At 40.7% G+C, this 943,622-nt stretch overlaps 10 protein-coding genes and 4 long non-coding RNA genes across 70 annotated transcripts; 6 read left to right on the top strand and 8 right to left on the bottom strand.

The window, feature by feature from the left end:
- Nucleotides 1–554: 554 nt before the first annotated feature.
- Nucleotides 555–44,861, bottom strand: LOC122461223. Its single transcript, XR_006283056.1, has 3 exons — nt 44,730–44,861; nt 6,573–6,726; nt 555–2,310 (listed from the first exon to the last, which is right to left on the bottom strand). It is a non-coding gene; the product is annotated as an uncharacterized LOC122461223 (long non-coding RNA).
- CCDC66 (coiled-coil domain containing 66) lies at nt 44,700–142,657 on the top strand. Of its 7 annotated transcripts, none has more exons than XM_043520023.1 (19): nt 44,700–44,832; nt 46,594–46,659; nt 46,940–47,004; nt 51,395–51,420; nt 53,437–53,881; nt 57,079–57,247; nt 57,432–57,535; nt 59,040–59,173; nt 61,214–61,467; nt 62,893–62,977; nt 68,527–68,688; nt 72,108–72,270; nt 72,787–72,909; nt 83,447–83,946; nt 86,186–86,223; nt 87,268–87,554; nt 90,103–90,230; nt 101,034–101,122; nt 139,663–142,657. In XM_043520023.1, exons 1-18 carry the CDS (start codon nt 44,822–44,824, stop codon nt 101,115–101,117), a joined length of 2,844 nt encoding a protein of 947 aa, XP_043375958.1. In that variant the 5' UTR covers nt 44,700–44,821; the 3' UTR covers nt 101,118–101,122; nt 139,663–142,657. The 7 variants fall into 7 exon arrangements, 5 of the variants coding, with proteins under 5 accessions (XP_043375958.1, XP_038265123.1, XP_043375957.1 ...); XR_006283052.1 differs by lacking the exon at nt 44,700–44,832 and having other exon boundaries at nt 139,663–139,776; nt 140,262–142,657; XR_006283053.1 differs by lacking the exons at nt 44,700–44,832; nt 139,663–142,657 and adding exons at nt 111,065–111,146; nt 115,735–116,700.
- On the bottom strand, nt 104,697–160,219 carry TASOR (transcription activation suppressor). 13 transcript variants are annotated; one of them, XR_005293902.2, is made up of 25 exons: nt 159,612–160,215; nt 150,593–150,738; nt 148,203–148,295; nt 146,782–146,854; nt 145,477–145,568; nt 144,900–145,058; nt 139,065–139,192; nt 136,612–136,643; nt 134,963–135,068; nt 134,399–134,502; nt 134,207–134,310; nt 133,896–133,968; nt 133,716–133,790; nt 128,829–129,545; nt 127,227–127,666; nt 123,053–123,197; nt 121,469–121,525; nt 116,448–117,400; nt 115,075–115,197; nt 110,710–110,869; nt 109,812–109,920; nt 108,883–109,061; nt 108,635–108,793; nt 108,026–108,231; nt 104,697–105,779 (listed from the first exon to the last, which is right to left on the bottom strand). XR_005293902.2 is itself a non-coding variant. In XM_038409189.2 (24 exons), exons 1-24 carry the CDS (start codon nt 159,982–159,984, stop codon nt 107,399–107,401), a joined length of 5,034 nt encoding a protein of 1,677 aa, XP_038265117.1. In that variant the 5' UTR covers nt 159,985–160,219; the 3' UTR covers nt 104,697–107,398. The 13 variants fall into 13 exon arrangements, 12 of the variants coding, with proteins under 12 accessions (XP_038265117.1, XP_038265118.1, XP_043375954.1 ...); XM_038409189.2 differs by lacking the exon at nt 108,026–108,231 and having other exon boundaries at nt 104,697–107,955; nt 116,448–117,277; nt 159,612–160,219; XM_038409190.2 differs by lacking the exon at nt 108,026–108,231.
- On the top strand, nt 150,738–154,990 carry LOC122461221. The gene is made up of 2 exons (XR_006283054.1): nt 150,738–151,582; nt 153,400–154,990. It is a non-coding gene; the product is annotated as an uncharacterized LOC122461221 (long non-coding RNA).
- LOC119858388 lies at nt 160,192–190,752 on the top strand. Its single transcript, XR_005293874.2, has 4 exons — nt 160,192–168,365; nt 183,720–183,801; nt 188,863–188,967; nt 189,314–190,752. It is a non-coding gene; the product is annotated as an uncharacterized LOC119858388 (long non-coding RNA).
- Nucleotides 190,746–489,430, bottom strand: ARHGEF3 (Rho guanine nucleotide exchange factor 3). Of its 8 annotated transcripts, none has more exons than XM_038408884.2 (14): nt 489,067–489,401; nt 485,246–485,353; nt 472,613–472,708; nt 429,326–429,392; nt 357,858–357,920; nt 249,285–249,392; nt 235,921–236,091; nt 227,499–227,561; nt 227,072–227,168; nt 226,905–226,981; nt 217,731–217,988; nt 212,731–212,901; nt 194,323–194,509; nt 190,746–193,199 (listed from the first exon to the last, which is right to left on the bottom strand). In XM_038408884.2, exons 3-14 carry the CDS (start codon nt 472,699–472,701, stop codon nt 192,853–192,855), a joined length of 1,698 nt encoding a protein of 565 aa, XP_038264812.1. In that variant the 5' UTR covers nt 472,702–472,708; nt 485,246–485,353; nt 489,067–489,401; the 3' UTR covers nt 190,746–192,852. The 8 variants fall into 8 exon arrangements, with proteins under 8 accessions (XP_038264812.1, XP_038264814.1, XP_038264811.1 ...); XM_038408886.2 differs by having other exon boundaries at nt 489,074–489,401; XM_038408883.2 differs by lacking the exon at nt 485,246–485,353 and having other exon boundaries at nt 489,067–489,430.
- On the top strand, nt 201,501–202,680 carry LOC122461222. Its single transcript, XR_006283055.1, has 2 exons — nt 201,501–202,212; nt 202,308–202,680. It is a non-coding gene; the product is annotated as an uncharacterized LOC122461222 (long non-coding RNA).
- An 11,701-nt stretch (nt 489,431–501,131) lies between the features above and the next one.
- IL17RD (interleukin 17 receptor D) lies at nt 501,132–620,581 on the bottom strand. Of its 2 annotated transcripts, XM_038410994.2 has the most exons (15): nt 619,575–620,581; nt 617,128–617,388; nt 601,638–601,801; nt 538,991–539,048; nt 533,831–533,956; nt 528,478–528,596; nt 527,862–527,982; nt 526,092–526,136; nt 525,841–525,992; nt 523,996–524,061; nt 521,908–521,962; nt 520,780–520,890; nt 519,146–519,330; nt 508,429–509,365; nt 501,132–504,750 (listed from the first exon to the last, which is right to left on the bottom strand). In XM_038410994.2, the coding sequence occupies exons 2-15, from the start codon at nt 617,147–617,149 to the stop codon at nt 504,635–504,637; spliced, it is 2,277 nt and encodes a 758-aa protein (XP_038266922.1). In that variant the 5' UTR covers nt 617,150–617,388; nt 619,575–620,581; the 3' UTR covers nt 501,132–504,634. The 2 variants fall into 2 exon arrangements, with proteins under 2 accessions (XP_038266922.1, XP_043375941.1); XM_043520006.1 differs by lacking the exons at nt 617,128–617,388; nt 619,575–620,581 and having other exon boundaries at nt 519,146–519,309; nt 601,638–604,438.
- A 7,806-nt stretch (nt 620,582–628,387) lies between these two features.
- On the bottom strand, nt 628,388–637,710 carry HESX1 (HESX homeobox 1). Of its 5 annotated transcripts, none has more exons than XM_043520010.1 (5): nt 637,630–637,710; nt 631,253–631,511; nt 630,826–631,025; nt 630,394–630,495; nt 628,388–629,214 (listed from the first exon to the last, which is right to left on the bottom strand). In XM_043520010.1, exons 2-5 carry the CDS (start codon nt 631,443–631,445, stop codon nt 629,116–629,118), a joined length of 594 nt encoding a protein of 197 aa, XP_043375945.1. In that variant the 5' UTR covers nt 631,446–631,511; nt 637,630–637,710; the 3' UTR covers nt 628,388–629,115. The 5 variants fall into 5 exon arrangements, with proteins under 5 accessions (XP_043375945.1, XP_038266925.1, XP_043375948.1 ...); XM_038410997.2 differs by lacking the exon at nt 637,630–637,710 and adding an exon at nt 632,699–634,168; XM_043520013.1 differs by lacking the exon at nt 637,630–637,710 and adding an exon at nt 632,699–634,168 and having other exon boundaries at nt 631,253–631,335.
- Nucleotides 637,697–694,245, top strand: APPL1 (adaptor protein, phosphotyrosine interacting with PH domain and leucine zipper 1). Of its 4 annotated transcripts, none has more exons than XM_038408670.2 (22): nt 637,697–638,177; nt 644,756–644,854; nt 645,841–645,900; nt 650,749–650,820; nt 656,010–656,097; nt 657,334–657,375; nt 665,429–665,487; nt 665,969–666,115; nt 668,339–668,421; nt 668,553–668,711; nt 670,356–670,544; nt 672,668–672,710; nt 676,668–676,724; nt 678,472–678,563; nt 679,128–679,307; nt 681,747–681,796; nt 682,317–682,491; nt 682,606–682,642; nt 688,836–688,982; nt 689,260–689,310; nt 689,727–689,816; nt 692,188–694,245. In XM_038408670.2, the coding sequence occupies exons 1-22, from the start codon at nt 638,124–638,126 to the stop codon at nt 692,335–692,337; spliced, it is 2,124 nt and encodes a 707-aa protein (XP_038264598.1). In that variant the 5' UTR covers nt 637,697–638,123; the 3' UTR covers nt 692,338–694,245. The 4 variants fall into 4 exon arrangements, with proteins under 4 accessions (XP_038264598.1, XP_043375943.1, XP_038264599.1 ...); XM_043520008.1 differs by lacking the exon at nt 692,188–694,245 and adding an exon at nt 690,323–690,481; XM_038408671.2 differs by lacking the exon at nt 645,841–645,900 and having other exon boundaries at nt 638,024–638,177.
- Nucleotides 694,246–698,091: 3,846 nt separating this feature from the next.
- Nucleotides 698,092–724,983, bottom strand: ASB14 (ankyrin repeat and SOCS box containing 14). Of its 3 annotated transcripts, XM_043520005.1 has the most exons (9): nt 724,859–724,983; nt 723,930–723,980; nt 723,048–723,184; nt 722,789–722,947; nt 720,598–720,843; nt 717,718–717,889; nt 710,655–711,198; nt 702,497–702,650; nt 698,092–701,407 (listed from the first exon to the last, which is right to left on the bottom strand). In XM_043520005.1, exons 1-9 carry the CDS (start codon nt 724,981–724,983, stop codon nt 701,229–701,231), a joined length of 1,767 nt encoding a protein of 588 aa, XP_043375940.1. In that variant the 3' UTR covers nt 698,092–701,228. The 3 variants fall into 3 exon arrangements, with proteins under 3 accessions (XP_043375940.1, XP_038264604.2, XP_038264605.1); XM_038408676.2 differs by lacking the exons at nt 722,789–722,947; nt 723,930–723,980; nt 724,859–724,983 and having other exon boundaries at nt 723,048–723,243; XM_038408677.2 differs by lacking the exons at nt 722,789–722,947; nt 723,048–723,184; nt 723,930–723,980; nt 724,859–724,983 and adding an exon at nt 722,482–722,625.
- A 1,686-nt stretch (nt 724,984–726,669) lies between these two features.
- On the bottom strand, nt 726,670–904,836 carry DNAH12 (dynein axonemal heavy chain 12). 22 transcript variants are annotated; one of them, XM_038408654.2, is made up of 74 exons: nt 903,976–904,836; nt 895,118–895,287; nt 890,855–890,945; nt 890,494–890,520; nt 888,498–888,687; nt 886,736–886,811; nt 885,459–885,617; nt 884,311–884,506; nt 883,184–883,372; nt 877,356–877,512; nt 877,144–877,235; nt 876,700–876,878; nt 875,607–875,742; nt 873,844–873,969; nt 871,165–871,299; nt 869,897–870,090; nt 867,590–867,833; nt 865,212–865,397; nt 864,582–864,782; nt 863,263–863,457; nt 862,899–863,020; nt 862,497–862,779; nt 861,676–861,795; nt 858,312–858,468; nt 857,886–858,058; nt 855,905–856,057; nt 855,215–855,454; nt 853,062–853,307; nt 849,261–849,380; nt 847,130–847,239; nt 845,794–845,977; nt 843,259–843,399; nt 838,829–838,912; nt 838,535–838,723; nt 837,813–837,932; nt 836,122–836,310; nt 830,575–830,729; nt 822,489–822,627; nt 820,270–820,436; nt 816,901–817,156; nt 808,004–808,303; nt 805,072–805,250; nt 803,445–803,637; nt 801,965–802,126; nt 796,503–796,697; nt 795,468–795,601; nt 794,917–795,079; nt 786,677–786,757; nt 783,105–783,281; nt 781,534–781,665; nt 776,116–776,205; nt 774,796–774,936; nt 773,340–773,581; nt 772,841–772,988; nt 771,050–771,195; nt 769,444–769,658; nt 766,889–767,081; nt 765,508–765,700; nt 760,776–760,948; nt 759,854–759,994; nt 758,553–758,711; nt 757,226–757,370; nt 747,366–747,516; nt 746,744–746,997; nt 745,404–745,544; nt 740,252–740,389; nt 739,013–739,246; nt 737,469–737,657; nt 736,203–736,306; nt 733,592–733,796; nt 733,235–733,372; nt 732,660–732,751; nt 730,659–730,726; nt 726,670–729,245 (listed from the first exon to the last, which is right to left on the bottom strand). In XM_038408654.2, the coding sequence occupies exons 2-74, from the start codon at nt 895,285–895,287 to the stop codon at nt 729,055–729,057; spliced, it is 11,898 nt and encodes a 3,965-aa protein (XP_038264582.1). In that variant the 5' UTR covers nt 903,976–904,836; the 3' UTR covers nt 726,670–729,054. The 22 variants fall into 22 exon arrangements, 18 of the variants coding, with proteins under 18 accessions (XP_038264582.1, XP_038264583.1, XP_038264579.1 ...); XM_038408655.2 differs by having other exon boundaries at nt 904,443–904,836; XM_038408651.2 differs by having other exon boundaries at nt 904,447–904,836.
- Nucleotides 904,837–905,009: 173 nt separating this feature from the next.
- On the top strand, nt 905,010–913,081 carry PDE12 (phosphodiesterase 12). The gene is made up of 3 exons (XM_038408673.2): nt 905,010–906,338; nt 908,432–908,510; nt 909,872–913,081. Exons 1-3 carry the CDS (start codon nt 905,010–905,012, stop codon nt 910,312–910,314), a joined length of 1,851 nt encoding a protein of 616 aa, XP_038264601.1. The 3' UTR covers nt 910,315–913,081.
- Nucleotides 913,082–922,120: 9,039 nt separating this feature from the next.
- Nucleotides 922,121–938,710, bottom strand: ARF4 (ADP ribosylation factor 4). Its single transcript, XM_038410533.2, has 6 exons — nt 938,227–938,710; nt 927,448–927,528; nt 926,933–927,042; nt 924,649–924,720; nt 924,001–924,126; nt 922,121–923,073 (listed from the first exon to the last, which is right to left on the bottom strand). The coding sequence occupies exons 1-6, from the start codon at nt 938,291–938,293 to the stop codon at nt 922,987–922,989; spliced, it is 543 nt and encodes a 180-aa protein (XP_038266461.1). The 5' UTR covers nt 938,294–938,710; the 3' UTR covers nt 922,121–922,986.
- Nucleotides 938,711–943,622: the final 4,912 nt, after the last annotated feature.

Raw genomic sequence — 943,622 nt, 5'->3', positions numbered from 1 at the left:
AGGAGTGGATAGAAACTCCTGTAAATTCTCACCTTGCTTTCCAAACTCCAGGGCCTTCTCTTCTAGCCCTGCCCGTCAACCATGCTGGGTTCACATAGCTAGCAGAAATTACTTAAAAATGAACTCAAGCTGAGTGTACCATGAGGGGAGACAGAGCACTCCCTCCCAGGTCTAAGGAGCAGGAATGTTTAAAATAAAAATCCTCACCTCAAAGAGGGCGTGGAGATACCAAGCTGTGGCTGGAGGGCCTCTCCACCCCCCTTCCATCTCAATCTCATCGTACAGAGTTTGCCCAAATTAGAGTGGCAGACTCCCACTCTTCTTCCAATAGCTTATGTTTTAGTAGGCACAGGGTGGGAAGTAATTTTTCAGACCAGTTAGTCTCTCTCTCTCCTCCTCCCGGACTAGAAGACAGTTTTTAAAGACCTGAATTTTATCCCATCTGTTAGCCCGAGACAGTTAAGACTGTTTTATTTCACAGAAGATGGGCTATCTGCAGTATTCTACCCACCTCCGCATCTATCTAGTGTAGTTAAGACACAGGCAGGTTAAGGTTGCAAACAATATAATGGTGTTTATTGAGATACACAAAAACAAACTAGGACTCCCTACAACTAAGATAACACAAAGAATAACTGCTCGGTTGTTAACACAAATGGTATAATGGGGGGATGAACGCCAGAGCCCAAACCCTTACACAGTGGGGTTTACAAAAATGATAGAGACGGACTCTACCATGTCTTGCAGACACTGGACAGGAGAACAGGAACACAGACGGGAACCAGGACCTCATGGAAGGATCAGGAGCACAACAGGAATCAGAGTTCAGGAAACTCTGTGACAGGTAAGTACATCTTTGGCATGATGTCCTCAGACTTCTACTCTTGACCTCGATGTCCTGTGTGCTGAATGCGGACACTACACTGTGTGGTGATTTAATAGGTGAGTGAGGGTAAGTCCAAAGGAACCTTATTAGGTGATACTGGTCCACCTTAAGTCTTATTCCCTCAGGGCTCTAGCTCCCAGAAAGGCCAGTGCTGTGGGAGGGATTCTATACCTCACTGGGATGACCTGCTTTCACAGCATCCAGAGACACAGAAAGAACCCCCGTCAGAGTTTGAACACACCCTTATATACGTTCCCTGTTGCTAGGCGGATTTCACGATCATGTGATACTATCTTTCCTGCCTTTCCCTCTGCTTTAGCACCAAACTTGGAGAGGGGAAAAAAAAAAAAAAAGTGCCAAGAGCTGAAGGAGAAGGGGTGCCAAGATGGAGGACTGGCTGTCCTTTTATCAATCCAAAATGGCAGCTATGTACATTTAATAAATTGAACTTTTTCTACCCAACACATCCACAGATACCATGGTGAAAGGTGACCTTATACAAACCTAGATAGAGCAAGGTATAAAGGTTATGAAAGTCAATGGGACTCTTACATTCAATCACACCCTTGCTTAGTCTGTTCTAGGAAAATCCCATTAGCGAATCAGCCCTCTGGCCAGGTGATGTTTTCAAGTCCTCCCCTTGCAGGGTATATATATATGGAGTCCAATACTGGGAAGTCTTCTGGATTAAGCAAGGGAATTGGGGCTTCTTCCTTGGGTCAGGATGTCACGGTTAACACCCTTGTATTTTCAGGATCTTCCCCTGACCCAGTTCCCCATCAAAGGATTGACTTCCATATTTGTACCTCTTTAGAGGTTGGTAGAAAAGCCTGGGCTCACCCTCTCCACCAGGCTCCAATCCAGGGTGCAATGGTAGGCAACTAAGTCCTGCACTCTTAGGTGCTATATGGCTGTGTCCTTGGATCACTTCCTACCAGTCCCCTCTTTATCCCATGGGTAAAAAAGAACTAAACAAAAAATGAATCTCTGAAATTTACAGAATCACAAGTCCCTTTTTTGTAGGCTTGGTCAGGTCAATATAGACAAGCCTCAGACAGCAGGAGCTCAGAGTGTAGGTCAGCTCTCCTCCACTGTCTCCTACCACTGAGCTCCCCTGCTCCCCTTTTTGAGTTCCTCTAGCCTGTGCAGGTAGAGTGGGGCATGTCTACCTGGGCCCAGAGTAGCTCTTTAACCCATTCATTTCCAGTGTGCAGTTTGTGCACTCCTTCAGTCACTTACTAGGTTAATAGGAGTTGAATGATTGAATTTTACTACAGCTAGTTGAGAATATATGTGGTAGCTGAATGCACTGAAGTGACAATACATTCCTTAGCGACTGATTCTTTGAAGAATTTCTGTTGTGATGGCTTCCCACTCATTTAAAATGTTTCCAAGTGACCTCTTTTTCTAAGGCTTGATGGCTCCTAAAATAGAAAAAGTGAAAGAGACTCATTAGTAAGAAAGAGAATAGATATGCACAATCGTACTCTTTCCACAAATGCAGCGTGTGTGTTACTCGGGATATTTTGAGATTTCCTGTTAATTTCAAATAAATAACATCCATATTCACAATCTGTTCTCTATTTATAACTTGCTTAAGCAGGTATATTTGCAAATTAATGAATACAATATATGTTTATATTATTGTTACTTTTCCCTAAAGAGATATAAATTTTAGTCTGAAGTGCTGCCACATTTGGCACACAGCTAAATACACTGTTCCAGACTTATGACTTTTTAAAATCTAAAATACATTTGAGTAACTTTTGTAAGAACTCCTTGGGTCTGCAGAAAAAATATTTCCCAGAAAGGCAAGAGCCTTGATCTTAACTGACCTTTTTTCTACCATACAAGACAATCTTTGATAGAAAAATGGAGGTGGGAGTTTTTGAATAATTTTTCATTTTCTTGTCATACATCGCAGAAATGATATGTGAAGACTAAAATCTCATCAAAACCTATGAGGCATGTAGAATACATCAGAGGTTCAGGGGTTCTCAAACTGGGGGGCCAGAATGTATTCGGGGGGGGGGAACAAACAACAAAACTTACTGCCCATATTTTATCCACAGCAATGAACAACTTACAAAACTGATTCCTCCAGACATATCAGGTCACCAGATGGAGCTGTGCATTTTGATGGATTTCTGTTAAGCTTGCATAGCATTATACAAAGTCATTGTCATCTGTACATTAATCTGTTTGCTATGACACAGTGTGCACATTTAATTGAAGGAAGATGGGGGATCTCCAGATAGTTGTCTCAAGCATCCAACCCAAAAGGGAATTGCTCTGTTTAAAAAAAAAAAAAAAAAAAAGCAAACCCATCCCACTATTAACAAACAGTGTGATGCAATTAAGCAGCATCTCACTTAAAATTTATATTACTATATACTTCAATTGGATCTGTTTAAATCAATGCCTTAGTTGTTTTAATATTTAGTGAACTGCATGTTTTAAAATCAATATATGTACTTGTGTGGTGGGAGGAGGGGATATAACCTACTTCAGACACAAAGAAGGGGGGCAGGATCAAATAAGTTTGAGAACCACTGGAATACACAGACCTTCCAGCAATTCAGTAACAATGCTTGGACAAATAATGACAACTAGATATTTTGGTTTCTTCATTTCACAAAACCTTAAAAACTATTATGCTAGTTAGTGATTAGTGATTAGCATGATTCTATTTCATGCCTCATATTATCAGAATTTGGGGCTTTTTGTTCCTCGGATATCTTTGTTCAGCCAGCTGTACTTCAGCAAAGGAATAACTATTACCAGAAAGAAAGTAAAAAAGAAAAGGAGTACTTGTGGCACCTTAGAGACTAACAAATTTATTAGAGCATCTAAGTCTCTAAGGTGCCACAAGTACTCCTTTTCTTTTTGCAAATACAAACTAACACGGCTGCTACTCTGAAACCTGTCAGAAAGAAAGTGTATGTCATTCTGTTCATCCATATGTCAAGCCTGGGGGGGGGGGGGAACTTTCTGAATGATCTATCATTATCCTCAAAGCAAGGTGAATCTTCAGGACAGCAAATAGGTCAGCATTTCTTGTGAACTCTTTTTTTTGTTTGTTTGGAGGTAACACACCATATTGATCCAACAGAGATTTGCGCGGAACTATGTCAAATTAAATTACTCAGATGCATTTATTTAAAAAAGAAAAAAGCCACAAACAACAGTGAGGATCAGAAAGTAAGATACAATAACATCTTATCTCTTAAGGTCAGGCAAGAACTGAACATAACAATAAGTCAACTTTTTGTTGCCATACAGAGATGAAAATGTGAATCCAGTCTCAGGCCCAATGCTCATCCACATGATGCTAGGGGACTGGGAGTATTGTGAAAGTAGGACACCTAGTTTGAGGGAAGAGAGGCAAACAGTACAGGCTCCTTGATGGTTGACCATAGATTGTAATTATAATTTCAAAAGTAGCAATCTACTCTGGAAGTCTCAGTACAGTGATACAGCAGACATGTGGGAAGCATGGCCACAAGGAATGACGTACTGAGTGAAAATTTGTGCTTTAATCATACTAAACTGCTACCCAAGTCTCTTTCCCATGGATCCGAGTGCCTTGGGAAATATTTCCTTATCACAATCTCCCACTCTATAAAAAGAAACTAAAAAATTGAAATGGCAAACAATATTATGGAAAGTTCATTTCCCCATCTCCTGTGAAAGCACTAACATTAGTTCACTTAGGATTGTAGTTACTGGTTCTATACTTGTATGCTAATTTATTTTGATTGACATCGGTTATTACATAGAAAAGTAAGAGGAGAAAAATCCCTTTCCAAATAGCTTTTGTGCCAAGCTCCAGTGCCTCAACTGCTTGAGTTCCTTACTTCATTTTTGAAGAAGAAAAAAAAAAAATTGATACTGGCCCAGCCAGGCAAGCAGCTAACCTTTCCTATGTACATTTATTTGGACGACATTGCTTTTTCCCCCCTGAGGAAAAGTTACTTCTTTACCTTGATATAATAAATGAGACCATGGTTTTATCATGATCATTTTCAGAGAGTTATGTAGGACATATAAAGTCAAGTTACATTCCTTCATCATAAGAGTAACCCGTATTCTTCTGTTTTTAGTAGAAACAAGAATGGTGTACAAGCGGCTCCCAGTATACATCTGTCGTTTTGCATATCCGTCACTCATCAATGGGGGAGTGTGTTCAGATTCACGTCGGTTCTGATCCACATATCAGTTGTCGGCAGCCAGCGCCCTTCCTCCCCCCCCGCAGCACCTCCCGTCTGCCAGCAGCCCCGTGGGCAACTGATCAACTCCTCCTCCCTCCCAGCACCTCCTGCACGCCCTGATCAGCTGTTCAGCAGTGTGCAGGAGGCGCTGAGAGGGAGAAGGAGAAGCGGGGACAGGGTGTGCTCGGAGGAGGGGAGTGGAAAGTATCCGTCCCTGGTATCCGTCGTTTTGTTATCTGTTGCCCTTTTCAAGAACACAACCAGACATATACTGGGAGCCCCTGGTATATGCTATATTCTGAGAGAGCCAGGAGCAGTTTTTGAACATATTCTATACCCCTTCTTCACCTACACTCAATCATTTAAAAAATATATATATATCGAGGGCCATAAATGCAAAACAGCTTTTAGACAACAACCATTCCCTCTCCCTATTTCAGATATTCTGCTTAAAATAATATTAGACAGACCTGAGCAATGGCATTGCTCCTTAATACCTACAAAATTACTTAGAATATTTTTTATGTCTTCATGCGCGTCTCTGTAAATGGACTATTGTACCTTGTGATTGGCAGATACAGAGTTTAAACACTGTTCCTGAACAGAAAAGCAGCCACTTATTTTGTCTAGATATCTTAGGTAGTTACATGGCCCCCATTACTGTAGTACCTGAGCACCTCACAATCTTTAATGCATTTATCCTCATCACATCCCTGTGAGATAGAGCAGTACTGTTAACCCATTTTACAGATGGGGTACTTAGACAAAGAGAGACTAAGGCCCAGATCCTCAAAGTTATTGCAATGGGAATTGGGTGCCTAAATATCTTTGAGGATCTAGGGCCAAGTGACTTATCTGACATCACACAGGAAGTCTGCATCAGATCAGGGAATTAAACCTGGGTCTTCTAAGTCCCAGGCTAGTACCATAACCACTGGATAATCTGTCCCCTCTTCTAGAGCCTCAGGGGAACCCCACCACATGGGGAAAATAGGGCTGGCTGACCTGCAAATTATTTTTAAAGAAAACTAAACTTTGTAGAAAATGTGTACACATTTCTGTAAGGATCTGTTCCTCAAAAAAAAAAAAAAAAAAAAATCAGAAAAAGAGGACATGCAAACCTGAACAGTCACATGATCATATTTTGCCATAACCCTGATATGCCCTTCCCCACAGAATAGGCACAGTGAAAACCTTTCTGCTCACCCTTCACAATGTACCTCAGCTTTCCTCTACAGAAAATCCATCTATAGGTGTGAGAGAACTCTTTCAATCTTTGACTTCCTCCATCAAGACTAAAAACAAAAATTTCCCTTCAATGTGAAAACAGGTCCTTTTTTGTTACGGGATGACTGTCTATTAGGAACTCGAGTGAGACAGCGTGCAAATGGTAGCATCATGATTAACCTTGGACTGGATTTGAGCCTACTAAAACCTAAATGCTAAAAGCACTTTGTACTAATTACCCAAGTTACCTAGTCCAAACAGGTGGTTTCTTTTCGGTTACAGCAATTGGTCCGGAAGCATGTCCATCTAATTCCAGATGCAGCCTGACAGTATGTTGGCCAAGCTCTTAAAGGCAACCTTTATCCTATAATTATTTTGGTTTGGGTTCTGACTCCTTCAGCCCTGAGAAAAAAAAAAGATATTTTTCCAATAATATATCCTAAGTATATTTCTCTGAGATGATACATTGCACTAAGGCATCATTCACAACATAATTTCAGTCTGATAATGTGTTATTTAAAAGATGTCAGCATTATGGAGAGGAAAAATTTTGGAGGCGATTAACTCAGTTTAGGTATGGGACAAATATGTCATCTTACCACTCCTTGGCAGAAGTTTCATCACCATAGAAATACAAAATATTTGTCCCTTGTTTCTTGTGACATATCTATGTTTAAATGTATGGCTCAATTATAATTGCAAGTTGCTGGAGCTCTGACCAACTAAGACATTGATTAAATTGAGGTCTATCCAGTATGCAAATATTATTATAGTTATTGCATACATGGCATTGATCCAGCAGGAAAAAATGTCAGCACTTTCAGCATTCTGAAAATGATTGACTTTGCAGATGAGTCTAAGAGATTGCTATGGAAATTCTACCCTGCAATCCTCAGCCCTTACCCAAAAAATATAAATAATTGCCACAAGATCTTTATCCACCATTTGCAGAGTGTTATGGGATTGTGGGAGTGAGGAGGTTTATCCCTTACTCTGTATAATTTTGTCACTTGACTCCAGAAGACAAACATTACTCACTGGAATAAAATAATATTCCACTCTCTTCCCATTTGTTTTATATGCCAAAATTTGCCAGATAGTCAAAACTCTTCTACTATTTGACTCCATTCCCAGCTTTTAATTTGCCTAACATCTACATTCGTACCATTCCCCACTTTAAAGGGATTTAGTCCCTGTGAAGAGGGCCAGCAAAGATGCTATCTGCTCCTAGTAGTTGCCCAAGCCCCCAGTGAGACACCTGATAAATTGGAGAGATTTAGAAATTAGTCAGTCAATCTCTACACAGTAAACATGATATGCACCTTATAGCTTCCTCATATGTCAAAAATACATAGAAAATTTATTAAAATAAGTAAGGTCTAGATTGTCACAGACCTTAAACCCCTACGCATCTGAGTAAGGGGAAATAAGATAACTTCCTTCCCTCTTAGTTCTCTGCTCAGACTGACTTCAGGCATGGGGATGAGCTAGTTGCCCAATACTGCCTCTTGTGAGCAAGTGGGCAGAGATGGGCAAGGAGTGGAAGAAACCCTCGCCCTTCTGTCCACAGCTCTTCCCAGTCCCTGCCTCTATAAACCCACTAGCTCAGAGGGAGAGTATTGAGCAAGTGGTTATAAGAAAAGGAGTTACTTCCCATAAAAAGGGAGGAAGCAATGGACTCTAACAATTCATTCTCTGGTTTGCTCACATGGTGGTATAACTGCACACTGCCTTTTACTCAAGGCAGACTGTAAATCTTCAATTTAGTCCTAAAAAGTTAGGGACACCAGAACAGTAAATATGCACTGTGCGCTAATTCTCTTACTGGGCTGATACATAAAACAGGTATGGGAGATTTTTAAATAAACCACCTAAGTTATATTATAAGAAAAAAATATTGTTAAAACAATTTTCTAAGGGGAAAAAGAATTTTTTCTTCTAAGTTCCATAACTAACAACAACTTGCTAACCTAAGATCAGTCAGCGAGCCCAAATACATTCTCTAGTCTAAGAGTAAGCATGTGAAATTTCAGGGTGAATTTTTTTCAAATGACTATTAGAGGCAGGGTCAGAATCATCCTTAACAATCTAGATTCTGTAACCATTACTTATGCTTTACCTTACTGTTCACTTAGATCCATTGGTTTCAATGGGACAACTCTGAGTAAGGTACTATCCAGCACGAGTAAGACTATTAGTAACTGGCTCGTACTCGTCATCATAGCACCATAATAAACACTTCTGATATAATAATTTATTGTAAAATCAGGCTTCTTTAACATAAGAGCTAGTGTGACATATAAAGTTATAGAAAACCTTTTCAGAAACTCCACTAATTTTGGACAACCTGCAAAGATTTACATCGTTATAGAGGCAATACCCTGCAGATATTTGTATAATTTTTTGCAAAATGCAGTTGCCCCAGAGTATTAAAAAAACAACAACACTATTAGACAGATGCAGGGATTGAGGTAGTATGGGAAATCATCACAGGAGAAAAAAAGTGGACTGCCTAGCTTGTGCCACAGCAGGCAATGTGATGATTTGTTGTCACGCTTGTCATCACAAGTTCAGTCTCATCTTGTAGTCAGCCAGATAAATGCATTTTTCTTTTGATGCCTACAACAACATTTCTGAAAGCTATGGCACAACATTTTTATCACCTTTCCTTAATAAAGCTTCTTTGCCCGTTCAAAAGAACTATCCTAACTTACTAGCGTCCCAGTAGGTTTCCATTCAAGCTTATCTAATTCAACAGCACCAAGCTTTCAGAACAAACAGGGAAAAAAAATAGCTTTCATTGTAGAAACAAAACAGATGAAGCTTTTTCATTCGGCAGGAGCGACTCTTAACCCACACTGAGATTTAGGCTATTTTCCTAATTTCCTGCAAAACAATCACCAGATATAATGAATCCCCCTTCCATAGAGACAGTTTGATAAGGATTATTTCTTAAATGAATTTTCATCTTTGAAAATTCTAAAAGCACAGATAAAAACACTTACATGCAGCATAGAGCATTTGCTGAGCTCTTCTTGTTAAATTTATCTCAAAAATAAATCTTAAATCCAAAACCAAACTGGATTAAAAAAGCAAGTTACAGCTAAAGAGCTTTGCTCATAAAATTTGACAAAAGCAGAGATTTATGTGAAAGAGTGGAGAAAGCATTACATTTACATAGACCATCATTTTCCTGTTTGCTAAAACTCCATCTGTTATGCTGAAATTTCTTTGCATCAACTATGCTCCAGGGCTGGACAGGTTAAAAAGGCGGCAGATAAGGATAAAAGCAGGAAATTTCTAGTTGCAATAGCCTGGTTTTGGAAAGAAGATTTCAGTCTAGTAGATGGACCTCTACCCATATTAATTTCTGCAAATACCTTTACTCAATCAAGAGCTGAACTCTGATGCTACTGCTTTAGGGCTTTAATCCTGCACCACTGAAGTCAGCAGAAGGGTTTGCCAAAGATTGCAGCAGGATTAAGCTCAGACACTTACTGAGCTGCATATAAGTAGCGACAAACCCTAGAACCTTCTGGAACATGAAACTGCAAGGACAGCAGCAGGTACATCTTTGAAGTCAATGGAATATCACATGCCTACTAGGCTAAATTCAGGCCTCAGTTACCCTCTTCAATAGGTTTCAGAGTAGCAGCCGTGTTAGTCTGTATTCGCAAAAAGAAAAGAAGTACCGGTGGCACCTTAGAGACTAACAAATTTATTAGAGCATAAGCTTTCGTGAGCTACAGCTCACTTCATCGGATGCATTTGGTGGAAAAAACAGAGGAGAGATTTATATACACACACACAGAGAACATGAAACAATGGGTTTATCATACACACTGTAAGGAGAGTGATCACTTAAGATAAGCCATCACCAGCTGCAGGGGGGGGAAAGGAGGAAAACCTTTCATGGTGACAAGCAAGGTAGGCTAATTCCAGCAGTTAACAAGAATATCAGAGGAACAGTGGGGGTGGGGTGGGAGGGAGAAATACCATGGGGAAATAGTTTTACTTTGTGTAATGACAAATGTCATCCATTCCCAGTCTCTATTCAAGCCTAAGTTAATTGTATCCAGTTTGCAAATTAATTCCAATTCAGCAGTCTCTCCTTGGAGTCTGTTTTTGAAGCTTTTTTGTTGAAGTATAGCCACTCTAAGATCTGTGATCGAGTGACCAGAGAGATTGAAGTGTTCTCCAACTGGTTTTTGAATGTTATAATTCTTGACGTCTGATTTATGTCCATTCATTCTTTTACGTAGAGACTGTCCAGTTTGGCCAATGTACATGGCAGAGGGGCATTGCTGGCACATGATGGCATATATCACATTGGTAGATGCGCAGGTGAACGAGCCTCTGATAGTGTGGCTGATGTGATTAGGCCCTATGATGGTATCCCCTGAATAGATATGTGGACAGAGTTGGCAACGGGCTTTGTTGCAAGGATAGGTTCCTGGGTTAGTGGTTCTGTTGTGTGGTGTGTGGTTGCTGGTGAGTATTTGCTTCAGATTGGGGGGCTGTCTGTAAGCAAGGACTGGTCTGTCTCCCAAGATCTGTGAGAGTGATGGCTCGTCCTTCAGGATAGGTTGTAGATCCTTGATGATGCGTTGGAGAGGTTTTAGTTGGGGGCTGAAGGTGATGGCTAGTGGCGTTCTGTTGTTTTCTTTGTTGGGCCTGTCCTGTAGTAGGTGACTTCTGGGTACTCTTCTGGCTCTGTCAATCTGTTTCTTCACTTCAGCAGGTGGGTATTGTAGTTGTAGGAATGCATGATAGAGATCTTGTAGGTGTTTGTCTCTGTCTGAGGGGTTGGAGCAAATGCGGTTATATCGTAGCGCTTGGCTGTAGACAACGGATCGAGTGGTATGATCTGGATGAAAGCTAGAGGCATGTAGGTAGGAATAGCGGTCAGTAGGTTTCCGATATAGGGTGGTGGTTATGTGACCATCGCTTATTAGCACCGTAGTGTCCAGGAAGTGGATCTCTTGTGTGGACTGGTCCAGGCTGAGGTTGATGGTGGGATGGAAATTGTTGAAATCATGGTGGAATTCCTCAAGAGCTTCTTTTCCATGGGTCCAGATGATGAAGATGTCATCAATGTAGCGCAAGTAGAGTAGGGGCATTAGGGGACGAGAGCTGAGGAAGCGTTGTTCTAAGTCAGCCATAAAAATGTTGGCATACTGTGGGGCCATGCGGGTACCCATCGCAGTGCCGCTGATTTGAAGGTATACATTGTCACCAAATGTGAAATAGTTATGGGTCAGGACAAAGTCACAAAGTTCTGCCACCAGGTTAGCCGTGACAGTATCGGGGACACTGTTCCTGACGGCTCGTAGTCCATCTTTGTGTGGAATGTTGGTGTAGAGGGCTTCTACATCCATAGTGGCCAGGATGGTGTTTTTAGGAAGATCACCAATGGACTGTAGTTTCCTCAGGAAATCGGTGGTGTCTCGAAGATAGCTGGGAGTGCTGGTAACGTAGGGCCTGAGGAGGAAGTCTACATAGCCAGACAATCCTGCTATCAGGGTGCCAATGATGGGCTGAGATGATGGGGCGTCCAGGATTTCCAGGTTTATGGATCTTGGGTAGCAGATAGAATACCCCAGGTCGGGGCTCCAGGGGTGTGTCTGTGCGGATTTGTTCTTGTGCTTTTTCAGGGAGTTTCTTGAGCAAATGCTGTAGTTTCTTTTGGTAACTCTCAGTGGGATCAGAGGGTAATGGCTTGTAGAAAATGGTGTTGGAGAGCTGCCTAGTAGCCTCTTGTTTATACTCCGACCTATTCATGATGACGACAGCACCTCCTTTGTCAGCCTTTTTGATTATGATGTCAGAGTTGTTTCTGAGGCTGTGGATGGCACTGTGTTCTGCATGGCTGAGGTTATGGGGTAAGCGATGCTGCTTTTCCACAATTTCAGCTTATGCACGTCGGCGGAAGCAGTCTATGTAGAAATCCAGGCTGCTGTTTCGACCTTCAGGAGGAGTCCACCCAGAATCCTTCTTTTTGTAGTGTTGGCAGGAAGGTCTCTGTGGGTTAATATGTTGGTCAGAGGTGTGTTGGAAATATTCCTTGAGTCTGAGACGTCGAAAATAGGATTCTAGGTCACCACAGAACTGTATCATGTTCGTGGGGGTGGAGGGGCAAAAGGAGAGGCCCCGAGATAGGACAGATTCTTCTGCTGGGCTAAGAGTATAGTTGGATAGATTAGCAATATTGCTGGGTGGGTTACGGGAACCATTGTTGTGGCCCCTTGTGGCATATAGTAGTTTAGATAGCTTAGTGTCCTTTTTCTTTTGTAGAGAAGCAAAGTGTGTTTTGTAAATGGCTTGTCTAGTTTTTGTAAAGTCCAGCCACGAGGAAGTTTGTGTGGAAGGTTGGTTCTTTATGAGAGTATCCAGTTTTGAGAGCTCATTCTTAATCTTTCCCTGTTTGCTGTAGAGGATGTTGATCAGGTGGTTCCGCAGTTTCTTTGAGAGTGTGTGGCACAAGCTGTCAGCATAGTCTGTGTGGTATGTAGATTGTAATGGATTTTTTACCTTCAGTCCTTTCGGTATGATGTCCATCTGTTTGCATTTGGAGAGGAAGATGATGTCTGTCTGTATCTGTGCGAGTTTTTTCATGAAGTTGACAGATTTCCACTCTATACGGCTAAATTCAGTGCCTTGCATAATGACAGGTTTCAGAGTAGCAGCCGTGTTAGTCTGTATTCGCAAAAAGAAAAGGAGTACTTGTGGCACCTTAGAGACTAACAAATTTATTAGAGCATAAGCTTTCGTGAGCTACAGCTCACTTCATCGGATGCATTTGGTGGAAAATACAGAAGGGAGATTGATATACACACACAGAGAACATGAAACAATGGGTTTATCATACACACTGTAAGGAGAGTGATCACTTAAGATAAGCCATCACCAGCAGCGGGGGGGGGGGGGGAAAAGGAGGAAAACCTTTCATGGTGACAAGCAAGGTAGGCTAATTCCAGCAGTTAACAAGAATATCAGAGGAACAGTCTTAGAACAACGCTTCCTCAGCTCTCGTCCCCTAATGCCCCTACTCTACTTGCGCTACATTGATGACATCTTCATCATCTGGACCCATGGAAAAGAAGCTCTTGAGGAATTCCACCATGATTTCCATCCCACCATCAACCTCAGCCTGGACCAGTCCACACAAGAGATCCACTTCCTGGACACTACGGTGCTAATAAGCGATGGTCACATAAACACCACCCTATATCGGAAACCTACTGACCGCTATTCCAACCTACATGCCTCTAGCTTTCATCCAGATCATACCACTCGATCCATTGTCTACAGCCAAGCGCTACGATATAACCGCATTTGCTCCAACCCCTCAGACAGAGACAAACACCTACAAGATCTCTATCATGCATTCCTACAACTACAATACCCACCTGCTGAAGTGAAGAAACAGATTGACAGAGCCAGAAGAGTACCCAGAAGTCACCTACTACAGGACAGGCCCAACTAAGAAAACAACAGAACGCCACTAGCCATCACCTTCAGCCCCCAACTAAAACCTCTCCAACGCATCATCAAGGATCTACAACCTATCCTGAAGGACGAGCCATCACTCTCACAGATCTTGGGAGACAGACCAGTCCTTGCTTACAGACAGCCCCCCAATCTGAAGCTAATACTCACCAGCAACCACACACCACACAACAGAACCACTAACCCAGGAACCTATCCTTGCAACAAAGCCCGTTGCCAACTCTGTCCACATATCTATTCAGGGAATACCATCATAGGGCCTAATCACATCAGCCACACTATCAGAGGCTCGTTCACCTGCGCATCTACCAATGTGATATATGCCATCATGTGCCAGCAATGCCCCTCTGCCATGTACATTGGCCAAACTGGACAGTCTCTACGTAAAAGAATGAATGGACACAAATCAGACGTCAAGAATTATAACATTCAAAAACCAGTTGGAGAACACTTCAATCTCTCTGGTCACTCGATCACAGACCTAAGAGTGGCTATCCTTCAACAAAAAAAGCTTCAAAAACAGACTCCAAGGAGAGATTGCTGAATTGGAATTAATTTGCAAACTGGATACAATTAACTTAGGCTTGAATAGAGACTGGGAATGGAAGAGTCATTACACAAAGTAAAACTATTTCCCCATGGTATTTCTCCCTCCCACCCCACCCCCCACTGTTCCTCTGATATTCTTGTTAACTGCTGGAATTAGCCTACCTTGCTTGTCACCATGAAAGGTTTTCCTCCTTTCCCCCCCCTGCTGCTGGTGATGGCTTATCTTAAGTGATCACTCTCCTTACAGTGTGTATGATAAACCCATTGTTTCATGTTCTCTCTGTGTGTGTGTGTATATAAATCTCTCCTCTGTTTTTTCCACCAAATGCATCCGATGAAGTGAGCTGTAGCTCACGAAAGCTTATGCTCTAATAAATTTGTTAGTCTGTAAGGTGCCACCGGTACTCCTTTTCCTCTTCAATAGGGTTGCACAAGTGTAATTGATGGCAAATTAGGGCCAATATATAAACAAACTTTTTAATGGTCACTTAGTTGTGAGGTTTAAGCAGTTAGGGGCTGATTCTCCATTACCATGAACTTTGTGTTGTAATTTATACTTGTGCAAAATGGGTGCAAAATGCTACTATTCTGATCTGGTTCCTTTGCACAGGTGTAAATGACCACAAAACATAGCAAGGCAGAGGAGAATCACGCCTACTTTTGTAAAGGACACTGTGCTTGATGGCAGTGGGACTCTGAGGTGTGTGTTTGGTCCATTTATGGTTGGTTGTTCTCTGTGTACAGACTGCTAGTAAGCAGCTGAGACAGGTCTGTTTGGTGCCTTAGTGAGGGCCCCGAGGCTCTGATCCTTGCAGCTTTGATCAGCCCTGCTGTTTGAAGTCTGAGTGGTTATTCACTCCCTGGTGGTGAGAGGCAGAGCCAAGCTGAGCTAAGCATGTCATGCCTGACCAACCCGATTGCATTCTATGATGAGATAACTGGCTCTGTGGATATGGGGAAGAGCAATGGGTGTGATGTACCTTGACTTTAGCAAAGCTTTTGATACAGTCTCCCACAGCATTCTTGCCAGCAAGTTAAAGTAGTATGGATTGGATGAATAGACTATAAGATGGATAGAAAGATGGCTAAATCGTTGGGCTCAACGGGTAGTGATCAATGGCTCAATGTCTAGTTGGCAGGCAGTATCAAGCGGAGTGCCCCAGGAGTCAGTCCTTGGACCAGTTTTGTTCAACATCTTCATTAATGATCTGGAGGATGGGATGGATTGCACCTTCAGCAAGTTCGTGAATGACACGAAGCTGTGGGGAGAGGTAGATATACTGGAGGGTAGTGGTAGGGTCCAGAGTGACCTAGACAAACTGGAAGAGATTGGACCAAAAGAAATCTGATGAGGTTCAACAAAGGACAAGTACAGTGTCCTGCGCTTAGGATGGAAGAATCCCATGCACTGCTACAGGCTGGGGACTGACAGGCTAAGCAGCAGTTCTGCAGAAAAGGACCTGGGGATTACAGTGGCTGAGAAGTTGGATATGAGTCAATAGTGTGCTCTTGTTGCCAAGAAGGCCAACAGCATATTGGGCTGCATTAGTAGGAGTGTTGCCAGCAGATCAAGGGAAGTGATTATTCCCCTCTATTCGGCAATGGTGAGGCCACATCTGGAGTTCTGCGTCCAGTTTTGGGACCCCTGCTACAGAAACGATGTGGACAAATTGGAGAGAGAGGCCAGCAGAGGGCAATGAAAATTATTAGGGGGCTGGGACACATGACTTCTGAGGAGAGGCTGAGGGCTGGGCTTATTTAGTCTGCAGAAGAGAAGAGTGAGGGAAGGATTTGATAGCAGCCTTCAACTGCCTGAAGGGGGGTTCCAATGAGGATGGAGCTCAGCTGTTCTCAGTGGTGGCAGATGACAGAACAAGGAGCAATGATCTCAAGTTACAGTGTGGGAGGTCTAGGTTGGATATTAGGAAACACTATTTCACTAGGAGGGTGGTGAAGCACTAGAATGGGTTACCTAGGGAGGTGGTGGAATCTCCATCCTGAGAGATTTTTAAGGCCCGGCTTGACAAAGCCATGGTTGGAATGATTTAGTTGGTGTTGGTCCCGCTTTGAGCAGGGGGTTGGACAAGATGACCTCCCGAGGTCTCTTCCAACCCTAATCTTCTATTATGCTAAGATAAGCAGGGAGACTTGGTATAAAAAGTCATTTGCTAGGCAAACTCAAGAGCTGAGAGCAGAGGCAGCTAATGGGAGAGTTTCTGAGGGAATTCAGAGAGGGAGTGTCAGAGGCTTTCCTTCCAGGGTCAGCTCTAAGTAAGCTTTCATGAAGGCCACCAAGAGAACAGTGTTAGTGACCTATAACGGATGTGCCCACAGAGAGTTCTCCAACCATCCAAGGAAGACAGACCATCCTTGCTAAGAATTCAATACTCAGAATTTAAAAAAAAGTTCTGCAAGGGACAAGCAGACAAAACGATGGTATGCGTCTTTCTGGAGCCAAGACATGAGCTGTCACTCAAAGATTGGATAGGCTTCTGAAGTCAGTGGCCAAGGATCCATTGCTGATTATTCATATCAGCACTAATGAAACTGCATCACAGGAGATCGCACAGATAATAGGGAACTTCAGGAAACTCTGACTTGTGCTGAAGATGAATGTCCAAATAATCTTTGCTGAAATCTTTCCCATCTCACAAGCAATGGAAGACAGAAGGTATAAGAGTTTGGAAATGAACCACTGGCTGGGTAAGTGGTGTTGGATGGAGGGTTTGGGTTTTGTGGAACATTGGTCCACTTCTATGTGGAGAGGGAGTTGTGTAGTTTGGATGGCCTCTACCTCAGTAGAAGGGGAACCAGTCTCCTCAGGGACAGGCTGGCTAGAGTACTCAGCGAGGTATTAAACTTAATTAATTAAAAAAGGGAGGGTTGAAAGGAGGGAAGATTTAGCACAGAATCAAGATGTTGAAACAAATTTAATTAAGGAATCAAAGGACATGAAGGAAATAAATTCTTTAATTGCCTAGACATCAATGTTCTAGGAGCCTGGGCAACAAACAAGATGAACTGGAATTGCTCATTTAGTATATGAGCCATCACCAATAGATCCTTGTCAGTGTCATTATGAACCATTTATGAGCATAATTTCAATCTAGCTGGCATTACTGGAACATGGTAGGATGATTCCCACAACTGGAATATTAAAATCAATGGTTGGTTATAACCTATTTAGGAAAGATTAAGTAGGGAAAAGGGGCGGGGGAGTGGCACTCTATGTCAAAAGACACATTACTTGTTTCCATGTCACTGATAGCTCAAAAGAAAGGTGTGTAAAGAGCTGGTCATCCTATCTATAATGTGTAAGGAAAAAACTGTTGCATGATCATGGGGGAATCACTTAAGGGACATATGCTGGAAATCTCATGCTGCCAAAACTAAAACATCCTTGGAATTTCTAAATATTATAGATGACCATTTCCTGATTCAAAAGTGTTGCAGCCAACACAGAGCAGTTCTATATTAAACCTCATCTTGACAAATAAAGGGGAACTGATCTCAGAACTAAAAGTTAATGGTAGCGTAGGAACAAGTGATCATGATTTGATCACATTTATAATGTGCAATTAGAATTAAGTCCAAGACAGTGATATTGATATGATATTGGTGCTTTAGAAGGGCCAATTTTATAAATGTTGAACAGCAGCTACTAAACTTCGACATTTTTTACATCAGCAGGTCCACATAGCTTGCATCTAAGAGTTTTACAAGTGATGGCTGAGGAGCTCACTGGACTGTTAATGCTGATTTTCAATAAATTCTAGAGCACTGAGGATGTTCCAGAAGACGTGAAGAAAGCTAACATTGTTCCAATATTTAAAAAAGGGTAAATGGGATGATCTGGGTAATTATAGGCCTGTCAATCTGACATCAACCCCAGGCAAGATCATGGAGCAGCTGATCTTGGATTCAATTAATAAAAATAAAATAAATATAAAATTCATGCCAATCAATCATTTTGTAAAGAAGACAACATTTTTCTTAATTTTTACATATTAAACATTTCCCCCCCAATTTCCAACCGACTTTAATTGTTCTCCTTCCCCCCACCCCTAAACACTTGATGAAAAGATACGCTCTACGTTAATAGTTGCAACAAGATTTTTAAAAATATTATATTATACCTCTATGCCCCCATTATACTTTGCCTCTGAATATCTTTTTGTCCCGCTCTTGGTTTACAATTAATGGAGATACACAACTTTAAAAGAAAGAAAGCAAAATGACATGTTTGTATTTCCTCATGTTTATATTTCCATTAGTGCCTTTGATAGTAAAAGCCACCCACTCTCACAGCTGACTTCCCACAACCAGAGAGATTCTAACTAACATCACTTTTCAGGATTTATTAAATTTACTTACTGTGTTACTTTGCAGCTCTTATAGGGTCTGGTCCTGCAATGTTCTAAGTGCCTCCTGCAAAGACCTGTGCACCCTCATCGCCCATCGAGTTGAGGGAGCCGAGTAATTACCAAGAGGCACTCAGTACCCCTCATACAGGGCTACCCATTTCTCCCTCATTTTGAAGACCCTAACCCTAAAGACTGAGGATAGTGTAGAAGAGTGAATACTCTGAGTATACTAGAGGATGCTATGATGGCTATTCAGAGAACTGTCCTCAGGTTTCCTTAAAATATTTACCAGACTGACATTAAAAAAAATAAAAATAAAATAAAAAAAAATCTCTTCAGAAATCTTTGTGCTTTTTGTTTACTTTATCTCTTTCTCTGCTGCTAATGTAGGTGAAATAATTGTTAGTCTTTGCATACGCACACTTTTTTCCCCTGGCCAATTTACACTGTGGCCACCTCTCTCAACATGACAAGGCTCATACATGGGACTCAGTGTGTGACACAGACCCAAAATGAGGAACATGCACACAAACACCCACAGGAAACTTAAAATGATTAACCAATTTTAAGGCCAGAAAAGACCATTATGATTATTTACACTAGTAAATTGCAGGGTCCCCAAGTATTTGTACTGGGACCTATTCTGTTCAACATACTCATAAATGATCTGGAAAAGGGGGTGAACAGTGAGGTGGCAAAGTTTGTAGATGATACAGAATTACTCAAAATAGTTAAATCAAAATTTGACTGCAAAGAGTTACAAAGGGATCTCAAACTGGGTGATTGGGCAACACAATAGCAGATTAAATTCAATGTTGGTGAACGCAAAGTAATGCGCATTGGAAAACATAATCCCAACTATACATACAAAATGATGGGGTCTGAATTAGCTGTTGGCCTCAAGAAAGATCTTGGTGTCACTGTGGATAGTTCTCTAAAAACATCTGCTCAATGTGCAGCAGCAGGCAAAAAAAGGCTAATGGAATGTTAGGAACCATTAGAAAAGAGATAGATATAAAACAGCAAATATCATAATGCCACTATATAATTCCACACATTGCATACTGCACACAGTTCTGGTTGCCCCATCTCAAAAAAAAGATACATTAGCATTAGAAAAGATACAGAGAAGGGCAACAAAATGATTAGAAGTATAGAATAGCTTCCATATAAGGAGATTAAAAAGACTGGGACCATTCATCTTAGAAAAGATATGGCTAAGGGAGGGAGGGGGGATATGATAGAGGTCTATAAAATCATGACCAGTTTGGAGAAAGTGAATAGGAAAATGTTATTTATGCCTTCACATAACACAAGAACCAAAGATCAGCTGATGAAATTAATAGGTGGTAGGTTTAAAACAAGCATACAGAAATACTTCACACAATGCACAGTGACCCTTTGGCATTCCTTGCCATGGGATGTTGGGAAGGCCAAAAGTACAACTTGGTTCAAAAAAGAATTAGTAAGTTCACGGATGATAAGTCCATCAATGAGTATTAGCCAGGATGGTCAGGGACACAACCCATGCTCTGGATGTCCCTAAACCTGTAACTGCCATAAGCTGGGACTGGATGACAAGGAACAGACCACTTGAGAATTGCCCTGTTCTGTTCATTCCCTTTGAAGCATCTGGCACTGTCTACTATCAGAAGACAAGATACTGGACTAGATGGACCATTGGTCTGATCCAGCATGGCTATTCATAGGACCTTCTGCATAACACAGAACAGAAACCCTCACCCAGTAATTTTTGCATCAAGCCCATAAATTCCGTTTGAGCTAATGATATGGAATTCATTCGTTAAGAATAAACAACCCTTTCCAAAGATTCATACTTATTTTAATGTAAACAATTTTCAATAATAAAAGTGAAGGGACACCAGATTCATGCAGATAACCGTGGGACGGAAATGGGTGATGTTCCTGAAAATGTGGGACATCTGATGTAGCATCTCTAAGGATATCTTTCCCTCAACATTTAACTTCTAAATTTTCAGGGTAAAAGTAAGGGATTCAGCATAAATATTACCTAAAAAGTTCCTATAGCTCTCTTTTAATCTTAAAACACTAGAGTGAGAAGTTCCAGAAACAGAAAAATGCCTTTTAGCTGGATGCCTTTTAGATCAGGTATCCTTAGTTTTTCTTTTCCCCATGGATTTTTAAACATAGTCCATCAGCATGAGACCTAGAAGCTTATGTAATTCAGATGCTGAATAAGTTTAGTTTTATCTCAAGAAGCTAAAACCCAATATACTAGGGAGTGATGGAAATATAATTACTAGCATTCATTTGCTAAAGCTATCATTTTCTATTATATCTATGCAGCTGGTTTAAATCTGATTACTTTCTCCTAGCACATCGTCTGCATTATAATTTCTCAGAGTTTTCTGAACATAGGTGGTTGCCTGCTGCTTTTAGTGGGGGAAAAAATACTAAAAGGAAAAATGTTAACATACATGTAGTTTTGTAGCAATCTTTGAAAAATGTCTCCTTAAGAGAAGTTACACTTAGTGTAGGAGTGGTGGGGGGGGGAAGGAGAGGTGTTATAGCATTCCCCTCAACGCTAATGGACCAGTAGCATTCCAGAGGGATCTAACACTGGCCTTGACCCCATGAGGGTGATTCCAGGGAGCAGAAAGGGTAGTATTGACCTCCTTCTCCCTATTGCTTGACCAGCTGCCACTCTACGGATAGTATTTTTTTAAGTTTAAGAACTTTGGAGTGAGCCTTTGGCTTTTGTGGAATTTTCAGAACTTTGTATCTGTATTTTACTTAATTAGTATCCAATCTTTGCTAATTGGCCTTCACATTAAATGGGAGATCAACAAATACCATGAATGGTTCTAATATTGGGTTAATATTTTCAGTACACGGTATTGGCGGGTCAGCTTCCCCCCTGCACATGTTTAAGATGTGGTACCAAATAATATATTGCTTATTTCTGAGTTTTTGTGGGGACACTTTCTGCTTTTTCCCCCCACTATTAGCTTGTCTTCTGTATCATGCAGAAGTATAATGGTGAAACATCAGTAGACATTAGTTAATTATAATAAATACTGTTGTAACTCAAAAGGGACCTGGAATGATTTTCTCTTTTCTCACAGTCCCCATTATGCTCACTTTTGTCAGTTACTGTACAGTATATGAAGCTGTTGAATTAGCTGATGAGATCCCCAGTGCCAATTTTCTGATATCTACATCCACTTCTAAAACAAAAAAGGAAGAAGAAAATAATCACTTTCAAGATTTTTAGTCCCAAAGGAAGCATAAAAGTCTGATTTGATTCCTCAGCAAAATTACTACACATATTATCTGAAAAGGTGTTACACCTAGAGAGAAAATTCTTAAATAGGTGGTGGGGGGTGAAATCAGATATTTAATAAATATTTAAAGCTTCAGGCCAATCCTGAGCAATATGGACATACATGATGCATATGGTCTCCACAAGCCCTCTACACTGGAGTGAATTTCTTTCTAGGAATATAGAAGTGTTTGGAATTCTCTGCAGCTTGCAAATCATACTGAAGAGTTGTCAGATTTGTGCATAATGCATTTCAGTCAGGCCTTGAGGAGTAAGAGACTCATTTGTAACCATTTTGCAGAAGATGAGATGCTTTCCTGACAAGAATGGAGTGCTAAATGGAAATCTTTGCTTTTATGGTGTTATATTAAAACTCATGAAAACACACGTGTGTCTTTTCTAAAAGTAAAGATGTATCCTTCAGAAAAAAAAAAGTGTTGGCTAATCTAAAGACTTTGGTGTCACTGATCATTCACTGTTAGCAATTTCATTCTACAAAACATCCAAACAAACTTGACCCTACATGTTCCCCATTATATAGCCGATATTGAGACTTCGCACTTCAGTAAAATTAAGCATTGAGCGGTGCTTAAGTCCCACCACCCCTCTCCCTGCAAAGTATAGTGGAAACATACACTATATAGGCAACAAGCACTATAATTTCACCTGGGTTGCTATTTCTGTTCCAGACAACCATTGTGTTTTATAATGTAGTACAAGACACTGCATTTTTATTTCTTTTCTAACGTGAATGTAGAAAGAAATGTAATAAACATGGACATACAACGATACTTACCTTTGACCATAATCCATTTGGCACTTGATAACAGTCTCAATCTCTCTATTGCCTTTCCTCATTTCCTACAAAATATTTCCACCTTCACCCCGTTTAGCCTGGATGATCCCGATAAAAGGATTTGTGTAGTTACTTTTATTAATTTGAATGTTCAAATTCACAACAAAACAGGGATTTTTAATTGGCTTCTATTTGGTAACACTGCCACGAAGAGATAGCAGAATAAGTTAGAATGGGTAAATAATAAGAGAGAAAAACAGTATGGAACTTCAAAGTACCCAATACATGTACAGCCAATAAATATACAGTGAGTACACTCTTCTTTTTGAAGCAAAACTCACAGAAGGCACATGCTAGGGGTGCTGGCGTTCTAGGGGCATCTAAAAGTGGGTTAAGGGTTTCATTTTTTATGGAAGACACAAATGGAGTTGTGACAGGTTTTGCCATCCATTAATATGTCCCCAAGGTAATTAATTTGATCGTAAAAAAAAAAAAATCAAGGAAAAATCAGAGTGGGAAGAGATGGTCCCCCTTCACATACTTGCTAATAAAGATTCTATATTTACATAAATTCAGGTAAAAATCACCTTAAAGGGGTGTTTTTGCATTTAAAAATTGTACTATAATGAACCTCAGTGCGCGAGGACCACTGCATGTTTTTTGGTGTGACTAGAGTTTTTATTGGGTGCCATATTTATTCGTGTCTGGATTCTTGTGACATAGTACAAATTTTTGGAAGCCTTCTTGATCCATTGCTATTTTCACACACTCAGCAGTTGGCTTCTCAATGATCTGCCACATACCATCTCCTTGCTGGTCATCCCCTACTACGAGGGCCTGCCACCATTACTTCTACAATAATTTTCTCAAGATTATTCCCATCTCTGCATTTGCCATGACCAAAGTACATATCTTTGTGCCTGTTTATTTCTGAGAACAGAATTTGCTTCTCTCCAATAATATTTCTAAGCCTTCATCTTCTTTTCCATCCAAGAGATATGCAAGATGCTTCACCAGCATTATCTCTCAAAGACTTTAATTACATACAGTAGATGGCAATTAAAGAAATACAAGTTTTCCATGCCATGAATGCTTTTATGATGACAAGCTTTAACAGGTTGGAGTGGGGAGGAGAGCCTGTTAATACTACCTCTATCTTAACTATCACTTAGCCCCAAAAATATCAGCAGGAAATGCTGGAAGTCATGTACTGAGATTAAAAGGATGATGAGTGCACATGTTTTGGCAACAGAACTACCAACCAAATGTCAAGAAACATGCATCACTTCATAAAAGAATATTGTAAGTATTTTAGTGTGTAGATATAGTAGTCTCAGAAACTGACTACTATGCCATGAACTCATATGCTGTCTAATCAGAATGTGAAGTCCTACACAAACTATACTGCCAATCAATATCACTGCTTTTCTTGAAAGAGATTTTTTGCTTGATTTCAGCAATAAATTTAGTTGACGTACAGCTCATATATTCACTTCATTAATACACTCATGCTGGCATTTGATTGCAGAAAGTTGATTATTATATTTTTAGTGGAAAGCAATTAAGTAAACAAGTATAAAAATTTACATTTACATTCCCTGAGGTATAATGCAAGCTAGTACCAAAAAAATGCTTTATAATTTCACAGTTAAGTTACGAAGAGCTAAAAACTGAATAAGAATTTGAGCCTGCCCAATGACACATAATAAGGCAATATGTTGCCTTAAGAAAGGTCCTGGGTTTACAATAGCCTATAGCTGCAGTCTTAAACTGTGGTCTGTAGTTCATTGGCAGTCTGTGATGCACTTGCTGCTGGTTACATGGAGAAGATACCATTTCCTTGTTTCCAACTGCTAAACTCCACTAAAGAGACAAGGTGGGTGAGTTAATATCTTTTATTGGACCAACTTCTGTTGGTGAAAAAGACAAGCTTTTAAGTTATACAGAGCTCTTCTTCAGATAGAAGGTATTACCTTGCCCACCTTGTCTCACTAATATCCTGGGACCAACACAGCTGGACCAACACTGCAAATGCCATTAAAGGCACTAAAAATACATCATCACCTCCTAATTTTACTTTTCTATGTCAGCTGGTTGTTGTAATCCCCAGAGGATGTTTGTAATTACAAGTAGAAGGAGATAAGTCTGTGTGATCCTGAGTGAGAGGAAAGATGTCCACAAGACACACTTTCTGTAAAAATCACGGCCCACACTATGCAAAGTTTGAGAAACTCTTGACTATGGAAACCTATTTCCCAGGCTAATAGAACCCAACAGGATTTATGCAGTGCTCAATTCAGCTTTAAAAAATATAAATATCTCCAGCCAGATTCTACTCCCACAGAAGCTTATTCCTGGAGCACTCCTCAGTTTTGTATGGCACAGAGCCAGCTGGGATTTTCTCTATGCCCCTCCAAAATGAGGCCCTTAGTCATCACTGGGGGAAGAGTACAAATCAGTTTGTTTTCCCAACACTTCCTGCCAGTTGAGAGACACTAACCACCTGGAAGGGATGAGCACTGAATCCTTCTAGCAAGAGAAAGGGTTCTCACATTATACAAGAAAAGGAGCACAATATACTACTTTAGAAATGTGGTATGATGGGGAAGGAAGTAGACCCCTCAAATGAAAAGAGCAAGAGCTCAAGTGCATTAGGTCACACAGTGCCAGTGATTTTTTTAAAGGGATAGTTCTCACATTTAGAGCACTGTGTTCCATATTCCACATCCTTTGTTAGATTAGATGTCATGGCCAGTTTCAGCTGCATTTCTTTGCAAATAATCAATCGTTGGCTTTTAAGAAGTATTTTATAAGATATACCTTAAAATTGTGATGTGAATGGAGCTATTGGTTTAGTTTTAAAATTCTGATTCTGTCACTTTCTACTAGTTTGTACACTAAAATATTAGACAAAGCAGTTACAGAAAGTTACCATTCTAGGATGGAAAGGTAATTCCTCTTTCTTACCTTAGAAAAGTGGTGCCTGATCCCAGATCATATTTATCATTGTATGTCATTCCACATGTTTGCTTTTTGACTGTGGCACTGTAGGCATTCCATGTCTCAGTTTCCCACCCCAAGGTGGATTTCCTTGGCTTTCCACACACAGATCCATGCTGCAGACATAGCTTAAGCCTCCAACCAAATTGCAAACAAAACTTCCGAGCCCAACAAACAAAAGGTTTTTCTGCCCTTTGGGAACTTCTCTTCAGCCTATCTTTAAAAGTCTTTCTGGCTCTAGGATAGAGCATACAGCGCTCAGGCTCATTCCCCTAGAGTACTGATCTCAGCACCTGCTGGGCTCCATTCTTTGCATCTTTCCTTCCCTGGTCCAGTACAGAGATTTGGGCCTCAAGGCTGGTTCCACTAGAGTATCTGACCTCCTGCAGTTGCTGCCTCAAAGGCTTCCACAGGCATCTGCCCACTTCCTGTGATTTCATTACTGCTCTTCCAAAGCCTAGTTTAGAGCCTTCTACAGAAGCCTGCCAGCCTGCCCACTCCCTGTTTTTCCACTTTTTTCCAGACTGATCTCTCTCAGCCTTTTTATGAGGTCCAGGTGTCTATTAAACTATCTACTGAGGCTCACAAGCAGCTACTTAATTATGGCACAGCTGTGGCTGGCCATTATGTCCCCTTAAAGGAGCCAGTCACTGTGATACTTTGCACCACACTTGACTTACATATTTGTTCACTTGTTGTACAAATTAGAGACTAAAGTCCTTAGTTCCACAAAAACTTAGTAAGATATTCTTATGGACTGCACTTTGCTTTAATTAATGAAAATTAAAAGGTAGAAATATTTTAATATAGACCGTCTAGGACAACTACTGTGGGTAATTGCAGTTGTAGCAGATATAGTTATCAACTAGCCTGTACACACATAGCACGAGTGTTAAAACAAACTCTAGCTACAAAAGCAGTGCTCTACCACCTGAGACATTCGCTGTAGTAGCATTAAGAAAAGGAGTACTTGTGGCACCTTAGAAACTAACCAAATTATTAGAGCATAAGCTTTCGTGAGCTACAGCTCACTTCATCGGATGCATAGTAGCATTGGAGTTGATATCATCTTTCCAGGCCAGCCACAAAATGCTAGTAAAATCACAAATGCCTGCACAACTGACATCACATCCAGCATGACTCCTTTCCTTCCACATGGTGAAATCTTGATCCTATTCCAGTGGTCCCCAAACTTTTTACCTCAGCCCCGCCCACGGAGCCAGGGCCAGGAGCGGGGCCCCGGCTCTGGGAGGGGATGGATGTGGACAGAGGGCTGAGGCTGGAGCCACAGCTGGGATCAGGGCCAGAAGCAGAGCCTCAGCTGGGAGCCTGGGCATGGAACTGGCAGCTGGAGCTGGAAGCAGAGCTGGGTGGTGCTCCCTCTCTGCCCCCTGTGGGGGCTGTTCTGGGACCCAGCCATGTCCCCTGAACGTTCCTCCGTGCCCCCGTAGGGGGTATGTCCCACAGTTTAGGGACCTCTGTCCTATTCAAATCAGTGGCAAAGCTCCTATTGATTTTAATAGGACCAGAATTTCACCCAGAGTAAAACTGGGCCAGCTGCTTCAAGAACATAGTTCTTCTGGAAATGAAAATGGAAGGCCAAATCCTGAATCCTCTACTCAAGTTTTACTTAGTCATTAGGCAAAAATATTGTCTGAAGTTACTACGGAACCAAATAAAACTGAGTGAGGACTTCCAAATCTGACCCAATGAATCAACAAATGAACATTTCAAGGGATGTTTCTTCATTCCTGGATATGCCACCTGCAGAGATGCTGTTTCCTAAGAATGCTGTGAAAAAACAGGCTTAGGCCATCTGCCTGTGGGTAACAGTACAGTTAGCAAAATCCTGCCCTTCTATTTACTAATTTACTCCATTTCTGAAACAGAGAAACTTTTCATCAATTAAGTCAACATTTTGTAGCAGTGAAACACATTTCACCTTTGTTTCTCTAAAACACACAGAGTAATGGTTCTATTTTAAAATATATTTTAAAGTTGTGGCCATGGCACCTACAACATAAAAATAGGTACTATTTATTTATTTATTTATTACAATTTGTATTGCAGTAATGCTTATGAGCTCCACTCATGATAGGACCTGACAGTGCTTGTTTTAAGAAGTCAAAATAAATATGTAACATTGCTTGGGTATTTAGCATTGTCACTAATGCTGCTGCATCTAACCATTGCACTTGGGAGCTATTTATCCATCTAGAAAGTGAATAACAGTTTTGAGTGGGATTTTCAAAAAAGCGTCTAAATGACTCAGGAACACATGCCATTGATTTTCAATTGGACTTGTGCTCCTAAATCACTTGGAGCCAGATTCTTAAAAGTATTTTGGCACCTAAATATTCATATAGGCACCTACTGGGATTTTCACAAGTGTGTAGGTGCCTAATTCCCATTGAAATCTCAGACTCGCCTCTTACCTATTTTGTATGGGGTATTGGAAAGCTTGATTACCCTATGAGTCAGGTGCTTTCAAGATCATCAGAAGAAAAGAAACATATAATTTGAAAATACTATTAGTCACTAATTTTTTTTCACATATTGCAAATCCTCCTGCATACAAAATTCAATAATGTTGGTGATTAATTTATCATGAAATGAAGTAGGGCCTGGTATTCTTTTCCTGCAAGTATTCCAATAATCCTTACATTATCGGAGCAAATATTAGCTGCTCTACTCTAGTTTCCAGAAGTCAATTTATTTTTATCAGTTTTTTTGGGCAAGCAGTAGTTTGAGGTATCATGTTTAGATTTTTGCAAATACATTTTTCTCATCACTCCAGTCAGGGTCAGTTCCTTGGATTCTACTATCCACATTAAATTCTGCAGTTGAAAAAAAAAAAATCAGTAACTAAGCAGAGGATTTGCTAATAATACATAATAAAATTAATTCATACTGAAGAAGTGAACCTAACTACAATGCAGAACACAAAATGAGACATAATTACTCTATTTCTTTGGCCAAATAAATTTATGAATGGGTATACAGCACATGCAGAGAAGAGAGGGTCTCTAGTCCGCAATATAGGGGAGGTTCTCAAACTGTGGTCCGTGGATCACCAATGGTCCGCGAGCTCCATTCAGGTGATCCGCGGATAGTTCCCTCTAAGGCGCGCACCTGGGCGGCTGCACACAAGAGAATGGGGGTCCACCCACCTAATTAGTGGAGTTGTGCAGAAATGGCTCCACTAATTAGGTGCATAGTCCCTGAGAAGACACACATGTAAGGTGAGGTGGTGGCCTTGGGGGAACAGGAGGTAGGTGGGAGAGGGCAGTGGGGTGAAAAGAGGGGGTGGGGGGAATTTGGTACATGCAGGGCTGCAGTGGCCAGAGAAAGAGGTGACTTTCCCCATCTTCAGGGCTCTAGCTGCCGGGGAGAGACCCCCCTCCTTCCCAGCCCTAGCTCGGGGGTTGCTGTGGCAGGGGAGAGAGGGTACATCCATCACATTAGAAAGATAAGACTACTGATGTTAAAATCTGAGTTGTGTACTTTTATTTGTAGAACAAAAACAAAAAAACCCCACACAATTATTATTAAGGTTGGTTTTTTTGTTTTTTGGTTTTTGTTTTTTAATAGAGAGCTTTTATCCAAAACGTTTACAATAGTTAGCTAATGGTACAAACAACATTTGGAAAGATCATTAAGTGGTCCGCCGAGACCCTCAGCAATTTTCAAGTTGTCCACAAAAAGAAAAGTTTGAGACCCACTGCCCTAGCGTTCTCTTAATTCACCATTTTTATACTAAATGTAGGGTCTTTAGGCACATACTCCATAAAAGTACATTAACTGGGGTTAATCATTTTTATATTAGTTGAAGAGACTGGTGATAATGAGCTAAGTAAACTGTAATTCAAACTCCACGACTGCATTGTCTATTGCAATCCGTGTTAAAGATCACTGACTAAAACAACATGATTAACTGTATTGACCCCTCCCCAAAATTTAAGGAAGTAGGAGCAACTATAGAAATTTGAGTTAAGTAGATCTTGTTTGAAACATATTCTATAGCAGGGTTTATTCTTTGAAGGGTTATGTATTGTGACAATAAAGCTGTAATAGTTAATTTACAGCATGTATATAAAGGTACAATTAAATTTCCTAACTTGTTTGAGACGGTATCTCAGTTTAAAGGCTGGACACAATTAGATGCTTTATAATTCCTATTATCAGCACTAATGCACTATGCATCTCTCTGAGTACTGGTTAGATAATTGCACTGCCATAATAGCTGAATAGAATGGTTCTCATTCCCCACTTTGATAGATGAATATTTTGGGAACATCTTTCCTACAAGAAAGAATCACTACATATCATCTTCTATGAAACAGATGTTCAGTTAAGGAAATTGGATACTTTGACATTACCATAGGAACGATGCATGATACTTAGTAGGATTTCTCCAGGGTATTTTAAAAAATGACCTGGCCTTCATACTAATATCAAAAAATGTTTGTATTAAGGGAAGTGTTAACCTTTTTTTTTAAAAAATGCAGAAAGTCCATTTTTATAAGTTATAGTCTGCATATTTGGAAGAGACATTTTTAAATAATGTCATGTAAAAGTATATTAATTTATTTAATAATATACTTACACTAATTAGAAGATACAAAGCAAAATATGATCCATGAAAAATGTATATGGAAATCTTTATATTGGTTGTTAAAGCAATGTACAAAATTAAACTCACTGGGCCAAATTCATCCTTGATATAACCATTCAAGTTAATGGATACATTTGATCCATAGCGTTTCATGTACAAATCAAACCATTTCAGATGCAGATTTTTAAAATGTGTGTTTAAGAGTTTTATTTACAACTTTTGTTGGTGATGCAAACCTTGCAGACAGTAATTTTTCTCCATTGTGATGAATAATTCTATTACGAAGGTCTTACATTTGTTTTGAATTATGTGTTTTGCTTGTGACAAACTATGAACCCTATGTGAGATTTTTCTCTTCAAAAAACCTCATATGTAGAAATGTATGAGAATATAGATGAGGTAAACTAGTTAACTATATCTGTTGGCACATTACAACAAATTGTGAATATTAACGAATAGTTTGGTAAAACGTAAATGGGCCTTTTTAATTTTGTAATATAGTTTATATTGAATCTCTTGAAATGTGCATGCTGAAAGATCCCAATTTTAAACAGATGGCACTTTTCAAAGAAGGAAGTTATATGCCTTGAATGACCCATATTTTAATTTTCTTCCATTAACCACATTTCATTGATAACTCACAGGTAACAGAGTCATCCAATGGAATTATGTTTAGATCAAGATGCCAAGCACTAGAATTTTGAAATTGAAACTTCATTTCCACATTTCCCATTAAAATGCAACATTTGATCACACCTTTTCCCTTTAGAATTACAGGTTTTTTTAAGTTTCAGAGTAGCAGCCATGTTAGTCTGTATTCGCAAAAAGAAAAGGAGTACTTGTGGCACCTTAGAGACTAACAAATTTATTAGAGCATAAGCTTTCGTGAGCTCACGAAAGCTTATGCTCTAATAAATTTGTTAGTCTCTAAGGTGCCACAAGTACTCCTTTTCTTTTTAGGTTTTTTTAAAATACATATTATATAAAAACCCATTAAAAATTCTTAGACAAATTATAAATATTATCTTTTGATGAGCAACCACCAAGGACTACATCCTATGTTTATGAAGGAAAAAAAAAAAAACCACACCACAACAAACAATTATTAGTCTTTTCTGCTCTCTTGAGAAGGCAGGAGAACTAATGACTCCATGAAGTCTACTGGGAACCTTATTATGACAGTTTAATTTTCCTTGGAGGGGCTCGTATATCATAGTGATGGGTAGCAGTACAAAGCCCTAAGATAGATAAATCTTCTCAGGAGAGGTCAGGCATATATTATTATCCATGATACGGGATAGGAAAGTCCATCAAATATAAAACTCTGAACCTCTCCTACAAGTGCAGATACAGTCCCCTGGCATTTTACTAAGTTAACTATAAATGTCTATCAGGAAGAGAATCACTTGTCTATGTTGTTTTCAAAACATGCATATAGATCCATATTTTTATAGATCATAGGACACAGTGGTATGCAAGGCCAGGTGTACTTCATAGCACAACAACATTTTCTCACTTATTCAACTAAAAATTGCTACTAAAACATTTTAAAAAACCCTGATACAGGATTTCCAAATGGCAGCCTTGATTGCCTCCTGGCACACATTTCTTAACTGGATTCTAAATCTGTCATTGGGAAGAGATGTAAACACATAATCCTGCCCATCTTGAAGTCCTCCGAGAGGAATGGTAACAGGAAGGGAATGCAAGCCTAGTGGCGTTTTTCTGGCAGAGAAGCTGCAGAGGAACCAGTGAGACAGCAGGAATTGTCTGGGTCTTTCAGGTTGGGAAATATCAGTACATGGGTGCCAGGAGGATAAGAGAGCCTGTTATGGACAGAAGTTGTAAAGGCAGTGGGAGCCATTTCTGGCTGAGTGGAATGGAGGCAGCATTAGGGATATGGAGGCTGATGAAACACCTTCTTCCTTCCTCTCAACATGCAAAGATTAATCTCTTAACTTCGATAACAGTGTAGTGGAGCTTCCCCCCCCCCCCGCCCTCCTCATTCATGACTTGAAAACACACAATAATTTGAATTGTTCTAGAGTTTTATAACTGTTCTGTAGTTAAGAGCAGAAAGAATTGGGCATATGAAAAACAAGTATGAAATAAGGGGAAAATCCTTGATTAAATCTACATAGTTCCTGGTGTTTACTTATGATAAATATTGCCCACTACATCTCAACAGCAATAACTCACATTTTACCTGTTTAAAAAAAAAAAAGGGACTAAACCCAATAGCAAAAGAAGAAAAATTGATGTTTAAGTACTTTATGGAATGAATACATTATGAGACCACAAGTCAAATTCAGAGCTGGTGTAAACAAGTGAAACTCTATTGACTTTGACTATACCAACTTATTCCAGTTCTAAATTTTTCCATTAGAATCTCAGTCGAGAGAGTATGGGAGAGGAAATAGAGGACAAATTCTGCTCTTGGATGTGAGCACATAACTCCTGTTTATTTTAGTCAGAGATGTGTGCAACCCAGGTAGAATTTAGATACAAGGGAATAAATGTCCAGTGAAAGATATATTCTTATATATGAAAATTATGCTGTTTTCTTACTGATAGGTATATTGTTAGAAAGCGTCAAATGAAGGAATTGTTTAGGTCAGGGCTGGACAAATTACGGCCCACAGGCCAGATCTGGCCCATCATCCGTTTTAATCTGGCCCTTGAGCTCCTATGGGGAGCGGGGTCTGGGGCTTGCCCAGCTCCGGCACTCAAGCCAGGAAGCAGGATCGGGGCCACCCCACACAGCTCCTTGAAGCAGTGGCATGGCCCCCCTATAGTTCCCATGCATAGGGGCAGCCAGGGGGCTCTGCTCTGCACGCCGTCCCTGCCCCAAGCACTGCCCCCGCAGCTCCCATTGGCCAGGAACCGCAGCCAATGGAAGCTGCAGGGCGGTACCTATAGATGGGGCAGCACGCAGAGCCACCTGGCCGCACTGCCGCATAGGAGCTAGAGAGGGAACATACCGCTGCTTCTGGGAGCCACTTGAGGTAAGCGTCGCCCAGAGCACACATCCCTGAGCCCCTCCCTGCATCCCACTCCCCTGCCCCAGCCCTGATCCCCCTCCGAATCCCTCAGTCCAAGCCCAGAGCACCCTCCTACACCCCAAACTCCTCATCCCCAACCCCACCCCAGAGCCCCCACCTGGAGCCTGCACCCTGAATTCCTCATTTCTGGCCCCACCCCAGAGCCTGCATCCCCAACCAGAGCCCTCACCCCCTCCTGCACCCCAACCCCTATTTTGTGAGCATTCATGGCCTGCCATACAATTCCTATCCCCAGATGTGGCCCTCAGGCCAAAAAGTTTTCCCACCCCTGGTTTAGGTAGTCACTATTACAGAATAATCCCCCTAGGCTTATTGTTATCCTTATTCAAATATTTTAATCTTAAAGACAGCATGAAACAATTCCTTCATTTGACTCACTAGGAAATGGTTTAAAGTTTTAAAGAAGTTTGATTGTTCAGATACAATAGGGCAAGTATTTTGATTTTTCCTCTCATCTCAGAGCTGGTGGTCATTCTTAATAGTACCCCAGTACTGACATGGAGACAAGCATTGTCAGAGCAATGAATGGGATCATGACAGTCCTGGAGCAGCTTGTCATGACAGAAGTTAAAGTGGATATTTGGGACGTGGGATAGGTTCAGGGAGAGGAGACAGGTAACTTAGTTTTGGCTTCTATGATTCTCACAACCACTTTCTCAGTCTCTTGGGTAAATGTGTAATCAGACAGTTTTGCCAAAAGCATAATTAAGGGGAAAAAAACGTGCAGAACCAGGGTTTATTATGGAAGTGATGACATGCTCTAATGATGATGTAATCATTACATTTCTCTGCAACTATCAAATTTGCAGACAGTCTTCTCCCAGGGCTGAACACATTTCCAAATATTCTTGTAACATAAAACAGACAATACAATATTACAGCCTACCCATACTATATATTTTCTGAGCATCTCATGTGTATGTGCAGTAGCACTTAGAGACAGTGGCAGATATATAGCTTGATCAGTGAGAACCCTTCATCCATGGCTTCATATGTAAAGGTTTTGAATATACTTTTCTATTTACCAACCACAGGCTACAATGAAAAAAGTGATTTTGGAAGGAAGAGTTGTTCTCCAGCAGGAATTTTAGGATTCTTTTCAGATTCATTCTGAAGGAACTGTTAAGTTAATGGATTCTGCCTTTGACATTTACCCCATTCTGGGACCTTCAGTTCCCCTCTGTACAGTATACATTTCCTAGATTGTCTCAAGATTATTTTTTTAAATCCTAAAACCATGGCCATGTATATTATAAGGCCTACTTTATCTTGAGTGTGCAACAAGGCCCTTCTCTATGGCAGACTGGGAATTGTACAACAAAAATAATGAGCCATCTTTCCCTGTCAAAGACAGTGCTGCCTGTCCCCTATTTCCGAGACAAGATCTGATGGGGCAGCTTGCTCATCTTTGGTGTCCTGAAATACAAAGTATCTACCTCTTGCTGCCTCCTGCTCTGTCCTGTTGTCAGCAGCAGGCACTAAGACCCACTGAACTCGCTTTGGTGGGGAAACAGAAGTAGTAGAGATGGAGTATGAGCACAAAACAGCAGATAGATCTTCTGGCTTTTTAGTTGGTCCACCTATAACTTTTATACTGACACCCATCACCAGAGTATCTGGCAGGGGGAAAAAAAAAAAAAAAACAAAAAAACAAAAACAAAAAACGGTTACTCACTTTCTCTATTGTTCTTCGAGATGTGTTGTTCATGTCCATTACAATCAGGTGTGTGCGCGCACACGTGCACAGTAGCTGGAAAATTTTTCCTTTAGCAGCATCCGTGGGTCAGCCTGGGCACCCCCTGAAGTCGCACCTTCATGGCGCTCAATATAGAGCCCTGCCAACCCACCTCCCACTCAGTTCCTTCTTCCCAGCTACTCTGACAGAGGGGTAGGAGGGTGGGTATTGGAATGGACATGCACAACACATCTCGAAGAACAGTAACCATTTTCTCTTCTATGAGTACTTGTTCATGTCAATTCCAATCAGGTGACTCAGAGGCCTAAGTTCAGGAGGCAGGGTCAGTTTGCCACCGATTGGAGCACCGCTTGTCCGAAGGCCACATTACTCAGCAGGCCAGAGACAAATCACACAGTGCGTGGTGAAAGTGTAGACACAGGACCACATCACTGCTCTGCAGATTTCCTGAGGGGGCACTTGCGCCAGGCAGCCTGCGCCCTGGTAGTGTGTGCAATGATTGGGGGTGTGGGAACCCCCACCAGGTTGTAGTGCTCACGAATGCAGGAAGTGATCCATGAGTAAATGCATTGTGACGACACAGGCAGACCTTCAATTCTGTCCGCCCCTGCCATGAATAACTGGACCAATTTTCTGAATGATTTTGTTCTCTTGATGTAAAAGGCTAGCGCCCTGCAGACCATCCAGTGAGTGGAGTCTCTGGTCCCTGCCGCTGGAGTGTGGCTTAGGGTAGAACAGGAGAAAGATGTCCTGCTTGATGTGAAACTGTGACACAGCCTTCGGGAGGAAAGCAAGGTGAGGCCTGAGTAGAACCGTGTCCTTATAGAACACGGCATAAGGAGGCTCTGATGTTAGGGCCTTGAGCTCAGACCCTCCTGGCCAAGGTTATAGCTACCAGGAACGCCACTTGTAAGAGAGGTAGAGCAGGGAGCATGTCGCCAAGGGTTCAAAGGGCGGTCCCATGACTCAGGACAGGAGCAGGTCGAGGTCCCAGGCTGGGACAGGCTGACGGACGTGACAGTATAGTCCAGGGGCGGGCAAACTTTTTGGCGTGAGGGCCGCATCGGGTTTCTGAAATTGTATGGAGGGCTGGTTGGGGAGGCTGTGCCTCCCCAAACAACCAGGCATGGCCTGGCCCCTGTCCCTAGCTGACCCCACTTCTCACTCCTAATGGCCCCCTGGGGACCCCTGCCCCATCCACCCCCCCTGCTCTTGGTCCCCAGACTGCCCCCAGACCTCCCGCCCCTAACTGCCTCCCACCAGCCCATCCAACCCCTCCCCTTCCTGACTGCCCCCCCGGGACCTCTGCCCCATCCAACCACCCCTTCTCCCTGACCACCCCTGGACTCCCAGCCCCCAACTGCCCCATCCAACCCCCCCCCTTCCTGACTGCCCCCCCAGGACCCCTGCCTCATTCACCCCCCGCTCCTTGCCCTCTGACCACCCGACCCCATCCACCCTACCGCTCTCTGCCCCCCTACTGTGCTGCCTGGAGCACTGGTGGCTGGCAGTGCGGCTGCACCAGGACAGGCAGCTGTGCCACACAGCACAGACCACTGGGTCAGGCCGGGCTCTGCAGCCACACAACCCAGACCATTGCACTGGCGGCGCGGGCGAGGTAAGGCTGTGGGGGAAAGGGATCCCAGGCCAGGAGCTCAGGGGCTGGGGAGGACGGTCCCGTGGGCTGGATGTGGCCCATAGTTTGTCCATCTCTGGTATAGCCTGTCGAGCCCTTTTAAAAACCAGCTAACCATGGGATTAGCAAACACTGAGCAGCCCTCCTGAGTTGGGTGGAAGGCCAAGATGGCCGCTAAGTGCACCCTTATTGATGACATTCTGCAATCCAGAATGAGCAGTACTGAGGCAAGTATCAAGGACAAAAGGCACTGCATCAACCAAATTGAAAGTCTCTTCCACTTGGCAAGGTAGATAGCTCTCAGAGGATTTTCTGCTGCCAAGGAGGACCTGTCTAACCTGGTCTGAACAGGAAAGCTTCATTGGGTTCAACCATGGAGCTTCCATGCCGTGAGGTGAAGTAACTTGAAGCTTGGATGTTGAAGATGACAGAGATCTTTTGTCAGAAGATCCAGAAAGAGTGGCATGGTGACTGGGGCTTCCACGGATACGTCTAGGAGAGATGTGTACCAGTGCTGGCAGGCCAGGTTGAAGCTATCAGTATGACCTGAGCTTGTTCCCTCCTGATCTTGAGGAGCACCTGGTGAATGAGCAGTCTGGGAGGAAATGCGTATAGGCAACCACCTCCCCAATGGAGGAAGAACCCACCCGCTCTGAAACCTGGCTGTAATTTTGGAAGAAGCAGAACTGCTGGCACTGCCTTTTGTATCAAGTGGTGAATAGGTCTATCTAGGGAAGGCTCCACTTCTGGAAGATTAAGTTTGTGACATCTGGGCGAAGGGACCACTTGTGGCTGTGAAACGACCTGCTGAGATGGTCCGCCAGCTCGTTCTATACCCCAGGGAGGTACAACTCTTGCAGGTGTATTGAATATTCTACACAGAAGTCCCACAGCATGAGGGCTGCCTGGCACAGGGGAGAGGAGCGTGCACCCCTGGTTGTTGATATAGAACACTGCTGTTATGTTGTCCATCAGGATTGATACACACTATCCCGTTAAGTATGCCCAGAATGTCTGGCATGCTAGGCACACCGCCCTCAACTCTCTGACGTTGATGTAGAGAGCCAGATCCTCCTGGGACCAGAGACCTTGAGTCCTGCGGCGTCCTATGTGTGCTCCCTAGCCCAAGTCCGATGCATCCGTCACTAGCGAAAGAGACTGTTGTGGACTGGCAAAGGTGACCCCTGAGCATATCTCCTGAGCCACCACTGGAGGGAGTCGAGGACCGGGTGAGGCAGTGTCACTAGCCTGTCCAGGCGAGGCACGACTGAAGAGGTCGAAGCCGGAGTCTGGCATGCTGTACCACATAGGTATAGGTACGGGCAGCCATATGTCCCAGAAGCTTCAGGCAGTTTCTTGCTGTGGAGGTGGGAAACTGTCTGAGGCCTCAAACGTCAGCCAAGGCCTGAAACTTCGCTTCCAGCAGGTATGCCCTAACTTGGGTAGAGTCCAGTACTGCCACTATAAACTATCCTCTGGACAGTGGACAGTTGATTTTGCTTTGTTTAGAAAGAGATGCAAGCTGCTGAAGGTGGCTCTGATGAATTTGACACGAGTTTCCACTTGGGTCCTGGAGTGGCCCTTGATTAGCCATTCGTCAAGGTACAGAAACACCTGTACCTGGGGCCTGCGCAGGAACGCGGCAACGACTGCCATGCACTTGGTGAAGACTCGAGGTGCTGCTGACAGGCCAAACAGAAGGACAGTGAATTGGTAGTGGGTATTGTTCATTACAAACCTGAGATACTTTCTGTGGGGCTGAGGGATTGAGATATGAAAATACGCATCCTTCAAGTCGAAGGTGGCAAACCAGTCTGCTGGATCCAGTGAGGGGATGATCAGGCCAATGGGACCATGTGGAACTTGAGTTTCTTCATGATCTTGTTGAGATCTCACAGGTCCAAGATGGGCCTGAGGCCACCTTTGGCTTTTGGTATTATGAAATACTGGAAACAGAAGCCCTTGTCCTTCTAGAAGAACTACTATACTATACTAACTAAACTGGAAAATAACCTTATAGAGCGTAAGTAAAGAACTGCTAAACTGCTTGCCAAAGCAAGAGCAAGGGGAAGTTCCAGTTACCGTCACTAGTGGTAAGAAGGAGTTGAGGGGGTGGCAAGTCGGCAGGGCACTATATTGAGTGATATGAAGGTGCAACTCCAAGGGGTGCCCAGGCCAACCCATGGACACTGCTAAAGGAAAAATTATCCGGCTATTGTGCACGTGTGCACACACACACCTACCTGTTTGGAATGGAATGAACAGGCACTTGAAGAACTGACATGCATCCGATGAAGTGAGCTGTAGCTCACGAAAGCTTATGCTCTAATATATTTGTTAGTCTCTAAGGTGCCACAAGTACTCCTTTGACATTATTGTGGAACCAAAGGAAAAAATAAATACAATAAAGAGTGGCATCTTGGCAAAAGGATAGCAATTTGTGCAGGTGTATAATCGCAATACATGGGACTCTGCCTAAAACAGAACAGCAGCACTAGATCAACATTATTTATGAGAATAGGATTAAAATTCAAAATGATCTGGACAAACCGGAGAAATGGTCTGAAGTAAATAGGATGAAATTCAATAAGGACAAATGCAAAGAACTCCACTTAGGAAGGAACAATTAGTTGCACACATACAAAATGGGAAATGACTACCTAGGAAGGAGTACTGCAGAAAGGGATCTGGGGGTCATAGTGGATCACAAGCTAAATAGGAGTCAATTGTGTAACACTGTTGTGCAAAAAAACAAAAAAAAAACAAAAAGCAAATATTCTGGGATGTATTAGCAGGAGTATTGTAAGCATGACACAAGAAGTAATTCTTCCGCTCTACTTCACCTGATTATGCCTCAGCTGGAATATTGTGTCCGGCTATGTGTGCCACATTTCAGGAAAGATGTGGACAAACTGGAGACAGTCCAGAGAAGAGTAACAAAAATGATTAAAGGTCTAGAAAACATGACCTATGAGGGAAGATTGAAAAAATTGGGTTTGTTTAGTCTGGAAAAGAGAAGACTGAAAGGGGATAACAGTTTTCAAGTACATAAAAGGTTGTTTACAAGGAGGAGGGAGAAAAATTGTTCTTCTTAACCTCTGAGGATAGGACAAGAAGCAATGGGCTTAAACTGCAGCAAGGGCAGTTTAGGTTGGACATTAGGAAAAACTTCCGGTCAGAATGGTTAAGCACTGGAATAAATTGCCAAGGGAGGCTGTGAAATCCCCATCATGGGGGATTTTTAAAAGCAGGTTGGACAAACACCTGTCAGGGATGGTCTAGATGATACTTAGTCCTGCCTTGAGTGCAGGGGACTAGATGACCTCTCGAGGTCGCTTCCAGTTCTATGATTTAGATGATAATCTCTTTTTAGATTGTAAGATCTTTGAAGCAGGAACCTTACCTTCAAACTTGTCTGAAAAAAAGTCTAGGAAACTGCTGGTGCTTTCTGGAAAAAAAAATTGATAATATAGTCTGGAGATAATGAAAAATCTGTTGTTGTTTCAGGAAACTTTTAAAAATGATTTTGCAGACTGCCTAAAATAAATTTTCCTCCATGAGAAAGTCAAGCTTTTGCCTGATATGCTTGAAACTATACTGCTACCTGCTGGCTTAAATGGAGACTGGAAATGATGCTACATTCTATTTTGATACATTGTTTAAAAAAAAAATGAAACTTTGCTGTGGGAACACTATTTGAAGTTCTAAAGAAAGAATATAGTTTGAAAACATACAAAGCATTTAGGACCAGATCTCCTTCCCCTACTGCCCCCTGAAGACTACTTCTCCTCCTGTGGCCATGCAAGAACCAAAGAGAAGACAGTGGAAGGGGGAAAAAAAGGAAAATAGCTCTTGAAAAACTGCCTTGAGAACCTCCACACTCCTGCCACCATAGAGCAATGGTCTGTGGTGCAGTGTGCAGGCATGTGGGGAAATGGGATGTGGCCAGGTTAGGGGATCCAGGACTATATAAAACCACTAGCTAAAGTAATCTCTTCAGGATGTAGTGGGTTGAAAGATGCTGTCGTAGAGGCTCTGGATGTAATAGTGTTGCAACCCCTGCCATTGGCTAAAAGGGGAAGAGTCTTTTCAGCTTCCCATATCTCCTCTGATCAAACTTTTGTTTGGACTTTGTGCAGCAAATCAATATTTGGTCCCCATATACAGTAATGGTACACCTCAATGCATTGAGCTAGGGGGATGTATTCATTGTGGTGCTGAGGAGACTGGGGATAGGGCCAGTCTTAGTCATCTGAAAGATAGGCAAACAGAATGTAAATTAATTTGCATATAATGGAAGTGAGTTATGAACATCAGTGAGGGCGGGGGGGGGGGGGAAAGAGATATAAAATGTACCTATGAAGGTTAGAAATATGAGCAGGAACAAAAAAGAGAGCCAACCTGCACAAAAATTATCTGAAACACAGCTATTTGATTGAAGGAAGGTGGAAGTTTTAAAGTAGTAATTCTGACACAGACTTGCTAATAATTGTGTAAAGAAAAATATTATATTGATAATTGTAAGAGTGCTTGGCACTGGGCAAGATGTGGAGAAAGACAAAGTCCTTGTCCCAAATATTTTACAATCTAAATTTGACAGACAATACAGTTCACAAATACAATATATTCTCTGAACAGATGAAGGTCAAACCTCAAAGTGGCACAGAATTTTGTTTTAAATACTTATTTTGGTAGATCATCATCTTTGAAAGGAAGAAGTCTAATTTTCCCCAGCATTTTGTTTTCGGATATTCTTCAGACATTGAGACACTGCGATGATCATGAAAATACATCAGCTAGATAACTAAAATAAATTCAGCCAGCTACAGCTGGTGTCTCTGGCATATCTGAGTGAAATGCAGAGCTGAAGGAAAGGGGCTAGAACAGAGGAGCCAGCAAAAACAAAAACAAAAAAACCTAAATTGTATCCTGTAATCAAATATAGCATTTCCTCTATTCACAGAACTTAAATTCAATTTTAGCAGCTTACTGAGAAGTTTTCCCTGTGTTGATTCTTTTCTCCTTCCTTATTCTGGTCCTTAAATGGAGGCCTCAGACCAAAGGAGTTAGGAACCTTTGAGGATCTGGTCCAAAGTGTCTAAGATTCATTGTTGGTCTTTTTTAGTCACCAGAACAACAATAGCACACTACTATGTGGGAAGTCGCATTTGGATGGAAACAGGCGAAAGTCTGTTAAATATGAGATGAGTTAGTATGGCACAGTCATTATCCAAAGTAATTTCAAATAGCATCATTGGGTTTTGTGTACACATCAAATCCAGCTTCATTATCCATCATTATCCAACTGCCACTTACTTGTATCAAGCTAAATGTTGTCGTCCTTTTTCAGGCAAAATTCCTGTTGATTTCAGTGGAAGTTTTGAGTAAGAACTCCAATATATGATCCATTATATTCAGTCTGGTGCCAAATACTTACTTCCCGATTCAGGAAAGCATCGCTATTCAGGACAGTATTGGAATATGTGCTTAACTTCCTTTGAAATCAAGAGGATATAAGCACATTTAATTTTACGTATGAGTTTAAGTGTTGCCTTGATGGACGTAGGGATGGACATAAGTAGATGCTTAAATGCTTTCCTGAATCAGATTCAAATCCCCTGTGATAAATAAAGGGAGGAATAGCTCCCTTTGATGGACACCCAGTCAGCCAGTTAGCTGTAAAATCCCTCTTGGTAGCTGTTCTTTACTTGCTTTACCTGTAAAGGGTTAAAAAGTCCCCCAGGTAAAGAAAAAAAGTGGGCACCTGACCAGAAGAACCAATGGAAAGGTAGAACTTTTAAAAATTGTGAAAGAAACTAACTTTCCCTTTGACTTTTGTTCTCTGGGCTGGAGGAACAGAACAGCCATGCTATAAGCAACTAAAGACAGGTATGATCAGATAAGTAGTTCTAGGCATGATCTGATGATTTATGAACTCCAAAAGGTGTTAAGTAGATCAGAATGTTTAGCTAGACACGATTAGGGTTATTTCTTATTGCCTTGTGGACTCCTCTGTGCGAACCCCAGATGCTTTTGTTTGCTTGTAACCTTTAAGCTGAACCCCCAAGAAAGCTATTTTGGTTGCTTGATTTTTGGAATGGATCTTTTAAAAATCTAGCAAAAGCCCAAGTTCCAGATATATTTTCTTTCCTTTTTTAAGAACAGGATTGAACTTTTGGTGTTCTAAGAGGTTTGTGCATGCTGTTTGATTAGATGGTAGCCATAGCTAATTTCCTTTGTTTTTTTTCCTTAGCTCTTTCCCGGAGCAGGGATTAAAGGGCTTGAGGGTACCCCACAGGGAGGAATTCTCAAGTGCTCCTTCCTGGGTTCAAAAGGAGTTTTGTTGCATTTGGGTGGTGGCAGCATTTACCAAGCCAAGGTCAGAGAAAAGCTGTAACCTTGGGAGTTTAATAGAAGCCTGGAGTGGCCAGTATTAATTTTTATAATCCTTGCAGGCCCCACTTCTGCACTCGGATTGACAGAGCTGGGATTCAGTCTGGGCATCCCCCCATGAAGTCATAAGTAATTCTCCCTGAAAAAGTAATAAAAACTTCAGGATTGCAATTAAAAAATAATTAAGATTGCAATTAAAAAAAATTAGTGTTTTTTCATATGCTGTTATTAAAGAAACTATGTCAAGGAAGCAGTGGGTTACAGAGTGCTGTTTCCCATAAAGCATCATTGATGGCAATACAATGGTAGGGAGCTGCAATTATAGCTATTCAATAGGAGACAAGGAAAGAGGATGGGAAGAGAGGGCCAAGGAGGACGAAGTCAGCTGAAGCCTATGCACTAAGGAACTGATCCTCAAGGCATTAAGAAGCCACTTTCAAAACATTGGCCCTTATTTGACCACTTTTAAACACCTAACCCAAGATTTTCAAACCTGACTGACTAGAGCTCATCATCCAACCCATAAGACACATCTAAATGAGTAGCTTGATTTTCAACAGTAGCAAGCAACCACAGCTCCCCATCTATTCCTCTAGCAAAACAAATAATACTTTTGTAACAAGAAAACCCCATACCAAGTATAATGTTGATACTAGTGAAAGTTACTCACGTGTAACTGCACAATTGGGCCCTTAGTGGTCTATTTTAACATTTGTTAGTCTCTAAGGTGCCACAAGTACTCCTTTTCTTTTTGCAAATACAGACTAACACGGCTGCTACTCTGAAACCTATTTTAACATAGTATTAATAATTTGGTATAGGCCCCCCAATTTTTAGTAAGTTGGGGAGTGACAGATTCCCAACCAGTTTGAATACACTTGTATCCCCAATGAACTATTGTGTGCATTTACCCCACCTCCCAAATATTCTTAAATACTTTTGTACCTACTCCACTTTTCTCCCCAAACAAAATTAATAATAAAACAACAGAATAATGATGATGATCTGGGCGTCAATCCAGCACTGAAATCCACACGAGGCTTTATCCATGCAAAGCTCATTGCACAATTGGGGGGTCTGTATGTCCCCGTTAATATTTTACGCAGGATAGAAAACAATACGAATAGTTTTGCATCTACCCCTCCCCCACTCCAATATATCTTAACACGGTTATGTCCGACTCCCCCTCCGCCGCCAAGCCGCTCTACTAGCAGATCTGTATCGAGGCCAACCCCATGTGCGCGCGCTTCCCCGGAGGCAGCGGTTGGAAGCGCCCTGTCAGGCCTTACGTCACCCGCTCAGCAGCGCGCGGCTGGGGAGGAGGGAGCGAGGCTCCGGACTCCAGCCCCCACAATGCCTCGCACGCAGGCGAAGCCCCTCCCTTAGTGTAAGGGGAGCTCATTGGCAGGAGGGCCCGAGCCTTGGGGGAGCCTATCACCTCCCGTCTCATTGTGCGGTGGCAGTAACCAACGTACACACACCCGGACTCCAGGCGGCAGCGCCGGTCTCCCTCCAGCCGCGCTGTTTCCTCGGGTGGTTCGCCGCATCCCGCGGGTGTAGACGGGGAAGGGCTATGAACCTGGGGTAAGCAGGGCAGTGCCCGGCTTTTGACTCCTCTGCGCTGGGCGCGTGTGTCCCCGTGGCCTGGTTCTCCATAATGACCCGCTCCCCAGAGCTGGGGAGGGCTCTGCCTCGCCCCGCGTGCGGCTAACGGGCTTCCACGGTCAGGGCCAGGGCCTGCAGCACGTTACAACGTAAAATGTGCGACGTGACGTGTCGGCACCTGGGTTTGTGCGGGCAGGTGACGTCTCAGATGCCGCGGCAGCGTGTCATGCGCCCACCTCCCCCCACGAGTCCGTGTTTTGTTTACTCTTTGTTCAGGGTGTTCAGTGGGTTGCTCTGGGTACTTTATTCTGTGCCTCACGACTCGGTGTGGACAGTCCCTCCCTAGAACTGCTGCTAGCGTAGGCCCGTTGCGTGTTATAACAAGTAGTGACTATTGGAAGTAAAACATGCTCCCTGTGCATTCCGCTAGGTAAGGGAAGGATTCTGACTTCTAGCTGTCAGCCTTTACTCCCAGTTCTTCCAACTAGGATTTTCACAGGTGTTCCGCCTCCCTCCTCCCCCCCATTAGTGATGCTTCAATGGCAATTTATGCATACTCTAATAATTTCACTTTACCTTGTTTCAGTATTAGTGGCTCCAAGAGTTCAAAAATCATGATTCAGGCCTCAAATATCATGATCTTAGCGTAAAAACAATGAAGTTTAAAAAAATGCTTTTTTTATTTACCTTGTAGTGTTCGAGCATTTAGGGTTCATGTTTTAGGCATTTCTATGCAACTATGAGGGCTAGAAAGCTAAATTATTATTTTTTTTAAATGAAAGCTAAAATTCAGAGATTATCTGATTCTAACAGCCAAGAAAAATACCATGAATCAAAAGAGCTGACAACACTTATAGATTCATAGATACTAAGGTCAGAAGGGACCATTCTGATCATCTAGTCTGACCTCCTGCACAGCGCAGGCCACAGAATCTCACCCACCCACTCCTATGAAAAACCTCACCCATGTCTGAGCTATTGAAGTCCTTAAATCATGGTTCAAAGACTTCAAGGAGCAGAGAAGCCTCCCTCAAGTCAACCATGCCCCATGCTACAGCGGAAGGCGAAAAACCTCCAGGGCCTCTCCAATCTGCCCTGGAGGAAAATTCCTTCCCGACCCCAAATATGGCAATCAGCTAAACCCTGAGCATATGGGCAAGATTCACCGGCCAGATACTACAGAAAATTCTTTCCTGGGTAACTCAGATCCCATCCATCTAATATCCCATCTCAGGGGATTTGGCCTATTTACCCTGAATATTTAAAGATCAGTTACTTACCAAAATCCCATTATCCCATCATACCATCTCCTCCATAAACTTATCAAGTAGAATCTTAAAACCAGATAGATCTTTTGCCCCCACTGCTTCTTCCTTAATATTAGGATTAATATCTCAAACTATTTTTGTTTTTCGTTTTCAGTAAGAACTAGGATTTTGGTAAAATAAAGTTCAGACACTTACATTTAAGATTTAAAGAAAAATTTTTAATGCTTTAACATTGATTTTCATTCCCTGGAGGTCTACCCAGTGTTTTTCTTTTTTTTTTTTGTTGTTGAAGAATTCTCTCTCACAACAGTATGGGGTGTATTAGAATATGAAGAAAATTTAAATTTTTATTTAAAGGACAGCAAAGTACTGTTTTTAAAATGTTTTCCTCCCTCCCAGTTGTTGCCATCTCTCAGGCTTCTTGGGTGCTGAAATTAACATGGTTTATATTGTTTAACATACCTTTCTTTAGTTCACCACTTTATCAGTTATCCCATTACCCATCTCTTGGACCAGGTCAGAAATCAGACATGACAAGGTATGAATATATTGAAAGATGTCAGCCCAACTTAGATATATATTGAGATGTACAGGCTTAAAAGCACCAGCACTTGAATAGCATGGCTATCTCACAATAGCTGCGTATTTATTAGAAGGAATTGTTTAAGTTTGTATTTAATATAAACATAGGTCATATCACCTTTTCATATTCTAAGTGTCTTGAGACCACCTCTCTCCTTGTGCTGTAATCTCACATACTTTGCTGATGATGATTTCAGGTTCAGAAGACTTTAGCTGTTTTTGTTACTGTTTTACAGAGATGGATTAAAACTTGAAACTGAAATTTTGAATGGAAAACCTAGGCTAATTTTGGCTTCATATGGTATGATTTTTATTATGTATAATCGTTAAGTTCAGTAGTCTCTAATACACTTTACATCTTCTTGAAGATATCTTGTTATAAAGGGTACGATTAATTTAAGTATTAATGTTTTGTATAGTGATGTGAAAGAACTATTCAAGGTTTTGATGAAATATTCTGTACATTGTTATTTATGGGTCCTAATATTCACCAAAATGGTACTGGCGTGGGTTTGTATTTGACTTTCCATAAATCATGCATTGCCAGCTATATGTACTGTCTGACAATAATAGTTATGATCATCACAAATATTGATCAATTGGCAAAGTCTAAGGTAGTCTCAGCTCAGCTCTCAGCAGTCTTTTGGCTCTTCTTGTGCATCCAGAGATAAATTGACCATTCTATATAGATTGACCTGATTTGAGGAATACTTCCATATCTTTACAATGCTGTATTTAAACAGAGGGAGCATGTTAAAAAAAATGTTTTTGTAAATGTAGTTCCTTCTAAGTTGCAAGGCACTGCAGCTTTCTCTGAGGTTTGGAATGAGTTACTAACTACTGGACAAAACTTTGTGAACATTTTTACTTTTAAAAACCAATATATTTAGGCCACCTCTCATTCTTGCTGCTGAGATGCAAAAATCTCTTTATTATTAAATTGTCATTATTAAATGGCTTGAATGGAAAGCATTGCTTTTACTGTAATAACCCAGCATCAAAGTATATGGTTGTATTTGTGTTAAGCAGGCATCTAGGAACGATTCTGATTTCTTGATGGGTCAGCTAGTATTAGTCAAAAAAATATAAATGCAGGATGTCATAAGTGGAGTGGACAGTAGCACAAGTAAACTCAATAAATTGTGTAAGTCATTCATAAATAAACCCTCAATCTGATGTTCAGAATAAAACACTGCTATTTTATATCTAAGTATAAAATCTTTCCCAAAATCTCCCAGGGTTCACTACACAGCTGCCAGAAGCCTGACGATCTCTGCCTTTTCTCCTCTCTTTAAAGCCATCTTTCATCTTCCAGATTCTGCATTTACCATATTTTTGTCCAGGGAAGACTTTATGGGATTACTTTCTGAGCCAATCAATGCCAGTCAGTCTGCTATAGACATGGTTAACCACTTTAGCATACTTCCCTCCTCTTCTTTCTTTTTCCTTCTGGATTGTAGATGCTACATCTGGCAATCTCCTCACCTTTATGGGCCTCAGTAATGGATTGGAACCAGTAGTCACCCCAGAATGCTCTCACAAAGCAAGATAGAATGCTACCCTTTAGCCACTGGACTGGCATTAAATTAAAAAATTAAAAAAATAAAATACAAAATCTTGTCCAAAAAAACTATTTTTATAAAGTTCATGAGACTGATGTAAAAACAGCAGTGATATTCAGCTGAATTGTATCAGGTTACATTTATGAATTTGTTTTCTATACAATATTAAAATTTCCAAACAGCAGTGAGACTTTAATCAGGAACATCTTGTGGTGGCTTAAGACACCCAGTTTCAAAGAAATTGTGTCTTTTACACAGTAACGGTGGAGAGAATAAACCATTTAAATGAAAAAGAAAATGAGATTATTGAGTCAGAAATAGAGGCAGGGAGATTCAACGTCAGGCATACTGGCTAAAGCTACTTTGAATTCATTATTTTTAAACTGACTAGATTTCAAGATACTGTAATGGTTCCCCTAAACAGAGGATCTTTACTTATCCCTCATATAGATGCAAGCTGTACTGCAGTTTCTCTTGCTATCTGAGTAATCCTCTATCCAAACCATAGATTCCAAACTTTCACAGTAAAAGGAAGTCCACAGTAAAACAAATAATTACCAAAGGGGTATTGCAAGGGGATGTTTCAGCTCCTCACTGGAGAGATACTGTTAGCAGCCCTACTCTGTACAGGTCTCCCTCTTATGAAGCAGAACAGCATCACAAAAAATCCTACTCCCTTCAGTTTCTCACTTTTATGAAGGCAGGAACCTTATACTCCTGCCTCCTCTCCCAGCATTCCTTGCTATATAGCCTGTTATTCCTGTAGACTCTCTGAGAACTGAAGTTCCTGCTTATTTGGTTCTGGGTTGGTGAGCAGAGCCCACCAGGACACCAAACTCCCTCTTTCCCCGCCTCTCCCCCCTCTCAAGTAAGGGAAGAGGCCACAGAGCCTACTGGGAACTATGATCCCAAAATACCTTCAGTGCTGAACTTGGGGCCTATCCTTAAGGGACAGCATACCTGATTACAGGGCCTTAGGAGCATAAACATTAATGTAAATACAAATGTAAGGATATTTATCTAAAATGGGAAATCATTATCAATGAAGTTGATTCCACTGGGGTCCCACAAAGATCTGTCCTTGACCTAGTGCTATAAACTATCTTTATCAAGGATCTGGAAGAAAATATAAAGTCATTGCTGGTAATATTTACACATGAGTAGAGCCCTACCAAATTCACAGCCATGAAAAATGTGCCACAGACTGAGAAATCTGGTCTTTTGTGTACTTTTACTCTATACTATACAGATTTCATGGGGGAGACCTACGTTTCTCAAATGGGGGTCTTGACCCAAAATGGAGTTGCAGGGTGGTCATAAGGTTATTTTAGGGGGGTTGCAGTATTACCACACTTACTTCTGTGCTGCCTTCAGAGCTGGGCAGCCAGAGAGTGGTGGCTCATGGCTGGGTGCCCACCTCTGAAGGCAGCGCCCAGCCAGCAGCATCGGAGAAGTAAGGGTGGCAATACCATACCATGCCATCCTTACTTCTGCTCTGGTGCTGGCGGTGGCTCTACCTTCAGAGCAGGGCTCTCAGCCTGCAGCCACCACACTCCAGCAGCATAATAACCTTGCAATGCCCTCCCAACTCCTTTTTAAATCAGGACCCCTACAATTACAACACCAGAATATTTCAGATATAAATAGCTGAAATCATGAAATTTATGATTTTTAAAATCCTGTGACTGTGAAATTGGTAGGGCCCTACACATGAGACAAAAATTACGGGAGTGGTAAATAGTGATGGCGACAGGTCAGTTATACAGACAGCCCTGGATTGCTTGACAAAATGGACTCATTTATTCATATTTTTTAAAGACATTACAAATGCAAGGTCACGCGTCTAAGAACAAAGAATGTAGGTCTTACATACAAGCTAGAGGCCTGTATCCTGGAATGCCGTGACACCGAGAAGAACTGTAGGGGTAATAGTAGTAGATAATCAGTTGAACGTGGGATGCCGTAGCTAAGAGGACGAACACCATCCATGGATATATAAACAATGGAATTTCAAGTAGGAATGGGGACATGATATTGCATCTGTATACAGCATTAGTGAAACCATTACGTATTCATTTCTGGTGTCAGCACTTCAAAAAGTATGTTGAAAAATTGGAAAGAGTTCAGAAAAGGCTACTAGAATATTTCAAGGTCTGGAAAACATGCTTTATAGTAAGAGACTAAAGAAGATCAATCTGTTTAGTTTATCCAAGAGTTGGTTAAAAGATGACTTGAATACAGTCTACAAGTATCTACATAGAAAAGAGATTTCTGATAAGTAGGTGGTTCTTTAAATCATTAAAAGGGCAACTTAGTATGTGGCAAGCCAGGGTATGAATATACAACACACTAGCCTATCACATACTAAGGGCTTGTCTACAGGGTGTGGAAAAAGTGCTCTAGAGGTATGCAATTTGTAGAATGCTCTAATGTGTTGCGTTCTAACTGCCCTGAGTAGATCCTGCACAGAACTATGCTTTCACAAACTAGGTACCTTTTAGAATGGGCCAGCAGGGTCTGTGAGGGCAGTTAGTGCTCTACAAATCATACCCCTCTAGAGTGCTTTGCCATGCTGGGTAGGCAAGCCCTAAGTGGACCCTGCTGCTGCACACTAAGGACAAAGCGTATTTTGGAACTTTTAGTGCACTGTAGTAGTACAGCGAGTCACTGTACAGCAAGTTAGTGCGCCGTACATTCATGCCATGGCTTGTTGCACACCAAGTCTTTGTGTGGACAAGCCCAAAGGTATAATGAGATCCTGTGTTTAGAAGCTGAAGCTACATAATTCAGACTAGAAATAACATACACATTTTTTTTAAGAAAGAGGGTAATTAACCATTGGAACAGCTTACCTAGGTTTGTAATTAATTTCCCCTCAGTTGAAGTCTTTAAATAAAGACTGGATATATTTCTAAAAGTTTATTGCATCTAACAAGTTTTTGATGCAGAAATTACAGGAAGGTTCTTTGGACTGCATTAGGCAGGAGGTGAGACTAGATAACTATAATAGAATAAAAGATTTTAAGGCTAGGTGGGACCATGAATTTCTCAGGATGTGGTTTTCAAGAAAATAATTGTTGATTATTGAATGCTTTTCTCATGTGTATATTTTTTTTATTTGTTTTACAGTGGGTAAATCAAAATCCACAGTTAAGGTAAGTGGAGTAATGATTCCATGATTTTTAGATAACCAAAAATACAATAGTTAATATCTTTTCAAAATGTGTTTAAATAACGATTTCTGATGTGTCTAAATATCTGTGGTCAATGTTAACTATGAAAGAATGAAGTGGTAGCTGACAAAGTAGGTAGGATTAATATGACTTGAACCCCTCTATCCCTGGAAAATACTCTGCATGCAATATGCCTAAAACTTAGTTAACTAAGACAAATTCTCAGAACAGAGATTGAAAAAAAGACAGTAGTACAATGAACCACATAGGATAACGTTCTGATGATTAAGTGATTAGTTGGAAGCCACAGACACTCTGGCATCAAAGCTGGGTACTGAAACCAGATTTTCTTGAGTCTCATTCCAGTATCTTAACCACAAGGCCATCCTTACTTTTTGGATGAACTAGAAGGGAGCAAGATTTGAGATGGAAAGGCCAGAGGAGAAGATGTTTCAGTAGTTAAGGCAAGAGAGAACCAAAGCATAGATAAGTAATACAGCTGAAGGGAAAATGCGAGAGAGAAATTTATATAGTACAGAACAAAATAAGGTTTGGCAACATACTTATTTGTGGGGAGAAGAGGGGAAAAATATGCCTGGTTCCAGCCGCCAAGCTTTAGAAATTTTTAGCCATGTTGAATTTGAAGAAAAGCAATATGACTTTCAGGAAGAGATAGAGTTGTCAGCCTGAATAGAGGTGGAGAGGTCAGATGTGAATGGACAGTCATCATCAGCATAGAAATGTTAAGCAAGATCATGGGAGTAGATGAAGTCACCCAAGAACATACATAAGATACAGGGGGAGAAAGAGAGAGCGAGAATCAAGGGAGATCTCTGGGGAACTCCAGCGGAGAGGTGGAGAAGAAGATCAAAGGAACTCCTATGCAGTTAATACATATCAGCAGACATTGTAATGAATTAGCTGCCTTGCCTTTTGTCATTCTGAAACCTTACTTAGAAACAAATTGTGCCTTCAGATGCTTGCATACAACTCCTGTTCATATCTAAGAGTTGCACATGAATCTTTTGAGGGATGAATTTGCCACTTACTGTGAACCATAATAGTTCAGCCTGAGATGACTTGTTCTGATTTCTGTGGGTTCAAGGTTGCCTTGGGGATGGGATAGGATGGAGAAGGTGAGGAGAAACCATTTTTACTATCCACATTACTTCCTACAATTACAGGTCTGTTAGATAATACGGGTTTCAGAGTACAGATAATACTGTGGTTTTCCTTCAGTTTGCAGAAGATAGTAGTTTATCTTGGGTAAATGTGTTTTTAAAGAATACTTACCTGAAAACTGTCTCTTTCCCCAGCACCCACATCTGCCTGAGCCCCTCATACCTGATCAGATAAATGTGACTTTTAACAAGTCTAGTGCCCTTGCATTTTATGATGCTTACCCAGCTGGAAGACATTCATACAACTATCCTATGACATTATATTGAAATCATTGGGCCCACTATTTGAAAGGAGACTAGTTTAGGCCTGGCATGCAAGAGGTTAAAGGAAAATTTTCCTGTTTTGGTCACCAAAGGGTTTGAAATCTGACAGTTGAATGCAAATACATTTTAAATTAGTGCTTCTGATCAGAACCAGATTATTAAAATTTTATTTTGATTTTTCGCTAACAGCAACCATAATGCAGAAGAGGGATTATTATCTCTAATACCAGCAGTATGGGACAAGTGACCATACTGTAAAACTAATTTCCATACTATTGCTTTAGACATTCATATTCAAATTAAAAAATTAACAGTAATGCATACTTTGGAGTCAGATCCTCTTCTCAGTTATATTAGTATTCATCTCGAGTTATTCCATTTAGTGAACTAGAGTTTCTGCTAATGTAACGGAGAACAGAATTGGCTTTTACCATTTAGACATGACAGATAGAATACATATGCTTTTACTGCCTGAAGGAAGGAAAAGACGACGGGCACATAGTTTTATCTTTCATAGGATATTAAAGTAAATAAACTGTTATTGTTTTAACAGATGGGTAATAAAGCTAAAATCCTCAAACATTCATTGAGAACAACACAGTCTGGACATGTTCTGAAATCAACACAAAATTCCTGTGTCAAGCATGAACATATTTTAGCAAAACCCAGAAGTGGCTCAAGATGGTCAGCAATAAAAGGTGAAAAAACCTGTGTGACTTTGTCATCATCTAAAGATTCATCAAAGGAATTCTTAAATAAAAACCATGCTTTGATTATCCAAAAAGACAACACAACTGGAATGCCGGATTTACAGAACCCTAATAAAATTGCTGTTAAAAAGCCCAAAGAGAAGTCTCAAAAACCTCATATCTCAGGTGAAGATCTAAGGAACAGTTTGGTGTGTTTAACACAAGAGCAACTTGAACAGATTCTGATAACTGTAAAACAAGGAACCAAAATTGAGTCCCAGGCCCAGGAGGAAAAGCAAGAAGAAACAAGTAAGATATATATCCGGCAGCAAAAATGAAATTTTCTCTTACTGGTAGTTCTTAGAAGGTTTGTATTATGGAAATTAATCGCAGATTTTTGAAATAAAAATGAAATGCTTTAACTTTGCATTTAAAATTTCGGGGAGTCTGTTGAGTAATTAAATGTACAGTTTCCAAAAAAAAGTTATTTTATATTTATTAAATGTCAAAGGCACTTTGAGTAAAAATCAAATATTTCAACTTATTTTTAAAAGGAACATTTTCCATTATAAATTAAAAACTACAAAGTCATCTCCAAGTTATTACTGTGAATTTACATACTTATTACGATTATCTTCTGATATATATTGTCTTCAGTTATGTAAAGAGTCACTCGGACGTTTTTGTTGGGAAACTAATTTCTCCCAGGTCTGTTTTATCTAAATGTATAAAGATTTACAAGTTGTTCCTCTAAACAAGAGGCTATCTCTAGACATGGAATATGGTATTTAGACATGATCCTAAAATACATAATTGAAAATCCTCTCTCAAGCACATCATTCAAGGAAAGTAAATAGGAAAAGATCACAAGTGAGTAGGGATTAAAACCTCCCTCCCAGAGGATCCAATATAGAACTGTTTTGGAGCAGACTTGTTTGGGAGGGTGAGCAGAGGTAAGTGCTATATTAGGCCCTGATCTTGAAAATGTGCACCCATTTAACCTTTTGCACAAGGAGCTGATCTGGTCCACTACAGAATTCATTAGGATGCTTCATTAAGTGAGTGTTGTGGAGTCTGGGCCTTTGACAGTTGTATACATTTGAAGATTTTCTTTTTCGTGTGTGAGTGAGAGAGAAATATTTGGAAGTCTGTGGGCCCAATTAAAAAGACCTGACTTATTTCACCACAAAGTCAGTTTAATGCTCCAGCAGATTGTGTGGTGGGTGTAATATAGTACATACTGGAACATATAATGAAGGTGCAGCTCTGTTGGCTTCAGTAGAGCAACATCAGTTTTCTAGCATTTGGTCCTAAGTATGTCTGTTGAAAGTCTTAACTAACATGCCAAATATGATTATGTTCCGTGAGGAGGCCACAAGTTCACTAGAAACTAGACTGAGGCCACCAGCTCATCTCAGTTGCTATGAATGTGTTCCTGGTTCCAACTAATGATGTAGATGAGTTAGATTATTTTAAAATAAAGCTAGATTTGACACTGACAGTCTTCCCACAAGGAAGAGATACCATCACTTTAGGATCTGTTCTTACTTTACTGAGAGAAGAGGTTCATATAGCCTATCCAAGTGTGAGACACTGAGAGAATCTGAGTGAAACGATCATATTTATAGGCCAAAATTAGCCAGAACAAACTGATTTTCCCTTAGACCTGTAGAAAACATTAGATAATATTAAGACTATTGGGAAAATTGATTACATGTCATCAAGAGGAAGAAGAAAGCAATTTTCTTGGTTCATTCAGACATTTCCTGAGTACCTGCTACATTAATCAGAATTATACTTGCAAGTCATAAATCCAATTTGACCATGCAGGATATGAATAACTCCCATTAATGCCAATGAAAGTTATTCTTAACGTGCATGTGGGGGGATGGGTGAGTGTGTGTGTGTGCCCGCGCACAAGAGAATCCCATCTTTTAAATTTAGGTCCTGTCCTATAAGCCCTTTGTATGCTGAACTCCCCTAAAGTTCCAACTGTGGATTGCTGCAGGATCAGCTCCTTAATTTTGTAGCCATAGTTGCTTTTTCAAAATGTATGTTAAATTGAAGTTTATGAAAAAATTGATCTAATGGTTTATCAGAGGAAATATAAAAGCCAAGGTTTTTTTTATTCCTTTTTGAAATGAACACAGTATCTATATTTCACACTGCATTGTTACATATGGGATTGTAGTTTGATTTCAATTAGAGCTATAGTTATATTATTAATAGCTAATCTCACATCTGGATCAATATTTTCAAATGTGTCATTAGGAACTCTTGATTATGTTAAGCAATGGTATGTAAAAAATTCTAGTTTCAGTTTAGCTGTGAAATGGAGCAGCTGGCAAATCAGTTCAAACCAATATTATTGCATACTGATGTATTTTCTATTTTAAATATTGTCTTCAATATTTTTGTACATTTAAGGTTCGTTTTTTTTTAATCCTAAAACCCTTGCCTATATTTCTGGGGAAAAAAGCACCCAAACATGTTGTGTATTCTCTCTTTTCTAAAGATGATTATTTTTTAGAAGTCTATTTTTGGGGTTAGAGTAAACTTCTTTTAAAGCTATTGGAAGTTGTTTAATCCCCTGTGTGCCCCTGCAAGAACAGACATCTTTCATCTGTTTTCCCTAAAAACAGCATCCACCATTGATTTTAGTTTCTATAATTATTTGAAATACAAGTTTAGAGTCTCCTTGCATGCATGTTAAGAGTGGTTTTCGGATAGTTTTAATGACACCTTGTTATTAATATTATGCATATCACAGTAGTACCGTGAGGTCCCAGCCAATATCAGCGTCATTGTAATAGATGCTGTGCATATACATATTAAGAAACAGTTCCTACCCATATAGCTTACAGGTTTAAGAAAGGAAAAAAAGTGTTTGGGAGAAAGGAAGCAATAATTATCCGGCTTTACAGTTGTAGAACAGTCACAGAGGGATTAAGGGACTTGTCCAAAGTCACAAAGTAATTTGTAGGACAACTGAACCAAGGTCTCCTCAGTTCTAGTCCAATTCCTTAACCACAATGCCATTTGTCCTATCATATTCCCTTATGCACAAGATAACATCTTACTGCAAATACATTTACCAGAGAATTTGTGCCCTTAAAATAACTAGGTTATTTAAGAATATTCTAAGTAGACTCTTGGAAAGCAAAATTGCAAGCAACTCTATCAACATTTAGTGCAGAATTGAATCATTTTAGGCATTGCACTGTGTTGAAGTTATGTGGCATGCCAGCAGGAGTCCTATAAATCATTGTACCTCAAGGAGAGGTAATACCCTACCAGTGCTCGGGGAAGTGCTTCCATTGCTTAATGTCACTCCCCTGTATGTACACCCCTTCTGAGGTGTGCTACGTAGTAGTTCTAGTGTTCATGTGAGCTTCAGCTTCACTAATTTGAATTAGCCAGGTTGTACGGTTAATATAAACTATTGTACACAATGTGGAGTGACAATCTAGTGCAATATTTATTAACATGAACATTTTACTTTGTAGGCAAAAACAAACACTCAAATATTAGCACTGCTGCTAATCAGGCCCCACAAGAGGAGAACATAATGGGATTACTCCAAAAAGCTGATGAAGTTTCATCTGTCCCAAATGAAAATAATTATGCCTCAAGCAGAAAACAAGCAGCATCTGAGCAGGCTGAACAGAAAGTTATGTATGTAGATCTGTTAATTAATCATCCAAAATACCTTTTTTATTCTGGTTTCCTATATTAAACTTTTAATATGAATACATTAGTAATGAAATGGAACCTGAGTAGTTCCAATGTAAATTAATTGCTAATTTAAAATTAGGCACTTTGGCTTTTAAAAATAAATTAATTTTGTTTTTTTCTGCAGTAAGAATTCATGGAAACCAGCTGACATATTTAGTACCCTAGGTGAAAGAGAAGGGGATAAAATTTTGTTAGAAGCAAAGAAGTCCCAGTGGAAGAAGGAACTAGGTATGCATTAAAATATAATTTGCCATATTTATATTAAGCAGTGTATTATGTTGTAGCATTGGTCACTTAATATAGTCAAAGCTTCAATTTTTTTCTAGTTATAAAGGTTTAAATCTATTGATATGACTAGAGTTTAAAAGTGTTTTAAATATTCTCTATCAGTTTGTGTTTTTTCTATTTGTAAAAAACATTTGCTTGAGCTTCTAATTAGACTTGGCTAAAATAGCTTTTTATTTTTAAAACCTTTCCTTGTTTTGTTTCAGACAGAATTTACATGCCTGTAGATAAAGATGTATTCATCCTTGCGCTGGTGCCTATGCCAGGGCAGGAATTGACAGGAGTCAGTTTATGACTTGTCTTCCCTATGCAGCATATACATGGCTAGTGGAGCCCTTGGAGCAGGCTAGGGCATTCCAGAGAGCAGCCATAACGTTCTCTCCTGTTGCAATAGTTTTTGTGGGCCATGGTATGGTCACAGAATGATCAGGGTACTGGTCCTTCCCAATCATTCCTCTTGTCCTTAATACACCTCCTTCCTCCTCTAGTCTGGTCCTACCTGAAGAATGCTTCTTGGATCTGGACCTCCAGCAATAACAGCACTTAGGCTCTCTGTGCTGCAGATATTCTTCTGAGGCCTGATGTCTACCCTTTCGCCCTTTTGCTGCAGCCTCACTGGCTCAAAGGGGCATAGCATAGCACTGAATCTGATCCACAGGTTTCAATTACTACTGTAGAGTCAGCAGGTAGAAAGCAAACACTGTTTTGGTAGGGAGAGGGAAAGATGTAGAAAGGGATATGAATTTGGTCCCTTCCCGCATTTTAAATAGACTTGTAGGAATCTATACTCAGTCCTGGCATCCAAATTCTGAACACCATTGTGGTATAAGCTTTTTTTAAACATAACTATTGATATTTGTCTTTTGAATCAATGTTTTCAGGAGAATAGGATTTTCTAAGGTTACTGGAAATTCCTAATGGAATAATGAAGCCATTAATTTCTATAGAGCAGATTTTGTTTAACTTGGATGTAAACTGTCTGGACAAAAAACCCTCCAAAATCTTCCACCATATTTCTGGGTTTGATTCTGCATGGTGATACACCAGTTCTAACCTGGTGTAACTTACTTGGTTTCAGTACAGTTGTACTGGCACAAAACTAACAATGAATGAGGAGAATTCAAGGCCTCTGCTATTTCTTAAGCAATACATGCAATATTTTTGATAAATATTTTCCTGAGTCACTGATAGTCCTTCACAGTTTTATCCTCTCCCAATAAAGATTTCCAATTGCCTCCTGTTTCCACATCCTCTGCAGCCATCTTTCTCACAGGCAGAGCCTTTCAACACTTAGAACAAATATCTGGTTAGAAAGACTAATCAGGCAAAGGCCAGTTACCCATCTTAAGCTGCTTACACTGTTTTTTATATTACCACACTGCATATTACTCTTTTTTGAAATTGCAATTATTTATATTTACTTATTCTGAAAAAAATTGTTTTAAAGACGAACAGATAGCTTTAAAGAAGAAATTAAAAGAAACTTTGGAGCGACAGACAAAATACTACCATTGGGAGAAAACGGATGGTGATGGTGATAAAACCCATTTGGAAAAACTGGAGACAGTTAATCAAGCTAAAGTAAGGCTAGCAAGGAACCATTCAATAAAACCAATGTATGTCTTAGAGAACAAATTAATTTAGTTATTTTATAGTGCTGTATTTTGTTCATATTTCAGAATTGCTCTATAAGAGCTCGTTTTCAATTTGTATCCACTGATTACTTGTAAAATCTGCATTTAGGGATAAATCCCAGCACACAGGTCATGTTACTAGGCTGTGCACTTGTAGATTCCATTTCCTCTCCCTGGTAGAAAAACAGTAGCAGAGATCTTTGTATGTCCTAACAGAGCCCTGAAGGACCCTGTATGAAGCCCTTATTGTGTGGGGGGTGGGGAAGTGGCCAGTGATCCCATGTCTACTCTCTCCTGCCTGTCTTGCATCAGACCCCCTCAGTGTTGCCACAGAAAGCCTATGGAGAGCTTCTTGTCAAGTGAAATCAGCCTCAAGTGAAATCAGCCTCTTAACCTCATACTTTGCCTATAATTTGTGACTTTGTTCATACTGTAGCTATCATTTAATTCCTACCTCTGTACTTTAATTCTCGTGTTTCTTAGTAACCTTTATTCTTAATTTGTTGACTTTTTCCTCTTTCATTGTTCTGTGGTTTGAGAAGAATAAAACAGTATAGTTATGATCAGTCAAGCAATACTTAGGTTGTTCATTAATTTTGCTGTTTAACACATTTTCCCTCTTGTGCAAATACAGTTTGTAGAACCAGTTAGATTAAAGGCAAGTTCAACTATAAGAATCTACATATCTAAACCAATATTTAGTTTGCATGTCTGAGTAGGATGTATCCTCTACTAATAGAAAGGAAAACAAGTTCAGTCACTCTATCTTAATCTTATCCAAGGATTTGGTACCTAATATGTCTTGACTTAGGAAGCAAGACTCTTTTTTGGAGGTTTAAAAATATAATTGCACCCTGATAAATAGGTGATAATGGCAGCCTTTGGGGAACATAACCAGGATGGACTGGGTTTAACTCTATCCATTTCATTGGACACTGCCAATGAATTCTCCAGGTTGTAGCATCTATTAGCATTATGGCACAAGTAGGCTATTATCATAGAATCATAGAATATTAGGGTTGGAGGAGACCTCAGGAGGTCATCTAGTCCAATCCCCTGCTCAAAGCAGGACCAACACCAACTAAATCATCCCAGCCAGGGCTTTGTCAAGCCAGGCCTTAAAAACCTCTAAGGATGGAGATTCCACCACCTCCCTAGGTAACCCATTCCAGTGCTTCACAATCCTCCTAGTGAAATAGTGTTTCCTAATATCCAACCTAGACCTCCCCCACGGCAGCTTAAGACCATTGCTTCTTCTGTCATCTGCCACCACTGAGAACAGTCTAGCTCCATCCTCCTTGGAACCCCCCTTCAGATAATCGAAGGCTGCTATCAGATTCCCCTCCACTCTTCTCTTCTGCAGACTAAATAACCCCAGTTCCCTCAGCCTCTCCTCGTAATTATTTTCATTGCCCTCCGCTGGACTCTCTCCAATTTGTCCACATCCCTTCTGTAGTTGGGGGACCAAAACTGGATGCAATACTCCAGGTGTGGCCTCACCAGTGTCGAATAGTGGGGAATAATCACTTCCCTTAAACTGCTGGCAGGACTAATGGAGACAGTATGAACAATAATATACATCAAGATAAGGTTGCAGAGAAAGAGGTATGGAAAACGCTGTGTTAGTATTAACTTATTTTATACAAGACTGAAAGATTCTTGACAAATTTAACTTTTTCACTTCCTAGTTTTTGAGTCTTGCTATTGCAAGTAGCAATGCATTGTAAGTGATTTTTCACCAAAAAGATTTGGTTTCAATTTTGATCAGGTTCAGGTCAGATCACTTTCATATGAACCAGTTTTCCTATTGGTAGAATTAACTACTCTATGTGGCACAGCACCATATTAGAGCTTTAAAAACGCAAATCCTGCTGTTTAGCTTTTATCAAAATAGAAATAAACTTTCAAAATATTTAGTTTAAAATACTTTATATGACAGTGTAACTGAGCATATTTCCATTTTCTTTATTGCTTCATATCCGTTTAGGCTGAGGAGCATGAGAGATGGGCAGTGCATTTTGATTCTTTAAAGAACTACCCTCGTGCTAATCCACAACACCCCATTAATGGAACATACACCAAGCAGCCTGAAAATCTTTGCCTGTCCCCTGAATCTCAGGCCCTGACTGCTGTTATTCATCCTTTTACACCTCCAGCTTTAGGCCACCTCATACATTCAAAGGTGGAGAATGTACAAAAAACCGTTGAGAACACTACTACGGAACAAAGTCAAAAAGCCAGGTGAGTGCATGCCTCAATTACAGTAGTCTTCCCAATCAGTTCATTTCTGGAATGTCTTTAGAAGTTAGTAAGTCTCTGAAGTAGTATTAATTTGGTATTTGCTTCTCTCTTGGGGAATTTTTATGGTTCCCTACTGAAAAAGATATGTATTTCAATTATTCACTAGTAAAGTTTACCGTAAATAACATTATGTTCAATTTCAGTACAGTAACTTCTTGCTTAACGTTGTAGATATGTTCCTGAAAAATGCTACTTTAAGCAAATGCAATTTCCCCATAAGAATTAATGTAAAAGGGGGGGGAGAGAATTAGGTTCCAGGGAAATTTTTTTCACCAGACAAAAGACTTACACACAGTATAAGTTTTAAACAAACAATTTAATTCTGTACACAGCAATGATGATTGTGATGCTTGGTTGAGGTGGTGGAGTCAGAGGGTGGAAGAGAGTGGGATATTTCTCAGGGAATGCCTTGCTGCTAAATGATGAACTAACACTTGGCTGAGCCCTGAAGTGTTAACACGTTGTTAATGTAGCCTCGCACTCTACGAGGCAGCATAAATGGAGGGAGGAGATCCTGTAGACGCATGGCAGTGGCTGTAAACATTCCCTGCGGAAACTGAATGTGATAATGACCCCATGCTATCCCACTGGAGTGCACCACTCCCTCCAATTTTCGAAGTACTGGGGGTGCGTGTGTGTGTGTGTGTGTGTGTGTGTGTGTGTGTGTGTGTGTGTGTGTGTGAGAGAGAGACACATATTGCCCCTTTAAGTACCCTAACCCCACTCTAAGTACATTGTCTTTTTAAGTAGATCAGCAAGTTGAGACAGCAGCTGCTGCCAGCAAACTCCCTCCCTAGCCCTGTGGCGTCCTCCCTTGCTCTGTGGAGATGATACAGGAGCAGGGGAAGGGGGGCACCCTGACATCAGCACCCCGCTTCCCACCCCTGCACAGCAAGCTGGAGGCTTCCGGGAGAAGCTCCAAGGCAGAGGGCAGAAGCAGCACACAGCAGTGGGGGGAGGGACACCTGAACTGATTGTCATTTGATAGCCTGCGGGGTGGTTACCACACAGGAAACTTAGGGGGGCTGCTGGCCCACGCGGGTTCCAGGCCCCCACCACCTAGCTCCAACGGGCTGTTCTTCGTGCAAGCAGGCAGCTGCCAAACAATGCTGTAAGAAAGCATTGTGCAGCTTTAAATGAGCATGTTCCGTAATAGATGAGCAACGTAACAACAAAACAATGTTAACCGGGACAACATTAAGTGAGGAGTTACTGTATTTATTATAGTGCAAACCTATGACAATGAATGAAAGGTACATATTTTGATACAAAAGTCTTACATTTAAATCTTGCTGATATTTCAGATTAAATAAAACTCTGAAATTTTTTTTTAATTGAAAAATATTTAAATGATTCTCTTCATAGTTTTCTCCGGTCAATGACCGCTCTCTTGGATCCTGCACAAATTGAGGAAAGAGACAGGAGGCGGCAGAAACAGTTAGAACATCAGGTACAATCATGTTTTAATCTGACACAGCCTAAATGGGAAGAATGAATGAGGGTAGGTGTGGTGATGTGACTAGGGAAGGAGCCAGGGTGGCAGTACACATTGCTCAAGGGAATAGAAACTGTGACTTCTCCTTCACCAGATTACCTTGGTTACCCAGATGTGTCTCACAGCAATAGTGGGTAAGGCATAATTAATGTTTGTAAAGTGCTTTATGAGCCTCTATTATTAAACTAAAAAGAAAAGGAGTACTTGTGGCACCTTAGAGACTAACAAATTTATTAGAGCATAAGCTTTCGTGAGCTACAGCTCACTTCATCGGATGCATTTGGTGGAAAAAAACAGAGGAGAGATTTATATACACACACACACACAGAACATGAAACAATGGGTTTATCATACACACTGTAAGGAGAGTGATCACTTAAGATAAGCCATCACCAGCTGCAGGGGGGGGGAAGGAGGAAAACCTTTCATGGTGACAAGCAGGTAGGCTAATTCCAGCAGTTAACAAGAATATCAGAGGAACAGTGGGGGGTGGGGTGGGAGGGAGAAATACCATGGGGAAATAGTTTTACTTTGTGTAATGACTCATCCATTCCCAGTCTCTATTCAAGCCTAAGTTAATTGTATCCAGTTTGCAAATTAATTCCAATTCAGCAGTCTCTCGTTGGAGTCTGTTTTTGAAGCTTTTTTGTTGAAGTATAGCCACTCTTAGGTCTGTGATCGAGTGACCAGAGAGATTGAAGTGTTCTCCACCTGGTTTTTGAATGTTATAATTCTTGACGTCTGATTTGTGTCCATTCATTCTTTTACGTAGAGACTGTCCAGTTTGGCCAATGTACATGGCAGAGGGGCATTGCTGGCACATGATGGCATATATCACATTGGTAGATGCGCAGGTGAACGAGCCTCTGATAGTGTGGCTGATGTGATTAGGCCCTATGATGGTATCCCCTGAATAGATATGTGGACAGAGTTGGCAACGGGCTTTGTTGCAAGGATAGGTTCCTGGGTTAGTGGTTCTGTTGTGTGGTGTGTGGTTGCTGGTGAGTATTTGCTTCAGATTGGGGGGCTGTCTGTAAGCAAGGACTGGTCTGTCTCCCAAGATCTGAGAGAGCGATGGCTCGTCCTTCAGCATAGGTTGTAGATCCTTGATGATGCGTTGGAGAGGTTTTAGTTGGGGGCTGAAGGTGATGGCTAGTGGCGTTCTGTTGTTTTCTTTGTTGGGCCTGTCCTGTAGTAGGTGACTTCTGGGTACTCTTCTGGCTCTGTCAATCTGTTTCTTCACTTCAGCAGGTGGGTATTGTAGTTGTAGGAATGCATGATAGAGATCTTGTAGGTGTTTGTCTCTGTCTGAGGGGTTGGAGCAAATGCGGTTATATCGTAGCGCTTGGCTGTAGACAATGGATCGAGTGGTATGATCTGGATGAAAGCTAGAGGCATGTAGGTAGGAATAGCGGTCAGTAGGTTTCCGATATAGGGTGGTGGTTATGTGACCATCGCTTATTAGCACCATAGTGTCCAGGAAGTGGATCTCTTGTGTGGACTGGTCCAGGCTGAGGTTGATGGTGGGATGGAAATTGTTGAAATCATGGTGGAATTCCTCAAGAGCTTCTTTTCCATGGGTCCAGATGATGAAGATGTCATCAATGTAGCGCAAGTAGAGTAGGGGCATTAGGGGACGAGAGCTGAGGAAGCGTTGTTCTAAGTCAGCCATAAAAATGTTGGCATACTCTGGGGCCATGCGGGTACCCATCGCAGTGCCGCTGATTTGAAGGTATACATTGTCACCAAATGTGAAATAGTTATGGGTCAGGACAAAGTCACAAAGTTCTGCCACCAGGTTAGCCGTGACAGTATCGGGGATACTGTTCCTGACGGCTTGTAGTCCATCTTTGTGTGGAATGTTGGTGTAGAGGGCTTCTACATCCATAGTGGCTAGGATGGTGTTTTTAGGAAGATCACCAATGGACTGTAGTTTCCTCAGGAAATCGGTGGTGTCTCGAAGATAGCTGGGAGTGCTGGTAACGAAGGGCCTGAGGAGGGAGTCTACATAGCCAGACAATCCTGCTGTCAGGGTGCCAATGCCTGAGATGATGGGGCGTCCAGGATTTCCAGGTTTATGGATCTTGGGTAGCAGATAGAATACCCCAGGTCGGGGTTCTAGGGGTGTGTCTGTGCGGATTTGTTCTTGTGCTTTTTCAGGGAGTTTCTTGAGCAAATGCTGTAGTTTCTTTTGGTAACTCTCAGTGGGATCAGAGGGTAATGGCTTGTAGAAAGCGGTGTTGGAGAGCTGCCTAGTAGCCTCTTGTTCATACTTCGACCTATTCATGATGACGACAGCACCTCCTTTGTCAGCCTTTTTGATTATGATGTCAGAGTTGTTTCTGAGGCTGTGGATGGCACTGTGTTCTGCATGGCTGAGGTTATGGGGTAAGCGATGCTGCTTTTCCACAATTTCAGCTCGTGCACGTCGGCGGAAGCAGTCTATGTAGAAATCCAGGCTGCTGTTTCGACCTTCAGGAGGAGTCCACCCAGAATCCTTCTTTTTGTAGTGTTGGCAGGAAGGTCTCTGTGGGTTAATATGTTGGAAAAGCAGCATCGCTTACCCCATAACCTCAGCCATGCAGAACACAGTGCCATCCACAGCCTCAGAAACAACTCTGACATCATAATCAAAAAGGCTGACAAAGGAGGTGCTGTCGTCATCATGAATAGGTCGGAGTATGAACAAGAGGCTACTAGGCAGCTCTCCAACACCGCTTTCTACAAGCCATTACCCTCTGATCCCACTGAGAGTTACCAAAAGAAACTACAGCATTTGCTCAAGAAACTCCCTGAAAAAGCACAAGAACAAATCCGCACAGACACACCCCTAGAACCCCGACCTGGGGTATTCTATCTGCTACCCAAGATCCATAAACCTGGAAATCCTGGACGCCCCATCATCTCAGGCATTGGCACCCTGACAGCAGGATTGTCTGGCTATGTAGACTCCCTCCTCAGGCCCTTCGTTACCAGCACTCCCAGCTATCTTCGAGACACCACCGATTTCCTGAGGAAACTACAGTCCATTGGTGATCTTCCTAAAAACACCATCCTAGCCACTATGGATGTAGAAGCCCTCTACACCAACATTCCACACAAAGATGGACTACAAGCCGTCAGGAACAGTATCCCCGATACTGTCACGGCTAACCTGGTGGCAGAACTTTGTGACTTTGTCCTGACCCATAACTATTTCACATTTGGTGACAATGTATACCTTCAAATCAGCGGCACTGCGATGGGTACCCGCATGGCCCCAGAGTATGCCAACATTTTTATGGCTGACTTAGAACAACGCTTCCTCAGCTCTCGTCCCCTAATGCCCCTACTCTACTTGCGCTACATTGATGACATCTTCATCATCTGGACCCATGGAAAAGAAGCTCTTGAGGAATTCCACCATGATTTCAACAATTTCCATCCCACCATCAACCTCAGCCTGGACCAGTCCACACAAGAGATCCACTTCCTGGACACTATGGTGCTAATAAGCGATGGTCACATAAACACCACCCTATATCGGAAACCTACTGACCGCTATTCCTACCTACATGCCTCTAGCTTTCATCCAGATCATACCACTCGATCCATTGTCTACAGCCAAGCGCTACGATATAACCGCATTTGCTCCAACCCCTCAGACAGAGACAAACACCTACAAGATCTCTATCATGCATTCCTACAACTACAATACCCACCTGCTGAAGTGAAGAAACAGATTGACAGAGCCAGAAGAGTACCCAGAAGTCACCTACTACAGGACAGGCCCAACAAAGAAAACAACAGAACGCCACTAGCCATCACCTTCAGCCCCCAACTAAAACCTCTCCAACGCATCATCAAGGATCTACAACCTATGCTGAAGGACGAGCCATCGCTCTCTCAGATCTTGGGAGACAGACCAGTCCTTGCTTACAGACAGCCCCCCAATCTGAAGCAAATACTCACCAGCAACCACACACCACACAACAGAACCACTAACCCAGGAACCTATCCTTGCAACAAAGCCCGTTGCCAACTCTGTCCACATATCTATTCAGGGGATACCATCATAGGGCCTAATCACATCAGCCACACTATCAGAGGCTCGTTCACCTGCGCATCTACCAATGTGATATATGCCATCATGTGCCAGCAATGCCCCTCTGCCATGTACATTGGCCAAACTGGACAGTCTCTACGTAAAAGAATGAATGGACACAAATCAGACGTCAAGAATTATAACATTCAAAAACCAGTTGGAGAACACTTCAATCTCTCTGGTCACTCGATCACAGACCTAAGAGTGGCTATACTTCAACAAAAAAGCTTCAAAAACAGACTCCAACGAGAGACTGCTGAATTGGAATTAATTTGCAAACTGGATACAATTAACTTAGGCTTGAATAGAGACTGGGAATGGATGAGTCATTACACAAAGTAAAACTATTTCCCCATGGTATTTCTCCCTCCCACCCCACCCCCCACTGTTCCTCTGATATTCTTTACTTGGAACTGCTTTAGAAGATCTTTTGCTAATAGCTGCAGCTTTGCTTTGTATGGTGTTCTTGTTAACTGCTGGAATTAGCCTACCTGCTTGTCACCATGAAAGGTTTTCCTCCTTCCCTCCCCCTGCTGTTGGTGATGGCTTATCTTAAGTGATCACTCTCCTTACAGTGTGTATGATAAACCCATTGTTTCATGTTCTCTGTGTGTGTGTGTGTGTATATAAATCTCTCCTCTGTTTTTTCCACCAAATGCATCCGATGAAGTGAGCTGTAGCTCACGAAAGCTTATGCTCTAATAAATTTGTTAGTCTCTAAGGTGCCACAAGTACTCCTTTTCTTTTTGCGAATACAGACTAACACGGCTGCTACTCTGAAACCTATTATTAAACTGATGCCTCAAAAAAATAACTCACAGCATATCTTAGCTGTACTGATATTGTAGTTCCTAGTCAGCAGATGTTTAAAACAGTATGGTCCTTATTCTCATTTATACTAAGCCCCCTAATTATATTTACATCTACTGCCAGAGCAGTATGGTTTATTGTGGCTGACTGGAGTCATAAAATACTGTATAATAGCATTCTGTATAACACCTTCCAGGCCAAACAGATGGATCAAAGTACACCAGATGCGTTATTTTCCCCCAGGGAAACTGAAGCCTATAAAAAATAATGAATGCGATACAATTCAGGGACATGTGCGTACACCCTTCCACACCCTGTGAGACTTTTTAAAAATTATATTTTTCTTTGGCATGCTTTCTGCTGAATAGGTTTACCTGCGAGAGGGCTAAGTTTCATTTATTTTGTGTGGCACAGAAAATAATATCTTTCTTATTGAACTGAATTTTTATGGAATCAGAATACAAATTACATATTACATTTACATACAATTACATACAAATTAAATGTAATATTTTATATAGGAGACATGAAATTATATAATACATTTTATATTATACATACTACTAAGGGTTAATTTTACTAAATTTTATTATGATTTTGACATCACTAGAAAGCTATAATGGCTCAAGTAGAGGAAAAGCGAAGGAAGAAGCAGCTGGAGGAAGAGCAAAGAAAATGGGAAGAACAAGAAGAAGAACACCGCTTAGCACGAGAACGAGAACTGATGCAAAAACAGTTTGAAGAGGATATGTTCAAACAGAAACAAAAGGAAGTGGGTGTTAAACCTTTACTTTTTGCGTGTAAATGACAGTGTTTAATAGAACTGCCAATGTCTAATAGATTTAGAAATAAATAGTAAATACTATTATTATCTAATGTCTGAGGCAAGAGTAGTGTTGAAATTTCATTTGTGACTATAGTTAAGGTCGAAAATCTTGATTTTTGAAGCAGTGTAGGGGATTTTGCCACACTTCTGTTAACATAAATTAATATTTAATATTTGAATGAAAGAAGTGACAGAACCCATGGATTGATTCAAAAATGTTACCCACCATTTTTGATTAAACTAGAAAGCTTAGAAAATTAAGTTAGCACTAATACCACCCTATTGTGAGGGGAAAGTATTGCCTTACTCCCCTCAACACAATCTCAAGCTTTTTTCACTTTAGAAAGGACATTGTCCACCTATTTTTCCATAATAAAAAAGATGAACTTAACGTCACATGAATTAAATTGAAATCTCTCTCCTCACCAACATAATTCATTTTGTGTACTCACTAGTTTGACAGATTTCAGAGTAGCAGCTGTGTTAGTCTGTATTCGCAAAAAGAAAAGGAGTACTTGTGGCACCTTAGAGACTAACAAATTTATTAGAGCATAAGCTTTCGTGAGCTACAGCTCACTTCATCGGATGCATTCCTCAACAATGCTTCCTCAGCTCTCGTCCTCTAATGCCCCTACTCTACTTGCGCTACATTGATGACATCTTCATCATCTGGACCCATGGAAAAGAAGCCCTTGAGGAATTCCACCATGCTTTCAACAATTTCCATCCCACCATCAACCTCAGCCTAGACCAGTCCACACAAGAGATCCACCTCCTGGACACTACGGTGCTAATAAGTGATGGTCACAGAATCACCACCCTATACCGGAAACCTATTGACTGCTGTTCCTACCTACATGCCTTCAGCTTTCACCCAGATCACACCACACAATCCATTGTTTACAGCCAAGCTCTACGATATAACCGCATTTGCTCCAACCCCTCAGACAGAGACAAACACCTACAAGATCTCTATCATGCATTCTTACAACTACACTACCCACCTGCTGAAGTGAAGAAACAGATTGACAGAGCCAGAAGAGTACCCAGAAGTCATCTACTACAGGACAGGGCCAACAAAGAAAATAACAGAACTCCACTAGCCATCACCTTCAGCCCTCAACTAAAACCTCTCCAACGCATCATCAAGGATTTACAACCTATCCTGAAGGATGACCCATCACTCTCACAGATCTTGGGAGACAGGCCAGTCCTTGCTTACAGAAGCAAATACTGAATACCAACCTGAAGCAAATACTCACCAGCAACCACACACCACACAACAGAACCACTAACCCAGGAACCTATCCTCGCAACAAAGCCTGTTGCCAACTGTGTCCACATATCTATTCAGGGGACACCATCATAGGGCCTAATCACATCAGCCACACTATCAGAGGCTCGTTCACCTGCGCATCTACCATTGTGATATATGCCATCATGTGCCAGCAATGCCCCTCTGCCATGTACATTGGTCAAACTGGACAGTCTCTACGTAAAAGAATAAATGGACACAAATCAGATGTCAAGAATTATAACATTCAAAAACCAATCGGAGAACACTTCAATCTCTCCTGTCACTCAATTATGGACCTGAGAGTGGTTATCCTTCAACCAAAAAACTTCAAAAACAGACTCTAAGGAGAGACTGCTGAATTGGAATTAATTTGCAAACTGGAGACAATTAACGTAGGCTTGAATAGAGACTGGGAGTGGATGGGTCATTACACAAAGTAAAACTATTTCCCCATGTTATTTCTCCCCCCCACTCTACCCCCCTCCGTTCCTCAGACGTTCTTGTCAACTTCTGAAAATGGCCCACCTTGATTATCAGTACAAAAGGTTTTCTTCTTCCTCCCTCCCCCCCCCGCTCTCCTGCTGGTAATAGCTCATCTTAAGTGATCACTCTTCTTACAGTGTGTATGATAAAATCCATTGTTTCATGTTCTGTGTGTGTATATAAATCTGCTCACTGTATTTTCCACTGAATGCATCCGATGAAGTGAGCTGTAGCTCATGAAAGCTTATGCTCAAATAAATTTGTTAGTCTCTAAGGTGCCACAAGTACTCCGTTTCTTTTCGCTTGTTTGAGGGGTTGGTTGTGGGTTTTTTTGGTGGGTGGGGGTGGTTTGAGGTCCAGGCAATTTTCACAAAAAGACACCAAGATGGACAAAAACCTCAAATAGTTTTAAATAAAGCTGTGGAAGATAGTCTTAGGCAATGTTTTGTACCCAAAATAGCATTTTTAAAATTTTTAGTTAAAACAGCAAAAATTGCTTTGAACCCCAATACCGTCTGAGAATACCTAACCTGGAGTATTGGTCTGTAGCTTGATGCTTCTGAGAGACCCCACAAATGTCATGTAATGCACTTGACTAGATGTGTCCTGTCAGGGCTGAAGTTTTTTTCCCCCCAGAATAAATTTTATGTCATGTCAAAAAATCAGTGACACATTCTGGAGGTACTAGAATATTTTTTGTGAACACCACCCAATACTCCATATAAATTTTGTTTCAATCTTCTGGTGGCAGAAGCCTTCTGACAGCTTGGTGGATTCAAACTTTGTGTTCTAGAGGCCCCATCCTTACCCACTATGGACAAATGTATGGAAGGAATAAAATTAAGATAAATGATTTAGCTGATGTTTTGAGCCACATAACTTGAGTTATTCTCTTCTTTGGAAGAGATGTTGTGGGGTTCAAGGAAGGCATCGTGCAGGTATATCTCAAGCCACATAAGGCTCCAGATTCTGCAGGGAAATCAGAGGCACCCCTATAGGTCTTGGGGAGTGAGATCCTGTACAGAAGACCTGCCTCACTGCATTGTGTTACTGGACTCACCTCCCTCAAGCAGCACAGCTCCTTCGGGAAACTTATTACCATCAGATGCTCCCCTCGCTTTACCAACATGCACTAAGAGCCACAGAGGAGATCAGAACTCTGGCACTTCTTTCCACTCTGAAGTATGTAATGTGTTGAAAGGAGCTGTTACTTGGCTTCATTTCCTGCACCTTTAACCCACAGAGCCTTAAAGAAGAAGCATCTCTGCTTGGGGATGACTTGCTGTTTCTCTTCCATAAGTTTAGGGTGCACAGTTTTCTAATACCTGCTTTTTTGCTTCCCTGCAAGTCTCATGATACAGGGGATCACAACATAGTCTAGCTCTTTATGCTGCTACAGTGCTGGCATTAAGCTCTCCGTTAGCCTTGCATAATGATCTTTGCATCTCTATTTCTTTTGCTCACTTAAAAAAATACCCAAATAGAAAAAATCATGAATAGATTTAAACTTATAAGATTATGCAGCCCTGTTTATTTTATTCTCCGACTAAATGATCTCATGCATTTGTCTCCCTTTTTATGATAGGAAATCATGACTCTTAAAACAAATGAGCTCTATCAGACAATGCAGAGAGCACAAGAACAGGCACAGAGATTAAAACAGGAACAACGTATTCGAGAGTTGGCTCAAAAAGGACATGACATTTCAAAACTGCAAAAGAATCTTGGTGGTGGCGGCGGCGGCAGCGGCAAGTACCAACTTTAATATATTTCATTTTATTTTTGGAGGGTTTGCATGAGCTGTGGATCCTATTTTTGAGAAAAAACATCCTGTCAGTCTAGACATTGCTCTTTGGCTTCAGAAACTGAACAAAACTTCTATCCTTTTAAACTTCTTTTAGTCAAGTATCTCAAAAAGTTAAACATATATAATGTTAATCAAGCCTCAAACACCAAGCAGCAATATCCACCTTTTATAATGGAAGAAAGACACAGGTGGAGATTTTCAGGAGCACTGAGGAGCACAAGTACAACTGTTTTGGCTTTCAGAGGGACTTGCACTCCTAAATCATGTAATTTCTTTAGAAGATCTTCCCCAGAAAGGCTAAGAGATGTGGCCAAGGTCACACTGTGAGTCAATTGCAGCATCAGGACTAGAACCCAGAAGGTCTAATTATTAAACTACAGGGATAGGGTTAACTTGATAGTGTGATTTATATAGACATTAATAGAAAATTGTTTATCACTGGTTTCTTACTTTTTAGGTGATAAAATATGTGACCTTTCAAATGTAAATCATGATCATTGTTCTGATGAAGTGAGCAGTAAGATGCATCAAGATGTAAAAACCGAAACCTCTCCTCGGAAAGATACTGCTGTGCAGACAGGTATACATTCCAAAAAATAATATGATTTAGTAGGGTATCATGTTCTATAAGAAAAAAAAATAGTGGAATAGCTCCTTCATTAGCTCAGGCTATCAGTAGAGGCAAATCTTGTTTATACAGCACCAAGTAAAACTAGAAGTGACTGCTTAGACAGATTAGAGTATCAAGAGTAAATAAAATAGCAGCAATAGGGAAACTAAGGCCTTGTCTACATTAGAGAGTTTTGTCAGCGCAAGTTATGATGACATACAGCCACTGCAGTATTAAACTGCTGTTGCATGTCCACACTATGGTCCTTGTGTCGGTGAAGCATATCCACAATAGCAGCTCTTGCATTGACAGAGAGAGTAGTTCACTGTGGGTAGCTATCCCACTGTGCAACTATAGCCGCAGGGTGCTTTGGCAAGGGTTTGCAGTGCTTCGTAGGTAGGCCCCTACCAAATTCACAGCCATGAAAAATGTGTCACAAACCATGGAATCTGGTCTTGTGTATGCTTTTACCCTGTACTACCCAGATTTCACGGGGGGGGGGGGGAGGGGGGAACTAGCGTTTCTCAAATTGGGGGTCCTGACCCAAAAGGGAGTTGGGAGGTGTCACAAGGTTATTTTAAGGGGGGTCATGGTATTGCCACTCTTGCTTCTGCACTGCCTTCAGAGCTGGGCAGCTGGAGACTGGCAGCTGTTAGCTGGGCACCCGGATCTGAAGGCAGTGTTCTGCCAGCAGCAGTGCAGAAGTAAGGGTGGCAATACCATACCATGCCACCCTTACTTCTGCGCTGCTGCCTTCAGAGCTGGGTGGCTGGAAAGTGGCAGCTGCCGACAGAGGGCCCACCTCTGCAGGCAACAGCACAGAAGTAAGGGTGGCAATACCATGCCATGCCATCCTTCTGCACTGCTGCTGGTGGTGGCTGTGCCTTCAGAACTTGGCTCATAGCCAACAGCTGCCGTTCTCCAGCTGCCCAGCTCTGAAGGCAGCACTGTCACTAGCAGCAGCACAGAAGTAAGGGTAGCAGTACTGCAACCTCCCTTACAATAACCATGCGACTCCCCCAAATCCTTTTTGGATCAGGATCCCTACAATTACAACACTGACACTTCAGATTTAAATATCATAAATTGCATGATTTCAGGTTTTTAAAATCCTATAACTATGAAATTGACCAAAATGGACCATGAATTTGGTGGGGCCCTACTCATGGGGGCAGATACAGTGTCATATGAGGAAGGTTTCTCAATCCCATTGTTCCATGAGCATCCTACACGATTGCCAGATGCTTTTCAGGATGGATTTGATTTAAAATCATTAGTCAGGAAGACTCTGTTTAATCATGGATTTCTACATAAAAGTGCATTCTTGTTGGTTGTTATAACCTTAATATATATTCTTCACAACTCGGAGATAGATGTAGGTTTCACATTTAGAAGGTATACACTCTACATTTTTAAAGTGATTTATTTTGAAATTTTTCAGATTAGTTTTACATCTATATAAAAAAATGAATGATTGGTTATTTCATTTACCTTTGGTAAATGAAGCAGATAGTTCACCTCCCAGTGACTTCATAAATATCTCTAATTCAACAGGTTAATCATTAATATTTGGAGGATTTTCTTGCCATGCTGTATTAGGAGGACAACATTACCAGACAGACATTTAAATTGGTTTTATTTAACTAAAACAACAACGTTATGTATTCTGGATTTTTTTCTTCAATAGCAAACATAATATTTTAACAAAACAAGCACATGAATTTTGAATTTAGTTAAACATTCAAGTTTTTTTAAATCAGGTTTGTATTTGTTTAACTATTTTAGTTAACAATTTTAATGAAATTAAAAAAAAAATTAAACCAACTATGTCAGCCAGGTCAACATGAGAAACTTTAAATATTGGCTTCTGCAGCTCAGTTGTTTTCACCTTCATTTTCCTGTTTGTTCATAATCTGGAGAAGAAAAATGAGCTTTGCTGCTTTTTCAGGTCCCAAATGATTTCTCAATTTGGAATGAATTAGTCCAAAGAAAGAAAAAAAAAATTCTTTCTACACCAACAGAAGAAGCTATTTCTGTTAAAAGTGAGATTCACTTCAACAGTCTCTGAATCTAAGTGCTTTAAGTGACTTCCACCAGTTCACTGGTGTGACTTTCTTTAAAACATCATCAGCAAACATATTTCTTGAATGGTTCACCCTAAGCTCTGAAGTTTATTATAGTTGGCGTTATGGAGGGCTGATTCCTGGATGTCTATGTCATAGCCAACTTCTCTTCTTCAGCAGTTAAGGTTTGATCCTAGTATCGAGTATTGAGAATATTTGCAAGAAAATGAGCTGGAGATAGTGCTTGTCCCATTCTTTTTTTTAAATGGTTGTAATTTAACTCTGTCATTACATATTTCTCTTTTTAAGATCTCACTCAGTTCCTTCCACATTTCAACAGGTCAGCAATAAAACAGATATTTCCCTGCATTTTGTTCAAGGCTACAGAAATAGGCTTTAGGGTACTCAGCATATGTTCAACATTTCTCTTAAGCCCAATGTTGAGAACTTTGGCTGTGACAGTGCAATCTGTTTTTTCATGATTTTGTTCACAAACTGTCATCAGATTAGGCCAGTTCTTGATATAGTGGGGGCAGAGTGTTGTTCCGCCCCCAACAATCTTTTATTCATTGAACTTTTTGAAACTTTGCACGTTTAGAGAGAGGTAAGGGATTGACTCTGTGTACACAAATTTGCAGAGGGACAATAGGGTTGAGGTCTGTTATTTCTCACCTGTCTATTTATTTAAAATAAGCTTGTTTACAGCAAAAATTATCTCTGGAGACACAAATCCACAGTTTGAGGACTGCAAAACTAAGCATCTGATGGTATATTCTAGACTGAGCATGGTGTCCCATTGGGTAGATAAAAAGATTAACCTAAATCATCTATAGAGTAACCCCATAAAATTGGGTCTCTAATCCAGGGGTGGGCAAACTTTTTGGGCTGAGGGGCACATCTGGGTGGGGAAATTGTATGCAGGGCTGGGCCAGGGGGTTGGGGTGCGGGAGGGAGTGCGGTGTGCAGGAACGGGCTCAGGGCAACGGATTGGGGCAGAGGAGGGGTGCGGGGGTGTATTAGGGGGTTGGGGTGCAGGAGGGAGCTCAGGGCAGGGAATTGGGGTGCAGGAGGGGTTTGAGATGCAGGCAGGGGGTTGGGGTGCGCAGTGCAGCAGGGGGCTCAGGGCAGGGGGTTGGGGGGTGGGGTGCAGGAGGAGTTCAAGCTCTGGCCTGGTGCTGCTTACCTAAAGCGGCTCCGGGTGGCAGCAGCGCACACCGTGGCCAGAGCAGACTCCCTGCCTGCCTGTCCAGGCCCTGCATCGCAAAGTGGCCCTTGCCACGCCTCTAGATACCTCCCCCGAAGCTGCCATTGGCTGCGGTTCCCCGTTCCCAGCCAATGGGAGCTGTGGGGGGCGGTGCCTGGAGCCAAGGGCAATGCATGAAGCCCTCTGCCCCCTCGCACCCCCCCCCCCCCCGAGGCCTCATGGACATAGTGCCGGCCTCTTCTGAGAGCGGTGCAGGGCCTGTGGCACCATGGGGGGGCAGTCCTGCGGGCCGGATCCAAAGCCCTGAGGAGCCAGAACTGGCTTGTGGGCCGTAGATTTCCCACCCCTGCTGTAATCTATGAACTATTGGAACTCATTTACAAAACTATTCTTAAACGTTACATGAATATATTGTCTCATACTATAGAATTAGAATTTATAATCCCTATTCCTTGATGATATCTTTGAGTTGTAATGTATCTTAATTAAAGCTATCTTTAGATAGTTTGATAAAAATGCATTTGGAGGGAAAAAACCTCTCTAATTTAAATTTAAAAAAATCATTGATTTTTAATCCACCCTGCTGCTTTTCAACTGCCCTTGCAACCCAGCCACCTCTATCAGAAAGTATGGATATGCTCTTCAGTATTGTGCTGTGCATTAGGATCACAAGGCTAGAAGAGGAGCCCAACAAAGGGCTACTTGGCTGTGGGGATGCGTTGAAGGAGCATATTAACACTGAGCCACGGTAATGTGTGTTGCTGAAGTGTGCTGAGCCTGGCATTGTTTGCACTGTGCTGTGAACCTTGTAATGATTACTGTGTGTGCATGAAAAGTAACACATTTAAAATCACGTTTTAAAGTAGCACTCTGACATTGCTGAACACTTTAAACCCACAGAAGCAACCACACAGGTGGTGTCTCCCCAGCCCAGCTCAGCAGAGACTAGTACGCTGGCAGTGGGGAAGGGGATACTTGGACATTTGCTCCTGCCTCCCTCCCCTGTACAGCAGTATCTCCCCTTCTTGCCCCTCCCTTCCCCTCCCCCCCAGCAGGAGCTGCCATTCCAGTGCCAGGGCAAGCAGGATTCCAAGTTAATATTTTAATTCCATGATTTCCTCAGAGTTCTCCCCCAGCCTTCTCTCTCCACAGACCTAGGAGATCCACCAGTAGTCCAGGCAGGATTGTGTTTGCTGCTGGAGCTGGCATGCTCAGCTGGGCAGTAGCGATATGAGCTCTCCATACTGAGCAGTTTCAAAACTTCCTGGGCTTAGAAGGGGGAGGGGTGCATGCCTGTGTAGCTGGATGCAGGGCTCTGGAGTTCAAAACAGTGAGCAGAGCGGTCATGGAGGGCATCGGGGATACCTCCTGGAGGCCAGTTATAGCAACATAACAAATACAGTGTCTATATGGATGCTTTGTCTATCTAACTTTGCCACAAAAAGCTATACACTTCTCAGCGAGAGAGTTTTGTTTTGTTGACAAAGCAGGAGAGTTTGCTGACAAGAGGAGCATTATAGTGCTTGCACCTCCACTGTTTTGTCGACAAAACTGTGTAGTGTAGACAAGGCCTAACACTGGATGAGATGCGATAGTCCTAAGAAAGGAAGGCATGCTTAGATTTGTGAAACATGAAGGCACATAAGTACTGCATAAGAGTATTTTCAGCCTGTTGCCCAAATTAACTATTACTGGGTTTGAATACATACGGTGCTTGGCATAGTCCGTTAGTTATCTTATAACAAATTCATATGGGTCTGACTGTAGTGTCAGGCATTAACTCAGGGTCATGAGAGTAAACAAAATAGGATACAGTTCAGCAAGGTACTTAAACATATACCTCACTTTAAACACATGAGTATTCCCATTAACTTCAGTGGAATTACACTCATGCTTAAAAAGAAAAGGAGTACTTGTGGCACCTTAGAGACTAACAAATTTATTAGAGCATAAGCTTTCGTGAGCTACAGCTCACTTCATCGGATGCATTTGGTGGAAAAAACAGAGGAGAGATTTATATACACACGCACACAGAGAACATGAAACAATGGGTTTATCATACACACTGTAAGGAGAGTGATCACTTAAGATAAGCCATCACTAGCAGCGGGGGGGGGGGGGGGGGGGGGGGGGAAAGGAGGAAAACCTTTCATGGTGACAAGCAAGGTAGGCTAATTCCAGCAGTTAACAAGAATATCAGAGGAACAGTAGGGGGTGGGGTGGGAGGGAGAAATACCATGGGGAAATAGTTTTACTTTGTGTAATGACTCATCCATTCCCAGTCTCTATTCAAGCCTAAGTTAATTGTATCCAGTTTGCAAATTAATTCCAATTCAGCAGTCTCTCGTTGGAGTCTGTTTTTGAAGCTTTTTTGTTGAAGGATAGCCACTCTTAGGTCTGTGATCGAGTGACCAGAGAGATTGAAGTGTTCTCCAACTGGTTTTTGAATGTTATAATTCTTGATGTCTGATTTGTGTCCATTCATTCTTTTACGTAGAGACTGTCCAGTTTGACCAATGTACATGGCAGAGGGGCATTGCTGGCACATGATGGCATATATCACATTGGTAGATGCGCAGGTGGCAGGTGAACTGTAGCTCACGAAAGCTTATGCTCTAATAAATTTGTTAGTCTCTAAGGTGCCACAAGTACTCCTTTTCTTTTTGCGAATACAGACTAACACGGCTGCTACTCTGAAACCTGTGACTCATGCTTAAGTACGTGCCTAGTATCCTATAAATTGGGGCCCTAAAGAGGTAGTGAAGATGCTAGAAAATTTCTGCTAGTGATTTTGGAGTTAGGGTACAAAAGCATTTTGTTTAACAATTGGCAAAGCCTTCCACAATTTCTCCTTGCAAAACATGCATAAAAGTAGTTGGTGTATCCAAATCTCACACTGTGAAGGTGCTTAGGTAGTCAGATACTTCATCACTTCATGCCCTTAGTGTGGAGTAGTCTTGTCTGTCCTTGCTATGTTTTAGCTCTCTGAAACAAATAGCCTTTGGCTCCACAAGCACTTACTTCCAGGTCTCTGCAGACCTCCTCTCTGTGCAGGTTAGTGCTAAGTATACACCAATCCCTTAATCCTCAGAATGTTCCCTATAGTGTCCAGCCCCTGTCACTGGACATTCACTGTAATTACTAGGTTCACTATCCCCAAAGGAGCCATATACACACACCTTGACTGATATAACTCAAAATCAGGTCCTTTATAACACCACAGCAGTGAAATGTATTTATAATGAAAAATCAAACTTATGATAAAATAGAGAGAGATACTGAGTAAGGCTAATGGGTGGAAACAGAACTAGTAACACTTATTAATCTACTTTATAAAATGGGATCTATAACCATTTTCTCCCAGGGATTCAGTTTTAGACAGAGCTGCTGGTTTTCAGACAAAAAGCAGGATCCAGATTTTCATGAATACCCCTACCCCGTTCAAAGGGTTTCCTCAGACAGTGGATAACTAAATGGCTTTTTGCTTCTCCTTATATTAACCAACACTCATTGTGTTGACCCCAGAGTTAAGATGTCTTGAAATGCAAGTGTAGCTCCCATTGTGTTTTGCTTACAATGCTTAAACTACCTATGAACCTACGTAGCCATGTGCCTATACATCCCTTTGTCTGACAAAACTGGTTTTTCACCTCTGCTGGGGAGGAACACCTTGAAACAAAACTATAGGGACATACTTTTAATATACATAACTTTAAATATAAATCAGTACATACATTTCACAATGATATTAAGGACTAGTATGATCCTGGCTTTCATTTAAGAACTCGCATGGTATTCTTTATAGATAAATACTATAACAGCAACGTGTTAGGTGTAGTGATTTTGTCAGGTCTGACAGGAACCTTTGCCAGTTGATATTGAGAGGTCCTTAGGCTAACACATGCCTAGACCTTCCAATTTGTTCCCAGATGTCAGACATTATTACTTGAAATGAAGATAAAGGATGCTTTACATTTCTTAGCATTATAGTTGAGGCAAAAATTATATTTAGTAAAACTATACAGCCATTGTGTGCCTTTTAGTTTAAATAGATGTTTCTTTATTGCAACAAATACCTAACCTCCAGCCCTCAAATGGGTTGGGAAATTCCATTGAAATATTTTTTGTTTCTTTAAACTAGAAATTTATATTTTGGGCTTGGCAGCAAGTATAGAAAGATCAATAGAGATTTGCAAATTCTCAGGAATTAAGAAGTATTTGGGGTATGCCTAATGTATTGTATGAAGGGGACTGGTAGGGTGGGAAGGTGGTTTATTTATTTGTTTTAAACACTGAAACAAAGTTTTCCCTTTTAGAAGGAGAGGGTGTCATGGGGCGGTCCCCGTGAGTCTCTTCTCTTTGGTACAGACCACTCTCACTCAGGCCACCATCACCTCTAGAACTATATATGTAAGGTGGTCCAGTCAGCTCCCTTCTTACTTCTGGGGGAAAAAGATCAGCCCTTCCTTTTCTTCAGGTTCTGCATTCCCCACCCCTCTTTCCAGGTTTTCCTTCCTCTCTATTTATCTCCTCCTAGCTGCTGGGGTTGCTTCTCTCCTCTGATTAGCCCTTCAGCTGTGGCCCTACTTGTTAATGGGTCTTCCACTTAGATCCCAATTGACCTATATTGGTGGGGATTGGAGTGACAGATTACTGAGTCAGCTCCTGACTCAAATCCCCTGTCACATGCCTTCCTACCTTCTTTCAAATGCTCTTTTCTTTTGGGCTGAGCTTGCCTTTATCACCATTTTCTGATTTTTGTGGGACCCCATCTTTGGGGTTATTCCCAGCTCCTCAGTGGCTGTCTTCTGTTTTCCACCCACCCACAAAAAACCCAACTGTGGGTGGGGATTGTCCCCACAATTCATTCTCTGCCTGTCAGTAGAGTGCTCTTGGAATGAAGACAATCTGACCTTCCCTCTAATTAGTTGCTACTGTACCTCTAATTCTAGGCTTTCACCACTCTCCATGACACTTTGTTCTGCCCCTGACATCTCATTCTTGCTCTGGTCCATTCCTGGGACTCCCCGGTAAACCCTTGTTTTATTAGCTATATCCCTATGGGTCTCAGTCATCAGCCTCTGTTATACCTCTGTTTTCCTTCCTCCTCTACCAAACTCTTCTCTCTTGTTGACCTTCCTGACTTGTATCTTCCTGTCTGGGTTTTTTTTAATTTCTGTCTGACAGCCCCCTTCTTCTAGCTCCTTTTCCACATTCCATAACTGAGCCTGCGATCTCCTTGGAATTTCCCCTCTCTCTCTCTCTCACTGGGAAGGGTTTCCGGTTCAGACCCAACACAACTGGATGGGGTAAAGGCTCCACCACCCACACTTTCCATATAAACACTCTTTTGACCTCCAAAAGGAATGTCTCCTTTCCCCATGTACACATTCTAACCTTACTGCCCTCCCTGCTAATATCTGCTGGAGTTTCATCACGTCTCACAGAACAAAACCCCACCAACTTGCAGTCCTTACACGAACGCTCTTGAGTCCTGGCCACCGACACTGGTAACACACCATCCCTCTCTGGCAGAGTATGAGGGCCCTTTGGACTTCTCTCTCCTTTTCTCAGTCCCTTTTCCTGGCTGAGCATCTACCAACTTCTTTCTCACCTCCTGTCCCAGCAAGAGATGGACTGTCTTTCTGGGTAGCTTGGCCTCTAAGAATTTCAGTCAGCTTCCCCACACTGTCCGATGTCGAGGATTGGTGCCATGCACCCATATACTCCCCACCGCAGGAAGACCTTGCAAGAACTATTCTACGATCAGACATCCATCACTTCCTCCACCCCCTGGCTCTCTGGGGGTAACAACCAGCTAGTAGCCCAGTCTTGACAGCCTCTTTGCTTTTTGCCATCCTAAATTTCTGTTGGGATCTTTCTCACAACAGAACCATCCTATCTGCAATGGCATGTTCTTCACTTAGGGATGCTTGGGCTTTGCAAGGAGCCACTTGCAAAGCTCATGATGCCTTATCCCAACGAGAACTTAAAGCCACCCTCTCAAAAGTTTGATTAAAGGCCTCAAAGTCATTTTTTGGAGCCACTTCACAATGTCCAGTTCCCTGGGCTCTATTGTTAACCCCGGTCACGGGACTCACCAGATTCTGCAGTATCCCGTGCTGTACGGCCATCTGTTCCTTGATAAAGTCCTGGAGAACTTTCTATTGGTCTGCCTGCCACACCATCTGGGCCTGCTGCTCTGGTTGCTAGGACAGTTGAAAAACTGTATGGATTACTGCAGTTCCTTTTTCTATTCCATGATCCATTTCAGGATTTCTTCCATTTCCCAGACCATTGACCCTTGCGCCGGCTCCCTCTTTGGGTTCAGGCACAGATGAGGGATATGGGTCCTGGAGAAGCCCCCAAGTATGTTGCAGGGTGGTCCCCTGGGAATCTCTTGCCTTAGGTACAGACCAGACTCACTGCAGCCACCTTCCCCACCACTGTTCTTTAATATAGTGTTCTATCAGGCCACTACCTGTAGTACTATTTGCATATGTACAAGTCCTAGTCAGCTCCCCTCTTACTGCTAAAGGAAAAGGAAGTAGTGCTAAGAACAACTAGCTCTGTCTTCCTGCAAGTTCTGCATCTCCATCTTTTCCAGGGTTTCCTTCCTCTCTATGTATCTGCTCTCAGCTGCTAGGATTGCTTTTCCCCTCTAATTAGCCCTTCAGCTGTGACTCTTTGTTAATTGGTCTTCCACTTAGATCCCAATTAACCTATATTGGTGGGGATCCAAGTGATAGATTACTGAGTCAGCTCCTAATTCAGAACCTCTGTCAGAGAAGAGAAAAAAGAAACCAGATGGGGAATGCCTGTTACACTCAGTAGCACTTAAAATGGTAAAAGATCTGACAAACTATGAACAAGATGCACCTTAAATATTCATATAAAAGCTTCATGTTGTTGTTCATCACTGGTTTATCACAACACAAGATGAATCTATATATCAAGACAATGTAGTTTCATTTCATATATATTTTATTTTAAGTTTTCTTACATTTTGTTCCCCATGTTTTTAAACATGGACTGAGTTTATCTGGTCACTATATTGGTTCTCCCCTGTGCAGTTTACTCTGAAACATCAGAAGCAATAAAAAAGTATGCCAATATTGTAGCAATCAATGTTTTGAATGAAGTAAGTAGTAATGCATTTATAGTCTAAATACTGAAATATAAATCAAAGAAGACACGTGGCCTGCTTAGAAAAATGTAAAAGAGATACTTTTGTTTTTAGATGACTTTGACACCAGAGCGTACATCAGAACTGAAACATGTACTGAGCCAGTTGTAGAAAGAAGAACTGTGGACTGTACATCTCCAGATATGTCCATAGAATATAAAGAGAAATTTAACATCAAAAAATGCAAGAAAGAAATGCAGTATCCAGATAAAAAGAAAATATCAGAAAAAGAGAATAATGGCAGTTACACTGATTTATATAATCAATTTGCAAGAAAAGAGAAACAAACAAAACCTATGGAAAAATATGGAAAGAGACCTGACTGGAACATAAACAAACCTGGGAAAAGGTATATTCCAGCATCAGAAAGATACCCTAGACGGCTACAGAAGCAAAGGGAGGAAAAGAAAGTAAGACGACAGATAGAGCTGCTTCAATTGGTAGAAAGAAATACTCCTGGCAAACTCTGTCAAAAGAAAGAAGTCTCTCCAGAAAGGTCTCCTTCATCTCACCAGGAAACTAATACAAAGAATAAGGGACATGCAGTAACAAAGGTAATGATTTGGTGTTTAACAGCAAAAATTTATCATAACCTTGGCTCACTTAATATCTCATTTGTGTCTGGGCTAGATCATTGGTGCAACTCCAGCACTTAGTTCAGTAATGTAAGTATTCTAGTGACATAATATATTCAGATTTCACTCATCTGGATTTTGATGTCACCATAACCCTCTTCTGTTTATTTATTCCGTTATTTAGTTGTCATTTATTCTTAGTGTAAAGAGGGAATCTGATTGGCAGCAAGATACAAGCCTGCGTATCATTGTATTCTTGGAGATAGAAATTATGAAACTGACTTGACCCTCTTTGTCCATCAAAGGCAGGAAAACATACAGGAGGACAATGTTAATTTTCACAAACAACCAAAAAAGCCATTGTTGACTTGTCAGAGAATTTATGACAGCAAAGTACATACTTCATAATTGCACTTTTTCTTCCTTCTTCCATTCCACTAAACACACATCATCAGTAGCCCATGGCTGAAAAAAATCATATCTTTCCACACTTTAAAGAAAATACTGCTGATACCGCTCACCTCCCAGCACTGACATTGTGCCTCATTCCTTGCCTTCACACCAGGTCTACTTTCCAGTGAAAAATGTATCCAGAGATAAAGTGACCTCTGTAATTCTATGTAGCCAGCCAAGAAGCCATTTATTTGTTTGGCTGAAAATGAATGCTACAAATGCACTACTTCAAAGGCTGTGGGCACAATAAGTAATCTGTGAATTCCGTACGTATTCATGTATGTGTCTTAAATGAATGGAGGATAGAATTGTGAAACTGAAGACAGTCTTTCACTTACGTTAGTCAACAATGACAGTTATGAAAATACAAGATAAAGTAAGGTATAAATTGCTTGTTCAAATAAATTGTATATAAATTAATATTTTTCATTTATAAGAAAAAACTGTTTTCCCTTGTGTCTGGAAAAAGGGACCTACATTTAATAATAGTGCTCAGCCTGAAGCTTTGGGTAGTATGGATCCATCCATAAAAGGTACTGCATCAAGTCCTATACCCTGGTGTTTCTGATTGTTCCAGTAACCTGTAGGTACTTTTCCACCTATATATATAATATATATAAAAAATGTGTATGTGTGTGTATTTACATAATCCTGTTTTATACCATGGAGAATTGTTCATTTTTACACCCTTTTCCTCCCCTAGAGATTTTATTTTTGTGTTTCCCTGTTAGGACGCCAACCCTTTTTCTGAGTTGCTGATTAGGTGTTATGTCTCACTTGCTTTGATGCAACAGTGTTAGCAGAGATCTCAGCTGCTTCCTTGGCTTCACAAGATTTGAGGAAGGAATTCTTGCCTAATCACTCTTCCAGGGTACCACTCCTATGGACACCCCCACTAGACTCAAACTGATTCTGAGGCTTGAAATTTTAACCCTTAATTTCTCTAGGAGTATCTGTTAGTAGTACCTCTAGTGCTGTGGTGGGCAATCTGTGGGCCGCATGTGGCCCATCAGGGTAATCTGATTATGGGCCTCGAAACATTTTGCTGACATTGACCGTCCGCTGGCACGGCCCCCTGCATCTCCCACTGGCCACGATTTGCCATTCCTGGCCAATGGGAGCTGTGGGAAGCGGCGGCCAGCACATCCCTGTGGCCCACCCCTTCCTGCAGATCCCATTGGCCAGGAATGGCAAACAGCGGCCACAGGGAGCTGTGCGGGGGAGAGAGGCGTGCTTGCAGCTGGTCAATATCAACAAAATGTCTCCCGACTCTCAATCAGATTATCCCGATGGGCCTCAGGTTGCCCACCACTGTTCTAGTGGCCAGAACATGTCCTTTTCTGAGTTAGTAAGGTTTCCCCTAATGGCAGAATTTGTTCAGGGAGTGTCATGATCTCAAGGGTGGCCCCTTGAGTCACAAAAAACCTGTACACATCCTGCCTCCAATCATTACTAGCATTACAAACCTTAATGTTCCTAGTTCTTCTTACCTTTTGCATCAGCTCTGGAAATCCGAAACTTACTCTGCACACTTAACTTCATGGAGGTGTAAGTTGTCTTCAGAGAATTACATCAGCAATGAATTTGGTCTGCAATGTTTATAATAGTATCTGTTTGAGTAAAGGCTTAGATAAGTATATTTCACCTGAATTCAGGTCTAACACTGCTTTAGGAACTTTAGAAGGAAAAAAATCATTTTGTCTTAGAAAATAAAATATATATTATAAAAAATTCAGATTTTTTTTTACTTTTGATCTTATTCTAGGAAGAACAATCTCAGTGGAGTCATTTGAATGAAGAAAGGTAGGTCTGTATTCTGTATCAGTTATTACAAGAAATTAAGAATGAGAAATTAGATATGTTAGTGCAATTTTTACTCTTTACTAAAAATATACAATTTTTTAAATAAAAGTTTATATATATATTTCATTCTCAAGTAAAAAACATTTCAGAGAGTACTGTACTTGGGAAAACTATGCTGGACATTTAAGGCATATATTAGACAGAAGAATCTGTCCCAAAATGAGGGCAAGTTTAGTTATTTAAGTACAGGACCTACTCTTTTCCTTTCTGTCACTTGGGCAGGGAACATAACCTGTATATATTTTTTGCAGTATATATATTTTGCAGTATATATATTTTTGCCTCGCACATTCATTTGCATTTGCCTTCATAAAAAAAAGTGTTTAGAATGCATTTTATCCTTAAAAGAACTAGCACAGATTTAAATAATATGAATTGCTTATATAAATGGCATAGAGCTTGTTTTCAGGTACAGAGAGAATGATGAGCAAATGGCTAATTCTAGAAAACAGATATTTTTGTTAAATGTTTAAAATAAGTGTCAAATACTATAAAAGGAAAATTATAGGATGCTAGTCAGTCTAGGAAAGAAGAGCCCACAATTGTCTGCAAGCTAATAGAAATAGAATATTCATGGCCTGATTCTCAGGTCTTGCCATGCCTTCAGACTACTCTTTGGTCCCAAGTGACCATTTTGGCAGGAGGGAATAACCAGAGCTGTGCAGATTCTCCCTTTCATTAACCCATGCAGCCTATCCTAGAGTGACAAGAGAAGTAGCACAGAGTCATTGTGCTGATTCTTTGTCATCTGGGAATTCCTAATTAGCAAGATCCATTGAGTTTCTGGCCACTTTGCGCAAAAAGAGTGAATCAGAGGGCCCACTAAATGTTTCTAGTGCACATTAAGCACATAGGGGAGGGAAAACATAATTTTAGATTTTGTTAAAAGATATATTAAACAATATTTCATTAGTTTTTAGGAGTATTAATAAAATGAAGCATATTGCTTGAAAATTTTAGTCTAACTAAAATTATTTTGCACAGATCTGAATCACCACCTGTTCCAGCAGTTAAAAACAGATTACACCAAGTACAACAAAGGCAGATAAATACTTCTAATTTCCCAATTCAGAATGGCAATAGTGGAAGAGGGAAAAATATCAACACAGACATGCAACAGAGGAAATCATCTTCTCCAGTTATTGAACCTGAACGGCCACCCTCTTCTCATTTTATTCCCTATGTGCGAACAAATGAAATTTATTACCTTGATCCAGATGCACCAATGACTAGACCTTCAACACATGATCCACAGTATCGACAGTTTAATGGTACTGCAACATATTGTAAACTGATAGTAAGATGGCAGGAGGGAGGGGTTATAGTGATTTAGTTTTAAGAGTTATGTGAATACCTGATGTAAATAGTAGACTGAAGTCTGACATTTGTCCTTATAAATGCCTGAGACTAATCAGTTGTGGCGCAGTATTACACAGAGAGCTTGTACTTGGTAGGCCACTAATCGACAGCGTTTAAGAAAATAAAGTTAACTTGTTCTTTTTATTAGCAATATATTGTGATGAAGCATCACTGTACTTTATTAGGTAATACATATGTATATAAATATATTGGAATTTTTTTAGGAACTGAAATACGGTTTCACTTGTGAAATAGTTTTAGTGATGAAAAAATCTGGCAGGGAAGGAAAATTCTTTTTACAAGCTATAAAGATAGGCTTGGCAGGATTAGATTTTTGGTAAATATCCATTAACATCAATTTCACCACCCACACAAACCAGTGAAAAAGTATTTCCATCAGTAGTAACTAGGGCTGTCAATCGCAGTTAACTCAAGTGATTAACTCAAAAAAATTAACTGATTAAAAAAAATCATGATTAATTGCACTCTGAAACAATAGAGTACCAATTGAAATTTATTAAATATTTTTGGATGTTTTTCTACATTTTCAAATATATTTATTTCTATTACAACACAGACTACAAAGTTTACAGTGCTCACTTAATTTTTTTTTAAATATTTGCACTGTAAAAATGATAAGAAATCATATTTTTCAATTCACTGCATACAAGTACTGTAGTGGAATCTCTTTATCATGAAAGTGCAATTTATAAAGGTAGATTTTTGTTATTGTTACATAACTGCACTCAAAAACAAAACAAAAACTTTAGAGCCTACAAGTCTACTCAGTCCTACTTGTTGTTCAGCAAATTACTAAGACAAACAAGTTTGTTTACTTTTATGGGACATACTGCTGCCTGCTTCTTATTTACGTCACCTGAAAGTAAGAACAGGCGTTAGCATGGCACTTTTGTAGCTGGCGTTACAAGGTATTTGTGTGCCAGATATGCTCAACATTTGTATGCCCCTTCATGCTTCAGCCACCATTCCAGAGGACATGCTTCCATGCTGATGATGTTCATTAAAAAAATAGTCTGTTAATTAAATTTGTGACTGAACTCCTTCGGGGGAGAATTGTATGTCCCCTGCTCTGTTTTACCTGCATTCTGCCATATATTTCATGTTGCAGCAGTTTAGGATGATGACCCAGCACATGTTGTTAGATTTACGAACACTGTCACTACAGATTTGACAAAAGGCAAAGAAGGTTCCAATGTGAGATTTCTAAAAATAGCTACAGCACTCGACCTAAGGTTTAAGAATCTAAAGTGCCGTCCAAAATCGGAGAGGGACGAGGTGTGGAGCATGCTTTTAGAACTCTTAAAAGAGCATCACTCAGAAGCGGAAACTACAGAACCCAAACCACCAACACAGAAAATCAACCTTCTGCTGGTGGCATCTGACTCAGATGGTGAAAATGAATATGCATCGATCCACTCTGCTTTGAATAGTTATCGAGCAGAACCCATCATCAGCATGGATGCATATCCTCTGGAATGGTGATTGAAGTATGAAGGGGCATATGAATCTTTAGCGCATCTGGCACGTAAATATCTTGCAACGCTGGATACAACAGTACCATGTGAATGCCTGTTCTCACTTTCAGGTGACATAAACAAGAAGCAGGCAGCTTTATCTCCTGCAAATGTAAGCAAATTTGTTTGTCTGAGCGATTGGCTGAAATAGGACTGAGTGGACTTGAAGGCTCTAAAGTTTTACATTGTTTTATTTTTGAATGTGTTTTTTTGGTACATAATTTGACACTTGTAAATTCAACTTTCATGATAAAGAGATTGCACTACAGTATTTAGATTAGATGAATTGAATATGCTATTCTTTTTGTTTTTTACAGTGCAAGTATTTGTAAATCGAAAATAAATATAAAGTGAGCACTGTACACTTTGTATTCTGTGTTGTAATTGAAATCAGTATATTTGAAAATGTAGAAAACATCCAAAAATATTTTAAAAATGTATTCTATTATTGTTTAACAGTGCGATTAATCACCTAATTAATTGTGATTAATTCTTTTTATCACTTGACAGCCCTAATGGTACCAAAATTTACAGATAGGCAAAGTTTTAAATAAATAAATAACTAAAATGCTTCTTAAGGACTTAGTTTGTTTTAAGGATATTTACTTTGTAAATTTTGACATGTAATATTGACAATTTGTGTTTTAATGGTTATGCATTTAACTTTTTTGAATCTCAGTGTCTATTGGCATTAACAATTATGGTCTAACCCCTAGTTGTCGGATCTCCCCATAATTTCCTGCAACTACGAAGAGCTAAAGCTATAGAAATAGAAAAAAACATGCTTAAAAATAAACATTGATATTTTCTGTTAATTATTTTAAAAAAAAATCTGCAAAGCCTATATAAAGATTACTTGGAAGAAATTAAAGTAAAACTGAAACAATTACTTAGTATAATTAATTTGATTTATACTTATCTTTAGATTCTTGCCATACACCACGACAGATTTTTAGCTCTGATCATGTGAGAGATCCACTTCTTAATCCTAATGTGGTGAAAAACAGAGACCGACAACAGGCAATCCTCAAAGGACTATCAGAATTACGCCAGGTACAGTATGAGCTAAATCTGTAATGAACATTTTAAAGTTTTGTATTTTCATAATCATTTCCCATCCTTTTAGCCCTATTCTCGATTCTATCCCTTTCTTTCATCCTACTTTTTTGCCCTGGTGTTTCTTACATTACTCCCATCTTTAGCCTCTTTCTTTTCCTAGCATTGAGATAGTTGAGCATCTAAGAAAGTGGTCTTCCTGGGGAAGGAGGGTGATTCAGCTCTGGGATAAAAGTGGAATAATTTTTTCACAGCACATCAGGACCCTATCTTAAGGGAATCAACTGGTGGTGAGCTTGTCAAGATGTAGCTATCCACTCACAGCAAAAGACTTAACAGGGCTGGCAATCATATAGCAGCTATGAAAAATATTTTACTTTGTTAATTTGAAGTATGAATTGTTATAAAACACCTTCCCTAAATTAGGTTTTCTTTTGTCAACATTGAAGTCTGTTTTTGGATTCCCAGTGTATCTATAAAAATAAGTGGCGGCTTAACAGGATATTATATAAGTTTAAATTGTTCAAAAGAAAAGCATGTGCACATTTGTATAAGGTATGTAGTGTTTGCTCTGTTACCTCTAGTAAATTAATGGTAATGACATATCTCCACAAGATTTAGTAAAAACAATTTGAATGAGATCTGTTTCTTTTTAGTGAAAAGTTTAAAATATTTAATAGTACTGACACTGCACATAAAACATCAACTGATGACTCTGCAGGCTACATATTTTTTTGGTTAGGGATCAAGATACTACTGAGATGATGTTGCTATGCATCTAGTTAGTAAAACAGGAGTGATTTAGTGGATAATGGAATGTGATTCAAAGCAAATATGCTCACTGCAGCTGGATACAGTGAGACCTTGTCTGGCTACAGAAATAAAGACTTTTGGGGTTCTTTAAGGAGCAGTCAAAGGAATTGTGAGGAAAGGGGAACTCATCTGAACAGAGACAAGAAGAAAAGGGAAGCAGCAAGACCAGGTATTGGAAACACTGGCACAACATGTGCCCAGGAGGTTGGGGTATTTGTGCATCTCAGTGAGAACACTTTCTCTACTTAGTCTTTCTGTGTGGCCAGGCCAATTGAGGTAGTAGACTTGGATGACCAGCACAAATGCTTCACGGTTTTCCTCTGCTAAATGACCTGGCATGTGTGGGTGGGACTGCAAAGTGCATATTATAACAAAACTCCTAAAATAGCTCACATTTTAATACCCTACAAGTTTGCATATCTTTCACACAGAACATTTTTGGTGTGACAGTAAGGAGCCATTCATAGGCATAGCATTAAAGCCTTTCATTCTGAACTTTAAACATCAGTTTGAACTACTAAACTACTAGAAAACTGGCCTTTGCAAACAGTGTTGGTGTCACTTTATTTCATTCAGTATCAGGTTGTTTTCAGATTGCACTCCCATTCTGCCATTAAAAATTAATTCATGCTATGAAAGCAGGAACAATTACTAGTGGAACTTCAACTCTCTGACCTGGTTTGCATTATTTTCCTAATGAGAATATTTCCTAATGTAGTGTCATATTGTTTGGTGCAGCAGTGGTCTAACCAAAAGATAAGCAGGTTCTACCAGTAATTTATTGGCAGAAGTAATTAATTTGCAGTTTTGACTAACGCCACTTCTTTCACCAAAGCATTACAGCTATAGAAGAAAAGGAGTACTTGTGGCACCTTAGAGACTAACAAAGTTATTTGAGCATAAGCTTCGTGAGCTACAGCTCACTTCATTGGATGCATTCAGTGGAAATGCAGTGGGGAGATTTATGTACACAGAGAACATGAAACAATGGGTGTTACCATACACACTGTAAGGAGAGTGATCACTTAAGATGAGCTATTACCAGTGGGAGATGAACATGATACAGTTCTGTGGTGACCTAGAATCCTATTTTCAACATCTCCAACTCAAGGAATATTTTCAACACACCTCTGAACATACTAACTCACAGAGACCTTCCTACCAACACTACAAAAAGAAGGATTCTAGGTGGACTCCTTTTGAAGGTCGAAACAACAGACTGAACTTCTACATAGAGTGCTTCTGCTGATGTGCACGGGCTGAAATTGTGGAAAAGCAGCATCACTTGCCCCATAACCTCAGCCATGCAGAACGCAATGCCATCCACAGCCTCAGAAACAACTCTGACATCATAATCAAAAAGGCTGACAAAGGAGTTGCTGTTGCCATCATGAATAGGTCGGAATATGAACAAGAGGCTACTAGGCAGATCTCCAGCACCACTTTCTACAAGCCATTACCCTTTGATCCCACTGAGGGTTACCAAAAGAAACTAAAGCATTTGCTCAAAAAACTCCCTGAAAAAGCACAAGAACAAATCCGCACAAACACACCCCTAGAACCCCGACCTGGGGTATTCTATCTGCTACCCAAGATCCATAAACCTGGAAATCCTGGATGCCCCATCATCTCAGGCATTGGCACCCTGACAGCAGGATTGTCTGGCTATGTAGACTCCCTCCTCAGGCCCTACACTACCAGCACTCCCAGCTATCTTAGAGACACCACTGACTTCCTGAGGAAACTTCAGTCCATCGGTGATCTTCCTGAAAACACCATCCTGGCCACTATGGATGTAGAAGCCCTCTACACCAACATTCCACACAAAGATGGGCTACAAGCCGTCAGGAACAGTATCTCTGATAACATCACGGCTAACCTGGTGGCTGAACTTAGTGACTTTGTCCTCACCCATAACTATTTCACATTTGGGGACAATGTATACCTTCAAATCAGCGGCACTGTGATGGGTTCTCGCATGGCCCCACAATATGCCAACATTTTTATGGCTGACTTAGAACAACACTTCCTCAGCTCTCGTCCCCTAATGCCCCTACTCTACTTGCACTACATTGATGACATTTTCATCATCTGGACCCATGGAAAAGAAGCCCTTGAGGAATTCCACCATGCTTTCAACAATTTCCATCCCACCATCAACCGCAGCCTGGACCAGTCCACACAAGAGATCCACTTCCTGGACACTACAGTGCTAATAAGTGATGGTCACAGAATCACCACCCTATACTGGAAACCTACTGACCGTTGTTCCTACCTACATGCCTTCAGCTTTCACCCAGATCACACCACACAATCCATTGTTTACAGCCAAGCTCTACGATACAACCACATTTGCTCCAACCCCTCAGGCAGAGACGAACACCTACAAGATCTCTATCAAGCATTCTTACAACTATAATACCCACCTGCTGAAGTGAAGAAACAGATTGACAGAGCCAGAAGATTACCCAGAAGTCACCTACTACAGGACAGCCCAACAAAGAAAATAACAGAACGCCACTAGCCTTCACCTTCAGCCCCCAACTAAAACCTCTCCAACGCATCATCAAGGATCTACAACCTATCCTGAAGGACGACCCATCACTCTCTCAGATCTTGGGAGACAGGCCAGTCCTTGCTTACAGACAGCCCCCCAACCTGAAGCAAATACTCACCAGCAACCACACACCACACAACAGAACCACTAACCCAGGAACCTATCCTTGCAACAAAGCCCATTGCCAACTGTGTCCACGTATCTATTCAGGGGACACCATCATAGGGCCTAATCACATCAGCCACACTATCAGAGGCTCGTTCACCTGCGCATCTACCAATGTGATATATGCCATCATGTGCCAGTAATGCCCCTCTGCCATGTACATTGGTCAAACTGGACAGTCTCTATGTAAAAGAATGAATGGACACAAATCAGATGTCAAGAATTATAACATTCAAAAACCAGTTGGAGAACACTTCAGTCTCTCCGGTCACTCGATTACAGACCTAAGAGTGGCTATTCAACAAAAAAAACTTCAAAAACAGACTCCAAGGAGAGACTGCTGAATTGGAATTAATTTGCAAACTGGATACAATTAATTTAGGCTTGAATAGAGACTGGGAGTGGATGGGTCATTACACAAAGTAAAACTATTTCCCCATGTTTCCCCCCCTCCCCCATTGTTCCTCAGGTGTTCTTGTCAACTGCTGGAAATGGACCACCTTGATTATCACTGCAAAACATTTTCTCCCCCACCCCTTGCTCTCCTGCTTGTAATAACTTACCTTAAGTGATCACTCTCCTTACAGTGTGTATGGTAACACTCATTGTTTCATTTCTCTTTGTATATAAATCTCCCCGCTGTATTTTCCACTGAATGCATCCGATGAAGTGAGCTGTAGCTCATGAAAGCTTCTGTTCAAATAAATGTGTTAGTCTCTAAGGTGCCACAAGTACTCCTTTCTTTTTGCGAATACAGACTAACACGGCTGCTACTCTGAAACCAGCTATAGAAGCAAGACAGATATCTTGGGTAAAGCAGCTAGAGGGAGAAAGTCTGCAAGCATTCCAGCAGAACTATAAACAGTTACTATGTCTTATAATTACTGTGCTTCTAGAGATACCTGCTTCTGCCCCTGCACATTTGGTATACCAGTACCAGATATACCTCCTTCCCCGCACAATGCCCCTGCAAAATATGAGGAAGACAAAGGTGGCAGTCGTCCTTATTGTCCAATTCTTAATGAGCTAGCTGGGATTTCAAAATCACCAGTCCTTAGGTGGAATGTACACTTGGGAGATTGTAAATAGAAACTGTCTATATAGCTGGACCCATTACATTGCCCACTTCCATTTGGCTGGGCTTCTCTAGCTCATGGAAATGCTTGCCAAAGATCCACCACTTTTGAATATTTCTCTAGCTACACCATATTTGCAAAATGGTGTTCAAGTTTGGAGACTGAAGCTGAGCATTCTTGCAGTTTGTTCTAGGTGAGCTTAGCAAAGAAGTTTGGTGTTAGTGCTTTACAGTGGTGATATCAGTGATTTCAGGTTTAGCATAGAGGGGTGAAATGGAGATGTTTTTCTACCTGCTGAATATCATCTGTTTCTGCTGGCAAAGACAAAAGATTGATTAAAAGGTTTTTCTTTCACTAAACCTTAGTTCGATCAAAGAATGGACTTTTGGAATCTTTCGGTGAGTCATCCTGAAAGGTGGTGGGAGCTGAGTGGTTTGAGCATTGGCCTGCTAAACCCAGGGTTCTGAATTCAATCCTTGAGGGGACCATTTAGGGATCTGGGGCAAAAATTGGGGATTGGTCCTGCTTTGAGCAGGGGGTTGGACTAGATGACCTCCTGAGGTCCCTTCCAACCCTGATATTCTATGATTCTATAATCCCAGCAGCCACTTACAGCATTTAGGACATTTAACTGTTGGATAATTTCTACTGTCCTCCTGCCCAGAGCAATTGTTTGCATCTGGCTTTTATATGCACCATTCAGATCTGAGAAACTCCTTGTTTAACTACTTTTGGCTCTAATCGTATTCCTGTAGTTCAGAGGATAATTTAGGCTGTGTCTACACTGGAGAGTTTATAGCAGCACAGCTGTACCAGTGCAGCTGTGCCGCTGTAAGATCTCTTGTGTAGCTGCTCTGTGCTGATACTGTCTGTGTGTGTGTGCTGTGTGTCTCCCATCGACATAATTAAACCACCCCCAATGAGCAGTGGTAGCTATGTGGACAGAAGACTTCTCCTGCCAACATAAAGCTGTCCACACTGGTGCTTATGTGAGTGTAACTTACGTCACTCAGGGTTGTGTTTGTTTCCCCACACCCCTGAGCGACATAAGTTATACTGACATAAGTGGTAGTATAGACATAGCCTTATTTTTGTCACCAAGAAAAAAAATATTTATTTAAATCAAACTAAAATTTTCTAGTACTTTAAAGAATTTTTAAAAGTGAGGATTTGGCTGAGGGTCAGACAGGTGCTTTTTGCTGTCCACGAAAATCCAACCCAATTTCACTGCATGTTTAGCTTCTGAAAACTGCAATTTGCACATGGGCAGTAGAACTCATGAGATGCTTGCTGCTAAATTTGCTTTATGTGCCATCTGCGACAAGCATACTGGAGTTCCACAAAACACCCACCAAACATGCTCCCAGACCCAGAGTTTGAGATCCCGAGGGCAGGGAATAATACAGCAGCAGTGGTATCCTTGGCCTAGGAAAGGCAGGAATTTAAAAAAAAAAAAAACGGGAGAGGGGTGAATAGGGGAATGAGCACAGCCTCCTCCCCAAAAGCAGAGATACCTTCCCCTTCTCTTCTAACTATGATGAAGCAGTGCTCCATTTTCTCCATCACAGGTGTAGCAAGATCTGACACCCATGTTTCACTCAAATTTAATCACCAGGGAGAGGTGTTGTAGGCAGGCAGCAAAACAAACAAAAAAACCCCACTGAGTTCTAGTCACCTCCTTTCCAATCCAGTGCCTGACAGTAAGTCTGTACCTTAGCCCCTTTTTCTGAGCAAGATCTCAAAAATATGTTTTAGGAAGACTGCAATTATCTTTCTTTCCCTCTTACTGAGAGGTTGCACAGGGTCATTTCTTGCAAATATAAGAACAGAACTGAGGGACCAGCTGTTCTGCAAAGTCTCAATGGTCACAGCATGCAAGGTGCAGCCCTGGTGTAAGGAGTGAGGGGCAAAAGAGCCTTTCCACTTTCTGAGCTCCTTTCAGGGTCTGTGCAACCTCTAATGTAAGTTCTGGCAACCTTGAGGCTACTGCAACACTATCAATGTTTATTATTTTTACTCTACTAAAATTTTCACAGTAGTGCAAATTTGTGGGTTTTAAGCATTTTTAAAATCACAGTTGTGGGATATTGGGGGGGCAGGACTCGTACAATTAATGATAGACAGTGAGCTTCAAAAAGTTAAAGCTTTTTAACGTAACACACAAATTGTCAACATTATATGTCAAAACATGCAAAATAAAAATAAAATAAATCTTCAAATCAAACTGAGTCCTTAAGCAGCATTTTTCTTTGTCTGTAATTGTTATACCAATAAAATAAAAACCAGCAGGATCTTATTAAAGGGGAAAAGGCAAAATACCACATTTATTGTGAATACAGAAAGAATCATAGTAAGCAGTTATAGCTATAACATTCCATTCAATCTCATATTTATTCACACACACGCACACACACACAGGTTCTGCAAGGTTGTTATCATAGTTACCAGCCTTAGAGTTGCTCATGTCAAGCCACTGGCCAGGTGGCCTGGACATGAGGAGGCAGCAGGGCCTGGTCCTTGTCCTTGTCCTTGTCCACTTAGTTTGCAGAATCAGACCCCAAAGTTCTCACTTTCTAGAGTCCATTTTTATAGGAATTTCTTCCTATGCCAGTCTTTGGGAATTGCTTCATCATGCTGTTGCTGAATCAATCAGCAGATGGCACATCCCTGATGGCTCCATGCTGCCAGATGATATCTTGTTTTTTGGTTCTCCCATTCTTGAGGCTGTTGGGTGGATTCCAGTTTGCCCTCCGGGGGTCCTCTGGTTATTTCCACTTGACGCCTTCTTCAGCCGATGGACACCAGATTCTTAGGCTGGCACCTCCCTGATCATTCAGTTATTATCCACACCAAGCATCCATCCACATATATCCTCTATCTCTATTTTAATCACAATTGTTAACAAAGCGAGATGAATACAACAAAAGGGCGGGGAGTCTCTGGGTGCTGTTTCTGTTGTTAGAGTATTGCTCTGAGTCTCTCTGTGTGTGAGTAGTTGTTGTTACAAAGAATTGCTTTGAGAACAGACTCTGTCTTAGAATGTACTAACACAATTAGCAGCTTGCAAGTTTCACACATAGAGGGAGAGAAACAGTACCAAAAACCAAGAGACCTCTTAATTAGTAATACCCTGGAATTTAAACTATGGAGAATCAAACTCATTTGTGATTTTAATACAGAACTACTTTAATATGATCCAACATAATGTGTTACTACTGATGGAAATATTTTTTCATCAGTTTGTGCGTGTATGGCAAAACCAACATTTTACCAATAAAAATCTAATCATAGATACTACAGTCAGAAGGGACCATTCTGATCATATAGTCTGACTTCCTGCACAATGCAGGCCACAGAATCTCACCCACCCACTCCTACGAAAAACCTCACCTATGTCTGAACTATTGAAGTCCTCAAATCGTGGTTTAAAGACTTTAAAGGAGCAGAGAATCCTTCCTCAAGTGACCCGTGCCCCATGCTACAGAGGAAGGCGAAAAACCTCCAGGGCCTCTTCCAATCTGTCCTGGAGGAAAATTCCTTCCCGACCCCAAATATGGCGATCAGCTAAACCCTGAGCATATGGGCAAGATTCACCAGCCAGATACTACAGAAAATTCTTTCTTGGGTAACTCAGATCCCACCCATCTAATATCCCATCTCAGGGGATTAGGCCTATTTACCATGAATATTTAAAGATAAATTTATTACCAAAAATCACATTATCCCATCATACCATCTCCTCCATAAACTTATCAAGTTTAATCTTAAAGCCAGATAGATCTTCTGCCCCCACTGCTTCCCTTGGAAGGCTATTCCAAAACTTCACTCCTCTGACGGTTAGAAACCTTCGTCTAATTTCAAGTCTAAACTTCCTGGTGGCCAGTTTATACCCCTTTGTTCTTGTGTCCACATTGGTACTGAGCTAAATAATTCCTCTCCCTCTCCTGTATTTATCCCTCTGATATATTTATAGAGAGCAATCATATCTCCCCTCAACCTTCTTTTAGTTAAGCTAAACAAGCCAAGCTTCTTAAGTCTCCTTTCATAAGACAAGTTTTCCATTCCTCGGATCATCCTAGTAGCCGTTCTCTGTACCTGCTCCAGTTTGAATTCATCCTTTTTAAACATGGGAGACCAGAACTGCACACAGTATTCTAGGTGAGGTCTCACCAGTGCCTTGTATAACGGTACTAAAACCTCCTTATCCCTACTGGAAATGCCTCTCCTGATGCATCCCAAAACCGCATTAGCTTTTTTCACAGCCATATCACATTGGCAGCTCATAGTCATCCTATGATCAACCAATACTCCAAGGTCCTTCTCTTCCGTTACTTCTAATTGATGCGTCCCCAGCTTATAACTAAAATTCTTGTTATTAATCCCTAAATGCATAACTTACACTTCTCACTATTAAATTTCATCCTATTACTATTACTCCAGTTTACAAGGTCATCCAGATCCTCCTGTCTGATATCCCGCTCCTTCTCTGAATTGGCAATACCTCCCAGCTTTGTATCATCTGCAAACTTTATTAGCACACTCCCACTTTTTGTGCCAAGGTCAGTAATAAAAAGATTAAATAAGATTGGTCCCAAAACTGATCCCTGAGGAACTCCGCTAGTAATCTCCCTTCAGCCTGACAGTTCACCTTTCAGTAGGACCCGTTGTAGTCTCCCCTTTAACCAATTCCTTATCTACCTTTTGATGTTCATATTGATCCCCATCTTTTCCAATTTAACTAATAATTGCCCATGTGGCACAGTATCAAACACCTTACTGAAATCTAGGTAAATTAGATCCACTGCGTTTCCTTTGTCTAAAAAAAAATCTTTCCATGCCTAAATATACAGTCTAACATCATACCTATGTGCCTTGCTGCACCTTGGAATTGCCAAGCACAGGCACATTTTGCCGCTTCCATTCCTGCCTCCAGCCTACCTCTATGTTAGGGCTTATGGTGAGGTTGTACAGGAGCAAAAGGCTTACATAATAAGGTCTTTGAGCACAGGGACCATCTTTTTGTTCAGCAGCTAGTCCCATGGGGTCCTGGTCCACCACTAGGGCCCCTGGCCACTTCAGTACTACAAAATGTTAGCCGTACACTGCCCTTCCCCTGGGGAGTAGCTCGAGGGACCACACCAGCCGCAAGTGCAGCTGGAGCCATATAAAGGAGCCGTAGCAAGGGCTAGAATCTCCACATTTTTAGTAAAAAGAAAAGGAGTACTTATGGCACCTTAGAGACTAACATTTATTAGAGCATAAGCTTTCGTGAGATACAGCTCACTTCATCAGATGCATCGGATGAAGTGAGCTGTAGCTCACGAAAGCTTATGCTCTAATAAATTTGTTAGTCTCTAAGGTGCCACAAGTACTCCTTTTCTTTTTGCGAATACAGACTAACACGGCCACATTTTTAGTGTTACTGCCTCAACTTGTGCTGCTTTACCTGCATCACTCTTTAGAATCAGCATTTCAAATCTTTAACTGTGCTCACTTTAGATATTAGAGCTCACATGCCCCTCCAGAGGCAGGAATAGATCCTAAGAGTTTTGATTTCCAATTCTTCCTGTTGTCTTGCACATTAAGCCAAGGATAACATATGTATGTGTGCCTCATCATCTTCCAAGGAATGATGCACAGAGAAAAAAATAGCCTATTATTCCTATCAATTATTGGTATAGTTCAAATGTTCTGGGATCCAACTTTACTTAAAACCCATGCTAAAATGTGCTTTTTCTGTTTTTTAAAGCCATAGGAAATTACAAACCAAAAATTTGTTAGAACAGCTGCAGTATTTAATAACAATCATGTACTGTTTGTGCTGTAGGATTCCTACCTCATTCAGATAGACTGTGAAGTTGAGTTCAAAGAACAGAGGACATTTCTTTTGTTTGAGGCACTGTTCTGGAAGTCAGAGCTAGGTTCCACTCCTTGCTCTGCCACAGACTTCCTACAGATGGAAGGCAAGACTCTCACGTTCCATGTGCAAAAGTAAAACAGCACTTGCAATCTTAGTGGGACATTTTTTCCTACTTCGAGTTCTTGACTTATTGTGTCTTTTTTTTATAACTACATTTTTTAAAATGGTTAAAGAGCCTTAAAAGTATGAATAAGAAATAAAATAGAGTCTTGCCACTGTTCCTATTTTGTAGAGAAGGAAGAGCATTTACTTTGTACTCATTATTTCAGGGTCTCCTCCAGAAGCAGAAGGAATTGGAGACTGGTCTAGTTCCAACCATAAATCAAGAAGAAAGCTTTATTTCACCATTTTAAAAAAGGTACACAAGTATACAAAAAACTTCAGCTTTAAAAATGTCAGGCACAGCACTTTATATTTGCTACTGTAATTTACTAACTGCATCTAAATCTTTTTTAACCAAGGTCTAATCTCCTACATGAATGTGACAGGTTATGTGGTTTCGTTCCTTTTCTTCTTTCCCCCATGTGGTTGTTTGAAGATGCTTGAATCTAATATATAATGCATTTATTTGCTATTTAGAATGGTCTTCTGCTTTGAAGATTTCTTAAGATTATGTAGTAAGAAAACAGCGGTATAGAAAGTTTTTGTTTACATTAACTTTTTGTAGAATTTATAATACATGTATTTTTGATATAAATAAATGTATGAAATATTTAATGACATACCAATTTTTGCCTCACACTAAAAAAGAAAAAAAAAGTGCCAAATCTCTTCCCCTTTCAGTGTTGCCAGGCCCAAAAAGCTGTCTGATCACTTAAATAATTTGTGTTCTAGTGAGTAACCTAGCACTCAAAAAAACCGTGTATGTATTGAATAAGCTAGCTAAAACTGAATGGTAGTGCTTATTGTCCAGCTACGCCAAAAAGAGGACAAGAGACGCAGTGTGGTTTAGTTAGGCCACAACTTCTTTCTTAAAAGTCTGGGAGTACCTGGCTGATAGAAGTGTACAGTGCGGATAATTCCATGTTCATTTCAATATATAGCTGGGGGCTTTTGTCAGCTCTCCCCCTTACCTACCCTGGTCCCCAGCCAACCCACAGCAGAGACCTCACCCTTCCCCCTCCTCAAATGCGAGTTAAGGGAGACTATAAAGAAGGGTGAGGGCTGGTTCCCAGCTATACCAGTCATAGGAGCCTCAAACCCCCCTCATTCCCCCCTTCCTTTAAATCCTTTACCAATGCATTTTATCTGATCACTGTAGCTCTTTCCCATGGAATACCTGCAGTGGGTATCTGCTAGGAGAGGCACCAGCAATTAGCTTGGCTGCCCCCCCATAGTTAACCAGGTGCCCAGACATCTCCTAATGCCCCCTTTAATATCAGCCAAAAACTTCTCAGCTCAAGTCTGACAGGTGGACCCCATCCTCCCTGAATAATTCTGGTGCCCCATAGACTATGCCTGGATGCAAAAAGACTGACCCTCCTATGACATCCATGAATTTGGCCACCTGCCTTTCAGGGGCTTCACAGCTCCCTGCCACGCCCTGCATTGCAGCATATCTGAGCATACAGTTTTTACTTCTGGGAAAAGTTCCAGGATCAGCCCCCAAGTCCCTCTTAACTCTGACCATTAAGTATACCTGTTCACACAGTCCCACATTATCTTCCTCAAGGTGAGCCACAATTATATCTGATGCCTGCTCACAGGACCCCATAGTGTACAGAAGGGGCATTAGCTGGTCCTATAACATGCCCCTCCTCCCATGCCAGCTCAGGACTGCTTCACCATTGAGGCCTAGCTGCAAGCCTCCAGCCAAGCTGGAAGCCCACCTATGCACCCAGTAAATAATACTGGGCCTGCAGAGCCACATCACTGTCTGCCAGCATCTGGAATGAAAATACAAAGGAAGATTAACACTGATTTTCCCCCCATTCTGCATGTTTCAGAATAGCAATGCCCAATTGCCTGAATTGTCCTAACTCCCATTCCCAGCTGGGCCACTGCTGTTGCCGACCAGATCCTGGATGAATGGGAACCAAAATTCATAAGCTGGGCATCCCAACTTTGTCAGGCCCTATCTTGAAACTGTAGCAAACTGGTATGATGTGAGGGAACTTCCATAAACAGTGAATAAAGGTGGTCCTATCCCTCCCTGGTCTTTAGGCTTGTATGCCCTCACAGTCTCCACAGGGAAGATTGCAGGCTTGCCAACCTCCTGAAGAATAATGGATTCACCCCAGCCTCCTGTCTTTCACTTCCTCCTGGTTAATATAACTAAATTGCCTCTCCCACTCTATATCCCTCAGTTCAAAGCCCTTTCTGGAAGAATCCCTACAGGAGCCAGGTACTAGCACACTGATCCTAAAAGCTTTTTAAAAAAAAAAAAAAAAAAAAAACGCAACTACCAGAAATGCTGCCTTGACCAAGTCCACCTTGTTTCAGGTAAAACAGGGCTTTCAGGGCTTTTCTTCCACTTAACATGGATCTAGAGTCCTTCCTCTCTTCCAGTCACCTGGGGTGTGGGTGGGAAATGACCTGGTCTGCAACTGCAGCATCAAGTTGGTTCCTGACTCTCTAGCCCTTAAAGGGGCACGTCTTTTCCAACAAGCCAGACGACAGCCCCCACTGCTTAATGTGCAATGAGCTGAGTCTGTCAAATAAAAGTAAAGTGAGTTAGTTCCTGCTCTCAGGACAGCAGAATCTTGTTTAAAAAAAATAAGTTCAAAACTAGGTTTGTATATTTGATTAACCCAAAACTGTATTCAAAATTGGTTTGAACTTCTGTTTCTGAAGTTGAGAGTCAAAACAGCATCTGGGCTTAACTCTCTAACTGCATTTAAGCCAATTCAGGGCAAAACTCTTTCAGCCAGAAGGGATACCTGTAGAGAGGAATTGCAGCTTTAACTCATGCCAGGGGTTCTTGCCCAATGTTTTTTCAAAATTGCCTCAGGAGGCTATATTATTTACAGATCAAATGAGACGTCTCTCCCGAGACAGTTTGTTGTAAGAAGCTTGAATTTGAAGATAACTGCCTTAAATCCATATCAAAGAGCATTTGTTTAATTTACAGGTGAGAAACATTTGGCCAGTTGTTAAGCAAGTTTGGATAAATTCTTTCATTATATACATGAGAAAAAACATGTCTGAATGTGTGCTTTGTCATACAGTTGTTTCTATATGGTAAGCTCACTTTCTAAAGTTTAATGAAGAAATGAAATTGAGTATTTTTCTTCAGAAGAATCGCCCCTGCATGACGACTTGACATGTGCCATATAGTAGCTTAGTTCTTCACTAAACAGTTTGATATTCTGGAAGGAATAGCTTTTTGTAACTATACTAGATACAGTAAAATAGTGAAGGAGTTTTTCTTCTATTTTTAGAAGTCATCTTTTTATAGAAGTGTTTTACTTAAGATTCATTAAATGAGTATTTTAAAAATGAACACCAGCTTGAAATTAGTTTTTAAAAAAAATATAGTTTTAGCTACTATAAGTAATGAGTGCACTTGTCATTTGTGGCTTAATCACATTTTGCCTTTAAAAAATTTGTCCCTTGGCTGTACTAAAACCTAAACTGACTGCAACAGAAATAAACGGTCTTGAAGGAGGGAAAAAAAAAAAAAAAAAACACCCCCTCTCCCCCCAAAAAACCTAAGTTTTCTTATATTACACTTAAGTGGTAGTGGACTTCAACACTAAATTAAAAAAAAAACAAAAAACCACACAACACGTAGTAGTATGCCAGAGTTTGTTTTACCGTCCATATAGTATTTTCTGGAAATCTTCACGAGACTATGCACAAGGAAAGTTGATACATTTGTGCTTCAGTAATTGAGTTACTGAACATAACTTGTACAGAACAATGTTCTGGGGTGGGGAGAATACCTATAATTGTCTGGCTATGCCAAAAGAATGACAGGAGACATTAGATATGGGTTTAATCAGGCTGCAACTTTATTATTAGGTGTCTAGGACTAACCCGGTGGATAAAATGTGCAGTGCAGGTGAAACTCCCATAATTAACCCGGGGAGGCAGGGGGAAGTGCTTTTACCATTCATGTCCCTCCAGCAGATCCACTGCCAGGAACCTCCAATTCCAGCCAATTCTGGAGGGGCTTCCACCAGCTCCCTCCCCCCATCCAGGTCTCTCCAGCAATTCCCTTGCCAGGACCTTACTGACTACCTCCCTGTAGGAGTGGTTAAGATGGACTATAACAATGGCGGGGGGACAGCGTTGGCTGCCTGCTATACCAAACCAATCAGAGGAGTTCCTAATTGCCTCCAACTTGCTCAGTTACCAAGCCCCTCTCCTTAATTCCTTTTCCAAGCCATTTAGCCATTCTTTTGTGCCTTAATTTATGGAGTACCTGCACTGAACATCCACCACAAGGAGGCACCAGCCATTAGTTTGGCTGCCTCCTCCCCACATTCAGCTGGGTTCCCAGACATCTCCCAATGCCCTCTTTTATATCAGCCAAAAATATGTCAGCACCTGAGCCTGACAAGTGCACCCCATCCTCCCGAAATAACTCTGGGTGCCCCATAGACTATGCCAGGATGTGAAATTACTCTTCCCCTCAAGGGCAGTAAGAGTTTGGCCACTTCCCTGTTCACATATTTCCTTGTTTTGTCCACCCTGGCAGGGTTCATGGCTCCCAGCCAGACCCTTCACTGAAGCATATTTGATCAGACGTTAACGCCTGGAAAAACTCCCAGGATCTGCGCCCGGTCCCTCCTCATTCAAAGCATTAACTCCACCCCTTTAAGTGTTCCCAGATCATTTTCTCCCAGGTATATCACCAATATATCCGGTGGCTGCTGATGTGCCCGCACAGCATACAACAGCGGTATCAGTTGATCCCATAACATGCCCCTCCGTGCGTGCCAAGTGAGTAATGCTTCACCACCGAATCCCAGCTGGGAGCCCTCGGGCAACCTGGATGCGTGCCTATGCACCCAAAACAATACTGTGCCCACAGATCCACACCCGTGTGTGTATAGCTGGCTGTCCCATATCTGAAATGAGAACACAACTGATTAATGTTGATTTTCCATCTGCGGTCTTACACATGTTCGGCTTGCATTAGACTGCCAGCACCCGATTGCCTGAATAGCCTCTGTTTCCATATATTTCTGCGCTGCTGCCCTATTCTGAATGAGCAGGAGCTTTTCTTCTATTTGTAAAAGTCATCTTTTTGTAAAAGTGTTTACTTAAGATGCATTAAGTGAGTATTTTAAAAATGAGTACCAGCTTGAAATTCGCTTTAAAAAAAAAATAGTTTAAGTAGCGAGTGCACTTGTCATTTGTGGCTTAATCACCACATTTTGCCTTTAAAACAAAAACAAAAAACAACCAACTGTCCCTTGCCTATACTAAAACCTAAACTGACTGCAACAAAAATAAACTGTCTTGAACAAAAACAAACCAACCAACCCCTCCTACCCCCCAAAAGCCTTAGTTTTCTTATACTACCCTTTAGTGTTAAAGTCCACTGCCACCTAATTAAAACAAAAACACACACAAAATGGTAGTACGCCAGTTTGTGTTTTACCATCCATATAGTATTTTCTGGAAATCTTCTCTATAGTATTCACAAGACTGCACAAGGAAAGCATTGACATTTGTGCGTCAATAATTGAGTTACTACAGAAAAATGTTCCAGGGAGGAAAAAGACAAAAATCTAGTACAATTTTAAAAGGAAAGGGTGAGAACAGTAAACAAACTCTCATGGAGGATATTCATTTTAGTGGCATTGCCACATTTAGCAGAAGTTCAGGGCCTAAAAGTACTGTTAGTGTCTACCCGTTAACACTACTATAGGTAGTTTGAGTTAAGACAAAACAAAATCAGCTGTCTGCCATCTGTACATTTATAAGAAGATACCGAACTTTAAAACTGTAGGGCTATTTCTATGCAGTTGTGATAAGCAAAAGGTACTAAACAGATTAGATGCACACAAAAATGGTAATGAAATAAATTTTGCAGCATCAGTTTTCTATATTTTAGAAACAGGATATAAAAACAAATCAAGTTGCTACTAAATCCCATGTGCATGAAAAGTTTATTTTTTTTAAATGGAACTGCACCATCGGTTGATCTAATTGAGGTATTTAGCCAAAATCCAGTATTATATATATTTTTTCATTAAAATAACTACACTGCCTTATCCCTATGTAAAAACATTTTGTACAAAATTTGCGTCCAATGTCAATCAAATACATACATAACAGTTTTTATATTCATTTAAAGACAGGTGGCTTGGATACTCTATTACAGTTTACTTAAAAATTAAGCTTTGCTATTTCACATGCTTTAGGCAAACATTCAGTTTTACATTAAAACAGACTTCAAACTGAAGTCTACGTACAGGTCAAATACAAATGTAAAAACTTAAAAGTGCCAACAAAACAAGATAATTCAAATACAATAAATGTTAAAAAATATATATTTATTTCAATTTTCAGATGCTTCAACTAGTACAGGCCATCATGATTTAAATAAGACAGGGAAACATTTGAGTTAAACGACAAACATTTTGTTCAGAGAATAAAATAGAAACTGTTAATTCACTTTTTTAGAAACAGAAAGAAGTCCACAACAAACCTATAAAAAGTTTTAGTTTTGTGTTTATTTCTATTTTGAATATGGCCTGGAAGATTCACAATTTACATCCCAATTACTAGGAGAAGTTGACTTGTCTGTATCCATGCTCTGACTGTAAGCAGACAGAAAATAATTCCCACCTTCTTGGTTTTGACTTGTGGAAATTGGGTATGTTGTTCCCAGAAAAGTCTGATGAGTGAGAACATTAAAATGACTGAACTGATGGGACATACTTAATTGTCTACTGTAAACTTGAAAGTTGTTGAAAGGAACTTGTTCTACTGAATTGTTTTTGTCTCCTTCAGCAGAGCATGTGGTAGAAACAGGAGTTATTGGCTGTATCTCCTCCAAATCAAGTTTAGAAGTTTTTTCCATCATCAACCCGATTTGTCCTTCAGAAGACAGCTGCATATCGGTTAGAGAGTTTTCTTTTGAATCTGTTCCATGTGAGCCTTTGGTCTCTGTCTGCAAAGCTTCTGAATGAGAATCATACTTTGAGGCATCACTGCAGATTTCTATTTGTGATGTTTCATCCCCTGAATCCAAAGACATGTCTTCCTCGTCCTTTTCATCGCTTTCTACAAAAACTATATTAAGAAAGAGAAGTCCTACTCTATTGAAATATACGATTTTTAAAAAAAGCTATACACTACTCACAGAGTGTTATGCTTCGGGTCTGTAAATCCAATATCACTTAAGGCTTGGTCTTCTGCCACTCTTGTTCACTTACTCAACACACACACTTAACCCTTTGTGTGAATGTCCAGATATTCCGATGCTAAAAGCTTCTGCGCATTGTGGTCATGTTTAGTGTTGGGAAATCCCAACTCCCAGCTCCAAAGGGGTTAATGTCAAAACAGCATCTAAAGTTATACAGTAGGTCAGTATTTGATCAGACAATTACAGAATACAATTACTGACATCCAAGTTCATTTTGTTACCATTTCTAAATCTGTCATTAAACTTATCCTTCCCCCAGAACAGAAGGGAAATGCCATTTGGCTTACTCATTACTCTACCCTCTTCATCATCATCAGGCTTTCTTGGATACTGAATTAGTCAGTAATTCTGTATTTAAGATATCTTAACGTATTCAATCCCAGCTTCCCTTTCCCATTGCTTAAAAATACAGAGTACTTGAGAGTTGGGATTTCCTCACAAATCTACAGAGTTTGTTTTGTAAGAGAATAGACACACTACACTTAAAGGACCTCCACCCCACTCCTCCGATTATCTGGAAAGAGTATAAAATATGCTGAATATTACCTGATTGTCTTTCAGGAACACCAGGTGAAGGAAGGTTGTTTTCTTCAGTAATTGAATTGTGGTAGCCAACGAGGTTTTTGAAGTTTTGCATAAAGTCATCAACTGTAGCAACTACTATTCCATTATCAGCATAATTTGAAAATGTTTTGACATTCTTCTCTAAAATTTACAAAAAAAGAGAAAGGAGTGACTTAGTAACATAATAATATCAAACTTAAGAAAAAGACATCTGCAAGTTCTGGTTTTACCTGTTAAGAAGACAACATGTCTTTGTTGTATATTCTGAGCCTGAAGTCTGATAAGACAGTCTAATTCTGGAGCATTTCGCGTTTGAGAGTCACAGTTATGATATGACAGAATCTCAACCATGTGTTTCTTCTGATAGGTATTCAGAAGTGTCAGTAGACTCAAGGCTTTAGCATTCATTCTATTTAAAAGAGGATTAGAGGTTTACATTTAGATCAATATTCAAATTACATAATGTATCACATGATGAAAACTCCCTTCAAATATATTTTCTTGATTTAAGATTTTATATTTTTGAGAGCACTATTTTTCTAACAGAGAGGTGGGCCACATCCGGCCCATGGGACCCTCCTGCCCAGCCCCTCAGTTCCTGGCCCGGCAGGCTAGTACCCAGCCCCTCCCCTGATGTTCCCCCTCCCCTGCAACCTCAGTGCAACGTTCTGGGAAGCGCAGTTGCAGAGCTGTGGCCTAACCCAGTGCTCTGGGCAGTGCTGCCAGCCGGCAGTGATCCAGGCAACGGGTTGGGGGGGTTGGATAGAGAACAAGGGAGTTGGGGGAGGGGGGAGATGATGGTCAAGGCTACGGATAGGGGTTGGGGCAGTCAGAAGGTGGGGAACAGGGGCATTGGATGGGGCAGAGGTCCCAGGGGGGCAGTCAAGAATGCGGGGGGTGAGTGGGGCAGCAGGGGGTAGTCTGGGGTGGCAGGTCCGGGGATGGTGCAGGAGTCCCAGGGGAGCTGTCAGGAGGCAAGAAGCGGGGGTGGGGGGGTCGGATAGGAGGTGGGGGCAGGACCATACCTGGCTATTTGGGGAGACCCAAATTTCCTCCATACAAATTTTAGAAACCCGATGTGGCCCTCAGGCCAAAAAGTTTGCCTGCCCCTTTTCTAACATGTCATTTCAACACTTTATATTTAGAGTACACTGCTTACCTCCCAAGCTCCTTGAGTTTTTTTTGTATTTTACAGTGGACTTTCCACTGCCATTTCCCATCTGGTGTATTGAGGTCCTCAAGGAACTTCAGGAAATTTTTAAGTTTATCTATTTTTGAGACAAATAATGTGTTATATAATTTTAAAACTACAATTTAAAATGTAAGCTAAACCCAAACACTATTGTGTCTTCCATTTTACAGATCTTTGGTTAACAGCTGAAAACATAACCCTAGTACTGAGCTTTGTAAGAATTAAAAAAAAAAAAAAAAAAAAAAAAAATTCTATTTCTCATGGATTACAGTTTGCGGTCAGTGGCTCAGGTCCACTAAAGTTGTGTAAGCTTACACATGGGCTAAAATTTGACCCTAAGTAACTTACTGCCATTGAGAGAGATCCATTAAAAACAAATTCATTTAAGTTTTGTTTCTGGGGGTTTTTTTTGTGGGGGGAGGAGGGGGAGAGAACAGAGACATATGCAGTCTTAAATAAAGGCTACACTTATAAAAACTGTATAATTCTTTGGGGACTGGAATATTAATGGTTTGGTAGCATCATACAAAATTTTTCATGTTGAGGCAGCTATTCAGTCTAGTCTAGTCTCTCAGCCTGGGTCAGACTTATACATCAGCAGCCTATGAAATTTTAGTTGGTGGCTCCAATCCAGTTGGTTGTAGACAGCTAATCTCCAGAAAGGCTAATAATAAAGTGCATACGAGAATGAACTGCTTTAACCCTCTTTGAGGTGGTCCATTCCAACAAGCTTGATACATATGACTGCAAGAAGTTTGCATTGCCTCTCTTCTGTAGTTAAATGGAGGATTTCATTCTCAAGTGCTGTCGATAAGACATCTTTCTCCTGTACTAAAAATTCATGATTTTTAACTAAAATTCTTACCAACTGTGACAGACTCTGGATTAAGAACAGATTCATCAGACACAACAAAGCCACCAGACACAAACAATTCATTGTAAGTGTGGTTTTTCACATCATCCAAGCTATCAACACCAGCAAAGCTGACACATGAAAGCCTCTTCAGAGTTACTAAACCAGGTATCTGTTTAAAAAGAGAAATACAATATTAGAATTAGAGGTGTACAAGTATGATGCAAGCAGACAAGGGAAGAAAGGTGTTTCAAATCAACCAAAGAAAAAGAAAACCAAGGATTACTTTCCACTTCTATCCATAATGCTAACTTGTGGGTTCTGAGACAAACTTTTCCAGAAGTGACTAGCGTACTTATTTCTGTAGGACATGATCTCACAATGAAGTCATTACAGACATTTAGGCAGAATGAAGGTGGGGAGGTTGGAAGCGATGACAGTACAAAAAGGTGAATATTCAACAAAATACCTCTGATTGCTGCCCCATCCCAATTAAGTTTTTATACATGGCCATCAACATAATTCAAGTGCACACAGTGAACTGACAAAGTTCCCTTCACCCTTCCCTAGTGCATCATGAAACTGTACATAGAACAGTATTAATGAAACCTCCATGGAGTTTAATACATATTAAGAATGATGAGCATTGACAAAACTGTATGAGGAAGCTTGCAGTCTCTGTTCACAGCATGTCCAGGACTAAAGACCAAATGGTACTATTACATCTATATTTCCAAACAAAAATTACATTAAAAATGGAATTAAGGTTGACAGGACTTCCAAACAGCCTTAACTCTGCCCTGTAGTGACACCACGACACATGATTAAAGCATTTATGTTCCCAGATCAGAAGAAATTATAAAAATATATTCCATTTCTCTCTTCTGCCCCCTCACTGTGTCAATACAGCGAGGAGGTGTCTTACCTTTATATTTCCTTATCTTAACATTTTGGATTTGTTTTGCATTTAACTGAACTTGGAATATCCTGCCTTTATAATGCTTGTTTCTGGGATAGCTGAAACATCCTTGTGTTTTACCCTAAATTACTAATACATACTCTCAACCTTAACCCCATTTTAACAGGTTTTGTCAAGGAACTCTTCAAAATTTAAAATATTCATACAAGAACAAAAAGTCAAGAAACCAAAACCAAATGTTATCTGAAGTTAGAAATATTACATGGTATGAAATATCAAAAAAAAAACCCTTAAATCACTAACAGTTCTATTTCATCATCATTGCCAGATTCACTCGTATGTTCTGGTGACTGTCATTCCGACACTGTCCAAAGCAGGAAGACTGTACTAACCCACTCTTTCTCCTTCCTGTACTGCAAAATCCCCCCTACCTCTTGCATCTCCCTCCTCTGCGTGCACACATATTTTTCCCCTTCTTCCCCTACATGCCCTCCACTTCCCTTTCCTAATCTTTTTGTTGAATAGATATGATGCAATAGGTAGCTTGTGTCCAAAAAAAATGTAGGCTTAATGGTAGTTTTTCCATAATAGAACATAAGAGCTGCCACACTGGGTCACACCAACAGTCCATCTAGGTCAGTATCCTGTTTCCAACAGTGATCAATACCAGAGCTTTAGGGTGAGTGTCCCAAACAGGGCAATTTTAGAGCAAGCCACAGCTGTCTTCCCTGCCGGCTTCAGGTAGTCAGGTTGCATCCCCAACCACCATGGCTAATAGCCACTGATGGACCTAAACTCCATGAATTTATGGAATTCTTTTTTTAACTCAGTTATACTTTTGGCCATCAAAACATCCCATGGTAATGAGTTCCACAGGCTGACACAGCATGTGTGAAAAAGTATTTCCTCTTGTTTGCATTAAACCTACTGTCTCTTAATTTCTTAATAGGTGACCCCTACCCCTTGTATTGGAGGAAAGGACAAACCACACTTCCTTATTCACTTTTTTCCTACCAATCATGATTTTTAGACTTTATCATATTGCCGCTTAGTCTCCTCTTTTCTAAGATAAACATTCCCAAGTCTTTTTAATCTATCCTCATATGGAAACCACTCCACACTCATCTTTGTTGCCCTTCTCTGAACCTTTTCCAGTTCCACTATTGCTTTTTGAGATAGGGTAACCAGAACTGCATGCAGTATTCGAGGTGTGGGCACACCATGTATTTATATAGTAGCATTATATTTGTTGTATTACTTATCCCTTTTCTAAGGGTTTCTAACATAGTCTTAGTCTTTTTGACCACTGCTGTGCATTGAGCTGAAGTTTTCAGAGAACTGCCCACAGTTACTCCAAGATCTCTTTGAGTGGTAACAACTAATTTAAACCGCATTATTACATATGTACAGGTGGGATTACTTTTTCCAAATTGCATAACTTTGCACTTACTAATATTCAATTTCATCTGCCATTTCATTACCCAGTCACCCTGTTGCGCGAGATCCCTCTGTAAATCTTTGTGATCAGCTTTTGACTTAAAACTATTTTGACTAACTTTGTTTCATCTGCAAACTCTGTCACTTCACTGTTCATTCCTTCTTCTAGATCATTAGTGAGTATGTTGAACAACAAAAGTTTTCCTAAGGGGACCCCCCTGCTTATCTCTCTCCATTGTGAAAACTGACCCATTTATTCTCATCTTTTGTTTGCTATTTTTCAACCAGTTACTGATCCAGGAAAGGACCTTCACTGTTCTCCCATGACTACTTAGTTTCCTTAAGAGCTTTTGGTGAGGTACCTTGTTAAAGGTTTTCTGAAAATCCAAGTATTCTATCAGCTGGATCCCCATTATCCACATGCTTGTTGGCATACTCAAAGAATTCAAATACATTGGTGAAGCACAATTTCCATTTATAAAAGCTGTGCTGACCCTTCCCCAACATACTGGGTTTCTTTACATGTCTGATAACTCTGTTCTTCATTGTAGTTTCAACCTATTAGCACAGTACTGAATTAAAGCACAGCACCCTGTAATTTACACGATTGCCTCTGGAGCCCTTTTCAAAAATTGGTGTTACATTAGCTACCTTCTGACATCAGTGAGGGACAGTATTTCAAATTTGTTTCCCAAAAAGAATAATCTACATCAGAGCTATCTCCTGCACATCTCTCTGCAATGAAGACTGAGCAAAGAATTCATTTAGCTTCTCTGCAATGGTCTTGTCTTCCCTGACTGCTCCTTTTAAGACCTTTGTCCCCGGGGTGGTCCCAATGCCTATTTGGGCAGGTTTCCTGCATCTGATGTACTTACATTCCTTACTGTTAGTTTGTGTCTTTATCAAGTTGCTTCTTAGATTCTCTTGGCCAGCCTTATGTACTTTTACATGCGACTTGCCAGAGTTTGTGCTCCTTCCTATTAGCCTCACTAAAATAGGACTTCCAAATTTAAAAAAAAAAAAAAAGTCTTTTTTGCCTCTAACTGCCTTCATTACTCTGCTGCTTAGCCATGGCAGCATTCTCTTATTGTCTTTTCTGATATGGGGTATACATTTAGTGTCAGCCTCTATTATGGTTTATCTGTCAGTAGAGGCTGGTGCATAACATTCTTCATAAATCTCTTCAAATAAATGCCTTTCAAAAGAGCTGCCATCTCCCTCTTTTCAGTGGGACATAGGCCACAGCTGCTCTCAGTTAAGGTGTCCCTTTTCTATACAGCTATCGACTTATATTATTTCCAGTTAAAGTAAAGCCAACAGCCCTGTGTTGAGAGTGCACTGGGTGGCCTCAGTTTCCTTGATAATTGGAGATAGGTGGCCATTTTTGAGAAAGGCCTCCAACATTAGGTAAGTTGATTTTAGTTCCATTTTGAAAGACTGTTTATATATGGAATTCTCTTTAGAACAATAGTCGCTGCTGAAAGAAACTTTCACTGTTAAAAATAATGGAAAACAATCCTTAAAAAAAATAAAAATAAAAAAGGTTCAGGTATACAGTGCCCAAGATGTCAGTGAGTTTTATAGTTAAAGACTTTGTCCAGAATAATCTTAACTGAGCAAATTGCTTCAAAATTCCCTAACACTTGGTGTTAAATTTCTTAATTTTAAACTCAGACTAACTAACCAATTTACTTCCAAGATCAGAATATTACTCAACAACTACTACAACAAAATGATTAAATCCCTGCTTTAGGAGCAAACTCAACTCAGCCTTGGCTATTGAATTATAAGCAGTGCTTACATTTTGTCTAATATAAATTAAAAGGAAAAAAGATATATGTGGTCATAAGTAGTTGTGCAAGAGTTACAAGACTGGATACGTCAAAACAAGTTTAATCCATTCTAGTCAAGATGCACATTACAATGAAACATTTTAAATGCAAGTGACTAACTTAAGCTTCTTTGAGTCAACTTTCTATATTTCACAGTTAAACTAGTACTATTAAATGTATTTAATGTACCTTATGGATGAGGCCAGCAATATCTTCATTTTGAATAATTATCAATAGTTTGTCTAAAGTAGCTTTTCTTTTCAAGAATTGTTCTGGGTGGCATTCTGTATTACCCAATTTTGTAAGGTATTCCTACCCCACAAAAAAAAAAAAAAAAAAAAAAAAAAAAAAAGAGAAAAAACAATTAGTTAAACCAGTGCAATTCCAAAGCTCAACATATAGAGTTTACTATTCAAGCAAGCACAGAGGCATTTTTAAATCGAATATTTGTAGGTTCCCCCCCCCCCCCCCCACACACACACACACACTTTTACTCAAGAGCACTAGCTAAAAAGATATAGAAACACATGAACTAGATTCATTTTGTAAAAGCTATTTCTGTAATTATTTTTGTGGAACTCCATTTAAGCGGCTGACCACCTTAGTCTCTGCTGAAAAATGCACTTTTCACTAAAAGCCAAAAACATTTTACTTTCAACTCCATGATATTTAATATTAAACACAGAAGTGCAATTTCTCAACATTATCTGGAATTTCAAGAAGCAAAAATTATAGGAATTTTGTAGGAATCTCATTTCCTGACCATCCCTTAATAAAATTTTCCACTTCAAGCAGAACGGAGAATATGCTTTTGATCATGTTTCTCTTTTTATTCCTGAAACCTCACAGAAGCTGCCCTACAGTGCTACTTTCAAAAACAACAAAACAAGGTCTTCTCCAACTAATCCCACTATCCAGCTAGAAAGAGGTTTATACCTTTCCTAGACAAGAGGAAGACTTAAATTGAGTGCAAATATGCCACAGGCGAGCCTTCATTGACTTATGAAAAAGTAACACCAAATTTCAAAGCTCAAATGCATGTATACCTTACTGATGTGTTTGCAAGTCAGGTTTATTTATCCCAGACTGAATGGCTCCAATTAACACCATTTTTAAAATGTAGAAATATTTGGCCAAGCTTTCAAGGCCTTACACTCAACTTGATGGCATCTCTCCGTTTGGATGTAGTGAAATTTTTGACCACCGCTATTTCAGCATCAATGAGCAAAATCTTGTTGATTTTGGGGAATAACTGAAAGACAGGGAGGAGGAAAATGGGGGAATACAGCCTGTGCCAGCTGATTAACAGAGCCACAGCTCTGAGCACCTCTGCAACTGTTTATAAATCAAAAGGACTGATTGATGGGAGTTCCCGAAACAGAAGGGGATGGGAGCAAGGCACAAAGTGAGCTTCTGTGGTCTTGAAGTGGGGGGGAAAAAGGGAAATGAAGGAATACAAGAAGCCCCTGATGTGTGCAATTTGCTCAGCCTACAGAAGCTATGAAGCATGTGAAACCCTAGCTCTATGCTAAGGATAGGTCCCAAAGGAAAAACCTATTTACCTGTATTTCTTTGCAGAGAATACTTTCCTCCTCTTCATGAATGTAAAATTTCACAGTGTTTTTCTGTACATCTTTAATGATTTTGACCAAGCTGTTGAATACTTCAGGTTTTAACTGGCTTATAAAATCAGAGAGTGCTGGTTGGGTTGAAATGTTCAAGTTTTCTGGTGATTTCTGAGTCTTTTCTGGTGGCTCCAGTGGATCGTCACTGGAAGTGTTCTTATCAGATGTCAGTAAAACCTCTGTGATGGCAGTAACATGGTCCATTTCCTCTTTCACTATGGTTAAGTTCATTGATGAATGCTGCTCATTACAGTTTGGCTCCTCCACAATACTGTTACACAGTGGTTCTGATAACAGCGCAGTATCAAAGTCACTTGAAACAGATACACCCTGTTCTGGTAGAGGATTCAACTGAGCCTCAGTTACAGCATCTCCTGCTGGATCAGGACTAGAATTAAGAGGTGGAGTATGCCTACCACATGAAAATGACAGAGCAACACTATTCAGCTTTTCACTCAGCCTCTCTATATACTCTTGGACAGAGATTTCTGATGCCTGTAAATGTATGTATTGAGAAAGTCTCATTACCCTCTCCTGGGCTGAAAAGACAGGAGTGGACATTCCACTCACATATGCAATATTCTTCTGCTGCAAAATCTCCTGAACCTTTCTTGCAAAGAGATTGTATTCTTCCAATAATGTAGACTCTATTATTCCACTTATGGAGTGCTTAGATGCAAGAGGGTGCTCCGTTAGTGCACGCTGATCTTCATTTTTCTCCATGTGACTTGTATACAATCCATCTTCTTTTGTCCCCTTTTGTATGTCTGAAAATGGAGAGTATGGAAACTGGTAATCAGAACTTCTTTGTCTATTTATTACCCGGGGGTCATTAGGAAGGGCATCCTTTGGTGGTAAATACACCAGTTGTTCTTCTGGTGATTTCAGACCTATACAGGAAGAGTTGTTTATTATAAATCTAATGTTTAGAAATTCAACAAAAATACACACTTGTTGTTTTAAAATTATTACAAACTTCATCAACTTCTACCTAACAAATTAACTCTGCATTTGAGGCATTAATGCCAAGTGCGAGTACAGAAGCACTCAGTTTAACCTTTCTTAGGTTCGGGTTGGGGAGTGTTGGGGGGGAAGAAGAAAAACAGAATATTTTAGGATTTCATTACTCTCACTTAGGAACGAAAATCATAAGCAAGTCATTTTGTCCGACAGCAATATCCGATTAGCACTATTGAACAACGGGAAGCAACAGAACCTTCACAAGATTTAAGCAGACTGAAGTGGGTAGGTGACCAATTAAATCATTGACATTTTCTTCCTATCTAGCTTCTAAGTAGAAGTCACATACTATGGTGTAGAGCAGTGGTTCTCAAAGCCAGTCTGTTGCTTGTTCAGGGAAAGCCCCTGGTGGGCTGGGCCGGTTTGTTTACCTGCGACATCCGCAGGTTCGGCTGACTGCAGCTCCCACTGGCCGCGGTTCGCTGCTCCAGGCCAACGGGGGCTGCAGAAAGTGGCGTGGGGCAAGGGATGTGCTGGCTGCCCTTCCCACAGCCCCCATTGGCCTGTAGTGGCAAACCACGGCCAACGGGAGCCGCGATCAGCCAAACCTCCGGACGCAGCAGTAAACAAACTGGCCCGGCCTGCCAAGGGCTTTCCCTGAACAAGTGGCGGACTGGCTTTGAGAACCACTGGTGTAGAGTTTAAATTGTATGCATGTAAAATGAGGAGCTGGATGGCGAGCCATTTTTGCAAGCATTGTTGGCATGCAATTATGAAAATCCGAGTTCAGCGAGTGACTCCCTCATAATCCCAGGTCTCTCTACAACCTTGCTGTTAAGCACGTTTCTTTCAATACTCATAAAATATAAGATTAATAGCAGTAACAGAAGCCCTCCATTTATTTACAGACCTGATAACACTATATAGATGTGGAAAAGTTTCACTGCATTATTCCAAGCCTGACACAGATCATTTCTAGATATGGTTAGTTCCGTCCCCAAGCACATTCAATCCATTGCCTCTTTGCCAAATCTGCAAACAAAGGTTTTTACTTTGTGTAGTAGTACCTGGGAAAAAACTGAAATTTCTATCAAAGTGCTGTCAAAAGCACAGTTTCCTCTTTGGTTTGTGTGGGACTTTCTAACAGCACCATGAAAGAAAAACCATTTAAAAAAAAAAAAATGTGTGGGGGGGAGAAATGAGATTGTAAAATCACTAAATCTGGTTTGGAGATGGGGGAAGAAACACCATCATCTCTGGAGGAGAAATGGTATCCAAAATTATGTAAGAATGTCTTAAATTCGTATCCCTTTGAAGTGCAATTATACTTTTACTAGTAAGTACAAAAAATAAAATATACCCTTTTGTGTGCTTAAAAGGATACCAATCTAATTTAGTGACAAAAATATGATTTGTTTTCAGATTTTAAAATCCTGTTATCGCTGCAAAGCCAGGCAGAAGTAAACAGATTCTATTCCTTTGTGCCAGACTTATTTTTTCCTCGTCTCAAATTAAGTTCCAAGCAATTACAACTGAAGGCAACTGGGTTGTCTAGTTGCAACTGAGGGTCTAAAAATGACCTATAAAATCTTTATTTTGGGGATTATGCAAAAAGAAGAGAACAGAGCTTGACTCTCAGAGCCAATGATGTGTTTTGCAGGGCTCAAAGTTGGGATATATTATTTTTTACACCGGTCTGCAGAGTGCATTTGAATCTAGAAGTCCCTGCTACACTAATATTTTTAAGAGTCATTTTAAAAATATACTCCCTTCCCCTCCCCCTCCGAAGACTTTTCCAGCAGCAAAAAATTACCAGAATGTAGCAGCACTGTAGCTATGTTCCCTACACAAGGTTAGCATTTTAAACCTACTTTGCCCTAGTGTGAATTGCAGGCAATATGTTCTTAGTTGTGCATTTCATTTGTGTCAAGCTGCTTATCAAAAATGGCATTTTCACAAAACTTCTATTTTATCTTTGTACCCAGAAATATATGGGTACTATAATCCTTTCATATACTTCTGAATCACACTAAACAATACTATAAATTTTACCACTTTCTAAATTTTCAATAAGACATATTACTATTCAGTTACATCCTTAAAGACAGATTATTAGGAACAAAATTTTTATGATGGACTCCCCCATGCTTCACTATGTAGAACATGGTGAAGTTTCCAAATCCAAAAATATGAAAATCATTGAGAGAGATACTACAAGATTTATCACTAATTTGAGACATCACAACCACCTGAAAGATCAACTTAATTGTTTTGCAAGAGAAAAATTTAGTGCATTTAAAAAATAAAAAAAACCCCATACATGACAGCTCCTGCCTTTCAACATAAGGCTATCTGAACATGTAGAACTTTAAGTTGCTATTCAAGTTTGTTGACGAGAAACTATTTACAAAAAACCCCAAAACCTGATAGTATTCCTTATGTAACAAAGAAGAGCCTCATTGCTTGCAAAGGCTTGTTAACAACTACAGCAGGAATGCAAACTACAATGCAAAGGTAAGCTTTGGGGTCAGAATTTTAAACTCAAAGCATTTTCAGTCATTTTACGGGGGGGGGGAGACATTACTTTTAATGAGCACTCTCTGAAGGTGGCATCCTTCACATATCAACACCATTGGGTCACAAGTACTCAGGAGAAACTAACTGTGTAGGCACGAGCAGAAATTGTCAAACAGGTATACTGAGTAAACAACTTCCAGCATTTGTTCCTGTTCAAATATCTAACTTCCTACTTCAATTTGGTCTGTCCAGTTAGTTTGTAGAAAAAACGGCTGCCTGAAAAATACCAGCTTAAAAAAAAAAAAAAATCTAGCTATTCTTGTTGCTTTGCAGCAAGATTCTGCCATCCTGCAGAAATATGTCATTCTAGAACAAAAGGAAGAGAGACTATGTTTTTGATGAGTTTCTTTCAAAAAAATATCAGCAGTTCAAGTAGTGCATGCTAAAGGAAAAAATCCCATTTAATAGCTATGGTGCGAGATGAATAGCATTAAAAGCTATCATTTTTAAGATCCCACTAGCCTTCTTGTACAAGGTAACAGGGAAAAGCAAGCAAGAAGCAAGTTGGATGAATTTCTGGAGTCAGAGACCAGCCCCAGATTCAAGATGAACTTTTAATTTAAATAAAACTAGGTTCTGGTTAGGACAAAGTGATCATAAGCAAGAAAGCTGATTGCTAAAACTGAAACCCAGGTTTATTTCCAGCCTATTGTGGAGTTTGGATTATGTAGCAATTAAGAAATAGCTTACCCGGTGCTCAGCAACACAAGATATCCATGTAAGTTAAGTAACTAAAGGCAAGTTTTCCCTCAATAGTAAGTTTTTTCAGTGACAAGGACTGGAAAGCATCGTGCAACAAAAAGCAAAGAATTTACTACTTTAAAAAAAAAATCAGGACTTTATCATTCCTCACAACCATGATAGAGGATTGAAAATGAAAAGTAGTAATTTTCAATTTTGAATTTTTTTACCTTACTATTTATAAACTGATAGCAAGAGATCAATCACTAATTTATCTCCTTACAATTGAAAAAAAATAGTGAAAAACTGAAGTTGCTTTCCCTGGGGCCTATGCTTCCCTTCCACAACCATCTCTCCACCTCAGAAATAAAGAAACCCACAAACCATCAGATGCAGTCTATTATATAGAGGCAGAGAAGCTTATTGTATGTGATGCTATTTAAAAGATCTTAAATCCGTAAAAGGAAATTCAAAGGCTCCTTTACGCTATTACATTTTCAGAAAGGTATGCTTGATAGAATCAAACAACTGACAGAAAAGCGTGAAGTCTTAAGACTGTTCTAATTCTCCTTTAACATTCTTGGGTCACTCCAGTGAACCAATTCCATTAATTGAATGGCAGACTACTGATCCATTCCCCAGTTTCCTGATGAAAATTCAATACTAGAAGAAACTATAAAAGTTGGGAAGTAGTGGCATATGGGGAAAGAGGAAAAAAAAAAAGCAGCCATCCTTCTCACCTGTTTGGTTATCTCCATGTTTTTCCAGTTGATCCTCTGGATCTCTTCCTGCCCCTCCTGAGGGAGAGCAGCAGTTAGCATTTGTAGTTTCTCAATAGATACTTATCTAGCACTTCTCAAAACTAATTGTGTTATAGAACTAAATCAGTATATAAATACAGTAAGAGTTAACTTGAAAGTTAACCCCCTAGAGTTGGTAACACTGGTGACATCTATTAATTTAAACACACCACCTCCTTCATCTCCGATGATCAGGGATTTTCCTTCTCTTTTTAGCCAAGAGAATACTTCAGAGAATTGCATGGTTCAGATAAAAAAAACAAAAAACACTTGGCATAATACTGAAACCTAGTAGACTACTATACACTGTGTAACAGCTAACTGGCAAATCCTCATAAGAATGCCCACATCCAGCATTTATGATAAACTATAGTTTGAGCTGCCTAATCATGTTCCTTACCATTGCTACTTCCACAGCCATGTGGTATCAGCACACATAGTAATTGTTTCCCGGCAAAGCACTGAATGGGTATTGATGTCCTTTGGGTCTTAAACTGCGAAAGGTCAGATATCCAAGCTATCCTCTCTCATTGAAAAGCTTATGAAGAAGTTTGTGGAAATAAAAACCAAGAAGATGGTATTAAAATGGTCTTGGTGCCCTTTGGTAAGGCCAATCCAGTTCCACCTATAGCCATCACTCCAGGATTCTTAGAAGATGAGCAGGAACCAATAGTTTTTACTCGTGGGGTATGACAGTTAATCCATCCTATTTGGGTCAGTCACAAGGGAAACGGGGGGGGGGGGTGCACACATGGAGAAGGGACTCAGTGCCCAGCCTCAAATGCATTTATGGCTCGACTTCTCACCTCTTCTATCCCACCACCCACACCCCTCAAGCCAACACTCTTAAGTTTCTCAGGGACTTAATACTGTCGACTCAGTCATCAAGAGGTAGGATGAGAAGGTTCTTTAAAGAAGATTCTCTGAGAAAAATGGGTTTCATTCTTATGGTCAAAGATGAAAAAAGACTTTGAAGTACTTTTAGTAGGATAGCTTGATTTGGTGAAAAGGGACTCTTCTTCCAGTAAGGTCAACTGTAACCTTAAAGGATTTCTATGTTGAACCCCACTGTAGTATCAGCCGGTTTAATTTTGCAACTATAAAGTGTGCTATCATTACCAAAAAGTGACAACTTCACTTTTTTTTAGTCAGATACATCTTGTGAGATACAAATTAAAGCAAATGACTGAATAAGACAGACCACAATTCTAGACAGCTACACTATGTATCAGTATACTACCAAAGCTATTCCTATTTATTCGTCACATCCAAGAGGTTAAAATCTGGTCTCTGTTACAGCTAAGCATGCCCAATAAAGAGAATGGGATGTTTCATGGGTATAAACATAGCAGAATTTGATCCCTGTGATCTTATAGTTCAGCCTTTCAGTAATAATCAAATATTAAAAACAAAACTCTACATACAGTGTGACCCAAGAGTGGGATCTATGAAAGATGAGACCTTTAGAAAACTGGTTCTTTTACATTTTAGGGAAGCATAAAAAAAGTTAGTAGTATGTCTTACCTGTAATTGGAATCAGCTTCCAGTGTATTCCAACCTCTCCTATGTTATTTGAACTAGAATGTTGCCTGCGATAAGCATGTTCAATAGGAGTGCTAGGACATGGGCTGTAGTCATCAAAGCTACTAACACTTCCAGTACTTGGTTCCTTACAAAAATAAAAATAAAATAAAATAAAATAAATAAATCTCAGTTCAAGACTATGATGTATCCTTAACATAGTATTAAGCTTTGCCATCTCAACAGTAGGAATGTAGATAAGATCATCAATCTAATCTAATTTTTGCATTTAAGTTAATCAAATCTGAACACAGGCAGAAATATTTCACTGTAAGCATTTCTATCCTTGGATGAAAAATCAAAGTTTCTGAATTGACAAAAACAGTGTCTTTCCCATAGGAATTCAAAACGCCATTTTAGGTGCATTTGCTAGATGGTCTTTTCCCCTGCTCCTGTTTCAAGCATTCGGAACTATCTGTAAGTGGATTGCTCTCTTCCTTTCCTTAAGCAGGTAGCTTCAGACAGCTGACAGCCAAGGCAGAAGAGGCACACCTCCCTCAACCAGTTGATAACTTTCAGAATTTAACTCCAATTTATAGAATCAGTAGGATTCCTAGCTAGATTCCAGATTGAGACAAGCTGGGTGAATTCATTCAAGAGAGAGTAGTGATTTGGTTTCACCAACACAGTTGTTGTTGGGGCATTTGATGTACAGAATAAGATACACCACATGTTGCGATAGGCATATGCATCTGGAAAGGTGTGTTCTGTGGGGTTCACTCTTAATGAGCCCTACACAGAAAAAATGATTTAAAAGTCAGTCAAAACCACACAATCTTATCGCCTGTGACCAACATTTTTCACAAAGTTATCCCACCCTATTTGATCAGTATACATCCTCAAAAGAAATCTGCACAACACCTTCAAAAGACAAGCCTGCAAACTGAAATTCATAACTCTGCTAGACATGAAGGCTATGTCTACACTACACAACTTTTAGCTACACAGCTGTGTTGCTACAGCTGTGCTGCTAAAAGGCACGTAGTGTAGCCACTGTTTGTCAGCTCTCCTGCCAAAAAAACAAAAAAACAAAACAAAACAAAAAAAAAACCACACTTCCACCCCACAATGAGCAGAATTAGCTGTGCAAAGGGTTCACACTAGTGCTTGTTGTCTGCAAAACTTTTGTCTTTTGATTTGTGTGTAGGTAATACCCCTGAAAGACAAAAAGTTGTGTAGTTCAGTTGCTAATGTAGACATCGCCTAAAAATCATGGTCTCTATAGAGACTATTTTTGTGCTCATTACACAAATTTGTAACCCACTAACCCTCCTCCTTTGTTCTACAGCTTCAGAGGTTTTAACTGCCCACTTCATTTTAAGTTGCACAGTTTTAAACCCTTATGCTTAACAATGTTTCCCACCTTGCATTTAACTGACACACTGGTTTCCTTTTGCAGACCTGAAGATGAAGCTTGAAAGCTTGTTGTCTCTTCCACCAACTGAAGTTGATCTAGTAGAATATATTACCTCACCCACGTCTCTCATATATCCTGGGACCCACACAGCTACAACCCCATTGCAAACAGATTCCAGATTGTCATAAGTACTTACATAAGTGTTATTTACAAATAGGACCAAAATTTGTTTTTCTACTCAGGGAGCTCCATTACCTAGACCAGGGGTTCTCAAACTGGGGGTCAGGACCCCTCAAGGGATCACGAGGTTATTATATGGGGGGTCACGAGTTGTCAACCTCCACCCCAAACCCCGCTTTGCCTCCAGTATTTATAATAGTGTTAAATATATTTAAAAAGTGTGTTTTTCATTTATAAAGGAGGTGGTTGCACTGAGAGACTTGCTATGAGAAAGGGGTCACCAGTACAAAAGTTTGAGAGCTACTGACCTAGACCATAGAAGAATTCATCTGGGAAACCTAACTAGAAGATCCTTGGACTGGAGCTCTCAGGACCCTACAGTCAAAAGCTGTACAGAGAGGAAACTCCAACATTCATACAATAATGGTGAAGGGAAGTATGTATGGGCCACTTACAGGCTGCTCAGATTCTCTTCCCCCAAAAATATGACCACCTGGGCCTAGAGAGTTCTAGGATGAGATTTTCAAGTGCTTAGCACTGGCCTAACTCTGCCCCACTGAAATCAATGGCAGTTTTTCCCCCCACATAGAGTTCAATGGTGGCAGAGCCAGGCCAAACGCCAAACTGTTTTGAAAAATGCCATGCTTAATCACAATAAGATGGAAATCCATCCACTATACATGCTTCCTTAATATATACTTGAATCCCTCTAGCACAGTGGTTCTCAAACTTTTGTACTGGTGACCCCTTTCATATAAAAAGCCTCAGAGTGTGACCCCCCTTATAAATATATTTAAAAGTGTTTTTAATTTAACACCATTATAAATGCAGGAGGCAAAGCGGGATTTGGGGTGGAGGCTGAGAGCTTGCAATCCCCCATGTAATAACCTTGTGACCCTGAATGGTCTCAACCCCCCAGTCTGAGAACCCATGCTCTAGCAATAACCAAATAGGAAGTGGACAACTCTTTTCAGAGGTCACAATATAATACAGATGAGGAAACTGAGGGAAGGTCTACCCTTGAAGTGGTGCAGCGCAGCTGCAGTGTTTTAGAAAAGATGACACTAGGCCAACAGGAGAGCTTCTCCCATCAGCATAGTTAATTCACCTCCACAAAAGGCGGAAACTATGTTGACAGGAGAAGCCCTCCCACTGACACAATGCTGTCTGTACCAGGGATCTAGTCAGTATAACTGTGTCGCTAACACCTCTGAGCAATGTAGTTACCCAGATATAAATTTATAGTGTAGATCTGACCTGATTTAACTGGGACTTGGTCCTGCTTTGAGCAGGGGGTTGGACTAGATGACCTTCTGGGGTCCCTTCCAACCCTGATATTCTATGATTCTATGATTCTATGACCTCAGATCCTGAATTTCTCACATCCCTGAAGTCTTATCTCCATACATCTTATTTCCAGTTTGAATGTGTTCAACTTCCAGCCATGGGATAGTGTTATACCTGTCTCCGCTAGACTGAAGAGCCCATTATCAAATCTTTATTCCCCATGTAGGTACTTAGACTAGACTAATAAAGTCAACCTTTCATGTTCTCTTTGTTAAGATAACTAGACTGAGCTCCTTGAGTCTATCACTACAAGGCATGTTTTCTAATCTTTTAATCAATCTCATGGCTCTTCTCTGAACCCTCTCATTGAGCTGTGGATACTAGAACTGGATACATCTGACTGGGGAGCACATTAACCTGCCCATAGAAAACTGACTGCAGGAGTAAACCAGGACAAGAAAGATCCTTTGTGCTTAGCATTTTGGAAGGCAGCAGTTAAGGACTGCACAATACCCTTCCCAGCTGGATCTAGGAACTTGGGCTCCCAGCCTCTCCTTACTGTGCTTCCAAGTGTAGCGGGCCTCATCCCAGCAGGATCCAATGCCATCCCAAGGGGATGGTAGTAGAGGGTTGACCACAGTGGATCTCTCCATTCTCTGGAGAGAAAAGAGGTGACTAAGCAGGAGGGGCACATGGGGCCCATTATATAATCATTACCATGCCTGCTCCCATAAAATACAACCCCGGATACTGCACAGAGAAGCCACACCACCATGAATCATCTAAGAGGCTGAATAAAAATGTCTGATCCCTGCAAGAGGTGGAAAGGAGGATGGTTAGTGATGGCGGTTCCTACCTAGGGTGAAAAAGATACCAAAAAGTCTATAAATTTAACAGGCAGCTACCTGCTTAAGCAAGGAACAGCAGCAATTTTATTGTATATTATTGGAGCTCCCCTACAAGCAAGTTGAAAAGCTCTGCCAGAACAGATTTAGACTACAGGTAGGTCTCATTTTCAAGGTTCTCTTTAGTTATTTTTTGAAAGGAGAGGAATGGGCCCAATAGCCGGGAGCAAGTATTTAAAAAAAAAAAAAAAAAAAAAAAAAAAAAGTGTACAGAGAACTTGACTTTTCAGTATGGCTCCTGGGAAATATAAAAGCTCCAAGATGTGGAGAAACAAATGCCTAAGAACAGAAGTCTTGCATACAATTTATAGGAATTAAATGATTAAGAAATTTTCACAACTTAATAGGCATCCTAGTAATACTGGATTTTTCCCTTGAAGATACTTACTTTTATACGCAGCGTATGGTCAATGCCTACTTCACTAGCAGAAAGCCTTAGGTCAACATCTGTAGGATAGGCTAAACATGTTGCTTCCGTTTCCAACATCACTGGGCTATGTGGATCCTTAAAGTTTACATTTTCAGCTTGTGCAATATTAGAAAGCACATGTTCTTCCTTATCCTGTGCTGGAATTGATTCATATTCATGTTTTTGCCTTAAATTCTCCATTTCATCAGTGTCCAATCCTAAAGCTTGGTTAACAGACCGTGCCAATGACGAATCCAAGTGTCCTGCACTAGCTAGTGTTTCTAAGAGCAACTTAATGAGACCATGTGTGTCTGTAACTGCAGGGTCTGATACATCTTGTTGTCTCAAGTCAGTGTCATGTCCACCAAGACCGGTAATTATTGAGAAAACAGACTGTGGCGATTCTGAGGTTCTTCCTCCTTTAGAGAGAGAGAGAGAGAGAGAGAGAGAGGGAATGGGAAGGGAAAAAGAGCCATTCAATACCAATTAATCTTTCTAAACATCCTCCCAGGCTCCAGAGTAAAGTCACATAGTTCACATGCAGAGAAAATTTGGACTAAACTGGGGGGGATAAGGCAGCAATTTCCTAGGGCTGCAAGTCTGCCCCCAGATCTGATCAGCCCTATTTCAGTGAGCTACTTGCTGGCAACACCAGGAACTTCAATTGCTGTAGAAAGTGCATGTGCGCACAGCAGGCCAAGAGGTGCTTTTTTTCAATTTAAGAAAAAGGTAAAAATAAGACGTTCTCCAGGAATCAAAACCTTTTTAGCAAAACTGTGATCTATTATCTTGTGCCGAGGCGGTAAAAGGTGCAGAGAAAAGTGCCCTATGCTCATTTTTTGTTTTAGGTGTGTGGGGACAACAATAAAAACAGAACCTATGAATGTAATAATTTCAAGCTTATTTCTGGTTAACATTCTTTCAAGAAATGCAACATTCACCAACACTGGATAAGAGCATTAGTTAAGCTTCTGCCAAGATAAATTAAATAGTTAGCAGTGCTGGTGTCAGTTATGTTGAACTTCAGTGTTTTAAACACCATCAAGAGGCATGACAGCAGTGCATGCCTCTCCAAGTTACTCTTTCACTTTGTCTGCACATTCAGGTAGACTGCTACACCACACTGGAACCATAAAGGGCTACACACATTTAAAATATTAAATTCTACAGAAAAATATTAGGATACCCAAAAATCTGTATAAAGACCCTAAATGCACAGAACATGTGGGTATCTACAGCCTCCAAAATATATCCTTTTATAAGCAAACCACTGGTCTTCTTTCTAGACATGCAGATCAGCAGCAGCTTCTGTGGAAATCAATGGGAGTTGCTGGTGCTCATGGCTGCTGGAAGGAGGTTATATATATTTATAAAGGTGTCCAATGACAATCATGCCTTTATTTATGAATCTGTCACACTACTCATTTATGAATGAAGGAACTGTGCAGAAACAGAACAGCACTAAGCAACGAAGTTATTCCAATGGTCTTAAGCACTGAAGGCCTAAAGCACTTCCATTTCAAGTTTTCAATATAATTTTACTATTTAAAAAGTGAGTTCTAGATTAATTACGTTTCTTACCTTCATACTGGCAACTAATTTCTGAAGATTCACTCATTTTTAAATGCTTCCGCAGATTTTCAGAATGACTGTGTAGTCTTCGTTTCAGTCCACTTTTGTTTCTAGTGTCTTCTGTATCAGATTCTCCACCAACATTTTTTTTCTTGCACTGAATTAAATTAATTAGCTCTTTGAGTCTATCAGGATCATAGTCCCCAGGATGAGGGGGTTTTTGCTTGGCAGCAGCACCATCACATTTAGAACCATTTCTTTTCCCAGTTTTTGCATTTGCAAAGTCAGTTTCTTCTTCTGGGGCTTCATAATCTGAAATGGGACTGAACTGCTGAACTTTCTGATTTCCCTCCATCAATTCTTTTGCTTTAGAAACAGGCAGTTGATAGGCTTCAGCACCAAAGATGTAATTACGCAAGCAGCTGTCAATATGGGATTTGTTTTTTGGAGCAGGATACAAAAATTTTCTGTCATCCAGCCGTGATTCATAAGGGTATAATACAAACTCCCTATATTTGCTAGACCCACTAATGCTTCGCTTCAAATATTCGTTTATATGCTTTTCCACAACAGTATTGAAGTCTGCAGTAGTGTCTTTACGAGACTGAATTAAAGCGAAGTGTAGTGACTGAATGAACTTCATGAGCTTTGGCATAATCTCACGGTTTTCCTGCTGTACTGATGTAGCTGAACTTTTCTGTGCTGTGAAGGGAACATTTTTTTGTGCTGCAATGGAAGGAAAGAGAGCCCATGATTAAAACAAGTCATTAAGAAAGCGGTGACAAAAATATATAGCTGCTAAACTATTACACTTTCAATTTTTCTGGCAATTATACCTATGGCAAGATTATCTAAATCCAGTCTTTAGATTACCCTCAGGAAAAATCAAGTTACCCCAAAAAAAAAAAAAAAAAAAGCAGCTACAGACATTTATCAAACATGATTAGATCATACTGTTCACTACAGAAAGATAGCAAAGACTTCCCCCCCACCTCCCCTAATTTTTCACTCCTGAAAATAAAAATAAATGAAGATGGACTGTCTGATTAACATGATCAGACTAAAGGCCTTCACCACCACTTGTTGCCTTTCTACGTATACTTTCATACTGCTCTCATCACCCTTGCAATGAAGGTGTTCCTCCCTTCTCCATCTATTCAAGCAATGCCCCAATCCTTTGGAAGTTAAAATCCATAAGGTCAGCCAGCCGTTAGTTTTGTGTTTGGTTTGTTCTCAGAGCAAGTCTTAGAAATGTTCAAAGAAGCCAGGACACAAATGAAGAGGGAAAAAAAAGAAAAAAAAAAAAAAGTGACAGGTTTTCACAGTAAATGGCACACAGTTTGGATGCCAGCACCTGCTATACTAACTTATTTCAGCCTGTCTGCCACTGATTAATCACTTCAGAGAATTTTTTCGCAAAGCTGTTGATTTAGTATCTCATACTCTTACAGCTTCCCACACCCATAGCTCCTGTGCTCACAAGTTCCTTTTTGAGAGTAAAAGTTGCCAAACCATCAGTTAAGACTAGTCCTAATTAAGATTTCTAAATTAGAAACAAAGTGGAGACTTCACCCACCAGGTCAAACTCTTTGACAAGTCAAAGACGACAAAAACTAAGGCATGAGAGTAGAGATGGGCACAAAAATCTAAACCCTGGATTCAAACATTCCCTAGCTCTGTTTGAAATCCAGCCCTTTCTTAGTCCATTATCATGGAATTTGTCTCTTCTTTGTCAGTTTAATTTTCAACCCCACCTAATTTCTGTAAAAAGATCTGATCTTCCTTAGGTTTCTGGATAGAGCCCTGACAGATACATTTCTCCCCTCCGGAAAGAGATGAACAATTCCAAGTTAGTATTCTGAAAAATTGTCTGCAATTCACTTATTGAACAATATTCTAATGCTTTTTGGAGCTAATCCATCTCTAATAAAGCTTTATCTATTGTGTGGTGTGCAGCAATTATTGCTTATTACTTTAATTACAGTTACAAAAAAGGTAGAAGGGAGGTCAATATCTACCTGTTGTGTCTCAACATTTATTGTATTTATACTCTGTCTTAATCATACACATGCACAGTGCATCTATCTAGCCCAATGGACCTTTGGTCCCCAGCTGGTAATGGGATAGTACAATATAAATATTAACAGGTGATGGGTCCTGGGGAGGGAGGGAAAGTCAGAGAGCCTAAAATTTTCCCCCCTTAAAAACAGTAATAAATCACTACCAGATGGTATTTACTCAAGAGTTCTGAAGGAACTCAGACATGAAATTGCAGAACTACTAGCTGTGGTATGTAATTTATCACTTAAAAAGTCAGCTGTACCAGATGAGTGGAGAATGTGACACCATTTTTTAAAAAAAAGCTTCCAGCAGTGATACTGGCATTATAGGCTGGTAAGCGCAACTTCAGTACTAGGCAAATTGGTTGAATCTATAGTAAAGAACAGAATTATCAGACACATAGATGAACACAATTTATTGGGGAAGAGTCAACACTGCTTTTGTGAAGGGAAAAGCTGCTTCACCAAAATTATTAGAATTCTGTGAGGGAAGTCAAACAAACATGTGGACAAGGGTAATCCAGTGGATATAGTACACTTAAAATTTCAAAAATACTTTGAGTATGTCCCTCACCAAATTGAACAGTCATGGGATAAGAGGAAGATCCTCTCATGGATCAGTAACTGGTTAAAAGACAGGAAACAAAAGATAGGAATAAATGGTCCATTTTCAGAATGGAGAGAGGTAAACAGCGGGGTCCCCCAAAGATCTGTATGGGGACCTGTACTGTTCAACATAATCATAAACAGCGAGGTGGCAAAGTTTGCAAAGGATAAAAAATTTCCTCAAGATATGCAAGTTGAAAGCAGACTGCTAAAAGTTACAACGGGAATTCACTAAACTGGGTGGCTGGGTAACAAAATGACAGATAAAATTCAATGTTGATAAATGCAAAGTAATGCATATCAGAAAACAATCCGAGCTACACAGGCAAAATGATGGGGTCTAAATTAGCTTTACGACTCAAGAAACATCTTGGGAGTAACTGTGGATAGTTCTCTGAAAACATCCGCTCAACGTGTAAGCAGCAGTCAAAAGAGCTAAAAGAATGTTGGGAACCATTAGGAAAGAGATAGATAAGACAGTAAATATCATTAATGCCACTACAGAAATCCATGGTACGTCCACACCTGGAATACTGCATGCAGTTCTGGCCACCCCATCTCAAAAAAGATACATCAGAAATGGAAAAAAGATACAGAGAAGGGCAACAAAAAATGATTAAGGATATAGAACCGCTTCCGTACAAAGGGGGGGGGGGGGGGAGGTAGAGTTGACTAAGGGGGAATATGATCAAGGTCTATAAAAATCATGAATGGTGTGGAGAAAAGTGAATTAAAGTGTTGTTTACCCATTCATATAACACAAGAACTAGGGGTCACCCAATGAAATTAATAGTCAACAGGTTTAAAACAAAACAAAACAAAAACGACACAAACAAAAAGGAAGTACTTCTTCACACAACATATAGGTTCACTATGGAACTTGCTGCAAAGGGATGTTGTGAAGACCAAAACTATAACTGGGTTCAAAAAATAACTATACAAGTTCACAGAGGATAGGTTCTTCAATGGCTATTTACCATAATGGTCAGGGATGCAAGCCTATGACATGGGTGTCCCTGAGCCTCTTCACTGCCAGATGCAGGACTGAATGATAGGGGATGGATCACTTGGCAATTGTCCTGTTCTGTTCATTCCCTTTGAAGCATCTGGCATTGTGCAGAAGTCAGGATACTGAGCTAGATGGACCACTGGTCTGACCCAGTATGGCCATTCTTATGTTGGGTTATGAAATACCACTTTTTATTAAAGGATCCATTTCTAGTAGTTATTTTGACCCACATGTATGTTTTTGGAGGCAATATAAAATCAATTTGAATAACTATGAAAAATATTATATGGTAGTAGAGAACTAACTAGATCCCTTAGTGCAGCAGGCTGGTAGCGTCCTCCTGTGACCCCACTGTGTTTAGTTGTGGTATATTCCTAGCTGAAAGATATAAGCAAGTCATTCATCTCCCTGATATTTACATGGGCTACTCTAGAATGTGAAGGGATCTGAGGCGTAGGTGAGGTAGGAACCCTGGTTTGAGATGAACCATGTAATTTGATTATTAATTCCTTTGTTAAAGTAAAATGCAGGGAAAGGCTGGATTTTGACTACATTAATGTGTGGACTATTTCAAATCAAGTTGTGTACATCATGTACATGCTCAATCAGTAATACTAGAAGCAGAAAAGTTTCAACTCTGAATGGTGGATTCAAGTTACATTCCAGATGTATCTATTAAAGTTCTATTAAGTTCAGTTCCTTTTAGTGGTATTAGTGGTAACTGATTATCCTAGGCTTATCTCTGCACATTTTGTTTGCTCAGTTATTGAGTTGAGAACATGATTTGTGTCCTAGTGCACAACTTCAAGAAACCAAATTAATGGTGTTACATAAGGGACAAAATATAGCTGTAGGGCATTCCGTGTCAAAACTAATTGATGATTTAAGTGTGTAGCTGTAATGATACATCATAATAAAAAGGTGCTCTTCAAGGACAGATGGATAGCTAGTTCTACTGGAACTTAGTGAAATAAATATTGCTCCCTTTCATAAAGGTAAACAGAAAAAACTGAACTATTGTACTAAGTAACAAAAGAGTCAAAAGGCTTTTTTGATAGTGCTAGCCCTGCAAACACCGATATCTAAATCGATCTATGATCTTTCATGCTCATGCATTATGAACAGCAACCCTGACCTAAAACTAAGCTCTGTAGAGGAGCACCTCAACTGCATATTAACTATATCTAACCAAAGAAGGCAATCAGAAGTCAATGGACTTACTTGAAGTCACTATACCTCTAGGTTCCTGAAATAGAAACAATGCCTGTAGAATGCGGGACCTTCCAGTTTGGTGCTCTACAAAAAAAAAAAAAATAAAAAAAAAATAGAATTATGTAATTTATTAAGAGGAAGCCAGTTATATTTCAAAAGACCATTAAGTATTTTAAAAAAATTACATACCATATGGGGAGGTCATTTGCCAAGGAGAAAGAAGAAAAAGATATCCTCTGTCCCCAAGTGGTTTAACAAGAACCTGTGTTTTCAAGAAAAAAGTATATCTAGTATGAAGTATGCACCAAAGATTAGGAGATTGGTTTGCTAACAGTAACAACTGTTAACTGCTAACAAGCTCCAATGTATCACTAGCACTGAAAAACAATCCTTTTACATCTGATGTATTGCTAGCAAGAAGAGAGATGCTCTCCATTTTCTTGAAATATTACAGAATTCCCCCCGCCCCCCGAAAGAGAGTCAAAACATGTTCTACTTACTAATTTCTCTTTCTCTAGTTTTTGAAGTAAGCCTTCCAAGTTACTTCCAGACCTGGTCTTTTCCACAACTTCATAAAGGCTACAGTACATTCCACTCTTACACACTAATTAGAGGGGATGAAAAAAAAAAGTGGTCTTAAATTCACGTTTATATACAGAAGTTATTTTTAGTTCAAAAAGACAAGTGTTTACCTTCTTTTGCCCCTAGATAAGTTTCTTTATAAAACAATGCTGGTGCAATTTTCTTCTTTAGGTGATCAATGCTCATAACAGTTTCAATATTAAGCTTCTCAGGACTGAAATCAAAGAGAAAAGGAAAAAAAAAAATCAACTTCTCTTTAACCCCATGGTCCTAGTCTCATTGATGAAATAAAAACTGAAAGGTGTTTGGTTTTGTTTTTAAACTACACTCATTTGAAAATTAATTCCTTGAAACAAAAAGGAGTCAGGGAAGTTTTCTACCAGTGAAACAGGAATTGCAGAGAAAGCCTGTTGGTCATTTAAAAAAAAAAAAAAAAAAAAAAAAAAGTTTGTTTAAACCAAATGCATGTGTCAATTGACACTATTTTCCAGAGTGCTTAAATAACTTAGAAACCCAAGTTGGACTTGTGTTCCTAAGTAACTTGAAAATTTTATCTAGTAAATTTAGATTAAATTTTAAAAATTAAACAAACTGGCCAGAGTTCACCAGATTCTGCTAAAAAAAGTTTTTAAACACCAATATTTTTCAACCTTGTTTTCAAATCAAATACTTACAGTTTACATGGAAGGAAAGGACGTGTTGCAGATTTCAAAGCAGCATGGCATAAAAGCTTCCCTTTATTCAAAAGCTGACCTCTCCATAAGGTGTAATTAGTCTTATCTAAGATAAGAGTGAGGGAAGGGGGAAAGAAAAAAAGAAAAATGAAAAACAAGTGAAGATACACTGTAAGAGACTGAAGGGAGAGAGGGTCAAAAGAAAGTGTAGAGGCAGCCTGCCTAAGTTTTGGGAAGTTTTCTACTGCTGGTGGCAATGAAAAGAACAAGTAGCCAAGGCACAGGCAATTTTTACCACCACATTGTCTTACTTGCTCAGACTAGATCTAGACAATATGATGGGAAAAGTTAGCTTTGTCCTGTTTACACAGTGCTTCCACTAGCAGAGATGCAAGCAAACAACCAAACCAAACCAAACCAGTGTGGACAAGACTGAAGAGAAAAACGCAAAGATAGGAGAGCGTGAAGTCTCTGCACAGAAGTAGCAGAGAAATAAAAACTTGTCACTTGGGCAGAATAGCAAGGAGAAATCCCTGGATATTGTTCCAGTTGTTCCCTAGTGAAAGAAGATACAGCCTTCTACAATGCCCAGAAAACACAACTGCTGGGGTTTAGGGAGGCATTATCCTTTTTCACCTAGGAATGATGGCATTTAGCCACATAGACCTGACTCCAAACAGTTAAACTCTGACTTTGTTAAAGCTGTCAATTGCACTGAGGATAGAGGAATGGGAGTGCCAAGGGATACAGACAGTACCTCACAAACCCACTAGATCTTCTCCACCCTTCTCCATTTTCATTCCTAGATTTTTTTGCTGAACTGGATAGCAGAGGAAGTACTAGGTACAGTGATACATGTTCTTCATGGTTAGGCATCAGAGTGGACTCTCCATTGAAATAAATGGGGACTGTTCAGACTTTAAAGCGGTTTCCTGTTCTCTACAAACTCCAGAAAGCAGCACTGCTCCAGATCACAGACCCAAAAGTTTCTTTCTAAAACCATAAAGGGCTACATTTTTTAAAAATGAAAACTGAAATTCTGCTGTAATTGTGGTGCTACTGGATAGTCACTGCAGTATTAGAATATTGTAGCTCTTCGTCTATTTACATATATTTTAAAGATACTGTAAAACAAATGTGCTTTGTCAAGTGACAGAAAAATCAATTGTTAGTTATGGAAGTCAGGAGGCTGTATTTCATTAGTACGACAGAAAAGAACTTTTTGTATCAATTGTCAAAGAACTTTAGCTAATAAGAGCAGGAAAATTGCCTCAGACAACACAATCCCACCACAGGTATGGTTAGTGATCTTTTGCAGTTTTTATACAATACAGGAAGGCAGCATGTTTTCTTGCATTACTGTTTTGAGCGTCAAGTGTAATATGAAATAGGAAAAACTACCCCTTGGGTTCCAACTGCTTCCCAAACCACTTTAACTGGCCACACCATAATGTTATCAACACTGATCAATTTGTGTTTTACTCTTAGATCAATTACACCAAAGGCAATATCTACTCTTGATTCTCTAACTACAATGACTCAAAACAGGTTATCCAAATAGAGCACAAGTAAAGCTAATAGAGCAAGTGACAAAAAGTATGCCATGCATTAATTATAAAGCCAAGCATTATAGTACAACTTATCCTTACCTGTGCTTCTGTCTGTATTAAAGCTGTTTGACCTAACATAAAACAAGACAAAGTTAAACAGAAGCTTCTCTCTATACACAATTAACCCTGCCGCACACCCACCAAACACACAACCACCTTCAGATTTAGGATGTTTTATTAGTTGGCAAGTCTCTCAGGACAGCAACACTGCAATCACGTATCCTCCAATTCTACGTTAGCAGAGTTCCTGGGGCAACACACACATACATGGGGGTGGGGGGGAGGGGAGGAGAAGAGTGAACAAGCAAAGGTTTTGCCTACAAACAGTGTTTGTACTGCTTTATCCATATCAGTTTTTATGCCAATATCGTTAAAACAGTACAAACGACCCCCCAGTGCGTATGCTATTATACCAGTATAGCTTCAGTGTGTAACTTATAGGAATAAGCTATCCCAATTAAGCACTTTTTGTAACCGTATAACTGCATCCACACTAGGGAGTTGTACTGTTTTAACCATATCTTTCAGAGCAGCTTCACATATACAGTTAAAAGCAATACAGAAGTTACAGTTAGAGTAGTCCAAAGAGAATATTTTAGTAGCCAACGTATTTCAGGAGCAGTAGAGAAGCTGGATGCTCTCTTCACAACAATACTACCCCTAAAGAAAGGCTACTGTACTTCTGATAAAGGTTTGGAGGAGCATACAACCAAGTGAGAAGGTGGACATTCCATGACAGAGTGGGATTAGACCAGGGTGGGCAAGCTTTTTGGCCTGAGGCCGCATCGGGTTTCTGAAATTGTAGGGAGAGCTGGTTAGGGGAGACTGTGCCTCCCCAAACAGCCAGGAATGGCCTGGCCCCTGCCCCCATCCGACCTCCCTGCTTCTTGCCCCTTGACAGCCCCCCTACCCCCAGGACTCCTGCCCCATCCAACCCCCACAGTTCCCTGACAGTCCCCCGGGGACCCCTGCCCCATCCACCCCACCCGGACTCCCCACCCGTAACTGCCCCATCACCCCATCCAACCCCCCCTTCTCCCTGACCACCCCCAGACCCCTCACCCCTAACTGCCCCCCACTACCCTCATTCAATCCCCCTCTCCTTTCTGACCACCCCCCTGGACCACTGCCCCATCCACCCCCACTGCTCCCTGTCCCGACCACCCCCCGCTGCCCCATCCAACCCCTCCTCTCCTTCCTGACTGCCCCTCCCGTGACCCCTGCACCCATTCAACCCCCCCGTTCCCTATCCACACCCTTGCCCTCTATCCAACACCCCCCCCCCCCCCCGCTCCCTGGAGCACGGGTGGCTGGCAGCACAGAGCATCAGGTCAGGCCGGGCTCTGCAGCCCTGCCACTCAGAGCATTGCACCGCTGCAGGGGACGGGGGACAGCCTCCCAGGCCAGGAGCTCAGGGGCTGGGCAGGATGGTCCTGTGGGCCAGATATGGCCCGCAGGCTGTAGTTTGCCCACCTCTGGATTAGACAAACCCCTTTCTCCATGCCAGGTTGGGAGAGAGAGAGTTCCAGTTTGACTAATGCTCTATGACAACTATTTTAATCACCCAACAGCAATCTTCCATAACGAAAAAAATGCACCCCATTTCATCTCACTGGATAAGTTACTATAAAACAGATTTTGTAGGTGGAAAAATGAAATTAAAGCTGGGATTTTTAGAAGCATCTGAAAACCATGTCCTATGTGAATCTTTTAAGTCGCAGGGGGCAATTTCAAATTTTGGCAGATCAAATACAGAAATGCCTTTGCTGGGAATAAGTCAATCTTTCTGCCTCCTGTCTCCACAGAATTACCAAATTCTTAAGTAATTTGCACAAATATACATACAGTACTTTAAAAAGGGACACTACTACTGAAGCTGGTCAGATGCTTTAAGCCTACTTCTGTTACAAAAGCCACAAAAAGATTACTATAATTGAAAAATCCATTTTTCAGTTTACTTTGTACACATTTTGTACATAGTCTGTTTCCTGCGTACAATAGGAGATTTTCCCTATTTGTGTGGCTCATTCAGACAAGATTTTTCATTATTACAAGAGTGGAACAACATATTTTAAGAACACGAACATTGGTGTGGGACTTGCTGTCAGACAGAATACATGAAACTACTTTTAAATTTATTTTTATACGAAGACTAGATTTCAAATTGATTTTAAATATTTTGTAAAATTTAGAAGGAGTTTTTACAGAAACTAAACACCCCTCTGGTTGGGCAGCATAATTTTGAGGAGGGGAAGAAAAGCAACAGAATTATGTGCTGTACAGGTCACCGTGCTGCACAAACCAAAACTCACCACCTCTCATAGTGGGCTTGAAGGCTCTGAACAGTGAGCCCTCAATTTCCGCAATGTTAAATATGCATGCAGCACCACTGTTTGGGGACAGTAATGCTAAACTGAGTACGTTAGGGATTACAAGTGTTCAACACTGACTTTTTTTTTTTTTTTTTTAATAAAACATGCATCCTATCTTACCTTGATGGGGGCAAAAACTTTGGTACTTGTACCATTTCATCCTTATAAGCAAATGAAACAACAGCATATGGACACACATGTCTTGGTCTTCGTCTTATTTCATCAAAGCCATATTCATAAAAGTAGTACTAATAAAAGAAGCAAAAGCACAAATGTTAACTAAATTAGAAATCTGTTCAACTTGTATTTTGCAACGTTACCAATAGCTGATAGTTTCCAGTTTAAGAAAGTGTGCCACTAGTTTCACAGCCATCCCTCAGAAGTCCTGTATCTTTATTAGCCAAAACAGTTTTAAATAATCCAGAAATGAATGCTTTTAAAGTATTAAATTATGCCAAAAAATGAACAGCATAGTACATTTTAAAAACCATAAGCTAATTTTACTAATTGGAAGAAATATTTTCTATGAAGCCTAGAGTCTATAGCACAGACAAAAATGCAAATTCATACACATTTTTCAATCGAAATTATACATTAAAAACACCTACTTCAAACAGAATATTAAGGTTTCAAAGTCAAGCACTCAAACCTTAATTCAGCTGCTATACACATCTATTATATCACTCTTCAATTACATTATATACTATTTTTCCTATAGGCACAAAGCTTTATTCAGTGCACAGAATGGACCTGCTATAGGGATCAACCAAGGTTGTGTACTACAGGAGACTTAGCTGCAGGAATCAGCTTCCTTTGTTGCAGAAATCTGAAGGTGTGTACTGAATGAGGCAAGGCACTACAAGAAGAGAAAGTATTGTGTTTAAGGGAGTTGACTACTTGCCAGAGAATTGGATTCTATCCCTTCCTCTGCCACAGAGTTCCTACATAAGGCTACACAAGTCATTTACAGGAAAGGTCATTCATCCTGTGTAATAACTGTAGTTCTTCAAGATGTGTCCCCCACAGTGCTCAAATGCCCATGTGCCTTCAACTGGTGATTTCATTAGCAGTGCTTGTTTAATCTATGCATCTGCCCTATGCATCCTTGTGCCCCACACCTAGACTATATAGGGCTGTATGAGTGAACCACCCCTTAGTTCCTGCTCTACTGCAAAGTCCCACAAAGAAAACTCCAAAGCAGAGAAGGGAGGAGGACAGGTAGTAGAGCACCGGGGGGGGGGGAAGGGGGGAAAGAAGAGACACATATTGAAGAATTACAGTCACTGCACAGAGTAAAAAGTTTCCTTCTTTGAGAAGTGTCCTAAGGGTACTCCAATTCAGGTAACTTTGAGCAGCATCCCCAGGAAGAGAGTGCTTTGGATAAGAATCTAGTACAGATGACAGAACTACACTGCCACATCAGTTCTAGAGGCATGGACCAAGAGGCACAGTGTTTGGAGAAAGCATGTATTGAAGACCACATACCAGTCCTACAGACTTCAAGTACTGGAACATCCTTAAGGAAGGCCATCGATGTTGATTGAGACCTAGTGGGAGTAGGCTAGAACCTTAGCAGGAGGCTGGACATTAGCAACCTCATCGCACACAATAATATAGATCCCAAAATCCACCTTGACAGTCTCTGGGTGCAAACACTGGAACCTTTAGATCTGTTGGCAATGGAGACAAATGGTCGAGGAGACTTCTGAAATGGTTTGGTCCTATTGAGATAAAAAGCCAGTTCTCTTCTGGAGATCAGAGGTATGCAGAAAAAGCTTCCTGACCAGAGTTTGGGGGCTGGGGGTGGAGGGTGTAAAATGTATGGTTTGGTTCAGATGAAACTCCGATAATACCTTAGGAAGGAATTTGGGCTGTACAAGTTCAGAAACTCCTTGAAAATACTGTAAAGGGAGGATGCACTATGAAGGCCTCAAAATTTCCCAATTCTTCAAGCCAATATAAAGAATCTTTAGGTTGGGATACAATTTGCATCTTAAGAGAAGCAAAGCATGGAAGATTACTGAACAAGGAGACAATTAAAAACAGGTAATGTTGTTTTATACCATGCTTGTCTTGGCCACATAGTTATCCTGATAGCCTATCATTTGTCCTGCCTGATCTTGTTCTTCACCTTTAGAATCCGAAGTGTTGAGAAAAATATGGAAATTACATGCCCCTTTGTCTAAGGAAGGAGAAAGGCATCTGCCAAAGGCCACCTCCCCCAAACAGAGCAGACAACACTTCCTATTTGTGGAAGAGGCAAAGAAAGCCACCTCCAGGCAGCTCCACATTCAGAATATAGCGTCCAGGATCAATGGTCTCGCTCTCTTTCAGAGTCCTGGAAGAGGCCTCTGCTGAGAGCATGGGCCATGATGTTTTGTATTCCAGGAAGTTGCACTGTTGAAATGTGAATATGATGGGCTATACCTCAATTCCATAACTTTTTTATTTCAGTACAGAGAGATATGCATCTCGCTCTGCTCCACGGGTTAATATGAAACATGCAAGCCTCATTGTCCATCAAGATTTTGATCTACCTCTGAGGGAAGTGCAAGGCGGAGACAGACATTTCTGACTGCCTGTAGTTCCACCAAGTTGATGTGGAGACTGGTCTCCTGAGGTGATAATGTCCCCTGGACTGTATGAACACAGATATGCACTCCATCCAAATAGCAATGCATTCCATAGTATGGTGGCCATCAGTACTGGCCCAAGAAATGTCGGTCCCGACATTGTGGTGATTCTGCTACCAGTCTAGGGAATCTTTCACCTGTCATGGAACAGAAATTTGTTTAAATCGAAGCTGGGTCTCATGAGCTATCCTGAGCCACCCGTAACATTGCATGACGAAGGTGCAAGCTGCCATGTGAGCTGGAAGCTGCATTTCTCTTTAGTAGGAGTAATTAACTCACAGAGTGAGTTAATGTAGAACCACGACAGACAACTGCTCCTAAGCAAAGGAGGGATTTTATTTCCTTTCTTAGTAGGAACTCATGAAACGGGTCCCTGAAGAGGAATGGGGGCTGTGAAGTGGATGACACAGACCAACATAATCATTTCCAAAACCCATCTGTCTGTGGTAATCCAGTCCCATGCATGTTAGAAATGGGAGAGCTGGCTTCCAAATGGGGGGAGGCAGGCAGGCAAACTGTTGTAGCTGGCAGGCTAGAGTGAAGAGGCTTCACACCCTCAACCAGCAAACAAAACTGATGCTTTGATAATGAAGCTAGTTGTGTACTTGAACCAGGTAAGTTTATGGTTCTCTTCCTTTGGAACCCGAGCTTCTTTCTTGGTGGTTCAGTGGGTCTCTAGAACCTGGAGAAATGTATCTGATGGGATCACTAGGCAGTGTGTGATCTACCACTAAGCTCTCTCTCTTGATTGCAGGGGTATAAATTCTCAGCAACCGCAGACTGGCTCTGGAGTCTTTCAGAGTATGGAGGGACTTATTTGTGTTCTCTGAAAACAACTTAACCCCACCTAAGGGAAAGTTCTTCACCATACTTTTGGTCTTTTTGGGAAACCAGACAGCTGAAGCCATGATGCCCTGTGCATGACTGCTATCAGAAAGATGAAATGGGCAACACAGTGTCTACAGCATCCAAGGACACTTGGAAAGATGTCTGGGCTGATAATTGTCCTTCGGCAGTGAAAGCTTAAAATTACTCTTTGTTCCAAAGGGAGGTTCTCAATAAATGCTTACACTTTGTGTAGTTCATGCAATTGGCCTGGTAATTAGTGATCTGAAGTCAGAGTGTTGCCAATAAATAAGACTTTCACTCAAAAAGTTAGAGATGCTTCTGGTCCTTGGCATGATGCAGTTTTCCCTGGTCCTTTACTGCCTCCACTACCTGCAAATTAGAAGAGGGATGAAAAACAAAAATTTTGAGTCCTTTATCAGACCTTTTGCAAGTTGGTGGCACTGTTGCTGGAATCCATCAAACTGTCCTCATGGGATCCAGTATCGCCTCATTGATCAGAAGGTCAGTGTTGTAAGCCGGAAAATACAAAAGTTATTGGGTGACTCCTTGACCTCTGTGAATGGCATCTGAAAAAATGAGTCTGCCATGCACCTGATGATGTCTTGGAATTGCTTAAAGTCAGCCATAGATGGTGGAGGGGCATTACAGCTTTATCAGCTAAAGATGAGGAGATAGTGGTTTGAGGAGTAGCCTCCTCATCTGCTCTAGCTTCTTGTTCCTCAAACATCTCCCCTGCTGAGGAAATGCTCTGAGGTAGTAGAGCGATTGTCTCTCCCTCATCCCAGCATCCTAGGCTCAGAGCCCTAGAAACTGTTGACTGTAAGCATCCCAGAAATCCCAGCATGACCACGGGGAGTGGGGGGGATTAGAGGGTGTCCATACAGGAAAGCAGGGTGGCATCCAGTGTTTCTTCCACCACATTTCATGTCTTGTCCTAGATTCCTCCCTATTTCTGTGGCCTGCAGAGAATGGGTAGGAGACCCTGAACTGAGACTGAAGAGGCTGAATAGATGGAATTAAAGTCCCCTTCATCCTCCTCCTTATAGAGCAGTGGAGGAGCCATAAATGAAAATGGTGATGAATCATGTAGGTTATAAATGGGTGTCCAGTCAGAGACTGGACTCGTCTCGGTACCAAGGGATCCGCTGTACCCATGATTAACAGAGACTGTAGTTTCTCCACTACAGTTAAGTTCTTCGAATACCTAAATTCTTGCAGTACCAAATAGAACATCGGTAATGATGTGATGGTCTCCCTGGAAGTAGATTGTAGTGAGGGTTTAGAACGTTCTGATGGGGTGCCAAGATATAAGCTCCTATCTATATGGTACTAACGGATCCGCAAAGGAGTCACAGCAGCTCCTCTCAGTGCCATATTTTAACACCAGGGATCCAGGTACCAGTTTCAGTGTTAATGTTGAGGTCTGCTTTAGTGCAAGGGCATCAGAGCCATGTCGATGCCTGGTCTTTTCTTGGTGCAGTCTTCTCCACAATGGTCTTGGTCATCACTTGTCTGTTCAATGCGGCAATGACTTGGCAAGCAAAACTCAGGAGCTTGTCTCTTAGTGGTCCGAGGAGACCTTTGTAAACTGTTCAAGACAATGCAAATCACAAAGCTGAAGTAGTTCATTCTAGCAGACAATGACAAGCATATGAAATGTGAGATCCTGACCCCACCCCCAAAAAAGAGGGGGGAATATTACACACACACACCCCTCCTGTGTCCATTGTTCAGGGGGATTACTCCATCACAGGATGGATAAGACTTGAAGTTGGCAGATTTACTGTCTACCACATTATGGAGCCCTGTACGAGATGCTTGGGGGGGGGGGGGGGGGAGAAGGGCGCGCTGGTTTCACTAGTAGAGAATTTGAATCAGTCCTTGGAAGTCAAAATATAGGAAAATGAGAAGTAGTAGAAGACTTGAAAAGTTTTAGCCTGAGCCAACAAGCAGCTGTAGGGTCAGACACTCACCAAATTCCATCTCACTGCTATGGGTGGTTAGAGGAAATTGAGGGAGGAGGCGGGCATGCCCTGTACAGGAGTATGAAGAGACAGGGTATGTACACTGATCAAGGCACTATTTTAAAAAAAAAAAAAAAAAAAAAAAAAAAAAAAAAAAAAAAACACCCACACACCACACCACTCTGTTCTTATACATGTAAGGGTATGCTCACCTACAGTGGGATCCATGCTGACATATACTCAAAGATAATATTTTAGAGAGAGAAATTTATTGTGAGCTTAGCAAAGTGATACAGGACCACTTACAATGTTTTCATTACAACAGAATGAAAAACTATGGAGGTATATGTAAGGTTTTAGAACAGGTCAATATCTTACCTGTACAGTAAGGTAATCAGGTAATCCACATCTGACTCCTTGTCTGAAGTGTTTAAATCTAACCACTACTACACCATGCTTTCTTTTCACAGATACAAATATACAAGATATAAATGAAGCTGTTCTCCTACCTGAGTAAGCTCATATGCTCTATAAGCCAACAAGGAATTTACTTTATTAGCATTCTTTGAAACATGGCACTCATGCTTTGGTGTTGGATCTAATGCACTTTTAACAGTTGATTCCATTGTTTTCACACCCATGTGGTCATATATGCTTTTCATTTTTCCCTACAGAGCAAAAAAGAAGAATTGCAGGGTTATATTCTTAACTATATCAGTTATTAGAGCAGCTACAAATTAAGAACAGCAGCACTGTAAGAATGAGGTAACTGACAATTAGTTACAAGTATTTATAAAAGTCATTCTCATTCCATCTTTTTGGAGAAAAACCAAAAAGTTGAAGGAACAACAAAAACAAACCAATTAAATCTGCAGGGAAAAAGCTAAGCTGTGGTTTACTAAAGTCCATGTATGCTTTTAAATAAAAATGGTTACACATTTTCTTCCTACTACAGAGCCTTGTATACTCAGATTCTCTCCAAAAACAAACAAGTAGCAGAATTCTATAACAAGCCACCAAAAGAAAGAAAGCTTCAGTAGTAAGAAATGCAGCCTTTGAAGATAAAAAGCTAAGAGTAGAAGTTACCTTTATTATTTTAAAAATAATCACATCACCAGTTGCTCCAGCTTCCAGGGGATTAGCCTGTAATAAATCAGCATATCTGGAGAGATATACACCTGATGAGGAAGGTAAAATACAAAGTTAAGAAAACAAAGGTTCTGAACATTAAAATGCTACACTTAGGAAATTAATTTGCAAGACAAAAGTTATAGCCATTTCTATAATAAGACAAATATTAGTTTAGTAAAATTGTAGCAATACTGTAGCTACATGGATGGGCAAAACAGACTAAATGCTTGATGAGAAGCACAGCAGTGTGTTCAGCCACCTTTCATTCCACCGTTAGGCTTACCAGAATTAGATTTTTTCTTTGAACCAATTTTTATTTTTACAGCTGTAGGGTTGGGATTAGGGCAGAGCTGACAGTGTTGCTGCAGGGGGCTCCCTGTGCTGCCAAGAAGCTCAAAACATCAGGGCACAAGGCATGCCAGTGGCTGCAGTCATCCTGGCCCAGCAGAACAGAGGTCCCCAGCCAGGACTGCAAGGACGACGACAAGCCCCAGCTGTGGAGGAGGCCACCGTACTGCTAAAATGTTTCCTGCCCAGGGATGGCTGTCACACACTGTAGCTGGTAAGGGACTGAGCAAGGCCATGACAGTGAAACCGTAGAGAGAGTTCCCCACATGGCCATGGTCCTGGGACACCTGATCCCTGACAAGCTATAGGGAAGGCTGGGTCCTGGTGGGGCACAGTACAGACTCCTGGCCAGAGCTGTGTCTTTTAGCCCTCTGCAGCTCCTTCACCCTTTCCCCCCATTGTTTGCCTCCTTGTAGAGTTTCAGCTGAGTTGGGGGGGTATAGTTATGCTGGAAGGTGTTAAATGGGTGCCATCAACCAGTTCTTTGATCTACAGACAACTGCAGGAGTGCAGAACTACAACTTCAAGCTAAACAGATCACAGGGGCTTCCCTCAATCTGGTTTTCCAATTGTCCCCAAAAATGACTAGAATTCTGCCTAAGGATGCCTAGAACATTACCTGAAATTCTGTAATTGGGTAATTCATTTTTACTTCTGTGAAAGCCATTTTTAAGACAAGCTTAATTTTGTTTCTTAATTCATGCATTTGTGAACTGGACTGCTCCTGAATCAAAGGTCATTACCTCAAGCCAGCTGGGTGGGATTTTTCCTGAAGTGCAAGTGTGAATTTTGGGAAATTCTATAGCAAGGACAATCGGTTTAAAGTAATACACATTATTCAGATAGTTTAAAAAAAAAAAAATCACGCTGATGTAAATATATAGAAAGAAAAAGAGACAAAGATATAGTTACCCATGGAAGGACTGCCAAGAATTGTTATTTTGGAATGGCCCGCTTGTAGCCCTTTTTCACATATATTTTGCACCTGAATTGAACAAATATATCTAATTTTAGATGCATACATATTTGCAAAGTAAAGTTAGTATACGAGTGGAACAGGCAACAGTTTAATAAACCTCTCCTTTAAGACTGCATACTCTAAATTATATTTCTATGCCAAATACTGAATACAAAATTAGCATAATCTCAATTATAGTTGTACTTTGTGTTACTGTACAACTCTTATGGCAGTAGTTCTCAAATTTTGTACTGGAGACCCCTTTTACAGAGCAAGCCTCCGAGTGCAACCTCCCTTAAATATATATTAAAAAGTATTTATAATTTGTACCACCATTATAAATGCTGGATGCAAAGCGGGGTTTGGGGTGGAAGCTGACAGCTTGCGACTCCCCATGTAATAATCTTGCAATTCCCTGTTTAAGAACCCCATCTTAGGGCATAAACTTTAATGCATGCCAAATGTTGATAGTTATGTTTGATGTAGAGGCAATATGTTTATTGGTATAGATCTATACAACTTAGCCATAGCCATCTGAAAAATAAGACGTGCTTGATCAACAGCCACACACTTCAAAAAGTAGTAATTACAAATTTAAGACTTCTCTTCATATCATAAAGGTAAAGAGAAGACGGAATCTTTTCTTCCTCCACTCTACATTCATCAAAAGGTGGCAAGAGAAGGGCCCCATCCAATATGGTGCCTTTCCTATAGCATCGTGGTTGCAAATATGGCATATTATGTAGGGCTCTTGCGGACGGACAGACACAGTGTCTGATCACAGAGGACATACATCCCAGAAAGCAGCATGAAGATATCTTATTTTTACTCTCCCTACTTTTACATCCAAAAGAAGGGACTCATTGCAATAGTTCCAACTTGCCAACAAATCACACAATTTTCAGGGGGGTCTCCCTTGTGTTCATGTCAAGAGAAAAACAGTACAAGTTGCCCAGGGATCCCCCCAAAAAGTTTCAAAATCAAGCAGGCAATACCCCTTTCTGAGGTGTTCGACCATGTATATTTAAAAAAAGCCAAAGATTTAAACACACTATAGGTAAAAAACTTCAAATGCACATTTTTTTTTGGTAATAAACATTAGTCTAAGAGGTATGATCCCAAAAGGTAAAGAAAAACAAAACATTTGTAACTGGGGCCCTATTAATTCCACAGCATAATAAGTCAGTTCTGTGACAAGATTCCTCTCTTCTGTAATTACTATGGCTCCCTTGTGTGGAATTCTGCAGATGCAGAAAACATATCAGTAGTTAGTGAATCCTAAAGTCATCAATGAACATTTCTGTTTGAAAGACCATCCCAACGGAGTAACAAGAAAAATGAAAAAAGTTATTTTATAAAACTTGTCTCTTCTCACCTGAGGTCGATCAACCATCAGAAACGCATAGGATTCAACAAGCTCTTTTTCTAGGCGACCATCACATTTCAGTTCTCTGCGTTTTTCTGTGAACTATTATCAAACAAAAGTCTCAATACGTGCAATGAAGAAACTAGTATTGGCATGATCAAGTGCCACCTGGCTTCCAAGAAGCCTAATTTGGCCGAGTTTGTCTACATTGGCAGATCCAGGTGCAAATAATCAAAAGACCAATTTGAATGGAGATTAATGTTTCAGCAGTTTCCAATAAACAATTTCAGAAGAGTCTGTATCCTTTCACCTAGGGTATGGGAGGGGGCAGCATTCAGCTTAAGATCAAAACGATATGAGAACTTGCAACTGGAATGCAAGTCTCATGGTTCAGAAGTTGATCACCACTTCTGATCCCCTGATTTCTGTTGTACAAAAGCCAAGTCCAAATTTCATACTTTGTTAGTCTTGCCTCACTGCTATCCATTTGTTTTCTTCAGTTACAAAAAGCTGATACAGTTACCAGCAAGTTTGCATTGGACCCATGTTATTTTAACAGAATAAAAAGGAAAAAAAAAAAAAAAGTTGCCCTTTAACTAGTGCTTTCATTTTCAAAAAAGGAGAAGCACATTAACAAGGCTATATTCTTCTCCCCATGCTTGAAAACTCTGTAGTATTCAGCCAAATTACGTAGTCTAAAAACACTCAAGAAATCAACAGTTTGTGAATTGGCTGAAAACAAGACAATACACAAGCTAGTAAAATGTGACTTTATACAACAGACCCTCGCTAGAACGCGCGTCTATATAGCGTGAATTTGCATAACGCAGTCGCAGCCATGGATCCCAAATTTAATTACTTTAATTGCAATTCATTTTTAACATGGTCCCCGCATTAATGCAGTACCGCGCATGGATCCCAAATCCCGTGTTCTAGCGAGGGTCCGGTGGCATTATAGAATGCAGTGAGGTTTTTTTGGTGTGGCAGCGAGGAGACAAATCAGTTTTTTCTTCAAGAGGGTTCAGCACAGTACTTTTATGACCACTTGTTAGTTTTAAACCAAGTCACACTGCTTGGATTTTCTAATTCAACTATTGAACTTGTTTTGCCACTGCTTCTGAGAGAACTATAAATCTAGAAAAGATTATATGATTTAGTGCGAGAGCAATATTTAAAAGTTAAATAGACAATTACCCCACATATTAAAGGCATTAAACCTGTATTGGAAGATACCGCCATTAATTTACAATCATTAATTATGCACCTCAAAATTGAAAGAAACAGGAAGCACAAAGAAGCTCAGCTCTCAAAACAGTAGTACTGGCACTAGCTCCTCCTCACATTTTTCCCTCACTTCATTTCACTCAATTCAGGATACAAGAGTTTCATCCACCATAAAACTCTTAAGATATTCCTGACATCGAACCAGCAGCATGAAATTTCTAAGCATAGTCAGTAGTAAAATTGCTGGAACAGTAGCAGTCTGGACATTTTGGGCCAGATTCTGCAACTGGATACCAGACTTCTGAAGCAGCACAGTCTTGGTTACTGGCTCGGCTATGACCAAAACGAGATTTAAATGTTGCAGGCTGTTTTCTGCACTGCAATCTTCTGAGGTCTCTCTTGGAAAGACTTAAAAAAAATTTCCATTAACACTAAGTTTAAATCTAGACTGGGGGAGGGAAGGGGGGGGTGGAAGAGAAGAGAAAAATCATAGTAGGTCTCCTATCAGTAACTTCCTATATATAGTGTTATTAAATTTTGTGTTTACCTTATTTCAAATGATATTCACAGCAACCAGTCTGTTTTATTCAGAAGCCAGGCAGGTCAGTCAAGTGGAGAAGCCTCCGTAATAGAAATGGTAGGGTACACAGAAGTGTGACACTCAACCCATTTCCCTCATTTTGGAGGTAGCAAGATCAAATTAGCAAGCCCCCCCCTTTTTTTTATTTGGCAGGGAACAAAGAAGAGGGCACCAGTAACCCTCTCCCAAAAGATTTCTGCTGTTTTCATCTATTGCAAATCTGGTTAGCTCTGCTAGAAATGAGAACTTCCAAGAGAAAGGACTAATAATATGGTTTGTAAACAGTATTTCTTTATATTTCACATTGTGTATTAGTAAGAATCATGTTATGTTTTGAAAGATCCCTAATTTAGTTATCTTGAATGTAAAAGCTTATTGGATTATTTCTGTAGCGCTGTCCATTTAAGTATAGCAAACTCATTCAAATACAGGCAGCCACATATAGTGTCCTCAAGAACCCCGCATAGAGCAACACTACAAGGATCCAACACTTAAGTATATGAAACCGTTTGGCTTCAAGTAAATGGAGTTGGGCAAAACCACTGAAGTTTATAGCTTACACACAGTTTCATAAAGGGGAAACTCTGGTACTCACCTCCTTTTCCAACAGCTCACTATGGATTAAGCTGGCTCTTTTGTAATTGAAATTGGTCACCGAACCTGACTCCAAATAAGATGAATGCAAAATTTTCACAACATCTTCAAACTCTCGAGAGCCCATAGCTACTGGCTGAAAGAGTGCTATTCAGAGAGAAAAAAGTTAGTATCAATACACATTTGAAAGCTTCCCAGTACATTTTCATTTCACTAACAGTTTTATAAAAATTAAGATAAAAATCCTATTTAGTTTAATGGATTTATTCATTTTAGATATTTTGTATTAAAAACTGTCTCACAAAAGGTAGACTTTAGACTTGTCAGTATCACAGCCAGGCATGTCATTATTTCTCCATCCCATACCAGTATTTAATTTTGAGCAAGTTGTCACCTTAGTTTACAAGAGCTTTCCAAGGGAAGTATAGTAATGTAATTTCAACATACTCCCAAGAAAGTAGTAGACATACACTGCAAAAAGCTGTAATGTGCAGTTAGACAGAACAATGTGTTATTGTAAGAATGCAGTAGTTTCAGGTTGTAGCCTGTTTCACAGACACACACACACACACTCTCTCTCCACAGTGTCTGGTCAATACATAGGCTACTTACCTTAACAATAAATGGTTATTGTAGAGGGGACTATATAGATTCAGCTATGGTTGCTCACACTCTAGTTTAAGAAATCCCCCAAGATAACACGGGTCTGCTGTATAACATAATTATGCATTCACAGAGAGGGCCAATTCAAATTTACTTTTTTTGCTAAACTATTGCCTAAATCTGCATAGCAGTCTCCTTGGTTTGGGTTTATCTTTCAGCCCCTCATCTCCATCCCTACCCACCATTTTAGCTGCACTGCATAAGGGTCAAATGACCAGCTGGGACTGTAGAGCATGGAGCAGTAAAAGAACTGAAGCACTGACTTAGAGAGAGAAGCCCCAGAGAAATGGAGCTGTATTCCTAAGACATCTTAAGCATCATGTACCAGGTATTTTCCCTACACAACTTTAAGATGTACAGAAATAGATTTATCCTGACAGGGTACAGGAGTTCTAGTTTGTAAACAGTTCTGCTACATACCTTCAAAATAGTGCTTTTGCCCTTCTATTACTGCCTGCCTCCTGCTCTAAAAGCGCAGGAAGCACAGAAATTCTAGAAGAATTACAAAAAAAATGTGGATAATAGTACAGAACATTTACCAAAATCGTAATAAATGATTTAGCCTGGGTGTCAAGGATTACGCAAGACTGGGCCATGGTGTGTGTACGTGCGCGGTTTTTAAAAGGGGTGCGAAAATTATACAGGACGATTATAGAGGCTCCAAGTCACAAGACAAGCTTGACCAACAGCTGGTAAAAGCTTGTCAGTTACTGCCAATTAGAAGAAAAGGACAGCATCTATTGCTATATTTATGGTCATTCAATTGGGTCCATCTTAATGGAAAGCGAAAACAGTAAGGGCTGCATATTTTACTTATCTTACAAGAATGAGACTTAAAGATACAGAGTGGAAAAAGACAAATGAGCACGCAGTTTGCTTGCCAGTGGCATCCAGTCAGTCATCAGACCCTTCTAGGAAGAAATTACTAGACGCAGGAGTCATGATTTGTTTCTTTATGCAGTATTAAGCCACTGCCATGGTTATTTAAAGGGCAGCTGAGCCATACACTAACCTTCTTGCAGAGACAAAATTTCACAGACATTAAAAAATAAAATCAGTAAAAACAGGATCAATTTGTTACTGAAATAAGTCATCTTTCAAAAAGAGGTAGAAGGCTTAGTTCTTGCGGCTGTGTATATATATCTCATACAGTTGTACTTTAAAGATTTAATGCCATAGTAAGCATTAACACAAAAGCTACTTGTTATACATACACAATTATGCATGTGAACCCTATTAATGACAGTTTGGCTAGAGTGTGCATTATACATATTACAGTAGAGTCTGAAGGCAGCCACCAACTCATGACCCTATTTTACTAGGTATCATACTGACAAACAATAAAATGGTCCCTAACCCAAACAGCTCACAATCTTAGTTCACGATGGGGGGGGGGGGGAAAGACACCCAACCAAGCACAGCGAAGGAACAGATAGGAAAGTCAAGATAAAAGTTTTCCTCCATTAATGAAAATAAATTACAGCAGTAGACTTGTGTTTTTGTTTTTGCGCTAAAAATCGGATTATCTTGGCTGCATCTTGATTTCTCCAGATCTAAAGAACATGTGCTTTGTTGTTTACTATATTAGCGCTCTTCTTATAGGATTAAGAAAGGTTACATCTAAGTATTGGAAAACTTCCACATTACCTACAAATAAATCTGTCAAAGTTTTTAAGAAGTCACTTGAGTAACAAATCTGATTTAAGACTGCAGTAATTCTGCATTATACAGTATCTACGTGCACTCCATTCAATAAATTATGCTGGAAACAGTTTCACAGATTGTATCGCATTTTGATCACTCAGGGGATTTCTATTTAAGCATCTAAAAAGAAATTTTCTTCAAATGTTTTGTAGTAAAAATAGAAGTGGTTTGAAGTGGTTGTCCAGTTATGTTACTATGGCTGTTGCTGAATTCCTATAAGCCTGATAAACAAAACTGTCCTAGCTGCTCAATATTATGTATACAGTTCACGAGACTTGCAATATTATATACACAAGAGTGGCCACATATTACAGAAGCATATTGTCTACTTCCTCAATGCAAGCCTGTGAAAGGCACATTACTGCCTATGGGGAGGTCCTGCCCACTGTTAAAATTCTGTTTGGACATTATTAATGATATTACCCATTTGTGTTTTCTTAGATCTGGCACTCGGATGAATGATTTTTATGGAGATCAGCAGTCCTCCAAAATGTAGTTTTTTCACAAGTCTAATCTTCATTTTCTTCTATGATGAATAACGTGTTATGGACAACTACAGATCAAACAGTTTTACATATGACAAGTCACATGAACGAGGGGAATGTACGTAGTCCACAGCTCTGGTAATAACAAAGGTTTTTTAATTTCTTGGGAATGAAGTTTAATATGCAGGGAAAGACATGCATAGCTGTTGCTCAAGAATAGGTTTTGAAAGTGTATTATGTAATTTTTTTTACATTAGATGAAATTTTATTTACTTATGTCTATCATAAGAACTACAGTTAGGCTGAGAATTGATGCCATCTCTGAACTAAATATAGATCCACGAACAATATATCAATTTGAGATCCCTTAAAGCACCTTGGATTTTCAGAAAGTGTTGAACATTCAATCACTGGAAAAGTCAGGCCTCTTTAAAAAAAAAGTCAAACTAGACACCCAAAAGTCACTCTTAATTTTCGAATATCTGGGCCCTAAAGTTCTGAGCTGAAGGTACTTTAAGCCTGAAATATGCATTTCACTCGAAGGGAAAAAAGGTTTAAATGAAGTATCTCATATATTCTGTATATGATTTGATTTAATCAAGTCAAGTAAGAGGCAAGCCTTTATGATGCGTCTTTTGGGGATACCGTCTAAAAAATCCACAAGTTTCATTATAGAGCAAGTTCTGCCTGTTTGCATGTAAATCACAGCAAAAAATAAAAATAAAGGTAAATTGTTTGTGTTAATGTTTAAGGTACTGTAAAAGATTTAATGATCAACCTTTCATTTCCATCTTAAAAAAAAAAAAAAGAAAAAACAGACTATTTTCTGTTAGAGTTGGTTTATCGAGGCTTAAGGAAATATCACCTGATTGGAAAAGCAATCTTCTCAAAGCATAAAGCAGGTCTCTTACATCCCTACCACCTCAGCTGCCAAATTGTAGTTAAATTGAACTGTTTAGATGGAATGTAGGGGTTTAAAAAAAAAAAAAAAGTAATTTTATTGGGGTGGTGGATGGGGAAGTCATTCAACCCTGAACTTCAGCCAGCAAAAACCCAGCCATCAAAGTTTTAAACACAATCTAGGTTTCAGGGGTTTGGTTTTGGGGTTTTTTTGTGTGTGTTTAGTTTTTTATTAAAGGAAGGGAGCATTTGGGGTAGGTCAGGGAACATTTTTCTGTACATATCACCTGTTACTTAGGTCTTAAACCTAAGCCAGGGAAGGTATTTTAATACAACTCAGGAGGCACATAGCCCCAGTACCACCAGTTGAATGTATGGTTCCTGTACAGACTATGTCATGTCAAGTTTTCTGTTCCAATCAAGTACTAACTGTAACTACAGAAGTGCCATTCCAGATCATATTGTCTGTATTACTATGCCTAGAAGATAAACACACAAGTATTAGTTCTTTATAACCATCACCACGCCCTGTGATGTGCACATGGTTTAGATTTTAATGGTATTCATAAGCTTATTTCTGGTCTTACTCTTAGAGGAGTTCAGGAAGGAAGTACAGTTACTAGGGCCCTACCAAATTCAGTCATGAACACACACCATGGACCGTGAAATCTGGTCTTTTGTGTACTTTTACCCTATATTGTACAGGCTTTTCATGAGGGAGACCAGTGTTTCTCAAACTGGGGGGTCCCAACCCAAAAGGGGATTGTGGGGGGATCAAAGTTATTGTAGAGGGAGGTCACAGTATTGCCACCCTTACTTCTGAATTGCCTTCAGAACTGGGTGGCCAGAGTGTAGCAATGGCTGGCCAAGGGCTCAGCTCTGAAGGCAGTGCAGAAGTAGGTGTTGTGGTACTGCCACCCTCCCACAATAACTTTGTGGGAAATACAACCTGCTTTTGGGTCAGAACCCCTACTGCTACAACACCATGAAATTTCAGATTTAAATATCTGAAATCATGAAATTTACAATTTTTAAAATCTTATGACCATGACATTGACCAAAATGGACTGTGAATTTGGTAGGGTCCTAACAATGACCTGGAAAGAGATACCTGGATTAGAAAAATACCTGACCTGTTTATACCGGCCATTTTCCAATTTTTGTAAAGTTAACCAATTTATAGCATCCTTATGCCATAGGAACTATGCCCAATGGTTTGTAATATTTTGTTTGAAGTACAAAAGAGATTTCACTACACTTGCACAGAAGCTAGACCAGTATTATAAACAGTCATTCTGTTAGAAAGAAAAGAGACACACAGAGGGACAATGTCACTTCAATGTTTGAAATCAGATATTAGTGCTTGACTGTCTAGACTGTACAGCTATGCGTTGTCTTCAATGCCAAGACACCACCATTAGTCAACTTCCATATACGACTCTCAGTAAGCAATATATCAATTCATTCAAATTATCAGATGAAATTTGCAGATTTCTTTTGGTTTTTTTTTTTTTTTTTTTTTTTTTTTTTTTAAAGACTGATACTCGCAACTACGCCAGGAAAATAATCTTGCTTTCTTGGGGAATACTAGCTGTCTTCACCTGACACTTCAGGTTTCCAGGAATACAAAGCATTTTCCTTCTTATCAAATCAGTAAAAATAGCAGCATGATATTGCTCTTTAGAAATGAAATGTTTCTGCCACCAAGTACCATTTTCTTGAAGTCATTGTTTTCTAGTGCATTAAGACAGATATGCACCGATAAAACAGGACATCACAATGGTTAATATAAGCCTTGAGCTTGTATTATTGTAGCGTCTTTCACCCTAAAAGGTCCATAAGCAGTTTACAAATTCAGGGAAATCACTTAATCCCCTAGGGTGGAAACTGTGGATGGTGAACAGCATGTAACCATCCTTCCCAAAAGTTTAGGAAAAATAATGGAAAATACACATCTAATGAAATGTAAGATAATATAGGTCGGCAAAAGAACACCCTCAAACGAACTAGAGTTTGGCCAACAACCCAGCACTTACAAGTGCCCTGGAGTCTTTAATGACAAGCAAGACCTTGATTTTGCATCTAGACAGAGAAAGGAGGAGGAGTGACACCCTAACTTAAGTGCCAATTTAGGAAGGTACTCAAGCATGTGCCTATCTTTAAGCATAGGAGCAGCAGTGGGACTACACAAGCACATATTTAACTGCCTTTCTGAAATCAGAGGCATAATGCGGATGAGTTAGTCCAACAGGGAGTCCAAAGGAAGACTGTACCAGCACTATTTCTTGTGCACTTGCCCTTCCCTGTCACAATTGGGTGAAAGGCCTCTCAAAGCAATGGGCCAGCTTGCAAGATATGGCTTTAAAAAAAAAATCATATGAAATGGTAGTAGACCACATGGTTTATGAACAAAACAGGAAACTGTACTATTGCAATTAGTGCCCTGTGTGACTAGATACCATAAAGTAGACCAAATCCTCAAGCCCAAATAAACAATGTTTCCTGCTTATAAATATGTTTAAAGGTCATTCTTCCTGAATGGTCCCTATGGAAAAGGGAGAGCAAATAAATTTAAAAAAAAAAAAAAAAAAAAAAAAAAAAAGCCTCCTGAAATTTAATGGAAGTTTATAAGAGTTCCCCCCAGAAGTTAGAGTCCAATAAAGAATCAATAGAAAGAGCCTCATTATATAATTTGTCATTTAGTTAAAACATATTTTCTGTAAGTCTCTAGATGGTAGGCCTAGCCTTGATATCGTGCGTTCATTTGTTTCTAGTCATCATTCAAGAAACACCTATTCCTGCTTCAGAAACTGAAGAAGCTGGTAGACTGAGGATTTACCTGTGTTTTCTGATTTTGCAAATTCCATGTACAGTTTTTAAATTGCCTCACATAGCTATTTAAAAAAAAGTCCACTAAGTATAATAGGTTTTAGTGTCCTTTTTAAAATGTAATGTAAGAGAAAATGTAGTTATGACTTACACTGATATAGTGCTTTCATCATGGAGGAGCGCAAAGAACTTTTATAGGTCATATATTATAGGGATCAGCTTCCCACAACTAAAAAACAGTCACCTCATGGGTAGAGCACAGCAGCCATTCTGCATCAGCAATGCTACAACATAATTTTAGAGAAGAGGTCAAGAATAACTTCCACTAGAAGTTATAGAAGAATTGGGGGAGGGGGGCACAATGTTGCTTCGTGGTCCCAAGTTTGGAATTTGGGCAGGGCAGCAATATCAACATCCCTACCTTTCCAAGGAAAGTCATGTCATCTTTATTAGCTATTAAGTGCTTGGTGGAAGAATGGGGTGATCTTGGTTTCAGAACTCACCCAGAAGACCAAAGAGCCAGCAGTGCATTGTCACTCTGCCATTAAATTGGGACACGGGTGTAGTACTGATTTAGTACCACAACTTCCCAATTTATCATCAACACTTCCTGAAACATCCAAGTTCTCTCTAGAAGCTTTCCATCCAATTACTGATCTGGCCCAATTTTGTGATGACTTCTGATAAGCGATGATGATATGGCACATTATACTATGGTATGGTTATAGCAACAGCCAAGTACCCATAAACAATCAATCAACCAACATATGTATATGATGGAAGGGAAAAAATGTTTCAAGTGTCCAAAATTTTTAACTAGCAAGTATTATTAAAAACAGAAGCCTCTTTGGACAATATTTTAAAGAAGAAATCCAGATACACCAAAAGATGAAATCCATAAGACCATGCCAAATAAAATCTTGATGTTAGCAACTCAGTTGGAACCACTTAGATTAGACTAGTCTCTCCCTCCATCCCAAAGGAAGTGACAGAAGAAGCCCTAAACTCAAGATACTTAAAATGCTTGACTGGTCAGAAGCATACACTGCAGGAAACAATCCTGCACAGAGAGGTGATGTACTAGATAACCTAGAAGGTTTTTTCCAGACCTAGTTTATATATTTCAGGTTTATCCAAATTCACAATGGAACCAAGTGCTCGACAGGTACTTTTAAAAAAAATTAAAAACCAAAAAACCAAAAACTATGTAATACACTGAATGCCTCCGAGATTGTTTTAATCACAAAGTTATAGAACCAATCACACTTGGTCTTGGGGAATCTGAAACAAGAGGAGCCATTTTTTAAATCCAGGCATTTTTCTATCAGATGACCATCAAGGAGAACAGGACATCATTACTTTTAAGTCAATCTGCTCCTTTTACATTAGCCTCTGCTAGCTTCATATGCACATTTGTGCTCCTGAGAGAATTACTGCCATCTTCAAAATGGGAAGGAGAAATGGAAAAAAAAAACAAAAACAAAAACCTACCTTCACTTCCTCCTAACAGACAAAATTTTAAAGAAAGTTACAAAAAAAGTTAAACAGCCTGTTTGAAAGATGAAAACCCTATATGAAAATGTTTTGCAATGGTAACTGTTATTCAGCCCTTATTGCATTACTGGGGAAGGGCAAGAAAGGGGAAACTTTGAGGGGTGGGGAAAGAGGAGAACCAAAAGTAAGTAAATCTTCTTGGCAAATTAACAAAATAAAAGCAAGCAGAAATGAACAGTCTCCCAGAAAATGAGAGAGAGAGCACTGGCTTTCAGAGAAAGTTCCATTAAAAAAAAAAAAATAGTAGCCTCAAACAAGTAGCATTTCCAATGTGGGGCACATGAATGTGGGATGCACACTTCTTTCCTGCAAACAGATGGAGACACAAGCAAGCTTTCCATGGGTAAGGAAAGAAGGGCTATCTTCTCTGCATGTGTCTCTGAAGTAGAAACGTACATAAAATGTTTACCACCAGCTCAATCTAAATATAGACGTACTTGTCTCCTGCAGAGCGGGGAAAAAGGGGGAAAGATAGAGAAAGAACCATCTTCTCTGTATATCCGTGTGTGTGTCCCACAGAGAAGCATCTTCTGTGTGTGTGTGTATATGTATATATAGATGTGTGCGCACCTCAGAAGTGGGGCTGCGATAAACCGTTTCCAAGCCCACCCTGATCAACTCCAGCCTTTTTCATTTTTAAGCCACCATCTCAAATTCAAGCTCCGACTTTTTTTTTTTCCTCCTTACACAAAAAAGAGGAGGATTTAAAATGCCTCTAACACTAAAATCTCATCCCCAGAAGCCTCTCTAATAAGAGCCATGCCACAGCCTCCTCCACACCCGCAGGATTTTGCATGCAGCTGTGAGAAGTGTATAAAGAGCCTCCCTAATGAATAAGATGAAGAGGAGGTGAGGGGGAGAAGAAGGGGGGAGGAAGGGAACAACCTTTCTTTTCTCTGCTCTTCCTGGGGATCTGAAAATTCCTCCTAATAGGCAGATCTTCAGGGGGCTTGGGGAGAGAGGGAGGACCCCCCAACACGTCGCTGGGTTGTTGTAGCGGCTGCTGTTCATGGGCCGTGGAGACGCTGCTCTTCCTCTGGCTACTGCTGAGATTTGGGGGGGCTTTCTCTTCTGTAGCAGCCACCAGCAGCGCCTCCTCAGCGGTACTATCAGAGCGGCCGCCATTTTGTGTGTTGTCCTCAGCTGCTGCTGTTGCGCCGCTGCTCTCCACGCCGAGGAGGCCCCGGTCGTTCTTCTCCGTCCGCTGAAGCTGCTCCGGCTCTATCTCGCCACCGCCAGTAACCCCAGCATCCGCCATTGAACTCTATGGCGAGGAAACAACTGAGCGCCAACGACTGTTTCTTCTCTTCTTCTCCCACGGAGCCGCCCCTTCCCAAGCGCCATGCACCACCCACCCCTAGCCTCTACCGCGCTGCTCCGCTCTACCACTCCGGTCGCTCACTTTATGGCAACAACTCCGCCTCTCCTCCCCCCCCCAACATGGCGGCGGCGCCGCAGCTGGGAAAGGGGCGTGGCCAGCGTCCGGCCAGCGGCGGCCAATCAATGCGTGGGGCAGGTTATAAATAGGGGAGGAGGTGCGCGCCGCGCAAGTGGCGCAGTAAGGTGAGAACGTCTCGAGCCGGCAGAAATGGCACGGCACCTCGTTTGGCGCGCCTCTGCCTCAGATCCATCCTTCCTGCTCCTAGACTCCTTGTGGTGGCTGGTTCCCATCCCTATTGGGCCGTGGCAGCAAGCTAAGGGAGAGTGCATACCGATCTTGTTGATTTTTCCTCTCAGGCAGCACAGCAGCCACAAAAGGGTGGCCTGGCACCGTTCACCCTTGTTGCACTGCCCAGGCAGTTGAAGCACCCACCATGGGTCACACTCCAGTTGCGAGAGGGAGTGTTTGTACCACGTAGAGGTCAACAAGCTTTTGTACCAGCTCTTGATCCTGTGCTGCAAGGTTGGAATCTGTAGGACCAGCCGCTGCCTGTCCTGCAGCTTGTCCAAGCATGCTTGATCCATTAAGGTACCACTTGGCCTTTGGTAATGGCCTGAATGGGACGAGAGAAGGAGGCATCATTGCAACCTCACCGCTTGTTATGTTACATCACCAGAACCAGAGGAGAAGGCCCGGGACCAGTTTCCTGTCCTCCTTAACATTTTGGACGAAAAAGAAAGTAGCAACATAAGCCATTGACCTTCCAGGAGTAGGAGTGGAGAAGACGACACAGGTGTAGTAGTCTGCTTTGTAGAGAAACAGGAACAAAGAAGAAGGTATCAGTCTGATCCCCACCCTTTTTCATGATTGGGAACAGAGATGAAAGTGTGGGCCTAGTTTCCAACCTTATTTCTGCAGAATGGGAGAAAAAGGCAGAGGTCTAGTCCCCACTCTGCCTCTTGAAGTAGCATCAGAGAATTTATGGGTCCTTATCCTTGCTTGAACGTTTACAAGGTATAGATGGGATTTGTGTTTTTAAGGTCTCATCGAAAGATCTCCTACACCATAAACTGAATGGAATTCAGTTTATCTTTTTCAGAAAGATAAGGACTGATTCAGTGTTGTCAGAGTTTTAAATGTGTGGTTCCTGTTTAGCTTGGTAATGTGGGTGTCCCATTTAGCTATGTGCTTGTGTCTGAACATTTATAGTTCTTCAGTAACTATTATTAATAACAAAAACTGAAAATAAGAGCTACTGTGAAGAGTTTGTCACCAATTTTATGCTGACTACTGGATATTTCACTTAAGGAGAGTATTCTTAAATGGTTAAGTCCACTATTACATCACTTAGAGATGTCACTCATTTCCTCCCAGTATTTACATTCCACACAAATTTGGTCTGCTCACCTCTGTTTGAATAACTTGCATCAGAAATAATTAATCATGAAACTGAGATTATTGATATTTACACCAAGAGAATTAATCCTACATCATCAGCATCTGCAAACAATGTGTTTTACCTCCTACAGTTCATTGAGACTTTCCTGGTAGACAATGACCTAGGCTTGGAAATAACACTTCTGTATTCTCCTGACAACACAACAGCAATGCAGTCTACCTACACACCCTCATCAATCCTCTGGAAACTCCCAAGTACAGAATGCAGCAGCACATCTCAGCAACGAGGTCTGCAATTAATATATCAAACCTGTCCACTCTTCACTATACTTATTTCCCATCAAATATGTTAGATTCAAGGTCTCCATCCTTACTTCCAAGATATTGAACATGGTGACCCTAAAGGTCACTTAAAGTTCTAGGATGAGGACTGTGTTCAACAGCTCCAGACCTCTGGCACAATGGAATTCTCTACCAGAAGAACAAAGCTTGTTTATGCAGGAGACAGCTTTCTCACATGCCTGCGCAAAACAGGAATAAACTCAGAATCTAAATCCCGTACTCCCATTAAACTTACTGTTTTCTGATCCAAGTGCAAAACCCACTTTGGTCTTACATTTTAATATAAACACACAGCACAGTATACTGGTACAAATGGTTAAAAGCAAAATAGCTCATAATTTTTCCTTCTGGGAACAAGATGAGAGAGAGAGAAAGAAAGAACCATACATGGTAGATATGTTAATTAATGCACTTTTGTAAGGTGCATAGGTACTGCAATACAGAAGGCAATGTAAGATCTTGAATAGAAATAGAATAATCATTTTAAATTTTCTGCATGAATAATTTTCTGTCTCCTTCGTATTGGGTCCCATATTTGTGCCTTGGAAAGTTGAAAGGTATGCTGTGTGGCATTTTCAGAACCTGCCCTCTCTTCAGAATGTATGTCCTTGCTCCAGGAATAGTTCTAAAAAAGCAACTCTGGCTCTGGGTAATAGCTTTAGATATGAAAGAAATATGCTGTAGGTGACTGAAGATATTTCTTTGACTGAATCCATTAAATACTTTAAAAAGTGGGACAAAATTATTTCCTGCATAACATTTGTGATCTGAAGAGCTACCAGCATGGTAACATGGTTTGAGTTCTTTGCTGCTGATTCACTTTTGTTTGTTCTACATAAAATTTCTTCAACTGTGTTAGCTGCTTAAGTGGAGAATGTGGGGTAAGTACATTTCTTTTTGTTGTCTGTCTCTTGTTCTGAACAGTTGACATCAAGCCTTCAGAGAAAAAGATGCCAGAAAATTTTATTCAGTCACAGCAGAGAGGAATAGCCCATTTTCTATGGTCTGCTACTAGTGTTTTTAAGCGAGGAAGTTTAGAATTAGCAGTTCACAAATGTGGTTGGTTGTGCCTCCTCATGCTCTGTTGTGGAATTGGACACTGCACAGGAAACACCTAATCATGCAAAGACTTGCACAGTTAGTTAACTTTATGTATTTTGAAGTCAATGGAACTATTCACAAGTATGTACAGTTAAGCATGTGTGTAAATCGTTGTAAGATCAGCGCTAAAGGAGTTATTTTTACATGAAGGATATTGAAGTGATTATTGGTACCTTTGCTCCATGACTTGTACTAGAAATTTCAAATGAGGTTTATCAAGAAAAACTACAAATTGTGAGTAACCAACCACTTTTAAAAAAAAAAAATCAAATGGAGAGTAGGAAATAAGGTCATCCATTTCTGTGTACCTCTAATGTATGTAACTTCAGGAAATACTCCAACCCATTGTTAAAATTCTTTCAGCTGGGTCTAGAAAAAGGTTCAGATTAAACCTAACTGTTTTAAAATTTAGGTTTATGACAAAACTAAGCTAGTTGTTGGATTTTTTTTTTTGCTATAACAAAACTGTTGCTATAACTCTTCTTTCCTCCTTTAAAAATATTTTAAGCATTTGTTTCCTGTTATAAACTAGAGAAGATAAAAGATGCAAGAATGAAAAAATACTATAAGATGATTCAATATTTAAAAAAACAACAACAGACGTCAGGTTGTTCCTTCAAAAGTGTTGGTCATAGGATTGCGAAGAAGTTTTAGAATTGCTCCATAGAAAATCTGAGCATCTTCAGTCTACGCCATGGAATTTTTAGAAGTAGTAGTTTGGAAATTTTGTTGCAAAGATTAATGATTTCATGCCTCTGTGACTAAGCAAAATACACCATGTGTAGAATAGTTAGAGAGACAGTAAAAAAAAAGTCTCTAAAATGTCTCATACAGAACCTCTTAATGAACAAAACATCATATATGACAAAGAGTATAAAGACAAATTGGTCAAGGCAAGAAAATCCATATAATCTAGGTACCAGGGAGTACAGGTGTTTGGAAGAATTATTTGGTGCTACTGAGGCTAAATAAACACAGAAGAGAAACTGAATTGCATGGAAATGTGCCAACCAGGGAATCAAAGGAATGAGGTGCTGCAGCATGGAGTGTGGGGATAGCTATAATTGATATTTTGTCTGACTATAGAGATAAAAGAATTTTAAGCAATTGTAAAAATGGATGGTTAGAGCTACACTACAAAGTTAGGTTGACATAAGTCCACTTGTGTTGACTTAGTTATGCATGTGTCCTCACTTGTATTTGTCTTCTGCTGACTTAAGTGGCCTCTTCCAGTGATACAGTAACAGCTCCTCCCTGAGCGGTACAGAGCCATAGTCAAACTACTGAGGTCAATGCAGTGCAAATATAGACACTGCATTAGTTGTGTCAACCTTAACAGTGCTCCAGCACCCGTCCAACAATGCCTCTGTCCTTGTAACAGTGACTGTTCTGGTCAAAGTTTGAATTCCCCAGCCCAAGGGTCACAGAGATTGGAATCCCCCCAACACCTTTTAAACCCCTCCATGTTTTTGAAATTCCTTTTCCTGATTGCCCACCTTGGTGAGCACACTTAGCACACCTTTTTTGTGTGTAGCCAACTGACCATGCCAGTTCCACACACACAGAAAGCTACTAAAGGCGCTCCAGCCTGAGACGTATTGGAAGTATTGGATCTCCTTGGTCTGTAGAAAGAAGACTATGCAAGCATGGCTCTGGACCACCCATAGAAACATGGACATCTATGGGCTGATTGCACAAGGAATGCTGGCAAAAGGGCATGACAGAAATCAGCAGCAGTGTCACATGAAAGTGAAGGAACTACCCCAGGCATATTACAAGCAAGGAGGGCAAAAAACACATTTTGTGCTGCCCACAGACCTGCCACTTTTACAACAGATTGCATGCCACAATTGGCAGTGACCCAACCTGAACCCTACAGTCAGCTGTGGACACCTCAGAGAAGACTGAGATGGAGATCCCTGCCATGAACCATGAGGAGGAAGCAGGAGCGGGAGAGAGACAGCAGGGCACTAAAACTATGCCATGAACTAGGAACTGTTTGAAACTCTGCAGCAGTCTAGCCAGGTGGGTCACCGATGAAAGGGAAGAGAGCTTGGGTAACTGCATATATGCATTATTCCTTGCCATTTTTTTCCTTTTCCTTTCCCTTATACCTCATCTCCCTTATCCCACCTCACGATCTTTGTTCTCCATTGAAAAATGGCTTCAGCCCATTAACAGATTAAGGCACAAGGATCAACTTTTCATTGCTGTACGGGTATAATGTTAGAAAGCAAAAGGTTAGGGAATTCATTTATACAGTCTGGTTACACAATCCAGTTACGCAGCCCACGTCACATCTGTGTCTTGTGCTCAGGTAGAGGTAGATCAAACGGAGTTAGTATTGACATCTGGCTCACTGGGCTAGGGGGAGTACTCTGTTTATCAGAATAGGGATGTGTCTCATTGTCTTGAGAGAGCTCAACGAAACTTGAAAGCTACACTGCAATCCTCTCCCAAAATTTTTTAGTGATTGCAGCCTTGTTTCTTCCATTGCAATAGGACACGATTGTGCTGAGCTCTGCAGCTCCATGCTTCTGTTAGAGTGAAGATGTGTGCCAAGAAGTGCTACAGAGGACTGTGATCGTTTTGAAAAAGACGTAAAAATTATGGGTTGTGAAAAGTAGTATGGGATGTTGAGCATGGCATAGTAGGAACTTGACCCCTAGCTTCCAGAACTCCCTGGGTGATTTGTTATAATCCCGCAAAGTTCTGTGGAAATGTCTCAAAAAATATTGCACTGGATGGCAGGGCAGGCTTACCTACTCCTCTTTACATTGACATTATGATGATAGAAGCAGTCCTGGTTAGTACACACAGCACTGATGCAAGCAGTCAAGTGTTCAAATACAGACTGATAATTCAAACTTCAGTCGATGTATGCAACGTAACTTGTGTCAACCAAACTTTGTAGTGTAGAAGTAGATGTTGTTGTCTACAAAGAAAATAAAATCTGATATGGCAACTATTTCCAGTCTTAATCCTAGCAATTCAAGTATATTGGAAAGTGCTAATAGAAATAAAGTTTTTTTTATCAACAAGGTCATCATTAAATCTAGATTCTGTTCCGTAAAATTACAAATGATAGAAAAGGAGAAAAAGTCTACTCTTTGTGCTCATAGAGGTGAATTGGCTTCCAAGGAAAATCAAAGCTTTGAATGTAATGCTGATGATTGATATTTCAGTGTGTTACATCTGAAAAAATGAATGGGTGGACTAAAAAATTTTAATATGCTTATTAATATTTGTTGGCTATTCCATGGTAAGTCTTGACTTTGGCAATTATAACACTCTTGCTGTGTAGGTAAAATGCATTTTTTATTGAGGCCTCTTCATGCTTTCTTAGGGAGAAGCTGCAGTGTGGGGTATGCACACACAAAGTCACTCTTGAGCTAACTAATGATAAGCAGGAAAATTGATATATAATATTTTTGTATGTATAGAAATATCATTGGGGGATCTTTAGTAATCATTCTAATGAATGATAATTGAACAAGCACTTTTTTCTTTGTGTTCTTGTAAGATGCATCAAACATTAATCATCAGGAAAGATTTTGGAGTACAATGGAAAGATCCATTTGGCCTTCTACCATTGTGATATAGTCGATAAATCATTTCTGAGCAATGAAGAATATCGGTCAGATTTAGAATTGCTATCTCACTTTCTCAAATGTTTCTATTCTAGGCTGAGCTTTAAGAAAAACTGGTGATTTAGCTAGTTAAGCTAATTGCTTACCAAATAAGAAATATATAATTATTTTTGGAACAGTTTTGGAAATGCTTGTTATGTTTGAGTATTTTTATAATGAATGATTATCTGTCAGAGATGCCATTTTACTTACACTTTTTAGTGGGAAGTACAGGTGGATGATGAAATTGTTTGAAATACAATGCACCTTTTCTCCTGAAAGCAAGAAAAAAATGGGAGCTTTTCAAACTTGTAAAATAAGCGTTGATACACATTTGAAACTAAGGGTTAATTTAGCAGCAGGATAATATAATCAAATCTGAATGTTCTAGTCAGTTTATTGGATTTATGTTAAAGTCCTCCTGGAACTTTCTGTACAGCTGGCATTTAAAAAACAACTCTTTGAAATGTGTTAGTTTACATATTAGTAATTATGCTTAGACTTATTTTTTTAATTAAAGTGAAGATGTCAAGTGTGTAAGTCCTCTTCTCCCTCTCCAACACAAATGTATGTACTTCTGTCTGATTGATAAGTTATGTTGCATTGTACTTTGTTCTGTACTTTTCTTAATAATTATGTGCTCTTTGGCCATGTCTAGACAGGGACGCTCAGGCAAGTTAAGGCACATAAGTTATAGAACGTTAGATCTGCATGTCTAATTCAGTCCTTATTTTGTTGTAGCTTAATCCTCCTCTGAGGATGTTTACTCCTGAATGAGAGCATCCACATTGTGGTTTAGTGGGCTTTAATTTATGCGCATTAACTTCACACATTTCATTGATTCACCTTAACTTTCCTGAGTGTCTCCATGTAGATAAGCCCTTACTTATCAGTAGTTCCTGCATAAGTCTTAAATGGTGGAAGAAAGAAAAGACCATATGGATTATGGGACTGAAGACGTGTATGTACGCCTTGTTGATGAATCTCTGTCAGAATCTGAGGTTGGAAAAAATGTTGCTATGGATGTTTTTTGTAGAACCACTGTAATGTTTGGCATCTGTCTAATGTGTCATTGTTTCCTCACTCATGTGGATCCAAAATTCATAGTATCTTTCAACATTCATTATATTTTATATAGATAATTTGGAGGAAATTCAGAAAAGGGAGTTGAAGGATTTGAGTTCAGTTGGGGGAGTGAGAAACCTACATCTGAGAAATTGATGTACAGGTACAGATACTGTTACTTTCCAGAGGTTTGGGAAAAGATTCTGGCATTTCAGTTGAGACCAGGAAGGAATGTGCAGCCAGGAAGGAGGTAAAGATAAGAGAGATCCTATAATGGTTTGGTTGATGAGACAAAAATGCTGCTCAAGTAAACATTTCTATAATTTCTTTTCTTGATATTTTCAGAACATTGATATATTACCAGTTATATTTTTCAAACAAAATTACAAATAAAGTGGATAAAAATATGGTTGATACTTTGTCTAGAAAAAACTCCTCAATGTCTTGATTCTACTGCTAATGCTTTTTTTTTTTAATAGATTTTTACCTTTACCATCTCTTCTACAACTTCTCAGTTACAGAGCTGGTTGTGTCTGCTGAGAAAAAATGGGGGCTGTGTATCACTGGCAGATGGATGGCACTAGAGCTATTTCATGTCACAGTTTCATCAAATGTTCTGATATAAATGTTGAACGCAGAAGAAATGCCCTGGTGATAGGCACTATATGAAATCCTAAAACAGAGCTAAATAGAGCATTGCTATCTTTACCCTAGTTTTTTAAGGTCAGTAACAACCATTCCGGTATGTTAATAATTAAAAGGAAATCTAATAGTCAAATCTGTTTGCATTTTCAAAACAACTGAATTAGCCTGAGTTGTTATCTCAACAGATGTCATAAGATAAAAAAGATCTGGCCAGTATGTGATAGTTCATTTCCTGGGAAAAACCTTAATTCCATCCTAACTAAGTCTTGTCTGGAAATTTCCGTAAGTTTTGGAATAGGCTGTGTAGGATGTTAATGCCAGTGATGTTTTGTCCATTGTGTGTTTCTATAAGAACATGCTGTGTCCAGTAAATCTTAGGTGCACCTAAGGAATGGGGCCAATAATTTTATCAATTAATAAAGTAAAATAGAATGAATTAAAAAGAGAAGCTTTGTTGTGAAATTCTGTTGCCTACAGAAGAGGACATCCATAGATGCACATGGCAGCTTTAGCTTTAGGCTGCCATTCTGGCTGGTCTGGCATTCTACTAGGTATGTATTTCATGGTGCATAGATATCACTACAGATGCCAAATGTAGATATAGCTCCAACCATAAGTTAATGAATGTATGTCTTTCTGAAAAGAATGCTCTGCTCATTACTGCAAACAAAAGTATTTTTTCCACAGCTCAGATCCAAAGAAAGTTTTGATGCTTGACCAATGGATACAGTTATTGGGCTATTGGACTTAAAGTTAGAGAATATTTATTCAGAAGAGCATTCATTTTGGGAGCATTTGCACAGCCATTGAAAAGCCTTTTGTATGTTTGGGAGTCATACAGTCATGGAGGAAAAACAATACCAACTTAAGTGATCATGCAACAAAAGTAAAGTATCAATTGTGAAAGCAATATGTACAGAAAATAGTTGACCAGCAATCAGTTTGATAAATATGGTTGCACAAACCTTGAATCAAATAAGTAACTCTGTAAAAATCAGAGTGCTTACCGATATATGAACAAATAGAAAAATGACTATGTTCATTCAGTTGTCCTCTGAGTATAATCCACCCAGCTCTAGCTAAGTGATATGGTGTGACACTGTCCAGAATTACTCAGGTTTGAAAGGTTTCAGAGTAGCAGCCATGTTACTCTGTATCCGCAAAAAGAAGAGGGGTACCTGTGGCACCTTGGAGACTAACAAATTTATTTAAGCATAAGCTTTCGTGAGCTACATCTCACTTCATCAGATGCATGCAGTGGAAACTATAGTGGGGAGATTTTATATACACAGATGGGTATAATATTATATATATAAACAGTGTGTGTTACCAAACACACTGTAACCAGAGTGATCAGGTAAGGTGAGTTATTACCAGCGGGGAGGAGAGGGAGAAACTTTTGTAGTGGTAATCAAGGTGGGCAGTTGACAAGAACGTGTGAGGAACAGTGAGGGGGAGGAATAAACACAGGGAAATAGTTTTACTTTGTGTAATGACACATCCACTCCCAGTCTTTATTCAAGCCTAAGTTAATTGTATCCAGTTTGCAAATTAATTCCAATTCAGCAGTCTCTTGTTGGAGTCTGTTTTTGAAGTTTTTCTGTTGAAGAATTGATACTTTTAGTTCTGTAATCAAGTGACCAAAAAGATTGAAGTGTTCTCCGACTGGTTTTTGAATGTTATAATTCTTAACGTCTGATTTATGTCCATTTATTCTTTTACATATGAACTGTCCAGTTTGACCAATGTACATGGCAGAGGGGCATTGCTGGCACATGATGGTATATATCACAGCGGTAGATGTGCAGGTGAACTAGCCTCTGATAGTGTGGCTGATGTGATTAGGCCCTATGATGGTGTTCCCTGAATAGATATGTGGACACAGTTGGCAATGGGCTTTGTTGCAAGGATAGGTTCCTGGGTTAGTGTTTTTGTTGTGTGGCGTGTGGTTGCTGGTGAGTACTTGCTTCAGGTTGGGGGGCTGTCTGTAAGCAAGGACTGGCCTGTCTCCCAAAATCTGTGGGTCTTCCTTCAGGATAGGTTGTAGATCCTTGATGATGCGTTGGAGAGGTGTTAGTTGGGGGCTGAAGGTGATGGCTTCTGGTGTTCTGTTATTTTCTTTGTTGGGCCTGTTCTGTAGTAGGTAACTTCTGGGTACTCTTCTGGCTCTGTAAGTCTGTTTCTTCACTTCAGCAGGTGGGTATTGTAGTTGTAAGAACCCAGCTGTGAAATGTTCACTGCAGAGTTAGGTTGTGATGGACACCCAGGTCTGAGCACACGTGGGTTACCCTAGCCGACGTGTGAGAAATTACTTGAATAGCCCTACCAAAGTTACTGTGTCCTCACTGGAGCTGTACTCACCCAGTGTGTTGCTAGGACTTCTGGGGGCATATCCTATGATTCTTTTGTGATGCAATATATGAGCCATTCTAACTCTTTTCCCACTCAGGGAAAACATGTCTGTCCTTCTGGGAACCCACTGAGAATTGTGGAAAGACATTGGAGGACTATGAGCCTCACTGCAAAATGGGTGGATTACCAGCCCAAGTGAAAGCAGAACTAGGCTCTTAACCCAGTCATGACAGTTAGCCCACATTGAAAGCCCACCTTATTTCGGGTGAGAAGACTTTGTGTTTGGATAGAAGTGGGATGTGGAGCAACACCTGAATAAGAGTCTGGGCTAACTCTCCAGTGAAGACATAAACCCAGATGCAGTGTTTACCTGCTGGGGAAATGTAACTGTCACTTCCATTATCGTATAGTTTTTTTTCTTCTTCCAAGCAGACAATGAGTCTACAACTACATTTCATTGAATCTTCCCCTTCAGGGCATTTGGGTTGTTTTTAAAGAGTACTCTGATTCCATTCCTGCCACTGACTCCTGTAACTGTACATTCAAAACAAAACAAAAAAAGTACTTTGGACCCAGGGGAAATTTTTTCTTCATAGATTTTCTATCTTCAGTTAATTTCTTTTGGGGTAGAGGAGGGAAAGTGAAACAGGTGGGATTTCTTGTTTTTGCGTTGCGGATAGCTATTTTCAGAAATGTTGATACTGCATATTGTTTTTATTTTCAGAATGTTGACATTGGAGAAGTGTCCCCTTAGTGGAGTCAAATGTTTCTCTGTTGCAAAAAGGCTATCTCCAATAGACTATGGGCCAAATACTCTGGTGACATAACTTCATCGATGTCAGTGGAATTATTCCAGCAGAGAATGTGGCCCATGACAATATATGCAGGAGTTGCTAGGTCATTTTAATCTATTTAAGACTGGGGGAATGCCTCAACTTGCTCCTGGCTTATCCAAAAGTTCCCATACACAAATGTTGATGTTTGAAGGGGGGAGTGAAGGCCTCATCCAAGATCCTGAAATCTCCAGGGTAGATCCTTGAACCTTATAGATACAACTGCATCCATCAATAATATCTTGGACTTTATGATAAAGTACATATTGTTTACATCCTAATTTCCTCTCCCTGAATCCTTTGGTATGCAACCAGGTATTTCACTCTACTGTGTGGGTTGATGGTGAAGGATATTATAGCCAGATCTGGTATAAAAAGGTGCACAGTAGCATGTGCCTAATATGACTAAAAATATAGATGGTAGATCAAAAGGTTTATTTTTCTTTTCACTTCAGAAATTATTGCACACACATAGTTGTCATCCCTTTAAGAAAACATTGAATACATTGGGTGTAAGTATTCCTTGGCAACAAGAATAGCTATTTTGATGGATTTTTTTTACACATTTGTTTATTTTTTTATGAGAAGATGAAGGCAACAAAGACAACACTACCACTGTTAATTGCCTGCCCATTTTCTTCTAATCTTCAACTTCACTGGCATCTGTATAAACCACCCAAAAGGGAAAGAAAACACTTAAAAAGCTGGGCTCCATCAGGAATGATAGATTCAGGTATTCTCAGAACTAGCAATGGACTGTTAGGCTTCATATTTGGAGATATGAATATTTTAAGCCCTGTAACTCAAAATTCTTACATATTTTTAAAAAATGTTTACTACATCAGAGGTTCTCAACCTGTGCTCCACGGATCTCTGGAGGCTCACAGACTATGTCTAAGGGGTCCACAAAAGGTTGTCATTACCATAGAACCGTGGTTTTCAACCTGTGGTCCAGACACTGGGGATCTGCAGACTGCCTGAGATTTCCAAAGAGGTCCTCACCTCCATTAGAAAAATTTTAGGGGTCTGCAAATGAAAAATGGTTGAGAATCACTGGACTACAGGACTCATCTACCAGTACTTCATTCTTAGGACCTGCAGATGGAAGAAAAGTTTAAAAACTTCCTATTCCCAATGGCCAGTAATCTTCTCAGCCACATGACTGCTCTAACATTATTCAGCATTACAAAATAAGATTGGAGAAATCTTCAAAATTGTGTTTGTGTGAAGTGCTCTTGAATTTAGAAACATCAAGGAGATCTGTTTCTGGAAGTCCACTCTGTTAAGAGACTGTTGAAACTGATAGATCATAAAAGCAGAGTCTCATACATTTTCATGGAGAATGCATGTATTTAATTAAAAACTAAATGAAAAAAAATTTGGAGGTCAGTAGTGTGGCAACAGTCTCATACTTTGCTGAAACTTCGACTCTTCTTCCTTTACAACTACTGTAGCAGACAGGAAATTAAATGACCCAAAACAAAAAATAAAGAAACAGAGTTTCCTTAATGTTGGAAGCCTCAGTATCAATAAAAAGGAAATTAAGATGAGACAAATTAATGTATCATATGCCTTGAAATTCCCATGCATAGATGTTTAACCACCTTAAGTCTTCCTTTTGAAATTATGCATTGAAGGCAATATGGGCAATTTAAGCTGCAACATTGAATTCTTGCTTTTGTGGATGTAATTGAGGCCATAGTTTCTCCATGTTGGGGTCAAAAATGTGTCCTGTTTTTGCTGTTGTAACATAGGTTCTTCTTCAAGTGCTGTCCCTGTGGGTGCTCCACTTCAGGTGTCTGTGTATCCCGGCACTGCTGACCGGATATTTTTGGTAGCAGTGCCTGGTCGGGAAGCACATGCACAGTAGCTGTCTTGTGTCTTGCCGTTGGTGATTGAACTAGCACCTGCGCATCCCGACCCCCTTAGTTCTTTCTCAACCATCCTCGGCTGCAGATGGCACTCCAATGGCAGTATGACTTTCAATACAGAGTACTGCCATTCGGACTGTCAACAGCTCCACGAGTCTTTACCAAAATCCTTGCGGTGATAGATGCTCATCTGTACAGACAGGGAATATTGATATTCCCATACTTAGACAATTGCCTACTAAAAGGCCCTATCAGGACAGAAACATGACACATCACTCGACAAACCATCTTTGTTTCATTCCTTAGGGCTACAAATCAACAAAAAGAAATCTACCCTAACTCCAGTACAACTGGACTTCATAGGAGCCCAGGTGGACTCTGTAGAGGCCAAAGCTTTGCTACCGATGCCCCCATTCACAGCAGTGACCTCCCTCATCTTGGTGATCGCAGCCCATGGGTGTCTGCATGAACCTGCGAACAACTCTTGGGACACAGTGTGGCCACCACTTTTGTTGTAAAACACGCCAGACGACACTTCTGCTGTTTTCAAGGATGGCTGAACTCTGTGTATATTCCACAAAAGCACAGCCTACACAAAAGACTCATGCTGACCACAGAGGTCCTACATTCACTACGATGGTGGACAAACCCAGCAAACGTGTGCTCAGGCATCCCGTTTCAACAAGATCCGCCATCCATACAAATCACAACAGATGCCTCACTTATCAGATGGGGTGCTCACCTAAACCAATATACAACCCAAGGCAATTGGTCCCCCATGGAAACACACTTACACATAAACCTGCTCGAATTACACATGGTCCGCTATGCGTGCCTACATTTCCTCCCTATTATACTAGGTAAAACTATAAGGATCCTGACGGGACAACATCACGTGTATGTTCTATATAAACGGTCAGGATGGGGCACGTTCCCAGTTCTTATGCATGGAGGCCTTAAAACTATATAACTGGTGTATAAAACACAACATCTCTGTTACAGCAGCATACCTCCCAGGCCGAGTGAACATGATGGCAGACACTTTAAGCAAACAGTTTTCCTAGAAGCATAAATGGGAAATGAACAATGAAATAACACAACATGTATTTCACATGTGGGGATCACCACACACAGATCTGTTCGTGACATCAGTAAACAAGGAATGTACAAAGTTTTGCTCATGAGCAGGACTCAGAACACGATCCATGAGAGACGCTTTTCTCATCAAATGGAACGCTCCTCTCCTATACACATTCCCACTGATACCTCTGATTTCCAGAGTGATACACAAAATACAAACCGACAGTGCCAAAATAATACTCATAGTACCAACATGGCTCAAACAGACTTGGTTCCCTTACCTGACACGCATGGCAATCTGCATACACTCAGGACGATAGTCAAATCCTCCACCCGGATGTGGAGAGACTTCATCTGAAGGCATGGCTCCACCCGGACGAACTAGCCTGCTCAGAACAGGTAAAACAAGTGTTAATAAACAGTAGGAAGCACAACACACATACTACCCATCTCCAAAAATGGAAAAGATTCTTCCTGTGGTGCCAAAACAAGAAAATATCTGCAGGCCGGACACCTCTTCCACTAATCATGGATTATTTATTATCCCTAAAGAACTCAGGACTCACTATGAGTTTGCTTAGAGTTCACCTTGTGGCCATAATGTCCTTCCATCAACAGGTAGACGGGAGGTCGGTACTCACCCACCTGATTACCAAGTGATGTTGAATCATATTAAAGAAGTTCTGTATTAAAATCACAAATGACTTTGATTCCCCATAGTTTAAATTCCAGGGTATTACTAATTAAGAGGTCTCTTGTTTTTTGGTACTGTTTCTCTCCCTCTCTATGTGAAACTTGCAAGCTGCTAATTGTGTTAGTACATTCTAAGACAGAGTCTGTTCTCAAAGCAATTCTTTGTAACAACAACTACTCACAGAGAGAGGGAGAGACAAAGCAATACTCTGGAACAACAGAAACAGCACCTAGAGACTCCCCGCCTTTTGTTGTATTCATCTCACTTTGTTAACAATTGTAATTAAAATAGAGATAGAGGATGTATGTGGATGAATGGTTGGTGTGATAATAACTGAATGATCAGGGAAGTGCCAGCCTAAGAATCCAGTGTCCATCGGCTGAAGAAGGCATCAAGTGGAAATAACCAGAGAACCCCCGGAGGGCAGACTGGAATCCACCCAACAGCCTCAAGGATGGGAGAACCAAAGAACAAGATAACATCTGGCAGCACAGAGCCATCAGGAATGTGCCATAGACATCTGAGAACCTATGCCTGCATGGGAATTAAATCTGTTCCTTAAAAGTCCCTTTTGAACCCTTAGCCACATGGTCATTACTTCACTTATCTATGAAAGTGGCATTCCTGGTCGCCATTATATTGGCACGAAGAGTCAGTGAGATAGGGGCTCTCATGGCTCACCCACCATGCACAATATTCTTTGACACTTAGAACACATCCTAAGTTTATGCCCAAAATATCTTCATTCCACCTCAACCAACCAATTCACTTACCTACATTCCACTATCCATCCTTCTCCCCTCTACTTTGGAGTTTGCAATAAAGACTCTATGGTAGAGAAGGAACTGAGGGGGTCGAGACTCACGGATGCCAGTTGAATCACCAATGGCACCACAAGACGGCTTCTGCGCACGCGCATCTTGACCAGCCACTGAAAATCTCTGATTAGCGACACGGGGACGCACCGACACCTGAAGTGGAGCACCCACAGGGACACACATCTCAAAGAACCTCAGTTACTGCACAAGGTGAGTAACCTTCTCATGGTAGTATGGAAAAGGCTGAGAACTGCAGAGTTTAGATGAGATTTTCAAAAGTGCTCAGTAGTGGCCTAAATCCATAGTCATTTTAGTATGCGATCATGTAAAGACAGTAGCAGAATACATATAAACAAGGGGGACACTTGCTAACTTATTGAGTGCTTAACTTTTCAACCTTAGCATTCTTATAACATTTTTGTTTGTGTATATTAATACACAAAGATGATACACACACTTTTCATTTCTGTGTTTGTGTGAAATATGTTAGTCACTTAACAGTAAATATCTTCCACTCACAGGCACGCTCTTAACTACATCACAGCCTTTAATTCTGCCTCCCCAACATTCCCTTCTGCATATGCCCTTTCACATACTACCCTCTCCCAAAGTAACAGTTATGGATATGTAATGTAGTTGAGAAGGGGGTGGTGTAGTAAAGGGAATAATAGAAGATTAGTCCTCCTAGAAGAGCAAAGTAAAATATGGTAGTTGTGGAAAAGATAAGTGTCTGTGGGGGGAGAAATATACAGTATGTACTGTTAGGTGATTTTAATTTTTCAGTTTTCTGTTTTCATATTAGGTATGTTGCATGGAGCAGCCTTAACTGTTTCACAGTTACTTTTTGTATTATGTTGCTAGTTATCTTTTAATGTTGAGGCAAGCAAGAGGGGAAGGACAGGACAGCTATGTGGGGATAGAAGTGAAGCTGCTGACAGATTTTATCCATCAGTAGCCACACATAAAACCTTCTTCACTGTAAGAAATTTTGACAGAAGTATAGCTTCTGACAAAGATTTTATGTGCTTACACACACAACTTATCTGTCAGCAAATTGCTGGTGCATAAATTTTCAGTTATGACAAGTAAAAATGAATGAAAACCTAAATTTAAAAAAAAATCAAAATATTTGCTGCACTATATCTATTCAACATTCTCCCTTCCATCAGATTTTTTTTTATTTTTTTATTTTTTTTTTTGGAAAGGCAATGTGTTTTAACGGTATCAGTGAACAAAGAAAAATTGGGCTGCCATGGTCAAACCTCAGCCAGAGCCCAGTTTAAAACACTTCCTATTAAAATATTTTTTAAACTTGTATAGAAAATTCAAAAGACAGAGAAACTATTGCTGAAAAATTTCACACCAAAAGGCCCACCTACTTTTAATGAAAAACATGAATTTGTCACATTTTAGAAGGCAATCTTAATTATGGAACTACAACCAGCACCTCCACAAAAATATACGAATATAAATCTTTTTAGTAAAGGTTTTATATAAAAGCAGCATATATTTTATAAAATACCTATGCCAAGAAGAAAAAATACACATATTTTGTTGTTGCAACAAAAACATTTTTGTGGAACTCTACACATAGTCTTGGTAACAGCTCTGCAGCTGTTATGAATCACTTTTTACCAATTGAGAATCTGCCCCACACACCATACAAAATGGACTGCCATATGACAGAGATTTCAAAGACTTTCCAGACTAAACGTAGTGATTATGGATACCATATTTTCACTATATTTCTAATCATTCTCTCTTTATATGGACCAATTCTGCAAATATAAATAAAATAAAATAAGCTTGCTAAGTAATACACAAACCTCAGCACGAAAAGATAGAGTGAGGAAATGAGTAACTACAGCCCTCCTTCTGCCACTATCTAAAGTATACTTTCTATCACCTGCCTACTGGCATACTCACTAACTGTAGAAATATACACAATACTATAAATGTGTATCACAGCAAAGCCCAAACAAAAAAACTTGCAGAGATGATTTCAGGCTACCACACATTTAAAAAAAAGATATTCTCACTACTTCTCTTCGATCAGAATTAGTTTGTATATAAACTAGCAAAAAACAACCTGCCAGATTTTGCATTTGTGAGAACTGCACAGCAAAATACTAAGGGATTTTCTACACTACCGCTTAAGTCAAAGTTACATAGACTTAAAGGGGTGTCTACACTGCGCTGTGATGCTCTCCAGCCGACATAGCTTCCACTTCTCATTGAGGTGGAGTATTATGCCAATGGGAGAGTGCTCTCCCATTGGCATAGCGCATCTTTACCAGACATGTTAGGGTGGTGCAGCTGCATCAATGTAGTGCGGTAGTGTAGACTAGCCCTAAGTAGTGTTGAGAAAAAGGATACAACAGATCTAGATCAAAAAGAACAAGGAGTACTTGTGGCACCTTAGAGACTAACAAATTTATTTGGGCATAAGCTTTCGTGGGCTAAAACCCACTTAATCAGATGCATGGAGTGAAAAATACAGTAGGAAGATTATATATATATATATATATATATATATATATATATATATATATATATACATACATACATACAGAGAACATGAAAAGATGGGGGTTGCCATACCAACTCTAACAAGACAAATTAATGAAGGTGGGCTATTATCAGCAGGAGAAAAAAAAAACTTTTGTAGTGATAATCAGGATGGCCCATTTCAAACAGTTGAGAAGAAGGTGTGAGTAACAGTAGGGGAGAAAATTAGCATGGGGAAATAGTTTTTAGTTTGTGTAATGACCCATCCACTCCCAGTCTTTATTCAAGCCTAATTTGATGGTGTCCAGTTTGCAAATTAATTCCAGTTCTGTAGTTTCTCGTTGGAGTCTGTTTTAGAAGTTTTTTTTATTGAAGAATTGCAACTTTTAGGTCTGTCATTGAATGTCCAGGGAGGTTGAAGTGTTCTATGACTGGTTTTTGAATGTTATAATTCTTGACATCTGATTAGTGTCCATTTATTCTTTTGCATGGAGACAGTCCAGTTTGGCCAATGTACATGGCAAAGGGGCATTGCTGGTACATGATAGCATATATCACATTGGTAGATGTGCAGGTGAACAAGCCCCTTATGGTGTGGCTGAGGTATTAGGTCCTATGATGGTGTCCCTTGAATAGATATGTGGACAGAGTTAGCGTTGTGTTCTGCTGAAGTTATGGGGCAAGTGATGCTGCTTTTCCACAATTTCAGCCCGTGCACGTTGACAGAAGCAATCTATGTAGAAGTCTAGTCTGTTGTTTTGACCTTCAGGAGGAATCCACGCAGAATCCTTTTTTGTAGTGTTGGTAGGAAGGTTTCTGTGGGTTAGCATGCTGTTCAGAGGTGTGTTGGAAATATTCCTTGAGTCGGAGACGTCTAAAGTAGAATTCTAAATCAGCACAGAAACGTATCATGTTCGTGGGGGTGGAGGGGCAGAAGGAGAGGCCCTGAAATCGGCAGAAGAATCTGTCCTGGTTAAGAGCATAGCTGGATAGATTAACAATATTGTTGGGTGGGTTAAGGGAACCACAACTCACCTCTGAGCATGTGCACGGCTTGAAATTGTGGAAAAGCAGTATCATTTGGCCCATAACCTCAGCCATGCAGAACACAATGCTATCCACAGTCTCAGGAACAACTCTGACATCATAGTCAAAAAGGCTGACAAAGGAGTTGCTGTCATCACCATGAATAGGTCAGAAGATGAACAAGAGGCTGCTAGGCAGCTCTCTAACACCACATTCTACAGGCCATTACCCTCTGATCCCACTGAGGGTTACCAAAAGAAACTAAAAAAGAAAAGGAGTACTTGTGGCACCTTAGAGACTAACAAATTTATTAGAGCATAAGCTTTCGTGAGCTACGTCTCACTTCATCGGATGCATTTGGATGCATTCGGATTCATCGGATGCATCAGATGCATTCGGATGAAGTGAGCTGTAGCTCACGAAAGCTTATGCTCTAATAAATTTGTTAGTCTCTAAGGTGCCACAAGTACTCCTTTTCTTTTTTCGAATACAGACTAACACGGCTGCTACTCTGAAACCTGTCAAAAGAAACTACACCATCTGCTCAAGAAACTCCCTGACAAAGCACAGGAACAAATCTGCACAGACACACGCCTAGAACCCCAACCAGGGGTATTCTGTCTGCTACCCAAGATCCATAAACCTGAAAATCCTGGATGCCCCATCATTTCAGGCATTGGCATCCTGGCAGCAGGATTGTCTGGCTATGTAAACTCTCTCCTCAGGCCCTATGCTACCAGCACTCCCAGCTATCTTCGAGACACCACTGACTTCCTGAGGAAACTACAATCCATTGGTGATCTTCCAGAAAACACCGTCCTAGGCACTATGGATGTAGAAGCCCTCTACACCAACATTCCACACACAGATGGACTACAAGCCGCCAGGAACAGTATCGCCGATAATGTCATGGCAAACCTGTTAGCTAAACTTTGTGACTTTGTCCTCTCCCACAACTATTTCACATTTGGGGACAATGTATGCCTTCAAGTCAGCAGCACTGCTATGGGTACCCGCATGGCCCCACAGTATGCCAACATTTTTATGACTGACTTAGAACAGCGTTTCCTCAGCTTTCGTCCCCTAACGTCCCTACTCTACTTACGCTACATTGATGACATCTTCATCATCTGGACCATGGAAAAGAAGCCCTTGAGGAATTCCACCATGATTTCAACAATTTCCATCCCACCATCAACTTCAGCCTGGACCAGTCTACACAAGAGATTCACTTCCTGGACACTACAGTGCTAATAAGTGATGGTCATATACACACCATCCTATACCTGAAACCTACTGACCTCTATACTTACCTACATGCATCCAGCTTTCATCCAGACCACATCACACGATCCATTGTCTGCAGCCAAGCTCTAAGATAAAACTGCATTTTTTCCAATCCCTCAGACAGAGATAAATACCTACAGGATCTCTGTCAAGTGTTCTTAAAACGACAATACCCACCTGGTGAAGTGAAGAAACAGATTGACAGAGCCAGAAGAGTACCCAGAAATCACCGACTACAGGAGAAGCCCAACAAAGACAGTAACAGAACGCTACTAGCAGTCACCTTCAGCACCCATCTAAAACCTCTCCAATGCATCATCAAGCATCTACACTGTATCCTGAAGGACGAGCCCTCACTCTCACAGACCCTGGGAGACAGGCCAGTCAACATGGTTTCTGAAAAGGGAGATCATGTCTTACTAATCTATTACAGTTCTTTGAGGGGGTCAACAAACATGTGGATGGGGGGATCCAGTGGACATAGTGTACTTAGATTTCCAGAAAGCCTTTGACAAGGTCCCTCACCAAAGGCTCTTACATAAATTAAGTTGTCATGGGATAAGAGGGAATATCCTTTCATGGATTGAGAACTGCTTAAAAGACAGGGAATAAACAGTAGGTAAATTTTCAGAATGGAGAGTGGTAACTAGTGGTGTTCCCCCAAGGGTCAGTCCTAGGACCAACCGATTCAACTTATTTATAAATGATCTTGAGAAAGGGGTAAACAGTGAGGTGGCAAACTGCTTAAGATAGTCAAGACCAAAGCAGTCTGCGAAGAACTTCAAAAAGATCTCACAAAACAATGGCAAATGAAATTTAATGTGGATTAATGTAAAGTAATGCACGTAGGGAAAAAATAACCCCAACGACACACACAACATGATAGGAGTTAATTTAGCTACAACTAATCAGGAGAAAGATCTTGGAGTCATCATGGATAGTTCTCTGAAGATGTCCACGCAGTGTGCAGCGGCAATCAAAAAAGCAAATGGAATGTTAGGAATCATTAAAAAAGGGACAGAGAATAAGACAGAGAATATTTTACTGCCCTTATATAAATCCATGGTATGCCCACATCTTGAATACTGCATACAGATGTGGTCCCCTCATCTCAAAAAAGATATACTGGCATTAGAAAAGGTTCAGAAAAGGGCAACTAAAATGATTAGCAGTTTGGAACAGGTCCCATATGAGGAGAGATTAAAGAGGCTAGGACTTTTCATCTTGGAAAAGAGCAGATTAAGGGGGGGATATGATAGAGGTATATAAAATCATGAGTGGTGCGGAGAAAGTGAATAAGTAAAAGTTATTTACTTGTTCCCATAATATAAGAACTAGGGGCCACCAAATGAAATTGATGGGTAGCAGGTTTAAAACAAATAAAAGGAAGTTCTTCTTCACTCAGCGCACAGTCAACCTGGGGAACTCCTTGCCTGAGGAGGTTGTGAAGGCTAGGACTATAACAGGTTTTAAAAGAGAACTGTATAAATTCATGGAGGTTAAGTCCATTAATGGCTATTAGCCAGAATGGGCAAGGAATGGTGTCTGTAGCCTCTGTTTGTCAGAGAGTGGAGATGGATGGCAGGAGAAAGAACACTTGATCATTACCTGTTAGGTTCACGCCCTCTGGGGCACCTGGCATTGGCTCCTGTCGGTAGACAGGATATTGGACTGGATGGATCTTTGATCTGACCCAGTATGGCTATTCTTATGTCTTCGCTTACAGACAGCCCCCCAACCTGAAGGAAATACTCACAGCAACCACATACCACACAACAAAAACACTAACCCAGGAACCTATCCTTACAACAAACCATTTTGCCAACTCTGTCCACATATCTATTCAAGGGACACCATCATAGGACCAAATCACATCAGCCACACGTTCACCTGCACATCTACTAAATGTGATATATGCCATCATGTGCCAGCAATGTCCCTCTGCCATGTATATTGGCCAAACCGGACAGTCTCTACGCAAAAGAATAAATGGACACAAATCCGACGTCAAGAATTATAACATTCAAAAATCAGTCAGAGGACATTTCAACCTCCCTGGACGCTCAATGACAGAAAGCCTAAAAGTGGCAATTCTTCAACAAAAAAGCTTCAAAAACAGACTCCAACAAACTGCAGAACTGGAAACTGCAGAACTGGAATTAATTTGCAAACTGGACACCATCAAATTAGGCTTGAATAAAGACTGGGAGTGGATGGGTCATTACACAAACTAGAAACTATTTCCCCATGCTAATTTTCCCCCCTACTGTTATTCACACCTTCTTGTCAACTGTTTGAAATGGGCCATCCTGATTATCACTACAAAAGTTTTTTTTTCTCCTGCTGATAATAGCCCACCTTCATTTATTTGTCTTGTTAGAGTTGGTATGGCAACCCCCATCTTTTCATGTTCTCTGTATATATGCATATATATAATCTTCCTACTGTATTTTTCACTCCATGCATCTGATTAAGTGGATTTTAGCCCACGAAAGCTTATGCCCAAATAAATTTGTTAGTCTTTAAGGTGCAACAAGTACTCCTTGTTCGTTTTTGCTGATACAGACTAACACGGCTACCACTCTGAGATCTAGATCAATTTTCCAGTATGAATTCGACATCCTGAGGCTGGTTGACAAGACAATAAAACTTTATTCCATTGAAAAATTGCTCTCACAAGAGAAGAGCAGTTTAACACTAACTGAAATAAAAACAACTGAAAACACAGTATACAAGTTCAGGTCAGAGTAATAACACAAAATATATGGCAAACAGAGGTTTCACTCAGGTGAAAAACTACAAAAGACTCCATACCCAACGAACAAAGGTGAACCATAAAAGCAAATAGTGTTGTTGATATATATATATATAGAGAGAGAGAGAGTCCTGTATTGTTGCTTTGACATATAAAATCTGTTACAAAACAAGTTTCCAAATTAATTTTTTTTCTCTGATTTTTCTAGGCATATTGGGTCCTCATTGCATAAATTGCTTCGGTATTCTCCGATGAAAGCAACTACAGAAATGGAAAGTGTTATTTATTCAGTAAGTATAGATATATTATGACAATTTAAATGCAATATCTAAAAATAATTGATTCTTCACAGCAGTGAATTCTTGGTGGTGCACAGTAGATATACAGCAGTGATTTCTTATCAGAAAACTGTAAAAGATTCAGTGTTGTAATGTAATTTATATAATTCTATAAAGGAGTTAAGTAATTGTAAAACTAACTTCCTTCTCTCTTATCTATTACTTACAATTATCAAACTTTTTAAAATTTCCTTTTATCAAAACTTTCTGAGTCATAAGCAACTTTATAGTAGTGGTACATTTCAGAAAAGTATATCATCATTTACTTTGACAGAACAACAGAACAAAAGGAAGAGTAGGCAAGATTGACAGATTGACAGAACAAAAGGAAGAGTAGGCAAAAATACCACTTAATACAGAGACATCTATTCAGACCACCAGTCAACAAAAGAATTATCTAAACAAGCTAAAGTCTCTATGAGCCATTCAAGAATTATTGTTGATGTTACTGATGCTGAGGACATGAGTCTTATGAACTTCTGTACCTTTACCAATGTTACACAGGCTCTCCTTTCCATTTTACCTTCTAAAGTGACTATTTAATCTTTCTTTTTAAATAAACTTTAAAACCCTTCCTTTCATTTAAAAAACAAACCAACCTCCACCACCACCACCACCACAAAAAAACACATATGCACAACCTAGCAGTTTTCCCTAATAGATTTGTAGCATCAAAGGCTAAAATTTGAAATTGCTTCTATTGAAATATTTTGCGCTTGTTTTCTTAAATATTGTGTATAAAATGTTTTAAATAATCAAATCAGCTCTAAAAGAAATGTCCAGCAGATGGCAGCAACATACTGTTCAAGAATTTAAAATATATTCATTTGTAAAATACTTTACTCTGATTATGCATTAACCAGACTGCTCTAGATTTTACAGATTGCATTTGTAGAGAATAATAATAATCTTCTATTTAGATAGCACTGTTCATCTTCGAGGATCCCAAAGTGTTTTACAAACCATATACAGACAAAATTACATCTTATGCTGAAAGGAGCTGTGCTTTGGGATCAAATGTAGTGACTGCTTTAGGATCGGAAATAGGGCTGATAAGTGATTAAAAAAATCATTGTGATTAATCACGATTAAAAATATTTTTTGTGATTATTGGCGCTATTAAACAATAGAATACCATTTTTTAATTTTAGATGTTTACTACATTTTCAAATATATTGATTTCAATTACAACACAGAATAAAGTGTACAGTGCTTGCTTTTTGATTACAAATATTTGCGCTGTAAAAAAACCAAAATAAATAGTATTTTTCAATTCACCTAATACAAATACTGTAGTGCATTCTCTTTATCGTGGCAGTTGAATTTACAAATGTAGAATTATGTACAAAAAAATAACTGCATTCAAAAATAAAACAAGGTAAAACTTTAAGGCCTACAAGTCCACTCAGTCCTGCTTCTTGTTCAGCCAATTGCTCAAATGAACAAATTTTTTTTTACAATTGCAGGTGATAATGCTACCCGCTTCTTGTTTACAATGTCACCTGAAACTGAGAACTGGCATTTGCATGGCATTGGAGCCAACGTCGCAAGATTTTTACATGCCAGATGTGCTAAAGATTATGTCCCTTCATGCTTCAAATGTTATAACAATAAAATAAAAACCAGCAGGATCTTATTAAAGGGGAAAAGGCAAAATACCACATTTATTGTGAATACAGAAAGAATCATAGTAAGCAGTTAGTTATAACTATAACATTTCATTCAATCTCATATTTATTCACACATTCATTCACACACACACAGGTTCTGCAAGGTTGTTATCATAGTTACTAGCCTTAGAGTTACTCATGCCAACCCACTGGCCAGATGGCCTAGACATGAGGAGGGAGCAGGGCCTTGTCAGATGCACATCTGATGCTCCTGGAAGTTGGTTTGCAGAATCAGACCCAAAGTTCTCACTTTCTAGAGTCCATTTTTATAGGAATTTCTTCCTGTGCCATTCTATGGGAATTGCTTCATCATGCTGTTGCTGAATCAATCAGCAGATGGCACATTTCTGACGGCTCAGTGCTGCCAGATGTTATCTTGTTCTTTGGTTCTCCCATTCTTGGCTATTGGGTGGATTCCAGTCTGCCCTTCGGGGGTCCTCTGGTTATTTCCACTTGATGCCTTCTTCAGCCAATGGACACTGGATTCTTAGGCTGGCACCTCCCTGATCATTGTTATTATCCACACCAAGCATCCATCCACATACATTCTCTATCTCTATTTTAATCACAATTGTTAACAAAGCTAGATGAATACAACAAAAGGGCGGGGAGTCTCTGGGTGCTGTTTCTATTGTTACGGAGTCTTTGCTTTGAGTCTCTGTGTGAGTAGTTGTTATTACAAAGAATTGTTGTACTAACATAATTAGCAGCGTGCAAGTTTCACACATAGAGGGAGAGAAACAGTACCAAAACCCAAGAAACTTCTTAATTAGTAATACCCTGGAATTTAAACTATGGAGAATCAAAGTCATTTGTGATTTTAATACAGAACTACTTTAATATGATTCAACGTAATCACCATTCCAGAGGACATGCATCCATGCTGATGACGGATTCCGCTCAATAATGATCCAAAGCAGTGCGGTCCGATGCCTGTTCATTTTCATTATCCGAGTCAGATGCCACCAGCAGAAGGTTGATTTTTCTTTTATGATGGTTCGGATTCTGTAGTTTCTGCATCAGAGTGTTGCTCTTTTAAGACTTCTGAAAGCATGCTCCATACCTCGTCCAAAGCAGATTTTGGAAAGCATTCAGAATCTTAACCTTGGGTCGAGTGCTGTAGCTATCTTTGGAAATCTGATATTGGAACCTTTGTGTTTTGTCATATCTGCAGTGAAAGTGTTCTTAAATCAAACAACATATGCTGGGTCATCATCCAAGACTACTATAACACACTGTATATGGCAGAATACAGGTAAAACCGTGGAGCAGGACACATAGGATTCTCCTCCAAGGAGTTCAGTCACAAATTTAATTAACACATTTTTTAAAACATGCATGGAAGCATGTCCTCTGGAATGGTGGTCAAAGCATAAAGAGGCATGTGAATATGTAGCATATCTGGCATGTAAATACCTTGCAACGCTGGTTACAAAAGTGCCATGCAAACGCCTGTTCTCACTTTCAGGTGACATTGTAAATAAGAAGCGGGCAGCATTATCTCCCGTAAATATAAACAACTTGTTTGTCTTAGCAATTGGCTGACCAAGGAGTAGGACTGAGTGGACTTGTAGGCTCTAAGGTTTTACATTGTTTTGTTATGGAGTGCGGTTATGAAACAAATATTTACATTTGTAAGTTGCATTTTCATTATAGAGATTGCATTACAGTACTTGTATGAGGTGAATTGAAAAATACTATTTCTTTTGTTTGTCATTTTTACAGTGCAAATATTTGTAATTAAAAGTAATATAAAGTGAGCACTGCACACTTTGTAATCTGTATTGTAATTGAAATCAATATATTTGAAAATGTAGAAAAACATCCAAAAATACTTAATACATTTCTATTGGTATTCTATTGTTTAACAATGCAATTAACATTGCAATTAGAGTTTTTTTTAGTTAATCATGCGAGTTAACTGCAATTAATCCACAGCCCTAATTGGAAGCGAAGAATGGTTTATTTGATTGAAAATGCTGAGTAAATATAGATAGGCGTAAAACACTTTAAAAATTTTGCCTAAGGTGTTGTGGTTAACCTTTTTGAATGTAAGAGCTTACAAAGATCTCATTGTCATTTACTTGATTTCTCCATGCTGATGTCACTCATTATTCAATATGGAACACATTAACAAATGTGGATCGCATTAGTGTATTTCATTTATTTTAATAAAGGCTCTGATCCTTCGAGCCCTCCTGGACTCTAAGCAGTCCCTTTGTTCTCCCCTTGTTAGCAAGGGCCACTGCACACCATCCCTAGATGGTAGCATAAAAAAAAAAGTCTCCATTGTCCCCTTAGTAGCAGAAGTTGCTGCACTCCACAGGATAGCAGCATAGGAGGAGCCCATGTTTGCCATATGCTGTGCGTCCGAGTACTAGGAATCCTAAATAACCAAGCTGTCAGTAGTGAATCCACCTCCCCAGAAGCAATCTAGGTTGAAGGAAAAATTCTTCTGTTAACCTAGCACTGTCTAGCACAGGGGCTAGGTTGACATACCTATGTCTCTCAGGGGTGTGGATTTTTCACACTCCTGAGTGAAGTAACTATGCCAATATAAATTTTCAGTGGAGACCAGCCTTTTATCACCTGACACTGTCCCTTAGCTTGATCCCCCCGGAGGAGGAGATAAGTGTTGCACACGTTTTTCCCCTTAAAGCAGGCACTCTCAAACTGGGGGTCGGGACCCCTCAGGGGATCATGAGGGGTCACAAGCTATCAGCCTCCACCCCAAACCCTGCTTTGCCTCCAGCATTTATAATGGGGTTAAATATATTTAAAAGTATTTTTCATTTATAAGGGGGGTTGCATTCAGAGGCTTGGTATCTGAAAGGGGTGACCAGTACAAAGGTCTGAGAACCACAGCCTTAAAGGGCCAGCTAACCATGTGTCATCTTGGCTAATTAAAACTAACCTATTAGCACTATCTTGTGTAATAGTCCTCTCTTAAAACGGTACTGAAGGTCTTGTGTTACTCATCGCTTTCCTGGCAAGTTGTTGTTCCCACTCTTTTCTGATAAAATAAACTCTTAAGTAGAGAACTGTACACTTCCTGGGACTTCTCTACACATCAGAGTTGCGCCACTTTACAGCTTTAACTATGTTAGTGTAGCTATAGTTCCCCTTGTGCGGACACAGTGATATTGGTATAAAAGATGTTTTATACCACTATGGCAGCATCCTCACTAATGCGTTGTACCAATATAAATATCTGTTTAAAAAAAAAAAAAAAAACCATAGCCCTACCAAAATAGTTATACTAGTAAACAAAAAAATCTTTGTAGAACAGCCCTAGATTGCCATATCAGTTAGGCTAACTTACACATTTTTATTTGCATTGCAGAAATGGCTGATGGCCCCAATCAGAATCAGGGGACACAATTATGCTAGTGGCTGCAAAATTATGAAGGAAAGGACATATCTCTGTCTTTACATGCTTACAGTCCAAGTAAGTAAAACACAGGGTGGGGAACAGTAATACATAAAAGCAAACCTTGACTGATGTATTTGTCTCCATATTATTTTAAATCAATGTGGTCTAGTACAGCGGTTCAAAACCTGTGGTCCACTGACTGTGTGTAAGGGGTTTGCAAAAGACAGACTGAAAACTGAACGAACAGAATTCAACTATACATACACAGACAATAGCTTTCCAAAGGGGTCTGCACCTCCATTTGAAATTTCCCAAGGGGTCTGCAAAGGAAAAAGGGTTGAGAATCACTGGTCTAGTAAATTTAGCACATAGCCTGGAATTCTTGAGTTTAATCCAGGCTCTACCATTTCTCATTTTGTAGATTTGGACAAGTCAAACTTCTCTGGGTCTCACTTTCCCTATAAAATTGGGGATAAGACTTACTTACCGGATACTGGCATTATTCAAGGTAAATTCATGTTTGTGATGTGTTTTGAAACAATGAGCACTATGGCCAGATTCAACAAAGCACTGAAGCATGAGCTCAACTTCAGCTTTCATCCAGTTATTCCAGAATATCTCTACCTTCATAACTATTATGAGCACGTGTATTCTCCTCCCCCAAGGGGGGGCGGGGTCCAGATTAAACTTCTAGCTCTTATCCACCTTCTTTTGTGGTCAGAGGTGGTGGTGACAACGTCTGGGAGTCTTGAATTTCTATTACAGTACAACCTCAGAGTTACAAACTGACCAGTCAACCCCACACACCTCATTTGGAATCGGAAGTATGTAATCAGGCAATAGCAGAGCCTAGACCCACCCCCCCCCAAAAAAAGGGGGGGAGAGAATACACAGTACTGTACTGTGTTAAATATACACTACTAAAGGGAAAGTTTTAAAACAAATTGACAAGGAAACTTTTTATGCTCTTTTCACTTAAATTAAGATGGTTAAAAGCAGCATTTTTCTTCTGTATAGTAAAGTTTCAAAGCTGTATACTATTAAGTCAATGTTCAGTTGTAACCTTTTGAAAGTACCATAACATTTTGTTCAGAGTTATAAACATTTCAGCGTTTCAAACAGCCTCCATCCCAAGGTGTTCATAACTCTCAAGTTCTTCTGAACTTGAAGTGGGATAGTATATACCTATCTCAGCTATTGGTTCAGGCTGCATGCAGATTCAGGCAGAGAACTATATACTCTTCATGTTTGAAAGGTTGCCCTCAGAACAGTTCCATGGCCATAGTGAACAGTGCCTTGCTGTACTATAAACAGTTTTCTAAATGATGCAACATGCCCCATCTACATAAAGCTTTTCCATGTTTTGAAGAAGAGTATATAGGCATCCTCAGTTATGGCTGAAGTTTGTTGGAATATGGTTTGGATGGCCAAAGCATAGAGTTGACTCTGAAATCGGATGCACTAGTGTGTACTCTAGTGGAGCTCTATGCCACTGCATGGATTTATGCGAGTGCAGGCAATGGCAGGACTGTGGCCCAAATTACTTTATACAAAGCTGTTGTACGATGGGTCTCTACAGGAACTAAAACTTTCTTTTTTTTTTAAACTGATAAATTTTTTTCCTCACTCACATTGAATGTCCAACCTGTATAAATTGTGCTGGTCAAAAAAAAAATTGTGAAAGTTTTTCCATCAAAATTATGAAATTAGAAAAATTTTGTCTAGCCCTGGGTCTATGACCCACTTCAGCCAGAAGCAAAATATAAACATTGCTTAAGTATGTTAAATACTGTTGAAAGCCCTATGTAGATTCAGCCATAGTGGGCTCCTTGGATAATAAGCAATCAAAACAATTAAAAACCAAAACAGTTTAATGTAATGTATTTAAAATGCTTCCATAAAAGTTTAAGGCCATTATACACAAATATTTCATCAACACATACATTCTCTCCTCTTTTCCATCAATACTTTACATGCTTTTTGCTAACAGTTTGGCCAACAGTTGTCATACCAAAAGTTCATAGCCTAATATATTTTCTATTTTTTTCCCCCATCAATAACATGTTCCCTTGTCCTATTCTTTACTGGCATGCTCAAACATTCTACTCTAAAAATGAAGCAGTTTAAATAAATTACAAGCCTGCAATAGAAAAAAAATTCACAATAGTTTAAAAACTATAAATACAGAAATAAGGTCTACAGGGTAAAACTGACAACGGTATTTTTTTTTTAAAAAGTAATATACCTTGTTTTTATATTGATTATCTTGCCACACTGATTCCTTTAATGCACTTCATGACATATGTACAAGGTAAGTGACATTTTATTTCCTGCTTTCTTTCTGTAAACTTGTAAACACACATGGAACAAATTTTTGGCAATAATTTAGCAGTTTTACTACTTGTGCTGATGTGTCTCTAATTTGCAAAGGTCATCCTGAATTTTTACAATATCAAGGATCATGTCAATTAGTAAGTACACGAATTTTGAGGTCTACTTCAGTAGATTTCTGCATTGAGAAATAAAAGATGAACCAAGAATTCCTAAAATAGACAGGCTGTTGCACAGTGTTTTAGGCTGTATTTTAAATTGGCTGATATGCCTCTCATCATAATGAGTCAGGCCAATAATAGACTTAATTAAATCAGCCACCAGAAAACACAGCAGTAGTTCCAATTACAGCATGAGGTTTAGATGCAGAAAAATTAAAAAAAAAACCTAACTTGACAAAAATATAAAGGATGTGATATTTCCTAAAGGAAAATAAATTCCCTTTTTTATTTAAACTTTCTCTGTCCCCTAAGGGGTGTTTGTACAGCACCATTGATACAAGATTGTGTCTCAGTCTTAAAAAACAACTACATGTAATTGTAAACAGAGTCATTTACACAAGATCTTGGGATGTTTTAACTTTAGTTTAGTGGTAATGGTTCGTCACATCAGTGGAGTGCAAAATGCTGGAGGGCCTATTCATTGATCTAATGCTTTTCTAGATTCTTCCTGTCTTAATCAGGATAATATAGAGTTATACATGGCACTGTAAGCAAACTACCAACTTTTTATTTACATATACCCAACATTCCCGGCATTTAATCTGAAGATTCAGTATTAGCAGTAGACTTCTCTTTCAATTGATTTTAGTATTATGTGCTCCGATAAGTAAACCATGAACACTACACTGACCCTTCTAATTGACCAGATTACTATGTTGGTTTGCGGGATTTTCATACAGTGCTTCATACTTTCTAAAATTAATCCCTAAGAGTCACTGTTGACATAGCCTACTCTTTACATTTCCTGTCGATTTACCACCACAGTAGCTAACTTACCTTATTCCAAGATGTTATTTTTGTAGACATTTGCCTTTCTGAAAATTTTGAATGCCATTCCTAATTAAATGCAGACTTCGATACCCCTTTAAAGACCCACTACAAAGTTTGTCTTTAGGTGCCACGTTAGAGGTCAAACACTGTAAAAACCAGAGAGACACTCTCACATAATATACATATAAACAGTAGTTTAGACAGAGGAGACGTGTTGGGGAGATACACGGGGTCCAGTGCCCTCTGCAGATTTCTGCCAGGGTTTATATGTCCTGTCCTGAACCCTGCTGAATACCACCAGAACCTTTAAATTGTGCCTCCCTATTACCAACAGTTATGCATCATCTCTGAGTTTAGAAATTCTTTCTACCAGCAGGACAATGAAAATAACTGGTCAAGTACCACTTTCATCCACCCAGATGTTTATGGAAATATCACAGGATAGGAGTTGTAACAGATTCCAGTTTACATAGATTGGCAGTTACAGTACTACACTCAAAGGTACAAATACAAGGAAGATTGTGTTGACATTGTCACAAAAAAGTGTTAAAAGTGCTTTTCCAAACTGCTCCATTTATGGAATGCAAATACTGTACAGGTAAGACACAGGTTTACTTCCATGAACTGTAAGTTTCTGTCAAATGTTGGTTTCTATCTGTTTGTCATTCTCACAAGAGTTAGTCTGTTCCATGCGTTCACAATCAATGTTGACTTCACTAGTGTCCATGCTACAGTCTGACTCATTGTCTGATTGGTCCATTTGCTCAAGCCTGCTTTTTCCCTGTGGTACCCTACTCCCATTTGGGGATATTAGGAAATGTCCTTCTGAATCCAGTGTTCCAGCCTCTACGTCACACACAACTGTTTCTTTGGCCTGTCGGATACAGTTAAGCCACTGTTGTTTGTTGAAGGAGTCATTGGCTTGCAGCGAGTGGGACTGGCTTTGCGATCCACTTTTGAAGCTGATTCTAAAGAAGTTTTTAACTGAAAAACAAAATATGTCCGTTGATTGCTTCGGGTGTCTGCATTTTTAATAAGTGAGTACATTAAAATAATAAAACACTATCAAATTCTTAGGTTTACTGGGTTGCTTCCCCAGGGTTAAGTTAGAAACCCATAGAATATATAGGAGCAGAGGGAAAACCAAGGACCTTGTGTCGCTCCTACCTCTGTAGGGCAGTGGGGCATCTCCAGATACTACTGGAGTTGCTAAAAGTTAATTGCTTGCTAGGTTAATTAGTTTAGAATTCAGCCGGTATAGTGATGCTATACATGCACAAAACCAACCACGAATGCCTAAACTGGCTGACTTCTATGCCAGTTTACCGTTTCAAGCTTGGAACCTTAAGCAGCTCAGTAGAGTTGGTGCTACCCCCAGAACCTTGTGGAGCCTCTCTGGCTATAACAGCCCTACAGAGTTGTGAAATTTCACTTTTGCTCCCTATGGAACAGCCAGGACTACTTGTTCCTGTGGCAGCTTAGGCCCTCTCTTACCTGTAACCCACAACATAAATCAGTCACAAAAAAAACTTTCAAAATTATTTCTCAGAAAAGGTTAAAAGATGGTTTATAATGGAAAACTGGTTAATTCATAGGCAGTCTACAAACACTTAACATGCTTAACGTTAATAATATGAGTAGTCCAGTTGACTTTAAAAGGATGACTCGGATGCTTAACATTAAACACATGCGTAAGTATTTGCAGGAGCACAGCCTTAACTGTAGAGTAGCAGCCAATATCTGCATAACAAGATGAAAAATCACAATAAATCTTGGCATAAGGTTTCTAAATAAGCTACAAAATTTAAAAATATACTCTGGGGAAGAATGTTTTTTATTTCTTGTTGTGCTGCTACATTCTACTCCCTTTTCCACTTCCCAGTGCCGTAAAGGGGTGTGTCTGTGTGTTTTGGGTGGGGAGGGGGAGAGAATCACATTATTGATATGATGGATTTTTAAAGCAGACATTTAGAGTCTTGCATAATAACAGTTGGAAAGAAAGGTCAAATTTTTGACCTATGTTATTTTAAGTGAAGGGAGATTGCAAAGTTACATGTATTTCCTATGAACTAATGATAAAGTATTCAAATCAAAAGTGTATTCATACTTCTCTCATTGTTGCTAAATGCACCACGTATGGATCCACCCAGTCGCACCTCTCCATCCTGCAAATCTTCCAGAACAAGATCCTTTACTGGGATGGGCTGCCGGTATAGTTGGTAGCAGAGCTGTTCATTATGGGTAATAGCTCGGGTAATCACCAGCACTTCTTGGAACAAGAAGACATGCAGTTTCTGTTCAAAAGCATAAAAGGAAAATAAATTCATTATTCCTTTTAAAAATTCACTGAACAAAGTTTATTTCAACTGTAATATACTCCATCTATGTTCTTTTAACAGTATATATTAGCTTTTAGTTCCCCTTGCTTAGACATAAATAAACAAACATAAATTTGTTCACCACAGCCATCACTGGGTTTCTCTTCCCTCCCATTATAATACTGTTGGTAGCCTAATATAGTATAAATATTCATACCCACTTGTAACTTATGTAAACTAAGGAGAAAACAAAAAATGTTTTCTATCCCCATACCCTTTGTGTTTAGGCAGTGATCCTAGAACATCTTGCACAATGTGGGCCTTATTCATAACAGAAATGAAATGTTATGTTTGAGGTTCCATAACTTTCTCAGTTGCAGAAATGAGTTAGCATGAATCTGTCTATCCACACGTGAAAATCACATCTCCCAGCTGCTGTGCAGAAGTACAATCAGTGTTTCACTGAGATACTGTGTCCAGGTCTACACTATAAAATTAGGTTGACATATGCCGCGTTAGGTCAAGTTAATAATGTATGTGTCTGTATTACTGAGTCCCTTCCGCCGACCTAAAGGGCTTTTAAAGTCTACTTCTGTACTCCACCTCCGCGAGAGGCGTACTGCTTCAATAGACATCCATGCATGAATATGGGGATAGTGTAGACACTGCACTGTGTAATTTGAATGAATTGGCCTCCAGGAGTTGTCCCACAGTGCTCCACTGTGATGGCTCTGGAGAGCACTTGCAACTCCACTGCACTTCAGCCAGGTACATAGGGCACAGCCCCCCATTAAGGCCCTGGGAACTTTTGAATTCTCATTTCCTGTTTGATCGGCATGGAGAGCTCATCAGCCCAGCTGACCATGGATGCTCAAGGCTGTAAACTTGCTCTAGTATGAAGCACGCAGGAGGTAGTGGATCTTATTGCTGTGTGGGGAGAAGAATCTGTGCAGGCAGAGCTCCAAATCAGCAGAAGAAACTAGGGCTTTGGAGCAGAGCTCGGAGCTGGAGTGTGGAGCAGTGGAACTGCAGGTTTTTGTTTGGAGCTGGAACTGAGCCAGAGCACAGAAAATCTTGACTGCTCCATTGCTCCCGTTTTTTCTTTATTTTCTACCCAAAATTAATGATATTTAGCAAGAAAGTCCTAAAGGTGCCAAAAAGTTTGATTGTATAGCAACTGATATTAACATCTACTTTACCACTTTATGTAATATGTCAGTTATTCTCACTTCAGCCAAAATCAAGATTTAATGTACAGATACAAAATTAAAGATTTTTGGTGATATGTTTTATTAAAGAATCAAATAATCATCAGACATCCAACAACACTGCAGACTGCTCCCACCTTTGTGGCAAGGTTAGGCGAGTACATACTCGTGTAGATTAGTTAGATAGATTAGTATGTGTTTATTTCTTTTGTAAGGGTTGATCAACGAGATGCGCTGAGTGCTGCGATTACGGAAAAGTGTGACGCAAGATGCAACATTTAAGATATCACGAACAGGTATATTGCAAAAGAATAATGTTTTTGTTTATTGATATATTAAGATATCGCAAGAGATATTAACCACTTAAGTTCATTTCTCGCACGGGCTCCCATTACTGGTATATTTGTTCATTTGTACATGCTCCCATATCACTCTAGCAGACTTATTTTATATGTCATATGTTCAACAGTCTTTTTGTAGTGTTGTTTGAAATTTTAAATTTACTGAAAAAGTCACGTGCAGCAGGTATATAAATATACAGTAAACATTTTTGCATAAATTAGGAGTGATTTTTGTGATATATCCAGAGTGACTGGAAAATGTCCAACACAACTTTGGGGATGAATCCTTAGGTCATTTTAAGAAAAAAAGTTTGTGAACGCGTGTCCTAAAATTCTTCCAAAGGGAGCTACAGTCCTTTCAAGGAGGTGAAGAAAAGTTAATTTCTGATTAATATCTCAAAAACGCTTTAATATAAACTAATGAAATTATGTCTGTGTCTTAGCGTTAGTTACATTATCCAAAATTATTTAAACCATAGGCATCCCAAACTGGTGCTTGGTCATTTTTATTTCATATTTCAAGAAAGGCTTGTTGTCGACTGCCCCGGCTACGAGCGGTAATATGTGCCATAATAAGTTAATAATTTTTGGTTATGTTTCAAATTTATGGTTCCTTAAGTTGAAAAATAAGTAAGTAAAATTGGATTATTCTAAGCAGATTAAAATTTTTAAAAACAGGTTTTCTTGGAAATGGTTAATTATACCAAATAAATTAAGAGTACCATTTTAATGCATGTTTTAGCATTAAATCATATTCCAGGGTTGTATCTGTTAAATAGTTGAAGATTTAAAAAATATTAAATAAAATTGGCTCAGCCCCCCCACCCCCAGTTCATGACGCCTGTAGTTTAAATAATTTTATTTGAATGATGTTGTATGACAATGTTGGAAATCAACTTTAACAGGAAAGCAGATTCAAATTGCAAGCACAGTCCTTTTAGTAAAGAGAGCAAGTGTTCAGAAATATGTTTTTGCTTCATCAGCCTGAATAGATTATACAAGATAGAGCAAATAACAGGTTCTATTTTATATAATCTATTCAGGCTGATGAAGCAAAAACATATTTCTGAACATTTGCTCTCTTTACTAAAAGGACTGTGCTTGCAATTTAAATACGCTTTCCTGTTAAAGTTGATTTTCAATCTTGTAACATGTAGCCTCGTTAGGTCCCAACAGTTAATGTTGTAGAAGAGCGATTGCACGTACTAACGCTACGGCACATACCAAATTTAATTGATATATCTATATTAAAGCATTTTTGAGATATTAAAAACTTGGAAAATATTTCAAATATTTTACTGCAAAATTTAATAAAAATTAACTTGCAATTTATAAATAAATTTATATTAATTATGTATATTAAAAATTCTTACTTCATTAAAACTGCAAGAAACATGTTAAAATATAAAAAATATACTTTAATAATAATTTTGTGTAAAAAGAAAATGATCATTTTTGTCCAGAAAATCCAAAATAAATTCAAAATACCTTAAGTGGTTAAGATATCACAAGCGGGTACATTACAAAAAAATGTAATATTTTTGTTCATTGCTTTTTGAAGATCATAAGAAACATTGGGATGCAGTCGCAGCACAAGAAGATTTGGCCATGGCTTCAACAAAAAAATAAAAAAAAATAAATCTGCCCCCCATGATTGATAGCCGATTTACGGAAAAGGATCTCAACTGCGTCTTTACTTTTGAATTTGGAAAGCCCAAATTTGGGCTTTTGGGAAAAGCAAAGAAGAAATCGGCAACATGCAAGGTGGAAAAGGAAGTGAATGGTGAGCTCAAACCATGTAGCTTCAAGACAAGCGAAGCAAGTGGCATGAAAAGTTTCAACCTTTGGCAGCACGTAAAATGTAACCATCCTGAAAACTATGTGACTCTGGTTACAAAAAAAGACCAGGAAGATGAGGCAAAACAAAGCTGATGCAGCTAAATGACATTCATCTGGCTTTTTGAAAACTCTTGGAGAAAAGATTTTTTGCAGAGCTTCATCTGAAAAGAAACCCAAAATTGAGCAAACAAAACTTGACTCATATTTGAAGTCCTCAAAGGTTACAGTCACCTTGGATGGCAATACTTTCCATGAAGGGCTAATAGAAATGGTTTGCTTGAGGTAAACACCGCTCACTACCTTCAGGCTAAAGAACAAAGGATTCCAAAAAATTGCAGGTGAAATGGGTCAGCAGCTTGGCATTTTGATGGGGCACAATGCGGTTTGTCATTTAGTTGTTAGCACAACTGAGTCTGGTCGCGAAGAGCTCAAGAAAGCTTTGGAGCAAAAATTGTGCTGCCTGTGGAAACAAATTTCCTTGCAATCAATGCTCAGTACTACGAAGAAGGAAAAGATAAAGCTATGGTGAAAACCTTGGACAAAAATGAACCCGATAATGCGTCACAATTCTTTGTATGTGAAGTCAAGTAAAAGCTATTTTAGAAAAATTTGAAATGCAAGTGCTGAGCATCTGTGTTGACAATGCAACAAACATGACTTGTGCCATCAAAAATTTCAGCAAGGACAATGAAACCATTTCCACTTCTGAGAAGAAGGATGTGGACAGAACAAACTATTTTGCCTGATGAAGGAACTAAAGGAATGGATGAAATCGAACTCAACATGGATGCTGCTGCGCAATGGGTTAATGACCCTAGCCTCATACTTCCAACATGGCTTCATGAGGATGACTCAAAAGTCAGCTGATGAGATGTGGTATTCACACTCTTCAATTAGCAATCTGGGATGGACTGAACAAAGAACATGAAGAAATTTCTGGCAAAAATTCGACAAGTCATTGTCAAACTACAAACCCCAAGTATTGGAAGTGTTCTTCTTGATCTAGATGGGGTAACTCAATCATTGGATACTGTGACTCGCTGGGGTTCAACATTTGCGATGATTGATCGGCTTCTTGTTTTTCAATCTTACTATGAACAAGTGGCTGCTGGAACAAGAGAACTCAGTTAACAAAAGCTGAATGGGACAAAGTGAAGAACCTGCGAGACCTCTTGGCAAAACCAAACCAAACAACTGTGAATCTTCAAGCTGTCGATGTAACCCTGGGGGTTTTAATGAAGGAATGGCGAAAACTGTCAAAATTCTTGCAAGAAAATGGACAAATTGCAGAAGAAATTTTATCCTCCATGCAGAAATGCAAAGAGAAGCTTTTTGACAATATTATTTTCCTTGCTGGAGTTTATGTTGACCCACGGTATCCGATTCTTCTTACCTCAAGGGAAATACCAAAGGCAAAGGAAGGGCTCCTTGATACTGCTCGACGACTCGAAAAACAAAATCTATTGCTACATTTGAACTCGGCGAAAGAGATTGAAGAAAATGAAACAACAAAAGGAGTCATCAACACTCAAATTCACATCCTTCAGAAATAGCATGCTGTTCTCAACTTGTTCGAGCGTCCACCCCTGAGATGTCTTCAGCTATCACATGGAAATGGAGATAATTCAACCACCAATTCTTCAGAAGATGACGCCTTCGAAAAGGAATTGAATAAACAAGAAAGATGCCGGCAAGTTTCTGTGATTCATAATTGTAATGAAGCATTATTTGAGAGAAACTTTCTGGAAGATTGTGAGGCAATGGAGTCTATTGGTAGGCTAAAAGTTAAGTCTGTTTTTGAGGCCATTCACAGCTACCCACACCGCATTCAGGCTGCCTGTAGAATTGCTTCGAGCATGCCAACAACTCAAGCTAGTGTTGAGCGACTGTTTTTGGCTTTAAAGTTAATTTTAAATGATTTGCGGCAGGCTATGAAAGACTACTTGATTGCTGCAATAATTTTTTACAGAATGAATTCTAGTTTGTATCATTGTTGATGACATTTAAATTGTTTTATAGGTCTGAATAAAAATGTTCTCTCAAAATTACAGTATGCACTTTTTTATTTAGTTAAAAGTTAATTTGGAGTGGAGCTGGAGCAGTCACGATTGGTGCTGGAGCGGAGCAATTCAAAAATTTGATTGCTCTAAATCCCTGGAAGAAATGCTAACATCTATACCAAAATTGCACAGGTTATGGGGGGAGAAGTGCTACACCAGGGACACACAGCAGTTCTGCATGAAAATAAAGGAGCTTTGGCAAGCGTACCAGAAGACAAGGGAGGCGAACAGTAGATCTGGTTCTGAGTCACAAACATGCCACTTCTATGAGGAGCTGCAATGCAATTCTAGGTGGTTACCCCACCACTATCCCAAAACGCTCCATGGATACCTCCCAGGGACCCTGGGTGACCTCAGGCAACAATGAGGGAGACACTGTTGACCAAGAAGAGGAGGAGGAGAATGCAAGGCAGGCAAGCGGGGGGGATCCATTCTCCCCAACAGCCAAGAATTTTTTTTTTTTAAACTCTGGAGCCCATCACTTCACAGGACTAATTGTCAGCAGAGCGTGATGTCGAGGAAGGCAGCTCTGGTGAGTACACATTTTCAATCAAATTGTAGGGGTTACATGCTATTATTTTTAATATTGAATCTGAATAAAAAAAATTGAGATTGTGGTTATCAGTGGCCACTCCAGCTACACAGAGGGTGCGCTCAAAAAAAAGATTATTTATGTGCTTGGGATGGCCCGGGAATCCTCCAGGGAGATCTCTAGGAAGCTTTCGTGCAAGTACTCTGCAATTCTTTGCAGAAAGTTTCTGGGAAGGGTTGCTTTATTTCATCCACCACTGTAGATACTTTCCCATGCCACTCCAGTATTAAATCTTCTGGAATCAATGTGGCGCAAAGCATTGCAACATAAGGACCAAGTCTGTAGCCAGACGCTTGAGACATCTGCTCCCTTTCTGCCTCTGTTACCCTCAGGAGAATGATATTGCATATGGTCACCTAGGGGAAACGGGAAGTTTTAAATGCTAGCCCTTAAACTGCAAGCAATTCAATAAGTAATCCATCCCGGTTTGGTAAATTCTGGGTCACACAACCATGCTTTCCAGAGCGTGCCCTGGTTATGGTTGGAAAGGATGACCCCATATTGCAGCCAGCATTTAAATTGGGGGAGGGGGGCGCAACGCTTCCTGGTAGTCTCCCTTCCACCCAGAGGTGAAAGTAAGCCAGTATGCCCTGGTATGGCGTACTGGCAAGAGCCGGTGCACCGTACCAGGATGGATCAGCTTCCCCAAGTGCAATTTAAAGGGCCTGCGGCTCCCAGCGGCTGGAGCCCCCGGCCCTTTAAATTGCTGCCAGAGCCCCGCTGCCAGAGCCCTGGGTAGCAGTGGCAGGACTGGGGCAGTGATTTAAAGGGCCCAATGCAGTAGGAGCAGCCAAGCCCCGGGCCCTTTAAATCATCCCCGGAGCCCTGCCAACAATTTAAAGGGCCCAGGGTGATAGTGGCGGCCGGAGCCCTGCTGCCAGAGCCCTGGGGAAGTGGCAGGGGGCTCCAGGGACCTTTAAAGGGCCCAGGGCTCCGGCCACCGCTACCGCCTAGGGCCCTTTAAACCCCTGCCAGACGCCCTGGCTGCTGCTGTTACCCCGGGGAGAGGGAAGGAGGCACTTGCCGGTACAGAGTGGGCTGGAGCTGGCTCTGACCTCCCCCAGCCCCGCCCCTTCCACCCAAGGCCCTGGCCCTTCCAGGAGCCAGAGCCAACCCCAGCCCAGCCCCGTACTGATAAGTCCCAAGACTTGCTTTCACCCCACTTCCACCCTAACCCGGTGCCACTTTTGTAACAAACTGTTTGCAGGGCTTTACGCTGGTGCCTGTCCTCAAGCACCATCCAGGTTGCTATGGGTTGGAACCACTGATACAAAAGAATGTCTTAAAAGCTGCAGCACAAGACCTATTGCCTATGCCTTGTGGCCTTGCTTACCATGGCTGTAGCAGCAAACTGATTCTTGCAGTAGCCAGTGGTGGTTCTTACATTGTGGATTGCATGGAAGTACATTGAGGGATATTTCTTTTATAAAAAGATTTAATCTTGCACCAGAAACAATGTATGCACTCTCAATGCTACTCCTGTGGTTTGTATTCTTTGCAGCTGAAACCTTGTCCACAGGTGCATCCTCCATACAGGGATAGAGACTTTCCCAGATTAGAAGGTGGAAAAAGACGACTTGGGAGAACATGCTCAAGAGTTAATGCACGCCTCAGAATGACAAGATGGAGCTCAGTGCATGTAGGACTGCACGGTCGGAGAGCCTGCACAGTAACTGTGAGGACATGACAGCATGCAGGGAACACAAGCATGACACGCAGGACAAGATGGTGCAGATTTTGAGGGAGCAAATGGACATGTTAAGGCGTTTGAGGTTCAAGAAAGGCAACTGGATGCTAGAGTCCCACTGCAGCCTATGCTGAACCTTCTGCCATCATCGCCAAGTTCCACATCCTTCTCTCCTAGGATTTTTGGGGGGGCGGGGAGGGGAAGTCGGGTTTCCATTGCACTCAACTCCAGGCGAGGGTACAAGGACCAGAAGGCACCCATTCCCATGCCTTTGATTGTTACTGCAGTGCAATTGCAAGCAAGCTGACCTTGTTGTCCCTCCTCCCCCCCCATGTTATCAGCCCCTTAGCCTCAGGTTCTTACTTTTCTTTACAGTCAGTGTTTGTGAGCATAATAAAAATTAATGGATTGAGGAGAAAAGACTCTATTCATTCAGCACACTGTGGTTAGGGGGGGCTGTAGTTTACAGGGGAGTATATGCAATGAAGGGGACAGCCTGGTAAGGAACAACACACAAAAGAGTCACATTAATGTGGGTCATTGATTAAACTAGTTTTCAAAACCTCACAGAAACTCGTTGCACCTCGATGTGTTGTTCTTATTGTCCTGGTGTCTGGCTGCTCAAAATTGACCGCCAGGCCATCTGCCAGAACCCCCACCCCGCCGCAAACTTTTCTCCCTTTGATTCACAGATATTACGGAGCACACACTATGCAGCAACAAGAATGGAGATATTGCTTTCACTGAGGTCTAACCTAGTAAGCAAACTATGCTGCTCCGTACTGCTGTCCAGGCTGTGTGCAGCTTCATGAGCCATGGGAGCAAGTAGTAGGCTGGGTCTCAAAAGATCACGATTGGCATTTCAACATCAACAACTGTTATTTTGCAGTCTGGAAAGGAAGTTCTTGCTTGCAGCTTTCTGAACAGACCCGAGTTCCTAAAGATGTGCACATCATACACCTTTCCTGACCATTCCATGTTGATGTCAGTAAAACAGCCTCTGTGATCCACCAGCGCTTGCAACACCCTTGAGAAGTACCTCTTTCAGTTTGTTCTCTTTGGCAAGGTGGTCTGGTGCCAAAATAGGGGATACACGTTCCGTCGATCACCCCATCTCAGCTAGGGAATCCCATCACGGCAAAACCATCCATTATGTCCTGCATGTTTCCCAGAGTCACTACCCTTCTTAGAAGAAGTCTATCAAGTGCCGTGGGAACTTGAATCACAGCAGACCCTACAGTAGATTTACTCACTCCTGATTCCTCAGTGATGGGTAGCAGTCTGGTGTTGCAAGCTTCCAAAGAGCTATTGCCACTCGCATCTCAACTGTCAGAGCAGCTCTCATTTTAGTATTGCAGCATGTCAGGGCTGCGGAAAGCTCTTTGTGCAGTTCCATGAAGGTGGCCTTACGTATTCGGAAGTTCTTCAGCCACTGCTCATCATCCCAGAGGTCCATGCTTGCCTTGCTATGGCATCTGCATGGGTAACCCAGGCTTAAGGCGCCAAAAAGGCTTGGTTTGTTTGCCACTGTTTTCAGGGAGGGAGGGAGATAAGTGCATCATGGGAGGCTAATACCATGTTCCCATAATCACTTGTGCAAATGTTTTTGTCCCATGAGGCATTGCAAGCCCAACCCAACATTCCACTCGGCTCCATGCACTGTGGGATAGCTACCCACAGTGCAGCACTCTGTGAGTCGATGCAAGCCCTGCTAGTAAGGATGCGCTCTGCCAACACACTGAGCATAGTGGGGACATGCACAGTCGACTTGCTTAAATCAGAGGCTCAATGTCAACTTAAATAAAATCAAAACACTTTTTGTTTGGTCCTTCTTCTGCTGTTACGTTAGCATTTGCATCCACAGTTCCTCCTTGCATAGTGTGTGGAAAAGCTTATCTTTTTCCTTTTGAGATGTGGCAGTTTCAAAAGCTGGGAAGACTTACTTGACCATGATTGTGTTTTGCAAATACCCTCTTTCAGAGGAATTAATAACGGGTAGATAGGAAATCCGTGTAGGACTAAGTCTCAGGTAATGATAAACACAGTTGTGTGTGTTAAGAAGGGTGATTATTTTCTAATTTTTTGGCTAACCATTCCAATTTATATAGTTTAAAAATACTAGAATAGTATATTTGTTTTGAAATTTGGTCACTTACAATCTCATGAAATTCAAACTGTGTTCTTCATTCTTTGTATTATGGTTTCAGTATGTGACACTATTAACATTTATTTTATCTTAGAAACAATGAAGTGGTCAATTTTGAGACCCTTCTAAGTTCCTAGTCATGTTTCAACCAGTCTATTTGGTCTGATTTTCAGAGATGCCAAACACTCATAGGTCTGGCTGAATACAAAAGTAACTACAAAGAGCCCATCACCATTTAAATGAGTTTCATATTTAGTGAAAAAGTCAATAAGCTGTATCATGGGATGGCAAAACACTAATTTTCACATTTAGATACTAAATGACAAACATTAAGTTATGAATGGCTAGATGGGATTCTTCAAAAGAAAAATCTCAAATTTTATTAATTAAATTTGCATTTTGCAAGAGTGAAAAATAATGCAATATCTAGCACTATTTTATTATTCTAATTAAGTTAATTCATGGGAATTATACACTGGCACCTACATATTAAAAAAAAATAACCCAGAGTAAACAACAGTATGAAAAATGATCAATGACTTCCTCTTGGCTCCCTTCATGGTAACTGTATACCTAAAATTATAACAAACCTGGAAGAACAAAGCCTCTGACATCTTTACTGCTTCATCCCAGTTTCCAAGAAGTGCTATTCAATCTGTGTCACTAGAAATACTTCTCATGGTTAGAAAACCTTTTATAACTTTATTTGCATAAATTAGGTTAAGGGAAAGGAAACACCTTGATTTTCATAGTGCTCCAGGAGGAGGATTATTTTTATTTGTAAATTGGAAGCTTTGTTTATCCTATTTTTGTTAAACTAAACATTTTTTCCTCTATAAAATGATTAAGACCAAGTGTACCAACTACTTCTTAGGTTTCAGAGTAGCAGCCGTGTTAGTCTGTATTTGCAAAAAGAAAAGGAGTACTTGTGGCACCTTAGAGACTAATAAATTTGTTAGTCTCTAAGGTGCCACAAGTACTCTTTTCTTTTTGCGAACTACTTCTTAATGTACTTTTTTTTGAAAATTGTAAGCTTAACTCATGAAAGTTAAAGATATTGCAAAGTACTAGAGATTGTGCATACTATGAATTCCAGCCAAACTTCTGCTTAGAATACTCAGTCTGTACCAGGCATGAGTAATTAAACAAACTTTTATAAAAATCACAGAGTTTGGGCAATTTAGAAATATACACAAACAATGTATCTTACAAGTTAAAGCTGTTAAAATCGGGGTTGAAATATTACTGCTGCTTACTCCAAATTCCCGAGAAAAGCCTGCATTTGGAATCAACTTACTAGATATTAAGACTGTCGAGCAATTAAAAAAATGAATGGCGATTAATTGCACTGTTAAACAATAATAGAATACCACTTATTTAAATATTTTGGATGTTTTCTACATTTTGAAATATATTGATTTAAATTACAACACAGAATATGAAGTGTACAGTGCTCACTGATTTTTTTTAATTAAATATTTTCACTGTAAAAAAGCAATAATATTTTCAATTCACCTAATACAAGTACTATAGTACAATCTCTTTATCACAAATGTTGAACTTACAAACATAGAATTATGTACAAAAAAACTTGCATTCAAAAATAAAACAATGTAAAACTTTAGAACCTACAAGTCCACTCAGTTTTACTTCAGCCAATTGCTCAGACAAACAAGTTTGGTTACTTTTGTAGGAGACAATGCTGCCCACTTCTTGTGTACAATGTCACCGGAAATGAGAACATGTGTTTGCATGGCACTGTTGTAGCCAGCATTGCAAGATATTTATGTGCCAGGTGTGCTAAAGATTCATATGTCCCTCCATGCCTCAACCACCATTCCAGAGGACATGTATCCATGCTGATGACAGGTTCTGCTTGATAACAATCCAAAGGAGAGCAGACTGATATACATTCATTTTTATCATCCAAGTCAGATGCCACCAGCAGAAGGTTGATTTTCTTTTTTGGTGGTTCGGGTTATGTAGTTTCTGCATCTTTTAAGAGTTCTGAAAGCATGCTCCACACCTCGTTCCCCACTTATGGGCTGGTATAACGGGTGCCATTGGCCATGTACCCGCTCAGTTCCTTCTTGCCGGTTAATTCCAACAGAAGAGTAGGAGGGTGGGTCCTGTGGAATGGACATGAGTAACATCTCAAAAAACGACAGTTATGAAAGGTTAGTAACCATTTTTGAGTGCTTGCTCATGTCTATTTCATGTTACGTATCTCACAAGCAGCATCCCAGGAGGTGGGCTTAGAGTTCATGGACACGCTGACTGTAACATTGCTCTTCTAAAACAGATGTCATCTCAGGCCTGTTGGATGATGGCGTAATGTCAGTGCATACCCTTCGTATCCCAAACAGGTTGTGACTCTGCAGATGTCCTGGATTGACACCTGCATGAGAAATACTGCTGACGAAGCCTGGGCTCTTGTGGAGTGAGCAGTTGAGATGGCTAGAGGCAGGACATTCACTTGCTCATTGCAAGCTCAAATATAGGCAGTTACCCAGGCTGAGACCATCTGGGCTGACACAGGAAGCACTCTCGTTCTTTCTGCTATTGCTACAAAGAGTTGTGTGGGCTTGCAGAAGGGTTTAGTCCCCTCAAAATAAAAAGGGAGGGTACAGCTAACTTCTGAGGAACAGCAGCTTCACTCCTTAGAGTTCTTGTGAGGATTTGGGAAGACGACAGGTAGGAAAATGGCTTGGTTGTTATGGAAATGTAACACCACCTTTGGTACGAAGGCTGGATGGTGGCACGTTTGGATCTTGTCCTTAAAGAACACCATGTAAGGCAGTTCTTCATTTCAGAGACCCTTCTGGCCAAGGTGATCAGCACTAGAAAGTCGACCTTCCAAGAGAGAAATAGCAGGAGAACATGATGCTAATGGCTTGAAGGGGACCCATGAATAGGGGTGACCAGATGTCCTGATTTTATAGGGACAGTCCCGATTTTGGGGTCTCTTTCTCCTATTACCCCCCACTCCCTGTCCCGATTTTTCACATTTGCTGTGGGGTCATCCTACCCATGACTCTTGACCAAACCAAGTTTAAGTCCCAAGGGGTGGGGTTGGCTTGTGGACTTAAGGACAGAGCCCCACCAGCCCCTTGAGAAATTGTATTGTCATCTTGTGGGAGAACACTGACTTGTCGTTCACTGGAAGGTGGAAGGCTGAGATAGCTGCTAAGAGCACTTCAATAGAGGAGAGGGCCACGCCTTGCTGCTTTAAGTGGAGCAAATAGTGCAAGATAGACTAAAAGGGAAGATGGAGATGGAGAGAGAGCACATTCAGAAGCCTTGTAAGAGAAACTCTTCCATTTGGCCACGTAGATAGTTCTTTCTACTGCCTAGCAAGATTTGCTGAACCTGTTCCTAGCAAGCTTGTTCAGGTTCAGCCATGCAGTTAGGTGCAGGGAGGTGGGGTTTGGGTGAAACAGCTGGCTGTGGTCTTATGAAATCAGGTCCTGACTGAGTGGGAGTGAGAATGGGGTTGTCACAGAGAGCCAGGAGCATGCTGAACCAATGCTGGTGTGGCCATGCCGTGGCTATCAGAATAGTTCTTGCCTTGTCCCATTTGATTTTTAGGAGAACCTTATGAACCACGGGCACTGGGGGAAAGGCATAAAGTAGGAGATGTGTCCATGGGAGCAGGAAAGCATCAGAGATGGAGCCTGGGCTGTATCCACGCAGTGAACAAAAATGATAGCATTTCCTGTTGTTTCCTTTTAGCCAACTGGGGAGGCCCCCACCTTTGAAAGATGAATCTGGTGACCTTTGGGTGAAGGGACCACTTGTGGCAAGAGGAAAAAAATCTGGTGAGGTGATCTGCCAGTACATTCCAGGCTCCTGAGAGATGCAACACCTTGAGATGAACCGAGTGCTTTGCGCAGAAGTTCCACAGACAGATGGCCTCCTGCCACAAGGCTGAAGGTCAAACCCCTCCCTGCTTGTTAATATAAAACGTGACCACAGAATTGTCTGTCAGGACTTGTACCACCTCACCTGAGATCTGGGGAAGGAACACTTGGCATGCTAAGCGTACTGCCATGAGCTCCCTGACGTTTATGGAGACCAGGAAAACCATGCAGAACCTCAGTGTCCTGAGATATCTGTTGAGACAAGACAGGTCCAAGATGGGTTGGAGGCCCCCTTTGGGATTAGGAAATACCATGAGTAAAACCTCTTCCCTCTCAAGTCTTGAGGAACCTCCTCCACAGTCCTCATACGTAGGAAGGATTGCACCTCCTGGACGAGGAGTTGTTCATGAGAAGGGTCCCTGAAGAGAGATGGGAATGCAGGAGGAAGGGGTTGATAAAAACTGAAGGATATATCCAACTGTCACTATATTCAGGACCCAATGGTCTGATGTTATGTATGACCATGCTGGGCTGAAGAGCGACAGAGGTTCCAAAAATAAAAGGGGTGGTGGATCTGAAATGGTGACTGGTACAATGTCGTCAGGCGCACCTTCAAAAGGCCTGCTTGGGCCGCCGAAGTATCTTTGAGACCTCAACTGGGAAGCTGAAGTCGTCGGGAGTGGTTGGCTCCATTTTATAACCTCTCCCTTTTCTTTTGTCCGGTTCCTGTCTTGGAGGCACCAAGAACCAAGCAGGTGCTGGGGCCAGAAGTGCTTCCTAGACGCTGATTGAGCAGAGAGGCCTAAAGATCTTAGGGAGGCCTTTGAGTCCTTCAGGCCATGAAGTTTCATGTCCATCTGCTCTGAGAACAGAGAGGAGCCTTCGAAGGGGAGGTCTTGGATAGACTGTTGGACCTTGTGAGGAAGGCTGGATGATTGGAGCCAAGAACACCACCTCATGGTGACAGCAAGGCCATTGTCCTGGCTGCTGAGTTGGCAGCGTCCAGACCACCTGGAGAGAGATCCTGGCCACATTCTTACCTCCTCCAAGACAGCAGCATGCCTTGAATCTTGGGGGCAGGGAGTCTTTAAATTTAGTCAAGGAGTCCTACCAATGAAAGTCCTATCTGCCCAGCAGAGCTTGCTGGTTGGAGATACATACTTGAAGGCTACCCATCAAATAACCCTTCTGTAATTATCTAGTCTCTTGGCATGTTTTTAACTTTGGGATAGCACTCGACAGGTCCTCCCTGTCCCTTTTGTTTGCTGCAGATACCACCAGTGACCCCCCCAGGGGGAGGGGTGTCTGCACACAAGTACAGGTGTTCGAACCCACTTGCTGGCACATAATACTTCTCAACCCTCTGAGGTTGGGGGGCAGAGAAGAAGTTTGCCACAGGGCCTTGAGAGGTCCGATCACCACCTCATTCATGGGCTAAGTCACCTTTGAGGGAGCTGCTGCAGCCACGATATCTATAAGGCTGTGTGATGTCTCTTTGAGCTCCTCAATTTCCAGACCCAGGTACACAGCGACTGGCTTCAGAAGGTCCTGATGGGCCCTGCAGTCATCCTGCGGAAACAGGGTACAGGGTCCTGTGACAGCCTCGTCTGGGGAGGAGGCAGCGGCAGAGTGCCTTCCTCTGCCTCAGCCACATCTGCTGGAGCCATCTCCTGGATATTGGAACCAGAGCCGGGTCCGGTGCTGAGTGGGAAGGAGTGGTAACCTGTCTCTCAGAAACCATTGAGTAGGAGTGATAGGAGGGAGAACCCAGTACCTGGGGAAACCCCTAGGGGTTTCAGTAAGGCCACTGCATTGGCCAGAGACCTGCTGGCCAGGTGCTGGCAGGAAGACCGGCACCGAAGTCCAGTGGCACATAAGCTCTGTACCACTGGTAGGCTTTAGGTGACACATTAGATTCCCCTTTGGACTCAGAAGTCTTCTCTCGGAAACCATGGCAGAGCAGTACCTGCGTCTGTCTCCATATGTGCAAGAAGCGTTGTTCCAGCAACTGTCACAGGTGACAAAAAGGAACTGAGAGGCTGCATGGCTAGCGGCACCCCTTATGCCAGCGCATAAGCGTGCAGCTCTAGAGGGTGCTCGAGCTGGCCCAACTGATACCATTGGGGAAAAAATTTCCAGCAACGGAGAGCACAAATACCTAACATAGAATGGACATAAGCAAGCACTCGAAGAACAACAAACTGTGTGTTTGGTTAAACAGTTGCTAAACAGTTTGCACTAGTTAAACCCATTTTTAGGCTCAAACAAATTAACCTCTACACCCTACTGAAATGTGCCAGAGCAGGGGATTCAGGCCTCCTGGCTTTCTGTGTGGGTTCTACCAAGGATGAGTAGCTTTACAATCTAGGAATGATACCACTAGAGTTGAGCTGGTTGAGGCCTCTAATCAATCTCTTGTCCCATCTGACCCTACCCCAAGCTCCAGTTCACCCCATCCATTCTGTGGGCTGTACTGAATGGCTATGAGCCTCCAGCAAAGGGCCTCCTGACTGGGTGTTGGAGAGCTTGCACCAGGGAGCCTCATTCTGAAGCGGACTTTCCACTGTCAAGATGAAGCTCTGTGGGGCAGGGATTGGCTTTGTTATTTATCTATAGTGTCTAGCACAATAGGGTTCTGATCCCTTATTGACATTACTTGGTGCTACCATAAGAAAACTGCCACCATGGGGGAGCTTATAGCAGGTATTCTTTTGGCTTCCTGGGAAATGAATAAGGCCCCATAGATACACATAGTGGGACATGTTCATTAGTGACAAATAGTAATGAAAATTATGTTAGGTGTTAACCAGTCAAAAGAATATACATAAGCAGTAAAGTAATGCAGCTTGTACTAATGTGGCATTCTGTGACATAAGAACAGAAGAGAGGTAAGTTTATAAGATAAAACTGGTCCCTTCTGCTTCATCTTAATACCCTTTTATTAATTGCTGTTCCTGCCACACATGCACAGTCTGCCTCTTCAGTATGTCAGTTAAACTTACATAATGACACCCACTAAATTTCAACAGTTTAATAAATGACTGGCAATATATTGACTTGAACAACATTAATTTTGGGCATTTTTGAATGACCAGCCAAGGACTTGCATATGAAGACTTAATTTGAAGATGTAAATACATGAGGGTGAATTATGCCCCCAAGAGCAGAATCTAGTACATAATTATACTAACTCCTGCCCCCCTATTAAAACCTGCATATTTTAGACTACCAGTCAAATGCATGCACATAAAGACAGATTAATCTAAATTTGAGGCAGAATTCACCCCCCACCCCATATCAATTTAGACATATTTATAGGTACAATATACTCCAGGAGAGGCACATACACAGTATAAATTTTCCCTGTGCATGCATTTGGCAGTAATCTAATGTGTATGTTGTAATGGTTAATATTTATCAAATCGGTATATTTTCAGTTGCACATGTTTATTAGATTTACAAGTTTCTTTCTATGACAATCAATTTAGAAAGGCTTCTGCATAGACACAAACTAAACCATGTTACTTGTGACAGATTAAAGTGACCATGTCTCTAACTGGTTATAAAGTCATGGTGAAAAACTGTAGTTTAGACAGAGCCTCAGAGTTAATGCTTCCTCTGTTACATCTTAACTCACATTTTGGGAGTTGTAATTTCCAGATTGCTTGGATGGAGAAGGTAAACTATAACTTACAAAAAAGAACGTGATCATGTGCTCCTATGTAGTGAGCTAAGTGCTGCGTGCACTATAACTGCTGCGGCTGCGTAGGGATGTCTGAGCCCCTGACTGGGAAGGCAGTGCTGCACTTGAGGGCCTAGGATTGTAGCCTCTCTGCCTGGAGCATAGCCCTGAATCACTGGTGCACAGTGACCTGTGGAGGTGTTAATAGAGACCTGCAAATCACGGATATCCACATCCATGGATAATTTTTGCGGATCAGACTATCCATGCAGCGCTCTGGTAAGTAGTGCATATCTTTTCTACAGTAGGTATAAAAAGGTACCTGCAATTTCCCCTTTCTTTTAAAGAAAAGCAGTTATCCCCAGCCAATCAAGTGGCAATTCTCAGTGCAAAACACAAATGGTCCACATGAGCTGGGACCACCATTTCATATTTCCATGTCTAGGGCTTGATCCTTCTCTCATTAACTATAGTGAAAGTGGGATCAAGTCTAATCTCTCTTACAAATAGATGCAACTGTAGCAGTCCAGAAGATGAGTGAGCCATTTTCTAGGGATTTAAATAGTGTGACACTGTGGAATTCACCCGTGTTCCTAAAGGCCACGATGGAGGGATAGAATCCCATAGAATAGGATCCTGCATAACACAATGGTCCCAACAACCTCTCTCTCTCTCTCAGAATTGAACTAATGCTATATCCTCTCTACCCCAACTTGTAACACCATAGCACCGAAGATACCTTATCTTCAAGTATATAGTGATAAAAAAAATTTACTCCTTACCGCTCCCCTGTTGTTCTTTAGTTCACCGTGACAACATACCACACGTGCGTTATCGATCAGTGCGTCCTTTTGGCCTTCTTCAAGATAAATGAGCCTCTCTTTGTAATATTGGCACTCAGATTCACCCGTCTTTATGTTGATTTCTGCAACTATACCCTGAATTATATTTATCTATGGAAAAAGAACAAAGAGGAATGAAAATACCTGAACTTCCATCAGATGGGCCTTTCACACTCATTCTTAATTGTAAGAAGGTGATAAGAGGAAAAGAGTCACTTTACTTGACAAAGCATTTCATATTTCTTAGTCAGTCTTATAGTGATCTTGTTTGAAAGGTTTCAAGTGTAAGGTATGAATGTGAGAGCAAGAATGGAGCAGACGACAGTGTGTTTGTTTCTAACACTTTGCCTCTTTGAAATCTGAAGCTTGCTTCTTGGTATCAGCCCTAAATGTTTAGAATGAAGGTAAACGGATTTAACTGTGAAACCAAATGCATTTTTTATTCAACTAAAATTTGTTTACAGTAGAATCTCAGAGTTACAAATGCCTCGGGAATGGAAGTTGTTTTTATTGGAAATGTTCGTAACTGTGAACAAAACATTTTGGTTGTTCTTTCAAAAGTTTACAACTGAACATTGACTTAATACAGCTTTGAAACTTTTACTATGCAGAAGAAAATGCTGTTTTTAACCATGTTAATTTGAAGCACACAAAGAAACAGTTTCCTTACTTTGTCAAAAAAATTTAAACTTTCCTTTTATTTTTTTGGAAGTTTACGTTTAACGTAGTACTGTATTTGCTTTTTTGGTCTCTGCTGCTGCCTGACTGCATACTTTGGATTCCAAATGAGGTGTATGGTTGACCAGTTAGTTCGTAACTGAGGTTCTACCGTATATGTATGCACACGTACACACACACACACACACACACTATGTACATGCCTGCTTGTACCAAATAAACAGCCTATATGTTTATTTAAATATAAAAATCACATTCATAATCTTCTATATTGTACCAAACAATGTACATCAGAAAAAATTAAGGCCTTAATCCTGCAACATTTTATGCATAACTTTACTCACATGAGTATTTGTATTGGCTTAAATGAGACTATTTACACGAATAACGTTATACTTGAGCATATATTTTTGGAGGATCAGGATTATGAGTAATTTTTCTGTTACTTTGTGGGCAGTATAATAAAAACTATTTATTATTCCCATATTACAAATGGAGAACTGAGTACAGAAAGGCTGTGTTTTACCCAAGGTCACATAAGAGATTAGCAGTTAGGAATAAATTCATTTCTCCTCACTCAACATCATTTCTAGGTGCTAAGACCAGGTGACTAAGTACTGTAGTACTATTAGTAAAATATTAGACTGGCTTTTCTCACTGAATTTGTGCCAGTTATGTAAATTACACTTGTTAAGGGAATAAAGGCAAATTAATTGTAATTTTTGTTCTGATACTTGCATGTTCTATCAGTTAAAAGTCTAATTTCAATTATTGTGTCTATGCTTGTGGGAATTGAAAAGTACTAGGTAGACAAAGATCCCAAGGAAGCCATAAACAACTAATCAAATTTGTGTTGAGACTCAAAACAACCTATAGCAATATCATATCAGGCAGTTTCAGATACGTTATCGTTTAGAACTTTTGAGAACAGCAGCCATCAGCACCCTTGTACAACTTGACCTTTGTGAAATACAAAGGCTAGTAAAGTTAATATGCAATGTCAGTAACTACAATATCAAATGAAATATGAAAAAGGTGCTGGGTAGGCTCTCTGGACTTTACTGGATTTGACTTTTGCTATGCTAAAGAAACTGCTTCATCATCTCCAAATGAAATCCTGTCTGCTGAAATCTAACCTTTGAACTTTCATGTTAAATAAGAAATTTTACAGGGAGATTAGGTTTTTGTTACTGCCTCATAACTGCTACCTCAGAATCACTACACTTCTGTTCAGCAAAAGGACCTTCTACAAATTTTGTTACAATCCTAATTTCAAGTACATTAAGATAAGGGCTCACACAGCCCATAATTTTCTCTCTCCATAATTGCCATCGGTTGTCACAATAATGCAATACAACACTCATTTACTAGTGTGTTGTTTGCATTGGGTGAGAGGTAAAGTACATTATGCCACCTTCATAAAGTTTGAGGTTATTGTCTTCAGAAATGACAAAAATAGTATCTTCCACAACACCATAGTAAATCTCCCTACAAATACCATTTTGCAATTATGGATTTATTATGTCTTTGGCTTGCAGTCTGGTTCTGTCCTTTTCCCAATTAACAGCTTCAAGGTGCTTCTATTTTATAAGGTAATAACCATGTCCACCCTGGCTAAATAAACTCTGCGGTCAAATCTGAGGAGTTCATTAACACAGGATATGATTATTATCTAGATAAAAGGATACGTTTATATTTAAATGCGTTCCCTTTTTCCCTCACTTTTTCCTGTGTTCTGCATTCTCCAGGGATTAGCTATTGTCTTGAGAACTTCTCAGCCATATGCTCAAAACAAAACATGTTTATTTGGCTACCTAAATTTCTGATGCAATCCTCACCCAGTCACCCACCCCATCCAAAATCTTTTCAATTTCTCTCTTCACTGCTTGAAGATTAGATTTTTCTCCACTACCCCACTAAGAGCAATCCCTTTTAAAATTTAATTGTATTCACTATCTGGTGTTATATGTGATGACAGCGTGGGAAGGGCATTAGAAGTCCAGGTGGCCATGATTCTTTTAGGTAGAAATTAGCTAATAATGAAGAAAATTTTGAGGAAATATTCACTTAAATTAGAAAATAAATTTTTAGACTGTATTCACAATCATCTGCATTTTCTGCAAACATTCAAGCACAAGTATCACTAGCCTGACTACTTGCAAAAACCAAATTTTAAACTCAAATACTTGAATGTCAAACAATTTCAGTTTACTAAAAATTCACACTATGTTAGCGAATTTCATTCAACCAGAGACAGAAATTTTATCAACACAATGCAAATATTGAAGTGCAACTATTCACAACATGTGGAGAAAGTGTTTCTTGAGGTAATGCACTAATAAATTTGAGGCACCTTAGAGACCAACAAATTTATTAGAGCGTAAGCTCTCGTGGGCTACAGCCCACTTTGAGTATTTAGAAAGCAGCTTGTAAACAGTTCTTAAATAGAAGATACAATATTCAGTAAGTAAATTTGTTACTAATTGATTCTTCCTGCTTGAGTTATGGGCATGCAAACAGGGAGAGCTAAGAGCTGTAGCCAACTGGAATTTTACCACTCATTCCAGGGTCACTGGTAAATAATCATACAATTATGTAAATCCCTTTGAACAGATTGGCTGAAAGAGATATGCAGCCATTCAGAATCTGTAGAATGTGCATAATGTATGGTTCTTTTTCAAGATTCTTTCCCAAATTAATTCTGTCAATTCCAATAGAAATATACCAGGGATTAACTGGCAGAGCATATTTCCAGATGGGAGCACAAATTTATCTTATAAACTTAACTGTTTTAGGAGAGAACATTTAGTAATTATTTGTCCTGAATTTAACTTGGCAACTGAACCGTATGTGACATACATCATTTCAAAGATGAACACTCCTCTGATTAAACAGATTACTGCAAAACTATATGAAATTACTGTAATACCAAGAAAAATTATCCTGATTATATACTGTTAAAACAGCTACCAAATAGATCATTCCTGGAAAGGAAGCATTTTGAAATGAGAAGATATTTTACCAGACATTGGCTAGAGACAAAACAAAAACTTGAAATAAAGAATCAGAACTGTTTAATTAAGTTTTCTAATAGTTTTTGATTTAAAGAGAAATTTATAGGGAAAAAAAGCACACATTGTAAAGCATGTAGATTAAAATTTAAATCTGCATGAAAACTCCACATATTGAGGCTCTAAATTTTGCATCATAGCTGATCAGTTTTACATTGACTAGAGCTCAGCAAGGCATTTGGGTAACGAGTAGCATAGTGATAGCAGATGTGTATTCTGTGGTGTCTTATGAAATATTACATTGTCAAAAAAATAGCCCCTGAATTTTTCAGCAAGTAACTATTAAAATCTACAAGCTCTACTTACAACTAAGGCTAATAACGAATTCTGATGATAGAACTTTTAATTAAATGTAGTTCCATTTAATTTGTAATAATTATGCCTGGGATGTATAAAAAAACCTGCAAAGGATGTAAAATGGTTTATTTCAAACAAATTTGTTGCATAATACATCTTACTAGCTATGTTGTGACATTCATGCCATACTCCCAAAGAAAGGGCAAAGGGGAGGGAAGTCTGTCAACATGTCAATCAGGCCCTTTCCTTTAAAAAGATATGCTTTGAATTCACCTCACTTCATCTGTTTTTATTTCATACCACATACACTGATTAGAATAAAACATATGATTTGAGCTGGCCTCTATTCCATCTTTTTCAATACAATTTCTACGGGTGAAATTCACCCGAGTATGGAGACTGTTCAGGTAATCAATCAATCTGGCTGAACAGGAGTGCTTCTACAACCCCCTAAAAGCTGGGAATAAGGAGGTAGTTAAGAGGGAGTCTCCACGTTGGGCCTCTGTAAACCTGCATAGAAGGCCACATTAAGAAAAGATGATCAAGAGATGTCCAGAGAATGGGCTGCATGTCAGCAGTTAGAGCTTAATCCAAAGTCCACTTAAGTTCCTCGGAGTCTTTCCATTGATTTCAGAGTCCTCTGGATTAGGCCCTTACATTGATGCAGTGGCTCCAACACCCGAGTACAACTGGTATGGAAAAGCTGAAGCTGTTATTCCAGGGAGAAAATGATCTACCCTTTCTGGATGTCACTTTAACAGCCATATGGCCTAATTACATTTTCAGAAAAATCTACATATTTAGACACTCCATTCATTAGTTTAGAATTAGTTTTATGGAACACCCTTCAGAGTTGAGGCTAAAATGCTATAAAATTTGTAACAAAAAACTTACTGCTTCTTCAAGGTGCTGCTGATCTGGATGATCGTTTGGAGTATGCCTCAAAATTTCTCTGAGCAGCAGTGGGTATTTCACTAGGCGACTTCTTGGGATGTCAAGGAAATTCCAGAGGTCCAGTTTGCGGCTGAAAGGAGACTCTAAGCAGCGTTGTAGGAAGTCTTGCACCCTGTGATCCTGTTTCTTGTGGTCCAATAAGGCTTTGGCTGCTACTTGATTACTGCAGTAGCTATCATATGAGTTTAGGCAAGGCAACTGAGGAAAGAGAAAAATAGATTTTGAAACTATAAGCTGTAAAACTGAAAGCAGAAGGGCTGTGTGCTATACAAAAATCACTCTCTGCTTCAGGTATTTTAAAGTTAATTTAGAGGTCTCTGTCCTTGGTGTTGAACCATAGCTCATTAGTAATAATGGGAGTTAGATAAGGTTTACAAGGTATATCTTCCCCGATTACTAAATTTCCCCTGCAGCAAGATAAATCATTCTACAGTTATTCCTGTAAATCATTAGATAAGGCAGAAATTAAAGTACCTGGAGTTTGGATTTGGCTATGATACTGTGCTAACTCCTAATTTGCAAATTCTTTTGTACATAGTCCTCAGCATTGTTCCTTCATCACCCCTTAAGTATTAATTCAGCAGGTTCCTGTTGGGGAGTCTCCCCAATGAAAAGGAGAGTAGCAGGTGGGAAGAGGCTCTGTGGAGACACTACTAGTCAATCAGAGAGAACCAGGAGATAGTGAGGAGGCTCAGTGCTTTTGCACGGATGACCTAGCCTCTGGGCTTTTCAATCCTGTGGATTCCCTCTCAGTCATCCCAAGTAGTCCTTTCAATCTGGACTTTACGTACTGAACCATTTCCCACACCACCTGGACTACTGTTGGAGGTTTCCCCAGCAAACTACTGACCAGACTTCATCATAAAGAACAAGATCACTGCCAAATGTGACTGGTTGTGAAGATGTGAACAACAAAAAATAAATGGTGGTAGTCCTTTGTACATTTTTGTAGCATTTCCATAGGAAGCAAGGAATTGGCACACTGGATCAGACTGTGGTCCATCGAAGTCCAGTATCTTGTCTCTGACAGCAGCCACCACAGACGCTTCAGAAGAAGATACAAGATACCCCACAAAAGGTAGGTGTGGTAGAATCTACCTCACCATGAAAGTCTCATCTGAATCTCTATTAGAGATTGGCATAAAGGATTAGGTTTTCTATCACTTTAAGAAAATCTTTTAGAATTAACTATATTAAATGTTGATATTGTTATCTATATAAATGCCCAATTCTGCTTTGAATGTTGCTCAATTCTTGGTTCAGTGGCATCCTGTGGCAATAAATTTCACAGTCTGATTAGGAGTTGTGAGAAAAAATATTTATTTTTTATTAGTTTTGAATTTGCTGGTTTTCAATTTAATTAAATGTCCTCTTGTTCTTTTGTTAGGAGACCAGAACAATTGAATCTCCCGATCTACCTCATTTATATCATCCATTATTATGTGTTATTGTTTCCCCCACCCCATTAGTCTCTAGTCTTTCGTTACTCTTTTTAAACTCTACTCAAGAGAGTTTTTCCATATTCCTAATAATTGTTATTGCCTTCCTCTATATCTCCTCTAATTGTGCAATAACCTTTTTGAAATGGGGTGACCAATACTGCACATGTTATTCAAGGTGGTGAATCATTGCATTTATATTTAAATTATATTTTCCATATTATTCTACATGCTCTTCCTTATGTATCCTAACTTTTTGACCACGGTTGCAAACTGAGAAGAGATGTTTAATTGAGCTGTCCACAACAATGCCCAGGTCCTTGTCCCGAGTTGATACTGTTGAATTTAGAAACATGTAAAGTATAGGAGTAGTTCATTTTTCCCCTCCAATGTGCATTGCTTTGCATTTATCAACACTTAAATTTCATCTACCATTGGGCTGTGCATTCACCTGGCTTGGTTAGTGCCCTCTGAATTTCCACACATTTCAAGTCTTTTGTGGACTTGACTAACCTAAATGTGCAACATCTGCAGCTTTTGGCACCTGATTGTGCAATCCCTTTTCCGGATCATTAGTATATCAAGCAATGCTAGTTCTAATATAGAACCATGAAGCACACCAGTGTTAAACTTTTGCTATGTGAAAAGTGACTCTTAATTCCTACTCTGTCTTTTCTAACACAGTTTTTGATCTATGATAGTACTTACTCTCTCCCCATGATAGCTTTTTTGATAGTCTCTCATGAGGGACCTTGTTAAAGGTTTGTGGAAATTCTAACTAAATTATGCCAACTAGTTCTCCTTTATCCACTACTTTGAAACATTCAAAGAATTGTAATAGATTAGCGAGGTATGGTTTTCCTTTGGAGAAACCATGCTGCCCATATCAGAATTTTCCAAGTATTTTCATTTTCTTTTATTTTTTAATTTAATTATATTTTTGACCAATTTACCAAGTACATACGTGAAGCTTACTGGTTGTAATTCCCTGGATCACCCCCTAGAACCACTTTCAAATACAAGAAGATCTCCTGCTCTCAAATACTCTGTATAGTAGCTGTTTCGTTTTTTAATTAGAAAAAGGCAGATTTGTTGTTAGCTGCTCAGTGACTTCACTCTTAAGCTCCATCAAAACTCTTGGCTGTATAACATTTGGGTCTGGCAACTCATTGCTTTTTAAATTTATCATTTTGTCCTAGCACCTCCTCTTCCGAAGTTTATTGTTCAGAACTGGATGCATCTTGGACCCTGCTTAGTCTCTAAGTGCAACCCCTCGGGGTGAGAAGCCCAAGGCTGGGGTGGAATCCTTCCATTCTCCTACCTCTTCAGACTGGGTTCCCGGGGTGCAACAACACATCTATCAACCATGATTACTCAACAGGCCTGATTTGATTTGGCTGCCAAATTTGTGCTTTAAGTACAAAAAAACCCCCAAAACCTGCCGGTAATATTTTTTCCATTCCCTTTGTTTTCCTCCAAGCCAAAGGATAGTGTTCCCTGACAAGTTCTATCAGTTACATTCTTTACAAACAAGATCACTGACATTAAATTTAAGCCCTATTAGTTCTTTTCCTTCTTGTCTCAGGTGATGTTAGCATAAACTCTACAAATAAAATGGTGTTTTCAACTTTGAGAACTAATAAATTAACAAAAGTTCCAAAATTAACTCCATCCTAATTTGTGTGCATTTAAAAAAAAAAATCTCTAAATACTCCACCCTTTCTGCACATTGATGACCAAAAATGATTCACTATGTATCAGATAGGTTAGATTTTACATGTAATAGAAAAAGCTACTCAGTGTACAATAAAATCATAATTGTACTTCTAATATTTTAACATTGCTTTGATATTTTACTTTTCATGATTCTCATTGAAAATGGGCATAGTGAAGCAGCTGAAAGCAAAACTGAAACAACAACTTGTTTATATTTTTATACTTTTTACTTTGAAAACCAATGAAGGCATTTTTACAGTTCCTAAAGAAAGTCATGCTAAAATGTATTTTGAAAGTTCAAAAAAAGCTATCATTTTCTTCATGTTAATATTAAGTACTGTAAACAATAGTCATTTGAAAATGTTATTGGCTAATTTATACCTTGACTCAAAGTATATAAGCAAATGCCTAACTTTAAACCTGTGAGTAGTCCTTTAGAAGTCAGTAGGACTATTCACATACTTAAAGATAGGCATGTACTTAAGAACCTTGCTGAACAGCGACCTGAAGTAGGATCCAGTTAAATCACTAATCTCTCAGTAGGAGAAAACGAAATAGCTTTATAAAATATGTTAGACTTAATCCTTAAAGAAAATCCTGGTTCAGCTTTTCAAAGTTTACTTTACATTTGTTACCATGCTGCCTGACCACCAGTGTAACCAACAACTCCTATAATCCTGTTTTCACACTAGATAAATTTTCTTGTTCCCTCTACATACTCTGAATAGCTCTCCGTTTCTTCAAGCTGAACCTACTCTGATGGTGCAAAATCAAAATAATCTGTCGAGCAAAAGCTACTTTTTACAAGACAATAACACTAAAGCATATATTATAGAGCATGAAAATAATAAAGAGTAGTTCTCCAAAATATTGTAGTAAATGAAATGTATACAAAAGACAAATAAATTTGTATATGCCTGTTTAAGGCAAAGAAACTTTTATGAGGTAAAAAGCAAAAGTCAGTGTACAAACTAATTGTTGGTCTGTGGTGCCTTTTTTATTTTTTTAAATAAATGTTTTGTCCATTATTTAGAGAACCAGGAAAATGTGATAGTCTTCCTCCTGTATAAATATGGACTATAATTACAGAAATTATACAAAACAAAATGATGCAACATCAGAAAAGGAAAAATTATATTTTGAGGCATGATTCTCATAACTGTCTGGGCTAGTTATGCACACGTAAAATGTGCATTTCATTATAATGGAGTGTCGAGAGAATGTATGTGCTCAGTCTCGGAAACTTCAATTTTTGGTTGCATATCTGAACACCCCACCTATACAGATGAATAACAAACCCATGAGTGTGCTATAGACCTCCGGGATCTAATTTGGATATGGATAGAGCCCTTTTTAATGTTTTTAGTAAAGTAAATACTAATGGAAACTGCATGACCATGGGAGACTTTAACTTCCCAGATATAGACTGGAGGACCAGTGCTAGTAATAATAATAGGGCTCAGATTTTCATAGATGCGATAGCTGATGGATTCCTTCATCAAGTAGTTGCTGAACCGACTAGAGGGGATGCCATTTTAGATTTAATTTTGGTGAGTAGCGAGGACCTCAGAAGAAATGGTTGTAGGGGACAATCTTGGCTCAAGTGATCATGAGCTAATTCAGTTCAGACTAAATGGAAGGATTAACAAAAATAAATCTGCAACTAGGGTTTTTGATTTCAAAAGGGCTGACTTTCAAAAATTAAGGAAATTAGTTAGGGAAGTGGATTGGACTGAAGAACTTATGGATCTAAAGGCAGAGGAGGCCTGGGATTACTTCAAGTCAAAGCTGCAGAAGCTATCGGAAGCCTGCATCCCAAGAAAGGGGAAAAAATTCATAGGCAGCAGTTGTAGACCAAGCTGGATGAGCAAGCATCTTAGAGAGGTGATTAAGAAGAAGCAGAAAGCATACAGGGAGTGGAAGATGGGAGGGATCAGCAAGGAAAGCTACCTAATTGAGGTCAGAACATGTAGGGATAAAGTGAGAGAGGCTAAAAGTCGAGTAGAGTTGGACCTTGCAAAGGGAATTAAAACCAATAGTTAAAGGTTCTATAGCCATATAAATAAGAAGAAAACTAAGAAAGAAGAAGTGGGGCCGCTAAACACTGAGAATGGAGTGGAGGTTAAAGATAATCTAGGCATGGTCCAATATCTAAACAAATACTTTGCCTCAGTCTTTAATAAGGCTAAAGAGGACTTAGGGATAATGGTAGCATGACAAATGGGAATGAGGATATGGAAGTAGATATTACCATATCTGAGGTAGAAGCGAAACTCAAACAGCTTAATGGGACTAAATCGGGGGGCCCAGATAATCTTCATCCAAGATTATTAAAGGAATTGGAACCTGAAATTGCAAGCCCATTAGCAAGAATTTTTAATGAATCTGTAAACTCAGGAGTAGTACCGAATGATTGGAGAATTGCTAATATAGTTCCTATTTTTAAGAAAGGAAAAAAAAGTGATCCGGGTAACTACAGGCCAGTTAGTTTGACATCTGTAGTATGCAAGGTCCTGGAAAAAATTTTGAAGGAGAAATTAGTTAAGGACATTGAAGTCAATGGTAAATGGGACAAAATACAACATGGTTTTACAAAAGGTAGATCGTGCCAAACCAACCTAATCTCCTTTTTTGAAAAAGTAACAGATTTTTTAGATAAAGGAAATGCAGTGGATCTAATTTACCTACATTTCAGTAAGGCATTTGATACCGTGCCACATGGGGAATTATTAGTTAAATTGGAGAAGATGGGGATCAATATGAACATCAAAAGGTGGATAAGGAATTGGTTAAAGGGGAGACTGCAACGGGTCCTACTGAAAGGCAAACTGTCAGGTTGGAGGGAGGTTACCAGTGGAGTTCCTCAGGGTTTTGGGACCAATCTTATTTAATCTTTTTATTACTGACCTCGGCACAAAAAGTGGGAGTGTGCTAATAAAGTTTGTAGATGATACAAAGCTGGGAGGTACTGCCAATTCAGAGAAGGAGCGGGATATTATACAGGAGGATCTGGATGACCTTGTAAACTGGAGTAATAGTAATAGGATGAAATTTAATAGTGAGAAGTGTAAGGTTATGCATTTAGGGATTAATAACAAAAATTTTAGTTATAAATTGGGGATGCATCAATTAGAAGTAACGGAAGAGGAGAAGGACCTTGGAGTATTAGTCATCCTATGATCAACCATGAGCTGCCAATGTGATATGGCTGTGAAAAAAGCTAATGCGGTTTTGGGATGCATCAGGAGAGGCATTTCCAGTAGGGATAAGGAGGTTTTAGTACCATTATACAAGGCACTAGTGAGACCTCACCTAGAATACTGTGTGCAGTTCTGGTCTCCCATGTTTAAAAAGGATGAATTCAAACTGGAGCAGGTACAGAGAAGGGCTACTAGGATGATCCGAGGAATGGAAAACTTGTCTTATGAAAGGAGACTTAAGGAGCTTGGCTTGTTTAGCCTAACTAAAAGAAGGTTGAGGGGAGATAGGATTGCTCTCTATAAATATATCAGAGGGATAAATAAAGGAGAGGGAGAGGAATTATTTCAGCTCAGCACCAATGTGGACACAAGAACAAAGGGGTATAAACTGGCCACCAGGAAGTTTAGACTTGAAATCAGGCGAAGATTTCTAACCATCAGAGGAGTGAAGTTTTGGAATAGCCTTCCAAGGGAAGCAGTGTGGGCAAAAGATCTATCTGGTTTTAAGATTCTACTCGATAAATTTATAGAGGAGATGGTATAATGGGATTTTGGTAAGTAATTGATCTTTAAATATTCAGGGTAAATAGGACTAATCCCCTGAGATGGGATATTAGATGGATAGGATCTGAGTTACCCAGGAAAGAATTTTCTGTAGTATCTGGCTGGTGAATCTTGCCCATATGCTCAGGGTTTAGCTAACTGCCATATTTGGGGTCGGGAAGGAATTTTCCTCTAGAGCAGATTGGAGAGGCCCTGGAGGTTTTTCGCCTTCCTCTGTAGCATGGGGCATGGGTGACTTGAGGGAGGCTTCTCTGCTCCTTGAAGTCTTTAAACCATGATTTAAGGACTTCAATAGCTCAGACATAGGTGAGGTTTTTTGTAGGAGTGGGTGGGTGAGATTCTGTGGCCTGCGCTGTGCAGGAGGTCGGACTAGATGATCAGAATGGTCCCTTCTGACCTTAGTATCTATGAATCTATGAATTGTTGGTTCCACCTGTATAAAATACAATCTCAGTTATATAAAGTCTTTTCAGGTGGGTAGGGAGGGAAGCACCTGAAACCTTTGACTAATCAAGGATTTGATAACCAGGGCAACTAGTTCAGCTTTGAAGGAAAGCACAGAAGACCTTCAGAGTCTGCTGAGCTGGATCCCCCAGTTACAGAGAGCTGAGAGGCTCAATAAGGTACCACAGGATTAGGGTGCTTAGGTGTGGATCCACAGAGGAACAACACTGCAATCCACAAAGCCTGAGTTAGGCACCCAGACTTCCTATAAAATGAATGGGGAGAAATAGGTACCCTAACCACCAAACTATGGGATATTCACATGTGGGGCACCCTCATTTGTCATATTGAAGCTATTTCACAGTATATAAAAAGAGAGTTATTGTAGCAGGGGGACTGGATCCTGAATCTCCCACAACCCAGGTGGTTGCCCTAACTACTGAATTAGAGTCACTCTCTTTCTCTGGCCCAGTGACTAAATATTTATAAAGAGTGGAACAGCTTCAAGAGGAGAGACTGAGGGAGCTCCACATCAGAATATTCCATAGCTCAGTGGTTAGAGCACACCATTGGGGATCTCCTACCTCTCATTCATATCCTCTTCCTCTCCCGCCCCCCTCTCCAGGCAGAGGGGAGAATTGAACCTGGGTCTTCAACAATCCAGGTGAATACATGGGCAGCACCTCCTCCCTGCCTTTTGATTGGGATACAATCTAGTTGGCAGCCTGTAAGTAGTGCCAGATTGGGGAAAGATAGGAAGAAGAGCACCTGTTTGTTTATCACATTGGGGATTAGGTGGGAGATAGGCATCCCGACACCTAAAAGGCATCAGCAGCAGTGTGCATCCCCAGAGGCAAGAATTTAGGTGTCGAGAGAACTTTTACCCTGAAAATTTAGGCACTGAGTTAGTTTAGAAAATGACCGAGGTAGCATCCCAGCAGGGATTTTGTGATCACAATCAGCCTAAAACTGCGACCTAGGTGCCTAAACCTTTGTCGATCTGGGCCTTTGGCACTTTAGTGGTAACTCAGCTAAAGAGCTTTATTTTTATACATGAATATACATAAAATCTTCTAAATTCAAATGACCTCTAACCATATTTGGACAAGCTGAAGTTTAAATACAAAACAAACAAATTTCATAATTATTTTACTCCAAGAAAACCAGAGTACATTTTTGTCACTCACCAAGTTATTAACTATTTTCATTACACACACAGACGCACAAATTTCTGACTCTTAGTAGCCCAGTGTTTTGAAAAGAGCTGCCAAATATCTTCCACTGGCTATTGCCTTGAAAACTGCAAAACCTATTTTCTGCTGATTATAAATCACTTTCTTTATACTATAAAATAAACTGTCCATCTAAACCCTTACAAAAGAAAGGTTCTGTATCTTTCCATATAAACATGGGGTCATGTCAGATCCTCAGATGGCATAAATCAGTGTAGCTCTACTCTGGAACATGATTTTTACTTAAAGTGCTTTTAACACTGCTAATCACTAAAACAACTAAGGCTTTGAAACACATCCTTTTCTAAATTTGAAATGACAAGTCAGATAATTTAGGGGAAATGTTCCTAATTAGATTGTATTGCCATTCTTATTAGCCAACTGTCTCTTTAAAAATTAAGACTTGAAATATACTTTTGAAGAGATAATCAATATAAAAGATAAATGGTCTGATAAAAGATACAAACCAATGAAACAGTTACAAATTAACTTCAAATTTGATTAGAAAATCAGCTTTACCCAGGCCACAAGGATATGACCAACATGCTCAGTAGATCCATCAGGTTTCCTGACCTCCTGAAGCCGCCTAAGGAGATCTGATCAAAATAAAATAAAAAAAAATTCACTTGCTGAACATGCTAGGTATAAATGAGCGTAGAATCATAATTCATTGAACGAAATTATACCTTCATGTAGCGGGATTAGAGAGTCCAGTGTTCCAAAAATTTGGTTTAATTCTTGCTCTGTCATTATGGAGAGTTTAAGCATAGGGTCATGATAAGCCTGCAAAAACAAGCAAACTTTAGCATATATTTGATATCTAAGAAATTAGAGATAGCTCTTAAATCCTCCCATAACTCTAAAGTGGCTGATAGTATTTTAGTCAAATTTTCACAAGCACACTTTGTGTTAGATACCAATTAAAAAAAACGCAGTCAAAAATTTGAATGTTTCAGAATGTTAAGAGTGTAAAAACAGGGATTGTACTAGTTTTTCAACCTTAACTAGATGGCAGTTGCTACTTTGGAATCTACTATAAAAAAAGTGTGGGGGGGCGCTAGAGGGGGGTTAAAGGCAAAAAACAATTTTTGAATCATTTATGTATATAAATACCTTTTTTGCTAACTTTAAGTCTTCTATCAAGTCTTCTTCTCCCTGGGAAAGTTCAAAGATAGCCTGTAAAAAAAAGACATACAATAAATTTCTTATTTAAATTGTACTCAACTTTAAAAGTTGCTGTTATATTTTGAACAGCTGTATTAGTGCAGAGGTACATTTTCTTCCTAAATCTAGTTGAAGAAATAAATCTATAAAAATCAACCATTTGCTAAGCATTACTTTTAAATACATGTTCTTGCAAGACTTCTCATGAAACATTTCTTGTTTGAAAAAGTACAGTTTTTGGTTTGACATGTTTCCAATCCAGGAGGCCATTTTATATGTTATGATATTTTGATGTAACTAAACTATATCAACTATTGTTGGTAAAATAATTGCTGATTATACAGCTAATTATGAGAGAGTTTTGTGTTTGGGTTTTTTAAAAAACATAGTTGGCAAAAGGTTTCAAACTGTCTAATGGAACAAATGTTGGGGTTCCTTTAAATGTATAGGTGGTATTAAAAGTACTATTAATTTGGCATAGTATTTTTTCCTTGAAGGAAAAACAGCTCTGTGGGACTTTCTCCTCATACTAGCCACTTCTTATCAAGTGAGTTTTGCATTTTATTATTAGAAATAAATAGCAATTTAATGTTATGCACACTTCCAGTGCAGTATCTTACCAATGACAGTATCCAATTCTAACCAAGCATAGTAAAAGTTAAGTTATATGATTCAGATATTCTGGGGATAGAGCATTAGTGCAAAAATATTAATGTGAACAATTCTGTTCACTAAACAAGTTTGTCAACTATTAACACACAAACATCAGGATTTAAAAAATATTTTAGAAGTTTTGTATTTTATAGACCATGATGGCAGATCCTTTGCAGATAGAAATTGTCACAGCTCAACAATTTTAACCATCTGATGATCTGCCCCAACTTGGTTAACTGGCATTTGTCACAGAAGGATCACTGCAGCCATGAAGCTGCAGCAGCTTCTGCAGAGCAGCTCCATTTCTATTCCACAGCTTGAAAGAAAGCATTTCTTTCCTATACAAATGTACTTTCTTCCATTTCTGGTTAGGCCAGGGGACTGTCCCTCTTCCTGGTAAAAACAAAAACAAAAAAAACACACCACACCTAACCTATGTTACTTACACCTTTGTAACCTTCCAGGTGCACCATAGCAATATGGTATTCCTAGGCATAAAGCTTTCAGTACATAGGAAACTCCAACTGGTACATAATGCTGCAGCATGTTTCCTCAGCAACAATGACTACAGCAACACATCAAACCTGTCCTCTGCTCCCAATGCTTGCTTCTCTCAGAATACTAGATGAAGTTCAAGTTTAATGGCCTGGGCCAAGCGAATGTAAAAGAGAAAGTTAAGTTCTAGGATGAAGACTGTGGTGAAAACTTGGCTCCTCTGGCACAAGAGAACTTTTTACAATAAAAGGATAAAGCTCATCTGTGTAGGAGACAAAGCTTTTTCAGGCACCAGCCCAAAACCGTGGGATGAACTCCCACAGGAACTAATGACTATCATCATAAGCCACACCATCTTCTGCTTGAAGTGCAAGGTACATTTCTTTGATCTTTCCTAACCAATACATAGCAACGTGTTATTTAAAAAATCCAAAAAAAATACTTCAGTGAATGTACTTTTCCCTCTGGAGAGAGGATGAGAAAACCAACTCATGACAAATGTTAGTCACATTGCTTAATACGCTACTGCAAGGAACTTGGATACCACGGTGATGAGTACAATCTAAGAACCTGTTTAGAAAAGAACAGAACACCCCTTTGAAATTCCCCAGATATTTATTTGGGCTGAAAGCAGGATTGAGGATTCTGCCCTAAGACGAGACAAAATGTTTATCCTATGCAAACAAGTTCATTACTCTCTTTTTCAATGTGTCCTTCAACTTCTCAATTTTTAAAAGGTATTTCCTATGAATTCTTGCACTTTGTTAAAACCTGCAAGAGAGACTGTCTGAGGTTACTGTTTGTTTTATGACTCAAGTGTTCTGGGAAAGTTTATATTATAAACTTGAATGTTACAGCTGAAAGTATTTGTAGAATTGAAAAATCCTTGATATCTACATTTGCTGGAGTTTAGGGGCAATTGGCCTAACACAAATGATTATATATACCTTGGAAATGGAGTACTAGAGTTATTTATAGGTAAAGCAATCTGTAATCAGAGTATAAATTTGGTTTTAAAACATTTTCCTTTTTCCACCTTTCATTTGAATACCTCACATGGACTAAATATTTCCTTCAATAGAAAGCTAATTAACTCAGAAATCCAACAGTCATGCTAAATTAGATCCTGCTTCTGCTCCCCTTGAGTCAATTCGAATTTAGCCATTGACTTCAATAGGAGTTACTCAGAATGCATCTTGCACACCACATACAGCAAAACATAACATGTCCTGCAAGTTCTTAGCATGTGTAGGATACAACTTTCTGATTCAGAAAGTGGAGGAAACAACTCAGAGCAATAGTAGGCAAAGTCCCATGGAGAGATTAATTAAAAACAAAAGGCGTCAAATGGCAGTTCCTAAAAGATGTAATACTAGAGCATGGGTGGGCAAACATTTTGGCCCGAGGGCCACATCGGGGTGTGAAACTGTATGGAGGGCCGGGTAGGGAAGGCTGTGCCTCTCCAAACAGCCTGGCTCCCACCACCTATCTGCCCCACCTGCCCCCTCAGAACCGCCAACCCATCCGACCCCCCTGTTCCTTGTCCCCTGACCACCCCCTCCCGGGACCCCACCCCTATCTAACCCTCCCCATTCCCCATCCCCTGCCCCCCCCAGAACCTCCACCCTATCTAACTGCCCCCTCAGGATCCCCGCCCCTTATCCAACCCCAGCCCCCTTACCATGCTGCTCAGAGCAGCATGTCTGGGAGCCGCGCCGCCCGGCCAGAGCTACACACACTGCTGCTCTGCTCTGCAGGAGCACACAGCCCCACTCCCGAGAGCGCTGCCTGCGCAGCAGCATGGCTGCGGGGGAGGGGGGACAGCAGGGGAGAGGCTGGGGGCTAGCCTCCCCAGCCAGGAGCTCAGGGGCTGGGTAGGACAGTCCCACGGGCCACAGTTTGACCACCTCTATACTAGAGGCTCAATTTAAAGCTATTCCAATGGAGACCAATGTGGCTGCACAAGGAGTTTTTAGTTCTTTAAAAATCAAAAGGGATATACAGGAAATGGAAGGAGGGGCATCACCAAGGCAGTATATATGGGAATAGCTCAAGAGTGCAGGGACAAATCAGGAGTCAGAGCAAGGAACGAGCTACAACTGGCAACAAACAGAGACATACAAATATGTCAGATTAAAAGAAAAACAAAAAACAAAAACCAAACACCAGGGATGGTGTGGGTCCACTGCTTAATTAAGGTGGTGAGTTGGTGATGGATGATAAGAAGGCAGATCTGTTCAATGCTTACTTTGCTTCAGTCTTCACACAAAAAACAACATGTGACCAGATCACTAGCAAAGTTATCATAGACAATAAAAGGGAAGGGACGCAGATCAGGATAGGTAAAGAATGTTAGAGATTTTTCTAACTAATTGAAGAAATTCAAGTCAGTGGGCCCTGATGCTATTCACCCCAGGGTGCTGAAGGAATTAGCAGAAGAAATTTCAGAACCATTGGGAATAGTATGAGCAAGCTCCTGGATGACAGGAGAAGTCCTAATATAGTGCCCATCTTTAAAGCGGGGTGGGGAGGAGGAGCTAGGGAACTGTAGACCAGTCAGCCTGACCTCAATACCTGGGAAGCTATTAGAGCAATGAATAAAACATTCAATTTGCAAATACCTTGAGATGAATGGGTGATCACTAGCAACCAGCATGGATTTACTAAAAACAAATCATACCAAACTTGATTTCCTTCTTTGACAAGGTAACAGGTTTGGTGCACAGGAGGAATGCAATGAACACAATATACCTGGACTTACGAATGGTTTTGACACAGTCCCACATGACAGTCTCATAAATAAGCTGGAGAAATGTGGGCTCGGTAGAACTACCATTAAGTGGATACATAACTGGTTAAGCAACTGCAAAGAAAGAGTAACTATTAATAGAATGATGTCAGATTGACAGGAGTTCCACAGGGATCTGTTTTGGGCCCAGTGTTATTTAACATCTTTATTAATGATCTGGATATAGAAAGAGAGCATACCGATCAAATCTGCAGATGAAAGAGTTGGGAATGCGTGGGCAGTTGCAAACACTTTGGAGGATAAAGCAAAAATTCAAAGGGATCTTGATAAATTGGAGAACTGGGCTATAGACAATAAAATGAAATTTAACAAAGAAATGTAAGGTGCTACACTTAGGGAAGAAAAACCAAATGCACCAATACAGAATGGAGGATAACTGGCTTAGCAGCAGCACTGTTCAGAAGGATCTGGGAGTAGTGGCGGATCACAACCTCAACACGAGTCAACAATGTGATGCTGCCACAAAAAAAGCAAATGCAATTTTGGTTTGCGTTAACAGAGGCATAGCATGCAAGTCACAGGAGGCGATAGTACTGCTCTACTTGGCACTGGTTAGGCCTCAGCTGCAATATGGTGTCCAATTTTGATCACCATTATATAGAAAGGATGTAGAGAAACTGGAAAGGATCCAGAAGCAAGTGACAAAGATAATCAAAGGGATGGAATACAAGCCATACGAGCAAAGGCTGAAGGAACTGGGTATGTTTAGTTTGGAAAAGAGGAGATTGGGGTGGGGGGGCATGACAGAGGTATTCAAATACTTGAAAAGCTGCCATAACAATGATGGAGAAAAATTTTTCTCTCTTGCCACGGAGGGCAGGACAAGAGGCAATGGGTTAAAACTACAGCATAGCTGATTTAGGAAGTTTTGCCTGAGATTTAATCTAACTGTAAGAATAGTAGGACAATGGAACAAACTGCCTAGGGAAATCATGAAAGCTCCTTCACTGGAGGTTTTTAAAAAGCAGTTGGATAGCCATCTGTCTTTGATGGTTTAGACACACAAGTCCTGCATCGTGGCAGCAGGAGAGATTAGATGACCCCTATGGTTCTATGAATTCTGGAGGTTCCAGAGTTTGAAAATCATGTCTGCATTTAACCACAATGGGCAAAATCAGTATTGTAACAGTTATCTAAGTGCCATTCCCTTCATTTCTTCATGGTCCCTTCAGACAGTGCCTCATTTGTAAATATTTGCAGAGGGCACCTAGTAGAAACCTATAATTGGACCTCCACACCCGCAAGAAGTTTATATTCTCCTAAACCTCTGATGCTCTGGTTTAACCAGTCTGACACGTGACAATTACCTTCTTGACCCTAGGAGAAGAGCAGAAATGTACACCTACACTGTTGACTAGAGAGGCCAACTTTCATTTCTGGGAAGGGTGGCATAAGAGCACAGCCAACATAGGCTGTGCCGAGTGACATCCTTGAATCAGCATTTTCCCTGGGTGTCCTGGCAACATTTCCCTCTCCAGACTGCCATGCCCACTTTGGGGTTGTTCCTCTCTGGCTGCAGGTCATCAGTGGAGTCTGTGGGTGCATTACACTGAAGAGTCTCTTCTACATTACCATCAGAGGAGTTTCTACAATTGAGGGCCCTGTGCCAAGGTCTGCACCCAGCGGAGACCAATGTAGATCCTTGGTCAATTGTTTAACATTATAAATATCAGGGGGTAGCCATGTTAGTCTGTATCCACAAAAACAACAAGGAGTCCGGTGGCACCTTAAAGACTAACAGATTTATTTGAGCATAAGCTTTTGTGAGTAAAAACCTCACTTCTTCAGATGCATGGAGTGAAAGTTACAGATGCAATCATAAATATACTGACACATGAAGAGAAGGGAGTTACCTCAAAAAGTAGAGAACCAGTGTTGACAGGGCCAATTCGTTCAGGGTGGATGTAGTCCACTCCCAACAATAGATGAGGAGGTGTCAATTCCAGGAGAGGCAAAGCTGCTTCTGTAATGAGCCAGCCACTCCCAGTCCGTTTTCAAGCCCAAATTAATGATGTTAAATTTGAAAACAAATTTTAGTTCTGCTGTTTCTCTTTGAAGTCTATTTCTAAAGTTTTTTTTGTTCAAGTATAGCTACTTTCAAATCTGTTATAGAATGTCCAGGAAGATTGAAGTGTTCTCCTACTGGCTTTTGTATGTTACCATTCCTGATGTCCAATTTGTGTCCATTTATTCTTTTATGTAGGGACTGTCCGGTTTGGCCAATGTACATGGCTGAGAGGCATTGCTGGCACATGAGGGCATATAGAACATTAGTAAATGTGCAGCTGAATAAGCCTTTGATGGTGTGGCTGATGTAATTGGGTCCTCTGATGGTGTCGCTAGAGTAGATATGGGGACAGAGTAGGCAATGAGGTTTGCTACAGGGATTGGTTTCTGGGTTAGTGTTTTTGTGGTGTGGTGTGTAGTTGCTGGTGAGTATTTGCTTTAGGTTGAGGGGCTGTCTGTAAGTGAGGACTGGCCTGCCTCCCAAGCTCTCTGAGAGTGAGGGATTGTTTTCCAGGATAGGTTGTAGATCGTTGATAAAGTGCTGGAGAGGTTTTAGCTGGGGCTGTCCGTGATGGCCAGTGGTGTTCTGTTATTTTCTTTGTGGGGCCTGTCCTGTAGTAGGTGATTTCTGGATACCCGTCTCGCTCTTTCAGTCTGTTTCATCATCTCCCCAGGTGGGTACTGTAGTGCCAAGAATGCTTGATAAAGATCTTGTAGTGTTTGTCTCTGTCTGAGGGATTGGAGCAAATTCGGTTCTATCTTAGGGCTTGGCTGTGGACAATGAATTGTGTGATGTGTCGTGGATGGAAGCTGGAGGATGTAGGTAAGTATAGTGGTCAGTAGGTTTCCGGAAATGGGTGGTGTTTATGTGACCATCACTTATTTGCACTGTAGTGTCCAGGAAGTGGATCTCTTGTGTGGACTGGTCCAGGCTGAGGTTGATGGTGGGATGGAAATTGTTGAAATCCAGGTGGCCTCCTTCCCATGGGTCCATATGATAAAGATGTCATCAATGCAGTGCAAGTAAAGGAGGGGCGCTAGGGGACGAGAGCTGAGGAAGCGTTGCTCTAAGTCAGCCATAAAGATGTTGGCATACTGTGGGGCCATGCGGGTATCCATCGCAGTACCACTGACTTGAAGGTATAAGTTGTCCCCAAATCTGAATTGGTTGTGGTTGAGGACAAAGTCAAAAAGCTCAGCCACCAGGCGTGCCGTGGCCTCATCAGGGATACTGTTCTTGACAGCCTGTAGTCCATCCTCATGTGGAATATTGGTATAAAGAGCTTCTACGTCCATGGTGGCCAGGATGGTGTTTTCAGGAAGATCATCAATGCATTGTAGTTTCCTCAGAAAGTCGGTGGTGTCTCGAAGATAGCTAGGAGTGCTGGTAGCATAGGATTTGATCTGTATATTATTTGTATCGTAAATTCCTTCTACTGAAAGTTCCCTGGTAGAGAGATTGTGCTTTCCTGTGTGCACACAGTACCTAGCGTGTAAGTTATTCTGACTGTAGTATGTGGGTACTATGGTAGTACAGATAAAACCACCACCACCTCCATCCAAACATGCACACCTACACAAACAATTTTAATTTCAAATATCTATGTTATTATACAGGAATTATTGCAACTTTGTTCTTTAAAAAACAAACAAAAAAACAAAAACAAACACCACACACCTATAGTTTCATTATAAAGACCATAGGTAGAATCCTGTTCCATTGAGTTCAATGGAAAAATTCTCATCGACTGCAGTAGAGCCAGGATTTTACCCTGTAATTCAGTGCTGAGCTAATGTTTACTAATTTACTATCATCCTTGAATTCCATGCTTTAGACCAGTGTTTCCCAAATGATGGGTCCCAACCCATCAATGGGTCACAGAAAGGTTCTAGATGGGTTGTCAAATCCAGGGATATATTTTCCTGGCAAAAACAAACATACAGGGGAGCTCTCAGAGGGAGGGATGTTGGAGAGTGAGGCCACCCCACACCATAGTGGTGGCTCAGATCCTACCAGGCTGGAGCTGGGGCGTTCAGAGCTGCAGCGCTGCACAGTACTCCATCATGATGGAGGGGCAGCCAGACCAAACCTGAATGGCATTGCAACCCCATGTGCAAACTCACAACTCCCAAAGTGGGGAGCTGTGCCAAGCCCTGCAGGAGAGGAGCCGCCACTGTAGGCAAGTGTGGACTGGGCTTGTTCTCCAACCCCCCAGCCTCCAGGCCTCCCCTAAACACCGGGCCAGGATGGGATGAGGGTTGTGATGTTGAAGCAGAGGGTGCATATATGTAATGGAGGGTTGCAAAGAGACAAAATGCAGTTGGTGAACTGCCTTAGTAAAGAGTTTGAGAACCACTGCTTTAGACAAAATTGTCAAACGTTTAGAAGGATAGAAATAATAATACCTCTTGACGCTTGATTTCTTTGGATGTAAGCATCTGATTGACACAAACATCAAAGGTCTCACTCCACAGCTTGCTGTCCCTCCTTTTTGTGCTAGCAGGGGGTACATTTCGAGACCACGGTCGTGGGGTAAACAGATCAGGGCGACTGTCACTACGGAAACTGATAGAACGCTAACAAGAAAAGACAAATGTTAGAGAGATCAGTTTGCTCACATTTCATTTCAGATTCCCCAAAGAAATATATTTATAAGAAAAAGTTGCATATTTTTGCAATCAAATGGTTTACATAAACTATTAATTCCAATTTTTCGAGGATATTGGCACTACAACCTTTTAATTTTAGTACTAGGAACATAAGAAATGGCATGTGAAAGCATGTTTCTGGCCCATCTATAGTTCAATAACCTCCTTCCTGCAGTGGCATACATCTGTTCTCTATCCTCAGTGTGTATAGGACTAATGTGTACATTCTATGTAGAGCATTCATACACATTGCAGTCAATAAGAACAGCCATACTATATCAGACCAATTGTCCATCTAGTCCAGTATTCTGTCTTCTGACATTTGCCAAAGCCAGATGCTTCAGGGGAATGGACAGAACAGGCAACCATCAAGTGATCCATCCCGTCAACCACTCCCAATCAGAAGCTAGGGACACCCAGAGCATGGGGTTGCATCCCTGACCATCTTGGTTAATAGCCACTAAACTCCATGAACCTAATTCTTTTTTAAACTTTTAGTTTTGGCATTCATAACATCCCGACAATAAGTTCCACAGGTTGTGTGAAGAAAACTTCCTTTTGTTTGTTTTAAACCTACTGCTTATTAATTGCATTGGGTGACCGCTAGTTCTTGTGTTATGTGAAAGAACACACATCACTCCTTACTCACTTTCTCCACACCAGTCACGATTTTATAGACCTCTATCATATTCCCCTTTTAGTTGTCTGTTTTCAAAGCTGAAAAGTCTGAATCGTTTTCTCTCTCCTCCTAGGGAGCTGTTCCATACCGTTAATCTTGGGGTTTTTTCCAACCTTCTCCGTACTTTTTTCAATTCTAATCCATCTTTTTTGAGATGGGGTGACCAGAACTGCACACAGTATTCAAGGTATAGCCATACCATGGATTTATATAGTAGCATTATAATATTTACTGTCTTATTACCTATCCCTTTCCTAATGGTTCCTAACATTGTTAGCTTTTTTGATTGCTGCTTCATATTAAACAGATGTTTTCAGAGAACTATCCACAATGATTCCAAGATCTCTCTCGAGTTGCAACAGCTAATTTAGATCCTATCATTTCGTATGTAAAGTTGGGATGATTTCCAATATGCATTACTTTGCATTTATCAACATGAAATTTCATCTGCCATTTTGTTGCCCAGTCACCCTCTTTAGTGAGATCCCCTGTAACTGTTCGCAGTCTTCTTTGGACTTAACTATCTTGAGTAATTTTGTATCATCTCCAGATTTTGCCACCTTTCTCCAGATCATTTCCAGTCAAAATGAACTGCTGCAGTAGTGGCATATTGGTACAATATATCAATGTAACTTGTAAGTAAAAATAGATCAAGTTCCTAAAGAAATAAAATGAGATATCTATTCAATAAATACCTAAAGAGTTGTAATTGAGCCATATCCATCAGCCCAGATCTGCGTACCCATGCAATAATTTTAGATACCGATTCAGCAGTTGTAGGGCAGGCCAAATCTCTAATATTTTTATTAGGTTGAATAATTCTATAACTTCATTTTATGCAAATGACATTTTTTCTAAATTGCAGGAGTCTGTCTTTCCTCCTCACTTCCAAGACAGTATTTTGTTCATTTTTGTGATTAAAGTAATTAACTGGTATTGAATACAAAAGGGCTAGGCTCAGATTTGATACACTGGGGTAAATCTGGCAACTAGTGTAACTTGGATACTATCTTATACAAGGTAGTAAAGTACAATATTTGCTAAATAAATTGTTCAGTTATATTTAGTTTATCGTTTTAAAGATTTAGAGATGAAATCATTCTACATATTATTTTGGAAGAAAAATTCAGGTATTACAATATGAATACATGGTCAGGGTATCAACATGAAGTGGATAAATTCATCTTTCACTGTTTTATATCTTCTTTAAATCCAGCCTGTAGTCCTCAGCATGATGAATCTATTGGTTAAAATCCATCCTATTCAACAGCACAAGTTTCTTTCTGCTCAAGGAAAGTGCAGTTCTGAGATGCAATAATTTAACAGACACTCAGGCAACTAGAGGGAATAAAGCCTGAGAAAATGCCACAGTACAACAGACTAAACTTTAGTTGCCCAGGGAAAGATGTCCTCAATCCTAGTTTATTTGCCCTGTTCATTTGCCTGTTATTTGCCCTGACCTACACAGAACAGATTATGGAGGAGTCTGCACACTAGTTGTCTGCACTATTCTAGGTATATCCATAAACAGGATTCAATGCTTAAAAAAAAAAAATCACACCCACACAAAATAAACTTTAAATGAATACATTGGTCTGGAGTTAGAATTTCACAACACTAATAACCACTGTACATTCATCATCACATAGCAATGAGAGGCAGTAAGGTGATTAAAACATGAAGTAGAGTTATTAATAAGATAACGTATTTACAGCTTGCATATTTTAAATTAGTTACAAGAGTGCCAAAAAGGAAAATTACTGAAAAATTCATTCAAATTCGGGCTGTCGATTAATCGCAGTAAACTCGCATGATTAACTCAAAAATTAATCGCGATTAAAAAAAATCACAATCACAGTTTTAATCACACTGTTAAATAGAATACTAATTGAAATTTATTAAATATTTTGGATGTTTTTCTACTTTTCATATATATTTTATTCTGTATTGTAATTGAAAGTGTATATTCTTTTATTACAAATACTTGCCCTGTAAAAATGGTAAATAGTAATTTTTCAATTCACCTCATACAAGTACTGCAGAGCAATCTTTGTTGTGAAAGTGCAACTTACAAATGTAAATTTTTTTTGTAACGTAGCTGCACTTAAAAACAAAACAAACGTAAAATTTCAGAGCCCACAAGTCCACTCAGTCCTACTTCTTGTTCAGCCAATCGTGAAGACAAACAAGTTTGTTTACATTTGCAGGAGATAATTCTGCCCTCTTCTCATTTACAATGTCACCAGAAAGTGAGAACAGGCATTTGCATGACACTTTTGTAGCCAGCATTGCAAGGTATTTACATGCCAATTATGCTAAACATTCGTGTGCCCCTTCATGCTTCGGCCACCATTCCAGAGGACATGCTTCCATGCTGATGATGCTTGTTAAAAAAATAATGCATTAATTAAATTTGTGACTGAACTCCTTGGAGGAGAATTGCACGTCTCCTGCTCTGTTTTACCCGCATTCTGCCATGTATTTCATGTTATAGCAGTCTCAGATGATGACCCAGCACGTGTTCATTTTAAGAACACTTTCACTGCAGATCTGACAAAACGCAAAAGACAGCTATAGCACTAGACCCAAGGTTTAAGAATCTGAAGTGCCTTCCAAAATCTAAGAGGGATGAGGCGTTGAGCATGCTTTCAGAACTCTTAAAAGAGCAACACTCTGATGCGGAAACTACAGAACCCGAACCACCATAGAAGAAAATCAACCTTCTGCTAGGGGCAACTGAGTCAGATAATGAAAATGAACATGCGTCGGTGTGCACTGCTTTGGATTGTTATCGAGCAGAACCCGTCATCAGGATGCATGTCCCCTGGAATGGTGGTTGAAGCATGAAGAGACACATTAATCTTTAGCACATCTGGCATGTAAATATCTTGCAAAGCCAGCTACAAAGTGTCATGCAAACACCTGTTCTCACTTTCTGGTGACACTGTAAAAAAGAAGCGGGCAGCATTATCTCCTGCAAATATAAACAAGCTTGTTTGTCTTCGCGATTGGCTGAACAAGAAGTGGGACTGAGTGGACTTGGAGGCTCTGAAATTTTACATTGTTTTGTTATTGAGTGCAGGCTTTTGTTTTTTTACATAATTCTGCATTTGTAAATTCAACTTTCATGATTAAGAGATTGCACTATGGTACTTGTATTAGATGAATTGAAAATACTATTCCTTTTGTTTTTTTTATAGTGCAAATACTTTTAATAAAAAATAAATGCACTGTACGCTTTGTATTCTGTGTTGTAATTGAAATCAGTATATTTGAAAATGTAAAAGACATCCAAAATATTTAAAAATAGTATTCTCTTACTGTTTAACAGTGCAATTAATCATGGTTAATTTTTTTTAATTGCTTGACAGCTCTAATTCAAATGAAACTAATGGTTGTGGCTTCCATTTGATAGAATTAATAACCATCCTACCCAAAGGCATTTTCATACACAAAGAAGCCCTTCAGTTGGTGCGCACAATGTTTTTTTCAATTATATCTTTAGAGATAGGAAGCCCCTATGAAGTCACAAACAGAAGTGTGTGAAATGGATGTACACCTGAAAAAAAGGAAATGTGTTAATAGTTGGGATGATAGGGGGAGCAATGTAATCATCAACAAAGTTTAGCTTAAGGTTCATATCCTTTAAGTATTTGTGATGGGTCATTCTTTCCAAACCTTTTGCACTGCCTTACTTCTTAGCATTTAAATGTAACATGTTAAACCCAACCTGTGTTAGCCTGTTGTCATATCAAGGAATGTTATCTTTCAAATTTTATATAATTTACCATATGCTATTTTTGGAACAACCAAGTCTAGATGATGTGTGACTGCTATCTCTGTATCAGTGGAATAGCTGACCCTAAACCTCAGAGCAACCACCAAAGAATCTGCCTGAAGTCACACTTGAAAGTTAAATGTTCCATTTGCCTGATTTTTTTAATGAAACGTTTTGACAAAATGCAAAACAAGTTTCACTTTTTCAACAAGAGTCCAAACTAAAAGTTGATATCTTGAGTCCTTAACATTGCTTATTTTCAACAGACCCTTTATTAATATCACTACAACAATGACAATTCTATGGATTTTCTTTTTCATATCCTTCCTCTAGGGTGCCTGAAATACTCCAGGTTATTTAAAGACTATATCTTTTTCTTGTGGTTTTAAGCACTATTTTATATAGTATAATCACCTTTCTTTTGCCTTGAGTAAGGGCAGTTTTAACCATAAATGTTACTCTTGTTTCTCAGTTGAAGGAAGCACATTCAATGGTTAGCTGAATTTCAATAGCTGAATTTCCCCTCAGCAAGACCTCAGTAAAGTATATAACAGTCAATGCCTTCCTTAACATTGGTAAATACAATATAATTTTTCCAAGTGTCAGAGGACATATTGTGGAAATAGAGGTCTTGTCTTTACAATTAACTCTGGTTCCTGTATAAAAAATAAGCAAAAATAATCCCATGAGATCTTTTTGTGAAAAAAGACTGAGTTTTAATTGGATTATTAAAAAAATATTTACATCCGTGTTGCAAAACTTTGAAGATCAGGTGCTAGGCTTTCTTTATTTAAAAATTCAAATATATTGCATGCCTAATTTGTACTTGCAATAATTGAGACTGTGCATGCAAATTAGATATTTGCAAATGCAAATTGCCTGGTCAAAGGAGAAACAGAGGTAGGGCTATTCGATCCACAATTCACCAACCATCAGGTCTACAGCAGCCTGGAAGAGTGGCTTTACTGCCATTCCATAATGCAGAGTAGTATATTTCTTCCATCCATTCCTCTCCCAGAGCACAGCTCCTTTACTCAGGCTGTGTGCTAAAGAAAGGATTTATCCTCATAGTGAAAAGTGTAAAGATTCATATAATCAATTCATAACATTATTTATACCTGTGCAGAAATAGTTTAAAAACAAGCTAAGCACTGGGATGCAGAGGGTAATCCACCTTTACACTAACTAGTAGTAGTGATGTAAATTTCAGTAGAATGTTAGAATTTTTCAAGCTTTTTCTGTGGGCCTCTGTTGTCTAGTGTGGGGAGGAACAGTAGACACTGTAGGGGGAACTAGCAGTCCTGAAGACCTGCTACTCTGTTCCAAAACCACAGTGGCTAACTGAAACCAGTAAGAACCAAATTTAAGTATTCAACTGGTATCTCCACTAGGGAGTGATAGCTCTGGAGATTTCAGTGCAAAGTCCAATTAGTTTCATATTAATAATAAGTAAGGCTACAATTATGTCACGGAGGTCATGAAATCCGTGACTTCCATTGAACTCCATGGCATTTTCTGCCCTGGGGCTAGAGCTCCCAACCAGCCTTGCCCTTGCAGCTCCCAGCCCCAACCTGGCAAGGAGACCCACCGCAGCTGCCCAGCCGCAGCTGCAGCCACAGCCAGGCAACCCTGCAGCTACCAACTGCCCGCAGGCCCCGCAGCAGCCCAGCCACAAGGGCAGGGGAACCCCAGAGCTCCCACGCACCTCATGGTGGGGTACCTGGGAGCCCCAGCAGCAGTGGATGCTGAACCTACATTTTGTCAGGGATATTTTTAGTGAAAGTCAAGGACAGGTCCCAGGCTGTCGAGAATTTTTGTTTATTTCCAGTGACCTGTCCGTGACTTTTACTAAAAATATCTGTGACAAACAGCCTTAATAATAAGGAATTGGTGTTTTTACTAAAGCTAATCCTAGATTTCTGTTGACCCTACTTATGTGACTGGAGCAACTCTCTCAGGCAAAATGTCTATGAGCTTTAAAAGAGTTTAATAGAAGTGCTGATGTTAGATATTGAAACTGAATCTATGATCTGAATTTATCATACAGTAAATGGTTTTCTGCACTCTCTAGATCAAAATGCCAACATTGGGATCTTTAAAAAAAAAAAGAAGAGATTTCCCTTCAGGCATCTTGAGGAACTGTCTTGGTGTCTCAAGATATATAAGAATCATTCAGAGTCCCTATTTAGCTTCATAATTTTACATGCATATTGAATCAGGATATATTGATCCTGGATAGATATAAACTGTTCAGGAAGAATAGGCAGGGCAGAAAAGGTGGGGGAGTTGCATTGTGTGTAAGAGAGCAGTATGACTTCTCAGAACTCCAGTATGAAACTGCAGAAAAACCTGAGTGTCTCTGGATTAAGTTTAGAAGTGGGAGCAATAAGGGTGATGTCGTGATGGGAGTCTGCTATAGACCACCAGACCGGGGGATGAGGTGGACGAGGCTTTCTTTAGGCAACTAACAGAAGTTACTAGATCACAGGCCCTGGTTCTCATGGGGGACTTAAATCACTCCAATATATGCTGGAAGAGCAATACAGCAGTGCACAGACAATCCATAAAGTTTTTGGAAAGTGGAGGGGACAATTTCCTGGTGCAAGTGCTCAAGGAACCAACTAGGGGCAGAGCTCTCCTTGACCTGCTGCTCACAAACAGGGAAGAATTAGCAGGGGAAGCAAAAAGTGGATCGGAATCTGGGAGGCTGTGACCATGAGACGGTTGAGTTCAGGATCCTGATATCTGATTTGTATGCACAGTAAGATGCACAGGAAGAAAGGAGAGCAGCAGAATATGGATCCTGTACTTCAGAAAAGCAGACTTTGACTGCCTCAGGGAACTGATGGGTAGGATCCCCTAGGAGAACAACATGAGGGGGAAAGGAGTCCAGGAGAGCTGGCACTATTTTAAAAGAATCCTTATTGAGGTTGCAGGAACAAACCATCCCGATGTGCAGAAAGAATAGTAAATATGGCAGGCGACCAGCTTGGCTGAACAGTGAAATCCTTGCTGATCTTAAACACAAAAAAGAAGCTTACAAGAAATGGAAGCTTGGACAAATGAACAGGGAGGAGTATAAAAATATTGCTCAGGCATGCAGGAGTGAAATCAGGAAGGCCAAATCACAACTGGAGTTGCAACTAGCAAGGGATGTTAAGAGTAACAAGAAAGGTTTCTACAGGTATGTTAGCAACAAGAAGAGAGTCAATGAAAGTGTGGGCCCCTTATTGAATGAGGGAGGCAACCTAGTGACAGAGGATGTGGAAAAAACTAATGTACTCAATGCTTTTTTTGCCTTAGTCTTCATGAACAAGGTCAGCTCCCAGACTACTACACTGAGCACTGGAGAGGAGGTGACCAGCCCTCTTTGGAGAAAGAAGTGGTTCAGGACTATTTAGAAAAGCTGGATGAGCACAAGTCCATGGTGCCGGGTGCACTGCATCCGAGGGTGCTAAAGGAGTTGATGGATGTGATTGCAGAGCCATTGACCATTATCTTTGAAAACTCATGGCAATCGGGGGAGATCCCAGAAGACTGGAAAAAGGCTAATGTAGTGCCCATCTTTAAAAAAAGGAAGGAGGAGGATCCAGGGAACTACAGGCCAGTCAGCCTCACCTCAGTCCCTGGAAAAGTCATGGAGCAGGTCCTCAAGGAATCCATTTTGAAGCACTTGGAGGAGAGGAAAGTGATCAGGAACAGTCAGCATGGATTCTCCAAGAGCAAGTCATGCTTGACTAACCCAATTTCCTTTTCTGATGAGATAACTGGCTATGTGGATGAGGGGAAAGCAGTGGACATGTTATTCCTTGACTTTAGCAAAGCTTTTGATATGGTCTCCCACAGTATTCTTGCCAGCAAATTAAAGTAGTATGGGCTGGATGAGTGGACTATAAGGTGGATAGAAAGTTGGCTAGATCATCAGGCTTAACGGGTAGTGATCAACGGGGGTGGCTCCTGGTATCTAGCTGGCTGCTGGTATCAAGGCAAGTGCCCCAAGGGTCGGTCCTGGGACCGGTTTTGTTCAATATCTTCATTATTGATCTGGAGGATGGTGTGGATTGCACCCTCAGCAAGTTTGCAGAGGACACTAAACTGGAGGAATGGTAGATACCCTGGAAAGTAGGGATAAGATAGAGAGGGACCTAGACAAATCAGAGGATTGGGCCAAAAGAGGTTCAACAAGGACAAGTGCAGAATCCTGCACTTAGGACGGAAGAATCCCATGCACCGCTACAGACTAGGGACTGAATGGCTAGGCAGCAGATCTGCAGAAAAGGACTAAGGGGTTATAGTGGACAAGAAGCTGGATACGAGTCAACAGTGTGCCCTTGTTGCCAAGAAGGCTAACAGCATTTTGAGCTGTATAAGTAGGAGCATTGCCAGCAGACTGAGGGACGTGATCGTTCCCCTCTATTCGACATTGGTGAGGCCTCATCTGGAGTACTGTGTCCAGTTTTGGTCCCTAGACTACAAGAAGGATGTGGAAAAATTGGAAAGAGTCCAGCAGAGGGCAACAAAAATGATTAGGGGACTGGAGCACATGACTTATAAGGAGAGGATGAGGGAACTGGGATTACTTAGTCTGCAGAAGAGAAGAATGAGGAGGGATTTGATAGCCGCTTTCAACTACTTGAAAGGGGGTTCCAAAGAGGATGGATCTAGACTGTTCTCAGTGGTAGCAGATGACAGAACAAGGAGTAATGGTCTCAAGTTGCAGTGGGGGAGGTTTAGGTTGGATATTAGGAAAAACCTTTTCACTAGGAGCGTGGTGAAGCACTGGAATAGGTTACCTAGGGAGGTGGTGGAATCTCCTTCCTTAGAGGTTATTAAGGTCAGGCTTGACAAAGCCCTGGCTGGGATGATTTAGTTGGTGTTGGTCCTGCTTTGAGCAAGGGATTGGACTAGATGACCTCCTGAGGTCCCCTCCAACCCTGATATTCTATGATTCAATGATTGATAAAGTAACAAGTTGCAGTGGAAGCGAGACAGAGTTAACCTCTATCCTCAGTGCTAGTTAGTTATGTTTGAGTACTATTTGATCTCTTTCCCAGTTTGTAAAGTGAAGGACAAAGCTGTGAATGGGATTAAAAGGTGGTGAAATAAATAAATCTCTGTAGTCATTGTAGTTAGTCTAGATTGATAAATCAGATTGAAGGGATAAAGATTTGTGTCAAATGGATAAATGGATACCAGTAGATGGATAAAATGTACCAGCTCAGTACTGAGTACTCTGCTGGTGTACAAAAATGGTACCTAGTATGGTAAAAATGAAACCAATGCTGTATTTTTATCATCATCCAGTCTACTCTGCTATAGGAAGCAGAAACGCATCAGATATGAGTAGTCAGGAAAAAGAATTAAACTAATTACTACAAGCTTCCTTTGTGGAAAATGCTGATAAACCATTTGCAAAATAATAATATTGAGAAATAAACAATCAAATCTCTCTATTAAAAATACCAAAAATTTCTGGAGTAGCTAAGAATACATCTAAAAAGAAGCACTATACTGTCCTCAGACTTAGAGCATGTTCTCCCTGAATCTGCATGTGGAATATCCATTAATATAAATGGAAATTTCACATGTGGCGCTAGGGGAAGTCATACCCTATGGATTCTCTCTCCTTTTACATATTTCTTCCTTTCAAAAAGGATTGTATATGACGCTTTTGTTAAACATTTACATAGGAAATTCAACATTTTTCTAAACTTTTATAGCAAAGTTGCAGTGGTTTGTGTTTTCAGACTTCTTTGTTGATGGTGGTTTTCATCACGTTATTGAAGCAAAGAATCCATTGTTAACTTGTGCAAAAAAAAAAATCTTTCTGGACTGAGAGCTACAATATATTGATGCTACTGCCATGTGGAAAACCTCAACATCTTGAATACACCCTAATGGTGTACTTAAACACTCAAGGACTAGAAATAAAAAAAAAATACAGTGAAGAGACTATCGCTCTAGAGTGGAGTGGCAGTCACTTCACTTCACATATGGGCATCAGAGGATTTGGGTGTTGTTTTTAATTGACAATCCTAGAGATTAACAATATCCCATATGGTTGAACAGAACATGTATAGCAATGGCAGTGCAAGTTTCCTGACATCAATTCACCGATGTGCCTCTAAACAGTTTCCTAAGGGACCACCTTGGAGTGTGAGAAAGTAGTCTTCTTGCTCATTCTGTTGTTAGCCTCACCTGAAACTGCTAATAAAGAGGCTTTTAGGACCAACTGTGGAAGGTGGCATCCATGCAAAACCACTATCACTAGGAAATGGATTTAGTAATTTCAGCTCTTTTTGTGAGAAATAGTGCTCAGCCAAATAATTAATATATATTCCAGATACAATGACCTGAGATGGACTTAGATCTATTGCCTGGAAAATAAAAAGGTCCATGCCCCTTTACAGATCCTTCAAACCACGTAGTTCCCTAGGGAAAGTGGTATGAATAACCGCATCCCTCAATCTTCTTATATTGTAATCTACTGCCAAGTTATTTTTTTAAAACCAATGTAAAATAAATAAAGATTTTTTTTCCCCCAGAGGTAAGACCATAACACAAAAACCTGTACAGCTGTCAAAATCTGTCGTCAAATACATGCACACAACTCAAACTAAAATCAATTAAAGCTGCATATATATTCATGAAAACAAAATTTTTCTTTTGAAGTCTGTATTATATACCACAAGTCTGTCTCAAATACAGCCCCCATGGAACTGATCATATGAGTACTTAAATGAGCACAACAGCTGTTAAAGTCTCTGAAAAGGGAAGTGTCAGGCTCAGAAATAAAATCTTGCCAAAATCTAATTCACTTTCCATGCTCTTGATAACTGGAACTAATGTAGCCCTTCTTTCAGAATCAGACCAAGTTTTTCTTAGAAGCAGCCTGTGGAAGAGATTTATATGTCCAACAAGGGACTACAGGCATCTCTGCTCTAGTCACACTACAGTATATCTACTGGATCAAACACACTGAGGTGATTTAAAACATCTTGCCTTTCCCCCCATGTCCATAAAGGTTGCCTCTGTATGCAGAGGTATGCACTTTCAACAACATATTTAAGGAATACCAGAGGTACATTGCTAACCAAATGCTGGCATGTCTGCTTTCTACATAAAACTATTACTGCAGAAAAAATATATTTTTCATGGGTTTTTATTCTGTTTAAGTATTTGTCAAAGAGCCTCCAGTGAAGAAATAAAATAAATAATTTTGGAAAGGAAAAATAAAAACTAACTCATAGCTGCAATAGAGTCATGATTAAGTTACCTTTTTGAACAGATATTATTTCTTACTAAAACAGAGATATTTTATTCATTCCCACTCTTCAGAGAGCTTAACCTTGTTCTATAAAGCTCACTGTAGATTTTAAGTGTACTTTCTCAAACACCTACTATTTTAGTGGGGGGAAATGGCACAATCCTGCAAAGCACTGAATGCCCACTATGAGGTACTCAATTGCCTCAGCTCCTCCTGAAGTCACCAAGAATTAAAGTACTCAGCCTCTTGCAGGAGACATACAATATTTTGTAGGATCCAGTCCTACACGAGTCTCCAAGTATCTCATATTCTATATAGTGCACATGTAAGTTTGAGAGACCTACAAACAAAGCAGAATATCTTCAGAATAAAATGTAAATTTGAATTGCATTATTTGATTGCTTTTTAATTAATTATTTAAAATCATAGTCAGCTTTGACATATCTTTGAATGTTGTCTTAAGGCTCCATTTTCCATCTGATTGCCAGACTTTTTGTCCATTGGAGGTCAAAGTTCACTCTTAATAGTGAGGATTCAGCAGTATTATATGCAGATGGACTTTAAAAAAACCAACAAAACACACCCACCCACCCAGTACACACACCGCAAATGAATTAATGGAAAATTTATCTTTCATTAAAATTCCAAACTCAATTTTTTCCTACCAGCTCTAATAGATATTCGATAGGTTTGGTTGGGGTTTTGTTTGTTTTTGCATTTAAGCTAAAAATACTAATACTCTATGGCAAAGCTTATCTTTTTTTCCCCAGTCATTTCAATATGATGAAAAGCTACAAGGGTGGAGAGTTGTCTTGAGAGGGAGGGATTTGAGTTTTTGAGTTTCCTGGCTTATTGGTCATGGATTATCTTAAACTCTACTGTTCCACTTTAAAATGTCATTTTAAAAGTATGTCACAGGTGCCTGAGCATATGGCACCCTTTTAAACATATCCATAAAACTCACACCTTCAAAAATCAAAGATATATTAAACATACCTTCTCAGGCAACTGAGCTATGCACATATTTTTATACTGGTTTCCTTATCTCTGTCATAAAATCAAGAATGGATGGATAGTTTCAGTTCGTTTCTTAAAGATTTCACAAGAAACATAAGCATTCTATGACAGAAAGATTATTATGATGGTGAATGACAGTGTAACAGCACCAGAGCACTTTCACTTGCCACTACTGTCCATTACAACTTCACCTTTTATGCTGGGAGCAAAAAGGTTTTTCATTTTTTCCTTGAAGATATGTGAGATATTCAGATATGTATACATATACAAAATAAATTTTGAAAAGCACAACCTCTAAAAGCATGTGATAGCATACCTGTGCTTCTCTTATTGAAATGCAGATCTGAACATTAAACACAGAAATATATCATCATCTTTACCTGAAGAGTTTGACTGAACCGCTTTAACGGGGTTGCCCGTACAGGAGGAATGAGGCTTGCTAGTGATGTAACTCTAGAAAGAGGCTTGACCCGTTTGTTACTAGGCTCCTGTAGTTTAAAGAGGAAAAAAAAAGGGGGGGGGGGGGAAGATATGAAAGTCATCAGAAAAACATTTATGATAGTTTTGTTAATTTTCTAATGTGAGCAATATAGACAAATAATTCCAGTGTATAATGCTGGCAATGACAGATTACCCTTGCTTGGTGCATACAGATCTGAGCAATGGCTGAAATATCATGTAGTAAACAGAAGTAGTGGCATGAGTGGGAAAGACAAAAAGGCACAAAAAAAGTTCTCTCCATATATAGCATCTTTCTAAAATGGTTTGTTTGCGGGGAGTGCCCCTCAAACTGAAAAGTGCTCTGCAGTTAATGCATATTATGATGACCTTGTCACTGAAGGGAACATATACAAATACAAAAAATTCCAACCCCATTGTTTTTGCTCTGTCATTGCAAGTATGTAGTTCTGCATTTGATTAACGTTTTATTTGAAAAAGTACAAATTAAATAAACAGTGTCATGTGTTCATATTTACATGTAAATATACATATAGATGTGTACACACAGTATATATTTAAATGAAATAAACTTTTCAACAAAAAACTATTGTAAAAACGAATACTTTTCTTCTCTCACACACTTTTTTACGTCTAGAATGCCTGCTTTTTGTGAAGTATAATATTCCATTTGTTTTGCATACAAAAATATAAACAATAAGTGCAATACAAGGAAAGATTACAAGTATGTAAAAACAGAAGTTACCCTTGGCTTGCTAACCTCCATCTGACATTTAATGGATCTTGAACAGCACATGCAAAAGGCTACTTTTGACAGAGAAAGAGCCAAACCTTCCAAGTGAAGTTAAAAAACCCATCTGACATCATATTTTAAGTACATCCTATAGCAGTTCATCTTTCTTTTTCAGCCATGTTTATAAAGTTTATGTAGGCATCCTCCACCTCCAGTTTTCTAGACAAATCCTTAGGAGAATGTACCATGTCATACTATTCTTTTGCAGAGAGGTACGAATCCTTTTAGAGATGGGGATTTCCCATCCTTCCTGGTATTTAGAAAAATCCCAGATTTTCATTACTGGTCAGCAATATTCTGTTTCATTAGCACAGCTACTGAGAAGAAAGATGAGAACCAGCAAATAATTTATTTCTCAGCAGATAGAGCTGTAACTCCATAAGCATCTCGTGAAACGCAGGACCAGAACGTTAACCTTCCCCCACCACAAAAAATAATCAATTTCCCCACACATGGAATGTGGTGCTACAGTCATTTCAGCATCAAAAAAAAAAAAATCAGCCTGCATTCTTATCTTCATCATGAAGGTGCCATTCAGATTCTTTCCTTTCCAGCAACCATCTCTTTGACACAGCTTTTTTGAAGGAGCATTTTTTTTACGTCACTGCAGCACGACTGGCATACTGAATACTCTACAGAGTCTTTCAGCTTTGACTATAATTCTCGTCTGACTGGCACCTCCGTCATCATCTGTTTTGTTTATTTTTTAAATTAATAATGCCAATCCACTAGCTTCCCATCGTAAAGACTGCTTGTCATTAATCATACTGCACTGCAGTGAGAGGATACTGAAGTCCCAAGGCAAAGCGAGTGCTACTGTATACCTAGCAGCAGAAATTACTTGGGCACGCATTATCTCTAATGCTACTAGAATCTGGCATTTAGAACTATGCAGACTGAGGAATCAGGACAGCTAAAAAGGCAAATATATCTTCCCAGAAAATAGGCAAAGGGGACTCGAGAGAGGCTTCTCCTCTGCCGTATTGCTGTACCATTTTCCACAAGGTTTGCCATCTTTGCTGATCTGTATGTAGTCTTTGGTCAAACTGGAGTTATGTTTCTGATATAATGGTCCAAAGTCAGCTCTGGTGTAAAGAGATGTAATTTGGCCCTACATTATATCACAGTGTAACCTGCTTGAAAGTTAGAAAAATCAAATTCCAATTAAAAATCTGTTAGAACTGTCTATTAATCTTTGTCCATATTAATAAAATCTCACAAACACACTTTCAATCTCAAATCTAAATGTAACAAATAATGAATAGGTTTCAGAGTAGCAGCCGTGTTAGTCTGTATTCGCAAAAAGAAAAGGAGTACTTGTGGCACCTTAGAGACTAACAAATTTATTAGAGCATAAGCTTTTGTGAGCTACAGCTCACTTCATCGGTTGCATTTGGTGGAAAATACAGAGGGGAGATTGATATACACACACAGAGAACATGAAACAATGGGTTTATCATACACACTGTAAGGAGAGTGATCACTTAAGATAAGCCATCACCAGCAGCGGGGGGGGGTGGGGGGAGGAGGAAAACCTTTCATGGTGACAAGCAAGGTAGGCTATTTCCAGCAATTAACAAGAATATCTGAGGAACAGTGGTGGGGGGGGGAGAAATAACATGGGAAAATAGTTTTACTTTGTGTAATGACTCATCCATTCCCAGTCTCTATTCAAGGCTAAGTTAATTGTATCCAGTTTGCAAATTAATTCCAATTCAGCAGTCTCTCATTGGAGTCTGTTTTTGAAGCTTTTTTGTTGAAGTATAGCCACTCTTAGGTCTGTGATCGAGTGACCAGAGAGATTGAAGTGTTCTCCAACTGGTTTTTGAATGTTATAATTCTTGACGTCTGATTTGTGTCCATTCATTCTTTTACGTAGAGACTGTCCAGTTTGGCCAATGTACATGGCAGAGGGGCATTGATGGCACATATCACATTGGTAGATGCGCAGGTGAACGAGCCTCTGATAGTGTGGCTGATGTGATTAGGCCCTATGATGGTATTCCCTGAATAGATATGTGGACAGAGTTGGCAACGGGCTTTGTTGCAAGGATAGGTTCCTGGGTTAGTGGTTCTGTTGTGTGGTATGTGGTTGCTGGTGAGTATTTGCTTCAGATTGGGGGGCTGTCTGTAAGCAAGGACTGGCCTGTCTCCCAAGATCTGTGAGAGTGATGGTTCGTCCTTCAGGATAGGTTGTAGATCCTTGATGATGCGTTGGAGAGGTGTTAGTTGGGGACTGAAGGTGATGGCTAGTGGCGTTCTGTTATTTTCTTTGTTGGGCCTGCCTGTAGTAGGTGACTTCTGGGTATTCTTCTGGCTCTGTCAATCTGTTTCCCCATGTTATTTCTCCCCCTCACCCCATCCCACCCCCCCACTGTTCCTCAGATATTCTTGTTAACTGCTGGAAATAGCCTACCTTGCTTGTCACCATGAAAGGTTTTCCTCCTTCCCCCCCCCCGCTGCTGGTGATGGCTTATCTTAAGTGATCACTCTCCTTACAGTGTGTATGATAAACCCATTGTTTCATGTTCTCTGTGTGTGTGTATATAAATCTCTCCTCTGTTTTTTCCACCAAATGCATCCGATGAAGTGAGCTGTAGCTCACAAAAGCTTATGCTCTAATAAATTTGTTAGTCTCTAAGGTGCCACAAGTACTCCTTTTCTTTTTGCAAATAATGAATACTAACATTTTAGCAATGATATTGTGACGCCCATTGAGAATCCCTAAGGAGGGTAAATTTTGTTACAAAGCAAGTAAATTCATATTTCACTGTGTCTCTTAAGTGTCTTGTTCAGGACTACTGCGAGTGAAACTTGAATTACCCTCCTTGAGCAATGTCTGAGACTAGTTGATAAAGAGAAAAAAAAAAGTCTTGGTCACAGAAACCCCCTTGGGACTGCCACCTGATGTGCTCAGACTACCTCTAAGCCTGTTTTCCCTAGCAGCTTGGGACTTCGGTGCCCTGCCTGGTTGTGCCAGATACACTAGCCTGCTACAAACACAGACCCAGGTCTGAACCACATCCCCCAAAAGCTGCAGGCTTAACTGAAAATAGCTTAAGAAGTACTCCTGTCTCCAACACCCAGATACCCAGTTCCCAATAGGATCCAAACACCAAATAAATCTGTTTTACTCTGTACAAAGCTTATGCAGGGCAAACTCAAATTGTTCACCCTCTATAACACTGATAGAGAGATATGCACAGCTGTCTCCTCCCCCAGGTATTAATACTTGCTCTGGATTAATTAAGTAAAAAGTGATTTTATTAAATATAAAAAGTAGGATTTAAGTGGTTCCAAGTAATGACAGAACAAAGTAAATTACCAAACAAAATAAAACAAAACCACGCAAGTCTAAGCCTAATACAATAGGAAACTAAATGCAGGTAAATCTCACCCTCAGAGATGTCCCAATAAGCTTATTTGACAGACTAGACTCTCTCAGTCTGGGTCCAGCAATCACTCACACCCCTGTAGTTACTGTCCTTTGTCCCAGTTTCTTTCAGGCATCTCTTTGGGGTGGAGAGACTATCTTCTGAGCCCGATGAAGACAAAATGGAGGGGTTTCCAGGGACTTGTATAGTTTTTCTTTTGTGGGTGGAAACCCCTCTCCAAGATGGAGTTTTGCAGTCACCTGGGCAAGTCACATGTCCATGCATGACTCAGTTTTTTACAGGCTGATGCCATTGTTTACATGTTAATTTGAACATTCCCAGGAAAGCTCAGATGTGGATTCTTGTCTTCCAAAGTTCATTGTTAGTTAAATACTCCCAATTACTTGAATAGCTCCTTCACACTATGTTGACCAAATCTGCCTTATGTGCTGTCTACAGCAGACACTTTAAAATACAAGCATAGAGCCAATTTTCATAACTTCAGATATAAAAATGATAAATGCATACAAATAGGATGAATATATTCAGTAGATCATAACCTTTGCAAAGATATGTTACATGGCATATCTAGCATAAAACATATCCCAGTTATGTCATATTTACACCTGTAAGCATATTTCTATAAAGCATTATGAGGTACAATGTCACACCCACTTGGAATTTTTCATATACTCAGTGTTTGTCTGCATCTGCAGTTTATTAATGGCTACAGAAAGCCTGCAGGTGAAGGGCTCAATCTTGTACCTAATTTTCCCAACTGTCTGGGGTTCATAACCTCAAACAGCCATGTAAATTGATACACAGCAGCAACTAACCCTGGAGATTATCATCCTGTGAGAAAGAAGGGAAACCACCAAACCTTTTCGAAGACAGCGAAAAAGGAAGAAGAGAAAAGGTGTAAATGAATTCACTCAACCCCTGGCTCCATCCCTGAACAGCCCTATCCCTATCTGAACACTTCTTTTTGCCACATGGGGTTGCTGGAGTTATTTTACGGTTCCAGCAAGAGGAGAGGGAAGAACTAAAAATAGGTTCCTTAACCCTTTAAAAATAAACTATTTCACTATTCTGCAGGGGATTGTGAGGTTTGCTTTGTGGCAATCTTCATTCTTATACCCAAACTGCTCAGGGAGACAAAATATTTTAAATTAGTCTCTGTACTGCAGAGCCTACCTACCTGTAGAAGTAGACATTAAGGAAAAGAAATCAACCTAGCTGCCTCCACTAGGGGCTGCTGCAACCACAAGGAGGATAGGATATGACTACAGCTGCTAACTGTAAAAGAGCCAGAAATCATTGTCAGAACCTGTAACAGTAGCCACTGGAGTCACAATAAGATGACTAGGTCACATATATGTGGCATTGTTCTTTGAGGTCTTATTCCTCCCATCACACTGATACATTTTACCTACTGCACTTAGTTCATTTAGTTCTGATAGCAAAGGGGGTTAAACTAAATAGGTTGTACAGATTTTTATCAAAATCTAAATTACTAGAATCCGTAGAACAAATTGAAAGGGCTCATACAATAAAATCAAATTAAAAACATATGCAGTGTTTGCAGGACTCACTCCAAGATAGTAATTCAAGATAACATTGCAGGGTCAGAGACTTTGGAAAATAAATTCAGGGTCTCCATCTCCAAACTATGTTTAAAGAAGGAATTTGAAGTAGATAATCTTATTGCTTTGAACCTTCTTTAAACAAGAAAATATGTTTTTTGCGACATGTGACAATGTGACAGTTTGGGACTATGCCTGGGTCAAATTGTGAATGCCATGTTTTGAGAATGCCATTTTGTGACTATAAATTTCATTGCGACTTTCACTTTGCAGAGTAACCTCCATGCTGGTTCAAGACACGCAGATGATAGTGAAAACTAGACTAAGCTAGACATGGTCAGTAAATTCTGGACAGTGTATGCTCATACTATGGAGTCACATCATGAGATACCACATCATATTGCGAGGAAGAAAGAAACAAGCTGGAAGAGAAGAGATGAGTACTCTAGAAATATAAAACTATGCTTCTTCACTGTAAGGCCCAAATGGTACTTATGTGTCATACCTCATAGTTTTTGTTTTAATATGACTCATTCCTCTAAAAATAAACCTTGATTTACTAAAACCCAGGGTAGTTTTAAGACTGCTGTACAGAAAGGGGAAGTACTAGCCATAAGAGCGCTTATACCTCATAAGATCAGCATTCTGCTTTTGCGTGTCCAGGGAATGCACCCATCATGCAGATTCACTCATGTGGAGCCTTGGAGCCCCAGATGGTAGCCACCTATTCATGCAGCCCTTCTGTCAGCTTTCTCCCAAATTGCATTTTAGTTCTTTCTGCTCTTTGTTCCACTGCATCATAAGCTGGAAAATGGTCATTTTAAAATTATCTTTTTGTTAAAATGCCACATAAGTTAGACATCTATTTTTGAAGCTGCATAATCATATTATACACAGGCCCCTGCTTAAAAACCCCAAGACTTAATATCTAGCACCCTATCCTGTGGTGTGCTGAGCACCCAGTTCGTACTGAAGCCAATTAAAGTTGAGGATGCTTGCACCTTGGAGAATAGTGCTCTTACATTCTTGCAATTTATGAGTACTAAGCTGATATTGTTTGCTCTTCACTCAACAAATAAGCATGCAGTAGTAGGACATGTGGGTAGAAAAGTCTCAGGCAGGCCAAGAGCCCTTGCTGTCCTTCAGCTTAACCACAATGCAAACTGACTCTCTTATTAGTTTATTTAAAGAACGGGATTTCCCCAAAGTTCAAAGTGAAAGCCTGCTGGTCAAATTGTGTTCAATCTATTTCATAATACTGGTTAGTTTTCTATACTGTCTCATTAAACCAGGCACCCCATAACCTCCTAATTTCCACACACCGTTCGGTAAAGCACTCTAGTAAGGTCAGTTTTAAGTTTTCTTAGCAGAACCCTGCTCAACCTCCCACATTTACCTTATATTGTCTGTAGAATGGCAGAAGCAATGACCTGGATAACATATGCTAGAAAACTCATATAGTAGACGACCAGCTGCCATACAATAGAGCTCTGTTTGGCTTGGTACCTAATGTTGAAATTTATTTTGATGTGCTCTTTTAGGCAGTGTAATAATTTTTTTACCTCCTAACAATTAAAGTCTGAGTGTATATGAGCTGCTCACATAATTGTTTTTCCACTCGACTCCCTGCACCCCTTATCAGCAACTTCAACAAAGGGACTGAGTGTTACACGACTGGTGTTGAATTTGACAACAAGCGCAAACGATCCCCTGAGGAGTCATTATACCTTTGTCTACACCAGCAACATGCGACACTATCACCACCACATTGTATAAATTTGTCTCATTATTTAGCATGTTTTCTTTATAAATTCAAAAAAAGCTTCAATTCAGCCTCCAAAACAACAGTGGTAATTGAAACCTTCTAAAGAAACTCAGCATTTTAAAATATAAACATTATCCCAAAACCTTCATCAGAAGAGGTTGCAAATGAAGCTCTCAATTTAGCAAACAAAATTAATGAAATTGGCGTGGATTCATTAACTATGCTTCGTATCCTATACACCATGGGAAAGTAGAATTATTAGTATTGACATGTTAGTGTCCAGAATACTTTTGAATCAATCAGTCAATCTTTGAAATAAAAAGGGTTTCAGAGTAGCAGCCGTGTTAGTCTGTATTTGCAAAAAAGAAAAGGAGTACTTGTGACACCTTAGAGACTAACAAATTTATTTGAGTATAGCTTTCGTGAGCTACATATCCGAAGAAATAAAAAGGAAATTCTGTACAAACCCAGATCGTTTGTTGTGTTTTTCTTGTCACACGATCAAAAATACTCTAGTTACCTTCCTTTTTATCCTACACCCTTTATCTGTGTAAATCTAGTAAAGTAGGTGTTCAAAGTATTAACTCCTTTACAGTGGAGCATTCATTAATAGTTAAGGGTTTCATTCAGGAAAACAAATTAGCCTCAAAAGAGTTAACTGTGTTTCTAAAAGCTGAAACAGTGCAGCGTCTTTGTTTCAAACATAATCCACAAGCATTGCCAGTAAAATAAAACAGGACCAATCTGTTTCAGACACTATATTTCTGGCAAGGTTTCCATACTCATTTACTTTAAAAGTTATTAGTTTTTAGTCAACATTATAAGAGTATGTCAACATTTGTCATGGCAGAAAGCCCCAAATTATTTTTATTAGTCGGCTACTGGTTAAATTGGCCCAGGATTAAAAAGTTCTAATAAATATTCCCAAATGTTGGAGTTCAGCAGAAAACCACATTCAAGTTCTGTTCCATAGGATATTACAAATACTAAACCTTCAGCAAAATTAAACACACAAGGTACAATAGGTTCTCTCTCAGTACAGCAAATATTTCACCTAACAGTAAATTAAGTCATGCCTAGGCAGTGTTTATGCTGGTTTAGAAAGAGAGGAATTTAAAAGTAGCTGTTCCTTGTGAAAACAGAATTAACTCTTCAATCAGTAAGAGCAGATGAGCTAACTCTCTAGGGCCTTATCATCTACAATGCAGTTAATCAGCCCCTTAGCCCAAGCCCCTTAGCTTGAGTTAGCTGGCATGGGCCACAGCCCTGGGTTTTTAATTGCAATGTAGACATACCCAATGAGATCAACAGCAGAAACACTGATTGATTGGATGTTCTAACCCGTACAATTCTCAGGGCTGGTCTACACTACAAAGTTAGGTTGACCTAGATAAGTTGCTCTGGTGAGTGAAAAAATTTACACCCCCGAGACACATAGTTAAACTAAGCCCTGGTGTAGACACCACTAGGTTGACAGAAGAATTCTGCGTCAACATAGGTACCCACTTCTCAGAGAGGCACATGTACTACAGCAACAAAAGAACCCCTCCTGTCACAAGCATCTACACTACAGCATTTCTAGTGTGGATGTACCCGCAGTAACAAGTGGGAATCCTTGGATCAAGCATAAAACTCTCAGTGGTTGCCTGAGCCTTGAGGGCCCACTTTTGGTGTATTTTTATTAGCTGCAGAAGATTTACCTTTGCCTCCCGATAGCTTAGAAATGCTCCAAATTTAAAGTAGTATTCACTCTTGTAGAGCTGCAGGAAGTGGGGAGGGGATGTACTATAAATGCAGCCTGAGCTATTGTTACAGCTATTAGGAACCTATCCTTAATTGCCTACAAAAATCCATCCCAAATCACAGGAAATACATCAACCTGCAAGCACTGCCAGGAAGAGGAGAGGGAGACGAAGAGGAAAGATTGAACTCAAAATGACAGGTTTCAGAGTAGCAGCCGTGTTAGTCTGTATTCGCAAAAAGAAAAGCAGTACTTGTGGCACCTTAGAGACTAACAAATTTATTAGAGCATAGTGAGCTGTAGCTCACAAAAGCTTATGCTCTAATAAATTTGTTGAACTCAAAATGTAATTAATCCATATGATGCACAGACACCGATGCCTTGATTATCAGCTAAATTGCACCCATGGAGCATTTCTGATAGAACTCTGGATCTTTCCTACAAAACCACCAGTTAGCACCACTTGAACCCCCCCATGCCCACCACCACAATTTGTGGTAGTAGTAGGTCTATTATCCTTGTAAGAAGATAGAAACGGCCATACTGGGTCAGACCAATGGGTCATCTAGCTCAGAATCCTGTCACTGACAGTGGCCAGATGCTGCAGTGGGAATCAACACAATAGGACAATTTGGAGTGATCCATCTGCTGTTATGCAGTCTCAGCTTATGGCAGTTGGAGGTTTAAGGACACCTGGAGCATGGGATTGCATCCCTGACCATCTGCGCTAATAGCTATTGATGGACCTTTCCTTCATGAATTTATCTAATTCTTTTTTTAACCTAGTTATACTTTTGGCTTTCAGAGCATCCCATGGAAAGGAGTTTGACGGTTGGTTGTGCATTCTGTGAAGAAATATTTCCTTGTTTGCTTTAAACCTGCTACCTATTAGCGCCAATGTTCACATATAATGAACTAGTACATTACAATAATCCAGAGTCAATTGAACTTGAGTAATGTGTTATAAATCAGGGGTTCTCAACGTTTTTCTTTCTGAGGCTCCCCCTGCCCCCATACGTTATTAAAAACTCCACGGCCCCACTGTGCCACAAATACTGTTTTTCTGCATATAAAAATCCAGGGACGACGTTAGGGAATAGCAAGCAGGGCAATTGCCTGGTGCTCCACACCACGGGGGTGGCCTGCAAAGCTAAGTTGTTCAGGCTTCGGCTTCAGCGCCTGGTGACAGGGCTTGGGACTCTGGGTTTCAGCCCAGCATGACGGGGCTTCGGCTTTCTGCCCTGGGCTAACACTGTCCCTGCTCGGTGGGCCCCCTGAAACCTGCTTGCAGCCCCCCAGGAGGCCCCAGACTCCTTGTTCAGAACCGCTGCTATAAAGGATGGTGTGGGGAGCTACATAGGAAGGTTGGTTGGCCAGGTAAAAGAGGAGGTGGAACAACTTTAGCAGAAGAAAACAAATCAGTGGCAGGGCAGAGGCTAAAACACATCATTCCTCTACCACCAGGGACCAGGCCCCATCCTATAGGAGCTGTTGCCTCATCAGCATCTCGAAAATCATGGATCTGGAATCCTTAAAGGAGGCAGCAGTTATAAAAGATCCTGAATACAAAACCATTAAAGTATTTCAGCATCACAAGGCTAAGCTGAAACAACTTTCTTTGAGCTGCCTTTCACTTCTGCAATTGAGAGCATATCTGGCCTTAACATGAGCAGAGACATCAATAGATTCACTTGCAACTAGGAAATGGAAGAGAGTTTGCAGAAAAAACAAAACATCAAGGTGAATTAAAATGAGTAACAGAAAATTTTAAACTCACACATAAACGTAGAGCTGATTGAATTACAAAACTTCCAAATGCAGTTTCTCTAGTGAAGAGCTGCTTGTAAAGGCCACCGGAGAAAGGCCTTTTCCATACTGAAACAAATTAGATGTGAAGCTGGAATGTCAGCTCACAAACATTATAAGATGAGCTACTAAAATGGGAATATAAAAAAAAAGCTGTTTGTTTCAAACTGGCAATAGGTAGAATAGATCAGCAATTCTAAGTGTGATGAGAGTTTTTAGTTTACAGCAATTGCTGTTCAGACTGGGACTACAGTTATCTAAAAATCTATTCAAAATAGTACTGCTGATATTTCACAAGGAAGTATGGAAGAGAAAAATAATTCTTTCATCTAGATCATGTTTCCCCTGTGAGCAGATGTCCTAAATTTACCAGAATTGTCCCAGTTTGGTGGGGAATCTCGTGTCTCAGGCAGCTGCCCCCAGATTTTATTCCTGTTTTATGAAGGTCAGCCTGCTAGCAATATAGCATCTTCTTCCAATCTCCCCCAGCTCTGCAACTCCTCACAAATACTCCTGGCTCCTCTCTCTCTGGCTTTCTACTCACTTACTACCTTAACACTGTGTGTTGACCCAGAGAAGCTGGGGTGCCGGAATAGAGGGAGCCAGGGGCCATGGTTGCCAATTTTGCTCAAACACATTCCTGGAGGTTTTCTCACATGACATAATCTTTAAATGAAAGTTGAGACTTCAGGCCAATCCTGGAGGTTTGGCATTCCTATGCCATGGCCCTCCCGCTTTTCTGCAGGGGCCCCGCCCCCCAGCTGTGGAGAGCCTAGGTAGGAGAGGCTTGGCAGCTGTGGAGCATCATGCCGCAGACCCTCCACCTGCCAGGGTAGGGGAGTCGAAAGCAGCCCTGGGCCCATGCTCCCCTCCCCTAGGGCAGGAGGGTCTGCGGCTCCCCACATGTGGCTCTGGCTCTGGGGATGCAGCCCAGCCACGATAAGAGCCATGTGAGCAGCTGTGGGGACCCGGGGACCCTCCACCTGCCATGGGCGGGGGACCCCGCAGGGCAGAGACACAGACAGGGACTGCTCTCGACTCCCCACCCTGGGCAGGTGGAGGGTCTGCAGCTCCTGGCCCACTTCAGCTTCCGGCTTCAGGTAGAGGAGGAGGGGTGGGGAGGCCTGGCCCCCCCACTTTTGGGCACGCTCTGCTACCCCTGCCCAGAGACCTCTGTGCTGGGCCTCACATGTATTGCCCATCAATCTACCACTTTCTCACTGAATCAAGCACGAGCAATCGAGTGTGAGGTGTCCCAAACTGTATTGTAGTACACAATAGCATAGAGGGACAAAAGACAGCACATTTGGGCCCAGTATCAGGATATCTGGGTCTAAGAATATTGTTACAGGACAGAAAGTACAAGGGCTTGCATAGGAAGCTAGAAAACCCTGGAAGAGGAGGAAAGTAATTGGGTGGGGAGAGAATAAGCATCACTCATGCCAACAGGTCTCTCCAAAAGCTATTTCAGTCTCTTACTGTAGTAATGAGCCTCAGATTGACCCACCCACCACCTCTGAGCCTAAACTCTGCCCATGAATCTCCCTCCCATAAGAAAGTTGTACACTCTCTTTAGAAAGAGTTATTTTATAAATTGTCCAAATAAACTTCATCTAATTTCAATTAAAACAAATCTTAAATGGGGGGCAGAGTAGTGTCATGGATTAAGTTTGAGGGTTGCAGCCAGGAATTCCTGTGTTCCAGTTCTGGCTTTGCCATTTACTTGCTTTGTGCTCAGATACACATCATTTAACCTTGGTTTCCCCATCTGTAAGATAGGGATAATAGTACTCCCTTACCTCACAGGAAGTATTGTGTAGATTAATTCATACATGTCCAGTGCCTTGAAGATCAACTGTGCTACATTAAGTACTAAACAAATATTTTGGTTTGCTTTTGAAAAAAATACAACCACAGCTTACTTTTGTTAAAGTTTTGTGAAGCTGTTACAAACAGTGGTAAAGAAAGCCAATAAAAGATTCCAGAGAAGACAAGAATCGTGTTTGTAACAAGATGAAAGAAAAAAAAAATCTGCTTACTCCTGAGCTAAACTATTTATATTACAAAAGAACAAAGAGGCACATTTGTTTTCTAGAATAAAACAGCCTAGTAACTTCACTGAGGCTCTTCTCTACATAGAGTAGTACTCTTACCGCATAATATGGTAAGCAATTTCAATGGGGCTAATGAAAATGTTTTTATAAAGCCTTCATATAGTCAAAATTTGCTTGTGGCACCGTTTAGAAGCTGGTTGGAAGACTTGCAGTTTAATCCTCATTCTAGGTGAGCGCTGCCATGTCCAATGCTACACATGGACTCCATTTTATTTATAAATTAGTCATTTGAAATTTGTGCACATTCACTAGTGCGCTGCCTCTGCTTAAAATAGTCTCATGATTTTCAAAGTGGGCCTGCTCTCTCATATACAAAAGTGATCATTATGGGCCTGATCCAAAGCGCACTGAAGTCAATAGATGTCTTTACACTGAATTCAGCAGGCTCTGGCCCTACACAGCAGCTGCACTTAAGAGATAAGTGTCTTCCACTGTTAAAAGGTCCAATACTGAACAAAAGGGCTGCCAGTCACTATAGGAAATCTTGCCCCTCAGAAATTATAAAAGCATATGCCATGGCATGCATGGGATATGCAAGCTACATCAGGATTGATTGGTGACACAGTCAGCTGCCTTCAAAATGCTAACAAGCATTTCTCTCCTCTCGGGTGTCCCAAAAGGGTCAGTTCAGTGATAGACTGAAGGAGGCTAGCCCATGGAGGATTCTAAGTGACCCACATTAAAATTCTGCTACCAAATTGAATGGCAGGTTAGAGTGATTTCTCTCTCTCTTCACTGGACTTAACCCTAACTCTGCAAACTGCTAGATCTGACAAAGAAGTAAGTATTATTACTAATTGTATTATGGTAGTACATGGGGACACCAATCAGGACAGGTGTCCCATTGTCTTAGGTGCTGTACAAACAAAGTAGGGGGAGAGTCACCTTCCCTGAATGGCTCACCTTCTGACTCACTGGGCTTGGAAGTTAACACATTTTTTAAATATTTATTTTTTGCCTTTGCAATGCAGAAGACGATACCTAGTACCTAAGACTTAAAATATTTCCAGTGGGAGAAAACTCCCAAACTGCATTATAGAGTCTCAGTCCTTACCTTCTTTTAGAGTTCACAGGCTAAACAATGCAATATGCACAGTAAGCGTTTAGGAACAAAGTATAAACATTTATGAAAAAGTACACCTAATACGAGTTGGACGGTCGAGCAATGTGGTGTCCTGATTTGTGGCTGAGAAAGCATTTTTGTGTAAATGAAACAGCTAATACCAATTCCTTACCCTTCTTCTTTGTGAGCACATGAGCCCCTAGGGTATAGATTTATCACAAAGTAAGGGGGACATTTTTGTGGGAGCCCTTTGTTAAAATATTGGCACCATGAAACTGGTTTGGTCCTTGACCTTTTACCCTTTCTTGTTGACTCTACTTCTGTCTTGAACCTCAGCCACCCCATTCACTCTGATGTTGCTCAGTCTACTCAAAGGACTTTAATGGGAGTTTTGTCTGCGTAAGCAGTGTAGAATGGTGCTCCTAGCATTTAATTTGCTTTATTTAATACATCAAGTCCTCACTTTATATAAATGTACAGTCCCAAGCAAGCTGAAGGTTTCTCAACAAACAATAAAAAGTTATTTTTATGGACAACTGCAGCAGAGCCCCCTTGGCTTCTGCTTCTGCTAGATTCAAAAAGTCACTCCGAGATCCTGAGTTTTGTAACCACTGGTGCACTTTATTCTTCAGCTTGCTCCCACCACTTTTCACCATGTACAGGTAACCCTTCACCATCTACAGGCAGGAGGGAGGAGAGAGCTACCTCCCTACTTCCATTCCCTGCCTTTTTCCCTTTCCTCCTGCTCTCACCTGGCTTCCTTCCCCTTAGGCTTTTATACAACCCCAGGCTAATTAAGTAGCAGCTATCTCCTCTTCCCCAATTAGGGCCAGGTTACCTCCAGCCTGCTCTGATTTGTTCCCCTAACGAGGAGCGGGCATGACAGAGGACTGGATCTGCAACCCTTTGCCCAGCTCCCTTTCACAACAAATTTATAATTTTTACCATTTGTTGAAAGAATAGAAGAGCTGCAGATTAAGCTAGGAATCAATGATGAAAAGAATCCCTATATTTTAAGGATTGCTCTTTTTTAAATTAAATTGCTGAATTTTATGTCTTCAAAAGAGAAGTGACGGGAAAAAGGTTAAAAAACATGTTCAAAAGCATCATTTTGCAGAAAGTCTTACATAATTTGAGCACAATTTGTGCAAAAAGCCTGGACGTTTATTTCAATACTTATGGATTTTCTTACCACAACCCCAAGACAAAAGGATCTTCCTTTGTTCTCTCTAGAATGCTGTTAGTAATCTCATTCAGGCATATCTCATGTATTTTAACTGTTGAGTCAAGAAAGTTAATGCAAGACAGAGGTCAACGGAGCTAAGAAAAAACAACCCCGATTCATTTTGAAGTTAGAGTAAAAAAATGATGAAATGCTTTTACAGTTTACTGGCCAGATCCTAAAACCAGTCAGCTCGTGATAAGGTCCAGCAAATCCACCATGTCCAGGAAGAACTCAAGCAACTCCCGGCAGAGGCAAAGGAGGCCTACAAACAACGTGCGGACCGCAAAAGACAGAAGGGGCTGGAATTCAACACAGGCCAGGTGGTTTGGCTAACAACCAAACATCTCCTCACCAGTAGATCCCATAAACTAGAGCACCAATATTTCATACAGTTTCAAATTTGCCAGCTAATTAGCACTGTCCCCATTAAATTCTGTTTGCACAGGTCACTCAAAATACACCGCATTTTCCACATCTCCCAACAGAAGCCCTTCATAGAAAACACATTTCCAGGCCAAATGCAACCACTTTATGACCCCTGCCAAGGTCCAGGTCCATGAAGACCCCATGATCAAGCAGGTAAATTATATACTTCGAGTGATTACACATGTGCATGCTACTGTAGGAAATTTTTTCCCTCAATGGTACCCATCAGGGCAGCTCAAGAGCTCTCTGGCGTCACGCGCTCATAGCACTGATATAAAGGGCCCAGACGACCCTGCACCCCCGCAGTTCCTTCTTACCGCCCATGACAGTTGCTGGAACTCTTCTCCTTGCTTCAGCAAGTTTTCTCAGTGATCTTCACTTTCCTATAATTGTATATAGTTGTAAATAGTCAGTTTAGTGTAGTTTGTGTATGTCCATTAGTTAGGGGAGTTTTGGCTATTACCCCATGCCGAGGCATGTCTCGGTCACCAGCTTTCAAGCCCTGTACTTCCTGCAACAAGGCTATGCCCCTGAGCAACCTGCACTGTAGCTGCCTGAAGTGCTTGGCAGAGGCTCAGGTCAAGGACAGCTGCCAGAGCTGCATGAAAAAGGTCCAGGAGGCCAGGCTGAAGTTTTTATTTATAGAGGCAGCACTGAGACCTTCCTCCGAGCCAAGCTGGTCGGACTTGGGAACCAAGAACCTCAGCATCCTGGAGAACAGTCCTGGGAACTGACAAACCACTTACACGCCCCTGATCTAATAGAGGCTTTCCACAAAAGCAACTCAAAAAAGACTTGCCTGGAAATACCATAGGGTCACAAATGCGGGAAATAGGGGGTGACCTAAGGAGCAGCAGGTCTAAAATCTGCATTTGCAGATTCCCCAGATACGGACAGCCTCCACCTAGTAGGTCTGGCTGTGGAAATACTCAGCAGGTCATGAGCCTCATGAGCCCATACACACGCAACCTGCCACTCATGGAGGGCCTGATTGGCAGGACCTTTGCAATTCCTTATTCCTCTGGACGTATTACTTAAGCATCTGGGCAACTAGGGAGAACCCCAGCTAGCTGCTGCTATAGACCCCGCTTTCTCATCCTGCTTCTGATCCCTGGTTCCAGACCTTGGCTTTACCCTCCTGGCACTGACTTCCTGCTCCTGACTTGACCTAGAATCCAATCCCTGACTCTAGCCACTAGGCTATTCACCCATGACCAGCCCATAGAGCAATCCACCAAGTTCCCCCACATAATTGGATGGAAGAAGCACCACAGAGCACAGCTGGAATCCCCACACAGGCTCTCCACATTCCTGCCATTTTCTGCCCAAACCTGCATTCATTTTGTCTGACCTCATATGGAGGGGAGCACAATTTATCCTCAAGGGAAAAAAAGTCACCAGTAATTTCCAAATCACTGGTGTGTAAGTTATGTTCTTTTATCAAGGTTAAACCAAATACATACGGAAATCATATCATGCATCTATGCCAGTTACATTATTTCTTACAGATCAGTACTACTGCTAGGATATAGTGCCAGTATCTGTATAAGTATTTTGAAGACAAACTTTTATAGTTGTTGGGACATGCTAGCTGCACTCTCAAAGTCCTCTTGTAGATCTGCTTGCAAAACTCTTGATAAACTGCCATGTAGTCATGTCCTCAAATAACACTGTTCATACTGAACAACTATATTGTTCAGGCATTGCTGTTAATAAAAACTCTTCATCAGCCATCACCTGCCATAACATTATATTATTCTCTGACAGGCAGATTATGCTTCTTTGGGCAAACTACTGTATTTTTTACAAGGGTAATTGGTGCTGCTGTATCAAAGGGCTTGACATTGGGCACACTTAGTTTAACATCTGCCTTTGGGCCCAGTCATTTATAGGCATGATATTGGATTTCCCATCTATGTGAAGAACAGAGATTTGTTTATTATTTAAGACCACAGATCCTAAGTAGGTTAATTTTGTATTGACAAAATGCCTTGCAGACACCAGCATGGCTGATTTAGTTGTCTTCAACTACATTTAGCTAAAACAGAGTTAGTTCTGACCGACTTTTCTTTTGGCTCTATGCCTCAATTCCTGATAAAAATACACTCAGTTAATGATTTCCATGAAGGGAAAGTGCTGTCTTTGATTCTGAGCTGTCCTTTGAACACAATACTCACCACATTATTAAGATTTGAAAAACCACTGCACCATGTTTATGCTTGTTAGGATCCAAAAACATTGTTCAGTCTTATCTTTTCCAGACCAGACTTTGCAATGCATTACTTGCCTATTTATCAAGTAGATGGATTAACAAGGTTCAGCTTGTACTGAACTGATTTGCCAGTGTACTGTACTACATGGAAAATAATCAGGAATATATATTCTTGTTCTTGACCCTTCTGCACTATTTATTCATAAAATAAAATGACTTTTAAAGATGCTGCTGTTAAACTACACCACTCTATATGGCCACGGTCAAGTTCCAGTCACAAAGAGGCAAATGCTGATTTCGCGGTTGATGGAGCATTTTGTCAATTGTCTCCAAATTATGTAACAAGCAACTACAGTATTTTAAATCTATAGGATATTGCAGTTTCCCTGTTTATAAATAGAAAGAAAAACAAAACATTTGCTTTCTGCTGATTTTTCTTAAGAATCCTTACCATTTAAGTCTCTTAATATATTCCGCCAATAATTACAATTCTTAAGTTTTTGGTTGTCACTTAAATCTGAAGTCAACATGGCTTGAAAGAAACAGCAGCAGTAAAATTCGTTTCTGACAAGAAAGCTTTGTCCCAGATCTTATCCTCTCTTCCTCCTTCTCAGAAGGTCAAATATAACTTAATATTCTAGCCTATAACTGGAAAACAAATAGCTTACTGGTATCATTTAGATTTCTTTTAAAATTCTGTTTATTACAACTCTGCTTTTGTTTTCAGTACATGAAAACAAAGTTAAGATATGATTTACACACAAAGAGATGGTGCCTCGAGAAGCACCTTTACCACCTATTGAAATTACCAACACTGTTGTGCCTAAAAACATGGATCTTGCATGATCGCTGATTAGGATATGAACAGTTTCAGCTAGCAGTCTCTGTGAAATTAACATACAGACAGGCGATACTCTCTTCTTCAACAGCATTCATTAATGACATGATAGCAAAGAGCAAGCCTTGACAAAGTGGACACCTAATACCATCTCACTCGGAAAGTAGATCGCTTCCAGAGATGGCATGCAGCCACACCAGTATACCAAAGTGAGATTAGCTGCACAAACATACACATAGAAACTAAAGCCTATTGTACTATAGACTGGATATAAAAGTGTGAATGAGGTCTTTAGCCACAACAGAGATAGCATTCATATTTGCAAGAAGCAAGCACAACTTTGGTTTTCTGCTTATGCAGGTTCTAAACTGCCAGAAGAGTGGAAGTATTTTCTCTCTGACCAGGATCTGTTTCAGAAAGTTAGAGACTAAGACACTGGACCAATAGGTGCTGGTTGGTTTGTTTGTTCTGGTGAGTCAAAACGGTAGCATCAAAATCTCAGGAACGGTGATATTAAACGCTGAGCCTACTGTGAGCTCTGAAATGTATGGTCTCCATGCAGCCCCTTGTCTTACTTGTGCTTAAGATCAACTTCCAGAATAGGGAGTGAAACAGCAGCGACATTCATATTTTCCAGTTAGAGTCTTCATTAACTCCAATAATGATCATTCCATTGATGTGTGTACGCTCATATAACATAGTATTACAGCATTATGAAAGTATATTAGAATTAATTAAATTGTTCTTGGATCCTTAGCCCTTATTCTGTTATCTAGTTTAAAGTTCTTAGTTTTACTCATAGCTGGAAATGGATTTGAGGTTATGACTGGTTTTGTTACCTTGTTATCCCCCTTCCTTTGTCTAATTATTCCCCTCATGTTCCCTTCCACATCCATAACCAGGAGAGACTGTTGTGCCCATGGGACCAGGATAGAAGGCACACAAGGGAAAAGTACTACTTCCTTGGCATGCTCTCCTCTTTCCCCATTTCCCTATGGGACTCCAGCTCCACAGCTAGGGTGGGGAAAGGGTCCTAGAGATTGCTCTCAATTTATTTTCTTGAAGAGCAAGTAGCAAACAGAGAAAAGGAAGAAGAAAGGAAAAGCCAGCTAGGGGATATAAAAATACTTTAATTTTATTCATTGTTATCTTGCTGGTCTGTGCCTGAGAAAGGGAAGACTCTGTAACTTGTGTGGGAGCAGACCAAATACAAAAAGAATGTTGGATAGTAGTTATGCCAGATCAGACTAGTGGTCCATTTACTCCAGTATCATGTCTCTGAGAGTAAACAGTACAGATGATTAAGAGAAAGGTGCAAGAAACCCTGCAGTTGGTAGTTATGGTATAACCTGTTCACAGGAAAATGTTTCCTCCTAATTCCTATTAAATAAAGGTTGGTTTATTCCCTGAAAAATGTCAGTTGATATTCCTTCTAAAACTCATTCTCACACTCTTAATCCTTGTTTTGTGATTATAGATGATCCCATTATCCATATAAATGTTGACTTTTTTTTAAAATCCTGCTTATCTCTGGGCCTTAGTGATATCTTGTAGCAGTGAGTTCCATAAGCAAATTGTGCATTATGTTGAAAGCCAATAAAAGGAAACACTTTTTCAACTACCTGCTTTTCAGTTCCATTGACTGTCCCTTTGTCCTTGTATTATGAGAAAGCGTTGAGAGAAGTGCCTGACCTAACTTATCTATGCTACTCATTTTGTATATTTATCATGTCTTTCCATATCCATCTTCTCTCTAAAATTAACAGATCCAATCTTTTCAGTCTTTCTACAAACAGAAGCTCTTCCATTTCTCTAGCTGCTCTTGTTGCCAATCTCTGAATCCATTTTTTTCTGTAGATGAAGTAGTGTTCAATTCTAGTCACTCTGTGTGGGGGGTTGCCATTAACATATGTATTTTTTCTATATTATTCTCCATCCTACTCCTTAGTCATACTAACATTTTGTTTGCTTTACAAGAGATTTAATAGCTGTAACAACTCCACTTGATAGAAATTGATAAACTGTCCTCAGAATCCCCAAATTTTTATTTTTCACCTACATCTTCTGTTTGTCCGCTATCACATAGCAAGTCAGTGGCAAAGTTACTTAACCTGTCTAAGAACACAAAAGAAAAATTAAATTTATTCCAGAAAATGCCAATATTAAGCAGCTATTTTCTCTGTATACTGTAACTCCAAGGTAAAAAGCTACGTATCACAAAGAACAAGTTTCACCATCTTAATGATTACTTAAGAAAAGAGGAAAGTGCTTACCATTAGGGTAAAACACTTGGGGGGATGGGGTGTCGTAAATGAGTTTGAGATAGTATCTTTATCTTTAGAGCAGACAGCATAGAGGGTAAAAGCTGTTTTATATGCATCTTTTACACTTCAATTCATACAGTAAGTACATTTTTGACTAATTAGAGTGACAGGTAAAATATTACATACAGACTTTAAATATATTCACTGCACTAAAATACATACTTATTTTACACATATACACAAAACCGTATACCTGCACACACGGAGCCATACAGCACTTATTGGTATTTTTTTTTACATGTTCACAAAAAGCGTTAAAAGAATGTTATTCAGATTGGGGGGATAATGTTTACATGAACATATGAATTCTGACTTTAAAAACACCTGCATCAAAAAACCTATTCTAACTTCACAGATTTTAGTTCAGAAGGCAAACTTTATGCAAGTGTTGGGTGACAAATAAGCTTCATGTCAGCGACTCACATCAAGCAATAGCTTTTCAAGGCTAAGCATACAGCTAGCTGCTTTGCTAATGCAGTAATACAAAATAATGGCAGAAGGCGCCCAATAGCCTTGGTTAGATTCACTGTAAACGCTATGAGAGACAACAACCACAGAGTTAGCGAACAAGAGAATTTGCTCCATGTTGAAAAACTTTAAAGGAATGGGCTGCATATGTCTATTCCTGTAAATGCTTTCCCCAAAATGTGTGTTTTCTTTGTTATTTTTACCCACCCTTATGACTAGGGAGGGAGAAGGAGAGGGGAGGGAAGAGAGAGATTTTCTCAATATTGTATAGCTGGAACAACAAAGGGGTGTTCAACAAATGCTGCTTTATTTTTTCCCCCACAATGCTGCAAGTCTGCTATAGTCTAAGCAAACAGCATTTTTCAGACTGGCAGTATAAGAAGCATTTTCTTGTTTATATAAAAAAGTTAAATGGAAGAATATAAATCCAGGACAATTGACCTGATTAAAGCTATTGCATTTCATAATCTTAATTAGTCACATCTATTGAAAGATATATCCCTATGCTTTAGGCTTTTGTTTGAATATACAGTAGTTGAGATTTTACTTTCTTTGAAATTTGATAGGTTTGCCTATGGTAAAGATTATATACCACCTGTTAAAAAGCAGGTTCCAACTTTTATTTTAAATGAATATTTGACAATTTTGTTCCTTTATACAAAACTGCACATTCCCACAATAAAAAAAACTTAAGATAGATTTACTTAGTATTAGTTAGTAAATGGGCTCTGAATTAATGCAAAAACTTTTGCAATATGGCTGACAATGGGGATTATGAGATTTCATGGTCCATAAATAATTAAAACAGCACTACATAAAAAACAAGCAAGGATTTCCTATACTCAGGGTTTCTGGACTTGGTTAATTTGATCACAATAGAAAATATTATTCTATCGTGTGTATATGTTCTAAAAGGCCCCTAAATATCACAACTGTAATAATGTCAAATACTCTCACACATATAAAAGTACACTGACAAGTAAAAGTAAAGTATGTTCTTATTGGCTCTTAACCTACACCAACTGTTTAAACAAGGTGACATGGCTGATTCAGTTAGGATCAGTTTAACTGACTATTGGAAACGATCATCTTTGATGCATTCATACTAACCATGCACAATTTAGCAATCTGCCTTCAAATTACTATGCAAACAGACCTAATGAAAATGCGTATATTAAGTGATAAGAGTCCCAAAGACAAGTTTTTCTTCCCCTTCCTCCAGCTGCACCTAATCCTTAAAAGCACTATGTCTTTGCCAAAAAGGCACACAAAGACTAAACATTTATCTAGAGTATAAAATATTGGAGTATTAAATGAACACTACCTGTGTTAAATTCAAACCTTTTGCAACACTTTGCAAACAATAAACTATGTAAGAAAAAAAATGACTAATCCCACATTAAAAAATATCCCTCATTTTAGAAGCATTCATTTTTCATTGATTAGAGGGTCAGATTAATTAATTTGACACAGTTAATATTAACCCTAATATGTTAATTAACAGATTAAGTTTTATGATTTACTTATAAAGATGCACTTAGCCTGATTTCCTCCCCACACCTGATCAGCTACAATTCTAAATTTAGTAAATAAAAATAACTGACATTAGGCATTGGAATATACAAACCATATATTAAGAAAGGAAATTTCTCAACTATTAGTTGCAAATATTAATCTTATTATACAAAAAACAGCTGATAATAAAGAGGGTTTGCCTCACTCCAGAATGAAAATATACATTCTAGAGAGCAGTGCAGGATGCACAAGATAAATCAAATAAATAGCTATACTTGGCAATTTATATTCAAAGAGTAATCCAGTTTTCCCCAAATATGCAGACTGTTTGGATGATAAAAGCTGCAGAGAAAAAGAGAGAGAACACAGAAAAAGAGAAAACATATCAGCAGACTGCACCTCAGTCTCTTTAGCTGGGCTAGTCACCGTCTGTACTTCCAAGGAGCAGTTTGCTCTCTTGACCGCGAAGTAAAAGGGGTAATCCTTAGCCACCATTGTGGCTGCAGGAGCAACAGTTTCGGATGTCACAGCTGATTCTATCCGAGTGCAAAATTCAAAGAAAGCTGAGTCTCCCCTCTACAGTGCCCAACAGTTTAGTAATTGAAAGACCCTGCACTAGGCTTCTGAAAGCACAGCCTAACCTGTGCAACTCTTGGTCTCGAATAAGGCAGGAAAAAGACAAGCTCCCAGTGTCAGTCAAGAGTAACGCAACACAGCTCATTACTAAACTAAAACCCGCCCACTGGCCCAGGATGGGGGAGGGGAGTGGGGAGAAATACTCAGCTGAATCAGTGGAAAAAAGCAAAAATTATTGCAACTCACACAGTTAGCTACCAGTGGAAAACACTTAGAGAAAATTATGCTATTTTCAGCAGAACATTACTCCTCTTCTCTCCTACACCTTTACTCACCGCTGGCTATGCGTCATCAACGTTAAATGACACAAATATGAATTTTAACTTGACATTATCCCAGCTTGTTCCTTGCAGGATAACTTGCAATTTAATTAGTATCTATTTGTTGGGTCCTCCAGACGGTATAGTATTAACCATCGAATGCAGAGATTTATAGCAAGTAACCATAATAATGATTAACGAGTTTATTATTGTCCCAAATAAAATCCTAGTTTTATTGATTCCCTATGGATTATGTCAATTGAATTTATTTTATGTGTTGGGTAAAGGCACTAATTCCAGTCTAGCAGAACGGATGGGATTAAAAAGTATCATAACATAGCCTCACAGCATGTGATTTTTTTAGTTATTAGTCCACATTGTTGCTTTTTCCCGTTTGGCAGGGAGTAGGTTTGTTTTCTTTCTAATTATGCTCTGCATCAATTGTTTAGGAGAGAACTCCCTCCCCCCATTGTAGTGGACTGGGGAAGTGGAAAAGTACCTTTGCCTGATTTGTTATACAATAGGATTCAGTGTATAGGCAGCCAAGTGATTCTGTTTGATCTTTACTACAGTACAAAGGTAGTGAAAATTGCCTGAAAAGAGAAACAGGTTTCAGAGTAGCAGCCGTGTTAGTCTGTATTCGCAAAAAGAAAAGGAGTACTTGTGGCACCTTAGAGACTAACAAATTTATTAGAGCATAAGCTTTCGTGAGCTACAGCTCACTTCATCGGATGCATTTGGTGGAAAAAACAGAGGAGAGATTTATATACACACACACAGAGAACATGAAACAATGGGTTTATCATACACACTGTAAGGAGAGCGATCACTTAAGATAAGCCATCACCAGCAAGGGGGGGGGGAGGAGGAAAACCTTTCATGGTGACAAGCAAGGTAGGTAATTCCAGCAGTTAACAAGAATATCAGAGGAACAGTGGGGGGTGGGGTGGGAGGGAGAAATACCATGGGGAAATAGTTTTACTTTGTGTAATGACTCATCCATTCCCAGTCTCTATTCAAGCCTAAGTTAATTGTATCCAGTTTGCAAATTAATTCCAATTCAGCAGTCTCTAGTTGGAGTCTGTTTTTGAAGCTTTTTTGTTGAAGGATAGCCACTCTTAGGTCTGTGATCGAGTGACCAGAGAGATTGAAGTGTTCTCCAACTGGTTTTTGAATGTTATAATTCTTGACGTCTGATTTGTGTCCATTCATTCTTTTACGTAGAGACTGTCCAGTTTGGCCAATGTACATGGCAGAGGGGCATTGATGGCACATGATGGCATATATCACATTGGTAGATGCGCAGGTGAACGAGCCTCTGATAGTGTGGCTGATGTGATTAGGCCCTATGATGGTATCCCCTGAATAGATATGTGGACAGAGTTGGCAACGGGCTTTGTTGCAAGGATAGGTTCCTGGGTTAGTGGTTCTGTTGTGTGGTGTGTGGTTGCTGGTGAGTATTTGCTTCAGATTGGGGGGCTGTCTGTAAGCAAGGACCTTTCCCCCCCCTGCTGCTGGTGATGGCTTATCTTAAGTGATCACTCTCCTTACAGTGTGTATGATAAACCCATTGTTTCATGTTCTCTGTGTGTGTGTATATAAATCTCTCCTCTGTTTTTTCCACCAAATGCATCCGATGAAGTGAGCTGTAGCTCACAAAAGCTTATGCTCTAATAAATTTGTTAGTCTCTAAGGTGCCACAAGTACTCCTTTTCTTTTTGAAAAGAGAAAGGAAGTGTCAGTGGCCCTCTTGTTACAAGAGGAGTATAGGATCTGTCTGACAAAGGAGACAAGGAAAAGAATGCTGAGAATAGGAAGTTGTGGGAGGAAGAGAACACTGAAGCACAGTTTCAGACAAGGAGGAGGAATGCAATAACTTTATTAGTTATAGAGATACATGCGAATACTGTAATTATTTTCTCCAAAGCTTGATAACAGGTATTTGTGCCTTCAGAATGTAAGCTGTTTGTAGGAGTTACTCTTATTTGTTCAGCACATATTACCCACTATAGAGTGCTGTGTACAGCTATGGGGCTTTATAAATAAATAGTAAAAATAATAAGTAACAGAGAGGTTGTGGTCATAGTGTTAACCTGAGAAATTTAGCATTGTGCTAAGGGACCATATGCACATCCAGAAGTGGGAATTTGGTAGGGTGACCAGATGTCCCATTTTTATAGGCACAGAGCCATTTTTTGGGACTTTCTTTTATAGGCGCCTATTAAACCCCACCCCCATCCCATTTTTTCTCCACAGTTGCGATCTGGTCACCCTAGAATTTGGAGTTGTTAATTACTAGTACTCAACTAGGGCTTATTAGGACTACTAGGACATAGTGAGGGCCATTAGCTCATTTAACAAAGAAGCATGTGTAACATTGGAAGGAAAAGGAAAGAGTGATCAGCATAAGATAAGGTTACACCCTAGTAGTATGCTTAATCTATAATATGAACCAAAGGCACAGAATACAATGTGTAGGTCATGCAGAAAGCAGAGGACTAGTGTAGTTTATTCAGAAGATTATTGCAGAAGAGAACAGGCAGTTTTTGTCTATAAAATGTCATACACGCAGTTAGTGTTCTATAAATAATAATCTGATATATTATAACCCAAATAATTTACAATTCTAGACTGTAGAAGACAAAGTTGTAAAGTCCTCAGCAGTACTTTTATATGAAACACTATAAAAATATTTTAGTTTATGTAGAGACTCCATGTGTTACTTGCTCCCCAAATTACAGGTCATGATTTTTTCCTCTATGATAGTGTTATTTTACTTTTCAATAATTTGCGTTTACTGGGCCTCAGTGACATGTTTGGGTGATATACACCTCTTCTAATAACAGTTGATACAGTGTGAGCACTTTGTTCCTTAGAAATCAAGTATATCATAACCTCAAAATATGCAGTTTTATGCCAGTCTAAGAAGTAGAAGTCCAGAGAGTACTGCAGCTGTTGTGCTATCCGGTATCAGGCCTTAGAGGCCTTGATTTTAAATAATGCCTGTGTGTTTGTTTATGGGCTTGTGTGCTAACAATCAGCTTCACTTAAATCAATAAGACAAAGTGCCTTTCAGGAGTTGCCCTAAAAGACTCAGAGTTCTAATCCTATAAAATGTTTCACAACATAAGCAGTGTTTCATATAGGACAACAGTCTACTGGTTCAGGGATTGAAATAATGAACTCTGGTTTACATTTCCAGGAAATATGCCAGTACAAGGATTCTGCTTTTCCTCTACTGATCAGATTAGTGCACTGCAGTTTAAATAGCCTTTCATGAGAAGAGACCATTTCAGCAGGGATCCAGTATACCTACTGGTACAGGAAAGGGAGACTCCTATTAGTGTTTCAGAGCAGCCTTTTCATGGAAGGCTAGATAATTATTATCTGTCAAAATCCAGAAGAGGATTTTTCAGACCTCTCAGATCTTTGGCTATTCTGGCAGATATAGTAAAGTTTCTATATAAAAACTGAAATCTGGACCTATAGTCTATGAATAGCACAATATTTTATAAATTAAATCTACCAAGTCAACATCATGATGCTACAATTCCAAGCAATTCCCAGTGAGGGAGAGAATATGTACAGCAAAGGCTTGGAAAACTTTGTGGGTATTACTGACCTGGTAGCCAGTCAGACTATTTCAGTTTTCTGTGTGGTCCAACATACATTTAATTATATAAGCTACTACTAAATGGTCAATCACATCACAAGCCCACTTTATTTTATGGGCTTGTTGCTTCTCTTCCAAAAAGGAGGAGGACACAACAAAGTGTCTGTATGTTCCTCAATCTACTCTTGTTTGATCTAGGAAAGATATGCATTTTAAATATCTAGTTCACCCACTTGTTTAATCTTTTCAAACCCAAAGAATGTACTTATATTTGTATTTTTAACAGTATGTGCCCATTGTCTAGGGGCCATTGGACACATCCACATCAATTAAAACAATGTAAGCTAATAATGGCATTTCCAGTAGCCAGGCAACATTGTAAACACACTTCAAATCAACTGAAACCTGCCATAATGTCACTACAATACTGTATTCGCAAAAAGAAAAGGAGTACTTGTGGCACCTTAGAGACTAACAAATTTATTAGAGCATAAGCTTTCGTGAGCTACAGCTCACTTCATCGGATGCCGTGAGCTGTAGCTCACGAAAGCTTATGCTCTAATAAATTTGTTAGTCTCTAAGGTGCCACAAGTACTCCTTTTCTTTTTGCGAATACAGACTAACACGGCTGCTACTCTGAAACCTACAATACTGTATGTAATTCCTTTAAACACAAGTCTCCTTAGGCAAGAGCCTGAGTAAACAGAAGAGCATCACATTATCCCCTGAAAGTTAATTAACTTGGGTTCTGGTGAACCAACAAGGGAAACAAGCTCAAGGCTTGTAGATCCTCCACTGAGAATGAGGACTGTAATAGGAATAGGCCAAATCCCCTGAGATGGGATATTAGATGGATGGGATCTGAGTTACTATAGAAAATTCTTTCCTGGGTATCTGGCTGGTGAATCTTGCCCATATGCTCAGGGTTTAGCTGATTGCCGTATTTGGGGTCGGGAAGGAATTTTCCTCCAGGGCAGATTGGAGAGGCCCTGGAGGTTTTTCGCCTTCCTCTGTAGTATGGGGCATGGTTGACTTGAGGGAGGCTTCTCTGCTCCTTGAAGTATTTGAACCATGATTTAAGGACTTCAATAGCTCAGACATGGGTGAGGTTTTTCATAGGAGTGGGTGGGTGAGATTCTGTGGCTTGCGCTGTGCAGGAGGTCGGACTAGATGATCAGAATGGTCCCTTCTGACCTTAGTATCTATTAATCTATGTAGATAGAGCAAATATTTGAATTTAGGGAGCATTATGTAATACAACTACTGAACTAAAACAATAGGAGGGTACACAGGAAGACCGTGGCAGACCCTTAGGTAGCTAGGACCTAGACCACACAAGGTTTTATCCATTAAACATCAATATCGGAACAGCATTTGGAACCATGCAGAACACAGATACAATATTCTCAGTAATGCTCATGGAGCTGCAGAGACCCTTACTTTGTACACTAACTGAAATTGAAAGGTTGTCAAGAGTAGCTGTGAAAAATGAAATTTGAAGTCCATCTTGTACAGCAGAGCTATTCCTCAGTATCATTTGGACTGTTTTCAGAGATCAGCCAAATCACAGTTGACCATATCTATGTAATTCTCAATGGCTTGCACAAATTTCAACAACAAATGTGTAATATAGGGAGAAGCCAGAATCAATTAATGTATGCTCTAGTCTAAAATGTTCATTTTTGAGTCAACAAGTGGCGGACTAAGGTGGTTTTTTTTGTTTTCTTTTTGAGAAATCTTCTATATGAACTATAATATCAGGCTAAATTTCATGAAGCCATGAAGATAAAATAATCTGCATAAAATATTTAACTTTATTCCTTTATAAAGATTATATTAAAAAGTGAGAGATGTTAAATAATTTCCAAGGAGTGTAAAAGCTGATGTGTCTGACATTAACACAGCTACCAAAAATCACAAAGAACATTGATTTTGACTTTAATTGTGTACTATACATAACTCCTCAAAGCGTATAACATACCATTATTGTGATGTAAGAACATTCCTTAGGCCCCTATCCTATAAGCGATCTCTGTGGGTAGCTGCTTACACAGTCAGAAGGTTCCACCTGCACAGATCCCTATGGAGGATCAGAACCTTAGATTGTGAATCCTTGCATCAGGAACCAGTCCTATTTCATTAATCTGTAAAGTGCCATGTGCACCTCTGGTGCCACAGAAATTGTCATCATACCAAACTGCTATTTCTTAATACAGAAACTAGGAGTAGTGCTATGCATCAATCAATACACCATACTACAGTCACCCTAAAAGATCTCCAAAAACACCTTACAAACCATTTAATATACAGAACCACTTGAACGAAGTCAAGGCTGAGGTGGGGAGTAGTTTCCCACTAAACCACAGTATATGATGTCAATGGATATTTAACATCTAGGCAAAACAAGCCTTGAGTTTTAGGTCTGTATCTGAAAGATACTGAGATCTGAAACATACCAGAGCAAATGGTTCCAGAGAGATTAGCCATTCCACAACATATGCTTAGACCCCTAACCAATATGATTTCTACAAAAATTACATAGATATTGCATGTCACTTTTACATTTTTTAACCAAAAAAAGATAAGGTGATTAGATGGCACACATTAGGTTGGTGCACCTAGTCTTACACTTTTGGCGCATGGAATCCCATTTTTTCTAAACCAAAAATGAAGTTGAGTTTGGTGGTTTTATGCTACTCCATATTTATCGGCCAAACATAGGTACTAAATTATTTGTCAAAACAATAAGTCTCTGCTCAAGAGAAGTGTCCCTGTTTCCCTGTTTTATTCCTGTGGTTCAGGAATAAAAGTTACTTGTCAGAGCGTTGTAGGAAAGACTTACTGTGTTTGGCTCATGCAAGTGACACATGCTTTGGGGTTCAACCTAGACCAGTCACTGCCTGTCCTGTAATCCTAGGTGCTTCTGTGTTGTGCTGCTTTGGCTGAGCGCTCTGATGGCAGCAGCCTGTTTACACCCCGGATTGCACAAAACAGGTTACTCCTTGAAGGGGGACCTCAACAACCTTTCCAGGCTTGAGTTCTCACCAAAAATGTCTCTCTCTGGCATATTCAACCCCTCTGATTGTAGGGCCCATAAAACCTTATCAAGTTAGCGTCTCTTTTAAAGAGACATTACACAGCAGTTTAACAACTTAGCTAGGGTTGAAAAACCCTCCATTTCAATTAAACCACTGAGCTGGTTTATGGTAAAAGTAAAACAAGCTTATTAACAAAAGGACATAGGTTTAAGTGATATTATGTAGAAAGAATAAAGGTAGAAATGGCTAAAACAAACAAACAAAAGTAAAACATGCTTCTAAGACTCTTTGTTAAGTCAGATTTTAGTCTTTTGTTCAAAGAAAATTTTCTCACCGAAGTCTCTTCTTCCAGTATGGCTGGCCAGTTGTCAGCCAGGATCATAAACAGAGCTCAAAGCACCTGGTTAGCTTAGGTGCTCTCTGCCCCTCTTTACACTCCAGCAAACCTTGGAAACATATTCTTCAAAAGTGTATCCCCAGATAAAGTTTGTTTACTGTGCTGGGTGTAGACACCATGCTGACTGGTGTAAATGCCAAGATGGCTTCTCCCCCACTTGTGACTTTTTACAATGCAAATGATTTTCATGTAATCTCTGATACAGATGAATAGCCCACTGTTTTTGGCCACAACTGGCTTAAGATGATGGCTCCTTTCCTTAGCCTGGAAAAACTTGTTTATCAACTTTCTCGGATATGCCTGGTTTAAAACACATTTTAGTCAGATATTTCAAGCACATCTGTATAATTCTTTGTAAGTTAACTGTACATACATGACTCAAGAATATAGATGATCAATGAGTTATTAGTTTTCCTGTGATGTAGTGCATGCCACCTTTTATACAGAGATGGCCACACAGTGTGTGAGGTGCACTGAGTATGCTAGGTCTGACAACAGTGGCTGACAAAGAATAGTGAAACACCCAGAGGACTCCATGCCCCCCAGTGCTATCAGTCACTCAATTTCACAAGTATTAAATTAATCCATAATACTTGCAAAAAATAAATTAATATTACACATTGTTCTAAACATGTAGTAGTGTAATGGGGTCAGCACCCACCTCTCCCAAGCACCCGCCCCCCTTTCCGGTCAGGTGTGAGCCTGCTTTTCTTTCAGTTTGTACAACAGATGGCACCCACCTCTTGTAAGTGCCCCCTGAATGATAGTTCTTTCAGTGAGTCTTCAGTGATTCTGCCCTCTGTTTGAGTCATAATGTCTGTAGATGGAACAAACAAACCCTTTCCAGGGTATACAATTTTTACCTTCCCACCAAGGCTTCCTCCCTGGAGACACTGCCCTCCTGTAACAGTCCAACAGTCCAACCCATCGTAGTACCCTCAGTTAGCATGTCCTTTTTGGCCTCCCTCCCTGGACTCAGTCTTTAACCAGACTAGCAGGCCCGTCACTGTACCCTTGCCTGATCTGGCTAGGTTCCAGGCTCAGGCCTTGCTTAATCCCCTTAGCTATCCAGGAGCTCCTCCTTAGCTCCACGGTCTTCAGCATCCCACCCTGGACTCAGTCTTGCCCATATTGAGCTGCCTGCCATCCTGCTACTCTTCCAGCCAGCCAGGAGCCCAGTTTTCCCTATTCCAGCTCCAGGCTGCAACTGACTGTACTATCTCTGCTACTCCTTTTCATGGGGCCCTTCTGGCCACTGATTGGCTACTCCAGCAACCCCTCCGATTGGCTACATTTCCTGCACCCACTTTAGGCTGCCTGGAGGACTTCTCCTCTGCTCTTTTCTGGGAAGGGGTGGCCTCCAGCAGGGGGCTTCCAGACCTTCTCCACCCCATCGCAAGTAGGAAGAGATGATTTTGTCATCTTGTGCTAATAAAAAGCATTTAAGAAGCCAGGATATTGAGCAATGACACAGAGATCTGAAAACTGAACCTAAATACTTAAATCTGGAAAGCACAAAGGGAGGGAGAATCTTCAAGCTATATAAACAATTTTTTGGTTTTTGGTTTTTTAAAGTACAGTTGACAAGGAAAAAAAAAAACCCAGTAAAAGCTGAATTCAGCCGGAGGAAAAAAAACTGGAAAATAGAGTGTTGAAGATTTCTCTCTTTTTTTTTTTTTTACCTGATCTTTGCCAACACATTCCGGTTGCCTTTAGGCAGAAATGCAGAATATGTGATTAAACAAATATTTTGAAAAGTCTACACCCAGAAGTTGATTTACTGTCTTCCTGACACGCTGGTATTCTGACTGCTTAGCACATTAAAATCCAAAATCTGCTTTGTATAGCTGTTTTTGAAAGATTAAATGAACAACAAGAAATCTGTGTATATTACTAATGCTTAATTCTTCTCTTTATTAGAAATAGTACCTCTCTAAGGACAATCGGGGCTGTGTAAAGGACACTTGATTTCATTTTACAGTAGCAAGACCTAAATCAACAATTCTCTACTTGGTTTTGGTCTATCTTTTGGCTGTGTTGCACAATAACTAGCCAAGCACTAGTAGCAAAGATTCAGTCTCTCTCTCATAATCTTTCTTGGATTGCTGCTGGCAGAACAAAATTAAATGCTAATTTGCCTGGATGAATTTCATTCTCAAGTGATTCAAGTTTGGGTCAGTTTTTCATTTTAATCTGTTTCTTCCTCCCCTGTCCTCTGCCTTATAGAGCAGAATCAATCAAATCTAGACTATAAGCTTCCTGATTAAAGTCTGAGAGAAAATATCTAGTAGGGTGGTGGTGTTTTTTATCTTGTTTTTTCTTTCATGTTCCTAATTTATAGGAAAAAAATAACCAAAACATATATGTTACTGTGAAGGTATTCATATGATATGAATTCCAAGCGACTAACCACAAAGCTATTAAAAGGTAGACTATACAGAAACAGTTACAAAACTGCATTATTGTTTTTAGATAGACACTATTGTTCCAAAAAAATAAAGGGCACACAGGAAAGAAACATGATAACTGTAAACAATAGGGTTGCTTTGTTTATTTTTTAAAAAGACCATGTCGTTATTTAACACACCTTGGTTCTCATCCTGATCTCACTTACACTAGCGTAACTCCATTGGCTTCAATGAAGTTATTCCAGATTTACACTGGCAGCAGAATCTAGAACAAAATCTTTCTTTAATATAACAAGTGGCTCAGAGCAGCAGCATCTCCATATAGCTCTGGGTAATGTTCTAGGCTATTAGTATATTATGTTCACTGGAAAAGCTGCTAAGGAATACAAATACTTATGTAAGTTACAATGCACAGAAGTTCTCAGAAAAAGACTGAACAAGTTAAAATCCCTGGTAGCAACATAAGGAATGTGTATCACAAAAAGCAGCATAGTTTGGTAGGAAATGGGACCCACTTACTTAGCAAACAAATTACTCTTCTGAAAACGTTCATCAGAGTAAGTTACCATTCCAAAATTACTAGTATAAATTAATCTAACTAAAGATGCATGCATATATCCTCCACCACATATATATAGAAGCATTATCTTTTGACTACATCAGTTTCCCTCTGCCCATTATAACTCCTCCCTGGAGTAATCTTAAGGTAATTACACCTTTGGAAAAGGAAAGAAAGTTTCCCTCCAGCAGGTCAGTTTAAACACAATTGTGGCCATTTGAAGCTGCTCAGAGTTTGGAATGTAGAAAAAAGTCCTGTCAGTGATGTTAGTAGGTAGAAAGCAGATAGATTACAAGATAAAATTTAGAATTCTAAATATAATAGTTCACATTTTAAACTACTGAGCGCTTGATTAAAAGCATTGGTGGTTTAGAAACAGGAATAAAATATGATTAAAGGATAAATAGTTAAAATCACATTACCATTTAAAAAACAAAACAAAAAGGTGTCTTAAAATTTCATGGGCTGAGGCTATTTCTAGTTAGGCCCTAATCCTGCAAAGGACAAGCACAGAGCAATGGAACTCTGCATGGGAGTAACTACGTATCTATTTTTGACAATGTGCAAGATCAGGACCTAAATTTTGATCATTCAGACAATTTTCTAAAGACTGGCTTTGAAATGACTTTCATCTGTATAGCTTATGTAGGGATAAAAATATTGCTCATTTGCCCTCATGGCCATTACTAAAACTGGCTGAAACTGATGGAAATTTCTCTTGAACCAGAAATCCTGAAAAAAAATATTTTTCAAACACAGACGCATCAAGTATGCTCCAGCAACATGCAACTGTGAAACCAACAAGAATATCTGTTTCAGTCATCAGCTGCTGGGACTTCCAGAGTTTGCGGCTCCAGGGCAACACTGTTATATGGACTACACCAGAGCTTCCAGACTATGGGCTAGCTGGCTCCCTGGACTGCTTGACTCCTGAGTGGGCAACATGACAATAGGCATGCCTAGGGAGCCAGGTGAACTTGGAGTCTGGAAGCCATGGGGTCCCCACCCTGGGGCAGTCTCCATGGTGGGGCACATGCTCCCACAGCAAGATGAATGCATCTGTCTACTTGGGTTGAGGAACATACTCCCAAATACAGTGTAGACATACCCCTGTCAGGGCTTCCAGGACTGCTAGGCTCCCAGTTCTGCAGCTGGGAGCTTGAAAGTCTCGTGGGCTTTCAGGGTCCCAGCTCCACTGTAGGGAGTCTGGAAATCCTGGAAACCTGGCATGTTGGAGCTTACCCAGAGACAGAAAACCTGGACTCCCAAACAGTCCACCAGGCGAGCTGGTCGAGAACCAAGTGGCTTTCCACTGCCTGCAATTCAATGAGAATTCTTCAAACCAGACTCATTTTCATGAGACATTTTGGGTTTAACAAACCAGCATTTCCCAACACTGGAAAATTTCCAATCAGCTCTAACAATTACTTGGTTTTTGTAGCAAAAGATGCCCTGACCCAAACCAAGTTTAAATAGGAGTCTCCACTGGCTTCCAAGCTCTTCCGTGCTTACTATTCCAAAGTGCTACATTCTTACCTAGAAGTGCATTTCAGTTGTGCTGGAATGGGGGAGGCAAATCCTCTATATACATACTGCTGTATAAACATATATGCATTTAATAAAGCACTTTGGAATGAAAGATGTTTCTTTTTAATTTGAATATACTCTGTGGAACAATCCTGCACTGGGAGGGAAAAGGACAAGATGACCTAATGGGTCTTTTCCATCTAACTGCTCTGATTATAGTGAAAAGTCCTGAGAAGTTAAAGGACAGCTGAACCTGACAGCATTTACAGAGAACTGTGCATACACACAGAATTTATCCCTGCAAAGATAATAGAAGGCTATTTGTAAAAATGGCCAGATTTCATACATTGAAACTCCTTTCAGGTTTGACCTCCTGCAGCTCAAGACTAATGATGGCCCACTGAGAAAATTACTAAGAGTTTCATGCTTCTCCACCCTTCTCACACACTCAACAATGCAAACTAATTACTAACCATGGTGGTCCCTCACTAGGGAATGTAGAGGGTGTGGTAAGGCAGGATAAAATGGCCCCTTTCACAAGCTACATTTATAATAAAGAAGTTGGCTGAGTTGACTTAATATACATATTTTGGGAGTATGTTCGTGGGGTAGGGGGATTGGCTTGATTTATTAATTTAGCTTTTAAACTGTTTCAGAGTAGCAGCCGTGTTAGTCTGTATTCGCAAAAAGAAAAGGAGTACTTGTGGCACCTTAGAGACTAACAAATTTATTTGAGCATAAGCTTTCGTGAGCTACAACTCACTTCATCGGATGAAGAGAGACTCCATTTCTTTTAAACTGAGTGTGTCACGTTCTGTTCTGATTCTGTTCCAGATCATGACGATGAACACAAATACAACTGCCCTTTGCTTCGTTTTTAAATTAAAAGTTTGACTTCATAGAGAGGGAATGAATGGGACCTGCCTGTATGATATTTAAGAGAGATTAAGTGTTTGTAATTTAGACAGTTATGTTAAATTATAGACTCAGGTATCTAGTCTTTATGGGAGGAGACAGAGAAGGAGCAGGCAGAAGCTCCCTGTTGTCTGAGCCCTTAAACAGTGTTATTATTTTCTCTGCAGGAAATCCCTGCATCTAGCCCAGTGGCTCTCAACCTTTCCAAACTACGGTATCCCTTTCAAGAGTGATTTATCTTGGGTACCCCCAAGTTTCACCTCACTTAAAAACTTACAAATCAGATATAAAAATACAAAAGTGTCACAGCACACTACTACTGAAAAATTGCTTACTTTCTCATTTTTACCACATAATTATAAAACAATAAATCAATTGGAATATAAATATTGTACTTACATTTCAGTGTATAGTACACAGAGCAGTATAAAAAAATCATTATCTGTTTGTATTGACTTTGCCAGTGCTTTTTATGTAGCTTGTTGTAAAACTGGGAAAATATCTAGATGAGTTTATGTTCCCTCTGGAAGACCTTTGGGTAACCCCAGTGTTACAAGTACCTCTGGTTGGAACCACGTCTCTAGCCCAAGGTGTTTATATTAAGATACCAGAATAGTGATCCTCAGAGACTTTGCTACTATATGTAAAAAGAAAAGGAGTACCCGTGGCACCTTAGAGACTAACAAATTTATTAGAGCATAAGCTTTCGTGAGCTGTAGCTCACGAAAGCTTATGCTCTAATAAATTTGTTAGTCTCTAAGGTGCCACGGGTACTCCTTTTCTTTTTGCGAATACAGACTAACACGGCTGCTACTCTGAAACCTGCTTCTATATGTGAATGTATGGGCTTTGGTGTGTCTGGGCAAGGGGCAAATGAAGAAGGGATTAAAAAAATCAGGAGAAGAAATCACTATCCATTAGTCCATATTATTTGTTAATGTTTTTCAGAAAGAAAGTTAAATGTAAGAGGGAGCATGATCTAGTGGATAGGACACAGGACTAGGATTCTGAAGTGGGCTCTGTTCTGAGCTTTGCTACTGTTCTGTTGTGTAACACTGCCAAGTCACTTCCTCACTCTGAGCCTCTGTTCCCCCTTTCATCCTTTGCCTGTCTTGTCCAGTACATTGCCTCTTTGGGGCAGGAACTTTTGTTTTCTATGGGTCTGTACAGTGCCTAGCACAATAGGGCCCAAATTTCTGTTAGGGCCTCTAAGTACTACTTAATATAAATAACAATAGCAATAGCAGATGTTGAGTTATGGTAAGGACAGTAGGGACACTGCGCCTGATCCTGCTTCCATTGAAATTAATGGCAGGACTCCTGTTCCCTTCATTATTGCAGGATCACATCCCTAAAAAATATTTTATTTGCTTAACTGCACTAATTATAAAGCATGTTATAGCTTTCAGTGTTCAGAGATTCAGTTGACTTCTGCTGCTCTACTAATCTTTGCCTCTTAGTGCAATCCTCTCTTAGTCTTGTGAAGTTCTCACGAATTACTGAAGTGCAACCAACCTTTCATAAAAAAACTTTATTATTTTTACAAACTTTATTTTACAGTGTGTTATTACCTTGTACTCCAGGCAGCTGGTATACTCAAAATGCAAATAAAATAAAATATTCTAAAACTCCTAAAATATAGCATCAGCTTTTTGCTTAGTTTCCAGATCAGAAGTTAAAAAAAGAAAGCCCAACCCATGAATTATTTCATAACAATAGTCCACTATTATTTCTTTTAATAAATACTTTTGTTGCCAATCTGAAATTAGGTATACAAAGAACATCCAAGTTTCCTGAGTTTAACTACATTGAATACAAGCCCAAACGTTAACTTTATTTTTTTATATTTTTCTGAGCCTGGCCTTTCCTTTGCCAGATTACAGCCAAAGCAGATGCCAGCAGTATTTCCCCACCCTGAGTTAATAACGCAAGTTATTTTGGCCTAGTTTGAGCAAGGATTATAAAATGTTCACGTCCCTTTTCAATGTGGACCATCTTTTTCCTCATATAACCTTTTTATACACACCTAAGTGTAGAGGTATGGTGTGTATGTTTTGTTTCTTTATCTTTTTTTATTGGAGAAACTTGTATAAAATAGGAACACAAGTAACACACTCATAAGGATGAAATATAAAGTAATTCACATCAATGTATTTTCTCATTAAGGACTTGATTCAAAAGCCCATTCAAGTCCATGGAAAAATTTCCCATTTACTTTAATGGGCTCAAGGTCACAACCCATACTAAACCGATTCACACTATATATTTCCACTATGAGCAAAAATCTCAAACTACAACTTGGTCCACAACCAGACACAAATGAGGGCAATCTGAGATGTAAGCCTCCAACCATGAGCACTCATGTAACAAAGGCTATGGCTACACTACAGCTTAAGATGACATAAATTGTGTTGCTCTTGGGTGTGAATTAGCCACCCTGAGCGACATAATTTATGCCAATTTAAGCCCCAGTGTGGACAGCACTATGTCAGTGGGAGAGCTTCTCCTGCCAACATAGCTACTGCCACTCGCACACCAATGCAGCTGTGCCGCTGTAAACTCTCTAGTGTAGCCGCTCTAAGCCATCAAGAGAGAACTCTCCCATCGGCTTAATTACTCTAGCCACCACAAGTTGTGGTAATTATGACATAGCGCTGTCCACACCAGTGCTTAAGTCGGCATAACTTATGTCGCTCAGGGGGATGGCTAATTCACATCCCCGAGCAACATAATTTATATCAACTTAAGCTGTAGTGTAGCCATAGCCTAAGTACTTTTCTTGTAACCAGCAATACTCCCATAGCTCTGATAATCTGGGATGGGAGAGCCCCATGCTTGCTCTTGAACACAGGTTTCCATGAGGCAAAGTAGTGCCTTCCCATTTGAATCATCATGAAATGAGCATTTGGTATGGACTATTTTGTTTGTGATGGTCAATTAACCCACTTTAAAAAAAATTTACTATCTCCATGAGATCTGAGCTAATAAAAAGCAGATAAAAATCAAGAAGAAAATACCAACCAAGCAATCTCTTATATTTTACTGGAGATGGAGCTAAAAATAATACTTGTAAATTTGGCATCACATCAAGTAATAGACGTTTCCTTGTGAAGATCAGATAATGTATCAACAATGATAGAACTCTTGTACTGCCAGTTCCCATTGTTTTAGCTTTCTATGATCATGGAAATGAGCTTGATTGTAAAAGTTTTCTAAAAGCTTAACAATAGGACAGAATTATATCTTCTTTTATGTTCAATAATATATTTCCTTTATTCCTTAACATTCAGCAACAAAACAAACACTACAAATTAAAAATGGGAGATGATAGTGAAACTAACACCACCATCAACTCTCATCTCCTTCTTGATCTTTCAACTTCTACCCTTGTATTTGCCCATCACAGCTTGATGGCAATACAATTTATTGGAATAGGCCAATTTATGCTCCTTGACCAAGAATTAGGAGGGATGGGGAAGTAGGTTTCAGAAATTCTTTATCTTTCAGCACCAATCCTTAGAAGTTATGAGGTTTGCTTCTTTTTGAGGGCAAATTGCATAGAAATTACCCATAGAACAGTAATTTTAATACAAGATTAAATAAAGAGAGAGAAGATTGTATTAAAATAAAATAAATGGTTTGCTTAACATGTAAATTTATGCTTCTCATAAGCTAAACTAGATAAGGCATTCTCAGCTTAGTTACAGACAAAAAAGGTAAAGTGAATAGCTTGTAAGAAAAGGAGTACTTGTGGCACCTTAGAGACTAACAAATTTATTAGAGCATAAGCTTTCATGAGCTACAGCTCACTTCATTGGATGCATCTGATGAAGTGAACTGTAGCTCACGAAAGCTTATGCTCTAATAAATTTGTTAGTCTCTAAGGTGCCACAAGTACTCCTTTTCTTTTTGCGAATACAGACTAACACGGCTGCTACTCTGAAACCTGAATAGCTTGTATCTCCCGAAAGCAATCCCCTATATGATCCCTGTGATCATCCTGTCAGCACTATTCTGCTGTCTAAAAAGAGATGAAATGTCTTCTTTCCTCACTTAATATCCTTATAAGCCCTCAGTACTGATCCAGAAGAACTAGCCCCACTTTCCAAACCAGTTCTTTCCAGTTACCTATGCACACAGAAGGGTTTGGTAGCCATTTTCAGAGTTCACTTTCCGGGAGATGTTCCACTGAACATGATTAGTGGCCATCTTTCAAAGGCTTAACAACCTGCTTCACTTTTTATCTTTCAGACTTCCTTTAAACAATTATTTCCATTGCCAAGAAATACAGATTGTGAGCAGGTCCTCAAACCTTCCATCATAGATAGCGTAGTTTCTTAATAGCATAGATGGCAATTAAGCAAAACTGCCATTAAGGTAACATTTCAAATAGATTACATAAAACAAAAATCACTCAAAACATTACTTAACCTTAAAACGATAATAATAAGCACATCACCACCACATTGACACACATAAAAATGAGCTGTTCTACATATACTTACGAATTCAGTTATTGAATTCCTGCCACAAAGTTTGACAATAAAGTATGAGTTTAAAACTACTGATTAAGCTAGAAAATATCACTACTTTTGTTTGCCAATCAAGTTCTGGGAAGGGTGGGGGCACATCTTGGCTTCAGGATAAGGAAATTGAGAGGAAATGTGAGGTTTATCACTAGAATAATCTGTCACACAATTTAATCTCCCTCTAAAAGATTATAACTATATTTTAAATGATCATATGGTAATATTATGCTATTTTTTACAATATTTACAATGATGTTAAATGGTTTGTTTTTGACAAAATGTGCCAACTTTAATATGGTTCTAATTTTTCAGCTACCTCCGTAACTTAGTACACCCAATTTACAACTGATTTTTTAAGTCAAACCTTTTTATTACCAAAATACACTTCATTTATTCTTAGTATTCCACATATGGATTTTTCACCTTGAGATATAACATCAAGACAAGATTCTTCAGACAAATATTTTGGCACACATTCTAACTTCATTATATAGACTTACAATTCAGTGTTTTTTGCTGATGAAAAATAGTAATAAAGCTTGGCATACACAGTTTGAATCTTCAAAGCTCTGTACACACAAGCTTATTAATCCTCACAAAACCACTATAATGTAGGTAAGTAAGCATAATGCAGGGTAGAGTGAAAGAAATGGAAAAAACTTAAAAATGAACCAAAAGCCATGAATTCTCTTGTTTTCATGATGAATGTTAAACAGTAGGCATGTCGTAGTAGCAGAATACCTTGATTTATGGAAACAGTTAGAATCACTTTCTCACTTGGTTAAAAAAGTCCTTTTCATTCCAACAATACAGCCATAGAATTCTTGAAAATATGCTATTCTAGTGTTAGGTAAATTCTTATGCCTGAATTTTGCATGTCATAACACATCTTTGGTAAAAGATGGCCAGATTCATTTCCATTCTGAAAACAAATATGCTCCAAATATTCCACTATTAAATTATCATATACCTTGCCAGAGCACTACAGAATGGAACAGAGACAATACCATGAATTATCATACCATATTCTTTAGAAATGTCTCTAAAAAAATGTCTGCCTGATGTGTGCTAGTCAGCATGGCTTTTGAGCACCTTAATGAGGGAAATTATCAAAGGGCTCATAATGCTTCAAAGGAATTACACAAACTAAAATAAGAGCTGATTATTCAATTGGACTTAAATACTAATGACATGGCCAAAAATAATGCAGAGCCATGATGTATCCTTCAGATTTTATGGATTACATAACACGCAAAAAGCGAATGTGCCACTTGAATTACGTTTAAAAGGCATTTTTAACATATAAAAAATGTGGTTAATTGGCAGGAGTGCAGATAGTTAGCAAGCAAAATCCTTTCAGGGGTGATTTCGATTAGTAAATAATATGTTAAGCTGTCTTGTGATATTTCCTATACTATCTGGCATTATTTAATTCAGTCACTGTCCAAATACTTTCTTGAAGTATTTCCATTTCCAGTACAGGATAAAATTAGGATTTAAGCTTTGTCTAAAATGTGAATTTCAGCCATAAGCTCAGCTACACTTTGTATGGCTGCAATCGTACAAACATCTGTACTGAAATCTTGGCCTCCCTGAAGTCAATGAAAATTTTCCCATTAACTTCAGTGAGACCAGGATTATACCTCTAGTAGAGATGAGTTGCACCAGCGTTAACTGTGATTTGAACTGTTCCAATGTACCCCAGTTTCAGGTGGTTGGTACCAGGAAAAGTTAAGGACTTAATCAACTCCCTCCCACTGATGTCAAGTGAAGCCTTTCCATCATTTCATTCCTATCTAGAACTGCTGCTATAGGATGAAGGAGAAAAGTCCCTATCATACACAGAAGCATGAGGCAGAGAGAGGGAGATAAAAGGAGAAGCAAGAAAGAAAATATGATGTTTCTTTGGCTGCAGGTTACAGTTTCCTGATAATAATGACATTACCTTTATTTGTACCTGCAGTGATACTTATTGGGTGGAAGTTTGATGCTACTAAGATGCTCATAATATACTTGTAGCATTCCACATATCATGAGGAAAAAGTAAGCAGAGTGTTAAACAAGAAAAGGAAGGAGAGAGCACAAGGGAGAGCATGTGCACACAAGCATGCATGGCAATGTGTAAGCATGATCACTAACCTTTCCACTGAATGCATCTGATGAAGTGAGCTGTAGCTCATGAAAGCTTATGCTCAAATCAATTTGTTAGTCTCTAAGGTGCCACAAGTACTCCTTTTCTTTTCACTAACCTTTAGGAACTCTTTAGAACTGATTGTCTGACATAAATCACAGGTTTCAGAGTAGCAGCCGTGTTAGTCTGTATTCGCAAAAAGAAAAGGAGTACTTGTGGCACCTTAGAGACTAACAAATTTATTAGAGCATAAGCTTTCGTGAGCTACAGCTCACTTCATCGGATGCATTTGGTGGAAAAAACAGAGGAGAGATTTATATACACACACACAGAGAACATGAAACAATGGTTTTATCATACACACTGTAAGGAGAGTGATCACTTAAGATAAGCCATCACCAACAGCGGGGGGGGGGGGGGGGGGGGGGGGGGAAAGGAGGAAAACCTTTCATGGTGACAAGCAGGTAGGCTAATTCCAGCAGTTAACAAGAATATCAGAGGAACAGTGGGGGGTGGGGTGGGAGGGAGAAATACCATGGGGAAATAGTTTTACTTTGTGTAATGACTCATCCATTCCCAGTCTCTATTCAAGCCTAAGTTAACAGACATCATCTTCCTCTCCAAATGCAAACAGATGGACATCATACCGAAAGGACTGAAGGTAAAAAATCCATTACAATCTACATACCACACAGACTATGCTGACAGCTTGTGCCACACACTCTCAAGGAAACTGCGGAACCACCTGATCAACATCCTCTACAGCAAACAGGGAAAGATTAAGAATGAGCTCTCAAAACTGGATACTCTCATAAAGAACCAACCTTCCACACAAACTTCCTCGTGGCTGGACTTTACAAAAACTAGACAAGCCATTTACAAAACACACTTTGATTCTCTACAAAAGAAAAAGGACACTAAGCTATCTAAACTACTATATGCCACAAGGGGCCACAACAATGGTTCCCGTAACCCACCCAGCAATATTGTTAATCTATCCAACTATACTCTTAGCCCAGCGGAAGAATCTGTCCTATCTCGGGGCCTCTCCTTTTGCCCCTCCACCCCCACGAACATGATACAGTTCTGTGGTGACCTAGAATCCTATTTTCGACGTCTCAGACTCAAGGAATATTTCCAACACACCTCTGACCAACATATTAACCCACAGAGACCTTCCTGCCAACACTACAAAAAGAAGGATTCTGGGTGGACTCCTCCTGAAGGTCGAAACAGCAGCCTGGATTTCTACATAGACTGCTTCCGCCGACGTGCACGAGCTGAAATTGTGGAAAAGCAGCATCGCTTACCCCATAATCTCAGCCATGCAGAACACAGTGCCATCCACAGCCTCAGAAACAACTCTGACATCATAATCAAAAAGGCTGACAAAGGAGGTGCTGTCGTCATCATGAATAGGTCGGAGTATGAACAAGAGGCTACTAGGCAGCTCTCCAACACCACTTTCTACAAGCCATTATCCTCTGATCCCACTGAGAGTTACCAAAAGAAACTACAGCATTTGCTCAAGAAACTCCCTGAAAAAGCACAAGAACAAATCCGCACAGACACACCCCTGGAGCCCCGACCTGGGGTATTCTATCTGCTACCCAAGATCCATAAACCTGGAAATCCTGGACGCCCCATCATCTCAGGCATTGGCACCCTGACAGCAGGATTGTCTGGCTATGTAGACTCCCTCCTCAGGCCCTTCGTTACCAGCACTCCCAGCTATCTTCGAGACACCACCGATTTCCTGAGGAAACTACAGTCCATTGGTGATCTTCCTAAAAACACCATCCTAGCCACTATGGATGTAGAAGCCCTCTACACCAACATTCCACACAAAGATGGACTACAAGCCGTCAGGAACAGTATCCCCGATACTGTCACGGCTAACCTGGTGGCAGAACTTTGTGACTTTGTCCTGACCCATAACTATTTCACATTTGGTGACAATGTATACCTTCAAATCAGCGGCACCGCGATGGGTACCCGCATGGCCCCACAGTATGCCAACATTTTTATGGCTGACTTAGAACAACGCTTCCTCAGCTCTCGTCCCCTAATGCCCGTACTCTACTTGTGCTACATTGATGACATCTTCATCATCTGGACCCATGGAAAAGAAGCTCTTGAGGAATTCCACCATGATTTCAACAATTTCCATCCCACCATCAACCTCAGCCTGGACCAGTCCACACAAGAGATCCACTTCCTGGACACTACGGTGCTAATAAGCGATGGTCACATAAACACCACCCTATATTGGAAACCTACTGACCGCTATTCCTACCTACATGCCTCTAGCTTTCATCCAGATCATACCACTCGATCCATTGTCTACAGCCAAGCGCTACGATATAACCGCATTTGCTCCAACCCCTCAGACAGAGACAAACACCTACAAGATCTCTATCATGCATTCCTACATCTACAATACCCACCTGCTGAAGTGAAGAAACAGATTGACAGAGCCAGAAGAGTACCCAGAAGTCACCTACTACAGGACAGGCCCAACAAAGAAAACAACAGAACGCCACTAGCCATCACCTTCAGCCCCCAACTAAAACCTCTCCAACGCATCATCAAGGATCTACAACCTATCCTGAAGGACGACCCATCGCTCTCTCAGATCTTGGGAGACAGACCAGTCCTTGCTTACAGACAGCCCCCCAATCTGAAGCTAATACTCACCAGCAACCACACACCACACAACAGAACCACTAACCCAGGAACCTATCCTTGCAACAAAGCCCGTTGCCAACTCTGTTCACATATCTATTCAGGGGATACCATCATAGGGCCTAATCACATCAGCCACACTATCAGAGGCTCGTTCACTTGCGCATCTACCAATGTGATCTATGAGATCATGTGCCAGCAATGCCCCTCTGCCATGTACATTGGCCAAACTGGACAGTCTCTACGTAAAAGAATGAATGGACACAAATCAGACGTCAAGAATTATAACATTCAAAAACCAGTTGGAGAACACTTCAATCTCTCTGGTCACTCGATCACAGACCTAAGAGTGGCTATACTTCAACAAAAAAGCTTCAAAAACAGACTCCAACGAGAGACTGCTGAATTAGAATTAATTTGCAAACTGGATACAATTAACTTAGGCTTGAATAGAGACTGGGAATGGATGAGTCATTACACAAAGTAAAACTATTTCCCCATGGTATTTCTCCCTCCCACCCCACCCCCCACTGTTCCTCTGATATTCTTGTTAACTGCTGGAATTAGCCTACCTGCTTGTCACCATGAAAGGTTTTCCTCCTTTCCCCCCCCTGCTGTTGGTGATGGCTTATCTTAAGTGATCACTCTCCTTACAGTGTGTATGATAAACCCATTGTTTCATGTTCTCTGTGTGTGTGTATATAAATCTCTCCTCTGTTTTTTCCACCAAATGCATCCGATGAAGTGAGCTATAGCTCACGAAAGCTTATGCTCTAATAAATTTGTTAGTCTCTAAGGTGCCACAAGTACTCCTTTTCTTCTGACATAAATGTTTTCAGACTTATCTGTGAACTCTGTGAAATCAATTTACAATCTTCATAGCACCTTAAATTATAACATAACATGGATTGAAGCATGTAGTCTGGAATTTCCAAAGGGGCCTAAGGGAGTTAGACACCTCATTGCCACTGAAAGGCAATGAGAATTGGGTATATAATCCCCCTAGACCTCTTTGAAAATCCCAGTCGTAGTGTTCATGGATAAGAGGTGCATGGCTGAAGGACAGCTTTATAGTGGAGAATGAAATCTACTTAAAGTCTGGAAGAGAAATGCAGGTATCTTGTTACACAGCGCTCACAGAAATCTGGTAACTTTGTTTTAGTACAAATGTGTAAAGACTGGTTGCTTCTGATCATTATTGCTTTCTCTTTAATGAACAAAATCTGGCACTCAGCCACCTCTGTCAGAACTAAAGAAATGTACCCCCCAAAATTCTCCCTAACTTACCCTGCTAAGAACTCGTCTGCTTTGTTAGCTCAGGAAGCTACATTTATTTTACTGTGTGTTATGTAACAACAGATGTGCATTAAAATGTTACATTGCGGGATATATTAACCACATCACAGGAACAAGTCAAACAGCTGAAATAAGAAGTTACAAAGGCCTTTGTGAACATGAGCAGTCCCCCTGATCTCTATGAAACTAAATCACCTGTCTGATATTACTAGCACATATGGAAAAAATGATCACTAGGCAACAGATCCACTTATAATCTTACGCCTTCCAGCAGTACAGTGCAGTCATTTCACCCTACTGTATTTAGCATAACCTTTGCATTCTTTTCATTGTTGTTCATTTAAATATTTACATTATAAATATGTCTAAATATATATGCTGCCTTATACACCATTTCCCCAAGATTGTTTCCAAAATGAATGTAAATATTTGTACAACTACTTAAATTAAAAGCAAATCCATACTTTTTCTATACAGCTTATTTTATGATGACTTTTTTCCATCTCTCTCAACAACACTGACATCAATGCAAATTCTTCTAACTAAATCAATCTATCTCCTAACATATTTCAATTAGAGATATACTGAAGGCCCATCATAAGATAAAATGTAATCAATAAATCATGTGTCAGTTTTGGGTATTACTTCTATATTTCAGTGTCCAGACTGTTATAAAGTGTGTATGTGGGAGGGGGTTGTTGTTGCACTATTTCCCTTCCATAGTGCTGATTGATCTGAGTTGTTTTTTTTCTTTTCACAGTAATTGTGAGAAACGCAGTTTGCGATTAACTGTGAGAAAGGCATATTCCCACCAAAAGGAGAACATCAGAACAGGGAAAACAACAGAACCCATTTCCCCACCCCCTGCAGTTAAATACCACCTGATGCCACTTATGACATGTAGAGATCAACAGCTTTAAATTAGTGGGTCACATCCAGGTCATTTCAGTAGAAACTGTATGTTTTCAATGATCCACCCAAAAGACAAGTATTTCATAAAAATTAGCAACATCCAGGAATTTGAAAAGAGGAAGCAAAAATCCTAGCTAATTGTGACAAAAACAGTATTGGATATATTATGTGATCTTTTAATATTTACCTGCTAAAACCTAAGGCTGAAGTCCAAACTGAAAAATTTCAGTGTGATTTTCTGATCCTGGCCATAATATGTATTCATTGCTATAAATACCTCTGCTAATACCTCATTTTAAATGACCAATATACAAGTTTAGAGGTCAAAAGTCTTTGCAAGTTAAAGGTAACTATAGAAAACTCATTTAGACTTCATACTATTCCATATTTCTTCTAGTCATCAACGAACAGCATGCATGCCTGGTGGCTAGTACCAGTGGAAATAATTTAACTAACTGATAGATCTGAAATAAAACAAAAAATCTTACCATTATTTATGGAGTTGATTAGAATATTCAAAATAATAGAGAGATACTTTCCCATGAAAAAATATATATTTATTTGCTTTTTAGTATTTAAGATTCCTGGTTTGACTTTTGTGAAATATTTATATTTTTCTTAAGATTACATTCTGTGTAGATATACCCATTGTTTCTTATATCATGCACTCATCTCCTTAAAGGGTACAGAGTTCTTTGCCTTCCTCACTGGAAGTTTTAATATTGTCTTTCAGGAAGCATACATCTGTTTTTTAAAACAGCTCCTCCCTAAACCTGCTAAAGTTGGCCCCTAAAATATACCAGGAAATAACTGGAAAAGGAAGGAAAAGAGATAATTTAAGATAGCTTGTTTAATTAAACTGAAAACTGTTACTTCTTCCTCTCAATCTAAGTCATGTACATACAGTTAGCTCATTCACACCTGGCGAAAAAGGCGGTTCTGTGTCAATGCAGGAATTGTGTTTGTATTTAACTCCTTCCTCTAAGTGGTAATTTGAACACAGTGGCTATAAAACAGATTCAAGAAAATATAAAAATTAGATCTCTGTAGCAAAACAAGATGCGACTCCAACAAAGGAGTGATGCCAGTAGTGATGGTCCCTCAATCACCTTGGGTTTCTCGGTCTCAATGAGCCATCCCCTGAGCAGACAGATGTAATAAAAAATATGCATCCCGTCTGATCAGGATTTGCTTTTGGGCATTATCAGACATTTTTGGTTTACATTCATTTTCAATAGTCTGTGAAAAGCCTTGTGATTCATGCATATGTTCCTAACAGTCTGAGCTTGAATCACTCAGTATACAGAATCAACATTTCAACTACTAATTCAGCTGGAATGTCAGGGTCATGAATCCAGTCAAGTCTATGTACTCAGTGACTCATCATAGTAGTCTCATTTCTACTGCCTTTTTTCTTCATCAGCTTTTAGTAGTAAGCACCAGTCACATTCTCATAGATGAGACCAGGTACATAACTGTCATATTTTGAAGAATGATACTTTCCGTCATGCCGGATTTCCACACCCCATGCACCATTCCTTAACTCTCTTAACATAACTAATATTTTGCTGGAAAAGATTATATCAAGTATCTTTGGAAGAAGAAATGAAGGATGGACTAATTAATTTGACTGATAATTCTTTTGTTTGGAATGATTCATTAAAACAGAATTCTGGAGAGGAAGTTGTTCTTTCTTAGTGACACACTGTTTTTCTTTTTATTCACAATAGAAAGACAAATATCAAATATTGAAATCTACAGTGAGGATATTAAATAGTACAACAACTGTTACATTACTGTGTTTTAAATTAAATTCCATCATTCTTGTTGTACATGCTGGAGCGGTGACAAGCTGCAAGCTCAGAGTTCTGCTCATTTTAGTATAATTTCTTCTGTTGGACAGTTCTTGCACTACTGGTATAGGCTAAAAAGACATCCTGTAATGTCCTATTTCTGGAACATTTCCTTCAAGTTTTTTTTCAACAGTCTCAGCTCTCACAAGACTATTTCTAAAATCCTGGAAACTGCAGACATTTATTTCAAGATTCTCAATGTGACTTACACATCTCTGCTGTTTTAATAGATCTGGTCTTTAGCCTTAGGATGGTTTACATCATTTCACTTGAGGCGAGCCTCCCTTTCAGCTTCTTCAGGAGAATTTTTAACAAAATAATTTTAGTCTTCAAAGCTTTTTACAAATATTAATTCTCATAACACCCATTTAAGGAGACAAGCAGTATGTCCATTTTACGGAAAGGGAAACTGAAAGCAGGTTAAAAGTAACTAGCTCAAAGTTATGGAGGAAACCACTATCAGAGCTAAGATTGTAACTTGGGAGTTCTTGGCTCTTAGTCCTATGTTAACCACTAGACAAGCATCTCTCGTCCTAGAAAACTCAGTGAGCCCCCCCCCCCCTTTGAGTAGACCAATATCACAGCTGTTTCAGTCTTCTAAAAATTGCAGATATTGGCCCATGCTCTCCACTGTAACATGAGTACATATTACTCCATATCCTGGAGCATTGAAGCATGCTCAGAAGACATATGCATATATAAAAAACAACCCAAACATAACAAACACCTATGGGCAAGGTAGTCCTTACATCTTCTGCACTTCCCCCACCACCAACCATCACCCAACAGAAGGTGTGCTTCTTTGAACTCAATAACATTTGTGAGGACCTCAAGGTCCAACATGGTACCAAGACAATAATTTTCCACAGACCTTGCACTCTGTTACATGTGTGCTCTAAGGAAAAACCAGGAAAAATCCTGAGTCATTTCAGGTTTGCCGGAGATGAATTTGTGTAAGCAACTTCCAGCATAATGCTGGAATTTCCTATCTAGAGAGTATCACGTTACTCAGAAGGCTGAGGAAATTGTATTCTGAAAGCTTCAGGTTACTTAAGACAGTTTTTCTTCCATTTAGACAGGGGAGCATTTAGGCAGATTGACTGAGAATTGCAGTACACCAATACAGAAGTTTCTTTTACAAGCTCGATGGTCAAATGATACAGTTTTGGTAACTCGTAACAGCTTATTCTAAGGAAGCCAAAAATATATTTAGCCCTTGTATCAGAAAAAGAAACTGACAAACAAACTTACCACAGCTTATCCAAGTTAGTATAGTAAAAGAAAGTGAAAGGGTCTTTTCTTCAGCGTAAACTTACATTTTGTCCTTATTTGAGACTGGTTAGGATAAGTAATGAATTCTACACCTGGCATTGTTGTTGTAGCCACGTTGGTCCCAGGATATGAGAAAGACAAGGTGGGTGAGGTAATATCTTTTATTGGACCAACTTCTGTTGGTGGAAGGTATAAACTTTTGAGCTACACAGAGCTCTTCTTCAGTCACTCTGCTTCCTTCCCCAGAACTGAAGAAGAGCTCTGTGTAGCTCAAAAGCTTGTACCTTCCTCCAACAAAAGTTGGTCCAATAAACGATATTATCTCACCTACCTTGTCTCTAAAAAAAAAAAAAAAAAAAAAAAGTCTCAAATCCTGAAGGTTTAAGACTCTAGTTCAGCAAAGTACGTAAGCAATTAAGTAACTTTAAAAATGGGAGTAGTCCTAATGATGTACTTAAATTTATACATGTGCTTAAGTCGCTTGCTAAATTGGGGCCTAACCAACTACATGGATTCGTAACTGTTCCCAAAGATGGGGTACTATTTATTTAGTTATTTTTGAAGAATCCTTGCTCTTAATATGTTTATAGTATATGTAAGATAAATGTTATCAGCAAGGTGTACTCAAGAATATTAGTGAAAAGTATAGTGAGTTGGGGCACTGTGGCACAAGATAATGATATTTGCCCCAGAAAGCTAGTTTTCATTCACTGCCACAAACTAAAAGAGAAATTCACAAAGAATGGAACTGGAGGCTAATTCTAGTCTAGTCTGCGTAATGTAGACCCTGTGAACCAGAGATAGAGGAATTTGTAAGATTAGAAAGAAATTTGTGAAACCAAGGAATAATTCATTAGATGTCACTGCCTTACACCAACATATGTAACAATCAAATTAGTTCAGTTAGTTTAAACATTATAGCAATAAAGGCACAAACAAATGTTATGCGCTTGAGTCTCAGAAAGCTCAACCCTGAGGTTTGTGTATATTTTTGCACAGGAATATTCCAGCTTATTTTGGGCAACAAGTAAAATACCCCATTTGTGCACATTCACAGACAGTGTGTCTGTCTGTCACATGACCAATTTAGAAAACAAGTACCGTATCTGAAGTAGCACATGAAGTTTAAATATGCTCATGGATCTCAGACCTTGACCTTCTCATAATAAAACCTATCTTTTGTCCTAATATATGTCTTGTACCTTGTAATTTTTTCTCTTTAATCCTGATGTATCTGTTTGAACACAAAACTTGTAAGGCTTTGTGTTTAGAAAAGTATCTTTTTTTTCAGATTATTAAACAGTAAATATCCATAATCTTCATCGAAAGTCTCACTTAAATCCCTGAATGATTGGTAGTTTTAGAGTGATCCTCTGATTCTAATTTACTGTTGGACCTGCACTGAAGGCTCATATATAATGTATCTGTTTTGCTTCTTTTTGTCCAAGTTCTTTTTTCTTGATTTAGCTTCCCCACCCTCTCCCCCAACTGATCTTTGTGTAACCAAGAACTCCCACATTTAACGATTAAGATATCATTTAGCCACTTGGACTGATTAATACCACACACAAACAAAGTGCTGAGTGACCTGGAGTGTGGCTTGGTAACATTTTCTGCTTTGATTATTTATGTACTCTAGAGTACATACAGTAGATTATGTGTGTGCGTGTTAAATACTTGCTTAAATCTACTTCTGCCTGTGATAACATTTAAAGTTAACTAGACTACAGTGTTTAGTATATCAGCCATATTTTTATATTTATTTATAACTATCTAGGCACTTATATGGACTTGATAATCGCATTATTATTAATTTGTATTACAGCACTGCCTAGAAGTCACAACCAATTTAACATCTTATTGTGTGAGGCACTCTATAAATGTGCAATGAGAGTCAGCTTCCCGAAGAGCTTACAATCTAAATGACAAGACAGACAAAAGATGGGGGGAAAAAAGCATTATCCTCACTGTGCAGACAAAGAACAGAAACAGAGGTTAAAGTAATTTTCCCAAGATTACACAGGCAGTTTGTGCAAAGCTAGGAATTGAACCCACATCTTCCACGTTCCAGACTACTGCCTTATTTACAAGGCCACTATTCCACTTCTTTGTAGTTTACAATCAGAATGTCAGTAACTAAAGTGTCCCTACTGATTTAATGGATGGGAAACACAGTTGGATCTGCAAAATGCTTGACAGATTTAGGTATGGTCAGGAATAGCTCTGTGTAGCTCAAAAACTTGTCTCTCTCACCAACAGAAATTGGTTCATTAAAAAATATCTCACCCACCTTGTCACTCTTACTACAGACAGAGATTTCCTTGATATGCACTCTAAAATAACTCATATTCTACATTAAAACACGCAAAGGTAAATATCACCATCAAGTGTTCAATTTTTATGTCAGGGATTCACAGGTGTAACAGCCACTCACCAGTAACTAATATATGTTAGAATAATAGATGCAACAATAGAAAATGGAAGAACTCTGCCATGTCAGATCCCTACTGGCCTGGGATGCCACATTGCCCCCACACGCCGGGGTGGAAAGGGAGGCTGACACAGGAGATAGTAGAGCCCCTCTGCCAACTTTCCATCAGCAAAGAGTTCCCCTGCACAGCAGACTTCTCCACTGGTCTGGCTTTAAGTCCATTTTATGTCATTTATGCAGCACAAAGTGGATTTAGTTGACCAGAGAATCTGGGCTTTTCAGAATATTTCTATTTTAGCATTATAAGCCACAATCCTGCACTTTCCAGCAAAAATGTTCAAACCAACTTGAAGTCCTATATAAAAGGAGGCTGGTGCCCTCAACCCTGTGTTAAATGGACAGCAGATCACAATTCATATAATTTGGCACATTTCTGCACAATTGATAACATTCTGCACAGCTGAGTGTCTATTCATGAGAAGCTCAGAAATGAGCTGGTATAGAGAACTAACTACACCAGGGGGATAGTCTTGCCAAGTTAATACAGAGATCATTAAAAGAGCAGGATGAAGACACACACTCTATTGCTGCTACTCTGGGCTTGGTCTATTGATTTTTTTTAAAAGGAATTCTTTTGTCACTGCTGTCAATCACCAGACACCACAAATACAAACATTCAGTATGATTTTCAAAAAGTAGTACCCAAATATACTGTTGATGAATGTACACCAGAGGCGCAGCACTGTCTAGTGCACTGATCACAAGAAATCCTGAATTCTAAACTTGGTTCTGCCACTGGTTTGCCTTGTAGCCTTAGGTGAGTTTTTCCACATCTATAAAACGTGGAAAACTACTCTACATAACAGGGATATTTTGAGGAACTAGTTACTGTTCACACAGCCTTTTGGAGATGCAAAGTGCTATAAATACTAAATATTATATTATTATTTTGTGTATTTCTCTCATTAGCACTTCGTAGAGTAGATATCATGTTGTTTCAACTCAACTTAAATAGTTCTTGACAATATTTTCCTCCCAGGAAAAAAAGAAGCCCTTTTAATGCATGTCAGCTTCTGCTGCTCTAACCTGCAAATGCAAGTTTCATTGGCTTATGCCAACTTTCCTTTCTAATAGTAAATAGACAAAATTTTAGCTGTAAATTCAGAACAAAAAATTGGTTCCTACACCAGTTTTCAAATAACCTGGGTTAAATGCTTATAAGATTAATGTGTCAATCACTAGGGCCAAGGAATGGTTTGTGTGACAGTCCTTTTACAAGAGAAACTCTAATATTGCTATGAGTAAGTGATCTCTTCCACACTCCCATTTCTTACTCTCCAGCCCAATCATAGATCTTAACCAGAATTTATTTGAATGAATTTTAACAAGTGAGAAGCCTTATGTAAAATGGTATGCAAACCCCTATAAAGAGAATGGCATCATTTTGGTGTCTGCATAGTAATAGCAGAAGATGCCACATGAGAAACTCTACAACTAGTTATGTTTAGAAATGTTTCTTGAGATGACCTCATTCTTCAGATTAAAAGCATTAACTAATCATTACTGAATATAGCATTTCTCTGATTCATGTACCATGGTCATTAAGAGGAAACTGGGGAATGCAAGTTTTATCAGTAAGTCCATCCATTGTGTATTAAAAGCTTGCTGTATGTTTAATGTTGAGTTACTTTTTAAGATTACCTCACATGCCCTCTCCTATTCCTAGAAGTTTCTTTAACTACTAAAAATTGAATATTGTGAAGAGGAAGTGATTGATTGATTTTTAAATAGTACTACAAGTAGTATGTATTATTTAATATGAATAATTCAAACTTTTCACAAACTGGCACATGGGTTCGCTGCACAATTGATGGATAAAAATTTAATAAAGAGTCCTACCAATTTACTATTTGTGCTTTTCTTGCTAACCCAGACACAATAAGAGAAAAGTAGAAAATCACAGAAGGGATTGAAGTCTACCAATGATACCTGACCCTACAATTGAGGAAATTAATTGTGAGACATACAGCTCACCTAATCCTAGTGGATAACTCTTGCTCGGGGGAAAATATCTTTAAAAAAAATTATTTAGACAAAATTACAACATTAACATACTACATCATATATTACTTATTCAGGATCAGGTTAACAGTCAAAGAACCTGGCTAAAGATTCTGGCTTGCTGGCTGGGGAGGACTTCTCCTCCTCCGAGGACACTAAAAAATGGTAACCAAATTTCTAAAATATCTGGCCTCTTCTGGGCACTTCTCTTGCATACTTAATGCAAAAGCTTTTCCATTACAAGGACAGTTCATATTGTACTGTTATCACAATTCTATAGGAGCAATGACATTTTTTCCTCAACAACATGCAATACAAAATTACACTGCTAAGCACAAGTGATGTGTGGCAGGGGCATATGGGGTCATGGACTGAGCATGCTCAGTTACGCCGCTGAAGCCAGCTGTCCTAACTCTGCCCCCCTCCCCCCAAAATATCAGCAGGCACAGTTCCTCTCTCTGCTGCTAAAAATAAAAAATATGTTAATTTGTTATTCTGTTAGAAGTATAGATCCTTTACTGGAACAGGAAAATACATTTCTGACTGTGTATTTTATAATCAGCGTAACTTTCTGGGCACATGGGCAAGGATCGCCAGTAACATATCTAATCCCATTTATATCCCAAGATATTGGTGCCCAAATTCTTATTCCATTTTCTTCTTGATTCAAAATGTATCAGTCACTTTCATGTAATTTAGTTCTTTTAAATGCCTCACCTGGTAGACTTTATATTAACTAGGAGCTGAAGGCTTGCATAATTTTTTGTTGTTTTTTTATATGCCTGTAAAAAAACGCAGATAGAAAATGAATGATATATTATGCAATTTATGTATACTTGGCATCTGGATAGTGTCACACATGAACAGTTTCTTTTCATACATCAGTATATTCTCTGAACTCACCAGGAGAGAAAAAAAAGAGGCAAATTGTTAAAACCAACTGCTCTTACTGACACACTTACCTTTCTGCTTTGGCACTTAAACAACCACTACAGCAGAAAGGAGGCATCACCTATGGCCTGATTGTTTCATGACAGTAAACGATAATAGGAAAAACTAGATCTGCCATAACACAGTAGTCAGGGTATTAGATAATGCCAGAGAAGTCCCATTGATAATCAACAATGTTAGAAAGCTGAGATCATGTTACACAGATCTGTAGAAGTAACAAATAGCTTTTAAAACAAGACTGAAATTTAAACAGAGATGACTCAAACCAAAGACTCCTGAACTTTAGGACATTCAGATCCAAAATTCATGGCTCACCCAGCATTATTTTTAAGCGTGATACAGCAACAATTATTAATATATGTTAAATTATTATTATTTACGTAAGGTTTTAGCATTCTAAGTAAAGCAAAATTGGTGCCGTTGCTGCTGGACCAAAAGGGCTCTGTGAACCTCTGGGTCTATGCAGCTGAAGAGGCTCAAGGGGAAGCAAGAAGAATGTGGCTGTCCAAGCCTGCGTTCTTTTCCATATAGAATTATGTGCCAGAGTTCTGTCTTATGATATGCCTCTGGTCAGTTAAAACCGATCTGAAGTTACTCTTTTCTCTCTCCCTCCCCACTCCTCCATTTTATTTGTTGTTTGATTGGTTGGTTTTTGTTTTTAAATAGGCTAAAGGTTACATTTTCAAAAGTGATGTGGGTATTTAGGATCCTAAGAATGAATTTTTCAGAAGTGCCTAAGACTGAGGAACCTAAGTCACTTTTTCAAAAGTGACTGAGGTACTTAATTTCAATGGGAATTAGGCACCTAAACACCTTTGAGGACCTGGGGTTTGGAGCCTATGACACTTTTGAAAATGTGACTTAGGTACTTTTAAACATTGTACTCTAAAGCTCATTGAAAGTCACTCTTGAAACTTTTACATTCATATATTAAGGTTAAACAATTTGATTTATGTTTACTATTAAAGCAGACTGAGAAAAGAACAATCTGGAATATTTAGTCCACATTTCTGGTTCCACAATGCGTCATTCATAGAACTATTATATAAATGACAACAAAAAATACAAAATCTCCAGTTATCTGTATTCCCACCATTTTAAATTTAAGGGAAAAAGAAATGAGAATGGTCGATTATATTAAAAATCTTAAACCCAAGAATTTTGTCAACTAAATTTTTTCACCAGAACTAATAGCATAATCTTCTAAATCAGATGTTCCAAAGTTTTATAGTCTAATTGCAGGATATGTCCTAGTCTTTGCCACTACAAAGAATATTTTATTAGAAAAATTCCTGACTGTTTTTTTCCATTTCTAAATGACAGAAGGATCAGAGGTTTCACTTTGTGATTTACGCTTTGTAATTAGATTCCGAGAATCAGTATATAATGCAACAAAACCTTTATTGCACTATAAATCAAAATGAGAGCTGGGTAGGAGTTAGATGGTTTGATTTAGTTGCCAATTTTGACATTTGGCTGTATATCTGTGCACCTAGATATTAAAATAGTAGGTGAAATAGAACATTAAAAATAAAATTAAACTAGAGATCTTCATACAAGGGGGTAGGAAGAATGAGTTAGAATGCATGTGAAAGTGGACACATACGACTTGGTTTTATTTTTAATGTAGAAAGCGTGAATTTCAAGCCCTATGGTTATGGTCCAGTTGTTAAATTATATTTTTACCTTCTGCACAAGTGTTTTGCATAGCACCAAACAGCAACACTTTAAATAAGAGAGCAACAAGTACAGTTTTTACTGCTTATCTTTTGTTAAACAAAAGGGAATTAGGAATTTATGCTATTCAGATTTAGCATATGAAAGAGAGAAAACAGGCTTTTGCATATTAGTCTTACCAGTATTGCTCAATCTACTAAAGATGCACATCATTCCCATCTTTAAAAATGATCATTAGAGCAATCATAAGTGACAATTTTCATAAAGGTTTGAAAATATTACTATTCAGTAACTCATATCTTTAAGCAATATCAATGAATGTATTTAGAGAACTTCTGCAAAAATAAATATCCTCTTCCTGTTTAACATTTAATTTTTAAATATTCAACAACTGAAGTCAGAATTGATCCAAATATTGAGTAGCAAGAAAATTTACTGATAGATTGAAATCAGCTTTCATTACTAGTGCAACATTGCAGGATCCTTCTGATCATGTTTTATAACTGTACAATGGAGAACTTCATTGCATAGACTATACAGTAAACTGTTTTGTAACTTAGTAGTTCACTCAGCACATTTGTAAGTTCATGGCTTTACTACTGCTCAGTGCAGAGAATTATACCTTACATTTAACCTTACTTATGCCACTTATGCCTACATTTGTATTTGATATTCACTGTAAGGACCTGAAAAATGATTACTGCTTAACATGGATGGCAATTCAGCTTAATAGGGAAGCCTTCAAATCACACAAGAGCAAAGAAACAGGACCATTCTGACATTAAAAACATAAGAACGGCCATACTGGGTCAGACCAAAGGTCCATCTAGCCCAGTATCCTGTCGTCCGATAGTGGCCAATGCCAGGTGCCCCAGAGGGAATGAACAGAACAGGTAATCACCAAGTGATCCATCCCCTGTTGCCCATTCCCAGCTTCTGGCAAACAGAGGTTAGGAACACCATCTCTGCCCATCCTAGCTAATAGCCATTGATGGACACATCCTCCATGAACTTATCTAGTTCTTTTTTGAACCCTGTTATAGTCTTGGCCTTCACAACATCCTCTGGCAAGGAGTTCCACAGGTTGACGGTGCGTGGTGTGAAAAATGCACATTAAAACATAGAAGGAACCTGTCTCAAGAATATTAACAAAAAGTCTCTATTTTCTGTGCTACATGAGAAAACATATGAACTACTTTACCATAGTCTTATTCTGGTTTTAGTTTGCCTCTTTTACATCAGCAACACATGGTGAACCACCATACCAAATCTTTCCATTGCCACAGCTGCTGGCACTGGGCAGGTGAAGCAAACTCAGTCCCTATTCCATACTAAATGTAACAATAAATAATACTTTGCATTTTCATAACACCCTCCATAAGAAGATCCCAAAGCTCTTGAACATTAAGTGAAGGTATTCTCTCAATAGTCTTGAGAGGAAATAAGTATTATCCTCATTTTCCAGCTGGGAGAACCAAGGCACAGGAGGGATAACTCATTTGTCCGAGGTCACATAGGAAATCTGTGACATATGCATCCGATGAAGTGAGCTGTAGCTCACGAAAGCTTAAGCTCTAATAAATTTGTTAGTCTCTAAGGTGCCACAAGTATTCCTTTTCTTTTTGCGAATACAGACTAACACGGCTGCTAATCTGAAATAGTCAGGAATATAACCGGACTTCACACTGCTAGACTTCAAACTGACCTTCAAGGGTAGTTTTGAGGTTAAGTGCCTCCTCCCTATTCTTTGGGCCTATTCAGGAACTTGATGGTCTCAGCAAACTGCATTGTTAGTATTAAAATAAAGTCTGCGGTTATAATTGTCAATCAATTGATTTAATAGGGAGAAAAGGGAATCCATCTAGGTAACTCTGTTAAGAAGATTCTAGTGTAGTAATGAAAATATTTCAGAACATCACATTACAATGTACCTACATGAGCTGTCCAAAATCAAAGCAAATTTAATCCAATATACAGTAAATCACTGTATTACTCTATGTACTCATGAGAGAACAAAGTAAAGTACAGTCACACACGGAATTCAGTGAACATCTTTCAGACGCGTAGGCAGGAAATAATGGGATGTGTCAAACAGAAGCCCATCAAGCCGATAAAGGATTACATTTTGCTTTGTCTACTGCCACATGTATCAGTGCTCACAGAGCCTTGTTTTAATGACTCAGGACTGACTGGTCTGATTTAGATATCAAGCAACTACAGAACTTTTGAAAAACAAAGATAACAGGAGGAAATGATTCTGACTACACTGCCTTATTTACAAATATTTTCTTTCTTATTTCAGAGTTCCTTTTGCAGTTTACAAACATCAACATTTACGGTCAGTGACAAGCACTCACTGTACTGCTGATAATAGTACTTAGGGTTTATATCATTCTTTATATTTTCAAAGTACCATACAAACAACAGCTAGTCACAATATACAATTTACATTTATAATGGAAAGGATTAAAATGCAATGTTTATCAATATTTACAAATATTTCTTGATTTTTTTGAGTTCTGTGTCAAATTCTTGAGGGTTTGCTGCCATAGATCATCTGCAGTCCTCAACTGGAACCTGTTTGGGGTCCTGTAACAGAGTGGCTTCCCCTTTAATGGCTGGAAGGCTTGGGACTAGCAACTCCTGATTACTAAAGAGGCACACCTGGGTTGGGTCAGGTAATTCCCTGGGTGGCTGCAGTGAAGAGGGAAGCGCAGGAAGCTGTGGCAAAGTCTGCGGAGAGTGAGGTAAGGCTCCTGCAGGGAAGACCATGAGACCAGAGTCATTGCCCCAGACAGGGAGGCCTGGAAGCAGAGGCACCAACTTTCTAATTGTGCTGTGGGGGGTGCTTGGCCCCGGGCTCTGCCCCATGCCCTGCTCCTACTTCTTCCCCAAAGCCCCATCCCTACCCTGCTGCTTCTCTCCACTCCACCCCACCCTGTTTCTTCCCTCCCCCGCTCTGCCTCTTCCCGCCCCTGCTCCCGAGTACCCTGCCCTTGCTCCTGCCCCTCCCCCCCCCAGTGCCTCCTGCATGCTGCGGAACAGCTGATTGCGATGGGTGGGAGGTGCTGGGATGGGGAGGCGCTGACCGGTGGGGCCACTGGCAGGCGGGAGGCGTTAGGAAGGAGCTGGAGGAGCTGATCAGGGGGACTGCCGGTGGGTGCTCAGCATCCACTGTTTTTTTTCCTGCGGGTCTCCAGCCCCTGGAGCACCCACGGAGTCAGCGCCTATGCCTGAAAGTGACCCTGATCAGGCAGGCAAAGGACTATAGAGGCCCAAAGCAGGAAGACCTGCGAGGAGGAAAAGAAACTTTGTGCTGTGTGGACAAATGGACTTTCTTTGGGATACTGAGTTTTATCTGAAGTTTATTTTATATTTATAAAACCAGTCTCCAAGTTGAAGTATTTTTACCAAGAAATTAAATGTTTTATTTGAACAGTCCAAGAGGGGAAACTGAGACAGGCTGTCTGTCGCATGTAACCAGAGACCTCAATAGGCCATGAAGGTAGTGCACAGTAGTTAGCCCGCACCAGTTACAGGACCTTTATAAGCATTATTTAAATAAAACAAATTCAGTCAACTGCATCAAAAAGAGATTAAGATTAGAATCTGGTGGATTTTACTACAGAATACAAAATAATAGTTATGGGAAAACCATGGTGTATTTCTTGTAAAAATTGCCACAGATTGGGGCGTGGGTGATCAGGCCTACTGGCCTGAGCCAGAGTCAGGAGCTAAGCAGGGGAGCAAGGCTGGAGTGGATTGGAGCTCAGCAAGAACAGAGTTAGAGCAAGGCTGGGAATAGGGTTAGAGCAAGGCTGGGAACAAGGCAGGTGCAGGACTGGAACAAAGTTGGAAACAAGGCAGGCACAAGAGCAATTGCAGCTACGGGAGTAAGCATTAAGCAGCCCTCCCTGCTGCGGCTGCTAGCTTTAAGAGCAGGCCTGCTGGTTCCTTTGAGCTAATCAAGCACAACAGCTAATCAGGCAGCTCTGTTGCCACTCACCTGTGTTCATGAGTTTGCCTGAAAACTGAGCAAGATAGTCCCAGGTTCAGCTGAAGACCTTCATTCCTGATAATGTGTGCCTCATGCATGCTACCTCTAAATGTACAAATAGACATTATTATAGAGCTTTTGTGTTGAATTAAACAGTTGAATTAAAATAGTAAGTCATTTATAACTTCCTAAATTCCACTGAACTTGACATTCATGTCTTTGGAGCCTCATTAAATATTGGAAGAAAACACAAAAAATAGCATAGGTCAAACCCTGTAAAAGGAGGAAATCAGTTGCTTTAACTTCAAGTACTTCAGTGTAATAGGTATGAACTTTTTCTTCAAACAGCTTTATAGTAGTATTAAGAATCTTTTCTGTAGACTTTTGCCCAAAAATAATCCTGCTGTACTGATATAAAAAGATGGAGCTCAATTAATAATGAACTTTTCTCAGAGCAAAGAGCAAAGATACTGGAAGTCTGGTGGGTTTAATCACTGGATTTCAATACATAACAGAAGTTTAATACATAGAATAGACTGGGTCAAATATTTTCCATAAAAACTGTTTTTTTCAATGTAAAATCTTTTTTTCAACTACAATTATTTTTGGTAAAATGCATTTGCTTTCTACTTAAAATTTCAGAATTTTGTCTGAAAATTAAAAATGCTGAAAACCTGAATGTAAATGCTTACTGGCTGAAAATGAAATAGTTGCTTTTTTTCTTTTTTGTTCAGTCAAACAAACATTTTACCAACAGCTCTACTATACAGTCTCACTTTTCTAAAAACCGTGATTTCTACTACCTCAATAATAAAACTTCAACCATTTCAATGTATGATATGAAATGATTTCTCACCGTGTTGAACACTGATTAATTATATTCAGCATGATTCTTTTCCTGCATTTAGCAACCACACTGAAACAGTTTTATTTTTAGCAGAATCACTCTAAAGCATTCCTCTATACCCTATTGGCATCCTGGGCAACTTGTAGTGATGATCCTGTCATCTCAGCATTGTATATTTACAAGATGAGGTCTTTATGGTTTTGAAAATAGTTTACCATAATGCAATTTAGTTTATTTATCTTATATGTTTTGCAGGATTTTGTAAGTTCTCTCAACTTAAGAAAAAGCTAATTGCACTGTCCTGTGATATTACGTGTCATATTGAAAAACAAATTTTCTGAATTGCAGAAATTTATCTTCTGTCCTCATTAATTGATTGCCATTGCTTTTTTAACAGCTTCTACCATGTTCTCTACAACTACACACTATACCTCCAGCCTGAATATAAAGGACAATGAGCCCCTATGCGCCCCAATTGTAGAAATCAAGCTGAAATATGGCAGAGTAGTATGCACAATGGTGAGTTGCAACTACATGACAGAGTACCACCTCCAGGTAGCTACTGGCAGTCCCTCTAGGCTGGGGCAGGCAAACTTTTTGATCTGAGGGCCACATCTAGGTATGGAAATTGTATGGTGGGCCATGAGTGCTCACGAAATTGGAGATTGGGGTGTGGGGGGGTGAGGGCTCCAGCTGGGGGTGCAGTCTCTGGGGTGGGGCCAGAAATTAGGAGTTCAGGGTGCAGGAGGAGGCTCCGGGCTGGAGCAGAAGGTTGGGGTGCAGGCTCTGGGTGGGGCTGGGGATGAGAGGTTGGGGTTGCAGGAGGGTGCTTCTGAGCTGGGTTGGAGTATGGGAGGGGGATCAGGGCTGCAGGCTCCAGGTGGCACTTACCTCAAACAGCTCCCGGAAACGGCGGCATGTCCCTTCTCCAGCTCCTACGCGGAGGCGCGGCCAGGCAGCTCTGCACACTGCCCCATCCGCAGACACTGCCCCTGCAGCTCCTATTGGCCACAGTTTGGAGGCAGCGCTTGGGGTGGGGCAGCATGCGGAGCCCCCTGGCTGCCCCATGTGTAGAAGGTGGAGGGGGAATATGCTGCTGCTTCCAGAAGCCGTGCGGTGCAGGGCAAGCCCCTGACTCCACTCCCCAGCTGGAGCGCCGGAGCAGAGAAAGCCCTAGACCCTGCTCCACAACAGGAGCTCGATGGCCAGATTAAAACGTTTGAAGGGCTGGATGCGGCCCCCTGGGCTGTAGTTTGCCCATCTCTGCTCTATGCCAAAACATGCTTTTATAGCTAAATATAAATGGGGAGTATGTGCAGATGGAAGGGTGAGTGTCAGTGAGAAACTTCTTAACAGAGATGTTCTCCCATCAAACTATTGTACATGATGCTGGGAAGCACTATAGAAGTTTATGATGCTGCTTTTCAGTCTCTACCACCTTCAGAAAGAAAGGTACTATGCCTGGGGAGGCAATGACAGCTTGTCTCATAAGTGAGTTCTGTGTCCTAAACTGGTGATTGGAAAAGATCACACAGTAAGTCTGTGTCAGAACTAAGAATTAGCCTCCCGAATATAGATGCCCTGACTCCCAGTCCAGTACTTAAAATACTGCACCGTATGTCCTATCAGTAAGGCACCAGATCCTGCAATGTGCCAAGAAGCTCTTTGAAGAATCAGATACTTAATGATCTTACTTTTCACTGGAACTGCTACTTCCTCTAGCAGAGAATATTTGGTCATTGACTGTACATTTTTTTTTATGGTGTGCAAATCTACAAGGCCTCAAAATTCAGGAAGTAAATAACTTAAAACTAGGAAGATCTGCAAAGAACAACAAGATGTTCATCAGGTTAAAACTTTCGCACCTATGAATTTTGGGTGAAGTGAATAGATTTTTTTCCACAATAAGAGGGAGTACAGGGTAAATTTTGCAAAGTCTGGAATGTGTCTGAAATCCGTTACCTTTTAGGGATTGACTGAGCCAAAATTCACAATGGCTTCTGACACATGGAGCTCTTAAAGTTTCTTGGGCTATACAGCAATGAAGGCTTCACCTAATTTTGAGGGAGAAATCTCCCTTATCCTGTGGCTGAAGAATACAAATTAAATCACCCTCTTTCTAATGGTATAGACTCTGACTGCTCATCTTAATTCACTTATATGGTAGTTGGACTCTTGGGAAAGAGTGGAACTTCACTGAGCATATTCAAGGAATCCCGTGATGTTCTAACATGTAGGAAGTGGTGGGGCCAACTTTGCTTTACGGAAAGGAAAAAATTAAACATCTATAGCTTGCCCAAATGATGACTAAGGCAGGCATACTAAGCATCTACAAATAGCTGAGGAATGTAAACAGCCCAGAGACAGAAATAAAGATTTAAAGTTTAATTGGACAAATTATTGACAATACACTGTAAGAAACAATGTTGACTTAAGACTTGATAGATCTTTTCTTCTTACAATTCTGTGAATCAGTCTTCTGTATCAAATTCCATACGAGTTAAATTTGCTTACATCCCTGAAGAGGGCAGATCCACTGGGAAGTTTTTTCAAAATTCATCACTCAGACTTCTTTTTCTCTTAATAAACTTGGGCTTTTTGACCAAACTCTAATCTAATACAACTATCTAACCTTGTAATCTGACAAGATATAAACAGAGACAAAGCAGGTGAGATAATATCTTTTATTGGACCAACTTCTGTTGGGGAGAGAGACAAGCTTTTGAGATACATAGAGCTCTCCTTCAGGTCTGGGAGAGGTACTAGGGATATGTCTACACTGCAATAAAAAACCCGTGGCTGGCCATGCCAGCTGACTCGGGCTCACGGGACTCGGGCTAAGGGGCTGTTTACTTGCGGCGCGGTCAGGCTTCTGCTGGAGCCCGGGCTCTAGGACCCTGCAAAGTAGGAGGATCCCAGAGCTGGGCTGCAGCCTGTGCCCAAAAGTCTACATCACAATTAAACAGTCCCTTAGCCCGAGCCCCACAAGCCGCACTCAGCTGGCATGGACCCCTGCAGGTTTTTAGTTGCAGTGTAGACATACACTTAGGGATCATTCAAGGTGAAGTGTCCTGTTAACACTCCGGTAGTCATAGGACAAAAAGGCGGGAAGAGAGGGAGTGGCTACAGATTGTTGTAATAAGTCATAAATCTAGTGTCTTTATTAAAACCATGATTTTTAGTGTCTAGCAAAGTTATCAATTTAAGCTCCCAGGCTCATCTGTTAAAAGTGTTGACCCACAGGGGATGTGGTGTTTTTCTCTTATTTTCATGTGTCACTTCATTTGAGAATGTAGTGATTGTCTGGTTTCACCCACATAGTTGTTGTTGTGGCATTAGTGCATTGGATGAGGTAGACCATGTGTTGTGATAGGCATGTGTAGGACCCAGGGATCTTGAAAAGTGTGTTGTTGGGGGTGTGGATCATTGTAACCACCAAAATAGGTCTGCAGGTTTTGCATCTGTTGTTCTGGCAGGATCTGGTGCTGCTTTGAGTTGGTCTGTGTCTGGTCTGTGGGGAGCTTGCTTCTGATGATGAGCTTGGAGAGGCTGGGAGATTGTTTCAAGGCCAAAAGAAGGGGTTCAAGATTTCTTTCAGGATGGATTGTAGTTGCTTGATGATACCCTGTATTAGTTGCAGTGTGGGGTGGTAGGTGACAACAAGGTGTGCAGAGTGTTTAAAAAAAACAAAAAAAAAACAAAAAACTTTCACCAATATAAATTGTAATCGATTCACCTCCACACTTTTGATCTCATGCCAAAATGCTTTAGAATAAAACTGGACAAAACCCATGAGGATTTTATTTATTTATTTTTAAAGAAAAATAAGAATCTAAACAACCCAGTGCAAACTGCTAAGTAGTTTAGGGTCAAGACTAACCTACTAAAAACTCATTATAATCTGCTAAATTTGAAACTGAATTCTAAATATGCACTTTAAAATAAATCTACTACTTTGAATTGAATTAACACAACTGAAAACACACACACAACTGCCAGAGAGGTTGACATCATTGATGCTACTGTTGAATTAACGTGTAAGTAAACAAAATGAGACTGGATCATTTTAGCTCAATTGGAAGCATGGACAAAAATCACCAATGCTTGTCAACTGAAGCAAGACAAAGAAACTAGGAAGGAAAGAAAACTTTTAGAAATATAAAGATGGTGTTATGAACGCTGGAGAAGTAAAAAATAAGTAGCTGGAATTTTATGGTTATAACTGATTCAAAATGTTTATTTTTAACTGTGTAACATTTTAGTACAAATATTTGCTAAACAAAAACAAAACAAATGACATCAAAAAGAGGAAATTTTCAGTTTATGTTAATAAGAGTGGAAGAAAGATGACAGACAAACGTCATCCTTGAATCTGTAGTTGGACATTTTCTTGGTCTTTTGCGGGGTGGAGGCAAGGTGCTGTTTTTTTTGCTACTTTATGATTTTTCTAATTTCTTTTAATTTTGTTTCTTCTTTCCTTCAGAGCTAGGTCTGCCTTCTGACATTGCATGAGCCAGGCAATCTGACCATGCACAACAACCCTGGACTGATAAATTCTAATAAATAAAAGGGGGTAGTCATGTTTTTGCAATTTTGTTACTATGTAAAATGTGATTTTAACATAGGAAGCTTTTTTAAAATATACCAGGTAGATTCTTATGATAACAGAACTATAACAAAAATAGAAAAAAGTTACAATAAAAAAACCTAAAATATGAATTAAAGATCAACTACTGAGAAAATATTTGTTAGAGAAGCTAAACAAATGTTTGACAAGCAGCTCTTGAGTGAAATTAAACTTCTTATAACATGTAGTATATATATACACACACACACCTGAAAAGCCATTGTCAGGAAAGTAGCTGTAGGGTAGAACTGCTACACCCATCTTAACTTAAAGTTCACAAGAGGTAAACCCTTTACAAGCTCTGTATAGGAGTCTCTGTGAACTGAATGGTGGAAGAGCATCCAGGCACCCATTTAGGTGATGTGGGGCCATTTGTTATATTAACAAAAACCAAACCCATCCCCCAATCCATACACTCATGATCACTATACACCTTCTGTAGATCAGATTACTCATGCTCTTATCACAAGTTGTCTGTGCAGCTGACCAGACTGGGAGTTAATGCCAACAAGGATAAAGATGCAAACCAAGGTACATCTGCGGCATTAGTTATCCCTTTTTTGGGAATGAGTAAACGTGAAGAAAGCCAGAATTTGGCCTATGGGCACACTGGAGTTGCATTTATATCCTGCTAAAAATTCTAGTACAATATTAACACACTGAGCAAAATAAGATTTTCCCCCTCATTGATTCTATTGCACAAGCAAATAGTGTAAACTTATTAAATCATATAGCAGTCCTAACACATTAAGGACCCTAACTCTTAGAAGGAAATCCTGACTCTATTGAAATCAAAGGAATAACTTTTATTCAATCCAGCGAGGCCAGAATTTCACACTAAGGTGTGTGAGGTCTACACTTAAAACACTGCACCAGTACAGCAGCGTCACTGTAGTGCTTCAGTGAAGATGCTACTATGCCAACAGGAAAGCTTCTCCTGTCGGTGTAGTTAATCCATCTCCACAAGAGGTGGTAGCTATGTCGATGGGCGAAACCCTCCCATTGACATAGTGCTGTCTATACAGGGGGTTAGGTCAGTATAACAGGAATGTGAATTTCATACTTGTGAGTGACGTAGTTTACGTGTGTAAGTTTACAGCATAGACCTGGTCTTAATCTTTTTTCCAGCTGTGGTGGGTTTTGTACCTCGTCAACCCCTTTGGTTCGTGGGGGGAGGGGAAGGGGTAACCCCGCCTCTCTGCATCTATATCAGTTCTACTACCCCTCTGGTAGTCAGTACCTAATGGCCAGAGTCCCTCTCAATTCTCTTCCCCTAGTGGGATAGCTTGGCCAAGCGGCCGGAGTCCATATACTATCTCCTTTGGTGTAAGAGAGGGATCAAGTGACTATGTCGTTGCAAAAAGGGGAGGGGGGCTAGTGACCCCTGGTGGTGGAGCCTGGGCCCACCCGCCTTCACCAGGCTCCGATCCAGGGCCCTGTCAGTGGCGGGAATGGATCCGCCACTGGGTCAGCAGGGAATCCTACTGAAACATGCTGACCTCACAGTGGTGGGAGATACCACTCCCTTACCTTCCCTGGGTCACCTCCCACCAGTCTTCCAGTCACCATAGTCCCTGTGGCATCTGGGTCCTCAACATCCGACATTCCCTGGGGTTCCAATAGCTGTGAGTCTCTGGTCCTGGTTTCTGGCTCCTCAGCTCTCCCCAGTAAGGGTTGTACTGCTCCTGGACTGGAGCCTCCACTGAGCATCCTTCCTCCTCGGCTGCCAGCCCTGACTGAGTAGCTCTGCAGGCTTTTATACCTGACTTCTGGTTGGAGCATGCCCAACAGAGCCTTAGGGGCGTGGCTTTCTCTGCTAAGAGGGAAGGGTTAACCCTCTCAGTCCTAGTGCAGGGCCGGTCCGCACCGTCACACCAGCCAAGGAGATTTTTTTTTTAAAAAATCATGCTTCCAGAATGCTTGAGTAAACACTTCAGTGCTTTTCAAAAGTGTTAGTAGAGGAACAAGGACTGCCCTATAGACACTAAACTCTCCTTAAAACACATCCTGAGGCTCCTCACATAGGTAACATATTCAAAGCTCAAATGCATGTCTTTGTGGGTCACATCATTCAAAATGAGAAAGTATAGATACAGAGAAATGAAACCTTAATCCCTGTTTAAGGAGGATGCATTTGTGAAAAACATATTCAGAATATTTATATTTCAATAAAGAATTATGATTCTATACAGAAGTGCAAACAACATGATTAACGAACTATGTCCCGATGAAGTGAGCTGTAGCTCATGAAACCTTATGCTCAAATAAATTTGTTAGTCTCTAAGGTGCCACAAGTACTCCTTTTCTTTTTGCGAATACAGACTAACACGGCTGCTACTCTGAAACTTGGAAAGGCTTGTAAATTGTACTTCTAGATTTAATGTTACAGGTGTTCTTAATCCTAACTCAGGGCATCTACATAGTTCACATCTATATCTACTACAAGAATGAATCCAATTTTATTTTATTTACAATGAAAACTGAACCTTTGTCAATTTCTTCACCAATCATAACAGCTAATCATTGTAGTTTGCCTGGGCATTTAAAGAAAATATGAATAATATGGAATACACCATATATTCAAAACAATGCTTCATTGTTTTATCCAGAAAACCTTGTTCAGGTAAACAAATAAAGTCATCAGACTATCATCTGAATAAGTCTTTACAAGTTCAGGCCCTTATGTATATCAAGACCAAACTTGTTTTTATCATGCACAAACAGCATATTTAAACTTCTTAAAGTATAAGAAGATAATTTTGGTCTCAGAAATTCTATTCCCATTGTAATATTATAGTTTTGTTAAGGACTTAACAGAGAGGAAAAAGTCAGTCAAATAGCAAATACCCATAAAAATATTTTGCTTTTACTTAGCAACTTTTTAAATAAAGCAGACTAATATAGAAAAATTAATAAAAGGAAATACTATATTGCATATTTTCTGTCAACTTCTGGATTAGATTTTTTTTTTCAAAAAAAAATTGTAATAAAGGCACAAGGTAAATGATCCTAATGGATTAAATTTTAGCAGTATACTGCACATCAGGCCAGATTTTAAGAAGTATTTAGATGCTTAAAGGTGCAGGTATTGCCTACTGATATTTTCAAAAGCACATAGGTGTCTAACTCCCATCAAGGTGCTTAAGTGCTTTTGAAAATCCTACTAGGTGCCTATCTGGCTCAGAAAAAAAAAATTAGACTGCTGAACTAGTTACACTTCCAGGAACACAAGCATTAAAAAGATTGTGGTTCTGTTACCAACTCCATCCAGGATCCACTAAAGGAGTGGTTTCAGAGTAGCAGCCATGTTAGTCTGTATTTGCAAAAAAGAAAAGTAGTACTTGTGGCACCTTAGAGACTAACAAATTTATTTGAGCATAAGCTTTCGTGAGCTACAGCTCACAGTGTCTTAAGATAAGTGAAGAAAGGAAGTTCCCTTCAGAGCAGGGATCTCTAAATTTTATGAGACAAGGGCTATATTAGATTTTTGAAGGGACTTCGCGGGCCGAAGCAACTGTGAAAGAAATTAAATATATGCAAAATATATGCAAAATCGTTAAAAAAAACAAAACTACTCTACTGTGTGAGTGTTGCATTAAATTCTAAATCAAGTATAAAAGTTAATTGATGCAGGTACTGTGAAATCACACAAAATATTTGCCAATACATTAAAAATCATTTCACTTTTTTTTTTATTTTATTTCTAAAAACTCACACATTTGTATCATATAAATACACTGGCTCCCAGAGACACTCACCCCTCTGCACAGCTCAGCTGCGCTGCCGCCTCGCGTGAGCTGCTGCCGGTGGCCCCTCCCCCTGCCTGCTCCACATGCCTACTCAGCTGTTCACTTCTCCCCTGTTGGTTGGAGGGCCGGACAAATGGAAGTCCCAGGCCAGATCCGGCCTGTAGTTTGGAGACCCCTGCTTTAGAGGGATAAAGCCACAGGTGGAGAGAAATCCAAAGAGTGATCTTATTTGCTCATGCAAGGTAAAATTAAAACAACGGTAGCTGAGGGTGATCATCACCTCATAAGAGGCAATCAGAACTTTGCAGTATTGTTCCCATTGTGAATGATGGCTAACACTATTGTACACTGTTATAGAATTGTAGCCTTCACTTACCAGATCAAGTGAAAGAACAGGTCTTATTACCAAGTAACAATTCATTTAGAAGTTAATGAGACAGGAGAAAATATAGAGGAAAGTTAATAAGAGCAAAAGATAGTTATTTTACTCTGTAATAACTTTGGGCCTGCAAACCCTCATGCATGTGAGACGTTTTCATCCCCACTGAATGTAATGGGACTTCCCAAGGCTTTATAGGATCAGGCCAGAATTATTAAACATTCAAATGATTGTATCAGTTGCTCTAATTAATTTACACAAAATGAAAAAGCAAAAGTTCTCGTAGAGACCTAAAAACAAAAGGTTCAACTGCAGGTATTCTTTCCTGGTTAAAGCAGAACTGAAATGTATTGTTGTCTAATACCTAGAGAACAGTCAGTCAAATCAAACATTGTTTTTTTAAATATACAGACTTGTATGATCTTGTAGTCTCAATTGCACTCTAGGTCCACTGCACCTTAGATTTATGGATAAAGGTGAATAAATTAGCTTGGTATTGAACTCAATTAACACCCTGGACTTGTTGGGGGAGTTCTCCATCAACCTTCACAGTACCTACACACACACACACACACACACACACACACACACAGAGTTAGTCTGCATTTCTGTTGTTAAATGCAATAGGTATACTCCTAATATCTTATGCAAAACAGGTCTCCATCACTTGTAAGCAACGATATATTTGAAAAACTGTATTGGAGCATTTCCAAACATTTGTTTGGGATTTTACTCGCCCACCTGCACCCCCCCACACACACTGTAGCTAAGGAAATGAGATTCAGTTATATAACCAAATGAGTCAGCAGCTGTAAGTAGATATTTTTTCAGCTGTCGAGATTACACACTACAATAATGAAGGAATGATAGAAGCAATCAGAACATGAATTTTTCTTCTTTTCACAAGATAAAAGCCACTGAAAGCTACCAAATAAATTGGAAAATTGCTGCCAGTGGGAGATAATATTCTGAGCAGCTTTAACTTACTATAGTACAAAATGAGACCCACGGGAAAACAAAATACATTAAAATGCTTATGAAAAATGGAAGGTATACTGTACTTTAGAATTCCCTAGTTTAGTTTTTAAGGTATTTTGTACTGACCTTTAAGATTCACAGTTATTATTCATTAATGTCTTGTTATACAATAGCTGGACTAAAAAGACTGTTCCTTAATAGTTTGCCATGTTTATTGCTTCTGAACATTATAATTAACAATAACAGTGCATAGCACTTATATAGAACTTTTCATTCATAGATTTCACTTTAGAAGTGTTTGTCAGCCTTATTATCCCCACTTTACAGATCAGGAAACTGAGACACAGAGGTTAAGTGGCATGTCCAAGATCACATAGTAAATCTATGGCACACAATGTAATAGAACCCAGGTCTCCTTGCTATACGCCCACTGGATCATGCAATGTCACACATTCACATGAAACCTAAAACATCTCTAGTAGACCAGATTAAAGTGATTGTTCCAGTCCCACCATCTGTTGCAGATAGGTTTATACAGTAATCATTGCCTAGTAATGCTAATATTGACACAACATACTGCTAACAGCCCTACTTTTATTTTTCTTTCTATATAGTTCTCCTATAATAGAATTTATTCAGCACTGATTTCTCTGCTAAGATGCATTGACTGTGAAAAACCCATCAAGATAATGTTTCCTAAAGAAGAACTAGAGAACATTGCAGCCAGACATTTTTCAGTAACACGGACAAGATTCAGGCCAAGAAAGACCGATAAAATATATTGACCTTAAATCTCCCTTTGCCTAGGGCTAATGGTGCTGAGTCATCTCTTGTCTATCACAGCAAAACATCAACTACTTTATGTTGCATTTCCTGGAAGATCAAGAACGCAGTTCATTAAAGAAAAAGGCCTCATCTGAAGCAGCTTGAGCCATCAAAAGTTTCTGGCCAGAATGGATCTTTTGGTTTATACCAGGGGTCAGCAACCTATGGCATGCGTGCCAAGGACGGCACGTGAGCCAATTTTTAATGGCATGCTGCTGCCTGCCAGGTCCCAGCTGCCAGCCCCACTCAGCCCGCTGCCGAACCATGGCCGGGACCCCGGCAGTCAGCAGCATGCCATTAAAAATCCTGCCCGCCCCAGCCCGCTCTTTTCCATCCCCCGCGGGGACAGGGTGAAGAAGTTTCGTCCTGCCGGCTGCTGCTGCAGGGCAGGCAAGATCCCCCCTCCCCCGCCTCTTCCCCAGAGTGCTGGGTTCCTGCCCCTCCTCCTCTCCCTCCCTGCTGCCGATCAGCTGATGGCCCTTGCGAGGAAGGGGAGAAGCGGAGCTGTAGCGCCCGTTCTGCTCCGGGGAGGAGGCAGAGAAGAGGTGGGGATGGGGCCTTGGGGAAGGGGGGTGGAATCAGGGCATATCCCCCCAGCTCCCCGCCATGAGCCACTCTGGACAGGGAGCTGGGAGCACCCCCACGACCCCAGCCCTCTGTCCTGACCCCTGAATCCCCCACGACCCCAGCCCTCTGCCCTGACTCCTGCACCCCCCACACATACCAAGCCCCCCACACCTCATGCCCTGCACTCCTGCACCCCCCTCACATACCCCCAGTCCTCTGCCCTGAATCCTGCACCCCTCCACACCCTGACTCTTGCACCCTCCACATTCCCACCCCTACCCTGAGCACCAAACGGGAGCTCCTGCACACACACTCCCACATTCCCACCTGCACCCCTTGCACCAAATGAGAGCTGCCAGGTAAGCACTCCATAGTCAAACCTCCTGCCCCAACCCTGAGCCCCCTCCCTCATTCTAGCTCTTGGCCAGGCCCTACACCCCAACCCCCAGCCTACTCCTTCACCCCCAGTCCTGTGCTCAGTGCACTCCCACCCTAGTGCAGAGAGAGAGGAAGAGAATGGGCTAGAACCAGGGAGAAGGTAGGTACCCACTCTATGTGGGCAGGGCCAGGATCCCAGATCAGCAGCTGGCTGAGTGGCAGTGTGCTGAGCTGCTCAGCCCGCTGCCGGTCTGGGGTTCTGGCTGCTTGCCCCTTGCCAGCCGGGCTCCCGGCCACAGGCCCCGCTCAGCCTGCAGCCGGCCTAGGTGAACGGAACCCCAGGCTGGCAGTGGGCTGAGCAGGCCAGTGGCATAAGATCAGCATTTTAATTTAATTTTAAATGAAGCTTCTTAAACATTTTGAAAACCTTGTTTACTTTACATATGACAATAGTTTAGTTACATAATATATAGACTTACAGAGAGAGACCTTCTAAAAAATGTAAAAATGTATTAGTGGCACCGGAAACCTTAAATAAAAGTGAATAAATGAAAACTTGGCACACCACTTCTGAAAGGTTGCCGACCCCAGTTTATATAGTACATGAAAGAGAGCCTATTCAGGCATTCCTCATCCATAACATGGGATCTCCAGCTCAAGATTCCTCCTTGAGCTCATCTTTCACGTGGGGAAAGAAGTGACCTCTCAAACTGGCAGGTCTCAGATCATTTAGAAAAGAAATACCATCTTAATTAAATAAATTGCATCCAGAAACCAAACAGGCAGCTAGTACAGATCAGAGAACACGGATTTCATGTGCTGAAGATGAGAAAATCCACTTAATTCTTGCTGCTGTACTCATTATCTTTAGTTTCCAAACTGATTTAAAAGTACAGCCCAAAGTAGAGCATATACAGTAATCTAATCCTGAGGTGCCAACAATGGCTAGGATTTTCAAAGAGGCCAAAGGGAGTCAGGCACCTAAATCCCAATGAATTTTAATTGGACTGGGGGCATTTAACTCCCTGAGGTCCTCTTCAATATCTCAATCAGCATGGACGACAGTAGCAGAGGTCACATCTGAAAGAAATGGTCACAGCTTCCTTCCCAGAGAGGTATACGGAAGATTTTTATCCATCTCCATGAGATTTATCTGTCAAAGTAACCAGAGCAGTCTCTGTGGCATGACCAGGTCTGTACCCACATTCAAAAGGGACAAAGAGATCTGAGGCAGCTAGATACTTGGAACTGTCTTGCAAAAACCTTCTCAATAATTTTAGATGTTCTGTTTTAGCGTTGGGATTTAGAGACACAGATTTACAAAGAATGGTTTATACTTCCAAATAATATTAATAAATACATATTTTCTATTAGAACTGGTTGAAATCTTTCCATTATAGAAAAGATTAAATAAAATGGTGAAAAAACTATTTTTTTTTTAACTCCATTAAATTTTGTACAGGATTTTGAACCAAGTTTACTTTGTATGCATACAGCACTTCTCATCTGTATGTCTCTAAGAACTTTATGAAGGAAAATCTTTGTCCATTGTGCTTCATAATTCCTTCTGTGTTGGCATAAATTTTTTTTAGCATTTAATTTTTCAAATCCATAATGACACAGACTTCCTATTTAAACTGGTTATTTTATCATAACTCTAACCAGCTAACTATACACAGGATGAGAGATTGAAAAATCTTCTTAACAAATGTTCTAATACCAAATACTAAAATGTGGCATTACCACTGAGATGAAGAACAACCAGGATGATTAGCAATCTTGTATTTAGTTATAAATAAACTATCACAGAGAACTTCTTAAGATAAAGACATGGGGGGAGAGTGAGACTGATTCAGCCATATAAACTTATTTCCATGTCACACTTGAAATCCTATTTTTGATTTTTCCATAAAGTATCCTCTCATTCACCTTTCTATTAAAATCAGTGGCATAGATTCTGATTTCAACTTAAACACCACAACCATAAATTTAATGAGAGTTACAAACACATCAAGAAGAGATGATAACCTTTGTCTTTTGTTGTGGCTGTTGCCAATCAATTTTAAGAAAGATAAGCAAGATATTTTCTTCAGCCCCGTCACTCAATTCTGTTGCTGTCATGTGCTTATTCTATACTTTTTCAACTGTGCAATATTAAGACAAATATATGAGCTTTAAATTTCAAGTAGAAAGTGCCATACTTTTTTATTTGTATGTTCTTTTGAATTAGGCTGTCTCAATTATGCTCATCTATCTGAAAACCTCTGCTAATTTGCATTTCCTGCAGTTATAGTGGAAAGGGCAGAACTGATAAATTGTCACTACTTGGGCCAGCAAACTATAGTTCTGCTTTCTTAAGTCAGTCAGTGTAAATATTATTGATGCTCTCCCATTGGAAAACGTTTGCATGGCTGAAATCCTAAACATGCTCGACATTACTGTTGACAAAGGATTCACAAGACCAGTGATATAGGAAATTAAATGAACATTGGAACAAAGCTTCAAATGAGTGTTTGACATTTTTTTATCAGTGTATTCTTTAGGTGGATAGTTACTTTGGCTGTTTGTCATAAACATGTTATTTAAAAAATGATTTTGTTTTCTTGTTTGATTTCCAAATGCATTACAATTTTTTAAAAACCTTTGCTTTTCCCTGTTATATGGTAATCTTATATTGATACTAATAATATCAGTTACTGTATTGTGTCATTGTACCATAAAGCCATAAAAAACTCCAGAGGTGAAAGAACAGTGATATATCTATGCACCATATTACTTAGGTCCCTTCTCTCTGGGCTGAGGTTTAAAAGAGCCTAGATAAAACTGCAATCATCATTGGAAAAACTCATGGACTTGCAAAACATACATACTGCCATTAATTTACTACAGACATTCAGGTAATGGGAGCCTTTCTAATGACTTCAATAGACATTTGATCAAGTCAGACATTTAAAAAATTTCCAGCACTTATTTGGAGGAAGACGACCCATTTCTTGATGCATTGTCTATTTTATCCTCCGACGGAGTAGTTTTGGATATGTGTTTTAATAACAAGAGGTTAATATGTGAGTTTGGGGATACATATGAGCTTGCGAATACCCTCAATTGGGTAAGTGAAGTGGCTATTCAGTATATTGCTATTTACAGAGACAGGCTTTTATTTGTCTGTCATTTTAAATTCTATCTGTATGACCCATTACATCAAACTACAAAATAAAATTACCTAAATGACAATGTATGAACACCCTTTGTATGTTGCACAGTATTCGTTTTTTATACACACAGATCTAATATCTGTCCTTGTCCTAAATGACGAATAAATCAGCTACCAAAATCCAATTTTGTTTTTTTCTTGTTTCAGTTTTCCTATGAAAATGTAAACCAGTCTCTCATTCCGCAGGTTTGTACCATCAAGATAATAGCCTCACATGCAATCCACTTTTTACATAAGTAATTTCATGGTTGTCAATAGCAGCTGGCTAATTTTTACTTTCAAGTGCTTTTGATTTTTCCATGTAGAAAGCAAACATGTCAGGTCTGGTTCTGCAATGACAATAATTTAAATTGAATTTCAAACTTAAAATTGACGGTTGCCATTACAGCAAACATCACCCAGAAAAACAATCCATTTATAGAATTACTATGCTGCGTTGTCATATAGCTACGCTCACTAGAAAGATGAAAAATATTGCAGTGCCGAAAACACCACATGTATACAAGTTTAGTGTATTAGAAGACCCATAGAATATGCCAAATATTAAAAGAGTAAATGCATTAAGAACCCACTCTCATCACACTGTATACAGTCTCAGTAGCTCACGAACTACCTGTGCTTGATCTAGAGTCACTTGTGGAGGCTCCACAAATAGTTGTTTGTATATTTTATTTAGAAACTTTATATTCTCTGGCTTTTTCATATTTTGTTAATATCCTGTTAATAACTATTAATATCCTGATATAAGTTCTGTTAAACTCTCTGAAGAATCCTTAGAAATTCCTGTTATACTGCCTAATAATATTAATACTTAGCTCCTAAACACATACAGTTCATTTGTAGATCTCAGAGCACTTTACAAAGGAAGATAAAGATCTTTATCCCCATTTTACAGATGGGGAAAACTGAGATGTGTAATACAAAATGTTAGTGGCAAAGCTACGAAAAGAACTGAGGTCTCTTGACTCCCAGTCTAGTCCCCTACCCAGTGGACCATATTATCTCCCCATATGTATATAACATCCCTCTGGCTTGCCTACTGTTTGCCTTTTTTTTATACTAATTGGTTACTTATTTGTTTTACATAATTCTTTTCCCTAAGTTTTCAATAAAATTAACTGCATTCATTTTAAATGTATTTAAACAAGATAATTTTGCAATATTTAATTGCTTTCTAAAGAGGGTGATAAAATGCAAAACAGGAATTTAAAGGTAATGTAAAAGTTCTTTTCATTCCTCACTACAGTGTTCTGGGAACTTCTGCATTTTTTGTATGCGTGGAAATAACAAGCTGTTCACATAAGTGACTTTTTATCAACTTATGTTGATAAAATATACTGCGATAATTGATATACTTGATATATACTGTGATAATGGATATTATAACACACCTTATGCCAAATTTCAACTCATGGCCTCTGTACATACACACAATCACTTGTGTAAGAAAAATTAATGAATAATTATTTGCATATTTTCAAAAAACGTTTACAAAATGCCATCTCTCTGCATAAATTCAATCATTCTGTATATAGTGGAGGATGAGTTATGGGCCCTAAGTTAATGACCATGTACACTCTATTTTTGACTTCCTTTCTGCCATTTGAGAGTTGCAAGGTCGTCTTGACTCAAACATAAAAGTGCACTGCAAAGCCCATCATGACATAGGATGAAATCATGGTTTCATTGAATCAATGGGAGTTTTGCCATTGACTTCAATGGAGCCAGAATGTCACCCGTAGTCTCTGCTTCATTTGAACCGTTATACATTCAGCATCTAATTATATATTTAAAAATATTTTATTTATCCTAGTGATATTCCCTCAAAAAGGACAAAGTATATCTCTTGTCATTTGAGAAATATACATATCTCTTGTATAAATCAGTGTATTATAGTTATTTTACTCATAAAGACAATGTAACAAGCCTCTCAAACCCTCCCTACATTTTATACTTATTGATATTACAAAATAACGTTGCTCCTAAAATTGCAAAGCACTCAACTTCATTAAACTGGATATGTGTATTAATGCCTTCTATTTTCATTTGCTGTAGTGACCATTTCACTTACCACTGCCTCATGTAGTAAAACATGGTATCTTTTGTTTTTTATTCTGATGGGCAGAAACTATCATATGACCATAATTGTGCAGTAATGTTTTGGGCGGTTGGGATGAAGCAGGCATTAGATTACAGTTCACATTCAGATGTACTCTGCTATTAACAAAAAAGTGAGATCAGTCAGAGGAATGCAGACTATATATTCTGTTTGAGCTTGTCTACACTACCCGCCAGATCGGCGGGCAGTGATCAATCCAGCAGGGGTCAATTTATTGTGTCTCATATAGATGTGATAAATCGACTGCTGAGTGCTCTCCCGTCAACTCTGCCAGAACGAGGAGTGCAAGCAAAGTCGACGGAAGAGCGTCAGCTGTTGACTTATGGGAGTGAAGACACCACGGTAAGTAGATCTAAGTACATCAACTTCAGCTACACTATTCACGTAGCTGAAGTTGCGTATTTAGATCGACCCTGTGTGGTAGTGTAGAAGTCACAAAAATATTAGGATAATATTTAAAATCTGAAGATATTGAATTAAATGTACAGTATCAAACTATAATTGTTTTATATTTATGTATTACATTCTATTTATTACATTCCAAATATAGTTTCCACTTCTTATATTGGATTCAAACATGCAGTTTGCTTCACAAATGTAATACAATTCCAATTCTAATATAGGGGAGCCCAGGTTACCCCTTTCAACCCAAGCAATTAGCCAGTGGTGTTTCTCTTCCTCATATACAGATCCATTAAAAAATACCAATCCCCTTGTGTGACGCATGCCCAGAAAGGGTTAAGCATCCTGCAGGATAAATGACTCAAATTCAATCTTAAAAACATACGGGGAAATAATGTTTGCAGTGGTGGATTTAGAGTTAGTGGGCCCTGTGTGCAGCTTCATTTTTGCCCACCCCGCGGGACCCAGCCAAGAAAAATAATATTCTCTCTGATCTCTCCCCTGTTTTTCATTCTTTTTTTTCTTCATCCTCCTCCTATAAGTAATGGGAAGAAAATGAAAATAAAGTGAGGTATCTTGATTGGGGCAGGGAGTTGGGGTGTATGATAAATGAAGGGGGGGTAGCTCCCTGTTATGGACACCCAGCCAGCCAGTAGCTATAAAATCCCTCTTAGTAGCTGTTCTCTAATTGCTCTACTTGTAAAGGGTTAAAAGTCTCACTGCTATGCATAGGTAAAAGGAGGTAAGTGGGCACCTGGCCAAAAGAGCCAATGGGAAGGCTAGAACTTTTTAAAATTGAAAAAAGACTCCTCTTTTGTCTGTCTGTTGTTGTTCTCCCTGGGAGAGGTGGACAGGGAAGCTGCTATGCTGTAAGAAGCTTGGGCCAGGTATGAAAAAATCATCAGTATTATATCTAGAAACTACTCATTTAAAACCCCAGATATGCAAGTAGATCAGGAAATGTCCAGGAAGACATGATTAGCTTTATCCCTTTTATTTCATTATGGCTTGTGGATTCCTCTGTGCTCACCCCAGGTGCTTTTGTTTTGTTTGTAACCTTTAAGATGGACCTTAAGAAAGCTATTCTTGGTGCTTAATCCTTGTAGTTGCTCTTTTAAAATCTAGCAGTAGCCTGAGTTCCCAGATGTATTTTCTTTCTTTTTGTTATTAATAAAATTTACCTTGTTTAAAAGAACAGAATTTGATTTTTGTGCCTTAAGAGGTTTGTGCACGTTTAATTAGCTGGTGGCAACAGCTGATTTCCCTTTTTTTTTCCCCCCCTCAGCTCTTTTCCAGAGGGGGAGTGAAAGGGCTTGAGGATACCACACAGGAAAGAATTCCCAAGTGCACCTTCCTGGGCACTCAAAGGGGTTCTGCACTTGGGTGGTGGAAGCATCTACCAATCCCAGGTCAGAAAAAAGCTGTAACCTTGGGAGTTTAACACAAGCCTGGAGTGGTCAGTATTAATTTTTAGAATCCTTGCAGGCCTTCATCTTCTGCACTTGAAGTGCCAGAGTGGGGAATTAGCCTTGACAGGGTGTAGGAGGGGATGAGGGGATCAGGCTGTGGGAGGGAGTTTGTGTGCTGGGTGCGGGCTCTCGGCTGGAGCAGGGCTCTGGGAGGGAGTTTGGGTGCTGGGTGAAGGCTCTGGGCTGGGACTGGGGATTGGGGTGCAGAAGGTGGTGAGGGGTGTGGGCTCTGGGCTGGGGCAGGGAGGTTGGGTGCAGCAGGGGTGAGGGGTTGGGCTCGGAGGAAGTTGGGGTGCGGGCTCTGGGCTGGGGTAGGGGTGGCACGCTATGCCTGCCTCTTGGGCTGCCAGTGTTTGAATAGCATGTGCACAGCCCAGGCTCCTCAGTTCCTTGTCTTCAACAGAGTGCGTTACGAATTCCGAAGTAGAGGGGAGGAGGGCAGGTAGTGGAGCACCCACTGGGACACTCATCTCAAAGGACATCAGTTACTGCACAGGCTGAGTAACCTCCTCTTCTTCTTCTTTGAGAGATGTCCCTGTGGGTGCTCCACTTCAGGTGACTGAAAAGCAGTATCCCTTAGGGTGGTTGGGACTTCGGATGAGGCAAGAAGGCTGTTGACAAGACAGTTCTACCCAATCTGGTGTCAGACGCTGCAGTGTGGATGAGAGTGTAGTGATTGGCGAAGGAAAGGTTCGATGCTCAGGTAGCTGCTTTTCATATGTCAGACACTGGGACATTATGGAGAAAGGCCATGGAAGTGCAGACTGCTCTGGTAGAGTGTGTCCTAATTGATGTAGGAGGATGTATTTGCCTGAGTTGGTAACAAAGGCGTATGCAGTCAGCAATCCATTTGGAAAGTCTCTGTGTGGAGCTAACATTTCACTGTGAGCGCTGAGTAGTAGAGACAAAAAGTCTGGGGGTTTTCTAAACGGTTTTGTTCTATCCAGGTAAAAGGATAATGCTCTGTGCACATCAAGAGCGTGCACTGTTGTTTCAAGGCATTAGCGTGAGGTTTTGGATAAGATAACGGGCAGTTCCAGAACAAACAGGAACTTGCTGGAACCAATTAAGGCAGGCAGGCTAATTAGGGCCCCTGGAGCCAATTAAGAAGAAACTGCTAGAATCAATTAGGACAGGCTAATCAGGGCATCCGAGTTTAAAAAGGACCTCACTTCAATTTGTGGCAGGCATATGAGGAGCTGGGAGCAAGAGGCGCTAGGAGCTGAGAGCGAGAAGGCGTACTACTGAAGGATTGAGGAGTACAAGCATTATCAGACACCAGGAGAAAGGTCCTGTGGTGAGGATAAAGAAGGTGTTGGGAGGAGGCCATGGGGAAGTAGCCCAGGGAGTTTTAGCTGTCGCGCAGCTGTTCCAGGAGGCACTCTAGACAGCTGCAGTCCACAGAGCCCTGGGCTAGAACCCGGAGTCGAGGATGGGCCTGGGTTCCCTCCAAACCTCCCAACTCCTGATCAGACACAGGAGGAATTGACCTGGACTGTGGGTTCCACCAGAGGGGAAGGTCTCTGGGCCATTCCCCTACCCACATGGTGGGTCAGCATAGACTGCGAGGATTGTTCTCCTTCCGTTTCCCCATGCTGGCCGGTGATGAGGTTATCTGAGTAAAACAGCAGATTTGAGCCACGAAAGTGGCCAAACTGAGGGCTGCCGTGAATTTCTGAAGTGAGCAAATCTGCCAATGAGTGCAGTACCCACCAAGGTAGAGGAGGAACTTTGTCACAATAGGTTCATTGAAGTGAAAAGAAGAGTATCTTAGGTAAGAACTTTGGATGCGTGCGGAGTGTGACCTTATCACAGAAGAATGTGGTATACAGAGGGTCTGCCATTGGCGCCCCCATTTCTCCTACTCGTCTGGCAGACGTGATTGCTATGAGGAAGGCAGTCTTCATGGATCGGTGGAGAAGAGAGCAGGTAGCCATCGGTTCAAAGGGTTTATCAATCAGGGCTTTGAGGACTAGGTGTAAATCCCAAGGTACAGCAGGTGGTTTCATGTCTGGGTATAAAGTATGGATACCCTTCAGGAACCTTTTGGTGATTGGATGGGCAAAGACCGTAATGTTGTCAATCTTATGGTGGAAGGCAGTGATTGCCGTGAGGTGGAACTACATTGATGACATCTTCATCATCTGGACCTATGGAAAAGAAGCCCTTGAGGAATTCCACCATGCTTTCAACAATTTCCATCCCACCATCAACCTCAGCCTGGACCAGTCCACACAAGAGATCCACTTCCTGGACACTACGATGCTAATAAGCGATGGTCAAATAAACACCACTGTATACCGGAAACCTACTGAGCGCTATACTTACCTACATGCCTCCAGCTTTCATCCAGACCACACCACACGATCCTTTGTCTATAGCCAAGCTCTAGGATACAACCACATTTGCTCCAACCCCTCAGACAGAGACAAACACCTACAAGATCTCTATCAATCATTCTTACAATTACAATACCCACCTGCTGAAGTGAAAAGCCAGAAGAGTACCCAGAAGTACCCTACTACAGAACAGGCCAAACAAAGAAAATAACAGAACGCCATTAGCCATCACCTTCAGCCCCCAACTAAAACCTCTCCAACGCATCATCCAGGATCTACAACCTATCCTGAAGGACGACCCATCACTCTCACAGATCTTGGGAGACAGGCCAGTCCTTGCTTACAGACAGCCCCCCAACCTGAAGCAAATACTCACCAGCCACCACATAACAAAAACACTAAACCAGGAACCTATCCTTGCAAAAAGCCCGTTGCCAACTGTGTCCACATATCTATTCAGGGGACACCATCATAGGGCCTAATCACATCAGCCACACTATCAGAGGCTCGTTCACCTGCACATCTACCAATGTGATATATGCCATCATGTGCCAGCAATGCCCCTCTGCCATGTACATTGGCCAAACTGGACAGTCTCTACGTAAAAGAATAAATGGACACAAATCAGACATCAAGAATTACAACATTCAAAAACCAGTCAGAGAACACTTCAATCTCTTTGGTCACTCGATTACAGACCTAAAAGTGGCAATTCTTCAACAAAAATCTTCAAAAAAAGACTCCAACAAGAGACTGCTGAATTGGAATTAATTTGCAAACTGGATGCAATTAACTTAGGCTTGAATAAAGGCTGGGAGTGGATGTATCATTACCCAAAGTAAAACTATTACCCTTTGTTTATTTCCCCTCCTACTGTTCTTGTAAAGTGCTGGAAATGGCCCACCTTGATCATCACTACAAAAGGTCCCCCCCCTTCCACCTGCTCTCCTGTTGGTAATAGCTCACCTTTCCTGATCACTCTTGTTACAGTCTGTATGGTAACACCCATAGTTTCATGTTCTCTGTGTATATAAAATCTCCCCACTATATTTTCCACTGTATGCATCCGATGAAGTGAGCTGTAGCTCAGGAAAGCTTATGCTCTAATAAATTTGTTAGTCTCTAAGGTGCCACAACTACTCCTTTTCTTTTTACAGATACAGACTAACACGGCTGCTACTCTGAAATCCGGGGAGAGTATTGAGAGGAAAACATCTGGTCATTGTATTCCTCTTCCTCGTCCTCTTCCTCCCACACTTCATTTGAGGGGCTTGAAGTTGTAGGGGATACTGAAGGTAGGGTGCTAAAGGTCTCGGTGATAGACTGGTGACGAGAAGAGGAGACTCAGGGGCATGGGACACCCTTAATTCCTCTGACTGTAAAAACTGAGGTGGAGCTGAATGAGGAGGAGTTGGTGCCGGTGTAGCTGATGGACGCAGAGTCTGCTGGGGCATCGGCTGATGCACCGAATGGTGTCCCGAGGGTGCAAGCTGGCTCCATGGAGTAGGTGCCCCTGGGACAGGCACTTCAATAGAGGCTGGAGACCTCAGGGGGCTTGGTGCCAAGAGCAGCATCTACAAAAGCGGTGCCGCAAGATCAAAGGATGGTGCCACAGCCGCTGCTTGTATTGCCGGCACCGTAGCAGCTCCTGCCATCATACTGACAGAGGTGGCCGAGGGAGAGCTGAAAGAGGCAGGCAACTGAAAGCCCTGAGCCTTGGCACTGTGGAGATGAAGCCGACTCACAGTCAATGCCTGAGGTGCCTGCTGTGTGAAAGGTGCTGAGCCGCAGAGCAGGAATTACCGGTTTTAACTCCCCCCCGCCCCCGAGCAACAGCTCCTGGCGGGGGAGGAAGCTGGCCATTTTTTTGCTTTTGCTTTGCCTCTGGAGGGCGTCACAGAGGTTTGCTGGCCAGGGTCAGACGCAGGTCTGAGAGAGTTTTCCAGGAGCAGCATTTTAAGCCTGAGCTCCCTGTCCTTGTGGGTCCGCGCTTTCAATTTGGTACTGTGGACGCATTTTTGGGGTACATGAGACTCCCCCAAACAGCGTAGGCACTGTGAATGCCCGTCCAAGATGGGGATGGCATCTTTAGAGGAGGCGCATCTCTGGAAGCCTGGGGAAGCCAGGCATGTCCGTAACCATGGAGGCTTCCCTCCCCCCCCCCCACAAAATAAATGTTACAGTTAATGTAACTTATCTCAATAGTAACTCTAATGACTAAAAACTACCTAACTAAACTGAGAAACAAACTAACCTGCTAATCTCAAAGCGCACGGCTGAACTCCGTCTCTAGCCGGGGACAGTAGAGAAGGAACTGAGGAGCCCGGGCTGTGCACGCGCTATTCAAATACCGACAGCTCGAGAGGCAGGCACAGCCCATCGGGTACTGCTGTAGAAATTCTAATCAAAGGCACTGGGATGCACCTTGACCTGAAGTGGAGCACTCACAGGGACATCTCTCCAAGAAGAACAGGCAATTGCCTTATGTTAATTCCTGTAGCTAAGTACCGGTTATGGACCTACTTCAAAGTCGCCCTGATTACCTATTGTAAGCCAAGGACCCTGAATGAAGGGAGGCTGTCCTGCCTACCAACTTCAATGAGGTTTCACCCAACTTCTGGCATAACACCACAGATTTTCTCAGTATCATGATATCAAAGTTCTATGGAAATAGGAGTATCAAAAAAGCACACATATTAAAGACATCTTTATGATGAAATTCTGATTTTGGCCAAACCTTTCATCAGCTCCCCTTCTACTGTCATTAGTGCACAGAGATAGCCGCAAAAGGCATATGTGAATGTTGGCTGGTTTTAACCAGCAGGCATTAGGCTTGTAACAAAAGTTCTTTGCTGCTTCTAAGGTCATGTTTTTCCATTACATTTGTTAAAACATGACTAAAACAATAGAGTGGCAAAAGAATAGTCGGTGGCTTTACAATGTTTGAGAAGCTCCTTTTGGTTCCTTTCTAGGACTCCAAAAATACATGGTTTTGCTCTTGGGATGTATCATAAATATGCCTATTTTCAGTACAGGAACTGCAATACTATGCATATTTCACCAGAGAAACTATTCACATTATAAAAGTTGTTTTCTCTGAACCAGCAACTATTTTCCACAAAAATGTGTTATTTTATTATCCCCCAGAGAGAGTCCTGTGAATATCCAATTTGTATGCCAAGAAATGCACACTCACAATAACCAACGCAACTTCAAAGCAGAAGGGAAAGGCGTGCACGGTAACTGAAATTTGTTATTTTTGTCCATTCATACAGCTTTATTTTTTTTATTGCTTTGATTGCATCTTTATACATACAAACATATTGTTCACATTTTGCATACATGCTTCTGTGACCATTTCGTATTTTCCTCCTCTGCTACAATAGTCAGACTAACTCTGCTTTTTATTCAAGGTCATAAATAGCAAATGGGCAACATATTGTCTCCTTTGGTTCTTGTCTTCAAATACCGATCCTAGTAATCACTCCCTGATCTTTCAAATATTTTATAAAATACGAGGAATGAGAGCATGGTAAATCCACTTGTAAGTTGTCATCAATTTTTGGAGAAAAACAACAACTCCAAAACTAAGCTTTTGTTTCTGGTGAGGTTGTACTGTTCACTCTGAATTCTGAAGCACTCCAACTCCTAGAGTCCCAAAGATCATTTGATTTGAAACAATCCAGAATTCATAGCATGCAGTACATTTGCACTCTACTGAGAGCAGCCAGCTGGCAACAAACTAGAGAGCCTAGCAAGTAACTCAGATTCAGCTGATCCCTGTATCCTCTTTTAATGGTGGAGCTCACCGGTGGGCAGCAGTTGCTCTACCCACCTGCGCACTTAAGCTATAGTTTCTGTCAGAGTGTGCCTCATTTTGCCACTATATGCAGGACTGTTGCCCTACCTGACTGCCTATATGCCTACCCACAATGCCATGTCTACTTTGAGTTTACAGTAGGTCTCCATTCAGGTAAAGAGCTGTGAAATACACAGTTGTTTCAGCTGCAGATTGATTATTATCACTCCCAATAAAAAGAGTTATTCAGGAGCATTTATATAAAGTACAATACTTGTCAGCACCACTTTTCCTACTAGTGCATTGTTATTTACATTAGTACTTTCCTTTTTATACAACATCACTGTTCACTGATCTGTTCATGAAAAGTCTGACTATTTAAAAAAAACTTCAAACAGCAATGTTCATACATAATATCATGCAAAAAAGTGTAGTGATTATATATTTATGGATGTAATTCACAAAGTATTGAAGTGAACAGGCTGAAACAACTTCTGTTTCACTGGAAAATTATACTTAATTCATAGACAATTTTTAATTGTACCTACTGCATAGACTCAATCAGTCAAAAATTTCAGATGTTTAACATCTGTGACATTCTATTCTATAAAGATGTATACAGCAGCTGCAGACAAAGCTTAACTGCTATATATTCATTATGCTTAATCTTGTGCTCTACTATTGTACTGGCTTAACACTACAACCCTTTTTCATCCTTTTTTGTTGTTGTATGCTCTGATCATAATTAGGCATAGCATCTGAGACATGTACTACACATAACTGCTTACAGGAATATGATAATGGTTTCAGTATTATTTTGCTAACATACCACCATACATTCTGTCTAACCAGCTTAATACTCTATAGAAAGCTTTTTACATATTTTACAGGTTTCATAGTCATCAGAGGGACTTAAGGTAAAAGTAAAAAAAACAAAAATTAATTGATAATGTTGTGAACATGCTGATACAAATGAATGTAACACATGCAAACATTATTATAACATAAATTATAAAGATTAGTTACCCCAGCATAATGGCTATTGCATTTATTTTCCTAAACATTTATTAATCTGCTGAAGATATAATTACACTGTAGCATAATTCCCTAAATTTTCTTTTTTGCAGAGAGTTGGACACCGTGACCAGAAAGTACTAGGCATAAATGGTCCTGCGTGCTGGAAAGCTTCTATGGTAGGAGTAAGTATTCATAGTTATGGAATGTCAGATTGTAATAAACAAATTCCCCCAAAGCTGGTATTTCCCCCAGCTTCATTTTTCTCTTTAGTCAGAACAGAAGTTTAGACAAGGATTGACAAAGCTACAATAGTACCAGGGGAACAAAAACACCACCCCCTCCCCACCAAATTACAATTAAAACACTTTAGATGGTAATCATTTCTATCATTTCAAGCATTATAATGCTGCTCAAATATCAGTGTCAAAAAGTGAATCAGTAGTATTATGTTCACCGAAAGATTCCAGGAGTTACCCCAGTTAAAGAGTAAAATGCAACTCTTTATCAATGCATCAAATCAACAATGCTATTGAATGCAGCAAGTTCCATTATAGACACATTGTTATTAGCTTCTAAAACTAACAGCCTCAGTTTTCAGAAGTGACTACTGATTTGGGTCCCTTAATTATTATTAATGTAAAAATATTTACCAACAATGTGGAAAAAAATGTTTGGCCTAGTCTCATTGTGAAATATAGAATGTGAAAATCATTCTCATCATTTAATTGCCACACCGTCAGCAGAACAAACAATATTTTTAAAGGTGATATGAGACTGGTATTCTGTCTGTCAAACAACTCAACCCTTAATATAAACAAACTTTATGGAGCACATTATAAGTGATCTGCAAAGCATTTGTAAACTTTTTTTTAAAAATAGCTTAAAGATCCCAAATCAAACTAAGACTAAAATCAATAATAATGAAAAAACAAATGCTGCCATCTGATACATGCATTCTGCTCTCCTTGGGGCTAAATTTCACATTCTTTATTCAAATTTCCCATTGAAGTCAAAGAACATTTTGACTGAGTAAGGAATGCCTTTATTTGGGTCAGAGACAGATCTCATCTTATAGGAAACTTACCAGAAATGAAGAAATCTGAATACAGTTGATTATTAAGGAAATCACTTTTGTAATCTTTAAAAACAGAAAAGGCCACTTAAGGATCATAACGGTCATGGTGAACTTGCTAAATATACTAAATATACTCCCTCTATGTTCATGTTTAATTTGAATGAGAAAAATAAAAGAGAAAGGACATTTGCCTTCAAGACTGTTTCTTCATTACATGTAGTTTGTGCTGGTATGTTCAGCCTATGCTATGTACATATGTGCTGCTATATTGAATAAACATAGATAATAAAGGAAATGTTAGTCCTCCATACTCCAGTAAGATACTATTCAGAAACAGACTGAAATCATACAAGAGTAAAAAGCGAAGAGACATGGGGACATAGCCAGCATTGTATAAATTCTTTCAATACAGTGCTCCTGGGTTTTATTTATTTAGGAATAAAGAGAATAATGTAACATAGCCCTGAGAGAAATAACACATGCCACTACTCCAAATAATACCAGAGTCAAGCATCTGTCTGTCCTAAAACAATCATACGATGGATTAATAATGGATTAAGGACAGTCACTTTATAATAAAATCTGAATCCAGATGGGGCACTGACCTCCAGTATGATAAGGGAATTATTACGAAGTCATGCATAATTCAAGCATATTGCATATACCCTACTGGCCAATGCTAACAGTATCTCTAACATTAGCAGGTAACAGAAGTGAATTTAATAGAACAAAAAAGGCAGAAACAATATATATTTTAATTATCTCAACTCTGATAAGCAGAGATAAAAGTAATCCCCTTTAAGCTTTTAAGTCTGGCTTGCCATACCTTAGCAATCAAATACTAACTTTATTATTAGGTTTAATTAGGTCAAATACGTTTTAAATTATATTGACTTAAATATGTAATATGCATTCTCAATGAGCACTAAAAGCAATCAAAATTAAAGAACTCCAATAGGATGCATGTAAATTACATATAAACCTGGATAACTTTCTGTTCATATTTCATAATGGGACATATTTTATTAACATTCAAATATAAAATAAAACTTCTAAACAGATCCATAGATATGAAGTCTTCTCTAGTTCAGAACCTGCTAAAACACTACTTTCTTTTTAAGGTTATTATCAGCAATGATAACTATTATATGTTACCCAAAGAACAAACAAGTAACTTCTCTAATGCACAATAACTACCTTTCATAGGGAATTTTACTATGATTTTGACATTATGAAGTACAATAAAATTCATGCTATTAGTATCCATTCACTATAACCATACACAACTTCAAAGACAGCTTTATGGCAATACTCATGATGTATATGAGGGAAAATTTTCAGAAGAATTTTGCTCCCATTTAGGCGTGAGGATAAGTAGCCAGATTTGCAAAAGAGCTCAGCATATTGGATCCTGACCTATTCTGAAAATCTGGTGTCAAATGTGGAGCTGGTCTGTAACACTCGCTGTGGGAGCCAAGCATAGTGCTACAAGCACTTTCCAAAAATATCAGTTTTCCCATTTTACAGAGGACATAAGTGAGGCATAGAGAGGTTATGTGGCTTGCCTGCGGTCACCCAGTAGGCCAGTAACTGACCTAGGAAAAACAACCCATGTCTCCAGAATCTCATTTCAGTGCTCTATCCATGAGGCCACAGTACTCTGAAGAGAAACATTGCACTGTGAATTTAAGAATGCACAATATTCAGTGTGCATTGTTTTTGATACATAGTCATTGCATCATCCATCACTGTAGTATGGGAGCTTATCAGGAAGTTAAGGATAACTAACTAATAAATTGCTTTGCTGATAGATTCCATGCAGGTTTACAGCACAAGCTAGGTCCAACAAGATTCAAATGCTCAAAAGCACCTTGATATAGCAATAGTGGACAGAAATGTGGACAGGAACAGGACACCAGAAGACTAGTAAGAGACACTTTAGGGCATACTTATAGAATAGAGGCACAAATAACTGCACAAACAAAAAACATTTAGGACAGATGGAAGAATCATGAGGACAGGCCCTTACTATAATGGATGAAATTGATCCATTCCAAGCCTAGGATCATAAGACTATTATAGCCACTTAGCCCTGATGATCCATTCCAAATGGTGAATTAAAATGCTTTCCATTTTCTTTCTTATTCTTATAGGACAAAAAGGGGAGAAGCAAATGATAAACTGAGACAAACTGGGCTGTTTGGATTTAATGAGCTCTCTGATTTTGTTAATTGTATTTCACATACAGCTTGAAATATTCCTTCATCCCTCCAGAAATACCTACTAGTCAAAGGTAGCAGCAATATCCATGAGTTACAGCAGATCGTGGTTACTATTGCTAGCAGTGAAGGGCAGAATACTCATTGCTCTTTTTTAGGCTGAAAAGGGTCAATATCAGTGTTATCCAACATCCATCGGCATGCTGCTCTTGTATCTTTATAGCAAAAGAGTAAATTTCAAGAGACTTTTAAATTACTGAGGGCTTGTATACACTACCACACAGGGTCAATTTAAGATACACAACTTCAGCTACATGAATAGCGTAGCTGAAGTCGACGTACTTAGGTCTACTTACAGCGGTGTCTTCACTGTGGTAAGTCGACAGCTGATACTCTCCCATTGACTCTGCTTGTGCTTCTCTGGTGGAGTACCGGAGTCGATGGGAGAGCGTTCAGCGGTCGATTTATCGCGTCTAAACTAGTAAAATTGACCCCCGCTGGATCGATCACTGCCCGTCAATCCAGTGGGTAATGTAGACAATCCCTCAGAAGCCAAAGATCCTTAAATATCAGGCACATTGTACCATCTGTCACCATAACAAGACGCCCAACTACCATTCACAGTTCCCCCTTTTACAATAGTAATTGGGCTCACATTCCCTAGCTTCATCTGTTCCACACTCAGATCATTAGATTACAGTTCCCACCACTGTCTGGCTTAGTACTGTACAGCCAAACTGAAGCGTGCAACACTGTCTGAGATTGTACTCACAAAGACTGTTCTTCCCAGCGAGACTATTGAAAAAGTAGCCCTGCGCCCATATGTGTATGTGATGAAGTTTGAGAAGTCGTTTGCTGATCTTATTTGTGAGTGACAAAGGTGACTGAATTTAGATGGGTAGATTCACACATCTAGCAAAAGAATGGGTTTGGGGGAGGAATATTCAGGATACAGTAGGGGTGGTGGATTGAAAGCTGGGGTGAATGCCAACAGCAATAGTGGACAGAAATGTGGAAAGAAACAGGACACCAGAGGACTGCTGAGAGACACTATATGCCACAGATAGCATGAAGAGGCATAATAACTGCACAAACAGAAATACAGAATGCAGAGGATTGAGGAGAGGCACCACCTAATGGTCTGAACACAGAATGGAAATAGAGAACTCCTAAATTTTCAACCTAGCTCCACCACTGGCTCATTATATGACCTTGGAAGATTGAGTTAGCTCTCTGCTTCAGTTCCCTCATTCATAAAAAGAATTCTCTCTCTCAGGTTTTTATGAGCCAGTTTAGTTAGATAATGTTTATAAAATACTTAGAATATGTAAATCATTATGTAAACCTTATTATTATACAATCAATTAAATGAGCAGAGCTATGCCTATGTACAGGTATGGTTCCAGGATCCATGCACAAACAAGTTAAGGCCTTCCTGTACACAGTTGTGATTTGTTGAGATAGAAGCAGGTTGGATAATTCCCACATTTCTTCATATGCAGATATCTGAGTGTAATAGCCTTATACATGTATGTATCCACTCACAGAATTTTGTTGTTACAGCCTGCTGGCCACATGTATCACAGGTATATCTAACTACATGACATCAGGGGCTAATACTCCTAAAGCTGGCAATAAAATGTGCCATGAGTGCCCGCCTGCATGAGTTACTACTCCAGGTTACCAATCCATGGAGCACGCCTATCCTAATCCACTCCATCAAGCAAGTACAAAAGGTGTTTAAAAAACAACAACAATATGATTTGGCCACAATCCTCCTTGTGACAAATCAGCAGAGTTTCAAGCAATGCTTCCTGTGAGAATGAAAGGAAGCTCTGCCTTCATGACTGATTATTCAGTGGGAGACAGGTGGTCTGGCACTGGTAAGAGGCATTAAAAAATTAAAAACCTATTTTTATAAAGGGATACTGCTAGTGGACTGATAAAGATGTAAGCTGGCAAGAGACCCAGCCATCTGCAGCACAGATTCTGCTATCCACTTTATGGAACAGGAGTGACTCTAGGCTTTTAAGAAGTTTTACACCCCTATTTAGATACGTTTTTTTCCTGGATAGATTTAGACTTAGGAAATAGCATCATCTAGTTTGGAGACTGAGAGAAAAAACAAGATAACTTCAGTGTAAGGAGTAAAAATGCTTGGAAAATAGAGGTGGATCAGTGAGAACAGCTGAACATAAACCTAGCCAGCCTATCAGTTATTGCAACCTGTAGCTTATGGAACTTGGGTATAACAACAGCTAAGTGTTCAGCAGGCAGAACCTCATGTAAATTGCTCCATAATTCTGTGTAGCGGGAATAGTGCTGCACAGGAAAGTTTAATATGTTTAATTATTAAATGCACATCCAGTTAATAAGCAAGATAATGAATCATATTACAGAATGCGAGATTTACTTTCTGTAGAACTGTAAAAATAATAGATAATTACAACATTTAGAATCTAAACTAATAATAGGCATTACTTGTATTCAGTTTCTATATCCCTAGTCCTGGGGTGTAACTGTTCTATTACCCTGGCAGTGGGTGATCTCACTGCGGCCATATCCATCTGATATATGGCATATCACCACACTGGCATAATATAATATACTTGGCATACAACAGGCAGCTAGTCACTTACTATTTATTTGCATTGGGTTAGTGCTCAGAGGCTACAACCTGGATTTGGGCCCCACTGTGGTAAGGAAACACAAAAATGATCATTGCTTTGAAGCGTTTATAATATAAACAAAAATAGAAATAGATTTATTAGAGTAATAGATATCAAGTCAGCCTCTAAAGCAACGTATTTACAGTCAGGTTTTCACTGAAGTTGCGGGGACAGAATTAACAATTGTGTACGGATCAGTTGTAAAATGTAATCGCAGAACATAAAAAAACTACTATTTCATAACAGCATAAATCCTATTAGGCTATTAGCAATTGAAATTAACTGTTCCCCCTATCATAGCTTCTTACCAATGTGTCTTTATCATTAATTTTGGCAACACACTGACCCTTTAGACTAGTAACTAACCAGTACAGAAATTAAATAATTTGTAGTATGTTGCTACCATAGCAACCATCAACTGCAAATACATGTATTAAATAGTTACAAAATTATATATTTTTAGATTTACAAAACATTGTCCTTTGCCTACAGTATCAAATATATTTCTACCTAAAATATATATTTTAGTTTACCAGTTAATATGATTTTTGTACTGAAAAACAAGTAAAACAAATTGAAAACAAGTAACTATGACTATCAAGGAAGATGTTTTTATACGTTAATTTATTTGAAGTAAAATTGTAATGACGCCAAACTATTGAGGAGGGAGCTGGGATATGTAGTGGGGTAGAAGGACAATTTAAACTGAACCTCTATTCAAATTATGTTTTTCCTTGGTTTAGAATGCAGGTTTGCCATTAGAAGAATTTTATACATTGCCATTATAAACCAATATTAGCACAATATATTAGCAAAATAATAAATAACAACCTATTCATAAAATTTTAAATCACAAAGGAGTATAAGAAAATGTGCATCTTGTGAGACAATTGCCCAAAATTATTTCCTGTGTCACATTCTTCGATAACTCCATAGAATTTGTTCACTTTTTTCCATATTAAGTAGTAGTTGCCACTGTGATGTAGTATCCCACCAGACATTCCTTCATTACACCCTCTGTTCAACCCATGAAAGGCCCGGGCTGTACCACTATCTAACACCAAAGGATAATCTGCAGGGACAACATAAATGCTTCTTTGCAGTATCTCGAGAACTTGAGGGCAGCTAATTACTTTCTTACCTAAAGGACTGGAAGTGGCTCCTATTTGACTGGCAGGACAAGTCATTAGAAAGTGCATAGGAATCTTTCCCAATTTGTTGCGAGCATGAAAAGCTAACAATACAGGACCCTGTTCTAGACCCTTATGTGACAACCATAGACCAAACCCTTACCCAAGCCTAAAAGTGGGGTTTCAGGCTTGAGATTGCCTATCAGCCCAAAAAGAAAAGGAGTACTTGTGGCACCTTAGAGACTAACAAATTTATTAGAGCATAAGCTTTCGTGAGCTACAGCTCACTTCATCGGATGCATCCGATGAAGTGAGCTGTAGCTCACGAAAGCTTATGCTCTAATAAATTTGTTAGTCTCTAAGGTGCCACAAGTACTCCTTTTCTTTTTGCGAATACAGACTAACACGGCTGCTACTCTGAAACCTATCAGCCCAGTTTACCATAGATTACTGCCATGACTGGAACAGCTGGAATCAACAGGACTCATGTTTGATTCTGAAACACAACTCTCAGAGCCAGAACCAAACAAACCTTGAGACAAATTATAACTGATGAAGGCAAGTGGTCAATAGCTGAGTAGATAGCTGTAGCTCACGAAAGCTTATGCTCTAATAAATTTGTTAGTCTCTAAGGTGCCACAAGTACTCCTTTTCTTTTTACCCTGGTTTAGTGAAGGACAGTGCAGAGAGAAGAATTTAAAGGGTCATTGGACAGCAAATACGTTTTTAAATCTTGTTTTAATGTACCATAATGGCATTTAACCACAGCAATGAATTGAGGTAGTAGAGGAATGGGGTGACAAGCTTAATGCTATGCCAAGTAAAAAGAAAAAAAAAGTAGATGACTGGAGACCCTGTCCCTTCTCCAAGACAGATTTGGGATCACTGTCCACTATATCCTCATGGGACAGTCACTAGCTGACATGCAAATGTTCTATGATAGACTCATACTGAGGTGATTACATCTTTGTCACACAGCAGCCCTGCAAGAAAAATTACCTCTAACTGTACTGAATTCTTGCAAAAGTGACACTTCCTCTCTACCCCTGCAAAAGTAGAAATAGATTTAGCAATGCAGTCTGCAATTCTCTACAGGATGTCCTTTGGCCATCTGCAGTACAGGTCATAAATCACAAGCAAGTAAACGTAAGAAAAAGTCACCCTATGTTACTCCCCACTGATATCAACCTTGATGATATGTTAGGAGGTAGTGTGAATTTACTAATTCCTTAGGAAATGTTTTCTGTCCATGATTTCTGCAAGGTATCTTTCCCATATAGATTGGATAAACAATTTGCAGTCTATTATTTGTGAACTAAACAATAATTCTGTTGGCTATATGGAGTGTGCGATTGATCACGAACAAGGTGCCAGGCTCAAGGATTCTGCAAAGGAATGCAGGTGTGCTATGCTGAGCTACTTTGATACCAGACTTGAATCTTGCAGGTATGTACAATATAATTACTCTAAACCTTAGTAGGTGGATTTAATTAGTTTCAGTTAGAAAAGGAACAGAAAACTAGGGTCTGTGACAGTGAGGTCCTCTATGGAAAACTAGAACAGCCAGTCTTGGAGAGAAAATTCAGGCTGAAGTTTATGTTTCATGGTTATTTTTTAAGTTAGCAATAAAGCCTAACTGGACAAAAGGGGTTTTGTCTCTCTGTGGTGTATGTATCCTTTGTTCTGGGGAGGGTGGGAACTTCACCTACTTTAAGTTACCTGGAATTTTACTGCTCCCTGGCTGGATAACAGAAGCTCGCTTTTTTTTTTTTAAATTTTTTTTTATTTTTTTTTTTTAAATATCAGAGAATAAATAGACACCAAATAGCAAGAAACAAAAAAATCTCGTTTGTGCAGCAATATTCTTGTTGATATATAAATATGGCTACTGATGCAAAGCCACTCACCAAAGCTCAGTGTGAACAAAATGTCTTTGCATGAATGTCTGCAAATAGCAAACAACAAGGGTGTATGAATATTATTCAACTGAACATCAATCAGAACTTGAAAAGATTCACAAATACTGATCTGCAGTCTTAGGCCAGCCTTGTTACAGAGACTTGTTTTAAAATCCTTTCATAAACATGAAAGACTATTCCCAAAAGGGGAGAGTTTCAGCTGTCTCCAAAAACACACTTTTTTATTTAAAAAGGCAATGACATTAATAGTGGGCTAATTAATGGTGACTGAGGAATGAGGGTACACAACAGGTTAAAATGGCACTGAAGGAACACAGATTTTCTCCACAACTGCACACTGAAAAGTTCTGAACAAAACAGTCAATGGTAGTGCCAATCTTGAGCCAGCAAACAGGGTCCCAGAATATCTTCTTTAGGCATAAAATTCTTGTTTAAGAGCAGCTAACTCCCTCACAACTGCAGAAACGAGGAAGCAATGAATGAGAAATTGGTCAAGAGCGGCTCCAGCGTGAGACGGATGTCACTATGGTGAACCAGCAATGCCACTGATTACCAAGATGAGTTAGCAAAATAGCATATTTTTATACAGTCCTACAACCTACGTGAAAGAAGGCTGGTTTGCGGGAAAAAGTACGATGATCTTTTTTCAGTGTATAAACATCCAACAACTCCTGGGGGGCTTCACTGCTTCCAATCCCTCATTCTTCTTTCCTATCTTCTTTTCTCCAGGCTCTTAACTCCCAGCCACTTGAATAACAATTAATAATACTTTGTATTTCTATGGAGTTTTTCATAGGAGAATCTCAGAGCTCTCTATTCATAATGGCTGTTCATATCACTTGTCTGAGATACAGAATTGTCCTCATTTTTCAGATAGAGAAAACTATATCACAAAGAGGTTAAGTGACCATAGTCATTGGCAGGACTGGGAACAGAAACAAAGGGCATGTCTACACTGGCAGAGTTACAGCGCCGGGAGTTACAGTGCTGCTCAGAGAGTGCTAAAGGGAAACTGCTGTTGTGTGTTCACACAGTCAGCGTCCTGCGCAATAATATGTTCACACCTGTGGCAGTTGCAGTGGTATTCAGAGCGTTGCACTCTGTGGAGCTATCCCACAAATCATTTCTTCCTCTTCTGCTGCTAAGAGTTGTGGGAAGATGGAGGAGGGTCATGGGTCATCCTGGGTCTTGACCAAATGTCCCGTGATGCATTCCTTTGCATCGCAGCAATCCCTGTGCTTCCGTCCACATTTGGTGCCATCTTTCAGTGGTTTGTGTACTGCGTGCTGATAGACTGGTGCCGAGAAGGGGAGACTCAGGAGCATGGGACACCCTTAATTTCTCTGGCTGTAAAAACTGGAGGTGGAGCTGATTAACCAGGAGTCGGTGCTGGTGTAGCTGGTGGAGGCAGAGTCTGCTGGGGAATCTGCTGATGCACCAAAGGGTGTCCCTGGGGTGCAGGATGGCTCAGCAGAGCTGGTGCCCCTGAGGTAGGCACTGTCAAGGAGGCTAGAGACCACAGGAGGCTCAGTGCCGAGAATGTTGGCTGCAAAAGTGATGCCACATGATCAAAGGGTGGTACCGTAATCTCAGCACCATAGGAGCTCTCGGCAGCGCAGTGATCGAGGTGGCCAAGGGAGAGCTAAAAGAGATGGGCAACTGAAAGCCCTGAGCCTCAGTACCATGTATGGGGGCAGCTGACTCACAGTCGGTGCCTGGGGTGCCTGCCAAGTGAAAGGTACTGAGCCGCGAAGCAGCAGTTACTGGAGACACGAGAGCCAGTTTTAACTTCTTCCCCGAGGAACGGCTCCTAAGGAAGGAGGAAGCTGGCTGTTTTTTTGGTTTGGCTTTGCATCTGAAGGGTGTTACAGAGGTCTGCTGTCCAGCGTCAGACGCAGGTCTGAGAGAGTTTCCCAGGAGCAGCATTCTAAGTCTGAGTTCCCTGTCCTTGCGGGTCCGTGCTTTCAGTTTGGAAGAGTGGATGCATTTTTGGGGTACATGAGACTCCCCCAAACAGCGTACACACTGTGAATGCCTGTCCGAGATGGGAATGGCCTCATTACAGGAGGCACATTTCTTGAAGTCTGGAGAACCAGGCATGTCTGTAACCCCAGAAGTGGGGTGGGTTTTTTTGTTTGTTTGTTTTTTGTTTTTTAAAGAAATAAATGTAACAGTTAATGTATCTTAACTAAATAGTAACTCTAATGACTAAAAACTATCTAACTAAACTGAGAAACAAACTAACTAACTAATCTCAAAAAGCACTGCTGAACTCCGTCTCTAGCCGGGGACGGTAGAGAAGGAACTGAGGAACCCGGGCTGTGCACATGCTATTAGAACACTGACAGCTCAAGAGGCATGCACAGCCCATAGGAGTACTGCTGTAGAAATCTCCGATCGACGGCGCCGGGATACACCTTGACCTGAAGTGAAGCATCCACAGGGACATCTCTCGAAGAAGAATATTTGTTGCTATGCTCGGGAGTGCAGTGTTTTTAATGCTAGGAGGTGATTGTGATTGGTGCAGACAATGCAATATGAAGGTTAAAGATAATTGTCTGCTGCTTTGCAGGACTCTGTTTGCTTTCAATTAATAGAATAAAGATTACTTTCAAACCAACACAATTCTTCTTTAAAAAAACAACAACCGGAGGAGGGAGTCAAACAAACAAACAAAAAAAAAAACATCAGCAGTGATGGGATGGAGGAAGGGAAGGCTCCAGGAGGAGGTGGGGTCCCGGGATGACGGAAGATTTGTGTATGTCCAGGGATCATATCCCACCTTCTCCTTTGCAGTACAATGCAGCGAGTACTGTACTTCAGCAGGGCCAAACTGCAGAGGGATGGGTGTTGAGTGCAGTGGGTGGGAGTCCACAGTGCTGAACTGTGATGGGGGAGGACTGGAATGCCACAGGTATAGACTGGAGCCAGGAGGTTCATATGAGTGTGTTGGTGGTGTCTGGGGAGCATGGGAAAGAGTTTTGCAACAGTGGCTGCAGGGGAGGGTGGGCGTGAAGCTGCTCGGTTTGCAGATCTAGTATCGCCTGGAGCATGTCTGGCACTTCATAACATTTAAGAGCTGCTTCGTGGCTTCATTCTGGCATGCTGCATTCTCCTTTCGGTCCCTCTTCTCGCTGTCCCACCACTCCTTCAATTCCTGTTCCTCAGCGGTGGAGTGCATCATAACATCACGCAGAAAGTCCTCCTTAGTTCTTATTGGAAGCTTTCTAATTCTGCACAGCTGTTCAACTGCCGATAAAGAAGAGGGAGGTTGGGCTTCCACAGTCATCTCTGTGAAGTTTAAATGCAACATTTTACAGAAGCAGTATTGTTTGCAACACAGAGAACACTGATTAAGTGATTTAAAACACAGCCAGTACTCTCACACCTGTCACTAACTGGCTGACCCCAAGCAAACACACATGAGCCACAAGACCCCCAAAATGGTGAGTAGCCACAGGGGCAGGGTAAATCACTCTTCCTGGACCCTGCTGTACATGAGGCACATGGCTTTTGGGGAGAGCCAGCACTGTAGGGGTGGCCTGATAATCATTCCTGTCCCCACACTTTCCACAGGATATAATCATTATGGAAGATATCTTGCTGCTGAGGGTGAGCAGAAAATCAAGGGAGGGTCTTCTCCAAGACTGCAGCTTCTGCCCTGGCCCCATGCAGCTCACCTGTAGCAAGAAACAAAGGAGCTCTGCCAAAGAACCTGCAGCAGCAGATTGCCCAGTATCTCCATGAGAATTTCCTCAAGATCTCTGAGGCAGATTCCCATGAAGTGAAGGAGTCAATCAACAGCCTTTTCTGACACTCAGACTAGGCATGCGGTGGGAGACAAGCCTGCTTTCTGTTACTCTCCTGCCCACAACAACTCGCTTCAGCAATTCCCAAAATCAAATCCACTTACCAAGGGTCTCCACTTCTGTTTACTCTTTGCCAAGATACAACTGCTGTTACTGGCTAGCCTTCTCCGGGGTAGAAAAGAGCTCCTGGCTGCATGCCTCTGTGACCTCCAAGTCATGCCTCTGGGTCCCCCTTCCATTCCAAATCCTCATCCAAGATTTCCTCCTCCTGGCTCGGTCCACTCTTGACTGTCACGCAAGCCACCAAAGTATCCACAGTGGTCTTTGCAGTGGAGGTGGGGTCATTGCTGAGTATCATGTCCAGCTCTTTGTAGAACCAGCAGCTCGTGGGCACAGCACCGGAGCGGCGGTTTGCCTCCAGGGCCTTGTGGTAGGTGTTCTGCAGCTCCTTCACTTTGACCCTGAACTGCAGTGTGTCCCAGTTGTGGTCCCTTTCTGTCACACATAGTGAAATCTATCCAGAGGTATCATAATTCCTATGGCTGGAGTGCAGCTGGGACTGGACAGCCTCCTCTCCCCAAATGCTGATTAGGTCCAGCAGCTCAGCATTGCTCCAAGTGGGGGATCACCTGGTGCATGGAGCAGGCATGGCTACCTGGAAAGATGTGAGAGCACTGAGCAAACAGGAAGGGGACTTTTAAAATTCCAAAGGAATTTACGGGGTGGGGATGATGGTTGGTCACCTGAGGGTAGGGCAGCAGAGTTCAAACTGATGACCAGAGAGGCAAGAACAGGCATTGTGGGACTCCTCCCAGAGGCCAATCGCAGTGCTGTAATCGACCCCAGAGTCTACACTGGCACCACAGTGCTGTAGCCCCGCCGCAGAAAGCTCTATGCCTCTCGTTGGAGTGGTTTTTTTAAAGCACTGCAACTGTGCAGTTTCTGCGAACTAAGTGGCTTGGCAGTGTGTACTCCTCAGGATTTACAGCGTAGAAAGCGGCTTTACAGCGCAGAAACTTGCCAGTGTAGACAGGGCCTTAATCTCTTAACTCCAAGCACTGGGCCACATTCCCATCCTTTGCACATAAGCAAAACAATCCTGTCATTGGGCATTACACCTTCACACGCCCGAGGTGTGGTCTTATTTAACAGTGTTACAACACCTTTTCAGTAACATTTAATTTACAAAGGCCATTCTGGAAACACATACTGTACAAAAAAAAAAAGAGAACATTACTTTTGTTCTACATGCAAAGCACCTGTTAGTAGAAGGTATTCTGGGAATTATATCAATTACTTTACATTCACATAAATACCGTTTCTTCAATGGCATACAATATTGTTAAAGATCTAGTGTAAAACTATTGTCAAGATGAAAGTTATGGTAAGTCAAAGTTCCTGAAGCTAGTCAGATAACTGGCAAAAAGAAACATCAACTTTTAATTCACAGCTAGTATCCAAGGGGAAAAAATGCCCTCTCTTTTCAAAACTTTACCTTGGTATATACAGCTAAGTGCAAATGGTTCATTCCCCAACTACCCTTAATTAGCCCATCTCTAGCATCAGTGCCTTTTGAAATAAAATGTTAGAACCAGCTAAAATTCTCCCCCACTGGGAAAACTGGTTTATACTCATGAAAGAATTAAAAAAAAAAAAAGTGTTCACATTTTTCACAGCCACTTATTCAGTGACATTTAGAGAGTCTACAATACTTGATGAGAAAGCAATTTCATTATACTGTAAAGAAAGCTTTAACTCAAAGCTAACAAAAATCTTAGAAACTTTCAGAATGTCTCATTTAACACTTTGAGAAAGCCATTTACAAACCTATGCACTCCTGAAAACTTATCCAACAAGGTATCCCATTAAGGGGTTGAAAAAAGGCATCTCTACAAATAATTTTCAAGTCTACAGATGTGGAAAGCCTGCATCCTGCTGATAACACTGAAAAGCATTTTCATTTGCCAGTAAGACCAAAAACTGCATGGTTATGTCATGTTCAACAAAGCAGGTAACTATCTTTTGTAGTTTGAGAATAAGAAACTGTACTTGACCACAGTTTATTATGAAATACATGACATGGTATGTCATGACATGACAAAGTCCATTGACTTGAGTTGGAATTAAGGATACTCTCAGCCTCACAGGAGGCACTGGGCACCCTGCTGGATCAGGCCAATGATTATGAATTATGGAGACAAAAGTTATACGAAAGAGCTAGGGTTGGGGATGCTTTACTAGTTTTTGTATTTGGATGAATTAAATAAATTGTTTAATGCTCATGAACATGAGGAAAAAGAGCAACAGTCAGATTAGGCCCTTCAAATGGATTTTCACATATAATTCTTCAAATCTTCTTCAGTCTTGATCTAAGTGACATCTATAATACTGGACCAAAAACCAAAGGTGAGTCTAAACAAATCTGAAACAGTCTAGAAGGAATCTACATTGTAACTCAGACTTTCTTTAGGTCCCTTCAATGTATATATTACACTAACAGACTCTACAGCAAGAATTCACAATTACTTTTATAACAAGGACCACAATTTAGCAGAGGTTGTCTCACAGACCAACTACCTAACCATTTACAGTTACATGGACCACCTCCCCTCCAATTCATATTTATATACTATGCCTGTGGCAATGATAGCAATTGTTTACATGGGAAAGAAATATTAAGAAAATGTGTGAAGGTATTTTTGAATAGGATTTGGCAACTAGAAATGAAAAAGAGCTAGTGCCATCTGATCAGCCAGCATTCTGCAAATGACCAGTGATCCATGGACCACAGCTGGATAGCTACTCCTCTAGTCTCTCTCTAGATTTAAACTCCTTTGGCAAATTCAGAGGTGATGTATTGTGTACATTAGATCACCAAGCACTAAGGCCTTGCCCAAACACAGAAACTGTACTACTTTAACTACAGTTAAACCCCTCTAGTGAGCACACAGCTATAATGGTATAAAAATGCTTATATATTGGTATAGTTTATTCCCATACAACAAAGAGAATAAACTAGAGTGTCCTAAACACTTTTATAGTGGTATAACTACAACCCCACTGTAAATTGAACAAGTTTTTATTTCAGTAAAAGACACTCCCCACATCTGAAATTCACCATTACAAAATGTGTGTAGACCAGGCCAAGGGCCATCTTACGGTAAGCTAAAGTGGTTGAAGACTTGGAATTTCCATTTTGAAATTTCGTTTCATCCTGAATCAGAACAAAAAGTCAAAAATTTGAAATTTCCCACAAAAATGGAACTTCTGAAAAATTTTATTTCAGAAATATCAAAATGACCTTATCAAAGTGCTTTGTTTTGACAAGGTCAGAGTGCTTCATTTTGAATATATTATTACTATACCAAAAAAGCACTGCAATAATTTCTCATAGAAAACGTTGATGAAAGTGATGCATGTCTATGAAATGAATCAGCATTTTCCAATGGAAACCCATTGGCTGGAAAATGTTCAACAAGCTCTACAGTAATTTAGTGCCTTGCATAATGACAGGTTTCAGAGTAGCAGCCGTGTTAGTCTGTATTCGCAAAAAGAAAAGGAGTACTTGTGGCACCTTAGAGACTAATAAATTTAATTGAGCATAAGGTTTCGTGGGCTACAGCTCACTTCATCGGATGCTCAATTAAATTTGTTAGTCTCTAAGGTGCCACAAGTATTCCTTTTCTTTTTACAATAATTTAGACACTGTTAGAAATACTTACACCTACACTGTTTATGTCTAAGGGAGTATAAGGAGGATGGAGGCGTATTTTAAATTACACTGTCTTACAGAACTTTGGGTGCAAGGTACACTTAAACTCTCCTGTACTCAGACAGCCTTGGAACAAATTGTAGCCACTCTATGGAAGACTAAGTTAGGGAAAGGAGTTCTAAGTTATACATCCTTGTTGAATTTGACCCATAGCGTTCTTCTAACAAAATTCTGTAAAAATCCTAAATTACATTTAAAAGGTGATAATTATCAGTGTGTTCGCTTTTAAACATAATTGTTCTTTCAAACATAAATGATAATTATATATAACAGTGAGCAAGTCTGAAGATTTTTCTTTTTGAAGATGGTCCTTATGTGTAGATCCAAAATCAGCACCAGATGAAAACCTCTAAGGACAATTTATCCCAAAAGAGCCACACATACTTATCTTCTAAAGATGACTTAAGTGAGGTCTATTTATAAGCCAATAACTCCTAAATGTGCTCCTGATCTACTGTGTTTCAAATGCTAGAGCTCTTAAATGGTCATTTTTAGCATAATACATCATATTCAATTTCTACTGTCTGAAAAAGCACTTAACTAAATGTCCATTTCAGTAGTGCAAGTTACTCTTGAGTATAAGTAAAATAACTCATATCCAGTAACTTTCCCTGACGCAAAGCCAATACAGAGCCACCTGGTGACACATGTTTATATAAATATACCTGCTACTTTACAAGTGTCAGTGAAAAATCTCTGGAAACAAGATCACTTTGAGAATTTGGGACAGTATCTAAATGATTTTGGTAGCATTGAAGACACTCACAATGCTGACTTGATTAAGATGGCCAAATACTTGTAGACGGTGATATTTATAACCATGTGTGACCAAGACAGTTTCAAGTGTTTTACATCTTTACAATGACACAGCAGCCCAAGAACTGAACATTTCTCTTAATGGACATCGCTTGAAATACAGATCCCCAAACAGTCTACCTCAGAGTAACCCTAGATATAATATTTCTCACATATCTTAGCCACCTGAGGAAAACTCTGGCTAAAATAAAAAGAAAAGGAGTACTTGTGGCACCTTAGAGACTAACGAATTTATTTGAGCATAAGTTTTCATGAGCTACAGCTAACACGGCTGTTACTCTGAAACCTGTGGCTAAAATGAGGTCATGTAATAACCTTCTAAGCAAATTGGCTGGCACATCATGGGGAGAATGAAGCACTCATGAAATTTGATTCATCTGACATAGGATATTTTGCGTGCTGTATTTATATAATGGAATAACCCATTTTAGAATAATAATTTGAATTATTTTCTTGTACCCTGATATTGCAGGAGAAATACAAATATGATTCAGATAAATGTATTTTCAGTTAGACCCATTCTATGCCTGAAAACAACAGAAAGGCACAATGAAAAAACCCTCTGGTTAGCTGTAGTTCTGGCTAAAGTGAGAACTACTGAATAAACAGAATTTATATACATCTGGGGTGTGAGTCTATGAGAGTGCCTCTTAGTCAGATACTCATAAGGAACAAATACACATTTCTGACAGTGAGAAATTGGATAAAAAGTTGTATAGCCCTCACCTGCCACTGAATATTAGCAGTAAAGAGGCACCACCAACTTGAAAGCTAATCCATAATTTAGAAAAATGAAAGTAAAGTTGTTTCAGGTACCACACCTGGTCTTGAAAAATCCTGCCATGTTATGTGGTGGTACAACCCAAATTTTCTATTTTTTAAAATGACTTTCTCCTCACCATACAGTGTGAAATATCTGCAGCAAAAGGAGAAACTGACTAAATGAGTACAGGAGAAAACAGTGAAAATGATTAAACACAAAACAAACACACTGAGAAGGAAAAAAATCTCCCTCTAATTCAGTTGCAGAAATATTAAATGTTATTTTCAGAGAGAAGTGTGATTTTTAATCTGATAATGTCTCTTAAAGTGTAAGAATCTCCTCATGTTAGAATTATAACCTTTGCATGAAAAATAACAGGCATTTCAATTTACTCTGTACTTGTCCTCACTAAAATCCTGATCCAACAGTCATTGAAGTCAAAGGGAATCTTTCAGCTCCTGAAGCTAAATAGTGTTTTAAAGTAAGCAGACACCAATCAGTGCAGTAAAATCATCATTTATATAAAGATGAAATCAGTGTTACCAAATAAGGCTACTGGATATCTCAAATTTATTTACAGAAACAATTTTGGGGTTGGGGTTTTTGGGGGTAGCCCTAGGAAGGAGACAGGAAGAACAGAGGAGAATCAGCCAATTAGAAACAGTTTATCTGAACAAAAAAACTGTATACATTTAAAAACTGCATCCTTTATATAAAAGCTGGCTTCTAGATGTCAGAAATATTCCACAGAACAATCACAATACTGGTCTTCACTAACGATGCACTTAGCTCTCACTATTGCACTAATACAAGGTTATACACTTTGAAAGTATTAACATAATATATCATTTGATATAATTGAAATAAAATCAATGTAATACAATGATGCAATGGAATAAATTCACATCTGGTTTAGCGTTTTGGCTTCACACTGAGTTTTTGTCTTGATAGTTATCTAGCGACTGGGGATCCATTACTTTCTAACAACAGTCTATTCTACTGACATTATTATCCTCCAATTATTACACTATAGGATCAGGACATTTTCACTCTAGTTGGCAGTGATATATGTTAAATTTAAGTAGTATGCAAAACTACAGTTATTTCAGGCCATGAATGAACAGACTGCAGCTGAAATGTACCTTTGTTTCAGAAAACAACAGGATATCTGCATTTTAGTCCAAGACAAAAAAAAAAAACACTGAAGAAATTACTCACTCTTGCATCAAGGCTGCAGATACTGATTGCATCTTCATCTTGGGTACTCTGTTTCCGTTTCGTCTGTAAAATAAAATGGAAAGAAAAGCTTAGACATTAGTAAAGATTTCAAGTTGCCAGCAAGAAGATCTTGAAACAGATAAGTAAGCATGTAATAGATACCACAAAATAATACTTTAATCATTTGTTCTTTCTTTATGCATATTAATAGTTCAAGAGGATAACAGCTATATGTGACTATTAGTTCTATATTCACTTGTTTGTGCACTGTTTTCTTATTGGCATATTCTATCTAGCTACTATATATTAGGGTCTGCTTCCTCTTTCTATCCTCCCACTTCCTCATATCACCTCACAGTAATCCAAATTATAAACCCCAATTTTAGGCATAATTCAGAGATAGTATAATAATTAGCTGCATGAATCAAACTTGCCATGGGTATTTGTTTATAAAAGGATACAGGATCTTCAACTTCCATGTAGGCACCCACCAGACACCTATTTTAACCTGACAGAGGGGGATGGTAGCTCTGTCAGAGCTGCATACCCTCTCTAGTAGTCATTTTAACACAAAACATCTTAATAAGAAGTTAGTGAGAACTTTTTGACTGAAATTTATTGCTCAGATACTAAGCAGTCATTTAAAGACAGGTGCACTCTACTATTATGTTTAAATAAAACTTTCCTACTTTCTAGAAATAAATTAAAATATTGGGAAATATTTTTAAAAAATTAATAGAACAAAGCTTATTTTTATAGCTAATTTTTCATGCAATTCACTCTGGACCATACAAGGCCTGTCCACCACATAAGCCATTAAAATGGTGCTTAAGTGGGACCTTAAGAGATATGTAAGTCTAGAGTGGGATCTCTGCATAAGGGGTTAGTTTCATCCTTTGTGAAACATCAGACAAGGCTTTGGGGTGGTTTTATTATTATTATTAAGAAGAAGAGTATCTGTACAAAAAGGTCAAGCCTAGTAGTTTCAAAGGGCTCTTGAATATTTCTTTTGCACAATGTTTCAATTTAAATGTGACTCTAAATCATTTTTCAGAGAGTATAAAACTGAGCCAGTGTGCACTCTGTCATCTTTATTAATTACTTAGATTGATCCAAGCCACTATTTTACACCAGCACAGCAAATTGTAAGTCATTTTCAAATGACTCATGTCAATTTTTTTGCACTGTTTCCTGGGAAATAATGGCATACAAAAATCTATAGACTTGGAGGTATCAAAAACATCAAGACTCATTTCAGAAAGTATCAGGGGGTAGTCATGTTAGTCTTTAAGGTGCCGCCGGACTCCACATTGTTTTTGTGAATACAGACTAAGGGTATGTCTACACTACGAATTAGGTCGAATTTACGGAAGTCAGTTTTATAGAAAGCGTTTTTATACAGTCGAGTGCATATGTCCCCACACAAATGCTCTAAGTGCATGTAGTTGGCGGACTGTGTCCACACTACCGAGGCAACCGTCGACTTCCGGACCTTTGCATTGTGGGTAGCTATCCCACAGTTCCCGCAGTCTCCACCGCCCATTTGAATTCTGGGTAGAAATCCCAGTGCCTGATGGGGCTAAAACATTGTCGCGGGTGGTTCTGGGTACATGTCGTCAGGCCCCCATTCCCTCCCTCCATAAAAGCAAGGGCAGACAATCATTTTGCCTTTTTTCTTGAGTTACCTGTGCAGATGCCATACCACGGCAAGCATGGAGCCCGCTCAGCTAACCATTACCATATGTCTCCTGGGTGCTGGCGGACGTGATACTACATTGCTACACAGCAGCAGTTTATTGCCTTTTGGAGTATGACTGGTAGCTGTCGTCGACGTAGTCCTGGGTGCTCTTTTAACCGGGTGCCTGGACAAACATGGGAGTGACTCAGCCAGATCATTTCCCTTTTTTGTCTCATGGCAATTGAGTCCTACTGGCAGTGCACTGTCTTTTAATCTGCAGCTAGCAGAAGACGATGGCCAGCAGTCATACTGCGCCGTCTTCTGCCGAGCACCCAGGAGGTGACGATGGCTAGTGGTCATACTGCACAGTCTGCTGCCAGCAAGATGTATAAAGATAGATGAAGTGGCTCAAAACACGAAATAGACCAGATTTGTTTTGTATTCATTTTCTCCTCCCTCCCTCCCTCCCTCTGTGAAATCAACGGCCTGCTAAACCCAGTTTTGAGTTCTATCCTTGAGGTTTTGAGTTCTATCCTTGAGGCGGCCATTCAATTTCTCGCAAAGCCACCCCCTTTGTTGATTTTAATTCACTGTAAGCCAACCCTGTAAGCCATGTCGTCAGTCACCCCTCCCTCCGTCAGGGCAACAGCAGACAATCGTTCTGCGCCTTTTTTCTGTGCAGATGCCATAACACGGCAAGCATGGAGCCCGCTTAGATCACTGTGGCAATTAGGAGCACATTAAACACCACAAGCATTATCCAACAGTATATGCAGCACCAGAACCTGGCAAAGCGAAACCGGGCGAGTAGGCAACATCAGCGCGGTGACGAGAGTGATGAGGACATGGACACAGACATGGACACAGACTTCTCTCAAAGCATGTGCCCTGGCAATGGGCATCATGGTGCTAATGGGGCAGGCTCATGCGGTGGAACGCCGATTCTGGGACCAGGAAACAAGCACAGACTGGTGGGACCGCATAGTGTTGCGGGTCTGGGACGATTCCCAGTGGCTGCAAAACTTTCGCATGCGTAAGGGCACTTTCATGGATCTTTGTGACTTGCTTTCCCCTGCCCTGAAGCGCAAGAATACCAAGATGAGAGCAGCCCTCACAGTTGAAAAGCAAGCGGCAATAGCCCTGTGGAAGCTTGCAACGCCAGACAGCTACCGATCAGTCGGGAATCAATTTGGAGTGGGCAAATCTACTGGGGGGGCTGCTGTGATGCAAGTAGCCAATGCAATCAAAGATCTGCTGATATCAAGGGTAGTGACCCTGGGAAATGCGCAGGTCATAGTGGATGGCTTTGCTGCAATGGGATTCCCTAACTGTGGTGAGGCTATCGACGGAACCCATATCCCTATCTTGACACCGGAGCACCAAGCAAGCAAGTACATAAACTGCAAGGGGTACTTTTCAATAGTGCTGCAAGCACTGGTGGATCATAAGGGATGTTTCACCAACATCAATGTGGGATGGCCGGGAAAGGTACATGACGCTTGCATCTTCAGGAACTCTGGTCTGTTTCAAAAGCTGCAGGAAGGGACTTTCTTCCCAGACCAGAAAATAACCGTTGGGGATGTTGAAATGCCTATAGTTATCCTTGGGGAACTAGCCTACCCCTTAATGCCATGGCTCATGAAGCCATACATAGGCAGCCTGGAAAGTAGTCAGGAGCTGTTCAACTACAGGCTGAGCAAGTGCAGAATGGTGGTAGAATATGCATTTCGACGTTTAAAAGCATGCTGGTACAGTTTACTGGCTCGGTTAGACCTCAGCGAAACCAATATTCCCACTGTTATTACTGCTTGCTGTGCGCTCCACAATATCTGTGAGAGTAAGGGGGAGACGTTTATGGCAGGGTGGGAGGTTGAGACAAATCGCCTGGCTGCTGGTTACACACAGCCAGACACCAGGGCAGTTAGAAGAGCACAGGAGGGTGTGGTGCGCATTAGAGAAGCTTTGAAAACCAGTTTCATGACTGGCCAGGCTACGGTGTGAAAGTTCTGTTTGTTTCTCCTTGATGAAACCCCCGCCCCTTGGTTCACTCTACTTCCCTGTAAGCTAACCACTCTCCCCACCTCCCTTCGATCACCGCTTGCAGAGGCAATAAAGTCATTGTTGCTTCACATTCATGCATTCTTTATTAATTCATCACACAAATAGGGGGATAATTACCAAGGTAGCCCAGAAGGGGTGGTGGAGGAGGGAAGGACAAGGCCACACAGCACTTTAAAAGTTTAAAACTTATTGAATGCCAGCCTTCTGTTACTTGGGCAATCCTCTGGGGTGGAGTGGCTGGGTGGCCGGAGGCCCCCTGCACCACGTTCTTGGGCATCTGGGTGAGGAGGCTATGGAACTTGGGGAGGAGGGTGGTTGGTTACACAGGGGCTGTAGCGGTGGTCTGTGCTCCTGCTGCCTTTTCTGCAGCTCAACCATATGCTGGAGCATATTAGTTTGATCCTCCAGCAGCCTCAGCATTGAATCCTGCCTCCTCTCAGCACGCTGCCGCCACCTTTGAGCTTCAGCCCTCTCTTCAGACCGCCACTTACTCTCTTTAGCCCGCCACCTCTCCTCCCGGTCATTTTGTGCTTTCCTGCACTCTGACATTGTCTGCCTCCATGCATTCGTCTGTGCTCTGTCAGTGTGGGAGGACAGCATGAGCTCAGAGAACATTTCATCGTGAGTGCGGTTTTTTGCCTTCTAATCTTCGCTAGCCTCTGGGAAGGAGAAAATCCTGTGATCCTTGAAACACATGCAGCTGGTGAAGAAAAAAAAAAGGGACAGTGGTATTTGAAAAGACACATTTTATAGAACAATGGGTACACTCTTTCATGGTAAACCTTGCTGTTAACATTACATACATAGCACATGTGCTTTCGTTACAAGGTCGCATTTTGCCTCCCCCTACCGTGTGGCTAACAGCGGGGAACATTTCTGTTCAGCCATAGGCAAACAGCCCAGCAGGAACAGGCACCTCTGAATGTCCCCTTAAGAAAAGCACCCTATTTCAACCAGGTGACCATGAATGATATCACTCTCCTGAGGATAATACAGAGAGATAAAGAACGGATGTTGTTTGAACGCCAGCAAACATACACTGCAATGCTTTTTTCTACAATGATTCCCGAGTATGTGCTACTAGCCTGGAGTGGTAAAGTGTCCTACCATGGTGGATGGAATAAGGCTCCCCTCCCCAGAAATCTTTTGCAAAGGCTTTCGGAGTATAATCCAGGAGAGCCATGAATGCCAGGGCAAATTAATCATTAAACATGCTGGCTTTTAAACCTTGTACAGTATTTTAAAATGTACACTCACCAGAAGTCTCCGCCTGGTGGGTCCGGGAGGCAGCCTTTGGTGGGTTCGGGGGCTACTGGTTCCAGGTCCAGGGTGAGAAACAGTTCCTGGCTGTCGGGAAAGCCAGTTTCTCCGCTTGGTCACTGTGAGCTATCTACAACCTCATCATCATCGTCTTCCTCGTCCCCAAAACCTGCTTCCGTGTTGCCTCCATTTCCATTGAAGGAGTCAAACAACATGGCTGGGGTAGTGGTGGCTGAACCCCCTAAAATGGTATGCAGCTCATCTTTGAAGCGGCATGTTTGGGGCTCTGACCCGGAGCGGCCGTTCGCCTCTCTGGTTTTCTGATAGGCTTGCCTCAGCTCCTTAAGTTTCAAGCGGCACTGCTTTGGGTCCCTGTTATGGCCTCTGTCCTTCATGCCCTGGGAGATTTTCACAAATGTTTTGGCATTTCAAAAACTGGAATGTAGTTCTGATAGCACGGATTCCTCTCCCCATACAGCGATTAGATCCCGTACCTCCCGTTCGGGCTATGCTGGAGCTCTTTTAAAATTCTGGGACTCCATTATGGTCACCTCTGCTGATGAGCTCAGCATGGTCACCTCTGATGATGAGCTCTGCATGGTCACCTGCAGCTTGCCACACTGGCCAAACAGGAAATTGAAATTCCAAAGTTCGCGGGCCTTTTCCTGTCTACCTGGTCAGTGCATCTGAGTTGAGAGTGCTGTCCAGAGCGGTCACAATGGAGCACTCTGGGATAGTTCCCGGAGGCCAATACCATCTAATTGCATCCACAGTACCCCAAATTCGACCCAGCAAAACCGATTTCAGCGCTAATCCCCGTGTCGGGGGTGGAGTAAGGAAATCAATTTTAAGAGCCCTTTAAGTCGAAAAACAGGGCTTCATCATGTGGACGTGTACAGAGTTAAATCCATTTCATGCTGCTAAATTCGTCCTCAACGCCTAATGTAGACCAGGGCTAACAGATTTATTTGGGCATAAGCTTTCATGAGTAAAAAACCCACTTCTTCAGATATATGGCTTATGCCCAAATAAATCTGTTAGTTTTTAAGGTGCCACCAGACTCCTTGTTATGATTTCAGAAGGGTGTTTCAAAGAAGAATTGAACTCCTGACCAAAAGAAGTGCTTCAGCCACCACAACCTAATGGGAATGTTCTGTTCTCTTACTACTATCATGCTTCAGCAAAGCAGAAGCCAAAACCTACCAGCCCAAATCCAACAGTTTCACTTCAAGCATAGTTACTGTTGCCCAGAATCAAATTACTCTGCGCAGAAGCAAATATTCTTGTAGTGTATTTGTTTGCCTGATTGGGTCCTTATGTAATTTTCAAATGCCCTGTGCTTATTTCATTTCTGAATGTGATCAGTTTCACAAGGTTGCTATTACTTTCCACTTACAAGTCTTCCCTAATGATGGTTGAGACTGTGTTTGATTTTTCCTTTTATGAATTGTTAGAACACTATGCAGTCCATGAAACACACACAAAATCCCTGCATATTACTATAGTTTAATTAATTATGCCACATATACGCTAATAGTTGTACTACTGGTAAAGACAATGGGTAAAATTTTCAAAAATGCCTAAGTCATTTTGAAAATGAGTTTAGGCTCCTAAGTCACAAGGGCTCTTTATATTATATTGTTATATTAAAAATATTTTACTTCTAAACAAACCATGCGAGAAACACTTACACATTGTGTATTGCATGCAGTTTGACAAGACAATATGAATGTTTTATATTAAAACTACTTAAAATACAGAAATAAAAGTTTATTGTGTTAGCGTGTGCACACACAGTTGACATTAGGTCTTTCCAATATATAAATTTCAATAAACAAATGCTATCTCCAAATAGCCAATATGGCAAAGTTTGAAAAACAAGTGAATTTATACCACAAGAATTATATTAAAATATATTTGGCTTTTTGGTGAATAGGTCAGTGATCCCATTCTGTCACATGTTCACTTTTTTGTTTTGTGACATGACAGATAGGCTTCTGATGTTTTCACACAAGTTCATCACAAGAGAATTCTCTATGCCCAGTGAAAAACAAATAGTATGAAAAAACATTTAACAGAGCTCTGCATTTTCTATTGCACCAAACTGATTTAGGAAACAAGAGAAGTCAGTGCATTTGATCCTTATTTATCCAGCTGTGTTGTCTTCCTTGTCAAACAGAGATAAGTGTTTGAGATAACAGAAGACTTATTTCCCAGTCAGTGAATTCTATGTGTGGTAAAGAAAGTGAGCAAAAACATATAGATGATACATTGGGCCCTGGTTTTATGGCAAGGCCCAAATTTAAGTAAAATTCAGGATTGTTTTACTTCTCACTGAAGTATCTGAATATTACACATCTTTAAAGAAAGCCCCTCAAAGCAATGACAGTCTATATTCTTATAGGTCTGCACACTCTTACAGCAACATATAGAAATAATTATAATTCACCTGTACGGCTTAATAGTGGTAAAACAATAAGGTAGCTTGACCCCTGTAGTCAATATCGCTAATTCCTACCTTACAGTCAGAGATAAAGCAATAAAAGAACAGCTGCTTTGGAAAAGATACAAGATGACGCGAGACAAAAAACAAAGCTGAAAAATGCAGTGTAGCTGTAGCAGTGTCAGTCCCAGGATATTAGAGAGAAAAGGTGTGTGAGGTAATATCTTTTATTGGACCTTCTGTTGGTGAGAGAAACAAGCTTTCAAGCTTACTCTGTGCTCTTCTTCAGGTCCTGGAAAGGTACTCCCAGCATCAACTGCAAAATGCAAGGTGGAATAGATTATTTAACATAAGTTGTTAGCATATATTGTAACCACTGAAGGTAGAGTGGCCCACTAACACCTCTGCATAGGACAAAAAGAGGGGGTTAGTGATTTACAGATTGTTGAATTAAACTATCAATCCAATGTTTAACCGCCTCTTTTTGTCCTGTGACTCTACCTTGAATGGTCCCTTACAATATGTGCCAACTACTTATGCTACACAATCTGTTCCATCTTGCCTTTTACTGTGACGCTCAGAGTTCCTTTCCCAAACCTGAAGAAGAGCTCTGTGTATGCTCAAAAACTGGTTTCTCTCACCAACAGAAGTTGGTCCAATAAAAGATATAACCTCACACACCCTGTTGTTTGTCAAAAGCTGAAGAAGTCAGCCTTGTAGTTACCTCCACATTTTAATAACTGTAGATGACCGTCAGTACTCATAAAACTGAGGAACTGGTGCCAATGACTACACCTGGAAATAGTATGGACAAGTGTTGCATAAATGTATATGTGTTAATATTAAGGCACCTCACTTCTGACTTGTGACATCTCCGCTTTTTCAAATTGTGGGCCTCTCTGTGCAGACTGTAAATCATGCAGAATCATGTCAAAGCTGGCACTGTTTTTTGTGACCTGGACAACAGATTCTAGACTGAGCAACTGTTTTTGTGATCTGTGATTTTAAGTGCATGCAATATTGCCAGTCCCAAGCATTCGAAAATCATGAGTTGAACCCCATAAAATTATGAGATTGGCTTAAAAATCATGATTTTTTTAAAAAAAATATAATAAATGTTGGGTGCTATTTATTTACCTTTTGGATTTTCAGCCCCCACTATATACTTGGTGAACATTTTCATGCTTTTCTCCACAACCATGAAACTTTTTTTAATCAAAAATTGATATTGTCACACAATCACTTGACTCACGGAGCTTGGGCTTGCAGAAAAACATCAATTATCACGAGACTCACAAGAGTTGACAACACTGTTAATGTCTTGTACTTTAACTATTCCACCTCACTATCCTAATTTTGATCTTTTCTGATCTTCCCTTTACAAGAGAAAAAGGAGTAACATGACTCCTCATTTAAAATGACTTGATGTCAGCATACTCTTCCCTACAATTTGGTGGCATCATTAAACTAGGTGCACAAATAGAGTTTATGCAAACTAAAAGGATAGAAAGCAGGAGGAGGGGGAAATGGCATATTTAGAAGGTATATTTTGAAATCTTGGAGGAAAAAAATTATAGCAGCTTCCAAGTTCAAATAGCAGACTTTGACTCCCTCAGGGAACAGATGGCCAGGATCCCCTGGGGGACTAACATGAAAGGGAAGGGAGTCCAGGAGAGCTGGCTGTATTTCAAGGAATCCCTGTTGAGGTTACAGGGACAAACCATCCCGATGAGTCGAAAGAATAGTAAATATGGCAGGCGACCAGCTTGGCTTAATGGTGAAATCCTAGCGGATCTTAAACATAAAAAAGAAGCTTACAAGAAGTGGAAGGTTGGACATATGACCAGGGAAGAGTATAAAAATATTGCTCGGGCATGTAGGAAAGATATCAGGAGGGCCAAATCGTACCTGGAGCTGCAGCTAGCAAGAGATGTCAAGAGTAACAAGAAGGGTTTCTTCAGGTATGTTGGCAACAAGAAGAAAGCCAAGGAAAGTGTGGGCCCCTTACTGAATGAGGGAGGCAAGCTAGTGACAGAGGATGTGGAAAAAGCTAATGTACTCAATGCTTTTTTTGCCTCTGTTTTCACTAACAAGGTCAGCTCCCAGACTGCTGTGCTGGGCATCACAAAATGGGGAAGAGATGGCCAGCCCTCTGTAGAGATAGAGGTGGTTAGGGACTATTTAGAAAAGCTGGACGTGCACAAGTCCATGGGGCCGGACGAATTGCATCCGAGAGTGCTGAGGGAATTGGCGGCTGTGATTGCAGAGCCCTTGGCCATTATCTTTGAAAACTCGTGGCGAACGGGGGAAGTCCCGGATGACTGGAAAAAGGCTAATGTAGTGCCCATCTTTAAAAAAGGGAAGAAGGAGGATCCTGGGAACTACAGGCCGGTCAGCCTCACCTCAGTCCCTGGAAAAATCATGGAGCAGGTCCTCAAAGAATCAATCCTGAAGCACTTAGAGGAGAGGAAAGTGATCAGGAACAGTCAGCATGGATTCACCAAGGGAAGGTCATGCTGACTAATCTAATCGCCTTTTATGATGAGATTACTGGTTCTGTGGATGAAGGGAAAGCAGTGGATGTATTGTTCCTTGACTTTAGCAAAGCTTTTGACACGGTCTCCCACAGCATTCTTGTCAGCAAGTTAAGGAAGTATGGGCCGGATGAATGCACTATAAGGTGGGTAGAAAGCTGGCTAGATTGTCGGGCTCAACGGGTAGTGATCAATGGCTCCATGTCTAGTTGGCAGCCGGTGTCAAGTGGAGTGCCCCAGGGGTCGGTCCTGGGGCCCGTTTTGTTCAATATCTTCATAAATGATCTGGAGGATGGTGTGGATTGCACTCTCAGCAAATTTGCGGATGATACTAAACTGGGAGGAGTGGTAGATACGCTGGAGGGGAGGGATAGGATACAGAAGGACCTAGACAAATTGGAAGATTGGGCCAAAAGAAATCTAATGAGGTTCAATAAGGATAAGTGCAGGGTCCTGCACTTAGGATGGAAGAATCCAATGCACCGCTACAGACTAGGGACCGAATGGCTCGGCAGCAGTTCTGCGGAAAAGGACCTAGGGGTGACAGTGGACGAGAAGCTGGATATGAGTCAGCAGTGTGCCCTTGTTGCCAAGAAGGCCAATGGCATTTTGGGATGTATAAGTAGGGGCATAGCGAGCAGATCGAGGGACGTGATCGTTCCCCTCTATTCGACACTGGTGAGGCCTCATCTGGAGTACTGTGTCCAGTTTTGGGCCCCACACTACAAGAAGGATGTGGATAAATTGGAAAGAGTACAGCGAAGGGCAACAAAAATGATTAGGGGTCTAGAGCACATGACTTACGAGGAGAGGCTGAGGGAGCTGGGATTGTTTAGTCTGCAGAAGAGAAGAATGAGGGGGGATTTGATAGCTGCTTTCAACTACCTGAAAGGGGGTTTCAAAGAGGATGGCTCTAGACTGTTCTCAATGGTAGCAGATGACAGAACGAGGAGTAATGGTCTCAAGTTGCAATGGGGGAGGTTTAGATTGGATATTAGGAAAAACTTTTTCACTAAGAGGGTGGTGAAACACTGGAATGCGTTACCTAGGAAGGTGGTAGAATCTCCTTCCTTAGAGGTTTTTAAGGTCAGGCTTGACAAAGCCCTGGCTAGGATGATTTAACTGGGACTTGGTCCTGCTTTGAGCAGGGGGTTGGACTAGATGACCTTCTGGGGTCCCTTCCAACCCTGATATTCTATGATTCTATGATTCTATGATCCCACAGAAAATCACCCCACGGGTTCTCACACTGTTTTGGTAGATAGCGTCTCCCTCATGGACTCCTCCCCTCTCATTCATGAGTGCATGAACCACCTTTACTATCATTTGCAATCATAATGACATCCCTGTGGCTACTACAGCAATTGTTGACATGAAAAAAGTAATACTTTTAACTTCTTTTAATATGTGCTTTAGCAGATGAGAGCAAGGACCACCAGCAAGTATTTTAAGAACCACAGTTAATGATACTCATTCCACAAATGAGCATCAGTGGCCAATACAGTAAGTTTCACTAACTTTGGGAGTATTACAGAGCATGTACTTTCACAAGAAATAACCATTTTTCAGGAAAAATTACTAACAGTAACAGTAGAAACAACAGGTTTCAGAGTAGCAGCCATGTTAGTCTGTATTCGCAAAAAGAAAAGGAGTACCCGTGGCACCTTAGAGACTAACAAATTTATTAGAGCATAAGCTTTCGTGAGCTACAGCTCACTTCATCGGATGCATTTGGTGGAAAAAGCAGAGGAGAGATTTATATACACACACACACAGAGAACATGAAACAATGGGTTTATCATACACACTGTAAGGAGAGTGATCACTTAAGATAAGCCATCACCAGCAGCAGGGGGGGGAAAGGAGGAAAACCTTTCATGGTGACAAGCAAGGTAGGCTAATTCAAGCAGTTAACAAGAATATCAGAGGAACAGTGGGGGGGGTGGGGGTGGGAGGGAGAAATACCATGGGGAAATAGTTTTACTTTGTGTAATGACTCATCCATTCCCAGTCTCTATTCAAGCCTAAGTTAATTGTATCCAGTTTGCAAATTAATTCCAATTCAGCAGTCTCTCGTTGAAGTCTGTTTTTGAAGCTTTTTTGTTGAAGTATAGCCACTCTTAGGTCTGTGATCGAGTGACCAGAGAGATTGAAGTGTTCTCCAACTGGTTTTTGAATGTTATAATTCTTGACGTCTGATTTGTGTCCATTCATTCTTTTACGTAGAGACTGTCCAGTTTGGCCAATGTACATGGCAGAGGGGCATTGCTGGCACATGATGGCATATATCACATTGGTAGATGCGCAGGTGAACGAGCCTCTGATAGTGTGGCTGATGTGATTAGGCCCTATGATGGTATCCCCTGAATAGATATGTGGACAGAGTTGGCAACGGGCTTTGTTGCAAGGATAGGTTCCTGGGTTAGTGGTTCTGTTGTGTGGTTGCTGATGAGTATTTGCTTCAGATTGGAGGGCTGTCTGTAAGCAAGGACTGGTCTGTCTCCCAAGATCTGTGAGAGTGATGGGTCGTCCTTCAGGATAGGTTGTAGATCCTTGATGATGCGTTGGAGAGGTTTTAGTTGGGGGCTGAAGGTGATGGCTAGTGGCGTTCTGTTGTTTACTTTGTTGGGCCTGTCCTGTAGTAGGTGACTTCTGGGTACTCTTCTGGCTCTGTCAATCTGTTTCTTCACTTCAGCAGGTGGGTATTGTAGTTGTAGGAATGCATGATAGAGATCTTGTAGGTTTTTGTCTCTGTCTGAGGGGTTGGAGCAAATGCGGTTATATCGTAGCGCTTGGCTGTAGACAATGGATCGAGTGGTATGATCTGGATGAAAGCTAGAGGCATGTAGGTAGGAATAGCGGTCAGTAGGTTTCCGATATAGGGTGGTGTTTATGTGACCATCGCTTATTAGCACCGTAGTGTCCAGGAAGTGAATCTCTTGTGTGGACTGGTCCAGGCTGAGGTTGATGGTGGGATGGAAATTGTTGAAATCATGGTGGAATTCCTCAAGAGCTTCTTTTCCATGGGTCCAGATGATGAAGATGTCATCAATGTAGCGCAAATAGAGTAGGGGCATTAGGGGACGAGAGCTGAGGAAGCGTTGTTCTAAGTCAGCCATAAAAATGTTGGCATACTGTGGGGCCATGCGGGTACCCATCGCAGTGCCGCTGATTTGAAGGTATACATTGTCACCAAATGTGAAATAGTTATGTGTCAGGACAAAGTCACAAAGTTCAGCCACCAGGGAAACAACTTGTCTTCTACACCCTCCTCTCCCACAGTTGTTAAGCACAGTGTTCTTCTTTTTTCACCTATTACTAACACAACCAACATATTTATTAAGGCCAGTGCATGGCTTGTGAGATCCAGTAAGATCATTTGCCAAGGTGGTATTTTCTCTTTGATGAAAGAGAAGAGAGAATATCATAAAAGTCAAATATTTTACTGGACGTGATGTTAATATTTAAGCAGAGCTGCTGACATGCATAATATATCATTACTAAACCTAAATACATCTATGAATTGCCTAATCATATTAATATGCAATTATGCTATCTCTGAATCTCTTCCAGGGAATTAAAAAAAAGAAAAAGAAAAAGCCCAGAATCTCATCCTCAAAATTAGCCAAGATTTTTTATAAAAGTGAGAGAAAAAAGTAGAGGACTATTTTAAAACTATAACAGTTGCATTTTAGCATTTTTTAATTTAGAAGCCGAACCAGATTGTGAATTCTCTTATGAAGACACAATGGAAATGCTCAATTGAAACACATTCTCCCCTTTTACAGTGTACATAATTGAATACCTCTTGCTGTTATGATCCAGGGCAAAACATTATCAGCAACAAGTTAAGGACAGAATGGAATGCCAGAGGAACTCTGGTCTAGACAGCCAAACAGCAGATGTATAAATTGGAGGCAACACTCAGTACATTTTACTTTACAGAATAAACTAATCCACATTATTAAATTAGGACAAGCATGATGAATTAATGATGAAAGACACATAATAAAAAGTCAGTGATAGAGCACTACAGAATGTACTTTGTTCACATGGTAATGTTTCATAAGGTACTAATAAATGAACTGTAGACTATTCTGTATACCCCATAAAAACTCGACACATGTAATTGCCCAAATCCTTTCCGTTTACTCCAACAGGTTTAAGTACCATTGTATTTGGGTGTGCTTTGCTTCTTCAGTCTCTGCTTTGCAAGCAAGAACTGTGGAAGTATTCTTCTTTTAGGCCAGGTCTACATACAAAATTTGTATTGCTTTACTATTCCAATATAGTTAAAGCAGTACAACCCTCCTAGAATGGACACAATTATATGTGTATGAAGGCACTTGTATCAGGAGAGCTTATTCCGTGAGGGCATGGAGAATAAACTATGCTGGTATAAGGCATCTTTACACTGGTATAACTGCACCCATACCATATGGTATAACTGCATCCATAATGGTTGCATCATGTACCATCAGTAAGAAAAGCAAAAATAAAAAACCACAACCCATGGCCGCAACTGACATAATTATACCAGTAAAAAAACTGTGCGTAGACCAGGCCTCAGTATGTAAACCTTAAAAATCCAAAATATTCCAAAAGAATCAACATTCTAACATAACACAAAGTTGGCTACTCTATCACTTCAAAGGAAAAGAATGCAGCTGAGGTCTATACAGTACCCAGGGAGGCTACATCCTTCTTTTTAAAAGAAGAAATCACAGAAAGATAGGAAGTACCTTGTGTATTTTAAAAGAGCATATGCTTCAAATTCTAGAAGCAATGAAGCATTATTCCCCTTTTTAAAATAAATATTTAGAATTTTGGTGAATTATTACATATTTATAAATCATATAAGGTTAATCATTCAACTTGGAAACAACAATTCAACTCTGAAGCTATAATAAATATTCTCTGCAATTACACAGAAATAAGGCAAAGGATAAACCTAACAACATTAACACTGAAGGACAGTAACAAATGACAGCACATAAAACAAGATGATAGCTCCTTTGCTTAAGAATTCATTAAATGAATCTTACTCATGATTACGTGGCCACGGATTAACAAACAACGTGACATTTCCAGCTGCAGCAAAGTTCTACCTAAAGCTAATTAAGAAAATTAAATAAGAAACACAAGCAAATTAGCAAGGCTGAAGGATTAGAATGAATTTGAAAAAAGAAAAGGAGTACTTGTGGCACCTTAGAGACTAACAAATTTATTAGAGCATAAGTTTTCGTGAGTTACAGCTCACTTCATTGGATGCATACAGTGGAAAATATAGTGGGGAGATTTTATATACACAGAGAACATGAAACAATGGATGTTACCATACAGACTGTAACTTCTGTAGTGATAATCAAGGTGGGCCATTTCCAGCACTTTACAAGAACAGTAGGAGGGGAAATAAACAAGGGGAAATAGTCTGCTACCCAAGATCCATAAACCTGGAAATTCTGGATGCCCATCATCTCAGGCATTGGCAACCTAACTGCAGGATTGTCTGGCTATGTGGACTCTCTCCTCAGGCCCTACGCTACCAGCACTCCCAGCTATCTTCGAGACACCACTGATTTCCTGAGGAAACTACAATCCATCTTCCTGAAAACACCATCCTAGCCACTATGGATATAGGAGCCCTCTACACCAACATTCCACACAAAGATGGACTACAAGCCGTCAGGAACAGTATACCCGATAACGTCATGGCAAACCCGGTGGCTGAACTTTGTGACTTTGTCCTCACCCATAACTATTTCACATTTGTGGACAATGTATACCTTCAAATCAGCAGCATGCTATGGGTACCCGCATGGCCCCACAGTATGCCAACATTTTTATGGCTGATTTAGAACAACGCTTCCTCAGCTCTCGTCCCCTAATGCCCCTGCTCTACTTGTGCTACACTGAGGACATCTTCATCATCTGGACCCATGGTAAAGAAGCCGTTGAGGAATTCCACCATGCTTTCAACAATTTCCATCCCACCATCAACCTCAGCCTGGACCAGTCCACACAAGAGATCCACCTCCTGGACACTACTGTGCTAATAAGCGATGGTCACATAAACACCACCCTATACCGGAAACCATCTGAGTACTATACTTACCTACATGCCTCCAGCTTTCATCCAGACTACACCACACGATCCTTTGTCTACGGCCAAGCTTTATGATACAACCACATTTGCTCTAACTCCTCAGACAGAGACAAATACCTACAAGATCTCTATCAACCGTTCTTACAACTACAATACCCACCTGCTGAAGTGAAGAAACAGATTGACAGAGCCAGAAGAGTACCCAGAAGTTACCTACTACAGGACAGGCCCAAGAAAGAAAATAACAGAATGCCACTAGCCATCACCTTCAGCCCCCAACTAAAACCTCTCCAATGCATCATCAAGGATCTACAACTTATCCTGAAGGACGACCCATCACTCTCACAGATCTTAGGAGACAGGCCAGTCCTTGCTTACAGACAGCCCCCCAATCTGAAGCAAATACTCACCAGCAATCACATAACAAAAACACTAACCCAGGAACCTATCCTTGCAACAAAGCCCGTTGCCAGCTCTGTCCATATATCTATTCAGGGGACACTATCATAGGGCCTAATCACATCAGCCACACTATCAGAGGCTCGTTCACCTGCGCATCTACCAATGTGATATATGCCATCATGTGCCAGCAATGCCCCTCTGCCATGTACATTGGCCAAACTGGACAGTGTCTATGTAAAAGAATAAATGGACACAAATCAGACATCAAGAATTATAACATTCAAAAAACCAGTCGGAGAACACTTCAGTCTCTTTGGTCACTCGATTACAGACCTAAAAGTGGCAATTCTTCAACAAAAAAACTTCAGAAACAGACTCCAAGGAGAGACTGCTGAATTGAAATTAATTTGCACACTGGATGCAATTAACTTAGGCTTGCATAGAGACTGGGAGTGGATGTATCATTACACAAAGTAAAACTATTTCCCCTTGTTTATTTCCCCTCCTACTGTTCTTGTAATGTGCTGGAAATGGCCCACCTTGATTATCACTACAAAAGGTTTCCCCCTCTCTCCCCTGCTCTCCTGCTGGTAATAGCTCACCTTTCCCGATCACTCTTGTTACAGTCTGTATAGTAACACCCATAGTTTCATGTTCTCTGTGTATATAAAATCTCCCCACTATATTTTCAACTGTATGCATCCAATGAAGTGAGCTGTGGCTTATGAAAGCTTATGCTCAAATAAATTTGTTAGTCTTTAAGGTGCCACAAGTACTGCTTTTCTTTTTATGGATACAGACTAACATGGCTGCTACTCTGAAACCAATGAATTTGAAGACAGGACAAACCGTTGTAGCTGCAGAGTTATCCAAGAGCAACTATATTTAGGCTTTTGGCCATTATTTTAGAAAGAGCATGTGTGATTGACCCTTGAATCATCTGCCAAAATGTGTTCAATATGATTCATTCTCCATTCCACCCTCCTTAGTTCTGCCTAACCCTCACTGCTACAGAAAATTCTTGGGTTTAGTGCCTGCTTCCATTCTCACATACACAGCCACTTCTTGAGTCCCTATTCAAATGTTTAAAGAGTGTTTTTAGTAAAACCCTTTTCAGTCTGAGTTGAACAATTATAAACAGATTACAGCAGATAGAAACCAGCAGATTAAAGTTGTAGCAGACAGTCACAGAGCCTTAAAAATGTGACTGCCCTTCATGGTTTTTATATTCCTAAAAATGATTGTCAAATTTGACAATTTTATTAATTATTTTCATTATATGTATGCATTCATTACTATTTTTTCTGGTGTCAATTATTTTTAATCTGGACAAGGATGTTTATTCTTTGATGTCTTTTTGTTAAAAAGTATAGAGGGAACAAATAACTGATTACCTCCATGCTGGATTTGTATCTATCTTTTTATTTCTCTTTTGGAACATGAAGCACAGTTTATCATTCACAAATAAAATGTATTTCTTCCAAATACTACTAGGAACCATTTCTGTTTCCCCCTCCCACCCCGTATATTAATGAAGTACCATATTTTCAAACACCGGCCTCCATCTCTTCAGGCACAAAACTCTGTGGGTAAAATTGTCAAAAGCACTTAAGTGACTTACAAGACTAAATATCACCGAAAGTCACCCAAATGCTTTTTGAAATTTTATCCTGGGCTTGCAAAAACTGAGGCTTCCCCACTCCAAAAATAACGAGAATGAAAACCTGGCCTTAAAAGCGTAAGTAACAGTAAAGCCGTCAGCAACTGTATGTTTTCTGATTAACATGTTTCTAGAAATACATTCAAAATACCACAAATGAATTAATAGCCCTCGAGTAAAAAATGACTTCATTGATTCTAAAAGTATATTTGTATGATTATGCATTAGCTGATTTTCACTGCCATACAGTATTACAGACACACTGTGCAACCAAATGTCTAATTCTATGAATTTAAAATCCAAATGTTGAATACAGTCAAGCTGTATAATAACAAAATCCTGAGCTTCCTAAGGTAATTTAAGTAGTAAGTAATCCGTGTCCCTACCACACTAAAATATTGATTATGTGCATTGCTTGAATAACAAACACACAAAGAAAAATTCTAGTTGTATCATATCACATTATGTATTAGGTTATCCTCTTATCTTAAATCATGTAGTATTATATAAATCCAAGGTAACATGATATGACAACTAAAGCAAATATGCTGATAAGGGTAGGATAACACTAGAATGGAAAGACTGAATTTTTATACCATGCACAGAGAGCATGCCCAGTTCCGATTAATATTACCTAGAATTCAGCATGTTCTGTAACACTGACATATTACAATGAAAATAAGTAACAGGAGTTATAGATTCCTACGGATAGGAAAGGGAGTGTGACAGACAGATCACAAGCCCAGACAACAGAATGTGCTGTATAAACAAGCATGGATCATTCCATCAGCATGCCAAGAAAGGGACACTCATGGGACGTGATTGAAGATTTGAACACAAACACGTCATGGAATGGATAAGTTAAGGTCCTTATGGAAACTCAAGATTGCCTGCATTGCACATGTATAATACTTTTGATTACAAGTTAGGATACTAAATCTTTACCACACATTATCCGTATATACACATGTACTCCATATAAGCCATCTGGACAAGTTAATATTACTATAAGGACCTTACATTCTGAGATTGTATCAACTTTCTTCTGGATTAAACCCCAAGAAGAAACCCCAATATGGTTCCAAAGATCTATGAGAAACAGACTCAGAAATTAACTTATAAAATACATGAAACTGTAGCTCACGAAAGCTTATGCTCAAATAAATTTGTTAGTCTCTAAGGTGCCATAAGTACTCCTTTTCTTTTTATGAAAATTAGTGTTTCCCACTGAGATAAATCAATACTATTTAGGATCTTCTCTCCATATTGGGGAAATATCCAAAATCTGAATACCCCTGAAATTTGCGGTATTTAAAATCTGGATCTGACTTTTCTGACTTGAGCCTATCTCTACTTTAAATTCTAAGAAACTAAGAAAGACAGTATTATAGTCAATATCCTGTCCTTGTCCAATATGGGGATTATTTGTTTGAAAAATCTGTGAGATAATGAGAGAGTAATCCCCATTCATTTTAAATGTCTTTGATTTAGTTGGTTAGTGTCATAACTGAAACATTATTTAATCACAGTATTTTCTATTTAATCATAAGTTTTCCAGAACAGCATAATGCATCCATGGTCAAGTAGCATCTATCTCACTACAGATTTGTTCTTTATTATTTGTAGTCTAATCATTAAATTAAAAACAGGTCTGGAACAGTTTTGATTTATACCGTCACTGGGAAATGGTTTGGACGTTTTTAAGTCCTTGATGCCTCCTCTTTCATCTGTGCCTCAATTGCAGATATTAGCAATGGGGGTGTGTGTATCTGCACATGTGAGTGAACATTCATGCCTGTCCCATTGTGACTTCTCTGCACACAAAAATGTGTGCACCAGCTACTCATATATACACAGTGTACACATTTCAAGTGTATACCTCTAGACTTAAGGACATTTTTTTCTCTTTGTGCCCAATGGACAATTAAAATAATAAATTTTTAAACCAAGCCAAAGCACTAGTTCTCAGTTAATACTGTTTCCATGATAAGTGTCAACCTTTAGCTGTTTTCACTGGACTGTTGGTTAAAAGAATCTGTTTTCCCCCCTATACTCTTGCCAACCTCAAAAATAGCCAAAGGGAAAAATTTCTTTCCACAAAAACAAACAAACAACAGAACAACAATAGAAATCCCAACAGGTAGAAATCTCCCCTACCTTTGGCCAATGACTGTTTTGGAGAGCTATGACTGTGTTTTAGAACACGTGCTGTTAGCAATTTTAAGTATATAGCAGGTGCTACTAAGTGCCCCTCTTTCACACCATGTGAGTCAACATCACTGGCAGGTTAAAAGCCGAATGCTTCCTGGTCTCAATATATCAGGATAGAATTGTTCTTCTCAGTAATTATCTCACAGGAGATGAGAGAGTAAGATATCTAATTATATAAAAAAGCAATGATTTAATTACAGGAATTAGAGTAATGAGACATTGTTAGAGGAAGCATAGATTGGCATCCTCTCTTCATCACCAGGTTTATTTTATCGATACCGGAGATTTATATACTACCACCTGGGAGAGGAAATACAAGATGTATGAAAATAACTAGATAAAAAATATCCTGTGATGGGGAAGGAAGCGGCTGCCAGTAACAAATCTACTTTAGCCACTTTTGTTCCAGAATACAAGAGTGTCTCACATAGAATAGCACCAAAATAACTACGTTTTAGAAAACCAGTCTGCTCCTATTGCTATAGCATGCCCTTCACATAAATCAGGATTTATCCCTACTAGGTCAAAAAAGGGACTGCAACACTTCTCCCCTTCTTTATTTTAAATCACTTGAAAAACTGAAAGTCCTAGAAGACTGCTGCTGGACTACTCTCCAGCATTGTTATTGGGGAAAAAAGATCTGTGTAAGAAACTGGGTTTTGCATCATATTCTAAAATGTGATTATATTTTGCCAAACAAAAGTATGTCAAGATGCGCTATATTATAGTGGGCTGTGAATATACTGTTCTGTGACTTCTGTTTTTTAATTAACAGACATCTCAATCATAGTGCACATTATTGTATAGTCAAACAGTCATGTTTGCAACATGAAGAAACAGAATCTTCCACATGAAAACAGTTCAAAATTACTCAGGGAGCTAAAATCAAATTAACCTATAATACTGTTTTTGGAAAGCTCAATAGATGAACAACTGTGAACTCTCAGTTTTAAAGCTCACAACAGAACAATAACACATATTGTATAAGCTGCATGTCTTTGATAAGAATATCTGGAAAGATGTAAAGTACTATTAAATTCACTTTTTTGCTCAGCAAAAAATATATATCTATATAAAAAGTTAATTGCACAGCTGATCAGTGACCATATTATAAGAAATGAAAAATGGAACCTCCCCATTACTTTTAAAGTATTTGGAGACATCCCATTTGTTGGGTCTTTTACTGGCTCAAGTTTTAAGTTTAACAAAACATCCAAAGCTTGACATACAAGCTTGAGAAGGAATAGTCAGTCAGCAACTGATTCAGAAGCCTAACCTAGTGGTAGTAGTAGCCCTGCAACCTACTGTGTACAAGAGTATACATGATATGGTGGTGGAAGTAAACTAGTGCCAAAGGTGAACAGAAACAGAAGGAGCAAAGCAACACAGGCTGCAGAGAGAAGTAAAAAAGCAACAAAGATTGCAGGATCTCATCAACATGCCATTCTTCAATGCCCCTGAAAACTTCAGTTTTGACAAACCTTCAGAATGGATAGACTGGAAACACCATTTTTGCAAGATTTCACATTGCAACCAAACTCCACAGGGAAACTAGAGACATCCAGATATGCTCTTGAATTTATGCTATGGGGAAACAAGCAGAACATATCTTTAAATTCTTTGACTTTACTGAAGACAGTCATGAGGATGACTATGAAATGGTTCTGATTATGTTCGATACATACTTTATACTTCAGTGAAATGTTGTTTATGAAAGATAAAGTTTTCACCAGAGAATTCAGGAACTAAGAAAAAAGTTGAATCTTTTATAAGGCCCCAGCCTTGTCGCTCAGAGGAGAGGGATTGGGGGAAGGGATCCCCCTCCACTAACTGGCAGAAGTGAAGCAGCCTGGCCCCAGAGTGGCCCGGGGAATTAGTGGGGGGCCAGGAGCAGCCCACTCTGCTTCCCTCACCCCGGCCCCAGCCATGTCGCTCAGCGAGGGGGATTGGGGAAAGGATGCCCCCCGCACTTACCAGCAGAAGGAAGTGGAGCGCCGCGGCTGGGAGCTGGCAGAGTGGAGCGGGCTGGGACCAGGCTCCTCCACTTCCGGTGAGTGCAGGGAGGTTGGGGAAAGGACGCCCCATGTACTCACCAGCGGTGGGAAGTGGAGTGATGCAGCCCCAGGACGGGGAGCATCCTTTCCCCAACCTCCCCACACTCACCAGTGGCGGGAAGCAGATAGGGTCGCACTGTGTGCATAGGGGTTGGAGCAGTGAGGGGACAGGGAGCAGGGGGGTTGGGTAGGGATGGGGTGGGTCTCTGGAGGGGGTGGTCAGGGAACAAGGAACAGAGGGGGCCAAAGCAAGTTCGATATAACGCAGTCTCACCTATAATGCGGTGAGATTTTTTGTCTCCCGAGGACCACATTATATTGCGGTAGAGGTGTATATAGAAATAATATATTTGAAAGACATAATTTGTTGCAGTGTTATCAAGAAACTGGAGTGTACTTTTGCTCCTTTGGGTATTCCAGAACTAGTGACAGACAATGGACCACAATTTACTGCATGAGAATTTAACTCATTTTGAACAAAATATGATTTTGACCATATTATTAGCAGCCCACATTACCCACAAGCTGGGGCTGGCTAAGAGAGCAGTACAGAAGCCAAAAAAATCCTACAGCAGGAAGATCCATTCCTTGTTCTTTTGAGGTCCCAGAAATTGGGCTCCAGACCAAGACCAAATGCCTACACCCCAATTTTACAGCCCCACTGCCTGATCCAACAGACACAGGCCAGCCATAGGTGTTTAACTGCAAGTGTAGACACGCCTAAAGATTCCAAACTGACCATAGAATTATAGAATATTAGGATTGGAAGAGACCTCAGGAGATCAACTAAATCTTCCCAGCCAGGGCTTTGTCAAGCCACGCCATAAAAACCTCTAAGGATGGAGATTCCACCACCTCCCTAGTGCTTCCATTCCAATGCTTCACCACCCTCCTAGTGAAATAATGGTTTCCTAATATCCAACCTAGACCTCCCTCACTGCAACTTGACACCATTGCTTCTTGTTCTGTCATCTGCCACCACTGAGAACAGCTGAACTCCATCATCTTTGGAACCCCCCTTCAGGGATTTGAAGGTTGCTATCAAATCCCCCCTCACTCTTCTCTTCTGTAGACTAAATAACCCGAGTTCCCTCAGCCTCTCCTCATAAGTCATGTTCCCCAGCCCCCTAATCATTTTCGTTGCCCTCCACTGGACTCTCTCCAATTTGTCCACATCCCTTCTGTAGTGGGGGGACCAAAACTGGACACAATACTCCAGGTGTGCCCTCACCAGTGCTGAATAGAGAGCAATAATCACTTCCCTCGATCTGCTGGCAATGCTCCTATTAATACAGCCCAATATGCCGTTGGCCTTCTTGGCAACAAGGGCACACTGCTGACTCATATCCAGCTTCTCGTCCACTGTAATCCCCAGGTCCTTTGCTGCAGAACTGCCACTTAGCCTGTCGTTCCCCAGCCTGTAAAGTGCATGGGATTCTTCCCTCCTAAGTGCAGGACTCTGCACTTGTCCTTGTTGAACCTCATCAGATTTCTTTTGGCCCAATTCGTCTAGGTCACTCTGGACCCTATCCCTACCCTCAAGCGTATCTACCTCTCACCCTAGCTTAGAATTATCTGCAAACTTGCTGAAGGTACAATCCATCCCATCATCCAGATCATTAATAAAGATGTTGAACAAAACTGGCCCCAGGACCGACACCTGAGGCACTCCACTTGATACTCGCTGCCAACTAGACATCGAGCCATTGATCACCACCCATTGAGCCTGACAATCTAGCCAGCTTTCTATCCACCTTATAGTCCATTCATCCAATCCATACTTCTTTAACTTGCTGGCAAGAATACTGTGGGAGACTATATCAAAAGCTTTGCTAAAGTCACAATATATCACATCCACCGCTTTCCCTGTATTCACAGAGCCAGTTATCTCATCATAGAAGGCAATCAGGTTGGTTAGGCATGACTTGCCCTTGGCGAATCCAGGTTGACTTTCCTGATCACCTTCCTCTCCTCCAAGTGCTTCAAGACCACAGCCAGTTGTTATAACTAATCGACAGCTAGATGACCAAATTGTGACATATTCAGGTCATGCAATTAGAAAACCAGTATGATTCAGAAACCCTTAGACTGATCCATAGTGAACTTCAAGACAGCGTAAATTTTGTAAATGGTAGAAATGTAGAACTTAAAGGGGGAGATGTAATGGAACGCTAAACTGTATTATACTGTTCAGCCACTAGGTATAGCTGTGCATAACAAACCTTACTTAAGCTAACCTCAGTCATACCTGGAAGAACATTAAAGGATCTTATGGAAGACATTTCTGGTGTATCTCTCTGAGAAAAAAGCTCTTTAGTCAGCCTGACTTTCTAGTAGCAGCCTTGCAACTTACCACCTACAAGGTGTAGGTGATAGAGAGAGATATCTAGAACAGAACGGGATGCTTGAAAGAGGCTTCCATTCCCAAGTCTATGAGGTGCATTCTGAATGAAATTCACTTCACCTGCATAAAGTCGGGTGAGGGTGGAACCCTGTACATCTGTACTCCACTTATATAGGGTCAAATAGCAGTTGAACCTGCCAGTTGTGCTGGTCACGGTGCTGAATCCATCTGCATAAACTTGCATCCATGGCCCATCCCCAGCCCTCCAGTAATATGGGTTTCCACACCAAACTGACATAAATTAACATGAAAACTAGTTATTTGCCATTCTTCTTTACAGGCTGCCAGTAGCTGCTCGGCCAGCTGATCACCAGAACAGCCCCTAAGCACCGCTAAAGTCATGAGAAAGGCTGACCCTCTGCACCACAAATTAATTTCACCCTCTAAGGAGTGAGAGGTGGGTAGAACTGCTGAAACATATTGCTACAATACTTTGCTTCTGCAGGAGGCAGCAGAGCAGAGCAAAAATCCAGGTTTTCATTTGACATTTCAAATAAATGGATATGCTCTTTTCCAGACTTTTCAAAACAGCCTAACACTCCTTCAAAAAAATCCAGTGTGGCCCAAAAATTATTTTGACGCATAAAACACTTCTTTAGCAAGACACAGGTACATACACACTGGAATATACTAAAGATATAAGCAAAATAACTTGTTCATTCTTAAATGTTTCCGTGAAATGTACATAAAGGTATGTACTTCAAGAAACTATTGAAATGTGTTCAGTACCATTCTGGCTCTAGAGGGATTATAAATACATTAATTTCAGATAGTCATTAGAAGTCTCACGGATGATATAGCTCCAAAATAAAGTAAAATCATCATTAAGTTAGAAACCTATAAGTTTATATTTTGGGTAGGTTGGTCTCCTCAGTATAACAATGAGCTATACTGACCCAAACTACCGAGGTGTTTTATACATGTGGTTCTCAATTAACCAAAAAAATGTTTTGGATCCAATTTAAGCTGGGTATAAAATTACCTGACCAAAAGATTAATCTTCTTCTATTATAAGGTTAGCTGAATAATTACTAATTTAACATTTCCTGCCACAGATGGTAGGATATAACATCACAAAGCAGACTTTAGAAATTAACCACAACAGGCAGCAGTGGTGTCTTATTACTCAGCTTAATGCCAGCTTGCTTTGTGGTATTAGAACTAGACTAAGGGGTCGTGTAAGAATAGCAGTTTTCCATCTTATCATATTACTTCTGTACTGGTATTCAAGATTCTATGATGAAATCAAAGTTACAGATACCAAAAGGAATTTTATATTATCTGATACAATACAAAGCTCTTAATAGCAGATCTTTATCTGTGTGAGGGGAGGAGGGGGATGAACAGACCATGTCACACTAATCCTATGAGCCTACCTTCCTACAATGGCTAACAAAAAGCCTATGATTTTCCCTTTGGATGACCACCTCCCTCCATTCCAAGGTTTCTCGTTGATAACTGAATAAAATCTAACAAATAGCGTTCTTTTAAAATGAGAAAAAATAACATGCCCCCCACTTCAAGTGAATCCAAATACAAGTGAGTCTCAGAACAGTCTTCTTTGAAGCCTGCATGGACAGGACCCATCTCTTTATTCCTCCTCTTTTGCATTTTAGCGGTACTTTCATGGTTATACCAGTGAAAATCCTGAGATTTTGAAGGCAGTCCTGAGGGCACGGGAAACCCCACAGGATCCTGAAGTAGATTTGCTCACAGCACAATGTCTCTTTGTAGGTTGAATGATGCAAAATACATGCCCACAAGTCCTTAATTTTATAGGCTAATACCAGATTCTAATACAGAATGAAGAAAAGCATAAAAACAATTTACCCAATCTTCTAACCTGTAATATATCAGTTGTTTATGTAATATTGGTGCAAATAATTTGCTTAAGCTCTAAACAGAACCAAAACCCTTTAAAAATTTGTAATACATTAGCTTCTGTGTATGTTTCTACTGCCCTCTACTATTTGGAATATGCAAGACCTGATCAAGTCTCTGACACGGCAGTTCTGTTCCCTGATGCAGGACCTGAAAATTTAATTTAAGTCCTACTCCTATTGATAACTAATGGAGTCTCCCCCCTATGGTCCAAGAATAGACGCCAAGTATTTTTAACAGAGATTTGCAAGTTCTATTACTATCCCATATGCATGCAGTTAGCTGACCACCATGGTGTCCGTATATTGGTATGTACGTAGCCAAGAACTGTTAGAGGATTCAGCTAAAAGCTACACAAGGTTTTATATCAACTACTAGAAACATACATTTGGCTGTGTTTTGATTTTATTGAAAATCTAATGGATGCTATTACAGGCCCTTATGAAAACGGGGTCCAAATCTCTTAGTAATTCTAAGATGGCTACCTAAAATCACAACCTTGCCAGGAAAACAGCAGCAGGAGAGAGAGCAAAGAGAGCATCCTCTGCCATCCAACTTTGAACATGAAAAGTGAGATTTATTCTTTTGTCTTTGTAATGTGAGATGGATTTGAGATTTTGCCATCAAAGTAACAAAGTGAACAATGAAAATCTCATTCGCTGTATGTAACTAACAGGAAATAGGCGTGCACATATGGGATGCTGGAAGGACAAGAAGCAGCAAAGCTTTGTTGGAGGACTGGTATTGATTCCCTTTTTATTTAACCTTCTTCCGTCCCTTTTTGGGAAGGCAAGGGAGAGTACAAATTAGAGTCTAACTGAGAGCTAAATATGTTTAAATCCATTTTATGGTTTGCTATAGACTCCTCAAGCCAAATTCAGAGATAATTAGGGCCTCTAGACACTTCTGCAACACAAACAATGCTTAAGAGTTAACAACTGAGAATACACACACTCTAAGGAATTCTAAATTGGTCTTATACACCGAGGAGAGAGAAACTGTAAATTAAAGTAGTCCCAAACATACTTAAATTTATATCTTTTGGTACTCTTTTCCCAGATAAGACCTTCTTTTCAAGCACTATTTGGATCAGATCAATTCTTTGGGTGCTGAGCTCCCAAGTAATTCAACCAGTGAATGTGCAAATAATTGTTCCATAGCCCTGGATTCCACTGTCTCAGGAAATCTGACCTAGAAGAGGTTGTAGATTCTAGTCCTGTCTATTCAGGGAGAAGGAATTTATTATAGAGCCATGTTAGCGGGGCTCCTGGGGAAGCCAGAGGGCCCTGCACCCCAACTTGGCAGGCAGACATGACTCTCAGCCAGCCAGTAAAACAGAAGATTTATTAGTCAACAAGAACGCAGCGTAGAACAGAGCTTGCTATTACAGACATCAGTGACTTTCAGCCAAGTCCATCTTGGGAACCCTGGGCCTCATGCCCTGGATTCCCCCTCTTCCAGTCCCCCCATGCAGACTGCCAGCCTTCAGCCACCCGACCTCCGACCTCCGACAACCCTCTTAATGCCCCTCCTCCTTCTCTTTATCTCGCTTCCCCGACCACAGGTGTCATCTGGTTGCACCCCCCTCCTGGGTCTCAGGTTACATATGTGCAAATAGTTGGACAGCCTCACCTGCCCTGAGGGTCTCAGAAAAAATCACACACCTAATTCCCACCACCAAAGTATTGGTGCAGTACACTGGGAAATTAAGGTACACACAGTATTAGTATAGGGCAGTAAGACTCATATGCAGCATAACAAGATGAATAAAACCCCACTTTGTCACATCCTAGCTCTATCTCAAACAGGAAAAGTATTCAGTAGTCTTGACCAGTGCTCTTCCTGTATCTACAAACTACGTCAAGTTATGTTTGAGCCCTTGATGATACCATAAACACCTTTTGCTCTATCTGGGTATCCGTGAACTTTACTGGCTGCTTTTAACCATTTATTTGAAGTTCGAGCCTGGTTCATTCAGCTAGGTAACATGGAGCAAGTCACACATGGTATTTCACATGTGACCCTTATTGGCCAAGCTTATCCCATCTGATTAAGGGGATCAGCTGATGCCATTTCTACTTGGTTCCTGAGTAAGAGGGGCTGCAGTTTAGCTGTACTCTGGCTCAGCTGCAAAAGTGATGAAACAAAAAAAATCTCTTAAGTAATGAGTATGTGAGTGTGAGTATGTGAAACTATGCCACTAGCTTTCTCAGTAAGAGGGATCTATCTGAGTTATTTCATTATATAACAACTTTTACACATGGGGTTGTTGTTTTTTTTTGACTGATTCAAGAGAACCTTTTCAAGCATTGAGAATCCCCTGCAGGATTCTCATCACTAGAGAGATTGCACATGTTGCTGTACTTGCTCATCATACTAGCAGAATTTATATCAGAATTAAATAATTTCTCTAAACTAGGCGTGTATGTGAGATTCAACTAGACTTATATTTTAGTCAGCTGCAGTCATCCATTATTGGTAGAGCCCTACCAGATTCATGGTCCATTTTGGTCAATTTCATGGTCATAAGATTTAAAAAAATCATAAATTTCATGAGTTCAGCTATTTAAAACTGAAATTTCACAGCGTTGTAATTGTAAGGGTCCTGACCCAAAACAGAGTGGGGGGGGGGGAAAAACCAGATTTCATGATGCTTCATGGCCATGAATTTAGTAGTACCCTAATTATTGGTCTAGAATTTTGCTTTGTTTCTGCTATCTTGATATTCTGCATTCAACATGGCTGTGCTGATATATTTAAAACCACAGACAGTTCCTGTAGTTAGTCTTTGATTTAACTACTTCATGTAACTTTTGTCAAAGAGGTATGTGCAAGCTATAACATTGCTACACTGAAGATACAGGTTATAACTTCCAGAAAAACAATTTAGCTTTCTCTGTAGTGACTCACTGCAATGTCTATTCTGAATTAAATTTTCTTTTATTTCCCCCCTTGTTACAGCCAAGTTTTTCAAGGAAGGCACACAAAATTGTTCATGTAACTGCAGATACCCAATGCAATGCACAGACTGAGTAGTTATATGCATAGGGGGACCAGATAGCAACTGTGAACAAACAGGACAAGGGGTGAGGGGGAGAGGTAATAGGCATCTATATAAGAAAAAGTCCCAAAAAATGGGACTGTCCCTATAAAAACGGGACATCTGGTCACCCTATTTATGCATCCACATATGCATGACAGACAACCACAATCATACAACACTGTATACAGCATTATTAAGTGTTATATTTATTTATTTTCACAGAACTCCTAGCTATTTAATAAAATATGAAGGTTTTTACCTTTCCATGTGTATTTTGTTAAATCAGCAACAGTGAATGCACATAGGAGACATGATGAGTTATTTTACAAGACTCTGGCAATGTGTAATCACATAAGTGAAAAACCCCCAGCTCTTGTCTCCTACTAATAAATTTAAGGCAGGCCCTGAAAAATGGTAAATTCAGTCAAAAAAACCCATGTAATACTTCCAAAAGCTCAACTGTGGATTTATTCCTATGAGTTAAAGTTTCAGAAAAGCATTGTAAGTAACATTTACTGCTAACAAAACATAGGATCCTAACTGAATAGGCATCACTTCAATATTGTTAATATTTGTAGGAGAAGCCCAATCCAAACATTTCATTATCATGTAGTGTAGTTGCTTAATTATTTCTATGTTGGACCTGAAAGAGCCTTCTGAACAATTATGTAGGCTAACTGACTCATCCTGCTTCATACTATCGACCTGATTCTGCCACCAATATACCTGGACTAGTACTGTGGCTACTTCACAGAGTTCGGTGCTTGGCAACATGAGTAAGCTTGGCAGAAACAAGCCCTAAACTTCCACTATCTTCCTTGAATGTGACAGATTTTAGCATTTTTTTTGCTGTACATTTATAATAAACAAAGAACAAACATGTTCCCATCTAATGTAATAGTCACATTGTAAAATACTAATGACAGGTTTCAGAGTAGCAGCCGTGTTAGTCTGTATTTGCAAAAAGAGAAGGAGTACTTGTGGCACCTTAGAGACTAACAAATTTATTAGAGCATTCCGATGAAGTGAGCTGTAGCTCACGAAAGCTTATGCTCTAATAAATTTGTTAGTCTCTAAGGTGCCACAAGTACTCCTTTTCTTTTTATAAAATACTAGCTGCAGTATTGCAGTTCAGCCAGCACAAATACAGACAGTGAACCCAACAGAAGGTAATTCATGTGTTCTCTATACTGCATATATATGGTAAAACACAGAGGATAAATTAAACCCATGAAGGATACATTGACAAGACCTGACAAATGATAAAGAATACCACATGCTTCAACTTTTATATAAATATTGAATGTGCAAATATCCTACCAGGAATTAAATCAGCTTTAATAAAAGCAAAACATGTAAGTAATTTGAAGATAGCCTCATTTAATAAGAAGTTCTCTAGTCATCCAAATGGAGAGATCGTATTAGAGGTTCTGGAATTAGACCAATAAATTAAAAGTTAAACTTTACCCACTTCAGACTTGATCAGGCAACTCTTACTCATGATAAGTAGCATTTAACCAAGTAGTCATATTGAAATCAATAGAAATAGTCACATGGTTAAAAGCTATCTAATGCAAGTAAGTGTAACCACTGCTCCATATGTATTATGTACCTTCCTCTGTGCTCAATCTGGAAAGTATGAATCTGTTACAACTCCCCACTTCAGAATCTAACTCTTTACTCAGTTCAGTCCCCACTGCTTGACAAAATGGTGGTCCTCACATAAGGGTTGCAGAAGCAGGCCCTTCAGTATTTTTTTTAATCACATCTTCTCTCATTTTACAGCAGAACTACAAAAAATAAATAAAATTAAAAATCCTCTTTCTATAGGCAGTATTATAGCATGTTACATATTTATGTTTTTAAGTACATCCTTCCTTTACATAAATAAATACACTCGCTAAACAACCCCTGGGTTGCATGTCTATCTGACTTCAAATCCTGCCATGCATTTAAGTAAACAAAAATCTGTGAAATTTTTGTGCACAAAAGACTGACACACACACACACACACAGTAAAGTAGCATAGCCCCCGACATACCTGATGATGCACAAAAAAGCAACACCACACCATGAGGTACTTTGTAATTGTACTGTACTCAGATTTCAAGAGGTTTCTTAATCCTCAGTATAATAGAGTGGTCCCTTTTTCTCCTCTCCACTTTTCTGCAGGACCTCCTCAACATGCAGCCACAATGCATGACAGGAAGCAACAGCAAGCTATATATTACAAGTCTCAGAAATTGAGAGATGCACACTAGCCCTACAACCTATATCTTGTGGGTTTTTTGTTGGTTTGGGTTTTTTTTTTTGTAAGTCATTCATCTTTGAATAATACTTTGCAGTTAATATATGTAAACAGGTAGAGTAGCTATTTAAGAAAAAGTGCTACCAAGTGTGAACAAAACTGTTTTGCTGCTATAATCAATGTGATTAAGATAATCACTAGTAAATTTTACTAGAATGGGCAAGACTATTGTGGCTATGAGGTTCCCTAGTTATAGGAGAAAATGCACACTACATGTGGAAGAGCGATGATTGTAGACTTTTGACAATGATATTGTGCTTTTTCTTTTGTCTTCCAAAATGTCTTGATTAGTGCCAAATGTACATGCTTCGGTCAAGAAAACAAAGCAGACTGTAGCTATTTATTGGGGGGCTTTTAAAATATATGTATTTCGTTGTAAACCTTGATTAACAAAGGTTTTGAAAGGTCCTCATAAAAGAGTAAGGGTAGTTAACTGGGAACGCCTAAGCCAGCAGAAATTGAGCAATAATAGTGGGTAAAGATCCTGAGAGTATAGAAGCGCTGATGAAGTGAGGCCTCAAAATAAGATTTTGAAAAGGGCCCAAGTTCTGTAGGAAAGAAACTGTGCAGGAACTTCACATGAGCTTACTTTTAGCCATTTTGAACTCACTAGTTCTACAGAACTGAAGCTAGCAGCTTCATTCCTGCTGATCTTAGTTGACCCACAGGAATGGAACTTTGGTCAGTTCCTTTGGGAACTAGACAACCTTCACTTGACTGGAATTTGGAAAATAGTGATTGCACTGTATTAAGAAAACATTGTGTTATGCTACTGCTGCTTTTAATGTATCAGATAACACACCCAGGCTACCTCAGTGACACAGAATTGCATACTGAATAGCAGTCTTGAAATTTCAGACTTGTGACCCTCATCCAGCAAGATCTCTATGTGCACGTTCACCCCTCCCCCACATTGAGATCAATAGAAGCTCTGCTTTTGAAGGACTCATGAGATTAGGTCCCAGTCTAATGATCAGGTCAGCAGACTATCTCCTTGAGAGTTTTTCCATCTGGATGCTAACAAATTTCTTCTCAGGTGGGAAGAAAGACTGTTTAAAAAACAATTCTCATCAATAAATCTCCAGGCTATCCCAGCTCATATACTATTATTTTATAAAATATTCTAATATTTGCATAAAATTAAAACGCATTGTCCCTCATTAACATTTAGAACATTGTCTCATTGTCTATCATTTAAAATCATATATTCTTTAAGCGTACAACAGATAAATCCCCTGAGGACTTTTTTTGCCAAGTTATCAAAACACAGTCCCTAATTTTGCTCAGTATCATTTGTATATGTATTTCTGTGTGCTTTCTTTAGGTCACACAACCGATTAAATGCACATATGCAATGGACATCTGCATGTAATTTATGTGAACAAATTTGGATCCACAATCCACTGATCCTGCTGTTTTAATGCCTCATCAAAAGGGAGGGAAAAGATCATATCTTCTGGAAAAACACATTTAATGTGAAATATTTTCTTGTTTTATATTCAAAGGCTAACTCAAAATCAAAAACATGAAGCTATCAGAAGTGAGTCAATGAACCCGTCTATAGCAGCTGAGGATTTGGATCATTATATTTTTAAGATTTTTATATTCTGATGAATATGACTTATGTAATTTGGAGTTGTTCTAAAGCATAGTAACATTAATATCCCAACTCTACAAATGTCTAAAATAAGGAGAACAGTGTGAGAACTTGGTTATGGCTAAACATAATTAAATTTGCAGGAGTCAGATACATTGAATGTGGCTGAGCAAAAGTTAAAAGTGTTTTTAAAAGGTAGGCTCTTTGAACCGTACTGTTTCTACTGATCATTTGATGAACAATAGGGAAATCATTTGACAAACAATATTTTGTTATCTCTGAGAAACATCTTCTTTTACAATAAATTACTTTTAACAATTGATATATTGCTTATTTCCCATGGCCCCCCCATCTTCACTCCACTGATTTTAATTTCTTCTTATTTGTTTAGAACATCAAATACAGGCTTGTTTTTCAGAGCTTTATATACTTCTAACAGACAGAAATGTCAAAAAGAATGTGAGTTGGCCAGAAAGCTCAGGACTATTAAACTTTATTTCACATTTTAAGAAGACAAAAACTGACACATATGGGTAAGAGCACTTCAGTTAACTGTAAGACCTTGATCTTTTATCAGCTTAAATGATGGGCTTCTGCTGAATGCACAGGAAGGAGACAGGCTGTGAAACTGCTAAATTGATATCAATCAGCAAAGAAGTCATTTGAAAATGAGAATCACCGCTTCATTTTCCTTTTGATGTACAGATGGATAAAAAATTGAAAGGTTAAAAAAATGCCATAGGAAGTTTTCTGACACTTAGGCCAAGACTTTTAAAAATGACTAGTGATTTTAGTCACTTCAGTTCTGGAGTATCCAATTTGAAACATCTCAAAGGGGCCTTATTTCCAGGGAGTGATGTTCAGTACTTTATGAAAAATCAGGTCCCCTTGAGGTGTCTCAAATTGGCCATCTAGAAATCGAGACACCCAAAATCACTGATCACTTTTGCACAGCCTGACCTTAATTTTAAGAAAAATGTTTTTGAACAGACCTATATATATGAAGGCTAAAAATAGGAAACACAACATCATCTGCAAAATGGATTGTCAAGAATAATTATTTACAGGAGCATGAACTATTGTAGCATTTTGCACACTAAAATGCAAGTTACTAACTGCAAAATTTCTTCCCCCCCCCATTACCTTCTAAAAAACTTTTGACATTGTTAACAAGAATTCCCTCAACAGAAATCTTTAGGAACATGCAAATATTTCAAAATTTTAAGTAAATCCTCCATGTGAACTTCATCTCAACAATTTTTTATCTTTGGGGTATAGTTTCATACATTATTGAACCAAAAGAAATACCAGTAGATTAAATTGCTTCTAGCACACAAATGAACTCTTGTGCTTGCTACACATCCCCTCAAGAATGATGCCTGATGTGTAGTCTCAGCCAAATCACAGTTACCCTGTTTGTTATTTGAACCAATGAACTGGTGCAAGAAGAACTCTGTTCTGTGAAGTGAAGTTCTACACTAGATCAGTGAACTGTAGATTTGTTCCCACTGAATAGTTCTGGCTAAAGATCAAACATCTTAAGGGTCTAATGTTGCAAAATGAAAGATTATAATAAGAGGTCTAGATGCGTGCACAAATCAGATTAACGCAGACAAAAGCAACCAAGATAGGCAGACTCCAGAAACAGGACAGAACGAGACTTCCCTGACTGCAGTAGTATGGCAAAGTAACCTTAAAACACTATTAAATTTAATGTATTCTTCTTATTTTAAATTCTTATAATCATTACCAGCTTTTCCTTACAACAGATAGGCTGAAGTAACTAAGTAAAATCAACAGAGAAGTTAATTTTAAAATATTTCTGTGATCCTCAAAAGAACAAACCTTTTTAAAGTCTTATGAATTTTAGAGGAGTTAAATTGCAAGAAAGCTGAAGTAGGCAGGGACTATAAAATTATTTCCTGGTAACACTCAGATTTCCTTATACCACTTCCTGGCGACCACAACATGTAAACACTTAACCTTGCGATATCTGTGCTCCTTTATGTATTGATATACTACAAAAAAGATGAATATACGTATACTACAAGGCCAAACAGTAAATCTGAAATTTTGCTGCATATACAGCCAGCAGAAAATTAAAATGAGAACATGTAATTTAGACAGTTGAATAACCTAGTTATGCTATGGATTGTGGTTTTGTAGTATTGTTATTATCGCATTATTATCTGAATTATATGCCAGTTCTTAAATATTTCATATGAAGTTCCAATACATGTCTTATGAAATTCAGTGTTACATTTCCAAAAAGTATTGAAAGAGTTATTCTGGATTTTTTAGCAATATAATTTTTTACATTACATGGAACAAATCCTGCCTGAAAAAACAAACAAACAAAACACATTTATAATTTCCAATGCAATTCTGTCATAGACTGATAGTATATGTCCCAGTGTTTGTACACTGAAATTTTGTAGGATAAGCTATTGAAGCCAAAAATGCATTTGTAGAACGTAGTTAAAGTCTCGATTTTTCTTTAAGACACCTGATGCATAATGATGTGTACACTGACAAATTAGCTACAGCAGCACATAAGTACATGCACATGCATATCAAAAGTTGAGAGGTCCCAATCCATCGGAAAATAGATTCCAAGACATTTGACTCAGCTCAAGGTAACTGCACAGCAGTGAAAAATACTTCTAAAAAAGAATGCATGGCTGTGTAATTGCAAGTAAAGCTTTTCACCACTACCCCCTTTCAAACAGTGAGGTTGTCCTTGGCCCAACCCACTCACTGAACACTGCAGAAGAGTAAAAGAAAGGAGGCTTCAGAAAGATATATTAAACTATTATATCTTCAGTGCAAATGAAAAGTGTTGGATTAACAGTGCTGGATACTGTGAGCTCTTCTACAAAGTCTCTCAGCCTGACATGGACCGATCATCTCTAGGGATAAAAGGGTAGTTCAGCCTCCACAGCCATACAATCTTCAGCAACTGTGATTGGCAGATTCAACAAAAAGGCCAATGTGTGTCTCTTCCAATGGTGGTTTTTGTTATACAGACATTTGTCCATTGGGAATTGGGTTGAAATGACCCAATTGTTTCACATAGGTACTTTTAAAACAGACTGCCTCCATTCATTAGTTTCTGAATCAATACAGGCTGACAACACAGAACAAACTGCTATTTACCTACTCTACAAAAGTCAATATAAGTCACCGCTCTCACATGTTTTCTGCAGCTACTCAGCAAATGGCTCACTATCTGTCAACCTGACATCTCTGCATGTCATCAATGTCAATGAGCTCCAACAGCATCCACTTGACATTCAAGTTAGTCATTTTCCATGGGGACATCTTCCATATGTACTGCAGCAATGAAGGAAAATATGGCTTGAACTCCCACATTTATACAAATGTGTACACGTATCAAAGAAGAGGGGAACAAAAGAACAGAATCAAATTTCAAGGAGCTAACACCACAAAAGTTTGAACTCAAGAAATCACAAATAGATAAAATCAAGATACACAAACTTATGAAGATTGCTGTCTCATCACCTGTGGAGCTAGAATTGCTGATGAGTGGAATACAGCACTAGAACATTAGTTTTCTTTTTATAAAACTAGTTAACACCAGCATTCCATGACAAATTCTCAGAAACATCCTGCCCAAATAGCAGGCAAAAGTAGTTAATACACCACTGTCATGTTTAGTTGTGTGTTAGGGCTTGGCTACACTTGCAAGTTAGAGCACATTAAATCAGCCCCAGGTGCCCTAACTCCTGAGGTGTCCACACTGGCAAGGCACTTAGAGCGCCTGGACTCTGCAGCTGGAGCGCTCCTAGTAATCCATCTCCATGAGAAGCATAAAGCTTGCTGTGACCTGGCTAAAACACCCGGGTGTCAGTGTGAATGATGTGTTGTATTACTGCGCTGTGACTGGCCTCTGGAAATGTCCCATAATCCCCTGAAGTCAAGTGGCCCCTCTAGTCATTGTTTTGAACTTGACTGCAGGCATGCGGATATCCCCTTTCAAAGCTCCGTTTCTGACAGCCTGCATGCTTATCTGCTGTGGGACAAAACAAACCATTACTGTTGAATGCTGCTGCGGCAGGTGTGTGTGTGTGAGAGAGAGGGCGGAGGGGGTCTGCTGCTGTCTGAACTTACAAGACAGCATGCTGACACACTCTCTGCCCCCCAGAACACACTCTCTCCCCTCACATACACACAACACACTCCCTGTCACACTCCACCACCACTCCCATTTGAAAAGCACGCTGCAGTCACTTGCACACTGGGATAGCTACCAAAATGCACTGCTCTCTGTGGCGTTGCAAGAGCTGCTAATGTGGCTACGCCACTGCGCTTGCAGCTGACAGTGTAAACACACACAGCAGCGCTTTCCCTGCTGCGGTCTCCGAAGGCTGGTTTAACTTCCAGTGCTCTACATCTGCAAACGTAGCCAAGCCCTTAGAGAGAGACAGTGATCAAAATCCCTCTGAAGGATTGGGCAAGATACTAAATTTCTGTGTCTTAGTTTCCTCACTTGTAAAAAGAGGATAATACTTCCACAGACACACAGGTGTGGTGTCTGTAAAGTGCTTTGGTTGCTTGCTATATCTCTATTTTAGGCAGTCTACTGTCAGCTTGTGTACATCTGGTGCTACTCAGACTTTCCCAAACTGCAGAAGAGTGAGACTAAAGACACTCTATCCCAGTGGTTCTCAAAGCTGGTCTGCCGCTTGTTCAGGGAAAGCCCTTGGCAGGCTGGGCCAGTTTGTTTACCTACCACGTCCACAGGTTCGGCTGATCATGGTTCCCACCGGCCACAGTTCGCCGTTCCAGGCCAATGGGGGCTGCGGGAAGGGCAGCCAGCACATCCCTCGGCCTGTGCCACTTCCCCCAGACCCCATTGGCCTGGAGCGGTGAACCGCAGCCAGTGGGAGCCGCAATCAGCCGAACCTGTGGATGTGACAGGTAAACAAACTGGCCCGGCCTGCTAGGGGCTTTCCCTGAACAAGAGGCAGACCGGCTTTGAGAACCATTACTCTAGCCTGTTCCACTGGAGCTATTCAGAATCCTGCAGCAAAGTGCAGAAACTGAAAAGAATCATGTCTGTTTCAGGTTTCAGAGTAGCAACCGTGTTAGTCTGTATCTGCAAAATAATCAAAAAACAAAAACAAAAAACCAGGAGTATTTGTGGCACCTTAGAGACTAACAAATTTATTAGAGTGTAAGCTTTCGTGGTCTACAGCCCACTTCATTGGATGCATTGAATAGAACATATAGGAAGTATATATATATACATACATACATATACACACACACACATATATACAGAGAAGGTGGAATTTGCCATACAAACTGTAAGAGGCTAATTAATTGAGATGAGCTATTATCAGCAGGAGAAAAAAAACTTTTGTAGTGTTAATCAAAATGGCCCATTTAGACAGTTGACAAGAAGGTGTGAGGATACTTAACATGTGGAAATAGATTCAATATGTGTAATGACCCAGCCACTCCCAGTCTCTATTCAAACCCAAGTTAATGGCCTCTAGTTTGCATATCAATTCAAGCTCAGCAGTTTTTCATTGGAGTCGTTTTTGAAGCTTTTCTGTTGCAGAATTGCCACCCTTAAGTCTTTTACTGAGTGGCCAGAGAGGTTGAAGTGTTCTCCTACTGGTTTTCGAATGTTATGATTCCTGATGTCAGATTTGTGTCCATTTATTCTTTTGCGTAGGGACTGTCCAGTTTGGCCAATGTACATGGGAGAGGGGCATTGCTGGCACATGATGGCATATATCACATTGGTAGATGCGCAGGTCAACGAGCCCCTGATGGTGTGGCTAATGTGATTAGGTCCTATGATGGTGGCACTTGAATAAATATGTGGACAGAGTTGGCATCGGGCTTTGATGCAAGGATAGGTTCCTGGGTTAGTGTTTTTGTTGTGCGGTTGCTGGAGAGTATTTGCTTCAGGTTGGGGGGTTATCTGTAAGCAAGGATTCGTCTGTCTCCCAAAATCTGTGAGAGCGAGGGATCATTTTTCAGGATAGTCTGATGATGCACTGGAGAGGTTTTAGAAGGCGGCTGAAGGTGACTGCTAGTGGTATTCTGTTATTTTCTTTGTTGGGCCTGTCCTGTAGTTGATGACTTCTGGGTACTCTTCTGGCTCTGTCAATTAGTTCTTTCTCTTCAGCAGATGGGTATTATATTTTTAAGAATGCTTGATAGAGATCTTATGGGTGTTTGTCTCTGTCTGAGGGGTTGGAGCAAATGCAATTGTATCGTAGAGCTTGGCTGTAGACAATGGATCGTGTGGTGTCTCCTGGATGGAAGCTAGAGGCACGTAGGGAAGTATAGCGGTCAGTAGGTTTCTGGTATAGGGTAGTGTTTATGTGACCATCGCTTATTAGCACAGTAGTGTCCAGGAAATGGACCGCTTGTGTGGATTGGTCTAGGCTGAGGTTGATGGTGGGATGGAAATTGTTGAAATCATGATGGAATTCCTGAAGGGCTTCTTTTCCATGGGTCCAGATGATGAAGATGTCATCAATGTAGCACAAATAGAGTAGGGGTGTTAGGAAACGAGAGCTAAGCACTGATCTAAGTCAGCCATAAAAATGTTGGCATACTGTGGGGCCACACGGGTACCCATAGCAGTGCTGCTGACTTGAAGGTATATATTGTCTCCAAATGTGAAATAGTTGTGGTTGAGGACAAAGTCACTTTTTAAATTTAAAAGGTCAGCCACCAGGTTTGCTATGACATTATCGGGGATACTGCTCCTGAGGGCTTGTAGTCCTTCTTTGTGTGGAATGTTGGTGTAGAGGGCTTCTACATCGATAGTGGCCAAGATAGTGTTTTCTGAAAGATCACTGATGGATTGTAGTTTCCTCAGGAAATCAGTGGTGTCTCAAAGATAGCTCGGAGTGCTGGTAGCATAGGTCCAGAGGAGAGAGTCTACATAGCCAGGCAATCCTGCTGTTAGGGTGCCAATGCCTGAGATGATGGGGCGTCCACGATTTCCAGGTTTATGGATCTTGGGTAGCAAACAGAATACCCCTGGTCGGGGTTCTAGGCATGTGTCTGCACAGATCTGCTCCTGTGCTTTTTCAAGGAGTTTCTTGAGCAGATGGTGTCATTTCTTTTGGTAATCCTCAGTGGTATCAGACGATAATGGCCTGTAGAATGTGGAGTTAGAGAGCTGCCTAGCAGCCTCTTGTTCATATTCAAACTTATTCATGATGATGACAGCACCTCCTTTATCAGCCTTTTTGATTATGATGTCAGAGTTGTTCCCGAGGTTGTTGATGGCGTTGTGTTCAGCACGGCTGAGGTTATGGGGCAAGTGATACTGCTTTTCAACAATTTCAGCCTGTGCACATTGACAGAAGCAATCTATGTAGAAGTCCAGTCTGTTGTTTCGACCTTCAGGAGGAGCCCATGCAGAATCCTTCTTTTTGTAGTGTTGGTAGGAAGGATTCTGTGGGTTAGTATGTTGTTCAGAGGTGTGTTGGAAATATTCTTTGAGTCAGAGACGTCAAAAGTAAGATTCTAGGTCACAACAGAACTGTATCATGTTCGTGGGCCTGGAGGGACAAAAGGAGAGGCCCCAAGACAGGACAGACTCTTCTGCCAGGCTAAGAGTATAACTGGAATGATTAACAATTTTCTTGGGTGGGTTAAGAGAGTTATTGTGGGTTATTGTTGTGGCTCCTTGTGACATGTAGCAGTTTAGATAGTTTAGTGTCCTTTTTCCTTTGTAGAGAAGCAAAGAAAGCGGATACAGAAATGATACATGTATATAAATAGGATAATAGCATTCAGTAAATCATAACCATCCAATGATATCTCATATGAGCCATCTTGCATATATCTCAGTTATGTCATATTCATATCATAAGCATATATTCATAAATCATATGGAATGACATCATAATTAGGTTCATACAGTGCCTAACACAATGAGGCACAAGCCTCTAGATGCTACCACAATACAAATGAATAAATATTATTATTAATAATAAATAATAATAATAATGATTTTGCTGTTAAATCTTTTAAGGGGAACAGTTAACTGGATTTAGGCAGGAGCTCACATTTTCATGCTGTGTGTTCCCTAATCCACAGAAGAATATTTTCCTCATTGTGCTTTCTTGGGATGAGAGTTAAGCCCATCTAAAACATGGTATATTCTCATACTGGGATGTCTGAGAATGGGCCCCGATTCAAGGATGTCTTATGCTTAGGATGAATAAGAGGCATGAAACAAAGCATCAGCAAACTCCACAAAACACTTTCAGCCACTGAAATTCTCAGGGAAAGACTACATTTTATCTGCCCTCCCCTGTCAGCTTTACGAGCACCTGCTGAGAGTTCCTTTGGACTTTCTTTTCTGTTCTGGTCCTTACAACATTATGCCGAGCATTCTGTCACTGTAAGATCTGTCTTCCTAAATATGGAACCTGTGGAACTTCCCACTGAGAGGCAGTGGAGATAACACACAGGCATTTGCAACACAGAAACGCTTCTGAAGTTTTCTGCAAATGGTGCACTTGCAGCCTTTTAAAAGTATATTATCTATGCTCAATAAAGTTTTCCCCCAATTCATTTTGATTAAAAATTCACTATGTAGTCATAGCGTTAAACAGGAGCCACCAAGTCTGAAACTGGCCTGACAGAGGAAGAAACAATTGAACTAGAGAATGGAAGAGGCAGTTGGAGAAGGAAAGAGACAAACTTTGGAAGTGCCTAAATTGTGATTGGCCAGTGACATCAATAGATTGGGTGGGTCCTATTTATAATGGTTGCACTGGCAACCGAGTCATCAAACTTTTTCAATTATTTGGTAAGAAAGGCAAGGTGGGTGTTAATATTGCATCTTTGAACAGGCTCCAGTAACACCAGTGTTCCTCTGACACATCCCTGACTACCAGTTCTTCTAATACATAATTATCAGTCTAAAAATAGCTTAGTAACAATGTGTTATAACCTAAACCATTAGATAGTTTAAATTTGCAAACCAAGAAGAATCAAGTTCAACTTTTAAATGACCCGTATTTGAGTCATTTCATTAGTTTTAACCATTACAATGCAAGTTCCTGAACAAAGTCACAGGGGTGGCATTAGTCGTGACAATGTCTTCCCACACAATGTTCTCAAAGAGTAGCCACCAGAGGGAAAAAACCAAACACACACCAAGAAATGGACAGAGTTCAGTTTGAATTAAACTGAAGAGAGGTCAAGTTCATCTGCTATTGAACAAAGAAAATAGCAGTAATAACAGTGGGAGCACTAGGTAACACCCTATCTATAATTAAAGACAGGAAATCTGTTATATAACAGAACATAGCACTTAAATTGGGAGGGTGTCTAGCTCTATCTGCTGTATCACATGTTGCTTCAAAAAGTTAGTATCCTTTGTATGTGCAAAACAGAGGGGGTGACAGGTTTATAGCACATACAGAACATTTTTACTATAAATAACAAGCCACACCCAAGACAAAAGTAAACCTAATTACAAAGCATTTTAAAAGCTTTTAAAAAGGTTCATGAGATAGTTACATGCAATTTCTGTGAAAGAAAAAACTGCACACCCAAAATAGATAATGCAACATACCAAGACAACCTTTTTAAAGGGATAGAAGACAATGCTTTTTTCTTTATTAACAGAACTAAAAGAAAAACATTACATCAAGTAACTGAGTATCAATAAACAAGAGGTTATCCCTCTGTTTTCATATGAAGTTTATATTCATATTTGTATAACAGTAGCTCTATGGACCCCAATTATATCAGGACTCCATTATGCTAGGCACTGTACACACATAACAAAAGATAATTCTGGCTCTGAGGTGCTTACAGTCTAAAAGGCCTTTTATACGTATAAAAGAACTCAGATGTAATTAATGAACATCTGTAATTAGATCAACATGATTTGATGGGGAAGAGTCAACATAGTTTTTGTAAAGGGAAATCATGCCTCACTAATCTCCTAGAATTTTTTGAGGGGGTCACCAACCATGTGGGCAAGGGTGAGCCAATAGTTATAGTGTACTTAAATTTTCAGAAAGCCTTAGACAAAGTCCATCACCAAAGGCTCTTAACCAAAGTAAGCTAGCATGGGATAAGAGGGAAGGTCCTCTTATGGATCAGTAACTGGTTAAAAGACAGGAAACAAAGGGTAGAAATAAATGGTCAGTTTTCAAAATGGGGAGAGGTAAACAGTGGTGTACCCCAGGGGTTTTTACTGGGACTAGTCCTATTCATCATATTCATAAATGATCTGGAAAAAGGAGTAAACAGTGAGATAGCAAAATTTGCAGATGCTACTCAAGAGAGTTAAGTGCAAAGCAGATTGTAAAGAGTTAGAAAGAGATCTCATAAAACTGGGTGACTGGGCAACAAAATGGCAGATGAAATTCGATGTTGGTAATGCACATTGGAAAACATAATCCCACCTATACATATAAAATGTTGGGGTCTAAATTAGCTGTTACCACTCAAGAAAAAGATGTAGGAGTCATTCTGGATAGTTCTCTGAAAACATCCACTCAGTATGCAGCGGCAGTCAAAAAGGGAATAGAATGTTAGGAATCGTTAAGAAAGGGATAGATAGTAAGACAGAAAATATCATGTTGCCTCTATATAAATCCCTGGTACGCTCACATCTTGAATACTGTGTGCAGATGTGGTCGCCCCATCTCAAAAAAGATATACTGGAATTGGAAAAAGTTCAGAAAAGGGCAACAAAAATTATTAGGGCTATGAAACGGCTTCCATATGAGGAGAGATTAATAAGACTGGGCCTTTTCAGCTTGGAAAAAAGATGACAAAGGGGAGTTATGATAAAGGTTTATAAAATCATAACTGGTGTGGAGAAAGTAAATAAGGAAGTGTTATTTATTTCTTCTGGTAATACAAGAACTAGGGGTCACCCAATGAAATTAACAGGCACCAGGTCTAAAACAAACAAAAGAAAGTATTTCTTCACACAACACACAGTCAACCTCTGGAATTCTTCACCCAGAGGATGTTGTGAAGGCCAAGAATATAATCTGGTTCAAAAAAGAACTGGATAAATTCATGGAGGATAGGCTTGCTTATCAATGGTTATTAGGCAGGATAGGCAGAGATGCAAAACCATGCTCTGAAGTGTCCCTAGCCAGGGACGGCGAGTTATATGGGCCTGTGGTGCCCGTGCTCCAATATTCAGGTCCCAGGGCCCACGCTCCACCAACATTTGGGGCTGGGTCTCTCCCCCAGCCCTGCCTGCTGCCCCCACGTGCCCCCCCCCGGAGCATCCCTGCCTGTGCCCTAGGCAGCATGCTGTTGCCCTGCCGCTCCGAACTGCACTCCCTCGCCAGCTGCTGGCTACAACAAAGGGAGCGGCGACAGCGGTGGCTGATGAGCCTGCGGAGGGAAGAGGGGATGGGACTTGGACCCATTCTGGTCACCACCAAAAATTATACAAACCTGCTGCCCCATCCCTAGCCTCTGTTTGCCAGAAACTGGGAATGGATGACAGGGGATGAATCACTTGATGATTATCTGTTCTGTTCATTCCCTCTGAAACACCTGGTCTTAGCCTGGTATCGGAAGACAAGATACTGGGCTAGATGGACCATTGGTCTGACCCAGTATGGCCGGTTTTATGTTCTTAACCTGGAAACAATACTTTTACTGGGCTATGGAGTAAATTTGTGTGCTTAATTCTTAGATGCATTAAGATGCCGTTTAAAAAACCCTCCATAAACAAACATTGCCATGCAGCATTCTCTAATAATAACAGACACCTCAAGACTGTAGAACTCTTTAGTTATCAGTAACAATTACAATCAATTTTATGTGCCATTTTGGCTATTAGATGCATAATAAACTACTGTAAGACAAAAGGTTTAAAGATTATTCTTTATCTCAATAGACCAAAGCATTCACAAAGATTTTATGAAAGGAAAAAGGATCTCACTGGCTGATTAATCATAGACTTGAACAATAAATGTGTTTGCAAACAAACAATGTTCTGCTCAGACTTAAAACAATGTCCTGGCTGGAAGTAATTATTCATATTATACTTTGTTGGGTACAGTGGGATTATCATGGTAACTAAAATGCGTTGAATCAACACAACAGTTTAGAATTATGCATTATTAATTTCAACATTGTCTGTAATTTGTCATGGTGAATGCTTTTTTTTCCAGTTCAGTGTATATATTAAAAAGTACAGCTAATCTAATGTGTGTTTTGGAACTGTAGTTGGAATTGACTTTGCTATCCAGTTACGCAAATGCCACACAATGAATTTCTGATAGCATCTCCTTTCGTTTGCCAACATAAACCTTGCTGTTTCAGTAGAAATTAGTGTAGTGAGTAATCAACAATAAGTCTATTAGATTGTTCAACAACAAAAACCAACAACAAATAAAAAAATTAAAACTCATTCCATAGATTAAGAAGGCAGACATCAAGACCAGTACTTTTCTAAATAAAAACTCGTGTCTAGTTTATCTATGTACTGCAATCACAGCTCTAATCACAAGGTCTGTAAACAGTTTGTTGTGCAAGGTGTTGTGAATTATACCTGATAGGTCACGCGCAGTTCGAGTCTAGGCTGAGGCACACGAACAAAGTCCACAACTGCAGAGTTCCCAAAGATATTACGTTTATTATGCTCGAGCATGGTGCCCCCCTCCTAGTCAGAAGGGGATCCCGAATGCAGGTTATACAAAGATTATATATTTTTTTAGCAAAGCGTGTTGCCCTTGTGCATTGGAAACCTTGGACAATAGACAAACCCTTTCCTTATCTACCACCTATCCCTGCTAAGTACATTCCCCGTGCTAAACTATTACTTCAACTACACAACATGGTCCTAAAGCAATGCATCAGTAACCTTTTTTATCAGGATGGGAGGCCCACATCACAAGGCCAGGAGGCAGGGAGTTAGGAACAGACAAACAACAGAAACCGGGAGTTGAGACAGGCTGGAAACAAGGGGGAGGGTTTTCACAGGAATGCAGTATCTAAGGAACACTCCTCCTGGTGCAAGATGTGCTTGCTTTTAGACAATGGTGGGCCCCGAACCAAAATGGAGTCACATATACTAACTTTTCCTTAACAGTCCCCCCTTTTCTTTTGTACATCAGTAAGCTATATCGGGGCTGAGTAACCGCAATGCAGGATTAGTGATTGCCAACAGCACATACTACAACACTGTAGGCATATAAAAAATAACACAAAAGCAATAACAACCAAAAGAATTAAATACAAAATACGCCGTCCCCAAGCACTCACATCCAGTAGCCATGAGGTTAGCCAGTTCCAGACCTCCTGGAATCCAGCGCTGGTATTGTCGAGGCTGACGTGGTGGAATAGGGCTGTCTGCTGCATGAGGATGTGGATGTCAGTTTCCACCCTGTGGTGCTGATTTACAAATACACAACAGAGCACAAACCCCGCCCTGGTTTGCAAGGATATAGTCCAGTGCTAGGCGGTTTTGCAATGTAGTTTGGGATAACTGAGTTACTTCAATTTGAAGGGCAGATAAGGCGTCTGCAGTAGCATTTGCCATTAATTCCAAAGCAGCTGAAATGTTAACTATAGCTTTTTCTAGCTCGCTTACTCCTAACCATGGCAGAAACCAACGCACAAAGGAGTGAAAGCCTGTGGGCCATTGTGAAAGAGGGTTCAAAGGAATACTTTGGCAGTTTCTCCATACTAGATTGCAGATCTCATCCTGGGTCAGGGTCTGGTGTACTGTCACGGCGGGTACTATAGCCCCTAAGGTACATGTACCATACCATCCTGCCGGGAGAACCTTATAGGCTGTGTGATTTCATAACCAATACCAGCCAGACCCCTCAGGGACAGGCACCGGGGCCCCGGAGTAGGTGGAGGGGCCTGTCGCACCAGAGTTGATCTGGGTGGTATCCTTGCACCCCACAAAATTCCCCACAAAAACTCTATTTTCCATGCCCTTACGTCGTGACATAAAGCATAATTATCCTGGGCAACCATATCAATAGACCATCTTTGGATCGTAACATTCCAGTTAAATGTAGTGTTTGCCCATAGCTTAGCTTGAAGTGTTCGATTAAGAGAGATAGGTACCCCGACCAACGGGACCCCCTGACCCAAATATGTGGGGGGAAAAGAATACAAATCCAACACTGCGTTCGATTCACACCCTGTTTTATAGCACGGGTTAAATTCAAGAAGCTATTGCCCTCCCATCCTTGTACTGGACTTGGGAATAGGGAGCAGACCCCCCAGACAAACCATACCAATGTCGGCATCCTCCTCTGTATCATAAAAAAACACCACCACCAATGCAAGTCCACTAAACAGTAATACAAGAAGTCCTGGTGGGTTGTAAAGGTCCCAATAGGTGGAAAACTCAGTCCATGGTTGGTAGTGGCGTTCATTCGTGAAGTGGCTCGTCCGATGGCTTGTCAGGGTCAGGTGGGGGTCCCAGCACCAACTTAACGTAGCTATGATGGATCCAGCAACTTTTAAAGCAGAATAAGTACAGAACCTGGTATGGCCCCTCCCACCAGGGTTTCAAGGGGTCGGTGCAGGGCATCTTTTTTACCATTACCCAGTCCCCTGGGTTAAAAGAATGAACCTGTAACCCTAAGGGTGTGGTTTGAAACAACTGAGCTTCAGAGTGGTTGTCAGTCAGCTCCTTTTGCAGTCTGGCAACATATCTGGCCAAAGTTTCATCTCCATCCAAGAGGCTAGCATGTGCAGGAACATAAGTTCCCGGGACTAAAACTGGTCTTCCAAACACCACCTCAAACGGGGACACGTCTAGGGGCATGCGTGGGGTTCGTCTTATGTGCCATAAGAATATAGGCAAGGCATCTGGCCTCTTAAGTCCGGTCTCCTTACAGAACTTCGCTACCATTGTCTTTATTGTTCGGTTCATGCGTTCCACCTGACCTGCAGACTGGGGGTGGTACGGAGTATGTAATTGTCGGATAATCCCCAAGCACTGGTACAATTCCTCCAAAATCTTTGCAGTAAAATGTGAGCCCCAATCTGAATCGATGACTTCAGGAACACCAAACCTGGGTACAATGTCTTTCATTAAAAACTTTACTACAGATCTTGTGTCTGCCTTTCTGGTTGGTATTGCTTCAGGCCATCGGGAAAGTTGATCCACTATGACAAGGAGGTGGTGAAACCCTGAGCTTTTAGGCATTTCTGCATAGTCCATCTGCAAGCGTTGAAATGGGAAAGTTGCCCAGGGTCTCCACCCCTTCGAGTCGGCATCGAGCCGAGTCTTAGCAGAGAAGGCCAGGCAAGTAGGGCAGGAGCCGAGAGCCCGCTTCACCACCAGATAAACATGGGGCGCCGCCCAAGATTTTAGTATAGCAGCCGCTGTGCCCTGGATATCTGCGTGATGCCAGGAATGAAAATAATAAGCAGCTGGGAGTAGATAATGCGGGAGAATAGGTTTGTTCCCAATTCGCCAAAACTTATCGGGGCCCTCAGATCCCTCCCAGCATTTCCAGTCTCGAAGCTCCTCCGAGGATACATCAGCATACAACAGCATCCAGTCAGCAGGCGGGAAGGGCGTATCCAGGGGGAGGGAAGCCAAAACCAGGAGGGGCTGTAAAGCTGTAGCCTTCGCGGCTGAGTCAGCTAATGCGTTGCCCTCCGATACAAAAGTGTTAGGCTGCCTATGCGCATAACAGTGAACCACCGTCACCTGGAGAGGGGCCTGAATGGCATCCAAAAGGGCAGAAATTAGAGGGCCATTAGTGATTTTTGTGCCTGAGGAGGTTAAAAATCCTCGTTTTTCCAGAGGTGGCCCGTAGCATGACAAACACCAAAAGCATACTTAGAATCTGTGTAAATAGTAACAGTCCTTCCCGAAGACAACAAACAAGCCCTGGTAAGCACGTATAACTCTGCACCCTGGGTGCTGAAGGAAGGTGGTAGGGAGGCAGCCTCGATAACGTCTGCCTGAGAGGTAACCGAATAGCCCGAGAGCAGGTGGCCATCTAAATAGTACGAGGACCCATCGGTGAAAAGGAGCAAATCGGGCTTAGTTAACGGGGAGTCAGCTAAATCTGGGCAAGGCTTACCATCCTGTGCGACGACATCCATACATACATGGTGAGGGGTACCGTCCTCCAGGAGGGGTAGCATCGTGGCTGGATTGAGGACGTTGCAGCGGCGTAAAGTAACGTTGTCAGCAGCCACCAGGATTAGTTCATATTTATGAGCCCGCTGTGGAGACAATGCCTGTGTAGAATGTTGTTTTAAGAGAACCTGAACTTCGTGAGGGACCCAGACAGTCAGAGGGTGCCCAAAACAATAGGTCGTGACCGTTCAACCATGACGACAGCAGCAGCAGCAGCAATGGATCGTACACAGGAGACAGAGCCCCGAATGACAGGGTCCAGCTGCACTGAGTAACAGGCTATGGGTTCGCAAAAAGAAAAGGAGTACTTGTGGCACCTTAGAGACTAACAAATTTATTAGAGCATAAGCTTTCGTGAGCTGGTGAGCTGTAGCTCACGAAAGCTTATGCTCTAATAAATTTGTTAGTCTCTAAGGTGCCACAAGTACTCCTTTTCTTTTTGCGAATACAGACTAACACGGCTGCTACTCTGAAGGCTATGGGTTGTGGGCGATCCCCCATGTATTGCAAAAGGACGCCGCTGGCCACCTCCTAGTGTTCGTGAGTGAAAAGAGAAAATGGTTTACCATAATCCGGGAATCCCAAGGGGGGCGCAGAGATCAGAGCCTTCTTGGTGGATTCAAAAGTGGCTTCCATTTCCGGGGTCCAGGAGACAGGATCGGGGGTCGATGTTGTGGTGGCCTGGACTAGGGATTTGACCAGTACCACAAAGGCCACTATCCAGGGTCAACAGAACCCCACAGCCCCCAGGAAAGCCAATAACTTGCTTTTTTGTAACCGGGCACAGGCAATCCCGAATTGCCTGCACCCCGTCAGGAGAGAGCAAACGCTCTCCGGGCCGAATCACAAAGCCTAAATAAATTACCTGATCTTCGCACAGCTGCAATTTGGATGGAGATGCACGATGACCCTTATTGACTAGGGCAGTAAGCAAAACAACAGAGTCAATTAAACATGCATTATAATCAGAGCAGCAATTAACAAATCATCCACATATCGAACTAGGACAGACAAACTAGGCAAGACAATATCTTTTAAATCCTCAGTGAGAATCCGGGAAAAAATAGTGGGGGATCCTGAAAACCCTTGGGGAAGACGCGTCCATGTTAGCTGCTGGCCCTTCCAGGTGAACGCGAACAAATATTGAGAATTGGGGTGCAAAGGGATACTGAAAAATGCCGCACACAAATCTACGACAGTAAAACAAGTGGCCGACTGAGGAATCAGTGTTAGAATGGTGATCAGATCAGGGACAACTGGATGGGTGGCTATAACATAACCATTTATAACCCGTAAATCCTGAACAAACTGATAGACTGGACGCCTGTCCAGTCCTGGTTTAGGCTTCCTTACAGGAAGAAAGGGCGAACCGCAGGGGACTAGAACCCCCTGAGTCAAATAGCTGTCAATAAGAAGTGAAATGCCCTCTTCCGTCTCCCTCGGCAAGGGGTATTGTTTTACAGAGGGAGGCGGTCCATCCCTTGTTTCCAGACTAACTGGAACGGATGATTTAAGAAGGCCTACATCGGTAGAAGTCGTGCTCCACAAACTGTGTGGAACACTGGACAATTCAGAGGGGACATCAGGAACAGGGGTAACCGATGCTATAAGAGAAGCAACAGCCGAGTCCGGGACGGACATCCTGAGCCCCTTGGGGGCGCAATACATGTGTGCCCCCAGTTTGCTCAGCATATCCCGCCCGGGAAGGTTCGCGGGGCCCTCTGGCATTACAACAAATCTATGTGACAACTTTAAAGAACCAAGCTTAACAGGGACAGGGTAGGATAGGGGAGCAGGGCACGGATTGCCCTCTATATCCTGCACCCAAACTTTGGTATCGGAAAGAGAGCCCTGAACAAAAAAGTTAAAGTGGAGAGGGTGGCACCGGTATCTACTAAAAAAGACACAAGCTGTTTCCCAATTTTTAGATAAATTTGCGACTATAACCCCAAATCCCATTCCAACTCTCCCAAGGTTCCCAAAATCTCCGCCTCTAGTCACTGGGGGTCAACATGATCCTGGGGAGCGTTAGTTAGGGGGAAAGGAAGAATAAGTCTCCACCTGACTTTTCCAAGTAGCCCCTCGGGGGACCAGGGGGCACTCTCTTTTCCAATGTCCCGGTTGTTTGCAGTAGTTGCAGTTCCCATTCCTTCCCCCGTTCCATGCTCCTCCCCGACCCGTTCCTCACCCACGACCCCTCCCTCCTGAACCGTCCCGACCTTGCCTGGGCTGGTTGCCAAAGGGTACCTGCAATGCTGCTGCCAGCATACTAACCCCTTCCTTCTTCTGTTTACGCTTTTCTTTTGCCTTTTCCTCATCTCTACTATTGAACACAAAAGTGGCCAGGCACACTACTTCATGTAAGGGCTTTCCTGGCCAATCAGGAACATGTTTAGAGAAATACTTTTTTATATCTGATGTTGCTTGATCGACATAAAAGGAAACCATCATAGGACTGTTTTCCTCCGCCTCAGGGTTTATACCGCCCCCATATATGTGAACCAATCGGGATCAGTCAGGGGCCAAGAAGTCCAGGTATTATCCTCCCCTGCCCAGCTATATCCTCCCCTCCCTAGCCGATCGGTATCCAGAATGGAATATTTCTCGTCAGGGGTGAAAAGTGTGTCCAGCATTACCTGAACATCTCCCCATGTAGGACTGAACGCAGTAAATACAGACCGAATGGTTTGCAGAACCTTCTCTGGATTGTCACACAGGTGGGGCATCTGCTGTTGCCATATTACTAAATCGCCTGGGCCAAAGGGGGGGGGGGTGAACATGGGGGAAGACTATCTGTTCACCGCTGTCTGTACCATGGCTAACAAGGTGTTGTTGAACGAGGGGAGTTTGCAGAGCAACCAGCGGGTCAATAGTGGGCCTGTATGGGTTGGGGGGTGGCAAGCAAGCCGAGGGTAAGCCGGAGGAGGGGCAGAAGCAGACCCTAGCACAGAGCGGGGCTGGAGACCCCTGAGATAAATAAGAAAACAAGGAGGAAAGAGGACGTCCTTTCGCACATGCATAAGCCCAGTTGTTCCATACATACCAATAATCCATCTGAGCTGGAGCTTTGTCCTCCAGCCTTTTCCTAAGTGCTGTTAATTTTTCCCCAGCAAAGGACCCATCCGGTGGCCATTTGAAAGGTGTTTGAGTTGTTAGTGCTGGCCACTCAACCTTGCACAAGGTTACACTTTCTTTTTACCTAACCCATGGGTACCAGAAATATTCCTCCAATTCTCGAGAATTTCAGCCAAAGGGGTCCCCTTACTTACACTCTGCCCAGAACCCATAATGGGCTACCGAAAAGGACACCAAATGTGCCACCTTATTGCCTAAGTAAAGGCTCACACTCCCGCTCCTTGGAATTCTCAAAGGTGAACTCATCCTGTACTGGCTGGAGGTGTCTGAGAGGAGAAGTGCGGTCTCTAGGCTCAGGGCGAGCCTAGAGTCCCTTCGTGGTCGCCAAGAACTGTTGCAAATTATACCTGATGGGTCACGCACAGTTCGAGTCTAGGCCGAGGCACACGAACAAAGTCCACAACTGCAGAGTTCCCAAAGATATTACGTTTATTACGCTTGAGCATGGTGCCCCCCTGCTAGTCAGAAGGGGATCCCAAATGCAGGTTATACAAAGATTATATACTTTTTAGCAAAACGTGTTGCTCTCATGCATTGGAAACTTAGCCAATAGACAAACCCTTTCCTTATCTACCACCTATCCCTGCTAAGTACATTCCCCGTGCTAAACTATTACTTCAACTACACAACATGGTCCTAAAGCAATGCATCAGTAACCTTTTTTATCAGGATGGGAGAAACATCACAAGGCCAGGAGGCAGGAAGTTAGGAACAGACAAAGAATAGAAACCGGGAGTCGAGACAGGCTGTAAACAAGGGGGAGGGTTTTCACAGGAATGCACTATATAAGGAACACTCCTCCTGGTGCACGATGTGCTTGCTTTTAGACAATGGTGGGCCCCAAACCAAAATGGAGTCACATATACTAACTTTTCCTTAACAAAGGCAGATTTGTAACCATCATCTCTATTACAGTTACCTTGTAAACACATGCAGGCAGTGACCCATTTGTTCTGCCCAAAGGGAAATTCAGGTTATCAGAAATAAGGAAGAGAACAGAAGTACTTCTGGCAGTACTCCTTTTCTTTTTGCAGATATAGACTAAAACGGCTGCTACTCTGAAGAAAGAGAACATTGTTCTCCTTCCCAAACAGCCTAGCGCTCTTTAAAATGTTTCCTCAGTTGCATTTAACAGTTACGTGATGCACCTAATTAGCACAGGTGGGTGATAGAGGGCAAAAGAGTTTGTTTGGCTTCTTCCATCACGAGAGCAAAGGACCATGTGCATTCTGTCTGCTAGCAAAAATGAAAAACAATCCTCCAGGTCCCACTGAACTGTCTCTTTCAATAATCACTGATGAAGCTTCTCCAAACTACATAATACTTTGGGGAAACTCCATCTCTGTGCTGGGCCCTAAGTGCAGAGCTTGTCTCCCCAGGAGTGCTTAAATGTCAGTGCAGCAGGTCTTATTTTATGCCTGCACTGTAAAAAAAAAAAAAAAAAAAAAAGTGTGTTCATAACTCAAGTTAGCTAACCAGGATTAAAATAGAAACAAAGAACCAGCAACTCATCTTTTAACTTGAGTTAGCAGCTCAAGTTAAAGCTTATAGGGGAGCTGTTAATTATTAATTATTCCACTATAGTTATGTTGGTCAATTTCCCTGTGTAGACAAATCCTAAAGGATCCCCTGCTAAGGCCCCTAGAAAGACAGGACCCTAGAAAGACAGTGTAACCCATACACCTCCTGGGTGTGGTGTTCTGTCCCATCTAGTGGCACCGAGACCACTTAGAGAGAGATTAATGAGTCTGCTCTACAGCCTTAACTAAGGGCTATGTGGCTTTTAGCTCATGTAGTAGAGGTTCATGCATTTAGCTCCATAAAAACATAAGAAAGGCCATACTGGGTCAGACCAAAGGTCCATCTATCCCAGTATCCTGTCTTCTCGCAGTAATCAATGCCAGATGCCCCAGAGGGAATGAACAGGTAATCGTCAAGTGATCCATCCCCTGTCACTCATTCCCAGCTTCTGGCAAACAGAAGCTAGGGATATCGTCCCTGCCCATCCTGGCTAATTGCCATTAATGGATCTATCTTCCATGAATTTATTTAGTTCTTTTTTGAACCTTGTTTATAGTCTTGGCCTTCACAACATCCTCTGGCAAAGAGTTCCACAGTTTGACTGTGCGTTGTGTGAAGAAATACTTCCTTTTGTTTGTTTTAAACCTGCTCCCTGTTAATTTCATTGGGTGCCCCCAAGTTCTTGTGCTATGAGGAGGAGTAAATAACACTTCCTTGTTTACTTTCTCCACACCAGTCATGATTTTATAGACCTCTAGCATATCCCCCCTTAATCGTCTTTTTTCCAAGCTGAAAAGTCCCAGTCTTATTAATCTCTCCTCATATGAAAGCCGTTCCATACCCCTAATAATTTTTGTTGCTCTTTTCTGAACCTTTTCCAATTCCAGTATATCTTTTTTGAGATGGGGCAACCACATCTGTACGTAGCATTCAAGATGCGGATATACCAGAGGTAATATGATATTTTCCTGTCTTATTACCTATCCCTTTCTTAATGACTTCCAACATTCTATTCGCTTTTTTGACTGCCGGTACACATTAAGTGGATGTTTTCAGAGAACTATCCACAATGACCCCAAGATCTTTTTCTTGAGTAGTAACAGCTAATTTAGACCCCATCATTTTATATGTATAGTTACGATTATGTTTTCCAATGTGCATTACTTTGCATTTATCAACATTGAATTTCATCTGCCATTTTGTTGCCCAGTCACCCAGTTTTATGAGATCCTTTTGTAGCTCTTTGCTGTCTGCCATTGACTTATCTATTTTGACTAGTTTTGTATCATCTGCAAATTTTGCCACCTTATTGTTTACCCCTTTTTCCAGATCATTTACGAATATGTTGAATAGGACTGGTCTCAGTACAGACCCCTGGGGACAGCACTATTTACCTCTCTCCATTCTGAAAACTGACCATTTATTCCTACCCTTTGTTTCCTATCTTTTAGGCAGTTACCAATCCATGAGAGGACCTTCCCTCTTATCCCATGACAGCTTACTTTGGTTAAGAGCCTTTGATGAGGGATCTTGTCAAAGGCTTTCTGAAAATCTAAGTATACTATATCCACTGGATATAGTTTCAGAGGTCCCAGGTTCAATCCTGCCTGCCACAGACTAGGGTCTGTGGTGGCTCGTCCAGGATTTCAACTGGGAATTCTCTGAAGCTCGGGATGCACTTCCTCAGCTAGGGGAAGTATGTATTGCAGTACTGGTTGATCACAGGATGACTATGAGCCGCCAATGTGATATGGCCATGAAAAAAGCTAATGCGGTCTTGGGATGCATCAGGTGAAGTATTTCCAGTAGAGATAAGGAGGTATTAGTACCATTATACAAGGCACTGGTGAGACCTCATCTGGAATACTGTGTGCAGTTCTGGTCTCCCATCCTTAAGAAGGATGAAATCGAACTTGAACAGATACAGAGAAGGGCTACTAGGATGATCCGAGGAATGGAAAACTTGTCTTATGAAAGGAGACTCAAGGAACTTGGCTTGTTTAGCTTAATCAAAAAAAAGGCTGAGGGGAGATATGATTGCTCTTTATAAATATATCAGAAGGATAAATACCATGGAGGGAGAGAAATTATTTAAGCTCAGTACCAATGTGGACACAAGAACAAATGGGTATAAACTGGCCATCAGGAAGTTTAGACTTGAAATTAGACAAAGGTTTCTAACCATCAGAGGAGTGAAGTTCTGGAACAGCCTTCCAAGGCAAGCAGTGGGGGGCAAAAGACCTATCTGGCTTCAAGATTAAGCTTGATAAATTTTTGGAGGAGATGGTATGATGGGATAATATGATTTTGGCAATTAATTGATCTTTGACTATTCATGGTAAATAGGCCCAATGGCTTGTGATGGGATGGGATCTGAGTTACTACAGAGAATTCTTTCCTGGTGAATCTTGCCCACATGCTCAGGGTTCAGCTGATCGCTATATTTGGGGTTGGGAAGGAATTTTCCTCCAGGGCAGATTGGAAGAGGTCCTGGGGCGTTTTCACCTTCCTCTGCAGCATGAGGCAGGGCTCACTTGCTGGAGGATTCTCTGCACCTTGAGGTCTTTAAACCATGATTTGAGGACTTCAATAGCTCAGACATAGGTGAGAGGTTTATTGCAGGAGGGGATGGGTGAGATTCTGTGGGCTGCGTTGAGCAGGAGGTCAAACTAGATGATCAAAATGGTCCCTTCTGACCTTAAAGTCTGTGAGTCTATGTAAACCACACACCTCTTGGGTGTGGTGCTCTATCCCAGTTAGTGGCACCAAGACCACTTATATGGGTATGTCGACTAATCGATCCCTGAGCGCTCTCCCGTCGACTCCTGTACTCCAGTACCTCGAGAGGCACAAGTGGAGTTGATGGGGGAGCAGCAGCAGTCGACTCACCGCAGTGGAGACACCCGGTAAGTCAATCTAAGTACATCGACTTCAGCTACATTATTCACGTAGCTGAAGTTGCGTAAATTAGATCGATCCCCCCCAGCCCCCAGTGTAGACCAGGGCTTAGAGAGAGATTAATGAGTCTGCTCTACAGCCTTAACTAAGAGCCATATGGCTTTTGGCTCATGAACTAAGCTCCAGAGGTCCCAGGTTCAATCCCACCGGCTGACAACCAGGGTCTGTCGGTGTTACAACAGCATACTAAAACCATGCACACAAAATACACATAAATACAAAAAAGAGTAACGGAAAGATTTTTCAAGCATTTTAGTTTATACTGTACTTTATAACAAAAAGTCTTGTTGATGTTTGCCATATTCCAATACTCTTCCTTGTAACAGTGGAATAACAGGGCATTGTAGCACTATCAAATTGGAATCTCCAGCATATAATTTTACTTCAATTTATCTCAAGTGAGACCAGTCTGACATCACTTGAATTATGCCCATATTAATAGTCTTATTCTTGTTGTTTAGCCAAAGAGATAAAAACCAATAGATAAATGCATTGAATGCAATCAAGTGTTAAATTGCTATAGGAATCTTGGAGCATAGGAGGTAGGTGGCTGCTTTTTTGCTAAAAAGTTCTTTTATGTAACTAACCTGCCAGTCAGCTAAGAAAAACTTTTCTTTCTTTCTTACTAACTTTTACCCTGCTTAGATTTGTTTCATTATAGGAATAATTGAAGTCAGCCAACTTGCACAAAATACATGTATGCTTTTTGTAAATATGTCTGGAACTTGAATTTATCCCATTCGGCATGCAAGCTACCTTTCCCCCCCACAGACTTGAAATCAGGCTAGCAGAGAAACTGCTTATGCATCAAAAACTTACCTTAGTATGTTTAGCACATTTTTATGTCAGCATCTAATAAATTATACCAGCTTTGCTCACAGGTGGCAGCATCTGCAGCTTGGTTAGCTAAATACTTTTGTAAAACTAAAAAGGAAATGGAACAAAGAGGAGGAAATAAAGAGAAACTGTGCTGCAGTAAATTATCTACAATCTTCAGGCAAGTGCACACCAAACACATGCCTCTAAAAATATTTCAAGCAGAAATGTTGGCTTAGATTTCACTATACATTTTTTTATTTAATTTTAGCAGTGAGGTTTTTCAGCTAATTTGGGTGAGTAGGGAAAGGAAGAGAGAAAACCAACATAATGTAATATTCCAGATGTTTGTTTCAAAAATGCAGAAGATTGTATTCATTTTTTGTTGAACAGAATAGACATACCTTTCGCAGTGATAAGCAGGGGTGACATGATGGTCCTTTCCAATCATTCCCACAAACCCACCATTCCTCACTGACCAGGACATTTTTTTTCCTTGGTCTTCTAGTAACTTCTCCATATCAAATCCATTTGTTACAAATCTAGTTGAGCTCCCCATCTTGGACATTCAAATTGCTGTGAGGGATTCAACTGCTGACTCAGTGTGCTTTGAGCCTTCAGAGTCTGAACCAAGTCCAGGCACTGCTTTTGGCTTGGGTTCTTTAAGCACACTCTTGAACTGCAGATCCTCTGTCTAGGACCCCCTGCCAAGAGCTAAGACCTCACAGTCCAATTGCCCAACCCCTGGAACTAGAGCTGACCCCTGTACTCCTCTCCCCACTCCCACCATTGTACCTGGTCTGGAAAGTACATGACAAAAACAGCCCATATCAGCAAGGATGAAATCCACTACAGGTATTCAAAAAAATACATCAACTTCAGAACAACAGCTTCATACTATCAACCAAAATGGATAAGTTGTTCAGAAAGATTCACGAAATCATCACAATGTCTAAAAAAACCAGTACAACCAAAAAACCAATATAAATGACTACATTATTCAAATAATCATCCAGAGTCTAGTCTACAGTCTATACTCTCCATTTTAAATCAGTTGTGGACCCCCCTCACAGCTTCCCCCACCATTTCCTCATCCCTTTGGTCTCTGCTGCTTCTGTCTACCCCTACTTTTTCCTCCTCTCCCTCCAGGTCCACACTTCCACTTCCCTCTAATATTTTTTTGACTTTCACCAAAATAAATAGGGTTCAGCCCACGGATGCCTAGAACATTCCCTGAAGTTTTGGAACTGATTGGGTGCAGTGTTCTAAAGTTATTGCATTACAGGATAGACAGAAATGCCATCAGGTTCAGTGCAAAGCACCAGCTACTTTTAGCCACTTACACACACAGCATCACTAAGTTTAGTAGTACTGTATGACTGTTTTAGTCACGGGACTTCCCATTAAGAAACAAAAATATGAAGATTTGTTGGTCTCTATATACACGGCTCAAATTGATTGCTATCAGCATAGGGGGGGAAAAAAGTTTCCCCTGATAAAATAAATTAATGTAAAGTGAAGAGGAGTTTCCCTTGGTAAATGGTTAACATCCGGGCCCTCCTTATCTCACTTTGAGGTTTGTAAAAAGAAAAGGAGTACTTGTGGCACCTTAGAGACTAACAAATTTATTAGAGCATAAGCTTTCGTGAGCTACAGCTCACTTCATAGCTTATGCTCAAATAAATTTGTTAGTCTCTAAGGTGCCACAAGTACTCCTTTTCTTTTTGCGAATACAGATTAACACGGCTGCTACTCTGAAACCTGTCATTATTTGAGGTTTGTGTTGGTGTATGCCAATTGATGCTTTAAAAACAGACCCATTTTTCTCAACACTAGATAGAGACATTTTAAACTATCAAACTGACTGTCAAATGAAGATTGGAAAGTAAGCACAATGTTTTCATTTCATGCCTTTGCCACTTTTGGTTGTTCTCATGGCTTTGGGGCTGTTGAAATAATCTTGTATGCTATTTCTAGATGACATGCTACCTAAGTTTTCAACAAATCATCAGCAGTGAACAAATTTCAAGAACTCCTTAGAGATCTGTTTGTCATGCCCAAGTGTGACAGCACCAAACTCACTGTTCTGTCATCAACATTAATTGAACTCTTCTTTTTATCCCGTTAGAATTGTACTCCTGTTTGAAAAGATATCAACATTTCTTTTTATTATTCACCATCTGTATCAAAACCTTAGTGACCTGAAGTCAGCTCACTACGTTTTTCAGAACACACTTTTTCCATTCATCAAAGCAAAGCTAATGCCGAAGAGTTGCAAATGCTGAATGAAACTTGGCTCTCTAGTCCAGTGCTCACTTGTCTGTGCATTTCAGTGTCCAGACAAGTCAGGTGGACTATTGATGCAGGTTCTTCCTTGACCCTTTAAGGTATTTGGTACAAACTTTCCCAAGGAATTAATATTTGGTTCTGTAACTGCAATCTTGTATAAGTTTTGTGGAAAATGACCACTACAAATGCTTGAGGTTTCTTGCTGCCAGTACTAAAACATCCTTGAAATGTCTAAATATCATAGATGACAATTTTCTAACTCAAAAAGTGTTGCATCCAACATAGAGCAATTCCATATTAGACCTCATCTTGACAGATAAAGAAGAACTGATCACAGAACTAAAAACTAGTGGTAGCTTAGGTACAAGTGATCATTACTTGATCACATTTGTTATGTGCAAACAGAATAAAATTCAGTTCAGTAATGTATATACTAGGTTCCTTTAAAGGGTCAATTTCACAAAGCTGACAATTGTGAATTAAATCAGCAGTGAGGGAAAATTTTAACAGAAAATATGTGAATGCTAATTGGAACTTGTTTAAAAACACTGGATGCTCAGAAATATCCCCAAAGCCACAATCCCACAAATCAAGAAAGAAGGCCTTCTTGGTTAAAAAACCAACCTGGCCTAGAGGGGGCAGTAAAGGTATATTTTTTATATATTTTACACAGTTACACACAGATATAGATATATAACAAATGGAAGAAATGGGAAGTTGTTAGTAATGAATATAAATCAAAAGTTAGGAATTGTATAAAATTGATAAAGGAAGCAAAAGGACAGAATAAGAAATCTATGGCCAGCAGAGTTAAGGACAATAAGGAGTTTTTTAAAGAATATTAGGGAGAAAAAGAATCCTAACAATAATATAGGTCCATTAGTAGATGGAGGTGGTAGAATCATCAACAAAAATACCAAAAAGACAGAAGTAGAATCATAGAAATGTAGAGGTTTGAAGAGACCTGAAGAGGATATCAAGTCCAGCCTGCTGCACTGAGGCAGGACCAAATCAACTTAAACCATCCCATCCAATCTGTTCTTAAAAACCTCCAGTGATGCCTATTCCAGAGCTTAACTATCCTTACAATTAGAAAGTTTTTCCTAATATCCAAGCTAAATCTCCCTTGCTGCAGATTAAACCCATTACTTCTTATCCCTCCTTCAATGAACATGGAGAACAATTGATCACCATTTTCTTTGTAATAGTCCTTAACGTAAATAAAAACTTACCATGTCTCTTCTCAATCCTCTTTTGTCAAGAGTAAAAATGCCCAGTTTTTTTAACCTTTCCTCATAGGTCAAATTTTCTAAACCTTTTAACATTTTTCAGAGTAGCAGCCGTGTTAGTCTGTATTCGCAAAAAGAAAAGGAGTGCTTGTGGCACCTTAGAGACTAACAAATTTATTTGAGCATAAGCTTTCGTGAGCTACAGCACCGAATGCATCCGATGAAGTTAGCTGTAGCTCATAAAAGCTTATGCTCAAATAAATTTGTTAGTCTCTACGGTGCCACAAGTACTCCTTTTCTTTTACATTTTTGTTGCTCTTCTCTGGACTCTCTCCAATTTGTGCTCATCTTTCCTAAAGTGTGGTGCACAGAACTGGACACAGTACTCCAGCTGAGGCCTCACCAGTGCTGAGTGGAGTGGGACAATTACCTTCCACGTCTTACATACAACACTCTTGTTAATACATCCCAGAATGATATTAGCATTTTTTGCAAGTGCATCACATTGTTGACTCATTCATTTGTGATCCACTATAACCCCCCGATTCTTTTCAGAACTATTAACCCCAAGCTTGTTGTTCCCCATTTTGTAGTTATGCATTTGATTTTTCTTTCCTATGTAAAGTATGTGGCCCTTGTCTTTACTGAGTTTCATCTTAATGATTTCAGACCACTTCTCTAATTTATCAAGGTCATTTTAAATTCTAATTCTGTCCTCCAAAGCACTTGCAACTCTTCCCATCTTGCTATCATCTGCAAATTTTATAAGCATACTCTCCACTCCATTATCCAAGTAATTAATGAAAATATTGAGTAGTAACAGACCCATGACTGACCGCTGCAGGACCCTACTACATACACCTTCCCAGTTTGACAATGAACCATTGATAACTACTCTGAGTATGGTCTTTCAACCAGTTGTACACCCACTTACAGTAATTTCATCTAAACCACATTTTCCTAGCTTGTTTAAGAGAATGTTCGGAGGGTATTACTAAAATCAACATACATCACATCTACTGCTTCTGGGACCTCACCCATTGTCCATGAAATTCTTGAAGATAATTGCTAATGGTTCCAAGATTGCTTCAGATAGTTCCTTAAATACCCTAGGATGAATTTCATCAGGCCCTGCTGACTTGAGTACATCCAACTTCCATCAATATTCTTTACCCTGTTATTTCCCTAATTTGGCTTGCATTTTTCCCCGTGTTGTTAATATCGTGCCACCCCACCCACCTCCACCCCACTGTGCTGGACACAGGTGCTGATAGATGCCCCACAGTAGCGTGCTTGCACATATTCTTCTCTGGGTCAGGCATTTGCCCCCTTTTCTCATGTGGGTCTGGAAACTCCTGATACAAAACCCAGTTACATGCAGAGAGGTGTTCAAAGCATTTATATAAAACAATATTAGGCAGAAGAATGGGGACAGCCCAATGGGCCAAAATGGAAATGGATGGGAAAAAAATGGTTACCCACCTTTGTAACTGTTGTTCTTCAAGATGTGTTGCTCATATCCATTCCAATTAGGCGTGTGCATGGCCGTCAGAAAGTCTCCCCTAGTGGCATCCATCGGGTCAGCTGTGGAGCCCCCTGGAGTGGTGCCTTCATGGCACTCAATATATACCCCAGCCAACCCAGTATCCCCTCAGTTCCTTCTTGCCAGCTACTCCAACAGAGGAGAAGGGGGGCACGTTTGGAATGCATATGAGGAACACATCTCAAAAAACAACAGTTACAAAGGTGAGTAACTGTTTTTTCTTCTTAGAGTGCTTGCTCATGTCAATTCCAACTAGGCAACTCCCAAGCCTTACCTAGGCGGTGGCGTTGAAGTGAAGTAATGTTAACTGCAGTACCACGCGTCGTCCCTGGCATGCCGGGCTTAGTGCACTCGATGTAGAAGGCAAGGGTCCTGTGGACATCCAGGGAATGCAGCTGCTGCTCCCGTGCACCAGCGTGAGGTTTAGGATAAAAAACAGGCAGGAAAATATCCTGTCTGGTGTGAAAAGCTGACATCACCTTGGGGAGAAAGGCCGGGTGAGGCCTGAGCTGCATCTTATCCATGGAAGACTGTGTAAGGCAGTTCCAAGGTAAGAGCTTTAGCTCAGAGACGCGTCTCACCGATGTAATGGCAACAAGGAAAGCCATCTTCCAGGAGAGATACAGGAGGAAGCATGTGGCCATCGGTTCGAACGGGGGCCCCTGAGCCTGGAAAGGACCAGGTCCAAGCCCTTAAGAAAGCAAGCAACCATCGGGTTGGTGAAGACAGAGCAGCAAGACATGCCCGGGTGGAAAGCCGAGATAGCAGCAAGATGAACCTTCATGGAGGACGTCGCCAGGCCTTGCTGCTTCAGGTGTAGAAGGTACTCTAAAATAAGGGGCACCGACACGCAGAGGGGGGATGTGATGGCGCTGGTTACACCAACACAAGAACTGTTTCCACTTCGCCAGATACGTGGCTCGAGTGGAGGGCTTCCTGCTGCCCAGCAGTACTTGTTGTATGGGGTCCAAACACAGAAGCTCCGTAGCCATGCAGCATCCATGCTGTGAGGTGGAGAGACCACAGGTCAGGATGACAGAGGCAACCATGGTCCTGGGTGAGCAGGTCGGGAAGAAGAGGCAATGGGACTGGAACGTTCACTGACAGCTCCAACAGCGTGGTGTACCAATGCTGCCAGGACCACGCCAGAACTACCAGAATCACACTCGCCCTGTTTCTGCAGATCTTGAGCAGGACCTTGTGCACAAGAGGGAACAGAGGGAAGGCGTAAAGCAGGTGAGCCAACCAGGGAAGCAGGAATGTGTCCGTGAGAGCTCGGGCAGTAACCTTGGAAGAAGCAGAACGCTAGGCACTTCCTGTTGCCGCAGGTGGCAAAAAGGTCGACCTGGGCAAACCCCCACCTTTGGAAGATGGGGTGGACAACATCCAGCCGGCTGGACCCCTCATGAGAGTGGAAGGACCTGCTGAGGCGATCCACCAGCGTGTTCTGGATCCCAGGAAGGAAGGACGCCACCAGGTGAATGGAGCAGGCTATACAGAACTCCCAAAGTGAATGGCTTCCTGGCAGGGGAGGGGGGAGGAGTGGGCCCCCCTTGATTGTTGATGTAGAACACGGCCATGGTGTTGTCCATGAGAACCGCCACAGAACAGCCCCGCAAGTGCTCCTAGAAGGTTTGACAAGCAAGCTGCACCATCATCATCTCCTGGACATTGATATTGAGGGAGAACATGGACTGAGACCACAGGCCCTAGGTCCAAAGGTTTCCGAGATGAGTGCCCCACCCCAGGGCTGACGTATCCGTGACCAGGGACAAGGAAGGGGACCCTTTCACACACCACCCTGGGATCTAGCCACCAGCGGGGGGAGGCAAGGACCCACTCTGGAACGGAGACCACCAAGTTCAGTCTGTGGTTATTTCCATGGAAATGGGACAAACGATTCAAAAAAAGGGTAGGATCCTGGGGGAAGTCTGGTACGCTGTCCTCGGGTGTCCCTTCAAGAGGCCTGCTTGGAGCCCATTGATGGCTTTTGGGGTGCTGGCCTTGTCCAGACTGGGGGTTGGAGGGCTTCCTCCTGCTATTACATCGCCACCATCTGTAAAAATCCTGCCTCAGCTGAGAAAGATAGGAGCGCTGCTGTGACTGCTGAGGTTTGAAGTGCTTCCACTGGTTTGCCAGAGTGTGCATACTGTGGCAAATTGCCGGCACTACTATGATGGGTCTCACGCTTTCTCTTCTTGGCGGGGTTCAGGGAACCATTTCTTGCCCCTGAACTGGGGTATTAACTGCCTCACTAGTGTCTTAGAGGAGGGAAGTGGAGAGGGAGGGACCTGGGCCCGCCCTCTACTCTGGGTCCCAGCCCAGGGGCCCTAGGGATAGCGGTAAACCACTAGAACTAGCAGTTCCTTCCCCTGGGCTACTTCCCTCTCCCGCCCTTCAGCTTGTGGGGCTTCCTGCCCTCCCGCTGCACAAACCAGGTGTCCCTTTACATAAGATCTTGGTCTTCTTAGCCCACGGCAGCACTTCTCCAAACTCTCCTCTGCTTCCCTCCAAACTGCTCTCTGCTCTAACACCAATCCACTCTGCTTCAACTCCTCCTCTTGTCTAATTGAAACAGGGGGGTTTTATCATGTGACTGACTTCAGGTGCTCAAATTAATTTATAGCAAACTTTCTACTCTCTACAGGGAATAAGGCTCCCTTCTAAAACTCTCCTGCTGCCCTCTGGCCATGCTGTATCACAATACCCAGGGATTTCATGGTCGTCCTCGAGCTTTAAGGCTATGCAGCCTAGAGTCGGTCTGTTCTGAGAACAGATCACCCCTGTCAAAGGGTAGGTCCTGCAGCATTTGCTGAACCTCCGGGGGCAGGCCAGAGGCGTGCCTCATGGCAATCCTGGAAGACAACATGAGTGCAGCCGAGTCTTCAGCATCCAGCGAGGCATGCAAAGAGGTCCGTGCCACTGTTTTGTCCTCTTCAATCAGGGCCCCAAACTCCTCTCTGGACTCAAGAGGCACAAGCTCCTTGAACTTCAGCATGGAATTCCAGAAGTTAAAATTGTAATGACTCAGGTGCGCCTGCTGATTGGTAATCTGGAGCTGAAGCCCCCCACATGGAGTAAACTTTGCAGCCAAACAAGTTGAGGCACTTGGCGTCTTTCTACTTGGACGCAGGGGCCAGCTGACCATGCCGCTCCTTCTTGTTCACAGCCACCACCATGAGCAAGCAGGGCTGCGGGTGAGTGAACCAGTAATCATTCCCCTTCGAGGGGTCAAAGTATTTGTACTCCACCCCCTTAGCTGCAGGGGTATGGAGGCTGGGGTCTGCCAGATGGTTTTGGCATTAGTCTGGATGGTCCTGATGAGGGGAAGGGTCACCCTGGATGGGCCTTCCGGGGCCAGAAGTCCACCACCGGATCCTCTGGTTCCACTACCTCCTCTGCCTGAAGGTTCGTATTACGTGCAACCCTCTGCAGGCAGTCCTGGTGGGCACAGATGTCAATCGGCAGTGACCCGGAGATCGAGCTGCTGCCACAGCCTTGTCAGGGGAGAAGAGAGAGGAGGCCACAGGGGGAAGAGGGTCAACTTGCCCCCCTGGGTTGCGGGGGCTCGATGTCCTGCATCACCAACCGAAGAGTACAGCTTAGAGACTGGGGTCGGAGGGGGTACCGAAGTGGGAAGAGTGCGTACAAGAGCTAGTCGGAGAGTCCAGAGGTACTGGACTTACGGATGCCCCCGTAGGGCCAGAGTCCACGGTGCCAGGGTTATGGACTTTGTTCCTGGGCGCTCCCCTCCGGGATGCTCCCCTTTGGCTGGCTCCAGGGAAGAGGGTCTCTGTGCAGGAGAGGTACCCTTTTCTTGCTTCTGGTGCCACTTCTGACCAGGATAATGGGAGGGGTGCTGAGCTGATGTCACCGGTTGCAGTGCCGGAGAGCAGAACTGGTGCGGGTCTCGGTCAGAGTCCAACCACGGTGCCACCTCCACTACTGCCACTGGGGCAGTGCGCACTGAAGCGCTCGGTGCCAGATCCTGGCATGCCGAAGGAGGGTGGGGGCTAAGTGCCACCTCCATAAGGAGCTGCTTCAAGTGAAAGTCCCACTCCTTTTTAGTCCAAGGATGCAGATCCTGCACTTTTCATCTTCATCAGCCTCCCCCAGACACTTCAGGCAAGAGTCATGGAGTCACCTGTTGGCATGGGCTTAGAGCAGGACCTGCAGGGCTTGAACCCCAGGGATTTGGGCATGGAGCCTGGAGAAGAAGAATTGGGGTGGAGGGGAAACCTCCCAACCTGACTAGCACTATCTAAAAACCAAAAACAAGAACTACAAACCAAACTAAGAATAACTATCTATAGAGCTAAGGAAATGTGGAGATCATGCGAGCAAGACGCCACAGTTCCAACGACCATCACAGGTGCTAAGAAGGAACTGATGGGGCACTGGGTTGGCTGGGTATATATTGAGTGCCATGAAAGTGCCACTCCAGGGGGCTCCACAGCCAACCCGATGGATGTTGCTAGGGGAAAAACTTTCCGACAGCAATGCACCCGGCTCGCACACACCTAATTGGAATCGATATGAGCAAACACCTGAAGAAGAATTTAAGGGAATTCAACAACAGTGAAACAGGAGCACATTCAGATGTGCCAAAAACCATCACTCCCCACCCAAGGCCTCTAATCCCACTAGTGCTGCACATAAAACTGAGATGCTAGCTTCGTGGGTTGCATTGCTCAGTTTGGGCCTCCAGCCTATTGGAATTAGGGTTACCATCTTTGAAATGCAAAAAAACCACAGCAACCCCTGCCCCCGCCATCACAAGGCAAGCTGGCCCCAAACCCAAACCCCAGGCAACTCTGCAACTGCCCCCTTCAACAGCCATTAACAGTATCTAGAGAGAGTACTCATATACATAAAATTTATACCATCATTGACCACAAATGGGCATTTGATTTAAGAGCTTTATCATTTATTACTTGTTAGCCAGTCTCAAATGTAGTTTCATTTAGCCAGTTGTCATTGAATGTGCTGTTTCTGATTCAAACTTTATTGCGGGGGTGTAGTAGGATCACTCACACCATCGCCCTGATCTTCCATTATTTAATATGCCTCACACACCTCCTCACTCTTGCATGACTCATACCCTCTCTCACACACACAGGCGTGGTGCACTTGTGTGTTGGTGGGCAGACAGCTGCTGTATTTTCAACAGTTTTGATCTGTTATAGCTTAAACTGCAGAAGTCGGAACACTGCAGCGTCTTTAGCTGGACACAGACACTTTTAATATTAGATATCCCAGTGTATTGTGATAATAATGGAAATCTTTAGACCCACGTAAAAAAATCCAGCAGATTAAATTATTTTTCTGACAACTGGCAAATCCATTAAAAAAAACAAACAAACAGCGAGACTGGTCAAATACGGGGCAGGTGGTAAGCCTAGGTGGAATGCTGCTCCTTGGTTACCCAGCCTTCACATTCCCTCAGGACACCTGGGAGTTTAAGTCCAAAAGTGCTGACAAGTCAAAGTCTGGTAGTGTCTGTCACAACTCCTATTCCCCTGGCTTATGCACACCCACTCCCAAAGCAACACAGTCCTTCTTCCTTCCACACAGCACCCTCTGCCCCCCCCTCCCCTGACGCTACCGCCAAGATGGCACTTGCCCTCAAGCTCCTCCAATCTGCCATGGAATCCTCTGTCATCTTGCCCTTTCAAGCTGTTGATCCTCCAGGACCTGACTGCCCTTAGGTGCCATCTGCTGGCTTATTACAATATTAATTGTGTTGAGTATCTGGCCACCATTGATCTTTTTAGTGAAGACTAAAGCAAAGTAGGCCTTAGACAACTCAGCCTTCTTTATGTCATCACGTATTAGCTACCCTTCCCCACTAAATAGAGGACCTATACTTACCTTCATCTTTCTCTTGCTCCGAGTTTATTTAAAGAACTTCTTATTGACTTTTATGTTCCTTGCTAGGCATAACTCATTTTGTGCTTTAGCCTTTCTGATTTTGTCCCTACATACTTGTGCTATACTTTTGAATTTCTCCTTAGCAAATTGTCCAGGATTCCATTTTTTGTAGGATTCCTTTTTGAATTTCACGTGATTGAAGAGCTCCTGATGGAGCCATATGGGCCTCTTATGAGTCTTTCTGTCTTTCCTTCACATCAAGATAGTTGGCAGTTGGGCCTTTAATTTTGTCTCCTTGAGAAATTACCAGCTCTCATGAACTTCTTTATTCCTTACATTTTCTTCCCCTGGGACATTACCTACCATTTCTCTGAGATTGTTGGTCTGCTTTTCTGAAGTCTATTGTCCTTATTCCGCTGCTCTCACTTCCTCCTTTCCTTAGGATCATTAAATCTATCATTTCACAATCATTTCCAGCAAAATTCCTGAGTAGTCAATAAATATTACTGGTTTGTATTTGGGAAAAAGCACACGATGTAGTCATAGAGAATGATGATAATGCAATACTTTCCATTCCAAAAGTATCTTGGGAGGATGTTGAACATTGTCCCAAGATGACTGATCATAGCACCTGGTCTGTGCGGGATCTGCAACATCTGTGACAGCAGATGGCCGACTCCACATCCACTAAGGCTTTCCATGATTCAAGAATTTCATATCAACCAGAATTCGTAAGTTGTTCATAGACAGATTCCCCAAATTGTTACAGTCCCAAATTTATGAATAAGTTTTATTTTATTTGGTAGAAATAGTTCCACATTTTTACTTGTGTGGGGAAGTTTTATTTAAGAGAATAACATTCCTCTGCAACATTTGTAACCCCAATATTGCAGCATCCTGTTAATATGTCAGAGCCAAATTATGAAAATACAAAATTGGCTACAAACAAGAGTGAAACTGACTAGTCTATGTACAGCGTCCAAATTTAATATAATGCAAAAGTAAACAGACAGTATAAATGATGGAAAACGAGGAAGACTTTTACCAAATTATTTTAGTTTTAATTATTTTATATATATATAATTATATAAAGATAAAATACACACCTTAATCTGCCAGTATCCAATCCCTACTTATAAAACATTTAAACACATACACGTCCTTCAGTGCTTTGCTGAATAGGGATAAAATATGTGCTTAAATACTTTGTTGAACTGGGATCTAAATTCATAAAATACTGTATGTAACAGACAGATCTTTCTACCCAACCTTCCATTAAGCTACTATAAATACACACACACACAAGTCTGTCCAGGATCATCACCATAACCACAACAAATCTGTATCTTTTTTGAATTTAATCAAATCACTTTAAAGCATTTGTAGGCAAAACAATTAAATTGCATCCTTTGGAGAAAGTGACATGCTGCAAATCTGTGAGAGCTACTGCAGACATTAATACACAGTTTCTGCTGCCTCAGAAAATATTAACCTTTGAGTTTACTTTACAGGATCCTTTTTGGCTGGATTATTATGTGGGACTACTGGTGCTTAAAGAAAAAAGAACCCAGGCCGGTTTTCCAACCAAAAGTCAAGGGAAGATAAAAAGAGTGTGACCTCCTCTCAGAGAGCGATGCAATCTTAGATATAACTCATAAAGGAATAGATGAAAGGATCAATAAACTCTAGTAATACATGGTTTGCAGGAAAAAGAGCAGAGAATTGTATGACTTGTATTTATCTTCCTAAATATTTATTGTTTTCCCCCATTTTACAAAGGAGAAACTGAGACTTGGAAGTTAAGTGACTCACTCAGGCCAATCACCGACAGAACAACAACAGAATTTAGGATCTCCTGGCTCCCAACCTTGTGCATAATCCATTAGACCATGTGTTTTTTGTTATCGTTGTCCAACCGTACTTATGTGAAATTCACATGTGCAAATTTTCAATAAAAACCTGGCTTCAGGTGGCTTTTTTTTTTTTTTTGTAAATTCCCATGTAGTGAAAAATGCAATTAAAAATAAATGTGGTTGCTTCAATTTCACCAAAATTTTTGACACATGAAAATAGCCAAATTTCACAAGAAAATCCCATTAATATGAATACGTCACTCAGCTCTCATTGCCATAAACACCTGACCACTGACACTGCAATTTGCACAAATGAAAGTTGTATTTGCGGATGTCTTTAATGGCTTGCAAACTTAAAAGCTCCTCTCTATAATTACTTTACCATCAATCTAATACCAACTCCTCACATTTTTGAATTACAAAGTGAATTGTGGTGGGGGTTAGCAGCACTATATGAGGGGGAGAACAAACAATAAATAAAAACCCAAACTTACCCCTCTGAAATTCCAGCCTTTCGTGGAAGGAAACAGGGAAAAGTTGTTCTGATGTTGCCGTTTAGGCCTGCAAGATGAGACAAGGATAGCATTTACTGGTTGCATTTTTAGCCTAGGACTCTCCAGATCAATACTGGGCGAGAGAGGGAGTGGGAGGGAAATAGCAACCTAAGTGCTAAACAGACACCTTAGATTTCTTACTGTTTTGTTTGAACTGGATATATTCCTGACAAATTTCTCTTTTCATTTTAGGCATATTTCGGAAAACAACCTGTTTTCATATGGTTTGAAAGCCAAAATAAAGAGGCAGCCTTACAAATCTAATGAGACATGTGGAATTGATTTTCAGCACTGACCACCCATAGCTTCCAGTGGCTTCAACACTACTAAAAAATCAGGCCAGCTGTGCCTTCTTCAGACCACGTCTAAAATTATACCAGGAAGAAGATAAAGGCAACTTAACAAAGTTTTGCCATCAGTTGACATACAAATCCAAAATGCATTTAAACCAGGCAACATTTACAGTTTCAGTTTATTCTGAAACTCCTCTCCTACAATACATTACAATTACATATATGCAGTTCTCTCTGTAAAGTCATCATCACAACCACCACTTTATACTTATATAGTGCCTTTTATCAGCAAATCTCAAATCATTTTACAAAGTTGGACAAATATTATCGAGATTTTACCAATGAGGAAACTAAAACAAAAGTTAAGTCAGCTGCTGAAGTGTAGCAAATCAACAAATGGCTAGAAAACTAAATCCACGTGTTACTCACATCATTAAGAATACTGCTAGCTGCCATTTACATTTATAATTTTAAAAGTACACTCCAAGATAGATCCTGCTGTCTGGATCACTCAGTGCATTTTGGCTCTGCCTATAATATAAACAAACAACAGTGACAGGGCACTTGTTTCAAATATTGTTGACTTGTGTAGGGTGGGTATGACCTAATCATGTTGTGATTGACTTTTAACCTGGCTACACATGATCACCACAGGGCTTCCAACCACATCACAAATGTTAACTACTGTAACTGGGTCAGGGGACCACCAGATTCTAAACATATCTGACAGTTACATTTTTACATTTACAGTTAGGTTTTGGGGAGGCAGATTGTTTGTTTTGGGATTATTTTGGAAACCACCACCTTTCAATCATGAAGAACAGATTATTCGAATAAATAACCACTTACCTACAGGAAAGTAAAGAATCTGAATTATTTATTCCATTTATTAAAGCTCTCTCCAAACTTAAAGACAGTACACATATTATAAAAAAAAGCACATGAACAAACTCCAGGTATAAAGTTTTGTCCCCTAAGAATCAATAACTCCTCCCAATCTACCCAGATATTCTCTCCTGCCCAATTTACTCTGACCCTAATGAATATATCCTGCAGGGAAAGCCTGACGGAATACATTGATATTGCAGTATGCCCTCAAAGTCAACAAATCCAGATTCTGCTGGACCAAGATAAAAGGATTTCTCTTTCTAGATGTCTAATTAGCCATCAAGACCTTTTATACAAAGGGGGCGGGGGGGAACAAGCAACAAGAAAACAAAAAAACTCAAAATCAGCACAGTAGAAGGCTGCACATTAAAACTGCCATCCATCCAAGAGAGGAAGGTTGTTCTTGTAGTCAAGGAACTGAACTGAGACTTGAAAGATTTAGGAACAATTCCTGGCTCTGGCACAGAGTTCCTTTATGACCCTAGGTAAGTCAATCTCTCTGTGCATTAACTTCCTCTCTCTCTCTAAAGTGGGATAATATTCCTTTCTTGTCTGTCCTGTCTAGAATGTGAGACACAAGCTGGGTGAGGTAATATCTTCTATTGGATCAACTTCTGTTGGAGAGAGAGAGACAAGCTTTCCAAACACACAGAGCAATTCTTCAGGTCTGGGAAAGATACTCCCAGAATTATGGCAAAATGCAAGGTGATCTGGCAAAACCTGCAGACATTATCTCCATGGCTACAATGATCAACATACCCATCCCCCAACACACCTTTCAAAATCCATGGGTCCTATAAAATGCCTATCACAACATGTCATGTACATCACCCAATGCACTAAGTGGCCCAGTAACAACTATTTGGGCATGGGCGGTGGGTGAACCTCCACTTTGGGGAGGCTAGCCCACCGGACCTGCCCCTTCTGCCTGAGGCCCCACCCCCCACATGCCAGAGCCCTGAAACCCATCCCCCATAACAGGAAGAGCCCTGAAGCACCCCCTCATGACTAGAGGAGCCCCGGCTAACCCACCCCAGCCCCCGCAGGCCAGCCCCCTCAGCCCCAGCACCTAACCAGGCCACTCCCCCCGCACTGGGCTAGGCTGGCCCAAGCACTCGGCCAGGCTGCTTCCCTCCACAACCCCTGAACACTGGGCTGGGCCGAGCCACTCCCACCCAAGCACGGGGGCAAGTGGCTGCCCCCCATTCCCCCAACTGAGTACTGAGCCACTACCCCCCCACACACCCAAGCGCAGGGCTGAGCCATTCCCTGCCAGAGGGCCTGGAAGAACCGGTGCCCGCCACCCTATCCCCCACTGCGAGCCAGCAGCTCCAGTGCCCAGCTGAGATGCCTCACTCCCCTCCCACCACTTGCTTGCAGCATTCCTCCTCACTCCACCGCCCCTGAGGAGAAGCGACGCAGCTCAGGGATCAGGGGGAGTGTAGGTAGGCAGCAGAAGCAGCAGCAGGCGGTTGGTGGGGGGGCCCCGGGAAAGTGGCAGGGCTACCATGGCCCAGGTATCCCTCGGGGACAGCTGTGCCCCTGCCCATGTATTTGGGTGAAACCAGACAATCACTACACTCTCGAATGAACTCACACAGGAAAATGATAAAAGACAAAAACACCCTATCATCTATGGGTGAATGCTTTTCACAAAGCTATCACTCTATATTTGAGTGATATAATCCTCTTCCTCAAAGGAAGCCTGCATAACACTTTCAACAGACAAGCCTGGGAGCTTAAATTTATTACTCTGCTGGACACTAAAAATCATGGTCTAAACAGACACTCCGAATTTATGGCTTATTACAACATTAACCCCCTCTTTTTGTCCTATAACTGCAGAGGTGTTAAGGGGGCACTCTACCTTGAATGGTCCCTTATAATACGTGTTAACTGCTTATGCTAAACAATCTGTTCCTCTTTGCCTTTTGCTGTAACCTTGGGAGTACCTTTCCCCAGACCTGAAGAAGAGCTCTGTGTAAGCTTGAAAGCTTGTATCTTTCACAAACACAAACTGGTCCAATATAAGGTATTACCTCACGCACTTTATCTCCCCAATATCCTGGGACTGACAGAGCTACAACAACACTTCTCACTGTCTAGAATGTGAACTGACTCTTACCATGAGTATTTACAGCATACATGGAACCCTGATCTCAGTACATCACCCAGGCTTCTTGTTGCTACCATAATACAAATAATAAATAATAATGATCGTCCCATCTTTTGTTCAGTTCCCTCTTCAAATTTTGACATTTAATTTTGATATTTAATTTCCCAGTTGTGAACTCTGTCAGCCCAGAGAGTTCCAGAACTTCAAGTACACAGATAGAGTCAATACAGCTCACAAGGTTATACACACCGTGAAATCTAGAATCAAAGTCCTGGCTCTGAAAAAGCCCTTTTGCCATATCTTTTCCATAGTGGCCGTTAAGGTGAAATTTTCAACTCAAGAGCCTCAGCTGGATTGCGACTGACACATCACATCACACAAGGAGAGAGGCCTGTGATCATCAATAACTACTTTAAAAAGTTAGTTATTTGTCCAGAAAGTGTTTCACATTCTTCTCTAGGAAATGGCATACACAGCTGATCCCACAGTAGGAATCCAGGGTGGGATTTTGAAAACTACCAATGGACTTTCAACGGGACTTGTGCTCCTAAATCACTTAGACACTTCTCAAAATTCCACCCTTACTTCATATTACTACACTTTTCTTCAACATTTTAATGCTACTATCCCATACGTTTTCCCTTTTCTCTTGCCTTGCTTATCACAAAGCACAGACCATTCGTTCTATTTTAATTCAGTATGTGGAAAACAAAAGACACTTCATCTTAAGCAAGTATGGCATGATTTATATAGTTAAGACAATAATTACAAGGAAAAAGAAAAACTTAACAATAAGAACAAGTCATTTATATCCATCCCTGCAATCATCACTGTAACAAGAGCTTGAAACTCTGCAACGAGTGATATAAATTTGACATGCCTAATCATCTACTAGGGACTCTGAACTGAAGACCATCCATTAGTGCAATTCTGATGACTCAATTTATCACTGTCAAACTGTTATCGGACTGTAACTTTCAACTAAGTTGAAAGTATCCAACACCATATGGACAACAGCCAGAAAAGTTTTTATAGAACAGACTTGATACTTAATTGGTTTTGCCAATTTTCACCCCTCCCCACTTCTGCACCCTTACTGGCTTACAAATCAGCACATTAGTTTGTTTTGGTTAGAATGAGCCACTCTAATATACGTTCATAATGGAATCCCTGTTCCTTTCTTTCTCCACAATCATGCTGTTATCAGAGAGCCCTAATAGAACAGCTCACTGAAAGAAAACAGTTTTACCAAAAGGAGCTTTAAATTAAAGTAATGAAACATGTCAAGACACGGTTTGTTCTTCTGACACCGAAGTAATTACTAATTTTTTTATGGTCTGGTAAACACTGAGGGTGTAACAACATTCCCTACAAACTGTTTTTCCTCCAATTTGTGCTCTTATAAGCAGCAGAAATCAAATGGAGGTAATTACACTGAAAGCCTACAGTTATCAGTTTAAGATCAAGCTTCCTTAACCAACTCCCTCCAGGACTGACCCTTCCACTGTTATAGAACTGACTTTCCCATTTTCTGTTCCATTTATAGTATATAATACCAGATTAATCAGCATTATGTGGCTTATTATTTCAAAAGGCTGACTGTTCTATATATAGAAACCACTTTCAGTGATGCAGAAAGTAGCCAAACTCTACTTATAGTAGAGATAAGACCAAATCAAACCCCAGATCATAACTCTGGGGAGGTAAGAGAAGGAAGAGGTATCAAAATCCAAGATTAAATTTGAGTTTCACAAGTGGTTGTTTTGTTATAATGAGCCAAACTAAACCTGAATTACAAAATGTCTAAAATTTAAAACTGAAATCAAATTTTTCAGCTTTAGCCTATTCCTAAATTATAGTGAAGCAGAATGCACATCCCAGATTGTTTCAATCCATCTCCAGTCAGAAAATGCAATTCTCAAGAGCAAAGTCCTGTTTGCAGCCTTCAAACTGGGCCATTAGTGTCTTGGAGTCACTTCAATTCTGCAATTCCTCTATCCATGTCATAATTTTAGCTGGAGTTTGCCTAAACAAATACTGCAGAGTGCAAGAGAGTTTTAAAATCCATCTAATTAAAGTATAATGATCTGGTCTATATTCCCCAGGATAGGTCTATCAACGCCATTCACTCATGAGACCAAAAGAAAGACCTACATTAAAAGGCACGTACAGTGGAAAATATATGATTTAAAAAGAGATAGAGATTGAATGAAGCTGAAACAGATATTATAGAAAGGGTTTTCCAGGTGGCAAGAACAAGAGAGGGGAAGGTTCCTGCATTATATGTGATGAAACTGACACCCTACGAACATCTAAAATAGATTATGGAATGTGACAAAGGGGAAGAATACTTCAGACAGGAACTCTGCCCCAACGTTTCTTACAACAGAAATTCCCTCCAGGTTATAAAACTTAGAATACAAAGTATTTGCTGGAAATGGAATTTTAAAAAGTACTTTTGGTATTCATTTAAAAAACTGCTTCTAAAGCAAAATATCCTTTAAGTGCAATTTTCTAAACTATACTTTTCTTTTAAATGTTTGTATGACTAACTCAGGAAAGAAAACCTAAGCATAATATAATTAGAAATTACATCCTTGTGTGCATTTGCAATTGTGATTTTGAAATCCATGAAAGAATTTTTGTTCTCTTCAGTGCACTCTTTTGCACTCAAAGGATGGACAGTCACATTTTGCTCCAACAACACCTACAAACACAATTTATTTCCAGCAGGGTTTTCACAAGCCTAACAGAGCAGAATATGGCCCATAAAATTTAGGTCTCTGTCCTACAGACCTGAATTCCCTCAACTCCCATAAGAGTTAGTGTGAGTTGTGGGTACTCAGCACTTCATAAGAGTCCACTCAGTATAGCAAGATTCTTAAAAAGAAACAAAATTATTCACTGAGAGTGAGTGAAGGATTTTTAGCAGCATATGCTGACGTACCAAATATGAATATAACATTTTTAGACTGCAGTGTCAGAAAACATTAAGCAGGAAATTAAATAAGAAAACAGCCTCTAAGAATGTGGATCTATGCAAATGAAAAGCTGAATCCGATGAAGTGAGCTGTAGCTCACGAAAGCTTCTGCTCAAATAAATTTGTTAGTCTCTAAGGTGCCACAAGTCCTCCTTTTCTTTTTGCGAATACAGACTAACATGGCTGCTACTCTGGAACCAGATACAGTCAACAGTGAAACAAGTCTTACAAACATACTGTTGTCCCACGCTTTCTTCACAATATACTTATTTACATCATGACTCAATGAATAGCACTGTAAAATACCCTGACTCCAGATTACCAAAGAAACCACATCTTTTTTAATTTTTGCATTTGATTATTGCTTGTAAAAATAGAGTATTTTCAAAATGTTGTCTTCTGAAGGGAACACTTTTGAAGATCAAAAGGGAGATTTAAGTTTTTATGTAAAAATTGTCAAAGCCCCCTATTGATATACCATTTCAGTTGTTGAAGAAATATGGGCCTGATTTAAAGTTTTAAGGTATTTTTATTTTGAAGTTTTAACTACTGCAAATTAGTGTGGTAAATTACAGTTGATATAGAACAAATCTACAGAAAAGCATGTCTGTGATAAATGTATATAAGCCCCTATCCAAAACTGAAATACAGATTTCACGGCTGCTAGTCAACAGAAGTCAACAAGCCTCACTAGGTACACTGCCATAGAAGTCAAGCTTTGGTCCCAAGTGCTATCCCCGGGTATGTCTACAATATGAAATTAGTTTGAATTTATAGAAGTCAAATTTTTAGAAAGCAATTTTATACAGTCGATTGTGTGTGTCCCCACTTAAGACCATTAAGTTGGCGGAGTGCATCCACAGTACCGAGTTCTAGCGTCGACTTCCGGAGTGTTGCACTGTGAGTAGCTATCCTACAGTTCCCGCAGTCTCCGTCGCCCATTGGAATTCTGGGTTGAGATCCCAGTGCCTGATGGAGCAAAAAACATTGTCGCAGGTGGTTCTGGGTATATGTCGTCATCAGGCCCCCATTCCCTCCCTCCCTCCGTGAAAGCAATGGCAGACAATCGTTTCGCGCCTTTTTTCATGGGTTACCCGTGCAGATGCCATACCACGGCAAGCATGGAGCCCACTCAGCTCACCGTCACCATATGTCTCCTGGGTGCTGGCAGACGTGGGACTGCATTGTTACACAGCAGCCTCTCATTGCTTTGTGGCAGCAGATAGTGCAGTGCAACTGGTAGCCTTCCTAGTCGTCTCCTAGCTGCTCTGGCTGGCCTTGGTCAGGTCAGTTGGGGCACCTAGGCGGACATGAGTGCTCCTGGCAGACCTCAATAAAGTCTGTCAGGGGTGCGTGCACATAAATGGGAGTGACTCAGGTCATTCTCTTCTTTACGTTTTGTCTAATGGAGATTCAGTCCTGCCTGGAATACTGGCAGAGGGATTCCTCTCCCCGCCAGCAGCACCATCTGCTGCCAGCCTACCCCTCCCTCTCTCCGTGAAAGTGACGGTGACAATCGTTTCGTGCCGTTTTCCGTGCAGGCGCCACATGGCTGTCAGCATCGTCATCCACCCGCTGCTTCCACTACCACTCTGCTCTCCTGCTCACACCATACCACGGCAAGCATGGAGCCCATTCAGATCACCGCGGCAGTTGTGACTACTCTAAACACCAAGCGCATCATCATGCAGTATATGCAGAACCAGAACCTGCAAAGCAGGCAAGGAGGCAACAGCAGCATGATGAGGAGACTGATGAGGATATGGACACAGACTTCTCTCAAAGTACGGGCCCTGGCAATTTGGCCATCCTGTGGCAATGGGGCAGGCTCATGACGTAGAACGCTGACTCTGGGCCCAGGAAACAAGCACAGACTGGTGGGACCGCATAGTGTTGCAGGTCTGGGACGATTCCCAATGGCTGCAAAACTTTCATATGCGTACGGGCACTTTCATGGAACTTTGTGACTTGCTTTCCCCTACCCTGAAGTGCAAGAATACCAAGATGAGAGCAGCCCTCACAGTTCACAAGCGAGTGGCGATAGCCCTCTGGAAGCATGCAACACCAGACAGCTACCGGTCAATCGGGAATCAATTTGGAGTGGGCAAATCTACTGTGGGGGCTGCTGTGATGCAAGTAGCCAATGCTATCACTGAGTTGCTGCTATCAAGGGTAGTGACTCTGAGAAATGTGCAGGTCATAGGGAATGGCTTTGTTGCAATGGGAACGCATATCCCTATCTTGGGACTGGACCACCAAGGCAGCCAGTACATAAACCAAAAGAGGTACTTTTCAGTGGTGCTGCAAGCACTAGTGAATCACAAGGGACATTTCACCAACATCAACATGGGATGGCCGGGAAAGGTACATGACACTCGCATCTTCAGGAACTCTGGTCTATATGAACACCTGCAGCAAGGGACTTTCTTCCCAGACCAGAAAATAACCATTGGGGATGTTGAAATGCCTATAGTTATCCTTGGGGAACCAGCCTACCCCTTAATGCTATGGCTCATGAAGCTGTACACAGGCACCCTGGACAGTAATCAGGAGCTGTTTAACTATAGGCTGAGCAAGTGCAGAATGGTGGTAGAATGTGCATTTGGACATTTAAAAGCGCGCTGGTGCAGTGTACTGGCTCAGTTAGATCTCAGCGAAACCAATATTCCCATTGTTATTCCTGCTTGCTCTGTGCTCCACAGTATCTGTGAGAGTAAGGGGGAGATCTTTATGGCGGGGTGGGAAGCTGAGGCAAATCGCTTGGCCGCTGATTACGCACAGCCAGACACGAGGGTGGTTAGAAGAATACAGGAAGGCACGCTGCGCATCAGAGAAGCTTTGAAAACCAGTTTCATGGCTGACCAGGCTATGGTGTGATAGTTCTGTTTGTTTCTCCTTGATGAAAACCCACCCCCTTAGTTCACTCTACTTCCCTGTAAGCCAACCGCCCTTCCCTTCCCCCTTTGATCACCGCTTGCAGAGGCAATAAAGTCATTGTTGTTTCAAATTCATGCATTCTTTATTAATTTGTCACACAAATGGGGGGATAACTGCCAAGGTAGCCCAGGAAGTGTGGGGGAGGAGGGAAGCACCGGGTGGGGAGGGGGAGGAAGGGAGAATGGAAGGACAAGGCCACACTGCACTTCAAAACTTATTGAATGCCAGCTTTCTGTTGCTTGGGCAGTCCTCTGGGGTGGAGTGGTTGGGTGCCCAGAGGCCCCTCCACTGCGTTCTTGGGTGTCTGGATGAGGAGGCTATGGAACTTGGGGAGGAGGGCGGTTGGTTACACAGGGGTCACAGGAGCGGTCTATGCTCCTGCTGCCTTTCCTGCACCTCAACCATACGCTGGAGCAAATCAATTTGATCCTCCAGTAGCCTCAGCATTGCATCCTGCCTCCTCTCATCACACTGATGCCACCTCCCTCAACGCATTGTGCTGGGCTCTTTCAGTGTGGGAGGCCTGCATGAGCTCAGAGAACATTTCATCACAAATGTGTTTTTTTCGGCTTCTAATCTTTGATAGCCTCTGGGATGGAGATGATAGTGGGAGCATTGAAACATTTGCAGCTGTGGGAGGGAAAAAAGGGAGATTAGTATTTAAAAAGAGACATTTTAGAGAACAATGGGTAGACTCTTTCATGGTGAACCAAGCTGTTAACATTACATAGCATGTGTGGTTTCTTTACAAGATCGCATTTTGCCTCTTATATCGAGGGCCTGCTGGTATGGGAGAGATCTCACACGCAGGGCCAACGGGCAACAGAATTCGGCTTGCAGGCAGACATGGTAAGCCACAGTCTTTTGGCTTCTTTAACCTTCCTAACATGTGGGAATGGTTTCAAACAGCAGCACCCTCATTTCACATACCAAGCACCTGTTGGCTTAGCCCTTTAAAATGGGTTGGCCACTTAAAAGGAGGGGCTGCGGTTTTCAGGTTAACGTGAAGCACAAACCCAATTAACCTCCACACACACACACACACACACGTCTGGGATGATCGCTTCACTCCTCCACCCTCCGTGTGGGTAACAGCGCGGATGATTTCTGTTCAGTCACAGGCAAACAGCCCAGAAGGAACGACCACTTCGGAATGTCCCCTTAATTAAATTCCCCTATTTCAATCAGGTGACCATGAATGATGTCACTCTCCTGAGGATAACACAGAGAGATAAAGAATGGATGTTGCTTGAATGCCAGCAAACAATGGGACCAAACGCTGCCATGCTTTGTTATGCAATGATTCCAGACTACGTGCTGCTGGCCTGCCATGGTAAAGTGTCCTACCATGGAGGACGGAATAAGGCTGCCCTCCCCAGAAACCTTTCGCAAAGCCTTTGGGAGTACATCCAGGAGAGCTTCATGGAGATGTCCCTGCAGGATTTCTGCTCCATCCCCATACACATTAACAGACTTTTCCAGTAGCGGTACTGGCCGCGAATGCATCCCAAGTCTTCAGGGCAAATCAATCATTAAACACGCTTTCTTTTAAATCATTAAACACGCTTGCTTTTGTATTATATTTACAAAGGTACACTCACTAGAGCTGCCTTCTCCTCCTTCAAGGTCCGGGAGCCCGGGTTGGGAAGGTATTGGCTCCAAGGTAATAAACAGTTCCTGGCTGTCGGGGAGAACGGTTTCTTCACTTGCCTGGTGTGGGCTATCTTCCTCATCCCCAAAATCCTCATCTCTGTTGCGTGAGACTCTCCACTTGCAAGAGTCCACGTACAGGGGTGGGGCAATGGTAGGGGTACCCCCTAGAATTGCATGCAGCTCATCATAGAAGCAGCATATCTGGGGCTCTGACCCCGAGCGGGCATTTGCCTCTTAGGTTTTTTGGAAGGCTTGCATAAGCTCCTTAAATTTCACTCGGCACTGCTGCGGGTCTCTGTGATAGCCTCTGTCCTTCATGCCCTTGAAGATTTTTTTAAAATAGTTTGGCATTTCATCTTTTGGAACGAGTTCTGATAGCACAGATTCGTGTTCCCATACAGCGATCAGATCCAGTATCTCCTGTTTGGTCCACGCTGGAGCTCTTTTGCGATTCTCGGACTCTGTGGTCACCTCTGCTGATGAGCTCACCACACTGGCCAAACAGGAAATTAAATTCAAAAGTTCACGGGGCTTTTCCTGTCTACCTGGCCAGTGCATCTGAGTAGAGAGTGCTGTCCAGAGCAGTCACAATGGAGAATTCCGAGATAGCTCCAGGAAGCCAATACCGTTGAATTGCATCCACACTACCCCAAATTCAATCCACCAAGGTCAATTTCAGTGCTAATCCACTCATCAGGGAGGAGTACAGAAACTGGTTTTAAGAGCCCTTAAAGTTAGAAAAAATAGCTTAAAAGGTCTGGGAAAGGTACTCCTAGTGTCACAGCCCATGAAACTAGTATCTCATCTCTTAGATCAGGGGTGGGCAAACTTTTTGGCTTGAGGGCCACATTGGGGGATAGAAATTGTATGGTGGGCCACAAATGCTCACAAAATTGGGGTTGGGCTGTGGGAGGGGCAAGGACTCTGGTTGGGAGTGCGGGCTTAGGGATGGGGCTGGGGATGAGGAGTTTGGGTGTAGGAGGGCAATCAGGGCTGGAGCAAGGGTACAGAAAGGGGTGCAGGTTCTGGCTGGGGGGGGTGGGCTCTTGGGTGGGCCTGGAAATGAGAGGTTTGGGCTGCAGGAGGGTGCTCCGGGCTGGGATCTAGGGGTTTGGAGAGTGGGAGGAGGATCAGGGCTGGGGCACAAGGTTGGGGCATGGGGAGAGACTCAGGAGTGCAGGCTCCAAGCGGCGCTTACCTCAAGTGGCTCCCGGAAGCAGTGGTATGTCCCTTCTTCAGCTCCTACGTGGAGGCGCGGCCAGGCGTCTCTGCACGCTGCCCCATCCGGAGGCACCGCCCCTGCAGCTCCCATTGGAGCACATATGAGCTGGAGCAGGGCCATGCTGCGGCTTCTGGGAGCCATGTGGTGTGGCCCCCGACCCTACACCCTGGCTGGAGCGGGGGCCGAGCTGCATGGTGTGGCCACCCACCCAGCACCCCGATTGGAGCTGGGCCAAGCTGTGTTGCGGCCTGCACCCCAGTGCCCCGGCCGGAGCAGCTCCCAACCCAGTGCCCTGGCTGGAGTGCTGGAGCAGGGCAAGCCCCAGACCCCGCTCCCCAGTAGGAGCTTGCGGGACAGCTTAAAACAGCTCGTGGGCCGCAGTTTGCCCACCCCTGTTGTAGATGATCTCTTGGTCTCTGATCCGGTATGGCATTTCCCACTTTTGCAGTGCAGTTTATTAAACTTTTTTTAAAAGTTTAAAATGATCTGAGACTGTTTCAAGAGCCAGGATCCAACCTCACACCTCCAAACTCAAAATATTTTGTCCCTGATCCAAAGGTGTGTATTTTAGAGCCATCACTAGTGTTAATGCAATATTATTTTGTGAATACACTACAGTATAGCCTTAACTAAATTCTTGTTGGCAATGTATTCTTACATGCTTTTTAGAGTTGATGTTAGTATGAAATAAATATAATAGGCTGTAATGTAACTGGAAAATTTATATAAGAGATTGTAAAACACAACTTGGTAATGGTGGAGGCTAGGTAACTACATGTTTTCTGATCGTGAATTGATATTCTGAATGGAGCTTTCATGGGAGCTTTAGTTTCATCAGGTTTTACTCCACTGCATTCAGAGGTTTCTATAGTAATTGCTATGGTAACATTGATGCAAGAAATGTTCCCACAGGCGCCCAGCTGTGAACAATGGCAGATTACTGAAAACATTTTGCTGCAACTCGATTAAATTATTGAAAATATCCCTTCAAAGATAATGATGTAAATAGTCAAAAATTACTTATTTACTAGGCAACATGGTCATTCTCCTGATAAAGATCTAAATGCTCTTATTAAAGCATATTTGGTTACAGAATACTGTGACAAAGCTCCGTCCTTGCCTCTGTGAGTCCTGCTATTCCTGGCGGATTTCGCTAACCTCAGAGGCTCACTGTGACCCTCCATGTAGTCCTTCTTTCTCTAGAGACAAGGGTCACAGTCTACTGAGCCATTTTCATCATAAGTCAGCGAGGGAGGTGAGGAGAAGTTATCCTTCCTTGCATAGTCTCTGTTGTCTCCCAATCTCAGTGATTAATCAGCAGGTAAAGGTGGGGGGGGGAGCCCGGGCCCACCCTCTACTCCAGTCTCCAGCCCAGGGACCCTAATAGTATCAGCTATAGTAGCTGACCTTTTAGAAACATGACATGTACAATTCCCTGGGCTTCCCCCACAGCAGCCCTCACTTCCTCAAGCTCCACTTCACCCTTACCTCAGGGCCTCCTTCCTAATGCCTGATATGGTGTGTACTACTCAGCCTCTCCAACAGCGCAACTTCCTCCCACAGCTCCTGACATGCACACCCACCTGACTAACTGGGTGGTTTTTAACTAGGTTCAACCAATCAACCTAGCCTTCTCCCTGCCTTCTGGAACGTTGTTAAATGGCCCCAGGTGTCTTAATTGACCTAGAGCAGCTGCCATTTCACTTATCCTGGTACCAGGGATTTGTTTAGCCTGGAGCTAACATATCTATCTCCCACTATTTTTCTATAGCCATAAGGCCTTGCCCCGTCACGTATCCCCCCCTCTGCTCAACACCATAGAGTTGGGTGACTTGGGACGCCAGGCAGTATGCTCATGACAGACCATCAGCTTTGCCGTGGTGGCATCCAACCCTGTGCCGAATGCGGAACTGGAATGGTTGGAAGGATAAGAACCACCTGGTGACCCTTGCATTCTTTTCCTTATTCCGCTGCATCCACTGGAGGGGTGCATGGTCCATCACAAGAGTAAATCGCCGGCCTAAGAGGTAATAACGCAGTGTCTCCATAGCCCATTTGACAGCAAGGCATTCTCTCGTCTACTGCATATTTCTGTTCTCTTGGGAGAAGCTTTCTGCTTTGGTAGAGGATCGGGTGTTCCTCTTCTCCCACCATTTGCAACAGAACTGCCCCCAACCCCACCTCGGAACCATCTGTTTGTAAAATAAATCCCCTGTTAAAGTCCGGAGCTATGGGTACGGGGTCATTACAGAGGGCCATCCGAAGGTCTGTAAATGCCCCCTCTGCTGCGTCAGTCCACTTTACCATGTCTGGACCTCGGAGCTTGCCCTAGTGGCGAAGTGGGGAATCAAACATCGGTAGTAGCCTACCACGCCTAGAAATGCATGGACCTGCTCCTTTCGGGTCGGCCGGACAACGTCTCACATCCCTAATGACTATGCTCTGACCAGATTTGATGGTAGCCTGAAGGCTCTGAACTTCACTGATGAGCCTGCTGCAAACTGGTTTGCAAGCTCCGCATCCAATAAGATGACTCAATACCAAGAATGTTTTTGGAGCCAGGACCATCTGCATCATCAGGGTCAGTGCTGGAGTCATTGTCACAAGGCTTCTTGGCACCAACTGTGCTGATATTGGTACCAAGAGATCAATACTGGGTGAACTGTGTACCACTGTCTCAAGCCACATCATGGTTACTAAATGACGAGACTGTGCTGAGGCATCAGAGAAATGTATTTGGGTCCACAAAATGCCTTCTGACTAAGCAACCGAAAGAGATTTCACAGAGATGGTGACTTAGCCCTGCACTTACTGTAGGAATGACCTCCTTGCCCATTACTGGGTGAAGGTGGTCTTGGCTGTTCTGCTGGATTTGGTTGTTGAAAGATTTGTTCTCATTGAAAGCTCCATGAGAAAAAGGTTGAACTTGAGACAGGCCCCTCTTGCTTTCAGGGTCTTCTTGGAGAAGGAGCAAACGATTGAGCATTTATCAGGGATGTGATCCTCTCTAAGGCAATAAAAAAAGCATCTTGTAGGTCCATCACTGAGCAGATTAATCACATCACAGGACAGACAAGTTGTGAATCCGAAGGATTCTGTTTCAGCCATAACAGCTAAATCCCAGCTTGTCTCCATCTCTAACAGAGAAAGTTGTTTGTTTAAAGGCCAACAGGTAAATAAGAGAAAGAGCTACATCCACTATACTAACTAAATAATATAGACAAATTAAGAAAAATCCCTCAGTGCATACAGTAAACAGCCACTTTAGGGATTCTGTCTCACTGTCACTGGCAGTAAGAAGGAACAGAGATAGTTAGGCCCCCTATCTCCTTTATGCTCTCAGATGAGGGATATGGGGGCATGCAGAGTGAGGCAGAGTGCAAGCATAACCCCCAATGAACACTGCTGGCCAAAAGAATCTGATATAACAAGCGCAAGGCACATACACATCAAAAGAGTAATCTATGAAAACATCAATGAAGAAAAAGAAATACTGTTTCAGACCCCACGTGTGAAGCATCCTGGTTCCTGAAACAAACAAAAATCCAACAACAATTGAACAATATGGTAATTGGGCCTCGACACCATCAGGGAAGTTGGGGGCTTTCTTAAACCCGGTGTCCCCGAAAGAAGGGACAACAGATTGACAAACAGAAGAATCTGGAATGGCTAGGAGAATGTGAATTGGTTCTGTTTTTGTAATTTAAAATGGAAGTCTATTCTACTTATCTTGTAGTGAAGCACAAGATTAGAGAAGTCTAAATACTCATGTAGGCAGTTTGTTGTTTTAAAATCCCTTTTTTCTTTAATACTTTGTTCAATCTACTAAATAAAAATACTTTGTTTTAAGAAGGCTTCTGGTCAGTATCACTGGTCACAGGTCCTGAAGGGAAGAAACACAGGTGCCTGGATTCCAGTCACCCCTGCAAGATGATATGTGGTTGGTAGACACAGGGTGGTACACCTGCAGCCCAGTCTAAGAGAAATGGAATCACAAGATTCCACTTTCAGACAGATAAGGGCAAGAGGCTGAACACCTGAAGTGGGTGTACCTGAAGCATGTGAGACTAGAAGGGAGGCAGAGGTACAGATAGCCTTGTAACTAGGACAGGAGTATTATAACGGTCCTTAATAACTAGACAAGGTACATAAATATGCTATGATTACTACTTTTAAGGGAGAACAATTTCCTATATCTTTTTAAAGAAAATGAGAGAAAAACCTTTAAAAACAAGTCTATTCCTTTTTATTGGTACACATTCTTTAGAAGTTATCTGCACAACTTGGTGTGTTTATTTTTTACCATAAGGGAATATTTGTTAGAGAGAAGGCAAGGGAAAGAAAACAATATATTCTCACATTCTTAGTAAATACAGCCCTCTGCTGCCCAAAGTTGTAAAATCCCCAACATTGGTCATGTTCACCTGTCTAGTACTGTTATGTACAATTGTACTTGTTCTGCTAAATTACTTTTAATTTTAAAATCAGAATTTTAGAGCAAGGGATAACAAAAGGACTTAAGTTGCCAGGAAATTGCCAGTAGACCGGGACATTGAAAATGAAAAGAGTCTAGATGGATGGATATTACGGAGCCCATCCATTGTTGTACTTATGAGAACCTCACCAAAAATCTCTGTGTTTAATAATCATCATTTATTTTTTTAAATCAAACACTTAGACAAGATGATCATACACATATAAAAAGTCCTCCAAATATAATGCAGTGCAAAACAAAAAGAAAAAAAAGACACGTTCCATTTGAACTCTCCCTTGAAATGAAACACAGAGATAAGAATCCATTAAGGAGTAATTGTCTTCTCATGTAATTTTGATAAAAACTAACATTGGCTTGTGCCAGCACTGGTGATGGGTTACAGCTTAAAATGTAAGCAAATATAACAAATATCAAGAAGATAAAAATTAATTGGAATAAGATAATATGAAGACAATAAAAAAGAAATTATATTTAATCTGTGAATCCAACACATGGTACCCTTCAGGTATTAAATAAGGTTAACAACACAGATTGAAGCTTACATCAGAAAAGACTAGAAAAATGCATTCATTTATCAGCTATATCACTGCCAGATTTGATCATATTCTGCAGTTACAATGTTTAAATCTGTTATTCATTTTTTTTTTAATTAATTTCTCTATTTTGGAAACACCACATTGGGATATTTTCAAGTGCCAATCAGTAACGTAAACAAATTTAAATATCTAATTTTATACCAAATTACACAGAATCAGTCCTGATGAGCAAACCAGGTCTTCAGAGTTTCCTCTGATACAGTGAATTCTCTTATTGCCTCTTTTTCATTTGTGCTGGAGGCTTCACACATCTTTCCCTTCCATTATGTAAGGCCCCAATCTGAGATGGCATGTGTGAGAGGGAGGAGAGTACCAAAGCCAATCCTATGGGTTGGATAGGAGAAGAAGAGCATCCTCTGTTAGCCTGTGATAAAGGTGCACTGTTTCTAAAACTATGGTAAATAGGTTAGAAGAAACACCATACTGCAGACTGCAGTAATGAGGGTCCCCTTCTTGTCCTCCCGTCTCTCTTCCAGTTTACTATTTGTTATATCGCTGTTGCATCTTGTCTTAAATTGAATTGTAAGCTGGGATGTGGGGGCCAGGCTAGTGCATCTGCACAGCACCCAGCAGAACCAGGCCCCAGTCCTGACTGAAGCCTTTAGCTGCTACTGCAATAAAAAGAACACATGGGGTATAAACAATTTGTGTCTTGTTTAAATACATGTTTCAATTTACAGACAACAAATTCAGATAGATAAGCAAGCAGCTTAAGCATTACAGACATTACAGGCAAGAAAGTGTGATTCTTGTCTGGAAGGTGGGATTTGTAGCTTTTTGTACATGCTGCACAAATTGCCCATATTATATGCTATAAAACAACATAATGAAAATAACCATCAGAAAGGGCACTTGTTTATCACCCCCATTTATTACAGTCATCATCAGTTATAACAAATTTTTTTTAAAATTGGTTCAATCTAGTACTCTGACCTTATGCTTATCCCCCGGCATCCGTGTTAGCTGGATGTCTGCCTAATCATATGAAAACATTATGCTCCTACTGAGACAATCCCAACTTTTTTCATCACATCCAACAAGTTTCCCCTTCACTGACTTATTCCCCACTAAAAGTCACACAGAGACAAATTAGAATGTAGTGTTTTAAATATCCCTTTATTCATCCAACATGTATTTAAAAGCTTATATATCCAAATGTTTCTAATGTGCAGTTCATCCAATAAAAGGCAGAGAATGACATTAAAGCAGTGCTAACAAAGATGTACTGAAATTTAAGACAGAGGCAGCCAGACAAAGAGAAGAGAATTCAAGTTTTCTAATTAAGTGCTAGCAGCATGATTTTCAGAAGTGCTAAAGCACATACAAATCCCATTGAGATATAGATGCTCAATGCCTTTCAAATAAGGTTCTGGGTATCTAAAGCTGCCACACTGGGGGAAAAATGTGCACCTTATAATTTAATTTCTTGGACAAAAAGAGTAGTGTAATATTTACTCCATTGATCAGACCCACAGTGATAATCTAATTCAATTTTCTGGAAATAGAGAAAGCTAACTTATTTGTTTTGAATTATAAAAAACAAAATAAAAGGAAACTCAACATCGGGAATACTGCCTTGCTGTTTGTGACCAATTAAGCAAAAATGACAAAGATGGCATTTATATATATATTTTTAAACTTGACTTTTAACAAGTGTGTTTCTCAGGTTTTGTTAATGTACATCTTCCCTCTCTTTTTCTTCAGTTTAGCAGTGACCCACAACAAGACCATTTTATAGAAAATCATCAGGAATATTCCCACATTTTCAGAAACAGATCTTTTAATAAAAGGCGATATACATGTGAGAAATGTAATGAATGGATCTTTATTTCTTGGTCTCAGTTACTCAATACAGGTAAGCATTCCAAAAAATTAATATCCCACTCATATGGCAGGAATCATAATCCATTGATTTACAGATCTCTGTGGTTTTTAATATTAGGCCTATTACACTGATATCTAAGTGCAAATCTTGGAGCAAGATTATGCTTCTAGTACTCTTAAATGGAAAATTAATAGAATCTTAAGTAATTGGATCTCTTGATCCAATCCAGGATTAAATCACCCATAAAAGACGGTCACCTTTCGTAACTGTTGTTCTTCGAGATGTGTTGCTCATGTCCATTCTATTGTAGGTGTGTGTGCTTGCCACATGCACCAGTGCCCAAAGTTTTTCCCTCGGTGGTATCGATAGGGGACTGGCTCTAGTGCCCCTTTGGAGCGGCACATATATGCGCCAGTATAAGGGGCGCTGTCGGCTCCCCCCCCCCCCGTTCCTTCTTGCCTGAACTCCGACAGAGTCATGTCATGGAATGGACATGAGCAACACATCTCGAAGAACAACAGTTATGAAAGGTAACCATCTTTTCTCTGAGTGCTTGTTCATGAACATTCCATTGTAGATGACTCCCAAGCAATACCATTGGAGGCAGGTAGGAGTTCATGGACATGTCGATTGCAACACAGCTCTGCCAAACCCAGCATCATCTCTGGCTTGCTGGGTGATGACATAATGCATCGTGAACGTGTGTACTGAAGACCACGTCACAGCCCTGCAGATATCCTGGATAGGGATATGTGCAAGGAAGTCAGCCAAAGACGCCTGAGCCTCTAGTCGGGTGAGCCTTCACTATTGGTGGGGGCACAGTCTGCACCAGCTGATAACAAGTACGGATGCAGGTGGTGATCCCATTCAAAATTCTCTGAGAGGATACCGGAAGGCCCCTCATCCTGTCCACTACTGTGATAAAGAGTTGGGTCGATCTGTGGAAGGGCTTAGTGCGCTCCAGCTAGAAAACCAGGGTGCAACTGACATTTAGAGCGTGCAGCTGCCTCTCCTCATAGGTCATGTGAGGCTTTGGACAGAACACCAGGAGGAAGATATCCTGGTTGACATGGAAGCGCAACACCACCTTTGTCAGGAAAGCCGGATGGGGCTGCAGCTGGACCTTGTCCTTGTAGAATACAATAACTCCTCACTTAGCACTGTAGTTATGTTCCTGAAAAATGATACTTTCAGTGAAATGATGTTAAGCTAATCCAATTTCCCCATAAGAATTAAAGTAAATAGGGAGGTTAGGTTTCAGGGAATTTTTTTCACCAGACAAAAAGATATATAGACACACACACACACACACACACCCCCCGTATAAGTTTTAAACGAACAAATTAATACTGTACACAGCAATGATGACTGAAGTGTGGTTGAGGTGGCAAAGTCAGAGTGTGGGATATTTTCCAGGGAATGCCTTACTGCTAAATGATGAACGAGCACTGGGCTGAGCCCTCAAAGATTAACATGTTGTTAATGTAGCCTCACACTCTACAAGGCAGCACGAATGGAAGGAGGGGAGACAGCATGGCAGAGAGAGACACACCCTGTGTGTGTGTGGGTGAGAGAGAGAGATGTGCATTGCCCCTTTAAATACAGTGATCTCACTATAAGTAGATCAATAAGTTCAGACAGCAGCTGCTGCCAGCAAGCTCCCTCCGTCCTGAGCCCTGTCTTGTCCCCCCCACCCCCTTCGCTCTATGGAGATGGGGTACAGGAGCGGGGAGGGAGGGGGACACCCTGACATTAGCCCCACTCTTCCATCCCCTGCACAGCAAGCAGGAGGTGCCTGGGAGCAGCTCTAAGGCAGAGGGCAGGAGCAGCACACAGCATTGGGGTGAGGGACAGCTGAACTGCCCAGCAACTGATAGCCTGTTGGGCAGCTGCCGCACATGGAACTTAGGGGAGTGCGAAGCTGATATGGGGGCTGCCAGTCCACAGTTTCCAAGCCCCCACCAGCTAGCTCCAACGGACTGCTCTTCCTGCAAGAAGTGAACAAAGCAGGCAGCTGCCAAACGACGCTATAAGGGAGCATTGCGCAACTTTAAATGAGCATGTTCTCGAATTGATCAGCAACATAACAACGGAACAACGCTAACCAGGACGACTTTAATTGAGGAGTTCCGGTACCATATACGGGGGCTCAAAAGTGAGGGCTTTAATCTCAGAGACGTGCCTTGCCGAGGTAATAGCTACAAAGAATGTAACCTTCCACGACAAGGGAAAGGGAACAAGAAGCCATAGACTGAAAGGGTGGACCCATGAATCTGGAGAGGATCAGGTTGAGGAAACCATTGGGGAAACCAGTCCCAGACCTGCAGAAAGAGTCTTTCAAGGCCTTCCAGGAACCTGATCAACACCTCATGCAAGAACACAGATCTACCCTGGATGCAAGGATGGAAGGATGATATGGCTGCCAAGTGCACCTTGATTGAAGAGGAGGCAAGATCTTGGTGCTTTAAGTGAAACAGGTAATCCAGGATGGACTGCAGAGATGACTTCGGGTTGGGGAGATATTCCACTCCGACGCCCAGAAGAAGAAATGCTTCCACTTTGCCAGGTAAATTGCTCTTCACCCTTAGATTCAGAGAGATTATGCAAAGTGCTACACGTGGCTATGACCATGGGAATATTCTCCTCATTAAGGTCTAATTTGCCATAAAGGCAACGCAGTGCACCTTTAATCTGCCAAAGGCACATTCAGCGGTCATCTGGCACTACTCAGCCTGTTGTTGTAAATACTCCTTACTGCTGTCCAGGTGTCCCATGTAAGGTTTCATGAGCCAGGGCTGTAAGGGGTAAGCCAGGTCTCTCAGGATCACTATGGGCATTTCCACATCCCCCACTGTAATCTTGTGGTCTGGAAAGAAAGTCCCCACTTGCAACTTTCTGTACAGGCCAGCATTCCTGAAGATGCATGCATCATGCACCTTTCCAGATCACCCTGCGTTGTTGTCTGTGAAATGCCCATGGTAATTAACAAGCACCTGCAAAACCATGGAGAAGTACCCCTTCCTATTGATGTACTCTGTTGCAAGGTGGTCTGGTGCTAAAATTGGAGTGTGTGCGCCATCTGTCGCTCCTCCACAATTAGGAAAACCCATCTCTGCAAAGCCATCCACTATTTCACGCATGTTTCCCAGAGTCATGGTCCTTTGTAGCAGGATGTGATTTATTGCTCTGCACACTTGCATTAATGCAGCCCCAACCGTCGACTTCCCCATTCCTAATTGATTTGCGACTGACCGGTAGCAGTCTGAAGTTGCTAGCTTCCAGACACCGATTGCCACATGGTTCTCTACCCAGAGGGCTGCTCTCATTCTGGTGTCCTTGTGCCACAGGTCTGGGGCCAGCTCAGTACACAGTTCCAGGAAGGTGGCTTTATACATCCAGAAGTTCTTTAGCCACTGCTCTTCATCCCACACCTGCATGCCAATGCAATCCCACCATTCAATGCTAGTTTCCCTAGGCCAAAAGCGATGGTCTACCCGACGCAGCTGCTCTGTGAATGCCCAAAGCAACGTAAAGTTGCTGCTATCCATATCATGCAGAATGTTGGGCGCCTGCGAGTCTTCCTCTGTCAGTAATTTCACGATTAACTGCACTGCCATGCATGTTGTCCTCATGACACTCAACAGAGCATAGGAGTGAAATGCAGGATCCCTCCCTTCTCACTACAGATGCTGGGATGCACAGCAAAGAATGGCCGTTGAAAAAAATGGAGCGAAATGGAGGGCTGGGACACAAAGCAATGCATGTCAGGACATTTAGCACAGTCCCAAGATGTGCCGCAATCTGCTCCGCCTTTCCACAACACCTAGCAACAGAAGGTGTTGCCATGCACTGTGGGATACATACCCACAGTGCATTACTCACGCTGTCGATGGTGCCCCCAATGTGGACATGAGCTGTCGCCAGAGGGGGGTTGTGAACAAGCTTTTCAGATTTTTATTAAGTCAACTTTTGGGTGTCGATACAAGTGTAGTCGACAAAACTTGACAGCATAGACAAAGCCTTAATCTCTTTGCTTCTTGGCCTCTAGTGGGGCAAGATTTCTAGCCATAGGCAAGGAATCCACAGTACTTAGCCTGGGTTAGTCCTAAAGGATATATAGAGTTTGCTTAGCATAGAAGTTTATAGAAGCTTAAGAATGGAACTCATTTGTATGTTTATCTGTTTACCTGCTTTTACCTTGTAAATAATTCTCTTATTTCCTCTTTTTTTGTTTATAAATCTTTAGACAGTTTATTATAAGATTGACTACAAGTGTTGTGTCTTTTCTGTGAGATCTAAGGTGCAATTGACTGGTCCTTTGGGGCTGATAGTAACCTGAATATTGCTGTGCTCTTTGGTGTCAGGGACCACCTATCACAAAGGTATGCTCACCTGGGTAGCAAAATAGATCAGAGTACCTAAGTATCCAAAAGGGCTGTTTTGACTCCATGTTAAGGCTGTTACAGTGCTTGAGGAGTTTACACTTGATAATTGGTTGGTGAAATCTAAGCACAGAGCTAACAACCATTTTGGGGTTTGTGCCCTGCTTTTAACAGTCTGCCCTGAGGTTGGTACTGACACTCTTGAGCCACTGCAGGACAGCTTGAAATACCCTTTTTACATTAAAAGCCATGGGAAGGTACTTTTTGCTAGGAAACCTTCCCCTCCATGGAGGTGATGATGGGGGGTAGCCCACCTCATAAGAGGGTGATCACCGTTAAAGCTTGAAGGAACTACAAGGAGGCCAGAAACTCTGTGCTCCCATAGTACCTGTTCCCTGTGACTCCCACCCACAGTATGTCCCAGGACCCAAGGAGGTATACATTAGAATGTTAATGCAGCCTGGCACTACAGTCAGTTAATCCATTCCCAAATAATCAGTATTTAAAATCTGAAACCAAAAAGGCATAACTTTAAAGAGTCTACAATTTCAATTAATCAAATGGATCATGAGGCCACACAAGCTACAAATGGCGGCTAATTCTCTCATTTTGTACAACTCTTACTAGCATTAATTGGGACTTATGCAGATTCAACAATGTGAAATATGTCCCTCCTGGTCCAATCCTGCAAATACTTTATCACAGCACAATCACAGAACCCTCTGGCCCCAATCCTACAAGCTTGCACAAGAAAAATGCTGAATTGGAAGAGTTATCTGCACAAGGGCTAGGAAAATCATCATGTTAAAAGGGATTTAAAAAGGGAAAGCATCATGTTAAAAACCTTTTAAAAAGAAAAATTTCCTCACTTTTAATATAACCATGTTAGTTTACTTGATTAGTTTACATGTTAATTTACTAGATTTAAAAAAAAAAACTCCTTATGTTAGGTGAGCTTGGGCGGCAACAACAACAAAACTCAGACTGATTAGTTTCACTTTTTTTTCTGTTGCAAACACTGTAGAGGAATATTTGTTTTTAAAAAATAATGGCAGTTATTTCTACAGGATTTTGTGTTTTGTAAAAGTCAGGAACATTGTACATAAGTTAAATTTGCAGAATGTACTTTATAGTGTCTCCCTTTAAATCATGTTTCCAAACTGGAATATCAAGCCAAAAGAAGCAGAAACACTCATTTTCGATCTCTGGTCAGTCTTTCCCACTCACTCGCATACCATTCCTCCTTTTGTTATGGTTATAAAGTTTTAAATTAGTTTAACATGTACAGTTCTATATGAAACATTTCCAATATTAGACATTTTAAAAATCTAGAGCTTTTACTGACTAGATTTATACAGATGTTTATTAGTGTTGAACAGAAGTCACAAAAACAACTGCTGCCAAGAGTAGTAAAAGAACTCTCTGAATTAAACTCAGAAGTAACAACCAAGTCCCCATATCAGAACATTTGTGACCCTGGAGCCAAAAATTGCTGCCAGCCTTACCAATAAATCACGTCAGCCCAAATCAGCATTGACTGATACTTGTTGCCATCTGACTGAACTGCTTATATATTCAGGTTCAGTTTATCCTTATCCTATTTACATGCAGTTGAAAGGTAACAATGTACAGGGAGTTTTTCTTTATCATGCTCCAACTTTCCTCACCAGAGAGAAATATAAATCAAAATCAGTCATTTCCTCCCTAACTTTTGTTTCCATGCACTGCATTGTATAACTGTATCCAGAGAGTGTGTGTGTTTTGTTTTCCTGGCAAACACATCTACCAGCTCCTTCTGCGGTAAGGTAAGCAATTGAAACAGATTAATACTGAATCTATGCCTAAAAACTAGTACTTTGCAGTGTAGGAATGCTGGTATAGGATACCAGCAAAGCACTCCTAGTATGCTGTATCACAATAGTACTAGCAAAGCTGTGATTTGTGCTAGTATAATAAAGCCACCCACTGATGAACAAAAAACTCAGCTGGTAAAAGCTCAGAAACAATACTAGGGAATGAAGAAGAGAAAAGGAGACAGGAAACACATGATTGCAGGAGGACAGAAGCAGGGTAAGGAGACAGGAAACACACGGTTGCTGGAGGACAGAAGCAGGATAAGGAGACAGGAAACTCAAGGTTTCTGCTGATGGGTCACGGAGGGTTTTTTTTTTTTTAAAAAACGTTTTAAAACCCCCAACAGATCAGGTTTCTCTCTCTCTCTCTCTAACACACACACACACACACACACACAGTCTAAAACTACATCAGTTCCAAGTTAGTTTAGTTGGGAGAAAGATTATTATATTATGCTACACACCTTTACACTTCAGGTGACTTACAGTTCTTTCCTTCCCTAATATAGCTAGAAAGTTGGACCCTGTCCTTAAGGGGTCAAACTGTGAACGTACACATTTTATAAAACACAGCAGTGGTTGAGTCAACAAAACACAGGATTTAAGTATATTTTAAATCTGTAAGTGGAAAGGCAGAAGGCTCTTTTTTACTTTATTCTTATTAATCCCCTCTCTCATCCCATGTTCTATATGTAACAGGACAAGTGAATTGACCATTCAGTGTTCTTGAGAATGAACTTCCAAAATAAGCAACTACAGCAACATCTGAACAGGGCTTATCCAATGTCAAATTTGAGGGCACACAGTAAGCATTTGGCACATGGAACCTCTTTGTATTGACTTTTCAAGGTGGCAGTGCAAGTCTTAGCACTGAATAAGTACTTTTATTAATGGAAAATTACAATAAAAGTAACTTTTATTCAGCTAGGAAGAGGGAATCTCCATCGATTCGTACTACAAGTGAACTTTGTGTTTCTCTGAAAATAAAGCCAAAAGATGGTTAAGCTGATCTTCCTGATGCCACTTCTGATAACATCTCAAAACTGCACCTATCTCCAAGGGGAAGTCTGAGGCATTTTAGGCCACAACCTGGGTGGCAGAACTTGTTCTGTTCCCACTGCGAGAAAACCCTTGTAGATCTATGAAAATAGGAAACAGCAGGTTTCCCTGTCAGCTCCTCCAAGGAGATCAGATTGCAGAGAGGGGGAAGAATAATGAACAAAGAATAACCAGCTCACTATGGTACCTTCCTGAATTCTTTAGGTGAGGGTAGGAAGTTGTAGACCACCCCAGCAAAGGACCCCTAAGTTGAGGGGGGAAAGAATAGTGGATTATAAAATTCTATGGTTTTGTTACCATACCAGCAAATTTTGCAAGGGTCATGTGAAGTTCATTTGGAGTTTTCAGGAGTTCATGAACTTGCAATAGAGTTCAACACCGGGTGCGATCTCTGGTGAAACATGCCAATTTTAGTTCACTGCCTCTAAAAGTGGCAGTGGGTTTCACACATCCCTATTTATTAATTACTGAGTTAATACACTGAGAAACTATGACCATACTGAATACTCATTTTAAGTTATTTTTCCTTGCCAGGAGGTGGCCTTGTTGTACGGTAAATGCTGAAGGTGAGCAGTTTGTTTGCTTTTAAGAAGGAAACCCCTACAATCCCATGATTGCTGGCTGATGTCAGGTTAATTCAAAACTAAATGCTATATTCACTTATTTGCCTTCTCCAGTCTCATAGTTTAACATTCGTTTAATAACTGTGATAGGTGATTTACAATTGTGTTCCCAAAAGGAGCTTTGATGAGAATATTTATGATAGATTACTCTCTGTTTATTTCAAATTTGTCCTTGAAAACAGTCAGTATACTTATTGCTATCAGGAACTTGAGCATAATCCTTGAAACAGAATAAGAGACATTATGCTATTAAATGCATATTGAGCCAAATTAAATAACTGGAATTGCCATATGGGATCAGATCAGTGATTCATATAGTCTACTACCCTGTCTGACAGTGGCCAAAGCCTGGCACTTCAGAAGGATGTGTAAGAAGTTCAAGGCCGAAAAAGCTTGCCTATCAAGGATATTTGTTCCCAAACATGCATCCGTCAGCACTAGCAGCAGGTTTGGATAATTTTTGGTGGTGCCCAGAATGGGCCCAAGTCACGCCTCCCCTCTCCCTGCCACCTGCCTAAGGCTCTGGGAGGGAGTTTGGGTGCTGGGTGCGGGCTCTGGGATGGGACAGGGGGTTGGGGTGTAGGAGGGGGTCAGGGTGTTGGCACTTACCTCGGGTGACGCTGGCTCCTGAAACACCCATCTGGCAGAAGCTCAGCGCACGGGGTGGGGGCTGCAGAGATGTGCCAGCTGCTTCCGGGAACAGCGTGGAGCTGGCGGGCAGGAAGCCGCCTTAGTCCCGCTGAGCTGCTGGTGGCGGTGGTGGCAGCCAGGGGCCTCCAGCCCAGGCCCTTTTAAATTGCTCAAGGATGGCAGGTGGGACCAGGAGACACTCCAGGGGAGGCATGCGGGGCTGGAGGAGAGGCCCGGCCCCAAACATTGGTGGAGCCAATTCTGGGCCCAGAATATTCCTGGGCCCATACAACTCACTGCCCCTGCCTATCAGTTATGTATCTAAGTGCTTATACAGCACATGTCACCATGCTGTGCAAGTACCTCACAAAATTCAGAAGTACACATATTTTGGTCTCTCTTCACTGATAATAGCATAACCTAGACTGTGCATTTGTTATCATGGAGCAACTAAATCAAAGAAGTGGGTTTTGCATACGACTGTGAAGGCAGAGAGATTCGAGCTCCCTAGAAGTGTGGGAGGTCCACCAGCACCCAGACATGGCCCTGCCCATCCTCTCCCCTAAGATCCCACCCACGCTTGCTCCTTGTCACCCCCTCCCTCTGTCGCTCACCCTTAAGGCAGGTAAAAGGTGATAGGGCTATGGCCCCCCGACACCCCTCCCCCATGCATTCTGGTGCCCTTGCCCTGAATTCTTCTTGGAGATGTTTTCTTCGATGTTAAATGGCATACGGCCAAGACCCAATCTCTGCAAAACCCCACTAGAAACGCATCAATTTGACGATGATTCTCCATTTACAATTACATTTTGAGACCTATCAATTAGCCTACTTTTAATCTATTTGATGTGTACCATGTTAATTTTATATCTTTCTAGAGGTTTTTTGTTTTTGTTTTTTTAAATCAAAATGTCATGTGGTACCAAGTCAAATGCCTTACAGACATCTAAATATATTACATTAATACCTTTTACCTTGATCAACCAAACTTTTAATCCCATACAAACAATCAAGTTAGTTTGATAGGATCTATTTTCCATAATCCCATTCTGATTTGCATTAATTGTTATCCTCCTTTACATTAATTATGAATCAAATCACATATCAGCTTCTCTATTATACTTCCAGGGATTGATGTCAGACTGCCAGGCTTATAATTACCTGAATCATTCCATTTACCCTTTAAAAATACTGGCACAAGATTAGCTTTCTTCCAGTTGTCTGGAATGAGCACAGTGTTCCAACACTTATTAAAAAGCAACATTAATGGTCCAGCAAGTTTCTCCGTCAGCTCTTTTAAAACTCTAGGATGCAAGTTACCAAAACCTGCTGATTTTAAAATGTCTGACTTTAGTACCTGTTGTTTAGCATTCTCTTCAGATACTAGTGGAATGGAAAGAATGTTATAATAGAATAGGACTACATCATCTGTTTGTTCCCCCAAACAGAGTAAGAAATATTTATTGAACACTTTTCTGCATTATTATTGATAATTCTACCATTTCCATCTATTAATGGACCAACACCATTGTTAGGATTCTTTTTGTCCTTAATATATTTAAACTTCTTATTGTCCTTAGCTATTCTGGTCATTGAGTCTCCCGTGTCCTTTTGCTTCCCTTATCAGTTTTCTTCAATTCCTAGCTTTTGATTTATATTCATTACTATCAGCTTCCACTTTCTTTACATTGATAAGTTTCATTGGAACAAAATGGATCTAACTGGTAGAATGGTTACTGACCCACTAATCTGGATGTTATGATCACACTGGGTGTGGGAGAGATGAGGGGGTCAGGCTCTGGGTGGGAGCTCTGGGAGGGGGCAGTGGGTTGGGATGCAGGAGGGGGTGATGGCCCAGGTTACCTCGGGCAATCCCATGGAAATTTCAGAAGACAGAGGACCAAAACTTTGAATTTTGCCTGCAATTCATGGGAAACCAGTTAACACAGTAGAGGATGGGGAGAATGTGTTCTCTGCAGCCTGTGTTGCTGAGCAGATGGACCTTGCTGTTCTAAATCAAATGGAGCTTTAAAAAGGGGCTGACTTGATTCCTACGTACAGAGCATTACAATAAATCAATGATGGAGGCCATACATATATAGGCCACGTAACCAAGTGCAAATCAAACAAGAAGGGGTAGGTTTTTCCATCCATGGATGAGAGAGGACTTTTCTTTTCCAGCCACGACTGGGTATTCAGAAGCAGAAAGAAGTTCAGGCGAACAATAAGGCTGTGGGGGCAGTCTTGGCGGCAGATGTCACCAGATGAAGGTGATGTTATGGCAGTGATAAGATCTTCATATGACCAAAAGGAGATCCTCTTTTAGTGCCACTATAATCATCTCTGCTTCATATCCCTGCCTGAAGTCTGACTGATAAGGGTCCAAGATTTTGTTAGAGTCTAGGCTGATCTGGAGGAGATTTTTGGCAACTAGCTTGCTGAGGAATGGGAGGTTCAATACTGGTCAGAAGTTGAAAAGAGAAGTTGTATCAAATAAGAATTTCTTAACTATTGGACAGACAACATGTTGATACATTTCCTTCCTTAAATAAGTGTGACAAAGTTCCTCCTCTGCCTTGGAGGGTCCTGCACTTATTGGCGGATTTGCTCGCCTCAGAGATTCATGGCAGCCCTCAGTTTGGCCACTTTCGTGGCTCAAATCTGCTGGTCACTCAGCTAACCTCATCACCGGCCAGCAAAGGGAAAAGGAAGAAGAACAACCCCCGCAGTCTCTGCTGATCCACCAAGTGGATCAGGGAACAGAACAGAGACCTTCCCCTCTGGTGGAACCCATAGTCCAGGTCAACACCTCCCTGTGTCTGATCAGGAGTTGGGAGGTTTGGAGGGAACCCAGGCCCACCCTCTATTCCAGATTCCAGCCCAGGGCCCCGTGGATTGCAGCTGTCTAAAATGTCTCCTGTAACAGCTGCGTGACAGCTACAACTCCCTGAGCTACTTCCTGATAGCCTCCTCCCAACACCTTCTTTAACCTCACCACAGGACCTTCCTCCTGGTGTCTGATAACATTTGTACTCCTCAGTCCTCCAGCAGTACACCTTCCCACTCCAGCTCCTAATGCTTCTTGCTCCCAGCTCCTCACACAAACGCCTCACTGACTGAAGTGAGGTCCTTTTTAAACCAGGTGCCCTGATTAGCCTGAATTGATTCTAGCAGCTTCCCAATTGGCTCCAGGTGTCCTAATTAGCCTGCCTGCCTTAATTGGTTCTAGCAAGTTCCTGAGTGTTCTGGAATAATCCCTGTTATTTTACCCAGGAAAAAGGGACCTGCTTAATCTGGGACTAACATATCTACCTTCGACCATCCTCTTGCAGCCATCTGGCCTGACCCTGTCACATAAGGTTTTAATTATCTCAGAGGTAGCACCAGACACCCTCAACTCTTTCAGTAGACATGAATGGTGTGGATCAGTCACAGGTGGAGAATCAGCTCCCTTGTGTTGCTTCTAGGATTTCCTGTTGTATGAAAATGTTAAAAACAGATGATACAGAGTTGTCATATCCATGCCAGATGTATAGTTCCTTGTGTCTTGGGATTTTTTTTATGGAGAAAGATATGAAAGACAGTACCAAATATTTCTAAAAAACTCTCTAAAATGTTTTTCAAATAGTAGTTTTCCTGTAAAATGTGTGCAATGTACAAAATTATAATGATGTATTATAAAGGTTTTATTGGCCCTTATTTGGGGTGATCTCTGTAACTCACAAGTGCCTATGTCACTAGTGACTAATGCCATCATCTCAAACAGATGCCAATAAAACCTTTATACCACAATACACAACCTGATTTTCTCTCTGTATTCAACTCTTCACTATTTAACAATCAGTTATCACAACATTTCTGATTCAGTTTAGCCGGGGCCACATGTTCACTAACCAATTTCACTTGCTATTCAGAGCTAAACATTTTTGTAGAGAAAATGCAAGTTAAGGAAATCAAGTCAACTTAAAAATCAAGTTACACCAACCTTTTGACAGCACTTTACAAATAGTCAGTTTAACTGTTTTGTCCGTACAGGATTCCTATTTCTGCAAGCCTTTCAGAAAGCAACAGGGGAGGGGAAAATTCATTAAGAGATGCTTCTACATGCCACTATGATAAACTGAAGTGCAGTAGAATCAGTGAAGAAGACCTCCCATCAACATAGTGCGGTCTACCAGGGTTAGGTTGTATAACCGCTTTGCTCTGGGGTATAGATTTTTCACACCCCCAAGTAACGTAGTTATAGCAATATATGTAGACCTGGCCCAAGGCTTTCAGCTCTGAAGTTTCCAAATGTCAGCCAAGATGGCAGCCATCACCATACAGTCTTAGGTGACCATTTTCAAAGCAATCCTTACATTTCCATGAAAAATACCTTCTCAAGTTTTCCTCAGTTTGCCTTGTCAGCAAGATGGGAAGAAGAGATATTTTTAATGATCTGTAGCATTTGGATTTTTAAAATCCTTTTTCTGTATCTAAGCAACAGACCATTGTAACTTTTCAACATTTCTCTTAACACTTCAGACACTGCAGTGCATTTGGTCCTCTCTCCCTAATCTTTGTGAGCATTCCACTTTCTTGGTATGTCAGAGTGATGAAAAACATAATCGCCATGCCCGTGCATTTATAAACAAAATACCACTCAGGGCTGTTTAAAAGTGGTGTCAGTTTTTACCTGAAGAGAGCTTTCCATAATAAACTGAAACCAATGATAAATTTCACAAATATTTGCTTTGTCTCCCTAGGTTACTCATCTGTATAATAAGAAAACAAAAGCATATTAGTACATTATACCGTCATAATTAAAATTATAAAAATGCTACAAGAGATCTAATGCAAATGCATACGAGTTGAAATATAACTAAGGAAACAAATTCTGGTCTCAAGCACAGACTTCGAGAACAGAGTTTTATGCAGGAGTCTAGGGAAAGAAATACCTGTCCCCCAGCCTGGACAGAAGGAATAAAGCACTTGCAAAAATAGGCAGCTAATACAGTCTATGGCAGCAACAAAGGCTATAGTTCCCTATGCTGAGTTTTGGGCCCAAGGATCCATGCTGTGTGTAGACCTACTCATAAGACCACTCAGTCATCCCTGCCCACCTTCTCACACACTTTCGCCTCTTCCTCAAGCACCCAATCAAAGCACAGGAGGAGGATTGTGGAGTTTCCCAGCGCAGGCTTTCAGCAGCTTGTCTCCCCTAGCCCCCTGCCAGTGGAAACATTCTGGGTACAGAATTCAGCATTTCTGCTACATTTCAGACCAGGCATGCCGACTGGTGTGGTAACACAGGATTAGGCTCTGTGTGTCAAACAATTTTATTTCTTTCTTTGGGAACCAGTCAGGATTCACATCCAGAGTCAGTAAATGCAAGCTGTACAGAGTTTTCTAAAACAGGAGGATTAAACATATGTTTAAACTTATTTGCCTCTGGGAGCTCTTTTCCTGTTACAAAGCCCATTTTGTTCATGTGAGACCCTAAGGTCAGCAGCTGGATTGCCCTCATATTAACCATTTGAGCACAGTCTCCTTTCTTGATGTTTGCTGCAGAAAATGATACATGAGTTATCTGCTCCAGGCTCTGTGTCTGCTCTACTGGATCTTTATCCATTTCCTGATTAGCTTTCAGGATTTTAGTCCCAGTACAGCTGTTTTCATTGTAATAACTCTTACAATACAGCTACTCCTTTTATGGGCATAGAAGTGCATTGAGCAAGACATGAACAAGTTAGATGATAGGGATGTGGGCTTGGGATTTTTTTGTTTTGTTTTTAGTGTTCTTTCTAAGTAGGCATATGTCCATCTTATCTTATTAAAATATTGTCCATTTACTACAGTTATCCTAGAATTTTGTGTGCATTTTCTTTGTCTTCCCCAAATACTTCCCCGCCTTTGCAACGAAACATAACTGGAAATCAGCTAATTCAAGGACTTATTTTTTTTTTTTTAATACAAGACTCCATATAAATCAAGAAGATTGAATCTGCGAATTATGGTTTTATCATCCCTTGTGCAGACATTCTGACCACATATCCTTCAATCACTATGCATCTTTTGTGCATCTGCAGTAAAACTGCACTTAAGTAGTTTTCTTCAAAAAAAGTGAGCCATACTAACAAAAAGCTGATAAAAGCAAATTATGGAAGAAATGTCATTAGGCATGTTTATGTTTCACAGTTTCCTAATCATGGAATGCAGTTTTTTCTTCAACAGTTAGTAGCTGGTAAAGGTTGAAACATTAGTACAATGACTTCAGCTCATTTTTAATTAAATGTAACATGTCATGAATCTGTACATCCTCCTCAAATCAAGCTAAAGTTCAGTCAATTTGTCATGGCTCATCCAAAGAAATATTCAATGTGGTGTGAAGGAATTTAGCACCACTAAATTAAAAGGATCATCATTAAAAGGAAACATGTGACTAAATCCCAATGCATTGTGCTAAGTATCTACTATGCTGTCTGAGTACCACTTCTTTGCTAAGAAGCAGATTCTCATCTGTCCTTCAGTATATATCTATTATGTACTTTCAACTGTCACTCACAGGTATTTTGAACCCACATATCTTTACACTACTACTTTCATTTTTTAAAATGTAGAACCAAAAAAGTAAAACGGCACATGAAAAACTTCCTTGTGCTTTAACTATGGTCATCACAATGTTTATAAATTACTACTTGATTTTTGTTGTGCTTAAGATGTTTCCATATTTTGAAGTTAATATTAAAAACAAACAAAAAGAACCCCCTCTAAGCACTATTATTAACACCATCCTAAAGTTACAGCTAATCAATTAACTTAATTCACATGGGTATAAAACACTACCATTCTGTTTTGGTAGTTGTGCCCCAGGGACTGCTTAATGCCAACTGGCAGAGGGCATAAGGGTGTGTAGGGATTTACAGGGATCCCATGTCTGCTGTCTACATAATAATGCACCAAAGGGTAGCATGTGAGGTCTCTACAAATAGGCAGACATACTGGCCATCTTAGTCACTGTGAAATGTATGTACAGGTAATTTCTTAAATATAATATATTTATACTGGAAATTATGTTCTTAAAGACCTTGAAGTTAAAAGCAGGTCACCAGGAGGTGACCAGCCTCAGACAGACTGTGTTCAGGCAGGGGATAGGAGACACTTATCTCTCTTTGTCTGGTCAGGTGTGTATTATGCATCTCAGAAGATAAGCCCATCTGCAAGCAGAGCCAGATGCTGATTAAAAGACTGCAAGGTCAACAAGAAAAGGAGGCCACATGGAAGAACAATCAGCAGGAAGTGTCCTGTTTATGAATAACAATCAAAGGACTGTTGAGAGATATATATCTGGGATTTTAAAGAGACAGAGGGGGATCTTTCCACTGAGGAGGCAAAAGGACAGTGTGAACAGAAGATCACAGCCAAGCCTGGCTGTCATATGCTGGAAGAATTTTGGGTAAGCTTTTGTTCTATATGACATGACAATACTAGTTAAGTAAATTAAGGTTCTAGATAGCATGTTATGCTTTTAGTTTCTATGTAACCATTTGATTCCATTAATTCTATTTGCTTCTTCTCAAATGTCTGTTCTTTATTAAATAAACTTCTTCTCGCTTTTACTATAAACATATCTAAGTGCTGTGAACTGAGCAGAGTGGTTATCCTAAGGTGTAACTGGTAAGCTGCTCTGTACTATTCCTTTGAAAGTAGCAGAGCTGTGAACTGCATGAGTGTCCAGTGGAACAGGGGCTGAGAACTCCAGAGGACTGCTTGGAGTGCTCAGGGGTTGAACCATACCTATCCTTTACCTATAAACAAAAAGCAAGGCCTCTGGAAGGCTGGAAGGCAGTGCTTGTGTTGCCAGAGACTGGTGGTATTGGGGAACTGACCCATAGCAGAGACATGACATCTAATTTGTTTTCTGTAAATGACTACACAAGGAGTAGGACAACACAGCATCAGGCCCATTAAATGTATGAAGTACACTGTAAAAATCATGTGTAATCCACATATACTTTGCAGTAAATTAAGTCCCTTTACAACCAGCACTTGCTGTTCTTATGCAACAAGAGCCTCCAGTAGCCCATGATTTTGAAAAGATAGAAAATCAAGCATAAACAAGCAATTAATGTCTGGGTGGACACCCAAACAGTTTAATAGTAGGTAGAGAAAAGCTTCTTTAACTTCAACCTATACCTATAGTAACTTTCTAGTAACTAGTTTTTCACTGTTGTTGGGATTGGATTGGGTTTTCTACCAGCAATTTTGTGATTGAATTTTATACAATGGAAGCAAGGGACTTTGAACTGCTTCTAGCCTGTTACAGGGCAAAATGGTTCTCTTACTCCCATACCTCATGGTCCTGGGTAAGACTCCACATGGAGAAACAAAGGGGTTTTTTTCCCTGCATATTCCTTTCTGACTGAGCATTTTTTGCCTACTTGAAATATGCAAGTAGCACCCAAGAGCTCTGCCATATATGGATCACATTTGCTGTAGGAGGAAAGTGAACAGGAACAAGTGCTAAATGTTGAGAGGTGCAACAACAAAGCAGATGTGTTAGGGGAAATTGCAGTCCTCCTGGGGGCAGGAAGAGAATGCAGATGAACAGGGAGATGGTAGGTGAGTACCAGCCAATTACAGCTTGGAGAGAGCTGGGGAGCCGATCAGACCCCACACAGCTGTTGGCTGCAGTAAAGGGAATGAAACTGATAGACATTCTTATTGAAATATTAATGGCCTGCTAGATACTGGAGAACAAGAATGAGGATTAAAGCAAGGTGCTGAGACTAGAGAATAGCAGAGGAGGTGAGAGCAAGGGAGAGATCAGGAACTGGGAGGCTGTAGGTTTGTCTCAATGCTACTAATCACTATGGCAGGGTGAGGCTTTCCTATTTCAGCAGCTACTATCCCATACCAAGCATATTATCCAAGCCTTTACATGAAAAGAGAACTTCAGTAATATTCCATAGATAACTTTTTGGACAGGGGTGGGTAGTGGTGGCCCTGCCACTGTTTCCTCCAAGCTACATCCCAAGGTCAGATCCAGGGTCAGCAGTGCAAAGAACCAGACAGACAGTTACGTGCCTTTACAGTAAGAGCAGCAACAAGCAAGCTGTGCTCCTCTCCCCTTCACAAACTCTCTGTTTATCAAAGTGAATGTTGCCCACAGTATTTAACGCATAGTAAGAACTAGGATGAAATGATATGATATAAATCCACTGTAAATGATTTAAGTATATCCACACAGATTATTTACAAAATAGATGTAGTTAAATCCAACAGGTTTCAGAGTAGCAGCCGTGTTAGTCTGTATTCGCAAAAAGAAAAGGAGTACTTGTGGCACCTTAGACACTAACAAATTTTGTTAGTCTCTAAGGTGCCACAAGTACTCCTTTTCTTTTTGTTAAATCCAACAGAAACTGATGCAAATTGTGTTTAGATGAGCTGGGTGAAGAAGAGTTCCTATATTTGGTGCTGCTTTTTTTTCATTTGGAAACAGTTTTCTGCAAGATTGGGCCGATTGACAGGGAACTTGAGTTTACTCTGATGTTTGAATCTTCCCAACAGAAGAAAACAGACACTTAATTTTTGTAATCATAACTCCAAATTCTCAGAATGAAGCAAAAGTCACTAAAATTAAGGACCCACAAATATTTCACAACTGCAGTTTTTTCTTGTGTCTAATATTAAAATTGACAGAAGTGTTGGCATTGATGGCACAGATCTTATCTGATGTTAGTGGTATAAGGAAGCTTTGAATTTTGAAGACCAAATTATTATATTTATGAAAATCATGAACATATGCTTACTGTATTTAAAATGAGATAAGAGAGCCTCAGTCAGACCTGCCTTTCCCCATCCAATTCATTGGCTCAACCAAATGCAGTCAGAGTCTTGGCATCATTCACTGAAAAAAGCTGTTACATCAACCAGAAAACTTGTTTTTCTTGGAAGAAGTTTCCTATCAGATTGAGCCAGCAGTCAAAATTATACAACTCAATGTCTCCACCCATTTAAAAAAAAAAAAAGGAGAAGAAGAGTTATCAGATTATTAACATTTTGTATGGTGCTGTATAGAACTAGTATTGAATGGTAGATTTTCTGTGCAATATTTTACAATGACAGATCAAAATGGTTATATCAAAGTAAATGGTCCAATAGAAAATACTCCATAAAGTCCTGATCATTCAAATGAATCCTAGTACGCTAAGTAAGGAAGTTAACCACCAACAATGCAGGTTATGTTGATAGAGTTGATGTTACTTTTTGTTGGGTTATTAATCTTCCCTAAATCTAGGATATCCCTTTAGTTTGAATTACATGGACAAAAAAAGGAGAAGTAAATAAATGTCCTAGCTCTCTTCATAGCTAAACAATTAATTTATATATATTATATATAAATAATAAAATAAAAACCTCCAGCAGATAAACCACAGCAAATTTTCAATCACAGCAAATTTCCTATGCCTACACCTTTGTGTGTCGCTGATTTTCCAGAGGTTTCCTCAATATTGTTACCATCAGTTCAGCTTGACTGGTAGTAGCTCTAGAGAAAGTAGGGCACCAGGTGACCACTTATTTTGTCGGACAACAAAGTGGTTAAACTGTTGGCAACTGCATGGATACCCAGCTATGCTAGCACTCCCAACATTGTTATCACTGGCAGAGTGGAACTGATATTAGCAGTGGCAGGGAACTGTTAAAGTATCTGGTGTAGAAAAGATCATAATGAATCTCTCTGCTGGTGGATTGGAATAAAGTGTTTCCCTTACCCACCTCCTGCTTCAAGTTTTCAATTGGCTAAAAACGGAATCATGTGACCAGTTACTACTCTAAACTATTGGCTAGAAAAAGACAAGGTTGCACCTTATAAACATGTTACATCCATGAGTAGTATGTATTATAGGGTGGTTATAAGTCCGTCAACATAAGGGGGGGGGGTGTTTGTGTGTACATATATATTAGTTATAGTTATAAGCAACTACTGATCTGTTGTACTCAAAACAGTCTACAACAATTGATTAAAATAACATTACATCATTTACTAACACTCTATGAACTATAATTAGGGCCCCACCAAATTCATGGTCCATTTTGGTCAATTTTGTGGTCATAGAACTTAAAAAAAATCATCAATTTTAGAATTCCAGATATTTAAATCTGAAATTTCATGGTAATTATAATTGTAGGGATCCTGATACAAAAAGGAGCTGTATGTGGCAGGGTGCAAGGTTATTGTAAGGGGGGGTTACGGTACTGCTACCCTTACTTCTGCGCTGCTGCTGACAGAGCGCCACCTTCAGAGGTGCTTACTTCTGGAGAGCAGCAGCTGCTGGCTGGGAGCCCAGCTCTGAATGCAGAGCTGCCACCAGGAGCAGCACAGAAGGATGGCATGGTATGGTATTGACACCCTTATTTCTGCGCTGCTGCTGACAGAGCACCACCTTCAAAGCTCAGTGCCCAGCCAACAGCTGCAATTCTCCAGCCACCCAGCTCTGAAGGCAGTGCAGAAGTAAGGGTGGCAATACCACGATCCCCCTAAAATAACCTTGCGACCCCCCTGCAACTCCCTTTTGGGTCAGGACCCCCAATTTGAGAAACACTGGGCTTCCCCATGAAATCTGTTTGGAAAAGGGTAAAAGCACACAAAAGACCAGATTTCACAATCTGCGACGCATTTTACATGGCTGTGAATTTGGTAGGGCCCCATTTATAAATTTAGTCATAGTGGTTTTAGTTTGTTTGTTTTTGCGAGGGGAAGGGAGGGAGGTTTGGACAAGTCTGCACTTTACTATGGTACAGATGCAATGTACATTCACTGAACAAAACAGCCAACACAACACATAGATCAGCAAAATGATCTGTTATACCACTTGAGAAAACTTCAGAAGAGTTTAATGTGATATGGACAGAGGGGAAGGGAGGGAGGTTTGGACAAGTCTGCACTTTACTATGGTACAGATGCAATGTACATTCACTGAACAAAACAGCCAACACAACACATAGATCAGCAAAATGATCTGTTATACCACTTGAGAAAACTTCAGAAGAGTTTAATGTGATATGGACAGTCCTGACAAGCATTAGCTACATAAAATAATGTTCTTGATATTAAATATGTCTACTCAGTCTGTTCTCGGTCACTATATCACATTTCAGTAATTGATCCATCTAGTGATATTTCACTACTTTTGCTTTCGTTATCTAGGCATTATGTAAAATACATCTTTTTTAGAAAAAAAAATTATTTTCTATACTGATCCAGACTGAAATCATCAAATTATTCAGCCCGGGGGGGGGAGGAGAGGGGGGGAAACAAGGACTGATACAATACTTAAGCCCTTCATGTGTAGCATAAGTATGCCTTAGGTGGCAGATAAGATCTTCCTTGGCTCCTCTGCACTAAGGTGACTTTCACCCTAACCTGCATAATTAATACAGTTACACCGTGCATTTCATATTATACATTCCAAATACTGTTAACATCAGCACTCTGTAACAACCACACATTGCCATGCTGAAAAACAGAAGCCTCTATAACCGAGCCAAATTGAGAACTGAAACAGAACACACACATTTTTGGAATCAGACTACCTATATAAAAATCTTAAAGCCATAATGTAACATGTATCCATAATGTAATGAAACATTATACTGTTAGGACAAAGTAAAATGCAACATCTGACCATATATACTAATCCTCTGTCCCCACCCTGCCAAAAAAAACCCTCAAGAGCTAAACAAAACAAAAAACCAGCCACACACCCATATCAATTCTTCCCCTTTATCTTTAATCTCATCTCCAAGTTCCAAACAGGTTTCAGATAATAAAATAAAGAATTCAGCCACTGTGTTTTGTTCATTACATCTAAGATATTGGATATATCAATGAATCAGTCAACTTCTCAAATCAGATGTGCAAAGCAAGCAGACACACAGCAGGCAAAGGGCAACTTCTAACTGATGTTTGTTTTCTAAATTAAAAGATCACCAAACATAAAAGTTACAGTATATAACTTCAGGTTTCAGAGTAGCAGCCGTGTTAGTCTGTATTCGCAAAAAGAGGAGTACTTGTGGCACCTTAGAGACTAACAAATTTATTAGAGCATAAGCTTTCGTGAGCTACAGCTCACTTCATCGGATGCATTTGGTGGAAAAAGCAGAGGAGAGATTTATACACACACACACACACACACACACACACACACACAGAAGTTCTCCATTACTTTTCCACACATCCCTGTGGTGAATTACAAATAAATAATAGCAGATAGTTAAGATAGTTATTAACACTTGATAAGATAGGGTGAGGTAAAGGTGTACAGATTATATGGTTCTGCAAGAGAAAAGTAAAGAGCCATAAAAGAGAACACTATTTGTAGTGTCGTTGTAGCCATGTTGGTCCCAGGATATTAGATAGACAAAGTGGGTGAAGTAATATCCGTTAATGGACCAACCTGCACAGGCGCCAGCTTTCCAAAGTGCTGGGCGGGGGGGTGCCCAACACCCAGCTCTGCCCGTGCCCCAACCCTTCCCCCAAGGCCCCACCCCAGGCCCTGTCCCAACTCCATCCCTTCCCCCAAGGCCCCGCCCCGCTTCTTCCCATCCCTGATCCACGTCTTCCCACCCCCACCCCGCCTCTTCCCGCCCAGTTTCACCCACTCCCCCAAGCGCGCCATGTCCTCGCTCCCCCCCACCCCCCCGAGCCTCCTGAACACCATGAAACAGCTGATAGAGGCGGGCAGGAGGCATGGGCACAGATCTGTGAGGCCCACCAGAGGGAGGCGCTTGGGGGGGAGCTGAAATGGGGGCTGCTGGTGGGTGCTCAACAGCAAAGATTTTTCCCTGGGGGTGCTCCAGCCCCGGAACACCTATGGAATCGGCTCCTATGCCAATTTGTGTTGATGAAAGAGGTAAGATCAGGACCTGAAGAAGAGGAGTAGCTTGGTGTAGCTCCAAATCTTGTCTCTTTCACCAACGCAAGTTGGTCCAAGAAAAGATATTATCTCACCTACTTCATCTCTCTAATAAAAGAGAAAGGACATATTTAGGATGTACCCAAATACTAGGGGTATGATAAAACAAAACAAAGAAGTGACCAGAAACAATGAGCTATTAACAGCATCATTAAAATGTTTCCCCCCTGTGGGTTAAAAAAAGCTGCCACATACACACAACACAATTTGAAGTTTCATTTATGGTTTTGAGGGTTTTCCTAGAATGAGGACAGGGAAAGGAGGTGAATCCTTGCCACACCAATCCAGGCTGCTAAATGAATTTTACAGAAAATTCTCACATATTTATTTTATTGAAACAAATATTATTACTCAACACTAACTCCTTAACAAAGGTCCAGTTGGGGATACAACATGGTTTGCTATTATTTTTTGTTTCAATAGTATAATAAGTGAAACCATACTTCTCTACATACAAGATAGATGTGAGTTAGCCCTCCTGGCAGACTGGTTACATGTTCCTGGCATGAGTTTATTCTGTTTTTCTTCATGATGAATAAGCACATCAGCATATCCTAGCTAAATCAGGAGTGCAACAGTAAGATAAATGTGTGCATATAACAGGGAAGGGAAGGCAACAGAATGACTCCCGCATTGTCTTCAGTGGAGCTGGAGAAAACCCTGTATGAACAAGTGGAGAGTTCAGTCTCAATGCTCATTCAGAACTTGGCCCCTCTGGTGTAAATGCCAATAAGTGTGCTAAAAGCAATGTAAGGTGCAGTGGTGGTTTTACTGATGAAGCAACCTTGGTCATCATTAAAGTTAAAGTTAGTGCTGTTTAAATTACTGATTTGTTTTGGTTCAGTCAACACACCAAAATAAAATAAATAATAGCTTCACAATGACCCAAAATGAAAAAAATTGTTTCATTTGTAACAATATGTTTTGTTCATTTCAACTTTTTTTAAACCTTTTTTGAAAGATTTAAGTAAAATGCAATATAAAAAGACGTTTCAAACTGAAATATTGAAACATTTCATTCTGAATAAGTTAAAAAAAGAAAACATTTTCAATTTTGCTCAGATCTTCCCTTTCCTAACTGAAACAATTCTGCCAATTTGACCCAAATTTCTTACATATTTCAGTTGACCTAAATCAGCCTTGGTTAGCCAGAAAAGTTTTGTCCAAAAAATTCGTCCAACTCTAATGAAAATGTAAGCATTTGTAAACAGTTAATTGAGGTTTCCAGTTTTCTCCTATACTTACAATAAAAGTTTCTTTGGTAAGTTTTGGAAAATGTTGACTTTTTAATGGCTTCTACTGTACCAGCCCACTAGAAACTACAGTGAGACTACAGACTTGTTGCACAGAATATCTGTCACCTGTGAAGTGGCTCAGTTCTTCATTACCACCAATGCGGATGAGATTTAAAGTGTATGACAAAGTTGAAAGATTCCATATGTGCAATCTTAGCCCTATTGGAGTCAGAGGGAGTTTGGCCAATGACTTCAGTGGGGCCAGGATTTCACCTCATCTCTTCCATTACCAAACCCGTGACACCCCCAGACCTGCACTATTAAATAAAAGTAAATAAAAACCTTCCCCCCTTTTCATGTTTTATTGTTAGACACTAGAAAGAGAGGGAAACATCAAGGTACTACTTAATTATTTTTTAAATTACTTCTCTCATTGTTTATTAACCTCTTGAAAGATTAAAATTAAAGATTGTTTACTTACCAAACTTTTTTTTCCTCCACTCCTCCTCGGGCACATTGGTTTATTATTTGAGGGTTGCTCATTATGAGTGCTGGGCTACTGCCATTCATCTTTTTTCTAAAAAGCAAATAAAAATATTGAGTAATTAAAAAAAAATCAGGTGAACAGATTTATGCATTTGCAAATATATACAAGAGAAACAGAGTAGATCAAACTTTGGACAAGCATTTTAGGACCAAATTTTGCCAGCCTCACTCGAGTAATCTCCAAGTTAATCAATGGGACTACTTGCATGAATAAATTGAACAGTATTTAGCCATTGTTTTTCAGAGTTGCTAGTTCTGCAGAAGCCAACACTGATTGCCTTTTGTTTACTTCTTTGAATGTGTGCCAGCACAGTTCATGTCAGCAAGATTATGCATAGAGCTATATGTAATGTTAGTTATGTTCCCGCAGAGCAGCAGTAGGAGCTAACATATTACTTTAGGATGAGCCTCAGAAAAATTGGTGGACTGATTTACTTTTCAAATGTTTAAAAATGTAGAGGATCTTCTTCACTAAATTATATCACTTCTAAGGTCAGATTTCAGCCCCAAATTAATAAAGTGCCACTTTCAGGAACGAGGCCTGAAGTCATTCTATAAAACAGGATAAACATATTCAAGTACTGGCAGTAATAATTTCCATACTGTAACATTTCTGAAAGGTACACATGGCCTAATCTGCTCCAAGTCTGTGCTTTTCACATGCTAATTAGAAGTATAAACCAAAGCCCCCAAAATTGAGAAAGTTAATTGCATCATGAAATATGATCCACAGTAGTAATGTGAAACTTCTCTGCAAAGGTTGCTTTTGGGGTTTTTTTTGTTTGTTTTTTTAATAGTCAAACAAAATAATACCAGATATTTTCAGCCATCAGAATCATCATGTTTGTGTTCAGCAAGCTCTGGATTTCATCAGAATCAGCCTACAGATTTATCAGGCTAACAACATTTACATCAGCAGTACGACAGATCACTGTCTTCTGCAGACTAATGAATTAAAACAACCAGAATGCAAGCCACCAGAAGCTAGGAAAATTTCTGGTAAACAATGTTTTTCCTTTCTTAAATAAAAGGGTCCAGAGATTCATTACAATGGGTACTTCCGCCAGCTTGAAGCAGAACCAGAACTGACAGTCACTGGCAGTAGGGAAATGGCCCATCCCCAGATAAAACTGGAGGAAACTTCTATCTACACAGCAGCAAACAGCTCAGCCAAATCTCCTTGCCACAGAACTTTAATGAGAAAAATTTCAACCTTTATTTCAAATGTCTGACTAACAACTGGGGCACCGTAGTGTAACTACCTAATTCCCAGCTGTGTCCCATAGTTGAATTTGCCTTTTGGAGACATAGTCAACTCAGCTCCCTTTCCCCTTCCTAGATGTTTCTGGTATCCAGTGCACCTGCAGGCTTCAGGGAGTGAGCAAGGCCAAGAAAGCCAGAAGCAAATGGAAAGGTCTGTGTCTCCTGCTTCACCTGCCCGGTACTCTCTTTACTGATGTATTTTACTGGGGAGCTCTGCTGACTCTGTAGGCAGAGTGTAGTCCCCCCCACCCCCCCTCCCACACACACAAACCCAGTCTTGGTGGGGTTGCCTCAACCTCTAGACACAGACTCTTCCCCAAGAAGGCAGGAATGGAATAGCTGGCTTCAGGGGGTAAGCTGTTCCTACTTCTCCATCTCCATCTGGGGAGGAATGCCAGAAGGGTACCATACTGGATAGAAAATTGGGCCTTTGTCCCTATAGTTTGCACCAGCAGCCGCACTCCTGACTGTAGAGCAGGAGTGGGCAAACTATGGCCCAGAGGCCAGCCCTCAAGTTCCCACCAGGCAGCAGGGTCTGGGGCTTGCCCCGCTCCAGCCGGGATGCACTCCTGGAAGTAGCAGCATGTCCCCCCTCTGACTCCTACACATAGGGGAAGCCAGGGGGCTCTGCACACTGCCCCCGTCCCAAGTGCCGCCCCGCAGCTCCCATTGGCCAAGAACCAAGGAGTCGCAGAGGTGATGCCTGTGGGTGGGGCAGCGCACAGAGCCACCTGGCTGCGCCTCCATGTAGGAGTCGGAGCAGGGACATGCTGCTGCTTCTGAGAGCTGCTTGAGGTAAGTGCCCCCCAGAGCCTGAACCCCTGACCCAGACCCAGTCCTGATCCCCCTCCCACCCTCTGAACCCCTCAGTCCCAGTCTGGAGCACCCTCCTGCACCTGCAACCCCTCATCCCCAGCCCCATCCCAGAGCCTGTACCCACAGCTGGAGCCCTCACCCCAACCCCCAATTTCATGAGCATTCATGACCCCAATCACCCCAATCCCCTGCCCGGAGCCCCCTCCTGAACCCTGAACTCCTCTTTTCCAGTCCCACCCCAAAGCCCACACCCCCAGCTGGAGCCCTCACCCCAACCCCCAATTTCATGAGCATTCATGGCCCGCTATACAATTTCCATACCCAGCATGGCCCTTGGGCCAAAAAGTTTGCCCATCCCTGCTGTAGCGCTTGGCCACCTCCTCACATTCTGCCTCTTCTCTGGATCTGGTTGGAGGGCGATGGACACTGCCAGCACTGGAGAATACAGTAAGGTGCCAACACGTCCAGCTCCCTCATCTTGCTACCTCCTCAGGAGAACCCTAGTGATATCCCTGGTTAGGGCCTCCCAGGGAGATGCAGATTCTTCTGGCCTATGTGGTAGAAAGGGGTAGAATCTCCAGGGAGGCCATTTTTTGAAACCTAGTTCTGTTACTGAGAGACCCAGAAGGGGCCCTTACTGTGAATGGAAGACAATAAGACTAGCCTATTTGAAGGTAGAAAGAACAATTATTCTTCGAGATGGGTGTCCCTGTGGGTGCTCTACTTCAGGGGAATGCATGCCTCCATGCCTTTGATCAGAGAGTTTCAGCAGCAGTGCTCGTCTAAGTCATGCATGAGCTATCCCCGTCTCTCACCATTGTCGGTACCTATCCAGCGCACATAGGCTGTGGGGAATGCCTCGGTGCCATGTCCAGTTCCATCAGTACCATAGCAAAGGAGGAGGACATTTGTTTGCCTCTCAACTCTGAGTCTGTCCATTTGGGGTCAGTGGTTGTCATGGTACACGTGATACTGGAGGATCCTGGTGCCTTGTATGTAACTCAGTTGCGGTCTGGTCAGTACCGAGGGTAGGAAATGACCTGAAGACCTCTTCTTTTTTGATGGGTCTTTCAGTGGAGAAGTTGATGCTCTTTTCCTCAGAGCCTTTTTTGGAGGAATGAGCTTTCTTGTGTGGAGAAGATGACATCTCTGGAGATCTTTGTCCTGCTGGCCAGGATTGGATGCCAGGCACAGAGACTTCTTCAGAAGAATAAGTTTCAGATGCAAATCTCTGTCCTTTCAGGCTTGAGCCTTTAGGTTACTGCAGTGAGAACACTTCCGAGGTGTATGTATCTCACCTAAGCAGTGGACACATTGAGAGTGTCCATTCAGCACCAGGATCGCCCCCTGGCAGGAAAGGCAACACTTGAAGCCTGATGAACCAGGCATACTGTAACTATGGCAGTTCAACCATATAGTTGAACAGTAACTGTTCAGATGGTTGAAATAGAGTTATAAAAAGAAAAACAAATTTAAACAGAAAATAAATAGGGAAAGAAAGGGTAAGTAACCATATCTAATCTATTAAAAAGTATTCTAAGAACAAACTCTTCTAAGCTGTAAGAATAGTATCTGTTTTCACACTGCTGGGAGCTCTGTCTCAGGCCAAGGACGGTTGAGAAGGAACTGAGAGGGGTCGGGTTGCAAGTGCTAAGTAGGCGCCGACAACAGCATGAGATGGGGATAGTGCATTCACCTGAAGTGGAACTCCTACAGGGACTCTCCTTGAAGAAGAATTAATGTTTATGCCCAATTCATTGCATAATTATTCAAGATGAGCTCACCTAAATATTGGCTAAAGACAAATATACAAGTTAATTATTACTTACAGATAGCTTTGATTTGTACACACCCACCACTTGCCCAAAAAGTTGATATATTTATTCACAAGTTCTCATCTGCTCATTTTACTAGAGCTGGGCAAAATTTGGAATTTCTACCCCATAGGAAATTCCAAATTTCCCCCAAATTGGGATGAAAAGTTGAAATTTCAAATCTTTCTGCTGAATGGAAATTTAAAAAAAAAAAAATAAATAAATTTTGACATTCCCATAATCAAAAGATCTGGGGTTTTTTTTTGTTGAAATTACCCAAAACCCTTTGTTTTGAGTCATTTCAATATTCAAAGGTGTTTTCCCATTGTGATGCATTGCCTTATTGGAGTTGTAGTTTAGAAGTCTGACATACCCCATTCTCTCCTCACTGGACTACATCTCCCATAATGCTCCAAAAGTCACGTCTCCCATGATGTACAACACAGCGCTGTCAGAGGAAATGTTGTTTCAAGGTAGATATACTCCAGGGAGCCCAGCACAGAGGAGAGAAGAGCCAGAACTACAGTTCCCTTAAGGCAATCTGACACAACAGGAAAATGCAGCTTAATGCTTTGCTAAGCGAATTCTAAATGAAGTGTTTCAGAAGGGTTAAACCTAAACATTCAGATTTTGGTCAAATCAACATCTCATGAAGTTTTTCTCCTTGAAGTTACTCATTGAGCACAAAACTCTCTTAGAATTGCTTCAGCACATGTGTCTTAGACTGGGACTAAATTCTAACATACAATTATAACTTGTGCTGTTGTTCAGAGAAAATGTATATACTGTCAAAAATTACAGTATATGTTTAAGTGACCTATACAGAATTAAAGATAAAACTACTAACGCAAGATTTTGTTCTCAGATGACAAAATAGTGTTACAAGATTGAAATACAGCCATCATCATCAGAAATAATTTTCCAGTGATATATTAAAAATTCATTCATTCAAGAAGCACTATAAATAGTCCAGCAGGATAAACAGGCTACCCACAAGTGTCTTAATATCCATGTCCAACTCTTGTTTGAACTTGAACTATAAAGCACTGTGCATGCTAAAGCCTGAAGGGGAAAAAAAATAAATCTACCAACCCTTTCCTAATAATCTGGAGCTATTTGCTAAAGTCAGTCAATGAATATTAATTTAAAAGACTCAACCCAAGATGTAATCTGTTCCTCACCCTCATTTTGTGCAGTGAACCTTGACTGCTCCTGATAAAGGTACATGTACCGTAATTATATGCTATAGGCCAGTGGTTCTCAAACTATTTTTACTGGTGACTCCTTTTACATAGCAAACCTCTGAATGCAACCCCCCTCCCTTATATATAAAAAAAGTGTTTATAATTTATCTACCACCACTATATATGCTGGAGGCAAAGCGGGGTTTGTGGTGGAGGCTAACAGCTCAAGACCCCACATGTAATAACCTTGCAATCCCCTCAGGGGTCCTGACCGCCAGTTTGAGAACCCCTGCTATAGGCTATGCTAGAGATCATGCTCTGATCTGATAGAAGGAAATATTACATAGAGGAAAATAAAACCTCAGAACAAAAGCATAAGTGAACACCTTCAGACACCAACTTATGGCAGCTACGTTACTGTCACTGTCTTGCACAGATGATAGTCTCAGGAAACATCCATATTAGTGTTGAAGCGACAAAGGAAATTTGGCATTCCCCTTTTCTTCTCCCTGCTTCTTACAAGAAATGTAGTAGTGTATGGTGTAGGAATTCTAGTGGGTGGTGTATAGAAATCTGTGTTAAAAATTGTAGAACTATCATTTTAATTACTCAGGGATATCCTGAGCCTGCTTACAGACAAGGGGGTTCTACAGGAAAGCATGCAATCAGAACAGATACACAGGACCCCAGTGCAAGACTGATGATAGGGGAGTGATCAGAAGGTCTAAAAATTACATGAGAGTTGCAAACAGGTCATGATCATCAAGTTAGCCCATGTTTCGTTGCCACAGGTTGGCGAAGGTAGAAACGATGATAATCTATCTTCTGCATTCCCAGCATAGATTCCCCTATATCAAGTCTAACATTTTGGTCTTTAAAAATCCACAGGGGACCAGCATTTGACCCCTAAAACTCAGATTCTCTTTTTCCTTCACTCCTTAGTTAGGCAAAACTCCATCAGAATAAAGCCTTCATGAATAGGCCCACAGTGAATTTAGTGCAACACTAAAGACCTCTACTCACAATTAACAACTTTCCATTAAAATTACCCAACAGACCCTTGTGCTCTTCCCTCCCCTACTATCCTGCAAAATGCCTCAGTTACTGAAAATTATCTTGTGCATTTCTGTCTGACAACAGAACTGTGGAAAAATCTTTGAGGGTTTCATTGTAAACCCCAGTATCAACAGTGTCAGAGGAGTAATGAAAAAATAAAATAAACAACATAATTTACCTTTGCCACAGTGAAAAATCAGAGACGATAGGGAGAAGGTTACTAACTGCTGTTCCTTGTTCTCTCAGACAAGAGCCCTTACATACAGAAAGCCACATTAGCAACCCTTTACTAGATGTACAGCATTCTGTACTTTTCATTGAATGCAAATGGTTACAGCTCTGCTGCTTTCTGGAAAGTCTCTCATTTACACACACACACACACACACAACCAGGCAGAACAGCTTCTAACTAGCACATTGCCTTAAGCAAATAGCATGTTAAAGCATAGATTTTAAGTGTATGTAATTAAATAATTATGCTGCTTCAGCAGCAAGTGCTGCAAACAATCCCCTCTGCAAAAGTTAAACCAACAATTTTCAGATACTATGCAGCAATTGCCAGACATGTTCATACCACTAAGACACTTGGCATAACCTAATAAAAAGAAAAAGAGGTCCTTCCAACAACACACTTAAGATAAGTTAGAATCAGAATTGAAAAGAAAAAAAACGCTACATCTGTAGTGGGTAGAAAAATCCCTCAAGTAACAGGCAATGCTTGGAAATTTCACATTGCATAATCACTTCAATGCAAACCAGTAGATTGTGGACCTTTTTTCCTCATGCATTATAGTTATTCCAAATAGTTTTTGACCACAGTGCAACAAATACAGAATGCCATTATTTAGCTCCTTGAAGCTGACCAGCAATGGCAGTCATTTTGCTTTTGAAATATGTGCCTAATGCTCCAAAGAACTTGCACAAGCACTTTTTAAAAATAGGTTTCAGAGTAGCAGCCGTGTTAGTCTGTATTCGCAAAAAGAAAAGGAGTACCGGTGGCACCTTAGAGACTAACGAATTTATTAGAGCATAAGCTTTCGTGAGCTACAGCTCACTTCATCGGATGCATTTGGTGGAATGCATCCGATGAAGTGAGCTGTAGCTCACGAAAGCTTATGCTCTAATAAATTCGTTAGTCTCTAAGGTGCCACCGGTACTCCTTTTCTTTTTTTTAAAAAATACATACCTTAAATGTACTTTATCCTCTCCCCCAGGTAAGACCTCACAAGTCTCACCACATAGTTAACTCCCGTTTCATTTAGAGGAACAAATATGTTATATAGATACAAGTGTACATACAAAGGTAAACGCGGAAGGCAAGATAATCATAATGTACTGAAAATGTAAACAAGCAGATGGAAGTAGGTGGCTCAGAGGATTATATATGGCATATAGAGCCTTTCACTTCTAGGTTGTCAGCATCACTTCAGATCCATTCCAAGTTGGTGGTAACAACCTGTATGTGAAATGAGCTCATGTTCCAATCCAGCTCCTAATGAACCAGTGTCCATTTTATAAAAAATACCATGTGCTAGGCTCTATTATTGGCAATTGCATTAGAACAGTCCAGGTTTCAAAAGGGGCAGGACCCTAAAATTGTAATGGTCCTATGGCCCACATCAAGGACTATAGAACCCCATCCCACTGCTAATGGTAGTTAGGATGTTTATCACAGTGGTTCTCAATCTTTCTAAAACTATTGTACCCCTTTCAGGAGTCTGATTTGTCTTGTGTACCCCAAGTTTCACCTCACTTGGAAACTACTTGCTTACAAAATCAGACATAAAAATGCAAAAAAGTGTCACAGCACACTGTTACTGAAAAATTGCTTACTTTCTTGTTTTTACCATATAATTATAAAATAGATTAATGGAAATATGAATATTGTACTTGCATTTCAGTGTGACAGTTGAGCCTTGTCTGAAGCCGGAGCTCCTGGCGGCAGGGCTGAAGCCTGAGCCCCGCTGCTCGGAACTGAAGCATGTAACTTAGCTTTGTGGGCCCCCCTTGTGGCGTGGGGACCCAGCCAATTTCCCTGTTTGGCACCCCAAATGCTGGCCCTGAACTTGCAATCCCCCTAAATCTGTCCCGCAACCATCCTTGAGGATCACAACCTCCAGGTTGAGAAACTGATCTAAATGAGTTGAGTACCCCCTGGAAGACCTCTACATACCCCCAGGGCTCTGTGTATCCCTGGTTGAGAACCACTGAGCAGATAAGGGGGAAAAAAATGCCTGGAAACTAGACACCCTTGGAAGACCATGAATGCTACTGTTAGTCTCTGCACAAAGGAACTTAAAGCAGGAGGCAATAGGGAACAATGCAAATTTCTACCACACTGAATTCAGAACCACTAACATGGTATTCTTTAATGCAGCAGAAGAATCACTAGTTTGCAATATAGTTGTGAGTGGGCTTAATCCCTTAGTTCTGAGCACCTACTTTTTTCCCTGCAGTGACCAGAAGCCAAAAAAGAATGAATCCTACCAAATACATTACAAAACATCCTAGAATAAAATTAAAGCAAATTGATGGGGAAAATTGCAGTGCTGATGCCAAAGTTGCACCTGTTCTTAAGACTGGAGTCACCTTTCAGTTTCTAAATGCCCTTAAAGGGTCCAATCTCCTACTCACTCATTTCAATAAAAGCAGAAGCGAGCATGCTCATGCACCAGCGCAAAAAATATAAATGCATATTCTTTCCAGACTGTTGTATTTCCAAAAAAGGGGTAGCTTTATGAAAAATAGGAATTATAGAATGGCTCATACTATTGGCTCATCTAATCTGCAATCCTGTCTCCTGGCAGGAGCCATTAGTCAGTTTTGCAGTAATTTACATTGGTGAAATAGAGAGTGAAAGAGTATGACATTACTACATTGACGAACTACTACTGGCAAAGTACTGGTTTTGTTTGTTGAAAAAACAAAGCAAAGCAAAAAAATCTAAGTGATTTCAGTTGGGGGGGAGGGGAGAAGGGTAGTCCTGTCTGTAGAGAAAAGTAGCTTTAGTAGTTTATCCCATAAAAACAAACAAGTGTTTCAATACTCTCTGTCCTTCTCAGTAATCTCACCCACACACGTGAACGCAGACACGCACACACACAAAATGTTCTTTCATATCTTATTAGCCACAAAAACAAATCTAAATAATATTTCTTAAGCCCTAGTTTAAGAGGCCACAAGTTGAATTAATTGAAATCTTTTATCATGCAAGATGTATCCTCTAGTTCATACAGGAATTAATTCAGGAAAATTCTATGGTGTGTGTGTGTGTTATACTGAAAGTCAGACTAGATGATCATAGTGGCCACTTCTAACTTTATAATCTATGAATATGTGAATAAGAGTTAATACACTCAAGTACAGAACACTTTTGTTGTTGTAACTTATGAAGTTTAATAGCCATCGAAGATATTTCATTCCACTGAATTTGTTCCCATTAAGTCTTACCTGTCATTTTGTGGCAAGTGGAATGATTCAACAGGTCTGTTTTTATTTTTTCTAATGTTAGAAGTGAGGCAAAATAAATGGGCCATATAGTACCATTGATATATACTAATACTTGCCCAGTAATTTAAACTGTTGATTCTGTCTCTCCCCACCTCCAAACCACCAAAACTTAAATGGCACAATCTGGCCCTTAGTGCTGATCTGTTTCTGTCTTGATTTTGACTGAAATCTTAGAAGTTATATGGGTGTAAGAAGCTCTGCTGGTTTTGTTCATCTGGTTCAAGTTAATATGCTTGTTGATGATCTCAAGTACAAACAGTTCTACTTTCATATTAAGACACTGCCTTTGTGTCTTCTACGTCGATGCTACGCAACAAAACAGTGCTGAAAGGTTCTTTCCAAAGATTATGAGAAGTATTTCTGTTATCAATTCTAGTGACTCATACAATTAGTAACATGAGAGAGGAATTTAACTCTATCCTCATCAAAACACCAAACTTGAAAGTAAAGCATTTGAGGTGTTATTCAAAAATATTGTTCTAAGATGGTAATGGGGAGAAATCCCTGCAAATTTGCCTTGGAAAGAATACCAGAGTCACTTCTGAGGAGTATATTAAGTAAAAAGGGCTTTTGGTGGTTTCAAATAATTTTAAAAAAGGAAAAATTATGAAGGTGCAAAAAAATAAGCATCCTTCTGGAACACTAGAGAAACTTCCAAACAAAGCATAATTATGTTTTGTTCAAGTAAATTAAATGTCTTACTACAGGCAACATTTAAGTAAAACATTTTTAGAGAAGAAGTGAAGGCAGATATATACACAACGACCAGTATGCCTAATCACAAGATGGCACACATCCAAAATACTGCTGCTCCCCACGCTACATGCCCTACCTTCAAATGCCAAAATGGTTTATACTCAGCAAATACACTGCACAAGAATGAAAATGAAAACTAAGAAAAAAATGACAAAATAGACAAACACCTACATAATGCTGAGTTTCACCTGCCTTTAAAAATTAAAATGGAAATTTTCTTCTTAGCTTTAAATTATGATTCCTCTGGCCTACTTCCTTTAAAAAAGAAATCCTTAAAAAATTAGGGCTATTATCTCAAACTCCCTGTGCTAGAGCAGGGTGTTATAGGGCACATGGTTCAATATGTCTGGCCAAGTCCTTTTGCATGTTTACTTTCCTGATAGGGTGTTAAACAGAATTACCTATGAAGGGTAAAAGGAAAGTGCATGATCCTAGAATTATCTTCAATCTGTAGCCTTTGAGACCCCCAATCCTGCAGGTGCTCCACACATGGGAGATTGGGGGGGGGGGGGGGAAGAGAGAGAAACACCATACCTATGGAGAGCAGCTTCCAGCTGACATGGTAAGGGACTCAGTCAGGAGAACTTGCTCCCCGTGGTTATTACATATCTGTGATACAGATATTGATTTTGACAACATATGTTGCTTGAAGCAGAACATTTTAAACCTCATGATTATATAAAATACAGTTTATCATTATTTCTGGAGTAAAAATGTATCAAAGGAATTAAACATAATTGCTAAAATATAATAGACTATATCCAACATGCCTATTCATTAAGGACACATTGTTTTCTTACTTACAATTCCTATAATTCCTCAGGGGAGAAAACACGGAATTAAGTGTGTAAAATAAATGAAGTTGTACCATTTATTTAGCTACCACAGCAAGTTTGAACCCAATTAGGTTCCGAAGATAACACTGACACTAAAGCACCATGAGACCAAACAAACTATAGTTCCTCCAGGAATTTTCCTCCAGTGCAGACTGGAAAAGGCCCTGGAGGTTTTTCGCCTTCCTCTGTAGCATAGGGCACGGGTCACTTGAGGGATGATTCTCTGCTCCTTGAAGTCTTTAAACCACGATTTGAGGACTTCAATAGCTCAGACATAGGTGAGGTTTTTCGTAGGAGTGGATGGGTGAGATTCTGTGGCCTGCATTGTGCAGGTCAAACTAGATGATCAGAATGGTCCCTTCTGACCTTAGTATCTATGAATCTATGTTAGCTACTCAAGGAGATGTTCCACTGTTGTAGAGTGCAATTCCTTCCAATAGAGGCTCTGGCATGACAGAGAGCCACTCAAGTCCAGATTTCTCACCACCCAACTTTTCAGAGTTTGCACAACCTTCAGTGTCATAGAAGTCAACAGAATTTTTAACACACAAAAATTGTTCCATTTTAGCTATAGCAGTATAGTTAAAGCAGTACAAAGTCCAGCATGGGTGCAGTTATACCAGTATAATTATTCCTATACTGAAAGGGGAATAAGCTATACCAGAATAACTTTCAGTTTAAAAAAAAAAAATCACTCCCCTATCTGAAATAGTTATAAACAGTACAAAAACTAGGTGTACCAAGCCTTAGTTAGGTGATTAGGGAGAAGTAATAAAAAAAATTAACACATGTCCCTTTGTTTAGGCATTAAGGGCCTGATACTCAGATGTCAAGCATCTCAGCTCTTACAGCTTCATCCTGAACAGTGTTGAGCACCTGTAACTTGACCAGGACCTAATAAAAGCACCTCTGGAAATTCAAGTACATTGGTTTACATTTCCATGGTTTAAAGCACACCACTTACATGATGCTCCTGTGCACTGCTTTAACCCCACCCCCAGTTAATACACATTTTGTATAGAAAGGTTTACTTCATAATAGCGACTTTGGAGCTATGGCTACCTCAACGAATGTATACGAGATATTTGTTAGTCACAGATTATTAGAGCACATTTATGAAGTCCTTTATTTGATGACTAACATAGGACAACGTAATAATTCTATATACCATATCAGTTCAAACTTTTAGTCTTGTGCAGTAATTTAGCTTGCTTGCTACAGCTTGCATGGGAGTCAAGCTATTAAAACTCCAAAACAACATTTAAAACTTGAAGAACATGATTTCAGAAAGAAAGGGGTGGGGGGAACACCATACAGGTTCCCAGGAACTAACCTTCTTTCAATCCAGATCCTTGCTATGGATAAAAATAGCTGCAAGGAAGCAATTGCACAGCCTCACTTTCTCCAAGATAGATTCTGGTTAAAATTTAAATAAAGAGACCTAGAAAATTAAACACAAAAAGGCTAGTTTAAAATAACATTAAAGGAATGGACTTAAACCCACAAAATTCTTTGAAGTCTCCTATTAAGAGGATCCCTCTGCCAATCATCCTTATGTATTATAAGTGAAATAAATGACAATTCATATGGAATTATTGTTAGGAAGGAATGTGAGATTTAACTGAATTTAAGCTGCTTGCAATGTAGCTCAGTGCACACAGACAACTTCAAAAGGATTCTAAAGTGTATTTATTATAGTGTTTGTACTAATGGGGCAGAGGTTATCACATGTAGTACTCAAAATAATTACAAGCTTCTTGAACCTAATAGAAACTTTTAGGAACTTAAAATACAGAGAGTAAATTTCATATTATTGAATATCAAGCTGGATAAGCGGAAGACTTGGAATAAGCCCCAACAACCAGTTAAAACTTCTCATTCACACCATTTATTTATTCTTAGGTGTGTGTAGAGAGTGAGAGAAATCTGATACAAAATAACACTCACACAAATCTCAGACCTTGAAGTACCTGGGCTCAGTGGGGCAAATTAAGAAGAGAATGTGGTTCTAACACTTAACTGCGGGTCTTTAAACTCACTAAAGGTCTATCTTAAAGTTACATCAGGGATTACATGCATGAACCATATTTCAGGCAGCGCTGTGTAATATACTTGGTAAGTCTCCTTAAAAGCAACTAAGTTTTATGGAATACCAGTACCACATAGGAAAGAAACAGCTGGTTCACAGCAAATAGGTTAACATCTACATTGCTGATGAAATTGTTTAGGGTGTATGCATACACCTTATATCTTCCAAAGAAGCATACCTAAAGAGATCTGAATAAATTGACTGTGGTTGCACTAGGCATTGCTTCAAGGAAGACACATTTATAAAACTATTAGGGTCATAACAGCCTCAGAAAAGTAGATACAAAACATACTTAAAATATCTTGTTTGAAAGATTTGTAGCATATGACTGTTTTACTTTTAGTCGCTCACTAAATATACCAGTTAAAAATCAAGATGAGAATCAGAGCTTCAAAGATTAGGTGCAAACTTTCACATAGTTTAAGTATTCAGGTCCAAAACTTGGGTTTGAACCCATCTTTATGCAAAAACAAACACTGCTAAAAGCTAAATATTCCTATCTGGAAGACAAAAATTAGCTTCTAAATCCAAATTTAGGCAAAAAGTTGCTGAGCCTCTGCAGCTTTCATTCACTTCAACTCATGAATGGCAAAACAAAATACAGGAGAAACTCGGAGTAATGAACACCTCAGGAATGGAGTTTGTAACTCTAGATCCTAATTATGATCCATGCATTTTCATAGCTTACCTGCTGAAAAAGCAAGAAACTCACTACAAAACACCTCACTCCAGATTCTATGCACAAATATTACCAGACCAACTAAGAGCACAACAATGATCCCAGCGAGAAGAACTGCAAAATCAAAAATGGAACTGAGGTTTGAGGAAGTCTGTGGGGAGTGAGGCCAAAATACTACAATAAATGTGCTACTCTGGCAAGTCACAACCTCTTGTTTTATCACTGATTTTTAAAGCACAACTCCCCTTGGAAATTAATAGGGATTTCTGCTCAAGACCTGAAGTACCAAACTACATAAAACAATAAAACATTGATAAACATTTATACAGATAGCTAAGCAGTGGTGGCTGTCTTCAGGCAGATTACAAGAAACCTGAAAGTTTTCTATACATTTCCCCACACTAAGGTCTTTACTGCAGATTCTACCATGTTTGAAGCAGCTCACTGCTCCATACTTCCCCACTCCCCTCCACACTATCTAGTTTTATGATCTCTGCAATGAGTTTGTTATCCATAGCCATTAACAGTTACTACAGTTTCATGCAAGTAGACTCCTAAAAAAGCTGCAGAATTGGGGTCCTAAGTAGCTCAATTCTGTAACAAATGTTTGAAGATCAAAAAATGTTTCTACCCTTTACTGCAAAAGAGTGCATATGGCCCTATGTATAGATGAGAAAGTATCTTCATACTAATATAAAAGCATGCTTATACATGTTCACAAATTTTTAGTAGTATGGAGAAAAATAAACATACCACCTCATAAAACCAAATTATTTGGGATAAAATAGCCCCTCACACACACATTAAATTAGATCCATAGCCATTCCCACATCACAAATGTGTCCCCGTTGAAGTGCCACTGGCAGAGTAAAAATTTAGCAATATTTCACACTTACTGTGCATAGTGGTTTTCCTCTTCAAAGAGCTTCACAAACATTAAAGTTAATTCACACAACTATCTATTACAGCTTAATTAACACTAGCTCTGTTTTGAAGTCTATATATAATCTGCTGCATTTAATTTCAGAATCCTGTGTAATTACAACACCACCATGTGCGCTTTCATCTCCTTGATATGTCAATTTCACAAAACTTGAGGCACCATTGTGTAGCGACTAAGGTACAGGACTGAGAATCAGAAGTTCCCTGAGCTTGATTCTTCTTCCACTTAGATCAGCATAAAGCCCTGGTCCTACAGATACTTGAACAGAGTGACTTTGAACTCAATGGGTATGTCTACTCTGCAGCTGGGTGTGCAAACTGGCACTGGCAGGGCTCAAACTAGCATGCTGTACCTTGGGAGGCTCAAGCTAATCCAAACACAGACCTAGGGAGTTGGGTGACTAACCCAATCCTCTGCTAGCGTAGACCTTGCAGCCCTGTTACTTTCAGTGCGCTAGCACAAGTCTGTCTACGCAGGCAGGGAGGCTGGCTGCCAGCTGCAGTGCAGACATATGCAATGGGACTACTTGAGTGAGTAAAATTAGTCATGTTGTAGAGAATGAAATTTTCAAAGCAACCTAAAAGAGTGAGGCACCCTGGGAGTTGGGCACCTAACTCCCTTGAACTCTTTTGAAAATCCCAGGCTGTTTGCAGGACTGTGAAATAAGCAGTTAATGGAGTAACACATGTTCCAGAAAAATCAGGCCACCACAGTGTAATCCTGGATTTGCCACGGACTCACTCTGTAGCCTTGAGCAAGTCACTTCACCTCTCTGCCTTTCTCAGGTGTAATACAAGGATAAATGAGTTAGTGTTTGTATAATGCTTTGAAAATGTAGAGTCCTATCCGTTTCCCGCCTATTATCCTTACTTATCTTTAATAAACTTGACCCTGCCAACCCTGCCTGATATGTGAATCCTACAAAATCCGTGGCGGTTTTCCTCAAACCCCTTTGCAGTGTGCACACACGGCCGCCAGTGGTTGTACCGCTTTAGGTACAGGGGTGTAGTTAAAGCCGTACAAAGCCCCCTGTCAGTCAGCAGGCTGGGAAAGAGCTGTGGGGGGGGGGGGATGTTTGGGGAAACCCAACCTACCCTGTAGCGCAGCCTCGGCTCAGCTAGTGTGAATCCTCCCATTAACCTCTAAATGACTCAACCTTCCCTCCGTGTGATGGGACGGGAGGCGCTGCTGGAGTTCCCTCCAGGGGGCTTTCTCTGAAGCAGATGTGGCCAGTTCACCACTCGGTATGTGTTGCTGTTCGCGGCTGGTTTGGGATGGCCCGACGAGCCGCTCGCAATGTCCCCGGCAAGATCTGTCCCTTACCGCTTGGCAGGCAGCGGCAGCCCCCCCCGCCCCGCCCCGCCCCAAGCAAAGCTCCCTTCCCACGTCACGTTCCCATGGAAGTGGTCAGAGCTGAGGAGAAACCAGGCGCTGGCCCCTCACCTCGTACCTTCCCGCTGCTTCTGCGCTCCCTGCATTGGCGGCTCGGAGCTGCAGCCAGGGCAGGGATTCTCAGGCGGCGGCGGCGGCCCGAACTCCAGCTCGCAGAGCAGCGGTTGCAGCCCCTGGCAGGGGCCGCGGAGCGCTCAGGGATTGAGCGGGGGCCACTTTCCCCGGGCTCCCTCAGCCGGCCGGAGAGGAGAAGAAGAAGGAGGAGGAGGAGGCGGCGGCGACACAACGCAGGGCCCGGCCGTGCTGGGCTCCAGGAACTTGGAGCTGCAGGCGAGGCTGGGCACCCCAATTCCCCCCACGCCAGGGAAGTCCGAGAACTTCAGGCGCCAGGCGTTCGCCGGCGCAGTTCTACCCTCAGTTCAAGGACAGAGTCCCGCCCCTTGGCTCCTGTGTCCAACACTCCCCCCCCCACACACACACACCCCCGCACCCTCCCTCTACTCTTTCATTTCCTCCTGCCCTTCCTCTTTGAGAGTCCTCTCTCTCCCCCTTCTTCTCCTCACACCCTCCTCCTCCTCTGTTTCTCCCTCTCCCCTTTCTTTTTCTTCCTCCTTGTCCTCCAGTCTCTCATTCTCTCTTCCTGTCTGCTCCACCCTCTCCCTACAGAAAGAACAGGAGGACTTGTGGCACCTTAGAGACTAACACATTTATTAGAGCATAAGCTTTCGGATGCATCCGATGAAGTGGGCTGTCGCTCACGAAAGCTTCTGCTCAAATAAATGTGTTAGGCTCTAAGGTGCCACAAGTCCTCCTGTTTGTTTTCGCAGATACAGACTAACAGGGCTGCGACTCTGAAAACTCCCTACAGAGATTCCCTGAGTCGTGACGGATGAACCAACGACCAAAACCATCCATCTCCAGCTGTCCCCCGCTAAGTTCAGGGAGTTCTCTCAGCTAGAGATGTACATGATCCCTTACCGCAGCTCTGTTCCTCTCTCCTCCTCCCCGTTTCCCAAAGTTTGGATCTGAACTTCTCAATTTCAGTTGTATTCTATAATGGCCCTGAATTGCTCAACACTTATAAATACACCACCTGAGCTTGGGAAAGTAGATCAGCAATTAACTTGGCAGTTTAGGGCTCATCTCTAATCACAATCTTTCTATGATACATAGAGTGAGGTTCCTGATGTCTGTACTACAATACATCATGCCTACTTCTCCACCCCACCCCATCCCATTTTCCATGTTACCATCTAGCAAATGTTGCATATAAATGTGCATTGATATATTATTCAAAGCAGATAGAAAAAAAGACAAGCAAAATCTACAGAGAAGACAAATTACACAGTGTTGCCAACCACAAGCATCCCAAAATCAAAAGTCAGGCACCCCAAAAAATCATGAATCATTAAAGTGAATGGGACTTGAACAACATGAGCAGGATTTGGCCCTATTTGACAAATTTATCCAATCTGAAGCAAGGAGTGAAAAAAAAATTATTAACAGTTGACACTAAATGTGGCAGATTTTGGGGAAAGAAGGAATATCAAATAACAGAAAATATGCTACAACAGTCCTTCTTGCTCAGGACAAATTGTGGGAAAGTACAGATAAATAAACCAAAATTTAACAAAGATAAGTCAAGTAGATGGAAAGCTCTTGGGGGCAGAGGCTTTTTATTATGCATTTGTACAGTGCCCTGATCTATTATTGAGGTTCCTACGCACTATTGCAATACAAATAATGACATGAACAAAGAAAATAAAAATCACAAATGCAAATGCAAAATAAGAAGCCAATGCTGCACAGTATTACTGCAGAAAAAGACCTGTGTGGAAGAGCTGATGGAAAAAATGATGATTCCATAAGAGGACACGTAAAAAAGCTAATGCGAACTTGCAATATTAATCTTGGGATATCAAAAGTAAATGTATATCTATGAGAAACAAACATGCCAGAAAATATCCGCTGAAGTGAGCTGTAGCTCACGAAAGCTTATGCTGAAATAAATTTGTTAGTCTCTAAGGTGCCACAAGTACTCCTTTTCTTTTTGCGAATACAGACTAACACAGCTGCTACTCTGAAACCTGTCAAAAAGAGTCGTTCACCACAGAGTGTATCCTAGAGACAACAGAAATATTTAAAAGATATTACAGAATAATCAGTTGAGGCCTCTGGTCTACGGTTAGATTTTTTTCACTTTAAACCTAACATTTTGTGATGAGATTTAATTTCTCAGATATTTCAAAATGTGATATAGACATGAATAGCCAGGCCCAATTTTTAAAATATATGTTTTTAACCCCATGATTTATTCTTGTTTGGAATCTTAAAAATAAAGTTTGGACTCAGCTTTAAACACGTTGTGGGAAAATTCTAGTATAAGGATAAAAATGAAAACAGTCCATTTTAAAGGCAGGTAGTCCTCAAAGTACTCTAAAACATTTTCCTTTTAAACATCAGGGATAATTAAACTGGAAAAATAGCTATCAAGAAGACATATTATTCATAAAAAAATAATACTTTCGTAATTTATTTTGCCTTATTACTCATTTATTAAAACTATGGGCTAGATTTTGAGCCTTTTCTCAATGCTATGAATATGCAGGAGGAAGCCCTTATTCCCCTCTTGTTCCTGATGGTGAAGGAATTTGCTCCAGCCCTTTATAAGGTGACATAGTCCTCTCCCCCTCACACTGACTCAGTTCTGTAGGTTGGCATGTTGGAGGCAGAGCCAAAGTTCCTCCCTGCTACTCTGTAAGCCTTCCCCACCCACCTGCTTGTAGCAGGGAATAGTGACCCCATGGAGATTGTTGTTCCCTCTGCACCTGGAGCAATAATTTAGGCAGACCACACAGGAGTATGTCTCCGACTTAGGCCCCTCTGCAGCCACATTAGGGCTATCTACTTTTACTCAGCACCACATTATGGACCAATTCATAGCCCAAATATCATTAATGAAAAAGAGGAATCTTTGTGGCTGTTGCAGTAATACTATGTATGGGTATCTATATCTGGTGGGGGCATGAAATCATGACTTTTCTTTTCCATCACTGAAAAACCTCCTTCTCTGGAAGCCCCAGCAGAGTGGTGCAATATAATATATATGGGGTGTAGGCCATTGCTTCCCACGTCTCTTATCATGCAACAACAGGACACCAGTTTTGCTGCAGTCAGGACCTTCCATGTGCTCAAGGAAGTGCCAGCTTTTGATCCTATGTTACATCCTAATTGTAGAGAAGCACTTAGGTATTGAATATTACCAAGTGTGGTGAGACCCTCTGTCTAGACCGGGGTGGGCAAACTATGGCCCAGGGGCCACATCCAGCCCTTCAGACGTTTTAATCTGGCCCTCAAGCTCTCGCCGGGGAGCAGGGTCTGGGTTGCCTGCTCCAGCCAGGGAGTGGGGTTGGGGGCTTGCCCTGCTCTGCGCGTGCTATGGCTCTGCACAGCTCCCAGAAGCAGTGGCATGTCCACTGTCCAGCTCCTATGCATAGGGGCAGCCAGGGGGCTCTGCACACTGCCCCCACCCCAAGCGCTGCCTCCACAGCTCCCACTGTCAATGAGAGCTGCAGGGGCAGCGTTTGGGGCGGGGGTGGTGTGCAGAGCCCCCTGGCTGCCCCTATGCATAGGAGCCAGAGGGGGGACATGCCACTGCTTCCAGGAGCTGCTTGACGGTTCAAGATGCGGGAGGGGGCTCCAGGCTGGGACAGAGGGTTGGGGTGCAGGCTGTGGCTGGAGATGAGGGGTTGAGGGTGCGGGGGGTGTGTGCTCCGGGCTGGGACCAAGGGGTTTGGAGGGCAGGAGGGGGATGGAGATGTGGCAGGGGGTTGGAGCAGGAGAGGGAGTTAGGGGTGTTCTGGTCCCACCCCAGAGCCTGCTCCCCCAGCCCCCCCCAGCCAGAGTCCTCACCCCTCCCGTATCCTAACCCCCAATTTTGTGAGCATTCATGGCCCGTCATACAATTTCCACACCCAGATGTGGCCCTCAGGCCAAAAAGTTTGCCCACCCCTGGTCTAGACTCTAGACTGTGCTCTTGGTTTTTTGTGCATGCAAAATTCCCACTTACTTTATATGTACAACAAATAAATGTTCAGACCATCTGAGCACTGTAAATACATAGATGCAATGGGAGCTGGTCTATCTGAACTAAAGATGTTGTGCAGGTAGGTTGAATATGTTTTAGTGGTCTAACTTGTAATTATTTTGATTATTGAAAGATGATTGACTCTACCATGCATTAAAGTCTGCAGTAGACTTACATTTATGTATTTATCATTATTTGATGTTATAATATGGAGCTGAAATCAGACAAGGATAAGTTAATGTCTCTTTTAAATGAATGCCAAATATAATTAAAAGCAACATGGAACATGGAGAAAGGACAGAAAAGGGGGAAAACACAAGAAGTTTAAACTAGTAGAACAAAAAGAAGCAGAAAGGAGTACAAAGCTGTTTTAATTGGAGGTAACAATGAAAATGCCAATAAATTCCCCTTTTGAAAATCATTTAACAATGGAGAATTGATCCTGAAGAAAGAAATGCCATCCATTAGAGACTGGAATTGTGCTAACAACTGTAAGAGTAAATTACAGACATGCACTACAGCCTTTCAAAAAGGTGTGGTAGTTGTGAGCTATTCAGGCAAAATAGATCACAATAGGCATGGATTATTGTTCTGGGGACTAACTTGTGTTTCGAGAAATATTTTGTAAAATGGGACAGAGAAAGCAAATTGGTTGGTTGAGGACAATTCCAAGTCATGAACCTAACCAGAGTATAAATCCTTAGGTGTGTATGGTCCAGAAATATCAGTAATACACTTGCATTTATTTACTGTGCATACATAGCCAAAGGTGTGTGAGTGCCTAAATGAAAAAATAACTAAACATAATGAGGAAAAAAGCAAAATGGCTCCAAACAAATCCTAGAACTTCTATAAAGTCTACACTAAATTGTAGCACAGGAAACTAGTGAAGCTTGTGAAACCTTGATTTTTGCATTTTCTGACTTGTGATATGCATTGTGCATTTTCAATGTTGCGCTTCTATGCATATATATATTTGCATTTAATTTATATTAATTTAAAACTGATTATGAAATCAAATGACAAGGGTTCAACCCATTTCTTTTTAGTTTAAATATGACAAAATATAGCAATATTTAATATACTTATGTTTTAAACAAACATTTTACATGTTTTGTTAAAAGTAAAATATGCCATTCAATAAATGGGTCAGTATTCTCCAAACAAATATTCCTGCACTTGTTAGATACTAAAGGCAGTCAAAGCATGTGGCTAAAAGTTTAGAAATGCATTCCCTGCTATGCAATGTCTTTCTGATTTCACTGTAACTTTATTCCAACACCACTTTCATTAACTATGTATTTCCCAACACTTATTCTGTGAAGAGACAGTGGTTTTCTTTTTAAATAACACGTAACTCAGACCTTGGTGTGTTTGCAAATGCTATAGTAAAGGGTAGCCAGCTTCCTCCCAGCTGCTGACTCAGATCACGGTTTTATGGGAACCGCCCACAAGATCAGAGCTGATTATTAAAGAACAATGGACTAATTCTTCCCTCCCTTTCATGTTTTATCCTGAAGTTAGTGAAGTTGCTCCTGATTTGCAAGGATGTGAAAGGAGAATCAGGCCTGCTGGGCTAGATTCATCTCTGCACTAGCATAGGCATGAGCAGTTGAGGGAATGTATTCTGGGAATACCGGGAGTTGGTACAACACCATGCAGAGGCCGGAGAAGCTCTGTGGGCTGCCCTAAGTTGCATCCCTGCTTCAATGGCTCCTGTCGGATATCAGGAACTCAGAATTACCAGGATACAGTCTGCCTCAAATCCATCCTTGCTCTGTACTTATGTCTCTGCTGCCCACTTGTGCATGCCAGCCTGTCCTAGAATGCCCCCTCCTTTAGAGCGGGTGCTGCAGAGGTTGCACAGAGCCTGCTCTATGCACAGTATACCAGCCTCTTCACTGGTGATTCACTGTGGGAGGAGGGCTTGTGCCCATCTTATGGCGTATGTTTGCCCTGCAAGCTATTATAAAAAGTGTGCCTATGCTTTGAGCTGGAGGTGTAAATTCCAGCTCGAGGAAACACACCTGCACTAGCTCTCATCAAGCTAGTATGCTAAAAATAGCATAGCCATGGTGGTGCAAGCCATGGGAAAGGCTAGCTGCCCTGAGTATGTTTCTATGGTCCAGATGGGATTGTATAGGAGGGGCTAGTCCTTCCCCCTGCTCACACCATCAAGGCTACCCTCTATTCAGAGCTAACACAGGTATGTCTCCTCAAGCTGGAATTTTCATCTCCAGCTCAAAGCGTAGAAAATACCCAAAGGGACTACTGAGCACTGATTAATCAGGCCTGATGTCGCTAATCAACAATACTTACTGATGAGTTACCAACAGCTGAGAGTGTCTCCGTTATCAGTAAAGACCCAGGCATGGGAGCCAGAAATTCCTGCATTCTGGTCATACTGCTGACACTAACTCCATCTGTGTCCCTAAGCAAGCTCCTTATCTATGTCTCATTTGTAAAATGGGTATAACACTTACAGAATTTATATTCCTGGATGTGCATTTGAGGATCAAGGCCCCAGTCCTGTAAAGTGCTATAAACCTCCAAGGTTTTACAAACATATTGATTAGCACCTTATGCCACTGATGTTAGTAGGACTATTTGAGGAGTAAGGTAATACTCAACACAAGTAAGAGTGTCAGAATGTGGCCACTGTAAAGATCTTAGACCATTTTAATGACAAAGTTATATAAATCTTCAATGCTAAGATACTATATTTGTATAAAGAAAAGGAGTACTTGTGGCACCTTAGAGACTAACAAATTTATTAGAGCATAAGCTTTCGTGAGCTACAGCTCACTTCATCGGATGCATATGAAGTGAGCTGTAGCTCACGAAAGCTTATGTTCTAATAAATTTGTTAGTCTCTAAGGTGCCACAAGTACTCCTTAGTCTGTATTGCGCAATACAGACTAACACGGCTGCTACTCTGAAACCTATATTTGTATAGTATACAGTACTCCCACACTATAACAGTGCTACTGTTAAATCAGGCAGTAACCAGTCAGAGCAAAAATATTCTTAGAACTGTGTAGTTCAAATGTTACTGGTGGAGTAAAACCCTCTTTGATGTATAATCTTGTTGGGCACTTTTTTTCTTGAAGCACAGTTTAGTTTGGTATTCATGTTACAATTAATGGAACAAATCTGTTCCCAGTGTGTTTAATTTTCCCTTTTGGTGCACTGGATATCTATTCTTTTGACAGGTTTAATCCTAATGAGCATGGATTACAAAACTCATTCTCTGAAGACTGGAAGAGAGTACTGAATTATATTTTCAGTTCGGGTTTATGGATCTAGGCCAGTGACTTTCAATCTTTTTTTCATTTGTGGATCCCTAAAAGGAATTTCAAATGGAGGTTCTAACCCCTTTGTAAATCTTAGACATAGTCTGTGAGCCCCCCCCCCCAGGATCCACCATTAATTCAGTAATCTGTCTTCAAAGATAAAGTGTAAAATATAGCTGGTAGATTGTAAACAACATGTTAACTAACAATATTATACTGTTCTATTCAGCATCACTCAATAGAAGCAGTGGTACTTGGACACTATCATGAAGGGAAGCCCAGCTGTGGTTTGTTTCTTTCCTCCTGGCTGATGGGGAACTCACTTGGAGGGTGAGCTCAAGCTGTGTCAGAAAGAGAAAAAATATTAACAGCTCTACTGTTCGCAACTGTATTTTAAAATGTGACAAATGTATGTCGGGGAGGGGAAAGTAGGGTGCTGGTTGCTGTATCCACTACTGCATCCAGCTACAGTAGATAGGAACAACAGCTAGCTATTTCTGCTCAAATGATCAACAATGACATATCTAGCATTGTTGGCATTTAGATCATCCTCATTATGCTTCAGAGTCAACTCCCAGTTGGAAAAGATGGAAACACTTTACACCTGTGAGAGGTATTGTTACAGGCTATAGGTCTACAAACCCAGGAAGATATCACAGCTTTGATTTCACATTTGAAAGGATCACTTTGCAATCCGAGGTTTACAAGCTTGGTTTAACACAAAGAAATCACACCTGGCCCTACTCCCTGCAAACCCATCTGTGCTGAGGTCAGGATGTTGCACCAGAGCTGAGTTGCACGCCACACAAGATATGCATACTTGCTGCTCAAATCCCGGTCCCCATTGCTGAACATTGGCACATCTCTAATTTTTCTGCCAGGGACTCCTCTGGGCAAGGGCAGGATTTGCCCTTCCATACAGCTTGCATTACTCTAATTTAATTATCAATACGGCATTAGTCTCCTTATCCCTTTGTATTATCCCATGTGCCATCTCAATCAGGCCTGTTGTCCTTACTAGAAATTTATGTTGTGAGATAACTGGTCAAATGTTTTTGATCTAGTAAAACTCCATCATCCACTTTGTGGGTTATTTCAGAAAATAAGAAAAGTTTATATGAGCAATTTGACTGTGATTTATAACCAAAGGTTTTAAGATCAAAATTGCATAGTCAGTGTACACAAGTTATTAACACTCAGAGTTTTCACCAAGTATCACAGGTGTGTGCTCCCCCGTGAGGTAAAAATACCAATTCTACAGATAATTATGCAATAAATTTCCTTGCCTCATATAGTCGTGACATTCTCTTTTCATATAGATCAATTTGCATGCCAACAGTCACTAAATACTTAGAATTCCAGCTAAAGCAGCAACCCAACAGGAACACATACCAGACGCTCATTCCCTCAAATTCAATCTTCCAAGCAAGGCCTTCTGTATTACCCAGCAGCAAGGCCTGAAAAAAGGTAGCTTGGTTTCTGAGGCACACCAGTTCTAAATGCTGCAACAACTAGGAAATCATGAGACAGCCCCCCTCGTCCCCCCCAAATGGAGCATTTAAGTTAATAAAATATGAAAATTATCTCTAGTCAGTGAATTATTCCTTCTGCTATTTATTTTTATAATAAACTAAACTTGAATCATTCCCAACTTTTCAGTATTACAGATTTAGATTTTCACTTTACAACAAGTTAAAGATGCTCTGGGAAAGCTGGAGGTTTTGACATCTGAATAGGGGATAACTGGGGCTTTTGGAACCAGGGAGGTGTGCTTTTTCCTCATTAAGGAAAGAGTGGACATTCTTGACATTGATGAGCAGGCCCATCATCTTTCCCGCCCTTCTGGGAAAGCAGGGCAAGGTGACATGACATTTTTATTTCAGATAGCTAACAATATAAAATCTCAGTCCATAGCGTAGTTACCCCTACAAAGAAGAGGCATACTCAATGTGAGTTACGTTTTATCAACTGAGTTCTAATTGAATTTATCCTTTTAAATGCAGAGAGTTCTAATAGACCTAAAACATTTATAATCCTGTCTGTTCAAGTATGGAGAACATGAATAGCTTTGAAAAGGTCTTACTGTAGGTCAAATCAAATAATTTCTGGCAAATTCAAGGAAAATTACCTTTTGACTGACATACGATTTAATCTTTGACTCCCAACAGTTTTGAAATAATTGTCTGATCATTTATATGTTCAGAATAGCCAAATTTTATGTAGTGTGTATATTTTATATATGTATATATAACTCATACAAATAATTCTGTGAGGGAATTTCAGTCACAAGTCACCACATCATTTAAATCGAAGATTAAAAAAAAGAAAGTTAGGCTTCTGGTTTTCGTTTTATTTTAGGGAAAGGAAAACCAAGATACAGTGGAAGAACTCTAACTTGTGCCAGTTCTCATCACCAGGGAAGTTTTCATTGTCATTTCATTCTCAAACAAACAAAACCCCAGTTGTTAGGAGGTGTTTTCTCTGATGGCAACAATATAGTATATTTGAAAACAATGAAAAGTTGCATGATTGTGACCAGTTGTTCCCTTCTTAAAATTCTTCTAAAACCTCTGCATATTAATGGAGGAATATGAAATATATAGGATTTCTGCATTGACAACACGTCTTAAAAGACATATAGAGCGTATCAAATGCACATGAAAACTTAACTGAAATCAATTAAGTTGCACCAATGTACCTGGGGGTGGAATTTGGCTCACTAGTTAGAAATCAGAGGTAAAATCCTAGCCCCATTGAGAAAATTCTCATTGATTTCAAGGAGGGCAGGATTTCACCCTAGATTTCTATGTTAGTTTTAGCTGATGAGTAATTAGGGTTGTAGTTAATTGATTTCATACTAAAATACATTTAAGAATAAATGTTTAAAGAAGACTTGCAAACTCTCTTTAAAAACTCCAGCAACTTCAGTAGCTAGATTCTGAATATACTCAAAAATCCAGGCTAAGTGAAATAGCACATTATTAGTTTAATACATGATTTTTGGTCCCTTGCTATAGCTGACCACACTGACTTTCCCCACTCCAACTAAAGTCCCAGCATGCACTATTTTATGTCACATTGATCATTAAACCTTGCTGCATGACGGAGCCAACATACACAGGTAAGGAAATGCCTATGCTTTAAGTACAAAATTATGTTTTTAAAAGAGATCTTCTAGATTTGTAGTTTCAGCTGGATACAGGATTCTTCCATTTCATGTTTTAAATGTGTATGTGCTGTTGAATGCTAACCTCGCTTTGTCTTCAGAGGTTGCTCAATACTTCAGTAGAGAGCAGATGACATATAGGGGTGGCCTATCTTTGAAAAATTAAACCAGGTAAAGTTCATAGAATGTTTTGCAACCATACACAAATGGTATGGATCTAAAAATAGATTACAAGTAATCCAATAACCAGTTAGAAAAAGCTACTTTCATCAGGTTTAATAACTATTTAAGGTTTAACCAATTCTTTATGAACTTACTTTATGAACTTGTTTTTTTGCCAATGTCGATGTAGACAAGCTGAAATGGTTCACCTGGTCTTGTCATTACTGTATGACAATGCACTAGAGCAGGGGTTCTCAAACTTCACTGCATCGACAATAAAAATTACTACATGACCCCAGGAGGGGGGACTGAAGCCTGAGCCAGCCCAAGCCCCAGATGGGGGGAGGCCAAAGCCCAAGCCCAAGGGCTTCAGTCCCAGGCAGGGGCCTGTAATCTGAGTCCCAACAACCAGGGCTAAAGCCCTCAGGCTTTGTCCCTGGGCAATGGTGCTCAGGTTTCAGCTTTGGCCCCAGACCCTAGCAAATCTAAGCCAGCCCTGGTGACCCCATTAACATGGGGTCGCGACACACATTGGGGTCCCAACCCACAGTTTGAGAACCACTGTACTACAGGCTTTTAAAAATCTCCCAGAAAGCACTGTTACAGCAGACAACCCAGGAATTTTGGGATAGATGTTCAGAGACTTTACAAATGAAAAGATTTAAGATGGCATTACTGTGAATGCCACACTTAAACTCATTCAGCCTGGCTAGCATGGACAATTAACTGTTTGTGCTTATACCAGTACAGTTACAAGCAATTCAATTCTCTAATTAAACAAGTAATACTTAACACATCCCTTATATAGTCATACATAATTTTCTAGAATAAACAGGGTCATACTGTGTATTAGTCCATTCCAAAAACCCTGACTTACCTGAGTAGTCTTTATTTACGGGGAATAGTTTGCAGAATACATTAGACAGGCGCTTGGAATCCATTTGGATGAAAAAGAGGCTAAATAAAAATCAGATCATTTTCAATTCTTCTGAATCAAACTCATTCAGTCCAAACTATCACATATTTTCTGGATGATGTGATTAGACTTCATTTGACATACAGAATCATGTATTGTTGTGGGACCTTCTGGTAATGTACAGGGAGAATAATTACAATTATTGCACTCAAGGAGTCTTCAAAAATTAACAAAATCCATCCTTCTATACAGAACTTGTAGACAACTATGTTTTTTTTACAGCTATTTGGTATTAAAAGTCCCTCAATACATATCAGTTTATCTCCTAAATGTGAAATATGAAGAAGAATAAAAATAATTAGGCAGAAAGCTCAGATTCAGTACTATTAACCTGCTAATAGAAGCATAGCGAACTGGTATGTTTGCTTATACTACATATAGCTAAAAAAGAAAAAAACATGCTAATTATAAAAACATAAAAAGTAACAGGACCATGTCTTATGACTTTTTATTTTCATGTTTAACTTCTAAATTATGGTACCATAAAAAAAATTTCTGCAAATATCAGCTGCTGTCTACTGTCAGTTTATATACATGTACAAAATACAAAAACTATATTTATCAATGTAATTGTTGAACATACAGCTACGTCTTGCATCCTTAGCTTTCCTCTATTTTTTCATCCTCAGAGAAAACATACATCTTATAAACACATCAAAATGATCACATTTCAACACATTTGTAGAGTCTAGTAGTAACAAGAGGGATTATTTCACCATTTACATTCAGTTTAGATTTTACTAACACATGAAAATAGTAGAAAACTAATCTCTAAAATGTATATCAACATATTTGGTTTTTAATTTTTTTTTTAACAAGAGCTTTTGCTCATGGCCTCTTAAGGGGAAAAAAACAGAATTCTTGCAAACTCAGTAGTAATTCCCCTCCTCTATCCCCCAAAATATGTATGCAATTTTTATGAATTTAAAAATCAAAGTGGCTAACTTTGTCAAAAAATCACTATGAAGTAAATTAAACATTATTTCCTTCCATTTTATAATTCCATTTAATTAAAACAAAAATCCAAAGTGGTCTGCTATTTTCTACAGTCTATACACAAAGCCTATAATGACTTCTGTTCTTTTCCCTCCCAAAGGCGTTCAAAATTAGGCTTCCATCCATTACCTGGTGGGGAAAAATATATTTGACTAAAATTAATTTGATTGTGGTATCTCCCAAGCCTATCTATAACTTCAAGGCTCAGTTAAGATTAGCAGGATTGTACAGCAAATTTTTAAGTAAGAAAACTAATGTTAGTTTGCAACAGATTCATCAATCCATATTTGAAAATGACTGTTTGTTAAGAGTCAAGGGTGAAATCCTGGCCTCGCTGAATTCATTGGGAATTTTGCAATTGATTTCAATGTAGCCAGGAATTCACCCAAATCTTTAGTCCTGCATGAAGTAATAGGCTGTCACCTGTCCAGTCACCTCCCCGTAGAGCTCAGCTTTGCTGCACATAGCAGGTGAAAACCTCCTGCCTAGGATCCAGTCAAACCTCCTGCCTGGTGTCCAGGCATCCAGTCTTCGGTTCTTTCCACAATGGAACTGCACAAACCCCACTGAGTCATGATCATCCACACCTGCAGGTGGTGGGGCAGGATTTGGTCTTAAATGATGCTATCTAATTTGACCCAAGTACTTTTAAACTTCCAAAGAATGGGGCAACTGTAAGAATTTCGCTTTCAGTACAATCCAAGGCACAATATATAAAAATCATCTGTAGTTGTTCCCATGCTTTCAGATCATTCGCACACTATTTAGAATTAACTAAGATCCTTGTGACATTTTGAGTTTGTGGAATTCACTTTGAGTTTAGCAGAAAAATTACACTGAAAAATAGGTGAGGAGTTTTACATTAGTAGAAGTAAAGCTCCATCATAAATCATAAATACTGGTGTATCTATCTGCCTCATTCTATTGTTTTGTACCACAGTTATGAAGTGTGCTGGATTCTGCTGCCAATGATTACATTTAAATATGATTCAACTACTCAGATACCTGTTGAGAATCATATCAAAACCCAGCATTGTTTGTTCATTAAAATAAACAAACACAGAACTGAGAAAGTTCCACTTACAGAAAGATTTTTGACAAGCTATGGACAGCTATAATTATTATTATACCCTGATTAACACCCAATGCAACCCCAAATCAATGGGATTGGATAGGGTGCAGTTTAGATCCCAAATTAGTAAATTTAGCACAGGTAGCCAAACAGGACATCCTTTGTTATTATTTAAAATGGCAGGATTTGGGGTATTCAAATTTTATTTTGCTTATGAGAAACTGTTGTCTGGAAGCAGTAGGGGTCCCTCACATGAAGATATACCTAAATCATCATTGCAAGAGAAGGAACTTCATACTGTTTGTCTTCAGACAAATGTGGCCAGATGCATTATAGGGTGTCTGTAGTTAGACTTTTGCTTAATATAACATGAGTTTAAAATGAATACTTATCCCATTCACTAGGAAATTTTCAGTATTGGGAACTTCAAAATAACCAATACACATTTGTCTTGTGGCTGCCCAATACAAAGATATGCAGATAGCCACTCACTCACTGCCTACTCTAACTTCCTATACTCCAAAGGGATGTGAAGCAGCACATTTTTATGGGGTAACCTGGAGTTTATATACTTTCTACAACAAGCACAAACTCTATTAGGGCTGTCCTCAGGCCCAATAATGCCCTACACAAAGACAAGATATGGTGACTCTTTCTCCATCACTCTCTGCATCCTTTCTCCCACCAACCCATCCAGGAAGATGATAGGAGATTCACTTTCCACTGCATCATTCTATAGAGGTATAGAGGATTTTTTTTTAATTATACAAGTGTTATGGTTCACCATGGCCTTATTTGTGAGACATTGTAGCCAGCTTGTCAAGAATGGAATTTTTAAAAAATAGAAATAATTACCCTAGCTCTGGATAGGCAAGCAAGAAGCTTCACTTATTGCATCTATTGCAATGTTCACCCTCAAAGGCTGCAGCATTCTAAAACAGAGTATTCCTAAATCAATTCCTGATACTGCAATGAGCTCAATGTGGGAAACACGTAGGGAACAGGAATTTTATCTTCCACAAAATCAGACAGAACTAAGACCATTTAAAAGAAACTGAGTCTGAAGAGAAATTTCCACAAAAAACAATTAAACCTTGAAATGGACATCAGGAAATCCAACAAACATATGTGTCCTATAGCCTTGCATTGTACCATCCTAGAGTTGAAATGACAGAATGGCACAACACGTTTCCCTTACATGTGTGCCAAAATCTGGATGGAGATGGAGCTGTGGGGGACAGGACACATGCTTTTACCTTCCACTGGAATGCAAAGGAATAAACAAACTTTTTGGAGGGACAGGGTTGAAAAAATGCTTAAATGTTTGCTAAAGGAATAGTTGTCTAATATTTGGAGCTTTACTAGGTCTGGCCTTATGCATTTTATGACCATGACTCCTGTCACAAAAATCCCACTGATCATCACTAAAATACTCATACTATTAAATATTTCAGCATTTAAAACCAGAATTTCTGCTGCAAAACATGTTGTGCCATTGAGATGGTTAATGATCCAAGCCAAAAGTGACTAGTTATTGTATGTTCAGTCAAAAATATTTCTAATAAAAACATCAGAAGTGATTTTTGATTGTGATATATGTAAAGAGTATAATTTCAACATGCAATTTAAGCTGGTAATTTCAAAGTGTATCTTCATCTCTTTCAATGCTTCATTTTCAGATCAGAAAAGAGTCTATAAAGAGACCTATAGGTAAACGTCTACTGGCCACAAATTCCCTTAGGAATAGCAGATCCTTCAAGGAAGCATTTGTTCCTTCAAGAAGTTTTAGCAGTTGGGGTGATGTGATGGTTAACACACAAACAGAGCCTATTGATAAAGTGGCGATGCTTAACAATCTTGTAACATATTATAAAGGTGCAATTGCCTGCAGTTCATCGGTATGGATGTGGCAATGAAGTTCTGCTTTACATATTCCAGGGACTAGGCATTTTGTAGGAGTGAGCACAGGGGGTTCTTCTTCTCCTGGGAAAGAAAAAAAAGGGCATATTATTTTTTGAACAGTAATTGTTTTATTTGTACAACGGTATGTTGAAAAGAACACAATGAGTTGATATCATAATGCCTTATCCTCAGGCCATATCACTATGATCAGACATAAAGAAATAATGCAAACCTTTCCTCATGGTAGTCTACTCAGAGAAGTTCTCACTGACGAATGGACTAACATTATGTCATGCACAATGAAGGAAGTTAGAGAGCTAAGTGAGTTTGAACCTTAGTGCATCAACCCTAATTCAATGGCCTGTCTGAGAGGTTTCTCTTGTGAAACAGTATTCTGTCAGGATGAAAAGTGTTATCAGATCAAACTACTACGAGATGAAAGTGGACACTACTTTTAAAGGAGAAAAGAAACATTTGTCCTGAAATATGCACAGACATTTGATAACTGCATGAAGATTTACATTAGTCTCAACTTATGTGACATAAAAAAAATCTAAGTATCCAGGACAGAAACCTTTTACAGATTATGTAGTCTCCTTATATGATGATGATAACATTCTTTCCATTCTACTAGTATCTCTGGAGGAACAGAAGCTACGAAAGTTAGACATTTTAAAATCAGAAGGTCCAAATAACTTGCATCTAAGAGTTTTAAAAGAGCTGGAAGAGAAGCTCACTGGATCATTAATGTTGATTTTCAGGAATTCTTGGAGCACTGGGGAAGTTCTAGAAGACTTGAAGAAAGCTAATTTCGTGCCAATTTTTAAAAAGGGTGAACAGGATAACCTGGGTAGTAACAGGCCTGACAGACTGACATTGATCCTGGACAAGATAATGGAGGAACTTTTACGGGTCTCGATTAATAAAGAACTAAAGGAGGATAATGTAATTAATGAAAATTAACATGGGCATGTGTTTTGAAAATACGTCCTATCAAACTAACTTGATATCTTTTTTTGATGATGTTACAAGTTTGATTAATAAAGGTAATAGTGTTGATGTTGACGCACAACATATTTGATGAAAAAAACCAGAGTGATATAAAATTAACATATTAAATGGATTAAGAACTGGCTAACTGACAGGTCTCAAAATGTGTCTGTTAAGGAGGAATCATTAAGTAGGTCTGTTTCCTGTGAATCCTGCAGACATGAGTTCTTGGCCCAACCCAAGTTAACATTTTTATCAATAACCTGGAAGAAAACATAAAATCGTCACTGATAAAGTTTGCAGATGACACAAAAATTGATGGAGTCGTAAATAATGAAGAGGACAGATCACTGATACAAGATGATCTGGATCTCTTGGTAAACTGGGCATAAGCAAACAATATGCATCTTAATACAGCTAAAAGTAAATGTATACATCTAGGAAAAAAAATGTAGGACAGGCTTACAAGATGGGGGACTCTATCCTGGGAAGCAATGTCTCTAAAAAAATATTTGGGGGTTGTGGCAGATAATCAGCTGAACACGAGCTCCCAATGTGATGCTGTGGCCGAAAGAGCTAATGAAATCCTGGGATGCATTTCAAGTATGAGTAAAGAGGTTATTTTACCTCTATTATTTATCACTGGTGTGACTGTTCCTGTGTCCTGTTCTGGTGCCCATAATTCAAGAATAAGGTTGATAAATTGGAGAGGGTTCAGAGAACAGCCATAAGAATGATTAAAGGATTAGACAATATGCCTTATAACGATAGACTTAAGGAGCTCAATCTGTTTAGGTTAACAAACACAATGTTAAGGGATGACTTGATAGTCTATAAATACCTGCAAGGTGAACAAATATTTAATAATGGGCTCTTAAATCTGGCGGAGAAAGGTATAACATGATCCAATGGCTGGAACATGAAGCTAGACAAATTCAGATACAAAATAATGTGTACATTTTTAACTGTGAGAGTAAATTAACCATTGGAACAGTTCACCAAGGGTTATAGCGGATTCTTCATCAGTGACAATTTTAAAATCAAGATTGGATCTTCTTCTAAAAGATATGCTCCAGGTATTATTTTGGGGAAATTCTATGGCCTGTGTTACACAGGAAGTCAGGCTAGATGATCGTAATGGTCCCTTCTGGCCTTAGAATCTATGAACCTAGATGTTTATTGATTCAAAACACAGAGGTTGTTATAACTGCTCCTAAATCCCATACTCAGTACGTGATGCTGGCTTACAATGCATATATAAATATCATGGGTATGTGGGACAATTAGGCGAAAGTACAGGTTGCAGCGTATTTAGTAGGCACACAATGCTCAATTCTAGATTTCTCTCTCTTCCAACTTACCCGGGGCCTACTGGACATTGTGGCTTGGAAGAGGGGAAGTGGCTGAGACCCTAGCCATACATGACCAATGTGGGTTGGGAGAAGTAATTGAAAAAAGTAGCAAGGGTTATTTGGGGTCATATAATTGGGTGAGTATGCCCATTGTTTGTAACACAGCCTTGGAACCTCTTCCATAAGGTTCACCGCTATCAGCTTACCCATGTTAAAATACAATTTGCCCGATTGATACTAGAGCTTTAAAATGTGTTAGTTAAAACATATTAGCTATGTAACTTCAGAACTAATTATTGGAGAGATTGCCTCTCTCCTCTAGTAATTCCTGGGCAGCAGAGATGCTTCAGCTGACAGCCCCATGGTTCAAACAGGACGGGGACTGCTGGACAAGCATTTTCCTAGTGGGCCCCTTAACTCTGAAACTGACATCTCAGCTTGCTCTGACAGCCTGAAGTCTAGCAGCATGCAAGGTTTTTCCAGGCCTTTGAGGAAGAGATGGATTAGCAGTGTTGAGGGAGTTAAAGAAAACTACATGTGTGAATTCTGAATGAATGACTGGGTGAGGTGGTGTTCAAGGCTTACTCAATAAAACTGGTAAATCTCTATTTTCCCCACATTTGGCATTTCAGATTTTATATGTTTTCTCCAACAGGTCTGCTACTCAACTCTTTCATATCTACTGTCATCTCCACATCCACCTTGTAGCAAACTGTACTTATGACTAAGAGTCTGAACTTTAATACCCACGAAGGTAAATTCAGTTTCTTAAAAGACAAGACTTAAAAGACTCAGCACACATTGAACAAACAGTGAATCATTCAAGCTTATAACCCTCTAAATAGAATGTTTGCCTGTTCAGTTTGCTTAGGGAAGAGCTGAAAGTCAGTAGATCACACTAATTACAATAAATACAATGCTGAATACTCTTTTTCCCCAGTTCTTAAACCACATTCAATACATCATGGTCAATAAGACAACAGCAGCATTTATGTAGCATATGTTATAAAAAGCCTAATATCTTGTGTGGGTTTGAGCTTTTAGTTAACTGCAGTACTGTAATGACTCTGGATCAGACACCATTTGGAGAAGACACCATTTTATATTCTATTAGAGCTACATGCAAACTGAAAATTTTTAAAGTTTCATGACTTTTTAAAAAAATTTCAATAAGCTTAGAGAATGGTCAACATTTAAAACTTTGAATATTTTTTTTTACCACCAACTAAAAAAATTAAAAAGTTTTCCTTTTTTGACTAGCTCTATATTTTAACTAGCTTTCTCTCCAGCTTCTCATATGGTCCCTTATTCCATGGTATCTTATGTACTCAATGTTTAGTTTTATGTTGCTAAAGGTATTATAGAAACAGGTGAACATTTTGTATTAATGCAATTCAGAAAAACTACTGCATCTTACCTAAACCTGAAGATGAAGAGACACTCTCCGTAATGGAAGAGGTTTCAATTTGGTCTGTCAAAAGTCCGTCCATTAAAGGTAGAGATAACTCAGATGAAGGAACAGAAGAATCATAGATTCCTGAATCCCGGGGCATATCTGGAAGATTGGCAGCTTTTATAACATGCAACAATGGCTGAAGAACAGAGCTACCAACTTGAATGTCCTGAGTCTCTGCATCTTCTCCAAGGTTAAAGTGCTGAATTATACAGTGAGAGTCTGAATTTACAGCAGGAATAATATTTACATCTGTTTTCAGGTAGAAATCCCCATCAGTCACCTGTTTACTCACTAAGTCATTTAAAACCAAGCCTGAGTCAAATTTTTCCATCACAGGTTCTTGGTAATGTAAAGGAGGTTGAGGAAAAGGAATGAGTTGTTGCTCAAACCAGTCAGGCTCCTGATCAATGAACTGGTGCATATTGCAAATGGCAACATAAAGGGACCGGCCAGATTTGCTCCTGAAGTAGTTTCTTTTGCTAATATTTACAGGGTACACCTCTGAATCCTGAAGGCTCAGCTCTCTGGAGTGTAAGTGAGAGTAAAGCTGAGGGAGGTTATCCATGAGCTTGTACTTTGTACTTAGATCCACGATGCCAGGAATGTCACCCTCACAGGAGTAGTCAAAGTAGACTGCAATGAACTTGCAGAGGTCATCTGAATTCTGCTTTGCCTGACGCAGCTTCTCTGCAATGATAGATATGGCAAGCAGAAAGAGTTCTCCTTTCTCGGCATCTCTGGTTGCTCCCTTGTGCTTCCAGTTCTTTTTTTCCACAAAGTATTTCATTCCCTTGGAACATACAATGATGATAAATTGGGACTCGTTGATTTTTTGAATAAGCCACTCTTTCTGCCCTTCTTTACAGTTTTTTAAATCTTCCCATATATCCAGTGCAACCTGGAAAAGAAGAGAGCATCTTGGTTAACATACAATGCTGGATTTAGCAACTGAACAAAGGCTAGATGTGTTGTATATGCTCAATGAACCCATTTGTATTTATTAAGCAGATGTGAATCAAAGATGAGGAAGACTAAGGTTGTCTGTGCTGTGAATGGAAACTATTTGCAAACAGATATAAGTAATACATTTTAAGAGTAGTTAAAGAGGTAAACTCTGACTCTTGATCACTTGGGTAAGCACTTACTGACATGAAGAGTCATTCTGAAGTCAATGGAACTACTTGTGTCGTGAAGTGCTCATCAAAGTGAGTAAGGGTTGTACATTTGGCATGAGAACTATAACATTTTCAATGGGTTACAGAAACTTGCAAGCCCTGTGGGCAAGAAGGCTATCTTTCACAACTGTTCTAATGAAAATGTTAGTTATAATGTGTTTTTGCTGCCTAACTATTGTTTAAGGAACAATATACCTACACTCCTGTATTACTTGTATATCGGGCCCTATCAATTTCACGGCCATGAAATAAGCCCTTCCCTGTGAAACCCGATCTCCCCTTGTTCCTAGGAGTGCTCCAGTAAAGGGGGCTCCTAGCTCCGCTTGGGCTGGGGAGGGACAGCTGCTCTGGGACAGGGGGAGGGGAGGAAGAGACCAGACCCATCTCCGGGTGCCTCCCCCTGCTGCAGGACACTCTGGGACTGGGCAGCAGCCCTAGAGGTTCCTGCAGCTGGAGGAGACTTGAGGAGTTGGGTCCGACTGTCCCTGTGCTGCTGGGAGCAGGGGACTCCTAGCTGCTAGTCGGGGCATGGCTGCGGCAGGACAGGACTTGCTCTTTCCCTGCAAAGCTGCTCTTGGGTATCAATCCCTTTGTAGCTGCCTGGGGAGAGGACATTGTACAGGGAACTGCCCCCCCTTCCACATGCAATTATTAGTTTATTTCAATAAAAATAAAAAGGTGAAGCACTTGACAGAATTTTTTGATTGACACTTTACAGCAGCAAATCACACTCAGGGCTCAACTCACTGATTTGGTATATATAGACATTGGGGAGGTTTTGTAGTGTAGTGCCATCAGAAGACATGCGTAATTACTGTAAAATGAGTGTCCAAAATAAATTTTAAAAAATCTCAAAAATGATTACTGCAGCGGATTGTGTGGCAGGATTTGGAAGCCTAATACTACATGCCGATGGTGACAAACTATTTTGTACAAGTTGCAATGTTTCATTGGATCACACACATCGGGCAACAGTTGAGTACCACTTAGACTCGGAAATCTATCAAAGCAGAAAGAAGGCTGCAGATAGTGAATTGCTGGTAAACAAAAAGTTAAAAAACAAAAAATTTCTTCTCCTTTTCAAAAGATGACAATGAGCTCTGAGACCAGTCATTTAGCTAGAATGGAACTTGTGGATGCATTTGTAAGTGCTAATATACAACTGGAAAAACCTGATCACCCAAAACTGCACGAGTTCATTCAACGGAATGTACAAAATTCTGGTTGCTTACTAAGTACAAATAAGCTACGACAGGCCTACCTTCCAAAGGTTTATGCTACACATTTTGGAGGAGATGAAATCTCAAATTAACTCATGTGAGTCTTTTGAAATTATTTAGGATGAGTCCACAGATGAGCAAGACAACTATGTTCTGTTTGGTTTTATTTCTGACAAGGCCAAAGATGTACAGACAGGAAACTAACAACAGTGCTCCTGTTGATGGTGATTTAACCTTGTTTAATGCAATTCCTGGCTTTGATAAGAACTATAGACTGGAGATACCTGCTTACAAAAATATTGCAAAAGAAGTGGACTGTAGTTTGCCTGTGCTGCAGTTTTGGAACTCAGTGGAAGGCTGAATTCCCCATCTTGCAAGGCTAGCTCAGCGCTGTTCGACAATTCCAACGAACTCCATGGATACAAAGAGAGCAGTTTCTAAACACAGACAAGTGTCTTCAGCACAGAGACAGGAAATGAAGAAAGACGCAGTTGCTGGATGCTCCATGCTGACATTCAATTAATGACATTTGAAACCAGAATATTTTTTTTTCCCCACTTGTTTTTGTTAACATAAGGCTTTTGTTCTCAAGTTTGAGGCTACCAATTGAGATCACTACCCTACCAAACTGTCTCAGATGCCCATATCTACCAATCAGAGAGTTGAGCCCTGAGTGTTATTTGCTGCTGTAAAGTGTCAAATAATAAATCCTGTAAAGTTCATCTGATCTTTTTTATTTTATTGAAACAAGCTAATAATTGCATCTTGAAGGGGGGCGCACCTTGTACAGCGACCCCTACTCCTGCAGATGCGGAGCGATGGGGGCAAGAAGTGAGCGTGTGTGTGTGTGCGCGCATGCAGAGCTTTCTGCAGTTGGGAGAAGTACCCAAGAGCAGCCATGCAGAGGAAGAGCAAGCCAGGACTAGCAGCTAGGAACCCTGGCTGGGGCACTCTCAGCAGCAGGAAAGCAATCAGATCGACCTCCACCTCCGGGAACCTCCTGTGGTTGCAGGAAGCTCTGCGATTGCTGCCTTCAGAATCCAGCTCTGAAGGCAGCACAGAAGTGAGGGTGGCAATCCCATGACCCCCCTACAAAAGGGTTGCGACTCCTCCCACTCCCCTTTTGGGTCAGGACTCCTATAGTTGCAACATCTTGAAATTTCAGATTTAAATATCTGAAAATGTAAAATTTACCAATTTTAAAATCCTATGGCCGTTAAATTGACCATGATGGACCTTGAATTTGGTAGGGCCCTACTTATAAAGCACCAAATATACAAATAACAGTACAAGGCCAAACTACTATGTGTTTGCTGGGTAGCTGCTTCCAAAGCAGGGGGTAAAAACACTGCAGTGTCGGTGCTTGTGAAGAAGAAACAAACCTGGAAAATTTTGGAAGAGTGGCCCCAAGTGACAGACCATTTATCTACCTGGTTAAAGAGTGAAATGAACCCACTCTGAACACTCCACTCTATGTGCTATATGCAATTCTTATTTATTGTACACTTGTGTGATTAACATGTTGAATCTGCTGTAAATACATATTCTGTTATCTCCGCGTATGATTCCATTAGGCTAGCAATAATGTACAAAACAAATTATATATAATATACAGGAAGCTACTGCACAAGATCATGATCCCCAGGATGCATAAGAACTTTGAAGATATGTGGTGGGTCCGGTATCATTTTACAGCTGGGATATATGTTGCCTTGATAAGTGTGTGTGTGTGTCGGGGGTGGGGGTGGGGGGGAGAGAGAGAAAGGAGGATGAGGAGAAGAGAGTTGACAGTGAAAGTCCAGGAATTGTGCTTTTTCTATTTGTACTTATGAACAAGGCTTTTTAATTTTAGCATAATTAGGTTAACATTTTAAACAGCAATAAATGCCATTCCCCTTTGCTTTATTAGACAATAATCCAATTCCATGGGCCAAAGATACAGACACCTTCATTGTCATCTTCTGAACTTTGTTTTTTTATATTAAACACCACTGCTACATATTCTACCTTTATCTAGGTCTAGTTGTCCTTTATTTACCAAATATTGAATAACCCCAGAGGTGTTATGCAAAAAGCACTTGGCTTTAACTCTATTCCACATAGCTGTGGTGATGATGTGCTATCATCACAACTGAAAAAAAAAGGAATTCAGACAAGCTAAATATACGACATCTTATTCTGACTGTTTTAAGTATGAATGAATTATTAACATAAAAATAAAACAATAGAAGCACAAAAAATGAAAACAAGCAATGATTTAAAATAATGTATTCTGCCACTAGGGGACACACTTGCTATATGACCAAATACTAATATTTGAATTCATACATTATACTAACTAGACTTTGATTGGATTAAAGTTTAACAAAAGAAAACATAAATGGTTTCTCTAAACTAATAATTGTTTTGCCTTTTTAAAAGTGAACTATTCGTTACATTATCTCTCAGGTTTAGAAAACAGTCAGAGAATTTGAACCTAGTCAATCAAATTGTCATTTTGATATTTTTCTGATATCATTTTGAATCAAAGACAGACAGTAAAAAAAAAAAAATACAGGCCTAGGCCATATTTTTATATGCCATTAAAATGCAGTTTGATGTTTTCATATAGCATCAAAAGAATGAAAAATTTACTGAATAAGCCATTGAGGATGATAAAGAATTTCAGGGGTTAATCCAAATTAGCAAGGTTTTATTATGTATAATGTGTGTGTTGCACAAATCCTTCTTCTGGACAAGATTTCTGATTGATTCAAATATGCATGCATGGGATCACTGCTTCAATACCAAGGCATAAGAGATGCCTTAGAAATATTAAAACAGATTAGACAGATTATAAAGCTTCTTTGCAGCTGTAATCTACAGAAGATATAAATTGTGATAACTAGACAAGCATAATGTGTGCATATGCTTCTGGTAGTTAATATATAAAGAGCTAAGGATGACTGAAAGAGAGCATTAGGACTGACAAATTATCTACAATAGTGTGTCTTATGCATTATTTGGTTTGCTTTTTTTTCTAAATTATCTACAATTTTCTCTAAATTATCTACAATATTGTGTCTTATGCATTATTTGGTTTGCTTTTTTTCTCTAAATGGAAAATTTTCACATAGTGTGTCAAAGTTCCTCCTCTACCTTGGTGGACTAATATATCTGTCTTATATTACTCTCCTGTAGCCATCTAGCCCGACCCTGTCACATATCCCCCCACCTCTGCTCAACACTATGGGGTTGGGCAATTTGGGACGTCAGGCAGTGTACTCGTGACAAGCCATCTGCATTGCCATGGTGGCTTCCAGCCCAGTGTTGGAAAGGTTGTAGGGACAGGAACCATCTGGTCACCCTTGCATTCTTCTCTTTATTTTGCTGCATCCACTGGAGGGGTGCATGGTCAATCACAACGGTAAACCATCGTCCCAGAAGGTAATAACATAGTGTTTCCATGGCCCATTTCACAGCAAGGCACTCTCTTTCGACCACGGCATACTTGTGCTCTCTCGGGAGGAGTTTCCTGCTGAGGTAGAGGTTTGGGTGTTCTTCATCTCCAACCATCTGCAATAGGACAGCTCCCAATCCTACTTCAGAGGCATTTGTTTGTAAAATGAATTCTTTGTTGAAGTCTGGGGCTATAAGCACGGGTTTAGTGCAGAGGGCTGTCCATAGATCCATGAATGCTTTCTCTGCGGCATCTGTCCACTTCACCATATCTGGAACCCGGGCTTTTATCAGGTCTGTCGGGGGACTCGCTCTGGTAGCAAAATGGGGAATAAATCGTCAGTAGTACCCCACCACACCCAGGAATGCCCGGACTTGCTTTTTCCGATTTGGCCAGGGCCAATTTTGGATAGCCTCTAGTTTGTTTAAAGTTAGGGTTTGACCATGCCCCTTCCTACAATGTAACCAAGGTATTTAGCCTCAGCTAGCCCTATAGCACACTTGGCTGGGTTGGCTGTGAGGCCTGCCCATCTTAGCATGTCCAGAACCACTTCCACCTTTTCTAAGTGGGTTTCCCTATCAGGGGTGTGAATAATCACATCATCCAGGTGCCGCTGCATAACTGGTATGGGGCCGTAGGAGCTTGTCCATAAGACGCTGGAAAGTGGCAGGTGCCCCATGCAGACCAAAAGGATGAACAGTATATTGAAACAGATCTGATAGGGCCTTAAAGTTACCTTTGCCCCAGGGTCTGTGATAATGTGGTGACAGGCTTCGGTGGTCCAACCTGGTTTGATTAAAAACACGTCCTGGTATCAGTTGATCATCTCAGTTACCTCCTTCTTCTGGTTTAGCGTCAGATCAGTGGATATCCTGATCTGCTCCTGCATATTATTTCCCTGGATCAAGGTCTCTTGGGCCACTACACAAGCCTCTCGTTGGTGCCAAGGCTTTAAGAGGTTAATGTGATAACTTTGTTCTTGTTTCCGGCGTCCTGGCTGCCGCACCTTGTAGGTTACTTCCCCCACGGGTTCAACCACCTCATAGGGCCCCTGCCGTTGGGCCAAAAGCTTGATTTCTGCCGTGGGTACCAACACCATCACCCGATCCCCTGGTTGGAACTGTCGGACTTTTGCCTGGCGATTGTAATGGGTTCGCTGGGCCTCCTGCGCCTTTTCCAAATGTTCCCGTACAATGGGGGTGACCCAGGCTCTCCGTTCTCGCATCTGCAACACATGGTCAATTATATTTCTCCCCTCATTGGGTTCTTCTTCCCAGATTTCTTTTGTGATATCTACTATGCCACGGGGGTGGCGTCCGTATAATAATTCAAAGGGGAAAACCCAGTTGAGGCCTGAGGTACCTCCCAGATTGCAAACATAAGGTAGGGCAGTAGGGTGTCCCAATCCTTCCCATCCCGACTTACCACTTTCCTTATCATTGCCTTGAGGGTTCAGTTAAACCTTTCTACCAGCCCATCGGTCTGCGGATGATAGACTGAAGTTCTCAGGGTATGTATATGGAGCAGCGTACAGAGGTCCTTTATTAGCTTCGACATAAATGGGGTACCTTGGTCTGTTTATATCTTCTTTGGTAGCCCAGCTCGGACAAAGATCCCCACCAACTCTTTAGCTATCGTTTTAGAGGCCGTGTTCCGCAGGGGGATGGCTTCTGGGTAGTGAGTAGCATAATCCAGAATGACAAATATATATTGGTGGCCCCAGGCTGTCTTCTCCAGGGGTCCCACTAGGTCCGTGGCTATTCGCTAGAAGGGGACATCTATGATGAGAAGGGGTACTAAAGGTGCCCTCAAGGGGGGACAGGGACTGTGCAGCTGACTCTCTGGGCAGGACGCACAGTACCTCCGCACTTCTTCATGTACTCCGGGCCAGAAGAATCATCGCAGGACCCGTGCCAGGGTCTTCTTTACCCCCAAATTCCCCCCAAAAAGATGAATATGGGCCAGACTTAATACAACATTCTGGTGTTTTTGAGGTACTAGGATTTGCTGTACCTTCTGCCCCTTTACTGGTGCAACCTGCTATAAAAGATTCTTCTTCATTACGAAGTAGGGTCCTGGTCCCTGGGTTTTCCCTTCCATGGGGACCCCATCTATTTTGGTCACCTCCTTCCTAATGTTGTCGTACCTTGGGTCTTCAGCCTGGTCCCGTCCAAAATTTCCTCTCCTGGGGCTAATCTGCCCCAGATCTAGGGGGCCAGTCTCTGTTGCCTCTACTGGTTCAGGGGCATTAGGGTGTGGGTCAGACTCAGGTGCTTCTCCCTCCTGGGTGGCCTCCTTTTCAGCTGCTCGGATCCGCCTACCTACGAGAGCAACCCTCTGGCTTTGGGCCAGTATTCAGGTTCCCAAGGCCTTAGGTGCCCTTCTTTCCCTTTTTGTCTTTCTACCCTGTCTGGGAGTGGAGAACAAATCTAGGGATATTTCAGAGAAGATTGGGGATTGACAGTCTACTGTGGATGCCTCACTAACTTCAGGGCTTCCCCCTTTCTCCAATTCCCCTACTGGGAGTAAGTCTCCAAACCCTGGGAAGTCCCTCCCTATGAGCACCGGGTATGGGAGTTTAGGGACTACCCCTGCTGCTACCTCAGTAGTGTTCCCCTGAATCTCAATTTTTACTGGGATGGTGGGGTAATAACCAACTGTCCCATGGACGCATGTTATCCCCGTATACTTAGCCCACAGCAGCTGACTACGCTTCACGAGCTTTCCCGAGACAAGCGTGATAGCACTCCCCGAATCAACCAGTGCCGTGGTCTCTACCCCATTTAGCTTCACTGGTCAGGTGTACATATGTGGGGTTAGTGAGACCCCACAAGGTGAATTAGGGAGCATGGGTCTGCCCAATTCTCCAGGTTACACTGCATAGGCTCCTCAGCATTGGGACGCTGTACAGCTATGTGTCGCCACTCCTCGCAGGCGTAACATCTGTATGGAGCCCTAGGCACTCCCCGGTCTCTTGGTTTGGGCAGTCTAACATCACGATCCTCTTCCCGCTCAGTGCTCCGACTCTTTGTGGCTCCTGGTGGGCCTTCAGCCCCTCTCTTTTTCCACCTGGGCTCTCCTGGTGGCCCAGTCACCCGAGCTTTTGGGCTTGGTGCTGCTAGTTTAACGTGGGGTGCTTCTTCCTTAACTGGTCGGGTCAGCTCCCTCGCTGTCCTTCACCTTTCTACCAGTGCAACAACCTCACTGTAGATGGAGGGTTCATTCTGGCTTACCCAGGCACGAAGGTCTGGCGGTAGTCCTCTCATGTACCGGTCGATGACCATAACCTCTAGTATTTCCTCCGAACTCTGGGACTCAGTTCGTAGCCACTTTCGTGCGAGATGGATGAGGTCATATAATTGGGACCGTGAGGGTTTTGTTTTCCTGGTACCTCCACTCATGATATCGCTGGGCCCGCACTGTGGTCGTTACCCCAGATCTGGCCAGGATCTCTGCTTTCAGCTGGGGGTAGTCTGCCGCAGCCTCTTCAGGCAAATCATAGTAGGCCTTCTGGGCCTCCCCACACAGGAATGGTGCAAGGATACCAGACCACTGTTCTTGGGGACAAGCCTCCCACAGGGCTGTCCTCTCAAAGGCCAGGCGGTATGCCTCTACATCATCCTCCCACGTCATTTTCTGCAGCCAATTGCTGGCCCACATGATCTGCGTCCCATCATGGCCGCGGTTCAGCTCTGTAAGGGCCTTTACCTGGTTTACCAGTTCTCGCAACATAGTCCGGTCTTAACCAGGCTGGTCCATCAGCAGGCGATTAGTCTCTTGCTGCAGCCACACTGCCTTCTGTTGGGTGGCTGACTGGACACGGGTAGCCTCCTGCTGGGGAGCTGTGGCTTGTATCAGTGCCCGCACTACCTCCTCCATTGTGGTGAAAAAAAATAAAAATAGACCCTCTCCCTCCCTTTTTTTTTTCCCCCCAAACACCCTCCTTCTTCCACTGCGTTGTGTACACCAAATCCCACTCCTGACACCAGTTGTGACAAAGTTCCTCCTCTACCTTGGTGGGTCTTGTGCTTATTGGCGGATTTGCTCACCTTGGAGCTTCACGGCAGCCCTCAGTTTGGCCATTTTTCTGACCCCACAGTCCAGGTCGACTCCTCCTGTGTCTGACCAGCAATTGGGAGGTTTGGGGGGAACCCGGGCCTGCCCTCTACTCCGGTTTCCAGCGCAGAGCCCTGTGGAATGCAGCTGTCTAGAGTGCCTCCTGGAACAGCTGTGCGACAGCTACAACTCCCTGGGCCACTTCCCCATGGCCTCCTCCCAACACCTTCTTTATTCTCATTATAAGACCTTCCTCCTGGTGTCTGATAATGCTTGTACTCCTCAGTCCTCCAACAGTATGCGTTCTCACTCTCAGCTCCTAGTGCCTCTTGCTCCCCGCTCCTCACACACGTACCACAAACTGAAGTGAGCTCCTTCTTAAACCCAGGTGCCCTGATTAGCCTGCCTCAATTGATTCTAGCAGCTTCTTGATTGGCTGCAGGTGTTCTAATCAGCCTGTCTGTCTTAATTGTCTCCAGAAGGTTCCTGATTGCTCTGGAACCTTCCCTGTTACCTTACCCAGGGAAAAGGGACCTACTTAACCTGGGGCTAATATATCTGCCTTCTATTACTCTCCTGTAGCCATCTGGCCCGACCCTGTCACAACAGGTAAAATTAATGTAGGCAGTTTCCACTAACACTAATGGAAGTTACTCTGTTTACCAAAGAGAGATTAGAATATCTCTGTCTAAGTGAAATATTTTCAAGGGCTAGGCTATCATGAGTTTTGGGGGTAATATTTTGAATAAGGCAATTCCAAACATTAAAAGAAGAAGTGGTGATCTTACCTCACAGCCACAGAAGTCCTGAAGGAAATAAGCGAAGCACTGAATGACATTTATGTGTTTCTGGCAATCTTTACTGGAATAGCAGATGAACACTTTTGGTCGGGGACGGAGCCTTTCCACATGGAGTGATGCAGCATATGTAGAAGATTCCGAGCTCTCCTCATCTAAATGGGAATATATATTTTCTAAATTGGAAGGGGAAAAAAAATGCAAAAATCTTCACTCTATCCAAGATCAAAAATTTTCTTTAAACCTTGACAGACTCATTATTCAAGTATCTAGTAAAAGGCTCTTCATCCCAAGACATTCCTCTTTCCCTCCTTTCTTCCTCTTCCATTTTATCAGCCTGTGAGGTGAAAGATGTTACTGATTGTGCAAAGACCTGTCTAGAAAGATATGCTCTGTGAATAAAAAAGTAAGGCAGTTTCACCACCACCCACCCTATGAAATTACCATAGTACTGTTATAGGCGCCTCACCTCTTGGTTCAGAAATCAGAAACCTCAAACATGCTTCCCTGTGAGAGTTTCCTGCTTAGCAATGCAATGGTTCCTTTTAAAACAGTGATACTTGTAGGGGAAGAGAATGAAACTCCAGGAAGCCTGGTACCCTTCAGAAACGCATGCAATATCTCTCAGTGGCATGCCCATATTCTTTAGCGTTCATTTGAGTTTTTTGCTCGAGTCATGCTAATATGTTATAAAGGGCCAGAAGAGAAAAGGACTCAGCCCAGATAACTTCTGTCATCTGCAGTATCCTTCATCCCCAAGATCCAGAGAGATATCACAGATCTGAGGCTTAGGGGCTGAAACCCCATCTTCTATACGAGGGAATCCCAATCACTCTCTGGAACCATAGTATTGACTAATTCCTGATAAATCAGTGTGGCAGGTATGGCTTGCAAGCTCCACCCTAGATATAAGGGAGGCAAAAGTGAGCAGAGGTTGCTGGAATCTAAGCTAGGAAGTGTCTGCAGGGAAACCTTATGAACAGTCAAATGTAAGGAGAAGGATTAGGCTGAGATTTAAGGGGTTTTGCTGTTATCTGAATTCTGAATAAAGCCAACCAGGAAGGGGGGAGTAAGTTTGGATTAAATCTAGTGGGTACAGATTCTGTTCCATGGCAGACTGCGAATTACACCTGCTTACATGCACACTTCAGGGTTTTGCTTTCCTTCCACTATGATTCATCAGTTAAATAATTCTGTATTGAAAGAGGAAATAGTCTAAAATATATCATCTTCTGGATCTCTTCACTCTCTGCATAGTCTTATCTCCCCTCCACTACTTTCACTAATAGACATTCAAAACAAACAAACAAAAAACAAGCCAAATAAGTTTTCTCTTCATACAACCCAACTTGTCCTTCTGCTGGATTTTGCAGTGAAGTCATAATACAAGACATATGACACAATATTTTCCAGGCTAACAAATTAACAACACTGGATTTTAAGACTTTGCTGCAAGTTCCAGCAGATGCAGAGGTTTGGGGGTGAGGTCGGGGGTGGGGAGCGTGAAAAGGAAAGCTCTTATGATAAAGGAATTTGAGTTTTGAATAAATCTATTTTCCTTTCAGATTTGCTCTGACAAGCAAACTCTCCTTCAAATACAACGACATGCCAAACAAACACCATACCTTGTTGTTTTTTACGGCACATCACCGTGAAAAGCGTTGCAAATGCTGAGATGACAACTAAGGGAACGGTAATGGCAATGGCCCTTATTGGTCCAGCCCACGGGGAATGTACTTTAAAAAATAAAGCAGAATTAGCACTGTGCAAGTAAGTTATGGTATCATTATCTAATCTCATCTTCATATTTGGTACTGACAACCACTGAAGCACACAATCATCAAATAATTCTCAAATATATAAAATATAAAGCTATGATCTGAGTGCCTTCCAATAATGCATTAAGTGAGGTGACTAACACCTATTGCATGTGGTTTGTTCCGTCTCATTCTCTCCCCAAGGAAAGAATTGTGTGTGTAGTGCAGTTTTGTTTTGGTTGGGGTCTGTTTATTTTTTAAATGTTCTGCTCTGTGTTTGTGTTAGAGAAGGCAGGTTGAAGAAATGCGCCTTGCACTTGGAATGAAGTTGGTAAGGTTTCTGATGGTCCTTGGTGCCTGGGGGAATTTGGCCTCAAATTGGCCCTAGAGAAAGCTCTGTCTCCTGCACAGATAAGTCTACCCTAATGGTTGAAAATTCCACAGTGCTTAAGGAACAAGTTGTCACTCACAGTTTTCATCCCATCATGGGATCTTTTTGATAATTGATTGCAAGGTAACCACTGTATAACTTTATTTAGTGTGTGATTACATTAGTGCTACATTAGGCTGCTTACATATTTGCATTACATTATTTCCACACTCCGCTTGCAGGCTACTACTTGCATGTGACTAAGATACAGTCTCGTCAATTTTTAAACTGATTTTTTACATTAGTGTATATAGCAAAAATTAGATTCTGGTAAGGATTCCTCGTTCTACAATATTTTGATGTAAAACTACTAACAGTCAAAATCATATTTATACTTAATTTTATCTTGCACAATTTGCTTTTGCAATTCTTTACAAGCACAAAATGGAAGTAAAAATCACAGATGTACAAAAGCAATATTATTTTTTGTCAAAAAGATCACGAGACTGCATTTAAAAGTGTGGTCAAACCCTATTAGTCCTATCATTATTATTCTGGCAAATGATCTTCAACACAAATTATCACTATAAATGAGTACAGGTTGACTTTAAAAAGAAAATTCTTACCTGGTTTTAGTGCATAGTGCATTGTTTTCCTTGTTGTGTTAGTGTCATCAACCAGCTTTAAAAAAGAAAATTCTCATTTTAAATACTGGAAGAGATACAGAAAAATGATTTTTGCAATGTGAAAAACACTGCAATTACCCCAAGGACCAGAACTGAGGGAAGCTACCATTACAAATGACTGATGAGAAGTACCTAGAATTAGTGATTTCTAGATAGGGTCAGGGATGAGTAGAATACAAATCATATTGAGGTAAAACTGGAATACTATCCTCAAACAAAACCTGCCTATTAAAAAAAGGAAACAATCCAACCCAATTAATGTCCAAGAGAAAGGAAAATGGGGGTAAGAGGGAGGGAGGAGGAATGGAAGTGGGATGTAGGAGGTAAAAGTCTCATGAATAGGCTCCATACTCTTTGAATACTCTCTATTAATAAAAAAAAGGAGATGGTGAAATTTTTTCACAATCAGCAAAAATACAAAAACATTTTCAATGAAAATTTTCATGAACATTTTTTGCCTTTTCTTCCCCTACTCAAATAAAAGCACCTAATAGACTTTTACTCAATGGGTCCAAAGTCCCCATTATTTTATGTTGTTGGATGATTATATTACAGGAGTAACTCAGTCAGCTTTTTGCCATTTGCATCTGAGCAGGAGGTTGCAACTTTTTCTTTTGGATGCAGAACTTTCTACTCTTATGCATGCCTTTATTATCTCAAGATTAGAATATTAAAAGGTGCTCTACATGGGACTACACCTTAAAGCCATTTGAACACTGAGTTGGTGCAGAATGCAGCAGCTTGCTTATTGAATAGGGGATCTCGCTGGGAGCATATTGCACAAGGTATTCCAGAATCTGCGTTGGCTGCCTACTGGTCCCCGGGTAGAGTTTAAGATGTTGGTTATGATCTCTAAAGTCCTAAAAGGCCTGGGACCTGCCTGCTTGAGAAGCCAACCACATCAGATCCCCTGACATACGGCCGAGTTGTGGTCAGCACAGATGCTTGAGCTGGATCCCTCTTGTTATAAAAAACAGGGAGAAACTGGCAGGACAAGGCATTCCCTGTGAGCAGCCCAGGACTCTGCAACCCACTCCCTTCCCTGGTCTAAAGTAGTCAGAATTTAGGGACTTTCCAGGCATGCTGCAAAAGCCATCTGTCTGACAGGATTTGGCAGAGGACTGAGGGTTTGTTAGTGGAATGATGGCATGGTGCGGTAAGAAGGAGCTTTTTTTTAAGCTGCCTGCCTGAGTGAGCTGCGCTGGCTGAGTTGCACTATTTTTCCTTGTTTGAACATTTGTTTTTTTAATGCTGCCTGGGTAATTTGTTATGTCAAGCCACCTAGAGTCTTTGTATAGTTTTCTTTACAGAAGAATCTCAGAATTAAGAACACCTCGCTAATGGAGGTTGTTCGGAACTCTGCAACGTTCGTAAGTCAGAACAAAACGTTATGGTTGTTCTTTCAAAAGTTTACAATTGAACATTAACTTAATACAGCTTTGAAATTCTACTATGCAGAAGAAAAATGCTGCGTTCCCTTTTTGTATTTAGTAGTTTACATTTAACACAATACTGTACTGTATTTGGGGGTGTTTTGTGTGTGTGTGTGGGGGGGGGTGTCTCTGCTGCTGCCTGATAGAGTACTTCTGGTTCCAAATGAGGTGTGTGGTTGACTGGTCAGTTCATAACTCTGAGGTTCTACTGTATTGTTAATATTTAAACCTAAAGAAATAAGAAACAGTTACAATATAATTAAGATGGGTCCAAGCTCCATAATTCTGAATAGGATTTTGATTTGGTGCACAGCAAGGGATGCAGCAGTGAGCAGTGCTCGGGAAAGCAGAGAGATTGCAACTGTGCCTGGCTTCTGCATGAGAGAGGTGCAAGACAGGGAAGCTTTTTTGCTCTTTTTGCCATGCAAGGCCCAAGTATGATCTGACCTAAAAATGTTAATTTGCCCCACTGAATTCAATGAGGGTATACAAGGCTGTAAATTACAGCAGAATGTGGCCCACAGTATTTCATTTGCAATTAATTTATTTATCTTACTTCTTTAGCTGCATTAAATTAGCTCCTCTCAAATATTACCTCAATGATGTAATCCCCTGGAGCTATATTCTGAAGAACACAACTTGTGATATCCGTGTTTTGTTCCTGCAAAGAAAAGGAAGGAAACTATTTTACAAGTAGTTCACATGCTTTACAAAGCTAACGGAAAATGCATTTGCAGCTAATGTTATTGATTTGAAAATTCACATTTCCACTATGTACACTGGCACTTTCCATCAAACAAAATCCAATTCAATACTGATAAAGAAATACAAACCTCTCTACTCAAATGTCTCAGGACTGGAATCTCCGGCCACCAAAGGCCTATGAAAGTTTGAGATAACATGTAAGTTTTACACTATACCCTGAAGCTCCTTAACCTCAGGCACTCATGGACTGAACAACCTGCCACCTGCCATGGATCATTTAACTCAACAAAATGAAAGCAACCCAGCAGACTGCAACTGCCATGATAAATGATCTCTAAACGCTAAAAAAGTCCGATTCCCTTCTACCCTGCATCTTATGTAGTCATTCACATCAGTGCAATATTTGAGCACATTTTACAGCCTCTTTACACTGGTGTAAAGAACTAAACAAACAGCAGGGTGACAGTGAATTTGGACCAAAGATTTACACCGTAAACTCTTCTCAGCAAGTACTGTACCTTCCTAAATGTCTGCATAGCACCTAGCACATTTTGGACCCTACTATAACAAAAATGGGTAATAAAATGGAAAACTAATTTTAAACATACTGACATGACTGTATCAATAGACTATTAAGCTATACATCCCCCCAATTTAAGGGCTTGTCTACACTATTACTTTTGTTGGTATAACTTATGTTGCTCAGGGGTGTGAGAAAAACACCCCCTGAGCAACATAAGTTACACTTTCAGAAGCGCCAGCGCAGACAGTTCTATGTCGGCAGGAGAGCTCTGGAGGTGGTTTTATTATGTTGACAGGAGAGTTCTCTCCTGCTGACATACAGCAGTTGCACGAGCAATCTTACAGCGGCGCTATTGCATCAGTACAGCTGTGCTGCTGTCAGCTCCCTCGTGTTGACCAGCCCTAAATAATAGTTACTAGCAGTAACAGTTGGAAAGATGAAACATTACCCAAATGTATGGAGTTGTTGTATTCAGCAAAATAAATCCATATCACTGCCATCAGTCTATGGTACACACTTCCCGTAACGCATTGGCCTATTATTATTTTATTTTTGGATAACTCTGATTTTAGCACTTAGGTTTCTCACCAGAGCTCATAGCCCACTGTATTTTTTAATTTTGTCCTCATACATTCCTTCCCCCGAAAGCTTCCATCACAGTCAGACTTATTTTCTAACAATATCAGAAGCTATTTACTAAAGACTGCAGTATTTTTGAACATCCAAACCTCTCCCATTTCAGGTGAATTGCTTAGGACAAGACCCATCTAGGTTTGGATGGGTGTTGTATTGGGCCCACAGAGACCACGAGCTATAATTTTCCCACTGACTACTGCCATCTCATCCCTCTTTTAAACATGAAGGGAAGTTTAACTAAATGCTCAAAGAAAGGGCTAACCTGGGGAGTTACTTCAGATGAACAAGATTTAAGGAGTTGAAATTCTGTTCAGAGGGAACATATGAAAAGAGGAAAATGCTAACTATAATTATAAATAAAAATACAATTAAAAACTACTAATTAGAGTATGCCCTTTGGGGCAAAGGCAATATCTTGCCATGTATTTATACAGCACCTAGCACAATGGGGACCCAATCCTGGTTTGGGCCTTTGGTTACTCCCAAAAAACAAATAATATAAAGCTAAGTTCATGTAGAATTTTTAACGGTTACCACAAATTGTTAAAACAACAGTCGCGAAACCCTGTAACGTACTTGTCTGCAGGTCTTTTGTTTAAAGGATCCTTCATCCTTAAGTTTGTAGTGAAGATAGTAATATTTAAAGCCAAAGTTGTGAGGTGCGTGATCAAAAGACACTTGCATGTTAAAACCTTGCTGGGTAATATTCAGATTCCTGGGCTTCCAGACTGTCAGAGGAGAGATATTTATGGATTGGAAAATTACTATTTCAAGAACAATGAAATGTTTGTAACATGAATGAATGGAAAATACTATATTTTACTTACAAGGTTTGCAGGCAAGATTTTCTGGCTGTAGCAACAATTCACATGCTACAAACACACACACAAAAGAAATATTAATAATAAAAGATTAGGTTCTCCAATGGCTATACTCCATAAAGAGAAAGAGGGGGGGGAAAAGAAGGCAGAAAAAAGGAGCTATTTCATCATTTTTGTTTATCCAGCGCCTCCCCAAATAGCACAGAATGAACAGATTTTGCCATATTTAGTAAGCTCAGCATCCTTGTCATTGCTCAAATCATTCTCCACCTCTACACACAAAAAACAGCCTATTCAGTTTGTTTGAAATAATGTTACTTATTGAAATAAACAATATGTGAGTAAGGGTGAACAGAAGCTAATGTATAACAAACACATATATGTGACTATATTTAAAATGTTATTTTAGTCAGCGTCACCAGAGTGGACTCAAAATATCAAATCAATTCGGAAAAATTACTTACTCTAAACTATTTTTAGAACATTTTAGACAGAAGAAAATCCTGAAGAGTGGAGGTTCTTAGCAGGGGAGAAAAAAGATTGATTGCCAAGATTTAAAAAAAAAAAATAGTACCTAAAGTTATATAGGCACCTAAGGCTTTTCCTCATAGGGAAAATGGACCCTCATAGCTATTCCAGAATAGCTATTCTGGAATAACTACCTATGTGGACATTCTATTCCAGAATAAAAATGACTTGATTCTGGAATAATAAATAAATTGTAGATTTAGGAGTCTTATCTTTAGGAATCCATTTTAAAATCTTGACCTTGAGACAATCTTGACCTTGGAAGTTTCTTCACTGCGGGTTTTCAAAAGGAGGCTAAATAGCCACCTGTCTTGGATGGTTTAGACACAACAAATCCTTTATCTTGGCAGGGGGTTATACTAGATGACCCTTGCGGTCCCTTCTAACCCCATGAGTCTAAGGACTGTGTAAGCTTTCCCACACTGTCCTGCCATTGACACTATTCATTAAAAAGGCAGACGTAGTCTCCATAGGAACATAATTGCCAGGCTAGATCAGACCTGAGTCTATCTAATCCAGTATTCTGACTCCAACAGTGGCCAACAGCAAATGGTTCAGGGGAAAATGCAAGAAACCCTACAGTAGGCAGATGTGGGGCAATCTGCTGTCCATGGTGGTCACCCCTAGACCTCTGCTACACAGAGACTATTACTTTTGCCAATTTCTCTGTAGTGGTCAGGGGTGCTAGAATAATTTTTATAGTGGGGGTATTGAGAGCCATTGAACCAAGTTGTAAATCCTGTATATAATGGAAACCACTTCAAGCCAGGAGGTGCTGCAACACCCCTTGCACCCTTAGTTCCAACACCTATGGCAGTGGTTTTACAATTTGAAGTTTTGTCCACTACAGACCAATCTGTGGTCTGTAAACTAATTTCATTTAGGACTCTGCCTGGATGTGAACCTCATCCCCAAGATCACAGCAAGTGCTTCCTCTCCTCAGCCACCCATCCCCTTAAACTCTGTCTCTTCAGTTTTCCTGACTGAGGCCAGATTTTTCAATAGAAAATTAGGTCAATATAACTACGTCGCTCAGGGGTGTGAAAAATCCACACCCCTGAGAGATGCAGAAAAACCAACCTAACCCCTGCTGTAGAAAGCGCTAGGCCAATGGGAGAATTCTTCTGTCAACCTGGCTACCGCCTCTTGGGGAGGTGGAGAACTATAGCATTTTAAGTCTAGACAAACCCTAAGGAAAAAAAAAGGGGGGGGAGGCAAGGAGGGGAAGATAATATGTATGATACTTACGTCGAGTTCTGAAGAAAAATGGGTGGTAATTACTTTCATTTTTAATGGAAGGAAAAGGAACAATCTTTACAAAATAATCAGTTTCAAATTTCAGATTCAAAAAAGGCTGAGATTCCATTCCCTAAAAACATAAATATAAATAAAGAGATTTTGATATACCCTTTAGTCATCTGCCATGGCCATTTAAGAGTATATTGTTTTAAAACAAGCCCACAATACTCCTGGACATGAACAAAAGTTAAGTTGTATAGGAATCCTATGGCCTCATCCCTCTCTTGCCACCTGTGCACTACCATGCAGGGAGCCCCACAGAGATGGATTCTGCACTGCTAAAGGAGTGCACATCTGCTGCACAGTTCCTCAGAATAACGCCCCCCATTGCAGTGAAGTTGCTGGTTCCACCAACAAGGGAGCCTCAGTAGATGGGGAGTGAGGGCTAGATTTGCCCCTAAATTAAAAATATCATAAATAAAAATGTTAAATTTTTTTGCAAGCAAATTGCTGGCTAGTAAGCAGTACATTTAAAAAAAAAGTTTAATAAAACATAAATGTCTCTTTCAAGCTCACATGCAAAATCAAACCAATAATGAATTTTTCCCAAAAGCATATCACTTACAGTTCTTTTAAAACCAGAGTTGAGCTGCTTTGGGTCTTTTAAAGCCATTTGCTGACACTGTCTTCCCTCTGATTTTAACTCCTCAAGTATTACTCGAAATCCTTTCAGGAATTCAATCCCTGCAGACATTTAATTAAAACCCAGACAAATATTTCAAAAATACATTTCACTGTGTGTGATGCAGTTTCAAAGTACTATACTTGTTAAAAAAGAATGCCTAACCACCATTGTATCCCCCCTGTATAAGATGTTTATATACCTGTCAGCTGGGTGTCAATAATAATTCTTCTATTCTGTCAATATTTTTCTGACTTGTCTATCTAGAATTTAATGTCCTCTGCACTGAGACCATCAGTCTATATCTGTACAGTGCTTAGCTCAAAGGAGGCCTCACCTCAATTGGTCCTTTGGGTTTTACCATACTACAAATAAATAAAATAATCATCATGAGCAGGTTTGGTAATACACTGTATTTGTTCAATTTTCCCATTATTAGCAGTAAACAATTTTGTAACATTTGTTCACAAAGAATGGAAACTCTGCATCCATACTGTGTTCCTGTCATTTATAAGGCCACCGGATTACAGTGGCTGGATGCAGTAGTTATGATTTTTTTTTAGTTCTAATATTGCAGAACAGCAGAAGAATTAGCTTAAGTAGAATTACTCCTTATTTAGACCAGTGAATAACTATAGTTATGTATAAGTGAGACTGAAACTACACCCATTTTGCTCAAGAGACAGTAGACTCTCAGAAAAATGTTGTGACATTTCTTGCTAATGTTCTCACCATGGTATTGTACCAGGACATAACACTGAGTCATGATGACGCAAATATCACAATGCCAGAGAGTTGTGCTTCAATTATGTTGTGGATCAGATGTCAAAGTTGCTGCCCAGTTCTTCAAGCCCCCACTACCATCACCACTGAGCTATGGAATTACAATTGTTCTACATATGTCAGAATATAATGTTTACCAGAGACACCACGGCAGGCAACATAAGCTAAAGATTACATAAACCAAAATGGATTAATGCCACTTAACATTATGTGTTTATCTAGATGTGTGTGTTTCCATGAGCCTCTTCTATTTCTCCAGTTTTAAAAAATGTTTTATAATCTTGTAGAAGAGAAAGAGCCATGACCTGCCCAATGTGTTCTTAATATTAAGTGGAACAAAAGCATTGTTTGTGCTACCATGCAGACCATGAAAGAGAAAAGTGTCCGGTCTCCCTATCACCTGAGACCCTTCAAACTGCAGTTCTATATTGATACTTTCAAAAGGATTAACCTCTGATCATTACAAGACAGAATACCAAGTTTTGAATCCCCGGAGATTTGATTTATCCAATCGGCAGCTGCAGATTACCAAATTCACTAACACTATGATATTGAAAGCATTAGGTATCATTTCCACATTCTCTCTTAATACCCAATAAACAAATTTATTCACTATTTTCTGTTACAAATTTAGCTGTTAGCAAATGTGATTATGCACACATTATTTACAAATGGACCAAATATGACAGAGAAGCTCCAGGTAATTTTTCTTCTCTTTCTAGAACGTTTTCAGGGGACTTAAGCATTATAATCATTCAGTGTGGTACATATGTACCACATCTTGTAGGTGTTTGTCTCTGTCTGAGGGGTTGGAGCAAATGCGGTTATATCGTAGCGCTTGGCTGTAGACAATGGATCGAGTGGTATGATCTGGATGAAAGCTAGAGGCATGTAGGTAGGAATAGCGGTCAGTAGGTTTCCGATATAGGGTGGTGTTTATGTGACCATCGCTTATTAGCACCATAGTGTCCAGGAAGTGGATCTCTTGTGTGGACTGGTCCAGGCTGAGGTTGATGGTGGGATGGAAATTGTTGAAATCATGGTGGAATTCCTCAAGAGCTTCTTTTCCATGGGTCCAGATGACGAAGATGTCATCAATGTAGCGCAAGTAGAGTAGGGGCATTAGGGGACGAGAGCTGAGGAAGCATTGTTCTAAGTCAGCCATAAAAATGTTTCAGAGTAGCAGCCGTGTTAGTTTGTATTCGCAAAAAGAAAAGGAGTACTTGTGGCACCTTAGAGACTAACAAATTTATTAGAGCATAAGCTTTCGTGAGCTACAGCTCACTTCATCGGATGCATTTGGTGGAAAAAAACACCAAATGCATCCGATGAAGTGAGCTGTAGCTCACGAAAGCTTATGCTCTAATAAATTTGTTAGTCTCTAAGGTGCCACAAGTACTCCTTTTCTTTTTTCATAAAAATGTTGGCATACTGTGGGGCCATGCGGGTACCCATCGCAGTGCCGGTGATTTGAAGGTATACATTGTCACCAAATGTGAAATAATTATGGGTCAGGACAAAGTCACAAAGTTCAGCCACCAGGTTAGCCGTGACAGTATTGGGGATACTGTTCCTGACAGCTTGTAGTCCATCTTTGTGTGGAATGTTGGTGTAGAGGGCTTCTACATCCATAGTGGCTAGGATGGTGTTTTTAGGAAGATCACCAATGGACTGTAGTTTCCTCAGGAAGTAAGTGGTGTCTCGAAGATAGCTGGGAGTGCTGGTAACGAAGGGCCTGAGGAGGGAGTCTACATAGCCAGACAATCCCGCTGTCAGGATGCCAATGCCTGAGATGATGGGGCGTCCAGGATTTCCAGGTTTATGGATCTTGGGTAGCAGATAGAATACCCCTGGTCGGGGCTCCAGGGGTGTGTCTGTGCGGATTTGTTCTTGTGCTTTTTCAGGGAGTTTCTTGAGCAAATGCTGTAGTTTCTTTTGGTAACTCTCAGTGGGATCAGAGGGTAATGGCTTGTAGAAAGTGGTGTTGGAGAGCTGCCTAGTAGCCTCTTGTTCATACTCCGACCTATTCATGATGACGACAGCACCTCCTTTGTCAGCCTTTTTGATTATGATGTCAGAGTTGTTTCTGAGGCTGTGGATGGCAATGTGTTCTGCATGGCTGAGGTTATGGGGTAAGCGATGCTGCTTTTCCACAATTTCAGCTCGTGCACGTCGGCGGAAGCAGTCTATGTAGAAATATAGGCTGCTGTTTCGACCTTCAGGAGGAGTCCACCCAGAAGATCTCTATCATGCATTCCTACAACTACAATACCCACCTGCTGAAGTGAAGAAACAGATTGACAGAGCCAGAAGAGTACCCAGAAGTCACCTACTACAGGACAGGCCCAACAAAGAAAACAACAGAACGCCACTAGCCATCACCTTCAGCCCCCAACTAAAACCTCTCCAACGCATCATCAAGGATCTACAACCTATCCTGAAGGACGACCCATCACTCTCACAGATCTTGGGAGACAGACCAGTCCTTGCTTACAGACAGCCCCCCAATCTGAAGCAAATACTCACCAGCAACCACACACCACACAACAGAACCACTAACCCAGGAACCTATCCTTGCAACAAAGCCCGTTGCCAACTCTGTCCACATATCTATTCAGGGGATACCATCATAGGGCCTAATCACATCAGCCACACTATCAGAGGCTCGTTCACCTGCGCATCTACCAATGTGATATATGCCATCATGTGCCAGCAATGCCCCTCTGCCATGTACATTGGCCAAACTGGACAGTCTCTACGTAAAAGAATGAATGGACACAAATCAGACGTCAAGAATTATAACATTCAAAAACCAGTTGGAGAACACTTCAATCTCTCTGGTCACTCGATCACAGACCTAAGAGTGGCTATACTTCAACAAAAAAGCTTCAAAAACAGACTCCAACGAGAGACTGCTGAATTGGAATTAATTTGCAAGCTGGATACAATTAACTTAGGCTTGAATAGAGACTGGGAATGGATGAGTCATTACACAAAGTAAAACTACTTCTCCATGGTATTTCTCCCTCCCACCCCACCCCCCACTGTTCCTCTGATATTCTTGTTAACTGCTGGAATTAGCCTACCTTGCTTGTCACCATGAAAGGTTTTCCTCCTTTCCCCCCCCTGCTGCTGGTGATGGCTTATCTTAAGTGATCACTCTCCTTCCAGTGTGTATGATAAACCCATTGTTTCATGTTCTCTGTGTGTGTGTGTGTATATAAATCTCTCCTCTGTTTTTTCCACCAAATGCATCCGATGAAGTGAGCTGTAGCTCACGAAAGCTTATGCTCTAATAAATTTGTTAGTCTCTAAGGTGCCACAAGTACTCCTTTTCTTTTTGCGAATACAGACTAACACGGCTGCTACTCTGAAACCTGTCATAAATAAGTATTTATAGATTTTATACAGCAAAAAATGAACTACAGATCCTTTTGCTGTAATTTAGTTCTGTAGTGTGAATTGGTATTTGGTATTTTGTTTAGTCCATATATTGAATTGCTGCAGTGCTAATATGAATATATATGGGTTTGTCTACACTTGAAATGCCACAGTGGCACAGCTTCACTCCTGGAGGGCTTCAGTGTAGACACCACCTACAGCAATGTGAGGGGTTCTCCCATTACCATAGGTAATTCACCTTCCTGAAAGGCGGTAGCTAGATGGACAGAAAAATTCTTCTATTGACCTAGCGCTGTCTACACTGATCAGCTTAACTATACCACTCAGAGGTGTGGATTTTTCACATCCACGAGTGACATAGTTAAGCTGACTTGACTTTCCAGTGTAGACCAGTTCTATGTCAAAATGTTAGGACAGTAGTTACTTCACGTTTGCAATGCTGCAGTTCAAACATTGATGAAGTGAGCTGTAGTTCACGAAAGTTTATGCTCAAATAAATTTGTTAGTCTCTAAGGTGCCATTAGTATTCCTTTTCTTATTGATATCTCAGCCACTTAACACTCTTTTCTTTTAAAAGAAATGCACTCCTCATTATGGATAAAGATTTTGCAAACTGAGTACAAAGCATTCAGAACACTTAAACTTCGATTATTGAACATGTGCAATTTAAAAACAACCAATCTCTTGAAAAGTTGAATATTTGTTTTCCCTTTATGTAAAGCAGTGGTCCCCAAACTTTTACCTCGTGCCCCTCCTTTCCCCTGTTCATGACCCCTGAACCCCTGGAGCCAGGGCTGGGAGAGGGGACTTGTCTTTCCCTCTCATATTAATTGAGATCTGATCAAAGTAACTTAGTTATACACAGAAGCATGTATTTTATTGGAATCTAATAATAAATAATATTAGAATTTTAAAAAAAATAAAACTGTAGCCTTTTTGTTTGCTGAATACAGATTCCAATAAAATATATGCTTCTGTGTATAACTAAGTTACTTTGGTCAGGCCTTAATTAGCATGAGAGGAAAAAACAAGTTATTTTAAAGTAATATGATCATTGAGAGATTGTTACAAAAGAGATGACGATTTAAACTGTTTTGTGTCTAATACTTACCAAGTAGATTTGCTGTCCAAAGTATTGTCACTGCAACTTGTTCAGAACATGCATACTGGCTGACTGTTATATTTTGCACATCTCCAATCATGTGTTTTCCCACTGAATTCAAATAAGGAGTGCAATCTAAAAACATTGAGAAACAAATCACTTAAATAAAACATACTGTGATAAAGTTCCTCCTCTACCTTGGTAGGTCTTGCGCTTATTTGCAGATTTGCTCGCCTTGGAGCTTCACGGCAGCCCTCAGTTTGGCCATTTTTCTGACCCCACAGTCCAGGTCGACTCCTCCTGTGTCTGACCAGCAATTGGGAGGTTTGGGGGGAACCCGGGCCTGCCCTCTACTCCGGTTTCCAGCGCAGAGCCCTGTGGAATGCAGCTGTCTAGAGTGCCTCCTGGAACAGCTGTGCGACAGCTACAACTCCCTGGGCCACTTCCCCATGGCCTCCTCCCAACACCTTCTTTATTCTCACTATAAGACCTTCCTCCTGGTGTCTGATAATGCTTGTACTCCTCAGTCCTCCAACAGTATGCGTTCTCACTCTCAGCTCCTAGTGCCTCTTGCTCCCCGCTCCTCACACACGTAACACAAACTGAAGTGAGCTCCTTCTTAAACCCAGGTGTCCTGATTAGCCTGCCTTAATTGATTCTAGCAGCTTCTTGATTGGCTGCAGGTGTTCTAATCAGCCTCTCTTAATTGTCTCCAGAAGGTTCCTGATTGTTCTGGAACCTTCCCTGTTACCTTACCCAGGGAAAAGGGATCTACTTAACTTGGGGCTAATATATCTGCTTTCCTATTACTCTCCTGTAGCCATCCGGCACGACCCTGTCACAATACAAATTGTCTTGTGCAGGACCAAATAATTCACAAACTGACACAGGACAAAATCTGGAAAGTCTTGTTCATACTACTAGTGCCAATAATGCTATTCATGTGAGTAAAGTGAGCAAGATTTAGTTTATTCCTTAACATTTTTTGAAAAATAATCGATCTTAAAACTAGGTACTTCAAATATCTCAATTATTGTATTATATCTACAGCACATTAAGTCTACAAAGGAGCTTTAGTGCCAGGATAACTAAAAACAATGTGGGCACTATAATCCCTGTTTGGGTGAATGTACTACTAAACCATTCCAGGAGATCAAACTTTAATTCATTAATTTACATAAAGCATTCTGATTTCATTTTCTTTTTTCATTATTGTTTTTATGTGCAATTATTAATATCAATCCCACTACTTCTCAATTATCCAGCCACCAGGCCTAGAGATGACTTCGTGGGCTTTGCTCCCACACCTCACATGAAGAGAGACAGACAGACAGAAAACAGCTTAATTTCACAAAATGAGATTCTATAACACTGGTAGTTAACCACAAAATAAATCACACCCGACTGATTCCTTAACACATCAAATATTTTGGTCATCTGGTAATAATACCACATGTACTACAGATGAACCGGATGGCTCCAGAGGGCAGGACACCTACAATGGAGGCTGCAGTTTCCAAAGGGAAGCAAAATTCTTTACTCCCTAGTACAGCAAAAACACAAAAAAAGGTTTTTGGTTTTTTAATCTTTTTCAAATCTTCTGCCTTGTCCCCTCTACATATTCTCCTAAAATATCAGAAGCACACAGACTATGAATCATGAATTCTAGATGCCATTAACTACAACTACTTTCACTAGCTGTGAATATGTCCTTGGACCTAGTCCATGTTGTCCAAATAGTTCAGCAAGTTGTACCACAGTAATATCAGTACAAAAGACAAACTTCTAAAGATCCCAACAGCCACTGTTCTCGCTAGCTACCAAGGCCTCAGTCCAGATTCATAACACTGTCTGCTAACTTACCATAGTGCAGCTCATCTTCTGAAATAAATATACAGATTGATTCCAGTCTATGCAGCAGACTTGGCCATTGCAGCATTCACTCACTAAATCCATCTCCTCTAGCCTCTGTTGTGAGGACCTTTATTTTGCAATCTAGTCAACAACCACACAGCTTCAATACCCCATCTATCTGCCACTGGGGCCCACAGAGAACTCTAATGTTGATAAATCTCAATTTTATTGAGAGTTTCACAATATTTAATGTTATTAAAGCCTCAGCTCCTGGAATCATATGATTATGTGAGACCTCAGTTTTCATTTAAAAAAGAAAGTTACTAGTCTTCATAGTTGCTGAGAAAGCCTGAGAATGTGAACCATAAAGGCTCAAAAATCAGAAGTCAAATAAAACTATTCCAAAATTTATTTTTTAACCTCTCATTATTTTTAGGCCCATCTCATTGTATGTGTGTAATCATGATTTTTGAATGCTTGGATTTGGTAATACTGGCACTGTGTGTGGGTGGCATAGTACTATAATTCTCTACTTGTGAAATCTACTAAATTTACAAAAAAAAATGTTGGATTGATGTTCTAAGTGTATAGTGCCCAATTTTAATAATCAGTTATTCAAAATTTGATTCTAAAAAATAGACTAAACTATGCTTGCAAATGAAGTTGACTGATATGATCAAGCCTATTCAGAAAAAAAGAATTTAAATCAAATACACTCCCTTGGAAATGACAAATGAAAAATTATTAATCACACAAACTGAATCTTTGATTGGCTGCAGGTGAATGTACTAATAAACCATTCCAGGAGATCAAACTTTTTACCATAAATAACAAGGGTGAGCTGTTTGGCTCCTTTAGGTAACTGTTGCATAATTCAGAATAATATATTTTGTACTGTATTAAGTTTTATGAAAATTGAGCAATTAATCCTCAGTTATTATAAGTGGAATTTGTTGCTAAAAGTCAACCAAATGACAGCATGAATTTCCTCTTAGGAGAATAGAAATCTCTCTTTCAATGGAAAGTTTGGAGAAACAGCTTCTTGCAAGTTCTGGATCCAATTAACAACCTTACCTAAGATTTTGGATCCTAGTTACTAAAATGCTATGTTGAAATAACAACTTGTCAAAATGCAATATAGCACAAAATGTCTCAGGGTTGAATGCGAGTTCCTGATTTAAAATGTTTAAAAAGAACACAGGAGTGAAGAATTTGCAGACTTTACAGGGAGGCATTTCTTCTGTTAAATCCAAGTTAAATACGAAACTGGATAAACATTTATTTTCTCACTTTGAACAAATTATTTAACCCCTACTATGTAGTGTCTTATCTCATGGGCAGGCTATGCAACAAAATAAATGCCTTTTAAATCAGAGCTAGGTAGCCAAATTATTCTCTCTCTTGGATCTTCTTTATCAGTATATGTTTCTGTATTATGTAAAATCTTCAGCCTTGGTATAGGGGATCTCCTTGCAGTACTGCCAAACTTAAATAACCCCCTTAGTCAGGGAGTTTGGAGCAGCATTTTAAATTAACATTTGTCATTGGTTAACCTCAGATCCTGATGCAAGAATTAATGGTAAAAAACATGACAGTTATTAGGATTTAAACAGGCTGCACTATGTGAACCTACAAGTGGGTATCACTGCTCTGATTGCTATTTCCTGCTTTTCTTTATTCAGATAAGAAATTATTACCCTCTTCTAGTGACCATTTATTCCACGTAGGATCTCATAGGCATAAATTATGCTGGCTTTCTTTAAATACTAATGTGAGGTTAGACATAGAATAGGAATTCACAATAATGGATTTACATTTCAGAAATTATCATATAAACAGAGGGTTCATATGAAATTGTGACCAAGGATAGACGAAGATATATCAGAGTGAAACAAAAGGATTTCTTTCAGTGTTTCCAGTAAGTGTACGAGGTTTTAATACATAAGGACTTGACTCCAACTCCAGCAACCAGTCAGTGATGTAGTTGTAAAGGTGCACACTCCAAATGTAGACAAGGAAAGTTGTTATTTGCACTGATGCCGTTTATTTTAGCTCCACTGCTGCAAAATCGGGGCTTTCCTAGTCTACGCATTAAGTTTACACTGGTGCAGCCATACTGGTGGTGGGCCACTGACTGCTAAAACAGGGTAAAGTCCCAATGCAGATATGGCTCTGGTATACCCAACAGATACCTGAGTATGTGTTAGCATATCCTGAGCCAAGAGATGCAAGTCAGATTATAGTTCATGAGAGAACAAACTAAAACTCAGATATTTAACATTAATCATTGGAAAGAAACCTATTTCTAGTATATTCCCTTTACATGAGGACAAATTAAATTTATTTTCTACTTAAAGGAACTCAACTCCGTTTACACTCAAAATTTAGATTTCAGAAAAACAAGCTTTTACAAACTTAAAAAACAAACACATTTTTTCTCATGAATTTAGAAGCTGGGAATGGGCGACAGGGGATGGATGACTTGATGATTACCTGTTCTGTTCATTCCCTCTGGGGCACCTGGCTTTTGCCACTGTCGGGAGTCAGGATACTGAGCTAGATGGACCTTTGGTCTGACCCAGTATGGCCGTTCTTATGTTCTTAAGTCAATGAAACACACAAAGGGTACAAACTATACTAGATTTTTAAACTTTTTCAGTATTAAATAACTCTACATTGTTATTACTAGTATATGTAAGGAAAAACTTTTAAAACCATATAAACCTTACAGACAATTTCCTTTTAAAATCAACACTAGCTAATTTTAGAGTGTAAATATGTCTTCCTTTTAAAGGGACCAAAGAAAAATTAAGCAATGTAAAACTTGGCATAATGGAATCCTGCTTTACATGGCATAAATTTTAGTAAGCATGAATGAAATGACTGCCTATTTTTGGCAGCTGCTGCTTCCTGTATGGAGGTTTACTTTTGAATGACAGAGACATTGGATGGACACAGAATGGATAACAGACAGTAGAAATGTGTTTTTATTATTAATTATTATTATTTAGTAAAAATTTTTCACCAAAAGCATTTTTCAATCATCTTTGTTTACATAAACCTACAGTTCACAATCTTACAAGAATTGTGAGAATTATTATTTTTTAAAGTCATGTTGCTATAAAAGAGTGAGATTTGGGCTTTTAAAGCATTTTTCAATCATCTTTGTTTACATAAACCTACGGTTCACAAACTTACAAGAATTGTGAGAATTATTTTTTTTAAAAAGGTCATGTTGCTATAAAAGAATAAGAGTTGGGCTTTTTGTTTTTGAGAGAAGTTGAGATTTTTATCTGTTGTAGGTGATTAACTTACTGTCATATTTAAAGGTGACATTAAGCATTCCACTGTTTTTGCTGACTGGTGGCAGCACCTACAGAAAAACAACAACAGAAAAATATAGTGAAAAAAAATGACTGCTTTGAGTTTACACAAACATTTTAATTTTAAAATTAAATTTCAATTTCAATTTTGCATCACACACAAAAAGAAAAGTCTCCCTTGGAAATCCATGGTGAGCTACATTGTCTTCAGCGTGTCAGGCAGGCAATGTGAACACAACCAATGCAAGAACAGATTGCAGCATTCCTGAAATTCTATATTCTCTCCTGCCAGTAGCTTTCAAATACACACAGGCATCAAAACACAAAGAAACAAATTTCAGCACCAAGGAAAAATCTACAGTTTAAAGGAGGACAACCTGATCAGTATATCTGAATAAAAAAAAAAATTTGTTTTGGAAGGTACTGGTGTCCCCAAATCAATTATTCTGAACTGACTGGATCTGTACAGAAATACTCTATTAGCCAAGGGACTGGAAAGTCAAAAAGTGATTCAAACTTATCTTTAGAGAGGAAATAAAGTGTGACTGAAAGCAGCATCTAATAAGGCTCAAAACCACTAAGCTACAAGCTATCAAACAATTGTACAGGGACAAGAAAATGCCAGTCTCTTCTGAGGCTGAGCCCAATTCCTCAGACCTAATGACAAGGAAGCCTGAACAAAAAAAAAAAAGGTCATTCCTAAATATAAAGGGAAATACAGAAGAGCACCAGAGCAGTTGCAGAAGAGTGATCATGGCACCTTAGTTCTGTTTTCTTAGTGAAAGCAACTTCCAGGACAGAAATCAAAACCAGGAGGAAATGCCAAGAGAATCAGTTGTGGAGCTGGAAGAATCCACAAAAGAGAAATTCCCCATTGTGCTAATCAACTGAGAGTGAGTAAGTGCACGAAGGGCGAGATGGATTCAGTCCATTTGCTTGACCATCAGGCACATATGGTCAAGTTTTCAGCATGTTCGGAATTTGGCTGCAGATAAATCAGACTGCCTTTTTAAAATGTTTAACTCTATTCAGTGCTTATGAAAGGTGCTGAAGTCATACCTACAGAGATGAAAGTATAACCAAAGAACAGGTTTAACAGGATACCAGGAGGCCCTGGGAGTAGCTCACTCCCCATGGCCCTAGGGTTGGGAGGAGTTCTGTGCCCCTGACTATTACTTTGGGGGGGACGGCGTGCTTTTGTTTGCCCCTCCTTGTGCACAACCCTGTGTCCACTGAAGGTAGGACAAGGAGCGAGCAGATTAATCTGCAGCAAGGAAGATTTAGGTTAGATATTAGGAAAAAATGTCTAGCTATAAGGATAGTTAAACACTGGAAAAGGTTACCCAGTGAGGATGTGGAATCTCTGTCATTGGGAGGTTTCTAGTAACAGGTTAGATAAACACTTGGGATGGTCTAGGTATACTTGTTCCTGCCTCAGCACAAGGGGATGGACCAGATAACCTCTCAAGGCCTCTTCCAATCCTATATTTCATACTTGTAAGGGCTTTACAGATTAAAGAGTGATTTATCGTTTTCATTATCTGTTTATATTACAGTAACATCTTATTTGCTTATATTACAGTAACAGCTAGAGGCCCTAATCAATATTGAAGGTCCACAATGCTATGCTCTGTACAAACACATATTAAGAGGCAGTCTTTGCCAAGAAGAGCATACACTCTTATTAGACAAGAAAAACAGCACAGAAAGATCATTTAAATTCTCTGTTCTTTACTGGTTGGTTGGCTAAAATCAACAAACATTAGCAAGATTGCCAACTGGAGCAACTCCAGTTGGAACATGTTTTGTATACTAAAACTTTTCTACTAGAGGAACAAGTTGTAAATATCCAGTAAAGTACATTAGATACCAATTTTTAAAATGCAAAAATCTACAGTTTCTCATTGTTTCAGTGTGTTATATTTCAACAAAAATCATGTTTACTTTTATGCTTGAGACACCTATACTTGTTCATTAAAATGTTTTAAGACTTAATAATTGCCTTTTGGCTATGTTACCAGTTAGCCATCTGTATTCCTAACACAGGAACTATTCCTTCAGCAAATTGCTGCTTTAATTATCGAGTTAACAATTGTACGGATTTACCTTCAAGTTCGCTGCCTTTTTGCCTAGCATGTTGCACTTGGGCTTTAGATGTGGCAGCTAAAAAACAGCTTTTACTTTCAAATATTAATGGTTTTCCAACAAGTAGTACAAATGATTGTTAAATTTGTCTCTGATATTTTAGAGTTGTATTACATTTTATGGGATAAATGAGATCTATCTAAATTCAAATATACACTTAAGGTATCCCCCAAAACAACTGAGGAAAGGATCAAAGTTATGGGGACTGATCCTATTATTGCTAAAGACAACAAGAGTTTTGCCACTGATTTCGATGGGAGCAGCCCCATGTTATCATCCATGTCACAGTAGGTATTTAATGCAAGATTATAAAATTGAGTTGCAATATAATACATCAACATTGTTCACATTATATGATTATCTCTGTGCAGGTGTAAATGACTGCAAAAGGTGCAAAGCAGTGGAGAAGCATGCTCTATGGTATCTATAGGAAGTCTATATGGACACACACACCTATGTATACATATGTATTTATAAATTATGTCTATAATATATCAAATATTCATGATCATACACCTGCAGTAGTGTGTTATCAGTGTCTTTAAGCACTTGGCTTGCATGCAACATTAAAGCAGCACTGTCAAACAGCACTAAAATTTGACTTATTTTAATATGGTATAATCTGGTTCAGGGATAGGGAAAGATCTTACAGATTCTGAACAAACATTTAAGAAACTCACCTTTGTATTGCAAAGAAGCTAGTGGAACAAGTTTGATTTACAGTTATCTAAACAGGTGTGGCCTACACAAAAAAGGTGCAGTTAATTACCTGACACTTTTCTCAGAGCAGTGCTAATATCATTGATGATACTGCGGAATGAACAAGGAAATAACTAAAATGAATTCAGTATAGTTTATTATTTTGTATTTGCCTTTTTCAAAACTTGCCTGGAGGGTTTTCCAAAGCTCACAGCTCTAATATTGATCTAATAATTGAGGAAAAATAAATCAATTTATTGTTTTCTATTTTATGGTAAAATTTACCCACTCTTTCCTATGGAGTTTCCTATTATCTCAGTTCTGTAACTCAATTATTACAATCAGGTTTCTTGTTTGTTACAGGTGGCTTTAGATTATGTGGGAATTTATTCCTGAAACATCTGCTGCTTTCATTCGTTCTTCCCAGAAATTACCTCATTTTTTGACATTGTAGAAGAATTATCTAATAACAGTAGATGCACTGCTAACAATGCCTAAAGCAACAGGAGATGGCTAAGACCTGTAAGCATCATGTTTGAAATATCTAGACTCCTTGGACACACATCATCAAATCACACCATGCATGATTCTTCATCAGCTCACCAACTCTAACCATGCAATTGGCTGTGTGGCTTGTGGATGAGGCCGTTAAAAGTAAAGTCCTATCTTCTCAGGGTCCTATTTAAGACCCTACTGTACATTTGGGGAAAAAAGCAAGGTTTTGCCCCTACCCTCAGTTTTCTTGGATAAAATGTCTCTTTTCCATCATTGTTGGGCATTGTGTTGTGAGCCAATTGGTTGCCCCAATCCAACTCTGAGATAGAACAATTCACTTGAATGTTTTCAACCAGGCAGCATCAATGAACTGCTAAAAAAAAAATCCATATTTTAGGTTCCTGTTTCTCTAGAGTGATCAGTCCCTTACAACCTGTTATTTATAGCTAATAATCTGAGCTATCAGAATTGAGGATACGATACACTATTTAATAGACTTTTAAAATCCCTATTTGCAATCTTACTAACTCTAACTTATTCATATACTTGGCCTACTGATTTATATTCTCACTTACAGTTGTAATGAAACTCATTAGGCAGGTGGTAAACTGAGAATACATTATGCTCAACATATTCATTTTGCTATTAAATGTGGCTTCCCACCTCCTCCTTTTACCTATTTCATCCACATTTTGCATTTGTCATAATTCTACCTTCTGAACTCTTTGGGTCAAGGTTTGTCTTTATTGTGTTTATATGACCCTTAGTACAATGTAGGTTTGTAAATACCATTTTAAAAATTAACAGTTGAAATGATTAAAAATATTTTGTTTAAATGGTTAACTGATTAAAGGCCCGTTGTGGCTGGGGCTGATTCCACCAGCCGTTCCGGCCAGCCCAGGGGTTAATGGTTAAAGCGGGTAAACGGATAAGACTAATGCTTACTAGTTAACTGGTTTACATTTTGCATCCCTAGTACAAGGAAGCCGTGATCCCTGAATGGTCACTTTGGTTGATGATGATGATGATGATGATGATGAATCATCATCAACAATCATCATCATCATATTGAACCAGAAGAAAGAATCAGGAAACACTCACCCTTTGTATGCATTCACCTTAATTGCAGTTCCCAAGTTAAATGCAACAGCTTTGCTATGTTTAACAAGCATGAGCAGCACAAAAAACGCATAGTTATCTTGAGGTTATCATCGGAGTTTTATAGAACACTTCAAAATTTACCAGCAGCATCAAATGAAATCCAGGAAACAAACCAAAAAAAGATGCAGGGAAAAACAAAGCCACAATTGGCACAATTCCAATTCCAATTGACAACTCACAGGAATGAACAGAATATTTCCTCGCTGTGTATCCACACAAAGCAACTTTCTTAAATATCTTACCATTTTGAACAAACTGATGGCTCTAAAAATAAATAGTTGTTTAAAATATACATACTAACAGCTCTTATATTCACAACAGCTCTGCAACTCTCACTTAACAGATCAAGTTGAACAGATGAGATGTAAAATTCTCCATTTGAAAGAGAACCACCACCTTTCTAGTCAACCTCTAATCTTAAAAAAAATCTCCTTGGTTTTCCCAAGCAGACCAGCACCATCATCCACCAAATGAACAAAATCATGAAAGAATATACATTAAAGGATCAAAATGTACATTACAGACCTGAATTTCATATACAACCACTGGTATTGCAGGCACGTTTTTGTAATGTAAGCAGTAAACATTCCAGAGTTAGTGACAGATACTAAAACAAACAGGGGGAAAAAACTCAAAAGTTGTGAGAAAAGAAATTTTCATATTCAACAGATGCTACACCATGGCTCCACACATTACTAGATAGGTATGAGAGCTACTTAAACACTTAAGCTTCAGAAGGTACAACTATGATACAGTTTTTAAAACCAGACAAGCAGGAAATAGTGATCTGATACTTAAAGGAAAACGGCAGTGTAATATAAAAGATACTCTAATCACTACCACCAATAAAGATGAGGCACTGTCAAAAACTGAGATGTCCAAACAAGTTGATAAATTAAAGAGCAATAAGTCTTCAGAAAAAGATGACATCTATCCCAAAGTTCTAAAGGAATTTAAGACTGAAGCAACAGAGCTGCTAACAAAACTATCCAATCTCACATTAAAATCACTTCCTATATCAGAGGACTGGAAGGTAGTAAAATTGTGGCTATCTTTGAAAAAAGTATCTGAGTGGTGCTGGGAATTACAGACATCATGCCTTCTTTCTAATACCAGTAAAACTGGCTGAAATAACAGTTACAATTAGAATAATAAAACATTTAGTTGACCATGACGTGAAAGGGACAAACCAGCACAACTTTTCTACTCTCGTATTAATTCTTAATGCGTGTCAACAAAATAGTGACTAAAAGAAGAATTTGGTTATGTTCTATATGAACTCTCCAAAAGTCTTTCAAAACTTTTTCATAAGAAGCTATTAAGGAAACTAAGTATTCATAGGGTGAGAGGTAAAGCACTGTCAGGGATGAGAAACATGCTAAATTGAAACAGAAAACGAAGAGCAGGAATAAATGGTCAGGTTTCAACATGGCAAAAGATCAATAGAGGGGCAACTCAAAGGTATGTACTAAGACTGGTATTGTTAATTCAGTTACAAAGGATCTGGAAAAGGGCCGGTGTGACCCGAGAAGTGGCAACATTTCCAGATGACATAAAATTATCTAGGTTAGTGAAGACTGAGGAACGTCTGAAGGACCTAGAAAAGCTAAGTGAGCCTGAGGCACAAAGTTGACAACTGTAAAGTAAAGCATATTGAAAGGTATGAAGTGAAATACGCATACACATTGTTGGGTTCTAACTTAACTGTAAGCACTCAAGGAAAAGGCCCGTGTACTGCTGTGAACTGCTCCGTGGAAACTTCTGCTCACTCAGTGTGCAGCAGCAGTCAAAAAAAGCAAACAATGTGCTGAAAATACAATGCATGTCAATTTTTGCTAAATCTTTGTAAAGAAAGGATGACCAGAACTAATCACATATTATAAATAGATGGCACAACCTCACCGGGTGGTAACCCTTTTTTTTTTAAACAAAGATTTTGCACAAACCGACCATGTCCAGAGGTGGGGGTACAAAAACATTTAGAGCAACGGAAAGACTTTCATTAAAGTAGAGATTCAAAAGATTGAGACCATTTAGATTAGAAAGGAGATATGACAGAGTTATAAAAAGTAATGGATGGTTTAGAGGAGGTAACCCAGATGCTCCTGTTTATTCTCTCTCATAATACAAGAACAAGAGGATATTCAAGGAAACTCAAAGTCAACAAATTTAAACTTAAATAGCATACTTTTTCACACCACATGTACTCAACCTCTGGAACACTGCTACAAAATATCACTAAAAGTTTCAAAAAAGGGATTAGATCGCTATGTGGAGAACATGACTAGCCACATTTACATTAGATAGGATATTAACAAAACAGAAAAGCTATAAGTCCTCCTGATGCAGGATGCAAGACAATCAGTAGCTGGCAGGAAATAGGAAGAAACTTCCCCCATGGTACCTAATTGTCTACTAAAGAGTCTTGTCCCTTTTGGTGAAGCATCTGGTACTGGCCAATGTCAGAGACAGGTCGCTGATCTGATCTGGTCCGGTAATGTCAATGTTCCAGAGCAGTAACTCCAGGGGAAATGAAACCAGGAGTCAGCCCAGCATAGATCCACTTGAAAGGACTGACCTGTTCTACATTTTTGCATTTTATTTTTCCAAAGTTGGCGTTAAACTTTTGAATTCCAGGTTTACATTACAATTTTATAAATACTTTAAAAAAAGAAACATGTTCCAGCACTCTAATTGGAAAATGCAAAGGCTAAGAACAGCTTTCCTTCCCGCCCTCCCATCCCCACCAACACTTTATTAGAAATGCCCACAAGCCCTCTCAATGTGAACACCTCTTAGGCTCTGTCTACATTAAGGAAATTCTCACTGGTGTAACTACCTCAATGTAGTTACACAAGTGTAAACTTCTAATGCTGACATGCTGCATCAGCCCAAAGTAGGACATATACCGAGACCGTTTACTTCACCATGTTACCACTCTTTCACTGGTGCAGAACTTCAACATTAGTGTAATCACACTAGTGCCATCTCCTAATGTTAAGTTGTACCAGTGTGAATTTCCTTAATGAAATAGCACCTTACTGTGCTCAGTCCTACAGAAGAGGCAGCTCTAGATAAGTTCATGGAGGATAGGTCCATCAATGGCGTCCCTAGCCTCTGTTTGTCCAGAGTTGGGAATGGACGACAGGGGATGGATCACCTGATGATTACCTGTTCTGTTCATTCCCTCTGAAGCACCTGGCATTGGCCACTGTTGGAAGACAGGATACTGGGCTAGATGGACCTTTGGTCTGACCCAGTAGGGCCTTTTTATGTTTTCTCACTGCTTTGATAGAATCCTCATTTAACAAACATACTTTCCGCTAACTACATATGGGGCTGCATGACTCAGGGGGTTGGTAAAGGCTTAGGATATGTCTACACTACAAAATTAGGTCGAATTTATAGACGTTGGTTTTGTAGAAAGCGTTTTTATACAGTCGAGTGTGTGTGTCCCTACACAAATGCTCTAAGGGTATGTAATGGGCGGACTGTGTCCACAGTACTGAGGCAACCGTCGACTTCCGGATCTTTGCACTGTGAGTAGCTATCCCACAATTCCCGCAGTCTCCACCGCCCATTTGAATTCTGGGTAGAATTCTGCGGTCGTACTGCACAGTCTGCTGCCAGCAAGATGTATAAAGATAGATGAAGTGGCTCAAAAGAAGAAATAGACCAGATTTGTTTTGTATTCATTTTCTCCTGCCTCCCTCTGTGAAATCAAGGGCCTGCTAAACCCAGTTTTGAGTTCTATCCTTGAGGTTTTGAGTTCTATCCTTGAGGCGGCCATTCAGTTTCTCTTTGTTTCTCCCTTTGTTGATTTTAATTCCCTGTAAGCCAACCCTGTAAGCCATGTCGTCAGTCACCCCTCCCTCCGTCAGGGCAACAGCAGACAATCGTTCCGCACCTTTTTTCTGTGCAGACGCCATACCACGGCAAGCATGGAGCCCGCTTAGATCACTGTGGCAATTAGGAGCACATTAAACACTACAAGCATTATCCAACAGTATATGCAGCACCAGAACCTGGCAAAGCGAAACCGGGCGAGTAGGCAACATCAGCGCGGTGACGAGAGTGATGAGGACATGGACACAGACTTCTCTCAAAGCATGTGCCCTGGCAATGGGCATCATGGTGCTAATGGGGCAGGCTCATGCGGTGGAACGCCGATTCTGGGACCAGGAAACAAGCACAGACTGGTGGGACCGCATAGTGTTGCGGGTCTGGGACGATTCCCAGTGGCTGCAAAACTTTCACATGCGTAAGGGCACTTTCATGGAACTTTGTGACTTGCTTTCCCCTGCCCTGAAGCGCAAGAATACCAAGATGAGAGCAGCCCTCACAGTTGAAAAGCGAGCGGCAATAGCCCTGTGGAAGCTTGCAACGCCAGACAGCTACCGATCAGTCGGGAATCAATTTGGAGTGGGCAAATCTACTGGGGGGGCTGCTGTGATGCAAGTAGCCAATGCAATCAAAGATCTGCTGATATCAAGGGTAGTGACCCTGGGAAATGCGCAGGTCATAGTGGATGGCTTTGCTGCAATGGGATTCCCTAACTGTGGTGAGGCTATCGACGGAACCCATATCCCTATCTTGACACCGGAGCACCAAGCAAGCAAGTACATAAACTGCAAGGGGTACTTTTCAATAGTGCTGCAAGCACTGGTGGATCACAAGGGATGTTTCACCAACATCAATGTGGGATGGCCGGGAAAGGTACATGACGCTTGCATCTTCAGGAACTCTGGTCTGTTTCAAAAGCTGCAGGAAGGGACTTTCTTCCCAGACCAGAAAATAACCGTTGGGGATGTTGAAATGCCTATAGTTATCCTTGGGGAACCAGCCTACCCCTTAATGCCATGGCTCATGAAGCCATACATAGGCAGCCTGGAAAGTAATCAGGAGCTGTTCAACTACAGGCCGAGCAAGTGCAGAATGGTGGTAGAATATGCATTTCGACGTTTAAAAGCATGCTGGTACAGTTTACTGGCTCGGTTAGACCTCAGCGAACCCAATATTCCCACTGTTATTACTGCTTGCTGTGCGCTCCACAATATCTGTGAGAGTAAGGGGGAGACGTTTATGGCAGGGTGGGAGGTTGAGACAAATCGCCTGGCTGCTGGTTACACACAGCCAGACACCAGGGCAGTTAGAAGAGCACAGGAGGGTGTGGTGCGCATTAGAGAAGCTTTGAAAACCAGTTTCATGACTGGCCAGGCTACGGTGTGAAAGTTCTGTTTGTTTCTCCTTGATGAAACCCCCGCCCCTTGGTTCACTCTACTTCCCTGTAAGCTAACCACTCTCCCCACCTCCCTTCGATCACCGCTTGCAGAGGCAATAAAGTCATTGTTGCTTCACATTCATGCATTCTTTATTAATTCATCACACAAATAGGGGGATAATTACCAAGGTAGCCCAGAAGGGGTGGTGGAGGAGGGAAGGACAAGGCCACACAGCACTTTAAAAGTTTAAAACTTATTGAATGCCAGCCTTCTGTTACTTGGGCAATCCTCTGGGGTGGAGTGGCTGGGTGGCCGGAGGCCCCCCCACTGCATTCTTGGGCGTCTGGGTGAGGAGGCTATGGAACTTGGGGAGGAGGGCGGTTGGTTACACAGGGGCTGTAGCAGCGGTCTGTGCTCCTGCTGCCTTTCCTGCAGCTCAACCATATGCTGTAGCACATTAGTTTGACCCTCCAGCAGCCTCAGCATTGAATCCTGCCTCCTCTCAGCACGCTGCCGCCACCTTTGAGCTTCAGCCCTCTCTTCAGCCCGCCACTTACTCTCTTCAGCCCGCCACCTCTCCTCCCGGTCATTTTGTGCTCTCCTGCACTCTGACATTGTCTGCCTCCATGCATTCGTCTGTGCTCTGTCAGTGTGGGAGGACAGCACGAGCTCAGAGAACATTTCATCACAAGTGTGTTTTTTTCACCTTCTAATCTTCGCTAGCCTCTGGGAAGGAGAAAATCCTGTAATCCTTGAAACACATGCAGCTGGTGAAGAAAAAAAAAGGGACAGTGGTATTTAAAAAGACACATTTTATAGAACAATGAGTACACTCTTTCACGGTAAACCTTGCTGTTAACATTACATACATAGCACATGTGCTTTCGTTACAAGGTCGCATTTTGCCTCCCCCTACCATGTGGCTAACAGCGGGGAACATTTCTGTTCAGCCATAGGCAAACAGCCCAGCAGGAACGGGCACCTCTGAATGTCCCCTTAAGAAAAGCACCCTATTTCAACCAGGTGACCATGAATAATATCACTCACCTGAGGATAATACAGAGAGATAAAGAACGGTTGTTTGTTTGAACGCCAGCAAACATACACTGCAATGCTTTGTTCTACAATGATTCCCGAGTACGTGCTACTAGCCTGGAGTGGTAAAGTGTCCTACCATGGTGGATGGAATAAGGCTGCCCTCCCCAGAAACCTTTTGCAAAGGCTTTCGGAGTATATCCAGGACAGCCACGAATGCCAGGACAAATCAATCATTAAACAGGCTGGCTTTTAAACCTTGTATAGTATTTTAAAAGGTACACTCACGAGAGGTCCCTTCTCCGCCTGGCAGGTCCGGGAGGCAGCCTTGGATAGGTTTGGGGGGGTACTGGCTCCAGGTCCAGGGTGAGAAACAGTTCCTGGCTGTCGGGAAAGCCGGTTTCTCCGCTTGTTCGCTGTGAGCTATCTTCCTCGTCCCCAGAACCTGCTTCCGTGTTGCCTCCATTTCCATTGAAGGAGTCAAACATGGCTGGGGTAGTGGTGGCTGAACCCCCTAAAATGGTATGCAGCTCATCATAGAAGCGGCACGTTTGGGGCTCTGACCCGGAGCGGCCGTTTGCCTCTCTGGTTTTCTGGTAGGCTTGCCTCAGCTCCTTAAGTTTCACGCAGCACTGCTTCGGGTCCCTGTTATGGCCTCTGTCCTTCATGCCCTGGAAGATTTTCACAAATGTTTTGGTATTTCAAAAACTGGAATGTAGTTCTGATAGCATGGATTCCTCTCCCCATACAGTGATCAGATCCCGTAGCTCCTGTTCGGTCCATGCTGGAGCTTTTTTGCAATTCTGGGACTCCATCATGGTCACCTCTGCTGACGAGCTCTGCATGGTCACCTCTGCTGATGAGGTCTGCATGGTCACCTGCAGCTTGCCACACTGGCCAAACAGGAAATTGAAATTCAAAAGTTCGCGGGCCTTTTCTTGTCTACCTGGTCAGTGCATCTGAGTTGAGAGTGCTGTCCAGAGCCGTCACAATGGAGCACTCTGGGATAGCTCCTGGAAGCCAATACCGTCTAATTGCGTCCACAGTACCCTGAATTCGACCCAGCAAAACTGATTTCAGCGCTAATCTCCTTGTTGGGGGTGGAGTAAGGAAATCAATTTTAAGAGCCGTTTAAGTAAAAAAAAAGGGCTTCATCATGTGGACGGGTACAGGGTTAAATCGATTTAACGCTGCTAAATTCGACCTCAATGCCTACTGTAGACCAGGGCTTAGAGAACTTTTCACTTCTAGATATAGATTTCAATTAGCCTAGGATAGCAGTGACCAAAATCTGTTCAGTGGCTCATGTGAAATGTGCTGTTCTCATACATAGGGCCCTACCAAATTCACGGTCCATTTTGGTCAATTTCATGGTCATAGGATTTTAAAAATAATAAATTTAATGATTTCAGTTATTTAAATCTGAAATTTCCCAGTGTTGTGATTGTAGGAGTCCTGAGACAAAAAGGAGTTGTAGGGGGGCCACAAGGTTATTGTAGGGGGGGTTGCAGTACTGCTACCCTTACTTCTGCGCTGCTGCTGGCGACGGTACTGCCTTCAGAATTGGGCAGCTGGAGAGCAGCGGCTGCTGGCCAGGAGCCCAGCTCTGAAGGCAGAGCATCTGCCAGCAGCAGCGCAGAAATAAGGATGGCCTGGTATGGTATTGCCACCCTTACTTCTGTGCTGCTGCCTGCAGAGCTGGGCCCTCAGTCAGCGGCCCCCCAGCTCTGAAGGCAGCGTCGTTGCCAGCAGCAGCGCAGAAGTAAAGGTGGCATGGTATGGTATTGCCACTCTTACTTCTGCACTGCTGCTGGTGGGGTGCTGCCTTCAGAGCTGGGCACCCGGCCAACAGCCATCCCTCTCCGGCCACCCAGTTCTGAAGGCAGTGCAGAAGTAAGGTAGCAATACCGTAACTCGCCTAAAATAACCTTGCAACTCCTTTTTGGGTCAGAACCCCCAATTTGAGAAATGCTGGTCCCATGAACTCTGTATAGTATAGGTAAAAGCACACCGAAGACCAGATTTCACGGTCCGTGATGTGTTTTTCGTGGCTGTGAATTTGGTAGGGCCCTACTCATACAGTTTTAAGTGAACAGGTATCCACAACACAAAAGATGCCACTGAAACAGACACTAACTGGCAGCCTTGTTGAAGATTTCATAGAGGGCAAGAACCAACTAGGGCAGAGACATGAAAATACTATTTTGCTCCCAAAAGTTGTCCCTGTAGTTTGGAGTTCAAGCACATTTGCAAGATGCAGAGTTTGATGCCTGTAGCAAACGTGAATAAGAGGATTTGGGGCTCCAGAGAGATCAATTCAATGCCTTTCATAGCATTAAACTCACTTTTAAATGAGAACTTGCAGTATATACCGTAACCTGTTCCTAGTCATCAATGAGAACTTTGACACTGGTTTCAATGGGAATAACTTCAGGGCTTGTATTGAAATCCCATGATATCTGTGAGTATTATGTTAATTAACACTGTCTGTAAAGCACAAGGACATTTACAGAAGCATGGGCTTTCATGAAATGTTATCTTTGTTGTCACCTGTGTGCTTAGCCAAGCAGCCTGTTAGGTTTAGGCTGAGAGCTTATTAACAAGGCTCTAACCTGCTATCTTTGATCTCTACCCCCTTTAGGATTCCTTGACAAGGAGGGAGGGCTAACTCAGGAGAACAGGGGTTTAAAAAGCCAGCTGCTAAGGTAACAGAGGAGCTAGCGAACAGGAACAGCAAATAGGGGAGTTTTGCAAACGAGTGTGAGAGGCAGATACACCTACCAAACAGTATAAACTCAGACCAATAACTGCCTTCCTGCCAAAAAAGCCCCAAACAAAACACACACAACCCTGCAAAAGTAAAAATAATCCAGGCAGAAGTCCAGCAGCAGAGTGGGGGGCTATCCAGTTTATTGCACTGAATGCAGCATCTATAATTATTTGCCTCGCAGGCAGGTAGCATGTGTGTGCATTCGGTGCAAGCAACTCATGGCCCACAGAGACTGGGCTCTTGAGACCAGAGTCACTGAAATGGAGGGGCTAAGGGAGACAAGAGGTACTTAGAGGAGACTTTCAGGGACTTAAGAGTGGTCCCTAGTCTGACAGCCCCTGTGCTATCAAGGAGGATGAAAGTCTCGGGGAAAGAGAACATCAATCTGGAGTGGAGGGAAACAATCCCACAGTTGGGACCTTCCTTTCAGATGTCACGGTATCCTCTTGTGCTGAGGATACCCCTGCAGGAGAGGGGACCCTAGTTATTAGGAAGAGTAAGGTAATAGTAATGGAAAATTTAATCATTAGAAATATAGATTGGGTTCATGATAACTGTGAGAACCACATGGCAAATTGCCTGCCACGTGCAAAGGTTGCAGATCTCTCGAGACATCTTGTGATAAATGAAGGTGTGGGGGGTAGCTCCCTTTTATGGATACCCAGCCACCCAGTTAGCTATAAAGTCCCTCTTGGTGGCTGTTCTCTGCTTGCTTAACTTGTAAAGGGGTAACAAAGTTCCCCAGGTAAAGGAAAAGGAACGGGCACCTGACCAAAAGAGCCAATGGGAAGGCTAGAACTTATTAAAATCGGGGGGGAAAAAACTTCCCCTTTGTGTAAGTTATGCTCCCCAGGAAAGAGGGGACCTGGGAGAGTTATGTTATGAGAGGCTTTAAGCCAGGTATGATCATAAATCATCAGATTATACCTAGAACTACTTATTTGGAACTCCCAAATGTGTAAGTAGATCAAGAATGTTTAGAAAGACGCGATTAGGTTTATCTCTGTTTATTTCCTGGCTTGTGAACTCCTCTGTACTAACCCCAAATGCTTTTTGTTTTGCTTGTAACCTTTAAGATGGACTTCAAGAAGGTTATTCTTGATGTTTAAATTTTGTAAGTGGGTTTTTTAAATCTAGCAAAAGCCTAAGTTCCAGACGTATTTTCTTTCTTTTTGTTTTTAATAAAATTTACCTTTTTTTAAGAACAGGATTGGATTTTGGTGTCCTAAGAGGTTAGTGCATACATTGTTTAATTAGCTGGTGGCAACAACTGATTTCCTTTATTTTTCTTTCTCAGTTCTTCCCCGGGGTGCGTGTGAAAGGGCTTGAGGGTACCCCACAGGAAGGAATTCTCAAGTGCGTCTTTCTGGTTTCAGAGGGGTTTTTTTTGCATAGTATAGGGTGGTAGCAGCATCTACCCATCCAAGATCATAGAGAAACTATAACCTTGGGAGTTTAATACAAGCCTGGAGTGGCCAGTATTTATTTTTAGAATCCTTGCAGGCCCCCACATTCTGCACTCGAAGTGCCAGAGTGGGGAATCAGCCTTGACACATCTAGACAGACTTATGTGCAGTGCTGGGGAGGAGCCGGTGATTGTGGTACACATAGGTACCAGTAACATAGGGAAAGGTAGAAGAGAGATCCTGGAGGCCAAAGTCAGGCTGCTAGGTAAGAGATTCAAGTCCAGAACCTTCATGGTAGTATTCTCTGAAATGTTTCCAGTTCCACGTGCAGGGCCAGTTAGACAGGCAGAATTGCAAGGTCTCAATGTGTGGATGAGACAATGCGGTTGGAAGGAGGGATTTACGTTATTAGGAACTGGGAAACCTTTTGGGAAAGTAAGAGCCTACACAGGAAGAATGGGCTTCACCTAAATCAAAACGGAACTAGATTGCTTGCACATAAATTTTAAAAAAAGTCATAAAGGAGTTTTTAAACTAAGGGCAGGGGTGGGAGGAACACACAGTTCAGATAGAGATATCCCTTGTAGAGGGATTTATTAAAGGGGATAATCTATATCCTAGTAAAAGAGGAGAGGATAGAAGTTGATAATGTACAGATAGGAACTGAAGAGAAACAGTCAACTGAAAAAGAGTCCCATTCAATTATATCATGTGAAGGCAGACAGCTAAAAAGTGACAAATTTTATAATAGCTGATTTACAAATGCTAAAAGTCTAAATATTAAGATGGGTGAACTTGAGTGCCTGGTATTAAATGAGGATATTGATATAATAGGCATCACAGAAACTTGGTGGAATGATGGTAATCAATTGGGCAAGGAAATACTAATGACAACATAGATAGGAATGACAGAATTGGCCATGGTGGGGGAGTTAAATATGGTAAACATCTTAAATGAAACAAGCTGTACAACACACTCTAGCAAATCCATGCTTGAATAAAAGAGTATAGCAGTAGGAATGTACTATAGACCAAGATGATTGTGAAATGCTCAGGGAGATTAGAGAGGCAATAAAACCATTAAAAAACCAAACCAATAATAATGAGGGATTTCAATTATCCCCATATTGACTGGGAACATGTCACCTCAAGACAGAATGCAGAGATAAAATTTCTAGATATCTTTAATGACTGATTCTTGTGGCAGCTAGTCCTGAAATCCTTGAAGGGCGAGGCAATTCTTTATTTAGTCTTAAGTGTAGCACAGGATCTGAATATAGCTGAACCTCACAGTAACAGCAACCATAACATAATTAAATTTAACATCCTTGTAGGGAAGAATATACCAAAGAAACCCACCACAGTAGCATTTAACTACATAAAGGGGAACTACACAAAAATGAGGAAGCTAGTTAAACAACAATTAAAAGGATTAATCGCAAGGGTAATGCTTGCAAACTGAATGGAAACTATATAAAAACACCATAATAGAGGCTCAAACTAAATGCATATCCCAAATTAAAAAAACAAAAACAAACAAACCAGAAGTAAGAGGACCAAAAAATGCCACCATGGCTAAACCACAAAGATGTTTTTAGAGGCAAAAAGGCAGCCTTTAAACATGGGAAGTAAAATCCTACTGAGGAAACTAGAAAGAAGCTTAAACTCTAGCAAGTCAAGCATAAAAGTATAATTAGGCAAGCCAAAAAAAGAATTTGAAGACAACTAGCAAAAGACACAAAACTCAGAGCAAAACACATTTTTTTTTAGTACATCAGAAAGAGGAAGCCTCCCAAACAGTCAGTGGTGCACTGGACAATTGAGGTGCTAAAGGAGATCTCAAGGAAGACAAGGGCATTGTGGATAAGCTAAATGAATTCTTTTGTATCAACCTTCACTGCACAGAATATTAGGAAGATTCCCACACTTGAGCCATTCTTTATAGGTGACAAATCTTAGGAACTGTCCCAGACTGAGGTTTCAGCAGAGGTGGTTTTGGAACACACTGATCAATTAAACAGTAACACATCAACAGGACCTGATGGTGTTCATTTTAAAGTTCTCAAGGAACTCAAATACGAAATTGCAGAAATACAACTGTGGTATGTTACCTATTGCTGAAATCAGCCTCTGTACCAGATGACTGGAAGGTAGCTAATGTAAAGCTGTTTTTTTAAAAATAGGCTCCAGAGGCAATTCTAGCAATTACAGGACAGGAAGCCTAACTTCAGTATCAGGCAAGTTCGTTGAAACTATAGTAAAGAACAGAATTATCAGACATATAGATGAACATGGTATGTTGAGGTAGAGTCAATACGGCTTTTGTAAATGGAAATCATGCCTCACCAATCTATCAGAATTCTTTGAAGGTGTCAACAAGCATGATATAGATATCCAGATGATATAGTGTATTTGGCCTTTCAGAAAGCCTTTGACAAGGTCCCACATCAAAAGCTCTTAAGCAAACTAAGCAGTCATGGGATAAGAAGGAAGTCCTCTCATTCATCAGTAACTGGTTAAAAGATATGAAAAAAAAGGTAGAAATAAATGGTCAGTTTTCATAATGAAAAGAGGTAAATTGTGGGGTCCACATGGATCTGTACTGGGACCTGTGCTGTTCAACAAATTCATAAATGATCTGGAAAAAATGGTAAACAGTGAAGTGGCAATATTTGCAGATGATACTAAATCATTCATGATAGTTAAATCCAAAGCTAACTGCATATAGGTACAAAGGGATCTCAAAAAACGGAGTGACTAAACAACAAAACGGCCGATGAAATGCAATGTTGATAAGTGTAAAGTAATGCACATAGGAAAAATTAATCCCAATTACATATATACAAATTGATGGGTTCTAAATTAGCTGTCACCACTCAAGAAAGAGATCTTGGGAGTCACTGTGGAAAGTTCTCTGAACACATCTGCTCAATATGCAATGGCATTCAAAAGAGCTAACAGACCACTAGGAAAGGGATAGAAAATAATACAGAACATATCATAATACCACTGAATAAATCCACTATGCCCACTCTGTGAAGTTCTGGTCACCCCATCTCAAAAAAAGATGTATTAAAATTGGAAAAAGGTATAGAGAAAGGCAACAAATATTATTAGGGGTATACAACAGCTTCCATATGAAAAGAGATTTAAAAGACTGTGACTGTTCAATTTAGAAAAGAGATGACTTGTGGGGATGGTATGACAAAGATTGATAAAATCACGAACGGTGTGGTGAAAGTGAATAGGGAAGTACTTCTTCACATAACTTAAGAACCAGGGGTCATTCAGTCAAATTAATAGGCAGCAGATTTTAAGAAAATATATATATATATATAAGTACTTCTTCAAGCAACACACAGTCAACCTGGTGTACTCATGGTCACAGATGTTGTGAAGGCCAAAAGTATAACAGAGTTCAAAAAAGAATTGGATAAATTCATGGAGGATAGGTCCATCAATAGCTATTACCCAGAATGGTCAGGGATGAAACCCCATGCTCTGGGTGTCCCTAAATATCTGTCTGTCAGAAACTGGGACTGGATGACAGGGGATGGATCACTCGATAATTGCCCTCTTCTGTTCATTCCCCCTGATGCATCTGACATTGGCCACTGTTGGAAGACAGGCTACTGGGCTAGAGGGACCACTGGTCTGACCCAGTATGGACATTCTTATGAACTTATGTACTGCTAGACTGTAAAAGAGAACAGCATTTAACATTTTAAAGGGATTGTTAAAAATGTGTGGAAACATGCAGCATGTCTCACCAAATCTTAATAGTCAAACACAGGTGCAGGGGAGAAAAACTATGAATGCGTGAAGCTATCTTTTAAAGAGATGTAACTACGGTAGAACCTCAGAGTTACGAACACCAGAGTTATGAACTGACCATTCACCACACACCTCATTTGGAACCAGAAATATGCCATAAGGCAGCAGCATAGCCACCCCTGCAAAAAAAAAAAAAAAAAAAAAAAAAAAAAAGGCAAATACAGTACAGTACTGTGTTAAATGTAAACTACTAACAAAATACAGGGAAAGTTTAAAAAAAAGATTTGACAAAGTAAGAAAACTGTTTCTGCACTTGTTTCATTCACATTAAGATGGTTAAAAGCAGCATTTTTCTTTTGCATGATAGTTTCAAAGCTGTATTCAGTCAATGTAAACTTTTGAAAGAACAACCATAACATTTTGTTCAGAGTTATGAACATTTCAGAGGTACAAACAACCTCCATTCCCAAGGTATTCGTAACTCTGAGGTTCTACTGTGCTACTTAACAGACAGATCAAAACTAGGCAGATCTTTTTAGTGCTGTCAGAAGCACAATTTGTAATCTCACTTCCTTTCCTAGACGGCTTTTTATTTGTTTAGCTTTGATTTAGTTTAGCTATAAACATACCAAGTTTCACAAATAGGAAGAAGACAAATGATCTTTTTGGTAATCTTAACTGATACAATTCTTGTATTGTGACTATTTCACTGTACCTCTAATGCAGGAGTGGGCAACCTATGGCCTGCAGGCCACATCCGGACCATCAGACGTTTTCATCTGGTCCTTGAGCTCCTGCTGGGAGTGGGGTCTGGGGCTTTCCCCGCTCCGCGTGTGCCATGGATCCACGTGGCTTCCAGAAGCAGCGGCATATCCCTCCTCCAGCTCCTATGTGTAGGGGCAGCCAGGGAGCTCAGCACACTGCCCCCACCCCAAGAGCTACCCTCGCAACTCCCATTGGCCGGGAACCATGGCCAATGGGAGCTGCTGGGGCAGTGCCTGCAGATGGGTCAGCACACAGAGCTGCCTGGCCGCACCTAAACGTAAAAGCCAGAGAGCGGACATGCCGCTGCTTCCAGGAGCTGCTTGAGGTAAGTGCCACCTAGAGCCTGCACCCTTTTCCTCCTCCCGTGCCCCAACCCCCTTCCCCAGCCCTGATCCCCCTCCTGCCCTCCAAAACCCTCGGTCCCAACTCAGAGCACCCTCCTGCACCCCAAACTCCTCATCCCCAGTCCACCCCAGAGACCACACCCCCAGCCGGAAACCCTCTCCCCCCGCATCCCAAACCCCTGCCCCAGCCTGGAGTCGTTGTCTCCCTGCCCCCGCACCCTGAACTCCTCTTTTCTGGCATCCCCCAGAGCCCATACCCCCAGCCAAGCCCTCACCCTCACCCTCTCCCGCACCCCAACCCCCAATTTTGTGAGCATTCATGGTCCACCATATAACTTCCATACCCAGATATGGCCCTCAGGCCAAAAAGTCCCCCCCCCCCCACCGGCTCTAATGCCATATGAAAATCTCAGTTATTATTACAAAAGACCACAAATACACATTATCTATATATTTACATCAAATTCTGACTCTCTGTATAAATATTATAGATTACATGAGAGAGAGAGAGAGAGAGAGAAATTGTTTGATGTAAATTCTGCCACCTTTACTCAAAAGAAGTTCACTGACATTATGCATGCACAAAAGGAAATAATATTAAGCCCCTTGTAGTCTAAATTTCCTTTGTATCCTAAAGCTGAAAGTTTTCTGAGAGAGAGAAAGGGAGATCCATCAAGTTCCATAGGCCTGATCTAAAGCCCATTACAATCAACAGGAGTATTCCATTTACTTCAATGGAAGTTGGACTAGAGCCTTTAACTTTTATATTCTAAAATAATATATTTTAGAATATTTTCTCAACATATTAAAATATACATAATGAGCATAAGTTAACATACTGCAGACACTAATTAAAACAATAGCTACTAAAACCAAGTATGATCATGGGCCAAATGCAACCTATCCTATAAATGAACAATGAGTGGGACTAACTGCATGGGTAAGGTAAGCAGAATTTGGCCTCAAGTGTATAAAAGACACTTAAATTGTTAAACAAGAAAAATATAATTTTTAAAGCCATACAAGTTAAAAGGCATAAACTGATCACAGCAAATTTAGGCCCAGTCCTCCAAACACTTACACACATGAATTCAATAAAATGCTTTACCAGGAAACAGTCCGTTTTATTTAAGCCACTAAGCAGTTGTGCTATATAATTAGCTTACAATTAAGAAGACTTGTTTAGAGAATCTTACTTAAAACTATAAATACTAATGTTATGACCTCAGGGTTATATGTTCTTAGTTAATTAACCACTAACATTTGTTGAACTTATGTGCAGCTTTTAATTTTTTCTGACCTTTGCTAAAAAGTAAGACTCCATTCCTTGGAGCTTTTTTCTATAAAATTCCTTTGGTCTACACATTGCTATGAACAATGACTGAGAAACAACACATAAAAAAAGGTAGGTCAAAACATCTTTTAAAAAGAAATACAACCTAATGAACTTTAAATGTATTCTAGGATAACCAAAATTGAAATTTTAACACAGAGAACAAATTATATACTCGATAAAAGGTAATTTTTTATTCCTAGTGACAACATGGTGCTCACATTATGTGGTTAGGAAGTGCAGAATTTTGCAGAAAATCTGATAAAGACCATATCGTCAACTTGAAATATGTAGGTCACAGGGCTTCCCTCACAAAGATCCAGTTGTCAGATCTATCCCTCAAATTGCAAAACTTCAAGAGCCACTGAAAAGAATACTCACATATACCTCTTTGTAGAATCTTAAGAAATTCAACAGATTCCAAATCACAGGCTACTAGGATTATGGTTTTGAAACACCTTAAATCAGAATAACTATGGGTCTCAAATCTCAGGGTTCTAAGTGTCTTCTGCAGAGTGACCTCAACTCAGCACCTTGAGAGTTGAGAATGCACAACCTCTTGCAGGATGGGGCCTGTCATAAATATAAAGTGAAGGGTAAACACCTTTAAAATCCCTCCTGGCCGGAGGAAAAATCCTTTCACCTGTAAAGGATTAAGAAGCTAGGATAACCTCTCTGGCACCTGACCAAAATGACCAATGAGGAGACAAGATACTTTCAAAAGCTGGGGGGAGGGAAAAACAAAGCCTCTCTCTCTGTCTGTGTGATGCTTTTGCAGGAGACACAACAGGAATGGAGTCTTAGAACTTAGTAAGTAATCTAGCACCATGTCAAGGTTCCTGCCCCACTCTGAACTCTAGGGTACAGATGTGGGGACGTGCCTGAAAACCTCCTAAGCTTACTTTTACCAGCTTAGGTTAAAACTTCCCCAAGGTACAAACTATTTTACCTTTTGCCCTTGGACTTTATCACTGCCACCACCAAACGTCTAACAGGTATATAATTGGGAAAGAGCCCATTTGGAAACGTATTTCCCCCCAAAATCCTCCCAACCCTTACACCCCCTTTCCTGGGGAAGGCTTGATAAAAATCCTCACCAATTTGCATTGGTGAACACAGACTCAAACCCTTGGATCTTAAGAACAATGAAAAAGAATCAGATTCTTAAAAGAAGAATTTTAATAGAAGAAACAGTAAAAAGAATCACCTCTGTAAAATCAGGATGGTAATTACCTTACAGGGAATCAGATTCAAAACACTGAGAATCCCTCTAGGCAAAACCTTAAGTTACAAAAAGACACAAAAACAGGAATCTACATCCCATTCAGTACAGCTTATTTTTTCAGCCATTTAAAGAAATCATAATGTAACGCATATCTAGCTAGATTACTTAATAAGTTCTAAGACTCCATTCCTGTTCTGTCCCCGGCAAAAGCATCACACAGACAGAGAGGCTTTGTTTATCCCTCCCCCCAGCTTTTGCAAGTATCTTGTCTCCTCATTGGTCATTTTGGTCAGGTGCCAGCGAGGTTATCCTAGCTTCTTAACCCTTTACAGGTGAAAGGGTTTTTCCTCTGGCCAGGAGGGATTTTAAAGGTGTTTACCCTTCCCTTTATATTTATGACAGGGTCCTAGGACATTTCAGTTGATTCAAATGTCCATCTTTCAATATAAAGAACATGGCTTTGGTTGAGAGGGACAGATAATATCATGTAAAACGTGTGTTTTTCTGTTCAATTACAATATACAATTTGCCCCAACGGTTGTAATTTGTAATAGCTCCACTTATGAAGTTTCAATGGTGAAAACTTATTTATGCAAAACATTAGTGGCAGTCTTCAGCTCCAATCCTGCTCCCAATGAAGTCAATGGGGTTTTTACCAATACCTATGATGGGAGCAGGTCCCAATTGTGTTAATTAGAAAGGAACATAAAAACTGTTTATTGTTTGTTGTTGCTATTCTCCACTGTTTTTAGTGCCCTTTTAGAAGCCTGTAAAGAAAAAAAAAAGTTCTTTTTCTGATAATTGTGTCCTTTTTCATTCGGCACACATGGTATTCTACGTTGTCAGTGGAAATGAAAGTAACACATATATTTTTCTTTTAATTGATACTTCCTACCAGCATCAGAAATTACATTAGTGTTGTCAGAACAGTTCTGCAAATCATGGTAATCGACTTATGCTCCCTCTGCTAAGGGGCCCTTCTTCCTGTGTCACCAAGACATTTAACTCCCAGCCCCAATTCTGATCTTGCTCGTACTAGCTGAGCATTGCATAACTTGACTAAGATCATCCAAGTTACTCCTGATTTCTAATTATGTGAGATCAGAGGCAGGCCCCCAATCTTTACAAGTAATTCTACTGCAATATATTGATACTGCAGGACCAATGGCCACTCAGCAGAGAGAGTCCACATTAAAGAACATGCAGCCAAATCCTGTTTGCCTCACTCATACTATTAAATATAACAGCTATGTTGGCTGACAAAATTGCTGCTAAATAAAGATGTATTTACTGTGTTTTGAGTTTTTAAAAATTTACTTATAGAAATAATGCTGAAATGTATGACAATATTCAGGTTTTGCTCAATAAAGGCCAAACAACAGTGTGAATGAGCCCTCTCAGGCAATGACTTCAACATCAATACTAGGGAACCAGAGATCTTTGTTTGCACTAATTACAGATATCTGGTAATGGAGGTAGGAAATCGCTACTCCCCTCCCCCAAGCATTGACTTGTGCACCAGACCAAAACAATAATCATGATTCATCTTTCACATGTTGTTAATCAATACACATATGTTCCTAATTTCATGCTCCCACAAGGCAAGCTGAAGGAACAATTGTTTCTGAAATCTAACATCAAGATGAATAATCAGTGTTTATCAAACACATTAGTTAGTAAACTAAAGATTTATATGTCACAGCTGAGCTTTTCGTTTTTAAACTCTATCACTATTTTCTACTAAGCTGAACTATTTTCTGTTTTTAAAGTTATCACCAATTTCAACAAAAAGGTTAAATACCAGGTATTTTCTACATGCTTCCTGTTGGAGTGCTTCTACCAGAATATATAACTAGCATCTGTACAAGCTATAAAAATTGTGATTTAATGACAGAATTAAACTTAAAAACCTGAATGGTTGATTTTTTTTCTTTTTCTGGTAAGTTTTATATTTTGTTAAACAAATTATTTCAAAAGTTAACTTCATCAAAATGTAGTTTTAGTAACCCGCAACCAGGCTGAGCAGTAGGAAGAGAGGCGGTTGAGGAAAAGGCGGCTAGGATCCAGTCAACTGACTGGGATGTCGCTCTTGGGCACATCCACAAAATGACTGCTTCTGGCCCCCTGAGAATTTAGCAGACTCAGGCTGGGCTGGCAAGTGGGAGGAAAAAGGGCGATGACGACTAAAACTAGCATCCCTTCTCCTTGTAGGTCCCTGACGAGGCTGCCTAGGTCTTGGCGGTGGCGGTGGCCAGAAGAGCTTTCTGGCTAATTGCAGCGTGTGCATGCCCAATGAGCAAAGGGTAGCTCTAGTGTCCTTCAACCCGTGCAGCCTGACGTCTGTTTGATCAAAGAACAGACCAATTCCATGAAAGGGGAGGTCCCGGATCGAGTCCTGCATCTCCTGGGAGAAGCCCGCCATCTGGAACCAGGAGCTGCATCGCATGACTACCGCCGATGCAACCACCCTTGCTGCCAAGTCCACTGCATCAGGAAATATCTGGCTGCTGCAGTACCCTGCTCCACAAGAGTGTCCAACTCTTGCGCCAAACCCTGAGGGAGGGTTTCCTGGAACTTTTTGAGACCGTCCCAGAGAAATTGTACCAGGCCTGATGGTTCGCCACCCAAAATTGCAGGCTGGCAGTTAAATAATGTTTGATCCCAAATAAATTGAGTTTCTTAGCCTCTTTGTTTTTGGGAGTTGAGGAGGGGGGGACCTGCTTGTCTTTTTCGTTGGCCGCAGATACAACCAGCAAGACGGGGAGTGAGTGGGTATAAAGGTATTCAATACCTTTGGCTGGCACAAAGTACTTTTTCTTGGCCTGTTTTGAGGTGAGCAGGATGGAAGAGGGGGTCTGCCACAAGGGAGTAGAGGGACAAGGGAGTAATGGGTCTGCGACAAGGGAGTAGAGGCCGAGAGGATGTTGAAGAGGGTGTCCTCCTGCTCCGCCATCTCCTGTACCTCGAGTCCTAAGTTCTCGGCCACGTGCCGGAGAAGGGCTTGATGGTCCCTAAAGTCATCCGGTGGGCTAACTCTGGAAGGTCCCACGACCGCCTCATCAGGGGATGATGAGGAAGATTGGACTGCTGGTGGGTGTGCTGGGGTCTCGACCACCATCGGAGAAAGACGCTTTGGGGTGGGCACAGGTTCCTCTGCCCCAACCTTGGAATGGGCTTCCAGTACCAGGTCTGGTGAGGCCGCCGCATGATGCTCTGCCACGGCCACCGAGGAGTGCTGTGAAGGAGGCATCATCACAACCGGTATGCCCCACATGTTCCAAAAAGCTCACTGTGCTGGCCGCTGGCCATGTTGCCATTGTGGTGCTGCTCAGTCACCTTGGAGATAAGCAGAACTGGCCCACCATCCAGGAGGAACCACCCTCCGGCGACAAGAGTGGAATCATCAATGCCTGCATTTGTTTACTGGTCATGGCTACTGGTGACTGTTGCCCGGGCTTCACTCCATACTACAGTTACCAGGCAGAGCGGTACCAGTGCCAGGGAGTCCAGTGCCAGGACGGGGAACATTCCCACCGCGCTGTTGATTGGAACTGATAGCTAGAGGAGAGTCCGGGACCATTGAGAGAGTGAGCGGTGCTGCGAATAGTAAGGGAAGTGTCGACCCTGTGCCTGAGAGTATCGCCAAGGGGATCTGGAAATCCACCTGGGCAACTGACAATGGGATTGGGATCTGCCCCAGGACTCCGGATGCAGTGGAGATTGACATCTTCTGTCCAGCAACCAGCATTGTTCCCCTGTCCCCTAAGTAGAGGTTCTCAAACTGTGGTCCGCAGATAGTTCCCTCTAAGGTGTGCGCCTGGGCAGCCACACACGAGCGAATGAAGGGCCACCCACCTAATTAGTGGAGCCACGCCTGCCTGGACCCTGGAGAAGACGCACATGTAAAGTGAGATGGTGGCCTTGGGGGAATAGGGGGTAGGTGGGAGGGGGCAGTGCGATGAGAACAGGGGAGAGGAGGGAATCTGGGATGTGCAGGGCTGCGGTGGCCAGAGAAAGAGGTGACTTTCCCCAGCTCCAGGGCTGTGGCTGCCGGGAAAAGATGGCCCTCTTTCCAGCCTCAGCTCCGTGGCGGGGGCTGCCACGGTGGCGGGAAAGAGGGCACATCTATCGCATTAGAAAGGTAAGACTACTGATATTAAAATAGGAGTTGTGTGCCTTTATTTGTAGAACAAAAAAAACGTTAATTATTATTAAGGGTTTTTTTATATAGCGTTTTTATCCAAAGCGCTTTACAATAGTTAGCTAACAGTACAAACAACATTTGGAAAGATCATTAAGTGGTCCGCCGAGGCCCTCAGCAATTTTCAAGTGGTCCATGAAAAGAAAAGTTTGAGAACCACTACCTTAAGGGGTCTTAATGGTGGGCTTACCCTCTCAGGGAGCCATAACCCAGGTCCTGAAGCATCAGGGTCATCATCGGAGCAGGTGGAGAACTGTGCTCTCTCTGCGCTGGGGAAGCCTGGGCTGATGAAGGTGCAGGCAGGAGTGGGGGTCCCATTCTGCTCCCAGGAGTCATGGCGGACCTTTAAAGGGGCTGGGAGTCCCAACTGGGGAGGAACAATCACGTCGCTCCAGAGTAGCCTGGCGGGCAGGCCTGGGTCCCTTGGTAGATGACCCGTGGGCCTTCTTGCTTGGTACTGGGGAGCGCTTCTTGGCCTTCTTCTTTGGCAATGGCAAATGGTGCTGGGAGGAGTCAGGTGCTGGCAGTGGGCCATGCACAGAGGCTGAGGCGCTCGGTGCAACCCGTCTGGACAGCTCAGAAGCCAGGAGCAGGGCAGACTCCATCAGGAGAGCCCCGAGGCAGATATCCCATTTCTTCTGGGCGGGGGGGGGGGAGATATCTGGCACTGCTCTTTAGTTATAGGTCTGCTGCAGTCTGAATAGGGCTTAAACCCAGGAGACTGGGGCGTGCCCTGCCTGGGGGCAAAGTCTCAGTTGTACCCTAACTACTAACATTTAACAACTACTTAACACTATCAACTGCGAACTATGTACAATGGCCCTCAGGCAGGAAGTTCAGAATGCTAGAAACTGCTACCTCTTGCTAAGCAAGAAAGATGCTCTGACTGACCACTGCGGGCAGTAAGAAGGTACTGAGAGGGCATAGGGACGGTGTCTCCTGATATACCGCGGCATGAACACGGCACTACAGAGGGTGCCACAGCCAGCCCCATGAGTACTGCTAAGTCAAAAATCTCCGACGGGCGCGCATGTGGACGCATGCACACCTAGAATGGAATCGACATGAGCAAGCACTCAAAAAAGAAATGGAGGTTGTTTGTTTTCGTAACTCTGAACAAAACATTATGGCTGTTATTTCAAAGGTTTGCAACTGAAAACTGACTGAATACAGCTTTGAAATTTACTATGCAGAAGAAAAATGCTGCTTTTAATCATCTTCATTTAAATGAAAGAAGCACAGAAACAGTTTCCTTACCTTGTTAATTTTTTTTTTTTTTGGTCTCTACCGCTGCCTGTTTGTGTACTTCTGGTTCCAAATGAGGTGTGTGGTTTACTTGTCAGTTCATAACTCTGGTGTCCATAACTCTGAGGTTCTAGTGTAGTAGTTAACACAGTTTGGACATTCTGAAGAAATTATTACTATTACTTTTTCTGAATATCTACACTGATCCATAAAAGTAAGCCTCATACTTTATAGAAACAAAATAGAAACCCTGAATTGAAGAACCTGCAAATGAAAGAAGACAAACTGAGGAGATGATAGCAACAGAAAGGGAAGGATGAATGTATTGACAAATAAAATGTGAAACAAATATGGAATGGAAAAGCGTGCCAGAGTTTAAACTATAAAAATAAGATAAAGGGGGAGAAATAGATAGCACTACAGCAGAAATCATTGGAGTATTATTATTATTATTTGTATTACAGTAAAACCTAGGGGACCCACTTAAAGATCAGGGTCCCATTGTCCTGGGTTTATAGTAAAAGACAGTCCTTTCCCAAGAACAGTTTACATGTCTAAATGAGGACAAGATAGAAAGAAATGTCAGGATCAAAACAAAATTAACCAAAAGCTTTAAAGACCACACAGAAAGATGCCTGGTGAACTATACTTACTTTAAATACAAGGCAGAATGGCTCAGAAACAAGATCTTCAAAAACTATATCCATCTGGAATACACCTCTTATAAGACAAAAATGCATAAAACGGGTGATTTTCATGTTGCTATGGAAACCTTTTCTAAGGCAGGTTATATCCCTTCACTTACTGCTTTAAAAAAAAGGGGGGGAGGGTCTGCTTCAAGGTGGATTTTACATATTTATATATTGTGAAAACACATGCTTTCATGTGGGAGTTTTCCATGAAAATTAATTGGACTCCAAGCAACTCCTTATGAAGAAGTGCTTACAAAATTCAGTAGTATTACAACCTCAAAGATGCAGTGCCAAATTCAACCTTGTGTTAAACAGGTGAAATTCTACTGAAGTCAGTGTCCTTTTGATCACTTACATCTGGCCTAAATTTGGCCCTTATTCTTTTCTGCTAATATTTTCACATCCTTTTCAACAATGCCTCGCATTATCAAATCTAGCTGCTCTCTACCTCCTCATTTTCAGGAAAACACCAGCTCCCCAAATCTACCCTAAGAATCCAGCATCCTGGAATCCTCAGCTCCCATAGCCTGGGATTTGCAAACATTCTTATCAGGCAGAAGCATAGATATGGCTTTAAAACTAGTGCCTGTAACTTTAAGCTCTCCAGCCCACTGCTGCTGGGTCGCTTGTGTGTGTGTGTGAGAGAGAGAGAGACAGAGAGAAAGATGCCTAAGACAAACACTTGTAGGAAACAGGAGTTTAAGATAAGCACTTGCTAAACTTGGATGAAGTCTGATGCCTAATCTCAGAGACATACAAACTAAAAGACTTTACCAATAATTACTGGAATCAGACCTTCTCTGCCAACTTCCCTGATGGCACCTTAGAGACTAACAAGTTTATTAGAGCATAAGCTTTCGTGAGCTACAGCTCACTTCATCGGATGTAATGCATCCGATGAAGTGAGCTGTAGCTCACGAAAGCTTATGCTCTAATAAATCTGTTAGTCTCTAAGGTGCCACAAGTACTCTTTTTCTTTTTGCGAATACAGACTAACACGGCTGCTACTCTGAAACTTCCCTGATATTACCCCTAATAATCCCTTTCTCTCACTCTGTCCCTGTGGAGGAGTTATCCCTTTTTCTCTCTCACTACACTGTGCCAAAGTACATCATCTGTAGGATATTTTCCATGTAGTACTATCCTGTTTGGTTCTCTCTGGTTACTAGGAAAAATGCAGCATTCAGTGTCAAATATTAACACATTGCTCTTACACAACTGTCCCTTTCAGCTACTGCATTGGATTGTCTGAACATCAATTAGACTCTTCCTATGGCTGGAAGAGCCTTTGTTCTCATGTTAACAGAGTTAATGTTTTGACTTCCTGATCACAGTATCCCCTTCAGGGAGTAATATGCCTGGTGACCTGGTCTGGTCACATAACACTTCGCTTTGTTTCAGGTTTTCAAATATGAACAATTTTAAGTGTTTTTCTCAATATCTTGGGTCTGGCCAAACTAGAGCTTTTTCCTTAAGTTACTCTAGGATAAAGCACAAATGTTTATGTGCTGGAACAACATTTGTGGTGTGTTCACATAAACCTTTATAAATACTGGAAATTATTTAACTCAAAGTGAAACACACTAGTGTAGACAAGCCCCAAAAGATGACAATTGTCCCGAAGCCTCACATTCTATCAACAATAATCTGGAAAATGCTACTTTATTGAGGATTCTGGTAAATATTCCATCCTCCAAAAACAGCCTTCTGTAAGAACATTTCATATGTATTTTGCTAACCCAAGATTCAGAAGATAATCTCTTATCCAGTGCTCTTTTGCATAAGATTTAAAATTGAGGTACTGGCCATTTGTGATCATTAAAGATCTCACAGCACTTTTCACATGAGTAGGGTGTTATCTTTGATGTTATGGTCGACTTCCCACTTGGGTAATTGCATTCCAGCAGCCTAAATTCTCCTGCCATTTCAACTGGATACGGTATTCTTCAGTTGCTCCTATTATGTAATGCTTTGTTAAACCACTGCTGAGTTTCATCCCAAACATAGCTATATTTTAGTGGAGGATAAAGTAGTCTTGATATAGATAGATATAAAATTATTTGCCAGTTAAGCTTCTGAGGTATTTTATGATCCTTTGGAATGAAAGATACTATATAAAAATTAGCTACTCACATAAAATTATGCAAAGAATGACCGAAGATAGTCTTTTAGTAGGCCTCACCACTCATTATTTTAATCTCTTTAAAAAATACAATATGTACTGTCAGTTTACAGTACATCAGTGGAAGGTAAGAAATCATTGCAAACCACAAATAAAGTACTTGCACCGTGCATTTTCAGAACACAGTATATCTTTTATGCAGTTGTTCGCAGGATGTGTCCCAACTAGTTTACCTTAAGGAAGAGACAGTTCTTAAAGCCACAATTTACCAACAATAGGAGAGAGTTTAATCTATACAGTTTGCCTTCTACCGTGAAAATCTTAAATCTCTTCAGTCAAGGCCAGGAATTCAATGCAGCTAGGCATGGCAAAAAGAGGGTCCCCGTTCTTATTTCTTTCAATCATTTGCAAGTTCTTTAAAGTCTGACCTGCCCCATTTAATGGTTTCAAGTGTTTTGTGTGGATAATCATAATTATGGCAAAGTGTATTATTTTTAACTGCATTTCACCTAAAAAAAAAAAAAAGAAAAGAGCGAACAGTTCAGACTCCCACTAATGTTGCCTGAGTGCTTTAGTCTAAGGATTCTTGGACAGAAACCAAAATCCTGCACTTAAACTATAAACAAATAAAGAGAATTCATTCCTAAGATTTCCCAAGATAAAAGTATTTAATGCATCTTGACTCTACTGCACCAATTATACTTCACAAAATGGGCAGCAACCTGTTACTCCAAGCAAGTAAATAAAATGTAGTACTTATTGTCATTGTAAGATGCTATTCAGGATCTAAATAAATATCAGTATCTCTGCTGACTGTCCAGTTAAATATAAATGCCACAGGCATAAGAAGCAGGATCTCTACTCGCCACAGATTTTAGGAGAAATTGGGAACGAGCCAACAGGTGGTTTTAATAGATGGCCTGGAACTGTGGGAAAATTATGCTCATTTCTAAAATCATACAGCTTCAGTCATTCATTTTGCTAATACATCTACCATGTTAAGAAGCAGAATAGCTTCCAGAATACAGAATGTGTAGTAAAAAGAATGCATAGAGGGATCACAGCCTTCCAAGATTATGGGGAAAGCATAGACGATCTGGTGATTTTCATGGATCTATGCACACAAATCCATCTTGATAGGTCTCCTAAATTCTAGACACAGCTACATTTCAAATACAGAAATGATGTGGAACCACAGGCCAAACGTCTCCTTCCGCCATAAATAAAAGTCCCATCGCCTCAGAGAATATTTGGGAAAGGCCTCACAGTAAGCCATAAAGGTCAACACGTTTAGTGGGAGAAGCGCAGAGCATAATTTCCAGAATCAACTCCTTTCACTGATAATGCCTCCTGTGCAACGAAGAGGCAATATATAAACCCTGTCCCTCCAGCCTGAGCCCTCTCTCATGTCCAATAAGGGGAGGCAGCCAAGCTAATTGCTGGTGCCTCCTCATGGCAGGTGTCCTGTGCAGGTACTTGTTCCACAGAGGGTCCCGTTACCTAAAAAAACGGGATTAGAAATGGACTTAAGGGCAAGGTATCTTCTAAGGACACTGGGAAAAGGGGAACTAGGGCTCCAAATGGCTGGTACAGTGAGGAGACAACATCCTTTTCCCAGCTCCTTAACCCCCATAAGAGGAAAGGGCAATGGAGTCCCAGCACAGGCTGGGACCAGGTGTGGAGAAGTGGGGATCTTTGTATGTCAACCCTGAACTTCAACTGGAGACCAACTGCAAGGCTGTGCAGACCACAGAGTACAAGTGTAATAGGCTCCCTACATAAACACTGCTTAATAAGCAAGTAAACACAGCCTGTACCAGATGAAATTTCTGAGCCATCTCAAGTTGACAAAGCGTGGATAACTATGGAGCACTCCACAGACAAAAGAAATATCTGTCATTTCCTGTCCAGCCACAGCTATCTGGGGTCACCAGGAGGGCAACTAGGAATTCACAAAGACTCCAATGCTGTGGATTGCCTTAATAATTGAACGACAGAGTGAAGTGCGCTTTTTTGAGGTGGAGAGTGTTCTAAAGCACTTCCTTCTCATCCTATTCTCCCGGCATAATCTACATCTTGCCCAGGGTCAATCTCAGCCAAGTACCTTCATTCAGGTGCTTATGGCTCCCAGGCACTGGGGCAGCCAGGAGATGGTGCTGCTAGTGTTTGACGTTAACAAAATGAAGAGCTGGGCATAATTTACATATTGCTGCCACTTGAGCCTATGCAGTTGTATTCCAAGGTCCAGTGTGCTTCAACAGCAGCTGTGAGAACTACGAGTTGTGGACTACAACTGCGGCATGTTAGGAGAACTTCCTGGCTCCTGCCAGAGAATATCCTCTGCCCCTGCCGCACCCCCCCCCGCCCCGAGCACGAGTTCTCAGCGTTGATTGAGATGGGAGCAAGTAGCAGGCAAGCAGAGAGGAGGATACTGGACTGTAATCCTGTTCTATGTTCTTTACAGAATAAAGCCTTGTTCCTGGTGGTTTGTCTGAATGGGTCTGGTCTGAAGTGAACACACACTGACACAACGCAGAGCACACAAAGGATTCTCAGGCCCAGTTTCCCAAAGTTGTGTAAAAAGTTGCAAGGCAGGCTTCCCCTATCTTGAATAACCTCAAACTGGGCCAGTGAACCGGGGGGGAAAGGGGGGGGAAGAGGGGCCGCTACACTGTCATACAAACTCCCCTAATAGCTTCATACAGATGTCTTTGTTATTTTCACATAGAACTCTAACTCAGCCTTTCAAGTCATCACATTAATATCTAGTCATTTCTAAAAAATTAATTTAAAAAGCAGAAGCAGGTGTAGTATTAACACTTAGTCCCCTGCCTCTTTTAGTTGTTTTACAATCACATTTTTTCAGATGATATTCTTTCCACTGTTGCTCTGTGCAACCCACAAGAACAACTGAGGAAACTGACTGATTTTACAGGGGGTAAGGTGGGGATGACGATATCCAAAATGCTGTCAAATACAAATTAAACAAATGAACAAAGTAAGCAAATTGAAAAAAACAGAGGGAAATGTTCTTTTCACTGATCTTTATCAATTACAGCAATCTTAGGTGTAACTTTCAACAAAAATAAATAAAACAGACTTCCTACATGAAGCTGGGGAAGTCACTTAATCTCTACATGCCTCAGTTCTCCATGTGTAATATGGGCATAATACTTCTTTTCTCCCACCTTTTGTTTTGTCTCTTTAGGGCAAGCATTGTCTATTACTATGTATATATACAGTGCCTAATATAATGGGGTCTCAATCTGGGTTGGGGACTCCAGGTGCTTTATTAATACAATTAATAAATAAGCATAATAATAAAGGACACATCTGATTCTGCAGCAAAAGACAGGACAGTCCTTACTTACAGACAGCCCCCCCACTCTGAAGCAAATACTCACCAGCAACCACACACCACACAACAGAACCACTAACCCAGGAACCTATCCTTGCAACAAAGCCCGTTGCCCACTCTGTCCACATATCTATTCAGGGGACACCATCATAGGGCCTAATCACATCAGCCACACTATCAGAGGCTCGTTCACCTGCACATCTACCAATGTGATATATGCCATCATGTGCCAGCAATGCCCCTCTGCCATGTACATTGGTCAAACTGGACAGTCTCTACGTCAAAGAATAAATGGACACAAATCAGACGTCAAGAATTATAACATTCAAAAACCAGTTGGAGAACACTTCAATCTCTCCGGTCACTCGATTACAGACCTGAGGGTGGCTATCCTTCAACAAAAAAGCTTCAAAAACAGACTCCAACGAGAGACTGCTGAATTGGAATTAATTTGCAAACTGGATACAATTAACTTAGGCTTGAATAGAGACTGGGAATGGATGAGTCATTACACAAAGTAAAACTATTTCCCCATGGTATTTCTCCCCCTCACCCCACCCCACCCCCCACTGTTCCTCTGATATTCTTGTTAACAGCTGGAATTAGCCTACCTGCTTGTCACCATGAAAGGTTTTCCTCCTTCCCCCCCCTGCTGCTGGTGATGTCTTATCTTAAGTGATCACTCTCCTTACAGTGTATATGATAAAACCCATTGTTTCATGTACTCTGTGTGTGTATATCAATCTCCCCTCTGTATTTTCTACCAAATGCATCCGATGAAGTGAGCTGTAGCTCACGAAAGCTTAAGCTCAAATAAATGTTAGTCTCTAAGGTGCCACAAGTACTCCTTTTCTTTTTGCAGCAAAAGGCACACTTTGAAGATTATGATTAAACAGAGCACATTTTTATTTTTTATAAGGGAAACTACTACATAATAAGCTGAAAATTCAGCCTCCGGTGGACAATAATGCCATCATCCTATCAGGTCATTAACATTTGTAACCAGAAAGTGTCAGCCACTTACCATTACATTTTATATTTAAGTTTAACTCAACAACCCAAAGGCTTAATATGGATCCCAATAACTAAAAATTTGTGATGTTAATAAAATCAAATCCTTCACTATAAGTGCTATCATTTTCCAAATATGAAGACAATTTTTTCAAAAATACATTAAATGTTGAAATTTGATAATAGATTATAACTGAGCATGATCATCATTCTGTTTACACCGTTTTGCAAATAAAATTAATTTTATCATCTTAAAATGCAGAACAGATTGAAGTGTTGGAATCTTTGGAATCCAATGCATGTAAGAAGAGTACAGGACCCCTATCTATCAATATAACTGTACTCCCAGATAAATTCTATGAATGCATGTCTCACTTCAATAAATTATACCACGGGGAAAACTCTGCACTATTAACCAGTTACAATATCTAAGTTTGAATCCTCCTGAATTTGTAATTTAAATTAACCAAGCTAAAAAAGGCAAAGGGAAAAAAAACTGAAATGAAAGACCCCAATGAACAGCAATCTGCAAATCTTCTCCATAAATTTTTTTTAAAAAGATTGTACATTCAACACTACTGATTAAAGGTTGGAAAAATCTTTCATTGTAACATACTTTTCTTATGCTTGCATGGGGAGTTACAGGCATTCTTCCTCATGTTTCAATATGAGAATAACCCATTATGTCCAAATAACCACCTGTGGAGCTCTTAAAAGAAGATCAGAGTCTGATTTTTAAATCGTTATGGTTTGGTGGACTGCTTTCTGCATGCTGTAACATGATGTATACATTGTTAATACCTTGAATCATGGATACGTGCTGATCAGAGAACATCAAAAGCTTTCATTTTAAAGGAATATTTATTTAAAATAAAATGAAGAGGCAAAAGTCCTCCAGCTCTGAGCATATAAACAGAAGCCAACATGTTCTTTATGAGCATACAGTATAAGAATGTTATACAATCATTCAATAACCAGATGTCTGCTTGTTAAAAGCTGTGTTTTCTCATTTATTTTATAGGTTTTATTAGAAATTATAATGATGCTTGCATTTTGCTATTACCCTATATATTGTATTGCTCTCTAGTTTATAGTGTGGCTAATGCTAGAATGCACAAAACATAAACTACCAGTTTTTAAAGTAAAGCTTTCATTACTTGGGGTTTAACTGCTTTTTTTTTTTAAAAAAACAAGTGTTCTACCTGAACCATTTCAAACCTGAAATTTACTTTATGAAGTTGGAATTTGAATTGATTGTAACCAGATATGCTGAGAGGAGCTACTACCAAATTCTCCAAACAGAAGTTGTGCAGAGAGCTCCAATGCATCCGATGAAGTGAGCTGTAGCTCACGAAAGCTTGTGCTCTAATAAATTTGTTAGTCTCTAAGGTGCCACCGGTACTCCTTTTCTTTTTGACTGGAGTTTATAGTCCTGAGGAGAGTTTATCTTTCAAGCCATAGATTTTGAAAATGGAAGGACAGCTGCTTGCACTGCAGCTGTGAAAGGGTTAGCATTATGCAAAGGCTGGTATGTCAAAAATGTGACATACTCTGTCCAGTTAGAGAGAGCGAGAGAGAGAGAGAGAGAGAAAGTGTTGTCCTCCCCCAGCCCTAGCCTGTCTGCTACATTCTTTGGAGGGAGGTTGTTAAGAGCTCAACTGTTGGAGCATGGCAAAGTGGGATTCTTGTAAATTTCACTATATTCCCCATTCACAGTCATGAAACACACAGGCACAGATGGAAAAGCATTATGCACACACATGAGCTCATCATTGTGCACAAAGCTTTGTTTTGGTATGATCACAGTATTTTGGGGGGGATGTGGGAGGAGGGTAGATTAGAGATTACGTGATTGTACAGATCAGCACAATATGAAATTTTATAAGTAATTTTTAAGGTAGACAAGATCTGGAACTTCTCAACCTTGAGAACTGTTTCTTTCAAGTTACGTAATTATTTCCAGTTCCTTGTACGTCCCCCCCTAGAAGGCAGTCAGATATTTTCCTGTTTCCTCATTTTACAAACAAGTTAATGGAGACACTGTATAAGATGATTTCAGGCAGCATCAGGGATAGAATAGTTTCAGCTATACAACCTTTCAGACTGCCTACCCTAAATGTAAATGCTTTAGTTCCCTTATCTCTGGGCACTATGTTACAGTCTCATCCCACAGCAAAGGATAGAATCCAAGATTCTTAATTCAGGAAATAGTTGCTCTTATATAACTCAAGTGGCTGCATGTGATAGAATTTGTTTTTTCCAGATTTAAAAAAAAACAAATCCATGATTTAACAAATAAAAAAATCCTTTAAAACATAGGTTTCAGAGTAGCAGCCGTGTTAGTCTGTATTCGCAAAAAGAAAAGGAGTACTTGTGGCACCTTAGAGACTAACAAATTTATTTCAGCATAAGCTTTCGTGAGCTACAGCTCACTTCATCGGATGCATTTGGTGGAAAATACAGAGGGGAGATTGATATACACACACAGAGAACATGAAACAATGGGTTTATCATACACACTGTAAGGAGCGTGATCACTTAAGATAAGCGATCACCAGCAGCAGGGGCCGGGGGGACGAGGAAAACCTTTCATGGTGACAAGCAAGGTAGGCTATTTCCAACAGTTAACAAGAATATCTGAGGAACAGTGGGGGGTGGGGTGGGGGGGGAGAAATAACATGGGGAAATAGTTTTACTTTGTGTAATGACTCATCCATTCCCAGTCTCTATTCAAGCCTAAATTAATTGTATCCAATTTGCAAATTAATCCCAATTCAGCAGTCTCTGGTTGGAGTCTGTTTTTGAAGTTTTTTTGTTGAAGGATAGCCACTCTTAGGTTTGTAATCGAATGACCGGAGAGATTGAAGTGTTCTCCAACTGGTTTTTGAATGTTATAATTCTTGATGTCTGATTTGTGCCCATTCATTCTTTTACGTAGAGACTGTCCAGTTTGACCAATGTACCTGGCAGAGGGGCATTGCTGGCATATGATGGCATATATCACATTGGTAGATGTGCAGGTGAACGAGCCTCTGATATTGTGGTTGATGCGATTAGGCCCTATGATGGTGTCCCCTGAATAGATATGTGGACAGAGTTGGCAACGGGCTTTGTTGCAAGGACAGGTTCCTGGGTTAGTGGTTCTGTTGTGTGGTGTGTGGTTGCTGGTGAGTATTTGCTTCAGATTGACAGAGCCAGAAGAGTACCCAGAAGTCACCTACTACAGGACAGGCCCAACAAAGAAAATAACAGAACGCCACTAGCCATTACCTTCAGCCCCCAACTAAAACCTCTCCAACACATCATCAAGGATCTACAACCTATCCTGAAGGATGACCCATCACTCTCACAGATCTTGGGAGACAGGCCAGTCCTTGCTTACAGACAGCCCCGCCAGTCTGAAGCAAATACTCACCAGCAACCACACACCACACAACAGAACCACTAACCCAGGAACCTATCCTTGCAACAAAGCCCGTTGCCAACTCTGTCCATATATCTATTCAGGGGACACCATCATAGGGCCTAATCACATCAGCCACACTATCAGAGGCTCGTTCACCTGCACATCTACCAATGTGATACATGCCATCATGTGCCAGCAATGCCCCTCTGCCATGTACATTGGTCAAACTGGACAGTCTCTACGTAAAAGAATAAATGGACACAAATCAGACTTCAAGAATTATAACATTCAAAAACCAGTTGGAGAACACTTCAATCTCTCTGGTCACTCGATCACAGACCTAAGAGTGGCTATCCTTCAACAAAAAAGCTTCAAAAACAGACTCCAACGACAGACTGCTGAATTGGAATTAATTTGCAAACTGGACACAATTAATTTAGGCTTGAATAGAGACTGGGAATGGATGAGTCACTACACAAAGTAAAACTATTTCCCCATGTTATTTCTCCCCCCCACCCCACCCCCCACTGTTCCTCTGATATTCTTGTTAACTGCTGGAATTAGCCTACCTTGCTTGTCACCATGAAAGGTTTTCCTCCTTTCCCCCCCTGCTGCTGGTGATGGCTTATCTTAAGTGATCACTCTCCTTACAGTTTTCAGAGTAGCAGCCGTGTTAGTCTGTATGCGCAAAAAGAAAAGGAGTACTTGTGGCACCTTAGAGACTAACAAATTTATTAGAGCATATGCTTTCGTGAGCTACAGCTCACTTCATATGCATCCGATGAAGTGAGCTGTAGCTCACGAAAGCTTATGCTCTAATAAATTTGTTAGTCTCTAAGGTGCCACAAGTACTCCTTTTCTTTCTCCTTACAGTGTGTATGATAAACCCATTGTTTCATGTTCTCTGTGTGTGTATATCAATCTCCCCTCTGTATTTTCCATCAAATACATCCGATGAAGTGAGCTGTAGCTCACGAAAGCTTATGCTCAAATAAATTTGTTAGTCTCTAAGGTGGCACAAGTACTCCTTTTCTTTTTTCTTTAAAACATACTTTATTGTTAATAACAACGATCATATATCCATTATGGTGCACTCAGCAACTAAATACAGGTGTTCCACACTTTGGTCATTTTGATTGCTGGTGACAGGTTTGAACTTCAAGAGACATAAGCCTCATTGATGGCCCTCCAGTTGCAGCTGTGGAACTTGCAATTGTCAGGAAGTATAGTACAGGTAGAAGCTACTACAGTTCCCCCAGTGACCATGGCCTTCATGTTAGCAGCCAAACAAAATCTGCTGCCAGAATGTAAAAAAACAACTCTAGAGTTTCAGTGGTTTGCAATGCACGCTCCAGAGACCCCCAAAAGGACAGCTTGAAGGAACTGGTTCCTCTCTACCAGTGGTCTGCAGCCCTCCCCTTACCAATCTCTTGAAGTACCCAAAGCTATGCCAAGTGATAATAATAAGAATCTGCAAAAAAGAAACCAATATGTAGCCATCTAGGAACCAAAGAAGAACAATTCACAAGATCAGCTGCTAGTGTTGAATAAGAAACATCCACACTTCATCTCACAGAGGAGCAGGCAAAGAGAATCAATTGTCAAAGCTGAGTGTCTCCCTTAGGAGTTCTGTTTCAATCTAACTAAATCTTTATTTTGAGTCTATCGCCATGTGATCCAAGCACCTATTTAGACGTCCATAGCTGTGTCTGCCTTCAAGATTGTGGCTTTTCATTATGACTTCAACTGTTATAGTGGGAAGAGGAAAGAAGAACAATTTATTCAGATACTGCTATATATTCATCTAGCTCAAACAACTGAATTTTTAAAAAAATATTGCTAAATCCTATCAGAGTTTAGAACAATAAAGCAAATAATGTGTGTTTTTTAAATGCATCTGTATTGGCAAACTCATAGAATCATAGAAGATTAGGCTTGGAAGAGACCTCAGGAGGTCATCTAGTCCAACCCCCTATTCAAAGCAGGATCAGCACCAACTAAATCATCCCAGCCAGGGCTTTGTCAAGCCAGGCCTTAAAACCTCCAAGAATGGAGATTCCATCACCTCCCTAGGTAACCCATTCCAGTGTTTCCTAGTGACATAGTTTTTCCCAATATCCAACCTAGACATCCCCTTTGCAACTTGAGACCATTGCTTCTTGTTCTGTCATCTACCACCGGGAACAGCCGAGCTCTATCCTCTTTGGAACTCCTCCTTCAGGTGGTTGAAGGCTGCTATCAAATCCCCCCTCACTCCTCTCTTCTGCAGACTAAATAAGCCCAGTTCCCTCAGCCTCTCCTCATAAATCATGTGCCCCAGCCCCCTAATCATTTTTGTTGCCTTCCGCTGGACTGTCTCCAATTTGTCCATAACCTTTATGTAGTGTAGATTAGACACAGTACTCCAGATGTGGCCTCACCCGTGCTGAATAGAGGGGAATAATCACTTCCCTCGATCTACTGGCAATGCTCCTACTAATGCCATTAGCCTTCTTGGCAACAAGGGCACACTGTTGACTTATATCCAGCTTTTCGTCCACTGTAATCCCCAGCTCGTTTTCTGCAGAACTGCTGCTTAGCCCGTCTGTCCCCAGCCTGTAGCAGTGCATGAGATTCTTCCGTCCTAAGTGCAGGACTCTGCACTTGTCCTTGATGAACTTCATCAGATTTCTTTTGGCTCAATCCCCCAATTTGTCTATGTCACTCTGGACCCTATCCTTACTGTCCAACATATCTCACTCTCCCCCTATCTTAGCGTCATCCGCGAACTTGCTGAGGGTGCAATCCATCCCATCATCCAGATCATTAATGAAGATGTTGAACAAAACTGGCCCCATGACTGACACCAGGGGCACTCCACTTGATACCGGCTGTCAACTAGACATTGAGCCATTGATCACTATCTGTTGAGCCCAACGATCTAGCCAGTTTTCTATCCATCTTATAGTACATTCATCAATCCATATTTTTTTAATTTGCTGGCAAGAATTCTGTGGGAAGACCGTATCAAAAGCTTTGCTAAAGTCAAGGTATATCATGTCCTCTGCTTTCTATGATGAGATAACTGGCTCTGTGGATATGGGGAAAGCGATCAGGTTGGTCAGGCATGAATCCATGTTGACTGTTCCTGATCACCTTCCTCTCATCCAAGTGCTTCAAAATGGATTCCTTGAGGACCTAGTCCATGATTTTTCCAGGGACTGAGATGAGGCTGACTGGTCTGTAGGTCCCGATTCTCCTTCTTCCCTTTTCTAAAGATGGGTACTATATTTGCCTTTTCCAATAGTCCGGGACCTCCCCCAATCACCATGAGTTTTCAAAGATAATGGCCAATGGTTCTGCAGTCACATCAGCCAACTCCCTCAGCAACCTCGGATGCATAAGATTCGAACCCGTGGACTTGTGCATGTCCAGCTTCTCTAAATAGTCCTTAACCTGTTCTGTCACCACTGACGGCTGCTCACCTCCTCCCCATACTATGCTGTCCAGTGCAGCAGTCTGGGGGCTGACCTTGTCTGTGAAGACCAAGGCAAAAAAAGCATTGAGTACTTCAGTTTTTTCCACATCATCTGTCACTAGGTTGCCTCCCACATTCATTAAAGGTCCCACACTTTCCTTGGCCGCCTTCTTTTGCTAACATACCTGTAGAAACTTTTCTTGTTACCCTTCAGATCCCTTGCTAGCTGCAACTCCAATTGTGCTTTGACCTTCCTAATTACATCCCTGCATGCTTGAGCAATATTTTTATACTCCTCCCTAGTCATCTGTCCAAGTTTTCACTTCTTGTAAACTTCCTTTTCTGTATTTAAGCCCACTAAAGATTTCTCTGTTAAGCCAAGCTGGTTGCCTGCCATATTTACTATGCTTTCTGCACATTGGGATGGTTTGTTCCTGTGCCCTCAGTAAGGCTTCTTTAAAACACAGCCAGCTCTCCTAGACTCCTTTCCCCCTCAGATTAGCCTCCCAAGGGATTCTGCCCATCAGTTCCCTGAGGGAGTCAAAGTCTGCTTTTCTGAAGTCCAGGGTCCATATTCGACTGCTCTTTCTTCCTTTTGTTGGGATCCTGAACTTGACCATCTCATGGTCACTCCTGCCCAGGTTGCCACCCACTTCTACTTCCCCTTTGAATTCTTCCCTGTTTGTGAGCAGCAGGTCAAGAGGAGCATGGTCCCTAGTTGGTTCCTCCAGCATTTGCACCAGAAAGTTGTCCCAAACACTCTCCAAAAACTTCCTGGATTGTTTGTGCACAGCTGTACTACTCTCCCAGCAGATGTCATAAAAACCAGGGCCTGTGATCTGGAAACTGTTGTTAGTTGTCTGAAGAAAGCCTCATTTACCTAATCCTCCTGGTCTGGTGGTCTTGAGCAGATACCCACCATGACATCACCCTTGTTGCTCTCACATCTAAACTTAACCCAAAGACTCTCAACAAGCTTTTCTCCAGTTTCATACTGAAGCTCTCAGCAATCATACTGTTCTCTTACATACACTGCAACTCCTCCACCTTTTCTCCCTCTCCTGTCCTTCCTGACCAGTTTATACCCATCCATGACACTGCTCCAGTCATGTGAGTTACCCCACCAAGTCTCTGTTATTCCAATCATATCACAGTTCCTTGACTGTGCCAGAACTTTCAATTCTTCCTGATTGTTTCCCAGGCTTCTTGGGTTCATGTACAGGCACCTAAGATGACTAGCCAATTGCCCTACTTTCTCAGTATGAATCAGGAGGCCTCCCCTGTTGCACCCTCCTCCTTGTGTTTCCTCCCAGTATCCCACTTACCTCTGGGCTTAGGTCACCATCCCCCAGTGAATCTAGTTGAAAGCCCTCCTCACTAGATTAGCAAGCCTGCTTGTGAAGATGCTCTTCCCTCTCTTAGTTAGTTGGATCCCATCTCTTCCTAGCAATCCTTCTTCCTGGAACATCATCCCATGCTCGGAGAATCCAAAGCCCTCTCTCCAACACCATCTGCATAGCCATGCATTTACTTCATTACATTCACTCCATGCATTTACTACACAATTAGATGGCCTCTACCTGGGCCTTTTCCTTCAACAGGAAGGATAGACGAGACCACAACTTGCACTTCAAACTCATTTATCCTTCTTCCCAGAGCCATGTAGTCTGCAGTGACCCACTCAAGGTCATTCTTGGCAGTATCATTGGTGCCCACGTGGAGAAGTAGGAAGAGGTAGCAGTCCGAGGGCTCGGTCAGTCTTGGTAGACACTCCATTACTTCCTGAATTCTAGCTCCAGGCAAGCAGCACGCTTCTCGAGTCTCCCGGTCTGGACAGCAGATGGATGACTCTGTCCCCCTTAAGAGGGACCTCCACCACCCACCTCCTCCTCTTGGGAGTGGTGGTCGTGGAACCCCCATCCCTAGGACAATGCATCCCATGCCTTCCGGTCAGTGGGGTCTCCTTCTGATCCCTTCCCTCTGATGACTCTTCCAAGCCATTCTCTGCCATAGAACCTGTGCAGAGAGCCTGAAAATAGTTTTAGAGTAGCAGCCATGTTAGTCTGTATTCGCAAAAAGAAAAGGAGTACTTGTGGCACCTTAGGAGACTAACAAATTTATTTGAGCATAAGCTTTCGTGAGCTACAGCTGTAGCTCACGAAAGCTTATGCTCAAATAAATTTGTTGTCTCTAAGGTGCCACAAGTACTTTTCTTTTTGAAAATAGTTTCTTATCTCTGTCTGCATTGGGGGTACATAGGTTCTCCTCTTTCTTCTCCTGGAGGTCATATGCTGCCAATTTTTTCCCCTGTTCTGCACTGCCCTCTCTGATTCTTCAGCATGTTGTGCCTGCAGTACCAAACGTTGACTTGTACTCCTTTAGAGCTGTTATATGCTATCAATTCCTGTAATTTTTTAACTATTACAAATGGGAATCTAAATACAAAAATTTATTTTAATGTTTTAAATATTATTTAAACTCTAGTCTGACTGCATTCAGTTTCCACAATAAAAAAGTTACACACTCTGGATACCACACTTTACAATACTCTTGAATAAGTGAAACAATTTAAGAGTTCCATTTTTCCTACAGGTTTCAGAGTAGCAGCCGTGTTAGTCTGTATTCGCAAAAAGAAAAGGAGTACTTGTGGCACCTTAGAGACTAACAAATTTATTAGAGCATAAGCTTTCGTGAGCTACAGCTCACTTCATCGGATGCATTTGGTGGAAAAAACAGAGGAGAGATTTATATACACACACACAGAGAACATGAAACAATGGGTTTATCATACACACTGTAAGGAGAGTGATCACTTAAGATAAGCCATCACCAGCAGCAGGGGGGGGAAAAGGAGGAAAACCTTTCATGGTGACAAGCAAGGTAGGCTAATTCCAGCAGTTAACAAGAATATCAGAGGAACAGTGGGGGGTGGGGTGGGAGGGAGAAATACCATGGGGAAATAGAGTAGCAGCCGTGTTAGTGAAGTGAGCTGTAGCTCACGAAAGCTTATGCTCTAATAAATTTGTTAGTCTCTAAGGTGCCACAAGTACTCCTTTTCTTTTTTCATGGGGAAATAGTTTTACTTTGTGTAATGACTCATCCATTCCCAGTCTCTATTCAAGCCTAAGTTAATTGTATCCAGTTTGCAAATTAATTCCAATTCAGCAGTCTCTCCTTGGAGTCTGTTTTTGAAGCTTTTTTGTTGAAGTATAGCCACTCTTAGGTCTGTGATCGAGTGACCAGAGAGATTGAAGTGTTCTCCAACAGGTTCTTGGTTCTTGTTAACTGCTGGAATTAGCCTACCTTGCTTGTCACCATGAAAGGTTTTCCTCCTTTCCCCCCCCCCCCCTGCTGCTGGTGATGGCTTATCTTAAGTGATCACTCTCCTTACAGTGTGTATGATAAACCCATTGTTTCATGTTCTCTGTGTGTGTGTGTATATAAATCTCTCCTCTGTTTTTTCCACCAAATGCATCCGATGAAGTGAGCTGTAGCTCACGAAAGCTTATGCTCTAATAAATTTGTTAGTCTCTAAGGTGCCACAAGTACTCCTTTTCATTTTTCCTACAAAATGTAATGTTAAGTACATTTGAAAGCAGGCCAAAGCAAAGGTTACATGTTCTATCCATAAAGTAAGATGCTGGTTACTAATTGTTATTTTCGTACTGTTATATTACCTGACATGAAATGTGGTATTTGCAGTCAAATTCACCATCTCACACAGGCCGTAACAACTTGCCAGGACCTTATGTTACTATAGTGTTGCCATTTGCACTGCTACAGTTCAGATCTGGCAGTATTTCCACTGTACGCCCCTTTTTGGCAAAGACTTGCTCTGACCCAAATCTTGGTACATAAAAGTCTCAGTTGGGGAGTAACTTTTTCTTATATTCCACATTTGGTTAAAACTGGATTGGACAGTTTAAAAACTGAAGTGGTGCAAAAAAAAAAAAAAAAAAAAAAAAGTTACAAATGAGATTCAGATTTTCTTTATTCTGAATTTAAAACAGCTTTCATATAAATAATCAATTGTTTACCATTAATCTATAATGTGAAATAATCCCATAAAAGAACAACAAGAGACTGACCAAACATACCAAATGAGGATTTCATACTTAGGTCCACTTCCTCATTTCTTGGGCTGACAAGGACTGGGTGTGCTGCAAAGAAAACTGTCTGACTCAGGGTAAGAAGTAGAGCTTTTGTGGGTTCATTTCCTGACTTGGTCAGAGAGTCCCTGTGTGACTTTGGGCAAATCACTTCGTCTCTAGAAACCTCAGCTCTCCATATGTAAATTCAGATTAATAATATTTCCTTTCTCCAAACCTTTGTCTGTCAGATCTAATTAGACTGTAAACTCTTCAAAACAGGGACTTATCTTGTGCATGTACAGCTCCTAGCACAATGGGACACAATCTCAGCTGGGGTCTTCAGGTGATACTATAATACAAATAATTTGTAACAAACCTATAGTGCAGTGATTCCCAAACTTGTTCCACCGCTTGTGCAGGGAAAGCCCCTGGCGCACTGGGCCAGTTTGTTTACCTGCTGCGTCCGCAGGTTCGGCCGATCGCGGCTCCTAGTGGCTGCGGTTCGCTGCTCCAGGCCAATGGGAGCTGCTGGAAGTGGCGGCCAATATGTCCCTTGGCCCGCGCCACTTCCAGCAGCTCCCATTGGCCTGGAGCAGCAAAACGCAGCCACTGGGAGCCGCAATCGGCCGAACCCGCGGACACAGCAGGTAAACAAACTGGCCTGGTCCAGCAGGGGCTTTCCCTGTACAAGTGGTGGAACAAGTTTGGGAACTACTGCTATAGTGGAATCTGTATACTGTATTATTTCACAGCAATTTTTTTTTCAAAGGGGTAGGTTGTTCTTAAACAAAAAAAATTATTTCCCTGTTTAGGAATGTATTCCTTAGAACTACCTTACTAAATTAGGTCTTACCTATCTGCATGGTTTTTATTTAGTGCTTATTGCTAAGTGTCCTACACAATCCCTGCATAAGACAGTTCTTAACAATACAAGTAGGATACTGTCTACTTTTTCAAACACCTGTTTTGCTAGTGATAACTGATTTCCCTGTATTCTATATGTTAGTGTGACAAAAGGGCACTAACTTGCAGATTTCTTCCAAAGGATAGCAACCGCTTCTAGCTTTTATTTTGTATATTATCAGGAAGCGAGGTCTGAAGTGACAAATATTATCCACATGGACACCATCTGATGGGAGTCCTCTCTTCTATACCCTCTCCCCCCCTCTCCCGCCTGTCGCTTCCCTCTCCAAATTTTCCTTAAAATAATGGGAAGTAACCTGGTCTGCAATGAAAAGTGGAGAGTTAAACTGTCACCCTTACTTCAAAACACTTCTGTTTTTCCGTTTTGTTTTATTTTACTTTTCCCAATAAGCTGACAATAAAGTCAGAATGGAATCTGCAAGAAGCTTGTTGTGCATTTTTTTCTTTGTCTATAAGGATTAAATACAAATTTTATCAGACTAGCAGACACTACATTTTGCAACATACGTATTCACAGGCAACAATGAAAAGATGTTTTAGGACAATAATTTATTTGTTAACTTTTTAAAGTAAGAGAACAAAGTGTCCTTTCCCCTGGTCACTATCTTTCTCAAAATATACATTTCCATTTTACTATTTGCACAGTTTTATGTTTTAAACTATTGAAAACATTTTAAAATCTATTTAATGTGTGAATATGTATAGAAACTCAAATCTGACAGCAAGCAATTTCCATTAATAAAAGTCACACCCTATAGATAGCACACTTCAAAATAAACTGTTTAACTTTTTCAAATGTAAGAAATCCATTAAGCCAGAAGGACCTAATCACCAGACAGGAGCTTTTTCTTTATTCAGAAAGTAACTGATTACAAATACAAAGGTCTGAAACTTTGAAGTAGCTTGGCCATGGTACACTCATCTTCTGCTAACTCATCTTCTGCTGTTCTCTTGGCATATACAGACATTTACCTGGAAACACACAATTACTATTCCTTCTGACAATAAAAAAGGTTTTAAGTAATCAATACAGAAATACAGCAAATATAAGACACGTAATCATTTAAATAATACATTTATGTTAAATGCCATAATCAAAAAGAAACTAATATTATTTGAAAAGATATAATATACATTTAATCAACTAAAAGTGCTTAATTACATTGCTATTCACAGTGACTTTGCTGAAATCAGAAACTTTTGCCCTAGACCATAAGAATGAAGAGATTTGAAATGGAAATATTTCCTGTCCACTCACTGCCAGTTTCTGCTCCCAGAGTGATATACCAGATGACATCGAGTACAATAAATTCTTTTATTAACCATAAATTTGAGACTGCTTTAGGGATTTGAAGTGTTCAGTTTCATGCTGAAAAAATGTAATGTTATCCACAGACCTTCAGTGTGTGTAACAAAAACAGAGGCACAGGTTATGCTACTTCGATCAAATTTTGGAAAAAAAAAAAAAAAAAAAGTCTTTTGAATTTGACAATATGTGAAAAAGATTTACAAACTTTTTTTTAATATGAGCCCCATATAGTACACTGAGCATTTTACTATATGAAACAATTACTCCTAACAAACAAGTCTTTGGATAAAAAGTTAATGCTATGCACAGGTTTTCTCCTGCCAGCCATTTCAGTTAAACAACACACACAGGAAGTCAGAATTGCAGCATAAGATTTAAGAGTTTAAACATTCAACTGTAAAGATTAGCAAGTTAAATCAAAGCAGTAGTTCTTATAATCTTTACCAGGCTTCCTTTTGTCAGAGCTAACATGAATGTATAAAAAGCTAATCCTTGAACACTTAACAGGAAGATAAATATGATATATAAAACGCTTCCAGTTAAAGCCTTCATCTAGTACACAGAACATTTCCTGTTATTGTACTAACTTGAGAAGTGGGTCCTAACATTGCTGTAAGCTTCCATTTCCATTGTAAATATTAACTCACAACAACAACAAAGCTACTTGGAATAAATATGAAACATAAATATTGAAACAATTATTTTCTTTGTTGTAACCAAAAATCAAGCCAAAAGAAAAGCGAACTAATAAACTATCACACTGAATTTTCAATAGAAGTTCTGCATGCGAGTGGAACACAATAGCCACTAACCAAAATGTTCATATCGAATATAATACAGCTAACCTGAAAAATAATTATTCATACCTATCAGCATTGTTGGATTATACTGGGTTTTAGCCTCATTTATTTTGTGGCTTCTATTCTTGCATTTACTGCTAAAAAAGTAATAAAAAGAAAATTCTGTCTTTGCAGCTCATTCTTTAGTGAGCTGAATGTCCCATTTTAAAATCTCTGCATGACATTTCACGGCTAGTGGTCATTACTCGAAAAGAACCCCAAAAATGAATGGCATGATTAGTGAATTACTCTTACAAATGCAACTATATGGAAAAACCTAAGCTATACCGACTTGTATTATCCCTAACTTATGAATAAAAGATAGAGGTTTTGTTTCCATTGCTGTTCTGGAACAGCATAGAATAATAACTTGTCACCTGTTAAGGGTCAAGTTTTGTTGATATTTTAACTTACGTGTGTAGGGGGGGTGGGGGGCTGAAAGAGAGAGAGATTAACATTTAATTTCAGTCAAAAGATAGATAAACCACAAAGTTAATTACAGAATATTAACAACTCAGCCTTGAATCTAGGGATATGATAACTGACATAATTGTAATAATTGAGCTTTAACTATGATGGAACATCTTTTACAATCCTGATAGTCTTCAACATTTATTTCACTTACTGACCATTTTTCTATTATTAAACAAACAAAAAAATCTGACACTAAAAACTAATTCATGACAAAAACATCAAGGGTAAGGGCCAGACTCTCAATTGGCATAAATCAATGTAGTTTCATTGACTTTAGTGGAGCTACACTAGTTTATACAGCTGAGGATCTGCCCCCCATGTTGTCTTGAGCTGTTCATACATGTCCTCTGTAATGGCTTCAGAAAAAGATTTGATGCTGTAAACAAAATCTAAGATTTAGCAATTCAAAAGGCCCCTTAAATCCAAGTCAGTAGGGTACCAACACTCTAGCACATTTGTTATGTGCTGACAGAGGTGTTGTCTTTAGGATGAGATGTGAAACAGAGATCCTCGACCACTTATGGTCATGAAAGACCCTATGGTTCTGTTTTGTAATTTTAGTATACATTTTGAAATTACAGTCTGTCTGTCAAAATTCCCCTTAAAGTTACACTAGTCTTCATTTCCTAACAGAAAATGTACAGCATTACAATGCACTGTTAAATAATTGCTGCATTCCATCACTGCTTTTCAGTCAAGGCTGAAGTGGTTCCTATATATCCTGTCTTCTTCACAAGATTGTAAGTCTTTGTTAATGCTTGTGAAGTGCTCACCATTTTGAAATCCTCAAGCACAATCAAAAAATTAAATATTGTAAATCATTTAGAATGGTGATGTTTTATAAGTGGTGCATTTCCTAATCTATTGAGAGATTTTCACAGGCACAAATGGAAATTTTCCTTCATCTTTTTTGGCCAGATTGTAAAAAATACAGGTGCCTAAAATTACATTCTTTGGGTGGAATTTTCAGAAGAGCTAAGTGACTTATGAGCGCAAGTCCCATTGAAAATTAATGGGAGTTACATGCCTAACTTCTTAGGCACTTTGAAAGTCCCATCCTGTACTCCAAAGTCATGTAGGTGCTTTTGAAAATCCCATCCCAAAGTCCTTGTTTAGATGCAGGCCTAAATAAGTAGCCTGATTTTCAAAAGTGCTGAGAAACCAGTGCTCCCACTAAAGCCAAGATGAGCTGCTACCTGCTAGGCACTTTTGAAAATCAGGCCTCTTATTTAGGCACCTAAATATGGATGTAGAAGCCAAACTCTCAGCACACAAAGAGAAATTCAATTAAGTAAATGAGTTTTATCACTGACTTCAGGGAGACAGAATTTTGACCCCCTTTTTAAAAATCTTGATCTTTGCTTCTAACTCACAGGCTATGTCTACACTATAGAGCCTATGCTTTGCCTCCTAGCGTAGATGCAGCATACACTGACAGAAGGAGAAGCTTTCTCTACTGGTACAGGAACACCACTTCTCCAAACAACATTAGCTCAACAGAAATCTTCTTCTGTTGGCATAGCTGCATCTACACTTAGAGTTTTGTGAGCATAACTATGTTGCTAGGGGTTATGGTTTTTTCACACCCCTGACCAATATAGTTATGCCAGTATAAATTTTAGGTGCAGACCAGGCCACTTATAAGTGATAAGCACAGGCCCTGACTGTTAATTTGAATCACTTTATAAAACCCAAACGTATTTTTCAAAAACAGATAAGATATTGTAAACATGTTACTGTTAAAAACTGTACATATTTCCTATTATATTTTCTGATAGCCATATAAACCATGCACAGAATACCCACTTGTAATTGTAAACGAACAGCCAGCAGTTTCTAGTCCTAATCATTTATAATATTGGCAGTTTGGATCAAAACATTTACAGGTCTGGCTTTTCAACTTATCAAACATGGTTAAGTGAAAGGTAACAAAGAACCCCTAGCACGATAGAAGTATTATTATCCAAAATTGCTATTATATAGTAACTACATTAATATATATTAATACATATTATATATTAATGTGTGTGTATAAATTATAAAAAGTTATTTCAAAAACTCAAACTACTTTATAATCAAGTAGTTGAAAATAGCTATCTATATGGATATAAACCTCGGAAAGCAAAACTTCCATCAATTTCATTAGGGTCAGGGTTTCACCTAAGATTTTTTTTTAATGTTGGATTCAAAGCCTTTAGGAAAAGTAATGGGAACATAACTGAGTTAAGCAAAAGAATATTTGATAAAGAAGAAAATAAAGTTAAGGTATATATTTAAGTGAAAATATTACAAATTTAGGTTTTCAAAGGTGTCTTGGTTAACAGAAAAAAACCAGCATTTCAAAATACAAAGTAAAAACAATTAGAAAACACAGTTTGAGTGAAATGTATTCTTGCAAGGAATTCTTATGAAGGATCACCTTGAATGCGTTTGATGCTGAGGAGACTCCATAACTTTTCTTTACACAAAAGCAGTCATCAGCAGAGCCCAACCAGATGTTACGTTTTCTTTTCTTAGTTTCTGTAAACCCCCATGACCTCCTTCAAATTAAAAAAGGGAATAGCATTTTTTTAAAGCCACAGGAGCTATCATTAGTGAAGCATTCTAAGGATTTTCATTAATTCATAGCCAGCCAGCCAGGAATTTTCCCACAGCCTTATACAAAAAAAGTCAGGGAAGTCACTGATTGCTTGGTTGGATTTGAATATGGTCAGAAGTAAGAAATATTTAGTTCCTCCCACTAGAGTGGGTGGAGGGGTCAGAAATGAAAATCCAAGTCTGTTCACCAAGAATTATCAAAACTGACTAGTTCACATTACCATTTAAAACCCCAGTGAAAGTAAAATACGAAGCATAACTTTAAATCACTTAGGAAAAATCAAATGAATTAGAAACATTGATACAGACAATTTTTCTTCAAAAATATCATAAAAGAGCTGTATGTCCAGTAAAGAGTACATTTTTAAAATGCAGTGCCATTCATAAATTAAATATATTCAAATGACTTCTTCCTAAGGAACTTGGTTTTAGCAAAGTATTTAAAACTATATGCTAGGCTAGAATCTTACGAGTTTGATCCTGTCAGGTGCTGACACCGATTGAACTCCATGCGGGTTGAGAGGACTCAGCACCTTGGAAGAGCTGGTGCTGAGTACCCTCAGTTTGGAAGCCATTATAGAATATTCACTACCCAAAATCTTTATTAACACACGGATTAAAGCTGACTAGCTGTGCCAGGTATCCTCCCAGAACATCGAGTGCACCTACTCTTAAATCTCTTGAATCCAGTTGTTACACACAACAGTCCTCCTCACAACCTTAACTCTGCCCCCTGGAACTAATACGATAAATTACGGATAGCATGTTTTGCCCAGGACTGCCCTATAATAAATGGACATAAGGAGTGTACCATTTTATGTGGTGTGGTGTGACCCACAGAATTGTATTCTCCCATTTATCTGCATGCCTTCCAACTGTCCTTCACTTTGTTAGGACCCAGTGCACTGGGTGTAGTTAGAGTAGGAGAGGCTTAGGTAGTCAATTCTGGGATTAACTGCAACAAGTAGCTGCAGCTTACGCTGTGATACGAAGAGTGATGCATCTGTACCCAATGGATCTGGGACCCCTCATTTCTGTGTTGAATTATGCGGGTTATGCAAATAGAGGACCATAATATTCTTGTTGTAACAGTCTGACGGTAAACATGACAGTGCACTACAGGGCAGAGATGCTGGTGGTGTTGCAAGGGGAATCCTGAGGACAAGAGTCAAGGGGTGGTAACATCTGGTGTGACAGAGTGCTGTTAACAGCTATAAACTGAGCCTTTGGAAGCCAGCATCCTGGTCACTTAGAACACCCAGAGCACTGGGTGTAGTTAAAAGTAGGATAGGTTTAGGTAGTTTGGGTTTGGAAGAGTAGAAGGGATCATTTGCACCTGTAGGGAGCCTGATGAACTAATGAGGTAATTAGCTTGCCAGCTGGGTAGCTCTGAGAAGAAAGCAAGTAGTACAAAAGGCTGAGCCAGAGAGCAGGAAGAGGGTTCCGGATAACTGCTGCTATGTTGTGATATACTGGAGCACAAACCACAATAAAGATACTTGGTACCCTGCTGGACCATGTGTGGTGCTTAATTCACAGAAAGTGTTCACAGAGAGTGTAGCCAGTGTTTCCAGGAGCTGAAGAGGGAGCCCCTTCACAGGTGATTTATGCAGAGTAGGTGAAATAGTCAAGTATAGGCAGGCCTACCCAGGTGGTATTCATGAAACATACCCCAAACGCAAATTTTGCCTTACTCAGGACACAGTGTGACAGTTTCTCCTACCATATGCATGTGCTGCATCCCCACAGTATCCCATATCATATGGAAAAATAGAGTGCTATGAGGTCTGTCAGAGCAGGTTGGAGCATCATTCAAAGAGGGCAGAGTTAAGGTTATAGAGTGGGGCTGATGTGCACCATAACTCATCTTTTCCTGGTTTTAGAAATTTAAAGTATAAGTGCACTTGACATTCTGGAAGGGTATGTGGCACTGCCAGTCAACCTTAACCGGTAACAATAAAGTTTTTGGGCAGTGAATGACCCTTGTTTTTTCAGTAAGTGGTGGTAATGATGGGGGTATGACTAGGGAGTACCTATGCAGGGGCACAAGAAAGTTTTCTGGGAACACATTACTGGCAGGCTGTTGCAATCTCTGGCCTCCTCCTGGACTCTGCATGTCCCCAGTATGAGTGTAGGGGCAATGAGGAGGAAGGTAGGTGGTAAACCAATGGGCTGTGAGGAGCACATCTACCAGCTAGAGGCAGCAAAGGGGCATGGAGGGAAGACCCAGACTCCATACTCCATTCAGGGCTAATGTTGGGGAAAGTGACCTGCACAACACTCTGAAGTCTAGGAGGATTGCTGAGGTTTGAAGTGGCCTGTTCATCTCCATGGGTGATCTCCTCACCACCTCCCCAAGTCTACCCCATCCCCTGTTATGAAATATCAGTTTTCAGGACAATCTCACCGTGCATGTAGGTTTTAGAGCAACTTTAATATTAAAATAATCTCTTTATTGGGGGCTGAATCTGAAGAACTTGAGCAAATGACTTCAAATGTGTATGCAGAAGCATACCCCTGTTTCTGTTGAGGTTTGCAATATTCAAGATAATCATAATGTTCACATAGATATTAGTGAAAATTAAAAGAAGCTCATAGTATGGGAGAAGCCTTATATTGAGAATCCCTTGTTCAAATGACCCCAAATTTGCACTGCAAATGCTATCCCAGTCTCTCTTACAGCATACCTATTTTCAAGACAATCACCCTATGTGAGTGTACTTTCGTACTTTGATTATTAAAAAGGCTTCTTATTTGGGGATGGTATCTGAGAAAGCCTTGAGCAAAAGATCCCAACTTGTACCACTAAATCTACCTCTGGCTCTAACGTAGCACAGCAATATTACGGTGGAACAGTAGTGCTACCACAGTTAAAATTGCACCAAATTTTCATTTTAACAGAATGAAAAAGGTTCTACATAAATTCTGGCTTTCATGTTGGACTATCATTTAAAATATTTATTGCCATTTGTGGATTGCTTGATTTTTGTATAACCCTTTGTGAAGAGGGAATGTCATTTGAGGTTTTTTTGTTTGTTTGTTTGTTTTAAAGAACTACAATTTTTCTCGGGAACCTCAACATTTTGAAGGGAAAAATCAAAAGGTCCGAACCCTTGGTTTGTGTAGATGGTTACTGATTTGATTTATAACAATATTCTGACAGTGCATTAGTTAATGTTGACTTCACACGAGTTTTTAGAACAGGGATCTCTACTATGGGTAGTTTCCTGATGCTCAATAATCACTTTGATCACACGGACATTGATGAGAGTCACAGCAACTTCCTTTGCTATACATATCTCACACTCAGACCCACCGTTCAGAAAATGCGTCAGGAGCATGTGGCATGGTTACATTATCCTAATGCTGCTGCTTACTAGAATCTTTAATCTTCCCTCTATTTATTTAATTAATGCTGGTTTTCTTGACCATTCCTCTAAAGCAAAATCTGAGAATGCATAATGATTCTGGAAGTTTTGCCTACAAAACCCTGCACGATGCAACTAATGTGCACAAGACAGCCTCAGAAAACTCCCAAGTGTAGGACCTGAACTAATTCACAGTACCTGGGTAGTGCTCAGGTTCAACAGCCACAGTGTGTCATCTTTTAGCCCCCAATTAATCTGATGTCAGGCTGTCTGCAACCATTTTGGTTTGCAACTAAACTTTCGTCCTGATGCACATAGGCAAATTTCTTCCTCCGACAGGTCAACTTGGTTCAAGCTATATTGTAGATCTTTTACCTTGAATAACTTTTTTTAATCTTGCTTTCTCAGAGTAGGAGTGGATACCAGACACTAGCTGAGATGACTCTTGAGTGGATAATATCAATTTGGGGAGGATCAACGCCACAATAGGCAAAATAAAGTTACAAGAACTGTAACATTTGGATTCCATTTTGAGGTGGAGAAGAGCGGGCTACATCTTGGAAACCCCTTGCTCAAACCACCATGAATTTTACCCTGGGTCCGAGGTGGCTCAGTGATTTTCAAGACAATCCAAATAAGCCTGTGGATTTTAGAACACTTTTGAAAAAATCATCTGTTAAATGGTAAGCCACTATAGTGGTATCAACTCCTATCAGAGTGTGTCAGGCCATTTATTTCTAGGAGTTTTACAAAGCAATACCTACAATTTGAAAACTGGTTATCAGAAATGGGTCCAGTGGAGTTTAAAGATCAGTCAGATTTACTAAAGAACATCTGTAACATGGAAACTTGTTATAGCTAATATTAAACAATATGCACTTGACTTCCCTACATTGCTCAATATCTGCTGACCACATTCATTTAAGTTCATGGCATACGTCCAAGAATTAACTTTTGGAAGTACATTTTGTATTTTTATATACACTTGATACAGATGCCACATTCAACTGCAGAAACAAACAACATGAAATAGATTATTTTATAATTTCAACTGATAGTACTAGTTTATTTTTAATATTTTTTCTACTTTTATCCACTTAAAATGTTCACTTTCCTGGGAAATTATGGGAGAGGTCAGACAATAATTATTTAATGACAGCAGACATTGACATTCAAAAAGTTACAGCTATATAACAGTTAAAACACAAATTGCCAATATAAAATGTGAAAATATTCAAAGTAACTATCCGTAAATCAAAGTCTAATAAGTGCTCCAGCAGCATTTTTCTTACTTTGTCTATCTGTAAATTTCAATTATCCACGGATATATTTTTTCACATATTTTTGGGTGTGTATGGTGATAATGACTTTACCCAATTGACTGATTAAAAAAACTAATCCTTCCAAGACTATTTATCTTAAAAAAAAAAAAAAAAAAAAGAGAGAGAGAGACGCCTTAGATTACATAGGTCAATATTACACTTCTCACATCACTGTGGAATTCTGGGGTCACTCATTCTACAGTATGATGACAGATATTGTGAAACCCAGGAAGAGATGGAGTACTTGTGGCACCTTAGAGACTAACCAATTTATTTGAGCATAAGCTTTCGTGAGCTACAGCTCACTTCATGGCTGCTACTCTATAACCAGAGATGTAAATTATATGTATTTTTTCAAATTGTGCTATGCTTTATATGTCAGTTTTTACACAATGTTCAGTTTTATGTTAAACAGATAAACAAAACAAAACAGCCTAAAACTTCAAGGTAAATCATTAACTTTCAATAAACAAAAATTAAACTTTTGGAGTTTCCTCCTTCAAGCACCATTTAACATTATTAGGAGCATTATACTTAATATTTTACAAGCACAAGTAAAGAGAAATTATTTTCACATTTAAAGATTGAAGACCAATTTTAGTCTTATTGTTCACCAATAAAACTTTGCACTCCTGTCATTTTTATAGTACCCTAATAAAATGCCAAATTAATTGGCAAACTTCAGCCTCTGAGCAGAATTAAATGGGCAAATTCACATCAAAGCTTTGTTTCATTGTCTTTGGACAGATCTGTTGGAAAAGACAGCTGGTCCTTATTAAACACCCATTTAAAATGTTGCAGCTTTAATGAACTAACATCCACATTACACTAACATTATCAAGTAATTAACTAAAGAAATGCTAGAGTCATCTAATGATGGCTTAACTTTTTTCCACCAGTGGACAAGAAAATATTTAAATCTATTAAATGAATTAAGTATTTGTTTTGCCCCTTAAATAAATAATCTAGATTCTGAAATTAGCCTGACTGATCAATTTGTTTCAAGTTGTTAAGAGGCAACTTCTGTTGGTTGAAATCTAAACCACAGTATGCATTATAAAGAGGGAACCAATACAGTCCATAATATTCCTGGGGGGACCTTCAACTACAGAAATGCTTGTGAATGGCCTGAATAGTCAAAGTACACAATTACACAATAAAATACATGTAAAAGATTAAAGATGGATTTTATTGTCAATGTTCAGAACAAGTTTATTATAAGTAAACTGGAACATGTTTATATCATTTTTCTTCTCTGAATGTTTTGTGCATTTGAAAGCCAACTCTGAAAATATATTACTTGCACTATTTAGACTAAATGCTTTTTATGGAAGAAAGGCTCAGACCCAATATAAAACAAATGTAATGAAGAGACTCATCTTCCTGTTCGAATAGTGTATATATTTAAAATTGTGTTGCTGGTTTTTAAATAAACATAAAGCAGTAGACATGCTGTAGTTAGCATGTTTTTTATGGAAATTTAGGTAAAAGCTATGTCTACAATTCAGAGCCTAAACCAGAACAGTTATGTTGGCATAGCTATGCCAGCACAGTCCCCAAGTCTGGACGCAAAACTCCTTTTGTTGGCGTAGAAACACCACTTTCCTGAACAATGTTAACTGTGCAGACAGAAGCACTCTTCTGTCAGCATAGCTGCATCTATAGTGGGGGTTTTGTCAACCTACCTATGCCAGGGGTGTGGTTTTTTCACATCCCTGCTTGTCATAGCTATGCCAATATAACTTAAGTGTAGACCAAGTCATAAACACAGTTATTTTTAAACAGAGAAAAAAACAGTCAGATTTTTTACTATACCAGCTGATAAGTGAAACCCTAGATCTTAAAGTAGTTAATCCAGTTGTCTGGACTAGATAATTGGTTCAGTTTGTGAGGCCTTACACTCAACATTTCTCTAGCTGTGTGAATGTAACAGTAACTTTTAACACCACAGCCAACCAATTCCAAAATTTCAGAGAATGTTCTAGGCATCCATGCACAAAATCCTGTTGATTTTAGTGAAAATTGGAAAACTGAAAGGAGGAGACACAAGGAGCCCCTGGCATCTAGTTAGCAGAGCTAGCACCTTCAACCATTTCTAATTGTCTACAAATGAAAGAACTGGTTGATGGTAGCCATTAACACCATCCAGCATAACAACACCCCATCTGTGCTCTGCCTTTCCTCCTAATACAGTTTTAAAATGTTCGCAAAAAGAAAAAGGAGTACTTGTGGCACCTTAGAGACCAACAAATTAGGTGCCACAAGTACTCCTTTTCTTTTTGCGAATACAGACTAACACGGCTGCTACTCTGAAACCTGTCAGTTTTAAAATGTTGACACAGAAAGAAAGAAAGAAAGAAAGAAAGATGGTCGGGGGAGGCATGGGTAGAATCGATTGCACACAGAGCACCTGGCATTGGGAAGGGAATGAGGAACCCTAGCATGAGGGAACAGGGGGACATACAGGAGCCCATGGCATGAGGGATGGGACTGCAGAAAGACTGCAGAAAATCCCTGAAATAGAAGCGGATGGGAGGGTGGTACACAGGAAGCTTCTGGGGGAGAATGGAGAAATGCAAGGAGCCCCTATTGTGTGCAACGTACAATACTCTTTTTGGTTTTTTGCTTTAAAATATGCCAAATGTTATATTTTCTCTCAGTCAATATGTCTCATTGATCTTATGTTTTAGTCTGAATAGAGTCAAGGGCCTGATCCTGCAGAGTTAAGAATGTGGAAAACTTTACTCACTCCATGCATCTGAAGAAGTGGAGTTTTTACCCACGAAAGCTTATGTTCAGATATATCTGTTAGTCTTTAAGGGGTCACTGGACTCCTCATTGTTTTTACTCACATGAGTAGCCCCATCTGAGTCAACAAAATTAGTTATGTGAGTAAAGTTACCCATGTTCTTCACTGTTTGCAGGACTGGGCCCCAAATATGTACAGCTAAATTTTAAAGCTCAGTTCTTCATTCTTTACAATACCTACATGGGGAAATTAACCAAAATAGTTATTTCAGAATAAGTGTCCACACAGGCAGCTATTCCAGAATAGCTATTCTGCTTTAAATTTCCATCCTTCCTCAAACCTATACAACTTGCAAGTGCAGATAAGCCTTAAAATTCTCACTAAAGTCAATGAGTCAAACCCTGGCCTCACTGAAATCAAAGGAAGTTCTGCCATGGACATTAGTGGGGCCAGGAGGATTTCACTCAGCGAGACTACTCATATGCTCATAAGTTACACATATGCTTAACTGTTTTGCTTGTTCAGAGCCATGTTGGTGTTCCAGGACTGGGACCAAACTACTACAAAAGAACACATTGCAAGAATTCACACATTTTGCAACTAAACTTGTCAGGACCTGGTCCATATTTAGATTTTGCAAATTCAAATTATTTTTAAGAATAAGCTGAGGATCTCTGAATTAAAAGAGCAAATATAAATTCTTACCAACACAAATCTACTCTATTCTTTTACCAAATGAAGTTTTTACTGCAATAAAACAAAGACAAATTTAAATTATTTGCAAAAATATTATAGTATTTTTTTGTTTTAAATAAATTAAACAAAACTAAGCAGAATATGACATGAAAATTTCACATATGAGGTAAATGAGCATGAATTTGGGGAAAATAAATAAAAGTGCTCAAATTGGGGGGGAAACGGGGAAAAATAACATCCAGATTTCCCCCCCATGCAGTTGTGAGAGAAGTGTGACATAGGCACACAATTCTACCAGCAGCAAGAAAAACAGCCACACACACACACACACACACACACACAGAGAGATAATGGTCACATTCTATCTCTCTTTTAATTACTCAAATATCAACAGTTAACCAATATTTTTTCAATACTATACTAGTGAAAATTAGCTTAACAAGCATTGTTTTACTCAAAACACATTAGACATGCTTACTATTCATCTCTCTATATAAAGTTTTTAGATTTAGGGTTCCTATCCTTAACCTATAGATTAGAAACCATTTATAAATAAGCTACAATAAGAATATCTATTTGAATAAGGTACAATTACTTCAGGGTTGATGTCTTTTCAATCAGTCAGTGTCCCTGCAGTTTTTAGAGTGGCAGAGGGGAAGTGGCCTGTGGTTAAACAGAGGAAATACCAAGGAATTTTAATAGAGCAAATAGTCTCTTTACTTCCTACAGGGTAGCACTTCAAAGGCAGCCCTGCCCCAGAGCAGACAATGTGTTACAGGGGCCATCAGTCATTTAATAGTATGTCAAGTCTATTCAAAACTTACACGCAGTCCAAGATAAATACCACACAACCAAGACAATGGGTCCCTTCCTGCAGTCAATCCTCTGGCAAAACTCCCACTGAAGTCAACAGGAGTTTTCCCAATTAAGAATTGTACTACAGAATCAGATTCAGTATCTAAAAAACTAGTCAGGCAAATTTGCTCACTGGGAATAAAAAAATATATTGGTAACACAGACAGACTGCAATGTTTGTTTAAGAAATTATAACCTTAAATTTGTTGTATGTGATACAAGGTTTTCTACACAGTAACTTGAAAGGTTGCATTTTTAGCAGATTTATTAGAGGGGAGCATTTTAAAAGCGTTACATTAAACAGACCCAGCTATAATCAATTTAATATACATAATTCATTACGTAAGAAAAAAATCAATTCAATATATATTGCACATTCCTCTAGATGTCAAGATAAGCAAAATTAATCAAGCATTATAACTCCTAATAGGTACTGACAGTATATTTAATAGCTGCTGCTGAACCTGACAGAAATATGTATCCTGGTAGTTTAAAATATGTGGCACAAACTGCTTACATCTTGTGAAACATTAATATTGTAGTAAAATATATTTTGCTAGTAAACTGTGACTTAAGATGCAATATATGAATTTTTTCTCTCTCTTGCATAGTTTTCAATGTTTTCTAACTTCCAGTGAATTACACTATTCCCTCCATATCCCTGACTTGTGCCTTGCAGTAACTTTTACAAATGTTATGATCTGAAACTAATGAAATCATTAGTGAGAATCTAACAAAAAAGAAAGGAAATGAAAGTCAGCCTTTTCCTTCCTATTGTCCTTGGGACTCCACAATTTAACTAGAACTCTCGCTAGCCTATATGGAGAAAAAACATTTTGAAAAACAAACAGGAAAACGCAGCAAGAAGTCTGAAGCTAACGCACCAGGAGCAGGAACAAAAGGTAAAGAGCAATAACGAAATGTTTCACCTTCCAGTTCTCGCCCCACCAATTTACTTTTCCTACATCCTCTGTCTGATGATCAGCCCTGAAGCTAAGACCCCAAGCCGGCCTTGAATCATTAAAATAACAAAGCCCAAATGATTGCCTTTTTATCCTGCTGGCAGGGCAGGTCGAGTTAAGGAAGGAGAGAGCTGCGGATAAAGGACCTGTTGAGTGATTTCTTCACACTCGCTGGTTAAAGGATGCCTCCCTCCCCCAGGACGAGAAACCAGTAACTATCCCTTCTCTGGAAATGCCACCTTTCCTCCTGGCCGCAAATTACCAGCTGCAGAGCCTTGGAGCAGCAGCAGAGGAGTTGCAGAAGAGGCTTTATTCCCCCATGAATACTGCCCAGCGAGCTCTCCTTGCATATTCGGGAGAAGCAATAAGTCGAACGGACAGGTGGGCCCCACACCTGCACTGCTCAGATGGGCTGGGCTGCAACGAGTCCGCTGCCCACGGGACAGCGCTTCCGAGGCTTAGCTGGGAAACTCTGGCATCTCCCCACGCCACGCCGCCAAATCCTGCAAGTTTGCAAAACCCCATTCAGCGCACGAATCTGCCCGACTGTGCGGAGAAAAGAGAAACAAAGTTTCCGTCCACTCACCCTCCATCCACACGTGTCAGCCGCGGGCCCCCGCCTGCTGCTGGGTCCTCCAGCAGCCCCAGCCAGCTGGTGAACCTTGAAGCAGGCGATCAGAGTGAAGAAAAAGGAGCTGAGCTGGAGCAAAGGTGCCATGGTCTGCAGCGGCAGCGCACGGAGACTGGAGTCTGAGCAGGAGCAGAAGCAACAGCAAGGGGGGGGGGCAGTTTAGCTGCGTGCATGCGCGAGAGAATGTGCAGCTGCTGCCCCCCCCATCACTGCTGGTGGCAGGGGGGCTGGTCCCTTTGAAGAGAACGATAACAACTGTGTTTGGCGCAGAAGTCAATCGTTGTCCCTCCTTCCCAGGCCTCTATTAGTTCATGTACTATTTTTTTGGCAATGAAAAGAGATGCTTCTTCAAAGTCTTTGCATCTAAGGAAGGCGAGGTTACTCAGGAACATCACAGCTCCAAAAAGGAAAGTTAGCAAGACTTGCATGCAATTGTTTGTGTTGCGCGTGTCGTTTCCCATGGGCCTTTAACTGTCAGTGTCCTGTCCCCTCTGCGTGGACATTAAAGATCATATGGTATTTTTCTAAAGAATAGGGGGTTTGCTCCGGTGGCCAACCATTTTTCCCTATCTTCTCCCCATCTGTTGTTCACCTATCTGTTAAACTTTGTCCAGAGGTGGGTATATTTCAATGTCAATATATGGATTTTGTCCCCACTCTTGCAAACATGTAAGCACATATATAACTTTACTCACGGGAGCAGTGCTGGTGATGTCATGAGTAAAGTTACTCAGGTCTACACAGAAGATTGGAGCTATAGCCTACAAAACACTGAGAATTTTGCAATGAAAGAATAAATGATAACATTTCAAAAAAGACAAACCAAAGATAAATGCAATCCAATAAATTTAAAAGGTAGAGAAAGCAATAGAAATTACTTGTATTTATGTTTATTTTACCTTTTTTGTACTGACCCCTATACTGCAAACTTTGACCAAAACTAAATTTATTTTAAAAAACAACATACTGTTTCTAATAAATATAAATTACAACAGCATCTTATTTTGATGTATTCTTGTCATGTCAACTAAAACACACACCTTTACAGACACACTGGAGATTGTTGTTCCTACAAAAGCTCACCTAAAATAGACAAATGCACTGTGGGTAAAATTTTCAAAAGCATCTAAAAGTGACATAGGAGCCTAAGTTTTATTGAACATAAATGGAACTTAGGCTTCTAAGTCACTTAGCTCCAATGACTTTTGATAATTTTGCTATTGTTAACACTGCCCACAAAAGCAATACTGATGATGACATGAATGAACCCAGCAGGATCCATAAAGGACTACATCGGGGTTGGCAACCTTTCAGAAGTGGTATGCCGAGTCTTCATTTATTCACTCTAATTTAAGTTTTTGGATGCCAGTAATACATTTTAATGTTTTTACAAGGTCTCTTTCAATAAGTCTTGAATATATAACTAAACTATTGTTGTATATAAAGTAAATAAGGTTTTTAAAATGTTTAAGAAGCTTCATTTAAAATTAAATTAAAATGCAGACTGGTGGCCGGGATCCTGGCAGTGTGAGTGCCATTGAAAATCAGCTTGCGTGCCGCATTTGGCACGCGTGCCATAGCTTGCCTACCCCTGGACTACATGGCTCAACCTGATCAGAATAAAACTGTAATGGAGCAAGTCACAGCAAGAATGACCCAGGACTTGGATGAGTTTAAAAGGATATGTAAAACAGAAATAACTTATTTCAAAAATAAATAACATAGACTTACCCTTATCATATGGCTTTGTCTCCATTTAATATTATATAGGATAAGACCACTCACTTATATTTAGGTATGTTATTGAAAACAAAAGGAAAGCATTCTGCATATGTATATTCTTGTAATATTTACAACAGAGGTGTTTTTTTTTAAAATACAGTACAATTACCAAGCAGAGATTTTCTCATTTTCCTTAATCTTTTTATAGTCCTCTTTCTTATTTTCTTTCCCTCTTACACAATTAATTAAAGTTTTTATACTCAAAATATTCTTCTCCATATATTATCTAGGGGGATTTGTTGGAGTAAATAGAATACTTCATGGTAAAAGAAAGTGCAACTCCATCAAGCATGTCTCTCTAGATTAGAACATGTAATTGAACACTCCCAAGAAAATAGGCACTACCTCAACTTCCCATAGCAAACTTATCCCTGTCACCTTGCATGGAGGCATTACAGTTGGATCTCCCCTTACATGATCATATGACTTATATACAACAATATAAAGTAATATTGCAATGAGCTGCCTAGAATACAAGTGTATCACTGCCCTCTAATCAACAGAACCAGAAATGCTCAAATGTTTCAGAGCTAACAGAAAACAGAATCTCTTCTTTGGCTCAAGCAATAGGAGTCTGTGCCTTTTGAGTAGAATTATCTGAGTGCTGCAAAGTTCCAATTAGCCATGGCGTACAGCATAGTGACACCTGTGAAGTTCTACATGGCCATTGATACTGTCCCTGAGAATACAGATGTCTTTAAAATTTCATGTCATCTTACTCTTGTCTGAATTCTTATGTTTAATGCAATATTAATTGAATGCTGCAGTGCTAAACATCACTTTAAGCAGACTTACACAGATATAGGGACAAAGTGAGACCTGGTGTAAGAGAGCTTAATTCCACAGACTTTATGCAATATTTTAGTTTGTCCCAGAAACTTGCATGAGATCTGCATAGAGCAGGGGCCGGGTGGCCAAACTGTGGCTTGCAAGCCACATGCAGCTCTTTTACAGTTAAAGTATGGCTTGCAGAGCCCCCCCACTTTCCCCCCTATTATCCACCTACCAGGCTTGGGGAGGAGCTCAGGGCTTCTGCCCTGCAGTGGGGTGGTGGGGCTAGGGTCTTCTGCCAAAAACAACTGGTGCCTGCTGAGAGTTGGGGGCACAATTTAAAGGTTCATCCCCCCCAACAGCTTAAGTCACATACCCCAGGTATGCCTCCTTATCCTCAGCAACCCCTTCCCACAGCTCCCAGGTGTTAACTCCACAAGGAGAGGCAGTAGTAAACAGATGGGAGCTGCAAGCCGGGGCTGCTGCTTTAGCTCAGGGAGAAGAGGCAGCAGCAAAACCAGCAGCACTCCCTGCAGCTCCCAGCTGTTAGCCACTGCTTCTCCTCTCAGACCACAGCTCCCAGCTTGTTGGCTCCAGCAGCCCATGTGACTGAGTGGGGCCTGGCTGCAAAACCTGGCAAAAATCGGTGGGGGTGGGCACATGATCCCATATGCACCCCCTCCCTTTGTCCCAGGCTTCTGCCCAGTGTGGAGGGTTTCTTGGGACTTCAGCCCCATAGGGCGCACCTCTCAGAGCTTGGGACTTCAACAGTAGTGGGGCCGAAGCCCCAAGCCCCAGCAGGCTCCTGCTATGCGGTTGAAACCCCGGCAAGCGTGCCCTGGCTCTCAAACTTCCTAAGATTGTCATACGTGGCTTAGAGGGTAAATAAGTTTGGCCACCCCTGGTATATAGCACACATCCTTTGTTAGCAGTAAATTTGCAAGCCATAAGGACTTGCAGTTATAGTACTTTCCATATGAGGGCACTCTTGTTATTATGTATTCCTCTGTTTCACATTTCTTCTTTTCCACTCCAGGATGAGGTTGGCGTTTTTTCCAAGGCACCCCCCACCTCATTTTTTTTTTTTAAACTTACCTTTGCCAACCATAAAGGGCTGTTGTTATAACAACATTCTTTTTGGCCACATATGGTTGGATACATCTCCCTTTGGAGCCCATCAGCCAAAGGAGGTGGAGGCATGCTTTCTACTCCAGGGACTCTGCACTGTCTCTACAATGCTCTCAACTGCTGTCATTCTACAAGTGACGGTCAAAATGCATCCGATGAAGTGAGCTGTAGCTCACGAAAGCTTATGCTCTAATAAATTTGTTAGTCTCTAAGGTGCCACAAGTACTCCTTTTCCTTTTGGTCTAAATTTAGTTCCCCAACATTGTAGAAAGTTATGCTATTAACAGATAACTGGACTAGCCCCACACTATTTCTACAGATAGATGAACACTGTTAACTGGCGTAAATTGGTATAGGTCCACTGCCTTCAATGGAGCTATGCAGATTTATACCAGCTGAGGATTCAGCCTGTGTAAATCTGCATAGTTCTACTGCCTTTAATGGAGTTCATTTACACTAAATGAGGGTCTAGCTAGCTCAACATCCAATAAGTTGCTCTGCAAGCTTTGGACAGCTCTTTAAGGTAAATTTGCAGGAACGACAAGATCAGAAATTAGAATGTTGTAGAAAGACAGACTGGAAAGCTAGCACTGCCTTTTGCTTTGCCAGTTTTTAGCATATAAGTATGTGTTGTGTCCCTTTTCCATTTCACAAAAGATGCCTCTTTTAATGATGCCATCAAATCACTGGGGCAGTAGACTCCCTCTTTTTGTGGCAGAGTATAAATCAGGAACATACATTATGTCAGTAAAATATTGCAAAAAAATAAATGCTCCCATGGGCTTTAACCTGCAAGAACACCTGTCTTCTTGAGATTTTGTGCATGGCAAACCCTTGCATTTTTAACAGCAGAAACGTATCATTGTATCGTTATTTTATTTATATATGATCTAAGAGTCAACTACATGATTTACAAAGGTATAAAGATAGGTCACTACCCCAAAGAGCTTACAGTCTAAAAAAAACAGCGAGATACAAACAAAGGAGTGGGAAAAAGGCTGGAACATGTATTTGAGGGGATTATTATTAATAGGGAATGAGAAGGTCCTTGTTTTATAGAATCATAAAATCACAGAAACATAGGGCTGGAAGGAACCCGAAGAGATCATCTAATCCATCTTCCCACAAAGATGCAGGACCAAGTTTACCTTGACCATCCTTAACAGGTTCTTTAAAACCTCCAATGATGGGGATACCATAAGCTCCCTTGGCCAGGGTCTGAGCAGGGGGCAGAAATTGACCGGTTGGAGGGTCAAGCAGCTGGAGGCAGGATTAGGAGAGGGTCTAAAGGGCAAAATCAGGGCTGGGGAGGAGGAGCACGAGTTAAGCTCGGGGTGAGGCGGTGACAGAGGGAAAAACCTGGCACAGGCAGGGGCACAGTGAGTAACAGTTATCTCAGTGGGACTGAGACACCCGTGTTTGCAAAAATCGTGGGGGGCAAAGGGGCTTTTTTTATTTCCCCTCTCACAGACAGCACTTCTCAGCATCAGCTTCCCAGGGTTGGGTTCTTAAAGGCACAGGCATCCCAATGCCTAGTCAATGCAACTCCTCTTTGTCTGATCTAACCTACTGGCTATGTCTACACTACGAAGTTCAAAGCGCTGCCACAGGTGCCAGTGCTCCTGGTAATCCACCTCAACGAGGGGATTAGCTCTGAGCACTGGGAGCCAAACCTGTCCACACTAGTGCTTTAAAGCAGTCAAACTTGCTGCACTCGGGGGGGGGGCGGGTTGTGTGTGTGATTTTTCACACCCCTGAGTCAGCAAGTTAGAGCGCTTTAACTTGCCAATGTAGATAATCCCTGAGACTTACTTCAGTTCAACATTTTACATATATCCCAGCAGAAATAAAGAATCCCTTATCACTGTATCTGATTGCATAGAGTCTCCTAGCAGTTTCCCAAGTTGTCTTATCTGCTGCTGGGATTCCCTGAATTCCCTGAATTTTTAAATTTAATTTTTTCTTTTCATTTTAGAGCTGACTGAATTTCTGGCCTAGTGTCAAAATTTTGTTTTGAATCAATCCACCAATGGGGATTGCATTTTTGCAACTGTTGTTTTGCCTCTCAGCCTAGCCCTTAGTGTTTTTCCGCATGCCATTGATTGAGATAATGGCATAGAGAGTACAATTATAAAGTTTGTGAATGATAACAAGCTGCATACATACAAAATGGGAAATAACTTCCTAGGAAGGGATCTGGGGGTCATAGTGGACCACAAGCTGAATCTGAGTGAACAGTATAATGCTGCAGCAAAAAAACAGAACATCACTCTGGGATGCCAGCTCTACTCTGCACTGATTAGGCCTCAACTGGAGTATCGTGTGCAGTTCTGGGCACCACATTTCAGGAAAGATGTGGACAAACTGGAGAGAGTCCAGAGAAGAGAAAAAAAAAATTAAGGTCTACAAAATATGACCTATGAGGAAAGTAGCATCTTTTTACAAAAGCTGTTTCTTACAATCTATATGTATAAATAATTGCTACAGATAGCACATTTCTACACATAGCAATTTCACATACACTACAGTGAAATAAACTGCTACCCGTAGGCATTTGCTACTTCAGGTAGCAGTTTACTACAATAGCAGTTCCTTACCATTCATATAAGTAACAGCTACCTGTAGCACATTCCCACCCTGTACCTCCCCTGTACCACATATGACACTACTGTCTCATGTTGGCTCATATTCATGGACAGCGGATCGATCACCCTTTTGGGGAAGCTAGCCCCAGGCTCTGCCCCTTTCGCCTGTGCCTTCCCCACGACCAGAGCTCCGAGACCCCCGACCTCCCCTCGTGGTCAGAGCCACAAGCCCCGCCGGAGTGTCCACACCCCTTGGCTGCAGGAGCTCCGGGCAGGCAGAAGCACTGAGCATCCCCCTCTCGGCCGCAGGAGGCCTGGGCTGGCTGAAGCCGCAAGCGCCCTCCCCACCACACAGAGGAGCCCCATGCCAACCGCAGCTGCGCCGTGCCATGCCTCCCCTCCCTGGGACTCAACTTGCCCAGGGGAAAAGAGACTGTTAGAAGATTCTTTTGACATGCCCCATGCAGGTTCTGGGGCATCTGAGGCTGCAGTATGTGGCTCCTCAGCCGCCCTGGAACCTGCATGGTGCATAATAAATCAAAAACTTCGCCATCAAACCTCACAACCGGGGGTCCGGTAGCTGCGGCCACGCTGGGGGAGCCGTGGCCTATTATACCCACTGCCCATGCTCATATTCAATTTGTGATCCACTATAACATCCAGATCCTTTTTTGCAGTACTAGCTTTTAAATAACTTTTATCCAGTTATTCCCCATTTTGTAGGTTTCAGAGTAGCAGCCGTGTTAGTCTGTATTTGCAAAAAGAAAAGGAGTATTGTGGCACCTTAGAAACTAAAATTTGTTTGAGCATATGCATCCGATGAAGTGAGCTGTAGCTCACGAAAGCTTATGCTCAAATAAATTTGTTAGTCTGTAAGGTGCCACAAGTACTCCTTTTCTTTTTGCCCATTTTGTAGGTGTACCTTTGATTTTTCCTTCCTAAGTACAGTCTTTATTGAAGTGTACTTGTCTTTATTGAATTTCATCTTGTTGATTTCAGACTAATTCTCCACTTTATCAAGTTTCTTTTGAATTCGAAGCCCGTCCTCCAAAGTGCTTGCAATCCCACCCAGCTTGGTGTCATCCACAAATTTTATAAGCACACTCTTCACCTCATTATCCAAGTCATTAATGAAACTATTGAATAGTACTGGAACAAGGACAGACCCCTGCGGAACCCTATGCAATAAATCTTCCCTATTTGATAGCAAACCACTCATAACTCTACAAGTAAGGTTTTTCAAACAGTTGTGCACTCACCTTAATTTCATTTAGACCACATTTCCCTAGTTTACTTATGAGCATGTCACGTGGGACTGTGTCAAAAGCCTTACTAAAATCAAGATATTTCATGTTTGAAGGATTGTGGGGAGAAAGTAAGTTTTGAAAAGGGATTTAAAGATGGAGACCAAGGCTGGCATATAGTACCAGAAAGGATATATCAAGTGGAGAGGTATGGGCGAAGGTACAGAGAGGCGTTTGTGGGAGAATAGAACTAAAGATACATAGAGGGAGACAGAAATAGCAGAATGCAGGGTTTCAACAGGAAAGTAATGTATGGCCAGTGATGGGGAGTAGGGAGGTGCAAAGCTGTGCAAAGCCCTGAAAGTGAGGACAAAGTTTCTCTCTCTAGCTGTAATCTCATTGATCTCAAGATGTGACAGTGTTTCTCTAAGGTCCATTACATCCCAGGGCAGAACTGTGAGGTATATTTTTCTTCAATATATGCACTATATTTCCAGCCAGATATTCTAATCCTCTCGTATTGTTTGGAAGTGACTGAAGAACACAGAAAGCCATCTACCTACCATTACATCAACTCAGAACATTAAGATAATAGTATTTACTTGTAACAACTTCATGTTTAATACTACAAAACATACAGAATTCAGGAACACAGTGGCAGGGCTAGTGAACGGAAGACTTATTCATCTCTCATTTATAGGCTAACAATGCCACAGCCCATGGTCACTCATGATCAACAGTTATTCTATTGAACATTTCTCCAGTGACCTGAGAACTGATCTATCTTTAGACCTCTGGAAATCAAACCACTATACAGTTCAGAGTTATACAAAGTATCTGAAGCATGTGGAGAAGCTGGATATTGTATGTGGGAAGAGAAAGAAAACATGCATTGCCTACCACATCAGCTACAATAGTGGCTGTCAGAAAAGTTCTGCTGTGATCTCAGATAGAAATAAAAGTCTGGACTAGCACAGTGGTTCCCAAACTTGTTCCGCCGTTTGTGGAGGGAAAGCCCCTGGAGGGCCCGGCCAGTTTGTTTACCTGCTGCGTCCGCAAGTTCGGCCGATCGCGGCTCCCAGTGGCCGAGGTTTGCTGCTCCAGGCCAATGGGAACTGCTGGAAGCGGAGGTCAGTACGTCCCTCGGCCCACGCCACTTCCAGCGGCTCCCATTGGCCTGGAACAGCGAACACTGGGAGCCGCGATCGGCTGAACCTGTGGACGCAACAGGTAAACAAACTGGCCCGTCCCGCCAGGGGCTTTCCCTGCACAAGCGGCAGAACAAGTCTGGGAACCACTGGACTAGAACAAACACTAGGTGGCAGAATACCAAAAAAGGGTTGTCTGTGACATGCAGAGAGCAGAAGGGACTGTGCAGCATAAACCAGCTCACTTACTGGGACCTGAAACCTTGTCATACTGTCGATTAGAAAAAGAGTCATCTGAGCCACACTGTTACCCTTATGCAAACCAAACATAGCTACCCATAAACAGAAGATACTATTGCATGCTGGATTAGTAGCATGAGTGACAGGCTGCAGAGAGGGGAATGTTGTAGGGCTGCAAAAGACATACTAACTAAGCTAGTTAATTTCAAGGAACAACCGAAGAGAAAAAAGAGGGAGAGAGGAGCACTGCTTCGTTATTTCTTTTGTTTTTTAAGGCTCAGGGCTGCCATCAAATTGGCCAGATAGATACAGCCCTGCAAATCCAGGAATATCTGCTTTATATTCATGGATAATTATTGATGATCAGATGTGGACATTTTCACCATGCCCCCAAAGTGCCATTTATGGTACTTATACGCCTGATTAACATATTGTAGTAATGCCCATAGTTTCAAAACAGGATTTAGCATCAGAGCTTCTATGGAAGTCAGAGGGAATTGCAAGTGTTTTATACATCTAGAAATCAGGACAGTTATATTTAGGTGTCTAAACATGGTCTCATAACTTAAGGCATCCACATTTGCAAGACTTTGCCTTACTTTCCATGTCTCTGTTTTCTCATCTGTAAAATTGAGATAATACTTCCCTTTCTCACAAGGATATTGTGAGAGTTAATTACAATGATTAATGTTTGTAAAGCACTTTGGGAACTTTATATAAATGACACTACACAAGGGCAAGATTTTTGCCTCAAGTATTATTACCATTTATGAGGAGATCCTTAAAGTGTATTCCACCTGCTAAAATCTTATGCACATGGCAGGGTTATTGTGTTTGTCTAATCTGAAAGGCCACCACAACATATCCTTATTTTGCTTCTCCCTATTTAAACTGTACTAAAACAATTTTGGACTCTTTGAGCTGGCTCTGCCTTGTTGTTTAGTTAGGTGCCTAGGCCATTGTTCATTATTGTTTGCATATGGTAAGTGAGTAGGTGGGCTCAGGCTTCTTAGAGAAAAGTGGATTTATGATGCACAGAAAATTATAAATTTCATAGAGGAAAATATACTTTTTATTACAGAATTGTTGTGTTACTAATAACCCCTCAGATCTGTCAGTGGTTCTCACAATTATGTGTCTTTCAATATTTGGCCATTTTTACACCAAAATTTTTTGAATACTGCTTCTTATAAAAAGAAAAAGAAAGACATTTTTTCTAAACTTAAGTGTGCTCTCTTCATCACTGATTAAACGTGCAAAACAGAGTGCCAAAACGTAGCCTGAACACACCTATGCAACTTAAAGAAAACTAGGATATTTCAGGTTTAAGAGTAGCAGCCGTGTTAGTCTGTATTCGCAAAAAGAAAAGGAGTACTTGTGGCACCTTAGAGACTAACAAATTTATTAGAGCATAAGCTTTCGTGAGCTACAGCTCACTTCATCGGATGCATTTCCGATGAAGTGAGCTGTAGCTCACGAAAGCTTATGCTCTAATAAATTTGTTAGTCTCTAAGGTGCCACAAGTACTCCTTTTCTTTTTAGGATATTTCACAAACTCTTCCCAGCGCCAAACAACACTTCTCATTCCATCGTGCCAACTTCTTCCCCAACCCAGCCTCCCTGTCAACCAAACAAACAACTCACAACCCGCCCTCCTCAGAAAGGCCCTAAGTTAATAGTATTTGGGAGTGAAATAAATAGATTTTTTTTGGAATCTGAAGAAAATAAATTCACAGAAGATGAGAGGTTGACCAAGCACAAACAGAGGAAACAAATAAAAGTTATGAATAAAATTTGTTAATACTTTGAAAGTTCATACATATTAATAATAATAAAATAAAAAGTTAAAAACCTAGAGAAATTAACTACTAATGAATAGTTAGATAATAATAGTAAAAAATCACTGGAAAATCCCTGAACACTATTAAAACTCCACTTCATTCAGGGATATGTTTTCACAAGGGCATCTAGCCACTGTCAGCTGCACTCTGATGGTGAGGCTAATGTCCTATCAGAGTGTTTCCCCTTGCTGATTTTTTATTTATCTTTTACAAAAAGCTGAAGCAGTTAGCAATTAGGTTGTCAGGTGACCTTGTACTGTAACTATAAATGAGATACTGTTCCAACTTTGAAGTAAGTCAAGTGCATTTTGCTATGGGTCCCTTACTCAAACATTTGGCCAATGACAATATACAAATATTTTAATAGTAGGAAATGAACTTTGGAAAAAAAGATACTGTAATGTGAGCACGGCTTTACATTTTGAAATATTTTATACTCAGTGGACATTTTGATATATATATGCCAGAATCTGCCGATAAATGTGCAACATTTAAATATCACAAAGTAATGTATATGCTATTAATATGATAAAACTATTAATGATAAAAGAAGTGGCTGGCGCCAATAAGTCCTGTATGACAAACATTGGAACTGTCAACATTACATTTGTTATCAAAGGAGAATTGTATTAGTAGACGTATTAATAGAATTAATTCAAGTTTGATTTTAAAATGGCCAGTTCTAAAAATCATACACTCAATTTTCTCAAATTGAATATTGCATGTATAAACAGTCCATTAGAATAAACTGCTTGAAAAAACTGGGCAAAATGTGAAATGGAGGCTCCCCCTCCTTTCCAAAATAATTACCACTGAAGGAAGGCCACAGGCGGAGGTGAGGGGATTGGATAGCAAGCACTCACCTTGCAGCGGCGTCTCCTGTCGCACAGATCTAGGCCCTCTCCTCACTCTGGGCATTGTGATCTGGTACACAAAGTTGCAACACCACTTAGGTTTGGCCCAGCAGCTTCTCCATTATGACAGAATGGCAGCTGGGCCCAACTTGAGTAGTGCTGTGAACCCATGCACCAGGCCATAACATCCCTTGGTTTGGGGGCCCTCTCAAATGGGAGGCATAGGGAAAACTGGTCTTTTTGTCCCCACCTTTGGTCAGCTCTGAACACACTCATGTGAATAGTGCTTACTCAACTAAATAGTTCCCTTGACTTCAAAAATCAAGATTTTTAAAAAGTTAGGTTCCTAAATTCATATTTAAGCCCCTAAATAAGTGGCCAGATTTTCAAAAGCACTGAACACTTACCAGTTTCTTGACTTCAGTGAGACTTTTTGAGTTCTCAGTACTTTCAGAAGTCAGGCCCAAATACTGAGATGCCCAAGTATGGATTTAGGGGCCTAACTTTAGTCCCCTACATTTTAAAAAAATCTTGGCCCAAGTGAGGACTCCTCAGACTGTGTTTGCAGGATTAGTCCCATTGTAGTATAAAGTAAGTCATAAAGGTCCTGTTCTTGCACATACTCTGTGTGCAGAACTACCAATGACTTGATGGGGATTCTGCAAATGAACAATGTACAGGACTGGGCCCAATTTGCTTTTTAAAACAGGAATTTAAGTATCCTTCTCTCTTTCATATCTCTATTATAATTTTCCTCCAAATCTGTCTGATTAGAAATATGAAATCCCTTGTGCGCGGCTCATCTGTTTCTCTGATTATTTTGATATGGATCATGTCCCTGGAAAACCAGTGTTCACAAGGTCTTGTGTTTTTATTTCGTTATTTAGTCAACTGGCATTCTGGTGGCCTTGAATAAAAACTATTAGAAACAGTGATCTGGTTACTTCAATTCTCATCCCAACAACCAGCCTGAGCTGTTCAAAGGCTGAGCTGACTCAGATGTCACAATCCCACCTAGTTATTCCCCAGTGGGAGAAAAAGAAAAAAGAACAGAAGTGATTTACCTCTGTCACAACCCCACCCAAGCACCTTCCTACCGGACAAAGAGGAGGAAGAGAAGAAGGGGAAAGAAAGAACAATTGATTTACCTCCAAAATCCCAATCCCACTGGGGAAGATGTCAGACAGTCCCACCATCCAACAATCAAAGAGTGCAGAAGGCAGCAGCAGACAGATTAGGTGGGGAGAAAAAGTGTTCAGAAAGGAGGAGAGTAGAAGAATTACTTCCTACATAACCAGTCCCCAGTCAACAACGAGTTTACATAGGAAAGTGAAAAGAACAGAAGTACCATTGAGACATTGGAGGGAAAGAGAAAATTGAATAATAAAAATCAAATGTTATTTTTAAAGGGACAATTAGCAAAATTCAACACCTCGCTTTCTAAAACTAAATATTACTGTCCAAATATCATGTTCCAGTAAACAGCACTTATTGTTTACGATGTATAATTGTGATATTGTTCATGACCAACCTGGGTGGTAAATATTATTAAAACCAGCAAAGTCTATAGTTGTGATGGTTTTTATGATATTTGTGCTTCAGGTTGCTTCGGTTCCTTGGGGCACTCCACTAATACTGGCTGCCAACTAGACATGGAGCCATTGATCACTACCCGTTGAGCCCAACCATCTAGCCAACTTTCTATCCACTTTATAGTCCATTCATCCAGCCCATACTTCTTTAACTTGCTGGCAAGAATACTGTGCATCATCAGTGGTGTTAGTTGAGACAAGGGAGCAGGAAGAGTCAGCCAGGTGAAGGGGATTTAATAATGCACCATGGCAGACTTTGGACATATTTACTGGGTGGCAGCTGGGGTGGGACAAAAGGACTGGGATGCAGCTAGGCCAGTGAGGCAGAGCAGGGAAGATGGCAACTACGCAGCTGGTCAGTGGTAGGGGCATAGGAGCTAGGTTGCCTGTCATGGAGGTGCAGTCCCTGGTGCCTCCTACTCAGTTACAAATCAGGCATTACAGGGGCCAGGCGGTGAGAGGTGCTGCTAGCAGAGCAGTGTTTGAGTGCTGTTGCAGGGCTGTTTCTCCTGTGGAGTTGATGGATCTCAGATGTTGGGGCCTTGGAAAACAAAAATCCTTTCTCCTCTTCTGGCTGACCTGCTTTGCTTATGGGACTAAAAATACACACCTTCCCCAGAGCAGCAGAAAGGAAACCAGGGCTCTCCAATCACCTTACCTCCTTTCTGCAGCACTTCAACATATGGAGAGAACTATACAGGAGCTAAGTGTTATTAGTAAAAGCAGGTAAGAATAGAATATCTTCTGGAGGTTTCAGGCACTGGAACTCCACTTAAGCCTTCCTCATTCTCCTGTAGGATGTGAGGGGATGATAATGGCATAAGGGAGGGTCGAGGGCTGATTTCCCTTAGGATGTGTAGTAGTGGCTCACGTTCTTCTGCTTCAATCACATATATAGTTTAAACATGGTCTCACTTGTTGCTTATGAATATGGTGCTGCTCTTTACTAATCATGAGGTAAATTTATACTTCTTTGGAAGACTTCATTAAGCTCTACCCTCATCAACGTTTACCGGGTCTGAAATTGATGGCCATCATTAACACCTTCCAACATAACAATATTTCTATGATGGAATGTCACCACTTGCACTAAACAAGGTTGTGTGCTGGCTCCCACACTCTCTTCCATTCTTTTTTCAGCTATGTTAATGGATATATTTCATGACATTGATAGGGGAGTATTTATACAGTTCTGCACTGATGAGAAGTTGTTCAATCTGCAACACTTCAATGCTCATATGAAAGTAGCAGAATTACTTATTAAAGAATTTTTATTTGTTGATGACTGTGCACTGGTTGCTTACTTGATTGATGACATTCAGTTCATAACTGATCACTTCATTTGTACTGTCTATTGTTTTGGTTTCACAATCTGCCTAAAGAAAACCAACGTACTATACCGTATATTATATATAAGGTATATTGTGCTGGGGGATGCCCATGTCTACCTAATTATTTAGATCAACAACACTCCTCTCAAGTCTGTAAAGATGTTTTGCTACCTAAGGATTATACAGTGGCAGAATGCCACAACTGATGATGATATTACCCATCACACAGCCATGGCCAGCTCTGCATTTGGAATGCTTTCATACCACATACGGAACACTAGCGGAATCAAAAAGCTAAATGTCTATCAGACAGTCGTACTTGCTACACTTCTATATGATTATGGGAGATGGACAACATATCACTGCCACATTAGGAAATTTGATCAGTTCTATATGTGCTGTCTTCATTTTGTTTGCAGGGTCAAATAGTGGGCCAAGATTCCCAATACTGAAATCCTTATTTACTGTTGGATGTCTGACATTCAAAGCATGCTCATAAATGCTGAACTGTGTTAACCTGGGTATCTGACTCATATAGCCGACTCGAGAATACATGTTGTCATTAACAGCATTGAAGTGAGGCTTATTAACACCTTATGTGAAAAATATGAACAGTACAAAGCAAGGATACAATAGCCTGCAAAGGTCACGTACAATCTTGTGTGTCCCACATGTAACCATGTTTGCAATTCTTGCAATGATCTGACCTTGTATATACATGTTCACCTGTAGTATTTGCTGAATCCCTGTAGATTGATATCATGAGACTCCATCGCCATTTATTCCTTATGATCGTCCTAAAGTCTCACAGTGGCTAATGCCATCATCAGACGCTGACAGCTGCATCAACTACATTGGAGTGTCACAACTCAGTAACATACAATTCTTGTGCAATTACGAGAACAAAGTTTACAAGGTGGCAACTGTACCTTTTTGTGCTATTTTCTCCATTCCTCTACTTCTGTTTTCTCACTCCTCTTCCTCTGTGACATCTAGAAGCTTTTCTTTCCCTGCTCATACTCTGCCTCTCTCTTCTCTTTCTCACTCTGTTGCTTTCTACCTCTCTTCTCTTTCCTCCAAGTCTTTTTCTTTTGATGCATCATCTTGCAGCAGTAAAGTGTCCCCTCTCCGCTCAGCTTACCAGCAGGGAATGAAGGAGCACTGTGTACCAGTCCCAAGCAGTTTCAGAACTATGGTGAGGGCACAGCAGCAGGCACAGAAGAACATCATCATTAATATTTTTAATGCAAAATATTTCTCATAATTTTTATTAAACAACTGAATCTACTGAAGTTTATTCAGAACCACACTTTTAAATACCAGTAACTAGTTTGCAGTAAATATAGTACCTAATTATCCAACTCAATAGCATTCCATTGTTGTTTTTTTTAATAGTTTAGATAGTTTTCTTGTACCGTGATTAAAAAGGACTACTACCTGCTGACTTTATGTCCCTTGTTATACAAAGCCATTGTTAAAGACAGCCTCTCTCTGTCTGGCCCAAAGCTTCGCTTAGATTCACTATTTTTTGTTTGTTTGTTTATTTTGTTTTGCTTTAAGTAAAGAGCTGAGAGTATAAATCTACGTGCCAACCACAAGAGGGAGCAAGTTACACATGGTAAAATAGCATCTTTTTTTACTGAGATTGAAAAAATTAGCTGTGAGACATATCTGAACTTAAAAGTTTGATTTAATTTGAAAAGTAAATAGTTTAACATTTGGAACATGTATTACAGCACAAATATATTCTCCTTAATTAGAGAGTTCTCTATTTCATGTCCCCTTATTTTCCTTGATTTTATTTTGTTTGGCATCTTTCATACACACTGCATCTCAAAACTCTTTACAGTGTTACTGTAAATAATACAACGAAAGAGCTAAATACTAGTAGATGTAGAAAGAAATTAATAGGTAAAGACCAGGAGTTAAGATATATTTTCATCTGAAATATGAAACTGAGAGCTAAGTCAATGGTGCAGAGAGAGCCAGTAAATCTTTTACAGACACTGGGAGCTACAGATGAAAAGGCTATTGCATCCAAATGATGCAATTATGTGGAAAGAAAAGGAGGAAATGAGTTCTAGAGGAACAGAGGGAACAGAGAGTATATAAACATAAAGTCCAAGACACAATTTGGGGCAAGGCTACTGACAGATGGCTTTATAAGCAAGAATAGCATTACTAAAATGAATGGAGGTGCCCTGGCCTTGTTTGAACATGAGAGTGAGGTGGCTGTACTTCTTTATGTTTGGGAGAAGTCAGAGTAGCATTCTCCACATCCTGCAGTCCAAAGAGTTTTGGCTTGGGAAAGCTATATGCAGGAAAGCAGAGGAGATAAAAGCACAGATAAGGATATCAGAAAAGATGGAGCTCAGGCAGTGACATCCCATAACAATGCTGAGTGGATTTATACATATTGTAGATTTCCCTCTGAAATCTCCTTCCCAGGAAAGGGAAGATTTCAGAGAGAAGATGCCAAGGTTACAGATACAGGAGGCAAAAAGGAAGTCTGAGTTGAGAAGCGATAGAGCTCTATGTTCAGAGTTGTATATTTCTTTGGCCTAGGAGTAGAACTTATGTTCTTAAATATTTAACAGAAAAAAAGCTCTTTTTATCTAGGTGTTTATGTGGGAGCATTAGAATATTATCTGAGTGGCTGGGATGAAGTAATAGGTTTTGTCTGACTATTTCTCTTTACAAAAAAGAATTACATTACTATAAAGTCATTTTACTGATGTACAGAAAAGAATCCAATGAATCCAGCATCAAGACCAAATCTCTCAGTAAAAATTAAATTATTTAGAACTGAGAAGTGTAGGGAGGTTTCTGACTGGTAACGAGTGTTTTTGTGTCATTCAGCATAATGACCAGAAAACTCAGAAAGTTTGAGATTCCTGGTTGGGGGTGTTGGAAAGGGAGCTCTATATATAGCATTGCTAACTCCAGCCATTCAAAAATCATGGGTGATGCCCAAAAAAATCATGGGATTGTAAAAAAGCCACTTTTGATTTGTCTGCAAATTTGGTTTCTGATGTTTAAGTCTCCAGGGTTCACACTTTCAAGCTTTTCTCTGCAGCCATGAGGGCCAGAAACTTACTTTTAAAAGAAAGATAAAATTCTCACATAATCACATGACTCCAGGGGTTGAGGACTTTAAGGAAAAAACCCAAATACTATGAAATTCACAATAAAAGCATGAGAGTTAGCAACAGTATGTGTATAAATTCCATTTCACAGCAGAAACTGCAAACTTCACACTTGGTATTTTCTGAGTGATTATTAATGACAATGACGCTAAATATTCTCATTTATAGAGCACCTTTCTTTGAAAGTTGGCAAAGAGCTTTTAGAGCTATCAGCAAACTTTTGCCCCTACCTTATCTTTGCAAGCTGCACAAGGTGAAGGAGAGAAGTGGCACCATATATGTAGTGGGTCCTCAGGCCAGTCTGCTGTCAGAAAAAAGATTGGATCTGAGAAGATATACTCTATAAGGCATTTTCCTGTAGCTCTAAAAAGAAGCAACACTTATTTCCCCTTCCCACCCCATGGTGTCCTGTGGACTGCAGCATACACGCAGACCACCCATTCAAGTCATGACCATGTCTCAAAGCAGAAGATTATGCCTCTTGAGACTGTGGATTATGACTGGGCACATGGACTCCCTTCCAATCATTCAAGAGAAGTTACAAGGTTATTGCTTAGAGATGGCTAAAGTAACTGGGCCTTGAGCTTTGTTATTATAATACTTAACAAACATACTCTATTACACAGTATAGCACTGTTTATTGTTTATTTACTATTTTATATTGTAGCATATTCAGTGCCCAAACTTGTTCCATTATTCCAAGACAAAAAGCATTACAAGATCATTGTTCAGGAGGTCATACTAGATCATCTCAATGGTCCCTTCTGACCTTAATATCTATGAATCATCTGACTAAATGAAAAACAGACAAGCTTATGTAAAATGTATAGGAAGTTACTCCAACTATGCGTGTATCAGACAAGACAGACCACAGTCCTAACTCTCATGCTGATGTTTCTAGTATCTCACTACCCAAAAACAAGTGTCCTGCATCCACACAGATTAGAAAAAAATCAATTTACTGGTTCTGGTAATCTTGCCAAGCCACAATGATTTCTTTTCTAATTATTCATTCATACATCAATCTACCACAGGTGAAAAGGAAAGCTAACATTATGCTATATATACCAGCAGTTACTCAATGCTTTCCTGTTTAGTGTAAGAAAATTACTTCAGTCATATACAGTAACAACCTTATCATCTGCAGTGCACCACCCTATTATGGGGCACCCAAAAAGACAGAAACCACTCTCTAGCTCAAAAGAGCATAGGTATACCCCACCACGGTGCTGTTCCATGTGCTCTACCCTGCCCTTTCCCACTCCCTTAGCATAGCTCTTCTTCATCCCATCCTATCTCCCCTGCTACAATAAGTGAAGAGTGGCTCTAAACCACCTGCAGACTTTTCTCTCTCAGAGAATCCTCAGCTGCTCCTTAAAGGAAGTTTTCCAGGTGCTTTGTGCTGCCTCAGCATGGAAAAGCACCAGAGCTGTTGCCAAGGATCTAGGCATAATTCAGTAATACAGAACAATTTTGCAAGGTACTGAGTGGCCCCAGCACCCATTCAAGTCAGGATAAGTCTTCTACTGTTTTCTTTATGATTATTCCATCATGGTTCAGTGGATATATGTAAACTTGGATATATCAAATAAGCACTATTGGCATTCATAGTTTTGTTTTTATTCAAGGCAATTTCAGTAACTATGTTGATGAACACTTAGAAGAGTCAAGCTTTAAACAGAAACCTGGTTTTAATCTAAACAGTAGTAGAGGAGGGCATCCTGCTATAATGCAAGATATTCCATTACATAAACCGCAGGACATCAAATCTTGGTTTGGCTCAGTTGCTGTCAGTTCATCACTTTCAATACTGATTTTTTTCAACAAAAACAAAACTAGAAAGCCTTAGAGCCCTCATCCAATCACATAATAATTAGGCCTATAAAATGAAAAATACAAATAAGATCACCAAACAATAGTTACAAAAAACAAGTTAATCCAGTGAATCAAAACATGACCTGCCACACAATTGGTTTCTAAGCAATCCTGATTGGTGATCATTAATTATCTATGAGATAATCTCAAAGGTCTGAAGTTAGTGACCTAGAACTGTCTCATTCCACACCGGGCAAAATAAGGATGTTTGCAAATGATGTTACCTGGTTTTTGTGCATGACTTTTGTTGAGACTAGTAAAATTAACTTTTTAATTTGTTTTAGGAGTCATATTTCCTTTTATTAGTAGACCTGCAGATCAACACTGCATTAAGCTTCTTATGCACAATAGATCAAATTCCTGTTCTAACTTTTATTACTTTAGCAAATTTTCAATACCAAACTTTGGACAACTAGTAAAGTGTGGTATTGAGTGCTAATGGTATTCTATTGGAAGCTTGGTGGCTAATTGTGGCTCTTAAACAGACATTCATTTTGAAAATTATATGTACTTACATGTTACAAATAGCAGCTATTATTATTAAAACTGAAGGAATATTTTAAATATAATTTACATCTTTCCTTTAAAGGAAAGGGAAAATAGATTTGTAAGTTTCACTAAGGTTTATGCTCAGTATGTGGACATTTTTACTTTAAGGTTCTCATGACTAGACCATGCTACAAGTCTGTATTGCAAATATTACATTTATTTTTGTCTTAAACTGCTTCCACTGCAATTTAAAAAATCATGGAAATATTTCTATCAATCATTTCATAACTACGTGAACCATTTGTTCTTAATTGCCCCCTACTTCTCCCATCTCTCAGCTCCATACAAACAGCTACATACATTCAAGAGAATTTTGTATTGTATTATTGCTCCATAATGTGATCTCAGTGTTGCCATTACATTATACTATAATGGCATGTATGTTAAGTTTAATGTACATATTGAAAATACCTGTTAGAGACAGGGATTAGAATTTTTATTAGTTACATCAAAATCCTGTGCACATGGCTAACTTTTATAAAGTAGGTTTCAGAGTAGCAGCCGTGTTAGTCTGTATTCGCAAAAAGAAAAGGAGCACTTGTCAGTCATAGCATCCGATGAAGTGAGCTGTAGCTCACGAAAGCTGATGCTCAAATAAATTTGTTAGTCTCTAAGGTGCCATAAGTACTCCTTTTCTTTTTATAAAGCAATAATTATCAACTATATGTGTTAGTCATATAGCTTTATCTCCAGTCCAGCCCATTTTTTACAGGAGGTTTCTCTGATGATATGGGACACTGATTGACTACATACTAATATTGATAGGGAATTAACTTTGTTTAAAATCCTACATAGAAAAACTATACCCACACATATCTCCTTACTAGGAGCTTTCTTGGTTTATAAGTGAGGGAGTTGGTGGCAGAGAATTCTCCACAAGTGCCCCTTTTCTAGAGCTTTGAATTTTACTCAAGAACTCTTTTGAAACTTTCAGGCCTAAGTACATAGGCCATCTTTTTCTATTGTCATCTGGGGATAACTAAGGTTTGTGGGTGGAGGACATTCTTAGAATATTGAAGGATTAAGTTAATGGAGATATAATAATTTACAACAACTGAGGAAGTGGGTCAGTAATTTTAATTTTCCGGCAGGGAACCTAGACCCTAACTCAGGAAAGCAATCCTAATCAGGATAGCACTTAAGGACAAATTTAACTTTAAGCCCCTTGAAGCCAACCCTACCTGCAACTTAAGTCCTATGGAACGGGCTGGAATAGCAGCTGCTCATCAGCATCACTCCATGGGCTAGGCTTATTATCTACATTTTATAGATGGGGAAAGAGACACTGAAGTTGTGATTTCACAGAGCAACTCTGTGGCAGAACCGGGATTAAAATTGAGAGGTTCCTGGCTTCTTGGAAGTATACCTGAATGTAACACCTTGCTTCCCCCCAGTAGGTGGTATATGAACAAAAGCTTAATATGAGTAAGACTCAAAAGATGTAGAATTGGCACTGGATTAAACTACAGTATTAGTGGTAGATAAAAACAATTCAGCATGCTCTATTCAACTGTTTAGGCACAGACAATCCAAGTAATGTAAATGTTCCGTCAAAACATGCTTCAGGTGTATTGCTCCAGTTATAATAAAGTTGTTTTTTTGTTGCTGTTGTAATGCAAGATACTAAGCAATCAGCAACAATTAAGTCTAAGATACTGTATGTGTCCTATTTCAGAGTAGCAGCCGTGTTAGTCTGTATTCGCAAAAAGAAAAGGAGTACTTATGCTCAAATTTATTTGAGCATAAGCTTTCGTGAGTTACAGCTCACTTCAGAATGCATCCGATGAAGTGAGCTGTAGCTCACAAAAGCTTGTGTCCTATTAAGAGCAGACTTACATTTAAAGATGAGAATGGAGTATTTGCCTTAACTTGATAATATGAGATCCCTGATGTAAAGCAATGTGTATCATGAAACAAATGTGAAATTAGTGGCCCTTCAGTGCTGTTAACATCTCATGAAGCCAACAGCACTGTAACAGAGAAAAAGCTGATAACAATTATGCTAAGGAGACTTTATGCAACACCACTGTTATGATATGAATGGGAAGCATCCCATTGTTAACATTCACTAATTGAAAGCTGACCACCAGAGCTGTTGCTATTATTATGTAAGTAGTCCTGTGTTGTAAATTGCTTTATCAGTCTTCTCTTGTGAGAAAAAAATTCCATTATGAGAGACAGTAACCTTATTTAGGTGTTTTGTCAGATAATAGAGTGAGGCTTGTAGGCATTAATCTGACGGGCTTAGTGGGATTTATTGTTGTTGTAAACTTTGTTTCCAGCATTAAGGTAGACAATAGCTTCAAATTACCTGGAACAGGTTAAACTGTGGAATAGATCTTGTATGTTGGGAGGGAGAGAAATTACTCATGCATCTCTAGTACCATCTTCACTATCCAAATCAGAGAGGTATCCAAATTCTTGCATTCTCTGAATCTACCCCCATTGTAGATACTTTTCTGCTAGTGTGTGAATTCACCATGCTTTTGGGATTTGTTGGTTTTCCTTAATTAACCCTTTTATTTGAAAGTTTTGTTTGCTTTAATACCTTTTGTTTGCTGCCTTATTTTATATCAATGTATTATAGATCTAGAATTTTGTAGCATTAAGAATTTCATGTTAATGAATATTTAGATCTTAATTTAATTAAATCAATACAGTATATATCTCTTTAGATTACTTTTCATTTACTGAATTCTGATTAGTTGGGTTTGATGAAAGTCTTTCAGTAATATTTTTTAACATGGTTACAATTTTCAAATTCAGTTCTCAAAATAAAGTATGTATTACTAACTTTGATAGCCTCTCTCCATACTGAAGTAATCTTTCCAGATTAATGACAGGATTCAGAGTAGCAGCCATGTTAGTCTGTATCCACAAAAAGAAAAGGAGTACTTGTGGCACCTTAGCGACAAATGCATCCGATGAAGTGAGCTGTAGCTCACGAAAGCTTATACTCAAATAAATTTGTTAGTCTCTAAGGTGCCACAAGTACTCCTTTTCTTTTTCCAGATTAAAACAGTCTCTTTTAACAGTGAGGTAAAATAACTTTGTTTTGTATGGAACCCATAAAGGTTAGAGATAATAAATCAATGAAGCTACATATCTGAGTATATTAAGGAAAACTATCTACACTGAGTTAAGGAGGCCTTTTATCTTATTTGTGGCAATTATCAGGGATTTTTGTTTAATCTCTTGCACCTCCACACAAATCACAACTGAATGCTCTTGGTCAATATTTGGAGATGTAGTTCATTCCCAATGTACCTACCACAGACTCCTTGAAAATGCCAGGCACTATAAAAACACACACTTCAGCAATAAAAAAAAAAGCCTGCAAATAAACATTGACCTTCCATTCTGCAAACCAACCGATAGCATGGGTACAACTTCAAGCAATAAAGACAATTGTTTTCTCTCTGCCCATGAAACTACTAGGAAAACAAGACTGGTAAATTTCTGAATCAGATGGGTTTCCAAATAGATTCCAAAACATCTAGCAAGACTCAACTTCAGCGAATTCTCCATTAATGTAATGTAAAACACAGCCACCTGCTATTCCATCTTTCCTATTCCACTATATTTGTGAAGTCAGCACTTCCCAGCACTGAAAGAAAGCCCTTCCTCTAGAAATGTTAGTGCAGCTTACCAAGAATCAACCACTCTCCAGGAATAGAAAGAAACAAGCATTCAAAATTCAACCCTTAGCTCTTTCAAGAATATACTAAATTGAAAATAACGTACCGTGAAGGTTAAATTTTGTCTATTCATATAGTTATTATTTAATTAGCAAAGGAAATAAGATACAGAGAACATTTAATTACAAACAACTATATTGCAACTGGAGAAGATGGTGGAATTTCTCCATTTTTCTCAGTTATCTCACTTTTTGCTATTTACAGCTGACCTGTATTACTGACAACATGCTGTATTAAGAGGTTTTAAGAAATTAATTCCATATGAAGTGAGCATCATAGACAGTAAAGAGGACAAAGATTTTGAGCCAGATGCTCAGCTGGTGTAAACTGGTGTGACAAATACATCAATGTTCACCACCTGGGGATATAGCCCTCTGAGTATCTATCTCTCTGCACAATGGAGTAACTAAGGGATTGATCCTACAAACACAAGTTGGACATGTGAGTAACTTTACTTAAGTTAGTTATCTCATGGAGTGGAACACAAGAGGCTGGCTCCCTAGCGTTTTTCTTCTATGTCTTCTAAGACTTTGATAAAAGCAAACAATGAGGAACTATCATTCTTTGGGATTTATTGTGTTCATACTGATCCAATAATGAAAACAGAAATGTGATTATTTAAATTCAAGTACTGCATCTGGTGTTTTTGCTTTCTAAAAAAAACCCCAGTTAAGTAATTAAAGAGTTTAAGAAAACTAGCACTTTTTCCTCCTCCTTGCATTGTCCTAACAAGGCCTGTTTGTGCCTAATACACTCCTGTTGCAGTTACTTTCCTCATAAAATAAACATATATCTTAGTTTTGTCTCTTCCCATTGTACTATGGCTGCAATGAACAAAAACTGCTTGTTCAGAGTCACTAAAGTGTACAGCCTAATTTTTCAGAGGTGCAGCACACACTCAGTGCCCACTGAATTCAAGAAGAGCTTCAGTGCTTAATCTTATCTGAAAAGCAGATGGTTTATTTTATCGAACATACTACTTGAAAAATAAGAGATCAATACATCCTATCGTCTCATACATCAGTGAAATTACTTGAGAGAGTAAATGTTTGCAGGATTGGTCCCTGAATCAGCAAAAATGCAATAAAACCATGAATTTACCGAGTGGGGAAAAAAGTAGTTTTTGTCAATTGCAGCTTTTGTCCAATAAGAAGTCTTAGCACCTAGTATGGTTATTTTTCCTATTATAAGCAACATTCAATTTTAAGAACAGAAAAGAAAATTGATTAAAGAGCGACAGTTTCAAGGCTTTGTAGATAAAAATGAAGTTGGAGGACTACTGCCATCATACAAATTGGATAGGATAATCACTGTCATCCATTAAGCTCATCTAAGTCAGATATGTTAAGGAATGTGTCTTAAGGCATAACAGTTATGACACCCACTTTTCAAAGATTCTACATATGCTCGCAGAGTTTTCAATATAATTCAGCACACAACAAAGCCTTCAAAATTAGAATGCATGTTCTTGAATAACTATCTGGAGAAATCTTCTGGCTAAATATAGTCAATCGTAACTCTCTGCTTTAAGGTCTACAGATATGTGCAGTTTAAAAAAATGGAAAAGGCCAGTTAAAGGAATTGGTATTTTTATTGGACTAATGGATGAATCACCAAACTCAGAAAATCAGTTTTCTTGTAGAGAGACAAGGTGGGTGACCAAGTTGGACCTTATTGGACCAAGTTCTTGATGAGAGAGACAAGCTTTCAAGCTTAAACAGAGTGGTTTGTGACCGCGAGTGACAAACTCAGGGCAGACTGTCAAGAAGCAAGGCAGAGACCCCAAATTGGTTATGTGTTATAGATTTCACCAACTCAGTAACAAGTTGAATTCCTAAAGCACTATAATAGCTTTACCATGGAATCACAGACAGTCATCTCTGGCATTTCTGTCCATCTTGCCACTCAGGCAAGAAAGCTTGTAAGCTCGAAAGCTTATCTCTCTCACCAACAGAAGTTGGTTCAATAAAAAAAAATATTAGCTCACCCACCTTGTTGCTCTAATATCCTGAAACCAACCCACCTATAACACTGCATACAACAATGGAAGACATTGAATTCTGCCATCTGAAATGGAGTTTCCTTGTATACTGTTAGGCCCCAATTCACAAAAGCACTTCTATTCAGCAAAGCACTTAAGCATCAGCTGACATCCCATTGAAAGCAATGAGACTTCACCATATACTAACAGTTAAGTATGTTAATGTGTTGCTCAACACAGATGAATGTAGATGTCCTGAATCAGGGCCATGTGAAGTAAATGAAAGGTTTTACTTTGTTGATGGAACTATATACATTGACTTTGGGTTGATTCAATATCAAATTTCAAGATGCTTGGTTTTCTTACATCATCTGATAAAAATCTTTACTACTATAAACTTTGTGGAAAATGTTTTACATTATTATTTGATAAGAGAATGAATAAACAAGGAAACAATACATCTAATCTCAAATGGGTTTGATCCTAAGAGGTGCTGAATTTTCTCATGAGATACTGTGGGCACCCAGTACTTCACAGTACTGTATCATTAATACTGATAAAAAGAAAAGGAGTACTTGTGGCACCTTAGAGACTAACAAATTTATTTGAGCATAAGCTTTCGTGAGCTACAGCTCACTTCATCGGATGCATTTGGTGGAAAATACAGTAATCTCCCCACTGTATTTTCCACCAAATGCATCCGATGAAGTGAGCTGTAGCTCACGAAAGCTTATGCTCAAATAAATTTGTTAGTCTCTAAGGTGCCACAAGTACTCCTTTTCTTTTTTGCGAATACAGACTAACATGGCTGCTACTCTGAAACCTGTTATTAATACTGATAAAACCATTTGGATGTAACATAGTTAAGCTGGTAATATTAACTAGGCAAATATTGGCTAAAATTACATTAAAAGATGAGAAAATATAAAGTCGATAAGAATGACATTTTAAATTGCTTTTCAGTTTAATTGGTTTAGCTAAAATACAAATGCCACACATTGTTACTGTTCTCTAGGTTTTTCATTTGTAGATAGCTAGCACATGTCTCATAAAAACAAGTATATAGTACCATTTTTTAAAATTTAAGCTCCATACTGCTAACATTGAAAATCTATTTAATTCCAGTAAAATACCTAAGCTAAATTTGCTGTAACAGCAGTAGCATTTTTGCATAAATGTGTACTTTAGATGATTTTTTACTTCTACCTTTAAAATATCTGAAGCTTTATTAAACAAAAAAAAATTCAGTCATTTTTTTCATGTATTCCTGCAGATTTGTCTGAAATCAGTAAAAACACAGGACCAAATCCTCAACTGGTATAAATTGGTGTAGCTCCATTGTCTTCAAGTAAATTTTTCAGATTTACATCAGCTCAGGATCTAGTGTATCATAGTTTATCTTCAAAAATATCTTACATGTTTCTGAAAATATTTATTAAAATATATGGAAAACATTTTTTTACAAAAAGTGCAATTGTAATATGAGGCATGTCTTAATGAAGTATTTACAGTTTATTCTAATGAAAATCATGGTCATCTTTCAAAACTAGATGCAAATAGCAAAGTACAAATATTACATTATTATTGCTTAATAATGCAAATTATGAAGTTTCAATAATTCTTCATTTTCTACTGTGGTAGAATAATGGTGAACTAGCTGGCTTCTTCCTATTCCAGAAGGTTAGAGGTTAAAGTGTTTTTCACCATTATAAACTGAGATTCTCTGTGGGATCTTTTCAGCTTTGCACGGCGATTCTGGAACCAGATCTAGAATTGAAATAAAATGCACATTTCTTATAAATGGGTAATTTTTCCTTTTAAAAGCAACATTGTATGCAGGCCAGGTTTGAAGTTAATAAAGAATATCCGTACAACCATACAGTAAAATAATTATTGAAATTCTGATCATTTGGAAGCTGAAGCAGCTTGGAAGTTTCAAAGCTACAGATGAAGGTATATGGTGAGCTGTAATAATTTTAAATAATGTAAGGCAGAGAAAATTATAGACAAAGGACTCATTACATTTCCTAGCTGAATTGAAAAGTAAGGACCGGCTTTGTTCCCACTGAAGTTAACGGCAAAACTTTCATAGACTTCAATGGAACAGGACTGGACCCCCCAGGTCTTGATCCAGGAAGATGCTGAGCATCCTGAACTTCCGGAGGAGTCAGTAGAAGTTCAGAATGCTCAATAACTCCCAGAAGTGCTTAAACCTTGCAGTATAAGTCAGTAGGGCCTGATCCTACTTTTATGAAAAAGCCTGAAACTGACTTCAATGGAAGTTGATCAAACCCTTAATGAACATTAAGGGCCTGATCCAAAGTCCAAAGAGGTCAGTGCGAGCCTTTCTATTGACCTTGATGTGTTTTGGATCATGCCTTAAAATCCCTATGTATACTGAGCTTTGAACCAAATGAGACCGAGTCTCAAATGTGACTTTAAAACAGTCTTGTCCTGTCTAAATTGGCTAGCCAAACCCTGCTTGAAATGTATTTATCCATTTGCTTAACTATATTTATTTAGTTTTCAAACATGGTTCTAAACCCATTGTAGAAAAGTTTTTCAAACCTGGGATCAAAGAATGAAATCCTGGCCCCACTTAAGTCAATGAAAAAATTCCCATCAACTTCAATGGGACCTGGATTTAAATCTGAGAGTTTGGTAGGGGGAAAGCTTTGTGATGGTCAAGGAGGATGACATATAAGTATTACAGCGATGAATGTCATATCAGTACCAGAGAGAAGGGGAGACAGAGGAAAGAGAAATTTCACTGGTATCCCCACTGCAAATTACTGTCAATATAGTAGCTATCCAATAATGCACTAATTACTAAGGATCATTAAGAAAAAATGCAACTTTCAGATGGTTATCCGCTCCACCCACTTGCATCATTGCTGAGCAGACATCATGTGATCGCAGAATATATATATTTTTAAATTAAGTTACCTGGATCCTGTCTTCATCTAAATCTAGTTTGTGAGCTAGTTCTTCTCTAATGTCAATGCCAGGATAGGAGTTCATTCTAAAAACATTTTCCAGCACATCAATCTGAGGAGAATAAGCAAACAATTTAAAATTACATTGTAGGAAAAAGAGAAAAAGTGAGTCAGTTCAAGTAAAAGACTTTCCCAATAATTTTTTTGGCCAGACTCCAATCTCATTTATACCTGCATAAATCAAATGAAATTAATGAAATTACTCTTGGTTAACACTAGTCCTTAACCACATATGTACATCTCTGCCTCTTTATGCAGTAGGTATACAATATTTTATCAACTAATCATTACGTGCTTCCTATTGTTGAATGCATTTTACTCAACAAAGGAATATAGCAAAACATACATGACTTAATTTATAAACAGGTAACTGAATCCCTACCTGGTTTCTAGTGAAAGCAGTTCTTGGTCTCCTACCCCTGTACCAACTCAGTTCCCTTTTGTAAGATAGCCTTTCAGTGGCTGAAAAATATTTTTCACATTTCAGAACTCTTTCGTCCAGCATCGGGTAACTGTGAACATGAAATAATGGCCCTTCACAGGAAATGACAGGGGTCTGCAGACACTGACTAGTGTCTTCTCCTAAAAGCAAAAATATAGAATTTAAATTCATAGATCTGTATTTGCCAATTTTTGAATGAGACAGTTATATTAAAATGCAAGCCTGTAACAAAATAAGTGATAATCTAATGTTTTAAGTATAGGTCTAATCGTACTGAGGTGCTTATGGAAACATACCCTTGATAAGACATAAAACTTAACACAGAGTAAAAAGTTAAGACAATACACAACTAAAGCTGATGACATACCTAAATTGTTGCATGTATCCATCCATGGTCTGTGAGGTTTCGCAGCTGGAATGACATCTTTTTTCTGTTCTAATCCCAAAATGCTTTCAATGGAAAATGAGCAATGTGTGGTTTTAGTTTCCACAAAACTGGATACTTTCTGAAGATTTTGAGATACTGCTGTATCAGAAGCACATAATGATGTATTTGCCATTCTTTCACCTTCAATCTATGCACAACATGAATTGTACTTGCATTTTCTTGCAGGTCCTCCTTATAGCTGTGTTGGCAAGGGGGTTGGATTTGCAACGTCATTAATTAAAATCTTTTATTAGAAAGTTTTAGCATGTCAATGAAGACTCTCCCACCAAGAGGCACGAGGAGTTAATTGTTTATTTGTTTGCAAGTAATTAGCAACTAATGGCGACACCAGGGGGGCCACCAAGAGGGACAAAAAGTGTTATCTCTCCTAACCAGAACATCGACTTAACTTTCTCAAATGAAGCTATGCACAAATATAGTACTTCCCTTTATTTGAAATCATTAATGTATAAAATCAGTTTTTTAAAAAACTGTATAGTCTAATGGACTCCACTTACCTAAACATAGCAGCATGATAGGAAACCAGTCAAGTAATAAATAATCTCATTTAAGTGAATTTTCTCCCAAGGAAATTTTAAAAATAATCTCTTAATGCTATTAGGGTAATCCTGATGAAAATGCCTTTGTTTTTTCATATGCATATGTAATGGTGAACGTGGTCAATAAAACAACAATAGTGTTTGGCACAAGGCACACTGCACTGGGTTGGCAATGTTGTCAAAGCTCAGTGTAATTGCCTTCCAAGTGCCTGGATTAGTTAACAGGAACAGTTGCACCAAGTATTTAAATAAATAATTCACGCATTCACTTGCTTCATTTTTCTATTAAAATAATCTTGGTGCAGCTTTCTCAAAAGATAGCAATGTGAAAGTCTCAAAGCATTCTTTAAAGCATTTGTATAAAACATTTTAAAAGTAATAGAATCACTGTATTTTAATTTCTTGATTAAAATCAGAACACTTTTTTCTACCAGCCTTTTATCGTAATCTCATTTGTTTTAAATCAATGGGTGTTTACTTCAGTCACCGGTGCTAATATTTAAAATAATCAAAAATAGAGAATTGGAGATGAGTTCAAGCATTTTTATAAAATTCACAGTTATTTGAATCCAGAGTTGTGGTTTGGCCCATTATAAGGAAAGTGACATATATAAAATTCATATATGGATGCAGGTTCAAATCTCAAACACCATCAAAGCTCAGGGGTGTTTGGATCAAGGTTTTGGTTCTGGACCATCTCTCCACATATTTCCCTGTTTTTTCTTATTGTAAAACTTTATTTGAAAAAAACGGCAAAAATTAAATAGAATTTTAAATGTAAGGGTAGGAGGATTCAGAGTTTGCAACCTTTAATTCAAGTTCTGACCTCTGATGCACACCAACTGGAGCTGTGTGCATTTAAGGGCAGAATCAGGACTTCTTCTTGGCATTTATCCCTGCTCTGTCACCTTCCTGTATAAAAATATAGTTGGATATAAAACTAATAAATACCTACCATATGGAAAGATGCAACCGTTATTCTGATACAGTTAAGGACACCATGAAATTGTGGGAAATTAAACATCTATATAATACACCTATCATTTCAAGCATATCTGAAAAGATTATTCATGAACTGTATATTCATCCTATTGCTCTTGGCAACGTCAATACTGTAAGACAGCAGCTATTGAAGCATGGTGCTCTCTAACACCATGATAAGGTATTGGTTCAGTACTAACTTAAGGTATTGAGTTCCAACTTACTGAACCATGATTTCCAACACCGTTGACCACATTATCTATTAAATGAAGGTCTTGCCTATCCAAGGAATGACCCATCCAGACCCTGCTAACCTTGAAAGATGAGATAGGAGCTGATGAGACAGCACAAGGAAGCATACACAAAGTATCTATATCAATTCACAAAAACACGTGCTGAAGGTTTAATAAAAATTAAAAAATTAAAATAAAGATGCGAGACAACTCATCTCTGCTAATTTACAGTGTACCTATTACACTAGATTATGAAGAACATAAATCTTTGAAGAATAAATGTATTCAGGATGGACTTTAATTTATACCACGATACGTGCCTTTGTGAACACACAGTTCAATTTTGAGCACTTATGTAGGATTTAAGTTAGGCATAGGCCTTGTATTGGCCCTCTGCACAGGGGTGAATTTTATCCTTACTGAATAAAATGGCTTGAATATCCAGAGAGCTGTGAAACAGTAATGCTACATGAAGAACATTTTTCATAATTTTGTAAGTATAGTTCAAAGAGTTTACCCAGTATTGCCAAGCCGAGAGTTCAAAAATCATTTCAGGCCTCAAAAGACCATGAGAATGACTTAAGAATTATGCTTTTTTAAAAATAAGTAAATGTTGGGTTCTTTTCATTTGCCTTTTGGTTTCTAACCTCTAGAGTTCATGTTTTCAAGTTTTTTTTCCATAATCATAAGAGCTAGAAGCTTTTTTTTTTTTTTTTTGGAAAAAAGAAAGCTGAGATTTTCATATAATCTCATGACTGGAAACTGAAGCATTAGGAAAATCACCAAATATTATGAGATTTGGGATAAAAATCTCTGGAGTTCACAACACTGCCTACCAATGCAGAAGGCACTGTTATTCTTTTTAAAATATAACAACATAAAAAAAGGAATGGGAGGCTCAGTATATCAATCTGACCAAAAATTATATACTGCTGCATGCGTGGAGAATTATGGATCAGATTTTTTCCCCAGTACAGAAAACCATTAATGACTATAATACAAATAATGGCTGGCCTTCAAACATAGCTCATTACTCATACCTATGGCAAGTTAAAAAAAATATGGACAAGGACCTATAAGAAAGTAATGACAGGTTTCAGAGTAGCAGCCGTGTTAGTCTGTATTCGCAAAAAGAAAAGGAGTACTTGTGGCACCTTAGACACTAACACATTTATTTGAGCATAAGCTGAAGTGAGCTGTAGCTCACGAAAGCTTATGCTCTAATAAATTTGTTAGTTTCTAAGGTGCCACAAGTACTCCTTTTCTTTTTATAAGAAAGTAAATATCTCATTTACAATGCTGGCTTGATGGGATCATCTTAGAAACATGAATTGTAAGAAGTCCAAAATAAGGTAACCAGCTTTATATAAATAAATTATGTAATGAAATCTTCTCTCTCTTTAAAGGGCTACCAAAGAACTTTCTAGAAAGATAAGTGTCAGTAGTGATGAGGATCGTTTAATTATATGCTCCTTACCACCTCAAAACCAACTGCTAAAAGATCTATGCAGTTTACTCTTGAGGGAATTCTGCAGCAAACAATTAAAAAAATTTAAATTCTGCAAATTTTATTTGTAAAATTAATACAGTAACACTAACAATATAATCACACCATTTTCAATTATTTTGACAATTTATTTCAAAATACTTGTCAGCAAATAATTAAAAATGGTGTAATTATATTATGTTACTTTGACAAATAAAATATGCAGAATATTAAAATATGCACAGAATTTTTAATTTTTTGGCGCAGAATTCCCTCAGGAGTATCAAGGTTCTGTGTGATGCAAACTGGGTGCGGGCAGTTCAGTGGGGGGTTCTGGGTGCAGGTGGACTGGGACTCCACAAGGGAGTCCATGTGAAGGTGGTTAGGACTCGGGGAGAGGGGGGCTTGATGGGGTAGGGGATCAGGGTGTGGCTGGTTAGGCCTCAGTGGGGGTGCGTGTGTGTCGGGGTGTGTGTCCCTCAATGCAGGGGGTTCAGGTCAGCAAGATGTGGGTTCAGAAGGTCTCCTGATGCGGAGGGAGGCTTGTGGGAAGGGGTCACTGTACTGGGAGCAGCTACCAGTCAGCCCAACCCCTGTAAATCTGGACACCCCACCCCACTGAGCTTCACCCTCCCCCAGCAACAATGCAGAGCTTCCTACAACCATGGGAAGTTTCTGGGGGATGAATGCCCTCAACTCCCAGTAGGATGTACTCCACAACTTGCAGGACTGGGTCCATAATGGCCTTGCCAGGTAAGAAAGAAGATGTGGTAGCTCCGAGGAATATTTTCAGAAAGGAGGCCAGCATTCAGCCATTGAGTCTTAGTTGAACTCAGTTGGTGTGTGAAGAACTGAAACTAAGGTAATACTGCCATCTAGGGTTCATAGATTCCCATTCAACAAATTACTTTCTAAAGATACCTGCATAACATTGCCTTCTAAAAACAGCAAAAATACAAACATTACTAGAATTAAATTAAACTATAATTTAATTATAAACTATAATTTAAAAATTATTATTTTTTTTATTCAAGGGATCCATTTCAAATAGCTAAGTTCCCTTATGTTGCAGGGTATAATAAAAAAGAACCCATCTGGAAGTCAATTGGCATTTTATTGCTAATTTCAACAGGAGCAGGACTGAACCCTTTTTTCATGTGCCTGTTGAGATTTTTCTGCATGCCAAGTCAAATTTCTACATTTAAATGTCAAATCTGTTGTCGTTTTGTTGTAGCACACTTTAATCTCTTCAGCGCTAATTTAAAATGGATTATTTTCAGTTCATGGCAACTAAAAGAAAATAAATGTTGTCTGTTGCCATCTAAAGAGGTGTATAGATGGGAGAAGCAACAGAAACTCCTCTTCCTAAATCCCACGTACTACTATTTATGATTTTGCTAAGGAAACATGTCCTCACTTACACATTGTACAAAATATACAAACTGCCGCCAGTGAAAAAAATCCCCACAATTTGACAGCTGTACTAAATGGTCACTAGCTGACTGATTTCAAAAAAGGAAAGCTATTCATGACATTTATGGATTGTAAATTAGTGTATGGCATATACATAAAATTTGAATTTGGAGAACCAGATAGATAAGAATGTTACTGCATATCTTAATCCTCACAACATCCTTGTGAGATAGGCAAGATTAGTCATAAATTACAGATAGGAAAGAGAGGAAAAGAGGTAAAGTGACATGCCTCGGGCCACACAGTGAGTCAGTGGCTAAACTGGGAATTAAACCAGTTGAACCGAATTCTTACTTCTAGTTTCCTCCCCCAACCACTAAACAATTTAGATGTCTACATCTCATCTAATTCTTTTAGAGCATGGAATCTTATATAAATAATGATAAACACATTTTTATTGCAGTGAGAATACTGTATGCTTATTATTTGCTCCACTAACAGACTTATCACACTTTCTAACCCAGCTTTTGCACCACACCCACTGGAGTTTATTTAACAATGTAAATTCTCCTACCCTTCTTTTCTTGCCTGACATATACTGTCTCTCTTTCTCTTGAGAAGGAGAAGCAGTTCCCTTTCTTTTCTTTTTACCCTTTAATAATAACCAATTTACTCAAACGTTACTGGTTTTCCATCAAATGTTCTTATGGTCTTTTTTTCCCTACCTATGACAACAAGTAATTTCTTTTTAAACAACTATTATTTTACAACTTCAAATGTATTTTATCTCCTTGTTTTTTTCTGTCACTAGCCTTTCAAATGTCTGAATGTATATTTTTGCTGTATTTCATTTCACACACGTTGTTTCCTGTGTTTTGAATGGAATTGAAATTAAAAGGTTTAGCAATTAGGGTATGAATATCATATAGCTCTGAGATATCCATTTTAACATCTACAGAAACCACACAAATACAGTTCTCAAGGTCAAGATGTTCTATTCACAAAGCTATAAAAAGGGGCTTTGAAGAATGATTTTGTGTGTGCGTGCGCATGCTGGCGGGGAGGGGGGAGAGACAGGACAGCATATTTTACCTAAGGCCAATGTGTCTCTAGTAAACAACTGGGGTTAGCTACAAACACGTTTCAAAAGGGGTTTCTAATTCTGTCGTGCTATATGAAGCAGAACATTGCTTTAAAACCCTGCCCTAACAGAGTTAAAAGGAATTATTACAAACTCTGACACTCAAAAATATGTTAATTCCCATAGCAGGATGCAAATAGGGTTTCTGGACACAATTGTAACATGTTTCAGAATAGCAGCTGTGTTAGTCTGTATCCACAAAAAGAACAGGAATACTTGTGGCACCTTGGAGACTAACACATTTATTTGAGCATAAGCTATGCTGAGGAGTCACTGTATTCAACACGTGTTAAGCAGAAGAGGTAGCGCAGAAGAGGGTGGGGATAACTAATTCCTCACAGCGTGCTGGCAGTTTAAGAACGGGTCAGAACCCTGTGAAATTCTAGGTGCCTGAGCAGAAGAAAAGCACAACCACCATCCAGCACCTTAACGGGGAAAGCGGAGCCCCAACGCGCGTCTCTCCCTCAGAAACATCTAGGGCCTGCTCTGCGCAGCTGTTGTACCTGTAAACCCACCTTGCTTAGAGACGTGCTTATACCCTGAGGCGGGGACCCGCAGGCTCACCGCGCAGGGCGATGAGGAGCCCGCTCCCTTGAGGGAAGGAGTCGCGCCGGGTAAGGGCGGCGCCGCATTGACGCGACCTTGGCAAGAGCCTGCGTGCGCCGCCCGGCACTGGGGCGCGGAGCCAGTCGGCGGACGCCGCTGACTCAGCCACTCCCAGCCCGGCAGAGGGCGGGGCGGCGGCGGCGGCGGCGGCGGCAGCAGCAGCAGCAACCGCGGCGTCACGGCAGACGTCACTCAACGCCCTCTCTCCTAGGTCTGCCCCCCCCATGCACGTAGAGTGACGCCTCCGTTGAGCAATGAGAAGGCGGCGGAGGGGGCCGGATTTCCGGGGCGGGGCAGGGTCGTGGCGGTGCTGAGGAAGGGGGAGGGGCTCAGTGTTGGGTGCACGGTAGGGTTTGTGGGCGCGTCGGCCCGTCGAGACCCAGCCGTCGCCATGCCCGGGATTGACAAGCTGCCCATTGAGGAGACGTTGGAGGACAGTCCTCAGGTGAGAGGAAAGGGGCGCGCTCGGGCCGGGCCCGGGGGTTCCGCGCGGGGACGGGGCTGCCGCAGGTGGGAGCCAGGGCCCAGGGGCTCTGCGCCCGGGTGGTAGCCCCAGGTAGTGGCCCGCGGGCGCTGGAGCTCGAGGGGATGTCGAGAGACAGGTTAGGTGGCTGGATGCGGTGAAGGGGCAGGAAGCCGAGGTGTCCGGGGCGAGCTCCCAGGGGCCTGTGGACCGACCCCTGGCATGGGCTACAGGAGCGCCCCGCCGGGTCCGCTTGTATTTTCAGACTTGCTCTTGCTGGGGGTGGGTGTCTCTGATGCTGTGAGCCGCAGCAGTGTCAAGCCATAAATAGACTCCGAGCTTCTCCCGCAACTTTGCCATCGTGTAGATGTGTGTAAGCTGGGGGGAGGGAGGAAGTCACCACTGAATGCATCCGATGAAGTGAGCTGTAGCTCACGGAAGCTTATGCTCAAATAAATGTGTTAGTCTCTCAGGTGCCACAAGTACTCCTTTTCTTTTTGGCGAATACAGATTAACATGGCTGCTCCTCTGAAACCTGTCAATGTGTGTCAGTTTCCCCCCCTCACGTCATCCCTACCTTGCAGGTGTGCTCCGAGGAGCGAAGAGTTAGATCATATTAAAGGCCGTGTTGTTAGTTAAACAGCATTGCAGCTGTGTGATGCTTAATGTGAGTGTCTCTTATTCCTAGGAGATTAATCTTAAAATACAGGCCATTTTATTTTGAAGTATTCCTCGTTCACATTGTCAGTTTGAGAAAAGTTTTTGTTAATCTGAATCCTGTGGCTATGTTTGAGCCAAAACTTTTACATTGAAGACAAAAAAAAATTAGGTTAGCTTGGCTTCATGCAGTGTTTCTGAAAGCTGTTCCCAGACTGGCAATACAGCTTTTTAATTACTCTAATTTCTTCACTTAGTTTTTGCTATTTAGTTAATCAGTCCCTGCTTGATATTAAGAAGGCAGGATATCCATAAATGCTGCCAGCTGTCCAGAGTTAACCAGATCGTGTTTTGTAATCTACCTCTTGACATTGTGAATAATATAACACTAATGTATATTATTTCATGCTAAGCGAACATTGCTCTCATGACATTGACTATCTGATGTATTAGTAAAAAGAAAAAGGAGTACTTGTGGTACCTTCGAGACTAACAAATTTATTTGAGCATAAACTTTCTTGAGCTACAGCTCAATTCATTGGATGCATGCAGTGGAAAATACTGTATTTTCTTTTTGTGGATACAGACTAACATGGCTGCTACTCTGATGTATTAGTGTAACTGAGGATGATTTGTAATTTAACAGTGTGCACGTGTTGCTATTTCTGAGCTTAATTTAAGATTTTTAGCAAGGTGGTGAGTCTTATGTAGTGTTATGTACAATGGAAACTTATTAAACATGACTAATATTTGAAAACACGTAACTAAAATAAAATGGATAGAGGAAGTTTTTAAAATGTGAAGGGAAAAACCATAAAGGATTTGACTACCCTACATTTTGAAATCATCATACCATATTGCTACATATTAGCAGTATTGATCTAGAAATAAGTGCAGAAGAAGGGAGTGGGCTAGAAAGCAGAGAAGTTTCCAGAGGAACTTTGACCCCTAGATCATCACTTAAGTTTTAAAATGTTGTTACTCAGGGGAGCTGAGGAAGGAAAAATAAACTCCAAGAACAATCCTGTGTTTAATATTTTAAATACTGAAATAAAGAATTTTAATCAAAGTGCTTCAAATATTTTTAGAATGGTATGCATGATGAAACTAGTCAAATGAATGTAGTATTACTTTATATACTGCTTTCTATCCAAAGACACAAAAATGCTCTAATAATAATTTACAGAATCTATTAGGATCAGTTCACTCACCATCGAAATATAGCTATCTCCGGCAACAGTTGTTTGAATATACGACTACTGAATATTTTAGGGTGAAAAGAAAAAATACCTTATTCACTTGAAATTGTAGAGGAATTCAGGTAGGCAAAATATAATTACCCATTTGGGATTTGTTCAGGAAGCCAGGCCTTAAGCCACTGCTCTTGTGAAAAGCCCCACATGTTGTTTAATGACCAAGTGTTCAAGCTCCGAGGTTTAAGTCCTCTCTGAAAGATTGACCCTTCAAAAGATTACTATCTCTCATCCTAAAAAAAATATTGACCTGTTCCATCACTGTGAAGCCTTTTCTTTCATATCAGTTTTTTTTAAAACTGAGTTTAACAATGAATCTCTGCTCTCCACACAGACTATTCAGAACTAGAGACTTTTTACTCAAGATATCAAATGCAAGATAATATAGCATCCAGAGTAAACAGTTTTTGCCCTCTTCTGTTAAATATACTTTTCCACTAATCTTAAGGAAAGAAAGTTGCTGTTGGAAATACTCACTGTATGTAAGGATGGCTTGTTAACTTAGACACCAATTCAAAATACAGTTAATTTATTTTAATTCGTTTACAGTCTTTCAGACATGTTGATTCTCTAGAAAGTCCTTCAGTAGAGGTTTTGTGGCAGGCTTTAGCTAGTCTAGTCTATTTTGAGTTAGAGAGAGATCATTACTTGCTATTGAGCCTGCACTTTTTACCTGCTAGATTTGCCTATATGCTTTCATATGGCACAGGTCTCAATTTTTTGATTTTTTTAAGGGTAAAGTTGTGTCTACTTAAAACATAATTAGTTTGGGTAGAAAATGCTGGCTGAACCAAAACATACTAGAGACCAAGTAATTTTATTCCCTACATTCTTCCATGCTCTGTCCTGAATCCTACTTCTGACCATCCTTAAGTAAATAAAAACTACTATGGTCTCATTTTACAGTCTGGTTCCATTATTTCAGAAGTACACAGCAGTACAAGGCCACAAAGTGGAACAGTTTGTTTTACTGGATCACACTGTACCATGTGGTATCTCGTTCTTCAGAGGGATCGGGGAGAGGGAGTAAGACACGTAGTGTAATATACATAGACCATGAATTGTCAATCAGAATGTCACGACCAGTCCATGTCTTTATGACTAGATGGATCCTGAAACTTTTCTGGTGTTACATAGGTCATGGTATACTGACCTAGACAGTTGTGCAGTGCTGGAGTTAGGCAGGGAAATGCCTTCTTGAGCCATATGTGAGGGCAGTTTACAAATCTGAAGCATAAGATTTGTTTGCCCTAACTTTAGCTTGTAGTACTGCAAATTCTATTAAGTCTTAAAGCTATCAATGTTTTTTAATGCGGAAAAAGCTACCTTTTGTCTCTGGAATGTCAAACTTTAAACACTTGGTGTTGGCTTTAGACTATCTTAAAAGGAAGATAGAGATAAGATTGTCAAAAAGCACAATCAATTTTTTATGCAGTTTAGCAAAACTGTGCGACATGTAATATTTAAAGTTCAATTAGTCATATCCATTAGTTCATTACTGCAAGATCCTGCACAAGCTGAAGACCAGCTTTTGAAATCTGTTGTGCTGTAGGATAGCCAAAAACCATGGTGATGGACTACAAAAGGACTTCTACATTAGCAGTAGTATTTTAAGACATGTACCATGAAATTAAAAAAAAAAAAATCTAGCATCCTGTAAATCACGCTCACTAGACAGTTTTATTTTTTTGACACCAGATGATGTTTACCATTTACTGTATTCTGGTAGCTTCTACAATGTGGTAAGCATATCCTATGTATACAGGAAGACAAAGTTTTTGTGCCAGAGAGCAATATCAATTAGATTTTTTGATGGAAGCTTAAGTTTAAACCAAGCTCCCTCTCCAAAGTAACTGAGCTTCAGCTTTTTAGACTTCTAAGCAACAGGCCTATGTTTTATCATACTCTGTTTCTGAGTGGATATGTTCAAGGTAACACACACATCACAAATAGAAATCCAATTAATGAATGTAATAATGTTTAACTTTAAATAAACATACTTCAGTGCAACTTAGTTGCTACATATATTTTCACTTCCTTGAATATTTGAATCCTGCATCACAGGGTTTTAGATTGCAACAACAGTCATGTTAATAGGAAATACCATTATTTTGAAATAAAATAATACCCCTACATTTAGTGGTAAATTCTGCCCCCCCCCCCAAAAAAAAAAATTAGTATTTCCTTTCCTTTTAAAACTGTCAGCTGCTACTGTTAGTATTCCCTTTTAAGGGTATTGAGTCTGCCATTCTGCACTTAGGGTTTCTGTCTTATGGTTTCCCTTTTCTCCATTAGAAAACATTAAAGGTTTCATAAGTATAAGGCTGTCAGGATCAGCAGGTTAACTTGATAACTTCAGATTTTACACATCCTCTGCTTATTCGAGAAGTTAGAAACAGGATAAATTATGAAAAAAGTTACACACTATGAATGATGCTCTTCTAATCAGGCTTGTAGTTCTACTATGCAGATAGCCAAGTGGATGTTTCAGGTTAAATAGAAGAATGATGTGGAAGCTATTTCCTTATTTCTTAGTCATTTGGGGTATGTTATTAAAGAATTTGGGTATCTGACAATAGCATTTCTGTAACAAACATACATACTGTAGTTTCTTTGCACATCTCCATAATACATTTTAGGATAATTTCTTCCACTGTAGAATGAGAGAGTACACGCTTCTGTATTATGAGCTAGATTATATTAAAGTAGTTAAGCCAAAAACCTACACTCTAGAAATGGAATATGTAATAGAAGTGTAAGTAGTTCACTGATAAGATCAGTAAAATGCCCTATTTACACAAACGTTCTTGAACCTATCAAGTGTCACTGAATTGCCTTGTTAGCAAAAGTCTGATAAGGAGAAACACAGAAAAAAAAATTCTGCTTTGCAAGAAACCATCTTTGCTGAGACTTGTTTCTTAGCTCTCAATTTAAGTGAGCTTTACGAACGTTTCCTGTCTGCTAAGGAGATGTTTCATAAAGTATTCTGGTGTATAAAGATTATTCAGCTATGCAGTTGCCCTTTAAGATGCAACAAAATTATATTCCAGAATTTAAACTTTCATCAGTAATTAAGTAGATTTGGAGGTTCAGTTGGATTTTAGCTGAAGACTTTCCCCAAACTATAGTAATCTTGTGCAGCCACTGATGGTAAAATCAAGGGGTGGCTAGAATGTGGAAGGCATTGCTTGTGTATTGCAATATGTAGGCATTTGAAAGCACCTTATTGTAAAGTCATCTTATGTCCATGAAGAAGGTCTGATACAGCCCCAAATGGAGTCAAACTCAATTCTTTGCTCTTCCCCATGTGGGATTTTGGCCTTTTGGAATAAATAGGCCTGAAGCTAGTGGACATACCACTATCTGCCTTTTGCTGGAGGAAATTCATTGCCACTCCAGTGCAAACAAGTTATCAGCTATCTCATTTTCTTGTAATTTAAGCATTTGCTGTAGGTGTTATTTTCAGCTGTTTATGATAAGCCTGTTTGTTTTGATTATGATAACATGCTTTTGGTGCCTGTGGGATGTATTTATTTTAAAATTCTTTTAGAAAAAGATGTAGCAAAGCTTAACATACATGGGCATAATGGGATTTTAATATGGCATACCTTCCCAGATGTGGAGACATGGTCTTTCATAGTTTTCCTTTTGGCAACCCAGTGATTTGGTGTCTATTAGAGTTTAGCTTTCCAGCCGCACCCGCGAGTCCTTCCCGTCTCGGGGATCAACAAAAACAGTTCTTCTTCACTACCCCAGTCCCGGCTCGCCATGCCTTCTTGCTGCCTCTCACCAGATCCTCAGGTGCAATAGACCTTCTCCCTTTTTGGCAAGATAGTCAGGCTGTCCATTCTGGTGGTAATGCTACTGAAAAGCTTAGGGCACGTATGCACCATTTGCTCCAGGTGGTGCGCTCAGGTTCTCTCTCTACTTGGGGTTTTGGTCTAGGGATCCCTTCGTAAGCAGTGACTGACCACAGCTCCAATCCATTGTCACTTCATAGAATGCTTGTTTCACTTCCCATTGTCTCTCTCTTACCCAGGTTTCTATAGGTCTTTCTCTCTTGGCCCTAGATTTGGGAGAGCCTGCCCCCAAATTCTTCCTGATAGAGTTCAAGCTTATTATATTCTGTGGCCCTGCACCTCACATAACTGTCATCTGACTCTAGAATCTCAGTCCTGTCATCTGGGAGATGGGCTAACCAGGCACATACGAGACTGAGCCCAATTCCCTTAAAGGGGACTGCTCACTCTGATATATCTACTTCTATCAAGTGAGAAACATATAAAGACACTTAAAGTAATTTGAAACTTTTGTAAACTTTAGAAAAATGGGTTTCTAAATTATGACTAATATGTTTTCTTAAACCCTATTTTTACTAGTTTTGATGTCTGTCTTTCTGCTGTCACTTGGAAAAGGAAATCTGTTTTACTGTCTAATTCATTAAATAAATCATATTTAATGTCTTTGAAATATCATGACATTCTTTGCTAAGTTGATCTTTAAAAGAGTAATCTGTAGCTCACGAAAGCTTATGCTCAAATAAATTTGTTAGTCTGTAAGGTGCCACAAGTACTCCTTTTCTTTTTGCGAATACAGACTAACACGGCTGCTACTCTGAAACAAATTCATTGTGTGTTCTATTTTTGACAGACACGTTCTTTGCTGGGTGTATTTGAAGAAGATGCTGCAGCAATTTCCAGTTACATCAACCAGTTGTATCAAGCCATGCGCCGAATTTATGATGCACAGGTTAAAATTATAGCTGTTCCTCTATGCATTTAGAAAGCTTATAAAAACATTTTAACTACTTATTTTAACATGGGTAAACTGTATTTTTTTAAACTGTAGGTTAAAAATTAGAGATGAAAACTGGAAAATATCGTGTTTGCCAAGGTCTGCTGGTTTTGAAACAAGATGTGTCAGTTGGAAGAGTTGTGTTCTTTGTATTTAACACACCTTTAGAAGTCTAATTGATTTTTTTCTGAATAATTGCCATTGTGGCTGTAATATTAGTTTATAAATACATTTGGACAGTTTCTTGTTGTCATCCCTTAATCTTGTTAACATTAGTTCATGTAGCTTGTATTTTGCCTTATTTTGTTTCCATCTTCACTTGAATGTGATAGTGGTGCGTTTGTGTTGGGGGGGGTGGTACTTTTCATGACCTACCTGTTTGTTATCTGCATGTTGCTTCATTGTGTTACCTTCCTTTTTTTGCTGTTTATTTCTGTATTGCCTGCTGTTCCCGTGTATGAAACTGCTTGTGCAGATCTTTCCTTAGATCCTGTCTACACAGTTATTTTAAGAAGTTTGTAACCAGTTAATGGAATGGTTTGTTCTAACAATTTTCATCCCCACATGTAGTTACTCAGTAACTAAGGTGGCTGATGTGAACTAAATATTGTGTTGCATTTAAATTTGCAATTGTCTTGCAATTTGCAGACAAGTCCCAGTTTTCATGGGTCTGATAACTCTACAGTGTGCATGATATGTGTTGTTGCATTGACTTTCAGAAATACTCCTCATCTGCCACTCCCATTAATTAATTTCAGTGGGAGTTGTGGGTCTCAGCTCCTCTGAAAAATCTGGCTCTGTGTTTCGAGATGATTCCCATTTTAACTTTTTGTTCTGTATTTCTATGTTTCCTCTTCATAAATGTAATGCTCACAGTATATATTCATTGGAAAGAAAATAGGATTAAACTGTTTCCCTTTTTTTTAAAAAAAAAAAAACAGAATGAATTAAGTGCAGCAACTCATCTAACTTCAAAACTTCTAAAAGAGTATGAGAAGCAGGTACAGTATAAATCAGTTTCCCTTTGAAATAGTTCAGAATACATGCTTTTGTACATTAAAAAAGGTACAATTTTTTTTTCTTCCCACACAGCAAAGTGCAAAACTCCACAGGTCTGATCCAGACAAAATGAACCCTTGCAGCTGCTGGATCACAAGAAATTCACCAGCTATAGGGGTTGCTTTCTATTCTGTGTTGAAGATACCCAATCCATAGAACCTGCAGAATGCTAAACTAGACTTGCTGTGATTTTTTTTTTCACGGGGAAGCATCTTTAGGCTCAGCTCAGGTCCACCACCATGAATATTAGGAAGGGGAACCTCTTTGGCTGATGGTCAGTCATCTAGAGACGTTTTAAAGGGACTGTAGCCCAAAAGCAGTGAGCCTTGCTAGATGGCAGCTTTAATTCTAGTAGTCATAAGAAGAGATTGTGTGGCCTGAAGATGTACCATGCCCCAGCAACCCAACAAGCAAGGAGGAATGGAGCCTGTACCCAGCCACAAAAATCTCCAGTGATTGGGAAGAGAAATCCTCATCCCCAAATTAGCAAATTTTATAAATAATGAAGCCCATAATTTGCTTCCCCACTGAAAGAAGAGTTATATTTCACATGCACAGTAATGCCAGTAAGGGAAAAGTGAGGAAATAGAGGGCTCTGGAGTGCAATTGGTTATTTTTGAATGGCCTCTGTGGGCAGCCACCCTACCTTGGGGCTGCAGCTCATGGGGTGGGGCAGGCTACTGGAGACTAGGCCTTCGTACTCTACCAGCTTCCAACCCAGGGCCTTGGCAGACTGGTTTGGCTTCGCTTACCTCGTGGTGCCTTGCATCAGATTCAAGTCAGGAAGTGACCCAAGAAAATTATCTTCTTATGCATCCTATCCAGCCACCATCTACTCTTGCAGAGCACCATTTTCTGGGCTGCTAGCCCTGGTCACAGTCTCCAAGTGCTGTGGTTCCCCAGTTCCCAGGCTTGGTTTTGGCACATCTCATGTCTTTCCCTGGAGCTCTCAGGGCACACCCTTCCCTCTGGCCCACCAGCCTCTGGCTGCCTTTTAAACCCCGCCTCCAAACCAAGCACGCCCCACAGGGGTGGAGAGGCGGGGCTTCCTCCTGTCCAATGAGGGGTTTATACATCCTGTCATAGTCCTGTAAATTAGAAGTAGTCAGCCCTTGCACTCTGTCCTTCCATCTTCTGTGGAATGCTGCAGTGGGAAGATCATTTATATGAACTTCATTCTTTTTCCTCCATTTTTTCCTCACCCCAGTTGAGATTCCAAGTTGTTGCATAATTTACTGGTGTGAAGCTGGGAATTTTAGTTTCAAACCTTCCCCTAGATGGAGTCAGCATCATAACTTTCACAGCTTGTTCTTGTCAAGTCAGTTATAATGTTTAATCAAGTCCCTAGGTGTTCCAGAATGTTGGGAATCATTAAGAAAGGGATAGATAATAAGACAAGAAATATCATATTGCCTCTATATAAATCCATGGTATGCCCATATCTTGAATACAGTATGCAGATGTGGTTGCCCCATCTCAAAAAAAGATACAGAAAATGATTAGGATATGGGACAGCTTCCATATGAGGAAAGATTAATAAGACTGGGACTTTTAAGCTTGGAAAAGAGATGACTAAGGGGGATATGATTGAGGTCTATAAAATGACGGGTGTGAAGAAAGTAGTATTTATTCCTTTTCATAATACAATAACTAGGGGTCATCAAATGAAATTAATAGGCAGCAGGTTTAAAACAAAGTATTTCTTCACACAATGTACAGTCAACCTGTGGAACTCCTTGCCAGAGGATATTGTAAAGGCCAAGACTATAACAGGGTTCAAAAAAGAACTAGATGAATTCATGGAGGATAGGTCCCTCAATGGCTATTAGCCAAGATGGGCAGGGATGGTTTGCCTCTGATTGCCAAGGATCTGGGTGTTGGTGGCAGGGGATGGATCACTTGGTGACTGCCTGTTCTGTTCATTCTCTCTGGTGCATCTGGCATTGGCTGCTGTCAGAAGACAGGCTACTGGGCTAGAGGGACCTTTGTCTGATGTAGTAAGACTGTTCTTATGATCTCCCACTACTGCTCTGTAATAATAGTACAAGTCATGACAGTATTACTATTCGTTGATTATACAGATTAGTCTTTTGAAAATGTGATATTTGTAGAGGTTTTTTGTTTGCAATGTTAATTTAAATTAGTTAGTTTTTCTTGTTAAAAGAGACTAAATGTGGAATTTTACATTTCAAATCCACATATTACAGTCCATAAATATGAATGCTACTAACAATGTCGTTGTGTAATTAAAATTGCAGCAAGAAATTATCTTTAAGTCCTATTTTAATTTATTTTTAAAGTAGCTGTAATGTCTGTGTGGAATTTTTTTCAATATTACTATTTAAAAACCAACAAATTTGGAATTATAAAAAATCACTAATTAGAAATGTAGTGAATTTTGGTTATTTTGGTTTATCACCAATGGCTTTGTTAGAAAATCAAAACTCTCAAGGCAGCCCTTAAAATTAAGGAGACAAGGTGGATGAGGTAATACCTTGTATTGAATCAACTTCTATTGGTGAGAGAGACAAGCTTTCGAGCCACACAGTGCTCTTCTTCGGGTCTGGGATGGGAACTCCCAACATCACAGCAAAATGCAAGGTGGAACATTTTGCAGTGATCCTGGGCATTCCCTTCCCAGATGTGAAAAAGAGCTGTGTGGCTCGAAAGCTTCTCTCTCTCTCACCAATAGAAGTTGGTCCAATACAAGATATTACCTCATCCACCTTGTCTCACTAATATCCTGGGACCAACATAGCTACAACTACACTGTATACTTAAAATTAGGATCAGTTAATTTTGCAGTATCTTGTTATAAGGAAACGGTAGCTATATACCACGATAGTTTTTATTGCAACATAGATAACGTTAAGATTCTGTCATAAACATTTTTAGTAACAATCAAGGACAGGTTGTGGGCAATAAACAAAAATTTCTGGAAGCCTTCAACCTGTCTCCGACTTTTACTAAAAAATACCCTTACATGGGAGGGACAACAGACAGAGCACTCCCAGGGCTTGCAGCTGCTCCAGCCTGCTGCCGCTCCTGCGGCAGGTGCTGAGCCCAGCTGCTGCAGCCCCACGGAGGACTGACCCAACCCCTGGCTGCTGCTCCAGCAGGCCGCCTTGCCCCAGAAGAAGTCAGAGATCCTGGGACGTCACAGAACATGTGACTGCCGGGACAGAATGGTATCCTGAAACATAGTATAACCAAGTATAACTCATGCTTCTATGAAGTTTGTCATGATAATTACAAAAAGAAAAGGAGTACCCGTGGCACCTTAGAGACTAACAAATTTATTAGAGCATAAACTTTCGTGAGCTACAGCTCACTTCATCGGATGCATCCGATGAAGTGAGCTGTAGCTCACGAAAGTTTATGCTCTAATAAATTTGTTAGTCTCTAAGGTGCCACGGGTACTCCTTTTCTTTTTGCGAATACAGACTAACACGGCTGCTACTCTGAAACATGATAATTACAGTAAATATAAATTCCATGCCTGTAAATTTTGATATGCTCAATAATAAGCTGTCTGGCATAATTTGTAATTAACATTGTTTAATTACATGCTTATCAGATAAATATCTAAAATGTGTACTAAATTTTCCCATTTTAATAATTGTAGCATATCTGCTCAGTGCTTTGCATTAAATATAACTAAAACAAAATCTCTATCAAAAAGTCTGCTATCTTCAAAGTTGCTTTTCCTCAATAAAACCTGAAAATAATAAAGTATTGACACAAGGACGACATGACTTTCAATATTGAATAAAATGAGAGACATTTTAGAGATGGCATGGGAATGATATTCAGACTTGCTAGATCCTGCAGGTATGTAAATTTCCTCATTTCAGTTAGGTTTTAGTTACAGCTTTGATGGTCTTTCAATGGATATAAGGTATAAATCTCTGTCTTGCTGTCCTTACTGAGGCAAAACTCATTGTGTATATATAATTACTAAGAATTAAGTATCAGAATTCAATAGAATTGAGCCCTGTATTTTATTTTTTAGTTTACTTTTCTATTACGAATGAAGGCCAGGTTTGTTGTTCTTAGACTTTCTGATAGTTTAGAAAATTGCTGACACCACTGTGAAGAAGAGAAATGCTTAAAATGCACCACAAAACAACCTAAAACAAAATTAACATTTTAAAATTTGAGGATTCACATGCATTTTCTAATCAAAGATAATAAAGGGTGGAAAATAGTATTGCCAACCTCATATATTCAAAAATGGTGAGGGAGGGAAGAGAATCATCCTACAAAAAAACATGATTAGTTTAAAGTATGACATTTTCAGCAATAAATTTGGGATTTTTTTATTTGGATTTTGAACCTTCAGGATCCTACTATCAAGCTTTTCTCCATAATCATGAAGGCTAGAAGTTTGCTTTACTTAAGACATTTTTTTTAATCACATGATTGGGAGATCTGGGGGTTTAAGGAAAACACCAAATCTAAAATTGAGAGGGTTGACAAAACTGGAATAATAATGTCATTCTCCAGAGAAGTCAAGCTTGAATATTTCCCAATACTAGAACTAATCTGACAGAGATTTTTAAAAGAGGTAACTATTTATGTAGTTGTCATAAATATTCTTTGTTAACACGAAAGCTACTCTGCAAAATGTCCTATGAAGTAATTACAGTTACTGACTTTAAACATGGGTATTTTAAGTTCCTATATTTTTCCTTTCAAAATAATTAAACAACCAGTATGTTATTAGGTTAAGACAGCTTTCTTCTGTCATCCACAAAGATGTGTCAACATTTTCTTTTTTCTTTTTATAGCGTTTTCCATTAGGGGGCGATGATGAAGTTATGAGCTCTACCCTACAACAGTTTGCAAAAGTGATAGATGAGGCAAGTGTTGAATGTGTTTGGCTTACCTTTAACCTTTTCTTAGTCATCTATAGACTTCTCAACTGACTATCATTCTTGGCTTTTTTTTTTTTTTTTTTTTTTTTTTTTAAAAGAATGAGCATTCAGAAATAGCTTTTATTCATGATGGTAACACTTTAATGACTTGCCCTCCACACAGTATAAAATTGTGTGGCCTGAAGATAGAGAATCAATTTAGCGAAGTAAGATTACATTGTTTCTAAACAATGTACTTTTTATGTCCTGTAACTTTATGTAGGTATCTGCCATAAAAATTGTTACATTACAGAACTAGAAGGTAACAGATTTAAAGTATAAGTATTAATTGTAGACATAAATTGATTCCACTTGCTTCAATATCTGTTCACACCAAAGTGAATAAACGCTTTAATTTCAAGGGCAATTTCAAATATACACTATCATTTATAATTAACGTTGAGGTAGCGCTCCAAAACTGCAGTTAAAATAGTGGACCCATTGTACTATACATTTGAAGATGCCATTCTTGGTCAAACCAGTGCAGACCAATTTAAGACATGATGAAGCAAGTGAATGTAAAAACATAATAGGAAGGAAATTGGAAGGGATAGGGAAGAAAAGGGTAACAGTAATTTTACACACTTAATATGAGGTTTGTGCATTGATAGTTCCATAACTTACTTCTCTATATTTAAAAAGCTTTTATTAGGAACTCTTATTGGCTCTCTATCCAGCCATGATCATTTGGCTATTTTTGGGCATCACAACAACAATGGATCTTGAGGAGGGATTTGAAGGAGGACAAGGCAGTTGAGACTTTACACATTCGTTTGGCGAAGATGCTCCATGCTCCATAAAGAGTAGCATGGCAGTAACTGTAATGGTGCTTGAGGGGTTAAGTGACAATCAAGGTTGGCATAGTTGTCATGATGGAAAAGTGGCTTGATAAGGTAGAAGAGCAGAAAGTAGGTAGGGTCATAATTGTGAGGTATTAAAGGCGTGAACAAGAAGCTTCACTTGGATGCAGTGTAAATGGCAGACAGTGGAGGGATTCAAAGAGGGACGATACGGTGAGAATCACATGGACAGGCCTTTATTGGACTAGAGAAGGGTGTAGGTTACAGTATTAAATGTTGGAGATGATGAGATGTTGATGAGAATTTTAGCTATGTGGACAAAGAGAAAATGTTATTGAAGAAGAAGCCATGAAATTTGGACATGGCCTGGGTGTTAGGACCAAAAAAGGGAGGAGTCAAAGGTTACCCACCCCAAAGATTATAGGCCAGGGCTGTAGAGAAGATGGTGGTGTCGTCAACACTGACAGAAAATGGGGGGGATGGGAAGGACTTGGGAGGGAGGAGTAAGGAATTCTCTTTTAGCCACATTAAGTTTACGTTGATGGAGAGAGAGAGAGAGGCTGTGATGTGGGATTGCATGATGGAAAACAGATCAAAATTGGAGAGGTAGATTTGGGACTCATTAGCATAAAGATAGATAAAGATTAGATTTAGCTAAAGATTCAGTTGCTATCAGATAACTGAGAGAGTGAAAATATATAAAGGGAGAAGAAGAATGGGCCAAGAACAGAGCTCTGTAGAACTCCCACAGAAAGTTGTTGATGAGATGAGTAAATGCTGAAGAAGTCAGGGAGAAGGGAGAACCATGAGAGGATGGAGTCCTGAAAACTTCAGCTGGACAAGAATTTTTCTGATTTATCAGGGTGTAACCCAAGGTGCCTAGAGTATCCCACACTGGAAATGCCAACGACAGGCAGGCTGCAAAAAAGAGAGATGATGTCCCCAAAACTGGTCGTTAACACTGTAGTTAGATTCACCAGCCAGTCACAAACTCTGCTCTTGATCCACTACACTGGTTATCAAGAAGCTGAAAGAAAAGAAATCACATAACCCCCTTTATTGCATTCCAGACTCTGGCTCTGAATCAGCAAATAGATCCAGTAAAGTGAGAAGTTACTTAAAACTCTGTTTACTCTACAAAATGTTCTTCTGATCCCCAAAGGGCCGGCCGCACTACCAGATCAATACTAATTTGGATCTTACCCAAAACATCATGTTGCCAGCCAATCCTTTAGCATCTAAAACCAAAGGTTTATTAAAAAGAAAAGAATGAGAAGAGAGTTGTTAAATGATCAAAGCGATCAGATACACACACACATGACTTCAGAGTCCATATATCAGGTCCTTAGCAGCATGGGTGAGTTTGCTTGCTTGTAAAATCCCTCTCTAACACATCCAAAACTTGGATGGGTTTATCAGTCCTTTGTTCAAAGCTTCAGTTTGTAGAGAAGTTACTCCAGAGGTGAGAAGCAGGGGTGAAGATAAAATGGAGATGATGTAGTTGCCTTTTTATCTCCTTTGCCATGTAGCTTGTACATCCTTTGCCCCAAACACAAGCTCACAGCACATGGGCATGGAAAACCAGTGTTGCCAAATCCACATAGCAGGAAGTCACCAGACAAACCCTGAAAAGTCACTAGCTATAGCTGTTTAAGCACTCAAAAGGAGTTAAAAATGTCACTGAACAAAATTTCCAGAGAATTCAACAGAGAATTTTATATATATATACACACGCCCAAATGTAGTCACAAAATCATTCACAAGCAGCTCAATAGTGCTAATAAAATCCATTCCATGCTCTTCGTACTATATTCTGTTGCACAGCAGAAGCAACTACAAAAGTACACTGTCATCATCAGGAGGGCGCCCTCTGCTCATTAGGAAGGAAACTGTAGCCGTCTGCTCATTGGGAAGTGCGCTCTGTACACTGCAGCCCAGGTTGGCTGGGGTTGGTTAATTTCAGCTGAGCTTCCCTTTCTTGCCAGCCTGAATTTGAGCTGACAGTTAGTGAAAGGTAAAGCCCAGAACCGGAGGGAAGAGGACATTCACCTGACCTGAGCTTGGCACAGGGAGCCGAGAAAGTAGATTTAAAAACAAAAATCTGCTAGCCGGACCACTTCCCCCTGTTTCCAGGGTTTCATTTCTGAAAACAGCTGGGCAGCTAACCCGAGGCCAAGCCAGGGGAAGGAGTTAAAGGGGAACTGAAATCAAGCCAGCTCTACCTTTGATCTTGTAGTAAGGGCTTCATTCAGAGAGGCACAGTGCCCCCCCACCCCATTGGGGCACATGGCCCTGTCTCATCTCGCCTCGCCTTCCCAGCTCTTGTCACCGGCTCAACTGCCTTCTCCCGCCCTGCCCACTTCATTAGCCATCTTTCACTGCATCACAGAGTGTGCTACCTACTGTGGAGTGGCGAGAAAGGACACATCTGGGTAAAAACAAGCCCTGGCTAATGTGTTGCTCTCTCCAAAATGCACCTGGTTTTAGCAAAGTATTTAATTAGCCGCCACAAACTTCTTTTTCTCACCTGCAGATTATAGTGATCTCAGCCCAAGAAACAGTGGAATGTGATTCCTTCTGAGGACATGGTCAATTGAGATGTAATTACATTGACTTGGTATGCAATAGAATGTAGTAAGAAGAGCATGGAATGGATTTTATTAACATTATTGAGCTGCTTTTGAATGATTTTGTGACTATAGATATTGGTACCTTCTTTCTCTGAATGTCATTATTATTGGTAGTGAAAGTCACTAGATTTGTCACTGGTCACTTTGACACTTATTTTCTCACGAGGGAAACGAAAAAGTCACTAAATCTAGTGACAAAGTCCTAAGTTGGCAACACTGGGAAAAGCTCTTGGAGTCCCCTGTCCACAGGCATGTCCCTTCAGGTCCTGCTGACTCATAGGCTTAGTCCCTGGCTTCTCTCAATGGGTTCATTGTACAGCTGATTGCCTTTGATAGGCCATAGAGCAGGCTGGATAATGCTGATGCCAATCTGTCTGGGTATCACCCAGACACACAGCACAAGTTTGAGATATAAGTATACCACACATTCATAACTCAAAGATGATACATACATATAAACAAGATTATCTTATTTAGCAAATCATAACTTTTCCACTGTTACCTTACATGGCATATCTTGTGTAAGATTCATTGCAAGTTTGTAATAATTGGTATCAATAATATTATAAATGGTTCCCTATATTCCATACAGCATCTCACATGGTTTTGTTGGAAGATGCAGATTCATCAGACCCAAAATGTTTTGCAGAAACTTGTGGTTCAGTCCTCCAATGAACAACAGGCAAGTTTCTGATAAAACCAAGCTTAATTGCCTCGCAGTTTTCCTGAAAGGCTGCTGGGGAATCTGGACTTCCAGGGTCTAGGGCAGCCCCAATAGGCAGGCTGCCTTGGGGCTGGAGACCCCAGTGTCCATGGCTCTGGGCAGCCTTGACATGCAGCTAGTCCCAGGGTTTCTAGGCTTTCTGCTATAGAGATGGAAGCACCCGTTTCCAAAGCCCTCAAGTCAGCTACAGCTCTGGCTGCCAGGGCATCTAAGCTTTGGGCTCCCTATCAGTCCGCTGCTGACCGGGAGCTCACAGGTCTTGCGAGACATGGCTGAACCAGGAGCCTCAGGGTTGGAGCTTCCAATGTCAGTTTTGTTTCAGTTTGCTTAGTTCTATTCCTAAACAAAAACTAAACGATTCTAAATTTCCCCTGGAACAGAAATTGTGATTTTTTTTTTTTTCAATCCGCTTTATTGAAAACCAAAAGAGGACAAGTTTTCAAGAAAGGTATAATTATCAGCTAAAAAGCTATATGCTTACTCAATTTCCATACATAATTAAGTCTTTTCCAACTGACCTATTTTATTATAACACACATCTGCAGGATCTCAGGGTGCTTTGGCATTCCTCCACATAGATAAAAGACTATATTTTTTATATCTGTCTATCCACAGTGTGTAAACTTAAGTTCTCCTAAAGGAGACCTACAGAAGTTGAATAAAAAAATCCTTCCGTTACTGCAACATGTACTTCATGCTGTTAGCTGCAAGGCTGAGGGGGTCTTAGTTACTTCTTAACACATATATTTAAATTTAAAACTCTGTATTGAATGTCCTTTTTAGCTTGAAGTAGTTTGCAAACATGGCTGAAGCTCAGGAAAGATATTTTAAAGACTTGCTTGTCATCTGTAAGTGAAATTTATACCAAAGCAACTTTGTTCATGGAGGCTATTAAAGCCAAGCGGGACTGCAATTAGTAATATTTTCCAAAAACTATTTACATAGCTGACTATTTGCTCTTTTGTTTTTTTCCCCTTACAGCTCAGTTCTTGTCATGCAGTACTTTCAACTCAACTAGCTGATGCCATGATGTTTCCCATTACTCAATTTAAAGAAAGGGATCTAAAAGGTAGAGTAGTCAAACTGGTTCATATAGTAGTTTTAATCCATAGTTCTTGCTCTACCTAATTACAGGCTACATCACTTAATTTACACTGGAATATACTCCAGTGGTCTCAAACTGGTATATTTTTAATGTAAATCATTGACATTAGAACTACTAAACAGATATTTTAAAAAACTTTGTCCGTGTTTAAAGGAATTAACCCTATGTCATGTCAACAAACATGGTAATTTCTTCTGCAAATAAACGGTTCTGTTCAAGATCTAATTTTTGCAATAGCCTTTCACATAGGTGATCCCAGTAAAAATCAGGTTTCAGTTAAAAGATATAAATAATTTGTAGGTTGTAGCCTATTTCCCAAGGATGTTTGTCCACATCCAATGCCACCATATAAACTTGTAATGACTGGCAGTCTCTATTCGGGGTAGATCAACAGTATAATAGGTCTGGATTTGTAAGGTGGTTTGCCTGACACAGCTGGTGAAATAGTTGGCTTTAGCAAATGCTTACAGTTTGTGAGCACTTTATTTTATATTAAACAAAATAAGATGCACTTCTTTAATAATGTGAAGTGGATAATTTTGGTAGATTTTATTCGCATACTAAATTTACTAGACTATTGAATCCTGGTTTCAAGTATGTAAAATACAGTGAAGTTTTAAAAAAAAAAAAACTAATTAAAATTCCTAACATAAGACATTCCATACTAATAATGTGGACACTACACTGAAGGAAAAACAATGGTTCCGTCATAATCCGGATAACTTTGTGGATTTCAGAAAAGATTATTTTCCTTTTCTGTAGGTGCGATGCCAGGCTGCAGAAGTGATTATGGAACAAAGTAGACAATGTTATTTTTCAGAACAAGGAAGCAATGGTATTTTTCCAGTCAAGTCTAAAATTACTTTTCATAGCCCTCAAGGGTGGCTGTTAACGATGTAGTGGTTATTGAAAATGGCAGCTGAAAATTTGCTCATTACAAAAGTGCATAACCTGCAACTGAGATTGTATTTAACATCTAATGAGACCATGCTCCTCCATTATGTATTCTACAAACACTTCCCGTTTACATCAGTTACCTAGCTGTGGAAGTGCTTGAAGTTCTCATGGACACAGAGATAGAGGCCACTTTTCTTCAATCTTTTTAAAAGAAAACTAAAACACTATCAAATATTCACGTTATAATAATGTTATATTTTCTTCTGATATTGGTCTCTTATTCAAATATAATATTCTTTGCAGAGATATTGACTTTAAAAGAAGTTTTCCAAATTGCCAGCAATGGTAAGTACACCGTAAAAGTTTAATTTTCCTGTGAATGTTTGTATGACAGAATATAACATCAGGAGGTAGGGTGGGGATTTAAAAGGGATTTTCAATGAACATAACTTTCCTAGCTTTCTTTGAAAATCCCAGTCTTGAGTCTCAAAGGTTTATGGAAAACTGGAGTCATAAAATTAGTTTGTTTGGTGGCAAGGTGAGCCTCCATAGCCCTGTCTTGATACTGCTCACCCTGCCTCAGTCCCCTCCACCACCCACTTCCCAGGAAACTCACAGATAGTAATCTCTCTTAGCACCACATGGCAAGGTATTAGTAACAAACTTAGACAATAGTTCTGAATGCTACATAAACAAAAGGATCTTCTGCTTCTCCTGGGCCCAGGTCTCATTTTTTTTCTGCTCTCCTACAAAGCGCTGACTTTCAGGGCTTTTTTTTCCTCTGGGTGTCTCCTATTTTCCAGGGCCAGGCACTGGAGCAGCTTCCCTCCTGTAACCCTCAATCCTTCTTCAACCTATTAACCTGGGGATTATCCTTCTCCAGGGTTTACCAGAAGAGCCAATTGCCCTTTTGCAGCTTTCCACTCCAATTGAGCTCTCTTGCCCTTTGTAGTCATTCAGTGACCCCTTCCTGGCTAGATCTAATAATTGAGCAGGGCTATTTGATTCCTAGATGATCAGGATCAGCTGGGAGAGTAGCTGTTCTGTCACAGGCAAAGCTGGGCCTGACTCCCTTTAAAGGGCCAGTCAGCCTGTGACAACTTACTTACAATACCTTAATGAAAACATAACTGAAAATTAATGCAGTTACTACTAACTGATGGAAACAAAACACTAAATATAGTAAAAATAGAATGAGAGCGTGTTGTTGTTTAGGTCTTAGTTGGTTTATGAATTTCTGTGCTCTATGAAATAGGGATTTGCTTAATTAATGGAAGTTTAGTTCCCTAAAATTGCTATTTCATATTTATTTTTTCTGTGTTGGGTGTGGTAATGTTCGTTTAAAAATGTAGTTGGTGTTTGTTGGAGAGGGGAGAATGCACTATTTAGTCAGTTTCTTTAATGTTAACCCTTTTTGTATATGCTAATGAAGGGTACAAGCTTTAGATGGAATTTATTTTCTCTACAGAATAGAATATGCAAATGATTTTATTAATAAAAGTGCTTCTCCATTTCAGAAACTGTCACTTGACCACTTTGAAGAATAATAGGTATTTAGGGAAAGTTTTCCTGACAGTTCCTGTTTCTAATTTTTGTCAAGATACTTGCATAACTATTTAGAATTTGTCCCCAGCTTAGGTAGCTAGAGTAGCAGAATGATAGTCAAGAGAACAAAAAGTCTTCAAGAGATGTCCCTGTGAGTGCTCCACTCCAGGTGTTGGTGCGTCCCTGTGCCTTAGCTCAGAGATTTTTACAGCAGTACTCATACCGGTCATGCACGCACAGAGCTTGCCTCCCCACTCTGAGTATACCTTAATAGTGTGCGTGCACGACCGGTCTCCTCAGTTCTTACTCTACCATCCCCGTCCAGAGCTCAGCAGACTGGTTAGAGAATTTCTTCTCTTCCTTGTTCAACTTGTTTTCCCTCTTAGTTTAGCTTACCAGTAATAATTAAGTACCCTTCCCTTCTCTTCTCTTTATATTAAAAAAAAAATATAAAAAATTTTGTTCCTGTCAGGGCAGCCGCTTCTGACATGCATGTCTCTCCAGGTTTTAAGTGCTGATCTAACTGTAATGATGCCATCCCTCTTTCAGATGGCCACTCTAAATGTATTAAATGTTTGGGAGGGTCTCACATCCACCAAAAATGTGTCCACTGCAGCAAGTTGAAATCCAGGGCATGCAAAGACAGGGAGCTGCAGCTAAAACTGCTCCTGTTGCAAAAATCTCTTGGACCCGCCTCAGACCCGGGCTCTGACTCTGCTGTACACTGCAGCCCCCCCTGCTTCAAAGAGACAAAAGAAAACTTTAAAAAAAAATCAGTCTCTTACCTGCAAGGGGTATTTGCAGGGACAAGCCTTCTCTGGGGACTGCTTCCCTCTCCGTGCTCCCCCGGCTGAGTACCTTTGATGCGCCGGGCTCCTCCAGCGCTGCGTGAAACCCGGCTGCAGTGGTCACGCTAACTTCCGGTGCCGAGGCTTCAGGCTTTCAGTTGCCTGCCTCTCACACGGCACCGTTCGGCACCACGATGGAAGCAATGCCGATGTATGCTAGCCTGCCTGACCCGCCACAGGCTTCTCTCACTCTCCCGGCACTGTCAGCCTTTGAGCTAGCTGGCAGTGACAGAATGCTTGGGACACCAGTGCAGAGGAATCCCTCTTCACAACAAATTCCTCTCACTCAGCCCTCCCCTCACAGAGGCACTGCGGCACCACAATTCACACACACAAAGGGCCTCCTGATGTCACCTAACTTGCAGTCACCCCTATTTAACACCTACTTCTCTCTAGACCCTCAGGCAAGGTCCACACAGCTTTTCTCCAGTGATGAGGAATCTGGGCTGCAGGGAGAATTTTCACCTTATCAGATCTCCTGTCCACAGACCCCACTCAAGAGAGGCCATAGAAAAGCTGCCTCGTCCTACTGCCCCATGGTGCGTGAACCTTCCCACCACAGTGGCAATATTGGGCTCCTTATACTCAGGACCGCACTCGTTATATCAGTGCAGCCAGGCATGAGACCAGTTGTTCTGCCTGATGAAGGATTGCTTCCTCCTCCTCTGACATCTTTGCACGACTTCTCAAAATTTCAAGACCTGTTTAAAAAAGTTGCCAATGAGCTACAAATTAACCTGGAGGAAGTTCCTGAACAGCAGCATGAGCTAACTGACATCCTGCTGCCCTCATCGTCTTCTAGAATTGCATTACCTGTCAATGCTGCCCTTTTAGAATCTGCCAAGGCCATTAGGCAAACCCTGGCTGCAAGCCTACCTACCTGTAAGAGAGTAGACTGAAAGTACTTTATTCTTCCAAGGGCTCAGAATTCCTTTTTATTCACTCAGGGCCAAACTTGCTGGTTGGTAATAGATGCAGTTAATCGAAAGAACAAACACTAGTTTCCCCGCTCCATCCCTTCCGACAAGGACAGTAAGCGATTAGATCTGCTTGGACGTAAGGTATAAGCTTTTTCTACTTTGCAGTTTTGCATTGCTAATTATACAGCCATTCTAGCAAAGTACGACCACAAAAATTACAATAAATTCATGGACTTTATTGATCACATTCCAGAAGAAAAGAAACCACAATTTACAGCCATAGTTTCAGAGGGACAAATCATCTCCTGCACTACTTTTCAAGCTGCCCTTGATGTGGCCAATACTGTGGCACAGTCCACTGCCGCAGCAGTTGTGATGCGCTGAGGGTCATGGCTCTCCTACTCCTCCTTTCCCAGGGAGGTCCAGAGTACCATTGAGGATCTCCCCTTCGACGATGATAAACTATTCGCCTTCACCACAAATGACGTACTCCACTCTGTGAAGGACTCCAGGGCAACTCTCCGGTCTCTAGGAATTCAAACCCTATGTCAGGGTTCCCTCCCCACCCTGAACTCTAGGGTACAGATGTGGGGCCCTGCATGAAAGACCCCCTAAGCTTATTTCTACCAGTTTAGGTTAAAAACTCCCCAAGGCACAAATTCTCCCTTGTACCTTGGATTAGGCAACTCTGCCACCACCAAGTGATTTAGACAAACTCAGGGAAGGACCACTTGGAGTTCCTACTCCCCCCTAATATTTCCCCAAGTCCCCACGCCCCCTTTCCTGGGGAAGCTTGAGAATAAACAAGATGGAGCACAGACCAACCTTGGTGTTTTTTTAGGACACTTTAAAAAAAAAAAAAAGGGCAAAAAAAACAACCAATCAGATTCTAAAACAGAACTTTATTATAAAGAAAAAGATAAAAGAAGCACCTTGTAAATTAGAATGGAAGATAATCTTACAGGGCAATCAGATTCAAACATAGATGATTTTCCTCTGGGCCAAACTTTAAAGTTACAAAAAGAAAAGCAGGAATACACCTTCCTCTCAGCACAGAGAAACATCACAAGCCTAAACAAAAATAAGCTAATGCATTCCCTTGCTAGTACTTGCTAATTCTAATGGAGTTGGACTGCTTGCTTTCTTGATCTGTGTCTGGCAAGCACACAGAACAGACAGACCAAAACCTTCTCCCCACCCCACGATTTGAAAGTATCTTGCCCCCTTATTGGTCCTTTTGGTCAAGTACCAGCCAGGTTACCTGAGCTTCTTAATCCTTTACAGGTAAAAGGATTTTGTGCCTCTGGCCAGGAGGGATTTTATAGTACTGTATACAGGAAGGTTTGTTATCCTTTCCTTTATATTTGACACCTATGACCAGAATAGATATCAGCCTGACCAGAGACCAAGCTACCCCACATACACCCAGCAATTCCATAGATCTCACAAGCAACAACAACGCCAGAGATCAAGGTACCAACACCACTGTCCCAACTTCTCGGCAGCGTCTCAACCCCCTCCAACCAATAAGCAAATTTGAAGCCTTGGTCGAGAGTATAGAAAACAATATTCCCACTTCAGCGCTTACACCGTCTGCCCCTATTTTTGGTCACCGTCTACGCCCATTCTCCGATCAATGGAGCAATATTACCTCCAACAAGTGAGCTTTAGAGGTTGTCACAGTTGGCTGTTCTATCACTTTCCTCTCCCCACCTCCCATCCACCCACCCTCCCCGTCCCTCTTCAGGGACCCCTCTCACAAGCAACTGCTCCTCCAAGAATTAAAACATCTCCTTCAATTGGGGGCAGTGGAAATCATACCTGAACAACACAGAGGGAAATGTTTCTACTCCTGTTACTTCTTAACAGAAAAAAAAAAAATGGGGAATGGCTACCAATCCTCAACCTCAGGCAGCTAAACAAATGTATCAAAAAGCAAAAGTTCAAAATGGTTACCCTCACCACCATAATCCCAGCACTGGAGCAGGGTGATTGGTTTTCAGTCCTCGACCTATAGCACGCTTATTTTCATGTGACTATTCACCCAGCCCACAGATGTTTTCTTGGTTTTACCCTCAGTTCTACACATTTTCAATACAGAGTGTTGCCCTTCGGCCTGTATACCGCCCCCCCCCAGTTTTCTCCAAACTCCTAGCCATAGTTACAGCCCACCTCAGGAAACGAGGTTATGATATTTCCTTACCTCGTCGATTGTCTTCTCAAAGCCTCAATGTTTGACAGAGCTCTTCGATCCATGCAGCTTACCGTTGCTTGCTTCCTTTCCCTTGGCCTGCAAATAAACAAAAACAAATCCACTTTATCTCCTACCCAACAACTGGAGTTCATAGGAGTGCACCTTGATTCCCAAAGGGGAATAGTGTCTCTCCCACTGAATGGTTTCAACACCATAAACTCCTGGTTACAAAACTTTAACAGTCCCCAGGTCAGTGCGCAAGACTGCCTGCAACTATTAGGCCACATGGCCTTGTGTACTTTCTTGATAAAAAATGCATGCCTATACAAGAAATGCTTCCAAGCTTGGTTTGCCATGGTTTACAGACCGAATGTACGCTCTCTAAACAAGCCTCTATCCATACCCTTCAGAGTCAAAGACTCCCTCCGATGGTGGACAGTTCCCTTTAACCTCTGCTCAGGGTCCCTTTTCTCCAGGACTCCATCACTCAAATGACACCGTGCATCCCTCACGGATGGGGAGTGCACATGTCCCACCACACAGCTCAGGAGCTGTGGTCTTTCACCGAAGTCTCATACACATAAACGTCCTAGAACTGCGAGCTGTACGCAATGCCTTGCCGTCACTTCCTCCTATTATCAGACCAACATGTTCGATAATGACAGACAACATCGCGTTGCATGTTCTATGTCAACAGGCAGGAAGGGGCTCGATCTCACTCACTTGGCACAGGAGCCACGAAGCTCTGGAATTGGTGCCTCATGAACAACATCTGGATATCAGCCACCTATCTTCCCAGGGCCCTGAATACCACTACGGACAAACTAAGCAGATATTTTCCCTGGGATCACGAATGGGAACACTATCATATGAAATATATTCAGCATTTGGGGTTCTCCAACCTTGGACCTCTTCACGACTGCGAAGAACAAGAAATGTCCCAAAATTTTTGCTCCAGAGCTGGATTGGGCAAACATTCCCTAGGAGATGCATTGCTGATTTCATGGGCTCAACACTTAATGTATGCTTTTCCCCCAATACTGGTTCTCCACAGCGTTCTGACAAAGTTACCAACAGATCGTGCCACGGTATTTCTGATTGCCCCGTCGTGGCCCAGACAACCGTGGTTTCCGTTCCTCACCATAATGTTAATTCGCCCACCGATTTCAGTGCCCCTCACTTTGAACCTCCTATCGCAGCAACATGGCCAATTTCTTTACCCCCAATCTGTCCATGCTTCACCTCAAAGCTTGGTTCCTACATGATTCTCCCAAAATGAACTAGCATGCTCTGAGCAGGTTCAAAGAGCGCTCCTACGTAGCAGAACGCAATCTACTCGCATCATCTATCTCCTAAAGTGGAAGCAATTCACACAATGGTGCTCAACTAAACAACTTCCTCCTACTTCTGCACCTGTTCCGCCCATACTTGACTACCTATTAGACCTTAAGCAATCTGGCCTTTCTTTCAGCTCCATCAAGGTCCGCTTAGCTGCTATTACAACTTTTCATGACAAGATCGATGATACCTCTGTTTTTGCTCATCCAATCACCAAGCATTTCTCAAAGGGCTTTAATCCCTATACCCGGACATTAAATCTCCTACCCATTTGAGCCCCTAGCCACTTGCTCCTTCTTACACCTCTCTATGAAAACAGGATTCTTACTGGCAATCACCTCCGCCAGATGTGCAGGAGAAATAGCAGCCAGTTGTGCAGGAGAAATAGCTGCTCTCATGGCAGACCCACCATACATACTATTTTTTAAGGGCCAGGTTACCCTCCAACTACACCCCAAATTTCTTACAAAGGTGCGTTCGTCATTCCACATCAATGAGCCAATACACCTACCAGCCTTCTTTCCAAACCACATGCAAACTGTTTGGAATCCACAATGCATACGTTAGATGTACAAGGGGCTTTGTCCTTGTATTTGGATAGAACCAAGCCCTTTAGAAACTCTTCTAGACTTTGTCTCCATTGCAGAGCACCCCAAAAGGACACCTATTTCTATCCAGAGACTTTCAAACTGGATTTCTGACTGTGCTATCAAATAAAGTTACGCCTCCAGCCAGCATCAGAACTCACTCTAGTAGATCTGTGGCTACCTCCGTGGCTTTTCTATGCAAAGTTCCTCTGGCTGACATCTGTAAAGCAGCCACTTGGACTTCCGAACGCACATTTGTTAAGCATTATGCCCTTACTCAGGGCCCTCTCTCCGATACACGATTAGGCAGAGCTGTATTATCTACTGCATTCCTACCAAATCCGAAGTCCCTACATCCTTGAGAGACACTGGTTTTAAGTCACCTGGAGTGGAGCACCCACAGGGACATCTCTCTCTCGAAGAGGAGGTTACTCACCCTGTGCAGTAACTGACGTTCTTAGAGATGAGTGTCCCTGTGGGTGCTCCACTACCCATCCTCCTCCCCTCTACATTGGAGTTGGGGTATCCTCTGTTGTAGATAAAGAACTGAGGAGACCGGTCGCACATCCACACTATTAAGGTACACTCAGAGCCGAGGGTGGGGAGCAGTCTCTGCGCGTGCATGACTGGTACGAATATGGCTGTAAAAATCTCCAAGCAAAGGTGCAGGGATGCACCAACATCTGGAGTGAAACACCCCCAGGGACACACACCTCGAAGAACGTCAGTTACTGCACAGGGTGAGTAACCTCCTCTTATTCATGAGATTTCATTTTTTTAAAAGTTTGAGGTTTTAATTTTGGAGAGCTTTGTGTTCCAAGTGTCAGTGAAAGAAACCATTAAAACATCTAAGTGGTTGTATTTTGTTTCATTTGAACTTAAATAGTCCATTACGTATCTTTTCTATGTTATACATTTGCTTAATTTATTAAATGACTGTAAGATATTAAATATTTTATTATTTAGATCATGATACTGCCATTAACAGATACAGTCGGCTGTCAAAAAGAAGAGAGAATGAAAAGGTTTGTGAGATGTACTTTTAAGCAGCCTCTTTGAGGAGGTAAACCAAAATATTATAGAATAGACATAATCTCCAATGATAGCAAATACTATGCAACAGAGTAGACTTTACTTAGTCTGATAGTTCAGGTTCTAATAGTCGAGACAACTTTGTACAGCAGACAAAAGCTGCTTTTGCATTGTAAGAGTGGCATGTAATATTTTTAAAATGCTATGAGTCTAAGGATGCAATATTATATTCAGGTACATTTGGTTAAAGAGAGAACTCAGTGCTGGAAAAACAAAATGCAGGGTTTAGTTACCATGGATTCCTCCTCCATAATCTTTAGAAAAGGAGTCATGGGGCAAAAAGTGCCATTTCTGGTATATGGTGGATTTTTTTTAATAGTAATGTTTCAGTGCTGGTTGTAAATAAACCTGTACAGAAAGGATATGCTGAACAATGAGTCACAAATTTTGACCTTTTTTTTTTTTTCTCTTTAGGTCAAGTATGAAGTTACAGAAGATGTGTATACTTCCAAGAAGAAACAGCATCAGACCATGATGCATTATTTCTGTGCATTAAATACTCTTCAGTATAAGAAGAAAATAGCCATGCTGGAACCCTTGCTAGGATATATGCAAGCTCAGGTGAATATGTCGAACAGTGAAAGTTGTAGCTTTGAAATAAGGTTGGAGAGTACCTTTCACTGTATTGCTAGTAGGAACTTTCTCACGGCATTGTTGGTGACTGTTCAGTAAATCTTTGACACTGACAAGTATGCAGGGAAGCTAAGAATTGAATGACTATAGCAATGGTATGGTCTTCTCACCTCCAGAAGAAGGTTCGCGTTCGGTATTGAAGTACATTCTGAGGGAATGATATGAGGAAGCTTGTACTTTTACTGTCCTTTGGCAGCTGTCTGAAAACGAAGACTTGGGGGGTTGTCTAAATGCGTGAGCTCATTGAAGTCTTTGTCTACTGTTCCATCTGAACGCTGCTGGTGTGAACTAAAAGGTACTGAATTTGTGTTTAATGTAGTCCTGTTTGAAAGAGGACTATGTTCATGCAAACTAGGTACCTTTTTGTTCAAGCCAGCAGCGTCCATGTGAGGCAGTTAAGACTGCAACAGTTTGGTGCACTCTGCAACTGATGCCCCTCATAGTTCTCACTATGGCACAATGTAGACCTAGCCCTAGAGTCAATCATTGCAGTCTCATCACTGCTGGAATGCTGGAGGCACTGGAATGGTGTTCACAATCATTCTGGCTCAGTTTAGTAGCTAACTTACTAAAGATAATTGTTGACAATTCAAATTTCTTTTTACATATGTGTTCAGAGAGAATGTGACAAATCACTTTCTGCTTCTGTTGCTAAGTTTTAAAAAAACTGTAGCCCAGGCTTGCCTTTACTATAGTAACTGCCTTGCCTTCATTATACTTAGCTGCTTTCATTATGTTCACAAGAAACCTACTGTATCCTGTAAGACATTAGTTGAAGCCTAAGCTAGCACAAGTGTGGTTAAGTAGGCCATAACCCTTGGCATAGATCAACGATTACCTTTTTTGATTTTAGGAACTAAGAAGAGCTTGCTCACTAGTAGGAGGTAGAATGTTCCAGTAGTGCTACCACAAGAAACATGGAAGTAGTAACCACAAATGGTAGTTATATCTATAGAAGGACACCTCAACATTAGTAGGATGAGGAAATACAAATAAAGATAAGGGGAAAAATCCCTACTGAATAATGCATTAGATATGATGGCCTCAACATAACATAAAAATTGCATCCCAGCCTGTGGGGCTAAGAGAGAGATGTAGCCCTTGAAAGGGGTCAGAATGATAGCCACTGGTGATGAGGAGGAAAGTGATGGTGATGAGGAAGATAATGACTGACACTTCAGATTTTCCTGCAAGGGGTGATCGGAGTATTTGGACATGCAGATGTACTTCTGTAGTGTCTCTGTCTACCTCACTGAGTTAGAGTGTTTGTGATTTTTTGCTAAATGTATTAATACAACTACTTGGAAATATAGAGGCGTTCCTATCGTGTGAGTGTTGCGATTGTGCACATCGTGGTTCCCAACTATATAGTAATTTTAATAATACTGGGCCTGATCTTGGGGCAAGAACCTGTCAACCCTCAAAGTGATAACTGGAATTCTTAGGCAATCAGTATAATTAATACATAATCTATGGATCAGGCTACAGAACTTAGTCGTCATTCATTTTCTTTGCTATGCGAGTATATTTGGTGAAACTCTGACCTCATTGAAATCAAAAGCAAATCTCCTATAGATGTCACTGGAGCCAGGAACACCAATCTCCTACTTCGTTTTCATGCAGAACTACCCATAAGATCAGTTTTTAAGTATCTTTTAAAGTGAAGTCGCAATGAAACTTATTTTTGCTCAAACAGATCAAAATTTTGTAGTAAAAAACAAGCTAATATAGAGACCTTGTGAGAACGTCATTACCAGAGAACGTAGCCTCCTCTTCTTTCCCTTCATAAAAGGATTATTTTACCCCCATATTGTGATTGAAATGTTTCCATGTTCTTCTTCAATATGAGTACTACTGCTTCTCATCTACAGCTCCAGCATAGAAGTAGGAACTAAATTTGAATATCTTCTGCAGTAAAGCCGAACAATACAGCTGCATTCTGTTAACATCTTATCTGAGCGGTGTTGTGAAGCGTGAAGGACATGTTCCAGAATCTTTAGATTTAGCGGGACGGATAGACCAACAATCACAATGATTTTAGAGTTCCTATTATTGGATCTATTACTAGGGTTTTAAAAAAAACAAATAGATGGGTTTTGTTTGGTTTATTGAATGAATGGTTTTTCTCTCTCTTTTTTTTTTTTCTTTAAGATAAGTTTCTTTAAAATGGGTTCAGAAAATCTTACTGAGCAACTGGAAGAATTTTTAACCAATATTGGCACAAGTGTACAAAAGTAAGTTTTTGTTCTTCTTTGTTTAATTGTATCCTTAATGCCTAATATTGCCTTCACTAATTTTCTTTTTTGAGTCTGCCCACAGCTACATCATCTCTGTTAATAATGCATTGTATTTTATGCTATTTTAGTGTTCGCAGGGAAATGGATTCTGAGGTAGAAACCATGCAGCAGACCATAGAGGACTTGGAAGTAGCCAGTGATCCATTATATTTACCTGATCCTGACACAACAAAATTTCCTGTCCATAGAAATCTAACACGGAAAGCTGGCTATCTTAATGCAAGGAAGTAAGCTACCTACTATTATTTTAAAAAGTTAGAAGAATTTTACTCATTTAAAAAAAGGCACATTGGATAAGGAAGCGATGTTTATAAAAACAGCTATATTGGATTGTTCCTAAACATTTAATTGGTCAAATTGAACTAGCCACAGTGAAGCTTGATATGCTTCCTTTCTTTGTATTCTCCTCACATGATAGATTGAGTTGTGGATTATTTGGCATTAATTTTTGGATTTTAGTAATTGGCCCACCTTTTAATACTCTGCATTATTCATTCAGTGATCTTAAAGGAAAAGTAAGTGTTGTTAATGCCATAAGACAGAGACACTGAAACAGAGAGATCAGGTGACTTCCTCATAGTCACAAGAACCTAGCAGTCAGGAATAGAGACAGACCTCCTGATTTCCACCTAGTGGTTCGAGAAATTATGCTCTTTTGTTAATGCAACTTAATCCCCTGGATATTTGGGCCTACAAAAGAATATGGAGATGTATGTATTATTCAATATTAATTGGGTTGCAATATCAGAAAAGACAGTATTTGAAGGATTAATATTATATTATGTTGCTCATTTTCTAAGTAAAATACAACTTTAGGATAAAAAGTTTAGGTTACAGTAGAATAAGAGTTTTTGTACTTTTGAAATATAAGGAAAACACATTATGCATTATACTAAACAGACTTTTGTGAACATGCATGGCAATTTAAAGGAGTGCTCTTTGGCCCACTAGAGGGAGACATTATTTCACATATGTAAAGGCAACCTATTGGTTTTACAATTGGTTAAAAACGAATGAAAGCTATAAAGTTTAGTGTGTGTGTTCCCAGTTTATACCATGTTCTGCATACATGGAGAACTTCATAAAAATCAGACTAATGTTACAACAACCACCTAGAGGAAAAGTATTTTCCTGAACTTGAACTATGAATTATTTAAATAGTTCAACTTTTGTAGCTAATGTTGAAGTGAGAAGACCTGTACAAAAACAAAGATGAAGTTCCAGTGTTGGGTATTCTCAGTGCAATACCCCAATTTATTTATCATGAAATTCCTCTTGTATAGATCTGCAGAGGCTGTATGCTGTGGTCCAGGGCTCCCGCAGTCTTTTCCTGTGAATCAAATAAATAAATTGGGTGGAAAGTTATGGATCTTTAGTTGGCTATGTTGATATTAATACTTGACATCTAACTTAAGTCTTCTCAGTGGATTAAAACAAAATGCATTGTTTTTGTTAAAGAACTCTTGATCCTACCACCAAAGGGGTAAGGAAAAAAGACGACCCTTTGATTTTTGTGACCTATAAAGCAACGCTCTAAACACCACCGGTTAAAACACAATTGGTTTAACCTTTACTTCTAATTAAGTTTCTTATAGCTGTAACAGTTGGCTAGCATATTACTTTTACATGGTTCATCATATAACTAGGATATTTAAACCAGTTTAGTTTAAAGTAAAAGGATACAAATGGTGAAGAAACCATTACACAACTATGTTGTGTAAATTAATCTAGGACTTAGAAAATCTATTGGATTTTATTTTCTTAAAAAGACTTGAAGGTCTTGTTTTTCTGATTTCTTTTGTATTTTTCTAACTTAGAGGTCCGGCTTAAACATGCAATCCACTAAATCAGTGTCTCCCTTCTTGTTTTAGCAAGACTGGGCTGGTGTCTTCCAGTTGGGACAGACAGTTTTACTTTACTCAGGGTGGAAACCTAATGAGTCAGGCAAGAGGTGACGTAGCTGGAGGACTTGTCATGGACATAGACAACTGTTCCGTGATGGCTGTGGACTGTGAGGACAGAAGATACTGCTTTCAGATAACATCTTTTGATGGCAAAAAGTTAGTATTCATTCTTATGATAGTGTTATCTGTAAATGACACTATATTCATTAACTAACTGGGAAAAAAAAAGACAGATTTCAATTTTGGCTGGTGAAAATTTGAACAGGTGTTTTTGTTTTGTTTTTTAAAACTCTGACTTTTTTTTCCTCCACCATATCCTAAAGAGCCACATGGAGCTGCTGATAACAGGTTGGAATAATCAAAACCCACAACAGTTCCATAACCATAAACGGTTATACTGAATGTTGAACAAGCTGTAATCTATATTCATTTAAACTGTGTGAACGTCACTTTTTATTTGGATAATTCCAAAACATTTGCACTGAAATCTGAATATGTATTAAGTGAGACTGAGTGCTAGCATGTGGGATAGCTTTCCATTTGTTGTTGGAGCAATGCTTCTGGGTTTTAATCTTCAAATTTACTTTATTAACAAGATGTTTATGAGTATAAATTCAGTGTACCACAGTAAATACATTTATTAGTATTATTTAGGTTTGTCCAGTTCTAAATAACTGAGATGTCAAACAGGTAAAATTCAGTGTAATTCTTGCAATTTTTGCTGAGCGATAGTCCCGTTCAAACCTCTAGAATTCACTACAAACACCAGAATCCTTCCATACAGCTTTAAGTGTAACCTCTTACTTCTGATGTCCATAGACTAGACTTTCAGGCATGAAATGCAGTCCTGGACTCGTAGAAAATGAGCTGTTGATTTATGTATGATATCTGTGACCTATGTTTGTACCCAAGCTTAAAGATGCTTTTAAATAAGGTTTAAATACAGCCTTAGCTGTTTGTAATGCAATTTCATTCTAAAGATCACATAACTGTTTTGACCTATTTAACCATAACTTATAACAAAAATCTATTATACAGGTAGATGGTGTATTGTATTAGAAATGTAAATATTCTGCTATAAATTGGTGTTTTGAGATAATCAAGTATAAGTACTCTTGCATTCCCTACCATTGCAACCTAACATTCAGCCTTAGAACCATCCGGTGTTTATAGCATGTTGTTAGGGCTGAATTCCCATTGCCATTTGAACACAAAAAGATCTTGATTGTGCTATAGCACACTCTGATCCCCTACGAGATCACTTACAAAATTATTATACATTTTTATAATAACCTAATTTTTTTTAACAAACGTGCATAATAACTTGCCTTGATGTTTCTCTGTTGATATTTTTAAAAAAACTCTTAGTCTTGTACGCATGGATGTGAAAGTGATCTGAATAATGACTTTATATATGTAGAAAATATGAAGTGCTTTTCAAAATCCTTTATAAAAAAACTTGTTAAAACAATGTTTTTGTATCTCTATCAACGAAATCATCCATAGCTTAGGTATCTTTGATTCTTACCATTCCCAGCAATTTCAAAACTGAGGTTGTCATACCAAAATAAGTATTGCTTTTTCATGAGAAACTCCAAATTTAGCAGGGTGCAGCACAGCTTCTTATATGCTTTCTTCTAGAAAGGAAGATTCAATATTCAGTTGTTTACTTTGTGCAATAATATTTAGAGAGAAAAAAGGTTGGCGCCATCTACATTAATACTTCTCTTCTGTTTGGACACTTGCAAAGCCCTGTCATTGTTTTGGGTATGAGATAGTGAGCTGACTAGTGCTTGTGGGGCATAGGCAGTGAGGCTGTTTCATTGCTGTGTAGACTTTTGGATTCCACCTGGAACCCAAGTTCTGGGACCCTCACCTCACAGGGTCCTAGCGCCCAGGATCCAGCCTGACCCTCTGCACAGCAATGAAACTGCCCTGAGTCCAAGTCAGCTGACACAGGCCAGTCACTGTATCTAGTTTCTGTGTAAACATATCCATGGATGTGAAACTGTCTAGCTTGTTTCAGACTACCTGACTGTTCAATTCCTATGTACTCACAGTTAGCACCTTTGCCTAATTTTTGCATAGAAATAAGATTGCTTGCATCTTCAGTTAAATCTAGCTTCCATTTAGTATGTGTGCATAGTTCCCAGTGTTGTTAGTACAAGTTACATTCATATATCAAGGGGAAAATTTACCTCAAGACAAAGTTACTGAAAGGATCTTTTTCTTTCAAATAAGTGAGCCTGAGAATTTTTTCTTATTCTCTCTTCTTTCAGATCTTCAATCTTACAGGCAGAGAGTAAAAAAGATTATGAAGAGGTAAGCTTACAGCAAGTGCGTGGTTGTTCAGATGCTTTTTCTGATAATTCATTACACCTAAGAAATATTTCTTAGGTTATCAAAATGAATAGTGACCTGAAGATTTCTTCTACCCATACTGACGTCCCTTTATTTCTACCCTGGAAAAAAAATCTGTGCCAGTAAAAGTGACTGTCAGTGGGGACCTATAGGTTTAACTTGGAGGAAAAATAGCCAGCATAGTCATTGGCAATAAGGGAAACAAACACTGCACACCTTTTTGGGGGGCAGTAGTGGGGGTGTATACTGTATGCTTTTTTCCTTTGAGTCAGCCAGCTATAGAACGCAAAAGAAAGCCCAAAATGAAATATCCTGAGTGCCATGTTGCAAAACAAGAGGAAAACCACATCCAAACTTTGTTTAAAAAGTCACTGTAGTACATTCAGTCAAAAGATCATAGAATTAATGTTGTAAAAATCATGCTCTCTTAGTGGCTTTGCTAAGGTTATTTTTGATGGTAGCTTTAGAACCGAGTTAAGAAACAAGCACAGGATCATGCATCCTCAGCAAGAAGCTCAGAGGCTGAGTATAGAAAGGCATTTAATGCGTTCAGTATCTGCTAGGAAGACTGCATGTCTCACTGCCCACTGCTGGGGATCAAAGAAACAAAAATACATGTTTCAAACAAAAACCAAATGTTTGTTTGCTTTCTGGTTGCATTCGACACTCATTCTTGTGTAAGGGTTGAGGTCCCAGATCCACCTTGCAGCAAGAATGCACCTATCCAGGTGCCACTGATCACTCTTTCAATGAAAAACCACTCTTGTTGAGTGAGTGATTTATTTACATACAAGCATCAGACCTACCCAGTTATAGTCAAAGGTCACAACGTAAAGGTTCTTCGGTGACTCTTCTCATCTGTTGTCTGCCCAGACTCTTCTCACATCTTGCAGCTCACACTATAGGTGGGACAACCAGATTTCACCAATGTCCCCATCCTGGGATTAAACAGTTGTCCCACATACTTGGTGTCCATCCCTCCTGGGCTTCTCTCTTTAAGTCCAACCAGGGCTTTCCCCAGTGTTCTTGGACTCCCCCACCCCTCCCAGCTCTTTCAGAATCTACAGTGAGGTAATTCCCCTGAGCCCTTCTTTTCTCAGGCTTTCAACAGCACTTCTTTCCTTCCCTTATCAGAGGACTTTCAGCTCTCCCCAGGAATCTTCCAACAGCTTGCTCCTGTCTTTTTCTTCATCTGGGGAATTTGGCAGACCGCACTGGTTGCCCCTGCCTGAACTTTCTTACTCTAGGCAGCTTCCCCCTCTCTTTCCCCCCTGCAGCTTCCTCCCCTACTCTGAACTCTTTTGTGAGAAGCCCTGAGTCACTCCCCAGCTATGATTGATAGATAATTGATTTGCCCTCAAGTGGAACCAGGTGAGCTAAATAGACACTACTCCAGGGGTTCTCAAACTGGGGGTTGGGACCCCTCAGGGGGTTGCAAGGTGTGATAAATGACTTGCGGGGCCGGGAGCTTCCTTTGATGAACAGGCGGCTAGCTGTAAAATCCCTCTTGGTAGCTGTTCTCTGCTTGCTTTACTTGTAAAGGGTTAAAAGCCCCCCAGGTAAAGAAAAGGAAGTGGGCACCTGACCAAAAGAGCCAATGGAAAGGTTAGAACTTTTTAAAATGGGAAAAAAGCTTTCCCTTTCTCTGTTGTTCTCCAGAGACATGGAGCAGCAATGCTATAAGCAGGAATTCTGTGTAAAGTTTGAACCAGATATGAAAACCATTAGATCATATCTAGAACTACAACCCAAAAATGTAAGTAAATTAGGAATGTTTAGGAAGAGGCGATTAGGTTTATTTCTTTATTTTGGCTTGTGGATCTGTGCTAACTCCAGATGCTTTTGTTTGCTTGTAACCTTTAAGCTAACCCCGCCAAGAAAGCAATTTTGGGTGCTTAGTTTTTGGAATTGCTTTTTTAAAACCTAGCAAAAGCCTAAGTTCCAGATGTATTTTCTTCTTTTGATTTTAATAAAATTTACCTTTTTTTAAGAACAGGATTGGATTTTTGGTGTCCTCAAAGGGCATATGCTGTTTGATTTGCTAATGGCAACAGCTAATTTCCTTTTTCTTTCTTGGCTCTTCCCCAGGAGGGGGGTGGGGTGAAGTGAAAGGGTTTGAGGGTACCCCACAGGGAGGAATTCCCAAGTGCTCCTTCCTGGATCCAAGGGTTTTTTCTTTTTGCATTTGGGCGGTGGCAGCGTTTACCAAGCCAAGGTCAGAGAAAAGCTGTAACCTTGGGAGTTTAATACAAGCCTGGAGTGGCCAGTATTAATATTTAGAATCCTTGCAGGCCCCCACCTTCTGCACTTGTAGTGACAGAGTAGAGATTCAGCTTTGATATGAGGGTGTTACATGGGGGCTCGCGAGCTGTCAGTCTCCACTCCAAACCCCACTTTGCCTCCAGCATTTATAACGATGTTAAATATATTTAAAAGTGTGTTTAATTTATAAGGGGGTCGTACTCAGAGGCTTCCTAAGTGAAAGGGGTCACCAGTACAAAAATTTGAGAACTACTGCTCTACTTGGAGGCAGCTAATGAGTCTGAGGACTGGTCCCATTCCCTCTTGAAGGGACCAGGCACCCTGTGATGCTTTCAAACAACTCTTCTTTCAAAATGGAGGGTAAATCTAGCATGCACTGTAGTTGCCCATGCAAATGGATATCAGCTGGAGAATTGGTCAGTGTTTATACGCAGTGCCAACATCTTCGGGTGTTGTCAAGTATAGATGCAGAGAGAATGAAGACAAAGAGTGGAAGTTCACATAATCTTTTCCCTAAATGTTTTAATCTGGGGGGGGGGGGGAGCTAAAATTTGAAAATAGAAATAGTTTAGTTGTGGTTTACTACATTTCTTAAAATGTAATTGTTATGAACTACTCTGTGCTAACAAAGGAGGTACTCCATGATACAATTTAGACTTCATTTGGGCATCTTTTCCCTCTAGAGCTGAAGACTGAAAAGGATCTGTTAGCAAACTGCTCAGATAAAGCCTATTGATCAGACACATTTCACTAAATTCTTGAATCTATTTAGGGTTTTCCAGAAACTATGTGGAGCAAATCTGTTAAACGCCTTTAAATATTTGCTAAATAAAAATATTACCTTGCATTCATTTTTAATATAGACTTTCTTGATGCAAGAATAAAAACTTAACGTTTGTAAGCTTTTAGATTTCTATAATGCAAGTATGAGCAGGCAGTTAAGGGGGATATATGCAAAATCATGCTGCTCTGTGTTGTTGCTGACTATACAGTACAATCAGGGCCCCATGCACTTTTACAAGGACCCCTAAATTCCTGTGATATTTTTCTCACCTGGATATACCCTTCATTCCCATCATCCCTTCCCCACACCTCCCCACCCGCACAACTATGAAACATAGCTGAAAATACTCACTTGTAAAACCATTCAGTTATTTTTGACAGTGATTGTTTTTGAGGAGGGGTTTTTCGCTAAGGTGCCCAATTGATCCAGCTCTGATCCCTGGGCCTCAGCTCCCATCACATTGTCCAGCAGCCCAGTTCATAACCTCCTTTTCTCATGCGTGCCAGAGAATGTGGGGGAGCTTGTAGCGAGCTTCAGCAGCTCACCTCCCAAGCTCTTTGGGTCTCTGTTGCTGCACTGTTCTCCAAGTAGCACAACTGGCTAGCCTACAAACTTCTGGCTACAAGCTGAATTCTAGCTTGAGCTCCATGGAACAAGGAAAAGTTGACATAAGAGGCAGCTGCAAGCAAGTTTCAGTAAGGCAGGGAGATAGAAAACAAAATATTGGGTGCTGGCTGCAATATTGTGGAGGTAAATTCTGCTATACGGTATGACTGTCACGGCGGGAAGGTGGTGGAAAGAAAAATCAGCTAAAATATTTAAACAGGTTTTTAAAACTACAATACACTTATTTTTTTTTCTTTCTCTTTTAGTGGATATGTACAATAAACAACATCTCTAAACAGATATACTTAAGTGAAAACCCTGAGGTAACTTTGATCATTTGTTTTATAATATCCAAAACTAACCCAAAAGAATATATTTAAATTTAGATGTGTATTCATTTTAAGAGATCTGCTAGACCTAATTTTATAGTATGAAATTAATTTGAATGCGTCTTACATCTCGGACTAGAAATTTTTCCATGGCAGGAAATGTAACTGTTTTCTAAAGCAGTGCATGTATTGGCAGCACTATAAACTTTTATAAGCAAGTAATACACATTTCTTCCACCTGAATGCTGAAAAGGGGGCACATTAAAAACTAGCATTACTGAAAATGTAAATAACATTCTAAAAATTGTTTTTCAAGAGCTTGTCTGTATTTTGCTTGCCACAAATCATTGTGGGGAGTAATGGAAAACTTCACTTTCTAATCGAGCTGACTGTCAAATAATCGTATGAATAGGGCCCTACCAAATTCACAGCCATGAAAAATGCATCCCAGACTGTGAAATCTGTATATTATAGGGTAAAAGCACACAAGAGACCAGATTTCACAGGGGAGACCAGCATTTCAAGTTGGGGGTGCTCACCCATAAGAGTTGCAGAGGGGTCACAATGTTGTTTCAGGGGGGTCGCAGTATTGCTGCCCTTATTTCTGAGCTGCCTTCAGAGCTGGGCTCCCAGCCAGTTGCAGCTGTTCTGAAGGCAGCATCGCCATCAGTAGCAGTGCAGAAATAAGGGTAGCAGTACCACAGCCCCACCTACAATAACCATGTGATCCCACCACAACTCCTTTTATGGGTCAGGACCCCTAAAATTACAAGAGCGTGACATTTCAGATTTAAATAGCTGAAATCATGAAATTTTTGATTTTTAAAATCCTATGACCATGAAATTGACCAAAATGGACTGTGAATTTGGTAGGGCCTTATCTATGAACAAAATTAACATAGTAACAGTTTGTGTAGGAAGGAGGCCATGCATGGAGCTAATCAAAGTAGTCTTGATCATTCAGTAGGTGGCAAAATATAACTCTCTGGTTATTCATAGGTCTTGCAGGACACCCAAAATCTTAGTAAATTAGGGTAATTGGTTGAATAAATGCTCAGACTTACTTGCAACTGCTAAACCATTCTCACAGGTGATGTTACTGCTTTCTGCTAGTCCTGTGGGTATGTATATAAATCAAATACGATACTTTTCTGCTTCAGGCCTTTGGCAGGTGCAGTGTGGTGAAGTACCAGAATGGTAACCTTCCATTGATCATATTCTAGAATTGAGAACTAGTGGAAGCATAATATACAGGCACTATATTAAATTGTACATGAATCCACTATGGAACCATGAAATATAAGCTCCTCATTAAGAACAGGAAACTTGACAAGTGTAGATCTGCCAGTTCAATGTGAAACAAAACATTGCTTGTGATACCAGTTTTCAATTTTTGGACTAATAATGAGTTTGTGGATAATAGCAAAGCTATTTGTGTGACAATGTCTAAATTAACTAAACTGTAAATAGGAAACTAAAGGTTTTTGTTGTCCCTACTATGCAGTCACTAACATCAATGAAACAAATGTGAGTTACATACATGTATATTTTGATGAATACAGAGTTGGGGCCATATATCATCCTGGTATTAATAGGTGTTGCCATTGATAGGAACATGTGGTTCCAGCATAGATTCAATTTATAGATTCTCCTATTGCATGTAATAAAATTTAAACTGAACATTCTAAATTGAATTTGAAGAAAATGTTTTCAGTTACCTTTTTTTCTTTTAATTACCTAGGAAATTGCTGCACGTGTAAATCAGTCCGCTCTGGAGGCTGTCACACCCTCTCCATCCTTCCAACAGAGACATGAGAGCATGCGGCCAACAATGTACATTACGGAACAGTTGATCATTTTAAGAGCACATTTCTAATGGGTGTCTGGTGAAGGCTTCTAAATAACATGATTTGCAGAAAAGGTTTCAGTTGTCTACAGTGACTTTTGAAACCTTTAACAGGATAAAAGTTCTTGAACAATGTCGTAAATGCATTTTTGATAAATATTTTATGTTCTATGATGTACATTAAGAAATAAATGATCCAGCACTATATCCAGTTTTGGTACTTTACCATTTAAGCTATGTGACTAATTTGTTGGCTTTTGACAATCTTGATTCAATTTCTCAATATTTCTAACAATTAGCATCAGACTTCTAGTTGTAAGATATTTCACATTCTAGTATGTGAATGCCATATCAGTGATGAGAGAAAGTAGTAAATGATTAAAATTGAATCTAGACTGCATTTCTTTATACTTTGTAATGATAGTATTGTTTCTCTTAAATTTCTTCTAATATTTGTCTTGTTTTATTTTCCCAAGTTCATAATATTATATTGTGTCACCGTGGAGTTTCATTTGTTATCTATAAGCTTACATCACTCTGTTTTGTTTTAGACAATCTCGGCCTCCAACAGCTCGTACTAATAGCTCTGGGTCTTTGGGATCTGAATCAGCAGCTTATCAGCACTTCCTGGATTCCCTTGTTGCTCCTGACACACCGATACAATTTGACATCATTTCTCCAGTTAGTGAAGATCAGCCTGGTCAGGCAAAAGCCTCAGGGCAGTCGGGCAGGTAGGAGAAGCAATGGAAGAAAAATCCTTGTATTTTTCTGATTTACAATTACAGAAATAAAAGTAAGGAAAGCAAATCCAGCCAGTAACTCCATCATGTATATTTTCTTTTCTTTGATGTTTTTTGTAACAAGTATGCAGAGAGCAGGCCTGCAAAACAGTATCTTTTTCACACATAATTGTGAAACTGCCAAGGATTTACTGTAAATTCAAGATGTAGTTTCAGTTTTGCAGCAGCTTTTCTCACCCTGTTTAACAGCTTATGCTTCATAATCATTTGGTTTTTTAAAAAGTATATTTTCCTTTCCTATTGCTTGCTCGCTCAGCACCTTGGGTATTTCCTCTTGGAAACTCAAGAGAAATTTGGTAGCCCTGCCTCCAGGTGGTGATGGCATACTGATGACACTCTTCCTAAACTAAAAGGTGAGTGAAAATGATCTAGGCTTCTAGAGCAATCTTATACAGACAGGTTGAGAATTGCCTTACAGTTCTCCCAAAATATAAAACAACTTCTTTCATTTGTTTTATTTTCCCATTCAAAATAAGATGCCTGATGAGATACTGTGCATTGCCTTTACAGAACTGTTTGTGCAGAATTCAAGTATTAATCTTTATTGCTGATAGTAGATCGCATTCATCTGAGGGAAACTGAAAACTATTTTGTGACTTAAGTCTTTTGACTTAAGTCTTGTGACTTTTATGGGTGTCCTCTTACAAAAAAATATTTGATTGTGAGTTTGACCCCATGTTGGAGTGTCTATTACCAGAGAGAAGAAAGTTAGAGTTCACACAGAAGAAAAATATTTAAATCATGTGATGTACAGTATTCAACTCAACTCATTTTTTCCTTTTTGTTAGAAGAATAATGAGACTGTTAAACAGTGCATCAAAGTAAGTACAACATATTGATTAAAATAAGTTGATAAGACCTGAACTGGATTCTAGCAATGAAAGCATATAATAGTGTACCAAAAACTCGTGTCGTCAAAATTATTTTTTTCTATCATATATATTCATGATTTTGTGTCAGGTGGAAGAGATTATATAGAGATGCAGTCAATATTTCCCTAAAAAGATTTTTAAAAAACCACTACTACATTTGGTATAGATTGGAAATGTGCTGTACTTGTCTTAGTACCATTATCACAATACTTTTTTTTAAAAATCGTCACTGCGTTCCAGGTACAAATATGAAGTACATCTGTTAGGTGATTCTTTGCATTTCATTACACCACAAAAAGCTTAGAATTTATTCTCTCCATACTGTTCTGATTTTGAGGGACTGAAAATGTCTGAGCACCGAGAAAGTCTGGAAATTTTCCTAGATATATTTGAACAGATGAACAATCCTTTTTTTTTTTTTTTTTTTTGGGACTCGCCATTCTTCTATACATTTTTTGCCATGCAAACTTTAGTTCAGAGTTTAATTATTTAGTTGAATGATTATCCAAAGTTCACACACTACTTTTGATTAGTTTAAGTTAACATTTCATTATTAATTTAAAGATTAACAATCCTATTTCATAGGCCACACAAATCAAGAAGACAGACTTATTCTATATTACATATCAAGGCAGATGTCGGATTTATTCTAAAAATGAATTTTAGGACCATATCAGACATTTGAAAAAGTGACACCTTCACTTTTTTCCTGGTAAAAGCTGATATGAAATTTAACTTTTTTTTATTATCAGCTGTCCTCACTGAGAGTTTTCAGCAATGCCAATTAACCAACAAAATACCTTTCCATTCTCCTTGAGAGCTTCAGCTAGTTTCCCAGCTCCAAATTTCTTTTTACATTACTTTTCTTCTCTTGAGAAATGCAGACTGGAAGCCTAGAGTATTTTCACTTTATTATAATTGAAAGTAATTGTCTCTGCTGAGAGTCAGCAATAGCCACGTTTCTCTTGACCCTCTAAGAGTAAAACCCCAGGGATGTTTTCAGAGAGCTGCATTTGAGACAAAACCAGTGACTTCCCTGTAGTGAGTAATTCAACAGCTTGAAAAAGTGGGGAAAGGTGTGCTGTTTTCAATTAATCTCTTAAGAGGACTAGCTTTTGGCTGCGCTTCCTGAAGCTGTTCAATGAGACTTGAAATAAAACGGTCTTTTCAAAAATTAACAAGGTTAAGTGATTCATTGGGGTTGTATTTATGTGCAGACAACAAGCTCAAATTGCATTCCTACCACAACAGTGGGACAAATAGCACCTGATATTGCCTCCCCACTCCCCAGATCGTGCGCTCTCCACTCAAATGCAGCAGCTTGTGTCTTAAACCCACATCTACTAAGTCTGTCCTTGTGACTCATAGGTGGGCTATCGATTTTGATCCCAATGGGTGAAATTATTACGTTGCTTTATTTGATGCAGAGTGAGTCTAGATTATATGTCAGTGGCTCTTTCACTCTGACTCCTGGTTTAATGTTTTAATTTTTTAATAGACGTACAAACCCATTTGGTGAATCTGGAGGCAAAAAATGCAAAACAGAAGGTAAAACAGGATTTCACTTAAGTATAAAATATTCTTGATTGAGATAATCTTCAAAACTAATTTTGCTTTTTATAGAAGCTATAAAATTAAGACTTGTATGCTAGTATTCAGTTAAAGCATACTTGAGTGCTTTCTTCATCTATAGCAGATGTCTCTAAGATAATTAGCTCAGCACCCATTGCTGGACTGCTGGATTGCAATAGTACATACTGCATCAGATGAGTCAGGTGAGACTACAGTCTGGAAGTCTAACTATTTGAGTCTTTCATGTTGGTTAAACCTAAGTGAAAAACTTAGTAGACAGATGTGTATCTTGCTGTTTCAGTAACTGCATCTGTGATTCATAAACAAATACTGGAAGTATAATTTTTAGTTAGAGAGTGTGGGTTGGGATTTTGTTTATAATATTTTATTAACTTAGAAATCCTTCTTCTGTGATTAGTCATGGAAACAGTAATGTTTAAATAGGAAAACCCAGAAATGGTTGGTACTGCTTATTGAATACTCTTATCTGTCTTAGATTCCATTCTTCACCAGTTATTTGTTATAAGATTCCTTGGCTCCATGGAGGTTAAATCTGATGAAAGTCCAGATGTTGTGTATGAAACAATGCGCCAAATACTAGCAGCCCGGGCTATCCATAATATTTTCAGGATGACAGAATCACATTTATTAGTCAGTTGTGACTGTTTAAAGTAAGTATGCTTCCTACATTTTCCTGAAGTTGACTTTCACAAGTATATTTTCAAATGACCCTTTCAATTTAGTAAAATTTACTGTGTGATTTGTTTGTTTAATTAACATTTTAGGTTAATAGATCCACAGACGCAAGTTACAAGGCTCAGGGTAAGTAATTTAATTTAATGTTAAAGCAACCAATTCTTTTTTTTCTGATTATGTCTAATTTTGTTTGAATACAATTTTCATTCTCTTAAATATCAACAATACTGTGATACTGTGTAATGAGATTTCTAAATGATTTCCCACAAAACTTAAGTTATCAGTTTACTGAACTATGTATTAAAATAGCTAAGTGAAAAAGACTGTTTTGGGTGATGAATTAATTTGATTAAGTAAACATTTCAAACAGTGCCTTTTTCATTATTTGAAATGGCAAGAGCATAATAAAATTGGCAAGATAGGTTTGTGTAGTAAGTAATACAAAGTCAGACATTAACTTTAAGGATGGGATGTCAGTTACACGAATCAGGAAATTCAAAAGGCTATCGCTCTAATGCATTATTAAATTGGCCATGTTGCATGTCTTGTATGTGACATGTCTTACGATCAACTTATTTATTTTTATCTCTAAAAATTAATAATACAGAGTAATGACTTGCATCTAAAAGAAATCAGTGGAATACTTGACAAAATATATTCAGTATGGCCACGTTAACCTTCAGTAATAATCTTAACTTTTTTTTTTATTTTTGATTTCTGTTTGCTTAATTTTTTTAGTCTGTATTGCATGAACAATAATGCTTTACATTTGATCTCTGGGTCTTTTTTAGAGAGCTGAAGAGAATTAATTGTGTTAAGTGTCTTAAGGACTCCTTAATAAATGAAGTATGTAAAACTTCTCAATGCTAAAAGCAGCTGTGCATTCATGAACTCTAAGGCCTAAAATGCAGAGCTGTCTTAGAGCTGTAAGCTGTTAAATAGAAAAGGAGTACTTGTGGCACCTTAGAGACTAACAAATTTATTAGAGCATAAGCTTTCGTGAGCTACAGCTCACTTCATCGGATGCATGTGGTGGAAAAAACAGAGGAGAGATTTTTACACACACACACACACACACACACACACACACACACACACACACACACACACACACACAGAGAACATGAAACAATGGGTTTATCATACACACTGTAAGGAGAGTGTAGATAAGATAAGCCATCACCAACAGCAGGGGGGGGAAAGGAGGAAAACCTTTCATGGTGACAAGCAAGGTAGGCTAATTCCAGCAGTTAACAAGAATATCAGAGGAACAGTGGGGGGTGGGGTGGGAGGGAGAAATACCATGGGGAAATAGTTTTACTTTGTGTAATGACTCATCCATTCCCAGTCTCTATTCAAGCCTAAGTTAATTGTATCCAATTTGCAAATTAATTCCAATTCAGCAGTCTCTCGTTGAAGTCTGTTTTTTGAAGCTTTTTTGTTGAAGGATAGCCACTCTTAGGTCTGTGATCGAGTGACCAGAGAGATTGAAGTGTTCTTCAACTGGTTTTTGAATGTTATAATTCTTGACGTCTGATTTGTGTCCATTCATTCTTTTACGTAGAGACTGTCCAGTTGGGCCAATGTACATGGCAGAGGGGCATTGCTGGCACATGATGGCATATATCACATTGGTAGATGCGCAGGTGAACGAGCCTCTGATAGTGTGGCTGATGTGATTAGGCCCTATGATGGTATCCCCTGAATAGATATGTGGACAGAGTTGGCAACGGGCTTTGTTGCAAGGATAGGTTCCTGGGTTAGTGGTTCTGTTGTGTGGTGTGTGGTTGCTGGTGAGTATTTGCTTCAGATTGGGGGGCTGTCTGTAAGCAAGGACTGGTCTGTCTCCCAAGATCTGTGAGAGTGATGGGTCGTCCTTCAGGATAGGTTGTAGATCCTTGATGATGCGTTGGAGAGGTTTTAGTTGGGGGCTGAAGGTGATGGCTAGTGGCGTTCTGTTGTTTTCTTTGTTGGGCCTGTCCTGTAGTAGGTGACTTCTGGGTACTCTTCTGGCTCTGTCAATCTGTTTCTTCACTTCAGCAGGTGGGTATTGTAGTTGCATGATAGAGATCTTGTAGGTATTTGTCTCTGTCTGAGGGGTTGGAGCAAATGCGGTTATATCGTAGCGCTTGGCTGTAGACAATGGATCGAGTGGTATGATCTGGATGAAAGCTAGAGGCATGTAGGTAGGAATAGCGGTCAGTAGGTTTCCGATATAGGGTGGTGTTTATGTGACCATCGCTTATTAGCACCGTAGTGTCCAGGAAGTGGATCTCTTGTGTGGACTGGTCCAGGCTGAGGTTGATGGTGGGATGGAAATTGTTGAAATCATGGTGGAATTCCTCAAGAGCTTCTTTTCCATGGGTCCAGATGATGATGATGTCCTCAGTGTAGCACAAGTAGAGTAGGGGCATTAGGGGACGAGAGCTGAGGAAGCGTTGTTCTAAGTCAGCCATAAAAATGTTGGCATACTGTGGGGCCATGCGGGTACCCGTCGCAGTGCCGCTGATTTGAAGGTATACATTGTCACCAAATGTGAAATAGTTATGGGTGAGGACAAAGTCACAAAGTTCAGCCACCAGGTTAGCCGTGACAGTATCGGGGATACTGTTCCTGACAGCTTGTAGTCCATCTTTGTGTGGAATGTTGGTGTAGAGGGCTTCTACATCCATAGTGGCTAGGATGGTGTTTTTAGGAAGATCACCAATGGACTGTAGTTTCCTCAGGAAGTCAGTGGTGTCTCGAAGATAGCTGGGAGTGCTGGTAACGAAGGACCTGAGGAGGGAGTCTACATAGCCAGACAATCCTGCTGTCAGAGTGCCAATGTCTGAGATGATGGGGCGTCCAGGATTTCCAGGTTTATGGATCTTGGGTAGCAGATAGAATACCCCAGGTCGGGGTTCTATGGGTGTGCGGATTTGTTCTTGTGCTTTTTCAGGGAGTTTCTTGAGCAAATGCTGTAGTTTCTTTTGGTAACCCTCAGTGGGATCAGAGGGTAATGGCTTGTAGAAAGTGGTGTTGGAGAGCTGCCTAGTAGCCTCTTGTTCATATTCCGACCTATTCATGATGACGACAGCACCTCGATGGGTACCCGCATGGCCCCACAGTATGCCAACATTTTTATGGCTGACTTAGAACAACGCTTCCTCAGCTCTCATCCCCTAATGCCCTACTCTACTTGCGCTACATTGATGACATCTTCATCATCTGGACCCATGGAAAAGAAGCTCTTGAGGAATTCCACCATGATTTCAACAATTTCCATCCCACCATCAACCTCAGCCTGGACCAGTCCACACAAGAGATCCACTTCCTGGACACTACGGTGCTAATAAGCGATGGTCACATAAACACCACCCTATATCGGAAACCTACTGACCGCTATTCCTACCTACATGCCTCTAGCTTTCATCCAGATCATACCACTCGATCCATTGTCTACAGCCAAGCGCTACGATATAACCGCATTTGCTCCAACCCCTCAGACAGAGACAAATACCTACAAGATCTCTATCATGCAACTACAATACCCACCTGCTGAAGTGAAGAAACAGATTGACAGAGCCAGAAGAGTACCCAGAAGTCACCTACTACAGGACAGGCCCAACAAAGAAAACAACAGAACGCCACTAGCCATCACCTTCAGCCCCCAACTAAAACCTCTCCAACGCATCATCAAGGATCTACAACCTATCCTGAAGGACGACCCATCACTCTCACAGATCTTGGGAGACAGACCAGTCCTTGCTTACAGACAGCCCCCCAATCTGAAGCAAATACTCACCAGCAACCACACACCACACAACAGAACCACTAGCCCAGGAACCTATCCTTGCAACAAAGCCCGTTGCCAACTCTGTCGACATATCTATTCAGGGGATACCATCATAGGGCCTAATCACATCAGCCACACTATCAGAGGCTCGTTCACCTGCGCATCTACCAATGTGATATATGCCATCATGTGCCAGCAATGCCCCTCTGCCATGTACGTTGGCCAAACTGGACAGTCTCTGCGTAAAAGAATGAATGGACACAAATCAGACGTCAAGAATTATAACATTCAAAAACCAGTTGGAGAACACTTCAATCTCTCTGGTCACTCGATCACAGACCTAAGAGTGGCTATCCTTCAACAAAAAAGCTTCAAAAACAGACTCCGAGAGACTGCTGAATTGGAATTAATTTGCAAACTGGATACAATTAACTTAGGCTTGAATAGAGACTGGGAATGGATGAGTCATTACACAATAGTAAAACTATTTCCCCATGAAAAGGAGTACCCGTGGCACCTTAGAGACGAACAAATTTATTAGAGCATAAGCTTTTGTGAGCTACAGCTCACTGCATCGGATGCATTTGGTGGAAAAAGCAGAGGAGAGATTTATATACACACACACACCACACAGAGAGAGAGAGAACATGAAACAATGGGTTTATCATACACACTGTAAGGAGAGTGATCACTTAAGATAAGCCATCACCAGCAGCAGGGGGGGGAAAGGAGGAAAACCTTTCATGGTGACAAGCAAGGTAGGCTAATTCCAGCAGTTAACAAGAATATCAGAAGAACAGTGGGGGGGGGGTGGGGGGGAGGGAGAAATACCATGGGGAAATAGCTTCTTTTCCATGGGTCCAGATGATGAAGATGTCATCAATGTAGCGCAAATAGAGTAGGGGCATTAGGGGACGAGAGCTGAGGAAGCGTTGTTCTAAGTCAGCCATAAAAATGTTGGCATACTGTGGGGCCATGCGGGTACCCATCGCAGTGCCGCTGATTTGAAGGTATACATTGTCACCAAATGTGAAATAGTTATGGGTCAGGACAAAGTCACAAAGTTCAGCCACCAGGTTAGCCGTGACAGTATCGGGGATACTGTTCCTGACGGCTTGTAGTCGATCTTTGTGTGGAATGTTGGTGTAGAGGGCTTCTACATTCATAGTGGCTAGGATGGTGTTTTTAGGAAGATCACCAATGGACTGTAGTTTCCTCAGGAAGTCAGTGGTGTCTCGAAGATAGCTGGGAGTGCTGGTAAGGAAGGGCCTGAGGATGGAGTCTACATAGCCAGACAATCCTGCTGTCAGGGTGCCAATGCAAGCCCTCTACAAACAAACTGGATACAATTAACTTAGGCTTGAATAGAGACTGGGAATGGATGAGTCATTACAGAAAGTAAAACTATTTCCCCATGGTATTTCTCCCTCCCACCCCACCCCCCACTGTTCCTCTGATATTCTTGTTAACTGCTGGAATTAGCCTACCTTGCTTGTCACCATGAAAGGTTTTCCTCCTCCCCCCCCCCCCCCCCCCCCCCCCCCCCCCCGCTGCTGGTGATGGCTTATCTTAAGTGATCACTCTCCTTACAGTGTGTATGATAAACCCATTGTTTCATGTTCTCTGTGTGTGTGTATATAAAACTCTCCTCTGTTTTTTCCACCAAATGCATCCGATGAAGTGAGCTGTAGCTCACGAAAGCTTATGCGCTAATAAATTTGTTAGTCTTTAAGGTGCCACAAGTACTCCTTTTCTTTAAGCTGTTAAATGTGACCTAAGGCAATTCATCATGTGCCCAGTGGTCTAAACTGTTTTAGTATGAGGGCTCCAAAAAAAACCTAAATAAAAAAAAAATTATGGTGTAACTGTTTTAACTTTTAGTTGTCATAATTTTAAAACTAATTTAAACTATTTTCTTCAATCTTCAGTTGTTTTCCATCTTTTGTGAAGTTTTGAAAAGAACCCAAGTTTGAAATTTCTATCTTCAGCCTTTTTTTAATTATGGGAGTGCAAAAATGTTAACTGAACATAATACAAAAAGTGTGTGTGTGTGTGTGTGTGTGTGTGTGCGCGCGCGCATGCATGCACAACTCAAAATTCGTGAACGTATTCAGGTCATAGTTTTTGAAAACAATCCATCCTTCGACTGAGACCACATATTGAAAATTGAGTCCCAGAAGGAATTTGTATGAGAGAGCTGAGTATCTGAAAAAATGTGTGCGTGCACATGCCTAGAAAGGAAACAGGAACTCAGACTTCACTGTAACATTTGTTGTATGCAAATGCTATACTACTCTCTGCACAATATACGTTTTTGAAAGATCTGCATGTGTTTGGTCACTGAATGTTTTTGATAACTTGTTTCAGTTTGCTGCAATGCCAAAAGCATTTTCCAGCAATTTGATCAGGTATAATAAAATTCTTTCTGCTGATCATGTCCATTTATTTTGTTGTTTTAGTAAGCTATAGTATATCGATATCTGGTATTCAAAGATGTATAGATCAAACTTTAAATTCACATTATTTCATCCTTTTTTTTGACAGTTTCCTTTGCCAAGTGTAGTCTTGTATGCTACACACCAGGAGAATAAACGCCTTTTTGGATTTGTGCTTCGGTCCTCAGGAGGGAGAGTTGAGGGCCATACAACATCTGTCTGTTATATATTTGAATCAAACAATGAAGGGGAAAAGGTATTACAGTACTATGTTACTTACACTTTTATCTTGTCTCAAATTTGACGTGGATTTCAAGGTCTTAGCTCTCATTCAAGTCGTATGAAGAAATTTTTAGAAGTGGGGTTTTTTGGGGCGGGGGAGGTTGTTTTTTTATGGTATGTTAAGCTATCAGTCCAAGAATCTGAAAGTGCTTTAATATACAAAGTCTAGTTAAGAAAAATTTCCACAACTTCAATTTTAAAGGAATATTTATTTTTCATACTTTCTGAATATTCAATTTGTTTCTATTTAGATTTGCGACTCTGTTGGACTGGCAAAACAGATTGCTTTTCATTCAGAATTGGTAAGATTCTTAAGTAGGGAAAAAAGGGAGGGTGGGGGGGTGTGTGTGTGTGCGCACGCGCGCGTGTGCAAAATGCAGTATGCGAAGTATGTAGATAATAGCACTGTGTCTGGCAGCAATCTGCAGACTAAATTTCTAAAGAGTCGATTGCATAGTATCTAGGTGATATTTAAACTTGTCAAGAAGTGATAAAGATTGAATAGGTTTCATACTAAGACTGATTGGAAAAGCATATTGCAGATACATTTTTTTTGTTCATTTCAGCAGAGATAAGTCTTAAGGTAAGAATAATGGTATATATACTTCGTTAAATCAAACATTGATATAACTATCTTAAGGAAACTCCTACAAAGTGGCAGTGTTTTATATATCCCAGTTTACAAAGATTAGCCTTATTTATATCTTTACTTCTTTAGGATCGTAGAGCATCAGAAAAACAAAAAGTAATAGACAAAGTAAAGGAGAAACAGCAGAAAGAACTCAGTAAACAAAAGCAAATTGAAAAGGTATGTCTCAGATTACTTATAGTGCTAATATTTTCTTATTCATTAACCTTCATGCTGTCTTTCATGGCTCTTTACCTCAGACTACATCACATTCATTAGTAGAAAAAACACGGTGGGCTTGATTTTACCTGGAAACTGTCAATTTGATTTTTTTAATTTGCTAAATGTAGTAAATTTTGGATTTTGAGATCTTAGTATGTCTTAGACTGTGGAAAAATTTTAGGATTAAATCTGAAAAATTTTATTTCTCCTTCACTTCCTGAATCTAAACTTGAATAAAGGTTAAACTTTTTAAAAGTTTCCATGTGGTTGGCAGCGTCCTTATAACCAAGCTGTTTATGGATGATGATGGTATGTCAGTCTGTAGGCTAAAGGCCTCATATTTTCAGTGCTGATAGTCAGCTTTGCAAATTCATGCCTCCCTCTAAGCATTGAGCACCTTGCTACCACAGCAGTGGACCCCTTGATCTGATGCTGTAAGTAAGCTTTAATATTTTAAATTTTAGTCTAGATCCTCACTGAAGCAAACTGAGAAAACATGCATATGAGATACAACAGATGATGTATTCGAACTCATCTTAGATAAACTGCTTTTAAAAGTTTAGTCTTTTGAAAAATGATCGAGTCTGCCCCCAGTTGCAAGTAAAAGTCAAACTGTAACTCTAAAAATATTGACAGGTTTCAGAGTAGCAGCCGTGTTAGTCTGTATTCGCAAAAAAGAAAAGGAGTACTTGTGGCACCTTAGAGAAAAACAAATTTATTAGAGCATAAGCTTTCGTGAGCTACAGCTCACTTCTTTTAAGTGAGCTGTAGCTCACAAAAGCTTATGCTCTAATAAATTTGTTAGTCTCTAAGGTGCCACAAGTACTCCTTTTCTTTTTTCTAAAAATATTGTTAACCTAATCCCACCTCCTCCCCTCCCCTGTTACTATTGCATTGTTTTACTGACTTTAAAAAACAAACAAACAAATAATAAAACTCCAAAACCAAATGGTCTATTATGAAATTTTATACATCAGAGATCATAAATATTATATTGTATTTCAAAGTTTGAGTTCTTCTGCAATATTGCTCGTCCGTGTAGAATTGAGTTTGCTGAGAATATGAATACATTACTTAGTAGAATAAAATGTTTTCTTGTTAGTTGTTCAAATAGAGCTAGCTGCTGCCTAGGTAGATAAAACCAATGATTAAAAATTATTTTTAATTTAAATTAAATCAAGATTAAATTAAAACACCTATTAAAATTATATTTTAAATCATGATTGCCTATGTTAAGGCCTATTAAAATACATTTTTTTTAAAGAAAATTAAGCAGTATATGTTTGCTGCAAGATTTAAAAAAAAAAAAAAAAAAAAAAGTCAAACCACTTAACTGGTGGAAGTCGTATAGATCCAGTGTTTGACAGCAGTCACCTCTTCTGCAGGTGCAAAGAATATTTTCTGCATTTCAGTTTATTCCACCAGTTCAGATCAATTACTAGTTCATTCAAAGTTCAGAAACCAGTGGGAGTTGAAAAAGCAGAAAAGTTTGTTTTCCTCTTTAGATCTATGAATAAAAACTGGATGTGAGAGAATGAAGTCTACTAGTTCTAAAATCTTGAAGGACACTCTGGTCACCATCAGTTCAGTTCGCTCACTAAAGATAATACTTCAATAAATCAGTTAATTTTAAATGCAAAATGTTTTGATGAACTTTTTTATGTATCCAGTGTAGTTAAGGTAGTTTTATTTAGTTAATTTAAAAAAAAATTAAATATTGTTTCTGTGCATTTAATTGAATTTGAATTTCCATCCACATAGAATGTGATACATCACAAGTAAAAAATTAATATTCATCTAGTAAATTAGAAATGCACTATTTTTTAAAATAACATACAAATTAAGAATCTGAATAAAGGTAAATTTAAGATACATAATCGCTTAAATAAATGTTTGTAGATGTACTATATCCTCTTGATTAGCAAAACTAAGCACCAGATTTAGCCTAAAAACTGAATTTAGTTGCAAATTAACACTTTTTTTTTTAATGGTTACTGCTACCAAACGACACACCAACCTCTTTTAGGGAAATAACTAAAAAGTACAAATGCAAGACAAGATTAAAATTGATTATTTAAATCAAGGTTTTCTTTCTGCTTTAAATCATGATTTAAATCCATCTGTGCTAGTCACTGATGTTATTGTTCTTGGTTTTCCATAGAATCTTTTAAATTCTTCTCTACAAAGCGTTTACTAATCAAGTTGCCACTGCTCTAAATAAGTTCTTTCCACTGTTGCAGAAGGGCACTGGAATTCCTTTTCACTATGTAAAGTTCTGAAGTGAATATTTTTTCCCCTTCTCTTCCTTCCTCCCTGCCTCCCATATTAGGACTTGGAGGAGCAGAGCCGATTGATAGCTGCTTCCAGTAGACCCAGTCAGAGCAGTGGAGAGGGACAATTTGTAGTCCTTAGCCATAGCCAGTCAGAAGACAGTGATTTGGGAGAAGATGGGAAGAAGAAAAGAGAGTCCGAAGCATGAGGTTACTGATCTTGTTAAAACTGGAATCTTTGGACGTATCTGTGGTGAAATGGCACAAATTACATAAGAAGAGAAAATGGAAATGGAGGGTCTGCTTATTATATAGAACACTTAACAATATGCTGACCAGATTATACTTTTTTTTTTATTTTAAACATTCATTAACTAACTTTGCCTTTTAATGTAAATAAATACCTTCTTCCATGTGTCAGAAAGAGGCATGGTGACTTGCCATGTTTACTACAGAATTACATCTTCGACTTCTCTTAAAATGGAAACTTTTTTTCACTTACCTGGTTATGCAGCTGACTGTTTTGAAGCAAAAATTCATCTTCTGATTGGGCTTCAACAGTACACTGAAATATTGTTCTTGAAATTGCTGTACACACAACATTTTGCGTGGAACAAAAGTGGGCTTTGAACTGAAACAGTGCTAAGCTGTATCTAAATACTGTTGCAGAGAATTTTCTGGGTTTATAAAAAAATTAATCCTCAATAATACCAGATAAATGTGCAATAGTTTTAGATTGATGAGAGAGAGATTATAATTTTTGTTTTATGTTGAATTGGATGGTACTGTCTCTGTTTCCTTTTTAATACAACTTACGACACTTCATTGGATAGTAAAAAAGATTTTACTCCATTTAACCTAGGTAAGACTTAGAAGGATGTATTTGCATCTTGGTGCATGGGGAATTGTGTTATAAACCCTTTCACTTCAAGATGAGAATACAGTGTGTATATTCCTGAAAGTAAAAGTACCACATTCTCAGTTCTCTGTCATGGGACTGTAGTAACTGTCCAGTACTTGGGGTTTACTTTATAATAAAAAGTATGTTAACATTGTGAAAATGTTGGATTGAACCAGCTGTTTTGAAGATCTTTTAAATACCCACATGCCTTGGAACCAGTTCACTAAATTTACTAGGAAGAGGTTGGCGGGGGAGGGGATTGGGTCATTGCATGTAAATGTATTTTGCAAAAAATATTTAATAGCAATAGGGTGCAAGCATACAAATCATACTTTCTATCTAAACTGCTTGAAGCATTTTTCACAGGTGTCTGCTTACAGCTCTTAAGCCTGATCTCCATACTACTGCATGATGTACATAACTTATTTTGTACTATATCAAATGTGCTTTGACCTTTTCATCCTGAATAGGAAACCAGTTAATGTAAGAGAATTTATTTATTTTTGCACTGATTACTGTATATAGTGAAGTCCAATGAACAGAAGATACATTTATGTATCAGTGTCAGGGAAAATCTAGTGTAGTACAGTAATGCAAGGAAATGTACTAAACATGAAAATAGAGATTTATCTCTGGGTCGGTTTCAATTTATATATATTTTCCAGTTTATATAAGGCTTTCTACTTGTTCTAAATGTCATTTCTTATTCATTATATAAGTTACTGTATACATCCATTCCCATGAATAGCTATCCTTCAATCTAGAAGACTGCCCATTTATTCCTGCCAACTTGAAGATCCAAAGGCAGCATATGCAGATTTTTCTCCCTGTTCCTGATCCTAGGCTTATAAAAGGATGGTTGGTACCAGGAGTTTTGGACTTTCTATCTCCGCAATTTTGCATTGGCTGCTTACGTTTCTGACTAACTTTTCTCACTTGTATTTCTTCTTGCAGACCAGGTGACAGCCTACTTCATACTTACTGTATCTCGCAATCTGCCTCCTCTACCTGCTTAAAATCCAGCTAAAAATTTCCAAAAACCCACAGAAAGAGTATGAAATCGTGTCTTTTCAGTTTCTAGTTTATTAAGTGTTCTAGTTATCTCCCTGTGCAGGATTGCTTAGTGGATTGGCCAATTTAAGTGCAAACCCACCACACTTCATGTGGGAGACAGTATCTACTTGAAGTTTTCTTGATATTCAATTTAAAATTTTCCTTAAGCTTTATTGCATTATTCTTATTGAAGGGATATTTCAGAAAATTGGGATTGTTTGCTCCCTTTGCTGTTGGGACTTTCATACCAATCAAAGGGCTTATCTGAACACTACATAGAATTAGTATAGCTTGTTACATGGCTATTCTGCCAGTACAGGGTCGGTCTTGCTCCATTCAAGGGTTTTGAATTGTCCCAGCAACTTTAAATCCTCTATCCTGCCTGACTCATGATCTACCAGAGGGATCATTAAAAGCATTGGAAATTAGCCATTTAATTTTTGATTATCAGCACTACCTAAATAGTTTAATTCATTCTCAACCTTTCTGTAAATTAAACAAGACACTTCAGTCATGATAGTCAAAGCCTAATCTCTTTCTACATATTTCACAGAAACCATTTTAGGGAAATGTTTAAGTTTCCAAAAATATTTTGGGATTATTTTTTCTTATCCCTCGGATTTAAAACCAGCTGGCTTAGTTATCCTGAGTCTAGCTGTCCAGGGCTCACAGGGAGCCATCGATATTTAGACTATTTCATCTCTTGTTAAATTAACCTAGCATAAATATTAGACTTACTTAAACTTGGAAAGGCTCTACAAGGAATAAGAAGGAAGAGAGGGGTAGGGGTGTGTGTGTTTAAAAAAAAAAAAAAAAAATTATGGTGGTATGTAGGTCTTGAAGATGTGACCTGATATTATTGTATCTCTTCCATTTGTTTCTTAGTTTCTGCATTAATGTCATGTTAGATGAGAACTGGGCAAAGTGCGGGCCATATCCGGCCTACGGGACCCTCCTGCCCAGTCCCCGAGCTCCTGGCCCAGGAGGCTTGCCCCCGACCCCTCCCCTGCTGTTCCCCCTCTAGATGGCCAGGCAGCACAGTTGCAGAGCCGCGGCCTGACCCGGTGCTCTGGGTGGCACGGCTGTAGCGCCACCAGCCACTGGCACTTCAGGCAGCGCGGTAAGGGGGCAGGGAGCAGGGGGATTGGATAGAGGGCAGGGGAGTTGGGGGTGGCGGTCAGGGGGCGGGGAACTGGGGGGTTGAATGGGGGCAGGGGTTCCGGAGGGCCAGTCAGGAAGGAGAGGGAGGGTTAGATGGGGCGGCGCGGGGCAGTCGGGGCACGGGTGGTGGATGGGGTAGGAGTCCCGGGGGAGCTGTTAGGGGATGGGGGGGTTGGATGGGGCAGGAGTCCCAGGGGGGGCTGTCAGGATGTGAGAAGTCGGGGGGGGGGGTCAGATACGAGGCAGGAGCCAGGCCATGCCTGGCTGTTTGGGGAGAAAGAGCCTCCCCAAGCGCCCTTCCATACAATTTTGGAAACCCATTGTGGCCCTGAGGCCAAAAAGTTTGCCCACCCCTGTGATAGACAGTTGTTTGAGCCTGATAATCGAGGAGCAAGAAGCATCTCTTTTTCTAGCATCTTAGAATGATTCTTTCAGCTACTAAAAAGAAGCTGCAAACCCATTTCTTGATGTTAGAAGTATCTTAAGAAAGGAATTGAATAAAGTGAGTGATGCCCAGGAAAAGAGAGGTAATTGAAGTGAATGAGAAAAGAGGTCCTTATACTTGGTAAAACAGTTTCATTGCCTACAGGGGATTAAAAACAGATGTAAGGCGATTCAGAGAGAGCATTGAAGGAAGTGGAGGCAGCACGAGTAGAGTGCATGCTGAAGGAGATTAGAGGGTAAAGTGAAGAGATGAAGGTGAGGCCAGTAGTGAGAAAGGTCAGGAATACTTAGTTTGCAATGCTTGAGAGATGGGGTGCCTGGATCTGTGACCTAGAACTACTTCAAAGCTGAGAGGGGTTTGCCCCAGTTACCCCTGGTAGAACTACCCAAGCCTCTCATATATGGGGCATGTACTGGTAGTTATTTTACACCACCTTGCCTTCCCCTTCATGCATGTATCCCTTGTCCTCATAGCAACTAGGAGTGAACATTTTTTTTCTCTGAATTATGAGTTCTCATTGCTCTGGGCCACGACCAGGGCACTAGTCTCATTTAAGGTATATCTACTCAGCAAAAGCTATGCAGGGCCTAGCCTACTTGACTTAGTTTGAATCTAGCTAGCGTGAATACAGTAGCAGTGAAAACAGCGTGGCATGCATGAGCAAGCAGAGTATATACGCAAGGTCTGTGCTGGGCTTGTACTACTTGCACTGAACCCTGCATTGTGCTGTCTTCATTACTACTGTTATCCACGCTATCAGGATTCAAGCTAGTTCAGGTCGACTAGCCTGTGCACAGCTTTGTAGAGGTACCCCTATTTTGGCAGTGAGTAAGCAGGAGGGCTAGTGAGCCTACTGACATGTAGGCTGGAAGGGATCTAAAGTCACTGCTAAAGGAGATGGAAGGATGAAGAACTAGGCCAATTACTAGTAAACAATAGTTGAAGGATAGATCAGCTCTGTGGTATAAAGCAGATTAATAAGGTACCATACTGCTCTCATGAAGGGTAGTATTACCTTTGAGCTTTATTGTTACATAGCCTATGTCAAAGTAGCTGTTTGGCTGTTTAGAGTGGATTTTACCCAGCAGAACGTACGTGTGTGTGTGTGTGTGTGTGTGTGTGTGTGTGTGTGTGTTTCCAAATGTAATTGCTTCTTTCAAACAGGGGTTTCAGGTTAGCTTCTGGGAGCTATAGGAGGTGATTTTTCCATATGTAACAGACTTTGGAACCATATTTTGAGTAAGTGAGTCAATCATTAGGGGAAAGTGCTTTTGCCAAGATTTTTAATAAATGCTAATGTTTGAGTGGAGTGCAGAGACTCTAATAAGTAGTACTTTTTTTTTTAAACATATACGCTCCATGTTCTTAAATCAGCTAATTTGGCATGGCTTTTCTTACATTAATGTTTGGCAGATTGCTATCAAAGTGCATGTTGAAATATTGATTAGAAACTCTTCATTGGGTTTTCACTTCTAGTTACTTTGCCTGCCCATCTTTCTGCTACTGGATGAATTATATAATCTATAGCACCTGAAGTAATGGTCCTACAGCATGTGAAACCAGTATGTTTGGTCTTTTTTAAAAGCTGTTACATAAAGACAGGTTTCAGAGTAGCAGCTGTGTTAGTCTGTATTCGCAAAAAGAAAAGGAGTACCTGGGGCACCTTAGAGACTAACAAATTTATTTGAGCATAAGCTTTTGTGAGCTACAGCTCACTTCATTGGATGATTTGGTGGAAAATACAGTGGGGAGATTTATATATACACACCCAGAGAACATGAAACAATGGGTTTTACCATACCCACTGTAAGGAGAGTGATCACTTAAGATGAGCCATCACCAGCAGCAGTGGGGAGAAAGGAGGAAAACCTTTCATGGTGACAAGCAAGGTAGGCTATTTCCAGCAGTTAACAAGAACATCTGAGGAACAGTGGGGGGGGGGGGAGAAATAACATGAGAAAATAGTTTTACTTTGTGTAATGACTCATCCATTCCCAGTCTCGGTTCAAGACTAAGTTAATAAAGGTGGCTAGCCTTCAACAAAAAAAACTTCAAAAACAGACTCCAATGACAGACTGCTGAATTGGAATTAATTTGCAAACTGGATACAATTAATGTATATGATAAAACCCATTGTTTCCTGTTCTCTGTGTGTGTATATAAATCTCCCCACTGTATTTTCCACCACATGCATCCAATGAAGTGAGCTGTAGCTCACGAAAGTTTATGCTCAAATAAATTTATTACTCTCTAAGGTGCTACAAGTACTCCTTTTTCTTTTTGTGGTTATGTAATGCATTGTGTTATACTGTGTGTATATCTCCAACATAGTCATGAAAAGTTTTTCTTTTGACACTGCCATTCTAATTAAGTTTAAAAGGTCCACGGTTTTGTCCCCTCAGAAACTGAATGCAGTCAGCTAAGATAAAGTAGTCTATTACATTGTTTCTGAGGTCTGGAAGAGAAAATCACATGAAACATTGTCCCTAATCATGAGGCTGGCATTGACTCGTGTTTTAACAATAGCCATTAGCTGCTCTTTTCCTTTTCTGAAATCTAGTAGATTGTGCTCAATTACATGTGTAAATTCAGAGTAATTCTAGAGATAGAGTATTCAGTGAATTTACTCTAGATATGCTTGCATATAAATAAGTAGGACTTGGCCCTATGTGTATGCTTAGTTTTTATAAATTAGAATTGACATTTGCACAGAGTTTAAGAAGGAGGTAGGGTTGTTTAATTCATGATTAATAATCTCATCTCAAACATTAAACAAAGTCTCTCCTGAACTGCTGGTAGTCTATTTTTCACTTTTGCCTAATTTTAAGATAGACTTTAGGAGTTTTGTTTGTTTTAATGACTCCGCATCTCACAGTACGCACTGTATTCCAATGCTCCCCCTGGGAAAAAAAACCCTTAAGCATTTGTTATAAGTGAGAGAATAAATGTGTAATCTTTCTTTAATCACAACTCCTACAAGTGAATTCCTTTATAATTCACATACAAACAAAAAGACAGTCATTGCCTGCATCTTACTCAGTTTTCTTGAGAGAACTTTTTCATATATTCAGTGAATTCAGGAAAGACGCATTGTCCAGTGTTATAATTGACCCTTCTTACTTTGTCTTTCCTACCTTGCTCTTTTTCACAAAATCTCTCGTTTACTCCAACCCCCAAAATTTCTTTAGAGGCAATAAGGTAATTTTCTTGTGCATATAGTGATGTCTAATTGGGCATGAAAATATTGTCACTATGCCATTGTGCCTGCATTGGTGTTCCATAATGTTTATATGCAAACCTGGGATTTTGTAAAATATAGTCAGGTGATTTTATAATGTAGTGGATTGGTCAAAATCTTACCATAAACTAGATTGGTCCTGTTCTAGTGCTGTATAAGTAATTTTTCAATGTTTTTAAGAGTCTTATAAAAATTTCCCTGAATATTTGTATTAAAGCACTCATCTCAAATGAGTATGCCTAGTATCAATTTGATAGTTGGTTTAAACTCAAATATAGACTTGTTAGCTAGGGCTTCAGTTAATTTGAGTTCACTAATAAAAGGTTCAAAGTTTGCTTTGTACAGTAATCTTTATTTGAATTAGACTTAATTTAAAAAAAATTTAGACTCTAATGCTTGCCTCCAAAAAAAATCACATTACTAATATGGCTTTGTTTTTTTCTCATTAAATATACAATTTCACAAATAGCTAAAGCCCTATGTTGTCAAAATGTATTTTGATTCTGTCAGTAATTCAGGAATGTTACCCAGCTATGTTTAATCAAAACAGAGGGGAATTATGCTGATTTATTTTTGCAGCGACGGAAGTCTGAACAGTCAAAGAAAACATCCTTGTTACATTAGCTGGTGTTTTAATTCACATCTTGTTTGTTTTTTCGCATGCATGCATAGTACTTTCTAAAGAACTGTGGTTAGGTTAATGAACAGAAATGATGGGTACAGAAGTTAAACCAGCACAACCTGATCAGTTCAGACCCATTAATACAGATATTAATGCATATTTCCCACCTGCTTATTAGTTTTGTTCAGTACTTGAGTAGGCACCGTGTAAGAAGCAATGAGTCACAAGATACTAGTTCAATCTGTATTTTATAAAGTTTATAGATTTGAGGGGAAAATGGACTTTTGAATTATGTAACTGAAGTGATACAGATGCATGTATAAATAAAAATCTGTACTTAACTGAATATAAACTTGATTATGAAAAAAATAAATGCCTGTCGTTTATTGAACTGCTCATTTTTATATATCTGTTTCTTCTGCAGTATTTTGTACACCTGAAACTCTTCCTAGCTTGGAGAAATTTAAGGGTTTGTAATGTTTAGCTATGTACTGTACTGTATTAAAGTACAAATTCATAATTTGTATACAAAGCATTCAGTGTATAGTGGCATTGCCTTTTCCTCTTATAAGCAGTGACTGACCAGACAACAGTATCCAATAATGTGCTCTTTTGAAATGTTCAAGTCCCACCAGGAAAAGGGTCTCCATTTTATCACCCACAGGGTCTAATCATAATTCACATTTTACATTTCCAAGTTCTGCATTAACATTGCATTGGATGGTACTCAAATGCCACATGTGATACAAAGTAAATTCAACCAATACTCTTTAAACTTGTCCCCCAAATATGGCAATAGGTGGGAAATTGAGGGAGCTGGGCGAAAATATATTCTGAACATCTGAGGACATCCTTATAAATAACTTTTCAGAAGAAAAAAAGATTGCTCTAGATCATATTATATGTAGAGCAGCACTTAATTACTATGGTAACAAGACATTTAAATACCAAGAATGAGAGGTGGAACTACCTTATCTAGCAGGAAAGCAATGTCTAATAAAAAAACTCTGCTAATGTTTCACTACTGAGTGACTGTTTATAAAAAGAATGCAATGGCCATTAACCCCATTTCAGTGTTTAAAAGTGGGGATTGGCTAATTGGATGAAATAAGCCTTGAAGAGTCAAAACCTTGTCAAACAACTTCATCTTCCTCCCCGCTCTTCTTGGTTGGGAGCAGGGGGAGAAGAAAGCCTCTGCCTCTTGCTGGTTCTAGTGAGAAATTGAAATACCACCGTATAGGTTGTTAGGACAGAACTTTGATCCAACCAGAAGCAGGATGTAGAAGTATAATCAAGAGTTGCAGCCCAAAGGAGTTGGGAGAAGAATTTGAACTCCTGGTTACAACCTGACCCACCTGTCTTGAAGGACACTTCCCATTCTATATGTTGTTTGAAAATGCTGACCTAAGCATTGATGCTAGATAACTTTAAAATTATATTGCCATTACCTGTAATTGCTTCTGTTAAATTCTGGATGCTTTTTCTGCTATAACGTCTACATGTTGGGTTTCTAATACTTATTCTGTACTATACTTTATTTTTATCCAGAAAAATTCACCAACGTGACTTGTTGGTTTTTAGAAGCTAAAATCCCAGTAAAGAAAAAGAATTGCACACAATAGTCTTTGTCCACTTGCATCCTCTCTCAAAAATATAGGACTGTGATTCTATGCAATTGGGTTAGTGAGTTCCTATCAAGTTTCCTTGTCCATAAAGATCATATTGTTTGTACAGTATATATTCTTTCAACCGCTTAGGCAGTGGAAGGAATGTCATGAAGACAGGACAACGCAGATGCAAATGACCCATGCATTTCCGAATCTTCAGACGACAAAGATGTTTCAAAGAACGTGGATTTGCTATTAAAAAAAAAAGTGTCTTTTACCAGTCAAACAACAAACAACAATATACTCACTTTTGCATGAAAGCCGCAAGCAACATTTCAGAAACTTTGGTCAGATTTTGATTCCCTACCACTTGTTGCATAGTATATTAATTCTGAACACGCTCACTGAAATCACAGGCGCTTCCTTGAAGTAAGCTGCTACCCAACATGATGAGGGTATCAGGATCTGGCCTTTTTTAAGTGATCACCACGCAGTAACATTTGCAAGTGTAATGAACTGAGGCATTAGCCTAGTTTTTGTGAATCTAAGCTTTAAACACAAAATAATTTAAGTTTGAAGAAAAAGTTTGACAGAGGGTAATTTAGGCCTAAAGCATAAAGGAGTTGTCTGTTGTCTCTGTACAGCACAGAGGTGAGAGAGCAATAAAAAGACTACAGGGAGCAGTTACTGTGTGTGAACTTTTCCCTATTACATAGCAGTCATCCTTGCCTCTATTTTTTTAACTGCACTTGCAGCTACTTGGGGGAAAAAATGACCAGGCCAGATTAGCTAACAGCTCTGTATGCCTAAAGTAAAATAATCTAATCTGAAAGAAACAGCCAGTTGACTGAATTACTTCATATAAAGACCTGAATTTGTTGCAGCAGCGATAGTATAGGAAAAAACTTTTAGTCTTGAGCAACATTAAGTATATGTTTGTATGGACGCCCTCTGCATGCATTTAAGTTACAGTAGGTATATTCTACTGCTGCTTTGTAATTAGGGAACTTCCAAGCCACCCAAAATGATACATATTCTTACTGATGTGACTTAGTAATATTATTATCACAAACTTCCAAGGCCTACTGTATTTGGAAATTTTACTTCAGGCTGAACTTTAATTGATTTTTGTTATAAGGATGGCAGGACAAGACAACGCTGGCTCAGATTCTCCAAGGTAAGTCAGGGCCCAACTCCCATTGAATCAATAAAAGTTAGGCACCTAAATACCTTTGAGGATCTGGTCCAATGGTGCCAAGATAATACAGAAAATAAACAAGCCAAAAAGTAGCGTTATCTAGTATTTTGGATGTTTCAAAACTCTGAACACCTGACACTTACTCAAAATGGAATTGATTTCTGGCCATAGTGTCTGTTCCTTGAGAACTGCTTTCAGTTTACAGCAGATGTTAACATGATCAACATAATCTAGCATCACTCGCACTACTTTTCCAGCTACGTGCTTCAGCCACGACAGCGTTATCACTTCACAGAACTAAGAGAGGAAAAAACAGCATATTTAAGAGTATAGCATTCAACTTTTCTGTGACTCATTTCCCCTTTTCAAATTCCTCTGCAGGACATAAACAATTAAACCCCCAAAGAAAAGCCAGGAGCGAGTGAGTGCTGAATCACTCCGAGGTTGGATTGGTTGTAATAAGCTTCACATAAGTCTTCAAACAGAATGTGAAAAACTACTGGCTAGTCACTTTAAGTTTTCAGTCTCAACTAGCTTGAAGCCATCGTGAAAGTTACATGGAAGCGAAGGTTCAACCAGCGAGTTTAAAATGTACACGTCAGTGCATGTTTGTTACATTACAATAAGGAAAAGGGTTTAGAACCGCACATATGGTAACTGTGCGCCCACACTTGTAGTGTGAGATGTTACATTTGTATTGTACTGAAAAATGTAAAGATGAGCTGTGAAGCTAGAAAAAATGTTTTTGTTTTAGTCCTTTACAATTCATAAAGATTGCATCAAGTGGGTGTATTTTTAACCTGTATTTGAATATCAAAAACTGCCAGTTCACGGTTTGCTCTGTTTGTTAGAGGCCTTCTTTGGCATGATCATTGCAAGGCCTGAATTGTAATGTCAGATAAAGCAGTTGCCTGTATTGCAGGTCTTCCTCCCTCCTAAATCACAATGTTTGGACACAGGAATAGTGGCAGCTTCGGCTACAGCTTTGTGGCATTCCATTTCAAGTGATATCATGGTTTTTGCTAAACTCTTCCAGCAAAGAAAGTCCTAATACTTCTAATATAAAACTATAAATAAGTAGTAAAGGGCAAAAAAAAAACCGTGTACAGTAACTGGAATTCTTCTAGCTGTATGGTCCCCAACTGTATTCCATCCTGGGTGTGCGTGCGCGCCACGTGCCTGAAACCAAAAGATTCTTGCTAGAAGTGTCTGTCGCTCCATTCCTGTGTCCCTCTCCTCTTTGTGTTTTGAAATGAGGGCATATGGAGTGGGGCGGACCGATTGCCTCTCCAGTTGCCTTTTGACTATGAGTAGCCCTAACATAAGGATCTACAGCAGAGGGGAAGGAGGCGAGGTAGTGGAATACACTGTGACAAAGCTCCTCTTCTAACGTGGTGGGTCCTGCACTTATTGGCGGATTTTGCTCGCCTCAGAGATTCATGGCAGCCCTCAGTTTGGCCACTTTTATGGCTCAAATCTGCTGTTCACTCAGATAACCTCATCACTAACCAGCATGGGGAAAAAAGACTAAGAATAATCCCCGCACTTTCTGCTGATCTGGATCAGGGACCAGCTCAAAGACCTTCACCTCTGGTGGAAACTCCTGTGTTGGGTCAGGGGTCGGGAGATTTGGGGGGAACCCGGGCCCACCCTCTACTCCGGGTTCCAGCCCAGGGCCCTGTGGACTGCAGCTGTCTAGAGTGCCTCTTGGAACAGCTGCGCAACAGCTACAACTCCCTGGGCTACTTCCCCATGGCCTCCTCCCAACACCTTCTTTGTCCTTGCAACAGTACCTTCCTCCTGATGTCTGTTAATGCTTGTACTCCTCAGGCCTCCAGCAGCACGTCCTCTCACTCCCAGCTCCTTACGCACACCTCACTAACTGGAAATAGAGCCTTTTAAAACCAGGTGTCCTAATTAGCTTTAATTAATTCTAGCAGCTTCCCGATTGGCTACAGGTGTACTAATTAACCTGCCCGCTTTAATTAGTTCTAGAAAGTTCCTGAGTGTTCTGGAATAGTCCCGTTATCTTACCCAGGGATATGGGACCTGCTTAACCTGAAACTAATGTATCTACCTTTGACCACTCTCTTGTAGTCAGCTGGCCTGACCCTGTCACAACACATAAAGACCACACATCTTGAAGAACTCAAAGAAGTGTAGGTAAATAACATTTTTTTTTCAAGTGATGGTCCCTATGTCTATTCCAAAGTGTACACAGTCGCTATGTGTATACATATGTATATGTGTATACATAATCCCTATGTGTATTCCACTATGGGTGACTCAAAAACAGTACTCATTGAAGAGGAGGAGGATGCAAGGACCCTTGCTTACCACCAATTGGAGGACTGCCCTGTTGAAGGATCCATCAACTGTAGCAGTTTGCATCATGGCTTAATGATCTACTGAAGGAGTGAACAGAGTCCCATTTGTGAACAGAGCCTCACAGAATTCCAGGAGCTGAACTTCTGCAAAGTGAGGCTACTAATACAGATTGGGCACTAGTCGAGAGGGCCATCACACCTTGTGGGGGAGGAATTGCAATTAACTTGTAACAAAGCAGTATGCAGCCCAAAATCCATTTGGAAAGTCTGAGAAGAGATTGCTTCCCCTCTCATACATTCCATAAAGGATATACACAGCCTCGGTCAGTGTTTTTCAAAGTTCAGGTCATGACCCAATACTGCAGTGGTTCCCAAACTAGGGGCGCCGCTTGTTCAGGGAAAGCCCCTGGCGGGCCGAGCCGGTTTGTTTACCTGTCATGTCCGCAGGTTCAGCCGATCGTGGCTCCCACTGCTGCAGTTCACCGCTCCAGGCCAATGGGGGCTGCGGGAGGTGGCGGTTAGCATGTCCCTCGGCCTGCTTTGCTTCCTGCAGCCCCCACTGGCCGAGAACGGCAAACCACGGCCACTGGGAGCTGTGATCGGCTGAATCTGAGGATGCGGCAGGCAAACAAACCGGCCTGGCCCACCAGGGGCTTTCCCTGAACAAGCGGCGTCCCTAGTTTGGGAACTACTGCAATACTGGGTTGTGGCATGTAGGACACTGGGTTGCCTTGCTCACCATCCAGGGACCCGAGCAGCTCTGGTCAGCACCACTGACCAGGACTTTAAGAGTGCCATCACCGGTGCTGCCCAGCTAAGGCAGGCTAATGCCTACCTGTTCCGACACCACACTGCGCCCCAGAAGCAGCCAGCAGCAGGTACAGCTTCTAGGCCGGGGGGCCACAGGGCTCCACGTGCAGCCTCCCCCTGCCCCAGAGAACTGACTCTACACTCCCATTGGCCAGGAACCAATGAGAGGGGGGGTGATGTCTGCAGGCGAGAGCCGCACGGAGCTGCTTGCACACCTCCACCTAGGAGCTGGACCTGCTGCTGGCCGCTTCCAGGGCACAGCATGGTCTGCGGTGCCAGGACAGGCAAGAAGCCTGCCTCTGCACCCCAGCTGCGCTGCTGACTGGGAGCCACCGGAGGTAAGTCTGCACCCCAACCGCCTGCCCCAGTCCTGAGAACCCCCAAACCCAGAGCCCCTCCACCCCAAATGCCTCATCCCTGGCCCCAGCCCAGAGCCCTGACCCCTCCTGTACCTCAACCCCCAGCCCCAACCCAGAGATCCCCACAAACCCAGAGCCCCTCCTGCACCCAAACCCCTTATCCCCAGCCCAGAGCCCTGACCCCCTCTCACACCCCAACCCCCTACCCAGAGCTCCCTCCCACTCTCTAAACCCCTCATTCCCAGCCCCACCTCCCAGCCATCACCCCCTTTGCCCCAACTCCGTTGGGTCGTGGACATCAACAATTTCTTCAACTGGGTCCCCAGGAAAAAAGTTTGAAAACCACTGGCCTAGGTGATCTCCTAAAGGATTTAGTCCTTTGCAGGTAGATTGCCAAAGCTTGATGGACATCCAGAGAATCAAGTTTTCCCTGGTGGCATTTGCCTAGGGGATGAAAACGAGCAAGTTGCTTTAGATGGAATTCCGAGATTACTTTGGGAGTGAATTTTGGGCATAATCTCAGGGAAATTGGGAAATCAGGGAAACCTCTGGCAGATTGCATAAAGCAGATCACAATAAGGGCCTCCCCGTTTACCCTCTGAGGCGATGGCAACCAGAAAGGCAACCTGCATTGATAGGTGGACTAAGGAGCATGAAGGTGAGTGTTCAAAGAGCCTTTTTTAATGCTGATAGGGCTACATCTAGGACTACCATATCGAGATAGTTTCATGCTTGGAAGACAAGTTCTGACGATCCTTTAGAACGCATACTGTAGCAGGATGGGTGAAAGGTACGCTGACAGCTGCTAAATACACCTGCAGGGAGTGAAGTTTTTAAGGAGAGAAGGTAGTCCAAAATGGCAGGGATTATCATTTGATAACTCTCTGGGGTTATCAGGTGGCGTTGGCACCAGATCGAAAATATTTCTCACTTTGCTATGCAGCACTTCCCTGTAGAATCCTAAGGATGGATTGTACTGCCTCCAAACATGCCTTTTCTAGGTTTGTCATCCATTCAAATGCCAGGCTGTTAGGTGGAGGGATGCTGGCTTGGGATGTTTGAGCTTGTCTCTGTCCTGGGTGAACAGGTCCAGGAAGAGTGGGATACAGATGGACATGCTGATGTCTGGAGAATGCTGGCAAGCCAGAATTGTCTTGGCCACTTGAGAGAAAGCAATATTACTAATGCTTCCTCTTGCTTGATATTCCTCAGAACTCAAGGTAAGAAAGGAATGGGTGGGAAGGCGCATGTCTGTGGGCCCAAACATTGAACTAGAAATGTGTCCCCTCTGGAGCAGTAGGTCAGACATTTCCTGTTTTTCTCAGATGCAAAGAGGTTAGGAAACCCCACTGCTGAAATATGTTCTGTGCTACCAACTCATGTAGCTCCCACTCGTGATCCCTAGAGAAGTGCCTGCTGAGACTGTCTGCTAACATGGTGTATACCTCTGGGAGGTGCACTGCTGAGAGGGTGATATGGTGGCAGATACACCTGTTCCACAGATTGACTGTTTCTGTGCAAAGAGCAGTGGACCTTGCTTCCCCTTGTTGATGTAGTACTCTGTTGTCAGGTGTGATTTGGATATGCAAGCTCTGAATGAAGGGTAGGAAATAGTGGCAGGCTTCATGAACTGACTGTAACCATGAGGTAGGTATGCTCTGGCACTGAAAGTCCAGGATCACCCCAATAAAGTCTATATCCTGTGAAGTGGGAATTAAAATGGATGTTTCTATTTTTACTTGAAGCCCCAATTAGTGTAGGAGACTGAGTAGAGATATGGTTGCCCTCTGTACCATTTGATGAGAGGAACCAATCATTGAGGAAGGGGAACACTGATGAGTCCTGGCAGCAGAGGTGGGCTGCCACCACCAATAGCCTCTTTGTGAATACCCTTGGCATTGTTGTGAGGCCAAGAGCACGCTGTATTGGTAGTGGTCCTGGCCCATGGTGAATCTCAGGAATCTCCTGTGCACAGGGTAACGTCTATGTGGAAATAAGCATCTTTTAAATCAAGATGTGTGAATTAAATCAAGCCAATTGCCTTTGTTCAGTGCGGGAACTATGGAGGCAGCATAAATATCCTGAACCTCATGGGAGAGATTAAAATGTTCAACTGTTTGAGATCCAGAATGGGTCTCAAGCCTCCTCTCCTCTTGGGAATGATTTTGAATAAAATTATTTTCCCGTGCTGGAGAGGAGCTGGTTCTATGGGAGGAGTTATATCCCAATTTGCAGATCGTACTGGTGAGTGGCTCTCTGTTTCATGCATGTCCTGGACCAATGGTGTAGGCACCTCCCTTGTCAGGATTGATTCCAATAGAATCAGGGTTCTGGCTCCATGTAGATACACTGCCCCTGTGGACATTACTATCTATCCCCTGAAGCAAGAGAGTGGACGGAGCTTCTTTCTTTCCATGGCACCAGTGGTATCAGTCTCATTGCAGTCTTTGGTTCTGGCAACTCCTTTTCACGGTGCATCAGTAGCATCAGTGTACAAGGCGTCCACTGTTGTTTTTCCCTAGTCAGTACCAGGGATGGTCCTGCTCCTACAGTTAGCATCTGTTTTGGGGTGTTTTTCCCTTCAGAGCCGGGGAATGGTACTGTGCTTCTTGTGAGCTCCTCAGACTTCCATACTGAGGCACAAAGAATAAAGAACTTGTGGTACCTTAGAGACTAACAAATTTATTTGAGCATAAGCTTTCGTGAGCTACAGCTCACTTCATCAGATGCATTTGATGCATTCTGAGGCACAGAATCTCACCCAACTTGGAGGGTGTCAGAAAAGAGGCCTTCTTATTTCTCAGCTAGTGTTTACTACTCTCTTCATGTCCCTCTTTGGAAGAGTCCTTTAATTTACTATCAGTCCCAAAGCCAGAGACCACCATACTTAGAGGGCACTTCTTGGTTCCTCTGTCCAATGTACAGGGGAGTCTGATAGGCCAGGATCAGACTGGGGCCTCAAAGCATGATCCATTATAAATCTTCAAAGTATATACTCAAGAGCTTGATAGGTTTGGCTATGAAAGGATCAGCAAACGCTGTACTTCAAAGGGATGTGGGCTTCCCTGAGGCAGTAGAGACACTTGAGGTGGTCATCACTGACTGGAACGGCCTGAGGGCAAAATGCACACTTTTTGAATCATGGGATCCTGGGCATACTATGGAGGAAGAAGTGGTTTGAATAGGAAGAGGACTCCCTAAGCCTTGAACTGGTAAGGGCTTGTCTACACAGATACATTCAGGAAAGATCATCTGAATTAACTAAAGGTGTGAATTACAAGTGGACTAAATTGCATTAAACCCCTATATAGACCCCCCCCCATTGAGAATTCAAGTGGCCTTAATTCGTTTTAGCTTAATTCACTTCCAAAATGAATTTGGGACTTGTTTACATGAACAATTTGTTAATGACAAACAGGGGTTTGAATCTACCCTGCACTAGTTTGCTGCAGACTAAGAGTATGTCTTCACTACCAACATTAAAGCATGTAGTCGTGGCTCCAGCACTGGGAGAGAGCTTTTCCCAGCGCTGCTCTCCCCCAGCCCTCTAAGAGCCCTCTCCCAGCACTGGTGTACTTTCCACTCTGCCACTTTACAGCACTGAAACTTGCATTGCTCAGCGGTGTATTTTTTCACATCCCTGACCAAGGAAGTTTCAGCGCTGTAAAGGAGCAATGTAGACAAGGCCTAGCTGTTCATGTGGACCTTGCTGATGTGCATTAACAGTCCATCAGTTCACTTTGATCTAGGCCTCTATGAAATGGACTGGATCAAAGCAAGCTAACAAACTGTTAATGAGGATAAGCAGAGTCTACATGGACAGTTAGTCTGCAGCAGGCTAGTACGGGGTAGAGTCATACTTCAGTTTCCCACAAACTAAATGTTCATTGTAAAAAAACCCAAAGCTAAAATGAAATAAGGCCACTTTAATTCTGAGTGCGAATCTCCACACAGGGCTTTAGTGCAGTTTAATTAACCCACTTTTAATTCATACCTTTAGTTCATTCAGATTAATTTTTGAAGTGTCCTCATGTAGACAAGCCTTAAAACTACACTAAGTATAAAAACTATTTATCTAATACCTATTTATAGATAATTACAAACAGAAGTAGAAGAGTGCTAACTAATGCTACAGCTAGCAAAAGAGTTCTGCCTCAGACCACGGGCTGCAGGAAGCAACTGGAAAGGCAGTCCATACGCACCACCTCTGATGCCCTCAGTTTGCAGCATGAGGAGAAGAAGGGTGCAGGCACAGACAACACTGCAAGCTTGAATCTTCTGGTCTCAGGCACCTGGAGGGTGTGCACACCTCCAGTGGAATATACATAGAGACCATCACTCAAAGAAGAATATATTTTCTTTGCAATTCATATTTAAAATAGACTTTTCTGCATATATTTGTTTTTAATCTGCATATTGGATCATCAGGTGTGAACTATATTCTTGTCTGCTCTATACTATCAGTTCATGGATAAAAGCTGTTTTTAGGGTAGCCAGACTGACATTCACTTATACAGTTCACATAATTCACATTGTCTGGACTTTGATCCTTTAAAACTATTTTATTGTAATAATCTGTTATCATAAACAAGGCTTCATATTTAAATTTACTACAACAACTTGTCTTCAGAACTCTGTCTACTACTTCCTTTATATATAAAGTCTATATAGTACTTTAATCCCAAACATGCTATATTAGCAAGCTATATTTCATTATAACACATCAATAAAAAGTAAATTTATTTAATTTCTAGAAGAATAGTGGCAGCAAAACAGCGAAATAAAATTCCTAGGGAAGTACTTACCATGTTGTCTTTGATAACAGAAGGAGTCCATCCTTCAAAGGCATATGGGGAATGAATGTTGTCTCCATGAAAACAATCAAAGCAGCGGTACACATCGTACCCATAATTCAGCAACATTCGTAACATGATTTCATCTTTTAGAGAATACTGCAGAGCTGAGGGGAAATGCGTCGTATTCACTCTGCAGAAGTAATTTACATTGGCCCCATGCCGAAGCAGTAGATTGATTAGCTCATAGTTACCCATTCTCAAGGCTAGCTGGAGGCACTTAATGGGGTCTTGATTTGGCAGGGCTCCAGCATCCAGAAGCAGCTGAGTTGAGCAAATATCCCCATTTGAGACTGCAAAATATAAAGCTGATTTCCTCTGATCATCATAGCCTTTGCAAACCCTCTCATGCAACATGAAATTGGCATCAAACCCAGATTTGAGGAGAAACTCAAGGCACTGAGGATGTGCTCCTGCTGCTGCTGAGTGAACTGGACTTATCCCACTCTCCTTAATGGCAGCATAATCAGTAACTGAAGCTAATTGCTTTAAAGCTCTGGAGAAAGAAAAAAGAAGGAATATATATCTATCTATTCTCTGGTACCAACTTTGAGTTTCTCAGTGCTGCAGTCTTTGTTACATGCATCTTAGCTGGGTTACAGAATTGTGTTCTGCTTTGCTTACAGTGTTGTTCATTTACTACCAAACTAGTATCCTGGCATACTACACATCTGCACTGGCCTTAACCTCTGACAATTACATGATAACCAGCTATGACTCCTACAGATTTCCAAACTACTGGACGAAGCATCAAATATTATGTCTTTCCCTCTTGTCTTTCAGGAACATTCCATTTCCCCATTTTTTAGCTAATGGAATGATATCATGACCCCTTAGAGAAGAACTTCTCCATCCCATCAGTCTGGAGAAGTCTGTAGAGACCACTCTTCTGTAACCTACAGAAAGTGGGAGAGCCCCTATTTTGTTGACCACAATGCAGTGTTACTAGTAGCTAAAAGCTGTGGTCTGGGACCGAAGACATCAAGTTCTATTCCTGACTTGGGCACTGAATAGTTGTATGACTGTAAGCAACCCAACCCTTCCACTGCCTCTGTTTCCCAATCTGTAAAAGTAAGGTGTAGCAGGGTGGTTACCCGCTCCTGCCCTGTGGGGCTTAAAAGCCAGCCCTGGGAGAGAGCCAGGGCTGAGGGCAAGAAAAGTTAGGCTGATTGGGGAAATGGCCGCAGCTGGGCAAAGCCCCAGTCAGGCTGCAGTCTGCCCCAGGGAGCGAGCTAAGCGATGACGGGCAGTAGCCAGTGGTGAGCGGGAGCCGGTTCGCTAGAACCGGTTGTTAAATTTAGAAGCCCTTTTAGAACTGGTTGTTCGGCGAGGGACAACCAGTTCTAAAAGGGTTTCTAAACTTAACTGGCCAAATGTGGTGCCTTAGGCACCGACTCCATGGGTGCTCCAGCCCTGGAGCACCCAAGGGGAAAATTTGGTGGGTGCAGAGCACCCACCGGCAGTGCCCCACCCCTGGCCCCAGCTCACCTCCGCTCCGCCTCCTCCCCTGAATGCACCGCCCCCTCCCCGCTTCTCCGCCCCCTCAGGCTTCCCGCGAATCAGCTGTTCACGCGGGAAGCTGGGGCAGGCTGAGAAGCAAGCGGCGGCTTCGTGCTCAGGCCCAGGGAGGTGGAGGTGAGCTGGGGTGGGGGGCGCGAGGAGGGCCGCCCGCGCCACAGCAGGTAACCCGGGCGGGGGGAGGGTGCAGGGGAACCGCTCCTCGCTCCAGCTCACCTCCGCCACCCTCGGCCTGAGTGTGAAGCCACCGCCTGCTTCTCAGCCCTCCCAGGCTTACCGCCGAACAGCTGATTCATGGGAAGCGGTGGGGGGGAGCGGAGAAGCAGAGCCGGGCGGTGCGTTCAGGGGCAGATGCGGAGGTGGAGCGGTGGTGAGCTGGGGCCGGGGTGGGACAGGGAGCTGCCGGTGGGTGCTCTGCACCCACCAAATTTTCCCCATGGGTGCCTCAGCCCTGGAGCACCCAGGGAGTTGGCGCCTAAGGCGCCACTTTTGATGTGATCAGTGGGGGGAGCGGTCGCTCCCCCTGCTCCCCCCCAGCTATTCTCCCCTGTCCCTAGGAGTCAGAGGGACCTGCCGGATGCTTCCTGGGAGCTGCCCCAGGTAAGCACCTCCGGGACTCTCCACCTTTCCCCCCAGCAGGTGCCTCTGGCTCTTAGGGGTGGGGTGTGCACCCACTATGGTGGCCCACGAGACCCTCTTGCCCGGTTCTGGGGGCAGTCAGGGGACAGGGGAGGAGGGTGGATGGGGAAGGGGTCCTGGGGGGGCATCAAGGAATGTGGGGGGGTTGGATGGGGCAGGAGTCCCCGGGAGCAGGGGTGGGCAACGACCCCCTCGTGGGGGGAGGAGGGAACCCGTTAAGATTTTGGCAGCTCATCACTGGCAGTAGCCAAGACTGAGGCGAGGTGGGGGTAGTGGGTGGGGATTCCCTGGGGAGGGGAGACCCACAGGGATTGTTGGGGTTTACTGCCAGGGGGCAGCACCCCCGTGGGAGGAGGCACCGGGTCCTGGGAGGGACTGGGGCCGGCGGTAAGGCAGATCACCAGATGGCAGAGGGCACTCCAGAAGCTGACGAGCTAATTCCCAAGGACAACCAGCAGGAGGCACCGCCAGGTGAGTCCGGCTCTATTACAGAAAGTGATCCTTATTCCACAGGTATGTGTGACAGTTTAATGTGTTTAAAGCACCAAGTGCAATTGTTTTTGAATCTGGTCCTCCTCTCTGCAGGTATATCAGGAGAGAATGTGGAACAGCTCTGGCCTAACTCACCTGACCATCCAGTTAGAGCACAATAAGGGAAAGTTACTTACCTTACAGTAACTGGAGTTATTTGAGATGTGGGTATTTGCTGTAGGTGCACATGCACTCCATGCACCCAGGACCAGAAGTCCCTCAATAGCACCTTACAGTAACTGGAGTTATTTGAGATGTGGGTATTTGCAGTAGGTGCACATGCACTCCATGCACCCAGGACCAGAAGTCCCTCAATAGCAGCGTCCACTGGTCCATGCCTGCACGAGCTCATGCTGCAAGCTGAGGGCGTAAGAGGCAGTAGGGTCCAACCACCTCCCCAGTTCCTAGTCTACCACGAGTTATCCAAAGAAGAAGGGAAGGAGGGTGAGTCGTGAATATCCATAGCGACCACACATCTCCAAGTACTCCAGTTACTACAAGGTAAGTTCCCCTCCTTTCTTGTACGAGTGCTGGTCCCTATGGGTATTCACTGTAGGAGACTCCCAAGCAATACTTGTTGAGGAGTTGGGTGCAAGAAAGAACTCTTGCCACAGATCACAGGATTGCTGGACTGAAGGAAGCATCCTCAGCTGAGGCTTGAACATCAACAGGTCTGACCATTGCACTACGAAGGCATCCCTTCCGGAACAGGACCCTTGAGCATCCTGAGAGCAATAAACTGAAGACTTTGGTTTCCTAAGCTGCACAGAGGTCACAAGATGGGAATCCCTAATGGTTAAAAATCCATTGCATCACTGACAATTAGAGTTCCCACTCACATCTTTGTGACATTGCCTGCTTAGGCTGTCTGCTAGGAAGTTCCTAAACCCCGCAGGTGCACTGCAGACAGGGACGTTTGATGCTGGGTGAACCAGTTCCAGAGTTGCAGAGTGGTGTGGACCTTGCTTCCTCCATTTGTTTATTTATTAAACCGTGGTCATGTTGTCTGACCTGAGCTGGATATGAGTGCAATGGTTGAAGTGCAGGGACTGCTTGCACACTCTGTGGAATGCTCAAAGCTTGAGAAGGATAATGTGATTTGTGGCCTCTTATGGAGTCCAGAGCCCTGAGCTATACATCCCCAGCCTAATAGGGATGCATTTATCATGATTAAGCCTACGATTTTGTATGGACATTTTTAGTAAAAGTCACGGACAGGTCACAGGCAATTAACAAAAATTTACAGAAGCCATGACCTGTCCATGAGTTTTACTAAAAATGTCCATGACAAAACGGGAAGGTTGAGCTGCCCCGTGGTTGCGAGCTGGGACTGGGAAGCTCTGGGGGATTCCACCTCAGGCGGGGGATCCATCCATCTGTGGGGACTGGAGAGCTGCTGGGGATGCCCTGCTGTCCGTGGGGACTGAGGAGCTAGGGGAGATTCCCCCGCTGGCAGCAGTAGCTGAGGAGCTGCCAGAGATCCCCCACTGCCCACAGGGACTGGGAAGCTGCGGGGAACCCCCACCACTCCAGGTGGCAGGGGTCCTGGCAGGACCCTGGCTGAAGTCATGGAGGTCGCAGAAGTCCTGGATTCCATGACTTCTGCGATCTCTGTGACCAAATCGTAGCCTTAATCATGATTACCTTTATGGGTGGGCTGGGAGTAAAGGGAACCACCACACAAACATTGTCCCTCTTTTCCCAGTAGATGAGAGATGCTCAGAGAGTGAGAGGAAGTCTGATTCTTTTGTCAAAGGAGTCCTTGTTTGGAACATAGACCCTTGTAGCTAAGTCTGGAGACTGCATAGGTGAAACCCAGCAAAGGGAGTCACATAGATGGATGCCGTCATGGTCCTAGGAAACCAAGTATGATTGCACTGTCATCTGATGACTGAGGCAAAGCTGGATACTGAGGTCTCTAATCATGAGGAATCTGTCTTGAGGGAAGTAGGCTCTGGCTGCATGGAAGTCTAGCACTGCTCCAATAATTGTTCTAGTCATTGTGGGTGTTTACGTGGACTCTCGTATGTTTACTTGAAGTTCTCAGGAGTGGCATAGGTCGAGCAGGGCAGAATTGCTATTTGCACCTCCTTATATGGCCATTCCTTGAGAAGCCCGTTGTTTAGACAGGTGAATATATGGTGGTGTTGCCAGCCTTAGTACGCTACCACTACCATCATGACCTTTGTAAAAAATCCTTTGCGTCACTGCAAATCCAAAGGGCAGCACCTTGTACAGGATGTGCTTTGAGCCTACCATGGGACACAGGGATCTCCCATGCACCACGTAGATATCTATATGGAAATAAAAGCCCTTTAAATCAAGAGCCACAAACCAGTAGCCTTCACTCAGGGAGGGGATCATAGAAGCCAGGGTAATCACCCTGAATCTTGAGTGACAGATGAAGGCATTCAATTGCCTGATGTCCAGAATGGGTCTGCAACTCCCCTTCTTTCTTGGGGTTAGGAAATACCTGAGTAAAAGCCCTTACCCTGGTGCCTAGGAGGTACCTAGGTGGATTAGGGAGTCCACTTCCTCCTGGAGAAACCTCTTATGAGAGGTCCCTGAAGAGGGATAGGAAGGGAGATTTTGGAGAAGAGGTAGACAGGAACTCAATGGTATAGCCTATTGAGATGTCTAAGACTAATTTCCCTGAAATTAGATGCTGCCACATCAGAAGTAAATGGGCTAGACCAGGGGCGGGCAAACTTTTTAGCCTGAGGGCCACATCGGATTTCCAAAATTGCATGGAGGGCCTGTTAGGGGAGGCTGTGCCTCCCCAAACAACCAGGCGTGGCCTGGCCCCCGCCCCCTATCCAAACCACCCCCACCCCCTGCTTCTTGCCCCCTGGGACTCCTGCTCCATCCAACCCCACCCCTGTTCCCTGTCCCCTGACTGCCCCTGGAACCCCCACCCCTGACTGCCCCCCACCGACGCATCCATCCCCTCCTCTCATTCTTCACTGCCCCTAGGAACCTGTGCCCCATCCAACCCCCCTCTCCTTCTTGACTGCCCCCCGCCACCCCATCCAACCCCCCTCTCCTTCTTGACTGCCCCCCAGGACCCCTGCTCCCATTCAACCCCCCTGTTCCCTGCCCTCTGACCCGCCACCCCCATCCACACCCCTGCCCTCTGACCACCACCCCGAACTCCCCTGCCCTCTATCCAACCCCCCCGCTCCCTGCTCCTTACCGTGCTGCCTGAAGCTCCGGTGGCTGGTGGTGCTACAGCTGTGCCGCCCAGAGCACCAGGACAGCTAAAGCCAGCCACGCCACCATGCAGCACAGAGCACTGAGTCAGGCCGTGGCTCTGCAGCTGTGCTGCCCGGCCACCCAGAGCATTGCGTTAGCGGTGAAGTGAGCTGAGGCCGCAGGAGAGGTGGAACAGAAGGGGAGGAGCTGGGGGCGAGCCAGGCCAGGAGCTCAGGGGCTGGGCCAGATGTGGCCCATGGGCCGTAGTTTGCCCACCTCTGGGCTAGACAGTTACCAAAAGGGGGAAGAGAGTAGTTTTGCAAAGACTAGTTGACATCTCTCAATCATCCTTTCAAAATGAGTTCTTGAAAGATGGCTGGGTCTGGAGACGGGACAGTGGTGGTGGAGCACTCGCATGAGCAGGGACAGAGTAGCAGATCTCACACTTTGACAGGATGTAAGATTTCCCTAGGCAGTAGAGGCAACTCTCCTGCAGACTGCTAACTGGAAAGACAGGAGGCCAGACAAGGCCAGGCTTGAAGCCTGGGACCTTGGGCATAAGTGCCCCAAATGCTCGGGGAATAAAAATGGTGGTGGTGGGAACCTGACCTCTGCTAACTAACTACAACTTAAGAATCTACTAACTAACCAGTAAAACTTAATACAACTATTTACAGAGAATGGATTGATGAAGCTAGAAGGCTGTAGACATAAGAGGGCTCCGCTCCAGAGCGTGAGCAGTAGAAAAGGAACCGGAGTGGTGGTTGTTTCTGTGTCACCTCTTATGTCCTTAGTTCACAGCACAAAGTGGCACAGCTGCGGACCAAATGGACATTGATATTGAAGAATTTCCAATCGTGGTGCATGGAGCACGTGTTTGCTCCACAGTGACTATGCATAGGGACCAGTATTCAAAGAAGAATAAGAATTTTTATGAAGGACGCAGGAGGAAATGTAAGGGATTAAATGTTTCCCCCCAAATGAAGCAAGTGGAGAGCCTATCTGGACTGGCTTGATACATTCAGGCACTGAAGACTCATGAAGTTTTGTATAAACTTTAAATGTACGTATTTTGCAGAACCTATTTATCATTATTCATTCTTACTTTTCAAATATTTATTTCATTTCAACTCACAGAAAGTGTCCTCTGTATGCAGCTCTATGGATAGGTAAGTGACCTGTGTGTTTTGGCACATTGGCATCAGCTCCATATTCTAGTAAAAGAGACAGTGAATCTGGATTTCCTCCTCCAACAGCTTCAAATAATATGGAAGCACAATCAGCTGCCTGTGAAAGGACATCAGCACCTAGGGGAAGAAGGAACAAGGGTTTTCACAGCAACTACTGTAAATATCCAGTAACAACTAGTATCTCTAACTTCCCAATTGCTTTAGAACTGTGACTTCTACTCTTCATGAAACATAAATGTTAGAGCAATAGCCAGTGTTTTCTCTCACTATAAATCTTTTGAGGTAGCATCCTTAACTTTCTATGTGTTTGTACATTGCCTAGTGCAATAAGGCCCCAAACTCTTTATGCATTATTGTAATATAAATCTTCATAATAATGAAACACCATAATTAGAAGATTGCTTTGCATGTTATTCTGTTACATGAGTAGTTGTTTTTAGGACTAAACACAGTGCAATTAATTCAGCAGAGAACAAACATATGTAGGGGTAAATTAAATATGTACAAAGCAACAGAATAGAGACCTGAAACAGAGTGAGATACATTTCATTACAACAGAAAGACATGGAGGTCATAAACTGAAAAAGGCTCACTTATCAAATATTATTTGAATATAGTGCCTCTGCCAGGGGTTGAGGAACTTGGGGGAGGGGGAATTGCCACTGCAATGGAAATATTGGGGAGGGGGGCTTATGTATGCTTCCACCCGCCACTGTATCTTGTAAAAGTGAGAGTGGGACCTGGCTGGCATGGGGGTCGGAGGCAGTGGCAAGACCAAGATCCAGAGGAAGAGCTGGAGTGGCTGTTGCAGTGCAGGAGATCAGGCCTGCTGCTGGGGAGCAGGTAGGAACAGCTCTTCTCTCCTTGCCTTCCAGCCACTGCAGGTCCCAGCAGAGGCACCTGGCCCAGGGAAGGGACAGGGTCACATGTACCAGGGTGGACTGGGAGACAGGGCACTAACACATGGGCAGGGACAGAGAGGGTGTTCAGTGCACAGGGCACCAGCCACTGAAGAACTGCAAAGATGCCCTTCACAGTTTGGAACTGACCCCTCACCTCTCCACCCTCCTCACTGAGTCTCAGTAGCTCCCTTTGTTCCCCCTCATTCACAGAGAGCTTTTGCTGGCCTCTGCCCCCCACAACTCCCATGCCTCTGCAGATATACACTGTGATAGTGTGTGCCCTATCACATGCTGATGGAACCCATTTCAAGGCAGTTAGATTGTGGGGGACTGCATGCATCCCCTTTATTCCAGTATTACAGAACAAAGGGGGATAAAACCCTCCACCCCAAAGTGTCTCACTCGCTTCCAGAGATGGCCTGTCTACATGAGTAAATACTATTTTATTTAAGCATGATTGGAAATGCTTTCATTAGCTGACACAATGCTGATCACAACTTTGTGGTTGGTGTGTGCAAACACAAGTCATACGCCAGCTAGTAATGGTTAAATCTCTGTCTTAGTGGTTCAGTTTAAATACTGCAACATTTTCTCAAGTAGACAAGGCCAGAGACATGCGTTTACAGTGTAGATCTGTGGAAACAACATTATGAAGGAGAAACAAAAGTTACTGTTTTAAGAATAAAATCCTGATGTTTAAAGAGACAGAGTGGGTGAGATAATTATCTTTTATTGGACCAATTTCTGTTGGTGAGAGACATGCTTTTGAGCTTATACAGAACTCTTCTTCAGGTCTGGGAAATGTAGTCAGAGTGCTACAGCTAAATACATGTGGTACAGATTGTTTAGCATAAATATTGCAAGGGACCATTCAAAGTGAAGTGGCCCATTAACATGACATTTACATTTTTTTCATGGCAAAGTTAATGGCAATCAAGAGGAAAAGAAAATGCAATTATCTTCTCTTCCCCCATCTTCAGCTTAATACAGTCTAGGCCACAGGATGAAGTGTTAGCTGAAGACTGTAAACTCATAATGAACATGGTCTCTGTAACTGTAAACAAAGGCCTGGTAGATTTAGCCTACAGTTCTCTTTGGGAAGGAATATATTTAAAAAATGCCATTGTGTTGTGTTTATGCATTTATGTTGCTTGGTCACAAAACTCCTTTAGTTGGAGGTATCCCTTGAGTAACAAATGTTATATGTGCATGTCATATGATGATTAGTTTAATAGCATTCTAACCACAAAACTTTTGAAAGACTTAAGGGATCTGGGTAGAAATAATAATGATTTGAAAAGATAATGTAGTATGGATGTCTTAGAAGAATATTGAAATTTAGTAGATTATGTAATCACACCAACAATTCTTAACTACTGTGCTTGTCATGTATTTTGTAAGAGTTAAGTTCTTCAGGTGATTAAAGATGTACTGTAGTGACCAAACAAAAACAGGATACTGTGCAGAAAAAGTCATTCCTATGTGCTAACGTGAATACCCTTGAACATACAAAGTGACTGTTGTAATTCATTCTAAAACACTCCAAATAAAACCAGCAATTTATATACTAGGTTGTATATATTAATATCTGTCCACTATGTTAGCAGTAAGAATGTCACAAGGTTTTTTTTCCCACTCAAAACCTTATTTTGGTAAGGTAATATTGTGCTGACAGGGGAGCTAGCAATTCTACTTTGCTACCGCACAGACAATTATTCATGCCCTTAATGGGAGGGGGATTAATTTACTCACATTTTGAAATCATTAATTTTCTGCCAACACACATGGCTGTGCAATTTCAACCCCTTATTTAGTCTGAAGAATAAAAACTTCGTGGGATCTTTCTGACAACCACCAGTTATTAAACCAACATAATGAACTGTAAAAAAAAACAAAAAAACAAAACTGTATATAAATTCTCACCTTTTTGCAGTAAAATTTCCATAATTTCTGTATGCCCAATCTGCGCAGCCAGTGCGAGGGGAGTGAGCCCATATGCACTGCGGGGATCAGGATCAGCTCCAAAACAAAGCAGAAGGTTCACCATATCTTTCCTGCCTAGTCTGGCTGCTTCATGTAAAGCTGTCCTCTTATTGACACACTGCAAGTTTACATTTGCTCCAAACCTTATCAGCAGAGAGGCAATTTCATATAAATCATGTTTAATTGCTGTAAGATAATAGGTGAAACATCAGCTATTTAAAAATATTATTTAACAATATTCTATACACTATTGTTTCTGTTGTGCTATTGCCCAGGAGAGCCTCTACTCTGCTTTCAGCTTTTCTATTTATACACAGAGATATCTAAGAAAGAGAATTAATAGATGGGGAACACTTCCCTCCATCTCTGTGATCTTCTATACCATTAAAAAGCAGAGTAGTGTCATACAGAGGAGGGAGGTTAGTGCCCCACAGTTGCCTGCAGCACTTTTACCAAATGATGCAGTATCTGATATGTTACATTCTCTAAATACTACAAGTTATATAGCGGAGAACATGTAACCCAGGTGGCTGCATTAGAGAGGTGTACACCTTCTCAGCCAAGGATGAAACTGTCTTTCTAGTGTAGTTGGCTTTGAAAGCAAGTTTCCCTGACTATATGGCTTATCCACTTGGATTTGGATGTTACACAATGTTTTTTCTTCACTTTTCTCGTTCCTTGGCCCTTGTGGAGGAAAACAACCACTCCAAGCATGTGAATTTCTGAGCACACTCAAGAAATTCATAGCACCCTTCTAAGGTTCAGACAGCAGGGCATAGGTGCTGGCAGTAGGGGTGCTGGGGGTGTGGCAGCACCTCCTGTCTTGAAGTAGTTTCCATGATAAACAGGATTTACAGTTTGGTTCAATGGCTCTTGGGACCACCACTAAACAAAACTGTTCCAGCACCCCTTCAGCAGGGTCATTGCTTGTTCGTGGTAGCTAGGATCAAGTCAGAAGAAGCAACATGAGCAACATGAATCTTTTTTGAGGGGAGGACCTGTCTTGTTCCACCTAGACTGCTGAACCCTTGCCATGTAGAGTGCCTTGGGAAGAGGAGGATCATTTGGACCTCCTTGCTTTTGAGGGAGTCTTTGAGAAAGGAATTCTTAACTTTGTTTTCCCTTTTTAAAATGCTACCTCTCACTCTCAACCCCTTTTTGGGGAGTAAGAAGCAGTTGCAGGGTCTGCTTTACATGTGACAGCTTGGGCAATCCCCAGCACTGGAGATCCTGCCGAAGTTAGCTTTGTTGTAATTCTGCAAGGGACAGCTCATTGCACACTGGAGCAAGAGTCCACAACATTTCATATGCGGTGTGGACCTAGAAATTCCCATAGGACTTCGTAGCCTACTCCATTTTTTAAATTTTCTACTTAGCTGTCAAAGATATTGACTCTCCACCTATTGGAGACTGAAATAGCTGAGCTCTAGTAGCCAACAAGTCCCTGATATGCAGAAAATCACCAGACATCACCAAATAGCCCTGATGCTAGAAGAGAGGCAGTATCTATTGTTCATCACTAGAAGAAGTGAGGTGGTTAATCTCCAAAGTTATGAGATACTTTCAGACCTTCAAAGGTGTAAACGGACTCTCCCACAGTACAGTAACACTTCATTTTCCAATCCTGGCCAGGCCCCAGAAGTGCAAAAGCAAGCACAAATCAGGGATTCTGAAAAAAAGTTAACTAAACTTTCTTTTGAACTTGGAAAAGAAAAAGGCGTGGTTCAAGTTTTGAGGGAAAGATTGTGCAAATTCTTATTTTATCTGAACTGATTCATTCCTAATATGTCGTTTAGTTATGGCTCATCTACACTACAGTCATACCTGTCTGAGGAAACTTGTTTAATAGTATAGACAGGTCCTCAACTGGATTTCTGGTCTTTTGTGCATGTTAGTCCTCAGAATGGATTGGGATTTAGTTAAAGCATTGATACCAACTGGAAAGAAAAATAAATGACAAAGTATTGCTCTGTCTTTCTCTTGGCCAATGGAAATATACAAAATTCTGGAAACTGAAAGTTTTACAGACTTTACAGTCAACAACAAAAGACTGCAAGATACAAAACAAATTTTTCATGCAATGGAAGACATGAATAGAATTTCCCCCCACCATAAAAATTATTTGATTTACCTATAACTAAAGAAGAATCTCCTTCTTCATTCTTAACATTAGGGTTGCAGCCACTGAGCAGGAGAAAGTGGACATTGTCTAAGAAGCATTTATCTACTGCTACAAAGAGAGGAGTTTCCCCTTTCAGACTGGTCTGCTCCCACACAATGGGGTCTGAAGCTGAAAGATACCCAGGAGAACAGCACACATTGGGAATGGAACTAATCATCAAAACTGACTTAGTAAAACTTTCAAATGAGGAGCACAGAATACTCTTTACCTTTCAGAGTTATTTCTAGGATGTTCTTGTTTAATTGTGCTGCAGCTTCATGCAAAGGAAGCCAGCCTCGCTGATCAGCTTCCTTAAAAGCAGAACAGTGCCTCATCAACTTCAGCAAGACTGCTTCTTGGCCTGCAGTATATAGAATCAGAATCATATCACACTATTTAGCATAAAGCAGAAAGTTCAAGACAATTGAAATCTAGACTCCACTTACATCAAGGAATATTTGGAGTATCACCAACTCCATTACTACAGCCAGAACTGGCAACTTTGCTTCTCAAAACAATTTTCTATCTAAGGTTGATTTAAATGAATGTAGAGCTAATGATAGTGATTTATTGGGCTCATTTTCTCTAGATGAATCCTCCCAAAGCATTTCAGAAGCTGCATATATCAGAAAATACTTATAATCAATGCTTAATAGGCCTCCTATGCTACAATAATACAAATAGTAAATAAATAGTATAAATATACAAATAAGAAATAAATAGTATACACATTTGAAATTCAGCTGCCTCTGAAATAGAACATGACAGTTACTGAACAGCTCAAAGGAACTTGTCCAACTGAAACTATATATGAATTTTCAGGTATGCAGAATAAAATTAAGCTAGAATTTGAATAACACTCAAAAACTACTTTTACTACCTCTACTCTTGCTAAAAATGCCACAGAATCTTTAACTGATAAGTGGTCTGGTCTTCAATTCTGCATCTCATCTGAAAGATGGAATCTCCAGTAGCCCAAAACATCATTCTGGGTATTCAGTTCTTAGAAAGTGAGGGGAATAATGCAACCTACTCAGTCCTTAACAAAACTTCCTACACCAATCAAATTAGAATAGAGCGTTGATGATTTGTGTGTTTGTACTTAACTGCCCGTATTGCTGTGATTATCTTTCCATGTTCTGTTCTCATAACAAACTGGAATCTGCACAAACAGAACAAAATAATTATAATTTATATCAGTTAAGAGAAAAATATGCATGCTATTAAAGTAAAAATAAATAAGTAAATGCTCTATCTGCTGTTTAATAACAGACCAGAATCATTTTGATTTGTTTTGTAAATAGTAGATATTCACATCATTTACTTATTTGTTTTATTTGCTGTTTCCCAATTTGCACTAGTTACCTACTGTGACTTAATGAAACACATTCTCTTTGAAAAGGAAGCTGAATTTCACATTCTCTTGATCACAGTTCCTAATCTTTGTAACAAAAATCCCACCGATGAAGAATAAGCATACAATTAGAACTCAATTTAATACAGAAAAATAGTTTGTACTGCATGTTATAGCTGCATAGAACATAGGTATTTTTCTTTGCTATAGCTTTTACCAGTATAAACCATAACTCTTAGCACATATGTAATAATTTTCAAAGAGTACAATATAAATACATTCTTCAATTTCAGTCTACATGGATTCACTCCTCTTTCCCTCCCAAGAGTTATTTGGAAGTTCCAGGTTTCTACAAGCACAAAAATATAAGATTTGTGAACTTTAGTCACCCTTTTGATGAATGTGGTGTAAATGTGCATTGAAACCCCCAAACAAGTTAGTTTCAAGTGCTCTCAAATTTCACTTGGGAAAATTTCAAACAGTTCACCTCTATTATGTGTACATATAAAAGGAGAGGCAGCTTATATATGCACCTTAATAACACTAAGCAAGCAGTCTACAATGGCAAGCATTATGGTGCAGGGTTACATATAAAAATACTAACATAAATAGACTATTACATAGTAATAGTTTGTAACATAGCTCCCAGTTACACTGCCAGAATATATTCCACAGCAAACTATTACCTATCACTCTCTGCAGTATCTGTAACTGTCTCATTTCTACGGATATTCTGCAAGCTTTGTTGAATAACATTCTGGGTGGGGATGTCATCAAAGTCTTCATCATTCACATATTTAGAATTAGACATTTTATATCTGTATAACTTGGATCACAAGCAACGAGGAAAAAAAAGTTCTAGATAGGAGGCAGTTTTTTAAATCTTCTGGTTAATTGTGGATTTCCAGAAACAGCAGAAGCCACAGAAGACTTAGGTACTGAAAGAAATACGAAGAATTGTTACAAATCAGAAACAATCCCCCAGCCAGTACTTTGATTTAAACACTGCAAAGACAGTCAACTGTTCTCTTCAGAGTAGGAAATATGTTCCAGTACGGGGGTTTGTCATAGTTCTTTCCGCCCTCTTAAAGAGCAAACATGTAAAATAGCTAATGTTATGGCACCACCTACCAGAAAGCAAAAAAAGTAGAGGTTACTTACCAGGTGCAGTAACTGGATTGCTTCAAGATGTGTGCCCCCTAAGGGTGCAGCACTTCAGGTGCATGCGCACCTGAAGTGGCGCACCCATAAGACCACTAGTAAAAGAACAACAAAAAAACCTAATTAATAATTGGTATAAATTATTAACTCCCACTTCAGTCATTTTGCCTCTTCTCTTTAGTGGCACCATAATAATGGGTACTCTAGAGTACCTTTATAGGAGGAAAGGATGTACACTAAGTGTTTACTATAATTTCCCATACTCTTCTCACGTGATGCTTGGCAGTGGGGAAACAATTCGTAGATCACTGCTTTTGCTCAAGATTTGCTTCAATCGAGGAGCATTTAAGGCCATCAATTACTGTCAGAAAAGCACTGCAGCTCTGTGTAAGAGTTCATGTTTTAAGTCTTCCAGTGAAAACCACACCGAAGTATGTGCCTCAAACCTGCCAGAAATTCTGATCCATGTTATTGTGTGCATCCAAAAGACCAATTTGCAAAATAAAATAAAGCTGTCCTGAACAGCACTATATGTTTGTGAATCTCAATAGTTCTACAGGACCTACATAAACTTTTGATCTACTAATTTCAGATGAAAGCTGCAATCAACAATGCCTGTGCACAAACAATGGAGTAAACACAGAGCACCACATTAATTTGATCTACATAAGGATGTGGTGGAATGGGCTTAGTGGAAATCAATGTTGGTCAAATGGAAAGGGTTAAACTATGTACAGAAAATTATTTTCAACCTTTTAATACTGTATTACAGACAATGGAGAATAAAAATTAAAATAGCTAAGATTCTCCTTTTAAAACTTGTCAATTGGTTTTGATTTTATGATTTCATGGAAATATACTCATTAATGACCAAAACAATGAAACCATTAACAAGCAAGGTAGAAGAAATAATGAAAGTTACAAATCAGTTCTAGCAGAGCTTTCATAATAAAACGTTTTGAAATTAAAAAACATACAGCGACTGCAATGGCAACTGATGGCTGCAGAGAGAAAGAGATAAAAATGTATATACAATTGCTGGTAGACGTCCACTTCATGTGCACACAATTTACTAATTGCTGCTTTGCACAATGAAGTACGTGCCATCATATTTATAAAATCAGTGTTAGTCTGTTAGGGCCAAATCCTATTGTCTGTTTTTACTCAAACAAATCTCTCATTATTGACTTCCAGGGAGAGTCAGCCTAAATAAGGACTTCAGAACTGGCTCCCATTTATCCACAAACAAGGCACAATGAAAGAAAATGTCAGTACAACCCTTGTAGAGTTTAAAATGTTTCTAGAACATTTCCGAAGTTGAGCAGAGGAATTCATAGCAAGCTTGAATCATTTAATTTGTTACCCAGTCCAATTTACATATATTATCCAATTTACATTTATATCTCCAACTTACATATGTACAGTACCTAGATAAATATATTAGTAAAACATGTAAACAAATAAATGTTTGTATTGCAGGCAAACTCAAAATTGATCAAAATACTATCAGTTCTATACATACAATTCAAGTCTAACTATCGCTTTTGGGAAAATTTAAGAATACAAAATTTCACTATAAACTCAGAATAGAAAAAAAAAAAAGATTTTCTCTAACCTTTTTAAGCTTTTGAAAAGAACTCAGAGGACTTCACGCTTTAAACAAGTGATTATTAAGTTGAATGCGATATTTTCATATATTGAAAAATGATCTCTGAAGAGTCCAGATCCATTAATAGCTCTCTATAAATATCTGATCATAAGATACTTTAGGACTTGCTCCACATTTCACACACGTGGGTTAGCTGTGTCTGATGACATGATTTGATGAATTATACATCAGTAAAAGAAGAGATTAAAAGTCCAGACTTCTTGATAATATTCCAGATGTAATTGTTTTAGTGAGAATTGATACTTAAGGGAAGTAATATGTTCCTTCTCTACATCTGATTTAAAGAAAAATCCCTGCTGTTTTCACATGCTTTATCAACACAGAGTACATTTAAAGGCCAGGATTCATTACTGGGAGCTTGCCTAAAGGAAATGTGAGAGTGCAGATCAAACTCAGGTTTTACGTAAGTCAATACATTTAAATATAAACCAAGAAATAAAATAATACATAAATAAAAGGAAGTTTGTGTTTTTAAAAGAAGACAATATTATGACAGAAGTTGCTCACAACATGTCAATATGTAATTACAATTTTCACATTCAGACAAAGAAAAGCACATACTCTGTCTCTGTGTGTGTGTGCGCGCATGCATGAGAGAGAAAGAGTGTGAGTGTGTGTGTAAGAGGAGGAGAAAAGACTGTATCTGATACTCCTCTAGCCCCAACACACAAGCATCAGGGAAAGATGGGACATGGGACCTTGGGTAGAGGCAAAGTTAGGATAGGGTGGACTTCCTCATTTCATGAGTCTTGAGTTGCCCCACTTTGCAGCAACCTAAAATACTCTTTCCTCCCAAGCACAGAGCACCTCAGGGGCCAGAAATTAGCCAGTACTCAGGTGTTCAACTCTTGGGAATTTGTCAGTTTCCTAAGGGTTAAAAAGCTTTGTAGAGTTTTTACACTCATACAAGGGAAATTTTAACATTGAATGGAAAAATGTATCTACTGAAACGATTTTAACCACTTGAACTGAATTTTTTGTGTTCCATTTTACCCCTCTTTTTGATTCTGCATAATAAGCAGATATGGGGCACACTAATTTCTGAGGTCCAAATTCACTCCTGCTGATCCTGCTGAGGAAGGCAAGATGGCTGGTGTCTCAACTCCCCTCCAAATGGCATACTATAGCTGAACACACAGCAGAGAAAGGGTTAAGTCTATTTGTGGAATCTTTATCCTTCCTGGTTATAAGGGGAGGTGGGACTGGTTCTTTGGGAGAAAGGTTCTAGGAGTCCTGAGAAAAGAACTCTAGAAACAGTCAAGCCTAAAAGAAGGTTTGAGGTGATCTTTATCTTATTATAGTTTTCTTTTTAATAAAGCTAAATCCTAGAAAGACATGTGGGTGGTGAATTTGGACTTTATGTGATATAATTGTGTTTGTAAGCAGGATGCAAAAGGAGGTAATATTTTTATGACAAGTTGTGGGGGTTTTGTTTGTTTGAGCTGTTTATTTTTCATGGAAACTATACAAAAGGAGCTGAGGAGTTTATAATATTAGAAGCAGTACAAGTAATGGTGGATTGCTAGGAAGTATACAGGTGAGGCAGACAAAGGTGCATCTTAAATTCAGTTTTATCGCATGAGTAAACAATTTCTTCCACCACCACCTATGTGACAGCACTCAAATTAGAGATGAGTCCAAACCAAAACACCAGATCTGAACATCCAGACTTTGCACTCTCGTGGTTCAGGCCTACACTGCTTGAATTTTGTCTACTATAATACTTTCCATATGGGAATTCAGACAACTTTCATTTTTTTAATCAAGATATCATTTGTGGTATTTTAATAAGTGACAAAAGAGATCTGTATACTTATTCATGACAGCATATTACAAATAAAATGAACACTCCAGATCATTATATATTTTAAAAATAGTAATAACATCATATAATTATTAAATGCAACATTTCAAGATCAGGAAAAATTTAGTCTGACCCCTCCAAATATAAATATATCAAGATGTTTCTCTGATACAATGTGCTTCAATTCCTCAGTAAAGGAAGGAAAAGAAAGCTATGTCTGATGAGGTTTGCCTCTGAATTCTTCAGGGTTAGTCATCCAGCTGGCAGAGCAGAGCAACACCTCGCTTGATCCAGTGTTGGACTGGTTTATCAGTCTCTAGCAATAGCGCAATGACAAAATTAGTAGAATGTCCAGTAGTGGATAAGGTTCCCTTACGCTCACTTGTCTTGTAGAGTGGACAAATATAGGCACTAGATTTCTTTATGTCTGATTTTTTAGCTTCAAAAAGAAGAAATAAGGCAATGAATTATATACTGTAGATGTATTAGATGAATAAAAATAATCTAATCTAATGTAAAAATCAAATATTCATTCTGATTTATTTTTAAAGCTAAATAAAAATTTGACAAATTATTTTCATCCAGCAAAACTTAAAAAGAAGTCACTCCTTGCTCTGATTTTCTTTTAAAAATTAATTTAGAGAATTTACATAGGCTAATAGACTAGAGGAAGTATGTTTGCTATTGTTTGTTGACAGGAATAGATGCCTTCCTGTACGACCTGCTTTTCAAATATTTCAAAGAGGTGTTCAAATCTAAACAGTTACATAAAAATCAAAACATTTGACTAAAATACCATCAGGTTATAGTTTAGAGCATGTGCACGAGCTCTTCATCCTATGAAGTAAGCTGTAGCTCACGAAAGCTTATGCTCAAATAAATTTGTTAGTCTCTAAGGTGCCACAAGTACTCCTTTTCATATAAAATTGGGGCTCTAGGGCAACTTTGATTCAGCAGCTCGAGAACCTAATCATGATTCAAGTTGTTTGAGTTTCGAGGTTACAGCTCTGGAGGAACTGTAATGTGCCCAGACTGTTTACACATAACTTGCACAAAGGTTTAAATCATGTTCTTTTGACATCCGTCAGCTTCAACTAACAGATTCCTCCAATGTCAATAGAAGGGATAAACGGACAGAATGGAATACTTTCTGAGGCCAACTTGCAGCTAGTTATAACTAAGTAGAAACTAAGCCATTGTGGAGAATCTTAAAAATATTTCCATTAGGAATGTTTGGAATAAATTGCTCCTGATCAAAGAAAGGAGGAACCAAATGACAGAAAACAATAGTAGAGGTCAGTCAGAAGAAAACATTATCAGTGTTTAGCCATCTATGCACAGTATTTCTGCAGCAGTTAATGAAACTTTGAGCAACATTAATTTTAACACATATGGGGTGAAATACTGGCCCCATTTAAATCAGTTGCAAATGTCCCATTGACTTTTATGGAGTCTGGATAGCAACAATCATGCTCTCTTTTGCCAAGGCTAGTTTATATCTAAAAAATACATGAAGATCCAATTTGGAGGCAGTGAAATTTGTTTTATATAAAACGTCTATCTGACTGGCTCCTCCTTTGTCCAATCCATGCTAAATAAACCTTTTTTTCGGGGGGAGGGGGGAAGGCCTGCGCGGGAAGAGGCCCAGATCAGATAAATTTCAGATAAACTGGGTCAGCCAGTGAAAAGGCATAATGTTTGATCATGTCAGATGAATGGAGACCTATGTGCATTTGGATTTTTTGGTGAGAGAGAAGGGCTGGTCTTTTTGCAATGTTAAAGAAGTACATTACTGAAATCTCTTGTTGCATTAGAATCCAAAGAAACATTGGTTCCAGACCGCTTTACTTACTTGGTTTTATCCAAATTATTGGTATCGAGTCAAAGAGCAACTTGGGATGCTGTTCAGCTAATAGTCCTCTGGTGAGACAACAAAGAAACTATTAAAACATAATTTTATAAAAGGTATATTTTTAAAAAGAGATATTTTTGTATTTTACTCTGTTTGTTGGGTAGGAAGGAAAAAAGGGAAGGGTTGGGATGAGAAAGGGGTATGGAGATGACAGGAAGAGGAAGAGAGAGAAACGTCAGGACAAATACAGAGAATGGAAGCAAACTGAAGAGATGTAACAAGGGAAGAATAAGAAGAAGAGAGAAAAAAAGATAAACAAGAGCGAGAATGAAATAAAAGAAGAGAGGAGGGGGATGCAGAACAGAGCTGGAGGACTTCCCTATCTTTAGCTTTCTCAAAGGGTCCAGTAAAATCACCAGACATCAAGAATATTTCTCTCATAATCCCACACAAGAGATAGGATTAGGCAATAACAAATAAAAAGCCATATTGTGCGCTGACCTTTGCTGTTTAAACTCTTGGAATAAAACATGCAGTTTTTCTTGCTGAGCTACATTACCTTTAAAAGTGTCCATTAACTTGTAATAGTATAATGAAAATTTAAAACCCACTGTAGATTTTGATTTTGTACAGCCACTTTTATGTGTGTAAACAATTGTGCAAGCAGAAGTGGGTATATAGCTGCTTTATCAGCACAAATTGAGGTGCTGGATGCTTGGGTGCCAAATTTGTGTACCCTGAGGGCAGGTCTATATTAGAAGCGCTACATTGGTGCACCTGCACTGCTGTAGCACGTCTGGTGAAGGCCCTCTATGCCAATGGGAGAATGCTCTCCCATCAGCATAATTACTCCCCCTCTGTGAGAGGCGGAAGCTATGCTGGTGGGAGAGTGTTTCCCGCCGACAGCACCAGTGTGGACAGCACTTAAGTCACTGTAATTTGCTTTTCTATGGGGGGGTGTCTTTTTCACGCCCCTGAGCAACGTAAGTTACATTGACTTAAATGGTAGTGTAGGCCTGCCCTAATGTACATCAGGCATGCAAAACTGCAGACCAGTTGAAGTTGGCTGAAAACATGGTCCTATTTGCAATGTGCACTTTTCTGATTGTCTGGTAATTAGTTCCAACTACTCTGCATATCAGTTCAATTTTTTTTTTTTCAAAATGCACTGCTTCACTCCATTGGAAAAAAAAAATTAGCTGAGATTTTTCATAGGCCCCTTTTAAAATATTTACTTTGAGGGCTGCTAGGGTCTGTACCCTTTCCCATCTATTTAGAAACCTTACAAAGTAACAAGTACCATATCTGAATGACTATACAAACAGTTAAACCATAGTGGGCCAAATCCTGCCCTTCTCTTGTGTGGGACCAAGATGTGAATTGGTGCTTATTTTCATCTAAGCTGCCTGTGCGCTAGGTGACTCACCCTGAGGATGGCCAGGTCGGCTGCAGCAAAGGGATAGGTGGGCTCCACCAGCTGCTTTGTGGTTGGGACTAGGAGAGCTGTTCATAGACTGGGGACCTGATGTAAAAAATTCATTCTGTACTCACATAGTAAGTGCTGTAGGTTTGGAGAGGAAACACTATACTATTCACATGCGAGATTTATAGCCCCTGAAAACCTGTTTCAAAAAATTAAGTCCCTCAGAGGTGTCTCAAATTGGGCACCTGGAAACTGATGCAACAAGAATCTGAAAAGAATCACTAGTCACTTTTGAAAATCTTGGCCTCACTGCTTGAATGGTTCTGTGACTCATGTAGAAGGGCAATTTCATGAAAGAAAACTGCATTTTTATTACAAGTAAGCACACTGGAACATTCCCAATACTACAGTACAGCAGATTCATTGTGTTTTTTCTTCTCAAGATCTCTTTGAGGAAGGAGAAGATTTTAAATTAGAGCATATCATTGAAATGTTGAAATGATGTTAAAATATGTCAACAAGTCTAATATGAGCGCATAAGAAAGTTTAAGATTTATTTTAAAATTTTAATTACTGACTTGGTCCTATCCCAGCGAGCTCCATCTAAAAATAATCCACGGATATAAACACCATCTTCTGGTGCAGTTGCAGATGTATCCTTAGGAATAACCTAAAAAGAAATACATGTTAATACATTTCCACAGTAGCTTTGTTTTAGAGCTATTAGCTCTACAAGCCAATCTTCAAGAGTGCAACCCCAAATCAGGATAAAATAGTGAAGCCTCTTCTTTCAGCACTACTTTACATCATAAACTGTTAAGATGGCAGCTTTCTATGTGACTGTTAATTATCCTTTATCATCATACTTACAACACTCAGGTTTATCAAGTGATTTGTTTTCCTAATTAGGTGATTAAATGTAATGAGAAATATACTTTTAATAGCATTCCTTTACAGATATAAAGTGGAAAACAGTATGTACTACTATTTAACATAGTTGCAGATCTACAATGCCATTGCTAATCAAGGTCTCGATCCTGCAATAAGATAGGAGCAAGTGCCCTATCCAATCAGGCACAGGGTCCATCTGGTATATCTCATGGAAACATCAGGACCCATATTAGTAAAATATATTTTTATTACTTATCCATACCTGAAATTCATATCCCAGCAGGTCAATGGGAATGGTGTACTTCCTGGCATAGTTCTGCATGGCTCCAGTTAAAAAAGCTTGAGTAAAATAGAATCCTGATAGCCAAAAAACACTGGGCTTTCCTAACTCATACCAGTCCTGGGAGAAGGAAGAGAGAGATACTTTCAACCATCTTTGCTATTCAGTATAGGCCTAGGTAGTATTTGCAGTTTTCCACAAAAAAATTATCCATATTCTACACAACCTTGTTTAGAAAGTCTAGATATAAAGAGTCAATTTTTTATCAACCCATGTCCAAATCATCCTTTAATTTTAAATCAAACAGAATTATTAGTAACACAATCTCTCTTGCTTTACCTGCAAGAATTTCAGCCTCGCTAGAAAATCTAGGATATAGCTCCCCAAAGGTTTAAGACTTGGGTATGAACGGTTAGCCCAGTTCTCGGCAACTTTTCCAACAAGCAGACTGCCGCTCAGGGCCTCCAGCTCAGAATCCATAACGACCAGTCCTTTAATGGCCTTTTTCAGATTTATTAAGGTAATACGTATAGTTTGGAGTAAACTAGAATTAAAGAAAATATCACAGAACTATCACTAAAATACAACAGGTTTGACATGATTTGTCAGACATGAAATCATCATCTCAAGAAATAATATTACATTATTGTGCTGACTATGAAACAAGTACATAACCAGGTTTTCCTCATTCACAACTTGCCATATTTGCAAAATTACAGATTGTGCCCATACTGTTGCCGTTTAATAGACCTTTTCTTCTGCTTTTCTAAATGTCCATTGAGGCACCATCTCCAGTGGTTATAGCATGTGACAGTCAGGGTTCTATTCCAAATACTGCCACTGACTTGCTCTGTGGCCTGGGACAAATCTGTTAATTTGTGACTCATTTTCTCTATCCCATCTTCCTGGCTTCAAAGGGTTCTGTGAGGTTTAACTCATTATTAAGGAAAGGAGTCTGTCATGGAGGTCATAGATTCTGTGACTTTAATGGACCTCCATGACTTCTTTGGCTTCAGCCCGCCACAGTGGCAGGGCTGGAGCAGCTGTCAACCCCCACCCAGGAGCTGTGGTAGGACTGGAGCAGTGCTCGGTGGTCAGCATCCGGGGCCAGAGCAGCAGTCAGCCCTCGCCACAGGAGCAGCAGCCACAGTGGCTGGGGCCGGGTCAATCCCCAGGGCCAGAGCAGTGGCCGCGAGCACAGGCTCAGCCACTGGGGCTGCAGTAGCTGCTGCCACCGCAGGAGCCTGAGTAGCCCCCAGTGGGACTCTTACTGTTAGTCCCCCCACAGGGTATTTTTAGTAGAAGTCAGGTTGCAGACTCCCATGAATTTTGGTTTATTGCCTGTGACCTGTCCATGACTTTTACTAAAAATATCCATGACAAACTCTTAACCTTACTCATTATGAACTGTACAGTGCCTGAGATGTCTAGATGGAAGGTGATATAGAAATTCTAATTATTTTCATCTGGTTAAAAATAGTTGAGTCCAAACCAGAACCTAGATCCAAGCATCCCTGGATCCAAAGCCAGACTTTTCAGCTTGCCTCTATCACTTTAATGGGCTAAGGCAAAATTCCTGATCTGGAATCCCGCAATCTTTGGGAAAATTCATGGGGCGATTCAATGCTCCAGTGCAAAGTCCATCTCTGTCTTAAAAAAAAAATAGAACACTATGCAGTGAATATTCTTGGGGAAATAATGGTCCAATGGCAGCTGTGTAAGTTCATCTCTTTCTGTTTACGTAAAATAAAATATTTCTGTTAAAATAGTCGAAGACCTAATGGGGCATTTTGTTTTATGCATTACTTTGAATTTCATAGTCTCTAGCCTATACTGTCCTGGCAAGAAATTAAAACCACAACCCTAAAAATAAAAGAATCACAGAAGTGTAGGACCGGAAGGGACCTCAGTAGGTCATCTAGTCCAGTCCCTTGCACTCAAGGCAGGACTAAATAATAACTAGACCATTACTGATGAGTGTTTGTCTAACCTGTTCTAGAAAAACCTCCAGTGATGGAGATTCTACAACCTCCCTAGGCAATGTGTTCCAGTGCTTAGCTGGGACAATGTACAATATGTGTATGGAGTAGATGGGGGAGGCAGGTTTCAGATAACAAAAGAGCGGGGAAAGAAGTATATGAGAAATAAGGGGAGTTTGGAGAGTGAATTAAGGGATCGGATAGAATTATGGGAGTGCTTTATGAGAGAATTAAGGGACACAGGGGGAAAGATGAGCAGAGTGAGGGGAAAGGTCAAATAGGAGAAAAATAAGGGTGGCAGGAAGAAACAGGGAGCAGACAGAGACAAAATGGGAGAAAAAATAGGAATTTGGGCAAAGTGGGATGGAGACTGGGGACCCAAAGGAAAAAAAGAGTAGAGGATTATGGTTGACTGCAAAAAGAGAGGAGGTGAGGGTATAGGAAGAAAGGGGGAATCAGGGAAGAGAGAAGGAAAGTGATGGGGCACAGATAGGAGCAGGTGAGAAAATAATAAAAAAAGAGAAATAGTCAGAAAGGAGGAAAAAAGGAAATGATACAAGCACACGAAAGATGAGACCAAAAAAAAGAGGATAGAGGGAATAAAGAAATGGAAGTGAAAAATAAAGCAATACAAGCACAACCCTGCAGATCACCTATTAGCAAACTTTTCTTTGGATCCTCCCCCCATTACATACCTTATCCTCCAATTCATTTGCCATTTAGATATTTTTCCTTAAATCTAACCTATATTCTGTCTTGCCTAACAAAGGAAAAGTTCTGAGAACGCAGACACTACTGCAGGCAACGAGAACTGAAGCAAAAAAAAAAAAAAAAAAAAAAAAAAAAAAAAAAAAAGTCTTCAGAATAAAGAGTCTATAAAGGAGACCACACTGGATGCCTGGCAGAAAAGGGATCTGCTATGAATGGGTTGATTAAAAGTACATTTGAATTAAATTAATTAATTCCCTTACTTGTTAAACCTCTCCATTTCTTGCACTAACACGGTGTTCATACTTTCCTCATATCTCACAGGATACTTCTGTAGGGAAGCTTCAATGTCAAAATCATTTGGAAGCTGCAAATGTCAATATATTTGGACACATTTTGATAAGTGCACATTTTAATTTACAATGGTTTCAAAGCGATATTAAAAGCAAAGAGACCCAAAGCAACCACATAAGCTCCATGGTGAATGACTGATATTCAGTAAAACACCCTACTGAATATTGCTTGGTCAATAAAAATATCTTGAACATCATTGAAAATGTAAAAATAAATGTAAATGTTTTAACGATTGTGAAGTTCTTTACAATATTGAACTGACTTTTCCCCCAGGTTATTTGCTCTGATTTCTCTCCCTTCTACTCTTAGCTGCTCAGTGACACTTCCCCCACTTTAGATATGGCTGTGGCTCCCCACAGTCTGATAAGTGCTTCACTTTCACTTAGAAATCAGAGATGTAGCACAAGGATGGGGAGAGAAAGAGAGAGCCATACTACAAAGTCAATGTTTTATTTTTTAAAAAATCACTATTCTATTCAGGTTATTATGCCATGCCCTTCACCATGGTATCTGAGTAATAAACAAGGAGATTTAGGTTAATTGGACAGGGTTAACTTTCTATTCCACTCCCGTCCCTTGTGCACGAGATCTGAGAGAGTTTTTGTTTGCTTTCTGAGTAAGTTAATGTGTAGTTTTCTTAAGGAAAAAATGATCTTATGTTTGGAATGGAACTTGGTATGATTTGGTGTAGTTCTTATGGAGAATGAGGAACATGGCACAGCATGGGGCTAGCCCCTGAAAGAGCCCTATCTCCTGCATACATGAGCTTTGCCCTTGAGGTGCACAATTCCATTATTTCTGAGGAGTGTAGGTGTCAAAGGTCCTTGAGAAAAAGTCTTTTAGGTGTCCTGAGCCCAGGCCATTTAATGCTTTGAAAATAAGAACCAAGAACTCAAACTTAATGCAATGTTCTACAGGAGTCAGTGGAGAGATTAGAGCTGCAAGTTGCTCACTAACTGTATTTGTTGCTGAGACAGTGTGTTGTTGCAACTGCATTGTTGCAATCCCAAAAGGAGGTGAAAGGCATTTCTGTGGTCACAGGTCCCTTTGTGGCCCAATTGTCTGTCCAGTTGCCCATTACCATTTTCTCAAGGAAGAACATTAAGCTGGCCAGGTAATGGTGGGAGTATTTGTTATTCTAATCAATTATTATGCTATTTGTCTTTCTACATTACCTTAATGAGAATATCACTAGCAATTTCATACAGAGTGCTGTCACCACCTCCCGAGGAGCCTCCCTGAATGCTTCCTCCTTGTGTTAGTAACAGAGATTCAAAGAGGAGTTTTGTTTGCTGGAGATCCTTTGAAATATCCACATTTTCATGCAACCCAAACACCTCTGGCTGTTGACTAAATGGAAGATTCTATGGCAAAACATATTAAGTAAACAATATATTTAATTAGATAAATCAGTTCATTAAGGGCCTGATCTTAAGCTTATTGATGGAAAGATTCCATTAGCTTCAAGGGACATTGGATCAGGCCTAGAACCATGACCTTACCAATAGTGAATCCCTTGACAATGGCTTTCTAGTCTTTATACCAGGCCCTATTATCTACCTGTTGATCTCCTCATTAAGTTGTACAAATTTTGGAGTGCAACAAAGTCTAGGGTGTTTCAAATCACAAAGCACTTTAGATGACAACATATCTTCAAAGGAGCCAAGGAAAGGAAAGGGGATGGGCATCAAATGAAAAATGAAGCACACACAAAAATGTTATTTTTAATGTTGAGAGGCTCAGACCCAGGAGGGTTGTCTGTTTAGTGTATTATGTTTGTAACCTCTCAAGGCTTTGCCACTAACATTTGAAATTTTTGTTGATCTGTGAATCCTACATATACTACCAAGAAAAAATTACAGCCCCATGCATGACCAATAGGATCTTGGTAAACTGTTTCCCTTTCTCATTTCCAGGTTATCCATCTTCTGCACAATTCATAATTCCAGAAACTTTGTTGCTAGAAAACCAACTCCTGTCCTCAGGACAGCAGGATTTGAAGCACGGTTCTAAGGAGTAAATGCTCTAAATGAAATTACCACCTGATATTTCACCCAGATCAGTTTGTGGTTTGATGCTGTCTTATTTCACAGTCTAAGGAGAGTCTGGCGAGGTCAGTGCTTAGAAATGAGATGTCTCAGAAAACACCTAGCACGGCAGGGAGTAACATTTGTGATTCAGTGTTACAGGATTCTTCTCCCTGAGGTCGTACTGAAGCAATGCATGGACTTAGAGCTCACTAAATATCTTAAGGCACCTTTTGCAAAAGCAGGAGTGCTATCCCCAATGTTCTGCCAAATTCCAACTAAAAGTAATTACATTTGAGCTGCCTAAATTCCCTTGAGGTTTCAATTAGATGTATTCTTTACTTCCTATTCAAAATTAATGGTGGACTGTTCTACAGCTTCTGTGCTCTACCCCAGAAGTGGCTGTATTTCAGTGATGTGAGATACTGAGAGAATTATTATTTTGTAATACAATTTAAGATCCTTGGAGCAAAGGCATTATAAAAGATCTAAACATTATTGTTTTAGATGTTCCAGCATTTTAATACTAGAAAATGAATTTGTTACATTCATGCAGAAGTAATTTTTTAACATTAATGGAATACCAAATTAAAAATGACACATCACTGAAAATATTTTATTTTTGCAACATTCACTAATGTAATTAGACCAAATATTACGTGAGCTTCCATTTTACAGAGAAATCAAGTTACCTTAATAAATTCAATGTAGTCCTCATAGGCGCCTTTTGGTGGTGCATAGTAGTTGCCACTGGGAGAAAAGGCGAAGCATGGGTTTTCAATTATATCTGGATTATAAAAATCATCCAGCATAGTCATTAGTAAACGTCTGTCCCAATCATCTGTCACTCGTCCTCCATAGTTACATTCACCCGTAAGGTAAGATATAGCTTCAAATGGAACATGGTCATATTCATTTATGAATAGCTGAAACAAAGAAAACAAATCTAAAACACTTCACCACCTTGAATCTCAATTAGGCTTGTAAATCAAATCCTATAGTTAGAGACACAGTGTGACCTGCCTTTTATTATTAAATAGGAAAGGAGCAGAGATGGGCTCACAAATCCAACATACCCTTCCATGGAGAGGCCCACAGAGCAAGAGTGGAACACAGCGTGGAGAGAAGAGTATGCTCTAACTCGTACAGAGCTATAGTAAATGTTTTCCCCAGTGCAGCAGCAAATTCCAACTCTGAAGTCTTCACTCAGGTAAAATTCTCATTTGAGGTTAATGGGAGTTTTACTGAGTAAGAACTGGGCAGAGATCTAAAGATTTGTCCCAGGATTAACAAATTATCCAATCATTCTTACAGTATTTACAATTGTGTATCTTCTGAAGCCTGATTTTTCTAGCAAAGGCATGTTTCTTTCTTTTACCAAGTCTCCTTGGATGCTCAGAGTATCTTGCTTTTAACCTTCAGAATGTTTGTCTCTTTCAGTGACTCATCATAGTTTTTTCCAGCAGCTCAAACTCAACATTTCTAATTCCCACCCTAAACTCTCTGGACTCTTGTCTAGATTGGTCAATTGGTAAAATTTTCTCAGGAGTCCTATAGAGTTAGTCAGACAGGACAGCCCTGGCCACTTGCTGTGTATCAAAATTTCCTTTGACTAAGAATAGTGAGCAGTTTGATGGTATCTACTAGTTTGATGGTATCTACTCAATAGTGAGACCTCCTTTGAAATATAGTTTTAACTCTGTTATACTGAGTTCCAAATTGCTCTGTGAATTTTTTTTTAGAAAATGTATCTAAATCTAATGAAGAATTTCATATTTTTATAAATATAACGTGGTCTGTGTAATTTATCTTTGTCTCAATAGCAACAGAAACCTGAACTAAAGTTGTGGAAAACTGTTTATGATTGTGTGTTTGAGCATTTAACACAGCCATTTCTGTATTGTGGAAGCAACAGTAAATAAAGACTTTACCTGCAGCTGTCTGATACTGATTCGCAAGTCTGATTCATTAAATCCATATGGGATATTCCAACCAAGAGGGCCAAACTTCTTTCTCTCCTGAACAAGAGCATGAAAAAAGCAAACTCCAAAGAGCAGTTTTTCCCATGTCTTTAAGAAAACAACACCACAAAGTATTAACTGGCATGGCTGCATATGGTCTGTAATTTATGCAGATGGCAAACAACAAAAGCAGTTTGAAAAACATTTTATTAACATTTTAAATTCTCTGTTTTGGATAAAAGTGTTAGACTATGACTAGCATGAGGTTTTTTTGTTTTTTGTTTTAAATGTTCTTAGATAACAATATGGAGTTGGCCGTTAATATGTTAAAGCCTATTCCTGCAATCCCTGACTAGTAGATATAATGTTTACACCCCTGAGTAGTAACACTGAAGCCATGGGACTACTTGGGGATGTGTGCACTACACTGAGTTAAGGGTTTGCAGGATTGGACCATTATTTATTAACTAAAGAAATGAAGGTTACTTACCTGTAACAAGAAAAGGAGTACTTGTGGCACCTTAGAGACTAACAAATGTATTAGAGCATAAGCTTTCGTGAGCTACAGCTCACTTCATCGGATGCAACCTGTTACCTGTAACAGGAGTTCTTCGAGACTACCCTCTGACTAGTGCAGCATGAATGGTTGAACTGTACCTAGCAGTGTTTGTTGGGGTGCTCACATGTCTCTCTTGCCCTTCTCCTCAGGGAACATAGAATGTTCCTGGGCAAGGTTATAAAAGGGGCATAGCACCACAGCCACTTCATTTCCTTCCTCTGCAACCCCAGGTCTTTTGATAAGTAGGACTCAGAGGCAAAGGGAAAGGTGGGCAGAGAGCATGAACATGCAGTCTATCTCAGAGAATTCTGGTTACAGGTAAATAACCTTCATTTCTTCGAGTGTCCTCTGCATATTCCTATTCATGGGATAGACTAACAAGCAGCAACTCAGACCCAGGATGGTCGGAACATGGAGTCCTAATTAAAAAAAGACGGCAAAACTGCCTTGCCAAATTTTGCATCTGATCTAGATTCTAAGCCTAATGTCTGGTGCTTAGTAAAAGTGTGGACTGTACTCCATGTTGCTGCTCACCATATTTCTATTAGATTCATAGATTCATAGATACTAAGGTCAGAAGGGACCATTCTGATCATCTAGTCCGACCTCCTGCACAGCGCAGGCCACAGAATCTTATCCACCCACTCCTATGAAAAACCTCACCCATGTCTGAGCTATTGAAGTCCTTAAATCATGGTTTCAAGACTTCAAGGAGCAGAGAAGAATATGGAATTAAGGAATATGTCCCAAGAATGTGATAGCAGCTGCTTTTCATCTAGTAGAATGAGCTCTAATTCCTTCAGGAAGAGGGAGACCCATCATTTTATAAAAATCCTTAATACATAATCTAATCTATTTTGAAAGAGTATGTACAGTGACCAATCTCCTTTTATTCCTTTTTTCGTAAGTGATAAACAAATTGGGAGATAGACAGAACTAACCATCTTAGGCAAAGTAGAAAGCTAAAGCCCTTCTAACATCTAGTAGATGTTATCTAGCCTCCCCACCTTGAGTGTGAGATTTGGGAAAAAAATACTGTTAACATTACAGATGGAGGTATATGAATATCTAACACAACTTTTGGTAAGAATCTTGGGTATGTACAGAATATTATTTTATCTTTATTAAAAACAGTAAATAGTGGGTGTGCCATCAGTGCTTGTAAGTCACTTATGCACCTTGCTCAAGTGATGGGTATCAAGATGACTGTCTTAATGTATAAATAGGGTATTGTACAGCTCCCCATAGATTCAAACAGATGTTGCACTTAGTGTAAGCACTAAATCCCAAGATGATATGGGCTCTCTAACTGGTGGAAATAGATTATTAAGACCTTTCAAGAATCTTTTGACTACACCACAAATAAAAAACAATTTACTATCCCCAGAAACATGGTATGCTGAGATCATTGAGAGATTAACTTTGACTAGGGTGACCGGATGTCCCGATTTTATAGTGACAGTCCTGATATTTGGTGCTTTTTCTTATATAGGTGCCAATTACCCCCAACCCTCGTACCAATTTTTCACACTTACTATCTGGTCACCCTAATTTTGACTGATGACAAAGAGAGATTCACTCTTAAGATACAGTAAGTAATTAGAGCTGTATATGGATCTACATCATACACGGAAACTAACAATAAAAAGTCCTTAACTGATAGCAACCTTCTGTCCTTCTACCAAAAGAACATTTGCTAACCTCCTATGCTCCTCAGGGAGAGTATACATGAAAGACAACATTTTTCCTGCCAAGATAGCATTGATATCTTGCGATTACATCTTAATGGTTCACTATTCTCATATCTGAAGTGGCTGAGGAAAACATCCAGTCTTCTCCCTTCCTTATCAGAGGGGATAAAATAGGCCTGAGCATGCTTTCATCTATGCCTCTACTATCAATGAAGTAGGAGAACGGAGATATGAAACACAGCAAGACCCTCCTGGGAAAACAGAAAAAGGTCATCAGCCTTTTTTAACATAAGATGAGCTATTAGGGTCATTCCAAATTGCTTAAATCTGGTTGAGACAATCCTTCCAATAAAGGATTTGTCTAGTTGTTGCTTCTAAAATGTGAAGATTTCTCAACAGGAATCAAGGGAATCTCTCATGTCCTTGGAAGAGCAACACATCATCTGAATGTGACGAAGGAGCAATCACTCCTACATTTCTGTAAGGAGAAGTAAAGTTCACAGACTCTGGATGTGACTCTTGGATCTCTAGCAATTCTTCTTCCTCAGATACAATGTCTCTTACAACTGTAGATGACCTATCAGGACTCTGATGTACCATCAAATCCATATCCTTTGGGTCTGATGCTTGAATGTCTTCAGTATCGAATTGGCAATTACTATATCTAGGAATACCCTGAACAGGTACAGGAGAAAGCCAGTGAGACCACATAAAGCCATTCCCAGCCAATGGGAGCTGTGGGAAGCGGCGTGGCGAACCGCGGCCACTGGGAGCCGTGGGCGGCCATGCAAATGTAAACAAACGATCTGGCAGCCCACCAGTGGATTTCCCCGATAGGCCGCGTGTGGCCTGCGAGCCACAGGTTGCCCACCACTGACATAAACCAAGGTGAAGCCTGACAATCTGGTCAAAGCCCCATACTCTGATCTGGCTGAAAATATCTCTGCCCATACAGATCTGGGAGAAATGACTGAGTTTGCTTAAATTGACTGAGTTTGATTTAAATTTCTTCTTTGGATCTATTGTCCAATCTCAAGCCATTCTCAGTCCTGAGGGAAGTAGAGTTAATAACCTGCTAGGCTGAATAAAAGATAATAGAGAAAAACCTTTTTCTGGAGATCCAGAAGGAGTCTTAGGTGGTGCAGGTATGGGAGAAATCCTAAATTCTTCAATCTGCCTTCTATTCTCTGAAGGATTATCTATTTATCCAGTATTACCTTCAGTTCCTATTCAATTGACACACATGGATTCATTACTGACCAAGAAGGAGACAGATCCGATTGATCAATCTGTGCTATAACCACCAAACATTGTGGTACCGCACTGAAACCAGACCGCAAATCCTCAGTAGTCAGATCCTTATTTTTAACCTTCATAACAGGTTCTTTCATCTTCTCTCTCGAATCCAGCTCTTCTGGATCTGAAACAGCTCCAAAGAGCATCTTCTGGTTTTAGACAGAGAATCATCATTTGGGGAAGGTTCTTGAAATACCACTGGATCGGATGAATCTTTTCTCACAGATTGGTTCTTGATAAAAAGAGGCTAACACCAACAAGGATGGAGTCTTTGTGCTCACTATTACCACCTTGTCCTTTTCTTGTGGATTGCTCTAGAATCAGAGTTTGATCCCACAGTCTGTTGAGCAGTTTTGATTCTTGGGTGCTTCACACTTCTAGATTCCTTAGTGCACAGTACCAAAGACGAATATTTAATTTTCTTTCTTCCAGACTTGCTTGGAGCCAGTGCAAGCTTCTAAGATTTGCTAGAGGCTTGCTCTCTCTTGGTTCCAGGCAATTTTGCTGACAGAGCTTCCTAGAGTAAGATAGTCTGAAGCCTGTTCTGTCTTTCGTTCTGGGATCATGTCAAGAAGGTTGAGAAGATCAAGTATTTTGAAGGTGAATGTCTTTTGATCAATTATGATAAACACCAGCATGTGTTTTGGCCGCCAGAAACACAGCTATGCATGAGACGTACCTCTTAAATCCTAGCTTTTTGGTCTTCAGCTGTGTCATCTTTTTTCCCCCCAGCACTGAAGAACTTATTTCTAAATTAAATCTAACACTAACAAAACCAGCCTAACTATACCCAAATAATTATAAAATATATGGATCTGGTAGAATTCTGGAGCAGCTCTACCTTCGTTCAGCTGGTTGCAGTTGGAGGGAACTGAGGCCTGAGGAGTGCCGCACCCCTTTTATATCTTTGCCCTGGAACATTCCCATGCCTCAGAATGGTACCATGGCTGGGTTTGACCCCTATCTCCCTCACTGCAACTTGTTTAGCAGGTGTGTCTCACTAATGGGCTAGTGGGACCCTGATGTTTGTTTTCTCAGGTTTTGCCTGGAAGGAACTTATTTCATTGTTTTCTTCAGTTTCCATTTACCTATTGCAGCTCTATAGGAAAGAAAGTTCTCTGTGCTAATAGTACACACTAAGGACATATCTTATCACAAACCCATGTATAGAGCTGGGAGGAGTGGCCTACAGGCTGAAATGAGTGGTATGGTGAAGCATAGCTCATTCATGCCCCATTCTCACAAGGATAGGACGGATTGGGGATTTCATTTCAGAACCATATTTCATGGACAGAACGCAGTGGGGTTGCTCTCAGTCTGAGGAACCATAATTGCCATTATTGTAGGAATCAACCAAGTTTGGCTAATGTTATTGCAGTGTAACTAGTGTGGGGATTTCCATCTGACAAAATGTTCATTTAAGCTATAACCATGTGTGAAGTATTTTATTCACTAATCATTTAGTCTCTGTGCAAACACTAGCTTATATCTTTAGGGATTGCTTTAGATTAGAACCTTCTGGACATAACAATGAGTAAATAAATATTTCAAAAGTGTCGAAGAATGAGCAACTTACCTGCTCCTTTCCAGGGCACCCAGAGAAGAAGATGGAATCAGAAACTGGATCTGAGAGATAAGACTGAAGTAGATTTAACCGGAGACCTGTAGGTGATTCATTTGTCATCTTTACTCCATTCTGCAGAATGGTTACGGGAAACTAGACAAAATAAATACCAACACTGCAACAGGAGAGTATGGCGATGGCAAAAAAAAAATAAAGTGAGATATTTCTGTAAAAGTATGAATATATTTGTATTTTTTAAATAATTTCTTGATGTTCAAAGTCCTATAAATTAAATATACATGGGCTAAATTCAGCCCTTGGATGCAGGTGTGCAACCTCTCATGGACAGCAATAAAAGCTGTGAGAATGTGTATCCACAATCAAAATACAGTCACTTCTGTTCAGATGATTTACATTCATGCCAAAAATGTTTAAAAGCCTGCTCTGTATTTTTATATTTTCTAATATCATTAAAAAGAACAATTGTCCTTTGTTGACGAAATTATGTATCCTCTCACATTACTCTTCCCTTTGTATGCTCCCTCCCTCATTTTTACATCTTTTATCATTACTTCCTTCTACACCTGGAAGTCTTTCTGATCTCATGCACCAAGAGCCTCTTCTCTCTTCCTTCAAATCCTCCTTAAGATCTGCTTTTTCCGAGAAGATTTTCTACCTTCTCCTCCTTCCCAATAAGTATGTGTTTGCATGTACAGAGCCCTAGCTTGTAGGTTTCTCAGAGGAAAGAATGTGCCTTAAAATGTTTGCAGAGCACTAAATATATTATATATTATGTATATTATATACATACATACATACATACATACACACACACACACACAACCTTTTAATTGTTATATATTTAAAATTCAAATTTGAAAATGTTGATATTTACACTATTAGATGAAACAAGGAGCTGCGCTTTCACTAAAAACAGTACATTTCTGAGACACAGAGTCTTTCATCAGGATTTATTCCAAACATAGTCAACAGCAAAAATCTGGACCTGGATTTAGAGCAAAATTAAATAGACTTTAGGAACTTTCTCCTCTTAAAAACAACAAAGGTGCTTGTGGATAATAAAACATATCTATAAGGCAGAAAACACCATTGTTTCTTCACAAGAAGAGCATGTCTACATTCTGTTCTAATATATATTGACTGTATTTTCATTATATATGTATATTCACAACAATCCTTTAATTAGAGAGATTTTTTTTTAAAATGTACACCCACTTTGTGTGTACAAGTTTGAAAATCCAAGCCAAAATTGCAGTGTGGTTATCCTATTGTGGAATACAAAATGGTTTATTATTAAACGTGTAATTAGATCCACTGGAAATAAAAAGTACCTTGGATGACGGATAACTGGTAAGCCAAAGTCTGAAGAATGGATGGCAGGTGTCACTATTAAATTCTTCACAGATTTTCTCTAGCATTGGCATCCAGGAAACAGCAAGATGACAATTCTGTAAACAAACCCAGGTGCCTTCTTCCATTCCTTCTCTAATCATTTTTGTAGCTATAGGTCCTTGTCCCTGTCCCAACGAGATGGCTTGAAACTTATTTCCAACCATGTGTTTGTCATTTGCAAATTTCAGGAGACCTTGGATGAAACATGCAATCTTTTAGCATTTGTAAGTTTAAAAGACTGCTTTATATTTGATATAAAAAAAAGAATTATAATACTATTTTGTTAAAATCTGAAAGTTCAAAAGAATTAAAAGAATTTTGTCACAATACATTAAACTATTTGATTTTAAAATCATATCCCTTTTATTCTGCAAGACAAAATTCTACAAATCTGATTTGGTAGCGTTTTATACCCATTCGGCACAGGTGCAAATGACTCCATAAGGTACAAAAAGGAGGAGAATCAGGCTCTTAATCTGAAAAACTAGACATTTTGACAGGTCTTTATCTGTCACTGATTCAAAGATTTAGTAAGGAAAACATCCCATAGTGGATACTTACTAGACATGGGATCAGCTCCTGGAGACAGCACAAAGATTAGTGGGATTGTTGAATTTGAATCTAAGTAACTTTTTGTTAGATCAAACGATGGTGGCTCTACAAACTTCTTCCCCAGTTTGTCAGTTACAAAGATTGTTATTGCTGGACTAATCTATTTTAAAAAAGCAAATATACTGGTAAGCACAAATATAATATAAAATCAGATTTGGTTGGATACACTGTATCATCTTTCATATTCATGGTAACCTAAATCATTATACAAACAGTGAGTTGGATACTGATAATGTAGCAAATTAATAGCTATATTTCACAGTCAAGGTATACAGTTCACATTCATTCTTGGGGACCAATCCATGGTTGCCCAGCCCCTTTGTGCCAGCTGTGCCAAAATAAAGGGGCCAGAAATATCCACATGGGTCCACTGCAGAATACTTACAGTGCAAGCGGTGGGCAGGAGAAAAAGAAAGTGAAGGGCCAGCAATTCTGCACCGCAGCAAGATGGCCCATTGCAACCAGGGAGCAACTCAGGGCAGCACTCAGGGTTGCTTCAACCTGCAAAAGGGGCTAAACTGGCCACTCAGCAGCCCCAGAATTTAGAAGGTGCAAACTGCCTCCCCTCCGCCCCTGCACTGGATGACTCAAGGCCTTGGGACTCTTAACACTAAATTTGTAGAAGTCTCAGTAGGTTTGGAATTTGAGCTCGTTTAACATTCAAAAGCTTGGAAGCTTATTAAATATTTCCATACTACTGAGGCCTTATCCACCCAGCTACACTGCACTAATTTGCCAATCCCCAAATAACTCCTCCAACAGACACTAAACAGGTTGTGTTCTTGGGTTGCAGGCTTCACCTCTAATAACTTGGTCTCCTCTTCAGAGGACAACTGGGTGTACTCCCCCAGTCTCCTATGCTTTAAATGCCTACTTCCAGTGCCTGGATGATTATTTCCCACCCTATCAACAAGAAACCCAGCAACCCCTCACAGAATCAGGGAATGGTAGAATGGAGTGGGGGTGAAACATCATCTCAGTAGGTGAGGCATAATGTCCTCACAAATGTTTTTTGTTAGTTGCAATTTCTTCAGGTTGTAGAGCACAATGCCAGGCCTCAACTAGTTGTCATTCAGTGTGACACAGGCAAAACATATATCCATTTTTGCTGCCAAAGTGGCTGTTTTCCCATAAATTCTAGTAAAAGTCTTTTTGCCATGAAAAATGTATATAGCATGTATAGTTCTACTAACTACTGAGATCCCTTATTGCTGTACAAGTAGATTCATGAGGAAATATACTTATGAAAAAACCTGCATGTCAATTTTTATTCCAAATATTAATTCTGCAATTTTACGTGCTGTGAAGTACTAAATATAGTCAATACAGATGAAAAATAAAACTTGTGATTGTCCTTACAGTCTTATGACTCAGACAGTAAAAAAAAAAAAAAAAATTAAGTGTTCCTGAACATATATTTGAAACAATCAAATAGTATAAGAATTTAGTATCACTAAGAAGAAGAAAATATTAAGAGATCAGTAGTACTGGTAAAACAATACCCCAATTTTACATTTAGAGCCAAACTGATCATTATAGATGATGACTGAATATATAACATATAGGCTAAGGATATTTAGGTAAAAGTAGAACACATGTGATCACCTGCACAGCTATGTCACTGGTTTCAGAGTAGTAGCAGTGTTAGTCTGTATCAGCAAAAAAAAAAAAAAAAAAAAAAAATGAGGAGTGAAATTCTAGCATTTTGAAGTGTGGAGAGAAAAGAAATCTTAACAGAACTTACTGCATTTAGGTTCCATTTAATCAGTCTTGTAGTTAATAGAAAGAATAGTTACTTGCCTTACAGTAACTGTGGTTCTTCAAAATGTGTTGCCTGGTACACATGTATTCACACGTCCACTCCTTGTGCAGTGTGCTGGAGACTACTATTTTTTGGCCAGCATTGTCATGTGTGATTGTTCAAGTTGCTGTTGTGGAATCTAGTACAAGGTTAGGGTTAGCTGGTGCCAGGAATGATTTTTGCCATGTTGATCTTTAGGCCCAATCTGATAAAGAGATGAAGGATCCAGTGAAGGATCTGATACATTGAGCACCCACTTACTGCAGTGACTTTCCTCAAGTGAACCTATCATCGAGATATGGGTGTAACTGTATTCCCTAATTTCTCATGTGGGCTGCCACTACTGCCAAATGTTTGGTAAAATCTCTTGGCACTGTCGATAGTCTGAAGAGGAGGACTTGTATTAACAGTGGGAATCTCCTACTTGGAATTGTAAATATTTTCTGTGTATGGGGTGGATCATGATATGAAAATAAGTATCCTGGAGGTTGAGAGTCATAAACCAGTCCTAGGGATCTAAGAATGGGATTATGGATACCAGAGTTACTATCTTGAAACTGAAGTGGCAGATGACGGCATTGAGTGATCTCAACTCCAGAGCTGGGTGCCAGCACTCCTTTTTCCTTGGGTTCAGGAAATAATTTGAGTAAAACCCCTTCCCTCTCTATTCCAGAGTCACATCTTCCACTGCTCCAAGATTCAGAAGTGAATACACCTCTTGTCATAACAGACTCTTCTGAGGAGGGTCCTTGAAAAGAGATGAAGAAAGGAGCATCTGGAACTGCAGGGAACAGCCCGCGAAGATGGTCTCCTTAACCCAGTGAGCCAGTGTAATGAGGTTCTATGATCACTGAAAATAACGACGGCAATCCCCAAAGTCTATGTGTGACAGGGAAGGGGTAAAAATCTTCCAGGCATTCTGTAACACTGCTCTTCACTAAGGTTTTAAAAATGATTCCTTCAAGGAAGTTGCAGGATGTGAGGCAGAGGATGTAGGTCTCTTTCTCAGCAACTCCAAGAAAATAATAACTCAGTGATGATCCTGGATGATGAAACTAGTATGTTGTAAATCAGAGGTCTGATATGCTTCCTTGTAGGAGATAGTACGTAAAATCCTAGATACCAGAGAGTAAAGTGAGAATCTTTTAACTAATGCAGGGCCTCATCCATCTTGCCTAAAATACTATAGCCCTTGAAGGAAGCTCTTCTATTGTTGTATGTACTTCCTTTGGGATGCCTGAGGACTGTAACAAGAAAGCTCTCCACATGGTGATAGATGTGGCCATGGATATTGCAGGCATCTAATGCTGCCTGGAAAGACATTCATACTACCAGCTACTCATCTGAGATTACTGACTTCAGTGCCTTTCTGCTATTCTGAGGAAGCTTATCTGGAAGTCTGACACCTTATACTAATTTAAATAATCAGATGTTACTAGATGTCAGGGACCATAGGTCTTGAACCCTGATCCACAGGGCTCTTATGAGCTAGGCAGTCCCGACCTGCCACCCTTGAACAGCAGCTGAACTCTAACAAAGGATACCAGTCCTGGAATCTGATTGGTGGAACCTGGGGGTCCTGATTGGTCCCAAGTTTCTACTTAACCCAGGAACAGGAAGTTGTTCATGCAACTGGGTTCTCCCTGCTCAGGACTGCTTCCCCTGCAATATCTGCTCCTACAGCTTGCTGCAGATCTTCTGGTAACCTGACCCTGCCTGCGACTGACTCTCTGTCTGACCTCTGGCCAGTCTCAGACCCTGACCTCCTGGTATCTGACCTAGCCTGACTCCTGCTCCGACCAATAGGTCAGACTGCCTACATTCCAGTCATGACACTAACAAGGACTGATAGTTAGCTATTCGTAATTACAGGCTAGCCAAAGAATAGTTTTTCCTGACCACAAGGTCAAACGGCCCATGTCCCGGTCATGACACTAACAAGAACTCAGAGTTAGCTATTCATAATTACCAGCTAGTCAAAGAATATTTTTCCTGATAAATAAATCTAGTCACTGTGGAGTTTTTTTGTCTGAGGGTGTCACTTTTTGTTTATTCTGTTGCCTAGTTCTTTTCTGGGCCACTGCTACTACCGGGGAGCTTGGTACAGGATGAATATAGTAGTACTCAAAAACAGCTAATGTCACCTGGAATCATTTGTCTGGATTCTTGGAAGTTGCTGCAATAGAAATTGGTGTTTACCAGATGTTCTTCACTAGCTCCGACAATGCTTTGTTAACTGGCATCACCAGGCAATGAAGCATGGAGGCATGGAAGATATCTATGAGTTCTGAGATGTATCCTGTATCACCCTCCATAGGTATCTCAAATTAATTCACTATTCAGAGGAGCAGGTCTTGAAAACTTTTATAATTGTTAGGCTGACAGGGGGTTGCAGGCACCAGTGCTTCATCCAGAGAAGACAAAGAAACAGCAGTTGGCATCATCTGCCTCTCCATGGTAGGATGCTCTTCTTTAGATACTTCCTCCTGTTTTTCAGCATGCTGGACTGCCAGCTGGGTCCCAAAAGCTCCCTAGGATGGAGTAGGGAGGTAGTCCTAACTCTGGATCAGTGTGCGAATAAAAGGTATGTAGCAGGCTGCTAGCTCCAGGGACTGGATGTTATAAGAGAAAGTGGGGGTGGAGGGGGGAAACGATCAGGAATGCCTATCCCTCGAACCTCTGGACCCATGTGGCACACAGAAGGTTCTTTACTCTGTCAGATCCACACATACATAGGTGCGGACTCCGTGGGAGCCCCAGGGCCGGAGCAACCATGGGAAAAAAATAGTGGGTGCTCAGCACCCACCAGTTTAATCAGCTGTGGCAGCCGCAAATCGGCTCTTGCACATGCGGGGCCCGCCAGATTAGCTGTTTCCAGCAATCAGCTGTAGAGTGCAGCTGCCTATTAACTGTTTGGTAGGGAGCCAGGATAAGCTCTTTCGCAGCATGTGGCTGCAGTTCCTAGTCTGGCTCCCACTGCAGGTAAAAGTAGTCCCTTTCCAGGGCAGAAGGAGCAGGGCACCATTTAGGGAGGGCAGAGGGGGCTTCTGCTCCTCCCTGAGTTTCCTACCACAGCTGAGTGCAAACAGGAAAATGAACTGCTGCTCCACGTTGTCACTGGAGGAACCTGAAGCCCTTAGCTGTGAGCTGAGCAAGAAGTTGCTTTGGTTGATAGGACTGTCCTCCAGGAGCTGGTTCCTCCCTCACCATCTGCCCGAGGCTGTGGGAAGTGTCAATTCCCCGTTGTGCAGGCTGCTGTTGCTCTGTGGCTGCGAGCGGGAGAGCTGTCTGTATTGCTCTGTCCATCTCCACCCCTTCATACATAGAGGGAGCCTTTAATGAGACATCGCAAATGTCCCCTCAGGCTGGGCAGCTGAGAGCCTGTGCGCCTTAGAAACGCCCCCTGCAGTGCTAGCAGCCCAGAACCAGAGGGGCAGTGGGCACCCAAAGCACTCCATGTGGGTAAATATCTCCTTGTCACCCAGCTGATAGGATGAGAGCCAGGAGAGAGCAGTTTCTGGCTAGCCTTCGGAAAGAGAAGGGACCTGATGAGTGCTGATCTCAAGTCTCTCCCACAAAGGCGGTCAGTTTTATTTTCAGTGTAACAGTCAATGCTTCCTTTATACGTTTCAGTTGCTCCTGATGGAAACCATAGAAAGTTATTGTACATACCTCTGCTTCTCAATCAGAAAATAAAATCTTTCATGAATTAGTCTATGGACCCTGGGGACTTTTTTTTTACAATTCCTGGAGAACTCTTAATTCTACCTGGTGTTACAGCCTTAGAACAGGTCTCTTTAGTAAGTTCCTTACTATTTGAGTACGCTCTTGAAAATGGCATTGTTTAGAGAGCAAATTTTCTTAATAACATTTAAGACAAAGTGTCATATTATATTTTCATTAAGGCCTGGTTAAGAATCATCCAGTTGGGTCACTGTAGATACATACTCAGGATTTCTATATTACATTATAAAACTGAACTGTTTCCAGAGGCTAAAACAGGCTTTTAGATCAGTGATTTATAAATGCAAGTTCAATTTTTACATTTGTTTTTTATGTTTTGAATCTTTACACCTTTAGTACCTTAAACTGGAATGTGTTTTCATTTGTGCAGGAGAAATATCAAATGCATTGTATAAATAGATTACAATATTTAAGACTTTATTTCTAATTACTGAGTAACTTAATGGGAAAAGAAAACACATTGCCATTGGAAAAAGGTGATAACATTTGTATTTACAGGAAATACACCTTCAGGTGTCTCAGAGCTGATAGAAAACAAACAAAAGGCAGTATTTCTTCACACAACACACAGTCAATCTGTGGAACTCATTGCCAGGAGATGTTGTGAATGCCGAAACCTTGATACCTCCATTGTCCCCATCACCACACAGACATGAATGGATTTAGCCTAGGAGGCAGGGAAGTATTAGCCCCATTTGGAAGGTGGTATCTAGGGCACACAGAGATGAAGTGACTTTCCCATGGCTAAGCAGAGAGCAGAGAATCAAACCCAGAACATCTGAACCCCAGGCCAGTGCCCTAACCACTAGGCAACCCTTCCTACATTGAGGAGGGGAAACCTCCTGTGCCTCTTTGAGTGAGTGGGTTGGAGGCGCTATACAGAGCCACCAGGAGATGGGGAGCAGGGGTGGGCCCTTGGGGGTGGAGTGGGGGCAGAGCCTTGGGAGAGGGAGCAAAGCCAGGGTGGGGCACCCGCTAGCAAAACTAAAGGTCAGCACCTTGCTCTCTATAAATATATCAGAGGGATAAATACAGGAGAGGGAGAAGAATTATTTCAGCTCAGCACCAATGTGGACACAAGAACAAATGGGTATAAACTGGCCACCAGGAAGTTTAGACTTGAAATCAGACGAAGGTTTTTAACCATCAGAGGAGTGAAGTTTTGGAATAGCCTTCCAAGGGAAGCAGTGGGGGCAAAAGATCTATCTGGCTTTAAGATTCTACTTGATAAGTTTATGGAAGAGATGGTATGATGGGATAATGGGATTTTGGTAGGTAATTGATCTTTAAATATTCAGGGTAAATAGGCCAAATCCCCTGAGATGCGATATTAGATGGATGGGATCTGAGTTACCCAGGAAAGAATTTTCTGTAGTATCTGGCTGGTGAATCTTGCCCATATGCTCAGGTTTTAGCTGATTGCCATATTTGGGGTCGGGAAGGAATTTTCCTCCAGGGTAGATTGGAGAGGCCTTGGAGGTTTTTCGCCTTCCTCTGTAGCATGGGGCATGGTTGACTTGAGGGAGGCTTCTCTGCTCCTTGAAGTCTTTAAACCATGATTTAAGGACTTCAATAGCTTAGACATGGGTGAGGTTTTTCATAGGAGTGGGTGGGTGAGATTCTGTGGCCTGCGCTGTGCAGGAGGTCAGACTAGATGATCAGAATGGTCCCTTCTGACCTTAGTATCTATGAATCTATGGACACACATCATAAGAATGGTCCTTGGAGAGTAAACAAGATACCTCCTTAATATGCTTGGACACAGATTAAGAATTTCTTGGCAATAATTTCCTTTCTGTTAGCAGTATCTCCCACAATTCTAGCTGTCTGGTCGGTTTTCCACCTTTCTCAGCAGTTCACAGAGGCGGATCAGCTTTTTGGTATTGCATGGTCTGGCCATGACTCCTCTGCTCCCATTTTCTACCACATTACTTATTATCAGGCTGTATAACTTGCATAACTTTGCTAACACATATTCCAAAGATATTAATTATGTACATCAGATGAAGGAATATTGCCATATGGCAATGATTCCACTCAATATTTGACACTTGACTCATAAGTCACTCAGGATGACTAGAATTTTGGGAGACACTGCTAGCAGAAAGTAAATAATTGGTAAGAAACTTTCAATTCTGCGGCTCAGCATCTCCTACAATTCTGGATGTCTGGGAGGGAGGATTATGAAACAAAAGTTCGGTAGGAAAGAAGTAGTCCCTTTTTTGTAAGCTTGCTCAAAAGTCTATATTATTTCTGTGCCTCCATCTGCAGCACCTTCCTGCCAAAGGAGGCTTTTGCACAAGACAGAAAGTCCACCTTGTAGTACCTAATGAAGGTGTTAGCTGGAGACCAAGTGGCTGCTTTGCAAATTTCCAAAATGGATGCACTTGCTCGTTCTGCACATGAGGTTACTAAGGATCTTGTAGAGTGTGCCTTGATCCCTTCTAGGACAGGAACCTCTGATGATCTGTAGGCTTTCACAATACATAGACTAAACCATCTAGTGATGGAGGACTTGGAAGCTCTGAGTCCCTGGCATTTGGGTGGAGGGGCATGAATACAGAGCCCAATCTTTTCATGGATTCTGTACATTTGAGACAGATGTTCAATGCTCTTCTGACATCTAAGGTGTGTGATGCCTTTTCAGTTGGATGTTGTGGTTTTGGACAGAATGAAGGAAGCATAATCTCTTGGGAAGTGTGGAAGGAGGAATATTCTTTAGGAAGAAAGGATTCTGTTGTCCTGAGCACCACCTGGTCCTTTTGGAACAAGCAATAAGGCTTCGGTATAGATAAGGCTGCCCTCTCGGACACTCACCTGGTCGATGTGACAGCTACTAGGAAACAAGTCTTAATGGATAAATAAAAAGGCTGACACAGAAGTCAAAGGGATGGCTTTTCAGGAAGAATGGCATGACTAATGATATGGCTAATCGGACTGCTTGAAGGAATCTGGTTATCTGTAGGATGTCTGCCAGGGACCCCAAGGATCCTGCAAATAGCATGCTACTGAGAGTGGACACTTGACTATATGGTACTGGAGAAAGTCCAAAATGGATGAAATTCCTGGTTTTCTGAAATTTGCATTGTGTTCTTGGCACCAGTTATTGAATCTGGACCAGAAGGAGGAGTCCATTTTTAGTGTCAATACTCTCCTAGACAGAAGCAATGGCTTAATGAAAAGGCAGAAGCAGAATGGAGCAGGGCAGGAACAAGGCAGGAGTAAGGTCTGCCAAAGCAATTGGCTAAGATCTTCCTCATTGCACAGAAAACTTCCTGGTGTCCCCAAGTAGTGTGCCTGGACCAATCAGGATGCCGGGAGCACTGCCAATCAGGCCCTCTGTGGGCAGCATATCCTGTGGTGCTTGGGCCCACAAAGCTCATAATCTGTCAACTGCTGCTTTACCACAGCTGTTCAGGGGTGGTATGAATGTGGCGGTCGCTCAGGGACGAGCAGACCGAGGTTCTAGACCCATGGATCCTCACAAGGCCATTTTTGAGAAAGGGGGTTGAGAGCAGAAGATTGAGCCAGAGCTCACCACAGCATCCCTGGGCAAAGAGCATTCATGTCCAGCGTGGTCTTGCTTTCCTGGATCCACAGCTGGCCTCACTGAATGGTCAGGAAGAAAAGGCTTGAGGCAAGCGTCCTTAGCCATCTGCACCCTTTTTTAAAAGGGCTGACAGATAGAACATTTTTCAGGTATGCACCGCTCCGCAAGGCAAAAAAAAAGCTCATGTAACTGTCTTTAAGCAATGTATCTGCTTCATAGGAAGAGCAGTTCTTGAAGCTGGGAAACTTCAGTTCAGTCATGGCTAACTCATGGTACCATGAAAATATTTTCACCAAATGAAGAAAAAAATAACTATATTAATATTTGCTAGTGGGCAAAACTATACTAAGTACACTAAATCCAACCTAATCTTAAAACTATATGCCTAAAAACTATACACAAAAAGATTTGGTGATTGCACAGGACATGGACTCTACCAAGGTCTCAGAGCCACAGGCAATAAAAAGGAACTGAGGGGCAGTTGGGCCCACTCCATCCTTTATGCCCTGGGTACAGGAGCACAAGAACACTCAGAGTGCATGAGCAGCCACAAAACATACTGGTAGCCAAAATATCTGGCTTTCAAGGGCATGGGGGTACCAGAGTGGCATACATATTGGCAAGCACTCAAAGAACACAGTTGCAATAACAATTATCAAAGTGTACTACATGCCAAATAATTGTCTACAAACAAACGTTTCCGTGTCCTTTTACCTTGTCTGATCTTAGGCACCGAAGAATGATAATCTTTTGTAGTTCATTCAACATTTTATCCCATGGTTTTGGTAAAGGAACATTGTGTGGCTCTTTGCTGTCATAGATTTTACGCCATTCACTTGCATTTTCAGAAATATGACTCCTAGAAGAAAAAGCATAGTCTGTTATTGTAAATGCCTAGAGTTTAGGTTTTCAATAATTCATTTGATTAAATGAGGAACAAAGAAATACTGTCATATGCAGTACAATTAATTAATTCGATTCAACATGAATTACCCCCTTTTTAACCAGCCAAAAATTGTATATTATACAACTTCTTACCTGACTTCTGCGCTGGAAAGTGGGAGGGGCCACCTAAGCTGGTGTGGAGGAACAAAGCCTCCATCTGTATGGCCTGGGTCTCCAGTGGATCCCTCAAGGTCTGCTTGAATCTCAGGAGATTCATTGGTTCTAGGAGGTGAACTCCCTATTTCTTCTATATTTGTGCGTGACAAAGGCCACTACCCAACAGAAGAATTCAAAGGAAATTCTTTGAAGAAGAATCTTGTGGAATTTTGTTCCCTGGTACACCCTCCCTTTGGTTATCCCATGAGTGGGGGAGAGACTGGTTCTCACATTAATCCAGTTCCCCACCTCTTCCCCACAGTAGAAGTTACATTTAAAGGAAGGAGAACTCCAAACAACTCTGGCTGTTTTATCAGAGAATGGGGTTTGCTCCTCCATGAAATGATCTGTAGTGCCCACTCCCAAACCCCACAGATGCTCTGAGATCCACAGCAGACTCATGTGGAAAGCTTATGCCTTTGCACTGGCTCTAAAATCCTACGGTGAAATCCTGACCCTATTGAAATCAATGGCAAAACTCCCACTGACTTCAGTGGGGCCATGACTTTACCCTGGTGTTTCCTCCCTTACACCTGCAACAGAGTTCTGCTATTAGGGACTCCCCCTGGCCACAGCTGCCTCCTTTTCAAAGTAAGATTCTTCTACCAGGAAGGGACTTCACAGGGAAAGTAATACAATCCACTCCAGAAAGACAAGTTCTTTATCTGAGAATTGATTGGATTCATTCTGACAATTACTTGAATAAAACATGAAATAACCTTCTAATTAATTAACCTCCTCAGCAACTTCCCTACAATGTGTGACAAAGAAGTATTCACTTCTGAAGCTGAGACACAATTTATGTTGTACAGGTATCAAATCACATTGATATTCAATATCACATTGATAGTCTGAAAGTCTAAGAAATATTGCTTAAATGTATGCAACATACTTCAGTCAATGTAGTTTTTTGTAATTTCACAATGGATTTTTACTGTACCTCAATCCTCTAAAAGCTGAGAAATCACTTGCACGACATAGTTCATCCCAGCTTTTATCTTGTAGCCAAGATGGATCTGGATTCTTGTGTTTGTTCTTGAGACCCACTCCTCCAGTTAATAGGAACATAAATTCCTGTTGTTCTATCTCTTTCCTAGCCCTAAATTCAGAAGAACGCCAAAATAGTTTGTAAGCAATACACAGTTATATTAAAAATGCATTTTGACATAGTATAAAGCAAAAGCTGTTTGTTATGTATAAAGCAAAAGCTGTTATGTTCCATTTTTATTTTACAACATTCATATTGCAGTAGCATCTGATGTTTCAGGGCCTCACTGTGTTACGCAATTTACAAACATTATAAGGAGAAATGATAAATTAAGAGTAAGGGAAGAAGGATACAATCAAATGTATACAATTCACTTATTTTTACTTATAAAAAGTCTCAGCTACTGCTATCTGGGTCCCAGCCTACCCATCAATCATTGGCTGATTTCCTGTAAGTGTCATGGCAAAGATGGATCTTGAGGAAGAATGCAGAGGAGGAGATGGTTGTGGCCTTACAAATCAGCTCAAGAAGGCCCTCCCATGCATAAGGCAGAGTGGAAGACAGTGTGGATATGATGCATAAAACATGTTAGCATTCACTATAAATTCATATGGTTTACAGTTAAGCAATATAAATTAATATAGCTGGTGAACCTGGTTATTAAAAATGTATGCACAAAATAACCGATTATGATGTTTCCAAGTAGCCACGTGTGTCTTCCTTTCTTTCCCCAATGCCCACAGACACAAACTACACTGTGCAAAAGCAGCAGCGCAGCCAGTCAGCTAGAGTGGAGAGAGTCTAGATCACATGGTGGAAGGAAAAGCAGAGACAAAGGGGAGATGGGAAAAAGAAAGGCTCCTCAAGAAAGGGGGAGTAATATGCCCCACAAAACTGCCAGAAAGAGCGACCTCTCACTTGGAGAATTTTTCCTAAAACCTTCTATTTAAAATTATGGCAACAGTTCACACTGTATTATTATTAGATTACATCATCCACCCCTTTGAAGGGGACCATAAAAACATAAAAGGAAGAAATTAATAAGACATTTGGAGGCCTCATCTTCCCACCCAAATCACTGGCAAAACCACTGATTTCAATGGGAGCAAAAGCACTCACATTTCAAGACTAGGCACTAAAGACTAAGTTATCACCATTTGTGCCCTGGTATTCTGTTATTTGTAAATACTTTCAATCTATGAAAAATGATCGTCTTGCGTTATGAGATGCTAGAAAAAAAAGATGAAACTTACATGAGAAGATTGCAGCACAGTAAAAAGGAAAACAGCAGCTTATCCTTCTCAAACAACGAGCGACATATATTGCAATATAGGTTGTATGTAAAGTGGTCGTTTAGGTATCGAAGACGCTTCTCCAAAATTTTGGATTTGTTACTAAAAAGAACATTTGTACATATATTGAGTCAGGCAACTAAATAAGAAATCCAAAGCTCTTTGAAAGGTTTTGGTAGGATATAGATTAGGGCTGGAATTTTCAAAAGCACTTAAAGGAGTTAGGCAACCAACTGCATCCAAACAAAGTTGGGCAGCTAGCTCCCTTAGGCTCCTTTGAATATCCCAGCCAAAATGATTAATTGAAATCTCAGTTGTACTCAGGTGGTGGCACTCTCACCATGCATTATGGGTTCTATTTCAACACCAGATTTGGAATCCTCTATAAATAACACTGCAGCAGATTAATATAGGGAGTGCTGTCCTTTTGTATTAAGGAGAGTGCTTGTGGTAGGAGACCTGTCCACTTGGAAGCTAAGAATCATATTACTTCTCTTCATAAAAGATGCTTTGTGTTTGGAGAGTTTGTGTTTAAAAAGGGACGAGTCAGTGGCTGATAGTTCCTCACCACAACTTGGACCTATCTGATCTGCATATTAGGGGAGCTGAGCCCATCCTAGCTGCACTGTGGGCAATCAGTTCAGAGACTTACTAATATTGGTTTCTATAAAACTGCAGGTGCAAAAATACAGATGCTGATATTTGCTGGACCAAATTTGTAACACCAAAATTAGAGATAATTTCTAAAAACTTGGGCCTCAATGAGACAAAACAGAAGTGGAAAGCCTAATTTAGTGAGGTAAATGCTTTAAATGGAGGGAACTGTTGATCAGAAAAGAAATAAAGAGATATACGGTATTTTGGCTCAAAAATAAGTACTTACCTGTCATGAACAGAGTTGATATAGAGATTAACAAACCAACTGAGAGAGTATTGGTACATGGGGTCGATGTTAGCTAGGTCTGCAATACTAAAGAAGAGCACCGATGAATGCTTTGCAATTGGTCTATAACCTTCTCGTGATTCTGCTATTTTTATTTCTGTTTTCTCAGCAACCTAAACAAAATGACAAATATTGTAAAAGATTTTCTCTTCATATTTTCCTTTCTTCATAAGGAATGTATTAATATATACTATCATTATTAAAAATAAATGCATATGACACTTTATAAGCACAGAATAAGACACCTTCCATGCTCCAAAATACTTATGTTCTCAGGCCTTAACCCTCAAATGTGCCCTGGGTGGGCGGAACCCAGGACTCTCACAAAGACCCCTTGATTTCACGATCTTCCCCCACAGAGCTTATTGCAGTACTGGGGCCTAAGGTAGTCAAGACCAAAACAAAACCAGGCACAACTCGTCAGGCTTGTCCCTCTGCATCAGGTGTGTTAGATTTCACCATTAATGCCCGGAAATATGACTGGATTTCAAATTGCTCATGTATAATCATTCCAGCAGAAGATATTTAACAATATATTTGCCTTTTATGAAATATATTATATGAAATTAAATAACTTAGAATATAGCTAACATAAAGAGCGAAGGATTGTTTCTTACTTGTAAGTATATATTATAGTATTAATGTAGGTAGGTGCTAACAAATGGAGTATAAGCACAACAACAGATAAAACACAGAATCACTGATATTTTATTGCTGTAAAGTCTTTGACAATTCAGAGATGTCTAGTCACCATCAATGCATACTTAACTCTCATTGTTATCAAAAGAGAATTATGTGCACATATGGAAGGGAAGTTATTTTTCATAAATATGTTACCAAAACAAAGTTTACAGCTGTAATTCTCTGTGGTCTAGATACCTGTAAGTCTGTCAGCTTTTTGAAAATACCCCATTTCTCTATTATGTATTTCTTAAGCACATCACAAGGAGGAATTCCAATGCAGCAAAAAACGTTAATGTTACTGAAAAAAGGAGAGTATATTCTAAAGATTGGAATGTTTTTTCTTCCACCTATTTGCTCTCTGCACATATTTGAATAGGTCTGTTCAAGTATAATGGAAAAGTTTAGGTAACTGAGTAAAATATTATAGGAAATATATTCGTAGGTCACCATGCAAGAAAATATACCTTGTGCCTTAAACATAAAATATGGAATTTATTAGGTTCCTTCTGAAAGCAACTGTTACTGAGAAGCCAACCCTTCTCTCCTATATGAGCCTTAGTGAGAATTCTGTCTGAATCTCTTTATAGCTTTGCCACTCTACCTTTATGAAGTAATTTAGTCAGAGAGCACTATTGGATTTATGTTAACAGGCTGGCATAGAAGTGCCACACTGAATGCCACTAAAGCAAAGTAACTGCATGATAATTTAGTGCTTACTTGCACTGTATAGGTAGATACCAAAAGCTTAACCTGACTCTATAAGCAGACAGTCTTCATGCCACGGAAGAGGAAATCACTCTCCGATATAAATAGAGCACTTGCCTTAGCAATTTTTACAGACTCCATGTTTTACAAAGAACTGCCAATGTGAAAGGCGAAGACACCAGGAACAGGGGTGGAAACAAGTTATTTCTCAGGACAGGAAGAAATCTTCACTACTGTCACTGGCATAATGTACTTCCTATTTCTTGCTTAAGAATATCATCCTGCACTAGTCCTAAGGAAAATCTACTAATTGTGCAAAACCCTCCTTTCATAAAAAAGATTAAACACATTGAGCCACAAATATCATATCAAAGTGACATTACAGACCTTACAAAAACAAAAGAGCAAGGAAATTCAGACTTGAGGATAAAACATCACCTGTAACCTCACACCTGCATGAAACGAGAGTGCTTCAAAACACAAAGTGTTTTAGAAGATTGTTTTCAGATACATCTAGATTACTTTAGAACAATAGGGCTCTAACAGATGACTGTGAACCAAATCGTTCTCCCCAGTTTCTAATGCATCTTAGGCACTTAGGGCTTGGCTACATAGGGAAACTCATCTGCAGAATGGTAATGGTATACTTATACTGCTGTAGTTATGCCAGGATAACTCCCCATATGGAGACACTATTCTGAAATAAGAAAAGGAGTACTTGTGGCACCTTAGAGACTAACACATTTATTTGAGCATAAGCTTTCGTGAGCTACAGCTCACTTCATCGGATGCATTCAGTGGAAAATACAGTGGGGAGATTTATATACATAGAGAACATGAAACAATGGGGGTTACCATACACACTGTAACGAGAGTGATCACTTAAGGTGAGCTATTACCATCAGGACGGGGGGGGTTGAGGGGGGAACCTTTTGTAGTGATAATCAAGGTGAACCATTTCCAGCAGTTGACAAGAACATCTAAGGAACAGTGGGGGGTGGAAGGGGGGAATAAACATGGGGAAATAATTTTACTTTGTGTAATGACCCATCCACTCCCGGTCTCTATTCAAGCCTAAATTAATTGTATCCAGTTTGCAAATTAATTCCAATTCAGCAGTCTCTCCTTGGAGTCTGTTTTTGAAGTTTTTTTTGTTGAAGATTTGCAACTTTTAGGTTTGTAATCGAGTGACTAAAGAGATTGAAGTGTTCTCCGACTGGTTTTTGAATGTTATAATTCTTGATGTCTGATTTGTGTCCATTCATTCTTTTACGTAGAGACTGTCCAGTTTATTCCAGTTTAAATACTCTGCTTTGACATGTTATAACAGGGAGTTCACCAGCATATCTATTCTGGTACGATTATACTGCTATAATTCTGTTGGTCAAATTTTTCATGTAGACAAGTGCTAAGCCAGGGGTTGTCGAGGGGAAAACCTTTCTGGCTGCATGGTACTTTTTATCCACTACTCCAAACCTAAACAAGTCCTACTGTGCAGGTTCTGAGGAAATTAGCCTCATTGATTTAGGAGGAGGAGGCCGGGGCAGGAGAGTTGAGACTGGGAGAATATCACTATCTGTTGCAGTCATAAATATAAAGGGAAGGGTAAACACCTTTAAAATCCCTTCTGGTCAGAGGAAAAACCCTTTCACCTGTAAAGGGTTAAGAAACTAGGATAACCTTGCTGGCTCCTGACCAAAATGACCAATGAGGAGACAAGATACTTTCAAAGCTGGAGAGGGGGAGAAACAAAGGTTCTCTCGGTCTTTGTGTTGCTTTTGCTGTGACCAGAGCAGGAATGCAGGTCAGATCTCCTGTAAAGGGCTAATAAGCCATCTAGTTAGATATGCGTTAGATTCTGTTTTGTTTAAATGGCTGATAAAATAAGTTGTGCTGAATGGAATGTATATTCCTGGTTTTGTGTCTTTTTGTAACTTAAGGTTTTTTGCCTAGAGGGATTCTCTATGTTTTGAATCTGATTACCCTGTAAGGTATTTACCATCCTGATTTTACAGAAGTGATTCTTTTACTTTTTCTTCAATTAAAATTCTTCTTTTAAGAACCTGATTGCTTTTTCATTGTTCTTAAGATCCAAGGATTTGGGTCTGTGTTCACCTATGCAAATTGGTGAGGATTTTTATCAAGCCTTCCCCAGGAAAAGGGGTCTAGGGTTTGGGAGGATTTTGGGGGGAAAGACGTTTCCAAGCGGGCTCTTTCCCTGTTATATATTTGTTAGATGCTTGGTGGTGGCAGCAATAAAGTCCAACGGCAAAAGGTAAAATAGTTTGTACCTTGGGCAAGTTTTAACCTAAACTGATAAAAATAAGCTTAGGGGGTTTTTCATGCAGGTCCCCATATCTGTACGCTAGAGTTCAGAGTGGGGAAGGAACCTTGACAGCTGCACTTTCCCAATCTCTCCTTAAATGGGGAATCCCTGCATTATACGATGCAGATTATCTTCACAGTGGACCCTCCCAAAAATGCTGTTCAAGAGCAGTGGAAGATAAGAAGGTATTGCAGCATGTCACTTTCTGCCCAGAAGGCCTTATTTCAGGAGATCTGTAAATGTAGAGGCCAAACCCTCTGCCATTTTCCTAGCATGGTACACCGCCCACTAACAAGATAATTCAGTGAAAACTCATAATTGGCAGTCAAGATGTTTCTTGTCCCATATGCAGGTTTTTCCAATTGGGGGACAATCTGGCCCACTACGCTTACCCATATATAACATTTCCCATCTTCAGTGTACCACAAAAATATTAATTAATCCACCCTGCCTCCTCAATGATGTCCTAAAAGTAAGTATTATTATTCTCATCTTATACGTGGGAAAATTAATACAGGACAGGTTAACTGACTCACATGAGGCCATGCAGTGAGTCAGAGGCATTATTAGAACTTGGAGTTTCTGACTCCCAGTCCCATATGGAGGTTAAACCATTACTGTCTCCCTTAAAAGACTGGCTTTTGTTCATTTAAAAATTAAACCCTTACAACTACGTTAATATAGGGCCAAATTCTGAAGGCCTTACCTCTTACTCAATCCTTATTCAGGCACAACTGCCTTTGAAGGTGGATGTTTTGCCTAAGTAAGGACTGATCTAACCATGAACAAGGATTTCAGCGTTTGCTCAACAGTTTTTCTTTTTCTTATAAATTGATCTTTTTCATTCATAAGCATAGAATTTTGCTTCTAATTCACAGTCTTCCTGGCAGAAAACAAGCTTTTAGGTTTTGTACACAATAACCACTGAATTTGAAAACAATATCTAACATTGCTTACCTGTTGTTTCTTGGTGATCTCATTAGACATTATTTTAGCAGAATCCAAGACCATGATAGCACTCTCATCTTCCAAAATGTTCCCTTCGGAAGACTGTAAGGTTTCTAAAATTTTCTTCTCAATTTCCTTTAGTTGTTTTTTATTGGCTGCAGACTGAAGGATGAGGGCATTCCTCTCTTCTTCTAATTCTGGTCTAAAAACCAAAACATACACTCAAAGTTTAGCTTTTATGCTAGTATTGTTACATATTCAGATACCTGCATGTAGTTAATCCATATTTGAAAAATCAATATTTATCTAAAGTAGATCACATTGTTCATGTTATATGATCATGTAATATTAGTGTCACAGAAACCTTACCTCTTCATTTTGCTAGGTTTGTGTCAGGATATTAGCATTCCATTAATGCAGTTTTTACCACTGAGCTACACAGTTATACTGGAACTACATTAGTGCCAATCCTCTCTATTTTAGCAAGACACTAAGGCCAACACTTTCAAACCTGGGTGCCTAAAGTTAAGCTCTTGGGGGTCAAATTCTATGCTTACACCCAGAGCTTTCCCACTAACATCAATAGGATTGTACAGAATTTCAGTCACCACAGAATTTAGCCCCTAAAGCCTTGACTCGATTCAGAGCTCAGCTCCTGAAAATCAGGCCACTTATTTAGGTGCCTACATATGGACTTAGGTGCAAAACTTTACGTTAGTTTTATGTTTGAAAATGTTTGCCTAAGATTTTATATCCAGACTTCTGAAAATGTCAGTTAATCTTAATTTTTAATTACTATACATATAATTCTTATTTTTGAGTAAATATTATACAGCTGATATACTGCATGAGTTTGTAATGTGGAACTTGCATTAAATGTATTAAGATTTTTTTAGCAAGTGAATCTAGTATATTTGAGTGGACAGTTCTGTGTTCATTTGAATGATCAGAAACCCAGGAAATCCAATTTAATCTGTCTCTATTTTGAGTTTAGACAAGAACTAGAAACAGTTTCAGAGTCACCATGTCCTTTCTTCATTGAAACGTAAAAATGCACAAAGTAAAAATATCCACATTTGCATGTGCAAAATCAATGGGCTGGATTGCCAGGAAGCTATATCAGAAAATAAATAATCATGGTTGCTCAGTGATAATGTTAAATAACAAAACACTTTTCCAATATCTCAGATGACTCTCACATACTATCGTGATGGACCCCCAGAAATATCTTAAATAAGACAGCTAGAATACCAGTATTGTTTATCGTTGTTATGAAAAAACATTTAGAATCATTAACAATTGCCCCATTTTATTATGAATATTTCTCTTAATTGCTTCCAAAGTCTCATGTTTAGAATATTTCATTTGCCTATTTGCAATAAACACATACCTCTCTTTTGCAACAACAATACCTAGTAGCTGGTCTTCAAGTCCCTCTGGTGTTATCATAAAGTTGAGTAAAGAAACTTTTGTAGCCAGTTCAGGCATATAATGTGGATTTCTTAGTTTTGTTGTGATAAAAAATTTGAAATCACTGGAATACTCAATAATAGTCTCACCAAGCCTGATGCAATCCATGCCCCCTAAAGTTCAGAAGACAAACATTTGTGCATGTGACTCTGTTCTTTGTTAATAAATGTATATTGGTTTTCACCAAGATAGATTACAGTGCTGTGTTGTTATAAAGGAACTGATCCTGACTCATAACTCTCCCATGCATGTAACACTTTCTCCTTGAGGACAGCTTATTTGTTAATTATTGTGAGTATCCAGTGACAGGGGCTGGATGATACAGGGGAAAGTTCTTCAAACGAGGGTTGGGGTTTGGGGTCACCTATTGTTAACCTGCAAATCAAAATTGGACTGGCAGAGTCCTGAGGAGAATGTGAGTAGCTGAAAGGCTGGCAGTGTACAAAGGCTGACACACAGATTCCACAAAATAAACTCCCTCACACTAGGGGCAGGGTGGTAACAAAGTGACCCACAATCCAGGGCATCCCAAGAAAACATCACAGTGTAAGTTATATATTTGCTTACCTCAATTATTTATGCAAAAAATATTACTTTTGTGATCAAGTAAAAGCAAAAGTCTTGTTAAGAGCAAATCAAGTAACCTCAACTAGTAAGAGCTGGAAACAAGGTGAGTCCTGGCCCCATATAAGTCAATGTTAAAACTACCACTCACTTCAGTGGAGCCAGGATTTCATCCATAGCAGGTAAAAATAATTGAGTCCGTCACACATTTATGCCCATCCTGTTCTGTGTACATATAAAATTGGAAAAGGTACAGGTTTTGTGTGGTTGTTTTCAAATTTTATATTCTTGTTTAACAGTAGCTCAAACCAATTCATGTATTAAAACAAGATAACAAGATCCATATATAGCATATCAGGCAAGCATATAATCTTATTTGACCTTAACCCAAACTCTCCTATGTTTTTTTGCTACCATCTGTCATGATTTGTATAATTTGAGACTAAAATTTCCCTGGAAGTTCTTTTATTTGTCTGTAAAGTGTCACACACACCTGTGGCCCTGTACAAATATTTACAAAATATATGTGCCACCAGCATCTGTTGCAACAAGCACATATGGGGCAGGTTGTTTGTGTCTCAACCTTTAGAGACATAGGAGATTGCTACAGCCCTATTCCCCTCTAGTTACTCCCAGTCTGATCAGCTCTCTCTAAAAGAGCAGAATATCTTCAGCGACAGACCATCCATTTCCTATCTTCCACTCAAGTAGAGTGGGGATCTTTAAAGGGTGGCCACACAACCCAGACATCTTCCTCTTATCCATGGCTGCTCACAGTCTGACTCCTACACCTCCAAATATTAGAGGATCCTTAAAGGAAGTGTCTTATAGAGCTCCATGCATGAGTTTCCTCCATATGAAGACTCTGCATTCTTATCGCCAACAGCAGGTATCTTAGGAGAGAAACCAATTCACAGCCACCTGCTTGCTCTCTGTAGTAGCAGACTGTGCCGAGCCCTGCTGTTGCCTATTCATAGAATCATAGAATATCAGGGTTGGAAGGGACCTCAGGAGGTCATCTAGTCTAACCCCCTGCTCAAAGCAGGACCAATCCCCAACTAAATCATCCCAGCAAGGGCTTTGTCAAGCCTGACCTTATTTTGAATACAGTTCCAATAATTAATGCCCACAGCATACTGTGCCATTCCAAAACCCTAGCGTGTATGAGATTTGAGATTTCCCAGGTCCAGTGTAGTTAGAACTGGTCAAAAAAAAATTAGACCTTTTCTACCATGACAAACTTTGACATGAAACAATTTTTATCATTTAGTTTTGAATGAATGTTTTGTTTCAATTTTCTTTTTGAAAACTAAACATGAAAATTCAGTGTTCAGGTCCCTCTACCCACTCTTTTTCTCTCACTTCTTTACTTTTCACCCCTTTTAGCACTTGGAAAAGAAAAGATACATTTTTTGAAAAAAGGAGATTCCCACCTTAAACCTGGACCTTTTCTTCATCATCATATGACTTTGAGAAGATAATACTTGCATGAAAAATGTGCAACTTTTGCAAAATACCATGATAACTCTTCTTAACTTAGAATGTAATGCAATAAATAATACATCCTACTAAGTTAAAACATATTTTATAAATAAGGTATCTAGCCTTACAAGGTATATTATAACACTTCAGAAAAAATATATTCAGCGTCAATGGGAATTTTACCTTTGCAGGATCAAACCTACTATATTTAAATATATCACCGCTGCACAGTGAAGTTTTCAAGTAAGAAATCTATAATGTGACATTTATGAACTTTATTAAAAAGTAAAAATCAGCTTAAGAAGACTACCTTCCTCTGATCATAAGCAGCAAAAGTAAAGAAAGAAGAAAAATATTAGCTGATATAACAGTTTGTTAGATGAGCATTAATGTTGCATTCTTCTGGGCTCATAACTAATTTTCTTGTACCTTGTTTAAAGGTTTGTCTAAGCAGCAGGGGTTCCAATGATGGGTCTAGTTCTTCCCCAACATTTTCTAGCAGAAGTGGAGTCCCAAACTGAATGCAGTTCTCCAGAGTTCTCATGTAGTCTGTATCTGTGAACTTGATAACACTCAATTGGTTTTCTTTCTCTGAGTTCTTTATCCATTTATTGGCTTGACCCTGGGGATCAATCATTAATGGCCTAGAATGTACAGTACAAAGAACTTGCTCAGTACACATGACTTTTTGTAAATTTGAAATTATTTCTGCTGTGGACTAGCTGGAAAAAAGTGACACATGATACTTTATGGCTGTATTATTTTAAGAGATGAACATCCACTGGCTGAATATTACAGTCACAATTTGAACAGAAATGTCAGAATTATTTTAAAAGCCATGAAGATGATGTTTATGATTTTTTTTCAAAAGACACAGATCAGTATTCAGAACTTTTCTGACAGCTTCATTGTATTTCTCCTTTGGAATTCTGATTTTTTATTATATGTGAGTTTTGCAATATTTTTTTTTTACAATAATTACCAGCAATTTGAGACTAATAGGGCTGATACCTTGAATGGTGTAAGTGGGTGTAGTTCCTTTCAATGGAGCTGTACTCACTTGCACTAACTGAAGATATGGGTCTATATATAATTTTTTTTTTTTTTTATTTTTTTTTTTTAAACAAGGAAGCAAAAGCTTTTTGCACAAAAGCTGTCAGACAGGTTTAGTGTATCCCACGGTAGGCTGTTTAAGTTTCAATGGAGGATCACTGAAGGGATATAAATAGTATCTCAGTGTCTTTCTTCCTGTAGCTAACATTCAGGTTCCAGAACAGAATTAATAATGAATGTTATTATTGAAATTTGTAATGTTTTTCTTACTGATTGAAATTCACTCCAGTGCAGAGGGCCATCCCAATGCTTCCACAGCATTTAAGAGGGACTTAAGTCCTCAAAAATAAGGCTTAGATCAGACTTTGATAACAAATCTGGCCCTCTGTGCTGGCCCTCTGCACAGAAGTCAATTTCATCCAATACACTAGTCTCTAAAACATGACAAAAAGCAAAGCTGAAGTTGACTGTGGTAGCAATAGGACCTTGAAATGTGTGTATAACCTGACTCACAGTTTTTCTATATTGTGGTTTATATATTTAATGGCTCACACAAGAAAAATATTTATTAAAACTGTTGTCAAAAATGTCCTTCTGCCTTCTATGTTTCTACAACTGTAAAAAATAATAAATTACCAGACTTATACCAATCTATGTTATTAGTCAATAGTTTTGCAATGTGAAGTCATTGTACACAATAGAGACATTGGAAAATAGTGGATAATCTGGAAGTAAGTTTAATCACAATATAAAATTCAACAACTGAATTTAAAGATGAAAAAAATATCTGTAATATTCTGGAAGGAAAACTTTCAACCACTGGGTCTCATCCTGTGAGGAACAAAGCCTCCTCAAGTTCCACTGAAGGGTTTGGGAGGGGAAGGGTATGCAGCACCTTTCTGTTTCTAGTATACAGACTAAATTTTATTTAGTCTGAAATCTCAGTTTGTTTTAGCAAATTATTAGCTTCTTTGTTACCTACCAACGCCTGGAGTTATCAACAATCACACCATTGTCGACCGAAAAGCTGTCTGTTGGTAATCCAGCAATATTCCAGGCTCTGATTTTTATTGGGTCACCAAGGGTCTTACTCAAAGAGAAGTTCTCAGAACAAGGAATATTTTTGTCCTGCAAGAAAAAATAAATCTTTATTCTTTATTTCTTTAAATTTTGTTAAAATACTGCTTCAGTTAAAAGTATTAATTTATTCACAACTTGCTTTAAAAATTGGCTTTTGTTCAAGGAGAGGAAATCATGGGGGGAAAAATTCACTTTTGCAGAAAATGGAAAGACTTTCCCAATTTTGTGGCGACTTTCCCCAATTTTGGCTGAGATTTTGAGGGATTTTTCTCGAGTTGGTTTTTTTTTGCCCCCAGTTCTGAAGGTATTCTTTTTTACCCTTTTGTAATATGTTGTGTAATGATAACTTACACACTGCGGTGTAGTGGAAAAAAAAAGAACCATCTGGAAATCTTTAAATTGCAAGAAAATTTTCCCAACTTTTGTTTATTTAGTCTGTGTTTACACTTTCAACTAATACAATACACTTTTCCAATGCCGGTCAGTCATGTATTACTTCATTGCTACTTACTTACCTAAATCAAGTCTATGGTGCAACTGTCTCTTTAAAAAAAAGTATAAGCAGATACTGTGCAGCAATAATTTCTTCAGTAAAGCCCCAGCTATACAAATATATGTGCTAGCACAGACCTCTGCACCCATGAGGAACACCACTGACTTCAGTGGAACAATGGGATTCTGTACAGGTACATAGGTCAAAATTAGTGCATCTATTTGCAGGATTGGGACCTAACAGCAGCTAGGGCTAGCAACATCCAACAACAAAGTGGAAGTTGAAAGGCCCTGATCTTGCAAAGGGAACATTCTGGTCCTGTGTTAGCCCTATTTGTCCCTTTGCAGCCTAAGCCTTTATCTTCCACCTTGCCATCCACCACACTTCAGGCTCCAATACTGCAAACTGATGCCCCATGGAGTCCGACTGAAATCAGTGGGATGCTGTATGAGAGTAAGGGTCCATCTGAGCAAATCCTGTTGCAGAATCAGGGCCTTATATTGTGACTTGATATTTCATTCTGCAAGTATGCAAGCCCTTTTCATGCAACCACTTTTAAAATGTTTTAAAGGGAAGAAGCACAGTTTAACAATGCTTAACATGTTTGCATCCACACTACCAACTTAAAAAATGTTTCCTATTTATCCATTCAAAACTTAGGTTTGGAAACACAGTAAAGGAGCATTATCTCAATCACGGTAGTGTTTAAAATGGGTTATTTAAATGGTTTACTTGAAGGGCTTTACTTGGGGACAGGGCTTTTATCAGGATAGCTAAATTTGAAAAAATTCTTTTGGTTTATGCTTGGGTTGGACAGACTAGTTAGCACTGTGCCATCCATCTTTAATGTAGTCGCACTTTAGTTTGTAAAGTGATTGCTTTAATTTATTTAAGGCCAATTTCTGAAGTCCTCTCAATCATTATTTAGTCTTCACATGAAACTCTCACTGAAGTCAATGGGTCAACGTCAGATCATTTCTGATACACCAGTGTAAACCTTGAGTAAATCCACTGAATTAGTCCAGATTTACAAAACTGTAAATCAGCAAAATTTAGACCACTGACTTTAATATGATTTTTTACTAAGTAGACACCAAAGAGAAAAATCAGAAATTTCAGGATTTGGCCCACAGATTGTAAAGCACTTTGGGATCCACTGGGATGAAAGATATTATTTAAATCTAAGATAAACTTTCTAACCTTGCACAACTTGCTCCAGTCTTTAGTACACTCTTGTCGAAAGGCACTAGTGAAAGCACCCAAATAAGCTATCACTCCAGCTGATATCAGAACATCTCCTGTCAAATTATCATATGTATTTTGAAGATCATTTGCAGCATTACACCATCTATGGATAAGCAAAGATACCATATAAAATTCCTCTATATTGGTAGCATTAACAGAGTACATCATCAGCACAAGAAGTGTTTTCCCTTTATATTAAAGGTGAATTGCAAATAAATAATTAAAACATTGTGTTTGTGCCATTGGATGTTGCTTTGACGACTGCCTCAAATGTTTTGGTGAGTATTTTTTAGTCACAATATTGGGTCCTTTGACTATCTTTGAAGGACCTGATTGCCCCAGTCCCCAAATGAGGATACAGGGATGCAAAAGTTTAAGGCTCAGAGAACTGAAGCTCAGGTTTTGTCTCCCCTTTTGGTGCATGTTTGAATGAGCATTTGTATTTACATCTGACCTTGATTTTTCTCCACCCAGTCCTCCAATCAGCTTCTCTGCTCTTTCTAGTTTCTTAGCACACAGATCCACCTGGAATTCTAGATGAGCCTTTTCTTCAGTTTTCTCAACAAAGGTTTGTTGCAATTTCGCCAAATGATTCTCCACTGCTGCAAGCTCAGCTCTCTTCTGATTCAATAGTGCCATAGTTTCTGCTAAGGACTGCTGGGCCTCCCCTAGACGGGCTTTTTTGGGAGCAACCACCTGTTCAATTACAATTAATGCAGGGATGCTAAATCCATATATTATAGTTTACTGATGTATAAAGTTCTGTATGTAACACTTTTGATCAATATTCCAAGGTAAGGAGGAGCATATATTATTATAATAATATTTGTGAAATAACCATAGTGATGAATAGGGAGGTGGGTCCTAATATACTAAATGCATTATCTTTTTTGAGAATGAAGCTTAGGAAGCATAGCCAACTAACAATGTATATTCATTCTAAATTACTTGAATAAAAAATTAAAATTCAACTGGCTCAGAACCTTGTTGTACTAAATTAATAAATCAAGTTGCATTACCGAGGCAGAAAACATACTGTATTGATGCTTGCCATAAATTTGTGTCCAACGCTGGATACCTTATATTATTATTATAGCAGCAGTGCTAGTACCATTGATAAAAAAAAATTACCGAAGTGAGATAAACAAGGATTAAAGCAGACATAATTTTTTCTCTACGTTAAAACTTAAAACAAAATAAAACTACAAAAATCCCCAAAACAATATCGTTCCAAAGTACCATCCAGTGGCTAAAAATAATTACTTGATTTATTATTTGATTTTCAATACCCATTTACAGATGACAATTTAGGTTATATTGTTTGAAGGGAGAAAAAAACGTACAAATATTTTTCATGGTTTTCTAGTAGAACGAACATATTTCTGTTCTATTTAGCGGTGTGTGTAGCTTATGGCAGAGATTCCTCAGCTATTTAATTCTTTAGATTTCTCTGTAAGAGAAAGTCTCCTGCATGGACTCTCTCTCTCTCTCTCCATTCAACACCCCCTTTTTTCCTTGCTTGATTCTCAAAATATTTAAATTATGTAGACCACCCACTCCCCATGGACCTGCTGGATCACAATTTTAGATATCCTTTTTTATTGTATAAGCAGAAAATAAAAGTATGATTATAGTTTGACAGACTTTATAGTACTTTAATTTAATCTGTATGCTGCTTCAGTAAAAACATATCTTATCTTCATCAATTCTGACAGCTATTTTCATCTTCACAGATAGTCCAAGTCCTCTGTTAAATTTGAAAATATATGTCCTAAATTTATTTTCCAATGAAGTACCTTTTATTTCAGTTTAACTGTAATCATAATAAGTAGCTTAGTCTTGCAGTCCTCAGGTGTGTGTAGCTTCCACTAAAGCCAACGGGAGTTTTCAGGACTGGACTCAACACATACCTTAGCAACTCTGTCATACACTTCCATAGCCATAATCCATTTACACAAACCCTCAGCTGCGGAGGATGCTTTAGCCACCTTAGGTGGATCAAACTCAGGATTAGTCAGATATTCAGAACGAATCTTCTGCATGACAGTCACCTACATGATAAAAACATTACAGCCATAGGAAAACTTTATTTATCTAAGGCTCAGTTTTGCCACCCTTACCATGCTGAACAGTACCTTAACTCCACAAGTTGATCAACAGACATCACTAAGGAATTACTCAATATGGGTAATTGTGACAGAGTCCAGCTCTAATTTGTTTCTCTGATTTTCTCACTGTCTACATTGTTACCAAGCTTCCCTCCCTGTCAGATCACCATCCTTTGTGTCTTTCTTCAAGTCTTATTTTAAGTTGCCCCTCCTTCTGAAACAAATGCATTCTCTTTCTTCTTTTATATTCTTCCTTCGAATTTACTTACTTCAGCAAAGCTTTTTAATGATGAGCCCCAAAGTTATCTCTACTGAATGAAGACTGGATCTTCAGCCAGAGTATGTGAATGTATTACATTGCCTGTGCCTACTTCTGGGACCAATCTTGTGAGATACTAAGCACTCAGCAACTTGTAAGGATCAGGCCCTTAGACAATAAGTTCCCGGCAAGCAGAGGTCATGTCTTTATATTGCGCCTTTGTACATTTCGAGGAATATAATCATACCATGTTATCCACGCTGTCAGATTTAATCTGTATTTCAGACAAAGTTTTTTTAAATGAAATTAAAAAACCCACTGATATATTTAGTCCTTTCAAAACTAAATAAAATGTATTATGCCAGACCTGATTTTGTCATAGCTTCTCTGGTAAACATACAGGGACTAACTTAATAAAGCTGGTACAAGGAGATGTTATTTACATATTTTGAGCTGGGTAAATCTAGGTACAGAACTTTTCACTCAAGCAGCCAGCAGGCAGTGGTAAGACATCCCATATAGGGTACCTACTGGGGGATACCTCTAAATCCTGCTGGAATGCCATAGGAGGCACCTATGGTAGGAGCCACTGAAAGAAGGAGTTGAAACACTGTATTTCCAGTCTGCCCTGGCCATGCACCCTTCTTGGACAGTGTCATTCACTTTTCAGATGGCACTTGCTCCTAAAAGCCCCCAGAATAACTGAGATTGCAAACTGCTGAGTGTGCTGACACAATTCCCTCTTCCCCATACAGTTTATTTCCATGGAAGCCCAGGGTGCATTTACCCTTTGGTGTAATATCTTCTATATATGTTTTTGGAAGCAGATTTCATTACTCAAAAGACATTAATCAAACACTTACTGGAATGTTATCCTTGTCATACTCTCTAAGATCCTTTAAGAAATTCATGTCACCCAGAACTTTCTTGCTAGGCCCCCAGTAATCCAAGACCTACAATGGAAATTAGAGAAGAACATTTAAAACTTTTAAACCAAAATGAATTAATAAATATCCTCTAATTAACAGACAGGCATGCATGGAAAAGAGGCGACTAAGGGAGGATATGATAGAGGTCTATAAAATCATGAGTGGTATAGAGAAAGTAAATAAGGAAGTGTTATTTTTACTCCTTCTCATAATACAATAAGGGGCCACCAAATTAAATTAATAGGTAGAAGGTTTAAAACAAACACAAAAAAGTATTTTTTCATGCAATGCACCATCAACCTCTGGAACTCCTTGCCAGAGGATGTTGTGAAGTCCAATACTGTAACCGGGTTCAAAAGGGAGCTAGCTAGATTCATGGAGGATAGGTCCATCAATGACTATTAGCCAAGATGGGCAGGAATGGTGTCCCTAGCCTCTGTTTGCCAGAAGCTGGGATTGGGTGATAGGTTATCATCAAGTGATCTATGCCCTGTCTGTTCATTCCTTTTGGGGCACCTGCCATTGGCCACTGTCAGAGGACAAGATACTGGGCTTGATGGACCTCTGGTCTGACCCAATATGGCCGTTCTTATGTTTTTATGTTCATGCTTATTACAAAAGGTTGGTAAAAGTCAGATCGCAGCATGTTTAAGGATTTAGCCCAGACTGTTTATATTTTGAAGCTTTAATATACTACTAATCCAAAGCATTTGCCACTAAGGTCGATTTTATAGAAGTCGATCTATAGCAAGCGATTTTATACAGTCAGTCATGCATGTCCCCACTAAGTGCATTAGGTTGGCGGAGTGCGTCCTCAATACCGTGGCTAGCATCAACTCACGGAGTGGTGCATTGTGGGTAGCTATCCCACAGTCCCCGCTGCCCATTGGAATTCTGGTTTAAACTCGCAATGCCTGGTGGGGCAAAAACATTGTTGCAGGTGGTTTTGGGTAGATGTTGTCAGTCTCCCCTCCCTCCTTGAAAGCAACGGCAAACAATCATTTTGCACCTTTTTTCCTGGGTTATCCGTGCAGATGCCATAGCACGGGCAAGCATGGAACCCGCTCAGCTGCACACTGCTTTTGTGAGCCTTGTAAACTCCTCACGCATTATCCTGCAGTATGTGCAGAGCCTAGCTAGGCATGAGGAAGATTGTGAGCAGGACATGGACACAGATGTTCCTGAAAGCACGGGATGTCGCAACTGGGATATCATGACAGCACCGGAGCATGTTGATACAGTGGTACGCCGATTCTGGGCCCAGCAAACAAGCACAGACTGGTGGGACCACATAGCGTTGCAGGTATGGGATGATTCCCAGTGGCTGTGAAACTTTTGTAGGCGTAAGGCCACTTTCATGGAACTTTAGGAGTTGCTTTCCCCTGCCCTGCCACTCGAGAAGCGAGTGGTGGTAGCCCTGTGGAAGCTTGCAACACCTGACTGCTACCGGTCAGTCGGGAATCAATTCAGAGTGGGCAAATCTACCCTGGGGACTGCTGTGATCCAAGTTGCCAGGGCAATCAATACCCTTCTGCTAAAAAGGGTAGTGACTCCGGGAAATGTCCAGGTCATAGTGGATGGCTTTGCTGCAATGGGGTTCCCTAACTGTGGTGGGGTGATAGACGGAATGCATATCCCTATCTTGGCACCGGAGCACCTTGCCAAAGAGTACATAAACCGCAAGGGGTACTTCTCAATGGTGTTGCATGCACTGGTGGATCACAAGGGCCGTTTCACTGACATCAACCTGGGATGGCAGGGAAAGGTGCGTGACGCTCACGTATTTCAGAACTCTGGGCTGTTCGGAAAGCTACAAAAAGGGACTTTCTTCCTAGACCAGAAAATTACAATTGGGGATGTTGAAATGCCAATAGTTAGCCTTGGGGACCCAGTCTATCACTTGCTCCCATGGCTCATGAAGCCGTACACAGGCAGCCTGGACAGCAGTAAGGAGCAATTCAACTATAGGCTGAGCAAGTGCAGAATGGTGGTAGAGTGTGCCTTTGGACGTTTAAAAGCTCACTGGCGCTGTTGCTGACTAGGTTAGACCTCAGCGCAACCAACATTCCTATTGTTATTGCTGCTTGCTATGTGCTCCATAATATCTGGGAGAGTAAGGGGAGACGTTTATGGTGGGATGGGAGGTTGAGGCAAATCGCCTGGTGTCCAATTTTGAGCAGCCAGACACCAGAGCAATTAGAAGAGTACACTGAGGTGTGCTGTGAATCAGAGAGTCCTTGAAAAACAGTTTCATGACTGAGCAGGGTATTGTATGACAGTTGTGTGTGTTTGTCCTTGATGCAAAGCCGCCTCCTTTGTTGAATGTACTTCCCTGTAAGCCAATCCCCTTCCCTCCCTTCAACCACAGATGGCACAGGAAATAAAGTCCCTATTGTTCTGAATCCATTCATTCTTTATTTATTAAAAAAAACTTGAGATCACTGACAACGCTGACTAGTAAAAGGTAGCCTGGGTGTACAAAGGGTTTGATAAGGGGGAGAGGTGGGGGAGGAGGGTAGGACAAGGCCACGTTGCTTATTGTAGCCACACTACAAATCAAAGCTGTTTGAATGACAGCCTTCTGTTGCTTGGGCCATCCCCTGGAGTTGAGTGGCAAGGTGCCCGAAGCCTCCCCACCCCTGTGTTCTTGGGCACTTGGTTGAGGAGGCTATGGAACTTGGCGAGGAGGGCAGGCAGTTAAACAATGGATGCAGCGGGGGTCTGTACTCCAATTGCCTTTCCTGCAGCTCCACCAGATGCCTCATCATGTCCGTTTGCTCCCCCATTAGCCACAGTATCTCCTCCTGTGTGTTCCGATCACACTCATTGTAGGCTTTCCTGGCCTCTGCCACCGAACGCCTCCATGCATTCAGCTGTGCCCTATCAGTGCGAGAGGACTGCATGAGATCTGAAAACATGTCATTGCGAGTGTGGTTTTTTCGCCTTCTAATCTGCAATAACCTCAGGGACAGAGTTGATGCGGGGAGCATAGAAGCATTTGCAGCTGCAGGGGGGAAAAAAGGAGAGTAGACTTTTAAGAAAATACATTTCTGAGAACAAAAGGGAGACTCTTTCACAGTGAATCAAGCAATTCACAGGAGACAGCACATGTGTTTTAGGTAAAAGGTCGCATTTTGTCTTTTATATTGAGCACCTGCCGGTATGGTGACATATCACACACAGATGGGTTTCCAGGCAGCCATGGTAAACCAAAGGGTATGTTGGGTTGGCTTTTTCCGCGTTCATAACATGTGGGAATGGTTTCAAACTGCAGCACCCTCCTTTCCCACAGCAACCAGTGCCAGTTGGGTTTGCCATTTAAAAGGAGGGGCTGTAGTTGCCATTTAAAAGGAGGGGCTGCTGTTTTGGGGTAGATGTGCAGCACACCCCTCTCCCTGCCCCCACATGGCTATTCTCTGGGATGACCCCTTTTAGCCACGCCCAAACAGCCCAGCATGCCCTGGGTCTAATGTGTCGAGGATCGCCAAACAGAGGGATTACTGTTCGCTTACAAAACTTCCCCTATTTCAACGAGGTGACCATGAATGATATCACCATCCTGAGGCTGACAAAGAAAGATAAAGACCGAATGTTGCATGAATGCGACCAAAACCCAGGAACGTTCACTGCCATGCTTTGTGCTGCAATGATTCCAGACCACTTGCTACTGGCTTGGTGTGGTAAAGTGTCCTACGTAATAAGGCAGCCCTCCCCAGAAACCTTCTGCAAAGGCTTTCAGAGTACCTCCAAGAGAGCTTCATGGAGATGTCCCTAGAGGATTCCCACTCCATCCCCAGACACTTTAACAGACTTTTCCAGTAGCTGTACTGGTCACGAATGCATCCCAATTGTTCAGGGCAAATCAAACATTAAACACAATTGCTTTTACCCCTGTAGTTTCGTTACAAATGTGCACTCACCAGAGGTGCCTTCTCCACCTTCAGGGTCCAAGAACAATACGCTCTGGGAGGGTATTGGCTCCAGGGTGAGGAAAGGGTCCTGGTTATCAGGGAGAACAGATTCTCTGCTTGCCTGATGCGCATTCTCCCCCTCCTCATCCACGAAATCCTCATTGTGTCCACGAAGAGCGTTGGGGTGCTGGTAGGGTCCCACCCTAGAATGGCATGCAGCTGATCACAGAAGCTCTGGGGCTCTGACCCGGAGCAACCGTTTGCCTCCCTTGTCTTTTGGTAGGCTTGCCTGAGCTCCTTAATTTTCACGTGGCACTGCTGTGTGTCCCTGGTGTAGCCTCTGTCCATCATGCCCTGTGCGATTTTGACATATATATCAGCATTTCTTCTGCAGGAGTTCTGCCTGCACAGATTCTTCTCCCCATACAGCAATCAGATCCAGTATCTCCCATTCCCTCCATGCTGGAGCTCGTTTGCGATTCTGGGGGGACTGCATGGTCACCTGTTCCGCTGAGCTCGCCACGCTAACTAAACAGGAAATGAAATTCAAAAGTTCCCGGTTCTTTTTGTGTGTACCTGGCTAGTGCATCAGAGGTGAAAGTGCTGTCCAGAGCAGTCACATCAGAGCACTCTGGGATAGGTCCCAGAGACCAATACCATCAAATTGCACAGCGCTGCATCTACTGTACCCCAAATTCGACCCAGGAAAGTCTATTTTAGCACTACTCTCCTTGTCAGGGAGGAGTACAGGAGTCGATTTTAAGAGCCCTTTAGGTGGCGGAAGGGGGTTGGTTGTGTAGACACATTCATTATAAAATGCACCTAACACGGCTAAATTCGACCTAACCTCATAGTGTAGACCAGGCCTTAGTTTCCTCATGTATGTTATTACACATAAGGCCCCATCTTCCCTAATGTTCTAATGTCAAAGCAATGTTCTTTTCCAAGACAGAAAGGAAAGAAATCCAATGGGGTCACATGGTATGAAGATGCAATCAGCCACAGACAGAGGAGTCTGTTGGACCAAATATTTCCCCAGCCCATACTTAAAAATCAAATAGTGACTGTGGGGGAAAAGGGAGTTCTGCCTGATTCACCACCTGTAGAGGCTAAGGCAAGAGTCCACTTAACTGCCCTGTGTCTACAAAATGAGTAGCAACTCTCAGGGAGAACGACAGATACAGGACCAGGAGTCACAGAAAGCAGAAAACCGTGAACTCTCCACTCCACAAGCTATTCTGTAGTTCCACAACAGGTAGATTGGAAGCTGAAGCTGTCTCCTTGCGGATGTACAGCCTGCATCCATGGTTTTCTTGAAGGCTGCAAATGTGTGTCTAGTTTATAGGACCCTATATTTTTCATTTGAAAAGAACTGCTATTGATGAACAAATATATTAGAAAAATTACATTCTTATTTGAAATTTGCTTTCTGCCATTTTACCTTGCCTCCAGTCCCGGTAGGATCTGTAATTCTTTCAGGTTTTATATCTTTCATAACACAGATAGCAGCCATAACTAGTTTGACACCAGATGGAGGATTCTTCATTGATTTCACAATTGTTATATCAGACGGCTAAAACAAAAGTGACATTTTAAAAATAAAATGTATTGATTTACAGTTTTGTATATCATACACAAAATACATTAAGCTCATTATTCATAACAAAAGAAAAAAAAGGATTATCAATTTCTCATGACCAAGTAGCATATATGTAGTGAATAAAAACAGAAGTGAAAGGAATTTTAACACTGCACACAATAAATATAACAATAATTATAGGGTTTGGTTTTTTACAAGGGATGATTTGAAAATATATAGTTAATATTGCCTGAACACAAGAAAAATCCACCCTACAGCAACTTTTTCTTATACATAGGAGATCAAAATTAGATCAAGTTTAGTAAGTGTAAACAAACCATAAAAAAAAATCCAAGACTAGGTCAAAAGATTTCTTTGGTACTTATCCCTAGGTGGCACACAAGAACTCTCATGTGTTTGATAAGTCCAAATGAACAGCTCCTGCAGGCCTTTTCTCTACGATACTGTTCTAAAGTCTGGCAACTGAGTCAGAATGGTGACTGAAAAATTCAAGATACAGAAAATTCTTAGCCACATTATAATTTTAAAACAAAAATGTAAGCACTGTTCCTTGAATGGACATCCCTAAGCTTAGCTAAGTAGAGAAATTAAATACTAATGTTAATATGTCGATTTTGTGTAGTGCCTAATACAGTTCCAGTCCTGCCAATATGCTTGTGCTTAGCTTTAGGAATGTGATTAGTCCCATGAAAGAACTGAATCAGACTACATGTGAGAGTTAAGCATGTATAAATGTGTTTATAAGATCTTAATCAAGATTCCTCTTCTCATCTAAGTTTTTTTGTGTAGTAATGGCCAGGTGGTCTCCTAAAGCAACAAATTTAGGGCCTAATCCTGAGACACCTCAACTTCCACTGACTTCATCAGGATTTGAGGGCGCTCAACACCTTGCAGGAGGAACACAGCTCCTTGCATGATCAGACCCACTCATTCCAAAAAGATGATAAAACTAAGATATACAGAGTGGTGCTCAAAGAAGTTTGTGACTAAGCAGATAGAGAAAACCTAAAGCAGAGATGGACCAGAAAAAAGAATAAAGGACAGACCTAGTAGCTAGAGAGATGGGAGCCAGGGAAAGAAGGGAGAGTGACATACTGCCTTGAGAAAGTATTTATAAAGATAGTCTAGGGACCCCAAAAAAAAAAAAAAAAAATCACAGGCTTTCAACTCTCAAGCAGAGAAGATATCTGAAAACCATTTTCTCAGAAGTGCTTTCTATGTCACATGACACAAACAGTTTTCCTAAATTCAGAAGAAGAATTTGTGATTACCCAGATGTCAAAAACTGAGAACTTTAACCTTTTTCAAACCTTTTCTTGTTTTCTCCTCAACGTGTTCTTTGGCAAATAACCCAAAGTACACAGAAAAATTAAATAATTCTTTAGAGTGCCATTTTTTAAAATTTAGCTTGCCTTAAGGGTGTCAAGTGCAGAAAGTGCTGCCTCTAGCGCTGGAATTGCCTCTGCCAGGTCACTCTCACACTCATTCTTCAGTTCCTGGGCTTCTGCTGCTTTTTCTGTAGCAATCTCTTCATCTATTTTCACAGTTTTACTTTTTGCTTCCACATCTGCAGATTCCTTCTCTATAATCTAAAGAAAACACTCATGAGCAGAATTCACCGAACTTGCAACCGAATGGTGTTTATTCAATCAACTGTCTGGGGCTCTGATGTAGAGCATCTATAAAATAATTTTGGTTTACTTCTTTGCCTTTTTCAGTAGGTTAATATTAGAATCATTATTAATTTATGTGACACTGACCTGCATAAAAAATTGTTTTCTCAAAATAAACTGAAAAGAAAAGGTCTGTAGGTAATGGGAATTTCGTAGGAGTAACATAAACATCTCTGTGGACCCATGTCAATAGCTAGCAGAATCAAACAAACATAAGCAGCCTTAGATTTGAAATTGGAACTGAGAGACATATAAAAGGTGTTCTTTGCACTAAATAAGGGCTTTATAACCCTACAATTTTGAAATTCCTACCAAGAAACCCACCACTACATGCACTAAGATTACAGTTACTACAAATGGCTGTTTTTACAATACTTTTATAATGAAAAAGGCCACAAGTTTACCAGGCAATTTTTTTGTGCCTCATGCTGCAACTTAAAAATGGATTTGTAATGTAAAATGATTTTTACAGACCCCTAGTCTGTAATATAGACTATACCTATTGTGCTTTTTTTTTGAGTGAAGAGGCCATCACTTGATTCAGGGCATTGACTCCCTCCCATTTCTATCCATCTGATGACTAGTTTCCCTCAAACCTTATGGGTATTGGGGACTCTGACCTGGAATGCAGATTTGTCAGAGTAGGCAGAATGTACTGGAATGCATTTTTAGAAAGCCATTTTTAAGTAACAGCCAAGTTGACAAAAATGTCAAGCAAGACTTCCCTCTATTTGGTACTACAGTTACTGTAAGAGCATCCACGTACAACTACTAAGAGAATTAAACTACCAAAATCCACGGAATTTTAATGAGAGTTGGGCACCCTACTTCCTTAGGCTCTGCAGAAAACTCCAGCCTATAACCTTAGGCCACGTCTACACTAGTAGGACTTCAGTGGTACAGCTGCACTGGTACACTACACTGGCAAAGTGCTCCTAGTATGGATGCAGTTTATACCAGCAAAACTGAGCTTTTGCCAGTATAGTTTATTCCAGCCCCATTGAGCAAAACAAGCTATACTAGCAAAAGTGCAGTTTTACCTGTAAACTGCAATCACTAGGGGCTTTCGTCAGCATAGTTATATCAGTCAGGGATCAAATCTCTGACCAATATAGCTATACTGGCAGACGTTTTTAGTTTAGACATAGCATCAATGTGTAACCACAGGCGCTTCAAAAATAAGAACAGAGCTCATATCTTGAACTCATCTCCCTTGTCAGACAGACAGCATACAATAGCATAATTTTACTACCCCTTTCAGGAATTCAGTGTAAAGCTCCTCCATGAATAACTAAGATTCTGAGGTATGGACAAATATATTGTACAGATGAAGTGAGCTGTAGCTCACGAAAGCTTAAGCTCAAATAAATTTGTTAGTCTCTAAGGTGCCACAAGTACTCCTTTTCTTTTTTGCGAATACAGACTAACCCGGCTGCTACTCTGAAACCACTCTTCATTAAAAACTAATTGCTGTGCAAGTGGCAGTATGGAGCTGTAATATTCACACAAACGCTGTACAACATGCTTTCATGGGATTACTTGGGCTTGGTCTACACTACAGAGGTAGGTCGACATAAGGCAGCTTATGTTGACCTAACTATGTTAGTGTTTACACTACATATCCTGCTGATATATGTGCCTTACTCCACCTCCACGAGAGGCATAGGGCTTACGTCAGTGTAATTAGGGTGACACGGTGTCTGTGTAGACACTGAAGTGCTAAAGTGAAGTGAAGAAACAGACTGACAGAGCCAGAAGAGTACCCATAAGTCACCAATTACAGGACAGGCCCAACAAAGAAAAGAACAGAACGCCACTAGCCATCACCTTCAGCCCCCAACTAACACCTCTCCAACGCATCATCAAGGATCTACAACCTATCCTGAAGGACGATCCATCACTGTCACAGATCTTGGGAGACAGGCCAGTCCTTGCTTACAGACAGCCCCCCAATCTGAAGCAAATACTCACCAGCAACCACACACCACACAACAGAACCACTAACCCAGGAACCTATCCTTGCAACAAAGCCCGTTGCCAACTCTGTCCACATATCTATTCAGGGGATACCATCATAGGGCCTAATCACATCAGTCACACTATCAGAGGCTCGTTCACCTGCGCATCTACCAATGTGATATATGCCATCATGTGCCAGCAATGCTCCTCTGCCATGTACATTGGTCAAACTGGACAGTCTCTACGTCAAAGAATAAATGGACACAAATCAGACGTCAAGAATTATAACATTCAAAAATCAGTTGGAGAACACTTCAATCTCTCTGGTCACTCGATTACAGACCTGAGAGTGGCTATTCTTCAACAAAAAAACTTCAAAAACAGACTCCAACGAGAGACTGCTGAATGGAATTAATTTGCAAACTGGATACAATTAACTTAGGCTTGAATAGAGACTGGGAATGGATGAGTCATTACACAAAGTAAAACTATTTCCCCCTCCTTCCGGGGTCCCAGTTCCCCAATCCCCACTGGGAGCATGGCAGATGACTGGACTCTAGGTGTGGACCTCCCTGCTGGAGATGACAAGCCCTGGGTGGCTTCTCCTCTGTTCCTCGCTGGAAAAGGGGAGGCAAGAAGCCTAGGTGGCTGCCCTTTGCTCCTGGCTGGGAGTGTGAAGGCAAGAAGCCTGGGTGGCAGCTGGACTCCCAGCAGGGAGCTGAATGGAGCTGAAAGCCCTGGTACTCAGCCCCCCACACTGCCCCAGTTGGTGGAAATGCTCCTAGTGAGGATGCACGCCACAAACAGAAGGAAGGTAATGTGGACACCAGCCACTGCAGTAATTACTGTGGTGGCTGTAAGTCGACCTAACAGGTCGAGTTAAGACTGTAGCGTAGACATGCCCTCATATTAAGAAGGCAGCACAAAATGTGCATTTATATATTCAGTATTTTGGAGTTATACTACTCATTAATTAGTCTTCAGATCATACATAGGAATGGCCAGACCTGACTATTCATGAGTCAAACTCAACAAAACTGGTGCAAGACATTAAAAAGTATATCCTATGGAATTAGCTATGTCCATTATGCTCCCAGGGGGATTCATTCTTGCAGACTGATTCTGTCTTTTCTCCCCATCAGGATACCATTATGGGAGACAGCTTTCCATTCTGCTGGGCCTTCATAGAACTTTACCAGCAGAAGCCCCTAATGGGAACCCCTACTTCCCCAGATTTCCTGGAAACCCCACCTTATCAACATGATAGTTGCTAATTAAAATAATAACGTAGTAATTACAAATAACTCAAATTATGTATTTCAGCATTAAACAATGTATTTGCTTAACTCTACCTTCATCATATTTGCATTATCCACTTTAGCCTCCTCCAGTTTGGGTTGCAGATCAACTAGTTCTTGCTTCATTTCACCAACCTAGATGGACATTTCCTTATAAAATTATCACAGTAGCAGTAAATGCTGATGCTAAAAATATATCAAATAATAAGTGGAAAGTTTAACATTTAAATACAGTATAAAATCAAATATGGGTACTATATTTAAAAGAACCCCATAAAAACTTGTTATATTCCCTGAAAACAGGCTAGAACATTAGTGACAAGAACCTGTGGTTTAAAAATTAGAGAAACATCAGTACTATAAATACACAAAATTACTACATATAAGAAGAGTGGGTGAAATCCCATTGATTTTAAACGGGGCCATTTATTTATTTATCATTTATTTAGTGATATTGATTTTAATAATTTAAGCAAGCCTTTTATATCAAAAAAAAGAAAACACTGCAGAAAGATTAATATTATAGTGCTCAATCCTGCAGCCCTTTGGTTTCATGGAGTCACATCCATGCAAGCACTTACTTAGATTGTAAGCTCTTTGGAGTACGGACCATCCCTTTATTATATATGTGCATAGCGCCTAGTACAGTGGAGCCGCTATCTCTAGACACTATCACAATATAAATAAACAAACCATGATGTCTGCAGAAAAATGGAAAAGTCAGTTTATCTTGGTCTTATGTTTTAAGACAGTGCTAAAAGCAGTGACCAATGAGATACACTTTGCATGAAGGGAATGACATAGCTCACAATTCCTTGGTATAAAAGACAAAAGAACAGGCTGTTCAGGTACGGTCCATGTAGGTATACATATTTTCTACATACAAAGAAAAATATCCTGGCTCTATTTTTAAGATTGCAATCTACTTTAAAACGTAGTAGTCTTTGGCCTTGTCTACACTATGAAATTACTCCGATTTTACAGAAGTTGATTTTTGGGAAGAGACTGTATGAAGTCGAGTGCATGCGTCCAAACTAAGCACATTAATTCGGTGGTGTGCAGCAACAGTATCGTGGCAAGCGTCAACATTGTGAGCGGTGCACTGTGGGTAGCTGTACCACAGTTCCCGCAGTCCCCGCTGCCCATTGGAATACTGGGCTGAGCTCCCAATGCCTGATGGGGCCAAAAATTTGTTGCGGGTGGTTATGGATAAATGTCATCAGTCAATCCTCCCTCCGTAAAAGCAACGGCAGACAATCATTTTGCGCCCTTTTCCCTGGATTGCCCAAGCAGATGTCATAGCACGGCAAGCATGGAGCCTGTTCAGTTCACCGCAGCGGTTATGACCATTGTAAACACCTCGTGCATTATCGTGCAGTTTATGCAGAACCAGAACCTGAAAAACCAGGCGAGGAGGCGACGGCAGCGCGGTGATGAGAGTGATGAGGACATGGACACAGATTTCTCTAAAACAGCGGTCCCCAGCAATTGGGAGATCATGGTGTTAATGGGGCAGGCTCATGCCGTGGAACGCCAATTCTGGGCCCAGGAAACAAGCACAGACTGTGGGACTGCATAGTGTTGCAGGTTTGGGATGATTCCCAGTGGCTCCAAAACTTGCATGCGTAAGGGCACTTTCATGGAACTTTGTGACTTGCTTTCCCCTGCCCTGAAGTGCAAGAATACCAAGATGAGAGCAGCCCTCACAGCTGAGAAGCGAGTGGCAATAGCACCGTGGAAGCTTGCAACGCCAGACAGCTACTGGTCAGTTGGCAATCAATTTGGAGTGGGCAAATCTACCGTGGGGGTTGCTGTGATGCAAGTAGCCAATGCAATCATTGAGCTGCTGCTATCAAAGGTAGTGACTCTGGGAAATGTGCAGGTCATAGTGGATGGCTTTGCTGCAATGTTATTCCCTAACTGTGGTGGGACTATAGACGGAACGCATATCTCTATCTTGGGACCGGACCACCAAGGCAGCCAGTACATAAACCAAAAGGGGTACTTTTCAATGGTGCTGCAAGCACTGGTGGATCACAAGGGACATTTCACCAACATCAATGTGGGATGGCCGGGAAAGGTTCATGACGCTCGCATCTTCAGGAACTCTGGTCTGTTTAAATGACTGCAGGAAGGGATTTACTTCCCAGACCAGAAAATAACTGTTGGGGATCTTGAAATGCCTATTGTTATCCTTGGGTATCCAGCCTACCCCTTAATGCCCTGGCTCATGAAGTCGTACACAGGCACCCTGGACTGTAGTAAGGTGCTGTTCGACTATAAGCTGAGCAAGTTCAGAGTAGTGGTAGAATGTGCATTTGGACATTTAAAGGGTTGCTGGCGCAGTTTACTGACTCGCTCAGACCTCAGCGAAACCAATATTCCAATTGTTATTGCTGCTTGCTGCTGTGTGCTCCACATTCTCTGTGAGAGTAAGGGAGAGATGTTTATGGTGGGGTGGGAGGCTGAGGCAAATTGCCTGGTCGCTGAATACACACAGCCAGACACCAGGACAACTAAATGAGCACAGCAGGAAGCGCTGCATATCAGAGAAGCTTTGAAAACCAGTTTCATGACTGGCCAGGGTACTGTGTGACACTTCTGTTTGTTTCTCCTTGATGAAAACCCAACCCCTTGGTTGACTCTAATTCCCTGTTAGCCACCCGCCCTCCCCACTTTAATCACAGTTTGCTTGCAAAGGAAATAATGTCACTATCATTTAAAAACGATGTGTTCTTTATTAATTGATTATAAAAATAGGGAGATAACTCACAAGGTAGCCCGGGTGGGGTGTGGGGGGAAGGAAAAGGCCACTTCAAAACTTGTTGAATGACAGCCTTCTGTTGCTTAGGCTATCCACTGGGGTGGAGTGGTTGGGTGCCCAGAGCCCCCTCCCCACCCCCTCCGCGTTCTTCGGTGTCTGGGTGAGGAGGCTATGCAACTTGGGGAGGAGGGAGGGCGGATAAACAGGGGCTGCAGCAGCACTCTGCGATCTTGCTGTCGTTCCTGAACCTCCACCAGACGCCAGAGCATGTCCGTTTGATCCCGCAGTAGCCCCAACATTGCATCCTGCCTCCTCTCATCTTCCTGCCGCCACCTCTCATCTCGATCGTCCCTCCTGTCCTCACATTCATTGGCTGCTTTCCTGTACTGTGCTACTGTGTCCCTCCACACATTCTGCTGAGCTCTGTCAGTGCTGGCCGACTGCATGAACTCAGAGAACATTTCATCACGTGTGCGTTTTTTTCACCGCCTTATCTGAGATAGCCTTTTGGACAGAAAAGGGAGGCTTGAAACATTTGAAGCTGCGAGAGGAAAAAAGGGAGTGAAGTATTTAAAAAGATACATTTTACAGAACAATGGCTATACTCTGTCACAGTGAACAACACTATTCACACTACATAGCAAATGTGATTTCGGTACAAGGCCGCATTTTGCATTTTATATTGAGTGCCTGCGGCTTTGGTGTTAGAGGTAACACATGCAGTGCCGAGCAACAGAATTCGGCTTGCAGGCGGCCATGGTAAGCCATAGTCTTTTGGCTTCTGCAACCTTCATAACAGCAGTGCCCTCCTTTCCCATACCAAGCAAAGCCTGTTGAGTTGGCCATTTAGTGCTGCGGTTTTTGTGTTAACGTGCAGCAGCAGCAGAAACCAAACTAACCCCCCACCCATCCAATTCTCTGGGATGATCGCTTTACCCCTCCCCCCACCACACGGCTGGTATCAGGGAAGATCACTGCTAGCCAAACGTGAACAGCTCAGTGCCAATGTCCCCCCCCACAGACACACACTGCTTGGCTAACTGCAGGGAGGATACCTTTTCAGTCACAGGTAAACAGCCCAGTAGGAACGACCACCTCTGAATATCCCCTTAATTAAATTCCCTGTATTTCAACCAGGTTACCATGAACGATATCACTCTCCTGAGGATAGCACAGAGAGATAAAGAATGGATGTTGCTTGAATGCCAGCAAACACTGGGGACCATACACTGCCAGGCTTTGTCATGCAATGATACCAGATTACTTGCTACTAGCATGGCGTGGTAAAGTGTCCTACCATGGAGGACGGAATAAGGCTGCTCTCCCCAGAAACCTTCTGCAAAGGTTTTTAGAGTACCTCCAGGAGAGCTTCATGGAGATGTCCCTGGAGGATTTCCACTCCATCCCCAAACATGTTACCAGACTTTTCCCAGTAGCTGTACTGGCGATGAATGCATCCCAAGTCCTCAGGGCAAATTAATCATTAAAAAACGCTTGCTTTTAAAACATGTATTATATTTAATATATAAATATTACACTCACCAGAGGTCCCTTCTCCGGCTTAGTTGAGTTGGGAGGGTATTTCAGTCAGGGTGATAAAAAGATTCTGGCTGTCAGGAATAATGGTGTACTGTGTGCTCTCCTCAAGCTCCTCCTCCTCATCTTCCCCGTCCACAAAATCCTCAGGCATGGCGGAGAGTACCCCATTATCAGAGTCCACAGACAGGGGTGGGGTAATGGTGGTGGCCCCCCCTAGAATTGCATGCAGCTCAGCATAGAAGCGGCATGTCTGGGGCTCTGTCCCGCAGCATCCGTTTGATTCTTTGGTTTCCTGGTATGCTTGTCTGAGCTATGTAAGTTTCACGCGGCACTGTGTTGCATCCCTGCTGTAGCCTCTGTCCATCATGGCCTTGGAGATTTTTTGAAATGTTTTGGCATTTCGTCTTTTGGAACGTAGTTTTGATAGCACGGATTTGTCTTCCCATACAGCAATCAGATCCAGTACCTTCCGTTCGGTCCATGCTGGAGCTCTTTTTCGATTCTGGGACTGCATAGTTACCTGTGCTGATGAGCTTTGCATGGTCACCTGTGCTGATGAGCTCGCCTGGCCAAACAGGAAATGAGATTCAAAAGTTCCCGGAGCTTTTCCTGTACACCTGCCCAGTGCATCCGAGTTCAGAGTGTTGTACAGAGCGGTCACAACGGTGCACTGTGGGATAGCTCCCAGAGGCCAATACCGTCACATTGTGTTCACATTAATCCTAATTTGAAACGGCGATGTTGATTTCAGCACTAATCCCCTCATCGGGGAGGACTACAGAAATCTATTTTAAGAGCCCTTTATGTCGACAAAAAAATGGCTTCGTTGTGTGGACGGGTGCAGGGTTAATTTGATTTAACGCTGCTAATTTCGACATAGTAGTGTAGACCAGGCCTTTGACTGACTGCAAATTTAATGAGGAAGTGAGAGATGAGTTGATGAAGCAGTGAAGCAGATAAACCAGATCAGGTTTAGTACAGAGTCTGAGGTCTGAATCTGAGGCAAAATCAGGGTTAGGGTTCACATTTGGATTAGTCCATGACATTATCTCACAAATTGTTCTCTGAGGGCTTGTCTACATGGGTTGTATGTGTGTCTACGTGTTAATCTGCATTAATTTGAGTTAATTGATATGAAAATTCCTGAGTACACATGACACAAATCATGACAGTGCATTAACTCCAAATTCATTGCCAACACTGGAATCCTCTTTTAAAGTGCATTCATTTCAATGAGAACAGAATTAATGCGTTGTATTATTCATGTGCATGGACTGCTGTTGTGCACTACTTGGCAGTTCTCCAACTGCTATCCCATACTGTTTGCGAGTGTCCGTTACTGACCTGTCTACCCGTGCGCCTTTCACTACCCTGGGAAGTTGACCTGTTGTACAAAGCTCTGCAAAAAGTGGTAAAAACAAGGGCCAGAATTTGCCCTTTTTTGCTCCTGGATTCAAATATATCAGCATTGCTGTGATATAGAGTCATAGAGTTTAAGGTCAGAAGGGACCACCAGATCATCTAGCCTGACCTCCTGTATATTACAGGCTGCCATCACCACCACCACCCGTGTACTAAATCCAGCAACTGAAAATTAGACAAAATATTACAGCCCACAAAAGACTGGACTGTGCCACAAGCACAGAATAGGAGGGACCGAGGTGCACCAGTGCTCAAGTCCTAAAATAACAAGGAAATGATTGATACATACCCAGATAATCCTGGCAAGTGACCAACACCCACATGCTGCAGAGAAAGGCGAAAAAACCCAAAGGTCACTCCCAATCTGACCTGGGAGAAAATTCCTTCCCACCCCCACACATGGTAATCAGTTAGAGCCTGAAAATGTGAGCAAGAACCAGCCAGCAAAGCACATGAGAGAGAGAACGCTCAGTGCCACCTCATAGCCCTGGCTCTTCCCATCCAATGTTCCATCTCCAGCCAGGGCCATTCCTGATGCCTCACAGGAAGAAGATAAAAAACCTCTCTCAGAATACATTGAGGGTTGGGGGAATCCCTTTCTGACCCCTGCCAGTGTCCTGATGAAACTCTGAAGCATGAGCTTTGGGAACAAAAGACATAAACCAGAAATGAGTCTCATGGCTGTTGAGCCCTGCTCCACCATACAATTGCACTCATAAATTTGTCCAGCTCTCTCTTAAAACTAATTAAGCTATTTGCCCACACAACTCCTATTGGTCTATCACTCCAGAAGCCTTATAATATGCCTCAAGCAGCCACTTGGAGTATGTTGAGACCCTTGATCTCAACCTGTTAGTGCAGCAAACTCTTGTGGACAGACACTGGAATAAAGCTATTTTTGTGTACATTGCTGAGCAGATCTCCATGAGGGGTCACAACCAAGATGCTGACTATCACGGAGTGTGGGAGAGTCAGGGCCATGCACGCCCCACTTCCTGTGATTCACCGTGACTCTCAGCCAGCCAGTAAAATAAAAGGCTTATTAAATGACAGGAACACAATCCAAAATAGAGCTTGTAGGTACAGACAACAGGACCCCCTCAGTCAGATCCACCTTGGGGGGCAGGGAGCCCAGACCCCGGTGCTGGGCCTCCCTCCGTTTCCCCAGCCAGCTCCAAACTGACACTCCCCCCAGCCTCTCCTCTGGCCTTTGTCTCCCTCGTGGGCAAGAAGACCATCTGATCTCTTTGTTCTCCAACACTTTCAGATGGCACCTTGCAGGGGAGGGGCCCAGGCCATTGGCCGTTCTCTGTGCAGACACCTGCACATCCCTGCTCTCTAGGGCTCTGCAACAACCACACACCCTTATCCCCCCACCTAGATACTTAAGAAATGCATAGGGGAACTGAGGCACCCACACAGTATTCAGCGAAAACAAGTTTTTTCCTGCAGCTTCCCACCTATTCCACAAACAGAACCACTTTTCTTTCAGACAGCCCAATGTACACTTCACTACCATTCCACAACTACTGACATAATAGTTAAACAGTTACTTCTTTCTGTCCAAGTGATCCTTGAATGGCTTCATTAACCAGGGAAATAGAGAATAAACTGTGTCTCTCCCCAGACAGTTGAAGCAATCTCCACACCATTAATATCTGTAGTGAGCTTGGATGCAAACTGTCCTTTCTCCATTAAGGTAAACTGAAGTGAATTTTGAAAGATCCTGGTACTGTGGACCCTTCCAGACCATGCTATATTTGTGTTACTAAGCCTGCCACAGTGATCAACCAGTCCTTGGAGCACCAGGCAGAAATACCCCTTTTCATTTATAAACTCTGAGCTCTAGTACAGGGGTCAAATAATAGGCACAGAGGTCCCATCAACTGCTCCAATACAGTATGGAAACCCAGGCGTGCAAAGCCATCAAACTCCTGAGCACTACCAAGCTTTATAACCTGGTGCAATAGTACCTTATGCATGGCATCACACATCGGCATAACAATGGCATCAACAGTCAATCTCCCTACATGTTGGTTGTTGGTTGGTTACAGATCAATAACATTTGTGAGTGGCCAACTTCCAATGACATTGGCGACCTGCTTCTCAACAGGTATAGGGCACTACTCACTGAGGATTAAATCCCTGAGATTTCTGCCCAAAATAAAATCTGAATTGTGAAAATCTTATAAGAGCTCCTGTTTTCATGCCACTTCTGATATTCTGGCACCAAAGCTTACATTCATAGCTATTCTGATGAGGTTTTTGGCTACATCTGAGCCAAAACTGAAAAATAAATTCTCTGCTATTTTTAGAGAGAGAAGGTGGATGAGGTAATATCTTTTATTGGACCAACTTTTGTTGGTGAATGAGACGAGCATTTAAGCTACACAGACCACATCTTAATCCAAAACCAAAACTATAGGGGTTGTTTCAGATGTAGGGATTGGAATCTAGCTCCCACCTTGGAAATTTTAAGGTTTTGATTTGAACTTCTACTTTTGGCTTGTCTCTATAGAACTGTTTCTGAGTTCAATTTCTGCCTATTCTAACATGTGTATCTACTCACCTGAGATTCAGCAAAAGCTAGTTGATCTAGTCCATTAGTATAACCCTTTTTGGCTTTCATCACAGTATCCCGTTTTTGAGTTAAAAGTTGCTGGAAGGCAGCAATGAGTTCAAGATAAGAAGTAGGAGTGACATAGTTATGTCGTCTCAGAGTTTCCAAGAATCTATGGAAAAGAAAGAATCTTTCTAATACAGTTAATGGAACATAAAAGGGGTGGAAAATAAAAAGTGAGACAACTAACAGGAATGATCCACTTGTTTCAAAAAGTCACACAAACATGTTCTAAACTTGCACAGTTCCTCAAATTTACAAATTCACAGTACAGAAATTATCAGTAATGACAGTGACTAAACTACCTTACTAAGTAATGTGGTCCATCACCTAATTGTCTTAATTGTTAACAAAAGTTCTCTAATCTATTACTTTATTTTTAATTTTAGATTATTCTTAATTTTACCACTTTTGATAGCATAAAAAGTCTCATCTTATCCTCCTTATACCTTTATTTATATAAAATATTACCCCATTTTTTAAAAATATACAAAACTAACTTTTCAGAGAGTGACAAAACAGAAGTATGGAAGTGTTTACAGATGGGCACCACTTCTTGCCGTTCGTTGTCTGTGAGCTGAAGTGTTTCTAAGAATTTATTAGCCACACGTTCAAGGGCATCTTCAGGCCATGGCTGAAAAAAAAGGCAGAGGGAGGAAATAAAATGTAGGTGTTACCACTCATAATTTCTGCAAAGACGTAATTTTTACACTTTGGAACAAGCAATTTCTTTAATACGTCCAACACAATATGTCTCAAGAAATGGCTTGCTGGTGGCTAATCAATAGATCTAGCTGTAGTTTAATTGCTGATAACACCATTTGTAAGGATTGTTGCCTTTAGCAATTCAAGGTAATTATCCAGGTTTTAGTTCTGCTAAGGAACCTCTATCTTCAGTTTTTCCCAGAAGCATAGAAAAACACTGTGCAGCATCACAAAGTGAAATCTCCCCAACATTTGTCAGCCATTCCAAATTGCTTACACCTTTGCTTCCAACTTGTTGATCCTGTAAACTGGCAACAGAAATTATGAACATATTACTTTTTCACCCAACTGATTTTGTAACAAAAAAATCTAGCTTAATTATACACTGTTATATTGGTACCAAGATTCAGATGTGAACAACTATTTTAAAATCTTGAAAGCCTTGAGACACAGCACATAATATATTATCTGATTAAACAAAACATACAATAATCAGCAAATGAAGGAATAAAGCATCATTAGAGAGCAAGTTGTTGATGACAGAATAACATTAGGAATAACCATGCTGAAACTGGTCAGCACCTACAATATTTTGCATCTGGACATTCTAATTTTTTTTAAATGATTTTTTAGCTTTACCTGTAACAGGATGAAATATCAAATAGTTTCTCAAAAACATGCGTGAGAATGACTTGTTATATTTTAAATATCTTGAGAGAGAATGACCCCTGCTAGCCAGAGGGTAGAAGGGAAACATAATGGGTATGAAAATACAGGTATTATTAGAAAACTGAAACCCTCTGTTGAGGCAGCAATGTATTTTTACAAACCTGGAACCAGTCAATAGTACAACAGTTGATGAGAGATGGGAATTGTCTCAGACGATTGCGGAAAGCATCTCCGATTGGGCTGAATGCTACCACAACGTGGAGATTTTCTTTGCAGCGGTTCACGAAGTAGGCGAACAAGGCCAGGGGACTGAGTTCATCATGTTTACTGCCAGCTTGAGCTATTGCACGAACACCCTAGAGAATAATGAATGGGATGGGGAAGCCTATGATTAATAACCTGTCATTAAATACTGTATTTCAAAATGATTTTTGACATCACATGATCTAAAATGTAGTATAGGTAAAATAAGACAAAACCTGCTAATAAACAGAATCAAATTAGAAAAACAGAACAATAAGTAAATATTTGGGAGTGCCACACTCTTATTTATCTAAAAGAAAAGGAGTACTTGTGGCACATTAGAGACTAACAAATTTATTTGAGCATAAGTTTTCGTGAGCTACAGCTCACTTCACCACGAAAGCTTATGCTCAAATAAATTTGTTAGCCTCTAAGGTGCCACAAGTACTCCTTTTCTTTTTGCAAATAGAGACCAACACAGCTGCTACTCTGAAATCTGTCGTATTTATCTGTAACTCTACCACCACTATTCTAGAACTAATTTCCTGCTGGTTTGACCAATCTAGTATTCTAGATTAGGATAAAGATTAAACTGTGTAAAAAGTGACCTTCTCTTTATGGGGAGGTTACAAATCACATTCTGAAAATCAGAATTTGAAATGGAACCTCTTCAGGTAATAAAGTATCTTAGCCTTTTATTAGTAAAACAACAATAAGACAATTAAAATCGATCTTCAACCACTTACAAAAACATTTTAAAAGATAAAAATTATTAATATAAATTAAAAAGGTACAAAATATTATCCTCCTTTAACGGAAAGTCTATCTCATAAAAATAAATGTTCTTCTTCCTCTAATCTACATTTTAAGTGCCATACACCGCACCAACCTCCTAAACTACATTTCATAAAAATAAACAACTTACTGAAAGCATTTTTGAAAGTGATACTCAAAACAATTCATTAAAAGAATGTGCAGTATTCACCTACAGGTAGAGAAGGATTCGAACGTCCAAATACACAAACATATCACATTTAATCATTTGCAAAAACTTTTCTTAGAAGAAGAAACCTTATGTTCTGAATATATGAAGCATCTACACCATTACTCTGTACTGTTCTTGCACTATAATAAATCCTGATCTCAATTAACTAACAATCCACAAAAAACAGATCATCCATTTCCCTAAAATTCAAAAGTTTTTTCCATAAAATATGACTATTTCACATAACCTAGCAATTATTTTTTAGAAAACTTTAAAGTGGCAAGATAGATTGGTGATAGAATTATTTTGATTGAACATATTTTTATGAATAATGAATGAGTTTCTCTCAACTGACATGCTGCAGAATAATTACCACATTTAAATGCTACATGGAATGAAAATTGTTTGAAATTAAAGAATATGTTCAAAAGAAGTATGAAATTGAAACAGAATTATCCGTAGCCAACCATCTTTAATAAATACTTGGTTAAAATGAAAAGATAATACCTTAAAAATCCAATCAATTAAAATCATCATATAATCTAACTTCTTTGCAAATAATATGGAATGCTGTTCTCAATATTTATCAAACCACAATGAAAGAAATTTAAAAAAAAAATATATCAAGTAACATAACTAATTAAATAAAAACGTTTGTGCATGTACTGTGCACCAACTTCTATAAGTTTTGGAAATGTAACACCCTGATGGTTCATTAGTTGACATGCTATGGATTAAGTGTGAAAAGATTAAGACCTAAATTTTCAAAATACTCTAATTTTGAATATCCAACTTATGAAACCTAAGCCCTGATTTTTGGAAGTGCTAAGCACCTAAAATGAGTGAACACTATTCTGAAAATGCTCTCGTCCCCTAATGCCCCTACTCTACTTGCGCTACATTGATGACATCTTCATCATCTGGACCAATGGAAAAGAAGCCCTTGAGGAATTCCATCATGATTTCAACAATTTTCATCCCACCATCAACCTCAGCCTGGACCAGTCCACACAAGAGATCCATTTCCTGGACACTACAGTGCTAATAAGTGATGGTCACAAACACCACCCTATACCGGAAACCTACTGACTGCTATTCCTACCTACATGCCTCCAGCTTTCATCCAGACCACACCACATGATCCCTTGTCTACAGCCACACTCTATGATACAACCGCATTTGCTCCAACCCCTCAGACAGATACAAATGCCTACAAGATCTCTATCAAGCATTCTTACAACTACAATACCCACCTGCTGAAGTGAAGAAACAGATTGACAGAGCCAGAAGAGTACCCGGAAGTCACCTACTACAGGACAGGCCCAACAAAGAAAACAACAGAACGCCACTAGCCATCACCTTCAGCCCCCAACTAAAACCTCTCCAACGCATCATCAAGGATCTACAACCTATCCTGAAGGATGACCCAGCACTCTCACAGATTTGGGAGACAGGCCAGTCCTTGCTTATAGACAGCCCCCTAACCTTAAGTAAATACTCACCAGCAACCACACACCATGCAACAGAACCACCAGCCCAGGAACCTATCCTTGCAACAAAGCCCGTTGCCAACTGTGTCCGCATGTCTATTCAGGGGACACCATCATAGGGCCTAATCACATCAGCCACACTATCAGAGAGGCTCATTCACATGTACATCTATCAATTTGATATATGTCATCATGTGCCAGCAATGCCCCTCTACCATGTACATTCGTCAAACTGGACAGTCTCTACATAAAAGAATAAATGGACACAAATCAGACGTCAAGAATTATAACATTCAAAAACCAGTTGGAGATCACTTCAATGTCTCCGGTCACACGATTATAGACCTAAGAGTGGCTATCCTTCAACAAAAAAAGCTTCAAAAACAGACTCCAACCAGAAACTGCTGAATTGGAATTAATTTGCAAACTGGATACAATTAATTTAGGCTTGAATAGAGACTGGGAGTGGATTGGTCATTACATAAAGTAAAACTATTTCCCCACGTTATTTCTCCCCCCACCCCACCACACCCTGTTCCTCAGACATTCTTGTTAACTGCTGGAAATGGCCCACCTTGATCATCATCCTCAAAAACAAAAGGTTTTCCTACTTCCCCCCCGTCCTTCCTGCTGGTAATAGCTCACCTTAACTGATCGCTCTCCTTACAGTGTGTATGATGAAACCCATTGTTTCATGTTCTGTGTGTGTGTGTGTGTGTGTGTGTGTGTGTGTATATAAATGTCCCCACTGTATTTTCCACCAAATGCATCCGATGAAGTGAGCTGTAGCTCAAGAAAGCTTATGCTCAAATAAATTTGTTAGTCTCTAATGTGCCACAAATACTCCTTTCTTTTTTGAGATACAAACTAACACGGCTGCTACTCTGAAACATTCAAAAACCAGTCGGAGAACACTTCAATCTCTTTGGTCACTCGATTACAGACCTAAAAGTTGCAATTCTTCAACAAAAAAACTTCAAACACAGACTCCAACGAGACACTGCTGAATTGGAATTAATTTGCAAACTGGATACAATTAACTTAGGCTTGAATAAAGACTGGGAGTGGATGCATCATTACACAAAGTAAAACTATTTCCCCATGTTTATTCCCCCCCACCCCCCACTGTTCCTCAGACGTTCTTTTCAACTGCTGGAAATGGCTCACCTTGATTATCACTACAAAAGCTTCCCCCCACCCCCCGCTCTCCTGCTGGTAATAGCTCATCTTAAGTGATCACTCTCCTTACAGTGTGTATGGTAACACCCATTGTTTCATGTTCTCTATGTATATAAATCTCCCCACTGTATTTTCCACTGAATGCATCTGATGAAGTGAGCTGTAGCTCACGAAAGCTTATGCTCAAATAAATTTGTTAGTCTCTAAGGTGCCACAAGTACTCCTTTTCTTTTTGCGAATACAGACTAACACAGCTGCTACTCTGTATTCTGAAAATCTAAGTCTAACCCTGTTCTGGGAAGATATAATTGATGACATACACTTTCTGCCCATTTCTGGCCTTGGTTATACTAGTGCACTTGCCACTGATTTCCATGTAAACTGCAGGAGTGCAGTGAAAAAGTGATTTGTGCTTTTATTATGGTGTTCCACAAACATAACAACCCTCCCCCACCACACACACCAACAACAAACATACACCACTGTTAAGGACTTGAACTTCAGACGGGACGGTTTGTTGTCTGACCGGACAGAGACAGGCAATATCAGCAAGGTCCAAACACAAAGCTCTTTATTGAAGAGTACACACAACAATAGAGAGCAGCCCATCTCCAAAGAGAAACCAGCAGCCTTTAAGTAAAACTAAATAGCTTTTTATAGACAGTCCCATCGTGTCACAAATTTATTTATAAAGCAGCCCACCCCTCCCCTATGTTAGTTAAAATCCTTTTTTTTTTTTTAATGCATGCACTTTTACCCCCTTATTGTAGGTAACTTTTAGCAAATTGTAATGCCTCACTAACTTTTTTATTGGTATGGGTATCAACCAGGAGACGAGGCAGTAAGAACAGACATAACACAAAAACAGGGAGTGGAAAACAGTGTCCCCTATTTCAAGGACTGTTCCCAGTACATCTGGTACAAAAATGCAGGAATGCAGGCCTCCCCTTTTTTCTTACTCTTTGTAACTTAAACAAATATTTTTTTATTTTACTTTTAGGGACTTTTTCAGCAGCCTTTCTTGGCCTGACTTTGGTTCGGTTGGCCTAACTGCTTTATGTTTAACTTTTTACCTAACACCACCAAACAACATCCTCCTACCTTTGTTTAAAAGGGATTGAGGTATGCTAAATGTGACATGCCATCAAAAGAAAGCCCTAAAAACAAGGAAATGCCTAGTTATGGGACATTTAACCATACCCTAATGCCCACACAAGAAGCTTCTACTGACAGAGAGAGACTACGTAGTCCCAGAGAACTTATTTCTTCCTCCAAGTAATAAGAAAAAGTGCTAAATCATCATTACAAGCTCAGCAACATTAGCAAATATTGAGGGTTGGCCTATAAGCACAAGTTACGTGTACAGCGTGTTATGTATATGTGAGAAAAGCATGAGGTTAGAATTAAGGTTTTTACCAGAGGCAGGATGCATCAACCATCCCATTTTATAAACAAGTTAACACAATTTACAAGAAGATCTTGTAAAAACAAGATTTCATGAGATCCAGTAAAAGTCATTAAATGAACTGTACATATCCAAATGGGCACTTTAAAAAAGGTATATCTTGTTAAATTCTTGATGCAAAAATTGTGCAGTTTTGCTTTAAAATTGTGTTGATGGGGCAAGTTAACTTATGGTGCCCCTTTTAAATTTACTATTTATTGTCAAACCACAATGAAAATAAGATTACATTTTAAGGGAAATATAGCCATTTTATAAGGATACCTCCATAATGTCTTGTTTTTCATCTGCTGCAAAAAGATTAGGTACTTCTCCAGTATTGAGAACACTGTCAATATCTTCCAAGAAAGCTTCTTCTTTAATCTGTGTGTCTGTTATTATAAACACAGTTTTCAAGCCCTTCATGCCTGCACTCTTCAGAAGGTTCTATAAGGTTCAAAAAATTAACTTTAAGTTGATTGAAAGTATGGCACACTCTGGAACACACTTCTTGAAAATTAAAACCAAAACACATGCATATTAACCATGGCGATGGGTGAAATGTCCCGTGGGGGAGGCGAGCTCCTTGTCCTGGCTCTTCCGTCCACAGCCCTGCCCACACTCCACCCCTGCTCTGCCCCAGGTCCCGCCCCCACCCACCGACTCGCCACTCACCTCTTCACCCTCCCAAGATCCCCCCCTCCATTCACCTCCTCCCCCACCCGCTGCTTGCCTCCTCACCCTCACCCTGCGCCAGACCCTTTCCCTGCCCTCTATGAGATCCCCTGCTGTGCAGCTGGCTCGCCACTCGCCTCCTCACCCTGCAGCTGCCCCCCACCCCGTGACTACCTCTCCGCTTTTCACCTTAAAGCACTAATAACATTCCCCAAGGCAGATGAACAGGCAACCAGTATAGCTCAATTGCTAGATAGATTCTCCTCTGCGTGGCAGGGAGTTCGGTGTATGCTATATAGAGAGAGATGAAAAGCCAGGCTACCTATGCCAACCTGAAGCCTAATCTCTCCTTTTGAAAAAGTGCTTGTCATTAACAGCCTGCATTAAGGCAGTAGTTTAATCACCTTTCTTACACAAAATTCCCTGCCAGACTCGTTTACCTAAACTGGGTTTGAATAAAATGACTAGATCAAGAAATAAACTCACTGGCTATGTCAGCTCCTCCTTGAGCCAGGTTAGCAGTTCTTCTGGGTACAGAGAATAACTGAAGGGTTGTCATTTGGAAACTGTTTTTAACCCCAATAATACATTTTCCTACAATATAGAAACCAGCTGAATGTGGCCAAAGGCTTCCTGGGCATTGGCAAATGCCTGTTAAATGGCTTCATTACTACTTTAATGGCTCTTTAACAGTTGCATTGATCTCTGCTACTAGGTCTCTGGAAGGCTTTTTCACTGTGTAAAGTTACTCAGGGATCCCCTCTGCTCACCTCCTCACTCCCCCCATCCGCGTCTGCCGTTGACTCCCTGCTGGCATTCTCAGGGAAGGAGGGCATGAGGAGAGATGTGGCTGGCAGCTGCGGGGACCTCCAAGGGGAAAGGGGATGGGGTAGAGGAGGAAGATTCACCCCAGGCAGCAGCAGCAGCAGCAAGCCATGGGAGCTTCAGGGAAGGGTCAAAGCAGGGAGGGGAAGAGGCGAGAGGGTGGGGGCACCACAGCCCAGGTGTCGGGCAGCAGGGATGGCTGTGCTAGGGGAGGCAATGCCTCCCCTTGCCTATTATACCCGTCACCCATTATGTTAATACTAACCTTCAGATCTTCTCTCCATTCATTCATACCATAGCTCTTAGAGATCTCTGGCTGAAAAATATACATTTTCGCCATGGCTGTAGCCAAACGGGTCAAAGACTGACGTCCACTCCCTCCCATTCCAATCAGTAAGACATTGCCACCTGACTGCTTTAGAATACGACTTATTCGAGACAAATGTTCCAACACGTACCTGACAATGAAACAGATTAAATATCATGATGAAAAGTGACAAAGTACATTTATAAATGTTTTATATTTGTCTAAGCTAATATTTTTACGTTCTGTCAATAAGTCTGGGAAATGAGAACAGAAAGTCATGTTTGCCCTACTTCCTGCCCAGAAGAGTACCTCCAAAGCTGGATATGTAGCCAATAAACTAATCTTTCATAACTGCTGTGACAACTATATACACATCACCCGATCACTAAATATAAGCTTTAGGAATCAGTGGGCTTGGACTGATGGAGATGTCAATCTAAAAGAAGAAATCAACAGACAAGGAAATTTCCAATTCTAAAGCACAGTTGCTCCATTAGTCCTAACTTTTGGGAAATATCAATAATATGAACAGAATAGGGAAGAATATATGGGAAAGGATATGGGATAGGTCAATGTTTTCCCCCTTCAAAATGTATTTTGTTGCTGATTTTGGGAAACACAGAATTGAGCAATTTCTTTAGAAGGTGTTATCTGGAGATGACTGAATGGAAGTTAATGCACTGGAGCAGCGAAAAAGCTATTTTCCCATCCTCATCTTTGAACAGTGTGTCAGAAAGGAGATGAAGACGAAGGCCGCCAAAAGTAAGAGTCTTGCTTTCAACCTTGGCTGGGAGAGGAGTAAGAATTCCTTCCTAAGGAAGCATAAAACTCATTTAAGAAGATGAAAGGGGGCACCATATAAATTGGTTTCAAAAAAGTTCAAATCATCTCAAAGAAAGCAAATTGTGACTTATCCTGAAAAACAAGTTCAGGATATTTTTCTGTGTGCTTGGTCACTAGGAGACCAGTGGCTTGGTCTGATCAGCCTAGAACCTCAGAGGAGGAACTGCAGCTGTGATTAGTAGGGCATGGCTGTGCAGCCCCTCTCAGACTCGGAATTCCTTTCCCCGGTGAAATGAGGGTCCAGAAGCCACAAGCAAAAGTCGTAGAATTCTCCCCTAACAGATAGTTAGAGAGTCACTTCACAGCTACAGCATCATCTGGATCTAGTGCAGAACTTCTAAATTACAAATATCAGTGCTCCTGTAATGGGTCCCTGGGAAGAAAAATGTTACTTCAAACATCAGTTAACTGAAGAAATAAGCAGAGACATGAAAGGAAAAGATCATTGCTCACCCACCTACTCCCTTTCCCCACCAAAAAAGGAAAAATAAAGTCAGTTGAACATAACAAAGCAGGATTGCTCGTCTCCCATCAGAACAGAACTTCTGGTGCAAAGTGCAGTGCCTTTGCTTCCCAGTAAAATCATCTGAATTGTCCCCAGCATCTGCCAAGAGGTAACGTAATCAGCGACAGTTTGGTGGAGACATGTGAAGGGCAAGAGAGGTAAAAAGTGCACTTCTCAAAAATGAATATTATGACAAAGTTGTTTATTGCCAAAGTTAATAATGCCAAGTATGTGCACCTGAAAATTACAAGGTTCATTCTTGTCTTGTGAGTTTGGTTATATTCTTCCAAACACTGCTCCACAACATCACTGAACTGTTGAACACTTGGAATTTCAATATAAAGTCTTTCATCTCCTTCAAGGTCAGGGTTCATGTAATCACCAAATACCAGACTTCTCATGTCTTCTTCAGTTACCTATGGTATAAAATCAATAAATTGCGAAGTGAAATTTAATTGTCATTTTCCTACATGGACTAATTAATGAGCAATATATCAGCACACTTTAGAGATCACACTTCCTAATCACAATACTGATCCAAGTAGACAAGTCCTTTGATAAAAGTAACCATTTTTGTTGTTTATTGGATAAACTTTTTTTTTGTATTGGGGTATTTTATCAGTGTTTACTGATTAAAACAAAAAATCAAAATCCCTACTAATAGGTCATGTCCATTTCTAGTAAATGTTTATTTATTTGTTCTTTGAACACAATTAATTAAAATGCCATTCATAGTCTCATGCACCAACATAATCAAAACTTTCAGGATATAACACAGAGGTATGGGTAGCACCCTTCTTCCTCATCTTAGGAAGTAAGAACTTGAGCCATAAGTAAGTTCATTGTCTACACATCCATTAAATGGCAAAAGAGTGGGAAAAACATATTATAAAACAAAAATCATCCAAAAAACTAAAATGTGATCACGACAAAAAACAGATTGTTCACTTTTAACGGTCCCTTAGAATTTGTATGTACTATGCTAAACAATCTATTCAAACTTGTACTTAGCTATGACACTCCGAGTGCCTTTCACAGGCCTGAAGAAGAACTCTGTGTAGCTTGAAAGCTTGTCTCCTTCACTAATGGAAGTTGGTCCAAGAAAAGATATTACTTCATCCCCTTCTCTAAATCTAAAAAGACAGACACTTTTCCCATGTAGTAGATCAGGTTTCTAGAAGTCCATTCAAAAATCTTCATCACTGAGCTTCCTCTTGCAGATATCACACTTACCAGCAGATGGACCAAGATCCAGACTAATTTCTTCTTATCATAATGGTTGGTAAATTACTTTCAAATTAAAAGGAGTACTTGTGGCACCTTAGAGACTAACAAATTTATTTGAGCATAAGCTTTCGTGAGCTGTAGCTCAGGAAAGCTTATGCTCTAATAAATCTGTTAGTCTCTAAGGTGCCACAAATACTCCTTTTCTTTTTACGGATACAGACTTACACGGCTGCTACTCTGAATACTTTCTCATTGTTTTTGTCGTCTTACAAATCATGGGCTAAAAAAGAAAAATCTTTGGCCAAGGAGAAGTACCAATGGCTTTCTCATTGTAAGTTTTGATAAAGCTGGTAGAAGAGATGCTGCATACTGGTAGCAATGTTTTAATGTATAAGTTTATCCATCCTAGCTTCTGTGTAACTGGACTTAATCTTTCTATTTTTAGACTCCTGAATATCTCAAGTAAAGAATCTGCCTAAAAGGGCAAGTCCTAAGCAAATAAAACTATAAGGTTCAAATAATACTTAAATTATGCCAAAATATCCTTTAAGGGACTTTGAATATGGACAAAACTTGGGAGGGAAATATGAAATGCGGAGCCAGGCTTGGGGTTGAATCCTGAGACTAATATGTGGGACAGCTGTGCCTTTATGAAAAATAAGGAATAGTTCTTTATGACAGAAAGCAGAGAGATCCCCAACATGTCTGATCAAAGTAATAGCTGCTGAGGCTGTGTTTATAGGAACCAGTGGAGACCACTGACTGAGTTTTGCCTCCAGTGATATGAGGCACAAGAGGAGCTGATCTGCTGACACAGAAGCCTGGAGCAAGAGTTCCTGTCTGGGCCACGAGGAAGGTAGGCTGCAGTACAATAGGCCTTATGCCCTCTCAAGAGAGGCAGGACTGGAGCTCAGGACAACCCTCAGTCACACTGTGGGCAGAACAAGAGACCACATTATGATTTCTGCAACAGGGTCTTGAGGAATATTTGGTGTGTATCATGAGGAGCAGGAGCGTTTGTCTTGGATGAAGTAGAAGGAAAACTAAAGAGCTTCAATAAGTTACAAGAGGAAGCTCTGTGGAGAAGAAAATGACTGGTAATTGGTCTGCCTATCAGCATGAAACCTAAAGAAGGAAGACCGCTGATGCAGATTTGAGAATAGAAAGGAACAGAATCCCATATTTTTATATATTATATATATACACACACACACACACACACACACACACACACACACACACACATTTTATATATATATACACACATACACACACACATATATATACACACACTATCAATAAATCAACTACACAGACATTATTATGAATTAATCTCAGTGTGCAATACCTCTAGCATATAATATACAAAGTCACATAAGCTAAAGGTGTATCAGTCAAGCCTTTAAAAGTGACATACTAATCTGGTTATTCAAACTTGTCCAGAAATTTTTGCAAGTCACATCAGTTTTCTTAAATTTTCAAAAAGATGAAAAGTAATTAATTTCCTAGAGTGCTGAAATGCCAGGTATCCTCTTCCCACCCCCCTGACAGGCATGCTATATTCATATGTTTTATTCTGGTTTCCAACATATTTTCCTAGCAAAATACAAAAAATTAAATAATTCAATACTATAAATGCCCTGGAAGTGAAATAAACATAACTTTTTTTTTTTTTTTTTTTTAAGTAATGCAGTAACAAAAAGTACAAACCTTAAGCCTACCTCTTGCCAGCAGGAAAGAAGAGCAAAATCTTTGTTGTAGGTTTTGGGGTTGTTTTGGGTTGTTTTTTTTTTTTTAAATCATGCAACATGGTCCAACAGAAAAGGGCACCAAGACAGATGAGATAGAACAGAGATAAAATAGCCGCTGCTAAAATTCAGACATTATGATACAGACAATAATAAAAATAAATTGTTTTGTAATGGCAAATGTGATTACTTACAGGTGCGTTTCCTTGCCTTAGATGTGCAAACACAATGTCAAATGCTTCTTTGAAATGGTCTTTCACTATGTCTCTCATTATTTTGAACAACCAGGCTCTATCAGAGTCATCCACAAGTCGGTCATAAAATACTCGAAATACTTCATGCACAAACAGACGAATCATTGTATGCTTGGTTTCAACTGATTCTTTTTTAATGAGTAAGCAGCCTTGGACAACACGTGAAAAGTCACGCAGATTGAATGTGTAATGTGATTTGGCTGGTGTTGGGAGCAGGTTTTTCATGGCTTTCTTATATACCTTAAAAATGAAAAAGGCAATGAACAAAAACATTTATTATACTATCAACATGCATCATCACAATATCAGATAATATATGTTATACTCCCTACAGTTGTCTGGAACATTTCAACTGTCTTTAGCTCATGCTGTGTGATGAAATGGAGATGTTTGTTAAGAATATTACATTCAGTGTAATGAACACTGTTAGCAGGCATTTTTCCCATCTGCTCTAAGATAGAGGCTACATGCCCTGTGTAGGGTCAAAACATTAACCCTATTAACAGACAAATTAATAATAAAACAATAAAATTTAGTCCAAACCTTCTCCCCAGGCCTGGTCCTAGGTTCTTAGTTTAGGGTTGCTCAGTTCATCTGATATAACCTCTCCATCTCAGACCAAAAGCTGTCAAGGTAGCCCAACTCCAATGCTTGCTGTCTTTAATTTTACTTAACCCAGGCTTTCTGTTTTGACAGGTGTTGTGTGGCAGGGTGCTATTCACTCCCTGCTTCCAGAATGGGATATTACCCCTTTTTGTCCCAAGTGGGATTTCTGTCCATCCCATCACATGCACTGTTGGAACCCAAACAAATTATTCTTTAAAAAAGGAACAAATAAAATATCCTGTCACACTGGTCTAACAGAAGAGAATATACCAAAAGCCCTTTGAAAAAGAAGAAAAAGAAAAAAAGAAAATTAAAAGTTAATTCTTGTTCTCTGAAGCTATATGTCATAACACATTACCATTCTCTTAGAGTCCAGGCTCCAGAATAAGACAGGCCTATTCTTATATTGGTGCCCATAGTTCATAATCCTAAAGCTGCTGGCTTCAGCAGGGGATGGCTCTTGCAGTGGACCATCTTGAGGGTGAGATAGTGCAATTAGCATTCTGAAAGGGGCTGAAAAAAAGAGGATCCAAGAGGTTTAGGAGGACAATATGAGGGTCCCATGCTGGAGTAGATTCTCTAGCCTGTGGCTAAGTATGTAATGGGCCTTGAGAAACTTCGATACCATTGGGTGAGAAAAGACCATTCATAACTGTAGTAGGGGATGACAAGTTGAAACTGTTGCAAAGTGAACCACCATGAAGGAAAGGCCAGAATATTTTTAATGCAATATGCAGCCAAAGATTTTCAATATCAAAAGCTATAGTTATTCTAGATTGTGCTGGACTGCTCATATCGAAAATCTCTTCAATTTCAAGGAGTAATGATTTTTTCCAAATGGCATTCTACTTTGTATAAGTATTTCTTGCAATGGAGCAGTTTCTATCATGGTTACTCAACCAGCTAACATCCAGGCCATCAGATGCAGTGACTTTTAGTCTGGACGATCATCTAACCATGATTCTGAAACATCATGTTTGGACAGTCAGAAAGTGGAATACGAGGTTGAAAAGACACATCTGAAACAGATCTGTCAGCCAAAGCTACCATGGCCAGTAAGAAGCTATAAAGATAAATGTGGTTCTATCCTGAGTGATCTTGGCTATCACCCTGGGAATCAGGGGAATTGGTGGAAAAGCATACAGGAGGCCTCAGTTCCATGCAACAAGGACAGCATCAGGTAATGATCCCAGGCTCATGCCCCCTCTTGAGCAAAAGTTGCCCTCGGTGGTGAACAGGTCCTTGGGAACTTTCCATTGGTTGAATATCAGTTCTATGATGGGCCTCTGCAGAAACCATTCTGCTTGTGATGAATTGTTTGCTTAAGATGTCTGCTTCATTGTTGCTGACTCCAGAGAAGTGAAGAGCTGCCAGGTTATCCTGGGCTTGAGAGTGTCAGAACCTTTGTAGAAGTGGGGGAACCATTGGTGCTGAAACCTGGAGGAGGAGAGGGGCACACCATCCACTTTTTTTTAGCCTGGGTGAGGTCGGGGGGCAGAAGACCACGCTGCCCGCCCAAATTGCAAGCCTAGGGCAGGCACAGAGCAGGGTCAGCAGGGGCTGTGCTATGTGGCAGCATTTCCCCCACAAAGTACGCCCATGTTTAAAAGTGGGGGCATGACCCTCCAGCTTTTAAAAGTGAGGAGACCATGGCCTCCCATCCTGCCCCCTGGTTCCAGCACGGTTTCCTGGACTGATGACAACATGTCCGTAACTTGACATCTTCTTGAGAAAGGGATGATGTGCAGGTGCCTTCTTGTTTGTATAGGTAGTACACTATAGAGGTGTTGTCTATCAAGATTTGCACTGTGGAATTTTGAGGAAGAGGTAGGAATGTCATGCAGGAAACCATTATGATCTGTGACTTCAGGACATCTCATGTCATCCTGGAACCAGGTCCCCTACATCTGGAGATTGTCTAGATGACCCCCGACCTCCTCTTGATACATGTATGACTGTGTCATGGTCGGGGGGAGGGGGGCATGAGAAAGGTACTCCTCTGCATATGGTCTTGGGGCTAACTCAGCTCTGAGATGATCTGAGGTGGAACCACAACTTCCTTGTTTATCTAGTGTCCAAACAGGGAATGGACTGACCTTAGATTTGTAGAGGCCACAGATGAAGTCTGGCAAGCAGTGTCACACGTATGCATACAGACATGTGACCTAGCAGACCAGGCAAGTCCATAATATCATGGCCAGATTTTATCTTTCTCCATTCAGTATTGACTGCAGGGACAAGAACCTGTTCTCGAGGAGAGATGGTTTTGCCAACTAGGCCTGGGGTGAGAGATGATTTTTCATAGTTCACCAGGAAGTGTGGCTGGGCAAACAAGGAGAGGACTAGCTGTTACCATCTTTTGCTAGGATCCTTCACTGATCAGCCAGTTGTCTCAATATGAGTAGACATGCAGGCCTTTCATCTTTGTGTGTGCCCCCTATCATTTCTAGGAGTTTTGTGAAGACTGCTGGGGCCATGGAGAGTCCCAATGGCAGTACTCTGTATTGATAATGGTTGAGTCTTACTGTGAACGGTTGGGCCTTACTTCCTGGGGACGAAATGAATAGAGGTATGGAAATACCTGGCCTGTAAATTGACAGCCATGAACCAGCCTTGAGCATGAAGAGAGGTAATGATGGGGGCAAGTGTTACCATCTTCAATCAGAGACAGCGCATAAAGACTCATTAGGGCCAGGATAGGAAGAAAATCCCTTTTCTTCCTCACAATAAAGAATTATCAGGATTAGAAACCTCTTCTCCAATACATCTGCAGTACCGTCTCTATGGCTCCTAGAAGATGCAGTGAGGCCACATCTGTTTGTAGTAAGCTCTCTTGAGAAAAGTCCCTGAAGAAGGAAGGGGAAAAGGAATGGACAGAGGGCAGGGATTGGAATTGGACTGGATAAACATGGGTGATGATCTCTAGCACTCATGTGTTGGATGTGTGGCAGATCAAGCTCAGTTGCAGAGAGCAATGCAGCTTCCAAAGATTGCCTTCTACTCTGGACTTGTTCTCGTGTGGCTCCTGACAGTCCTGACAAATCTGCTGTCCTGAAGCAGATGCAGAGTGTGTTATGAGGAGGTGATGCATGGCTCCTTCCTGAGGAGATAGCAGGGTTGGCTTGGCTGGTACAACATAGTTCCCTGCCTCGTCTGAGGCTAATATTGGTAAGGTTTATGATAAGAGGCCGGTGTGTTCCTCCCCAAGGAGCATAGAGTGGCTCTCAGATCATTCAGGAAATGTAAAGCACTATCCATGTATTCACTAAATAGCTCCATCCACTGAAGAGCAGGTCTTCTTTTGTGACTTCCACCTCCTTGGGTATGCCTGAAGCTTGTAACCATAAGGCTTTTTGTATCGTTATGGCTGTAGCCATGGATCTGCCCTTCATGTCCAAGGTGAATGTGGCTGCCTGGAGAGTAGGCTTAGGCACTTATTAGCCACCCCTGTCTGTGATCTTAAGCTTTTTCTTACTATCTTGTGGAAGTGTGGCTAAGAATGGTGAGACTGTCCCACTTCAAAAAGTTGTACTCAGCCAAGAGAGCTTGATAATTAGAATTACGAAGTTTCAGGGAGGCGGAGGAGTGATCTTTCCTTCCAAAAAGGTCCCATTTTTTTAGACCTTTCTCCTTTGCGGACTAGATTTTACCAGGACCACAGAGACAACTAATTAACTAATGGGGGGACAGAAAAACATTCAACCTTTTTCTGTGGGACTTGGTACCATTTCTCAACCCTTTTTGTTGTGTCAGGAATGGTGGTAGCTTTCTTCCATAGATCTTCAGTTGGGTTGTGTATTTATCATTTATCAGGAGGGCAATTCTAGCAGATTCTAATGCAGTCAGGATGTTGAACAATTTATGGGGCTTCTCCTGTATCACCAAAGTCTTGATGTCCAATATATCTGCTATCCTCAACAACAGCTCTTGGAAAGCTTTGAAATCAGCCAGGGTCAGTACTAGAGCAACCACTTTGTCTGATGATGATGACAAGAAAAGTCTTTTGGAAGTGAGGGAGCATAGCGTCATTCTCCTGGTCCCATCTGACTGCACCAGATACTCCGTTCTGCCTGGCCAGGAATGTTGTCTGAGAATTTGATCTCCTCCATTTCCTGGAAATGGGGATCATCTTCTGGAAGCTTGAGACAATGGTCCCCAATACACCTAAAAGGGCCATGGTGGCATGCCATAAGGGCATGACTGGCTCACATGGTATCCACTGCTAGTCATAGTGAGGCTGTGACTCAGCTCTAAAAGAAAAGCTGCCCAGTCTCTCCAGTGAGTTACCTGCTGACCTCAAGGGGGATGGTTCTCAACTTCAGGTTGGTGAGAATGTCTGGCCTAGCAAAAGTGAAGATTAATACACTTCCTCCAAGGGCACTGCCAAGACATATATTGATTTCAGTGCTGGGGCCTGTTCTGGTGTCAGCAGTGGTCTCGATGCGGGGGGTCATCCTTGGAATAGGTGTGGATATCTGCCAGTACCATAGGTGACTCTACTAATGGAGTTGACGTCACTGCCTGCGTGGCTGTCGGAGTCAATGCCCAGGCATGCTTTGTTGATATTACAAGTATAGCCAATTCCATGCCACCAGCCCCCATTTTTTTGTTTGAGGCTTAGTAGTCTAGGATTGCTTTGGTGTCTCCTTGTGCGATCATACAGAGCTGTGCCTGGAATCTCAGCTTCTGTGCTCAGAACCTCCTTTCCACACTGGCCTTCAGTGCCAGAGGTGTCAATGCCTCACTTGTCAGTGCCAGGATTTTTTTTTTTTTTTTTTTTTTTTTTTTTTTTAAGACACTGAGGGTTTATCAGTGCCAGCTTTCAATGTTGCACTCCTGCTGCAGGGGGCACTCATGGATGTTGATTTCTTCAGTAACCCATCAGACTTGGTACTCATTTCTCCATTGATTATTCAAGCAAATGGAGATTAAGATAAGCATCCTGTGACTTGTACGCCTTTGAGGAAAAGATGCAGCATACCTTGCCTTGGTCTGGTATGTAGCTTTCACCCAAGCAGAACAGGGATCTCCTAAGACCATCAATAAGCAGGATCAGGCCATCATGTAATGGGCAAGGCTTAAAACTCAAAGGTTTGGAGTCCATCATGAAGTAGGAGCAGATAGCATTTAGCCATGCTGTATCGGCAGGGAGACTCTCTTTTTTGAGGTTTCAGAGTAGCAGCCGTGTTAGTCTGTATTCGCAAAAAGAAAAGGAGTACTTGTGGCACCTTAGAGACTAACAAATTTATTTGAGCATAAGCTTTCGTGAGCTACAGCTCACTTCATCGGATGCATTTGGTGGAAAAAACAGAGGAGAGATTTATATACACACACACAGAGAACATGAAACAATGGGTTTTATCATATACACTGTAAGGAGAGTGATCACTTAAGATGAGACATCACCAGCAGCGGGGGTGGAGGGAGGGAAGGAGGAAAACCTTTCATGGTGACAAGCAAGGTAGGCTATTTCCAGCAGTTAACAAGAATATCTGAGGAACAGTGAGGGGTGGGGGGGGGGGGAGAAATACCATGGGGAAATAGTTTTACTTTGTGTAATGACTCATCCATTCCCAGTCTCTATTCAAGCCTAAGTTAATTGTAGCCAGTTTGCAAATTAATTCCAATTCAGCAGTCTCTCACTGGAGTCTGTTTTTGAAGCTTTTTTGTTGAAGGATAGCCACCCTCAGGTCTGTAATCGAGTGACCGGAGAGATTGTAGTGTTCTCCAACTGGTTTTTGAATGTTATAATTCTTGACGTCTGATTTGTGTCCATTCATTCTTTGACGTAGAGACTGTCCAGTTTGACCAATGTACATGGCAGAGGGGCATTGCTGGCACATGATGGCATATATCGCATTGGTAAATGCGCAGGTGAGCGAGCCTTTGCTAGTGTGGCTGATGTGATTAGGCCCTACGATAGTGTCCCCTGAATAGATATGTGGGCAGAGTTGGCAACGGGCTTTGTTGCAAAGATAGGTTCCTGGGTTAGTGGTTCTGTTGTGTGGTGTGTGGTTGCTGGTGAGTATTTGCTTCAGGTTGGGGGGTTATTTGTAAGCAAGGACTGCCTTGTCTCCCAAGATCTGTGAGAGTGATGGGTCGTCCTTCAGGATAGGTTGTAGATCCTTGATGATGCGTTGGAGAGGTTTTAGTTGGGGGCTGAAGGTGATGGCTAGTGGCGTTCTGTTCTTTTCTTTGTTGGGCCTGTCCTGTAGTAGGTGACTTCCGGGTACTCTTCTGGCTCTGTCAATCTGTTTCTTCACTTCAGCAGGTGGGTGTTGTAGTTGTAAGAATGCATGATAGAGATCTTGTAGTTGTTTGTCTCTGTCTGAGGAGTTGGAGCAAATGCGGTTATATCGTAGAGCTTGGCTGTAGACAATGGATCGTGTGGTATGATCTGGATGAAAGCTAGAGGCATGTAGGTAGGAATAGCTGTCAGTAGGTTTCCGATATAGGGTGGTGTTTATGTGACCATTACGTATTAGCACCGTAGTGTCCAGGAAGTAAATCTCTTGTGTGGACTGGTCCAGGCTGAGGTTGATGGTGGGATGGAAATTGTTGAAATCCTGGTGGAATTCCTCAAGGGCTTCTTTTCCATGGGTCCAGATGATGAAGATGTCATCAATGTAGCGTAAGTAGAGTAGGGGCATTAGGGGACGAGAGCTGAGGAAGCGTTGTTCTAAGTCAGCCATAAAAATGTTGGCATACTGTGGGGCCATGCGGGTACCCATCGCAGTGCTGCTGATTTGAAGGTATACATTGTCCCCAAATGTGAAATAGTTATGGGTGAGGACCAAGTCACAAAGTTCAGCCACCAGGTTAGCCGTGACATTATCGGGGATACTGTTCCTGAGGGCTTGTAGTCCATCTTTGTGTGGAATGTTGGTGTAGAGGGCTTCTACATCCATAGCGACCAGGATGGTGTTTTCTGGAAGATCACCAATGGATTGTAGTTTCCTCAGGAAGTCAGTGGTGTCTCGAAGATAGCTGGGAGTGCTGGTAGCGTAGGGCCTGAGGAGGGAGTCTGCATAGCCAGACAATCCTGCTGTCAGGGTGCCAATGCCTGAGATGATGGGGCGTCCAGGATTTCCAGGTTTATGGATCTTGGGTAGCAGATAGAATACCCCTGGTCAGGGTTCCAGGGGTGTGTCTGTGCGGATTTGTTCTTGTGCTTTTTCAGGGAGTTTCTTGAGCAAATACTGTAGTTTCTTTTGGTAAACCTCAGTGGGATCAGAGGGTAATGGCTTGTAGAAAGTGGTGTTGGAGAGCTGCCTAGCAGCCTCTTGTTCATATTCCGACCTATTCATGATGACGACAGCACCTCCTTTGTCAGCCTTTTTGATTATGATGTCAGAGTTGTTTCTGAGGCTGTGAATGGCATTGTGTTCTGCACAGCTGAGGTTATGGGTAAGTGATGCTGCTTTTCCACAATTTCAGCCCGTGCACATTGGCGGAAGCACTCTATGTAGAAGTCCAGTCTGCTGTTTCGACCTTCAGGAGGAGTCCACCCAGAAGCCTTCTTTTTGTAGTGTTGGTAGGAAGGTCTCTGTGGGTTAGTATGTTGTTCAGAGGTGTGTTGGAAATATTCCTTGAGTCGGAGACGTCGAAAATAGGATTCTAGGTCACCACAGAACTGTATCATGTTTGTGGGGGTGGAAGGACAAAAGGAGAGGCCCAGAGATAGGACAGATTCTTCTGCTGGGTTAAGAGTATAGTTGGATAGATTAACAACTAATTAGGATGTCTGATGCAATTTCCTACTAGCAAAGGAAGATGATTGTCTAGTAAAACAGAATGAGTAGAAGAATTAGCCAATAGTAAGGAGTAGCATATTGGACAATGCTAGATGCCATCATGCCTCCATAGGCAATAAAAGGAAACTGAGGGACAGCTGCGGACACTCCGCCCTTATGCCCTTGCATGGGAGCACAAGCAGGCACTAGGTGGAGGTGCAGCCCCAAAGGACACTGCTATTAGAAAGACTCCAATCTTGCAGACATGAAGTGTGATGTGTACCAATAGTGGTACCCACACTGACACAACTTTTCAGCAAAATAAAGCTTTACCCATAAAAATAAGTTAGCTTCATATAAATAGATGCCGTTGAATTGTCTATACTTTGAAAATAGTAATGGGGATTAGACTTCCCAAACTCTAATATCATCAGTTAAACCCACAGACTTTAGCAAGTAATAGAAAATAGAACTTTCAGGAAAGTATTTGTTTCTTACCTCCATAGTGCCACTGACAATTTGGTTTCCAATTGTGAAGAATTCAAGAGCAAATTCGTTATTCCTAAAATAGAAAGCTACTATGGTAGAGAAGATACGGACCATAGTTTCATCACTAAAGGAGTTAATGGTGCAAATGTTGAAGTGTCGCAGAAAACGAGACGTAACAGGATTCCTCCCACCTCCTGGAGGTCCCATAGCAGCTATCAGCTGTATGTCAACCAGTGTAATTTTATTTGCGTCCTTTAAGTCGTACCTGCAAAACAAATTACAATATGATATTTAGACAATTACAGATACAACAAATCAGTCCTAATGCAAGTAGTCTAATACATCTGCACTACAGAATTTTTTAGATATGATACCTTAGGCCTCAATTCTACAAAGGCAGCCATGCACATGGACCCTTGTGTTGACTTCAGTGGAGCTTCACGTGGGGTCAAGGACCCACATACATGTTTTTCTTTGAAGCACTGAGGCCCAAATCATTAGTTTTAATCTGGGATTCACAATTCCATCCAATCCCACAGTTTTGTGTGACAACAACTAATAGATTGTAAGCTCTCAGGGACAGGGATCATTTTTTTTGTTCTGTGTTTATACAGACCTAGCACAATAGAGTCCTGGTCCATGATTAGGGCTTCTAGAAGCTCTGACAACACAAATAAATAGTAACTAATGACAATGTCAGTTGGAGGGTTATACTTCCTATATTCAAGAGCAACAGATATCTGCAGGCATGAAAATGCTGGGGGATTTAGGTTCTTCCTTTCGCTATACTTCCTAAAATGTAAGGTTTTTTTTTAATTTAAAAACATATATTTCTAGGCCTCCAGGTTGGAAAGTTAGTCTTCATACAGTAAAAGGGCACTTTTATTTTCTCAATCAGGTAGACTGAAATAATACATCACCCTAGAAGTGTGAACTTTACCTAAATCTGTTGTTGTTTATACAATGCCAGTTACAGCATAGACCAATAGAGTTGATGGGTACCTGCCTCAATGAGTTTACACTTTTATTTTATCTTGAAAGAATATTAACTTCAAAGCTTATGTTGGAGCATTTAAATACTTACAAATTTGAAACTATTTGACCAATATGTAGTAGTTTAACTGCGTGAATTTAAATACATTGTAATGCATCCGATGAAGTGAGCTGTAGCTCACGAAAGCTTATGCTCTAATAAATTTGTTAGTCTCTAAGGTGCCACGGGTACTCCTTTTCTTTTATTGTTTTGCACTATACATGATGACATCTTTAACCAACAAATTAGTATAGAAACATACACATTAGATATTAATCGAATAATTATTTATGAATTCATGGTCCTTAAAGATCTACTAATTTTCTTTATTTACTTCAAAATTTATGATCCAAATCAGTTATAATATACGTGGATTCTTTAAATAGTTAAAATTAATGCTCTGAAACGGAAACAAAAAAGTATCTCTGAACTTTCTTTCTGAAGTTCCAAAATTTTCCATGCCTTATATTTGTACAGAATTAAAAGAATTGGAGGAGGTTAATTTGCAGAGAAAGTCGAGAAAAACTCTCAGTGTACTCACTAGAAATGAGACAGCTAAGGAAGATAGTAATAGAAGTCTTCAAAATACTAAAATTAGATATTGTGAGTAGAGCTGGATAAACTTTTTTTGAATTAATTTATAAAACCCAGGACTCATGGACAGACTAAAAAAGGGAAATTGAAGGCAAAATTATTTAGGCAAAAAAGTTTTCACTAGAACTGAGCAAGTAATTTATAACAATTTCTGTTTGTAGAATATTCATGAGCAGATGACTTCTAATTTATTCAATGATATTTTTAAAGGTATTTTCATCTTTGTGGATATATCACTGACAGTATGCTGTAAGTATTCAATACTTGATAAGTGCCCTTCAAGTTGTGTTGCTTCATTATGATTAGTCAAATGAGTCACATCACACATCATTTTCTACAAACGTTTGTGTGACATGGACAGTCATTATCAAATATCAAAGGGGTAGCTGTGTTAGTCTATATCCGCAAAAACAACGAGGATTATGCCCAAATAAATCTGTTCATCTTTAAGGTACCACCGGACTCCTCGTAGTAATTATCAAAGTTTGATGCATAGGTATTCACCAAAACTGAATTTTAATTTCAAGCACTAAGTTTGCATTCATTCGTTTTGGGAATAAAAACAATCACAAAGAGATCGTGTACATGCAGGAGCAAATTCATTAAAATTTTTAGCAAATCTTTAAAGATTTTTTGCAATATTTGCCCACCAATAGCTTTCAAAACACCTCTGGTAAGTACACCACTAAGAGAGTTGTACAGATTACTAATTTTTAAATTTGCTGGCAGGTCTGAAAAAATTGTTTTGCTCTACTAGAAATGAAATATTTTGTACAGATATCAAGATGTTTTAAAATAAAATTAAAGAAAATTTCTAAGTGAGAAGTCATTTTGAATTAAAAAAAATCAAAACATTTAATTTTGAAACCATTCAGCAAAATGTACACAAATTAATTAAATGTTTTGGTTGTTCTGAATCTGCATTTTTCGCCAAGAAAAGTTTCATCCAAAACATTTTACACTACTCTAGTCACTAGGAGCGACTAACATGGCCATATTTTAAAAAATTGAGCAAGTACTTAACAGGAAAGATTAATGGCTATTAGAAGTACAGTCACTAGATCTGTAGCAAGGTTGGACTCAACGTTCAGACCCTCTTTTCAGGCCACATGTTCAACTATTTTACACTATCTATAAATTTAAGAGCATCCTGGAAGCCATGATTAACTGGCAGATGAAATTTAAGATTAATTGATTCAGCAACTGGATTTCAGACAACAGCACAAATCACTGATTTCATTTGCTGAATTGATTAAATGCCATTGCAACTTCAATGGTCACAACCCTATTAGGTCTGGAAGTTCACTCTGAGAGAAAGAATGGTGGGGAAAATAAATACAAAAGTGGGACTAAAATTGGAGAGAAAAAAAAACAAAAAGTCACAAACCACAACAACAAAAGAAGAGAAACAATGGCATCTGCAGAAATAGGAAAAGAAAGAAAAATCTATATTGTGTATAGAAACTCTATTCAGTAATGACAAGAAGTCATGGACCTGCTAAAAATAAGCTGAAAATCAATCTTCTAAATTTAAAAACAAATCACTTATGAGTGTATGACAAAAAACAAAATAAGAATTATTTAAAATGTAAATAATTTTAAAATGACAACCTTGGCTTATAAAAAAAATATAAATAGCATTTATTTTTAAGAGAACAATTCTGAAAATTAAATTCAAGTTAATGAATAATGATAATGGCAAAATTATCCACTAATTTTCTGTAAGCTTTAGATCTGTCTTGAATAGTTACCAAATTCCATGGTCAAAAAACTGTCTTAAAAGTTCAATAGGAGGCTGAGCTCCATATTTCTCCAATGCAGGCATATTCATATCATCTACAAAGATGACACACTTCTTTCCCATAGGAGGGCCAAATACTCCTTTGCGTCTTTTGTCCAGTCTCGCCATAATAATGTTCTAAAAAACAGAATGGGACCATTTAAAGCATTGATTTAATATGCAGCCCAGCTATATTACATAATGGAATATAAATAGTGTACTGAAACAGTTCATGGCTTTAATAATTAAGAAAATGCAGAACTGGAAAATACAGATGTGAATATTAACTTTTTGTATTCCTCTTTGTCTTGTTATTTGTTGAGCTTACTAAAATGAAAAAAATTATAATCGTGTTTTAATTTACTTCTTATTTCAAGTTTGCTTCCTCCTGATTTTAGTGGTCCTACTCATCTGCTGAAAGTTGAGCATATGCTTAAATGCTCCACTATGTCAGGGCTCAGTACCTCAGAAGATTGAGCCCTAAAACTTTCCTGGCCTTAATCTTACAATTTGCTCTTTGTGGGTGACCATACTGCTACACTCACACAGAATCACAATGGTATGTCTACTCATATTTAATTACAGGATCAGGGCCTTAATTTGATGGTGTCAAGGAAACCACTAATAGCAGAGATATAGTACTATCTCGGTGAACAACAAAGGGAAAATTGGACAGGGAAATATTTCTTTAACAGGAAAAAAGATCTATCTATCTACTAACAGGAAAATTACTCCAGATTTATGTAGGATTTCAACACACTGCAATTACAAAAAATATTTAATATATTAAACAACAGAGAAAACATATGGTGCAAATTTCTACAAAACTGGTCACCCACCTTTGTAATAGTACTTATAATTTTCAAACCAAAGAACCCTGGTGAGATCCATTTGCACTGACATCAGGCAGAAAGGTTCGCATAAGCAAATCCCTTTGTGGGATCAAAACCAAAGCATTTGCATAACCAAAAACTCGGTAGCATTTGAGCAAACAGCATTTGGGTATATCAATCAAGTACTACAGTTAGATGATTACAGTAACCATTCATTTTGTCTGGTCATATGTAGATTGCACACATTCTCCTGACTTTTTGCACTTACAAAATGCTTATTTTGAGAAACTATATACATAAAAACTTAGCTATGAAAGCCAGTGAGCAGGTAACATCTTAGTGTATGCTTTGATACTAGAGTGGTAAATGCTCAAACTTCCAGGTGTTTATTGCAATTTTTGGAGTATGATATCAAAAAAAGCAAAGCAAATTTAAACATCAGGTTGTTTTAAAAACTAAAAAAAAACAAACAAAAAACAACCAAAACCCCAATTTCACTAATATACCATTTAGCCACATCCTCATTCTTAATTATAAGGGTTAGCTTTGTTGAATCATAATAAATCATTTTCTGGAATTTTTTTATTACTTTATTTTTTTCCAAAGCAGAGAAATTTATTTATTTATTTATCTTGGATTTCTAAAATCAAGTCCAGCTTACGTCTCTGAACACATATACACAAATGAAATAAAACCACAAAGATTTGTTTGACAAATATCAAACAAACATTAAGAAGCTTAACCCCAATTAAACCAAGCCATATGCTTATCCACTAAGGGCTTATCTACACTGGCAATATACAGCGCTGCAACTTTCTCGCTCAGGGGTGTGAAAAAACCACCCCCCTGAGCGCAGTAAGTTTCAGCACTGTAAAGCATCAGTGTAGACAGTGACCCAGCACTGGTAGCCGTGCTCCCAGCGCTGGTAGCTACACCCCTCCTGGAGGTGGGTTTTTTATAGAGCTGGGAGACCTCTCTCCCAGTGCTCTGCTGTGATCCCACAAGCCAAGTTAAAGCGCTGCCATGGCAGCACTTTAGCACTGCCAGTGTAGACTAGCCCTAAGGCAGCAACCTCAGTGAGCAGATGGGCTCTACACTATGCCCTGAAGATTAGCAAACACAGGCTCTATCAGACCAAAAGGAGATGTGAATTCCAGGGCTAGAGTAAAGTAAACTGAGTCTATGCTGATATTTTGTTTTTAAACAACATTTCATTGACGTTCCAGGAACCATACTATAAAATATCACAATAAAAGTATCTTGCCAAATCTTATCCACTGAACAAATACCAAGTAAATTTACATCTCTGTCTATATAATCTCATTTTAATTAATGTAAACCAGCTGTTCCTACCAACCTGGATCTGATTGGCACTGGTCCGTGCTGAAAAATTAATGAAGAATGGAAAGTATCTTTCCTTTTCCAAGTTGTTCATTAACTTATCCTTCACATATACAGACTTCCCAGTACCTGTTGGTCCCACAAAAAGCAATGGTCTTTGCAAAAAAGAATACAAATTTACATTAGTCAATTAAAAGCAAAATAGTAAATAAAACATACACCCAATTAAACTAAAAATGAAATACTCAACAAATCTGCTCTACTTGTAAATACATGCAAACCACTGAAAACACAAAAATGTTAAAAATGTGTGTTCAATATTATTCTTAGTTAGACACTCCTACAACCCCACTGAAATAAAGAAGCACTTAAAATTAACAGGGTTGCAGAGGTGCAACTGAAAGTAGAATCAGGCTCTCAAAGTAGAGGGACCTTACTAACAAAGAAATGCATAGTCTGAAATACACTCCATTGTGTCTACACTCTAACCATAATTCGGCTCTGTTAAAGATTTAAGATCAGGAGTAAATAGCTCAGAGGGCCCTGTGCATGATTTTGACACTAATGTGAATTTTACCCACCAGAAATAGAAAGTTTAGAAATGCCAGCTGGGATTTTTCAGGGACTTAGGTGCTCAACTCCCTTTGAAAGTCAATAGGATTTAGACACTTCACTCTCTTATGTCCCTTTGAAAATTCCAGCTGTCACTATCAAAACTCCAGAAATTGTTGATATAAGAAGATAATTCACCTTCCACCTCGGGGGAGGAGGAGAAGTTTGATTAGACCTGCAGGGTACAGACAACCCCAGAGTTCCTGAGGGGGAGTGAGAGAAGGAAAGGGAGGGATAAGCCTTTGCTCCACCCCCACTTCACCTAGAACACATATGGAAATTGTCCACTGAGGGATGAAGGAGGGGGTGGAGAGATTTCTTTGCCTCTCCCTGCTGTCATAAACTGGGAGAGTGGGAAAGAGAGCTGATAATCTCTCATGACCTCTCCCCTTCCTGCGTGTGAAATCATCAGGGTCTGCAGCAGCCACCTTGCTGCTGTTGCTGCCCCACTATCCCAGCCCTGTAATGGAGATATAATTTCAACTGTTTCCAAGATGCTGTGGGTCTGACTGATGGCCAGTTTATGGGATCAGGAAGGAATTTGTCCCATGAGACCAGATTGACAAGAGGGCCTAGTTTTAAGTAAATAAGGAATAAGGGCAGGAATTTAAAAACTCTTTTTAAAAGTGGAGTTTGTAATTCCATTGCAATTTATGACTGATGTTCACTGTGGGTGAGCAACTCAAAGGGGTCACCTCCCAGAGGCAATCATGAGTGGGAGACCCTATTAGCTTGGAAGAAGAAAGGGAGACCTTAAGACCCCATAGACTGAAACATCCTTCATACGTACCATCATTCCCCTTCATGGGGGGAAGGATGAGAGGACTCAGAGAAGGGCTGAATCCTAGGGGTTAGGCAGAAGAGGGCCAACCTTAATGTTTAGTTTTTTGGCATGGAGGCCATTTAACCCTGAACAGGACTCAAATGTATAACTAGTGTTTGAGAAGGGAGTGTATGGTATGTTAAGAGAAGGTTACTCACCCCTGTGCAGTAACAGGTTCTTTGAGATGTGTCCCCCTATGGGTTCTCCACTGTAGGTGCGGCAGCACCTCCTGAGCCTGGGATGGGAGATCTTCATCAGCAGTGCTCGTTGGACTGCACATGCTCACCTTCCTCATCTCACACCATGAGCAGGATGTATATATAGCACTGGTTGAACCGCCTCCCAGTTCCTTCTTTATTGCAGAACTTATGTTTCAGCTCCAAGGTAGAGGGGAGGAGGGTGGGTAGTGGAGCACCCATAGGGACACGCTCCTTGAACAACCACAGTTACTGCACAGGGTGAGTAACCTTCTCTTCTTCTTTTAGTGATGTCCCTATGGGTGCTCCACTGCAGGTGACTAGAAAGCAGTGCCCATAATTGGAAGGTTGGGGCTTTGGAGCGGCATTTACTGCAGATGATAGGACAGTGCATCCTAGTAGAGTATCTGCTGACGCATCCTGAGTAATGGCATAGTGACAGACAAAAGGGTCCGCTGATGCCCATGTGGCCACTTTGCAAATGTAAATAATTGGAACATTATTGAGGAAAGCAATAGAGGAGGAGAGCGAGCGGTTGGAATGTGGTCTAGTTTCAGGAGGAAGCTGTCATTTGTGTAGTTGGTAGGACAGATGTAAACTCCGAGAGATACACTTTGAAAGGCATTGCTTAGAGATGCCTGGACCTTTGGATCTTTTGGCTGTTGTGTGGAATAAGCATGGTGATTTTGGAAAGGTTTAGTTCTGTCCAAGTAGAAAGCTAATGCTCAGCTGACATACAGGATAAGCAATGCTGTCTCCTGTTGGTTGCTGTGAGGCTTTGCGAAGAAGCAAGGAAGGTAGATAGATTGATTGAGATGGAAATTGGATGGTACCCTAGGTAAACATTTTGGACATGGACGTAGCGTAACCTTGTCTTTATGAAAAACTATACACGGGGGGTATGCCATAAGGGCTCCAATTTCACCAACATGTTGGGCAGAGATGATAGCGACAAGAAATGCCATAGATAAGTGAATGTAGGAACATGTTGCTATTGGCTTGAATGGAGGTCTTGTAAAACAGCATGGAAAGAGGCCAGGGTCCCAAGCAGGGGTTGCATCCTGTATGTGAGGGTAAAGATTTTGAAGGCCCTTTAGGAAATGTTTCGTGAAAATGGAGTGGCCATCTATGTGGCAGTGAAAGGTTGTGATAGCTGCCAAATACACATGGATGGAGCTGGCGGATAATCCCAACTATTTAAGGTGTAAAATATATTCCAGGATAAATGGTAATGGAGCATTCATTGTGTCAACCTGATAGGAGGCACACCAGCACTGGAATCTATGTGCTTCTAGTCACGTTACGTCACATCTCCTCTTCAAAAATGCTTGTTTAACTGCTTCTGAACAGGTTATTTCCGAATCCTGGAACCATGGAGGAGTCATGCTTTCAGGTGGAGCAGCTGTGCATTGGGAAGGATGATGCGACCTGCATCCTGAGAAAGGATGCACGGAGTTAGGTGAAGAGAGATCGGAGAGCATACTGTCATGCAAAGGAACTATGTAAACCAGACTTCTTGTGGCCCAGGTCAGAGCTATAAGGCTGTTCGGGCCCTGGAGTACACAAGACAGAAGGGGAAAGGGAGGAAAGGCATAGATTAGCAGAGCATACCATACCATGAGCAATGCATCTCCCAGGGACCCGCGTCCCAGTCCCATTCTCAAGCATAAATGAAGGCAGTGGGCATTTTCTGGTGTGTCAAAGAGGTCTATAGTGGGGAATCCGCAGCGGTTGAAGATGTGCTGAAGAGCTCATGCATCCAGTTCTCACTCGTGATCATGGGAGAATCATCTGCTCATTGAGTCCCCAGTGGTGTTCTGGCATCCAGGGAGATATGAGGCTCAGATGGTGATGCCATGTTGGATACACCAGTTCTAAAATTTTGGTGCCTCTGAGCATAAAGAGGAGCTCTCGCTCTGCCTTGCCTGTTGATGTAAAACATGCAGGTGATATTGTCACTCATGACTCTCATAGTGCAATGTGCGATCAATGGGAGAAAGCGTTGGCAGGCATTGCGGACTGCCCATAGCTATAGGAGGTTGGATGTGCAGGGTGGATTCAGTGAAAGACCATCTGCCCTCGATTGTATGATTGAGAAGGTGCGCTCCCCAATCGATTAAGGATGACTCACGGATGGTGCTGGTTGAAGGAAAGGAATACTGAAACATTTTTGAGCTGAGTCCACCAGAGTAGTGAGTCCTTGACCATTATAGGCATGGAAAGAAGTTCATGCAGGCTGTGTCTGTGATGGACATAGACTGTATGTAGCCAAGCTGAAGGCAATACATGTGTAAACCTGCATATTTTACCATGAAGGTGGCTACCACAATGTGGCAGAGTAGCTGGGGACATGTCCTGGCTGAGATCTGGGGGCAGGTTCTGACCTTGGATACAAGATTGACTGTAGTCGAGAATCTGTGAGCTGGGAGGAAGGCTGAAGCTTGTATGATATCCAATTGTTTCCCGATAAACTCTAGACATTGTACTGCTGTCAGTGTAGATTTCTCCAAGTTTACAAAAAGGCTGAGGCTCAAGATAAGGTCCATTGTAATTCGGATGGTGTGAAGATGGTCAGCTTTTGATGGGGCCTTGAGGACATAGTCATCCAAGTATGGAAAGGTGACAACACCCTCTTTGTGTAGGCAGGCAGCGATGACTGCAAGGACGTTGGAGAACACATGAGATGCTGCTGACAGTCACAAGGGCAGTACCTTGTACTGATAGTGATTGGTCCTCATGATGAACTGGAGTAACTGTCTGTGGGCAGGGTGTATTGTGATATGAAAATACGTGTCTTGGAGGTCAAGGACTGAGAACCAATCCTCCTGCTCCAGTGCTGGGATAATGGTGTAGAGGGAACAATCTTGAAGCATTGCAGTTTGACAAACTTGTTTTGGTTTTGAAGGTCTAGGATTGGCTTCCCTTGTTTTGGACCAGAAAGTAATGAGTGTAAAAACCCTCTACTCTGTGCTGGGACAGGACTGGTTCTATAGCTCCTAGTTACAGGAGATGATTTATTTCATCTTGTAGGATGAGTGTGAGAAGTGTCCCTGAAGAGAGACAGGGAGGGAATGTGGTGGGGTGGGACAGATAGGAAGGGGATGGAGTATTCTTCCCTAATGATCTCCAGAACCCACTTGTCTGAGGTAACGAGCCGCCATGATGGAAAGAAAGGGGTTAGGTATTCATCAAACTTGTGGGATATAGAAGACTGTTGATGTGACTGAAACAGGGGATGGCTTCTCGGGGCCTTGACCACAACTTCCAAAATGTTGTTTGGTTGGAGGTGCATGAAAAGTAGCCCCCTGTGGAGTCGTATGTTTGCGTTTGGTAAGGTGAGTCTGTCAATGTTGCTGGGTATCATATTGTCACTGGGGAGCATATTGCAGTGGTGGGGATCATAGAGGAAGTTGATACTTCCCGGGTTGTCTCTCTGGCGCTGGAGTGTAAATGCCCAGAGAACGAAGAGTTGCTTGGGAGTCCTTAAGGGAGTATAGGGGGTTATCTGTACACACCAAGAATAATTTGGAGCCCTCAAAGGATAGGTCTTCAATGGTGGTTTGCATCTCCTTCGGAAAGCCTGAGAGTGCAGCCATGATGCCCATCTCATGACAATGGCGGTTGTGATGGAACAGGCAGAGGTATCCACAGAGTCCAAAGAGACCTGCAAAGCTGTATGGACCAAGATGTGTCCTTCACATTTCTGTGCCTGGAGTTGTTCTTTTTTGTCATCAAGAAGGTCTTGACAGAATTCCTGTATTTTAGAGTAATTGGTGTAATTATACTTTGCCATGAAAACATTGTAATTGGATAAATGGAACAGGAGAGTAGCAGATGAATAAGCTTTGCATCCAAACAGGTCCATCGTTTCCAGCCTCTATCATGGTGGGCAGGTTGAGGTTGGTATTGGTGTCCTTTTTCTTGCACGACATTGACAACCAAGGAATTTGGGGTGGAGTGAGAAAACAGTCCTTTGTGGGAACATAATATTTTTTGTCCATTCACTTGCAAGTTGGTGGGACGGATGCTGGGGTCTGCCAGAGAACCTTGGAAGGATCAAGAAGGGCATCATTGATAGGGAGGGCTATTTTTGAGGAGGATGTAGGCAGGATGTCAAGCAGCTTATTTTGTTGCTTTCACCTGCTCCAAAAGAATGTGGAGGGAGTCTGTAATCCTGCGAAATAACTCCTGCAAATTTTTGAAGTCGTCAGCTGTAATAGGGGGTGGAGGCATGATGTCCTCTTTTTCTCCTGATGAGGCTAAATGGAGTGGTGGTGGAATTTTCTCCTCTTGTTCTTCCTCCTCATCCACCATAGGGAAAGGCTCAGTCTCTGGTGGTCAAGAGATCAATCGAGAAGGCAAAGGTGAAGCCCTCTGATTTTGGTCCATGGGAGGCTTCCCAAATTGTGCTCTGTACATGGCCCAAGGATCTCAGCATGGCCAATGCTGAGGGAATTGCACGTGGGGCTGCATCCACTGTGGTCCATACCAGGGCCCTTGTCCAATGGTAGGTTGTGAGTAGTGTGTAGAGAGAAGGACTTTGTTCAAGTGTGAGGGTGGGATGGAGTACTCCTCTTCCTCCTCTGCGTCACTAGGGAAAGGAAATGTCATCCTTGGAGGGGAAAGGGTAGAGTGGTGTGATTTCTGGCAAAGAGGATGGAAGTGGAGGGATGTCATGTCTGAGAAGTGGTGACTCAGGTACATCTGAGACAGATAGGTCTTTAGGGTATCTAAACTCTTGGGGAGGAGGAAAGAGCATCATTGTCACTGGCGCATGCATCAGAGCTGAGGGAGAGGTACATTCTCCTGAGCAGCCTGCAGAAGGAGTTGAAGACTTGCTCGGTGCCGAGGGCTTGCTCAGTGCGGCAGACTTGCTCAGTGCCAAGGGCTTGCTCAATACAGAAAAGGACATCAGCACCAGCAGGCAGATCTGATTGGCACAGTTGGCATCGGTTTCAAAGGTCTTATGTCTCCGTCTCTAACACCAAGAGATGGTACTAAGGGCTGGAGATCTGTCCCGTTAGGGTCTTTAGATGTTTGTTGAGCACTGGTACCAGAGGTACTCAGATAGGCCTTGGAGCTATGTCCCATATCCGAGGATGTCGAGGCAACCAACCTTGCAGGGGATGGCGTTCTGGCAGGTGGTGTCTCAGCAGGTGATGAGGGAGCCTGTTTTTTTTCCCCATCAGAGCGAGGAAGAGAAGACTTCCTTTTACAAGGATGAGGCAAATGAAAGTCAGTAGATGACCCAGTGGAGCGTGAGGGCCATAGAGGGGTAGTGTCTGGGCCAGGGTCCAATGGTGAATGTAATGATTTCTCCAGGAGGAGAAGTCGCAACCGAATGTCCTGGTCTTTTCTGGCCCTGGTATTGAGGTCACGGCAACGAGCACACTTTTGCGGAACGTATCCTCTCCCAGGCAGTGAATGCACTGTGGGTGACTGTCCATTACCAGGAAGGCAATCTGGCAAATTACACACCTCTTAAACCTAGGAGAGCCAGGCATAAGGGTGAGGAAAAAGCTCCGCAGTGGAGAAAGGCAGGAAGCAGGGAAAAAAAAAACAACTAACTAATGGGGAGATTAGAAGGCATAAAAGCAAAAAAGCAAATATACACACACACACACACACACACACACACACGTAGGGAGAGATCAAAAAGAACGAACTATTAAAACTACACTAAAACTAACAGACAAGGCACTATCTAACAGGTCAAAAAGGACAAGTAGGCTTTGCTGTGGATTCCATTTCAGACCAAAGGTTGTAGAAAAGGAACTGGGGGGGGGGGGGGTCAGACTGCGTAGTGATATATATACATCCTGCTCACAGTGCGAGATGGGGAAGGTGAGCATGTGCAGTCCAAAGGGCACATCTGATGAGGATCTCTGATCTCGGGCACAGGGGCACTGCCACACTACAGTGGCGCAGCCATAGGGACATCACTCAAAGAAGAACCTCCCCTTTAAATTTAAAGGCTATTAAAATTGCAGCTTTCTGCTTTAAAATCCATCCCTGGATCCATCCATCCATCCATATCTTTGTTTCATTTTTCTGCATGTCCTAATCACTTAATTCATGACTAACTCAATTTTTAACTCAAATAATTTAAGAAAAATTAAGAGAAATTTAATTCTAAAAGAAAAAGAAAGGAGGCTCCAAATCGCAGCAGCCATCTAAACAATATCAGTGGAACAATGTGGGATGGATATACTGAATGTTGGATTATAAATCAAAGACTTTAAAACTAAAAAGTTTATAGAAATAATGTAATCAGATGCTTGAAAATCTGTTTTTGTTTATTTTCTAATGAGTCAAGAACAGTATATTCTAATATTGATAAATTCTGGGGGCCTGATGCAGAAGTATTGAAGTCAATAGAAAGACCTCATGGATTTTAGTGGTCTTTGGATTAGGTTCTATATGAACAACTATGAAATCATTCATGTTTTGCATGAAATAGATGTACTTACTTTCCATGGGTAATGCATAAATCCATCAAATAGGTATATCTGACTGTATCCATTGTTGGGACTATGAGGTCTTGAATCTTAACATTTTTATCATCACTATATTTAATGCTTTTAATGGCTTCATTCCAATGCACCCAGCGTCCTTTGCCTTTCAACTTAGAAGAAAAACAGATTTCAATTACAGTGGAAAATATAGTACTGACATAATATGTTCAAAAGGTTTTCTTAAGCACTTCATTCTTAACGGAAGCTACTAGATCGCATGCCCTGATTCTCATGGGTGACTTTAATTTTCCTGATATCTGCTGGGAGAGCAATACAGCGGTGCATAGACAATCCAGGAAGTTTTTGGAAAGCGTAGGGGACAATTTCCTGGTGCAAGTGCTAGGGGAGCCAACTAGGGGGAGCGCTTTTCTTGACCTGCTGCTCACAAACCGGGTAGAATTAGTGGGAGAAGCAAAAGTGGATGGGAATCTGGGAGGCAGTGACCATGAGTTGGTTGAGTTCAGGATCCTGACGCAGGGAAGAAAGGTAAGCAGCAGGATACGGACCCTGGACTTCAGGAAAGCAGACTTTGACTCCCTCAGGGAACAGATGGCCAGGATCCCCTGGGGGACTAACATGAAAGGGAAGGGAGTCCGGGAGAGCTGGCTGTATTTCAAGGAATCCCTGTTGAGGTTACAGGGACAAACCATCCCGATGAGTCGAAAGAATAGTAAATATGGCAGGCGACCAGCTTGGCTTAATGGTGAGCGGCAGTGAACCAGCGGGAGCGGCAGTGAACCAGCGGGAGCGGCAGTGAACCAGCGGAGCAGCGGGGACAGCAGAGCAGCTCACAGCAGGAGTTTGCCTGGGAGTTCGCCTGGAGTGAGCCCAGTGAGGCTTACATCTTGCCAACGTCTCTGAGGAAGCTCATAGTAGGTAGGTGATATGGAAGGGGGGGATTCAGCTGTTGTGACCTGCACTGGATGTGCCATGTTTGTCTTTCTTCCACAGGACAGAAGCGACTTTGTCTGTACAAAGTGCAAGCTGGTCTCCATATTGGAAGAGAAGATTGAAGGTCTGGAGCAACAGGTAACGACCCTGCGTTGTATACGAGAGACTGAGGATTTTCTGGACCAAACTCAGGATAGCCTTCTAGGGGCACAAAGCTCTAAAGATATAGAGCAGGTTGCACAGAGGAGCCAAGAGGCCAGTGAAGAAGCTTGGCAACATGTGACCTCCAGAAGAGGTAAGCGGAATGTCCGGGTTCCAGTAACACAGACACAGGTAACTAACCGCTTTCATGTTCTCTCCACAGGTACCAATGCGGAGAGTGGACCAGATGATATGTCTGGGGGGAGAAAGCGGAAGGAGACTCCGCTGGTTGGGAGGCATGAGATGCGATGTCCTGAGGTTGGGGGTTCCACGACCACCACTCCCAAGAGGAGAAGGCGGGTGGTGGTGGTCGGGGACTCTCTCCTCCGGGGGACTGAGTCATCTATCTGCCGCCCTGACCGGGAAAACCGAGAAGTCTGCTCCTTGCCAGGGGCTAAGATTCGTGATGTGACGGAGAGACTGCCGAGACTCATCAAGCCCTCGGATCGCTACCCCTTCCTGCTTCTCCACGTGGGCACCAATGATACTGCCAAGAATGACCTTGAGCGGATCACTGCGGACTACGTGGCTCTGGGAAGAAGGATAAAGGAGTTGGAGGCGCAAGTGGTGTTCTCGTCCATCCTCCCCGTGGAAGGAAAAGGCCTGGGTAGAGACCGTCGAATCGTGGAGGTCAACGAATGGCTACGCAGGTGGTGTCGGAGAGAAGGCTTTGGATTCTTTGACCATGGGATGGTGTTCCATGAAGGAGGAGTGCTGGGCAGAGACGGGCTCCATCTTACGAAGAGAGGGAAGAACATCTTTGCCAGCAGGCTGGCTAACCTAGTGAGGAGGGCTTTAAACTAGGTTCACCGGGGGAAGGAGACCAAAGCCCTGAGGTAAGTGGGAAAGCGGGATACCGGGAGGAAGCACAGGCAGGAATGTCTGTGAGGGGAGGGCTCCTGCCTCATACTGGGAATGAGGGGCGATCAACAGGTTATCTCAAGTGCTTATATACAAATGCACAAAGCCTTGGAAACAAGCAGGGAGAACTGGAGGTCCTGGTGATGTCAAGGAATTATGACGTGATTGGAATAACAGAGACTTGGTGGGATAACTCACATGACTGGAGTACAGTCATGGATGGTTATAAACTGTTCAGGAAGGACAGGCAGGGCAGAAAAGGTGGGGGAGTAGCACTGTATGTAAGGGAGCAGTATGACTGCTCAGAGCTCCGGTACGAAACTGTGGAAAAACCTGAGTGTCTCTGGATTAAGTTTAGAAGTGTGTGCAACAAGAGTGATGTCATGGTGGGAGTCTGCTATAGACCACCGGACCAGGGGGATGAGGTGGATGAGGCTTTCTTCCGGCAACTCACGGAAGCTACTAGATCGCATGCCCTGATTCTCATGGGTGACTTTAATTTTCCTGATATCTGCTGGGAGAGCAATACAGCGGTGCATAGACAATCCAGGAAGTTTTTGGAAAGCGTAGGGGACAATTTCCTGGTGCAAGTGCTAGGGGAGCCAACTAGGGGGAGCGCTTTTCTTGACCTGCTGCTCACAAACCGGGTAGAATTAGTGGGGGAAGCAAAAGTGGATGGGAATCTGGGAGGCAGTGACCATGAGTTGGTTGAGTTCAGGATCCTGACGCAGGGAAGAAAGGTAAGCAGCAGGATACGGACCCTGGACTTCAGGAAAGCAGACTTTGACTCCCTCAGGGAACAGATGGCCAGGATCCCCTGGGGGACTAACATGAAAGGGAAGGGAGTCCAGGAGAGCTGGCTGTATTTCAAGGAATCCCTGTTGAGGTTACAGGGACAAACCATCCCGATGAGTCGAAAGAATAGTAAATATGGCAGGCGACCAGCTTGGCTTAATGGTGAAATCCTAGCGGATCTTAAACATAAAAAGAAGCTTACAAGAAGTGGAAGGTTGGACATATGACCAGGGAAGAGTATAAAAATATTGCCCGGGCATGTAGGAAAGATATCAGGAGGGCCAAATCGCACCTGGAGCTGCAGCTAGCAAGAGATGTCAAGAGTAACAAGAAGGGTTTCTTCAGGTATGTTGGCAACAAGAAGAAAGCCAAGGAAAGTGTGGGCCCCTTACTGAATGAGGGAGGCAAGCTAGTGACAGAGGATGTGGAAAAAGCTAATGTACTCAATGCTTTTTTTGCCTCTGTTTTCACTAACAAGGTCAGCTCCCAGACTGCTGTGCTGGGCAACACAAAATGGGGAAGAGATGGCCAGCCCTCTGTAGAGATAGAGGTGGTTAGGGACTATTTAGAAAAGCTGGACGTGCACAAGTCCATGGGGCCGGACGAATTGCATCCGAGAGTGCTGAGGGAATTGGCGGCTGTGATTGCAGAGCCCTTGGCCATTATCTTTGAAAACTCGTGGCGAACGGGGGAAGTCCCGGATGACTGGAAAAAGGCTAATGTAGTGCCCATCTTTAAAAAAGGGAAGAAGGAGGATCCTGGGAATTACAGGCCGGTCAGCCTCACCTCAGTCCCTGGAAAAATCATGGAGCAGGTCCTCAAAGAATCAATCCTGAAGCACTTAGAGGAGAGGAAAGTGATCAGGAACAGTCAGCATGGATTCACCAAGGGAAGGTCATGCCTGACTAATCTAATCGCCTTTTATGATGAGATTACTGGTTCTGTGGATGAAGGGAAAGCAGTGGATGTATTGTTTCTTGACTTTAGCAAAGCTTTTGACACGGTCTCCCACAGCATTCTTGTCAGCAAGTTAAGGAAGTATGGGCTGGATGAATGCACTATAAGGTGGGTAGAAAGCTGGCTAGATTGTCGGGCTCAACGGGTAGTGATCAATGGCTCCATGTCTAGTTGGCAGCCGGTGTCAAGTGGAGTGCCCCAGGGGTCGGTCCTGGGGCCCGTTTTGTTCAATATCTTCATAAATGATCTGGAGGATGGTGTGGATTGCACTCTCAGCAAATTTGCGGATGATACTAAACTGGGAGGAGTGGTAGATACGCTGGAGGGGAGGGATAGGATACAGAAGGACCTAGACAAATTGGAGGATTGGGCCAAAAGAAATCTAATGAGGTTCAATAAGGATAAGTGCAGGGTCCTGCACTTAGGATGGAAGAATCCAATGCACCGCTACAGACTAGGGACCGAATGGCTCGGCAGCAGTTCTGCGGAAAAGGACCTAGGGGTGACAGTGGACGAGAAGCTGGATATGAGTCAGCAGTGTGCCCTTGTTGCCAAGAAGGCCAATGGCATTTTGGGATGTATAAGTAGGGGCATAGCGAGCAGATCGAGGGACGTGATCGTTCCCCTCTATTCGACACTGGTGAGGCCTCATCTGGAGTACTGTGTCCAGTTTTGGGCCCCACACTACAGGAAGGATGTGGATAAATTGGAAAGAGTACAACGAAGGGCAACGAAAATGATTAGGGGTCTAGAGCACATGACTTACGAGGAGAGGCTGAGGGAGCTGGGATTGTTTAGTCTGCAGAAGAGAAGAATGAGGGGGGATTTGATAGCTGCTTTCAACTACCTGAAAGGGGGTTTCAAAGAGGATGGCTCTAGACTGTTCTCAATGGTAGCAGATGACAGAACGAGGAGTAATGGTCTCAAGTTGCAATGGGGGAGGTTTAGATTGGATATTAGGAAAAACTTTTTCACTAAGAGGGTGGTGAAACACTGGAATGCGTTACCTAGGGAGGTGGTAGAATCTCCTTCCTTAGAGGTTTTTAAGGTCAGGCTTGACAAAGCCCTGGCTGGGATGATTTAACTGGGACTTGGTCCTGCTTTGAGCAGGGGGTTGGACTAGATGACCTTCTGGGGTCCCTTCCAACCCTGATATTCTATGATTCTATGATTCTTTTAGAAGTTAATGTAATATTAAGTATTTCAGGTGCTTATATATTTATTTTCCTCATTGCACTAGTGATGAGCAAACATTAAAAGGAATGGAGGATCATTTTAGAAATGGATGTTCAGACCCCCTTCTTTCCCCTCTCTCTCTAGGACCCTGTTACCCAGGAAAATACTTACACGTGCTTAACTTTAAGCATATGCATAGTCCCATTGAAGACAAAAGGTTTATAAACATGCTTAAATTTTAAGCATGTGCTTCCCTCTATATGTAACTCAAAATCTCCAAAGGCCTCAACTGCAGCTGAACTGAAACGCAGCACAGTCTAGACATGCCTTACGTAGACTGGGTAGACATTTACTAAAAAGCTCTGTTTAGAAAGTCAGTGCATTAATTCTTTTTAAAAGAAAAATTTATTTTATTTAATAAATCAGTTTATTTATTGTCAACCAATAAGTTGTTCATTTACTGCACTAAGGACCCAATCCTGTTCCCATTAAAGCCAGTCAATCTTGCCCCCAAAGGATTCTAAGAAGCTAACATTTCCATCTAGCTGCTTTCTTTTCTCACTTAGATTTTGAGGATCTATTTGAACTACTCTAAAAACGAGCAATCAGTAAATCTCATACCTCATACATATAGTCATAGACCAAGCCTTTCTCATCAAAGGGACAGTCCCATTTACCCACAGCTGTTGGCACTGGATGAGCCTCAGACTTTCCTGCTAGAATATCCCTCATAAAGATATCAAAAAGGACTTGGCTGTCACTGTCACAAGTTCCACCAACTGACCAAGCCATGGAGAAAGCAAAGCAAGCCTGTGAGTACAAGGAGACAAACAATTACCATTCAAAAATGATAACCACTGTATGGTATGATCAACATATAAAATTACAAGGTATACTATTATGCTGAAAAGTGCTCACGGCGGCCATCATGTCCGTCTTTGAGCCTAAGACAATCACAGACCTAGTTAAGGATAAGCCCCCTTCTTTCAGGTTCAGCAGAAGAAGCAATTAAGCCCTTTTGTGTAGTGAGACAGCTGGAAACAATTGAGGATACCACACAAGGCACTGAGCCATGTGGATTGGGGGATTTTTTGATTGCAAACACTAGAACTAGGAGTTTTGTTTTTACACAGGGTATGTGTCTTTTTTAGAGGAGAAGATCAGAGAAGCAACCACACTTATCACTATAGTATCTAAGTACTTGAATGTGACCTTGAAAAGAAGCAGAGACAGAGCTTCTTCGACACAGAATTCACTACATCCTACTGCACAAATAAAACACGATATCAAATCCCTGATGACTTTAAATGAATATGCGATGCTGTAAATAAGCCTCCAGGAGTGAAAGTCACTCCCCCTACATTTGAGTATTCAGATTCTACATAAGTGAAGTGCAGGGATTTGAAATGTACTCCTTTACCAAGCCAGGGCTAGGGCTCAGTGCTGTGCCACAGGAACAATGGACACAACCCTTCATGTTAATTGTGTGGCACACAACGTAGATGTGCATCCATGACCCTGCCCACAGCCCTGTGCCAGTCTTGAGGCTACTTCCACAGCATGGCTACTCATCCAGCAGACCCCAGCAGAGCCCTTATATGGGCTTAGTCTATAAGGACTTTGTGGTGCCCCTTGCACCAGAGATTAATTTCATGCATGGATTCTACTAAGACCATAAAACAAGTAAGTAAAGCATAAGCAGTTTGTAAATAGCTGCAGATCCCATGCATCATTTCAGTCTGATATTCATTTTGGAGCTCTCTATTCATGTCAATCTCTAAAGAACGTTTTAAGATTAATGTATGCCTTAGAAATTGCTTTTCTCATCCCATGAAACTTCTGCACAATCTGACAAATGCATTGCTATAATATGCACATCATTCTTTCCACAATATGTGATCATGCACCTGCTTTTAGCTAGCTGCTTGGTCTAATTAAAACATGAATTAGTTAAAACAAAATGTTCTAAATTAATTGACAACAGATAGGAAAATGGTTGAAATATATCTGCCTAGATACTTATAAATCCCTTATCATGGTAGTGTTTGAGCACCTCCCAAGTTTTAGAAAAGTAGCACCAGTTTCTCAACTCTCTTCTTTCACCTACCACGTTATAGTGAACTTGAATAGTTAGCAGAAGTGTGTGTGTGTGTGTGTGTGTACACTAAGTGTATGTATGTGTATGCTTGCTCATGTGTGTGATGCACTTATTGCAGGAAACCCAAGATGAAAAGATTAATTTTGCAGGAGTCCTGTTACCAATTAATTGGTTTTTTTTTTCTTTTTAAAAAAACATCCAGTAAAAGACCAACCATAATCCATGTGCGGATGTTTTTGTTGGCAGGATCTTGTTGCACAGTGTGACAAAGTAACATTTCAAAAAGTCGAGTGAGAGACACTACAGCATTGCTGTTGCTTGTGGGAACCAGCTCCTACAAGACACAAAAAATGGAAAATGCTTGATATCACAGTATCAAATACTTCTCACAAATCTTAGTATATCTTTTGGAAACACAGTTAAATTATATTTTGGCTCTAAACAAAAGATTTAGGGGCAAGTGTTTTTCTTTTAGTTTCAAAATCCTTTTCTCTTGTCTTGTCTCTGAAAAGCCACCCTCTTAATCTGTAATATTATGACAATAATGCATCTTTTAAAAAATTAGTCACAATGTATACAATCCTATAGGTGCAGCATGGGGAGCACCACTTATTGTATGGCATGTGGGCATCACATAAAATGCTTCCCCCAACATAAAACAATCCTCTTCCTTCCCCTCAAACTTCAGGTGAGATTACTTTTCACTCATTATGATATTGGTTAGCTTTTAAATATCTTTTACCAACAAATTTCACCTAATATTCTTGGGCAAGCTTTCCAAGTTGGGCAAAGTAGTTGCCCTCTCAAAATCAGGTGCGTCTGCTGCATATGTAAAAACCTGCCACAACCATCACTGAGTGTTTTGTCACAGGATACAGAGAGCAGAATGGAAACATCAACATAATTATTGAGGTGAAAATAAAAACAAAAAATTACCTTGCACTGTTGTTTACGAAATCTTAAGGCTGGTGGTATTAACCAGTTCAAAAGTTCTTGCAGTAGATCTTGCTGTTCCTTTTGTCTCAGGGGTTCAGGTAAGCTGTTCAACCAAGAGGTTACAAGCGGCATCCAGCCTAGCTGTAATGGCTCCAAATAAATCATTCCACAACGACTGACTGTAGCCGGCTAAAGAAGAATAGTAAATTCACTTTTAAGACCAAGTCCATGCATCATTATATATTGTATAATTGCGCAATTATGGATTACATTTTAATGGACTACTAAACTTACTGAAGCCTGAGAAAGGTCCATTGTTTCAAAGATCAGACTCATCTGAGCAGACATTTGGATGATTTCCCCACTCATCAAACAAAGCTAAATATGAAGAAGAGTTAATTTAACAATCATGGTTATGAATATTAGCAAAACCTTATATAACAATCTGTTTCACTTGTAAATTAATGTGTTTCTATCTTTGGATGATCTCCTTATCGAAATGAGTGAAGTTAACAATAGTAAATGGGAAAGACATGCCATTACCCATCGCAACATACAACAATAATTTGAAATAGTAACCAATTTCTATTCTCTTTGGGCCAAATTCTGTACTTTCCCCACTCACTTCATTTGTCTATTAATTGTGAAAATAGAAATTGTAACTGTGTTACAGGACTCAAATGATCTTTCAGACTCTGCTAGAAGAGGAAATCACAGGTAAAGGACAAATATCGGACCTGATTTTTCTCACTTATACCAGCTTTACACTAATTAATATGTTGACTTCAGTGGAGTTACTTCTTATTTACACTGGTGTGAGAAGTAAATCAGACCCATTGCCCTTTCTGTAAGCTTCACAAAACTACTGAAGCTTTACACAATTATTTTTCAACAACAAAAATATTAATGTAAATGTTTAACAAACTAGGAGAAACTCATGCTTCAAACTGCAAAGTTTCAAGTTTTCCCTGGAAAAACGCATGACAACTATTTTCATGACCAATGAAGTTGTCTAGGCACTGGTTCTGGATTGCTCACAGAAATTAAAATGTTCAGTTCCTGAGACTCAGCACAACTATAGCATCAGCACCAGCCACAGTTCCCAGCACTGCCACCTGCAAGGTCTACCCACCACTTAAAGTCGGTATCTTCCTGCACTGGATGGGAACAGGAGAGGATGGCAAGGGTCTAACTTGCACAAGGTAGGACATAAGTCTGCTGCAGCCTGTGCTACTAACATAGCAGAGGATAGCCTAGTGTAGATACCATGAGACACCACACCAAAATAGCATAGGAATACTTGTGGCACCTTAGAGACTAAAATTTATTTCAGCATAAGCTTTCGTGAGCTACAGCTCACTTCATCGGATGCATTCAGTGGAAAATACAGTGGCGAGATTTATATACACAGAGAACATGAAACAATGGGTGTTACCATACACACTGTAACGAGAGTGATCACTTAAAGTGAGCTATTAAAAGCAGGAGAGCGGGGGTGGGGGGAAACCTTTTATAGTGATAATCAAGGTGGGCCATTTCCAGCCGTTGACAAGAACATCTGAGGAACAGTGGAGGGTGGGGGAGGGAGAATAAACATGGGGAACAACAGTGGTTCCCTTAACCCACCCAGCAATATTGTTAATCTATCCAACTATACTCTTCGCCCAGCAGAAGAATCTGTCCTATCTTGGGGCCTTTCCTTCTGCCCCTCCACCCCCACGAACATGATACAATTCTGTGGTGACCTAGAATCCTATTTTCGACGTCTCCGACTCAAGGAATATTTCCAACACACCTCTGAACAACATACTAACCCACAGAGACCTTCTAACCAGCACTACAAAAAGAAGGATTCTGGGTGGACTCCTCCTGAAGGTCGAAACAACAGACTGGACTTCTACATAGAGTGCTTCCGCCAATGTGCACGGGCTGAAATTGTGGAAAAGCAGCATCACTTACCCCATAACCTCAGCTGTGCAGAACACAATGCCATCCACAGCTTCAGAAACAACTCTGACATCATAATCAAAAAGGCTGACAAAGGAGGTGCTGTCATCATCATGAATAGGTCGGAATATGAACAAGAGGCTGCTAGGCAGCTCTCCAACACCACTTTCTACAAGCCATTAGCCTCTGATCCCACTGCGGGTTACCAAAAGAAACTACACCATTTGCTCAAGAAACTCCCTGAAAAAGCACAAGAACAAATCCGCACAGACACAGAATACCCCTGGTCAGGGTTCCAGGGGTATTCTATCTGCTACCCAAGATCCATAAACCTGGAAATCCTGGATGCCCCATCATCTCAGGCATTGGCACCCTGACAGCAGGATTGTCTGGCTATGTAGACTCCCTGCTCAGGCCCTACGCTACTGGCACTCCCAGCTATATTCAAAACACCACTGACTTCCTGAAGAAACTACAATCCATTGGTGATCTTCCTGAAAACACCATCCTGGCCACTATGGATGTAGAAGCCTCTACACCAACATTCCACACAAAGATGGACTACAAGCCATCAGGAACAATATCCCCGATAATGTCACGGCTAACCTGGTGGCTGAACTTTGTGACTTAGTCCTCACCCATAACTATTTCACATTTGGGGACAATGTATACCTTCAATCAGTGGCACTGCTATGGGTACTCGGATGGCCCCACAGCATGCCAACATTTTTATAGCTGACTTAGAACAATGCTTCCTCAGCTCTCGTTTCCTAATGCCCCTACTCTGCTTGCGCTACACTGATGACATCATCATCATCTGGACCCATGGAAAAGAAGCCCTTGAGGAATTCCACCATGATTTCAATAATTTCCATCCCACCATCAACCTCAGCCCGGACCAGTCCACACAAGAGATCCACTTCCTGGACACTACGGTGCTAATAAGCGATGGTCACATAAACACCACTCTTTATCGGAAACCTACTGACCGCTATTCCACGATCCATTGTCTACAGCCAAGCTCTATGATACAACCGCATTTGCTCCAACCCCTCAGACAGAGACAAACACCTACAAGATCTCTATCATGCATTCTTATAACTACAATACCCACCTGCTGAAGTGAAGAAACAGATTGACAGAGCCAGAAGAGTATCCAGAAGTCACCTACTACAGGACAGGCCCAACAAAGAAAAGAACAGAGCACCACTAGCCATCACCTTCAGCCCCCAACTAACACCTCTCCAACGCATCATCAAGGATCTACAACCTATCCTGAAGGACGAGCCATCGCTCTCACAGATCTTGGGAGACAGGCCAGTCCTTGCTTACAGAAAGCCCCCCAACTTGAAGCAAATACTCACCAGCAACCACACACCACACAACAAAAACAGTAACTCAGGAATCTATCCTTGCAACAAAGCCTGTTGCCAACTCTGTCCACATATCTATTCAGGGGATACCATCATAGGGCCTAATCACATCAGCCACACTATCAGAGGCTCATTCACCTGCACATCTACCAATATGATATATGCCATCATGTGCCCGGAATGCCCCTATGCCATGTACATTGGTCAAACTGGACAGTCTCTACCTAAAAGAATAAATGGACACAAATCAGACGTCAAGAATTATAACATTCAAAAACCAGTCGGAGAACACTTCAATCTCTTTGGTCACTCGATTACAGACCTAAAAGTTGCAATTCTTCAACAAAAAAACTTCAAACACAGACTCCAACGAGACACTGCTGAATTGGAATTAATTTGCAAACTGGATACAATTAACTTAGGCTTGAATAAAGACTGGGAGTGGATGTGTCATTACACAAAGTAAATCTATTTCCCCATGTTTATTTCCCCACCCCCACCGTTCCTCAGACATTCTTGTCAACTGCTGGAAATGGCCCACCTTGATCACTACAAAAGGTTCCCCCTGCCCCGCTCTCGTGCTGGTAATAGCTCACCTTAATTGATCACTCTCCTTACAGTGTGTATGGTAACACCCATTGTTTCATGTTCTCCGTGTATATGAATCTCGCCACTGTATTTTCCACTGAATGCATTCGATGAAGTGAGCTGTAGCTCACGAAAGCTTATGCTGAAATAAATTTGTTAGTCTCTAAGGTGCCACAAGTACTCCTTTTCTTTTTGCGAATACAGACTAACACAGCTGCTACTCTGAAACTTGTCAAAATAGTACAGGCTCACAAAGTGACCTCTGATTTGGGTACCTAACTTGGGATACCTAGGGGCTGTTTTTCCAGAGGTGCTGTGCATCTACAACTCTAACTGAAGTCAGTAGGAGTTGTGAGTACAACTTTGAAAATCAGGCCCCGTGTGTCTGAAGTTGGGCATACAAAAATATAGACACCCACAACTGGAGACCATTTTAGAAATTTTTGGTTGCAAGGTCTTCCAGAGAAGAAATATCATTAAACTTCTAGTATCTTTTTCTTTTAAATCCCATTTATAAATTTTTCATTTTTGTGACAAGATTAGAACATATGGTTGATTAGGAAATGTGATCAAATTAAATATCTTATTCTATGATATAAAACAACTAACCAACCAATCAAAAAAAACCCACAAACAACTCTCCTGACATATCTCTCTCTCTCATAAAAACACAAGTTAATCACAAGCCTACTCAACTGGTTCCATTGTACCTCAGGTGAAGGTATAGCTACAAGTGCTGTTTTCTTTTATATGCAGAACTTTGTTTCTTAAGTGGTACAATATTTTCTTTAGACATTTATAACGCCTATGCTTTACCTTTTTGTTGTCATCCAGCACTGTGTTCATACTTTCTATCCACAGAGTATCAATAGGACCATCAAAAACAACCCATTTGCGTTCAGGTGTCTCAGCTAAAGCAAATTCTCGGAAAGTATTGGCAACAATACCATCTGTCCACTAGATCAGGCAAAAATAGAAACAGACATATTTAAAAATTCTAAATCTCAAGTCAATGTGAGTACTCATATGCTTACATATTTTGCTGGATGAGGGCTCACTTAGCTCATGTTAATGAACAAAACAGAGAAGAACTAAGTAAAAACACTAAGAAGTGTTAAAAACTATTAAAAAACTTTTTTGACCCTTTGCCAAGCAGTAACAGAATTGAGGGCTTTGCAAGTCTCAAGGTTTGTTTACAGTACTGCAATAAGTCGACCTAAGACACACTACTTCAGTTACATGAATAAAATAACTGAAGTTGACATAGCTTAGGTCGACTTACCGCAGTGTCTACGCCCTGCTGTGTAGATGGGAGATGTTCTCCCGCTGACTTACCTTACTCTTCTCAGGGAGCTGGAATACCGGAGTCAACAGGAGAGTGCTCTGCCATCGATTTAGCGGGTCTTCCCCAGACCCACTAAATCAACACTGCTGCATCGATCTCAGCAGTGCTAATCTACAGGTAAGTGTAGACATGGCCTCAGTTTCCCATTTGGAACAGAAACTGGTGACAAAAAAATCTGGTATTGCCTTAGTGTAATTTGTTTACAAAACATACAGAAGTCTTGTTTCCTCAAATGAGGGATGGTAATGAAGAGCAACAGGCAACTCCTTCTTACAGAAAGTTGAAATAAGGCACCTCTTCCCTGTCTCCAAAAGCAGCCACACTAATTGCTGGTGCCTCTTTATGGCAGGTATCCAGTGTAGGTACTTGTTACAAAAAGGATACAATTCCCTGATAAAAGGGAGTTGGAAGAAGATTTTGGGGGAAGGCATCCTAGGAAAAGAGAGGTTGGGACTCCTAATGTCTGGTACAGTGGAGAAAACATCCCATTTTTCCAGAACCCTTTGCCTTCTCACAAGGGGAAGGCAGCAATGTTCCAACAATGGACAGGGACCAGGCTGGGAAGTGGGAGGGCTGATAGGAGCCCTTCCAAACTGGTAGAACTGATTAAGGAATGAACGATGACCTGCACTGTATGATTTATTGCCTGGTATTCCCAGATATGTTAAGTGAATAAAGTTGTGGCCTAATTAAACCACATCCATTGCATCTTGTTTTTCTTCCTGTGTGGCTGTGAAAAAGCAGTTATCTTGCACCTCCCTCCTCCTCCAAGGCCTCATACAAATTTCATTACTTCACAGACAGTCTCCTCTTCCCGTGTCATCCTCTGAGTTTTACATATTGGAAAACTCTAGACCAGATGTTTGTCCACACAGTTTTTGTACTGCTTTCATTATATTGGTTTAGAAAGTGATATAGTTAAACTGGTACAACTCCCTAGTGTAGATGCAGTTATCTCTGCATAAATGAACTTATATCACTATAGCTCAATCCCATACTTTTATAGAAATAAGCTATACTAGTATAAGTACCTTTATACTGGTATAACTGCTTCCACACTAAGGGTTGTGCTGAGTTAACTACAGTGGAATAAAAATCACACCCCTAACCAAAAATGTTAAAGCAATACAAAAACTGTGTGTAGACTATGCCCAAGGCTGCACATGGAGACCATGTGGCCCTGAAAGATGAGCCTGGGGGTCTACCCTGCTTCAGTGCAACTGCTCTGCAGGAATCTCAGCATCTCTATTGCCATACATAGAAGAGCACTTTAACCCACACAATACTTTGTGTGTGGTTACAGCATAGCATCATTAGCCCCTAACATGCAAGCCATTAGCATCTTTTGCCATAACAACGTATATTTGCCTTTGGTCCAGTTATTCATAAATTTAAAAAAATTCTGCTCTCAGGGTAAATCTTCACAGCAGTTAACTTGAGTGATCAACACCGGGGTCTGAGTACCCAAGTCAGGATAGCCTGAATGTGAGCAGCCACACTGCAAAGCCGTATCTGTGTTACTGTGTCCTCACTAGTACTGCTATGCTCCCTCAGTGTACGCTGGTCAGTTTTCTGGGGGCAGCTCCCATGATTCTTTGTGCTGCAGTAAGCTGAGCTGCTCTGATTCTTTCTCAATGAATTGTGGGAGAACCAGCCTGTCCTTCTGAGTACACTAGAGAAATCATGGAAAAAGTACTGGAGGACTATCAGCACTTGATGATTTAGCTTGAGTCCTCACTGCAGAGTGGGTGGATTACCAGCGTAAGCAACAGCGGTATCCAGGCTCTAGCCTATACCTCTAGCCAGGCCAGCTAGCCCAGATTTAAAACACCACCAAACTTAGTTGAGGGAATTGTGTGTTGTGGATAGAAGGGAGTTAGGGGCAATACTCGAATAAGAGCACCTTGCAGTGAAGGCATGGATGCACCCATGCAAACATCAAAGGCATTGGGGTTGCACAAGCATAACCAATGGAGGAATATGGCCAATCATATAAAACACAATACCTCATGAGAAACCATATCAAATTGTCCAAAAAGTTGACCCATGGTAATGGATTTTGGATTCACAGTTCTAAAAATTACTTTTTCTTCTTCACCATATCCACGATCATTCATAAGGGTTAGTGTATCTGCCAACACCTGTAGAACTTTGGTCTTCCCAGAAAAAGGCTCTCCGACAAGCATAAAGCTATGGATAAAAGAAAATTATTATTAAAAGTCTTAACTTCATCAAATATATACTTTATGGCACTGATCCAGCCAATTGGCCTCAATGGGGACTACTCGTGGTTAATATTAAGCACATGCTTAAGTGGATCTGACTCTATATGTAGCAAAAATTATAGTGTGAAATGTATTACATCATTGATTCAATGATTAGGAACCATGTTTTTAGGAAGTCAATACAAAAATATATGTGCTTGCATCGTGTGAGCTATTACCACAGTTACCCATACCAATCAAGTATTTTATAAGTCCAAAATAACCAGTTAGGAGTCTAAATGGTAATTTGTATATGCAAATACTCATGCAACTGCATATATTTGATCGCACAATTAAAACACATAAATGGACCCAATTGGACTCTGTGCAGCAGCAGGGATTCACACTAGTGCATTTATTTGCAGAATTGGGCCTATACTTATTCTCTAACTTTCTTTGCTGTCTAGGAAAGGTTATCATAAAATTCTAAAAAACAAAGATAGATGAGGAACCTGCACTAAAACAAAAATCTTTAGTCACAACTCAAAATAAGTTTGTTAATTTCATCCCATTTCAGAGTATTTTAAAGGACTAACTAGTCAATGTTTGCAAAGAGTATTGAATATGCAAAGCCATACATTAGAGCTAAGTATATGTTTTTATTTCTTGTGAGGTACTGTACAAATATTACTACCACATACTTGCTGCTCAAAAAAAGGCAAAGACTAAAATGACAGAGATCTGATGGGCTAATATTTTAATACAGGCAAGCTTTTACAGCAACAACTCCTCTCCACAACCTGGACCCAAACTGCAAACATTAAACAGGCAAAATTGCTACCTAACTCAAAGGGAGCATTGGGACTGCTGGATCAAATATGCCTGGCTTCAGAGATTCCACTTTCTTGGGCACCAAATTTGCATTAAAAATTAGGATATCCAAATGTACCAATATAAAAATTCTGCAGCATACACTGACCATTGGGAATTTCTATATTTGAATTAAATAATCACTGTTTGTCTTTCTTAAAAGTGGAAATAATATCTTAGTCTATTTCCATAAATATTCTCTATTGGTTATTACAAAAAACGTATCTACAACCTGTAGTACTTGTGAAACAGGCACTGGTAATCTTACCCATGTCTAACAATCATCATTTCATAGGTCTGTATCATTTTTTCAATGAAAACTTTAACAGGCTGGATATTATTTATAACACAGCATTCGTTGGCACATTCCAGAAAATCCTAAAATCAAAACAAAATAAAACCTTTTCATATGATAACAGTCTTTTAAAAAGAGTATTTTCATGGTTACATATTACATAGTTTACAACAATCCTTTATAAAGCCATATAATTTTCTTCACGAACAAAAGGAACCTGTATCATTCATCATTCCATATTCAGATTATTGCCTAGAACTTCCACCCCACTCTCAGTATGTTTTATTACATTTGTGGATAACAGAATCAAATTAAAAAGAAAAGGAGTACTTGTGGCACCTTAGAGACTAACAAATTTATTAGAGCATAAGCTTTCGTGAGCTACAGCTCACTTCATCGGATGCATCGTAATGCATCCGATGAAGTGAGCTGTAGCTCACGAAAGCTTATGCTCTAATAAATTTGTTAGTCTCTAAGGTGCCACAAGTACTCCTTTTCTTTTTGCGAATACAGACTAACACGGCTGCTACTCTGAAACCTGTGAGAATCAAATTAGTTAATTACTGACTCCTCTGGGATTAGGCTAAAGAAAATTAAGACCAACTTACTTCTGAATGAGTGTGTCCACACAGGGGTTTAACTAAAATGCTTTAGCTTCACATTTTAACGTTCATCTTAACTTTCCTGAAAGTTCCTAAGTAGATATGCCCTGACTAAAGCACTATTTACCGACGTGCAGAATTTAAGGTGCTGTAACTTAAACAAAATATTGTTACTTTAGGCAAATATAAGGCTAAGTTTTCAAATTCTCTATTGAGATATTGATGGCCTTTGGTGATGTTTATATTTCTCATGTTGTATATAATAGTGACATGGCTTATCCAGTACAAAGAAATCCCTTCTATCTCAGAGCCTAATACTGAGAGCTGCACTAGAAAATTAGATTGACCCATCTATGTTTTTCAGGAGTACAAAAAATCCACACACCCTGAGCGACGTAGTTAAGATGAAATAAGTTGCCGTGTAAACAGCACTTGGTTGATGGAAGAATTTTCCGCTGAAGTAGCTTCCGCCTCTTGAGGAGGTGGATTTACAACAACAAGAGAACCCCTCCCATCATTGGAGTAAATGTCTACACTCAAGTGCTGCAGCTGTGCGGCTGTACTGTTTAAACTGTAGACTTCCTACAAAAAGAGCTAATGCGTTAATGCTGTGCTGTAACCACACACAGAAGGTATTTTGTGGGGAAGGAAAACAAAATCTTCACCTTCTTTATTGAACATCTGCCTCTGCTTATACCTTACCCACTCCAATTACTGTGTTATGCAAGGTAATAGAAGACAAGTATTTCCCCTTCTGCCAAGGTTGTGCTGGTGTATTGAAACATCCCACATGGTTTACATCATCATAATAGAAGCATGTGCATTTCATGAACCTACAGTAAATTGGGTTTGCAGCAGTACAACCTCCAGGTTCACTAGGAATTTCAGGTTTCCTCAAAATTTAGAACTTCAAAGTGAACTTGTGTGAAGTCTTTTGGGAACAGACATCTGGTTGACTCCCACCTGCATTTTTTTTCCTCCTTTGGTGGGAAGAAAGGGGATTGGGAGGCCAGCTACCTCACTTAGTCCCTGAAAGAGGAAGAGGGCAGCCTGGCCATCTCTGTCCTCACCATTCCACTGCAGAAGAACAGGAAGAGTTAACTAATCATGTCAAGTTTCACCATGTCTAAAATTTGGAAAACCCCAAAGGCTAGGGAGAGGACCACCGAGTTACTCACAAACGACACTAAAATCCAGGGGAAGTGGGGTGGATTTCATACTGGTATACATCCAAAAAGGCTGTTTAAGGTAAGAGGGGTCCTCGGATTTATTAGGGGCTAAGGTATAAATGGGCCAAAACTACAAAGACACATCCAGATCTGCAAATGATGAGAGACTCAAAGTTGGTTTTGGGTTCAAAAGAAAACCAAGTAAATTTTGCTTGGTACAAATTCCATTTCACAGGGCCTCATTCTGCAATTAGAAATAGAGTACTGCATTAATTACAAATGATGCAATGCCATGAGTATTAGTGAAAAAAGTTACCTTACAAAGGTACTTACATTGTAGTCTGCTTCAGGAAGCTTAATACCAGGAAACAAATCACTAGTTATACCCATGAACAGAGGTATATCATGTGACAAAAATTTAGGCTCATTAACATCTTTAATTGATCTAAGAAGCTAAAGAAAACAAATACATAAGTTTACAGAAAATGAGTGTTCTGATTTACATGCTGACTATAGAAATACAAATAAAATCAGTCTGCACAATGTGAATCATAGGGTTAGAAGGGACTGCAAGGGTCATCTAGTGACCAAGTCAAGATGCAGGATTTGTTGTGTCTCAACGATCCAAGAGAGAGGGCTATCCTACCTCCTTTTGAAAACCTCCAGTGAAGAAGCTTCCACAACCCTGCTGAGGGAGTCTGTTTCATTGACCTACTGTTCTTACAGTTAGGAAGTTTTTCCTGAGATTTACTCTAAAATTGAACTATATGCTAGTGTGTGATGTGTAAGGTTAAGATTTTGTCACAGTTAAAGTCATGAACAGGTTGTAGACAATAAACAAAAATTCACGGAAGTCTGTGACATGTCTGTGACTTTCACTAAAAATAAAGGGGAGGACACTGACACCTCCAATCCCTGCTGCCCATGGCTGACAGTTCCAGGCCCGCTGTCCATGGCTGACAGCTGTGAGGTCCCTGCCACCACCAGCAGCTGACAGCTGTGGAGCCCCTGCTGCCCTTGGTGGTTCAGAACTCCAGGGCCCCCATGCAGCAGCTGACAGCTCTGGCCCTGCCATTGCAGGAAAATATCTCAAAGATCACTGAAAGTCATTGAATCAATGATCTCCATCACAAAATCTTATGCTTAAAAAGTAACGTAAGTTATATAGCAGTCAGTGCTAGGCTGCACTAAAGGCAGGAGTCCCTGTAATGAGTGAAGATGCATCAAGCAGGGCATTTCCTGAAATTGTGTTAGGGAGTCTAATGGAGCACCCCAAATGCTCTCCACTGCGTCTCATAATGATTACAGTATTGTCATTTCTCTGCAATTACTTCCCCAGTTTTAGCACTCCTGAAGACCCCGACCTCTCAATCTTCCATCATTAATGCAGCAAGGAAGAGGGAGAGTTCCTGAACTGATGCTGCTGGGAAGTCGAGCAGGCTATGTCTCCCTTTACATCATCTCCTCTATTGCTGTAGCTCACGAAAGCTTATGCTCTAATAAATTTGTTAGTCTCTAAGGTGCCACAAGTACTCCTTTTCTTTCCTCTATTCTTGGCTCTGAAAAACGTTAATGGCTATGTTAAGTAAACACATAGACCAAATCCTGCAATCACTGAAGTGTTTCAGAAAGTATGGACTAAATTTTTAACTTGGGCCAAAGCATACATCAATTATTTGGCCTTACAGTCATATCAATGTTGGAAGGTTCTTAAGGTGTATCCAGGAGCTCTGATAGCTCCCTTACACAGTCTCTCATTGGGGGTGTGACGCATGGCCAGAAAGTGTTAAGTGTCCTGCAGGATAAATGACTCAGATTCAACCCTTAAAAACGTATGGGGAGATAATGTTTCTGTTTTTGTGTATTTACATATATATGGGTAGTGGTCAACAATATAATCAACAGTCCCTGTCTATGCTGTATTCTGTTAATTCAGATATCAAAAGAACATCCTAGCATTTAAATTAACTGTAACCATGGGATATTGCTGTATTCATCTCTCTTTGAAATGTATAGCCGATAATCTGCGAATGGTGAAGAACAGGCAATTGCCTAATGTTAATTTGTGTAGCTAAGTACCGGTGATTGATGTACTTCAAAGTCACCCTGATTACTTATTGTAAGCCAAGGGACTCTGACCTGTCAAACAAGGCTTGAAATTGTATAAAAGATCCTTGGGGCTTGATCCTGTCATCTCAGATCTGCTTGGGGTTTCATGCAGTGGAAGCCTAAGCCGTCAGGACTGAGATCCCAGTTCTGACTGGACCACTCTGAAGATAAACATTGGACTATAACTTATGCACTAAATTCTAAAAGAACTCTTTGCAACTACAAAGTTTACCATCTCTGCTATAAGAAAAGTAGTACTTCTGGCACCTTAGAGACTAACAAATTTATTAGAGCATAAGCTTTCGTGAGCTACAGCTCACTTCATCGGATGCATTTGGTGGAAAATACAGAGGGCTCCACCAAATGCATCCGATGAAGTGAGCTGTAGCTCACGAAAGCTTATGCTCTAATAAATTTGTTAGTCTCCAAGGTGCCACAAGTACTCCTTTTCTTTTTGCGAATACAGACTAACATGGCTGCTACTCTGAAACCTGTCATCTCTGCTATGAATCTGAATCTCAAGACTGACTTATGTCTGTATGTACATTGATCTTTTAACCATACTCTCTTTTTTCTTTTTAATAAATTTGAGTTTAATTCATAAGAATTGGCTGTAAGCATATATTTGGGTAAGATCTGGAACATTCATTAACCTTGGAGGTAATCTGTCTGATCCTTTGGGATTGGTAGAAACTTTTTGTTTATATGGTGAATAAGATTTTCATTAATCCTCCTAATATCTGGCTTGGGTAACTAGGTGGCAGTGTGAGGCTGGGTTACTTGAAGGGAACTGTGTTTTGGACTTCTGAGTAACCAGTGAGGTATAACAGAAGCTGTTTAGTGCTGGCTTGGTAAATCTAAGTATTAGAATATCCACCAGCTTTGGGGATTGTCTGCCCCATTCTTTGCAATTCATCCGAATTGAGTGATCTCAGCTGGCTCCCCTGGGATCCCGGTCACAACATCATACTTTATCCTTTACATTTATGTCAGATCTTTCACTGGAGGATTTTTCAGTGCTTTCCAAACATCAGTTAATTAGGCATCAGTTCCGCAATGACAGCTGGAAAAGGTGTTTCATAGAGTTTATGGTCACAAGAGACCTAGTCAGACCTGATGCACATCACAGACCATCAAAATTCACCCAAATACACTTGTATCTTTTACATCCATTTTTTCCTTATCAAGAATTTCAATTCATCCTCTCAGTTAAAACTCAGTTCTGAAACTAGTTTTAATTTACATCTTAGCACTTGGTGGTTTACATTTAGAAAGTACTATAAAATATTAGTTTATCTTTCATAATAGCCTTATGAAGTAGATAATTAATGGGCAATGCCTGACTCCTGCATTTGTGGAGGCTGGGCACGAGCGCCGGAAGCTCCCTAGAAGTGGGGGGCCAGGTCCCCTGCTCCACCCTGAGGTCCGCCCCACTTGGCCTCCTCCCCCTAAGGCCCCTCCCATGCTCCACCCCCTCCCGGAGGCCATGCCCATGTTCCACCCCCGCTCCGCCCCAGGCCCGCCACTTGCACCTCTTCGCCCCCTCCCCTGAGGGCCCCCTGCCTGCCACTCACACCCTTTGCCCTGCCACTCACACCCTTTGCCCTCAGGGAAAGAGCGGGGACAGGAAGAAGGGGAGTGAGTGTGGGGCCTTGTGGGGAAGAGGTGGAGCGGCGGAGGGAAGAGGAGCAACGAGGGCAGGGCCACAGGGGAAGAGGACAAGCTGGAGCAGGGCCTAGGGTGGAGTGTGGGAGGGGATACAGCTCAGGTGCCCTTTCAGCAGTGGGCAGTGGGCCAGCACGCCTCCAAAGGGAGGTGGCTGCATCCTGTCTGGGGAGGCTTAGCCTCCCCTGGCCACCTATACCTGCCGGCCATGATTCCTATCCCCAATTTACAGATAGAGAAACTGAGACAGAGTGGATCAATGACTTCAGCAGGCAATACTGTGAGGCAGTGGCACAGCTGGGTTCAAAACTCTGACATACTTGACACAGTGAAATCCACTACGTTACCTCAGGGACTTACCAATATATCTTCATTCTCCTGTGGGAATTTCAGTTTTAGGTTGCCAGCAGCCACTAATACAGCTTTAACAGCACGCATACCGTAGTCATAATGGAACTGAGAGGAAAGTTGCTCTGAACAAAGTCTGTAGGTCATTACTATCTTCACTGATAATGGCTTGGCATTCAGAAATCCGTATGAGTAGAGAGAGATTTCTGCTATCAGAGCATAGTTAGGAACCATCATAGCTACTGTTCGGAAAAGAACCTGAAATGCATATCGCAGAAAATATACTTAAAAACGTTTAGCAGAATAACAAAAGAATTCCTGTAACTCTGATTTGCACTCAATATATATAGATACTGCAACATAATTCTTGTGGTAACAGTATTACCAATCTTTGAAGACAAGATCTATGACCAGGGCTGGATTAAGATTTTGTGGGCCTGGCGTCAAACATATTTGTGGGCCCCCAGAGGGGCAATGGAGCATGGCGCAAGGAGGTCAGTCCCCAGAGCGAGGGCCCAGGCAGGAGCAACGGGGCATGGCATGGCAGGAGCGGCCCCGCTCCGCCCAGTCCGGTGCGAGGACACTGTTTACAAACCAGCAGTTGCCAGACGCACAGTGGCCCATCCAGCCCTGTGCTGCCAGGGCGCCCTTTCTCCTTGGGGAGGAGCAGGGGCACTCTGGGGAGGGTGCAGTATGGGGCAGGAAGACGTGGGTGGCAGGGCCTTGAGGGAAAGTGTGGAATGGGAGCGGGGCTTGGGACAGAGCTGGCATCAAGCATCCACGGGGAAATCAGAAATTCAGCACCTCTGCAACAACCCCCCGACTCCCTATGGCCAGAGCCCCCACAAAACCCGCTCCACAAATGCAGAACCTTGCAGGCCGAGATGAGCAAGTGGTGGGCAGAGGGGAACAGTAAGCAGAACAGGCTGGGGCCCCTTCTGAGCATGGGCCTGGTTCCATGATGCCATTTTAAACCCAGCACCGTCCATGACTCATTATGAGCCAAACACAAGCAAGTTCCCTATATGGCCCTCATTACACATAACATTATTCACCAGACTACCCTGCTTTAACTTCCTCCTCCTCCACACCTTTGCTTTCCAGTGAACAGAGACTGCTCATTGTGTGCCACCGATGGGCCAAACACACCTGAATGGCAGAAAAAGATGTGGGAGAAGGAGATGGATCATATGGTAGATGGGAGAGTATACTGCACCCCCTGAAGGGGTGTAATCACTGCTGACTAGAGCATTCCTGAATGAATTCTGCCCTCCTGAGGTAGAATTCCTCCTGAGCTCCCTTTGAGGCAATTTAGGTTTCAGAGTAGCAGTCGTGTTAGTCTGCATTCGCAAAAGGAAAAGGAGTACTTGTGGCACCTTAGAGACTAACTAATTTATTAGAGCATAAGCTTTCGTGAGCTACAGCTCACTTCATCGGATGCATTCAGTAGAAAATACAGTGGGGAGATTTATATACACAGAGAACATGAAACAGTGGGTGTTACCATACACACAGTAAGGACAGTGATCACTTAAGATGAGCTATTACCAATGCTGTGACTTAAAGGGAAAATAGAACCGCAAAGCTGCTATTGAGACATCTTCATTTTACTTTGCTGAAGTCATGTCTCACCACTGAAATAGGAACACTGGCAGAAACAAATATCATAGCAAATATTTGTAATTGGTAGTTTGTATAGAGTCATCATTACATGATCTAGTCAAATTGCTCTAGCACTGCTTCTGAATAAAACTCCATTTTAAGTTATTTTTAAGCACATTTTCTTAAAATATTTGGATTCAATATAAACACTACTTTAAAAGCATATAAGACAAATCTTGCAGTCCACCTTTCCACAGCTACTCACTGAAGGAGTTTGGCCCATCACAAATAAAAGCAATAATAGTAATAATAATAATAATAATAATTGGTGTAACTTCCATTCATAACAGCAGAAAAACTGATTAAAAACCTTCAGGAAGAACAAACTGGTTTGAATTAAAAAAAATGCAACCTGAGGAATATGTTGCATAAGAGATATAACATTTAAAAATATAAAGTGTTTATATTTTAAGTGCCACATTCTGGTGTAACTCCAGCAGGTAATTTGGCACTAGGTTTCTTAAATGCACTATTAAGTGAATATACTTATTTTATTATTTTACCTTGAGGTTGTCTGGTAGTTCAGAACGTCCTGCATAACCTGGATTCATGGTAATAGCTACAAAACAGTTGGGATTGAGCTTCAGTTCAGTCCCTTCAAAAATAAACATTTCCATCTTCAGCTGTATGGCTCGCTGAATGCAAAGGATCTGCTGAGCCACCACAGACAGTACTTCCAGCTCAATTCGATTAAATTCATCAAAACAGGCCCAAGCACCTGAAGAAGCCAAACCCTTAAAAAACTGTAAAATGAGAAAGAGACAAAAACTGTAGTATACCCCTAACAGAGTATCAGGAGATTTAAAAGCAACAATTGGTAGTACAATGGCTTGAAATTTAATGTTGTGCAGTGAAGTTATTTGCATACTTTGAATAATTAAGCCTCCTTAGAGGAAAGGTCAGCAGATTTATTAGGAAATCAAGTCAATGGAAATCTTTCCTTGGTTTTTCTGGAAGCTGAGTCAGGTTCACAGGCCCTGATCCTGCAAACTCCTTGTCACACACTTCAGCTAAGGCACTGCAAGTGGCCCCACTGAAGTCATTAGAGCTTAGATTATAAACTCTTAGGGGCAAGGAATCCTAGGTGGGATTTTCAAAAGTGCCCATGTGAAAAGGGCACATAGCTCCCACTGAAAGTCAATACCTTTCCTCCTGAAAAATACATACTGATCTTAAAATGTAATTCAATTTACCTTCCCCATTGCCAGATAATCAAGGCCATCAGAACAGTTGAAGACAACACACTGTACAGCAAGAGCCTTAGCCAAGTCTTTAGTAGTCTCTGTTTTACCTGTCCCTGCTGGGCCCTCTGGAGCACCACCAAGGTTTAGATAAAAGGCTCCAATCTAAAGAATAGAAATAGTTTATGAAAATTAATAATTTAATCAAACACTTTTTCATAATCGAAAATAATTTTAAATTCAATTGTAAATTGAAAACACTAGACAGTTGAAAACAAATTATTTTATAAAACCAATATTTATCAGATTAATACTAAATAAAAAAGTCTAAACTAAAAATTATTTACATCTTCAAAACTCAGGAAACTCATAGTTCGGTTTGGAGTTATTCTTTATTGTAGGTGCCCCAGAAAAGGACACAATCTTATCCATTCCTGAGCAGTCCTTATCATAACTAGACATTGTATAAAGAAAAGGAGTACTTGTGGCACCTTAGAGACTAAAATTTATTTGAGCATAAGCTTTCGTGAGCTACAGCTCACTTCATCAGATGCATGTAGCTCACGAAAGCTTATGCTCAAATAAATTTGTTAGTCTCTAAGATGCCACAAGTACTCCTTTTCTTTTTGCGAATACAGACTAACGCAGCTGCTACTCTGAAACTAGACATTGTATGTTATATTGGACCTGATCATGCAGTAGGGTTAGGGTTAGGATTAGGGTTACTCAGGCAAAAAACATTTTTAAAGTCAATGTACCTGATCTTGCTTATTTCTATTCTCTATCTGACTCTCTCCTTTTCCTTCTCTGAGAAGCAGCATCTCCTTTCCCACTCATTCTTTGTCGTCTTTCTCATACTTTCTCTCTGCTCGACCCATGTTCTGTTGTCCATCATACCCTGCCCTCCCCCATATTCTATTCTCTCCCACACCATTTTTTCTTCTTTTCCTGTTCCATCCTTCCCATCTCTCCTACCCTCCAAACCTTTCTTTTCCCCCTTTCCTTAGTTCCCCCATTACCTTTATTCCTTCCGTTAGTAACACATGTTTCAGAGTAGCAGCCGTGTTAGTCTGTATTCGCAAAAAAAAAAAAAAAAAAAGGAGTACTTGTGGCACCTTAGAGACTAACAAATTTATTAGAGCATAAGCTTTCGTGAGCTACAGCTCACTTCATCCGATGCATTTGGTGGAAAAAACAGAGCCTCTGTTTTTTCCACCAAATGCATCCGATGAAGTGAGCTGTAGCTCACGAAAGCTTATGCTCTAATAAATTTGTTAGTCTCTAAGGTGCCACAAGTACTCCTTTTCTTTTTGTTAGTAACACAGACTCTCTTTTTCTCCTCCACTTTCCCCATCTCTCTTCTGCACCCCTAATCCCAGTCTTCCCATCTCCTGGTTTTATTCATCTTTCAGTCCCTATGCACAAGGATGCCATCCCATGGAACACCACCCTTCTAGTCAGTTTAACCACTTTCAGGTTAGTTGTGGTTAGTTGAAGATGGGCCAAGTTTACAATGCAGCAATGTCTCTTGATATGTTGCCCGTCAACTGGAAATCGGAAGTAAAAAATGGCCAGCTTCTATCCTAGCTTCAGAAGCAATATCATGGCAACAATACCAATTTAAACTGCCAATTACATGTCACATAAGTGGCTTAGCGATCTCATCCAAGCTGGGAGCAACCTGTCAAGAGGTACATTTTTGTCAGATCTGTAAACCCAACCCACTTGATGAAGTTGGTAAGTGGTCTTCAGTTCAGCACAAAACATGATAATTGTTGCAGGTCTAATGGAGCCAGCTAGGTTCAGCTTGAAAATTTAAAATAGAAATTAAAATTCCCGAAAATTGGATGTTTTAACAGAAATGCTGAGAGTCCCACAGCTATTGCAGTGCTCCCAAGTGACAGTGTAATAAGTATAAAATGTTGAAAATGCCATATTACAGCTAAATGAATTCTTTAAGCAGGTTAATGACAAGTTTTACATAGAAGCATACCAAGGTGCGGTAACATCTATCCGTAAGGGGAGTAATGACAAGTCGAGGTGAGTTGCCAAGGTATTCATAGGCATATTTTACATTGCAGTTAATGATGCGGACACGAGCATTCTCGTGTTCCCAATAATATCGCAGTTGAGCAAGCCACTGAAAGTCTGTCTCATTTTTCACACCTGGTAAGAAAGTAAGTAGCAGGAGATATGAAAAAAGTTCTAGAAAACTGGATTTTCTGTTAGGTATAAAATAAACAATTTGCCAATAGGAAATAGGACTGAATTTATGAATGTTTTCATATATAAAGTGCTTTAAAAATTCTTATGGTTCTTAAAGCCAGCAAGGAAAGATAATGCAAGTCTATTTCTCTGGGTTATGAGTAACTCTATGTTAAATACACATGAAGAATAAAATTTTAAAAAAGCTATGTACCGCTTTCAATCATCTCCATGACAACATCTCTAGCGTGCACATCGATAGTAACCAAAGCACCCAGTGTTATTCGTGTCTGCTTAGATAATTTTCCTCTCACCAACTCTACAATATCATTAAGCTGAAGCTGAAGAGTACTGTAGTAATCCTCTAAACCCTACAAGAAAAAAAATGTCCAATTTGATTTAACAACCTTTGGACCTTAGTGTGCAATTAATTAGGGTTACGAAAATTTTCTCTTAGTGTGGACAGACATCTTAATAGAGATTGCATAAAGGACCATCTCCCTTCTCAGTCATTTCCCAAGACCATCTCTCCTCTCATTTGCCATTATCTACCTCCCTATAAAACTACAGCATATTGTTTTTTACATATTTTGAATCCAAGACCCATTTAAAGTTAATGGGAGTACTGACTTCAATGGGCTTTGGGTCAGACCCTTACTGCATTTCGGCAGCTGTAAACAAACAGGAGGAGCCTATGATCAGTCTACTCTCTGTGAACCATCTGCCTATGCTCTCTGATCCATCAGCGGTTTGCAGACCACAGTTTGCAAACCTCTGGATTATATACATGAAGATTTCATTGAAGCCAATGGTAGGTTTGCTTAAGGAAAAGCTGTAGGATTCAGCTCAGCTTATATATATTTTTTCAAAATTAATTTAGTTTGCATTTGTTTTATCGAAAGCAGTTTCAAACTTTATAAGTAGCAATCTTTACAAATCCTGTGTAAAGCATAACACTTAGTTAAAAAGAAATCCTATTTTAAGAAAATTATTTAAAGCTTTTATTGGAAGTGCAATCTGAAACCACATTCATCTTTTTTAAACAGTGGATCCCCTAGAGCAAGAATTGAATAGAGATATCTTTATTTTGATAAAAAGAAAAGGAGTACTTGTGGCACCTTAGAGACTAACCAATTTATTAGAGCATAAGCTTTCGTGAGCTACAGCTCACAGTTAACAAGAATATCTGAGGAACGGTGGGGGGACAGTCTCTATGTAAAAGAACGAATGGACACAAATCAGATGTCAAGAATGGTAACATTCAAAACCAGTTGGAGAACACTTCAATCTCTCTGGTCACTCGATTACAGACCTAAGAGTGGCTATCCTTCAACAACAAAGCTTCAAAAACAGACTCCAACGAGAGACTGTTGAATTGGAATTAATTTGCAAACTGGATACAATTAACTTAGGCTTGAATAAACACTGGGAACGGATGAGTCATTACACAAAGTAAAACTATTTCCCCATGTTATTTCTCCCACCCACCCCACCCCCCACTGTTCCTCAGATATTCTTGTTAACTGCTGGAATTAGCCTACCTTGCTTGTCACCATGAAAGGTTTTCCTCCTCCCCCCCCGCCCCGCTGCTGGTGATGGCTTATCTTAAGTGATCACTCTCCTTACAGTTTCAGAGTAGCAGCCGTGTTAGTCTGTATGCGCAAAAAGAAAAGGAGTACTTGTGGCACGTTAGAGACTAACAAATTTATTAGAGCATAAGCTTTCGTGAGCTACAGCTCACTTCATCGGATGCATTTGGTGGAAAAAACCACCAAAAATATGGTTTTTCCACCAAATGCATCCAATGAAGTGAGCTGTAGCTCATGAAAGCTTATGCTCTAATAAATTTGTTAGTCTCTAAGGTGCCACAAGTACTCCTTTTCTTTCTCCTTACAGTGTGTATGATAAACCCATTGTTTCATGTTCTCTGCGTGTGTATATCAATCTCCCCTCTTTTTTTTCCACCAAATGCATCCGATGAAGTGAGCTGTAGCTCACGAAAGCTTATGCTTTAATAAATTCGTTAGTCTCTAAGGTGCCACAAGTACTCCTTTTCTTTTTGCGAATACAGACTAACACGGCTGCTACTCTGAAACCTTTATTTTGATATTATCTACCTGAACTCCTTGGAACTAGTAGAGCAATATTTTTAATTAATTATTTATGGAAAATTGGCTCGTAAACTACAATTAAAATGTTCGCATAAATAATGGTTGTGTATGCATATATGTGAATGTGCTGTACATGCCCACAAACTATGAAAAGTTCCAGTGTGTCATGTTTACTTGCCTCCTTTCTGATCCCTCCACACTTGATAGTACCACTGATTTTTAAAACTTGTTAGAATGAGGACTGCACTGGTATTTAGACTTTTCTAATAGAAAACTCTAAAGTAGCAGGAGGTTACATATCAGCCTGCATTTTTCAGAGCCCAATCCTGGATTCCTTGAATATAAAACTTCCACCAATTTCAAGGGAACTTTTGAGTGCAAAAAAAATTTGGTATTTGGTCCTTAGGCAGCACTCTCTGTAAATCAGTTACCTGACTACCCTGTGGGAAAGTAGGCTACTATATATTGTCCATCCATGCTAGAAGAAAGATAGGAGGGCATGGATGTGGTTTAATTTGGCTGCAACTTTATCTGCTTATAACATCTGGGAGTATCCAGCAAATTGTACAGTACAGGGAGGTGGAGGTAGGCTCTCTACTGATCCAGACATAGGAGCCCCGTCCCCCCTCCTTGGCTCCCTGAATGGGGCCAGGAAAAGGAAAGGGTTGTCTCCCATCTGAAGAGATGTAGGAGTCCCAAATCTCCCTTAAATCAGCTCCCATAAGGGATGCTTTCCTTCAAATCCATTTCCAATCCATTTATCCAAAACTATACCCCTTGCATACCGAGTACCTGCACTGGATGTCCACCACTAGTGTTACATATAAACTGCGACATGATAACCTAACCCACCTACTCCACCCCATCAGGTTCCCAGGTCAGGTGCAGAAAAGGTGAAAAAAAATTACCTTACTTTGGTCAATTTGGCAGTGAAGGAAAAGTTCCATTCCGGCCCCACAAAGAAAAGGGGCAACTTGCATAATGCCCACAGTTAGTCAAAAGGAACAGGACCAGGTTCCCAAGTATATAGGTGCATGGGTGGCTGGTTCCAGCCTGATCCTGGTAAAGAAGGGGGCTGCATGGTGTAAAAATACCTCTCCCATTTTCCAGTCAGCAAGAAGGACAATGAAGTGACCTTGATCTGTCCCCAATTGCATCCTCCCCTTCTTGTCCATCCCTGTAAGCTTTCCCCCTTCTCTGCGCTGTTTCAAAAGATTCCTTAAGGGGTAATGCCCCTTTTCCTCCAGCTAGCCAGACCAAGATACAGTTGCATAAAGGATGCAGTTGGCACATTCTTCAGAATTTGACCGTTACCTAATATTCAAAACACCCAAAGGCTATTTACACCTCTACATTTTAAGATTAATCATCATTTACTTTATCCAACTTTATTTTGGGCAGGAGGAGAGATGAATGATTTAGCTGAACAAAGTACAATAAAAATGAAAATATTATGCTTCATAATACCTCCGGCCCATTGCAAATGGCTTCATGTACCTCACTTGTCCAGAACATTTGAGACACACACAGCACTACCTGTCCAGGCCACTCTAGAACCCACTGTTTTCGTTCCGTCTCAGGATATGCCTAAAGAGTTAAATACATCTGGTGTCAGTGTAAATAACTGAATACGTACCACTGAGCATGCTCTTGTATAATATGAATCAATATGATGCTTTAATGATACTCTTTGGAATGCTGGCAATATTATATTTGTATTTTTGAAATAAAATACAAAAAATATTTCTTTTAAATTGCTTTTCCTTAAATTTTCTTCCTTTTTTTATTGCCAAATCGTTAGATTTTAAAATTCTCCCTATTAATTACTAGAATCTGCCCAACATGCTAAAATCACAAACAGAATCATTTTCTGGTTTGTGGGTTTTCTTTTTAGGGAGGGCAAACCTGCAACAAGTATTTTGTTTACTTCTAATTTTTAATTAACTAAAAAAAAGATTGCAATACTGAAATAAACTCTACAAAATAGGATATCTTAGAAGATTAGTAATGTTGTCAGGCTTATTTTATATATTCCCGTGACCATGCCGGACAATTCTCAGTCCTGTTTAAGGTAAAACTCCCATTGACCTCACTGGCCTATAATTATAAGCCTCCCACCAAAAACTTAGACCTGATCCTGGGCTTTCATATGCTTACATTACACTGAAGGCAAGAAGAGTTTTAGTGTGAGTAAGGTTTTTGGGAAAACACCCTAAAATGAAGTAAGGACTACTCATATATATATAGGTTTGTAGGAGGTGGCCTGGAACATATACTAGAAAACATACCAATCTTGATTCAGCAATAACATCATGTATACTCCTCAGCATAATATCTTCCACTTGAATCAGCCACTTCTCCACAGCACCTCGAGCGTCAGAAGTAGAAATGGTTGAAATCAGTTCCACTCGTTCACCTTCAGTGCTATACATTGCCTGAATATCCAGGTTAGGAAGGAAATGCAGCTTAGCAATGCCCTCAAAACACTTTTTCAAGTGAGGCTGAACTCTGAGAGGATCTTTTGTCTCTGATAAGATCTCCAACATTTCATCATTAGACAAGAAGAAAAAACTAGGAAAAGATTCACAAAAATGACAGAATTACCAAGTTACTATATGTGTCAGCCCAACTGTATAGCAAAACGTAATTTCAATCATCTTTGGTTTTGACACAGTCAACATGCAGCCTACCGAGGAAAGAACAGGCGCTTCTTTTCAAGGTAAGCATTAAGCCCTTTCATGATTTTGTTGAGAAGCTCGTTACATCCCTGAAGTTTCTCCAATAAACCTGTCAATGAAGTGGCAGCAAGAACCTGTAACAACAGATATACAATTTCCATAAGTGCATACAGTAAGTCACATAGAGGGCACATGTACAATGAAGGTTATTAAGGTGATACATACATAGCACATGCTTTTATCATTAAGTCTTAGGTGTGAGTGCAGGTATAGTTCAATTCATTGAGTATTTTTACTAGAAAATTATTGATAAAAATGGAAGGAGGATAAAATTCTTTTCTTTTGGGGCCAGATTATTTCTGAGTCAATATATTACCTTAGGGTCTTTGACACAATACTTCATAATGTCCCTCCAGTATCTGTCTACAGTCTGAAAGAGACGTCCCTCTTCTGGCATCTGTTGCATGATGTCCTCAGAAGAAAAGATGGGCTCCAAGTAAAGCCACTGAGCTTGTACTTTCAACCATTCATCAATAGTCTCCTGAATTCGAATAAGACGGTCTTCCCATTCCTTAACAAACACATTAAAATTATTGCCAGGATATATTCAGACCCCATAAAGTTAGAGAGAATCAAAAGTAAAGAAACCAAATCTTATGGAGAGCACAACATTTTCTGTCTCCCAAGGAGACTTTATATAAACAGAAAAGTAAACCACTAGGAAGATTAATGTTCTTTCCTATACATGCATTACTTACACAGTTTGAAAAGTCTAACCTTCCAGTAGACTAATTTCCCAAAGCGCTGATAAAGCCTTTGAATGGAGTTTCAGATCACTTCACTATTATCATCTTTTAATAATTTTATGTTTAGGTAACATTCATTATGATACTGGAAATCCTACTCACCTCTCCATAGCCAGGAGAGTCTTGCTCATAGCAGAACTAGGACAGATCCATATTACAGTAGGGGGGCAGGATTTGAATGATCTGTGTAAAGAGTACACACCACCTATGCTTCATTGAGCCCATCGGTGTGTGTGGGTTCCCTGCATGCAACTACAAAATACGATTTTGGGGTGGTGGCAGGGACAGTAGCTCCACCAAATATTCCCCTGATGCGGGAAGGGTGTGCAATAACTACTGAGAGTATTCTAGTCCTGAGGTTAGAATAACAGCGGCAGAGTGGCTCCACAGCTGTTCAGCACCCTGAGGAAAGTAATTCCTTCCTCTGCCAGCCCACCAGGAATCTCCCAGTGTACAGCCCAGCTGCAAAGGCATGCCCCGAGGACAAAATTTGGCTCATAAAGACTAGATCACTGAATACTTTCATTAAAGATAATGAAACCATTATTATAATCATCATCAAGAAGAGTTAGAGAGTTTATATAAAACGTTGGTTTCCCAGATTAAAGTGATGAGGATATTTAGAACATTCTCTCTGCTGCAGTTGGACTTGGCCCAGGAGGAAGAGAGAAACCATGATTGGGAGAACAAGGGGGAATCTCAACATTTAAAAAAAATAAAAATTAAAACAACTCGTAAAAGATTTTATTTAGAAACACCCATATCATCAAATTTTGAAACATGAAATCCAACAATAATGCCACAATTATAAAACATTAGGCCATCTATAGTTATCACTTGAATATAAGTGGCCATTTTTAAAAGCAAATAAACATTTTGCCTCTCATACCTTGATTTCTTTTTCAAAAGGTTTAATGAAAGGCGATCCCCTCATTGTTTGAGTTTTTACAATCTGATCATCTAGAATAGTCTGAATCTCATCCACTGCTGACAGAATACTAACTCCAGTCTCACGATAAATGCTTGTATGGAAGGAAACAGACTCCCATATTTCCATCATAGTGTGCATAGCTTTCTCTAAAGAAAACTCCTATAGTATAGAAAGAAGGAGACATTTTATAGTCACTGCACTAATTTTCTTTGGTTGACCCATTCAATATATAATCTCACATACCTAGATAAATCTTATGAGAATTGTCACTAGTACTAACAGCATAACATTGTTTTCTTTTATTATTTTTCTTAACATTTCATTTGCCGAAGCATAACAAAATAATACAGTTAGGTAACACTGATGCTACAACACAAAAGTCATAAATGCAAACAAATTCAAAGTTATAGCCAACACTCCATCCAATAGGTCATGTTGTCAGTGATGAGCTCTCAACAGATGCAGAAAGTTATATGCAACAATAAAAGGGGAAAAAATCATTATAAGCAGCCCCAGAAACCAACACAAAAACATACTTCACTTTTCATTTGTTTCTTAAGAGATTTACAGTCAAACCTCTGTGCTCACCTTACTTGCGCCTACACTTATAGTTTCAAATTGCTCCAGGTAACGGGCTAGGTTCTGCTTTAAAACTTTTCTTAGGGTAGTTCCAGAGTCTGGAGTTAAATCATATCCTATTATATCTGACATCTGTTGCCAGTGGCGAGTCCTTATGCCTGGGTTACAAAGGATAGTCACCGTGGGGATATTCTCCTAGTTGAGAAAAATATTTGCAAAACAGAATTTCATCTATGTAAATACAAATTTTGCAGATAATGTGAATTATGATCCACCTATTTCTCACCCTCTTTCCCCCTTGCAGCTAAACTCTACATTTCAGCTAATACATCCAGAGAAGTTGAATATTAAGTGACAGTCCATAATATACATCTATTATTATTTTCAAAACATAATTCCACATACCACTGACTCTCTGGAAGACACGCCACTGTTCCTTATATCTAACAATCTTTTCAAACAATGTTTCCGTATCAGTCTATTATAACACTTTCATCAGTGGATCTGCACTGATGATGAATTATAGGCAATAATTTTACTATTGTACATGCATTCCTAAGGGTGAAACAGAAGGCTTTTTAACTGCCAAGACCCAAGTTCAGGTTTTCTCCTGCAACAACTGATGACATGTGTGACTTCAATTAATCCCTGAACAGTACAGATGGCTTCTTTCAATGCACTGCTTCAGTTGTTACCAAATGTTATTAATTTTTTCTGAAGAAATACAGAATCATGAACTTAGGTCTTGGCAGATGCATAAAAAATTAACTAATTTTCAACTACATTTTGTATTAAAATGTACTTTCTTATACAATTGTTCTACTAGTAATCTGAGAAAAAATACTATTTTGTATCTGTGTATTTTTTAATTCCAGTTTATTTTTAAATACAAAAGGGGGCACAGAGTGATGCTTACAGAGCCTTTAGCTGCCTTTATGTCTAATTTTCAGAATTCCCTATTACAGTTCTTAGATATGCCTCAAAATCTGTTTCTTTTATTGTAGCTTTTTCCATGGCAGGAAGTAATCATTTTATTATTTATATAACGTGTAAATTTAAAATATATTATTAATTCACTCTTTGGTTATTCATATGCCTGAAAATTTGCAAAAACTTTAGGGGAGAAATCCTGGCCCTACTAAAATCAGTTGAAGTTTTGTCATTGATTTAAATTGGGCCAGGAATTCAGTCTAAATGCATACTTGTTATCACTTGAAAAGCATGACAGAACCAACACTCCCATGAATACTGCATAGCAGGACTTGAAAAAAATCTGTCATAGCAGCTCACTACTACTATTTTGGGTTTGCTCCTTAGAAGAAGGTAAGTTCAGCAGCACATTTAAATCATGAAGATGGCAGTGAAGAATATCTTGATGAAAGAATCCAAATGGGCATTTGCGTGTCAATACATTTTGACCTAGACTGCACCTTCAGGTGCACTGAAGAGACACCATCTGTCTGCTCAGTAAGCAAAGTTTCCTGATTCTGGCTGAATCTTATGCTGGTCACACTGATGTAACTGCACCGACATAAAGTGGGGCTTAAACTGGTGAAGTTTAATCCAATAACTGAACAAAGCAAATGGTGCCAGTTTAAGTCCTATTTTGCATTGATACCACATGTCTACATTAGGGGTTTATATTATGAGAGTATTGGGGCTTGTCTACACCTACAGCATTTAGTGAAGGTACTACGTACCTCAACGGGAGAGCTTCTCCCATCAGCATAGGTACTCCACCTCCCTGAGAAGTAGTAGCTATGTTGACAGGAGAAGCGCTGTCCTCACCAGGGGTTAGTTTGTATAACTGATTTTCCATACCGCTGAACTACATAGTTGTGCTGACATAAATTGGTAGTGTAGGCCAAGCCTTGATGTAGTTGCACTGGTGCAAATTCCCTTAATGTAAACAGGGAATCAGCCGCCACAATTCTTCCTGTGTACCCTGATGCAGCAGCTTGATCTCTTTGAAGAAGTGCAGCATCCTCCTAGTTCTTCTCCTGCTCCCATCCCCAGTCCTCTCTTCCCACTTCCAAGTAGCTACTGCCCATTAAGTGGAGTACAGACCTACACTCTCCTAGCCCCTAGGCCTGATCCTTCCAGGGTCAAAGGCGGTGAAGTGAGAAAGTGACTTCTTCTCTTCTCCTTTGCAGCCACTCAGGAGCCAGACACAATCTGACCCTTAAAATATATCTATATCAATCATTCAACTTTCCCCAAAATTCCGTCATTCACAAGGGGTTTCCCCATTCGTTTCTGTGAATTATCAAGTTACTACTGTAACCAAAATGGATGTTTCAGATATTGTAGTATCTACTTGGATGAGTAATGATCTTAGGATTTGTCCCTAAGTGCTAAGTGTTATTATCAATGTTTTTTTTTTTAACCTTAAAGTCTTTGATCTGCCCCATTACTGATGAACACATTATAATAGTTGGATTTTCCTTCTTTTCTTCTTCCAGCTTCTCTTCTACTATGGCTCTGCAATGCAGTGTCTTCTTCTTTTCTAGTTCTGCTTTCTTCTGCTTTTGTTGAAAAAGCTTCAACATCTTGTATATCTCTCGAAAAAACTCATCTACCTCAGTCTCCATGCTTTCCCCATTCAGGTCCAGGAAAGCACCATCCATCCATCTGGGACAAAAAACAAAATTATAACGCATCTTATACAAGAATCAGAAAGACAAATATATCATGTACATATCTAAAGCACATTTTTAAATTTTAAATATACTATTTGTATCATAAACAGAAGTTTAAAAAGTTAAAAGAAACATTTTAATGGATGTGCAGCTAATGTTTTTAATTCTGTCATTCTCTACAAAATAATAATAACCACCAAGAAAGCACTCACACCTGTTTAGTAGCATCAGGGCTTCCACAGGGTATAGTCACTAGAAGGTGACCACCACCTTGGAAAGGTATGTACTTCGAGTGGCTAGTCCCTCCCCCCACCCTTGGCTGCTCACACCATTGCGGCTACATTCTATTTTTAGTGCAAGAGCTCAATCAGAGCCAGAATGAATGTGTCTCCTAGAGCTGGAAATTATACCTCCAGTTAAGAAGTGTATACCCATTTTCACACACTTTAGACCTGTCACTGTTATAGCTTATACAGCAGTATTTACCCACCAGAGGTAACATCATAATTTGAGAAGGACAACATTCCATTTTGGGAGTGCAGACAGCTTCAAAATTGAATTTTGTTATATAAATATAGACAGCGTCTCAGAGAAGCATGTTTCGGGTGCCCAGCGCAACCAGCAGAGAGGTAAATCTCTTTGGAGTGTAGTGGAGTGGGGTGAGACGGAACTGGGGAACACACGGTTGGTTCGTCCCCCGCAACCAGAACCCCCCGATGAGCTCCACTCCCCCTGCACCTGGACCACCCTGATGAGCCATCCGCACCAAAATCCCCACCCTATCCTTCCTCTTCCCCTGCATGGCATCTGGGTCTGGGTCAGACCCACCCCGAGATTTCTCCTCTGGCTGTAGGAAGCTCTGCAAACTCCCCTCCTCTGCCCCCGCCCTCGCCCCACACACTTCCTGCACCCGTTGCTCCTCAGCTACACTGTACACTGAGGAATCACTGTACAGGGAGCTGCTCCCCCATCCACCCAACCCCTCTGCATCCAGACCCCCTTGTACACAGACCCTCCCACTGAGCCTTATCCCCCTGCAACCAGAACACCCCCACCCCCCGATAAGCCCCACTCCCCCTGCCCCTGGACCACCCCGATGAGCCATCCACACCAAAATCCCCACCGTATGAGCCCCAACCAGCTGCACCTGGATCCCCACCCCCACTGAGCCCCACACCCAAACCCTCCCTACCCCCGCTGAGCCCCAACCATCTTGACCTGGATCCCCTGCAGAATCCCATTACCGTTGCACCCAGAACCCCCCAACAAACCCCTGTGCATCCAGATCCCTCCACACCCAGATCCCCCCCACCTGCCCACACCCAGATTGCCCCACACAGAACCCTTTCAACCCATACCTGGATCCCACACGCACTAAGCCCCTCCACACACGAATCTTACCTTGCTGAGCCTGCCTGCTCACACCTGGTGCACTTTGCATGGAGGGGCAAAGTTCTGGGGTGTTTCTGGGGCAGGCCCAGTCCTTGCGCTATGTTAGGGATGGGTGCAGATTCACTGCTGAGTCCATGTCCGGGGGGAGAGGGAATTTCACAGTGATCTCCCACCTCTGTGCAGCCAGTGGCCTGTGCTCCCCAATGCCATGCTGGAGCTTCCATATTTATTTGACAAATAAAATTTGCAGAATTTTCTATAATTTTAAAATATTGTGCGCATAATTTTTAATTTTTTGGTGCAGAATGCCTCAGGAGTAAATGTAAGTACAATATTTATATTCCAATCAATTTGTTTTAGAATTATATGTAAAAATGAGAACGTAAGCAAGTTTTCAGTAATAGTATGCTGCGACACTTTTGTATTTTTATGTCTGATTTTGTATGCAAGTAGTTTTTAAGTGAGGTGAAACTTGGGGTACACGAGACAAATCAGACTTCTGTATATCTATACCTGGATAGATATAAACACAGAGATGAAAATATTCACATGCAGGAGTTAAGCTTCAAAATAGCTCACATATGTTGCATGGAAAAACAAAAGCAACCTGAATCTTTTAGCCTTTTCCTTATTTAGTTTTAAGACTATTAAGTATATAATTACCGTTTTTCTGTTCGTTGCCATTTCAGTATAAGAACAAAAAGTTTCTGATAGGGCTCGATATTGACTTTTAAACTCTCGAGAACAGGATACTCAGTCAACTCCCACTTGAAAAGAGTCTCTTCTTTATTAATAAAAGCTACTGTTTCCTCAGCTTCCTGTATGCGTTTCTGCAATGCTCTCATGTCAGTCACATACTGAAATCAAATGATTTTATATCTTTTGAAAATTATTCAACTTATAGTATGAATAGACATAATTACATGATATTAAAAGAGACAATAAATCACTGGCTTTTCAAAATTATAAGTAATTTGTGAGAGTTACAAGATACTAGCCTCATGCTCTTTAACAAAGACAATAACATGGTCCTCAGGCAGATGGACTGAGTTTTTCCACAATGAGGACACTCGAATAATGCTCAGAAAAACAAAAGAAGCATAATTTTACTCTTCTCAAACTGAAGCATTGTAAAAAAGTGTTCTCAAATTGTTTGAGTTTCAACGGTACATTGTAACAAAAAGAACACATATTATTAACTTTTCTGTAGTTAATATGTAGTCTTGGCAACTGCGAATCCCAAGTTTAAACTAGTTTCATGCGTTGAGATAATTTTTTTTAAATGTACTTAATTACTCAGTGAAGGAGTCAGGAATCTTCCCATTTAAGCAATTTTTTACATTCAAAATATGGCAGGTAGCGTTTTAGTGATTCGGGAAGGGGACTGGGATGTCATGAAGTTTCAGATCCAGCATTCAGTCTACTGATCATACACAATGGCGTTTTGAGATTTCTGTAACTGGACAATTCCTAATGAAATTACTGACTGAAAACCCCAACAAACCTAACTTAGTGGTTTAATTTCCCAAAACTAAACATACTAAAACCAGCTACTGAAATCATGAAATCCTGTGAAGTCAATGGCAAAACTTCCATTAACTTCAGCAGGGTCAGGATTTCACCAAGGGTGTTTGCACAGCCTCAAAAGCATTTGCTTCCATATCTTTAATATCACTCTACTTTGTGACTACCTATTAACTGATTTAAACAAAGTCCTTATGGTAAATTTCCCCTCCAATCAGATTATTAGTGTCACTATGGTAGTTAGCGCGAAAGTGGGTGTCTAATGACTTTCATCAGCATAACAGTACAGCAATAGAGCTTTAATATTTAACTTTGTGTTTGCTACATTTTTTTTTAAATCACAATCCTATTTCTTGTATTAAGCAAATGTGACTCTTTGAACCCCCTTTATACTATGTTTACCAGACCTGTTGCATGCGATCCAGTTCTGAGAGTTCTGTAAACTCTTCCATACAGCGAGTCTGCTTTTCTAGTTCCAAAATAAGCTTCTCACGTTTGGCCAGTAGTTCACTTTCACCTTTACGTTTAGATTGTTCAATCAGCTATAAAATAGATAATTTAAATGTGTTAAAAGAAAAAAAGCTTGCAGTAGACATCTGTGTGATCAAACATGTTGCATCAATGTTTTGTAATTAAGTGTTATCAGCATGGATAAAGAGAAAATAAAAAGTACAGACAGATTATTTCCCTTGCAATAACTGGAGTTCTTATAGAAGCTTTTGTCCACAATGATCCCACTATGGGTAAGTGGCTTGCAGTTATCCCTCAAAAAGATAGGTGTTAGGAGTTTTATCTAAATGACAACTGTAGAAGAGTCCAGCAGAGCAAATTAGGCATCTGACCTAGAAGTTGTGACAATGGACTAGTGATTGGTAAACCTATGAACCTAACCACAAGTACAAATTTCAGCAATAGGCACCTCTCAAACAAGCCAGAGATATCAACTGGACCTGAGTAGAGGGCACCCTAATTTACGAGGGAAGAGGTAGTTTATTTTAAAAATTGGAAATATGAATGCAGTCTGCAACTAGAACTGAGCAAATAGTTCATTTTTCAATTCAGGGACTGAACTGAAAACCAATAGGGCCAGGTCTGAGCCCCATATAAAAAGGAAATATGGTGCTGCAAAAGCTGGAAATCAAGAATATGAGACCTCTCTGAAGCATAAGATCTGTGACGAGATGGACTCCTTCCAAAGCTACTCTTGGGAATCAATGTAGGTGAAGGCAGAGATCTCGTATGAAAAGTGCTCCTGCTTCCATGTAAAAATGATTATGCAGATGAACAGAATTACTCTAAAGGGGGAGGCAATTCCCGAGCTGTAGAAATAGGAAAAGTCTCAGCCTGACAGCATGAGGTTGGATGCAGAGAGATTCTCATCTTCAGTATCTTGGGCTCCAATACCAAGAGAGTCTCCTGGCTACTGCAGAAAAAGAAGAGACAGCCACCAAGGGGGACTCCAGTTCTGGAGTGATAGTAAGGTCTGCAGGAAATGTAAAACCAGCCTTAGTAGATGAAGGAGACTGTACTGACAATGACAGGGCTCTGTCCAATGGTACAAATACTGGAGTCTCAGCAGAAATCTTGTCAAGATGTGGTACCAATGACAATGGGGCAGAGGAAGCAAGCATGGTACCAATGCGGTTTCAAAGGAGCCCGTTTAGACAAGTAAGCATGATGGTTTTTAGCTTTCTTGGTCAGCACTGGAAATGGCAACCAGCGCTGTGCCCTATCTGGAGATCTTTGCTCCTTCTGTCTTGGGCAGCAGGAGTCACTGACTGAGCTGAGGAGAATGGACAAGAAAGCTTGATAGCAACATGAGGTCTCATAGAGCTAGCAGATCACTTAGCCCCCATAGTGGAGTTTCTTCCTGTTTCAAAGCTGGTTTTGTTGAGTACCCCAGCTACAAGAAACTGCTCCTTAGGTGATACCACAGAGTCAGACACACTTCATATTGACCTTTCTATAAAAAAATAATTTTGAAACAAGCATCACAAGCCCTGTCTGTGAGCTCAGTAAAACAAATACAGATGGCACACATGCTAGGGATATGAGACTCCTCTAAACAAAATAAACATTTTGTACCCACATCACTGGGGCATAACAGTCTTTTAAAGCTTAAAGATTTGCTCTCTGCCTTTGGATATATTCCTCAATACCAAAGTAAGACTCAAAGAAAGAAAAGTGCTTTGGATTTTTTTCCCCCAACAGGCTTAAATAAAACTTTTTAAAAACTACACAAACTCTAAGCTCACTAACTATAACCTTAAACTATCTAAGAGCCATGGGAAAGCATGGGGATACTATGAACTCCAACTTGCTATCATGGGCAGTGCGAAAGAACTACAATGTGAATCGTGTGGACTATTGCTTGAAGAAGTGATGGAAGGTTAAGAAAGTAATCTATTATGGACCAGGATCACAGAAAAACAACAACAGTTGCATAGTCTTCATTAGTAAACTTTAATAGAATAATTGGAATTCCTAATTCTTATTTATCTAGAGAAAAAAGTCACATGAAAAAATTAATATCCAGTACATTTAGAAAGAAAATAATGCAATAATTTCTTCATATAGCAATGGTTGATTTTTTTTAAAAGTCCTAGATAAATCCCTCACATATGATGGTGATAAGTGTGCATATTAAAAGGATGATATTCATTTCTCATGCTTCAAGGCACAAACTTTTTTGGGCCTGGAAGGAATTTTCCCCATTGTATAAAGTATTACACAATTGGTTAAGTGCATTCTAGTGAATTTTTATCTTCCTCTGAATTATCAGGTATTGACCATAGTACAAGTAAGATAGCAGACTTGCCAAAGACTAAGCTCAAATGACAGTTCTAATTTTCTATATTTGTAGCCTGCTGGTACTTGCTAAATATCTAATTATTATAGTCTCCATTAGTGCACTGGCTTCTTATAAATACATAAACCTGGTACCATGGTATTTGAGCGCCTTATAACGAATGTTATTATACACATTTGGACTAGACAACAGCTATCATCAGTGAAAATAAATTATTCAAATACTTTACAAGGCCTAACAAATTAGAATATATAATGTACAAATAAAGTATCTTTACATCATCATGTTCATCAAAGATGGGATTAATCTTCTTAGGCCACAGTAGGACTGTTGCATTCAGTACCAGATCTTCAGGAGCAAATATAAAAACATCTAAAAGGTAATTCATTCGCCTTTCGCATTCCTAAAAAAGAGATTCCACAAAAACTTGTATTTCACGTTTGCTTATAGTATAGAATAGGATAACTGAAAATATTTATGAAGTTTAAACAGTGAATTCAGACCCATAATCTCTTGTTCCTTATTATCCTGATCCAAGGATGAAATCCTGGCCTCACTGATGTCATTGCCAAAACTCTCATTGATTTCAGTGGGTGTCCCAGATTTCGCCTCAGGACTATAAATTATCAAGGAATTGACCTCTCATTTCTTTGAAAGGCAATGTAACATGGAAAGTTTGTATGTAGAATCTTAGCATGTGTCTTCTCTGAAACTTGTTCCCCCTATAGTGATCAGATCTCAGTTGCTGGGTATTATGCTTCTTGAGCTCTCCTTTTTTAAAGGAGCTATAATAATATAGGCAATATAAAATTACATGTTGTGTAGTTTCTTTTAAGTCAAATAAAGTTCGATTTTTAAAAAATTAGAAATCTTTTCGAAGAGTATAAGATATTCAGGTTTATGCCTTCCTTAATGTGTAAACCTCTCTTATCTTACCATATTCTATTAACTTAATCTCTGTGTGAGGAAAGCCTATTATTTAGTACATATGCTCATTCTGCAGCATATGTTTTGTTTGTCATATATGGCTTCAGCATCAAAGTGGAAAATCTGATCAACAATCACCTTGACTCAGAGTACAAAACAAATCAAAGAGCCACTTGCCCTCTGAGATTTTAGGACTAATGTGGAGCTGTAATGTTGTTTTAGTTTCCTTTCTTACACAATTTGAAATACAATATTTCCTATTTTTCCTCCAAGAATAATCACAGCTCAAACACTAAATAGAAGCATCCTCTTGTCAATCCCATCCAAACAATAAAAGGCTCATCTCTGACAATTACAGACAACATTTTAAACACCAGAGACTGGCTGCAGCTGTAAAAAACCTGCACATTAACAAAACATTTGTACTGTATGTACCCGCTGGTACCCTTGTGTCCCCAATTATCATATATACACACGTAAATGTAGTTTAATATGTGAGTATGCATTTTTTGCAGATACAATCAGCTTCTAGTTTTTATAAATTTGGCCTTTAAAGTCAGGACCTAGAGACAGTCTCTAACTTGGGTCTCCTTCAGAAGACACACTGTGATAAAAATAAAACTTCAAATCCAGCTCATTTGAGCTATAATTGAAGGAAAATCCTGCCCATCCTCTTCATGCATGTAAGCAAAGGGGGATAGAGGTGAGATGTATAAAGTTCACACAGAGGAAGCATTCATCTTGTGTTGCACGGATCCCAGATCTCCATGGTGTCCTTAAGCTCCAGTTAACCAGAACTTTTAGTTAATCTGGGTACAATGTACTGTATATTTAGACAATGCCTAAAAACATATAAAAACATGCTATGTAGCAAAGATCTAGATACAGGTAAGGTACAGTGGACTTGTTATTGCACACAGTCACCAGCTCTTTCCCACATGTGAGGGGAACTCAGAGTATGAAGGACATTCTAGCCCAGTGGCTGGAGCAGCAACTGTGGAGCAGGTCCATTGTTACAGGAGATTTTTCATCCCCAGCTCCACAGAAACTCTCCAGTGTACAGGACTGCTGGTTTGGAGAAGGATTTAAGCCAAAAGAAATATAGACATTTACCTGGATTTTTATGAGCAGTGCCTGAATACCTGTAGTTTTTGCCTTTTCTACATAAGCTATCATTTCTATCATTTCTTCTGTGGTCTCAGGAACTTTTAATGCACGCTCTTGAATTGTTTCAAATTCCTTGCATATTCTGTAAAATCGTATGTCAAAGTTTAAGATTTTGTTTAACTTGGTTTCTAGCTGAGCCATAACACCAGCAATATGTGTATGAGTTATCAAGCATTCCTGGAACTATCATTCCAATTATCTCTTTAAAATCACTGGGCCAAGTCCATCCCTGGTGTAATTCCACGATTTCAAGGTCACAGTGAATTTGGCCAATTAGCTACAAGAGTCATATACCTCCCTTTACTTTCACCTTTCTAGTAACTCTTAAAATATTTGTTACACAGTTGCTGCAGAAAAATCTTTTCTTTTTTTAAAAATAAGTACATTGAAACTTAAGCACAGTATTAGGGCCATATATTATTCATTCTCTCTCTCTCTCTCTCTCTCTCTCTCTCACACACTTTCTCTCTCACACACACACACACACACACACACACACACACACACACAAACGGTCTGCTTTGCATTATAAGAATGTAACCCTATTTTGTCATTCTTGTGACATGGCATCATACATTTTTAATAGTATCTGAGAATTTTATCATGCCATCATATAGTTTGATTTATTTCCTAATAGTTCATCCCTTATATATATAGATAATCTATAGATGTCTCTCACGTATACAGAGCTTCAAGAAATCTAGAAGTCCCTTCCTCTGGCCAATTCTGGCACTTTACTCTTGGGAAGCCAGGAATGCAGTGAGTAGATCTCTTCCCAGGCAGATTCCCCAAAACCTGCCAGCTCTAATAGAAACATTGTGCTCTTGCCGGAGTTAGGGCCTGAAGTCCAGTAAAGAGACACCAGCCAATGCAACTCCCCTGAGATACTACTGACTTTCAGTTAACCAGGAGTTTTGGTTAATCAAGGGAGTAAAGTACTGTATATATTTATACACCGCCTAGAGAACACAAATGCAACTATGTTAAATAATATTCCTTTCCAAGAAAGTGGTGGTTTATAGCAAGAAAGTGTACTCACTTTTCATTTTCCTCTCTGTGATTAGCAACTATTCTCTCCATTAGTATATTTGCAAAGCTTTTTGCTTTATCAGTCAAACCCTGTTTCAAATCATCACAGTCCAAACGTACCATAGGGAAATGAGCTAGTAGTGGCAAACTCATGATTTCCTTAGCAAGGCTGAGAAACTCATCTATAAACTTCAAAATGACATGTACACATGTTAAATTGCAGAAACATTCTTTAAAATATTTAGATCTATGAATAAGTTTTATAAATTATTTAAAAAGCTTTAAAAATAATACTTTATTCTGATTACCATATTTATTCTGAAAAAAAAAAATCCACTTGTGGATACCCAATATGGTTTTGTGAGCTTAATGGCTGTACACCTATTTTTCTCTATTCTATTTTTTTAATTATTGCACAGAAAAATTATGCATAAAATGTAGAATTAAAACTTACAGCAGTATATTCATCAAAATTGTGTTCTTCTGCTTCAAAGCTCTCTATTCGTGTGTCTGCTGTACCATCTACAAGCCAACCATACCTTTCAACTGTAATGTAATAATCACATTGAAACCACAATGCATGTACATAAAAGTAGACTAATTATTTCACAAAATTCACTTCAAGTACTAACGTTCTCATACAAAATGCAGTCTTAGCTCGCTTACCATATCTTTCAAAATGTTCTTTTGGACCTTCCAAATTGGCCTGGGTTGCTCTCTTCAGTGTAGATGAGGCCCAAGCTATGACATGGTCAGCAAGTTCAGTGTCAAGGGTTACAGCGGTGGGCCCTCCAGCTAGCCAAGAATGTACTGTTTGAACATTCTAACAGAAGCAGAAAATGACAATTATATTAAAAAAGTAAAAGAACAACAATACAAGATTTAGATACATGTTCCTAAAATATAACTTGGAAAGGTTTTTTTTACCCAATACCCTTTCTCTGTGGTTAGACCCATTGAAATCAATTAGGCTACTTCCAGAGTAATGTATAAGTATGAATAAGGCTGTTGGAATCTAGCCTTCAGGTACTTGCCCACAGTCACCGAGGAAGTCTGTGGCAAATCTCGAGTCCCAGTCCGGTATCTTAACTATAAGACTTTAAAACCTCACACTTTAATTTAAGGGACTAGAGGTGATAGCTATTTAATAGATATATCCTTTATCCAAAATGTCAGTCATTTGAATTAAGTTGATGATAACAAAAACAAAAGAAAAAACCTCAGACTTTTAAAGTAAAAATCCCTCCTCCTCTCCACTGCTTAATTCTACAGTCAGCAGAGTCGTCTATAACAAACATGACCGGAATTACTAATGTTAAAAAACAAAACCCAGAATTTTTACTTATTATAATTAAAACACTTTCAGGCAGTCTAAATACATGAAAAAGGATGAGGGGAGGACACGACCATTTCTTTTTCCTTTAAAGCTCACCTTTAAGTTAAAATTCACCTTTAGGGGCAAGCTTCAGCCTGGCTTTCACCTATATTTGTGTGAATATTGCACATGCACATACACAGCCCTCACTTTACAGATGTAAACACACATGTGCAAACTTTAAAAAAAATTTTAACATCTGTGCACAAGCAAAAAACAGTCACCAACTTTTTCCTATAACTGTTGTTCCTCAACTTGTGTTGCACATATCCATTCGACTGTAGGTGCGCATGCACCTTGTGCACAGTTATCAGATTTTTCCCTCAGCAATACCTGTCGGGGTGGCGTGAGTACACTCTGTTGCCTCATGCCATTGCACGCAGGTATGAAGGGAGAAGCCGCTCCCAACCCCCCATAGTTCCTTCTTATAGAAGAGAGAGAGGAAGGAGGGAAGGTTGTGGAATGAACTTATGCAACACATCTCAAACAACAACAGTTACAGAAAAGGGTTAGTAAGCGTTTCTTCTTCTTCAAATGACTGCACATGTCCATTCCACTGTAGGTGACTCACAAGCAATTCAAACCAGAGGTGGGTTTGGAATCTACTTGAACAGGATTGTAAGAACCCCTTTCCAAATCTGGCATCATCTCTACACTGATGAGAGAGAGGGCATAGTGCAAGGCAAACATATGGATCAGTCACCAGGTGGCTGCCTTACAAATGTCCAGAATGAGCCAGAAAGGCCTCGGAAGCTGCCTGTGATCTGGTCAAATTAGCCAACACTCTACTTTGGGTGCAATACCAGCCTTTCAGTACTATAGATGAACACATCTGTAAATCAAGGAAATAATCCTTTGGGTGGATACTGGATGACCTTTTATTCTGTCAAAAACTGCAATGAACAGTCGTGATAAAGACCTAACTGGCTTAGTCTGATCCAGGTAAAAAGCGAATGCTTTTCTAACATCTAGTACGAAGTTTTCCTTAATTTTTACAAGAACAAGACTTTGGAAAGGAAGTCAGTAAATAAATTGCTTGGTTAATGTGGAAACTGGAAACCACTTGAGTCAGGAACTTTGGATGAAGTCAAAAGGGAACCTTGTCTCTAAAAAAAAAATCTTGTAAGGAGGTTCTGATACCAAGGCTCACAGTTCCCCTACTCTCCTGGCTGAGGTAATAGCAACCAAGAAAGCCACCTTGATAGAAAGATGTATCAGAGAATAGACCTCCAGCTCCTCAAAGGGAAGACCCATCAATTTTGATAGAACTAAATTTAAAATTTCTACGGGAGGATCGGTCAGTATACCTGTGTATATAATCTGACCAAACCCTTCAGAACCCTGATGGACATAAGGTTTGAAAAAAAGCAAGCAGTTATCCACGGGAGGGTGGAAAGCTGAGATAGCTGCCAGGTGGACTCTGACAGAAATAACAGCTAACCCTCATTGCTTCAGAAACAATAATCCATTATATGGTGAACAGGAGCTTGAGGTAGGAAAACACCTTTCTGTGTGGACCAAATGGAGAATCTTGTCTATTTAGGAAGGTAAGCTGTTCTAGTTGAAGGCTTTCTCTATTTAGAAGAACTTCCTGCACTCCCTTAGAGCAACCTCCTTCCAAGGGTATAAGCCATAAAGCATCCACGTTGTCAGGTAGAGGGCATGCAGGAGGGATGAAGTAGGAGGCCGTGGTCCTGGGAGATCACATCTGCATCCTGCAGGAGTAACAGTGGAAATCTTACTGATAGGGCTATTAGAGTCAAAACCCAATGCTGATGGACCATGCTGGGCTATTAGTATATGGCAAGAAGGGTCTTGTTTGACTTCAGTCAATATCTTGCACAGGAATGGCAGGAAGACATGCAGCATGCCCTTCAACCAGAATAGGAGAAAGACATCCGTCAACGAACCTGGGCTGTTGCCTGCTTGGGAACAAAAAAAAAATGACTTTGTTTGCTTTTGTTGCTAACAGGGGGAGTCCTACACAGCTGGAAAATGGAACTGGACAATTTTGGGTGAAGAGACCACTCATAGTGATTTGTGAATTACCTGGTTAAGTGATCTGCCAGAGTATTCTGAATTCCTAGAAGGTAAGCACGTTCAGACTGATAAAACTGGCAATGCAAAAATTCCAAAGCAGAGTAGTCTCTTGGCATAACTTTTGTGGACTGGTTTGGTTGCATGACTTGTTTGGTTGCATGACTATTGTATTGTTGGCAAACACCAAGAAATTCTGACCTGGGATATGTGGAAGGAATGCTATGCAAGCCAAATGGATGGCCCAAAGCTCCCTAATATGCTTTAGATTTTGGAAAGACCAAAGACCTTGCATCTGAAAGAGGTCCTAAGTGAGCTCCCCAACCTAAATACGATGCATCTGTGACCAGGGTGAAAAAGTAAGAAGCCAGTGGAAAAGCAAACGGAACTCCCACACAAACCCCTGAAGGTTCTATCTATCAGTCCAGGGAGAACAAGACCTAAATAGTACTTGAATAACCATTTCTATATAATGGCAGGCTGATGCCTACACCACAGTTAGCCAATCTTGTAGCTCCTTGAAGTGCATTCTGGCACGCTGCACCACACAAGTGCACACTGCCATATGCCTTAGAAGTTTGATGCAGTTTGATAATGTAGTGACAGAATGTGCCTTTAGAGCTACAGCAACGACCTGCATTGTTTGGAATCTCAGCCTTAGCAGGAAAGCCCTGGCCTTTGTAGAGCCCTGGACTGCTCCAATAAATTATATTCTCTGTACAGGAGTCAGGGCAGATTTCTGCTTATTGATTAGGAGCCCCAGTGTGTCAAAGGTGGACTGTATAGTTGCCATGCTGGACAGTACCTGAAATCTGGACTGGCTTTTTACTAGCCAGCTGTCTAGGTAAGACTCCTGACTTGTGCAGGAATGCCGCTACCACAGCCATGCACTTCGTTGAACATGTCAGGAACTACTGAGAGGCCATAGAGCAGTACTGTAAATTGTCAGTGGGATCCATTGACCATGAATCTGAGGAATTTTCAGTGGCTCTAGTGAATTGCCACGTGAAAATAAGGGTCTTTCCTCCTCAACAAGTCCCGATGAGCTTTATAATCATTAGAAAGGGGAGAAGCAGACTCTTATCACCACCTCCTCAGGTGACGAAGAAGAACAGGTTAAGGGTTGTTGAGGTGGAGCCTTCTCCAATTCCTCCCTAGAAGGATCCAGAGTACACAGGTCCCTGTGCATGGTACCAGACCCGGTACTGGAGGTAGGCAGATGCTGTCCTGTTGTAGATGTTCCCAATGCCCAGCCAACATAGTAGGGTGGGAATGGAGTACAGCTGCTCTACACTGTGGAGGGAAGCCCCCAGGGTAGCAAAAGCCCCTCTGAAATGGAGATGGGATCCAGTTATGTCCAGGCCATTGGTCCTTGGAATGCTGAGCATGGGGTCTGCTGAACAGATCAGCTGAGACACAAGAGTTTACCTCAAAGTCATCAAAGTCTGATGAAGAGCCCGCTTCCTCAGGTTGAGGAGGAGCTGATCCTGTCAGTACTGGAGAGACCGGTTCCAAGTCTGCAGATAGAGGAACTGGCGAGATCATCACTAGCTTCCCTCTAGATGGAATCCTCCTGAGGTGCACTTACTGTAGCAGCCACTGGTACTGAATGGTGTGTCGGGGCTGGAGCCGGAACCATTGAAGCATATATTGCAGATCCCAGTGTTGATGCAAAGTCCTGAATAGCTGGGAAAACCGGTAAAATAATTACTGAACTGCATCAAAAGCCTTGGTCGTAGATAGCACCAGAAAAGAGCTCTTGGATCTGTGGTATTGAAAGGTGCATTGGCACTTCAAGCATCAGTTTCAACGGGCCTGTCCTAGGCTCTGGAGTGAGCGACCCCTCTTGGTTTAAAGGACTGTGCCTGGGAGTGCCTCTTCTTTGAGCACTCCTCTGTGTCATTGCCTCCACTTGTTGCTTTCGCTGAAGATCTAGAAAATGCCGGTACTGAGCCTTTAGAAGATTTATATTGCCTCTTCTTTGGTACCGCTGACAAAGATCTGCCTCTTGACCCAGTCAGACCAAGCGGAGCACTCCAAACAGATTTGGACATGCTTGGTACCTGCTCTGTGCAGGAAGGATCTGAAGATGGGAAAATTGCAGGCTCCATAAGCAGATTGTTGAGTCTAGCTGCTTTTTTTTTTTTTTTTAAGCAGAGCTTGAACCCCCTACAAATGTCACCTTTGTCACTCACATACACCTCCCCCAGACTTTCAAGGCAGCTGGGATGCAGGTCATTCACTGGCATAGACTTGTTACCTGAGTGATAGGTCTTAAAACAAGGGGAACAAGGCATGAGTGCGGTACCGAAACCAAAATGGAAACTGGTGATTCTATGCTACTAAATACTAACCTAAACTTACTCTTTCATCTAAACTATCTACAAAAATTTAAACTAGCCTAAAACTAACACAACAGGTACTACATACACTAAAGAGGGTAGGACTTTCAAATGCAAGGGTAACAGCTCCAACAACCATTACTGGTCGTATGAAGGAACTGACGGAGGTCAGGGATGGCTCTCCCCATTATACCTGCATACAGGGGTGTGAGATAGCAAAGGGGACTCATGCCACCCCAACAGGTATTGCTGAGGGAAAATCTCCAACAACTGTGCACGAGGTGTGCACAAACCTACAGTGAAATGGATGCGCAATGACTCAAAGAAGAAGTGTTGGGTTTTATGGGTCCAAACACTATTTGTCAAACTGCTCACAATGTTCTCACTGGGGAATAGTCTGTGAGACAGAGGGTATCCAGGCCTCCCTCTTTAGACTGTTTCGTGCATATGTTGCCATTGGCAGCAAATATTAACCATTAGATGGCACATAAGCAAGTTACCTCTAACTCCTGATCCAAGGCACACCAAAACACACCTCAGAGCTCAACATCCTGACTGCCGTAAGTAATCATGCTCTGCATTGCAGAATCCTTGCAGCAGAGAAGTTACACCAGGCTACATCTCTGCTTCTAAACTCTCTTCTGGCCAGGGCAGGATATGATCCTAAATTATTAACATCTTCATATACTCTGTAATGTTACATATACGAACTCCAGAGATAAATAAAGATTAAACTGCACCTGCAGAGTCTGCCCTATCCGGGTCACTATAAACAGAATGGCTTCTTCCAGATCTTGAAAGTTTGGATAGAACTCCATTTTCTCATCATCAAAAGTCAATTCCATCTTAAACAATGGCAGCCATCTTTTGTCTTCAGGATCAAAGAGCTTCACATAAGCTTCAACGGTTCTTCTCAATAGCTCTTTCAACTAGACAATACCACACATTGACTTTATTACATGAGAACACAGAAAACTGTATCTCTTCCACTTTTTAAATAAATCAGGATGTCCATTTTATTTCAGTACTTTGAGCCTTGCCCAGAGCCCAATGAAATCAATAGGAGTCCTTCAGTTGACTTCAATGGGGCATTAGATCAGATCCTTAAAAGTAACACCTACTTCTGTCAAAGTGTTTTTATCTGCTATTGTTACAATAACACAACTAATATTACTAGTACACCCAAGCATTACTATAAATGACAGATAGAATATGATAAATATTTTTCTTTAATTTTTGGTTGCTTACTTTGTGCATTTGAAAGCCCTTTGTATATAGTTAGTTTCAACTTTTTTCCTATAATTTTTTTTCAGGGTTTGATCTTGAACATACTTACACATGAGCAACTTTAGTCCCACTGAACATTATTCATATGTTTATATATTTGCATGACTAGGTCCTTAGTCAATTTCCCTTCTTTGTATGTGTGTGTTTGTTTTAAAACACAGCAGCAGGGTAGAGGTTTTTTTTTTTTTTTTTTTTTTTTTTTTTTTTAAATATGGGAAATATAATTTTGCAACCATGACAACTGGCTGGGGAATTCATCAATTTTATCTCATTTTTAACTGATTAGGTTTCAAGTGATTGTCTCTCTTGAAAAAGACTATTAAACTGTTTTATGTCTAAAGTTTTCATTCACCTTGTAGAAAATAAAAACACTTAATACTATCCAAGTCTTTTACTAAAGAAAACGTTTTAAAAATCTGACAACATATTTTCCTAATCTAACTGGATGCCAGGCAATAGAGAGTTAACAATAATATTTTTAATTAAAAATAACAGATGGTTTATTGAACTGGCTTATTTAAAAAAATCACCAAATTATTACATATAAAAGTTAATTATTGTAGGTTCAAAAGATATTCACCTGGTTAGACATAAGTGTAGCCACACAGTTATAAAAAGAATCAACTTTATCTGACTTTACACCCTCTAATGCCTTCTTTCTGGTGAAGAGATTGACAACTCTTGGATACCATGTGTTCAGTAATTTCTCTTCTGTTTTTGAACAGTTTAAAGAAACATCATTCTTCAGTGATTCACAATCAATTGGACCTTTCAAACTGTTTACCAGAAAAAGAAAAATGAAGGACTGATTTGAAAATTAAATTCTACAATCTAACAGAACAACTGTGTAGAACTGGGATCTTAGTGCTGTACTATATCTACCTAACTAGGCAAGCTATGCTTCCTTTAAAGAAAGGTAAGCCTAAGTGGCCCTCTTACAGTCAGATTGAAAAACCCCAAAACTAAAGAAGAACTGATACTGGGAACAGGATCAGCAACAATGGTAAGGAAGATAAAACTGGATCTATCAACTATAAAGATTGGAGAAAAATAACCAAATGTAAAGGGAACATGTAATAGTGGGAAATGAGCATTGGTGAAGTTTCCCTAAAGCTAGCAATCTTGCTAGAAGAGACTATAGCAATTTCTTCAGGTAAAACTACTGGAAATCAATCCTACTACATGTCACATCCTGGCCTACTGAAGTCAATGGGAATTTAGCCATTGAGTTCTACTGCTCATGAGCTGGCCCTAAGAGAACATACTCACAATGTACTGATATTACTCAATGTACGAGCAGATGAACTATTTGTGCACAGCACAGAGTAGGAAAATTATATTAAATGTTTTACAGTGTGATGTTTCCTATTTATAGGCCCTTGAAGACCCAAAATAACACTTTAAGCATTTCATTATTCATGCATCAAATTAAAATAAATTGCAATTTCATACAATTTTTAACTACAAAAACACTGCTCATATAAAGAAAAGGAGTACTTGTGGCACCTTAGAGACTAACAAATTTATTAGAGCATAAGCTTTCGTGAGTTAGAGCTCACTTCGAAAAGCTGTAACTCACGAAAGCTTATGCTCTAATAAATTTGTTAGTCTCTAAGGTGCCACAAGTACTCCTTTTCTTTTTGCGAATACAGACTAACACGGCTGCTACTCTGAAAACTGCTCATATAGCCAACATTTATAATCTTAAATCAACAAAAGATATTTTACCTGACATTTGACAAGTCCACTATAAGTAATTTGGAAAATGTTGTGTAACCAATATCTAGTAAAATTTTCAAAGTAGGATGAAGAATGTGCAAGTTTGTGAGGATCTGACTTCTTGCTTGTATAAAACTGTTATGCCATGGTCTGGAAAAATCCAGACCTCTGTAAAAGTAAAAGCAACAAGTGAAGAGAACAAACAATACAACGTATTAAAGAACTTCAGTAAAATATCCTCCAGATCTAAAAGTGTGATTTTTAAAATAAAATAAATAAATTATATACACACACAAACATACACTTATGCCTGAAGGGTGTTATGTCCATATCTTCAACAAAATGTAGTGGAAGTTATGTAAATAAACTGCCCACTCACCCATGAGATAATACACTCTATTTCAGATCAACTGGTTTTACCACAGTTTCACCATCATAAACTGTGATTTCATCAGATGTTATTAACTCAGAAGGGTCAGACTGGATTAGTATTTGAGTGAGAGATGCAAGTGCTGGTGATTCAGCAAATGGCACTCTTGATTCTAAATAAATATACCAACAAAATGTGACAGGGCATGCCATAATTGCCATCTTTCAGACCAAATACAAAACCAAAGTTCCAGACTACAACTGGTCATTAAAATTCCCATTGCACTTTTCAAGAGAGTATTTGTATGAACACTGTCCTAGTCGAATTCCAAATTAGGGAGTTATATTCTACCTAAATCTCCCTACAGATTCAACTGGGTATGATATTCTTCACTTCCTGTTTTAGGGCTGCATCCCGCAGCACTGAAGTCAGTGGAAGCTTTGCCATCGACTTCAATGACTGCAGGATGAGGCACCCAAAGTGTAGTGCAGTGTTGCTCTCTACCATTGAAAAGCCGCATTTCATTCTAGAGGTGGCTACATTTCAGTTGTTGGCAACATGATCTTTATGATTTGCATAATCAGGGCCAGATTCTTATATCCTTATTCATATTGAATAACACCTTACTTCATTAGTCCTATTGACCTCAAGTAGAACTACTCTTGAAGAAGGGTGATGCTCAGTGTGAGCAAGGGTGCCAAAATGTGCCCCGCAATAAAAAATATTAAAGAATTAATGATTCATTTGGATGTAAATTGCTATGTAGGAACAAGAGCCTGATTATTGCTGAATTACAGAATCAATATTAGGGGTTCAGTTATCCCGTTATTGTGTTTATACATCTCAGTAAGAGTCACCTACATGTAACTGAAAGTGTGATTAGTCACTAGGCTACTTCTTAACTTAATTTACTCACAAAGGCGATACTGGTAACGGTCCTTCCTTTTCATCTTCAAGTCCTTTTACATCAGGTTTCACAAGAACACTTCGCACTAGAATGCATTTATAAATATGTAATCTTTAATTTGCACAAAAGGAAACTGGCAGGTATTTTCTCTCTCTTTCCCTGGAGAGGACCAAAACTTTGATATGATGGAGATTTAACTATCACACAACTCTTCAGAATATTTCCCCCCACAAAGGTCCCTGATAAGGCCATTTTAAAAGTTTGTATTGTCAAGTATGTTTGGTGGATAACTGATATTAAATAAGAAATCTCCTTTCCCATCAACCTGTCCCTTAATCTTCGTAAGGTTTTGGATAAATAGTGCTTAACAGGTAAAATAATTAGAACATTTAAAAAAACTTCCATTGGAGAGTATGTGACAGGGCACTCTGCTGCCATAAGTGCCATCTTGTTCGTATCAAATTCTAAACCAAGTTCCAGACTAAAAGTGGTCATTAAAGTTCCCACTTTTCAAAAGAGCATTGGTAGTAGTAGGACACTATGAACATGCCAACAACGTTTTAAATGAAAAGAATAACTGAACCTATTATTTTTGAATATTAGCCACAAAAATATTGGGTATAAAATTTTGTCACCAATACTTTTGCAGTTTCAGAAACTTTTAGTGCGGAAAAAAATTATGGAAGCTTTAAATTAAAAAAAAAAATCCAGTTTTAAAATTCCACTTTCAAATCTTTTGAAAACACGTTTCAGAAATGTCTATGAAAAAACATTTCCAACAAAAAATATTCAGTTCCAGTTTTAAGCACCTCACTTTATAACTTGCAAAATAAAAGAAAGTAAGAAGGGCATTTGTCAGTTGGTTCATCTTCACCCTACCATGATGTTGTTTATAATGTTTGCTTTAATAACAGTAGAAAGCAGAAGAAAATTAATTCAAACATAATTATTATATTATTTGTATTAGTGTAACACCTAGAGGCCCTGATAAGAAATCAAGTGTGTATATAGTGTTCAATAAGCTAGGCACTATATAGACACACATAACAAAAGACAGTTCCTTAAAGTCTACATTGTGAGAGACAATAGGCAGGAAAAACAAGCAGATGGGGGAGCAGCACAAAGTAACAGTGACACCATTTTGATTACACCAGCTGCCTAGCTGTTATCAATTATTTTGTAGGTAACATGACAGAGGTTAAGTTTTCAGGAGAGATTTGAAGGATAACACAGTTTCTTTGCAGATTTTTGCCAGGAGCTTGCCCATGCGTAAGAACTAACATGTGAAAAAAGGATGAGGGTGCTTGTGAGAAAATATGACTAATGAACAATAAAGGCTAATATCCCTGAACTATAAGAGGCAAGAAAAAAGGGCTCTCTAACATAAAAATGATGGGTAAGGCAGGGATAAACCAAGAAGGTTGTGTCTTCAGTAGGAAAATAGGTATGTTCTTAACTCAAGTAAAATAACTGAAATTATTTAATCAAAGATAACACCCAAGAAAAGACAAGACAGTTTATAGCCTTCACATAAGTAAGCAGAATGAGTTAAAGACTAGATGCCTCTATAATCTTTAACTTATCTTGCTAATTCAGGCGAAAACTACAAACTGCTTTGTCTTCACTATGATACTACTTCAAGTTAGTTAACTCGAGATAAGGACATCCCTTTTTTCCCCAGTGATGATTTTCTGCAGCACCATTTTGAATGGATTATAAGATGTACATATTCATACATTAATATTAATATAATGTATCTTGTAGCTCTTACCCACACATCTCTTCATGCTCATTTCAAAATCCTTTGTTACTTCATCTAAAAGCTCTTCAACCAGTAACTCTCTGTCCTTGCCTTCCATGAGGGACTGAGGCACCAGAGTGAGCATGGCGGTCAGCCATTGCTGCTGAAGAGGAACTACTGGATTACTTTCCACACACTTCTTCATAAAGAGATAGTTGGTCTGAAAGGACAATAATATCATAATCATTAATCCTCTAAACCAGACTTTCATCAGTAGAGTCAGGGGATCAGTGGGATTATCATCCCATCAAAGTAATAACTAGTACATTGAAGGCTGCTCCAAAACAGGTAAAAAAATTTTGCTTGTCCCATTACTCAGAGACGGTGTATTGTTCTCTTTCCTGCCTCAGTTTCTGCTAATGCTTGTGGAGCACATCTTTGTGACTTTGATAACAAAATAGATAGCCTCCTCTAAAGCACTTCATGCTCATTTCAAAATCAATTGACCTGGAGTAAATGACTGGTCTCTTGGGACTGGAACCTGTATATTTTGTGATTTTTGGTAAAGGTCAGTGGTTTTCAAATTTTTTTTCTGGGGACCCAGTTGAAGAAAACTGTTGATGCCCGTGACGCAATGGAGCTGAGGATGAGGGGTTTGGGGTATGGGAGGTGCTCAGCGCTGGGGCAGAGGGTTGGGGTGCAGGGGTGAGGGCTGTGGGGTGGGGCCAGGAATGAGGGGTTCAGGGTGTGGGAGGGGCTGGGGCAGGGGTGCAGGCTCTGGGGTGGGGCAAGGGATGAAGTGTTTGGGTGCAGGAAGAGCTCTGGGTTTGGGGGGCCAGGCTCTGGGGTGGGCCAGGGATGAGGGGTTGGAGTGCAGGAAGAGGTTTCAGGTTTGGGGGGCTCAGGGCTGGGGTAGGGGAATGGGGCGTGGGGTTGGGGTGTGAACTTACCTCTGGTGGCTCCCGGTCAGTGGCACAGCCGGGGTGCAGAGGCAGGATGTCTAGCTCTTAGGTGGAGGCGCACAAGCGGCTTCATGCGACTCTCGCCCGCAGGCACCACATACACACCCCTTACATGCCCCTCCCCAGCGCCTTACATGCTGCGACCCAGTACGGGGTCGCGACCCAGCTTTGAAAAACACTGGTGTAAGTGACCATTTATCACTTAGTCCAGCTTGCCTGGGTAGCAAGATAGGCTCTCCAGTCTAAGGGGACTGTCTGTGACTCGATGGTAAGACTGTTATAGTGATCCAGGTAGGGCCGTCCTTACCCATACGCAAAGTACGCAGCTGCATAGGGCACCAGGCAATTTGGGGCACCACATTTCCTGGTGCCCTGCGCAGCTGCACACTGCTCCAGCCCCTGCTCTGCCTCTTCCCCATGGCCCCCGCCCCTGCCTCGTCCTACCCCTGCTCCGACCCAGCCCCGCCCCCACTCCCTTGAGGACTGCTGTAGGGGCTGGGCCTGCACTCACCGCGCAGTAAATAGAGCGACTCGGCCCCAGCCTGCTCCCCTCCCTTGGCTCCCAGCCGCACCGCCGGCGAGTGCTGGGGGGCAGTTCCCCCCTTCCCCTCAAGGCTGGGAGCCAGGGGAGCAGATCAGAGCGGGCTGGGGCTAGGGGGCGGTTTCCCCCCTGCCCTGCCCCCATGGAGGCTTGAGGCCAGCCCCATCCCGCGGAGGCCTGGGACTCCATACAGCCCCCTGCGGAGGGCATCAAAATGGATAGGGACGGCCCTGGATCCAGGAGTTCAACTTTGTTACTTGGGTTGATGAAATCTAATTATAGAACATACCAACAGTTTGGGGTGTCTATTCTGTTTTTGGCAGTCTGCCCTGAGGTAGGCACTCACAGCCCTGAGCCACTCTAGACAGCATGACAGCCACATCTTCCAAAAGGCAACTGTTAGAAACTGGCCTAATTTAACACTATTAATTCCTCACACACATGAAATTTCTGTATTATTTCAGCATAGGAATCATGTAGTATCTCTTTTGAGAAAAGAAGAATAGTAAACAATTTAACTCACTCTTCTTTTTTTTTGTTCACTGTTCATCTGTAAAAATAAAAATGAAAATATAACAAAAATAAGTCACATCAAAGTAAGAGTGTAAACAATAACACAAATCAGAAAACTAATACATTAATATAAATCTCGATTTGAAAAAATATTATTGCTACTCAAGGGCTCTATCCTACAAACATGTATGCATCTATATATTGACTTCAGTGGAACTACTTGCATGGGTCAAGCTATTTATGATTTAATGCAGGATTAGGCCCTAATTTGCTAAACATTTGCAGATAAGTGACTAAATACATCATCAACAAGAATCAAAGATAACGTGATCAAAATTAAACATTACAGCTGAAAGGAATTAAAAACTCACAGTAAAAGGTAGTTCTGGCTCAGGAGGTGTGGGAACTCTCTGATACTTCTCTTCCATGGTTGCTCTATAATCTTTTAAAGCCCGGTCAATTCTGAAGTATAGTTTATAGTTGGAAACAGTGTTAAAAACTTTTACACAATATTTTAAAAATAACATAACACAGTCATTTTAAAATGCTGCAAATTCCTTTTTCATGTTTACCAACTATTCCAACTCTATAGAGTAAGACTCTTCAACTTGCTCTCTCTTCTCTTATATAGTGAGACACCCAACCAATTCTGCTATGTCAATGATTGAGTAAAGTGAGGTTCCTGAGGAAGTCTAACCGTATTTTTTAAATATGTTAAGAAGCTAAAAACATGCTCTCCTTTTTACTGCATGAATTTATAAATTGAAAAATAAATAACTAAAAAAATTAAATGGCCATTAGAAGAGTTTAGATGATTGGTGTAGGCCTATCATGTTGATCTTAGCAATCAAAACATTGCACCCCATCCCGCTTAATGTGAGTACACTGTACATTGACAAATGAACATATATATATACAGTGTTCCAGATGCATCCCCCAGTACAATTTGGGCTGCAGGTCCCCCAAGTGACAAAAAGTCTATAGGGCTACACTCTCAGAATTTCAGTCTGCCAGGGAACTGAGAACCAGGAAAGGCCAGGCTGGTTAAGACGTGCACTCTTTTTAACCTCTCCTCCCCCACAGATTTCAAAGAAAACCCTCTTGAAGTCGCAGCAGTACAGCCATCATCCTTTCCTAGAGGTGAATCCTTCCTGCAGTGCAGCTAAATTTGTAAGATCACTCTATAACCTATCTCCATGAGGGTGAACCTGGCACAGTGAGTTTGCTAGCAGTAGACATATGGTATGGAAGACGTGTCCTATTAGAACAATAGTCAATCACTATTAGACTCACTTGCAATAAGTTTGACATTAAAATTGCATTTTAATATTCCCACCTAATGTATTCTTTATTTGATTAATATTGCATTGTACTGTATTCAACATCAAGAGTGGATTTTTCTTAATTCTCATGTATTGGTATCACATTACAATTGGCCATCTAGTTTACAAATTAAAAGTCAAAATAGCAATAACATATTTGATTACAGTTAGCAAGCCCATTCTTAACATACATAACAGAACAAGATCATTTTAGAGACTACATGAAATGTTAGGAATAAACATTTTTGTTTAAACACAATAATGGTGGGGCTGCGGATGAGGGGTTGGGAGTGCAGGGGAGTGCTCTGGGCTGGGACCAAGAGGTTCTTAGGGTGGGAAGGGGTTGGGGTCCAGGAAGGGGTCACGGGTGTAGTCTCCAGGTGGCTCTTACCTCAAGCACCCCCCAGTAGCAGCGGCATGTCCCCAATCCGGCTCCTACGCAGAGGCATGGCCAGGAATGGCCAATGGGAGCTGCGGCGGTAGGGGCAGCGTGCGGAGCCCCTTGGCTGCCCCTATGCATAGGAGCCAGAGGGGGGACATGCCATTGCTTCTGGGAGCCATGCAGAGCGGGGCAAGCCCCCGACCCCACTCCCCAGCTGAAGTGCCAGAGCGGGTCAAGCCCTGGACCCTGCTCACGGGTGGAAGGTTGAGGGCAGGATGCAACCCCTGGGCCGTAGTTTGCCCACCCCGGTCTAAGGATAGGTATCAATATTTAAGCAGAACTCCCCACTGATGGCATGATTATGATTCTGAAATTATCTTGTAACATATCTTCAAATAATGTATTTTAGGCCATCAATGACACTAAATATGCTAGGATCATAACTGACGTTATTCAAGGAGAATTTAACAAGACAATTTAATATCAGACTTCAAGAGAACCTTCTCAGCCTATCAGAATGCATGTCAGCAGTCATTTTATTGTATAATAAATTACCAATGTGACGTAGTTAACATTCTGAGCGTTCCAAGGGGCCTCACTCTGCCACTACAGGTATTAGTGGAAGATTAGGATTTGGCTTCAGATGTTAAGAACTAAAAATGCAGGGGTTTAATTTTGTATTTGTTAAGCTTTTATTGTGATAAACTGAAAGACATCCAGGGCAGGGAATCTTGCTCTCTGCTTATAAGCTCCATGTAAATATATGGCTTTGTATAACTGATTTTTATTGCTATTAATAAAAATACCATTTCTTCTCTTTTCCTCAGTATTAATCCAATTCCCTTGTGCTAAACTATTCTTAGGCCTTGATCCTGCAATCTGCCCTTACACTTGCAATCTGGCCTTCAGCTCCACTGAAGTCAATAGGACTCTAGACTAATGCAGGAATTCCCCCTGAATGGGCCAGACTGCAAAATCCAGGTCTTATTTTATTTATTTTGGAATCAAATTACTTCCAAAGAAAATGGGGGAGAGGGGAAATATATTTCTTAACTATAGTTTGTGTAAAAATAAAAATGTTTACAAGTGTGAACATGTACTCGCATGCAGTGCACAAAATTACCTCATGACTCTTACTTTTGAGAGAGATACATTAGGGTTATCCATGCAGCTGAGTACTGTCACCACATTTCATCAACATGGCTCCAATCCTACAAAGACTTACAAACATGCTTAAGTTTAAATATGTTAGTAATACCACTGACATCAATGGGACTCACATGCTAAAGCCTTTGCTAGACTGGGGCCTTAGTCTCCATTTAATCATCTTGAGGCTGTTACGTATTTTGTCTATGCTTCTTAACCCTATAGACCTAGGTTAGATTGCTTCTTTTGCACCGCTTTATCTTTGATCAAGCAAGCAAACACGCACACTTTCAATGTCAACACTACTCCCAGGGTAACCTGATAGGTGTATTCTTAGCCCACATAATCCTTGCATTTATACCAACAGGGCAATCATACATCCTTAAAAAATTGCAGAAAAAGAAATGCAGTAATTTAAAAGATAGTGCAATTAATAATTTTCAAATAAAACTTAGCAATAGATTTCCATGTTAATTCAGTTACCAGTCAGACCTACAAAAATTACATGAAATTACCCCTTCTAATGTTTTTGTAAATGCTTGTTCATACACAGGACTTGTAAAGCATTACTTGTGTATAATATTAATGTACGTCAATCTATGAATAGGGCTCCGTGTCTGTCACGGAGGTTGCGGAAGTCATGGATTCCATGACTTTCTGTGACCTTCATGACTTCTGCAGCAGCCAGTGTGGCTGACCCCCAGGGCCAGCTGCTCAGTTAGCACCGGGGCCAGTCACACCAGCCACTGCTGGAGTGGCCCCGGGGCCAGCCACACCAGCCACTGTTCAGGCGGCCCTGAGCAGCGGCCGGTGCGGCTGGCCCCGGGGACCGCCCGAGAAGTGATCCTTGGGGAAGCCAGAGTAGCCATTGCTTGGCAGCCCCTGGCAGCAGTCCCGGGGCAACCATAGCAGCCACTGTCGGTGGCCCCTGGCGGCCATAGCAGCTGCTGTTGAGGGCCCCCGTCAGCGGTCCCCGGGTGGCCAGAGCAGCTGCTGTCGGCGGCCCCCAGCAGCGGTCCTGGGACGGCTGGAGCAGCAGAGGTCAGCAGTACCTGGCAGTGGTCATGGGGCACCAGAGCAGCTGCCAGTCAGCAGTGGCCCCCGACAGCTAGTGCTGCGGACCCAGCCCCACCTCAGCAACACCCTCCCTAGCAGTGACCCTTTCCCCAAGATTTAGTCTGGGATATTTATAGTATAAGTAATGGACAGGTCACAGGCAGTGAATTTTTGTTTATTGCCCATGACTTTTATTAAAAATACCCGTGACTAAATCATTGCCTTATCTATGAACCACCACAACAGGTGCACTCCTCTGGGACAATGCAAATCACTAAGCCCAGAATGAAGCATGCCAGAGCTGGGGCCAGAGTTTTCTCTATTGCGGGGACCCAGCTACAATACAATCTTCTAGAGGAGTTCAGACTAATCCAGAGTCTGGCCATCTTTAGTTAACAGTGCAAAACCTTCTTTTTTGAGAAAACCTTTCCATCATAACTGACACTCATGCCCAACCCTCCCACTCCACAAAGAAAACCCCTAAAGCTACCCCAAACAGAGCTTTGACCCTGTAAAGTGTCAGAGAAACCATGAAGCCCATTAGGGACCTCGCTTTTGATTTTACATGGAAGACACTTTGATTGTAATGGGTACCATCATCATAAAACTCTAAGAAAGAAAAAAAGATTATTAAAACCTCTCAGCTGCCTAGGAATGCAGTGACGCTTTAATCTAAATCTGAACATAACTTATTGAACATAACTAGAAATGAATTATATGAAACTCACACTATCTGATTAAGCGTCTTTTGCTGTTCCTTAAATCTTCGGTATTTCAATAGTTTATTGTGTGATGCTGAGACACCAGCTGTCGATGACGTAGGTAAAACTATAGGTGGCAAGCGATGGTTCAAAATCTCTTTATCAGTGGGTGGTGTCAATTTATTTGACAGCGACATCTAAATGCATAATAAAACAAGAAAAAATTAACAGATTACTATATTAAATTGTACTTGCATGAGAAAAAGAATGGGTTAGTCACAATAATTTCCACAATCTAGACACCAAAGCAACACAGGTTTCTACAATGGAAACATAGGCGCTGACTCTGTGGGTGCTCCAAGGCTGGAGCACTCATGAAAAAAAAATTAGCAGGTGCTTAGCACTCACCTGCAGCCAAGCTCTCTCCATCGCCCAGTGCCTTCTGCCAACCGATGGCCCTGCCCATCTACTCCTCCCACTCCCTCCCACCTGCCGTGAATAAGCTGTTCCATAGCGTGCAGGAGGCGCTGGGAGGAAGGGAGAGGAGCAGGGACTGGGTGCACTCAGGGGAAAGGGGTGGAGTGGGGCGGGAAGAGGAGTGGTGGTGGCATGGCAAGTCCTTGGGGGAAAGAGGTAGAGTAGGGCAGGGCCTGGGGCTGAGCAGAAGTTGAGCATCCCCAGGGAAAATTGGAAGCCGGTGCCTGTGAAAGGAAAAACACTCTACTGTATGTACTTAAATTCCAAAGTACAAAGGGATATTTAGGGCTCAATTCTGTTCTTGGTTCATACAAAACAAAATAACTAGAAATGGTGAATGTGACTCTAAATGCAACAAGAACAACTTGACAACTTGCATCCGATGAAGTGAGCTGTAGCTCACTAAAGCTTATGCTCAAATAAATCTGTTAGTCTCTAAGGTGCCACAAGTACTCCTTTTCTTTTTGTGAATACAGACTAACACGGCTGCTACTCTGAAACTTGACTTATACTGTTCTTTTTGTCTCAACTGATCTGTACGTGAAAATCTTGGTTTTGAGCAAGGTTTCCAGATCAGGGCTTCTGGTAAATATGGTCAAGTGTTTCATCCAGATCTCTGATAGACCTGCCTCATCTCTGGCTTTTGCTGGTGTCCCACTTTTCATTCTGTCCTTCAGGTTTCCAACCTGTCAGTTACATCTCTGGATTTTCTTGACTGGGCATCAACATTTTTTTCACTGTCTCCTGAATAGGCCTTGTGATGCCGGTAAACCAGGGCCACAGCCCAGTTCACTTGTGTCTTAGTATCAAAAGCGATTGTTAGATGTAAGAATGTATTCAGTCCAATTTACTTGCTATTAGGATAAATCAACGTAATTGCTGAATGTATAGGGGTGTATTCAGATGTGTCAGCTTCGTGAAAACTAATGGGTCGTTACTGTATTCTTCTTGGTCATCTATTCCTGTTATAAGATAACAGCAAACATTTACTGTAACTAAATTATCAATCAAAGAAATCTTGTGAAATGCTAATGAAGAACATAAGGACTTAAACAGAACATACTAATTTCAAAGCAAATGATCATTGTGTGTGATGATCCAGGGCAAAGACTCTGAATGCATTCCTCGTTATCAGTCATCCAAGAAAAAGCCCATGTGGGTACAGATACTGTCAGCTGGCTTACAGTGTAAAGGAGCTATAAATATGAATTCATGAAAAGATCCTTCATCTCTGGACTGTAAGGATTCTAACAGGGCAGAAAAACTGAACGAGAAGACAGAGATCCCCAGAGTTAATGCGAGTAGCCCTGGAAAAGACTTTTGGAAAACTAGCAGTTTATTACATCACTGCCACCATTTGGAGTTACAAACTATGATTTACCTGTAATATCTTTTACCTGCTTTAATCTCTCATTCTTTTTTCTTAGCTAACGAACTTATAGTTAGTTTGCTACAGAACTGGCTGCCAGTGTTGTCTTTGGTGTAAGATCTGGAGTACCAATTGATTTGGGGTGAGTGACTGGTCTTTTGGGACTGGGAGAAACCTGATATGGTATGATTTTAGGTTTCAGTAACCTTTCATCACAAAGTTCAGTTTGTCTGGGTGACACAATAGAGGGGAGAGTCTAAGGGGACTGTCTGTGACACCATGGTAAGACATGGTAATTTATTAGTCTCTAAAGTGCCACAAGACCTCCTTTTCTTTTTGCGGATACAGACTAACATGGCTGCTACTCTGAAACACGGTAAGACTGGTATAATGACCCAGGACTTCACATTTTTTTCTGGCGTGGTGAAATCTAATAATAGAATATACCACCAGTTTGGGGTGTCTGCCCTTTTTTTCGGACAGTCTGCCCTGAAACAGATAGGCATTCACAGTTGTGAGCCACTCCAGACAGCATGCCAGGCAGTAGGCTGAGAAATTAACAAACTCTCTTCTCTGTGCTCAGACAGAGGCTAGTGCATTAACTCCTCTCAGCTCTTTCCCCATCACCCACCCTATCACCTATACCAAACTTCAGCTTTGCTAAACCTTCACAATTGGCAGACTGGAAGCAGTGTTTTGCAAGATTTCAATTTCCTACAAAAATCCATAAAGAAACTGAAGATATTCAGGTATCATCTTTAATTTACACTGTGGGGAAGCAGGCACAGTATATCTTTAAATCCTTTGACTTTATTGAAGACGGTCACAAAGATGACTATGAAAAGGTTCTGGCTATGTATAGGATAAATATAAAATTAAACAATTAAAGTTAGCTTAATTTTGGTTAAGGAAACATATATGTGTTGTAAAGAAAGGCCCTGACTAGCAAGTGAAAGGAATAATAATAAGTGATAAGGCCAGAAGAAATAAAATAAGGATGCCTGGTTCAAAAAAATAATTAATGAGCTAAGGGGAAGTTTCTAAAAAGAAGGCCTCTGACCAATAGGGATGACTGCAGATGGTTTTCAATAAGACAAAAAGAATTTATATTAAAAGGAGCCAACACAGAGATAGCGCAGCCTTCCCAAAAGTGGGGGGGCCAAGGCCCCCACCTCTCCCCTTCTGCCGGAGGCCCCGCCCGCAGCTAAGCCATAAACCGGAGTGGGTCGTAAGCCATGGACCCTTCACCTTCCCAGGATGGGGGGGCCAAGAGCAGCTCCCAGCCCGTGTCCCCACCTCACAGGCCCACCGCCCAGGGCAAGTGGAGGGTTTGTGGCTCCCTACAGCGACTTGTGTAGCTCTCCCTGACCCACCTCCAGCCGGGTGACGGGATCTCAGAGCTGCAGCCCGACCATGGTGCGAGCTGTATGGCCAGGCAGCTGTGAGGAGCCGCGGACACTCCACCTGCCCTGGGTGGGGGGTCAGGACCTAGGTCAGGGGCTGCTCTCCCGCGACAAGGGGAGGGATGAAGGGATCATCCCAGAGAATAGCCAAGTGGTGGGGTGAGGAGAGGTGTGTGCTGTACATCCACCCGAAAACTGCAGCCCCTCCTTTTAAACGGCAAACCCAACTGGCATTGCTTGCTATGGGAAAGGATGGCGCTGCAGTTTGAAACCATTCCCACGTTATGAAGGCGTAAGAAGCCAACCCCGTGTACCAAAAAGGCTTACCATGGCTGCCTGGAAACCGAATTCTGTTGCCCAGCCGTTTGTGATGTGTCACCATACTGGCAGGTGCTCAATAAAAAAGGCAAAATGTGACGTTGTACCTAAAGCACATGTGCTGTCTGCTGTGAATTGCTTGATTCACTGTGAAAGAGTCTCCCTTTTGTTCTCAGAAATGTATCATCTTAAATTTTACTCTCCCTTTTTATCCCCCTGCAGGTGCAAACGTTTCTATGCTCCCCCTATCATCTTGATCCCTGAGGTTATCGCAGATTAGAAGGCGAAAAAAATGCACTCGCGATGACATGTTTTCTGAGCTCATGCAGTCCTCCCGCACTGATAGGGCACAGCTGAATGAATGGAGGCATTCAGTGGCAGAGGCCAGGAAAGCATTAAGTGAGCGCAAAGAGCAGAGGCAGGAGGCAATGCTGAGGCTAATGGGGGAGCAAACGGACACAATGAAGCATCTGTTGGAGCTGCAGGAAAGCCACCAAGAGCACAGACCCCTGCTGCATCCATTGTATAACCGCTTGCCCTCCTCCCCAAGTTCCATATCCTCCTCACCCAGACACCCAAGAACACGGGGAGGGAGGCTCCAGGCAGCCAGCCACTCCACTCCAGAGGATGGCCTAAGCAACAGAAGGCTGTCATTCAAACAGTTATGATCGGTAGCAATGTGGCCTTTTCCTTCCCTCCTCCCGCATCCCACCCCACCTGGGCAACCTTGTCAGTTATCTCACTTTTTTTTTTAAATTAATAAAGAAATAATGCATGGTTTCAAAACAATAGTTACTTTATTTCCTTTGCCAGCTGTGATCGAAGTGGGGAGGGCGGCTGGCTTACAGGGAATTAAAATCAACAAAGGGGATGGGTTTGCAGCAAGGAGAAACACATACAACTGTCACACCGTAGCCTGGCTAGTCGTGAAACTGGTTTTCAAAGCCTCTCTGATGCACAGCGGGCTTAGCTATGCTTTTCTAATCGCCCTGGTGTCTGGCTGCTCAAAATCGACTGCCAGGCGATTTGCCTCAACCTCCCACCCCGCCATAAACGTCTCCCCCTTACTCTCACAGATATTATGGAGCAGATAGCAAGCAGCAATAACAATAGGAATGTTGGTTGCGCTGAGATCTAACCTAGTCAGCAACAGCGCCAGTGAGCTTTTAAACGTCCAAAGGCACACTCTACCACCATTCTGCACTTGCTCAGCCTATAGTTGAACTGCTCCTTACTGCCGTCCAGGCTGCCTGTGTACAGCTTCATGAGCCATGGGAGCAAGGGGTAGGCTGGGTCCCCAAGGATAACTATTGGCACTTCAACATCTCCAATGGTAATTTTCTGGTCTGGGAAGTAAGTCCCTTCTTGCAACTGCTCGAATAGCCCGAAGTTCCTAAAGATGTGGGTGTCATGCACCTTTCCCGGCCATCCCACGTTGAGGTCGGTGAAATGTCCCTTGTGATCCACCAGTGCTTGCAGCATCATTGAGAAGTACCCGTTGCAGTTTACGTACTGGTTGACAAGGTGGTCCAGTGCCAAGATAGGGATATGCGTTCCGTCTATCGCCCCACCACAGTTAGGGAACCCCATTGCAGCAAAGCCATCCACTATGACCTGCACATTTCCCAGAGTCACTACCTTTGACAGCAGAACATCAGTGATTGCACTGGCTACTTGGATCACAGCAGTCCCCACAGTAGACTTGCCCACTCCAAACCGATTCCCGACTGACCGGTAGCAGTCAGGCATTGCAAGCTTCCACAGGGCTATTGCCACTCGCTACTCAACTATCAGGGCAGGTTTCATCTTGGTATTCCTGTGCTTCAGGGCAGGGGAAAGCAACTCACAAAGTTCAAGGAAAGCGGCCTTACGCATGTGAAAGTTTTGCAGCCACTGTGAATCATCCCATACTTGCAACACTATGCGGTCCCACCAGTCTGTGCTTGTTTGCCGGGCCCAGAATCGGCATTCCACTGTATCAAGCCCCACTGCCGCCATGATGTCCCAATTGCCACAGCCCGTGCTTTCAGGAACGTCTGTGTCCATGTCCTCATCACAATCGTCCTTGTGCTGGTGTCTCTTAACCTGATTCTGCACATACTCCAGGATAATGCGTGAGGTGTTTACAACGCTCACAACAGCAGCAGTGAGCTGAGTGGGCTGCATGCTTGCCACGGTATGGCATCTGCATGGGTAACCCAGGAAAAAAGGAGCAAAATGATTGTCTGCTGTTGCTTTCACAGAGGGAGGGAGAGAGGGAGGGGCGGACTGACGACGTGTACCCAAAATCACCCACGACAATGTTTTTGCCCCATCAGGCATTGGGAGCTTAACCCAGAATTCCAATGGGCAGCGGAGACTGCGGAAACTGTGGGATAGCTACCCACAGTGCACCACTCCGTAAGTCGATGCTAGCCACAGTATTGAGGACACACTCTGCCGACTTAATGCGCTTAGTGGGGACATACACAATTGACTGTATAAAATAAATTTCTAAAAATCGACTTCTATAAAATTGACCTAATTTTTGTAACGTAGACATACCCAAAGGATGCAAAAGTGGCTCTCTAGGGAGAGGAAATTAAGACACAGGAGGTCCTAGAGATAAACCCTGGGGAAAGCCAAACTCAGGGACATAGATTAGACTAAGGCTTATGTTGTAAAACACAAAAGCCAAGCCACAGGATGGTGATGGGCGAGTTCGGACAGTAACTCAAGGCCCAAGTATTCTAATGAAAATAGGAAAGAGACAAAAGCTATGGAGGGGAGAAGAAATAACTGATGACATGAATGCAGGATTACATTTTCATTGCAAGATCAAGCAGTAAAAGAAGCTAGACTATAATGGAGCAAGTTCTTCGGCTGACACAAATTCAGGCTTAAAAGCAGAATTGGAAATGCACAAAGCTACCATCAAAGCACATTTATATAAAACCACCATCGCCTATTCCCCCTCTCATGTTTCCCCCCATATAAAAGTCTGTAACACTCCTTGCCCCCCTGCCACCGGAAAGGCAGCTCGGCTCTCTCACTGCTGCCCAGCTCCAGGCCCTGGGGCGGGCAGGACGGCCTGTAACAGCCCCTCAGCCGGTCCCTGCCGCGGGGAGGGCGGCACAGCAAAGGAAGGGGGGGGTGATCCCTGTCGCCCTCCCCCCTCACCTCGCTCCGCTGCCCGCACCCCAGAAGGGGCCGGGGGCTCGTTGTTCCGACAGGGGCAAACGGGACCAGAGCGGGCCCGAGCGGCGGCAACGCGTTGCTCTTCCGAAGGCTGCGCTCGCGGTCAGGAGCAACAACGCGGTTGCCATGGCGACAAGTGCAGGGCCCCTCCCTCGGCGGCGGCCCGAGAGGAGCGAGCGCCCCCCTCCCCTTCAGTCGGCAGCAGGTCGCGTCGTGCTTGTTACCGCAGCCGGGGGAGGGGGGGGGGCGGTGAGGGGAGAGGCAACGAGGAACACCGCGGGGAGCGGAATCAGACATGCACAGAGGAGGGGTCCACGTTGTTCTGCCAACACCAGCTGTGACTTTGTTTGCTAAACAAGGGTATATAGAGACCGTGCCAGCTCCGTGCAAATTATTGGGCTTCCGCAGCTTCTTCCACCCCCAACTTTGCAGCTACTTCATTGGATCCCATGCCTGAAAAGCCCCTTTATGCCTAAAGACAGGTTTCAGAGTAGCAGCCGTGTTAGTCTGTATTCGCGAAAAGGAGGACACAAGTCCTCCTTTTCTTTTTATGCCTAAAGATTCTTAAAGAAGCCTCATCTAGAGAGAGAACAACCCGTGTACAGCCTTCTGGGCTCTTCTCATGTCACTAATGTTGGGTCTCCGGGGGATATACTTCCACCTCTGTGTCCTACATACAGCATACTGTTGTTTTATGTAATTAAGTTGATTTCACAACATATTCAACTCTGTTCAGACAAATAAGTTTCAATGCACTCAGACTGGAGTATATAGTAGAAAAGTGCACAAACCACTAATGATTAAACTGACAAAGAGAATGTCCTTCTCCATACATGTGTAAATATATTAATCATTAAGAACCAAAATATTAGATATCTGGGTCCCAAGATATTAGGAGTTTGCAAATGATTTTCACACACTCCTGATCTCATTTATAGGACAAGGGCTTTAACTGTATTTAAACAGAAAAGGAGTACTTGTGGCACCTTAGAGACTAAAATTTATTAGAGCATGAGCTTTCGTGAGCTACAGCTCACTTCATCGGAAGCTCACGAAAGCTTATGCTCAAATAAATTTGTTAGTCTCTAAGGTGCCACAAGTACTCCTTTTCTTTTTGTGAATACAGACTAACACAGCTCCTACTCTAAAACCTGTATTTAAATAGTTTAATTTTAGGACCCGATCTTGCAAATATTTAAGCATGCAAGCCCTATTCCTGCAATGACTGCATGACTGGATCCCTAAAGCTATCACAGGTGCTAGGCGTGGTTTCACTTAATGCTGCATCAGGATTTTATATGGGTATTGAGAGTTTTTTCAGCTTTGCATTACAATATATTACTAACAACCCTAATAAAATACATAATCAATTTTATTTTTATTCAGACAAGAAGGATGATCCAGTCACTAGGGTGCTAACCTGGGACTTAGAAAAACTAAGTTCAGTTTCCTGCTGTGCTACAGTCCTATTGCATGACCATGGTCAAACCACTTAAACCTGGTTTACACTTAAAGGTTCTGCCAGAATATATTGGTTAGAAGCATGAAAAAAACCCCACAGCTTTAACCAAAAAAGCTATGCCAGCAAAAGCCCTAGAGTAGATTCAGTTAAACTGGCAAAAAAAGTCCTTATTTTACTTAGGAAATTGGTATAAGTTATACAGGCAAACCCTATCTACTGTAGGCAAGGCATAAGACTCTGTCCCAGATCCTCAACAGTATTTAGTCACCTAACTCCCATTGACCAATGGGAATTTGGTACCTAAATATCTTTGAGGATCTGTGCCTCAGCTTTCTATCGATACAATAGGGATAACAGTACTTTCCTATCTCACTGGATCATTGTGAGGATAAATTTATCAAAAAAGAAAGATTGTGGGGTTGCTGTATAACTACAACAGATACGACCCCTGTACTTACTGCTAACTTCACCAGTAAAGTTAACAAAACCACAAACTAGACCTTTGATCTAGGGAAGTGATGAGACTTACCAAGGCCCCACTATGATAACAGTAGTAGTATCTAGTTCTCATACTGCTTTTCATCATTAGATCTCAAAGCACTTTACCAAGGAGCTCAGAATCATTCCTTCCTATTTTACAAATAGGGAAACTAAGGCATAGATAAGTGAAATGACTTACCCAAGGTCTTCTTGACTTTCCAATGCCTCCCTGTCAGCAGACTTTAATGATCACACAGAGGCAGCTACAGGACTGACGTCTTAGTCTTAATTATGACTAGTTAAATTCAACATTACAGCTGACTGACACTTTTCTAAAATGGCTCTTTTTACAGATATCACATGTTTAAGTGATAAAAACTGTTCTATTTTCATCTTTCTTTCAATAAAGATGAAACATTCTGAACCAGATAAGTAAAAAATAAATCCAAACCTCAGGCATCAATAACATGCACGGTGTGTTATGCTAAAGAACACTTTATAAAAATCTGAGTTTTTCAGAAGACAAGTCTTCCTCTTTTCCCATCTCACTAATTTGGGAGAGTGAATCTTTTCTTGGGGGCTCATTTTAGGAAGTGTTTAAAGGCTCTCCCTCTGGGGGTGCAGGATTTTGCTGTTAATATCAAAGATACTTAGTGTTTAGTTTACCTACTTCATCCAAACTGTTCCAACTGCTTAGCCCTGGAAAAAGAAACTGAAGAGAACTGGTAATAGGCATGGCTCCCACTAAGACCTGACATCTCAGGGGAGGGAGATGGGGCAATTCCCTGGAGACCTTCAAAGGACACAGATTATTTTTTTCCAAAGAAACCACTTCGATAAAGCTCTGAGAGCTACAAAGGGACGCCCATGACCCCAGGCTGCCTGCTCCCACCAGACCTCCAGCCGCAGTACGCACTCGGCGGGACCAGCACTCGCTGCTTCTCACTTCCCACGAGCTTTACTACATCTTTCCACAGGAAGTAAATAGTCAGCACTTCCGGCCTATGCCCACGACTGCCTCCAATCACAAATGCATTCCTCCTGGTCGGGCCTTCCCTTTCGTCATTTCCGGTCTATGACGACCCAAGTACCCATCAGCACTTGCGACGCGCCGCTCAGCTCGTCTCCTTTTGCCCCAGCGCGGGTTTCCAGGCGCTTGCAAGCGAATGTGCTGTCACCAATGTGAGGCTGTCTTGGCGCGCGCGGCCCGGAGCCGGAACGCAGCGGCGGCCGATGAATGGTGGATGCCGGGCTGGCTGGTTCATGTGGAGCCTTCTGTGGGGGGAGCTACGAGCCGCTGCCGGCCCGAGGAGGCTCCGCTGCCGATCGGCCGCTTTCCTTAGCCGCGGCGGCGACGCGGTTCCCCCCGGCCCTGCCTGCGGAGACCCGCCTGGCCACATGGAGCGGGCTGTCGTGCGCTGCGTCCCGTCGGAGCCTAAGATGAGCCTGTGGTTCGTGCTGTGTGACGGGAGCGCCAAGCACATGCAGCGGGACCAGACGGAGCCGCTGGGCCGGGCGTTGGCCCGCATCGCCACCAACGCCGGCAAGGGCCACGCCAAGGCGGCCAAGAAGAGCAAGAAAGCGCGGGCGGAGGCGGGCCCGGCCGGGGAGCCGGTGCCGACGGCGCCGCTCGCCGTGCGCCTCTTCTCGCGGGACGGGGAGTCCGTGGCTGAAGACGTGTCCAACGCCGAGGCCTGGCAGGACGGCGCCGTGCTGCAGATCGGCGAAGTCAAGTACCAGGTGGAGCGGAACCCGCCGTCAGTCGTCGAGCTCCAGCTGCCTCGCTCGCTGCTCGCCGGCTTCCCCGTCTGCCCCAAGATCCACACCGAATTCGGCGCGCCCCAGCACTGCCTCTTCCGCTGGTACCGGGAGCAGCCAGGGGGCGGCGGGGACGAGCCCTCCCCGGGGGGCGCCATCTGGGTAGAAGCCCTAGTCCGGGACCGCGTCTTCACGCCGACCAACGCGCATATCGGACTGCGCCTCAAGCTTCACTGCACCCCGGGCAACAGCCAGCAGCGCTACGGGCTCCCCCGGGAGGTGGAAAGCAGCGGCCCCGTGGAGGCCGGGCCCGGCGCCTGTACCTTCGACTCCCGGCACCTCTACACCAAGAAGGTGTCCGGGGAAGGCTTAATCCGCACCGTCTCCTACAACGTTCTGGCCGACATCTATGCTCAGACCGAGCACTCGCGGACCGTGCTCTACCCCTACTGCGCGCCCTACGCGCTGGAGCTCGACTACCGGCAAAACCTGCTCAAGAAGGAGCTGGCCGGCTACAGCGCCGACCTCATCTGCTTGCAGGAGGTGGACAAGTCCGTCTTCGCCGATAGCTTGGCCCCGGCGCTGGACGCCTTCGGCCTCGAGGGGCTCTTCAGGATCAAGGAGAAGCAGCATGAAGGCTTGGCCACTTTCTACCGCAGAGATAAGTTCAGCCTGCTTAGCGAGCACGATATCGCCTTCAATGAGGCCCTGGTCTCCGACCCACTACACAAGGAGCTGCGGGACAAGCTAGCCCCCTACCCCTTAGCCCAGGAGAAGGTGCTGCAGAGATCCTCCGTGCTGCAGGTACCAGCCGCTTGTACGGCAGTTCTGCCCCACAAATTGGTGTGTCCAACCCCCAGGAAATCAGGCTGCAGAGCCAGTGGGAGGCACTGTCACTGTTGAGGAGGAGGGTCACTATAGAACTACTGGTGGAAAGAAAAAGAAGGGACAGAGCAGCAGTAGAGGAAAAGGTTCTCAGGCAGGCAGAGCTGTGATTGTGAGTAGGGTAGGAACCATAGGCTATGTCTATACTACAGCTGGGATCCATGCTCTGAGATGGATCCACTGGTGGTTGATTTAGCGGGTCTAGTGAAGATCCGCCAAGTCGACAGCAGATCGTGCTCCAGTCAACCCCTGTACTCTACACCCGACCAGAAGAGTAAGGTACGTCAATGGGAGAGTTTCCCCCGTTGACCCCCCCCATGGTGTAGACCCTGCAGTAACTTGACCTAAAGTACGTCGACTTCAGCTACGTTATTCACATAGCTGGAGTGGCCTAGCATAGGTCAACTTACCGTGGTAGTGTAGACATAGCCATAGAGTCTGTCTATGCTGGAGCAAGCCCTTGTTTACGCTACAGGGAAAATTCGATCTAAGCTACACAGTTTGTGTTACGTGAATAGCGCAACTCAAATCAATATAGCTTAGATCTGCTTACCGCAGCGTCCACACTACGTGATGTCGACGGGAAATGCTCTCCCATCGACTACCCCTACTCTTCTTGAGTAAATCAACTGCCGATGCATCAGTCGCTGCTCGTGGATCCCCCGGTAAGTGTAGACAAGCCCTAAGTTATGGAGGGTTTTGAGAATCAGGCAGAATGTCACACTGCTTAATGTGTAAAACAACGAAATGTGTTTTGATAGGTGGTAGTGTCAGAGTCTTTGCCATTCACCCAACTGGATATATGGGGCCAGTGTCAGCTCTCTTCCCCTGATTTCTGCCCTTTAGAATGTGGGCTTGATTAAAAATGATCGTGCCAATTTTAAATGATGTATTCATTTTCTTTGGTTTCTTTCTGTCTTCAAACCATTTTAAAGTGGATTCTTAAGTGTGATATAACAAAACATTGGAGTGTGTCAGATCTTCTAAAGTATCAGATCTGATTTTAGTTTAGAAAATATTTTTATTCTAAATTTTAATAAACTTTGGGGGCATTGGTTTTCTGATTTTGAAACATTGTAGACATACAAGTGGTGTGTGCATGTGAGATACTGACTGCACTGTTAGTGACATTAAGAAAATTAAGTCCCAAATCCTGCAAGTATTTATGCATGTGCTGAACTTTTCATGTTTGTAGACCCATTGACTACTCTCATAATTAAAGTTAAGCATCCACATTAGTGTTTGCAGGATCACAGCCCAGGTCAGAAATCCCAGTAACTGACATGGAGGCTTGTGGCAATGACAAATATAATCTCATTTACAAGGCTTGAAAAATCTGCTTACCCCAAGGGCCGCTGTGAGTACAAACTTTTCCTGGTGCCTGACAACTTTTTTTTTAAACAAAAGTTTTAGATTGCTAACTTCCCAACTAGGGCAGTGGTGGCTTCCTCAGTGCAGAGAAACAACTCTAGTGTTGTTGTTGCTGCAGAGGGGTGGAAGAATGGAAAACGAAAAAATTTGGGAAAAGCTCCACCAAGATCTTTTACAAGAAAGAGAGTGAAATGCAGAAGAAAAAGTATAGCAAAAGCAGGAAACTTGACAGACAGGGCTGGTTAAAATAGTATTTGGCAAATACATTAATTTCGCTGGAATTTGTCAAATGACTTATTTTACAAACACTTGTTTTACTAGTTCTAGAACTGACAAAGTACTATAATTGTCATGGGTCATGTTTTTTTGTGGGGGAGAAATGTTATAATGGTATGTATAGTTAGTGTACATGGGCTATTTCCTGTCAGGTACACTTTTTTCAAAACCTGTTTATTTCTTAGAATATTTGACCTTAACATTCAAAATAATGTGTAGAAAGAGATGTATAAAAATGTGAATTGTATAGTCACCAAAGTACAAGCTGATTAATCACTAATAATTCCTAATTCTACATAGGCTCACTGAGACCTGTAAAGCATATTCTGATTTAACTTTTTGTAAAAGAGTGCTGTTTCATGCAGGTTTCAATTCTTCAGTCTACGAATGATCCTTCAAGGAAGATTTGTATAGCTAATACTCATCTGTACTGGCATCCAAAAGGTAACTTTACTGATGTTATATATAAGTCTATATTATTAGCTAGATTTAGTAGCATTTTTCCTACACAACTAGAATTTGCATTTCACACTTTTCTGAATGGAAGGATTTCTCCCTACTTCTTACAGTTCTTCACCTTTCCTTATGGAGATGAGGATTTCCTTAGTTCATTCCTTCTCATAATGGGATCTTTAACCGCTGCACCAACTGGATTGGAGGATTGTGTTATATCATGATAGGGTGTAGTCTTGCTTGTTTAGGAATGTTCAGAATATGGCTGAAGCGAAGATTATTATATTCTACATTCCACCCCCAATCTGTAATTTGCTAATATAGATGGGTTTACAGAGTGTGACTCCCTCTGTCCTCAATGTAACTGATGGAGCCATGTTGTGGTATTGACAGCAGAGGAAGCAAATTGGGTCTCTCAAACCACGTCTCCCTTCTAGGCCCAAGAACTAGGAGGGGAGATTACTTCCTGTTTCTTGGTGTTCCTAAAGCAGAGGTGGGCAAACTACAGGTCACATCTGGCCCCCGGGACTGTCATGCCCCTCCCGTGCTGTCCCCCCAACCTTGCAGCCACAGCTTGCTGCGCCTGCAGCGCTCTGGGCGGTAGGACTGCAAGCTCCTGCTGGGCAGTGTGGCTGGCTGCAGCCAGGCAACACAACTACTAGTCGTGCTGCCTTGAGCGGCATGGTAAGGGGGCAGGGAGTGGGGGGGGGGGTTGGATAAGGGGCAGAGGGTCCCGGGGAGCAGTCGGGACAGGGAGCAGGGAGTTGTTGGATAAGGCATGGGGTTCCAGGGAGGCAGTTAGGGATGGGGGTTCCTGGGAGGGAGCAGTCAGTGGACAAGAGGCTGGGGGGGGTTGGATGGCGGGAGTTCTGAGGGGGGCAGGAAGTGGGAGGGGGTGGATGGGGGAGGGCCAGACTGTTTGGGGAGGCACAGCCTTCCCTACTCAGCCCTCCATACAATTTCGCAACCCCGATGTGGTCCTCGGGCCAAAAAGTTTGCCCACCCCTGTCCTAAAGGATGTAGGGACAGAAAAAAGCCACTGAGATGAAGGGGTGAAGTCAGTGCCCCATTAGGCCAGGGATTAACTGATGAACTGAGCAAGGGTGAAAAAGCCCCTGCTCATTCCTTAGCAAAGAAGGTATTTGGTTTCTCTAGATTCACTCTTACTTGGGAGGGAAAATTGCAGGGGTATGTTTAAAGGTGCACAGTCCCTACAATCATGCACTGAAGTTGAAGCCTTGCTAACAGTTTTAAAATGTATATTGCTGCAAACTGTTAGTCACCAGTGGTTTATAAAACTCATTTGAAACTACTGAATAAATAGAATACTTAACATGCTTTTATGTTCGTAGGTGGAAACATCCGTCTCATCCAAATTGCTGTAGCTTTGTCTCATATTAGGCATGTTACATGTGATCTGTATCCTGGCATACCTGTCATATTCTGCGGTGATTTTAATAGTACACCTTCAACTGGAATGTATAGGTTTATCAACAGTGGCAGTATTGCTGAGGATCATGAAGACTGGGTCTCTAATGGAGAAGAAGAAAGATGCAATATGTCTCTAACTCATCCTTTCAAACTGCAAAGTGCTTGTGGAGAACCTGCTTATACAAATTATGTTGGTGGGTTTCATGGATGCCTGGACTACATTTTCATTGACATAAATGCTTTAGAGGTTGAACAAGTAATTCCATTGCCAAGTCATGAAGAAGTTACCACCCATCAGGCCTTGCCAAGTGTGTCCCATCCCTCAGATCATATAGCATTAATATGTGATTTAAAGTGGAAATAAGACTAACATTTGCATGGCATTTGTTCCGGGCCTTTAAGCAAGGAATTTGTTTACTTTAGGGGAACTTACCTTGTATCCCGGCTTGTATGTAACTTTATAAAGAAGGAAGCTAAACTGATTATTGGAAAAAAGTTCACATGCCTGTCATTTTGATTATAAATTTCTTATTGAGCGTTTTGTCTGACTGTTCATAACATTTGCATGACATAGCTTCCCCTTTCCCTTTTTCTACAATAATAGGAAGTCCAAATATATTTAAGAAAGATGAGGATGTTTTAAAAAAAGAAAAGTTAGATTATCATACCTTTTTATAGGTGTTTTTAACTGATTAAGAGATTATTTTGTTAGATGTATGAATCTAATCTGATTTCTATAAAAGTACACATGAACTGAACCCTGTTTGTATAATTCAGAATAGGATATAAAAGAGGGTAAGCAAATGACTTGTGTTGAATCAAATCAATTAAAACTACTTTCAATGCAGGACAAATGTCACCTTCTTCTTTTTAAGTACTCAAAAATATAAATTTATTCATTTAGCATTCCTGATGCTTCTCTAGGCTTTAGCAAGCTGCATGTTCAGTGTACTACTCCTTTTTTTGACAAGATACTTTCTAACCAGATACCAACATCTGAATAGACTTGTACAATCAACATAAAACCATATTAAATTTTAGGATTAAAATGGTTTAAGAACCACTTTCCTTGCCCACTTAATGTATTTGTAGCCACTGAAAGGCTCTTCTTGACCTTTAAAAGAACTGGAAAAAAAAAAAAAAACAGATTTAAAGACCAGTTGTCGATTATTGTAAACCAGTATCAAGTTTACTAAAAATAAAAATATGTAAGACCTGTATTTACTTTTGAGTATTGATTCCTACTGTTATCTATATCCTATATATAGCATTAAAAACATACTAAAAGTTTTAGGTCAGTTTTTTAATACAGTTTGGGTGGGAAGGAGCTTTTAAAATTTATCTTGTCAATTTCTGATTTGCAGAGAAGCATTAGTTGCTTCTGGAGAACAATTCCTGGTCTGGTGGAAGGGGAAGAAAATAACACTTCACATAAGTAATATGTATCTAATTATTTGGTTGCAAATGCTTAAAGGTGACTTGCAAAGATTTTTAAAAGTTGGATTTGCTCTATTTTTTTCCATCATAAAGAAGGCCTGAAAGCTTTCTTAACTTGAAAAAAAAAAATTTTTTTTTTGCTTACACTTTTCATTTTAGCAATAACAAGTCTAGTCTTTCCTGGTTTTGTTGGGGAATATTTGGGATATCTAAGGATGTACATTACCATACCTTACTGGAAATAATAGTGAATTATTTAAACACCACTACCCAGGGCTTCCTTTCTCCAAAATGTTGGTCATGGAAACTGAAGAGGTTCTGCAAACAAAAGATTTATAGAGTTTTACTAATGCTTCTTGTTTCAGCTAATAACTTTCCCTCAACTCCTGATACTATTGTCCTCATTTGACTAGTTTTCTGGTTATTAGTGCCTTCCAGGGCAACACAAGCTCTGAATGTCTAATGCTGAAAAATCAAGTAGAATTCTCACCCCATACACTATAAAAAGGCACATATCATGCAGATAGGAACACTAGAAATGCATTAGAACACTGTGGCTTCCTCATAATGCAAATGTAAACTGAATATTTAAAATGAAAAAAGTTGATAAACTGAAAACTATGGGGATGCACAGACTTAGGACATCCAAAAAAACCTTACCTAACTCTGCTCCTGTTGCTTGACCCAAGAAACAACCAAACAGTGCAAACTAATCTGACACTCAGACAAGGTCCATACATGCACCTCATAGTAATAAATACAGTGGTAGCATTGTCATAGTACTGTACATGCTGAGAGGGGCAATTGTTCCATGGTGTTTTAAAAAATGTGATATGTAAGTCTCCTAGGAGCTGAATCCTTAATTATGTGACAGTTGGTACCAGTCAAACAAGTATGGGGTCTAAGTATTGCCACTCTCCTTGGCACCTCATGGGCTATAGAGCCTCCTCACAGGGTAGGTGGCTGCTGCTAGGCAAGGATAGAGACTGAAACTTATAACCTTTGTAGTGGGAGAGTAGAAAGAACAGGCCAGGATAGGAACTCCTTTCTCTTACCAAGAGAAATGGGATGAAAGTCCTATGGCACAAGGTCCAAGCGCATGCACTGTTTCCTCTACCTGGACACTATTGGAATAGAGCCTTCCCCCTTATGACTGGTGCTGGCTATGGGAGTAGAGACAGACACTACTGCTGCTGGAACAGCCAACAGATAACTTTTACTTTCCAGACCTCAGAGCCTTTTGAACTCTTCCATTGAGGGGAAGAGAGATGATTCTTGGAAGGGAATGGGTGGAGCAGGCCTAAGCTGAGGGACTGGAGTTCACTGCTGACAGACACCTATGGGTGGGAGGATGTGGGGAAATGTGGATTAAGAGAGTTGCTGACCATGGAAAATTAACACTAACTGTACAACTGGTGTGAACTACTGTGGGATGTTACTAAACTTGTTACCTGCTGCTCTCAATTTTTCATTTGGTGCTTTTTGTGTTTGTTTAGACTGTAAGCTCTTGAATAGGGAGTGTTTGTGAAGCTTTTGGGTGCTCAAAAATAAATGATGAAAAATCATTTTGAATCAGACTAATGTACATATGTAAAAACATGCTATAGGTACATGTTTATACCACCCTGCTTACCAACTATGTATCCATTGCACCTTGCATGTAAGATATTTTGATTAAAGTTGTTTTCTGATAAGGCCTTTGAGTCTTAAATCATGTGTTTCACCTGTGGTGGTGAGGAACCCTGAGGCAGAAGGCTTTTTATTCTTGTATGTATTTGTCTAGGGTAATTCTCTTTCTGATAGCCTATATTCCAGTGTGGCCTATACCTTTTTGGTTCAAAATCATATAGCCAATTCACCATTATTTATATGTACAAACTGTAGCATCACTGTACTCTATCTCCCTACTGTTTGTACCTTTTGAAAGCAAGCTATCCAGTACAGATGCTTATGTGTGCAGGGTGGGGAGCTCTTAGACTTAACAGATTTGTGAACTCACCAGCTCTGATATCTAGTGTCATGGAAAAAATATTTATGTATTTCTAACTCAGTGCAGCCTAGACAGAAGTAGAGTCTTTACCACATGGTGTGTCAGCTCTTCTGTCTACCAGCAAGCAGCCTTCCGTGGTCATGGAGCAAAGTTAGATAAGTTCTGAAGTAAAGTAATTGCAATATGTGGACGCTCTTACTTGCTTTGGGAAAAAGTAGCGCTGAATGAAACACTCGATTGTGAATAGAGTTATTGAGAGGAAGATATTTTATGTTGGTTTCACAAAGTTCTGTACAGCCATTCAGCAACTTTATTAGGATTACACTGTGGGACATGGGATAAGGCACTTAAACTTTTTGTGCCTCAGTTTTCATATCTACAGACTTTAGCTAGTACATCCCAATTACTGTAAAACACTTGAAAAGCCTCCAAAGGGGATAAAGAAGTGCAATGTGTGCTCTGTTACAGAGTATACAATGGCTGGATTTCAGAATGCCTAAATATATTTAAACAGCTAGAGTAGCAGGGGAGGAAGGAAATGTTGATTGACTCTCCCCTGGGCTTGGAAAGCAACTAAGGCAGCTGTTTTGCCTTAAAAAATTATGAGCAATGCTTAGGAATAGCATAACACCTCTTCATGGCAACAGTGCAAACTTGCACTAGATACATCCATCACAGCCTGTGATGAAATTCTTCCTCACCCTCCTGCTTTTCAAATACCTGTGGCTGTACCAATGGGCTTGTCTGTGATGACATAAAAGGAGTTCTTGTGGCACCTTAGAGACTAACAAATTTATTTGAGCATAAGCTTTCGTGAGCTACAGCTCACTTCATCGGATGCCTTCCAAAAGCTTATGCTCAAATAAATTTGATAGTCTCTAAGGTGCCCCAAGTACTCTTTTTCTTTTTTGTGAATACAGACTAACACTGCTGCTACTCTGAAACCTGTAATGATATAATTGGTTTCTTTGGAAAGGGTGAGCCCCTGAGACTTGATGCAAATAGTATAGCAGCAAAACCCAGTATATCCTGTAAGACTGTGAGTAGTGAGAATGTTGTGGGGAGGATACATAGCCGGGGGAAGGCCCAGACAAGATAAGCGTTTTCTTCCTGACTTTACTGTGTTACCCAAGGGTGAGGAGGGATGAAGGTACAGAGCTACCTCTCTAATCTGGTATATTGGTGACTACATGGCTGGGGGGGTTGGATATCACCACCCTCAATCCCTCACAGAGAGGTGACTCTAGTATCAGGGCAGTGATAACAGTTGGCTCCAGCTATGGTTTTGGTGCCAAGGGAGGGGTAAGACAGAGGAAATCAATAACAATGTGGAAAGTAGATGGGGCTATGATCATAGAGACCCTGGCTGCCAATGGTTCAGGGTCCAAGGCATTTGGGCCCAGACTCAGTGAGGAATGCATCCGATGAAGTGAGCTGTAGTTTATGAAAGCTTAAGCTCAAATAAATTTGTTAATCTCTAAGGTGCCACAAGTACTCCTCTTCCTTTTGTGGATACAGAGTAACACATCTACTATTCTGAAACCTCTCTTCTTTATAAGAACCTTTTACATAGTTGAAGACTTATGGCCCCATTCACTCTTCTCCAGCCTAAACAACCCCTCCCCTCCCCCCCCCCCCCAAAAAAAAATCTTTCTTCAGACAGTTTTAGACCTTCAATCATTTATTGCTCTCCTCTCGCTTTTCTCCAATTTGCACACATCTTTCCTAAAGTATGTGCCCAGAACTGGACACAATATTTTAGTTAGTAAAATAGTTCTTCGGCTTTGGCTAAGAATAAAAGGGGATAAGGATATGTTTTAACTATTTATATGGCCCTCAGCATTGTGTCTCACTGCCTTTGCTATAGAAAGGCATTTGTACAGATTTGTGGTGTTCTAGAAAACATGTTAATGGAGAGGCAGTACATGGAGCATTCCAACAGTTGCTCAAAAGGAGGCTTCTTGAGGATGACTGAGGCCCCAGGAGGGAGCAAGATGTCTAACTATAACTTAAGTAGGAAGCAGGCCCTTAAGGAATTTATACACTGTTGGAAAAGAAAAGTACCAGAGCATAGACATGCCAATATTGCTGCTAGGTAAATCCTGAAAGAAGCAAATGGCAGTGTTACTGGTTTCATGGACTGTAAATAGTTTAGAAGCTTTGGCACTTCTACTGGATCCAAATTATTTGGGGCTGCCCCTGTGGGGGAAAAAAATTAAATAAAAATCTTTTCTACTCTGAGTAAGTCTTCCTGCTTTGTATGAGAATCCTCTGAACGTGTAGGGTTCTGTCTAACAGTCTGTCAGATCAGCCAATATCCAAGCAGCCAGATGTCTGGATGCAGGATCTGACTTTGGTTCTGAGATGATACATCTGGCAGCTGTATGGAAGGTCAGAGGTCCACAGCAGGTCTGGCAGCTAAAACTGTCTCGGCCAGTAAGGAGTTATCGTTTTGACCATTGCTTTATCCTTCCTGGTCTTGGAAACTATCCTGCTGATCAAGGGAAGCCATGGGCAGGCAGAAGAATCTTCAAGACCACTAAAGAAATAGTGTCCTGCTACAAGCACAGGCTCATGCCTCCACTGCACGTTTGGGTACTTGGTGTTGTCTACTGTGGCGAATAAGTAGATATCCAGTGTGTCAGCCATTCTTTTAATCAAATCCTGGAAGACTTAAAAACTCATCCATGGAAGCCATGGATGGGGGAAATCAACCACTTCATCTAGGAGAGGATGATGAGATGGCAGGAAGCAGTTGTTCTGATGAGCGATAACCTCCATTGTATTCCTCCTCACCCTCCACAAGTTGAGGTTAGGGCAGGTGAAGAACCTGTAGGTTTTTCCTTCAGAGAAGGAAATTAGCATCATTTACAATTTTTAGAGCAAGTTTCCTAGAATATGGTCTTGCTCTCCAGGGAGGCCAATCTGGCCTTGGTCAGTAGAGATAGTGAGAATACATAGTGAATACCAGGGTGGGGTCTATCCTGTGGGTTTCTGATGACTTCCTGGTACCCAACAGGGATTTTTCCCTCCACTCTCAATCAGACTCCATTGTACAACCCCCAGGAGGTGAGAGGACTTGCCTAGGAGAACAAAGAAAAGGAATAAACCTCCTCCAGAGACTTGGGGCAGTCGAAGCTACAAGCATGTCCCCTGGGTGGCAGATGGGGGAAGTGTTCACATATGGAAAACTGCAAATAATGAATAATGAGCTGTGGACTTAAGGTTGTGCATGAGGCTGGTAACTCTAGCACATAAAAACAAAACTACTTCAACACACCAGGAACCATAACAGTATGCAGCAGGCTCCAACAAGAGATCGACTTCATGTGAATATGATGGACATTGGTCAAATCCATAAGGAAGCCCATGTCCTGAAAAATCCCTTGCTCAAGGCAAGATCTGTAACGAAAATTGCATTCTGGAATGTGAGAACATACAAAGCTACTGAAACTGCTGAAGTAATTAATGGATAGAAAGACCCCAGACCTTGGTCACCCCCATCCTGAGATGTCCTGACCAGGACAGAGAAAAGGATCCAGATAATATTACCACCTCTGCTGGCTCCAGTTGAATCCCAGCCATCACCTGGGATGAAATGGGACTGAACTTTAAAAGCAGCAGCTCTAGCTAATCTCAACTATCTTCTTCTCCTCATTCCCTCTAAAAGACAGTTACCACGATCTTTTATACCTTCTAAGAGACTGTCAGACAAGGGTTTCTGCCCCCCATTCAAAAAACACAAAACAAAACCACCTTTGTCCAGCTAAATGAAAAAGGGAACAAGGAAAGCTGATAAAATTAAAGCCTTATAGTTGTCATAAATATACAGCTAATGGTAGCATAAAACCCCTCCTTTACCTGTAAGAGGTTAAGAAGCTCAAATAACCTGGTTGGCCCTTGACGAAAAGGACCAATAAGAGAAGAAGATTCTTTCAAATCTGTGGAGGGAGGTTTTGTTTGTGCTCTCTCTTCGTTGTTCTCTCTTGGACAGAGAGAGACCAGGGAAGGAAAAAAAGGTCTCCTAAAACCCTACCTGAAATAAGCATCTAAGGTTACAAAAATTGTAACTAAAGCAAGGAAATGCATTAGATTATCCTTTGTTTTAACTTGTGAAATTTCCCTGTGCTAAGAGGGAGGTTTATTCCTGTTTTCTGTAACTTTAAAGTCGAGCCTAGAGGGGAATCCTCTGTGTTTTAAATCTTATCACCCTGTAAAATTACCTTCTATCCTGATTTTACAGCGGTGCTTCTTTTGCCTTTTTTTATTTTTTAAATAAACTTCTTTTAAGAACCGGATGGGTTTTTAGTGTCCTAAAAACCCAAGGGTCTGCTCTGTGTTCACCTGGTTAACCTATTGGTTGGTATATTATTCTCAAACCTCCCTAGGAAAGGGGGTGAAGGGGCTTGGGGGGGGATATTTTTGGGAAATAGGAACTCCAAGTGGTCCTTTTCCTGAATCTTTGTCTAAATCACTTGGTGGTGGCAGCAATACCATCCAAGAACAAGGAAAGGATTTGTGCCTTGGGCAAGTTTTTAACCTAAGTTGGTAGAAATAAGCTTAGTGGGGGTCTTTCACGCAGATCCCCACATCTGTACCTCTGAGTTCAGAGTGGGGAGGGAACCCTGACAATAGTTTTTCATTTCAAATGCTTTCACTGCTTTTCCTTTTTTCCCCCCTGTATCTTTAATCAAAGGTGAAAAAGATTTATAATGGTGTGCTTGCCGCAGTACTAAGCGGTCTGAGGTCTCTGTATACCAAACCCTGGACCTTGTTTACCACTGTTTAATGCTGAACAGAGACTGGGTTACAGTAACACCTTTGACTCATTTATTCCATCTAAATACATACAGCAAAAAGGGGAGGGGAGGGGAGAAAAAGAGGTGAACTTAGAAAAACATTACATAGAACAAGAAAGAAGCCAAATCCACCAACATGAAATGCAGGAGCCTGAACAGACCAGCAAAAGACTGAACTGAATGGCAAAAAACTGGTGGATGCCATATGCACCTGAGGGATGTGGGAAGATAAAGAAGTGGGGCAGTTCTATTGGGTATATTGTCTTGCAGTCCACACCACAGGCTACTCCTGAGGGGAGTTCTGCACCAAAAATTAAAAATTCTGTGCATGTTTTAAAATTCTGCATTTTGTCAAAACACCACAAAATAATCATGCCAGTTTCAATTATTTTAGTAATTTATTTCCAAATATCTGTCAGCAAGTATGTCCGTAACAATACGGACAACAAAAGAGATTCAAGAAATGTTTTTTGACAAATAGATACCTTACTAGACATTCATACAGAGCTTTGAGTAATAATTAAACTACAATACAGAAACCTACTTCCCACACCCCTCAGAAACAATGCAAAGGCTTGAGGGAGTCAGGGGTAACTGAGGAGCTGAGGGAGAGGAAAGTCATTGCTGGCAGTGAATCTGGAGGGTTGTTGGGGAGAGGGAGGGAGACAGTATGTAACAGGGGTTTTTTTGGGGGAGGGAAGAAGAGCAGGGATTGTTAGAGAGTTGGGGAGCATCACCCATGCAGACCCTTGCCTCTCCCATTCATTCAGGCACATCCAAGGCCCCATCCCCATCTTTCCCTGCACATCCTGTCCCCATGTATTCCTGAACCTCACTCCCATTCAGCCCCTGGCTCAATGCTGTCCCCCAACTAGCTCCTATGCCCTCATCACAGTCTGTCCTCCCCCACTAGCCCTTCTAAACCCCCGTCTGTGTACCCCACTGTCCATCCCCCCCATATACAGTCCTCCCTCACCAGGCCCCACAGGTATGTTACTGTGAGTAAAGCAGCTTATGCTCTCTCCCTCTTTGTGATTGACGGCTCCAGCTTGTGAGCCAACTGCCTGCTCTTCTGGCACCATAGAGCCCCTGCTGGGCAAAAGGCATAACTGCAGCAACTTTCCAGCAGAATGTATTATTCTGCAGAGAAAAAAATATCTGCAGGGGACATGAGTTCTGCACATGCGCAATGCTGCAGAATTCCCCAAGGAGTAATAGGCAGACAACAGCCCAGTGGTTTGACAGTGACCTCTTGCAGAGTCTTGGTAAGAGGTAATCTGGTACCAGCACCACTGCAGGTCCCTTGCATGAAAATTGCACCCAGGCAATATAGTGAGTCCCAAGAATCAGGCAGTGTCAAGATGGTAGACAATGCTACACAGAGGGTTTCTATGGGGGCCACTTGGTGCCAAGGCACCCAGTACTGGAGACAACACAGTCCTCACACTGCACAAAAACAGTGTCAGCACCAGAATGGGACTCTGCCTTCAGGGTTTTAGATGAAAGAGCCTTAGGGGAATCTTTCTGTCCCCTAGTCAGAGGGAACTGGTGTCTTCCCAGGTCCCAGGAGTGACACTGGTTTTGGCTCCTTACAGAGGAAATCACATTTGAGTGGGGCTTGTAAGAAGTGGCCTCAGAGCTCAAACAAAACAAAAAAAGACCCACAATGAACTAATCTTAACTAAAAACCTGCACTAGTGTCTCTTGCTCAGAGCACATTAGCTAGCACTACTAGGTTCCATCTTTCAGGTATTAAGAAGGAAATGATTGGCAGCTGAAGCCTCCAGGCCCTTTATGACTTTACCTATGGGGCACAAATAGACACTGCTATTTAAAAGAAACCAATCTCACATGCATAGGTCACATGCACACAGAGTGGAATCTGTATGGACAATCACTCAAAGAAGAGGTAGATTATATTATTTGACATACCTTTATAAACTCTGATTTACTTCTTCATCCACTGCAGGGCAGCACACCACCACCACCCTATGCCTTTCACCTTTGCTCAAGAGAATAGCCCTGCTCCCCTTTTCTCCAAGATCAAGTTGTCCTCACAGAGCACCTAGCAGATGGGACCACAATTCTAATCACTGAGAAGGAGTATGTGATGCCCCTGGACCATCCTCCCAGAAACAATTTTTTTAAATTCTTTGTTCAATTCAACATAATTTAAAATACTTCAGAAGAACAACTTCAGCAATTCTACTGGTAGCCAAGATAACAAATATCTAAGAATTTTCAATTGATTCTGTCTTTGCTTATAGTCCTAGTTCAGGGTAAACTGTACCTTTGATGCCTCATTCAGTCTCTCCATGAGTTCCTCTTTCAAGAGGCAGGCCCAGTCCCTGCACTTCGCTCAGACCGTAATCTAGCAATCCACACCACTTTTACATTGGATCTCCAGATTACAGTACCACTCGTTACCAACTGGATCTCCTAGGCAGCTTCAACTGAGTTTGGCCCCTGCTAAAGACATCCCCTCAGGAGTTGTAACCAGTGGGAAAAATGCAGTAAATCAGGATGATTTCTTCAAAACAAAGCATTATTTAATTATCCATAAACACATAACAGACAGACAAAGGTTAGAGACAAAAACGCCTACACAAGTTTCTTACCCAAGTCTAACATTTCCCTCCAGACTTTGGTAGGGCAGAATTATCCCTCATACTCCAACCTCTAGGAGAAGAGGATTAGTGTGTCCCCAGCAGTTACTGACTCCTCTTCTCACTCCTGGTCAGCTTCAGGGTTGAGGCTTTTAATCCCTTCCAAACTGTTTTTCCCCATTGGATACCCTCCCATTTGGGGTTACCAGCTAGTCTGCTCATCAGAGCATGGTAGTAATAAAACCTTCAAAGGAACTGAAATCAGTATTGTTAAATATTGGAGATTTACTTCTCTATAGCTATTGGCTGGGTTCCCACAGAGTTACAAAAGAAAAGAAAACAAAAAACAAAAACCCCACCCAGGATGGATTTAACTCTTTGCACCCAAGCAGCAGACAGCAGGATAGTAATCAAACAGAGGTACGTATAATATTAATTAAAAAAAAATATAATACAGCTTTCCCATGTTCCTCACACTTATCAATACATTTATATAATGATTGCATCATTTAATCAACATTGCTATTCCACAAAAAACTCCACCACCATCCCACATGACCAGCTAAATCTGGAGAATTTTAAGAATATGGTGGTGGAACAGCTGCACTGCTAAAAAGTGAAGACTTATATTTTATCTTCTGGAAGTTAATCAGAACTTGTCTCCCAAATGCCAAAAATCCTCAATCAAGTGGGAAAGACATCTGTTGGATATTCAGAACACTCTGAACACTAATGGCAATGGAGTCAAGCAACAATTCATTTGTTTTACATCTCAAGCTGCTACTCTAAGTTCAGATGGGTCTCTCGGGTGGAGGAGGAAAGAGAAAAAGGAAGCAAGGAAAGACCTGGTGAAGCTCCCATGGATTTGGTTGAACTTCCCAAAATAGGTTGCTGCTACATTACTAAAGCATCAGAATAAATCCCTATAGATGTTCAAGTTTTCATGCAAGCACTACCAGAACTTGTTTGTTGCTTGGCTACTGCAACCCATATTGTACATACAACTATGAAACAGACATGCATGTTTTTTGGGCAGTTTGTATTTGTTTTATTACAATTTTAACTGTTAGTATTTTCATATCTGAACATCTTAAAAGAATTTTTAGATTTACAGCTTCAAAAAAGACATTTACAGAATTATTTAAGCCTTGATGACGATTACCTAATGCACTGTATACAAGTTACCTGCCCATTTTCAGGGACCCTTCCTCAAAAATTGAAAATCTGAGATGTGTGTTCACAAACTACAGAACTCAATTTATTGAAAAAGAATAAGTCTGTCAAATGTTCCTATCAGTTTCACAAATTTAAGATTCAATAAGAGCATACACAAAACTATACATTTTATCATTTTATTAGGAATAATTCCAGTGGGTTATGAAGAAACTAATCCATTGAGTTTGATGATTTTTCCAAAATTTTTCTTTATGAAGATATGTTCACCAATAAACAGTAAAACTTCAGCAGAACTATTATACACTGGGAGAAAACATTCAGGCTGATACCAAAAAGCAACATGCAACATAAAAAGATACAATATAAAGAAAGACAATCTGCTGAATATTAAAAACCACCTCAACATGAGCTCTTTGCAACCAGCACAGAACTATGCTACCCATCAAATCCAATTCACACAAAGGCAAGTTGGGCTGATGGAACCCAAGGTTAATAAAATGTTCCTCAGTGCAGTAGATCTGAATAGTGTTTTAGAGCATTTTTTTGGCTGGAACAAGTCTTTTTTGGCAAGGGAGAGAAATAAATATAAATGGAATGCTACATTTTTAAATCAGCAGACTGTCTGAGGAATGAAATAATAAGGTATCAGTAAATTAAGTATCAGTAGCAGGGAGGAAATCTTTAAAAAACATTACTTAATTTATTGGGGCTCAAAAAGTATTCAAAACAGATTTTAAAGGTGTCACAATAACTATATTCAGGCATTTAACCTAACAAGGAAGTAAAAATCAGAAGATACACTTTTTTCCAAGTTGAGGAGTTTGTTTTTTTAATCCCAAGCATATTGCTACTTCTGCAATACGTAGCTTGGTAAACAATAATTGGCAACAAAAGTTGAAACGCTGTAATATCCTGCCCAAACCCGTTCCAGATACTGTTTAATAACCAAGATGCAAACTAATTTTGTTTTAACAAGCCTAGACCACTTATATCAAACATGTCCCTGGTGAGAAAGTCATCCAGTTGAGTTAGCGTTTTGAGAGCTCATTTGACAGCCAGTCAAGTCCCTCATACAGACCAGTTCCTTGTGTAGCGCAGGTTGCTTGGACATACCACTGTCAAGGAACAAAAATATAAAATAAAATGAAATGTGAACTTTAAAATACTCAATTCCTACATACTACCCGGATGTAATGCTTATGGTATGATTTCATGTAGTTTGATCCCAACAAGTATGTTTTTCCAAAACTTATTTCGCATCACCACAAAGCCTAACAGTAAGAGAAGATATTTTCAAGAAAAAATTTTAAATTAGCAATTGGGTTTTGAAGAATCTCACGCTATGTCTGCCACCCAAATACTGACACATTGTATTAGTGCACAAGAACCAAAGTGAAACTGAAGATGAATAAAAAGTGTAAAATGTAAAGAATTTTTGTAAATTAAAATTCTTTGTTTTAATCAGGTGCTATTGAGATCACGGGTAAGGAATTTTTACTACATGATTTAAACCTTCTCTTTTTAAAATCAGTTCATAATGACATAAGCCACAGCTGTCAACATGAAGCGGTAAAGTGATGCAAAAAAATGCAATGAGGAATTCTATATAACGGTGATTTAAAAGCCCCCAACAAAAGTTGTGTGTAGATGAAGCCCCCTTATATGCTGTAGGGCATTTTTATCATCGATTGTTCCCTAAAAACGCTTGGACACAATTCCATTCTCAGTATGTCTTTCTTCAAAAGAAGAAACAGAAGAGTAGAGTAAAGCCAACACACAGTTAAAACGTGCCCCAAGATACTCAATAGTCTGCAATGATTGTACTTTCCTATTTAAAAAAGGAACAATGAAGCATTTTATTTGGTCTTGATTACACAGTTTGTATTTTATATGTCATTCTTTTGTGGAAATAACAAACACACACTTCGTACATGTCAAATACACATTACATCTTTTCATGGGGACAAAAAAAAGAAGAAAGCTTAAAATGTAAAGAGAGTACATTTGCTTACAAAAAGTTTGACAAAAACTTTAGTACTTACAGTTCTGTTACGCAGAGACTGAAGACCTAGTTTATCTGTCATTTCACTGATTGCCATGGCATTTGGCAAGTCTTGTTTATTCGCAAAAAGCAGTAGCACTGCATCTCGCAACTCATCTTCCTGAAGCTAACAGAGTAAGAGACCATGCTAGTTATTTTTCCATTTAATTACTGTAAAAAGCATCTAGAGATGCAATTAAGAAATAAAGGGCAAAGTGCTGCAAGCTTTTTCATTCTCACTCCCGAAATTACAGTGAGTAGCTTCTGATTGAGATCATCAAGTACCCAAAGGTACAAATTCCACTAGTGTGGGTAAAGCAACATTGTTTCAAATAGCAGTTTAGATTTAATTTGTATAGACAGCTCACTGTCAACAGATTATTTTTCTTTTGGGTTTTACATCCCAAAGGGAATTGGGTGAAGTCATTAGTAGTTCTCAACTAGAGTCCACTCATATTCCTAACAATTTTAGGTAAGTAGTGATGAATTATAAGAAAAAAGGTCTACAATACACATTTTAAAGACTTTCTGAAGGTGCACAGGTTTTGAAATTTCAGCAAAACTGGCGTATTCACCTTTTGCAGAGAAGCTGACTTTGTAAAGTAAATACAGAAGATGTCAATTCTGTTCCAAAGATATTAATATTTACCATTTTCTGCAGTTCTTCTGCTGCTTCCTGAATTCTCTCTCTGTCATTGCTATCTACCACAAAAATGAGACCCTGCAAAAAGTTAAGGAGCTTTGATAAGTCGCCATAAAATTTAAGCATACAGTGGTGTTCTAAGAAAAAGATTACATGAATTATTGTGAAGGAGTACAGTTCTGGCTGCTTCCCCTCTACGAAATGCAAGTCTGAAAAAGTAGTAGTCTTTTAATTAACATATACAGAGAAAGATCATGGACTACACGAGGTAGACACTCTTCAGACAGCTAGGTCATTGGCAGACATGACATGAACATACACTGTGAAAATTAAGTTAGGTTTAAAAAAAAACAAAAAACAAAGCCTCCCCACACAAACAAGGCTACAATTCCCAGACTGTAGTCTGCATATCAGAATTTCAGGGAAAGATAACTGGCCAAATTGTGAGAGTTATCCTTATTTTCAGATGTTCCATTGCACCAAAGACAGCTAGAGATACGTCATCTGGACACTATTAAAAATGTCCTCCACCCTATAAAGCTGAGCGTTCAACCTTTGAAGTATAATTTAGTTTTTAGACACGTGTTTTACCAAATGTTCCTAACACCATTTCTGACACTGACATTTCTGTTTTAAAGAGCTTACTCCATACTACCTTCCACTTCTTCAGGTGGGGATTTAAAGTCTTACAGTTCCAGCCTACCCTCCTCTGAAGAAGCAGATTCTCCCCCTTTGCAGGTCCCTGGTGATGCTTCTATAATAGGTCTGAAGATGTCAGTAGGATAATATTTTTAGTCCTCAACTGATATGCTGTGCCAGTCCCTTTGTCTAGTCACATTCCACCACACACTCCTATTTGTACATGCCACAAGATCATGCCTGTGCTACTTCAGACAGAAGTTTCCTGGCAACAATCCTGCACAAAGCAGAGCAACAAGCATGAATCTCCTCTGCTGCTGGGGTGTATAGAAATTTGATATATTACTTGTCTTTCCACTAACTACCCAAAAGCACATTGTAATCCCCTGCAGTGATGACAGAAGCAGTGAAGTGAACTTGACATGGCCCAGATCATCAAATAACCAGCAATACCACCCCGATTAACGGTTTTCCAGTAACATTTTTAGAAACTTTATAAGCAAAGGGAGCCCAACAAACAGAACTTTTATTTAAGCATCATGTATATATATTTTCACATGCACATTTTTATACATATTTATTCTACTCTAAGTAAAAATGTATATTATCTGTTTTCAGTTTGGTTAGAAGAGAAAGAAATACCTACAAGGGCAGCTAGGCATTAAACTTACTTCTTTACTTGAAGTCCCTCTTCAGTTTCAGGAGGTTAGCAGACAAAGCATCAAGTTTAATGAGGCGAGAAAGTGCACCACATAGCTCAGTAACCCTCTGGCACTTTAAGGAGCAATACTGGCAGGTCCCTCATGGGAAATCCCGTCTATCCCAGTCAGACTATATTAAGCTATGTCTGCACTAGGAGTACTTTACTGGTATTGGAATTCTGGTATACTGCACCAACAAAGTGCTCCTAACGTGGATATATTCTAGAGCATGTCTACACTTACATCTGGAGTGACTGATCCAGCGGGGGTCAATTTATCGCATCTAGTGAAGATGTAATAAATCGACCGCCAAGCGCTCTCCTGTCGACTCTGGTACTCCACAAAAGGGCTAGAAGCGTAGGCGGAGTCGACGAAGGAGCGTCAGCAGTCAACCTACCACTGTGAAAACACGGTGGTAAATAGCTATAAGTACATCAACTTCAGCTACGCTATTTTCGTAGCTCAAGTTGTGCAACTTAGACTGACTCGCTCGCCCCCATCACAACCGCCCCAGTGTAGACCAGACCTTAGTGTGGTTACAACTATACCCGCAAAACTGTTCTTGCACTGGCATAGTAAAATTACAATTCCCCCTTCACCACTTTCGCTTAAAGAAAAAATAAGTATTTGATATAAGTACAGTTTTGCTGTTATAACTGTATATACACTAGGGGAATCACACCTCTTCACATCCTTGACTGACAATGCTCTGATGGCAAAAGTCTGTAGTGTACACATAGCATAAGACATGGGAAGGAAAAAAACAGCCAAACAGAAACAAAAAAGCCAAGGATCCTCAGAATTCCAGCAGATATGGAGGGGTCCAACTCACGAGAAAAAAAATGGAAATGTTGGCAGACCATTTTCTGGAGATACTGTACACAGTGGTATTCATTTTAATATGAATGTATGTGCAAATTTTTTTACTTGTAAAACGTAAGAACTCATACCTGTGTGTTTTGAAAGTAATGCCTCCAAAGAGGTCTAATTTTATCTTGACCACCAACATCCCAAACTGTGAAACAAATGTTTTTATATTCTACTGTTTCCACATTAAAACCTAAAAAGAAAGAAAAAATGGTTAAATGGTAACTTTTACATAGTCAATCTGTCAGTTGTCCTCTTAAAAATAGTGACTTCACAAACTTCACTTTCTAAAGAAAGCTAGATGAGCCGTCTTTTGTGTGTGCGCGCACGCGCACATACACACACTTGTGTTATGATCAAGAAATTCTCATTTTATGAAATTTGGTACTAAGAGTCCAACTCGATACTAATTTCTATTCTGGGGAACATGTATCTCCCGCTACCCCATAAACTAGCTCTTGAAACAAAGGTCCTACAATGAAAAATAGTTACGTCTTTTATCCCTCAGGAGAATTGAGGATTTTAAAGTGAATGATTCTGTAGTTCAATTACATTTAACATTAGTAATTAGATGAGAAGCAATCATTAGTTCTCTTACCAATAGTAGGAATTGTGGTGACAATTTCTCCAAGCTTCAGTTTATACAGGATAGTTGTCTTACCAGCAGCATCCAGACCAACTAAAAAAAAAATTATATATAAAGTTTAATTTTAGTTTCACAGTATTAACTAAATTATGCTTTTTTACAAATATTCCACTTAACAGGGTGGTGATTCACATTTCAGTGAGCAATGGGTAAGTTCCTAAATAGCGCCCCCAAAAAGGTGGCTTCACTAAGTATGTTTCTTTCCCTCCTTCTCCATCCATCACTCGAGGCAGAAGCCAATCATCTAAGAATTCAAGTTTAATACCAGAGTTCCATTCTCCATTTACATGATCAGAAAGCTATGCAACTTTCTTCTTTAGTCATCATGTAAGTGACTGGTAGGGGTTTTCATTTGTTTTTAAACAAACTTTGTAGTTTACATGTAAAGGTTTGGCTCTAGCATGTTTTCGTGTATTTGACATGCCTTGCAATATTTTCTAGTCAGCAGCCAGAAGTTCTCTCTCCTCCTTCACTTATTCAGCATCAGATTGGAAGCTATTTGCTTTCTTCTCAAATGCAGACGTTGTCTGTTATTGATCCCTTTATTACCTTCAGGTCTGGCTACTGCAGCATGCCCCGCCTGAGACTACTCTTGATCACTTCAAAGTTTCAGCTAACATGAAATGCAGCAGTTCACTTAGGGCTATTTTACACTACCTCACTACATCGGTGCAGCTGCACCACTGTAGCGTATCTGGTGAAGACGTGCTATGCTGACAGGAGAGTGCTCTCCTATCAGCATAAATTACTCCACCTCAACTAGAGGCGGAAGCTATGTTGGTGGGAGAGCATCTCCTGTTGACATAGCACGGTATGATTACCACTTAGAGTTGACGTAACTTCTGTCACTCAAAGGGGTGGTTTAACACCCCTGAGCAATGCAAGTTACATGGACTCAAGCAGTAGCGTAGACAAGCCCTTAGTGACATTCCATATATGGAGAGCATATAACACCTATGCACCACAGACTACACTGAACAATTTACTTTCTGGAACAATGCAAACTGTTTTTTATATAGAAGCTCTACGTGGTTTGTATTATGGGTAGCCATAATACATGTCTCCATACACTATTCCAGTCTACTGGGCTGTTCTGGTTAACAGTCTCCACTTCTGAACTTTGCAGGAGGGAACTTTGCTCTGGAATTTGCTTCCTTTCTGCTCGAACAAAACTCTAGTTTGTGGTGTGATGTGGGTTTTTTTGTTTCCTTTTTGAGTTGGTTTTTAATTTATTTCTATTTGTACATTTAAAAAATGTGTGTGTATTTTAAGTGGGCATGTACCCACAGAACTTTAAGAGGAGCAGCTTTTGCAAATAAATATTTGGTAGTCTATCATGGTGTTTCCAAATACTGTCAGCTGAGTGGATTAATAAATATTTTGAGAAGTATTAGAGTTTAGAACCAATTCAGAAAACCAATTCAACACACATTCGGAAATGTATTATGACCTACTGCATGTGTCCATGAATAAATGTTATTTAAGAAGTAAACTGCAAGAATGAGTGTTCAATGAGTAAATGCAACAACCATTTTAATTAAAATACCATTTGAGAAACTAAAAGCTTTCAGTAGAATTTTGGGAACACTTTTTTCAAACAAACAAAAATGAGAGAACTAAACAAACAAACAAACAAACACACACACACACCAGAAAAACTCTTCCTGGTAGTATCAGCATACTCAGCAACCTTTTCTTGTATTACTATACCCATACTCCAATACTCTAGCATGTTTTGAACTAATGTCTTGCTATTTTTGTAGCCGTCCTGCACTCCATATTGGGTGTCTGACATCAAGTTGTACACTGATAAATAAGGCAGTTTTCATAGTGTTGCAATATAATGCGATTTCAGATTACTCAACCATTTATGCAGAATGAAACCAGACCCTTAAAAACCTCTTCCTTCTCAAAGCATGCTAACTGCTTAATTACAGTATTTTTGCAAAACCTCCCTATATAAGTGTCTTACAGTATTTTAGACATTTATGAATATAGTGATGTACAAATTAATGTATTTACAGTTTGTGAAGAAAATATTTAAGAAAATCAACTGCTTTCATTGATCTTGGAATCTGTAAAGCCAAAAGGCCATGTATTATACTTTTGTGAAAAAGACTTCTTTAGGTAAAAGAAAATTCTTAAACTGGAATTTTGAGATTTCTAAAAGCTTTGCCCTTCAGAACGCCAATATTCCACCCCACCCACTCCTCTAACTGATTAGCTACAATAGTAGGTGGCACTGAAATAGTTCTTTGAACCTGCAAAGTTTAAAATTGCTAATATTGTTTCAGCATTTTTCCTACAACAGTGAAGTGTTGGGTAACGTTCAAAGGGGGACTCTACAAAGTAGCAACTGTCAACTCTTCAAATGTATCACCTGTACTGAAAGAACGACTAATAACCCAAGATATCGCTGTCCAAGGCTGACCTCTCAGAATATGTCTACATTGCAATTAAATACCTACAGCAGGTACGAATCAGCTGATTTGGGCTCATGGGGCGTGGGCTGTAGGGCTATAAAACTGCAGTGTAGATGTCCGGCCTCAGGCTAGAGCCTGGGACCATACCCCCCCTCACAGGATCCCGGACTGCTGGCTCCAGCCCAAGGCTGGATATTTACACTGCAGTTTTATAGCCCCATGAGCCCAAGCCTCATGAGCCTGAGCCAGCTGACCTGAGCCAGACACAGGTTTTTAAACTGCAGTGCAAACAGATGTTCAGACCTCAGCCACTTTACTGAGCATTTTGAAATGGAAGAAAAGATGCCTGGACCTTCAGAGAAGCCACATATGAAACACAAGCATAATACTTGACTCCCTCTTGAAGCCTTAATATAACAGAAAAGATGAAATTTACTCCATGAAAATTAAGATTATGTAGATAAGAGTAACCAGTTCAAAATATATACTTGAATTCCTCAAAAACTATAACATCTGTTAAGGCAAATGGCTCATCACTAAGTTTGACAACCTTGAAAATAAACAAGAAGCTAAACTCAGTGGTCTGAAAATGCCAATGCTCACTTAAGAAATGTGGGGGTTTTTTTGTAAACCCAAACTCAGTTATATGATTAAGAGATAACATCAACTCATCTTTTGAAAAAAAAAAAAAAAAAAAAAGTTTCCAGCTCTTACAGTAGCAGAAAAATAATAAAAAACTTTAAAAATGTGACCCACGTGTATCCTAAAGACTCAAAACCCAGAGGGCAAATAAATCAAATCCAACATTTTTCAAAGTCTCATGATTTAAAACAAGGTAATTCTTTTGTGGGTACCTACTCTTTATTTAAGTTCTTGGAGTTGGCAATACTGGAATGCGAAGAAGGAATCTTGTATGCTTGTGCATGTGAAAGATAACCAACCATGATGAAAAATGCTCTGTAGCATACTAGGAGAGAAATGCTCAACACTAAGAACAGGCCTTACCCACAAGTCTTTGAACAAAGGACTTAAAGATGTCCAGGAATTTTCACGGTGAAAATATAAGCATTTACATGAATACAGAAGAAGTCACAATATGGCAGTAAAACAGGTTCCCAATTCAAATGCCAAGAAGTTTTATTGGATAATCATCAGTTTAGCAAAGTTAGAAGTCTAAAAGTTTGCATTATTGCCAGCCCCCTCACCAATATAGCCAACCCCTGTCCACAAACTTATTACAAGCTGCAAATAAATTTCCCTTTTAGATTTTTTAAATAACTTTTAAAAGAATCAAATCACATCATTTGAACAGTTATGATTTACTACATATTTCAGCTAATATGCATTTTTTTTTTACTAAAAAATTTGGCAATTTGTATGTTACCATGTGCCAATTTCTTAAGAGTGCCTCAGTATTCCGCTTTCTAAAACAAATTCTTCAGTCTCACCATTTGCAATTGTTCTTATTCTCCTTAGAGACTGAAATGTATTTACCTGCACATTTGATTTACAGGATTTTTACATTTGATGAGTATATTTTTAAACTTGTCATCTGACTATCAAATTATAAGTAAGTCAACTGTCTGTCACAAAAGGTGATAGTTAAGAATTCCAACTAACAACTCTTCCAAGTTTACATGAAAAAAAAAAAATAACAAAAAAAACAAAAAACAGACATTCCCCAACACCAAGTCATAAATCAGAAACAAATAAGATGCAAAATAATCTGAAAGAGAAAGGATTCTTTTCCAGAAATATTAACTTTTAGCTCTTTCTCCCACTGAGTTTTAATGTAATCTCAACACAATACAAGTGTGTTGACAGCTGTTTATGAAGTCCTGAGACAGACCCATTCAGATAGTAATTAAGGGTCACATGGTAAGTACAGCTTTGCCCTTGCACCTATTTGATCTTTGTAATGCCTACCTACTTTACCCATTTCAAGAACCCCGCCCCACTTTACTCATAGTCTCTTCAAGTCACTTACAAATCCCAGGCTTGCAGTGCACTTCTCCCAGGAACTCCACTCTGCTAGTCACCTTTACATCACCGTGGTCCAACTGTCTGGTTGGAATGTTACATTTTTCTCTACTTCCTTTAAGCATTTCTCCAAAGATTTTTTGGCCCTTTCTTCTGAAATTTGCTTGTTCTGGAGCCATTAAACTAACTGCCTATATATCTGCACTCAGTTCCCTCTACAGACTCACATGGACTCAGTGTTAAAATAATCTCAAACTGTTCTTTTCAGCCAACCAAATTCCACTGCCTAAAGCTAAGTGCCCTCCAAAAAGATTTTATCACCACATGGTATTTTATACCATTCTACTATTCTATATCCTAAAAGAAATAGTAGTTTTGCCCTGTGGGTAAATTCTTCATTTTTTAAATTCAGCCTAAGCCACCTAGACATGGCATACCTGTGATCTAAATATGAACAAACTTTACACAAGTTACCACAAAATTTAGGGATTGATTTTTAAAAGGAATATATTCAAGAACAATACACTGTGGAAGCCAGACTCAGATTTCCCAAGAAGCAGGAATTATGTTCCAAATTCATATTCATACGAATCATCTGTGATACATATTCACAAATAAGAACAATTGTGAAATTATTTTAATTTTAACATGGATATGAACAAGTTCTACCTTGTAATTTCTTCATTATGTTTTACAGGGGCTGTTACAAACAAACAATTCATGGCCTTGATTTGTGGCTAGGCTTGTTAATGTGGCTATTTATAGGTTTGTGGGTTGTGTTTTTTGGTAAGTTACAAGTTTGTTACTATTCAACCACACAGGTGGGATTCCCAAAATCCCCAAAAGGAATTGTCCTTGTGTTTGAAATACCAAAGTTAATAAGATAGTCTGTTTCTCTATCACTTAGCAGCTTAATATTTGAAAAGCTAATAAGCCTCTCTGAAGATGAATGTTTTGGCAGTCTAATGTCTCAGAGATAGATAGATAGTATGGCTATGCAACTAACAGGTGATGAATATAGTGACATGATATAATTATGATTCTGCAAGGTGCAATATGAAGAAAAACATGGGTATATATTAACATGTTACTGAAAGACCTTGGACTATGGACTAAACCTAACACTGGGACCAAGGAATTTCTGAACTCTAACCCCTGCTCTACCCAGTTCAACCATGTTATTTAACCCAATATCTCAGCTGTCTTTCCCCCACCCGTATCTGTAAAATGGAGTTGGAATTGTGCTTTTCCTTCCTCACACACAAGAATATAAACGGTTGGTCAGCCCTTAAAAATATAGTGATATATAAACATGCAAAGTATTAATATTTATCTATGGGGCAATGATGATTTTTTAAGAAGCTTTGTAAATCCACTTGTGACATAATACACTATTGACTATTATCCTCCTAATAACAAATTTAGTTATGGGTTGCCATTAGGAGATTATTTTACCTTTTTTAGGGCTGTCAAGCGATTAAAAAAAGTTAACAGTGTGATTAAACAATAATAGAATACCATTTATTTAAATATTTTTTGTGTTTTCTACAATGTCCAACTTTAGAGCCTACGAGTCCAATCAGTCCTACTTCTTGTTCAGCTAATCGCTCAAACAAATACGTTTGTTTACCTTTGCAGAAGATAATGCTGCCCGCTTCTTATTTACAGTGTCACCTGAAATTGAGAAGAGGCGTTCACATGACACTGTGGTAGCCGACGCCGCAAGATATTCACATGCCAGATGCGCTAAGGATTATGTCCCTTGATGCTTCAACCACCATTTCAGAAGACATGCGTCCATGCTGACAGGTTCTGCTCAACAACAATCCAAAACAGTGCAGACCGACATGTTCATTTTCATAATCTGAATCAGATGCCAACTGCAGAAGGTTGATTTTCTTTTTTGGTGGTTAGGATTCTGTAGTTTCCGCATTGGAGTGTTGCTCTTTTAAGACTTCTGAAAGCATGTTCCACACTTCATCCCTCTCAGATTTTGGAAGGCACTTCAGATTCTTCCACTTTGGGTCGAGTGCTGTAGCTATCTTTAGAAATTTCACATGGGTATCTTCTTTGAATTTTGTCAAATTTGCAGACAAAGTGTTCTTAAAATGAACATGTGCTGGGTCATCATCTGAGACTGCTACTACATGAAATATATGGCAGAATGCGGGTTAAACAGAGCAGGAGATATACAATTCTCCCCCCAAGGAGTTCAGTCACACATTTAATTAAGGCATTTTTTTTTTTTAAATGAGCATCATCATCATAGAAACACGTCCTCTGGAATGATGGCCGAAGCATGAAGAGGCATATGAATCTTTAGTGGAACTGGCACATAAATATCTTACAACGCCAGCTGTAAGAGGTGTCATGCAAACGCCTGTTCTCACTTTCAGGTGACACGGTAAATAAGAAGCAGGCAGCATTACCTCCCATAAATGTAAACAAGCTTGTTTCTCTTAGTGATTGGCTGAACAAGAAGTAGGACTGAGTGGACTTGTAGGCTCTAAAGTTTTATTGTTTTGAAGTGCAGTTATGTTACAAAAAACATACTATATTTGTAAGTTGCACTTTCATGATAAAGAGACTGCAAGACAGTACTTTTATTAGATGATTTGAAAAATAATATATTTCTTTTGTTTATCATTTTAACAGTGCACATATTTATAATCAAAAATAAAGTAAGCACAGTACACTTTGTATTCTGTGATGTAACCAAAATAGATATTTGAAAAATGTAGAAAAAGATCCTAAAACATGTAATAAATTTCAATTAGTATTCTCAAAAAGTAAAGGAGTACTTGTGGCACCTTAGAGACTAACAAATTTATTAGAGCATAAGCTTTCGTGAGCTACAGCTCACTTCATCGGATGCATTAGTATTCTATTGTTCAACAGTTTAGTTTTAATCGCAATTCTTTTTTTGAGTTAATCGCACGAGTTAACTGTGATTAATTGACAGCCCTAATCTTTTTAAAAAAAATGTGTTCTCTGCTTACACCATAAAATTAGTAAGCTTGTAAAATACGTGGTGGAGTGCAAAGTATTAAAGAACTTGTATCCACTCAGAAACACGAGGTATGTGCCATGACTCTGAATTAACTCTGTAAAAGTTAGTGTTTTACAGATGACAGGTTTCAGAGTAGCAGCCGTGTTAGTCTGTATTCGCAAAAAGAAAAGGAGTACTTGTGGCACCTTAGAGACTAACAAATTTATTTGAGCATGCATTTTCATCCGATGAAGTGAGCTGTAGCTCACGAAAGCTTATGCTCTAATAAATTTGTTAGTCTCTAAGGTGCCACAAGTACTCCTTTCCTTTTCTTTTTGTTTTACAGATGTTCACAAAAGTATTAGAGTAAAAGAAAGTTGCTTACAATACTTCTGTTGTTATTATGGTGTTTGAAGTAAATTACATACAAACACTGAACAAATGTTTATTTTCTAACACACACAAACAAATCTATATTTAGAAAAAGTAATTTCACTCAGGTAAAGGAAATAGACTGACAGCTCTGGAGACTGAAATCACATCTATCTACAACACAAGTGGCAGCAGTTCAAAATCCTACTCTCCTACCACACTGTCTAGCCCATGTGCCAAAATTGAGCCAAAATTACTTTTGAGGCAGAAACTAATTTAGTCTTTTTAAACTTAGACTGAATAGATAAGGAGAAAAATACCAATAGGGGTGCAAATTATGATGTGGACACCTGCTTACAAATATCTCCTTCCTTCCTTCCTTCCATACTACAAATACAACTGTCTCAAAGGAGCTTGTCATAACATTGTTTGTAGTTTAGAAGCATCTAACCAGGCTTCATAACCAAGCTAAAACCTTAAACAGGTTCTGTCTATACTACATAATGAAAATATGTAGTAACCATGTCCCCTGACCAACTTGTATTTGTAGGGTAGTCAAACCCTTAAAAACCATGACAGGAAAAAACAAAAACAAACTAAGCAGCTACTGGATAGTCTGACTCATTAGTTTGTACCTGTGTTAGAGCTGAACTAATTACTACGGAAAAAGTGTCTGAAGTGCTATCAACTATTATGGTCTCAAGAACACAGTTTGTTCTTGTATTCTCATCATTCTGCAAAAGTAAGAACAATAGTGCTACAAGTGTCAATATTTAATCTTACAACCATCTTTTCCAAGGTTTCATACCTAGTCATTTAGAGTTGTATATGAGAAGTCAGATTGACATGCTAGTAGTTCTCTTAAAAAAAAAAAAAAAAAAGAAAAAAAAGATTTTTACTGTATATTTACTATGCTGTTTATAGAGAGGCAAAAATTACATTAAAGGATACAGTGATCTCAGGTTTAAATTCTTATTTTAAGTAATTAAAATAAGAATTTAAACACTGCAAAACAAAAACAAAAAAGCTGCTACACAAGTGTTGGTGAAATGTCAACTGGTGTATACTAGCTTTCATACCCTATGTACAATGTGCTGTGAATACAGAATCATTTTCCGGGGTTGGGGTGGGTATTTATTCTTGATGTCAGTAGGGCCGCTATACATACGCATAGCGCATTAGGTGGTTATTACCTCTTGTTTCTCATGCATATCCAAGCATTTTTAGAGCCCAAATTGATATGCCAACAGTTAGAAGCCAATTCCATTCTCAGTTCTCTAGACAACAGAAGTTTGATGTGGTGCAAAGGCAATGGATTGAGCCATGGTAAAAAAAAGTTCTCTTTATATTACTCAACTGCAATTCCTCCTGTTAATTAAGGACCAACTGATTGGGGCTTTTTTCAGTGCCTTTCACCTAGCTGGACAATTGTAGGAAAAGGAGTGTATAAAGTTGGGTATGGGAGGAAAGGAAACATTGAATACAGCTTGGTTTGAACTGTTACACACAAAGGCGCGGGAACTAGATGTGCTGTTGCACCTCAGTTTTTATGCAAAGTCCTGTCAACCACCCCTCACCCAGGATCCCAGGGCTGCCGGCCCGGCACTCCGCTCCTGGCCCGCGCCTGGAGTCCCAACAGCCGCCAGTCCTGCACGCAGGGTCCCAGCCTTGGCCCTCTTACCCCTGGCCGTGTCCCCCCCCACCTCTGGGGGTATGCAGGGGCACAGACAAGAGTAAGTGGGTAGTGAGCTAACAAGTTGGGGGGGGGGGGACCACTAGCTTTCAGCACCCCTCCCCCGTAAAAAAAATGTTGCATCGCCACAGGTTACATAGTACATTTCAGAAGAGCCACAATGTAACTGTGGTCAGACAGTGGCCTAATAAAACTAAATAGCTACAAAAAGTTGTATTTTTATAACCCTATACGCAAGATACACCAGAATTTGATTAAAGGCAACATTCTTTCTCAGAACAAAATGAGCAAAGATGGCTGAATTGCTGGAAATTAATGCTTTCTGCTTAGCAGTCAAATTCTGGAGATTTTAGGACTACATTAACGCACTTGGTCCTGTCACATCATGATCAAAACAGCCCCAGATTGCTTAAACTGTGATAGGTAAAGGTGATACCTAATATATGTAAAGGGATTAGATTTTGAGAGAGCTCCTCTTAATGCCAGTTCACCAGATTTGCATGCACTCATGGGAGACGGGGGTGGGGACACATACAAATCCCGTGAACTCCTAGAACTGAGGAGACATTCCTGAAATATCAAATCCTTTCACAAATGATCAGATATGGCATTTAGCTGTTACAGTTTCACATTCTTTTTACAGTCTGGGCTTGTTTTATAGTGTGCACACACACACACACACACACACACGGTGCTAAATAACCCCTATAACAAGCCTCGGTGAGGGTGAGAGCAGGGTTTAGAACATTTTCTAGTAAAAAGAACAAAAATCGCCCACCAACAGCACTGGGGGGGTGGGTAGGTAAAGAAAATAAAGGGAAGAGAACACAGCCCCTCCTCCCACCCAAGCTCATTCACTTGAGGCCGTTCAGCTTCCACTAGCCCCATGGCCACGCAGAAAGGCAGGGAGCTGGCGGGGAAAAGGCGCAGGCCCGAGGAGATAGACACACGCGCACCCACGGCGGGGTAAGAGGTCAGGTCACGGCAGGGGGGTGCCCAGGCCTGAAGGGCGCAGACAGGCAGACGCTTCCTCCCGCCCCGTAGTCCTGCTCTGGTGTAGCCGGCTCGCCAGCCCCACGCCGCTTCCTACAGCGTCCCCAACAGCCACACGGAACCTCCCCCCGCAGAGGCCCAGCCGCGGCTACACCAGAGAGGCCGCGTAACGGCAAGCAGGGCGCTGCGGAGGCGGCGAGCGCGGCCCGAGAGGTCGGGATGCCTCAGCCGACGAAAGGCGGGGGGGGGGGGGGGGAGGGGGAGAGGTGTCTCTCTCTTACCCATGAGGATGCGCATCTGCTTCTTGCCGAAGAGACGTGAAAAGAGCGAGGAGATGGTGAGGCCCATGGCGGCTCGGGCTGGGCGGCGGCGAGCAGGCGGAGCGTGTGCGCGGCAGCGGTTTGTGTCCCAAAGCCGGTCTCTCCTTTCAGATCCCTCCGCGGGGTCCCGGCCCAGCAACTGCTGGCGGCGGCTACTGCTGCTGCTCTTGTGTCCGGGGGAGCCTCGCTCGCTCTCTGCCACGTCACGCTCGCCACCGCGGCCGCCCCCAGCTCCAACGCGGACAAAATCACGTCATGCTCGCCACATCCCCACTGCGGCGCACCACCCTCCCTTGACCCGGACAAACCCTCCGAACAGAGACTGACTACAACTCCCAGCGTGCTATGCGCCAGGGGCTCGTCGATAGCTTCATGTCGGTGGCGTCGGGCGTGATGGGAGATGCAGTCCCAGGTCCCTCAGCTCGCCGCCTCCCTTGGCCTGAGTAGAGCGTGGCATGCTGGGAACTGTAGTCCTCTGCGCCGCACTGTGTGCTGGGGGCTGTAGTCTCCGTGCCCTCGGCTGCGGCCCAGGGTGTCAGTGGTTATACAGGGCCACCTCTAGACCGAGCGCGGGGCCCTGCTCATTCTCTCTCCCAGTGGGGATGTGTGGGCCTAAACCATGGCCCCCTAGCCCCCATCCTTTCTGGGAAGAAGGGGTTGGCAGCACCTCTCTTACAGAGACTAATCTTGCTGCACTCAGGTTAACACTCGGCACTAGGGTGACCAGATGTCCCAATTTTATAGGGACAGTCCCAGTTTCTAGGTCTTTTTCTCACATAGGCACCTATTACTCCCCGTCCCAATTTTTGACACTTGCTATCTGATCAGCCTACTCAGCACCCAAATAGTTGCACTCCTGAGAAGATAAGGAACACCTCAAACCAGAGCACAAGGCACCAAATGTGCAAGGACTTAGACTAGAATCAACTGAACCATATTCCCAATTAGTGCAGAAATATTTTGACTGTATCAATACATGATATCTAAGGCTATGTTTATGTCAGGGACAGGGCCCTGGCAGGGTTCCAGCAACAGGTGACAGCATCCTGAGGGGGCCCTCCTCAGGGTTTCAACTATGGGCGACAGCCTTGTGTGGGTGGGGAGCGGGACGCCTCAGGTGAGCGGCTAGGGGTATCCCATTTTCTCTTTGGGAAATATGGTCATCCTGCACCTCCTAGCCGCCATGAGCAGAGGCTGCCAGCTGCTGCAGGCAAAGGGGGAACCCCACAGCTCCCAGCCACCATAGCGGCGGGGGAAACCATGGAGTCGCAGCAGCAAAAGTCACAGACAGGTGACAGCTTCTGTAAATTTTTGTTTATTGCCTGTGACCTGTCCATAACTTTACTAAAAATAACCATGACAAAATCTTAGCCTTAACGATATATATAGGGCAGGTTTTAGCCAAGGAACATACGTTAAGCATGTATTGACTCATGAATTAAAAATGGCATATTTAGGCCTGATTTTTAGGTCCAACAAACCTCTGTTTCATCAGGATTAAAGAGTGGGACAAAGATGCCCTTTATTACCTTTGTGCCTCCCCCTTTCTGGTACTTGGCCCTAACATGAATAAGAAAAATCTAAGGACTGCTCTAATTTACACTTGACTGCCAATAGTCTCTAAGAGTCATTGAGGCAATACCACACCTGAGAGCTTTTACACTGGCTTTTTGGCACCCTTAGAGCACTCCTCCAGCTGAGGTATTCCCCAGCAGCCAGGTCCATGTCTTTAGAGCTCCCTTTACATGTTGTAAAAAGACCATAACAAAGTTGTTTACTCAGCAGGTATATGAAACACATCTGACAAGAGTAATGTAATGATTAAATCAAATTCAAAATGAACAAAATTTTAAAAGTAAATTTGAATAGCACATCATTTTGTTTCTTTTTCTCTTCCTAAACTTAGCGCCGGTGTTAGAGGTTTAGCAAGCAGGGCAATCATCTTGGGCCCCACACCACAGGGCTCAGCCTTCGGCTTCAGCCCCGGATAGCAGGGCTCGGGCTTCGGCTTCAGCCCCAGGTAGCAGGGCTTGGGCTTTAGAAACATTGCAGATGTGTGAGCAGGTTAAGGAGGCAGGGTGGGGAGCCCTCTCCTTAGGTTCTGCCCTGGGTCCCAGCAAGTCTAATGCCAGCCCTGTCTACTCTGCACTTTTCCTACTGTCTTGATGAATCTCTCCCCCCCACGTTGTCTTTTTTCCCTGTTTCTTTCTACCCTGTTCCGTTTTGTATCTACGTTGCTCCTCTTCTCCAGTCTCATAATCTCTTTTCCTCTGAGCTCCTTTTATTCTCAGACATGAGAATTTATTCCCCCCATGCCCAGAGAGTCCTGTGATCTCCCAGACACTTTCCCTGCCTCCAGGGTCTTGCTCCACCAGTTGCCACTTAATTGTGTTAGGTCCTCTTATCTCCAATCAGGTTCCTCCAATGTTCCTGAGTTGTTGATGCTCTTTCCACATACAAAGAGGACTAAAGGGAACAGGGTCTCTCTTTCCACATTTTTCACCTTGTCCAGGTTCTCTGAGCTTTACACTCAGATTTTCTACGTTGTTTGTTCTGCCATCTTGCCAACTGCATGCGACCGGTCCCCCACATTTTCTTCTCACGCATCTCTGCTCAACTTTACTTCCCGTCTCTTTGGTAACCACATTCCCACTTGTAAACTGAAATTCCAGGACAACTATGCAGATGCTCATTCCCCAACACTTCCTTGCTGAATCTCAAATGCAGCCTCCCACCTTGGGCCTTTTAAAGGTACAAGGGGGAAATCATGAGGAAATGTTTTTGTTTTTGAATCCTGAATTGCCCATGCCCTGGAACTCCCTTGCTTCCCACCTCCTCTCCCCCACCTCTCTGCAACGTCACTACCCCACCACCCTGATTCCCTCATCTCTTTGAGCACTCTCACTTTCCCATACTCTGACCCCCTTCCTCCACCACCTGCTGCATCTGTTCTGGTCAGCCATTCTTCTGGCTGCTTTAGCTCTTGGCGAAGACTTCACTTCTAGGAATCCTTGAAACCTAAAACTCATAACTCAACTGGGAGCTAGATTTACTCACACAAACAGCTTTCAGAGACATTTGGTGTCCTTCACCCCCCAGAAGCTCATTCAGTTGAGCCCATTCAGTTTTCCACTAGCCCCATACCCACACAGAAAGGCAGAGAGTGGGTTGGGAGAAGGCACAGGCTGGAGAGGAGAGGGAGCAGGGAGATAGTCACACATGCACCCACAGCAGGGTAGGGAGTCGGGTCACAGCAGAAGGGTACCCAGGCCTGAAGGGCAGAGATAGACAGATAGTGCTTCAACTGAGGTTGCACCAGTACTGAACAGACCAGAAAAATTACCTCCTGTGTCTCTCATATGACACTCTTATTAATACACTGCAAAACTACATTAGCCATGTTTAGACATTAGTTTATATATATTTAAAATTGCAGGATGAAAATCTAGGATGAAATACTGGTCCCCCTGAAGTCAACAGCAAAACTTGCATGGACTTCAGGTGGGCCACGATTTCACCCTTTACATTTTAGAGCTCATCTTCCAGGCATTTCCTCCATTATGTAACATTTTAAAGCTGCCATTTTTGAATATTTAAATAGTTTACAGCTGCCGTGTGGGGTAAAAGAATTCTGTAAAAAATCAGATGAAATCAAGAACCTCAGTCTCTGATGACAGGCTCATTTAATGGGTAACTACAGTAAATATTCCCTAATAAAAACAGTATAGGGTAGTTGCACATTTTTTACCTTTGAAGAATAATCAAGCTTTATTGAGCTTTTAAGTAGCAGCAAGAAATGACCAAAATGAAGAAAGTTTATTTTAAAATTATTCCAATACATACATTTCACCTCGCAGGTTAATACAAATATTGCCTGAGTAAGGACAGAAGGAACATGCTCCAGCAGTAGTGATTCAAGGTGCTAATTGAAGACATGCATGGCTTAAAGTTCAAATATAAAAGGGCAAAAATGTAAAATCATGTTGCTCTGAATAACAAAGGTAAATTTTTTTTAAAGTTAAAACCATTAAAATTTGTTCAAAATTTAAAATTGCAACCAAAAAATCTATTTTAAATTTATTGCTGTGGGCTTCTGTCTGTACTGTGGGTGCTTTGGTTCAAGGTAGAGATAGTAACCAATGAAGTCCAGGTCCAGATTTCCTGAGTTTTACAGTGCACAGATCTGAGGTTTTAGTCCATGCCCATCTCTTGTTCAAATCACTCAGTTTTTAATCTCAGGAAAACTGTATGCTCAGCTAAATTTAGGGGAGTTAAATGCCCTGCAAAGTAACAAAAAAACCCACTAAAATTACTCCCCTTAGACTCCAAGGCTCTCATGCACTAGTTGGGGTTCTCCTAGGTTCTGCAGAGAAGTCAGAGACTTGCCCATTCCCAAACACTGGAATTCAAGGAAATAATCTCTATGGTTAGTTACCAAAATAAAGTGTGGAGTGGGTCGAAACTAACGTCAAAGGGAAAAGTGTCAAGCAAGCTTCTGTGTTTGTAGTGGACAGTAAATATTAATCCTTTATTATTATTTTTGTATTAAACTCGATTTCTTGACCAGAAATCCCAAAAACTTGTGTTAGCCAAAGGTGCTGCCTACACTGTTAAAGAGGGGTTTGTTTTAAATAAATGAACATATTTGTCGTAGTAGACCTGTACTCTATTGTCCACTGTTTTACTTGGAACTTTAGCTGATCCTAGCGCATTATCAATAATACTGAATTTTAGCTAGACCTTAGTGTGTTGTTAAATAATTGATTGTGTGTCTTTTTTACTCTAAACTCTTGACCCTTAAAGAATGTCCAAAAAGGAACCACTGGTAACCTACACAAGGCAGATGTTTTCAGCAATTAATAAGATCATCATCATTTAAGCTTATCAGGAATTACTTTAACAGATGATTTCTATCATAATGACTTGATTATAGATATATTTTGTAATTGATAAAATAGTGGCAGGTTGAACAGATGTCTTTAGCTTATCTATTATGTAAATCATATACCATGAAATTTAGAAGTCCACCATCAATAGTTCATTTTCTTTCTCCTTTCTGTGAACACAGTCTAGAAAGACATGCCTGTTATAGATATATGTTGTAATGGACAAAACAGTGTAATTGATAAGTGATGCTCATAAATGCTCTAATTGTTTTACAAAATGGATAAGGGACACGTGGTATGTATGGATTAATAGCCAAGTATTAAGAGCTAATTATGGTTACAGATGGTCCCGACAGTGATAAACTGGTTACAAATATTACTGCTTATTGAGTCAAAATAAGATCAAGCATAATAAACGATTTTTCATTGTTTTGACCAGTATGTAAGAGATGAGTTTTGGGGAGTTAGTCA

The sequence above is a fragment of the Dermochelys coriacea genome, chromosome 7 (assembly GCF_009764565.3).
Source record: "Dermochelys coriacea isolate rDerCor1 chromosome 7, rDerCor1.pri.v4, whole genome shotgun sequence".
Lineage (NCBI taxonomy): Eukaryota > Metazoa > Chordata > Testudines > Dermochelyidae > Dermochelys > Dermochelys coriacea.
Note: the sequence above shows the minus strand (reverse complement) of the source record. Positions and strands in the feature narration are given on the sequence as shown.

What these genes read in the sequence shown, in the direction of transcription:
- CCDC66 (XM_043520023.1), top strand. An exon ending in AGTCATTTGAATGAAGAAAG is followed by an intron (nt 86,224 to 87,267) that starts GTAGGTCTGTAT and finishes TATTTTGCACAG; the next exon opens with ATCTGAATCACCACCTGTTC. An exon ending in ACAGTATCGACAGTTTAATG is followed by an intron (nt 87,555 to 90,102) that starts GTACTGCAACAT and finishes ACTTATCTTTAG; the next exon opens with ATTCTTGCCATACACCACGA.
- TASOR (XM_038409188.2), bottom strand. Translation starts at nt 159,984, where the DNA reads ATGGCGGATGCTGGGGTTACTGGCGGTGGCGAGATAGAGCCGGAGCAG. An exon ending in TGATGGTTGATCGACCTCAG is followed by an intron (nt 146,855 to 148,202) that starts GTGAGAAGAGAC and finishes TGTTCAATTCAG; the next exon opens with GTGCAAAATATATGTGAAAA. An exon ending in TCTTGGCAGTCCTTCCATGG is followed by an intron (nt 145,569 to 146,781) that starts GTAACTATATCT and finishes CTTCCTCATCAG; the next exon opens with GTGTATATCTCTCCAGATAT.
- ARHGEF3 (XM_038408883.2), bottom strand. Translation starts at nt 489,101, where the DNA reads ATGCAGGGAGCGCAGAAGCAGCGGGAAGGTACGAG. An exon ending in TCTAATCCCGCTACATGAAG is followed by an intron (nt 226,982 to 227,071) that starts GTATAATTTCGT and finishes TATTTTGATCAG; the next exon opens with ATCTCCTTAGGCGGCTTCAG. An exon ending in ATTTAGCAACAATGAGAGAA is followed by an intron (nt 193,200 to 194,322) that starts GTATGAATACAC and finishes TTTGTTTTTCAG; the next exon opens with TTAAAAACTTCTTTAGAATC.
- IL17RD (XM_038410994.2), bottom strand. Translation starts at nt 617,149, where the DNA reads ATGGAGAAAATAGCACAAAAAG. An exon ending in CAGGGGATTACATCATTGAG is followed by an intron (nt 521,963 to 523,995) that starts GTAATATTTGAG and finishes TCTTTTTTAAAG; the next exon opens with CTGGTTGATGACACTAACAC. An exon ending in GCACTATGCACTAAAACCAG is followed by an intron (nt 520,891 to 521,907) that starts GTAAGAATTTTC and finishes TATTTTTTAAAG; the next exon opens with TACATTCCCCGTGGGCTGGA.
- HESX1 (XM_043520010.1), bottom strand. Translation starts at nt 631,445, where the DNA reads ATGGCAAATACATCATTATGTGCTTCTGATACAGCAGTATCTCAAAAT. An exon ending in GGATACATGCAACAATTTAG is followed by an intron (nt 631,026 to 631,252) that starts GTATGTCATCAG and finishes TTTTGCTTTTAG; the next exon opens with GAGAAGACACTAGTCAGTGT. An exon ending in TAGATGAAGACAGGATCCAG is followed by an intron (nt 629,215 to 630,393) that starts GTAACTTAATTT and finishes TTTCAATTCTAG; the next exon opens with ATCTGGTTCCAGAATCGCCG.
- APPL1 (XM_038408670.2), top strand. Translation starts at nt 638,124, where the DNA reads ATGCCCGGGATTGACAAGCTGCCCATTGAGGAGACGTTGGAGGACAGT. An exon ending in GCCGAATTTATGATGCACAG is followed by an intron (nt 644,855 to 645,840) that starts GTTAAAATTATA and finishes AAAAAAAAACAG; the next exon opens with AATGAATTAAGTGCAGCAAC. An exon ending in GTAAAAAAGATTATGAAGAG is followed by an intron (nt 672,711 to 676,667) that starts GTAAGCTTACAG and finishes TTTCTCTTTTAG; the next exon opens with TGGATATGTACAATAAACAA.
- ASB14 (XM_043520005.1), bottom strand. Translation starts at nt 724,983, where the DNA reads ATGTCTAATTCTAAATATGTGAATGATGAAGACTTTGATGACATCCCC. An exon ending in CCTAGAAATAACTCTGAAAG is followed by an intron (nt 722,948 to 723,047) that starts GTAAAGAGTATT and finishes GGTATCTTTCAG; the next exon opens with CTTCAGACCCCATTGTGTGG. An exon ending in AGAAATCAATTCCATTTTGA is followed by an intron (nt 701,408 to 702,496) that starts GTAAGTGTCAGG and finishes TTTTTTTAATAG; the next exon opens with CAAATCCACGTTCTTTGAAA.
- DNAH12 (XM_038408656.2), bottom strand. Translation starts at nt 902,131, where the DNA reads ATGTCTGATTCCGCTCCCCGCGGTGTTCCTCGTTGCCTCTCCCCTCAC. An exon ending in TTATTGCTGAATCAAGATTG is followed by an intron (nt 861,796 to 862,496) that starts GTATGTTTTCTA and finishes TTAACTCTTTAG; the next exon opens with GCATATCCTGAGACGGAACG. An exon ending in TGCTGGATGACAACAAAAAG is followed by an intron (nt 838,913 to 843,258) that starts GTAAAGCATAGG and finishes CTTCATATTTAG; the next exon opens with CTTTGTTTGATGAGTGGGGA.
- PDE12 (XM_038408673.2), top strand. Translation starts at nt 905,010, where the DNA reads ATGAATGGTGGATGCCGGGCTGGCTGGTTCATGTGGAGCCTTCTGTGG. An exon ending in AGAGATCCTCCGTGCTGCAG is followed by an intron (nt 906,339 to 908,431) that starts GTACCAGCCGCT and finishes TGTTTCATGCAG; the next exon opens with GTTTCAATTCTTCAGTCTAC. An exon ending in TCTGTACTGGCATCCAAAAG is followed by an intron (nt 908,511 to 909,871) that starts GTAACTTTACTG and finishes TTATGTTCGTAG; the next exon opens with GTGGAAACATCCGTCTCATC.
- ARF4 (XM_038410533.2), bottom strand. Translation starts at nt 938,293, where the DNA reads ATGGGCCTCACCATCTCCTCGCTCTTTTCACGTCTCTTCGGCAAGAAG. An exon ending in GCAGATGCGCATCCTCATGG is followed by an intron (nt 927,529 to 938,226) that starts GTAAGAGAGAGA and finishes TTTTTTTTTTAG; the next exon opens with TTGGTCTGGATGCTGCTGGT. An exon ending in CACCACAATTCCTACTATTG is followed by an intron (nt 927,043 to 927,447) that starts GTAAGAGAACTA and finishes CTTTCTTTTTAG; the next exon opens with GTTTTAATGTGGAAACAGTA.